This window comes from Schistocerca americana, chromosome 8 (assembly GCF_021461395.2).
Source record: "Schistocerca americana isolate TAMUIC-IGC-003095 chromosome 8, iqSchAmer2.1, whole genome shotgun sequence".
NCBI classification, from domain to species: Eukaryota; Metazoa; Arthropoda; class Insecta; order Orthoptera; family Acrididae; genus Schistocerca; species Schistocerca americana.
In genome coordinates, this window is record NC_060126.1 from 290505137 (window position 1) to 291580562 (window position 1075426).

The window sequence follows — 1075426 nt, forward strand, 5'->3', positions numbered from 1 at the left end:
GTGATGGATGTTTTGATTTACAACAGATGGATCATTTGTCTTCAAAAGAAAACAATATGTAGATTTAGGAATGAAATTCATGTGTATCACAAACTAGGTCTTACATTAATTAAATGGCATTTATCATTTTTACTGCATGTTGTCCGACACGGTATCCTAACCACCACATTAAACAGCATAGGGCTCAGCTAATGATATAGGTAAGTAGGTGTTATTACCTAATCTATAATAAAATGAATATTCCAAGTTGATTTACCGAGACAATGCTCTTCTCTCTCTCTCTATCTATGTATCTATCTATCTATCTATCTATCTATGAACAATGGTGCTGGTTATGTTTTGGACCCAACTATGTTTTAAATTGAATATTATTATTCTGTCAGGTGTAATTTTTTTTTTACAACATTTCGAAGACAAACTCAATTGGCTTCCTCAGGAGCTGTGAACTGTTTTCTCCGTGCTTCAGTCAGATTGTGAAATATTAATGGTGCCTCACTGCTATTTATAATAGAGTTCTGTACTTCTTATGCTCATTTGTTTTTCAGAGGCTACACTTTTCTTTCATGAAATGCAGTCTCAGCGTTTCCAGCTTGAGTGTATGAGATTGCAAGTTAGTAAACTAAGTGCTGGAACCCAGACCTTGTTTAAACTGAAACATTTGTCACAGTTTATTAGATCTTTTCTGACACCTTAATTTTGATAGTTTCCTCAAGTATGCTGTCCTGTAAACATGTGGTTTGCATTTCAGTATTGGTATCATCATATTTCATAGAATTATTATATTTGAGGAAGTGCTCAGTGACTTAGCTTGTCCATTATTGCCTGTTGCGGGTGAGCGTATACATTCTGCACTTCGAAGCAAACTCATAAGAATCTGCCAAGTTCAGACCAATATGTTTTCTCTCGGTACTTGGACATACATGTATACGTGTATGGGGGAATACTTGATAGGTTGCTGGAACTTGAAAAAAAGCGTCAGCTACCTTTATTCGACATTTTAGTAAAACAAGGAAGGTGGCTCCATAGGTTACAGGCTATGTAGAAAAATGATGGACACTCACCTCCTCAGTCTCAGTTCCTTGATTCAGCACCATTTGTCTATCAGAAATTCTGTACTAAAGACTCTTGTGCATAGAGATTGAGAAAACACTGCTGGACAAGGAAAGCCCCACTTATGGATTACAATACCTAAGAATAGTGTTTGCAAGAAATGGGTACTCAATTGACAAATTGAGTGAGTGCTGCAGTCAAAATTAACAACCCCTGAGAAAGAGTAAGATTGAGGCAGAGGAGGAAAAAACTAGAATTACTTACTTACCTTGTGCTTCAATTCTTGGCTGAGTTGGAGATTTTCTCCGCACGCGGAATGGGTGTTGTGTTGTCCTCATCACGATTTCATCCTCATCACCGGCGCACAAGTTGCCCAATGTGGTGTCCACTGAAATAAGACTTGCATTTGGTGCCCAAACTTCCCCGATTGGGGCCTCTCGGCCAATGATGCCATACGCTCATTCATTCACAGGTCTCCAGAAGCTGGGTGTATACTGCATTCCTCGCAAATTTGGCATGTCTTGCATGGCCAGACTATTAGAACAACCTAGGAGTAGTGCAAGCAGCATCATCGACTAAAGCACACAAACAGAGCAACTGTTGGCCAACACAGCTTAAATATAATCGTGAAATGAAATATGAAGGGACCAGTATTGTAGTGAAAACGCACAAGTTTCTACGGCATCATAGTTGAGGAGTCTATGAAAAGGAAGATGTCAGAAAATCGAATAAACGTTACTTAATTTATAAAAATTTCGCTGGGCTTCTCGTCCACCAGAGTTGGAAATGTGTATTTCATCAAGTAACAACGAGGTTCTGAAAAACAAACTGGCATCAAATCAAAGGACTTAGCAGATGCCAGGAGTTAAACTCTGCTGTCAGTAGTAGTGCATCACCATCAATATTTTGCATCCCGACTGGAGTCCAGGCAGCAAGTACTCCATAAATCACCTACATCTAGAAGTACATCTTTCTGTTATTATTGAAATATCTGTCACTCTCTGTCTTGCCTTAGTCAATTTCCTTGGACTCCAAAACACATCAGCTTTGTCGTTGGCAGCAGGTAGGCTCTACCTGTGGATGGGAACCTTTAACTGGCTGGAATGTTATCTCCAGCCCGTCAGGCAGCAAGTTCATCCACAAGGGCAAGCAATTAAAACCTGGAATTCCTTGCCATTATCAAGCCCCTTAGTTCTCATCTAATATTATTCTCAATAAGTTGACTAAAAAGTCTGGAAATTATGAAGATGAGAGATTGGAAGAAGAGAGAGGGGAAGAGAAGCAAAACTGCACAGCATCTACTTCTACGTCTTCTGCAGTACTTTTTTCATCATCGTCTGAAGAATCAGATAAGGCATTTTCAAGATCAGATGAAATTGACGATGGTGGTGAGGCTTTAAAACATACTTCTGAGAGCAGTTAATTGGAGAATGCTGCAATGCAAGGTACCAGAAATTTCATTACTGAAAAATTAGCTGCTGCCTTGGATAGGTGCCAGCTGAGTGTAAGAGATTCCGTATACCGGGTGATCAAAAAGTCAGTATAAATTTGAAAACTGGTTTATTAAGTTTTCAAATTTATATTGACTTTTTGGTCACCCAGTACATTCTTCTGGTGACAGCAGAATCACTTGGTTACATTACTGAAAAGATCCGCATTAATAAATCTTCTACTCATAGAACAAGAGAACAGTCTGAAACAATAAAATCTGTCCAGAATGAGATTTTCACTCTGCAGCGGAGTGTGCGCTGATATGAAACTTCCTGGCAGATTAAAACTGTGTGCCCGACCGAGACTCGAACTCGGGACCTTTGCCCGCGAAAGGCACACAGTTTTAATCTGCCAGGAAGTTTCAATAAAATCTGTGTTCAAAAAGTAATGATATTGCTGCAGTTCTTACTGTTAATTGGTATGGGAAACTCTCACCAGCATTAAATGTCAAGGACCAAATATAAGAAAGACTTCCAGTCATTGCTACATTTGTGGTCAGGAAATGGTTCATCGATATTCAAAAAGTACAAAACACTTCTGGTAAAAAGGAAATGAACACAGTTTGGAATGCAATAACATATTGAGGTATTGAAGACAATGTACAAATTCTTTGCAGCATCACAAATGCCTCTAACATTAGGCTTCTTAATGGGGCATGCATCTTACTTGAGTTTGAATTGGACAGGGAGTTGTTTTATTTCCCATGTCATCATCACATAAATGAACTTATTTTAAAACATGTAATTGAATGCAAAGTCCATAGCGTAACAAGCAGCCCTAATATAAGAGTTTTTAAACACCTGATAGAGAAAACTGGAGAAGTATAAATGTCAGTAGCTTTCACACTGGCAGAAAAGATTGTTCATTTGTTTTTCAATGAGTCAGAAATCAAGATGTTAGACTCTGTGAAAGTGATGTAGATAAACCAACAGTAAGAGGTGATTACCATGGACCCATAGAGCTTTATGTAATAATTTTAGGAGCAGACTTCAGAAAAAAATTGAAAATATACCCTCCTAGAATATTGCATCAAGCAAGAGGAGTGGCAAGAACAATTTATTGCTTGAAATGTTGTTGCTAATATTACCGTTTGAAGTAGCCATTGAAAATAAAAATGCATTGAGAGACTTGTCTCTTTTTATTGTGTTTTTCAAACCATAGCTTTAGTGCCATGGAGATGTAAAAGCTCCTCAAGCGGATCTCTGCTTCTTAAAAGATCTGAAATCATATATTCCACAATTTTAAAAGCAGCTATAAGGAAATTTAGTCATCATTTGTGGTATTAACAGAACAGTTCTCTCTCTCATTGCTCTCTGATGATAAAGTAGGTTTACAAACCAGAATCAAATGGTATCAAATGTGATCAGAGAGAACCTAGAAACAGAGAAGATACATATTAACAATGTAGAAAAAGAGAGATTGCTACCCACCATAAAGAAGACAAGTCAAGTCGCAGACAGGCACAATTAAAAAGACACTCACATATAGCGTTCGGCCACAGTCTTCATCAGTAAAGAGACACACACACACACACACACACACACACACACACACACACACACACACACACACACACAGACCAAGCAAGCACACCTCTTGCACACACTACCAGCAACTCCAGCATCTTGGGTGGTAAGTAGCAATCTATGGAGAATTGGATGGACCATTATATGGTAAGTTTAATATTGTTATGATTATAATTTGGTATTGGTTTCAGTTCATTAGTTTAAATTGCCTAGTTCACTGTCAGCTTCATTTCAGAGAAAACATTAGGCAACTTCTTGTCAAGCAAGAGCAAAGATCTCTTTTCTTGCCTGAGGATTATGGATGCTAGCTTTATTCAAGAATTCTCTTCGACATGGGCGAGCAAAACTTCAAAATTAGTTGTTAAAATGATAGTAAAGGAGTTAAAAGCCAGTAATTTCTCTTATGAAATGCGCGTTAAAATGAATGCAAGATTTTCACAGATGATTGACCACAGATGAGGAGCGAAAGGAATTTGTATTGCTTTGTATTCAAGAACATCACAGACTGTACCCAGAATGCAGGCAAGAAACACTGTAAAGAAAATTTTCTCAAGAATACTAAATGCACCCTAAAAAGCAAAAAGGTATTTAATTTTCATTTTACCCAGCCATCAATACTTTTACGACTAACTAAAATTGCCAATATTAGAATTGGTCACGCTAGTTGGCACAGATTACTATCATCCTGCTGAGATGATTTTATTTTATTTTTTTTTTTATTTGTACACTCAAGTCTTCATGACTTCATTGTCATCATCATCATCATCATCATCATCATCTTCTTCTTCTTCTTCTTCTTCCCCACACTAGAAGTCCCTCTTGTTGTTATGTGCCTCAGGGCTATGGTAAGGCCTCACACAGAAGATTTGAATGGTATCTCTGCACTTTTGTCTCGTTGATACAGAGCTTTCTACCAGGTGGTTATAATTAAAGTTCAGCTACTCACAGAGGTGCAATATGGGCTGTAATTGTTGGCAGTGAAACTTGGTAGGTATACTAATGTGTAATGCAGAACCGATTTATGATGGAAAAAAAAAAATTGTTCCAGTTTGGGCCATCAGGTGCAAATCTGGCGCTGTACAACATCTTGTTGTTGCCATTGGTCCTCATATTGAACAAATGGTGAAAGCAGTGGTTAATAATAAAATCAACAAAGTGGTTTCTGACTTGTTTGACCTTTTCTGCCCATGTTCCATTCCTAATCCATTATATATGGAAACATTTCTGTAGGTCTTTCGTGCCTTCACAGCACCACATTTGCATCTTATGGCCAAAATTGGAACTAATCTTTTTCCAGCATAAATGGCTCTGCTTTAACACATTAGACACTTTACCAAATTTTGCTGCCACCCGATGAACACAGCCTGCAGCTGACCTCAGCGAGTAGTTGCACTTAAATTATAACCACACAGTACTTCATACACAGTGTTTGACAAGTGACATAGAATTCGGTATGGGCCAAAATAACATTTTTATGATTTTTCCCATAGCCTGACCTTGCACACAGGCTTAAAATTCCATGCTATGCTACCTGGGTTGTCAGTTACAGGGCAGTTTGTGGCATCATAACGTTTCTAGTACTTATGCTGGGCCTCCAAGGTGTCCCATCTGTCATGTTTCCGCAATTCTTGTGATGAGATGTTTTTGAAAGCAATCCTCAAATGTCATCAAGCTGATAGAGAAACAAGGTATCCACTGTTGTTGCAGCCTCTTGTGTGAAACTTGTAATATTTTGCTTTGCTGTTTTTTATGCAAATGTTGTGGTGGACAGTAGCTTCAGCAGTTGTTCCAAGCTTTGTGATAGAATAGTGGACAGGGCTAGCCACGCTGAATGGCTGGTGCTAGTGTTGATGTAATGCAAAGGGGATATTCACTGTGAGGACACGTTTGGTATCATAATCTGGAAGCAGTTTTAAATAGACTTCGGACAAGTCTATTTTGAAAACATCTTATAGTCATGCTAAGAGTTCATTCTGTCAGGGTAAGGGATGGCTATCAATAGTGTACAGTGAATTTACAGACATTCACCACAGGGCTGTTAGATTTTTTGATGGTACCAGTGGAATAGATCATTCAGTAGAGGAGACTGATCCTATACCAGATGCGCTTAATAAGAAATAGAGAAGCCAAAAATTTGGAAAGCGTCTAACCCAAATAAGTTTTCAGTGTTGGCATCATCCACTACTGGGGAGGTCAAAGGCCAGCCAACTACTTTCTACACTACAGAAGTAGAAAGTCCCAATATTGGTATTTTTTGTTTACTGGTGCAACTCTGCAGCCAGTGAGGTATGGGACAATGCTGGTGATTCAGGATCCAGTTAGGTTTGAAAATTTAACGAAGACACTGCTGCACCCATGTCCACTTGCATTTTTAATATCTTGTGCATCAGATGCACTTAAATATAGAGTTTGTTTGGGGCTATCATCACTTGGGAAATACTGTCCACATCCATGTTCATGTCTGATTGGGGGGGGGGGGGGGGGGAGGAACAATAAGGGCATGATGGATGACGAGCATGTGGCCGCTGTTGCGAAGCTAACTACTGCTGCTGCTACTGCTTAGTACAGCACTGCTCCATGGAGATGGAGCATGGAGGCCATGATTACATGGCCACACAGTTCTTTTTTCGAGATCTGAACACTATATCATCATTAATGACATGACCCAAAATTGCTGTTTGTTGAGCAACAAAGAGGCACTCTTCTGAAAAAGGCACTCTCCTGAAATCAGATGAAGAGATGCATCAGGGACACATGTCAGCACAGTCACCAAGCACCTTAGATGATCAAATGTTCTTAGGAAAATGTCATGCAGATAGCATAGACATATTGTCCATTTAAGACATTCAAGCAGGTTAAGGTTGTGCATAACATAAGTGTTGCACACACCTAACAGCATATAACTTTGGTGTTGTTAGAGAAAGTCAGGTGTTACAAACACAGTCTTTTCCCAGTTAGCGCCATTGACCTCAATATGTCGTTAGCTAGTTGGTATATCCTTCATATAGTCCAAACTTTCTTCGAAGGCCATAAATCATTTTTGGTGATTTTGTTCATCCACACAAACATCATGTGCCATCTTTCCTCTTTTCTTTTCCTTCTAAATAGCTAACATTCACCGCCATTGTTCCTCGGTGGACTGCAGCTACTGATAACTAGTGAAGAGAGATCTCTGTGTCTGTGTGTGATAGTTATGAGCCTGATCTATTGCACTTGACTAGAGCTTTACAGTTAAACTTGAGTGCCCAGACTGATGACAAGATCGCATTCCATTGATGACAGTGAGATGAATGCGTCTTAAATGTCTAAAGGCCACTTGCTAGCTGCAACAATAGAATTTTTTTTTAGGAATAATAAATTTAAAAATTAAATTTAGATTTTTGGGAACTGAGATAGCAGCATTTACCTGCTCAATATCATAGGTTGCATGTAGAACAGGACAGTTGGTTATCATGGCAGTACTGGGCAGTGGGATTCAAGTCGAGGACTGATTGACTGAGCTGCAAACTGCAAAAGTTTGTACATTTCTTTAAACAACTACCTTTGAAATCATTAAAAACCACAATTATCTCAACAGATTGCTCATTAGAGCACTTCAGTGAAACACTGTGTTGCAACAAAATATCTCATAAAGAGAAACCACATTAAAAATGCTTCAACAGCTGTAAAAACCAAGTTCAATTGCAATTTAACTCAACTTCTTAATACCTGAAAAGCAGGATAACAGCTGTAAAAACGCCACGCTTAAAAACAAAAGCGCAATGCCATTAAAACTAATATTTAAACAGAACTTCAGAATGATTACAGAAACTGACATTTGTGTCTTATTATCTTAAAAAAATTTAAGAAAGGTAGCTTCCCCTGACTCCACCACTGAAGGAAAAAATGCCTCATATGTCAGTCATACAGATTGGAAGTGGGAGGTGCTCCTTACTACTATAAATAAAAAACTGAATATATTAATGTATGGTGTTAGGATTCTTACTCCAAAAACAAGCTTCTCACCAGCAGTAACACTGTACCATGGTAGTATACAGTCACTACTGATATACAGAATAATGTTTTGTGGGAATCTCACAATTTAAAAAAGTATGTCAATGTTATTATCAATCCCTTTGATGGGGTTGCCAGTTACTACTGTAATTGTAAATTACTTGTGTTTGCCCTTGTTCTATGCAATGTGTACAAATACAGCACTAAAACTGATTATTGGAATAAATAAATGAACTTTCATTGTTTTGGGTTTGGATCCCAGACAATCTTGCTCTAACAAGGCTGCTATCAAACATCCACTGGGTTCTATTACGCATATGGGCTGGTTACACCTCAATCTTGCTGGAATAATCAACCATCATCCATGCATATAGTTCACAACAGAATTAACCATTACTCAAAAGTTTACCTAAAATAGTGCAGTATTTTGACGATACGTTAACAGCACTTATGCCTCCCTTGTGTTGCTGACAGCTTAAATATTCCAGAAACCTCTTTCAAAATATAACAGCATGTAATAAATCCAAATCATTACACATTGGGTCACTGTGAATTTATTCGAAAAATCATTTTAAACAATAACTGATTACTAAGGGGTAGTTTATCTAAAAAGTGCTGTAACTGCGACCGAAACGGTCACTGGGTTGACGTGACAGGAAGCGTGGTAGGATCCACGGAGCGACCCACGAAAAACAACACAAACGGGAGAGGATGGACATGACCAACGAAGGACCTAACAAACAACAACAAGATCGAAACAACAGAATAACAAAAAACCACATCCTCTTGTACACCGAACAAGAAAGTAAAGACGCTGTCTAAGGCATGCTGATATGTCCAGAGACGTACACAAGATTAGACTCCCTGGCTGAGTGAGAGGTAGGCACTTAAATACCTAATAGGTGGCGTCACTATTGTCCACTGTGGCGCCCTCACACTAATGTGGGCCAGGAGGCGCACGCCGCCATGGTTTACGGTGCCTCTAGGAGTCTTCGACCTCCATGCCATCGGGCACTGACTCAAATTCCACAGTGCATGGTACCAGATCCCTCCCCCCTGAAACTTGTGCATAGGGGCAGAAACGCCCCAGATGGTGCCGAGGTGGGCAGCAGTGGGAAGAAGAGCCGGGCTCATCAACCACTGTTGGTGGGAAGGAAGGGACACCCGAGGTATCCATGACGGCTGACCCGGAGTACAGGGCAGGGGAGGGAGCTGCCGATCCACCTGGAGCTGGGGAGGGCTGGCAGCAGGCCCACATGGAAACTGCAACCTGGGGCAGGGGCGGCGACTTGAGGACCACGTCTGTACCTGAAGGAGGTTGGAGAGAAGGCGGCGACGAAAGTCCTGAGGGGGCACATAGGCAAAGCTGGTTATGATGGCGGGGCTCCAACCCTTTCTATGTCACATGCCGCCCATAGGCCATAAAGACCATGGCGGGCGTTTGACCTGTCTTGTGCCCATACTCGCGGGCCCACACGGTCGTGCCAGGGGCATAATGGTGCGATGGCCGGGAGTGGGAGCAGGAGGGGGATGGCATCAGCATGTGGAGCAGGGTCTGCGGCTGTTGCCATGAAGGAGCTCCGCCGGACTGTGTCCGTCAATTGGCGTAGTGCGATGGGTGCTCAAAAATAGGGCATGGGCTGATGTGGTTGGAGATGTGTCGACTGCCTTTGTCAACTGTTGTTTGAAAGTGCGGACAAGCCTCTCCGCCATGCCATTGAATGAAGGGTTGAAAGGGGGGCTACGGTTATGTTTGAGATCGTTGGCCTGACAGAAGACAGGACGCAGTGAATTGGGGGCCATTATCGGAGACTAACGTGTGTGGCAGGCCCTCAATGGCGAAAACCTGGGACAGGGTCATGAGTGTAGCCTCCATGGTGGTGGATGCCATGCGGACGACATATGAGTATTTGGAGTAGGCATCAAAGATAAGTAACCACATGGACCCCAAAAACGGGTGCGCAAAATCAATATGGATGGTATCAAAGTGCCGGCAAGGCACAGGCCAGGGTGCAAATGACTGAGGGGGGCTTGTCTGGTGAGGCGCACACACAGTACACCCACAGACCAGGAGTTCAATACCACCTTCGATGCCGGGCCAATACACATGCCAGTGAGCCAAAACTTTCATACGGGACATACCCCAGTGCCCGCAATGTAACAAACTGTGCACAGGAAGCCGCAAATCTGGAGGGATGACCACCCAATGGGCATCAGACTCTGTGGCCAACAGAAGGACATCATTGACCATGGAGAGCCTGTGGGACATGTGGCACCAGGAGCTGAAATCGGACTGCATCCGACGAGTAACATAGGAGGGCCACCCGTGGACCACGTAGTGGAGAACCTGCTGCAAGATAGGGTCGCAGTGGGTAGCCACGGCAATATGTGCAGCCATGACAGGCAGACTGTCCAGTGCATCCCGGCGGGCGGAATCAATGTGAAAGCAGAGGACCTCCTGTTGGGCAGGATCGGGGCCTGCTGGGAGATGTGACAAAGCGTTCATGTTAGCTTGGCAGGCAATGGGCTTATACTGGATGGTGTAAGCGTAATTTCGTAAAAACAACACCCAGCACTGGAGACGTTGAGCCATCTGCTCCCGAAGGTGAGAGTGGGGTCCGAAAAGTGTAACCAAGGGTTTATGGTCCATCAGGAGGGTGAACTTTGCCCAAAAAGATGGGTGTGAAAGTTTTGGACGGCGAACACGATCACCAGGGCCTCCTTTTCAATCTGGGAGTAGTTCCATTGCGCTGGAGTCAACGTCTTAGAGGCATAAGCGATGGGCTGTTCAGAGCCATCGGCATCCCGATGCACAAGGACGGCCCCAATGCTGTGTGCCGACGCATCAGTCACCACAGCAACCGAGGGGTGGTCCGGAGAGAAGGGAGTAAGGCAAGGGGCGGACTGCATCATCGCCTTTAAACGGAGAATAGCCTGGTCACAGGCAGGAGTCCAATCAAAAGTTATCCTTTGCGATGCAAGTGATTAAGGGGTTGAGCAATGGAGGCAGCCTGGGGCAAGAACTTTAAGTAATAAGCAATGTTGCCCAAAAACACCTGGAGTCAGATAAGTCCTTGGGACGAAGTAGGACCTCAATGGCTGCAACATTATGACCTGAAGGGTGAATGCCATCTTTGCTAAGCCAGTGTCCTAAGTATTCCACTTCCGGTTGAAAAAAACAGCACTTGTCCAGCTGACAGCGTAAACCCACGGATTGCAGAGCGTGAAATAAGGCACTGAGATTTTGCGGATGTTCCAGGGCGGAAACGCCCGGTGACCAAGATGTCATCCAGATAATTCACGCAGGTGGGAATAGGCTGTGTAAGCTGCTCCTGGAACCACTGGAAAATAGCCAGCGCCTTAGAGACACCAATGGGAAGGTGCTTGTACTTGTTCAGTCCAAAAGGTGTGTTGATAACCATGATGTTCTGAGATTTGGCAGCCAGGTCAATCTTTGAAAAAACTCTCCCCCAGCGAGCTTGATGAGAAGGTCTTCCTGTCGGGTAATGGGGTAAGTGTCGACGAAGGACTGAGCATTGACAGTTGCGCTGAAGTCCCCCCACAGCTGAACGGACCCCTTGGGTTTCTGTATGACCACCAATGGTGTCGCCCATGCACTGTAAGTCACAGGCTCCAGAACGCCAGCTGCCTGGAGCCAATCAAGATCTTGCTTGACTGCCGGCCGCAAGGCCACCGGAAGGGGCCGAGTCCAGAAAAAACGAGGCTGCGCATCTGGCCGAAGGGCGATGTACACCTGAAAACTGGTAGCTCATCCAAGATCCGTTGCAAACGATGACTCAAAAGTGGACCACAGATCGACCAGGTCTTGAAAAGGAACAGCCATGTAACCAACCTTAACTTCGTCAGAAATTGAAAAGCCAAACAGTTGAAATCCATCCAGGATGAAAATATTCGAAGCCGACGGATGGTCAACAACAAAGAAGGTAAGGAGGCGGGGAACACGCTTGTACATTGCGTGGACAATGAACTGTCCACGAAGGGAAATGGAACTGCCTCCGTAGGCAACCAAATGGCAAGAGGGAGGTGACAACTCAGGAGAGCCCAGCTGTGTATATGTCGCCATATTAATCAGGGAGACGGTGGCCTCAGTGTCGACCTGAAAACTGACATTCTCAGTGAAAAGGCGTGAGGAAAAGCTTCCACGCTGACGGGTCATCCTGTGGGATGACCGATTGCAGAGCATGGATGGTATCTTGAGGGCCAGGAGGATCAGGACTGGAGCTAGTCGAGCGACTACGACAAACCAATCGGATGTGGCCCTCCTTGTTACACAGTGTACAGGTTTTCCAGCGGTGGGGACAATAAGCTTGAGAATGTGCAGTAAAGCACTGTGGGCAAGACGGAAGTGGCTCGTGCGACTCGCGACGAGGGGCGACCGGAGGCACCGATGCCATAGAGACGTCGGACATCGAGGAGCCCCAACAGCGCTGGCCTCTGTCGGCCAGGCCACATCTGCAGCACGAGGGGGAACCTGCCATGGCGCCTCAATCGCCGCCACCTGCGGCCACGCTGTAAGATGCTTGTTAGCTGCTTGAGGAATTTCAAAGGAGTGGGCAATGCGAAGGATTTCTTCCAATGAGGGCTTATCGAGTTTCAACGCCGCAGTACGGACCTAAGGATCAGGAGCCAGCTGAACCACCACATCTTGGATCAGGGAGTCTGCATACGAAGCCTTACACTGCTGATTGGTGCATGTAAAATCGCATCGACAGCTGAGACCTTGCAAGTCCGTGACCCAGGAATGATACGATTGACCAGGCTGTTTATGGTACTGGTGGAACTCCAGCTGAGAGGCGACCACATGGTAGCGTTGGGAATAATAGTTTGTCAGCAAAAGGCAGATCTCCTGGAAAGAGACAGCCATAGGATCGGACAACGGTGCCAACTTGCGGAGAAGAAAGAACGTGTCTGTGGAGGCCCAAGACAAAAACAACGACCGCTGAAAGGAGTTGTCCGTGTCTTGAAAATCCGTGAAATGTTGTTTCAGTCGATGTAAATAGGTCTCCCACTCTTCTTTAACGTCATTAAATGGTGGGAACGACGGCAGACGTGGGAACGCATCCGACACCTGAGGACTCGGAAGCTGTTGTAATGCATCCCGGGTATCGACTTCGTCCGTTAGCAATTGCAGCGACTGCTATAAGATGTCTAACTGGAGCTGCTGCTGCTGCATGAGCTGCTGCTGTTGCTCCAGCAGACAGACCAGCTTCACCTCCATGCCAACAATGACCACCGTTTACCTCGGCGCCAAAATGTTGTAACTGCGATTGGAACGATCGCGTGGTTGCTGTGACGGAAAGCGTGGGGGGACCGACGGAGTGGCCCGCAAACAACAACACAAACGGGAGAGGATGGACACGACCAACGAAGGACCTAACGGACAACAAGATCGAAACAACAGAATCACAAGAAAAACACGTCCAGTCAGACACAGTCTAAGGCAAGGTGATATGTCCAGAGACGCAAGCAAGATTAGACTGGCTGGCTGAGGGAGAGGCAGGCACTTAAATACATGATCGGGGATGCTGCAATTGGCAACTGGGACCACATGTTCCACTAAGGCCCCCACACACATGTGGGCCAGGAGGCACATGCCGCCACAGCTTATGGTGTGATGGTGCAGAGACCTCTAGGGGTCTTTGACCTCCATGCCGTCTGACACGGATTCAAATTCCACGGCGTGCGGTACCACAAAAAGTAAGTTAAAAGTGTTTCCAGTGAATTAAAACAGTTAAATCACTCCATCCAATTTAGGGCAGAATTAGCAAAAATATCAACTTACAGTGCCCGCTTCAAGCAATGTTTTTCTAGGTTCAAGCTAATCAGATTTACTTGTGGATCCCATGATAACGTACTGTACCCATAAAAAGCCACAGCTGCACACTCAACACAACACCGGTGAGCCACACATTCCAAAACACCAAGTGTGTGCTGTGCCAAATAAGACATAGGCTTGCTAACGCACATCGCCTCCAGCACTCCGCAGACAACAATGAACTTTGTTTACAGTGACCTTCCTCCACATGGCTCGAAGCTGCAATGTATCATCATTTGCGCAGAGGAAACATATACCATCTATGCCTGGTGACACATTGACACAGAGTGGAGCCAAACGTGTAACAGCCCCCAACCACCACCTCCGCAGTACACACAACAAAGTACTGTTCAAACATACTTGTAGAGAGGAAATGTTAAACATTCTAAGTACCAAATCTCATATTTGTCAGGGTAATAAAAGAGCAATGTATCTCTTTTTGTATATAACTTACCGGCATCTAAAAAACTGAGAAGGTATTCCGATGCTGCAGATACTCACTTCAGCATTACAATAAGTAGTTAGTCAGGTCAGGAAATAAATAATTGATTGACAAAGTTCTAAGTGCCAATAAGAAAGTTTTTGTTTGATGTGCCATTAATATTGAAGCTCTGCGTTTTATTTGTGACAGTGGCAAGTAATGAAATACACCAATAATGCTTTTACTGGTAGAATTGTGGTCAACAAAAACAACTTTCCGTATCTTTTAAATTTTTTGCGAGAGAATAACAAAACATGATGAGAAAAAAATTCGCCATATTGACTTCTGTTTCTTACAACTCCATTCTTGGGGCCAGATGTTGCAATGTTACCTTAGAACTTCATGTGCTGTTAAGAATAAAATGACAAACTTGTCAATGAGTCTTTCTGTTTTAGAACTGATAAACTTTTAGATGAAATACGGCATAGCATATATCAGCCATGGTTTTTCCTCATTTGAACACACTGAAATGTCTCCATTCTGTTTTGTAATAAGAATTTTTACTAGCTGTTTGAGATGGACGTTACTTTGATCGTATTACATATGGAGATCTTGAATGGCTTCATTGATAACAATGTTTCAGCAGTATCTTTAAAACCAGAGGTGCAATGGCCTTACTTGCCTATCTTAGTTTATCTATAATAGTGCTAATCATGAAGGGTTGAGCTTCCAGAGAAACATCATATCATTGCATTTATAACTGCATTTGCAGGAAACCTAAAACAGTAATATAAACTATACTTTAGAAAATGCTCCAGGTAATTCACAATGATCAATAATTTCAAATATCAAATGCGATATCATGAATAATACTTTCAATATCTTAACTGAGTAAAGTAAATGTAGAAATTTTGTTACTGAACCAATAATAAGATTTACTAACCTCATTGTTTGTTGGCTATTGATCAGGAACTCTGTCTCTTGTCTTTCTCTTTTCATGACATTTGCCAAGACACATTTTTTCTGTTCTCTTTTCTTAACTTCCTTTTTCATTATGGAAATTATAATGGAGAGAAAAAATTTGGTTTCAGTGCTAAAAGCAAGTTGTAATTTCTCACTATCATTGGTTTTGCGAAACTATACTCACACTAGCTGCCGTATTAGCAACCAATGAACAATATTCATTGGCACTTGGGTGCAGATTACAGGCAATAAAGGCAGGTTCCAAATAAATTCACAACTTTTGACAAGATTCGAAACCATGACATTCTAGACGTCAGGTTTACACGCTAACAGCTACACTAAGCCACAACACTGAGTGAAGCAGTTTATATTTACAGTCGTAGTGGTACAATCGCAATGATGAACTGCAACCTTCAAAAATATGGCTTCACGTAATATCATGTGAAGCTTACCTAATGTAAACCAATCTCAGTGATTATGATAATTGTATTTGTGGCGCTGAAAAAAATGGAAGTGTCCAGTAATGTTCAGCTTGTGCTGCTAAATGAATATTTCTCTCTCTCTCTCTCTCTCTCTCTCTCTCTCTCTCTCTCTCTCTCATGTGTGTGTGTGTGTGTGTGTGTGTGTGTGTGGGGTTCATCACAAAAGAATGCTGAACAAGGAACTGAAAGTGAACTGACTGGTTGAGGCAGTTTGGCAACACTGAAGGGTTCTTGTGTGATGTTGAGCTCTCTTATAGGAGGAAACGTGCTCAGATGTGTGAAGTGTCAACCATCAAGTAATTTTAATTGGACTGTAGGTGCAACCAACTCAACCAAAACATGACATCCAGGCTACAAATGTAGTACCAGATGCTCTTTAATGGCTGAACACTTACCTATTGGTGCTGAAACAGATATAAGCAGGGTTTAATTTTTTTTAAGGTCTTTTCTTAAGTTCCCGAAGTATACTCGGTATTTTAAGTTTCTGTCAAAATAGTAGAAACGAGATAACTTGGGGTTTTAAGTTAAGGGGTTAATGACCTTACTAAAAGTCAGAAATGAGCAACAAACATGTAACATAAGAATCAATATATCTTTGCTGAGGTAGTATTGGACCCGTTAGATTGTGGTGTAACCTGTTAGAAAGTATGCATTTGCATGCAGTACGCAAAACTTGCCCCCCACCCACCCACGTATTCCATATGGTAGTTCCTCACAGTCTGAGCTGGACATCAGTTGTACTGCAGAATTGCTCTATCCCTAGTCCGGAAGTGTTTTACAAAGTACAATAGCAATGGAATACATTGCTCCATTTGCTTTAAAAATGTGAAAAACAGTGGAGACACAATAGACTTGTGATGTCATATAAGGAGAAAACATCCACAATGTTACTTGGAAGAAAAGGTAAATTTGTTGCGATACCTATAATTTTATTGACATATTATAATCTTGTGGTAATAACTGGAATCTTAATTTTGTGTTTGCTGCAGGATGAATAATTGATACTATCCAAAAGTGGTGATGCAGAAGAGCCATCAACTTGCGACTTTACACTCCTATCGTCACTGCAACTATCTCCTCCACCTTAGTCATCTTTGCTGGAGATACCGAGACCAATTTATGCGACAGTCTCAACCCCACATCAGTTTAGATGTCCTACTCCATCACTTTTGTTAAGGCAGATCACACCCTTCAAAAACTGGAAAAAACTCATAGCTTTCAGAGTAAGTTACACAGTTCTCTCAGTCTGATCATTAGAACTGAATTAACAAAATCTTCCAAATAAAAATTTCTTAAGAGACTAACAGTATGCAATGTGTAATAAAACTGTGCCATGTGAAGTACTCTTTCTCTTGTCACAAACTATTGATAGATGCCACTGGTTTGGTACCATGGCTAGTGGTGGCTGTGCAATGAGTGGTGTATCTGCCATCAGACAGGAGTCTGTGTCTCATGATGGGCAATTAAGTCTGGCTGTGGTGGGCAGCACCCCGAGTCAGTTCCGGGCAGGTAGTGAGCCGTGAGGAAGGGCAGTGCCTATGTGGCCGGCAGTATGCTTTGGGAGCAGCTAGGTTTAAAATAGTATTCTGTGCTGGTCAGAAGTGCCGATTGTTGTTCTTTGGCCAGTAAATATTGCTTGGTGGAAAACATGTTCTGTTGTGATGGTTGGACTTATACATGTGCTTGGATTTTGAGTACCTGGAAGAATGCTGTTTCAGCTGCAGTGTTAGGTGTGCTACCTGAGAGTCCATTCCCAATCATTGTTCGCAGGGGTTGTCTGTGGACTGTGTCCTGTTGGTTCCTGTATGATAGCTAAATTGTGGAAGGGCCCACTTGCTGGTAGTTTCTCTTATTTGGGGCTACCATTGATCTATACAGCAATACTCAAAAATTACAGTGAGCATTTATTTTTTGTTTTTGCAGCTGTTATGTCATTATGTGATTTTATCATCTATGTGCTCTCCATCGTTGTTACCCAAATTAAATCAAAAACACAGTAGCATAAGTGAACTAGTTCTGTCAGGATGGTAATTAAGTGATTTTGTAATGACTGTTTGTAATTGATCTTGTGGTATTAGTGATGCCACTTCACCAAGCTGTGCTGGTTAAAGGCCCTGTTTAAAATTGTAAAGTGTCGTGATTTAAGTCACTCCTGTAATGTAGTAGTTAAAGCTGTATTTAAAGTTGTTTGCTGTACCTTGTGGGGATGAATGGGCTCTTAATCTCACTGTGTTCTGTTCTGTATATGTATAGTTTGTAATTTCAAGCTGTTCTTCCATGACTCTTGTGTTACAGGAAGGGTATTATAATACCATCTGTTCATTTTGGATATTCTTGGATTCTGGAGCAGGAGTCAGCATATTATACGTAATGCTTCTACTGAAACAGAAGATTTTCTTGAATGAAAAAGCTTTGTTACCCATAAGCTGTACTAATAGAGCTAAATTAAGTAATTAATTTGGTGATCTGTTTAATGCTGCTAAAATAATTTTGTGTTTTGACTGCTTCAGTAACCATTAATGAATCCACGTTACAGACAGAATTTTGTACTTTCAGGGTATGATCAGCAGTGTTAGTTTCAGTCACACTAAAATTTAAGTGCCTGTTCTGTAATAAGTTGTCTGATTGAAGGTGTGTCCTGTCTGTTTTGACCGTCATTATTTAAAAGGACCATGTTGATAAGGTACTAGCAAATACATTTGATGCTATATTTCAGTACACTAACCACCCTGGATTAAATTTAACACTGCAGTTTGATTGAAAGTTAAACTAAATTTTAATCATGCCATTGGTTTTTTTATGGTTCTCTAGTTGGCAGTTGCTGTTTAACTTTGTGCTTTTTCCATTAAATTCTGTGAACAATTGCTTCTAGTTGGCAGTTGCTGTTTAGTTTTGTTCTTATTTCATTAAATTCTGTGGACAATTGCTTTTCTTAAGTTGTAATAGTAAACCTTGTTGGCAATAGCTATTTAACTTTGTGCTCAGTTCCTCATTTTATTAAATTCTGCCAGCAGGTGCTTTTCATAAGTCACTGTAGTAGATTCTGTTACCAGTGATTCCTCATACTGGTTGTGCAAACAGTTGGTTTTCGTAAGTTGTTGCAGTAAATCTCATTAGCAGTCTTGCTTAATATTGATGTCAATAAATTGCTGTGTTGGATTTTTTAGTGAGTTTGCCTCCGGTAGCATTGGGAAAGTTGTATTAATAAATTATGGTAGTATGTGTTTTTTGTATCTGATGTGTTTGTCTCAGAGTTTGTTTTGGTGTGAAATTATTTGGTTGTTTAAATTTTAATTAGCCTATTATGGTCCAGTACATGACCACTTAACAACTCCCTACCCAGGGTGAGCACCAAACATTGAAAACTGGGGAAAAGCCTTGAATAAAAAAAATGGGAAAAGACCTCAAATTTCCATCAGAAACACAGATTTTTTAAAATAATATTTATCACTTGCTATTTGTATACAAAACATTTTTAAAATCAATTTATTGGTGTTTTAAAAATCATTCAAATGTTCAAATGATAGGCTACATATTTTGACACTATCCGAATATTTCTGTTTTTTATCTCAGTCTTCAACTAAGACTCGACATAATTTCTTCACCGATGTGGCCCTTTGTTCCAGAGACACAATGCTATTGCAGCGTGTCCTGCAAAATTGCAGTTTGAATGGAAGGTGACAGTACACTAAATTTTCACATTTCAGCAAATTATCCACACTGTCCTAACAATAGTATGAGAAGGAAAGTTGCTATTCACCATCTAGCGGAGATGCTGAGTCGCAGATAGGCACAACAAAAAGACTCTCACAGTTATAACTTTCGGCCATTAAGGGCTTCTTCAGCAATAGGCACACACAAACACACACACACACACACACACACACACACAAAACAAGCACAAACGCAACTCACACACACGACTGTGGTCTCAGGCAACTGAAGGCACACTGGGTGGCTGGCTGGGGGTAAGGAGGAGGGATAGTATGAAGGGGGGGTTACGGACAGTGAAGTGCTGCAGGTTAGACAGAGGGCAGGGGAGAGGTGGTGGGGGGTGGCAGATACGGAGTGAAATAAAAAGAATGGGTGTGGTGGTGGAATGACAGCTGTGTAGTGCTGGAATGGGAATGGGGAAGGGGAAGGGGCTGGATGGGTGAGGACATTGACTAACAAAGGTTGAGGCCCGGAGGATTTACGGGACGTAGCATGTGTTGCAGGGAAAATTACCACCTGCACATTTCAGAAAAGCTGGTGTTGGTGGGAAGGATCCTGTGAAACAGGCTGTGAAGCAGTCATTGATATGAAGGATATCATGTTTTGTAGCATGTTCAACAACAGGGTGGTCCACTTGTTTATTAAGCACAGTTTGCCATTCATGCAGACGGATAGCGTGTTGGTTGTCATGCCTACATAGAATGCAGCACAGTGGTTGCAGCTTAGCTTGTAGACCACAAGACTGCTTTCACAGGTAGCCCTGCCTTTGATGGGATACGTTATGTTAGTGACTGGACTGGAGTAGGTGGTGGTGGGAGGATGTATAGGACAAGTCTTGCATCTAGGTCTGTTATAGGGGTATGAGCCATGAGCTAAGGGATTCGGAGCAGGGGTTGTGTAAGGGTGGGCGAGTATATTGTGTAGGTACGGTGGACAGCGGAATACCACTGTGGGAAGGACATTTCTCATTTCAGGGCATGACGAGAGGTAATCAAAACCATGGCAGAGAATGTAAGTTAGTCGCTCCAGTCCTGGGTGTGCTGAGTTACGAGGGGAATGGTCCTCTGTGGCCAGACGATGGGACTTTTGGAAGTAGAGGGAGACTGGAAGGATAAGGCATGGGGGATTTGTTTTTGAACAAGGTTGGGAGGATAATTACAGTCAGTGAAGGCTTATGTGAGACCCTCAGTATGTTTTCAAGAGGGACTGCTTGTTACTGTAGATGCGGTGGCCTTGGGTGGCTAGACTGTACGGAAGGGATTTCTTGGTATGGAACGGGTGGTAGCTGTCGAAGTGGAGGTATTGGTGGTGGTTAGTAGGTTTGATATGGGCAGAGGTACTGATGTAGCCATCTTTGAGGTGGAGGTCAACATGTAGGAATGTGGCTTGTTGATTTGAATAGGACCAGATGAAGCAAATGGGAGAGAAGTTGTTGAGGTTTTGGAAGAATGTGGATATGGTATCTTCACCTGTGATCCAGATAGCAAAGATGTCATCAGCGAATCTGAACCAGGTGAGGGGATTAGGATTCTGGATGTTTAGGAAGAATTGCTCTAGATGGCCTATGAATAGGTTGGCATAGGATGGTGCCATGTGGGTGTCCATATCTCTACCCTGGAATTGTTTGTAGGTAATGCCTTCAAAGGAGAAGTAATTGTGGGTGAGGATATAGTTGGTCATGGCGACTAGGAAGGAGGTTGTTGGTTTGGAATCCGTCGGGCATTGGGAAAGGTAGTATTCAATAATGGTAAGGCCATGGGAATTAGGAATGTTAGTGTACAGGGAGGTGGCATCAACAGTGACGAGCAGGGCACCATGTGGTAAAGGGACATGAACTGTGGAGAGTTGGTGGAGGAAATGGTTGGTATCTTTTATATAGGAGGGTAGGTTCCGGGTAATAGGTCGAAGGTGTTGGTCTATGAGAGCATAGATTCTCTCAGTGTAGGGACAGTAACTGGCCACAATGGAGCATCCCGTATGGTTAGGTTTATGGTCTTGAGTAAGCATGTAAAAGGTAGGAGTGCGGGTAGTGGTAGGGGTGAGCTGAGAGATGGACTCCAGGGAGAGTTTCTGGGATGGGCCTAAGGATTTGAGTAGTGGCTGGAGATCCTCATGGATTTTTGGAATGGGATAACTGTGGCAAGGTTTGTAGGTGGAAGTATCTGACAGCTGGCAGAGTCCTTCCACCAGATAATCCTTGTGGTTCAAAACAACAGTGGTGGAGCCTTTGTCTGGTAGGATTACAGGGGCAGGATCTATTTTTAGATGGTGGACTGCAGTTCTTTCTGCAGATGTAGGGTTAGTTAGCATGTTGATGGATTTGGGGAATGATAGTGAGGCAAGGTTCGAGGTTAAGAAATTTTGGAAAGTTAACAGGAGGAGGAGGAGGAGATTAGTGTTTAACGTCCCGTCGACAATGAGGTCATTAGAGACGGAGCACAAGCTCGGGTGAGGGAATGATGGGGAAGGAAATCGGCCATGCCCTTTCAAAGGAACCATCCCAGCATTTGCCTGAAGCGATTTAGGGAAATTATGGAAAACCTAAATCAGGATGGCCGGAGACAGGATTGAACCGTCATCCTCCCGAATGCGAGTCCAGTGTGCTAACCACTGCGCCACCTCGCTTGGTGGAAAGTTAACAGAGAGTGGTTTGGGGGCAGTGGGGGTGGATCATGATTGGATGGAGGAGTGAACTGAGTTAGGCAAGGTTCAATGTTGGTCTTTGGTTGAATGTGATTGGTAGGGTTCATGGTGAAAAAGTGTTTCCACTGTAGGGTCCAGGAGAAGGAGAGAAGGTCTTTAACAAATCCTGCATGACTGAATTTGGGAGTGAGGGAAAAGGTGAAGCCTTTGGAAAGGACTGATATTTCTTGGGGATGGGGGGGGGGGGGCTAAGGCTTCTGGAGGAAAGATTCATGACTGTGTTGTGGGTCTCTTTAGGTTCTGGATTCTGTGTGGGGTAAGTATAGTAGGTCTAAGAGACAGAGTTGGTCAGCTGTGAGGGCTGGCTCTGAGCACTATGGGACTTAACATCTGTGGTCATCAGTCCCCTAGAACTTAGAACTACTTAAACCTAACTAACCTAAGGACATCACACACATCCATGCCCGAGGCAGGATTCGAACCTGCGACCGTAGCGGTCGTGCGGTTCCAGACTGAAGCGCCTAGAACCGCCCGGCTACTCCGGCCAGCCAGCTGTGAGGGGCTGTGGGGTAAGTCTGGAGGTTGTTGTAGAGGTGATGAACAGTGGTACTCCAAGGCGAGAGTAGGAAGTGAGCAGGATGGAGAGCTTTTTGAATTAGCATTGTGCATGTTGCTCAAGTTCCTGCAGGGCAGGAGTTTCAGTGCATGTTATGGGTTCCAGGAATTTGGGATTGCGTAGCATGAGAATTATGCAAATGGAGAGAAGGTACTGCAAGGAGGTTTGGACTTGGTTGATATGGTTTTGCAGGACTATGTTGGTGAGGGCTAAGGATTGGTGGAATCTGAACAGGCAGAGGTCATTGTGGAAGGAGGTTGGCAGCCACAGGTGTATAATTCGATGGTAAGGCCATTAGGGGGGATTCCATGAGCCAAGCAAAAACACAGGAACAGTCTGTGGGACTGGGGTCTGCTAGGGATAAGGAAACTTTTCTGTATTGATGCAGATTGAAGGTGGAAGAATCCATGGTGGTGGAAAAATGTGAAAAATTACGTAAATAATGTAGAATTATGTCCGAAAAATTTCGCAAAAATACACCCAAACATGTGTGAAAATTTACAAAAAGGATGAAATGGATGCAAAAGGGGGAAATAAGATGAAATCCGAGGGAGTCAATGATAGCGCAAGGTGAAAACTCACTAAAATTGGTGGGAAATCACAAGGATCAAAGTAGAGAATAATAAAAAAAATATGTATTACTATGGGCAGCAGGTCTGAGGTTAAATCAATGTGAAGGAGGGGGATGGCAGATGTGACTGGATGGTGGAATTAGTGGGTGCAAACTTGGATAGAATGGAGAAAGTGTGTGGGATGGGGAGGGGTTTGTTAGGATGAGGTAAAAGATTGTGTTGCGCCAGAAAGTTGCGGGAGTAAACATGCAAAAATATGGGGAAATGACACAGGAAGAGTGATCGATTTGAAAGTATAGGATTAATTATATCGGCTGGAGCAATGTGGGGCATGAGATTCTGCACCAACAATCAGTGTGGACTTGCAGCTGTCAGTTTTGCGCGGCCGAGACGGTTGATACAGTGTGGTTCAAAAGTAGAGCATGCAGTGCGGTTTGCAAGGCAACAAGAGAAACACAGAAAAGAAGAGAAAGAAGAACGGACATTGAGTACAGTGATGCAAAAGAAAATAGTAACAAAGGAAAACAGCACTGGGTTAGGATTGAAGAAAAGTGGTCAGGCAAAAATCAAACAATGGAAAATCCAGGATGGACTGTAACAATATTATGAGAAGGAAAGTTGCTACTCACCATGTAGCGGAGATGCTGAGTCACAGATAGGCACAGCAAAAAGACACTCAAAATTATAGCTTTCGGTCATTAAGGTCTTGTTCATCAATAGTCACACATACATGCGCACCCACACACACACACACACACACACACACACACACACACACAAACAAACAAACAAACACACACACACAGACACACACACACACACACACACACACACACACAATCTCTATCTCTATCTGTATCTCTCTCTCTCTCTCTCTCTCTCTCTCTCTCTCTCTCTCGAGCCAGGGCGCTCGAGAGCGCAGTGAGACAAAATGGCGATAGGAGCCGAGAAAGCGTATGTCGTGCTTGAAATGCACTCACATCAGTCGGTCATAACAGTGCAACGACACTTCAGGACGAAGTTCAACAGAGGTCCACCAACTGCTAACTCCATTCGGCGATGGTGTGCCCAGTTTAAAGCTTCTGGATGCCTCTGTAAGGGGAAATCAATGGGTCGGCGTGCAGTGAGCGAAGAAACGGTTGAACGCGCGCGGGCAAGTTTCACGCGTAGCCCGCGGAAGTCGACGAATAAAGCAAGCAGGGAGCTAAACGTACCACAGCCAACGGTTTGGAAAATCTTACGGAAAAGGCTAAAGCAGAAGCCTTACCATTTACAATTGCTACAAGCCCTGACACCCGATGACAAAGTCAAACGCTTTGAATTTTCGGCGCGGTTGCAACAGCTCATGGAAGAGGATGCGTTCAGTGCGAAACTTGTTTTCAGTGATGAAGCAACATTTTTACTTAATGGTAAGTGAACAGACACAACGTGCAAATCTGGGCGGTAAGAGAATCCTCACGCACTCGTGCAGCAAATTCGCAATTCACCAAAAGTTAATGTGTTTTGTGCAATCTCATGGTTTAAAGTTTACGGCCCCTTTTTCTTCTGCGAAAAAAACGTTTCAGGACACGTGTATCTGGACATGCTGGAAAATTGGCTCATGCCACAACTGGAGACCGACAGCGCCAACTTCATCTTTCAACAGGATGGTGCTCCACCGCACTTCCATCATGATGTTCGGCATTTCTTAAACAGGAGATTGGAAAACCGATGGATCGGTCGTGGTGGAGATCATGATCAGCAATTCATGTCATGGCCTCCACGCTCTCCCGACTTAACCCCATGCGATTTCTTTCTGTGGGGTTATGTGAAAGATTCAGTGTTTAAACCACCTCTACCAAGAAACGTTCCAGAACTGCGAGCTCGCATCAACGACGCTTTCGAACTCATTGATGGGGACATGCTGCGCCGAGTGTGGGAGGAACTTGATTATCGGCTTGATGTCTGCCGAATCACTAAAGGGGCACATATCGAACATTTGTGAATGCCTAAAAAAACTTTTTGAGTTTTTGTATGTGTGTGCAAAGCATTGTCAAAATATCTCAAATAATAAAGCTATTGTAGAGCTGTGAAATCGCTTCAGTCATTTGTAATAACCCTGTACATTGGACAGGCAATTAGCACAGTTGCGGAGCGTTGTACTGAGCACAAGCACCATATAAAACAAAGGGAAGTTGACAAGTCGGCCATAGCAGAGCATTGCCTAGAAAACGGACATAAAATACAGTTCGAAAATACAAAAGTGTTGGCTCATGCGTCTACCTATTGGGACTCCGTTATAAAGGAAGCGGCCGAGATTCACTTAAATGACAACAATTTCAACAGAGACCAGGGATACGCACTCAGCAGGGCATGGGGACGGGCCTTGGAAATCGAGAGAAAGCAGAGACAGATGCATGACACAGGAGCGGCAGTTTCAAACGTGGCGCCTGCCCCTGGCGTCACCTGACGTCACCGGTGCTGCCACGGGCAATAGCTCCACTAGCTGCCCAGGTCGACTTACGCGTGCGCGCGTCACATTGGATCGATCTAATTAGCTGCTGATGATGTCATCATGCCTATATAAGTGAGAGACCGTAACAGCCCCGGCAGTCAGTGAACTCCTGACGACGATGGCAGAGATGGCCATCGAAAGCTCGAGGATTTTATTCGAATTGACGTGGCTGGAAAACCGAGAACATTTTATTCATGTATGCCATCGTGAAAGACTCCGAGGACACAGATTTCCTCTACGGTGAGGACCTAATGCACAGTGTGAGACTGTTAGAAAAACTGCAGAAAAAGGGATCACATCTGCTGAGTTCTTTGGCATTTTTACAATGCTGCCGGGACAAGGAGGTAATTCCTCGCTTTGCAGTAGTCAAGCACCAAATTTGAACCGAGTAGTCAAGCACCACATTCGAACTGCTGCAGTGAACAGAATTTTGAAGAGGACCAGTCTCGCCATAGTGAGATAGCAGATACGACAGACAAGTGTCAAGACCTACTTGAGTGTCATCTGTCTTTGTCATCAACATTGTCACCATTCGATTGGGAGTTGGTGGATGTAGCCACGGCAGTGCAACAACATGCAAGTTTATCGAAGGCAATGTCGAAGCAATGTGCCAAGTTCGACCGACTGGATCACGGAAGAACTATTGTGAAACCCGTTAAGGCCCATAGAATGGTTCTTAATCTTTCCAACCAAGAACTGGACAACGGCTCTATATCAGAGCTGAGTAAAGGCCTCAACTTTTCTCCAGCTCCACGGAAACCTGCCAATATTGGATTAATTAGTGGAATAGAGCAGTGCATTAGGAATCTTTCGCATGATGCAGCTGAGGACGTCAGGCTAACTACCAGCCATATCCTGGCAAAAGCTAAGCCACCAAAATCTAATATTAGCCAGGAGGAACAACATTGCTTATGGTTATTACCGGAGAATGAAGACTTGGTTGTCTTGCCAGCCGACAAAGGGAATACCACCGTGGTCCTGAACTCTGCAAACTACCACCTGAAGATGCTACATTTGATAGAAGACCCCACATACCGCAAGCTTAGTCATGATCCCACACAGGCCATTGTCAGAAAGACAGGGAAGTTATTGAAGGATTCTGGCTTACCAGGTGAAGTGGTGAAGAAATTATGCCACCAGACCTCTCAGGCTTTATGGATTACCAAAGATACACAAGGAAAGTGTTCCCCTGAGGCCAATTGTTAGTGCAATCAGGTTTGCCCACCTACAGACTTGCTAAACATCTGGGATTATTAGCACCAAAATTGGGACATTGTGAACACCATGTTGTCAACTCACAGAAATTTGATGAGACACTCAAGAGAATGCAGATAGGCCCAAAGACCTAATGGTTAGCCTGGATGTTGTGTCACTTTTTATGAGGGTGCCAATACAAGATATGCTGGATCTTTTGGGCCAACATTTTCCATATGGAATCATTAAGTTATTCCGTCACATCCTAATGACAACGTACTTTTTGTACTGCGATGAATATTATGAGATGACTGACGGCACAGCCTTGGGATGACCATTGTCTCCAGCAGTCACAAATTTCTTCATGGAGCACTTTGAGGAGCAGGCTCTACAAACTGCAACATTATGGTCATCTTGCTCTCTACAATACCTTGATGACACCTTCCTGATATGGCCTCATGGTGAAGATACACTACAGCAATTTGTCGATCATATGAATGGTGTCCATCCCAACATTAAATTTACTATCGAGATGGATAAGCACGGCAAGTTACCATTCTTGGATGTTTTGGTTGAGCGGAAGGCAGGAGGCCAGCTTGGTCATTCAGTGTACCAGAAACCAACACACACTGATCGGTACTTGAACGCCAATAGTTTCCACCACCCTGTACACAAGAAAGCTGTCCTGAACACGTTGGTTCATAGTGCCAAGATTATCCCTGATGACAACCACGCACAGTCTGAATTGCAGAACTTAAAACATGTTTTTGGGGAAAATGGATACAGCAAAAGAGACATCGCAAACGCTTTCAAGGGCCACCGACAAAACACACGTGGTGAATCAGTAGAAGAGGCCAAATGGACTGTATTCCTGCCATACTGAGGAGCAACTAGAAGTAAGTGAGGACGTCTGCTGCAGAAACATGGGCTAAGAGCAGTGTTCCGGCCCGCCCCAAAGATACGAGATATCTTGCACCCTGTTAAAGACGACATTTGCTCTTCGAGTGTACAGTGTGTATGGTGTACCTTGTGAATGTGGCAACATGTACATTGGACAGACAATTCACATGGTTGTGGAGCGTTGTACTGAGCACAAGCACCATATAAAACAAAGGGAGGTTGACAAGTCGGCCATAGCGGAGCATTGCCTAGAAAACAGACATAAAATACAGTTCGAAAATACTAAAGTGTTGGTTCATGCGTCTATCTATTGGGACTCCGTTATAAAGGAAGCGACCGAGATTCGCTTAAACAACAACAATTTCAACAGAGACCAGGGATACTCACTCAGTAGGGCATGGGGACGGGGGTTGGACATCAAAAGAAGGCAGAGACAGATGCGCGACATGGGAGCGTCAGTTTAAAACGTGGCGCCTGCCCCTGGCATCACCTGACATCACCAGTGCTGCCACGGGCAATAGCTCCACTAGCTGCCTGGGTTGACGTATGTGCGTGTGCCACATTGGATCTATCTGATTGGCTGCTGATGATGTCATCATGCCTATATAAGCGAGAGACCATAACAGCCCCGGCAGTCAGTGAACTCCTGATGATGATGGCGGAGATGGCCATCGAAAGCTCGAGGATTTTATTCGAATTGACATGGCTGGAAAACCAAGAACGTTTTATTCAAGCTGTGACTCAGCCATTGGAGCAAAGGATATCATGTTTGGCAGTGCGTTCAGCAACAGGGTGGCCCACTTGTTTCTTAGGCATAGTTTGTCGGTGGCCATTCATGTGGACAGACAACTTGTTGGTTGTCATGCCTACATAGAATGCAGCACAGTGGTTGCAGCTTAGCTTGTAGATCACATTACTGGTTTCACAAGTAGCCCTGCCTTTGATGGGATAGGCGATATTAGTGACTGGACTGCAATAGGTGGTGATGGGAGGATGAATGGGACAGGTCTTGCATCTAGGTGTATTACAGGACTATGAGCCCTCTCGAAATATACTGAGGGTCTCGCAGAAGTCTTCACTGACCATAATTATCCTCCCAATCTTGTACAAAAACAAATCACATGTGCCTTATCTTTCCAGTTTTTCACTACCTCCACAAGTCCCACTGCCCAGCCACAGAAGAGTATTCCCCTCATAACTCAGTACCACCCAGGACTGGAGCAACTGAATTACATTCTCTGCCAGGGTTTCAAATACATCTCATCATGCTTTGAAATGAGAAATGTCCTTCCCAGTATCCTTCTCACTCCTCCCACAGTGGTATTCCACCGTCCAACGAACCTACACAATATACACTCCTGGAAATTGAAATAAGAACACCGTGAATTCATTGTCCCAGGAAGGGGAAACTTTATTGACACATTCCTGGGGTCAGATACATCACATGATCACACTGACAGAACCACAGGCACATAGACACAGGCAACAGAGCATGCACAATGTCGGCACTAGTACAGTGTATATCCACCTTTCGCAGCAATGCAGGCTGCTATTCTCCCATGGAGACGATCGTAGAGATGCTGGATGTAGTCCTGTGGAACGGCTTCCCATGCCATTTCCACCTGGCGCCTCAGTTGGACCAGCGTTCGTGCTGGACGTGCAGACCGCGTGAGACGACGCTTCATCCAGTCCCAAACATGCTCAATGGGGGACAGATCCGGAGATCTTACTGGCCAGGGTAGTTGACTTACACCTTCTAGAGCACGTTGGGTGGCACGGGATACATGTGGACGTGCATTGTCCTGTTGGAACAGCAAGTTCCCTTGCCGGTCTAGGAATGGTGGAACGATGGGTTCGATGACGGTTTGGATGTACCGTGCACTATTCAGTGTCCCCTCGACGATCACCAGTGGTGTACGGCCAGTGTAGGAGATCGCTCCCCACACCATGATGCCGGGTGTTGGCCCTGTGTGCCTCGGTCGTATGCAGTCCTGATTGTGGCGCTCACCTGCACGGCGCCAAACACACATACGACCATCATTGGCACCAAGGCAGAAGCGACTCTCATCGCTGAAGACGACACGTCTCCATTCGTCCCTCCATTCACGCCTGTCGCGACACCACTGGAGGCGGGCTGCACAATGTTGGGGCGTGAGCGGAAGACGGCCTAACGGTGTGCGGGACCGTAGCCCAGCTTCATGGAGACGGTTAAGAATGGTCCTCGCCGATACCCCAGGAGCAACAGTGTCCCTAATTTGCTGGGAAGTAGCGGTGCGGTCCCCTAAGGCACTGCGTAAGATCCTAGGGTCTTGGCGTGCATCCGTGCGTCGCTGCGGTCCGGTCCCAGGTTGACGGGCACGTGCACCTTCCACTGACCACTGGCGACAACATCGATGTACTGTGGAGACCTCACGCCCCACGTGTTGAGCAATTCGGCGGTACGTCCACCCGGCCTCCCGCATGCCCACTATACGCCCTCGCTCAAAGGCCGTCAACTGCACATACGGTTCACGTCCACGCTGTCGCGGCATGCTACCAGTGTTAAAGACTGCGATGGAGCTCCGTATGCCACGGCAAACTGGCTGACACTGACGGCGGCGGTGCACAAATGCTGCGCAGCTAGCGCCATTCGACGGCCAACACCGCGGTTCCTGGTGTGTCCGCTGTGCCGTGCGTGTGATCATTGCTTGTACAGCCCTCTCGCAGTGTCCGGAGCAAGTATGGTGGGTCTGACACACCGGTGTCAATGTGTTCTTTTTTCCATTTCCAGGAGTGTACTTGCCCATCCTTACGCAACCCCTGCTCCCAATCTTTACCTCATGGCTCATACCCCTGCAATAGACCTAGAGACAAGACCTGTCCCATACATCCTCCCACCATCACCTACTCCTTTCCGGTCACTAACATCACCTATCCCACCAAAGGCAGGGCTACCTGTGAAACCAGTAATGTAATCTACAAGCTAAGCTGCAACCGCTGTGCTGCAGTCTATGTAGGTGTGACAATCAACAAGCTGTCTGTCCACATGAATGGCCACCGACATACTGTGCCTAAGAAATAAGTGGGCAACCTTGTTGCTAAACGCACAGGCAAACATGATATTCTTCATTTCAATGACTGCTTCACAGCCTGTTTCATAGGACCCTTCGCACCAACAACAGATTTTCTGAATTGCACGTAGGTGGGAACTTTACCTGCAATACATTCCACATTCCCGTAACCCTCCTGGCCTCTACCTTCATTAGTCACTGTCCTCACCCATCCAGCCCCTGTTCCCATTCCAGCACTATGCAGCTGTCATTCCACCACCACACCTAGTCCTTTTATTTCATCTTTTCCCCCACTTCCACCCTCTCCCCCCTCCCCACTTCTCTCGTGCCCTCTGTCTAATCTTCAGCACTTCACTGTCCGTGACCCGCCCATACTAGCCCTCCCCACCTTACCTCCACCCAGTCGCCAGTGAAATCATGCAATGGTGCTGCTGCTCGCAGTACGGTTTCAGTTGCCTGAGACTGTAGTCGTGTGTGTGAGGTGCATTTGTACACACCCACCTGTGTGTGTATTGTTGAAGAAGGCCTTAATGGCCAAAAACAATAATTGAGAGAGTCTTTTTTGCTGTGCCCTTCTGCGACTCAGCGTCACCGCTATATGGTGAGTAGCAATTTCCTTTCTCTTAATATTGTTACATTCCATCCTAGATTTTCTATTATTAGATCCACACCATCCTAACTTAGACACTGCCGTAGTATGAGGCCTGTTTCTTGCAGATAACTTTACTTTTGCTTGATTCTGTGTTGGAAAAATCTCTTCCTAGAAACCCAAGCTTGTTAGCATTTTGGTACTTCAAACTAAAACCTTTCTGCAAGTTGGTACTGATGTTTTGTAAGTATATTCTTGATAGTAATTTTTTGACATAGTGACTGTCAAGAAAAAAAGTTACACCTCAAAAATATACAAATTTACCATGAAGGTAGTTTTTCTTAGATTGTAAATTGTTACCTTTATAACAATTTTTTAAGAGTACATTAAAAATATTGTTAAAACTCTTCCGAGAATAGCACCATCTATGTCAGATGTAATGGAGATATTTAAGAAATGGAAACGATTAGTGGTGGACATGAATAATGTGAAGGGACCTTAACTATGCCCACGCAGTTGAACATGTTCTTAACATGTTTTGGAGTGTAATGCTTTTCGTCATGCCAAAACAGAGTATAATTCGGTACCAGAGTTACACGAGTCAGTTTGTCTATGGGTTACATGTGCCACCAAATTACAAACGACCACATTACACTCTTGGTTCAACGCAATTATAAATGTTTGGACAATGGGGAAAATTGCTTTGGACAGCCATGCCAATAGCCAAAATTATAAACGTTCTGCAAACAAAGAGAAGTCTTTTTCTGAAAAATATTTTTATGCAGAGCCCTGAACCTGTTGCAGTGAAAATTCAATTGCAAACAAGTGAACAAGGTAAGCCTATTTTTTATCTATCACATAAAATGTTTGGTTGTTACCATGATATCATCTTAGATGAACAACAGAAATCTAGGTGTCTTTCTTGAAGTATATTTCCTGAGTCACTTTGAGCTGATGTAGGGGAGTAAGATGGTGATCAGAATTAATCTGAGCATTAAAAATGCTATTCAAAAACTCTTACACCCGAGTGCGTCAACCTCTGTAAGAATGATCTGTTATGAAACAGCAGTGTTTTCTCTACTGTGTTATTGTCATTATATTTGTACACCAGTTCTATTTTTCATTTCAAAAATATTATTTCCAGTTGGTCGATTTTCTCGTGATTCATTTTTTTCTCATATTTATCAGCTTTAAAATATGGTAATATTTCGAGTGCAGTGATACATTTCAGTTGTCACTTTTTTTAAAAATTTATCTTGTTTGCAACCATGCAAACTCTATTTGGACAGTAATTTTTAAAGTGAAGTTAATCTATACTTTGTTTTAATCTTTGAATTATTTGTGTTGATTTTGGAAATACTACTTATTCTGACTTGCCTAGAAAGTGGTGAATAGTGATTTTTGGGCATGTTTTACCTCAGGAACATCTCTCTTCTTGATCCAGCAATAGTCAAGTAGCCTCCAGCATATTGGAACTCCACTTGCCTTGGTATCTCTTTTCCACTGCAGAAATATGCTGCTGAAAACACTGACCATGCTCACCACTGACGGCCTGAAGATTTTCCAGGAAGAAATCTAAGTGAGAGAGTCCACGAAGTGAATTTTTAGGGATTGTTGCACCCCTTAGCCTTATAAGAATGCAGATCAGCCACTATGACATAATAGTTTACTGATTTATTGCTTTCAGGGAAACTGCAATATACATTTCTGAAAGACTGCTAGGTGGCTTCTTCAGGGTGTATACGACCAGGGACAACTCGGAAAATGTGAACATTTTTTTCATCCAGGCAAAGCCTATGAATTTTTTACAATTCTGGGTATTTTTTATTGTTGTAGTTTTCAGTTGACTGGTAAAAATTGATACTCTAACAAAGAACTTATCCTTTAGCCCACTACTCCACAGCGATTCTGCAGCAGTAAAACATAACCAAGAGAATAAAACCAAAATAAAATTCCAAGTTTCAGAGAAAGTGCACCATTTACAACAACAAAACACAGTGCACACACAAGCATCTGTCAACAGCAAAATGTGTGAAAGGCTTTAGGTCTAAGATTTGCAATACTTCATAACAACAATGAGTGTGATGTTTACATTTGTAACGGGTCATGGGAAAATACTGCAAATGTTGATTTGAGAAGCATTACTTTCAAAGTAAATTTCCTTTCACACAAGATAAATTACATAATGTGGGAGAATTTTCTTTAATTGTGAAGCATTTGACTCTCATTCAAAACTTAAAGGCCCTTAAATTGAGGACCATTCACTTTTGCTGGCACATTTGTGTTTGATGTATCTTAAAGGATAATACACACTAAAAAAAGACAAATATTACATCTGAAAGCTTAGTTTTTCTTGTAGCTATAATGTATGTATATTAATTTAAACCATCAACAAATGCTGTTTGTGTGTTCACACTGCTTAAAGTCATGTTCTGCTCAATGACAGTATGGGCCCTGTGCTCTGAATACCTGCTGTCGTTGGTTGGCAATATCATTTGATGTGAGCTATGATTGGCTGGCAAAAGTGCACTGCAATCTCAATTTCACTGCTTTGGAATCTACTGTGGTATTTGGTGGAATTTCTTAATACGAGAATATCAAGTGTACATATGGCCATTGTATCAAAAGATCTTTCCAAATCAGGTTGTCTTTTGGTAGGTTTCGTTTCCTAAAGTGCTGGGAAGTTCTATGCACATGTATAAAACCTTTACCATTCAGAGGATTGATAAGTTTTACAGCTCTGGGAAAAATCATCAGGTAACACAGAAAACGTATACTTTCACTGGTGGTATAGTGTATTTTCAACGGGAAATAAGTATGTTTTTAAACAGGAAAAAATCTGGTTTTAAACCCCCCCCCCCCTCCCTTATCCACATATACACCCAGTTTTTGCATTGGATTTAACAGACCTTCTAAATGATGTTCATCAGCCATTAACAGTCATATTTGTGGTCCTAAAATCCTTCCCTCTTTCAGTTTGGCATCACTGACTTAAGGTAATTTCAATTTCAGAAGCAAGCTAATCCATCAGCTTCGACAAACTTTTTCATTACTCCCAATTTAATATGCAATGGAGGTAAATATATTTTTTCAGGATTGACTAAAGGGACATACGACACATTTTTCTAATCAAAAATAAAAGATTAATATTTAGGCCATGATTTTCTAACATATTGAGATTTCTTATCTCTGCTGTCTCATTGTCATATGTCTGTTTCATATCAGCACAACAGGTATTGATGAAAGTTCAGTGCTAATATGCAGCAGCAGAGCCTTCAAATGAATTTCAGAGGAATCTATGAACAGTTGGCACTTGTCCGGCTGGTGTTGATGCCCAGGCGTTTTCATAACAGAACAAATACCAGTGCAGAACACACAACAATTTTCTTCAGAGAAAGTCTTGTGAAATCGCTCTGGCAGCGGCGATAACTACATATTTGTTCATCACGCTGGAGTAGATTTCAGCCATTGAGTCAAGAAGTTAAAACTTCAGCTTGCAGTTTAGACAGGTTTAAGTCCTGAATCAGGTGATTAAGGTCTTGTTGATTCAGAAAGTATAATTCTGATGAACAGCTATGGCATTCATATGTAGGATCATTTTTATATTCATCTGATCATTTTCAGTTTGTGGTGGGACAGAATCAGAGTTATAGATCAAGATCATATATCCATATATTGATTCAGGGACTGTAATTGCATAAGGCAGACCTCATTGCAGATGGCAAATTCAGATACTTAACTGTATTTTTTGATTTAGATGTGATTCCTTTACTATCTGTTAAACAAAACTAATGAACTTGGGAATTGCAAATGGCATATGATGTGTACTGTTTTTCTACCCATTCAGCAGTCTAACAGATGAAGCACAACATATATTGGGGGCCTGGCTCATATCCAAATCACCCCCATGACAGCCAAAGTAAAGTTCATAACACTCTTTCACAAGTTGTATGAAATGTTGCCTATGCAGAAAGGAAGGAAATAATATTTCACTAGTGATATTTGTGCTAACAGTGACATGTCACAATGCTAGATTAACATGTCTACTCACGTCAAAAGAGGAATGAATCAACGCAGTCTTGTCATTTGGTGCTTCCACATGATATTACCTATCATTTCCTTAGATACAGCGCAAATAAAATCGCTACATATGACATACAGGTCCCTACGACAGTTCGGAGAGAGGGCTAAAATCAAAATTTTAAAAACTAGCTTTCTCAAAAAATCTGTTGGTGATTGAAAAAATCTGACTACATATATATCAATATAATGGAAGGAAACATTCCACGTGGGAAAAATTATATATAAAAACAAAGATGAGGTGACTTACCGAACAAAAGTGCTGGCAGGTCGATAGACACACAAACAAACACAAACATACACACAAAATTCAAGCTTTCGCAACAAACTGTTGCCTCATCAGGAAAGAGGGAAGGAGAGGGGAAGACGAAAGGAAGTGGGTTTTAAAGGAGAGGGTAAGGAGTCATTCCAATCCCGGGAGCGGAAAGACTTACCTTAGGGGGAAAAAAGGACAGGTATACACTCGCACACACGCACATATCCATCCACACATACAGACACAAGCAGACATATATGTCAGTTTTAGACAACTACATTATGATTTTTAATGTAACAAATGTCTGATGGTACACTAATGTCCTGAGTTCACTTGGTCATGTTACGTTTATAGCAGAACATATTGTTCATTCTCATCTCCTACTGGGACAACAAATTTCTATCTTTTAGAGAAAATATAAGGACCACAGGACCATTAATGCTTCAGATCATAAAATAGTTTCGCACCCAGTATTATTCTCATAAGCATTTAAACTACTTGCGCTGACTCACAATAAGTTTGTAACGTTGAAAATGAAGTCAAGTCAATATGCTCTCTCTCTCTCTCTCTCTCTCTCTCTCTCTCTCTCTCTCTCTCTCTCTCTCTCTCTACCCCCCCCCCCCCCCCCCCTCACCTACTGGTATTATCCATATAAGCACATCCATATTTATCAGTTATCTGTGTTTGAAGGGTATAGGTACTTATCATTCAGTTAACAGGAATTGTAATGCCCATCACGTCTTAACAGACTTGACTTCTAATTGCCCTTGGGCTCGGGTTTTGAACAGCCTCATGACATATCAAGCTGTGCATCCTCAACATAGGTACTCACATTCATTTCTGCACTGCTACTGGGTCATTCGCAGCTATTGACCTCTCTTTCTGGTCTCCTACCCTCACAGACTTTGTTCAGTGGGAGGTCACTGATGACCGTCGTTCCAGTGACCACTTCCCACACCGCATTCACCTCTGAATGATGCACTATCTGAAGAGAAGCCATCGAAATGGATGGTCAGCAGGGCTAAGTGGATGCTGTTCAGCCAGCTTGCTGTGTTCAAACACCGCGACGGCGTCCAAGGATGGGTGGGCCACATCACATGAGTGATCCATCATGCCGCCGACATATCCATTCCAAAGGCTGCAGTTCATCTTAGGAACCTTAGTGGACAGGTGAGTCCCTTTTAGAAATCCGGAACAAATGTGCGGATCTTTTTAGACGCTGACCAACAGCAGACAACCTCAGGTCCTTTTGAGTCACGAAGGCCGAGGCTCAATCTGTCGTTACGGAGAGCAAGAAAAGATCACAGAAAGTGTTCCTGGACTCTATCAACCATTCTGCTTCTTCTACAAAAATATGGGAAGCCATCTGGAGGATTTCCAGTAAACACAGTCATTTACCAATACAGCAGTGCTGAAACAGGTGTGTCCATCGCTCAGATGCTGGCCAAGCATTTTCCAAAATCTACTGCCAATGCAAGCCAGCACTTGGCTTTTCTTTACTACTTTGTGACTGTAGAGAAGTTGGACTTCAGATCTGGCACTTATGAGGCCTTCAACTTCCCTTTCTCCACATGGGACTTCAAATCAGCATTGTCTGAGACTCATGACTAGTGTTGCCAATGGTTAAAGCAAACTCCCCACCAATTACAAGTGTGAAAACCACTAAAAAAATGCCCCTACTATCATAATCGCAAAAATTTCCACTAAATTTATTAAAATTATTTTGAAAGAAAACAATAAGTATATTAGTAATTAGTTTCCTTTATTATCAAGCAATAAAATATTCACAACAATTAAATGAACATGCAATAAATAAATCAGCAAGTCAAGTTCAGCAACATACAAAAAGTTCTATAACAGTGGCTAATTATTTAAATGACTTCATCTTCTTCAGATGAATCATTTTTGTCTGCATCATCATTGTCAGTTTCAGATTGATATGGTTCTTCGGTACCGATTTGTTTTACAACATTTATTAGAATTTCATATTCATTGCAGCATTTTCCTTCCAACCTCAAACACAGTGTATTCTTAATGTAGCAGTTAAAACTTCATTCTGTTCCTCAGCTTGTTTTTTTTATAACATTCATACTGCTAAATAGTCTCTCAGCACTGCCATTGGAATGAGGCAGTATTAGGAGAGTAATCACAAAAGTCTCTAATTCCTCAAATCTGTATTCCCCTTGAGCATCTTTGAAATGAAATATTCATTCCAGAATTTTTTGTGTCTCTTTGGTCTCGTTCCAGTTCAGCAAATGAATTTGTTGCCACTGATCATCCACTCTTGCTATAAATTCTGCACTTTTATTGAATTGAGGGACTATATCAATTAGATTTTTCTTGTTGTGATTAAGTGCTTGTTCAACACTTATTCTGGAAATTTTTTTCATCAATGTCAAATTTTCTGGTAACCTGTTTTTATTTCTTCAATCAGACATTACTATAAATGTTATGCACTGGTTATGCAACATTTCTTCATCTTCCTGTGGTAATCCTTTTCCTCTCATTTCAGGCAACTGCTGCTCAAAGCGGAATCCCAAATAACATCCTCAATTGAAGAAATCACGAATATTAACTTTATTTTCTGACGAGTATATCTATCAGGTTAGTCAACTCATCAAAGAGTTTGGTGTGATCTGCATTTTTGACTTGAACATTTTACTAACTCTGTTTATTTCAATTAATATTGGATATAAAAATGAAATATATGTGTAATTAATCTCGTTCACATACATAGCATGCAATAACTCCGCCATGTGACACCTTTCGCACTCTTTAGCTACGGAAAAATGTGTTTTTAGCTCCGACCATTGTGTGTATATTCTTGATAGAATGGATTCTATTGATAACCACCTTGTCTGGCATGCCTTAACTATTTTTAACGGTTTCTGTCCCATCATTGATGGTTTTGTATAGGTCCTTATAAAGACATTATCTGGAAGAGGAGCGACTAAACCAATCACATGTCTCTTTAATTAAAAACTCCAAATTATTCGGTAAAAATTCTTTTGCAGCAGCTGAAACAGCCAGTTGCAAGGAATGGCACAAGCAACATACTAAAATCAGATGTGGTACCTTTTCTTTCAATTTCGTAAATAGTCTGTTATCTACTCCAACCATGACAGAAGCATTATCTGTACCAATGCTCGATACGTTTTTAAGTTCCAACTTGAATTGTTGAAGTGTCTTCTTTATAGCAGAGCCAATAGCTTCAGCATTACACTCATGCAGTTCAGCAATGTCAAGGTATGTACGTCCTATTTTTTGGTGTAATTTACTGTAATAAACTTTAATAAATCCCAAGTACTTATATACAACAACATCAGTAGATTCACCAAGTAATAAGCTAAATGGTTGATCTTTGCAATCTTGTTTTAGAACGCCAGTGAAATGCGGTGCTAATACATTTTTTATAACTGAGGTTCACTTAGAACGGTGCAGCTGAACTTTTTCTATATCTTTTTCATGACTGTGATAATTACATATCCCAAATGGTCGAATACACATATACTAGTATGCATGGCTGTGAATAATGCAAGTGTTGCTTCTTCCTTTTTGGTATTCCCTATGGGCTCTGACTTAAAAGTAATTTTAGGCTGCATAGTTACAACCTGCAACAATTTACTTAGTCAAAGAGTGGTCAAAGGTGTACAACCGATCAATGAATGACTACTCAATTAAAAAAAAAGGTTGCTTATCTTTTTATTTTGAAGATGCTTCTGTGACATCCCATGAGACTTCAAATCTCCATAGTGACTTCTTAAAACTGTGCCACAAAGTTTGCACTTCTTTTAAATGTGGATCTTGAAGTCAAGAATCCCAAAACTTCTGCATATATTGTGGTTTCGGCATAGTTGTACATGGATTAAGTTGTGAAATAATACCATACACTGAGAATCACAATTCTATAGTGCACATCATGAACGACGACAGTCGAGTTACTTTTTCTGCACATCTGATGTGACGCACTCTGCTTGAGCCAACAAGCACTCAGTGGTTATTCGAAGCGACAGTGAAATGAGTGAGCACCCATTGTTTGAAACTGGTTGCACTACTCGCTGCACCTGAGCAAGCCACCTCCGCTCGTGAAATGAATAACTAAAATTCTCCTGAAATCGAATAAAGTAGAAATGACATATTTCAAAACATATAAATAGCTTAGTGGTTGAGAGATCGCATTTTCAGTAACTGAAACTGAATTCTACTAAACCATTGTAAAATCCACTAACCACTAGAAGCAATATTTCCCCACTAAAAGGAGGGTAGGAACCACTAGTTTTAGAGGAAAATCCACTAAGTTGGCAACACTAGTCTGATACTCCACCTGGTCAAATGTTTTAATCTCATATGGCAGACAGGCAACTCCCCCATCTGCCAGAGGAAGGTTATTCTGATACCTCTCCTGAAACCAGGAAAGGATCACACTTTTCCCTGTAAAAGGAGTGTCGCCTTAATGAGCTGTGTAGAAAAGACCCTGGAGAGAATGGTTAAATGTCAGTGTGATCGTTAGAGACCAAGAAACTCCTTAGCCATTCTCAGTGTGGATTCCGCAGATTTCAGTCCACTGCCAACAACCTGACCCAACCAGTGGTATCTATTCCAATGGTCTTTCCTGTCCCAACAGGTTTTTTGGAGCCAAGTAGGTGATTTGCTGTCAGATCGTGTTGAGCAGGAGAATGGTGTCCCTCAAGGCAGTGTTTGAAATATTACCCCCTTTGTCAAAGCAATGAACAGTATCACTTCTACAGTAATGAGTCCTGTACAATGCTCCTTCATGCTGTGGCATGCACTGGGCCAGTGGAGAGGGCACGTATCATTAGTTAATAGTTATGCTTACTGAAACAGGCACACACACGAAGGCAGCTGACATTATTGCACTTACAACAGCTTAATTGACCACCTCTCGTATTAAAAAGACTACTGATACGCATTTGCAGCTGTAGTTGCATCTAGTACTCAGCTTATATTCTGATGATTAGAGAAGAAGGGCTTTTTAACAAAGCACAGTTACAACCATATTTGAAACATGTAAATATCCAAAACTAATTGACTGCAAAGTAATTTAAATCCAAATATTACTCAACCCATTTTGTTAATGATCACAATTTCTCTATGAGACCGAATTGCCTTAACTTTTACAGAAAGGAAATGAAACGTAGTTCACAAATTACTCAACTTCAAAATTTGCTTATTGACAAAAATTAATTACCTTTTGAGAATTTACAGTTCGTTAGAAAGCTGAGAAGTCAGATTATTTTCAATACACTTCAAATTTTGTTGGTTAGTTGGTTAATTTGGGGGAGGGGAGCAAATAGCGAGGTCATCGGTCCCATCAGATGAAGGAAAGAGGGGAAGAAAATCGGCTGTGCCCTTTCAGAGGAACCATCCCTGCATTTGCCTGAAGTGATTTAAGGAAATCACAGGAAACCTAAATCAGGATGGCCAGATGCAGATTTGCACTGTTGTTCTCCCAAATGTGAGTCCAGTGTCCTAACCACTGCGTCACCTCACTTTGTCAAAACTTGTCTAACTTGATGTGTGGAGACACTGAAATATGAAATAGTTACACTGTGTCATAAAATGGAAATCCAGAATGCATTCAATTTATAGATGTGTTGTCATTGAGTTCTCTTTGAATTTTTGCATGATTAAATGAAATTTATCAATTTATTGCCTTAGAAAATTGTTTGCAGAGAAATGTAAAAATACAAATGTCATTTGGCTAAAGAGTTTGAAAGGCATCATTCATTTCACCTGTCATTTAATTCTGGTGGTCTTGCCTCACCAAGTCCAGCAGAGTATCTTTTCTCTGCATCCAGTTGCTCGGACTTTTTCCATGTGCATATTTTCCATGCCATGGAGGATTATCACGTTAGAAACTAGATTTTGTTTCTTTATTCTCACCTTAATTACAGTCGATAGTCTGAACTACATGAAGCTATAACCAGCTTTCCCAGACATAGATGATTGTTCATTTTGAATGAATGTGGGCATTGCAACAAACACATGCAACTAGCCAGATTCAGGCGGAAGCCCTTTGTTTTGTTTTTCAATAACAGCCTGGGAAGGCAGTTGACCTTTATTTTCAAAGCCATCTCCAGTTGCTTGTGTTGTCAGACACGGCTGCATGTCTCCAGTTGTGGAGCATCAGAGTTGGTTGTCTTTGAATCCATGCACTGGGACACTATCTTCAAAATTTCAGCCGTTCAATGGAATGGAAAATTTTAGGACAAAAGGACCAGACATTTCCTCTCCTGTCTGCTGAATGGAGGAAATGCCTGCTCTTTCTGAAATAAGCAGTATGGGGATCACTCAGTATGCCCCCTCCAAGACTTGTCGCTCCTTGTTTGCAGAGGTGAGCCAGTTTAAGCTTGGGGGAGAACATCCCGAGATGTGGAAGAGGCCAGTCCCAGCAAGCACTCACTGCACCAAATCAAGTATATAGTGATTTTTGAATAGGAATGAGATCAATTTCGACTTAGGTTTGTCCATGATGGTGCAGCTTTATCATTACCAGCAGTGTGGAATCTTGCGAGTGATGATTTCAGTATCATTTTAGGTAAACTCAGATGGAACCAGATTTGGTGTTTCAACAGTTGTAAAGCACTTCATGTAACATGTGCCCAGTTGATCGTCATGATTCTCTTCACTGTGAGTCACAAGCTGGCTCTAATTATTCATATTTAGTGATGGAAAGTGGAGAACATTGCTTCCAAACATCTGTGTGAGGGTAGTTGCACATCTGTGTTCTGTTTCCTCGATACATCCAACCTTTTGCTGACAAATGATTGGTACGTTAGTATTGATTGCTCGTATGGAATCATAGGATTCCTGCTTTTCATGTGTCTTCCATCTAAATGAAGACTCAGGAGTATGCTCTATCTGTGAAATAAATGATAATATCTCAGATACTTAGTTCGTTAGACTTTGCCCCAAAGTGCACACTGGCACGTTTTTCCACATCCTGTAATCTTTAATCTCATGTAAAAAGTGTGGTCCCTGATTGTTTGTTCTGGAGTTCACTAATTAAAATTTTGTCGCACAGTTTTGTCTTTAGGACAGAGAATAATGTAACAGTCAATTAAAATTCATGAAACTTAATATGATTTGGCACTCGGTGCTGAGTAAATAATGATAACTACAGTGTTTGTGCACAGTTAGTGCTCAGTCTCCCAAAGTACATGTTATAAGGTGAAGTAAACTTGTTTATGAAAACGCTCACATGTATCTGCTCGTACATTGCCAGGATTCTTTTAGACATTGCAGATCTTTTGGGAAGCATTCAATAAGAAATGTTTGTTTAATGTGTAAGTTTCTTTTATAGGTAAATGGAAATGCTGTGTGGCTAGGGCCTCCCATTGGGTAGGCTGTTTGCCTGGTGCAAATCTTTCGAGTTGATGCCACTTCAGCGACTTGCATGTCAATGGGGATGAAATGATGATGATATGGACATCACAACACCCAGGCCCTGAGCGGAGAAAATCTCCGACCCAACTGGCAATTGAACCTGGGCCATTAGCTATGACGTTCCGTTGCACTGACCACTCAGCTACCAGGGGCGGACCTGTTACAGGTATCTCACAATTTGTATGTTGAAAAGAGATTTTAGCATTGCATGTCTGGTGTCATATTTGAAACTTTAAATGTATGTTTGGAGGAGCGCTAATTTTTAACAATGAATAATTTGTGTATGGAGGTAATATAACAAGTGTTTTTGTTGAGTTACCTAGGAATGTACTTTGTGCTTTATAATTCATGTAAGACTTTTTGTTTCCTGCTCTACGAAGTGTGATACAAATAGGGTTACAAGATCTCAGGCAATAAGGCATTTTAAAATGAATATCATCAGTGCAACACCTAACGGCCTTGAAATTCAGGGAGAAAAGGACTTACAGAAAGTGTATGTTCAGCTACTGCAGTTAAAAGACAGCACTTAAAAGATCTGGCAGCCAAACCACAGGTTTTTGTCTCTGAGAGAATTTCTATTTCACCAGCAGCCCCCAAATTTTTTATTTCTTCTCCCTGAACTGTAATTCCTTTTCCAAATTTGTCCTTCATTTCGTTTACTGCTTGCTTAATGTACTGACTGAATAACACCAGAGATAGGCTGCAAACCTGTATCACTCTCTTCGCAATCAATTCTTTCCTTCAATTCAAAAATGCAAGGTTTTGTACAAGCAGTATTAATCCTTTTCTTCCTGTATTTTATCCCTGCTACCATCAGAATTTCAAAGAAAGTTCTGCGGTCAACGTCATTAAGTTTTTCTACAAATGCTATAAAAAATATATAGTTTTTCCTTTCTTTAACATTCTAAGATAAACTGTGGAGTCATTATGGCTTCATATGTTCCTACATTTCTCTGAAACCCAAACTGGTCTTCTCCGCATTCAGCTTCTATCAGTTTTTCCAGTCTTCTACCATGACTTATTAAACTGATAGTTTGGTAACATTCACAACTGTCAGCACCTTTTGTTTTTGTAATCGTTTTTATTACTTTCTTCATGAAGTCTGAGTGTATTTTGTCTATCTCATATATTATATGTAAACTGAAGGTGGAGAGGGGAAGAAAGGAAAGGAAAGGGGAGGGATCACTGCTGTCAGCTGCATTGGGAGATTACGTGGAATTGGCAGTGACAAGTGAAAATATGTACTGGACTGGGATTCGAACCTGGGATCTCCTGTTTACTAAGCAGATGCAGTAACCACTACACCATCTGGGACAGTGTTACTGCAACTGCAAGGACTATCTCAGATCGCCTGACGGCCGATCCACAGTTCCATCGAGCGGCACCTATCTATAGCCCCTGTCCATTTCCTCCATATTCGCTCTTCCGAGATTCGCACAGGACGTCCGACATATTTCTGCATCCGCACTGAAGAAGGTAGATTCATTGCCCAGCTAAGCCCACCAAATTACATGAATGTGTCGTGTCTATTCTTTAGGACATATCTGAAAGAACAGACACCACACATTCATATAATTTGTCTCATATATCTTGTGCACCAGGTGGAACCGTTGTGCTTTCACTGGCTTTCCAGGGGTCTCAATAGCTCTGATCTTGTTACCCCTTACATTAAATTAGATTAAATTAATTATTCATTCCATAGACCCACAAAAGGGGGGATCCTCCTGGGTGTGGAACATGTCAGATAAACATATTACAAAAATTAAATTAGAAAAACTTGAGTTTCATTAAGTTTAATGATCCTCAGTCAATAAACAGTAAAATTATGTACATGAATTAAAATTAACATTCTAATATTTACAGATTTAACACTTACATCTGCTTCCATTAAATCCATCATTCACACAGTAGCTAGTTACTTGGCTATTACAACCAAGTATTGTCAAATATGAAAGTAAATTATTCATTTCAATGATCGTCAGTTGAGAACAGTCAAATTATCTACAAGATTTAAAATTAAACTTCCACTATTTACAGACATAAGACTTACATCTGCTTTCCATATATCCATCACTCACACAGTAGGTAGTTACTTGGCTGTTACAACCAAGTATTGTTAAAAATTAAAGTATAATAAATTTTTATTAAAATGGTCTAATGCACTTGTTGAGAAATTCATGAATGGAATAGAAGGAGTTGGCCACCAAAAATTCTTTTAAATTATGTTTAAATTGTGCTTGTCTGAAACTAAACTCTTAATGGTTGCTGGTAACTTATTGAAAATATGCGTTGCTGAAAACTGGACTTCTTTCTGGGCAAGAGTAAGTGATTTTATATCTTTATGTATATTGTGGGAGATACGATACCGCGTGAAGAGTTTGACAGAGCACTGAAAGACCTGAGTCAAAACAAGGCCCCCGGAGTAGAGAACATTCCATTAGAACTATTGACAGCCTTGGAAGAGCCAGTCCTGACAAAACTCTACCATCTGGTGAGCAAGATGTATGAGACAGGCGAAATACCCTCAGACTTCAAGAAGAATATAATAATTCCAATCCCAAAGAAAGCAGGTGTTGACAGATGTGAAAATTGCCGAACTATCAGTTTAATAAGTCACAGCTGCAAAATACTAACACGAATTCTTTACAGACGAATGGAAAAACTGATAGAAGCCGACCTCGGGGAAGATCAGTTTGGATTCCGTAGAAATGTTGGAACACGTGAGGCAATACTGACCCTACGACTTATCTTAGAAGCTAGATTAAGGAAGGGCAAACCTACGTTTCTAGCATCTGTAGACTTACAGAAAGCTTTTGACAATGTTGACTGGAATACTCTCTTTCAAATTCTGAAGGTGGCAAGGGTAAAATACAGGGAGCGAAAGGCTATTTACAATTTGTACAGAAAGCAGATGGCAGTTATAAGAGTTGAGGGGTATGAAAGAGAAGCAGTGGTTGGGAAGGGAGTGAGACAGGGTTGTAGCCTATCCCCGATGTTATTCAATCTGTATATTGAGCAAGCAATAAAGGAAACAAAAGAAAAGTTCGGAGTAGGAATTAAAATCCATGGAGAAGAAATAAAAACTTTGAGGTTCGCCGATGACATTGTAATTCTGTCAGAGACAGTTGAACGGAATGGACAGTGTCTTGAAAGGAGGGTATAAGATGAACATCAACAAAAGCAAAATGAGGATAATGGAATGTAGTCGAATTAAGTTGGGTGATGCTGGGGGAATTAGATTAGGAAATGAGACACTTAAAGTAGTAAAGGAGATTTACTATTTGGGGAGCAAAATAACTGATGATGGTCGAATAAATGTAGGCTGGCAATGGCAAGGAAGGCAAGGAAGGCGTTTCTGAAGAAGAAAAATTTGTTAACATCGAGTGTAGATTTAAGTGTCAGGAAGTCGTTTCTGACAGTATTTGTATGGAGTGTAGCCATGTATGGAAGTGAAACGTGGACGATAAATAGTTTAGATAAGAAGAGAATAGAAGCTTTCGAAATGTGGTGCTACAGAAGAATGCTGAAGAATAGATGGGTAGATCACATAACTAATGAGGAGGTATTGAATAGAATGGGGAGAAGAGGAGCTTGTGGCACAACTTGACTAAAAGAAGGGATCGGTTGGTAGGACATGTTCTGAGACATCAAGGGATAACGAATTTAGTATTGGAGGGCAGCGTGGAGGGTAAAAATAGTAGAGGAAGACCAAGAGATGAATACACTAAGCAGATTCAGAAGGATGTAGGCTGCAGTAGGTACTGGGAGATGAAGAAGCTTGCACAGGATAGAGTAGCATGGAGAGCTGCATCAAACCAGTCTCAGGACTGAAGACCACAACAACAACAACTTATTCCTAGTATTGATGCTGTGTACTAAGCAGTTAGTTGGAAAAAGAGATGTATTATTTACAACAAACTTCATTAAGGAATAAATATACTAAGAAGCTGTGGTTAGTATGCCAAATTCTTTAAATAGGTTTCGACATGATGTTCTTGGATTTACACTACACATTACTCTTATTATAGGCTTCTATATTCGAAAATTTTTTTTTTTTCTGTTTGTGGAGTTACCCCAAAATATCATACCATATGACATAATGGAGTGAAAATAAGCAAAATATGCCAGTTTTTTATATTTATATCTCCAATGTCTCACATCATTCACATTGCAAACACAGACTTGTTTAGGCGCTTTAGCATTTAGTTAGTATGTCGCTCTCAACTGAATTTATTATATATTGACTACAACTTGTTGTAGTCCCAAGAATTTTACACTCTCAACTTCTCCTATATCCATGTCGTCATATTTTATACTCACACTAGAAGAAAATCTCTTGGAAGTTCTGAACTGCATATAGTGGGTCTTTTTGAAGTTTAATGACAGTGAACTGGCTATAAACCACTTACTAATGTCAGTAAACATTTGATTAACTGACCTCTCTAAATTTATATTTGATTTACTATTTATTGCAAAGTTTGTATCATCTGCAAATAAGACAAACTTGGCATCTGGTAATGTAACAGATGACAGGTCATTAATATGCACAAGAAAACGTAGTGGGCCTAGTATGGAACCTTGGGGAACACCACACGTAATTTCTTCCCAGTCAGATGATGTCTAATTGCCTACTGCTGAAGTGTTACATAATGACACCCTTTGTTTTCTACTAGTAAGATATGACTGAAACCACTTTGCGGCACTACCAGTGATGCCATAATATTTTAATTTACTTAAAAGAATGCTGTAATTCACAGAGTCAAAAGCCTTTGACAGGTCACAGAGTATGCCAGTTGCCTCTAATTTGCTGTCTAACGAATTAAGGACATTTTCACTGTAAGTGTAAATAGCCTTCTCAATATCAGAACCCTCATGAAACCCAAACTGTGACTCTGACAGTTGGTTATTTTCACTAAGGTGCTTAAGTAGATGCTTGAACATAACCTTGTCAAAGATTCTTGAAAAAGCTGGCAAAAGTGAGATCGGTCAGTAATTTGATGGCATTTCTTTGTCCCTCTTCTTGTGGAGAGGTATAACATCGGTATATTCAAGAAAGTCCAGGAATGTTCCTGTGATAAGTGATTGATTACAAAAATAACTTAAGATACGACTAAGCTCACATGAACACTCTTTTACTAACTACAATCCACTAATGTCTGAATTGACTTAAAACGAAAACAGCCGGTCACATTCATATAGATGCTTCCAATGTCATGTTGAGGAGGGGAGAAAAGGAAGCCTGGAAAGCTTTTGATTTAAGTTAAATGGCGTGCTAACATCTAAGTTAGAGCCAAAGATATCTTTAAAATCCGTAACAACAAAAGCTGACTTCAATTTTGATAACTTACTGTAAGCTTTGCATGAGTAATTCAATGTGAATTTGTATTAACAACAAGGAAATACATACAAATTTGGTTACTATTGAAACTGGAGTATAAAGAAGGACTTAGGAAACAGAGAGAAAACCAGGCAATCAGGTATGAATTCACAATAAATTAGGAGCAAGGTTCCCTCAAAACAAATGAGCAGAGAGGTAAGTGAGGTATAAAGTTACAAGCATGGTACTGAACCCTTACATATGGAATGAATAATGGGCAAACACAATTCACACACGAGTGCAATCTCAGACAACTGATGCCACACTGCGAGCAGCAGCACCTGTGCATGATGGGAGTGGCGACTGGGTGGGGGTAAGGAGGGGGCTGGGGCAGGGAGGAGGAGTGATATTAGGGTAGGGGTGGCAGACAGTGAAGTGCTGTTGGGGAGTGCGCAAGGATGAGGTGGAAAGAAGGTAGGGCAGCTATCTACAGTCGGGAGGTTAGATGGAGAGCAGCAAAGAGGTGGGATGGGGGAGAGGGATAGTGGAAAAGAAGTAAAAAGACTGGGTACATTGGAGGAATGAGGGTTGTGTAGTGCTAGAATGGGAACAGAGAAGGGGCTGGATGAGATAGGACAATGACGAAGAAAGGTTGAGGCCAGGATAGTTACAGGAACAAAAGATACATTGCAGGGTAATTTCCCACCCGCGCAGTTCAGAAAAGCTGGTGTTAGTGAGAAGGATCTATATTGTACAGGCTGTAAAGCAGTCATTGAAATGAAGGATGTCATGTTTGGCAGCATTCTCAGCAACAGGGTGGTCCACTTTTATCTTGGCCACAGTTTGTTGGTGGCTATTCATGCGGCATGCCCACATAGAATGCAGCACAGTGGTTGCAGATTAGCTTGTAGATCATATGACAGATTTCACAGGTAGCCCTGCCTTTTGTAGGCTAGATAATGTTTGTGACCGGACTGGAGTAGGTGGTGGTGGTGGTGGGAGGATGTATAGGACAGGTCTTGCATCTCGGTCTATTACAGGGATTGTGTAGGGATGGACGAGTGTTGTGTAGGTTCGGTGGACATCAGAATACCATTGTGGGAGGGGTGGGAAGGATAGTGGGCAGGGCATGATGAGTGTTAGTTGAGACCCTGGTAGAGAATGTAATTCAGTTGCTCCAGTCCTGGGTGGTACTGAGTTATGAGGGGAATGCTCCTCTGTGGCTGGACGGTGGGATTTTGTGAGGTGGAAAGATAAGGCACAGAGGCTTTGTTTTTGTACAAGGTTGGGAGGGTAATTATGGTTTGTGAAGGAGACCCTCGGTATATTTCGTATCACAGCAGATACGAAGACCACAGGTGGATAGGCTGTATGGAAGGGGCTTCTTGGTGTGGAATGGGTGGAAGCTGTCAAAGTGGAGGTATTGCTGGTGGTTAGAAGGTCTAATATGGACAGAGGTACTGATGTAGCCATCTTTGAGGTGGAGGTCAACATCTAAGAAGGTGACTTGTTGGGTTGAGTAGGACCAGGTGAAGCAAATGCGGAAGTTGTTAAGGTTCTGTAAGAATGTGGATGAGTTGTCCCCACCCTTGATCCAGATCGCAAAGATGTCATCAGTGAATCTGAACCAGGCGAGAGGTTTAGGATTCTGGGTGTTTAGGAAGGATTCCTCTAGATGGACCATGTATAGGTTGGTATAGGATGGTGGCATGCACATGCCCATAGCCATACCCCGGATTTATTTGTAGGTAATGCCTTCAAAGGAGAAGTAATTGTGGTTGAGGGTATAATTGGTCATGGTGAATTGGCAGGAGATTTTTGGTTTGGAATCTGTTGGGTGTTGTGAAAGGTAGTGTTCAATAGCAGTAAGGCCATGGGCATTAGGGATGTTAGTGTAAAGGGAGCTGGCATCAACAGTGGCGAGCAGGGCACCATGTGGTAAAGGGACAGGAATTGTGGAGTGTCGATGGAGGAAATGGTTGGTATCTTTTATATAGGAGGGTAGGATAGGCCCATCCCAGAACCTCTCCCTGGAGTCCACCTCTCTGCTTACCCCTACCACTCCCCTCACTCCCACCTTCTATATGCTTCCTAAAGTCCATAAACCCAACCACTCAGGACGCTCCATTGCGATCGGTTAGTGTACCCCCACGGAGAGAATCTCTGCTCTTGTAGCCCAACACCTTCAACCTATTACCCAGCAGAACAACGGTCAGTGGTGTGCACCAGCAACACATAGGTCAGCCGGGCAAGGGTATCTCTTGGAGACACCGTCAAAGAGGAGCTTTGCACTGGCGAAGGAGAAGACCATGTGCCTTTGTTTGACTTCTTGGGCCCTTTCTGGCTGGCAGAAGAAGACTAATGTGTTGGTTGGCTGGAGTGACATAGTAAAGTCTTCTGCCTTTTCAGACCTGCAGGTTGTGTTGCTGGTGACTTCATCCCATGAGGCAAACGTTTGGTGGCATTTTCCACAGCTGGAGGAGGGGACAGGGATGCCACCACAACACTGGGCGATGTCACTGCCAAGATGCTAAATTTGAACTAGCATGTCTCCATGCTATGTCCTTTGTGGAGCAAGATGTAAATAAGAACAATACTGTGAGTGGCAGATGGTAGAATGCAGAGTTTCCAACTAGCCAAGAACTTGCGAGCAACCAGGCAAGGCACTTTTTCCTTCACTCAGGTCTCCTGGACAGCCCACTCCTAGAGATGCACGGGACAATCGCAGGAGGAGGTGGCATGGTTGCCATTGCAATTGATGCAGTGAGGAGTTGACACCCAGCCAGATCTGTAAACTGTGGGAGGGATGCTCACGAGAACAACTGTCCGCCTCAGACAATTGCTCTCTTGAGCATCCCTCCCACAGTTTATAGTTGATGACACTGGCAGCAGTGCATCCGGTTTGGAATATACGGCCTGACTGTGATAACTTCATAACATGCTTTGATCTTTAATGGAAGAACCATTCTATCAAAAGTGAGAATGAGAGTGCATGTGGGCACTAAGCAGACATCTACGTTTTTCATCACCCGATGGACTGCAGTGACACCCTGATCTGAGAGGTATGTGTGGATTTGTGCCTCAGTCAGACCATGGAGCAGCCTACTGTAAATAACACCATGGGAAAAAATGCAGTGTTCGATGGACCTCGACATGAACAGGGTAGCCAAGGAGGAGTGAAGTTGCAAGCAGTTGTTGTGCTTGAGAATCAGAAGTAGTCTCCAACAGCAAAGTGCCACTGTATAACGAGAACAGTATTTCACAGGGCCAGCAGTTGCATCAACACCTTTCTGAATAATAAACGGATTTGCTGTAGTGAAGGACTGATGGTCTTCAGTACATGAAACCACGAGGAACAGTGGTGCAGCTGGAAGGGTCTTTGGATTGCTAGCCTCAATCCGTTTACATTTCATAGCCATTGACTGTGTAGATGATTGGCTCTTTGTGAGAAAATCCCCCATGATTGCCAGCATCTCCGATGGTGCACTCCTTCCAACTGGGGGCCCCCTTCAGAAGGGGGCAAACCCGCCTTAGCTGAGGGTTCACATCTCAGGTCGCACCTCCCGAACACCTGACAGAGGGACCAATTGGCAGCTTGGAAAGGTAGTAGCTCAGGGAATCACCCCTCCCTGGGCCTGGCCTGTACCCGGGGGTATGTATGAACCCTACTTGTTGACCCGGGGCTGGGAATTATGCGTTACCCAGTCAGCTGTTAAGCATCAGATGCATGAGTTGGCCTTCAGGAGCACTCAGGGAGGAAGAAGTAAAAGAACCACCTCAAACGCTGGAGCAGAGGAAGGATAGAAGAAGGTGGATGAAGAAAGAAAACAGGAAGGAAAAACAGTGGAGAGTATTCTGATATTTACTACTGAAAATGCAGAATAAGTTTCCAGTAACAGCCCAGACATGTTCCCCAAGGAAGGGAAAAAATACAGCAAGAAGATAGACACGCAGCATGGAAGGGTAAAGATGCTGCAAAGGCCAGGACCCCATGTAGCCAAGCACGAAATTGCCACAGAGTGGCAAGACTGCTGGGGGGTGGGGGGTGGGGCTTGTCTGTGCTGAGAAACAGTGCTTGAAATTCGATATTCTTGGCACACTCTTGATGCTGTGGATCTCAGAATATTGAATTCCCTAACAAGTTCTGAAATGTAATGTCCCATGTGTCTAGCTGCAATTACCATTGTGCGTTCAAAGTCTGTTAATACCTGTAGTGCAGCCATAATCATGTTGAAAACCTTTTCACATTAATCACCTGAGTATAAATGACAGCTCCCCCACTGTACTACCCTTTTACATCTTGCGTATTTGCACAGTTCACATTTCTGCTTATGTGTTTGTAGGAAACTGGAAAACCCAGAATGTTACTGGCATCACATAAAAAGGGAGAAGGATTAGGCAGGCCCAAACAATCATGTACCAGAACTAACGGTGTGGTAACATTCGCACAGCACCCAAGTGAAGATGATGTATGTATATCTGAGTTTACAGTGTCAAAAAACTCTGAGGAGTGCACTTGAACAGCTGTAGCAGATGTGCAAGTTCAACAAGTAGAAGAATTCTAGATGCCAATAAGGATAGTATATAAATTTGTGTAAGTGAAAGGTGGAGTGAACCAAAAGGATTATCCACACCAAATGGAGTGAGGGAAGGAATAAGAGGACACCATCTAGATAGCGTGTCTCTGCAATAAGTGGTGTTGTTAACAGTGTTCATAAAGGGTAGCATGCTGTGGTTAATTTTGAGACTTCCTCCAAGATAGCAAAATAAACACACTTAGTGGTGTTTTGTAAGCTTGAAAAATTAAATGAGCAAGGAGAAAGGTTTCAGAGTTTTATTATCTGGTCATGGCATAGAGAGCCTAAGTATATTGGTATCATTAAAAGTAACAAAAGTTTGCAAAAACTCTTAAGCATGTGAGGCTCTCCCGAGCTGCAAATAATGCATTAATGAATTTGAACATGCTTAAGTAAATCTATCCCAAGAGTCATCTGGGGCAAACCCATCTCAGTGAAGGATTGTTACCAAGTTTTATATTTACTATTGGTTTTAGATGGATAAACTGCTTGTACCTGGAAAGTTTTATAGAATATAAGAAATCCCTCTTGGAGTTCATAAGCATATTTCTCATGGGAGGTTAGTTTTAACTTAAGGTAAGTACTTAAGTAAATTGCTGAACAAAATGAATACAGAAATAGGTAAATAATCGGCAGATATACGTATCTGACTATGACTGGATGGAAACATGGAAAAGGATAGATTGCTACCCACCATAAAGATGACATGTTGGATTGCAGACAGACACAACAAAAACTGTTACACATTTATCTTTCAGCCAAAGCCATCTTCGGAAAAAAACCACACACACACCCCTCACACACATATGATAGTCAACTCTGACCGGAATGGTCCAACCTAGAGTTTCCATTGTTTTGAGGGAAATACAAAGAATAACCGGATGCCTCAGAGGTAGTAGCAACTCAGCGGTGGTTCTCAATAATGGAACAGTTGTTTGAGGTGGTTAGTCCACCCAAAGTGAAAATGTTAACATACAACAATATCACATGCAAAACATTATTATGGCAAGAATCTTCTTTTCGACAAAGAGAACAAGTACTGTGAATAAAAACAATTTTGTGAAGAGAGACCCATTTAAATGGAAAGATATGGAAATACTTACAAGAACTGACACAAAAATGTAAGAGTACGAGATGATAGCATAAGCTATGTTCCTGATTTGAAATAGCATTAAAATGGTATAAAAGGTACGTGGTACATCTATTTTTTTAAGTAGTTTTGAGTAAAATATATTAAAGAAATATTTTCTCTGTTTACCGCGTTAAGTCCAGAGTCACTTGTATAATAGTTAAGAATATTTAAGTTGCTCACAAAATTGAGTTGCAACAACATCCTTATTGTAAGTGAGGACAGGAGGTGTAACCTATCTCTTTAGAGGAAGTGATGTGTTATTCCTTCCATCTCTAACCGACGAAAGATAGTTGTGACTTTGAACAAGGATGCAAGTGTTAAGTTTTTTTTTGTGTGTAATTTTTCTGTTCTTTCATGCATGTCATGAGAGCAAGAGTGGATGTAGTGCATCTGCAATAGGGGTGAGGGGCAAGAGATGGACATCTGTATCCCTGAGCTTGGAGACACCTGTTCAACTATTCCGTGATAACACCGTCCCACCTAGAAGATTCACTGCAGACCACAGAACATTGCCAAACATGACAACTGTCACGATGTCACTGGTCAAGAAAAAGCAAGAGTTGACATAGTGCGCAAATGATATAGACTATGATATATTGTGAGCTTGTAAACTTTTATGCTTTCGTCAACTATAATATGGAAAATATGGTTAGTAATGGAGGGTATAATATATGAGAAATGACAAAGCACTAATTGAATTCATTTTTACAGCCATTAGTGCTCGAGATATAATTTTCACCTGGGCAAATATTGCACCTTCAAAGTAGTAGTTTGGTGCCTCAGGATAAACCAACAAAGTTAATTCACAAGATATTTATTTTTATTAACAGCCTGACTTAAAAACTAAATGACCACAAAACCTGGAGAGTGTCCTCTCTTTTTCTCTTTTTCCACATTCAATAATTCCATTGGATGAACCCTTCTCTTGTCCATATACGTTTTTACAGGATTGCCCAAAATATAGCAAGACTCAAGTAGATTCTGGATGTTATAATTGATTTAATAATATACAAAACATGGAAGAGACAAAAAATAATATAATAATTAGAAGACCACGAGTTCAAACATAATTACTGCTGAATATTATTTACTTACGTTAAATATTTGTTTCAACCTTGTTTGCCTGAACGGTGGAGTATACGGTGTAAGCATGTCACCCCACCAGCGAAATGCTTAACCCTCGCATCGACAATTGTTTAGACCATGTAATTGTTTAATGATGAAAACTGGAAGTTGTTTAGATTTTTTGCATATAATGTGTATATGGAAGCATGCCATGCATCTTCGAGGTGGGACGGCAATTGCAACTTTACAGGTTACAGTGACTGCGAGGGCTTTGTGTAAACTTTGAGTCAGCATTTCAGCTTGGAATATTGAGTGCACCAATGAGTGAACACACTGTGACAATGCTGAGCAATCTACATCTCCACTTACATCTACGTGGATGCTCTGCAAACCACATTTAAGTGCCTGGCAGAGGGCTCATCAAACCACCTTCACAATTCTCTATTATTCCAATCTTGTATAGCACACAGAAAGAACGAACACCTATATCTTTCCGTACGAGCTCTGATTTCCCTTATTTTATCATGGTGATCATTTTTCCCAATGTACGTCGGTGTCAACCAGATCTTTTCACATTCGGAGGAGAAAGTTGGTGATTGGAATTTCATGAGAAGATTCCTTTCTTTTAATGATATCCAGCCCGAATCCTGTATCATTTCTGTGACACTCTCTCCCATATTTCGCAATAATACAAAACATGCTGCCCTTCTTTGAACTTTTTCGATGTACTCCGTCAGTCCAATCTGGTAAGGACCCCACACTGTGCACCAGTATTCTAAAAGAGGATGGACAAGCGTAGTGTAGGCAGTGTCCTTAGTAGAGCTGTTACATTTTCCAAGTGTCCTGCCAACAAAATGCAGTCTTTGGTTAGCCTTCCCCCCACAACATTTTCTATGTGTTCCTTCCAATTTAAGTTGTTTGTAATTGTAATACCCAGGTATCTAGTTGAATTTGGGGCTTTTAGATTAGATTGATTTATGATGTAACCGAAGTTTAATGAATTCCTTTTAGCACTCATGTGGATGACCTCACACTTTTCATTATTTAGTGTCAACTGCCAATTTTCACACCATTCAAATATCTTTTCTAAATCGTTTTGCAATTTGTTTTGATCTTCTGATGACTTTATTAGTCGATAAACGACAGCGTCATCTGCAAACAACCTATGACAGCTGCTCAATTTGTCTCCAAAATCGTTTATATAGGTAAGGAACAGCAAAGGGCCCATAACACTACCTGTGGGAATGCCAGAAATCACTTCTATTTTACTCAATGACTTTCCGTCGATTACTATGAACTGTGACCCCTCTGACAAGAAATCGCAAATCCAGTCACATAACTGAGACGATATTCCCTAAGCACGCAATTTCACTACAAGCCGCTTGTGTGGTGCAATGTCAAAAGCCTTCTGGAAATCCAGAAATACGGAATCAGTCTGAAATCCTATGTCAATAGCACTCAACACTTCATGTGTATAAAAAGCTAGTTGTGTTTCACGGGAACGATGTTTTCTAAACCCAACTGTTATAAGTATCTTGCATTGAGGTCCGCGCTAAATTTCGAGCTTCTGTAAAAGATCGCCAATCTTGGGGATTTTGCGTTTGTTTACATTTGGCATGTTTGTTTCGTTGTTTTCTGCAACAGTGTTCTAATCCGTTTTGTGTACCAAGGAGGATCACCTCCATCATTTGTTAATTTAATTAGTATAAATCTCTCAATTGCTGCGGATACTATTTCTTTGAATTCAAGTCACATCTGGTCGCCACTTATATTACTTATCTGGAATGAGTGGAGATCGTCTCTCAGGAAGGCGTCAAGTGAATTTTTATCTGCTTTTTGTGATAGGTATATTTTTCGCTTATTTTTCGAGGATTTGGGCATTACAATATTCACTCTTGCTATGACAACCCTGTGTTCACTAATCCCTGTATCAGTTTTGATGCTCAATATTAACTCAGGATTATTTGTTGCTATGAGGTCAAGTGTGTTTTCACAACCGTTTACTACTCGCGTGGGCTAATGAATTAACTGCTCGAAATAATTTTCAAAGAACGCATTTCGCACAATTTTGGATGATATTTTATGTGAACCTCCGGAATTTAACATGTATTTTTGCCGACATATCGAGGGTAAATTAAAGTCACCACCAACTATTATCGTATGAGTTGGGTATGTGTTTTAAATCAAACTCAAGTTTTCTTTGAACCTTTCAGCAACTGTATCATCTGAATTAGGAGGTCGGTAAAAGGATCCTGTGATTATTTTATTCGGGTTGCCAAAAATGACCTCTGTGCATACTAACTCACAGGAAGTATCTATTTCTTTTTCGAGATAGTTAAACTACTACTAACAGCAACAAACACGCCACCGCCAACCATGTTTAGCCTATCCTTTCGCAACATCATTAGGTTCTTCGCAACAATTTTGGCTGAGCTTATTTCCGGCTTTAGCCACCTTTCAGTGCCTATAATGATTTGAGCATCAGTGCTTTCTATTAGCGCTTGGAGCTCTGGTATTTTCCCAACACAGCTATGACAGTTTACAACTATTAGCCTATACCAATGGTTCCTGTATCTACGTTCTTCCTGTGTTCGGCCTGCACCCTTTGTGACAGAAGCCCTTCTTGTGTTTTACCGAGACCCTCTAACCCAAAAAACTGCCCACAACAGTGGTGCCCATCCACTGCAGCCTCAAGCTGTGTAACCAACTTGGCTCACATCCACACACAACAATTGCAGTCCCTGTCCATACTAAAGACCTTGGAAACTAAACTATGCAGATAAACGGACTATCGGCATGTGCTGCGCAACTCTACTTAGACCTTGACGAAAACACAGGAACTGTGTCTAATAATACACAGGTATTCGAAAACCTAACTACCAAAGCACTCAGGTGAAACTAAATAATTTGCCTCTGATTAGGAACTTGTAATATGTCACAAAATCGGTTTACTTTCCGACGCAAATGAAAACACGAGAACTGTGGCTATTAGATGTTAAATTTCATGTAATGGCGAAACAGAAGATTTCTAAAAATCTGCTGGATATTTAAGGTGAAATGCTACCTCCATGAATATCATTCAATTGTCTGCTCAGCTCCTGGCTCTTAGTCCATCAGCTGATTAGAGATTAGATTAGATTAATACTTGTTCCATAGATCATGAATACGACACTTCATAATGATGTGGAACGTGTCAGGTTAATAAAAGATGTCTGTACAAGATATTACAGTACACAAAATATTGCATGACACTAATGTTTAAGTTTTTTTTGTTTTTCCCCCTTAATTTATATCTAAAAATTCAGCCAATGAGTAGAAGAAGTTGTCATCTAGAAATTCTTTTAATTTATTTTTAAATGTTAGTTGGCTATCTGTCAGGCTTTTGATGCTGTTTGGTAGGTGACCAAAGACACTTGTGGCAGCATAGTTTACCCCTTTCTGTGCCAAAGTCAGATTTAACCCTGCATAGTGAAGATCATCCTTTCTCCTGGTGTTATAGCTATGATGCTTGCATCTAACTGCACTGTCTCCACACAACCACACGACATGGTGCTTCAGACATTGCTCCAACAGTCTCTCAGGATGAGATTGCCAATGAGACTGGTGTTATGCCAATGGAACTTGTTTCTGTTACACTTATATGATGACTGATCATGATTCAGTAGTTAGCCCAAAACAGACTTTATTGTGAAGTTGTGCTGTGAATCAAAGTGTTCTTAAGTTCAACCACAGAATAATCATTCACTGAAGTATGCATCACCCACAGTGTGCTTCAACATTTTCGAATCTCTTACTCTGTGTTATCTAAGTAATTCTTCACTGTATAGAGTGCACTGCTTAAAACACATTTTAACTGCATTTTTAAAGTAGTTCAGTTTAGGAATATTTTTAATCTCCATGGGAGATTCGTTGTAGTGTTGATTCCTTGTAGAAAATGCTTTTTTGAATTTTACATTTATTCTTTTCTGTTATATGTAAGTTTAGACTAATTGTTGTTCCACTGCCATGGACAGGGTTGTCTGCGCAGTAACAAATGTACCCACACTCTGTAGGTAATTTCCCCAGTATTTTGCAGTATTTTGAACAGACCTTTACAATACGCTTGATGACTATTTTTGGTTATTATACTGTGAGAACATGACAAATTATTGTTTGTATTGTGTGTTTTCATAAAATGTTTGCCATGATAATGTTAGCATATGAGCATTATTATTCTTCTTTTTCAGAAGTATACTCTTTCTTCAGAAGTTATACTCTGTGGTTGTTGTAACTGATGTTCATTGTGTGCACAATAAGAAAATATATAACTGGTGAGGCAATGACATTTGCAGTGAAATTTTCAATATGATTTACCTTGCATTTATCATATACTGTGTTGAAAAATATGCATAATGTCCACAGCAAATGGATATGAAGGGAATAATCCTGAAAGTAACCCATAAATTGATATGGTAAGCATTGAGCTATCACATTTTTGGACTGAGAAGCCAGACATCTGGTTTTGTCAAGCCGACATTCAATTTACCATCAGTGATATAGCTATGCAGATTAACTATTTGTTCGTTAAGCTGGAGCCAAAATTTGTTGAAAATAATCGGGATCTATTTACAAGTGATGAGAACAATACATATTCTTTAGCAAAAGAATGACATCTGACCATTTTTAAAGAAAGTGAAGAGAGTCAAAAAACTCTCACGTGGTTTAGAACTTGGTGATACAAAGCCTAGCCAATTATTAAGAAGGCTATGCCTATACTAAAGTGTTGGCCAAGATCTCAGAAAGACTTCGGCTTGAAAACTTCCAAGCAGTATTCAAAGTATTTTAGTTATGTCTCACAAAACAGTACATTAAGATTCCTCAAATGGCACATCTTATCATCAAAATGCGGTCTGTTGGGAAGGTTCAAATTGCATCAGTTAAGCCCATTCCATCTACATCCTTGTCTGTGTCAGTCCAAGAAATTAAGAATTGATGAAAATGATATTAAGGTGTTTAGAAAACCAAGTGGGCAAAGATCGCACAGTGGAAGTAGAAGCAGAGAAAAATTTGATAAATAGGTAAATATTGCTAACATCACTGTAAGCCTGAAAAAATGTGTCAGCCTTACCAGTGCCCGAATAAGGAAAGCTAGAAAGGGTAGACAATAGTAGCTGAGTGTTCTACCTCTGTACCCACATCAAGCCGCCAATATCACCTACTTATTAACAATCAAAATGGTGAAACGATATTTTTCTGGTAGATAGCAGTGCAGATTTGTTTATTTTATTATTTTCAAAATGCAAGAAAGTTAAACCCATGAATTTCAGTATTTATGCTGCAAATGGGTCAGAAATAAAAACTTACAGTTCAGAGCTGTTAACCATTAATTTAGGGCTCAAACAAAATTTTGAATGGCCATTCATCATGGCAGACATATCAAAAGGCATGTGGGGTGAGGGGTCCCAATTTCCTTCCTCATTATGGTTTACTCAGTGTACAAAATAAAAGGTTAATAGACAACAACACCAAATAAAAAATTTCAGCGGAGGTAACCACTGTGAATTCTAAGTACTAAGTAAAGCTCCCTCTATGCAGCATGCCAGTTCCCAAACTTTTGGAGAAATTTCCTGAACTAACAAAATCAGCCACAGTACCAAAGGTGTCGAAGCACAAACTGCAGCATTATAGCACTATGTCTAGTGATCCACCAGTATACAGTAAAGTCCTTAGATCGAACCGATGTAAACTGCAAACTGCTAAAAATGAATTTCAGTTTATACTAAATTACAATGGGCCAGTCCACGACAATTTGTTACAAAGCCAAATAGTAATGAGATTATGGAGATTATCACCATCTGAATGACAGAGTCTCCCAGCCCGGTACCCACTAGTTGACGTAATTTTATGCTGCAAAATAAAACTATATTCTTAAAAACTGACCTTCTGAAACCATATTACCAAATTACATAAGTCCTTTGGACTTTGTAATACACCTAGCACATTTCGGAGGTAAAACATGATGATTTAAGGGAACTAGATTTATTTTTCCGTATTGGGATGATATTTTAATAGCATCTGAGTCACCAGAGCAACATGTTGAGCATTTAAATTCACTCTTTAAACAGCTGATTAAGTATGGTCTCATGATAAATGTTGTAAAAACAGTATTTGGTGCACGAGAGCTAACACATTTAATTACACCTGCAGAAAGGAAGCCATATCAAGAAAGGGTTGCGACAATAACAGACTACAAAAAAAAAACCAGAACAGTTTGTGAACTCTGACCATTCTTAGGGATCATCAATTTCTATCAACAGTGTTTGGAACATGCTACTGAAAAACCAAACTTTGCTGAATGATTACCTAAAAGGTACGTCTAAAAATAACCCAAGATTGGACAGTTCCAAAAATGCAAAGATCTCGCAAATGCTATGCTTTTGACATTTTCTGGTTTGTATGACTCTCTTGTATTATTTGTGCATGCATCAGATTTTGCAGCAGATGCAACAGTGGTAAGATAAATACTGGAAACTGACTGGATATTTTTCCCTTCCTTCTTTTTCCACAATGCCACAGAAGAAGTATTTCACATATGACAGAGAGCTGCTTAGTATCTACGTGGCTGTCAAATACTTCCAATATCTGTTAGAAGGAAGAGACTTCATTATTTATACTGACCAGGCTCCTATAACACATGCATTTATGCAAAAGAATGGGAAAGTAATGCCAATACAACCACGTTACCTCCAGTATATTTCACAGCTTATTACAGATCTGTGAAATACATCTGGTAAAGTAAATGTTGTCCCTGATAGCTTGATAAAGGCTTGAAGAATTAGTTCCAGTTAACAATCAAGATATAACCCAGGCACAAGGAGATGATAAAGAACTTTATCAACTACGGTCTAGCCGTCGAGCATCACTTAAATTAAAATACCTTTTGACACAAGGAGGAAAACAACTGTGGTGTGATGTGTCAACACAAAGCCCTTATATTCCTGAGTCATCTAGATATCCTATTTTGGCTCTCCTAGACATTAAGACGAATGTAAGCATGGTCTAATTAAGGTTTGTCTGGATCAATATAAAGAGGATGTACGAACCTGGTTGAAAACATGTACTGCTTGTTAAAAAAAAAAAAACAATGAAGTATCATTATATGTTCTAGTGCCTTATGCCTATTTTGTAGTAACGACTACTTCAAAATAATTCACTTTGACTTGATAAAACCAATGCCTCCTCCTGATTAATATAATATTTATTTAACATGCCTCCAACGCACACAAGCAGGAGTAGTATCATGAGCATTTTTCAATTGTTGGATCACTAAATCTGGAAAGCCAAACTGAGTAGTGACCAACTGCGCAAGACAGTTTAAATCTGAGCTGTTCCATGCACTATCAAAAATATGTGCTTGTAATCAAACCCAAACTACAGCATATCACCCTTAATCAAATAGAAAAATTGAAAGATTTCATCGTGGGCACCTAAGCAGCCATCCAAGCCTATGCAACTGATAAATGGACTCAAATAACACCTGTAACCCTTCTTGGTCTTCAATGCTCTATCAGACAAACACTAATGTCACATTTGCAGAAATGGTTTATGGTTCGCCCATCAGGATACTAGATGATTTTTTTTTTCTCAGAAGTATGGCACGGAAAGGCCTGCAGACCTACCAACATTTCTGTCACAAGTGAAACAGTACATGAATCGCCTGAAACCTGCTCAATATCTCCACAAAACAAAGAAAACATCACGCATACACTAGGATGTCCACAACTCTTGTGTTAGTAAGTGAAGAAGGCATTAGAGCCACCATATGAAGGCCCATACGAAGTAATTGAAATGACCCTAAAATTTTATTTGGACTTAAAGTGAAAGATAATGTAACAATTATCTCGAGTAATTGACTAAACCCACCATATATGATGAGAGAGAGTGATAAACAGCCTGAAGACACTCCACAGTTGAACTGTCAGCCCAGGGTCAACAACCAGAATGTGCAGATGGTGAAAAACCAAGAACAACATGATCTGGTCATGAAATTTGATTTCCAACATGGTCAGTTGAAGTCCTAAACTGGCTACGCTACTGAGAAGGGAGTGATGAGGGAACATTACAAATTACTATTTTTATTTGCGTGTGTTTATAAAATGTTTGTTGCAATAATGTTGGCATAATAAAATTATGATGGTTTGGAAATTAACAAAAAAAGAGAAAATTGTTCTGTTGTTGTTGTAACTAAGATTTATTGTGTGCACAATAAGAAAATAAAATAAACGAAAAAATCCAAGTTAAATGAATGTTGATACACTTATTATGCAACAATTCTTGTGGCCCTCTTCTGTAATTTTGGAAACCGTTCTACTTGATACAGTTGTTCCCCAGCAAAGAGTCCCATAGTTACTAACTGAATGTGTGTGTAAATAGCATGTAACTAAAAGGCATTGGTTATTATGTACTGTTGACAGGACTCGAAAGACATAATGCGCTAATGATATTCTGTTTGCATCTGTCTTAGTGTATGCACACCACTTCAAGTGGGCATCAATCATTCCTACAAATTTTGTGTTTGTTATGCAGTCTATAGAGGTAGTTCCTGTGTTTTCAAACTGAAATGCAAGACATTTGTTTTCTTTAAGTTCAATGTCATTTTATCGTGCATTGACCAACTGCAGACTTCCTTGAGAGGTTCATTTGTATTCTCTGCAAAGACTTCTCGTTTTCTCAGTAACTATAATGTTGGTGTCATCAACAAAGAGGCTAATATTTTCCCCATGACTAACACTATGTGGGATACCCAAAGCAAACCGGAATTATTTTATAAAAGCTATGTATTTTCAAATTGTTTAAAAAACAACTTTATCCCCTTCAAAATATTCTCCAATACAACTAATACGTTTGACCACCAGTGCTTCCACTGTTTGAAACATTTTTTTAGACTTCTTTTAAATGGCTGACAGCTCCTTACTCATTTTTCCTCGACTTCTTCAATGTTGTCAAATCTGTGTCCTTTCAAGCCCTTTTTCATGTGTGAAAATAAGGAAAACTCACACACAGCCAGGTCAGGTGAGTAAGGTCCGTGGGGCAATGGAACAATGCCATTTGTAGCCAAAAACTGTCTAACAGGATGGCTGTGTGTGCCAAAGTGTTGTTGTGGTGGAAGAACCAGTCTTTTCGGTCCCAACTCTTTCATTAAAATTCGCTGAACCAAGCTCCAAGATCACCCATTAATCTCTTGACAGTTGATCAATTGTCTGTTGACAGTCTGTGAGCACAAGGTATCAATTTTTTTTTCATTATTTTCGTCGGTTCAGGCAATGAATGGAAGTCCAGAATGAGGTTTGTAATCAATCTACATGTCACCATTTTTAAATCTAGCAAACCACTCATAAATTTGAAATTTTCACATAGCATCATCTCTGTAAGCTGTTTTCCACATTAAAACAGCTTCAGCAGCATTTTTACTGAGTACAAAACAAAATTTCATGGCTGCAAGTTGTTCAGTTACACTTGCCATAATAAGAAACGAAACAAGAATAAAACAGAACAAGCTAGGTTGACAACACAGGTGGCAATGGACTGGCAATGAGTTGCACAACATATGTCAAGTGGCAGAAATGTGTACTACACAAGCTCCACCCACAGCAATGTCATTCCGATTTTTTTGACTCTCCCTCGTACTGGGAATTGTGGTGGCTGGATATACAATATCAATTTTTACGGACTACCTCTTCAAAGTGTACTAGTCCATCTTGTAGGTTGTCAGCATCAGATACTACATGGTTACTATGTACTAAAGTTTTAAATATGCTAATCATCTGAAGGATGGTGGCAACATGATGCCTGCAAGTACAAACTGGTACAGATGAGCTTATGATATATGCCATGCCCTAAAAATCCTTCCTGATATCAATATGAGAGATCCACCAATCTCTATTATTTATAAAAAATTTTACTTGTCTTGATCCCAATATAACATTACAAGCAGGTTATACTCAGTTTCGGTTGACTCGCAACAGCAGCAAACAGAAAAATTGGCTTTCAGGGTAAAAACTTTACAATTTTTGAAAACATGAAAATTTTTAGAAGTACTAAAACATTAAAAACAGTAATGACATTTATCATCCTTACATTGCAATTACAAACACGTCATCATTGTTTCAAAAGTATGTAATATATTTTCCAACTATTTAATATAATTAAATACAATTTCGCTATTGTAAGAAAAAGGGTGGGACAAATAGAAGTGGACTGGAGAACATAGTTCCAAGGCACAAAGAAACACAGCCGCTGGGTTGATTTGTTAGGACTCAATCATTTTCTGGTGTGCGGGCATGTTTCAGAATGTTTTTTTGACTTTTTCAAAACAGATCTTGTCAGATGCTATTTTTGGACTATGCATTGCATGGTACACTATTTCCACAAATTTGTTCTCATGTAACTTTCCACAATGAACACCTGCTGCTCCACTGTGAGTACCATCATCCCCCCTTTGCACTTCTCTACCCACACACACACACACACACACACACACACACAGCGCACACTACTCTCTGAACCAGTGTGGATCATGTGGCAGACATACACGTAGTGTGTGCATTGGGGGCGTCATTATATGCATACCTTCATGTTTAACTTTATCCATTCATCCAGGCCACTTTATTTGCCCCACCCTGTACAAGGAAAAAGAGCGGGAATGAAATAAGGCTCCCCTATCTTGAACACACACACACACACACACACACACACACACACACACACACACACACACACACACACATCTTTCTAATCAAAATGCATTAACATTCTTAGATTTTTCAGTAATTAACAATTAATTCCAAGCAACATTATTCCAGCCAGCAAATGCAAATCAGAGAAAACAACATTACTGTATGTTGACATTATATACACAAAGGAATTGGGGGAAAGTGAATAGAAGTACTTCATTCTAACCAGGTCCCTGTAACACACTGAAGCATACAGTGCACACTCTAACTGGTTTGTTCAATCCAAACTTCAGGATAGGTACAGCTCTGTCTGAACACTTGCTGCACAGGATTCGCCCACAGTGATTGCTGAAACACAGGCAAGTAATTAAACACATCACAAAAATGCAGGTAAACAGAAATGTGAGAAATTACCATTTTATTTAATACTTCTTTATCTACAAGGTAAGATTTACATCACTCACACACACACACACACACACACACACACACACACACACACACACACACACACACACAGAGAGAGAGAGAGAGAGAGAGAGAGAGAGAGAGAGAGAGAGAGAGTGTGAGTGTGTGTACTGCAATTTTCTTTTCTTTTTCTGTCTTCTCAAATGGACATATAGTTACAGTTAGCCCTTTTTGCTACATCAGAACTTACCTTTAGCACATGCAAAGTTTAACATTAACACCAGCATTTGTGTTGATGTCTCATATTACGTAATGCATTTAAATACAAGACAATGACTAATTCATCAATTAATCATCTGCTCAGAACCAACACTTTATCAGCGCAATTGCAGTGTCATAGCTTTGTGATCACAGATTGGAGCAGCAATCTGAAACACAGGGCAATCGACATGATGTGTTCTGAATCACGCTGACATTTAATGACGGTAGGGTAAAACTCTTAAGGACTTCTGGAAACACAACCTTGGTTTGCTGCCAGGTCACTTGGAGTGCTGCAAGTTTTGTTTCTTACTTTCTTCCACATTTGTTTGTTTCATAGTAAACAGAATCTGGTTTCATCACATTGTGTTCTTGAGGATTACTTCTTGTGCGTATCACACTTTCTGAATTGCACTGTGAACATGTTGCTCATATTGTGCTTTATTTTTGTTCACTTATCAGGTTGGGTAAATGATTACATATTTGTTTTTGTTTCATTGCATAGTGATCCGTGGACATTTGTTCCTGCTTAGGAACCTGCGTGTCAACTGCTCGATTTAAACATGCTGTAAGCATTTTGCTCATATTCAACTTTATTTCTGTTGTTATCTGGTGCTCACATTTAATGGAGTATTCCATGACAGCAGTTTTGACAAACTGCTATTCAGCTTTATTACATCTTGTCACAGAATTAGTATGTATTTCTGCTTTGAATCTTTGTCAAACAAGTCAGATTCTTGATTATTAAATACAATCTCAGCCTCATTATAGATATACTATAAAATTCAGAAAGCACGGTTGGGAATCACTTGCTTAGATATCAGGCACCAACATTTTATCATGTCTCTTTTGAATAAAACCTTTTTGTTTCTGTAGGCAGTCATCAATATGAGTAAAAATACTGTCCAGTTGTAGATTAGTGATGCCGTTTTATAGACTGTAAGTACTAATATTCAACAATGTACGAAAAGAGAGATTACTATTTACCCTAAAGAAGACACATTTAATTACGTAAAGGCACAATTGAAAGACACTTACATAAGGCTTTTGGCCACAGCCTTCACCAGCAGAAGAGAAGCACACACCATTCATACACAAAAGCAAGCATACCGCATGTGCACATGACCATGGACTCCAGCATCTCTGGCCAGAATGCCCGAGATGCTGGAGTTCGTTGTCATGTGTACGTGAGGTGCGCTTGCTTATATGTATGAATAGTGTTCGTTTCTTTTTTGCTGATGAACGGTGTGGCCAAAAACTTTATGTAAGTGTCTTAATTGTGCATGTCTCCTACTATTTAAAATATTTTCTTTACAGTAAGTAGCAATCTATCTTTTCCTACATTGTTGATACTCCTACCAGAAGTTTCCATTGTTTGAGTACTAATATTCAGTTTGTCATTCACTATGAATAAAAATTTTATCCTACCATTCATGATAAACTTCGTAAGTTTACAAGTTCTCTCATCATAATGAATGTAGGCACTTTTACATAAGCAAGAACATATTTAGGTATTACCTTAATGGTGATATATTCCTTATTACAATTAATGCTATTGGAGATCTTGGGTTTATATAGATGGTTCTTAGTGTCTGACAATCTACAACAACAGGTGGTGATTTAGCTTTGTTACAGGAAGTTAACATATACAGGGTGAATCATCTAAAATGTGCACTGCAAATATTGCGGAAATGGAAAGTGCTATTGAATTGCAGTAATACTTAGAAAGACTATTTTTTGTGCAAACACACACTTTTTAAATGAAATGAAGCCTATGGCATTAACAAACTAAAAGTATGGTAAATTACAATGTCACTGGTGTTTGTTGCATGATCCTACTGTGAGTCATTTATGAGATATTGTATTTTGAAAAGTTTCCACAGCAATACTTGCTTGTGATATTCTACCTAGGTACAATGTTGTTATGTTTGCTTACAGTGTGCTTGGGTTTGACACCTGTAGGCATTTTCTATGGGGGAAAGCTGAAATACGCTGTCTACAGCTGATAGTATGGAACGACATTACTGCAGCCTGCAATGACATTACTACAGCCTGCTCAGACATCTCTGCTGAAATGCTAACACATGTGCAGCAGTCATTCCACACCAGACTGGAAGCATGTACTGCCACAGCCAATGATCATTTTGAACACAATCTATGATGGTCAATTGTAGTTCTTCAGTGTGTGCTACCACAGGTTTTTTTGCAAGTGTTGCAGTAGGAACTATTCAAAATACAATACCTTGTAAAAGATTTGTGATGAAGTCACATTTAGTGATCATGGCCAGGTAAACCTCAAAAACATGCGCTATTGGTCTGCTGACAATCCTCGTTAGCTTTGTGAGGTGGAACATCAGCATCCACAGAGTGAAAACGTGTGGTATGGGAACTACTGAAAGGAACACCATGGCATTCTAATTTAACCTATTTTTAGTTTGTTAATGACAGTAGGTATTGTTTCACCTAAAAAGTGTATGTATGCACACAAAATACACTTTATAAGTATTATTACAATCTGTTGATTGGCTAACTATACAAATTCCTGACTACCAATCCATTCTGTGGAAACCGCACATCAATAGCACTTTCCATTTCTGCAAAATTTGCGGTGCAAGTTTTAGGTGATTCACCCTGTATAAGCAATGATCTGTAGACATCCTATTTTTATAGTTGGAAATAGTATTTGCAGTTCACTATAACTTTTAGTCATTTAATGTCACTCAGTTAAACCTATTGTATTTACTTCATACAATTAGTATGAATGTCACCACCTACAATTACTTCACAAACCAAATTTATGACTTTGTATACATTCCTGAACTAGTTATTTCATTGTAACACATGTATACCACTATGCTTCCTTCTTCCATAGTTATTTTTGACCGTTTATTTTGGCTACCGATTAGTAATTGTTTCTGTACTTACTCAGTTATTGCTTCTGGCCCCATCGTGCAATCTCACTTTGTTTGCGCAGGTGTATTTCTGTGAATATGCTATTAACCTCTGTACAACATTTCAGCAATATATTCTAAAATTTGCCATACAACTGCTATGAATGTCACTAATTACAACTGTTTCACAAATTGTATTTGCAATCCTGCATACATTTCACTATTAGCTACTGATTTAAAATTATTTCTCCATTTACTCTAATTAGCTACTGATTGAAAATTATTTCTCTACTTACTACAGCTGAGACTTCTGGCTGCATGATATGCTTCGCTGCTTCTTTTCACTGACAGGTTCCTAACTAGCACATTATTGACCTCCCTACACCTGTTTTGGCAACTAGTTTCTACACTTCACATCCATAGCATTCTATGATGTTTGTATCAACTTATCTTATTTGTTATTAATATGTAGGATTTTATATATTTGTTAATATGCAGGTGATATGCATTTACATTCTCATCTATGTTTTATGGCACCTATAGTTGCACAATTCGTTTTATTACTTCATCTTACTTTTACCCCCATTCCTTTTCTTGTATCTTTAAAGGACTATAGTACTATGCATGCATACACCTGATTATTTTTGATGTTTGCTAATGATGCAGTAATTCCAAGTATGTATCATTTTTGTCTTCAATCAAACAATGGAAAATCCAGGATGGAAAGTAACAATATTGTGAAAAGGAAAGTTGCTACTCACCTCATAGCGGGGAGATGCAGAGTCACCTCAGTTGCCAGAGACTGCAGCCATGTGTGTGAGAGTTCTGTTTGCATGAGTATGTATGACTGTTGATGAAACCTTCTTCCAGGTAGCTGCGTCGATAATCCGCAACGTTTCGATGAGTGTCATTCTCATCATCTTCGGGCGAAAATGATGAGAATGACACTGATCGAAACAGTGCGGGTTTTCGACGCAGCAACCCGGATGGAAGCTCGAGAAGATTTCATCAGCAGTATACACCGGGAAAGCCTACATTCACATCTGTGTATGTCTGTGTTTGTTGTCTAATTTTGACGAAGGCCTTACTGGCCAAAACCTTTATTTGTGACAGTTTCTGTCTTTAATTTTTTTAAACTTTTCATTCTTAAATTTTCAAATTATCTCAACCAGCTTGTGCTTATTTAAAGTATATTATTCTGTAGTCTTCTGAAGAAGGGAACTATGTGTCTGAAACTTGTATGGAAATAAAATTTCTTTTGTGCAAGTTGTTGCTGATTTTTTCAACAGTTTCTGAAGAGAGATAAAGGACTAGAAATTTTAATTATTTTATTATATGAAACAATGCGAAATAAGGGAAAGGTAACCACCTACCTATAGTGGACCCAGGTGTGGAGTATAGAAAAATATACCAAAGAACAGTATTCACACTAACTTTTAAGCTCTTGCTCTTGATTATAATAAAAGTACACACATTCACACAATTAACAACACCAGACACCCAAACAAGTACTCCCATGGCTGCAGCGAGATTGATTATCTATTACTGAAAGCAGTTGCCTGGACTGGTGGTGCAGAGGGGATAGGAAAGGATGCATGAGGCAAGGACAGGCTAGTGGGAATGACCGAAATAGCTCTTTCAATAGATCATTCAGTGGTTGCACAAAAGGAAGAAAGAATTAAGTGGATACAGCTTAGTACCCGCTGTCTAGGGGTAGCGTCTTTGATTCATAATCAAAACGTCTTTGGTCCCAGGTTCGATCCTTGCCACTGCCTAAATTTTGATAAATAATCAGCATTGGCGGCCGAAGACTTCCGGCATAAGAAGTCAGCCTCATTCTGCCAACGGCCTTGTCAAAGAGGGCGGAGGAGCGGATAGAGGTTCAGGGCACTCTTTTGTCCTAGGGGTGGGAAATTGCCCCTAAAGGTGGAAGAATCAGCAATGATCAACGACATGAGGATGCAGAAGGCAATGGAAACCACTGCATTAAAGACACGTAACGTGTATCCACAGGACATGTGGCCTGTAATTGAAGAAGTGTCATCATGATCTCTCCATTGGAAAAAGATTCCGGAATAGTCCCCCATTCGGATCTCCGGGAGGGGACTGCCAAAGGGGAGGTTACCATGAGAAAAAGATTGAATAATCAACGAAAGGATAACGTTCTATGAGTCGGGGTGTGGAATGTCAGAAGCTTGAATGTGGTAGGGAAACTAGAAAATCTGAAAAGGGAAATGCAAAGGCTCAATCTAGATATAGTACGGGTCAGTGAAGTGAAGTGGAAGGAAGACAAGGATTTCTGGTCAGAAGAGTATCGGGTAATATCAACAGCAGCATAAAATGGTATAACAGGTGTAGGATTCGTTATGAATAGGAAGGTAGGGCAGAGGGTGTGTTACTGTGAACAGTTCAGTGACCAGGTTGTTCTAATCAGAATCGACAGCAGGCCAACACCGACAACGATAGTTCAGGTATACATGCCGACGTCGCAAGCTGAAGATGAACAGATAGAGAAAGTGTATGAGGATATTGAAAGGGTAATGCAGTATGTAAAGGGGGATGAAAATCTAACAGTCACGGGCGACTGGAATGCAGTTGTAGGGGAAGGAGTAGAAGAAAAGGTTACAGGAGAATATGGGCTTGGGACAAGGAATGAAAGAGGAGAAAGACTAATTGAGTTCTGTAACAAGTTTCAGCTACTAATAGCGAATACCCTGTTCAAGAATCGCAAGAGGAGGAGGTATACTTGGAAAAGGCCGGGAGATACGGAAAGATTTCAATTAGATTACAACATGGTCAGATAGAGATTCCGAAATCAGATACTGGATTGTAAGGCGTACCCAGGAGCAGATATAGACTCAGATCACAATATAGTAGTGATGAAGAGTAGGCTGAAGTTCAAGACATTAGTCAGGAAGAATCAATACACAAAGAAGTGGGATACGGAAGTACTAAGGAATGACGAGATACGTTTGAAGTTCTCTAACGCTATAGATATAGCAATAAGGAATAGCGCATTAGGCAGTACAGTTGAAGAGGAATGGACATCTCTAAAAAGGGCCATCACAGAAGTTGGGAAGGAAAACATAGGTACAAAGAAGGTAGCTGCGAAGAAACCATGGGTAACAGAAGAAATACTTCAGTTGATTGATGAAAGGAGGAAGTACAAACATGTTCCGGGAAAATCAGAAATACAGATATACAAGTCACTGAGGAATGAAATAAATAGGAAGTGCAGGGAAGCTAAGACGAAATGGCTGCAGGAAAAATGTGAAGACATCGAAAAAGATATGATTGTCGGAAGGACAGACTTAGGATAAAGGAAAGTCAAAACAACCTTTGGTGACATTAAAAGCAACGGTGGTAACATTAAGAGTGCAACGGGAATTCCACTGTTAAATGCAGAGGAGAGAGCAGATAGGTGGGAAGAATACATTGAAAGCCTCTATGAGGGTGAAGATTTGTCTGATGTGATAGAAGAAGAAACAGGAGTCGATTTAGAAGAGATAGGGGATCCAGTATTAGAATCGGAATTTAAAAGAGTTTTGGAGGACTTACGGTCAAATAAGGCAGAAGGGATACATAACATTCCATCAGAATTTCTAAAATCATTGGGGGAAGTGGCAACAAAATGACTATTCATGTTGGTGTGTAGAATATATGAGTCTGGCACAATTCCGAAGACGGCAAGAGCTGACAAGTGCGAGAATTATCTCACAATCAGCTTAACAGCTCATGCATCGAAGCTGCTTACAAGAATAATATACAGAAGAATGGAAAAGAAAATTGAGAATGCGCTAGGTGACGATCAGTTTGGCTTTAGGAAACGTAAAGGAATGAGAGAGTCAATTCTGACGTTACAGCTAATAATGGAAGCAAGGCTAAAGAAAAATCAAGACACTTTCATAGAATTTGTCGACCTGGAAAAAGCGCTCGACAATATAAAATGGTGCAAGCTGTTCGAGATTCTGAAGAAAGTAGGGGTAAGCTATAGGGAGAGACGGGCTGTATACAATACGTACAACAACCAAGAGGGAATAATAAGGGTGGACGATCAAGAACGAAGTGCTCGTATTAAGAAGGTTGTAAGACAAGGCTGCAGCCTTTTGCCCTTACTCTTCAATCTGTACATCGAGGAAGCAATGATGGAAATAAAAGAATGGTTCAGGGGTGGGATTAAAATACAAGGTGAAAGGATATCAATGATACGATTCGCTGATGACATTGCTATCCTGAGTGAAAGTGAAGAAGAATTAAATGATCTGCTCAACAACGGAATGAACAGTCTAATGAGTACACAGTATGGTTTGAGAGTAAATCGGAGAAAGACGAAGGTAATGAGAATTAGTAGAAATGAGAACAGTGAGAAACTTAACACCAGGATTGAGGGTCACGAAGTCAATGAAGTTAAGGAATTCTGCTACCTAGGCAGTAAAATAACCAATGACGGACGGAGCAAGGAGGACATCAAAAGCAGACTCGCTATGGCAAAAAAGGCATTTCTGGCCAAGAGAAGTCTACTAATGTCAAATACCGGCCTTAATTTGAGGAAGAAATTTCTGAGGATGTACGTCTGGAGCACAGCATTGTATGGTAGTGAAACATGGACTGTGGGAAAACCGAACAGAAGAGAATCGAAGCATTTGAGATGTGGTGCTATAGACGAATGTTTAAAATTAGGTGGACTGATAAGGTAAGGAATGAGGAGGTTCTACGCAGAATCGGAGAGGAAAGCAATATGTGGAAAACACTGATAAGGAGAAGGGACAGGATGATAGGACATCTGCTAAGACATGAGGGAATGACTTCCATGGTACTAGAGGGAGCTGTAGAGGGCAAAAACTGTAGAGGAAGACAGAGATTGGAATAAGTCTAGCAAATAATTGAGGACGTAGGTTGCAAGTGCTACTCTGAGATGAAGAGGTAAGCACAGGAAAGGAATTCGTGGTGGGCTGCATCAAACCAGTCAATAGACTGATGACAAAAAAAAACAGAATATATATATATATATATATATATATATATATATATATATATATATATATATAATGGAAGGAAACATTCCACATGGGAAAAATTATATATAAAAACAAAGATGAGGTGACTTACCGAACAAAAGCGCTGGCAGGTCGATAGACACACAAACAAACACAAACACACACACAAAATTCAAGCTTTCGCAACAAACTGTTGCCTCATCAGGAAAGAGGGAAGGAGAGGGGAAGACGAAAGGAAGTGGGTTTTAAGGGAGAGGGTAAGGAGTCATTCCAATCCCGGGAGCGGAAAGACTTACCTTAGGGGGAAAAAAGGACAGGTATACACTCGCACACACGCACATATCCATCCACACATACAGACACAAGCAGACATATTTAAATATGTCTGCTTGTGTCTGTATGTGTGGATGGATATATGCGTGTGTGCGAGTGTATACCTGTCCTTTTTTCCCCCTAAGGTAAGTCTTTCCGCTCCCGGGATTGGAATGACTCCTTACCCTCTCCCTTAAAACCCACTTCCTTTCGTCTTCCCCTCTCCTTCCCTCTTTCCTGATGAGGCAACAGTTTGTTGTGAAAGCTTGAATTTTGTGTGTGTGTTTGTGTGTCTATCGACCTGCCAGCGCTTTTGTTCGGTAAGTCACCTCATCTTTGTTTTTTTTTATATATATATATATATATATATATATATATATATATATATATATATATATATATATATGAGAGAAAGAGATACAGCATTTATATGAGAGAGAGAGATACAGCATATATATGAGAGAGAGAGAGAGAGAGAGAGAGAGAGAGAGAGAGAGAGAGAGAGAGAGAGAGAGAATGCCTACATTGGGAGGGCGGTAGGAGAAGAGTGGTGAGAGAAGGCAGTGCACTATTTGGATGGGAAAGGAGTGACGTAGACAGAAGGAGTGAGAAAGTAAGGTGAAGCGGACAGACAATTCTCACCTGCACAGTTTAGAAAAAGTTGCGCGTGAATGGAGTATCCGAACAGACTGCTTAGTGATGCAGTTGTTGAAGTCATTTGTGTTGGGGTGTGCAGCATGTTTGGCAACTGAACGATCAAGTTTGCAGTTCACTATAGTTTGGTTGCAGTTCACTATAGTTTGGCAGAGCCATTAATGTGAGTAGGCAGTTGGTTGCCTCTCATGTAACACAGAGAGTGATGAACAATATGTGTACAATATCCGATATATAAGATGGCTGCTTTCACTCATTACACTGGGTAGGAAATAACTGGTGACTGGACAGCAGTAGGATGTGGTAGGTGGGTGTCTGGGACAGTTCTTGCACCTGGGCCGACAACAAGGGAAGACCACAAGGGATACAGGACTGGGAGCAGGACTGGAATAGCAATTAACAAGGATATTCTCTAAGTCAGTGGTTCTCAAACTGTTTTCCTCGGAGCCCCTCTTCACTAGAAAAAATAGTATCAGCTCCGCCCCCCTCCCCCCCAGCCTATTATTATTAATAAAAATAGTCATATTTTATATTTTTTCCTTATTTTGTTTACCAAACTCAATTTAAAAAGATTATATGCAGCAGAAGCCAAAAATAACATGACTTATTATAATGAAAATACGGAACAAATTTTTTATCTTTATCACATTTTCTTTTTTTCAAAAACTATGATATGACTGTTATTTACACTTTAGCAAACAAGAGTTACAAGAACAATAGAAATTTAAATTAAAAAGTTCAGTGTAATGGATGAGCTTGCTTTTGAGAACAAAGTTTCTCAAGATGTGGAGGAATAACAGAAAGAACCACTAGAGTTCTTTGTTTACATTTAGCTTTGAACTGTAGTTCAACTTCATAGCTGACAAATCTGAAAATCCAGGCTCACACAAGTATTTTGCTGCAAAAGGAATCAGCAACTTCATCGCATTTTGGCTTAGCATTGGGAAGTCCTTGCTAATATGTATCCAAAATTCCAACAAAGACACTTCATTAAATTTACTCTTCAGTGAAGTATCACAAGTGATTTCAATAAGTTGTTCTTGTTCTTCTATATTTAGAAATGATGATCCATGTGCATTTATGAATGGATTTTTAACCCAATTAAATTTATCAAAATCGTTGCTGAAATATTTCTCAAAGTGAACTTTTAATGTTGCAAGATGATGAAGAAAGCAAGCTTTTATCACCATTGGAAGTAACGGATTATCTGCATCCTCTAATAGTGACACTGGAGGAGGGAACATATCTTGTATGCCACTCTCCATTCGGTTTTGCCACAGCTCTAATTTCTTTATGAACACCTTCACCTTTTCATTCAAAGATAGTACATTTGCCCAATTACCTTGAAGTGAAGTGTTAAGAATATTTAGTTTCTCAAAAATACCTGTGAGGTAAGCCATTTTAAGTAAAAAATCTCCATTGCTGAAACAGTCTGCTGAACAGAGACTTCTCTCCTTTAAAAAACAGAATTCCTCAGTTCAAAAATTCTTTTCAATACTTTACCCCTTGAAAGCCATCGAGCATTACTGAAAAAGAGCAACTGAGTGTGTTCAGCACCCATCTCCACACATAGCACTTTCAAAAGACTCGAAGGTATAGATTTTGCCTTAATAATATTAGCTGTTTGTATAACTGTTTGCAGAACTTCATGAAGGGGTGGATTAAGTTCTTTAGCAGCCATAGCCTCCCGATGTATCATGCAGTACCCATACAGTATCAGGAGCTACAGCTTTAACTTTCGCTTGCAATCCACCACAAATTCCAGACATAGAGCGCACTCTGTCTGTGCATACTCCAATGTACCTATTCCATGTTATACTGTTTTGATTAAAAGAAGTATTGAGCATGTCCAAAAGGCTTTCAGCTGTAGCTGTTTTCAGTATCGGCTCACAGAAAAGAAATTCCTCTCAAATATTAAATTCATCAACAAAATGAGCATAAGCAATCAAATGAGCATCTTTATGACTGTCAGTTGCTGCGTCCAATTGAAATGCAAAATAGATGTTGGGCAATTTATCGATTAACTGCTCGAGTAAATCGTCAAAAATGTCCAAAATTCTTCTATGCACTGTCATTAGAGACAGAAATACTTTTCAACTGTTGAGCACATGAGTTGCCAAACATTGTTGATACTATATCAATCGCTGCTGGTAAAACCAGAGTTTCCGCAACCTTGTGTGGTTTCTTGCATTTAACAACACTATTAGGAATCTGGTAAGAGGCTTAGAAGGTCTTAGATGTTACATTCATTGTTTTAGCAAAGTTCCTCTGGGTAGATAATAAAACATTTAGTTTCCTGACAAAAAAAAAATTTGGTTTTCCTGTTAATTCTGGATGTTTGGTTTCCAGATGTCTCTTTAACTTGTTAGGTTTCATGCTATCAGCAGCTAAAATCATTAAACAACCTACACACTGCGAACATGTTTGTAGTTTTTGTGAAGCCTAGCAATAAAGAGTTCTCATCATACCTCCTTGTTTTCGCTTTTGGAGTATCTCCCTCCTCTCCTCCAGTTGACAGACCACTGCTGTCTCGATGTTTGTCACTAATCAGGAACTGCTTCATACTGCAGTCAAGTCTTCCTCATAAAGTCTGTAATTATAAGACTATAATTATAGTCAACACTATAAGGATGCATTGAGATACACGAGCCAAATCTCACACCGCGCAGTATAGTTAGGGAAACAGTAATGGTGCAGGCGACAAAGGGTATTCCGCTGACTGTCAAAGGAAGCAACGCCATCTAGGAAAAAAGCCTATTCAGCTCACAGGTGTAGGCTTTGATCCTAGGTGGTGCAGAAGGAAGCCGCACAGCTCGACCGATTATTTCAAACAATGCTGAAAATGTGACAGAGTTTCATTGTCGTCGACCACGTCTCACGTTAACACCGAGGTCGAGTGAAATTCAAACTAGGTCAGCGGCATGCCATTTGTTTGACAAAAGTTGAACCTAATTGTTTGTTACTGAGAATTTTTTCTGTCCCCTCCCCCTCAACATAATGCACTCCCTCCTTGGGGTCACACCCCACAGTTTGAGAACTCCTGCTATAATACCGTTGCTTTTCACATGTCTGAGCCCTCTAGCCGACTATGTTGATTCCTCTGGTTCTGTGCCTGCACTGCTGAGCATTCTTCTGTGGACAGGGCCCACTTATTCAATATCGATTGCACTAGTAGGCTGGCTGCAGTTCCAGAGAAGATGTAGCACATTCCTCCGATATTTTAAGTTCTGCTCTAGTTCCTCTAGTTATTTTACTGATGATGGTTTCATATTTTTTGATGCAAATTTAGTGCAGGAGGATAGGGGACTTCTATTATTTACCCTTACAGTGATTTAAGAACATTATGTATTGAAAGGTACCGGTTTGTCACCTGAAGATGCGACTATAATGCTGCAAAACTAGTCATGGGTGATTTTAACGCAGCAGTTGCAGTTTTCATCAGTTGAAATATATTCTCGCACCTGTGGATGTCCCTCATACAAAGTGATTTGTCTTTTACTTCGGTTTTGACTGTTGCAGGACTTTCAGTTTCCTGCTTGAAGTCTACTGGGAAGTTCTATTGACTTTTCACCAACTACAAAACTCCATTCCGAAAACGCTAGTGATGGATGTGTAATCTATATGAAAATTAAATGATAGAAACTCCAAGTTGAAATATCACCAACATAATGAAAAGATAGATTACTACTCACCATGAAGATGGCATTTGAGTTGCAGACAGGCACAGCGAAAAAACATTTACTCGTTATCTTTTGGCCAAAGCCCTCTTTGGAAAAGGAAACACACACACAACATTCATTCACACAAGCAAGCACACCTCATGCACACATGACCACCAGCTCCAGCAGCTCACACCGGAATACAACTATCTCACATAGAACAGAAGCAACAACCTGGATTAAGTGGAGAAGGGGGAAGGATAGCCGGATAAGGGGTTGGTGGAGAGAAGTGAGCTGTCTGGCAGAGTGTGCAGGGATTAGGTTGCCAATGGTGTACCGGGAGCCTGTGGGGCAGAGAAGGGGAAAGACGACCGGGTGTGTTGGCAGCATACAAAGAGGGTTTGGGGACAAGAATAGGGAGGAGGTGTTAGGATATAGGGGGTGGAAACTGTTGGGTGGAGGGTATGAAGACAATAGGTTACCATAGGTTGAGGCTGGGATAATTTTGGGAGTGGAGAATTTGTTGTAAGGATAACTTGCATCTGTGATGTTCCGAAAAGTAGATGGTGGAGGTGAGGATCCCGATGGCCTGATTTATGAAGCAGCCAATGACATCATGCATGTTATGTTCAGTTGCATATTGTGTCACTGTGTGGTCTACTTTGCCCTTCGCCACAATTTCGGCATTGGCCATTCAACCTTGTGGACAGCTGGTTGGTAGTCATACCAATATAAGAAGCTGTGCAATGATTGCAGCAGAGCTGGTATATGAGAGCTCCTTTCACAGGCGGCCCGGCCTCTGATGGGGTAGAATAAGCATGTGACAGAACGGAAGTGGGATTTACTGGATGGGGGGACTGTGCAGGTCTTGCATGTAGGTCTTCCACAAGGACATGACTCCTGTGGCAAGGGTTTCGGGTTTGGGTTGGAAGTGGCATAGCGGTGGACTAGGATGTTGTGGAGGTTTGCTTGCATGACGGAACACCACTTTAGGAGGGGTGGGAAGGATCTTCAGTAGGATGTCCATAATTTCATGGCATGATGAAAGGTAATCAAAGCTCTGACTAAGGGCATGGTTTATTTGCTCCAGTCTAGAGCAATACGGGGTGATGAAGGTGGCACTCCTTTGTAGCTGGCTCTTGGGGATGGTATGAGGATAGGGGCTTTGTGGGGGAAATGGGATGGGAAATCTGTTTGCAGACAAAACCTGGGGGATAATGCCTATCTGTGAAGGCCCTGATGAGATCCTCAGTATAATGGGCAAGGGAGTTCTTGTCACTGCAGATAAGCAGTGGGATTTTTTGGGGTGGAAGTGATGGCAGCTGTTAGTGGTTGTTGGGTTTAACGTGGGATAGAGGTGTAGACAGAGCCATCAGAGAAGAGGAGTTCAATGTCCAGGAAGGTGCCACACAGAGTTGAGGAAGACCAGGTGAAGTGGATGGGAGAGGAAGTGCTGAGGTTGTGAAGGAATGAGGACTGGGTGTGTTGGCCCTGAGTCCAGATCATGAAGATATCACCAATGAACCTGAAACAAACTGGGAGTTTGGAGTTTTGGGAGGCTAGAAAGGACTTCCCTAGAAAACCCACAAACAGGCTGGCAAAGGAGGATGGCATGTGCATGCCCATAGCTGTGCCGCAAGGACTTTTTTGAATACCTTTCTTTCAAAGGTGAAGTAGTAGTAAGTTGTGATAAAGTTATAACATTGTACGAGGAATGGAGTCTGAAAGACTTTGGGAAATGTAACAGCGTAATAGCACTAAGGCCATGGGGATGAGGTGTGTGTTGGTGTACAATAAGCAGGTCAACAGTAACGGGTAGGGATTCAGGACATAAGGGGCTGGGGACAGTGGAGACTCAGTGAAGTAAGTTGTTGATATCTTTGATATGGGAGGCTAGATTATGTCCAATTAATTGGAGGCATTGGTCAACGAGGGCCGAAATTCTTCCAGTGGGGCCACAATAAATAGCTACAATGGGTCATCGAGGATCATTGGGTTTGTGGATTTTTGGGGACCATGTAGAAGTTGGGTGTGCAGCGTTTCAGAGGTGAGGTGGAAAATGGATTCAGGGAAGAACCTAAGGCTTTAATTACAGAATTGGAGGCTATGTGGGACTTTTGGGATAGTACCACTATGGCAAATTTCATACGTGGAGGAGACACCTAATTGACAGAGCCTTTCTGCTAGGTATGCAAATCTTAACAACAGAGGTTAACTTTCATCTGCAGGTAGGATGATTAGATAAGGATTTGTTTTGAGGTTTTGTATAGCTGTCCTTTCTTCTGCTGAAAGGTTGGTACTCTGAGGAAGGGACCTGGAGAAGGATAGTGAGGCCAAATTGGAGGTATGGAATTCCTGGAAAGTGACACAGGATGGATGGGTGAGTCAGAGGGGGGGGGGGGTGATGATGTTTGGTTGGATGGCGATAGGAACTAGGAGGTGCATGGTTCAATGTTGGCATTATGTTTGCTTGGGTTGGAGGGAATTATGCCAAAGAAGCATTTCCACTGCAAAGATCAGGAGAAGGAGAATAGAACTTTGACAAGTGTAGTGCTAAAGATGAAGCCTTTGGATAGAACTAACATCTGTGGGGCTGATGATTTTAGTGGAAAGGTTAACAACAGCATTACAGGAATGTTTCAGCTTTATTTGGTGGAGTGTGGATAGGGAGTTTTGGGGGATGTGGCAAGTTTGAAAGGTCAGCTAGACAAGGTTTGGGTACTATTACGGGCTGATGAGGAGGAACACTATGGATAGGATAGAGGATGGATACTAGTGCCCTTAGGTGGATGTCAGCAGGCTAGGTAACTTATGAAGGTAGTGTCTGGAATGCTCCTCCTGCACCTGGAGAGTAATGAATTCAATTTCAAAGATATGATGTTTGAAGCAGGGATTGCATGGTAGCAGTATCTTGAGGAGGAAACAGAGGTGGCTTCTGGGATGCCTGCGCCATGGAGCTGTGTTTTTGCTGTACCAGGTTTGTGAGAGCCAGGCACTGGCAAAATCTGAAAAGGTGAAGGTCATTGTGAAAGGAGCGATCAGATCCAGAGAATGGAATTTTTATGATTCGGCTGATGGGGTGGGGGGTGGGGTGGGGGGGGGGGTGGTGGGTCCGTGGTTTAGGAAGCATTTACACCTACATGACAAGTCATGGGATACCTGCTAATATCATGTCAGGCCCCCTTTTGCCCGGCATAGTGCAGTAATTTGACATGGCATGGTTTCAACAAGTCATTGGAAGCCCTCTGCCCGAGACATGCTGCCTCTATAGCCGTTGATAATTGCGAAAGTGTTGCCGATACACTATGCTGTGCATGAACTGACCTCTTGATTGTGTCCCATAAATGTTTGATGAGAGTCACGTCAGATCATCTGGGAAGCCAAATCATTCACTCAAATTGTCCAGAATGTTGTTCAAATCAATCACAAACACAATTGTGGTACGGTGACAGGGTGCACTGTCATCCATAAAAATTCAGTTGTTTGGGAACATGAAGCCCATGAATGGCTGCAGCTGCAACTGGTCTCCAAGTAGCTGAACATAACCACTTCCAGTGAACGATTGGTTCAGTTGGACCACAGGACCACTACATTCCATGTGAACACAGCCCACACTATTATGGTGCCACCACTAGCTTGCATAGTGCCTTGTTGGCAACTTTGTGGGGTCTGCAGCACACTTGAACCCTACCATCAACTTTTACCAACAGGAAACAGAACTCATCTGGCCACGCCATGGTTTCCCAGTCAGCTAGGGTACAACTGATAAGATCACGAGCTCGGGAGTGGTGCTACAAATTTCATCATAAATTAACACCTGCTATTAATGACAAATACCATGAAAGAGTCACAGTGTTCAATGTAAGTGTAAGAATTCCTATGTTTCTGAAGGGGCTACTGCAAAATATTTGGTTATAAATTTCACACAATAATCTTTCTATCTACCTCAGTAGAATAAACACTTTGTTTCACCTTAGGTGCAGGAAAGCGTGCTAGAAATTCTTTCCAAAGGCCAACACAGTATGAGAGATTTCTACATGTAAAATGGCCAGAACTGAGCTTCCTGGTTGAGTCATCCACAGGCTGGTGTCCCCTACATTTATTGTATATTTGGAAGAACTTCACACTTCAAGCCTCATTCAGTGTATGCCCACTGGTCTCTATTTCTGGTACCTGTAAGTCATTCCGATAATACGAGTTTCTTTAATATGACTTTCTGTAAGAACAGAGTTAAGCTATTGTCCGTGAACCAATTGTAAGTCTGTTCCATTATTCTCCCAACTATGTCTGTTATGTATGTGTTTGGACCCTCTACCAATATAGTTACTTCATTAAGAAACATTACAGTTTTTTTAGAGTCCACCACACAGGTAAATGATGTATGTAGACCAAGAACAGAAGTTGGCAAAGCATCAAACTTTGTGGCTCACCACATTTAGTTTTCCCCCATCATGAATTTAATCTTATTGCTATTGCATCATTTGCTAATATGAGCCCATTCTATTGTTAAGGTATGACTATCCATGCAAGAAGAAGGCAATTAATGCCATATCATTTTTGTTTCCCTGGCAGAATATTGTGTTGTATACAGGGTGTTACAAAAAGGTACGGCCAAACTTTCAGGAAACATTCCTCAAACACAAAGAAAGAAAATATGTTATGTGGACATGTGTCCGGAAACACTTACTTTCCATGTTAGAGCTCATTTTATTACTTCTCTTCAAATCACATTAATCATGGAATGGAAACACACAGCAACAGAACTTACCAGCGTGTTACAGGAAATGTTCAAAATGTCCTCCATTAGCGAGGATACATGCATCCACCCTCCGTCGCATGGAATCCCTGATGGGCTGATGCAGCCCTGGAGAATGGCGAATTGTATCACAGCCGTACACAATACAAGCACGAAGAGTCTCTACATTTGGTACCGGGGTTGCGTAGACAAGAGCTTTCAAATGCCCCCATAAATGAAAGTCAAGAGGGTTGAAGTCAGGAGAGCGTGGAGGCCATGGAATTGGTCCGCCTCTACCAATCCATCGGTCCTGAATCAGTTGTTGAGAAGCGTACGAACACTTTGACTGAAATGTGAAGGAGCTCCATTGTGCATGAACCACATGTTGTGTCTTACTTGTAAATGCACATGTTCTAGCAGTTCAGGTAGAGTATCCCGTATGAAATCATGATAACGTGCTCCATTGAGCATAGGTGGAAGAACACGGGGCCCAATCAAGACATCACCAACAATGCCTGCCCAAACGTTCACAGAAAATCTGTGTTGATGATGTGATTGCACAATTGCATGCAGATTCTCGTCAGCCCACACATATTGATTGTGAAAATTTACAATTTGATCATGTTGGAATGAAGCCTCATCCGTAAAGAGAACATTTGCACTGAAATGAGGATTGACACATTGTTGGATGAACCATTCGCAGAAGTGTACCCGTGGAGGCCAATCAGCTGCTGATAGTGCCTGCACACGCTGTACATGGTACGGAAACAACTGGTTCTCCCGTAGCACTCTCCATACAGTGACGTGGTCAACGTTACCTTGTACAGCAGCAACTTCTCTGATGCTGACATTAGGGTTATTGTCAACTGCACGAAGAATTGCCTCGTCCATTGCAGGTGTCCTCGTCGTTCTAGGTCTTCCCCAGTCGCGAGTCATAGGCCGGAATGTTCCGTGCTCCCTAAGACGCCAATCAATTGCTTCGAACGTCTTCCTGTCGGGACACCTTCGTTCTGGAAATCTGTCTCGATACAAACGTACCGCGCCATGGTTATTGTCCCGTGCTAATCCATACATCAAATGGCCATCTGCCAACTCCGCATTTGTAAACATTGCACTGACTGCAAAACCACGTTCACGATGAACACTAACCTGTTAATGCTACGTACTGATGTGCTTGATGCTAGTACTGTGGAGCAATGAGTCACATGTCAACACAAGCACTGAAGTCAACATTACCTTCCATCAATTGGGCCAACTGGTGGTGAATCGAGGAAGTACAGTACATACTGACGAAACTAAAATGAGCTATAACATGGAAATTAAGCGTTTCTGGGCACATGTCCACATAACATATTTTCTTTATTTGTGTGTGAGGAATGTTTCCTGGAAGTTTGGCCTTACCTTCTTGTAACACCCTGTATAAACAAGGACCGTGGGAAGATCACATTTGAGTGTATGAAATCAAATATTGCCTTCACAGAGAAACATTTATGGAATCCAGGGACAGCAGGCATGAAAAGGTTAGCCCATGGCATGTTTTTGTGTGCAAGAATGCTACAGAATAACACATGTTCTGTTCAGTATTGTAGCTAAAAGATGAATTATAATTTTGGATAAATTTGCTAGTCAATTCTAATGCAGCATAAATAGGTTACCAATCTACTTTAACTTTGGAATTGTTACTTACCAGTGATGTTTATGAATGCTCACTCCAAATTTAATTCCACACTTCAAGCAAATGTCACCTTCTGTAAAATGTGGCTCCTGGGATAAATTATCCAGCAAACTGCAAAAATAATTCATTTTTGCAATCTTTTTTATACAAAATCAATGTTGTAATCTTTTTTAGATAAAATCATATTTGAACAAATTAATCAGAGAATAGGATGACACTTTGAGCAGTGTCACACTATTCATTGACATGGATTAATTAATGTGTGGCACAACTACAAGAGTGACGGCAGAAACCAATAATGTCAAATTACCTTCTTGTGATCTAATGAGAATAAGAATGTGTCGATCTTGAAGTCACAGTACTACTTCTAGAGAGATTGTGTCAATCATTATTGGAAACCTGTGTGTATCTGTAAATATTCATTCATCCAGTAATTATGTTTTGTGCATTCTATTAAGAACAACAACCTTCTGGGAAGTGGACCAAGTCAAGCTGTGCATTATCGAAAGACAATGAAACCACAGAAACTTAGTTTACTTGTAATGCCATGCACAGATTGCAACTTATATTGGTTAGTACTAGTTGTGCTTACTGTAAACTAATAAATTAAAAGGAAAGCCATTAGTCTGAAAAGCTGCTAGTTTACTAGTTTGTTAAACAGCATCTGTTTATGTTATATTGGTATCTCGATCTTTACTTGATTACACTAATATTTTCAAAGATAATGATTACTTTAAGAACAGAGGTTTGTTTACAATAACTCTGCTGTTTTCACGTATTTATATATATAATTAATACATTTCCTTGGCATGAAACTAAAAGAACAATGACACACACACACACACACACACACACACACACACACACACTCCATGAAAAGAATGAATACAAAAGAAAATTAAAGTTTTAATAAATATCTAGTCAACAATTTGTTAGATGAGATATGTTACTCAATCTGAATAAAACAGGGAAAAGAATCTAGTACAGCCTTATACTGGCTGTCTTGGGTGTTTCAAAGGAATGTACAATGTAGTATGTAGTTTATTTGTCTCATAACGTACAGTTACAAACGTACAGTTGTACTGAAGACCCGTCAAATTACTTTAAGAATATAAGGTTGTAATAATTAACATATTTAAGCAGGCATTTCTGAATACAATTTATACAATATATTAACAATTTATTATGCAATACGCAATCTTTATTGTTTCTTTTCATTTCAAATTGCCTAACTGTCCTGAATGAATTCTTCAATTGTATAATAACATTTTTCCACTAGTGTATTAAATAACAATATTTTTAATGGGTCAAATTCCATATTTAGCAGATTTGTGATATTTATTTTATTCTAAATTTTTAATCCCTTATACAATGGTGTTTGGGCATAAAGTTTTAAATTGTTAGAGATAAGTTTGAAACTGTGACTGTGACGAGTAATGTAATTGTGGTTGAAATGAATATTGTCAATCGAGTTTTAATTTTTATACATGAAAATAAAAGTTTCTTAGATGTACAGAGAAGGATTAGATAGTATTTTTAAATTAGATAGCATTTTTAATTTTTTAAATAATGGATGACATGATGTTCCTTTTTTGGACTAAACACATTTCTTATGATTCTCATTAGAAGTGCAAATAATCTTGGACTGTTTGTAGAATTTCCCCAGAAAATTATTCCATATCGAATTATAGTTTCAAAGTGGCTGTGGTAGACTATCTTCCTGGTGTCCATAAGGGTGGAACCAGATAAAACATTCATCCCATAAGCTAGGCTGTTGAGTTTGTTTGCTAAGAAGTCTAGATGTGCCTTCCAATTTAAATTTTTGTCAAGATTTAGACCGAGAAATTTTACATAACTTGCTTCAGTCATTTCCTGATCGCTGTGCACGACTTTTGTGGGAGATGCTGATGATGTTTTAGCACTGAACTGCACTAATTGTGTTTTTGTGACATTGAGTCTGGGGGGGAAAAAAGGTAAGTCTTTCCGCTCCCGGGATTGGAATGACTCCTTACCCTCTCCCTTAAAACCCTCATTCTTTCGTCTTTCCCTCTCCTTCCCTCTTTCCTGATGAAGCAACCGTTGGTTGCAAAAGCTTGTATTTTGTGTTTGTTTGTGTGTCTATCAACATGCCAACGCTTTCGTTTGGTAAGTTACATCATCTTTGTTATCAGCACCATAACAAACACAAGACCAACGATGAACAAATGAGCAACGACAACAACATAACACCTCTCACTGAGTGTGTTGCCAGAAGTTTCTGCTCAGATCACATGTTGCCACATTTTGTCTAAGTGCATGTGAGGTGAAGTAGTGAGCGGAAATTTGTGAAAAACTGAGTGAAAACAATGCACTAAATAATAGTTGATTCAGACACCAACCAGGGACAAATGTAAGTACAGAAATGTACATAAACTCTACCCTCAAAACAGCTCTCCACAAATACACAATAATTTTCTTCATGGCTAGTTTGCAGATGACATGCTGGAAAAAAAAAAGAAAGAAAAAAAAGCACTAAAGCTGACATATAATAATACAGTTCAGTTGGTAAAGTAATTTTAAGGTGAGTGTCTAAACCAAATGAAGCAAATTGTAAATATTGTATTTCTTAGGCCTACGACAGTCAAATTATTACAAATGTGATATTGTACTTTACAGAAATAAAAATTTTACCCACAGAAGATGACACATTGGTGTCGAAACAAGTCTTGGCAAATATAAAAATAAACTAATTGTGTTTGCATAAGGCTGATTCCCAAAACAACCCAATTCTGTAACTTATTAATCACATTTAATACTATAGCAATATATGAGCTACATGATTAATAATGGAGCTTCTGTTACCAACAATATTATGAAAAGGATAGACTTCTAATCACTGTAAAGATGAACATTGAGTAGCAGACAGGTACAAAAACATAACTATTACAGATTGAGATTTCAGCCAAAGCCCTCTACACAAAGTAAAACAGACACACACACACACACACACACACACACACACACACACACACACACAAAAGCAGTCATGGCTCACACACACATGACAGCTATCTTTGGCTGCTACAGCCCAACCACAATTGGAGAGTGTATGTGTGTGTGTGTGTGTGTGTGTGTGTGTGTGTGTGTGTGTGTGGATGTTTTCCTTTCTGAAGAATTCTTTGGCTGAATGGTCAATGTATAAGTCTTTTCATTGTGCCTGTCTGAAACTCAACATGTCATCTTTTACAATGAGAAGCAATCTATCCTCCTTATAACCCTGTTGATATTCTAACCTGGAGGTTAATTTACAATATCTGAGGTTATCAAGAATCTTCACTGACACTAGCTCAGCAGGCACAAAGCACAATGCCGATGTGCTGCATTGTGCAGTACACAGATATTAAAGCTTTCTTCCACGTGTGCTTGAAACCAAAGCAAAAAATGCTTTGTTTCAGAAATAAATTGAACATTTGCATTTAAAAGGTTTCCAATGGATGTAATGGACCCAACTTTTATGCTTCACAAAAAGCTACAGAACATGCATTTGTACTGTATGTATTATTGTAAGATCCTTACCAATTACTTGTTTGCTTGACAAACCAATAAGCAACATTTCAGTAAAGATCCAAACAGTAATGCAACAGTCATCAGTTAATTATAAGCTTCATGCGTTCTCACAATCTTGCAGTAGCAAGCTAATCAACATACCAATTAACCCAATTTTTTTTCCTTACTTCATCATTAAAAAATTACGGGTTTATCTTACATTCACAGATTAAACTGTTGCTGTGGAGATTATCATTTTTATGTTGTGTAATACATTAATATAAGTGTTGTCTTACATTTACAGGTGCAGCTTTGGCAACTGAGGTCACATCCAGTTCAATTTGAAGCAGTACGTAGGATGAATATCAGGAGATGGGGAGGGGGGTTTGAACAGCCAATTTCTTTGGTCTGCCAACTGTGGGAATGAATATGCACATCTTGACTCTTTATGAACCTCTATCACATTGGAAGTACAGTTTGCCTGAATCCATTTGTAGACAGAAATGAAATCAAACAATTAGTATACATGCCTAAAGAAGACAAATTAATGCTATCAAAAATATGCTCACTTAAATTGGCACAACAAATGAAACACGAGCTTCAGTGACAGCACTAAAGCTGGTGCTGCTCTACAGTACCGTTGATTTTCAAGGTTGATATGAGTTGTGGCAATTTAGCATTAGGGAGCCAAGAGGATAATGTATTATTGTCATTAGTTTGTTTGTATTGCTGGCACTGGGAGAACTATAAATTGTAGCAAGTGATAATAAATGGATATTCAGCCAAGGGTTTTGAGAAATACCGCATGTAGAGACTGGATTGAAAAAAGTCAAATTTTCAGGAGACCAAGGCAGAGTAGTTTTCATGATACACAGCAGCAATTTGTTCAGAACATGCAAGAGAAATGCACTGAAGACTTCCCAATTACTCAAGAAATTAATCCAAACGAATGTGAAGGAGATAAATAAGAATTTTTCATTTGCGTGCGTCATGGAATTCAAAGCAAGTGCTGACTGATGCATGATGAAGAAGAAGAAGAAGAAGACAGTGGGAACACATCAGTGTAAGGTACATGGGTTTATGAATGGCAGTCTAAAATACTCATGTTAGATTTTTTTCCTGTACTGTAAGTTTGTAGCTGATTAACTCATTCTACAGATTTTATTATTATTTTTTTTATTATGGGCCAGAAAGAAACTTGTTAAATGTGTTCCTAAAAATATCATTTGTTTTAAATTGATTTATTTCATTCTAAATGTACTTTGTTTAGTATTGTTAGTCTTTTATAATGATTTGTAATTTGTCTCTGATCCAGAATTTTCTCTTATTGTAAGTTGATTACAATATTTATACAAATGTAATTGAGAGTTGTGTTGTGGGTGAACTTAGGATATTGTTTTATAGCAAGGACACAAAACCTTTAGCAATAGTGATCTTCTTCCTTTAATATCTAAAAGATTACTCATAGCAACAACAAAAACTTCATAGAGTAAAAGCATGGAGAATAAAAGAAACTCTTAGGAGCAAAGAAATTCACAATACAGAACCAAGCACCACCATAGGAGAGGAGAGGAAAAACAGTTCTGATTTTTTTACTTTAACAAGTTTTCCCATATCGCTGTATAACAAAACACAACAAAATTTTTGGGATCAATAAAAATCATATCAAAATACCTTAAAAATGTTGCTATAAACAGGGCTAGTAATGAAAAAGCCAGAACAACATAAGCATTGGATACATACACAATTTGTCACAAGATAACAATACCTAAAGAAAAACTGTCTGCAGGACTTACTGAGAAGCCAAGAAGAGGGATGGATGACAAATGAACTGATGCTAAATTGGATGAAGACTGTTTGGAAAATAATACCACATTCCTTGCTTAAAAGAAGAAAATATTGATGTTGGATTTCAGGAGAGACATACCCAGAAAGCAAAGAACAACAAGGACTTGTTAATAATTCTTGCTCCTTGATCTCTCAACTTCAAGTAACGGATATTGTTGTATACAGACCTTTTAAGGTTCATCTGTGACAGCTTTACAGTAAGTGGGCTTTCTCAAGGAGACCAATCTCTTACTTTTGGGAGGTGGGGGTTAAAGAAATCACCAACATCTATACTGGGCCAGTGGATCTTTCCTGCGTGGTGCAGAACCTCAAGTAAATCAAATATGAAACACTGCAAAAAATGGTGTGTTTCCAGTGCAATGGATGTCTCAGAGGATGGCATACTATGGGAATTGTGTCAGGAAGAATGAAATTGCAGTTGACTTACAAGTAAAAATGGAAGTGAAGATAAATATTAATGTAAACCATTTACTTTTGTTTGTTTCATTTCACCCTGTATAATCAGATTGTTGACAATCAATAAATTGTGTAAATTTAGAATAGGTACAGCACTGACTTTTTTAGGAAGATACTTTATATTAATAATGCACTTTATGATTTTCATTACTCAGAATATATTAAAAATAAAAATTCCTCAAGTAACCTCATAAAAAGAAGTGGGGGTGGGGAGGGAGTCATCTTATATTCTGAGTAGTCTTATACTAGGGTAATTACTATGTTCAGCAGCCTACACAAAACACTGCTCACATAAAAAAATCTCAAGCACTCTGCAAATAATAGCTTTATTTAATTTTGGAGGGTTAAAACCTATTTTACTACATCATTATAATGTACATTCAAATCTAACACACTTTTAGACTTAATCAATTTATTGTTCTGAAGAATCACCCCTGCAGCAACACATTATCCTTCACTAAATTTACTTCCTACTTGCTAAAATTCAATAAAAATAACAATTTACAAGTGTTTGTTTTGCCAAAGGATTCATTATACAATTTGTGCAATGGCTGCATTACAATCATAACCAAAAACAGTTTTAATTTATAGCATTCAGTTATTTTGCTGCTCTGATGTAACTGAACATAAAATTTGAGAAATATCTTTTGGACTGAGATAATTAAGAGCAGCAACTCACTTAATGAGCTATCTAAGACTGATGCCGTCATAATCATGGGTGGAAGTAATGATGTATACAGAAATGAGAGTAAACATGCGACCCAGTGTTTAAAAACTACATTACTTGATCTGAAAGTTCCGAACATCATAGTTACTAGTTTGCCTCACAGATACGACCTGCAAGACAATTCCATCGTAAATCTGGAGCTTGCAAAAGTAAACAGACAATTCTACAAAATATGCAAGTCCCAACAAAATGTAACATTTCTTGATCTTCCAGATGCAAGAGATTTGTTTACGAAACATGGACTACATTATAATAACGCTGGCAAGTCATACGTTGGCAAAATGCTAGCAAAATTAATACAAAAAGACGACGACGTTGCAAGAAAACCAATTGCTGTGCAACCAGTTTCGACCAAGGCAAAATCGCAGCCACAGCGCCAGCTCAAACAGGAACATCACGTCCAGAAGATGAGAAGGTGCCAGAACCAGCCTCAGAACATACAGCAAAGACTGAAATTATCGTCAAGAAAACTGTACCTACTCATCATCCAGATGCTCACACACAGGGAAACTGATGAAGGGGGCCAGTTCTATCCGAATTTGGCCCAATACAATGAATCCAGAACAAGTAGTCAACACTCAGGTGGACGTTCCGTTACTTTATAGTCAAATTAGTTTTAAAGACCCTCTACCTAATAATATATGCAGTAGTAATTTCGTTATGCACTTGAACATAAGAGGTCTGTCTGAAGGAATGATCAGGAAGCTTTATGATATAGAAATTTTGCTAGAAAGTGTGAAACAATCTGTGAAAGTAATATGCCTTAATGAACATTGGCTAAAATCTGAAAATATCAGTCTCCTAAATAAACTTACAGGTTATAAACTGGCTACCAGCTTTTGTAGGACCAATGGGTATGGAGGCTCTTGCATATTAGTTCATTCCACGGTAGACTATGATATCAGACAGAATTTTAGCCATCTGAATGAAGAAGGCACATTTGAAAGTTGTTGTATAGAACTTAAAGAGTATAACACACTAATTATCAGCATATATTGCACCCCTGGGTACCATATAAGCTCTGTATTCTTAGATAAGTTTGATACATTGCTACATAAATTAAAATGTGAGAAACTGTACAAGAAAGTGGTTATATGTGCTGACTTCAACATAGATGTAAGGACTGATGACAAATTTTCTTCACACTTAAAGAACCTGGTAGCCACAAATGGGCTAAATCTCAATTTCGATCAGTATACAAGAATTACAGCAAGCTCTGCAACATGTATTGACAATATTGTAAGTAGTTATAATTATTATGTAAAAGAAAAATTTCTTCTAGATTTAGGAGTATCAGACCATAAAGCACTATTTGTATCACTACCGAAGCAAAATTCAGTCTGCACAACAAAAAGATGTAGGAATTTCAGTCAAGAAAATGTGGAAGTATTTTGCAAAAAACTAAGCCAAACCAAGTGGACAGTCAGCAAACACACTTCCACAAGTGACAATTACAATAACTTTTTAACTGAATTCTTGGGTGTATTCAATGAATGCATCCCTTTTGTAACAGTGAGGACCAGGTCCCAAAAAAGTAGATCCTGGGTAACAAAAGGAATTAGAGTGTCTAGTGCTACTAAGAGGAAACTGCATATGGAGGCAAAAGTAAATCGAAGCCCTCAATTTCTTAAGTATGTAAGCACATACAAAAAAACATTTGACAAAATAGTTAAACTAACAAAACGTACTGCAAATAACGACTTCATTACAAATGCAAAAAACAAATCAAAAGCTGTTTGGTCTGTTATAAGAAGTGAAGTTGGCAGTGAGGCAGAGAGAAAATGCCCTTCTAAAATAGTGATTAATGGTAGAGCTGTTACAGAACCCAGTGCCATTTGTGAATCATTCAATGACTTTTTCATAAATTGTAACAAATTTGGTGACTGTTCACCACCAAATACAAAGCCCAATATGACAGATAGCAATTGCACATGTTTTAAGTTTTCTCATGTTTCCATCTCAGATGTCATCAAAATCATAATGTCCCTAAAAAATTCAAAATCTGCGGGGTGGGATGAGGTCCCCACTGAAATAATAAAAATAGTCCGTCACAGTATTGCATATCCACTCTCTTTCATAATCAACCAATCATTTGATGAGGGATGTTTCCCAGATCGATTAAAATATGCAGAAGTTCGGCCCATACACAAAAAAGGCAAACAAGATGAATTGGGCAACTATAGGCCAATCTCACTGTTACCAATTTTCTCAAAAATATTTGAAAGAGCTGCATGTGATCAGATTGAAAATCACAATTCATCTAACAGCATTATCTTAGGCAATCAATATGGTTTCAGAAAAGGCCGCAGCACAATCCATGCAATAAATGAATTAGTCACAAAAGTCAGCAGATGTCTTGATGATAGAATGTGTGTGTCAGGCATCTTTTGTGACCTGTCCAAAGCCTTCGACACAGTAAATCATGACCTGCTTCTCCAAAAATTGGCACGCTATGGTTTTCAAGGCAAATCTCTTAGCTGGATGTCATCATACTTGGCAAACAGAAAACAAAGAGTACTTATTAACATCAACGGCAAGAAATTTCTCTCTGGCTGGAAAAACACTCAATTAGGTGTTCCACAAGGCTCAATATTAGGGCCACTGCTTTTTCTATATTATATTAATGATATGCCATGTCAGGTCCAGTCTGATACTATCCTCTATGCAGATGACTCAACAGCTGTAGTCTGTTGTAAAAATGAGGTAGACCTAATTCGTCATATTGAACGAACACTTGGGGAAGTGGAGGCATGGGTCAAAAACAATAACTTGACATTAAATTTTACGAAAACAGAAATTGTTCATTTTACCACAAAACAATCTGCACAGTCTATAAGTGAAATAAGGTATATGGACAAAAAATTAGAGACTGCAGACTGTGTCAAATTCCTTGGCGTGTTAGTCAATAAAAACCTGTTATGGAGTCGCCATGTGGATAACATACTGGGTCGACTGAATAGCCTTGTATATATTATGAATATCTTGTATAGTATTACTGATTTAGCTGTAAGAAAAACTGTATATAATGCATATTTTGCTTCAGTCATTAGGTATAGTATAATTTTCTGGGGGTCTGAAAAAACAAATTTACTTAGAGCTTTTAGACTACAAAAAAGAATCATCCGAGCAATGGTGGGAGCAAAACCAAAGCAACACTGCAAACCTTTATTTGTAAAACTGGATCTAATGAGCATTCCAAGCATATACATCTATGAAACTCTCACTTTCACGAAAAGAAACCCACAACTTTTTGAGGGCAACTTCTTCTTGCATCAATATGATACAAGACATAAAACGAGCTACATGTTACCTACCCACCGTTTAAAATCATATGAAAAAACCCCATACTATATGGGCATGAAATTTGTAAATAAAATATGGAAAGATATGGATGACCCAAATATAAAAGGCACCAAAAGAGACCTGGAAAAATATCTGAAAGATAAATGTTACTATAGTGTAGAAGATTTCATGAATGGTAACAATGCATTATAATTGTAATTAAAATACCTCTTTGAAGATGTTACACCATGTATATTATTAGTTTATTGTCTATTTTTAGTATTGTTATATATAGTGTAAAAACTGACAAGTCACCTATGTCACAATCTTTGAGTGTATAAGGCATGTTATGTGATAATAAAAATTGAATTGAATTGAATTGAATTGAACACGACTGGAAAAAGGGAAGAACCCGGATGGGGAAGAGATTACTGAGTGTTCATCACATTCATCTACTTTATTATATAAAATATGGTGGTATCCACAACAATACACAATTATGACAATACAAGACAGCACAAAAGCAGTGCATAAACCAAACAGCCTAAATGAAGAAATCTATTTGGCAGTTGGACACATTGCTAGTAGAAAAAAGCCATGACTAACAACAGGAAATGAATGTGGATCTGATATTGTACCTCTCCAGCTCGCTTCAGTTCCCAAGAGTTCTTTTGCCTCACTTCAGTGTTAATAAGTTTTATAAATAGAGCAGTAACTAGTGAGATAGAACTTCCATACCTACGAAGAAGCTCCTTTGTTGAACCTTGGGAGTCGAAAATTGTAACACCATCCTTGTTCATAGTGCCAAGGCTAGCTCCAAATCTCACCAGAGTATGGCATAAATTCCCGTTGCCTTCCATGTATGCCAAAAGAAGAGCTAAAATATGGAAAGTACAAACATTTATGAAAACTGATAAAATATGCAACACTTGTATACTGGTAATGATTAACAGCAGCAAATTCGACAACTTAAGTTTTAAAAGAAAAGCACACCTCACTTTAGTTACTCTAAAAATAACCTATGTTGCAAAAATAAGCATAATATTAGTTGTGATGATGATGATGACTAATAGGTGTAATTTACTAATTGGTGTAATTTACCTTCCTTACTAAGCTTTTTGTGTAACATGCAATATAGTTAACTGAAAATTAAATGTACAAAAGAAGCTTCAATGGGAGTGAAGAGCAGGGTAAGATGAAAGTCTGGATACACCCCTACAGAAGTCCAACAGAGTGAGGAATCACAATGGTGTCTGGTATGGGGTGTCTGTAGGTGGGGGGCAGAGCTTACAGGATCTACGGCCACAGCAGTGGCCATCTCAAAATACACAACTTGGATTTGGGTCATGTTTCAAATAGGAAGGGGATCATGTGGCACGTTGAATTGAACTGCATCTTTCTCAGGAATACACATGTGAAATCTGTTTGAAGATGTCTTTCTTTGTGTACGAGCTATGACCTATTAAAGACTAAAATTGCAAGAAAGTTATCAATTCTGTTTATTTTTGCAGGTGATCCACAATGGCACTTACACTGCTGGAACACAATGAAATTGTGTTAATGAGTGGTGGATGAAGTACCAGAGTGATTGCTGCCAACTTCCTTCACTGTCTGGCATCCTGAGAGAAATGATGTTTCACACATGACAGTAACCACATTATTGGACAAATTTCATGGAACAGTGTCTGTGATGGACTGCAACAGTAATTGTGGCATTGTTTCTGAAAAGTTCATACTGCAGTATGTGCCGGTTATCACAATATCCAGTGTCAGTCATTGCTGAAATCTGCACACACGCACACGTGCTCACGCACACCCCAATGGCAGCTGTACAAGTTATAGCTGCAACATCACCTCTCAGAGGGTGACTCTGATTGACGGGTGGAGCTTGCAGAATGGGCTCTGGGTCAGTGTAACAGGAATCCAAACTTCAAACAACATGTGTTATTCAGTGATGAAGGTAATTTTTATGTGGAAGGAGAAGTAAACAAAAAAGAAACAAAATCATCATTACTGGTCAGATGCAAAACCATTGTGGGTGATGCCTGCAAAGGTGCTGGTGGTGAAAAAGCGATGGTTTGGTGTATGATTTGGAACACAAGAAGCACGAGTCCTGTGTTTATTGGTGGAACCTTAAACCATGAGAGATATCTTAACATGCTCCGTGATTATGAGCATCCAACACTGTTGAATCTGCAAGGTGATTTCCCAAACTCCTAACAAGATGGGGCCCCCCCCTACCATATTGCTGAAGTCACACAGTTTCTGGATGAGCTATTTGGAGGTCACTGGATAGGTAGGAGGGATCCTATACAATGGCCACAGCCCCCTGATCTTATACCTCTTGACTTATCTGTGGTGACATCTGAAATCAATTGTGTATGAGGTAAAAATCAACAATGTAGCCGCTCTTTGCCAGCGTATTGAGGAGGCGTGTGCCTCTGTTGAACCACAGATTCTGCGATGTGTGCAACAGGACTGGCAAAGAAGACTCCGAATGTGTGTCCAGTGCAGAGAGGTCATACTGAGCATATGCTGCAACATCTACTCTGACACGTGTCGCTAAACTTTTACAGGTTGTAACTCCTATACAAATAAATATATCTGAAAACTGATTTCACATGTGTATCCTGCGAAAGAAGCAGTTCAAAATGATGTGCCGCCTGATCTCCTTCCCATGTGAAACACACAACCCAAATCTGAGATGGCAGATTTCAAGATGGCCACTACTGTCATAGCTCCTATTAGTTGCACCTCCACCTACAGACACCCCATCCCAGAGGCCATTACGATTCTCACACTGTTTGACTTTTAAAGGTGTGTATCCAGACTTCTGCCACACCCTGTACGTTTAGTACTTGAGACAGCCACTGTAGGACTGATGTGGTCATGTGACTAGCTACAGCCACACACTAGTTCAAAGTAGTTCACATTATTATTTCTCAGTGCAAATGGGAAGGGTGATCACAGCTGTTAATACCTTGGGGTATACATAAAATATACTTCAGCTGCTGTTAAGAAATACTTTTATTGCTACTACTGGTTATGTTCATTGAACATCTTCAGGTGACTCATTATAATTTAACAGAGGTCCACTAGTAAAGGGGGCCATAAAATAAGAACATTCAAAAAATGCTACACTAAAATACTCACAAATACAGGGTGTTTAAAAAATGACCGGTATATTTGAAACGGCAATAAAAACTAAACGAGCAGCGATAGAAATACACCGTTTGTTGCAATATGCTTGGGACAACAGTACACTTTCAGGCAGACAAACTTTCGAAATTACAGTAGTTACAATTTTCAACAACAGATGGCGCTGCGGTCTGGGAAACTCTATAGTACGATATTTTCCACATATCCACCATGCGTAGCAATAATATGGCGTAGTCTCTGAATGAAATTACCCGAAACCTTTGACAACGTGTCTGGCGGAATGGCTTCACATGCAGATGAGATGTACTGCTTCGGCTGTTCAATTGTTTCTGGATTCTGGCAGTACACCTGGTCTTTCAAGTGTCCCCACAGAAAGAAGTCACAGGGGTTCATGTCTGGCAAATAGGGAGGCCAATCCACGCCGCCTCCTGTATGTTTCGGATAGCCCAAAGCAATCACACGATCATCGAAATATTCATTCAGGAAATTAAAGACGTCGGCCGTGCGATGTGGCCGGGCACCATCTTGCATAAACCACGAGGTGTTCGCAGTGTCGTCTAAGGCAGTTTGTACCGCCACAAATTCACGAAGAATGTCCAGATAGCATGATGCAGTAATCGTTTCGGATCTGAAAAATGGGCCAATGATTCCTTTGGAAGAAATGGCGGCCCAGACCAGTACTTTTTGAGGATGCAGGGACGATGGGACTGCAACATGGGGCTTTTCGGTTCCCCATATGCGCCAGTTCTGTTTATTGACGAAGCCGTCCAGGTAAAAATAAGCTTCGTCAGTAAACCAAATGCTGCCCACATGCATATCGCCGTCATCAATCCTGTGCACTATATCGTTAGCGAATGTCTCTTGTGCAGCAATGGTAGCGGCGCTGAGGGGTTGCCGCGTTTGAATTTTGTATGGATAGAGGTGTCAACTCTGGCGAATGAGACGATACATGGACGTTGGCGTCATTTGGACTGCAGCTGCAACACGGCGAACAGAAACCCGAGGCCGCTGTTGGATCACCTGCTGCACTAGCTGCGCGTTGCCCTCTGTGGTTGCCATACGCGGTCGCCCTACCTTTCCAGCACGTTCACCCAGCACGTTCATCCATCACGTTTCCAGTCCGTTGAAATTTTTCAAACAGATCCTTTATTGTATCGCTTTTCGGTCCTTTGGTGACATTAAACCTCCGTTGAAAACTTTGTCTTGTTGCAACAACACTGTGTTCTAGGCGGTGGAATTCCAACACCAGAAAAATCCTCTGTTCTAAGGAATAAACCATGTTGTCTACAGCACACTTGCACATTGTGAACAGCACACGCTTACAGCAGAAAGACGACATACAGAATGGCGCACCCACAGACTGCATTGTCTTCTATATCTTTCACATCACTTGCAGCGCCATCTGTTGTTGAAAATTGTAACTACTGTAATTTCGAAAGTTTGTCCGCCTGAAAATGTACTGCTGTCCCAAGCATATTGCAACAAACGGTGTATTTCTATCGCTGCTCGTTTAGTTTTTATTGCCGTTTCAAATATACCGGTCATTTTTGAAACACCCTGTATCTAGGACCTTGCTGAGAGCTTTGTTGCACATAAATTTAGCTCAGTAGCATGTGGTTTTATGCCAAGCATTTTGATAGAATGATAACAAGTATAAACGCCACTGTAGTTCATGCACATAGCAGAGAACTGAGGTGGAATCAATGCCACTCCACAGGTGACAAACAGTGTACAGATGATTTGACACAGATCTTAGTGCTGAATACAGTATCTCAGTTTGCAAGTACTTGCAAACTAAGATAGTGCACAGCACAAGAGAGCAACTTCAATCTGTCTAGTACATCATAAATTATGAACAAGAAATAAAGAAACAATATACCAGTGCTTAAAATGTCTTGTAAAGACAACACTGTCAGAATTAAAAAGCACTGGTGGCTTCATTGGAAAGGTGACTACACTCCTGGAAATTGAAATAAGAACACCGTGAATTCATTGTCCCAGGAAGGGGAAACTTTATTGACACATTCCTGGGGTCAGATACATCACATGATCACACTGACAGAACCACAGGCACATACACACAGGCAACAGAGCATGCACAATATCGGCACTAGTACAGTGTATATCCACCTTTCGCAGCAATGCAGGCTGCTATTCTCCCATGGAGACGATCGTAGAGATGCTGGATGTAGTCCTGTGGAACGGCTTGCCATGCCATTTCCACCTGGCGCCTCAGTTGGACGAGCGTTCGTGCTGGACGTGCAGACCGCGTGAGACGACGCTTCATCCAGTCCCAAACGTGCTCAATGGGGGACAGATCCGGAGATCTTGCTGGCCAGGGTTGTTGACGTACACCTTCTAGAGCACGTTGGATGGCACGGGATACATGCGGACATGCATTGTCCTGTTGGAACAGCAAGTTCCCTTGCCGGTCTAGGAATGGTAGAACGATGGGTTCGATGACGGTTTGGATGTACCGTGCACTATTCAGTGTCCCCTCGACGATCACCAGTGGTGTACGGCCAGTGTAGGAGATCGCTCCCCACACCATGATGCCACGTGTTGGCCCTGTGTGCCTCGGTCGTATGCAGTCCTGATTGTGGCGCTCACCTGCACGGTACCAAACACGCATACGACCATCATTGGCACCAAGGCAGAAGCGACTCTCATCGCTGAAGACAACACGTCTCCATTCGTCCCTCCATTCACGCCTGTCGCGACACCACTGGAGGCGGGCTGCACGATGTTGGGGCGTGAGCGGAAGACGGCCTAACGGTGTGCGGGACCGTAGCCCAGCTTCATGGAGACGGTTGCGAATGGTCCTCGCCGATACCCCAGGAGCAACAGTGTCCCTAATTTGCTGGGAAGTGGCGGTGCGGTCCCCTACGGCACTGTGTAGGATCCTACGGTCATGGCGTGCATCCGTGCGTCGCTGCGGTCCGGTCCCAGGTCGACGGGCACGTGCACCTTCCGCCGACCACTGGCGACAACATCGATGTACTGTGGAGACCTCACGCCCCACGTGTTGAGCAATTCGGCGGTACATCCACCCGGCCTCCCGCATGCCCACTATACGCCCTCGCTCAAAGTCCGTCAACTGCACATACGGTTCACGTCCACGCTGTTGCGGCATGCTACCAGTGTTAAAGACTGCGATGGAGCTCCGTATGCCACGGCAAACTGGCTGACACTGACGGCGGCGGTGCACAAATGCTGCGCAGCTAGCGCCATTCGACGGCTAACACCGCGGTTCCTGGTGTGTCCGCTGTGCCGTGCGTGTGATCATTGCTTGTACAGCCCTCTCGCAGTGTCCGGAGCAAGTATGGTGGGTCTGACACACTGGTGTCAATGTGTTCTTTTTTCCATTTCCAGGAGTGTATATGGAAGTCTTTATTATGGAAATGGAAGAGGACGTAGATGAAGGTGAGAAGGGAGATATGATACTATGTGAAGAATTTGTCAAAGCACTGAAAGACTTAAGTCCAAACAAGCCCCCAGGAGTAGAAAACGTTCCATTAGAGGTATTGATAGCCTTGGGAGAGCCAGCCATGACAACTCTTCCATCTGGTGAGCAAGATGTACGAAACAGGTGATATACCCACAAATTTCAAGAATATAGTAATTCCAATTCCAAAGAAAGCAGGTGCTGACAGGTGTGGAAATTACTGAACTATTAGTTAAATAAATCATTGTTGCAAAATACTAACAAAAATTCTTTACAGAAGAATGGAAAAACTGGTAGAAGGTGACCTTGGGGAAGATCAATTTGGATTCTGGAGAAAAGTAGGAATGCACGAGGCAGATCAACTTCTCATAGAAGACAGGTTAAGGCAAGATAAACCTATGTTTATAGCATTTGTAGACTTAGAGAAAACTTTTGACAGCGTTGACTGGAATACTCTCTTTCAAACTCTAAAGGTGGCAGGGGTTTTAGGGGTAAAATGTAGGGAGCAAAAGACTATTTACAGTTTGTACGGAAACCAGATGGCCGTTATAAGGGTATAGGGGCATGAAAGGGAAGCAGTGGTTGAGAAATGAGTGAGACAGGGTTGCAACCTGTTCCTGATGTTATTCAATCTGTATATTGAGTAAGCAGTAAAGGAAACAAAAGAAAAAAATGGAGTAGGAATTAAAATCCATGGAGAAGAAATAAAAACTTTGAGGCTTGCCAATGACATTATATTTCTGTCAAGAGACAGCAAAGGACCTGGAAGGGCAGCAGAACGAAATGGACAGTGTCTTGAAAGGAGGATATAAGATGAGCATCAATAAAAGCACAATAAGGATAATGGAAAGTCATTGAATTAAATAAGTTGATGCTGAGGGAATTCGATTAGGAAATGAGACACTTAAAAAAAATAGCTGTAGATGAGTTTTGCTATTTAGGATGCAAAATAACTGATGATGGTCGAAGTAGGGAGGATATAAAATGTAGACTGGCAATGGCAAGAAAGGTGTTTCTGAAGAAGAGAAATTTTTTACCATTGAGTATAGATTTAAATGTCCTTTCTGAAAGTGTTTGTATGGAGTGTAGCCATGTATGGAAGTGAAACATGGATGGTAAACAGTTTAGACAAGAAAGAATAGAAGCTTTTGATATGTGGTGTTAGAGAAGAATGCTGAAGATTAGATGGGTAGATCACATAACTAATGAGGAGGTACTGAACAGAACTGGGGAGAAGAGGACATGAGTAGGAGAAGGGATCAGTTGACAGGACACGTTCTGAGGCATCAAGGGCTCACCAATTTAGTACTGGAGGGAAGGGATAAAAATCTTAGAGGGAGACCAAGATAAAATACAGTAAGCAGGTTCAGAAGGACGTAGGTTGTAGTAGTTACTTGGAGATGAAGAGGCTTGCACTGGATAGAGTAGCATGGAGAGCCGCATCAAACCAGTCTTTGGAATGAAGACCCCAATAACAACAAGGAAGTATTAAACTAAATATGTTACTGTGGACATGAAAGGCAACCTTTTTATCTAAGCTATTTAATAAGAAAATAGTCAACTGATATAAACAGAGGAAAGTGAACCTACAGTAATGAGTACAAAATATAGTATCATGTGTTATGTGAACCATATCATATTGTGTTACGTAATGTGTAGGCATGCAAAGTAAGATCACAACAGTAATAAGTACCTAGAACCCAATCAGAAGTGTGAAATAAGAACCTGAGTGATTGAAAGTACTTTTGTTCCAGTGTCATTTTGAGGTTTTACATCCACAAACACCAAACACCTATTAACATAGTTCTATTGTAATTAAACATTGATACAAACAAATAATAGAAAAATTGCAGTCATAACGATCAGAAGTGCAAAATTGTATGTACAATGTCAAAGAACAACAGAGTTGTACAATAAATATGAGGATTATCTGGAAACTAACGTTACAAGGCATGTAGCTTTAGCACAGAATGGCCGTGGGGAAGTTGGTACCACTGCTGTGTAGCAAAAAGCCAGCAGAAGACATGAGCATTCCCAGCAATTAGTAGTTCATCAATTAGTGTTATGACTGTTAGAAATGAGCATACTCATTCCAGCTCCCACGAAGTGCATACTGTAATTCACTACCGAAATGCTAAGGGCATGAATACCACTGCTTCTTCATAAAATTGTTTCAGTTTATGGAGAGGATGTAATGTGAAGGGAACATGTGAGAAAATGGGTACAAAATTTCAGTTTTGGAAGCATGGAAATTCATGATTAAGACAGAAATGGAAGGCCGTCAGTTGTGACATGATTTGGTGCAGAAAACTGAAAAACATCATCTCTCTGATCGCTGTTTGACAATTGACAACCTGCATGCAGTTTATTAAAACATTTCTCAAACTGTTGTTCATGAAATCTTAGCTGATTGACTAAATTATTGCAAGTTGTGTGTGCAATGGGTGCCCAAGATTCTTATGGAAGCACACAAAATGAGCAGAGGCAGTGGCACTCATGAATTTCTTGAAAATTTTGAGATTGAAGGCGATGTTTTTCTCAACTATATAGTGACAGGAGGTGAAACTTGGGCTTGTCACCATACTCTGGAGAGCAAATGACAATCAATGCAGTGGCGCCATACTCATTCTCCTTCAGCCAAAAAATTCAGAACTCAGCAAACAGTGAAGAAAATCATGGTGTCAGTGTTTTAGTACATGAAAGGGGTTCTACTCGTTAATTTTTTTGGAAAGATGTGAAACAATAAATGCTAGATGCTGCAAGACCACAATGAAACTTTGGAAAGCCATACAAAACAAATGTCGCAGGATGCTAACAGGAATCTGTCTCCTTCAAGACAGCATGCATCCGCACACTGCTCATGCAACACAAGAGTTGTTGACATCATTTGGTTGGGATGCTTGAAGCCACTCCTCTCACAGCCCTCTTGCACCTAGTGACTTCATCTGTTCACTAAATTGAAGGAACACCCTCATGGAAAATACTTTTCTGACAATGACGAGGTGAAAATCGGAGTGAAGAACTGGCTGAAAAAGGCAGCGGGAGATGTCTATGACACTGGAATCAAAAACCTCATTCCACAGATGACAAAATGTATTGAGGTAAATGGTGATTCTGGGGAAAAATAATGCTAGACCTAGACTGCAAAACCAGTAAATTTTATTAAAATAAATTCATTTTTTGTACTTCAAAAAAATTTAGTAACCTTATTTTCCGGATTAACCTTGTACATTACAGCCTTCAATAAATAGCAGTATAATGGGACTGAATACAGTAGTGTTGGACACGATACAAGTACTAAACCTTACTGAGGATCTTTTATTTGTCAGTAAATATCCTGTAACATAATTTTGTTTGTACGCTTTGGCATTTCTGTAAGTGTGTGCATATTTCAAATTATTTTAATACATTCATAGACTTGACCTTTCCAGTTTTATGTAGAATGGTATGGCTGGCCTCTGTACTATTACCATTAAGATCTTCCTCTCTCAGGTGTGCACAAAGAGATGAGTTATTTTCACTCAAATTAACATGTTCAATATACCTTATATTAAACCTCCATCCCTTCTCGCCTCAATATCATCATTCACAAACAGTGAATTTGATCTTATGTATCCTAGAGTGGTCCTAGGGGCAAATTATCTATGTTTCACACAAGCTGCATATTCAGTGTAATGTCTGTAAGAAAACTAATGTTGACCTTAATCTTGCAGAAGGCATACGATATTTTGTCTGACACATCAACTATCTGAAGTATAATGGTTAACTGTTTTGCTTCTATGGGCCTTGATTTCTTCAAACATTGCTTTTTTTTGTTTTTTATTCTCTAAGGACAATAAATGGATTTTCTTCTCATAAATTTTATCAAATAACTCAGAACCATGTTCATTGTATCTTCTTTAAAACCTTCAGTTTTTTTTTTTATTTTATCATCTGCCACAGCCCCAAATGAAACCTTTTTACGTACAAAAGCAACTACTGGTACCATTCGAACTTCACCCTCCCCTCTACAATCTGTCCAAAAAATTCTTACCTCAGAACTATTACAGACCAAATCATTCAACTTCCTTCAATCACATTACAATGTTATTAAAATACAATAAAGTGACAGAGGTGATGCCAGATGGCATGACTCAGTGTAACAGTGTGCACCTCTGAAGACTGTTCAATACAGATCAGTATGATATGTCAGGAACAAAACAGTTTCATGGACCACAATCATATGGTCCTGAAGATTCAGCAGCTGTGGGTATTGTCTGCTATAAGTACAGAATAAACCATCTACCTTTACTTTGCTACGAAGCAGATCCAAATTTTGATGGGCCACTAATGATCTACATTGTAAACCATATTTAAGGAAATCCAAACTTTATGTATTGGTTAAAAAACACCAATGTGCTCATGTTTAAAAAATAACGGCAATCTCAATAAGACAAGCATCTAGCTATTAGAAGGGGGTAGAAGGGGAAGGGGGGGTGTGAAAATGTAAGATCAATCAATACTGTTGGGCCTGGTGCTTTAGTGATAAAGCACGCACCTGGAAAGCAAAAGGTCGTCTGCCAGAAATGACACACTGTTTTGATTCTGTGTTAATCTGTAATTCCCTTTTCTCTGGCTGGATAACTGAGGTAGGTTAGGGATGTGTAAGTCACTGATGTCACAACCAATTGAGAGACTTGCACCAGGCAATTGAGCCACATGAAACAACAACAACAAAAAGAACAACAATTATTGTTGTTGTTGTTGTTGTTGTTGTTGTTGTCTTCCTTAATTAGGCAGGTAGGTTAGAAAATTTAAAAAAGGAAAATGGAATGGTTGACATGAGATGCAGGGGGAATTAGTGAAGTCAGTCGGCACATGAACAAGACTTCTGCTAAGGTGAGTACAGGTTTATAAATACAGATTCTGTGACTTACCAAACAAGAAGGCGCTGATGAAGCAACAGTGGGTTGCGAAAGCTTGAAATTTGTGTGTGTGTTTGTGTGTTTTTTATTGTGTCTATCTACCAGCACCTTCTCTTTTGGTAAGTCACAGAATCTTTTTTAATATATTTCTCCCACGTGGAATGTTTCTTTCTATTACATTTATAAATACAGAGTTATATAGGGGTAATGCAGGAGGGGATTTAATAATGAGTAAGAAAAAAGGAATGCAGGTAAGCTACTATGAACAGCATAGTGAATGCATTATTGGAGCCATGATATACATCAAGCCCACACCTACCATAGTAGCACTAATTTATATGCCAATCAGACCACAGATGATGAAGAGATTGAAGAAATATATGATGAGATAAAAGAAATTAATTGGAGAGTTATGGGACATGAAAATTTAACTGTTATTTGAGACTAGAACTATCTAGTAGGATAGGGAAGAGAAGGAAAAATGGCAGGTGAATACGGACTCTGGGAAAGGAATGAAAGAGGAACCAACCTGGTAGAATTTTGCACAGAGCATAATTTAATCATCCCTAACACTTTGTTATGAATCATCAAAAAAAAAAAAGGTTGTATATGTAGAAGAGACCTGGAGAAATTGCAAAAGGTAGGAAATTAAGGTGGTGTAACATGGATGAGTTGAAAGAACCAGAAGTAGTTGAGAGTTTCAGAGAGAGCATTAAGCAATGGTTGACTAGAGCAGGGGAAGGCATACAGCAAAACAAAAATGGGTAGCTTTAAGAGAGAAAATGGTGAAGGCAGCAGGGGACCAAATAGGTGAAATGACAAGGCCTAGTAGAAATCCTTAGGTAAGACAGGATACACTGAATTTAATTGATGAAAGGAGAAAATATAAAAATCCAGAAAATGAAGCAGGTGAAAGTGAATACAAAGTCTAAAAAATAAGATTGACAGGAACTGCAAAATGGCTAAGCAGGAGTGGGTAGAGGACAAATGTACAGATCTCAAAGCATATTTCACTATGGGACAAGTAGATGCTGCTTACACAAAAACTAAACAAACTTTAAGAGAGAAGGGAAGCAGCTGTATGAATATCAAGATCTCAGATAGAAAACCAGTACTATGAAAAAAAGTGAAAGCTGAAAGGTGGGAAGAATACATGAGGGTCTACACAAGGGAGTTGGACTTCAAGGCAATATGACAAAAATGAGGAAGGACATAGAAGATGAGATGGGAGATACGATGCTGCAAGAAGAATTTGTCAGAGCACTGAAATACCCATGTTGAAATAAGGCTCCTGGAGTAGATGACGTTCCATCAGAACTTCTGATAGCCTTGGGAGAGGTAGTTATTGTTGTGACAGTGCCACGACATTCAAAAGTGCCGCTACGTTAGTACGCGAACACGGCGATAGAGGCGCTCCGCAGCTCGGCCGAGCGCGGGAGCGCCACCTGGTTATGAACGGCGCCGGCCGCATGTCACGGCCCGGCAGTCGAATGTCAGATACGGAGTTAGTAACATGTAACCCGCTAGTGTTTCTACTTTTGTATCTCCACGCACTTTAGTAGTGATTAAAGGTTATAACACTTTTTGGCGACGAGGTCGGATATTTTTTTTCCTGCGTTGTGGACTTGTGTGTTCGGGTCGGGGCAGACATGGAACAGCTTATGCAAGCGCTTATTGAACAACAAACACAGCTGACGGCTGCTATTCAGGCGTTGTCGACGTCGCTTACTCATCGTCTGTCTTCCTCTTCTCCGCCTCCGTTCCCTCCTTATGACGAGGCCGCTGGAGACTGGGAGGATTATGAGAAGCGTTTGCGGCAACACTTCTTGGCTTTCGGCGTTGTCGACGCTCCTATGTGTAAGTCGTTATTTCTATCTTGGATTTCCCCACGGATCTATCAGCTGCTATCTCAGTTAGCCCCTCTGCGGGAACCTGCCTCTCTGTCCTTCCAAGAAATGTGTGACTTATTGTCTAACTATTACCGAAAAAACACCCATGTCGTTGCCGCCCGCGTGGCTTTTTACCGGTGTCGTAAACAGCCCCATCAATCTTACCGGGCTTGGGCGGCAGACCTCCACGGTCTGAGTCGGAAATGTCAGTTTGTCACGGACACTCATCATGAGTCTTACGCTGATTCAATGGTTCGGGACGCTATTTTACGGCTTGCTCCTGATAAAGAAGTTCGGCAACGTGCCTTACAATTGCCAAACCCGTCGTTGTCGGAAGTTCTCAGCATCGCTCAATCCTTTGAAGTGTCTCACGCTGCTGGTGCGCAAATAGACGCGTGGTGTGATGTAGGCGCTGTCCAGACCACTTTCGACGCAGACAATGTGCCTGTTTCACAGGGAAACGACGATGTGGCGGCGGTGCACTCGCGTCAACAACGTCGCGTTGGGCCGCCACGCTCGCAGCGAAAACAGCAACCACAGAAGCAGGTTCGTTCCGCCCTTCCTTCTTGTCCACGTTGTTTCGTACAGCATGACAGAGCCGCGTGTCCAAAACGTTGGGCCACGTGTAATTCATGTAGGAAAAGAGGCCACATTGCTTCTGTGTGTCAGTCCCCTAAAGTTCCTGTCGACGAGGACGAGGCATCGGACATGGATGTTAACTGTGTGCTTTCTCAAACGAATAAGTTGTTTGTTACTGTTCGTGTCCTGGATAAAGACATTCGCATGCAAGTGGACACTGGCTCTGCAGTAACTCTCATTAATTCTCGCACGTATTTGGAGTTGGGCTCCCCTCCCTTGTCTCCCGTTACGCGAAATCTACGAACCTATAATAAGCAGAAAATTCCTATTGTTGGCCAGTTTGATGCTTCCACTGCCTACAAGTCTGTTGTTAGGCCCCTCACGTTTTATGTGGTGGATCATGCGGGCACTGAAAACCTGTTCGGTTATGATGCTTTCCAGTTGTTCGGGTTTTCCATTGATGATGATGTGCACCTCATATCTGAGGACATTCCGTATCCACAGCTGGATGGCTTGTGTTCTGAATTCTCGTCCGTGTTCTCTGCTGGTCTGGGTCGTGCCAAGGAGTTTGAAGCCCACATTACTCTTAAACCTACGGCTCGCCCTAAGTTTTTCCGGGCACGCCCTATTCCAATGGCGTTGCGTGCGCCTGTCAAAGCTGAGATAGACAGGTTAACAGCTTCGGGGATTCTCCTTCCTGTTACCTCCAGCGAATGGGCATCGCCCATCGTGGTGGTTTCTAAACCAAACGGGAGTCTGCGATTGTGTGGTGATTTTAAAGCCACTGTAAACGCTCAAAGCCTCATTGACACTTATCCTCTTCCCCGTCCTGAGGAGTTATTTACCAAGCTCGCTGGGGGCCAGTTCTTTTCCAAACTTGACTTATCGGAGGCGTACCATCAGTTGCCGTTGGATGCATCTTCCAAGGAATTTCTCGTCATCAACACTCCTTGTGGGTTGTATCAGTACCAGCGGTTACCATTTGGCGTCGCTAGCGCGCCGGCCATTTTTCAGCGGTTTTTGGAACAGCTCACGGCTTCCGTTCCCGGCTGCATCAACTACCTGGATGACATTGTTGTCACGGGGGCCTCCACTGAGGAGCACCTTCGCAATTTGCGTTCACTGTTTCGGGTTCTGCATTCAGCAGGGTTGAAGTGCAATCTGGACAAGTCTCAGTTCTTCCAACCCTCCATTGTGTATCTTGGTTTCCACTTGTCCCGTGAGGGTATACGCCCTCTACGACAGCACGTTGCGGCCATTACCGCTCTACCCCGGCCGTCTACGGTCAAAGAACTTCAGGCGTTTCTAGGCAAGGTTACTTATTATCACAAATTCATTCCCTCCGCGGCGGCGGTGGCTCATCCTCTGCATCAGCTGTTACGCAAAAACGTTCCTTTCTGTTGGACCGCCGAGTGTGAGCAGGCTTTTGTCCGCCTGAAGGCTCATTTGCAGTCGGCGCCTTGTCTTGCCACATTCCGTCCGGGTCAGCACTTGGTTCTGGCGACTGACGCGTCACAGTATGGCCTAGGGGCTGTTCTCGCCCATCGGTATGAGGATGGGTCGGAACGACCCATCGCCTACGCTTCCAAGACCCTCAACGATGCCCAACGGCGTTACTCTCAAATAGAAAAGGAGGCGCTCGCTATCATTTATGCTCTGAAAAAGTTCAGCGTTTTTTTGTATGGTTCTAAGTTTCACCTCATCACCGACCACAAGCCGCTGGTCTCTCTGTTCAGCCCCTCGGCGTCGCTTCCGGATAAGGCAGCTCACCGCCTGCAACGTTGGGCCTTATACTTGTCTCGTTTTCACTATGAGATTCACTATCGCCCCACGGCCCAGCACGCCAATGCTGACGCGTTGTCGCGTTTGCCGATGGGCCCCGACCCGGTTTTCGATCGCGATGAACTCCTCTGTTTCCACATTGATGAGGAAGAACGTCGTGCGGTCGAGGGTTTTCCACTTACAGGTTCGCAGGTCGCGTCGGCTACTGCGCGGGATCCGGTCCTGCGTCACGTGATCAGTTTTGTTCAGCGTGGTTGGCCGGACAGGACCAAGGGCCGGGCGTCGGATCCCCTTCGCAACTACCATGCCTTGCGCCTTCGTCTGTCTGTTCGTGAGGGTGTTGTTCTTCTGGCCACGGATGGCGCATCTCCACGGGTTGTGGTGCCCGCCTCTCTTCGCAAAGCTGTTCTCAAACTATTGCATGGGGCCCGCAGGCACGTTTATTGGCCCGGTATCGATTCGGACATCGCCCACATGGTCGCTGCGTGTGATCAGTGTGTTCAACAACTGGCTGCGCCTCGTACTCTGCCCTCTCCGTGGCCTGATCCGGCGCAGCCGTGGGAACGAATGCACGCTGACTTTGCCGGCCCCTTCCTCGGCACTTATTGGCTACTGTTGATTGACGCCTTCTCGAAGTTTCCGTTTGTTGTTCGCTGTCCGTCGCCCACCACTGCGGCGACGACGCTGGCTTTGTCAAAAATCTTTGCGCTAGAAGGTCTTCCATCCACGATTGTCACGGACAATGGCCCTCAGTTCTCTTCGCAGGCCTTCCGTGATTTTTGTACTGGACAAAGGATTCATCATGTTACAGCACCGCCCTTCCATCCGCAATCGAATGGGGAGGTCGAGCGCTTTGTCCGCACTTTCAAAAGCCAAATGAAAAAATTCCTTAGTGATTTTTCCACAGATGACGCTCTGTTGCAATTTCTGAGTTCTTATCGCTTCACGCCTCTGGGTGATCGCAGCCCTGCTGAACTCTTGCATGGCCGCCAACCGCGCACCCTACTGCATCTGCTTCACCCTGTCAGGCCTTGTACTGTGTCCCCTAGTGCGGGAAAATACCAGGTGGGCGCCGACGTGTGGGCACGGGGGTATGGATCTCGCCCTAAATGGATTCCAGGGGTGGTCCAGGCTCTTCGCGGCCGCCGGCTTTGTGAAATACGTACGGACGACGGCATGGTTGTTCGCCATTACGACCAGATGCGCCCACGAGTGGTGGCCACGCCGGTACCACCGCCCCTTTTTTCGTCGCCACCAGCCCGAGAAGCCAGTCCTGTCGCTGCTGCCGATCTTCCGGGCGTGTTGCTGCCGCCGCCGTCGCTACCGCTTCCGAGTACGCCGGAACCGGCCCCAGTCGCGACGCTGCCTTCTCCGGGACCCATCTCGCTGGAGCACACCCCCAGGTCCACGACACCTATGGATGCTGCTCTGGAGTTTTCACCCATCATCTCGTCCAGGAGGCACGTTCCACGCGCCAGCTTCCGTCCTGGACATTTTCGACCATACTCTCGTGTTTCTCCGCGGGATCTTCTCGGGACCTCCCAAGAGGCCATGGATGTCTCCGCACTGTCCGTGTCTCCACAAAAGTGAGCGTTTTTTTTTCAAGGGGGGAAAAGTGTTGTGACAGTGCCACGACATTCAAAAGTGCCGCTACGTTAGTACGCGAACACGGCGATAGAGGCGCTCCGCAGCTCGGCCGAGCGCGGGAGCGCCACCTGGTTATGAACGGCGCCGGCCGCATGTCACGGCCCGGCAGTCGAATGACAGATACGGAGTTAGTAACATGTAACCCGCTAGTGTTTCTACTTTTGTATCTCCACGCACTTTAGTAGTGATTAAAGGTTATAACAGTTATGACAAAACATTTCCATCTGGTGTGCAAGATGTAGAGAGGCAAAATACCCTCAGATGTCAAGAAGAGTGTAATACTTCCGGTTCCAAAGAAAGCAGTCGCTGACAAGTGTAAAAATTACTGAATTATCTGTTTGACTCACCGTGGTTGCAAAATAGTGATATGAATTCTTTACAGAAGAATGAAGCAAGTGGTAGCAAAGCTGACCTCAGGGAAGATCAGTTTGCATTCTGGAGAAATTTAGGAACGTGCAGGGCAATAATGACCCTACAGGTTGTCATAGAAGATAGGTTAAGGAAAGGCAAACCTACATTCACAGTATCTTGAGACTTAGATAAAACTTTTAACAGTGTTAACTGGAATACTCTCTTTGAAATTCTGAAGGTAGTAAGGACAAAACACAGAGTGAAAGGCTATCCTACAACTTGTACAGTAACCAGATGGCAGTTATAAGAGTTGAGGAGCACGAAAGGGAAGCTGTGGTTGAGAAGGGAATGAGACATGCTTGTAGCCTATCCACAATGTTATTCAATCTGTACACTGAGCAATCAGTATAAGAAACCAAAGAGAAATTTGGAGTAAGAATTAAAGTTCAGGGAAAAGAAATAAAAACTTGGATGTCTGCCAATGACATTGTAATTCTGACAGCAAAAGATGGAATTGCAGTTGAACATAATGAACAGTGTCTTGAAAGAAGGATTTTTTTTTTTTTTTTTTAATTATGAATTTGGCCAGCTATGGACCGCATACAACTTAAGACTTATGGTGTTTCTTTTTCTTCCGTTCTTCCCAGTACTTCTTCATTTTCTCGCCAACTGCTCATCTCTGCTCATCTGTCCACACACTCTTGGGTCGAGGTTTTGGCGCATCTTCTTCAAAGTTTGCGTTTTCTATAAGTAGCCTAAAGTTATTCCTGTCACGTATTATTTCTTCTGTAGCACCTATTTTGTTGGCGTCTTTCTTTACTGCTTCTATCCATCCTACGGTGTTTTTCAGCTTACTAACGTAATTAAAAATTTTCTTTGTAATTCGTGTTTCTTCCATTCTTTTTAAATGTCCATAAAATTTTAGCTGTCTCTTCCTCATTGTATCTGTGATCTTTTCTGTATTTTTGTATAGGTCTTCATTTCTCCTTTTAATCCGCCTGTTTTCCTTGTTTTTCTCAGGACCTAGAATTTTTCTTAATATTTTTCTCTCTCTTTTTTCTAGTTCTCTTAATTCGCCTTTCTTATTCAATGTTAGGCACTCTGATCCATATGTTGCTTGTGTCCTAATAACTGAATTATAATGTTTAATCTTTGCTTGTATGGATATTGATTTCTTATTGTAGTAGTTTCGTGTTAATTTATATGCAAATTCCAACTTTTTTATTCTTTCTTTATTTGTTGTGTTATCCAGTCCATTGGCTTGGATCCACTCCCCCAGGTATTTGAATCTATCAACTCTTTTAATTTTTCCATACTTTGTTTTCATAAACTTTTCTGTATTATGTTTGTGTTCTATATACTCGGTTTTTTCGTAGGATATTTTTAGCCCAGTCTTTTCAGCAATCTCGTGTAACATATCAAGCATAACTGTTGCGTCTGTTCGGTTTTCAGTTATCAATGCCATATCATCCGCAAAGGCTAAACATTTTACTTCAAATTTGTTCTTTCCTTGGCCCATGCTTATACCCTTTGTGCCTCTGTTTTTTTAATGTGTTTTCCCATGTTTTTACTACTTTATCTAAAACCAAGTTAAAGAGAATTGGGGACAGTCCGTCACCTTGTCGAACTCCTGTTTTGATTCTGAATGGTTCAGAAATTTCGCCTTGAAACTTAATTCTTGATGTTGTATCTGTGAGCGTTTGTTCAACAAGTCTTCTGGTGTTTTCATCTATCCCTGATTCATAAAGTATCTGGAATAGTGTTTGTCTGTATGAAAGAAGGATATAAGATGAACATCAACAAAAGCAAGACAAGGAATTAAATCAGATGATGCTATGGGAATTACATTCGAATGAGTCACGAAGTAGTAGACAGGTTTTGCTGTTTGGGAAGCGAAATAATGGATGATTGTTGAAGTAGAGGGGATATAAAATGTAGACTGGTAATGGCAAGGAAAGTGTTTCTGAAGAAGAGCAATTTGTTAACACTAAATATAGATTTAAGACTTAGGAAGCCTTTCCTGAAGGTATTTGTCTTGAGTGTAGCCATGTATGGAAGTGAAACATGGAACATAAACAGTTTAAACAAAAAGAGAATAGAAGCTTTTGAAATTTTAAGCTACAGAAAAATGTTAAAGATTAGATGGTTCAATCATGTAAATAATGAGGAGGTACTGAATAGAATTGAGGAGACAAGAAAGCTTTTTAATTTTTGGAAAACAAACATACTTTATAGAAGCTCATAGTAATTCTGTTTCATAAAAACATGATTTCTTCCTATCCTTCTAAATTACGTCCAGTCATGCTGTATTCAAATTGTAAGTTACTACTGCAGCTGTTATAGTTATCTTATACATTACAAACTTTGTAACAATACCAAGGACTCAAAACGGCACTTAAGAAAGTAGGAGGAAACTGAAAACAAATATAAAGTTTCAAATAATTTTGTCTCAGAAATTAATTTTGGCACTCCTGAAAGTAAACGCGTGATTGTGATAAGCAGTATCTGTAATTCTATTTCCCCTTCTGGGTAACCCTAAGCACAATACAGATAATGGTTTGAAGGATGAGAGATTTTGTCTGTCTTCTTTGCATTCCTGGTATCGGATTGATATGTCTGCCTGTGTCTGTATATGTGCCAATGGATATGTGTGTGTGTGTGCACACACACTCACCTCTCTTTCGTAAAATCCACAGAGTTGTTCACTATTTTTTCTGTTACTACAAAGGATCCATAATGTTAAGAGCAGCTGAAGAGATCAAGAAATGTTATAGAATTTCTCACCTGTGTTGCCATCAAAATCTGGTTTGTCAAGTGGATAATGTGGAATAAATTCTATGAACAATTCAGCAATTCCAGCTGCAGTGTCCTCTGATGCCCCTGCAAGTTCATGCAGAGGATTTCTCCCTTTCAGGTTTACTGCCTGTAAAAATACAAAGTGATAAAAAATTGTAGATAACAAGCAAATTTAACTTAATGGCTATTAATATAATACATGAGCATGACATCAATATCAAGTGCTACTCACTTAGTTCTTTTGTACCAAATTTAGTTGACCCTAAATAAGCTTTACTAATGTAATGCTTTAAATCAAGGTACATGATCAACTCTACTTGTCAAGAAATTAGTATGTTATTTATTGAGAGAGAGAGAGAGAGAGAGAGAGAGAGTGTTGTAACAATCAACAAGCCTGTGGATAATGGCGACAACGTAAAAGTTACACATGGAGAAATCTTTCAAGAATTAAAAAAAAATTTAAAACTATAATTATAAACACAAATTTGCTTACAAGCCACTTGACAAGTTAATGGGCGGAAAGAAGAATGGACAGAGAGATACTGAGAGGAAAAGCAGAAAGGCTCTGATAATCAAGCTGAAACAAACTCCTCAGTTTCACAAAATGAATACAAAAATAAATGATGATAAAAGTACCCAGAATGGGGATAGTTGGAGTTCTTCTGAAGGGTTATGACATTCGCCTGCTTTATTTCTTCATTGGTGGTCCTCAGTGTCAACGTACTGTGTTGTGAAAAATGGGAGGTTGGAAGTTCAACAATGACTACTGTAAATGATGTAGCCAACAGGAGCACAATTATGTGTCACAGTTCTGTACTTTTACTGTTCAAACACCCCCCCTCCCCCCCTCAATATTACACAGTTAATATGGCCAGTCCACTAGTGGTTAACTTTCGATAAGCCCTATTAATAGTCTTCGTGGGTTTGCCGCCAGATCACATTGTGCAAATTCCACAATATTTCCTCGGAGCAACTGTCCGACATCTTCAGGTGGTTCAACCTTGCTGGTGGCTAGGTATGACTGACGGTATCCACACGTCAATGCCCCCTTTCTAGAGCACCCGCGCAAAGAAGACGCATGTGCGGAAATCGTGCATGAACAATGAACTGCAGATAGCTGGTGCCGCATTCAAACTCCCTCTGCCGTAAATCACAGAGTGGCTCTCCTGCACGTGCGCTGTACACTGCATTTGCCAACAGTGTGGCCAGATGTTACTCATCAACTAGACAAATGTTATGACGGGCCTGTTATCGAAAAATCTTGATTTTCGCATCATGATTTAATAGCAGCCAGTACAGGGTTCCAGGCTGTGCTCAGTTGAAATCCCACACCCTTGTTGATGAGATTATCGGCTGTACAGATAGGTATTGCTTTCTTAATGACGCAATCCCAGAAAGATTATGCCGGGATTAAAACTTCCGCCTTTTCATAAATCATCTGACTTTCTGTATTCAGACAGTGTTCCACAATTGCCGACTTTTCCGGTTGACAAAGGCATATATGACGCTGGTGTTCATCGCAGCATTCTAGTACTGTGGGGCATGTCTGGCCTATACACGCTGCCCACATTGACAAGGAATCTTGTACACACCACATTTCCTCAGGCCAAGGTCATCCTTAACCGAATCCAACAGGTTTCTGTTTTGCAGATGGTTGAAACACACGTTTAATTCCATGTCTTCAGAGGACTTTTTCGATTCTTGACGACATGGCACCAAAATACGGCAAAAAGGCTAAATTGGTGGGTGTCTTCGTATCTTCACTCTGCTCCATAAATTGAACGTGGTTGGGCTTGAATGCATTACGTATCTGTCTCTCAGAATAACCATTTTGTCAGAACACTGTCTTCAAATGTTGTATTTTACTCAGCAGGCTTTCAGGATCAGATACCACTTGTGCTCTATGAACTAATGCCCATAATGCACTACCGCATTGTGCAGGATTATGGCAGCTTGTGGTCTGCAGATATGGATCTGTATGTGTTGGCTTGCAGTAGACGCTGTGTCCCAAGGTTCCATCTGCTTTCCTTTGTACCAAAACATCAACAAAGGTAAAGTATAATCTTTTTCCACTTCCAATGTGAATTTTATATTCAGATGGAACGAATTCAGATGCTGAAGAAATGTAGGTAGAGTATCAAGTCCATGTGGCGACACCACAAATATATCATCCACATACTGCAGAAAACAAGACAGTTTGAGAGTGGCTGACTGTAGTGCTTTTTCTTCAAAGTCCTCCATAAAATTATTGGCCACCACAGGAGACAGAGGACTTCCCATGGCGACACCATCTACTTGTTCAAAATATTGGTCATGAAATAAGAAGTATGTTGAAATAAGCAAATGTTTAAATTATGCTACTATGTCCTCCTCAAACTTGTTTCGGTGCTAGAGAAGGGTCTGAATTTTGCACCTACACCAGGGACCATCCCCATCTGAGATGTGATTAGTGGAATAGAGCAGGCTGTTTCAAAACTTCCTAAGGATGCTGCCGAAGAGATTAGGTTTGAAACATGTCACATCTTGACTCAAGCTTCATCAAGGTCCAACTTTTTAAATCACCTCTGCTGAAAGAAGTGCTCTACGAGAATTGAGAGAATACTAAGGCATCGTCATCTTACCTGCTGACAAAGGAAATGCTACTGTGCTTCTCTCATGCAAAGAATATAACAGCAAGATATACAAACTGCTTGGCGATCCTGCATATAGTAAATGCGTACTTCAACACACTTCTTATTTCATGACCAATATTTTGAACAAGTGGACGGAGTCGCCATGGGAAGTCCTCTGTCTCTTGTGGAGGCCAATTATTTTATCAAGGACTTTGAAGAAAAAGCACTACAGTCAGCCACTCTCGAACCCTCTTGTTTTCTGCAGTATGTGGACGACAAATTTGTGGTGTGGCCACATGGACTTTATACTCTACCTACATTTCTTCAGCATATGAATTCGTTCCATCCGAATATAAAATTCACAACGGAAGTGGAAAAAGATGATACTTTACCTTTGTTGATGTTTTGGTACAAAGGAAAGCAGATGGAACCTTGGGACACAGCATCTACTGCAAGCCAACACATACAGATCTATATCTGCAGACCACAAGCTGCCATAATCCTGCACAATGCGGTAGTGCATTATGGGTGTTAGTTCATAGAGCACAAGCGGTATCTGATCCTAAGAGCCTGTTGAGTAAAATACAATATTTGAAGACAGTGTTCTGACAAAATGGTTATTCTGAGAGACAGATAGGTAATGCTTTCAAGCCCAAGCAAGTTCAATCTACGGAGCAGAATGAAGATACCCGAAACCCACCACTTTAGCCTATTTGCCATATTTTGGTGCCATGTCGTCAAGAATCAGAAAATTCCTCGGAAGATATGGAATTAAACGTGTGTTTCAACCATCTGCAAAACTGAGAAACCTGTTGGATTCGGTTAAGGATGACCTTGGCCTGAGGAAATGTGGTGTGTACAAGATTCCTTGTCAATGTGGGCAGTGTGCATAGGCCAGACATGCCCCACAGTACTAGAATGCTGCGATGAACACCAGCGTCATACACGCCTTTGTCAACTGGAAAAGTCGGCAATTGCGGAACACTGTCTGAACACAGAAAATCGGATGATTTATGAAAAGGCAGAAGTTTTAATCCCGGCATCATCTTTCTGGGATTGCGTCATTGAGAAAGCAATACATATCCGTACAGCCGATAATCTCATCAACAAGGGTGTGGGATTTCAGCTGAGCACAGCCTGGAACCCTGCACTGGCTGCTATTAAATCATGATGCGAAAATCAAGATTTTTCGATAACAGACCCATCATAACATTGGTCTAGTATGGCCGTTGGTGAGTAATGTCTGTCTGCACTGTTGGCAAACTGTGTACAGCACACATGCAGGAGAGCCACTCTGCAATTTTTGTCATGTTGTTGTTTTTGTTGTGGTCTTCAGTCCTGAGACTGGTTTGATGTAGCTCTCCATGCTCCTTCATCTCCCAGTACCTACTGCACCCTACATCCTTCTGAATCTGCTTAGTGTATTCATCTCTTGGTCTCCCTCTACGATTTTTACCCTCCACGCTGCCCTCCAATGCTGAATTTGTGATCCCTTGATGCCTCAGGACACGTCCTACCAACCGATCCCTTCTTCTAGTCAAGTTGTACCACAAACTTCCCTTCTCCCCAATCCTATTCAATACCTCCTCATTAGTTACGTGATCTACCCACCTAATCCTCAACATTCTTCTGTAGCACCACATTTCGAAAGCTTCTATTCTCTTCTTGTCCAAACTATTTATTGTACACGTTTCACTTCCATACATGGCTACACTCCATACAAATACTTTCAGAAACAACTTCCTGACACTTAAATCTAAACTCGATGTTAACAAATTTCTCTTCTTCAGAAACACTTTCCTTGCCATTGCCAGTCTTCATTTTATATCCTCTCTACTTCGACCATCATCAGTTATTTTGCTCCCCAAATAGCAAAATTCCCTTACTAGTTTAAGTGTCTCTTTTCCTAATCTAATTCCCTCAGCATCACCCGTCTTAATTCGACTACATTCCATTATCCTCGTTTTGCTTTTGTTGATGTTCATCTTATATCCTCCTTTCAAGACACTGTCCATTCCGTTCAACTGCTCTTCCAAGTCCTTTGCTGTCTCTGACAGAATTACAATGTCATCGGTGAACCTCAAAGTTTTTATTTCTTCTCCCTGGATTTTAATACCTACTCCAATTTTTTCCTTTGTTTCCTTTACTGTTTGCCTAATATACAGATTGAATAACATCGGGGAGAGGCTACAACATTTTGGCATAGGGAGTTTGAATATGGCAACATCTACCTGCAGATCATTGTGGCAAACCCGTGAAGACTATTTACAACACATCCGCCAGGAAAGCTTGAAGAGTCACAAGCCGCATTAATAGTTTGCAGGCAAACATCAACATACAGCTACAATAGTTTACTGTTGAATCTATGTGCAGTAAAAACCTAACCACGCAGTTCTTGCAGAATAATATGGTACATACTGAACAGACACCGTCAGTGTTTCAGCACATGGCCTAATTGTGTTACACGTATTTCACAGCTAAGTTGATGCATTGTTGTTGTTCTAACCAGCACAGATTCCTTGTCTGAAAAATGGGCCGTCGACTGATTGTCTCGGGATAAGAAATTGGGCCTTTATATTTCATCGCAATAATGGGTACTGAAACTATTCATTGTTTGACACTTAAGTTACAGAAATTACAATTAAAACATAACTCAATCAATTAATGGAGTATATAGAAACATGTCATCTTTTTAACAGTTTCTTCTACTACAGGGGTTAAGCCGTATTATTTTTATAGATGATGAAATTAACAGATATAGTTATACAAAAATACTTCTGACAAAACTGTTAATTACTTTGGAATTAATGAAGGGCTGGCTTTGCTAACATGTTTTTGAATACAGCCAAATAAATATTTAAAGGGTGCCACTGGTTGTTCCTCCAAATGTTTATAATTAGTTCAGAATTTATATTTATTTGTAAGTCAACAACAGAATTTAAGAACAAAACAATTACTGACTTCACCCTATAACAAAATATATTAACTATGAATGATGATGATAAAAAAAAAGCAGGAAATCAATTACGTACATAAAACTAAGCACAAAATTAGATCTGTGGCAGTGATATTTTTCATGTCTGGTGCAAAGTGTTATCAAAAGTGCACGAGACTTTTTTTTTTTGGTCATATGTTGTTTTTTATCTTTGCCGTAAGACTATAGAATCTCCTAGTTTTTGTTACTTCTCTGTCTTCTTCTTCTTTTAGTTTCTTCTCATTGTGAGTTTTCACGAATAAATATTTTTTCGTTAACTCATTATACCGGACGGCTATGCAATTATTTGTTGTAGGCAAGTCACCTACATAATTGGTGACCTCTGATTAAGGAACTTTAAATCTTTCGTTAGCTACGTTGAACATTAACTGCAAAAGCAATGAACAACAACGGCAATTGATAAGGTTCGATAACGGAAGAAATTCATAGGCTTCAGAATGAGATAGAAACTTTGCAGTTGCATATTTCGAAAGATATGAACTTAAAGCATGTTGTTGTTATTGTTGTTGTCTTCAGTCCTGAGACTGGTTTAATGCAGCTCTCCATGCTACTCTATCCTGTGCAAGCTGCTTCATCTCCCAGTACCTACTGCAACCTACATCATCCTGAATCTGCTTGGTGTATTCATCTCTTGGTCTCCCTCTATGATTTTTACCCTCCACACTGCCCTCCAATACTAAATTGGTGATCCCTTGATACCTCAGAACAAGTCCTACCAATCGATCCCTTCTTCTAGTCAAGTTGTGCCACAAACTCCTCTTCTCCCCAATCCTATTCAATACCTCCTCATTAGTTATGTGATCTACCTATCTAATCTTCAGCATTCTTCTGTAGCACCACATTTCAAAAGCTTCTATTCTCTTCTTATCCAAACTATTTATCGTCCATGTTTCACTTCCATACATGGCTACACTCCATACAAATACTTTCAGAAACGACTTCCTGACACTTAAATCTATACTCGATGTTAACAAATTTCTCTTCTTCAGAAACGCTTTCCTTGCCATTGCCAGTCTACTTAAAGCATATACCGGACCAAAGGAATGATGTTGGTTCAACAATCATGGCAGCACAACCACAGCAAGTAACAGCAATGGAAGTACCCGCTGGTTTCAATGCTTCACCAACTCAACGGTTGCAATTACGGGCGCCCCCATTCATGCCTTCTCAGTCACACACATGGTTCGCGGTAAAGGAAAATATATTTCTACAACAAAGAATAGTCAGTGATCACGAGAAGTTCACCTTGGTGATAAGTAATTTGGACCATCAGACCTCGGTTTTGATATCTGACATTATAGTGAATCCGCCTACAGAAGGAGCATACTGTAGACTGAAAGAAGAATTAATTTCTCGGTGTGTGAAGTCAGTCGATATCAGAGTCAAACAAGTACTGTACCAAGAGAAACGAGGAGATAGGACCCCGTCAGAATACTGGCGTCATTTACGCAGCATGGTAGACAGATTGACAGTCTCTGATAGACTGTTACTCCACGTATGGCAACAACAGCTACCAACGCAAGTAAGAACTACACTAGCTATATACGGCGAAAGATCAGTTGACAAACTGCTGCTCGCTGCAGACAGAATCTATGAGATGCACAAGCCTACTGCAACAGTCGCAATGACATCGACAGATGCCACGTACGGTAACTACCATTACCAGCAAGACCAAACTGACGATATAACAGTAAACTGTGCCGCGGTCGCAACGTGACAAACAACAAAAAGTTCTAACAAAATTAGAGATTTAAAAACTGCAATAGAGGATTTGCGAGTGCAATACGCATGCTGCAGCAACCACAAGTTATCTTAAAGCGCAAGAGAGGCCAGGCTGGGCATGAAACACGAAGTCAACAAGAGGACGAGCATAAGGTGTTTGTACACAAAGACTTGTACAATTGCTCTCACGTAATGTTGTGAACAGACTCAGTCAAATCGCCTTTACAACCACCATATACGGGCCCATTTCAGCTGCTGAGTAGAAATAAGCATACCGTGGACATAATGTACAATGGTGTTCCGACAAAGGTATCGATTAAACGTGTCAAGCCAGCATGGGTTTTACCCTCTCCGACCTCTAACACCACGCCTGTGCATCAACACATGATGGACGCAGAGCATACCGAAACACCACTCAGTACATCGTCCGAGACAGGTGAATCACCACCACAAACAACAACATCACCGCCCCCGAGACACCTGATCCACACCAGAGCTGGACGTCGAATAAAATTCAAGTATCAAGATATCCCTGGGGCTCCGCACTTTAAGGGGGGGAGGGGGGGGGGGCTGTGTGGCAGTGATATTTTTCATATCTGGTGCAAAGTGATATCAAAAGTGCACAAGAGTTTTTTTTTTTTGGTCATGTGTTGTTTTTTATCTTTGCCACAAGACTATAGAATCTCCTAGTTTTTGTTACTTCTCTGTTGTTTTTTTTTTTAGTTTCTTCTCATTGTGAGTTTTCACGAATAAATATTTTTTCGTTAACTCATTATACCGGACGGCTACGCAATTATTTGTTGTAGGCAAGTCGCCTACAGATCTAGTGCTATAATCTTTAAAACTGAGGGTCAACCTTTCTCCTTTATGAAACTTCAGATTATACTCATGTATGTTAATGGTAATTAGTCGGAAGCGAAAAAATTAATTTAAGGAGGCAGATGGCAAAACAAGAGAGGAAATAAAAAGATCCCAGCTTGCTTCATCACAGGGTGCAGCAAAACATCCTCCCTAATTTAAAGTTCAAATAACAAACATATGGATCAAAACTGTAGTAAAATGAATTGTATCTAAGGAGTGGGAAGTTTTGTTTACATATGTTGCCATAGCAACATTGAAACAACAAGAAGCATTAATTAGAACACTGAAAAGACAAAACTGACATTCAGTTAGTGTAAATTGTAACCTGCAACGAATTCCTACCGTGCCACTGTAATGCAGCAACCACACGTGGTCAGAAACACACAGAGTAGGAAGTAGATTACAGCAACACAAGCTGCAGGCAAGTGCGGGTGTTACGCCTTACTAAGTGCAACACAGCCATCGCAACGTTACCAGGCACGTTGGCCAGGCAAAGTGTGAAAACAGTTGAAACAGCAGTATCTAAGTGTAAGAAGGCAGATACCATTCCACACTGATATTCAATGAAGCTTTTAACATGCTTGCCACATGGCACCAAAGCCCAAGCAAGTGCAGCCAGAAAGGGTGTAAATACCTAGACATTTCATACTAAAGTCACTTGTGTTAGTGTCGCAGCTCTATTATCAAGGGGCTGTGATGCTTGGGGCACAATCCAGAATGTTGTTCCTGGACCACAGTTCAACTCTGTGACAGGGCAGTCCACCTTCAAACCGTGGGAGCTAGAGCTGCCACCACACTGGGCTCTGGGAACCAGTTCACTGGCCATCAGTGGTCACTGCCATTATGTCATCTGCCTGCCACCTGTTGGAAAGCACTGAGAGTGAAACTTCCTGGCAGATTAAAACTGTGTGCCAGACCGAGACTTGAACTCAGGACCTTTGCCTTTCGCGGGCAAGTGCTCTACCATCTGAGCTACCCAAGCACAACTCACGACCCGTCCTCGCAGCTTCAATTCTGCCAGTACCTCATCTCCTCCCTCCAAACTTCACAGAAGCTCTTCTGTGAACCTAGCAGAACTAGGACTCCTGGAAGAAAGTTCTGCTAGGTTCGCAGAAGAGCTTCTGTGAAGTTTGGAGGGAGGAGATGAGGTACTGGCAGAATTGAAGCTGTGAGGACGGGTTGTGAGTTGTGCTTGGGTAGCTCAGATGGTAGAGCACTTGCCTGTGAAAAGCAAAGGTCCTGAGTTCGAGCCTTGGTCCAGCACACAGTTTTAATCTGTCAGGAAGTTTCAAATCAGTGCCCACTCTGCTGCAGAGTGAACATCTCATTCAGCAGTGGGAGTGTGAGTTGCACCACCACACTCAAGGCTGTAGTTAGCCAAAGTTGTAGTAGGAGTCATTGGTGACAGAGGTGGTTGCATCAGGAGCTGCTACTAGCCTGATGCTGCACTCTGTCAGTACAGACGATAACACATGAGGCCACTATTTACTTCAACCACACCACTGTCCCCTGTATTAAAACATGGGGGTGAGCGATAATAAAGCAATTTGGGAACCTCTGGCTGTTTGGCTGGCACCACACGGTGGTGATGTTTGGTTTGTGGGGTGCTCAACAGCACGGTCATCAGCGCCCATACAAAGTCCCAAATTTTACACTGTCCAAGTTTTTTACACAGTCCAATCCAGACACTGTCAAGAATTATGATGATGATGATAATGAAATGATGAGGACAACACAGACACCCAATCCTCGGGCAGAGAAAATCCCCATCCCAGCCGGGAATCGAACCCAGAACCCCGGCACCACACGGTGTCCCCTGCATCCCAAATCCACTAGGTGCCTTCAACATGGGCAGGAGAAGAATGTGCTTATGTTGTGGACTCATTCCTGATAGACAGTTATTCAGGTGCTCTTGCCCAGCAAGCTTTCTGGAGAAGTTTCCAGATTCTTCCTGTGTGGCAGTTCCAGATCAGAAAACCATTTGCTTGGGGGCATCGAACCTTGGATCAAAAGGTGACATGGTTAAAACAATAGGAGTGAGGGCATGCAGAATTTGAACTGCAGAATCCATTAATGCAGTGAAGTGTTAATTTCAGTGTCTCCTAAAAAATCTGCTCGAAAAGCTGCTTGCGCTCTTCAGTTACCTAATCTGAGTATGCATCAAACTTGGCAACTGGGCGTATGATTTCACCTATACAAGATGGCCATTGTTCACCAACTGTTGGAATGCAACTATTGCAATCATGTGACATCATGGACAAACATCACTGGAAATGTGACTGATGATGCTGAGGCCCATTGCAGCGTGAAGCAGAGTTTCACTTTTCGAAATGTGTCAATCGTCTAAATTTCCAATGTTGGAATGGACAGAATCCTCGTGAATTTTGAGAAACCACTATGTAACAATGATTTTACTGTACAGTGTGCACATATAAGAGCAGGCCGACAAGGTATCCAGGTATGGTTCCAACAGGACAGAGAGAGCACTCCCATAGCTCAGATTTCTTTCCAAGCTCTGAGACAAATGTTTCTTGGACACTTAATTTCTTTACATGACGATATAGTACAGTTTCTTTATTTTGATTGTTTTTTTGTTTATTTTAGCTTTAAATTAAATTAGGGAGGATGTTTTGCCACACCCTGTACAAGCTAACTTAAAAGACAAAGTCAAGTCAGAGATAAGCATTATTTTCAAATTACAATTAAAAAAATAATATCACTGTTTCCTACCTCCCACCCCTTCATCAATCTTTCCACAATAATAAGCTATTTAGATTTCTCAGTTCATAGAAGTAGTGCTGTCATTTGATCACTCTTGTTACCTGGATGTGATTGGTTAATGGCATGCTTCCAGATGTTCTGCTGAGTTCTTTCGATTTTATGCACAGTATTTCTATTGCATTGCTAACTGCAAGAGGCAGAAGATGTGCTTTGTTGGTGCTGCACATTTTAGCAATTTTGATCGAGAAAAACTCACACTGTAGTCTTCTCCTATGGCAACCCATGTAGAAGTGTGCACAGAATCAGCTAAGTGAAAAATCCATGCACTATGCATGTTTATTTATGTACAAAAGCCGACTTACGACCTTTTCTTTGTAGACCATGTGTACAAGATTGTGTGCCAATTTGAAGTTCTAGATTCCCATATTTTACTGTTCGCATTATTTCTGTGTAATCTTTCACTGATTGCATCAATACCAGTTTGTATTGTGATATATTGCAAAATTTTGAACATTCATGAGTGCTTACTGTAATTGTTAACTGTAGGCTCAAATTTAATTTTGCTCTTTTAAAATGTTTGCGAACAGTAGGCCCATCGTTGTTCAAAACATTCGTTATCTAGTTTCATTGCTCAATTACATGAGAAATAGGTTATTTTGAGAATTTTGAGACACTTACAAAACTATATTTTCACAAGTTACCAGTACGAGTGTTTTGGATATGTAATTTATTTCATAGCAAATCAGCATTTGTGGTTCACAGTTCTGCTAAAGAATACATCACTCCCTAACTTCTTTGTATATCAAAGCAAATAAATGTGTGTTTTCGAGAATTTTCAGAAGTCACCATTGTCCTTTGCATAATCTACTAATAATTTGTAGCAAATCATCATTTATGATTTTGTTACTGCAGCAGATTTTTTAACTGACTCATTGTGTTACATCTAGTCTTCCCTTAAAGACGAGTAGTCCTATATATTATCTGTATTATTGTAAATTAACTCTGTTTCCAAGTTTTCTGACAACTACAATTAACCTCAAAACATTTTAAGTAAACGAGCAGTTTTTTCCATAGGTTTTTGTGTTGCCTTAATAAAAATCTCATTTTGTGTATCTGCTTCAATTCTTACAGGGAATCAACAATTTTTTAGCTCAACAGATTAAAAGTTAATCAGTGGGCTTAATTTAACATTATTTGTTTACTGTCTCATAATACATTGCACCAGCCAAAATGCAGCCCCACTGTGAATGCTGTTCTTGAAACGGGATGAGTTTGTTGGTATTCGTAAGCAGCTGGAAATGGCCCCGACTACTGTCAAATGATTGACAGCTACTGTGAATCAGTGTGTTGGAAGAGCTCCCAAGAGTCAGGTACCTGTGACACCTGCACCAGAGGTACTTCAAGTACTATCCTCTCGCATCGATCCTGTCTCCTTTAGAGAAAATACAGGCTCTGTCATTACTCACCCACCTCACTGCCAGTGGCATGTCAATGGTAGATCCTGTACATGGTGGATGGGGACCACGGATGATTCAGGGTGTTGTACTGATCCCCTTAACCAAGATGTTTTTTGCTCGCGTATCATGTTGTTTTTGGAAACCCAGAATCTACTCTGTAGGAATCAACATGGATTCTGGAAACAGTGATCGTGTGAGACCCAACTCGCTTTATTTGTTCATGAGACCCAGAAAATATTAGATACAGGCTCCCAGGTAGATGCTATTTTCCTTGACTTCTGGAAGGCGTTTGATACAGTTCCGCACTGTCGCCTGATAAACAAAGTAAGAGCCTATGGAATATCAGACCAGCTGTGTGGCTGGATTGAAGAGTTTTTAGCAAACAGAACACAACATGCTGTTATCAATGGGGAGACGTCTACAGACGTTAAAGTAACCTCTGGCGTGCCACAGGGGAGTGTTATGGGACCGTTGCTTTTCACAATATATATAAATGACCTAGTAGATAGTGTCGGAAGTTCCATGCGGCTTTTCACGGATGATGCTGTAGTATAAAGAGAAATTGCAGGATTAGAAAATTGTAGCGAAATGCAGGAAGATCTGCAGCGGATAAGCACTTTGTGCAGGGAGTGGCAACTGACCCTTAACATAGGCAAATGTAATGTATTGCGAATACATAGAAAGAAGGATCCGTTATTGTATGATTATATGATAGCGGAACAAACACTGGTAGTAGTTACTTCTGTAAAATATCTCGGAGTATGCGTGCGGAACGATTTGAAGTGGAATGATCATATAAAATTAATTGTTGGTAAGGTGGGTGCCAGGTTGAGATTCATTGGGAGAGTCCTTAGAAAATGTATTCCATCAACAAAGGAGGTGGCTTACAAAACACTCGTTCGACCTATACTTGAGTATTGCTCATCAGTGTGGGATCCGTACTAGATCGGGTTGACGGAGGAGATAGAGAAGATCCAAAGAAGAGCGGCGCATTTCGCCACAGGGTTATTTGGTAACCGTGATAGCGTTACGGAGATGTTTAGCAAACTCAAGTGGCAGACTCTGCAAGAGAGGCGCTCTGCATCACAGTGTAGCTTGCTCGCCAGGTTTCGAGAGGGTGCGTTTCTGGATGAGGTATCGAATATATTGCTTCCCTCTACTTATACCTTCCGAGGAGATCACGAATGTAAAATTAGAGAGATTCGAGCGCGTACGGAGGCTTTCAGACAGTCATTCTTCCCGCGAACCATACGCGACTGGAACAGAAAAGGGAGGTAATGACAGTGGCACGTAAAGTGCCCTCCGCCACACACCTTTGGGTGGCTTGTGGAGTATAAATGTAGATGTAGAAGTTTGAAATCCAGCCTTTCACTGAAATTGGAACTGACTCCGTGGGACTCAGTTTACCTGTTTTGTCCGGTGTCAGGAGGAGGCAAACACAAGAGGGTTGCGGTCCATTAATTGCAGGCAGTTCAAACATATGGTGAATGATGGTACCCCTTAGGGAAATGGCACCAAGAGACAGGAAAAGACACCAGGTGCAATCAATGTGTATGCCTGGGGGCCGCATTTTACATCTTGAAGATGCTATTCCAGCAGTCATTGAAGGAAAATGGTGCAACCAACTACAGACTGTGGCGCACGCTGGAACAAATGATGCCTGTTGTCTGTGCTCCGAAGTCATTCTTGGGTCATTCCAGTGACTGGCAGAGAAGGCCAGCCTTGCACATGGAGTTCCAACAAAGCTCACAATTCGCAGCATTGTTCCCAGAACTGTTAGTAACCCTTTGGTTCTCAGTTGCATGGAAGGACTGAACCACAGACTTCGAAAGTTCTGCGACAAATAAGGCTGCAACTTCCTGCACTTGGGCCACAGGGTTCAGAACTATAGGATCCCCCTAAATGGGTCAAGTGTCCACTACACACCACAGGCTGCTGCTTAGCTAGCTGACTGTGTGTGGGGTGCACATAAGGCTTTTTCGATTAGGCAGCTCAGAGCTTTAAGCACTCATGAAAAGCAGTGGAGTTCACATAATAACAGGTACAGAAAGCTAGCTGAATCCAGAAATTGCTAGCAGTGAGATTTGATGAAAATTTAAAGGTATATCAAAAGGATAGATAAATACAAAATGGGAATGGTGTATTTGTCACATGACTCCCGCTCATGATAGATATACATTGGATATAATGGAAACAAATAGACCTCGCCTCTTTGAAGATGTCCACAAATTGGTCTCGGTGACCATGACGTGGTTGTGATGATGATGATGATGATGATTACCGAAGTACAAAGGACAACTAAAACAAGCAAAAGATATATCTGTTCAGTAAACTAGATAAAAAAAAATAATTTGTGTCAGATCTCAATAACGAACTTGAAACTTTCAGCACAGGGCAGGAGGATGCACAGGAACTATGACTCAAGTTTAAAAGATAAGTCGACCATGCACTGGATACATGTGTACGCAGAAGTACAGTCCATAATGGGAGGGAATCTCCATGGTATACAATCACTGTAAAGAAACTTATAGATAGATAGATAGATAGATAGAGAGAGAGAGAGAGAGAGAGATTACTGCATAATATACGACTATAGATAGAGATACGCTAAATGAGATGTGTTTGGCTGTCAAGAGACCAATGCCGTATGATGCCTTCAGTGACTACCGTAGCAGAATATTGTCATATGATTTTTCACAGAAGCCAAAGAAATTCTGGTTGTATGTAAATGCTGTTAGTGGCATCAGAGTTAGTGTCCAGGCCCTAGTGAATGAGACAGGAACTGAAATTGTCAGTAGCAAAGCAAAAGCTGAAATACTTAACTCCGTTTTCAGATGTTCCTGTACAAAGGAAAACCCAGGAGAAATGCCCAATTTAATCCTTGTACCACTAAAAATATGAACCAAATAAGTATTAGTGTCAGGGATGTTGAGAAACAGCCAAAATTGTTAAAACTGAATAAAGCTCTAGGCCCCAACAGAATCCCTGTCAGATTCTATACTGAATTTGCGAATGAGTTAGCCCCTTTTTTAAATGTAATCTATTACAGACCTCTCAAACAAAAAAAAACTGTACCCAGGTCATGGAGAAATGCACCAGTCACACCCATCTACAGGGGGGGGTAGTAGAAGTAATCCAAAAAAAGTGGCATCCAATATCCTTCACACACACACACACACACACACACACACACACACACAAGCGCAACTTGCACACACATCTGCAGTTTCGGAGAGCTGAAACTACACTCTCTGAGACTGCAGATGTGTGTGCAAGTTGTGCTTGCGTGAGTGTGTGTGCGCACGTGTGTGTATGTGTGTCTACTGCTGACAAAGGCCTTAATGGCCGAAAGCTATGATTGTGTGAATCTTTTTATTGTGCCTATCGCAGCTCAGCTGCTCCCCTAAATGGTGAGTAGCAACTTTCCTTCTGTCGTATTCTTACATTCCATCCTGGATTTTCCATTGTTTGATAATAAGTTATTTTGAACACAATGACCTCCTCAATGCCAACCAGCATGGATTTCGAACACTTCGATCATGTGAAACCCAACTTTTCTCATATGACATAGTGAAAGTTTGGATCACGGAAATCAGGTAGACAGCATTTTTTTGATTTCTGATGAGTATTTGACTCGGTACCACAACCTACACTTATTGTCAAAAATACAATGATATAGGGTATCAAGTGAAATTTGCGGCTGGACTGAGGAATTTTTGGTAGGGAGGACGCAGCATGTTACCTTGGATGGAGAGTCATCATCAAATGTAGAAGTGACTTTGGGTGTGCCCCAGGGAACTGTGTTGGAAGCCTTGCTGTTCATCTTGTATATTGATGACCTTGCAGACTATATTACTAGTAAAATCAGGCTTTTGGCATATAATGCACTTATCCATAATGAAGTACTATCTGAAAAAAGCTGCATAAATATTCAGTCAGGTCTCGATAAGATTTCAATGTGGTTCAGGGATTGCAAACTTGTTTTAAATGGTCAGAAATGTACAATTTTGCTTATCAAAAAACGAAAAAAATGTACTATCCTATGACTACAATATCAATGAGTCACTAATGGAATCAGCCAACTCATAAATATACCTGGGTGTAACACTTTGCAGGGATATGAAATGGAATGATCAAATATGTTCAGTCACGGGTAAAGCAGGTGGTAGGCTTTGTTTTTTTGTTAGAATACTGGGGAAGTGCAATCAATCTACAAGGGCAATTGCTTAGAAATCACTCATGTGAATGATACTAGAATATTGCTCAAGTTTGTGGGATCCATATTAGATAGTCCTTGTGGGGGATATCGAATGTATCAGAGAAGGGCAGCATGAATGGTCAGAGGTTTGTTTAATCCCTGGGAGAGTGTCACGGAGATACTGAAGGAACTGAACTGGAAGACTCTTGAAGCCGCTTCAAGAACCAGCTTTAAATGAGTACTCTAGGAATATACTACAAACTGCTACATAATTATCACATAGGGATCATAAAGATAAGATTAAAATAATTACTGCCCACACAGAGGCATTCAAACAATAATTTTTTCCATGCTCCATACATGAATGGAACTGGAAAAAACACGAATAACTAGTACAATGGGAGGTACCCTCTGTCACACACCTCATGGAGGTTTGCAGAGTATAGTTTTAGATGTAGTCTGGCCCAGGCATCTTCTTAAGGTGCTGCAAGTTTTCGTTTTGTGTGTATTCAGAACTGTGACTACAACCAGGTTTAACTATAGTTGAATTCGTGCTGCTATGTATTGCCAAGTTTGATAAATAGCAATCCCATCAACAGTTCACTGTCTGGTTAGAGCCCAGACAGCAGGTACACAAATTCAAATGCACAGTACCTGAATAACAAGACCGAGTTGATTGCTGACATATTGTGCATAAAATGGAAAAAAACCAACTCAGCAAACACGCAAAGCACACCATCATTTGATAAACTAATTTTGATCTTCCTTTAGCCACATAAAACAGTGGCATTGTACGACATTTCCTCAGTCAATGATCCCATGATTGTTCCTGTTAACAGGTGGCACAGAAATTCACAAATATAACAGAGAAATAAGACTGAACAGAGAGGCTGAACTGATTGCCAGTAATGACTATGGGAAAGAGATGATCTGGACTTAAGCAAGGAGATAGTTAACTTATATTTCAAAGGAAAGAGTGCCAATATAGCTACTGTATAACGTTGGGCAAAGACTTGCTGAGCAAATGCATAATTTTACCTGAGAAGAATTGCTTCACACCTGAGATATGCCCTTGATTTGAAGTTACTAGTGTGCACAAAAACATAGTGTAATGGCTTTTAGTGACATCCAATAGTGTATCATTATCACACATTTGCTGATGTGGCTTTGTAAGTTCACAAATACCACTGACAACTGCTCCTCAGATATGAACTGACAAAGATTTATAATGTATAGCTGGCTTTCAACACTGAAAAACTACAAACACCAGTAAAAGGTCCAAGGAGTGCCAAGAAGCCACAAACATACAAGAATACATATGTAACAGGTCACAACTGAGTTCTAATTCTGAGGAACTCAAAAAAAGTGTTCTAATGTTCTTTATTGGAGTCTTCACCAAGACACAATCCCATCATATGAAGGTTGAAGACAATGGCCCTTGAGAAGTGTATCTAGCCCCATTTCCATCTTGTTTCAATTCTGATAATAAATGTTGTGTCTAATCATAATCTTTGCTCACTAAAATTTTCTTTAGGAAGAGTTCCTATCTTATTGTCTGTCTACTACATGCACTGGTGAGGAGAGTTAATTTGCCAGCCACCAAATGCAAATGAAACATCACACAATTTGCACAAAAATTGAAGGATTATGTGCCAGTTGAAGACTTTCAGTTTCAATAGTCATTTTCAATAATGAAATGTGTAAATTATCCATTCACATTATATGAGGACTGGTGTATCCACCTGGTAGCCAATTTCTCCACACATCAGACAGGCCTTTTGAGCAACTGCACCACCAGGAGTATGTTCATATATGGCTTTTATAAACACTGAACTACTTTCCTTGTGTGGTTGAAGTTGAGGTTGAGGTTGTTTTGGGGAAGTAGACCAGACAGTGAGGTCATCGGTCTCATCCGATTAGGGAAGGATGGGGAAGGAAGTCAGACGTGCCCTTTCAAACAAACCATCCCGGGATTTGCCTGGAGCGATTCAGGGAAATCACGGAAAACCTAAATCAGGATGGTCAGATGCGGGATTGAACCATCGTCTTCCCGAATGCGAGTCCATTATGCTAACCACTCCTGTGAGCATTGTTACTTGTTTTCTGGTGAGGTTTTTTATTTGTAATCATAATAATTGTTGCTGAGCGATAAAGTGTACTCCACAAAATAACAAATGATGAAATTTGTGGGTCCACATTCCATGTGTTTTTCCATAAAATTATCAAAACCCTTGTTACGAGGTATCAAATTTATTACAGTAGCATGTGAAAATTTGAAGTAAATTGGTGAATATCTTATCGAGATTTAAAATTTCCCCTTTATTTATTACAAATAGGTATATAAAAATGTGTGTATTTGAATGCGACATTGTGTCAAAATCTCTTGTCAACTAATCAACTAAGTTTTGAGTTTTGCAAGTCGTAACATATACAGGCTGAATTATTATATATAAAGAAGATGAAGATTATTGTGATCATTCAATTTCATTCTTTTCTTTGTCTTTTATGAAAGCCTGATAGATACTGGGGATAACCAATATATTACATTAAGAGAAAAAATATTTCTATTTATTCTCACCTCAGCATCCAACTGTGACTCAGTAAGGAGCACAAGTGCAGTGCCTCGTTGACCTTCACGGCAAGCTATATGCAATGCGTTATCTCCTTCTGAATCTGAAGCATTAGCATCAGCACCATTCTGCAGCAAAGCTGATATAACAGCCGCATGGCCTGCTCCCGCTGCAACATGCAAAGCTGTTCTTTGGTGGGCATCACGGTCATCTACCTGCCAGGGTTAATTAAAGGCACTGTATAAACATTTAAGTAGCACTTAAAAGTTAGAATAAACAACAAAGTTCATGTTAAATTACCCCATTTATGCAAACATTGATTGGAGCTGAGCTACATCACCAATAAGCTTTCAACTTGAGCCCAGTCAATCAAGACCAAAGAAGGTCAAATATGGAGGAAAAAATTGTGTAGTCATAAATTTTTGGATAGTGGTAAGAGAGAGTGTCATGAACAACAAATCCCCACAAGTGGGATGTAACAGTGATATAGCTGGGTAGGTGGGTGGGGTGCAAATGTCACTTTATGCTCTTGAGTAACTTGAAAACTACGGATTATACTGAAAATTTTTTCCAGTACAAAATTAAACTACTTTAAACCCACTACAAAAAAAGATCCTATTCATTTTTTCACTAGGACTAATAGTTTCCTCATTGCAGGAGATGGAAAAATCACAGGTTATTAAAAATAGAATTTTAATGGTATATAACTACTGTTTTAGTGTTAAATGAAGCAGGTTAATAGAAATATATGTGTCAAGTCCAAGTGTACAGAGCCACCACAGTGTGCCTTATGAATCACTGGTGATGCAGTGTTTACACATGCCCAGGTGAGGCAGGAGGAGACCTGGGAGGGGGGGGGGGGGGGGGGGGGTGGTATTTTTCACAAAATGCAATAACACTACATATGAATATAGGTATATATTATTAATAATAGTGACGAAAGAAATGCATATGGACAAAATCCTCGTAAATTTCTACCTGTTGTTCTACACTGATAAAAGGGAAAATTTATTACTGGTCATCCTCTACGGCAGGTTCTAGCGTTCTTCCAGGGAAGGTAACTTTCCCCAGCATTTCCTGTTCAGTTCTCTTATGTGAATAGACTGAACTCATGTATATATAATGGTGTTATTTTTATTTTATTAAGTGAGTAGTTATATAAAAAGGCTCAACAGCTGGAACTGTCACCTGCATACCACACTGCAGAGGCCACCTCAAGTGTAACATGCTGTCAATATGTATTTAACAACATCGATTCCATTGTCTCCAGTATCACTGGCTGGAATACTTTTCACAGCTTGAAGGATATCAAGTGCATCATCCCAGCCTCATCTCTCCCAACATCCGAAGAGGCTTAAACTGTCTCCCTCTGCAACAAAAGTAGGTCACCTAAGTGTTAAGGAACTTCAGATATTTCAATGTAAATCAAGCAATGAATTACAGCAGATTACCAAGACATTTCCAGGGGCAGATGTGGACTCTGACCACAATCTATTGGTTATGAACTGTAGATTCAAATTGAAGAAACTGCAAAAAGGTGGGAATTTAAGGAGATGGGACCTGGATAAACTGACTAAACCAGAGGTTGTACAGAGTTTCAGGGAGAGCATACGGGAACAATTGACAGGAATGGGGGAAAGAAATACAGTAGAAGAAGAATGGGTAGCTCTGAGGGATGAAGTAGTGAAGGCAGCAGAGGATCAAGTAGGTAAAAAGATGAGGGCTAGACAAATCCTTGGGTAACAGAAGAGATATTGAATTTAATTGACGGAAGGAGAAAATACAAAAATGCAGTAAATGAAGCAGGCAAAAAGGGATACAAACGTCTCAAAAATGAGATCGACAGGAAGTGCAAAATGGCTAAGCAGGGTTGGCTAGAGGACAAATGTAAGGATGTAGAGGCTTATCTCACTAGGGGTAAGATAGATACTGCACACAGGAAAATTAAAGAGGCCTTTGGAGAAAAGAGAACCACTTGTATGAATATCAAGAGCTCAGATGGAAACCCACTTCTAAGCAAAGAAGGGAAAGCAGAAACGTGGAAGGAGTATATAGAAGGCCTATACAAGGGCAATGTACTTGAGGACTATATTATGGAAATGGAAGATACGGTACTGCGTGAAGAGTTTGACAGAGCACTGAAAGATCTGAATCGAAACAAGGCCCCAGGAGTAGACAACATTCCATTAGAACTACTGACAGCCTTGGGAGAGCCAGTCCTGACAAAACTCTACCATCTGGTGAGCAAGATGCATGAGGAAGGCAAACTACCCTCAGACTTCAAGAAGAATATAATAATTCCAATCTCAAAGAAAGCAGGTGTTGACAGATGTGAAAATTACTGAACTATCAGTTTAATAAGTCACAGCTGCAAAATAGTAATGAGAAATCTCTACAGACGAATGGAAAAACTGGTAGAAGCCGACCTCGTGGAAGATAAGTTTGGATTCTGTAGAAATGTTGGAACACGTGAGGCAATACTGACCCTACAACTCGTCTTAGAAAATGGATTAAGGAAAGGCAAACCTATGTTTTTAGCATTTGTAGACTTAGAGAAAGCTTTTGACAATGTTGACTGGAATACTCTCTTTCAAATTCTGAAGGTGGCAAGGGTAAAATACAGGGAGCGAAAAGCTATTTACAATTTGTACAGAAACCAGATGGCAGAGTCGGGGGGCATGAAAGGGAAGCAGTGGTTGGGAAGGGAGTGAGACAGGGTTGTAGTATCTCTCCGATGTTATTCAATCTGTATATTCAGCAAGCAGTAAAGGAAACAAAAGAAAAATTCGGAGTAGGTATTAAAATCCATGGAGAAGAAATAAAAACTTTTTGGTTCGCCAATGACATTGTAATTCTGTCAGAGACAGCAAAGGACTTGGCAGAGTAGTTGAACGGAATGGACAGTGTCTTGAAAGGAGGATATAAGATAAACATCAACAAAAGCAAAACGAGGATAATGGAATGTAGTCGAATTAAGTCGGGTGATGCTGTGGGAATTAGATTAGGAAAAGAGATGCTTAAAGTAGTAAAGGAGATTTGCTATTTGGGGAGCAAAATAACTGATGATGGTCAAAGTAGAGAGGATATAAAATGTAGACTGACAATTGCAAAGAAAGCGTTTCTGAAGAAGAGAAATTTGTTAACATCGAGTATAGATTTAAGTGTCAGGAAGCCGTTTCTAAAAGTATTTGTATGGAGTGTAGCCTTGTATGGAAGTGAAACGTGGATGATAAATAGTTTGGACAAGAAGAGAATAGAAGCTTTCGAAATGTGGTGCTACAGAAGAATGCTGAAGATTAGATGGGTAGATCACATAACTAATGAGGAGGTATTGAATAGAATTAGGGAGAAGAGGAGTTTGTGGCACAACTTGACAAGAAGAAGGGACCAGTTGGTAGGACATGTTCTGAGGCATCAAGGGATCACAAATTTAGCATTGGGGGGCAGTGTGAAGGGTAAAAATCATAGAGGGAGACCGAAAGATGAATACACTAAGCAGATTCAGAAGGATGTAGGTTGCAGTAAGTACTGGGAGATGAAGAAGCTTGCACAGGATAGAGTAGCATGGAGAGCTGCATCAAACCAGTCTCAGGACTGAAGATCACCACCACAACAACAACAACAACAACAACAACAACCATTCTAGACTTGGTCAGTCCCAATTCATCAGACATCATTTTCACACCCATCTTGGAAAATATTTTACAGATGTGTGGTAAAGGATTCCACTCATAGTAACCCGCTCCACACGTGTCAGCAATTCCTGAATAGAAGATATTATGCAGTCTCCTAGTAATACAGTTAATGGTGAAAGAAATGCAATAACTTTCTGTTCATTCATTAATTCACTGCCAACTGCCAACAATAGACAGTAGCAAGGTGTCACATATAACAATCCAATACCTTTCCCATCAACACTGAAAAGTTCACTTACAAATTACACACTTCTCATTGTGTATAAAAGTATTTTACAAAGAAGCTCACTTAATTCATGTAAATAAGCACACACTTATTAAGCTGATTACAACTCGACTACATAAACATGAGCTCAGTTAACTTAGTGTATCTGTTCATCTAAGAGACTTGGGCAGGAACCTGCCATACAGGATGACTAAGAAACAATTTACCCTCTATTAGTGTAGAAGAGTGTGCGGAGATTTATGCAGATTCTATCCATACACGTTTCTTGCATTGTTATTATTAGCAACTCAGATCTGTTCCATGTCATGTTAATGCACTTTGTGGAAAATGACCCCCTCCCCCTCCCCAAAAAAAAAAAAAAAATATATCGTTTTCTCTGCGCACTGCATCACCAGTGATTCATAAGGCACACTGGGGAGAGTTGGTATAACTATGTGAAACACCATGTAGTCACTTTTTGTGATGTGGTGACGGTAGAGAGAGTGGAGAATCACCTGCTTGTTTTTCAGTTTGCAGAGATATGAAAGCATGAACTGCAAGAGCACCATCTGGCAACCTACGTTCCCTCGCACTTCTACCCTCCAACCCCCACCCTGCTCTCTCATCTGCCCTGCCACACCCGCAGAATGCACTTTATCCTTTCTACACTCTACTGCACTTAGATGTGATACATACATTAATACTTGTTCTGAACTCACTTCATTTAACAATAAAAATAATTTTATACCATTAAAACACTATTTTTAATAATCTGTGAATCTGTGAATTTTCCAGCCCCTGCAACATGGAAGCTATTAGTCACAGATAAAAATGAGTAACTCTTTCTGTGGGAAATTTAAAGTGATTTAATTCTGTGCTGGGAACATTTTCTGATAGAAGCTGAGGTTTTTGAATTATTCAAGAAAAACATTAATTTTCAAATATTAAGTGTTTATTACAAATCTAACTATATTGCAGTAATAGTTCAGATGCACTCAGTTGTTGTGACAACATCCCCACTTTTCATTATACGACAGTCCTATATCAAAACTAAATTCTCTGTTCTGAGATACTTTAATCATTTATATCTCTTGAAATCATCCTACAACTTGCAATTATTCATGAAGTTCCTAATATCATAACTTCACTATAAACAAAATCCTATCCACATGGCACTCTAGCCCTAGATTTGGTCGTAATATATGAGAGAGAAAGATATTTTGCTTATACATACATACATACTACATATATGTATATAAAGATGGATATTTGTATATCCATGCTCTTCTTTGAAAGCCTTGAATCTTCTGTATACAAACAGCAAACTTCACGAGTATCAGCACTGTAGGGTTCACACCCTAACTTCAACAAGAGCCGGGATACAGACAACAAAAATTTTTTCAGCCCCCTGCTGTATAGACTGCCTTGTATAACAGGTGTGTTGTGTGGGAATAGTATCAGCCGGCCTTATAGACCTGCTTTCCAGGACATCCAACAAATCAGGGGCAAGAAATTGCTTTTGAAGTAGTATGGGCCTGCTTTATCTACCCGTTTTTGCAGCACCTGCATGTAGAGATGGGTACACAGCTGGAGATAGATTGAGATGGGCATAAAGGGGAGGAGGGAGGGGACACACACACACACACACACACACACACACACACACACACACACAGAGAGAGAGAGAGAGAGAGAGAGAGAGAGAGAGAGAGAGAGAGAGAGAGAGAGAGAGAGAGAGACGGGAGGAAGAAGTGGTGGACACACAGGGAAGAGAGGACGAAATCTGTGCAATATACATATTGAGTGCACACATGAGTGAAGCTACAGGAACAGGCTAGTATTTATGTAACTGCTCAGGTTTCCACGGCCAGAGTGAGCTAACAAAGTTTTCTGGATATGGTACCACATTATATTCTAAATAACTATCACTGATTGAACCAGTGATTCGACCACAGTTACAGAGGCCTCCTCCTGTGTCTACAGGTTATTTACAATATGACACAGTACTTTACCCAGAGGACTTTCATGTTAAAATTTCAAAACTGAATACCGATATATTTGGTAGTCTACAAATGCACTTTGCACCCGAGCAACTTTGTACACATTTTCCCTCACAGACAGAAGCTATGTAATTTTTCTGAAATGGTCATACGAAGGACTGATTCAGCATCCAGAAAATTCAAAACAACCTTTGGTGAAATTAAATGAAAGAGTGTAAACATTTAAAAATGAAATGAGAATTCTACTGTTAAACACAGATAAGGGAACTGACAGATGGAATGAGTACACAGAACACCTCTACGAAGGGGAGGACTTGTCTGAAGAAATGATGGAGGAAGAAATTGGGGTCGATAAGGAAGACACAGGGGATCCAGTATTGAGAGTCAGGGTTTAACTGAGTTTTGGAAGACTTACAATCAAATAAGGCAGAAGGGATAGATTTCTTCAGAATTTCTGAAATCACTGGGGGTAGTGGCAATGGAGTCACTATTCAAATTAGTGTGTAGAACCTGTGAATCTTAAACGTGCAATTTCGGGAAAATGTCATCTACACAAACCTGAAGACTGTAAGGGCAGAAAAATGCGAGAACTATGGTACAGTCTTCTTAATGACTCATGCATCGCAGTTGCCAATGAGAGTAATATACAGAATTAAAATGAAAACTGAGGATTGTTTGGATGACAATCATCTTGACTATTGGAAAGGTAAGTGCACCAATGAGGAAGTCCTCCAATGTCCCAGGTAAATAATTTGTACTGGCCAAGAACAGAAGTGGGCCTGTGGCACAGTACCGTTATTGTTACATCATTCCAAACTTACCGTTATTGTTACCTCATTCCAAACTTAATCTTATTCTTATTGCATCATTTGCTAATGCAACACTGTTTTGTATTGTTAAGGTATAACTTTACCTTTGAAAAGAGAAGGCCTTTAAAGCCATGCCAATCCCTAGCAATTTGTTACGATCTACACAAAGGCCTTAGGATGATCATAAAAAATGTCAACAGGTGATTTTTATTGCTTACCTCTACAAGAATCTAGTTTGTGAGATCATTTATTTCCCTCTCAGTAGAGAGTCCCTTGTTGAAAATGTTTTTCTCATAATGGTGGTTCAATGTTCTATTACAAGCCATCTTCTCAAACATCTTTAAGGGTACAGTAAGGAGACAGGTCAGTTCATGATTAGGTCAGTCTCTTATTGCCATTTTTGTTTATTAGTATATTTCATACATTGATGTTACTACTCCACCCTTCAGTCTTTCAGGAAATACACCTTGACTCTGATTGCTTACAAAGTTAACTCAAAGTGTGGCACTACCAAGTTGGCACAAGATTTTAATACTGTGGCTGAGATACCATCATAGCAAAAGGAGTTACTAATTTCTAGTGTCCTAATTTTTTTGTGATATGTCTAACAGATGAGCTGGCAAAACTGATGTCTGGTGCAGAAATACCATGTCTCAGTAATTTCGCAGCAATGGTTTATAGGAGAGAAATGCGGTTGGGATCCATGCACATGCCTGTTTTTAATGTGTAACTGCAGGAAGTTTCAGTGTTGCATGTCTGTTAGTTATTTTTCAGTACTATATTGAGTAGAACATTGTGTTACACAGTTTGCGAATTTAGATATGGCTGAGTTAGAGGAGCAAAACGTCTGAATTAAATTTTGTGTGAAACTCAAGAAAACCTTTACAGAGACACACGAAATGATTCGAGAAACCTACGGTGATGAGGGCTTAAGCCGTACTCTGTGTTACAAATAATTCACGTGGTTTAAAAATGGCCAGTCAGAAGTTAGAGATGACCCACATTCAGGATGCCCTTCAACATTTACTGATGACGCTCATGTCAGCAATTACAACAAAATTGTGCCTGCCAACTAAAGACTGACCGTCCTCGAGATTGCAGAAGAATTAACATTTCAGTTGGATCATGTGATGATATCCTAATATCTTGGAATTTTCCTAAGGAACATCTCGTTCTCATTTGCGCGATCCAAAAGAAAACAAAACTGGTGATGAGATATGGATCTATGGTTATAATGTAGAGGCCAAGGTTTAATCTTCACAATGGGTTGGGAAAGGTTATCCAAGACCAAAAACCAGCTCGTCGGGTCAGGTCAAATGTCCAAGCAATGCTCATAGTTTTCTTTAGATTTGAAGGATTAGTTCATGAATTCACACCACAGGGACAAACTGTTAATCGACGATACTATTGGGATGTGTTGTGACACCTGCAAGAAAATGTGACAAGGAAATGGCATGAAATATGGTGAGACAATTCAATTCATGGCTCTTGCGTCACAATAACGCACCCGCACATTGAACCCCATTTGTTAGTAACTACTGCACAAAAAGCGAAATCACTGTACTGCCTAATGCATCATATTCTCTAGACCTGCAAGTGTAGACTTTTTTTACTTATTTCCAAAATTGTAAATCTTACTGAAAGGACGAAGATTTGTAATGATGGTGTTGATGTTGTTGTTGTTGTTGTTGTTGTTGTTGTTGTTGTGGTCCAGAGACTGGTTTGATGCAGCTCTCCATGCTACTCTATCCTGTGCAAGCTTCTTCATCTCCCAGTACTTACTGCAACCTACATCCTTCTGAATCTGCTTAGTGTATTCATCTTTCGGTCTCCCTCTATGATTTTTACCCTCCACGCTGCCCTCTAATGTCAAATTTGTGATTCCTTGATGCCTCAGAACATGTCCTACCAACCGGTCCCTTCTTCTTGTCAAGTTGTGCCACAAACTCCTCTTCTCCCTAATTCTATTCAATACCTCCTCATTAGTTATGTGATCTACCCATCTAATCTTCAGCATTCTTCTGTAGCACCACATTTTGAAAGCTTCTATTCTCTTCTTGTCCAAACTATTTATCATCCACGTTTCACTTCCATACAAGGCTACACTCCATACAAATACTTTTAGAAATGACTTCCTGACACTTAAATCTATACTCGATGTTAAAAAATTTCTCTTCTTCAGAAACGCTTTCTTTGCCATTGTCAGTCTACATTTTATATCCTCTCTCTACTTTGACCATCATCAGTTATTTTGCTCCCCAAATAGCAAATCTCCTTTACTACTTTAAGTGTCTCTTTTCCTAATCTAATTTCCACAGCATCACCCGACTTAATTCGACTACATTCCATTATCCTCGTTTTGCTTTTGTTGTGTTCATCTTATATCCTCCTTTTAAGACACTGTCCATTCCGTTCAACTGCTCTTCCAAGTCCTTTGCTGTCTCTGACAGAATTACAATGTCATTGGCGAACCTCAAAGTTTTTATTTCTTCTCCATGGACTTTAATACCTATTCTGAATTAATTTTTCTCTTGTTTCCTTTACTGCTTGCTCAATATACAGATTGAATAACATCGGGGAGAGACTACAACCCTGTCTCACTCCTTTTCCAACCGTTGCTTCCCTTTCATGTCCCCCGACTCTTATAACTGCCTTCTGCTTTCTGTACAAATTGTAAATAGCCTTTCGTTCCCTGTATTTTACCCTGCTACCTTTAGAATTTGAAAGAGAGTATTCCAGTCAACATTGTCAAAAGCTTTCTCTAAGTCTACAAATGCTAAAAACATAGGTTTGCCTTTCCTTAATCAATTTTCTAAGACGAGTTGTAGGGTCCGTATTGCCTCACGTGTTCCAACATTTCTACGGAATCCAAACTGATCTACCCCAAGGTCGGCTTCTACCAGTTTTTCCATTCGTCTGTAAAGAATTCGAGTTGGTATTTTGCAGCTGTGACTTATTAAACTGATAGTTCGGTAATTTTCACATCTGTCAACACCTGCTTTCTTTGAGATTGGAATTATTATATTCTTCTTGAAGTCTGAGGGTAGTTCGCCTTTCTCATGCATCTTGCTCACCAGATGGTAGAGTTTTGTCAGGACTGGCTCTCCCAAGGCTGTCAGTAGTTCCAATGGAATGTTGTCTACTCCCGGGGCCTTGTTTCGACTCAGGTCTTTCAGTGCTCTGTCATACTCTATCTTGTAATGATAGAAGAGATAAAAGAGAAGTCATAGGCTGCACATCGCACAATCCACCAAGAGTTGTACCACAACCGCTCCAGAAATGGAAACGGCATTGGGAGTGGTGTATCAATTGTGGAGGAGAGTATTTTATAGGAGACCATGCACAAAAAGTACAAGGTATGTGTAAAAAAATTTTATGGTCAAAGTTCCAGACTTTTTTGAACAGACCTCGTGTGCATTGCCTAGCTCAAGTTTATAGGACCTGCTTTCAATGAACCATTTTTTGTATACCCATGTTTTCAGCTACTGTTAGGAAGACTTCATTAAATTTGCCTGTGATCTGACTATCTTGTCAGCTGTCTCACTGTTGTTGTCGTCTTGGTCCAAGCTATCTGCATTGCTGAGCTTATTTGTTTTATGCCAAATAATTCTACATATTATCCTTTAAATTTTGAATTTTTTGAACATAGTACACAGTTTTTCCTTTTTTGATGATATGCTGAAGAATTTTGTAATACTATTTACACAGCATTTCTAAGTCAAGATTAGAGATAATCTGATACCAGATTTTCTCTCAAATTCCACTTAATGGTCCTTGATCCACTGGAAAGAAAAACTAGATTCATAAAGCTTTAACAAATCTTTTAGGAAAAAAAGTGTGTGCCCACTTGGTGAACTACTCCCCATTTTTCATCATATAAATTCTCTCAGAATATTGTCACTGAGTCAGTATTTACAATTCTCTGAAATTCTGCTTCTTCTTCATGAACTAAGATTGGTTTAGGGGTGCTTTATTGCTGCTATTTCACCATCAAGGTTAATAGCTAAGCTCAGTTGGAATAGGTCTCGGAAGACCCAAAGGTACCGACCAACCATCATGTCATCCTCAGCCGATAGGCGTCAATGGATGCGGATATGGAGTGGCATGTGATCAGCAAACTGCTCTCCTGGGCGTTGGCAGGTTTTGTGTCCAAAGCTGCTACTTCACAGTCAAGTAGCTCCTCAATTGGCCTCACAATGGCTGAGTGTACACAAACTGCCAACAGTGCTTGGAAGACCTGGACAGTCACCCATCAAAGTTCTAGCCACTGAGACAAGGCCGTTTGTACAGACCATGGTTACATTAAGCACTTACTGTGAGACCCTCATCTGTTTTATTGATGACAGTTCAATTTAGAAATAAATTATCAGTCACATGAGTTTGGTACTGTTGCAGAGTGACATATTGCCATGTAGTAAAGAAAGAACAGTAAGACTAGGTTATAATAACCAATTACAGATTAAAGATGGAGTGCAAGCTCGTACTGGGGAAGGAATTTGGCCGTGTGCTTCTCAAAGCAAGCATCTCCACATTTGCGAAAGTCTGGATGGTTGGTTGGCAATTTGAACCTTCATCCTTGGTAAAGTGACATAACTGCAGACAGATGAATGAGGAAGCTTTGACGCAAGAAGGTAGGTTGCACATAGTATGTTGAGGCATTTATCTGTAAGACCAGAGATCCTTTCAATAGGAGAGCAGTAACCATCCATCACTGGGTATTTTGAGTGGACTGGCATATAGATTGCGGAAAAAATGTAGATGGTGGAAGTCTGGGAACTGTTGTTGGTTAGAAAGGAGACTCAAGAGTTAAGGAATGATTCTTGAGTTCTGCGTATACACTGTCACACTGGGAATGAGAAAGGATAATTAGGATTTAACTTACTACCAATGAGAAGAGAGAGATGGAGAGCAAGTTGGGTAGGAGAATCAAATAGGTCATGTATTTCTAAAAGGAACTGTGCCTTCAGTAATTTAGGGTAATTACTGAAAACATTAATGTTCAGTGTGACCTTCTGGGATGGTGTCATTGTAACAGAGCATGGAGGTCTGTGGGGAGCATGGTGGTCTGTGGGGAGCATAGTGGTCTGTGGTGTCAATAAATGATGAAGAATATGATGGATAAAACCATTGGTAAATCAGTCAACTACCAAAGGCAGGATATGTGATCAGGTGTAAAAGGAGAAACTAAGATTAACAGCATAGCAGTGGGTATGGATAAATATGTCTAGGAAACCTGAATGAAAATAATGAATATATCAATGTTTGCATCATTACTGATTATTGTTGAGAATATCATCATTACTGACTTTTGTTGAGAATGCAAGAAGCACATTATACATAAACTAAGAAGAGAGCTTGCATTTTTTATGTTTGCAGCCCAGCAGTATGGACTGCTTATGTGGGCTCCATTACTTACCCTTGCTCCAGCAAGCATCAGGGACCTGACAAGTGTTTCTGATCCAGCAGCTGCAGCGAGCTGCAATGGTGGCATCTGATTAGTATCTTGCACTCTTGAGTTGACATCTACTTAGATTGAAAGCAGAAAAAGTATGGTCTCCATGTCTTCCTTTTGGATAGCAATATGCAGAAAGTTCTGGCCCTTATCATCATACTGTCAATAATAATAAAACTATCATTATTTACAAAGGTTCTTCTTATGGCAACAACATGAAAAAAGCTTTGTTATAAACACCCATAAATATCTACTTTTTTTTGCAATCTATATTAATTCATACTGCACTGCACTGAGATGAGAAAAGTCATCGGATAGCAATATGCACATACGGATGGTGGTAGTATTGCGTACACAAGGTACAAAAGGAAAGTGCATTGGTAAAGCTGTAATTTGTACTCAGGTGCATCATGTGAAAAGATTTCCGATGTTATTACAGGGTGTATATGCAGACAAGGAAAAAATATTCTCAGATTTACCGGTTAAAAATACACTTTGCCCCTGGTGAAAACACACTTTTTCCGTGTTAAGTGACAGTATATTTTCCCTCGGAACTGTAAAACTTATGAATCTTTTGAATGGTTATGGTTTTATACACGGGCGTAGAATTTCCTGGCACTTCAGAAAACGAAACTCAGGGAAAAAGACACCTTTTGGAAGTATCTTTTGATGTGCAGTAACATGTATGCTGCGTATTTTCCTATTATGAAAGTATACGTTGGAATTCCCTCAAACACTGCATGTTACTTTCCAAATCATTGAAACTGAGATTGAGATGCACTTTTGTAAGTCAGTCATAGCTCATGTCACATGATCTTGCCAGCCGATGACAGCGGATATTCAGAGCATAGGACACGTGATGTAGTCAGCAAACAGCAACGTCACTGTTAAGTAGCATGAACACACAAACAGGGAAAGTTAATAGTTTAAATTAATATACATAGTGTTGCTACAAGAAAAGAAAAGCTTCCACATATAGTATTGGTCTCTAAGGTTAATAAGCTGAAAGAGAAGGTAAACTTTCGCATATAATGTTGATCTTTTTTGCGCATGTTACACTTTAAGATTTATCACACAAATGTGAAGTAAAATTTTTAATGACATAAATGTCTCATCTTCAAGGCTCAAAATTATTCTAAATCCCTCGTCATCAAAGAATTGATTTTTAAATGAGAGTCAAATGCTCTGTGATTTAAGAAACTTATGGTACATTCTCATAAAAGGAAATTTACTTTGAAAGTAACGCTTTTCAAACCACCATTTGCAATGTTTTCCCTCGACCTGTTAGAAATAGGTTCATTTCAGCAGTTTCAGCAGAGAGCGCAGATAACAGGCGACACCACGATTGTGCAGCCCAGATACATGTAAAACATTGGAAGACCATACATTATGTCATAAAAGAAACAAGCCATCAGAGGATACTCCAACAGCATCAGAATTTTGTGAACCATACTAAAATGTGCAATTCATATGTCCGAATTCCCAATGAAGTAGACCTCGACCTGGTATTAAATTTTCAGTGTGGTTTTCGGGATGTAAATTTTCTTGGAGCACCAGTACTGTATTATAACATGTTTGGTTCTTTATTATGGCATAATGCCATACGTGCTAGAAGATGAAAACGTGCACTTGAAATGCAGCGAACAGTTGAAACTAGACAGTACTGTGGAATTAAACATTTCATTTCAAATACATTGACTGCCTCTGCGGAAAAGGTTATTAAAAGATAAATTCCTATTGCAAGCACATAAAAATAACTCCATTGTTCTGCAAGGTGATTAATGCTTGACTGTCAGAAAGGTGGAAATAGAATAAAATCTGAAAACTAATAACATATTTTAGCCTTCCGTAATTATGTGAACGTATTTTAATTCACTTGATAGCTCCCGGCCACAGATATCCGTTTTGCTTTCATGTGATGTGAGAGTAAATGAAGGGGAAACAGTAAAATCACTAAATGTAAACACGTGTCACGTGGAGACTACCCACTATAACTCAGACTGCTCTGCCCATCAGCCCCGGATCTACTATATTTGCTAATGGGTCAATATTAAAAAAAATTGAATTTTCAAAAAATGTTCATATTGTAGCACACATCTTTCTGAAAAGTCTGAAACATAAAACATAAATGTTCGAGGAAATGTAAGACATGTTATTTGGTCTTAAGTGTGCCACATTGCAGTGCCACGCCTCTTCATACATCATTCTTCTATTGCACGTCACTCTATTTCACTCTGTGGAATTGAAACGTGTATATTTTGTAATGGATGCCATCAAACTATATTCAGGACAGTGAAAACTGAAATGTCCTGTGGTGCCTCTCCTGCTTCCAGTCGGCCGGTTTGACAACCTGCCCCTCTTTTTTTTAAAAAAAAAAAAAACACCAAACTCGCAATTAATAGCAGGTGGGATTATTTGTAATCGGGAGAACAAGAAGCCTTCAGAAAATTGGCACTGTTTATTGCCTATTAGCTAGTAACTTGCTGTTTTGTGTGACACAGAATTAAATATAGGATACATAAACCAATAAAGACAAAGAGACAAGCAAGAAAGTACACATTTCTTCAATCCTTAGCTCCTAGCATTTTTTCTCTCTAATCTTGCTACAGCTTTACATGGCATGCTTTCCTTTCTGCAAAAGAATCTATTACCTCATTGAAGTTCATGAAACTTTTTGCTACATGAAAAATCGAAACGTCGTTATCTAATACTGAAATACTACCCAAGACTGGTGTGGTTTCTCAATCAGATTACGTCTATTTTGTCACTGTGTGCTGGATAAAATAAAATAGGCCATTCCAATATTGCAGCAATTTTGTAACACATGCCAAATAAATGAGATTGTTTTGGCACAAATGGTCATTTTTATAACACGACAGAAAATAATTCATGAAGAACCAATATCAAATGCCTATTAGGCCTACTACAAGCAAAAAACTTTATGTTGGGAAATAGTTTCACATTGCATTCATACGCATCAGTTTCTTAAGCATGAGATCGAAACGTAGTATTACGAAATTTTTATATAAATTTGGAGTCGTCTTATCCTTCCATAATTTGCGTGATGTCCCCGTTTCTTCTCCTTCCTCATTCTAACAAACAATCTTGTCATCACCAATTCTGTAGCTATTCCTGCCACTGTCAAATTTGTTCGCTGATTAATTTCTGTACGTGATGGCAGCTAGTCAATGAATATTTTAGGGAATTGGTTTAAAAAATTTATTTTACAGGCCCAGTCAGATCTTTACGAGTGTTCTCCCTGAGTAACTTACGCCATGCCTACGTGACAAGTCGCTTGTCTTTCAAAACCGAGGCAGTTCTGTGCAGTTAAAGCTGCAGACAAGAGATGCCTTGAGCCCTCTGCTGAAACTACTAGTGAATTCACACCACTAGTTTTAGCCAATAGCGAGAGAGGGATACCGATCACATGTGGGGACACTGGAGTGGTGTGTGGTGCAGAACACAGTTGCTACTCTCTCTTGTAATCCAGACTTCGAGCAGAACAGACGTCTTCTTGGATCTGCTTTTCACGACCGGCCACCAATGTAAGTTAACATGAACCGCTTCCCCTTCCGTTGTCCATTTTAATTAATTGTTGACCACCTAGACTGGCCTAAATCTGGTAACTTATGACCCTAGGCGCACCCCTTGTGTACCGTACCTGGAAATATATTCTCGTTATTGTACCTAATTTCCTGTTTTGTCATTTAATGGCAGCCATGGATGCCCACTCTCTAATCCTGACCACGTGACCTCCTGCACCCTGTTGTCATGAGGCATATGTAACAACTGCCTCCCTCCCTCCTTTCCCAAACCCCGTATACATTTACAATTGGTGATCAGAAGTGGCATCATATACATTTACCTTTGGTGTCAGATGTGGTATAAACATTAACACTTCACTAACCCTGCCAGAATCAGGTTTAGTTGTCCAGCGATTATTCTCTGGTTAGGCGTTTTACATGTTCGTACAACACGTTTTCCGCGTTACTTCCAGAATAAAACTTAAACGGCTGCTAGCCGGGGACTGTACAACTGGTCCTTACTAGTGTAGTGATCTGACCAAAAATTTTCTGTCAAAATTTCATTTTCTTGATTAGAATGAGAAGATAATACGTAATTTTTCTCACCTGTTATTCCTGTTAGTTGTTTATTTCCATTCTGGTAGTCTGACTCTATGGACTTCGATAGTAATTATAACAACGTTGATCATTCGCAAACCCAATCAACCACATAATCAGACAGCGAGTGGTATTCATCCCTTTGGATTTACTCCACTCACCTCGTATAGCCCCAACCCTTTTGGCTGCGGAAAGTTTATTTCTAAATGCGACGAGGATTCTCCTGACAGAGACATCATGTACACTATGTATGAATTCAAAAATCAACTTATGATTCATTCAGAAATCAACTTAAAATGTGTTCAAAGATGTTCAAAAACTAACAGGGATGCGTTTCAAAATCATATGAATAACCGATAGACCAACATGCGCTGGATGCTAGGCGTTTTGTGAAACAAATTTTTTTCCTCAAGAATATGAATTTGGTGCCCCCTTTTCCTGGTAGCATCTAGCTGCTTGCTGTGACTGCTTGCACAGCCAACAGCCACATTCCTGTAGCCGGAAGTGGGAGAATCTACTACTCAAACGCGACTTAACTGAGCATGCGCATGGGCCCACTCGTAACTGCTAAAACGAATTTAATGTAAACAGTTGTGACTTCAAGCTCATCGGAGGCAATTTCTTGTTATGAAGCATTGCATAGTCTTCCTAAAGTCTTTGACACATTTTGCTGTTGGCAGGCACTTGCATGAACACTGTGTGTCATTGTTGTGTATGGCACATTTCCTTTGCAACTTAAGTTATTTTCATTTTTTTCCCTCGTTTATGTTTTATTGGTGAAGTATTATTCTGCAGTAGCGGGATACAGTAATATCCTTTGTTAGAGTATCGGTTCTTACCAGCCAAAATTACAAAAACTTAACAGAAAACTAAAACAATGAAAAATTCCCAGGATTCTAAAAAATTCCCCAGGTGTTTCCCGGTTTTCTCCTGGATGAAAAAATTCCTGTGTTTTTCCCAGATCTCCAGGATGTCCCAGGTCATATACACCCTGTATTATGGCCGCACAACGGAAATTAAGAGACCCTGAATGGTAAATGGTAGTTAGCGCTAGAAGCATGGAGGCATTCCATTTCAGAAATCATTAGGGAATTCAGTATTTTGAGATCCGTAGTGTCAAGAATACCAAAGTTCAGGGACCTCTCACAACACAGACAATGCAGTGATGGACACCCTTTACTTAACAACAGAGCAGCAGTATCTACGTAGAGTTGTCAGTGCTAACAGGTAAGCAGCACTGCATGAAATCAATGTGTGACACACAATGAATGCACCCGTTAGGACAGTGCAGCGAAATTTGGCATTAATGGGCTATGGCCACAGATTACTGATGTGAGTGCCTTTTTTAACAGCATAACATCATCTGTAGTACCTCTCCTGAACTTTGGACCATATCAGTTGGACCCTCACCGACCAGGAAACCATGGCCTGGTCAGATGAGGCCCTTCGAGTGTGGCGCAGATCCCACAAAGCCATTGGCCCAGGTTGTGAACAAGGCACTGTGCAAGCTGGTGGTGGCTCCGTAATGATGTGGGCTGTGTTTATGTGGAATGGACTGGGTCCTCAGGTCCACCTGAACCAATCATTGCGTGGAAACACTTATGTTGGGCCACTTTGAGACCCTTTGCAACCAAAGAACGATGGAATTTTTTATGGACAACAATGTGCTATGTCACCAGGCCACAATTGTTCAAGATTGGTTTGAAGAACATTCTGGACAATTCAAGTGAATGAATTTGCCACCCAGATCACCCAACGCGAATCCCACAAACATTTATGGGACATAATCAAGAGGTCAGTTCATGCACAAAATCCTACACTGACAATACTTTCACAATTATTCGCAGCTATGGAGGAAGCATGGGTCAGTATTTCCGCAAGGGAGTTTCAATGACTTGTCAAGTCCATCCCACATTGAGTTTCTGCACTAAACTGGGAAAAGGAGGTTCAGCATATTAGGAGGTATGCCACAGTTTGTCACCTCATTGTACATCTGTGCAATGAGAAAAAGATTACTACTTTTAAAAAGGGAACCAAAATCATAATGTTAACTGTTTGCAAGTTGCAAGGTAACTTACTAGGACTTTTTATACTTCCTACATCATTTGAAAAATGTCCATCCCCAACTGAAGAATGGTGACGTGGTAATCAAATGACCCATTTATATAATTCAAAATCATTGTTCTTCTTCAGGCCTTAATAATGTATGTAGTATTAGCTCCAGAGGACGGCATTGTTTGAAAACTAAGCAATATTTTCAGTCGTGTTTAGCCATGAATTTTCTGCATCAATTCAATTTAATTAATAAGAAGTTATAAATATTATAAATGAATATTTATTGTAAATAATATGGTCTGCCTCGCTCAAAGAAGCAGACTAAAATATGTATCAACAATAACGGAGCCAAGAAAAGAAACAGCAACTTGAATACTGAATGTTTTTCAATTTGTAGTGACTCTACCTAACATTACCATAGAAACTGCCTATCTGGTGCAACATTACTATCAACAGTTGAGGTGCCACTACTCAGATGGCATGTAAATAGATGGAACACTGATAGGGCTTGGACTGGACTTAAGAGTCGCTGTGCTGTTCCTAGTACCATCTTTTAAGTAAATGTAAAAAATCTTGTTGTGAATAAACTCATTCTTATGTGTCATTAAATTTCCTTTTTACAGAACAACTGATCTTATGTTGCCTAACACAACACATTTTTGGACCAATACACACAACCAATACTTTCATTTCTCTTATAACTAAACTACCGTTTCAGCTAAAATAAATTTTATATTTGAAATTTCACAATATTTGTAGCAAATGATGATAGTCTACTTAGCTGCAGAACAAGGAAGATTTGGAACAGGGGAGGCTCCCATTCCAAATGCACAGGTTTAGCACTGAATGCAAACCTATGTCTTAGAATTTTTTATGGTTTAAGGATCTAACTCACCTCTTCAGCTGCTGCAGGCATGCGATCGAGAATGGCCTGTGCTACTCCATAATTACGGTATTTGAGAGCTGCAGCAAATGGCGTTAGGCCAGCTTTGTCCCTTACAGTCAAGTCTAGTTCAGGATGACAAAGCAGCAGTGAAACGATACCATTAAGCTGGTTTTCTATGGCTACATGTAATGCTGTTTTGCCCTGGATGTCCTGCACATCAAAAACAAATTTCTAATACAGTATGATCATATTTGGAAAATTATTAATGTTGCAAAATTTTAATTTGAAAACACAAATCTTATATTCTAGTTATAATATCCATATTCTGCAAACTACTGCGAAGTGCATGGCAGAGATTCTCGCCACTGTACCGCATGCTGCAGCTTCTTCCCATTCCATTTACGTACGGAGCATGGGAAGAACCACTGCTTAAATCCCTCTGTGCGTGAGCCTAGTCTTATTTATGCAGATGTTACAGTATTGTGTAGTATGCTGTAGCAGATAGCAAACTCCAAGATTCTTCACTTTATACTGGTTCTTGAAGTTGTTTAAATACACTTTTTCAGGACGGTTGCCATTATCTTCAATAGTTGGCCAACGCAGCATTCCTGTGACTCTTTCCAAGTGGTCAAACAATGCCGTGATTGCTGGTGTTGGACTTCTTTGCATAGTTCAACGTTGGCTGTTGGACCAATTCTGTATGTGTCCCACACAGCTGTAGTACTTATCCTTCCCATATACTGGGAAACATAAGCATTTTGTCAGCAATCCCCTTTGTAGGCCAACTGCATTTTTCGAGAATACTACCAATGTACAGCAGTCTGCCACCTGCTTTACTTAAGACTCAGCCTGTGTGATCATTTCATTCCATATCCCAACAAACGGTTAAGACCAAGTATTCATATGAGTTGCCAGACTCCAATCGTGACTTGCCAATACTGGATATTATGTGTTTTTTATTTTGAAGTGCACAATTTCACATTTCTGGACATTTAAGCAAGTTGCCAATCTATGCATCGCTCTGAAATCTTACCAGTATCTGACAATATTTGAGCAGTTTTTTCTTCAGATATCACTTCATTGTATATAACTGTACCATCTGGAAAAAGTCTGAGGTTATTGCTAATATTGTTTGCCAGGTCATTATATATAGCATTAATTGGGTTGTAGATCACTTATGTAAATTCTTCCACAAAGTATTACTCATTTCTTTTCGTTTTTAGGTACATTCTGAACAGAGGTCGCATTTAAGTCAGCATGTTGCAGGGATTAAACACCAGCCAAATTTGAAAAATAAAACAAGCTTGAAACAAATGTTTGTAACTAAACCAAATGCAACAAACAAAAAACGAATTTCAGTTTGACCTGTGTCGAGCCATTGTTGCAGAAAACATACCATTCTATGCACTTGAAAATAGCCAGTTCAAAAGTTTTCTGGAGAAATACTGTCACTACAGCATTCCATCAGAATCCACACTGAGAAAGAACTATTTAGATACTTCATACGAAAATACATTGTGCAGGATAAGGGAAGATATAGATGATTCATACATGTGGATCTCTGTTGATGAGGCAACTGACAGACAAGGTCAATATGTGGCTAATTTGATTGTTAGAAAGTTAGATCCTGACACTCGCTCTGCACCTCGTCTGATATGCAGCAAGGAGCTAAAAAGACTAACCAGGAAACAACTGCTCACTTTGTTAATAAAGCCCTCAAATTACTTTTCCCCAACAGTCTAGATGAAAACAAAATACTTGTAATCAACACTGATGCAGCTGCATACATGATTGTTGCTAAAAATGTAAATGTTGTGCGACTAGGGCCTCCCATCAGGTAGACTGTTCGCCGGGTGCAAGTCTTTCGATTTGATGCCACTTCGGCGACTTGCGCGTTGATGGGGATGAAAGGATGATGATTGGGACAACACAACACCCAGTCCCTGAGTGGAGAAAATCTCCAACCCAGCCGGGAATCGAACCCGGGCCCTTAGGATTGACATTCTGTCACGCTGACCACTCAGCTACCGGGGGCGGACATTGTTGCTGTTAAATTGTTGAAAGTATTTTACATAGTCTTGCTCCATATCACATTTCTTGCCCATGCCATGAGTTGTGAAGCTGAGATGATACGTCTCGAATTTCCACATGTACATGAGCTAGTTTCAACCATCAAAAAGGTTTTTATTAAGGCACCTACAAGAAGTCAGTTATTTCAAGAGGAACTTCCCAACATACCATTTCCACCAAAACCCATACTTACTCACTAGGGAACGTGGCTACAGACCATGGAATATAACAGCGAGCATTACTTCAGCTAAAGGACCCAACAATTTCCAACGACATTGCATACATAAAATCTCATTATGCGTTTTTGGTCCCTATTATTAAAGCTCTAGAGTGTTCAGGGGAACCAGTCTACACGCAACTGCAATTGATAGAAGAGGTGACAGAAAAAAATCAGCTTGGTCCCAGGTTCTCATGGTATGAAAGTAGTGAGAAACTAATGACAGTGCTTAAAAAAAGAGGGACCAACCACCCTGACATCTTATCAGGTATATCAACAGAACATGAGTGTGCGGTCCCATTGTGCCTAATACCATCATTTAAATAAGCTCCATCATTTAAATATGCGTATGATGATCAGTACTGTATCTCAGTCTCTCTGTTCAACATCAAAATACATACAGGACATATCTACTAACATATTATTGACACTTTCAGAGAGGCCATTCATCTGTGGATAGTAGGTGGTTGTCATTTTGTGGGTGATGATGCAATGTAAAATTATCTCTGATACTAGTCTCTACTGCAAAACTTTTCCATGATTACAGATCATCACACTTCAAAATGATGTCTTCTAGAAGGAAAATTTGCAATTTTCAGAGTTTTGGCAGTTGGAATAGCTTAGTTGACAACATGACAAGTGAGGTAGTCAGTGCGGACTATTATCTGATTCCTGTTTGTTGGCTTTAGGAATCTCTCCAAGAGGTTGATTCCAATCAAGTTAAATGGCACTGCTGTGGCATCAGATGCTCCACAGGTAACTGTGTCATGTGCTTTCGTCACTGGCATTGCTTACAGCGACTCACAGTGTAATGGATTGTGTGACCTGTATCTGGTCATGTCTACAGTCTTCAAGAATCGCAGGTGACCAATGTTGAAGCATAATGGAAATACTAATGGATAGCTGACTGTAGATGAACTGGGATGATGAGCAACTTTTTTTATCCCACTGGATCTTAGTTCCTCTTATATCATGTTTCATTTATTAACTGGACTTCTTTGGTTGGTTCCTCTCTCTTCAGTGCTGCTATGGTTTTAGCAATGTCATTTAATGCAGTGATGGACTGTGATTTCATCCACAGTGCTATGTTCCACTAATGGATTCCTTGAAAGGCATCTGGTATCCTTGTGTTTGTGTCTATTTTTGTAAATCACTTTGACATCATACTCAAAGCAAGCCTCAGTGCCCATCTTGCCAGACAACACAACGGATCCTTCAGGTTAATCAACCAGCTTAGAGAATGGTGATCCACTGCAACAGTGGAAGGTTTGCCAAATAAATAAGGCCAGAACTTTTTGATAGCCCAAAAACTTGCAAGGAACTCATTCTCGATGGTAAGTAATTCATCTCCGACTTTGAGAGTACTCTGGAAGCATATCTATCACCTTTTCAGGGTCTTCCTGAACTTCTACTTGAACTGCGCCTATCCCATAACTGCTAGCATCTGTGTGATGCTGTGTATCAGCATTCTTGTCACATAATGCTAGGAATGCATAAGATGTTAGCACCCCTTTAAGGACAATGGAAGACCTTTATTGCACCTTGTCCCAGAAAAATTTGTAGTCTCCTTGCAGTAGCTTTTGCAAAGCATGTGCCCTGGTAAAGAAACCCTTTATGAATCACCGGTACTACAAGCATATTCCAAGAAAACTTCTCACGTAATAAATGTGATCAATAATCAGGAAATCTGCGACTGCTCTTCTTTTCTCTGGATCAGGATGGACACTATTGCCGTTAACTAGGTGCTACAAGATTTTTATTTCTTGGGTACCAAAGAGGCACTTTTTTTGGATTCAGAAAGGAGCCTGTAGTCTGAATACTTCAACATAACTGTCAGGAGGGATTAGATGTTCTTAAAATGTTTTCTAGAAAACAATAATGTCATCCAGGTAGCAAAGATGTGCCATCCATTGAAGGTGTCAAAGAAGGTTGTCCATCATATGCTTGAAGGTAGCTAGGGCATTACACAATGCAAAAGGCAAAACTTTGAACTCTCAAAGGCCATCATGTGTTATGAAGGCAGTCTTTTCTCGGTCAACTTCGTCAACCTTTATTTGCCAGCAGCTTATCTCCATCTCCAAAGTTGAAAAATACTTTGCTTCTTTCAAGAGGTTTAGTGTACCAGTGCAAAGCCTTGGTAATCTGCCTTTATCCATGATTCTGTTTAAGTCACTGATATCTGATGCAGAAATGCCATGTGCCTTCCTTCTTCATACGGACTACAGAGGTGGACCAAGAGTCTCTGAGGTTCAACAATGTCATTTTGCAGCATTTTCTCCACTTCCTTCTGAATTACTCATTATTCAGCCGGTGACACCTTATCTGAGGGCTGGATAATTGTTGGGTAATCCCTAGTATTGATATGGAGATTTACCATGGGCCACTTGCACTGTGTTCTCTCTGTTCTGGATTTGGAAGTATCAGACTGGCACAGTAAGGTCAGATCCTACTGGGAGTTTCACAGTAGCTTCCTCCACATGTTGTATGCAGTGGTATCAAAGTATGATTCTTTGTTGATGACTGTGAGCTACAGGGTGTTTCAAAAATGACCGGTATATTTGAAACGGCAATAAAAACTAAACGAGCAGCGATAGAAATACACCGTTTGTTGCAATATGCTTGGGACAACAGTACATTTTCAGGCGGACAAACTTTCGAAATTACAGTAGTTACAATTTTCAACAACAGATGGCGCTGCAAGTGATGTGAAAGATATAGAAGACAACGCAGTCTGTGGGTGCGCCATTCTGTACGTCGTCTTTCTGCTGTAAGCGTGTGCTGTTCACAATGTGCAAGTGTGCTGTAGACAACATGGTTTATTCCTTAGAACAGAGGATTTTTCTGGTGTTGGAATTCCACCGCCTAGAACACAGTGTTGTTGCAACAAGACGAAGTTTTCAACGGAGGTTTAATGTAACCAAAGGACCGAAAAGCGATACAATAAAGGATCTGTTTGAAAAATTTCAACGGACTGGGAAGGGGGCGGATGAACGTGCTGGAAAGGTAGGGCGACCGCGTACGGCAACCACAGAGGGCAACGCGCAGCTAGTGCAGCAGGTGATCCAACAGCGGCCTCGGGTTTCCGTTCGCCGTGTTGCAGCTGCGGTCCAAATGACGCCAACGTCCACGTATCGTCTCATTCGCCAGAGTTGACACCTCTATCCATACAAAATTCAAACGCGGCAACCCCTCAGCGCCGCTACCATTGCTGCACAAGAGACATTCGCTAACGATATAGTGCACAGGATTGATGACGGCGATATGCATGTGGGCAGCATTTGGTTTACTGACGAAGCTTATTTTTACCTGGACGGCTTCGTCAATAAACAGAACTGGCGCATATGGGGAACCGAAAAGCCCCATGTTGCAGTCCCATCGTCCCTGCATCCTCAAAAAGTACTGGTCTGGGCCGCCATTTCTTCCAAAGGAATCATTGGCCCATTTTTCAGATCCGAAACGATTACTGCATCATGCTATCTGGACATTCTTCGTGAATTTGTGGCGGTACAAACTGCCTTAGACGACACTGCGAACACCTCGTGGTTTATGCAAGATGGTGCCCGGCCACATCCCACGGCCGACGTCTTTAATTTCCTGAATGAATATTTCGATGATCATGTGATTGCTTTGGGCTATCCGAAATATACAGGAGGCGGCGTGCATTGGCCTCCCTATTCGCCAGACATGAACCCCTGTGACTTCTTTCTGTGGGGACACTTGAAAGACCAGGTGTACCGCCAGAATCCAGAAACAATTGAACAGCTGAAGCAGTACATCTCATCTGCATGTGAAGCCATTCCGCCAGACACATTGTCAAAGGTTTCGGGTAATTTCATTCAGAGACTACGCCATATTATTGCTACGCATTGTGGATATGTGGAAAATATCGTACTACAGAGTTTCCCAGACCGCAGCGCCAGCTGTTGTTGAAAATTGTAACTACTGTAATTTCGAAAGTTTGTCTGCCTGAAAATGTACTGTTGTCCCAAGCATATTGCAACAAACGGTGTATTTCTATCGCTGCTCGTTTAGTTTTTATTGCCGTTTCAAATATACCGGTCATTTTTGAAACACCCTGTATCTATCCTGTGCTGGTTTGGCTGTTCCTATGCACATATCTTCAGGTACAAGGTGTGGCTGCTCATAACCATTAGTGACTCAAAGTTTTCCTTGATCATTTGCAATGCTTATAATCATCACTGGAATGCAGGTTTCTCTTGTGAGCCTTAGTAGCTTTTTGCAACTGACATAAGAACGACAGTTTAAATGAGCATCTAGACTGGTGAATAGAACTTGTTTCATTGATGATGGCAAGATGAGAAGATCTTCAATGGCAAACTAAAGTCCCATCTGAGAATACTATTATGACTGCATTCTGTTAAAATGACAAATTCAAAGAGCTGTGTTCTGTCATTCTCAGTTATTCTTCCAATACACTTTCGTATCAAGTGGATGTATTTCCCATTTACAACCTTCAGCACAATCACTTTCATATTTGAATATAGTCATCTCTCCCTGGCCGTGATAAAATGTTCGACATTTATAGAAAAAGAAGTCCGTGAGTCAGTAAGTAATCTAACAGGTTGGCTGTCAATTTTGACAATGATGAGATTTCTTGTCATCTTAGTAACTGTCATCCATGGAGGAATTTCACCTGTGGTTGATTCAGCTCTACAGATAATCATTTCACTTAGTTTTCCTGAATTGGACAGCTAGGCAAGAGGCTGATATTTCTGTATGGTGGAAGGTAATGGCTTTGGCATGGGGGGAAGTGATCTTATAAAGGGTAGGACAATGGACTTCATTCCACATGTTGACTACAATTGACTGCTTTTGATTGCCATCAATAGGACTGTCATGATGGTCGATGTCTTGCAACGTATGTGTAATAGACATTGACCAAAGATCTTCTTTTTCCACAGTAGCATACAATGTGTCCAGAGTGTCCACAAAGGAGAGATACCTGTGTGTTGTCCTCTGTCTTGCAAATGTTGAATCTTCCGTAGGGCATTGTACTTGACGGAGGAGTTGGTTATAATTCCATACGTCGAACGCTGGATTATTGTGTGACAGATGTCTCAGTTGGCCAAGCTCATTCTTATTGGCGCATTTATCTGGTGACGGAGATTATTACTAAAGATCGATACACCTTTTCTTCAAGAGTATCTGTTACCGTCCAATGTACAAGGTTGACTTTTGTGGCTGCTATCTCTTGTGTATTCAGTCTGACAGTTCTGGCTGCTGTAAACTGACGTATCTCTTCTCTCACTAAACAGCACATGAGAGAGGAGAGGCTGTGATGGTTTTCCACAACTGTCAGAGGGACCATGTTCAGAAGTCAACCATACCTCTTTCATACGAATATCTTCTGTTGCATTTCCTTGATGCGCAGGCATCGCTTTATGAATTCCTCTATTGTTATGGCATCGTTTACTAAAAGAGCTGTCTTCTTTGGCTTCTTTCATAAAGTGTGCGATTTTCTCAGCTTCTGTCATTTACAGATTTACAATGTTGTATAGAGCCAAAATATTCTGTAAGTAGGACTGTGTCATTTGTCCATAATGATGGGCCTGGTTCTTCGATGGTTTTACACCAAGCAACTTGCTGCTGACCGTCAAACTGTTTTTTTCCTAGTCCTAGGATTTGTCCTGGTTATTCAGCTTCTCTTCATAGCTTTTGAATCACTACTGAGCTCTGCTGTCAACTTAGAAGTACACATTTTCCAAACACATTATGTCATCCTACTTGTCGTAATTGGTGACTAGGTCACATCCTTTCAGCCTATTGTCAGCTCCCAACCAGCATTTCCAGAAGACACTTATGGATGCCAATGTGCAGCTGACATACTGTTGTTTTGGAATCCATTGGTCTGCTGAAAATACAGACCTCAGGAACGATGTATTGTTTGTATTCTGGTCCCTGTCTGTATAGGCAGTGGCTTTTGCATTGCTTAACTGGCACCACAGTACTTTGGTTACCCTGCATCTCCACCAAACTTAAGTTGTAACAACAACCAAATCCAAATCCACAGTTGGGGTCATAAATTAAGCACAGCATGTATCACTGAAAGCTTGTTTGTTATGGATGCCAATATACAGACAGAACAGAACTGTCTCCTGGATAAAGTGTGCTGCTATTTGTACAAATGTTGAATATTACAGAAGATGAAAACATTATAAACATAAGAAATTTTGAGAAACTTCTAAGAATCATAAACACATAATAACACACTTCTGCTGGAGATCAGATCCAGAAAGGCAACCTGCAGTGTGCTAGCCAGCGATGCTACCGTATTTACTAGAATCTAAGCCGCACTCGAATCTAAGCCGCACCTGAAAAATGAGACTCGAAATAAAGGAAAAAAAAAAAAAATCCCGAATCTAAGCCGCACGTGAAATTTGAGACTAGAAATTCAAGGGGAGAGAAAAGTTTTAGGCCGCACCTCCAAATCGAAACAAAGTTGGTCCATTGTAATACGAGACACAATTTAGGTCGAATGAATGACGATACAGCTACAGTAGTTTGGTTCGAGTCGTAAGCTTAGCAGTTAAGGTTTACCAGGTAGCCATTGCTATGCGTCAGGCGCACCGTCCGTATTTATACGGGTACCCTTCCTTTTTCATGTGCTTCATCTGGTTTGAATCGATTTCTTATTTTGCTTTGATCTGATAAGTGCCGTTTTCTTTGTTATAGGTGTTTACGTCACTCTAAGCTGAAAATGCATTACTGTACTGTGTCGTGCATTGTTTGTCGCATTCTGATAGTGCGTGTTTACGGCATGTCGCCGCTCGCGGCACGGCTTGTAGTGGTGGACAGGAAATCGCGTATCTGTTAGAAATCACAGTGATTGAGAAGTCACAGATATCACAATAACAACTTTACAAAATCTAACTGCGATTTCAGTCACAGTTAGCAGTCGCAAGTAGCATTTCTCATTCAACGCCGTGAGCCATCTGTTGGCCGAATTCCGTACTGCTTTCTGCGATTTCAGTGACAAATCGCGGCTAGAAGTCGCAAGTAGCAACTAAAAAGCGCAGTTAACAGTGCCATCTGTTGGCCAAAGTTCGTACTACGCTCATCTCCGCGACACGCTATCGAGTCTAACTGCGATTTCCGTGACGAGTCGCAAGTAGCAACTAAAAAGTGCAGTTAGCAGTGCCATCTGTTGAGCAAAGTTGATACTATGCTATTCGCTACCGAGTCAAACTGCGATTTCTGTGACAAATCGCAACTAAGAGTCGCAAGTAGCAACTAAAAAGCGCAGTTAACATTCTTTTCCTAGTGCCATCTGTTGACCGACGTACGTACTTCGTTACGAGAGCCTTGTGCCTCACGAGATCGACGTGCTGTGTGTAACACTGAATATGAAGGGCTTATTTCAATAGTGGTACAAGTCCACTTTCGTTCATTTTGAGATACAGACTCGTAAAGTTAAATGAGTGCTGAAAAATCTGCAGTTGAGATACCAGAAATATTCAAGCATATGGCTTCTTGCTAGAGATGAACCTTTATTTATGTTTGTTTGGATCATTAATTGCAGAAGCATTATAGACAAAAAAGTGGAGGTAATGGACTTGTACCACTATTGAAATAAGCCCTTCATATTATATGGCGACATGCACATTCAGCATCAGTTATGGTTGGTCAAACACAGCTGTGACTCTGAATGTATTATATTAATAAGAAGCAACATTGCCTTTTTCTCCTGAAAATATCAAGTAACGTAACAAATGTGTTTGATTCTGCTTCCAATATGACAGTTTTGGTTAATACTCCACATGCCTACAGGACTTTGCAATGTTAACACAGCAGAACTCAGACACCTGTGTAAGTGTAGTGAAATAAAAACAGTATTATTGTGTCATATGAATGCCTCACTTTTGTTCCGACACAGTTCAAGACTCGGGAGAAAAGTTTTACACCTGGTGTTCTACATGGCAACTTCACACACAAGAACTTTTTGCCGACACTACTACCACCTACATAAGTAAGCTTTTCCTGTGTTACTTTCAAGTAATGCACTTAAGCTATTCCTGATTTAACTGGAAGATCTGTACTTCCCCACTTTCATAACAACAGCCTCAAAATGCATATTGTAGACTTCGGGATATGTTACAGGTCGGGTATATGACGGCTTAACATGTGGAAAATGAGATTTTCATTATTCGCTCACTGTATTTAACATTTATTATTCCTTTAAAATCGCACAACAACTTCAATAAAACACAGTTTAATCACTCATCTTACTTCGCAATAATGTCACTTTTAAACTGCAAATCCTCTAAGAGCTCTCTTGAATCTTCACGAGTCCCTCCCAACAGCCTTGATGTGGATAGATACGTACAGCAACCAGAACTGTCTCTGCAAAATCACAAGAATTATTAAACAATTTTTGCTGTCACTAATTACAAGCAATATAATTGACAGAGTAGATTGCTAATATTTGCTGTAATGAAAGCCACTCAATGGGGTATATTTCACATTTGCAAGAATGATCTCACTTAAGTGATTAAGTCCATCGAAACACTTAGAAACTAACCTCTCGTCTGACGAAAACGGTATAAAGACGCAGTGGCAATTTCTCCAGATCTGCTGACAATGATATTTTGAGTTATCACTTTACTGAGTGACTGAAATGTAGTTCGGGTACCTGAGAACATAACAATATGTTAGAATTCATTTTCTAAACACGAACTATTACGGTACTGTATGGCTACTTACATATTAATTACACTATTAATATTTTCACAGTTGTTTCTTTAATACAAGATTAAAGCCAACGGAAGAACAAACGTAAAACATACTTACCAATGACAAGTTTGTTGAGATGCAATTTTCTGTGTGGACAGATGTAGCTTTTTCATACGGTGGTAAGTCGCAGAAGTCACAGAAATCGCGGAAGTAGCAGAAGTCACAGAAATCGCGGAAGTAGCAGAAGTCACAGAAATCGCGGAAGTAGCAGAAGTCACAGAAATCGCGGAAGTAGCAGGAGTCACAGAAATCGCGGAAGTAGCAGGAGTCACAGAAATAGCAGTGGGGGAGGGATACGCGACTTAGGTTCCTTAACTGCGACAAATCACAGTTAAGAATAACAGATACTGAAAAGTAGCATTCACATAAATCACTGATATCGGAAAATCGCAGTTTAGCCCAACACTAACGGCTTGCTTTTGTGCACGCTACCGCCGCTTACAATTAAAAAAAAAAGAGGAATCGTCTCATTAGCGAAACAATGGCAAGAGACTGCTATTTGTTGTTACTTACACTGCTGCTTTCTTTGATAATGATCAACAAGAACCAAATAATAGACTGCGTATGATGAACATGTTCTGAACGAGAGTTAGGCGAAAATTTTTCTCCGTTTGAAAATCTTTGCGGTCACTTCTTTAGTACATCAAATTCTGCACAGAAATTAGTCATCCTAGATTTAAAAATCTAGTCAATTGCCGTGCTTCATTTCTGACTGTATCACTATTAGGCATAAGAATAATACGAATATAAACATGACACGATATGTATATTCTTCCGCGTTTGCTGTTGTCTCACTCTAGTTTCGTAGTTTATTAGGCAGACAGGATTTAAATGAGATAGCAGCAAACACGAAAGAATACATGGCAAAATGTTTATATTCGTATTCTTTCTTATGGTGAAGAGAATACTGCATGTGATTCACATTTCGTCAGGTTCCTATTAACAACCATCTCTTCTCACAGGTAGGAAAAAATTCAGAACGTAGAGTTGGCCATATTGACAAACATCCCAAACAGTCTTGCCAGTCGGATTTTCGTAGTACATTGAAATTCTGCTACATTCGAAGATGAACAATACGGAATTTGTATTTACTTCGTTGGATAATGTATGAAAATGCAGTGGTCGAAACTCAGGGCGGAGAAAAAAAGCTTGTCTTCCACCTTTTTTTTTTTTAATTTATTTACTGACGCAGAGGTTTTGGCGCCAGTATTTATCTTTGTGCCTACAAAGCATGCCTGTGTAGCGCTACATATATTCGACGGCATACTACCAACATATTTCAGAACTTCCGCTTGCTTTGCACTAGATTCTAAGCCGGAGGCGGTTTTTTGGATTACAAAAACCGGAAAAAAAGTGCAGCTTAGATTCGAGTACATACGGTAACCATTACTCCGCATTGCTTCCAGCACAGCTCACTGCAATATTCCAGTTATTTAATGCCTCAATTTTGATAAAGGTAATATTGATTATTGTAACAATTGTTGTCCCTAGTTGGTATACAGTTGCCGACTTTCTTGCCTTTTCCTCCAGCACTCTTCCAGGTAGTCCTGTCTGCGTTGTCCCCTGCCGAATTTATCTACCTTCTTTAACATGTTAGTTGATCTGTATCGGTTTCCATTGTCCACAATGTGCCCTTTATGCATGTAACATTAGTTTGTTCTTTGCAGTAAACTCCTAGAATGTTTCAACATGTATCTTGAATGTTTCTCAAAATTACGAAATTATTGCCACATCATTAGCAAAGGCTAGCTAGGCCTTTCAACTATGATTCCATTTCTCATTACCAAATATCATGAACTTCCTCCTCTACTTCTTGATCTCCTTCTGGAATATGGCACTGGGCAGCAGCAGTTATTCTTATATTATGCCTATCATCATGTCCTGTGAATCTAATTGTACACATTTCATAAATCAACTAATACAGTTACAAAGTTCTTGACACTGTGACAGTGAATAAATTTAGTAGAAATACATTTTTTTAATAGTGTAAATTTGAGAATTGCAATGGTTAATCCCAACATTATTTCTATTTGTGTACTTACAGGTAATACTACACAAACATATCACATCATCATGGCACTTTAATGAACCACAGCTTATACTGACCTTGGCGTTGATAGCTGCACCATTTTCAGACAGTGCTTGCACCACATTTTCTACTCCCCACATGTGCAGAGGGGGCTGCTCATTTTGTGCTCCTTCACCACCTCCTCCACCTGGTCCTAGTTCTCTTGAAGCATTGCTATCACATCCACTAAGAAGAATGAACAGTGAATCAGCTTTATGCTTTGTATAAATGTAAAAGATAGTCCAACTATTTCTTAGACTGTATTCTGATCTGCCAGATACTACACAAAAAAAATTCCAAAATTAATAGTTTTTGAAACTATGACCTGCAATGGATACAAAATGAACATGAAAGGAGAGGAAACTTTGTTCCAAAAATACATTTAATAAGCCATAGATTACTTTCAAATTTTGGAAATTTAATTACAACATGGTTAGACTGCTACCACTTTGAGCAAAATGGGGAACAGAGAGGGAAAGCAAGCTACAGATGGGACAGAAGAAGAGTGCTTTCTGGCAGAGTACACAGGAACTAGATGGAGGTGTGATGAGACTGCTAGACACAGAGTCACGAGGCTGTGTCATAGAGAGGTGGGGAGGGGGAGGGGGAAGGAGAGGAGCAAGGAAAGGGAAAGACATTGGCAGAAGACAGCACACAGCGAGGGTGAAGGGACATGAATAGAGTGGAGGTGATAGGATAGAAATGGTGGGAACTGATGGGTGGGAACAGGAGGTTACTTTACGTTGAGGCCAGGACAATTTCTGGAGCAGAGAATGTGTTGTAAGGGCAACTTCCATCTGCACAGTTCAGAAAAGCTGGTGGTGGAGGGGAGGATCCAGAATGCAGATACTCTGGGGTCATCTAGTCCCTGCACACCCCACCAGGCAGCACTTTTCTTGCTCCCCACTCATACCCTGCTATCCCTACCCCTCCCATTCCCCATTCCAGGTTGGTACTTTAATTCAACGCCATAGTTGCACTCCTATCCAAGTTTCTGGAGATGGCAATTGCGTGCATGAGGTGTGCTTGCTTTGATGAATGTATGTGTGTGTGTTTACTTTTCTGAAGACTGTTTTGGCCAAAAGCTAAATGTGTAAAGTCTTTTCGTTGTGCCTATCTGCAACTCAGTGTGTCAACGTTACAGCGAGTAGCAATTTATCCTTTTCCAAATATTGTTGATATTCCATTCAGAGTTTCCACTGTTTAATTACAACATGGGACAGTAGCAAAGCAAAAAGTAAACACTAATTTGTGGGATTCCAGGACTTAATGTCACATTTTCCTTCAAAGTAAATGGAACTATGCTCTGCTTCTCTCAAGCTATAAATAAGAGTCTAGCAAATAAAAAATACACAAGTTTTGAATGGCTACTTTCAAATATGTCTACAACAAACTGTTTGAGTGCATACATCTCCACTGTCAATGCAATGTAATGCTATCATTCCTATCAAAACAATATACCCTGCCAGTTCCACCCCTTGGACAATGTGGTGAGTGATAAGAAGTGGCACATTGACAAGAGTCATTTTTTGCTAGAAGAAGAAAGAAACAAATAGCAATGGGTGTTAATAATGGCTTGACACTATACCAACCCAGTTTCTGTTTTATGCTACAAGACAAAATGAAAAGACTATAATCTGATTTATCATAATTTTTGTTCATGAAAGCAAAATAGTGTAATTTTAATTCAGTTTGATGTGATCTGTCTATAGGGTTGTGGCACTTGGCATGAGAAGGATAACTCCCACAGTAGCTAAAATTACAGCTTTTAGCATCAATCCCATACATAAGTATCAGCAGAAGAGGAGATAATTATAAAAATTATTTACCTTTGCACAAGAAACTCAGATACAGATTCGTTGTCATCATCAATGGAACTGTGATGTAATGTCTGGTAGGAATCTTTTGGTCTTTCAGACAATGAATCAGTGTCTGCTCCATTTCTGTAATAGAGGTTATGAACAGTATTGTCATTAGTTCATAAGCATATAAATAACTGCTCTTTATATAAATGCACATAGCCAGTTTGGGAGTAATTTCAGTTGCTATGTGATAGAAATGAATGTTCAAAAAATTATCTAGCATGTTAATTTGAACAAATGAGGAATACTGGCTTTTAACATCAGGAATTAGTGACCAACATGAGATGCTCTGAGACTGCACCTACTTCAATCAAAATGGTACAATAGAAGCTGTTCTTTTAAATAAAACTGTAAAAGTGTTTTACTTTGCTTACAGTAATGTTTAGTCAATAAGATTAAATGAATCTCACATTCATTTAGCATACAGTCTTATTTAAATACATTTCTAGTTTTCAGTACTGGATTTACATCTATGCCTAACATACAAAGTTTGTTGTCAGCAATCAGTAACTGTTAAAACATACAATTTCAATCTGAGCAATTTAAAATGTTGTGACCAGAGATTTTGTATATAAATTATTACAAAAAATCACTTCATGTGAGGCAAGCTGTATCTTGCTATAGTAAACATTGTCAAATATCAAATAACACTTGCCCGTGAAAGGCAAAGGTCCCGAGTTCGAGTCTCGGTCCGGCACACAGTTTTAAACTGCGAGGAAGTTTCATATCAGTGCACACTCCGCTGCAGAGTGAAAATCTAATTCTGGAAACACTTGCAGTAACTGGTGACTAAAAGATAAATTTCATTGTAAATAATTTAATTAATACAACTCCAACTATGGAAGTGTCAAGTTCTTGTCTTAGGTTAAAATATGAGAGTGGTTTGATAAGTACGGTGAAAAAGCAAAAAGAGATGTTTGTTTTGTTAAGAGCTCAGCTTACTTCTCAACAGTCTCCTTTGAGTGACATACACTTTGTGTTTCAAAGATTTTATTTACTTCCTCTAATAATGGGTGAGATCACCAACAAGTTTAATTTTTTTACATTTATTTTACAATGATTCCTGATCATCAGAACAAAAGGCATGAACGGCAGGTAATATGATTTACCCATGTCTCTATCGTAGACCTCTGCGATGTGAAGTGTCCGGTATGCAGTGACGTCACGGCTGTTAAAACTTTCCAGCCCTGGAACTTTATCAACTTTAGGCCCACATATGAGGGCTACGGTTACCCATCCGTTACCTAGCTGCAGGGTATCACTGTTGCTAATAGTAAAGTTGAGAACTCCACCACAGAACACTAATGGACCATGCAGGATGACTTATGCACCTACATAGTTGGAGGTATTAATAGCAATATTGTCTATTGCTTTATAAACTGTAAGGTGGGCATGCCTTCTTCTTCTCCTATAACATTGTGGCATCTTCTGTGTGAGCGGACTAATGCTGTTGCTCGAGCGGCTGCACGAAGACTGATGCCTTCTTACTAGTTTCATTACTTATAGAAACAAAGCAAAAAAAGATGTTTGTTTCATTAAGAACTCAGCTTACTTCTCAACAGTCTCCTCTGAGTGACTGCAATCCTCCAGCTTTTCCAACCCATTGGAAAAATTGATTCTGTCAAACTCTGCAAAATACTCATGGACTGCAACTAATAACTTCCTTATTTGATGAAAATTTCTTCACACCAAGCCAAAGTTTCATGTTAGGCAAGAGGAAGAAGGCACTTGGTGGTAAGTCTGGTGAGCAGGGAGGATAAGGAACCAATTCAAAGCCCAGTTCATGCACTTTCACCATTTTTATCTCTGGTGTGTGGGATAGTGCATTATCCTGGGAAAAAAGCATTATTCTGCATGTCAACCTTGGTCTTTTTTCAGCCAACACAAATTTCAAATGATCCAACAATGAAGCATAAGGGAGTCTACTTATGGTTCTGTCTTTTTCCAAGTAATCGATGAGGATTATTCCTTGGGAATCCTAAGAAAACAGTGGCCATCGCCTTACTAGCTGAAAAAATGGCCTTGCCTTCATTGGACCATTTCCACCAGCCTTTGTACATTCTTTTGACTGCCGTTTTGACTCTGGTGTATTATGATGGATCCAGGTTTCATCAACAATTACAAATTGGTGCAAAAGGTCTTGTGGATTGTGATTAAACATCATCAAGCATTATGCTGAAATGCTGTGCCAGATTCTCTTTTGATCAACTGTGTGCAGTCAGAAACAGCTTTTTCATAGCCAATACTCCATGCAGGACATTATGCACTACCTCTGTTGAGATGCTTAAAGCCTCAGCAATATCTCAAATTTTTATTTGGCAGCCTTGCATTACCATATCATGGATTTTGTCAATGGTTTCCACTGTGGTGGCCTCAATTGGACAGCTAGAGTGTGCTTCATCTTAGGTGCTTGTCTGAGCACATTTACATTCATTATTCCAGAAGTAAACAGTCTTCAATGATGGTGCAGAGTCCACATGAAATTCATCTAATTCTGTTTTGATTTGTGTGACTGTCCAAACCTTCAAATTAAAATGTTTAGTAACAACAAGAAACTGTTTTCTCTACTTTCAATCACAGTCAACGCACTGACCAATTCAGAAAGATGTCAACAAGGGACTGTATGCTATACGTTTTTGAAATTATTTATACAATCCTTGGAATAATCAAGCTTACCAACCAAAACAGTGCAACAAAAATGTTCCATTTTTTCATGAAAATTTACCATATTTGTCAAACCACACTCTTAACTAGCTTCTTGCATTACAGTATACACTGTAAGCACCAACCTGTAGTCCTAATTTTTGCAACTCATATGTAGCAAAAATTCCTGTATTGTAAAGTGTATCAAGTGATTTTATTGTTTTAATGCTTAATAATTGTGGTTGGTGGTGCATGGCAATCATACAGGAGTGATGTGAATATTGTGGGCTGGAGTTCCATTTATCATTTGTAGAGGATAACTGAATGAGGAACGCAATGAGGCTGTCCCACAGAATGGTATGCTTTCAAGCTGAATTAGATTAGGGTGATTTTAACTAGACAACTGTAAGAACTGGGTTAGGTAACAAGCAATGAGTGAAAGATGAAGAGTTCTTCTTCTACATTTGAGTTTCTAGTATTCAGTAAGTTTGACGTGTTAGTCAAGTAGCAAGGGAAGCACCTCATCCAGCTGTAGGTCAAGGTCAGCTGCAGCAGATTTCTAGGCAGAAACTATGTATAGGTTGGTAACAAAAGACATTGGAAAGAAACGACTGTTGTTGCTAGGTAGTAGCCATGAAAGGGTGTATGCCATACGGTACAAGACAAATTAAGAGCAGGGTACCAAGTCACGAGAATTGGTACACTAAGTGTTAGTCTTAGCCAGATGATTGAGGACATATGAAATTTGTATAAGGATTTTTACAAAGAGGATCAGGTGATCATACAAGGTGGAGTACGGAACCGACTGGCTAAACACAAAATTACAACTTTAGGGGTGACCTGGATAGAATAGGAGTAGTAACTTTACACACAAGTGTGAGTTTTATTGAGGTTCTACAGTGCTATGACCATCCTTTCATCAACACTTCTGCGAGTCTTGTGAACATGGAGTTGAAAAGGTTGCTGCTGACTGAAATGAAATCTCATGAGTGCAGTGCCTGCTGCTACAATTGTAACATAGGAATATGCTACACATCCCCACACCTGAATAAGATCCCTGTGGTTACTGCTGTCGGAGGTATATCTTTTAGGTGAGTCAGGGTTCTGTAAAATAAGTTGTAATAACAGAAGACACACACAAAAAGTTTAAGAATGCACTGAAAAGCAAGGTTAGCTTATTTTGGACTGAGTGACATGGTAGAAGAGCTTCTTGTCCATCTGGAAAATTAAGAGCTCTGAAAAGATAACCTCTGTATCTGAACTCAACATACTGCAGAGTTAGAGGAGTTGAATACAGAAGTTTACATTCTACCATCTTACTTAACAGAACTAATAAGGGAAGAGGAGGCAATATCTGTCACTGACATGCCACGCAGTGGCCAAGCAAAATTACTAACTATAGAAGAAAATCATTAGCTTCATTAGCTTGTTGCACAGGTACTCAGTCACCCAAGATATCTGCAAGAAGAGCTTCTAAGAAAATACAATTTTCTGAACGGAGTTTAAGAAGAATATCCCAACTCACAAAACAATCCAATGGTATGATGAAGCAAAAAGATGGAAGAGCATTCTTAATATCCACAAATAAATGTTTCTGGAGTTAAGTTTTGGGCTAATATATGCAGCACAGGAGTCACAGGCCCTTATTTTTTCCAAGGGACTGGGACTTCTGAACAGTATCTTCAAATCTTATGGGAAGTTGTTTTGGACTAGTCAATACTCCTGTGCTTTAAACTGTGCAAAAAAAGCCTTTTTGGTAGCAAGGGGATCTGTACCACATTGCAGTTCACAAGTTTGTGCATTTTTGGATGACAGTTTTTGAGAGTGGATAGGAAAGCAAGGTCCTCCAAGATCACTGGATCTAACACTGCATGATTTTTCAGTGTGGGAAGTATTGAAACACCATGCTTTCACTACAAAACCATTAAATCTATAGCATTTATGGGACCCAATCAAAGAAGAATTTGAAAACATCTGCTAAAAATGGGAAGTTATGTGACAAGACACATAAATCAATGTTTAAACAATGTGTTAAATGTCTAGGTAACAATTGAGGACAGTTTGAGCAATTTCAATTGGCAAATTACTTTCTACAAACCATTAAAGCTACAAAATACTATATTGCAGTTTTGGTTAACTGACTTTTGCTGTATGCTGTACCTATTAGCTTAGTGCATTTTTAGAGGGAGGTTGAAATACACCACTGTTAAACCCCTAAACAAGAAAGGTGAGACACATACTAATAACTGTAGCTCTTTCACCAGTCACATTTTCCAAAATTTGTGAGAAGCGCTCTAGAATGGTACCCTCCTGTAATTTACCAAACCAAGATTCCTCAACTTTACCACTGATCTAATCAGTGATTAGAAAGGAAGTATTTTACAATTTTTCTTTTCTCACAGGCTTAGTGAATACTGTTACGGGGGCCATGAGGAACACTTAACTAATTAGAGCCCTATGTGAGCAACTATGGGGAAAACTGCATTGGCAGCGGTATCTGAAAACTCAGCAAAGTGGCTCTCGAGAAAGTGTGGGTAGTGCACCGAATGGCGAAGCTCAAAAGAGGGGGAGGTTCCGTACATAAAATAAATTACAATTTACATCAGCAAGTGATATAAAACAGAGACGATGTGTGGGTAGAAAACCAATACTGTTACTCCTGTACAATAAACTACTAATATTTTAATGGTTATTATTCCATGCATTGTGAGAACCAGTGGAGAACTTATAAACAGTAAAAGTTTTTACTCATAGCAAAATTTGTTGTTGAAAATTAGATCAAGGGGCTATCTGGAAAGGCACTCAAAAGTTCCTAAAATATTCCTATGTCTCAGTTTTGTAAGACTTGTAAAATCTGTCTTTTCTAAAATATTAAGGCTGTTACCATTATTCTCCAAATATATGATCTGCATACTCTTGTGTATGTCCATGATCCGATGTCCTGTGTCGTGTAAACGAACACTTAGTGCTGATTGTGAATTCATGCAGTTGGGATGACCTTTAAACTGAACTGAAAAACTTCTGCCACTTTTCTTGATGTTGACCCCATCCTCAATTTCCTATTTTTATATAAAGTGACAAACACCACTCTGGCTGTATAAAGTTTGTTAAAATCATGACCAGTTTCATCTCAGCTCAGGCAGGTCCTCAGGTGATCTCAATAGTGATTAGAAAGGAAGTATTTTACAATTTTTTTTTTCCACAGGCTTAGTGAATACTGTTATTGGGGCCGTAAGGAACACTGAACTAGATGGAGCCCTATGTGAGCAGCTATGAGGAAAACTGCATTGACAGTGGTACCCGAAAACTCAGCTAGACGGCTCTAGCAAAATTTGTTGTTGAAAATTAGATCAAGGAGCTATTTGGTGTCACACTGCTAACAAGAGATGCAGTAGACATCCTATAACTTAAACCTATCACAAAGCATACTTTTCTTGTGTCTAGATTTTTGGCCGTACCTTGCAGAAAAAAAATAAAAAATTTAAGGATAATAAAGCTGTACCATACAGATAGAAAAATTAAAGTCTGCAGTAATCAGATCAATATGTTCATAAAGTTAAGCAGTTTACTGAGGTAAATAACAATTAAATATGACACAACTGCAAAATATGTAGCTAGCATTAAGAAGACACTGAAGGTGACAGAAAATTTTTTCCCAATACATTTGAAAAAAAAGGTCAATTATTACTATAAATCCTACAGCACCTAGACTAAAGGGCATCATAAAGCTACACAAGGATAATTTTCCAATCAATCCTATAATGAATGCCCAAACTGGGCCTGGATATCTTTTGGAGTTGCTACTGTCAGATTATTTTCATAAGTATTTCAAACATCCATGAATTTTAATATTTCCACAAGAGATAACCTCATTAAAAAGGAAAACTTTCTGACCTTTCCATCCTTGAGGGCACTTCACTGGCCTCTGATGAAGAACATGTATTCCAGCATCCAGACTGACCAGCTGCATCAAATAATAAGTAGGAATCTTATTGAGCATAGCAGAAGACACCGGGACATCAATGAAGTACTCCATTTCATCAAACTAGTTTTTTACTTCATTTATTTCAAATTCAGAGTCATCAGATACATACAGAAGCAGGATCTTGCAATGGGTTCATCATTATCCCATTGCTTTACTAACATATGCATGATTATGTTCAAAAATAGTATGATGGAAAATCTTAAATTATTTTCTGAAAAAATAGTGATGTGGGCACGGTACACTGATAACATTACCTTATTAGATACTGGCTCACTTCAGGAACATGATAACTTTCTGGAGGAATTAAACAAAATACAAGACATAATTTAGTTCACTATGGAATGGAGTGAAATAACTTGGTTGAATATGATGTTATAAAAAGCCTACGACTTCTGATGTAGGTATACATAGCACATATAATCACCCAACACAGTATAAGAGGGAGACATTCAGAGCACTTCTGCACAGGCTGCTTAGTGTTCCGTTATCTACCGAAGCTTTTGAACACGAGTTTCGGGCAATACAATTTATAGCCGCCTAGAATAGTTATGACAATGGTTTTGCACATAACATTAACAGAGGTGTAGTATGAAGGCTAAATAGGAATCACAATGTGGCACAACTTTTATCCCATTCAATGACTTCATCTCTCTTATCACAACCTATAACACAGATCCCACAACAAAAAAAGTACCACAGGATTCCTTTCTTTGGAGGTATTTCTGATAGAATAGGCAAATCCCTGGTTTCAAAAACATAACCCTGGCTTTTTATTTTCCTAACAATAGCCAAAAATTTAGGCACATGGAAATTAGGCTTCCTGATAGGTTTAAGCCAATGGGTAACTACTACTACTTTTCTCAGCAATATGATGCCACATATATTGGCCAATCTGGCAGAAGTTTTTCAGCTCTGTTTAAATAGAACACTAATTACACAAATTCACAACCAGCACCAAGTGGGCATTTGTGTGACACAGGACTTCAGATCACAGATGTACATGACAGTATGCAGATCTTATATTTGGAGAATAAGATTAAGAACCATAATATTTTAGAAGAGAGAGCAATTTTTTGAGCATTACGGATATCACCTGAGCTCATCTTGAATGTCTAGAGAGAACTGAGACATAGGAATATTTTAGGAAATTTTGACTGCCCTTGTTAGAGTTTTCAATGAGAATTTTGTGGCAAGTAAAAACTTTTACTGTTTATAAATTTTCCGTTGGTTCTCACAAAGCATGGAATAATACCCATTAAAAATATTAGTAGTCTGCATAATATGGGATTAGTACAACAGAAAACCAGCCAAAGGTGTGAACTTCACTCTTTTGTATTTACTCGATGACTAGTTTCAGACCGGGACTCATTTTCAAATCATCCAGATAGTCAAAATGATATTATCAAAAATACAAGAACCATGTCAAGATAAATGCATACATATTATGAAACACAAATGAACAGTTACACCACATACAGATAAAGTGAAAGTTTTAACTTTGGCTGGTTTTCCATTGTACTGATTAACAGAAGTTGTTGATCTGCAGCAATTATTCTAGCATGCTGGAAGTTAGTTTTCTATCCATGCCTTGTCCATGTTTTATATCAATTGTTGATTTAAATTGTAATTTGTTTTAGGTACAGCACATCCCCCTCTTACATACTTTGCCATTCAGTTCACTATCCACACTTTCTCTAGCATCATCTTGCAGGTTTCTGGATACCACGGCCGATGCAGTTTTCCTTATAGCTGCTTGCACAGGGCTGTAATTCGTTCAGTGTTCCTTATGGCTGAGCCCACATCTACTCCAGCTGATATTATAGAATTTTTTATTGGTGCTTAAATGCAATTTTGTAAACATTGAAGTGCTTATTTTACTCTCTCTGAATCAAATAGTTGTTTTATTTTTGTTTAGTGACACCCTGTTTTACATATTTGACAAATGCTTTTAATTTAATTGATGGAAGGGGAGATGCTTCAGGAAAAATGTTTAGTAATTTTGTAGATACAATTATGTCAGTACCTTATACACATGTCTACTCTATGACTCTTAACAGTATTGACCAAGGTAAGGAAAAAAGAAAAATTGTAAAATACTTCCTTTCTAATAATTGTTTAGATTGCCTGAGGACACACCTAAACTAGTGTGAAACCAGCCATTTTTTAACAGACTTTCTACAGCAAGAGCAGTGTTTGTTGCCTTTATATAAAAATGTGAGCTTTTGGTTGTGGTTTCCTGCAATTCACGATAATATACACAAACTTCTGTTCACATTAAACCTACTAACAAACAGTATTTACATTTCAACAATTGCCATTCTTTCCATATCAAATGTCCCCTCCCCCACAGCCTTGCAGACACACGCGACTGCAGTCTCAGGCAACTGAAACAACAGTATGTCTATTGTTGACGAAGGCCTTAATGGCCGAAAGCTATAATTGTGAGAATCTTTTTGTTGTTCCTATCTGTGACTCGGCATTTCTGCTATTTGGTGAGTAGCAACTTTCCTTCTCATAATCTTAATCAGCTACTTTGACAAGGCTACGACTTCATAAAATCATGCCCTGAAATGAGGTCCACTATGCCTGACATTTTGCCCACCCCACCTAGAATAGCCTTTCATCACCCACCCAAGCTTTGCATTATCCTTTTCAGGTCCTATGCTGCTCCTGCACCTGTTTTCCTACCATGTGGTTCCTACTCCTGTGTCCATCCTCACTGTAAGACTTGTCATATGTACCCACATATCACCACCCATTTATGTTAGTTTCTTCAGTCTCAGCATTTCTTCTCAATAGCTATTCCCCTCTTCTCCCTTTTAGTTTTCTATATCTTTCATATCCTGATCTGTCTGTTCCCCTCCATCTGTACCACATATAATGCATTTAGCTTTCCATTCTTATTAACTCAAGTGTCCTGTTCTGAAGTGATCTCTGTCTTGTGTCTTATCCTATCTTCCACCTTTAAGCTCTCGTGTTTTTAAATCTTGTCTGGTGCAGTCCCAAAAATCAGTCTTCTTTTCTTCTCATCCTATCGGGTAAAACTTCCCTGACCTGGGGTTCTGGATGGTTTTTCCAAACTCTTATCATTTCCTACACCTCACCAGTCCTTTTCCTTCACCCTTCTTCCTTCCCCATCATCCAGTTGCCAAGAGGAGGAGAAATTGGCTCCAAAAGCTTGCAAATGTCAATATCTTTATATGCTTATTCTCCTTCACTGCTTGGTGAGTAGACAGGACATACTACAATGTTATTGGATACCCAGCATTAACTGTCCATATATTGACCAACAAAGTGCAACAGGCACGGAACTCCACCCCACAAACTGACATTCGGCACCTGCACGACACAATGCATATATGTTTACATGCTAGCATTCAGTGTTGTGGTAGTTACACTGATTATTAATGTGCCAGCAACCATTTTTATAATGTGTATGGATTTGGAGTACACAGAGTGTGTACAAAGGTAAATCACAAGGTCTTTGCCCCTATTTTTTATTAGCCAAAGCAAACATACAAGTAATGACAAATATACCTTCTATTCTACATAGCTTACACTATTTTTCCACATAGTCCCCACAACAGTTCACATATTTGTCTGATGGCAGCACTAAATTTGAAATGCCCCTGCTGTAGAATTCATCCTGCTGTCTATGGAATCACCATTGGACTGCTGTCTTGGCTTCATTGTTACCTGCGAATTGCTGTCCTGCCAGGAACTCCTTCAGCCATCTGAAAACATGGAAATTACTAGGAGGCGAGGTCTGGACTGTATGTTGGGTGGTCCCATATTTCGCAGTAAAATGCCCAGAGCTTTTCAACAGTTTTGATTGCCACATGCAGTCTTGAACTGTCATGCAGCAGAATCACACTCTCCACATTGAGAATCCCTCAGTGCCTTTGCATGATGACAGCCTTCAGACATGACTTGGGGAACAATAACTGTCGAGATTGATGGTTGCACCTTGTACGAAATCCAACAGGAGCGGTCCACAGCTATCCCAGAAGGCCATTAAAATAACTTTCGCAGTAGATGGTGCTAACAGAATTTTTTCATCATGGGTGAACCTGGAAGTTTTTACACCATACTCTGCTGCTTTGATTCCAGCATTTCACTGCCAGTAACAATGTGGTCCAGGAAACCTTCACCCTCCCTGGTGTACTGTTCCAGATGATTTGGTGAAGACCTCATTCACTTGCCTTTCATCATGTCATCAAACTGCTTAGGCACCCACCGACATGAAACCTTCCAGTACCCTAAGGACCTGTTAACGATGTTGTAAGCACTCCCACATGATACGCCAGCTTCCAGGAAATGGCTGTGATGTGCACATGCCAATCTGCTTTCACCATTGCACCCATGTGGCAAATGTCATCAGGCAGCAATGAACGTGGCCTCCCCAGCTGCTCATTGCCATGCAAAACGTCACAGCCTTTGTCAAACTCACACCACCACCACCTCACAGTTCTCAAAGTGAGACAGTTTTCCCCATATGTGGGCTGCATTTTCCTGTACATCTTGATGGCATTCGTCCCTTGCTCCATAGAAAACGAATCACACTGTTGCTCTAATGCAGTGGATGCGTGGAACACAACCACCATATTTAACAACTGGCAACAGCGCCGTGCGATGGGACTACCAGCAGATAACACCGGCATAACCAAGAAAGGTCCAGCGTTGGGAATTGACATGTTGACTTCTCATTTACAGCTGTAATTTGGCTAAAAAAATTGGGGGCCTAGATTATCTGATTTGCCCTCGTAATTTAGATCAAAGCACTGCCACCTTTAGCAGCAACAATGCCTCACCAGGTTAGTCAACAAATGAAATAAGCTTGGATGAGAGATACTGGTATGTCATTCTATGAACCCTGTGGAGTTCATCAGTCATAGTGGCTTGTGAATGGTGGCACTGCAGTCTCTTGACAGGCCATCACCACATGTTTTCAATGGGTGAGGGAGATGGAGAAGATGCAGATCAAGGCAAGAGTCACACCCTCTGTATATCGTGGGTAGATAAGGATAGCAGGAGCAGTGTGTGCTCTTGTGTTATCTTGTTGCAAAAAAATGTCATGGAGGTTGCTGGTTTGTGGTTTATGAAGAATGTATGTAGGTGGCACGTAACAATCACTTTTTTCCATTCCTCAACTGCAGTGATGCTTATTGTATTATCATCTCGAGGCGTGAGATAGTTTATTATAACATCTTGCAAAGATTCTAAAGAAGATATTTGAGACACTTGTTACTTGACAAGTTAAAATATTCTTGCTGTCGTCGTTATGTAAGAATATTTTCATTCTTCAAGTGAGACCAGTTTCCGAATTGTATGTCATACTTCACGATTAACATTTTACCAATCTCCAGCAACTGTAACCACATGTATATCATAATAATCAGCAACCAGCTGCATAAAAGAAATGTTATTTCTTTAATTGGTTTCAGTACTTAGTGCCCCTCTTCAGAAGATTATAACAATCACGTTATTTGTGAGTGTCAACAAAAATATGCATGCAGCATATTTCTGTGGTCTTTTAGTTCATAGCACCAGTACAAAAATAGTGTAAAAAAGTAGATTTTGTCTTATTTTTTATACCACTTTTGTACAGGCACTATGAACCACATGACCATAGCAAAATGCTGCATGCATCTTACTGTTGACACTCACAAATAACATTATGACTATAAGCTCCTGAAGAAGGGCAATAAGCACCTGAAACCGATAAAAGAAATAAAATTTCTTTTATGCAACTGGTTGCTGATTATTTTGATATATAATCCAAGATCTTGATCCTGTCACCCTTTTCATCTTATGCCCACTCCTTTCTGCAGCAGCCTTTTTACGACATTATCCTAGTAATGGTTTGCTCTGGCTATGACATTATGCCTTGTTACACCTTCCCAGCCTTCTTGCGCACTGGAACTTTTTAAGTGCCCTGCCCACTATGCTTCTAAAGGCCGATTCTATTTTGGGTGCTTACATGCCAAGAACCAATTACAAATGACCGTAATGCTCATAATATACACTAGCATCACAGGTGCACCAGGATGCTGATAAAATTTTTCCAGTAAACAAACAGCAGAGCATGTAACATGATGCTGATATGTCAGGCGATGGACGAGATGATGTGCAGAAGGAAACAAGTGTGTGGGTTCGGTGGTGCTAGCAGAGTACGAGTAAGACTAAACATCAACTGATACAGTTTTAATGTTTCTCAATTTATTTTTTTAAATTATTAACCATTGTATAGATTCTTTCATATATTACTAGGAGATGGGAACCTGCTCTTGAAACTTGTGATCTGATCAGACATTTTATGTATCCAAGTCAAATTTTAATATTTTTCTGTGCTTTTACTGATCAAAGGCTTAGAAAATTTAGAGGAAAATATTTGTGAGTTACAAAAATATAAAAATGTAAGGAGACTTAGGAAGGATATTTATATAATTCATCCTGAAATGGTTGCAAGCATGTCCTCCCAATACACCATCTACATTATTTTTGAGCGTGGGTAGCTTACCAGCTAAGAAAGGATTTTTAGAACAATCTGTCAAAGTGTATTTTGGTTACTATTTAAATAAACTAACTATCCACTAAATTCTTAAGGCTGGGAAGTGTACAGAAACATAACTATGTATTACACATACCCAACAAGAACAGAAGTAATGTCATCCTGTCCAGTTGCAGGTGGTGACTGAAATGGACAATTTCTGCTGGTGTCTGGCAAAGACATGTCAACACTACAAAGAGATTCTACTGCATCAGTCAGTTGACTCTGGTTTGCAAACTGAAGAGGAGTTTCATTCTTTTGAGTGCTACACAGAAAAAAATTCACTTAAGTAATTAATACCAATGATTCATTTAACTGGAAGAATAATGAAAAATTGTATAATTTCTTCAAAAACTGCTAAGTAATAATTCGAATTAAATATAATCTTAAAATATTCAATAATAAGAACAACATAAAAGCAATGTCAACTATTTTTGCTGCAATTTCCCTGTCACCTCACCTTGACCTTTGTCTACCCCATCCTCAATACAGGTGGGTCACTCTTGTCCTGGGGTCTGAGTGACCCACCCTTTCTTTTTAGCCTCCCCCAACCAATTCCCCTCTCCTTCTGATGAAGGGACTATTAGTTCTGAAAGGTAGGCAGCTTACTTTTATGTGTGTTAATTGGCAGTACGCCTAGAGCATGTTTAACCTTCTGAATGTAAGTACTGACCAGCAATGTTGTTTGGAGAGGCCCCTGGAAAGAGATCAAATTTTTGAAACCATTCGTAATTTTTGAAACCATTCGTAATTTTTGAAACCATCCGTAATTTTTGAAACCATCTGTAATTTTTGAAACCAACCTACAGCCATTCACCTTTGTGGGCCATTATTCACAAGTAACTGGGAAAAAGTGCATAATGGTCTAAAAATGATAGTACACTCACACTCATAAATTAAGGATAATGCTCATACATGGTGAAACAACGCTCTGGTGGGTGGTTTGCGGATGACCTGCGGTCATCGCATGTTGGCACTGGCAGCAGTGCACATACGCAGAGGTTTGTTGGTGCATGTCAGAATGCGGTGTAGCGAGTAAGTGTGCGTATGTTTTCAGACATGCTAATGGCTCAAAGGACACATACTGATGACGTTATGAGGGGTAGAATACAAGGGCGACTGGCGGCTGGTCAAACACATCAGGTCGTAGCACGGGCCTTCCGTGTGCCACAAAGTGTGATCTCAATATTATGGCATTGATTCCAGCAGACAGGAAATGTGTCCAGGCGCTACAGTACAAGACGTCCACAGTGTACAACACCACAAGAAGACCGATATCTCATCATCAGTGCGCGCAGATGGCCACGGAGTACTGCAGGTAGCCTTGCTCTGGACCTTACTGCACCCACTGGAACAACTGTCTCCAGACACACAGTCTACAGACGAGTGAGCAGACATGGTTCATTCACCTGGAGACCTGCAAGGTGCATTCCACTGACCCCTGGCCACAGGAGAGCCCGTAAAGCCCGCTGGCAAGAACACAGTACATGGTCATTGGAACAGTGGTCCCAGGTTATGTTCATGGACAAGTCCAGGTACAGTCTGAACAGTGATTCTCACCGGGTTTTCATCAGACGTGAACCAGGAACCAGATACCAATGCCTTAGTGTCCTTGAAAGGGACCTGTATCAAGGTCGTGGTTTGATGGTGTGGGGTGGGATTATGATTGGTGCACATACACCCCTGCATGTCTTTGACAGAGTAACCGTACCAGGTCAAGTGTATCGGGACATCATTTTGCACCAGTATGTCCACCTTTTCAGGGTCCCACCTTCCTCCCGATGGATAATAACGCATGGCCCCACTGAGCTGCCATCGTGGAGGAGTACCTTGAAACAGAAGATATCAGGTGAATGGAGTGGCCTGCCTGTCGTCCAGACCTAAACCCCATCGAGAACATCTGGAATGCTCCAGTCGACGTATTGCTGCACATCTTCAAACCCCTAGGACACTTCAGGAGCTCCGACAGGCACTGGTGCAAGAATGGGAGGCTATACCCCAGCAGCTGCTCGACCACCTAATCCTGAGTATGCCAACCCGTTGTGCAGCCTGTGTACGTGTGCATGGTGATCATATCCCATATTGATGTCAGGGACATGCGCAGGAAACTGTGGTGTTGTGTAGTACATGTGTTTTGGGGCAGTTTTCTCAACTTATCACCAACACCGTGGACTTGCAGACCTGTGTCTTGTATGTTCCCTAAGTGCCTATGCTACTAGCACCAGTTTTGTGTGGCACCACATTCTGCAATTATCCTTAATTTATGAGCATCAGTGTAGTACACAGGGCGGTGTTGTTGCATAGTGGTTAAGGCACATTCCTGATGTGCAGAAGGTTGTGGGTTTGAATCTTGTTGGGTGTGATGAAATTCTTAATCTTTATCAACATGCTTTTGATCATTATTTTTATTTAATTTATTTGTTAAAATGGATTTTTAAAAATTTCTTATCCTTTGTCCTGACATTTTAACATGGTATTAACAATTTCATTGTAACTAAGAATGGTCAAATGTTGCAAGTGCGATTTAAAAGTGTTCAAATTCTGTTTCACATGAGTAACAAACTCCAGACCTGAGACAATGGTATTAAGCAGTTCAGGTTTTTGTTCACTGGTCTCCTTAGCTGGGAGTCAGGGACTGTCAGTGGATATCACTGCTTTAACGGGGCATGAAATGTAGGCAACCTCCAAGATGGTACACACCAGTAAATGGTCTGCACAAGCAGAATGGTTACAAGTCTACATAGATGCCAAACACACTAGATATTGCTGTTCTCTTGGTCGAAAACTACAGAGGCAACAACAAAAATCAAACAGCAGTGTTTCTAAGAAGCCCCAGACTAAAGATGTTTGGGCTCAAGTTCGCATAAAAGGCTTAAGAAGAGATAAACACAAATAGCGTATTAGATTATCAATGGATAATAATATAGATATTATAGCACTGCAACACAGATTTGAAAATATTAAAAAAAAATGATGCACCTGATGAGATTTGAAAACACAACCTTTAGTATGTTAGGAACATACCTGAATCACTACGGCATAATGCCTCTGTGTACTGTTATTTTTTAGGCTCTAGAATATTATGTGTAATTCCAATCTCTCTTTTTTGGTTGGTTGGTTTAAAAGAGGGGGGGGGGGGGGGAGGGACCAAACTACTATGTCATCGGACCCTCGTTCCGATTAAAATAATTCCACAAGGGTGGGAGTAAAATAATCGAGACATACAAAACACAGGTGGAAAAAAGGAGAAAATCACAAGAAAGGCAGAAGGGCAACAAACACTAAAATGGACAAAATCAGACAAGAAAATCACAGAGATGCAAGGATGTGTTTAATGACCATCAGTTTGGCTTTAGGAAACGTAAAGGCACCAGAGTGGCTTTTTGATGTGGTTGATAATGGAAGCAAGGCTGAAGAAAAATCAATACACATTCATAAGATTTATCAACCTAGAAAAAACATTTGATGATGTGAAATGGTGCATTATGTTTGAAATTCTGAGAAAAATAGGGGGTAAGCTATAGTGAAAGGCAGGTAACACAATATTTACAAGAACCAAGTGGAAGCAGTAAGACTGGAACACCAAGAACAATGTGCTCAGACTAAATAGGTTGTAAAACAAGGATGTAAACTTTTTCTCCTACTGTTCAACATATAATTGAAGAAGCAATGATAGAAATAAAAGAAAGGTTCAAGAGTGTGATTAAAATTCAAAGTGAAAGGATATCAATGATAAAATTCACTGAAGACACTGTTGTCCTCAGTGAAAGTGAAGAAGAATTACAAGATCTGCTGAATGGAACAAATCGGCCAGTAGGACAGAATATGGACTAAAAGTAGACTGGAAAAAAAGGGACTAAAGTGATGAGAAGTGTCAGAAATGAAAACAGTGAGAAACTTATTATCTGAACTGGGCATCACAAAGTAGACGAAGTTAAGGAATTCTGCTATCCAGGCAGCAAAATAACCCATGATGGATGGAGCAATGATTATATCAAAAACAGGCTAGCAATGGCGAAAAGAGCACTGCAGACAGTAGCAGGCACCCCTGACAGAGAGAAGTAAGTGAAAGAGTTGGAAACAAATAGGTCACCAGACCCGGATGGAATCCCAATTTGCTTTCACAGAAAGTACTTTACAGCATTGGTTCCTTACTTAGCTCGCACTTATGAGTCAAGGCTCCAGTTTCGGCCACTACTCCATTTGTGGCCACTTTGATGTAATTAATGAATTTTTAAGCTTCCTTTGAATACCAGCCAATCTTACAATAGCATAATATATTAACACGAAATTTGCTATTTCATTAGATACAGCAGCATTACTTTGTTTGTCCTTGTTTGGGTTCACAATTCTGCGAAAAGGTCTATCTTAAAGAAGCCGAGTGTCATAGAGTTTTTCTTTACGGAATGCATAATAAGCTTTTCATATTCTACACATTGAAATAAAACATCAGAAGAAATTCAATCTGTTGGGATGTAAGGTTAAGTATTATGGTTTCATTTATTACAAGTTAAATGTGGTATGAACCAAAAACATACCTTTAAACATTTTTGGTCATTAACAGATCCATATTTAGTCTTGGTTCCCTGTTATGGTCATGCTAGTGGCCATAAGTAGACACACATGTATGTCCCGTTTTGGTCACTTTTAAAAATATACAAGAAACATCTACAATACAGATTTGGATGGCATTTTAACAAGGCTAATTTTATTTTAGTAGGTTTATTTAAAACATTTCTCATATTTTATATCCAGGTAGAACTAATTAATAGTCCTGCCTGTGCATCACTTATCAATTTACCTACCCTTTTCTCATGGTAAAATATGCAATACAAATTATGAAAATATAACAATACTTTAACTCAAGGTTTTTGAGTGATTTCAGTATTCCCAACAAAGTTAAAAATGCATTGGAGGGCATGAAAGTTGCTACTGTAAGCAAGTTGTGCAATGCTCCAACAACATTGTGAAACAAAATTTTGGTCTAGCTCCACAAGAATGTATTGGCCTCTGTGGTCTACATTCTGTATTAGGCGGGGGAGGGGGGGATGCTCATGGACTTGGTTCCGGATTGTTCCAAAATGGGATTTTGAGTTACTATGGAAAATATCTACTTATCTATGCAAAAACTTATTGAAAAGGCTAATTTGTGAAGTCCTAAGGCTGCACTACTGTCAACCAACCTGGAAGAAAAGTGATACCATGGCATACACCAAGTTTTGTCACAAAAAGATATCAAATGTTAATGGAGATAGACGTTTTATTACAGAGGAGAATGACAAGAATTTGGTTCCAGGAAGTATCTGAATGATAATATGTTACATGACCCTAACAGATTTAATGTGAATGAAATGTCTTTTTTATGGCTCCGAAGGGGAAATTAATTGTAGACTGTTTCTAGGCCAATCATTACAACTATTCTTGCGAACTGTTTTTCTGTTCTACTCATCTTCAGTAACTTTTCTGTATTTTATGTATGTTTGTTTTCTTATGTGCTTGTATAAAGAACAGATTACTTTCTAGCGAATTGATTCAAGAATTATTTAAAGCCGCAGTTTTATTATAATATGCACTAGGCAAGGGTGGGAAAATAACTGGCCTTAGCTAGAGTTAATGTGGCCAAAACTGTGGAAACAAACCTTTGCTGTTGTTATAAAACTTTGAATATTGGTTCCTACATAGCTGCAATGTACAGAATTTCAAGAAAAAAAAAGATATGATCTTTTTGACATAATTTGTAAATCTTTTTCCTATAGTACACATATAACCTATCTTGAACTGCCCTTAAGATGGCCACAAGTGGTGCCTCGAGCCTATAGCGAATCTCTTGGTTGGTTGGTTTGTGGGATTGAAGGGACCAGACTGTGACGGCCATCGGTCCCTTTTTCCAAAACTTCAAACACCCACACAGAATGAAAATGAACAATGGATATGACAACAGATGACACAGGACAAGAAAGACGCAGACAGAGACCAGACAAAAGGAATTAAAATCACACAGAGTGTGACAGTGGTTGGCTGACCATAGAGACAAAGAAGGATAAGCCAACCACCTAGAAACACACTAAAAAAATAACACACGGCTAAAATCGAGGGCCAAAGGCCAGACTCAAAACAAAGAAATGACAAACACTTAGATTAAATGATAAAAGCCCCCTGCCTGAAACGCAAAACTAAGCCTGCCGTGGCAGTGTCATCTGTTAAAAGGGCAGGGAGAGTATCAGGCAGCGCAAATGTTTGCCTGAGGGCAGCTAAAAGGGGACACTTCAACAAAATGCGGACCACCGTCAAAACGGATCCACAGTGACATAGAGGTGGGTCCTCATGGTGCAATAAGTGGCCGTGCGTCATCCAGGTGTGCCCAATGAGCAGCCGGCGAGAGACACGCAAGGACGAGTGCCACACACTGGTAGCCTTCTTGGTGGCCCGAAGTTAGTTTGGTGAAGGCAGGGTGCGCCATTCTTCACCCCAGGTGCAAAGTACATTCTGCCGCAAAACTGCCCTCAGGTCACTCTCCGAAAGCCCAATCGATAAGGCTGGTGCACCGACAGCCTGTTTGGCCAGCATGTCAACACGTTCATTGCCCGGGATGCTGACATGACCAGGGGTCCACACAAAGACCACAGGGTGGCCGCAATGGGCAAAAGCATGGAGGGACTCCTGGACAGCGATCACCAGACAAGAGCGAGGGAAACACTGGCCGATAGCTTGTAAACCGCTCAGGGAGTCGCTACAGATAACAAAGGACTCACCTGAGCAGGAGCGGATATACTCTAGGGCACGAGAGATGGTGACCAGCTCGGCAGTGCAAACGCTGCAGCCAGCCGGCAATGAGTGTTGTTTGTAATGGTCCTCTAGAGTGAGAGCATAACCGACACGACCAGTAACCATTGAACCGTCAGTGTAGACAATGCCGGAGCCCTGATACGTGGCAAGGATGGAAAGAAAGCGGTGGCGGAAGGCCTCAGGAGGGATCGAGTCCTTCGGGCCCTGTGCCAATTTGAGCCCAAGGCATGGGCGGGGCACACACCACGGCGGTGTACGCAGTGGGGCCCGGTTAAAGAGGTGGAAGAGGAAACACCCCAAGCCCAGAGAGAAGCTCTATGACGCGAACTGCAATCGTACAACCTGCGGCCGACGTTCTGGGAGATGGACGACAGACTGAGGGAACAGGAGATGATAGTTGGGATGCCCAGGCAAGCTACAAACGCGTGTAGCATTAGCGGCCAGTAAATGTTGGCGCCATAACCGCAGTGGAGAGAGGCCTCCCTCCACAAGTATGCTGTTCACAGGGCCACCACCACAGCGAGCCCATTAATTGCAATTGCAATTAAAAACAGGCAGACACTTAAGACAGATCCCTGTGGTACCCCGTTCTCCTGGACTTGGGGGGATCTATTGGAGATTGCAACTTGCATGCGGAAGGTACGATGCGACAGAAAATTTCGTATGAAAATCGGCAGCGGACCCCGAAGACCCCAACCATGAAGCGTAGAGAGGATGTGATGTCGCCATGTCATATCGTATGCCTTCCACATATCAAAAAAGACAGCGACGAGGTGCTGACGGTGGGCAAAGGCCGTATGGATGGCAGACTCCAGGCTCACCAGACTATCGGCGACAGAGCGGCCCTTACGGAACCCACCCTGAGACAGAGCCAGAAGGCCCCGAGACTCGAGTACCCAGCTCAGCCACCGGCTCACCATGCGTTCGAGCAACTTGCAAAAACTGTTGGTGAGGCTAATGGGGCGGTAGCTGTCCACCTCTAGTGGGTTCTTCCCAGGTTTTCGAACGGGGATGATGATGCTTTCCCACCATTGCGACGGGAACCCACCCTCGACTCAGATACAGATGTAAAGGTCGAGGAGGCGTCGCTGGCAGTCCGCCGAGAGATGTTTGAACATCTGATAGTGGATGTGATCTGGCCCGGGAGCCATATCAGGGCAAGCGGCCAGGGCATTTTGGAATTCTCGCTCACTGAACGGAACATTGTAGGATTCAGGGTGGCGCGTGTAAAATGAAAGACTCCGACGTTCCAACCGCTCTTTCACGGAGCGGAAGGCCAGTGGGTAATTTGCAGATGCGGAATTCAGAGCAAAATGCCCTGCCAAGCAGTTTGCAATTATGTTGGAGTCAGTACAAACTGCTCAGTTCAGTGAGAGTGCAGGGACACTGACAGGGGTCTGATAGCCATAGAGGCACCTAATCTTGGCCCAAACCTGCCATGGGGAGGTACAGAGGCCTATGGTGGACATACCGTTCCCAGCACGCCTGCTTGTGTTGGCGAATGAGGTGGCGGGCCCGTGCATACAGTCCATGTCCCCAGATTCCCATAAACCGTTTGGTGTGGTGCCCCATTGCAAACTTAACTAAGATACGAATATACGGAATAGGTTTCCAAGACTTCTAAAATAAAAGAACCTAGTGCATTATCTTGATGGCTAGTGTTCATCAGCGGCAAGAGTATTGTCAGGAGTGGCCCAGTGAAGTGTGACAGGACTGCTCTTGTTCTCTATGTATGTAAATCATCTGATCAATAGGGCAAGGAGCAATCTGCAGTTGTTTGCTGATGATGCTGTGGTTTACGGAAAGGTGTCATCATTGAGAGACCGTAGGAGGATGCAAAATGATTTAAACGAAATTTCTAGTTGATGTGACAAATAGCAGCTTCCTCTAAATGTAGAAAAATGTAAGTTAATGGAGATGAGTGGGAAAAACAATCTTGTTCAGTTTTGATACAGTGTTAGTTGTGTACTGCTTGACACAGTCACATCAATTAAATATCTAGGTGTAACATTGCAAAAACGATATGAAATGGAACAAGCACATAAGGACTGTAGTATATGGAAGGTGAATGGTCAACCTGAGTGTATTGGGAGAATTTTATTTAGAAAACCGTAGTTCATCTGTAAAAGACCACTTAAAGAACCCAAGTGTGACACAGTTATGATTATCGCTGAAGTGTCTGGGATCCCCAGCAGGTCATATCAAAGGAAGACATCAAAACGATTCAGAGGCAGACTGCTAGATTTGTCACCGGTAGCTTTCATCAAAAAGCGAGTATTACAGAGATGCATCGCGAACTCTAGTTCGAGTCCCTGTTGGAAAGACAACATTCATTTTGCAGAACACTGCTGAGAAACTTTAGAGAACAGGCATCTGAGCTGACTGCAGAATGATTTTATTGCTGCCGATGTACACTTTGAGTAAGGACCACGAAGAAATTAGGATTTGGGCAGTGGCCTTTAGACAGTCCTTTTCGCCTGGCTCTGATGTGCATATGGTACAAGATACCCTCCACCATGCACCATACGGTGGCTTGCGAAGTATGTAGGTAGATGTAAACATCAGAAGGCTTTAGCTAGATTATGTAATAGCAAGAAAGGGATTTTTAAATCTAAATTCTAAACTGCAAAATATATCCAGTACTACTAAACTTCTAAACAAACAGAAATGGACCAGAGAAACATACGCTACAGATGGAAAAAAAACCATCATAGTAATACAGAAAGGTAATTCTTCATCATAGGTGATTCCTTGTTATTCCTTAGAAGAGGAAATTATCAATCACACAAGGAATATAATTTTAATGCCCAGAACCCTCTGCACAAATTCCATATTAACAATCAGTGGCACTGTTTACAGGAGATCAGTGAACAACAGCTATGTGCAAGCAACCATACTGAGAGGCAGCAATAGTGGTGGCAGGGAGGTGTAGCTCAGTTCTTCTAGCCCCTTGGTTTCCTACCATTCTGAAGTGCCAATGAGAAGCCTTTGGCCTAGTCCAGCTTTGTCCAAGACTCTAAAACTCATCCTATTGCCACATTTCTGCCACAGGTGCAGTCCAGGTAGCACCGTAAGAGGAAATGATTGGGTAATATTGCTATTTTTGTTTATGAGTTAACATGGTAGTTTCAAGACACAGAGAACAATACTAAAGAAGTCATATAAAAACAATATTAGAGAAAGGACAGTTTGCTGCTCACTATATAAAGAGGGTTAGTTGCAGACAGACACAACAAAGTAACTGGTATACATCTGAGCTCTCAACCACAAGGCATTGAGCAACTGTCAACTGACACACTATGCACAGTATGCCACTGCTTACTCCATCAAACCACCTACAAATACAATACACCTCAATGACATCACGGATCAAAGTACACAGGTGGAATAGGTCCATTCCATTGGCCCCAATTTTCAAACTAACCTAGACTTTGGGCTAAGCTACAGATCAGTACATCACCACAACCAGGTTTTTCTGCTTTGACTTTTGTTAAGTTCACCAACTAACAACCAACTGTGAAAATATGCACCTAAAGGTGACATCACAGCAGCCATTAGTATCCCAAACTAGCTGGGGTGTGGAGAGCGAATAGGATATTCTGTGGGCAGAGGTGGGAGTGTGGAGAGTAACAAGCTCCGCCTTCATGAACTGTAAGCAAGCAGTCTGCAACAAAATACAGACAGTGAAGCACAGCTCAGCAACAAAGCGAACAATGCAGTCCACAATCACTAATAGTAGACTGCAAAGTTGACAATGAAGATCTGTAAATCACTATGATACACAGTCTCCCGACTGCTAATGGTCAGAACTAGGGAGACTACATCCCAAGTTAAATGGTTCCCATATAGTACCTCACCGGTCAAAGCCGACGACTGGTGTCTAATACTCCTCCTGACTCGAGAGAGCTCTATAAAGCACTGATACTGAAATGCTACTACTAAGCAGACGAATTCATCTTCTACATGCAAATCAGTTGGATTGCAAATATACACTATGAGATGAATAAATCATAACTCACAAAAGAACCTGGTGACTTTTGGATTCTGATCATAATTTACTTGTTCTGAACTACATATTAAAACTGAAGAAACTGCAGAAAGTTACTAAATTAAGGAGATGGGATCTGGATAAGTCGAAAGAACCAGCTGGTGTTTAAACGATGCATTAGGTAACTGTTGACTAGCAAAGGGATAAGTAATAGAATAGAGAGAATGGGTAGCAGTTTTGAGATGAACAGTGAAGGAAGCAGATGATCTTACAGACAAAAATGCAAGGCCCAGCAGAAATACCTGGTTCACACAGGAGACATGGAATTTCATTAACGAAATGAGAGCATATAAAAACGAAGAAAATTAAGCAGGCAAAAAATGAGATGGGCAGAAATATCTAAACAGGAAGAGCAATGGGAATAATGCATGGTGGTAGAAGCACGTATGTCTAGGAGAAATGGAAATTCCGCATATGGGATAATTAAACAGACATTTGGAGAAAAGAAAGCACCTATATGAACATTGAGAATCCATATGCAAGCCAGTTCTACGTAAGGGAGGGAAAGCTGACAGATACAAGGAATCTATAGCTAGAAGATCTATACAAAGATAAAGGAATTGAAGACAAAATTACATAAAGTGAAGAAGAGATGGATGAATATGAAATGGAACATATATGCGAGAAGAATTTGACAGAGCATGAAAGGCTGAAGTCGAAACACAAGTCCCTGGAATAGACATTTTCTCAGAATCATGGAGATCCTTTGGAGACATGCCACGACAAAACAATTCTATCGAATATGCAAGATACATGAGACATGCCAAATACCACCAATTTCAAGAAAAACGAAACGAATCCAACTCTAAAGCAAAAGTCTGTAATACCGCGCTTTACTAATTCATGGTAGCAAAATATTGGCACGAATTAATTACTGAAGAACGGCAGATTAGTTTGGGTTCCGCAGAAATGTAGGGTCATGTGAGGTAATAATGACCCTTGACTTATCTTTAAGGGCTCACCAGAGGAACTAAAACCTATCGTTGTAGTATTTAAAGACAAAGTTTCTGACATCGTTGACTCGAAAACACTGTTCTAGAAACTACTTTTGAAATCTGAAGTAGCAGGGGTAAATTAAAGGAAGGGCAAATGCTGAATTGAATCTTTTTTTTTCTGGACACACCTAAATTCGCCGATTTTCAGCCCTCCTTGCTCGATGAGCCGACGGCGTATAGTCTCCTTGCTCACGCTTAGGTGAAGCATGTTCTTAATTTCTTTTCTTGTCCTGTATGGGTCTTCACCAACGCAGCGGAGTATACTCTTGTCTTGATCCTCCGTGGTAATCCGTGGCCGTCCAGAGCGACGCCGACAAGTAACGTGGCCTTCTTTCGCCATCCTCTTCACCCAGAGATGAACTGTAGATTTGCTGAATCCTAAGGCACGGGAAATAGCCCTGATCGCATAGCCATCTTGATACAAAGCAATTATCCGGCCTTTATCAAATTCAGTGAGTTGTGACATTGCGCAGAAAAGCCTCCTTACAGACGGAGCCACAACAGATAAACACAACACATGACAAGTGACACCTGGCAATAGAGGTGGCAAAAAATAACGTAACTGATAGAAATAACCGGTTACTGAGAAGTAACGGTTACTGCGATAACCGTTCCTCTGATTCTGGCAGTTATTTCAATAACTGTTTAGTGTCAACAGTGCCTCGCGCCATCTGTTGACCGAATATGGTACTGCGCATTTGGAGGCGTTCTATAGACCATGGGAATAACTGTGAGACTGCGCGCCATCTGTTGATAAGAACTGTGTACTATTTCGTGGGCCTTCGTTACTTTTAGCATAAACAATTAAATAAAGTTAATGTCCGAGCCGTGGCTGATAGGAGCTGCAGTACAGGCATTAACAAGTACGGTCCTTCCCTTAAGCCACCGCCTTACGTGTTAATTTAGCTTGGACGGGTAGTACAAGGAAAGTTACTAAGGAATTCGAGCGACTATGGAAATAACTGTCAGAGCCGGTATTCTCCTCTGGCAGTTATCTTTATTGGCTCGTAGTTCTAGTTCTCTGGTAGTTATCGGGCTACCACCACAGATAACCTGGAAGCTGGTAACGGAATAACTGTGTGTCTAGACGTTCCTGACTCGGTGACTCCAGTTAAAGGTCGTAGTTCCAGGTGATATTTCCAGAGAGGATAGTAACTGGAGCGAACAAATATTTTCGTACTGCTACGGAAATAGCCGCTGGCCATCACGAATGACAAATAACATGTCAGAAAGTATAAAATAATACAGTGTAGAGGTGGGCCAAACGGTTATTCTGGAGTAACCGTTATCACAGTTCCAGTTATTCTTTGATAACCGTTATCGTTAACGGTTATTAATAACTGCCAAGTTATTTTTCGCTAGCGAATACCGATAACTCCGACAGTTAAATAACGACATAGTTGGAATCCATCAGTTTAGTTATCAGTAGAACTGCGAGTAGTGTGAAATAGCAGGAATGTCGTATGACTCGTGTCATAACCTCAGCTTATTAACTCCGGGTACATTTTAGTTGATGTTAGAACGATTATTAGTGTTTCAGATTATATGTTTGTAGGTTATCGGTCGCTATTAGAAATATTATCTTCGCAGCTGCGACAGAAAGTACGCGGAACTTCGCCAAAGCACTGTTTACGTAAAATGTTAACAACGTGCGTTTTTAAGTATGAAGTAATATGTAAACTGAGTACTGTAGGTTAAATTCGAAGCTTAATTTCTTGTGCTGCTCACATAATAGAATAAAGTGTACAGTCTTGTAATACAACAAAAAATATACGTAATGTGACAGATTCGTTTACTCCTGTGCTGTAAAAGCTAGTCCTATTGGGGAAAGTGTGAGTACGCTAATCCAAGTTTTATGTCAGATTTGCAAACTGCTCGATTTCTCCAGCGACAGCATGTTTATAACATATGAAGACATGCAGATCGAAAAGGTTGACAGTGTTACATTTCTGGGACTACAACTCTATAATAAATTCAGTTGGGAAGGGCATACCACATTTTTTCATTCTATTATTTCATAAGGGAACATATTCTGTGGTAACTCATCAAACGTAGCAAAAGTTTTTCGCATGTAAAAGCGTGTAATAAAAATCGTTTGTGGTATCAATTCAAGAACATCATGTAGGAACCTGTTCAAGGAACTTTGTATTCTAACCACTGCTTCCTAGTATATTTATTCCTTAATGAAATTTGTTACAAGTATTTCCAACCAATAGCTCAATACATAATATCAGTACTAGAAATGGGAACAGCAATCTACATAAAGACCTAAAATTACTTACCTTGGTCCAAAAGGGGTCCAATATTCAGGAACATGCATTTTCAATAAGCTGCCAGCAAGTCAGCAACCATTAAAAACTTGGTTTCAGATAAGACACGGTTTACAGTGTGTTTGAATGACTATTTGATACATAAGTGTCTGATTCCACCCATCATCAATATGCCGGAAATGTCTATTTTAAGTGTGTCTATGACGTCACTACATACACATGGCAACAAACACGAAGATACATATAAATAATACAATAACATTTCCCACCAAAAATACAATCAAACCAATGGGACAACTGCGGGAAGTTGGGGGTTTTAGGGTGAGGACAAGCTAGTAAAAAAAACACACCATGATCCCAAAACACAAAATGAAGAACAAAAAGAAAAAAAATACAGCATTCTGCTACACCAACAAAAATCTGCAGGAATCGGACACTTCCCTTGAACAATATAGGTCAACTATAGGTGACCATACCAAAACACCAATACCCACAACTAAAAGTACGAAAATTGGAATCAGACAGTTCCCTTGACCTACATAGGTCAAACTCAGATGACGATACTAAAACATCAACACACACAATTATGAAAATGGGAATCGGTCATTATCCGGTGACCTATATAGGTCCACCACAGCTACTGATGCCAAAAAACCAACACCTACAACTGCGAAAAATAAAACCACAATCCCAAAAGTCCACAAATCAATCACCCCTACATAAATTAAATCACATTCAATACTTCATAAATACACAAAACATCACAGCTAGAAAAAAAAAAAAAATTAATTACCACCAGCAAATTCCGGCACTGCAACCTAGATCGACAGCCCCCCCCCCCCCCCCCCCCACACACACACACACACACACAAAAACCAACTCATAAATACCGTGCCGTAATGACATTCACACTCCACAACACCTTTACGTCGAAGCAGACGGGTGGAATCAGACGCTTCCAGTGACCCCTCCTTCTGCTCTGTAGATGAATATCGTAACAGAGACTGATAGACCAGCTTAGGTAAAAATTCTGCTATATTTCAGTTTTGACAGCACTTGGTTGCAACAGTCAAGATCGGGTATTCTGTGTACGATAAATTTATTAAAAGTACGTAACTGTGTTTTATTCTGTCAGTGTACCAATTCTGTAAATATTAGCAGTTACTGTGATATATTCACGTATTTTGACAATCTCCTGACAAATGATGAGGATAATAATTATTATATTCCACTGTATTAGAGGTGGCAAAAAATAACGTAACTGATAGAAATAACCGGTTACTGAGAAGTAACGGTTACTGCGATAACCGTTCCTCTGATTCTGGCAGTTATTTCAATAACTGTTTAGTGTCAACAGTGCCTCGCGCCATCTGTTGACCGAATATGGTACTGCGCATTTGGAGGCGTTCTATAGACCATGGGAATAACTGTGAGACTGCGCGCCATCTGTTGATAAGAACTGTGTACTATTTCGTGGGCCTTCGTTACTTTTAGCATAAACAATTAAATAAAGTTAATGTCCGAGCCGTGGCTGATAGGAGCTGCAGTACAGGCATTAACAAGTACGGTCCTTCCCTTAAGCCACCGCCTTACGTGTTAATTTAGCTTGGACGGGTAGTACAAGGAAAGTTACTAAGGAATTCGAGCGACTATGGAAATAACTGTCAGAGCCGGTATTCTCCTCTGGCAGTTATCTTTATTGGCTCGTAGTTCTAGTTCTCTGGTAGTTATCGGGCTACCACCACAGATAACCTGGAAGCTGGTAACGGAATAACTGTGTGTCTAGACGTTCCTGACTCGGTGACTCCAGTTAAAGGTCGTAGTTCCAGGTGATATTTCCAGAGAGGATAGTAACTGGAGCGAACAAATATTTTCGTACTGCTACGGAAATAGCCGCTGGCCATCACGAATGACAAATAACATGTCAGAAAGTATAAAATAATACAGTGGAATATAATAATTATTATCCTCATCATTTGTCAGGAGATTGTCAAAATACGTGAATATATCACAGTAACTGCTAATATTTACAGAATTGGTACACTGACAGAATAAAACACAGTTACGTACTTTTAATAAATTTATCGTACACAGAATACCCGATCTTGACTGTTGCAACCAAGTGCTGTCAAAACTGAAATATAGCAGAATTTTTACCTAAGCTGGTCTATCAGTCTCTGTTACGATATTCATCTACAGAGCAGAAGGAGGGGTCACTGGAAGCGTCTGATTCCACCCGTCTGCTTCGACGTAAAGGTGTTGTGGAGTGTGAATGTCATTACGGCACGGTATTTATGAGTTGGTTTTTGTGTGTGTGTGTGTGTGGGGGGGGGGGGGGGGGCTGTCGATCTAGGTTGCAGTGCCGGAATTTGCTGGTGGTAATTAATTTTTTTTTTTTTTCTAGCTGTGATGTTTTGTGTATTTATGAAGTATTGAATGTGATTTAATTTATGTAGGGGTGATTGATTTGTGGACTTTTGGGATTGTGGTTTTATTTTTCGCAGTTGTAGGTGTTGGTTTTTTGGCATCAGTAGCTGTGGTGGACCTATATAGGTCACCGGATAATGACCGATTCCCATTTTCATAATTGTGTGTGTTGATGTTTTAGTATCGTCATCTGAGTTTGACCTATGTAGGTCAAGGGAACTGTCTGATTCCAATTTTCGTACTTTTAGTTGTGGGTATTGGTGTTTTGGTATGGTCACCTATAGTTGACCTATATTGTTCAAGGGAAGTGTCCGATTCCTGCAGATTTTTGTTGGTGTAGCAGAATGCTGTATTTTTTTTCTTTTTGTTCTTCATTTTGTGTTTTGGGATCATGGTGTGTTTTTTTTACTAGCTTGTCCTCACCCTAAAACCCCCAACTTCCCGCAGTTGTCCCATTGGTTTGATTGTATTTTTGGTGGGAAATGTTATTGTATTATTTATATGTATCTTCGTGTTTGTTGCCATGTGTATGTAGTGACGTCATAGACACACTTAAAATAGACATTTCCGGCATATTGATGATGGGTGGAATCAGACACTTATGTATCAAATAGTCATTCAAACACACTGTAAACCGTGTCTTATCTGAAACCAAGTTTTTAATGGTTGCTGACTTGCTGGCAGCTTATTGAAAATGCATGTTCCTGAATATTGGACCCCTTTTGGACCAAGGTAAGTAATTTTAGGTCTTTATGTAGATTGCTGTTCCCATTTCTAGTACTGATATTATGTATTGAGCTATTGGTTGGAAATACTTGTAACAAATTTCATTAAGGAATAAATATACTAGGAAGCAGTGGTTAGAATACAAAGTTCCTTGAACAGGTTCCTACATGATGTTCTTGAATTGATACCACAAACGATTTTTATTACACGCTTTTACATGCGAAAAACTTTTGCTACGTTTGATGAGTTACCACAGAATATGTTCCCTTATGAAATAATAGAATGAAAAAATGTGGTATGCCCTTCCCAACTGAATTTATTATAGAGTTGTAGTCCCAGAAATGTAACACTGTCAACCTTTTCGATCTGCATGTCTTCATATGTTATAAACATGCTGTCGCTGGAGAAATCGAGCAGTTTGCAAATCTGACATAAAACTTGGATTAGCGTACTCACACTTTCCCCAATAGGACTAGCTTTTACAGCACAGGAGTAAACGAATCTGTCACATTACGTATATTTTTTGTTGTATTACAAGACTGTACACTTTATTCTATTATGTGAGCAGCACAAGAAATTAAGCTTCGAATTTAACCTACAGTACTCAGTTTACATATTACTTCATACTTAAAAACGCACGTTGTTAACATTTTACGTAAACAGTGCTTTGGCGAAGTTCCGCGTACTTTCTGTCGCAGCTGCGAAGATAATATTTCTAATAGCGACCGATAACCTACAAACATATAATCTGAAACACTAATAATCGTTCTAACATCAACTAAAATGTACCCGGAGTTAATAAGCTGAGGTTATGACACGAGTCATACGACATTCCTGCTATTTCACACTACTCGCAGTTCTACTGATAACTAAACTGATGGATTCCAACTATGTCGTTATTTAACTGTCGGAGTTATCGGTATTCGCTAGCGAAAAATAACTTGGCAGTTATTAATAACCGTTAACGATAACGGTTATCAAAGAATAACTGGAACTGTGATAACGGTTACTCCAGAATAACCGTTTGGCCCACCTCTACCTGGCAATAACAAAGGACATGGGACAACACTTCGAACTATAGTTGGAAAGGGCGGTATACATCGATTTGTGAATAACAGTCGATGTAAAGCATCGATTCATTGAATCGAATCTTCTGACGTATTCAACGCATCGACTGCGCAAACCTATCCTCTTACAATTCACCCTTGCCGTAAAATCACGTCAAAACATTCCACAACGTACATCAACGTCATGTCGCGTCAAAGTTTCTGTGGAAGTTTTGACGATGATGTTTCTGGGAGGAACTGTGTTGCATGCGGACATCAGAAGTTAATCTATTGTCCCCGCGTTCTCTCCTGTTATATTGTGTTTTCGTGCCTTTTTAACCTTTCTTTTATAATTTCGCTTTGGTTACGTGATAAATTGCAAAAGTTCCGTGACGACTTGGTCATTTTTTTCTTTAAGCGTGACCAGATGTCTGAAACTGAAAAATGATTTTGATTTACAGCAACTAAACAGAGCTGTCGCCTACATTGTGTATAAATAAAAACATTAATTCGTGAAGCAATTTTCATTAACTAAACTTTAAGTGAAAAAGTCTACTTTAGTGAAGAAGATCAACAAAGCTGTTTACGAAGTTATCTCCTATGTAGGGAAAAAAGTAAAGGATAAGGTAAACAGGCTCTATGTCTTTGATATGTTTGTATGTGTATATTTTCGGTAACAAATTATTGCCAGTGTCTTTATATGGTGTTTCACTTCTCGGAGTTTTAACGTACAAAATTGGTCAATAATATTCCTTATAAAGTTTGCTGTGACCATCAACAATTTATATTGTTCCTCAATTCCAATACCATACGCTGACATTTGTATAGAGATGAAAGCTCTGTTAACGTTTGGTACAGGGCTAAGCCAGTTGACGTGACATGACGTGCCGTGCCGATCAGTGTGAATACATTCTGAAATTGACGTGACGTAAATGTGAGGCTATTAGCTACCATCTGTGATACAAAAAGCTGGAGCATTGGAATTAAGGAAAATGATAAAGTTTGTTGTTAATGGCCAAACTGAACTTTCTAACAGATGTTCTTGATCAAAGTTGTTTGTTAAATTGCTGAGAAGAAACGACATATCAACATCGACATATAGATGATAGTGAAAATATAGGACCAACGAATACAAACATACCAAACAATATTTATAGGGGATTACATGGAGCCTGTTTACGTTATCCATTACTTTTTCTATAGGCGCCGTAACAAATAACGTTATAAACAATTGTATTTCTCTTTGACTTTTTCATTTAATAAAAGGTTATTTGATGACAATTGCGTCATCAATTTATGTTCTAATTTATACCCAGTGTAGGCGTCTGATCTGTTCAGTTATTGTATAAGGAACATTCAAATGAATTTGGAAAAACTAAGTAAACTGTGTATTATTTCAAAAGTAGTCGCCATAGCTGTTAATATACGTGTCCCTCTGTGAGACAAGACAGTCAACACTTCCATGGAACAATGTTTGTGGTTGCCTGCAGAATCATGATGATACTCAGGTGCGCACCTCTTTATCTGAAGCATATCCATGGTAATAAATATCTTTCTTTCTGGCTCGAAAACTATGGAAACCGCATGGGACGAGATCTGTAAAGCAGTATGGTCCAATAACTATGGAAGATGACTCTAAAAAACAGAATATTTACAAATCGCTTGTGTGAAGATCAGTAACAGTATTGGCTATTTCTGGGGACGATGGAAAGAGTAAAATGATCGTGTATTTGAGTGGGTCTCTTCTGTAGGTCATTTTACTTCCTGGGGCATTGTGTTCCTTGGGGTTTAGCTGTCTTCTACGTTACGTTCGTGTTCTTCAAGGAGTACGACTAACAGCAGAAATTGGACATAGATCTGTGCAAGGAAAGGCAACATAAATGGTCACAGGTTTGTCTGACTTATGGAAGAGTGTCACCGAAATGCTGAGATTCATGAATTGGCAGACACAAGAATAGAGACACCAGTTATCCAGTATTAACTGAAGAACATGGAGGTATTCCTCATCCCTCTACATACCACTCCTATAGCGGCTGTAAAGAGATTACATTTATTACTGCATAGACACTGGCATTTAAGCAGTAAGCAGTCATTCTTCACACAATCTGTATCCTAATGAAATGGGGAGAAACACTATATTACAATGGCAAGTACCCTCTGTCATACAGTTCATAGTGATTTGCAGACTGACGATGTAAATGTAGACAGCACCATGCTCTCGCGTTTATGTACACTCTTTGACATATAACTCGACCGGCGGCCGGCCGCTTCAGAGGCTAAGTCCGCGCCGATCGCGACATGGGACAATAAAACTGGCCAACTCGCTAATTCTCTAAGTCCGGTTATCTGCACAATCTGGCAACACTGCAGACTGCGGCACTTCCTGGAGGAAAACTTGTCCCATGATAGAGAAACACTAGGCTGATTACGCCTGTGGTCTAGCGGTAGCGTGCGTTATTTCTGTTCGTAATGTCAGTGGATCGAGAGCAGCTGGCGGAAAATATTTTTATAGCCTCTTCTGTCTGAATGCTGAAGACCTGAATATAATGGTAGCGCAGATTCAATCTATTTCGCTTTCTGACACACCGATATCAAAATTTTATCCAGTAACGATTTTGCGGCAGATTTCCTGCAGACTGTCCTCCTCTGGACGCCGTATGCGGCAAAGCTCCGGGATCCATTTGCTGGCTACCGGCAGCGGCCGTGGCGACAGCAGCGGCGCTGCACTCCCCCGTTCTTTATCGAAAGCGCCTGCTCCCGCTCATCGCTTTTGATGATTTAAAACGCTTTATTATTAAATGTTGCTCCACAGAAAATTTCTACGATTTCCATTCACGCTCAAAAGCAATGGAGACAGACGCCCTGATTAGTAGGCGGGTATTATATTACATTAATCGGCAAGAGCTGAGTATGGCCCGAAATTAATTTTATAGACTGGGACGAAATTAAACCACCTCGCTACATTCGATGAATTTATAAATGCTTCATACCTCGTTTCTTTTCCTTTCAAACTCAATTATTTGTGCAACTTTTGGTCAATGTTCGGATGTTTTCGTCAAGCCGGGGTGAGCGTCTGTGGTGTAAAGTGTATTACAGTTCTTGTTTCATTCCTTATGGTAACTCTATGCGATAAACTGTGTGAATACCTTGCAATGCATGCTCTGTAGCAGTGCAGGAACACTGCACATTTGGAGTTCCATGTATGGGTTCATGAAGTATTTAATGTTGATCGGAAGTGATAGTTAAGGTCATCTGATTTAGACCAGAAAAATTTGTCGTTTTGGAGGTTTCAGAGAACGGAAAGGAATTGCTAACGCCGGTGTTAGAAAACTTCTACAGTTAAATGCTATTGCAAAAATTTAGAAGAGGGGAACTATATTAATCAACATGTGCACTTCATAAACAACCTTCTCACATGTTAGACCTATATGACGAACAAAACTCAAATTTATATCGTTGACAGTCGCTTTGAATCTTTTCGGGATCTATTTTACAGTGAAGCACCTTGGCATTTGCAAAGCACACATCCATGATATTAACTTAATTTACTAAGTCGAATCGGACGAAGATTGATGTTTAAAGGCATTCTTCAGATTTCGTATAAATAATTTTTACTAGCCGTTTGCAACTCCATTAATTAAAATGGAAAATAAAAGGTTGTAGTCAGCGGCTTCCACCGAGATTGGAACTGCTATGTCATACAGTACGACCACCGCAACGCACAAGGGAACCTCTTTTTTTTTAATTTTTCTTTTTTTTCTTTTACTTTTTTTGACGATTACCCCTTTTTTTCTCTCTCATTTTAAAGCCCCTTAGGAAAATGGCAATAAAAAAAGAAACTAAGAGCCACCGCCACTTTTCATCCTATAACAAAAACAAAACAAAAATCTGGTCAATTTCAGGCGTTGGCTCCTGACTAAACCTACCCCAAGAGCTGCCTATATACCAGGGGAAATATGGGAATTCAAGGTTAGGGCTATCATTACAAACAAAACAAAATCTTCCTTTTTCTGACTTTTATATTTATTTTGATTTTTGTTTTGTTTATATTTTTGTGTAATTGTCTGTAGTTTGGGTGGCGGACAACGACATAATGACGGTCGTTGAGGTATGTCCAAAAATCGAGTACAGAGTCTACAGTTTGTCAAACTAGGTAGTGAATGGCATGTCCGCGAATCCAATTCACAGCATTGGTCTTTGTCCGAGGAAGATAGTCACGTCCCGGAACTAATAATGAAAGGGGAGTATTCCGATTCAGAATGTCCCGCGTTAGAAAAGCCACAATATGACGAATAACCTCTGAGCTAACGACACACTGGCGACCACAGACGGACTATAGTCACTGCGATGTTGCCTGAGCCTCAAAACGCAACCTTAAAACACACAAACAGGTGTTACTTATGTGAAGAACGCCGTTCTTGGAGTCCAGAAATTAATTATACTTTCTAAGTGTCTCATCTTACAGTGGATTCTATCGTACGAGTCTTCGATGTGGAAAACGAATGTCAAGTGAATTTAGCGACGTAACGGCGGCCTACATCCGGAAGTAAATGCACTATCAGAGTGTTGACAAATACTTGCTACGACGCTGCCATTTCTCGGTTCTCTTACGAGGCAGCTCTTCAGCGAAATGCTTGCCGTGATTCTCCGATACGGTCCTTCAGAGTGGAGACGCGCGCGCACGTTTGGTTATTATGCGGCGTTCTCCCCTGATGGTTTCTGACGTCGCCTTGTGGGCTATGTCTACATTTGAGACATTCAATTATCATTAATCCAGAATGATACAAGTTTCAGCTTCCGGCGTGGAAGAAGGCTCTTGACGCCGACATTATATCATTTCAACGTAGGGAAAGCAAAACGGGTCATTCAATGTTTCTCATTCAACATGACGCATGTGAGATAATTTACCGTTACGTTCATAATCATCTAAAAATACAAACGAAGTAAAAATACATGTGAAGCTTATTCGAATTGAATATAATATAAGATACCAAACGCTTTGCACCTCGATGTCGAATTTGTCCACGTGCAATCTTTTGCAGCATACAAAAAGAATGAAGAAATATGTTGGTACGGATGGAAGCAAGGAGAGACGTAGTCAACAAATATTCGATTCCTCATGGCATTCATTTCATTTGAGACATAAGAAGAGTTAAAGCGGGATATTACTTTCGTTAACACGAAAGATATGCCGCACATATTGATAACGAGGAAGTCTGCATCTTCATACGTTTCCTCCTTGAAATCTGTATGCTCTCTTATATACTAAGTAGCCTGATCATTGTTTCAGTAATGTTACCCTCTTGTTTGACCCCGTAACAATGAACAGATTCCAAATGCATGTCTCTGCATGAAAGTAGCTGTTCGAACCCTTCCTGGGTTGCTTTTTGTGTTTTATTGCTTGGAATTCCTGAAGCAGACCACTGTGCCTTCTCCCCTTGTGGGTTAGGTCTCATAACTAAACCGCTTTTTATCCAATGGCATAATTTATTCAGAAAGCATCAGCACAAGACTGTCAAACAAAGCCTTCCATTTACAGTTGCAACACTCTAACCAGCACTGACTGAAGTGTAATCCACGGTCATGGTCCGAAATTAGCAGATGTCTGCTACTGTGGCAAAGTCCGTACTACACTTTCGATTCCGCAGCACAATTTTATCTGGTAACACTGTGTAGTTGCAGAGTTGTGCCAGCATGTCTGTCCGCACACTGTCAACTTTATGTATCTCACTTCTCCTGCAGCGTTGATCACGAGGAGCAGAAGTAAATGAGTGTATTCTGCATGACGTAACATTCAGTATTCCCCTCTTTCATAGCCACTCTTCATGTGCATCGTTTCCAAATAGGAATGTGAAAATTCTTGCGAGTGAGAGAATGACAATAACAATCGTAACAAGAACACTCAAATAATGAATGATGTTTATTCCAACGCAGAACGAGAATGGCTTTAAATATAAAAATCTATATCTATATCCATATCTATTGATCTTTGAGTTGGCACAATGCAAATATATTCTTAGCATTTAGTTACTGAATTTAGTTCGGGATGTTTGCAGAGAAAAGGAAAAGTCGGTACTTCTCGCTAGTGTAATATAATGTGAACCAGCAACTACCCTTTCCTTAGAACACGACTCAAGCAGGTCCCCAAGTAGGTACCAAGGCACTGCTGATTTCTGTTCCCAGACATTGCTCTGATGACGGTTAATGCAGATAGTTCCGATTATGAAATACAAAACGTATTGCAGGTTAGTTCCTAGGATAGTAACATTAAATTTGCGTTGTAGACGGCACATGAACGTGACGACTATCCATATTACTCATCAATATAATAAGACAATATTATGGGAATTTAGCAGGATTATTCAACATGAATTCTGAAATTGGTTGACTGACCGCACAGGTGCTAAACGTCGTCAAGTGTATACGATGTCCTAATCGCATTAGGAATATGAAGATCGTCTTCGACAGCTCGCAACTTTCACATTGCTATATCCACCCTACTCCAGACAGCCCTCGGTGGAGTTGCACTAAGTTGCCGATGCAATGTAAGGCCTTCAAACCGACAACAGACCACATATTGAAAAATACAAGTGAGTTCTCTTGCAGCGTGAGCTTATTGTAACTAATCTAAAAATTATTGGACAGGAACATTGTCCTATTCAAAAAAAGCTGTCCAGCAGGTCCTCTAATCGCTCCTTGGTACAGTCGTTTGACTATTGAAAATGGTTCCAACAAGTCACCACTAGAAAACACTGCTCTGTACCGCAATAACTCAAAATGTAAAGTAATACCACGATACTACAAATATCAGGGAACACCTTATCACAGATAAGACTGTCCTTAAGGCTTGTAAGCTCACATTTATTACAGTAAATGACATACCTGAAATGTTACCACTCTCATTATTACGTCAGATTGGTAATGCACGTAGTAAGTTCGTCGTATCCATGATTTCCTCTTCAAAGTAACATACCGTACTTATTATTTAACACAAAATGACATTAAAAATTTAAGTTATTCACGAGCAGCTAGTTGAGAATATGTATGAACTTCAAATGACACGACGAACCGTCTTGTTCCGCATAAGGATTCAAACCCAGCTCATGAAGACTAAGCAAAGATTTCGTTACTGACGGAAACTAACAGTCATTCCTGATTAAGCATAAAGAGAGTGATATACCTCGATTTTAGACAGTATCAGTTAGCAAATATCAACTTTAAATTGCATAACGCAAACATGTTTAACAGACGCGAATTCCAACCCATCATCTATTGTCCCTGTTAACGAACTACGAGAGATGTTAAATATTGCTTCTTCACAAGTAACTTACTTGAAATGCCGTGAGGTAAAGCTTTGTGTTGGACAGGGATTCGAACCCAGAACCTAATCGGATTGCTATCGAAGCACAGTCAAATGTGACATATCGGATTTTCGCGGCAGTAGCTAGATGTTTTAACTAAAATGACGAGACGAAACATTAATTTTTTCCTTCCCAGGACTCCTACCCGGCACCTATCGCTGTTATATTCTAGAGAAAACGAACGTTAAATATGGGTTTGTTGCGCCAGCAGTGATATGTGAGCATGTTTGAACTAGAAATAATATGACGAAGAGTTCAGCGCTCACTGGGAATAGAGCCCCACATATATCGTTGTTGACTACACACAAAGAGACGTCAGCTACCGAATTTTTCTCCACCAGCTGCTCAGAATAACATCTTGAACTTACAGTCATCTCGCAAATAGTTCTGTGTCTCACTGGGAGTTAAAAACGTCAGATATCGTTAGTGTTGACAACGAATGAAAATACATTAAAAATCAAAATTCTTATCCACCAGCAGATAGGTGTTCTCATGCTAGAGCTCGATAATACATAATTAAATCTTTAGTGCCGGGCCAGGATTCGATCCCATTCACGCGTAATATGTGTAGATGTTGAGGAATCTGCAGTTTTGAACAAACAACAAATTGTAGCCGAGCTGTATTGTCACGAAGGGATCGAATTCCGCGTTAAGGGCGGTCTGAGTTGCATTCCCAGTTCAGAACCAATCTTATCGACATACAGAAGCTCAGATAAAAGATGGAATAAGTGTCCTGTGACCATACATAGCGTTTGTTTCGTCACTTGAAATAAATAACTAGTATAAGAAAGGTTACTGGTGATAGAGTTTCTACATGTCGCCACTCCAGACTTTATTGTGGTTCAACCTACCGTCTACTTGGTAGAGAAGGAAAATCATCTTTAATGTGAATTTTCAGACCATACTGCCATTACACCTTCTTCACTTGGTGTAGCCAGGAGAGAATAGACTCTGTCTCTCCCTATCTAAAATCATTGACAGAAGTGGGAATCCAACCCAGACCATAAGTATAACAACCTACCATCCGTCCAACAGGCCACGAAATCCTCTTCTCTCATTTTTCTGTCGTAACGCCGTTGCGCCACACTGGATGAGAATTCTGACACACAGGCGTCCTGTAGTAATTTGCACCATGTTCAGTAAATTCATTTACTTGGTTGACCGAATCACCTTGAACTAGCTGCCTCGGCTACCCAGTGCATACATTCCACTCTATATTTTGTAATCACCGAAATAAAATCACGTAACTGCCACCTACACAGAACTGCCAACAGTGTAGGATGCAGAAGTTTAAATAGGAAGTGTTCCTTTCCACTTGAGCTATTCTATTGCGCTATCTGTTTGTAGAAAACGTCGTTCAGTAAAAAAAAAAAAGAAAAGCTGTAACTGTTTGTCTCTCAGAAGTCAAGACCTGGCCATATGCATAATCTCACAGTGCTGTGGAATCCAAAAGTTCTGGAGGAATAGTTGTCGAGCTCTGGAGCTGTTGTAGCTACGTGTCAGCTAGTAGCGTAGATAAGATGTCGCGAGTTCGAATACATTCAGTGCTATATTTTTTAAAACGCAATTCTGCTGTCTGCTGAAGTTGTCAGTGTAATGGAACTTTGAACATACTTCCCTTCACTTCTCAACCCAAAGTAGTCGCATGTGGAAAAAGGGCTAACTACTGTGACATTTTGTTCTGTTCAGGTTTAATAGACAGCAGGCAGCAGATGCATCTCGAAGATGTGTAGGGAGAGCGCATCGTGCCATAATATGTCAGAAAAGTATTTTCTACATTAGATGTCGTGTGGTAGTGAGATTTTATTCTTCTTCAATCTTTGTTTGACAGCTTTAACTCAGAACGAGTTTTCTACATGCATGTAATCAATAAACTGCACGTGCATTGCCATACTGTCATAGATAACATCAGAGAATTCGCATATATCGTTGATGATTAATTTCTCTCTCATGTTTACTATTGTTTTAACAACACTAAAGGAAACCTTACGAAAATCGTGCACTGTATTATAAGAAATGAAATAAAACTAACCACGATAACCTTACGACGAAAGTATGTTTTAATAAAACCGAGTATCTGTACACAAATGTGCCTCTATCGACACGAATTAGTAAAATACTACTCATGTAGATTTTGATTGGGTCTGTGTTTCATTGGTATGCTGTGTTGTACTCAAGAGGTATGCAAATGTGGCATTTCATAAATATAGTTACGTATTCCTAGAAACCCAAAATTCGCTTGTCAGCAGCGGAAAGAGGCGTTACCTGTTGTGCAGCATTGTAAGTTTTCCAACATTGCACTATGAGCCGAAAGTATTTTCTTGCGATTTCCTTATTGATGTTTGATCCGACTCCTTGTAGCTCTTTCACAGAAGGGATAAAAACGTTGCAGTCAGTGAGACTGGAACTGCGAACCATAACAGACGCTTCTCCACAGGTCAGCACGTTACCACAGAGCTGGTGAAGAGGTATGGGTCTGAGCGTCCTCTTACGACGGCAATAGTGCCTAGAACTCGTAAACCGCTATTTAAAGGTCGAGATTAGTTGCGATTTCCACCTGCAACGACTTTTCTGGGCTGAAAACCGTAAATTTACAATCTTTTGTTACCCTTCAAGCGATAACAACTCAGATTATTCAATGGAAATGACAGGTAAAATCAAGTGAACTTTGAGGCTAATTCTGTGCACACCAGGAAGTAACTCGTCGATCACAGAGTTGCCAAACATACGTTGCCTTGTTGCCAAATCTCAGTTAGAGTACCAGCAGGAAGAAGGCGAACCGATGTGATCCTACAGCGGGCTGGGAAGTGACCATAGCTGGGGTCTCCAAGTCGCGGCTGCTACGGCCTGGAATACGTAATGCGTCTGACTCGCTTACTGTAACTAGGTTTAGGGACTGGAGCGTAGTTACCAATAATACTCAGAACTGACTGCAAGCTAAGCATCATAAATCAGTAACTCTCATTGTTGTTTTTATATTTCTTTCGTAAGTGTACTCAAAACTAAGAAACTCATTCACAGGCGCTTTCGTGCCTCGCCAATAGTCGAGCACAATAAACAATTAAAAATAAAAAAGAATGTTTATATGTGTGTGTGTGTGTGTGTGTGTGTGTGTGTGTGTGTGTGTGAGTGAGAGAGAGAGAGAGAGAGAGAAAAATAAAGAATGAGAGAGAGTGTAAAAAATTGTTGTAAAGAAATTGAATCATGGTGTTTAAAGAAATCTTTCATTGTAATGACACGTTCCACATCATTACGAAATGTCGTATTCATGATCTATGGAACAAGAAGTAATCTAATGTAATGTAATCTAATCTAATCACATCATATTGATGACTAGCCATAAAGAGTCATGAATTACCCAAATTTTTGCCAATACCAGTAACAAAATCTAAACTTGAAAATAAAAGACGACAAGTTTTGTAATAAACCGTGACTCCTATCAAGACCCTTTCGTCCCTGTTATCTAACCACGAAAGATGTCTGATATACCTCCATTCTGAAGTAACAAGTGAAGTGCATGATGTGAAGTTCTGTGACGGAGATACAAACCCAACGTAATCGGATTGTTAACTAAGAAAAATCAAATGTTACGTATCGGTTTTTCTTACGAGCCCCTAGGTGTCTGAATCTAAAATAAGGATACAAACTTTTGCGCCTAAGAGACAATCGAACTGCACACCTACCGTGCATCCACGAATGTAGCTTAAGTATCAGTTTCTTACTCACGAACAGTAAGATGTGTGCGTGTTTGACCAGAAATAACGACACCTGTTGCGATTGTTGGCAACACATGAACAGACATTAAAAATGCGCGTTAATTTTCACTAGCAGGTGGGTGTGCACTTGATAGAGCTGGAAATGAAATTATGAATATTTTTGTACTGGATCAGGATTCGGACCCACATATCTACCTTTGGAGGAGACCTAGAGAAGACTGCAGTCTTGGGAAAAGGAACGAAATGATTGAACTATACTGTTCCGAGAGATTCAGATCCTCGAAAGAGGAGATACGAATGCGAATCACAGTCCAGCACCAAATTTTTCAACGTCTCTAGTTCAATCAAGTACAAGTAAACTAAGAGACCTGTCCCTTTAAATGGCTATCGGTTCACTCATAGCTTCAACACCGAGAGGAAAGGGGCGATAAAAATTTTATCGATATGTTCTTTCGGTCGCCAGACGTCATATTAGCTGGTCTCGCGTTTTACCTCAAGACTACGGTCGTGTTCCAGCAGCGGTATGAATAAAATGATAGTAATAATAACAGTAATAATCGAATTATCCGTCAACTTCGCACTTCATAGTGCATTTTCTCGAACTAAGAAATTTGCTGAATTTGTGAAAAATCAAAAAGGGCCTCACATCCAGCCTATGATGCCTAGAAGAGTCTTTACATCCTGCTGGCATGAGACTAGCATAATCTCTGCGTCAGAAGCTTGCTTCTACTTAACCATTTAATAGACTCGCATTTTTTCCACCGTGATTAATTTTGTAAGCTAAGCACATCATCCGTTACAGCACACTCCATGGGCTGGGAAATGTGGCCACATTGGTCTGGTGGAACGAACTATCACAGATGCAATGCGTGGGTTCAGGCATTTGCTTTTAAGAGGCACAAACAGATTTATTTTACCTCTGGTAACCTCAAGAGAAAGACATTATAATCCAGAATCAGCATTAAGCATCACGTTCCTTCTTTACCAACTGGGCAGAGCCAGATTACGTTGGGAAATGACATAGCGGAAGTCATTGTAAACAGAAATACAGTCCCCAGTAAGCTTACTTACATTAGCAAATTTTATTTTATTTGATGAACCGATACCCATTTAAAGGGACAGGTCTCTTAGTTTACTTGTACTTGATTGAACTGGGGGCGTTGAAAAATTTGGTGCTGGACTGTGATTCGCATTCGTATCTCCTCTTTCGAGGATCTGAACCTCTCGGAACAGTATAGTTCAATCATTTCGTTCCTTTTCCCAAGACTGCAGTCTTCTCTAGGTCTCCTCCAAAGGTAGATATGTGGGTCCGAATCCTGATCCAGTACAAAAATATTCATAATTTCATTTCCAGCTCTATCAAGTGCACACCCACCTGCTAGTGAAAATTAACGCGCATTTTTAATGTCTGTTCATGTGTTGCCAACAATCGCAACAGGTGTCGTTATTTCTGGTCAAACACGCACACATCTTACTGTTCGTGAGTAAGAAACTGATACTTAAGCTACATTCGTGGATGCACGGTAGGTGTGCAGTTCGATTGTCTCTTAGGCACAAAAGTTTGTATCCTTATTTTAGATTCAGACACCTAGCGGCTCGTAAGAAGAACCGATACGTAACATTCGATTTTTCTTAGTTAACAATCCGATTACGTTGGGTTTGTATCTCCGTCACAGAACTTCACATCATGCACTTCATCTTTAAATGCATGCACACTTTGTTACTTCAGAATGGAGGTATATCAGACATCTTTCGTGGTTAGATAACAGGGACGAAAGGGTCTTGATAGGAGTCACGGTTTATTACAAAACTTGTCGTCTTTTATTTTCAAGTTTAGATTTTGTTACTGGTATTGGCAAAAATTTGGGTAATTCATGACTCTTTATGGCTAGTCATCAATATGATGTGATTAGATTAGATTACATTACATTAGATTACTTCTTGTTCCATAGATCATGAATACGACATTTCGTAATGATGTGGAACGTGTCATTACAATGAAAGATTTCTTTAAACACCATGATTCAATTTCTTTACAACAATTTTTTACACTCTCTCTCAATCTTTATTTCTCTCTCTCTCTCTCTCTCTCCCTCTCTCTCTCTCTCTCCCTCTCTCTCTCTCTCTCTCACACACACACACACACACACACACATACACACACACACACATATATAAACATTCTTTTTTATTTTTAATTGTTTATTGTGCTCGACTATCGGCGAGGCACGAAAGCGCCTGTGAATGAGTTTCTTAGTTTTGAGTACACTTACGAAAGAAATATAAAAACAACAATGAGAGTTACTGATTTATGATGCTTAGCTTGCAGTCAGTTCTGAGTATTATTAGTAACTACGCTCCAGTCCCTAAACCTAGTTACAGTAAGCGAGTCAGACGCATTACGTATTCCAGGCCGTAGCAGCCGCGACTTGGAGACCCCAGCTATGGTCACTTCCCAGCCCGCTGTAGGATCACATCGGTTCGCCTTCTTCCTGCTGGTACTCTAACTGAGATTTGGCAACAAGGCAATGTATGTTTGGCAACTCTGTGATCGACGAGTTACTTCCTGGTGTGCACGGAATAAAGCCTCAAAGTTCACTTGATTTTACCTGTCATTTCCATTGAATAATCTGAGTTGTTATCGCTTGAAGGGTAACAAAAGATTGTAAATTTACGGTTTTCAGCCCAGGAAAGTCGTTGCAGGTGGAAATCGCAACTAATCTCGACCTTTAAATAGCGGTTTACGAGTTCTAGGCACTATTGCCGTCGTAAGAGGACGCTCAGACCCATACCTCTTCACCAGCTCTGTGGTAACGTGCTGACCTGTGGAGAAGCGTCTGTTATGGTTCGCAGTTCCAGTCTCACTGACTGCAACGTTTTTATCCCTTCTGTGAAAGAGCTACAAGGAGTCGGATCAAACATCAATAAGGAAATCGCAAGAAAATACTTTCGGCTCATAGTGCAATGTTGGAAAACTTACAATGCTGCACAACAGGTAACGCCTCTTTCCGCTGCTGACAAGCGAATTTTGGGTTTCTAGGAATACGTAACTATATTTATGAAATGCCACATTTGCATACCTCTTGAGTACAACACAGCATACCAATGAAACACAGACCCAATCAAAATCTACATGAGTAGTATTTTACTAATTCGTGTCGATAGAGGCACATTTGTGTACAGATACTCGGTTTTATTAAAACATACTTTCGTCGTAAGGTTATCGTGGTTAGTTTTATTTCATTTCTTATAATACAGTGCACGATTTTCGTAAGGTTTCCTTTAGTGTTGTTAAAACAATAGTAAACATGAGAGAGAAATTAATCATCAACGATATATGCGAATTCTCTGATGTTATCTATGACAGTATGGCAATGCACGTGCAGTTTATTGATTACATGCATGTAGAAATCTTGTTCCGAGTTAAAGCTGTCAAACAAAGATTGAAGAAGAATAAAATCTCACTACCACACGACATCTAATGTAGAAAATACTTTTCTGACATATATTATGGCACGATGCGCTCTCCCTACACATCTTCGAGATGCATCTGCTGCCTGCTGTCTATTAAACCTGAACAGAACAAAATGTCACAGTAGTTAGCCCTTTTTCCACATGCGACTACTCTGGGTTGAGAAGTGAAGGGAAGTATGTTCAAAGTTCCATTACACTGACAACTTCAGCAGACAGCAGAATTGCGTTTTAAAAAATATAGCACTGAATGTATTCGAACTCGCGACATCTTATCTACGCTACTAGCTGACACGTAGCTACAACAGCTCCAGAGCTCGACAACTATTCCTCCAGAACTTTTGGATTCCACAGCACTGTGAGATTATGCATATGGCCAGGTCTTGACTTCTGAGAGACAAACAGTTACAGTTTTTCTTTTTTTTTTTTACTGAATGACGTTTTCTACAAACAGATAGCGCAATAGAATAGCTCAAGTGGAAAGGAACACTTCCTATTTAAACTTCTGCATCCTACACTGTTGGCAGTTCTGTGTAGGTGGCAGTTACGTGATTTTATTTCGGTGATTACAAAATATATTGTGGAATGTATGCACTGGGTAGCCGAGGCAGCTAGTTCATGGTGATTCGGTCAACCAAGCAAATGAATTTACTGAACACGGTGCAAATTACTACAGGACGCCTGTGTGTCAGAATTCTCATCCAGTGTGGCGCAACGGCGTTACGACAGAAAAATGAGAGAAGAGGATTTCGTGGTCTATTGGACGGATGGTAGGTTGTTATACCTATGGTCTGGGTTGGATTCCCACTTCTGTCAATGATTTTAGATAGGGAGAGATAGAGTCTATTCTCTCCTGGCTACACCAAGTGAAGAAGGTGTAATGGCAGTATGGTCTGAAAATTCACATTAAAGATGATTTTCCTTCTCTACCAAGTAGACGGTAGGTTGAACCACAATAAAGTCTGGAGTGGCGACATGTAGAAACTCTATCACCAGTAATCTTTCTTATACTAGTTATTTACTTCAAGTGACGAAACAAACGCTATGTATGGTCACAGGACACTTATTCCATCTTTTATCTGAGCTTCTGTATGTCGATAAGATTGGTTCTGAACTGGGAATGCAACTCAGACCGCCCTTAACGCGGAATTCGATCCCTTCGTGACAATACAGCTCGGCTACAATTTGTTGTTTGTTCAAAACTGCAGATTCCTCAACATCTACACATATTACGCGTGAATGGGATCGAATCCTGGCCCGGCACTAAAGATTTAATTATGTATTATCAAGCTCTAGCATGAGAACACCTATCTGCTGGTGGATAAGAATTTTGATTTTTAATGTATTTTCATTCGTTGTCAACACTAACGATATCTGACGTTTTTAACTCCCAGTGAGACACAGAACTATTTGCGAGATGACTGTAAGTTCAAGATGTTATTCTGAGCAGCTGGTGGAGAAAAATTCGGTAGCTGACGTCTCTTTGTGTGTAGTCAACAACGATATATGTGGGGCTCTATTCCCAGTGAGCGCTGAACTCTTCGTCATATTATTTCTAGTTCAAACATGCTCACATATCACTGCTGGCGCAACAAACCCATATTTAACGTTCGTTTTCTCTAGAATATAACAGCGATAGGTGCCGGGTAGGAGTCCTGGGAAGGAAAAAATTAATGTTTCGTCTCGTCATTTTAGTTAAAACATCTAGCTACTGCCGCGAAAATCCGATATGTCACATTTGACTGTGCTTCGATAGCAATCCGATTAGGTTCTGGGTTCGAATCCCTGTCCAACACAAAGCTTTACCTCACGGCATTTCAAGTAAGTTACTTGTGAAGAAGCAATATTTAACATCTCTCGTAGTTCGTTAACAGGGACAATAGATGATGGGTTGGAATTCGCGTCTGTTAAACATGTTTGCGTTATGCAATTTAAAGTTGATATTTGCTAACTGATACTGTCTAAAATCGAGGTATATCACTCTCTTTATGCTTAATCAGGAATGACTGTTAGTTTCCGTCAGTAACGAAATCTTTGCTTAGTCTTCATGAGCTGGGTTTGAATCCTTATGCGGAACAAGACGGTTCGTCGTGTCATTTGAAGTTCATACATATTCTCAACTAGCTGCTCGTGAATAACTTAAATTTTTAATGTCATTTTGTGTTAAATAATAAGTACGGTATGTTACTTTGAAGAGGAAATCATGGATACGACGAACTTACTACGTGCATTACCAATCTGACGTAATAATGAGAGTGGTAACATTTCAGGTATGTCATTTACTGTAATAAATGTGAGCTTACAAGCCTTAAGGACAGTCTTATCTGTGATAAGGTGTTCCCTGATATTTGTAGTATCGTGGTATTACTTTACATTTTGAGTTATTGCGGTACAGAGCAGTGTTTTCTAGTGGTGACTTGTTGGAACCATTTTCAATAGTCAAACGACTGTACCAAGGAGCGATTAGAGGACCTGCTGGACAGCTTTTTTTGAATAGGACAATGTTCCTGTCCAATAATTTTTAGATTAGTTACAATAAGCTCACGCTGCAAGAGAACTCACTTGTATTTTTCAATATGTGGTCTGTTGTCGGTTTGAAGGCCTTACATTGCATCGGCAACTTAGTGCAACTCCACCAAGGGCTGTCTGGAGTAGGGTGGATATAGCAATGTGAAAGTTGCGAGCTGTCGAAGACGATCTTCATATTCCTAATGCGATTAGGACATCGTATACACTTGACGACGTTTAGCACCTGTGCGGTCAGTCAACCAATTTCAGAATTCATGTTGAATAATCCTGCTAAATTCCCATAATATTGTCTTATTATATTGATGAGTAATATGGATAGTCGTCACGTTCATGTGCCGTCTACAACGCAAATTTAATGTTACTATCCTAGGAACTAACCTGCAATACGTTTTGTATTTCATAATCGGAACTATCTGCATTAACCGTCATCAGAGCAATGTCTGGGAACAGAAATCAGCAGTGCCTTGGTACCTACTTGGGGACCTGCTTGAGTCGTGTTCTAAGGAAAGGGTAGTTGCTGGTTCACATTATATTACACTAGCGAGAAGTACCGACTTTTCCTTTTCTCTGCAAACATCCCGAACTAAATTCAGTAACTAAATGCTAAGAATATATTTGCATTGTGCCAACTCAAAGATCAATAGATATGGATATAGATATAGATTTTTATATTTAAAGCCATTCTCGTTCTGCGTTGGAATAAACATCATTCATTATTTGAGTGTTCTTGTTACGATTGTTATTGTCATTCTCTCACTCGCAAGAGTTTTCACATTCCTATTTGGAATCGATGCACATGAAGAGTGGCTATGAAAGAGGGGAATACTGAATGTTACGTCATGCAGAATACACTCATTTACTTCTGCTCCTCGTGATCAGCGCTGCAGGAGAAGTGAGATACATAAAGTTGACAGTGTGCGGACAGACATGCTGGCACAACTCTGCAACTACACAGTGTTACCAGATAAAATTGTGCTGCGGAATCGAAAGTGTAGTACGGACTTTGCCACAGTAGCAGACATCTGCTAATTTCGGACCATGACCGTGGATTACACTTCAGTCAGTGCTGGTTAGAGTGTTGCAACTGTAAATGGAAGGCTTTGTTTGACAGTCTTGTGCTGATGCTTTCTGAATAAATTATGCCATTGGATAAAAAGCGGTTTAGTTATGAGACCTAACCCACAAGGGGAGAAGGCACAGTGGTCTGCTTCAGGAATTCCAAGCAATAAAACACAAAAAGCAACCCAGGAAGGGTTCGAACAGCTACTTTCATGCAGAGACATGCATTTGGAATCTGTTCATTGTTACGGGGTCAAACAAGAGGGTAACATTACTGAAACAATGATCAGGCTACTTAGTATATAAGAGAGCATACAGATTTCAAGGAGGAAACGTATGAAGATGCAGACTTCCTCGTTATCAATATGTGCGGCATATCTTTCGTGTTAACGAAAGTAATATCCCGCTTTAACTCTTCTTATGTCTCAAATGAAATGAATGCCATGAGGAATCGAATATTTGTTGACTACGTCTCTCCTTGCTTCCATCTGTACCAACATATTTCTTCATTCTTTTTGTATGCTGCAAAAGATTGCACGTGGACAAATTCGACATCGAGGTGCAAAGCGTTTGGTATCTTATATTATATTCAATTCGAATAAGCTTCACATGTATTTTTACTTCGTTTGTATTTTTAGATGATTATGAACGTAACGGTAATTTATCTCACATGCGTCATGTTGAATGAGAAACATTGAATGACCCATTTTGCTTTCCCTACGTTGAAATGATATAATGTCGGCGTCAACAGCCTTCTTCCACGCCGGAAGCTGAAACTTGTATCATTCTGGATTAATGATAATTGAATGTCTCAAATGTAGACATAGCCCACAAGGCGACGTCAGAAACCATCAGGGGAGAACGCCGCATAATAACCAAACGTGCGCGCGCGTCTCCACTCTGAAGGACCGTATCGGAGAATCACGGCAAGCATTTCGCTGAAGAGCTGCCTCGTAAGAGAACCGAGAAATGGCAGCGTCGTAGCAAGTATTTGTCAACACTCTGATAGTGCATTTACTTCCGGATGTAGGCCGCCGTTACGTCGCTAAATTCACTTGACATTCGTTTTCCACATCGAAGACTCGTACGATAGAATCCACTGTAAGATGAGACACTTAGAAAGTATAACTAATTTCTGGACTCCAAGAACGGCGTTCTTCACATAAGTAACACCAGTTTGTGTGTTTTAAGGTTGCGTTTTGAAGCTCAGGCAGCATCGCAGTGACTATAGTCCGTCTGTGGTCGCCAGTGTGTCGTTAGCTCAGAGGTTATTCGTCATATTGTGGCTTTTCTAACGCGGGACATTCTGAATCGGAATACTCCCCTTTCATTATTAGTTCCGGGACGTGACTATCTTCCTCGGACAAAGACCAATGCTGTGAATTGGATTCGCGGACATGCCATTCACTACCTAGTTTGACAAACTGTAGACTCTGTACTCGATTTTTGGACATACCTCAACGACCGTCATTATGTCGTTGTCCGCCACCCAAAATACAGACAATTTTTCTCGAACTTCCTTGGCAGTGCTTTCCACGACCCGCCTCGCAGCTGGAATGTGTTAAGCCAAGAGTGAAGAAGGTTTCCAGTTTGAACCAATGACATTTCTGAACTACTGAACGGAGCACACCAATTTCGAGAAGACGTGACTCAACATATTACCAGTGGGGCGCAGAAGGCGTCTGATCAATTACACAACAAAAATAAACAAAAAAAAAATCAAATAAATATAAAATTCAGAAAAAGGAAGATTTTGTTTTGTTTGTAATGATAGCCCTAACCTTGAATTCCCATATTTCCCCTATTATATAGGCAGCTATTGGGGTAGGTTTAGTCAGGAGCCAACGCCTGAAATGGACCAGATTTTTTTTTTGTTTTTGTTATAGGATGAAAAGTGGCGGTGGCTCTTAGTTTCTTTTTTTATTGCCATTTTCCTAAGGGGCTTTAAAATGAGAGAGAAAAAAGGGGTAATCGTCAAAAAAAGTAAAAGAAAAAAAAAGCAAAATTAAAAAAAAGAGGTTCCCTTGTGCGTTGCGGTGGTTGTACTGTATGACATAGCAGTTCCAATCTCGGTGGAAGCCGCTGACTACAACCTTTTATTTTCCATTTTAATTAATGGAGCTGCAAACGGCTAGTAAAAATTATTTATACGAAATCTGAAGAATGCCTTTAAACATCAATCTTCGTCCGATTCGACTTAGTAAATTAAGTTAATATCATGGATGTGTGCTTTGCAAATGCCAAGGTGCTTCACTGTAAAATAGATCCTGAAAAGATTCAAAGCGACTGTCAACGATATAAATTTGAGTTTTGTTCGTCATATAGGTCTAACATGTGAGAAGGTTGTTTATGAAGTGCACATGTTGATTAATATAGTTCCCCTCCTCTAAATTTTTGCAATAGCATTTAACTGTAGAAGTTTTCTAACACCGGCGTTAGCAATTCCTTTCCGTTCTCTGAAACCTCCAAAACGACAAATTTTTCTGGTCTAAATCTGATGACCTTAACTATCACTTCCGATCAACATTAAATACTTCATGAACCCATACATGGAACTCCAAATGTGCAGTGTTCCTGCACTGCTACAGAGCATGCATTGCAAGGTATTCACACAGTTTATCGCATAGAGTTACCATAAGGAATGAAACAAGAACTCTAATACACTTTACACCACAGACGCTCACCCCGGCTTGACGAAAACATCCGTACATTGACCAAAAGTTGCACAAATAATTGAGTTTGAAAGGAAAAGAAACGAGGTATGAAGCATTTATAAATTCATCGAATGTAGCGAGGTGGTTTAATTTCGTCCCAGTCTATAAAATTAATTTCGGGCCATACTCAGCTCTTGCCGATTAATGTAATATAATACCCGCCTACTAATCAGGGCGTCTGTCTCCATTGCTTTTGAGCGTGAATGGAAATCGTAGAAATTTTCTGTGGAGCAACATTTAATAATAAAGCGTTTTAAATCATCAAAAGCGATGAGCGGGAGCAGGCGCTTTCGATAAAGAACGGGGGAGTGCAGCGCCGCTGCTGTCGCCACGGCCGCTGCCGGTAGCCAGCAAATGGATCCCGGAGCTTTGCCGCATACGGCGTCCAGAGGAGGACAGTCTGCAGGAAATCTGCCGCAAAATCGTTACTGGATAAAATTTTGATATCGGTGTGTCAGAAAGCGAAAGAGATTGAATCTGCACTACCATTACATTCACGTCTTCAGCATTCAGGCAGAAGAGGCTATAAAAATATTTTATGCCAGCTGCTCTCGATCCACTGACATTACGAACAGAAATAACGCACGCTACCGCTAGACCACAGGCGTAATCAGCCTAGTGTTTCTCTATCATGGGACAAGTTTTCCTCCAGGAAGTGCCGCAGTCTGCAGTGTTGCCAGATTGTGCAGATAACCGGACTTAGAGAATTAGCGAGTTGGCCAGTTTTATTGTCCCATGTCGCGATCGGCGCGGACTTAGCCTCTGAAGCGGCCGGCCGCCGGTCGAGTTTTATGTCAAAGAGTGTACGTTCAACATCTCCACCTAAACCACTGGATCGAGTTCAATCAGATTTGGCACACATACTACCTACAATCTGGAAAGAAGTACTGTGAGGGTAGGTATTGCATAGCTCACACGTGATAGGGATGGGAATGATGGTGAAAAAGTGTTGGTAAAGCATGACATCTAGATTGCCCTGCATTCTTGGCATGTTGTGCACATAGTATCATAATGCAATCCAGGGCATACATGTGCAGATTGTCAGGCAGAGGAGAGAGATGGGAGAAGTAGGAGGTTGACAGTGAATGTGGGGAGGATGAGATGGACAGAGAAAGAGGCAGGAGGATATGGACAGAGAGAGGTGAGAGTAGGAGACAGACAGAGAGAGAAGGAGGCAGAGGAGATGGATAGACAGAGGGAGGGGAGGAGATGGACATGTGGTGGTGGGAGGATGAAAAGAACAGAAGTAGAGGCAGGAGGAGGAGGAGACAGATAGAGACAGAGGGAGGAGGAAATGGACAGAGAGAGGGGGGAGGAGATGTACAGAGAGAGGGGAGAAGGAGATGGGCAGAGAGGTGGTGGGAAGAGGAGGTGGACTAATAGAAGATTGTAATAAATAAATGCCTGGGTAATAGCACACTCAGCTCTAAATGAATAATGGTGTCACTAGAATGATCGTGTTACCATTACCTTCCTCTTCCAATTCTAGATCTAACTTATAGAGCTTAACACAGTCCACAACGCAAGTTGACATTTCTCACTTAAAGAAAAAAATTAAATATTACAGCAGGATAGAACAAGACAGCTCTATTTTTGTAGAAGTAGCATTTAACATGCAGAGGTACAGTGCAATGACGAATTGCAGTTCAGTAACATAATAACACTTGGGGGGGGGGGGGGAGGGGGGACATACTGTTACTTTTCCTTACACACATGCAAATAATGAGTATGAAGTTGAACATATAATTAGCTGCTGCCTTAATTGGTTTTACAGAATGGCTACCGCATTTTAGGATCACGATTCCATAACAACAAAGGCATCATGCTTGTACAAACACTGAATTGGCACCACTAATTTTTATGCATATTTTCCTAATGTTGTTTTATGACCATTTCTCTGAGTACTATTTTTCCACCAGCGTTATTATATTTATACTCATGTGGCATTAGCACTATTAATTTACTGCGTATTTTCACTATTAATATTCTTTGTTCTATCAATCCCTTCAGTATGACCCTACAGGTCTACCATCTTTTGCAATCTTTTATATTTTCACCTTAATTTCAATTTTTCATTTTTAGTTTTAATTATTTGTAAATGTTTGGCCTAGTCAGACATCATAGTTCTTCATTTCTCTCTCCTGCTACACGACTGTTCCTTTCGGGCACTTATACTGGTTGATAGTTTATTTTTTACACCGTCTTGTCTGCCTGATCAACAGTGCAGTCATATGCCTACAGCATGTAACCACTTTGTAGCTGACTATGTGACTTCCTCTTTCTATTGTTCAGTTTTAGTGCTACTGACTTTTGCTAGATTTTTCACTCATATAGTTTGAGGCGCCCATACAATTAATTACCCTTTCTGTGTTCCCTCTTTTCTAAACTGACTAACCGGATCACACTTTTCCATAGTGCTTGTAAGAGAATTGCCATTGGTAGTCACTTATTTTACAATTCCATGTATACAACTCGGATTTATATTATATTCCATCCATTCCGCCAGTAAAATTGTACACTTCAAGATATGGGAATATGATTTTTCAGAAGTGGCCATGTTTATAATAAAACAAAACCACAACTGAATTGGATATTTTCAGTCTCACAACAGATACAACAATTGGTGCCTTCAGTAGTCCAGTGTGACCATTTCTGCTGGTGGACACACACCCGTGCAATTACCACTTGTGATGAAAAAGCTTAATGAACACTTTGTTTAGTGCTAAGCAATCTGATTTGTCACATCGATAATGTATACTTTGCTCATTGCAAGCTTAGCATGGATGTAACCATCACATCATGTTTTAACAAAGAAAAACAATGCAAATCATAATAAATTCTTTATTTATAATTCTGGTAACCAGTTTCAGTCTATATGGCTATCTCCAGACCAGGGGTCTGAAATGTATAACATTTTTAAAGCGGCATATATAACAAAACTTATTCACTTTAAAAACTAATTTAAGGCAACCTAGTTATAAAATGAAACCATATTTTACCAGAAGATGTGACGGGTCACCACACACAGCTGCTGTGAGTACTAACTGCTACCAGTTACCAACTGCAAAGTAACCAGCAAAGGCTATGAATTGTGTGTGCTCTATACAAAATAAATACATTCTTTAACTGATACAAGTCAAACATTGTCATTTATTTTCGTACTTTTGAAAAAACATAAAAGCACAGTGTGATACACTGACCACACAGAAGGGAACAAAGAGAGTGAACAAAACAATAGTACAGAAGATATCACACATTATTCTCATTCACCCATTCTCTTTACTTTCGATTGATTGTGTCGCCACACAATTGTCCCTCCTCCCTCCAAGTGGAGTAGAGTTCTCCTTATAAAGAGATACTTGTGGTGTATCAGTCCACTAGCCTTGGTGTGTATATTGGAGACTGTTGTGGTAACACCAGTGAAACATCCAATTGTCATGAAAACTGTTCAGGTGAAGGTGAAATCTGAGCCTCAGCTGCATCTTCTTTTCCAGTGTAAGTGCCAGGTGACAGTTATAATGCTGGTGTATAGTAGTGTCCCCCTGAAGCAAGCAGGCAGGCAGACAGGCAGGCTTAAACCACTCCAAAAAATCACTGTGGGTTTATTTTTAAGTAGTATTTCAATGCATGCTCAGCTAGCTCCAAGAGGGAGTATGGACCAATGTGTCAGGTTTGTAAAGGTGCCCTGGCCACATCCATCAGTAATTCATAAACTAAGCAATCTGTTTGTTACTTCAAAATTATTCACCACAACTGTTAACACATTTATTCCATTGCAAGGTGAAACAGTCAATGACTTCATGGAAAAACGTTTGCAGTTGTTTACGGACACATGATTGTTCATGACATGTACCTCTTCGTCCAAAGGAAATCGATCGCTACAACTGTCTACCTTCAGAGCCGCAAAAATATGGGAATCGCATGGGGAGGTATTGGAACTGTATGGATGATGTGTAAACTCTTTCACCATCCACATGTTGCTAAGGATGTTTCAGCTACATTAAAGAAGTTTCGCTGGGAAGCCCTTACCCATCCTCCATATGGTCATCATCTCTCCCCATGCACTTTCCATATTTTTGGAGCTCTGAAGAAAACATTGGTGGCAATCAGTTTGCCTCAGACAAAAGATGCTTGTTTGTGTTGATCATGGTTCTGTAGGCAACTGCAAACATTTTTCCATGAAGGCATTGAGCATCTTGTCTCATAGTGGGGTAAGTGTGTTAAGGGTATGGCGATTGCTTTTGAAACAATAAACAGTATACCTTCTTTTTCCCATCTGCCTCTGATTTCATTTGGCTACCCCTTATGATATTGAGAAAACATATGTATATTTAATATATGAAAGCAGTCGCATCCATCCAGCATGTAGATCTTAATGTATGAAAACATTCATATCCATATGCCAAGATGCTGGTGATGGGCTGAATTTAGAGATACAGAGCTTTTTCTGTTGAATGAGAAACGATAATTCACGTAAAGGATGCTCTTGCTGTTGCTCAAAGAATTGTGATGGAAGTTCAAGAGGTGTTCCACGAATTAATTCCGCAGGAGAAGTTCCAGTGTCTGGTTTGATGGCGGCACACAGTTCCAGTATCACTAGAGGTTGAGGAATATCCACGACGTGTCATGACACATCAAAGAAGATTTCAGAGTGTGATGCCGTTATTCAGCCATTCCATTTTTGCCTTAATGATAGATGGTAGTATGGTGGTGTTTGAAACCACAGAGTTTTATTAGATCACAGAAAAGAACCGATCGAAATTGTCTTTCTTTATAAGTAGTGATGTTGTTGGGACATCCAAAACAGGAAATTAGAGAAGTCAGGAAGGTTTGCGCAACTGTTCGAGCTGAGATGTCCACAATAGGCAAAGCTTCTCTCCCCAGTGTCTATAATGGTCGAACGCCGTAAAAGCGTACCTACCTGAAACTCTTTGGCAGAGTCAGAGTTGCCACCAGATTGGTGTTTACATGTTTGAAACGTTGCACGAGTTTGATGAATGCACAGTCTTAGACACAAATCCTGGGCGCTGGCTGGCCGCCACAGAGGCTAGGTCCGAGTCATTCATTTAAGGCGGCGATTAAAACCGGTCATCCCACAGGATTCGAAGTCCAGTCATTTGCGCACTTCGGCAGCATTGTAAAATACAGAAGGGTCTGAGGGAAGTATTGTTTCTTTCTGGTGCTGTTGTCGTGGTGGATGAGTTTGTCGTGTAGTGGCTGACGTCACGGAATATGAACACAAAATCGCAAGTTCGAATCCACTCACTCATTCATTTTTTAAACCGCATTTCGACTGTCTGCTTATATATCAGTCTGATGGAACCTCAGAGACAATTCACTTCGCTTTCTAACCTACAGGTAATAGAAAAACTTCCGACTGGAATTCTGCAAAAGAGCTTGAGGGTGCGTTGAGATCACCAGAGTATGCGCTCGAGAGTTTCCTCGCCCTACCGCAGCTACCGGCTTTCGGGAACCGGCCAAATTCCACTCGTCGCGCCGTCTCACGTCAAGAACTGTCTAGACTAGGCGACCGGGCCGCCGCATGGGACTATGAGCGTATATATTAACTTTCATGTTCTTGTTTGAAGTTCTAGTATTTACCTTGCAGCTACGTCCTGGATTTCGCCTTCTCGAAACTCGTGATCATTGCAATAGCGTTGTAAAATTGTTTCACAAGTGGAAAAAATTTAAACATTTGTGACATAGTGGTCGCTTTAGTGTTAGTAGAGCAGTGGAGACAGAGGTGACAACACGGGTCCTTTGTATTGTGTGTGGGGGGAGCGCACTTGGACAAAACACCTCAGAAAAGGGTTTGCTTGTTTCAACTAAGGTCGTTCTGGCATGAATGATTATCAGAAAGTCTCGGCAACTGACATATGTGATCAAATGGGAGCATTTATGCGTTGTGGGACATTTATATTCAATAGACAAAGTTCAGAACTCAGATTTGGGAGAACCGCATGCTGTAATTCAAAGCAACAAAAACTAAATGCATTACTGTGTATTTGCTTGGAAGTCATCGTTTTGCTCATTGAGAATTCCTAAGAGTTATTGTTATGGGTCATGAGTTATGATGCGTTTATGTTAACTTCTTAAGAAGTAATTAATGGTTAAGACAACAAGAAAGATATACTGGAGCAAAGGGCAGTGTCAACTGAATTCTTTTCATCTGGTGGCTCAAAAAAAAAAAAGTGTCGTGCTCTACGAATTCCTCTCCATTAGTTGCCAACAACTGAGGCACCTTTCAGTTGCAGTGTAAGGTGTTGCTGCTATGCAATAATGAACTTTGCTGATGTTGCAAGAAAACCTACCCAGGAGTTTGTTCGGAAAGTCACTTCTCACGCACTTATTCTTCTCATTGTAGGCACTCATATGTTTACCTTTCCCGCTCCTAATCGAACGACCATCTGACAATTCCTTTCGGGACGAAAGTTTAGTGCAAACCTGGTTTGACGATATTTTTAACTTTGATTTAATTTTTAATTTGTTGTAAGTTCCTATGGAACCAAACTGCTGAGGTCATCGGCCCGTAGGCTTGTATACACTTAATCTAAATTAAATTATCTTACGCTAAGGACAACACACATACCCATGCCCAAAGGAGGACTCAAACCTCCGACGGAAGGGGGGGGGGGGGACCGTCCGAACCGTGGCAATGCGCCTAAGACCACGCGGCTACCTCGCGCGGCCTTATCTGTCAAACTGTTTCAGATAATGTGAAAGAATATACAGTTTGTACCAGGAGGAATAGTAAATATTCACGCAAATGATAGGAAAGGTAAAAAATGTAGTTAACATGGGCTCTAAGTTGTACACCATGAGAGCTAAGAGCATTCATCCTCCATACTGTGAAACAAACCTTTTCTACAGCAATCTCTTTGCTTTCCATATTTTGGGAGGAGGTAGTATGGATCAAACCAAGAACTTTTTTTTTGGTTAATCATGGGCTTTAATGTGCATACCTTAAGAGCTGTGACAGATGTTTACTGCAATAGTGAAGATGGACAAAGGCTGATAGCTCTTGGAGTATGCATTTTAGAGCACATGATTCGTAGACTTTTTTGCTTAGAATGATCATTTGGGCCATATCCCTAAATATTCACAATTCCTCTTGGGACACCCTAATATTGTCGATAATGAATTTCTCTCTAATGTTTACCGTCGTGTTCAATAAATTACTTTTTTATGTATTTTGGCTTTTGGCTTCATGACCATCCTACCAAACATGTGGAAAATGCTAGCAAAATACACATGAAATACAATCTACCATGTTAATTTGTTGAAAGAAGTCAATTTAACAAAACAATATGTTTTTAATATGATCAACGAGGCTACATTGCATATCCAGTTACCAAAACATTGTGTACGCAGAAGCAGGAAGAGGCGTTATCAACTGTGCAATAACGTAATTCTTTCGCATTTACACTACGGTGTACTGGAAGTAATGAGACGACTTCTGATGGAGAATATATAGTAAGATTTCCTTGTTGATTGTCGTTTGTCTGCTTATAACTTTGTTCAAAGACTAAATATACGAGTGTAGCCTTCAGTGAGACTGGAACCGAAGCATTTTTACTTTACAAGCGACCACATTACCTCAGAGCTAGTGTGCAGCTATGGTACCAGACTGTCATAGGAATGGTTAAGATTGATAACTCGCAATATAAAAGACGAGATTATTTGCAGTTTCCAGGTGGAATGACTTTCCTGGACTCAAAATCATACATTGATAACCTTATGTCGCAACTTAAGTGAAATTCACTGATTAATCAACAGAAATATCAGGACATATCAAGTTAAATTAGCGGGATAATTCTGTGTTAACCAGGCAGTAACTCGTCGGTCGCAGAGTTGCCAAACATATTTGCGTTGTTGCCAAGATTCTATTATACTACTAGCAGGAAGAATTAGTTTTTTGAACGAGCTAGGAAGAGACTAACTTACATCACAGGAATCCAGGGTCTACCCAAATATGTCAATGACTCTTACTCGGATCCTAGTTTAGCCGGTTTAGGCTCGATTCACACGGTGGACAACGTCACGTCAACGTCAGTGGCGTCACACACCATCAAAAATCCACTTGCATTCACACAGGACGGAACGTCAAGCGACGGCAAAACTTCAAACACGTTTTGGCGCGTTGTTGGAAACTCGCACAAGTGTTCACGAGAGAGGATGGCGGACATTAAATTTAGTCTTCATGAACTTGCTACGATTTCAATTGCTTTAGATGATGAGGAAAGAGGGCGGTAATTGGCAAGGCAATCAAAACGAACGTGGGTGAAGAAAACGATTTTGAAGAGAATATGTGAAGGCGAATATCACACATTGTATAGAGAGCTGAAAGAAGCGGAGACGTAATTTTATAAATATTTACGAATGTCGAGACAGCAATTTTTTAATTTGCTGTCTTTGATAAGCAGCAGCATCAAGAAAGCAGACACACACATGTGCCGTGCAATTTCTCCACGAGAAAAACTAATGGTTTGTTTGAGGTGAGTCTGATGCTTCAGCTTTACCAATTCCTTTGAGGGTTCCTGTTCTCTACCTTCACGTATTTTATAGAACAGAATATTTATTGTAATACTGCATACTATCAACAAATTGATCTATAGGCTAAACATTCACAATTTATGGCCCCTTGTTATGTAGATCTAAATCTGCTACAGTTCGTCCTGCATAAATTCGTTTCTACTATAATGATACAGTTTCCAATAATTTTCGAAGTTTGAGTTAAATGACTTACTTTTGCAGTATATAAGCACGTATGAAATGGAGTACTTTCAAGAAATTTATGATGGCCTATATGAGAAGGTTGATTGCATCATTTGACTTTAGTTTGGTTCATACGCTAGTTACAGGAAGCAGACATCAGGAAAAGTACTGTCCCTTGGCTTAATACGTTTTATTAGTGGATATACAAGGCTCGTGAACAGTATTGACACTTCTTAGTCCCGGAGTTACGAAGATGCTTCTTTCTGTAGTGGGAATGCTTGGAAGTACTTTCTCTCACACTCTAAGTACTCGTTTCATATGTAATTAACTTACCGATTACATTCAAATTTGCTTACAGTAACACTAAAATTGACAGCTAATTCAATGATAATTACTATAATGAAAAAATTCTGTTTAGCCAATTTAACATATTATTCCACATGACCAATCTATTAAAAAGTCTTATTTATGCTACAATTTACAGGATTGACAAATTATGCAGTAAAAAGCTCTACAGTTTATTTATTGGCCTAAAATTTTGGTGTACAATTTGCAATTTTGTGCATTTTATTTTCAAAATAATTCAGAACCTATGAGTGAATCTTACTAATGCATTGCTGTTGGTTGTGTCAATGTATTTTACATGGCATGTAATATATTCAATATAAGAACAGCATCAAACACTGTATCAATCCTTCTTTTCAAAAAGACAGGCCAGTACACATGTTGCATCAACCTATATTTCTGTATCAACTTATAAAGTTGCAGAGTTCTGTCCTACAGGCTTAAAATTAAAGCACAGATGTCATTTGTGTTAAGCTTCTTTTTCTGTAAATAATGGCATATGTCATTTATTATTTCTTGTTAATTCCCTCTTTTTTCCTCCCAGGTTCTTGGCTACAGGGGACTCCTTACAGACGAAAGCATTCAGCTTTCGATTAGGACATTCTACAGTGCACAGTATTGTGTATGAAGTGTGCCAGGCAATTATTGATGTCATGCTCAATGTTGTAATGCCTCCACCTACAACAGAGCAGTGGCTCACAATTGCTGATTAATTTTGGAAAGTGTGGAATTTTCCCCATTACATTGGTGAAATTGATGGCAAACACGCACACATAGTTGCACCTCCAAACAGTGGCTCCATGTTTCACAATTACAAGCACACATTCCCCATGGTGTTGCTAGCACTTGTGGATGCAAATTATACATTTGTAGCGGTGGATGTAGGAGCATATGGAAAAAACAGCGATGGTGGGATTTATGCTCAGTCCAATCTCGCCAAAGCTTTGGAAAGCAACAATTTAAGTGTGCCCTCTGACCGGAACGTGCCTGGTACACACACACACACACACACCAGCACCCTTTGTGATGGTGGGAGATGAGGCTTCCCCACTTAAGACATATTTATTGAGGGCGTATCCTCAAGTTTAGCCAGCCGCGGTGGCTGTGCGGTTCTGGCGCTGCAGTCTGGAACCGCGGGACTGCTACGGTCGCAGGTTCGAATCCTGCCTCGGGCATGGGTGTGTGTGATGTCCTTAGGTTAGTTAGGTTTAAGTAGTTCTAAGTTCTAGGGGACTTATGACCTAAGATGTTGAGTCCCGTAATGCTCAGAGCCATTTGAACCTCGAGTTCAGCTGAGTGACAGCCCAGATAAAGAAAACTTTAATTACAGATTGTCTCTAGCATGGAGAGTTTCAGAAAGTGCGTTTGGGCAGTTAGCACAAAAGTTTCGGATATATTTCAGGAAAATAAATGCACTTCCTGAAAATGTAGATAATTTTAACTACATGTACCCTGCATAACTATATTAAAGACAATAATGTAATAGATAGCCATACAGATGCACAAAACGGAGAGTTAATATTGCATCATTTTGAAAGGGAGGGAGGAAATGCTTGTGATGCAGCATTTGGGGTACGTCAAAGATTCACAGATTTCTTTACTTCCCGAAATGGCTCAGTTCTGTGGAAGTAATTAATAATTGTTTTGTAATAACAAAGACAATAAAGCATGAAATAACTCAACATATTTTTAAATTCATTTATCTACCCAGTACAGCATACTTCCACCCTTCCTCCATATTTCTCTCCAGTCTGTATCACTGCATTTATGCTTAATTGCTCATTTCATTATATACTGCTATTGTGCCAAAAAATTTGAAATGAAATGTTTATTTAGCTTTCAACGTTTGCTGTGCACAATCATTTTGCAGACTAGCGGTCTGTTAGTTTCATGTTCCATGGATCATTTTGCACGATAAATCGAATGATGTGGAAGTCATTTAACGTGAAAAGTAGTTTATAAATACAGCTACATACTTAACATTTCAAAGTCTTTTTTAATGTTTTGCCCTTTTTTGGTGCTACTTTTCTTTAATGACCCAAGAGATGAATTTCACATTGCTCAGCATAACCCATGTTAAGAATATCATCCCCCTCCCCCCCCCCCCCCCAAAATACTAATTCTTCACAGCTAATTCTTACCACATTTGCACACATTCAGATATAGGGTGAAGGCTCTAGTTTTGTCACTACCCCACTTATAGCCACCTTGGTGTCAAAGGTTAATTTTTAAGCTTCTCTGGAATACCAGCCAGTTCTAACATAGATTATTATAAACTTTGTGAAAGGTTCTATTCATTTGTCTACATAATCATTCTTTTGTCTGTTTTTGTTTGGAGACACCATTTTGTGAAATGAGACTAGAACGTTGTTACTAACAATACTCAGATGCATCAGCTACAAAAGAGGCATCATCAATGAATAACTGTTCACAATTGTTGGTGTGTTTCTGTCGTAAGCGTAATGAAAACAAAACAGTCAGTCACGAGATGGGATTCACTTTTGAAACGTTTTCGTGGTTATACTGTAAACATTTTGAGTAGGCAACACGTCTTTTGCTCATTACAGACTTCGAAAATATTTTTCTCTCGAACGCAAATGAATAGATAACATTACAGCATTGATTGCAAAGCGTAAATATCAATAGAGAGATATCATAAGGCGCGAATAACATGAAATTCCATATTGAGAAAGTGTACTGTGAATGGAAACCATACGCAATGCTTGAAAATGAGGGCTCAAAAGGGAGGGTGAAAAATCGCACCTACTAACGTCAAGAGGAAGCAGGTGTATCCAGAACATGGAAATAAGGAACACAGAACGCTGACAAAATAGTGTAGAATATGTCATCCTTAAGCAAAATTGTCATACCGTCTAAAAATACTGGCTAAACGACGAAAATTATCCACTCGTAGTAACTACAATAATATCACTTCTGATGCGTCATATTGAAGAGCTTATCAACTTGCAGTAAACTTAAGACACAGAGAGAGCCAAGCTGACCGTGTTGCTATCTGGCCATGCAGTCAGTGCAGTGAATTATTAATTTAGCCCCCTATGGTTTCATGCAAACGACGCCCCTAGGTTACCACAATATTCATATGGGAACTACTGAGGTGTATTGTGACAGCTCTGATAGAAGGTAGTACTTTGGACGAATTGCTGGATGCAGCATCATCGCAGAGAGTAGCGACGACGCTCTAAGTATTAGGGCAACCTGTATTCTGGGGAACTCTGCATTGTTGCCAGATGTATCCAAGATGGCGGCGATGACGTCATTAAAGATGGCGGATTTTGGTGGGAAAGTCCCACACCCCGCCCCTCTACCTCCCACCCCCAGAAAAATGGCTGGATCTTCAAATTCCAACAGGATAATGCATCACAACACGATTATCTCCACTAACCTAAGAAAATTGCGGGAAGATAGGTCACTTAGGCTACCTCCACTAACCTGAGTCACCCAACTGCCACGTCTTCCAAGGGATTGGTGGGAAAAGGACTCATCCTGCACTGGGCTGCTGGAGAGAGGAAGGAGTGTACTTTACTTTTTTGGAACAATTTACTTATGGGTGGAGTAAATTTAACACACTGATACAGAACACACGCTCTCACATGCCACACAGCATAGTGACCTGCAAAGTACTCCTAAATAACTTGTGTATAGTTCTCTACACACACACTTGTTAATTGTAAACTGTCAAAATAATGCATTGCACAGCCTACAGCCCTGCAAACCACTCGTAAATAATGCAATACATTTATGTCCAGAGAGCCAAACAACTCGTAAATTGTCAAAATAATTATCCATCTAAAAGACTCTACAAACGTGCTTCCTAATTGTCAACTCTCGATATCATGCACCAGTCTTTAATTACACAATTACACCACAAGGTCTGGACTCCAACCGATCTAGTACACAGTACCACCATCAGAGGATGCTGTCGTCCGTTTCGTGACGTAATCCAAGATGGCAACCAAGACATCAGCTGATGATGAAAGTACTGTTATCCAAGATGGCGGTAAACAGTGTGTTCTCCACGAGGTCTAGACGTAGTACACAGTACCACCACAAGAGAGTGCTGTCGTCCGTTCAGTGATGTAATCCAAGATGGTGGGGGAGGGGAAATGGTGGAAAACTAATCTGCCTGTGCTAGACGTAAGTTTTCATTTTCAGGCACTGTCTCCACCACGAGATCTAGACTCCAATTCACCTAGTACACAATACTGCCACCATAGGGTGCTGACATCCCCCCTCTGATGTAATCCCAGATGGTGGTCTGGAGGGAGGAAAATGGCGCGAAAATTACTCAGCCTGCACTGGGCTGCTGGAGAGAGAAAGGAAGGAGTGTATTTTATTTATTTTTGAAATATTTATTTAGAGAACGATTTTGAGAGGCAGTATATTTATCACACTGACACAAAACACATTCTCTGAGAAGCTTGGGGTCATGACATACAGCCCACAGCCCTGTAAACTACCCCTAAATAACGCTCTGCAGACCCACAAACAACTCCTAACTTACCCAAATAATTTCAGTACAGACATGTAGAGTACTCCTAAATAATGCATTACACAGATGTGCAGACACAAAACCAACTCGTACACTGTCCGAATAGCGCATAGCACTGCCTACAGACCTGCTCACAAAATAATCCAACAGACACGCAATCAACAAGCACAAGCACCATACGCCAAACCCTATCCAGTACACCACACAGGTTACCTGCAACCCCGCAAAGTGACATGGCTGTCAGCTGTCAAACTACAGACAGGTGCCCTCAAGCATGAGGCAGGACATTCCTTTCATACTTGATACCTGAGAAATTCCTCTCGAAACACGTGTTCACCAAGGCACCGTTGCTGATGCAAGCGGGTGGGCGCACAGACGCTGTCACAGCTGCGAGCCTCCGCTGGATGCAAGTGAAAGTTGCCTCTATTTTCGGGCATACAGTCAGTGTTATACTGGCGTTACAGAACTCCAAGGCACGCTCATGCAGCTCCCATATGCGAGACACCTCCGGGCAGCACGTGTCTCAACCATTGATGACAGAGTAGTGCAGGGTACATTGTTCCTAGCATGACATCAGAGACGCGTCTAACGGTGCTTAACTGCCCAAAGTGACTGACACAATGCTTCAAAGTGTGCGCATGAAGCTACAAACCTTCTCAAGCACATCTAACAAGTTTCTCAATCAAATACCGATGTTACACGACTATGTAAAAAATAAGAACTGAGTCGACTTAGCAGAAATTGTAAGTGTCCCAGAAATAGTTAATGCACGCTTTCTTGATGTGTCAGCTTGTATGCACGGAAATTCTTCCCCTAGCAAGAGGTGTTTACGAAAATAGCGCAGAATAACGTCGAAAGCAGTCTTCCTCATGCACCTAACATGGTACCCTTCCTGCTTTCAACACACACAAATGTTCCCTCTCCTATGTAGAGCCTTCTATATCCCAGCACAAAGGATGTGAATGAACGAGCATTATGATTGGCTCTTATCGAATGTACCCTTCGAATTACTGATGCCGTCAGTATCAAAGCACCATCCGCCATATTTCCTTCTGCAGACGAGACTTTCAGCGTTATTTTACACAGATCGCCATATTGCAGTGGCAATTAAATCTTACAAACTACCATACATATAGTCAAATATGGAAAGACTCCTACTCACTTACACTGCTCTCTCACCGAGGGCAGGAGCTTGAATATTAGAACTTGAAACTAACCTGCGACCCATCAATATATCACCACTACCCTATATAACGTCAAATATGAAAGACTCCTACTCAATTACACTGCTCTATCACTGAGGACCGGAGCTTGAATATTAGTGCGTGAAACCGAGCTCCGAATCAGCAATATATCACCGCGCACCATGTCGATGTAGTAAACATACAATTCGTATCCTGCACCAAACAAAATCATTCCTTTTACATCATTCGTACATATAGCATGAAGACAGAAAGTACCGTGTACAGTCTTCGTAGCACTACACATTTTCCTGCAGCTGACGATCACAAATCATCCATATCCAATGCATCGCGAGAGCATCCTCAGCAGACCAAAGTTGCTCTCAGAACTGTTATACAAATTCGGACTCGTTTCCCCTCGGGACAGTTGCGAACCTGCTTCCTTGCTTGCTCGCTTTTCTACACAAATCGGAGAGACTTAGGGATTACAAGAACACATGTATTTTCACATGGTTTGCCATAATATTACACCATTTTCGTGGTATTTCTCGGTGTCGAGCACTAGGCAGTATCCTACCAACCGCTAGCGCAACATAATTCCCAAGATATAGACTGAAAATTATTTCTCTACAAACCCGAAACATTAGCTAAGTGGGGCGTGCTGTAAACCAATGACTAACCAGAAACTTCTAACGTCTGCGAAGACATTTACTCGTCAACTCGAAACAAATAGAGGAAACTGGTATTTCCACTCTCAAATACAAATGTTGGTGATGTAGTAGATTCCAAATCATCCCTATAATTTACAAGGTCAACTAAAGTGTTTCTCATGTCTAGAGAACTGGCAAACATGTCTTCCACATGCTAGATGCAACACACCACAATCGATCTTCTCTCAACTAAATAAATGCATGACACGTGCAGAAGCAGTCAACCAAACAATTTACTTGGGAGGGAATAGAGATCCAGTGCAAACGCACCTCCATATTCAATCTTTTCAAATGTCCATGCAATCACAAAATCTATCCAACACATACCAAGTATTAGTTCGCTATTCGGTCGTCTAGAGGACAACACGGTTAATTCATCTACACTCCTACACTCCAACAGGCATCTCCAGTCTGACAGCTCCTACCATTAAAGGAAAACGTGAATCACCCACCCCGCACAGGCCACTCGCGCTGCAGGCTGAGCATGCACAGGCAGAATATTTATCCCAATAAATAAGTCACATATATACTTTATCCCTGTACTTACAACTAAATGTTATGATCGCAGTTCTCAGTTGAACAACATTCGACAATGAGTGTAGTACCGGACATACACTCTGTTGACGGCTGTGGCTCTGGAAATAGAAATGTCATACCATTCTTATGCCCTGGCATACTCTTCCCATGCTATCACAGTACTCCACGTCAAATCCATACCTGCCTTATGACTGGACATAGTCATTTCGTTTGCACATGTCTGAACACAAAAATGGTTCAAATGCCTCTGAGCACTATGGGACTTAACTTCGGAGGTCATCAGTCCCCTAGAACTTAGAACAACTTAAACCTAACTAACCTAAGGACAGTACACACATCCATGCCCAAGGCACGATTCGAACCTGCTACCGTAGCGGTCTCGCAGTTCCAGACTGTAGTGCCTAGACCCACTCGGCCACACGGCCGGCCCTTCTGAACACAAAACACATATACATACTTTATAAGCCTGATGCTTGAATGAGAACTTATCATGCACCCCTACTACTAAGTATAATACTTCCTCAATAACTGATCACTGGAGATACGATATAATACTTAGAGAAAGTCGACAGTGGGTGGACATTTCTTATACGTTTTTCTTTTGACTGTTACCACCATGTCATAGAAAGGGAGTCGTAATCGGCCAGATGTTACTAAAACTCGATCCCAACAACTACTGTATGGTACTGTCACAAGCGGTCATGGTTCTACAGGTGCACACAATTATCCATGATAAAGGCTATACTGGCTTTATAAATTCCGTTATAACAATACCTCTGAATGAGGTGGTTTTTCTATCCGGACAAATACCGAGACGGTGTTTGCTGGAGTGCATATTATTAGACCAGGACTCCAGTTACAAGTAGCCCACGATGCAACCTCGTTATAAAATCGCTGAATTTTGAACGTGATTCGGCTAAGGGTTCTTGGTATGTAAGCGGTAATTGGCTTTCCTTACACCGCCCCGGCTAGATATTTCTATAATAACTGTAAGGTATTCTGACTCGATACCATATCAGAGGTTCTGCAATATATCCTATAAGACGATGACTGACTGAGAAGGAACACAAACAGTAGTAGTGGTGGTAGTAGTAGTAGTAGTAGTAGTAGTAGTAGTAGATGATGTTCTGATTGAGGTCGTAAGAAAATGTACTCTAGCTTTTCAGATCTCTAGTGTTACACTATCTGCTAGAAATGATGTCCATTATTTGGAATCAAGTCTTCCCATTCAACCACATACCTGCATCAGATCACACCCACAAGTGAATCATACTTCTGGCACTCTCATATCTCGAAACGAGTCACCTTTCTCGAACATGTCTGCTACAGTAAAAGTCCAATCTGGTTTTAGTCAACCCCCTATGCATCTTGCAACTGCTCCCATTTCTACAACTTTGCGAATGTGATCATTCCAATTTAAGTCAGAACTGAGCAGAAGTCGTAGAAAAACATTACCGCCACCTTCTGCAACCTGTGTAGAAACAGAACAACCTGCGTTAGTGCAACAGGAGTGTGTTTTGACCATTTGGTGGAAATGCGGGCAATGTGGTGCACCTCCAAACTAGATACAGATACTACAATCCGAAGCAGATCTGCACCATTCACATCTGTCTCCCCAGCATACTATAGTCATTGTTCTGTACCATCCAACAGAGAAAAATTACCAACTATAAAAGCTTCACTAACTTCATCCGATATAGAACTCACATAGAAACTGTTGCTAGCGCAATGACACATAGCTACGATATGGGTCTGGCGCAGAGAGAGAGTTGTTGCGATGCTTCCCAGAATAGCATTCCTAACAGGACACCCTGTCCGTCATTGAATCTTCCTGTCAAACTGCTGCTGTTGCCGATGCACGATGATTCTACTAAATATACAGCTTTTGATCCATTGCAGAGGGCAGTTTAAGGCTTCATCACCCGTGCTATGGCGGCCGGAGTGGCCGAGCCGTTCTAGGCGCTACAGTCTGGAACCGCGCGACCGCTGCGGTCGCAGATTCGAATCCTGCCTGGGGCATGGATGTGTGTGATGTTCTTAGGTTAGTTAGGTTTAAGTAGTTCTAAGTTCTAGGGGAGTGATGACCTCAGAAGTTAAGTCCCTTAGTGCTCAGAGCCATTTGAACCCGTACTATATGAGGATGAACGTATCCCACAGACTATACTTTAAGTCGCAAGAGACGCCCCATGTGACTCTGTGTCGTTGTTTGAAACATTGTTTTCTAACACGCTTTGTACACTGTCATACATTTTGTTTTTCTACCAAGACTCCGACGTCTATGTCAGGTCCTAAACTGACATTAAGATGCTCTGATCCATGGCCTCTCGAAGAAAACTAGACATCGCACAATGTAAATCATATTGTTACTGTGGCTACCATAACACGCTACAAACACTGGCTGATTTTAAATAAAAGAGAGATACAACATAAGCAAACTGGGAGAGTTTTACGGCGATGGCGTAGGTTTCCAAACTATATTTAAACTCATCTGTCATAGTCACGGAATAACTGATGACTCTACGTTCCATTTCGACTGATTCAATATATTGCAGTCATGTAAGCGATCAGTGTTTCGGTGCTATTCACTCCAGAAAGTGCTGTCCATCCACCAGAACTCTTTCCCCAACTCAAACAAGCGATATCAGTCAATCATCATGTGGTAACCAACAGCATTTGGTGCCAGTCTTCGACCATAGATACTAATAGACTGGGCAAGCAGTGCAGCGGCTATACATCTGGCGTGGCTGCAACATAGAATCACGTGACTGTTGGCAGAACGTCGGCGGGAGTTCAAGGCAGCATTCTGATTCCTGATTTCACTTCCAGTATTTCTCAGTGGATTTCCTGCTAACTTCACCACATTAAATGTAGCTTATGTAAACACAGCTAGAAGTGATAAATTATTGCGTAACCACTGTACAAATTTAGTTTTACAGCCATTACTTCACAATGAACTTTGTGAACTGCTGAAACACTTTCGATGTTCGGCAATATATTCGCCGCGAATATTTCAGTGTTACCAATTATGAGATGCATTCTCTGCTAACAATACGCGTTATGCACTGCTTAAAATGTAAATATTGCGTGTGTGTGTTTTAGTGCCTTGGTTGTAGAAAGTGTTATAGACTTCATAAATCGGCATAAACAACGAAACCTGTAACGTAAACACACGTGTTCACATCGAATGTAACAAACTCAGGCGGCCACGGTGGTCTCGCGGTTCTAGGCGCGCAGTCCGGAGCCGCGCGACTGCTACGGTCGCAGGTTCGAATCCTGCCTCGGGCATGGATGTGTGTGATGTCCTTAGGTTAGTTAGGTTTAAGTAGTTCTAAGTTCTAGGGGACTGATGACCACAGCTGTTAAGTCCCATAGTGCTCAGAGTCATTTAAAAAATTTTTTTTAACGAACTCAATTGTGTCGTTCACCCACAAAACGCAAAGCAGTTTCATTTGAAAGCTCTTTTTTGGTTTAAACAGTTTGTTTCGTAGATGTATCAAATAAGATATCTACAAAATCAGTACCTACTTACATGAATACTTGTTCCACAGATCACGAGTACGATACTTCACAATGATGTGTCAGTTTAATGAAAGGTAGACCTATCACTACATGACAATTCTTCCAATCACTTATTTATACCTAAAAAATCGCCTACTGAGTAGGAGCTGTCATTCATAGATTCTTTTAGTTTGATTTTAAATGCTGGTTGGCTATCTGTCAGGCTTTTAATGCTTTTTGGTAAATGACCAATGATTTTTGTAGCAGCATATTATTTATCCCATACATTACAGCTTATTATCTGGAAACTAACATAGGCCATAGAACTACATTTTTGCAAATGGTATTCAGTATTTGTTTCTGATATTCGTATGTTTTGTAACTGGGAAGTATAAAATAAAACTAAACCCTGATGAGAAATCAAACCCCTAACTTGTTTTTGCAAATTGTTCTTTAAAATAATACCAGCATAATTCACCCCTTTTTGTACCAAAGTCAGATTTAATCCAGGATAGTAAAAATCATCCTTTCTTCTTGTGCAGTAGCAATGCACATTGCCATTGCTTTTGGAGTGGGAAGGGTTATTGGTAATAAATATCTCTCTCTCTCTCACAGACACACTATATATATATATATATATATATATATATATATATATATATATATATATATATATGTGCGGATGGATGTGTGTGTGTGTGTGTGTGTGTGTGTGTGTGTGTGTGTGTGTGTGTGTGTGTGCGCGCGAGTGTGTATACCTGTCCTTTTTTCCCCCCTAAGGTAAGTCTCTCCGCTCCCGGGATTGGAATGACTCCTTACCCTCTCCCTTAAAACCCACATCCTTTCGTCTTTTCCTCTCTTTCCCTCTTTCGTGACGAAGCAACCGTTGGTTGCGAAAGAGCTTGAATTTTGTGTGTATGTTTGTGTTTGTTTGTGCGTCTATCGACATGCCAGCGCTTTCGTTTGGTAAGTCACATCATCTTTATATATATATATATATATATTCTTCAAAGTGCTTCGAACAGATGCGTGTGTGCGCAGTAGGCTTGAAATCTTTTCGTTTCACTGCCTGTATCCATATCTGCCTGCGCCCTTCACCCTTTGGAAACCTATACGAAAGAGAAAAAGCAGCTTTGTAGCTTACCATTTCAAGAAATACATACGATTGCAATGTGCGCCTGGAAACACACACAGCACTTCAAACCGCCAATTTACGTAACTGTGGCGTTCTGGGTAAGGATATGATACACACAATAGTTTATCAGTATTCAAGAAATGCCGCTAAATTATACTAATAATACTTACACGTGAAATTTAATGTTACTTCCCTTCACAAAACGCTCGGTACAACCATAAGCACAACAGGATACCACCATTGTTTTGCCAATAGTCACGTGGTATAGCAGTAGAGATGTTGGTGCCACGAAATATACGTCATGACCAGTCTACCAATATCTATGGTCGAAGGTGCCAGTGCACGGATGGGATGGAAAAGACACAATCGATGTATTCTAATAATAAGCATCACAGTTGATAGTGCAAACAATTTTACAGTAATTTCAACACCGACAAATGATATGACAGCATGTTTGTCAATTTCAGTACCATAGCTAAACCGCCCCTTCTCCACTTTGCGAGTATCATTGCGAACGACTGTGCAGTACATCCATTCATTGTTAATACTCGAACACATAAATCATCAAAGAATACCAGTCAGCACTCCACATATTAACACCTCGAGCATAGTGCTTAATTTACGATCTATCTCCCTGCGTATGGGAGTCACAGAGTATTCTCGCTGTCTTAGGGTAAAATTAGAGAGTGAAAGACCCTCCTCACACTATCGTTGACCAACCTGCCCTACAGCACTGTTGCCGAATTAATCTGCAACCGGCCAGAAGAAGACCAGTACACTCCACGTCTCGTGAATGAATGGAACTCTCCAAGTCATCACCCATCCAAGTGCATGAGATTTCTCGAGATGCGCCCATGTCGAGGAGCTTAACACTCCTTATCAATGTATAGTAACAGATTTCAAAGTGTCGTGATGTAATAGCAGACAGTTAAGAAGAACAAGAAACGAATGACTTTTATGCACGGTGGAGCTCCAGACAGATGGAGTTCGACGCATTTTTACGTAAATCAACCAAGCTATCAGCTATAAAGTATTTTTCTAGAGTCTAGGATCGATATCTGGAAGGTGTTGGCACGAGAGAACATTAAAAAAACGCACTCCTAAGGCTAGAACGTTCTGCACTTAAATCAGGCTATAATGTTAGATCGCTTGACTTTCCGACCTATCATTCACGTGGAATGTAGCGCTGTTAATATTCCAATGTAAGAAGTATATATTCAAGCGCATGAATTACATCCTTCTTCCTGGTTTGTCTACGATAAACTATGTTATCGAACCGTAAAACGATAAAAATTACTTCCGTAAAACATTTGCTTTGTGTGATACGAGCACGATATAACTTTCCGGAGACATATAGTGTCCACTGTTCACATCCGATCACGGTTCAGAAATTCTATGATGCCTGCATCAGGCCTATATAATATTATTGTTTGTAGCGTGGGATACCTCCTACAAGGAAACAGTTAAACGCATAGCATCAGCGTCCGACATGTGAAAATTACAAGTAATTCCGTCACTAGCTCTGTAAACAGCACATTTGCCAGGCAAATGTGTCCATTGGGATTGCATCGCCCCACAAACACCTATCGCTAACTTAGTTATGACGCTGAAGTCTCGATTACATATTCAAGATGCGACAGGGGGATGGAGTACATCTCTTAAATCAAAGTTTGTTTAATGGAATGTGTCTAGTTTCATCATACGAGATGGAAGTCCTCTGATGACCGACAGGTTTACCGTTATTAATCGCAAGTAGACAGTGCTTTAAACCACATATAGAACACATGGTTGTATATGAGTAGAACACAGGCTATGCCACACGACTGATGCATCCAGACAGAACAGCGGAAAAACTGACCTGCAAAACTTCTCCCTCTCTAGAATGCATCGCTGGCCGCTGTGACCGAGCGGTTCCAGGCGCATCAGTCTGGAACCGCGCGACCGCTACAGTCGCAGGTTCGAATCCTGCCTCGGGCATGGAGCTGTGTGACGTCCTTAGGTTAGTTAGGTTTGAGTAGTTTTAAGTTCTAGGGGACTGATGACCTCAGATGTTAAGTCCCGTAGTGCTCAGAGCCATTTGAACCATTTTTTTTTTTAGAATGCATCAATCAACCATTAAATCGTACCTCGTTACGGCTCCATCTCAATCGACCTCCCTGCCCACTCTGTTATCCTTTAATGCAGATGCAAGTAAGTTTAGAGGTGGATGGTTCTCTGTCTTCCTGAAAAGCATTAAATACAGTAGTAAACTCGCGTGTGTCTCTGGTTCCTCAATAGACATACAGTAGAATGCTGCCTCATTCCCTTCGTTTCGATGTCGACGTTCTATCGGATTCCTCTTGTTAGCGCACACTTGCTCCCACGTAAAAATTGCTCGTCAAGAACCAGAAGATACGCAAGTACTTCCTCAATTTCCCCACATTTCGGTGTATATTCTATCAATTTATACCTATTCCCTCGTCATTTTTCGCAATTTTATCGATTTTATGTCAGATCTATCCATGCGCTCCTGACATAACATCTTGTTATGTGTTCTAAAATTGCTTGTAAATGTAGCACAGCTGCCAACATCTAGCCCATAAGCACTGATCGGAAGGCATAATATAGCCCTGTACTCCACTGTATCCAGTCACCTCCACATTTGGTGAGCGTTTGCTCTGTTTTGTGTATGTTTGTGTATATACACTCCAGCGATCACCTTCTTGGTGTTTGTCCTGATAGAAAAACCACCTCATCAGAGATAATGTTGTAACTCTATTTATAAAGTCAGTATAGCTTTTCACATGGATAATTGTGTGCACCTGTAGAACCATGACCGCTTGTGACAGTACCATACAGTAGTTGTTGGGATCGAGTTTTAGTAACATCTGGCCGATTACGTCTCTCTTTCTAGGACACAGTGGTAGCAGTCGCAAGAAAAACTTATGAGACATGTCCACCCACTGTCGACTTTCTCTCAGTATTATTTCGTCTCTCCAGCGATCAGTTATTGAGGAAGTATTATACTTAGTAGTAGGGGTGCGTGATATGTTCGCATTCAAGCATCAGGCTTATAAAGTATGTGTCTGTGTTCAGACATGTGCAAAGGAAATGACTATGTCCAGTCGTAAGGAAGGTATGGATTTGACGTGGAGTACTGTGATAGCATGGGAAGAGTATGTCAGGTCATAAGAATGGTACTGATATTTCAATTTCCAGAGCCACAGCCGTCAACAGAGTGTATTTCCGATACTTCGCTCACTGTCGAATGTTGTTCAACTGAGAACCACGATCATAACATTTAGTTGTAAGTACAGGGATAAAATATATAAGTGACTTATTTATTGGGATAAACATTCTACCTGTGCATGCTCAGCCTGCAGCGCCAGTGACCTGTGTGGGATGGGTGATTCACGTTTTCCTTTAATGGTAGGAGCTGTCAGACTGGAGATGCCTGTTGGATTGTAGGAATATAGATGAATTAACCGCGTTGTGCTCTAGACGACCGAATAGCGAACTAATACTTGGTATGTGTTGGATAGATTTTGTGATTGCATGGACATTTGAAAAGATTGAATGTGGAGGTGCGTTTGCACTGGATCTCTATTCCCTCCCAAGTAAATTGTTTGGTTGACTGCTTCTGCACGTGTCATGCATTTATTTAGTTGAGAGAAGATCGATTGTGGTGTGTTGCATCTAGCATGTGGAAGACATGTTTGCCAGTTCTCTAGACATGAGAAACACTTTAGTTGACCTTGTAAATTATAGGGATGATTTGGAATCTACTACATCACCAACATTTGTATTTGAGAGTGGAAATACCAGTTTCCTCTATTTGTTTCGAGTTGACGAGTAAATGTCTTCACAGACGTTAGAAGTTTCTAGTTAGACATTGGTTTACAGCACGCCCCACTTAGCTAATGTTTCGGGTTTGTAGAGAAATAATTTTCAGTCTATATCTTGGGAATTATGTTGCGCTAGCGGTTGGTAGGATAGTGCCTAGTGCTTGACATCGAGAAGTACAGCAAAAATGGTATACTATAACGGTGAACCATATGAAGATACATGTGTTCTTGTAATCCCTGAGTCTCTCCGATGTGTTTAGAAAAGCGAGCAAGCAAGGAAGCAGGTTCGCACCAGAAACAGTAAAATGTCTGTCCCAAGGAGAAACGAGTCTGAATTTGTAGAACAGCTCTGAGAGCGGCTTTGGTCTGCTGAGGATGCTCTGGTCATGCTTCGGGTATGGATGATTTGTGATCATCAGCTGCAGGAAAATGTCTAGTGCTGTGAAGACTGTATACGGTACTTTCTGTCTTCATGGTATATGTACGAATGATGTAAAAGGAATGATTTTGTTTGGTGCAGGATACGAATTGTATTTTTACTACGTTGACATGGTATGCGGTGATATATTGCTGGGTTGGAGATCGGTTTCGCACACTAAGATGCAAGCTCCTGTCCTCAGTGGGAGAGCAGTGTAATTGAGTAGGAGTCTTTCCATATTTGACTATATGTATGGTAGTTTGTAAGATTTAATTGCCATTGCAATATGGAGATCTGTGTAAAATAACCGCTGAAAGTCTCGTCTGCAGAAGGAAAAAAGGCGGATGGTGCTTTGATGCTAGTGGCATCAGTAATTCGGACGGTAAATTCGATAAGATCCAATCATAATGCTTGATTCATTCATATCCTTTGTGCTGGGATATAGGAGCCTCTACATAGCGGTGGGAACATTTGTGTGTGTTGAAAGCAGGAAGGGTAACACATGTTGGATGGGGTACCACGGTAGGTCCACGAGGAAGACTGCATTCGACGTTATTCTACGCTTTCGTAAACGGGTCCTGTTAGGGCAAGAATTTCCGTGCATACAAGCCAAGTCATCAAGAAAGCGAGCATTAACTATTTCTGGGACACTTACAACTTCCGCGAAGTCAACTCAGCTCTTATTTTTTATATATTCATATGATATCAGTATGAGATTGAGAGCCTTGTTAGATGTGCTTGAGAAGGTGTGTAGCTACACATGCAAACTTCAAGCATTGCATCAATCACTTTGGGCAGTTAAGCACCATTTGACGCGTCTCTCATGTCGTGCTAGGAACAATGCACCCTGTGCTACTCTGTCATCAAAGGTTGAGACACGTGCTGCCCGGAGATGTCTCGCATATGGGAGCTGCGTGAGCATGCCTTGGAGTTCTGTGACGTCAGTATAACACTCACTGTATGCCCGAAAATAGAGGCAACTTTCACCTGCATCCAGTGGCGCCTCGCAGCTGCGACAGTGACTGCGCTCCCACCCGTTTGCCTCAGCTGCGGTGTCTAGGTGAACACGTATTTCGAGAGGAATTTCTCAGGTATCAAATATGAAAGGGAAGTCACTGCCTCATGCTTCTTGGCACCTGTGTGTTGTTTGACAGCTGACGGTCACATCACTTTGGGGGGCTGTGGGTTTGGCGTACGGTGCTTGTGCTTGTTGATTGTGTGTCTGTTGGATTATTTTGAGAGCAGGTCTGTAGGCTGTGCTATGCGCTATTTCGACAGTGTATGAGTTGGTTTTGTGTCTGCACATCTGTGTAATGCATTATTTAGGAGAAGTCTGCATGTCTGTACTGAAATTATTTGGGTAAGTTATGAGGTGTTTGTGTGTCTGCAGAGCGTTATTTAGGGGCAGTTTACAGGTCTGTGGGCTGTGTGTCATGACCCCAAGCAAGTGTCCTGTATCAGTGTGATTATATATATACTGTCTTTCAAAATCGTTCTCTAAATAAATTGTACCAAAATAAATAAAGTACACTCCTTCCTTACTCTCTCCAGCAGCCCAGCACAGTCTGAGTCATTTTCGCGCCATTTTCCCCCTCCAACCACCATCTGTGATTACTTCACAGGAGGGATGACAGCACCCTCTGGTAGTAGTATTGTGTTCTAGATCAGTTGGAGTCTAGATCTTCAGCACAGGCAGAATTGTTTTCCCGCAATTTCCACTCGCCTACCATCTTGGATTACATCACTGAACAGACGATAGCACACTCTGGACGTGGTACTGTGTACTAGGTCTAGACCTCGTTGTGAACACACTGTTGGCCGCCATCTTGGATAATGGTACTTGCGTCATCAGCTGATGTCATGAATGCCATCTTGGATTACGTCACGGAATGGACAACTGCACCCTCTGGTGGCGGTACTGTGTACTAGGTCAGTTGGAGTCCAGACCTTGTGGCGAACACAGTGGATAGTGGTGCTGCCTCCAATTGTTTAAATAAAGACTGGTGCATGACTTCGAGAATCGACAATTAGGAAGCATGTTTGCAGAGTCTTTTAGATGGATAATTATTTTGACAATTTACGAGTTGTTTGGCTCTCTGGACATAAATGTATTGCATTATTTATGAGTGCCTTGCAGTTCTGTAGGCTGTGCAATGCGTTATTTTGACAATTTACAATTAACAAGTGTGTGTGTGGAGAATTATACATGAGTTATTTAGGAGTACTTTGCAGGTCACTATGCTGTGTGGCATGTGTTCTGTATCACTGTGATAAATATACTCCACCCCTAAATAAATTGTTTCAAAATAAATTACACTCTTTCCTCTCTCCAGCAGCCCAGTGCAGGCTGAGTCCTTTTCCCACTAATCCCTAGGCAGAGGTGGTGGTTGGGTTACTGAGGTTAGTGGAGGTAGCCCAAGTGAAGTATCTTCTGGCGATTTTCTTAGGTTAGTAGAGATTACCGTGGTGTGACATTATCCTGTTGGAATTTGAACTTCCTGCCATTTTTATGGGGGAGGGAACGTAGCACTTTCCCATCAAAATTCACCATATTTAATGCCGTCATCTCTGTCATCTTGGATGACGTCATGCACTATTTCAAAATCTACACACCGGCATCTTGGATGATGTCATCGCCACGATCTTGGATACATCTGACAACAATGCAGAGTGCGCCAGAATGTAGTTTGCCCCAATACTGATCTGTGCTAGCAATTGTTCTTGCTTACCTGGATGTTCCATGGGGAACTGGGGAACATGTACTAAAAGCCTTATCCATCCTAATCTCTATTAACTTCTCTACAATCCTGTATCGCTTCTCAACCCACTTTGTACCAGCATGAGAAGATGTGATTCAAATATTCCTTGAACAAAAGTGTAGAACATTAAAACAAGTGTACCCCAGGCAAGTAGAGTTGGAGGCTCGGAATCTCGAATTGAAGTGTCAGTCTGCCACACGGATTCTGGAGGAGATCTGATGCAAAAAGTCGACAAATCAAATTAAACGACAAAATAAACGCAAAGGAAATAGAATCAACTTCAAATAAATTTCCTAAACTTCATGTAATACTCCTACCATGAAACTTTAAGGACATGTCGGATTTTTGGAAGATCAATTCCAGAACAGCAAATGGTAATGCTCGGAGTCAGTGAAACGAGGGTCTACAGTGCTACAACTGCTGGCCTCAAGTTTGGGCACCTCATGTTTCAGAACGACTCTTATGTAAATTTAAATACTGGTGGCATAGCTCTGCTAACTCAGAACAGGAGGGAACGCTGTATCACCAAAACCACATCCATTTCATTTCAGACAGAGTGCTTTACATGATCCCTGGGGTATATACTAAGATTAGGCTTCGAATCAACTGTGCCTAAGCACCTACTTCCACCTCAACTGATGAAGAACTGCAACAATTCTATGAAGATATGTCAACAGGAAAAAATTCAGAACCCATCACATTTTCGTTAATCGTTACTTGGTGATTATAACTTCAAACAAAATAGGAGTGCCAGACACAGAAGTCCATTGAAAATTTGGTTCCTTCAATGCAAAATCAGAGAGGGCAAATGACGATGAATTTCTTTTAACAACAACAATAAATGTTAAGAAGAGTGGAACTGCGTGAATTCTCGACAGAAATTACCAGGCGTGCCAGAACAGCAGAAAAGTACGTTTATATTGTATGAAAGTATTTCAAAAGAGAAATTCGAAAAGAAAGTAGATCTGGAGAAGCCCTGGTGACACAGTAAACAATGAATTGGAAATAGGGACCAAAAAGTTTTCGTTGGAAGGCTGTACAGTCCAGAATCGGTATGACAGTAACAGAAAATCGTTAACATGAAGCAGTAGCATCCCTTGTTGCAGTTTTCCTTGGGCATTTTGCTTTAATTGCACGCATTGCTCATTCTCTGATAGTGCCATTTTGCCATGCACGGTATACATTAATCGTTTATGGCAGTAGTGGGGCTAGGTGGTTTCTGGAGGAGGTAATTTATTCAAAATGTCGCCTGGATTCCATCCCCACATGCCCTATGACATTGCACACCCCTCCATCCCCTGGAAATGGAAGAAAAGTTTGGCCCAGTCCTCCCTCCACTCCTATTATGTCACCCACCTGCCCCCTCAACCACCCTTGCAATTGGCGGGAAACTGTCAGTCTCAGTCCAGCTGCTGGAGAGGAAGGTTAGGTTAATGTACTTTCTACTGTCCCCATTTTCTGCCACTCCCATTCCCATTTTCCCAACCACATGTGTATATTTTCACCTCTAAGTTCGAAAACTGACTATTCTCCTCTGCCCTATAGACACCAGGTGGTGCTGTGAACTGTCCCACACTCTGCAGACCCCCCCCCCCCCCCCCCCATTTTCTACCCATCCACTCCCGCTTTCTCTTTAATGTGTGTGTATCTTCACTTGAAGTTTGATGACTGACTGCTCTAGTACACAAATAGCCATGAGAATGACTTAAAAACATTCTACAATAAACCCCACCCTCCATCACCCTGACCCACTTTTCACCGCCCCTTTCCTTACTTTTTGCGTATCGCGTATGTGACTTAGGCAGCAATACCACTCAAAACTGTGCTACAGTTCCCGGAGGCTGTGCATCCTCGTTGGAGCACGTTACTTGGGGTGCCAGTGCTGTCAATGCAGAAAAAAGTTACACACACAAAAGACCACGGCTCCAGCAGGCTACAGAAAAAAAAGCGAGATAAATGATGTCTCTCCTCAACAAAGACGACCACGTGTTTTTTGTCTAAAAGTGCAGCTGCGGCCATACTTCCTTTATCACGACTGATTGCATCTGCTGGCGCGAGAAACATTTCAGTCACACAGTCGTATTTAACGACAATGCACCTATTATAAGCGACCATCTATTAAAAAACACAATTGTGATGTTAATAAAGCAGCCATGATTCCACGAAAATAGGCGCACTCCATATTTCCTAGTTTTATGAGCAAAACCGGTATAGTTTGACAGCATTCCCCATGGTCAAACTGTAAATTGCCATGGACTTGGGCATTCCATTCTGTTCATACGATTGTATTATCAATGTAGAATAGCATCTATATGGTCATTTTTATGGTCAACTGCAGCATACAGTGCACACATCTCTCTCTTCCTCCCCACATCCTGTTATTTTATGACTTCTAGTGGCATCAAAGAAAAATTACTACACTGCTACCAGTGACAGATAAACAAACTTCAGAGATCTGAGGTCTTTAGCGATACATCTGACACATGTACTAACGACTTATCTCACATCTCTTATACATGTCAGCCCTGCATCAAATCGAAAAAACTTCCGCTATTTTGCTGTGTAACCTACCAAGCACTACAGAATTCCCTCGTTACCTCGAAACTTTCATTGGAGTAAAGAAAAAGGTACATCTTTGAACCTGAAAAAAAAGAAAACATACACATTAACGTATTATCTATGTTAACCAATTTCTTTCAGATTGATGGACAAAATTACATGGTTTGAGAACGTCCCTGGCACTCAGATCAGGGTCTGTATATAAAATGTCATGCATTTTGGTATTACAACATTTTAGGCATGTGAAATAACATTACAGAGTACAGTCTTCTGCGCTATCTGTTCACATGTCGGGAAAAACACAATCATTTTACATTCGGCAATAACAAGCTATAATTCAAGAGATCATCGTTTGTACATTATGGTAGGTCCCGTTTTACCAACGCAATGAATGATATGTCATGCTGGCGTTTGCAAAACGTGAAAACCAAGTTGTCAGAGCATGCCTTGTAATAGAGGCTTGTCACATTACCTAACTGAGAACCCTATAAGATTTTACGGATACTACGAAAACAAATACCGTCTGCCTAATGACACTGGACGTATTTGCTCCATAACACGCCTCTACAGACTTGGGTGTAAGGTTTTTGTCACCTGTACTTGAAGAAGAAGAAGAAGAAGAAGAATAAGACCATGCCCAGCAGACCATCATTCGCAATGGCAGCAGATTATTTTGTTGTAGTTTCATAAGAAAATTGGTCATCACAGAACAAACTGTTTCAAGCAGTCCACATCATTTTAAGGTTCCACAACAAGCTAGTAGTAGGAGACACTGACCCATCGCCAGGAGCACTTGGCTGGCTGCTGGACCACAGAACAAAGCGAGACATCTGGTCACTCTACAGAACAAAGAAGATCCACACGTGTTTTTATCCTAAAATGTGCACCTGTGAGTACTGCATCTCCTGCCGACTGCAGACACCTCCAGTTACATTCGCTGCTCTGTGATAGAAAATTCAATGGAGCAGTTGTATTTAGCGTCAACTTATCTCTCACAGCCACCTTCTATTAAAAAACACAAACGCGCCCCTTATGACCGGACGTAGTCTCACCCATATCATTTTCTTTGTACATGTCAGACACTAACCACAGTAACTTTACGTTCCAGTAGAATAACATTTCCGAGTACCATTTATAGGTGTATAGCGTCCGAAAAATTACGGTATGCCCATACTCACAACAGCTGAGTATCATTTGAAACCAAACAGTAACAAATCCCACCCGCGATGTCGTCGTCATCATCATCATCACATATTTCTCGAGGAATAAAGGGTGTTATTAGAATTGAAACCCTCTCGCATCTTTTATTTATGTCTCGTACGTTCCTGCATGATAGTCGGTGTGTGCCAGATGAGGAAGAACTGATACGTTTATTGTAGAAAGAGTAGCTTTGGACGGTCTATCTAACTTCTACGAAAACATCGCCTCATTCCCAGACATATCACACCCATAAGGTTTCTCGACTTCGCCACCTCCACGAAATAATTTAAGATATAGATTTTCCACTCAATCAGAATCGAGAACCAACTGCTCTTTGGCAAACATGCTACACACGAGTTGGAGGGGTCATCTTTGTTTTTTTGTTTTTTGGGACTTCCACACGGTTTTTTTTTATCCGCGCTTTATGTTACACGTTTTCGACTAATGTATACTGGCATAATTGTTGTAGACTTAACATCCAGATCATACGAATTTGTCGATTAATGCATCATTGCTATATACCAAAGTACGATTCTTGATAGACAGATCACTGTGCAGCACATACTTTTGGATTAATTCTTGAACATATACACATACCAATACCGGAGAGCTTCCTATACCAGTGCAGTTAAGCTATCTACATAGTCCAGCAAATGGATCACAGTACGGACTTTCCAAAGTTGCAAGCAGTGTGCCAATCCGTTTTCACAAGTCCTATCATGCATTCTGACATGTCAAATTCTTAACTATGAATTGTCGTTAAATACTTGTCCGAATAATCTAACCATAGGTGGAAGCATAAGTTGTGGGACAAAGTTCGTGTGGCCTTAAGTACCGTTATCCAAGCTGGCGGCGATGGCGTCATCCAAGATGGCGCCATGACGTCAGCTTATGAGGCTTTTGGTGGGAAGTTTGAATGTTGGCGGGAAGTTTGAATGTTGGCGGGAAGGTAGGTGAATTGGGCTACCTCCACTAACCTACCCCCCCCCCTACCCCCACATGGCCACCTCTCCCCCAGAAAATAGCGGGAAGTTCAAATTCCATCAGGACAATGCAGCTACCTCGACTAACATAAGAAAATGGCGGGAAAATAGGTCACTTGGGCTACCTCCACTAACCTAAGTCATCTGACCGCCACCTCTTCCTAGGAATTGGCGGGAAAAGGACTCGGCCTGTGCTGGACACGTCTTTATTTTCAGTCATTATTTAAACAATACCAGTACCCCCATGTGGGGTTGCTAGTCCCCCACCGGGCGCCTCCCCAGGTGGCAGATAGGGGATAGCCTCTCAGATATGGGTGGCATCAGGGAAATGAAATACACGAGGTGGACCAAAACTAGCAGCGTGGTGGCGTCTGTACTCCAGGGGAGCGGCCTACCAAAGGCATCTGTACCCCATGTCAGGGGCGGCCTGGAAATTATATCGCCAATCCGTTCTGAAGCAAGTGTGGTGATTATGCTTCTCACCTTCGAGTTACGTTGTGTGACATTAATGTTAAATTTTCCGGAGTAATAGCCCCACAGTCAGATCTCCGGGCGGGAGTAACTTTGATGTCCCAAACACCAAGTGGTGCTGAGAGGAAGATACAGACTCTTCAAGTCTGTACATATAACTGTCCCTCTCTAATAGGCAACGACAGACTAGAAGAGATCGAGAAAGAGCTTACAAAAATCAACTGGAGTATTGTTGGTTTAAGCGAAGTATGCCGAAAAGGGGAAGACTGTCTCCGTTTGCAGTCTGGCAACTTGTTTTACTTTTGTGGCGTCCCAGAAGGAAAACTCAATGGAGTTGGGTTCTTAATCAACAAGAATATTGCTGATAGAGTATCTGTCTTAGAAGGAACTTCCAGCAGGACAGCTCAAATAGTCCTGAAGGTGTCGAATAGGTACAAAATACAGATTGTTCAGGTGTACGCTCCCACCTCAAGTCACCCTGACGAAGAAATTGAATCCTTTTATGAAAGTCTGGATAGCACCTGTAAAAAAGGTAACGATTATCACTTCCAGATGGTCATTGGCGATTTCAATGCAAAAGTTGGCACCAAGAAACAAGGCGACACAGTGGTGGGCAACTATGGGATTGACGATAGAGGTGAGAGATTAGTCCAGTTCGCTGAGTACACCAGTATGTCCATCATGAACACGTTCTTTAAGAAGCACCCTGACCGAAAATGGACTTGGAGGAGCCGAAATTTCAGTGTCAAAAATCCTGCAGATTGTAAAAGACATATCAGTGCTAAATCAGTTCAACACTGGCAGTGATCACCGTCTTGTGAGAGCAAGGGTCGAACTCAATGTAAGAAATGAAAGGAATAAACTTACGAAAGGGAAGAGAAGGGTAATCAACCTCAAAAATCTGGAAGAACGTTCCTCAAAATTCCGAGAAGTCCTCCAAAGCAAGTTCCACGTAACTGAAGATGGTGATTTGGCGGAAATGATTGTTTCAAGTGCACAAGAAGTCGGTGGCATATGCCAAAAAAATAAACAACCAAAGAAATTCAGTGCCAAAACTGAAACCCTTTTACAACAGAGGAGAGAAATGAAAATCCAAACCGATCGTGACATGGTAGCGTATTCTGAACTATGTAAGGCAGTGCGAAGAGAAACGAAAACTGACATACAGAAATTCACTGAAGACACCTTACGAGCAAGCTTGGAGAACAAGACGAGTTTAAAGTCAGCCACACGCAAACTCACAATCGATAAATAACAGATTATCGTACTCGATGGAAATGACAGTTGAATCACTGAAAATGAGGAGGTTTTGAAGTTCACCAGAGACTTTTATAGCAATCCAAGGGAAAATTTGAGTGTATCTAAATTAAATGATGTACCTAGTGTTCCAGATATACTCCCATCGGAAGTCAAGTGTGCTCTAGATACCAGAAGCAGGGAACAGTGCCAGGTGATGATGAGCTCAGCGTTTACATCCTCAAACTGGCAGGAGAGGTAACAATAAATCACTTGGCAAAAGTATTTACTTCCTGCCTGCACTATGCTTCAATCCCATTATCGTGGAACAAGGCTAAGATTATATTGATACACAAGAAAGGAAGTATTCACAATATTAAAAACTACCGTCCTATCAGCTTGCTCTCAATTTTGTACAAAATTTTCACAAAGATCTCGTTAAACCGAATTACTTCCACCCTAGACTCAGCCCAATCTATAGAACAAGCAGGATTCCGAAGCAATTTTAGCACTATTGACCACATTCTGACCGTTAGTGAAGTGATAAGCAGAGCGAATGAATACCAACTGCCTCTCTGCATTGTCTTTGTTGACTTTGAAAAGGCATTTGACTCCGTTAGCCATGTAGCTGTCCTCCAAGCTTTGAGTGAGCAAGGAGTGGGAGCAGCATACACTTAAGTGCTCAGGAAAATCTACGAGAATTCTTCAGCTTATGTTAACATCGGCGAATCAACTAAAGAATTCCGCATCATGAGGGGTGTTAAGCAAGGCGATCCCATCTCCCCAAAACTGTTCTTTGCTGTATTGGAAATGGCTATGTCAAATCTCAGCTGGGAAGGTAAGGGAATTCGAGTTAATGGAAGAATGCTTACCAACTTGAGATTTGCTGATGATATTGTCTTACCGACCAAAGACTTCGCAGAGCTCCAAAACTTAGTTAGAGATCTTGCATCGGAATGTCAGCTGGTTGGCTTGAACATGAACCTTTCCAAAACAAAAGTAATGTCCAACAAATTGGTCCCAGCTGGAGATGTGAAAGTCAAGGACAGTCTACTAGAAGAGGTCAGTGAATATGTCTACCTTGGACAGATTATAAATATGAAGGGAGACATAAGGCCAGAAATCTATCGACGCATCAAGCTTGGCTGGCAAGCATTTGAGAAGAATTCAAAAGTATTCAGATCAAAAATGCCAGTAAATTTGAAGAAAGCAGTATTTGATCAATGCATTCTTCCTGTGATGACGTATGGCTGCGACACATGAACACTGAACTCATTTACAAAAGGGATACTTAGGACAGCACAGAGAGCCATGGAGAGATCAATGCTGGGCTATACAAGAAAGGACAGGAAAAGGGCAGATGACATCTGGTCTGTGACGAAGGTTAATGACATCTTAGAGACAGTAGGTTCCTTGAAATGGCAGTGGGCTGGCCACATCGCAAGAAGAAAAGACAACAGATGGACGAAGCTAAAGTGCGCGTCATATATGTTGGCGGCCGAGTTTAGGTTTGTTCTGCGCATCTGACGTCACAAAACACAGTCAGCCAATGAACAGAGAACGACGTTGCCAGATCTTGACTGCAGAGCAGAGCACGGACGAGTGTATTCAGTTTTAGAACGTTCAGTCATAAATAAAGTAATTGAACAAAAGCAATGTCTTGATAGCAGACTTTCTTTTATAGAAAGTTTGGAAAAAGCATTCTTTATACCAACTGCTTCATACTCTATTAATTAAGTAAACCAAACAAGCAATAAGTCTTCTAATTCAGGCGATAGCAAGGAAAGGTGTTTGTATCAATCTCACGAACCGCTTTTTCGCAATAAAGAACAGCGGTAATTGTTTATTTCCTATTGTACTTCGACGAAGTGTGAGTAATTCATAATCATACCAACAGTGTTTGTCAGTATTTTGCGTGACCTGTTAGATACCTCGTGGTGTTACGAGTTGCGGTAGCGTAACGGTTAAGGCGTTGTGTTGGCGAAAGGTGTAGAGTTCAAACCTTGTGCGGTGCTTATTAATTTCTTTATTTAAAAACAATATCGAAGTGTCCTACTTCACGAGTTCTATTCGTTTGAATGCAATTTTTTGAAATTTCTAGTGCTTTGTCTCTTCATTAACCCTTTCGCTGCTGCAGACACGTGCTCCCTGCATTCCGCGCTGTGCGCGATTTTGTCATCACTGCACTGCTCGCCTGTGCACACACATGGTGTTCTCACTCCTTTGACACACTTATCATTCGATTTCACAAAAACTATTTGGCCCAAAAATTAGATTTTTACACATCTTCTTGACTGACACCTTCCCCCCATAAATGACTTAATTTTGTTTCGATGTTAGACCCAGTTATTGTGCAGCATTAAATATAGTAAACCATTGCACGAAATTTTGAAGAGTTTGCAGAGGTAAATGTCCACAGAGTATACTTTCCGTATGGTCGATTTTAGTTGCCACAATGTTGAGAATGAAATGTGAACAAGATACCTAAATTTCATATAAAATTTACTGTGTAACAATATCTCATTTAATTTAAGTACCACATAGGTGTCGTATGTAATATTGAGAAATATTCCATCTTTCGCGACTGCAACAAAAGTGTGTCTGCACAGGCGAGCAGTGCAGTGACAAAATTGCGCACAGCGCGGAATGCGGGGAGCACGTCTCTGTAGCAGCGAAAGGCTTAATGCGGCCGTGGTGGCATTACTTCATGAACTGCGCGCTCCCCCCTAAACGTAAGCTTGCGAACTATGCTGTACTATGGTGCTGCTTCTGTTGGCGCGTGCGTCGTGTGCAACCGGCAACGCAGCAATCTCCCGCGTCTGGGCGGGCATGCGCGAGCCGCCAAGATAAAAGAATTGAACTATAGTACTGGAGTGGAGTCCGAGAGAGCACCGGAGGCCTAGAGGAAAACCACCAGACAGATGGGACACAGACATCAAGAAGATCGCTGGTAACACCTGGCAGAGAATTGCCCAAGACCGTTCCACTTGGAGAAGACTGCTGAAAGCCTACCTGAATCCACGAATCGAAGAGGCCACATCATTTAATGATTGAATTGGCTGATGATGATGATGAGTACCACCATCAAGTGTGTTCGCCATGGGGTCCAGAATCCAACTGACCTAGTACACAGTACTGCCACCAGAGGTCGTTGTCGCCCCTCCTGCTAAGTAATCCAAGGTGGCGGTCTGGGGTGGGGAAAATGGTGGGAAACGGACTCAGCCTGTGCTGGACGTATGCCTTTATTTCAACAATTAGAGGCAGTACCTCCATCCAGCGAGTTCACCACGAAGTCTCGAATCCACCTGACCTAGTACACAGTATTGCCACTAGAGGGCGCTGAAATCCCTACCATGATTTAATTCAAGATGGCGGTTCGGGGTAGGGAAAATGGCGGGAAAATAACCTAGCCTGTACTCTATAGGATGGACTTAAGTCTTTATTTTGCTGGTAGTCTTTATTTACAGAATTTGATGCAGTACCTCTATCCAAAGTGTCTACCATGAAGTCCAGAGTCCAACTGGCCTAGTACACAGTACTGCCACCAGAGAGCACTGCCGCCCCTCCTGTGAAGTAATCCTAGATTGCGGTCTGGGGGAAAAAATGGCAGGAAAAAGAATCAGCCTGTGCTGGGCTGCTGGAGAGAGGAAGGAGTGTACTTTATTTATTTTCGAGCAATTTATTTTGGGATGGATTTCACATAGTTGTGGCGGCACTACCGTTTGGGATAGGAAAAGTCAGTTTTGGTGAAATATTTCTGAGCACACAAGTTACAGCCACGCGCGGGCATGTTTACAGTGAGTTACTCTCACCAGCAGTTGCGAAGTAAAATAGGGGCCACAGAGCATAGAACCGCCGAAAATGTACACGCAGCACTTTACACGGCGCAAGTCACAGGCAGAAGTGGCCCACTGGCCAACCTAAGTGAGATGAGTATGTGACACGGAGCAGTGCGGTTAGCAAAACACAGGCACACAGCTGCATATAAATAGGTGCCGGTTCACTAACAAAGCATTCAAATATGGCAGCTCTCCTGGATGGTGGGGTGTATCACACCACCGGGTAAATACAGCAGTAGATGGGGCGCCAGCATTACAGTCCATGGCAGGTCACTGGTTCGATCCTCTGAGGCCAACGCAGGGTCCGCAGCCAGCCAGCAGCGGGCCACACCACGGCTCGCTACTGCAGGCAGTCATCTTGACTCCCAACACACACCGGAGACATCCAGGGCAAGGACTGCAGATTCTGACGCCTAATCGTGGGCTCTCGTTGCCATGTTCTTAGCCACGCCGGCGAAGGAGCGCGCCATGGGTTGCCTTGCAGTGGGCAATGCTGAGGTGGTAGAGGCGAAGGTCACCAAGTCAGCTGTCAGCGCATCCTGACATCACGGCCGTACAGGGGCAACACATAGCAGTGCATGCATGGGTCGCTGAGGCAGCCATTCCGTGCCAAGCTGCAGTCAGCGAAGTGATGTCCTCAGCATTGCGGGACCCGGTGACACAGACCGAGGGGATCACGGCACTGTTGTTGGAAATAATAAATCACGTGGAAAGCTTGGACGAGTCTTAATACAGTGCCTTCTGCCTCTTCCCGCTACATTTGGTGTTGCTGTTGCATTCGGTGTCAGAAGTTGATACTACATCTGGAGTCAGAATAGCGGACGTCATCTGTACAGTACGACATTCGAGCCCACCACCTGCATTAGAGTCACAAGATGTGGTGAGTTCTGACCAGTTTTCTTTTGAGTGTTGGACTTTTTTTTGTGTTTTTGAGTATGGCTCATGGCAGGCCGTTGTAGATGTTTTGCGAGGGCATAGTATTTTTTGTTGTCAGAGTAAGTGATAGTGTATTTGGGGTGGTAAGATTTATTTTTTTTCGTGGCATTTAATTACTTTTGTATTGGTTTGAGTATGATGTTACTGAGTATGATGATACTGAGGTGTAGGGAGTCGAGTTATTTTTGTACTTAATTGTTTTGTTTCGGGATTAACGGGAGCCAAAGCAACACAATGGCAGAGTCAGGAACGCAAGGTGTGTTGGAACCAGAAGTGGTATGGATTTTGTTGGAAAAGGTAGCACAGTTGACAGTGGACAATATGCAGTTGAGGAGTGAATTAACATCTAGAAGTGAGCGGGAAATAGCATCGGATCAGTCACTGTTGTCTAGGATGCTGCAGCAGGAGACTGATCCAGCTGCCGCGAGTTTGAATATTCTGTTTTCTGGCATGGCATCTGAGCATGTACGTTCATTTGTGGAGGACTTGGAACCTTCAGCTGTGATGAATGGTTGGTCAGATGAACAGTTGTTCCATGTAGCCAAGATTAAATTAATGGGTGAAGCGAAGAGACATTTAACGTGTTCTGAGGCTTTCAGAAGGCAGGACAGTTTAAGCAGTTGAAGGAGGGGCTTTTACATAGGTACAAGAAACAGAATAGCGCTCGGTACTTCAGGGAGAAGTTGAGTACAATGACGAAGAGATGGGTAGACAGCAGAGAAATTTCTGGACAGAATAAGAGAAATTAACGAGTACACTTACGAGTTGGGTCAGAGCAATGAAGCAAATGGTGTTCTGTTGCAGGAGGCCAAGCAAAGGGCAGTTGTATTTTTGAGGGGGTTACCAGCACATATATCACGGAAAGTGCGTGAAAGGACTCTGAAAGATTTGTATTCGGCAATTCAGCTGGCAATTCAATGTGAAGAAATAGAAGTGGCAATGGGGGTACATGAGAGACAAGCAGTGTTTACAGCACTTATAAAATGTTATAGGTGTGGTCATATGGGAAACGTGCAGAGTCAATGTACTCAGTCACCGAGGAATAGAGGAAGAGGTGGAAATCAGCAGTGTGGAGAATGGAGAAGTGGAGTTAGTAGAGGTGGACAATCGTTAAACGGCAGAGGGCACCCAAGACCCACCTAAGGGAGCTCCCATTTAATTTCAATGCTACAAATACATGTGCAGAGGTGGAATGTTTGGTGGTGGGATCCATAGGAACTAAAATGTTTAAGAGTTTGTTGGACTCGAGGGCAAAAGTGTCAGTGGCTACTATGAGTATAATGGGATGAAGGAAGTTAGGCACACCACATTATAGGGGATGAGGAGGTCACACCTTTGGGGTCAGTGACAGTTGACTTTCGCATGGGGGAAGTACAATTTGACGCATGCATGGAGGTAGTACCATGGGTAAGTGAGGGCTATGATACGATCCTAGGAGTAGATATCTTGCATCAACATCATGCCAAAATTGACCTTGGACAACAAACTGTGGAACTTGGTGGAATGTTTATTTCAGCTAGGGGAACTGTCATGGGGGGGGGGGGGGGGTTCAACGTAGTTAACAAACTAATTCAACCACATATATTAGCATTAAGGCTTAATCCGCATGAGCGTGTGTCTGGTGGCACTTTGGGTAAGTGTGGAATCGAATCTACCTGTGGGTACAGTATGTATTACTGAACCATTGGAGGATAATGAAGTTTTGGGTCCATTGGTTTTTTTTTTTTTTTTTTTTTTTTTTTGTGAAATGTAGTTTGTACACTTACAGGAGGGGAACAACAGGCGAGTAGTTCCCGTGAATGTCAATAATTTTAGAGCTGTAGATGCGAATTTGAGAAAAGGAGTTTTAGCAGCAAATTTGGATGTGCCAGATGACTAAGACTGGTGTTCGAGAGGTAGGCGAAGCGATCAACCACTAACTGTCGATAGATCTGCACTGTGTGACAAAATTAAGCATTTGAAAGGAGGAGAAAGAGAGCATATAGAAGAATTATTGTGGGAATTTAAGGATTTGTTTTTTTCGCAAGGGCCATTGTCAGCAACTCAATTAGTTCAACAAAGGATACCAACAGCGAATGAAGCACCTGTTTACCGTAAACCATACGGAATACTGAGGTATTTGCAGCCAATTGTGGAGGATTTCATTGATCAGCAACTTGCGGACGATATTATAGAGCATAGTAATAGTTGCTGGGGAGCGGGCATTGCCATTGCGCCTAAAAAAATCTGTGGATGGAACTAAGAAATACAGGTTATGTTGTGACTATGATACCTCAATAATAACACAGTAATGGACACATACCCCATTTCAAACTTATTAGAGACTTTGGATCACATAGGACAGTGCCAGTACTTTTCTACGATGGATTTGAGAAGTGGTTATCATCAGTTAGAGGCGGCTCGAGAGGATCATCCAAAAACTGCATTCTCTACTCCTGAGGCCATTACCAGTACATCAGAATGCCATTCGGTTTAAAAAATGCTCCGGCAATGTTTCAGAGGTTGCTAGACAACGTCATCAGGGGTTTGAAACAATGGAATTGTCATGTCTATTTGGATAAAATTATAGTGTTTTGAAGTAGTATGGAGCAACATAGACAGCGGTTAAGGGAAGTCTTTAAGGGTTATGAGCAGCCCGTTTGACACTGAGCCCGGAGAAGTGTCATTTTGCATTAGAAGAAGTACAATATTTGGGTCATACTATCAGTAAGGATGGAGTGCAAAAAGATCCGAGATTGGTACAGGCTGTAAGGTATTTTCGGGAACTGAAAAAATTTAAGGAAGTGCAGTCATTCATCGGAATTTGCAATTTCTATCGAACGTTCGTGAAGGGTTTTGCAGATTTAGCACAGCCATTGATGCGATTATTACGGAAGCATGTGAAACTTGAGTGGACAGAAGAGTGTCAGAAAGTGTTTGACAAACTGAGAGAAGTGTTAACATCAAGTCCGGTTCTTGTGTTCCCAGATTTTGAAAAGGAGTTTATACTAGCACGCGATGCATCTAATCAAGCATTAGGGTGTGTTCTTAGTCAGGAAACTGATGGGAAAGAACATCCTGTAGCCTATGCGTCCAGGCAGTTGAATGCAGCAGAGAGGAATTACTCAACAACAGAGAGGGAGATGCTGAGTGTAATCTATGGAATCACAGATTTTAAATGTTAATTTACATGGAAGAAGATTTCGGGTAGTGACAGATCATGCTGCATTGAAGTGGTGGTAGGGGTTGAAGGATCCATCCACTAGACTCGCTAGGTGGGCTGTGAGGCGTAGTGAATTCAACTGCAAGGTGGTGCACAAGCCTGGGAAGAAGCACGGTAACGCGGATGCACAGTACGGGAACTGAGAGGTTTGCTACTGAATTGTGGTGCATCTCCAAACTACACGCAGGTGCTACCGATCCACATCCCTCAGGGTCCATTCACGTCTAACCACCCCAACATTTAATCATCGTTATTCTTTTCCACCCACCAGAGAAAAATTCCGAACTATAAAAGCTCCACTAACTTCATCCGATAGAGAATTCGATAAGATTTTTACTGCATCTCTCTCCTCCCATACATTGGAAACAAATACTGCATGCATGCTGGCATCGAACACATGTGATGATCCTATTAAATATACAGGTACTGATCCACTATGCAGACAAGTTTAAAGTTTTATCACCTGTACTGTACGAGGATGACCATATCCCATAGACTATACTGTAAGATGCAAGAGACACTCCCTGTGAGCCTGTGTCATATGAAAGATTGTTTTTTTTTTTCTGCTGTAACACACCTTTTACACTGCCATACATTATTTTTTCCACCACAACTTCGAGGTCTGTGTCAGGTTCTAAACTGTTATTAACAGGTTCTGATCCATTTCTTCTTGTAGAAAACTAGATGTAGCACAGTGTAAATCATGTTGTTACTGCAGCTACCATAACATGCCACACACACTGGATAATTTTAAATAAAAGACAGTTACAACATGAGGAAAGTGGAAGAGTTTGGCGACGTTGTGGAGAGTTTCCAAACTGCTGTCCAAAAGTGTTTGACGACCTCAACATTTAAACTCATATGTCATAGTGACAGAACAGCTTATAGCCATGCATTCCGTTTTGACTGATTCCTCACATTGCAGTCATGCAAGCGATCACTGTTTCAGTGCTATCCAACCCCAGAAGGTGTTTTCCCTCCACCAAAACTCTTTCTCCAACTCAAACAAACAATGTTAGTCAGTCATTATGTGGTAACCAACAGTGTACAACTGGACAGATGAGGTGATTAGTGCAAACAATTTTAGCAATTTTACAGTAATTTCAACACCGAGCAATGCTGTGACAGCATTTTTCCTAATTTCAGTATCATAGCTAAACCAGCCACTCTCTACTTTGTGAGTATCATTGCAAATGTAGATAGATGACTGTGCAGTGGGTCCATTAATTGTTAGTTATCGAACACATACATCATCAAAGTATACCAGACAGGACTTTACATTTTTCTAACACCTCGAGCATAGTGCTTAATTTACGACATATCTCAATGCTGATGGGGGTCACAGAGCATTCTCGCAGTCTTAGGGTAAAATTAGGGACTGAAATACCATTCACACTGTCAATGACCAACCCGCGCTGCAGCACCATACCAATTTAATCTGCAAGCAACCAGAAGTAGACCGCTACATTCCACATCTTGTGAATGGATGGAGCTACCCGAGTCCTCGCCCATACAAGTATGCAAGATTTCTGCAGATGCACAGATGTCAAGGAGGTTAGTACTGCTTATCGGTGTATAGTAACGGATTTGAAAGTGTTGTGATGTAATAGCAGACGGTTAAGAACAAGAAATGGGTGATTTTTATATATTGATGAAGCTCCAGACAGATGGAGTTCAAAGCATTCTACATCAACCAACTACGCTATCAACTCTAAAGTGTTGTTCTAGAGTCTAGGATAAGTACCTGGAGCGTATTGGTAAGAAAGAATATAAACAAACGCACTCCGAAGGCTACAATGTTCTGCACTTAAAACAGGCTAAAATTTTAGATCGCTTGAGATTCCGACATGTGAACAAGCATGCAACAGCAAGTGGTATCCGAGAAAACATTGACATGGAAGCGAATGGAACCAGGGAAACAGTAACTTTTTTTCATGGTGGCAGCATTCTACTGCATGTCTATTGAGGTAACAGTGATACACACAAGCTGCTTACTGTATTTGACACTTTTCAGGAAGACAGAGAACGATCTGCCTCTAAACTTAACTGCATCTGCATTAAAGGATGACAGAGTGGATGGGTTGGTTGAGGTGGAGGTGTAACAAGGTATGATTTAGTGGGAGACTGATGATGCATGCGAACGAGCAAGAGCAAGAGCGAGAGTGAGCGAGCGAGAGGAGAGAGAGAGAGAGAGAGAGAGAGAGACAGAGAGAGAGAGAGAGAGAGAGAGAGAGAGGTTGCTGCAGGTCATTTGACCTTTTTTTTCCTGATGTTCCATCAGGATGCATCGGTTGTATGACATAGCCTGCATTAGACTCTTATACAACCGCTTGTTCTGTGTGGGTCTTAGAGCAGTGTCTACTTGCGATTATTAATAGTAAACTCCTCAGTCATCAGAGGACTTCCATCTCACGTGTGATGAAACATGACAACAGGACTTCCATCTCACGTGTGATGAAACATGACACATTCCTCTAAAGGAACGAAGATTTATGCGATGTACTCCATTCATGTCTTAAGTATAAAATTGATACTTCAGTTTCATAACAAGTTAGCGATAGGTGTTTGTGAGACACTGCAATCCCCTGTGTATACATCTGCTTGACAGATGTGCTGTTTACAAAGTTAGTGGTGGCATGACTTGTAATCTCGCATGTCTGACACCGCTGCTATGTGTTTATCTGTTTCATTGTAAGAGGTATTTTCCGTCACTAATGATCATTTTATATGGAACTGATGTGGGCATAGTATAATTTCTGAACCATGATCGGATGTGGACAGTGGATACTATACATCTCTCGAAAGCTATGTTGTGCATGTATCACACAGAGCCACTGTTTTAAGGAGATAGTTTTCTCATTTTATGGTTCGGTACCCTAGTGTATTGTAGAGAAACCTGCAAGAAGGATGAATGTAATGCACTGGAAATATATTTCTTACATTGGAATATTAACAACACTGCATTCCACATGACTGATAGGACAAACTCAAGCGATGTAACATTATAGCCCGTTTTAAGTGCGGAAAGTTGTAGCCTTAGGAGTGCGTTTGTTTGTGTTCTCTCTTAGCAATACCTTCCAGGTACTGGTCCTAGACTCTAGAACAATACTTTAGAGCTGATAGCATAGTTTACTGATGTAAAATTCTTCGAACTCCATCTGTCTGGAGCTTCATCAATACATAAAAATCACTCATTTCTTGTTCTTCTTAACCGTCTGCTATTACATCACAACACTTTCAAATCTGTTACTACACACCGATAAGCAGTGCTAACCTCTTTGACATCTGTGCATCTGCAGAAATCTTGTGTACTTGTATGGGCGAGGACTTGGGTAGCTCCATTCACTCATGAGACGTGGAATGTAGTGGTCTACTTCTGGTCAGTTGCTGATTAAATTGTTAACGGTGCTGCAGGGCAGGTTAGTCAATGACAGTGTGAATGGTCTTTCAGTCTCTAATTTTACCCTATGACTGCGAGAATGCTCTGTGACCCCATCACTATTGAGATAGATCAAATTAAGCACTATGCTCGGAGGTGTTAGAAAAATGTAGAGCACTGTCTGGTATACTTTGATGATGTATTTGTTCAACAATTAACAATGAATGGATGCACTGCACAGTCACCTACTACATTTGCAATGATACTCGCAAAGTAGAGTGTGGCTGGTTTAGCTATGATACTGAAATTAGGAAAAATGCTGTCGCAGCATTGCCTGGTGTTGAAATTACTGTAAAATTGCTAAAATTGTTTGCACTAATCACCTCATCTGTCCAGTGGTACACTGTTGGTTACCACATAATGATTAACTAACATCGCTTGTTTGAGTTGAAGAAAGAGTTTTGGTGGAGGGACAACACCTTCTGGGGATGAATAGCACTGAAACAGTGATCACATACATGACTGCAATGTGAGGAATTAGTCAAATCGGAATGCAAGGCCATCAGCTATTCTGTCACTATGACAGATGAGTTTAAATGTTGAGATCGTCAATCACTTTTGGACAGCAGTTTGGAAACTCTCCACAATGCCACCAAACTCTTCCAGTTTCCTTATGTTGTAAGTGTATTTTATTTAAAATCATCCAGTGTGTGTTCTGTGTTATGGTAGCCGCAGTAACAACATGATTTACACTGTGCGACATTTAGTTTTCTACGAGAAGAAATGGATCAGAAAGTGTTAATGACAATTTAGAACCTGGCACAGACCTCTAAGTCATGGTGGAAAAATAATGTATGGCAGTGTAAAAAGTGCAGAAAAAAAAAAAAAAATATTTCAAATGACAAAAGCTCACAGGGAATCTCTCCTGCATATTACAGTATAGTCTGTGGGATTTGGTCATCCTAGTACAGTACAGATGATGAAACTTTAAACTGGTCTGTGCAGTGGATCAATATCTGTATATTTAATAAGATCTTCACATGTTCAATGCTGACACACATGCAGTAATTGTTTTGCATGTATGGGAGGAAAGAGATGCAGTAAAAATCTTATCGAGTTCTCTATCGGATGAAGTTAGTGGAGCTTTTATAGTTAGTAATTTTTCTCTGGTGGATGGAACAGAATAACGATGATAGAATGTTGGGGTGTTAGACGTGAATGGGCTCTGAGGGATGTTGATCTGTAGGACCTTCTTGTAGTTTGGAGAATCACCACAATGCAGTAGCAAAATCCACGTCCTTCCCCCAGTTCCTCTACTGTCTTTTATACTACCTCATGTTGCAGGAGTAGGCTTCGCTTCTGTGGAATGGTCAAAATACAGTTCCGTTGCAGTAACTCAGCTTCGCCTGTTTCTATACAGGTCGCAGAAGGTGGTAGATAGAGCTTTTTCCGACTTCTACTCAGTTCCGACTTACATTGGAATAATCACATGACCAAAGCTACAGGGACAGTAGTGCAGAGTCTGAGGGGTAGTTGCAAGATGCATAAGGGCTACCTAAAACCATCTTGGAATTTTACTGTAGCACATAGGTTCGAGAAAGGTTGCACGTTTCAAGATATGAGAGTGCAAGAAATATGAGTCACTAGTGACTGTAATTATCAAAGGAGTTCTCTATAGGATCCAATGCAGGTATGTGGTTGAATGGAAAGACTTGATTCCAAATCATAGACATCATTTCTACCGAAAGTGTAGCACTAGAGGTCTAGAAAGCTAGTGCACATTTCTTATGACCTCAATCATCACACCATCTACTACTGTTTATGATTCTTCTCAATTTAGCATCGCCTATAGCTCAGTGGATATATCACAGAACCTCAGACATGACATCGAGACAGCTTGCGTTAAAAATAGAGAATTACCCCACATCCATTGCCATAGACCTTCCCCAATCCCCCAGGTACACAATCCAATGTGTGATGCAACCCATGCTGAGGAGTGCACAACACATGAGAAGATTTCTCCTGAATGGAGCCTCAGGGATACCAAGCGACCTACCTGAATAATTGGCCTTGTACGATGTGAGGGCTCCATAGTGTCGAGCTAATAAATCCTAATTCATGTGCAACCTAAGTGGAGAACAAAAATAGACTTGATGAGACCTCAAACACCTATGCATCAGAATTGGCACCAATGGAAGTTGTTCATGCAATGGGATCAGGCAATAGAACAGTCAGAGAAGCGGAAATCATCACAGAGAAGTTGTACCAGGTCAGGATCAAATCTTTGTCATGGGTTCAGAGGAGAAAGCTCCTCTAAGAACAAAAAGAAAACTAAGGCAAAGAATGGCTTCCTAAACATAAATGGTAGGAATAAAAAGGTATCAAAACTAAAAAAAATAAAATTGCAACTGGTGGAGCTTGTTCAGATGTCTCTCTTGGAGAAGATTTTCAGGGGGAGGGGGACAACAGTCTAGGTCGCAAATTTAGGAGGATCAATCTGGTCAAAGTTGTCCTAATCTTTGTCTGTAAGGGGAACAGTGACTCAGCTGAAGGAGATGGTTTCTACAATATCTCCATGGGAGTAGGTGAAGCTGCTGGTCAAGATCGGCTGCTTCGGGATGGTGCTGGGTCAGGGATTGGTTTGGTTCCTGTTGACACTATTTGTAGGTGGGGCTTTACTTCTCATGGCCTGCATCTCTATAGAATAGAGAAGGATATACTGGCTAGGTTGATAGCAAATTCTTTAAGGGGGGACACTGCAACTCATGGAAGTAGTTCTTTTTTAGGTTAAGCTCATTATCTACACATTCAAATTGCAACAAGATGTATCTGAAAATGTTAAGCATAATACTTGCGAAGAAAAAAAAAAGTACCGGTAAACTTACTACATCAAAATATCAGAGGTTTAAAAAACAAAATTAATGAATTTCAGATCTGTTTAGATGAGCTACAGTCTACAAATCCTGTTGATATTATTTGTATTTCTGAACATCATTTAGGTAGTGAAATTGAAATGCTTAATATGGAAGGGTATACCTTAGCTTCAAAGTATTGTAGAAAAGAGATGGAGAAAGGAGGAGTTGCCACTTACATTAGAAAGGGTTACAATTATACAAACATTGACATTCTTAAATACTGTAGTCACCAGCATTTTGAAGCATGTGCCACACAAGTAGAAACACACAAAAGAAAAATAATTATAGTCACAATATACAGGGCTCCAACTGGTAATTTCCAAATATTCACTACACAGCTTGATGCAGTACTAAATTTCTTAACTTCTAAAAATAATGAACTCATACTAAGTGGAGATTTTAATTTAAATTTTCTGGAGGATAGTTACTCAAGATCTATACTAGAGTCTCTTACCACTTCTTGTAATTCATTCCCTCAGTACAGTTCCCAACCAGAGTTATGGGTACCAGCAGCACTGCTATTGATAACATTTTCACAGATACTACCCCAAGGCAAATTGTAGTATAAATCCAATATTTAATGGCCTTTCAGATCATGATGCTCAGTTGCTTACATTTAATACAGTGGGGTCTGATTCAACTAATAACGGGAAGTGGGAAATTATATGAATAATAAATGAAACAGGAATTGAAGGTATAAAAAACTGTTCGAGGAATACAGCCTGGAAAGATGTATACAAATCACCTGGGATAAATGAAAAATGTAACTGTTTCTCTAATATGGTCATATGTCACATTGCTGCCCTAAGAAAGTAATCAAAGCAAATAGATTAAATGTTTCAAAACCTTGGATTACAAATGGAATAAAAGTATCTTGCAAAACAAAAAGAAGACTGTACTTAATGTCAAGGGAAAACGATGACTACAGAGCTAAATCACATTACAGATTATACTGTAAAATATTAAACAATGTAATCAGAACCTCAAAATGTATTTATTTTCAAGAAAAAATAAATGCCTCTAATAAGAAGATAAAAACTATATGGAATATAGTAAAAAGTGAAACAGGAAAAACTAATCAGCAAATGATAAAGTTATGTTAAAAGTATATAATGAGTTGATTAGAGATACCTCCAAAATTGCAGACACTTTCAACAACTTTTTCCTTTCAGTAGCAGACAACTTAGGTTTGCATAGTTCCTCAGAAGACAGCTTAAAATTTTTTAAAAATGTATTTCCGTGGAAGATTGACAAAATTCAACTATATCCTACCTCACCGAAAGAGATTTATAATATTATTAGCTCTCTTAAAAATAAATGTTGCAGTGGTTATGATGAAATCAGCACTACCATAATTAAATGTTGCCCCTCAGAACTTTGTGACATATTGAGTTACTTATGTAATGAATCCCTCCACAATGGTACTTTTCCAGATACACTTAAATGTGCTATTGTCAAACCATTACACAAAAAAAGGAGGCAAATCATCAGTGGAAAACTTCCATCCCATTTCATTATTGACAATAATTTTCAAACGTGTTTGAAAGAGTTATGTACAATAAACTTTATAAACACTTAGTACAGAAAAATATTCTCATTCGCAATCAGTTTGGTTTTCGGAAAGGACTATCAACTGATCAAGCTATATCCACTTTTACGGATGATATATTAGAATCAATAAATCAAAAGTTATTACCACTTGGAATATTCTGTGATCTAGCTAAAGCTTTTGATTGTGTTAAGCATGATATCCTTATCTCCCCCCCCCCCCCCCCCCTCAGTGATCACAGGCCCTGTATACCACGCACTGCATCAACAATCTGCTTCCACTGCCTTCTATCTCTCGAGCCTCTCTCCACCTTGCCGAAATTCCTAATGGTGCAATGTCCTTCTCTATGTCATCTTTCCACCTTGTACGAGGTCGGCCCAATGGTCTTGTTGCCTGGAGAGTTCCTTCAAATGCTTTCTTGGTTATTCTGTTGTTTTCTTTTCTGGCCACATGTACAGTCCATTGCAGTCTCCTACTTTTTAATTTCTGGATGATAGTGGGTTGCTTCATAAACTGATAAATTTAATTGTTCTTTCGAATTCTCCATACGCCATTCTCCAACACAGGTCCCCAGATTTTTCTCATTACTCTTCTTTCAAAAACATTCAGTTTTTCTCTTTCATTCTTTGTAAGCATCCAGCTTTCTGAATCGTACAGTACTATGGGGCAGATAATAGTGTTGTATATCTTCATCTTTGTGGTTATTGGCAAACCTTTACTTTTGAGTGGGTTGATTAGTGAGTACAGACATCTTGACCCTGAGGCTATTCTTTCATTTATATTCACTGATATGATATTTTTACTGTTGAAACGTGATTGAAGGTATTTAAACTGGAGAACTTTTCTGAATTTAGAATGTTGGTCAATTTCAAAGTAAGGATTTGGGTTTATGACTTGACCTATTTCCATATATTCAGTTTTCTCTTGCTTAATCAAAAGCCCGATTTTGCTGGCACTCTGCCCGAGACATCTGTACATGTCTTTCAGTTCTTCTTCAGTTTCACTCATCAACACTATATCATCTGCATAAGCTAGATGTGTTCGAATCGGAGACCATTGTATAGATGTAAATTACTCTCCCAAACTACTTTCTCTAATGCAAAGTTGAAGGGGACGCATGAAAGAGCGCCTCCCTGTCGTAAGCCTGTTTTAATTGGAAAGGCGGGGGATATGGATTCTCTGAACTTCACTGCTGCCTGGGAGCCATGCACAGTAGTATCATCCTAATGATTTTTCTGGTTATACTAAATTCTCGTAAGGTGTTGTAGACGCTACTTCTGTGGATGCTGTCGTAGGCTCGCTGGAAGTCAATGAAGAGAGAGTGGATGTTTTTGTTAAATTCCCAGTATTTCTCAAAGATCTGTCGTATAGTAAACAAATTATCAGTTGTGGAGCGGTTTGTTCGAAATCCAGCCTGGTAATCTTGAATAATGTTTTTCGCATAAGGTTTAAGTTTTTCCAGAATGGTCGTCGACAGGATTTTGTATGTTATGTTCAGCAAACTGATTCCTCTGTAATTTCCACATTCCATTCTGTTTCCTTTCTTGCGTATGGGAAAAATTATTGCAGTTTTCTAATCTTCAGGCAGCGTTTCAGATTTCCAGATCATTGTGATAAGGTTATAAATTTCTTTGTGTAGTTTGCTTCTGCCCTCTTTTAACATCTCTGCTGATATATGGTCCTCGCCTGCTGCCTTGTTCGTTTTTGAGGTTTTGAATGGTGTGGATCACTTCCTGTTCTGTCATTCCACATTCGTCATTATTAATGCTGTCACTCTCAGATTATTGTGTAATTAAAGGTTATGTGTGGAACAGTGCAGTTTAACATTTCTGAGAAATACTCTTTCCATCTTTCTAGGATACCTTCCAGCTGTGTTAGCAGATTTTGACGTTTATCTTTTATGAAAAGGTTTTCACTTTGATAACCTCCCTTACTTTCCTTTGTATACTGAAACAACTTCTTTGAGTTTCCATTCCTGCTTTCCACTTTTATAGATTCTAGGACTCCAGTTAGATATTTCCTCTTCTCTTTTTGCAGAACTCTTGCTGTTTCTCTTCTAACCACATTGAACGTCTCCCTCCTGTCCTCACTCTCCTTATTATGCAGAGATAGCATCCTGGCTTCTTTCCTCCTTCCTACGGCTCTCTGACACTTTTCGTTGAACCATTTCTGTTTCTTCGTTTTCTTTTTCTTGCCCAGTGTTTTTTCTGCTGCATCTGTTACTACAGTCTTTAATTTTTCCCAAGCCTTCTCGACATTATTTTCCTCCTTATACAAAAGTTAAAATATTATGGGATAACAGGAGTAGCAGGCTCATGGTTCTCATCCTATCTTTTTAATAGAAAACAGTGTGTGTGTGTATCAGGCTGTGATTTCACTGAGCAATCAGCTAATAAAATATTTGTAAGTGTCAATGGTTGGTTCACAGCAAATGTATTGTCACTAAATTTTGACAAGACCCAGTACATACAGTTAAGTACCTCACAAAGAATACCTGACCCTTTAAGTATAATTTATTCAAACAATGAAATTAAAGCTGGAGACAGTGTCAAACTTTTAGGGCTACAAATTGACCACAACCTAAATTGGAAAACTCACACTCTAGACTTAAAGAAATGCCTTAGTTCAGCTACATTTGCAGTATGCATGATAGCAGAAATAGGTGATTTAAAAATGAAGAAGCTAGTTTATTCTGCCTACTTCCATTCACAAATGAGTTATGGAATCATCTTTTGGGGAAACTCCTCTCACAAAGAGAACATTTTCAAAATTCAGAAACGAGTCATTAGAATTATATCTGAGACGATCATTGTGCACAGACCTCTTTAAGAAACTTGGTATTCTAAATACTACTTCTCAGTACATATACTATTGATGTCCTTTGTCATTTCCATCATGTGTCTTTTTACACAAAATAGTGCAAAACATGATTATAATATCAAAACCAAAAACAATCTTTATAAGGACCATAAAAGCTTAACATTAGTACAAAAAGGAGTCAAATATATAGGTACTCATATATTCAATAACTTACCAGAGCATATCAAAGATCTTGTAAGTGATAATGATTGGTTTCAGAGAGAATTAAAGAAGTTCCTGTTGGCCAACTCCTTCTACTCCATCGATGAAAATCTTCACAAGCAGTATAGCTCATAACTCTCTCTACATTAGAATTGTACAATATCCCTGTATCTGAGTAAAAAGAAAAAAAACACACACCTTTGACTCTTTCCACATCCCAGAGACTCCTCTGCAAGGGATCCATGGAAAACGATAAACGTAATGTAATAGCAGCTGAGCTCTTTAAGACTACAAAGATATGAATTTGGGTACTGGAACATCTAGAAGTTCCACCCAGAACTTGGGTGACTTTTCTGAACTGTACCCCTTTGCCAGAACTCTCCTTCAACTCAGTTGCCAGAAGGAGGAGCCACTGACTCTGAAAGTTTTTAAAGGTTAAACCTTCTTGTGTGTTTGATATGCGTGTTGTTCTGCTGCTGCTTAGTAAGTAGATTTTTTATCCATCCATTTTCATTATATTATCAGTATCTTCTTTGTTAAAACTTACCAAGCTATCCAGAACTTTATAAGCCTTCCACACTGATTTTTGTGTTCTGCTGCTGCTGACTTGGTATTTGTCTCAGCTGTATATGAAACACGATATCTACACACATCACCATGTCACACCAATGCTACTGTGATGGAGCACCATGATAAACACTTGGCATAATTTCTCCTACTCTATCACACACTGCTGAATCAATGATTGGAGGACCATGTGCCATTCTCCCATCTTCTAATTTCTTATCCCAAGTTTTCATAATTATTTGAATTTCTTCTCCTTCTTCTTCTTTCCCCACCAGCATCAACTGTCTGGTGAGCCCTCTTCAAAACTGTGGAACATCTCCTTATTTTGCCTAAGAGTAACTGGAGTGTTTTTTTGGGCAGTCCATACTGCTTATTAACACATTATGCATCTCTTCTAGTCCCACAGAGTTGTGATATCCATTCTGTACATGACTGCTTCTACTACTAAGTACACACTATATCCAATATTGCACTGTCACAGCTAGATACAAAGGGATGATTTGCAGTCATGCAACTGGCTGGGATTTTCCAACCAGAAATTACTGTCCAGAACATTGTTATCACATGTCACCCTCTTCTCAAATACACTAGGGTGATCACACAACTTGATGAGCTGTACGATTTTACACAGAGCAACTCAGTAACTCCACTGCATGTTATCATACATCAGACTGCATATTCTCACTTTATCTCCTTACTGTGCAAACACCGTGGTGATAATTGAGCCATTATCATATTTGTTTTCCTCTTTTCACTAATCATTTCATTTTATTCCTGATATTAACATCAAATGATTTTATGTCTCTAAATGACATTACATTTTGTAAGTGTTACTAAATCCAGCCTAGATACTAATACAACTTTATGACAGTAATCAAAATACACTCCTGGAAATTGAAATAAGAACACCATGAATTCATTGTCCCAGGAAGGGGAAACTTTATTGACACATTCCTGGGGTCAGATACATCACATGATCACACTGACAGAACCACAGGCACATACACACAGGCAACAGAGCATGCACAATGTCGGCACTAGTACAGTGTATATCCACCTTTCGCAGCAATGCAGGCTGCTATTCTCCCATGGAGACGATCGTAGAGATGCTGGATGTAGTCCTGTGGAACGGCTTGCCATGCCATTTCCACCTGGCGCCTCAGTTGGACCAGCGTTCGTGCTGGACGTGCAGACCGCGTGAGACGACGCTTCATCCAGTCCCAAACATGCTCAATGGGGAACAGATCCGGAGATCTTGCTGGCCAGGGTAGTTGACTTACACCTTTTAGAGCACATTGGGTGGCACAGAATACATGCAGACGTGCATTGTCCTGTTGGAACAGCAAGTTCCCTTGCCGGTCTAGGAATGGTAGAACGATGGGTTCGATGATGGTTTGGATGTACCGTGCACTATTCAGTGTCCCCTCGACGATCACCAGTGGTGTACGGCCAGTGTAGGAGATCGCTCCCCACACCATGATGCCGGGTGTTGGCCCTGTGTGCCTCGGTCGTATGCAGTCCTGATTGTGGCGCTCACCTGCACGGCGCCAAACACGCATACGACCATCATTGGCACCAAGGCAGAAGCGACTTTCATCGCTGAAGACGACACGTCTCCATTCGTCCCTCCATTCACGCCTGTCGCGACACCACTGGAGGCGGGCTGCACGATGTTGGGGCGTGAGCGGAAGACGGCCTAACGGTGTGCGAGACCGTAGCCCAGCTTCATGGAGACGGTTGCGAATCGTCCTCGCCGATACCCCAGGAGCAACAGTGTCCCTAATTTGCTGGGAAGTGGTGGTGCGGTCCCCTACGCCACTGCGTAGGATCCTACGGTCTTGGCGTGCATCTGTGCATCGCTGCGGTCCGGTCCCAGGTCGACGGGCACGTGCACCTTCCGCCGACCACTGGCGACAACATCGATGTACTGTGGAGACCTCACGCCCCACGTGTTGAGCAATTCGGCGGTACGTCCACCCAGCCTCCCGCATGCCCACTATACGCCCTCGCTCAAAGTCCGTCAACAGCACATACGGTTCACGTCCACGCTGTCGCGGCATGCTACTAGTGTTAAAGACTGCGATGGAGCTCCGTATGCCACGGCAAACTGGCTGACACTGACGGCGGCGGTGCACAAATGTTGCGCAGCTAGCGCCATTCGACAGCCAACACCGCGGTTCCTGGTGTGTGCGCTGTGCCGTGCGTGTGATCATTGCTTGTACAGCCCTCTCGCAGTGTCCGGAGCAAGTATGGTGGGTCTGACACACCGGTGTCAATGTGTTCTTTTTTCCATTTCCAGGAGTGTATAAAGGAGAAACATTACTTTTAAAGGATGTCACCAGTATTCTAGTTAGACCTGAAAACAATATTTTTATTATTATTTTTTTCATAAAATGAGAAGTTTATGAAACTAACTAGCTCCCTTTAATTGAGAGAGCTGTTTGTGATTCAAAAATAGTTTTGCATGTTAAAATAATTTTGTCCCAAATGGTAGCTGATACATACATAGTGCTTAGGTCAATACAACCCTAAACAAATTCCTTTTATTTTACAGTCAGACATTAGTATAACTTGTGGAATTTACTGCCATGTTATACCTTTATACTGTCAAGAATATAATTCCACATAATAATGCATGTATTATCAACAGTTGACTTGTTTTGCATTACTGCTCATGTGTAACTCCACTGGCAGCAAGGTCTGTGGGTTGCTTGCCTGCTTTGGCGTTTTAGCTTAAATCGTGAATACACGACATGACAAGCAAGTCACTAACTGTTGCTGAGGTATGTAAATGCTTCTGATACTAAAGACTCCATTCCTGGCAGTGGGGAGTAATGGTTCCAAAAATGATATTTCTGACGACACTTTCAATCAATGTTCAGTCAGACTGTGCAAGCCATTCCATCAAAAAGTCAGACAACATACTTAAAAACATTTCCATAATAACAAAACATGAAGAACCAAAGTAAAATGTTCATTTGAAGAAATCTTTTAAGCAAAAGATAAAAATGAAATTATTGAGATGACAAACATTGAAGAAGAGATCAAGCATATTTCAGGTTCTAGATTCTTGTTGGTGTATGTCAGTCATATAGCATGTCTACGAAAAGATTGTGCTGGTTACCATAGTCATGTGAGCACATGATGAGTATGTGCACCCAATACTACTCTAGAAATGAATAAGAAGTACCCTCTACTGGGCAGTATACATCAATATAATTATATAACAACATGATATATTTTCTGTGTGTCATACATACTTATATATTACATGAGAAATAAACAAAAATTGTGGCGAGAATGTAACCAGAAAACAGATATCACAAATGAAATACTGAAATCATTAACCACCAACTTCAGTTAGGTGATTCTGTATCAAGTGGTTAAGTCAAACTATAGGGTTTTTTGCATGCTTTCATGTTAGATGTGTTCATACCCTTAGGTTGTCCATATTTGAATCTTGATACTGTATTTAACAGCATTGCTGTATGGTAAAATGCAATACCCATTTTGAGTAATGCAATAAAAATAATAATATTGCTGTAGTAGAACTTGATACTCTCCTATCCACAGAAACATTCACTAGTATCACATTTTACAGTAGAAAGAAGGAAGGAAGATTAGGGTTTAACATACCATTGACATTAAGGTCATTGGAGACTAAGCACAAGCTCTAAATGACTCAAGGATGGGAAAGAAAAATCAGCTGTGCTCATTCAAAGGAATCACTTGCGTGTACGGACTTAGGAAATAAAATTAGTAAGAACAAGTATTTCTTGCCTGAAAGCATCTCATCTCATACCATTAGTAAGTCCAACAAATAATTCAAATACTTTTCTCAGAAGAATATTAAAATAATTTTAAAATATGGGAAAAAACCAAATATCCACCTTTGTCATTTATAACAAGCGCACAGCAAAAATTTAGAGAGAGATCATTACACAATATTTCCTAGTCTATTTTCTCATATTCAACGAATATCATAATAGGGCTGCAGTTGTTGTGTACGGTACTATCTAGCTGTGTATGGTTCTTGATTTCATTCTTCATAAAGCTGTTATTAACAACTTGAGTCATGAATTTTTTACTTAAAATCTATACATGTGTCTAAAAATTACAAGTAGCATTAATATCTCACTAACTGTTATGGAGCTGATATCAAAAAGGAGATGCTAAAATGTTATACGACTACTTCAGTGTCTCCCTTGTGGGTTGGCCTCATGAATGCAATGTAGCATGTACAGAAGATTCATTGGTTCTTTCACTTGTGTCCCATAATTTCATACAAGTTATAAACACATTATCATAGTTTCAAAACTAAGTAATATATTTTCCAATTTATTTAACAGTACAATATATCGACTTGATTACTTCCATTGTATAAAAAAATGATGTAATGTTGGTCCCATTCAGATAACTATATTATTAGCTGAATGATGTGACAACTATTTAATATAATTAAATACAATTTCAATATTTTAAAAAAGGTATATGTACAAGGCAACTGGTTAAACCTGCTGAAATAATGTAGTTAAATGTGAAGCAATGTCCCCTCCCCTCCCCCTGTCAAAACACACACACACACACACACACACACTCACACACACACACACACACACACACCCTTGATAAACAAGATCCAAACTATTAACTTTTATAGAATTTTCAGTAATTAACAATTACTTCCCTGTAACATTATTCTAGCTACCAAATACAGCTATTCCAGTTTCAGAGAAAATAACATTACTGTATTTTGTGACATTATACACACAAAGAAGTTGGGGGAAGGCAAGCAGAAGTAGTTCACTTTAACTAGCTCCCTGTAATACATTGAAGCAAACACTGCATACTCTGACTGGTTTGTTCAGTGCAAACTTCAGGATAGGTACATCTCTGTCTGAGCATTTGCTGCACAGGATTCGGCCACAGTGACGGCTGAAACATAGGCATATAATCAAAAACATTAAATAAGGAAGCAGGTAAACAGAAATTTGAGAAATGACAATTTTATAAACAACATTGTACTGTTTGCATTAAATGAATAAAATGTTCCACTGTACCAAAGACACAAGTTACTGAAACAGAACATGTAAAATGTTGAGTAGCAAAAATGTAAATTTTTGTTACATACTTTTCCATTTTAACTAGGACTTGTTTAGTAACTTCTTTCTCTAAAAATTTGTCATTTGCCCCTCCCAACCCTCCTCTTTCCCCTTATGTATCTTCATTTCATCACCTATCTATCTGATACTCTGATGTATATGATATATATGTGTATATAATTATCACCACCACTAACACAACCTTCAATTTCTAATTACATCTTCCTTCATTCATTTCCATCTGAATCTGAGCTCTTTTCATCAGTCAAATCTATTATTCTGCCTACCATGAACATTTTCAAATTTTATACACTACCAATTTTTATTTTGTGCCTCGTATACCCTTCACATATTTCTTTTATCTCTGTGATACCTATACAACTTTTGTGAAGGTGAAGCATCTGTGTTATGTGAGGTTCTTTGGAATACTGTATCACAGTTTTGTTTGTTTATTTTATTTGTTTATTTGCACTTTGCTGTATGGCATAAAGTTACTGTTTCCTTACAGATCCAGTGTGTTGAACATTGTTTGTAGCTGTAATTGGTTTGATGTGACCTAGCTTCATTCTCACTAAATCCTCAAAGCGCAGTATGAAGCTACTCTTCATACCAGGGCTAATGCCCCTAAATGATGTGGCTATAATCAAATTTTCCTTTAATTGCACATTGAAGTTACACTCAAATTTCTTACGAGACTATAACTTCAAGATTTACTGGTTATTATCCCATTTCATGCCGTGACTGTGTAAGAAATATGCTGACTTCCATGTACACTACTGGAAAGCATCTGGATGGGTTCTAACATATATTGTTATATAGTTGGCATATCACCATCTTTGACTATGATGGCAAAAGTAAGCTTTTTATTCTACTTGGCAAATATAGCTCACCTAAAACTGCAGTATGACCAAACTCAATTTACTATTCATAAGCTTGTAATCCTGAATGACATACAAAGGATTGTTCACAATATTAAACTATCTTATGTATCAGTATAATGCAACTAAAAATTAAAATATAATTTTAAAGAATATTTATTTATTTATTTTTATTTTATGAAGAAGTGGGCTGTTTATAGATTTCTCTAAATTTAAGACCGTGCCAAAGTGTTTTTCTTTGTTTATTTTAGATCCGCTTCATACATTGACTGACGACTTCCCTGTCCTTATTCTACATTATTTGGTGAGGTTTTTGTTGTCAAGTTGGAACTTGACAACCCATCTCCCTGTTTCTCATTATGCCTCATGTGTTTCCTAATCCTACTTACTATAACAAGCAAAATTTAAAACAATCCTAGTTAAAATAATGTCACCTTTTCCATACTGGCTATGTAATTTTTTCTTTAATTCTGTATAAATATCCATTCTTTCTCTGTATTTAACAGTTCAAAATATTTTTGAGTTATTCCTTTTCCAGGATTTGCCAATCATTTCAGTTGTTCAGCATGAAAAATAACTAGGAAGTTGCAAATCATGATCCATGCAATTCCTTCAATGTTAATGAAATGAGTCTGCTAATGTCTATAGATTCTTTAATGACACAATCCCAGAACATAGACGTCTGGATCAGAATCTTAGTACGGTTGTAATCCACTCCATGTAATTTCAATAGACAATGTCCTGTGACAGCTGACTTGTTAGACTGCTGCAATCTGATGAACCATTGGTGTTCCTGGCAATGATCTTTGACAGTAGGCACTGTCCTCTTATACATGTCTTGCTACATTGGCAGTATATCTAATAAACTCTGGATTTATGTAGTCCTATGTCATCTTTGACACTACCAAGCTGTGTCCCTGTTTTATCTGGTGTTCAGCAGACCATCTTCCCTTAAAGTTTCCAGAGAATTTGTAGTATCTTTCTGAATAATGCTCCACAATCATCCTGAGATTCCTCTTCTATTCCCACCAGTTGTAAAGTGAGTGTAGTAGTACGGCTCTCCGAATTTTCCTCTTCTTGTAGCTATTCTTCCAGAACACCATCCTAGGTGTTCAAGTTCTTGGTTGAGACTTTCACTGTCTTGGAGGGCTTAAGTTCTATGTATCTATGTTTTAGTATGCCACTGCTATGCGCCATGTGGTGGCAACTGTCCACATGTAAATACAGATTGGTATCCATCTTCTTCTGTCACACACTGCGGCCCAACATACTGTCTGCTCTTCTTTTTATCAGGGGATCTAGAAAGTGGAGCACACTATCTACTTCAGCTTCCATGGTTAATTGATGTTTTGGTGTACAAAACTCAGATGTATAAGGAATTTATTCACAACTTGTCTCTTTCCCATGTCGCCATTTGATGAAGGTGTCTACATACTGGAAGAAACAGGTAGTTTTCCACTGGGCTTACTCCAGGGCTTCCTCCTTTAAGTATTCCTTAGACATGTTGGTGACAACATGTGAAAGTGAACTCCTCATGGCTACTCCTTCCATTTGCTTGCACTAGCCACCATTGGGATGTAAGTACAGGGTGACAATTACTGAACTATATGAAAAAATGTAAATTAAATACAAACTATGGTGTGCACACCCTTTATTCAACATGTAAATGTCACTACAGATATTCGGATTTAGGTTATGACATGTCTGATATGCCTGGTATCACTGGCGATGGTGAGGCGCTGACAAATAACCAAATTCTGTATGATTTGCTGAAGTGTCGGAACATTGATGATGTCAATGATCTCCTGAATGGCTGTTTTCAACTCAACAATGGTTTTGTGGTTATTACTGACACCTTGTCTTTAATACAGCCCCACAAAAAGGTGTCGCATGTGCTCAGATCTGGAGAATATGGTAGGCAATTGAGGCCCATGCCAGTGGCCTCTAGGTACCCCAGAGTTAGAATGCGGTCCCCAAAGTGCTCCTCCAGGACACTGAACACTCTTCTGCTGCCGGCCGGAGTGGCCGTGCGGTTCTGGGCGCTGCATTCTGGAGCCGAGCGACCGCTCTGGTCGCAGGTTCGAATCCTGCCTCGGGCATAGATGTGTGTGATGTCCTTAGGTTAGTTAGGTTTAAGTAGTTCTAAGTTCTAGGGGACTGATGACCTCAGAAGTTAAGTCGCATAGTGCTCAGAGCCATTTGAACCATTTGAACTCTTCTGCTTCAATGGGGTCGAGCTCTGTCTTGCATGAACCACATCTTGTCAAAATAAGGGTCACTTTGGATAATGGGGATGAAATCATCTTCCAAAACCTTCAAGTAACATTCGATAGTCACCGTGCCATCACGGAATATCGCACCGATATTCCATACAGCGCATACTAATTCCCATCATGCCTTACAGCCAATCGTGCAGTTTGACTGGCCTAATGCAAACTGTTCCGAAATTGTGATGATTTTATTTCATATAGTTCAATAATTGTCAACCTGTATAATGACATCAAGATGTGTCTCAGATAGCCCTGTGTCCCGCACAACTAGCAGAAACAGAAGAGGAACCTTACAAGGGTGGTGGCCACTGAATTTATTCCTGTTTGAGGCACATTATCCAGAGAGATAGGACAAACTTCTGGAAACACCACAGGCACTGCTTGGTAATGTGAAAGACAACCTCGGGCTACAGAAATCTGGGGTCTACCAGATACGCTGCCAATGTGGCAAGACATATGTAAGTTGAACAGAGCACTCTGTCTAAGATCATTGTCAAGAACACCAACAGCAATTGCAGCAGCCCAACAAGTCAGTGGTCATGGGGCATTGTCTATCGGAATTACAAGGAATGGATTATGACCTTACTAGATTCTGACCCAATGTCTATCTTCTGATGTGTGTCATTAAAGAATCCATCAAGATCTGAGTAAGGGAACCACTGATCGAACATGATTGTGGCTACATCCTTAGTAAAATCTGGGATACATAATTAGTCTGATTAAGAAGATGAGGCGATACCCCACAAAAGACTGATTTCACAGGCAGACAATGGAACAGCAGAGGTGACACCACCATGCATACCTGGGTGCAAATATTGTGCCCATTGGACACTGACACCAGGCTATTCACCCATGAACTGTTATGTCATGAAGTATGCCAGGAGAAGCTGAAGAAACATACATTGTTTATTGTAAACTCTTGCCTTCTCATAAATAAATGTTTCTTTTTCCTTCTTTGTACCTGTAATATCTTTAGTGATTTCCATACATATTTTTGTAATTAAATAATGGGAGTCTTTTCTTATGTCAGTATATTCTTAATTTTTTAGGATGATAATTATTTGCTTTATTATTTAATTTCTTTAGTGTTTGATAGAATACTGTCAAGTTTTTTTCCAGTTCTATTTAGTCCATGAGGACATTTTCTATTAGTTTTCTTGTGAAAGAATGTCTAAACAACAAATTTGCTAATACTTTACAGTAATTCTACTAATGTATGAGCTCTGTCATTTCTGATACTATATCCAAAGTTTTCTACTGAAAAATCATTTTTCAGTTTTTGTTCTTCTTTTCTATCAGATGTCACTATTATAATTGTTTTATAGGAGGATTAATTGTCATTTAGCACTTTTAGTGGCCCTTTGTACATGCCTTTTATCTGCTTATTAGAATGTGAGCATAGTGGCGACTACATTTTAATGTTTTCTTGGATTATCTTTTGCTTATTTTAAAAACAAAAGAAGCTGTTCTGTTACAATAATGCCTACACATGAAATTACCCTCTGCTCTGATCCTCCACTGTAAAACAATTGTTCTGATTTTAGTTCTATTTGATCTTTGTTTCTTCATCACACTTTTGAGAACCCTGCTACATGCCATTTGAATTTACTTATTTCTCTTCCTACTCCACCTACTTATCTTCCCATCCCTGAGATCTTCAACTGTAAGTGGTTATTATAGTCATCATCGTCTTCAGTTAAAAAATTGGTTTGTTGCAGCTTTCCACACTTTCCTGTACAAGGCTGCTTCCTGTCCATTTAATTGCTGCAGCCATCTAAACCCTCTTACAGCATTTGAACCTTGGTCTCCATCAACAATCCCCCCCCCCCCCCCCCATCTCCCCTTTTCCACTAACCACCATTACAAATTAGTCTATCCCTTCATGCTCCAGGATATGTAATATCAACTGACCCCTTCTTCTAGTCAAATTATCCCATGAATGTTTTGTCCCCCCCCCCAATTCAATCCAGTATCTCTTCATTAGTTCAATCGAATCTTCAAAATTCTCCAGTAACTTGTTATTTCATAAGCTCCTGTTTCCTTCCTGTTGGAACTGTTCATCATCTATATGTATCACAGACGATCACAGTAAGACTATTTGATCTGCAGTGTCCCCTTGAATTTAAAGTGATGACTGGTAGGACACACTGATTTACTGCTGCCCCGTACCAGTTGGATGATAATATGGACAATATGGCATTATGGACAAATGTACATATTTTTATGAAAAGAGACATGTAAATCATCACATGCACTGAATGAAACTATCAGTAATCCTGATTAAGAAGCTAAAGAACTGAACAAGAATGGTGATATACTTGTTTGAAATGTCAAGATCTGTATGCTGTTCATTCATTCATTTATTTATTCAATCAAACAATCCCCATCACAAAGCCTATACTCCTCATTTACCACATGCTGTGGAATGATCTCCATCTGTGATATCATGTCGCAACTGCAGTCCCACTATCAAAAATTAATGTTTTTCATTACACAGAAAAATTTTGTATCTTACAATGACCACCTTCAAAATTGGAATGGTAAAAATAAATCATCCACTGCCATCTTCGTTTGTAAAGTATACTAACAACAAATTATGACTAGTGCTAATCCACTTACACTGATAAATACCTATATTTACATCTACATGTCTACTCTGCAGGCAGGGGATTCATTGAACCACCTTCAGACTATTTCTTTACTGTTACACTCTCGAATACCGTACGGGAAAAATGAACACTTCAATATTTCCAGCAAAACTCTAATTCTTCTTATTTTATAATGATGGTTATCAACAAAATATTTTTGCATTTAGAGTGTTAATTTGGTGACTGAAATATTGTGAAAATATCTCACTGCAATGAAAAATGCCTTTGTTTTCATTATTACTGCCCCCGCCCCACATTAATGTATTTTGCCTTTGTCACTCTTTCCCCTATTTCGCAATAAATGAGCTGCCCTTCTATGACCTTTCTGAATATCCTCCATCAGTCCTATCCAGTACACATCTCATTTAGCAGAGCAATATTCCAGAAGAGGATGGATAAGTGTACTGTAGGCACTCTCCTTGGAACATATGTTGCATCTTTTAAGTGTTATGCCGATAAAACCCAGGCTTTGGCTCATCTTTGCAATGTTCTCCAGCAGAATACACAAGAGTGAGTGCAGCTGAGCGTAGAGTATTGGTGCCCGCAACCTGGCTGCTTAAGATAATACTGCAAAGTACATTTATTCTTGAGCCAAGTTTCTTAGACAACTTGATGCACTGTTGTTTGAATGTCAAGGACCTATCCAGAGTGATTCCTAGATATATTGGATTGTAGTTACGTGGCACTTTGATTCCATTGAAAGAGACATGTAGCTTCCTTTGGGCGTCTTTACTACTTAGGCAGAATGCAGTAACCTCAGTTTTATCGAAGTTTCACCATATCAAATGTCGGCACACTCTCACAGTGCATCAGGTCCTTACTTTGGAAGACTCGTGCGAGGACATCTGAATATTGGATTTTCATGGAGTGTGTGTCTGGCCTATCATGAATATACAGGTTAAACAGGATGGGGAGAGAACTGTTTTCTGAGGCAGGCCATTATTTATAGTTCCCCATCAGCTTGCTTATCCCTTCAGGAACAACTCAAAGTGCCTGTCAGAAGGCATGTTGTTAACTAGACAGCTTTTGGCACAGAATGATTTCAATGAACTTCAATGCCATCCCTCCCTCCACACAGTGTCATAAGTTGCTATAAAACCCACAAAAACTGCAGCCAATTTGAGACCTCGCTGAAATCCCGCTTCTACTACAGTTGTCAACAGTAAGGCCTGGCTGCAGCAGCTCCAATGTTTCCTAAAGCCCCCTTGTCTGACAAGGGTGATTTGATCAATGACCTCTTGAATGTGATTTAGAGTAAGTCTTTCTAGTAGTTTATAGATCATGCTGAACAGTGATACTGATCAGCAGCAAGAAGCATCAGTTCACTCTTTGTCTAGTTCTAGGATGGCAATTATTTTAGCCTGTTTGAAAAGCTTTGGTAATTTTCCAGTTCACAGAATCTCACTGAAAAATTCAGTGAGCCATAGTTTTGTTTTACGTCTGGCAACTTTACGAAACACATGATATATTCCATCAAAGCCAGAAACTTCATTTACATTTAACACATTCAAGGCTGTATCAAGTTCCTCAATGGGGATGTCACAGTAGTCTGGATGTGGTTCTACATGGACCCTGTTTATTTAAAATTCCTTTTTCATAGTTTGTGTGTATGTCTTGTCTGTTTTAGTGTTTGAAATCTTCATTAGTTTGGCTGCAACAGAATTGGCATTTACATGTGCAGCTGTACATGACAAACTTAGATCTGTACCAAGTTTTCTTATAAGGATGCAAGCATTCCAACTACATTGAGTCGAGTCCTGCTGTTGTTATTTTAGGCCACTTCTCTCTTCTGTTCTTATTAAGGTCTCTCAAAAGGTTATCAGCTGTTGGGTCATTGTGGGATACTTAATATTTCACATGTAACTCATCACATTCTTGAGACTATCTCCTTCTGAAACACACATAGAATATATTTCCTGGTATTAACCTCAATCACACTCACAAATCATCCATAATGTTTGCACACTCTTAGGCCTCTCTTAGTCCTTGGGAAGGAGACAGAAAATGGTAACACAGTCCTATTTCTTGTTATTTCTTGTTTAATTTTACTACATGTAGAACTGACTAGGTGAGATGAAATGTTGCTTTCCCAATATAGAAACCTTTACAGAATGCAAATTGAGATAACAACACACACTCTCTCCCTCTCCTTCTCCCTCTCCGTGTGTGTGTGTGTGTGTGTGTGTGTGTGTGTGTGTGTGTGTGTGTGTGTGTGTGTGCGCGCGCGCGCGCGTGTGCGTGCGTGCGTGCATGCATGCGAATGCATGCCAAAATTTTCAAATTTATTATTTTTACAAACAAACTCTATGATATCATTAATTTACTGTGTGTTAGTTAAATTTGTTCGTATCTTTGAAACTGACACTTACCAGTGATGTTTACGTATAGTCAGTCCAAATTTAATACCACACTCCAAACAAATGTCACCTTCTGCCCAAGGTGGCTCCTGGGATAAATTATCCAGCAAACTGCAAAAATAAGACTATGTTCAAATCTTTGCTATTTTTCATAGAATAATATATGAACACCATAATCAGAGAATAACATGAGGCTGTAATTTGAACACATTCATACTGTTCAGTGGCATGAAGTACTACTACTAGTAGTAGTAGTAGTAGTAGTAAAGGCTACACCTTGTCATTGCAATCATTCTTCTCTATTTTATGCCATTATGGAGGTGAACAGCAATCACACACCCTTCCTTCCAAAATAGACCATAAAGGCTCAATAACATTGAGATCTGGAGACAGTGGTGGCCAGGTGAGATGCGATTTGTGACAACAATGTTGATAAACTACAGTTGCACATATACTACTTAACACTGCCTGCTCACAACTGGTGGCTCGTGCTCATAAAAACTGTCCTGCAAAATGTGAGCTGTGTGACCAGGGCTCATGTTGTCTTGGAATACAGTATCACCATTGGGGAACATATATTGTACCATGGGATGGACCTGATCAGCCAAAATGGTCACATGGTCCTCTGCAGTAATGTTACCTTGAACAGTAGCCATGGGGCCCCTGGAATACCACAATATGGCTGCCCAGATCATCACTGAACCCTCACCATGTGTCATTTTCAAAATGTTGTTGGAAACAGTGTGCAACAAACCTCATCGAACTAACTGACTTTCTTCCATTACTCCATAATACAGGTTTTATGGTTTCGGCACTTCCCTTCATGTTGGTTTGGTGCTGATGGGATTTGGGAGTGTGACAGTCAGTTGCAGTGATTTTTGCAGCTGTAGTCCTCTTATTTTACATCACAATCCTTTTCAATGACCTTCTGTCATGTTTACTCAACACACACTTCCATCTGCAGTGTGACATAGGGAATGATGTTTTTCCACTTTCCTGAATGTGGTATGAATCTTTGATACAGTGGCTCTTGAAACACCAACCACTTAGGCTATCATGGTTACTCACCATAGAAGCAACAACAGTATGCCCATGTTCAAAGTCACTTCGCTCCAACACAGTGCACTCTCAACTACACAGAACACTGTTCTGACCACAACTGACACTTGCTACGCATCGAGGATGATGCACTGGTGCTGTTTATGGTCAAACAACACAATCTATAGGTTTGGCTAACATCTGCATTTATGTTCAAGCATGCATTTCTTGTAAAGTTTCCATATTTTTGTCCAGCTGCTGTCGCTACAGAATTGACACTTTCTCTCGCCAAGAAGCTAAAAGGATTATTCGAATTCCTAGGCATAGATAACCAACTAATTCATTCCTGGGAGAAAGGAGCAATAGTACTGCAAGTTTTGCAGGAGAACTTCTGTGATGTCTGGAAGGTAGGAGACGAAGTATTGGTGGAAGCAAATCTGTGGGGACAGGTTGCGTGTCATGCTTGGACAGCTTAGCCGGTAGCACACTTGCCTGTGCAAGGCAAAGGTCCCAGGCTCGAGTCCCAATCTGGCACACTGTTTTAATCTGGCAGGAAGTCTCAACAAAATTGTAGTTTTATATCCACTCAACAAGTAGGTGGTTAGATGAGTTGTGCTACTCAGTACAACTAGAATGACGGAAAGAATCTTTTATAGCTTTAACAAATACTGCTCATTGTGTGTTTCACATGATGGCAGTACCAATGGAAAACAAAGGTTTGTGCCTCACTGCAGCCAAAATGCATTATTTTAATAGAATTTTATGGAGCTATACAACAGAAAAGTCCCAAACCAATCTAGTGCAATATTCAGTTCAATAAATTTTTTTAACACAAGGACAGCAAAAAACAAAGCAAACAGTACTCTACCAGTAACTGAGCAGCAGTGCTGCATGGTGGTAGTATGACATATGACATAGTATGCATATGACATGACCTGGCACACGAGAGAAGCAGGGAAGTTTAATAAGCATGGCAGAGAGAACAAAATAAACAGATAGGGCTACACAGCATTTCATAACTTCATGTACTGCACCGGATTAGTTTTGGATCACTTTATCAAACTGGCACATAAAATTCAAATTAAAAAAAGAATATATTTTGGTTGTAACCAGAAACAAACTGACCTTCCCATACTCAAAGATGTCACCTGAAACATGATGAGCAGCAGTTACAGTGGCTAACTCCATCCACACATTGTAAAAAAGTAACTGCAAATTTCTGTCGAAACACCATAGAAAATGTGCCTGATGATTCTTAGAAGAGACCCCTGGTATATGAAACTGTACCAGCCAGTCACCTCCAAAGATTACAGGAAATCATGGAAAACTGATCTCAGAATGGACAGAGTGAGAGAGTGAGTGCTTTTTGTTTTGTTTTTCTGAGTTCATGCACACTCAATGACAAGGTTATAAGCACCCTTACAAATATTAAAAGAAACAAATGTGGATAAAAAGTTGTCACACTTTGAGGAGTAAACCTACAAAATAACACTAACCTCCTCACTTGCACTGACCCACACAGTTAGTCGATCTTATATGCCATAAGACAATCGAGAAAGGGTGAAAGGTGCTAAATCTGGGATTAAAGCATAAAGAAAATGACAGAGGAGCTAAAGTAACAGTGCTGGGAATTGTGATTGGCTGAGCAGTTGCAAAAAATGTGAGTGAGCCAGTCATCCTGTAATACATTAAGAACATGTTCCTGAAATTTCAGAAAAGAAGTTTGATGTATCATAAAACCTTGAAACTCTAACCACATTCATCTGAATGTCACTTAAAATAGTGGGCAGGTCTGTCAGTAAATCTGCCATTGCCCTGTGGTTTGCAAATAAAATGCAGTCCAGTAAAATGTGGCACACAGTAATCTGTATGCCACAAACACCGCACACTGGAGGGTCATGTAGCCGTAGCAAAGCCATCCATCATTGGGTTGTGGCCCACAAGAAGGTGAGTTAGAACAACTTCATCCCACCTGCACGGCTGGAGGAAGGAGGAGCATCATGTTGTGGATGCAGCTTACTGTCTGCCACTTCTAGCCGTCCTTCTTCTCATTGATGCACAACTTTGTGCCTCAACAATAAGGTGACAGCAGGCAGGGGGATGGCACACTGAGCTAACTGAGGGTCATGATGTGTCCCCTTGGCTGCTACATTTTCTGCTTTTTTTCCCCACAATACCCATGTGCACTGGCACCCAGCAGAAACATACCAGCTTCCCTAGTCTTTGTAAGTGGAGAAGAGCACCCTGGATATTCTGGGCTATTTTATTGCAGAGACTGAAGAGCACTCAGGGAGTCTTAACAGATGAGACATTTAGCAGACACAGCAAATCTCATCTGTTCCAGTGCCCTCAAGATCCCGGATAACTGGCATCAAATACAGTAAAATCTGGAGGCAACTGGATCTTCAGGATCAGGGGAAAAATACAACAGAACCATCAAAATCCCATTTAGACCCATCCATGAATACAGCAGTGGTGCCCAATTAAAATGTCAAAAAATAAAGTATTAAAAGCATAAGCAGGAATGCAACCTCTCTTGTACTGCATTAAATTTAAAATCACTCTGGGCCTCTGCAGTGATCAGGGTAGCACTTGGTTAAAATCCCAGTTTTGATCTGTTACATGCTCCATACCAATGGACTCCACCACACACTTTGTGCAGATCCAAAACCAACTCACTGCCCACGGACAGTTGGTAAGGTGGTGTTCCACAGCTGGAGACCAACAATATGGTATGCTGGGGAAGTGAGAGTAGTAAGGAAGTTACTTGCCTAATACGCCGTGATAAGTTGCCACTGAACTGGAAGTGATGGTTCACCAGCCTCAGTGTAGAGACTGGGTATGTGGCTGGTTCCATATGTGCCCATGACCAGCCTGATCGCCTCATGATGTATAGCATCAATAATATTCAGATAAGACTGCCACTTGTGCATCTGTAGTCCAGCTGTGACTGCACAAAGGCTCTATAAAACTGTAGCGGACACACTTTGTCCCAGTACCTGTGGCTAAGACACTTCAAGAAATACAAGGAGAATGACATAAGAACATGTGCACCTCCCCCCTCTCCCTCTCCCTGTCACTCCTCTACAGAAGATATAAGCCAGTCTTTGTGGCCAAATCCTGAAACCTTTCGACTGTAAGTTGCAACAAAAGACTTGCTGTGATGGTATTCACGGAAGAGCAGAAGACTGCAAAATCATCCACAAATAAGGAGCGCTACACAGAACTCTGTACGTTATACTGTCAGCAACTTTAGCAAAAAGAGTGACACTTAAAAACATTGCTTTGGGAACACCATTCTTCTGCACAAATCTGACAGCACGTCACCAACTTTACACATCAAAAGTCATCTTGATAAGTACCAAATGAAGATGGGGAGGTGCCCATGAAAGCCCCACTGCTGTAGTCGACTAATAATACTGTGTTTCAACTACTGTTGTAAGCCTTACTGATGTCAAAAAAATACCTCCAGACAATGCTTGTTATGTTCGAAAGCCTGCCGGATTTCTGTCTCTAGAAAGGTCAGGCTGTCGATATTTGACATACACCTCCTGAATCCGCACTGTGAGTGCCGTAGGAGCTGCCTTCTCTCTCATACCCAGATGAGACAACAGATGACCATGCTGGAACACATTCGGCCATTTTCTGGTTTGAGGAGAGGTATCAAAATTGCCTCTTGCCACAAGTCAGGAAGTTGGCCTGTCAGACATATTGATCTAAAACATTATAAGAGGATTTCCTTTGACACTGTTTGCAAGTGCTGTAGCATGTTGTACTGGATAGGGTCAGGACCGGGCGCCATATTGTGAGCATCAGACAGTGTCAAATCCAGCTCCCAATGGTTAATAGGTACTTGCAGATTCCGAACTGGTGTGACCAAAAGTCCACCTCGATCCTCTCCTTGGTGACACGATAATACTACAACACTGGATATTGGCTAGCAGTGGTGATAGTGCAAATTAACCTGCCATTGCCTGTGCAATGTCTCTTGGCATTTCTTGTTGCTTGGAGACATCTTGTTTCAACAATACCATTACAGGTAAGAGACTGCATTTATTAGAAGTCCTCCTGATGGCTTTCCATACTGTTGTAGAACTTGTGGAATGGTTGGTACAGTGTCCAGGAAAACTTGCCACAATCTTTTCTTACTTCCTTGACAATATGTTGAGCCTTGGTCCTCACCAATTGAAAGGCTGTGAGGTTGCCTGCCACTGGCTGGCACTTAAACTTTGTGTGCATGACCTGGCCCACTGAACATCACTTATCAGTTCACTAAGGCACAGGTTGCTTCCAAAGATAACCAGAGGACATCAGGATGGATATGTCAGTGACATGTTGGACCGCTTGTGTGATGAGGTCCACGCACTCCTGGATGCTGTTGTGGCATTCAAACACAGCTGGCTGGTTGAACAGCATCCAGATGGCTCAGCTGATGATCCATGCACTCTTTCAGGGAGAGCACGATTCAGTACGCCCTTGCAGAGTGGGAAGTGGTCACTGGAATGAAGGTCATCAGTGACTTCCCACTGAACAGTATCTGCCATGGCTGGAGACCAGAACAGCTTGGGCATTGAAGTCTCCCAGTAGGAGAAATGGTCACAGGAGTTGTTCTATAAGATTTGTGAAAGCATAGGTATATTCAACAAGTAAACAATGATCTCTTGGACACATTGATTTCAACTGCAACCACTTACAGGTCAGTAGCCAGTGACAGAGCAGAGGAGTGGTGTGTGGTATTGATGAACACAATAACCTCTCCCTTGGTCCTTTGCACAGTCCAGTCGTCCTTGCAATGGAGGGTATAGCCCCATAGTATACAGTTAGCAGGTGCTTTAAAATGCATTCCTACAAACACAAACAAGGGGGGCATTCTTGTGCTAGGAGTTTCAGTTCCTTCACATGTGTCCAGAACCCGTTAATGTTCCACCGAAGTATGGAAACCATTTATCACAGGGGCAGTACTTTCACCCTGTCTTTCTGCCAAGGGGGGGGGGGGGGGGGGGGGGCGGCACAATGAATGGGTGGAAGCTCAGTCTTGGGGCAAGATCAGTGCCCCAGGCTGGCCCTGAGGTCCATCAGCTCTGAAGATGAATCATGAAGAGACGTCAGAGTGATGTCGACATTGGACTGCTTATTCTCTGCCAACAGTTGATGATCTGCCTTTGATTTTTTGGCCTGGGGAGGCTTTGCAGAGACAACCACAGCAGTGGTGGTGTTAGAACTTGTTAGTGGACGAGGCTGGACCTTTGGAGGGGCAGGGAGCTCCACAATGTCAGAAACCACAGCCTTTTCTGATGTTCTGAGGGAAGGTATGGGCTTCAAAATAACTGCAACAACACAAATGCATTGACAAACACAGGTCTAGTGGTGACACTAGCAACCTCCATTTGTGCACCAGATCAGTTTTCTGAATTGGTTGTTTAAGATCTGAAGCAAAGGCGTCAATGAAGATGGGGGGGCCAGCATAGCCTTTTACATCTTTTTTGCCTCACAATATGGGATGTGCATCATAGTTTTAAGCTCCTGTATCTTTCATCATCATCATCATCATCATCATCATCATCATCATACTTCATTGTTGTTTGTAAGACACCACTGACGCACTTTTGCACAGTATTGAGAGGATCAGTAAAATAAGGCAGTCATCAATCCAAAGTATATTTTGAGCATCATAGTGCTTTGCTAGACATGGTCCTGTTGGAGATGGTATGCCATTGCCTTCCTTCGACCTTGGAACTAACTTATCCAGCCACATACAGGAGGACCTACAGTTTGACATGGATTCTGAATTGCGGTGCAGCTGGGTATTTTTCACATCGACAAACATTGCCAAAGGTGAAAGAAGTGATAAGTGACAGATAAAAACCATATGATTGACCACAGGTCGAAGTAGAGACGTTTGGATTTGTGGTCTGGCACTTTGACACTAAACCACAGTCATTGCTTTGTAAAACTTCCTTCGTGTTTTTTTTTATGTCTGGTTTCTCATACACATATTCATTTTTCCTCATATGTTTCAGAATTTTCCTACTTTCTTGTGTATACACACTACTGGCCATTAAAATTGCTGCACCACGAAGATGACGTGCTACAGACACGAAATTTAACCGACAGCAAGAAGATGCTGTGATATTCAAATGACTAGCTTTACAGAGCATTTACACAAGGTTGGCGCCGGTGGCGACACCTACAACGTTCCGACATGAGGAACGTTTCCAACCGATTTCTCATACACAAACAGCAGTTGATCGGCGTTGCCTGGTGAAACGTTGTTGTGATGCCTCGTGCAAGGAGGAGAAATGTGTACCATCACGTTTCCGACTTTGATAAAGGTCGGATTGTAGCCTACCGCGATTGCGGTTTATCGTATCACAACATTGCTGCTCGCATTGGTCGAGATCCAATGACTGTTAGCTGAATATGGTATTGGTGGGTTCAGGAGGGTAATACGGAACGCCGTGCTGAATCCCAACGGCCTCATATCACTAGCAGTCGAGATGACAGGCATCTTATCCGCATGGCTGTAACGGATCATGCAGACACATCTTGACCCCTGAGTCAACAGATAGGGACGTTTGCAAGACAACAACCATCTGCACGAACAGTTCAACGACGTTTCCAGCAGCATGGACTATCAGCTCGGAGACCATGGCTGCGGTTACCCTTGACGCTGCATCACAGACAGGAGCGCCTGCGATGGTGTAGTCAACGATGAACCTGGGTGCACAAATGGCAAAACGTCATTTTGTCAGATGAATCCAGGCTCTGTTTACAGCATCATGATGGTCCCACCCGTGTTTGGCGACATCGCGGTGAACACACATTGGAAGCGTGTATTCGTTATCACCATACTGGGGTATCACCCAGCATGATGGTGTGGGGTACCATTGGTTACATGTCTCCGTCACCTCTTGTTCGCATTGACGGCACTTTGAACAGTGGACGTTACATTTCAGATGCGTTACGACCCGTGACTCTACCCTTCATTTGATCCCTGCGAAACTCTACATTTCAGCAAGATAATGCATGACCGCATGTTGCAGGACCTGTACGGGCCTTTCTGGATACAGAAAATGTTCGACTGCTGCCCTGGCCAGCACATTCTCCAGATCTCTCACTAATTGAAAACATCTGGTCAATGGTGGCCGAACAACTGGCTCGTCACAATACGCCAGTCACTACTCTTGATGAACCGTGGTATCGTGTTGAAGCAGCATGGGCAGCTGTACCTGTACACGCCATCCAAGCTCTGTTTGACTCAATGCCCAGGTTTATCAAGGCTGTTATTACGGCCAGAGGGGGTTGTTCTGGGTACTTATTTCTCAGAATCTATCCACCCAAATTGCGTGAAAATGTAACAACATCTCAGTTCTAGTATAATATATTTGTTCAATGAATACCCATTTATCATTTGCATTTCTTCTTGGTGTAGCAATTTTAATGGCCAGTAGTGTATTTGTCATACATGTGACACCACTTTCTAATTAAAATGGCATACCTATGTTATTACTGCAATGTTCACTACTGTTATAATGGGGTCCTTTTCTATAAAAGCCATAGTTTTCTTTGTGAGTATCATGTTTTAGTCTTTTCTGACCCCTCTGCTAGTGAAGAAAGGTGCTGCCAGCTCTCCATTTATGTATAATGTGATTGTTGTGTTTTAGCATAGCTTCTTAAAGGATTTATCATATAGAATGTGTACCCTCTTTTGTTAGTTATTTTCTACAGTAAACTGTGTCTTTTGATTATATTCTGTCTGTTTTTCAGTGATCATCTTCATTACAAATACTATGTATGTTGCCAATATTTCCTCTACAGAAACCCATTTTTTCTTAACTTAATCAGCAATCTGATATTACTTTTAAACTGCTGTTCAAGATCCTAATGTTAGCCTTACATGGTGTATCCAAACCCTTATAACTCTGGAAGTCACCTCAGTCTCCTTTTTCAAACAACTTGTTGCCTTGCTCTTGGTATGACTCTCCTTTACCAACCATACTGAAGTGACTTTGCAGTCTCAGGTCAAGACAAACTGCAACGTATTTTATGAGTTCATTGTTGATGCTGCCCATTTCTCTAGCTTTACTCTACATTGCTTTCATAACTCTAAAACAAAGTTTTAATTTATGACTTTCATTTCTTTAGATGCTCTGGTTGAAAATGAGATAAAACGGAAGAAATTATTGTGTAAACACACAGGGGCCTAAGTGAGGAAGGAGAGATTACTGTGTGCTCATCAGATTCATCTAATTGATTCCATAAAATTAGGTTACATCCAAAACAATTCACAGTTGACAAGACAAGGCAGCACACAACCAACCTAAATTAAGAAAGCTACTCCACAGTGGGACATGTTGCTGGTAATCTAGCTTCTCAAAGTAAAGCAATGTCATATGATGGGAAATGAACCTAGATCCGTTCACTATGCCTCTCCTGCTGGCTCTTGTCCCCAAGTTATCTTGTCTCACTTCAGTATCAGTAACTTTGAGAGTAGGATAAGCAAATAGCAAATTTGAGCAGTATGCATTGGCTGAAAACTTGCATACCTATGAAGAAGCTGCTTTGTTGCAACCTGGTAGTTGAAAATTGTAATACCATCCTTGTTCATAGCACCAAGGCAAGCACCAGATCTCACCAGTGTACGACATAGATTCCCATTGCCTTTCATGTATGCCAAAAGAAGGGCTAGAATACAGAAAGCACATAGATTAATGAAAAAGCCGACATCAGACAATAAGCAACCGTCATAAATCTGATATGATTAAACTACCACATGCCACATATTCAGAACTGCTATACAATTTGTACCAACACAGAATACTATTTGAAGGCAAGTGTTGACAGCTGGAAGCCCTTGGGACAAGTGCCTCAAGAATCTTTAACACTCTCAAGTATACTTTTTTACTTTAAAAAGGGAACACCATCTAAAGCCGTCGGCACTCTGACTACACGCACACCGTCTCCCTCCAGTATAGAGTTATGAGGCGCCATATTGGCATTCATTTCAAGCCTATATGTATATATGCCATTTCTGAGCACCAGCAAATTGAGAATCACTGGAAAACCCGTTGTTATTTGTGCGATTCGTTCCAATAAAATAATGAAAAACATCATATTCGTGGCAAAAGAATTATTGTAACTTGTGTATTATGAGAGTAGGCTATTTGAAGGCAGCAACACACTGAAGATCCACCCAAAACGCATTGTTCTTGATACAATTTGTTATAATTAAATTTCAATTAGTAACATAATTATCTACGATTAACGTTTTTAGTATGGCATAAAAGAGTACGATTAAGTAGCAGGAGCATGTTGTTAGTTTAGCGTAATGAGTAGCATCTGTGTCCAGTAATGAGTTTTTGTTGAGGCGGTGGTTCGCGTCTAAACACTTCCAATTTTTTTTCCTAACATTCTCGTTTTTATTTGGTTCCGATACTTTATTATTAGTTTAATATAAGTATATGCTATAATATTTGATGTTACGTAAATATAAGTTCACCTTTTTTTGAGGGGTGACTTTGTTTGATTGGCTTAATCTACAGGACAGCTTGCGCTACTTGTATAAAGATATTTTGCTCCTTTTTCTTTTACGCTTCGTAATTCACATGTTGCAAAGATTCTGCTACTGGGTAGGAATAGTGATCAAGTAAGACTGACCTTCGGGTTTTACTAAAATGTGGAAATGATGAAATAATATTTATCTTATGCGGAGAAGTATTCCAAATTTGTATCACACTGTTTGTAATAGAACTTTTATAAGCCTGTGTCCTTATTGACTGGACATGGTACTTTCCCTTTCGTGGACGATGGAGGAAATGTGCGTATTAATATAGCTAAGTTGGTAATTTTACGTGCGCCCGTTGAGTAAACAGTGTGATTTATGAATTAGAAACATACCTCAAACTGCTGCTGGAGTGTGTTGTGATCGCTTATACCACGTTGGGGCCCACATACCATATCCACAAGTAGCATCGTTCCTGAGTGTTCAGCAGCACGTTGAACTTGGCATGCTCAATGTTAATGTTCGACAGCAAGGTCCGTGTGCCGACGGCTTAAAGTTGTGTAAAATTATATTTATTTGGTCATGAACAGGCTTTTGGCTTCTTGGGCCTTCATCAGGTGAAAATTTATTTTTATTACATAATTGTTAAGGCTTTCGTAGCCACTTGTTGACAAACTGCCTATTGGCTTCTGTCTCGGGTTCTTCGACCAACATTCATCTAATGATTTTACTGACGCTTCGCCAGCACGAGTGGCTGGCATTGTCAAAGCTTCACCCTCCATTTCATTCATCGTAATTTAGGCAACCTCCAACTGTATTATTAATATTTTAAATAATAATAGAACACTCACTATTTACATTTTTTTTAGCATGCCCCCCCCCCCCCCCCACACACACACACACATCTTTAATACATGGCATTACTTTACTTTACAAAACTGAGATGAAACAGAACTCAGTGGAGCCATAATCGTTACTCTACACCAACTGCTGCACACGGAATCAACTCATGACCAAAGACACTTGTATAGCAAATGATTTTCAAAGATGTTACGTTGATCGATTCTGTGACATTAACTATGCTCATCAGAAAAATACAGATTTACATATTAGTGTAAATTATGTATAATTTGTATTAACTTAAATAATTATTTTTATCTGATGTATAAGTTGGGTGTAAGAACACATGGATTTTTCAGAATGAACATATATCTGTATAAAAAGCATACCAAATGTTTTCACACGTACCCAATAGGACAAAGGCATAGAAATAATGGATAATTACAATAAAAAACAGTTCCCCAGAAAAAGCTAAAAAATACACAACTATCAACAAAAAGTGGTATCAAGCGATTTATTAACAGGGAGACAAACATCAACAGAATCAAAATTACATAAATATCGATAAAAACTGGTATTATGCAGTTCATTAATACTAAGGCAGACATCAACAGAGGCAATCTGGAACAGGGAAAATTACCCTAGGGTTGTTACATTAAGCAACTGCAGACATTTTTACATGAAGGCACCGACCATCTCATCTCTCAGTAGGATAAATGTGTTAACAGTTATGGGCAATTGAAATAATAAACAGTTTACTTACTTTTTTCCACATGTCTCATTTTCACTTGACTGCCCCTTATAAAATAATAAGATAAATCAGAGCTCGCACTGGAAAATTTGTGTGTTCATTTTTTCCATGTGATATTTGAAGGAATGGCAGAGAAATAATAATAATAATAATAATAATAATTTTATTGTCTTTAAGCCATTACAGCAATAGACAAAGTCATACATATAATACAGTACAGTACAGTACATGCTATAGAAGGACAGAATTGTTAAGAACTTTACAGTTTAATATCACAGGTCATGAAATCCTTTACATTGTAGAATGGGTTTACAACTAACCAGTCATAAAGTGTTTGTTTGTATTGTTGCTCTGGTAAATTTTGTATACCTTGTGGAAGTTTGTTAAATAATTTGTGGCCCATAAGTTCATAACTGTTAACTGAGTTTGACAGTCTGTGGTAGGGCGTATAGATAGAGCTGTTTGTCCTAGTGCTGTAACAATGTATATTTGCCCTGCGTTTTACTTTAGGTAAGTTCTTTTTTGTGTAGATTAAAACATAATACATATATAGGTTTATTACTGTCATGATTTTTTGTTGAGTAAACAAAGGTTTACAATGAGCCTTGTATGGTGAGCCTGTAATTATCCTAATAGCTTTCTTTTGCAGCAATAGTATATCATGCACACAAGTGGAGTTTCCCCATAAAATAATGCCATAGGATATGATGCTTTGGAAAAATGAGTAGTAAGATACTCTAACATAATTTTTAGGTACACAGTGCATTAATCGCCTTAACAAATAGATTACCCTAGACAATTTACCGCTAATATACTTAATATGTGGATTCCAAGAAAGTTTATCATCCAAATATACCCCCAATAATTTAACACAACTAGGATCATCTGATGGAAACTTGTCTTTTAAACTAAATACCATCTGCTGGGTTTTGCTTTCATTAAGCAAGAACCCATTTGCTTCAAACCAGAGTGAAGCTTCCTCAATTGTCTCTGTAACAGATGTTTTAAGGCTACTAAGATCATTACTGCTGTTCAGAAATGTTGTATCATCAGCATAGAGTACTGTTCTGGATTTGATAAATGATGGCAGGTCATTTATCATTATAAGGAAAAGGAAAGGGCCCAGCACGGATCCCTGTGGAACACATACCTCAACTTGTTCTATACTGGACATTTCTTTCCCAACACAGACGGCTTGCTTACGGTTTTGTAAACATGATCTTAATAGCTTAAGGCTGTTACCTTTAACACCGTAAAAGTCCATTTTTTCGAGTAGTAGTGTATGTTCTACACAGTCAAAGGCTTTGCTTAGGTCACAAAAAATCACTTGGGCAAAGCATTAATCTTCAAATACTTGATGGATGTATTTAACAACATTGTCTATGGCATCAATGGTTGACAGGTTTTTCCTAAAGCCATACTGTGATCCACTTATTAATCCTATGTTATCAAAGTAAACAGATAATTGTTGGTAAATTATGCATTCTAGAACTTTTGAGAAAACTGGGACTATGGATATTGGCCTGTAACTTGAGACAGAATTTTTATCTCCTTTTTTATGTACTGGAACTACCCCAGACAGTTTAAGCTCATCAGGGAAAAAACCCTCCAGTATACACTTGTTTATACAATATGTTAGGAGGTACACTATACAGTCTATTACTTTCTTAAGCATGTTACAAGACAGGTCATATATGTCTACACTGTCTGATGATTTTAACTGCTTCACTATTCTTAACACAAAACCAGGTGAGACCTCAGAAAAATTGAAGGTACTTGTGTTTGTTGATGACCTAGCAATATTTTTTGACAGTAATTGTGATGAGCTTATTTCAGGTTTAATTATAGCACTTCCTACTTCCTCAACTGATTTAATAAAAAAGTCATTAAATTCCTGGGGAGAGATACTAATTTTGTCACTTCTTTTATCTTTGGCGACACTATTTATTAGAGTCCATGCTGCTTTGCACTTATTGGTGGATTTCTCAATACTTCTGAGATTGTGTGCTTGTTTGGCTTCCACAATTGTTTTTTTGTACTCATTCCTAGATCTTACATAGGCTAGTTTTGCATGGTTGGTTTTCAGATTTTTATAAATATTGTACAACAACATAACTTGATTTTTCATAGTAGACAGCTGTTTTGTGTATCATGTATTTTGTCTATTTGGAACTTTTGCTTTTAGGACTCTGTCAGTTACTTTGCATTTCTTTATTGGTATGCAGTCATTAAAGTGTCCCAAAAATGCTTTGAGAAACCTATCAAATAGTACCTCTGCTGGCAGATAATTGCTTAGAGTATAATGTGTCTCATCATAACACAGGCTAAACCAATCTCTGTTAGAAAGGGACGTACGAAACCTGTCAATTTTCTCATCTGTAACTGGTCTAGTGACCACAACTTCTGGGATAAACTTATTTACATAACTCTTATCAAGATCCCTCTTGTATAACTTAAAGATACTGAATCATGATCAGAATATGGAAATACTGTCACAAAACATGATTCTTCTGTTGTTTTAAAATTTACAAAAATATTGTCAAGACATGCATGTTCTCTTGTAGGTTTGTTATTGACTGAATGTAAGTTGCACTGTCTTAGTAGGTTTTGGAGTTCAGTGACAGTACGTTTTTGTGTTGTGACATCGAATTCAGCATTCATATCTCCACCTATCACAATATCATAATGTATCCATCTAGTATCTGTAAGTACATGTAACAGCAGGTCCAGTTTTTCTAAAAATACATTGGTTATACCCTTAGGTGACCTGTACAGGGAAATTACAACTAACTTAAAACTGTCTATTACTATACCAGCAGCTTCAAAGTTCTGTTCATCACACAGAAAATCTAGATCTAATCTATTGAATGTACCGCTAAATGACTTGTTAACATATATTGCCACACCACCTCTTAAATGCAATTTTCTGCAGTAGCTACTGGCTAGAATATAATCATCAAATTTAATAAATGTAAGTTCACTCTCACTAGCCCAGTGTTCACTTAAACAAAAGATATCAAACTTATTTTCTAATCCAAAGTCATTGACAATAAATTCTTTATCCCTTACTCCTTCAATGTTAAGATAACATATTATAAAATCAAACCTGTCTTTCTTTACAGATGCACTATTTTGCTGAGAGGCTATTAAATCTCTGGCACTATTTATCTTATGGGCTTCTTCCCCTTGCTGCCTTCTACTAAAAAATCATTTAGACGTAATGGAGGTACAGTTTTCTGTTTGCCCGCTATACTTGATACTGCTTCTACTCTTGGAGGTCTCTTCGCGTCTTCTTGTTCATGGCATGATCTAAGTGGCTGGGTTCCCACTGTAGGTAGTTCAAATGTTGCTGCAGAATGGACAGCTGGATCACCTGTTGCTACACTTAATGCTGAATATGCTGCCACTTTTGCTGTTTCTGTTATCTTAGTTCCTGAATGAGGTGTTCTACCTGTTGTAACTGTAGTTACAGCTTCCTCTCTCCCAGCACATTCTTTTGTAATCAGTGATACCTGATGTTGTGTTACTGCTGCAACTGGAGTACATGGTAGGGAAGATACTTTGCAGGCGTCCTTTACCAGTGGTAGTGGAATAGGATCACTTTTCTTACATCTAGGAGAAACAATATCCACTACCATTTTGATCTTTTGACTGAGTAGCGATTTGCCCCATTTATTTAAATGCATACCATGTGTTGTGAAGTGCTGTCTTTCAAGATCGTCAATACTGAGGAAAAAAGCATTTGAAGTGGTCTTGCAGATCTTTTCATACATCCTGTTTGCTTTTTGGATTTCTCTGTTCACACAAGAAGATTCAGTAAGGTCATGTCTGTGTGGAATGCCTACAACAATAACTTTCTGATCCTCTGTTGTATGTAGCACATCTCTTAGCACTCTGTTTGCTACTATTAGTTCATTCTTATATACATCGTTTGCACCGCCCAATATTACAATGCATTCACTTTGTGTCACGTGATTATTGTTTTTATAGTTTTTCAAAACTTCTTTTAGGCCTGCTCCAGGTTTCACAACACTTGTCACATTGAGATCCTGCTGGAAACGAAGAATTCCTGCAATTCCTCTTCCGTGGCTGTCAGCAAGCAAAACTGTGGGCCTACTAAAGTTTTTAGGAGTCACTTTGTTTGCAACATCGAGACAGTTACGTTTTACTGACTTATTGCGCTTTGTAAATTTCCTGTCCGCCGATTCCGATTCGTAGTCTTGGTGTGAGTTGCTTGTTTCAACATTTTTAAGTTCACAATCTGTAATAAGATGTTGAAATCGATTTCTTAACAGAACTTTTAACACACTGGAAACAAATTTAGGTTTTGCACATTTCTTTGGTTCACTGTACTCTTGAAGTTGACCGAGTTCATTATGTGATGGGTCAGATAGACTTTTAATAATGTTTTCCAACAACAGAGCATGTTCTCTTGTGGCTTTCAGTTCTTTCTGCAGTGATTCGAGTACTATGATTTCACGATTTGCGCGGCACATTTCACTCGCTGCCAGACGTCTGTTACACTTTGTTCCACACATACACGAGATGTTTTCTTGATTTATTTTCGCGAAGCACTGCGAATGATACCAAATATGCAACACTGAACAAATTCTAATGCCACTTGATACGATTTTGTCGCATAACTTGCACCTTATTGACGCTAAATACTCGCAATTTATGGACCGATTTACTACCACATCTATATGCGTCGCCATCTTAAATAGCAAATTGGTTCAACATACCCTCAGCCAATCACCTGAGTGTGAATTTCAGAGTAGTCAAATGAGATATTAGAAGTAGCTGATTATTTTTGTTATAATGTCAGTAAAATAAATGACAGTGGTGGAAGACGTAAGGGTATAAAATAAAATCGGAAAAATCAGACTCAGGTTTCTGAAAATGAAAAACTTGTTAACATCCATTAAAATACAAGGTTTGTCCAGAAAGTACCAACTAACTTTATTTTTCCTGAACAGACCTATGAAGCACAGGATACTTTCTTTGGTGGAAATGTTGTGGTGGACATCCATGCACACTTGTGAATTTTTTCCCACCAGTAGGAAGTATCAGTCCCTGGCATTTTGGCTACGAGTGTCTATGGTGTAGTGAGTGCTTGATGGCTTTCAGCACATTGTAAAATGACACACCAAATGGTCAAAAGCTTGCTGATTTCCCAGTGGAAACCATTTGGAAGATTCAAGAGGCTTTTGGGGATGATTCCATGAGCAACTGATTGATAAAGGAGTCGTAGAATCACTTCAAAGAAGGCCACACATCAGTGACAGTAACCTGTGTTCAGGCAGACCCTCAACTAACCAAAATGATAATGTAATTGAGCAAAAGCAGGTTTTAGTCACAGAAGACCATCATGTCACAGTAATACGACGTGCAAATGAGATAGGGGTAAGCACTGGATTGACCCTTCAATTTTGACCAACAATTTGTGCATGGCAGCTCCTTTATAACGACATACTCACCCACTCTGTATGACTGACTCAGACTTTTCTCACCAAACACACCATTCCTGTGGTTAGTCAGGCTCCCTACTCCCCCTACATGGTTCCGTGTGACTCTTTGTTATTTCCAAAGCTGGAAATACCTCTGAAAGGAACACTGTGAGTCAAGAGAAGACATCATGCAAAATGTGACAACCTGGCTGATAAACATTCCAAACCATGCATTCCAGAAGTGTCTCCAAAATGATGGGATCACTCTGAGAAGCATATGCATTACCACGGAGACTACTGTGAAAGGAATTAGGATTTTGAAGCTCCAAATTAATGGATGTATTTCTGCCATCCAAAGGTTCAATAATTATTGGAAACACTTTGCGTAAATGGCAAAGTTCTTTGACGCATTTGTCTGGTATGTAGCCTTGCATGGAAGAGAGACAGAGAGAGAGAGAGAGAGAGAGAGAGAGAGAGAGAGAGAGAGAGAGATATTTCAGAAGGACTTTGTCTGAAAGATTAATATTTTAGCAGTCTCTTTCATTTTGTCTGCCAACAACTCCTCTACAATGCCTCCTCTATGTGGTGAGCAGCAATATCATTTCCATTTATTTTTTTTAAGTAAATAATCAAATTCAGACAAAAAGAGAACAGAAGATTTCGAAATGTGGTGTTACAAAGCATACATACATGAGCAGATCACAAAAATGAGGAGATACTGAATAAAACTGAGGTGGAAAGAAATTTATGGCACAAATTGACTAAAAGAAGGGATCAGTTAATAGAAATTCTGAGACATCAAGGAATCACCATATTAGTACTGGAGGCAAGTGTGGGAGTTAAATATTCTAGAGACAGAGAGAGAGAGAGAGAGAGAGAGAGAGAGAGAGAGAGAGAGGGGTGGGGGTGGGGGGGGGGGGGGAGTGAGGGATAGCAGGGTAGGGGTGTGGGATGGTAAAGTGCTGCTAGTGGGAGCACATAGGGATGAGGTGGAGAGAGAGTAGGGCAGCTAAGTGCAGTTGGGAGGTTAGACGAAGGCTGGGGGAGAGATGGGGGAGGTAGCAGAAAAGGGAAGAAGGAAAAAGATTGGGTGCACTGGTGGAATAGAGGGTTGTGTAGTGCTGGAATGGAAACAGGGAACCGGCTAGATGGTAAGGACAATGACTAATGAAGGTCGAGGCCAGGAGGGCTACAGAAATGTAGTTCCCACCTGCACATTTCAGAAAAGCTGGTGTTGGTGGGAAGTGACAAAATCTCTGAAATGAATAACATTGTGTTGGGCTGTGTGCTCGGCAACAGAGTGGTCCAGTTATTCTTTGCCACAATTTGTCGGTGGCCATTCATGCAGACAGCTTGTTGGTTGTCATGCCGACGTAGAATGCAGCACAGAGGTTACAGCTTAGCTTGTAAATCACATGACTGGTTTCAGAGGTAGCCTTACCTGGTGATGCTTGTGACAGACTGGAGTAGGTGGTGATGGGAGGATGTAAGGGACAGGTCTTGCATCTAGGTCTATTACAGGGATATGAGCCATGGGGCAAGAGGTTGAGAGCTGGGGCTGTGTAGGTATGGACAGGGATCTTGTGTAGATCCGGTGGGCAGTAGAATACCACTGTGGGAGGAGTGGCAACGACAGTGGATAGGGAATTTCTCATTTCAGAACATGACGAGAGGTAGTCTAAATCAGCTCTAGTCCTTGGTGGTACTGAGTCACAAGGAGAATGCTCCTCTGTGGTTGGATGGTGGATCTTTGAGAGGTGGTGTGTGATGGGAAAATAAGGCATGGGAGTTGTTGTTGGTATTTTTTTTACATGGTTGGGAGGGTAATTATTGTCTGTAAAGGCGTAGTGAGGCACTCGGTATATTTCGAGAGGGACCACTCGTCATTGCAGATGTGGCAGACAGGGTGGCTAGGCTGTATGGTAGGGACTTCTTGGTATGGAGGGGTGGCAGCTGTCGATCTACATCTACATCTACATTGATACTCCGCAAGCCACCCAACTGTGTGTGGCGGAGGGCACCTTACGTGCCACTGTCATTACCTCCCTTTCCTGTTCCAGTCGCGTATGGTTCGCGGGAAGAACGACTGTCTGAAAGCCTCCGTGCGCGCTCTAATCTCTCTAATTTTACATTCGTGATCTCCTCGGGAAGTATAAGTAGGGGGAAGCAATATATTCGATACCTCATCCAGAAACGCATCCTCTCGAAACCTGGCGAGCAAGCTACACCGCGATGCAGAGCGCCTCTCTTGCAGAGTCTGCCACTTGAGTTTATTAAACATCTCCGTAACGCTATCACGGTTACCAAATAACCCAGTGACGAAACGCGCCGCTCTTCTTTGGATCTTCTCTATCTCCTCCGTCAACCCGACCTGGTACGGATCCCACACTGATGAGCACTACTCAAGTATAGGTCGAACGAGTGTTTTGTAAGCCACCTCCTTTGTTGATGGACTACATTTTCTAAGCACTCTCCCAATGAATCTCAACCTGGTACCCGCCTTACCAACAATTAGTTTTATATGATCATTCCACTTCAAATCGTTCCGTACGCATACTCCCAGATATTTTACAGAAGTAACTGCTACCAGTGTTTGTTCCGCTATCATATAATCATACAATAAAGGATCCTTCTTTCTATGTATTCGCAATACATTACATTTGTCTATGTTAAGGGTCAGTTGCCACTCCCTGCACCAAGTGCCTATCCGCTGCAGATCTTCCTGTATTTCGCTACAATTTTCTAATGCAGCAACTTCTCTGTATACTACAGCATCATCCGCGAAAAGCCGCATGGAACTTCCGACACTATCTACTAAGTCATTTATATATATTGTGAAAAGCAATGGTCCCATAACACTCCCCTGTGGAGGTATTGCTACTGGATGGTAGGTAATCCAGTCATCTGCTATCCCCCTTCTTCACACTTATCCATCCACAGACCTGCAACCCACATTAAACAAAGATATTCCTTTCACAGAGACTGTTGGAACCATATTGCCACCAGCCAGAGACAACTTCATCCGCTTCATTTCAGAATATGTTAAAAATAAATTTTTTTCAAGGAGCCTATTGGAAAAAATGGGGTTGTCTTATAATCAGGGTCATGTTATATCAGGAGAATATGATATAGCATCTCTTTGTTGCTCAGCAGTTGTTGCTGTGGGTGAGATGAGGAGTCCAAAACTGCTCCTGGACATTCAAACTTAATTTTTAGTCAACTGTGAACTGCTACATCTCTTGTTCTCACTCATTGCCTGCCTCTACTCAGCTGCAGTGAACAGTTACATTCATTACTATTCTTTTGAAGTGTTACTAACAAAATACATAGAGTTCCTTTTTCCAGTTACTAAAATCCCATAGTGCACACACAAAAGGCAAATTTATTTTTTATCACTTCACTCCTCACTTTGCTGAGTAATACACAAAATAACTATTGAACCAAAAAGTTGTTCACTTTTCACTTTTACTTCAAATTTTTGTTAAGAGCCCATAATGTTAAGAGCTGCAGATGAGGTCAAGTAGTTCACAGATTTTCTCACCTGTATTGCCATCAAGATCTGGCTTGTCTAGTGGGTAACGCGGCATACATTCGATGAACAATTCAGCAATCCCAGCTGCTGTGTCCTTTGATGCTCTTGCAAGTTCATGCAGAGGATTTCTTCCTTTCAGATTTGCAGCCTGTAAAAAATAAAATGTGATGTGGAACTGCAGATAACAAGCAATTTGCATTTAGCTGCTAGTAATACATGGTAATATGTGAGCATTTCAATATCAAATTGCTATTTACTTAGCTCTTTGTACAAAATGTAGATGGTCCTAAATATGCCCAAGAACTTAATATGTTATTTATGAAGTGACAGTTTGTAACGATCAGTAAGACTATGGACAATGACTATGATGATGAGGATGATAATGATGATAATAATAAGAAGTACACACGGAGAAATTTGTCAAGATTTTGTTCAATCTAAAGTCGCAATCATCAATATGAACATCTCCTTGATAAGCTGCTGGATGGAAGATAAATGAGATTTAAATCATACTGTCACGTTCGTCTAAGGTGATTTAGGCCTTGACCTTATCACATCCACATCACTTTTGCTTAGTAGAGAACTGAGAGCCAATCTTAAGTTAAAACATTAACTTAGTAATTAACAGCTAATTTCAATGTGCTCAGACTAGATCTGAATGCTGTTTGACAGTTTATCTCCCTTTTGCTCAGAATCCATTTTACTTCTAGTGATACCTCCAGGGAGGTAGTTCACAACCCAACTAATCTACAAAGATAAAAATCAAGTAAATGCTAAGCTATTAAGCTAGACCTTTAAATGGCAACTACAAAAATTAAATCACTCCCCCCCCCCTCCCCCCCCACACACACACACCTCTCTCTCTCTCTCTCTCTCTCTCTCTCTCTCTCTCTCTCTCTCTCTGATGCAGTATTTCCACAACAGTAAGTTTTTAAATTTCACAATCTGCACAAACCAAGGGCGGTCACTTGATATACAAATTTTGATCCTCCCAGAGGCATATTGAACATGAATAAGCATAACAAGTTTCCTAAACAACAAATTTTCTAAACTGCTGCTAGCATTTTAATTCAGGAAGCTGATATGAAAGTAAGACTTGACAGAGAGACTGAAATTAATGCTGGAAATGGCAGGGGGAAAGAGATGATCTGAACCAAGAAGCTGCTTAATTCACATTTCAAGGGGAAAAGTACCAACACAGGCACTGGATAATAGAAGCCAAAAAACCTGGTGAGAAAGCACATAACTTTAATGTAGCAGAAATACTTCACTTTTGAAATATGCTCTTTACTTTCAAGAATGACAAATCAGTTATCCAACTGTAGCAGCTTGTGTGAACTAAAATCGGGTACAATTGTGAGTGCACAATTTTTGGACATTCAAGAAGCACATCAGCACTTGTAATTTGAGTTGAGGAATTCCAGAGCTAGACACTGTCACCAGCACAGACATGAGGCAGTCAGCGTGTGGAGGGACCGCGTGAGCAGCTGGACTGTATTTTATTTTGTAAATTCTGTTATCTAGAAAGTAGGAACATTTCTACTAATGCTTCATTGCAATGTGGTTTGAATATTATAAAGAATCAGATGATAGTATTTGTACTGTACTGTATTTACTGACAAATGGAAAACGTTGTTGCTTGCATTGTTTATGTGCACATGAACTTTAATTGTTATGAAGATATTTGTGACTGTATCATTGAGAAATTTCAGTAGCATTACTAAACTGAACTGTGCTGCTTGTGTATAACTGTGTTTACCCGCAGTTTAGAGCCAGTAGTTACAAACTTTCTAGCAGTACTGGTGGTGTTTTTTTTATTTTAAATTTTTTAAAAAGAAAACAATTACTTACTCGTACAATTGTGAACACTCAATAATTAGTTCTACCCACACATTTGTGATTAGTAGTTATCAAATGTAAAATACAACTGGTTATTTTCACCAAAGGATTTTCAGAATATAATTGAATGTAATTTGATGTTTGTGATGTGTTATTCTGAACTCACCTGAAAATCATATTCCAGGCAGTTATTAATACACACATACACCATGTATGTGCCATGTACAGATATAGCCAACACACTCAAATATAATAGTACAAAACAATACCAATAAAATAAGAAAGGCATCTGCATAATGACAATTAGTGACGTCCAATACGGTCAGTTTCATGCATTTAGCAATGTGGCACTATTTTTTTACAAGTCACACGGAAAACTACTACTCAGATATGAACTAACAGTTAGCCTTTCAACATTAAGACCACTTTCAAACACAATACTTTACAATCCAGTAGAAATAGTAACAGCACTACTCACAGCATTAACAAAAACAACAAAAATTACTCTAATTTTCCCTTGTAACAAACGTGTCAGAAGTGTGTTTGTTTAGTACTTCGAAAATTGCACACTGGGATCCTTCACCTTCAATTTTTTTTCTCCACCATTTACAAAAACTTGGAAGATACCAAGGAAATAACCAGTACATTGTGTTAAGAGAAAACAAGATGTAATATTTATTCTCACCTCGGCATCCAGCTGTGATTCAGTAAGAAGTACACGTGCTGTGCCTAGTTGACCTTCACGGCAAGCAATATGCAATGCATTATCTCCTTCTGAATCTGAGGCATCTGCATCAGCACCATTCTGTAGCAAAGCTGACACAACAGCTGCATGACCTGCTCCAGCTGCAACATGCAAAGCTGTTCTTCGGTGTGCATCACGGTCATCTACCTGCCAGAATTAATTAAATGCACTATATGAATATACAAGTAACATACAAAGTATGAATAAACAGCTATAGTTCATATTGAATTACCACATTTGAGCAGGCCCTGAGAGGAGCAGAGCTACATCATCAATAAGCTTTCTGACTAGGGTACTACAGAAGTCAATTTTGAAATATTATGGTTTTATTTCATATCTGACTAACTGCAGTAACAGTTCAAATACACTTCACTGTTATCACAACATTCATACTGTTTATTATGTAACAGTTCTGCAGCAACACTAAAATAATTCTCTATTCTGACATATAAAAACTTTTCCAGCACTATATAGCCGTCATTTCACCGCCACACCCAGTCTTTTAATTTCCTTTTATTTCTCTCCTTCCCGCTACTTCCTCCCCCCCCCCCCCCCTCCCCACCTCCTCTCCTGCCCTCTGTCTAAACTGCAGCACTTAACTGTCCACCACCCCCACCATACTATCCCTCCCCCTTCCCGCCCCAGCCTCCTCCTTACCTCCACCCAGTTGCCACTCCCATCATGCACTGGTGCTGCTGTTAGCAGTGTGGTTTCAGTTATCTGAGACTGCAGATGTGTGTGCAAGTTGCATTTGCGTGCGTGCGTGTGTGTGTGTGTGTGTGTGTGTGTGTGTGTGTGTGTGTGCGCGCGCGCGCGCGCGCGCGCGCGCGAATGTATGTCTATTGCTGACAAAGGCCTTAATGGCCAAAAGCTATAATTGTGTGAATCTTTTTGTTGTGCCTATCGCAACTCAGCATTTCCGCTAGATGGTGAGTAGCAACTTCCCTTCTCTAATACTGATGTAAAAACTTTGATAATATATAGTTGAATATCTAGTTGAATCTAACCTATTTCACTACTGAATATTGATAGGCCTGGCAATCACGCACACACACTGCACCTGGACAACTTTACACACATCCACTCTCACACAGACAGGAAATATACAATTCCTTCAACTGCTGGATTATTACTCTTAATGCTGTATTGTTGAGCCGTAACCAGACTGACTCACAGTAGTGTGTAAATCATGTGAGAAACTTTCAGTAAATGTCACATCATGAGAGAACCTAGTTAGCAAAGAGGATAAGAATGTAACATACAGTATTTTTACAACATGCATAAGATGTTTGTTCTTGTATATTAGTATCTAATCCCTGGGGCTAAATAACTACGCAGAAATAGACTTATCTTTGCACTGAGAAAGTGGCAGTTGTATCTGTACCTTCTTTGATAATTCTCAGGTACAAATGGCAAAAAGCAAAAGGTTGCAGAACAAAAATATTATGTAACAGATTTTATACATTCTACAATGATTCTTTATTCTCTCTTTTTATCATCTGGCTGTCTGAACAAGGCCACTGCCTGCTGAAACCCTGTTATAGCAATGCATCATGCTCATGCCATAGCATCGTAAAAAATATATTAAATAGTGGTAGATATTTGTAATTTGCAATCTCAATTTGGCAAAAATAGAAACCATATTGGCAAAAATAGAAACCATAAAATAGCAGTAACATCTGAATGCCTGTTACAAAGAGAAGTTACAAGTTAAATAAATAGCAAATTCTATTAAGTAAAACAAAATCCACAAAAGATTTTGATATCTATAAATTCAGAATTAATAACAAAAAATTCCACTAAATTAAATGGTGCTTTTGAAGCTTTCTTGCAGATTAAAACAGTATGTCAGATCTGGAGTCAAATCTGAACTCTTACCTCCCACAGGAAATGTTAACTGACAGCAACAAAAGGTAAGGATCCTGGTTGAAATCTTGGTATGACAGTTTTAATTTGTTATGAAATTCTGTATCATGCACACTGATGCAGAGTGGAAGGGTCAATCTGAGTAGTGATTTTGGCTGAGAGCTCTTGGCTGGAGTAGGTGATAGGGACTGTACACGTATTAATGTATTTGTGCCAAGCAAACACCTAAGCAGTAAGACGTAGGGAAACTGTCAGGAATACTGGGGAAGATTGAGGATCCAGAAAGCGTAAAGCGGGGAAAAGGAGATACTAAATGGAAATATGGAAATCTTTGTGCGGAGTAGGAAAGTACCAGGGGGGACTATTAAGGTGTCATTAAAGTCAACCATATTATGCTCAGCAGCATGTTGTATGGGTAAGGAGCTCTATTTAGTGGAGGGGTGGTGCCTGTCAACCTATAAACAGTTCGTAAGACTTTTAGTATACTCTGAGAAAGACTGTGAGTCACTATACATGAAGTATCCTCATGTGAAAAGGCACTGTGAGAGGCATGTTTTATTGTGTAATCAATGACAGTTGTTGAAGAACAGATCCTGCTGGTAATCGGTATTCTGATGTGAACAAAGGCTCCGTAAGAGCCACTGCTTAAGTGGAGTTGAACATCAAGGAATTAGGCACTCTCAAAGAGAACAAGATAAACTGAAAGAGAGAAAAATGTTCATATTCTAGAGGGATGAGAGTAGAATCTCTTACAAATGAAAGGTTTCTGAAAATGGACTAGGTGAAAGGTGCAGTATCTATGTAGCCAGAATGATATCTTTAGATGGACCATGAAAACACTGACGTAGGAAAGTGTTATGTAAGTACCCATGCCAGTTCTATAAACTTTTTTTGAAGTTTAACGCGTCATTCATAGAATGAGGTGTTCCATGTCCTTGCTCTCCATTGCCTGATGAAATATGTTTGTGCATTAAGGTAGCTAGTAAGTAGGAAGTGTCCCACTTTTTGGAAGTTTCTAATGGTTTGTGCAGATTGTAGTTGTAGTGATCCTGTGGTATTACTGATGAAAGCAGCAGACTTGTGCTTCTACCTGCTCAGGGTAAGTTAATTGCTCCATGGGGCTGTGAGTGACGAGCAAGGAGCACAGGTGACACCCATGATGTCAAAGAAATCATTGCCAAAACAACTGATGTTCAGATTTTATTGTAAAAATTTTTCAGAGTCTCTTGTGAGATGCACTCATGAAACCATCTATCTGGAATTTAATGCCTGTGAAGTCGACCAGTCAGATGTTAGGAGTGTATGTTATTGGAAATACATGATGTTCATCATCTCTGGGTGTGTTATTCTGCTGAATACAAGAAAAATGTCTCTTTCAGTATCTTCAACGCTGTGGATTGAAGTCCATAGGGAGGAAGCTGGTTCACAGTTCAAGGGCACTGCATAGCACAACCCCTGCAGCATGGATATTGTATGGCAGCTGACAGAAAATGTGAGAGAATTGGAAAATCCAATAAAATATAAGAGCTCCAGATTGAAGGTTTCAATGACCCATTCTTATCACCCCCAGTAGGAAAATAAGCCACAAAACATTTCATTTAGCAACCTCAATGAAGGACGAGAAGATAAGGCGCAAAGAAAGAGATGAAAAGAAGGTTTTAAACAAAAATTTCACAAAAATATTCAAGAATATATGTTGTCAAATTCAAGAAGTCAACAATGGAACATGTAGCAGTGCATACATTATACAGCTGCACTCAAATTATTAATACATTAAAGATGAAGATGTCTGTGTAGAAACGAGTTGTGCACATACAGTTCAAGTTGTGACATGGAATATTTTACATCTGTTCTTAAGAGAAGATTTCTGATGACGGAAAGTGTCCACAGAGTGCCGACAACTACACTGTGATTCACCACAGCACACAGTTACGTCATATGGTGAGATGTATTAACCAAAATTTATGACAAAATTTTATGGTTTGTTCATAGTTGACATTGGTAAGGAGTGACATAGATGAACTGTGTTAAAACTATAAAATTTGTCACAACTGCTAAGTAGTGGCAAACTCAGAATTATAAGTTTTGTAATATTCTGAGCCAGTCGCCACACATAAAAGGCATGTGAAACACAGGGAATTGATGCTACTGCTTTATTTGCTAAATTTCAAAAGGAAATGTTTAAAAAATTAGAGGGTGTTCTTAAGGTGCAATTGGATAGTATTAATGCAGAATTAGCTGTGCTTAAAATGCAATGTGAAGCTAATAAACTAAACAATAGGGAATACTACTAAGTATAATAACAACACAGGGAAATTGGTTATGAAAAATCATCCCGGAGCCACTCTGTAGCAGTTTTGGATGTGTTGGGTGTCATATTGTCCTGCTGCAATTGCCCAAGTGCGTCAGAATGCACAATGGACATGAATGGATGAAGGTTATCAGACAGGATGCTTACGTACGTGTCAAGGTCCCATACCACTCCAACTGCACATGCCCCACACCATTACAGAGCTTCCACCAGCTTGAAGAGTCCCCTGCTGACATGCAGGGTTCATGGATTCACGAGGTTGTCTTCATACCCATACATATCCATCCGCTCGATACAATTTAAAACTAGCCCTGCAACATGTTTCCAGTCAACAGCAGTCCAATGTTGGTGTTGATGGGCCCAAGCAAAGTGTAAAGCTTTGTGTCGTATAGTCATCAAGAGTACACAAGTGGGCCTTCAGCTCAGAAAGCCCATATCGATGTTTCGCTGAATGGTTCACATGCTGACACTTGTTTATCACCTAGTATTGAAATTTGCAGCAAATTACAGAAGGATTACACTTCTGTCACGATGAACAATTCTCTTCAGTCACTGGCGGTCCCATTCTTGCAGGATCTTTTTCTGGCAGCAGCAATGATGGAGATTTGCTGTTTTACCAGATTTGTGATATTCACTCATGAAATGGTCATACGGGGAAATCCTCACTTCATTGCTACATAGGAGATGCTGTTTGCCATTGTTCATTTGCCAACTACGACACCGTATTCAAACTCACTTAAATCTTGATAACCTGCCACTTTTGCAGCAGTAACTGATCTAACAACTGTGCCAGAGACTTGTTGTCTTATATAGGCATTGCCGTCTGCGGTGCCATCTTCTGTCTGTTTACATCTCTCTGTATTTGAATATGCATGCCTATACCAGTTTCTTTGGCACTTCATTGTATTTCTTACGTGCCTTTTCTAGAGCTTTCCCAAGAGCACTTAGTCATTTAGTCGGTGACATGACAGAATGGGGAACAGTCATTTCCAAGGATTTTAAATAATGGGAAGACTTTATGAACAATTTGAAAGAAAATATCCGTCTATAAGAAAACAGGTGGTGTTGATGTTACAATTTTTAGACACCTAAGTATTATAATAATTCTTGGGGTGGCTAAAAGAAATATACTGAATGGAATTTAATGCAATCAGAGTAAAACTATTTTGCACAAGTGTTAGTTGGGAAACTTCCACAGTACATACAGAAGGAGATTTTGCATAGAGGAGGAAGGATGTGAAGCAGCTACTGACCTTTTTCTTTCAAGAATTGCCTCCCAAACTCTGGTGTGTCATACATGAAATTATTATAAAAATGTCTATCTGGCAACAATGGAGCCAACTGCTGGCAGCAGTACACCCATGCGATGACTGTGAGTTGCAGTGATTCACAAATTTGGTAACACTATCTCTTTCCCACCCCACCATCACAAACACAGAACACTGTCTAGCCTATGATACATCATTGCCATCTACAGTGTCAGTGAACTTTAACTGAAAGTGATGTGTGTTATCAGTAATAGTATAATATTTTTGTTAGTAGCTACATTCGTAACGGAAAAAAAAATGAAAAAAAGAGTATTCATATGATGTGGGCTACAAATTGAAAGTAATAGCACAGTCGACAATGATTATGATGATGATGATGATGATGATGATGATGATGATGAAAGTTCAGATGATAATTCTCAGTGATTTCAAAGGACAGTTCAGTTTTATAAACTAAGAATTTGTTTAATGTGGCTTGGCAATCTAACTATAAAAATGGTAAAAATGTTATTTTTAAAAAAAATTGCTTAAAAATTAAGGTGTTTCGTACAGCCCATATAATACTGTATACAAACAGAAGCACAGGATGAAAGGGGAGTAATTATTGTCATATATCCCAAAATAACTGTACCACAGAAACAGGATCAAACTACACAACAAGTGAATATACAATTTTTCACAAAACATCCTGTGAAACTTTTAGACACTAGTATGAACCAGATTACAACTCACTCTGATCAAAATGAGATATGAACTAACGAAAACAATTTAAACGCAGGAAAATGGGGGATCGTCCTAGAGAGAGGGCCAAAATCAAGGATGTGATATTTCAGCAGTAGGCCCAAAGAAACAGAAATAGGCTTTGTTTAGTCAAATGTTATCACTGAGGGATCAGTTGGTAGAAGGAAAACAATTTTCAACACAAGAATAAGCAAACCTTTTGTATTAGGCACAAAGGAAGGTAAACCAGTAGATATTTATATAATAGAGTGAAACATTCCACGTGGGAAAAATATATCTAAAAACAAAGATGATGTAACTTACCAAATGAAAGCGTTGATATGTTGATAGACACACAAACACGAACACACACACAAAATTGAAGGTTTCGCAACCAACGGTTGCTTCATCAGGAAAGAGGGAAGGAGAGGGAAAGACGAAAGGATGTGGCTTTTAAGGGAGAGGGTAAGGAGTCATTCCAATCCCGGGAGCGGAAAGACGTACCTTAGGGGGAAAAAACTTGCCCTTCAATATATCCTCTCTTCCCGTTACCCACCAGGCCTCAACCTCCGCTAATTTCAAGTTGCCGCCGCTCATACCTCACCTGTCATTCAACAACATCTTTGCCTCTGTACTTCCGCCTTGACCGACATCTCTGCCCAAATTCTTTGCCTTTACATATGTCTGCTTGTGCCTGCATATGTGCGGATGGATGTGTGTGTGTACGCCAGTATGTACCTGTCCTTTTTTCCTCCTAAGGTAAGCCTTTCCGCTCCCGGGATTGGAATGACTCCTTACCCTCTCCCTTAAAACCCACATCCTTTCGTCTTTCCCTCTCCTTCCCTCTTTCCTGATGAACAAACCGTTGGTTGCGAAAGCTTGAATTGTGTGTGTGTGTGTGTGTGTGTGTGTGTGTGTGTGTGTGTGTGTGTGTGTGTGTGTGTGTTTGTGTGTTTATTTGTTTGTCTATCAACATACCAATGCTTTTGTTTGGTAAGTTACATCATCTTTGTTTTTAGATATATTTTCCCCAGTAGGTATTTATATAGATTTGGGAAGTGAAATCTCATTACTATCGCAAGAACAGTCAGTATATGTTAAGAACCCATGTTACTATCCCATGATGCCAGTTGGTGGGTGGGTGGGTGGGGGGGTGTGCCATTGCACATCACTGGAATAACTGGCACTAAAGAGAGAATTTTCAGAGAAGAAACTCAAACAACATTAAGTACAAATAATTTTAATGTTCACGCAAAAATGTAAACTTACAGGTATTATTAGGCATCAATTTGTTAATAAAATATACAGGACAGTTAGATTTTGATAGCAAAATCTTTTATATGCAACATGGACAATGTCTCTATGTGAACCATCCAACACAATATGAAAGGGTATATATGAGTGTGTATTTACATATATATATATATATATATATATATATATATATATATATATATATATATAAGGCAACAGTTTGTTGCGAAAGCTTGAATTTTGTGTGTGTGTTTTTGTGTGTTTGTGTGTCTATCGACCTGCCAGCGCTTTTGTTCGGTAAGTCACCTGATCTTTGTTTTTATATATAATGAGTGTGTATTTAGTAACACACACTCATAGAAATTATGAAGTAAGTGAAAGAGAATGTATAGCTGGAGAAGATTTATTATGTCATAAGGCTTACAAGTCTAATCTCTTAACCGAAGACCAGAAGAAAGACTTAGATAATATTTTACAGAAGTACCGAGATGTATTTTCTGACAAATCAGGACTAACAGAAGGCTGTGTGTGTCATTTCAAACTTAAAGACAGTGAATCCTTCTTTTGTAAATAATATCCAATGTCTTTAGTTTTACGAGCAGCAGTCGAAGACAAAATAAATAAAACGGCAGAAAACAAGGATATAGAAAGAAATCTTAATGTCCAAAATAATCCACTGCTAGTGGTAAAGAAAGCTACAGGAGGACCACGTTTGGTGTTCAATGCTCGCATGTTGAATAAACACACATAAATGGAAGGAGACCGACATGTACATATAGTCAATATGCCAGCCAAATTGAAATGAGGGAAGCATTTCAGTTCAATGGACTTGACATAATTTTATTGACAGATAACACGAACATACAAAGCATTTTTATATGATGGCAAATTGTATCAGTTTCTAGATTTACAGATCAGTTTGAACATCTCATTTTCAGAATGAAATTTTCACTCTCATTTTCAGTTTTCATTAAGGTTCTTGATGAAGACTTGTTGTTGTGGTCTTCAGTCCTGAGGCTGCTTTGATGCAGCTCTCCGTGCTACTCTATCCTGTGCAAGCTTCTTCATCTCCCATTACTTACTGCAACCTACATCCTTCTGAATCTGCTTAGTGTATTCACCTCTTGGTCTCCCTCTAAGATTTTTACTCTCCACACCGGCCTCCCCCCCCCCCCCCCCCCCCCCCCCAATGCTAAATTTGTGATCCCTTGATGCCCCAGAACATGTCCTAATAACCAGTCCCTTCTTTTTGTCAAGTTGTGCCACAAACTCCCCTTCTCCCCAATTCCATTCAATACCACCTCATTAGTTATGTGACCCACCCATCTAATCTTCAGCAGTCTTCTGTAGCACCACATTTCAAAAGCTTCTATTCTCTTCTTGTCCAAACTATTTATCGTCCATCTTTCACCTCCATACATGGCTACACTCCATACAAATACTTTCAGAAACGACTTCCTGACACTTAAATCTATACTCAATGTTAACAAATTTCTCTTCTTCAGAAACCCTTTCCTTGCCATTGCCAGTCTACATTTTATATCTTCTCTACTTCGACCATCATCAGTTATTTTGCTCCCCAAATAGCAAAACTCCTTTACTACTTTAAGTGACTCATTTCCTAATCTAATTCCCACAGCATCACTCGACTTAATTTGACTACATTCCATTATCCTCGTTTTGCTTTTGTTGATGTTCATCTTATATCCTCCTTTCAAGACACTGTCCATTCCGTTCAACTGCTCTTCCAAGTCCTTTGCTGTCTCTGACAGAATTATAATGTCATCGGCGAACCTCAAAGTTTTTATTTCTTCTCCATGGATTTTAATACCTACTCCGAATTTTTCTTTTGTTTCCTTCACTGCTTGCTCAATATAGACATTGAATAACATCGGGGATAGGCTACAACCCTGACTCACTCCCTTTCCAACCACTGCTTCCCTTTCATGCCCCTCGACTCTTGTAACTGCCATCTGGTTTCTGTACAAATTGTAAATACCTTTTCACTCCCTGTATTTTACCCCTGCCACCTTCAGAATTTGAAAGAGAGTATTCCAGTCAACATTGCCAAAAGCTTTCTCTAAGTCTACAAATGCTAGAAACGTAGGTTTGCCTTTCCTTAATCTTTCTTCTAAGATAAGTCGTAAGGTCAGTATTGCCTCACGTGTTCCAATACTTCTATGGAATCCAAACTGATCTTCCCCGAGGTCGGCTTCTACCCGTTCTTCCATTCGTCTGTAAAGAATTCATGTTAGTATTTGCAGCCGTGACTTATTAAACTGATAGTTCGGTAATTTTCACATCTGTCAACACCTGCTTTCTTTGGTATTGGAATTATTATATTCTTCTTGAAGTCTGAGGGTGTTTCTCCTGTCTCATACATCTTGCTCACCAGATGGTAAGTTTTGTCAGGACTGGCACTCCCAAGGCTGTCAGTAGTTCTAATGGAATGTTGTCTACTCCCAGGGCCTTGTTTCAACTCAGGTCTTTCAGTGCTCTGTCAAACTCTTCACGCAGTATCATATCTCCCATTTCATCTTCATCTACATCCTCTCCCATTTCCATAATATTGTCCTCAAGTACATCACCCCCGTATAGACCCTCTATATACTCCTTCCACCTTTCTGCTTTGCTTTCCTTTCCTTTCCTTTCCTTTCCTTTCCTTTCCTTTCCTTTCCTTTCCTTTCTTTGCTTAGAACTGGGTTTCCATCTGATCTCTTGATATTCATGCAAGTGGTTCTCTCTTCTCCAAAGGTCTCTTTAATTTTTCTGTAGGCAGTATCTATCTTACCCCTAGTGAGATAAGCCTCTACATCCCAACATTTGTCCTCTAGCCATTCCTGCTTAGCCATTTTGCATTTCCTGTCAATCTCATTTTTATTTATTTATTGTTCCGTGGGACCAAATTAAGGAGAAGTCTCCATGGTCATGGAACGAGTCAATACATGAAATTATAACACGATATTAGAAACAGATAAAATGAAGTATAAAAAAACATATTCAGGTGACAAGTCGTAAGTTTAAATGAAGAAAATCAACAATGTAACACTGGAATTTGCTTAATTTTTTAGCTCTTCCAGGAGCTCCTCAACAGAATAGAAGGAGTGAGCCATGAGGAAACTCTTCAGTTTAGACTTAAAAGAGTTTGGGCTACTGCTAAGATTTTTGAGTTCTTGTGGTAGCTTATTGAAAATGGATGCAGCAGAATACTGCACTCCTTTCTGCACAAGAGTCAAGGAAGTGCATTCTACATGCAGATTTGATTTCTGCCTAGTATTAACTGAGTGAAAGCTGCTAACTCTTGGGAATAGGCTAATATTGCTAACAACAAATGACATTAAAGAAAATATATACTGTGAGGGCAATGTCAAAATTCCTAGATTTTTGAATAGGGGTCAACAAGAGGTTCTCGAACTTACACCACATATAGCTCGAACAGCCCGTTTTTGAGCCAAAAATACCCTTTTTGAATCAGAAGAATTACCCCAAAAAATAATACCATATGACATAAGCGTATGAAAATATGCGAAGTAGACTACTTTTCGTGTTGAAGTGTCACTTATTTCAGATACTGTTCTAATGGTAAATAAAGCAGCATTTAGCTTCTGAACAAGATCCTGGACATGGGCTTTCCACAACAGCTTACTATCTATCTGAACGCCTAGGAACTTGAACTGTTCTGTCTCGCTTATAATATGCCTATTCTGTCTGATCAAAATATCGGTTCTTGTTGAATTGTGAGTTAGAAACTGTAAAAACTGAGTCTTATTGTGATTTAGCATCAAATTATTTTCCACAAGCCACGAACTTATTTCATGAACTACATTATTTGTTACTGTTTCAATATTACACACAAGATCCTTCACTATCAATCTGGTGTCATCAGCAAACACAAATATTATTGAATCACCTGTAATACTAGAAGGCATATCATTTATATAAATAAGAAGCAGCAGTGGCCCCAGCACCGACCCTTGGGGAACGCCCCACTTAACAGTGCCCCATTGGGACTGAACATCACTACCACTCTCAATATTGCGGAGAATTACCCTCTGCTTTCTGTTCTTAAAGTAAGAGGCGAATCAATTGTAAGCTACTCCCCTTACTCCATAATGGTCCAACTTCTGCGGTAATATTTTGTGGTCAACACCGTCAAAAGCCTTAGTTAAATCAAAGAAAACACCTAGCGTTCGCAACCTTTTATTTAATCCGTCCAAAACCTCACAGAGAAAAGAGAATATAGCATTTTCAGTTGTTAAACCATTTCTAAAACCAAACTGAACATTTGACAGCAAATTATGTGAATTTAAATGCTCCAGTAACCTTGTATATACAACCTTCTCAATAACTTTAGCAAACACCGATGGCATAGAAATAGGTCTAAAATTGTCAACATTATCAATGTCTCCCTTTTTATAAAGTGGCTTCACAACCGAGTACTTCAATCGGTCAGGAAACCAACCATTCCTAAAGGAAAAGTTACAGATATGGCTGAGAACTGGGCTAACATACATAGAACAATACTTCAGTATTCTGCTGGATACCCCGTCATATCTATGAGTGTTCTTGGTCTTTAGTGATTTAATTATTAACTCAATCTCCCTCTTGTCAGTATCATGGAGGAGCATTTCAGGTAACAGTCTCGGAACACTTTTTTCTAAGAGCATTATATGATTCCCTGTTAGGACTAGGTTTCTATTTAGTTCACATGCTATATTCAGAAAGTGATTATTAAATACTGTACATATATGCGACTTATCAGTAACACGGACATTCCCACTATGCACTGATTCTATATCCTCGACCTGTCTCTGCAGACCAGCAAATTCCTTTACGACTGACCATATGGTCTTAATTTTATCCTGAGACTTAGCTATTCTATCTGCATACCACATACTTTTTGCCTTCCTAATAACATTTTTAAGCACCTTACAATACTGTTTGTAATGGGCTGCTGCATTTAGATTTTGACTGTTTCTAACGTTTTGATATAATTGCCACTTTGTTCTACAAGACATTCTTATCCCTCTAGTCAGCCACCCAGGCTGCCTGTTTGTGCTAGTACCCTGTTTTGAACGTTCTAATGGAAAGCAGCTTTCAAAGAGCATGAGAAAAGTCTTGAGAAAAGCATTATATTTATCGTCTACTGTATCAGCACTATAAACATCTTGCCACTCTTGTTCCTTTATAAGGCTTACAAAGGTCTCTACAGCAACTGGATCAGCTTTCCTGAACAGCTGATGACTATATTTAACACATGTTGCAGCACAAAAATCTTTTAAAGTTAAAATTTGTGCATCATGATCTGAAAGGCCATTAACCTTTTTGCTAACAGAATGCCCTTCTAGTAATGAGGAATGAACAAGAATGTTTTCTATGGTTGTTCTACTGTTCCCTTGCACTCTCATTGGAAAAAATACGGTTTGCATAAGATTATATGAATTAAAGAGGTCTACCAGCATCCTCTTTCTTGCACAACCACTTATACAATTAATATTGAAGTCACCACATATAACTAACTTTTTGTATTTCCTATAAAGTGAACCAAGAACCTCCTCTAGCTTTAGCAAAAATGTTGTGAAATCGGAGTCTGGGGATCTATAAATAACAACAGTTAGAAGTTTAGCTCCGTTAAATTTAACCACACCTGCGCAACATTCAAACACCTTTTCAGTGCAGTACTTTGAAACTGCAATTGACTCAAATGGGATGCCGTTTTTCACATATATGGCTACTCCCCCACACCGCAAAGAGCTCCTCGAAAAGCTGCCAGCCAACCTGTATCCTGGTAAAGGAAGCCTCTGAATTATCTCCTTATTTAAGAAGTGTTCAGATATACCAATAATTTCAGAGTCAACATCTATAAGTAGTTCACTAACTTTATCTCTAATACCTTGTATATTTTGATGAAATATACTAATCCCTCATTACTCGGATACCTAAGCTTTGTCAAAAGTGATTCCCTTGTTAGAGAGACTTTCCTTAAGCAGGAATACCTATCAGCTGACTTCAATCTAAAAATGGTGCAGCTCTAACACCCACTACTGCAGGAATTTTCCCATGAGTGATCCCACCAACCCCACCTATACTGTCACCTATAAGCTTTGCCAACCTCCCCTTCCCATACCTGTTGAGGTGCAGGCCATGTCTAGTGAAACCCGTCCTGCTGATAGACTCCACCGACACAACTGAAATGTGATCCATGCTTTCTGTCATCAGCGCACCCCCAAGTCTCATGTTATTACGCCTGACGGCTGTATTAAGATGAGGCCGATCGTGACACTGAAACAGTTCCACGAAATGCACATTCGTGTTGCCAGTCTGAGTGGCTATCTTTTCCAGGTCACCATCTATGTTATACTCCCCATCCCTATCAATACTATTACCAGCCCCACCCACAATCACTACCTGATCCTCTTTAGTAAAACCCCTACATAACCCCCTATGTTAACAGTCACCTGAGCCAACCCTGCATTAGGCTTCACAATGCTGGTGACCTGGTACTCACTCCCCAGCACTTCCTGCAACTGCTGGCCTACACCTCTACCATGAGAACTACCCAACAGCAGAACCTTCTTCTTCCTCTTTGACTTTGCAACTGTTCTAGGCACAGTAACTACTGAGGTCTGCTGCATACTTCCTACATCTACAGCTACTAGAGATTCCTCTCCACTAGACTCTGACAGTTGGTCACATCTATTGTAAACACCAATAGTAAAACTATCTGAAAATCTTCTTCTTCTAGCAGATCTCTTGCCAACAGCCAGCTCCCATTCCCCAACCCCCTTCTCCCTCCTCATTCTATCTAGTTCCTGTGCGTTTTTCAACTGCACCTGAAGGGCACAGATCTTACGCTCCTGCTCCTCTATCAACTTACTCTTGCTACATAACCCGCAGTTCCAGGAGAGGATCTCACCAGAACGCCCACCGGCTTCCCCACTGCATTCCCCCCAGTGAAAATACTTCGAACAAGTCTCACACCGCAATCCACTACTCACGAACCTACGGCAAAGCCCACACTTCTCACTCATGGTAAAATTTTACGTTTTCTAAGTTCCGCTACTACAATAAGAAGATGTTAAAAACCTGACTACAATAATCAAAAACTTACTCTACAAGGGAAGTAACTACTATTATTAACAGTATTAATAAACAACAAATGTGAATATAACAAAAGACTAATACAGAAAGAGAATCAAACGTCTGATGACACAGTAACGAAGCTGAAAACAGTTCCCAAAAGGTTCTTCTGAAATTATTTCACCAGAAAACACCAAGAACACCGGTTGAATACTACTAAAGTTTCTAAATAAACCACTATACACAAACAATTAATTAGTACTTAGCTTTCGATGCGCCGCTACAGCTGCAACTGGTCAGCGCGGAATGTAAACACAGGCAAGAGGTTAAGTCGCACGATACGAAACACTCACAAATATCAGGTCACAACACAAGAAAGGCAGAGGTGAATGAAGAAACCACTAATACGTCACTTATATAGTAAATATTATCACAAAAACCGTTAAAATATGTATCTGAAACCTAAAAACATATGAAAACTTAGAGAGCGATCTCACACGCAGACGTTTGTATTCCTTTTTGCCTGCTTCTTTTACTGCATTTTTATATTTTCTCCTTTCATCAATTAAATTCAATATTTCTTCTGTTACCCAAGGATTTCTACTAGCCCTCATCTTTTTACCTACTTCATCATCCGCTGCCTTCACTACTTCATCCCTCAGAGCAACCCATTCTTCTTCTACTGTATTTCTTTCCCCCATTCCTGTCAATTGTTCCCTCATGCTCTCCCTGAAACTCTGTACAACCTCTGGTTTAGTCAGTTTATCCAGGTCCCATCTCCTTAAATTCCCACCTTTTTGCAGTTTCTTCAGTTTTAATCTACAGTTCATAACCAATAGATTGTGGTCAGAGTCCACATCTGCCCCTGGAAATGTCTTACAATTTAAAACCTGGTTCCTAAATCTCTGTCTTACCATTATATAATCTATCTGATACCTTCTAGTATCTCCAGGATTCTTCCATGTATACAACCTTCTTTTATGATTCTTGAACCAAGTGTTAGCTATGATTAAGTTATGCTCTGTGCAAAATTCTACCAGATGGCTTCCTCTTTCATTTCTTACCCCCAATCCATATTCACCTACTATATTTCCTTCTCTCCCTTTTCCTACTCTCGAATTCCAGTCACCCATGACTATTAAATTTTCCTCTCCCTTCAGTACCTAAATCATTTCTTTTATCTCATCGTACATTTCATCAATTTCATCATCATCTGCAGAGTTAGTTGGCACATGAACTTGTACTACTGTAGTAGGTGTGGGCTTCGTGTGTATCTTGGCCACAATAATGCATTCACTATGCTGTTTGTAGTAGCTTACCTGCACTCCTATTTTTTTATTCATTATTAGACCTACTCCTGCATTACCCCTATTTCATTTTGTATTTATAACCCTGTATTCACCTGACCAGAAGTCTTGTTCCTCCTGCCACCGAACTTTACTAACTCCCACTATATCTAAATTTAACCTATGCATTTCCCTTTTTAAATTTTCTAACCTACCTGCCCGATTAAGGGATCTGACATTCCACGCTCCGATCCGTAGAATGCCAGTTTTCTTTCTCCTGATAACAATGTCCTCTTGAGTAGTTCCCGCCCGGAGATCTGAATGAGGGAATATTTTACCCAAGAGGACACCATCATCATTTAACCATACAGTAAAGCTGCATGCCCTCAGGAAAAATTACGGCTGTAGTTTCTCCTTGCTTTCAGCTGTTTGCAGTACCAGCACAGCAAGGCCGTTTTGGTTAGTGTTACAAGGCCAGATCAGTCAATCATCCAGACGGTTGCCCCTACAACTACTGAAAAGGCTGCTGCCCCACTTCAGGAAGCACACGTTTGTCTGGCCTCTCAACAGATACCCCTGTGTTGTGGTTGAACCTACGGTATGGCCATCAGTATCGCTGAGGCACGCTAGCCTCCCCACCAATGGCAAGGTCCATGGTTCATGAAGCCTTAGCGAATGAATTACTACAGGAGTTGTTGATATATGTAGATGACATTTTAATAGTACCCAAGATGCGGGAAGAACATTGTAAAAGATTGATTGAAGCCTTACAAAAATTTTGAAAGAAAGGAATTGTGATTAAACTCACCAAATCCCACTTCAGATGAGAAGAGGTTAAGTTCCTAGGGCATCTGGTAGGCATATATGGGATCAAACCTGACCCAGAACACACAAGGGCAATTAAGGAATGTCCGGAACCAAGAAATATAAAAAAAAAAAAGGCTCATTCATCAGTTTAGCTGGGTTTTATCATCAATTCATACAAGGACAAAAGATGAACAGCCTGAGATGATTATTCTCATTAAAGCAAAAATCTAAATGGGTATGGGATGAGGAAGCACCAGAAGCTTTTCAAAACATTAAGCTATCTTTAGGAAATGCACTCATATTGCAAGATCCAAAATTAAATGAACCTTTCAAACTAGCAACAGATGCATCTGAACATGGATAGTATGCGAGCTGTTTCAGAGAAAATGGGACCCTGATATAGGAGAGTGTAATACTATTGCTGTCGTGAGTCATTGTTTAAATAAAGATGAACTAAATTACATAGCTATGGTAAAAGAATTGCTTGTGATTCTGTGGAACATTAAGAAGTTTCAAACATTAATTGGGGGATCAAAAACAGTCATTTATACTGACCATCAGGCATTATACTGTTTAATGGAAAGCTGCCTCTTGCATGACCGTCTAATGCATTGGGCATTATTCTTATGATATCATATAGAAACTGTTCGCATTAAAAGATCACAAAATATTGTTCTGGATGCTTTATCACTATTTCCTCTATGTTTGAATGACATGATGAGGACTTGTGGCTCAGGCATGATTTTCGCTGTAAATTTCCTCTCAATAACTTATATAAATGATGAAGTATGAAATTTTGTTGTAAGGATTAAACAGAATACTTATTTTGGTGATAAGATAAGTAATGAAAAACCAGCATTATGAACAACCAGAGAGAAAAGTATATGGTTCTATAAAGGAGATGCTTTGGTTTGTAAAGCAAAAGAAGGTAAATCAGCTTGAAGGCTGTGTATACCACAAATATGCTGAGAGATCTAACACGGTTTATCCATAAAGGCTATGGTCATTATGGCATACCGAAATGTATACAACACATGAACAAATTCTATTACTTCAAAAATTTGAGAAGTCTTATGATGCTGTGAAGTGTGTCAGAAGGTGAAAGAAGATAATATAGGTATCCCTTATAGGTTGTATCCTATAACACATATGGCATTACATGACAACTGCCATAGATATTTTTTTTTGTCAACTACCTCATAGTCACAGTGGAGTTAAGTATATTTCTGCACTTCTAGAATAGTGGTCAAATACGTTAGGCTTTATTTAATTAAGTAAGTACATACACCCATTGTGATACACTGCTTACAGGAATATTTCAGGGATATACGAAAACAATGAGGACTATTAACCGCTTTTGCTCACAATTCATTAGTAACAAAGAGTGTCTTGCATGGGAATGGTGAGACACGCAGCTATATCAAGATACCACCCGCAATCCAACCCATGTGAACAAGTCATGAAAGCACTGTGGAGACTATGTAGAACATATTGTTCACAATACCATACACGTGGGTACAACTCATTCCTGATTTTCAGATAGTAATAAATGAACTATTTATTTATTTATTTACTTATTCTTCATAATTGCAGTCTATTATCTGAGAAAGCTAAAACAAGCCATACAAATCACATTTCCTTGGATACTAAGAAATTATGTATTAATTATGAGAAGAATATTTGTTGGGGAACCATTATTGAAATTATTTAAGTGGCCATCTACACTCAAAGACTATTTGGAAGACATACATATGACAGAAGAACTACATCTATACACAGATGTAGATATGAGGACACAGAAGTGTAATAGTAAAGCACTTATTCCAACGTTTAATACTGATGAATTAGCGCTTGTTCGAATTCATCGTAGTTCCAATATAAAGAAAGAAACGAGTAATTATTTCCAAAGTATTGCGGATCACAAAGGATGTTGAGCACACCACACCAAGCGGCTTTATATCTTGCAGACCCCACAACACACCAAGATAAAGGTCTATATAATATAGATGTGATAAAATGATTTATTCCCTTGGGAGAACATCCATCTAAGAAAGTTCAGCAGGGTGATGTTTGTAAGGCCCAGAGTTAACTGATCTATTATTTACGCTATCATTTTCTGTGGAATAGTTTCTTCACTCTTTTTCTTTTCTACGGTCTTTTAATAAATATTCTCTCTCACTATCCTGTCCTAGAATCAGGTATATGGAACAGCCAAATTAGTCACAGAATATACATGTACTGTAAAAGAGTACACATAGTTGCTCATATATTGATATCTCGTATACAAGTGACTAACATTTATACCGGTTAAAATCTATGATTCAATTCAAATCTATCTTTCATATATTTTGTATGAATGTTTCATTATTTTGGTACTTCATGCAATATTATAAATTTATAGATATGGTACAGTGGTTAATTTAAATGCATTAGAAGAAGAATGCTAAGAACCTTCAATAGTGTATTACACTGTTTTTTTTTTTTTTTTTGGAAATTGTCTTAAATTATTAATTATGTCATTTTATGGTCCTAACATGCCATTTTCCCTCTTGAATTTCAGTATTCTTTTATAAAAATGGAAATGAAGTTCAAATGATTTGGACATCCACTAAACTGCTCCATTCGAGTCGCATGATGCCTGTGATGCCACGGCTAGTTCACTGCTACATCTACATCTACATCTACATCCATACTCCGCAAGCCACCCAACGGTGTGTGGCGGAGGGCACTTTACACGCCACTGTCATTACCTCCCTTTTCTGTTCCAGTCGCGTACGGTTCGCGGGAAGAACGACTGTCGGGAAGCCTCCATGCGCGCTCGAATCTCTCTAATTTTACATTCGTGATCTCCTCGGGAGGTATAAGTCCCATAACACTCCCCTGTGGCACGCCAGAGGTTACTTTAACGTCTGTAGACATCTCTCCATTGAGAACAACATGCTGTGTTCTGTTTGCTAAAAATTCTTCAATCCAGCCACACAGCTGGTCTGATATTCTGTAGGCTCTTACTTTGTTTATCAGGCGGCAGTGCGGAACTGTATCAAACTGCCTTCCAGAAGTCAAGGAAAATAGCATCTACCTGGGAGCCTGTATCTAATATTTTCTGGGTCTCATGAACAAATAAAGCGAGTTGGGTCTCACACGATCGCTGTTTACGGAATCCATGTTGGTTCCTACAGAGTAGATTCTGGGTTTCCAAAAACGACATGATACGCGAGCAAAAAACATGTACTAAAATTCTACAACAGATCGACGTCAGAGATATAGGTCTATAGTTTTGCGCATCTGCTCGACGACACTTCTTGAAGACTGGGACTACCTGTGCTCTTTTCCAATCATTTGGAACCTTCCGTTCCTCTAGAGACTTGCGGTACACGGCTGTTAGGAGGGGGGTAAGTTCTTTCGCGTACTCTGTGTAGAATCGAATTGGTATCCCGTCAGGTCCAGTGGACTTTCCTCTGTTGAGTGATTCCAGTTGCTTTTCTATTCCTTGGACACTTATTTCAATGTCAGCCATTTTTTCGTTTGTGCGAGGATTTAGAGAAGGAAATGCAGTGCGGTCTTCATCTGTGAAACAGCTTTGAAAAAAGGTGCTTAGTATTTCAGCTTTATGCGTGCCATCCTCTGTTTCAATGCCATCATCATCCTGGAGTGTCTGGATATGCTGTTTCGAGCCACTTACTAATTTAACGTAAGACCAGAACTTCCTAGGATTTTCTGTCAAGTCAGTACATAGAATTTTACTTTTGAATTCACTGAACACTTCACGCATAGCCCTCCTTACGCTAACTTTGACATTGTTTAGCTTCTGTTTTTCTGAGTGGTTTTGGCTGCGTTTAAACTTGGAGTGAAGCTCTCTTTGCTTTCGCAGTAGTTTCCTAACTTTGTTGTTGAACCACGGTGGGTTTTTCCCGTCCCTCACGGTTTTACTCGGCACGTACCTGTCTAAAACGCATTTTACGATTGCCTTGAACTTTTTCCATAAACACTCAACATTGTCAGTGTCGGAACAGAAATTTTCGTTTTGATCTGTTAGGTAGTCTGAAATCTGCCTTCTATTACTCTTGCTAAACAGATAAACTTTCCTCCCTTTTTTTATATTCCTATTAACTTCCATATTCAGGGATGCTGCAACGGCCTTATGATCACTGATTTCCTGTTCTGGGCTTACAGAGTCGAAAAGTTCGGGTCTGTTTGTTATCAGTAGGTCCAAGATGTTATCTTCATGAGTCGGTTCTCTGTTTAATTGCTCCAGGTAATTATCGGATAGTGCATTCACTATAATGTTACTCGATGCTCTGTCCCTACCACCCGTCCTAAACATCTGAGTGTCCCAGTCTATACCTGGTAAATTGGAATCTCCACCTAAGACTACAACATGCTGAGAAAATGTATATGAAATGTATTCCAGATTTTCTCTCAGTTGTTCTGCCACTAATGCTGCCCAATCGAGTGGTCGGTAAAAGGAGCCAATTATTAACCTAGCTCGGTTGTTGAGTGTAACCTCCACGCATAATAATTCACAGGAACTATCCACTTCTACTTCACTACAGGATAAACTACTACTAACAGCAACAAACACGGCACCACCGGTTGCATGCAATCTATCCTTTCTAAACACCGTCTGTGGCTTTGTAAAAATTTCGGCAGAATTTCTCTCTGGCTTCAGCCAGCTTTCTGTACCTATAACAATTTTAGCTTCGGTGCTTTCTATCAGCGCTTTAAGTTCCGGTACTTTACCAATGCAGCTTCGACAGTTTACAATTACAATACCGATTGCTGCTTGGTCCCCGCATGTCCTGACTTTGCCCCACACCCTTTGAAGCTGTTGCCCTTTCTGTACTTGCCCGAGGCCATCTAACCTAAAAAACCGCCCAGTCCACGCCACAAAACCCCTGCTACCCGTGTAGCTGCTTGTTGCGTGTAGTGGACTCCTGACCTATCCAGCGGAACCCGAAACCCCACCACCCTATGGTGCAAGTCGAGGAATCTGCAGCCCACACGGTCGCAGAACCGTCTCAGCCTTTGATTCAGACCCTCCACTCGACTCTGTACCAAAGGTTCGCAGTCAGTCCTGTCAACGATGCTGCAGATGGTGAGCTTTGCTTTCATTCCACTAGCGAGACTGGCAGTCTTCACCAAATCAGTTAGCCGCCGGAAGCCAGAGAAGATTTCCTCCGATCCATAGCGACACACATCATTGGTGCCGACATGAGTGACCACCTGCAGATGGGTGCACCCTGTACCCTTCATGGCATCCGGAAGGACCCTTTCCACATCTGGAGTGACTCCCCCCGGTATGCACACAGAGTGCACATTGGTTTTCTTCCCCTCTCTTGCTGCCATATCCCTAAGGGTCCCCATTATGCGCCTGACATTGGAGATCCTGACTACCAGTAAGCCCACCCTCTGCGACCGTCCAGATCTTGCAGACTGAGGGGCAACCTCTGGAACAGGACAAGCAGCCATGTCCGGCCAAAGATCAGTATCAGCCTGAGACAGAGCCTGAAACTGGTTCGTCAGACAAACTGGAGAGGCCTTCTGTTCAGCCCTCCGAAATGTCTTTTGCCCCCTGCCAAACCTCGAGACGACCTCCCTCTCTACCACAGGTGAGGGGTCAGCCTCAATGTGGGCAGTATCCCGGGCAGCCACAGTCATAGTCCGATCAGGGGATGCGTGAGACGAGCTGGCCGTCCGCCACAAACCCCCATCCGGACCCCCACAGTGATGCCCATTGGCAACAACCTCAAGCTGCGAGACCGAAGCCAACACTGCCTGAAGCTGGGAGCGGAGAGATGCCAACTCAGGCTGCATCCGAACACAGCAGTTGCAGTCCCTATCCATGCTAAAAACTGTTGTGCATAGAACGTCTGAACTAATTTACAGAGAGCACAAACAATGCGACACAAAATTTAAACAGTTATTAAAATACAAGATTGCCTAGTAAATGCAGTAATGCTGCTACTTGCGCACTGCTGACATGCTGCTTGGTGGCGGAAGGAGACTACGCGATTTTACACTATTCAGGTACTAAAACGCGATGCTACAACTCTCAAATACTATAATACGCCCGAAATTTATGAATTAAACAATGTAAGTACCAAAAACACGCAAAGAAATTAAGAATTAAACTATGTAACAAATAAGTGAGCTAGGAGTATACGACTTGCTGCTGGCAGCTGCTTATCCAACGGCGGCAGGGAGCACACTCCCTGCTCCTACTGTCTCAAAGCTAATTCACAGTGATGTCTTGTTTTGGAATTTATATTTTGGAGAATGGATTACAAATGGTGTGTAGTACCACACTATACAAATACATACATAAAACTCCTGGTAAATTATTTTCGGCTGTTCCAAAGAATGAGGTGGTGCGTAAAAAGTGATTGCACTGTACCGGCAGAATACCACAACATGTCAATGCCAAAGTTCCCTCACTTAATTAGAAATGTCTTGCACTCTGAAGTTTAACATTAATTTACCTCCGAGATATGCTTTCACACTGTTTCAATGGAGGATAGCATCGGTCAACAAAATTAAACTTCTAGTGAAAATTGTCGTTTTAAACTTCTAGTGAAAATTGTCATTTTACCTAAATACACCACAATTATTACGTAGCTCAGTTGTTGGAATTGTAAACTACGGAATTTTATAAGATGATGTCCACAGATTGCTGATTTGAATCTAACCTTTCAAGAACATTTTAACTTGTTTGTAAAACAACTCAACAGTCCTCTCATATGAAAACAAAATCACAATTACAAAACTGAACCACACCGATCAGAAACAGAATATTATTGTTTCCAGAATGAGAAAACATTCTGGAAACATCCCCTAGGCTGTGGTTAAGCCACTCCACAATATCCTTTCTTTCAGGAGTGCTAGTTCTGCAAGGTTTGCAAGAGAGCTTCTGTAAAGTTTGGAAGGTAGGAGGTGAGGTATTGGCAGAAGTAAAGCTGTGAGGACGGGGCGTGAGTCGTGCTTGGGTAGCTCAGTTGGTAGAGCACTTGCCTGTGAAAGGCAACGGATCCCGAGTTCGGGTCTCGATCCGGCACACAGTTTTAATCTGCCAGGAAGTTTCAGAATATTATTGTTTTCCTTGGTGTTTATATGCGCTTATATTTGTGATCGCTGTTCACATACATCATGTTGAAAAAGGTATTTTCTAATTAATGTGACCACATACTTTTTACTTTATTAGAAACAATGTTTTCATCTTCATACTGTCCAGCTAGGATCCTTATTGATTAAACTTTTGCAGTTTAAAAACATTTGACTATAGACTTTTACCTTACTTCATGTCCTAGTTCTGAACGAAGCAAGACGCATGGGACATCTATAAATTATTTGGTTGTTAAAACCAGGCAATTGTGATTATATTTAATTGTATCTAATGGGTATCGGTGTAGTTGACTTGCAAGAGTTTGTATGCTTATATGAAACTTGTGGAAAGGAAAATACACCTGAGCTGAAAATATGAGAGTACTAAGTTATCTCAAGTGAGAGAGGAAGTAATTTTTTGGTTCCTCTAACCTGCATTATTTCTTCGGAGAAGAAATTATGGAGATCGACGCAGCCACATATCCAAAGATGAGGATCAGCTAAACATTTCAAGTAAGTCAACTGTACTAAGAGAAGTGTGAAGTTTGCAATCCAGTTTTGCACTGCTCCTCTTGTCGCCGAAACCATTCGAATATGGTGACCGACATGATCAGGACTCGAAGAAAGGGGAAATTTTAAACGAAATCAAGATAAAAAAATATTGTGAGTTGCTATAGCAACCAATAGTAACAAGGCAGGGTAATTGTTTCACAGAGTTGGATTCTGCATAAATGGTAAAAAGGGGTGAAAATTAATAAATACCATACAAGAAAAGATGCAAGGAAAAATCTCAACAGTTTAGACTAAGAGGAGTTATGATGAGATCTATTCAACAATGAAGATCCAGTGTGGAGAGTAAGCACAGCACACACACACACACACACACACACACACACACACACACACACATTGTGGGAGTGTGGACCCCACAACCAACACGAACGACGCTAGCTGCTGCTCATTGGTGCTGACTACAAATCTGTTCACCGACACCAATGACGCCCGTGCTGTTCACCGGCGCTGATTCCACACCTGCTCACTGACGCAGCCTAAAACTCTATGCTGGGTGAGCGAAAGACAATTAACTGAGTGTGAAGTTAAGGACACTGTTCAATAATAGACTTTTAATATAGTTATTAAACTCAGAGGTTAATTTTTTTTAACAACAACTCGATCTAAAAGTAAAAAAAAATATGGATAATACTCAAAAAACTGGGGAAACATCAGAACCAGCCATGGCCATGACAGTGACAAAAGAAATGCCAGACTGGACTGAGTAGTAAATTTAATTAAAGCACTAAGTCTTAAATTGGACATAGTGAGTACTCAACTAAATGCTAGATTAGATGACCAAAGTGCAGCTGAACATGCTCAAATTGCAACTTTAAGTGAAAACATTAGATGCACTGACTGCAAATTCAGCTGCTTTAAGACTAGAACTAAGTCTTCCAAATTAGATTCAGTAAATACTCAGTTAAATGATAGATTAGATGAACAAAAGGCGGATTCAGCTGCGATAAGAAAGGAAAGGAACTAAGTGCTACTTTAAGTGAAAAGCAAGAAGCACAGGGTGAGGTTTTAAACGCTAAGTTCAGTGCCTTAAATGATAAAGTGGAGGGTTTGCAATTAGATTTAAAGAATGAATTAAGTAATTCCCTGACTACCCATGTAAACCATCTGTTCACTGACTTTAGTCAGACACAGAGTAACCAATTTCAGGACTTAGCTAAAAAACTAGAATTTGATACTGAAGATAAATGTAATAATGTAGAAACTGAACTTGGCGAAAAGTTAGGATGATTTCAAAGCGCATGCAATGTTACACTCGATGCTGTAAAGCAGAGGTTGCAGACCTTAAAAGAGGGTTTGGAAAAACAGGACAAATTAATACCTATGGTCCAATCGCAAATTGCATGTGTTAGTACCCAAGTAGATAACATGGAACATGACTTTAAGGAGAAACTAGTCACTTCAGACTTAATAAATATAAGTAATCTGGAGGAACAAGCAGATGGAATAATCGATCGAAAAGTTGATGTGAGGGTAATCTCCAGAAACGTTTTGACTGTTGCTTTTTCCAAACTTAATGATATTAACAATGTTATAGATAACTTGTGTGAAGAATTCAAACCTGTCCACGACAGAGTAGAAAATAGAATAACTTCACTTAATGTTGTGTTTTCTAGTTAAGTGGTAATTGTTTTGTTGTGAGGAGGCTTTCACACAAAATTTAACGAGAAGTATTGGTCCGTAAGTAATCGAGTGAGGTTAATGTCAGGTCCATGGGATCCGACCGGAGTCTCATCTATCTCCCAGGGGCATTAACATTCTGTGTTAATGGGTGGAGTGACGACCGTCGGATCCCTAGCGGTTTTCAACATTTCTTCTGCAATAAAATTTTTCTGCACCGAATACCCCAATTTCTTACACTATCCTCTACTTCTTACACTATCACTCTACTTCTTCTATTATCCTATCATCCACCATTAGGAGAAGTCGTCCTCGGGTGTTAGAGGATTGTGCCTGTTGAGTCGCCTTCATGCTGCGCTCTAGTCAGCAGTGGTCTCGATTGTAATGTCGACAGCAGCCGATGCAGTCTCTGAGGAGAGTTTGTAGTGGAGGTGAGTTGGTAGTAAAAATATTTCTGTTACTGATAAATCAGATATGTTGTTGTTGTTGTTGTGGTCTTCAGTCCTGAGACTGGTTTGATGCAGCTCTCCATGCTACTCTATCCTGTGCCAGCTTTTTCATCTCCCAGTACCTACTGCAACCTACATCCTTCTGAATCTGCTTAGTGTATTCATCTCTTGGTCTCCCTCTACGATTTTTACCCTCCACGCTGCCCTCCAATACTAAATTGGTGATCCCTTGATGCCTCAGAACATGTCCTACCAACCGATCCCTTCTTCTGGTCAAGTTTTGCCACAAACTTCTCTTCTCCCCAATCCTATTCAATACTTCCTCATTAGTTATGTGATCTACCCATCTAATCTTCAGCATTCTTCTGTAGCACCACATTTTGAAAGCTTCTATTCTCTTCTTGGAAAAAAGAAAAAAAAAAAAAAAAAAATTATCAGATATATGTACAGTATTTACCAATCATTTTCTGGGCATTGCTGGTCAATTAAATAAAAACTTACTTGCTACAGGGAATCATATAACTCTCCTGGAAAATGCCTTTCTGAGCTTGATGTCTGAAATACTCCTCTGTGATACTGAAAAGGGGGAGACTGAGTCAATAATTAAATCACTGAAGGCTAAAGACTCTCATGGATATGATGGAGTGCCTGGCAGAATATTCAAGAAATGGGCTGCACATGTCAGCCCTGTATTTAGCCATATTTGTAATTTTTCCTTTAAGAATGGTCAGTTTCCTGAATGATTAAAGTACTCTGTAGTAAAGCTGCTTTATAAAAAGGGAGAAAGGGATAGTCAATTTTAGACCTATTTCGACGCCATCAGTATTTGTTAAAGTTATTGAAAAGGCTGTGTATGTATGGATAGCTGATCATTTATATCACATAATTTGCTATCAAATGCATAGTTTGGCTTTAGAAGTGGTTTAACAATTGAAAATGCTATGTTCTCTTTTTGCTGTGAGGTAATGGATGGATTAAACACAAGGTTTCAAACGCTAGGCATTTGTTTTGATTTAACTGAGGCATTTGATTGTGTTAATCACAAAATATTGCTCCAGAAGTCGGACCCTGATGGAATACGCAGAGTGTCTCACAAGCGGTTCACTTCTTACATTAACAACAGACAGCAAAAGTTCATTATTCACGTTGTTGAGAATGGCTGCGATGTGGGGTCTGAGTGAGGCACGGTCAAATGGTGGTGCCCCAGGGACGAGTGTTGGGACTGCTCCTGTTCCTTATTAATATAAATGATATGCACTCTAGTATTATGGGTAACTCTAAAATATTTCTGTTTGCTGATGATACTAGCTTGGCAGTCAAGGATGTTGTGTGCAACATTGGTTTGATTTCAAATAGTGCAGTTCATGACAAGTTCATGGCTTGTAGAAAATAAACTAAGGCTAAGTCACAGTAAGACTCAGTTTTTACAGTTTCTAACAGACATGTTTGAGATTGTAAGTCTGTCAGAGACAGCAAATGACTTGGACAGTGTCTTGAAAGGAGGATATAAGATGAACATCAACAAAAGCAAAACGAGGATAATGGAATGTAGGCGAATTAAGTCGGGTGATGCTGAGGGAATTAGATTAGGAAATGAGACACTTAAAGTAGTAAAGGAGTTTTGCTATTTGGGGAGCAAAATAACTGATGATGGTCAAAGTAGATAAGATATAAAATGTAGACTGGCAATGGCAAGGAAAGCGTTTCTGAAGAAGAGAAATTTGTTAACATTGAGTATAGATTTAAGTGTCAGGAAGTCGTTTCTGAAAGTACTTGTATGGAGTGTAGCCATGTATGGAAGTGAAAGATGGACGATAAATAGTTTGGACAAGAAGAGGATAGAAGCTTTTGAAATGTGGTGCTACAGAAGAATGCTGAAGATTAGATGGGTAGATCACATAACTAATGAGGAGGTATTGAATAGAATTGGGGAGAAGAGGAGTTTGTGGTACAACTTGACAAGAAGAAGGGACCGGTTGGTAAGACATGTTCTGAGGCATCAAGGGATCACAAATTTAGCATTGGAGGGCAACATGGAGGGTAAAAATCGTAGAGGGAGACCAAGAGGTGAATACAGTAAGCAGATTCAGAAGGATGTAGGTGGCATTAGGTACTGGGAGATGAAGAGGCTTGCACAAGATAGAGTAGCATAGAAGCAGTCTCAGGACTGAAGACCACAACAACTACAACATTAAAATAAAGATGTCAGAAAAGCTAACAGATAGGAATGGTGGTTTCAACATAAGTAATCCTCGGAGTCTGGCACTCAGTTCATTAAAATCTCATTGGTCATCACATTCACAGAGCTGAAAATGCAGAGAGAATTTGCATTTTGCAGAATATCAGAGCGAGCGCTGAAAAATAAAAGATCATCAAAGGGTGTGTTGGGTGTTGGAAATCAACTCAGCTGTAAATGGTGGTGTGAGTCCAACAATAGTTCACAGTCTGGTTGGAGTCCATGCAGTGAGTATGCATAAGAGCAAAACTCATAGCACCTGAAGAAGATGGCTGAATTGGTCATCAGGACATGCATAAAATGGAAACAAAACTCAGCAGAGTAACTGAAAGCACACTATATATCAATTACACCGAGAAAATCTGAGAGTTCACATTTACAGGATTGTTTTTATGAAGGTTCATTTTTATGAATAAAGTTTGAAAAATGGGAAGATTCCAAGGTGTGAAAAAAAACAAGTAATAATAAAGTAACACTAAGAATAAAATTTGCCAAATGTACATGAAAATGATGAAGGGATCAATGAGTGCATCACCCTGTCATATTTCAGTGTCAGTATTAGTTTTTACTAGGGAAGCAAGAAACTTATTTTGTGTAATCTGACAAGGAACTTGCATTTTTCATGTTGACAGCCTAGTAATATAATATACTTTTGTAAGCTGTGTGCCTTACCCTTGCTCCAGCAAGCACCAATGATCTGACAAGCATTTCTGATCCAGCAGCTGCAGCAAGCTGCAATGGTGGTGTCTGACTAGTATCTTGCACTCTCGAGTTGACATCCACATGTATGGAAAGCAGAAAAAGAACACTCTCCATGTCTCCCTTTTGGATAGCAGTGTGCAGAAAGTTCCGGCCTTTATTATCGTACTGTCAACAATAACAAAAGTATTACTATTTACATGTGTTATTTTTATAGCAATGAAATAAAAGCTTTGTTACATGTTTTACATGGATTTAAAAAATGCAACAACCTCTGAAAATATTTATGAAAACTGGCAAATGGGCATTCCTTCAGAATGAGCACTGCTGAGAAACATGGGGTATTCTTAACTTCCCTTAAGAGTTTGTAATAGATTTGCCATTCATCATGTTTTAGTGCAAATTATACTTAAAAATATAGCCTGCATCATCAATACCTAGAAAAATCAACGCTTTGATTGTGATCTATAATAATTTACACTGAATTACAACCATGTTAGTAGGAAGCATGTAGCGCTTGTTTGCCAGTAGTGAAACAAAATTACAATGTTAAGTGTTTGATGTTGTAAGGTAAAACGTAAATTATAAGGATTTACAAAATAACTAAAAATTACAATGCTTCCTCATGCCATCATAAACCGTATTTGCAATGGGAAGGGAAACAGTAATCACTCATTGGATAGCTGAGCCACTGAGCTGTGGACAGGCACAAGGGCAATACTGGAAATTTTGCTGAGTTTTAGAGAACGTTCCCTACACAGCTAAAAATCTTACTTTATTTTTTGATTCCAGTAACCAGTTTTTGTCTCTGAGACCATTTTCAGACACTACGAGCTGGTTCACTGTGCTGCTGAGCAGTACCTGCTGGTACCTGTCGCAACTGCTCAACTAGAAGTTGCAATATGAACCAGTAAGTACTACTCAGCGACTCTATGAACTGCCTCCTCACGTCATCATAGCACCTGATCTGGAGACATTTTTCTATGCCAAAACCAGTTACTAGAATACAAAATAAATAATAATACTACTCAGCGACTCTATGAACTGCCTCCTCACGTCATCATAGCACCTGATCTGGAGACATTTTTCTATGCCAAAACCAGTTACTAGAATACAAAATAAATAAATTTTTATGATTTGGACTCTACTTTTATTAAAACTTAACTGAAAGGAAAGTAGCTACACCTCTGTTTCTTTTATATTTCTATTGCACCCAAAACTTTCTAGTACTGTATTAGCTAAAGTATAGTTATATAGTGATACACAAATTTATTTGATAATGATTACTATGTGGAAACCATGGATGAATATGTCCCATAAATACTACAGTGTGTCTTGATCATGGAAACAGAATAAAACGTGTGAGAACAATATCGAAGTAAAGAAAACAAACAACTACTTGAAAACTGAACATCTCTGAATTGATTATAGGTGCAACACAATGTTTCAAATGTTCAGATTCATCTCTGAATATCCATTTTTGAAAATTTTATAATTTTTAATGGCTTATATATCTAACTCACCTGCTCAGCTGCTGTAGGCATACGGTCAAGGATGGCCTGCGCTGCTCTGTTATTACGGTATGTGAGAGCTGCAGCAAATGGTGTTAGACCAGCTTTGTCCCTTAGTGTCAAGTCTAATCCAGGATGACAAAGCAGCAGAGAAATAATACCATCATGCTGGTTTTCTATGGCTATATGTAATGGAGTTTTGCCCTGAATGTCCTGCACAACATTGAACACAAAATTTGTAATACATTATCATAAGATTTGAAAAACCATTGATGATGTCAAATTTTAATATGAAAACCTCACATGAGCATATATTTTATATCTACATTCATAGTCTCCAAACCACTGTTGAGTCCTTGGCAGAGTGTTCTTTCCATTATAACATGCATTAGGGTTTCTTATCACTCTGTAAACGTATAGAGCTTGGGAAGACTAGAATGTAAACTTCATTCACAAAGTTTTCTAATCTCCTACGTTAACCCTTTTGTGGGCGCACCTGCGGCAGTTAGCCACAAGATTTAGTTTTCTGTTAGTATCACAGATAGCGTTACAGTTGTGTCCACGTCCAGATATGTATTTGTTACTCTGAACAGATGTCACCACTTACTACATTTGTGCAAGTCATGCTTTCAGCAGTTTGGTCGGTATTGTTTTTTGAAATGCAATTGTTGCATTTGCGATGTGTTTGCCGTTATGGGTCTTGTTATGTAAGTATTTTCTAGACTTGTGTTTTTCTTTTGCCTGAAGGGAATCTTTCTTTTATATTAGTATATAATGAATGTTCAAATTGAATCAGAGTTCCCATATGCAATTTTTACAATCTTGGACATTGATTTACCACAATATATTACTTTTATAAAAGCATGTATTTCATTAGGTCTCACAAAAGCATGGAAATGGAGAAAAAGAAGGCATTTGACAGGCACCATCTAATTGTACGTCCTGAAGACTATGAGAAAGTATTGCGAGAATTGTCAGAAGAAGAATTACAAGAATTGTCAGATTCATGTGAATCTGAGTCGGAAGAGGAAGTTATTGAAGAAGAAAACCACAGCAGTAACTCTGAACAATCAACAGAGGAAACAGAAGACCACCTGGTTGAGGAGAGGAGAAACAAACAGATGATTACCGATTTTATGTGGGAAAAGATAAAGAAGCTGTTTGGTTAAGTGAACCACTTCCTCCTTCTTCTAAAACCAAGTCCAAGAACACCCTAAAAGTTTTGCCAGGTCCTGAAGTGCTGAAGTTACGGAAGAAGAAATTGATGCCTTTTTCCTATTTATTACTGATGGGATGATTGACAATATTGTGGAAAATACAAACCAATACATACAGAGTAGTAAAATAGCTGAAGTTCAATATTCAAGAGAACGAGACTGCAGAGAGACTATGAAACCAGAGATACAGGCTCTTTTAGGTGTGTTATATCTAATAGGTATAAAGAAAAGAGGACACACTAATTGGAAACAGATGGTACAGGAATGACTATTTTACGAGCTCTCTTCAGCTATAAGCACATTCGCTTTCTGCTTCGAACTCTTAGGTTTGATGACCTGAGTACATGGAATGAAAGAAAACAAAATGACAAACTAGCACCTATTCGGGATTTCCATCAAGAGTTTGTCAGCAACTGACTTGCTCACTGCAATGTCAGCGAGTTTGTCGCTATTGACGAGATGTTGCATCCTTGCGGAGGACGCTGCGGATTTGTACAGTATGTCCCTAACAAGCCTGCAAAATATGGGATCAAGATTTATGCCTTGTGTGGTGCTAAAACATTTTACACCCTGAACTTTGAGATTTACTGTGGCAAGCAGATGCCAGGAGCCTACCTGAAGACTAACAAGCCTGATGACACCAATTGAGAAAACAAACAGAAATCTTATGACTGACAATTACTACATTAGCTACCCTGAGGCTGAAAACCTCCTTGGCACAGGTTTATGAATGCTCCATTTCATAATGTGTTCCCCTGTTACTTTCTTTTCATGTGAATCAGTGCAATTAAGTGATATAATTAAAAGAACCATGAAGGCAATAAAGAGTATCGGCTTGTTATAAATTACAGTGACAATAGTAGACAACTGTGAAGGCCACAAATAAATAAATTATTATTTTTATAGAGCCATGTAATGTTATGTTATGTTTTCTCCAATAAAATGTAACTGGTGATTATATAAAGATTATTTTTCCTTATATTAAAAATGTAATACTAATTGCGGTGTAAAAACTGCAACGCGCCCACTCAGGGAAGTATGAAAGGCGCGCCCACCGAAGGGTTAAATGAAAGATGATATATGATGACCTGAAAATATTTTCTTTTCACATTTGCTTGCATTTCTGTTACCTGAAGAATGCAAATATATTCATGTTCTATAGCAACACATGTCCTTCCCAGAATCCAATTTAAATTTTTCCTCATTTCGTCCCTAATGCAATGAGTTGTGGTTGTCGCTGGAATAATCGTTACTGCCAGTAGTGAAAGGAATTTATCACTATTGTCTGGTAACAACCCAAAGTGCAAATTGAGTTCTCTGCATCAAGCAGAATTTATTAGGACTGTTGAGATAGTAAGATTTTAGCATGTCAATGAGCCTGCTAGCAATCTTAGAAATACTCCTGACAACAGTACAGAATATGCGCATGTTATGGAACTTCTTGGCAGCTTAAAGCTGTGTGCTGGGCCACAACTCTAATATCAGGCCTTTGCCTTTTGCAGCCAAGTATTTACAGACTGAGCTATCCAACCACAGTTCACAACCTGCCCTCAAAGCTGCGCAGCACGTTGACATGAATTTTTGCGAATTATTAGAGTAATGCTGTTGGTCGTTTTCTCCTGCTCACAATACAATCTAGTATCCTCATGAATCTTCTCTTTTATAGTGTTCATTTAGAATTTCTTCTTTTCTGAAAAGAAGTTCTTTTCTTATATTTTAGAAAGTTTCTCATTTGGCCATAGGTAGTATGCTGTTTCCAGCTTCCTCACTCTTTCCTGGAGCACTATTCCAGGTGCACCTTTTTGCATTATACCCTCCTCCATGTATTTATTTTATTTACAATATCAGTCATTCTGCATTGGCTTCCACTGACCACAATAGATGCTTTTTGACCTGTAACATTAGTTCTATATTTGCAGTAACACCAAGGATGTTTTGACCTGTATCCAGAATGATTCTTCAAATTACTCAATTATTGGCACATCGGTGGCAAAGGCTACCTACACAGTCATTTTTGATCACAAACCTCTTTAACTATCATTCCATTTCTCACTACCAAATATCATGAACTTCTTCCTCTACTTCTTGATCCCAATCTGGAATATGGCATTGGGGAGTAGTGGTAACCTCCTGTCACTAAGTCTCATATTGAAAGTTTGAATAGTGGATCTATGAACTTTAAATGTAACACAACATCCATCATTGTTCCTTTATTAAGTTCTTAGTTTTGTCACCAATCCCAACTTAATATATATTGCACCTAACATGGTTGTTCTGTGAACCTAATTGTACACATTTCTTAAATTAACTAATACAGTCATCCAGTACTGACACTGTAATCATGGTTAAAACCAGTAGAAACATATTTTCTCTTTTGAATAATGGAAATTTGAGAACACTGAAGATTAATCCTAAAAATATTTCTGTTTATATTCTTAAATGTAGCATTATACAAACATATCACATTGTCATAGTGTCTTAATGAAGAGCAATTTATACTGACTTTGTTGTTGATAGCTGCACCATGCTCAATTAATGTTTGTACTACAGTTTCTAGGCCCCACTCACAGCACATGTGAAGAGGGCCTTGCTGATTTCTTGCTTCCTCACCACCTCTTCCACCTGGTCCAGGTCGTCTTGGGGCATTCATATCACATCCACTGAGAGGAATTTATAGTGTATCAACTTTATGCTTGGTAGAAATGTAAAAGATAGTGAAACAGGTTCTTGTATGGTACTACATTGTGACATGCCAGATATTACACAATCAATAATTTCCAAAACTAACATTAAGCAATGGAAACACCAGGTTGGAATATCAGCAATGTAGGAAAATAGAGATTGCTACTTAGTATAAAGATGACATTAATTTGCATACAGGCACAATTAAAAGACACTTACACATCAGCTTTAGGCCACAGCCTTCACCAGAAAAAGAAAGAACGAAAAACACATGCCATTTATTCACACAAGCAAGCACACTTTATGTACACATGACCACCAACTCCCGCAGCTTGGACCAGAATTTTGTCATGGATGGCGGTCACATGTGGTTGAAGCGCGCTTGCTTATGTGAATGAATGGCAAGTGTTTTTCTTTCTTTTGATGAAGGCTGTGGCTGAAAGCTTGTGTGCAAGAGTCTGTTATCTGTGCCTGTCTTCAATTTAATGTGTCATCTTTATACTAAGTAGCAATCTCTCTTCTCCTACATTGTAAAAACTAACATTAGTTTTTGAAACTTTATTAACTGCAACAGATATAAAATGAAAAGAAAGAAACAGAAAATTTATTTAAAAATACATTTAGTATACCGCCAACTATTTGAAGCTTTGCAAATTTAATTGCATCATAGAGCAGTAGCAAATGAAAAAGGGAACACTAGTTCACAGGACTACAGGCCTTAATCCAGCATTTTCCTTCAAAGTAAGTAAGGGAAAACTATACTCTGTTTCTCTCAACTTATAAATACAGGAACAGAATACTAAATAAATAATAATATGTTTCCAATAGCTACACTCAAATCCTGACAAACAAACAACACATTGTTGGAGTACATACACCTGCATGGTCAATGCACTGCCTTTTATTATTCTTATTAAAATAACATATCCTGCCAGTACAATTTTTATTAATAAATAGCTTACAATCTCCCCCATTTGAGCATATGAACGGGTTGATGAATGAAAGAGAGATGCAGAACATTAATATTGAATTTTTGTGACTAGATTCTATGTACCAACCAACAAGCAAACAGAAAAAGTCACCATTAATGGCTACTATTTCTCAGATCAGTTTCACTATATTTACACTGGCACAACCCAACTGAATGAGCAGAAGGTTCATTTTCTGTATTATGCTACACGACAAGCTTGAAAGTTGGTACTGTGATGTAGACTGATGATTATATTTGTCCATGAAATCAAAATGGGCCAAAGAAAGTGTTCTGTTAATAAAGCTGATGGGATAACTATATGATGTGGACCTTTGACATGAGACTAAGTATCAGCAGCTAAGTACCAACAGCATTGTAAAAAATCATTCAAATTACTTACCTCTGTATAAGAAACCGAGCTACTGATTCATTGTTCTCATCAATGGCTCTGTGAAGTAAGGTCTGGTACGAACCCTCAGGCCCTTCAGACCAACAATCCGTATCTGCTCCATTCCTATAGTAGTGGTTATAAACATTAACATCATTAGTTTCTATGCGTATACAGTAACTGCTTAACATGCAAATGCTCAGAGCCAGTTTCAAAGTAATTTCAGTTGTGTGATAAAAACAAATCCAACAATTAGTCTGCCTCTGTCATTTGAACAGAATGAGAAGTACTGACTTTTAACATTAGGTATTAGTGACCACGGTGAGATGCTCCACCAGACTACACCTACTTCAAAATAATAGAACAGAATACTTTCCTGAAGCACAATTGTAGAAGTGTTTTATTTTGCTTGAATTAATATTCAGCAAATAAGATTAAAGGAATCTCAAATTCATTTTGCAAAGATACTTGTTACAATACAGTTTCAAAACTTTTATCCATAAAGGATGAGAATCACTGCAACTGTGATATATAAAGGTTTCTTGAAATTACTGCAATCAGGGTACTGGTTGCAGTGATTTCAAGACACCTTCCATACAGTTTTAGTTATGAGTGCTGATGATTACACTACAAGTATGTTTTACTTTCTGCAAGCTGCTGTACAGTGCATAGTGACAGACATTAGAAATTGCCTTTGCTATTTCAACACAATTGTTTATATGTTATTTTCCAACATTAATAATTTGAGACAAAATTAAAATCAAATTTGAGTAGGGGAGAGTGGGGGTTGTGAAAAGTGAAAATAGGAAATATGTTCATTACTGTAGTTGATTTAGTTGTTTAAGAAAAACCTGACAGCATCCACATACTAAACTTTTTCAATAACCACTTCCATAAACTCTTTCAATAACCACTTCCATAAACTCTTTCAATAACCACTTCCATAAACTCTTTCAATAACCACTTCCATAAACTCTTTCAATAACCACTTCCATAAACTCTTTCAATAACCACTTCCATAAACTCTTTCAATAACCACTTCCATAAACTCTTTCAATAACCACTTCCATAAACTCTTTCAATAACCACTTCCATTATACAGAAAAAAGCTAGTGTAGCTAGTTTGGAAGAAAAAACCTGTAGTATATGTGAGAAGCATGAATTTAAGTTTCCTAAGGTTGTTATGATTTTGAAATCATTTTCGGCATGGTGGTGTCATCCAAATGGAGTGAAGGCACTTTTTCCTATTCCAAAGCTTTTCTAGCTTCTCCTCTTTGCTGTGCCCCTCATCCTCATATGGGTACTTCATGTATTATGTTAGGTTTTCCTAGCCTAGTTGACAGCACCCCCCCCATGAACCATGGACCTTGCCGTTGGTGGGGAGGCTTGCGTGCCTCAGCGATACAGATAGCCGTACCGTAGGTACAACCACAACGGAGGGGTATCTGTTGAGAGGCCTGCGAACGGCTGAAAGCAAGGGGAAACTACGGCCGTAATTTTTCCCGAGGGCATGCAGCTTTACTGTATGATTAAATGATGATGGCGTCCTCTTGGGTAAAATATTCCGGAGGTAAAATAGTCCCCCATTTGGATCTCCGGGCGGGGACTACTCAAGAGGATGTCGTTATCAGGAGAAAGATTCAGAAGGATGTAGGTTGCAGTGGGTACTGGGAGATGAAGAAGCTTGCACAGGATAGAGTAGCATGGAGAGCTGCATCAAACCAGTCTCAGGACTGAAGACCACCACAACAACAACAACAACAGTTGACAGCATCTGCTGGCTGAATATTGAAGATTTTAAAATAATGTGAGAAGTATTTGAACAAAAATTCAGCAACTTTTTGTTAGCCTTTGAAATAAAAAAAATTCACAATTCTCTTACCAGTAAAAACTCTCATGTGATTACTAACATTCCAATGAAAACTCTGAAACACTTTTTTCTTGATACTGCCATTATACTGTGTCATACAATATGTAATGAATTCGATTCAGAAATTCAATTTAAAAGACTATAACAGTTACGAAGAGATGGCTGGCCACTAAACAATTTTATGAGGTAACATTTCCAATAGTGAGGACAGAGAAACACCGAAAGAAGAAAATATTAATTGTAGTTTTTAGAACTTACAGCTTCCTTCTTTAGGGATACACTGGTATTAATTTGGGGAAGTTGGAATGGGAGTGGTGAGGAGGTAATTCAGAGAGAGAGACAGATTCAGAGAGAGAGAGAAAGAGAGAGAGACTTCGGACAAATTTTCGTTATCCAGATCACTTTTTTTTTTTTAACCGTTAGGTTTGAATGCCATCTTACTAGATGTAATTGAATTTTGCACAATAAATACACTTCTACTTACACCTAGTTTCCTAACTTGAACACAGTTTCATGTGGTTTGCGCCATCTTCACTTACTTTTTGTCTGTATTAAAATCTCTCTTTTTAAATTTACATCACCCTATAGTATTAGTAATTGTGTTACATGCTCCAGTGTCTGTTTTCTCTTAGAATGTCACTTCTCCTCCATCCCATAATGCCCATTACACACATTTATCTCATCTACTCAATATATCTATTATTTTGTACTTTACCTAGCAACAAAAATTTGATAACAATTTTTAACATAAAAATCTTTTTGATATGTTAGTTGGAAGAACACATTCAAAGAGCTGAAAGACACAAAGGTAGCTTATAGGGAGGAAACCATGTGATACAATGACATTTCCATTCTAGTATAAATTCAACAGTACCGTACAAGCATGATGAGGACCTGATTCCATTGTTTAAAGAACTGAATGATAAGGATGACTTAAATACAGGAATAGGAAAATTTTGTTTAAATGGTAATGTGATAAATCATGTGAAAACAGAAGGTTTGGAAAATCAAAGGGAAAAAATATTAATTTTAAAAATACTGCAAAATGTCATTTTCTTTCTTCTTTAAGAACACCATCATAATTTTTATTAGCTTTATGTTCTGTGATGTACAACACCCATTGTTTCTCATTATCTGTCACAATAGTGGTTAATTAAATCGACAGCAGTTTCAAATAAATTCAGCAAATATGGTTGGTAGGAAACATTGAAACCTATCCATACAATGCATGCTGCTAAAATGCTAGTATGTAACATAACTCATTATTAACCATAGTTTCAGTAACAAACAATCCATTCAACCATTAAAGTAACTGAGAAAAACACCTGCAATTCATTTTTATTACTTATCACTATTCTTCTTCTTTTTCTTCTTCGGTAGTGCTACAGCCCTTGGCAAGTCTTGGCTTCTTCAACAATCTTCCTCCACATTTCTGCTGCTCTTTTCCACCCCCAGATTTCCATACTGGTGAAATCCATTATTACATTGTCAATCCATCTTCTTCTAGGTCTCCCTTTTTGCTTAGCTGGGCATGGCCCAGCCATCATATTTGCTGTGATGTCACAAATTTTACTATTCCCTATCTTGTATTAACACTTGTAATTTGGCACTGTAGCATATTCTCCAGCCTTCTTGCTCTGTTATTGGAATATAGATTTTGTGTAGTATTTTCTGCTCAAAGGTTCTTAGTTCATTTTTGTCATTTTCTGTCCACATCCATATCTGTGACCCACATGTGATTTATAACTGGGTGGACTAAGGAGTTGTATATTTGCAGTATTGTTTTTCTTGTAACAAGGCTGTATCTGAGAAACTGCATATTTGCAAAGTGAGCTCTGTTTCCTGCTTGTATTCTTTCCCTTATAGCCTTTCAAATGCTGTTATCATTTGTTGTTATTTATTAGGGCTCCCAAGCAGTTAAAAGAGGACACCCCTTTGAAGCATTTCTAGTTGACATTTAGGTCTTCAGGGGTTCTTCTGGCCTCATATTGTGACATTACTATATATTTTGTTTTATTTTTATTTACTATGAGCCCAATTTTCAAGGCTTCTGTTTAAATTGCCCAGTACATTTCTCGGAGTGTATCAATATTTCTTCCTGCTATAGCAATGTCATCAGCTTATGCATGTATCTGGCTAGTTTTTATAAATATGGTGCCTCTTTTGTTGATTTTATTTACTGCACTATGCAGGGCTATATTGAATAGGACAGCGGAGAGACTATCACCTTGCTTCATGCCTTTATTAAAATCAAAGCTTTCACTTGTTCTGCTAAGGACCATTTACTTTTGTCTCTGTCATTCTCACTCTGATCAGTCTTATTAGTTTAGCACATATACCAGCTTCTTCCAGTACTCTGTGTTGTTCTTGCTGGTTTATACTGCCGAAGGCTTGTTTGAAGACAATAAATAGGAAATGCAGATCTACATCATATTCACAGAACTTTTCCATCATCTATGTTACCACAAGTATTTGATCAGTTGTTCCTTTGTCTGGTCGAAAATCACACTGTTGTTCCTCTAGAATATCTACTGCACACTTCTGTATCCTTTTGTCTAATGTACTTGTGAAGATCTTATAAGCTGCGCTTAGGGGTGTTCTACATCTATAGTTATCACATGCTGTTCTGTCCCCTTTCTTATAAATGGGGATTATTATTCCAGTTTTCCAATTCTCTGGAATATTTTCCACTTCCCATATATCTGATATTAGTGCATGCAGTCTGTTTATTACAGCCTCACCACCAGTTTTTATTAATTCGGGTATTATGTTATCTTCCCCTGAGGCTCAATTGTTTTTTATCTTGTGCACAGCTTGGGAGACCCCTTGTGTTGGCTTTCTTGCCTCATTGGCATCATTGTCTACTTCTAGTTCCACTCTTTCCTGGTGTACAGCTGTCTCTTCATCTTCTAGGCTGGGGATTAGTGTATCTTTGAAGTACTCAGCCCATCTTTCCTTCTTTCCACTATCTGCTCTTCCTCCCTTATCATTTTCCCATCTTTACTGAAACATGCCATAATTTTTGGCTGGAGTCTGTTATTTATTTTGCCTACAGCTTGATAGAACATTGTTATTTCACTCTGTTCCTTTAACTCTTCTAGTTCTTTAAATTTCTTCTTACTCCACTATCTTTTCTTTCTCTCGCACAGTCTGTTAGCTCCTCTCCTTAATTCTCTATATTGTTCCACATTATTTCTGGTTTCCCTCTGTAGCACTTTTGTTCTTGCCCTGTTCTTTCCCCCTATTGCTGACCTGCAATCTTCATCAAACCATTCTTGAGTTCTTCTGCTCCTTCTTATTCCTCGTATTTCTTCTGCAGCATCTTTAATGGCTTTTTCAATCCTGCTCCACCTTTCATCTATCCTACTGCATTCTCTTCACTGCTCAACTTTCTGTTTAGTATTACTTGGCAGTTTTTTACTTCATCAGGTATTTTCAATTTTGTTAGTATTCCATTTAATCTTCTCTCCTGTTCTGTTGCCATTTGTTAATGATGGTTTTTCTCTCAAGACTGATTTTACCACAAAGTGGTCTGAGCCACAGTTCAGTCCTCTGCAGCTCCGTACATCCATAACAGATGTGGAGTGGCATGCAAATCACTAAAATATAGTCAATCTGATTGACTGCAGACTTCCAGGTAGCCAGATAGATCCTTTGGTGTGGGGAAACAGGTACTGCTAATAATTGTATTATTCCTTGCTGTGAATTGGCATAGTAAGTCTCCATTATCATTGTTTTCTTCATGTAGTGAATATTTTCCAGAAACACTATATGGATGTTCATTCCTCCCTTTCTTGCGTTAAAATCTCCTGTTACTAGCATGAGGTCATATTTAGGTACTGTGGCGCATACTTTTTCCAAGTCTTCGTAAAACTGCTCTTTAATTATATCCTTCTTTTCTTCTGTCGGTGCATGTTTTATTATACGGTGAAATAAGTAATTGTTCCGTAACTTAAATTCTATTGTTGACTTACAAACAAATATAAATACTGTATTAATTATAAACATTTGGAAGACGAAACACTGGCATTCTTAAAGTATTTACTTGGCTCTATTTGAAAACATGTTAGCAAAGCCAGCCCTTAATTAATTCTAAAGTAATTACCAATTTTGTCAAAAGTATTGTTTGTGTAACTATATCTGTTAATTTCATCATTTAAACAAATAATTCGGCCTAACCCTTGTCGTATAAGAAACTGCTAAAAAGATGCAATTTTTCGATTTATGCAGTTAATTGAAGGAGTTCAGTTTTAATTGTAATTTTTGTAACTTAAACATCAACCAATGCATAGTTTGAGTGCCTGTTATTGTGATGATATAAGAGCCCGATTTTTGGTCCCGAGACAGTCAGTCCACGGCCGAGTTTCAGACAAGAAACCTGTGTTGGTTAGAACAATAACAATGCGTCAACTTGACTGTGAAAAGAATGTTACACAATTAGGCCATGTGTTAAGACAATGCCAGTGCCTATTTAATATGTACCGTATTATGCAGCATGAACTGTGTTGTTAGGTTTTTACTGCTCATAAATGTTCAACAGTAAACTATTGTAGCGGTATGTTGATGTTTGCTTGCAACCTATTAATGAGACTTATCAAAAGTTAAACACCAGTGCACTGACCATATAACTGTGTATTATTGGGGGGTGGGGGCTGTGAACAGTGAAAGTAAAGAACTGTGAAATGCAAATGTGTACCTGTCAGCTACATGATTTAAAGTAGTTAGTGTTTTACTCCACCCCACCCCAATTTTTCAGCTAGTGTAGCAACACAGTATGTCGACACAGAGAGCAATCAATGAAGAAATAAAGCAGGCAAACGACACAACTTCCCCAGTTACTATAAACACTGTTCCAAGTTGGACTGTTCTTTCTTCTGCTCCACTATATACTAATGAATACTCAGGTTTATATATCTGTCCATTTCCTTGCCATCTTATTTTCTATAGCCCTACATCATACTTAAATTTTAAAATTTCATTGGCTATTTCTTTCATTTTTCCAGGCTGAAGCATTGTCCTCACATTCCATGATGCTACAGTCAGGTCCTTTATCCATTTCCTTTGCCTGGTAGCTACGCTACCGCCGGCACAGTTCGTGACCTCAACAAAGTACGCAAACCCGCCCGCCTGCCACTGAAGGTGCCTACTGTAGCTGTAGCAGTAGCAGTAGCAGTAGTAGTAGCTTTATTCATCCATAGATCTCTTTTTACAAGGATATAGGGCACGTCAAAATCAACTTAAAATAAGCTAATTCGCATACTCATATATTTACAGACTTCTAGTTAGAGACAATCATTAGATTTACTCCTGGTATACAATACTTTTTTACAAATAACTTATTAAATAATGTAATGCTACATTGTTCACTCATATCTCACTATCAGTCACTACACACACTATACACACATTGTTTCATAACACTTCACACACTACACACACACACACACACACACACACACACACACACACACACACGGGTGATCTCTGGGCCATTTTCTGTACCACAACTTCCCATTTGCTATCCCGAAAAACTGAGTCAGCATCTATCCATAATGAGTGAGATGTTGAGCTCAGAAAGAGGAAGAGGTGTTAGTATTGTGCCATACATAGCTTGGGGATAAGTATGTGTTATCTCTACTCTTTGTGCCTATCTGTTAGGTATGATCAAAACCAGTCATTAGCTACCCCTCTTATTCCTAATGCTTCTAATTTATTTAATAGAATGTTGTGGTCAACTGTATCAAATGCCTTAGAACGACCCAAAAATATGCATGTGACACACTCATCTTTATCAAGAGCATCAAGTACAACTTTTGTGAATTCTACTATGGCTGACTCCGTATTTTTGCCACTTCAGAAACCAAACTGTGATTCGCTTAAAAGATTATATTTATGCAGTCAGTTCATCAATCTGTCTTTCATAATTGCTTCTATTATTTTTGAGAATGCTGACCGCAGGGAAATGGGTTGGTAATTTTCTCTGTCTTCTGCATTACCTATCTTAAGCAAAGGTACAACTCTTGCCTGTTTTAACTGCTCTGGAAATGTCCCTGATGTGAAGGATTCATTTATTATATTTGTTAAGTGGCCTTGTATAATCCCTATGCATTGTTTCAGTATACACATTAGTAATTCATCTAAGCCTACTGACTTTTTATTTTTTAGTTTTTGAATTGTTTTACTGACTTCATTCTCTGTGGTTGGAAGTAACCTCATTGTATTTAGTGCAACATTATTTACAGGTGCTATATTTGTTTGGGGGATTTTTTGCCGTAACTTCTCTGCAATACTTGAAAAATGCTCGTTTACATAGTTTGCTAAGTGCTGTGGATCATTTATTACTTTATCATCCTCCCTTAGCAGTATGTTATTCTGCATTTCTTTTGCCTCTCCCCGTTTCCTTTTTTATAACAACCCAGAACACTTTGCTTTTATTCCCTTCATTATCTATTATTTTGTCATTAAATGACTCTTTTGCAGCAATCAGCACCTTCCTATAGATATTTTTGTATCTATGATTAAAACTTAAGAATTCTGGATCATTGCAAATCTTTTTCATGGAACTAAGGTGTTTAAGTGTTTAGGAGGATTTCTTAATACCTGTTGTTACCCATATGTTTTTGTGAGATGTTGATACAGACATGCATACTTTTGGAAATGCATTTTCAAAGTTCAATTTAAACAATGTGGAGAATTTAGAGAATTTCATATCCACATTGGTTTCCTTATACACTTCATCCCACCCTTGTTTTTCTAAATCTTTTGAAAAATTTTTTATATTGATTTCTGGTAGAAGTCGTTTGTAGGCTCGTAGTTTAGGGAATGATTCAATGCCCGACTTTACTGTTGTTATTTGACGGAGATGGTTTTATCGCCCGAGATCTTTTACAGCTACATCACATTTTTCCCTGTCCTTATTTGTGGCCACATGGTCAATTACTGATGCAGTCATTGTAGTAACCCTTGTTGCATTACTGACCAATAGGGACATGCCAAAACTTTGAAGGGTGTTTGTGAAGGTGCTGCTGGATTCATTTATGATATTAGTGTTGATGTTAAAGTCCCCACACAGAATTATGTTGACCTTTGTACTTGCAACTTTATCTAGAACTTCTGTTAACTTATTGAAAAAAGTGTCCACACTACCCCTGGGAGATTTATACACACACAAAATGATTAATTTCTTGGTGATATCAAGCCCTGTTAATTAAATACTTGATATTTCAAAGTGTTTGTCTTCACTTACGGCACTGAGGTCATCTCTTGATTTGAACTGTGTTCCTTTTCTGATATAAATGCAAGATCCTCCACCCCTTGAAGCAGTTCTGCAGTAAGAGTTTGCCCTTTCACATAATGATAATATTGTATGTTGGATTTCTGTGTCTCTACACCAGTGCTCAGTAATACAAACTACTGTGCAGTTTAAAGATTGGAGCTCAACTTCTAATAGTTGTATTTTATTTTTTATTGATTGCATGTTTTGATGGAGGGTTGTTAAGTCTATGAAATGCCCCATGTTACTCTTTCCAGTGGTTTGTTTTTCTTTGTGACATGTGGTATGTGTGATATTTGAAGTGTTAAAATCTGTCTTGTGAGTGATTGTTTCAGTATTTTTTAAGCTGCTGGAGATACTCTTTAGGCAGAGGAACCTGTTGTCTGGATCTACCCTAAGAGACACCTACTTTTCCTACCTATGACAACAGGTATTTGACCATGTGTGGCCCGAGATCCACCCCGTATACTTTCACAAAATCAGCTGTACCAATCTTCCCTTCCCAGTCCTGTTTAGGCGTAGGCCATGCCTAGTGAAACACCATCTGTTGATAGTCCCGTCAGGCACCAGAGAAACATGAGCAAAGTTGGCTGTCCTCAGAGCTAACCCTAATCCCACAGTGATTCGCCTTACAGCTCCATCAAGGTGTGGTCAATTATGATGCCGGAACGTTGGCACAAAGTGTATGTTGGTGCCATGAGTCAGGGAAGCTATCTTGCCCAGGTCACCACCTATGTCATATGCCCCATCCCTGCCCCACTCACTATTATTACATGGTCCTCTTTTGTAAAGTCCTTACATAAAGACCCTAGGTCCTCTATCACATGACTTAGCCCTGCATTTGGCTTGAAGATACTGGTGGCCTGGTACGCTGCCCTTAAAACATTCCTGTAACTAAGGGCCTACACGTCACCCATGGCTACTACCTAGCAGCAGCACTTTCTTCTTCCTAGCACTTTGTACATTCCTAGGCTTCTTAGCTTTGGTTGAAGTGTACTGCACATTTCCTGATCCTCATTCTACCTGAGGATCTTCTCCTCTTAACTCTGGCAGTGGTAGACACCTGTTTTTCGTGTTGTTGATAAAACTGTCAGATCGTGTTCTGTTTCTTCCTATCCTCCTACCAGCTGCCAGTTCCCAAACACCCCCCCCCTCCCCCCCATCTCCCTTGATCCTTACGAGTTCCTTCCTTGCTTCCTCCAACTGTGCCTCAAGGGCACAGATTTTCCTTTCCTGTTCCCCAATCAAAATGTTTCTACTGCATACTCTGCAGTTCCAGGAGAGCGCCTCTTCTGTTCTCCCAACATTCTCTCCACTGCCCCCCCCCCCCCCCCCCCCCCGTGAAAATATCCTAAAAGATGGGCAACAAATCCCTCTACTCACTACCCTACAACAGCTCCCACATTTCTCAGTTGCAAAAGAATAATTAAGTTTAAAAAATGTTTTAAATTGGTCAAGGACGCGAGATTGGCCATGTGTGTAAACAAAAAACGACACAAAGGTCTTGTGTGCGGTGGTCGGTGGTTGGTTTGTTTGTACTGATTTAGAGATACAATAACATAAGAATGAGTTTGTAATTAATTTGCTTTTAGAGAATTTATGTTCTCAGGTGTGTTTGGTCCGGTTTTTAAATGTTTATAACTTGGAATATTTAGCCCTAGATCGCTTCTATCTAACTAGTAAACAGTACGAAATGTCTAAGTTAAATACAATTCAGAAATGTTTAATTACACTTTTATAGCGACAATAGACACTGATGAAACTGGTAGCAGTATTTTTTAAACGATTTTTGCACTATGAAGGAAACTTGAATAGAATTTTTTGTGATTATGTCATACGAAATTTCGGGTTATGTCACAATTATCGAGACTTCAGCAAAAGAACAAGTTTTTTCAAGAACAAGCACTGCTGGGAGGCTAATATTCAGTTGTGTGACAACAACGGGCACTACAGTAAGAATACAAAACAAAGAAAATTTAAATTTGACACTATTTCTTCTTAAATAAGTTCTATTAGCGGACGAATAAAATACCTGTGATCTCACTCAGTGGCCATCTTGTGTAAGGTGGTGTCCCCTGGGAGAGACTTATTATTATTCGCAAACTATTTCAGTTTCTTCATGTTCTATGCAACACCATCAAGCACTATGATCAGTAGCAGCGAGAACATTTTGATATTTACGTGGTCAGTCATATGACTACATTACTTTCCCTGGACTGAGTGGCCATTTGCAGTACATTTTTTGAAAATTAAGATAATTTTGCTACCTTAGACTGTTCAAATGTTTTTTAAACATATCTCCCTCTCTCCAAATCATTCACTTAATGCCGATTTCACGAATGGCCATCATCAAAGTTCTATGTATATTTCACAGTCACTGGATAACACAATAATGAAAACAAAAGTCTCCACCACATAGCACTATAATGTCCACATCACTACACTGTATTGTAACTTCAGCCAATGCAAGAATAAATGCTGACATGAGGAAACTTTGATTACAAAAAATTAGTTGAGCCAAAAGTGTCAAAATGGCCTTAATCTTTGGAAACTCGAATGGCTAGCCATTGCTGATCATGCATGTCCTTCATTCAGAAAGGACTTGTTTTCAGTCTTGCAGAACTATGCTACTTGTTTGTTTAATTCTGTTTCTTATAATTATTTGGTGTCTTGTTACCAAATACACTTACATTTACTGTTAAACTGTTATTTCACCCCTGAAGTTGTCAGAAAACAACACCAAAACAAAAGGTGAAATGGGATGGGAGGTTGATAATGGAGGAGGTATTGTGCCTCTGAAATCCGCATAAAATGTGTCAAAATGGTCAGGTTCAACTTGTATATGTACACATGATTTAGTAAACTCGTTCAACAAAGTAGATAACGTTGGGGCCTACTCTTTTTAGGAGATACAATACAATAAATTAGCATGTTATTGAAACAAGCTATGATTATGTGCAGTATATTTGACTTGTTTAGCAGATACTGTTGTTAACACAAAGGAAAATAGAAGTTCATTCACAGGCGCCTCTGATCATATTTCTGAATACGGTACAAAAAATGCACTTTCATTGGTCACAGAACTAGGAACTTTTGTTGCAGATATTTTGTGTTACACAAAAATATTATCCTGTGAAGAGACTTAAGAGAGATTTTCATATACTACCCTAAAATGGTTGGACTGATGTCCTCTCAAGATACTTTTACATTCTTTTGGAAGAGGGCTAACAAAAGCATTATGACTGTGTATCATGAACGCTACTTAAAGATACTTAACGATGCACTAAATTCTTAAATATCTCGAAACTACATTCACTTACATATGTTTATACTACACATACCTAACAAGAACAGAGGCAATGTCATCCTGTCCGGTTGCAAGTGCTGCCCAAAGAGGACAGTTTCCACTGGCATCTGGCACAGACATGTCCACACCACGCTGACAAAGAGATTCCACAACGCGAGTCAAGTGACTCTGGATTGCCAACTGAAGTGAAGTTTCATTCTCTTGTGTACTACACAGAAATAAAAAAAAACACAGCTAAATAGTTATTCCCATCAACTCATTTGATTTGAAGAACAAGAAAAAATAATTGCTATAGTATTTTAAGATAATAACCTGAAATTGAAGGAAATCTTAAAAACATTTAATAATTAGAACAACAACATAAAAGTATTGTCAATATGATGTTGGATGCACTTTTTTGATTGTATCATCATCATAGGAAAACACCAGGTCTGAATTTTCTGTATATTATCTATTACTTTCACAGTTACACACTCCAACAATGGAAAAAAAAGAACAGTCCAATGCAACTCACAAGTTCTCAGTGAACATAGTTTCTCCATGCGCACACAAAAACTACTCCACAATATTCCTCTTTTCCCCCAATCGAATCCTACATTCTGTCATCCTCAGAATCATCTGACTCTGGTGATGAGTAACCATTTGGCTCTGGTTGCACAACTCCAACACATGTTGTTGCAGTCCTCAGACCCTTGAGGTTATCACCTTGTCAGTCAAATATATTAGTTTGTAACAATTCCATTTAATCAATTACATCCCATCCTCGATTTTTCATCGTTTGAAATATTTTGGCTTTATTTCCTTTTCAGTTCACTTTATGGCATAATGTCTGTGGAATCAGGTGCTCTGCCATATGGTGTTTCAGTGTGTGTTATTGAGTGTTTTGAAATCGATAAGGTTGGCTTCAGAGATATATGTTCTGCAATGTTACAGGAAACAGAAGAAGATTGTCTTGTTTTAGAGAGTTGTAAATGTATCGTTGTCTAAGTAACACACTGATTCATGTGTTATAAAATTATATAATAAAGAAGTTGTAAGTTCCTATTTGTGTGTGCTTACCTTAGACACCACCAGTAAGTGGTGACCCCCACGTGATCAGCGAGGCAACAAAAAAACCCTGTAACATAATTATCAGCGAATTGCCAACGTGCAATCTGCTGGAATTTGTCACAGACAATGTTTAATAAAAATACTCAAAATGACGACAGGAAGTGGACTTGACGAGGGCAATCCTGTGAGTACTCTGGAAATTAATAAGGTAAGCGTAAAGCTTCCTCCCACTTGGGTAGAAAGATATTCGGTTTGGCGAAGTCGAAGCTCCGTTTACAATCACTGCTGTAGCAACAGAAGCAAGTAAGTTCAATTACCTGCTGGCCCAGCTTGAACCAAAAAATATGTCTAAAACATCTGGGATCTGTTAACCAGTGATGAAAATAATAAATATTCACTGGCAAAAGAACGACTCTTAACAATTTTCAACAAAAATGAGGAGTATTAATAATCCCACACTTTAAAAACATTGTGGCTTGATAAACTTCCTAATAATAGTAGGAGTATATTAGTGAAGAAACAATGGACAAAATCATGTGGATGGCCAATCGTATAGTGGAGGTGCAATATGCTGAGAAGCTTCAAATTACCTCAGCCCAATTACTTCCTTCCACATCCTTATCAGTCCAAGATCTTCTTGTAAAAATTAAAGATTTAGAATATGAAGTTAAGATGGTCCAAGAATCAAACAGATCCAGATCGCGCTGCAGAAGCAGAAACAGAACACAGTTCAAAACAAATGGTAAATACTGTTATTATCACTTCAAATTTGGCTCATGGTGTAAACCTGAAAAGTGTGTACCACCTTGCCAATAGAAAAATAAGGAAAATAGGGAAGAGTAGAGTCAAAAGCAGCTGAGTGTTCTACCCTAGTTCCTACAGTAAGCTGACAAAATCAATTATTTGTTAAAGACAGAACTTGTGGACGATCTTATCTGGTAGACAGCGGTGCAGATTTTTCTGTTACACCAGTGTCAAAAACTAAGAAAACCTGAACCCTCTAACTTTAGTCTTTATACTAGAGATGGGGGATCCGCTCCTGAACTAATTCATAGAGTTTAATCTTTCAAAGGAGTGAACAATCAGTGATTCAGAAAAAAAGAACGGTAGCTCCAAACGTTTCCCACAGCAGAGAGAGAGAGAGAGAGAGAGAGAGAGAGAGAGAGAGAGAGAGAGAGAGAGAGAGAGAGAGAGAGTCGGAGCAGACCAGGCCTCTGCTGGTCAGTTCACACTGCACGCCACACAACACAGCCAGTGCCGGCCTCTACCCTGCTTCTGCCTTGGCTGCCTGCATTGTGCAGTGCCCCATTGGATTTTGTGTTTCACATATGCCGTGCCCTCTCTGTGCTTCCTCTGCCGCATGCAGTGTCTGGCGCACCTTAGCATAGCACTCCGTCGGCGATCGTTTCAGTCGCACGTCCTGCCCTCTGGGCAGTTGATGCGAGCAACAGGACAGAGAGCCTCCTAGCGGAGAACATAAGAACTACTTGCAACAACCTGCTCGCAAGAGAACGGATGATTTGTCTCCGAGCGGGTGAGTGGTGGCAGTTCACCGCTCCCCCCACCCTCGGAACTCGCCCGCTCAACGCTCACCCCACCGTTCTCGACTCTAGCCAGAGCGTTGAGCAAAGCAACTCAGGTGTCACTCTGGTCTCTGCGGTCTTAGCTCACGCAGTAATACAGCTCGCGTCTCGACCTGCTTGACTCAGCGCCTCTGCATCGGAGTTCGTCTCTACTGGATATTGTTCTTCGTAGTAATACCGTTATGTATATTACATAATTATGTTATGTATACATCATTTGTTTTTATTTTATTTTTATTTGTTTAAACTGATCAGATTAGGTTCCTGACGGCTCCTCTTACTATAGGATTTTTTATTATGGTCACTCGAATTTACACTTTAATTACGAGCGAACCGATAAACGTATAGCAAAAGCGATACACCAATATTTTCCTTGTTTTATTCTGCGGAAGGTTATATGCAGCACTTTGATCTTACAGTCAAATTTATATATTTTTTTCTTATTTTAGTACGGATTTTGCGATTTTAGGCGTCTTCGGAAGGAAATGTTCACTTTAAAAATATATGGCTTGCGATGTACTTGTACGAGGTTAATGAAATTTTAATACATTATAGCCAAATATATTGTTAATGTAAATCTCAAGTTACAACATTTTCCGATCACCCAAAAAACCACGATAGTGCAAAATAAATCAATAATCAAAAACTTTGTCATATCGTGGAAATTTCAATAAACAATACAAAATTCTTACTCATTATCTGTGTTACTTCAAAATAGGATCAAATAAGATCAAAATACAGGTATAGTACTGGAATAAACCAAGTTTAAAGGGCAATGTGCCTTCCATTTATTTTCTGTTGTGAATGAGTGGTGAGTCATGAAAAAGAGCTAGTTCATTTCAGGGAGTGAACAGTTCTGATCTGATCTCTGAAAAGAACAGTTTTGCCCATCTCTACTTTATACCGCAAATGGTTCTGAAATAAAAACTTACAGGTCAAAGCTGTTAACCATTGATTTAGATCTTAAACTTACGTTTGAATGGCCATTTATATTAGCAGATGTATCAAATGGAATATTGGGAGCTGATTTTCTTCGTCATTTTGGTTTACTCATAGATCTGAAAAATAAAAATCTAATACATAACATTACTAAGTTAAAAATTTCTGCAGAGGTAACCACTGTGAATGCTAATGATTCAGTAAGCTCACTATGCAAAATGTCCCTATTCAAAGCTGTTAGAGAAATTTCCTGAGCTAACAAAACCATCTATAGTACCAAAGGTGTTACGGATTGAAGCACAGCATTATCTACCTACTTCAAATGGGCTTTTGGTGTATAGTAAAGCTCATAGGTTGGACCCACATAAATTGCAAATAGCTAAGAAAGAATTTCAGTTTCTGTTGAATAACGGAATTATATGTCCATCACAATCACAATGGGCCAGTCCACTGTACCTTCTTATGAAGTCAAATGGTCAGTGGCGAGCTTGTGGGAGGATGGGAGAGGGGGATGGGAGAGGGGGAGGAGGACGGGGGAGGTTGGGCGAGGTTGGGAGAGGAGGGGGAGGTTGGGGTGGAGGGGCGGAGGAGGAGGGGCGAGGTTGGTGGAGGGGGGCGAGGTTGGGGGCGGGGGGGGCGAGGTTGGGGGCGGGGGGGGGCGAGGTTGGGGGAGGGGGGGCGAGGTTGGGGGAGGGGGGGGCGAGGTTGGGCGAGGAGGGGCGAGGTTGGGCGAGGAGGGGCGAGGTTGGGCGAGGAGGGGCGAGGTTGGGCGAGGAGGGGCGAGGTTGGGCGAGGAGGGGCGAGGTTGGGCGAGGATGGGCGAGGTTGGGCGAGGAGGGGCGAGGTTGGGCGAGGAGGGGCGAGGTTGGGCGAGGAGGGGCGAGGTTGGGCGAGGTTGGGCGAGGAGGGGCGAGGAGGGGCGAGGAGGGGCGAGGTTGGGCGAGGAGGGGCGAGGTTGGGCGAGGTTGGGCGAGGAGGGGCGAGGTTGGGCGAGGTTGGGCGAGGAGGGGCGAGGTTGGGCGAGGTTGGGCGAGGAGGGGCGAGGTTGGGCGAGGAGGGGCGAGGTTGGGCGAGGAGGGGCGAGGTTGGGCGAGGAGGGGCGAGGTTGGGCGAGGAGGGGCGAGGTTGGGCGAGGAGGGGCGAGGAGGGGCGAGGTTGGGCGAGGAGGGGCGAGGAGGGGCGAGGAGGGGCGAGGTTGGGCGAGGTTGGGCGAGGTTGGGCGAGGAGGGGCGAGGTTGGGCGAGGTTGGGCGAGGTTGGGCGAGGTTGGGCGAGGTTGGGCGAGGTTGGGCGAGGAGGGGCGAGGTTGGGCGAGGAGGGGCGAGGTTGGGCGAGGAGGGGCGAGGTTGGGCGAGGAGGGGCGAGGTTGGGCGAGGAGGGGCGAGGTTGGGCGAGGAGGGGCGAGGTTGGGCGAGGAGGGGCGAGGTTGGGCGAGGAGGGGCGAGGTTGGGCGAGGAGGGGCGAGGTTGGGCGAGGAGGGGCGAGGTTGGGCGAGGAGGGGCGAGGTTGGGCGAGGAGGGGCGAGGTTGGGGGAGGAGGGGCGAGGTTGGGGGAGGAGGGGCGAGGTTGGGGGAGGAGGGGCGAGGTTGGGGGAGGAGGGGCGAGGTTGGGGGAGGAGGGGCGAGGTTGGGGGAGGAGGGGCGAGGTTGGGGGAGGAGGGGCGAGGTTGGGGGAGGAGGGGCGAGGTTGGGGGAGGAGGGGCGAGGTTGGGGGAGGAGGGGCGAGGTTGGCGGAGGAGGGGCGAGGTTGGGGGAGGAGGGGCGAGGTTGGGGGAGGAGGGGCGAGGTTGGGGGAGGAGGGGCGAGGTTGGGGGAGGAGGGGCGAGGTTGGGGGAGGAGGGGCGAGGTTGGGGGAGGAGGGGCGAGGTTGGGGGAGGAGGGGCGAGGTTGGGGGAGGAGGGGCGAGGTTGGGGGAGGAGGGGCGAGGTTGGGGGAGGAGGGGCGAGGTTGGGGGAGGAGGGGCGAGGTTGGGGGAGGAGGGGCGAGGTTGGGGGAGGAGGGGCGAGGTTGGGGGAGGAGGGGCGAGGTTGGGGGAGGAGGGGCGAGGTTGGGGGAGGAGGGGCGAGGTTGGGGGAGGAGGGGCGAGGTTGGGGGAGGAGGGGCGAGGTTGGGGGAGGAGGGGCGAGGTTGGGGGAGGAGGGGCGAGGTTGGGGGAGGAGGGGCGAGGTTGGGGGAGGAGGGGCGAGGTTGGGGGAGGAGGGGCGAGGTTGGGGGAGGAGGGGCGAGGTTGGGGGAGGAGGGGCGAGGTTGGGGGAGGAGGGGCGAGGTTGGGGGAGGAGGGGCGAGGTTGGGGGAGGAGGGGCGAGGTTGGGGGAGGAGGGGCGAGGTTGGGGGAGGAGGGGCGAGGTTGGGGGAGGAGGGGCGAGGTTGGGGGAGGAGGGGCGAGGTTGGGGGAGGAGGGGCGAGGTTGGGGGAGGAGGGGCGAGGTTGGGGGAGGAGGGGCGAGGTTGGGGGAGGAGGGGCGAGGTTGGGGGAGGAGGGGCGAGGTTGGGGGAGGAGGGGCGAGGTTGGGGGAGGAGGGGCGAGGTTGGGGGAGGAGGGGCGAGGTTGGGGGAGGAGGGGCGAGGTTGGGGGAGGAGGGGCGAGGTTGGGGGAGGAGGGGCGAGGTTGGGGGAGGATGGGCGAGGTTGGGAGAGGAGGGGCGCGGTTGGGAGAGGAGGGGCGCGGTTGGGAGAGGAGGGGCGCGGTTGGGGGAGGAGAGGCGAGGTTGGGGGAGGAGAGGCGAGGTTGGGGGAGGAGAGGCGAGGTTGGGGGCGGAGAGGCGAGGTTGGGGGAGGAGAGGCGAGGTTGGGTGACGAGGGGGGAGGAGGGGCGAGGTTGGGGGAGGAGGGGTGTACCAAGTATCAAATGTATCAAAGGTTTGCAGCTGAGTTAGAAAATCAACTCTTTTTCCCCCAGTGTTGTTTATTTAATCTTAATAACACTATATACATTCTCTCAGTGAAGCATAAAAAACTGTACAACAAGTGTGAATTGATCCAGGGATCGAGTCACAGTCACACGGTTACTGCCTGATCTGACTGCTGGCTTTCTACCACTTGGTCATCACTCCATTAATAATGGCCTTCCTCCCCAAATATATTTACAGCAGATAGAAATCAGGGAATTCGTTAGCTTTATTAAGTTATGTATAAAAAATTGATTTATTTTTAAGGTTTTTAACAATTCCGTCTGGTTGCAAATGGATCTCACAGCATTGCTTTTGACTTTGATTTTGCAAGGACACAAGCATGTGACAAACCTTTTTGTAGGAGTTATTTGCATGTAAACCCACCCTCCCCTCTCCCCCAAACTAGTACATGACTGACTTGACTTATTTCCTGTTGAATCATAAGGCAGCCAAACATTTCACTTCACTCTATGTTTTGCCAGCTTTCAGAGCTGCTTCGTCAACCATTCTTTTCGGGCAGCCACATATGTGTGTTCCTTGCTGGTTCCAAACCAGTGCTGCCTTTTCAACAGCTCCTTGTTGTTTGCGTAATGTGTGACCAATCCACCTCCATTTTCTATCGTTTACTTGTTCGCGGATTGGTCACTGGTTTGTCATCTCCCACAATTCGCCATTTGATATAACACCTGGACACCTCACAATTATAATTTGCTGAAGACACTGGTTTATGAAGGCTTGCAGCTGGTTTACAATCATGTTTGTTACCTTCCATGTTTCATAACTGTACAGGACTGACTGACTTTATGTTGCTATTGAACAAGCGCAGCTTTGTTTGTCTCGAGATGTTCTTATTACGCCAGACAGGGTACAGTTGTACAAAGGCTCCATTTGCTTTCCGTATATGACTCTTTACATCCTCCTCGACCCTTCCATCTTTACAGGCAGTACTTTCTAGATATACAAAGAAGTCTACTTGTTCCAATTCCTTTCCATACACTGTTAGCTTCGCTTGTTTTTCAGATTGCATTCTCATTTCCTTAGTTTTCTGAACATTTATTTTAATTCCTGCAATTTCTGATTCCTCTTTCAGTCTTTCCAACTTTTCTTCTATATCACACAATCTTTGCGAGAGCAGACAGATATCATCAGCAAAGTCAAGGTCTTCAAGCCTGTCTTGCATTCCCCACTGAATACTTCTTCTCCTACCATCAACAACTCTTTTCATTACACTTTCCAGTACCAACAAGGAAAAGGTAGCTGACAGAATACATCCCTGCCTCACCCAGCATTTGTTTGGCCAGATTCAGTAAGTTTCCCACTGTGTAGCACCCGACATTCATATCCATCATACATGGCTTTAATAATATTTATTATCTTTGATGATATTCCATATTCTTCCAAGGTATGACACATAACTCTCCTATTAAGAGAGTCAAACACCTTTTCAAAATCAATAAATGTAAGGTAGAGTGTTTTCTGCCATTCTGCACTCTGCTCAAGTATTATACACAGTGTGTTGACGAGATCGACACAACTTCTTTGCTCTCTAAACCCAGCTTGCTCTTTTCTTAGTTGTGCCTCGAGCGAGTCCTTCATACTATTTAGCATCAATCTACAGAGTACTTTACTTGGTACAGATAGGAAGGTGATACCTCGCCAGTAATTACAATTGGTAGTATCCCCTTTCTTTGGCAACTTAATAATCATCCCTTCTTTCCAATCTTTTGGTATTTTCTCTTCTGACAATATCTTCTCAAACAATGGATGCAGTAGATTTATAGTGGTGTCAATGTCTGCTTTTTTGCACCTCAGGTGCAATATTATCCATTCCTGGAGCATTCCGGTTCTTCATCTGTTTGAGAGCTATTATAATTTCAGTCTTAGTTGGTGTGTTTACATTGATTCTGTCACTGGCATCTGGAAAATTTCATTTTTTTTTTTTTTTTTTTGTGGTTTTAGGGCGCACAACTTCAATGGTCATTAGCGCCCTGACTACTCTAAGAATGCACCGCGAGGCACAAGTTGACCACAACAACTAAAAGGGAAAACACGATAAAAGACAGACGGACAGGCATAGGATTAAAAAACAGCATCATCAAATGTCCTTAGCGAGGTGTGTCAAATTGATAAAACGAAGAACACGAGCAGCTGCTCGTGGGTCATCCGCTAAAATGGCATCGAAAGTATTTGGCAGGTTAAGATCGAGGCGCAGTGTGTTAAGATCTGGACAGGACATTAAAATGTGTCTAACCGTCAGCAAGTGCCCACATGGGCAGAACGGCGCCGGCGCAGCCATCAGCAGATGGCGATGGCTGAACCGGCAGTGTCCAATTCTTAACCGGGCTAAAATGACCTCCTCCCGCCGAGAAGGGCGTGAGGGGGACGTCCAAGCCACGGGAAGAGGTTTTAAGGCCCGAAGCTTGTTGTCAGTAAGTGCAGCCCAATCGGCATGCCACAGAGATAAGATGCGCCGACAAATCACCCTGCTAAAATCGGACGAAGGGACGCAACAAGAAGCTGTTCGAGGCTGGAGGACCGCAGCCTTGGCCGCGGCATCTGCAGCTTCGTTCCCAGGGATACCGACATGGCCCGGAACCCACATAAAGCTAACTGGAGAACCGACGTCCACCAGCTGCTGAAGAGAGCGTTGGATCCGGTGTACGAAAGGGTGAACCGGGTACGGATCACTGAGGCTCTGGATGGCGCTCAGGGAATCTGAGCAGATGACATAAGCAGAATGTCGGTGGCGGCAGATGTAAAGAACAGCCTGGTAGAGGGCAAAGATCTCAGCTGTGAAGACCGAACAATGGCCGTGGAGCCGGTATTTGAAACTTTGTGCCTCGACAATAAAGGAACACCCGACCCCGTCATTGGTCTTAGAGCCATCTGTATAAATGAAAGTCATGTCGATGAACTTCGAACGAAGTTCCAAAAAACGGGAGTGGTAGACCGAACCGGGAGTGACCTCTTTTGGGAGCGAGCTGAGGTCAAGGTGAACGCGGACCTGAGCCTGGAGCCAAAGTGGCGTGCGGCTCTCGCCCACTCGAAAGGTTGCAGGGAGGGAAAAAGTAAGGTGTTGAAGGAGGCGACGAAAGCGAACGCCAGGGGGTAGCAGGGCAGAGACATACAACCCGTATTGACGGTCAAGAGAGTCGTCAAAAAAGGAACGATAAGACGGATGGTCGGGCATTGACAGTAGCCGACAGGCATACCGACAAAGCAGTATATCGCGCCGGTAGGTGAGTGGCAATTCGCCAGCGTCAGCATGAAGACTCTCTACGGGACTGGTATAAAATGCTCCGATCGCAAGTCGTAAACCCCGATGTTGTATGGAGTTGAGGCGGCGTAAGATGGATGGCCGTGCAGAGGAGTATACGAAGCTCCCATAATCCAGCTTGGAGCGGACGATCGACCGATATAGACGAAGTAGGACGGTTCGATCCGCTCCCCACGACAGACCACTGAGAACACGGAGGACATTTAAAGAACGGGTACAACGGGCGGCCAAATATGACACATGTGGAGACCAGCTAAGTTTCCTGTCAAATGTAAGGCCTAAAAATTTGGTTGTCTCCACGATTGGGAGAGCAACGGGACCGAGTCTTAAGGACGGTGGGAGAAACTCTTTGTATCGCCAGAAGTTAATACAGACCGTCTTCTCGGCAGAAAAACGGAAGCCATTGGCGACACTCTAGGAGTAAAGACGGTCAAGAGAACGCTGAAGACAGCGCTCCAGGACACATGTACACTGCGCGCTGCAATAGATGGTAAAATCGTCCACGAAAAGGGAGCCTGATACATCAGCTGGGAGGCAATCCATTATTGGATTGATCGCGATGGCGAAGAGAGCGACGCTCAAAACTGAGCCCTGTGGCACCCCATTCTCCTGGCGAAAGGTGTCGGACAGGACAGAACCCACACGTACCCTGAACTGTCGATCCATTAAAAAGGAACGAATAAAAAGAGGGAGGCGACCGCGAAGGCCCCATGTATGCATGGTGCGGAGGATGCCCGCCTTCCAACAGGTGTCGTAAGCCTTCTCCAAATCAAAGAACACAGCCGCGGTCGGGCGCTTCCGCAAGAAGTTATTCATAATGAAGGTCGACAAGGTAACCAGATGGTCAACAGCAGAGCGGCGCCTACGAAATCCACATTGTACATTGGTAAGTAGGCGTCGAGACTCGAGCAGCCAAACCAATCGAGAGTTAACCATTCGCTCCATCACTTTACAGACACAGCTGGTAAGCGAGATAGGTCGATAACTGGAAGGCAAGTGCTTGTCCTTCCCCGGCTTAGGAATCGGGACAACAATAGACTCACGCCAGCATGCGGGAACATGTCCCTCAATCCAAATGCGATTGTATGTACGAAGAAGAAAACGTTTACCCGCAGGAGAAAGGTTCTTCAGCATCTGAATATGAATAGAATCTGGCCCTGGAGCAGAGGACCATGATCGGCCAAGTGCGTTTTCGAGTTCCCGCATGGTGAATGGGGCATTATAACTTTCACAATTCGAGGAGCGGAAGTTAAGTGGCCTAGCCTCCTCTGCCTGTTTGCGGGGGAGGAAGGCAGGGTGGTAATGAGCGGAGCTCGAAACCTCTGCGAAAAAGCGGCCGAAGGCATTGGAGACAGCCTCAGGGGCCACAAGGACGTCATTCGCGACCTTCAAGCCAGAAACTGGTGAGTGGACCTTAGTGCCAGATAGCCGGCGCAGGCTACCCCAGACAACAGAAGAAGGAGTAAAACTGTTGAAGGTGCTTGTGAAAGCAGCCCAGCTGGCTTTCTTGCTTTCTTTGATAATACGACGACACTGAGCACGTAATCGTTTATAATTGATACAATTCGCCACTGTAGGGTGGCGTTTAAAAGTGCGTAAAGCACGTCGACGAGCACGTAAAGCGTCTCTACATGCTGCGGTCCACCAGGGGACCGGTACGCGACGTGGAGAAGAAGGAGGGTGAGGGATGGAATATTCAGCAGCAGCGAGAATGACTTCCGTGAGGTGTGCGACCTGACGATCGCAGCTTGTAAAGGTTTGATCCTGAAAGGTCGCCCTGGAAGAGAAGAGCCCCCAGTCTGCCTTGGAGATGGTCCAATTAGAGAAGCACGGAGAGGGGGTATGCTGCAGGAGATGGATAACACACGGGAAGTGGTCGCTCGAATATGTATCAGAAAGTGCATACCACTCAAACCGGCGTGCAAGTTGGGGAGTACATATAGAGAGGTCTAAATGGGAATAGGTGTGAGATGTGTCCGAAAGAAAAGTAGGGGCGCCAGTATTGAGGCAGACAAGATCGAGCTGGTTGAAAAGGTCTGCTAACAAGGAGCCCCTCGGGCAGGATGCTGGAGAGCCCCAAAGGGGATGGTGGGCATTGAAGTCTCCAGTTAACAAAAATGGTGCAGGTAGCTGAGCAATAAGTTGCATCACGTCTGCCCTGGTAACGGCAGATGACGATGGAGTGTAAACGGTACAAAAGGAAAACGTAAAAGTGGGGAGAGTAATGCGGATGGCAACTGCCTGCAGGCCGGTGTGCAACGTGATGGGATCGTAGTAAATATCATCCCGGACCAGCAACATAACCCCTCCATGAGCTGGGATACCTACCACAGGGGGTAGGTCAAAACGCACAGAGGTGTAGTGTGCCAAGGCAATTTGATCGCATGGGCGTAGCTTCGTTTCCTGGAGGGCTACGACAAGCGGACGGTGCAAGCGGAGAAGCAACTTCAAGTCCTCTCGGTTGGAGCGAATGCTGCGAATATTCCAGTGAATAAGTGCCATCGTAAGAAAAGAAAGATGAGAGAAGTGGTCACCTCGAAGGCCGCTTAGGGCCTGGCTTCGAGCGAGCACTGCCGCCGCTTTCAGTAGGCGGACAGTCATCGTCCATTGGGTCTATAGGGTCATCGGCCATCTCGGGAGGATGGCCGGGAGGGGGAGCTTCCTCCGCCAGTGAACGGCCAGATGTACGGCGACCAGCGGTGCGGCCAGGCGAAACGGATGACGGCCTGGGGCGGCAGCCGCTGGGTGGCGCAAGAGAAGAAATGCGCCGTGGCGGGGAAGGAGAACTGTGCTTCCTATGCGCCTTTTTGGAAGGACGTGTAGTGGAAGTACCGGTCGAAGGCTGTGAGGTCGAGGTACGGAGGAAGTCTGCACGGGATGGTTCCTTCTTGAAGGCCCGTGCATCTGACTTCGGTGTCTTCGTCTTAGCAGAAGCTGAAGAAGGTGCTCGTGTCTGTGGGGTGATGGGAGGAAGAGGAGACGTCAACCGCGCGATCTTAGCACTGGCCGAACGGACGACCGTGGTGCTGAAGGTCAGATCGCATGTCTGGGTTGCTACCTCCCGGGTAGTCCGAGGAGAGGCGAGGACAGTACTGTATTTCCCCGCTGGGAGCAGCGTGGGCTTCCTACTAGCCAATAGCTTGCGAGCAGCCGAGGTGGACACTTTCTCTTTGACCCGAATTTCCTGGATACAGCGTTCTTCCTTATAGACAGGACAGTCGCGGGAGGATGCGGCATGGTCACCCTGACAGTTCACACAACGAGGAGACGGAGGTGGACAGTCACCTTCATGGGCATCCCTGCCACAGGTGACACATTTAGCCGCATTGGAACAAGACTGTCGAGTGTGATTGAAACGCTGACACTGGTAGCAGCGCGTAGGTGTCGGGATATAGGGGCGAACAGAAATAACCTCGTAGCCCGCCTTGATGCGCGATGGCAGCTTAACACTATCGAAGGTCAAGAAAATGGTCCGGGTCGGTACAAGGTCATTGTTGACCTTTTTCATGACCCTATGGACAGCCGTCACGCCCTGCTCAGCGAGGAATGATTGAATCTCCTCGTCAGTCAATCCGTCGAGGGAGCTAGTATAGACCACACCACGAGACGAATTCAAAGTTCGGTGGGCCTCCACCCGGACAGGGAACGTGTACAGGAGGGTGGCCCGAAGCAGTTTTTGTGCCTGAAAGGCATTCTCAGTTTCTAGTAATAAGGTGCCGTTACGCAACCTGGTACAGGATTTGACAGATCCGGCTATGGCATCTACGCCCTTCTGAATAACGAAAGGGTTGACAGAGGAAAAATCCTTTCTGTCCTCAGTTCGAGAAACTACGAGGAACTGTGGGGCAGGCGGTAGTACTTTTGTCACTGTTGGCTGGTCACGTTTCCGTTTTTGGGTCGAAGTCGAAAGAGATGGAGTAGAATCCATTGCGGAGGAATCCCCCATGATTGCCAGCGTCTCCGATGGCACGCTCCTTCCTTGTGGGGACCCTCTCAGAGGGCACTCCCGCCTTAGGTGAATGTTTACACCTCAGGTCACACCTCCCGAGAAACAGACGGAGGGACCAATCGGCATGGTCAGAAGGTATCAGCTCAGGCAATCACCCCTCCCCGGGCCTGGCCTTTACCAGGGGGTACGCGCGTGCCTTACATGTCTACCCAGGGCGGGGACTTACGCGTTACCCCGTCACCGGCTACGCGTGCGAACGCGTGGGTCGGCCTTCAGGCACGCACAGGGAGGAAGGAAGAAGAGGAAAAAGAAGAGAGAGAGGGAGAAAGAGGACAGACTGTCTCAAACGCCGAGGCGGAGACCAGAGAAGGCAAGGAGAAGAAGGCAATGAGAAAGCAAGGGGAAGAAGGCAATGAAAAGGCAAGGAGAAGAAGGCAATGAGAAGGCAAGGAGAAGAAGGCAATGAGAAGGCAAGGAGAAGAAGGCAATGAGAAGGCAAGGAGAAAAAGGCAATGAGAAGGCAAGGAGAAAAAGGCAATGAGAAGGCAAGGAGAAGGCAAGGGAAAGAGTAAGGAAGACAGTGAGGTGGAGAAGAGCAAAGAAAGGAACCAACAAAAGGAAGGAAGAAACGAGAAGTGAAAAAACCAAAAGGACCACAATGACAGGTCGTGGAACCGTCCGTCTCCGGACGCAGGCGCGAACTACCCCCGTGAGGGGGATGGACTCCTTTTAGTCGCCTCTTACGACAGGCAGGAATACCGCGGGCCTATTCTAATCCCCGGACCCGCAGGGGGTGGAAAATTTCATTGCCTCTCCCTCTCTTCAGGTTGCTCTCTGTTTAAGACTTCAGAAAAATGGTCTCTCCATCTTCTAAGATGGTTTTCTTCTGTCGTCAACAATCAACCCTCCTTGCTTTTCAGAAGTCTGTTCTTGTTGAAACCTTTTTTGAAAACATTCTAGTGATGCGGTACAGTTCTTTAGTATCACCTCTTGCTGCGGCTGTCTCTGCTCTCAGAGCTTGCTGATCCATCCACTTTCTCTTATCATTCCTCACACTTCTCTTTATTTGAGAGTCAGTAGCTGCATACTCAGCTTGCATTCAAGTTTTCTGTTGTCTTGTTTTACTCATATTTAATTTTGCTTAATCTCCTTCCTACAGCTGATCAAATTCCACGTACACTCAGACATCCAATCTTTCTTTAAATGCTTTTTAAAGCCAAGGATCCATTTGCTCACATTGCAATAGACGTCCTTAATCTGAGTCCATGCATCATCGACACTATTTTCATCATTTTGTTGTGCTTCTTGGAGTGCCTCATAGCAGTTCCTTAGCTCAATACAGAAAGCTTCTTGTTTTGCTTTATTCTAAGTTTTCCCACGTCATATTTTTGTTCCCTTGTTTGAACTTCCTATTTTTAGCCATGATTTTTAGTCTAAAATTTGCAACAATAAGGCAGTGATCACTGCCAACATCAGCCCCACGTTTATTTCTCACTTTCATCAGCAACCTTCTAAATTTTTTGCTTAACGCTATATGATCAACTTGGTTTTCCGTTCTGTGATCTGGGGATACCCATGTAACCTTATGGCAGTTCTTGTGTGGGAATAATGTACCTCCAATCACCAAATTATGACTGGCACAGAAATCTGAAAACATATCCCCATTTTCATTCATTTCTCCGATACCATGGATTCCCTTTACATGCTCTAGACCTTCATTGTTCTTTCCAATTTTTGCATTTAGGTCTCCCATAATAATCAAGATGTCTCTCTTACTGGTACTCTTAATGGTGTCACTTAAGGAGAGGTAAAACTCTTTTCTTCTGTTCAGTATCAGAGGTTTCTGTAGGAGCACAGCATTGGATGACTGAGACATTTCAAAAGTTTGTATTAAAACTTGCTGTCAGTAGTCTTTCTGAAACCGGTTTTCATACCATAAGGCTCTTTTTTGCTCCATTTCTGTGCTCTGCATACTCTCCAGTGGGTCCAGAGTAGTATAAAAAGGTGTATCCAACTTGTGTTTGGATTTCTCCAAAATCTAGCCATCTCACCTCACTAAGTCCGAGAATGTCCAACCTGTGATTCGTCATCTCCTTTTTTCAGTCTGCTGGCTTCTCTCAATGTTCCAATATTGCAGAAATCTATTTTCGTTGTCCTTTTCATGCCAAAGGTCGTCATACTTGAGTGCGTCCAGTTGTTCTTTTCTGCTGTTTCTTTAATCATTTGTTTTTGGGAGTGCCAGTGATTGGCACACAGCTCCCTAGTCTGGTGATGGGGCTGCCACCTAAGAGCCTCCAGATTGCCTGATTTTCTTGTAAGGGTTTACTCCCATACGGCAACTGACTTCCCTACGCCTAAAAGTCTCCCCTATATGATTTGAGATGGTAGGAAAAGGACAGGGTAAGGACAGGCTTGGGACAGGTGAAAAGGACCAGTGGGCTACTGTGGAACACACTTCGTCTGGCTCCTCCCCCTTGGCCAATCCGGTATGAGTGACCCCGCTGGTAGCTAAGCTACCACCGGCATAGCCCTCAGGATCCAGAGCACGCAAACCACCTCGCCTGCATGGACAGTGCTACTGTAAGGAAACTAGTACATAAAGACATATTTAAATTGGTGAGTAGCAGGGTATGCCCTCACTGTGTAAGTGTCCTAAGCCTTTCTATGAAATCATCAGAATTATGAATATGCTGTGCATTTTTCACAACAAAAGACCTCCATACTGAGGTTAAATAACTGTTTGAATAGTAAATAGATGCATATTCATCATCACAACAGTGTTTTAAACATACAAAGGCATGAGGAACTTGAGAAATATTATCATCTTATGAGTGTACATGTTTTTTGCTTCCATGTTAAATGTTTCTGCATGCAAGCATATTTTCTAATAATGGTGAAAACTGTTTTATTTGCAAAATTATCTTGTAGTGAGTCTGCATATTTTAATCGTAGTTCTAGTTAAAAATAATTTTCTTCTTTTTTGTTATCTCACTTTGAGAATAACCACAAGACATGATAGTGATACAAATGATAGAAGTTCAATACAAACTTACACAGCATTCATATCAGCACCTTGGTCAAGAAGGAATAATGCTGTATGTGTATCCTGCTTCAAAATAGCTTGGTGAAGCAATGTTTGACCTTTACCATTGCGAACATTGACATCAGCTCCTCCTGTCAATATAATTAACAGAAACAAAACCATTATTGTATTGCATAGTTAGTGAATCATAAATTGTACAGCAGTACATAGTTATATAGGATGAGTTAAATAACTGCAATAAATTTTGAATGGAAACTGTTATACTGTTTAGAGTATATAGCAATATAAGCCATTCTGTAGCAAGTAGTCACGCACTGGAATTTTGAATTTATGCAAGCCAGTTATTACTTTCTTCTTCCTAGCACTTTGTACATTCCTAGGCTTCTTGACCTCGGTTCAAGTGTGCTGCACATTTCCTGATCCTCATTCTACCTGAGGCTTTACTTCACTTAACTCTGGCAGTGGTTGATACCCGTTTTCTGTGTTGTTGATAAAACTGTCAGATCGTGTTCTGTTTCTTCCTATCCTCCTACCAGCTGCCAGTTCCCAAACACCCTCCTCCCCCCTATCTCCCTTGATCCTTATGAGTTCCTTCCTTGCTTCCTCCAACTGTGGCTCAAGGGCACAGATTTTCCTTTCCTATTCCCCAATCAAAATGTTTCTACTGCGTACTCTGCAGTTCCAGGAGAGAGCCTCTTCTGTTCTCCCAACATTCTCTCCACTGCACAACAAATTCCTCTACTCACTACCCTACAACAGCTCCCACATTTCTCACTCATGATCAGTTGCGAAAGAATAATTAAGTTTAAAAAATGTTTTAAATTTGTCAAGGACGCGAGATTGGCTGTGTGTAAACAAAAAACGACAGAAAGGTCTTATGTGCGGTGGTTGTTTTTTTTGTACTGATTTAGAGATACAATGACAGAAGAATGAGTTTGTAATTCATTTGCTTTTAGAGAATTTATATTCTCAGGCATGTTTGGTCAGATTTTTAAACGTTAATAGCTTGGAAAATTTGGGCCTAGATCGCATCTATCTGACTAGTAAACAATATGAAATGTGTTAGTTAAATACAATTTAGAAATGTTTAATTACACTTTTATTGTGACAATAGACACTGATGAAACTAGTAGCAGTATTCTTTAAACGAATTTTGCACTATCAAGAAAACTTGAATAGAATTTTTTGTGTTTATGTCACACAAAATTTCGGGTTATGTCACGATTATCAGGACTTCAGCAGAAGAACAAGTTTTTTCAAGAACAAGCACTGCTGGGAAGCTAATATTTAGTTGTGTGACAAGAACGGACACTACAGCAAGAATACAAAACAAAGCAAAATTTAAATTTGACACTATTTCCTCTTAAATAAGTTCTTTTAGCGAACGAAGAAAATACCTGTGCTCTCACTTGGTGGCCATCTTGGTATATATGAGTTACAATTATTTGATATGTGCTGGGGATCAGACATTACAGGTGAGTTTTAATTGAGTTTGATGTTATGGTATTTTCTCTGTTTTATTCCTGTTTCCTGTCTTACAATGTCCCAAATATCTTTCATTTTATTTGGAGCATTTGCTATGAAGGAATTATTTGCGTTTCTTTGTGCTTGTTTTATGACTTAAGTTAAAATATTTTTATAATGCTTGAAACAGAAATCAAATTCTGGGGTATGGGTGTGCTGCCTACATATTTCATGAAGTAATCTCTTTTTCTTCTCAGATATTTGTTGTGATCCACTTGTTTTTCTTTCTTTAAATCTGTAAAGAATCACCCATATGTTTCATAGTACTCGAGTGAACAGTGATGTCGAAAACTATTAGTGTTTCCAGAACTGATGGCTACTCTTTGGAATTCAGTTGACAAATGGACACAGTTAGGAGAAGGACGATGCAACCAAGTTGGAGAAATTCCAGAAGGAAAGTGAGAAAATTATTGCATGTGCAGAACTCAACAATTTGAGCTCAAATCTCTTTAGTTATTATCAATAATGATAAATAAATAAGAGACAACTAACCTTCTATAAGAGTGGGTACGAAATGCTCCATACCATTACTCAAAGCCAATGAAAGAGGAGTATTACCAGAAGAGTCCTTCAGGTTCAAATCTGGAGCTATCCCCTTCTGTTCCTTTCGTCCCGACAAAGCCACTATACAAAAAATAAAGGCGATATTAATACAAACTTCAGCTTTGAGCGCGCGCGCGCACACACACACACACACACACACACGCACACGCACACACGCACACGCACACACACACACACCTCTTAATCTAAGAAGAAAAGGGAGCAAAAGAAAGTGAGGAGGAGGATGAGGAAAAATACATAAAATCTCATGAAAGTATGTTACAAAAATGGTCTTTTAAATAATAAAACAAGGCAATATTTCCTGAAGTTGTTTAATAGTTGTGAATAGCTCATCAAATGATTTAACACACAAATACTGGCATGGGCCCTGAGAAGAAAGTATAGAGTAGTGTAGAGTAGAGTTTTATTGGTCCTGGTGATAATATAGTACAGGATTCTACTGTTTTAAAATCAGTCACAATTAAAGGATCAGAAAACAGAACATCTGAATTTAACTTGTGGTGAACATAATAGAATTATTCACTGATGGCAAATTAACTTTGCACATGAGAAGCTATTCAAGGAACATTCCACAGAATAGTGACACTGATTTCGCCAGCAGCAAAACCATTACATACCTAAATATACATCAATGACAGCTGTATTGAGAAACAATTGTTGGTACACATAACAGATGTCCGACTTCTTTCTGTAATGATCTAATGAATCAAATAGTACCCGTAGCCACAGTGTTGTGTTCTGGGCACTGACTGCCACAATCAATGACACATGCTGACAGAGAACATTCAGCAGCAAGCCACTTCTGTGTTCTGACCTCCTTCCATGAAGTAATGACCAAGTCGATGCTGAGGAGTGACACGATCACAATGAAGATATCAGCAATCCAATGTTTGAGGTTATGTGGAAACCTAAAAAGTCTCTGGTTGCAAATCTGTTTATTCAGTTCACTTGAATATAGAAATTTGTGGTCTAAGACAGTACTGATCCCATGTAATGACCAAGCCCTTGAACACTGACAACCTTTTGAGAAGCTTCCATGTGATGAAAGTATCCTGACAGCCGTATTTATAACTCTTGGTCAAGCCAGTTATCACGGAGAGTTGGGATATCTTACAATACCCACCATATGTCACATGCTGCCATTAAAGTGATGTACCACTGACAGACTGTTACTGGGCCTCGAACCATTGACTGCTACCTGAACACCCACGCTTCTGGCAGCACTACAATCTGCCACCATCACGGAACTACTTGCTGGGATATAGCCACCATCCCACGTTTCGGGGACTGAACTGAGGTCCCCTGGTCCTGTGCCACTGGCGCCTAATGCAGCCAGTGGCAGCCAGTGGCAGCCATCCATCCTCTAGTGTGCTGGGTCACCCTACCTTCACTTGGCCACATTCACCGAGACAATGGCAGATGCCCCAGCCAGGTCCGCTATGGGCTACAGGCTCGGTTACATGAAACATCCATGGGGCATTAAGCTGCATCAGTGGGGGAACAGTATACACTGCTTAGGTCTTAAAGATTAACACCTTTGACCAAGATGACTGAATAATTGTAAAAATGAGTGTGTTTGTATCCATGGGCTGCCACCTCCTTGTGCAACTACGCCTTTTGTGGCAGAGGTCTCTCCCCTGCTCCAAACAATCCTGATACCCTGTCACATTTGTGTAGCAAGGGCCATGTAAGGAAAAGATTCATGAAAAGAACTACCACAAGAGGAAAAGGTTGCATGACGATACATATGAAGAGTGCTGAAAAATCACCGAGGACTAAAGCTACGCCTAAGTAGCAGCTTGGATTTTAACTTAATGCCACTCATGTGATTCCCTACATCTTTGGGCTTGACCACTCCCTACTTATCCCATAATATCAGCATTAGATACCATTGTAGTATTCAGAAAAGGACCAAAGGATGAACTGTTACCATTTGTAATATGCAAACAGTGCAATTTACCAGCACAGTATTGGTGTGTGTCCCTAATCACTTGGTGTAGTGTGCTGGGTACATCACTTGGAAGGAAATTACACCAGCCAGTGCTGAGAAAATGCTTGGCTCAGGCGAGGGGAACTTTATGTTCTCCAAAAACTTAAGGTTATTTTTAAGAATAAGCCAGCATACCCATAAGTTTTTCTTAAAGAGGAATTTCACAGAGCAGAGTGAATGTTTTAGGATAATTTAGGACAATATGAGTGAATGTTTTAGGATAATTCAGAACAATATGAGCACCATATATGTAAGTAATTAAATGTAAGTATCCAGTATGATTTTAAGTCACAGTTACTGAGTATAAGTCAGATACTACTTAGATCGTTTAGATATGTTTAAGCTATGGTACTGTGCCAATGATTTAAAACAAGAATAAGGGATCACAAAGGTAATGTTTTGTTAGATCTTACTGCCTTCACATCATGTGGCATAGCCTCAAAACAGCAAAGCTCTGACATGCAAGACATTGAGGATGCGAGATGAGTCAATGGTCATGAACTGAACTGCTCCAGGTCCCTCCAGAAGCAATGTTCCTAATAGTGTTAGATCCACCAACAATAGCTGACCAAGCAGAAGAGCTGACATTGGGGGACGTATGTTGATGTTAATAATGTAAGTGGAAGTAAAGAAATTAAAAGGATTTGTATAAGCATGAGGAATTAATAAAGAGTAATAAGAGCAGGAGGTTAGGCAAGTTCTGGATAGATTCCCCAGTTACAATTTCTCGTGAACATAACTAATGCTAGGCTACTGCAGATTTCTTACAGTAGTGAATAAATTTTCCTAATGGCTGAGATATAAAATATTGTACAATAGGAAAGTGCAAACATGCCTCCATGTCCAAGATCACAAATGCACACTCGTGCAGTGACACTTGATAAGATGGTAAGCTGGTTTGAATCCTGGTGGTGGAAAAAATTTTTACACCATTAGTATCTGACTAGCAAGGGGAGGAGAGGTGGTGGTACATTTCCTCATCATTAGACTTTGTCCCAATGTCCTGGTTTAGATACCAAATGTCTCCACAGTGTCTCATGAAGAGATGGCATTGGACAGTGTTGGTGGTGATTTGTCTGTCGGGTAGGGATGTTAAGCTTGGTGGTCCCCTTGGTGCTATTCATGAGGAGCAGGATATGTGCTGGTGCTGGCTTTCACCACCACTATCCCCACCATCATACACCCCCCGCACTTGCCCCACACACACAAAATACATACATGTAAGTACTACAAATATTGTAATGGAGCATGTAGCAAGTAAATGAATTAAGACAGTGCACAAACTGCTGAGTGTATAAATGTAAATATTCTAGTACTTTCGTTGCAATCAACTTTTAAATAGGAAATGAGGGAAAAATGTAATTAATTGAACGATGCCTGTAGCCACAGTGTCATGTTCTGTGCACTGACCACTGCAGTCAATGATCCATGCTGACATGGCATCCTCAATAGCAAGCTACTTCTGCACTTTGACCTACTTCTGTGAGCAATGACCTAGTCCTCACATGCTTACTACTGCCCAAGAAGCTTCCAGATGATGGTGGAAAGTGGAAGTGCTATATTTTCTCCATAGTCAACCTCCTGATAGCAGCATTTATCTCCCTGGGACCAGCCAGTCATCAGCCAGTTAGGCTATGTTACGACACCTATCATGTATCAGATGCTGCCATGAGGACAATGACATACCTATGATGCAGCTGCCTACTTTATCTTTGGGCCTTGAACATTTCACTGCAAGCTGACCACCCACACTCTTTATAGTTCTGCACTACGCCATTAACATGGGTCTTCTTCTTCTTCTTCTTCTTCTTTTTTCTACTAGTCACCTTTACATATTACAGGGATTGAACAGAGGTCTTCCCAGCCCTGTACCACTGGAGCCTGTTGTAGCCAGCTGGAGCCATCCAATTTCCAGGGTACTACTATCCTACTATCACTTGGTTGCCTCCACTGGGAAATAACAGAAGACACCGTGGCCGGGATTGCTATGGGGTCAGTTCTCAGTCACACAAAATGTCCACAAAGCCTGACACAGCACCAGCAGATGCTTGATATGTACTGTCACTAACAAGGACAGCACTGCTAGGGCAGCTGCACTAGGAGACACTTTGGCGGCATATTTGTCACACTTGTCAAGATTGCAGGTATCAACACCCGTGGCCAAGAAGATGAAATGGCTGTAAATAAAAAATAATGAAGGGCATTTGCATCTCCAGTAGTGAATCTCACACACACACACACACACACACACACACACACACACACACACTCACTCTCTCTGAGCCAACTGACTCCCTGTTACATTTTAAACACTTATGAAAACTGTAAAGTACCCTTATGGTAGAGATGGCACCATTTATAAATGAAACATCTGAGGCAAAAAGAGTTACATTTTACAAACAAACATGTTTATATGAATCACAAATTAGAAATTTAATAGATATACTGTTAAGATGTTTATGGGTAAATACACTCCTGGAAATTGAAATAAGAACACCGTGAATTCATTGTCCCAGGAAGGGGAAACTTTATTGACACATTCCTTGGGTCAGATACATCACATGATCACACTGACAGAACCACAGGCACATAGACACAGGCAACAGAGCATGCACAATGTCGGCACTAGTACAGTGTATATCCACCTTTCGCAGCAATGCAGGCTGCTATTCTCCCATGAAGACGATCGTAGAGATGCTGGATGTAGTCCTGTGGAACGGCTTGCCATGCCATTTCCACCTGGCGCCTCAGTTGGACCAGCGTTCGTGCTGGACGTGCAGACCGCGTGAGACGACGCTTCATCCAGTCCCAAACATGCTCAATGGGGGACAGATCCGGAGATCTTGCTGGCCAGGGTAGTTGACTTACACCTTCTAGAGCACGTTGGGTGGCACGGGATACATGCGGACGTGCATTGTCCTGTTGGAACAGCAAGTTCCCTTGCCGGTCTAGGAATGGTAGAACGATGGGTTCGATGACGGTTTGGATGTACCGTGCACTATTCAGTGTCCCCTCGACGATCACCAGTGGTGTACGGCCAGTGTAGGAGATCGCTCCCCACACCATGATGCCGGGTGTTGGCCCTGTGTGCCTCGGTCGTATGCAGTCCTGATTGTGGCGCTCACCTGCACGGCGCCAAACACGCATACGACCATCATTGGCACCAAGGCAGAAGCGACTCTCATCGCTGAAGACGACACGTCTCCATTCGTCCCTCCATTCACGCCTGTCGCGACACCACTGGAGGCAGGCTGCACGATGTTGGGGCGTGAGCGGAAGACGGCCTAACGGTGTGCGGGACCGTAGCCCAGCTTCATGGAGACGGTTGCGAATGGTCCTCGCCGATACTCCAGGAGCAACAGTGTCCCTAATTTGCTGGGAAGTGGCGGTGCGGTCCCCTACGGCACTGCGTAGGATCCTACGGTCTTGGCGTGCATCCGTGCGTCGCTGCGGTCCGGTCCCAGGTCGACGGGCACGTGCACCTTCCGCCGACCACTGGCGACAACATCGATGTACTGTGGAGACCTCACGCCCCACGTGTTGAGCAATTCGGCGGTACGTCCACCCGGCCTCCCGCATGCCCACTATACGCCCTCGCTCAAAGTCCGTCAACTGCACATACGGTTCACGTCCTCGCTGTCGCGGCATGCTACCAGTGTTAAAGACTGCGATGGAGCTCCGTATGCCACGGCAAACTGGCTGACACTGACGGCGGCGGTGCACAGATGCTTCGCAGCTAGCGCCATTCGACGGCCAACACCGCGGTTCCTGGTGTGTCCGCTGTGCCGTGCGTGTGATCTTTGCTTGTACAGCCCTCTCGCAGTGTCCGGAGCAAGTATGGTGGGTCTGACACACCGGTGTCAATGTGTTCTTTTTTCCATTTCCAGGAGTGTAGAAATTGGAAAGTTTCACTGCAACTAATTATTCTTAGTGTAGAATGCTGAAAGTTTTCTTAAACTATGTTGCAGTCAAAACAGTTTTCAAAATAGGATTAATGTTCCAGTTTCACTGTAAGCAAATGTTTTCAGCTTCCCTCTAAATTTATTTGCTTGGACAAGGGTGTGCAGGCTGTTGTAATATCTTAGTATGTCAGCAATTTGTGGGCTACTTAAAGAAATCCTTCCTAGTCACCCAAAATTTTTAATTCCACCGCCCTCTCAGATTCACTGATGACATCTTTAGATAGTTTGAATGAGGTGCTACTTGATTTCAAAGTAGCATAATTTCTTCACTTCATCTGCTATGTAAGCCTTGTTACTGATGTTAGGTTCATTGCTAATCTTATTTCTGCTGCTCTTCATTTCTTTGGACTTTCTTTAGTTTACTTTCAATCCATATTCTGCGCTCAGAAGACTGTTCAGCCATTTTGTCAGCTCCTGTAACTCCTCCTCGCTTCCACTGAGGATGGTAATGTCATCAGTGAATCATATCAGTGAATCTTATCTCTGGTCTTGTTTTGTCCTGAATTTTAATCCTGCTCTTCAACCTGTCTCTTATTTCCATCATTACTTCAATAGAGATAGAGCAACATGGGGACGGGGCGGGGGGGTGTTCCCTTTTCAATCCTAGCACTTCTCTCTTTGTCTTCCATTCTCGTTCTCAATTGGCTCTTGTACATATTGTATATTACCCATCTTTCCCTATAGCTTCTACAAATTTTTCTGAGAATTTCAAATCTCTTGCACTATTTTACATTATCAAAAGCCACTTTTTTTTTCAACTAATCCTGTGAAGTAGTTCTTTGTTTTTCTTGCATTTTAGCACATTAATATGAACAGCATCACAGCTGTCTCTCTGGTATCTTCACAGTTTGTAAAAGCATCTAACATAACCTCAGTTTTCTTTTCTATCATTCTGTATATCTTTTTGTCAGCAAATTTGATGCATGAGCTATTAATGTCACTGTGCAATAGTTCTTGCATTTATCTACTTTTGGCATATATGGGATTTTGTGAATGATATTCTTCTAGTGGTGTCAGCCCAATCTCATAGATCCTACACACTAACATAAATGGTTGTTTATGTTGCCATTTCATCTAATTATTACATAAACTCTTAATGAATGTGATCTATACCTTCCACCTTAGTAGATCACTGATCTCCCAATACTCTTTCAAACTCTGACTGTAATACTGGATCCTCTGTGCCTTCCCAACTGATGACCAGTTTGATTCTATAATGTCAGTAGAAAGGTCCTCCCCCTTGTAGAGACCCTCAGCATACTATTTACACCTATTCACTCTATCATATGTGTTTAACAGTGAAATTTCTTTCACACTCTTAATGTTGATATCCTTGCATTTAATTTTACCAAAAGTTATTTTGTCTTTCCTGAGCACCAAATCTGTCAACCATTCACATTTTTCCTGCATCCATTTGACTTCCTATTGAATTCATTTCTAAGTGACTTATACTATAGTATTCCTTCCTTTTCCAGTACACGTTATATTTTCTTCTTTCACCAACCAATTTAATCCTCGAGCAAGTGAGCTGTTGTTCATAACATGAGTGGGTGTGTGGCACACTTTGAACACATGTAAAGAATAGCAGTCTTTATGTTACCAAGGTAAACAAGTATGAGCAAAATCACAGTTTACACTTAGTTTAATTAAACAATGATCGAAAAAACTTACATTATATATGCTAAATCATTATTTAACTAAACAATAATTAAATAAACTTTTCAATATATCACTTTGTTGTTGCATACAAGTTTTAACCCCACACAGTAACGACTCACTCAAAACGTTAAAGAGGGAAGCTCGATCAGATCCGTGCCAGCTGTTTATTTAATTACCAGTTATTTTGTAGATAACTACCTCATTGTGGGATTGTGATGCCAGCTCAGAGGCTGGATCATTTTCTTGCACAGATCATAAACTTTTTCTCACATAGCTCACTTTTTACTTTATACTACTGCTTCTCACATGACAACACAAATTACTACTGTAACTGCCATCTGCTTCATGTCTGCTGTGCAGCGAGCTACCTTAATTTAAGTATTAACTGTATTTTTCTTACTTGTCACTTCTTCTTCCGTGTGTATTTGCTTTTAGGAAGCTTTAATTGTCGGGTGCTATTAATAGTGTTCCATAGATTTCGTGTTTGTTTTGAATACAGTCCGAGAGAGTCCCTTTAGTCAGCCATAGTGCCAGTAGAGTCAGTGTCGTCGTAACTGCAGTCTGCTTCACGTCTGCTGTGCAGCGAGCTACCTTAATTTAAGTATTAACTGTATTTTTCTTACCTGTCACTTCTTCTTCCGTGTGTATTTGCTTTTAGGAAGCTTTAATTGTCGAGTGCTATTAATAGTTCCATAGATTTCATGTTTGTTTTGAATACAGTCAGAGAGAGTCCCTTTAGTCAACCATAGTGCCAGTAGTGCTAGTGTTTGTTTTCAATACAGTCCAGAGACAGGTAGTGCTATTTTCATTGTTTTCTACAAGAAGTGCCTAGCAACCACAGTTTAGTGAATAAACAGCCGCCTTTAGTGAATTAGCAGTCTAGTTAAAGGTTGATTAATTCTCTTCAGTAAATTGATTCCTTAGGATGGATAGGATGTGTGACTGCTGCGTACGGACGCAGGAGGAGCTGGCCATTGTTCGCGAACAGCTGAGCGTGTTGATGGCCGCGGTCAGCCGTCTTCAGGCTGCTGCCTTGAAGTGTAGCGGCAGTGGGGAGTCTGGTGTGTCGCAAGGTACACCCCAGGTGTTACATGCTTCACCCACTGTCCCTGCTGTGTACTGGACGCAGTTGGGCCACCCTCTCCCCAAGGGGAGTGGCGGGTTCAGCGGCGTTCGCGGCGCCTCGCTCGCGGGGTGAAATCAGAGCTAACTATTTGTAGTATCGTTCCCAGAACCGATCGCGGTCCTCTGGTTTGGAGCCGAGTGGAAGGCTTAAACCAGACGCTCAGACGATTCTGCGGAGATCTGGGGTGCAAATTTCTCGACCTCCGCTATCGGGTGGAGAAATGTAGGGTCCCCCTGAATAGGTCAGGCATGCACTACACGCCGGAAGCGGCTACAAGGGTAGCAGAGTACATGTGGAGTGCACATGGGGGTTTTTTAGGTTAGAGAATCCCCTCCCTAGGCCCGACAAGACACCTCCTGAGACGCAGCAAGGTAGGAGTAGGCAAAATGCAACAGGGAATAACAATATTAATGTGCTAATAGTAAACTGCAGGAGCGTCTACAGAAAGGTCCCAGAACTGCTCTCATTAATAAACGGTCACACTGCTCATATAGTACTAGGGACAGAAAGCTGGCTGGAACCATACGTAAATAGTAATGAAATCCTAAACTCAGATTGGAATGTATACCGCAGAGACAGGCTGGACAGTGAAGGAGGAGGCGTGTTTATAGCGATAAGAAGTGCAAGAAATTTTGGTCTTATGTCAAAGCGGTAGGTGGATCAAAACAAAATGTCCAGACACTCTGTGTCCAAAATGGTACTGAAACAGAGGATGACAGACTAAAGGTCGAAATACTAAATGTCTTTTTCCAAAGTTGTTTCACAGAGGAAGATTGCACTGTAGTTCCTTCTCTAGATTGTCGCAGAGATGACAGAATGGTAGATATCGAAATAGACGACAGAGGGATAGAGAAACAATTAAAAACGCTCAAAAGAGGAAAGGCCTCTGGACCTGATGGGATACCAGTTCAATTTTACACAGAGTACGCGAAGGAACTTGCCCCCCTTCTTGCAGCGGTGTACCGTAGGTCTCTAGAAGGGCGTAGCGTTCCAAAGGATTGGAGAAGGGCACAGGTCATCCCTGTTTTCAAGACGGGACGTCGAGCAGATGTGCAGAACTATAGACCTATATCTTTAACGTCTATCAGTTGTAGAATTTTGGAACACGTATTGTGTTCGAGTATAATGACTTTTCTGGAGACTAGAAATCTACTCTGTAGGAATCAGCATGGGTTTCAAAAAAGACGGTCATGTGAAACCCAGCTCGCGCTATTCGTCCACGAGACTCAGAGGGCGATAGACATGGGTTCACAGGTAGATGCCGTGTTTCCTGACTTCCACAAGGCGTTCGATACAGTTCCCCACAGTCGTTTAATGAACAAAGTAAGAGCATATGGACTATCAGACCAATTGTGTGATTGGATTGAAGAGTTCCTAGATAACAGGACGCAGCATGTCATTCTCAATGGAGAGAAGTCTTCCGAAGTAAGAGTGATTTCAGGTGTGTCGCTGGGGAGTGTCATAGGACCGTTGCTATTCACAATATACATAAATGACCTTGTGGATGACATCGGAAGTTCACTGAGGCTTTTTGCAGATGATGCTGTGGTGTATCGAGAGGTTGTAACAATGGAAAATTGTATTGAAATGCAGGAGGATCTGCAGCGAATTGACGCATGGTGCAGGGAATGGCAATTGAATCTCAATGTAGACAAGTGTAATGTGCTGCAAATACACAGAAAGATAGATCCTTTATCATTTAGCTACAAAATAGCAGGTAAGCAACTGGAAGCAGTTAATACCATAAATTATCTGGGAGTACGCATTAGGAGTGATTTAAAATGGAATGATCATATAATGTTGATCGTCGGTAAAGCAGATGCCAGACTGAGATTCATTGGAAGAATCCTAAGGAAATGCAATCCGAAAACAAAGGAAGTAGGTTACAGTACGCTTGCTCGCCCACTGCTTGAATACTGCTCAGCAGTGTGGGATCCGTACCAGATAGGGTTGATAGAAGATATAGAGAAGATCCAACGGAGAGCAGCGCGCTTCGTAACAGGATCATTTAGTAATCGCGAAAGCGTTACGGAGATGATAGATAAACTCCAGTGGAAGACTCTGCAGGAGAGACGCTCAGTAGCTCGGTACGGGCTTTTGTCAAAGTTTCGAGAACATACCTTCACCGAAGAGTCAAGCAGTATATTGCTCCCTCCTATGTATATCTCGCGAAGAGACCATGAGGATAAAATCAGAGAGATTAGAGCCCACACAGAGGCATACCGACAATCCTTCTTTCCACGAACAATACGAGACTGGAATAGAAGGGAGAACCGATAGAGGTACTCTAGGTACACTCCGCTACACACCGTCAGGTGGCTTGCGGAGTATGGATGTAGATGTAGATGTAGATGTAGATGTGTTACCTGAAGCAATAATGAAGGAATAGGTGCCGGTTCACAATTTTAAAATAACAATAGAACAGAATGAGACAATGTTACTTGTGATTGGTGTACTTTATACATGGACATATTCACTCAAGGGTTAAGTATTCCTTCTGTCACCCAAGACTTATTCAAAGTTACCTTTGTTAATCCACATTTATTGATTCAACTTTGGTGATAGCCCTTTCTAGGGACGTCCATTTCTCTTCAATTAACCTGCCTGCTGTGGTATTCATTGTCACCATACCTTCCAAAAACTATCATCATTGCTACTAACTGGCCATAAAGGAGTGGTACAGAGTACAATTGTGAAATTGTAATTACCAAGACTCCAATTACCTTGCCCCCCCCCTCCACCACACACACACACACACACACACACACACACACACACACACACAGAGAGAGAGAGAGAGAGAGAGAGAGAGAGAGAGAGAGAGAGAGAGAGAGAGAACCCCCCCCCCCCCTCCCATCCCCCCCCCCCCCCCCTGCCTATCTGCTTTTCAAGGCACTGTGCCTTAAATGATGAAAAATAATTTTGCAAGTGGTCTTGCCCTGTTAGCACACAACTCAAGTAACTTAAAAACTGAAAATAAAGCCAAACCATCATCATGAAGTGTATGGTAAATAGTTAGCAATAACCTATGCACGGATGAGACTATCCATGAGGAATACTTTTAAATAGTGCAATTAAGAGAAATATTTTTATCCAAAGAAGTTCATAACTAAGTTCATCTATGCAAATGGGAAAATTGCTTGTGATTTGTTTCATTTGGTGCAATTGTGCTGAAGCTTCACGGATAAAACGAATAGTAAAAAGGAAGCAGTTTTTTCAGTCATTCGAGGTAATGCAGCCGAATAATACTTGAGACATCACAGACTGAAAGAGATACTTTAAGTAGGTGAAGAGAGATTGCTGTTACTAACAATTCCGCATCAAGAAGATAATGTGGGGCTGATCGCATACAGTGTCATTGAAAATTGTTTATTACCTTGCTTGAAGCAACCACTGATAGAAGACAAACTGCTAAGAGTAATAAGTGAAAGTACTGTTAGAAACTAACTTTTGAACTCCAAGATTTCTAACCTGTAAGTTGAGCAATTTTATATAAATTTTCAAGCTATCTCAATTCAAGTTTTCTCTGCTGTTGAATTACCAGCATGTGTAATATAACAACTATTTTCATCTCTAAGACACATAACATTAATAACCTGTAGAATTCATAAACTGAAGAAATATTACCTTTGAAGTCTATAATAGATTGAATTGATTCTTCCTGCTGCTCCATTATCGCAATATGCAAGGGAGTCTGCTTGTATGCCATCTCTACTTTATCATCGTTCCCTCCTCCTTCTGTGAGCCTTAATGTCTGCAAGTTGGGATTAGCTCCACAGCGAAGTAACTTGCCAACAAGTTTGCTAAGGCCCCTTGCACATGCAACATGCAGAGGACTCTCACCCTGTAACAATGTTTAGACTGTCAACAAAGTCGCCATCATCGACATAGCATCTATTTGTATCTGGTATAAAATGTAATCTATTGCCTGACCTTTCTGTTGACATGATTGCTGTAGGCCGAATGAGTGCACAGGAATAGTCCAGCTTCTTCTATACCTTCACGAGCCACAAGGTGTAGAAGTGAGTCTGCAGATGATGTGTAGATCTAGGCAAATATGTGAAATATACTACAGTGAAGACAACACGATTTTAAAATTACTTCTGAATTACCTAAGTACTGATTCAATTATGTACAGTTAAAAAAAAGAAACAGCTCAATGATCGCTTTTTTGTTTCCAACATCACATCTGACTATGCACCAAAACTCTTCAACTATGAATATGATAAATTTCATTGAAAGAAACACTAACATTCTTCTAATGGAATCTTGAACTTGATGGATATTACTGTGATTAACTTTAATAGCCTGGGAATAGATAATTAGTAGCTCAGTTACCTGTCCACACATACATTACACCTCTACAGCCATCCCAAAACCCCACCTTTGATTTGTTCCTGTTGTCACCTAAATGCAATGCGAGATTTGATAAAGTAACAGGAATTTTTGTTTTACTTACAGAATCTTTATTTATTCATCAACATCTACTCTATCCCCTTCAGAGTAATCTCCCTCAGCTATAATACACATGTGCCAGCACTTTTTCCAATTTTGGAAGCTTTTCCAGAACTCACTTTTTGTTATGGTGTTCAGCTCCTTCAGTGATTCTGTTTTTATCTCATCAACAGTGGCAAAATTATGTCTATCCATGGTTCTCTTCTGTGTCAAGAATGAAAAGAAGTTGCAGTGGGTTATGTCCAGTGAATATGGTGGATGAGGCAACGTAATAGTTTTGTATTTTGCCAAAAAAATCATGAAGCATGGAGGTGTGAGTGGGAGCATTATCATGATGTAATTTTCACTAGTGGTTTGCTACAATTCTGGTCATTTTCTTTAGATTGCTACATGCGAACAGCATGTAACTCCCAGACAGTATTGCTTATTGACCATACAACCATAAGGTAGGAACTCATGATGCTTTATCCCATTGTAATCAAAGACAACAGTGAGAAAAATCTTCACATGTGACAGAATTAGTCAAATTTTCTTTTTGGTCTTGGCTCTTCAGGCAGTTTGCATTGAGACAAATGGACCTTAGTTTAGATTTCGTACCTGTATGACCATGTTTCATCACTTGTTATAATCTTCTTTAGTGGTTCTGGATCACTGTTGATTCCATTCAGCAGTTCCTGAGCGATTTGTATGTGACATCCCGCCACACACCGTCAGGTAGCTTGCGGAGTATGGATGTAGATGTAGATGACATCATTTTTTGTCAAAATTCGATAGTTTCAGAATGAACGTTGCTGCAACACGTCTCTTACCCAAAACACCCCCAAAAAATTATTCTGCATGAACCAAAGACTATGCCGACATTATCAGCAATCCCACTGATGCTGATTAGGCGATGTTCCAGAACCATTTTCTTTTACGTCTTCCACACTCTCATCAGTGACTGATGTGCTAGGGTGTCCAGAGCAGTCATGGTCTTCAGTGTTTTCTCTACCCTCTTTGAAATGTTTATGCCTCTCATGAACTCTTATCTTGCAGTAATTTTTCCAAAAGTCACAGTCATAATTTCAAATGCAGTGCTGCACCTTATTCCATTTTTCAAGTAAAATTTAATGAAAATTTTTAATACATCTTTTTCGAAAGTAAAAATTTGTCGAGCACTCGAAGACTTGTATAACCTTTTCGACTGCCAACAGTAAATTAAATACAGGGTGTTTCAGAAAGGACTTTACAACTTTAAAAAATCATATAGATATATTGGAAGAAGATATAGAGCTGGGTTTAATGTTATTTTGCAAGGAAACCGATCAAGTTTTTTTTTACCTTAAACTAAAGATGTTGTATGCTGCTTCTGTTGGTTATCCTGCATACATACCACTGTACGCCAATTTCTACCCAAACTCACTGTAGCATCGCAGGTGTAACTTGATCAGTGATGGCATAAATTCTTGCTCCAAGTTCAGGTAGCGAAGCCAGCACAGGTTGTACAAACACAATATCCTTGATGAACACCCCAAAAAAAAAAAGAGTGGTGTCAGCTCTGGGGAACGTGTTTTCCATGCAATTGGCATATCATGGCCAATTCATTGACCTGGAAAGCGTTTCCTCAGAAAATGCCAGATGTCAGCCAGGTAGTGGTGTGGTGCACCATCTTGCATGAAGTAAACATTTTGTTCTTTGTGATCCTCATCTGACAGGATATCAAAAAACATTGTAACATTTCCAGGTACATTATCCCATTGGTGGTTCTCACTTGAGAAAAAGGGGGCCCACACACTTTGCTCTTGCTCAATGCACAAAAAAAAAAAAAAAAAAACATTCAGTTTGGGGCTATCATGAACATGTTGCAATGTTTAATGTAAATTTTCACTGCCCCAAATCCTACAGTTGTGTGTGTTAACCTTGCCAGTTAAATGGAAAGTTGATTTGTCAGAAAAGATGATTTTGTCCAATAAATGTTCATCCTCATGTATTCGATTTAACATATCCGCAAAGAAGTTCTTACGACCAATTTTATCTGTGTCTTTTATTGCTTGTGTGATTGTCAGTCTGTACCGTTTCAAATGGAAATGGTTTCTCAACAGATTTGCAGTTCGCAAGATTCACACCAGGTCAATTTTGTAGGGCTGTTGACAAAATTTGTCTCACTCGCTCAATGTCGTCATCAGATGTACTTGGACGACCTTATGATTTCCCATGTCTTACCGAGCAACCTGTTTCTACAAAACATGTATGCCACTCATAAATTGTAGGCCTGCTAGGAGGACCTTTAGCATGCTTGGTATGGAAATTATGCTGAACTGTTGCCACAGGGTTTGATTCATCAAACCAAAACACACAGCTAACAAGCTTGGGTCCAGTGTAGACAGCCATCATTAAAGCAACTGCCACTAGCACTCCTTACAGTGCGATTCGGCACTAGTGAACTACATGAGGCAAAACTTGATGTATTTGCCTACAAATTGACACTGCAGTCACCTCTGTAGGTACTATGAATTAAGTTCTATGAATTTTCATAGCTACAAAGTCCTTTTTGAAACACCCTTTTTACATAACAGCTGAAAATGCAAACATGTGTCAGGAACATGTGTACCAACAATATAAAAAAATTGAAAATCTGATTTATAAAGCCTGTGAAATTAAAAAATTCCTATTACTTTTTAATCACACGTTGCACTTATATGCCTAGTTCATAGCGAATAAAAAGTGAACATGAACTATTTTAAGTGTATGCTGTGCAAGTCAAATTTTATTGGAGAAATTGTTATTATTTCACCCAGCATTTCTACTCTAGAATCTCATGTGGCAACTTTATGTAAAATAAGGAAATTTGTGCAAAAAATCCACGACTGGGAAAACAATAAGCAGTTCTCATTTCATACAATACCAATGCTGTCAAACTTCAAAGATTCCCCAAAGTATTTTGAGAGTGATTACTCACAGAAAATGTTTCAAAAACAATTTCTTGTCAGTATTTTTATTTTTATGAATACACCATGGGCACCTCAGTATTGTTTGAAAGTAGAGTTTGTTGTATTTCCCAAAAAAACATTTTCTAATGTTTGGAGACATTTCAGTATCATTATAGGAATGCGAAGTTAATAATACACTAGCAAACTCCTGGAGCAAAGGCCCCACTTGAGAAATTTCATTTACAAATTATCCAGATTGAAACCATATATGGACATAATCACAGGCTGCCAAAAGAAAGGAGAGACTGTCATTGGTAGTAACTTCAGTTTCTTGCATAGACTCCTCTGTCAACAATGTAGTGCTGCAATTACGCAGAGAAATGATCTTGGAGATGTGGTATGTCTTATTGCAAGAAAGTATTCTTCTACAAGTTTTCGAAATTTATGAAGGGTGTTTAGTGTTGATGGACATCAGATTAGACATCATCCCATCATATCACATGTCTGGTCAATAATGAACAGTTCTCACTATCATGTTGGCCAGATAACCAGACGCATGTCTTTGAGAGAGCAGTGATTAGTGTCAGAACTGTGTCACTGAGCATCAACTGCAAGTGCAATACAAATGGTAACAGATGGGATGACTGATGTTCTGCATGTACACTGGGATGTTCAGTGTTGCCTAAAATGATCTGATCTTTATGTTCTGTGCAGGGTGTAGTATTCTACATCATGAGGCTCCTTGTTGGACCAATATATTGCTGTCCGACACACTCCTAGTTGTGATGGTACTTGCAAACAGCCATATGAAGGCAGAATTTTCTTTTCACGACTGAACATAATGTTGCTCCACCTGAAGCAAAGCAAGCACTCTATCGTTCATGAGATCCAGAGGTGAGTGAGTGTGCTGGGACTTACCCCAGTTCACTGCCAGCAGCGCCAAGTCACATGAACGCGTCCACGCATAGCGCACAAGTATTGAACCACAATTAAGTATAAAATTAAAAGTCAAAATTTATGTTTAAAACTTTTTTAAAATATATTTCGGTATAGTAATGTTTCAAATATCAAGTCTTTATGTACCTAGACTTGACAGTTTCCGAAAAATGCTGTTTTAAGAGGAAAATGGAAAGTGCTAAATAATACAGCTAGAAAGCCAGAATATGCCTTTAGAGCTCATAAATAAGTGGTGCAAGTTTCAAAACAAAAGAGCGATAATTACGACCGGAATCCATGTTTTTAGAAAAACTGGAGGGTGCTAAATAATGGACTTACAAATGTAAAAATTTAGTTTATGCTTCAGTTCACCCTAAAAATAATAACTGAGACACACATTAAGCTTACTCTTATAGTTTTTAAGTAATAAGTGAAAACAAATTTTGTAGCTAAAATATACCAAATTGTAGTAGATTAAGTACCTGTAATTTTAGTGATAGAAAATGTGGTTAAAGCAGCTGATAAAACATACCAAATAATAGAGCAAATATCATTCAAAACAAGTTCTAGTAAAGGTATGGTACAGAGGTAACGATCTACCGTTAGTTCCACTATAAAAATTCTAGAGGGCTAATTTTTTATTCAAGCGAGCTGAAACTTTTTATGTGCTTTCAAACAACTTACCTGAATACAAATAAAAATTAAGAAGATTCTAAATTAATTCATAACTATGTTATTGAAGATTATGTGCCCAAGAAAGCAGTCATTCTGAGGCTGCTGCCGTGTGTCAGGCAGTAGACAACAGATGTTTGCCTTGAGATGACTGGGTGTTTGTGCTGTCTTCATCATTTCATCATCATTCATCCAAGTGGTGAGAACGGACTGAGCAAAGGTTGGGAATTTGTACAGGCACCGATAACCGCGCAGTTGAGCGCCCCACAAACCAATCATCATCATCATCATCATCATCATCATCATATAAGATGTTGCCTCGGCTGTCCGCTGCGGCACCTATATAAATACAGCCCGAGAGGCAGTAGGAAGGTTCACTTTGCACTCAGCCACTGTAAGATCCATGTCTGTTAAATGTCAGATCCCGCTCTGCCTCAGATGACGTCAGAGCCAGACTGTGACAAATCGCATATTTGCGGTAAAAATGGATAATGAACTCGCGAGGACGGTACACCATCCTGGATTGCTTAAAATTCACCAAAGTAACTGTTAGCGTGCTGTCCATGATAATTAAACTCGATGGGCAAGTGGTGACTATTATTTCCACTCTTATGGCGAGCATTAATTTTGAACTGTATGTTGAACACTCATTTGAGAATTAGTCAGGGCAAAAGACAGTCTGGTAAGAACATACCATAGAGGTTGCCTCTGAACTGCTAGTTGTGCTATTTATGATAGAAAGATTTACTTTCTATTGAACATAGTGAATTTCAAAGTAGTGTATGTGATAAACTTTACTCAATATATGTATTAACTACAACTTTATACTTTCATTTAAAATCATAGTCCTGATCCTGCTAAGTAGGACAATAGAAACTTTTCTTTCAATGGGCTGCACCAGAATGTGGCCATGCAGACTAGAAACTGAGGGCAGTAGGTTTCCCTTCGCTTTCTGGCTGACCACAAGACTAGTTGCCAGGCTCGCGTGAATAAGATGGTGTAGTACAACTACCAACATTACAGATGTTGGACTATAACATTATAATTATTAACATGCCGTCCCACACACTCACCCCTCCTGCTGTTTTTACAGTAAATTGGATGGCAGTGACGAGCTAAGGTAGGCTTGCTCATTAGCAAATATTCTTCATGGTTTTAAATTATACTCTGGGTACAACAACTCATTTCTGTTTTATCTGGTAACTGATCAGTAATGGCTGTTTATGCAATGTGGCAACACAAGCTGCTGTCCTCTGGTACTAGGACATCAATAATCTGCATCTTTCATGACTTCCAGAACTGATACACAGCTGACACTTAGAATCCAAAATATTGGGAATTTTCTTGAAAAGAACAATGAAGCCTCCCACAGGTTCACAAAAGAGTTCCATAGAAATTACATCTTCATTAAATATCGAGCTTGTTGACACCATCCCAGCCAAGGAGACAAGAGTGCAAGGCTCAAAACAACAAAGTGCTGATTCAAAAAGTCAGTTGTTACGGACTCACCATTATCACATTCATTTCATGATTTGGATACCATTACCAGAATGGCACTTAGTATCATTGTCTTTACTGCCACTTATAAGTGGCTTGTTCAGACAGTGCTTGATCAGTAAAAATAGAGGTTCCAGTACTGTGACCTTCCATAGAGCTTTTTTAAATTTAGACTTCTTAAAACGTTTATGGCTTTTCTGAGCATTTTAAAAGTGGGAATACAAAATCTGTTTTACACAGCTTCAAGCACAGCAAAAGTTCAATCACATCACATCTCAAAATCTGTTGCTCTGATTTCATCATCAGAGGTACCGCTGTGGCGTACTGGTGCTTACTGTAGCAAATCAAACACTGGACACAAATATGATGTTTGTACATAACATATACATTTGAAACATATATTTCTCATTTCACACTAGCATACTACATGATTTTTGTTAGTAGAGGCCTTTGCTAGAGCTGTTTATCTGACATGGAAATCTCTTCAGGTTTCCTGCTGGATCCCAAAATCAATTCAGTTCAATATTTCAGTGATCCAACTGTTTGCCATCTTATCTGACTACATGTTTCTAGTAGAAGACGAATAACAAATATTAATATTAATCATTCCAGCTTTGCTGAAAAGCCAACTGTAGAAACTGGAAAGTCGAAGCTGATTTCCATAACAAAGGATCAGTAACAATCTACCTAACCAATTTCGAGGAAGCTCATTTTAAATGCAATGATTGAAATTTCTTGCATGAAACCAATGAAAATATGTGTGAAATACAATTGTGAAAAGTGGCACTTCTTTAAAGACTATACTGCCTCAACTGCAAGCACAGGAAAAAAAGAGTATAATGAATTTACTTGTACCATAAATTTGTACCACGATAAGCAGGCATTAATGAATTTACTTACTGGGTTTGGTGAAGCTCCTGCATTAATAAGTCTAGCAGCAAAACTCTTGTCATTGTATGGAGGTCCAACAAGCAGTGCAAACCACAATGGGGTGTGCCCTTCCTCAGTGCGCAGATTGAGATCTGCGTCAGACTCCAGAAGAAGTGAGAACATAGGTTCATTGCACGCCATGACACTTAAATGTACTGCAGTGCTGCAACAAAATGTCAGTCTACAGCATGCACACAGCAATGGATACAAAATAATAAATTTTAAAGCAGATACAAGTTGCTGCACACACACAGTGTCTTTGCATTTCTGCTTTTAACTTCCCACAAAAGACAAAGGAATATAAACTGCACATTAACAAAGACTAAGATACGCACATTTATAAGAGCAAAAACAACAGCCCCAAAATACCACATCTGCTGATATATATCCAATAATGAAATGGAGCAAGGGAGATGGTACGGCATGGATGGGGGGAGGGAGAGAGGGGGGGAGGGAGGAGGGAGGTAGAGTGGGGGGAGGGAGGAGGCAGGTAGAGTGGGGGGAGGGAGGGGGGAGAGAGAGAGGGGGAGGGAGGGGGGAGAGAGAGAGGGGGAGAGAGAGGGGGAGGGAGGGGGGAGAGAGAGAGGGGGAGAGAGGGGGGGAGAGAGGGAGAGAGCGAGAGAGAGAGAGAGAGAGAGAGAGAGAGAGAGAGAGAGAGAGAGAGAGAGAGAGAGCTACTGATGAATTTCTACTTAAAAACTGGTAGCCAGTAAAGCAGAAAATGTAGTTGCATGAATGAGACTAAGAATAATAGTGTTTTCAGTTTACATTAATGTTAACACTAATCATGGATGGATATCCTGTAAATTGATTCATTTCACATCATTTTGATAAAAAAATCATACAGATAATCTATGGAACATTCAAATAACTAACTAATTAACTATTTTACACAAAATGGTATTATCGCTCATTTTCATCACATTTTCTCTCACTAGAATCACTGTTATATTGTACAGAAAATTGTTTAACATCACTAGTGCTTTACTCAGCCCTCCACAGTAAAAAGTATTGCCCTGTTAGCTAACAGTCAAGTGATGCACAAGGAGATTTAAGGAAATCTATAAAATGCAAACTTGTGTAAAGATCAGCGATTTGAGGAGAGAAAGCAAGTTTTAAATCTTGAAAGTCCTTAACAAAATGTGTATTATTTCAAAAGACCAGTTGCTCTGTTTCTGTAATTACAAAATTTTGTTGTGGCCATTCATATTTTGTTAGTGCTCTCTAGTCTAATTTTGGAAGTGCGTTTTTTTTTTGCATGTGACCTTCCACAATCTTTTTGGATGTCCTGCACATGAATTCCTCACTGGTACAGATGTATCCTTGAAAAATTAAAAACTCTGAAGCAGAAAACTCATGACCCAACAAGCAGTTTGTGTAATAAAGGTGTACCTAGACAGCATACTGCACACTTATATAAACTGAATTTGACTGAAGTCCACAAGGTCACACATTTCTCCATTGTAACAATTCACTATCTTTGTTCTTGTCCAGTTGGTGAGGGGAGCTTTTATGAGACAGGAGCATTAATCTAATACACACACTCCCAACAACAAACAGTTTTCTGTTGTCATACGATTACTTTATTGGTCCGCTACTCCATCAAAGATCTGGCAGTGCTAATCCACCTCCCAAATAAGATGTTTGACTCATACAATGAAGTCCAGAAAGTAAAATCAACAATATTATGAAATGGATAGATTGCTACTCATTGTAAAGATACCACACTGACTTTGCAGACAGGTACAACAAAAAGCTGTTACACATTGAGCTTTTAGCCGAAGCTTTCTTCAAAAATAAAACAGACTCACATTCACATAAGCAGGCACATCTCACACACAGATGACCACAGTCTCCAGCAGTTCCAGCCAGAGAAGACTTTGGCCAAAAGTTCAATGTGCAGCATTCTTTTTATTCTGCCTATCTGCAACTCAACATGTCATCTTTATGGTGAGTAACAATCAATTCTTTTCATTACATTTGATTTATACAATTTTTTTCAGCTGAAGCTGGCTTAACCCTGTCAGGGCTATGGGCATATATGTATGCCCAGCAGATACAGCACAAAGACAGCTACAGGTGTACAAGTACGCCTGGCAGGTAGAACAGCCAGACATCTAGAGGCATTTATTTACTCCTAGAAGGCACGAGGACCTGATGGTTGGGCACGAGAGCGAGTACACGTGCACCACAGAATGGCGACTCACTACTGTCAACATTACTGCCAACACCATCATTCACTGCCATTATTTTTTATGTCAGAAAGTGCTACAGCTTTCACCTGCTTACGATTCCTTTCTGCTTACAAGTTGAACAAATAGATACAATTTTATCTCCTAATGAACACATGACATTTGACACAAACATACGTAATCTGAATGGCATGAATTATACTAATGAATGGAAGAATCAGATGTTACAAAAGACAAACAGTGTAGCAGAACAGCTCCAGTCTCTCAGCAACTGTTGTTGCCGCACTGAACAGAAAATGGTACACATAGCCGAGTAGCTGCATTTTATTTCCTAATATACAAAGTATACATGACACATACATGCCTAATGATAAAGGGAAAGAATTATTCTACACAAATCACTTATCAGATGTAAGAAGAGGCGAGCACTGCATCAAATTACATGCTGTTTCTCACTAACACTAGCTGCCTTGTAGAACAGAAGACTGTTTGAATTTTTGGTGTATTCACTAGGAACTGTTCACTTTAAATGTTTATAACTTGAAACGCGTTACAGGCATGTATATCGTTAGAGTAAATCTCAAGTTACAGAATTTTCCAATCACAAATATAAAAGTTCTTATTTTTCTAAACAAACTTCTTCTCAGCCCAGGCAAACTTATAAAAGGAAGCCTGGATTAGTGTTGAAGTTCTCTTTTGTGATTATCAAAACCTATGGGCACTATGACTGTATACTGTGATACTGATTTTATAAAGAACATTGATGAAGAGTGGTTCTATGTTTGCTGGAGCATGTAATTAGCTGACACCGGACACAGACTGCAGAGGTTATAGGGCTGAGTCAGCCGCCCACCAGTGAGGTACACAATACTTTCGTTCCAGTCACCAAATAGGGCAGGCTGGATGCACGGCCTAGGAGCCACAAAAGGGTTACCTATTAGCCCCATTTTCAACCAGAGGCACTGTACCTTAAGGAATGGCACATAAGTATGGCACGTACCGAAATTTATCTAAGAAGGCAAAATTCTAAAAGTGCTATTTTTTATGTAACTTATTCAATGAGTTTGAAAACATGTGCCTCAAGTATTTATTTTGACAGCTCAAACAATTGAAAGTCATCCACTTGGTCCTTGTAAGATATATTATTTTGAATACAGATGCTGAAATTGTATCTTCAAATACACCCAGGGTAACCAATGACTTGTGATTTATGAGTAGGAAATATTCACAAAAAGTATTATATCCCAATAATGTTAGGGTGATAGTGAAAATAAAAATCTCAAATACAAAGAATCAGAATGATTGAGAAAACCACGTCTGATACAAACATATGTAACCAACAAAAAATGCCACTGTAACATTCCATGAAGTGAAGAATACAGAATAAATATTTTCACATTTGGTCACATTCACTTATGTGTTGCATTACTTCTATGCTTTCTACTTTTAATATTGAGTGGTGCAAATAAAGAATAGCCAAGTAGGCTGTACAGTTGAAGAGGAATGGACATCTCTGAAAAGGGCAATCACAGCAGTTGTAAAGAAGAACATAGGTACAAATACGATAACTGCAAGAAAGCCATGCGTAACAGAAGAAAAAATACTTCAGTTGATCAATGAAAGAAGAAAGTACAAAATGTTCAGGGAAAATCAGGAATACATAAATACAAGTCACTGAGGAATGAAATAAAATGGAAGTGCAAGGAAGCTAAGACGAAGTGGCTGCATGTAAAATGTGAAGAAATCTAAAAAGAAATGATTGTCAGATGGGCCAGTTCAGCGCATAGGAAACTCAAAACAACCTTTGGCGAAATTAAAAGCAAGGGTGGTAACATTAAGAGTGCAATAGGAATTCCACTGTTAACTGCAAAGGAGGTAGTGGATAGTTGGAATGAGTACACTGAAGGCTTCTATGAGAGGGAAGATTTGTTTGATGTGTTAGAAGACGAAACATAAGTCAATGTAGAAGAGATAGGGGACCCAAAATTAGAATCAGAATTTAAGAGAGCTTTCGAGGACTTAAGATCAAACAAGGCAGAATGGATAGATAACATTCTATCAGAACTTCCAAAATCATTGTGGGAAGTGGCAACAAAACTACTATTCACTTTAGTATACAGAATATATGAGACGGGCGACATACCATGTGGCTTTCAGAGAAATATCATCCACACGATTCTGAAGTTTGCAAGGGCCGACAGGTGTGAGAATTATCACACAATCAGCTTAACAGCTCATGCATCCAAACTGTTAGGTGATGATCAGTTTGGCTTTAGGAATGGTAAATGCACGAAGAGGCAATTCTCACATTGCGGTTGATAATGGAAGCAAGGCTAAAGAAAAATCAAGACAGTTCATAGAATTTGTCGACCTGTAAAATGTGTTTGACAATGTAAAATGGTGCAAGATGTTCAAAATTCTGAGAAAAAGAGGGGTAAGCTACAGGGAGAGATGAGTAATATACAATACGTACAGGAGGCAAAAGAGAATGATTAAGAGTAGGTGACCAAGAATGAAGTGGGTGGATTAAAAAAGGTGCAACACAGGGATGTAGTCTTTTGAACCTACTGTTCAATCTGTACATCAAAGAAGCAATTATGGAAATACAAGAAAGGTCCAGGAGTGGAACTAAAATTCAAAGTGAAAGTGAAGAAGAATTACACGATCTGTTGAATAGAATGAAGAGTATAATGAGTGCAGAATATGGATTGAGAGCAAATCAAAATAAGACGTAAGTAACGAGAAATATCAGAAACGAGAACAGTGAGAAATTTAACATCAGGACTGATGGTCACTAAGCAGATGAAGTTAAGGAATTCTGCTACCTGGGCAGCAAAATAACCAGTGATGGGTGGAGCAAGCACGACATCAAAAGCAGACTAGCCCTGGAAGGAAGAGCATTCCTGGCCAGGAGAAGTCTATAGTATCAAACAGAGGCCTTAATTTGAGGAAGAAATTTCCCAGACCGTACGTTTGGAGCACAGTATGGTAGTGAAACATGGATTTAAAGAAAACCGGAACAGACTAGAACTGAAGCATTTTAGATGTAGCACTGTAGACAAATGCTGGAAATTAGTGGACTGAGAAGGTGAGTAATGAGGAGGTTCTGTGCAGAATCAGAGGGGAAAGGAATATGTGGAAAACACTGACAAGGAGAAGGGACAGGATGATAAGACATCTGTTAAGACATCAGGGAATGACTTCTATGGTACTAGAGGGAACTATAGAGGGCAAAAATTGGAGAGGAAGACAGAAATTGAAATACATCCAGCAAATAACTGAGGACATAAGTTGCAAGTGCTACTGTGGGATGAAAATGTTGGGGCAGGAGAGGAATTCCTGGCAAGTCACATCAAACCAGTCAGAAAACTGATGACTCAAAATAAATGAATGAATAAATAAAATAAAGTTAAAAAATTAAAAATTTTTTTGCATTCGTGGGATGAATGTGGGAAACTTTCCAAAACCACCCTCTAATTGGCTGGTACAGCAGACATAACTCCATATGACTGAACTCTATGCCTACTGAACTCTACGCCTACATCTAGCATTGGGTTGCACCCCACAGTGCTTTAGAATCATTCAGTACCTGGGCAGGGCATGTTATGGGTCTTGAAAATTCACACTTTTCCCCCCTCTCTTCTACTGCAGAAAATGACATTACAGTATCTCTTTTGATTGATTTATTTACCTCCCATGATCAAGTATGACTGTACACACCTACAGCGTAACTTGGCCACATTTGTCAGAGTTCTCTACAGTAGTTTGGCCAGGTATAAACAGCAAGTCATTGTGGGTCCTCTTCGTTCACAGAAAACATAAATTACTGTTGTGATACGTTCGTGCAGCAAAGGGAGGTTGAAAATTCACACTTTTCCCCCCTCTCTTCTACTGCAGAAAATGACATTACAGTATCTCTTTTGATTGATTTATTTACCTCCCATGATCAAGTATGACTGTACACACCTACAGCGTAACTTGGCCACATTTGTCAGAGTTCTCTACAGTAGTTTGGCCAGGTATAAACAGCAAGTCATTGTGGGTCCTTTTCGTTCACAGAAAACATAAATTACTGTTGTGATACGTTCGTGCAGCAAAGGGAGGATATGCCCTTCGGGGAACCGTGGGGCTGGATGATTGACACATGTACTGGTGCCATGTTTATGTTATTCTGGGAACTTGCAGGATTTATATAAGGGTAGTACAAGGAAGTGGCAAAGCAACAATCGAAGACACCATTTTGGCAGTTTTCTGTACAGTTTCGCATCCATCACAACTTCAGAACAGCACCAAAATTGCAGCCACATAGAAGAGAAGGTGTAATTACCTGTGAATAGTATGACAACCAAACAAATCAAAGACATGACATCAAACTTCTAGTTCAGTGAAGTTACTGATAATCACTGCCTGAAATGTGGGAGAACTGCTTAATGAATGAGAGCCCTGTGCTTGATTCCATAAGCGGGTTAGTGCTCCCTCCACCACTCTTGGCCCCCCTTGCAGATGCTTATGCACATCAATAATGGGCATTGCCTAACTGTACACCACAGAACTTTCATTATTCAATGTAAAATTAAACAATGAAAAATATTATGAAAGGGATAGTTGCTACTCACCATATAACAGAGATACTGAATCGCAGATAGGCAGAACAAAAAGACTGTCAGGAAGTGAGCTTTCGGCCAACAAGGCCTTTGTTGAAAATGAATAATAGACAGACAGACAGACAGACAGACACACACACACACACACACACACACACACACACACACACACACGGCCACCATCTTTGGCAGCTGAAGCCAGACTGCGAGCAGCAGCACATGATGGGCCACCAGGTGGGTTGGGGTGACAAGGGGGAGGGATAGCGGGGTGGGAGTGGGGGACGAAAGTGCTGCTGGGGGAAGTGTGCAGGGATGAGATGGAGAGAGGGTAGGGTAGCTAGGTACAGTCAGAAGGTTAGATGGAGGGTGGGAGACAGAGGAAGGGGGTGGGGGTGGGGGGAAGCGGAAAACGAGAGAAGTAGGAAGACTGGGTGCGTTGGTGGAAGAGAGAGCATTGTACTGCTGGAATGCAAACAGGGAAGAGGCTAGATGGGTAAGGACAATAACTAACCAAGATCGAGGCCAGGAGGGCTAGGGGAACATAGGATATATTGCAGGGAGAGTTCCCACCTGTGCAATTCAGGTGGTGGTGGTGGTGGTGGTGGTGGTGGGAAGGATCCAGAGGGCACAGGCTGGGAAGCAGTCATCGAAATGAAGAACTGTTGGGTGGCATTCTCAGCAATAGGATGATCCAGTTATTTCTTGGTCATAATTTGTTGGTGGCTATTCACACAGACATACAGCTTGTTTGTTGTCATGCCCACATTGAACACAGCACAGTGGTAGCAGCTTAGCTTGTAGATCACATGACTGGATTTACAGGTAGCCTTGCCTTTAATGGGCTGGAGTAGGTGGTGGTGGGAGGATATATGGGACAGATGTACAGGGATATGAGCCATGAAGCAAGGAGTTGGGAGCAGGGGTTGTGTAGTGATGGACGAGGGTCTGTATAGGTTTGGTGGGCGGTGGAATACTACTGTGGAAGGGGTAGGAAGGATAGTGGGTAGGACATTTTTCTTTCCAGGACACAATGAGAGGTAGTCAAAACCCTGGAAGGTACCGAGTCACGAGGTGAATGCTCCTTTGTGGCAATATGGTGCGACTTTAGGAGGTGGTGGGTGACTGGAAAGATAAGGCATGGGAGATCTGTTCTTGCACAAGGATGGGAGAGTAATTACAGTCTGTGAAGGCCTCAATGAGACCCTCGGTATATTCTGAGAGGGGCCTCTTGTCACTACAGATGCAGCAGATCAAGTGGAGGTATTGCTGGTGATTGGTAGGTTTGATATGGATAGAGGTACTGATGTAGCCACCTTCAAAGTAGAGGTCAGCATTGAGAAAGTTTGCTTGTTGGGTAGTGCAGGACCAGGAGAAGCGAATGGGGGAGAATGTGTTGAGGTTCTGCAGGAATGTGGATAGCATGTCCTCAGCCTCGATCCAGCTCAGAAGAGGTCATCAGTGATTCTGAACCAAGTGAGGGGTTTGGATTCTGGGTAGTTAGAAAGGTCTCTAGATGGCTCATGAATAGGTTGGCACCCTGCAGGTGCACACAAACAGATCTGGGGTATGACTATGAGAACCTGCAAGGCACCATCCTATGGCAACCTATTCATGGGCCACCTAGATTAATCCATCCTAACCACTCAGCAGAATCCCAAACCTCTCACCTGGTTCATATTCACTGATGACGTCTTTGTGATCTGGATCGAGGCTGAGGACACACTATCCACATTCCTCCACAACCTCAACATCTTCTCCCCCATTCATTTCGCCTGGTCCCACTAAATCCAACAAGCCTTCCTTGATGTTGACTTTCACCTCAAAGGTGGCTATATCGATAGCTTTGTCCGTATCATACCTTCCAACCACCAGCAAATGCTTCGACTTCGACAGCACCCACCCATTCAATGCATCTTGGGTCTTAATAACTGCTTCAGCTGTATTTGGTCCATAATTATGTATCACTTCCAGGATCGTGGCACTAAAAGCCATATCTTCAGATGAATATATCATTAAAACATATGTTCACCTGAAGACGTGGCTTTTAGTGCCACAAAACTGATAGTGACACCATAATAAAGGACCAAATACAGCTGAAGCAGTTATTAATACCCAAGATGGATACTCATGTTGTGGTTGCCCCACCTACAAGGTTATCTGCCATTCCATACAGCCTTGCCACCCATGGCAATCGCATCTGTAGTGATGAGCAGTCCCTCTCTACATATACCGAGGGTCTCACTGAGGCCTTTACAGACGGTTATTAACATCCCAACCTTGTACAAAAACAGATATCCTGTGCCTTATCTTTCCAGCCACCGCCTCCCAAAGTCCTTCCATAAGGCCACAGAGGAGCATTCCCCTTGCAAATCAGTACCACCCAGGTATAGAGAAACTGAGTTACATTCTCCGCCATATTTCTGATTACTTCTCGTTGAGCCCTAAAATGAGAAGTGTCCTACCAACTATCCTCCCCACTCCTCCCATGGTGGTATTTTGCTGCCCACTGAAGCTACACAATATCCTTGTCCATTCCAACACAAACCCTGCTCCCAATCCCTTGTCTCATGGCTCGTATCATAATTGAACTGTCCCATACACTCTCCCATCATTACCTACTCCAGTCCTTTCAAGAATATCACTTATTCCATCAGTGGCAGGCTACCTGTCAAACCAGTCACGTGATCTACAAGCTAAGCTGTAACCACTGTGCCTGCATTCTACATTGGCATGACAACCAACAAGTTGTCTGTCAGCATAAATGGCTACTGACAAACTACGGCCAAGAAACAATTGGATCACCCTGTTGCCAAACGCGCTGCATCTTCATTTCAGTAGCTGCTTCATTTCCCAACAATACCAACTTTTCTTTGCGCAGGTGGGAACTCTCCTTGCAATATATCCTATATTATCATAACACTCTTGGCCTCAACTTTCATTGATCATTGCCCTTAATCGTCTAGTCTCTTACCTGTTCCCAAAACACTGCACAGCTTTTTACTCCACCAACGCACCCAGACTTTTTACTTCCCTCCTTTCCCACTACCCCTCACCCCACCCTCCCTCCATCCCCTGCCCACTGTCTAACCTCCCAACTGTACCTATCTACTCTACCCTCTCTCCACTTCATCCCTGCACTCTCCCAGTAGTAGCACTTTACCTCCCCCCCCTCCCCTATCCCTCCCCCTCCCCGTCTCAGCCTCCTCCTTTCCCCCACTCAGGTGCCTCTCCTATCATGTGCTGCTGTTCGTAGTCTGGCTTCAGCTGCCACAGACTGTGGTCGTGCGTAGCAACTATCCGTTTCATAATATTATTGAAAGTAATTCAGATTTTAATTTTTTGCCATGGTTCTGTGATACTATTCTAAAATACTTTCAGTATGTTGCTTCAGTCGCTGTCACTATTTGCATTTCACTTCCATAAAATGCCTCTCTTCAACCACACTGAGTTATGGAATTTTTTACGTAAACCTTGCTCCACGATTGACTGTAGTACACTTTTATTTTATGAACGAACTCATCTCTCTACTATTAATCTTTTTAGCCTTCTCATCTCTCTAGTATTAATCTTTTTAGCCTTCTCATTTTAGCATTAAGCAATTTTGCTTTCCAAATGGAGTAATTCCTCTATCTACTACACCATATCACAACTACTTCTGCTGCTCATAAGTTTGCTCTTTTTACTCCTATTCTCCATGAAGGTGATTCTTAATAAATTTATACAAGTCAAGAATGGTCTTGGGGTATACAAGTACATAATCCTGAAGACTCTGAACCATTCACTTACTTAAAACTTTGGTTTCTCTGCTGGATTTTGTCCCCTTTTCCTTCAAATCATCTTAAATTCTGTAAACATAACTTACTACCAGTTTCTTACACTGGTTCCATAAATATTCAACTTTTGATTCACTTTTTCTATTGCAAGTATTCTTGTTACCTTGTTGAATATTATACTTCAGTGACATTTTCTTCAAGAATTCCATTTTGCACAATCACATATGGTGACAAGTGACATTTGTTAGTCTTATATTTCTCAACAGTTTCAATCAGACCCCCGATGAGCTTCACAATTTGTGACAAAGTAAGTCACCAATTATCAAGCATAGCAATAATGCTGCTTAATAGCTGGTTTCACGAAACTATACAATGGGATGTGACCTATCTCATGTCATGATGAATCTGTCTGAGAATTAAGAGTATTCCTTGTCTTAGGAGTTGCTTCTTAATTTTATTTTCTGAGGGTAACTCTCATACACTCCCTTTGAAACTATTCTTTCATTTTTTAGTCTATATAGTTTGATTATAACCTACAATACTTGTTCCGACTCCTTCCACAATAATGTATGTCATACTCTTCCTTATGGCTCTAAAAGGTGTCTTAACTAATTATTACATGTTTATTGATTTTGTTGTATCTGCTTATGGCAGGCAACAATTCATGCGTAACTGGTGAGCATTCTGTACTTGGGGACATTTCTTTTCTGTGCCATCCTATATGTAGGTTGAACTAGTGAACACCCAGGGCAGCAGCAATGACTAAATTTCATTTATTTTTGTGCACACACGTGCGTATACTATGTACAGGGTGGTGCACAAAAAACCAGCACTGGGTACAAGCTTCTTGTTGCTTTTGGGGTCCATGGAATGTTTAACGGCTAGGTTATCTGCACCCTTACAAATGTTAAAAGAAAAAAATATGGATAAAGGAGCTAAAAATGTTGACACATGCACACGCACTCCCCCCGACCCCCCACCCCCACCCCCTCTCCCTCTCTTTTAAATTCTCCAAAGATGAGCTAGTAACCCTGTTAACACATTAAGAAAATCTCTATACAATTTTCAGAAACAAGCTGCACATATCACAAAACCTTACACTCTAACCACATTCATTTCGTGTTACTTAAAATAGAGACCAAATCTGCCACTGTCAGCTGGTATGAAAATAAAGCACAGTCTAGTAAAATGTGGTGCACAGTAATCGATATGGTAATCGATCTGCCACAAGCTCCATACATTGGAGGGTCCTCTTGCCAGAGCAAGAAGCCATGGAGCAGAGGACGAGTAAAGAGGAACTCATCCCGTCTTCATGGTTGAAAGAAGGTACAGCACAGCTGCCTAGTGGGCTTTATGAGATGCAGTTTATTATCTATCACTTCCAGCCACTCTTCTTCCCATTGACACCTGATTCTGTACCTCAATAGCAAGGTGATAGCAAGCAGGGGGATGGCACACCAGCATAATTGAGGATAACAAAATGCTTCTCTGTCTGCTGCATCCATCCTTCCTCTCACTTCAATATCCATATGGCCTGATACCCAGCAAAAAGACACCACCTTCCCCAACTGTTGTCCTGGAGGGTGTCCTGGACATTCTGGACTACTTTATCTGCTGGGTACAAGCATTGCAGAGAGCAAAAGGCACTCTGAGAATTGCACCAAATCTAAAATTACACTGGGCCTCAGCAGTAAACAGGGTGGCAGGTGGTTGGAGTTGTATATACTCCACACCATGTGACTTTAGCACATGCTGCATGCAGATCCCAAACAGCATTGTTGCTTGTGGACAAATGGAAAAACGGCATGGAGGGGAAGTCAGAGATGCGAGGAACTTGCATGCTCCATGCACCAGTAGGAACTTTTGCCGGATGGTGAGTGTTGGTTTCCCAGTCTTCACACAGAGACTGGGTATGGGGCATGTCCTGCAAGCACTGGTGGCCAGCCTGATCCCCTCAAAGCAGATAGTGTCAATAATCTTCAGGTAGGGAGGCCTCTGCTCTCATAGTCTAGCTGCAAACACATGAAAGCCCTATGAAACTGGAGCATATGCTCCCTGTCTGCAACCCAAGACCTTAGGCTAAGGGACTTCATGATATTCAGTGCATTCTGGGTTCTGGCTTTCAGGTATCACAGGTGTGGTAACCACATAATTTGGAGTAAAAAATGAAGCCCAGATACCTCACTGAGCTTGTAAAATGTAGAATGGTATCCCTCATATGTAAGATAACCTATACACTGTAAGTTGCAGCTGATGAGTTACTTTTGCAAACTGGAGGAGGAACAGTCAACAGCAAACTCATCCACAAATAAGGAGCAGTGTATGGGATTCCATACGGTAGATTGGTACTGTTTATGGCTATGACAGAGAAGGTAACACTTAAAACACTGCCCTGAGGGATACCATTCTCCAGCTTAAAATGATTCAGCAACATGTTACCAAAATGTGACCTCAAAAAAAAAAAAAAAAAAAAAAAAATCACTGAGACAGGAAAAATGGTATAAAGATGGGGAGATGATCACCAAAGTTTCATTGCTGGAGTTTAATGAGAATACTTTATCTCAAAATAATGTTGTATGCCTTATTGACATCAAAGAATATATCGAGACAGTGATGTTTATGTAAGAAAATGTGCTGAACAGCCCCCTTTAGCAGGATCAGTTTGTCGACAGACTGAAATCTCCAGAATCCAGGAGTTGCCTGGTCTCTAATGACCATAACAGACAATGGTTACCCATTCGCTCCAGTGTCTCTCGTACACAGCTCACATGGCAACACTCCAATAACTAATGGGACATATGGTTCTTCTCTGGTTTGAGGAGAGGGATCAAAACTACCTCTATCCATGAGTTGGGTAAGTGATCAGAGTGCCATAGCAAATCAAAACATTTCAGGAGGATTTCCTTTGATGCTGCACACAAATGTCAAAGCATGCAGTACCAGATTTGGCCATGACCGGGTACAGTATCACAAATCTTAGACAGTGCCAATTCCAGCTCTCCCATATGGAGAAAGGGCACTTATAAGACTTACAATTGCGGGATCTGAAGTCCAACTTGTGCCTCACTGCAGTTACACGGTAATGGCTGGCATTAGCAGTTATCACTGCAAAATGCTCTGCCATCACCTGAACGATGTCTCCGAGTGCCATTTGGAGACAGTCCTGTTTCATAACTGCTTCTATTGGTTATTTATTTATTTAATTGTATGGCTAGGGCCCCCCGTCAGGCAGGCCGTTTGCCGGTCTTTCAATTTGACACCACTTCAATGACCTGCAGTCTATGAGGATGATACGATGATGATGAGGACAGCACAACACCCAGTCCCTGGGTGGAGAAAATTCCCTGACCCAGCTGGGAACTGAACCCAGGCCCAGAAGATTGACAACCCATCACACTGACCATTCAGCTAGCAGGGGCGGACAGCTGCTATTGGTAAATGATTGCGTTTACCGGAAATCCTCCTGATGGGTCCCCATACTTTCATAGAACACCTGGAATGGGTTGACAGAGTCCAAGAATGCTTGCCATGACCTTTTCTTGCTCTTCTTAATTACGTATCAGCTTTGACTCACGTGACTTCAAAGACTGTGAGGTTTCTTGCTGTTGGGTGGCATTTAAATCATCAAAGAGCTACAAGCTTGTCCCGGATCACTGAACGGCACTCATCAGTCCACCAATTAACAGGTCCTCTCTTAATATGACTTGAAGCCTTTTGATGGGCAAGTCAGTGACGTGATGTATCACTCAGGTGATATGGTCCACCCAGTTCCATGTTCAAACACAGTCAGCTGGCTGAACAGCATCTTGTTAGCCCTACTTACTAACTGTTTCTGTGGCTTTTGTTCAAGCAATCCAATCCCCGATGAAGTAGAAGGATCCACAGTGGGAAGTGGTCACTGGAATGAAGGTCATCAGTTGATTTCCACTGTGCTAAGTCTGCAGGGGCTGGAGAGCAGAAAGAAAGTTTAATGGCTGAGGATGACCCAGTGGTAGCTGAGAAATGAGTGGGACTGCCTTTTTTGAGGTTGCACAGCTACTGAGACATCATGAGGTTCTTCAAGACTTGACCCCTGGAGAAAGTATAGTTTGAGCCCCATAATACATTATGGGCAATGAAACCACCAAGTAGGAGAAATGGGCAGGGATGGTTGTGCAATAAGGCCTGCGAGAGCCTCAGAGTTTACTGCATCCTGCGAAGGTAAATACAAGGAGCAGATAGTAATGATCTAATCCACATGAACAGCAATGGCTACTGCTTTTATGTCAGAAACCAAGGAGACAGATGTGAAGTAGTGTGTGTTATTGACAAACACAGCTTCCCCTCCCTTGGCTCTTTTCCCAGTCAGGTCATCCTTCCAGTGGAGGTATAACCATGTAGCACAAGGGTGTCAATGGCTTGGAAATGTGTTTCCTGTAAACTCAAGAACATGGAGTATGCCTGTTCCAGGAGTCTCAGTTCATCCACATGAGTCCTGAAGCCATTCTTGTTCCATTATAGTAGGGGAGCCATTTATCATGGTGGTTGCACTTTCTTCCTGTCTTTCTGCCTTGGGGAAAGATGGTTGCTCTGAGCAGACTTTGCATTCCATCACCTCTGAAGCAGAAGCACTAGAACCATCAAGTTTAATGACATCAACACGGTCTGACAGTCTACCTCCTATTTTCACCTGCAGTGGAAGATTCCCATTTGCTTTTTTTTTGTCTGAGAGGGCATTTAAAAGCTACTGCAGCAGCAGTGAAGGCAGTACTGGATTGTATACTCGGCTCAGCGTTTGGAGGTACCACCAACTCCACAATGGTGGTGACTGTGGCTTTATCTGATGTCCTCAGGAGGGCTAAGGGCTCTGAATCAACTGCAGCTTGATAAGTGTGCTGACAAATGCAGGTACTAGTGCTGACACTAGCAACCTCCATTTCTGTGGAAGCTTTGATTGTCAAAACAGGCTTTTTAAGGGCCAAATCAAAAGATGCAGTGAATGTGGGAGGCTGCACATGGCTTTATAGATCTTCTTGGCCTCACCATACATGATGCATTTCAATGTTTTAATCTCCTGTATCTTCCTTTCTTTGAGGAAGACACTGCAGTCCCTACTCCAGACTGGGTGATCTCCAGAGCAATTTACACGATTCTGAGGAGAGGAACAACCAACTACATTGTGGACAGCATTACCACATTTATCCTAAGTGGCTTCACCCTTACATCCTAAGGTGGTGTGTCCAAATTGCTGGCATTTAAACACACAATAGTTTGGGGACATAGGGCCATATGCTTAGGTAAAGAAAACTTGCCTTAATATGCTCTGGAAGTTTCATGCTATTGAAGGTAAGGATGAAGGATTCAGATTTTATGAGAACACTGTCCACCCCTTTCAGTATATTTTGCACACTGACAACCCTTCTTAAGCCCACTCATCTTTCAATTCCACCTTGGGAATGTCAACCAGATCTCTACATGATAAAACATCTTTGCTGTAGTTCAATGTGTTGTGGAGCTCCATTTCTATGGCATATTACACAAAGCATTTACATTTCCCAACTAGTAGTTTCAACCAACACTGTTCTGTTATGCAGTCATTTGATTGATTTCAATGTATCTGCAATGCCCTCTAAACCTTTTTTAACCTAAAACGATAAAATCTTCTCTACACTGCCATCTTGAAACAATCAAGCACACATTCTGACCAGCAGCATGAGTTCTGTTACTATAATGAAGAACTCTGTAGAATCTCAGACTCAGGATGACTGGCTACACGAGCCATCTTGTCAGATTGGGAGTTGGTACCTACCAGCAACCCATCCATTCTGCTGGGAAGAAAAAGAGAAAATTTTAAGTATTCCATATCAGCCCCACAGGCAGCTAGGAAAACAAAAATCCATCTAGATAGAGCCCTGTGTGCAATGGTAAGCCTTACACAAATGAGGTGTGGCAGTTTCCCTAGAGATTTCACTTCAACAGCCATGCATATCATTGGCAGACAACACACCTTGAGATGGAGGATTTTTTTATAGAGGTTTTTACCATTCTCGTGATCTGGGCAGTCAAGCCAAGATCACCGTTCTCCATGACACACAATGTTCCTCCACCCTGCAGCATGATGGTCACTGAAGCATGCCCAGAGCTTACAGTGAGAGGGGCTGGTGGTGCTTACCAGTTCCCAGCTCAGGAAACCTGGGATCACCCAGCCCATACCCAACAAACAAGTGCTGCTGAGCCCAAGAGGATTCGAGTACAGGCTGCTCACCAATTACGCATGAATTGTTGCCCACTATAAGCCAAAATATAGCAGCAACAGCTTCAAAACAATAGATGACAACTGGCAGGCGACAATGAGCAGTCTGGCACTGGGTGCCAGTGCTTTGTGTGCCACCCTGCCTAAAATGTGAATTACTTTGAACATTACTGATCAAATTCACCACAATGCACAAAAATGTTTATAAGATTTTACTTACAAACCCTGTTTGTTTTGCATATTTGGGCTAAGACCCTGTTTTAAAAGTTTCTGTGCAATTCCAGTCATGGCACTTATAGTTGAATCCCCTGTGGTTGCAGGTGACAAACTTGCCACCATATGCAGTGCTGTGTTGCCTTGCTCTGGTGTTACAGCACCTACTGCTGCACCATGTTCTATCAAGAATTCTGCTGCATAATCATCTCCTGCAAAAACGTAAAAGATAGGAGTTAGAGGAAATTGACTTCTGGAATTTTATAAATTTGTTGTCTACTAATTTTGTTACAGTCGAGGTGAATGAAACAAACACAAAATGCTTAGTATGATTGAAATGTTACACTGATTTACATGATGTTCAGTTATACTTCGACATTTGATATGGTAAATTTGTGAATTAAATACAAAAATTTAAAAAACACATTTCTTAATGCCATCAGCATTACAAATTTGTTTCATTAACTATCAAGTCTTATTTCATGTTATAGATTTTCTCCTACCTTAATGGAAAAATGCCTTTGTACCACTATATCTTAAACATACCTAACTGAATATGCTATCCAGTGTCTCTCACCATGTTCTGGAACTTCTTACTTAAGTTCACTGTGAGCATAGACATCTGCAATCGGGAGCAAGAGGGAAGGAGGGGGGAGGGATCTGCCAGCCTGGTGACACAACCTCATTCTCAAACTGGTGCTGTACTTTGACCATAGTCAAGGCTGGATTCCAAGCCTTTCTTAGATTTATTTGTTCATTGTGTAGCCAGGATCTCTACAGCCTTTTTTAGAATACACGCCAAGATAGTGTTTAAGTGATACAACAACTTAATGCTGTCTTAATTCATGGCATGTCAAAGGGAGATGCAATGCTCTGCCACAGCAGACTTCCTGTTGTTCATTACTGACTTTGTCAGCTGTTCTTTGTCTGTGTGGCATCTATGCTCCATGCAATTCTCCTGTGCAATCCAGATAGTCTAGCCTGAACACATTTTCCTGCACTGGTAGGGGATTTAGTGAACTCCTATGTCATTCTTGACTGACCCCAACATGGCTCACATCTTGTCTGATGGGCAGAATATGAACCTGACACAACGTTTTCACAGTATTCTTCCAATTTTCACTGATGCATTCTCAGTGTACAGGATAATAGTTATCGCAACAGGTTTCCTGGCAGACAAAGTGTGTGCCAGACAGACTCGAACTCAGGGTCTCCGCCTTTCACAGACAGGTGTTCCACTGAATGAGCTACCAACGCACGAGTCATTCTCTCTTCTCCTCTGGCCCCAAGATCAAGTATCATACAGCACATAGTTTTTATCTGCCAGGAAGTTTCATATCAGTGCGCACTGTGCAGCAGAGTGAAAATTTCATTCTCGAGACTGCTCTTCATTCTCAGCAGGCTGAGGCCTCAGCTTGTTTGGTCTTATGGCATGTTGTATCTGGCACTTGCTATACACGTTCTTATAGAACACAGCTTGTATGCGCAATAGTTCAGCTGCTAGACTGTACTGGTCCAAAGTCTTGAGTGCTCTGTACACTAGCGTGCTTAAAACACTTCATTGTGATGAGAAATGACGGCTGAGGCACTAAAGTACTAATCTATGTACAGCAGTTTAGAGTAGATGCTTTGTCCTTGTGTGCCATTTGGTCTTTGTTTGGCAAGCAGATCCAGAAATGGAAGATGATTATTTTCTTGTATCTCCATCATGAATTTGATGTTTTGGTAGAGTGAAGTTCGGTGTTGAAAGAAGTATTGCACATGATGTCACCATGCAGCCAGATTATGAATGTATCACCAACATATAGAGAACAGCATGGGAGCTTGGGAATAATTATATAAAAACCGATATTAAATACAGACTGCCGTGCAGGAAGTAATTGGTATGGAACAACAGAAGAAATGAATGGTATGATGATGAGTGTGTGGAGGCAACGCAAAAAGGAGAATGAATTACACAAAAAGATGGACACCCAAAGGACACAAATGTTAGAGAGTGACTATAGAGGAAAAGGTGTGCAAAAAAGCTGATTCTTAAGGCAGAGAAGAAACCCTTTTTTTGAAAGGCACTTTCTGCACACTGAACTACTTGATAATGTTAATGAAAGCAGGAAGCTGTATAGAAAGGTCAATAACCTTAAAATGGGCTTTCAATGGAAACCAGTGAAATATAAAGGGAAAAATGGTGAATTAATAGCATCACACGAGGGAGTGTTACATAACTGGACAGATTACTGTAAGGAATTATTGTACTCAGAGAATGCTGAAAAATGAGAACTAACTGAAAACCAACAAGTGAAAGAAGAGGAAAATGAGATGCCCTCAAAGCCTGAGATTCAGCAAGCAATAAAGGAACTAACCAACAATAAGACACCGCGCAGTGACGAACTGACAGCCGAGCTCATTAATGCTATGGAGGTTATCTAGTTAGGTACCTGCATGCTCTGATCTCAGTTATATGGACACAAAAGGTCATCTCATATGATGCTTACAAAAAAGGACACCCTGGAATGAATGAACTATGGAGGACCTAAATTATTGAACATTGCATATAAAATAGTCTCCTCTCCACTATGTATCCATGTAAAACCTTTTGCAGAAAAAAAGCAATCAAGAGATATCAGGCAGGCTTTAGATCTGGCAAATCAATTACTGACCAAATACTCACCCTGAAGCAAATATTGAAAAAAAAAAAACCAGTCTTAAAACATTTCATATTTGTTAGTTTTGTAGCAGCATCTGACACCACAAAAAGAAATAAGTTTATTGAAGCCATGTATGAACTCCGCATACCACAAGAGTTAACATGCCTCATAAACTTGGCTATGGAAAAAGTAGTTTGTAAAGTACAGATACAAGTAAATTTAACACCAAATTTTGAGACTAACAAATGGTCTGGGGCAAAGGGATGCATTCTCATGTGTACCTTTTAATATACCACTAGAAAAAGTAATAAGATTGGTTCTAATCAACGCAACAGGCGCAATATTCCTCAGAACAGTGCAACTTCTGGCCTATGCAGATGATATGGATATTTTTGCAAGAACAGAACTAGCAGCTAAAGAAACAAATATTGCACTGATGACAGCAGCAATAGAAAGGGAACTGGAAGTGAACATACATAAAACCAAAAAAATGCAAATAATACAACTAGAACTACACTACTGGCCATTAAAATTGCTACACCAAGAAGAAATGCAGATGATAAACAGGTATTCATAGGACAAATATATTATACTAGAACTGACATGTGATTACATTTTCACGCAATTTGGGTGCATAGATCCTGAGGAATCAGTACCCATAACAACCACCTCTGGCCGTAATAACGGCCTTGATGCGCCTGGGCATTGAGTCAAACAGAGCTAAGATGGCGTGTACAGGTACAGCTGCCCATGCAGCTTCAACACATTACCACAATTCATCAAGAGTAGTGACTGGTGTATTGTGACGAGCCAGTTGCTCGGCCACCATTGACCAGACGTTTTCAATTGGTGAAACATCTGGAGAATGTACTGGCCAGGGCAGCAGTCGAACATTTTCTGTATCCAGAAAGGCCCGTACAGGACCTGCAACATGCGGTCATGCATTATCTTGCTGAAATGTAGAGTTTCGCAGGGATCAAATGAAGGGTAGAGTCACGGGTCGTAACACATCTGAAATGTAACGTCCACTGTTCAAAGTGCCGTCAAAGCGAACAAGAGGTGACCGAGATGTGTAACCAATGGTAACCCATACCATCTCGCCAGGTGATATGCCAGTATGGCGATGACGAATACACGCTTCCAATGTGCAATCACCGGGATGTCGCCAAACACGGATGTGACCATCATGATGCTGTAAACAGAACCTGTTTCATCCGAAATAATGACGTTTTGCCATTCGTGCACCCAGGTTCATCACTGAGTACATCATTGCAGGCGCTCCTGTCTATGATGCAGCGTCAAGGGTAACCGCAGCCATGGTCTCCAAGCTGATAGTCCATGCTGCTGCAAATGTCGTCGAACTGTTCGTGCAGATGGTTTTTGTCTTGCAAATGCCCCCATCTATTGACTAAAAGATCGAGACATGGCTGCACGATCCGTTACAGCCATGCGGATAAGATGCCTGTCATCTTGACTGCTAGTGATACAAGGCCGCTGGGACCAGCATGGCATTCCTTATTACCCTCCTGAACCCACCGATTCCATATTCAGCTAACAGTCATTGGATCTCGACCAACGCGAGCAGCAATGTCACGATACAATAAATCGCAATCGCGATAGGCTACAATCCGACCTTCAGCAATGTTGGAAACGTGATGGTACGCGTTTCTCCTCCTTACACAAGGCATCGCAACAACGTTTCACCAGGCAACGCCGGTGAACTGCCTTTTGTGTATGAGAAATTGTTTGGAAACTTTCCTCATGTCAGCACGTTGTAGGTGTCGCCACCGGCACCAACCTTGTGTGAATGCTCTGAAAAGCTAATCATTTGCATATCACAGCATCTTCTTCCTGTTGGTTAAATACCGCGTCTGTAGCACGTCATCTTCATGATGTAGCAATTTTAATGGCCAGTAGTGTAAATATGATGCTATGAAATGACCAGATATCAACAGAACCTGTTAGTGAAATTGTCTATTGGGGAACCCTGGTGGCATAAAAAAACAATATTAATGAAAAAAAAAAAAAAAAAAAAAAAAAAAAAAAAAAAAAAAAAAAAAAAAAAAGAGTGGCACATCCACTTAGCTGACAAATACTACTATGGGATTGTTACACAACTTAAGTAAAGGGATCTCTCCAGGATAAGTGCCAACTGTGTTTACTTTTTATATGTTCGGTTTCAGTCCGTGCACAACAGTACAGGGTACCAATATGTTCCAAAGAGTCATGCACGAAAATGCATTTTTCAAGTGGTAAAAACTTGTGTTGTGGATAGCTCTTGGCCTAATGGTCATTTGTGTATTTAATGGAAGAACACATATACTATAGCTATCCTTCAGTACAGGATCAACATTTAAACATTTCACATCTCCTCCTGCCCAGGCAAACTGAGCAAATCTGTTGGTTATTTTGCATTAAAAGCATCATTTGGTCATGGGCAGTCCCTGAGAAAACACCAATAAAAACTATGACTTTTGGATATGAGAAGTACCGTTTGTGGGCATGGTCAGTTCTAGAATTTCTATTTATGGCAAATCATCAAAATTTTTACCCTGTATTCTTAAGGTGATGTACTCAGGGAACCTTTACCTTTTTTTGATATAACTATCCTTTAATGAGATCCAGAGGTTCAAAGTTACCGTACCTATGCACGTAATGCCCAGTCTGAGACATAAATGTAGTTTTAACTGACATAGTGAGCACATGCCAATGGCTCCAAGGGGCACCAGAAGGGTTCTGAGGTCATCAAACTGTTTTCAATCAGCATTTTTTCATCAATAAAACTTCATGCTAACTGCCTCTATATAATGGGCATTCATACCAATAGAAATATGAATAGAGTGGTACTGCATTGAAAAGGAGGGGGAGGAAGGGGAGGGGGAGGAAGGGGAGGGGGAGGAAGGGGAGGGGGAGGAAGGGGAGGGGGAGGAAGGGGAGGGGGAGGAAGGGGAGGGGGAGGAAGGGGAGGGGGAGGAAGGGGAGGGGGAGGAAGGGGAGGGGGAGGAAGGGGAGGGGGAGGATAAAAAGGACCTTAACATGCGTGTAAAGAACTTCCAGAAAAAATGTAATGCAAATGATTTTGCATTAACCTTATATTATGCATACATATTTGTCTTTATGTGCATCAAAGTGCATAAATGTATCCAAAATGTATAAACAGACTGTCGAAACTTTACTGTCCTACAGAACTCATTTTACATAAGCAGCACACCTTGCTGTAGCAGGGAAAAGAAGGCAACCAGCAGAAAAAAAGGAGAATATGTTCCTCTTTGAGAGATTCTGATGAAAAATGGAGAACCAGTTGCCTCAAAATCCATTCTGCCTTGCTCACTGAAAAATTTGACATGCGAACATATTAACACATTTTTGTACTGAAAGAGAGTAGCAGAGAGACAGAGGAAGTGAAAGGATGAGAGGAAGAGGAAGAGAAAGGAGACACTGCCAGTGGGAGAGGAAGAGAAAAAAGATGATGGGGGGGAGAGTGGCAGTGAACGGAAGATGGATGGATGGGATGGAGATAGAAGCAGTGGGAGTGAAAGAGAGAGGAGCAGTAGAAATGAAAAATATAGATGAGTGCGGACCACATATGGGCTTGAAGGAGGGGGAGGTGAACTCTCCCAGATCAGTGTTTAGCATACAGGTATAGAGGAGGGAACATTTTGGACTGAAATTTTAAACACATGGGAACAGAGGAAAAAATAAATTTGAGCTGCTGCAGTACAGTGGAGACAGGGGGAAGAACTGGAATACGAACAGTACATTCAACCTATTGTTGAGGTAACAATGATACATAGGGGTCACTAAGTTACATGTTCATCATGCATCCAGCACTGTTTTTGTTGGAAGCTGGCCAGGCCCTGAAAGATGATTGGAAGTGATTTCACTATGTCGCTAACTACAAGTGGAATGACATGGTGTGTGCTGCCAATGTTTACTTTCACTTTGACAGTACAGCCCAACAGTAGTTTGAGAATAACAGGTAAGAGCTGGGACAAATTTCAAGAATATGTTACAAATGCATTTGGTGACAATCAGCATTGAGTCCGCACAGCAAAGAGCCACTGAGGAACAGAAGCCAACACCAAGTGGAACCAACAGAGTCGTTTGTACAGAGTGTTTTGGCACTGTGTCACACAGTGAACTCAAGTAAGTTGAAATTGAACAAAGTTTTACAGCTAATGAAGAGTGAGGCAGAGGACGTCTACTAGGACTTCTTTTGAAGGGTGTCACCACAACAGAGAACTTCATGGCAGCCATAGAAGTCATCTGAAGTTTACTGCCTGGTTGTTAAAACACATAACGAGGCAAGAAGCCATTAACATTTAGATGCAATCCCAAAATATCACAGAATATTTCCATATCAACAAATGTAGGCTATCTTTAAATCGTTCTATAGCTAATGTGGGAGGCCAGTTGAAACAGGTGATTATTCCTTTGGAAAAAAAAAACACTGACTTCGCATAAAAGTTATATAGTCTTTACGGGAATATAATAAGAATGAACTTTGCATTACCAGTATGGACTTTCCACAATAATCAGAGTGAAATTAAATTTGTCTATTCCAATATTTAACACAGTATTTGTGGTCTGTGTCACCTGTCTCAGTAAAGAAAATGTTGTTTTGATTAAGTAATTAGTTAACAATCACTGCAAAAGCACCAAGTCAAGTTATATTTATAGAAATTTCAATATGAACTTAACTTACAAGTATCTTGGAGTGTGCTTGTCAGAGTTATGAAGTGGAGTAACAGGTTTTAGGAATACAAAGATAATTTGGTGGTAGGGTTTGCAGGTACCTCCTAACATGTGGTTTGAGTTTAAACAGGATGGAGAGAGCCACATATACACAATGTGAACTTGCTTTACATGAACGGGCATAATTAAATTTAATCAACAATGCTTAAGCACAGATCAATGATTACCTTTCATAAAAAAGTAGTGAATTGCTATTAATACAATGCAGGCATCTGAAATAACTGAAAAATTGTCGTTGCAGAGAGTACTGTATTGTAGTAAATGGCTGTCGTGACCAATATTATAATGGTTAGAATTACGGACAGTAGTAAATACAGTGGGAACAGTTTATATATATAAGCTAGGCACTTTTCAACTTTGCATGTAATGATTCTCAAGTATGAATCAGACAATACAGGGTAGAGAGTTGTTATTTACCACCTGCATAAACTGTAATTGTGATAGCAGAAATTTGCTGCTGAAAACCACAGGAAATCAACAAGGAAATAATTCTCTAAAGGAAAAGGCACAGGTCAAAATCATGGTTGCCCATAAGCGAACTGTCCTGAAGTAGGACAGCACACTACTTAATATTACCTAGGAGAAAACACATAAGCATTACAGCAAATGCCATCTCTTCCGGGTCTTGCTCAGTCTTCATATGTATTGTCAACTGCAAATGACACACAATATTTTCTCTCAGGAATGTGTTCTTCCCCAGCAATTAGTACTAGTCAGCGATGTTGCGATTGGACCAAACTGACTCTCAGCAACTAACAAAGACAAACAATAATGTTTCGACAGACAGTACCGATACTCAAAAGCTATGATTGAAATTTATCCTGGTTTAACAGACAGTGATTTTTTGCAGCTGTATCAACATACAATTTAACTGATTACCTCTACCTACATATAATGTTAATATTTTTGTAGTAATTATCATGACCACAACAGCTACATAACATATGTTACTTATCAGTACATTGATCCTGTCCTTTATTCAACTATTCATTAATTTTAATTAAAAATGTATGATGGCTCACCTCTGTCAATAGCACGATGCAGGAGCGTGTATCCTTGGCTGTCCCTTGCATCAAGATCAGCCTTATGTTCCACCAAAGTGCGAGCAATACTAGTTTGATGATCACGAAGGGCTAAGTCCAATGGAAGATCACCACGAACGTCTAACTGGTTTAATTTTACTCCCAGCTGAAACATGCAAAAGGCAATATCTTCATTAAACATGTGTAACTGCAGAAGTATTACCTCTCACAGGTAAAAAGCAGATAAAACATAAATTTTGAGTCATTATATAATTTCGTTTAACATAACTTTCATATAACGGAATCTTCTATACTGACAACTTTTACTTGTACTCATTCTTAGCATACTACTGGTAAAATTTTAACAAAGCAATTCATCAGTAACCAAATGGACACAGTTTTGTGTGTGTGTGTGTGTGTGTGTGTGTGTGTGTAGGGTCATTATGGCTACTATTTCAGCCATTAACATCCACCTATATGTCAGAGTCCGTTCAAGAGTCGTATATCTCCTCAAGGTGCATTCTTTAAGGAAGGATCGCCATGCACCCTTCTTGCCACACTGTTACCCTGCATTCATTTCAGTCACTGCACTCCAGGCAACTGTGTGTGCAACCTGCCAGCATGATGACGCCATAGGCCAAAAGCCAATGATTCCACCTTTCTCAAAGTCCAACAGATGGTGATAAGTTGCACATGTACATCTGGGAATGCTGTGTTAGCATATAACTCGAAAATTTCCAGTAAGGTCAGATACATCCAATAACCATTACATACTTGCACCATTCTTCATCTAGGACAACAACTTTTACTGTTCTGAAAACAAGTTAAAATAAGTATGAAATTTTGATCAACATGCATCACAGGCATGTAAATACAGAGTAACCAGTTTGATATTGTTAACAGTCAAGGTGCTCATGGTACCTCCATTTCCATCATTTTGTAAAACATGAAGGTTACTCAAATGAGGTATCAACAGTTCAAGTAGTATGTTTTTCTGTAGAGTTTCTGGCTGAAGGAGAAATATGCATATTGTCACTCTGGAAAATTAACTGAAATTTTTATCAACCATGGCTTCTTTTACTTATTTGCATTTGTGTCTGTGAGAAATTCAGCAACACAATGCACCCTCCTAATAACTCCTGACCTGGGTCAGACCACCACCCGCTAAAAAATTTAAAAAAATAATAAAAATAAAAAATTTAAAAATCACGCAGCCTCAGTCCTATTGCATACATGCGGGATGTCATTTCACCATTAGATTTGTCCATCTTGAACCCAGGCTCTGACCAACCTCCACGAGTCAAGGGTGCAGGTCGAGCAGTCATCGATCAGAATGGCTCCTCTGACCTTTCAGACTCTCATCTCTCTCATTGCATCATGTGCCACTGTAGGCGAAAGACAGTATGAAATGAATTATGATGATAGTCCACCAGAGCTGCTACTAGGTAGGTGCATGTAATTTAATTATTTGCAAGTGTAACGCTCTCCACAGTAAAGTTACATATTGAAAGATGGCAGATATACTATTTTTCTTATTAATTTTATTGACTATGGCATTTACTAATATTTGCATTTACACAATTGTAAATTATATTTAATTTATCCCCAGCAATACAAATGGAATGGGGTACTTTATGCCCACCTTTTGTAAATATTGTAATCTAATTGTGTACTTTATATTTTAAAATTTTGAAGGAACTTTTTGTTTTTAAAGAATTCTGTTATAAAATTTTATAACTGCATTAAACTTTTTCACTCCAACTTAATGCAAGATTTCAAGTATAACTGAGATGGTAGCAGACGCGACTATTCACAACAAATGTCATATCCAATATTTTCTTGTCCTAAACTCCTCTTATAGTATCTCTTTAAAAAGCATGTTGTTAATAAAAGCGAAGAACAGCTAACAAAATTTTTATTTTATTAAATTTTAATGTGTTGGTCACACTGTAGCTGTCTCAACAACCAGAAAATCTGGAGCATCCTCCCATGCTGACTGACTCCTGTTCATGGGCTACATCAATTTTTGATATGACTATTTGTTGTACAAAACTGATGGAATATAATGTGTTCTCTTAAAATTATGGTTGTATCTATATTCAGACTCCGCTTTTTAATTTTTCGAAAAACATCATTAATTTCTTCTGTTGCTTGTTCTCTAAAGGAATTTATTAACAACATAAGTATTACCTACAAAAAGTGCAAATTCTGCTTGATGAATGTTAAATCAAAGGTCATTCACATACCATGTATAAGAAGTAGCAGTGTACCCAAAACTGAACTCAGTGTGACTCCATGATGCCAAAACCCATTTGCCCAGAAACTTCACTCAGTGGAACAGGGCCAATCTAAGAACACATGTCTCGACTTATTCTTTGATATTCGACTGTTTCTTAGAAAATGACAGTCACTGTTTTCGAGGTACTTTACACTTATCAGCCACAACATTATGACCACCCACCTAACAGCCGGTGTGTCCACCTTTGGCATGTATTAACAGAGGTGATGTGTTGTAGCATGGAAGCAATGGGCCTTGGTAGGTTGCTGGAGGGAACTGGCATCACATCTGTACACACAAGTCATCTAATTCCCATAAATTCCGGGGAGGGGGCGATGAACTCTTGACACCATATTCAATCACACCCCAGATGCGATCAATCAGATTGAGATCTGGCGAATTGGGAGAGCAGTACATCAACTGGAACTAGCTACTGTGTTCATCGAACCACTTCATCACACTCCTGGCCTTGTGACATGGCGCATTAGCTTGCTGAAAAATGCCACTACCATAACAAACACGATCGTCATGAAGGGGTGTACGAGCTCTGCAACCTGTGAGCAGCACTCATTGGCCATCATGGTGCCTTGCACGAGCTCTATTGGCCCCACAGATGCCCACATGAATGTTCCCCAGACCGTAACACAGCCGCTATCAGTTTGTATCTGTCCCACAGCATAGGTGGCAAGGAGGTGTTGGCCTGGAAGATGTCACGTCCAGTGCCGATGGTCATATGCCCATTTCAGCTGTAGTTGCCGATGTCATGGTGTTAACATTGGCACATGCATGAATTGTTGGCAGCTGATGCCCATCGTTAGGAGTGTGTTCGGTGCACTGTGTGTTCAGATACACTTGTACTCTGATGTTCGTTCCGCCACAGTACACTGCCTGTCTTGTGTTACCAGTCTGAACAGCCTACGACGTTCGACATCTGTAACGAGGAGTGGCCACCCAACTCCATGATGTCTGGACGTGGTTTCACCTTGGTTTTGCCACGTATGAAGACACTCAACACAGTATTCCTTGAATACCCGACACTTCGCACAGTTTGCGAAATGCTCGTGCCAAGCCTCCGGGCCATCACAATCTGCCCTCAGTCAAACTCAGATAGTTCACACCATTCCCCATTCTACACACAGACAGCACTCGCACTTTTAGTACACGCACTGTGCGTCCAACTGGCTAACAGTCATGACAAAGCTATCGGGTTTATACGGATAGTAGGTCGGTGGTCATTATAATCTGGCTGATCAGTGCATAGGCCTTTTAGCGAGTAAATAGTTCGACCAAAGCGGTAGCACAGTGACCATCGCCGCTGTTTCGCAATTTTGAGCTTCCTTGTTCGAAACCCGATTGTTATTTTTATTTTTCATCTACCCAGCCATGTTCTTAGAAGATTACTACACAATCGATTTCCATTGTATACTGAAATAATGTTGTCCCAACTCGTCTACTCATTGTGTGTCTGATGAATGAATTTTAAAAAAATGAATAAATGGCAAAATTATTCAAAAATGTTTTTGGTGAATTTCTGTTGCATATCTCGTTTCATAATCAAGTGCAAGCTCCAGTTTTCGGAAAAGTGATCCGTTATGCGTGGTTTCTCCGAAATTACTGCCAACGATGGAAATCTTCAACAACTTTAACAATGTTTCTTTTCCGAATGAGACTCGTACGAAGAAATGCCACTGTGGCGAACCTGCCTTCATGTGATGCTCGTGGTGTTTACAATTTCTACGTTTTCAATGTATCGTCCAAGTATACGAAAAGAATAAACGCGGAATAAAATAGTAGAGAAATGATGTAAGAATGAAATATAAGAATTTAAAAGGTTTATAGCCCCCGACGATACACACATGCATCATACAATAAATATATGACATGGTGAAACCCAGTTCTTATTTTATAATAGATGTAACGCCCGCCCTTGTATCACATAACGTAACAAGAAACATTCGTGTAGTAACGTTCTACGGACATGAGCATATAAATGATAAAATAAAAATAAACAAAAATAATAAACTGGTTTCTAACACTGGGTGCTAAAGTGGACGGTCTCGAAGCTAGCCATTGTGCCACTATTTCGAATGAGATGATCGCGTTCTAAAAGGCATCTAAATTATGTCAAAAACGTTGACAGTCATTTTGTCACAAACGACCCAGCATCTACGGATATGGTTCAAATGGCTCTGAGCACTATGGGACTTAACTTCTGAGGTCATCAGTCACCTAGAACTTAGAACTACTTAAGCCTAACTAACCTAAGGACATCACACACATCCATGCCCGAGGCAGAATTCGAACCTGCGACCATAGCGGTCGCGCGGTTCCAGGCTGTAGCGCCTAGAACTGCTCGCCCACTCTGGCCGGTTCTACAGATATGCTGAGATATCTGCTTGGTTATTTTGACATTTGAAGTGTCTGGGAAATCAGAAAAAAATTGTGGTAAGGTCTTAAAGGGACCAAACTGCTGAGGTCATCGGTCCCTAAGCTTACGCATTACTTAATCTAACTTAAGTTAACGCTAAGGGCAACGCACACACCCATTCCCGAGGGAGGACTCCTCGAACCAGGGGGGTGAGGTGGGGGGGGGGGGGAGAGGGGGGGGGGAGCCTCGGAGGAGTGTCTCGAACATTGTAGCCCATCATTTTTAACTTTCTGTATACAGCCTAAGTGCTACCTGGGCTGCTGGTAGCACATTGGGACTCACGACTGCTATTTTCATGCGATTTTTTACAACTACCGGCCGCAATGCTCAAGGTCTGCCTGATCTTGTTTAGCTATCATTATTCCTTCGCGTTTCTGTTTCAGTCACATCACCAACAGCCGACTTGGGCAGCTTTAGAAGGATTGAAATGTCCCTGATGGATCTATAACAGACAATGAATTGTCCACGTTCGAAGTAACTGAGCTCTCCAAACCGACCCATTCTGCTGTTACTGCCTTTCTACTGTCTCCCGCGTCCTTTTACACTGGCATCTAGACGTCGATTCCACATTACATGGGGCAGTTCAGATAGTGAACTAATTACAGCGCACACAGAGGCATTTAAGCAATCACTCTTCCAGGTTTATAGGTGTATGGAACGGGAAGAACTTCCAATACGTGGTACAATGTGAAGTACTATCCGTATTGCACTTCCCAGCAGGGATGATTTGAGGTTGCGCGATGCCTGAAGCATCTATTTAGCAATGTGCACTCAAATTTTTAACACATTATTTTAAGGCCTACTTATGAGAAGGTACCATCTAATAAGATTTTATTTCACTTAAGCACTAGCTTTCCCAACGCTTTTATCATAAAAGCGAAATATATATATATATATATATATATATATATATATATATATATATATATATATATTTTTTTTTTTTTTTTTAACTACCTACTTAAGTCGTGTATACAGCGAAACTGACGATGTGAGAAGGATGTTCTTGCTCTTGTTCTCACTAAGTTAGAAGAGTAAGGTAAAGCAATGTTCCATACTTTTACCTTCACTCGAATTGTTGGAAATAGAAAAGGGTTGCCTGCTTTGTTAGTTGGAGACTTGCACCGACTGTATCGAATTTAATAACTGCTCACACTAAAAGTAAAACGGGCCTTAATAATAACTTAGGAACTTGTGAAGTTATTCATACGGACAGAAAAAAGAATTTGGGACGCTCCATAGTACTGTACAGAATATTAAAACGTGGCGACACACCGGTTTGGAACCTGATACATGTTAGCCGTGGAAGACAGATAGGCAACACAGAATGACCACAATGGCGTATTCGAGTGCAAACCATTACATTAAAGTAGGCAAGTAAACTTTACAGGAATGCGTCGAAATATGATAGACAGGCCTACTGTAAATGGACCCTAGCTAAACTTAGTAGTTGGAAAAACAGAATCGCAAAATCACTCTTTCTATCCTGAGAGTCTATTAACAAAGTTTCAAGAACCGGCTTTAAATGATGACTCTAGGAATATACTAAAATTCCCTACGCATCATTCACATTGGGATGGTGAGGATGAGAAGAATAATTAATTACTGCATGCACAAAGGCATTCAATCGTTTTCCCTGCGCTCCATACGTGAATGCAACGGGAAGAAACACAAATAACCGGTACATCTACATTTATATTTTGCAAGCCACCCAACGGTGTGTGGCGGAGGGCACCTTACGTGCCACTGTCATTGCCTCCCTTTCCCGTTCCAGTCGCGTATGGTTCGCGGGAAGAACGACTGCCAAAAAGCCTCCGAGTGCGCTCGAATCTCTCTAATTTTACATTCGTTACCTCCTCGGGAGGTATAAGTAGGGGGAAGCAATATATTCGATACTTCATCCAGAAACGCACCCTCTCGAAACCTGGACAGCAAGCTACACCACGATGCAGAGCGCCTCTCTTGCAGAGTCTGCTACTTGAGTTTGCTAAACATCTCCGTAACTCTAACACGCTTACCAAATAACCCTGTGACGAAACGCGCCGCTCTTCTTTGGATCTTCTCTATCTCCTCTGTCAACCCGACCTGGTACGGATCCCACACTGATGAGCAATACTCAATTATAGATCGAACGAGTGTTTTGTAAGCCATCTCCTTTGTTGATGGACTACATTTTCTAAGGACTCTCCCAACGAATCTCAACCCGGCACCCGCCTTACCAACAATTAATTTTATATGATCATTCCATTTCAAATCGTTCCGTACGCATACACTCAGATATTTTACAGAAGTAACTGCTACCAGTGTTTGTTCCGCTATCATATAATCATACAATAAAGGATCCTTCTTTCTACGTATTCGCAAAACATTTCATTTGTCTATGTTAAGGGTCAGTTGCCACTCCCTGCACCAAGTGCCTATCCGCTGCAGATCTTCCTGGATTTCGCTGCAATTTTCTAATGCTGCAGCTTCTCTGTACATTACAGCATCATCCACGAAAAGCCGCATGGAACTTCCGACACGATTTACTAGGTCATTTATATATATTGTGAAAAGCAATGGTCCCATAACACTCCCCTGTGGCACGCCAGAGGTTACTTTAATGTCTGTAGACGTCTCTCCACAGAGAAAAACATGCTGTGTTCTATTTGATAAAAACTCTTCAATCCAGCCACACAGCTGGTCTGATATTCCGTAGGCTCTTACTTTGTTTATCAGGCGACAGTGCGGAACTGTATCGAACGCCTTCCGGAAGTCGAGAAAAATAGCATCTACCTGGGAGCCTGTATCTAATATTTTCTGGGTCTCATGAACAAATAAAGCGAGTTGGGTCTCACACGATCGCTGTTTCCGGAATCCATGTTGATTCCTACAGAGTAGATTCTAGGTTTCTAGAAATGACATGATACGCGAGCAAAAAACATGTTCTAAAATTCTACAACAGATCGATGTCAGAGATATAGGTCTATAGTTTTGCGCATCTGCTCGACGACACTTCTTGAAGACTGGGAGTACCTGTGCTCTTTTCCAATCATTTGGAACCTTCCGTTCCTCTAGAGACTTGCGGTACACGGCTGTTCGAAGGGGGGCAAGTTCTTTCGCGTACTCTGTGTAGAATCGAATTGGTATCTCGTCAGGTCCAGTGGACTTTCCTCTGTTGAGTGATCTGAGTTGCTTTTCTATTCCTTGGACACTTATTTTTCCGTTTGTGCAAGGATTTAGAGAAGAAACTGCAGTGCGGTCTTCCTCTGTGAAACAGCTTTGGAAAAAGGTGTTTAGTATTTCAGCTTTACGCGTGTCATCCTCTGTTTCAATGCCATCATCATCCCAGAGTGTCTGGATATGCTTTTTCGAGCCACTTACTGATTTAACGTAAGACCAGACCTTCCTAGGATTTTCTGTCAAGTTGCTACATAGAATTTTACTTTCTAATTCACTGAACGTTTCACGCATAGCCCTCCTTACGCTAACTTTGACATCGTTTAGCTTCTGTTTGTCTGAGTGGTTTTGGCTGCGTTTAAACTTGCAGTGAAGCTCTCTCTATTTTCGCAGTAGTTTGCTAACTTTGTTGTTGAACCACGGTGGGTTTTTCCCGTCCCTTACAGTTTTACTCGGTACGTACCTGTCTAAAACGCATTTTACGATTGCCTTGAACTTTTTCCATAAACACTCAACATTGTCCGTGTCGGATCAGAAATTTTCGTTTTGATCTGTTAGGTAGTCTGAAATCTGCCTTCTATTACTCTTGGTAAACAGATAAACCTTCCTCCCTTTTTTTATAATCCTATTTACTTCCGTATTCAGGGATGCTGCAACGGCCTTATGATCACTGATTCCCTGTTCTGCGCTTACAGAGTCAAAAAGTTCGGGTCTGTTTGTTACCAGTAGGTCCTCTGCACCTCACGGTGGTGTGCAGAATACAGATTCAAACGCAGAAGATGTCTATCAGCGCACTTGGCGGCACACCACAGCAGTTTCGCCATGCAAGTCGAGATCAGGCGAATTAACCCCTAGCTGGACCGAAGCACCGTGTAAATTCTTTCTGCATCGCGTTGCCCGTGCGCAATTTACTATGTGTGAGAAACCCTGATGTAGACGTAGCAGCGTGAGGGTTTGGGGGCAGATAGACGCCGGCAGTGCGGCGTGCACAGCGCTCCAGTACACCTCCCCCCTCCCCTCCGCCCACCCACTCCCCGCTCCAACCGAAGACAGCTAGCAGGGTGGCGATCAGCTGGCTGTGGCTGTGGGCTGGGAGCCAGTCAGCGGCAAGCAGCCGAACCGCTCACACGGTACGAAAACGACCGCGAGTGCCCGGCACAGGCCGAGCTGTGCCCGCCGCGCCACCATGCACACGGACTGAGACAGACGACGCGTCGCCTTACCATGTCGCCGTGCCTGCTTCTTGTCCTGCTGTGCGCAGGTGAGTCCCACTGACCTAGCAGGAACCACTGGCGATGTCATTCGAACGACTTGAGTCAAGAGGCACTGAAGGACAGCTCATCTTAGTTCTGGATAAATACACTGCAATCGCGCAAAAATAGGAAATAAATTTGAAACATTTGGTCCGCCAGACTGTCGCATCTACTAAGGGGAGTTGGAACGCCCTATCCCTACAATGTTAAATTTAGTGACTTGGCTTCCCTGTATTTCAGGAACCACTGTAGCCACTGACATGAAAATTTTACAGGGCATTAAACTGTATGTTCTGAGTCTACTGAACTAAAATAATTGTATTTCCGCCACTGCTTTCGGAAATACAATTTTTTAACTACACGGTTAAAATTGTGTGCACTGTTATCCTAAATAATTTTAATTATACTTAACATTATGATCTTCTTTTAGTTCAGTAGACTCAGGATATGTATGTTAGTACTCCCCGAAAATTTTAATACTCTACACGAAGTGGTTTCTCAGATTTAGGGAAAAATGCTACATAAAATGTAAATTTTCAGGAACGGCTTCTAAAGTTTCAAAAGACTGTACCTCAATATAGGCTTAATTTTTTATTTTTAGTTACTCAGAAGCACCCAGCACATACTGTGTATCATCCACTTGATCTTTTTCCAACTTTTTTCTTCTTTCTGGACTCCTTAGTGGCCAACTGTGCTGCATACTCTGCTTCATAAATGCGAACCTTGTCCTTCCGTTCAAGTTCTCTGATCCCATTCGCTCCAGGATTAATTCCCATATGCTGTAGCACTTCCACCCTACCAATGCTGCCATCATTAAAAGCAGTAACAGCATCTCCGACCCCCACTTTACTGTCTTCATTCCAACAAAAACAATTTTTGGTAAGCGGGTGCATATAAGATTATTGAACGACTCACTGGGATTTTGAGTCTAACAATCCAGACACTTCTTCAGTAATTCAGGATTTGCCAGGTCTCTGTAAATAGGTTTTATGATATACATGACCTGCTCGGATGGAATGTTTATGGCTGTATGAACTGTTTGAGTACTGGGCATTGCGGTAATTGCACCATGAATCAGGTCCAAGACGGCACAGGTGGTGTACTGGTCTTTCATCAGTTGACAGTCTGTGGAAGAAGGTAGCCCATACTGCCTGCTTCAATTTCAACAAATCCTCAGTATTACTTCTAATGGCCGTCCCATTGTACTTCCTCAATCATTTTGTCGGTCAGCCTGTCTCTGTTAGCTGTTAGCACTCCGACATACAACGCGTGTTTATTATACTATGAAACGATACGATACTGTTTTTGACAGTGCTACCAATACAAACACGTAATTTAACCTTTATAATACAGCAGTCCACAGCCTTCTATGTAAAAAAAAATATCGATTTTACTAGATCTTGAAGTAATGCACGCAAAAATTTTAACATTTTCAACTGGTGTAGATTGTATTTAAAAAATAAAATATTTACCATGTGAGTTTATAAGTGATATATGTATATCACTTTATTCGGAAATTTGCAAATTTTATAATGAGATAAAAATCCGAAAATGTAAAAAAAATATTTTTTTTCGTTCTAACTCCCCTTAGGTAACTAGGGGAAGTGCTATTCATAGATGCGAAACTGAACGATTACAGAAAGTAAGAAGCAGGAAGAGCAAATTGGTAGGGAGTATTATGAGAAAATTGAACTGCCCTGCCACGGAGAATGTCCAAGCAACTCGACCAGCCTACTCCAGCGTTTCTTACTGAGCAAGTTGGCATAGTGGTAATGATACCTCTCTGTAGACATATACACTAACCTTAGGCATGCTCTTGGCTGTGGGCAGTTCCTTACTCAAGATACGATCTTCGCAAACTGAACCTGCATCATATCATTTTGTAGCAAGCCAGAACGTGTAATACATATGTAATAGTAGCAAGGGTACTCACATCTATACTGTACGTCGTGAAATCTCGAAAAATATTTCGTCACCATTCTACCTGCAATTGAATATCCCAGAAGGCTCTGCAGTCTAAAGTCTGAGATTTCTTCTTAACGAAAGTTTCACCAAAGTGGAAAAAAAGATATTCGTAATCATTTTCTGCTTCAGCGACATCTAGCATGCTTGGACAAGCGCATTTTCTATTGTCATCAGAGCCAAAAATACTTCAGTGTCTACTTCCGTTCTCCAATGGTGACTTTGTCTCCTTTGGAGATACCAAGTGAACCGCCACTTCTTTTCTTCAAAATCAATGAAATGAACGATATCATAAAATACGTTTGTACTTCTTTGACGTAATTTTTGCACATGTTTTATGTACAATGGTACGTCATTTCGAGTAAACAATCACTATGTTTACATGCAGCTCCAAAACCGTATTTCGTAAACCTATTTCCCTGTATGACAACTGGTTGTTCACGTAAACACTCCAAAATCGATCCTGGAAATCCTGTTCTAGCTGCCAGTTTTCACTACTACAACCGATTTTCGCTTCCACGTAAACGCACAAGCGTTTTTGAATCGTGCTCGCTTGCCAGGTTGAGTCATGCTGAAAATTTTCGGACAAGATAGACGCAGTGACTTTTTGTGCAGTGAAGGTGAAGTATAAATGTTAGAAGTTCTGTACCTCGAATATTTAACTGAAGAGAAATGGCAATTGTCTTGGAAAAATCAGAAACTTGTACAGCTGCTTTCCAGACGCCGTATTTGACTCTGCTAACCGAAATTCGGTTTTCGTCTTCTGGAAGACGTGTCATGTGTATGTGTGCTTTGTTTTCTTTCTCGCAGTCAGTGTTAACAGAAAACAGGAAATTTGAATTCATGAATTATGGGCTTATGGTTATAATATTACTCCTCCTCCTCCTCCTCCTACTACTACTACTACTACTACCACCACCACGGGATCTGAATTGACCGAAACTTTGTAATCCTACCCGTTTGCAGACTGAGGCTACGAGAAATGTCGTCACTCTCATAGTGTAGCCGCAGGAGAAGCCTTTCATTCTTCCGTGTACCAACGATCCCAACCGAATTACCCATTTGTTTTTAAGCGTCTTCAATTCCCAATCAAGGACTCATTGGCAATAACAGTAAACGAGGTTCAAGGTCAGCTAGAGGGACTGGACAGGGGGGATGGGCAGAAGGAGGGGAGTGGATATAAAGAGGAATATATATATATATAGCAATTGCGAAACTCTGCCGTGTTCGCTAGCACTTTATACACTCAGTAGTAGAATTACTGAGACCATGACTCTTCGGATACTGTCATTATCAGTTTCCACCTTCTGGAAAGGAGAGCACTCTACGTACCGACGACTGCATGTTAAGTGATATTTTTCAAATACTTATGACATGTGTGGCACCACATGAAAAAAAATACAGTCAGTCCAAAAAGTTTCTGGATTGGATTACTAAAAACCAGAAAACTTTAATGCTTCATGTATTGTACATACTCTCCCTTAACTTGAGTACGACGCTCAGAACGTTCATACAACCGTGTGAAACTATCACGCAAGTCCTCCTTTGGGATGTTGTTCAACTCACGCCTCACATTGGCTTGAATGTCTGCACTTCGTTGTTTTGTGCCAGGTTCGTAATGGGTAACACCAAGTTCTTTCCAGAAAAGAATGGACGAAGTTTTTGCATTTCAATCAAGTCGCGGCAGACGTCTACGCCTCGACAGTTTCGTTAAGGAGTCAAGATGTGCGGGACAAACTTTGCACACATTCTCCTCTTCTTCAAGACGTTCTGGAGAATGCACTGTACATATGATTTAGGAATGTCGCTGCAGTACAATTTGTGACAATGAGATTGATAGACTACAGTTACGCTACAGTTACACGTCTCTTAGTCAACACTGCCAGCTCACAACCTGTGGCCAGGGGAGATCGACACTTCATCGTCCTGCTCACAAAGTCAATCCAGGACGATGTGGGCTGTGTGAACAGGGGCCGTGTAGCCTTGGAACACAGTATCGCCATCGGGGAAGAAACACTACGCTACTATGTGATGGACCTGATCAGCCAAAGTGGTCACATAATCCTTGGCAGTAAAGCTGCCTTGACGAATATCCATAGGGTCCATGGAATACCACAGTATGACTGCCCAAATCATCAACGAACCCTCGCCAAGATTAACTCTTGGAACCTAAACTCAGCCAGAAGTTGAGAATCGCGTGAAAAAAATGTTCAAATGTGTGTGAAATCTTATGGGACTTAACTGCTACGGTCATCAGTCCCTAAGCTTACACCCTACTTAACCTAAATTATCCTAGGGACAAACATACACACCCATGCCCGAGAGAGGACTCGAACCTCCGCCGGGACCAGCCGCACAGTCTATGACTGCAGCGCCTTAGACCGCTCGGCTAATCCCGCGCGGCAAAATCGTGTGAAGCAAGACTCATCCGACCAAATAAGATTCTTCCAGGTTTTAATACTTCAGCACGACTTCTTCTGTGTTTCAGTGACTTTTCAACTGTCATCCTCTTTAATTTTCTTCACAATCTTCTTCAACGACCATCTGTCACGATCAGTCGTTGTGACTTGGTGACGATGTTTCTCCGCGTTTCACGTCTGAGGTATTAAGCCCGCCATTTGTACCTATTTTCATGTATTCGAGCACTTTATATTTTTTTTAATAAATACTTCTACCAGATTCTGTAACTGTTTTAAATTTCTCCAATTACATTTAATACAAATATTTAAGTCCAGCAGCAGAAGCAACTTTTCACTCTCACAATCAGTGTCATCAGATTCTGAAACCTACTTACACATCAATATATCTCTAACAAGAGTGTTGTTAATTAAAGTAAAAAACAAGCAACGAAATTCAGAGAATCACTGTCAGCCGGGTATACAATCAGAAACTTTGTCGTCATTCATGTTACACTTGAGCTGCAGAAACTTTTGCATCATTCGTGTGACACTTGAGCTGCTAAGTTACCCGTCCATAAATCCTGGATTATGTTAAGACTGAACTTCAGCTCCATTGTACCGTCGGATGATAATATATTCGTACAGCTATTTTTTTCTGTAGGTTATATAGAAAGAGAACATTTTTGTTCACGCCTAAGCAACTGTAATCGTGGCGTCTTGTGACGCTGGATATTTTTTGAACTAGACATAGAAACAACGAAACACGTTTTTACTGTTCTTCCTCCAGCTGCTGTGCGTAGGGAGGAATGCGCCGACTGCAGCAGTAAAGAATTTCACCTGGTCCGTAGACATAACGCGATAAGCGAGCTGCCGTAACAGTTCAAAATGACCTGTACGCGTTTACGAGATGGAAGCTTCCATTGTCGTATTTCTTAGTAACTCATATGGTCGTGCAGGTAAAGGACGCTGACATACGCACATGTGGTGCGGTTATCTTCATGGAACCCCAGCAGACGGCGATAACGTCACGCCAAAACAGCACGGAAGGATAATTGGATAATATTGTGTGTGTGTGTGTGTGTGTGTGTGTGTGTGTGTGTGTGCGTGTGCGTGTGCGTGTGCGTGTGCGTGTGCGTGTGCGTGTACACACACAGGCACTGCCCGGATGTGTACAAATTATGCTTGCGTCACACAAAAAACGAATGGAAAAATGGGACAAAAAGAAGACTTTTTCCAGGCATACGTCTCCTACAAAGGCACTGTTCACTCGACGGCGTGCCAATTACTTCAACCAAAAAAATCAGCGGACCAGATGATGGGAACGTCATAGTTTGCCGAAATATTGTACCCGTTGGACAGAGATCCCATCCGTGAATTATTCTTCCGAATTGCCTCCTGAGAAACGCTCCCCGCCTCATTCCTTTTCAGATCTGAAGAAGATACATGAAGGATCAGTTTTAGTGTGTCAATATTGAAAGGCAAATCCCTATCCGACCAAACGGCTACAGCAAGTAATAACTTTGTAATGATAATCTTGCAAGATCACTAACGTTCTTAAATTGATATTTGCAATTTTTATTGTCACTTATTACGTGTCTTTTGAATAACTGATATAATATCAGTTTTTTAAAGTTTTTCTTGGGCGGGGTTCACAGTCAAAAGAAATTTCTAAATAGAGACAGTGATGACTGTCTTTCAAAATTGTTTGTTTTTAAGAGTCACTATTTCAATTTCGGCCTTTAGCCATCTTCAAATCCAACAAAGCGAAAATTTCGTGCTTTACCACATGTCAAAATAGCAGTCGTGTTTACATGGCCCATCACGTTGGCTGAATATAAAATGCTTCGCAAAACTTTTGGAGGACACAGGCGAAGTAGCGTAACATAGTAACAAATCGGCAGAAATGAATGATAGTGTGGCAGCATGTTGTCATAGTTCCCCCCGTCGCGCACAGGAAGTTTGACCTCACGCCTCAACGCTAAATGGGGTTGGCCTCGCAACACGAGGCAGTTGAAGGGACGAAGACAACACACAGATGAATTCACAAAGACATGAGCCGTCGGGAAACTGGGAGAAGGGAGAAATGTGACTAGTGTAGTCCAGTGGTATCACTCAAGGCATTGTTTAACGCGTATAGGGCGCGTTCGTAACCAACAGCACTGCTGCCGGAAGGAGATGAGGTGGTCGACCACGGACAACTGCGGCAGTGGATGGTCGCTACATCGTGCAACAAGCAAGAAGAGACCACGTCAAATAGTGCTTGTAATTAGAACCACATTTAACAGGCGACAGTCTCACGCTCTACAAGGCAGAGCAGAGGGGTGGTCTCTCTCGGCCGGACGACCAGTATGTTGTGTACCGTTGACGCTAGCACATAGGCCGCACCGTTAGCAGTTTTGCCAAGAGCGTAGGGACTGGACCAAGAATATTGGAGTCACATGCTCTTCTCGGATTGGCAGCAGATTCAGTCCGATTAGTGATTCTGAACGTACTCTCATATGGCGAGAGGTGGGAATATGTAATGAATACAGATACATGGTCGAAGATCATCGTTTTGGTGGTCCAGGTATTACAGTGAAAAAGAGGCATAATGCCGCATGGGTGTACTGACCCCAAAATCTGTGAACACGGTAGCTCACCGGTCAACGTTATAGCAAATTTATACTCCTTCGCAACGTGCGTCAGGGTGCATTTGGCCATCACTTCATTTTTGTGGAAGACAATGCGCGACCACGTCAAACAGCGCACGAGGAGCAGTCATTGGAACGAGAGGATATTCGGCGAATGGACTGGCCTGCTCATTCCCCGACTTAAGTCCCATTGATCACATGTGAGAGACTTTGGGGAGAGGCATTGGAGCCTGTCCACATGTACCAACGACCATCCAGCAGTTGGAGGAATGGAACACCCTACAACAAAGACTCCTTACCAACGATGTGGTCAGCATGGGAGCATTTTGCACAGCATGCACTGCCGTTGGCGATAACCACATATCCTGTTAAGAACCAGCCCTGCGTTTTGTAATGTCCTGATGTCATTTCCGTTCGTGTCATTACCTTCTGTACTACACGGTAGTTATTCTTTTTATGTATGGAGAATTTCTTGGCAGTGACACTTCATGCCAAAGTTAACTTCGTCCTTAAATTTTGTACACCAGTGTATGTTGTAGTTTCTGGGATCCTTTGTGTAAACAATATCGAGCTACCGCACATATCACTGTCTGGTAAGAATATATTCGGAGTCCATCGCCAGACATCAAACGAGAATTGGCTGCGGAAGCTAGTGTAAAACTAGGTTGTGGTCTCTTGGAAGCCGTCAACTCTGGTAAATAGACTGGTTTCCACAAGTGGTAGAAAAAACCACAGAAGTAACGGTAACTCAAAATATTTGCTTTACTAATGAAAGACGGCTCCTGTTGCTGGTTTACATATTTATTTTTAGGTCCACGACCGGTTTCTGATATCACACTGTCTACTTTCAAGAGTATCTGAAAATAACCTGAATGTTACGGTCGAAACCGTTCTTGGACTTGAGAAAGAAGTGTATCAGCAACTGGAGTAGAATTTCTTTAACAGAGTATACGGTCGCGGAACAGTCCCTCTAAACACAGATAAACTAATAATCAAATATTTTCGTTTTAAACCTTTCGAAACTTAGAAAATGCGTAGAAGACTTGTCACAGCATAAATAAAATCTAGAGAACCACACAGCCAATCAATGCTAGAACTCAGTACTTGTCTGAAATGTGTAATTGACTTGTGAATACGATATTAGTACCTCGAAGAACAAACCAACATACAGCAATTTGTAATGCTGCTAATGGAAGTGTGAGTGACTTCATAGGAAGTGAATAAAGCTATTTTTGCAAAGCTGACCCCCTCCTTAGGCTGAATTGTTGTCTGTCAAACGTATTCGCCCACGAGAAATCCTTGTGTGGTCGAGCGCAATCTTCTTTTGGGATGGCATCTCTATAGAAGGGACCTTTGTACAACTCTTTGTTTCCAGTAACAAACCATGGATGAATCAACATAGTATGATATCGCTCTGCTGACGAGTAAGCCGCTAATCATTTGCGAACAGAACTATCTTTAGAATGAAATTTTTACTCTGCAGCGGAGTGTGCGCGCTGATATTATACTTACTGGCAGATTAAAACTGTATGCCAGACCGAGACTCGAACTCAGGACCTTTGCGTTTCGCGGGAAGTGCTCTACCAACTGAGCTACCCATGCACGACTCACGACCCATCCTCACAGCTCTACATCCGCCGTACCTTGTGTCCTATCTTCCAAACGACACAGAAGCTCTCCTGCTCTAGGAGACGAGGTACTGGCGGAAGTAGAACTGTGAAGATGGGTCGTGAGTCGTGCTTGGATAGCACAGTTGGTAGAGCACTTGCCCGCAAAAGGCAAAGGTCTCGAGTTCGAGTCTTGGGCTGGCACACAGTTTTAATCAGCCACTAAGTTTCAGAACTATTTTTATCACTACAACTGGATGTCGGATTTGAGGTTAGAATTCGTTGCCACTGTCTACAAACCAAGACTAAGTGCACCGTTCAATCTTTCGACCAACTTTGTTGTATGGGAGCGAAAGCTGGGTGGATTCAGATTACCTTATCAACAATGTTGAGGTTACGGATATGAAAGTAGCTTGGATGATTGCAGGTACTAGTAGATGGGAACAACGGCAGGAGGGTATCCACAATGAGGAAATCAAAGAAAAACTAGGAATGAACTCTATAGATGTAGCAGTCAGGGCGAACAGGCTTAGATGGTAGGGTCATGTTACACGCATGGGAGAAGCAAGGTTACCCAAGAGACTCATGGGTTCAGCAGTAGAGGGTAGGAGGAGTCGGGGCAGACCAAGGAGAAGGTACCTGGATTCGGTTAAGAATGATTTTGAAGTAATAGGCTTAACATCAGAAGAGGCACCAATGTTAGCACTGAATAGGGGTTCATGGAGGAATTTTGTAAGGGGCACGATGCTCCAGACTGAACGCTGAAAGGCATAATCAGTCTTAAATGATGATGATGATGATGATGATGATTACAAACAAGAAGAGAACGAATGTCTGACAGGTCACTTGCTCGCCTACCTTAATCTGCAGTCGTTCGGGTATTACAGCGCCGCTAGATTTCACGTGGTAGCTTCGTGCAGCTAAACTTGGTGCAAGCGTGCTCAGCATTCATGTTTTATGACTGCACTGTTTTCCCGCGTCCCCCTGACATTCTTAATATACCGTTCACTGCTAGTGTTGCCGCCTGTAGTTTGTGAGAGTTGACGTCGAACACTGGCGGTGGTCACATTAATGTGTATAATGGAACAGTGATTAGTACCTAGCATAATGTACTATTTCGTAAACGCTGTTTACTGAAACAAAGCGGGTGGGAAATAATGAAAGTATATGGCGCAGTACGAGGAAGTTCCGGTTCACCCCTTCTTCTCGCGGAGGGACAGCGTGCCAGTGGGAGCACGCTTTGACGCCGTCGCGTCGTCGGTCGTTTATTACCTGTGCAAGTGCCATTAGCAGCGAGCCGCGCTATCGGGGAATGGGAGGGAGCTAATAAGGGAAATGTGCGGAGGCGGCGTCTGTTTCCCCGAGAGAGAATCGATGCGGGACCGCTCGGCCGTGACTCACGAGGCCGGCGACGCCCACAGCTGAGCGCGCCCGTGCGCCGTTAAAGGATGCATCTGCGGCGGCCGCGGCACCGACCTGCGCAAGCCGGCTGCCAGTACACCAGCGCCTCCGCGTAACGCCTCTGCCTCGTGCAACTACGTAGGATCAGGAGCAAGGTCCAAGGGGGGCATTGAGGTTGTGGAGTGTGGTTATGAACCACCCGCTCCCCCCCCCCCCCCCCCCCACTCTTAAGAGTTTTGACGTCGGTCGAATTTGCTTGTGCGGCAAAATACCGCCAAATTTGAGTCGCAAATGACTACGAGACTAATAATGCGTAAGCAGTGATTAGGCGCACAAGGAGTAATCGTGCCTGTACATGTTTATTCCGCAGTATTTGTTTTGCCTGTGACGTCAACGTGCAACTGTAGGCAAAGGCGCCTGAGTGCTACGAATTAGCTTTGTGTAAGTTTCACTGTTGAGTCACATTAGTGCGATCACCTGTCAGAAATCTGAATAACCGCGGTCCGATACGCGACGTGCTGGAACGCACAGACAGGGATGTGGAGTCACGCCGATTCCAGTACCGTGGCCACCTGCACTAGGTTCTTTGGTTGAGGATCCGTGGCGCCAACAGCCCGATCAAGGTGGTCGCATAGATTCTCGATTGGGTTTAAATCCGTGGAGCTTGGTGGCTAGGGGAAGCCCGGTAAATCCATCTCGGTGCTCTTCGAATCACGCATGTAGACTGCGAGCTGTGTGACACGTTGCGCTGTCCTGCTAGTAGCCCAGGGAAAACACACTGCATGTAGAGGTGGACATGGTCCCCAAGTACAGATACCTACTTGTGATGACGCAGTCTGCCAGAATGCAACGAAAATTTTCCACAGACCATAACGCTTCCTTTTCCGGCCTGGATCCTTCCGACGATTGTTGCAGGGCTGTACATGCCAACGGCCATCTGCCCTATGGAGCACAAAGCGTGATTCATCTGAAAAAGTCACCTGTTGCCACTCAGTGAACGTCCAGTTGTGTTACTGGCGTACGAATTCCAGCCTTCGTCGCCGATGAAGCGCGGTCAGCATGGGCGGATGAACCAGGCGCCTTCTGCAGAACTCCGCTGAAAGGTCACTGCGGAGACACTTTGTAGTCCCTTGGTTCATCTGGGCGGTCTGTTGCACTACCGCTGCACGTCCGTACGCCCGTAAACATCTCTGCAGCCGTCGTTCAACAGTTTACAGCTTACACATTTCGGAAATGCTTCCATCCCTGCCCCGGAAGCCAATGATCATCCCCTTTCGGACGTCAGATAAATTGCCCCGTTTCCCGCAATACGACAACTACTGCACTTTTCCATGTCCCCCGCCACACTTTATATACCCTACACTGCTGCTGCTGCTGCTGCTGCTGCTGCCGCCGCCGCCACTTGCCGTCTGTGAGATGTCATTGGACGGTTAAGTCAAACATAGGCGGCGCTGACTGGCCCATGTATAAATATTGCTGTTGCGTGGGAATGCTTTCAGTTAGGTCACTAAATTGGGTGTCATTTTGAAGAAGTTGAGGAGCACTATCTTCTGGTAAACCTTGCGGGATATACGGTCGTGGTCCATGAAACTCTTCAGCTCCTAACGTTTCGTCCAGAGCTGCGCTGGACATCTTCAGAGGGGTATTTCTCCTCCGATGAGTCTTGCCGACTGAAGAGTTTCATGGATCACGACCGTATATCCCGCAAGGTTTACCAGAAGATATGTCATCCGGTCGTGAAAGCCTTCATACTATGATTGAGTAACACTGCTAGGATCCAACGTTGATACAACAATAAAATATTCGCCTCAATATAAATGAAAAACTGTATTAAACTGAAAATTACAAAGTAATGAAAGATGTCTCGTATGACCCGTAATTACGCTCGAAATTGTAGAAAACGAAAATCATAGGAAAGTTCGCGTCGAAAGAAATTAAAAAAATCCACTGCCGAGAGAAGACGAGAGCTATGGCAGCGTCGAAAAGGAATGAAAAACCGGCACAAAGCTATTATGTAGTTGGCTCATCGGACATGCAGCGGTACAAAGTTGTGATTTATCTGTTCTGCAACCATTATACTACTCAGTGTAACCTCTGTATAAAAGAGATTGAAATTAAATTACATATTAATACGAAACATTTGTCATCACTAATTCTCGACGTTTTCCCGAAAATTTTGCAGTCTGGACAGGAACTATGCACACAATTTTTAATAGAAGCGTTTATCTTTTCACCTATCTCAAATTCCACTTCTCACACCTAAATTTCGGAGAATAAAGTAGCATGGAAACTGTCTCGAAAATGACAAGGAATTCTATAAATTACAAGCTGCTCTTAACACAAGTTAATTTTCACTTGCTTCCGGTATCCCACGAGGATGTATTTGCGGACTGACAGTTACATTTTAGCGAACAGATGCGCACATTCGCAGCCTCTGAACAACAAATCCGATTCGACAGGTAGAACCCGCAAAGCACAGCAACTGAGTGCGGTAGGATAAAGAGAATGGCCCTCTGTTAAAGGAAAAAAAAAGTAGAAAAGAAATGCTTCCTGAACACAAAGTGATACAAATCAGAGAAACGGTATTCTCCTTATTTACACGTTCTCAGAGTAGCCTGCACAACAGTGTTCACAATTTTAGTGCTTACTGAAATATTCATGAGGGCAAAATTAGATTTTGCGGTTAATTGCGTAAATTATGACGTCGTTGAAGTAGTAAGAGTTTGTATTAAATTAACTATAAGACAAATGTGCATCCCAGGTTTTCGAACGTACGCTTTTCAAATGCCATATTTCCCTGAACTGTGATTTCTTGGACATTGCGCTACGCACTGATGTAAACAAACTATATCATAACATGTTATATTTATTTTAAATAACAAACTGTGACCCCGCCCTTTTCCAGAACCCAAACCTGAATTCCCGCCTGCGTAGGATCGCTGCTGTTCTGTAAGGGAATACAAGTCCCTTGATGGCGAGTGTTCATCAGACACAAAGGTAAAATCAGGACTGTACCACGGAAGTGTGATAGTAACTCTGCTCTTCATACACAGGGGTTGGGCAAAGTTATAGAAACAACAAAAGCACAATGCATCAACCAGCCTGATTCGATGTAGGAAACCCGATGGTATTGAAAACATCTTCCAGTCACCTAGGTGTAGATAAATATAGCTCCTGTATGGTTTTCTAGGAAATCTTATGCCAGCCTCCCAGCAAAATAGTGGCAGCTTCCAGTAACGATGACGGAGTTGGCCAGCGATCACGTGCCCTTCTCTCCAAACTAGACCACAAAGACTCAATAATATTGAAATCTTGTTTACTGTGGTAACGAGGGGAGATACGACAATTTATCCTCGTCCTCACAAAACCAGTCCTGGAAGATTAGAGCTGTGCGAACAGCGCCGTGTCGGCTTGGAACGGAGCATCACCATTGGGAAACAGATTCGTCAGATAATCCCTGGCAGCAATGCGACGCTGCCGAGTAACCACGGGGGTCGTGGAATGCCACGAGAGGATTGCCCAAATCGTCACCGAACCTCCGCCAAGTTTTACTCCACGGACGTAAACTGGGGCAGAAGTTGGAAACAGTGTGAAACAAGACTTTTCCAACCAAACGGCATTCTTCCACTGTTCCAGAGTCCAGGTTTTAAGACTTCGGTGCTGGTATTCCAGCTCGTCCTGCAATTTCCTGCTTATGGAGGTCCCTTAGCACTGTTTTGGGGCAGAAATAATCGCGATTGTGATATTCAGTTCTACAGCGATCTTTGCAGCTGTCGTCCTCTTATTTTTCGTTACAATACTCATCAATTACCACCCATCAGGATCATTCAATACACACCTTCGTCCGTGTTGTGACTTAGAGGGCGGTGATTTTCCGCTTTCTGTGCGTGCGATATACACTATTGGCCATTAAAACTTCTACACCATGAAGATGACGTGCTACAGACGCGAAATTTAACCAACAGGAAGCAGAGGCTGTGATATGCAAATGATTAGTTTTTCAGAGCATTCACACAAGGTTGGCGCCAGTGGCGACACCTACAACGTGCTGACATAGGGAAAGTTTCCAACCGATTTCTCATACACAAACAGCAGTTGACCGGCGTTACCTGATGAAACGTCGTTGTGATGCCTCGTGTACGGAGAAATGCGTACCATTACGTTTCCGACTTTGATAAAGGTCGGATTGTAGCCTATCGCAATTGCGGTTTATCGTATCGCGACATGCTGCTCGCGTTGGTCGCGAACCAATTACTGTTAGCAGAATATGGAATCGGTGGGTTCAGGAGGGTAATATGGAACGCCATGCTGGATCCCAACGGCCTCGTATCACTAGCACTCGAGACGACAGGCATCTTATCCGCGTGGCTGTAACGGATCGTGCAGCCACGTCTCCATCCCCGAGGCAACAGATGGGGCGTTCGCAAGACAACCATCTGCACGAACAGTTCGACGACTTTTGCAGCAGCATGGACTATCAGCTTGGAGACCATGGCTGCGGTTACCCTTGATGCTTCATCGCAGACAGGAGCACCTGTGATGGTGTACTCAACGACGAACCTGGGTGCACGAATGGCAAAACTTCACTTTTTTGGATGAATCCAGGTTCTGTTTACAGCATCATTATGGTCGCATCCGTGTTTGGCGACGTCGCGGTGAACGCACATTGGAAGCGTGTATTCGTCATCGCCATACTGGCGTATCACCTGGCGAGATGGTATGTGGTGCCATTGGTTACACGTCTCGGTCACCTCTTGTTCGCATTGACGGCACTTTGAACAGTGGACGTTACATTTCAGATGTGTTACGACCCGTGGCTCTACCCTTCATTCGATCCCTGTGAAACCTTACATTTCAGCAGGATAATGCACGACGGCATGTTGCAGGTCCTGTATGGGTCAATGGTGGCCGAGCAACTGGCTCGTCACAATACGCCAGTCACTACACTTGATGAACGGTGGTATAGTGTTGAAGCTGAATGGGCAGCTGTACATGTACACGCCATCGAAGCTCTTGTTTGACTCAATGCCCAGGCGTATCAAGGCCGTTATTAAGGCCAGAAGTGGTTGTTATGGATACCGATTTCTCAGGATCTATGCACCCAAATTGCGTGAAAATGTAATCACATGTCAGTTCCAGTATAATATATTTGTCCAATGAATACCCGTTTATCATCTGCATTTCTTCTTGGTGTAGCAATTTTAATGGCCAGTAGTGTAGATCATCTATACCGTGCCCCTTTTAACGCGAAGCACTTCGGCTCCCTTCGTTACGGAAGAACCCACCATACGAGCACCACCAGTCTGCACACGTTCGAATTCACTTAACTCCGACATAATGCACTCGATTACACAGAACACATTTCTTACCACGACTGACATTTGCAACGTATTGAGGACATTGCACATGTGCCGTTCGTGGTCAAACAAGACGACAACACACAAAAATGGTTCAAATGGCTCTGAGCACTATGGGACTTCACTTCTAAGGTGTCATCAGTCCCCTAGAACTTAAAACTACTTAAACCTAACTAACATAAGGACATCACACACATCCTTCCCCTTAGGCAGGATTCGAACCTGCGACCGTAGCGGTCACGCGGTTCCAGACTGTAGGGCCTAGAACTGCCGGCGACAACATACAGACTTGGTTAGCATCTACATTCACATTCAAGCATGCATTTCTCACGGTGTTTCCGTATTTCTGTCCAACACCAGATCATCTTCATATATACTACGCACGGCAGTGTACAGTGAATAGCGGAGATTTCCATCCTATACCATTCGCGTATTGACAGAAGGAAAAAAATGTCTATAGCCTCTGCGCGTGTCCTACTCTTTCTTATACTGTTCTTCATTATCCCTACACGACATATACGGTGGTGGCAGTGTAATGTTTGGACTGTATCTCTCCACTAAAGCTTGCATTACCGAAGAAGCTTTCGCGAGAGCTACCTAGTAGTCTTCCAACGATTCCCGTCCGATTCATTCAGTATGGGAGTATTATGGGAATGTTCCGTGAACTTAGATGGAAACCCTTGGAGGGAAGAAGATTTTTCACGCGAAACGCTGAAAGCGTGAAGTACCAGAATTCGCGACAGCCTGGAAAAAGATTCTACTGCCTCCAACTTTCCTCTCGCGTAAAGATTGTATGGACATAGTGAGGGAGATTAGAGCACTTACGAAGGCAAACATTCCACCTGCCGCCCCCCCCCTCCCCTCCCCTCCCCTCCTTCACCTTCCAGCCCATTTGCGAACGGAGCAGGAAAGCCAGTAAATACCCTCCAGCACGCACCGTACAGTGGTTTGCAGACTACATTTGTATATGAAGATAAAGACATTCCATTAGTAGTATTACCAACAGCACGAAGCAACATTTATTCTCCACTGCCCTGGGTGACAGCATCTTCCAGAATTTGCCACATGGTTTTGCTTCATAATTCTTGCGTTCGCGCTCTAGTAGCCTCTGCTTCTCAGAGGCTGGGAACCCAATTTTCGGTATTTTTTTTCTTTCTTTCTAAGCAGATGCCAACGAACTTTATCTCCCTGTTAACGACATCCTACCATTTCTAGTTGGCTCGTCCGCGTGGCCATCTGTTGTTAGTTTCTCGACTGCATACATTTTTGCCTTCATAATGAAACATTGCTACGACTGTGTGTTCATGGTCGCCCAAACAAGCCTGCCTGTAAATACAAACCGAGTCTATGAATCAGTACTCTATGCATTGAAGTCTACGGACCGGAAACACAGCGCAAAACGAAAGCAAGTGTTCTTGCAATGTATTCACGTATCATGTTATTACAGCTGAGCAGTTCTCCCATTAAGGGCAACATGAACGCAGTTATTATTTTCTCTAACTGATGGTTGCACACTACTATTTAGTAGAGCAGTCTATATGCTGCAACGATGACTCGTGTAGACGATCTACAACTTCACGCATCCAAATAATTTTAATTAATTGTGACAATGCTGGTTAACTTTAGAGAGCGTGACTGCGTGGAAAATCATGCCTAAGTTTAGGAAACGTGACAATGTGGAATAACAATGAAAGAAACTGAAATTTTAATTCACAGTACAACAAATGGAGATAATTCCTTAATGAAATAACTGCATCCACAACGTCAAAATTCTTCATTTTATGTATTTGATTTTTTAAACAGTTTTGCGATTTAAATATTGATTGATTATTGAAAATCGATTTGTGTCAGATCCTTCAGTATGGCTTTTGACTCAGAAAACATGGCAGTTCCATTTGGCTCAAACACGGCGGACGTATAGCTGCTCTACGACATTTAAACCCTGACTGTCAGTATTGCGAATATCGTTGGAAAGAATCGAGTCTGTACTCATCCACACGCTGCAGGGTCGCCACATTGTATTTACGGTATACTGTTTACGTATCTCGAGAACCGTTTGTGCAGTTAAAGTACGCCAAAAACAGTGGTAGACTAAGCAGTGCAACTGTGTCATGTTGAACAATAGCTGCTCCAGTGTACCAACGATGTAGCTGAAGCTCTGGAGCGCAAAATCGCAGGTGAACAAGCGACGTAAGAACAGTATGTCACACGTTTACCACACCATAACAACTGATGCAAGGCGATCTGCATCCCACACATGCCGTGACGTCAATCACAACGGGACACAGCTGCACGTCAATCATTTCTGGCCATTCACTGTCCGCTCACTCCCAGCAGCAGAACAGTTCTATGTTAACTTAGATTAAGACATTTTATATCTAAGAAAGAACTGTACACATAAACGCCTGATGATGAGCAAAACATGCTTGAAACGCGTTGCAAGAAAGTTAAACATAAAATAAATAAATGTGACCGGTAGCAGAAAAAATAGATCACAAGTAATTTTAATTGTTTATTGATCTCTACAACAAACTTTCAGTTATGTTGTCGTCTAAGTCTTTTTTGGAGCAAATTCCTGCAAAGAACTTCGGGCTTCTTTCTTCGCTTGCAGTGACTACATGCCCAATGCAGCTCCATCTCAGATTGTCACTATGATTTCCTCAAAGTATTTCTGACCGACTTTCGCTGATATTTTATATCAGTGAGGTTTTCGTTGGCAGTTGACCGCCCGTCAGTCAGAGCATTGCCCTCGAAAGGCTAGTTTCCGGGTCTGAGTTCGAATCCTGCACGCAGTTTTAATCTGACATTAAGTGTAGATGCTTAAGGGGGGTAGGACGTCAAACGGGCCGACTTGGAGCAGGAGAGGCACCACAGGACATTTTATTTTCTACTGTCTATACTTTTACAAATAAATTCATAAAACTTTGTCAGCATGACCAGGAAGGATTCAGGATTCACACTCACAGCAGTGGAAGTGCAAAAATTAAATAGATTCTAGAGTTTCAGACACTTGTAAGTATGGTTTGTATGCTGCGCAAAATTCATCGAACAGTCTCTCTTACTTATGAAGGAAAGTGTACCTACAGCAACAAATGCAGCCAATAGTAAGTGAAAAAATGATGAAATTTCACATGTACAAATAATTATTTTGTTATGTTTTTGAACTTCCCCTGCTACGAGCGTGAATCCTGAATCCTTCCTGGTCATGCTGACAAAGTTTTATGAATTTACTTGTAAAAGTATAGACAGTGGAAATTAAAATGTCCTGTGGTGCCTCTCCTGCTCCAAGTCGGCCCGTTTGACGTCCTACCCCCCTTAACTTTTTATCAAATAGTACATCATTTTTGACTCTTACGAAACTCCTGGTTATAACTGTAACATGGTATTCTGTCTTTGAAGCCTGACGAACCCTAAAGACTACAGAAGCCAAACATCGACGGTACACAAATGCAGAGTGTCTTACAAGTGAATGGCCTTGATGGGTGGTGGAACATATTCATCTCCTATTCAGTTTTTATTCGGTTTCAGGCGTTCGCACTAGGGCACTTCCCTTGTACGCGAATCGTTGGCGTAGTCGGTGTAGTTCCGAAGAGCGCCGCTGTTAGCTTTCTGACGCTGCGTGGCATTTGCAGAAGGTGGGACTTGGTGATGACCAGCCGGGCCCGTTGGCCCCCTCACCTACATACGAACCGGTCGTGGCTCGAGGTACGGCCCCGATCCTCTCCGCGAGAGCTGGCGCCGAAAACCACAAGTATCTGATCAACTGTATCCGGACCATAAGCTGCCCCGAGAGGCGTACCCTCCACTACAAAGGTGACTTAACGGTAACATGAGGTGTCCTATGGTAAAATGATTGTGAAGTGCAAGCACAAAGGGACAACCGCAGCTAAACCACGACCAAGTAAACCGCGTGTACCGATGGATATGGATACTCGAGCATTGCCGAGGGTGGTGGTTAAATACCGCGCGATATCAGTGGAAGAAATTACTCGTGGATTCCAAAGACCAGGTAGCACAATGACACTGCGTACGGAGGTGAAAAGGACGGGGCACAAGGGCCGAGCAGCTCCTCCAAAAACCAGACACTTCTACAGTCAACGGTGAGAGACATTTGAGGTGGTGTAATGAGCTACGTTACCAGCGAATGGATGACCAGAAACGCGTGGTGTGTTCCCCCTTACTCTGCTTAAGAAAATGCTAAATGCGGAAGAATGTAAACACACTTACAGCATTTGTAAGCGTACTCTACAGGACCAGATCGGCTCGATGGCGGATTGTGCGAGCTCGTGATGGAAACTATTAAAACTTTACTAGCATTTTACATCTTTACTCTTCATGTCTTCCTACTTATTTCTCAACGCAGATTTCTCCCGTGGAAGCCACAACCTCACCTCTGCTTACACCACTTCGTCACAATCAAAGTCCTCTGAGGTGTTCTTTAATAATCAGAAACAGCCGAAAATCGGACGAGGCCAAGTCGGGACCATCAGGATGACTGCGAACCAAAGGCTTGTTGCAGACATCGCAGCTCTGGTAGGTAGTCTGATATTGTCATGCTGAAAGAGAGGGTGTTCCAGGTGTGGACAAATTTTTCGTATTCGAAACACTATTTACAGCTTGCTCTTTCTCACGCACCGACATAGTTACTTTACACACCGCCATGTTACGCGCTACAATTTAATATGCATAACGTCTAACACCACAACTGATATTGAGAACAGAATAAAAAAAAAATGGAGACATTTTTAGCACGTCCTGATATCAGCATGACAATGCACTGCCATAAAGCAGTATCTCTTGAGAGGACGGTTTGTGGACAATAACATTCCTGAAATGGAGTGGCCTGTCCAGAGCCCCCACCTGAACCCAATTGAACACGTTTGGGGTGAATTACTATGTCCACTTCCAATATCATTACCTTCTCTCGATTCTGCTCTTGAGAAAGAACTGGCTGCCATTCCTCCACAGACGTTCAGACACTCCACTGAAAGTATCCCCAGCGGAGTTCACGCCTTCGTTAAGTTGAAGGGTGAACACAGCCCAAATTTCTGTCGGCTAATAAGTGTCCTCGCACTTTTGATCGGATAGTTGCGTGGCTCCAAGCTAGCTCATCGTTTCACCGTATGCGGATGTAATGTTACCCAGCGTGCGCGCTCTCCAATCTTGGAGGCTAATCCTGGAGCACTGCCAAGAGTGAAGGAAGCCATAAAGTTTCTTGTACAGGAATTATATTGCCTCTTCCTTGACTCAAACAGGGAAAAAGAGAATAGAGAATGCAAAGCAGAAATCCTTGGATAACAGAAGATATACTAGATTAGACAGACCGATGGAGAAAATATAGAAATGCAGCAAAGAAAGCTGCCGAAACGATATGCAGATGTCTAAAACCTGAGATTTAGAGAAAGTGCAAAATCGCAAAGCAGGAATGACTATAGCGGAAATACCAAGCTCTAAAAGTCTGCAAGATTAGGGGAAAATATATGCTGCCTGAAGGAAACCTATGTGTGTCATAAGAGAAAAGCGAAGCACCTGTATGAAAACGAGGGGGCTCCGATGGGAACTCAGTACTAATCAAAGAAGGGAAAGCCGAAAGGTGGAAGAAATGCACAGAATGGCAATACAAAGGAAATTCACTGTGTTACTCTCGTTTCGCATCCAGTAACAATCATCCCCTTTCCTTAATCCCAGATCAGACTTCTCAAAGTTCTGGAAACTGTGAGGCGCTGAAAATGCTTTACTCTGAACTGGTTGAAATCACTGAGGGAAGAATGAAACGTGTTCCACGCTATCGAAATTGCTTTGAGAAAAATAACGACTACGTAGGGAAATGAGGAGATAGATACGGGTGAGCGTGGCGGGTTGTGTGCGTGTGGAAAGAAGGGAGGGAGAGAGAGAACAGTTTTTAATTTGCATCTTGTGCAGTATTTTGCAGTCCATCAGTCCTTACCTTAGCGGTGAGCTTAGTGTATCTAAAAAGCAACACTATGATTGTTGCACATGTATCTGATTACGTAATCCTACTCAAGAATCTGTGTGTCTGGGTATAGCAAGAACTATCAAGAAGATGACTGACTGTGCTTTTACATTTCTTTTGTCTGCCAAACAACGTTTCGTAGGCTTCGGTTGATTTTCTGATACTGAATATGGATTTCGCCTATTGCTGTACTGTGTGTTGAAGCGTCATGTTCGCATAATTCCTGTGTAAGCTGCTTCTCTCACTGAAGAAGACAGTACCGGAGTACGTAAGGTGGCACGTAGTGGTCAAGCAAACGTTCAGTTTGGCAAATGCTTTATAAACAGAAAATCGACTGACCGACCTGGGAGCCTACAGCGATACCGTTTGCTCTCTGCTACACCGGTTTTGTGACCAAGGACACGGAATGAGGCTGCAGCTTTCTAGTGAGACTGTTCGTAGTTCACGGAGACAGTTATCTTTCTAATTCCCGAAGGTCCTCTCGAGTAGTACTCTAACTACAGCGCTTCATTCCTAAAATGTTGTAACAGCACTATAAAATCACTGCTACAAATTGAGTTTGTATGGTTGCTTGCGTTTGTAATCATTTGATTCTTCTGGGGTCTCGATTTTATGGTTGGTACGCAATTGTATCTTACATCACTACACAACACACTACCTCGCGATTTGAAAGTATGGTCTTGAAGCCTCGACAAGTGTACATTGTTCATAGGCTCTCGATACGGCCTTCACTCTCGGAATATGAAAATATATGTCAGCAGAACATCCGACTGAACAGGGAAGGCACGCCAGTTACTGTGCACAAGCTCAGATACAATGGGTTGGGTAAGGAAATTAATCACGTCCTTTTCAGAGGAACCACCCGCCTTAAGCGATATAAGAGAAGCGGGTACCTAAACGTGGATGGCCGAATGCATAACTGAACTCAATTCTTCTCGAATGCAAGTCTAATCTTCAACATATGAGCCACATCAACCAGTAATCGCTAATAAGCTTCGTTAAATCTTACTACGGTATCTCGGTTGTCTGCCACGAAGTGGCGGCATTCATATCTTTATTTTCTTGAGCGCAGTTTATCCCTATACATTCTTTTTCTTTTCTGCAATATAACAGGAGTTAACTCAAAATCTGTATTTCAACCGACGTCTTCATTTTGTCTGTCTCCCAACGCTGCTTTTTAAGCCCGTCTTTAAATGAGCCAATTCTTGTATGGGTCTTACCTACGCTTTTCAGTATCCAGCAGAAATTGCTTTCTAACGCCTACATTCACCTGGCGAGTCGCTTCGTTGTTTCACATTCACACATGCTCTGCCCCGCCCCCCCCCCCCTCTCTCTCTCTCTCTCTCTCTCTCTCTCTCTCTCTCTCTCTCTCTCTCTCTCACACACACACACACACACACACACAACTTGTCAGATATGCGCCCAGTTGCAATGTAAGTGGAACAGCGAGGTGAAAAAGAAAACAAACACAAACCACCAATCACAAGTGAGTTGAAAGCTAACAGCATGTTGATGCAGATACCCGTACGCCATGTCTCTCGCCGAAGAAGAGCAAAAAGCAAAACATCAGCCATACAATTTCACTGACGGCACGGAGAGCTGGTTAAGTGTAACTACGTAGGCATTATAGTCAATTACAAAGCAAGAAACCCTGTGGAGAAAGTAACACACTTTTCCCACTAGAGGGAGAAAGGTAGTGGCCTGGTCATGTCATGCCTAGTTTTTTCGCACTACGCTAAACACACAAAAGAAAACTAAGGCAACTGACAAATATGATGATTCATTAACGAATCTTTCGTAGTGTGTGCTGCTTGGAAACTTGGTAACAGGGAGGTACCTATGAGAGCTTCTCCGAAGTAGGTGAGGGATGCTGACAGAAATGCTGTCGCAGAAGATCGGGAGTTGTGCTTCGATAGCTCAGTCGGTAAGAGCGTTGCCGCGAGAGGCAAGGTTCCGCGTTCGATTCTCGGTAGGGCAAACTGATTCTGTGCAAGAAATTTCTGATTTGATAATGGCTACGGTACTCAAAAACAGTGGGTTGTAAGGTCAGATGTTCGAAACTGGGAATACTGAGTCCAAATACCGCAAATACAAATTTCTGTTTTAGCACCAGCGCGGTAGGAAGACTGGAAATGCGAGACAATGCTGAGGGGCAAATCTAAAATCTAGCCTTACGAAATAAAGAGAAGGTGAAACGGAAATTTTAAGCTGGAAGTGGATGCAAGGGGAAAAGTAAACGTAATTTCAAATTTCAGTACGTAGCCCGAAGAAATATTTTTATCAACTGAATCATTAACGAAACACGATTAAACAACATCCATAACGAGTGCTGTTTGCCGTTATACACTACTGGCCATTAAAATTGCTACACCAAGAAGAAATGCAGATGATAAACGGGTATTCATTGGACAAATATATTTTACTAGAACTGACATGTGATTACATTTTCACGCAATTTGGGTGCATAGATCCTGAGGAATCAGTACCCAGAACAACCACCTCTGGCCGTAATAAAGGCCTTGATCCGCCTGGGCATTGAGTCACACAGAGCTTGGATGGCGTTTACAGGTACAGCTGCCCATGCATCTTCAACACGATACCACAGTTCATCGAGAGTAGTGACTGGCGTATTGTGACGAGCCAGTTGCTCGGCCACCACTGGCCAGACGTTTTCCGTTGGTGAGAGATCTGGAGAATGTGCTGGCCAGGGCAGCAGTCGAACATTTTCTGTATCCAGAAAGGCCCGTACAGGACCTGCAACATGCCGTCGTGCATTATCCTGCTAAAATGTAGGGCTTCGCAGGGATCGAATGAAGGGTAGAACCACGGGTCGTAACACATCTGAAATGTAACGTCCACTGTTCAAAGTGACGTCAGTGCGAACAAGAGGTGACCGACACGTGTAACCAATGGCAACCCACACCATCACGTCGGGTGATACGCCAGTATGGCGATGACGAATACACGCTTCCAAAGTGCGTTCACCGCGACGTCGCCGAACACGGATGCGACCATAATGATGCTGTAAACAGAACCTGGATTCATCCAAAAAAGTGAAGTTTTCCCATTCCTGCACCCAGGTTCGTCGTTGAGTACACCATCACAGGTGCTCCTGTCTCGATGAAGCATCAAGGGTAACCGTAGCCATGGTCTCCAAGCTGATAGTCCATGCTGCTGCAAAAGTCGTCGAACTGTTCGTGCAGATGGTTGTCTTGCGAACGCCCCATCTGTTGACTCGGGGATGGAGACGTGGCTGCACGATCCGTTACAGCCATGCGGATAAGATGCCTGTCGTCTCGAGTGCTAGTGATACGAGGCCGTTGGGATCCAGCATGGCGTTCCATATTACCCTCCTGAACCCACCGATTCCATATTCTGCTAACAGTAATTGGTTCGCGACCAACGCGAGCAGCATGTCGCGATACGATAAACTGCAATCGCGATAGGCTACAATCTGACCTTTATCAAAGTCGGATACGTGATGGTACGCATTTCTCCTCCTTACACGAGGCATCACAACAACGTTTCACCAGGCAACGCCGGTCAACTGCTGTTTGTGTATGAGAAATCGGTTGGAAACTTTCCTCATATCAGCACGTTGTAGGTGTCGCCACCGGCGCCAACCTTGTGTGAATGCTCTGAAAAGCTAATCATTTGCATATCACAGTATCTTCTCCCTGTCGGTTAAATTTCACGTCTGTAGCACGTCATCTTCGTGGTGTAGCAATTTTAATGGCCAGTAGTGTATTTGGCAGGATTTAAAAGGAAGCTCTTATGTTAATAACTGTAGCACCGACGACCACAGGAACTTCTTAATGATTGCACTGGGCCGTAAATCAGTCGTATACGCTACGCCGCCCAGTCGTATTAATGTGACCACCGCCTATGTTCGACATCAGCGTGCAATAAACACTCACAGACGCCAGGTGGCAGCATTGGCAGTGGAGAGCACTTAAAGCGTGTCGGAGGGAAGCGCAATGCAATGCATTGGTCGCAATGCGGAAACGCGGCAATTTATCTGACGTCCGAAAGGACATAATCATTGGTTTCTCGGCCAAGCGTGGTGTATTTTCGAAACGACTAAGTTTTTAAGCTGTTCGGGTGACGCCGTGGTTAAAGTACACCGTGCATGGCAAAATGACGCCATCCAAAACTGGCGCCGGGCCAACTGTGGGCATCACGGACCATAGATATCAGGGGTGAACGACGGCTGACGGGATGTCTACGGGCGAATAGACGGGGAAGCTGTTGAACAACTGACCGCCCAGATGAACCAAGGAGCTACCAACAAGGTTTCCTCAATAACCGTTCTGCGAACATTACTGCGTATGGGCCTCCGCAGCAGGCACCTGGTTCATGCACCCACGTTGACAGCTGTTCGCCGGCGACGAAGGCTGGAATTTGCAAGCAAATATCGCAACTGGGTGTCAACTGAATGGCGACGTCTGAAAGCAAACACCCTGCAACAATCGTCGGAAGTGTCCGGGCCGGAAGAGGAAGCGTTATGGTCTGGGAAATGTTTTCGTGGCATTCCCTGGATGATGTCGCCATTCTGGAAGGCACAATGCGTCCACACAAGTACGCGTCTACCCTTGGGGACCATGCCCACCACTACAAGCTGTTCGTTCTTCCTCTGACAGATCACACAGCTTGCAGCGTACATTTCTTTTCCGAACAGCGCCACTGTGAGTTTACTGTACTCCCTGGGCCACCAAACTCTGGATTTAAACCCTATCACGAACATGTGGGACGATTTAGATCGGACTGCTCGCCATACGGATCCTCAACCGAGAAACCTAGAGCAGCTGCACACAGCACTCGAGTCGGAGTGGCTCCCCATCTCTGTCGGTATCCTCCAGAACCTCAATGACTCTCTCCCTGCACGTCTCGCAGCCGTCCGCTATGCAAAACGGTGGTTATTCGAGCTTCTGAAGGGTAGTCAAAAGTGCAAAAAGCGTAAAAAGACTGTTTCTCAAAAAGTGTGGATTCTACACGAAATTTACGTGATTGCCTGTTCTCTTCATCACCTCTCTCGGTACTAGTTCATTTTAAGGACTATTTTAATCGAGATAAGCTAAACAGACGAAATATTTCAATTTTTGGAAACTCTCAGCAATAATCAGAAATAGAAGCTGCTGCCAATTAAAGACGCACATGCGGCGCTTGCTTCTGGAACTCCTGGATTGAGACACGCGTAACAGACCTGGAATTGTTCTAGTGAGCGCTTCAGCCGGATGCACGTGTCGTATCGTCCTGTACGTGTTCCCAAGCTCGCGATGTGCTGAGGACATGAGACTGCGAGGAGCATGCTGGCACAAACAAAACGTAAATCTCCTTCCGATGTAATGCCTCACACGTTGAGCCGGACCGTCCACGAGACACAAACACACCTTATCTTTCGTCTGGGAATGGGAGCTAACAGATAGATGGCTGGAAACTGAGGGTAGGGCGCCAAACGGCGTAGTCCGTAGTGCCTACAACAAGCCTCTGAGTTAATGTATTAAGGACACTATATAGCACAGATTGAGGAAAAGCTATTGGTGTGGAGCACAGCTTGTTTCGTTTGTATAGGATATCTTGCAAACAATAGATAAGGATGGATAGATTTCCGAAAGGTATTCGATGCTGTACCACATTGTCAGCTATGGACAGACACACGATCCTATGCACTATCTTCTCAAATGTGTACTTTGACGAAAAGAGTATTTGACAAATGGAGATGGAGACGCTGTACTGGGCGGCGAAGGTTCTACAGAAATGAAAGTAACATCAGGTGTGCCCCAAAAATGCGTAATAACCTCTCTCTCTTTCTGAAAACACATGAACGATATACACTACAATAAAAAAAAGGGGGTGGGGGGGGGGCGACACACCACGAACGACTTATCCGAACGGGATGGAAATCGGTAGATGTGATATAGAAGTACAGGGAAACAAAAGATTACAATTTCAGGAAAAATTAGATGATTTATTTAAGAGAAAGAGCTTCTTCACCTCTGGCCCTTATGCTAGCAGTTGTTCGGCCTGGCTTTGATTGGCAGATTTGTTTGATGATCTCCTGAGGGCTATACTGCCAAATATTGTCCAACTGGTGAGTTAGATCATCAAAATCCTCAGTTGGCTAGAGGTCCCTGTCCATAATGCTCCAAATGTTCTCAATTAGGGACAAATCCGATGATGTTGCTGCCCAAGGTTGGATTTGGCAAGCACGAAGACAAGCAGTAGAAACTATCGCCGTGTACGAGCGGCATTACCTTGCTGAAATGTAAGCACAGGATGGCTTGTAATGAAGGGCAACAAAACGGGGTGTAGAATATTGCCGACGTACCGCTGTGCTGTGATGCTTACGCGGATGACAACCGAAGGCGGCCTGCTATGAAATGAAACGGCACTCCAGACGATTTCTACAGCTTGTCGAGCCGTATGGCGGGCGACAGGTCAGGGTGGTATCCCACAGCTATCCGGGGGGTCTCCATTGGCATCTTCTCTGGCCATCGGGGCTCATTTCGAACTGGGACTCCTCACTGAAGACAATACTACTCAAGTCAATGATATTTCAGGCCGAAGACGTGTGTGGAGACGACTTGGACATAGGTGGGACAGGAGTGTAGTCTGGAGTGCCGTGTCATTCCACTTCATAGCAGGACCATTTGGTTGCCACCCGCAGCACCGTTGCAGCACAGCGGTAAGCCGATGATACTGTACGCCCCGTTTCGTTACCCTTCATGGCAAACCGTCCTAAACTCACATTTCAGCCAGATAATGCCCGCCCGCACTTTGTGAGAGCTCCTATCTTGGCCAGAAAGGTGGCCGGATCTCTCCCCAACTGAGAACGTGGAGCATTATGAACAGCGTCCTCTAACTAGCTCTGGATTTTGATGATCTAAAGCGACAATTGGAGAGTATTTGGCACGATATTCCTCCAGAGACCATCTAACAAAACTGTCAATCAGTGTCAAGCCGAATAAGTGCTTGCATAAGGGCCGGAGGTGGACCAACGCGTTATTGACTTGCCCAATTTGTGATGTTCGTTCTTCTGAATAAACCATCCAGTTTTTCTGACATTGTTTATCTGTATAAGTACATCACATCTACTAATTTCCGTCCCATTCGAATAATTCCTGGAGATGCATAGCTTTTTTCGTCTCAAGAGTGCATCATAGTGGATCAGTAGGATTATAATACTGTACGACGACGACGATGATGATGATGTGTGCCGGAAATCATAGTGGCTGGACGATCGTAAGGAATTACAGAAAGTGTCGAACAGAATTCCTACCTGCTGCAGCTAACAGCAGCTCTCTCCAAATGTAGATTAACATACGGTAATACTTATAATGAAAAGAAAGAATAGTATCTTAATATAAGGTTAGTGGTGAACATCTAGAGTACGTCTCATCTTGTAACTTTTAGCGATGTGAAACGGCACGATCATGTACACTGATTATTAGGCAAAGCAAGACAATGGGAAGAGTCAAATTGATTGAAAGCGCTCTAGAGAAGTGCAATGCATTTCTAAAGGAAATCTCTTAAAAATGTTGGTGTGCCCAGTTCTAGCGGACTGTTGTAGTGTTCGACGTACTTAGCACATAGGCATGACAAGAGACAATGAACGAATTCAGACACACGTTGCTAGGATCGTGAAATGTCTGTGTAGCCCACACAAAAGTATCTTTCTTAATAAGAAAGATAACATAGTTATCGTCAAACCTTGTGGGTAAATTCAGGTAATTTGTGTTCAGGGAAATCAATGCTGCCACTATCGTCTATAAAGAGTAGGAATCATATGCGTAAAAAAAGACATATTATGGCACGCTGAGGTATCTAGACAGTCATTTTCTCTCCCTCAATAGGCAGATTGAAGAGGAAAGGAAATCGATAATGCTGGTATGATATACTCTCCGCCACACACTACACAGTGGTTTGCGGACAATATACACAAATACAGGATACAGCCGCCCGTAATAACGGAAGGAAAAGGCGCGTACAATAATCACTTCATATGGAGAGCAACTGGTGGTGGTTATCTTTTCTTAGAGTTATTGTTCGGTTCCTACTCGTGCAGGCTACAGATTTCTAATGTGCTGTTATCATGTATGTCCATTATAGTTGTAGAAGACATGATGAAAATTCATACATAGGTCTATGTATGTCTGATTATTGGAAACATTAAAATGGACAAAAACCAGTAAATACCACAGTATATGATTAGAACATCTTCGTTTTTTGTGGTAATACGGTAGTGTACAAAATGATTGCTATAAAGTACAGAGCTGAACCTTCGACATCTGAACCGAAATAGGTACACGAACACACAACAGCCGGATAGTCATGCGTGAAATGGGTTGATTTTCTTAATTACCCTAGTTTAATCTATATTAAAATTTTGTTACCAGGCAAGACTGTTCGCAGACGATGTGATTGTCTATAGGAAACTAGAAACTCCAGATGACCCTATCGATTTGCAGAATTACCTGCAGAGACCTGATCGATGGTGCAGACTCTAGCATTTGTTCGTGAATAAATGTAACATACTGCGCTTACATAGGGGAAAAAAATGCACTACTGCGCAATTACACAACTGATGACAAACTTCTGGAAACAGAAACTACTGTAAAATATCTAGGAGTAACTACCCAGAGCGACCTTAAGTGGAAGGACCACAAAAACAATTAGTAGGAAAAGCCAATGCCAGACAGACTCATAGAAAGAATCTTAAGAAAATTTACCTCAGCCATGAAGGAAGTGGCTTACAAGGCACTTGTTAGACCGATTCTTGAGTACTGTCTATCGATGTGGGATCCTTACAAGGTAGGAGTGATATAAGAGAGAGAGAAGATCCAACGAAGGGCGGTGCGTTTCGCCAGGGGATCGCTTGGCCGGCGCGAGAGAGTTACAGATATGCTCAACAAATTGCAGTGGCACACGTTGTAAGACATCAGTAGTAAACATCTTTGTGATGCACAACGCCTATTTCGGGAGAGAAATTTCCGAGAAGAGTCTGACAACATATTACTTTCTCCCACATACACATCGTGAAACGATCACAAGGAAATTCGAGAAATTAGAGCTAATACAGAGGCTTATGGACAATCATTCTTCCAACTGCCTTCGCGAGTGGAACAGGGAAGGGGGAATCAATTAGGGATAACAGAAGTATCCTCCGCCATAAACTGTTAGATGGATTGCGGAGTATGATGTAGATGTAGAAATGTGATATTGCGTTGAGGGCAAGTGTTTCAATCTGCGTTTCAGAACGTCCAACTGGATGAACGCTACGCATGGAATTTTATGAGGCCTAGCAATGTATTCGACCGTAACTCTCTTCACAAAACCTCCCACAAGTTCTCTGCCAGTTATGGATTATGTACGGGAGGTGACCTGTGTTCTACTAAGAAAAATTTTAACTTTTTTACCATGTGCATAGGGGGTTCTATCGCTACGTGACTTAACAAGCTATTGTTCGCTGTGTATTAGTGTGCGTCTGTTTCTCAAACAATAACTTTCTCTCTGACAAGTTTTACTAAAATTTATCAACTCTGCGGCAGTGGATGAACAAGTTTACTGGAGGTCGTGAAAGGTGCCTACAATGATAGCGTATCAAATGGCTCTAAGCACTATGGGACTTAACATCTGAGGTCATCAGTCCCCTAGACTTAGAACTACTTAAACCTAACCAACCTAAGGACATCAAACACGTCCGTGCTCGAGGCAGGATTCGAATCTGCGACCGTAGCAGCAGCGTGGTTCCGGACTGAAGCGTCTAGAGCCGCTCGGGCACAGCGGCCGGCGATAGCGTATCGTTCGCAACGATGTAATAACAGGGCTCGTAAAAAGATCCTAACCGACATGAACCGGAGATGAGTGTCACGCCTCGTCACTGGCAATCGATTTCACACCCGACTGGCAGATCAATCATAAATAGTTTCAAAACAAACATTGCAAAGAACCGGCACTCAATGGACGTTGCTCGTAAAAACGGAATTGGCCGAACAACACAAAAACTGGACGATCTGACTGGAGGTGTGTGCGTTGTCCGACTAGTCGCGATTTTGTCTCTTCAGATGATGTGAGGACTGGAGCAAACCTTTGGCCCACTAAGGCGTTTAATGTGCCGTTTGTGTAGGGTGAAGTTCAGGTTCGAGGCAGTTTTGTGAAGTTTCGGAGGTTTTTCTCGTACCATAATCTGCGCTGCGCTATTAAAGTTTCCATGAACATGAACCACGATGACTTTTTAAACATTCTCCGTAACCACGTGCTGCCTTCTGTTTTACATTTTCATGAAGAGCACACTGTGGAAAAAATCACTCGATATTAACCCTTTCATGACCGACTTAATTAAAATTTCGCTTATTACTGTAACAATTCTGTTTGCTGCCTTGGGAGTAGACACTGAGTCAGGCCATGTTTCTTAGTTTCAATTGTTGTTTATAATTATTTTTATTGTGACGTATATGACGAACTGTGCTCGAGGAGGAATAAATGTTTGCCTAAATTTATTCGTCCTGGAATCCAGCGGGACATATCTCCCCTTTAAAATAATTAATTACTACGGATTAGAACGTGCAAAAAGAAGAAAGTACGTACCATTATTGTGTCAAACAATACTATTTATTCATAGATCATTTTTATGAAGTTTTTTTTATACATGGCCGAAGACACAGTAGCACTTTGCAGTAGCTACATATGAAATAAGTCCAAATCCCTTGCTTGGGCGTGCTGCACTGTCTGCATCGCTTAGTTGTGCTGCTTGCTGGATAATTTTTTCCAGTTGCATATTTGCACACATCACCGCCCGAACAAAACGGTGTGTATCTGCAGCAACATGGCAAGATAATAAGCCATTCATTATTTTGTCAGCTGCTCACCACCCGAAAGATAAAATATTCGGAAAAAGCCGAAAAAGAAGATGGCAGAACCTCAGATATGTCCTACCCTGCTGCAGCAGTAGAAGACTACGCATCTGTAACGGGAGCTGTAGATCGGTTCGACCAGCGCAGAGAAAGATATGCTGTTCATGACATGTACTCGCAGTTGCGAATATGGACAACTATCAGCTGGATAAGGGAATGACGACAGTGAAAATTTGTGCCGAATTGGGACTTGAACCCGGATTTCCGGCTTAACACGAGAGGTCGCCTTATAATTAGGCTATCCGAGCATGATCCACGGTCAGACTCAAACTTCCAAATGTCGTCAACCATGTGTGTACAACCGACACTCGTGCATTCTTTAAGTATATTCCCGTACAGGAGGGGGGGGGGGAGGGGGGCACATTTTAGATGGATATAGTATTGGCAGCAGGTAAGTCAAATGGTGGCATTGTCTTTATTTTCGTTTGGACGTAAGAGTAGTGAACAGTGTCATCACGTGTAATTGTAACAATGGAGGAAAATGCGGTGAACTTTCTTTTTCATCTTGCTCTTTTAAGGCAGCTTTCAATAACAGAAATACAAAGAGAAGTACCATTCATCACAAAAAATAAACCAGAATTTTGTGGAGTTTTCGAGTTCATATCAAATCAAGGGAATTAAAATAAGGTTATTAGACACAAATATGAAGACACAAGGCGCAAATATAATGTAACTACACACACCGGCCAAACAATTGATTGAAATATGCGCACAAATATGTAAATCTCTTGCAAAGAATGTTAAAGAGACAGTAAAACCATTACTGAGCTTATCTATTGCAGTCAGGAAAAAAATTACATAAAACGGTCAAAAGATACGGCACACATTGCACAGCTCGAATAATTAAGCGATATCTCGCGCATTTGGTGCCAAACAATCAGCCTATTGGCTCCAAACAGTTGATACATTCAATGCTAGATCGCACTGAGGAACTTCGTATCGCTGCGAACTGGGGAAAATAAATTTGCATGGTGGACACATACGTACCGTTGGTCACGAGAGGGTTAATCCCTCAGGAAATGCCTGGTATACAATTTGGAACTGGGGGCAAAACGTACGAGGGTCACTCCAAAAGAAATGCACACTATTTTTTTTTTAAATCTATCTTTTATTCTACATGTTTGAAAGTTTTACAGTGTGTAGATACATCCTTTAGGAACAATATTTTCATTTCGCCACATGATTTCCATCCCTCTCAAGTGGCTTACGCCATGTTGGAACCAGCGCCTGTATACCCGCACGGTAAAATTCTGGACCACCCTGTTGGAGCCACCGTTTGGCAGCGTGCACAAGGGAGTCATCATCTTCAAACCTTGTTCCACGAAGAGTGTCTTTCAGTTTCCCAAAGAGATGACAGTCACATGGGGTCAGGTCAGGGCAGTAAGGCGTGTGTTTCAGTGTTGTCCATCCGAGTTTTGTGATCGCTTCCATGGCTTTCAGACTGACATGTGGTCGTGCATTGTCGTGCAACAGCAGAACATCCTGCTTTTGCCGATGTGGTCGAACACGACTTAGTCGTGCTTGAAGTTTCTTCAGTGTCGTCACATATGCATCAGAATTTATGGTGGTTCCACTTGGCATGATGTCCATAGGCAAGAGTCCTTCGGAATCGAAAAACAACGTAGCCGTAACTTTTCCAGCAGAAGGTGTGGTTTTGAATTTTTTTATTGGGTGAATTTGCATGATGCCACTCCACTGATTGCCTCTTCGTCTCTGATGAACAATGATGGAGCCAAGTTTCATCACCTGTCACAATTCTTCCGAGAAATTCATCTCGACCATTCTCGTACTGTTGCAAAAAGTTCGCTGCATACTGTTTTTCTTGTTTCTTTGTGAGCCACTGTCAACATTCTGAGAACCCACCTGGCACAAACCTTTTTTAACGCCAACACTTTCTGTATTCTGCAGACACTTCCTTCCCCTATCCCAACGTAGCGTGACAATTCGTTCACTGTGATGCGTCTGTCAGCAGTTACCAATTCGTTAACTCTCTGCACATTGTCTGGAGTGTGTGCAGTACGAGGCCTGCCGCTGCGAGGACAATCCTCAATATTGCCGTGCCCGCTTTCATCACGTAACCTGCATGCTCACCGACTAACTGTACTGCGATCGATAGCAGCATCTCCATACACCTTTTTCAACCTCTTGTGGATTTTTCCGACTGTCTCGTTTTCACAACACAGGAATACTATGACAGCACGTTGCTTCTGACGAACGTCAAGTGTAGCAGCCATCTTGAAGATATGGCTGTGACGGCGCCACTCACGGGAACAGGTTGAACTAAGTTTGAAAACAAGCGGGAATGTTGTATCTACACACTGTAAAACTTTCAAACATGCAGAATGAAAGCTGCATTTTTACAAAAATAGTGCGCATTTCTTTTGGAGTGACCCTCGTACAAATCGACATCGTCCTACAACTCGATAGGCCTAAGGGACGTAGTCATCTACGAATGGCTTCAGATGGCTATAGAATACCTGAAAAAACTTAGGCACTCTCTCTTCTTTGCCAAACTGAGGCCGTCATCGAGGTTACATGCGGTGTGAGCACGTCGTCTCCCGGAGGTGACCTATTGCTTTGTGCAGTGCGTACGTAATTATTGTGTAGTACAGTTGGACGTTAACTATTTCAGTGTGGGAGCTGTTCAGCCACACAACTGCGCGATATTCAGCAGGGGAATGCTGTCGGCAGTAGCTAGCGTACGCACATCTGCTCCCCGCGGTTCCGGCCGGCCTCTCAGTACGTTGTTACGGCACAAGAGCGCCCGTGTCTGTCAGCTTAACGGAGACGGAGACGCGGGGTAGCGGGACAGCTACACGGTGCCGCCGTAACAGTGTTTCCACGTCGCCGGCCCGTCTGCCCTCGCCGCTGCGAGCGCGATTGCGCCAACGGTACGATACGGTACGGTACACGTCTCCTGGCTTGGAAGCTGCCGCGCGGCGTAGGAGCGCCACCCCATCACTATCGTTTTAACCGTCAGCCCTTCCTGATGTGCAATTACTTGATCACAACGTGTGCGTGTGAGGGGGAGGGGTGGATATACTGTGCCCTAAATAGGGTTTATGCACGAACATGATGATGATGATTGGTTTGTGGGGCACTCAACTGCGCGGTTATCAGCGCCCTTACAAATTCCCAACCTTTGTTCAGTCCAATCTCGCCACTTTTATGAATGATGAGGGCAGCACAAACACCCAGTCATCTCGAGGCAGGTGAAAATCTCTGACCCCGCCGGGAATCGAACCCGGAACCCCGTGCTCGGGAAGCGAGAACGCGACCGTGAGACCACGAGCTGCGGACTCGTGCACGAACAGCTGACACAAATTCTCATGTACTAACTCAGGGTGTCGACTTTGTGTTGGTTCTCTGACTCAATTCTGGTTGCAGTTGAGAGAAAACTGTACTGTACTGTACTAGTTATTACGGGTGCAAATTAAATTTTTTTAGTCGGCGTTTTGCGTATCAGCTCTTGTTCTACGTTCACCTAGAACAGTGGTACCCAACCTTTCTCAGAGCATTACCCCTGAGTGCAATCAGATATTAGCTACTAAACTTCCCCCCTCCCCCAACAACATTAGATTTTATAGGTGTTTTATTAAACCTCAAACTGATCAGTCACTGAGACAATTATTACCGTTCTTTTCTTTTTCTTCTTCACAATAATGGAGCAAGACGCAGTGCATTGCGAGTGCTACCTACCTGTCCTTCGCAGAAAAGAAAGCTAAGTAGACAGGGGAGACACTTTTTACAAGACATGTTTTCTCTGCACCAATGTTCTCCCTAGAGTCGCTTGCTTCACCCACACACTACACACTCATTTAAAATCAACCAGGTTCAAATGTATGCACTATAATTAGTTTGTAAATCACTCTGTTGCTGCACCCTCACATATGAACTTACAGAAATTGGAAGATTCAGGCTGCCAATGTTTTCTATTTGGCCAAAGCGATTAATGATATTATTATTAATACTGTGTACGCCCTACAGTAAGGCACTAGCCATTATATAACTCATGTTGCGTTGTGCCGTCAATTAGTTTATCTGTTGTGAAGTGAATAATGAAGCAAGTTCTGGTCCACTGCGTGAAATACCTACAACTCGGAGGAGGCATTTTCATGAGATATTTAAGCATATGTGATGTACAAAATACGTGTGTACAAAATTCGTGTGTAGCGTGTTAACAAAGTGAGGCAGATGAAGTTCATACATTCGTTGCATAAATTGTTATCCCCATCACATTCTGTCCAGCGTGCAAGTACTAAAAAGATAATTTTTCGGAACGTACGTAATCAGTATTACACTCCTACAAAATATTGATAATTGTAATAAACTTTTACACATAATTTAGTTTCGTGACAAAAACAGAATCGAACACTCTTGTTTTTACCCATCAGTAGGTAATTACGCTGAGGTTGGGAACCATCGAGCTAGGATTTACAGTTTATTAACAATAATTACGGAAATTATGAACTCTTGCCGCTCTTGGAACTTTCTTCGTTAATGTCGTTTGTCACTAATCGATGCCATGTTGAATCAAATGGCTCAATTGGCTCTGAGCACTATGGGACTTAACTTCTGAGGTCATCAGTCCCCTAGAACTGAGAACTACTTAAACCTAACGACATCACACACATCCATGCCCGAGGCAGGATTCGAACCTGCGACCGTAGCGGTCGCGCGGTTCCAGACTGTAGCTCCTAGAACGGCTCGGCCACTCCGGCCGGCCATGTCTAATCATTGTGCATTAACGTCATGCGAAATCCTCGCATGACCAAGATTCGAACTGTTGTCAATGGAATGTAATATCGATAGACAGCAAAACTATGCATTATGTTCCGAACCTGATGCACAGTATGGTCCTAACTGGATCGTGACACTGCGTTAAACGAGGCAAAGTACTGTTCTGCATCGAAAATAACAAGAAATGACTGAACATACTGTGCGGAGCTACACAAAAAGTAAGTTCAAATAGGGATACGTATTCATATCTTTTATGCAGTTCGAATGCACTTTTGCTTTTGCGCGAATAGCGGATTTACAGCCACGTGACAGATTCTCGGGCGCACGTCACTTTCCGCCGCACTCACGATAATCCAATGGAGAACGACCCGACTGCAGGGGACATACGGACAGTAACGGATATTCCCAAGCCCAGCGAGCGTGTCATCGAGCAACAAACATAACGATTCAGTGTCCTCCTATACCTTTCCTTACGCGGCTACGCAACCGACTGTTCCCGAAGCAGAACCTCAGAATGATTTGTAACAAAATGAGTTAGAATCGTTGTATCAACAACAAACGCCTGCTAGATGTGTCTAGATTCTCCGACTCTTCCACAATTACCTGAGATTTTCCTGACTTTTCCAGTAAATTCAAATCCCCTGAAAATTCCCAATTCTCCAGGTTTTCTGGAAAAGTAGTCGTGCCGTAACTCCAACATCAAGGTCTTCCTTTACTTAGAAACTGTCATCAGAAACTAAAATTCATTCCTATTTCGCCACAGTTTCATTAAAAAGCCATTTCGGCTTTCCTCTCCGACGCAGGGAAGCTACAAATGTCGTGTAATCAAGACGTATGATGAAATCTTCGTAACGAGCACCTGTCGGCCTGCGTTTCAATACTGCTCTCAAAATAAAATGTGTGTGTGTGTGTGTGTGTGTGTGTGTGTGTGTGTGTGTGTGTGTAAGACACAGTTTTTACAGTTTCTAACACACAATTCAACAAAAACAGAGATTCTGACTACACGTAATAGGCATACGGTTAGTGAGACTCAACAGTTCAAATTCCTTGGTGTTCCGATTGATAGTAACATGTCGCGCAAAGCCCATGTTCAGGATCTTGTTCAGAAACTAAATGCTGCTTTATTTACCATTAGAACTGTATCTGAACTAAGTGATATTTCAACACTAAAAGAAGTTTATTTTCATTCGCTTATGACGTATGGTATTATTTTTTGGGTTAACTCTTCTGATTCAAGAAGGGTATTTCCGGCTCAGAAAAGGGTGGTGTAAGTTAGCGAACCTGTTGTCAACCCCTGTTCAGTAAATGGTGCAAATGGCTCTGAGCACTATGGGACTTAACATCTGAGGTCATCAGTCCCCTAGAACTTAGAACTACTTAAACCTAACTAACCTAAGGACATCACACACATCCATGCCCGAGGCAGGATTCGAACCTGCGACGGTAACAGTCGCGCGGTTCCGGACTGAAGCGCCTAGAACCGCTCGGCCAACGCGGCTGGCGCTGTGCAGTAGTCTGTGAATTTTGACTCATAACGTATTTCATTTAATGTCGTTTGTTGTTAACAACATCAGCTTACTCCCACGAGTTGGCAGTTTTCACTCAGTTGATCCTACGCACAAATCCTATCTGAATTTGAAAGGCACCTCCTTGCTTCTTGTGCAGGAAGGCGTACTGTATTCTGCTCCATCCATTTTCAGTAACTTGCCACAAGAATTCAAAAATCTTAGCTTTAATCCACGCGCTTTGAAGTACAAACTGAAGAGTTTCCTCACGGTTCACTCCTCTATTCTGTTGAGGAACTCCCTGAAAAATTAAAAAAATTAACCTAACGCCTGTGTAATGTTGGCGACTATGCTTGTTTAAATTTATGGCTTGTCGTCTGCATAAGATTCGTATCGGTTTCATGTTATCTATTATTACTTTTATATTTTCATGTGATGAATTGTTCCATGATAATGCAAACTTGCTCCTGAATTTGGTTCTACGGGACATGACATACAAAATATAAAAAAAAAATATTTTGTGATAATACAGAACACGTCACAGTAACGAAACAGCAATCTTGCAGATGTGACTTACACCAGAGATGTAATTTGCCGCAATCTGTCGTAAGCATTCCTATTCGTATTCGCACTGCGTGGTTAGCTAGCAATCAAGGAAAATGTAGCTTGGGACGGTGGAAGCACTGTTCCAATCACACACTGCCGAATACGACCAAGTCAAAATTTACAACTGCACCACATCGCTCGATTCGAGGCGGGACTTCTCATTCGCAGCACCGATAGCGCATCTGCTCCATGCGCGAACCCAGCGGCATGTTTAATCAGCTGCCCGTGCCAACTACAGCCGCGATTCTCTCGCGCTGTCACGAATACACACTGGCGATCGAGACAGCGAGGAGCAGCGTCAAATCGTGCTTTTAGGGTTTTCTGGCTGGCTGGAGAGCGCCGCACGCAAACGTCGTTTCGCTCACTGTCGGTAATGCTTATGTGCATATTACAGTTGACAGTTACCTAGCAAACTAAAATGTTACAGGGAAAAAATGAGCACACTAGATAGTTAAAAAAAAAAAAAAAAGAAAAAGAAAAAACCCTTGTTGCTCATACCTACCGCCGCTACCGTCTAAATTAAGTTTGTATCTCTTTCCTACTCTAAAATGTCCTGCTATAGGCCTCCTATCAAAGCCGCAGGTGTTTCCCTCTCTACCACAGCACATCACCTCCACTAGGAGTATCCCTAATAGAGCGCTGCAATAATGTGCGTGCTGAATAGGATGTTACGTAATTTTTAATGATCACGTATTTTTAATATATAATAAAACGCAGAACGTCTGTAATTTACTACTGCACAGTCCGACACCAGATATAACGTGTTTGGAAGCAGTAATCATGATCGACCCGATAGACCGACGCTTCGAGAAAGCTTATGAAAATTTGTCTTCTTATATATGGAAAAACTGGTAGAAGCCGACCTCGGGGAAGATCAGTTTGGATTCCGTAGAAATGTTGGAACACGTGAGGCAATACGGACCCTACGACTTATCTTAGAAGCTAGATTAAGGAAAGGCAAACCTACGTTTCTAGCATTTGTAGACTTAGAGAAAGCTTTTGACAATGTTAACTGGAATACTCTCTTTCAAATTCTGAAGGTGGCAGGGGTAAAATACAGGGAGTGAAAAGGTATTTACAATTTGTACAGAAACCAGATGGCAGTAATAAGAGTCGAGGGGCATGAAAGGGAAGCAGAGGTTGGGAAGGGAGTGAGACAGGGTTGTAGCCTATCCCCGATGTTATTCAATGTCTATATTGAGCAAGCAGTCAAGGAAACAAAAGAAAAATTCGGAGTAGGTATTAAAATCCATGGAGAAGAAATAAAAACTTTGAGGTTCGCCGATGACATAATTCTGTCAGAGACAGCAAAGGACTTGGAAGAGCAGTTGAACGGAATGGACAGTGTCTTGAAAGGAGGATATAAGATGAACATCAACGAAAGCAAAACGAGGATAATGGAATGCAGTCGAATTAGGTCGGGTGATGCTGAGGGAATTAGATTAGGAAATGAGACACTTAAAGTAGTAAAGGAGTTTTGCTATTTGGGGAGCAAAATAACTATGGTTCAAATGGCTCTGAGCACTATGGGACTTAACATCTATGGTCATCAGTCCCCTAGAACTTAGAACTACTTAAACCTAACTAACCTAAGGACAGCACACAACACCCAGCCATCACGAGGCAGAGAAAATCCCTGACCCCGCCGGGAATCGAACCGGGAACCCGGGCGTGGGAAGCGAGAACGCTACCGCACGACCACGAGATGCGGGCCAGCAAAATAACTGATGATGGTCGAAGTAGAGAGTATAGAAAATGTAGACTGGCAATTGCACGGAAAGTATTTCTGAAGAAGAAAAATTTGTTAACATCGAGTATAGATTTAAGTGTCAGGAAGTCGTTTCTGAGAGTATTTGTATGGAGTGTAGCCATGTATGGAAGTGAAACATGGACGATAAATAGTTTAGACAAGAAGAGAATAGAAGCTTTCGAAATGTGGTGCTACAGAAGAATGCTGAAGATTAGATGGGTAGATCACAAAACTAATGAGGAGGTATTGAACAGAATTGGGGAAGAGTTTGTGGCACAACTTGACTAGAAGAAGGGATCGGTTGGTAGGACACGTTCTGAGGCATCAAGGGATCACAAATTTAGTATTGGAGGGCAGCGTGGAGGGTAAAAATCGTAGAGGGAGACCAAGAGATGAATACACTAAGCAGATTCAGAAGGATGTTGGTTGCAGTACGTACTGGGAGATGAAGCTTGCACAGGATAGAGTAGCATGGAGAGCTGCATCAAACCAGTCTCTGGACTGAAGACCACAACAACCACAATATTTCAAAGCGTATCTTCTGTCCGTAATCACCACCACCCTTCACAGAATACCATTATAAGAGGGTTGAATAAAAAGTAGAGGTAACACTGCCGTAACACGAAGGTGTCAAGTGACATGTGCGCTGTCTTTAGCTGATATCAGGAGGTCAGTTGAAGTAGGGCAGTGAGTGGCGAAGTGTGTGTTTGAAGCAGTTGCAGTGTATACTATCTGGAATTGTGGGAGGCCAGTTCAAGAGCCCTAACGGCATGTTTAGAAAATACGAACAACGTGCATTGATCAAGATTGAAGTGGCACACGGTGGTCCAAGCAGTGGTGCTTCGGGATGGCGTGGTTGTCATTCAAGATCGGTCCCGTTCGGGACGAACCCCAAAGGATTACTTGCCTTGCTGCTGGATGAGGATCGCCGATCAACTATGCTTGAGTCAGCCACAGATGTAGCCGTGTGCCGCAAAACAACGTTCCATATTTTGCACGATAGTCTTGGCTTCCCCAAAACTGCAGCGCGGTGGGAGCTACATCCTGTGGCCGAGGTAGAACAGTTGCATCGTTATCCACTTGCAAAGGAATATCTCAACCGCTACCACAGGGAGGGTAGGTATTTGCTTCGAAGGGTAGCAACTACGGACGAAAGCTGGGCTCGATCCACGGACCACGATGAAAGCAACAATCCCGTGATTGGAAACGCCCTACTTCTCCTCGTCCACAGAACGTGTGCCATGGACCAGCTGTTAGCAAAATAATAGGCTTACGATATCCAAGACCTACATCTCGTTGTACCGTAGGTGCAGACGGTCACTGCAGCCTACTACTGCAATTTGTTGCTTCACGAGCTTTGGCCCGTTCTGAGCATAATGCGACGGAACCTTCTGGCACTGCAGATCATCGTCCTCCATGACAATGCACGATGCCACGCGGCGAACGCCATGCAGGAGCTCTTGCGTACGTGGAGGTGGGAGATACTGGAACATTCACTGTGTTCACCAAATACGAATTCGTGCAATTACGACCTGTTCGCTAAAAAGAAGGCACTACTTCGTGCCACGCGTAGCAACACAAAAGACGACATCATCTGTGCCTTAGCGCGGTCCTTGCGAGACATCGACAGAGATGGATGCGCTGACGATGTAGGACGTCTTCCATCTGTTTGGGGGAAAGAGATCAAGATGCACTGCGATTACACTGAGATCACGTAATACGGTGACCGTATGTCAATAAATTCTGTTATGAATTATAGCCGTGTTGCCACTACTTTTTATCCAACGCATGTTAGTAAGAGACTATTTTTCCATCGTGAACCTTACGCTGTGACAAATTTTATCATCCTCCATCAAGTGAGTGATAGTGTGTGAGCAGTTTATAAATAAACGGGTTCGATTGTTACGCCAAAAATGTGTACTAAGTGCAAATGAACAAGACTGATGCTGCAAGTATATGTACTAAGCAAGTATGTTCAATTTGTGGTGGTCGCCTTCAAGTATGACTACTGCAGAACTACATTCTGATACAGGAAATCAACTTCTTGTGTGTGTGTGTGTGTGTGTGTGTGTGTGTTATATACATATACATCTGACGCACACGCTTCTGCGTTACACCCTTGCACAGCTCCAAAGATTTCCACATATCGTTTTCCAAGAATAGTAAACTGCTCGTGCGCTACCATTGACTTTGGAAGAAAATTGTTACGGCGCACAAAGTAGAAGGTCCGAAAATAGTCGCAACTAAAATCCGCTAAGTATTGCGATAAGTCACTTTTCTCTAATGCCAGGTATCGTATCTCAAACCTCCCAAAAAAAAGTGTCACAAAAAATGGTAAAGGACAAACTTAACGTTACGATTTGTAATAGTAACAAACGTGGATGATAGCTCTTTTGCAGACTGGTTCAAAACTGGGCCTAAACGATGCTTGATTAAGATTAATTTATAGTTTCTAACGTAACCAGTGGTCACTCCAACAAAAGATTATGTAAAGTCGCTAGCTGGAAAAAATGCTTTCAATTACAACAGTAGCTGTTTCTTGTTCGTGGTGAAGGGGGAATCTCGTTACTACTTAAAACCTGCCCCGAATTTGGCACCAGCCTCTGAGAGTACTATTAGTAAGCATTTATTTACTTTTAATTAATTAAACCAAAACCCTTCCTAGGTACATTTTTTGCTTTTAGTGTCTGAAAACTGTGTGAGGAGTATATCGTACATATACACCCGTCAATTTCTTCGACAGCAGTTCTGCGATTGCGTTTAACAGTAGCATGTAATTAGACGGTTATTTACACGTTCTAATTCATGGATTAACCAACATGTAGCAACAAAACAATTTCGCTGAAAAGTGACTTTGCTTACCCAAATTCATGAGATGCTCTTACTAGTGGACCTCCGGAGCTCTCCATTAGAACGAAACAGGTCACAGGTGAGAGTGGAATAGCGGTACAGGCTTGCCAACAGCGTTTTAGCCGCAAACAGGTCAAAGTAATTTGTCGTGGCAACTACTTCGCCAAGAAGGTGCCGCAGGGAGTAATTTATGTGGCAATGCAACAATCCGTTACGCAGCGCTTTCAAGAACTTTGGAGACCCACAACGTGCAAACCAAAGGCCGTTATGAGGTGTATTGCAAACATCACTGTCAACGCTCTTGTCGCGTAGATATCTGCTGCTTTTCTACTGATTTCGTGACTTAATAAACTTATTAAACTTGTTTGGTTTGAAGTAACGAATAAGAAAGGTCTCTTCTATCACAATCATAACGCTCAACACATGCAGTCTGCTAAAAAGTCTTCAGAAATTAAAAAATAAATGAAACTCAGCGGTAGACGCGGTGACTAGTTTGCTCCTTCAGAAAACAGATAAACAATCTTCTGAGTTGACGCGGAGGAGAAAAAATAGTTATTTATTTGTATATCAAAAGTTATTTAGTGCCCGTATTCCACTGATAAAGAACATTTGCTGATTATTATGTTAAGTCCAATCCTTAAGTACTGAGGACACATAGTGACGAATACAACTTGCTTCCCGATGACCTCTACCACTTGAGTAATCTTAGTCCAGCTTCAGCCTCACGATAAATGTTCTGCATTCCCAAATGAAGCAAGTACCAAACAAAGATCCGAAGGCAGAACAACAAACCTAAGAATGATATAAGTTCCTTCTCTGAACATATGCAACTACATATGAAACCCCCCCCCCCCCCCCCCCCCCACCGCCGTTGGCATAAATTCGTCAGGAGTGTTATCCATTCGAGTACCGATCCCAATTCCATAACGGGAACCAACTTTTTATTTCTAAAGTAAATCGAAGGCCATACGCTATTCAAATGGGTATATGCATTGATGTCGCTGCCTTTACAAGTGAGGTAACAATAAATCACGCCAGGATTTCGTGGTATGGTTGACGGCAAAAAAACATGATGCAGTTGGCCCAAAATACAATAACCTTCGTGCTGCAGTCGGTGAACACAAACGTTGCACCTCTTACCACGTGACCCGCTTTTTTTTTTATCTTCTCTGTTGTTTAGGTTGACCGTACATGATGGGGACCCCAGGCTGATGAACAATTCTCGAAACCGAAGGAGTGATGTTTTTGTGAGCTATAACTTTCACCGATGACTATAATTCTCTAATGGTTCTTGCAATGAATCTCACTCCAACATCTGCCTTTTCTGCTACAAGTTTTACGTCGTCATTCCGCTTTCTGTAGGTCCAACCTCATACACTGATCAGCGAAAACATTATGACCACTGTCCACGGCGTCGTTGGATGCCGCCTGGTGGCGCTGAAGGCAAGCGACGCGGTAACAAAAGTATGTAAGCGGAGCAGACACGGACAGGGGATCATCCTAGCGAAGACATAGGTTGCAAATGGGGAAATCCATTGAGGTAAGCGATTTTGACAAAGGGAAGATTATTATTACGCAGAGCATGTGAACGTGTACACTGAAAACGGCGGAGCTACTGTCGAGAGAACCTGTGGAAAGAGAAAGAAGGGCAGTGTTAACTACCATTAGACGCTAAATGGTCGCATGTCCTCGAGTCTTCACAGAACGTGGGGTTCGAAGACTTGTCTGCTCTGTAAACTAGGGTAGATGGTGATCTGTGGCATCTCTACCGAAAGAGGGCAATGCTGGTGCACGCCCAAGTGTTTCGGAGCACACTGTTCATCGTATACTGTTTAACGCGGAGCTCCAGAGCAGACGACCTTACGTGTTCATATGTCGACCTTACGTGTTCATATGTTGACCCAACGGCATAGTCAATTAAGATTGCAGTAGGCATAGGACCATGGGATTCGACGGTCGATAATGCGAACGTGTCGGCTCTTAGGGTGAATAACATTTTTGCTACACTCGCTGGTCGTCTCCACAAACGCCGTAATCAAGGTGAACGGCGGCTCGCACCACGGACGCAGGCTGATGGGAGCCGTATTATGCTATGGGAGACATTCTGCTGCGCTTGCATGGGACCTGTGGTAGTAATCGAAGAGACCCTGACAGCTACGAACCACCTGCATGCTTCATGATTGATACCTTCTCCGACGGCGATGTCATTTTTCAGCAGAGTAACTGTCCATGTCTTGAGCCACACCGTGCTATAATGGTTTGAGGAGCGTCATAATGAACTCACACTGATGTCTCGGCGACCATATTCGCCTGATATAAATCCTATGGAACCCACCTGGTTCGCTATAGGGCGCCACCACCAAGTACATAAATCAATGGCCCGTTATTTGCGTGAATTCATTACCTGTGCGTAGACGTCTGACGCCATATACCTCCACAATCCTACCAACAAATGTCGGACTCAGAACCAGTGATTTATTTTGTTCAAAAGATGGACAAAGAGGCTATTCAGAAGGTGGTCAAATTTCTTTACATTTACCGGCAATTAATGTTTTCACTAACCATCGCTAACAGTGTTAATGAACAACTATCTATCATTCCGCCTATTTATGAGCAATAGGTTTTTTTTTTTTTATGTTGACGGTAACTGCCCCAGTCCTTGCAGCAAGCATAGATCCTTTGCATGTTCTATGATCCACTACAAAATTGTGACATTGGGTCCGTCTAACGGAGCTTCCCACTTAATTCATCCATTCATTTACAAATATCTTGAATAGTATCGGCAGTATAACAATCGTTTGTGCTATGCAAAGGTTCTTTCACATGTGATGAATAATCCTTCATTAAGCGCACTGTGACGAGTCCCCGTGTTTACGAAATCTTCACTCACAAAACTAGTCTGATATTGCACATATTTTGTTCACTAGGCAACGTTTCGGAACTGTCGTTAAAAAGCCTCTATTAACCTGGGACGAACAGAGCACTTGAATGTTGACAGTGCTGTTGTTTGCGGAATGCGTTATGATTCCTGCACAGATTTTCAGCGTATGCCTATATATGTCCCAATGAACTCACTGATCCACTAGCATCCCAGTGTCCAACACTTCTGACAGATCTTGCTTCCCTACTGAAATAACTTTGGACACGGCACACTAATGACTTAAATACAGCCAAACAATCATTGTGATCGGTACAATTCGAAGTTAAAATTATTTTCTGTGAGAACTAGACATTCAAACGAGTTGTTCCAGATGGTTCAAAAGATGGTGTCGAGAGATGTGGACTAACTGCACCGTGAAAACATGGCGCTTGTCTACTGAACTGAACGGTAGTACGGCTTCCGGAAATACGAACCCCTTAAGCGATCATATGATTCCGTGGGACGCGCGCACACACGTGTTTTCCGCGAGGCACGATTGTGCGCGGTACCGTAACGATCGTGGTGTTTCCGGTAAGCCTCGCGTGCTCACGTCAAGTCACGAAGAACTCCCTCCTACGACGAAGCTCCGCTGCTGCAGATCGCTCGCTCAGCTCTTACTGGGTAACTGGTTCAACCAACCCGCCTTCCACTTACACTGATTTAAATAAACCCAGGTGTTTCCGTCACACAATCACAAACATTGCCAGATGCAGACGCCGGTAACCTCGTAACAGCAATGATCGGTCACTTAAGTCCTTCTGTGAAGATTTTATACTGTGGAACGCGGCGGTCTTAACTGTACTTCTGGGCGTATAGCGTGAATGGCAGGTATTAAGATAAAAACGATCGTCAAACACAAAACCAACAACAATCGCTTAGTAGTGGAAAGGCACCGGGACCAGATGATATACCTTTAATATTGTACAAAGATTATGCGAAAGAACTTGCTCCCCTTCTAGCAGCAGTTTATCGTAGTTCGCTGGAGCAACGAAAGGCACGTAGTGACTGGAAAAAAAGAGTTGTAGGACAGATGCAGGTAATTATTGGGCTATACTGTTGACGTCAATCTTTTATGCTCAAGAATTATGACTTTTTGGAGAACGAAATTCTCCTCTATAAGAATCAACATGAATTCCGCAAAACAGAGATCTTAGAAAACTCAGCTTGCTGTGTTCCTCCACGAGATCCATAGCGCTATAGACACCGGTGCTTAAGTTGATGCCGTTTTTTCCGATTCCTCGTCTTCAGTAATGCATCTGACACCGGCCCGTCACGAGCTACCGAATATTGGACCAAATTTGCAACTGGATTCAGGATCTCCTTGCAGATGGAACTCAACATGTCGCTCTTAACGGAACAAAATCTACAGACGTACAGGTTATTTCCGGAGTGACAGAAGGAAGTGTGGCTGGACAGATACTGTTTACAATGTACATAAATGATCTAGTAGAAGGCTTGGCAAGCTCTTTAAGATTGTTCGCAGATAATGCTATTGTCTATATGGAAATAGCAACAAGATAAGACAGCATAAGTTTGCAGAATCATCTACAGAACATTGATGAAAGATGCACGCTCTGACAATGAACCTTTCACTGTGCAGAGGATTGTGTGCCGTTTTGAAACTTACTGGCAGATTAAAACTGTGACCTTGGCCGGACTTGAACTCAGAACTTTGTCTTTCATGGGCAATGCCCTTACCGACTTTTTTTTTCAGTATCGTTCGTTGCGTTTTGGTCTGGACGGACATCACAGCACGTCCGTACTAGTTCATCGTACACAGTTTTTTTTCTGCTTTTTTTTCTCTCTCTCAGAGGGCTAGCGCCTTTCTGACCGAACACGCTGAGCTACCGCCGGCCAGCGACTGAGCTAACCACGCACGACTCACGACCCTCGCTCATAGCTTTCCTCCCGCCAGTTATCTATTCCCTACCTTCCAAACTTTACATCTGCTCTCTTGCGTAGCTTGCAGGCTAAGTTCCGACCGTTTCAGGGACCTGATGACTAAGTTAAAAAATAGTGTCACATTCAAGTGTAGTGCAGCATTACTGCACACGTCTTAATCTACCAGGAAGTTTAAATTTTGATAGTTTCATTCGGATATGGATGTAGTTAAAAACGAAGTGACATATACCTACCAACATCGGAAGTAAGTTATACGTTGGTCCCACGCTTACACCATTGCGCAGCAAGAGCGGTGCACTGCCAGAAGAGGTACATGTTTCTGCTTTCCTGCAGTGGGAGCTCTGTCAAGATATCGATAACAGGCGCAACACTCTGAGAGACTAAATGGCGCGGCAAATGAAAACGTACTACAAATTTGAAATGTGAGAGTCAGAACGATTCTTTTAGACAAAACGTGTAAATTATTCACAGATTCAACACGAAATTCTGGCGGTATATGGACAAAATGCTTTGTCGCCTCCAGCCCTAGTGAAATGGTGGCAACTGTTTGACCAAGGACACACACACACACACACACACACACACACACACACACACACACACACACAATCGGTGACGCTGATCGGTAGGTCCAGATCTTCCACCATGCGGTTTCCATTGTTTGGACTAGCTGAATAAACATCTGGAGGAGAAAATTTTTCCAATGATGGGAACGTTGCACACAGCGGTTCTCGAACAGCTTAGTGACCAAGCAGCGGATTTCTACCGCCGAGTAATTTTAACGTTCCGACCGTTTCAGGGACCTGATGACTAAGTTGAAAAATAGTGTCACATTCAAGTGTAGTGCAGCATTCATTGAATGCCACTAGGCCTGATATAATATTGCGTAACTTACTCTTTGAAGTCCCCGTACGAGTCGTGGTAGCAATTACGAGGCACAGAAGACCCACAACGGCTTTGCACATTCTTAACTTTATGAAATATTTCTCAGAAAAAAAAGACCTTCAACGTAGAGGCTAGCAAGAAACGACGAGCGTGCAGCTGCATGATACAAGACGTACAACTATCGGAAAATCAATGGGAAGGCCCTGCTGGAATTAGAGTTTTTAATCGTATGGCTCTTCACTCGCCTTTGATTGATATAAAGTCACGACCCTCCCCCAGCTTTTTCTTCATTGTTTTTCCTTTTTTTAAATCAGATTTCACAGCTTGCAAGTGTGACTTAGTGGTTTGAAAATTTAATATTTACTTCATTTGCTGTTATCCTATTATCGCGAGATTTTTGAACTAACGGATCAAATAGACAGTGCGATATTAAGACTTCCACAAGACAAGTTCTGTATTTAAGACGTCGTTTCCATACTAGCAAACGATTTCTAATTTTCCCTGTCCGATTTTTTTTATAATTATGAAATTTCGAAACACGAAAAGATAGGTTTTGAGTAATACACTAATTTCTGAATACATTTTACGAGTGCATCGAGAAGAGCTTTACAACCTGTTCCTCCCGGCCCTCTCCCCCAGGGAACACCATCTCTCACCTCTGCACCGAAAGTTTTACAGTGGCGGAGACAGCAACTGGTGGGGCGATGTTTGTGAGTTCATAAAGCTAGAGTAAGATCTTGTCACTTCTTAATGTATTTCGGCCGTGATGCGGTTCTAATGCTACAATGTCTCGTTCTGTAAATGAAACGTCACATTAATTACCGTGGCTTCTCGCTTTTGGTATAACTGTACGGTGCAGCGAGGAACCACATTGGCTCGCTAAAGACCGATCACCAGTTCTCGTGACGGAGCGAACCTTTCGCGCACAGATTGCGTGACTGCAGACCATTACCTGACCTGATTAATAAGATCACTGCAAAAACAGAAGGCATGCAACGCTTCAGCGCCTGTGGAATAACGTTATGTTACTCTTTTACGCTTGCAAAAGTTTTTGAGGATTAACTTCCAGCACAAATTTACGACCTCTAGCAAAGTTTTTAACTAGCGACTCTGAACAAGTCGAGCTGCCTTCTGCTTTAAAACCACTTACTCCTCGACTAAGTAAAAGTTTCTGTGCAGTAGATACAACAAAGTAAGGGCAATCATCTGTGTCGAAAGCTTATTGAGATTCAGCAATAAATTATTGGTTTTCAGTACTATTACGATTTACGGAGATTGATTGAAGGCTGGTATCTACATAGATAACGCAATGTAAACGATTCCTTGAGCACAAAATGTTGCAAGTTGGTGCTAATTTCATTAATTCGTTTATCCTCAAAATAGAGCGGTGGCACACGAAATGGCATACGGTAAGGTATCACTGCGCCCTCCCCTTTCAATTGACACTGATTTATATGATCCTGACCCCATTCATCACGCCACACTATTAAGGGGCTCCCTAGCTGTGTCGACAGATTAAAGTGGACAGTTAAACTGCTCGCTTCTGTGCGGTGTAAAATGTAGACATTTATGTAAGAAACAAACGCTCTTACACTTAACGACGTTGACTATTTGCTTAACAGCAGAGCTACAGAGAAGGTAGATTTTGTATTCGCGCGACATTGCCCAAAAGAAAAGCGAATAACTTTCAGATAATTTGAGTGTTCAAATGCAGTAAATATACAAAATACGCAAAATTTTGATCCTCTCTTTTTGCATTTGGTACGAATTCTTACTCTTTAAGACCTGCATTTCACTGTGCCACTATCGCTTTGCTATACTTTGCAGTTTGCGCCGTAAGAATCGTATAACAAATAAGTGATGCAAATCGCAATGTAAGTTTCAATTTGTCTGTACCACAGTTGGTGCGCATCGTCAAAACATGTACGTGGCGGGCACTATACAATTTTCGAATAGTTTTAACGTAAATGTTGTCTTTCGCTACTTTAAGTACCTAACAGTTCTCACCTCATACACGTATGTTTTCTCACTACAAGAATAAACACTGTCGGTTTACTTTTTACAGTGAAAGTGCTTGCCAACTTTTCATTGTTATATCATTGTGACAGGGTATGTGTACTTTTATATCTTTCTTACAGAGAAAAATTTAGCAAAAACCTGAACCATACACTGCCTGCAGAGGCAACTTGCCTTGTTTCCCGTAACTGTGCACATAACCCATTTGATGCAATTCATGACATGTATTTACCGTGGTAATTTAATTCAAAACCAAACCGAATTACTGCATCAACTCTTATGTTAAAGCGGAGATAACTTCTTGAAAGCTAACGCTGTTGTCATAACACTGCATTGTTGTTTAATATGAGCGTCCATATGTTTAGCCATACAACTAACAAGATGAATACATGCATATTTAAAAATTTCAGTATTTTTATAAATTGATCAATTTTAAAAAATCAGAAGATTCGCGATGTCCAGTTAGTTTTCCACTGAACTCACCTATTTCCTTACCCAGCTAATAGTATTTGTTCTATATCAAGAACCAATTCGACAATGATTTTTGTTTTGAGAACCTCCGGCGATTCGCGCATAGTGTAACTACTTTTGCAAATGACCGCATTTTTAAGGTACCTGTAAAAGAACATATTCACGGCACTGAGGCGTAGTATTGTGAAGTTATCAACCTGCATCACAGAAACCTTTTGTCCGCAGAGGAAAACAAAACACTGAAATCAACAGACACTACGCAGTTCCACCAGGTATCTAGATGGAGTTCTTCGAAAAACAGGTGATATATAACCTACTTAAGAAAGATGTAATCAACTTAAGGAATTAATATAGAAACACCACTTATTCGGTGTAACAGATAGCAGTAAACTTTATGTCCAGATTCTGATGATTCACTGAGCAGTTCTCTGCACTAGTGACCAGAGTCGAGATGGCAGAATGGATATTCGTACACTGTTACAACAAATAGTGATACTCCCGTATCGAACTTTCACACCTGAAGATCGTAGAATTTAAGCCAATGCCCTTGAGTTCAGTCTAAAATGTAATGCTTGTACTGTGAAATGCGATTATTTGCCACAGAGGGTCAGTTTCAAAATTGGTTTCCTTGTTAGAGGTGGTAAACTGCTGCGATTGATTTTCGACATTGGTACTCAAAAACCATTAATGAACGACAAGGCGAAACTTTTCCTTACATTTTCTTTCGCGGATAATGCTCTTACAAAATGAGCTATCCAGGTAACGACTCACGACCTGCAAGCACATCTTACTTCTGCCTGCACCTGTCTCTTATTTTCCAACTTCACAAAAGCAGTTCTGCATATCTAGCGCCACCAGCACGCTTGCAAGAGAAGACACTGCGGGAAATAGTTTACCTACAGTGCAAGGGGACTGTTTAGAAAGTGAATATTTCACCGTGCAGCGTGGTAAGCCGATTTGAAAGTTGCTGACAAATTAAAATTGTGTGCCGGACCGGGGCTCTGACAAGGAAACCTTGTCGTGAGCCAGCACACAGTTTACTCACCCAGGAAGCTCATATCACAAATAATCTCTTTTTTTGACCCGCCCAGGTAGCATCTTGCGTTAGCAGCTCGCGCTTCCGGTTCAAATGGCTCTGAGCACTATGGGACTTAACATCTTAGGTCTCCAGGCGCTTGTTATTAATACTGCAATTATAATTTATTTGGTTTGTTACCCCGATTAACTTGGTTTCTGAGAAAGTATCGTCGCAAAAGTGGAAATATCTTTTAGTGTGCATGTCATGAGGTTGCCAACGTTGCGGGAACAGGTGTATATCGGCCACCTTTTCAACAGTGAACTACTCCGAAATGCTGTTTATCACTGTTGACAGCACAACGAACACTATCGGAAAAACATATCGAGACCAGACCTAGGAATACTTTATACAAGCTTCAGGACGAAGAGAAAAGTGTGCATTACTGTAATCAACAGAAAATGTGAGTGAATGGAAGAAGGTTGTTTCCGAACAAAACACGCACAGTGCGTACGGTATACATTTGCATTGTCGGCCCTATACGTTCAGTGAAGTACTAAGATTAATGATGGTAATAAATCGAAAGAAATGCAATTTCTCTAACGAATATTGTACACTCCGAAAGCTCGTGGATATTTAACCACTTGATACGCCTGGCAGCTCCAGGAACTATTAGTTTATACTGCTGCCGGATATGAAAATACTCACTTTTAGACAATATCCCTTTAACAAGTCCAAAATTTTGTACTTTGGACTCGGACTCACTCTGTAGAAATAAGCGCACGCGCAAAATCTTAGTAATGGAAGAAGTCAATACCTACTTGTGCCACGCCGATCTGCCGTCGAGCTTACGAAGCTTGTGTACGATCTACCGCCGGGATTGGGACGGGGGGGGGGGGGGGGGGGGGCTTGCGGCCAAGCATGTGCGGCATTTACGGCGACAATAACTGTGGAGACCAACATTCCCGGCCGCTCATTAAATTCACAGTGCATACCAAATGAGTGACGCCAGCGAGCACGGGCGCTACCGGTGGCTGCGAAACGGCGGGCGGCAGCAAGGGACTGATAAGTGTGAGCCAGGGTTATCTGTTTCAGAGCCTGAGGAAGTATGCAAACAGAAAAGGAATGGATTTGCAAGAAAGGGAGACCGGGAGTGGTCGTCGAAGAAATGACCAGGAGAACGTTTATTACGGGGAAATTCCTAGTTTTCTTTGGTGAAATTGGATTGGAATAATTTTACTCTCCCTCATCTGTGAAAACATGTGTATCTTAATTTATGATCAACGATACGACTTATACTCATGATACGTGTTGTCTGTTCAGTGCAAATGCCGTTTAATAATGGGCTCATTTGATGGCGGTTGCATTTAAGCCAGTCTTCCCAGGAATTTTCTCGCCAGCGTAATGAATATCGACTCTGGGTACCGGCACCGATAGGCCCGAATACCGACGGGCCGCCGTGTTGTCATTTGCCCCTGGCGTCATTCGGATGCGGTATGGAGGGCCACGTGGGTCGACATACCGCTTTCTCCGCCGTTGACAGTTTCCCCACTCAGTGGAGTCGCCATTTCTCAATCGAGAACCTTCTCAGTTGGCACCAGGAGGCTGAGTGCACCCTGTTCTAGCTCTCCCACGGAGGACTGATCCGTGGTAATACCGGGAACTGAACCAGATTCCTCCACACAGCCGTCAGACACAGTGACACTTACGGAGGCGGACTAAATATGTCACGACCTATGCTTTTAGCTGCAGATACCTTATCCGTAGGTGAAATTTAAGTGTATTAAGAGAGTAGCGAAGCAGTCACATGTAGCTGTATGTCTGTCAATGGTGCCTCATCATGCTTAACACAAAACATATCTGTATGCTACAAAATAATATAATACGAATCGTAACTAAATCTATTGTAGCAGACTGTGCGCTTTTTGTTTATCAGCAGAAGGCGCCAGGTGAGTCCTATTCCCATCTAAGCAACTAAAAAAAATGGTTCAAATGGCTCTGAGCACTATGGGACTTAACATCTGTGGTCATCAGTCCCCTAGAACTTAGAACTACTTAAACCTAACTAACCTACGGACGTCACACACATCCATGCCCGAGGCAGGATTCGAACCTGCGACCGTAGCGGTCACGCGGTTCCAGACTGAAGCGCCTAGAACCGCACGGCCACACCGGCCGGCAAAGTAACTAAAATTAGTAAGACTATGAAATTAATTGCACAAGAATATACAACTGCATTTTCGTCACAGTTGCGGAAAATCAAGGGTTAATAAGGCTCACAGAGTATAGCTATCCCATGATCCAATATTGTGCCGCCATTCTGCTACAGTACTACATCCTCAATGGACAAGGTCTTCTGTCGCTGCACACGAAGAGCAATAGGTATTATTAATGAGGTGCTTCTCCACGTAATACAAGTTACTCGTTAATCTCTTGTCAAAGACGACGGTAGATGCACGCAACTCTTGTCTTACATCAGAGTGAACGGCTACGGCTGAATGGACAGCAAACCAAGAGCCGATACAAGTACTCCAATTCGGTAAAACTGCCTTCCGAACTTACGAAACTCGTATGCTTTAACAACCCATGTCACTGCAGACAGAACAATTTACTTCAGTGATCACCATCGACGTTTCTACGTTGTCAGCGGCCAAGTTTCTGAGATTTTTGTAAATAAACTTGTCACTTCTGATCTATATAATGTATCTTAGCTGAATTCACATCGAAGGGAGGTTTTCGACAAATAGAGTGCAACTTTTCGGTAAGTTTCTGGATGCTTAAATTTATGTCTCATCTGTAGAGATAATGACAGACTGTGCAACCTCCAACCGACACCCGCCATCTCGATAAGCGGTGGGCAAAGCAGAACATAGTTAGTTAAGATGATGATACGTACAAGCGGGAAGAATTAAATGCAATAATTGAGGCCTGGTCTATTTTACCTCCCATGTCACGCAAACGTTACGTGACAAGTCTCTGGACCGATGACAGAAACAGTCCGAACAAGTCAGCTCTTGCTGTTCAGTGCTAATTGTGTTCGCGTTTGAGGCAATGCATATGCGACGAATTCATCAACTAAGCAAAACTCTACACACGCCCAGCAATCAAAATATACCACCGTATACCTGACAATGGGTGGTTCTTACTACAACAAACCTTAATATACATATCCAGAACGAAAATTAAAATAAAGGTGTTATATGACCATAACTCGGAATCCTCGTAAGTTACAAATTATTTCAACGTTATATAGGAGTATAAATATCCGAATCCCCACAGTCTACAACTGCACACTGGACAGCAACTTTATTTCGTATTAATCCTTTAACTTGCAAGATTTTCTTAAAGGTGATACGATGTCTTATATGAGCGTTCCTACGTCCAGGAAAACGTCAACTTTAGCATACTTTATATGATGCTGGCACTGTAACTATACGAGTGTTACAGTAAGAAAAAAAGTTGCACACTGATCGAATGAGTAAAGGGACACGTGTACGCGAACTTCAAGAGAAATCTGTAACAAAAGTAAAGCAAGCAGCTACGTAAGTTTAACAACGTGAAACGCATATGTTGACTGGATGAAACCACACGCTGATGTAATGTGGCTCTTCAAATCATTCAGTCGTAGGTACTACCATGAGTGTGAAAATGAGACACTGTGCACGCTATCTAATACCCATACATGCATATGTGATTAACATGTATTGAGGTGTCGCTGCGGAAGATAGTATGATGGAAACTTAGATTGCCAAAACCAGTCATAAAAAATAATTAGCGATCTTGGCTGTTGAAATTTTACTTCCATATTTCCTGTTACTCTAGGTCGCCCAAACACTTTAGTTATGTCAAGCATATATAACTATCTAATACTAACAACGTATCGTGTGGGTCCATATTCTTCAATACCTGCTTAAACGAAGCAGAAAAACTTGGTTGTATATTAGTACCACAGTAGTCTATCTTAGCAGAGAATTAGAAGCACTTTCAGATGCTAACGATCCTCTGGGGAAAAGAGACGTACAATACGATCAGTGAATGTCCCTTTAATAACATACGATCCTCTATTTGAATTAGAGAAAACGCCGGACTCCAAGACAATGGTGTTCCACCAGTGTAGAATATTTTGCTATCGTATTTTGAAGACGTAAATAAATTTAATCTGAAAACTAAGATGCTTATTAAAAACAATATTAACTCCACTGCTGACTCAGCTTAACGGCATCAAGCTATTTTGTTTGATAAAGCAGTTCTCGATGATGATTGATTTGCGGATTCTTCTCTTGTGGAAAGAGGCTCAAGCTTAAGAGCGAATGCACGTCTCAGTATCTACGTAGAAATGAAGAGGCTTGCGCAGTATATAATGGCATGGAGAGCTGCATCGCGCCAGTATTCCGACTGAGGAGGGCAATAATAAAAACATGTATTTCATCCAAAACCTCGTTTAGAAAACTATTCACAACGTCGACGTCGCTTAATGTGAAGCTAGCTGCCTAGTTTTATTTTCATCTATAGACGTCTCTTACGCATATACTCGTACATGTAGCAATCAACAAGAATCGATTGCTGCAATCAGTACTTGTGTCAGTGTTGTTATTCCTACTTTAATTTCCCTGGTGACAGTTTTTTTTGTGTGGTGCGTTGGGAGGGATACTATGGGATGTATAGAGTAGGATTAGAGATACGTCACGTTAGATGTAATGAAGTAGTTAGTCCAGTTTATCATCACAGATATTTTTGAGACCTTCACCAGAAATCTGTGGAGAAATACAGCACAACGGTTAAAATGACTAACATATCCGGTTCCTTCAAGAACAATACGCGGTGCTTCCTTGCTATAGCATTTACACATTTACCCATGCGCGAACCAGGCGCTTATCCTTGAAATTCCTGACATTTCTTGCATCAATGGGATTGCTTCCTCTATTCCTTTTAGAAATTCTGGCGGCGCACTCAAGGCTAAGCGCCTCTCAAAGAGTGGCGCCCACATGAGAATGACTCGAGGTCAATCTATTATGCATAGCTCGCTATTCTTCGAGTAACGGATCTTGTCTGGTGAAAGGGTGAGCGACTTAATCGTACACTGTACAACTAGAAGGCTAAAAATAGAACTGATTTTCACAGAAAATCAGTCAAAAACATGGCTGAAGACCTTTTACCCATCATGCTATCTACAAACTACTTGTCAGACGATGTTAATAACGTGTACGCAATATCGGTTCAAACGGTTCTGAGCACTATGGGACTTAACTTCTAAGGTCATCAGTCCCCTAGAACTTAGAACTACTTAAACCTAACTAACCTAAGGACATCACACACATCCATGCCCGAGGCAGGATTCGAACCTGCGACCGTAGCGGCCACGCGGTTCCAGACTGTAGCGCCTTTAACCGCTTGACCACACCGGCCGGCGTGTACGCAATATCATGTAATAATATATAGAATTCATTTGCCTATGCAACGTTTTGAAGACAGCCATAATCATAACAGACGCCATCAATAGAAGAAAAAAAGCAAAAGAAAGAACCATATGAAACCAAACGGACCAAAACATTTACGGCAACAATTCTGTGCTGATGATTCGTAAATTAAGTTCTAACCTAATAAACTCTCGGAAGCGCACGTAACATTGATACACTATTTCATAAACAACTTACGATAACTCTACAAAATGTTTCAACAATGTCCGCCCCCGGTAGCTGAGTGGTCAGCGCGACAGAATGTCAATCCTAAGGGCCCGGGCTCGATTCCTGGCTGGGTCGGAGATTTTCTCCGCTCAGTGACAGTGTTGTTTTGTCATCATCATCATCATCATTTCATCCCCATCGGCGCGCAAGTCGCCGAAGTGGCGTCAAATCGAAAGACTTGCACCCGGCGAACGGTCTACCGGCGGCAGGCCCTAGTCACACGACATTTTTAGTTTCAACAATATGTTTTTCGCGAGAAGCTGAATACTTTTCTATGCAGTATATTTACTACCTACTACTGTCTTATGGAATTTCACACTGAAGTAACTATGATTTCATTGCACTTTAACGACACTCGGGGCGTCTCGGAAAGAGTTATGCGGCGATAACAATTTTTAATATTTTGAGGGTAGCATTCTCCAAAAACATTCGGAGGACGGTCTAAATATGGAGGCAAAGATCTGAACTATTCGGTCCTGCAATGGAGACGAAATTCCGCAGTGTTTGTTGCTTCTTCCCTCATTTAGAACATTTTTCGGTTATTTTTCCGAATAATTAAGCTTAAAACAACAAAAATCCTCACAAGACTGCATTTGAAAGGGCTCACGAGTGTTATTTAGAATAATACATAATACTATTCCACTACTAGATATTGAACTAGTTAAAATAACAGAGTTAATCACACACTCTTTTACCACATTATCAAATGTCAAAAACCTGGTTTTATTTATGTTCTAACTGTTTAAGTAATATCTGGTTACTTGATATCGTTCGGTTACTTGTTTATAAGTCTTCTAACAGGAAACGGAGTCAAAATCTAGGTATAGCGAGCAACTGACACGTTTAGCTACTTTTGGAAGGTCGTAGTAAACGTTAATCGTTCAAAAATTTCCTGATCGTTCTACACATTTCTACTCAACTCAGCTTCATTATCCATCTATGAATTCATCGCGAATATCGGACGTTTACGATTACTTTTTCGTGCAACACATCCCACTCCTACTTCCAACTGTGCATACCAAGTTCGATGCAATAGTAGCTACAGTTCCCATCGCAAGACGTATTACCCTACAGTGTCTGAATATCTGCAGAGGAATAGCAGCCCATTCTTCCCCAAAGACTCGAAACCATACATGATAGTGATAATGAACGCTGAGGGTCTGGAGCAACGTCTATATTCTAACTCATTCCAAATTTGTTCCATGGGGTTCAGGTCGTGACTCTGGGCAGGCCATTCCATTTCAGAGATGTAATTCTCCACGAACCGCCGCCTTACAGATGCGGCTAAGTGACAGGGCGCATTATCATGATAATACAGGCACTGTCTGCTAACTGTTCCTGTACTGTAATCTGTACATAATGCTGAAATTTTTTTCCATGTCCTCGTTAAGGGCAATAAAAGGACCACAAAAATAGAAAAAAGTTATCACCACCATATCTACACTTCACTGCTGGCACTACACATGGGGGCAACTAACCTCTCATCGGATTTTCACATGGTATAGCTTGGTCGATCATTCCCAGACACATTTTACAGTGGCGTAGGTCTTTACCAACTTCAAGTGTGGCTTAGCATTGACTACAGAAACACACACACACACACACACACACACACACACACACACAACCAACCAACCACCACCACCACCACCACCACCACCACCACCAGACTTTGGCAACTGTAGAGAGACTGAAATGTCTCTGATGGATTTTTACGCAAATGACATGCAATGACTAGTCCACGTTCGAAGTCACTGAGCTCTCCTGGTCGACTATGCTGCTGTGACAGCTTCTCTACTAACAAACAACACAATACTCCCACGCCTTCTTTTATACTCGGAGCTATAGAGTCCATACACAGAGGGAAAGTGGCCATCGGAGAAACTGCACGTGATCGACTGATTAGCTGCGACGCCATTTTTTTTCCCCACGGGCCTCTCTCGATTTTTATGTTCGCAGTGCTTTCTGGAGTTGGATTTTTGGTTTGAAGACCTCTTGAAATCTTTTTCAGTCAATAGTATAAAACGTCTACAGATTTCTTGTCTTGGGATGAAGAAAAAATATTCATTGAAAATTCTGGGGCACTATTATTTACAAAAGATTTCGCTATTCTGTCGCAATGACATATGTAGGTCAGGAAGTAGCATTAAAAGATTATAAATCATGCTGTCGGCAGTTCGGTTATCAGTGCCACCAATGTTTTAATTGTATTTCTCGAACTGAAACGTCAATTAACAAATCATGGATCATAATCTTTTTACGTTTAGTTAATAATCCCACAAAAATGTGAGTATTCGCAATAATGTAAGTTCCGTTTTCGAAAATCAGCTACCGAAATACTGTTTTGCCACGCTTTCATTCTTTATCATATCTAAAACATCATAACAGACATATGACTTTCCGGTACAGGACAGTTTCTAGATCCACAATGAACTCATCCATAAGACATTAAGCTGGGAAGAAAAAGACTGTACAGAGGCCACTAACTTTAATAATGAATATAAAAGATTCAGAGCGTCTACAGTAATAAAAATGAAACTTTTTTTCTGGTCGATTCCCATTTTTTCCGGAATGATGTAATAAACGGCTAATACACTCCATCATACCACGCTTTTCTTTATTCCACGTTAAATGTATAGTAGTCATATACTAAACAACATGCTAGAATTTCTGCTATAATGTGAGCGTCAAATTCAAAAAGTGGCATCCGCCTGTGCATATTATCTATGGTGTAAAGATCTCTCTCTCTCTCTCTCTCTCTCTCTCTCTCTCTCTCTCTCTCTCTCTCTCTCTCTCTCTGGCGTAGGTTGTCTACTGGGGGTCCGCATCCAGTGACATCTAGTGGTCAGTCAGTTCCGCATTATACTCCGGTGTCTTGATGCTTTCGATCAGACAGTGTAAATGAGTCGGTTCTTACAGTGGTCACTCGCCCGACTAAACAAACACCCGTTTGCGTCATCATTGCTTTCTAACGGGGCTCTCTGAACCCCTAGTATTCTATGGGAGCGGAAATGTGTGATCGGCGATGGAGGGGGCGGGGAACCGTCTTCTGAGTCGGTATTTATCTTCCGGTAGTTGCCTTGTAAGCCGAAAATCGATGCAAAGCGTCAATAAACAATATCGAACATGAAACGCCTTGTCAAATAAAACTGTGTGCCGGACGTAGACTCGAATTCGGGACCTTTCTCTTTTTGCGTGAAGTAGTCTGCCGACTTAGCTACCCAAGCACGATTCACAACCTGTCTTCACAGCTTTACTTCCGCCAGTACCTTCTTGTCACCTACCTTCCAAACTTCACACAAGCTCTCGTGCGAAACTTGTGGGGCAAGCTCTCCTGGAAGATAGGATATCGCTTAGTCACAGACCGAGGGATGTTTCCTGAGTGAAATTTTAACTCTGTACCGGACGAGGTAATGGTAGAAGTAAGGCTTTGGGGACGAGTCGTGATTGGGTAGATCAGTTGATAGAGCACTTGCCCGCGAAAGACAAAGGTCCCGAGTCCGAGTCTCGGTCTGGCATCCAGCTTTAATCTTTCGGGAAGTTTTATATTGGTGCACACTCCGCTGCAGAATGAAAATTTAATTTTGGATTATCGAACATCCTCAGTTTGTGTTTTACTCTTAAATCTGTAGTGACAATTTTAGACTAATTTTGTTTTTCACAGAAAAAAATACGTAATAATGACTTACAAGTCTGCATGCTAAGTACGAAGTGGCATGGAGGTGGGTTTGTGTCGACGACGAGGTCATTATGGAGGGAGCATCACCAAATCGCAGGTTGAAGGCGAATAATGCAAGTTTGCTGTTATGTGTGTCAGCTGACAACAGAACGAGTGTATTAAGAGTTTTTGTTGTTGTTATCTAGTACCTTACTTTGTGTATTCTGCCGTCAAGAAACAGAGGTAGAAGCGAGCGCAGAACTACGGTGTGGCAGCGGCGAGAAGGGTGGCGCAGAAGAGTGCTGCAGGAGGGAGGCTGCGGCGCGCACGGCCCCCAGCCACAGGTGTGCGCAGCGAGGGAACCGGCCGGCGTGCCTGGGGCACGGAAGGAAAAGCTCGCGGCAAAAAATGTCCCACATTCTGAGCACCTGCCAAGTGGCTCGGGGATACAGCTTCATAGCACCGTCTCCCAGCACGTTCACTGCTCTTCTCATTTTCTTTATCGACTACTGTTTTCAATGGCCTCCCAGCGACGGACAGGAAGCAATGGTAGCGATGTATCGCAGCAAGTTATGTTTTCGGGGCCGGTGACATGTTGTGGTCACTGTAATACTAGCTTCAGAAATCCAGAATTCCCTGCTACTTACGAAAGACCACCTGTTAATATATTCTTCCTGCCTTCAAGAATTTAGTTGGAAGACAGTGTGCTCGTTCTAGGGAAGTTACACCGTGGTTACCTATGGCCGAGTTTTGTGGCAATTCGTATAAAAAGGCGATCATACAATGAGACGCATTTTTGAGTGTAGCACGACTAACATCAAGCATGACACAACGTTATTTTAGTCCCACAGTAGTACCCACCACCTCCGATTCTTCGCAGAATCGAAAAGTTTCAAACTTGTGATTACTTTACAAAAATGAATTAATATGTTAAATATACAACGTTAAGGTCGTAAAATTTTTATAGTCTACAGAATGAACAACAAACATTTAGTAAGCGGTGAACTGCTTTGTGGGGATGCAAGCGAAAAATAATTTAGAAAAGGTGTGAAATTATACTTAAAATTTGTCGGAACACTAAGGGCTCTTATTATCAAATACTGGTTGAGTCTAGAAAGAAAAGCTAGTTTCTCACAGCTCTCAATACTTATCCCCTGAACCACGTGACGTACAATATGATTTTGCAGGTATACCCAGTGGCGCATGTGCACGGTCTGCGAAATGCGTTCCTAATAGTGTTTGCTGGTAAAAAAGTAATAAATTAAAACGTCACACCTGATACTAAAATTTTATTGTATGAACAGCGAAAATGTAGTGTGAAATTAATTCTTTTCATTACTTTGAGGGCTGTAAGCTAGAAAAAGCCTCGAAAAGGTTTGAAATAATGTGTACAGTTTGTTGGAAGTGCTCTCATTCTCAAATACTTGATGCATGTAACCAGCGTAATTAGCTCACCGCGAATTACGCCGTCTACGTCATACACACAGTTTCTAGCTTCAATATTAGACTTATTATGTTACACCTTTAACGTAAGATTACACCTCCTAAGGAGCAGATTATGATAGTACTATACATTTCCAAATCCTGCCAATAATAGTGCATACCCGCAAACCCTGAAAAACGAGAAATCTCTCTCTGATGTCACTGAGCTATACAATAGTTTTAAAACACAAATGGAAACACTGAACGAGGGCAGGTACGAGGGTTGCCCAGTAAATAATGCCCCATATTTTTTTTCTCCAGAAGTATTTATTCCACAACAATCAAATTTACATATGTGAAAGACTGATGTTTTGTCTACTTGCTTTATTTTTCCACATAATCTCCTTCAAGTTCGACGGCCTTTTTCCAGCGAGACACAAGAGCGTGTATTCCCTGCCGGTAAAAATCTGTACTCTGCCTACGGAGCCAGGTTGTCACTTCGTGAATCACTTCTTCGTCATCGGCAAAACGTCTTCCACGAATGAAATTCTTCATTGGTCCAAACAAGTGAAAGTCTGAAGGAGCCAAATCGGGGCTGTAGGGTGTATGGGGTAACACTATCCAACCCACTTTCGCGATGTGTTCACAAGTCCTCAAACTTGTGTGAGGACGAGCGTTATCATGCTGAATCAAAACATCCTGTGGGTTAACATGACGCCCAAGGCGCCGGAAGCGCTGCTTAAGTTTGTCTAATGTTTTGACATAAGCCTCTGTCGAGTCGTAATGCGTCGATCCCGTCGAATGAGAACATCAGCCCGCTGCAACATGTCAGGCGTGACAGCCGTGGGAGGCCTTCCCGACCGCGGCAAATCTCGGAGCTCCGCAGCACCGCCCTCTGATGCTTTCACCCTCTGTGCCCAGCGACCAACAGTACTCCTATCGACTGCAGATGTTCCGTAGACTTTGCACAAGCGTTTATGAATATTGTCCACGGTTTCTTCCTCTGCTACGAGAAATTCAATCACTGCACGTTGTTTATGACGGATGTCACCTGCAGACGCCATTTTAGAACATTCCTACACCACCGCTCTCTGTCGGAGGAAATTGAAACTTTGCGTACACACGCGGGAAACTTCAAATAACTCGCACCTAAAGTGTCACATTTCTAATATTTTTTATTTCGGAGAAAAAAAATATGGGGCATTATTTACTGGGCAACCCTCGTAGCTATCGATATACAGGTCGCGCCCGACTTCCTCATTTCTATAAACTTCGGTACGTGTATCGTTAAAAATTGACTAATAAGCCAACGATTCCGACCACTGACAAAGAAACGAAAATGGCGGGTTTTCAAAACAAATGTTAGATTTCGCGATAATCAGTACAAATCGGGAGAAATAATGGGGTAATTGGGAGGAGAAAGAAAAAGTGGGAAATCGGTAGTCTCCCTCCTAAATCCGAGAGTTGGCAGGTATATCAAATCTTTGCTGTCGCGGGAAACCGCTAGATAGGCAACCTGCAGCTGCCATCGGGTGAAAGTTTTAGCTGTTTACTGATCTAGATTGTGTCACCGACAATTTAATAACATACCAAAATAAAAATCATTACCAAGTCAAACAAACAATCCTGCCGGAAACATCCGCAACTGAGAATACTATTAGAGATTGAAAATTTTTTCAATGTTCAGACCGCGTCCGGTTCACATCAGATGTGATAATTTTGCGACTCGACCCCGAGCACCGCAACGGAGAGTAGATCGTGGTTACCACCGGCGAGCGCAGAGAAAAGTTATCACACCTGATGATAAGCGTACAATAGCCCGAAACCGTTTATGGTCTAAGCACTGAAAAATAAAAAAGATTCTTACAAATCAAGCGGTATTTTAAATTTCTACTAACAACGGAAGCATACGCCCAACGGCTTCACCAGATCCAATTTTCAGAAACTCGGTGTAAATTTTGTCATGTCAAGTAGTTGCTTATAGATGAAAACAGTGGTCAAAAGTGCTAACTGGGGCGCCAAGAGAAGTCGCGGCCACTCAGTGGGTGAGGTAGGGGAGACGTTCAAACTCTGCCCACAGAACAGTGCCTTGGCGGTAAGCTCCGTTTTGTAACATTCTTGCTTACGGTCATCGACGCGTTCAAGAAATTCACTTCAGAAGTTCAATGTACCTGACCGCAATATAATTCGAATTGTTGGCAGCGCCCGAAAGTCGCAAAATTTGGTATACCGCGTAACGCCTACGCCTAAAAATTGGGACTTCTCGCGAAAATGTTGACACGTTGTGACACTAGTTGTCAAATATTTAGATATAACAAATTATACGATAGGTTTATCACTCGTTTCAGAAAAATCGACGTTCTTAGTTTTACGAACCTGCTGTATACCTTAAGAAAGCGCTAGCTAGCTATCGAGTAGCGGTATTAGCGCACAATCGGCTACGGGGACTGACAAGAATTCTTGTCGCACTGCGTTTTAATCCTTTTTGCTGATGTTCCACCGGACACTTTTATCGCGACAAGTAACCGTGTTCATTGGACAGTAATAAAAATAAATTATTATAACCAAATAAAACATCCAAAATGAAGTTTATGGGAGAGAACTCGGAACCTTTCGATATCAAAAACAGAACCGTTAGCATAAAATGTCTGGCCTTTGCCGATGATATAGGAGTCATAAAAAAAGAAATATTCCCATCAATGCAAACTTATGACACTGTAGCACACTAGTTTTACCAGAGACCCTGTAATCCTCACAAACAACGGTAATCAAGGAAAGAACGAATATCAGGGAGATGGAAAAACGAGAGAGGAAAACATTGAGAAAGATCGACGGGCCAGTTTAGAAAGAGGGGATCTGGATAGAGAGATCGATAAACGAACTGTACGAACAGATACGATTACAAACACCAGGAAAAAGAGAGCCCAAATTCTATAGACACATATATTGGATGAACGAAAACACATTGACCAAGAAACCTTTGACATAGTGACAACTAAAAAAGTGACATTAACTGCGCAAAGGGAAGCATGGAAGACTTCAAGAAACTGAACATCTCCAGAAAATATATGACTGACGCGAAATGGAAGAGGGAAAAAAAAATCAGAAAACAGAAATTTCAGCAAACACCCTAAGGGGAGAAAGCACGATAGAAGTGGACAGACGACAGGAAGAGGATACACAGCGAATATATGAGAGGTTTTGGGGAAGAAAAAACAAAGACAGAAAAAGTATCATTAAAATTGTGTTTTAGAGTTTTCTTCAAAGGGAAATCAACGACAATAACAATCATAATACCCCGTTCGCAAAAATGACATCGAACAGCAGGAGCACTCACTACAGATAACATCACGACTACCCAGGACAGCAATGCTAGTTAGCAATGATGAACTCGTTAAATGTAGAGAAATTATTAAGCATCATTCAAAGGGAGAACACTGACATATTCACAAGCGCTGGTAATGTGTAAGAGAGATAAGTTTAGTTACTCTTTTTCCTGCCCCCAGCGAACATGCACTTTAACGACAATAACACGGCTCCTGGTACGACATTTTTTTACGGCGCCTACGCAGCATGTGACTGACAGAGCAGTGCGACTGAGTGACCGGGAATACTCAAATAACTACACTCCGCCACTCAGCGGAGTCCCATGTCCAATTTAGTAAAGTCATTTTTATAGCCACCGGCCTTCATGCATATAAACCGAGGCGGATCGGAGAGTGAAACAGACGCGATAATCGCTCTTTTCACCAGGCTGTGTGATGACTGGCAACCGGTTTGCTCGATTCGGCACTGCAACGTACATTCATTTGCCACACAGACTGACAAGGCATCAGTATTAAAAAAAAAAAAAAAATCCATCATCATCGTCCCTTCAAACAAAGCGCCTTTCGACCAATAGCTGTTCCTTATTTCATTTGGGCACTGGGCTGTTCACTGTGTGGGAGCCACTGAGTCATATACCCGACTTTGGAAACCTGCGTAGAACGTATTTCCTATATCTGTACTGTAAACGTATTTTCTACATCAGCAGTCTAATTCTAGCGATATCCAATGAGGTTATCATCCGGATGCAGATACTTAGCGACGAGGTAGTATCTTCTGTTTCGTGTTCTGTCCGTTCTCGGTGCACCTACAGCTATATTTACAAAGCCTGAAGTTTGCCTTGTTCCTTTTTGTAACGACCCATACTTCAGCACCGCACTTGTCCACTAGTGTCGCCTTGCTCTTGTAAAATTTCTGCATGTTTTGCTGCATCAACAATTTCTTGTAAAATCTAATTATTGTACTACATATTGTATTATGGTTAGAATAAAAAAAATAAAAAAATAAAAAAAAAAAAAAAAACAAATTCCTCAAGAGGTAAAACTGTACACTCAAGTAAACTATATTCAGTATGCTTCCTACTGACAAGCAATTTGCGACATTCGAGGGAGCACAAAAATGCATGACAGAGAAAGATTTGAAAGTTACCCTCTACGCTTACTTCCAGCTATTTGAGCAGAGCTCATCATAATTGCAGAATGAAGAAATAAGAAAGTAGAAGGAAACAGTCTTTGTCACTAACCTCTTTCATTTATTGAGATAACCGTTTTCGACTTAGTGCGTAAACATCTTCAGATCCGAAATTGTTATAAGAGGCGTGGCTTCCACCTCAGTATATCCCACTTGTCAAACAACGATCCATTATTTCTGTCGTGCTGGGAATAGCCAAAACACGATTGAAAGAGTTTCCTCATCTGTTGTCGGATAGCACTGTCACTGAATCCATGAAATAAAATTGATGCCATACAATTCTAGAGGTTGGTGGGCTATACTTCTATAGTTTATTTCTCTTTTACGATAAATTTTTCGCTTTCGGTTTACTAGTAAACGTTTTATTGCGGTAGAAAACACCTACCATCATGTTAGTGACCTATGAAATGCAGATAATAACCGAAACTACCCCACCGTACTTTTGGACGTGGCTATTAATAACGAGGCGCATGCGAGAAAGGTTCCGTTCGCGCTGTGGGAAGACCTAGGCACTTGAGTAGCTCCCCATTGAGGGTCAATCTGAGTCCTCTTCTGTCAACGCGAGTACGTGTGTGTGCGCGCGCGCGCGCACGTGCGTGAGCGGTTAGGTCACACGATCCAAGTCATTCTCTGACTGACAAACTTTTAAGAAAAATTGAAACGCTGATTTTGGGGAACAGATTTCAGCTATTTATTTTGTAAGCTTTAGGAATGTGAGATCGCATAACTTTCACGATCAGTGAAGGCGGTTATGCGAACAATTTCACTAATGAATCAGCTGTGATATCAAAATTTAGTCATCTCCGGAATATGACGACCGGCAATTGTTGTTGTTGTTGTTGTTGTTGTTGTTGTTGCTGTTATGGTCTTCAGTCCAGAGACTGGTTTGACGCAGCTCTCCATGCTACTCCATTCTATGCTAGCCTCTTCATCTCTGAGTAACTACTGCAACCTACATCCTTCTGAATCTGCTTGTGTATTCATCTCTTGGTCTCCCTCTACGATTTTTACCCTCTACGCTTCCCTCTGCTAATAAATTGAAGACCCCTTGATGCCTCGGAAAGCGTCTTCCCAACCGATCCCTTCTTCTAATCAAGTTGTGCCACAAATTCCTCTTCTCTCCAATTATATTCAATACCTTTTTATTAGTTACGTGATCTACCCATCTAATCTTCAGCACTATTCTGTAGCATCACATTTCGAAAGCTCCAATTCTCCTCTTTTCTAAACTATTTATCGTCCATACATGACTACACTCAAATACTTTCAGAAACGACTTCCTGACACTTAAATCTATACTCGATGTTAACAAATTTCTCTTCTTCAGAAACGCTTTCCTTGCTATTGTCAGTCTACATTTCATATCCTTTCTACTTCGACCATCAGTTATTTTGCTCCCCAAATAGCAAAACTCCTCTACTACTTTAAGTGTTATTTCCTAATCCAATCCCCTCAGCATCACCCGACTTAATTCGACTATAGTCCATTGTCCTCCTTTTGCTTTTGTTAATGTTTATCTTATATCCTTTCAAGACACTGTCTATTTCGTTCAGCTGCCCTTCCAGGTCCTTTGCTGTCTTGACAGAAATGCAATGTCATCGGCGAACCTCAAAGTTTTGATTTCTTCTCCATGGATTTTAATTCCTACTCTGAATTTTTCTTTTGTTTCCTTTACTGCTTGCTCAATATACAAATTGAATAACATCGGGGATAGGCTACACCCTGTCTGACTGCCTTCTCAACCACTGCTTCCCTTTCGTACCTCTCGACTCTTATAGCTGCCATCTGGTTTCTGTACAAATTGTAAACACCCTTTCGCTCCCTGCACTGTATCCCTGCCGCCTTTAGAGTTTGAAAGAGAGTATTCCCGTCAGCATAGTCAAAAGCTTTATCTAAGTCTACAAATGATAGAAACGTAAGTTTGCCTTTCCTTAATCTTTCTTCTAAGATAAGTCGTAGGGACAGTACTGCCTTGCGTATTCCAACATGTGTACGGAATCCAATCTGATCTTCTCCGAGGTCGCTTTACCAGTTTTTCAATTAGTCTGCAAAGAATTCATGTTAGTATTTTGCAGCCGTAACTTATTAAACTCATAGTTCGGTAATTTTCACATCTGTCATCACCTGCTTGCTTTGGGATTGGAATAAATATGTTCTTCTTGAAGTCAGAGGGTATATCACCTGTCTCATACATCTTGCTCACCAGGTGGAAGCGTTTTGACATGGCTGGCTCTCCCAAAGCTACCCCGTAGTTGTAATGGAACGTTGTCTACTCCCGGAGCCTTGTTTTGACTTAGGTCTTTCAGTGCTCTGTCAAATTCTTCACGCAATATCATATCTCCCATTTCATCTTCATCTAAGTCCTCTTCCGTTTCCATGTATTGCCCTCAAGTACATCGCCCTTGTATAGAACCTCTATATACTACTTCCACCTTTCTGTTTTCCCGTTCTTTGCTTACGACTGGTTTTCTATCTGAACTCTTGATAATCATACAGGTGGTTCTCTTTTCCCGAAAGGTCTCTTTAATTTTCCTGTAGGCAGCATCTATCCTTACATTTGTCCTCTAGCCATCCCTGCTTAGCCATTTTGCACTTCCTGTCGATCTTATTTTTGAGACGTTTGTACTCCTTTTCGCCTCCTTCAGTTACTGCATTGTTATATTTTCTCTTTTCATCAATTAAAATCAATATCTCTTCTGTTACCCAAGTTTTTCTGCTAGCCCTCATCTTTTTACCTACTTGATCCTCTGTCTCCTTCACTAGTTCATCTCTTAAAGCTACCCTTTCTTCTTCTACTGTATTTCTTTCCTCCGTTCTTGTCAATCGTTCCCTAACGCTCTTTCTGAAATTCTCTACAACCTCTGGTTCTTTCAGTTTATCCAGGTCCCGTCTGCTGAAATTCCTACCATTTTGCAGTTTCTTCAGTTTTAATCTACAGTTCATAAACAAATTGTGGTCAGAGTCCACATCTGCCCCAGGAAATGTGTTACATTGAAAACCTGGTTTCTAAACCTCTGACTTAACATTATATAATCTATCTGATACCTTCCAGTGCCTAAAGGCCTCTTCCATTTATACAACCTTCTTTCAGGATTCTTAAACCAAGTGTTAGCTATGATTAAGTTACGCCCTGTGCAAAATTCTACCAGGTGGCTTCCTCTTTCATTCGTTACCCTCAGTCCATATTAACCTGCTACTTTCCCTTCTCTTCCTTTTCCTACTATCGAATTCCAGTCCCCCATGACTATTAAATTTTCGTCTGCCTTAACTATCTGATAATTTCTTTTATTGCATCACACATTAGCACAGCCAAATTGCTAGCATCAGTCGATCATTCAAAGGGGATGATCGGTCCGTCATGTTGACTACCACATAAAGAAATAATTTGCTTTTGTAGTGCGTATGTTAGTCGTGAAATTATTGTAGACCACCTGAAATACTGAAATAAAATGAAGGTAGAGTATTTCTTGCATTCTTACGCGTATTTCGCAAAAAAAATATTGTCCCATAGTACGACAGGAATTTTAACGCTATCTGGAGAATTTTCTCTGGATGTCAGGTCGTGCAGCCGACTTGTTGGGTGCAGGCACTTGTTCTCGTTCGAATGAGGAAAAAGTCTTATGTTCAAAGGGATCATGACTGCAGGGACCTGCAAATTCTGGCATGCAGTCAGCTTCAGTCTCAAGAGTAATAAGCCCCAGGTAAGCTTCTGGGGACGTTAAGTGTAAACACCAGAGAATCATTGAACTGAATCATACCTCTGGGAGGTCTAAGACGTTAACTGAGAGGGAACGCTAAACTGTAAATGGTACATACGACTAAATTGTCCAACTTCCCTATCAACTACTGGAGTACACTTCCCGTTGGAGCTTAGGTGTATCGGTCAGTGAGATAAGTCAAAACGTGACAGATTCAGCTTTCACGGCCGTGTTGTCCAGAAACCAGCGATAGCAATACCGAAAGGACGACGTCGCTCATAGCAGCGCAACCGCCACCGACATTAAATGAATATGTCTTGACCACCGGGATTTTATGCCAGAGCAGCATTAGCAGCCGAAACTCCTGCTTATCGCTAACACACTTTCATCTCAAATTCCTTACGACTATTTCCATAACTACCAAACAAACACTTCGAGGGGCATTAAATTTTGATAAGTTTAAGTGTGGTTTGGATTGATGACTGGCGATACATGACGTGCCATGCTGATAAGGATTTGTTGAAACGGTAATGAACTGGCGGGCTGCATTTACTTCAATGTGTTGTGGAGGCAGAATATTTGACAGCGAAGGTCCGCTAACTACAGTTGTTTCTCACATTTTCATCTTTAACCAATAGTTTTTATCGACTGTAAAATGAAGCAGGTATTTTTTTATTGTTGTTTTCAGTCCAAAGACTGACACGCAGTTGCCCACGCTATTATGTCAGGTGCAAGCCTTTCAAACCTGCGTAACTAGTATCACCTATATCCATTTGGAGTTGTTTACTGCAGCCACGTCTGTATTTCCCTTTACAATTCCCTCCATTAGCAAATTTACAACCCTTGATGCCTCAGGATCTCTTCTTTTAGTCAAAATGTGCCATAAATTTGTCTTCTCCCAATTCAATTATGTGACTCTTCATCTGTTATATAATCTACCCATCTAACCTTTTTCAGCATTTCCCTGTAGTTTGCAGGTGTTTATGAAACCATATTAAACAGCATATTTTCCCGCACTGTGGCAGCTGATAGAAACGTGCTATATGTTACTGTACAATAACATTCGGAAATCTCTAGCAACAGTACGCTTATGGACATGTAGTTTTTTAAAACAGTTTTCCTATAAAATTTTATTTTAATAGTTAAACTTACTGTGGAGCATCAACTCGTTTTCGAATGATCCTCCTATAGTAGGCTGCGCTGCTAAACAACTGATTAGTGGTTACGTCTAAAATTATCGTCTAAAATTATCAAGATCTTTCAAACAGACCATCTTAACTGCCGTTGAAGCAGACGTACAACGAAGATACACGTTGCCACTGCACAAACCATTGAGCTAAGGAAAACTGAAGTAGTAGTCGGTCATTCAGTCAAGGTCGTATGTCGATCCAGTTTTTCTAGTCACCACTAATCACTACGACGAAGCGACGAAAACAACCGTCGAAGAGCGTCCACGTACCAGTAAACGGCGCTATTCAGTGCGTTCTATTTTCACTCCTGTATAACAATTTTTGAAGTGCTCGCCTCTGTTTTTCATGCTTTGTATTCACAATTGCATATTAAGCGTTGGCTGCTAACCCTGTCTCTGAAGAAGAGAATGTCTTCCACGCTAGGATATTAGTGCCTGGAAATGCCTTAAGATATTCCCCCCCCCCCCCCCTAAAAAAAACCTTTCTCTCTCTCTCCTTCTCTCTAAAACACACACACACACACACACACACACACACACACACACACACACTGTTTCGGAGCAAACTACAGTTATGAGTTCGAGGCCATTACAAAAATCGCAACTGCTCTGGACTGTATCTCCCACCTGTCAAGTGACAGTAGGAAAACCTTCAGTTCCTCAAAAGTTGTTCCAGTGCAGCTCTTAGTGCAGTGATGGGCGTTGGACATACAAGTGTCAGTCTGGAATGGCGTGCCACAATCTATTAGAGCAAAATAAGCAGCGCTGTGCACCACTGATGCTTCCCTGTATTCCATGGTTACTTGTAGCTGAGGTTGAAAAATCGCGTCGTTTACACTCTTCATGGAAGCAATCGCTGCGTCAGCGCACAAATGTCAAGGTTTGTCTCCACAGTTCGGAAGCACCGTTCACCGCGACTACCTACACGTGTATCTAAAAGATGAATCACGTATTCTTCGAGACACCTCGAATAATTAAAATTTTCTCCTTACAAAATACTTAACATGCCGACGAATCTAGTGTAAGAGAACGGCGTTACCGACAAACCGAATTTATTTCGCGGTTCTCGATAGCCTTGGTTTAAGTGCATCCAGATCAAATGGTTACAATCTGTGGTGTAAAGGGAGCAACTGGCTGTGAATATCAAGTAACAATAAAGGCTGAAAGCAAACCTGTCTTAACATTTAACGGATATGCAGGGCGAGTGGCAGGCAGCTAACACAATACGCTTTGGCATTTATAATGAGAATCATTTAGTGGGACACTTTCCATCACTGTGAAGTATTGTCTAGAAGTCCTACGAATTGAAAATAAACTTTCGCAAACGGAGGTACTGTAGGATGGCTAAAATTTCTCAAGCTGATGAAGGCTAATGCGTCTACTGTGGAACAAATGCCGAATAACGGTGATTTTCTTAGCCCAACTGCCATTGTTATAAGAGGGGCTATCAGGAGCGCCTTGGCCATCAAATGACAACTTACTCCAAAATTATTGACCTAAGAAGTTTTCTATGAGACTTTTGCTGCGTGTTTTCACTTACTTTTTTCACAATCAATACGCAATCAAATGTACTATTCTCAGACTGCAGATTCGGACGACGCTTGATAAGCACATTAATGCCGGAAATAACATCGATTATTTGCAATAATTAATCAGTAGAGACTAAAATTAATGTACATTTAATGCTCCTCGTATGGCGCATTTCTAGTTTCAACAGTTTAATTTTCACTACATTAACTGTTCCTACGTTCTATTTACTTGACATGTCGCAGATTTCTACGCATCCCACGGCAAAGCAGCTTGGCTCAAATGGCTCTGAGCACTATGGGACTTAACATCTGAGGTCATTAGCTCCCTAGAACTTAGAACTATTTAAACCTAACTAACCTAAGGACATCACACACATCCATGCCCGAGGCAGGATTCGAACCTGCGACCGTAGCGGTCGCGCGGTTCCAGACTGAAGCGCCTAGAAGCGCTCGGCCGCAACGGCCGGCGCAAAGCAGCTCCCTGCAGTACTACGTTCCGAACTCTAAATTATCCAAAGCAAATTCAGAAACGTAATCTTAATACTGATACACAATGTACAACGTAGTTGAAAAACTAGCAATTTCCGATGTACCTTTTCACCCTATGTTACAACGATAGGTCCAGAGGAAGGAGACGCGACCACTGAGAAATTCAAAATGAGAACAGGCTCTTCACAACGCAAACAAAGCTGGTTTAAATCAAAGGAAAACATTCTTCGCTTTGTTATATTGCTACCAGAGTATTTCATCAGAGATTCGGTGCCAGCAAAATAGTCTGTTTTTAACGACAGAAGAGTCAGAAGTACCCTTCTGTAGCAATTCGTTTAACATTAATTTCTCCCAAGGGAGGTTCTCAGACATCGTGGGCACTCCAAATACTTCGTAAACGGTTCAAGATTCAGAATTGACGTTTTTAGCGAGTGACGGTACGCTAAAGGAAGAGGAGCAGTGTTTTTCTGTACGTTTAATACCAGTGACGTCTTCATCTCCAGAGGTTGTCTATTGACTAATTACTTCATTTTCTGTTGACTAAACATTTTGTTCACAGGAATTCTATACTTTTCCAAAATTAAACTTTTAAAAAGCTCACTACATTGCGTTAATTGCTAATATTTTAGAATATTACGCCAGAGTAGTGTATTTTTTCGTTCATAAAGCACACCTTATGTTTGCAGTCTCACAGTTTTGGTAAAAATAACCAAGAAATCCATACACATTATAAAAGCGTATGTATGTACGTATGTACCGCACCTCCCCGTAAACTACTGGATCGATTACAACCAAAAATTGGTACACTTATCAATTACGGTCTGGAAAGAACCACTATGGAGGTAGGGCACCTACCTCACAAAGGGTTGGGGTTGGGGGCGAAAAAGAAGCATAGCTTACGACCTGCAAATAGCCAGACTATATTCATCCAATATTTGAAACTGAGTGACCTGCAACAAACTTTACACAGTATAATTTCAAACTTCTACGATAATTTTTCTCGCTCTCACTTAGATGACACCCCCCATACAATGAAGAAAGGAAAAAAGTTGATCCCTTACTACTTTTCCGCTGTTCGCGTAGTCAAACTGCCGCAGCAGGCATGATCTTTAAATTATTACTCCTTTACTAACAATTCTATTCGCAACACAATCAAAATTTGACCAGTAGAACTTAGTTATTTAACAAAACTTTCTTCGTCTGCACCAATCTACTGACGTGTGCGTTGGTTCGAACATCCTGCTGATTTTTCGCTTACAGCTATTCACGTGTACAAAGGCGCGATAACTGGACGTTAAATTTTACATTGAGACACACACACACACACACACACACACACACACACACACATATATATATATATATATATATATATATATATATATATATATATATGAAAACAATATTGCATATTTGAGCCATGAGATATTGAACCATTGAATCATATTTGTTTGTGTGTTGTTTGAAATTAGGCCTAGAGCATGAATGCGTAAATTAATTATTATATAGCTGCTAACATGCCTACACACAAAACTGATAGTTTATTGTATAGGTCATATGAAAGGGTTGGCAAATGAAAATTACTTTATGGAGCATATATGTAACGTCTATAGCAATTGCAACCAGCATCTACAAAAGCGCTCTCACCAGGACAATGAACTTAATAAATGGCAAATACCATGCAACAACTGCCTAGTCAGTGTCCAGTAGCTGCTCAACCAGGAATGAACGCAGCTACTGAACGAGTATTTTCATTGATGAATAATTCATGGACATGGAAAATTCTAAAGCAAAACCGGGAATAGTAGTAAAAAGCATCGCGCATATGGGAAATCTATCTAAATTTTCTTCTCTTTCTTTATGGGGCCAGCATTGTTGTATGGGCTTTGACACTATTAGTGACGCCTCCACTCCCCCCAGGGCTGTATTCTGCGTTCCCCATATGTTTGGGTCTAGAGTAAATACCCCGCTTAAGTGTGAGAACGTTTTTTAATTGTTTGCGTAACGTGTATGATATGGCACTTTGCTACCAGCCCAGTATTCACCTAATTGGATGTGGGAAACCTCCTAAAAGCAATATCTAGGCCTGCCGGCTTACAGATTCGATCCGGGACTGCCTCGCCTCTGCGAATCCCGGAATCTGTGCGTCAACGCGCTTAGCTATCCGGTCGCAAATATGAAAAACATTATTTTAAAAATTAATGAATACTTCAGTACCTTCTGTTTCATACCTAATTTCAGCACTATTGATACCTTCGGTCATTTACCATCATTCCGCTCTCACAGTCACAAGAACGTTCTGCATGGTCTTTTAAAAAATTAGACCGCTTTAGTAGCTGTGTGTGTGTGTGTGTGTGTGTGTGTGTGTGTAAGAGGCGAATTTTGGAGGGAGACCAAAGCTTGACCAGCGTACGCAGATTCGAAGGGAAGTAGGTTGCAGTGGTAGTTATTCAGCGACGAAAAGGCTTGCACATGATAGAGAGCTGCATCAAACCAATCTTACGCCAGACAACAACAACAGCAACAACAATTACTGCAGGCAACAAAAAAGTTACTGAGGCTGTTAAATGGGTAACAAAAATAAATGCCAATGTAGCAGCAATTTGAAATAGGGGTTTATTTTTAAAACGTACTAGCTTTTTACACGCAGCTTCGACCGTGTAAGTGCATATCACATATGTTCCACACAGATGTCTGATTCATACAACTTCAGAGAGGCTGTTAAATATATCTGTGATATTCAGCCATGTGCCATGATATTTTTTCCAGAAGCACGCTGACAAAATTATTGGATCGCTGCAGTGCTCATTATCGAGACCAGGTTGACAACGTAAGCCGCAGAAATAAAAGGGAAACCGCACTTCATACTTTTGAAGTATTGCACTTCAACTAAATACAGGAATGAAAATACAAGTGTGTTGCAAGACTTACGTATCTATCTCTTCTTATCCTCATCCACAGTGATAAGCAGCAGTACGTTACTCCCACAGTACTTTTACACTAATAATGAGTCATGTATACACCAGATTTGGTTGAAATTACTCCAGGCTTTTATGCCACCGATTTTCACACCCAACGTCAGCCGTACGGTTGCTAACGAGTGTCTTACTGTCAAAGTGATTTTTTTTCCCAGGTTGTAAGTGACACTTGTGCCAAGTTTGGTAGAAAAGGCTTCAGGCGTTATCCGGGTGTCTCTGGAGGAATGGTCAATATCCACGGGTATGTCCTGAAAACTCATTCGCATTCGAAGCAAAAAACTTCATTTGGACCGATGTCCTGTTGCTAATAGCTTCCGAGATATAACACATTTACTGTGGCGTGGAAACCAATTTCTAAGTTCGTTTTTCAATCAGTGTTTGGTGCGGTATGATGGATAACATGTTGATAGCTCGAGTCCTTTTATAAGAGCGAGTGATGGGACGGTAATGACTTGCATTTTTGGAACATTCGTTTGTTGAACACCTAGAGAATGAAATGTAATGTGACCTGTTCGATAACGCTTATTTGTGAATGACTTAAAGACAAGTATTCTTCAACGATAGTTTGTAAAATGTATGTTGTAATGATTACTAACTGTTGTCCATGCGTACATGTGTAAACCTGCCAATGTGTTAAATAAACAATAATGTACATTAAATGTATTGTCTCGGAAATCATTCGGAACAGGACATATGTAGATATGAATTTCTTTCCTTCAAATGATCGTTCCTATCGTGTCTCTGAATATTGACCATAGCTCCTGGGACACACTGTACAGAAAGTTTGGTTGAAACTGATCCAGAATTCCTGAGTTATGCTTGTATGACACCCGTTTTCATCATCCAGACCCCATGTATGGTAGTTGCTTGCGCGCGCGCGCACACACACGCACACACACACACACACACACACACACACACACACACACACACAGTGTTTCTTTTCTTTCCAGACAGCAAATGACGCGTGAATGGAGTTTGGTTGAAATCGATTCAGAGGTTTCAGAGCAGATGTGGAATATACAATTTTATAATCTATATAGATAGTTTTGCATTATCCCGCGCTGCCGAACAGCGGTGTCTGTAGCCTGCTGTGTTCCGTACAGACAAGAAGAAACTCCAGAGCGGTCGCTACCCGCAGCGGCGCCGCGGGAGAGCCGCCGAGCACCTCTAGACTGCGGCGGCATGTCTCCCCCCCCCCCTCCCACCCCCTCCGGCGCGGCGCCACGACCACCAGCAGCGCACTACTAGAGGTCTAGCGCGAAGACACCCGCTGTGACGTAAGCCGCAGAGGGGCGCTTTCCCAGCGGCCTTGACCAGCGCGCGCATGCCGCCCGCCACCCACCAGGCCGCGTCTCTCACCCGCGGCCTGCCTCAGCCGGTCGAGGCACGCTCTCGGCTCCACAAGCTTTGCATAGCTGGAAGTGCTGCGAGTGACTTCAACGTGATGCGCTCGCTCGCTCGCTCGCTCGCTCGCTCGCTCGCTCTCTCTCTCTCTCTCTCTCTCTCTCTCTCTCTCTCTCTCTCTCTCTCTCCTCCCCTCCCGCACCTCTCTCTCTCTCTCTCTCTCTCTCTCTCTCTCTCTCTCTCTCTCTCTCTGTGTGTGTGTGTGTGTGTGTGTGTGTGTGTGTGTGTGTGTGTGTGTGTGTGTGTGTGTCGTCGAGGCAGCTGTCTCTGCAGATGGCCTGAGGAGTGAAAACTTGAAGGAACAGTTTAACACAGACAAAATACATCAGAACGCGTTTCGGAGCTTGTTCTCCAATCACAGGGCATTTTACTAGTAGAACGGTGTGGCTCCACGAATCACATGTAATTATAGGTTCCAGATACACATTAAGTAGTAACTTTACCTATGGTAATGAACATCGCCTACACCTGAGGCACAGGCAGGTTTATGCCTATTTTGTTCAATTCTAAGGTGCTATTCCAACGATGGAGAGCCTCTGCTGTACTTATACCAGTTAAAAAGGAGAACATCAAGAGGGGCTGAGGCGTGCATTGGAGTTTGTATAAGGGAACCAGGCGTGCTATGGCAATCTGTGTGGCTGTGTTACCCGCAGTGCCAGGGTGGCGCAGTGATTAGCATTTCTGTCTAGTGAACAGCAGACGTGGGTTCGAACCCTGGCTTTGGTGCAAATTTAAATTCAGTGCTTCGATCTTTATTCATTACACAGAAATACAAAGTTTAGGTTCAAATCCTCCGACAACCTTTTTTTCCTATTGCTTATTGGTCCATTTACCTCCGGCAACAATTTGTGAGTGTTAAAAAGTCTAGATACGCCTTGCTTCGGGGTCTACATCAAAATATAGCTCCGCCCCATCACCCTTTTTCCTTCCAAATTTTTAGGTACGTCGGTCAGTGGTTGGTGGAACACGTGTACATGCCGTTTCTATCGGGTCCGTGGCTAATAAAGCTCTGCGATATACGAAGCGACCTTCGAATTCAGAACTGCTTTGCCTCAAGACTTCATTATGACACTAGACCATTTTCAGAAAGGTGAGAGGAGAGAATAAGGGAGGGAGGGTTTAAAATCGTCGACTGACTACTACAGATTTTTCTCGTCGTTATCCTAAATCGATTAAAGCTTACGCTGGGGTGGTTCCTTTGAAGAGGACACTTTTCCCTCCAACCTTCCTGTCCTGACCCAGGAAAATTCTGCAAGACCTCGCTGTCGACGGGAAAAATTCTAAGCGCTCTTTCCATCCACTTTGAACTTAGCATGTTAATGTTAAATCATATCCTATGTGAAGGAAAACTTGCAGATAATTAAATATCGCTAGAGATTCCTGAATGAAACACACACTGTGTATGTTCGACAACATTTATTTACCCTATGAGTCGGTTTTCGCATAACAAGGCCTCCATCAGAAATAACTATCGTCAGAGAGAAGGAAGTTGCTCGATCACCAACCACCCTTTATAGTTTTTCAAACTGAAATTTTGATGTTTTCTGCTATGATACGAATACACTCAGAGGACTTCTTTTACACTGAGGTTTGCAATGTACCATGTAATAAATTCCTAAGTTCTTCACCAGCTTGCTGTCCTCTTACGTATTAATTGAGGTATGCCATTTCACACGACGTATAATATTGGACGCTATTGCAGATTGTAATCAGAATGTTGTGCTTTGATTGATACATATAAAATTGCTCTACTACGAAAGAACCAAAAATATGGCTGTCAAGATACGGGTTGTAAACCCCAAAAAATTATCTTGGTAAACTGTATTATTGTTTACGTCTGTATCCATGCACGACTTTTACTGATTTACTATAAAAGACACTCAGCATTTTGTTTTTAATGATTTCTAAAAAAAATTTAAAACAGATTACGGAAACATTATGAGACCTGACAAATTACAATTGTTCGCTCATCCAAAACTAACGTATTGGTAATCTACATAGAACTCAGTTTAGTATGAGCTGTCAGAGAGTTCAACAAAGCTCCATGCTAATTACTTAGCCCGTGCCTTAGCCACTGCAACACCTCACATGATTTTATTATACCGATTTCTATACCAAGATGATGAGATTACCTACTACTCGTGAACAGTTATTATTAACAAGTGCAAAAGCGTTAAGTCGACAGCACAAATAGCGCAGCAATAGAATCAAGAAAATTATTCAGTAAGAGCGGAGTCGGAAAAGTGATACATTTTTAAGGTAAAAAAATTCACTTTTAGGATTATATACTTCAACATTTTCCAGTGAGTCGTTCCATCTCTGTATTGCAGTTCTGGAAGAACCTATATGAACAGTCCAACTTGAAACTCCACGAGAGGGTTGCTCGGAACAGTGAAATAGGCAGAACCTCTTACTGTCGCCCCTATTAAACCTCACGCTAGGTGTGAAGTTAGACTGCGCTACGGTATGCAAAATACACTTATACCAATATGACAATCTCATTACGGGTGTCAAAACGTTTCTAGCCACAAATTGCTTTGAATGTGGAAATGTGAACAAGTCCGAGGCTATAAAAGCTGCTGAATACCGGGGATGTTCCAAAATTCCTTATTTCAAATCCCTACGTCATTCCTTTTCACATTTTTTCCATCTACTTAATTCAGAAGACTTACGTAGTATTAATCAGTTGTTTCATGGTTCGCAAGATAACTAATATGACGAACGCCTTTTGGAACACACACGACTGACCATAATCTATCGAGCAGATAAAATCAACCATCTACGCTGTAGAAAAACTCGTTTATGGCATGAATCTGTTAAGCCATCGACTCATCCAAAGCAACAAATTTACGCACGAAATCGACTGAATTATTTTAAAAGGACTCTGTCATTGCTTCATTCAAATTCAGATTTGCTTGTTGTCACCGTTCCAGATACGCAGCACCCATTCTACACAAAGGTTAGTTAGCACCGTTAATTCTCTTTTGACAGAAGGTGGGATGTACAGAAACCAGATGGCAGTTATAAGACTCGAGGGGCATGAAAGGGAAGCAGTGGTTGGGAAGGGAGTGAGACAGGACTGTAGCCTATCTCCGATGATATTCAATATGTATATTGAGCAAGCAGTGAAGGAAACAAAAGAAAAATTCGGAGTAGGTATTAAAATCCATGGAGAAGAAATAAAAACTGAGGTTCGCCGATGACATTATAATTCTGTCAGAGACAGCAAAGGACTTGGAAGAGCAGTTGAACGGAATGGACAGTGTCTTGCAAGGAGGATATAAGATGAACATCAACAAAAGCAAAACGAGGATAATGGAATGTAGTCGAATTAAGTCGGGTGATGCTGAGGGAATTAGATTAGGAAATGGGACACTTAAAGTAGTAAAGGAGTTTTGCTATTTGGGGAGCAAAATAACTGATGATGGTCGAAGCAGAGAGGATATTAAATGTAGACTGGCAATGGCAAGGAAAGCGTTTCTGAAGAAGAGAAATTTGTTAACATCGAGTATAGATTTAAGTGTCAGGAAGTCATTTCTGAAAGTATTTGTATGGAGTGTAGTCATGTATGGAAGTGAAACATGGACGATAAATAGTTTAGACAAGAAGAGAATAGAAGCTTTCGAAATGTGGTGGTACAGAAGAATGCTGAAGATTAGGTGGGTAGATCACATAACTAATGAGGAGGTATTGAATAGAATTGGGGAGAAGAGGAGTTTGTGGCACAACTTGACAAGAAGAAGGGATCGGTTGGTAGGACATGTTCTGAGGCATCAAGGGATCACCAATTCAGTACTGGAGGGCAGCGTGGAGGGTAAAAATCGTAGAGGGAGATCAAGAGATGAATACACTAAGCAGATTCTGAAGGATGTAGGCTGCAGTAGGTACTGGGATATGAAGAAGCTTGCACAGGATAGAGTAGCATGGAGAGCTGCATCAAACCAGTCTCAGGACTGAAGACCACAACAACAACAACAACAACAACAACAACAGCAGAAGGTGGGATGACCTGTTTTGTACACCTTCAATCGATGATCGTGTAAAACTACACTGTGCACTTTTCTCTACGTTTCCAGCTGTAGTTACGTAAATCATCTTTAAGAGGCCATATTATTGGCTGAAAATAAAAGAACAGGTTTCTTGTAAACCATGACCTACGGTTAAATTTGCGTTGGCTATTAAGGGAAATCAAACATGATGGCAAGGCATTACAGTTTGATATTTGAAAGGAATTCAAACACCTCAAAAGCTCTGTGAGAATGTTATTCCAAAAATCACATCGACATGACTCACGTTATTGCATAACAGTACCAACATAGGAAATACGAAATTTCATGAATATCAACTCCATCTCAATACAAGTTGGAAACCTGCCTGATGCTAACAAGTCCCCTAATTTGAACGGTTGTGTCTTGCGACGGCTGAAGTGCAGAATGTCTGTAGCCAGCATCGATGGCCTTCTCTACTCTCTGCGCCCACATTCCACATACGTGACATCATTCAGATCATATCGAAGACCGCGGCGGCAGTATCGTGACCACAACAAAATATTTCACAGCCAGCGGGTGCAGAACGTTTATGTTGGAGGCGGTCATCTGGCAAACCGCAGACACTTACATGTGACTATTCCGAAATAGCGTTTAATTTCTTTCTCTCTCTCTCTCTCTCTCTCTGTCTCTCTCTCTCTTCTCTCTCTCTGTGTGTCAGAAATGATATTCCCTGGTAATGGACACCTACAACCTCGAAATTTAACACTAATTAGATGCTCGCAGGACTTTCTGTTCTATCGGATAATTCAATCTTTTATTCAGCTAATAGAACGCATGCGTATTCAATGTACAACGAAAAACACAATCATGCACAGCCTTCACGGATGTCTGTGCAGAATATTTCAGCCCCAAGATGCACTAGTGTACAAGATTCCCCTTGTGGAAAAGTTATCAAGCGACCGCCAAAAACGCGTTTCCATTGTGTGCCCTTATAGTGCCAGCCAGACGTATCCGCCGAAAAAACAAGTCCTAACTTAATTCTTTCGCTAAACCGTTAGCCGAAGTCAAGATTCTGTAAGCTTTATTTTAAACTCACTACTTACATTTTTGACGGAACAGTAGTGTGACATTAACAAAACCAAGCCTCTTCACGATAAAGATTTGTCTCATTTTCTGCCGCAGCAAAACGCGTTATATAAGCTACAACACAGTCTCTCTTTCTTTCTGAAGTATTACAATTTTGTTCATTTCACGTCCCACTTTGTTTTTATTTTATTTTAAACCCCCATTTACGTCAGACGAGATGGTGCAAACAGCACAATAAATTTTGAAGCCCTTCAAGAAACAGTTTTTGTACGGTGGAAACAGGGGGCAACGTATTATAGACGCATAATCTTACTGGAACTTTGGAGGCGAATGATACCAAAAGAATTTACGTAGACCAAAGAATCTACAACACGATCCAGATGATTCGACGGCCGCCAAATCTCAACCATTTCACTGTCTCTTGGATTATTATGATACCAACGAAGGTCGAGTGATACTATTACCACCATCTAAACATGACGTGTAGCTCACGACATAGGTAACTTCAAGGGTATTTCGCGAAGCAAATAAATATGGAGTCTTATTGCATGTTGTCTTTTTTCAAGTCGTTAACTGATGCCTGCTGTTTTCGGTATCCTTGTTAATATCTACAGAAGATGTTCATTCTCCAAATTTGTCATAAAAGGCGAGCATAAAACGTTTTACACAATTCTACAAAAGGGTGATATCAGAATATAGTCCCGTAATTATACGCCATTGTGCAACTACCTTTACGGAATACGGGAATGACCTGTGCCGTTTTCCAATCTGTTACTCCAGTGGTCTACTGCCAGAAGAGAGACCACATTTCGGAACCCGAAGAATGTGCCATGTTTCTTGCAGATCCATTCGCCTAAAGAGCGTGGGAATAACGACTGCTTAAATGCATCTATGCGCACATTAATAAGTCTAGCTTGTTTTAGTGGACCCTACAGCAACAATACCTAAGGGGCTGTAGCAGTATATCCCTAGATTCCTCACGTAATAATGGCTTCTCAAACTTTACAAGTAGGCTTTCGCGGAATAGTGTCAGTCTTCAAGTTTCTGCCCGTTCAGATTTTCAGCGTCTCAGTGAAGATCTCCCTTGGCTCGACCAAGCCTGTCACATTCACGCTGCCCCCCGCCCCCTTTTTTGGATACATGCAATGTTCCCTGCTAGTCCTGTTTGTTAATGGACCCAACATACCTGAATAGTGTTGGAATTTCACAAATCTACGATGCGTCGCACCAGTGTTCTCCTTTGCAGACTGATACATTTTCCTTGTATCCTGCCAATAGCTATGACTGTGCCTGTATGATCATTTCATTTTATATTCCTACAAACTGTTACACCCAGCTATATGCCAAGTTGACTGATTTCAATTTTCACTCACTGCTATTTTAGTCAGAGGCTACTACGTTTTCGCGGTTTTGAGAACCACAAAAATATACATTTATGATTGTTAAACCCAAGTTGCCAATCCTGGCACAATTATCTAGTCTTATCTAGATCTGACCGAATATATGAGCAGCTGTCTTGAGATCTTCATTAAAGATTTGCCAGAAATTATTTCTGCTTTTCTCTACGACTCTCCATCCAAAATAACGTGCCGTGTCTTTCCTACCAAGAAATCCCCAGTCCCGTCACAAGTTGTGTTTGACACCCAATTCTTCAACAGACGGATGCAAAAAATACTGGACAGTAGTTTTGCAGATGACTTCTGTGACCCCCTCAAGAGTGGGCGGACGAATATTTTTGACGATGTGGCCGTCCATCTATAGTCAGTAACGAACTATAACAGAAAACTGGCGAAAAAAAACCTCCTGAAAAATGGCATTTGCGGTTGATGATCAGGAATTTGTAGATACTTTAACGGACGCAAATCAGGAGATTTCGGATAGCATTTTACTTGTCCGTATAGAACTTTATTGGCCCGCACACGCCACTCTATATACTATAGGGCGTTGCTTTCCGGATAGTTTTTGTGGAGTACCTCTACAGGACAAAAATGTTATGTCGACGTGTAACTAAAAGAAGTTGCTGCACCTGGACGAAAATATGGTTGGATTAAATCTGAATCGCAGCAGAAATTGAAGCGCTTTACGAGAGCGTGATGAAAATAAATGCCTCCAAATCTTTTATTCTGTTCTCATTATCAGTTGAGGTATTACATACATGTCATCCATATTACTCCGTCGACGCAAATTGCAACGCTCTGCCACTAGAGGGCTTCAAACTGTAGCGTGTAACATAGCACTGTGCAACGTACGAGGCTCGTTCAATAAGTAATGCCCCACTTTCTTTTTTAGAACATATTTATTGTTAAGAGTCAGAATTTGGTGAAAATATACATCAACATGTCTTGCCCATGTCCTGCTTTTTAAGTGGCCTCCATCACGTTCTATGGCTGTACGCTAACATTGTGGAAGAGCATGTATTCCCTGCTGGTAAAAGCTCTTGTCCTGTAGGCGTAGCCATGTTTTAACTGCATGACTGACACACTCGTCACCTTCAAAGTGGGTTCCCGTGTTCTCAGAAAGCGCCAACAATTCAGATGAATCGGCCTTTCTTTGAGTCTTGTGGTCCGCTGTGAACATTCGTGGAACCCATCGTGAGCACCTCTTTGAAAATACGAGAGTCTCGATCATTGCAGACGCACCTCCAATACTGACAGACAACTGTAGAGCCAATTGTGTTTTGATGCGCTGGTCGGCACATATAATGGCATCTGCACGATTCGGCATGTCTGGAGCAGTGGCTGTGACAGGATGTCCCAAGCGTGGCTGATCATGGAGCTCTGTTTCCGCATTTCCTGAGGCTGTAACTTTCTTTACCCATCGCCCAAATGTGCTATCAACTGTAGCATCGCCACACCTGCACACAAATGTTTATGGATGTTCACCACGATTTCTTTTTCTGCACACAAGAAGCACGCTGCTTACAACGTGAGTCGTACGTAGCCGCCATTTTGACGCTTTACTACGGCTCTGCATCTGTCAGAACGGTTCGAAACTTCACCGGCGCACAGAACAAACAGCAAATGTGAAGCACCTAGAAGGACGTTTGTCTGTGTATATTAATGGCTTTTTTTTTAAAAAAAATGTGCGGCATTACTTACTGAACGACCCTCGTAAGTATATCGGTGCGTGAGAAACGGCATGCTGTAGTGAAGTTTCTAACGGCAGTAAACGTGCCTCGAACTGAAACGCATAGGCGACTGAGAACTATGTACGGTGATGATACGCGACGCTGGGTTTTTCGTGCTCGTAACGAAGGAAGCGGCGGTGCTAACCTCAACGTGTACGACAGAGCTCTGATTGCAAGATGCACGGTAGCCGACGAGACACATCGGAATAGGGTTGATAAACTCATCAGAGAAAATCTTCGGACAACGCAGACACAACTCTCAGCAAATTGTGGCATATCACGAGAGCGTGTAGAGACCCTAACTGCAGAACTGCTGTACAGAAAGCTATGTGCACGGTGGGTGCCTGAAATGCACACCCCTGACGCGAAACAGAGAAGACATCAGTCAAAAACTACTTTTTGATTTTGAGTGTGATGGGTGCTGGGTTTCTTAACAACGTTGTAACAGGTAATGCAGCCATCTACATCTACATGATTACTCTGCAATTCACATTTAAGTGCTTGGCAGAGGGTTCATCGAACCACAATCATACTATCTCTCTACCATTCCACTCCCGAACAGCGCGCGGGAAAAACGAACACCTAAACCTTTCTGTTCGAGCTCTGATTTATCTTATTTTATTTTGATGATCATTCCTACCTATGTAGGTTGGGCTCAATAAAATATTTTCGCATTCGGAAGAGAAAGTTGGTGACTGAAATTTCGTAAATAGATCTCGCCGCGACGAAAAACTTCTTTGCTTTAATGACTTCCATCTCAACTCGCGTATCATATCTGCCACACTCTCTCCCCTACTACGTGATAATACAAAAAGAGCTGCCCTTTTATGCACCTTTCGATGTCCTCCGTCAATCCCACCTGGTAAGGATCCCACACCGCGCAGCAATATTCTAACAGAGGACGAACGAGTGTAGTGTAAGCTGTCTCTTTAGTGGACTTGTTGCATCTTCTAAGTGTCCTGCCAATGAAACACAACCATTGGCTCGCCTTCCCCACAATGTTATCTATGTGGTCTTTACAACTGAAGTTGTTCGTAATTTTTACACCCAGGTACTTAGTTGAATTGACAGCCTTGAGAATTGTACTATTTATCGAGTAATCGAATTCCAACCGATTTCTTTTGGAACTCATGTGGATCACCTCACACTTTTCGTTATTTAGCGTCAACAGCCACCTGCCACACCATACAGCAATCTTTTCTAAATCGCTTTGCAACTGATACTTCGGATGACCTTACTAGACGGTAAATTACAGCATCATCTGCGAACAACCTAGGAGAACTGCTCAGATTGTCACCAAGGTCATTTATATAGATCAGGAACAGCAGAAGTCCCAGGATGCTTCCCTGGGGAACACCTGATATCACTTCAGTTTTACTCGATGATTTGCCGTCTATTACTACGAACTGCGACCTTCCTGACAGGAAATCACGAATCCAGTCGCACAACTGAGACGATACCCCATAGGCCCGCAGCTTGATTAGAAGTCGCTTTTGAGGAACGGTGTCAAAAGCCTTCCGGAAATCTAGAAATACGGAATCAACTTGAGATTCCCTGTCGATAGCGGCCATTACTTCGTGCGAATAAAGAGCTAGCTGCGTTGCACAAGAACGATGTTTTCTGAAACCATGCTGATTACGTATCAATAGATCGTTCCCTTCGAGGTGATTTATAATGTTTGAATACAATATATGCTCCAAAACCCTACTGCTAACCGACGTCAATGATATAGGTCTGTAGTTCGATGGATTACTCCTACTACCCTTCTTAAACACTGGTGCGACCTGCGCAATTTTCCAATCTGTAGGTACAAATCTATCGGCGAGCGAGCGGTTGTATAAGATTGCTAAATAGGGAGCCATTGTATCAGCGTAATCTGAAAGGAACCTAATCGGTATACAATCTGGACCTGAAGACTTGCCTGTATCAAGCGATTTGAGTTGCTTCGCAACCCCTAAGGTATCTACTTCTAAGAAACTCATGCTAGCGGCTGTTCGTGTTTCAAATTCTGGAATATTCCATTCGTCTTCCCTGGTGAAGGAATTTCGGAAAACTGCGTTCAATAACTCCGCTTTAGCAGCACAGTCGTCGGTAACAGTACCATCGGCATTGCGCAGCGAAGGTCTTGCCGCTTGTGTACTTTACATACGACCAGAATTTCTTCGGATTTTCTACCAAATTTCGAGACAATGTTTCGTTGTGGAACCTATTAAAGACATCTCGCATTGAAGTCCGTGCCAAATTTCGCGCGTCTGTAAATTTTAGCCAATCTTCGGGATTTCGCGTTCTTCTGAACTTCGCATGCTTCTTCCGTTGCCTCCGCAACAGCGTTCGGATCTGTTTTGTGTACCATGGGGGATCAGTTCCACCTCTTACCAATTTATAAGGTATGAATCTCTCAATTGCTGTTGCTACTATATCTTTGAATTCGAACCTCATCTCGTCTACATTTGCATAGTCAGTTCGGAAGGAATGGAAGGCTTCCAGTGACATTTTATCCGCTTTTTTAAATAAAATAATTTTGCGTTTGTTTCTGGTGGATTTGGAAGAAACGGTATTGAGCCTAGCTACAACGACCTTGTGATCACTAATCCCTGTATCAGTCATGATGCTCTCTATTAGCTCTGGATTATTTGTGGCTAAGAGGTCAAGTGTGTTTTCGCAACCATTTACAATTCGCGTGGGTTCGTGGACTAACTGCTCGAAATAATTTTCGGCGAAAGCATTTAGGACAATCTCGGAAGATGTTTTCTGCCTACCACCGGTTTTGAACAAGTATTTTTGCCAACATTTCGAGGCAAGGTTGAAGTCCCCACCAGCTATAACCGTATGAGTCGGGTATTTATTTGTTACGAGACTCAAATTTCCTCTGAACTGTTCAGCAACTATATCATCGGAGTCTGGGGGTCGGTAGAAGGAGCCAATTATTAAATTAGTTCGGCTGTTAAGTATAACCTCCACCATACCATTTCGCACGGAGTATCTACTTCGACTTCACTACAAGATAAACCACTACTGACAGAGACAAACACTCCACTACCAATTCTGCCTAATCTATCTTTCCTGAACACCGTCTGAGACTTCGTAAAAATTTCTGCAGAACTTATTTCAGGCTTTAGCCAGCTTTCTGTACCTATAACGATTTCAGCTTCTGTGCTTTCTATTAGCACTTGAAGCTCAGGGACTTTCCCAGCACAACTACAACTACAATTCCGACTGTTCCTTTATCCAAGTACGTCCTGTATTTGCCATGCACCTTTTGAGATTGCAGCCCACCCCGTACTTTCCCGAGGCCTTCTAACCTAAAAAACTGCCCAGTCCACGCCACACAGTCTCCGCTACCCGTGTAGCCGCCAGGTGAGTGTAGTGAACTCCTGGCCTATTCAGCGGAACCCAAAACCCCACCACCCTATGGCGCAAGTCAAGGAATCTGCAGCCAGCTGGGTTCACCATTTCCATCCCGCAAACAAGAAAAAATAAATGGAGTCCCCCATAAAGGATCACCGGCGTCAAAGAAGTTCAAGACCATGCCATCAGCAGGCAAAGTCATGCTCACAGTGTTCTGGGATGTTCAAGGTGTGGCGCATTTGGAATTCATTCGTAAAGGCACCACTCTACAATTTGGTCGAATGTCATTTCCATCTGTTTCCAAAACCTAAAGAACACCGCCGAGGATTTCAGTTTCATAATTACGAAGCGGTGCAAGCAGAGGTGAGGTGGTCGCCCCGTCAACAAAGTCAAACATTCTCCAGTGATGGTATCAACAAACCGGTCTCTCGGCAGGAGAAATGTGTTCATCGGCAGTATGACTATGTAGACTGATAAATTTGTAGATGTGAAGAAAAAAAGATGTAGAACGTTAATAACGTTTGTATGTTTTAGAGTTTTCACGTAAACATTTCGGAGGCAATACTCTTCAGTAGGCCCTCCTAGTACACGCACACTGCACATTCAAGTTTAGTGCTGTTTAATTTCGTTCCGTACCTACTGAACAGCACGCTGTACCACGGAACACCAACAGCTGCCATTCACAGACGCAGGAAATAGCCGCAACTGGGGGGTGCGCGTGGCTCTCCCGCCCTGCGCGACCAGCTACAGTTCGCGCGCTGGACGCGACCAATTATTGGGGACCCGTTGCGCCAGATGAGTGGCATCCGCCGGCAGTCGCTCACTTCCCTCCCTCCTCTTCGCTTAGTTCCCCCTCTCTCCCTCCCCCGCGCTTCTGAAACGGGTTCTACAGTCCAAAATTTCGTGCTATGCAAGATCACGAAGAGAAACAGGTCTGGGTATGTAGATCTCTTGTTATGGTGACGATTTGGTGGCGAGGACCATCACATAATGGTTGTAGTAGTAGTAGTAGTAGTAGTAGTAGTAATAATAATAGTAGTAGTAGTAGTAGTAGTAGTAGTAGTAGTAGTAATAATAGTAGTAGTAGTAGTAGTAGTAGTGGTTGTGGTTGTGGTGGCGGCGGCGGTGTTGGTGACTACGACGATGTAATTGGTGGTGGTCATACGACAACGACGCATATTTCGTAATAATGCGTTAGCACTGCATTCAGTGCAAAAGGGAAAGATTTATGCTCAAATGACACCAAGTCCTCATATTACAGCATCCCTACTCTCACTTCATGACGTTTCCCAGAACTGATTATCTGATAACTGATGAAAGTCTTTTAAGCCAGGGCAGAAACAATGCTCAACTTTGCGACTATGCCTCTAGCAACGTAAACTGCAGATACGTTCTTCGCACGAAATTGCAACAGTAGTTTATTGCGCAATATTCCGCCGACATAAGTTTGAATATCGAACAGCAACAGTATACCAACTTCAGAAAACCAGCGACAGCGAAAAGTACCCTACCGAAAGGATATAAGATGAGCTTTCGAGACATTTAGATACTGTATCACGCTTCCTCTTACTGGTAATCTATAACAGGAAAGTCTATAGAAATTCGCTTCTGCACCGGTACGTCAATCTAAGACAATTTCAGTGTAAGTTGGGGACGGAGACTAGAGACAGAACGCTAAAAAAAAAAAATCAAAAAATAGAATTTACTGTCAAAGTCGAGAGGGGATGACATCAGTATCCTGGGGGTGGGGTTTTCTGTGGCGATCGGAATAACATTCAGTCCATTGTTAACTGTTGGTATAAGACTTTTTGTCTCGACGGTACCTGAAATAATGGCGATCCTATTCGACCATCACAAATGAATTAACAAGACGACAGTGACCTGCATTGGTTACTCGAATGGACTTATGACTGGTTAAGTTGTGTCATATTTTGGCGGGCGGATATTATTCACTGGCGATAATGCAAAGCAATGCAAAGTCGACACCACACAGCGAAGAAACGTTGCAAAATGAATTCATATGTTGAAGAAGGCGATCATTACCAGAAAAAAAATCATGTTACTAGACTATTATGTTGCTTTTATTAACCACAGCTTATCTTTCCTCATGGAAGTGAAACATGGACGATAAATAGTTTGGACAAGAAGAGAATAGAAGCTTTCGAAATGTGGTGCTACAGAAGAATGCTGAAGATTAGATGGGTAGATCACATAACTAATGAGGAAGTATTGAATAGGATTGGGGAGAAGAGAAGTTTGTGGCACAACTTGACCAGAAGAAGGGATCGGTTGGTAGGACATGTTCTGAGGCATGGAAGTGAACACCAATTTAGTATTGGAGGGCAGCGTGGAGGGTAAAAATCGTAGAGGGAGACCAAGAGATGAATACACTAAGCAGATTCAGAAGGATGTAGGTTGCAATAGGTACTGGGAGATGAAAAAGCTTGCACAGGATAGAGTAGCATGGAGAGCTGCATCAAACCAGTCTCAGGACTGAAGACCACAACAACAACAACAACAACAACATCTTTCCTCATGCTCTATCACCCACTATCCAATGCAGCGACGCCCCAGAACGGAAAGGCAGATAATGTCAATGGGCATGAAGCGTCTCCGTGTGGCATGTCGTAAGTGGAGAATATTGTTCTGATATTTTGCCGTATTTTTTCTGCTGCATAAACACTGTGTCGCACCGCGGTTCGGAGCCCACGTCGAACTGTAGATTCCGCCCGCAAGAAGTCACTTCGCAGATCGGAGGAAGACAACGGCGTGCCACTGCCAGTAGAAATTTGCCTAGTCAAGTGCTTTGGTTTTTCAAACCAAACTTATTTTCACTATAACTTTAGCTTTTTACATTCGATAAATTGCTTGCTGCTTGGTAAGGTACCCGGAGCACGCGATCTCTATAACGGCGGAAGTACGAGTATCAACGACTCTCAAGTCAACAGAATAAACAAAAGCTATACAAAATACTGAAGTCATATATAGGAGAATCCTAAGCGTACTCTAGTGTCTCAAAGGAATGCAATATGCAGCCATAAAAATCTTCTATCATTAACTCAGTAACATAAATGAGTGATAGGTAGAACAAGAAATTTCTAATATAAAATCCTATCTTTTGGCTAATTAATTAAACGTCATGGCATGTGTAAACAGTAGACAAGTATGTTTACTTTTTTGGGTAAATTTGTATTTCACATCTAACAAGAGTGAGAAGTGACAATGACTAATAAGCTCGTTTTTAGTAAATTTAAGCCACTGTGTTATTTAGTAAATTATAAGTGGCTGGCACTCAACCAAATGCACACACAATTCACATATACATAGTGAGTAAATTGATTCGTTCTACGTAATTTCCATAGAGAATGTAAGAAACATTATTAATTAACTACTGCATTCTTATTCTCTCACAGTTACCCACGTGAAGAGTACTGCGCATCCTGCGTCTAAACATGCAGTTAAAAGTAACGTCAACGCAGAAAGGAGAAGTAGGGACGTTGACTTATCAATGAACAGAGGTGTCTTAGCAGAGCTCATCTCGACAGTTACCAAAATTTTGGTACAAACCGTGCAAAGAATATGATTTACTCACGTTTTCGTATGGTCCAGCTACAAAATGTATGTACAGCAGAATATAATTGCTAACGATCCGAGTTGATATTTTTTTTTTGTTATCAGTCTACTGACTGGTTTGATGCGGCCCGCCACGAATTCCTTTCCTGTGCTAACCTCTTCATCTCAGAGTAGCACTTGCAACCTACGTCCTCAGTTATTTGCTTGACGTATTCCAATCTCTGTCTTCCTCTACAGTTTTTGCCCTCTACAGCTCCCTCTAGTACCATGGAAGTCATTCCCTCATGTCTTAGCAGATGTCCTATCATCCTGTCCCTTCTCCTTATCAGTGTTTTCCACATATTCCTTTCCTCTCCGATTCTGCGTAGAACCTCCTCATTCCTTACCTTATCAGTCCACCTAATTTTCAACATTCGTCTATAGCACAACATCTCAAATGCTTCGATTCTCTTCTGTTCAGCTTTCCCACAGTCCATGTTTCACTACCATACAATGCTGTACTCCAGACGTACATCCTCAGAAATTATTTCCTCAAATTAAGGCCGGTATTTGATATTAGTAGACTTCTCTTGGCCAGAAATGCCTTTTTTGCCATAGCGAGTCTGCTTTTGATGTCCTCCTTGCTCCGTCCGTCATTGGTTATTTTACTGCCTAGGTAGCAGAATTCCTTAACTTCATTGACTTCGTGACCATCAATCCTGATGTTAAGTTTCTCGCTGTTCTCATTTCTACTAATTCTCATTACCTTCGTCTTTCTCCGATTTACTCTCAAACCATACTGTGTACTCATTAGACTGTTCATTCCGTTGAGCAGATCATTTAATTCTTCTTCACTTTCACTCAGGATAGCAATGTCATCAGCGAATCGTATCATTGATATCCTTTCACCTTGTATTTTAATTCCACTCCTCAACCTTTCTTTTATTTCCATCATTGCTTCCTCGATGTACAGATTGAAGAGTGGGGGCGAAAGGCTGCAGCCTTGTCTTACAACCTTCTTAATACGAGCACTTCGTTCTTGAGCGTCCACTCTTATTATTCCCTCTTGGTTGTTGTACATATTGTATATGACCCGTCTCTCCCTATAGCTTACCCCTACTTTTTTCAGAGTCTCGAACAGCTTGCACCATTTTATATTGTCGAACGCTTTTTCCAGGTCGACGAATCCTATGAAAGTGTCTTGTTTTTTCTTTAGCCTTGCTTCCATTATTAGCCGTAACGTCAGAATTGCCTCTCTCGTCCCTTTACTTTACCTAAAGCCAAACTGATCGTCACGTAGCGCATTCTCAATTTTCTTTTCCATTCTTCTGTATATTATTCTTGTAAGCAGCTTCGATGCATGAGCTATTAAGCTGATTGTGCGATAATTCTCGCACTTGTCAGCTCTTGCCCTCTTCGGAATTGTGTGGATGATGCTTTTCTGACAGTCAGATGGTATATCGCCAGACTCATATATTCTACACACCAACGTGAATAGTCGTTTTGTTGCCACTTCCCCCAATGATTTAAGAAATTCTGATGGAATGTTATCTATCCCTTCTGCCTTATTTGACCGTAAGTCCTCCAAAGATCTTTCAAATTCCGATTCTAATACTGGATCCCCTGTCTCTTCTAAATCGACTCCTGTTTCTTCTTCTATCACATCAGACAAATCTTCACCCTCATAGAGGCTTTCAATGTATTCTTTCCACCTATCTGCTCTCTCCTCTGCATTGAACAGTGGATTTCCCGTTGCACTCTTAATGTTACCACCGTTGTTTTTAATGTCACCAAAGGTTGTTTTGACTTTCCTGTATCCTAAGTCTGTCCTTCCGACAACCATATCTTTTTCGATGTCTTCACATTTTTCCTGCAGCCATTTCGTCTTAGCTTCCCTGCACTTCCTATTTATTTCATTCCTCAGCGACTTGTATTTCTGTATTCCTGATTTTCCCGGAACATGTTTGTACTTCCTCCTTTTATCAATCAACTGAAGTATTTCTTCTGTTACCCATGGTTTCTTCGCAGCTACCTTCTTTATACCTATGTTTTCCTTCCCAACTTCTGTGATGGCCCTTTTTAGAGATGTCCATTCCTCTTCAACTGTACTGCCTACTGCTCTATTCCTTATTGCTATATCTATAGCGTTAGAGAACTTCAAACGTATCTCGTCATTCCTTAGTACTTCCGTATCCCACTTCTTTGCGTATTGATTCTTCCTGACTAATGTCTTGAACTTCAGCCTACTCTTCATCACTACTGTATTGTGATCTGAGTCTATATCTGCTCCTGGGTACGCCTTACAATCCAGTATCTGATTTCGGAATCTCTGTCTGACCATGATGTAATCTAATTGAAATCTTCCCGTATCTCCCGGCCTTTTCCAAGTATACCTCCTCCTCTTGTGATTGTTGAACAGGGTATTCGCTATTACTAGCTGAAACTTGTTACAGAACTCAATTAGTCTTTCTCCTCTTTCATTCCTTGTCCCAAGCCCATATTCTCCTGTAACCTTTTCTTCTACTCCTTCCCCTACAACTGCATTACCCTTTCAATATCCTCATACACTTTCTCTATCTGTTCATCTTCAGCTTGCGACGTCGGCGTTTATACCTGAACTATCGTTGTCGGTGTTGGTCTGCTGTCGATTCTGATTAGAACAACCCGGTCACTGAACTGTTCACAGTTACACATCCTCTGCCCTACCTTCCTATTCATAACGAATCCTACACCTGCTACACCATTTTCTGCTGCTGTTGTTATTGCCCGATACTCATCTGACCAGAAATCCTTGTCTTCCTTCCACTTCACTTCACTGACCCCTACTATATCTAGATTGAGCCTTTGCATTTCCCTTTTCAGATTTTCTAGTTTCCCTACCACGTTCAAGCTTCTGACATTCCATGCCCCGACTCGTAGAACGTTATCCTTTCGTAAATTATTCAATCTTTTTCTCATGGTAACCTCCCCCTTGGCAGTCCCCTCCCGGAGATCCGAATGGGGGACTATTCCGGAATCTTTTGCCAATGGAGAGATCATCATGAAACTTCAATTACAGGCCACATGTCCTGTGGATACACGTTACATGTCTTTAATGCAGTGGTTTCCATTGCCTTCTGCATCCTCATGTCGTTGATCATTGCTGATTCTTCCGCCTTTAGGGACCTATAAAAGGACGGAATATTGAAGAAGAGTTATTCGAAAATTTAAATTTCCATTAAGCTATTTCGGTAGACTGTGTGTTATCTAAATCTATATGAGCGAACAAGGACTTAGCCGCTATTCTCTCGAATGGGTGTTCAGTGCCTGACCACTGAATCACCTCCCTCAGTTAGTACTGTACAAACGACCTGGTACTGATTGGTAAAAATAAAGCTGTCTCAAAAAGTGTTTTTTTCGTATTTTTTTATAAGTAACCTAAAGAAAAAAGAGATAATTAGAAAACCATTCCAAACAGCAGAAAATATTGTTCAAATGAAAGATAGCCCAAATAAAAGTTCTATTGGAAGACAAGTGGTAATCAAAAGATGGTCCTGTCAAAATATTATAGACAAGAGCAGCCATTTTTTATTCTTACAAAGCTTCCGGACAAAATTGCGCGCGCCCATTTCTGCCAGTAGTTTTTTAATCCAGTAGTATGGGGACATTTGGATTTTCGGTTTCTCATTTCTTTACGCGAGGCCGTATTCGGCCTGTTCAACTACGCGAACTGACAGAAAATGCACCATCACGCATCAGAAAATTCTGATCTGTATGTTTACAGCCGTTGCATAATGTTAAATGGTGCGTAATTTCCAGATCAATTAATTTTTTTATACAAATAAATGCTATTATAAGTAATTGTGGAACATTGGCGCCAGTCAAACGATGGCTAATTTGCCGATGAGTGTCGTGCAGGACGCCGAACCGATCAGCTGATATATTTTAATAAATCCAACGAATTACTCGTTAACTGTTGTTATGAACTACCAGCTACAATTTGCGAAATGCCTATACTAAATTCGTCTAAATATTACATACAGAAATCATTTGAATTAAACTGGGGAAGTGCATCAATACCGGTTTCATGCAGTTGAAGGTGATGCAATAACTAGCAACTAACCTTAAATTTCCTCGAGGTAAACGAGTGATAATTCGGTATGTCAGAGACAACTAGATTCCCTCGCAAATAAAACGGCAGTGACAATCGGTCAGCTACTCTCAAACATCTGTGGTCATCAGTCCCCTAGAACTTAGGACTACTTAAACCTAACTAACCTAAGGACATTACACACATCCATGCCCGAGGCAGGATTCGAACCTGCGACCGTAGCAGTCGCGCGGTTCCGGACTGCGCGCCTAGAACCGCTAGACCACCGCGGCCGGCTTTAATTAAATCGTTGAAAATTTTAATCAAGATGGCTGCGAGGGGGGCGGGGGACTTTTAATTCTGCTCTACCTGGATAACGGGGCAGAGACCTAAACCTACATACATAGGAGTATCTTTCGACTACCACGTCACCTTCACAGATGACACCACAACGCTGCCGCTCGTGCTCGAATTACGTATCACACGAATGTTAATAAGTACAAACTGGAGCACCAGGCAGCAAGAATTGATCACCACCACTGTAGCTCTCTGTTCTTGAGCAAAACGTGAGGCTGTTCTACGAAATTTGTGTCGCGCTAGTCAAGAAAGATGATTTTCCAGACAGAGCAATCGTTGTCCGAAATTCGTCTGTATCGAGTTAGCTAAAAAGCTTCTGCAGATCTTTAATAGGCCATGACCAAGAAAACTGACAGTTTGGTGGAAAAAATGACACACTGTACATGGAGATTAAGTCACTGTGTCGTAAAAAATATTGTATAACATGAGTATTTTTATATTTGGTTACAGGCGGAGCCTCTTTCACCGGATATAATTAGCGCACAGGAGTATTTCAGAATGGTTTTACCGGTTTCGACCATCCTACGGTCAGCTTCAATAGATAAAGAGAGGAAACAAGGAATCATTGCAGAATCTATAAAATCTCTGAAGTAGCAACGTAAAGTAATCATAAAGAAGAATAAAATCGTGCACATGCGTTGTCAACACGCCCGAAGGCGGCGAATACTATTTCTTGCCTTTATCTTTAGGTATGGTTTTATTCCTTTTATCATTACATATTTAGTTACTTCACATATTTCAGGTTCTATAACAGTTTCTTTTTTCGTCGTTATCTTGGACACTCGCAGTTGACTTTTGACTGGCCGAGAGGGGTTACGGCTTTGTGAAATGCTAGTCTGATTGTGTGTGGAAAAAAAAACAAAAAACAGACAAACTTTGACAATTTTAGAAATATTAATCGTCAGCAGAGTCAAATTCTCCGCACATCCATTACGTTAGACAGCACACTAAAGGCTGTGGAGCAATGGCGACAAAGGTGACGACGAATATTGGGCAGAATGCATCTCTGCCAACAGTTTAAGCAACAGTTGAAGAACAACTGTCGACAGGTCCAAACAGTGCAGCAAAATGGAAAGACGCAACGCGGCACCGACTGTCCCGATTACGGAATCTTTTTTTACACCCCAGTGGAGCAGCGGCCAATGCCACAGTCGCCACTGTGTACTGTGTACTGAGCCCGCTTGCTGACAGACGGGAGTGCCCGCCCACCTTGAGCAACGAGATCAGCATCTTTCGCAAGCGTGCGGTGTGTGAATCACATTCTGCAGGAGGCCGACGAACCCGTGGAAAGCGCGGCCACTCAGCTGCGGCACGGCTGGGGCGACGACGCGTTCATTGCGGCCAACTCAGCACGCGACTAGGCGAACGAACCCCGCCCCCGCGATGCCTGTTCCAATGGCTGGCGTCTCAGTCGCGAAGACGCTCGGCAACCGTCGCTGAAAAAAAATCCTGCCGAAAGTTTTTCAACGTTCCGTCACGATGCTCACTTCCCTCCTTCCACCAATACACACACTACTCTTCAAAGAATCTGACACTCATGTGCAAAATGAAAACATCAAACGTCTGATTACTTTGCAAGTGGGTTTGTCGTAAACAATTTAACTCTATGAGGTTCAAGATGAAAGAGCCTAATTACGTTAGTTTTATTACAATGCATAACTGTGGTCTTGGTAATTTGCACTCAGTTTTCAGAAAATCTATATTTTCATGCGTCTCAATATTTAAGACGTCACATCTCCTGTACTGTGTGTCTTACACTGACAATTTTGCAAGCACATTCAGCTGTACGGTACATTCAGCTGTATACGAGATGAATCAGGAACACACCGACAAATCAGAGTTAAAAACAAGAAAAAATGCCCAGCACAAGAGTAGTCTGAAAAGCTTCCGACCGCAACAGAAAGATACCAGACTTGTCAACAAAATTTTGGGAATTTGTTTGCACATGCCTTGTAAGGAAATCTCCAAAATTTCAGCCATTTTGGAAGAGGAGTACTTGTTTGAGGTCGCTTTAATGAGTTTATGTGCGTAATTTTCTGAAAATTGATAAAATCAAGCCTCAAGCCGTCAGATTTTGTTTTTGAAAGGCAAAATGCCTACGAAAATTAAACCCGAGCTGAACGCTGTTTATGGTGATTCTGCATCAACATTGACCATGGCGATATTTTGGGCAGCTTAATTCAATCGTGGGGCGCACCAGCTTGGGTGACGATGAATGTTCGACACGGTCGACAGCAGCAACCAATGACGATATCTCTGCTCACGTTCACCAAATTGTGCTAGGCAACAGCCGCATGAAAGCGAGAGACACACACACCAGACGCTGTGAGCATATCTAAAACCTGGCGAAAATCCAGGAACTGAGGATTCAGTTGCTTGACCACCTTCCTTACTCATCAGATATAGCCTCAAGAGACTTTTATTGTTCCCTCGGATAAAACTTGAGATCAGAGGACAGAAATTTTAGTCGAATGAAGAGGCATTAACTATTATTTGGGCTGGTTAATGAGCGATGCTCACCGCTGGAAGAAGCGTATACCCTTACAAGGAAATGTTGAAAAATAAAAATCCATTTGAAAAAAAATCCTATTTCTTTCTTAGGTCGGAAACTTTCCACACTACCCTCGTGAAAATGATTCCAAAATGCATAGCTGAAGAGGTGTGAGCACTTGTACATCTTCGCTACTGTGAACCATCTCTTCTACCAACCAACTGCATATAGCTCTTACGGAATGTATTTTAGAGCCCATGTTTACCTAACATTTTTTTCTTGTTTTGGTCCACACTATCACCTCAAAGTTTGCGAGTGGAATTCTGAATCACCCTGTAGGACAGTACAGTGTGCTAAATATGTTGCGAATAGAGTTAGTAGCGAAGAAGTAATAAATTAAAGCGTCAGCTTGATGAAGTTTTACTGTTTAAACAACACAAATGTAGTCGGCAATAAACTTTTTTCCTTTCATTATTTTGTGGGATGTGTCAGCGAGAAAGAGTTTCGAAAATGTTTGAAATTATGTGTAAAATTCGTTGGAAGTTGCTAAGTGCTCTCATTCTGATCTTCGACTAGATGTCTCAACCTTCAGCGATCTTCCGCTCGAGGTAGGTTGGTAATCTTCGCTTGATCCAACCATCTACAAGGAGGTTATAATTAAACTTTCGGTATTGCGCCAGTACACATGGAAAACTATTTAACGCACGGATACCCAACTTTATAGGAATGTGCGCTGCAGGTTTGCGTTGTTAGTACTATTGACAATAAAACCGCTTCAGCTGTAAAATCCTTTTATTCTAATGGACTACCAGTTTCACAGTACTTACAGCTGCACCTTCAGTTGTAAGTTGGAGTCATGTCATGATAAACGCAACATATTATGGGAAGACCTATTATTCAGTCAGTCCCATGCAACAGCTTACCCACAAAAAAGCGTATGTCCTAAGAGTAACAAGATGTGTTAAACCGAAAGCCAACATGTAGAGATGAACCCACTATCATATGGTATCTAGGTGACAGTCCACTGGCTAAAAACTGTTGCTGCCATGATAGCAGTATGTCAAGGACAATTGACTGCTGGCTAAGGATTCCCATTAAGATCAAAAGCGGAGGTAGGCACCGGCCCGCAAGCAGGTTGTTATTCATTTTTCTCAGTAGGCCTTGAAGCATTCTGGTATGCACTTCCCACATTGGTACCTGCCTCGGATTTTTTGCTTACTGGGAATCCTTAAACTGCAGTCCATTTTCCTTGACATACTGCTATTATGGCGACAAAAGTTTTTCGCCGGTGGACTGTTACGTAGTCACCGTATGATAGTGTGTGTTTATCTCTGCACATTGACGTTCGGTTTTACGGGAGCGTTCCCCATCTCGTCTTATTGCTTTTAGAGCACACTCCTTTTTTTCGATATTCTGTTTCCTGGGACTGACTACGAACGCTGCGTTTTCCCATATAAAATAGGTTACGAATATCATGAGCTGAGTCCAATTTGCACCTGGATGGTGCCGACGGTCAACATTCCTGGGAGTTTGGACTTTATGACGCGCTTCGATTTTTACAAAATGTTCACATGCCGATGTGCGTTAATTGTGCCTCATTGACTTTCTGGAACACGGCGCCATGTTGCCAAGGATGTCTGAGCTACGCTGCGGAAGTTTCGCTGGGAAGCCCTTACCCGGCCTCCATATAGTCCCGATCTCTCCCAACGTAATTTCTTTTAAGGAAGATATCTGTGGTCGTCGATTTGCTTTGGACGAAGACGTGCACACCTGGGTACAACCATGGTCCCTTAAGCATCCGCAAACATTTTTCCATGACAGCACTGACCGTGTTGCCTCGAAGTGGAATAAATGTATTAACGATTATAGCGATTACTTTTGAAATAATGAACACTTTTACTTTTTTCTCCATTTGTATCGTTTTGATTTGACTGCTCCCTTCCAGGTCTAGAAGTCAATAAAACCAACTCGCGGGGGTATGGTACGGCGTATGATGAATATATATATATGCTTCGAATTGTCGATCATTTTGGTTAGTGCTGCAGAATAGAGTCGTTTCCCTTCACGTCGCGGCTTCGTCAAAGTAACCGGCCCTCTAGTCAATGACTGCTTTATTACCTGAACAAGTATTTACTAATGATGTGTCTGTGGAGCCGTAACTCTAAGTGCGACACTGCCAGTACTACGGACTGAGCACGGCGAAGCAGCGAATTTGCCCTAATTTGAATGGCTGGCCGAAAACGGGACTTTCGCGAAGAGGCCGGCAGTCGCACGCTTCGATGCCTCGCGACCGGCGCCTGCTCGCGAAAGCGCCCCTGCACACCCAGCCTTTCACCACGGCCAGCAATTAGCCTGCTACAGCTGCTTTACCGCAGGCTCCAGACGAGATCTCATTCAACACTTCCATAATAAGCTACGTCGTCGCGGTGGAACCTGACTCTAGAAGCAGCCAAGAGGTGACTGGCATCCACACCCGCTACCAGGTGTACAGGAATTGGTAAGAATATGAACACCTATCTAACAATGATGCTCGACCTTTTTGGCATCCAAGACAGCGCGAATCTTCCAGGGGATAGACCCGCATGGTATCCCACCAGCAGTGCGTTCATTTTGGGTAATTTTTCGAAAAAAAAAAGAAAGGTTGCAGTTACTTGACAAAAACTGGGGGTGGGGGATGAATTAAGAACCCTTCTATACTTTTCAAACACAGAGAAAAAAAAGACTCGATAATAACGGGCGGTCATAATTAAAGTAGTATAGTGTGGGCTGTAATTATTGTATGGCAGCTAAACTTGGCAGAGATACTAATGCGTTAATGTGGAACGCATTTCCGCTGGAAAAAAAAAAAATAGTTGCAGTTTTGACCACCTGGTGCAAATATGGTGTTATACTGCATCTCGTCGATTTCTCCAGTGCTCATATTGAATTGTATAAGTGGTGGTTAATAATAAAATCAACATTATGCCTTTCTCAGTTGTTCCACTTTTTTTGTCCACATTCCGTTCCTAATCCTTTACATATGGAAACGTGTCGTTACGTCTTTCTCGCACTCACAGCGCCAGATTTGCACCTGGTGGCCAAAATTGGACCTAATTTTTTCGCGCGTAGATCAGTTCCACATTAAAGCATTAGAATTTCTACCACGTTTTGCTGCAAAAACTGGACCTCTGTGAGTAGCTACACTTTAATTATAACCCGACGGTATATGAATATGATTTTGGAACTCATCAACCCCCTCTTTCAACATTTCTAACAGTGTGGGAAGGAAAGCTGTACAGGAATTTGCAGTTAACGAACTATAACTACTCCTGAGTCACTGAAAAAACGTAGCCACTTATTATGGTTTTATAGCCCTTAACAGTTGCCTTAGCACTCCGCGCGGCTAGAGGACAACTGAAACTATTGCTAAACCGTAAAAATCACAGGTGAAAGGAGACACTCTGGGTTGTTTTCCCTAGCGTTATCAATATCTTAACATCTCCTGCAATAGCTAACAGTTTAAAAACAGACTCTTTGGAACATATTAAAAAGGGAAAAAAAAAAAAAAAAAAAAAAGAAAAACAGAGCTTGATGACCCGTCGACGACGAGGTCGTTAGACAAATTAGGATGCGTAAGAGAACTGGCCGTATCGTTTCCAAGGGAACCATCCCAGAATATGGTTCAAATGGCTCTGAGCACTATGGGACTCAACTGCTGAGGTCATTAGTCCCCTAGAACTTAGAACTAGTTAAACCTAACTAACCTAAGGACATCACAAACATCCATGCCCGAGGCAGGATTCGAACCTGCGACCGTAGCGGTCTTGCGGTTCCAGACTGCAGCGCCTTTAACCGCACGGCCACTTCGGCCCCCAGAATATGCCTGCTACATAAGGAAACCACAAAATATACAAGTTTGGATGGCCGAACCCCCATCCGAAGCGCCACCCGAATGCGAGGTTAGATTATGAAAGCATTTTCGATTTTTAAAATCTGTTAATAATTATATGAAATACTGAAATTCAAATTTTTGTTGCCTCTGAAAGCCGTCGGATAGGCATGAGCCATGAATCGGATGGGCCGTTCACTGCTGTAATATAGACTGTGGGGAGAGGGCGCTCTGTAGCGTGCAGTACAGTTGGAGTGACTGGCCGGCTAGATGCCGGACGGGTCGGGACGACTGCGTCCCAGAGAAGCGGGTCGACCCGTCTGGCAGCGGCGGACGCGGAAGCCGACACTCGGGTCCAACCATAAGAGCACCTCGCTCATCGAGCCAGCTACGGGACTCGGACACGCGCCCTGCCAACCAATGGTTACTGACGACTCGCTTCCCTGCCAACGACAACAACGTAGGCCTAATACTGTATGTAGAGTGCCTACGAAATCCATTCAAGTGGGACTTCGGAAACAGCAAAAAAACTAACCAATATACGAGAGGTACCCAAAGAAATCAACGAAATTTATTGGGCGGAGTATTTGTAGTACAGCGTTCTATCGCTAGAAGCATATATACCTACCATTTCCGAATCAGTAAGCCAAGAGTCGTCGCTAAAGAAGGTTTCGTTCCGCTTGCGTTTTTTAAATTATAATAGTGTTCTGTATTCGCTGTTTTTCGTGACCAGCAAGCGGTCGTAAAGTTTTGCTCCATGCTCAGTAAAGCTGGCACAAAAATTTCTGAAACGTTAAAAACGCTCTACAAGGATGATGCAGTGGAGAAAACCCAAGTTTGGGTGGTAAACGGTTTTAAGAGATATGAAATGTCGATGAGCACTTTCTTTCTGATCGTCCTCCATGGCCGGAACCGATGAAAACGTTGAAAAAATCGCGAAATCATCCTGGAAGATCAACGGCGGATGATTGAATCTGTTTTCGAGCAGTCTGGAATGACTCTGAGGGTAGTTCAGCGAACTTTGACGTTAGATTAGAGGACTAGAGGCGTAGATGCTAAATTCGTGCCTGAACTGCTTTATATTGAACGAAAACAACGTCGCGTGGGAGAATGCTCTGCATTGAACCAGCAGTTCTGAAATGATCCACACCTTTCTTCCAGGCTCATCACAGATGACGAATCAGGGTACTACGACCCTTCAAACGAAGCAACTACCAAACCACAATAAGACTTCAAAAGTTGGCTCGTCCCAAAAATAAAAATAAAAAAATCGTCATGTGAAGACAAACATCAAAACAATGTTGATTACTTTAATCGGTGTATCGTCCATTAAGAGATGTTCCGCTGGGTTGAACAGTTGAATAGGCTTTCTATCTGGATGTCTTAAAAAGATTGTGGAACGATTTGCGGCGGAAGGAGTCTTATTTACGGCATTCACTCAATTGGTTTTTCCACACCGATAACGCTCCAGTTCACACAGCGCTAGTCTGGTTCTGTGGTCTACCTGTAAAGAGATTGCCTCAATAAATAACATGACGCCTGTGCCCCAACCTACATGTTCAACCGACCTTGCCATGTGCGTCTTTTTTACTTAGCCGAATGAAAGGGAACACGAAAGAATAGCATTTTGCCGAAGTGGCAGTGGATGAAGAAACAACAATGATTGCGCTATCATGTATCATAAAAGAAGAATTTAAGAAAAGAAAATGTTTGGAATAACGCAATAAAAGATTGGACGCAAGTATTAGTGCAGTGAAGAGTACTTTAAAGGAGACTGAAGGATTTTTATTTGATAATACAGTAAATTTCAAAAACAAGTTAGATTCTTTTTGGGTACCTCCTCGCAGATTAATATCCACTACATCGATATCCTTCCAGCAATAGAGATAAGGCACGGTTCATGGGTGTGACTGATAATTTAGTAGTTTAATATAGGATGCTTTCATTACGCGCTTTAAGAAATGTATGAGTTTGGAAACACAAAAATTGTCGTGAACGTAAAGGTTGTATGGGGACGATACTTCTGGTGACAACATTCTCAAATATAACATTCACAGTTTTCTTGACGCATCAGATCTATATAAAACCTCAAGCCTTCGATGATCAGGTCCAACTCCTCCGTCAGAACCAACTGATGAAGACGACTGAAGCGAATTTGTCGTTTTACCTAAGTCTGATACGGCAAGAAAACCAAGAATATTTTCTCCAGCTAGGAGAATGGTTTTACCACAGGGCCTATTGGAGGTGCCTTATCCTGGTTCGTGAGCTGGCGCATCCAGACAACTGTGAGGGCACCTACAGCTTCACCCAGAATCCGATTCACGAAGCGACTTACAGAGTGTTCGAAATCCAGAACACTGCAATACGTGGAGACCATGTTAAGAAACTGAAGAAATATCCAAAAACCGACTGGAGAACGCACACCAAAATTTGGGACTTATGGTCGGGCAGCCACAAAGATAACAAGCCAGTTCGTTACAAATGAAAACTGTTCCATTAATAGTTATGCTTCGTGGTTACACGGCAAATTGAGAGAAAAGGATGGTTTATGCACAGCCTAACATAGAGTGAGTTCATTTGGGTGTCAGTTTGTGAGTCCAGGTCTGTGAGCAAGTCTTGACACGTCCGTTAAATCCATTGGATAAACTGTTCGTGAATGAAAAATTGAAAGTTGTGAACTCCAGATTCCATACTCTGAGAGCTATACTTTAATCTAGCCAGTAAGACTGTACTGTTACGGTATTTCCGTCCACAAAAGGCACATAACCGACGTCAGCTGTACATCTGACGCTTCATTAGAGGTTAAACTAGATGACGGAGCAAGAACACAGCCCCACGGCATTGCTATGTGCTAGCACATATTCTAGTAGCTTTTGCACGAGGCGAATGGCTGGCTGGCTCTGAGCACTATGGGACTTAACTTCTGAGGATATCAGTCCCCTAGAACTTAGAACTACTTAAACCTAACTAACCTAAAGACATCACACACATCCATGCCCGAGGCAGGATTCGAACCTGCGACCGTAGCGGGCACGCGGTTCCGGACTGTAGCGCCTAGAACCGCACGGCCACAACGGCCGGCAGGCGAATGGCAACGCAGTCTGCAGGCCACAGAAAATTGCAATGAGACCAAAGCTCGATCGACAGAGAAAGTCTTTCACAATCTCAAAGTGACTGACGTACAGAACTTTTAATATCAAATTACTGAAATAAAAGGCTACCGTAATACCCGCGAGACGTGCATCTGACCAGTAGTAACAGATACACTTATACTTTTAAGAAGTTCATTTTTTCATGCAGTACTGTTACACAAAGTTTCACGTATGAAAACGAAACTTAGTGTCCCAATCGACACAAGTGATCAGTGACCACACAGATAAATGCGTTTATTTTTTAATATAAAATGACTGCATTAATTGTCTTAGGTTTCAAAAATAACCTACAATCCTACAAATAGAACAGAAATACAAATAAAATCTAGTTTTATATTAACATGTTACATAAACTGAAGAGCCAAAGAAATTGTTACACCTGCCTAATACCATGTAGGGCCCCTGCGAGCACGCGGAAGTACGACAACACGACGTGGCGTGGACTCTACTAACGTCTGAAGCTGTGCTGGAGGGAACTGACACCTTGAATCCCGCAGGGCTGTCCATAAATCCGTAAGAGTACAAGGGGGTGGAGACCTCTTCTGCACAGAGCACGTTGCAAGGTATCCCATACATGCTCAATAATGTTCATGTCTGGGGAGTTTGGTAGCCAGCGGAAGTGTTTAAACTTAGAAGGGCGTTCCTGGAGCCACTCTGTAGCAATTCTGGATGTGTGGGGTATCGCACTGTCCTGCTGGAATTGCCCAAGTCCGCCGGAATACAGAGTGAACATGAATGGATGCAGCTGATCAGACAGGATGCTTACATACTTGTCACCTGTCAGAGTTGTATTTCGACCTATCAGGGGTCCTACATCACTTCAACTCCATACTCCCCCACACTATTACAGAGCCACCACCAACTTGAACAGTGCCCTGCTGACATGTAGGGTCCTTGGATTCTTGAGGTTGTCTCCATACCCATACACGACCATTCGCTCGATACGATTTAAAACGAGTTTCGTCCGACCAGGCAACATGTTTCTACTAACCAACAGTCCCATGTCGGTGTTGACAGACCAAGGCGAGGCATAAAGCTTTGTGTCGTGCAGTTAGCAAGGGTACACGAGTGGGTTTTCGGCTCCGAAAGCCCATATCGATTATGTTTCGTTGAATGGTTCGCACGCTGATACTTGTTGATGGCCCAGCATTGAAATCTGCAGCAATTTGCTGAAGGGTTGCACTTCTGTCACATTGAACGAATCTCTTCAGTCGTTCTTGCAGGATCTCTTTCCGGTCGCAGCGATGTCGTAGGTTTGATGTTCTGCCGGACTCCTGATATTCACGGTAAACTCATCAAACAGTCGTACGAGGCAAATCCCCACTTCATCGCCACCTCAGAGATGCTGTGTCCCATTGCTCGTGCGCCGACTACAACACTACGTTCAAACTCATTTAAATCTCGTTAACTTGTCATTGTAGCAACAGTAACTGATCTAACAACTGCGCCAGACACATGTCTTACATAGGCGTTGCCGACCGCAGTGCCGTATTCTGCCTGTTTTACATATCTCTGTATTTGAATATGTATGCCTATACCAGTTTCTTTGGCGCTTCAGTGTGTAAGACACTATTTAACTGCGCAAGTTGTGTGTCACATATGAAGGAAATCCAGCAATGAGTAGTTAAATATCAGCCAATTTGTCATAAAAGTGGTTGAAAATTGGTTAAGATGAACAATATTTTTATTAACGCTACTGAAAAGCAAAACAATTTGAGAGACATATGGAACAGAAATTATATTATTAAAGTAATGCATAATTCCTACACTTGTTCAGTATATGCGCTGAAAATTTTTCCCTCTATAAAAACATTGTATTGATATTTTTATAGCTTTTAACTTTGCAAGACCTATTAAAATATGGTCCAAATTTACTGACTTCAAAGCAACGCTTTCAATGGCCTAAGCTCACAGTTCGCACAAAGGGTCCTGATAGAAGAGTTGACATATATCAACTTGAATTTTAAAAACTAGCTACAGATACAGGTAAAGCCACGAGTATACGTTAACTTATGCAGGTATTGGGAAAAATGTCAGTATTTTTGTTATAGAAGATATAAGCTTTTTGGAGAATAGATACAGGAAGAATAGATACAACGATCAAAACTTCACCAGTAAGTTCCTTTCCATTGATGTCACAATCATCATCATTTAACACAGTCAAGAGAAACATACACGCAGCTTTTAGTTTTCCCCAGTCCCATGTTTGTAGATCATGAATACCTAATGGAATGCTGAAGCTCTTGCTGTGGCCGTCCATAAACTTAAATCTATCTCTGTGAGAGTAGATATATTAATGCATCTACAACAGAGCTGTACCGTGATGACAAACTGCCAAAGACTACTACTCGTAAGCAGAAGGACGACGATAGGAATATGAGGGAGGGGTAGAAAAACTTTCATATTGATCCCGGTTAATTTTTTTCTGATCTGTTTCTGCGACTCATTTCTGCCTGCGTCCTTGCCGGTGGCCTATCTTGGGGAAGTAGGCTCTCTGCACGATAATAAGTTAGAAAAAAAAATTACATTAAAGGAGCTTCCTGCTTCACCATCAATTTGGTCACCGTTGGCGTCATACATAAATTGCTTCTTCACCGTCATAGAACGAGTATTCTTTTCTCTCTCAAGGTTTGAATGAGATCCAAGTTTGTCAGGAAGCACTTTTGTATCAGTTATCACGCTACTGAAGCCCTGTTCTGATTTATCATCTTCAAAAACTGCCGACACTTTTAACTAGATCCACTGCTCTCCGTAGTTCCTCAGTAACTCTCTGGAGAACTTTGCTGACGTGGTTGATCCTGAACACAAATTCGTAAGGACGTCTGTAGAACAAAGAAAGCTTTCTTGCTATTCGCAGATATTTCTCAAACGTGCTCGACTTTAGTGAAACGTTTTTGCTTCTATCGTCGTATTTTCCCACCCGTGTCAGTTTTCGCTACCAATTATGATACATCCTTTAAGCCTGTCCGTGGTGGTCTAGCGGGTAAAGTCCTGAACTAGGGCCCTAGAGGTCCTAGTTTCTACCCCTGATAAGGATGGAGAATTTTCTCGTTCCAGTCCCTCCAGAAAGACCCCAAGTCCCCCCAGCTTGCTATAAAATTGAGTAACGCGCTCCTAATGCCGCGGTAAACGGACGGCTGACTATCTAGTCATGCCAGAAGCCCGTTCACTGGCTGAGCGTCACAGGCTCCATCTGCAGGCCTACACAAATTCTGCAGTCTCAGCTTGGCGCCCCGAGTGACTGCTTGTGTCGCTGGGACCTTAAACAAGCCATATTAAATACTGTGGTAGGTTATCATCTAATTAAACGCCATTATCAGATGGAAGAGGTAGCACATCGCAGTTTCCAAACCATACATACGGGACAGTCAAATTAAATAGTTAAATTGGCTCTGAGCACTATGGGACTCAACATCTGAGGTCATCAGTCCCCTAGAACTTAGAACTACTTAAACCTAACTAACCTAAGGACATCACACACATCCATACCCGAGGCAGGATTCGAACCTGCGACCGCAGCGGTCACGCGATTCCAAACTGAAGCGCCTAGAACCGCACGGCCACACCGGCTGGCCAGTCAAATTAAAACGTGACTATATACCGAGCATAGGGAGGGCGTTGGTACCGGAGATAGGAGTGTGTATAAAAGTGCCCTTTATTGGAAATCAGGAAGGAACAGCGCGAACGTTCTCCGCTGTGCCATTTGTTAGATGTGCGAGGGGTCAAAGACTCGTGTGTACGTCCGACTTCACTATGGAGGCGTCACGGACTGAAACTCAAGTCCGAATATCTTCTGCGTATGGCGAACACAGTATGTCACGTGTGCGTGTGTTTGCGTCAAATAAGCGATTTCGGGCAGTTGACATGTCACTGAAAGACAGCAGTCGGCCAGGGCGGGCTCGTCGTTTCATTATCCTCTCTGCCATTGCCGGATGCTGCCTTCAGGAATGGCCATAGGCGGCTGGGCATCTGTCACGGTACCGCTCACGCCACAGTGATAGAGCAACTGAAGTTCCGGAAAAGCTGTGCGCATTGGGTTCCCCAGTCTGATGGAAGGGCAGAAGTAGAACAGAATGTAAACATCACAGCAGCACCTGAAACGGTATCGCCATGAAGAGTATCAGTTAGTGTCCCGTATTGTCGCGAGATATGAAACATGGTGCCATCATTTGGAACCGGAGAGAAGCATCAGGGCCAACAAGGGAAGCACATGGATTCACTTCCACCAGAAAAGTTCAAAAGCAGTGCCCGCGAGCTCTGGGGAGGTTACGATCACCTTTTCCCTTGACTCTAAGGGCCCGCTGCTCTTTGACTTTCTGGAACACTGCGCCACAATTAATGCACAACGGTACGTCGAAATTTTTCAAAAATTGAAGCGCATCATGAAGTCTAAACACGCAGGAATTTTGACCGACATCATCATTCTGTCCCAGGATAATGCCCGCTTACATGTTGTCAAAATTGTTTCGACTACGCTGCACAACTTTCGCTGGGAAGCCCTTATATTGCTTCATATAGTCCCGATATCTCCCCACGCCGTTTCCATATTTTTGGAGCCCTAAAGGAAGAGATTCGTGGCTGTCGATTTGCTTCGGACGAAGAGATGCACGCCTGGGTATAATTATGGTTCCGTAGGCAACCGCAAACATCTTTCCATGAAGGCATTGCCCGTGTTGTCTCACAGCAGGATACGTTCATTATCAGGTTATGGCGATTACTTTTTAAATAATGAAACAGTTTACTCATTCTTTCCCCATCTATGTCGTTTTCTTTCGTGGCCCTTTCTGACTAGCTGCGCACATCTGCTATTGGCGTTAGAAAGAGGAAAGGGCGCTACGCGAAAAATCGGAAAATACTTGGTTTACGGGTTACAGGTACTGACGTGAGGCAACATGTACTGTTATTTTCCTCTACATTTACGCAGACACTAGTTTTCTTCCGTCAAAAGACATGCCACAGAAAGTAGAGATGTCCCGGTAATGTGAAGCTTTATATCGACCCGTGAAGTTGCTCTGGTGACTCGGTAGAATGTGTCCTACAACGGAATAGATCCAAGTTCGACTTCTCGTGTAACATACAAATCTAATGAGTCGGAAAAAATTTACTTCTAAAATAAGAAGCGTTCCAACGTTGCGTACTATCTTCACAAGCAGCGTAGGCGTACTGTTTTAAAGCAAACAATCCTCAAACATCAAATCACTGCAAGTAACGATGTGAAACCTCGTGAGCCTGCACAAAGAAACCAAACCAAACACACAATGCTGGATACAACCATCTTACGAAAGGAGCTGCTTAAGATCTGAGTGACAGTTATTATTAAGTATGAATTAATATTTTTACGAGTAAATACTAGAAACAGTTCAGAAGCACGTAACTGATACAAGGTTTACTGGAGTACAACTTTAACATGGGGTTTCGATACCATAAAACTAATTAATCTTCCAGTTTAAATAATTATTAATGTACTAGCGTCTTGACAATATAAATGCACAAGAATGGGAACGATTCAACACTGAATTAAGGAATAATCCTATTTACTAAAGTTTGTTATCATTACAAATGATTGCTGTTAGTAGTGGATTAAATTAGCTGTACAAAAAGCATTGTTCTGATCGTAAATCCAACACAGTGTCCCTGACACCTGAACAACTTGAGACTTGGCGCTCGAGTTTTCTTATAAATTCGGCTTGGTGCCCCTAGCCAAGGTGACAAACTTTCTTGTAAAGTTGGCACTTACATAAACGCAGTCATTAACAAGGTGCTCAAAATTCAGACTAAGTTATTCCGAAAACGTCTATTTGAGTGTCGTTTTTAGTATCTCATTGTACGTTAAACGTGCATTGACCAACTACTATAAAATTTTGTTTATAGTTTCGTCGATTAAGAAACATAATAGATGGATGAATGGACAGTTTCTTGAGCCACTTAGTTACATACTGCCGGTTATCAGTGATTAGTATTTTGCAGTCCGAGATACTGTCGAAATACGACAAAGCGTTGGTACTTTGCGATAAATTGTAAGTCCTATACACACTAGAATGCAGATACTAGTAATGGTCCCATGCTCCTGAAGTCGCACTTGCTCTTACAGCGCTCTGTTTCCATACGTTTTGTACTTTGCTGGGTGTCATACTCTGTGCAAGTACAGGAAATACTTGATTTGTTTGAGAACATTACAGCGATTACTTGGCGCAGCTTAGAGAGACGAGGTGAAGACAGAGGCTATAATTACTGTCTCCGATTGTCGCTCATGTGTAAGTGCAGCATGAGATCATTCGAAGCTGCTCCAGTTTGCGCGAACTCCGCAGAAAACTACACAATGGCCGATGCATAATGCAATGTCTCCCACGCGCCGCTGCGTTGTTATGAATTTCTCTCTTGTGGCGTCGTCCTGCTGTGAACGACCATACGATGCACATTCCGAGACATGAGTCAACACAAGGCGGCGCTGGCTACTACGTTTCTCGCAAATGACAACTGTTATGCTGCACAGTTTAAATACGGCAATCGCTATTACAAAGAATGGATGGGCAAAAACAGAACAGTGAGCATCGTGTTGGCAAGAAACTCATCACTTCGTGGAATATTTGGAGCATAAAATTTCAATAAGTGGTTGCAGCAGCAGTATTTTGACGTTTCCACCGCCAATCTAAGTAAATCATTGTGTGATCACCATTCACAAATTTATTACCAGTGACGGAGAACGCAATGTGGCAACGTAAGCACTGCTTAGCTAACGGATCTGATTCACTACTGTATCTTACAGGTTGTCGTATCAGAACCAGCCATTTCAAATGCATTGCTGGAGAAAAGGACTCCTTCCAGGGTTTACCCACACATTGTCCTTAGTTACAAGCGCCCAAATTGTTCGTGTATGTTTTCTAATGCCATCCACCGACGTTCCATTAGGTCGTGTTTTCCGTGTTTTATTATCTCTTTGAATATAGGGAAGTACTACTTCATCCATCGGTCATGCATTCGCGAAACTATTTGTCCCATTCACATTCATTTAATTTTAATTGCATTTATAATGATATTTCCCACTCTAATAGTAATTCCCATCACGCATCTCTCCATTGCTCCACGGGTAACATGCAGTTCAAAGCCCGCAGTTCAGGGCCATAACTCGAGCTGGTAACGCACACAGAGAGTAAACTTTCCTTTTGATGCACTTTGGGTGTTTGGTTTTGAATGTTTTTACTTTTCTGTTTCTATCTCTTCCTAACCACCATGCGTCTCAACTATCCTAAATACGAAATTTGTCAACTGTTTCTCTAACAAGAAACCCCTTCACTGTGTAAGTTCGCGAGTTGAATCTTTTGTAGGGCTCATTTGAAACTGTTGTGTTAACAATTACGAAAAGAATATTAGCTGTTAACAACTCACCATGTGCATTAAGTGGGCTACAGAAAATGAGTGTCCGGGAGGTGCATAAATCTATGGGATGTATGATTAAACTTCACAAAATGGATAGCGTCGACATTCAAGAAATGTTCAAAACGAACAATTAACTTGCACCACGAACACCGAATAAAAAAGGTGCACCACAGTTATAACAGAGGTTCGCACTATTAAGATCGAAGGCGAATTCCTCGGAGGTTGCAGATCGAGCAGGACGTTCAGATAGGTATATACTCTTACAGAATGCATACTGGTGTACCGTGGTTATGAGAACTGATGGAATGTGATGAAGCATACAGTGAAACCGGACGTGCTTTAAGGCGTAGCTGCAGATAGTGCGACAATATGTTTTACAGGCACAGAATAAATAAAAAACAATCATCTAGAGGCTGATATGTCCAGTGCTTGCAGGTGGTGTGAACTGCAATGGCCGGCCGCTCTAATGATGCGGGTATCCAACAGCGCGTGACAACGGTGATAGAGCCATTTCACAACAAGCGTTTGCTGGCAGTTTCCAACAGCTCTATAACCGATATTGTAGCTAATGGCGATTACTATGAAGGCCAATAAAGGTATTTCGTTTGCAACTCTTGTTTTCTTTATTTTCTGAGACTATTCATCGAATTTTTCAGACGCACCTTCTACATGTCGTGCTGCAAATGGATTATGACAAGGGAAACTGACCTATTGCTAAAAAACAGTTAACATCTATTCTTGGCTTGTAGCTTTCAATAATTGCACAGACCATCAGTCTGGGTCAGCGACCGGAGTTATATTCCAAGCCCTTCAGTTACTTCTCCGGGAGCGAGGACGCATGACACTTGAAGCATCCGTTAAGATGACGTTAGGCTGGACAGCCCCCTGTGGTGTTTCGAGGGCAGCAAGTTATGGTTCGGCATCAGCTTTCAGTCCTTCCCCCGCCTCGATTCTCAACACCACAAACAAGATTACAACCTGTGTGCACTACATGTCAGCTACTCTGAATCTTTCCACTACAGTCATGTCAGTCCTGTCTGGAGTGGGCGCCTATCAACGACTAGAGTGCGACATGTATCTCCGATCGACAATCTCAAAAGGCAGTGCCATCTGCCCTACCGTGTTCCATCTTATGCTTTCCAGCAGCAGCTCGCTCTTGATGGAGTGTAGACAAGAGATCTGAAATGTTGGACCAGACGCCGAATGTGTCGCATAAAAAAGACATGCACTCCAGAAACTGCGGTTCACTCGAGAAGTTCTATTACGACACACTGTTTCATACTCATTAACTATGCAGAAACCAGTGTGTATCACGACTGAAAAAACCACGTGAAACAGAACCCAGACACGCCGATACAAGCTTAAATCGATTTCAGGAGCTGTGTGTGACTGATGATTGAGAATATCTATAACATACCCATACTGATTACATAAATGCTCTTTTGAGAGCTTCGTAGCATAACAGAAGTTGCATTGTGCCAACGGGAAAAATACACCCGCCAAAGAATGTAGTATTCTTCCAGCGCATGATATGGATTTTCGTAAGTGGCAATATCTAAACCAGTCTACGGCGTAACAATTGCTGCAGGCGACACTATACAAGATTTAACAAGTTTTGGATTCTTGCCTCTTTTCTCTATTGTAACGGCCAGTTTGATCGTCTCCAAAAGTTTCGGAAGAGCTAGTATTTACGCTACACTGAGAACTTTTTCAGGAAACTACGAAGGTACTAAAACAATATGTTGTTGTTGTTATGGTCTTCAGTCCTGAGACTGGTTTGATGCAGCCCTCCATGTTACTATATCCTGTGCAAGCTTCTTCATCTCCCAGTACCTACTGCAACCTACATCCTTCTGAATCTGCTTAGTGTATTCATCTCTTGGTCTCCCTCTACGATTTTTACCCCCTACGCTGCCCTCCAATGCTAAATTAGTGATCCCTTGATGCCTCAGAACATGTCCTATCAACTGATCCCTTCTTCTGGTCGAGTTGTGCCACAAACTTCTCTTCTCCCCAATCCTATTCACTACTTCCTCATTAGTTATGTGATCTACCCATCTAATCTTGAGCATTCTTCTGTACCACCACATTTCGAAAGCTCCTATTCTCTTCTTGTCCCAACTATTTATGGCCCATGTTTCACTTCCATACATGGCTGCACTCCATACAAATACTTTCAGAAACGACTTCCTGACACTTAAATCTATACTCGATGTTAACAAATTTCTCTTCTTCAGAAATGTTTTCCTTGCCACTGCCAGTCTACATTTTATATCCACTCTACTTCGACCATCATCAGTTATTTTGCTCCCCAAATAGCAAAACTCCTTTACTAATTTAAGTGTCTCATTTCCTAATCTAATTCCCTGAGCATCACCCAACTTAATTAGACTACATTCCATTATCCTCGTTTTGCTTTTGTTGATGTTCATCTTATATCCTCCTTTCAAGACACTGTCAATTCCGTTCAACTGCTCTTCCAAGTCCTTTGCTGTCTCTGACAATTATAATGTCATCGGCGAACCTCAAAGTTTTTATTTCTTCTCCATGGATTTTAACACCCACTCCGAATTTTTCTTTTGTTTCCTTCACTGCTTGCTCAATATAGACATTGAATAACATCGGGGAGAGGCTACAACCCTGTCTCACTCCCTTCCCAATCAATGCTTCCCTTTCATGTCCCTCGACTCTTATAACTGCCATCTGGTTTCTGTACAAATTGTAAATACCTTTTCGCTCCCTGTATTTTACCCCTGCCACCTTCAGAATTTGAATGAGAGTATTCCAATCAACATTGTCAAAAGCTTTCTCTAAGTCTACAAATGCTAGAAACGTAGGTTTGCCTTTCCTTAATCTAGCTTCTAAGATAAGTCGTAGGGTCAGTATTGCCTCACGTGTTCCAACATTTCTACGGAATCCAAAATGATCTTCCCCGAGGTCGGCTTCTATTAGTTTTTCCATTCGTCTGTAAAGAATTCGCGTTAGTATTTTGCAGCCGTGACTTATTAAACTGATAGTTCGGTAATTTTCACATCTGTCAACACCTGCTTTCTTCGGGATTGGAATTATTATATTATTCTTGAAGTCTGAGGGTATTTCGCCTGTCTCATACATCTTGCTCACCAGATGGTAGAGTTTTGTCAAGACTGGCTCTCCCAAGGCTGTCAGTAGTTCTAATGGAATGTTGTCTACTCCTGGGGTCTTGTTTCGACTCAGGTCTTTCAGTGCTCTGTCAAACTCTTCACGCAGGATCATATCTCCCAATTCATCTTCATCTACATCCTCTTCCATATCCATAATATTGTCCTCAAGTACATCGCCCTCATATAGACCCTCTATATACTCCTTCCACCTGTCTGCTTTCCCTTCTTTGTTTAGAACTGTGTTTCCATCTGAGCTCTTGGTATTCATACAAGTGGTTCTCTTTTGTCCAAAGGTCACTAATTTTCCTGTAGGCAGTATCTATCTTACCCCTAGTGAGACAAGCCTCTACATCCTTACATTTGTCCTCTAGCCATCCCTGCTTAGGCATTTTACACTTCCTGTCGATCTCATTTTTGAGACGTTTGTATTCCTTTTTGCCTGCTTCATTTACTGCATTTTTATATTTTCCCCTTTCATCAATTAAATTCAATATGTCTTCTGTTCCCAAGGAATTCTACTAGCCCTCGTCTTTTTACCTACTTGATCCTCTGCTCCCTTCACTACTTTATCCCTCAAAGCTACCCATTCTTCTTCTACTGTATTTCTTTCCCCCCTCCTTGTCAATTATATATAGGCTGATGTTATCGGGCGTAACGTCTTGCTAAATAAAATGACTGTACCACTAAGTAATAAATTCTTTTAAAAATGAATAAAATTAGTCTGAAAATCGCGATTATCAGAATAAAGCAAATAAACTTTTTTAATGATCAAAACGTCCGTAAATGGGGTAGATTAGGGACACGCATTTGTCCACAGCGCCACAGGAAATTGTTATTAATTATTTCTGTCTTCCGCCTATGTAACTGAGTGGTCAGCGCGTCTGCCATGCAGAGGACGCTGGTTCAGTTCCCGGTACTGCCAGGAAAAGTTTCTTGGTGGTAGAACTGGAACGAGGTCAACTCAGCCTCGTTCTACCAACTGAGGAGTAACTTGAATGAGAAGTAGGGGCTCCAAGGTCAGGGAAGCCGACAGAGGCCAGGAGATCCGTGTGGTGACTCAACGCTCTCCGATATCGCAGCCCAGTGACATCGTGTGATCTTTCTGGCCAAATAGCAGGCTTATTATTATTATTATTATTATTATTATCTTTCCTTTCTCAAACGTTATGTCTGGTTAAAAATGGAAAGTGACGCGGACCTTGATCAAGCGTGACTTCCTTTTAACTGTACGGTATATGTTACATTGCATTTAGGAACTTTCGGGTAATTGAACAAGTATCAATAATTACAGATTTCTGTAGATGTATATATAAGTTTGGATGTAGCTGTATTGCGTTGATGTACTGGTGGATATTGTGTGGTATGACTCCTGTAGTTGATAGTATAATCGGTATAATGTCAACTTTATCCTGATGCCACATGTCCTTGACTTCCTCAGCCAGTTGGATGTATTTTTCAATTTTTTCTCCTGTTTTCTTCTGTATATTTGTTGTATTTGGTATGGATATTTCGATTAGTTGTGTTAATTTCTTCTTTTTATTGGTGAGTATGATGTCAGGTTTGTTATGTGATGTTGTTTTATCTGTTATAACGGTTCTGTTCCAGTATAATTTGTATTCATCATTCTCCAGTACATTTTGTGGTGCATACTTGTATGTGGGAACGTGTTGTTTTATTAGTTTATGTTGTGTGGCAGGTTGTATTATTTTTGCTACATTGTCATGTCTTCTGGTGTATTCTGTATTTGCTAGTATTGTACATCCGCTTGAGATGTGATCTATTGTTTCTATTTGTTGTTTGCAAAGTCTGCATTTATCTGTTATGGTATTGGGATCTTTAATAATATGCATGCTGTTATATCTGGTGTTTATTGTTTGATCCTGTATTGCAATCATGAATCCTTCCGTCTCACTGTATATATTGCCTTTTCTTATGCATGTGTTGGATGCGTCTTGATCGATGTGTGGCTGTGTTAGATGATACGGGTGCTTGCCATGTAGTCTTTTCTTTTTCCAATTTACTTTCTTCGTATCTGTTGATGTTATGTGATCCAAAGGGTTGTAGAAGTGGTTATGAAATTGCAATGGTGTAGCCGATGTATTTATATGAGTGACTGCTTTGTGTATTTTGCTAGTTTCTGCTCGTTGTATAAAGAATTTGTTTAAATTGTCCACCTGTCCATGTAGGTTTTTTATGTCGATAAATCCCCTTCCTCCTTCCTTTCTGCTTAATGTGAATCTTTCTGTTGCTGAATGTATGTGATGTATTCTATATTTGTGGCATTGTGATCGTGTAAGTATATTGAGTGCTTCTAGGTATTATTATTATTATTATTATTATTATAGCACAGATAGTATCGCTTGCCATGGCAAGCGGACAGTAACCGAACAGCACTAGTACCTTTTCCGTCGCTAATATCTACCTAAATTATATAATTATGAATGAAACTACGGTGTTTTCCAATGATTTTATTTTCCCCGTTAAACGGCTTCCGACCTCAAAATGACGAAAAAAAGGAAGGTGTGGGCATCGGTGCGCTTCGATCAGTTGTTTTGGATGAGGTCGTATGTCGGAGTTACTGACTGAATAGCGTCTGCCTTTGCGTACAATCCTATTATGACAAATGGCATAAAAAACTGACGGATACAGTCAACAACCTGAAAAGTTGGTTACTGTAATTCAAACCGTACAATGCGTGCTTGTGTACGTTTTAATGTCTTTTCATTACGATCTTTCCGCCAGCAACACGTGGTCACATGTTTTTAGAACAGCCGTCCATAACGCCCTATCTTTTGACAACTCCATCAAACAATTTTTTTGCGTTTCTGTAATGGTTAAATGCCTATCAGAGCCACTTCGAAAAGTTTTTAACTAATTTATCCAGTACTTCCGACATTTTTTTTTCATAATACCCGCCACACGCTATGTTCTATTCTGTGGAAAGACGTAAAAATTTGTATGTCCACACCTGTTGTGGAGAACTGCATTAAGCACATCGCCGGTCAGAATAAAAAATGCTGCCGTTAGATCTTTTGTTTGGTGGTGACAATCGCGTGTGAAGTCATGCATTGTAAAGTGTTAAGTCCTATGCAATCAGAAATTTCTATGCAAGGATCACGCTTAGACCCGCGAGACAATCTTGTTACACCACTTAAAGATGCTTGAAACCCACAGCGAAGAAAATCAACAATTCGACCACTGGACTGAATGGCAAAACACCACGTGCTGACTCCAGCCGATCACTAACTATTGATCCACACAGATACCTTAACGCCGAGAAAAGCCTGATAGTAGTTAATGGGCAGCAGAATAAAATGTTACAGTTCCTCTGGGCTGCGATTATCCCCTCTACAACTGGCGAAGCACTATAGTCTCTAGTCCGTGCCATACAGTATAAATCTCTATGGAGTGAGCATTAGGATGCGCAAAAGGACAAATCTGTCCGCAAAATCCCCTGCAGTTCAAGTGAGTCGAATTTACGACGGCACATTTTAGCCCGCATTGCGCATTTGAGTGTTTTTACTCCGCTGGTACAGACAGATAACCTTAAGAAGTACCGCGAAACTTTGTATTCTACATATATATTGTGTTGACATGATTTTAAAGGTGAAATTTTTGCACGTTACAACGAGGCTTTGACCATTTTGGTTTGTCCATTTATGTGCAGGAAATCCACCCGAAGTTTTCTTATATTTTTTCTCTTTACCTAATTGAGCATTAAAATCATTATTATATTTTAACATGGTGTGAGGGAATTTTCGAGATGATGCTTTCTAATGTTTCCCAAGCTTCATTAACTACTTCCGGTTTTTAACGATTATCCTCATTGACTGCCAAACGGGCATAAATTATGGTGTATGCCTTATTTGCGCATTTAAGAGAAATTGTCATTAGTCTATTATTAATGGGTTTTACCTCCGTTATTGAATTTTGTTTTTGGAGACTGCAAAAGCAAATCCCAAATGTGGTGAATGATTAAGTATTCTTTTGTCAGTTTTACTTTTAAAAAGACGATAATTACCGAAATTCATGTTGTTCTTGTCCGTCCTTCGTGTTTTTTGAAATGCAAAAATTTTAATCTTATGTTCTTTTAATGTATCTCGCAATTCAAGAAGTTTACTTGGTTGTAAAAGTGTTTGTATGTTAAGATTCCCTTTTTTCGTTTACGGAGAGGTGTGACTTTTTTGCGTTTTCTGTTGCACCTATTCATATTGTCGAATCTTTGAGCTAATTAATTACGTTACAATGACACTATATAGGGCGCCGAACTGTCACAACATAACAACGCACTTGAAAGCCCGAAATTGTTGCAATAAGTAAGCGCTTTACACCATTTTTACACCAATACTTTCCATTTTTCTATATTCACTTTTTCGCTTTTTTACTGAGAAGTAAAACATCTAAAAAAAATTTCAGCATCTCATCAGAAAAGTTAAATCATACACTATGTACGAACAAATAAAATAGAAGATCTAAGCTCGAGTTTTGAAGTAATAAAAGAAGCGACCGCCAACAATATTTTTTTACGCTTTGTATTGTACTATTCATATTGTCGAATCAGTTTTAATGAATTACGTCACAATGACACTGTACAGAAAGCCTTAATCTCACGAAAAAATAACGCAGTTGGAACTATGAAATTATTACAGGAAATAAGCTTATCACACTACTCGTTTGTTCATTATTATTTTCAATTTTTGTCTCATTGTTCATCTCTCGGGAAAACAGAACACAAAAATCACATAAAGTAGGGGACTTTTCTCATGAGGAAGTATTTAAACACACACGATGGTTTCAAAACCTGCGTAAATTGGAAGAAATTAATCGGACTGTATTCTAGAAATTTTATCTGGCATGAACATAGCACGAATGTGTATACATTGACTGGCAGTTTACTCCAACACACGTGCAAATCTAGCGCCTGTCTCGTAAGCACACGGCCTAAAAATCGCAGAAATTAGCTTTACAGTACAAGAATTTATAATACTGAAACTTGATATAAAGTTTATCATATGAATACATTTACAGTTATACATTATGCGTGCAATACCTAAGAAAAGTAATTGGTCCTCCTCCTACCATACATCTCCTTATATCCGTAGCAACAACAATACTGCACTACATCTGTTACTAAGACTGAAACGTGTAGAAATTCATATAAAACAAGGCGAACACGTATAATATTCAAGTTTAGATATTGTAGCAAAATGGTGACAATCAGCGTCGTCCCAAAATCACGTAACTAGCCCGGTTTGATGTTGAGAACATGTGCAGTAGGCTGTGCTCACTCCATAGGAACATATGCTCTACGGTCCGTGCTCCACAGGACATGCAAAGAAAACTGCACAACCCCCTTCTACTCCCTTGAACTTCTTTACCCAAGCAAATTCAGGAAAAAATTACACATTTAGACTTTTCAGCCAAGTAGTGTTGCAGACACAGATTACTTAGGTTTTGTTCCTGTCACTAGCATTGTCATTGGATTTGCCCCAACGGTCGTAACAACCAACTGTAGGGCGATGGGTCTTGGCTGGGCTACTGGCGCTATTACATACAATCCATGTGTAGTTTGGGGAAACATGTAGCTTGTCACTAAAATGGGAGAAGCATCTATTAAGCTTTTTAAACAGTGAAGTTATAAAGCCTAAGTGCGGACCTCTCTAGGAAAGTACACAACGAAGATGCACATAACTATAAATATTTCAATATCGACGGTTTTCCGGGAACCACACACCTAAGCTAAACACCAGAACTGCCATCTGATGAAAGAGCAAGCCCTTCTAAATGCGTCGTAAATAAAAACTATTTGGTGAAAGGTTATGTAATTTTACAGTCCCACTGTTCAGAAGTTTCACTGAAGTCAATGGGGGAAAAAGGAGGAGGGTGGGGAGAGGGAGCGACACAGCTGGATTGTACGCGGTGACTTCTTACTGAAACCAAGCAAATGCCTTAATTTACTTAATTTGCGCGCCGAACGTGCACTCCAGGCTATGGTGGTCTTGTCATCGCTTTTAAATTACGCTTGCTCCGAGAAGGATCGTAAATGGTTGTCACACCACCTCCACCTTACAAAGGTCTTCAGGATCACAGGTCGCAAACAACTGCGGAAGAGTGGGAAGATTTGACGCAGCAGAGAATATGATGCATCTCCGTTATCTTCTCATTTTCTAAAACAGTAAGCTCCTGAAGGTGCTATAATCTAGCGGTTGGTTGATAAATTCACTAGGCAGGGGATGGCGAAGTGGTACATGTTTTATCGCTATTCGTTGTAATTTTTCCTACTGTAAATTTCAAGAGGTACGACCAAGTGTGTATTTTATTATTAAATGAGTTTACGATACAGTTATCATCATATGTTTCTGCATCCAAAGATAAGACTTTAAAAGACTGCATATGATGCTTTCTGTAACTTAGTCTGCCAATGCAATGTGGACCAACATGACGCACAACAGCTAGGTGCGTCATATAATCTGATATGTTATAAGTATATATTATAATTATATCGTTGCAAATACGGTAACAAAGCAACACCGCAATTTTGACGTGTAAGTGATATAAAGAGGCGTTAAAAAATTTAAAAAATGGAAGACCAAAGAAAATACGAAGATCGCAAAAACAACGAAAAATTACGAAGATGAAAGCAGATCCTGGCAAGGCAAAATGTACAAATAATAAGGAACTCGGTTTTTTATCATCTAAATCTAAATCGGAGGTAGACTTGACCAAATCGTGCGACTACAATGAACTAGATGATATGGAATCTTGATTCGAAACAAGAAGCTTTTTAGTATGTGATGAAACTGTCAAAGACTGATGATTTCGGTAGGGACGAGTATCCTGGTCGTATGAGCCATTTAGTGTAATTGTATGTGACTGACTACATAATTATTTATTCATGTTTTGTTACACAAACAACTTATCTCTTAAGTTTGATTGAACTTGTTTAACACTGGACTTAATGCTCTATTTCTACAGTTTATATTAATACGTTCCACATTTTGATCAAGCTCAATTTGAATTAATTACCACGCTAAAACAAAATCAGAATATAACAACTAAATAAGGTAAAAAATTTAATCCCACAACGTGTTATTTAACTTCATTAGATGCATCATTTTTTCCCCACCACATTCAGGTAAAATGGCTCAATAAAAGTTTAGGACAGATATTGTCATACACGAAATATTCATCTAAAAGTCACCATCTTCCCACTGAATTTTCGACACATGGATGACAATTTAGGATCAAATACAATCCTGCAATTAATAAGAAAATTACTTTGTGGACCCCAGATTCTCTTAACCTCCCCTTCGCTTAAGGCAGGTGACAACCCTGTGACGAGGCGGAAGGGACAAAAGAAGGAAGAGGTTTATCGTAGGTCGACTTCGGCGAGGTCAGAGACAGAGCACAAACGTAAATAGACAATGACGGCGCCAAGGTGGTAATTGCAGTAAGCGATTTAGGAGAACTATGGAAAGTAGGCCGTAGATTCGAACCCCAGTCCACCCAAATGCGTCAACTTCTTTTGACGTCAGCTAGAAAAGTTTGCAACAGATCGAGAGGCAAAGAGGACGAAGAAAAGAACTCGGAGCATATACCAAACAATGCCTGCTACACTAACAACGATCGGCAGACGCGACCATCTCACGAGAGCGCCGGTTCCAGCATCGGCCCCTGGCTGAGCCTGGGAGAAGAGAAGGTACGACTGACCCACAGACCTGACCTACAAAGGGACTTAGGCCGTCGACCCCGAGCAGCTGAGAGCAGCCGCGTGGGGCCAGCGCAGTTGGCGCAGACAATACAGCGGGCATTCTTGGCTAATGACCCACTACAGCTTTATGCTGACTTCATGGCGGCGCTACGCTATGTATGAAAGTTAACCCAGAAACTGTCGTCGGATCATGAACGTCAAACACAAACTCGTCGGCTTCAAACACAATAGAAACATTTTAAGATCGCTTAACTTATTTCTCACGGGAAGCGACGCTGCATCATCGGCGTTTGCTCGCCTTAACAAATCGAACCACAGAGTAAAATTCACGATTTTCGTTTCTAAAAGTATTATTATTATTATTAGTAGTAGTAGTAGCTGTTGTTGGTTGACAGTCAGAAGACTGGTTTCATACAGCTCTCCACACTAGCTTATCCAGTGCAGACCTCAGTATCTGCGTAACTTCTGGAACATACATCAAACTGAATATGATTACCAGAGTCAAGCCTTGGTCTTCCTCTACAACTTTTGTCCCTACACTTCCTCCCAGTGCAAAATTCCTTGATTCTTAATAATCCCTTCTTTTCGTCAAGTTGTGCCAAAAATTTCGATTTCCCCCAATTTATTTATTTATTTATTTATTGTTCCGTGGGACCACATTAAGGAGAAGTCTCCATGGTCATGGAACGAGTCAATACATGAAATTATAACACGATTGTAGAAACAGATAAAATGAAATATAAGAAACATATTCAGGCGACACGTCAGTAGTTTAAATAAAGAAAATCAAGAATGTAACACTAGAATTTGCTTAATTTTTTAGCTCTTCCAGGAGCTCGTCGACAGAATAGAAGGAGTGAGCCATGAGGAAACTCTTCAGTTTAGACTTAAAAGAGTTTGGGCTACTGCTAAGATTTTTGAGTTCTTGTGGTAGCTTATTGAAAATGGATGCACTCCTTTCTGCACAAGAATCAAGGAAGTGCATTCCACATGCAGATTTGATTTCTGGCTAGTATTAACTGAGTGAAAGCTGCTAACTCTTGGGAATAGGCTAATATTGCTAACAGCAAACGACATTAAAGAAAATATATACTGTGAGGGCAATGTCAGAATTCCCAGACTATTGAATAGGGGTCGACAAGATGTTCTCGAACTTACACCACACACAGCTCGAACAGCCCGTTTTTGAGCCAAAAATACCCTTTTTGAATCAGAAGAATTACCCCAAAAAATAATACCATACGACATAAGCGTATGAAAATATGCGAAGTAGACTACTTTTCGTGTTGAAATGTCACTTATTTCAGATACTGTTCTAATGGTAAATAAAGAGGCATTTAGTTCTGAACAAGATCCTGAACATGGGCTTACCACAACAGCTTACTATCTATCCGTACGCCTAGGAACTTGAACTGTTCCGTCTCGCTTATAATATGCCTATTCTGTCTGATCAAAATATCGGTTCTTGTTGAATTGTGAGTTAGAAACTGTAAAAACTGAGTCTTACTGTGATTTAGCATCAAATTATTTTCCACAAGCCACGAACTTATTTCATGAACTACATTATTTGATAATGTTTCAATATTACACACAAGATCATTCACTACCCAAGCTGGTGTCATCAGCAAACAGAAATATTTTTGAATCACCTGTAATACTACAAGGTATATCATTTATATAAATAAGAAACAGCAGTGGCCCCAGCACCGATCCTTGGGGAACGCCCCACTTAACAGTGCCCCATTGGGACTGAACATCACTACCACTCTCAATACTGCGGAGAATTGCCTTCTGCTTTCTGTTCTTAAAGTAAGAGGCGAACCAATCGTAAGCTACTCCCCTTACTCCATAATGTTCCAACTTCTGCAGTAATATTTTGTGGTCAACACAGTCAAAAGCCTTCGTTAAAGCAAAGAAAACACCTAACGTTCGCAACCTTTTATTTAATCCGTCCAAAACCTCACAGAGAAAAGAGACTATAGCATTTTCAGTTGTTAAGCCGTTTCTAAAACCAAACTGTACATTTGACAGCAAATTATGTGAATTTAAATGCTGCAGTAACCTTGTATATACAACCCTCTCGATAACTTTAGCAAACACCGATGGCATAGAAATAGGTCTATAATTATCAACATTATCCCTGTATCCCTTTTTATAAAGTGGCTTCACTACCGAGTACTGTAATCGGTCGGGAAACCGACCACTCCTAAAGGAAAAGTTACATATATGGCTAAGTACTGGGCTAACATACATGGAACAATACTTCAGTATTCTGCTAGATACCCCGTCATATCCATTAGTGTTCTTGGTATTTAGTGATTTAATTATTAACTCAATCTCCCTCTTGTCAGTATCATGGAGGAGCATTTCAGGTAACAGTCTCGGAACACTTTTTTCTACGAGCGCTATATGATTCCCTGTTGGGACTAGATTTCTATTTAGTTCACCTGCTATATTCAGAAAGTGATTATTAAATACTGTACATATATGCGACTTATCAGTAACACGGGCATTCCCACTACGCACTGATTCTATATCCTCGACCTGTCTCTGCAGACCAGCAACTTCCTTTACGACTGACCATATGGTTTTAATTTTATCCTGAGACTTAGCTATTCTATCTGCATACCACATACTTTTTGCCTTCCTAATAACTTTTTAAGCACCTTACAATACTGTTTGTAATGGGCTACTGCATTTAGATTGTGTCTGTTTCTAACGTTTTGATATAATTGCCACTTTGTTCTACAAGGTATTCTTATACCTTTAGTCAGACACCCAGGCTGCCTGTTTGTGCTAGTACCCCGTTTTGAACGTTCTAACGGAAAGCAACTTTCAAAGAGCACGAGAAAAGTCTTGAGGAAGGCATTGTATTTATCGTCTACTGTATCAGCACTATAAACATCTTGCCACTCTTGTTCCTTGATAAGGTTTACAAAAGTCTCTACAGCAAATGGATCAGCTTTCCTAAAAAGTTGGTAACTATATTTAACCTGTGTTGCAGCACAAAAATCTTTTAGACTTAAAATTTGTGAATCATGATCTGAAAGGCCATTCACCATTTTGCTAACAGAATGCCCTTCTAGTAATGACGAATGAACAAAAATATTGTCTATGGTTGTTCTACTGTTCCCTTGCACTCTCGTTGGAAAGAATACGGTTTGCATAAGATTATATGAATTAAGGAGGTCTACCAGCATCCTTTTCCTTGCACAATCACTTATACAATTAATATTGAAGTCACCACATATAACTAACTTTTTGTATTTCCTATAAAGTGAACCAAGAACCTCCTCTGGCTTTAGCAAAAATATTGTGAAATCAGAGTCTGGGGATCTATAAATAACAACAGTTAGAAGTTTAGCTCCGTTAAGTTTAACCACACCTGCACAACATTCAAACACCTTTTCAGTGCAGTACTTTGAAACATCAGTTGACTCAAATGGGATACCGTTTTTCACATACATGGCTACTCCCCCACACCGTAAAGAGCTCCTAGAAAAGCTGCCAGCCAACCTGTATCCTGGTAAAGGAAGCCTCTGAATTATCTCCTTATTTAAGAAGTGTTCAGATATACCAATAATTTCAGAGTCAACATCTATAAGTAGTTCACTAACTTTATCTCTAATGCCTTGTATGTTTTGAAGAAATATACTAATTCCCTCATTAATCGGGTACCTAAGCTTTGTCGAAAGTGGTTTCTTTGTTAGAGAGACTTCCCTTAAGCAGGAATACCTGTCAGCTGACTTCAATCTAAAAAAGGTGCAGCTCTAACACCCACAACTACCGGAATTTTCCCATGAGTGATCCCACCACCCCCACCTATGCTGTCACCTATAAGCTTTGCCAACCTCCCCTTTCCATACCTGTTGAGGTGCAGGCCATGTCAATCCGATTCAATACGTCCTTATTAGCTATTCGATCTACGCAGCTGATATATAGCACCACCTTTCAAAACCCTCTATTCTCTTTTTGTTTGAAATGCTTATCGTCTATGTTTATCTTCCGCAGTAGGCTACACTCCGGACATACACTGAGGTGACAATAAGAATGGGATAGCGATACCCACCGCCGGTAGTATCGCGTACCCGAGGTATAAAAGGGCTATGCACTCACGGAACAGTGTCAAGAGCGTGCTGAGAATACCAAACTTCACACATTACAGCTCACCCCCAGATAACGCAGTGCCCGACAGCCTTCATTTAACGACGGAGGGCAACGGCGTTTGCTCAGTGCTAACGGACAAGAAACATTGCGCGAAATAACCCCACAAATCGATGTGGGACGTGCGACGAACGTAACCGTTAGGACAGTGTGGCGAAATCTGGCGTTAATGGGCTACGACAGCAGACGACCGACGCGAGCAAATTTGCTAACAGCACATCCCCTGAAAATCCTCTCCTGGACTCCTTACCAGTGGCGGTTGTTAAGTAAGAGTACAAGAGCACGTGAACACACTGACTTTCGACACCTTGCTGATTTATTGGTTTTTTCTTTGAATGCTGTTAATGTAACATAGATGCTGCTATCTGAGAGATACGGCACTTAATCTATCGCGCTACTGCTCCTCTAGACTCCGTGAAATTTAGCGTCAGGGTCGTGGGCACAGAATCAGTTGTGCACATTTTAAGGGGCTTTTGCGCATGTGCAAATCGCATGAGGTAATTGCCTTACGGGCTAAATACATAGGGATTTGATAAACAACGTGCACGGTTCACGATATGCACAGCTTTTCGTTGCGACTCAATTAGAAGACTTTTTTCCTCGTTCATTCAGCTTATGTCCTACTAATTGATAGCACACTCCACAGATACGCTAATTCACTCACAACATATTGTAGTAAAATTAGATCGGACGTCAGTATATGTTAAAGTTATACTGACAGTAAACCTATTTTGTGGGTTTATGAATGAGTTATAGTATATTAAGTTATGAATTTTATACATTTGAAGCGCTGACACGGGAAACTCCCCATCGCACCCCCCTCAGATTTAGTGATAAGACAGCCCAGTGGGTAGCCCATCAAAAACTGAACACAGATCAAGCATGTAAACAGGAAGAAGGTGCACTGCACCGTGGAAAAAAAAATCTAAATAGAAACAGTGAATGGTCCAAGCTCAACAACAGCAACATTGACAAAAGTAGAACAGCGCCACCGTCGTTGGTAAGAGAAGACAAACAGAGAAATCCAAACTCGGGAAACCAGAGTGTGGATACATATCCGACACGAAACGGAAAACCAAGAAACTACCCTGCCAGAAGACCGGCTTGAAGCAGTCACTGAGCTGGGATTTCTCATGAAGCGAAGGCTGCGGCTCCACTGCACGCGGCTACAATACTCACGTGATCGACGGCTGTCCTCCGTAAGAAGCCAGAAGCTGTCCGTCTCCTGTAGCGATTACGATCTTAACAATGAAATAAAGTGTAGTCAGTCTGCTGTTGGCCACTCTCGGGCGACTTTCACTTTAATGGTAAGAGTTGTAACATTTTTAACGCGGTCAAGCTCTATAATATCGTTGGTGTGATAGCAACCAAGTTAAAAAAGTGATCATGGTGTTGGACTGCAAGATAGACGGAGCCGGGTTCAAAACTCCCTCTTGCTATCTTCTTCTCCTTCTTCACAACAGATGACATGACTGTCCGGTCATTGAAATGTTTGTTCTCATTCTGTAGTTTTGGCTGTAAATGTGATAAATAGTGAAAGCAGACGAGATACCACATGGACGTCTCCCAGAAATGAAAACAACAAATAAACGGATGTGAACTATGTTACAACAAAGGATTTCAAGAGTCAAAAGTTTCTAAACGGAACGTAATTTCAATAGCGTTAAAACAGATGTTTTAGTAGACCAGGGAAAACTGTGCGATTGTGAAACTGTTGCGTTCATTTGTTGCACCTTATGTGACCAACTACTATGTTTCCATTATTTCCCTGCGAGTGATCGCATTCACATTTATACGAACACCTAAATCGGGCAAGGAGACATGCCTCACGCACTCACTCACTCACTCACTCACTCACTCGAGTATAAATTAGGTGCGTCGATAAGAGATTCCTTTCACATGAAAAGTTCTGTCACTAACGTCGTGTAACGTCAGACGTGTTTCACGGTGGAGAATTCGATCGACTTGTCATTAAACGTTTGCGGTTCCCATTCGAAAGCCACATCCTTTTGGCTGCTAATAGAATGGTTGTGCAGGTTCAGCTTTCATTATAGGTCCCTTCTCTACGCCTCACTATTGCAAATGGACGTTACAGCACGACATAGCCACAAATTTGAATACAGCGGAAAAAAGAAAAAAAATTGGCACGATGGAACGTTGAACAAAGCTCGCCCATTTTGCAATCCAACACCGTGTCCACATAATCACGATGATGTACGTCGGTCCATGTTGCACTTGTTAAACTTGAGTCGGCCACTACTTCTGTTTTCCTTTCTGTCGTTTTTTTTTCTTGTTCAGTACACCTGCTTCCTGTTTTCATACTTGATTTGTGTTCATTTTTTGAAGGGCTGTCTGTCCACTGGGGAGTTTCCCTAGAGAGAATCATAAGCACATCACCGTCGAATGTGAGATAGCATTTATTCAAGCTTCTGAAATTGTTGATCTTATGGCTAGTCAGGTTTATCTGTGCTGTAGGTCCACATTGTATACATGAAAATCCACGAAAAGATGTATCACTGGCTTCTCTTATATTCACTTAAACGTGCGATCGACGGCGGTGTGCTTTAGGCCCTTGTGAATCTCCGCGCCTCATTTGTGTTCTAATCAAGTTACTACTTTCGTTGAATCATTTCCACAAACGGCACTTAGTGGTTTTTTACAGTGCAGGAATCGGCTTTCGTGTGCAATGAAAATATGAACTATGTTAAATCTATTTCAAATGCTAACTGAAAAGTAAGGCCGTGAGGACGGGTCGTGCGTCGTGCTTGGGTAGTTCAGTCGGTATAGCCCTTGCCCGCGAAAGGCAAAGGTCCCGAGTTCGAGTCTCGGTCTGGCACACAGCTTTAATCTGTCAGAAGTTTCAGCGCACACTCCGCTGTAGGGTGAAAGTCTCTTTCTGGGAACAGGAAAGTAAATTACCGGGAAAAGTCAGCCGCAAAGGAACTAGGGCCTTCGAGAACAGATCCTTTGATTGAGAGAGTGAGGAAATCAAATTAGCGGTGACTACAAGCGAATATTTAACATGGAAGTGTACAGTTGTGTGGGTGCAGCGTAAGGACATTTGATTTTCAGTCAGGAAGTAAATTCGTGAACTAATACATCTGTTATGTTAGGGATCTTGTACATCTGCCCGAAAAAAAAGACAAAACCTCCCACTTACACAAAAATGTGAAACGAAGATTTGTTTTACGGCATCGCAGTTATTGATAGCAATAGCTTGTTTTTTTAGTTTTAGTAAAAAATAACTTCAATGGCGTTTTACAAGCAGCTCTTGGTACTGGCGTATAGCCTCCAAGATCGGAAAACAGAATCCGGGAGTTGGAAGATGAGAGAGTACCTGTAGAAACTACTCCGTAAAATATACGGACTGTCCAGAAGACAACAACAGTTGCTTTCTTCGCCATAATATGAGTATTATGATAGCGAAATGACAATGCCTCCACTTGAAGACTATCTTCAACATAATTTGTCCAAGATGGAAATGCGACAGTCAGTCGTTCTGCACATAAGTTTAAAAAAATGTACTGTTTATTTCGTTGCAGCAGGAAATTCTTGCCTTTGTCTTGCTCAACACAAGCTGACTTCACAAAGAAGAACCCGACACTCAGACTGAGATTTTCTTCATCAAATAGTTTTGTTACAAGTAAATGTAGGCGTATTTAGTGTACTAGAAGTATTTTAGTAAGCATAATATGTGGATCCATACTGTAAAACTTTTATAGTAACGTTTCCATAAGAATGAGAAAATACGTTCGCGAAGCCGCTCTATCAAGGCATTCTGGGCATTCGATAACTAAATCTTACTCCAGAAATACAACTATTACGTATATATGCCCTTCAAAAATGTTTTCCCTAAACAGAATTTCCATCGCTGCTCATTTTAGCTCCAACTAATATTTTCATCTAATGCTCTTAACATCTCAATGCTCTACCGCAAGTGCGCCACGACTGGGTTGTTAGGTTGCAAGCCCATTTTTACCATATACATCAATGTGACAAGGTGGTGATGTTTGGACTGAAGTACGAGTTCTGGAATGACCCGGAATACTTAATATACTTTGGAATCTTCGTCGCCTTACAGGGATTAGGCTAAGTTTATAGCCATCGTTTCTTTGGTCGACCCATATGTGGCTTTCAGAATTTTCTTATGTAGTCTTTAATTTTGTCCTCAATTCTCCGTTGTTTCCACCTCTTTTTGTATTCAGTTATTTCCTCATTAGTGGCATACGCCTTCGACTCACTTCGAACGTCTTCATTATTTATTAAAATCTCTATGTGGCGTTCTTCCCTCGCCTAAAGAATCTCTTATTTGTTGCCTGTTATTTCCTAGCACTTTTCTTTTTGTTAATCTAGTTTTCGATACAAAACAGCAGTAAAATTATCGCAATAGTTCCGTAAATTTTAATTTTGGTATTTTTCCGAATTTGCTAGTTGAGTGTTCTGTTTATTGTTCCACATATTGTTTGAAATTTGTGCAGCTTTCGTTACTACAATCTTAACTCGTGTCTCAACAATTAACAACGAAGTTAGTCATTTCGTTTACTTGACTCAAGAGAAGGATATTTGACCTTTATCAGACGGAGAGAGATGCGTAAATATTGGTATATTTTCCGAACTAGCAAAATCAAACTGCTTGGTTATACGGTACCTTTGTATTCAGATTGGCCATCAAATCTGTATAAGCTCTATTACACAGTGGCAGTTGACAAAACATTCGGTAACTTAATTATTTGACAGGAATACCCGTTGGGAAGTTTTCTAACCATTCGATGTCTCCAGAATGTTCACGCAAAGCGCTTGCTGTAGGTGGATTCACACGTATTAATGGAGTAGGGTAACTTTAACAACTCCACCTACTTACAAATTCATCGACGTCTCTCTCTCTCTCTCTCTCTCTCTCTCTCGTGTATACAGAGCACACTGACGACAGCTGAACATTCAACAACATTAATGTGCAGAACAAATGACGCTCGTAGAATTGATATTTTGATCACACTTGCAAAATCGATTCCAGCCTACAATACCAACGCAAAATTTGCTTTGAATCCATCGCTCGCTGCATTTCAAGTACATTTGGTGAATGTAACAGCGTTCAGTAACTCAACTCCACAAAGGTAGACCGCCACTAGTTGGAATGAATATGGCACACGGTAATGACACGTAGCTGGCAGCGCCGTGGCAAACACCTAGGCACTGTTTGTGCATTAACGGCGTGAAGGCCAAGCAACTGTCACAGGAGCACTTGTTACCTTCAATTCTACTCACAGTTAACCCTGCAGTATCTTTTGAGAGAGCTCTGAAGTCTGACATCTTCGGTCTACGTGTTCGTAACACAGCCGTGACAAGGAAACTTGAGAAAATCTACACGTAAATTGCATTATTGGTATAGAATTATTCACCGCGCATCAGTACCAGAAATTACCGTCTACAATTCTTTTTATAACGAATGTAAAATCATTACCGGCGTTGCGTGCTGGTTAAGAGGGTAACGAGATTCTAGAAAGGTCTTTATTACTACTTCTAGCTGCTAGCACAATCATGAGTTTTCACACATGCTTTGCGTCGATTGCACAGTGGTTTGGATTTCCCATTTGGCAATATATTTCCCTAATGGGGCTGTGTGAACCAATTTATAGATAAGACAACGAAGGCATTTTAATATTATGCACTTAAGCGAAGAGTTTGTGCTTGCTTCAGTTAACATTATTGTGCCATAAGAACAGAAGTCTAATAATGTTTGGTTGCTGTCACAGTGGCACCAATATCTATGGATTCCATCGACGACTGACATCGGCCAAAGACGGCCTATCTCTAAAGCCCAGCATGCAACTACGTGCGCAGTCACACTGTAGCTTATCTCATCGTCCTAACGTACAGACATCTGACGACAATCAGTGAATTCAAATTAGTTTGTTTTCATCGGTCAAACTGACCAACATTTCAATATGGACTGTGAGAATCTGATAAGTTTAGTCCATGAAAGAGTGAATTCGTGGCATACTGAGGATGAAAAATATAATTGGGACATGGTTCGTGATCTATGGATTGAAATCACAGATTTATGGAAAACCCCAAAGTAGGCAAAATCTTTATCAGAAATTGTAGGTGTAACACCTACAATTATAACCTCAAAAATTATAGCCTCAAAAACAATTTGTTCAAGTGAGAAGCATGGCGGCGTACTCATGCTTGTTACTGTAGTGGATCTTTTTTGGGTTGTGGTAAGTGGTATTAACTGTCTACAAATTATTACTGGTTATTGGCATTTTTATGCCAGCAGCATGGTAATTCTGTCAAAGTGGTTTGCAAACGTGGTATGTGTGTTACCAATGTTCAGAGCTTTAGGTGTTCCAAGTATTTTACACGAAACGTTATGCTTGTCTTCCACATGTAAGCTGAATGACAGTCGTTTAAGGTCAACTGACGTGTGTCTGCACAACTTCACATAAATACAGCAAAATGGAGTGTAATCTTGCTTTTCACTTTCACCACAAACCATGTTGACTATGTAATAGAAGTTTCTCCTTCATCTCATATTCAGTTATTCCTATAACTGAGGGCAGAGTGTACAGTCTTCATCACATTCTTTTCAAAACTGATGTAACTCATTCACATCAATTCAATGTCTCTTGGGTAGCTAAAGTAGTAATGCAGCACTCATCTTCAAGCCCACCTAAGGTTAAAATCTAATCTACTTTATGCAGAACGGATTCTAGTCTAACCACCTTGAATCCACCATAAACCAACAATGGGATCGGACTTACTGTCACCTAGCTGTCGGCCGATGTAATCTGGTGACCTCTGGTGACTGTGTCTGGCAACTGTTGTCTGTGCCACTGCGAATGAAGCCTAAAGACAATCTTTAGTGAAGACTGTGTGGTTCGGTGCCAACAGCTTTTTCGGCGCAGATGACAACCTTGTCAACCATAGTTAACAGACATGTGCTCAGCATGTTCACGCATTCATAGACAAAATCAGAAGTAACACACACAGTTAGGGACTACATTGTGTGATTTATAATTGAACCTGTAACAGTTTAAATTTGTTGATACGTTCACAGTAATGCAAGCTAAGGTTGATAGTGACCGGGAAATAAGTGAATGTTGCTCGGAAGTCCTATACATTCTTCAGACTTATATCCAAACAACTACTCCTGTGAGTCACCGCGTCATACCTATAGAGTGAATTTTATCAGGCAATAAAATGTTCTTTCCGTACATATAACTATTTATTAAATCTGATTCCATAGAGATGTAGATGATTAATGATTGAAGTTGTGACTCATAGTTTTGTGATCAGCATATGAATCGTGTTTCTACTATGTGTATCTATTCGTATAATGACTATAAATAATGAATATTTCTGGCAGCTTTCCCAAGCTAGATTCAAACTGTTGAAGTTTGCTGCTAATCCTCTGGCAATTAATTGCTAGGATTTTAATGATCTCGTTTGTAGGGAGCATTTTTCTTACCTTACACCGATACTTTCGGGTTTCCCACAGCTATTGCTATTGCCTGGACAGAGAATCGCCTGATCTAAAATGCCCTTGCATGCATCCTACAAACAGTCAGCTACCTGTGTAGTAGCCTCTAGTGGGTAGTGCACACCTGACCTATTTCGGGGAATCTACATTTCTCAATGAGATAGACCAACTGTAGGAAGCTGGAGTCGAGCTTGTCACGGAACCTTCAAAATATCTCATTCAAACTTTCCAGTTGACTCAGAGCCAGGGATCCACAATAAGTTCTGGGGGGCAACAATGCCGACTGTGAGCTTCATTGATACTCCACATGTAAGGTTGGTGCCTTCAACTTCCTCTGCCAATGGCTGAAATGATCCAATTATGACCTTGGAGCTCAGACGACAGGAGGCATAATGTGTTCCGTGTGCCACAATCTGAAATTGGTTGCATCCTTTTCGTTCAATGACTGCTAGAGCTGCCTCTTCATTATGTTGAATGAGGCTCCCACCTGGTGTTCCTTTCCATCCCTTGCTGTCATTTCCCTAAGGTGTACCATTATTCGTGGGATGTTTGAACTGATGGTGATTAACAAACCCCTACCCTTTTGTGTTTGCCTACCCTTGACAGGGGACACAATAGATTTCCCAACAAGTGAAGTGAAGTGAGACTCACTGGTTCTGTTTCAGTTGGTTGGAGAGATTGGTGTTAACACCAGGAGTTCTTATCTGGTCAATGTTTCCTGTCTAAGTGCTTCACTCTGAGTTTGATTCACTACTCACAGTTAAGTGGACGAACAGTGACAGACCCGAGGTACATTTGGTATCTTTGGTACATGCCTCTTGGTACCCCTCCAAACACATGCATTCGCAGCAGCTTCCAAGCATTTGACAGCAGATGGAATGATTCCTACCTGCTAATGAATATCAACTAACTCCTTCCATGGCTGATATCTTCAGTCACAGTGGGGTTGCAATGCAGTTGGAACAATCTTTTAAGAAGTAAACAAATGACTTTAAACTAAGCGTGCTGATTTTCTCTTAATTTCTGGACTGTTGATGAAGTACTACCAGAGCCCTTGAAGACTTGAAGTGATTAATACCCAAAAAGAGATTTCAATTAGAAACATAGAAAAACCCACAATAAAAATCACGAATTCCTTGAAACTTTTGTGGTTATGGTCATTAATAAACTGAAAAATTGGGTTAGTTTATGATACATGTACATAATATACACTCTTGTTGAAAGGAAAAATTAAATATAAAATAATATGTTAGTTATAGTATACACTACAGTAACTGTAAATCACATACGCTGATTTACAAGATACATTATGTGCAACTTGTAGTTTAGGAAATTATCAATAATATACGTTTACTTGTGCAGATATACAATGAAGTCTGGTGTGAACAAGCTTTTCTTTGAATGAGAATACGATTGCTAAAATTGTATAAAGCAGGAACATCAACTACAACTTCTGTTATAGCAAAAACACATTTTTTTGTGACACTCAGCATTCCACTTGCTTACAGACATCAACCAGCTCCTCCTGTGCCTGAGAACAGTATTTGCAGAATTGGGTCCACGAAGAATGGAGCTCTAGATGAGTAATGTAATGTTTGATACAGTGCTTGGTGAAAATAGATAAAAATGCGCAGATTTTTGCACTCGGCTAGTTTCATGACTATTTCCCAACTATTGTGAAAAAAAATGAACACTGTAAACTCATTAGTATATCTCACTAAAATTATGTAAAATGTGGAGCATAGCAAAGCAAATCTTCCTCATGAAATGGCTAACACTGCAACTATTTGCATAATTCATACAAAACTATAGATAATAGTTGGGTAGAAGATGACATAAAATCCTATAATTTGAATGGAGGTAATGTAGAAGATACACTTGATAATTAAGAATGCTACCAGTCTCAGTGATTTTCTTTTTAGTCATCAGTCTTCTGACTGCAGGCTGCAAAGAATTATTCTTATTCTTATGCCAGTTTCTTCATCTCAGAGCAGCATTTGCACTGTATGTCATCAGTTATTTGAAGTCACTCTGTCTTCTGCTACAGTCTTTTACACTCTATAGCTCACTCAAGTACAACAGACATTATCTGATGTTATAATACATGTTGTATCATCCTGTCCCTCTGCCTTGTGAGTGTTTTCCATAAGTTCCTTCCTTTGCTGATTCTGTGGAGAACCATCTCAGTCTGTATGCAGAGAACCACCTCACTCTGTATCAGTCCGCCTAAATTTCAACATTGTTCCATAGCACCACATCTCAAACGCTTCAGTTCTCTTCTGTTCTAGTTTCCCTACAGTCCATGATTAATTGCCATACAATGTTGTACTCAAAGAGTACATTCTCAGAAATTTCTCACTCAGATTAAGGCTGATGTTTGATACTAGTAAACTTCTCTTGGCCAGGAATGCCCTCCTTTTTTACTGAGCTAATCTGTTTTCTGTCATTGTTGCTTTGTGTAATATGTGTTATTTTGCCCCCCGGTAGCATAAATCCTTAACTCCATCTACTTCGGGGTCACAGATTTTGATTTTAAGTATGTTGCTAATATAATTTCTGTTACTCCTTGTTACTTTCATCTTTCTTCAGTTTACTCCCAATCCATACCCTGTACCCTTTCACCCTGAACTTTAAATCCCACTCTTGAACTTTTATTTCTGTCATTGCTTCTTCGATGTATAGTGGGGCAGTAGGGGCTACATCGCTGTCTTGCACGTTTAATACGAACACTCTTTTTCTGTTGTCTTCATATGCAATAATTCAATAAACTGTTTAAACTATTTAAAATATTATTGTTTGGCTTAATGCTTCTCACCAAACGACTTCCTCTAGTATTTGATCAGTTTTATTTATAATTTTCTTGAAACAAAATACATGCATACCATTCATTCATACATATCAGTAATTCTGATGCAATGTAATTAGGAGGGAGAAGCACAAGGTCAGATTGGCATACTGCTTCAACCTCACAAGAATTGCCCAATTTATAAATCTGATTTTCATGCAGCTAATAAATAAAGTTGATCGAGATACAAATGATCTTGTATGCATACATAACCTGTAATTAACATCATTCATAACATCTGAGGATTGTCTGTTGTTTGATATGATCTAATAGTTTTAATAAAGAAGTGACTTATTCCTCTTGCACAAAGTCATAGTTTTTCAAAAAATATTTAAAATTGTTGTTCTTAAAACAATGTTTTATGAGAAAGTATTTGTAAATTATTCTCTATACATATAAATAATCTGACACGCAGGGTGAGCAGCAACCTACAGCTGTTTGTTGTTGATGCTGTGGTTAGATTAGATTCAGTTTTCGTTCCATAGACCCAAAAATGAGATGATTCTCATGTGTGTGGAAGGTATCAGAAAGTATAACAAAGAACATTTGACTGTAATACTTGCTTCCCTGATCATATGTCAAGAGATTGTTAAGTTATGTGAAATGTACTGACAAACAGTGGTTACGATACTCAGTTTCTTGAATAAGTTTCTACATGGTGTTCTTGAATTTATACCAAGAAAGAGTCTTCTGCACTCTTAAGATTTTTTTGCTTGGTTTGATGAGTTGCCCAGAATATGATCCCAAACGACATAATACAGTGAAAGTAAGCAAAGTATGGAAGTTTTTTTACATTATATCTCGAACATCAGACATCATTCGCATTGCAAATACAGAGCTATTTAGATGCTTCAGCAATTCTGTTGTATGCCCTTCCCAACTGAATTTATTACTGAGTCGTAATCCTAGCTATTTAACACTGTCAAACTCTTCTTTCTGCAGGTCTTCATGAGTTATACACGTGCTGTAAGGAAATCTCTTACAGGTTCTGAACTGCGTATAATGAGTCTTTCCAAAGCTTAATGAAAGTGAATTAGCTTTAAACTATTTATTAATTGATTCTTGAGTTTCTCCTGGCATATTTGATAATAAAAATATCCACGGGTGTACTGTCCGTCTACAGTGTCCAACGGGCACAATATTTCGGCGATCACACATGTTGCCATCATCAGGTGAACTGACAGACTGAGCTCCTGTGAATGTGCCGACATGGAGATCCGTACGCTATGGCTGCTCATAGGGAACTGGGTTTGGTCATGGAGGTGGCCGATTTAAATACCCTCCACCCGGGGCGCGCTCCCTCCGCTGTCCACGCCCGCGCCACGGTCGCGCGGTGGAACAGATTGCGACAGCGTCTGAGATGATGTCGGTGTGATGGCTCTGTCCGCCGTGGTCATCACAACTATATGTTTGCTCAATTTACTCTTGATTAACCCAATCGCTGTTTCCCAAGCCTTGCTAAGATTATAGCCACTGTCATGGGTTATGAGGTCGTCATTGGTGCGAATTTCGATGGCCCCTCTAACAACGCTGTCCCAGTACCTCGACGTCTGTACCAGAATCCTCGTGCTTTCATACTCCATAGCGTGATTTTCCGACAATGTTCAGTGACCGCCGACTTGCTCGGGTACATCAGTCGAGTGTGCCTCTGGTGTTCACGGCATCGATCCTCAACGGTACGCATCGTCTGACCAATATACGACTTGCTACATTGACACAGAATCTGGTACACGCCAGCCTTCCTCAAACCGAGGCCATCTTTGGCACTCCCCACCAGTGCACGAGTTTTATTCGGAGGACAAAACACAGCTCCGACCCGGTGTTTCTTCAAAATGTGGGCGATTTTCCCCGAGAGTGCGCCTGTATATGGAATAAACGCAGTGCCTACCTCCTCCCTCGTGATTTCATCCATCTCCACAGGTTGTGCTGTAGTGGTTGGGCGGAGAGCACGTTGAATCTGCCACTCTGAGTACCCATTTTTTCGAAATACAGTTCTCAGATGTTCCAATTCCTGGGGTAGACACTCTGCGTCAGAGATAGTGCGCGCCCTATGTACTAGAGTTTTAAGTACCCCATTCCTCTGTGAAGGGTGGTGGCAGCTGTCTGCGTGCAAATACAGATCAGTGTGCGTTGTCTTCCGATACACCCCATGACCTAGGGTGCCATCAGCCCTTCTCTTGACAAGACGTCAAGGAAAGGTAATTTACCCTCCGTTTCAGTCTCCATAGTGAATTTGATGTTGGCGTGTATGGAGTTTAGATGTGTAACGAAGTCAAGGAGTTTATCCATACCATGTGGCCAGATGACGAATGTGTCATCCACGTAACGGAAAAAGCAAGTAGATTTACATTCGGATGACGACAGGGCTTCCTCCTCAAAGTTCTCCATGTACAAATTCACTACCACCAGTGAGAGTGGGCTACCCCGACTCCCTCCGTTTGTTCATAGTATTCTCCATTAAAAAGAAAATACGTGGAAGTCAAGACACGCCTAAAAAGTTCAGTGGTCTTCTCATCAAACTTCTGACTAATCAATTCTAGTGACTCTCACAGGGGTACCCTCATATTCAAGGAAATGACGTCAAAACTCACCACGATATCTGACTCATCCAACCTGAAGCTATCAAGGCGTTTAACAAAATCCACGGTAGCCCACTGTACATGTCAACAGCATTATCTATATCTGAGCCCTTAAGGAATCCAAACAGTGACTTGGACAACATATTATTTGCAGTCAGATGCTGAAGATGATGATTGTACCTTCTCAAATATTTTTGAAAAAGCTGCCAAAAGTGAAACTAGTTGATAGTTTGGTAGTATCTCTTTATCCACCTTCTTTTAAAGAGGCTCAACTCAACATATTTTAGCCAGTCTGGAACCGTTCCACTATTAAGAGACTGATTATGCAAAAAACTTAAGAAAGAACTCAAACTGACACTCTTTGATTAACTCCAATTTTATGTTGTTATAACCTCTAGAATATTTCAATTTTAAGAATTTTATGATGGATGCTAATTCTTTGGGAGAAATGAGTGTCATTTATATTTTACTGACGTTATTTGTAGAGCTGGTCTTAGGTTTCCTTTGCACTGTTTACTGAATTTGACAACCCCAAGCTGTCAGTAACAGAAACAAAGAACTTGTTGAAGAGATTTTCAACACTACAGTTTTTATTTTGTTGTCTGATGTAATTATCGTTTACTTATAACAAAGCTGCTTAATTTTCTCGGTTACTTGCTTCATTATTTTGCATTATCTTAGTAATGCATTACAATGCTAACATTGGAGTTGTTTCTCAGTAGTAGACACAGTTGTCGTCAAGTGACTGTAGTAGGATACAAGACAAAATTTCTAATTAGTGTGAAAAATGGCAGCTTGCTTTAAACGTAGAAAAATGTAGGTTAATGCAAATGAATAGAAAATACAAATCTCTAATGTTCAGAAACAGTTTTAGTGGTGTGCATGAGCAGGGAAGGACAGTAGTAGGGAAGGCACATGATCGACCCTGGTTTATTGGGAGAATTTTAGGAAAGCGTTGCTCATATAATACGGAGACCACATACAGAACACTAGACTAGTGTGTCCTAATCTTGAGTACTGCTTGAGTGTTTCAGATGCCCACCACGTCAGCCTAAAGGAAGACGTCTAAGCACTTCAGAGGCATGTTGCTAGATTTGTTAGAGGTACATTCAGTCGACATGGGAGTATTACACAGATGCTTCATGAACCCCTGGAGGGAAAACTACATCCTTTATGTGAAACACTACTGAGAAAAATAAGAGAAGCATCATTTGAAGCAGAATGAGTCTACTGAGACCAATATACATTTCGCTAAGGACCATGAAAAAAAGAAAAGAGAAATTAGGACTCATACGGAGGTATATGGACAGCTGTTTTCGCCTCATTTTGTTTGAGGGCAGAACAGGAAAGGAAATGGCTAGTAGAACAGGAAAGGAAATGGCTAGTTGAACAGGAAAGGAAATGGCTAGTAGAACAGGAAAGGAAATGGTTAGTAACGGTACAAAGTACCTTCTGCCATGGACAACATGGTGGCTTGAGGATTATGTACGGAGATGTTTTTATGTTCTAATGTAAGAATAACACTGACCCAAATGTTACCCAATGAAAAGCAAAACTAAATTTCGAATTCTATGTTTTAATTCTGTATTCATTTTTGTTGCAAACTATTAGTGCATTAGTATTGAATCCAAGAACAGCAAGGTCAGTGGGTAACACTTACCATCAAACAATGAAAACGAGGTAACTTTTTCTTACAAAATTAATAATTTCTTTAACATATACACTATCTGAAAACTATAACACCTTACCAATTACAACCACCTTAAAATAAGACAAAAAGGTAACATATGAAATAGTGATCCAAGGAAAACCCTTAGGTATCAATACAACACAGCCAGTTTACTTGATAGTCAATATTTTGTGTTGTCATGTTAGTACAGTGAGAGCTGTGACTCCTGACATGATGGCAACTTCTGCGGAATCTGAGTAGAAAGGTTATCAAAAGCTGTTCATACAAATCAGCAAATAAGAAGTATCTCTCTTTTGCTTTTTAAATGTTCTCAATAAAGAAAAATCATTAAGTTGTTATTTTGGAAGCATATGGAACAAATACAGTTTTCAAATGTGCACACCACAATGAACTTTATCCCCACTGGTACCTTATACATCAACTGATTTTGCTTTTCAGTTCTATCTGGATATGAATTACAAACCTTTGAAAAGTTTCTTTTTGTTTTGATGACTTTTGCAACTGTCATTACAGAAATGTGGTAGAGTGGAACTACAAATGTTTTTCCTTATTCTTTCAGCAACTGTGGCGACTGTCTCAGGATTGAAGTGCTACAAATGCACTATACGTCCACCGAGTCAATACAGCAATGAGACTGAGCGTTTGTGTTCTGGATTTGATGGGTCAGAGAAATATCAGGTTGATTGCCCACACTCAACATTCTGCATGAAGAAGATCTTTGAGCTATCATTACAAAAGGGTCGTAAGTATTTCTGCTTCAACTAAGTTCCGGAACCTCTAAGTCCCAGCTGAAATGAAACTATGAGATGACATACCATTACCCCCTTCATGCCCCTGAAGAAGAAAAAAAGCACTAAAGCACACCAATAATAACTTTCAAACTGCATTTTGGCACTGAATATTTTGCCTTCAATGAGCAGTCTGACTTCTCAATCATTCTTTGCAAATAAGTATTGTAAAATCACAATATTCTGAACCTATTAAAATCACAGCTTTTAGTAATTCCACAACAATTACAAAATATTTGGATCAACGGACCACAACCATCATGTGAACCTAAATGCACACACAAGCATATGTAAATGTATGCATTTCCGCTTTGCAATTCACAGCTCAAGATACCTAATATCTATTACAATTGGCTATATTCACCAATCAATTATTGAAAACATGTGGTACGAAAGTCAATAAACCTATGTGTGCTAATTACATTAACTTAATAATCCCCAACTGTTTATTTGTGTGATACCTACATATATTTATGATTATTTTCAATTTCAACTTGACATTTACCAATTCAACAACAGGATGTGTGTTACTCTCGTCTTATACTCCTTGGAAAGGTGATTCATGGTATTTAATTTCAGCGACTATGAAAACTGACACAAAACAAACTATTACACCGTTTGATATCTATTTCAAGAATCTACCACAAATATTCCATGTTTATAACACATAAACAATGGTCATTTGATCAGGTATGAAGAGTTTTACTTTCTTAATAATTGTAATGGCAGAAACAATTACATTATGTCACAGTTCTGTTTCTAATTTTTTGTCACTGGAAGAGAAGAACTTTATCTCATGATGCCCAACACATTATTTTGACAAGAATCAATCATAACAATGAAAAATTAAGGGGTTTATGTTGCTCGACAAAGTAAAAAGGCTTTCATTATTCACACTCATTCAGCAGCTTATCTATGCAAAGTGTGGGTCTTAAATGTGTTGTGTTGTAAGTGTGACTGTATACTGTAGAATGTAAATAAGTATTGGAGTAAAACTAACGAATCACTGTATAGTAGATGTGTTGAGTTGGGAACAGGCACATAAACAAGACCGAAAACTCCCCCCCCCCCCACCCCCCACCCCCACCACCTACATTGTACCAGCTGAATACAATGTGTCTGGAGTGTGTAGTTGTGCAGCTTGATTCGGGCGACGGGACACGTTGGGGGGCGGAGCGGGCGACGGGACACGTTGGGGGGCGGAGCGGGCGACGGGACACGTTGGGGGGCGGAGCGGGCGACGGGACACGTTGGGGGGCGGAGCGGGCGACGGGACACGTTGGGGGGCGGAGCGGGCGACGGGACACGTTGGGGGGCGGAGCGGGCGACGGGACACGTTGGGGGGCGGGGTGGGCGACGGGACACGTTGGGGGGCGGGGCGGGCGACGGGACACGTTGGGGGGCGGAGCGGGCGACGGGTTATGTCAGATGGAGTGGGTGGCAGAACATTTTCCTACATAAGTGACTTATCATTTGGTGCCGTCCCCCAACTCCCACCACCCTTCTCTCTCATACATTTTCACCCTCATCAGTTTTCACTATCAACTGTGTATACGTACCATCTACGAATGTTGCGCTTGGGCATCTCTGTTGGCCCTCTTAGCTTCGTGCCGCAAGTGGCAGCTTGTGTTGCTTTAACCATGAACTGGTTCTGGAGGTGGAGAGCATGAGGCAGGGTTGGGGAAGCGTGGCTGATGGCTGGGAGGCAGGCAACAGTAGCTCACGACAGAAATGTGACACGAGCACCAGCAGTGGTAAGTTTGCACAGCTAATGATGCTGATGAAATGTGGAGTGGACTGGGAGAGGGTGACATGGCAGAAAGCTAGTACAGTTTTCAGTCTTATTAATGTGCCTGTCAATGACTCAATGTCTCTACTCTACTGTGAGCTGTTACCTTTACTCAACTGTATGTACATAACTTGCAGTTGTCGTTGATGATGATGATGATGACGAAGACGACGATGATGATAGAGGAGGGACAAGATAAAACTTGGTGTCAGCATCCAGCCTACGCCTCTAAAACACCATGAACATGGTTACTGAAATTAATATATCAAACTTCCTGGCAGATTAAAACTGTGTGCCCGACCGAGACTCGATACTGGCAGAAGTAAAGCTGTGAGGACCGGCCGTGAGTCGCGTTTCGGTAGCTCAGATGGTAGAGCACTTGCCCGCGAAAGGCAAAGGTCCTAAGTTCGAGTCTCGGTTGGGCACACAGTTTTAATCTGCCAGGAAGTTTCATATCAGCGCACACTCCGGTGCAGAGTGAAAATCTCATTCTGGATTAATATACCAGTCTGATGGAACACTTAAAGTGTCATATGCCATAACAAAAACACTGTGCCAATTTCTTGGATCAAATTCCCAATCTCTCTGCAAGCTGTACAGATCAGAAACTAAGCCACTGGTGGTTACTCACGTCATGCAATATCACACAAGTTACATCGTATGATATTGCCCACACAGGTAGGTTGAAATAGTAATGTGAATATTCACTGTAAATCATCTAGATGGTTCCTAAATAGCATCCAATGGAAAATTTTGAACCTTTGTATACTTCAAAAGTAACAAGCAAGCAGACATTCTTTAATGGTTTATACAAACTACTTCAAACACTACAGACTAAACTGTCTTCCATTGTAAGAGCAGTACAACAGCTCTTAACACACATGTCCTAATTTTATTCAATAACTAATTTGAATATAACAGCAAAAATCAAGAGAGAAAGAATGTTAAAGACTGGAAGAAGAAAACATGAAAAATTCAGAGAATTGTTTTATATAACGAAAAGTATGACAATTAAATGTGTTAACTATGGTTAAGTTAAATAGCTGACTGGATTAATTCTGTCTTGGGAAAGAACATTTAATGATCACAAACTGTGTGGATTGCCAAGGAAAGATAGTTATAATGCCAAGACAGAGCTGGCTAGAAAAACAGTGCTAAAATTCCACAATCCTACACATACACTACAAACTATTGTGTCAATTATAGCATCAAATGTACATTACAAAGATTTTGCTAGTATGGAAGTGTTGACTATACAGGAATACTACGCTCCATTAGAGAACGAAGAGAAAAATTGATGGAAAGCACAAAACAACAGATTCACAGAAGTTTTTAGGTGTTGGGCAAAGCTAACAATATGAATATAAATGTAAATCACAATCAGTTGAGCAGAAAGTGTGAGAGTGAGTGTGTGTGTGTGTGTGTGTGTGTGTGTGTGTGTGAGAGAGAGAGAGAGAGAGAGAGAGAGAGAGAGAGAGAGAGAGAGAGAGAGAAAATAGAATAGAATAGAATAGATGTACCTTTTTGACATTCTTCAGTTACTATTATATTTTGTCACTGCAATAATGACAAATAGCTCATAGTTCTCAACACTTCCTAATTCTGCACTGCTTCACTGTTTTATAACTATCATTCCTCTTAATGCTTCCACTTCTTGGTTCAATTTAATACCTCACAATCATCTCTGTGCCAAAATTTACACGTGTCATTTTTCCAGATACTGTACATGTGGAACTGAAGGACTGTGCTGCTCAACGCTACATATACCAAACTCTGCTGGAAGATCAGTGGGTTACACAAGATGTTGTGATTGATGCGGCCTATGAAGAAGGCTGCCATGATGCCGAAAGTGAGGGCCTTCGAACTGCAGCAACCACCTACTGCTACTGTAGGGGGAACCTTTGCAATTCGGCAAAGCCTACACATGAACCATCACATCACCACACAGATGCTATGGCAGTCATATTTGTTTTCAATGCAATGAAATATATCCGCAGCCTCCGGTAGCAAAGTCTACATATATCAATGAACTAATGTTTTCAGCACTTGGCCTGGTAATGGTTCAGCATGTGAGGATCACAGGATCTACTGTTGTCGGAAGTTCAGTGCTTTTCTAAATAGAAGTAATGGAATGGCATGGCTAAATCATGTTTCACTGAAAGTATTTCCTTTTCTTCATGTCCATAAGATTTTAAGACTTGATAATTAGTAAGAAAAAAAGACACATGAAGTGCCTTTATCATTTAACTGTTGTATTTAAGTTCCACAGTATTTTACAAATCAACAGCTTTCATCAGCTGATCATTCACATGCAATTAAAACAAAACATAGCAGAAGTGACTGGCATATGCAAGTATCATTGACATCACCATCAGTATTCAAAATTACAACATTCATAATAGCTTTTTGCCTTGTTGCTAGCTGATATTTTATGCAGTTTATAGATAACAGTTACCATAAACCATGCCATCCGAGACCAACAAACAACCCATGCACATGGCCAAAAAAAATAATTTATTGAAAGACTACAGTATTTAACAAATAAATTTCTATGCATTGGGAAAATACAGCTGTTTAGCACACGTTCCTCTATCATGCACCTCGCAATTTGTATCGCAAAAACCACTGAAGTGTTATTACATGGTACACCAAATAAAAGTAGCCATAATGAATATTTTTGTGAAAAACTAGTCACATTAACTATGAAAATGAGGAGCTGCATATCTGTCTCTCTGAATAATGGACTAGATACTGGTAAAAAAAAGAACACTGATGGAACTACATCTTTTACTGATGTAAGAAATGATTTTTTAAAAATTGTACAAATATTTATTTTAATAAAGTATGCTTTAATGTTAGCTTCTCTTCTAGTTTTATTTAGGATCTCACAAATCATAAATTACAATTGAATAATATTTTGTGTCTGATAGTAACCCGAGTACATCATCTACGAAAGACTTGAGGGAGAAATGAAGGGATGCAGGCAAACAGGATAAGATCATTACATAGAACTGCGAAACAAATGTGAAGTAAAGAACAGGGGTAGAGGGACGATAGAAGGATAAGAAATTAAATTAGCATCCCTGAAAGTAAGATGGGTGTAAGGATTAGAGAAAGCAGACCGAAGAAAATAAAATATATAAAGATGTAAAAAAATTAAATGATAAATATGAAACGAAGAGGGCAATTATGTGAGGTAGCTCTGAAAATGTCAAAAATCTTCCATACAATGAGAATTCACCTCCCCCACAAAAAAAAAAATCCAATATCCACTCATTCTGTATAATATCATAGTGCACTCCTGTCTCCAACCTGTAGCCAGAGAGTAACTGAACTGTATGACACATCCCATCTTCCCACTAATGATTTAATGTTTTAGTGACATATCTCAACTCAATCAACGAAATAAGCTGCGAAAGGAGCCCCATCATCTACAAATTCCACTGTCATCCACATACAGTATTTTGACTGAGCATGTCCACCAACCACTTGCTCCCTCAAACAAGTGCTGTATGGTTATAAGTCTCCCCTGACCAGTGGTTCTGGGTGACTTTCCCAAAATCTACCCCTTTTCCTAGACCTCTCCAGTCCTTTTCCTTTGCCCTTCATCCTTCTCCCTTCCCTTTCAGCCCTTCATCCTTCTCCCTTCCCCTTCAGCCCTTCTCCCTGAAGAAGTAGCCACTGGCTCCAAAACCTTGCCAATGGCAATAGTCTTTGTGTGTTTGTGTGTGTGTGTGTGTGTGTGTGTGTGTTTTCTTCCGCAGCTTGGTGAGTAGATTTTTAATCGATCCAATTAAATAACTATACCAATTCTGAAACCTTCGAAGGATTCAGTATCTGCCGACTCCTACAGACCCATAGCACTCTCTTCATGCATTGTGAAAAACCTTGGAACAATTAATTAAAAATCGTCTTGAATGGTGGCTTGAAACTAATAATATACTACCAGATTGTTTTCGGAAACATCGCTTTACGTTAGATAATCTGACTACTCGCTATGGACATACAAACTGCATTTGAGAAAAAAACAGAATGCTGCATCGAGGTCTGTTGACACTGAAGGGCAAAGAATGATTGGGATAGGATTGCCATAAAATTTTGTTTACGTATGAGCAAATTTTTTGTTAGGAGATCCCTCTTTTTACATGTAAAAAATGAAACTGCAGGGCAAAGGTATGCCACTGCTGGCCTTAAAAAGGGATTGATATTATTCCCTACTCTGTTTAATGTTTACAAAGCAGACATGGCAACCATGAAGCCAAAAGCTATTCGAGTATTACAAATGCTGCTGATATATGCATATTTATACTTTCGATACCAACTTAAAAAAAAGTAGAATAATGAGTACAGTAACATTTCAGTTACATACCTGTTGGCATCTAAAGGCTTACAGCTCTCAGTCATCAGGGACTAACTCACTTAAGATTAAACAACCAATTTTTCCTGGTGAAGAGTCAAACTAAATTCCTAGGGATGATGATGAATTCACACCTACCACAGTGGGGCACATTGCATACGTCATAGAGAAGATCCAGCATTGTCTCAATGTGATGTGCACAGTTACAAGAATATCAGAGGACAGGGGAGGGGATCATCTATTCTGCAACCCAAAAGTCACAATAAATAAATAAAAGACGAGAAAACAGTCCTATGTGGTTCACAAAAGAAAACTGGGTTCCACATGATCTGTTTGATACTTACTCCTTCAATTTTTCAGTTTACGGATGCTTCTGAGGAATGCGAGTGCAGTTTCGGTGACAATTTCCTTGCACGACTTCTTTCAATTCTGAATATCAGATTATCTTGATCAAGTGCAATGGAAGCTGCAGGACCGATGTGCATATTCCTCAGTATACTAACAAGGGCTGGTAAATGACTTGTTTCTAAGTGGCTGTTTGAACACATTTTGTTTAAACTGAGTAAACAATCTTCAAAATCTACGAATAAAAAAAAGGTAACTCATTGTATCAGTCTACAAATTTGTTCACAACTTTGCAGTGATCAAGTATCTGTAGGGTGGAAGGAGGTCAGTGACAGCTGGCAACATTATTGTGAGCTATTCAAAGGAAGGAAGATTGGGTTTAAAGTCCTGTGAACATCAAGGTCATTAGATGCGAAACACAAGCTCAGACTGTGTCAAGGATGGTGAAGAAAATCAGCAATGCCTTTTTCAAAGGGAATATCCTGGCATTCACCTGGAGTGATTTAGGGAAATCAAGGAAAACCTAAATCTGGATGGCTGGATGTGGGATTGAACCATTGTTGTCCTGAATGTGAGTCCAGTGTGCTAACCATAGCGCCACCTCGCTCGGCAGATACTGAAAAGAGCTATGTCGCTCAGCTGTGGCAACACAATCAGTGCCATAGAGATGCATATTGTAGTTGTTCTGAGCCCACTTATAATAGTCTGAACCGTTCTTTCAGCATACTAACAATAGCTTTTGATTTATTGACCCTTTGTCTAATGTTACCGGCAATGATCTTTGCTAGCAGTACATGACAATGGGCTAATGAACAGAAACCCAGATTGTAAGAATGAATAACTAGTAAAATAGCTGCAAAAAAGTTTTTTTATTTATTTATTTCATCTGTAATCATGTTTCACCAATACCCACAGTGACGACAACTTCTTTTTATATGTTGTCAGTGATAATTTTATGTGAATATTTTATATATATTGGAAAAAAGGACTAATAGGTCTGCACTCTTCATAGTCCTGCATACTCAGTAGCAGCAGAATTTATGTGAAGTTTGCATGATAGGAGAAGAGGTACTGGTGCAAGTGAAGCTGTGAGGATGGGTCACGGGTCACTTCTCAACAGCTCACTTGGAGAGCAATTGCTTGTAAAAGGCATGGTTCCAGATTGAGTACTGGTCCAGCACAGTTAATCTGCACAGGGAGTTTCAAACTAACGTACACAGCTCTGCTGCAGACTGAAATTTAATCTGAAGTTTGAAAACATTTGAAAAATACTAAAACTGAGTAATGGCTGCCACTATCATTACTATTAAGATAGTGTTATTAATCCATAAGATGATTAAGTGTAAGCTACTAGGCTGCAATCTCATTTATTTTTGCAGCTATGCACAGTTCATAACCAGAGTGGAAATAGATACACTTCATATGAAGTCTGGTGCTATCCATGAAAAACCCTACATAAAAATGTATTTGAAAAACAAATCTCTCGCTAATTTAATAAATGACTGGCAAAGCTGAATGTTAGTTCACCATCTCTCTCTCTCTCTCTCTCTCTCTCTCTCTCTCTCTCTCTCTCTCTCTCTCTCTCACCCCCCCCCCCCCCCTCACTCTCCTCCCCTCTCTCACTACTTCTCCCCCCAGAATACATAAAAAGTCTTGACCAAACCTTGGTTTTGACATAACCACTTTAAATTCTTCAGTTTTGCAGAGAGAGCTTGTTTGTGAATAAACTATCCCCTGATCTAGTTTCCTGGTGAAGCACCACAGTTCTTGTATTTGATGGAAGTTATAAAATGTTTGAAAATTTTAACTGGGTTAGTTGAGCCTGAATTATAGGAGGGACACAGCTTACATGTGTTATGAAAGATTAATGAGTCATGACACTCAACATCCATAATATTTGAAGATACCCCATGTCTACAGAACATATCTCGACAGAATCTCATTTTATTAACAACAATCAAAAACATGCATAAGAAATATTTTTAAAATTACACTTACTTCTGCATTGTTTTCAACAAGATACAGAAAAACCACATCTTCTCTATGAAGTCTAACTGCAGCATGTAATGGGAAGCCTGTTTTTGACTTGAACATACTGTACAGAAGTGGTGCACTCATATGAGCAAAGTCTTCACTTGAGAAGTCATCCTGCAAAAAATGAGATACTCAAATTGTATGTTATAATACATGTCCCATTCATACATGTTACTCATTTCTATAATTTATTGCTTTTGAATACTTGCAAAATACTTCAATAGAGAAAAAAAATGTAATTGTGGCACAGTTAATGTTGCACACACAATTTTCTAGATATGTGAATGTGAGGGCTATGTGAGTAAAAAGTGAGATGATGTTTTTCCCTTTTGTTCTAGCACATATACAGTAGTGAATGATTACTTACATGAGAGACAAGCAATTCTGAAACGAGTGCTATTTGTACACAAGGCTGTCCATAAAAAGAGTACAAAATTATATGAATGTGTGCTATCTGTTCCATCAGACATGTCTGAAAGAGGACATCACAAGGAATTCACAGCTGTGATACATATTATGTGATTGAAGGTAGGGAAGACGGAAGGTGCAAAGGAAAGGAAAGGATTGATGACATCAGCTGCACTGGGACTTCGTGCAGAATCAGTGACGACCAGTGAAAATGCGTGTCGGACTGGGAGCCTAGTCTGGGATCTCTTCCTTACTAGGCAGTTGCATTAACCACTGCACCATCCAGACACAGTGTTTATTGCAAATGTGCTGGCTATCTTGGCATACTCCCCACCCACTTTCAATTCTTTCAGACATGTGAAAAAGAACAGACACCACATGTTGATATAATTGGTTCACCTTGATCAGCAATGAATCCATAACCTTCAATGCAGAGGCACATTTCATTCAACATCCGGCAGGAATCTAAAAATTAACGAGCATGAAGGACATGGACGGGGACTGCTGATACATGGGACTGGATGGGAATGTAAGTCAGTTGGGAAGCATACCGAGATAGTCCACACATTTGCGATAAACACTGTTAGGATAGTACAGTGGCTAATGCAACTGCCTACTAAGCAGGAGATCCCGCGTTCAAATCTCTGTGTGGCATGCATTTTCACCTGTCACCAATGATTCTGCACAAAGTTCTGATGCAGCTCATATAATCTGTTCCTTCTCCTTTCTTTTCTTTCTCCCTATTCAAACTTCAATTACATAAGAGTACAAAATGTTAATGTGGACCTAAGCAAAACAAAATATCTTCACATGGCCCTTTGAAATTTTTCTTGCATATGCAAATCTTGGCTGTGACAACCTTCATTTTCTTGGTAAAAACAATTTAACCTGACTCATAATTCAATCTAAGTTCAAGCTATTTCCACTGCTGGGAAACGACCACCCAACAATATTGGTCACAATGGAGATGTAATGAATTTTTTCAAACTTAATGCAGTATTCATTTTCTTGCTGGCATGGACATGGATGTGTTTGCACACAAAAAGTGGCAATAATGTTAATCCCTGAATGCGAGCCATGAATTAGTTGAGCATGATGAGAGGTCTCACTTTCATCATTAACACTGACTGGAAGTTGACTTCATAACTATGATCCCCAGGTGCAAACTGGAATCTCAAACCGCACATTAAAATGATCTACTGAATGAGCAAGTCCTTTTGACTGGGTAGCATAGTTCATGAATGTCAAGATACAACAGTCACTGTATCCTCCTGCACATCAGTTTGAAAATCAGAGCTAGGACACTTCTAATGAAAATAACAAATTACATCCTATGATGGTAAACTCATGTTAATGTATTCTCTCCTCATTGGCAGCAAAATCATTATTTTAAGGTAAAATAGAAATGTACTGTAGAAGTTATGTCTGTAATGTTGCATGATGAGTTTTGGAACACTTTACAAGATTGACATCCACTTTCAGACATTAAATATAACTCAGGAGGAGATTATATATACCGAACGAAAGCACTGGCAGGTCGATAGACACACAAAGAAACACAAACATACACACAAAATTCAAGCTTTCGCAACAAACTGTTGCCTCATCAGGAAAGAGGGAAGGAGAGGTGAAGACTTAAGGAAGTGGGTTTTAAGGGAGAGGGTAAGGAGTCATTCCAATCCCGGGAGCGGAAAGACTTACCTTAGGGGGAAAAAAGGACACGTATACACTCGCACACACGCACATATCCATCCACACATACAGACACAAGCAGACATATATATAATTTTTCCCACGTGGAATGTTTCCCTCATTATATTGATATCAGGAGGAGATTAATTTGAAAGAAAGCTTGGCCCAATTGTTCTGTACATTAAAAATTGAGTCTCATTCTTTACAGACTTGCTCTCATGTAAGTAATACATGTAAGCTTATAATGTGACAGTGGAATGGGGAATGAGGCACCATTCTTTTTACTTACACGCAAAAATCTCTTAATAGCATTATCTGCTAAATGAATTTTAAATTTTAGGACTTCGTGTTTGCAGTTATTATCATACTAACTTACCCAATGAGCTGATATGAGTCCTGAGCAGTGTTCTTTCAGTGTATTTGCACCTATTTCATCAGCAGTTGTGTAAAATCTTACACAGTTACGGACATTCACAGATGCCATTAGAGCTTTTTCACACCTGGATACATAAAAATAATACGGGCTGGTCAGCTGTCAAAGCAAGCAGCACTAAAGCATCGCATCTACAAATTTCTGCTAAATACATTCAATACGTGAAATTGGCTCAGAAAAAGCAGCAACATGAACAACAGAAAACGTAAATCGAAGATATGGAGTAACACATTCGTTAGCTGGGATGTTAGGAGGAAGGTAGGGAGAGCGAGAAAACAGCTTTGCAATTTAACGTCACATATACATTGAATGTAGTAGAGTTAATAAGCGCTAAATAATTTGGGCAAGTATGGAGCAATGAATTTCTATTCCTCTTGTTGACAGTGTTGATTTAGAGTGAGTTTATAGATCTATGAAACACACAGTTCTTAACAGCTGGGGAAGAGTTTGAACTCTATTCCTCTGATGCTCCACTGTCTGTATAACAGTAACATATTGCTGTGTTGAAGCTAAAAAATTATGCAAAAGAAGCGAAGAAGCCAACAAGGGATGGACACTTTGGTGACAAGAAAAAGCTTTTAAACTTCTATCTTCTTCACCAAAAATTTGATGACTATGTCTGTCCTCAGTTTTTGGAAAATAAATTTGCCACAGTACAATGTCACTCTTGTCTGCAGACTAATTCAAAATTTAAAAAAAGTGAATTTTCTTGTTGTGTTACGACTTCGTTTTCAGACTCTTCACCCATTTTGCCTGTTACTATATGTCTGAAGTTTGTTCTTAGTCCCCTCTGATCACAAATAACAATATTAGTGTCCTATTTGTTTCTAAACTGTGTGTAAGACAGAGCTGCAATAGCTGCAGCATGTTCTAACACCTTATCAGTAGAAATTAGCCAGGGTGATGCAAAATTTAAGGGGGCCGCTCTCCAATTTTCATAACTTGTTATGTACAACCATCAAGCATACGCCAACAGATTCATAATACATTTTTTTGCTCGTAATTTATCCACAGCTGCAGCAAGAGGGCCAGAGATGCCAGGTTCTTATGTAGTCAGTACATAGAATGGAATTTTTGTAATCCAGAGCTCTACATAACTGCACAGAGTTCTTTCAGATCAAACAAATTTGATAATTTCTTCATGTATGGAACCATTTCAACCACTGTAGGCTATCAGTTTTGTTCATTTAATGCACCATGCATATAAATTATATTACTGGTCAGTACTGGCCTTAGATCATCAAATGCATGATATTTATGATGTTAGTGTCACATTTAAAAATTTTCTTTTGTGTTATGTAGGGACAGACACATTTCCACACATACACATGTCGAATGTTACACACTTGGTCTTGTACACACCTATCAGTTTACACGAACAACTTTAACAACATGTCATGTATGCAAGAACATTAAGAACAGGTAGCTTACAAACCCTTGCACATTCTTTCAACTGCATACTGTTTACTTTTCTGCTGTCATGCATACACACAACTGTTGCAAATTGTGAGAAACATGCATCAACTTAAGGTGCCTGTTCTTCAAGTTTCATGATCTGTTTTACACAGCCATCAAGCATTGAACGGCAATTTCACAATACACTTTTTTGCTGCCAATATGTCAAACATCACTTATAGCACATACATTTAATGTGTACACAGCATTTCAAAGGTGTGATAGTAACTGAATATAATATCTTGTGATTTCTGTGTATCTCTAACATATCTACACTTACATCATCACTTAATCTTTCAATGAGTTTTTCTGGATCTAAACCGAACACTGAAATTTGTCTACCCCTGTGACTATGCGATTGTAGGTATGAGCTCCAGATCTCAAACATGCTATTTTTTTGTCTTATCTACTGAGGTAACCAACAATACAATGGATCTGGGCTCCAAACATTTCTTTTGCACACAACTGAACATTCATATTTTACTTCTTGCAATAATAATTTTAGTTTGGAAACTTACTCATTATGAAACACATTTATTTTTCTGGTAAGTGTCTTTAGCTAGTTAAATTTTTACCATAAAGTTAAAATATAACCTGTTCAGCATGTCAATAAAAATTGAACCTTCAAAATTTTAACATATCACAGTCAAACGTATCCCATGAAAATTTTTTAGAGGATTAATCATTAATTGTAACTGTAATAACTTTTCATCCTTGTTCTTGTTTCATTGAATAGCATATGCACAATATTGTTCAACTTTTTGTCCCCTATATTTTCATTCTAAGAGGCTCAAAAAGTAAAACAACTTAGTACCACCTTAAACAGCCATATGTCAGCAATTAAAAATGTAATAACTATAAATTTTCCTTTTAAACTTTCAGAATGAAGTCAAAAAACTTTTCATCCAGTAGGGTCAATGACAATGTTATATCATTTCAGAGTGAACTACCTTCATCTAAACCTCTTGATGTATATGTTCTGGGAGAGCTATGAGTCAATGTCTGCTGATCCACTGAGTTCTTACTTAGCACAATAATTTTGTGCTGCTACAAATATGAGGTAACTACTTAATTGTACAAGCAGATTTACATTATCATCCTCAGTACAGCTTTTGATTAGTTGAGAGGATACATGGGACCAAACAGCAAGGTCATCAGTCCCATGACTCCAAGGTTACTCACAGTGAAAGAGGATCAATTAAAAGTTGACAGATCTAGGCAGGAGAGTCAAATCATAGAATTATAAAGTTAAAGTAATAGGCATAAAAGGTGAGAGCAAATCTAAAAACGGAGAAAAGAGCGATCATTCCATGGCGGTGTGGTCATGAGGTCCCAGACTAAAAAGACATGAAGAGAGGTCCCAACCACAACCATGTTGCCCCTGCTCCAGGAGTAAAGTAAAACGTTACATCAGGAAATAAAAACCACTTCCACAGAGGAAACTGAGAATCGTCTGCTAATACTAAAATTAAGGAATCTGGAAGACCATACATAGCACAAAGGGCCAAAGGAAGCAGATATTCCACCAATATGTGGGATACTGTCAGTCTGGCTCCACAACCACATTGTGGGGAGGGGGAGTGGGGGGCAGTTGGTTAAGCAGAAGGAAATGATAGGTGAGCCTGGTGTGACTAACATGTAGACAGCATAAAACAGTAGACTTCTTCCAAGAGGAGTGGAAGGAAGGGCACCAAACCACCGTAGACTCCTTGATTCTGCGGCTTTTATTACCGCAAGGAGTATTGCACCCAGTGTCATTCCACTTTTGGGCAAAGAGAGAGATTTGATGTAGATCTATATATCTGCAGCTGGAATCATGAAAGGGAATGGGGTGGGGGTTGTAAGTAACCCACTTGACTTGAGACCCAGAGAAAGACAACTGAGCAGGAGACAAGGCCACAGGCAGAGAGAAGGCATGGACAGGAGAGACCAAAGGGTGATGAGAGTAGCATTGGTCAATAGGCTGCAGGCTGCTCACTGCACCAGCAAAAATTAAAACATGTGAAGGGAGGCCTGAGAAACAAAATGGAGGGCTCTGTGAATGGCTAGAAGCTCTGCTGTGAACACACTACATGATCCCGGCAATAAACGGTGTTCTAAGCCAATAGGAGATGCAAAAACATATCCCATCTTATCTACTGTCTTAGAACCATCAATGTAGAAGATGGTGGCACCCTTGAACTCTGCAAGGATGGTGCACACACAGGACACCAGAAAACAACAGGGGTGAGAGAGACCTTAAGAGCCCTGAAATAGATCTATCCTAATCAGTGGTCTAGGCACCATCTCAGGGGGTGTGGTAGGAAATACATGTGGCACATTCCAGTGAGTGGAGATGGAGATCTCAACAGGGAGAAGTGAGATGCAGTCCAACCAGCAATCCTACCCATGACTAACATGTAGACAGCATAAAACAGTAGACTCCTTCCAAGAGGAGGGAGACATCCCTCATTTGCAAAGAGGACGGGGTACATGGGATGGTAAGAGAACTGGTGAATGTTGATCACGTAAGAAACCAGGAGTTGGCCCCATTGCATGTACAGAGAAAGAATCCCCGCTTCTGCAAGAAGACTCAACATGACCTGACTGGTGAACAAGGTCAAGTATTTGCAGAGTGGAAGGAACCGCTGAGTCATAAACCTGACACCTCATAATCTAGTCTGCACAATACCAGAGCACAGTAAACATGGAGATGAGTGGTACAGTCTGCACCCCAAGGTGTGTGCACCAGAAGGTGGAGAGCATAAAGCTTCTGCACGCAGGCAGTCTTTAAGTGGCGAATATAGGGCAGCCATGTCAGCTTTTTATCAAAAATCAGGCCCAGGAAACAGGATTGTGCTAAAACATCAAGAAGCTGGTCGCCTAAATAAAGTTCTGGATCGAGTTGTACTGTGGGTGAAGGGCAAAAATGCATGACCCATGTTTTGGAGGGAGAAAACTGGACGCCATGGGAGGTGGCCCATGCAGAGACCTGTCCCATGGCACCTTGGAGCTGGTGCTCAGCAGATGCTACTGAGTGGGAGCTACACCAAATGCAAAAATCGTCAACATACAATGCTGGGGTAACCACAGGCCCAACAGAGAATACAAGCCCATTGATGGCCAGAGGAAGAGAGGATATTTAACACCAAACCCTGTGGGTACTGTTCTCCAGAATCTAAGGGGCACTGAGTGAAGTGTCAACTCGAACCTGGAGGATCCAGTGAGATAAAAACTCACGGATAAAAACCTGAATGGGGCCATTGAAGCTCAGTCATGGAGGGAAACTAAAACTTGGTGGCGCCAAGCCATGTCATATGCCTTATGTAGGTCAAAGAAGATTGTGAAAAGGTGCCGGCAGTTAGTAAAAGCCTGTCAGATTACTGTTTCCAATCTGAGTAAATGGTCAGTTGGAGATCATCCTTCGCAGAAGTCACACTGATACAGGGACAAAAGGCCACGAGATTCAAGTACCCAACATAATCTGAAGCTTACCATCCTCTCGAGCAGTTTACAAAGTACATACATCAAGCCAATAGGGTGGTAGCTGTTGAGGAACATTGTGTTCTTCCCAGGCTTAAAGACGGGGTAACTATACTATCTCGCCATTGCGAAGGGAAAGCACCAGTGAGCCAAGTGCAGTTGAAGACCCTGAGTTTTGTTGCCTCTGGGGAACGTCCAAGTATTGGATCATCTGGTTGTGGATGGAATCTGGGCCTGGGGCTACGTCACATGAAGAGGTAAGAACCTGCAAGAATTCCCGTTCAGTGAAGGGTTCATTACAGAGTTCAGCTTAGTGCAGGCTGAAACAAAGGGGGGACTGTTCTACTCAGTGTTTCCACAGGAGAAAGGTAGCAGAGTAGGAAAGGATGCTGATGCAATCGTGAAGTGTTTCGCCAGGTGTTCTGCAAGGACCAATACATCAGTGCACAGAGCACCCTGGAGATTAATACCCTGGACTAACACGTGACTGTTGCTGGCAGCCCAGAAGGCTACAGAGTTTGGACCAAACCTGCGACGAAGAGGCATACATCCCCAGGAAGGAATCATAGCAATCCCAGCATTCCTTTTTATTCTGCTTAAGAAGGTAATGAGTCTTAGCATGGAGACACTTAAAAGTGAGGAGGCTGATCTGTGAATGGTGTCATTTAAATCGCTGCAGTACCCATCGGCATTCCTAGATAGCACTGCTACATCCTTGGTCCACCATAGTACCAGTTGATGATGAGGGAGACCTGTGGATTGGGAGACAGCAGTGCCAGCACCATGAAGAATAGTGAGAAAGACGTCTTGCATGACTGCATCAATGCATTTTGAGAGGAAGGTGTCTAAGTGCACAGAAGACATATATAAAGGCCAATTGGCCCTGCAGAATGCCCAATGTGGGGGCCTGTCTGCCTGGTGGCAGTAGGGGGAACTACAGAATCAGCAGGAAATCGTCACTGTCACAAACATCATCATGGACGGCCAGTGTAGGAGAGCCATGAGAGTGGGGGAGGTGATTGTGATATCGAGAGCAGTAAAGGTCCCATGAGTAGCAGTGAAGTGGGTAGGGGAACCATCACTGAGGAGACACAAATCAAAATATGTAATAAGTTGGTCAATTAGGAGACCCCAACCTGTGGAAGTGGCACTCCCCCACAGTGGATGGAGGGCACTGAAGTCCCCAAGGATGAGGAACGTGGCAGGAGTTGCTGTATTAAGGTAGACAGTTCAACATAAGGAAGTGGCCTACCTGGAGGGAGTTGGACACTGCAAATGGCGATTGCACTCTAATCACTAATGCCTCCAGGTTGGTACGAAGGGGATCTAGTCACTATGACATCTGAGTGAACCAAAGTGCAGACCCCGCCAGATGCTACCCCAGGGCCGGCACAGTTCCGACAGAATACCCAATAACCATGAAATGTTGGCAAGTGGTCATCACAGAAGTGTATTTCTTGAACAGCAAGACAGAATGCAGAATATGAGGAAACAAGGTGTTGTATTTCTGATAGATCACGATAATATCTGTTGCAATTACACTGTGCAGTGTGGCAAGAGTCCAGTTAAACATTCATAAATCAAGAGGAGGTCATGTCACTCGGTCAGTCATCATCAACAACAAGGATGGGGTGACACCCACAAATAAGATGTCAGGCTCAGGTTTTGGAGAGGGAGATGGTACCTCTGAGGACACTTGTGTTTTCTTCTCCTCCTCCTCCTCCTCCTCCTCTTTTGGAGGTGAAGGAGGGCAGGGCACAGAGGGAGTACAGATGTCTGCAAGATCTGGAACCAATAGAGAGCAGGCAACCTTTCAGCACGTAGATGGTGGTGCGTCTTGTTGCCGAATTGTGGTAGGAGGCTTCCAGCCTGAGAGACGCTGGGGAGAGGGGTTCCGGACGGGGGGGGGGGGGTGGGGGGGGGGGCAGGGGGTGGCATCACTGGCAGGTGCCAAAGAAGGTGGGCACTTCTTTGGCCGGAGAGGGGGAGCAGCTCCCAGACGGGAGCCTCAGCATAAGAACGGTGAACCTTGACCTCCTCTGGGAGGGTATCCTCCTTGAAAGCCAGAATGAAGGCACCAGTCTCGGTGAATGAACAGGCAGAAGGAACAAAATTGCAATCAAGACAGAGAACCAGGTGGATAGCCAGGTTGATATAAATCAGAACACTGAGTTAGGGGAAGGAGGGGGCAACAAGGAAGGAGTGAGGGTAGGGAGGGAGGGCAACGTGAAGGAAATGCAGTCGGGAAAAGAAGAATGGACTGCAGTAGCTCGGGGCCCTGTGCACGCCACACACGAACTTTTGAAAGAACAGTGAGCCCCCTGGGTAGAAACCATGTTGACATACAGGAACATATACTGGTTGTAACTAATAGATGAGTGATCAAGATGCAAACAAAGAAAGTGGGGTTATTTGTTAGTTAAAACTTCGAAGAGTACACAACAAATAAATATTTGTATTTATGAGAAGGCTGAATCCCTTTATCTAGGAATAATTTATTTCCAAGTAAAATGTTTGATTAACTAATTAATTTATCTAGATAGACATTTATTCAAAAAACTTCCCATCTCTGGAAAGCAGTGGAGTTGTTTGCATTTATCTTAAAACAACCATTCAAATACTACAAAATGGCACTGAAGAATATGCATTATGGTGAAATATACTGCTGGCCAGTAAAACTGCAACAACATAAAGGCAGCATGCAAGAAACATCAAATTAATATGAAGAGTGTGATATGCTTGGGCATACAAATGATCACATTAAAAAAATGCACACACACACACACACACACACACACACACACACACACAAACATGTTCAAGGACTTACAATCATAGTGGCAGTCTGGCGGTTCGTTAACATGCTCCGGATTTTTTTGAAGATGTCACTGACATGAAGTGTGTCGAAGGTAGTTACATTTTTCAGGTCCCATTTCATTATTCATTTTAACAATGTTCTCTTTCTTCCCTGAGCAGAGCCTTCACGTTTATCAACAATTCTCACTTTTAATAGGATCAGTTTTAAAATTCATAGTTAACATCCTTTGGGCCTTCAGGGCCTGGATGAGGAGCTCATTTTAAAGCTAAGATCCACAAAGTTTCAGCTTTAAGCGTATCAGGAAAATGTGAAATTTACTGAAGCTATGATTCTTAACCGGCCTATAACTAGTAAATCATCGTAAACAACATTATAAAACCTACTATACTGTAAATATGGTAACCAAGGTTCATTTATGTACTAAACAAATAATATCAGTCCATTGTATAAAAAAAAGGAAATTTTAACAAATCAATAGAGTATGTAACATTATTTATAACACCTATGCACTGAATCAAATTTCTAAAGAGTTTTATCATATAAAAATGAAGTTTATCACAAAAGTTTGTCATTGTACACGATGCAACCTTACTTTGCAACAAGCTCATCAAGGTGGAACTTATTGGCAGTCTTCATGAGGTCTAGTGTGAAAGAATCTCCTTGAGAAAAATCCACCAAATCAGTATATACCCACTTCAGAACAGCAAAACCCACTTCTGGCTCCAAGAAACTCCAATCTGAAATTACATATTGTCAAGTGTAGACAAGACAGACATGTCAAAGGAGTAGTTAACCAATACAACAAACTATTAAATAAAGATAAAGACAGACTGCTCAGAGAGTCTCGAACAGACCATTTCTGGAGAGTATGAGAGACCTGCAATGAATATGTTAAAAAATTTAGCCTGCTATCAAACCACAGATTTCCTTGTTGAGGGTAAATCCAGGTACATTTACTTATAGTGAGTGACAAAATCTTTCCTTATGTCTACACACTTTGTTCATAATTATGAACTACAGCGACAGCAACAGTAGCAGGATGTGCGTTTTCCAGTCACAGATAAGTAATATACATGTTAATGTAACTGTAGAGATGGCACTTTTCCAGGGTTTCCTATTATTTAAAAAAGTTCACTGCAACCAAGGCAGAATATACAAAAACATATCCTGGTACCTGGAGAGCTTCTGTAACTGTATGAATGCTTCTATAGGTCCATCTTTATACATATGGTTGCAGCACCTCGTCTGTTCAATATAAAATGTCAAATCCAAACACCTTCAGCCGTCTAAATTTCCATCAATTTGAGCAATTAGTTTCAGCACTACGTTAAGCCATCTTCAGTCCACCTGACTGACATGTAGGACAAATACCCACCTCTGCTCCAGTCGAAATATGGGCCAGCCTTCAGTAACTGGTATTCGTAGATTTCTACTTGACACAGTGATCCCTTTGATCACCCCTTGCAACTCAAGGGGTTATCGAAGGGATCACCATGTTAAGAAGAAATCTATGGTGAATATTGGCTCCTATTTTGACTGGGCCAGATGTGGGATTTGTCCTGTAGGTCAGACTGCCTGAACATGGCTTAATGTAGTGCTGAAACCAGTTGCTCAAACAAAATAAAAACTGGAAGTTTAGATGGCTGAATGTGTTTTGACTGAACATTTTATATCGATGTTTGTCTAAACTAAGATGGACTAATTAATCTAAAACACGTCATTTGTTGTCCTCTACGTGCTTTGTGGGTTTTCCTAAGACCTATTACCGCAACTGATGGAAAGTCCAGCATGGAATAACGTTCATATGGAAAGGATATGATTGCTACTGAACACAGACGAGGCACTGAGTTACTGACAGACACAATGAAAAAGACTACCAAATATTTAAGCTTTTGGACAAAGCCCTAGTTCTGGAGCATAACTCTCTCTCTCTCTCTCTCTCTCTCTCTCTCTCTCTCACACACACACTCTCTCTCTCTCTCTCTCTCTCTCTCTCTCTCTCTCTCTCTAACACACACACACACACACACACACACACACACACACACGCACACACACACACACACACCTCTGAATGATGAGGTCTGACAGTGACCACATCTGACATGAGCAATGCTCTGCCGCGGTGAGTGGTGGGGTTATGGAGGCAGCTTGAGTTGGGCAGGGGGAGGCATAGTTGCCTGTGGGAGCATTTGTGGATGTGGTGGTAACAGGATACACACACCTGTTATGCATGCTGGGTGTTTTGTGTTGGTAGGGTAGAAGGTGTGTGAAGTACTGGAGTGGGAGCAGAGACTTCACCCTCCCCTCAGCAAAACACTGCACTCAGCAACCCTATCCTGCTCCCACCATCTCCCTGCATGCTCCAACAGGCAGCGTTACCATCTACCCCCACCCCTACCTTGCTACCTCTCCGCCTCCCCACCCTATGCCACACCACCAACTTATCATCACCACTCACCCCAATTAGTTGCTGCTGATGTCAGATGCCACTGCAGTAAGGCCTCAGTGCTCAAAGACAGTGGCATGTATGTGCAAGTTGTGCATGTGTGTGTTTGTGAGTGCTACCTCAGAATAAGGACTTTGAATGAGAGCTTAATTATTGTAATAGTCTTTTTTATTGTGACAGTCTGCACCTCAGTGCCTCCTTCACATGGTGAGTAGCAATCTATCCTTTCCATGTTGTTGCTATTACAGCATCTGTGACATTTAAACCAATCTATGTGCCACACCTCAATCATACGCTATTACTGAAAGCATAATAGAAGGGTTGTCCAAAGAGTAATCTCCATAAGGCTTTAAAATAAAACAAAGCAAAATTGCTAGAGCAAATTTAGAAGGAAAATCTTGAAACTACACATTTGTATTATTTCTTCTACTTAATCACGTTTCAGATTAAGCATTTGTTATTTATCTTTCCAGAACTGATACACTTCCTCTGAATAAAATTATGATGTTTGACATAGCAGCCAGACTGCGATATTTACTTACTTATTTTCTAACACACATAGAGCTTGTTGTCTACTGGAATGGCAAACTATCTGCATTAACTACTGTGGAAAAAAAAGTATGCTATAATTTTAGAATATAGTCTGCTGTTACATACATTGCAGCAAAATATACTAGTAATTTACTTGAAATGTACATTACAAATTCTTTAAATTGCATTAAAACTACCCCTAATTACTGACTAAATTCCCTATTTCTAACGCTTCCTGATAGCAGCACTACTTATATGCATTCATCCAGGGCAATCACAGCTGAACTGCTCCAGTCAACCACATTGACTGTCAGTCATTCCCTGACACACAAACATTCCTTAACTACACTATCTAATAATTATCACAAAACTGATTGTATAATCTGATTTGTGACATCTTATTTATAAATATAGTACTGAAACTGTAGTTCAGTTGCGTATTTTGATCTTTAAAGGAAAAATGCTATGCTTTATCAACCATTATCTCAGTATCAGATATCTGTAAACCTAGAGCAAAGTTGCACAGGCACTCCATTTTTTTCACATGTGCTAAGTGCTGCATCCTCAAACGTATCTTTTCAGGGAACTTTAACAATATGCAGTACGTTAAGACTGTAACATCAAGTTCTTTGGGCGACGCAAGGACTGTCAGATCAGAGAAATACACGCTGTTCATTCACATCCATGGCATACCTCAACAAATTCCTATTAACCATACCCCTTGTATACAACAACAAAATTCTCTGAGTGTTGCTGTCTTAGTGTTCTGTTACCTCATGTGATCCCTCCTTGTTTCCTTTATCTTCAACTACACATCTACCTTTCCTTGTAAGTTCCTCTCTTTCATCCTACCACTGATCTTAGTGTAAGGCCTCTAGGTTCCATCTCTAAAAAATCCACGTTTGTACCATCATCCTGAAGTGCTTTATCGGAGGCAAAGTGTTGAGAGTCAAGCCAATTTCTCACATACATTACGAGGTGGAAATCACTTCGAGCTAAGTCTGAACTGTAAGGTGCATGTTCAAAAATATTCCATTTGAAATGACAACTATTCTAGTGCCTGCCAGGCAGAGTGTGGCCAAACATTGCCATGCAAAAACATGATACTAGTTACAACACTGTCATGGCTCGTCTCGGTTTTCTGTAAGTGCCACAGTAGCCTCCAGAATTGACAGTTCTCCTCCCGTTCTGCAAAATAGATTTGTTTAGCACCTCAAACAATAGTATAATCTTTCTGGCTGAGAGGTTGGCATGCTCTTTTTAGCCCACTGAGTGAAGCAGGGTGACCCCACACTACTGACTGTGTATTTGTTCCTGCATTAGGACAGGAAACCCATGTTTTGTCATCAGTCACAATTATGTCCGCTTCAATAGCTGAGTGGTCAGTGTGACAGAATGACATGCAAGGGGCCTGGGTTTGATTTCTCGCTGGGTCGGAGATTTTCTCATCTCGGGGACTGGGTGTTGTGATATCTTCATCATCATATCATACTCATTGATACGCACAGCACCAAAGTTGCATCATCTAAAAAGACTTGGTGACCTGTCTACTCGATGGGAGGCCTAGCCATACAAAATTTCGTTACAGTCACAATACTGTTCAATAATCCTGTGTTGGTACTGAGATGGTAAAGGAAGTACAGAAAGTACGTCATCTATTGAGTTTTACTGTTCTCAAAACATATTTTTGAAGGAGCACAGAACTTACAGTATCCTAATTGTTTATAGTTACAATCTCTTGAAAAACACTCCACTAAAATCTACAGAAAGTTGTCCAATGGTTGAGATATGATGAAATGCTGGTTTTCAAAAATTGTTTTGAACAATTTGCTCTAACGGTTTGTTGCTGACTACTGATGGATGTCATCATCATGAAAGTGTGTCTTTCCACTCCAACAATAGCATTTGTTCGCAACCAAATAATAAATGGAGAGACAGGGTGCGTAAAAAGCACTATAAAGGAAAAACAAGAGTCAAAGATCATGGTAAAGAACAAATAATATGTATCAGGATGAGGAGCCTCTAGGGAAATAAGGCCCTCCAATTGTATCTATTGATAAATTTAATTTTCTGATGAGTGAATCAGATCTTATCATTGTAGTCATTTTCTTGCCATTATTTTAATGCTTCAGTTGCAATAGTGGTGTCATTCCCAGGATACACAGAGTTGTGATACCTGTGGCATATTGGATATGCCACAGATCTAATAAGTTTAGTCATTTAAACCATCACAGCCACTCTGCAGTGACACCTAGATCAATCTTTTTGTTGGAAGATATATTCATGTGCAAGCTTGGTGTCTCCAAAGCAAATGGACATATGCACTCTTCGCAAAGCTTGGTGGGATGAGTTCCAATGTTTGGTGGCACTTTCTTTTATCCTGAGTTTGTTGAGATACATGTCACTTTACCATTAGTCTTCTCACTGATGCAGAGGACTTAATAGAAGATAAGTTCTTAAGTCAGCTTCAGGGATGGTGTTCATAAATGGTTTATTCATAAAGGCTGCCTTGGCTGGTTAATACAGGTAGCTAATGCCAAGAGTGTTGACACAACACATCATCAAAAGGAAGACAATTGTGGCTCCTGTTCTGCAAAGGTAGTATACAAGCACCTGAATGTCTTACTTTAGCAGATATTTTGGAAAGCACCCTGCTGTTGCCTGGACATTGCTGAGAGAGTCACTATATAAGAGCTGCTTTGATGGAGAGGGTTTTGATATAGATGAGTGCTTTGAGAAGTATTCTCAATTATGCAGTATAAATGATACTCTCACTTGTTACAGAACAGTTTTTGAAGAAATTATTTGTGCTTATGCAGATTCAACTTTTCCACAATCTTTGGATCTGGCTGGAGGGTTCATACCCTTGCAGGACAGAGTACAATTACAGTGTTAAATTACTGGGATACTGTGAACCTTAATGTTATGTGTGAGGTACATTTGCATGGCAGGGCAGGGGATGTGCCGTTATGGGACTTGTAATGTCAGGATAAGAGTGTGGGGTGTCTAGTGTAAAAGAGGGCTCTAGGCAAATATTGGTGAGTTATATCAAAGCTGGTCAGGTTTCTTTCCTTTTTAAAAAACAATTATACAATTTTATGAGGTTGGTTTATCTGCTTTTGCAGGTGGTATTTATGATGAAAGTAATGAGCCAATTTTTTGCATACAAGTCACTTGACATGAGGCATGCAGGTCAACTTGCTATCAAGAAGCAAGAATACAGGCACATCCTGGGATTTCACCGATCAAAGACAGCACCCATAAGTTTCAGCCTATGTCTGTATTCTATGTAATGCCATTTGCAGACAATTTTCGGCAAATAGAGTGACACGGAGCCATAACAGACACAAAGAGTATTAACATGCAGTGCTGTTGATACATTAGTACCAGAGCAGTCGCAGTTTCATCTTTTGCAGTAGTGGAAAGGGTGATACAACAGACTCCTGTAACATTCTCGATTTCTTATTCACTTACTTTTCTAAGGGCTGAAAGAACCTGCAAGACAAGAAGTTCTGTATAAAGGTAGACAACTTGTGTCAGAATTGTAGGGTGTCTGGGAAGTAGCTAACATATAATAGCCAGTCAATGCTGACATTTCGGTGTAATGCTTTGGTAAAGAGCTCCTTCATGTAGGTTTAGATGAGGATCAGCACAGAGGACTTCAGTGGTGATAATTCCAGTGATCTCACTGGGGATGAGTATCCATTTGTGTGTCTCAACTTACCCACCTGAGCAGCTGAGATATGTGCAGTTATTAATCTCAACCGCCTTTCTTCTGCTGTTTGGTAAGTAACCATACTCCTCTCCAATTTTGTTTGGATAGAAGTATGCTCGTAGTCCAGGAGTTTTAACTGTGCATTGTAGGGCTCACCCTTTTCTAGCTATCTTGGCTATTTATTTGGATCACCAAACAACAGACTTGCATTAAAGGCCTCCAAATGAACAAGATATAGTAGCTTTCTTTGCATGTACAATGATATTTGTAGCATGTTGCATAATTTCATAAATCCCTGTCATTTGGTTTGGTGGGAGTTGGGATGCAGAGGATTCTGCCTGCTGTTAGATCATTTCAGGGACCAACGTAGCAACTCTCCAGCTGGAGGCATGGGATTGTCAATATGACGAAATTATCATTGCTATCACATAAGTCATGAATGTACCATTTTAACACTAGTGCTAGGGTACAGATGTATAAGGAAAGATCACTAGAAGAGAAACCAACACCTGCAGCACCAAAAGTGCATTGGTGTCCCATGATTCAATGAACAAAAGTCCATTTCATTCAAGAAATATTTCAACAATTTGTCTCTGCTGTCCGTATTTGTGCTGCCTCAAAACATGGAGATGAAGGCTTGGTGTAATTGTTGTATTAGCTCTTTAAGTTTCTGCTATTTTATGTTTCTATTAAGTTGAAGATATTCATCACAGGTTACTAATATCATAGTTAAGTGGACTATATTAGCTATTCCTACAAGAGCAGCATTCAACACCATCTGATCACTATAGGATGAGTGCTAGACCACGGTGCAAACACCCCTTGTAGTATTGAGAAACTAGGGGAGGATGTATATCCATGAGCCACAATTCTCATAAAGCAACACACTTAAAGGATTAGATTGACATTAGCTGCTTCAACTCTGACAGATGACAATATCCACGGGCAGTCCTAGTGTAGTACAGCTAGGTATTGAAAGCAGTGAAGATGATCGTCGTCTTCACGGCACATCAAGCTTCATGATCACAGTAGATGTATCCCTACCTTGAACCAAGAAATGACTGCCATGCTCACTTGTTATCTGAGGAAAAGGCAACTGCCTCCCTCAGACACTAACTGAACTGAAAACAGTGCACACTCATCTGCTGGTATACTTACAGATTTTTCCTACATATCAGGCTTTGGAGATAAAGGTCCTCATTCATTTGAAAGCTCTATTTGAAAATATAGAATTATTATGAAACTGGCCTTAAATGAATATCTAAATAATAAACTGTTTATGCAGGCAGTAAAAGACTTTCAGCTCGGGAAAGGACAATGTTGAGGATCTAGGACAAAAATTAAAATGGATTTTAGGCCCTGCGAGATAAAAGTTAGTGCATGGCAGGGGGCAAGAGACGTTGAAAATCATGAAGGCTTGATTACAACATTAGACACTTAACTGCAAAAGCAGAAAGAGTTCCCCGAAACATTCAAATGAAGCTGAATTACTGCTGAATATACTTAATAAAAAAACAGGCATAAGTACAACTATGGAGAAAGCATTCAGTATAAACTGATGGAAAAAAATCACAACACCAAAAATAACTGACACACAGTAATGAAATTTCAGGAATGCATTTGTCTAGGTGACACATCTAAGTGATTAACACTGCAAGTTCACAAGTTAATGTAAGTGCAAGGTAAGTCATTGCAAATGTGAAATTCTGTTACTTTAATAACTGGTGTAACCACAAGAATGGTGAATTCATGCAAAATGTGCATGCACTGTGCTGCACAGGTGCTGGATATCAGACAGTGGGATGGAGTTCCATGCCTACAGCACTTGGTCAATACAGGGACAGTTAATGCTGTTTGTGGATAAAGTCTGAGTTTTTGTCCTATGATGTCCCATATGTGCTCTAATGTTGACAGATCTGGTGATCAGGCAGGCAAAAGCAACATGTTGACACTGTATAAAGCATGTTGTGTTGCAACACTGGATGTGTATGAGCTTTATCCTGTTGGAAAACATCCCTTAGAAAACAGTTCATGAATAGCAGCACAACAGGTTGAATCACCAGATTGACATACAATTTTGCAGAGAGGGTGTGAGAGATAACCATGAGAGTGCTCCTACTGTTATACAAAACAGCAGACCAGACCACAACTCCTAGTGTAGGTCCAGTGTGCCTATAATGCAGGCAGGTTGGCTGCAGGCCCTCAGCTGGCCACCTCATAACACACAGCAAACACTGGTATTGAGGCAGAAACAGCTTTCATCAGGAAATACAACGGATCTCCAGCCCACCCTCCAATGGGCTCTTGCTCAACACCACTGGATTCTTAAGTGGCAGTGCTTTGGAGTCAGTGGAATGCAAACCATAGGGTGTCTGGCTTGGAGCTGTCCTTGAAATAACTGTTTTGCAACAGTCTGTTGTGTCACTGAGGTGACAACTACTCAAAGTGCTGCTGCAGATGCAGTACAATGCACCAGAGCCATATGCCAAACACGCTGCTCTTCCCTCTTGGCAATGTCACATGGCCATTCAGAGCCTGGTCTTCTTGTGACTGTGTAGTGTCATGACCACCACTGCCAGCAATGATGTACAGTGGCTACATTCCTGCCAAGCCTTTCTGCAATATTGCAGGAGGAAGATCCAGCACCCTGTAGCCCTGTTATACAACCTCTTTCGAACTGAGTGAGGTGTTAATAATGGCATCTTTGTTGCCTTAAAGACATTACTGACTAACATCAACTGATCCCACCCAATCTCAAAGGTAAATAACACTCACAACCATTACAGCATGTATTTAAAGTAAGTCTGATTTGCAGCTTCATAATGGCACTACTAGCATCACTCTTATGTCACTGGTACCACATTTTAATAGACATCAACTTTCAGATGTAGAAACACACCTAACAACTTGTTATTCATGCCGCAAAACTCCTCATTGGTGTTACAAATTTTTTTTCTATCAGTGTATATAAGAACTAGATCTTATATAAAATCCTTTAAAATGTTTTTTTTTTAAAGCACTAAGAAATATTGATCTCATCTAAATTCAGGCAATAGATAATATTTGTTTGTCCAGATGCTCATTCATCTTGAAAGCACTGAAACATAAGATTGTAAAGTGAATGGAGAAATAACATATTCTATCTTCTGAAACTGGTTCACTGAAAATGACTAAGGTTTCTAGTTTTAAACACTGCACAGTTGCAAAAGCTATAGACAAAAATATGTTGGGGCATAAAAGAGAAGGAAACAGAGTGCTGACCAATGGGCAGTTATGGTACTTACTGATAAGGAAGGAAGTACTTAACCTTGCAACAGTCTACTTTGGACCACTTAAACAGCACATGACTTTCCAGCCTTCACAAATGATTGAAGTGCAGGTAAGCAGCACTGTATACCTATGACACTGAGATAAATTTGTTGTAGTTAAATAGGAACATATTTTGTGTTCCCATGTGACGAGCTGTTTTGAAGAGTCATATAGGAGTCAACATGGATTACACAACCACTTATACTGTGCAACCCTGCTAGCTTTGTCAGTTCTCAAGATTCAGAATATGACATACAGCTGAGCCTATGCTAACTGGTTGGTTGTTCGGTTGGCTGGTTGAAGGGGGAGCGGACCAAACAGCACAGTCATTGATCTCACAATCCAAGGTGACAGAAATAGAGAGAGCAACAACAGCACAGTGCAGTTGATGACAGAGGAAAACGAGCAAATGGAGAGGCTGATGGTATATAGGTGCGGCAGGAAGAGTAAGGAACAGGAAAGGGGGTGCAGGACGACAGCAGGTTGGCACCATAGAGGCACTGCACACACCAGGGTGCCGGCACCCCTGTCGACCTGTTCTGATCCCCACACTGTACTTTGGTCAGAATAACACACAGGAAGAAGATACAAGGAAACAGGAAACAAAATGGGGCAAAAGACCACACAGAAAAGGGCGAGGTGGGAGGGTGGGGGCGACACCAGCCGGCATAGATGCAAAGCCAAAGGCCTTCCAAACCAATGCCAGTGTTAAACGAGGGACTCCAATTCCACAACAAAATTCACGTACTTAAATCAAGGAGAGCAAACCACTTTCACAGAGGAAACTGAGGACAGACATAACCATGCAAGTGTTGTCTGCAAACACCCACATCAAGGAGAGTGGGGGAACATGTTTAGTGTGAAGGGCCATGTAGTATATGTCATATTCTGAATCTTGAGAACTGACAAAGCTAGCAGGGTTGCACAGTATAACTGATTGTGTAATCCATGTTGACTCCTATTTTTTGTTTTAGGGTGCAAAACTAACAAGGGTCATATGCGTCCAAGTCAAAACTGTAGAATACAAAGACAAAGAGAAGAGTTAAAACCGACTACACATTAAATCAATTGACAGAAGAAAAGACAGCTAAAAACAGGGACGTGGAGAAAGGTCTACAAAATAAGCCAGAGATACGGAGGTCCTGAACTAAAGATTAAATTTGTGCCATATTGCTACAACAGATAAAAAGTAAAACAGGATCGACACCTCACGCGTTGTTCTCTGAAATGGCTGGTAACTCGGATGGCAAACAAATGAGAACACAAGTGTTTAAAAAAAGGGCATTCTGTCATGAAATGGCAGACCATCAAAGGTCGAGGGCAATGAGCACAAAGTGGTGGGGGACCACCACTTAACAAAGGGCGATGGCTAAAAAGACAGTGCTCGATACACAACCTAGGTAAAATGATCTCACGGTGAGAGGGCCGAGAGGTGGTCATCCAAGCTGCTGGGAGAGGCTTAATCCCCTGGAGCTTGTTCCCATGAAGGGAGGACCAGTGGGGAAGCCAAAGTGACACCACTTGCTGACAGATGGCAACACAGAAGTAATAGGAGGGAATGTAAGAACTAGCAGACTGTGGTACGAGGACTGCAGCCTTGGCAGTGGCGTGAGGAGACCTCGTTTGCTGTCAGACCAACGTGACCAGGAACCCACATAAACATCACACTGGCTCCATCAAAAGTGAGCAAGTGACAGCTTTCCTGGACCTGTTGCATTAAGGGATGGACAGTGTACAACACACAGAGGCTTTGAAGGGCACCGAGAGAGTTGGAGCACATGACGCAATTGATAATTCTGTGTCGCCAGATGTACTGCGTGGCCTGATAGAGGGTAAAGAGCTCTGCTGTAAATACTGAGCAGTGTTCTGGAAGCCGATACCAAAAAAATGTCGGCACTGATGACGAAGGCACAGCCGACACCATGGTCAATCTGAGAGCCATCAGTGTACACAAAGCTACTATTGTGAAGTTCTATGTGGAGTTCACGAAACTGAAGGTGACAAAGATAGGCTTGAGTAGTGTCCTTAGGAAGTGAATGAAGACCAAGGTGAACACAGGCCACCACACGAAGCCAAGGTGTTGAAGGGTTCACACCCACCTGGAAAGTGGCAGGTAGTGTGAAGTTAAGCTGCTGGAGCAACAGCCGAAAGTAAACTCCAGGAGTTAACAGAGAAGAGGGACGCGCCCCATACTAGTGATCAAAGGAGTCATCAAAGGAGGTATAGGATGGGTGGCTACACATGGGAGACAAATGGCATGCTTATCTGCTGAGGAGAAAGTCACGGCGGTAGGACAGGGGTAGTTCGGCAGCTTCTGCCTACAGCCTCTCAACTGACTTAGTGTAAAAGGCACCAGTGGCCACACTGATGCCACAATGATCGATAGTATTGAGACAGTGTAAGAGGGATGGACGTGCAGATGCATAAACAAAACACTCATAGTCTAGTTTTGTAGGGACTGGTACAATTGGAGGAGAATGGTTCAATCTACTCCCCAGGAAGTACCACTGAGGATATGTAGGACACTGAGGGACCACACACAGCGGGCCGCCAGGTAAGATATGTGGGAGAACCGAGGCAATTTCCTATCCAGCATAAGCCCCTGGAATTTCATAGTATCAACAAACAGAAGAACAACAAGCCCAAGGTGTAAAGACAGTGGAAGAAAGAAACTGCCCCGCCAGAAATTCACACAAATGGTTTAGTCAGTGGAAAAATACAATCCATTGTCGATGTTCCATGACTTAAGATTATCAAGATATTGCTGAAGATGCCACTCAAAGAGACAGGTCCGTGGAGAAATGCAATAGATGGAAAAACCGTCAACAAAAAGGGAGCCGGAGATGTCCAGTCGGACACAGGCTATTATAGGGATAATTATGACAGCAAAGAGGATGACGCTCCGGACAGAACCCTGAGGCACACCATTTTAAAGGGTAAAGGTGTCCGACAAGGCAGAACCCATGCATACCTTGAAAGCTCGGTCGTTTAAGAATTCCTGAAGGAAACGGGGCATGTGGCCATGGAAGCCCCACATGTAGAGATTATGGAGGATACCAGTCTTCCAGCAGGTGTCACAGGCTTTCTCCAAATCGAAAAACATGGTCACAGTCTGTGATTTCCACAGAAAATCATTCATGACATGGGTGGACAAAGTGACAAGATAGTCAACTATAGAACAGTGTGCTCGAAATCCACACTGCGTAGTGTTTAGTAAACTGCGAGACTTGAACCACCATACCAGCCAGGCATGACTCATATGTTCCATCACCTTGCAAACACAGGTGGTGAGAGAAATGGGAAGGTAACTAGAAGGAAGTTGTTTGTCCTTACAGAGCTTAGATATGAGTATGACAGTGGCCTCACACCAGTGTCTGGGAACTGTGCCCTCTGCCCATATGCAGTTGTACATATGAAGGAAAAGTGCTTGCCCACAAGAGAAAGGTGCTGCAACATCTGAATTGAACAGCATTTGGCCCCATAGTGGAGGATCGGGATGAACTGAGAGCATGATCTAGCTCCCTCAGAGTAAAGGCAGCATTGTAGCACTCACTATTCTGAGAAGAGAAGGGTATATCCCAAGCCACCTCCACTCATTTCTGATGGAGAAAGGCAGGGTGATAGTGGGAGGAGCTTGAAATCTCCGCAACACAGCAGTCCAAGGTGTTGGAGATAGCAATAGGGCCCACTATGAAATGATCTGCTGCTGTCAGGCAAGAAATTGGGGAATTGACCTTGTTCCCAGAGAGCTGCCAGAGGTTGGCCCACATGACAGGTTGGCCCACATGACAGGTTGGCCCACATGACAGCAGTGTGAGTGTAACTATTAAAAGAACTAGTAAATGAAATCCAGTTAGCTTTCTTGCTATCCCAAAGAATGTGATGACACTGTGCTTCCTACCGTTTATAATGAATGCAGTTTGCCATCATAGGATGACGGTTAAAAATATGGAGAGCACATCTTTGCACACAAAAGGCGTGTCAGTCTGCCTTGTAACTGGGATACTGCATGATACAGAAGAAGTGTAAAGAATGGAATGTTCTGTCACAATACGGATAATGTTTGTAAGATATTCTACCTGGTCATCGCAAATGGGGAAATATTGTCCATTAAAGGTCGCCACCAGCGGAGGTTCGAGTCCTCCCTTGGGCATAGGTGTGTGTGTTTGTCCTTAGGATAATTTAGGTTAAGTAGTGTGTAAGCTTAGGGACTGATGACCTTAGCATTTAAGTCCCACACGATTTCACACACATCTGAACATTTTTGAAGGTTGCCAGGGAGGAGTAAAGCCTGCAGTCAGCCTTAGAAAGCTGCCATTTGGATATGCACGTAGGTGGGGTAGGAGTCAGCAATCGAATGGCAAAAGGGAAATGTACATTCAAGTATGTGTCAGAGAGAAGGGGACCACTCAAGATGATGGGCAAGCTGGGAAGTGCAGAAGGAGAGGTCCAAATGGGAATAGCTGTGAGTGGAATCTGATAGGAATGTGGATTCTACCTGTTAAGGCAGATGAGGTTAAGTTGACTGACAAGGTCAGCCGAGAGGCCAGCTCTCAAACAGGTTATGGGCAAGCCTCAAAGGGTATGGTGCACATTAAAGTCACAGAGCAGTAGAAAGGGGTGAGGGAGTCGCCCAACAAGCTGGAGGGAGTTTGTCCTGGTGACACCAAATGACTGAGGGATGTAAATGGTACAAAGGATAAACATCAAGTGAAAAAAGAAAATGTGTATTGCAACAGCTTGGAGCCGGGTAATCAAGGAGATGGGTTGACTGGACATCATCCCAGATGAGCAGTATGACTCCCCATGAGATGGAAGGCTGTCCTCAGGGGGCAGGTCGAAGCAGACTGGGAAGAAATACGAGAGCTCAAAGCAGTTGTGAGGGTGCAATTTTGTTTCCTGGAGGCAGAGAACAAGCAGACAATACAATTCTAAGAGCAGATGTAAGTCCTCTTCCTTGGATTGAAGGCCGCGAACTTCCCTTTGAGGAGAGTCATGATGAGAAAAGAAAGAAAAAAGATGAAGGGGTGTCACCTTCGAAAACTTGCTGCTACAGGGCACAGAGGCTGGAGTGTCATGCTCCACGAGGTCTACAAAGGCACTGGATTTCTCCTTCTGTCAGTCTGCAGAGTCCAGGGCACAAAAACGGTTCGTGGTGTGTACCAGCAACACGGACATTGGCCGGGCGAGGGTATCATGAGACATCGTCGAAGAGGATCTCCGAGTCAGTGAAGGAAAAAACCGTTTCCATTTGTTTGACTTCTTGGAGCCTTTATGGTTGGCAAACAAAGACTCTCTGTGGTTCTCTGCTGGCTCTGCATTGGCCATGTCTGGGCGACCCTCGGCCACCTCCTGCGCTGTGAAGACCCACCTCAGTGTCTGTGTGGCGCCTGGTTGACAGTGGCCCATATTCTTCTGCTCTGTCCTCCTTTGGGTGCCCTGCGACTTCACCTTCAGTTGCTGGACTCGTTATCATTGATTTTAGCAGACAATGCCTCATTGGCTGAATTGGTTTTATGTTTCATCCATGAGAGTTTGTTTTATCATTCGATCTGGGGTTTGGCTCCTGTCCTTCGTTCCTCCGTGTCCTCCACCGTAGTGCTTTTAGGGTGGAGGTTTTAATGTGTTGCAGGGTGGCTGGCTTTTTCATTTTATCTTCGTGTTCGGCCAGCCACTGTAATCTGCTTCCTTGTTTTACTCTCTTCTAACTGTTTCTTGCATCTCTCTGTTGTTTTCTTGTCCTATTTGTTCCTTTTAGTGTTCATTGCCTTTCCTTCATTCATGTGGTCTTATCTTTCTTTCTGTTCTGTGTTATATGTCTTGTCTGTGTTATATGTCTTGTCTGTGTTATATGTCTTGTCTGTGTTATTCTCACACTTGTGGCATTGTTTTATTAGGAACAAGGGACTGATGACCTCATAGTTTGGTCCCTTCCCCCTCTTTTAAACCAACCAACCCTTTGGCAGTTTCGTGCTTGGCTACTGCAGGGCCCCAGTCTTTGCAGCATCTTTTCCCTTCCATGCTGCGTGTCTATTCTCTTGCAATTTTTTTCCCCCTCCCTTGGGGAACATGTCTGAGATGATGTTGGAAATGTGTTCTGCATATTCAGCCACCAATATCAGAACAGTCTCTTCACTGTCTTTCATTCCGTCTGTCTTTTTCGTTCCCCTTTTGTTATCCTTTCTCCACTTCGGCATTTGAGGTTCCTCTTTCTCTTCTTCCTCACTGTACACTCCTGAAGGCCAGCCCACATGTTTGACACAACAGGTGACTCTGTAATGTGCAATTTCCAGCCTTGAGATGACAAATAGGGTTCACACATAACCCCTGGTAAATGCCAAGCCCAGGGAGGTTGATGGCCTGAGCTGCTACCTTCCTAAATTGCCCATTGGTCCTTATGTCAGGTGTTCGGGAGGTGTGATCTGAGGTGTGAACATTCACTTAAGGCAGGTGCGCCCCCTTCTGAGGGGGCCCGCAGTCGGAAGAAGTTTGCCATCTGAGACACTGGCAATCATAGGAGATTTTTTCGCAGTGAGCCAAACATCATCTTGGTCTATGTCTGCTAAACGCAAACGGAATGAGGCTAAAGATTCAAAGACCCTCCCAGCTGAACCATGGTTCCTTGTGGTTTCATGTACTGAAGACTGTCAGCCTTTTGCTTCGGTTAATGCATTTATTATTCAGAAAAGTATTGATGCAATTTCTGGTGTTGGAAATCCTGCTCTCTTTTATGAAATGGCACTTTGCTTTTGGAGACTACTTCTGATTCTCAATTACACCAACTGCTTGCCACTTCACTCCTTGATGGCTATCCTGTTCATGCCGAGGCCTAATCTAATGCTGAATTCTTCCTCTGGTGTTATACACACTAGGCTGCTCGATGGTCTGACCAAGTCAGAAATCCAATTGCTGTCCATTGGATGATAGAAAAAGTCAATGCATCCTTAGTGCCCACACACACACTTTTTCTCACTTCTGATAGAATGTTTCTACTGTCAAAGATCAAAGAAGGCTATGAAGTTATCACGGTACGACCGTACATTCCGAATCCAATGCACTGCTACCAGTGGCACCATTATGAACGCACTCAAGAGTCCTGTCAACACCCAGCCATCATCGAGGACTTCCACACATTCGTGATCCCCTTAATAGCTCAATTCCGTTTCCCAAAGCTGAAAAACCTTGCGTCGTAATAACGAATGTAGGCAGTTGCAGGGATGTCCATCTCCAGAAGTGGTTTCTGTGTAGCCTGTTTGGCCAGCCTGTCAGTAAGTTGATTTTGTGGGTTTCTGACGTGACCAGGGGTCCAGACAAACACTACTGAATGAGTGGACCATTCCAGGGTATGGATGGACGCTATTAAAGAATGACGAGGGTAGCACTAGCTGATAGTTTTCAGGCTGCTTAAGGAGTCAGTACATAGAAGAAAAGACTCCCCAGGGCATAAACGGAAATACTGAAGTGCACGAGAAATGGCCAACAGCTCTGCAGTGAGTACACTGCAGCCATCTGGTAAGAAATACTGTTCAATATGGCCACCCTGAACGTAGGCAAAGCCAACATGACCATCAGCCATCATGCCATCAGTGTAAACCACTTCAGAGCCCTGGAAAACGTCAAGAATCGAGAGGAAGTGACAGCGGAGAGCTGCAGGGTTAACGGAGTCCTTAGGGCCACGTGAAAGGTCCGGAAGAAGCTGCAGCCGAGGCCTACACCATGGAGGCGTACATGAATGGACTGTAAGTAGAGGTGGTAAAGGGAAGGACTCCAGTTCTGAGAGAAGAAACTGCACGCGAACTGCAATCATTGGCCCCAACCTAGGCCACCGATGTGGGTGATGGGCTGCTGCAGGTGGGAAAAGGAGACGGTAATTCGGATGCTCAGGAGAACTGTATGCTGCATAACTGGTGAGCAGTTGTGCATGTCTGATCTGCAATGGAGGGATCCCAGCATCTACCACTATGCTGGTCACCGGACTCATCCTAAAAGCTCCTGTCGCTAGTCGAACCCCGCAGTGGTGCACAGGGTCGAATAAATGCAACACTGAGGGCGCTGCTGAACCATAAATCACACTCCTATAGTCAATTCGGAATTGGACAAGGCCTCTGTAGATCTGCAGCAGCATAGAGCAATCTGCACCTGAATTGCTGTTGCTCAGACAACGGAGAGTGTTGAGGTGATGCCAGCACTTCTGCTTAAGCTGACAAAGATGAGGAAGCCAAGTCAATCAAGAATCGAAAACCAGCCCTAAGAATCGACGTGTTGCCACTACAGTGAGTGGATCATTATGAATGTAAAGTTCTGGGTCTGGATGAATGGTATGACACTGACAGAAATGCATGACACACGACTCTGCGGCTGAATACTGGAAGCCGTGGGCTAGAGCCCATGACTGCACATTGTGGATGGTTCCCTGTAGGAGACACTAAGCAACACCAGCACTGGAGCAGCAGTATGAAACACAGTAGTCGTCTGCATACGAGAAGGTGAGATGGAGGGCCCGGCAGCTGCTGCTAGACTGTTATGGCCACTAAAACGAGAAAGACACTCAATACAGAGCCCTGTGGGACTCTATTCTCCTGGATATGGGTGGAACTATGGGAGGCACCAACTTGGACACTGAAAGTACGGAGCGAGAGGAAGTTTTGGATAAAAATCTGGAGCGGACACCAGAGACCCTGCTCATACAATGTGGCAAGGATATGATGTTGCTAGGTTGTGTCGTATGCTTTATGCGAGTCAAAAAAGATGGCAACCATGTGCTGCCATCTGGATTAGGCTTTTCAGATGGCATACTCGAGGGAAAAACGATTATCAGTGGTAGAGTGACCCTGGCGGAAGCCGCCTCGACACGGAGCCAATAGGCCATGTGACTCCAGAACCCAACCCAATCGCCGACATACCATACATTCCAGCAGCTTACAAAGAATGTTGGTGAGGCTGGTGGACCGATAGGTATCCACATCAAGCGGGTTTTTACCGGGTTTGAGCACTGGAATGATTGTGCTCTCCCGCCATTCAGATGGAAAGACACCATTGCACCAGATCCGGTTGAAGATGATGAGAAGATGTTGCTTGTAGTGAGATGAGAGATGTTTAATCAACTGGCTGTGGATCCAATCAGGCCCAGGAGCTGTGTCGGGGCAATGTGCAAGGGCACTGAAGAGCTCCCACTCTGTAACTGGGGCGTTATAGGATTCACACTGTGGCGTGCAGTGAACGAGAGAACTTTCCCTTCCAGCCACTGTTTGAGAGAATGAAAGGCGGGGGGGGGGGGGGGGGGGGGGGGGTTAATTCTCCAACGCAGAGGCTCAAGCAAAGTGCTCGGCAATCACGTTTGTGTCGGTAGATAACACGCCATTTATGGTAACACCGGGAGCACCTGTTGGGGTCTGGTACCCGAAAAGATATCTGATCTTTGCCCAAACTTGGGTAGGTGACGTAAGGCAACCATTGGTTGAGACATATCTCTCACAACACTCCTGCTTCTGTTGTTTGATAAGTTGGTGAATGCAGGCACAGAGCCGTTTAAATGCTATAAGGCGCTGCAGGGAAGGGTGCTGCTTATGCTGCAGTAAAGCTCGCCGATGCTCCTTAATTGCTCCTGTGACTTTCGGCGACCGCCAAAGGACTGCCTTATGCAGGGGGCATGCTAAAGAGCGAGGCATCGCGTTAGAATTGTTGTAGTTACTTGCTCAACCATCACATCGAAGTTACTGTGTGGAGGAGATTCAATGGTGACAACAGAGGTGAAAGTTTCTCAGTATGCCTCGTTTAATGGCCATCTGGGCAGGCATTCGTGGGCCTGACGCTGGGGCAGTGACAGGAATATGGGGAAGCGGTCACTACCAAACAGGTCATCATGTGCTCTCCAGTGGATAGATGGGAGAAGACATCAGTTGCAAATTGGTAAATCAATGGCCGAGCAACTACCATGAGCCACACTGAAATGTGTGGCGGCCCCAGTATTTAAGAGGCAAAGGTCGAGCTGAGATAGTAAAGTTTCGACATCTCTCCCTCGGCCAGTGAGCACGGTGCACCCCACAGGGGGTTATTGGTGTTAAAATCTCCCAAAAGTGGGAAAGGTTTAGGGAGTTGATCAGTGCAGTTAATACATTCTGGGGTACAGCACCACCTAGATGAAGATATACAATGCAGACGGTTTTTTCCTGCATCGTCCTTATTCTGACAGCCACAACTTCAAGAGGGGTGAACAGGACAAAGACGGAATATGGAAATCATGGTGGGGAGAAATGAGGTGGAGCCCAACCAGTAAATCCATCCGAGGCTGAGCAGCAGGCAGGTGACATCCTGAAGTGGCAAAAAGAATAGAGTAGGAGGGATGAGTAGCAAAGAGCAGATAGATGGCATAGGAAACCAAGAGATGGCATAGGAAACCAAACTGAAAGGGGATCCGAATGTTAACCAGAAGCCTCTCAACAGGGTTAGTGCGAAATGCACTGATGGCCAAACAGATACCACAATGGAGGACTGGGTCCAAGAGGAACAGTGCGGAAGGAGCAGCTGAGCAACAAACTTGACAACCATAGTCCATAAGGGACAGAACTAATGCCAGATAAAGGAGGAGAAGAGTCAAATGATCTGTGCCCCGAGAAGTGTGGGCATCTTTAGAAGGCTGATGTAGAGCAGCCAAGTAAGCTCATTGTTAAACAAAAAACCCCAGAAACAGTGAACTGGAGGACCAAGACCAGCCATTGGGCACCAAGGTAGAGGTCTGGATTGGGATGGACCACAGTATGGTGACAGTTATGCACCAGCTGCAGTTTAAGTGGGAGGAATTTAAAACTGTGTGAAGGAGTCCATGGGGAAGTGCACCATATAGTACGCTGAAGCTGTCACTCTGCAGAGGCTACTGAGCAGAACTAGTCCGGATACAGAAATCATCCACATAAAGAGCTGGGCTGACAAACGGTCTGATGGAGGTCACGAGTCCATTAATAGCTATGAAGAAAAGAAAGGCACACAACATGGAACCATGTGGAAGGCAATTCTCCTGGGTTTGTGGAGAGCTGGGAACGGTGACAACAAGAACTCTGAAGATCCGGTGGGACGGGAACCGGCACAAAGAAATCTGGAAGGACCCTGAAGACTCCTGTAAGTGAGATGTGATGGCACCAAGTTATGTCATAGACCTTACTAAAATTGAAGAAAACCACAACAAGATGGTGGCACTGATAAAAGGCCTGTGAAACTGCAGTTTCCATATGAAGTAGATGATCAATTGGAGATCTTTCCTCCTGGAAACCACATTGGTAAGGAGACAAAAGGTCCCACAATTCAAACATCCAACAGAGTTCAAATAACTTAAAGGAGACAGTCAGACCTAAGCTGGTACCTATCGACGGACAAGAGATCTGTGCCAGAGTTAAGGGCAGGAACTACACACAGTCCCTCCACTGAGAAGTAAAAACACCTTGGAGCCACATGTGGTAAACAACTGGGTGAGATACTGTAGCTATGAGGGACTGTGGTGTTCATGCAATTGGCTATGGATGGAATCAGGGCCAGGCTGAATCATGGGAAGAGGAGAGGGCCAGAAGTTTGCACTCAGTAAGAAAATTCATTCTAGAATTCCAAAAGACAAGGGGTAAAACGTAAGTGGGAAGTTTCAGCCAACTACTTCTGGAGGAGGAAGGTGGCCAAATAGGAAGCCGATACTGATGCAGTTGCAAAATGGGTTTCAAGGTGTTCTGCAACAATTGATAGATCTGTTCGAAGACCACCTGAGAGGGAAGGGCCCAGGATAGAAGACTGCCACTGGCAACCTTGGAGGGTGCGGAGGGTAGCCCATACCTGTAAGATAGGGACAGAAAAACCTAGGGAGGAGACAAAGCATTCCCAACACACTTGTTTGTCCTGTTTGATTAAGTAACAGCTTTGATGTGAAAGCATGTAAAGATAAGACCAACAGAGGACGGAAGCCACTTCAGGCATTGTAAAGCTCAATGGTGCTCCTGGACGGCGATGGCAACGTCTGTGTTCCACCAAGGGACCAGTCGATGACAAAATGGGACCACTGAGTGAGGGACAGCATTGCCAGTGGGGCGAGTAATCATATCAGACATGTCATGGATGACTTCGTCAGTTCAACCTGACAAAGAAGGGGTAAACATGATCTGGGAGGTATATAGAGGCCAATCAGCACAATGGAAAGCCCAGCAGGGTAACTTGGCCATTTGGAGATGGGACAGTAATGAGAGAACCAATAGGAAGTTTTCACTATCGCAGAGGTCATGGTGCAGCGACCAGTGTAATGAATGGAGAAGGTGAGGGGAAGTGAGTGAAAGATCAGTGGCAGAGAGGAGGAGGAGGAGGAGGAGGAGGAGGAGGAGGAGGAGGAGGAGGAGAATTAGGAGGTAGATACATATTAAAAACCATTGCCGCCGAGTTCACTTGGACCTGGACAACAGCCTCTTTCAATGCGGTATAGAGGAGGATTCCATGTACTAACAACTTTCCTAATAATCAAAGTGCAAATGGCACTGGAAGCCGTCATGGGGCCGATCAGGTTCCGACAAATCAAGGAACCCATGAAGGGTTGGTGAATGAGCATTGGTAAAATGAGATTCTTGGAGGGCGACAAAAGCTGTGGAGTAAACGAAATAAGGGGCAGTGTTTTCACTGTAGAGCTGGCGGCCATTTCTCATGCTCTTGAGCGCATCTGCTCATGCCCTGGTGAGTCATTTCTTCTCTACACTGACTCCTTGAGCAGCCTGCCATCATCTGGTAGCGACCATCCAAGGAATCAGTCTATGCCCAGGAACGGTCTAGTCATTCCATGGTGTTCGTGTGGACCCCAGGCCACGTTGGAATCCCAGGAAATGACCTTAACAACAGGCTGGCACAACAGGCTGCACGAAACCACTTCTGGAGATTGGCATCCCTGTAACTGACCTGCAATCATTATTACACTGCAAGGTTTTTCAGCTTTGGGAGACAGAATGTCATAATCTCGGCAAGCACAACAAACTGCGTGCCCTTAAGGAGACTATGAAGGTGTGGAAAACCTCCATACAGGCCTCTCGCAGGGATTCTTTGGTTCTCTGCTGGCTCCACATTGGCCATACGTGGCTAACACATGGCTACCTCCTCCGTCATGAGGACCCACCTCGGTGTCACTGTGGCTCACATATGACTGTCATCCACATCTTGCTGGACTGCCCACTTTTAGCCACTCTGCAGTGGACTTTTACCCTTCACAGCACCCTACATTCGATGTTGGGCGACAATGCCTCAACAGCAGATTTAGTCCTACGTTTTATCCGTAAGGGTGGGGGGAGGGGGTTGATCGTACCATCTAAGGGTGAGCATTTAGCCTTCTCTCTGAGGTCGCCACCCTCCCTCCATTTTAACTCTGTTGCACTTTCTTTGCATTTGTCTGTCTTGATGGTTGTCTCTTCCCTACATTTGTTCATCTCGTCTTGTCTTTTTGGGGTGGACATTTTAATGTGTTGCAGAGTGACTGGCTCATCCTCTTTTATTACTGTGATCAGCCAGCCCAGACCATATGCTCTACGGTTTTAATATCTTCTTCTACTTTTCCTTGTTGTGTATGTTCTCACTATTTTTTGTTCGTTCCATTCAATTTCATTTTAGGTGTGGTATTGGGTGTTTTTGTATGTTGAGCCTTGCTTGTGTCAGGAAAAAGGGACTGATGAGCCTGTAGTTTGGTCCCTTTATACCCCAAACCAACCAACCAACTTATTCTAGACTTGACCAACTTTAAGATATGTCATATGTCAGATTTCGGTCTCCGTTTTTTAACATTTTAGATATGCATCACAGTTTTGCAATAGTGTGAACTGATGGCTCCAAACAAGGGAATTCCTGTGGCTACTCTGTTGTGGTCTCCAACCATATAACCAGGATTCGCCTTCATGACAAGTATACCATTTTCTCAGTGGAGCTCCACGTGATCCTGAAGTCACTGGAGCAGATGCGTCATATTCGGGGCAAATGGTTTCTCATCTGCTCTGATTTCCATAGTGCCTTACAGTCATTGCAGAAGCTGTACCCAGCTGAGGAGTTGGTCGGCTGATATATGACCAACTGTACTGCGTCCAATGGCAGGGTGAGCAGGTGTCATTCCGCTGGGTACAAAGTTATGGGGGAAATGAACAGGCCGATCGGGGTGCCAAGGAGATCTGCCGAGGATGGGATGTGGCACAGTGTCCTATTCCCTTGCAGGCTGTCATTTCTGCACTACACAGAAGTCTGTGCAGTTGTGGGATGAGGAATAGCTGGCAGTGACGGCCAATAATCTGCGTGTGGTGGAGTCAACAACCCAGCCGTTGTGTTCCTCCTGCCAGTTGCTCAGGTGGAATGAAGTGACCCTCATACATCTTAGAATTGGGCACTGCCCCCTCACACACAGCTTTTTCTCTAGCGAGAGCATCCCCCATTTTGTGATAGTAGTGGCATGCACATCTTTATCTGCCATGTTTTAACAGAGTGCATTTTATACCGTGATGCAAGGGCAGAAGCAAATATTGGTGGGGATCTGCCCTCTATTGTAGCTGGTGATGAGACAAATGTGACTAAGGTTTAAAAGTTTTGTGATGTGTCTGGACTCTGGGCTAAACTTGTAGGCTGGAAGTTTTAGTGCATTGCAGAGTGGCTGGCTCCCCCTGTTTTCTTCTTGCAGTCAGCCAGCCCCATAGATCTGCTGTATTGGTTTTTCTCCTTATACCACTTTCATCCTGCGTAGTTAATGTTTTAATACCGACACAATACTTCGCTCTATGCTTTTGTGCAGTTATGCACATAGTTTGCCAAATTTTGTAACTTTCGTTTTCCGTGCTGTTTTATCTTCATGTTTTGTGTATTTCACTGACAGTCCTCTCAATCTGTTTTCACGCAGGCACTGAAGACCTTGCCGTTGTGCGCCCATACAAACATCTCCACTCCCCTCCTTGAGCATTGGCTTCAGTGCCATCTGGATCGTCTTTACTGATGAAGTATTGACAATAGCTTTCGCTTTTCCACTGACAACACCATTTGTATGAATTTCAGGGAGTACGATGGGGTTTCTTCCACTGTCTTAAAACTCGGGCCTGTTGCTCCTCCATTTGCTGAAACTACAAAAATCCTGGGGCTCATGCTTGAAAAGAAACTATCTTGGTCTTTCCATGTGTCTTACCCGGCAGCCTACTGTACCCGGTCGCACACTGTCCTCAGCGGTACTTCCTGGGGAGTGGATCGTACCACCCTCCACCATTTGTACCAATCCCTTGTCAGTTTGAAACTAGTCTATAGGTGTTTTGTTTATGCATCTGCACATCCATCCATCTTACTTCTTCTAAATACAATCCACCATCTTGGAATTTCTTTCGCCACTGGCGCCTTTAACACCTATATGCGGATATACATGCTGTTTGTCTGCCATGGCTGGTCACCCATCCTGTGCCACCTTCTTGGATGACTCCTTTGACCTCCAGTTTGGTGCGCATCCCTCTTCTCTGCTGTCTCCCAGAGTTTGCTTTGGGCTCCTACTCCAGCATCTTAACTTCACACTACATGCCATGTTCCCGATGGGTGTGAACTGATCATCACCTTGGCTTTGTGCAGCAGCCCTTGTTCACCTTGGACTTCATTCACTTCCTGAGGACACTACTCTAGATTCGATGTATTTCTGTTAAGTTGATCTTTGCACAGAATTTAGTGTAGTACCTTTGTGTACACTGATGGGTCTCAGACTGTCCATGTTGTTGGGTGTGCCTTCGTCATTGGCACCAATCATTTTCAGTATCGGCTTTAGAGACACTGCTCAGTATTTACAGCAGAGCTGTTCACACTGTATCAGGTCACACAGTACATCCAGTAACATAGGCTTTTCAATTATATCATTTGCTCCAATTCTCTCTGTGCCATTCAAAGCCTGTGTGTGCTGTACACAGTCCACCCATCAATGCAACAAGTCCAAGAAAGCTTCCACTTAGTCACTCTTGAGGGAGCCACCATGATTTTTATGTGGATTCCCGGTCACATCTATCTGATAGGAAAGCAGACTGGTAATGCTACTGCCAAGGCTGCAGTTCTTGTACCCCACCCCGCTAGTTTTTCCATTCCTTCTAATGACCTACAGCTGGTGTCACTTTGGCATCACCACTGCTCTTTCCTTCATGGGAGCAAGCTCTAAGGAACTGAAGCTCTCCTCTTGGCTGACCTTCTCTTGGCCCTCTCTCCACGAGGAGACTACCTTAACTAGGTTGCGTATTGGACATTGTCATTACAGCCATCACCATTTTTTAAGTGGTGATCCTCTGCCACTTTGTGCTCATTGTCATAAACCTTTGCCATTTTCTGACTGAATGCACTTTCTTTAACCACATATGTCCTAATGTATGTTTGTCGCCAGAGTTATCAGCCAGTTTAGTGAGTGATGTGTGGGCTGTCAACTGTTTTTTACTTTTTACCTGTCTTAGCAATATGGTGAAGGACATTGAATCTTTAGTTTGGGACCTCCATTGTCTCTATGGGATATTTTGAGGACCTTTCTCCAGGAGGAAGTCCTCGTTCTTAGCTCTATTTTCTTCTATTGATTGGGCTTAACATGTAGTCACTTTTAACTCCTTTTTCAGATTAATGTTCTAAGCTTCGTACATCCATAATTGAAATGGAGGACAGTAGGACGTCAGCTGGTATAAATTTATATTAAAAATGAAGAAATTCCTCCAGCTGTATTTAAGGTGTCGGTTTTATTTTGGCAACTAGTTTCAACACTGTAACATCATCATCATCTTCAGACCCAACACTTGCTGATGTCAAATGTGTGTGGCTGATACTAGAAGTCAGTGGTGAGATATGGACGTGCTCCATGTGGAAGGTGAGTTACTACCCGCCTTCCACACAGAGCACGACCGTATCTTACCACTGTCTTCTAGTATCAGCCGCACGCAGTTGACGTCAACGAGTGTTGGGCCTGGAGGTGATGTTACAACATTGAAACTAGTTGCCAAAATAAAATCGGCACCTTAAATACAGCTGGAGGAATTTCTTCATTTTTAATATAATGTTCTAAGATTCTGACATGGGCATATATGACCTTAGTTATTTTTTTGTGCCCTAAAACAAAACAAACCAAACAAAGCAATATGTTTATTAATATTGGGGTCAACCACCAAGTTCAAATGGCAATCATCTGTCCTTTGTCTTTTAACCGTAATGTAAGGGTGTGTCCTCCATGTGTACACTTGCACTGTCTTCACAACACAAAGTCCCAGAGAATCATATTATAGTCCTCATGCTGTGCCATTTATGTATACAATAATGACTGAATAAACTCTGTTTACTGTGAGGTCTTCAGTGCAGTTAAGTACTTATTCTGATGTCCCATAAACATGCATAATAAGTGTGGGAGGCTGTAATGTAGGCTGAATGAGATTTTCACTCTGCAGCGGAGTGTGCGCTGATATGAAACTTCCTGGCAGATTAAAACTGTGTGCCCGACCGAGACTCGAACTCGGGACCTTTGCCTTTCGCGGGCAAGTGCTCTACCATCTGAGCTACCGAAGCATGACTCACGCCCGCTCCTCACAGCTTGGAAGGTGAGAGACGAGATACTGGCAGAAGTAAAGCTGTGAGGACCGGGCGTGAGTCATGCTTCGGTAGCTCATTTTGTAGAGCACTTGCCCGCGAAAGGCAAAGGTCCCGAGTTCGAGTCTCGGTTGGGCACACAGTTTTAATCTGCCAGGGAGTTTGTAATGTAAGTTGTCCATCGATCAAGAAACTTGATGTCAACTCTGTGAGCTATTGCAGGTGTTACTTCCTTCCTGGGCTGCATTCCCATCCCCATCCCTATGCCCATCCCTCCCTGTCCTCAATCCTCCTATGACTCCTCCTTTCCCTCTCTTGGTGTTCTTGCTTACATCAGCCCAGCTGTCAGCCTAATTTATGCTGTTTATTACGATTGTGTTCTTTTTTTTCTTTTTTCCTTTTTCCTTTCAGTATGTTTGTGGTAGTTCTGTCTGGTGCCCTAAGGGGGGCAGACTCCCCCCCCTCACACCCTGAGCCTGACCTCTTGTTTATAGATGTCTCCTCAGCCTTGTTGATGACACATGGTGACACAGTGGCACAACCAGATTTGGCCCTTTTGCCTCCCATTTGGATCTTCATTCATGCTTGTTAAATACAGTTGTGACAGATACTACCACCACCTATCAGAGTTGCAGCCCCTTATTTCGTTTACTCCACAGCTTTTGTCGCCCTCCAAGAATCTCATTTTACCAATGCTCATTCACCAACCCTTCTGGCAAGCAGTGCTGTTCAATATGTCCGCCATGAACATACGCGAAGCCAACATGACCATCAGCAATGGAGCCGTCAGTGTAAAACACTTAATGGTCCCGGTACATGTCAAGAATCGAGAGGAAGTGACAGCAGAGCACTGCATGGTTAACTGAGTCCTTAGAACCTTGTGAAATGTACGGAAAAGCTGCGGCCTAGTTGCACACCATGGAGGTTCATGTGAATGAATCACGAGTATAGTTGGTAAAGGCAAGGACTTCACTTCAGACAGAAGAGATTGCACGTGAACCACAATCTTAAGCCCTGACCTGGACCTCCGATGCGGGAGATGAACCGCCGTGATGGGAAAAGGAGATGGTAATTCAGATGCTCAGGAGAACTATGAATGCGTGCAACATAAGTGCATGCATAACCTTCAATGGAGGGACTCCAGCCTCCACCAGCACACTGCTTACTGGACTCGTCCTAGAAGCTCCTGTTGCCAGTCGAACGCCGCAGTAGTGCACTGGGTGGAGTGAACGTAATGCTGAGGGTGCCGCCGAACCAAAAACCAGACTACCATAGTCAAGGCGAGATTGAACAAGGGCTCTGTAAAGCTGCAGCAAAATAGAGCTGCAGAGGGCATTGAGGTGCTGCCAGCACTTCTGCTTCAGCTGACAGAGATGAGGAAGCCATGTCAATCTGGTGTCGAAAACCAGTCCTAAGAAGCGGTATGTCTGCATCATCAGTGAGATCTAGGTCCTCAGGGGATTCTGAGATCTACACCTCATCTGCAGGTACAGAATTGGTAGGGAGTGGTGATGTTGGGGGCCATCATCATTGTCTGAAAAGGTCAAGGTGATGGTTTACTGTTGTGATGTTAAACCATATGTTGCTGTCCCTATGTGGTGCTTTAAGTGTCGGAAATTTGGGCACATCTTCCCGCTGCACTTCCAATGCCATGTGTCGAGACTGTGGAAGTCCACTGCATCCAGAGACTCCCTGTGCGCATCCTCCCACTTGTATCGACTGCAGAGAGCAGCACTCCTCCTGCTCGCCAGATTGCACAGTACTCCAAAAGGAGCGGAAAACCATAGAGTACAAGACCCTGGACTGATTGACTTACCAAGAGGCTAAACGTAAATTTGAATGATTACACCCAATCTGAATGATGTCCACATATGCTGCAGCTACATTACCATCACCATCACAAGTACCAGTCGTACCACACACTGTGCCACGAACAGTGAGCCCTCTAGGCCTCCAGAATACATCTACCCCCTTGGTGGTAGGGGTAAAATCTCCTTCTGTTGCTCTCAAAGTACCTACTTTGGGAGCAAGGCCCCGCAAATGCAGGGGACATCGGTCTCCTCTCCCCAGCTGGAGAATCAACAGCCTCCTCTGGCTCCTCTCGAGCAGAAGGTTTCTCTTGGGACCCTCTTTTCCAATGTCTCCACTAATGCCACAGCAGACACTCACCAGTGGCTAAAGGAGACAAAAGCTGGTGGACAAAAAGCTTCACAGTCTTCCTCCGTGCCTGAAGGTACTTCAGAGAAGTCCTCCCAGCAAGCCCCTGAAGGGAAGCAAGAGGGCAAGCAAACAAAAAAGACTGCTAAGAAAAAGGCACCCTCAAAGGCCAAGGTGAAGGCACCGATAGCGACCCTGTTGTCTTTGGATCTCCTGTAAACGTGCTGGATGAAATGAACACCCTGCTGTTCTAGATTGGTGCAGAGCTCATCATCAGACTGCATGAGGAGGTCATGATGGAAAATAATCCCCTCTACCATGCTGAGGCTTTTATGGGGAGTGACGGAAACAGGGATGTCACACAGCCAGTCACAAGAGAGTACTGCCCAGGATTGGGCTGGGGATGCTGTCTGAATCAAAACTGCACTGCTTCTCATCTTTGACAGCGCTGTTACTTACCCAACTTATCCTCAAGATGTTCAACAAAAAATTGAGGCTTTATAGTTAGAAATGAGTCCCCGTCCATTCTGCTACAGACTAAATACCAAGGCGAATATAGCTCTCTTCTTTCTGTAGTCCTACATTCCTCCCACGGCGTAGCGAGGAAGGGAAACGATTTAGGGTCATATCTGTCAGCATTGTACTCAATCTTGCCCTTCTTAGAGACTGCTGGCACCATACGATCACCAGCAAGAGATGACTTAGTCTGCTTCATTGCGGGTCATCTGCCCTGACGCTACCCACTCCAATCAGGGGCTCTCCCCATGAGCACCACCCAGCCACAGCAAAGACCGCTTGGCATGATGGCCATTGCCAGGAGTCCTGATGCCCCTGGAAGAAAGGCATCTGCTCCTTGGCATACGTGGGGAATTTACAGCTCAGGCATCAGCAGTGCAATCCCTGTGTTGTCAGGGGTACATGACAGCCCCACCACAATGGACTCGCTACCATGCTGGATATTGAGCACAGAGAAATTAAATACTGTCATGGGGGCAAAGAAGACAGGAGACAACGGAAGCAGATGACATACCCCGGAAAGTGTCCTCACCCGAAAGGTTGAATTGCAAATGCAGATGCAAAGCTATGAGCAAGAGGTTCAGGAGATCGAATCTAAGGGCACCATGGATAACTCGTGCACCACGTAAGGCACCCTTACCCATATGACCCGCACTTCTGTAGAATTTGGGAAGTGGCAGGTCAAACCGTAAAATGGGACCTGAACTAGAGGGCCGAAAAGTGTGAGACTCCTTCAGTCACCTCTTATGACAAGCAAGGATACCTCAGGCCTGGCCTATCCTAACCCCCCCCCCCCCCTCCCCGATCTGCACGGGAATCTATAATAAGTCTGGGCCTCCACAGAAGTCAAGGAGGAAATTCGCTTCAACTGCGATGTAAAACATGAAGACCAGCCACACCCTCTCTAGCAGGCAATCCTGTGCACAAATCCCATAGGGCCTCATTGCCTGTTGCTGGTTACGAAAAAGCTTTCACAGTGGAGGCCGAGCAACGGTATGGTAGGTGGGTGTGTACTGTGCGGACAATGTTTTATACACCTGGCACACGGTAAGTAGCAGTTGCTTGATGTGAAGTGGCAGTTCAACAGCCTCGGCACAGAGGATTGGTATTGGGCTTGTTCTGAATGCCCCGACGGCCAGTTGAAAAATGTGTGCCCTGACCGGGACTCGATCCTGGGACCTCCTGCTTACATGGAAGACGCTCTATCCCACAGCCACCAAGGACATAGGGGATAGTGCGACTGCAGGGACTTATCTCTGGTACACTCCCTGTGAGACCCACACTACCAACTTACTGCACATTACATTTGTAGTGCCCCTGCCCACTATACTCATTACTCTCGGAGAGCCAATCTACCAGTTCCCGTAAGAGTTTGGGCAATGTGTGTGCACATCTGCACTGAAGAAGATCATTGGCCGGTAAGCCTTATCTATAGAAAGATGCCATCTGTTCTTTTGGACATGTCTGAAAGAACAGATACCATCTTCCTATAAGTAAGGCTTACTGGCCAATGATCTTCTTCAGTGTGGATGCACTGACATTGTTCAAACTCTTATGGGAATCAGTAGATTGACTGCCGCGAGTAATGAGTACGGTGGGCAGGAGCATTACAAATGTAGTGTGTGGACAGTAAGTTGGAAATGTGGGTCTCACAGAGAGTGTGCCAGAGATAAGTCCCTGCAGTCGCTCTATCCTCTGTGTCCTCGAAGGCTCAGTTTGATAGAGCATCTGCTATATAAGCAGGAGATCCCGGGTTTGAGTCTCGGTTGGGGCACACATTTTTCAACTGTCCCTGTTGATACTTATCAACTCCTGTAACCAGGTGAAGTTCTTAATTCATTGTAAATTCCTTCATGGTGCACCACATCCAACACCTTTAAATAAGAGGGTCTTGCAGAGCCATACATTACACACCCATAATCAAGCTGAGATCACACAAATGTCCTGTAACACAGGTGCAGACAAGTCCTGTCTGCCCCCATGTACTGGGGCTAAGACATTTTAAAATATTTAAAGTCTTAAGTAACTGTTTTTTCAGGTCCTTAAGATGTGGTAACTATGTAAGCTTAGAGTCAAATATGAGTTCCAGATACCTCAATTTGTCTTGAAAAGTAAGGACAGAGTCCCTCATCCTCAACTCAGGAAAGTTTAAAATGGAACAAGAATGGTTAAAAAGAACACACAGACTTCTCCAAGGAAAACTAAAAGGCACTATACAGCACCCATTCATCCAAATGTTGAAGAGTTAGTTGCAACTGACATGCTGTCATTGCAAGGCTTGAAGAAGAGGAAAACACAGAGAAGTCATCCACAAACAAAGAACACTGGATAATATTTTTTACTATTGATGTAATACTATTATTAGCTACGGCAAAGACAGTCACACTTAAACCTTGATAGACACCGTTCTCCTCCTCAAAGTAATCAGACAGGACGCCACCAACTCAGTATCTAAAATATCATCGTGAGAGAAAGGACTGAATAAAAATGGGAAGACAAGCACAAAAACCCCATTTGTGAAGCCGCTTTAGGACAAGATGCCTCCAAGTAGTATCATAGGCCTTCTCAATGTCAAAAAATATACGTAGATGGTGATGCTGGCATAGGAAATCTTGTTGTATAGCTGCCTCCAGTAGGGCAAGGTTATCAAAGGTGGAGCAATACTTCCTGAACCCACACTGAAAGCAACTAAGGAAGTGCCAGGATTCTAATACCCATAGAAGGCAGCAGTTGACCATCCACTCCTAGGTCTTTCCCACACATCTAGTGAGCAACACTGCAGTAACTACTCGGGGATGTATGGTCTTTCCCAGGTTTTAAGACAGAAATTAAACTTGCCGCATGCCATGAGCTGGGAAAGTGACCCAACACCCAAATGGGATTAACAAATGCAGGAAGAATATCTCTGTTTCACCTTGTGAAGTGTCGCAGCACATTATAATGGATTCTGTTGTGACCAGGGGATGGGTCATGAGCTGCAGACAATCCAGAATCCAGCTCCCACATGGAAAATGGAAAGTTGCAATCTAAATCAGTGGTGGGCCAGAAGTCCAAACTACACCTCTCAGCAAACGCTCTATGGTGCTGGAAATCTGGATCCTGATTGGCAGTTGCATTAACTGTGGCAAAATAGACCTCCATTTTCTGGGCAACGTCCCGTGGATTGGTGTGGACAGTGCTGTTCCCCATTACAGCAGGCATGGGGCACCTCCCTCCTCTCCCATAAATTCTCCTGATGGTCTCCCATAAAACAGAACTCTTTGTGGAATGATTAATAGTGTTCAGGAACTGTTGCCACAACCTCTTCTTGTTCTTTTGAATAATTCAGCAACACTCACCACTCAAAAGGCTGCAAGATCCTCTGTAGTTGGCTGACACTTTAACTTATGCAGAGCCGCATGCCTAGTCCTGATTTCAGGACGGCATTCATCACTCCAAGGGACAGGTTGCCTCTTCTGTTGTCCTATGGTCTGTGGGATGGATGTCACAGTGGCATGGTAATACGATCCACCCATGCCTTGACATTGGCACAATGTTCAACCCAGGCCAACAGGCTATAAAGTGTCCAGTCTGATCTACTGAGTACTCACTGTGGTAGTTTCCTTTCGGGTTCCACTCCATCTTGCAGATGAATCCTGCATATGAATCCAGACCAGGAAGTGATCACTTCCATGAAAGTGATTGACTGCTTCCCACTGAGCAATGTGAGCAGGAGCTAGAGAGCAAAGTAAGAGATCAATAGCAGAGAACAACCCATTTGCTGTGCAGAAATGTGTGCTCTGTCCCATATTTAGCAAGTATGCATATGATGACATGAGAAGCCTCTCAATTGCTCTACCCCTGGGACTGGTAGTTGCATTGCCCCAAAGCACATTGTGTGCATTAAAATCACCACAGAGGATGAAGGGGATGGGGCGGTGGGGGCTGTGTAATAAGGTCAGTTAGGGCCTCTTCATCAAGCACATCATGCGGGAACAAGTAAAGGGCACGAATCGTCAATAGATGATGCACGTGCACTGATATGGCAACTGCTCATTAAGTCGTTCTCACACAGAGAGGTGAGGAGTGGTAGAGGGTACTGACGAAAACACCTACATCTCCTCTAGCCCTCTCTCCACTCAGGTCATCCTTTATGTGTAGGATATAGGCTTGTAGCTCAGGGGCATAAGACTAATGGAAATTAGTCACCCGGAGACACAGTGTTCTACCCTGAGATAAGTGACGGAGTTCCTCCACAAGCATTCTGGCATCCTGAATACCTGTAAGTTCCACTGTAGGACGGGAGCCATTGCATCGATGTGGTTTTAATTTACCCCTTTGTTTGCACTGCGGACATGAAGCACTTGTAGAGCAAGGGGTAGTGGAGGGGCTACCTGGATCGAAGGCATCTAACTCCATGACATCCTCCTCACCAGTCAGACGGGAAAGAATGACGTCTGACAGCGCTCGGGACAGCTTTTGACCTGAACATCGTGAGCTTTTCCCTGCACCCTGTCCCTTTGAGGATAAGCAAGGAAGGGGGCTTTGAGAGGCACTCCACTTTCCTTGTATCTTCTGGATGCTCACTGCGGAACTGTTGTGGTCTTTCTTTGTGCAGCTGCCTGGATTGCTTTGTCCTCACTCTTTTTTTTTTTTTGTGGCATGTACATGTGCAAGTACAGGTGCTTGTAGTGGATACAGGCACACTATACCTCATCTGCATCAAAGCATCCGCCTTGAGAATAAGATCCTGCACCATGGAAGAATACGAGGTGACAAAGACTGGGGGTTTCGTAGCCTTTTATTCTTTTTTTGGCTTCGGCATAGGGGATCCACTAGTCACTTATTCCCTGTATTCTGCATTCCTCAGCACAAACAGGACAGTCTCGACTCCAGAGGGGGTGATTCCCAGAGCAGTTGATGCAGATTGCTGGAGACTGGCAGTCAGTTCCAATATCATGAGTGGCTTTTCTGCACTTCCCGCATATCGCTTCACCTCTGCAACCAATGGTTGTACGGCGGAAATGTTGGGATTTATAGCACCGCATAGGGCTTGGAACGTAAGGTTGAACATTAAAGTAGAAGGAACCCCACCATAGTATGTTAAGGCAGTCTCGGAGAATAGAATGTGACAATGGAAGTGCCTGTCTTTTCAGTTTCTCCATTATTCCTTCGTATTCATTGCTCCACACTGACTACCCCCTGGGATGCCCATTCTTACTTCAGTTCTGCTATGCCCATGTCTATGATATCTCAACACATGACAATGTCCTTACTGGAGTTCAGAGAGGTGTACATCTCAACAATGGTATCATATTTAACCAGTTTCTCCAATTTCTGAAAAGTGTCACCTGCATTGACCTGTTAGTTTCTACCAACAATGAGCCATTACACAATCACAATTTTTAAGGTGCCAGCAAGGCCTTCGAAACCCTTATGGATATAGAAGGGGGACACTTTTTTCAAATGTTCCATCTTTCCTCTTTATCACCAGAAACACACTGTTATTCACAAATCCATGAGCACTGTTACTGAAGTCCAAAGTATTCTTACTATCACAAGGATTAGCCTCTCTCATTCTCTTGCATGTATGGGTGTGAATACTCACAGGTGGTACACCCTTCCCAATGGGAGGAGGTGATGATTTTTCAGGGTTCCATCTCAGTCCCACGAGCAGCTAGGGAAACAAGGGTCCACTCAGAAAGAGTCCTGCGTGTTTGAGTAAGCCTAATACAACTGAGGTGGAGCAGGTTCCCAGAGGTTTCCCGCTAACGACTGTTCCACCTCAACAGCCATGCACCTCATCAGCACGCAGCACACCTTCAAATAGAGGTTTTTTTATACAGGTTTTCACCATCCTTGTGATCCATGTGGTCAAGCCAAGATACCCATTCCCTGAGACATACAACATTCCACCACTGTGCCGCACGGTCGTCGCTGAAGTATGCCCAGAGCTTACGATGACAAGGGGCTGGTAGCACTTACCACTCCCCAGCTCAGGAACCCCAGAGACACCGAGCCTCTACCCAGAAAATGAATGCTAAGTCCCTGAGGGTGCCACTCAAGGAGACAAGCCCATGGAGAAATGCAATTTTCACAAAACAGGAGCCAAAATGCCCAACGGGAGACAGGCCATAACAGTGTTAACGGTGATAGCAAAGAGGATGTTGTTTAGGCCGAAGCCCTGATGTATCCCATTTTCCTGCAAAAAGGTGTCCAACAAGTCCAAACCCATACGTACTTTCAAAACTTGGCCTTTTAAGAATTCCTGAAGGGAGCGGGGAAGGTGACGTTGGAAGCCAAACGTGTAGAGAGTACAGAGGATACCGGCCCTCCAGCAGGTGTCAGACTTTTTTGCAAATCAAAAACCATGGCCACGGTCTGGTATTGCACAAGAAAACAAGTCTTGACACTGGTTGACAAAGTGACGAGATAGTAAACTGCAGAATGGCACACTTGAAATCCACATTGTGCAGTGGTTAGTAAATTGTGAGCCTTAAGTCATTATACCAGCCCGGCATGAATCATATGTACCTTGCAAACACAGCTGGTGAGAGAAATGGGGCAATAGCTAGAAGGACGGTGTTTGTCCTTACCAGGCTTAGGTATGGGTATGACAGTGGCTTCACACCATCATCTTTGAAACGTGCCGTCCGCCCAGACGTGATTGCATGCATTAAGGAGAAAATGCTTGACCAAATGTGCAAGGTGCTGCAGCATCTGAATGTGATCATCATCTGTTTCTGGGGTGGAAGGTTAGGATGGGATTGTAGCACGCACAATTCTTAGGAGACTGGTATCACGACTGTCACTTTCTTTTGTTTCCGATGGAGGAAGTCATGGTGGGAGTGGATGGGGCTCAAAATCTCCGCAAAATAGCAGCCAATATGTTGGAGGTAGCAATGGTGTACACAATGACATCATTTGCTATTGTCGAGGCTGGAAATTTGGGAATGGACCTTGGTCCCAGGGAGCAGTCAGAGGTTGGCCCACACAATGGAAGAGGGAATGGAACAGTTACAAGAACTAGTAAATGAAATACAGCTAGTTTTTTTGCTGTCCTGAAGAATGTGACAGCACTATGCATGCAACTGTTTATAATGAATGCACTTCACCATCATAGGATAAGAGTTAAAAATGTGGAGAGCATGTCTTCACACGTAAATTGTGTCATGGCATGCCTCAGTCCACCAAGGGACAAGTACGTAGCACCACAAAGTTGAAGTGCGAGGAATGGAACATTCCACGGTGGCAAGGATAACATCTGTAAGGTATTCTATACCCGGGCCGCTGAAACATTGCACGTGACGTTTGCGTATGAAGTTGGCAGCGTAACAGAGTAACAAGTGAAGAACGATAGGCGCTAGGCGTTCAGCGTGGGGCGCCAGCCAATCACAGCGCAGTGAGCACTGCTGTTACTCACGTGCTGTGACGTCAAAGTTCCCGCGTTGCCGGCTTTGTTTAGTGAATGTGTATACAACGTGAATTGTATGTTGTTTACCGCGTGTTTTCGTTGTACTGTGTGCTATATCGTTGTGACTTTTGTTGCGTTGTGAGTGTACATAGTTGGAAAATGCCACCGAAAAGACTTCGTTCACCTAGTGACAATCCTTTGCGTCGAGGGGTGCCGCTAAACAGCCAGGCACTGGAGTTACTACGGAGAACTCATGAGTTTTACGAGCAGGAGAAAAACTACGTAAGCATTCATGGACAGCCATCAATTCCTGCCGACAAAGTGGTTGAACGTACGTCGAAAACTCTTGGTATTAGTGCAAGAACCGTAGTAAGTAAGGGAGTATTACTACAAAACTTGGAAGATACTGAAGTGAGCCGTAATGATTCCGAGCTGTCTGGATCAAATAATACATTTTTATCAACCCCGGGAAAGAAGAAAAAGTGACCTAGTCCTATCACAGATTCAGATTCTTTCCAGACTGATGCAATTCGTAGGCATGTTTATGCTTACTACAGCAGAAAAGAGTATCCGACTGTAGCTAAGTTATTAATCTCTTTAAAAGAAAGTGAACTCTTCAGGGGTGGTAAAACATCACTAAAAATTGTGCTAAAAAACCTGGGTTTCTGTTACAAAACGCTAGACGGACGCAAAGTACTGTTAGAGAGGGCACATATTGTTACCGCTCGTAGCATTTTCTTGCACAAAATTGTGGGCAGAGACATTCATTCCATAATTTGGCTAGATGAAACGTGGGTTAATGCCGGGGAAGCTGTCAGTAAATGTTGGACGGATAACACACCCAGCAGTAGTGGCCATCAGCCGACGGGAAGAAGAGCTAGATTAATTGTGGTCCATGCAGGCTCCTCCAGTGGTTTTGTCCCTGACGCACTTTTAGTTTTTAGATCAAAAATGACTGGTGATTACCATGAAGATATGGATCACACACGATTTGTTGAGTGGTTCAGGAACCTTTTAAAACAATTTCCTGTCCCTACAACAATTGCAATGGACAATGCTCCATATCATTCGGTGATACAGAACAAAGCCCCAACCACAAATGATTGGAAAGAAGTTATGGTGCAGTGGTTACAGGCTCGAAATATTGCAGCGGATATGAGTATGACAAAGGTTCTGTTATATTCTCTTGTTAAAGAAAATAAGCCTACGACACCTACATATGTAGTAGACGAAATCGCCAAGGAGCAGGGTCATACGGTAATAAGGCTGCCACCACATCACTGCCATTTCAACCCTATTGAGTTAATATGGAGTGATGTAAAAATGTATGTAAGGAACAACAACAAGTCCTTTACAATAACAGAGGTGGAAAAGCTGTTGCGTGAAGCTCTTGTGACTGTGGATGCAGCCTCATGTAGAAAAAAAGTAGAGCACGTCGAGAAGCTTATACGAGCAGCACAGACAATAGAAGGCATTATCAGTGGCCATGAACAATTAATGATTTGTCTTGCTGATGACGACGATGAAGACGGTTTTGGCGATGAATCGGACAACAGTGACGATGGCGAGCTGGATGGAATTGCGCCATTATCGCTGTAAATTGGTGAGTAAAAATTACTAACATTGGTTATTTATTGCAATCTCTGTTATTATTTATTCTGTAAACTACATACATTATTGATTTTAAAGTAACAGTCGTCAGATGCTTGTTTTTTGTATTTCTTTGCTCCGTTATCGAAAGGGTGCGCATTGTTATGCTTTTACATGCATTATTATACGGTTGCTTACTTCCTGTCATTGTAGTACAACTAAAGACGAGTTTTTATATACACTGTAATTGCTCAATCGCTTGCATTTACGAGACGGGACGGAAAACCATATCGTCTGCTGTGTGTATAGAGGCTGCTGTTGCAACATCGCTATTACAGTATAGCCAACCTAACTAGACAAAAAGCGAACTGTCAAGTGCAATGTTTCGCCGGCGAGGGTATACCTGCTCATCACAACTGGGGAAATGTTGTTTGTTGAAGGTCGGCAGGGAGGAGTAAAGCCTCAAGTGAACCTTAGCAAGGTGCCAATTGGGTTTACACGTAGATGGGGTACGAGTCAGCAAATGGATAGCACACAGGAAATAGTCACTCGAGCCAGAGAGAACAGACCACAGAAGATGATGAGCAAGCTAAGCAGAGCAGAATGAGAGGTTTAAATGGGCATAAGTGTGTGTGGAGTCTGAAAGAAACATGCCTGCTCCAGTGTTAGGACATATGAGGTCGAATGCATTGAGAAGGTCAGCCAAGAGGTTCTGGAAGAGCAGCAAGTCACAGAGCAGCAAAAAGGGTTGAGGGAGTTGTACAATAAGTTGGAGGATGTTTGCCTTAGTGACGCACAATTTTGTTTTCTGGAAGTAGAAAACAAGTGGATGCCGCGATTTCAAGAGCAGCAATAATTTTTCTTGTTGGATCTAATGCTGCCAACATTCCATTTGAGGACAGTCGTGATGGGGGTGGGAGGAGGGAAACAATTCAGTGTAGTTATCTCAGCAGCTGCCGAGTGTGAGCCTTCAAAGACTCATTGCTACTGGGTGCAGAGGTTAGACAATCCTGCTCCACGACATCTACAGAGGCATCAGCATTCTTGCTGGGTCCGCCTGCAGATTCCAGGTTGAAAGAACAGTTGGCGGTGCGCACTGATGAAACGGAGGTTGACTGAGTGAGGATATCAAGTGGTGATACAATTGAAGAGGATCTCCGAGTTGGTGAAGGAGAAGCCTGTTTGCCTTTGATTTCTTGGGGCCTTTGCGTATGGCAGATGAAGACTTAGATGTTTGTTGGCTGGAAGGATGTCTTCGCAGGAGTATTCCTTCTGTCCTTTTCAGACTGCCAGTTGTGTAGCAGGTGATTTTGGCACTGGAGGCCAAAATTTGAGGGCTTGTTGCACAGTTAGTGGAGAAGTAGATGGGGGTGATACTGTGACACTGGCTGATTTTACAACTATGGTGCTGAATTTGACGTTTCAAGTCTGCATGGCCATGTCATTTGAGAATGAGGTGTAGCAAGAATGGTACTGTAAGTGCCAGATGGTAAAACACAGGGCTTTTGATTAGCTGACAACTTGCGAACGACAGGGTAAGGTACATTTTCCTTCACCCTGATCTCCTAGATGGCCCGCTCATCAGGATACATGGGACATTCTCGGCATGAGTCTGCATGGTCGCCACTGCAATTGTTACAGTGGGGAGGAGGACGTGGACAAATGCCCTAGTGGGCATCCTTACAGGAAGTAACACATTTGGCCATGTTTCAACAGGACATTTGAGTATGTTTGTAATGTTGACACTGGTAACATCACTTCAGGTTTGGAATGTATGCCATGATGACTTCATAGCCTGCTTTCATCTTTGATGGAAGCACTACTGTATCAAATGCGAGAAAAAGAGTGCATATAGGCACTAAGCATGCATCAACATTTTTCATCACCCAATGGACTGCAGTGATGCCCTGATCACAGGGGTAAGTTTGGATTTCTCCCTTGGTCAGACCATCGAGTAGACTAGTGTAAATAACCCCATATGAAGAATTCAACATTTAATAGGCCTCGACATGAACAGGATAGCTGTGGAGACCGAAGCTGCGAGCAGTAGTCTCCAAAAGCAAATTGTCATTGCATAAATGAGAGTAGGGTTTCACAGAGCCGCCAATTCCATCAACACCTTTCTGAATTATGGATTAACCATAGCAAAGGACTGAACTACTTCACTATGTGATACCACGAGGAATCGAGGTACAGCTGGGAGAGTCTTGGAATCTTTAGCCTCATTCTGTTTACATGTGCAAAATGTAGAGTAACATGGTGATTGGCTCATTGCAAGTAAATCCCCCATGATCGCCAGCACTACTTCCAACTGGGGTGCTCTCTTGCCTTAGGTCACACCAGTCAAACACCTGACAGAGGGGCCAATTGACAATTTGGGAAGGTAGCAGTTTAGGCAATCAGCCCTCCTGGGCCTGGCCTGTACCAGAGGGTGTGAGCAAACCCTACCTGAAACTTCCTGGCAGATTAAAACTGTGTGCCAGACCGCGACTCAAACTCGGGACCTTTGCCTTTCGCGGCCAAGTGGTCTACCATTCCGGAAACATCCCCCATGCTGTGGCTAAGTCATGTCAAAGCAATATCCTTTCTTTCAGGAGTGCTACCGTATTTACTCGAATCTAAGATGCACCTGAAAAATGAGACTCGAAATCAAGGAAAAAAATTTTTCCCGAATCTAAGCCGTTCCTGAAATTTGAGACTCGAAATTCAAGGTGAGAGAAAAGTTTTAGACCGCCCCTCCAAATCGAAAAACAGTTGGTCCATTGTAACGTGAAACACAATTGAGGTCGAATGGATGAAGATACAGCTACAGTAGTTTGGTTCGAGTCATAAGCTGAACAGTTAAGCTTTACCAGGTAGCCACTGCTATGTGTCAGGCGCTCCGTCCGTTTTTATACGGGCATCCTTCCTTTTTCACGTGCTTCGTCTGGTTTGAATCGATTGCTTATTTTGCTTTGATCTGATAAGTGTCGTTCTCTTTGTTATAGGTGTTTATGTCACTCTAAGCTGAAAATGCATTATTGTACTGTGTCATGCACTGTTTGTCTCATTCTCATAATGAGTGTTTACGCCTTGTCGCCGCTTGCGGCATTCCTTGCTTTTGTGTGCACTACCGCCACTTACAATTAAAAAAAAAAAGAGAGAGGAATTGTATCATTAGTGAAACAATGGCAAGAGACTGCTATTTGTTGTTACTTACACTGCTGAGTTCTTTGATAATGAACAACAAGAACCAAATAATAAACTGCGTATGATAGAAGATGTTCTGAACGAGAGTTTAGCGAAAATTTTTCTCCGTTTGAAAATCTTTACAGACGACTCTTTAGTACATTACATTCTACACAGAAATTAGGGTCATCTTAGATTTAAAAATCTAGTCAGTTGCCGTGCTTAGTTTCTGACTGTATCATTATTCAGCATAAGACTAATACGAATATAAACATGACATGATATGTATATTCTTCCACATTTGCTGTTCTAGTTTCGTAGTTTATTAGGCAGACAGGATTTAAATGAAATAGAAGCAAACACAAAAGAATACATGGCATAATGTTTACATTCTTCTACCTTTTAATTTATTTACTGACGCAGAGGTTTTGGCGCCAGTATTTATCTTTGTGCCTGCAAAGCATACCTGTGTAGCGCGACATATACAGGGTTATTACAAATGATTGAAGCGATTTCACAGCTCTATAATAACTTTATTATTTGAGATATTTTCACAATGCTTTGCACACACATGCAAAAACTCAAAAAGTTTCTTTAGGCATTCACAAATGTTCGACATGTGCCCCTTTAGTGATTCGGCAGACATCAAGCCGATAATCAAGTTCCTCCCACACTCGGCGCAGCTGTCCCCATCAATGAGTTCGAAAGCATCGTTGATGCGAGCTCGCAGTTCTGGCACATTTCTCGGTAGAGGAGGTTTAAACACTGAATCTTTCACATAACCTCACAGAAAGAAATCGCATGGGCTTAAGTCGGGAGAGTGTGGAGGCCATGACATGCATTGCTGATCATGATCTCCACCACGACCGATCCATCGGTTTTCCAATCTCCTGTTTAAGAAACGCCGAACATTATGATGGAAGTGCAGTGGAGCACCATCCTGTTGAAAGATGAAGTCGGCACTGTCGGTCTCCAGTTATGGCATGAGCCAATTTTCCAGCATGTCCAGATACACGCGTTCAACCGTTTCTTTGCTCACTGCAGGCCGACCCTTTGATTTCCCCTTACAGAGGCATCCAGAAGCTTTAAACTGCGCTACCATCGCCGAATGGAGTTAGCAGTTGGTGGATCTTTGTTGAACTTCGTCCTGAAGTGTCGTTGCACTGTTATGACTGACTGATTTGAGTGCATTTCAAGCACGACATACGCTTTCTCGGCTCCTGTCGCCATTTTGTCTCACTGTGCTCTCGAGCGCTCTGGCGGCAGAAACCTGAAGTGCGGCTTCAGCCGAACAAAACTTTATGAGTTTTTCTACGTACCTGTAGTGTTTCGTGACCATATGTCAATGAATGGAGCTACAGTGAATTTACGAAATCGCTTCAATCATTTGTAATAGCCCTGTATTTGACGGCAGAAGTTGTGGCGACACCTACCAATATTTTTCATAACTTCCGCTTACTTTGCACTCGATTCTAAGCTGCAGGCGGTTTTTTCGATTACAAAAACCGGAAAAAGTGCGGCTTAGATTCGAGTAAATATGGTGGTTCTGCAAGGTTCACAGGAGAGCTTCTGTAAAGTTGGGAAGGTAGGAGACGAGGTACTGGCAGAAGTAAAGCTGTGAGAATGGGGTGTGAGTCGTGCTTGGGTAGCTCAGCTGGTAGAGTACTTGCCCGTGAAAGGCAAAGGTCCTCAGTTCGAGTCTCAGTCCAGCACACAGTTTTAATCTGCCAGCAAGTTTTGTATCAGTGCACAGTCCACTGCAGAGTGAAAATCTCATTCTCAAACCCTACCTGTTGACTCGGGGCTGGGAATTACAAGTTATCCAGTCACCTGTTATGCTCTAGACCCATGGGCCGGCCTTCAGGAGCACATAGGGAGGAAGAAGAAACAAAAAGTAATCTCATAGTGCAGAGGCTGTTCTGATGCCAGGCTACTGAAAATTCAGAACATATTCTCAAAAATATCCCAGACATGTTACCCAAGGGAGTGGAAAAAAAAATAGCAGGAGGGCAGGCATGCAGCATGAAAGGGAAAAGATGCTGCAAAGGCTGGAGCCTCATTGTAGCCAAGCACTAACTCACCAAAAAGTGGTGAGCCTCTGGGGGTTAATAAATCTATTGAGTGTATACATAAAAAGAAAAACAGACATGACATTGTTTAGCTACACAGTTCGTGACTAGTCTCTGATATCTATCACAGCCATCCAGTATCTGCAAGCACCTGTATCTGTTCTGCCACACACTTAATTGTGAACTGCAGCTTAATAATGTAGATGAAGATGAGAGTGGAATGATCAGATAAATCCTGTTGTGTAGGAAGGCTGATGCCACACACATTTACTTGGACAATTGTTAGAAAGTGCAAACAGGGCACCACTTAGAAAACCAACATAAACCACTTCTTTAATTCTGTGGCTTTATGTATCGCTTTGGAAGTGATTTGTAGTCCTATGTCTATCCTTATTAGGAACAACAAAATTGTATTATAGTTGAATATATAGGGGAGTGCAACTATTGTGTGATTTTGTAATGTATTTTGCACGTGGAGAGTCATCTTGGCGACATGTGTCTTCAGTGTGGGACAGCGATCACAGTTGCTTTGTGATATGAAGTACTTGAAGAGGTATTTTTGGATACACTATGCATCCTTGCCCCATGGTGGAGTAACATACTGGCTCCAAAGCATGAGCCACTGTGAACAAGCGTGAAACCAAGTGGAGAAAATGAATGAGGACTGAAAAAGGTATACATTCCCCTGTGAAATTAACTTTCCCTTGGATATTCTGAGTTATAGAGCTATTGTAATGTTCCTGTGGAAAGAAATGTTTATCATAAAATGATAATGTAGTTTATGAATAAATGGCACACGAATCTCTGAAGCGTTGTATTTATTTACACAATTTATACTGGGCTCAATTTTTAGTTTCCAGAATTTACTGCATAATCTGGAGATGAAGCCCAAGTTTTCAGTATCCACCATCAAAAATAAAGAGGAACTAAATATTATTCAATAATTATAGCTCAAGAGAAAATCTAACTTTGCCCTTTAAACAGTTGGGCATGTCAGCATGTTTACTTCCTCATAAAACTAGCTGTTGACAATCACCCACAATTCGAAAATAAAAGGAGAAATTAGTTACACTCTACCCTCACTTATCTTTGGCCACTCACCTAAGAAGAATTTCATGCATGATAAAATGTGCTTTAAACACAAACTGAAACCACGAGTATGAATAAAAAATGAATGAAGCTTAAGATTAATGTAAAAGAGAATCATGTAAATGGTCAGCATGTTGCCATATTTTCCCCTGAGAAAGTGTGACAACTGCACAACTAGATTGTTTCACACCATAGCAAGATACTGGAATTATGATTTAAGGGACATGCAACTAACACTTTGTCACTATTTAGTACAGTCAGCATTAGAGTCAGACAGAAAATAGATATTACAAAACCTTACACTCAAAATTCTAAGAACTTGCATAGCAATGTAAGTAAAGAATGGTATTACTTCCTTTAACTCTTATCTTTCTTAATTACCAAAGAGGAAAATAATAGAAAAAAATGAGACATGTCAAGAGAGATGCTGACACTCATTCATCTCACACATTCCCCACGTTCAGAAGAGAGAAGGTGGGGAAAATGTTTTTAGTACACCATCTACCCCAATGTGGCTTGCTGGCTTCCAGTGTACAAATGCAGATTCTGTGTAACTCTTACTACTTAAGAAACCTGCATGGGTTGTAGGATAACTTTATCATTTGCTGGGTGGATTAGAATCAACACATTCGTATGTCCAGACTAAGATATAGATAAGATTCTGGTTTTTAATCTCAGCCTTTGGTGCACAACCTAATGAACAAAAAGTGTCAGCCAAACTTTACTAGAGCCACATATTTTTTTCTGTCAACAAAACTGAAAGTGTCCTCTTGAATTATATGTAATAGCAGAATAAGCATTAAGTAATTGCAATGTAGCCATAAAAAAACATTTTTTAATATTAACTCAAAAAGAATAAATTTACTGCTTTCTCAGAGCAAGTATAATTACTCTTTTCTTTGCTGAAAGGCAAGGTTCCAGAAGAGATTTCTTTTTAGTGCAGGGAATTTTGAAAGTAATATATGAAGTACTCAGTTTACCTAAGCTGTCAGACAACGAACCCCAGTGTTCACTTCGAGCTTCTAGTACAAGACGGTGAGCAGGTACTAATCTTCCACTCAGTTTCACCTTTATATCACTGAAAAATAAAAACAATTTAAAATTTTATTCCAACTGTTAATAGCAAAAAATAAAAACAATTTAAAATCACAATTAAAAACACTGAAAATAAGGTGATTTAAAATGGCACTAAAATGAAAAATTCTGACTCTGCAGAGAGATAATAGCGACATATGGAGAACACTGAAGGGTCACTAAGACCAACCCCCAGATGAAGTGTAGTTCAACAGACAGGTAGCCAGTTGAATGGACTGCAGATAGCTGAAAGATGTTCTTGGAACAACTCCAAGAAATTAGAAGAAACTGAGAAAATAACCTAATGAAAGGTGCATGTAAGACTTTAAAAAGACTTCCAGGCTAAACTTTAATGCCTGTAACTACAGGTTGGGTTGTTTTGGGGGAGGAGACCAGACAGTGAGGTTATCGGTCTCATCGGATTAGGGAAGGATGGGGAAGGAAGTCGGCCATGCCCTTTTCAAAGGAACCATCCTGGTATTTGCGTGAAGTAATTTAGGGAAATCACAGAAAACCTAAATCAGGATGGCCGGACGTGGGACTGAACCATCGTCCTCCCGAATGAGAGTCCAGAGTGCTAACCACTGAGCCACCTCGCTTGGTCTCTGTAACTAAAAATGTTAACGCACAGACAAGTTTATAAGAGGCCTTTATCCAGCTGAGGGTGTCAAATGGCTAACAACAGTATTTCAGGAATGACACACAACCATTAACAAGAAAATTAGAGGTATCCACTTGATGCTTATCTAATGCTCTGATGACAGGGGCAGTACATAGTGGCTTGGACTCCACATGACATCAAAACCTTCAAAGAGCCAACTTGATCCACAACAGCTCAATCACCGACCAGTACTCACAGAGAAAAGCCAGAGCTGGGCTCAAATGCATGTACAGCTTGCTTGATGGCACACTAGGGATTGAGAATAGATAGCCCTGCAGGCCACAGAAGTTTTTAAGAGTGTTTCAGAACATTGTCTGTGTTCATGCCTGTGTGTATTGTACACACCTTTGACAACACTTCAGCACGATGAATCCAGGCCATATATTCTCATACTTTGGTCATCCAACTGTAGTGTCCTTACACATGCTCTATTCTCTATGGCCCACGACATGCAGATGGAAGAGGTATACAAGTGGGGCGATTGCTTCTGTACACCACAGAAATGAGCAGTCTGGGTAGTACGGCCAATCTGCCGCTTTTTTCTAGTACTGAATCAGTGAATAATCAATTGCACTATAGCTCATTTTCCACTATCATCTATCACCCACAGTCAACTATGACTTGTCATCAACATGACTTATCATGAATTAGCAAACATTATTGTTTTAGATGATGGTATGCGAAATGCCCTGTTCTTGCTTGACCTCTGAGATGACACACCTCTTGCTTCAATTACTCATCATTACCTTACATCCATCAAATGTACTAATATTGTGCATCTTGTCCTTCCCACATTAGACAGTTGCCCAAAAAGTCAGTATGTGATTTGATGACATCCCTATCACAGGACGCAATGAATTATTACTCAGTTTCCTGTGATGACAGAAGCAGTTACTCTGTAACAGCAGTTACCTATAACTGAATTGATCATGAGATGTTACTAAGAGTAGTACACCTATGATGGTAGTGCAGGTATTGCCATAGAAAAACCCTTCATAATATCTAGAGTGGTTATTACAGATTGCAAAGGTGAAATAACCTAGGTGCAGGAAGCATTAAATGTGTGATAAACATTCTAACTGGATTATTTTACAGACACACTGCCTCCAGGGTTGCTGTGGACAGTTTGATTACACTTCAGGGGAAGCTTACAACATGTTGCATGTATATCTCCGGAACCTGCTCTGGTAATAGGGAGAGAAAGTTAAACTTACCAGCTGACATTGAGATGGATTTATGTAATACTGCACTAAATATGTTCGCTGAAAATTACTTTGAGAAAATGTAGGCTGACTAATGACGGTAACATCTTGAAACAGACCCAAACTTTTTCAGTCAGGTAACACTGAACAGCTGAAGAGGGAACCAGTGACAAAGATGCTATATCATCAGTGACAACAAGAGTTACAACATATGTTGGATGTGGTATGTACATACACTACAAGTCAAAAGTTTTTGATCACCCATGATAAAAAACTTCATACTTTATTTCAATGTACAAACACATTGTACTAACTAAATGGACCAACAAAATACCTTATCTCTCTATCAGCAAGTACAACAAAATATGGCTTAGATTGTAGTCTCTTCAAAGTATCCACCTATGAACAGCTGCATAAACTCTTGGCATTCTGGAGAAACAATTTTGTAGTATTTTCGCAGAGACTGGAGTCCAACACATCTGGAAATTATTCCACAAATCTTCTGCATTAGACTTTCTCAGTTTTCTGAATTCCCAGTCAAGTTCATAACATAAGAGGTCTATACGATTCAAGTCAGGTGACTGACTTTGTCAAATCATATTCGTCAGTTCGCCACATTTCTATTTCGTATTGTCATACCATCTGCACAATTCAAAAGCATATTTCGGATCATTTTCCTACTGCAGAATGAACCCATGACCAGTAAGTGTTGCCAGATGGAACTACACTTGGTCAGTATACTGTAATATCCTTACTTCTTTAATATTCCATTAATTATCACTAGATCACCAGCAAAACATCCCTATATCAAGACCGACCCTCCGCCATGCTTCACAGTCGACATCACACACTGACTCTTCATATGTTCTCCACGAAGTCTATGAACAAATATTTGACGATGGCTTTTAAATACTTCAAACAGATTTGTCCATGAATAACACCTTGGGCCATTGCTGTTCACTCTAGTTTTTGTGTTGCGTACCCATTGCAATCTTTTCACCTTATTGTTTATGTGATACATGTTTTTGACCACTATGCACTCGTTTAAAACAAAACAGAATTGTAATGCTGAGACAGAGTTTACAGCTGCTCACATACTATTTACTTCCTTGCAAATTTTAGATGCAGTACAAATCCTCTGATGTTTACTCTGTACATAAATGAACTTATCTTTCCTGTATGATGTTACTCAGGGTCTTCCAGGTCATGAAACACTTTCATTGGCATCAGTTTGCATGCCAACCAGTTTACATGCCAACTTTTTTTTGCTATTGTCCTAGTAGAATAGCCTCCCTCATGCAGAGCTACAATTACGGCATGTTTTTCAGTTCCAGTCTCCTGCTTTCGTTGCACGAGGAGGTAATATGGTATGAACTTGAGCAGGTATACACACACACACACACACACACACACACACACACACACACAAACACAAACACACACACAAACACAAACACAAACACAAACACACACACACACACACACACACACACACACACACACACACACACACACTGCTAGATGCACACAATATACTGGAAATGAATGCAAACTGATGCAAGTATACAGCTGAAGGAATGAGGCCTGTTATGGATACTCATCAATGCCCTTCTATGTGAACAACTAGTCAAATGCACAACAGGGGCACTTAGTTTTTACATGTTTATACTTTTTTTATTGTCTTTTAGTGTCACAACAGGGACACGATGGAATAGTCAAATCATGATCCCTGTTTTAACCACAAATCCATAGTTGTGATAGGTGATCGAAAACTTTTGACCTGTACTGTATTTCTGCTTAGGAAGTGACTAGTGTCACAGCAACAGCCATCACGAAGTCTGGGGGCAGGAAAATGCACAATGAAATGACTTTCTGTACAGATCCATTATATGCCTTCTACACATGTGTGGCATATGCATACCGCTACACTGATGCAATATTGTACTGCGACTTGTGTAACAGGTTGTGTAAGGTGGAGTGGGGAGAGGGGGATGGAGATGGAGAGGTGAAGATAGAGGAAAGGGTGGCTGAGGTTGGGAAGTGAAATGCGGTAAGAGAATGGGATAAGAATGAGCCATGAGTGAGCTTGTCCTGCTGCAGGAATATGATGCAGTGGAAGATTGGATTATTGGATTGATGGGATTAAAGAGATCAAACTATGAGGTCAACAGTCCCTCCAACCCTTGCATGCCAAGCCAAGAAGAGTCCTCAGCAAGGAAGGACACAGAAAATAAATCTGGGTGAACCAGATTGTAACCGAGAATCAATAAAACCAACAGACAAAAGGAAACAGAAGTGAGAGAGGGGTACAAGGACGAATGTGAGTTGCTCCACCCAGAAAGTAGCTTGAGGCCCCTGGGATATGTTATGCAATTGGAGCTGCAACCTCTGCATCTGATTGCTGTTCCCTCTACCTCCATTACCACAAGAAAATCAGCAATGTGGACAAGACAATATTTCAGAAAGAGAACAATGATGAGATAGTAAACTGATGACAGATGGAAAAGAATAAGAAGCAGAAGGATGGGATGGGCAGGACTCAGGTTGGACCACCAAGGGCAAGTGACATAGCACATCAATTCCTCAAGCAGGTGATGAGGCCAATGTGCCCCACTTCACAGAGAGTAGTAAAAACCATCTTCACAGGTAAATTGTAAAACTAAGTCAACTGGTTTGGCATTGCCTACTAGCACCAGAGGTAATGTGTGAGCAAATTTAAGGTTTCATCCCTAAGGCGACCAAATTGGGGTAGTCCAGTAGAATGTGGATCATCATCAGATGAGCACCACACTGACATTGCGGTGGATCCCCACGTTGTATTATGTGGCAATGGGTCCCCATGTGCGACCAATGTGAAGCTGACAGCACAGCAGATTTCCTGTGAGAAGCATGAATGGAAGACTGTCACAGTGTTGTGATCCCCTCTATTGCTCGCAGTTCGTTCACAGAAACAAGGACACATCAATACTTGTTATAAGCCTTCAACAACTGATCAACAACTGATTGTGTAGAAATGACTAAAGGTCCTGCTCATGTACCCCCATTTCCAAAGTCAGCATCCTAGTAGCCAACTGGTCAGCATGTACATTCCCTGGGATCCCAATGTGATCTGGGATCAGACAAAAATGACTGACTTCATGGAGGTCAGAAACACGATCTTGGATAGCCACTACCAATGGGTGTCAAGCATACCACAAGTCAATAGCCTGAAGACTACTCAGGGAATCACTGTTGATTAAGAATGTCTCAGTATATGAAAGAATCTGACTGAGGGCTCAGGTGATGGCCACCAATTTCCAGCGAATATGCTGAATTTATTTGGCAGGGAGTACAATTCACTGCACTTGGCATGTGAATGGGTAAAACCAGTTCATCTGTCAACTATGGAGTCATTAGTGTACACTACTTCCAAACCCAGCAATTCAAGGACAGCCAGGAATAGTCAGCAAAAAACCATGGAGTCAACAGAGTCTTTTGGTCCAAAGGATACTAGAGACAGATCCAGAGTGCATGCAATTGCTTCCTGATAAGAAGTGACAGTGAGGCAAATTCAAGTTCAGAGTAGAGACACTGTATATGAACTGTGGTTGTGACTCCAGTCCTGGGCTGCAGTAGTGGGAAGTGGATCTCCCTACTAGAAAAAAACATTAGGTTAGTTTGCATGCTCAGTGAAGCAAAGAATTTGTATTGCATAGTTAAGCAGCAGTTGTTGGCTGATCTGTAGCAGAGGTCCCCAGCCTCTGTGAGTAGGCTGTTCACATGGCTAGTCCAAAACTTAATTCACAAGGCAAACCCAAAAAAGGTTTATCAGCTCCAGTATCCGCAATACTGAAGGTGATACCAAGCCTTATGTGAGACTCATATTAAAGACAGAACAGGGCCAGAGCTTTGTAATGCCACAATAGTGTAGAGTGGTCTACAGCCAAGCTGGTGTTACTGAGGCAGTGAAGAGTAATTACAGTGTGACCAGAACATTTGCTTAAGTTGGCGAAGATGGGGGAGCCATGTCAACCAGACACTGAAGGCAAATCCGACATAGCGATAACACTCCACCACATTGAGCAACTGAAAAACAAATCACCATGCTCAGAAAGAATCCCAATGTGGTTTTACAAAGAGTACTCTACTGCATTGGCCCCTTACCTACTTACATTTATCATGAATCTCTCATCCCCTGCAAAGCCCCAAATGAATGGAAAAAACCGCAGGTGACTCCTGTATATAAGAAGGGTACAAGAACAGATCCACAAAAGTAAAGACCAATATCCTAAACACTAGTTTGCTGCAGCATCATTGAACATATTCTCAGTTTGAATAAGATAAATTTTCTTGAGACCAAAAAGCTGATGTGTGCAAATCAGTTTGGGTTTAGAAATCATCGCTTGTATGAAAATCAGCTTAACCTTTTGCTCACATGATATGCTGTGAACTATGGATTAATTTGCTTGGTTGGTTGGTTGATTGTGAGAATGGACCAAACAGGGAGGTCATCTGTCCCATGATATAAGGTGGCAGAAACCAAGGGAGGAACTACACAAACAGCACAGCCCAGTCAAGAGAAGGGGAAATGGGCAAACAAAGAGGTAAAAAGAATATTGCAACAACAGGAAGAGTAAAGAACAGGAAGGGGAGGGTGAAAGAGACAACATCGAGAGCAGGGGCAATCCAGAGATGCTATGCGCACTGGAGCACCAGCACTGCCACCAATCCCTATCAAACTTCGAACCACACCATGATCATGATCGAACAGGGCAAGACATAAGGAAAAAAGGCACAAAAAAAGGGGAAATAAAACAGAATGAAAGACCAGACAAAATGTAGGCAAAAGAGGGGGAGAATTTGGCCGGTGTGGAGGCAAAGCCAAGGTATCCGTAACCAATACTGTCTGGGGAACTCCATTTCCAAAGAAAAATCCAGGTACTTAAACCTGGAAGAACAAACCATTTTCACGAAGAATTTCAAGAACAGATTTAACAATGTGAGGGTCATCTGCTAACATCCAGGATATGAAAGGTGGGAAGGCGTATTTAATACAAAGGCCAAATGGTGGTGGCAGTCCAGCAAAATACGGATTACTATGAGAGGGCCGTTCAAGTACGAAGGAGGGCGACTTATTGCAGAGTAAAAAACCGGGTGTCAACATAGTATGGTGGATATGAAGATGGCAGAGGATGATAGGTTTCCACCAGAAGAAGTGGAGGGAAGAAAACCACATACATGATTGGAGTCTCTTTGAATGCATGAAGTTTATTAGACAGGACAGTAGCGCCCCCCCCCCCCTCCTCCCTGCCGCTGCCCAAGAATTGGTTCTTGAGTGAGCAGAAAGGGATTTGATGTAAAGCCACAAATTCGATCCAACAGGGATCATGGAGAAAGGGGAGTAGATGGCCATCCGACACAGACAATCGGCTAGTTCCTTACCCAGGACACCCACATGGCCGGGAACTCAAAGGAAATTAACAATACAAGCAGCAGCGCCAAGATCGATGAGTAGGTCGTCAATGGTAGAGACCATGGGATGGCAGGAAAAACACCAAGCTATAGCCTGAAGGCTACTCATTGAGTCTGTACATAACAAAACTTGAGTGAAGTAGGACCATTTAATAAAGCAGAGGGCCTGATAGATGACCATCAGTTTTATGGTAAATACCCCCACATGTAACAGGCAAGAGATGGTGTCCAGTGCCAATCAAAACACGATGGCATATACCACAAGACCGGCAGATTTAGAGCCACTGTCGTAAAAACCAGTTTCATCCTGTAACTTCCATAAGAGCAGGCAGAACAAATAATGGAACGGAATACCATTGGAGTGATGGAGGCTTTCGGACCCTGGAACAGATCCATCTGAATCCAGGGTCGTGGAAGCAACCAGGTTGGAGGGGGATGGTCAAGAGAGAATGTGGGGAAGAGGAAAATGAGGGCAGATGGAAGTCACAGCAGAGAGAAGCAAGGCAAAAACCAACTGGTAAATCCATCTGAAGGTGGCAGCGGCAGGTGACAGCCTAATGCCATGAAAGAATAGGAGGAGTAAGCAGGGAAAGAATAGATAGTGATGTCACAGGAAAGCATGAGCTGGGAGTGCCAAATCTAAAGGGGAGGGATCCCCGTGTCAACAAGAAGACTATTGAGAGGGCTAGGGGGAAAGGCACCACTGGCAAAACGCATACCACGATGGTGAACTGGATCCAAAAGAAGCAGCATAGAAGGGCAGCTGATCCATAAACTTCACAGCTATAGTCTGGATGAGGCAGAACTAATGCCAATAAAGGCAGAGAAAAGTCTAACAATCCACTCCCTAAGGAGGAAGGAAGTGATGGACACTGAGTTTACGGAAAAAAAAGCCAACCTTCAGAAGCTGAATATGGGGCAACCAAATAAGCTTGTTGTCACAGAGAAGATCCAAGAAATAGAACTGGGGTACCATAGTCAAGTGTTTGGCATCAAGGTAGAACTCCTGATCGAGATGGACTGTAGTGCAGTGACAGAAACGCACCACCCTCAGTTTAAGGTGAGAGAACTGAAAACTGTGCGAATGTGTCCATGCAGAATCATGCTGGATGGTACCCTAGAGCTGTCACTCTGCAGAGGCCACCAATTGGCAGTTAGTCCAAAAACAGAGATCATCCAGGGCTGACCAATGGTCCAACAGGCACCAAGTCCAGCAACAGTGATGAAGAAAAGGACACTTAATATGGAGCCCTGTGGAATGGCATTCTCCTGTGCTTGGGGAAAGCTGAGAACAGTCCCAGCCCAACTCAGAACGACCAATGGGACAGCAACTGGTGAATAAAAATTGGGACGTAGCACTCAAGGAGCCTAGGGAGGATGTGATGGCACCAAGCTGTGCCATAGACTTTCTGAAGATAGAAGAAAACTGCACAAAGTAGGTGGGACTAAGAAAAGACCTGCCGAGGGGGGTTATGGGACTAAACAGCGAGGTCATCAGTCCCATGACTCAGTAGTTACATGTGTAAGATGCAGGTGTGCACTGAAAGTGGGCAGATCCAATCAGAGGCGTCAAACTACAAAGCGAATAAGCTAAAAGTACACACACAGCAGAAGGCATGAAAGGACAGGTCAAATCTAAAAATTTTAAAAACAGAGGGATAAAACAGCGGTCTTTCCATGGGGAAGTGGTCATGGATACCAGACCCAGGAGACACGAAGAGAGGCCCCAACCACAATAACCCTGCCCCTGCTCCAGGAGTAAATCAAAATCATATAACTGAAAATAAAACCATTTCCACGAAGGAAACTAAGGACCAGTTCAACCATTGTCAGTCTGGCTCCACAATTACATTGTATGGGTGACTCATTATGCAAGAGAAAACAATAGGTGAGCCTAACATGACCGATGTGTGAACTCTTCCGGTGAGGACTGGCTGGAAGAGTGCCACACTGCAGTAGTCTCATTGACTGTGCAGAGTTTATTACTGAGAACAGCAGTGCACCAGATGTCATTCCAATTTTGGGCAACAAGAGATTTTGTGTGTCACAGCATATACCAAATGGTGGGGGATACCACCTCAACGAAGCACTGTCCGTGCAGATGGAGAGGCTTGCATATCTGCGTGAAGCTGATGCCGAATGAAGGTAGAGGACCTACTGCCGGAAAGGCCTCAGCTGATGGATCAGACTAAGAGTGTCCCACAACGTACCATCTTCCCTATCCGCTCCTAGTCCTTACCCAATTCCCTTTCCCAACCGAAGGTGTGATGCAATCCATGCCGAGGGGTGCATGGCATACGGGAAGATGTGTCGCAAACGGAGCCTCAGAAATACTGAGCGACCTCCCTGAGTAAATCCTTACACCATACAGAGTATTTGTGGTGTGGACCGTGTAGATCCCCGAATCTCATGGCACCAAGACGGACATGACTAATTAAAACAAAGTGAGGGGCAAACAGACCTCAAACACCCAAAATCAGGGTCAGGGCTGGTGGAAGACATTCCCACTACTGAATCAGGGCCTAGACCTGAGCCAGAAGTGGAACTGTAACCGAGAAGTTGGACCAGATCAAGATTAAAGCCTTGTCTGGGGCCCAGAGGAGGAAACTACTCAGGGAACAGGGAATTAAAAGGGCTTGAACCTAAGACATTCAAGAAAAAACTCTCTCAGGTTGAAGGGAATACGCAGACCCCCACAATGTTGAAGACAGGCAACAAGAGGATAAGGGAGGAATCTACAACTCCCTCCCACCTGGATATGCGAGTCCAGAAATAACCGAGGCAAGAAATAGGGAAACAGACCTATAGCACTGCAGTCTCGGTTTTTAAGATGGCAGTTACCCAGAAAGGCTATCCACTGGTAGCCACCATCCACCGGTAGCCATCACCTCGCAGCAGGAGAAACTTTTACAGGTGACCCTCTTTGAAAAGATTGGGGGGGGGGGGGGGGGAGATGCTGGTCTAGGACTTAACTTCAGGAGGGTCTATCTGAGCGTGGTGCCCTCATTTTTGTCTGTGAGGGGGTGCACATGGTGAAGAGGTTTAAGGACAAGGTGCCTAAGATATCCCCTTGGGAAGATGCGAAGCTGCTGCTCAAGATGGCAGTGGAACTTCTTAAGACTGCAAAGGTATCAATATGGGTACCAAAGATCCTTAAGGATGTCTCCCTTAAAATTGTTTGAGAAAATAGGGGTCCAGAGCCTGAAAGTCTCGTTACAGAAGACTGGAGAGTGATCAACCAAAAGTTTGTACTGGAAGGATGAACTCTGATGGTGGAGGTCGGAGAGAAGTCCCTGAAGGCGATTCAAGAGCAAGGCTTGAAATTGTTTTTAGGGTTCTCGCAGGTCACAGTCAGGGTTATCAAAGACCTCAAGGACAATGATGGCAGCAAGATGGAGACTGAGGGTGATGCAGATTAATCTTCAGCACAGTAAAGGGGCCTCAGCTGCCCTGAGCCACTGCCTGGGGAGGCAGGAAGTGTACATGGCCCCGATACAAGAACCCTACTTATGTAAAGGGGGCATATCTGGCCTTGGTGGCAAGGGAGGTAAGCTGATTTATGCTAGAAATCTAAGGAACTCCAGAACATGCATCTATGTAAGAAATGGAATTTCTTCCATACCAATGATGGATTTCTGCTGTAGGGAACTAGTGACCATCAGAATGCAGCAATGTGAGGAGCAAGGACACCAACAGTAGACGTGAGTACCTCCTTGAATTTCTTCTAGCTAACAACTTGGAGGTCCTGAATAGGGACAATGAACCTACAGTCAGGAATAGCAGATGGGAAGACGTAATTGACATACCTTTTGGTCCCATGATGATGGGCAGCCATATCAAACAATGGCATGTGGCGTTAGAACCATCCTCATCAGACCACATGTACATTAAATTCAAGGTTGAAATGGGAATCAGACAGACCATGACCTATAGGAATACCAGGAAAACAGACCGGGAGACATATAGGAAGGGACCTAGAGTTAAGCTTATCGGAAATTAAAACCTCGATAAGGAATCCAGTAGAGTTTGAGGAAGTAATGGAGTCTGTTACTTCTGCCATAGTGACCTCATATCAGGACAACTACACAAACACCAAGAAGTGCACAAACAGGAGTGTGCCTTGGTGGAATAATAACTTGGAAACACAAAGAAAACAGGTATGAAGACTGTTTAACCTTTGGAGACAATGGGCAAAATATCTTGAGGCCCTTGTCAACTAAAACCTTGCAATTAAATAAGCAAAGGAGGCGTCCTGGAAGGCTTTCTGTGAGGATGTGGAGAGCACGGCTGCTCAAGCCAAACTTCACAGAATCCTCACTGGAGTACCTACCAATCCAGGAGGTACATTGAGAAAGGAGGATGGGGAATATACAAAGACAGCACACAAGATTCTGGAACTGCTTCTCAAAACTCACTTTCCTCAATATGCTCTGCTGGACAACATAGACCAGAATGTGATCCTGGAGAGACAATGGTTCTCAGGCACTTGAAGATACAACTGTCCATTCTTGAAACATTGGAAAAACTGGTTAATGTGTACATTGGGGAGAGGAGGCTAATTGGGACCCCTCTACATTCAAACCAACATGCTAATCAACCAGCTAAATCATGTGAGACAGCTCTCCGTCAACTCGTTGTAAGGGTGGAGAAAGCACTTCACTTCCAAGAAATAGCCCTCTGTATCTTCCTGGATATCGAAGGGGCCTGCAGTAACGTGACCTTCAATTCCATGGTAAGGGCAGCAGAGAGACCTAGGGACCACAATATATAGGTGGAACAGGGCCATGCTTAGTGGAAGGAAGGTAGAGGCTACCATGATGAATGAAAAGATAGTAATTAACACCACTAGAGGTTGCCCACAAGGAGGAGTTCTGTCCCATTTATTGTGGAATATAGTGGTGAACGAACTCATCGAGGAACTAAATTCCAGACAATGCTTTTGCCAAGGATACACAGGTGACCTTGTCATAGTTACACTCGGCAAATTTACTGATACAGTTAGAAATATGGCACACGGTGTGTTGGGCATTGTGCAAGACTGGTGCATTAAACAGGATCAAAGGGTTAATCTTAAGAAGACTGTTGTGGTACCATTCATGAAGAAGCATAACCAACATTCAAGTTGGAATCTAAAGCTCTTCAATGAAACTCTATCTGTGAAGGGGATAGTGAAATATCTAGGGGTAACCTTACATGAGAAACTAACATGGACCCTACACATTAAGGGCACCTGCTCCAAGGCAAAAAGTACTCTATTGAGTACCAGAAGGGCTTGTGGCAAAAACTGGGGCCTGAACCCCAATGGTATGTGTACTGGATATACACCACAGTGGTTAGACCTAGGATTTCCTAAGGGGCTGTAGTGTGGTGGAAGAAGGTAGAACAGCAGGTTGCAGCTAAGGAGCTTGCTAAGGTGCAGGGACTGGCCTGATTAGTCATAGCAGACAGAATTAGCAGCACACCAACCGCTGAAATGGAAGCCATGCTGGACATGCCTCCACTACACCTTTGGGTCAAGATGGTGGTAGCAGCTGGGGCACACAGACTCAAAACTGGCAAAAACTAGGTCTCATTCGGATATCCAGAATCACACACTAACATAGTGAGAGACGTAAGTATAGGATCAGCTGGGGAAATGCATGCAAACTCCCAACTGCTTCAACAAGCCTTACAATATAACAATTGGAAGCAGGGAGCAGTGGGAGAAAACAGTTTGACACCGTACGGGGGACATCGTTTGGTTCATTGATGGGTCGATATCAGACCAAGGAGTTGGGGCAGGGGTGTAAGGGGTTCAGCCAAGACTGGAGGGCATCATTTCTGTAGGAAAACTGGCCTCTGTATTTGAAGCTGAAATTACTGCAATCAGGGCATGTGTGGAGGAGAATATGCTTATGTGCTACAATGACTGTAGCATCTACATCTATTCAGACAGCCAGTCAGCCTGGAAATCATTGGCAGCTCCTGCAACATGATCTAAGATTGTTGCAGAATGCCACAAGGCTCTAGTGGAGCTAGGGGGAAGCAATAGGGTAAACCTAGTGTGGGTCCCTGGCCACTCAGGGATCTGTGGCAATGAACAAGCCGACAGACTGACCAGGGTGGGGGGGGGGGGGGGGGGGGGGGGGGCAATGACTCCATTTATTGGACCAGAACCTGTCCTGACTATCACCAAAGCTATGATCAAACTAGAACTATGGAACTGGCTTAGGAAACAGCATGTAGAATATTGGACCAAGGTCCATAAACAAAAACATTGTAAGGTAATGATGCCCAAGCCATGTTTTAAAAGAAGTTCTATAATCCTGGGATTGAACAGGAAAGAGATTAAACTCATGACGGGACTGATGACAGACCATGGGAATTTCAAACAACACCTACACACAATGGGTATACTGGAAGAATACCCTAAATGTAGGATCTGTGATGAGGGTGAAGAAAATGCATAACACCTAATCTTCGAATGCATGGCATTGGGACAAGTAGACCTGAAGAAATTTTGTCTAACAAAAAAACTGGTAAAGGGACTCCTTGCGCTATTCAAGGGCATTGGCTGGCTTTACTAGATACACAGATACAGGGAGCAATACCGCACAATGAACTCAGTTTCAGTGCGAGCAGTGGTGGGTTAGACCTAGGCTGTTCTAGCTTCCCTGTTCAAAACAAATCAAATCAATCCATTACAGTTCCATTGAATAAGGGTGGGGTGGGGTGGGTATCCAAATGGGAGGTGAATGGGCTGAAGCCAATAATGCCACCGGGTCACCATCCATCACCAACAAGGACAGGGTGACGTCCATAAATAAGAAGTCAGACTCAGGTTGCGATGGGGAGATGGCACCTCCAAGGGCACCAGGGGGGTGGGGGTCTCTTACTGGGACTTAAATTTCTTCTCTTCCTCCTCCTCCTCCTCCTCTTTCTTAGGTTGAGGAGGGCACAGCATAGAGGGAGAGCACACGTCTGCAAGATCTGGAACTGAAAAAGAGTGAGTGACCTTGGGATACACAGACTGTGTGTGTCCTGTGGCCAAGTTGTGGTGGCAGGCCTCCAGCCTGACAGATGCCAGAGGAAGGGGCCCCAAGAGGGAGCCCCTTCACCAGTAGGCACTGAAGAAAGGTGCCACTTCTTCGGCAGAGGAGGGGGAGTGGCACCCGGAGGGGACGGTATGGGAACCACAAGGGAGGGGTGAGAAGACGGGGCAGGACTGGGGTAAGAAAGAGTGAAGAGGGGAGAGGACGTAACAGAGGTAAAAGTAGAAGTCATTGACACAGGATGAATTCAGTCGTATTTACTATTAGCCTCAGTGTATGATAAATGATCAAAGGACTTATACCATTCTATCTTCTTGCCTTTCTTATACACCAGGCTTCTGGTGAGCTCGGAGAGTGATGGTCGTGACAATTAATACACACTGGTGGTGGAACAAAGGGGTTTCCATCATGGGTGTCAATATTCACCACACAGAAGTTCTGCTGTACATTGGGAAAACATGTGCCGTATACACAAGCACAGCAAGCACCAAAAGCGCCTCATAGGTCACCACAATAACACCCAACCTTGACTTTCTCTGGGAGGGTCTATCTTCCAAAAGCCAGAATAGAGGCGCTGCCATTGATGTGTTTGTTTTTAAGGACTTTCCGCACATGTCAAACGAAATGAACACCTTGTTGTTCCAGATTGACTGGGACTTCCTAAATTTTTTTTGGTTAGGGTGCAAAAACAACTAAGGTCGTAAGTGCCCCCATCATAGCCTTGGACCACCAAGAATCAAAAGAACTTTACAGTAACTGTGTGTTAAGCCTAATCACCGGAATTATAATTATATATTAATACCTTCAGCTGCTGACGGATGTTGATATATATCAAAGGGGACAGGTGAAAATGTGTGCCCCGACCGGGACTCGAACCCGGGATCTCCTGCTTACATGGCAGATGCTCTATCCATCTGAGCCACCGAGAGCACAGAGGATAGTGCAACTGCAGGGACTATCTTGCGCATGCCTCCCACGAGACCCACATTCTCACCTTATACGTCCACACACTACATTCATAGTGTCCCTACCCAACACACTCATTACTCGTGGAAGACATTCTTACCAAGTCCTGTAAGAGTTTGGGTAATATGTGTGCATCCACACAGGAGGAGGAGGTCATGGCCTGTATTGCCAGAACTATATACTTATATGGATGTGGTATCTGTTCTTTCTGACATGTCTGAAAGAACAGACACCACATCCATATAAGTATATAATCACCGGAAGGAAAGTGAGCTAAGAACAAGGACTTACTTGTCGATAAAAAAATACGCTGTAGAGATAGTGGCAGTCCTGAACCAAAGATTAAATATCCTTCACCATATTGCTACGACAGATACAAATTAAAATGAGATTGACAGCCTGTGCAGCGTTCGCTAAAACAGCCAATAACTCAGAGAGCAAACAAAAACAGCCAATAACTCAGAGAGCAAACACACATTAGAATGTGAGTGGTAAAAATAAAAAGGGCATCTGGTCATGACATGATGAACCATTGAAGGTTGATGACAGTGCCCACAATGTGGCTGGGATCGCCACTTAACAAATGGCAATGGCTACAATGACAATTCACAGTCCATAACCTAGCTAAAATGTTCTCCTCATGGTGAGAGGGGCAAGATGAGGTTGGCCAAGCCACTGGGAGAGTTGTAATTCCCCAGAGCTTGTTCCCATGAAGGGAACATCATGGATGATGCCAAAGTGACACCACCTGCTGACAGACGGCAATGTGCAATCGTACAAAGGGAGGGAAGAGCTAGTGGACTGAAGTAGGGGGACTGCAGCCCTGGCAGCAGCCTTATTTCCTGTCAGACTGATGTGACCAGGAACCCACATGAACATCACAGTGACTCCCTCAACAGCGAGTAAGTGGAAGCTATCTTAGACCCATTGCATTAAGGGATGGACTGTGTATAGAACACAGAGGCTATGAAAGGCACAGATAATCAGAGCATAAAACACAGTTAAAAAGCCTGTGTCGCACAGATGTTATGGGTGGCCTGATAGAGGGCAAAGAACTCTGCCGTAAATATTCAGCAGTGTTCTGGAAGCAATCCTGAAAGTGGTCGATGTCAATGATGGAGGCACACCCGACACCACAGTCAGTCTTAGAGCCGTCAGATGCTGCCATTAAGTTGTGTGCAGAGGTCGAGAAACTTATTGCAATACATCAAATCTGGAGTAGTTTTCTTAGGCAGTGACTAAAGTCCAAGATGAACATAGGCTGCCACAAAGCCAAGGTGGTGAAGGGTACACATCCATAGGGAATGTGGCATACCTTTATTGTCCTCACTCATGGAGTATTGGCAATGGCTTCTGCTTTTCCACTGACAAAACTGTTTGTATGAATTTCTGGTGGCAAAGTGGATTTCTTCTACTGTCTTTACATCTTGGAACTGTTGATCTTCTGTTCACTGAAACCATGAAATTTTGGGAACTCGTGCTTGATAGAAAACTTCCTTGGGATCCCACGTCTTACATGTCCATGCGATGTACCCGGTCTCTGTCTCCTATGTGTCCTAAGTGGTACTTCCTGGAGGAGCCTGAGTAGGATCTGAATGTGAATGCCGGGAGGCAACGGAGGAGAGGGGCAAACCCTCTACTGGCGGTCATGGGAGTCAGTGAAAAAAGAAATATAGGTTGGGTGGCAGTACATGGCAGACAAACAGCATGCATATCTACTGAGAGGAACATTAGCAGTAGTTCAGCAGCTTCTGCATACAGGAAATCAACCGAGCTAGTGTAAAAGGCACCAATGGCCAAATAGATACCACGATGGTGGCTTATATTAAGATGGCGTAAGATGGACAGACATGCAGATGAATAAACAAACAGCCCATAGTGTAGTTTCAAACAGACAAAGGAATGGTACAAAGGGAGGAAGGTGGTCCAACTGCTCCTCCAGGAAGTACCACTTAGGACACGTAGAACACAGAAACCGGGTACATCGCGTGGCCATGTAAGACACATGGGATCCCAAGGAAGTTTTCTATCAGGCATGAGCTCCCGAAATTTCATGGTTTCAGCGAACAGAAGAGCAACAGGTCTAAGATGTAAAGATGGTAGAAGAAACCCACTTTGCAACCAGAAATTCATACAAACAGTTTTGTCAGTGGAAAAGCAGAAGCCATTGCTGATACTCCACGAGTAAGGACAATCACGATATCACTGAAACTGCTGCTCAAGGAGGTAAGCTGATGGAGGTCTGCAATAAATCATGAAGTCGTTGACAAAAAGGGAGCCACAGCTGCTGGTGGGAGACAGGCCATAATAGGGTTAATGGCGATAGCAAAGACGAAACTGCTCAGGATGGTGTCTTGAGGCATTCCATTCTCCCGGATGAAGGTGTCCAACAAGTCGAACCACACATACCTTAAAACCTTTGTCTTTTAAAAAATTCCTGAAGGAAAAGAGGCAGGTGGCCTTGGAAGCCCAATGTGAGACAGTACAGAGGATACCAGTTCTCCTGCAGGTGTTGTAGGCATTTTCCAAATCAAAAAGCACAACCAGAGTCTGATATTTCCACAGGAAACTGTTCATTACATGGGCTGGGAAATTGGCAAGATGGTCAACTGCACAATCACAGGCTCGAAATCCGCCATGTGCAGCGGTTAGTAGATTGCGAGAGTTGAGCCAGCATTCCAGCCAGCCACAAATTGTACATTCCATCACCTTGCAAAAACAGCTGGTGAGAGAAATGGGGCAGTAGAAAGATGGTAGGTGTTTGGTCTTACCAGGTGTGGGTATGGGTATGACAGTGGCTATGTGCCAATGTCTGGGAAATGTGCCATCTGCCCAAATGTGATTATACGTGTGGAGAAAAAAGTGCTTGCCCACAACAGAAAGATGCTGCAACATCTGACTGTGAACATCAGCCAGCTCTGGGGCAGATGACAGGGATGAAGTGAGAGCAAGATCTAGCTCCTGCACAATAAAGGCAGCATTGTAGCATTCATGATTTTGAGAGGAGACGGGTATCACCCAAGTCTCCTCCACTTGTTTCCAAGGGAGGAAGGCAGGGTGATAGGGGATGGAGCTCAAAAACTCTGCAAAATTGGCATTGGAGATAGGTATAGGGTCCACAAATGACATCACCTGCTACAGTCAGGCCGGAAATAGGGGAATGGACTTTGGTGCTACAGAGATGACAGAGGTTGCCCCCACACAGCGGAAGAGGGAGTGAAACTGTTGAAAGAATGAATAAATGAAATACAGCTAGGTCTTTTGTTGTCCTGGAAAATGCGAAGACACTGTGCACGCAACTGTTTATAGAAAATACAGTTCGCCATTGTAGGATAACATTTAAAAACACGGAGAGCACGTCTCTGCATGCAAATTGTGTATAGGCACATCTCAATTCACCATCGGCTGACGAAACAGCACAGTAAAGATGACGTGCAAGGTTTGGAATGTTCTGTGGTATCAAGGACAATGTTCGTGAGTTACTCTAGCTGGTCATCACAACTATGGAAATGTTGACATCTTGGATATTCGGGAATCCAGCCGGATGTTCGCACTGTTCTCGCACAATATTTCAACAGTGTGCCTCGCTGTCTTCTTCAGGTGCTACCTGAGACTGGTCCTTGGATCGACCGAGTCCAGTATTTATGCCTGGAAGGAGCTGGGTGTTCCCTAATCGGACCATGCCGAGTCGAGTGTTCCGTCTGTGGTCCGCGACCACCAGACTCGGCTTCAATGGACCCCTCCAGTCGCGGATGTTCCGACCGCCCACCACGCCCATTTTGGCCGTCCTCAACGGTTGTGGTCGTCATCTGAGGTGTGTCAGACCAAATCTGAGATGTTGGGTACTCTGTCTCATGACTGTTACTATGATTTCCACTTCTGTTACATGCTGGGCGCTCCATAATCGGTCCGCGCCGCTTCGTGTGTTCCGTCTGCGATCCGCACCCGCCAGATGCGGCTACGTTGGCCCTCTCTGGTAGCCAGTGTTCTGACCGCAGTCCACGCCCGGCCTGGCCATCTTCTGAAGTCGAGTCATGATCTGGGCTGTGTCAAATCTGGTCTCTAATGTGAGACACTTTGTCTCATGGCTGTTCTCTCGGTCTCCACTTCTATTTCTTGCAGAAATAGATGACTTGGACCTATGCAAGCCAGGTATTTACAACATAGAGAGACCCAAAGTGGATGGTGTGCGTTAAACTCACAAAGCAGTAAAAAGTGGTGAGGTAGTTGAGCACAAAACTGGACCAAGTCTACCCTGGTGACACTGAATGTTGGAAGACAGGAAGGATAATTCGCACCTCAATGGCATGCAGCCAAGCATTCAGTGGTATTGTTTGGCTATGAAAATCATCCTGATGAGCAGTATGAATTCCCCATGAAATGGAATGCTGTCCTTGGGGAGAAGGTCAAAGTGGACTGGAAGGAAATGCGAGAGGTCAAAGCAGTTGTGAGAACACAATTTTGTTTCTTGGAGGCGGAGAACAAATGGATGCTTGATTCCAACAGTAGGTTCCTCCCTGTTGGATTTAATACTGTGAAAATTCCATTGGAGAAGAGTCAAACGGGGATTGGGGAGGAGGAAACAAATGAAGGATAGTTACCTTGGTGGCTGCCGAGTGCCAGGATGTCCAACGAGATATGGCACGAACAGAGGCTGGAAGATCCTGTTACATGAGATCTACAGAGGCGCTGCCATTCTCACTGGGTGAGCCTGAAATTCCAGGGGAGAAAAATGGTAGGTGGTGCGCACCAGTGAAATGGAGGTCGGCTGAGTGAGGGCATCATGCAGTGAAACCACTGAAGCAGATCACCAAGTTGGGGAAGGAGAAGAATGTTTCGTTTCTTTGATTTCTTAGAGCCTTTACGGTTGACAAGTGAAGATTTGCTGGAGGGACATAACAAGTCTTTGCAGGAGTACTCCTTTTGTCCATTCCAGTCTACCAGTTGTGTAGCAGGTGATTTCACACCAGAGCCAGGGATTTAGTGGCTTGTTGCACAGCTGGAGGAGAACGGGATTGGGATACTACAATGAGATTGGGGGCCCTCATCACTTTGGCGGATGAGTTCCCTATGAAAAATAACTCCCTGAATCATATTCAATAACTTGTGAGGTATAATGCACATCAGGACTTCACCAAGATGAGCACAAGCACCAAGGGCTGTGGATTGGACAGCAGAAGTATGAGGCAGCGAAAGTGTCACCACCTGCCCTGGTACAGATCAGGTAGTGGGGAAAGTTTTTCACTTGAAACTGGCAGGGCTGGCTGTCCTCCCACATTGTTGTCAGGGAACAGAAGGTAGTAGGGTCGTAAGAAGCAGCTCGTGTTCGTGCCATATCTCATTTGACATCCTGTTTTTACTGTACTACCACATCATTATGCTAATTTCAATTACTGGTGTCACCGAGTTGGCGCCTTGCCTGCCCGTGAGCGGCAGCAGCGGCACTTATTGATATAAGCCCTGGCGTATTATCTTTGCTGACTGTTATTACTTCCCGGTTGTTGTGTGTTTGGAGTTAGTAGGATCTGCCAGTGAGTTGGAAAGCGCTAGCAGTGCAGTTCGGACCTGACAGTGTTTGACTTAGGACATGGCAGAAGTTCAGTCAGGGCGTGCCTGCAGTGAGGTATGGAAAGCCATGACTCGCCCAATGGTTGCCGATACATATCACTTGGGTGCAGACCACCTTGTTTGATCGTCTGTCGGTCGTCTTGTTGGACGACGTGTATGCTGGTCGGCGACTGCTTATGGGTTGCCTGCGTGTGCCGACTCGTGATTTGTCATTGTTATTGCACAGCTGCTGCCATTAGTATTGTCTAGTCCTTCGTGCAAGTGTTCGTGAAACTGTGTGTAGCTTGTGATGTTGACTGCTCAGTTATTTTAGTGCTGCTTCCACACTGATGTAGCAGTCGGTCGGATGGCGTGGAGCAGTGAGGAAATCTCTGCGGGGCATAGTTTGGCTGGGAATGCCGGTGGTCTCTATGGAGTGTGAGTGTTTGGGGCTGTTCCCATTGCTACGAGGTCCATGGCTCACCAACCCTGGACACGAAAGTTGAGTTTGGATTTAATTTACCACCAAGTCAAGACTGTTCACATTGTGCCATTTGGTTCTCGTTGTTGGCTGTTGGGACATTCCTGCGAGCAACAACGTTTGTGTTTGAGTTGGCAAAAGTTCAGCCACCGTCCGGTGGAGTCTAACTGTATTTGGTTATTTGCAATTGATGTGCACCAGCGGAATTTTCTGCCTTGTGACTGTTAACGTTCCGGTTACCTGCCCTGGCTATTGACGTAAATTTAGACACAGTCCTTTCCTCAGCATGTTTTCGCTGTCCAGCACGGTGTGTAGTTCGACAGCTTACTGTATGCTTGGTTGTGGGCATCCATGCGTTTCACGTTTTGCATTGAACTTCCGGTTGTGTGCTGGTTGAGTGGAGCACAAGTTAACTTGTCAGTGGATCCATTGACTGTCTGTTGGTTGGGTTGTTGTCGGATCAAGAATGGTTGGGTCGACTGCCTGTCTCACCTAAGTGAATGTTAGTAGTTCAAATGCTGGCCGACCCCTGAAACTTCTGAGCACCGCTAGCTGCACTGCCTTTTTTTTTTTGTGTGTGTATTTGTATGGCTCATAGCCGATGGTTTTGAATTAAAGTTGAATTGTTTTCAGTGGTGCTTTAAGTCATGGGCCTTCACCCGCTTTGAAATTAAAGTTTCTTGCTTTTAAAGTGTTAGTTTGTTTGGGGCCATCAGCCTAATTTAAGATGAGGCTTTGTTGTTTAAATTTATTTTACCTTGAGTTTTAAGTCATGGGGTCTTCAGCTGTTTTTACATTAAGGATCTTTGTCTTTCGAGCATCAGACTGTTTGGGGCCTTCAGCCTAATTGAAGATAGCGCCTTCTGCCTCTTTTTTTTACCTTGAGTCTTAAGCCAACGGCCTTCGGCAATCTTTAAATTAAGGTTGTCGTTTTTCAAGTGTTAGATTCTTGGGCCTTCAGCCAAATTATAGAACTTAGTTAACGTGAGGCCTTCTGCCTTCTAAATATTCCTTTTGGCGTCTGAATTTTAAGTGGTTGTGCCCTTAAGGCATAAGACAGTGTGCCGTATTCAGCCGATAACTAAGTTCAAGAATTTGTACTGTAATGTTTGGTCAAACAAATAAAATGTGTGTGTTTGAGTGTAACTGACAGCCGCTCATTTTGGCCTCTTTCCACAATTCCAACTACCTGTCCTGTCCTGGGGGTTTAGCAGGGTGTTTTAGTTAGCAACCAAAGAGACGGCCATAAAAGAATGGCCAGATTTTTGGAGCTTGATACATTGCACACACAAAGCATCCATCCTTATACATCCCCCCCCCCCCCTCCCCGTGTGTGCCATGGCAGCTGTTGCCAGGAGTACCAATGCTCCAGAATGACAAGCAACCACCCTAGGCGTACATGGGGAAGCAACAATTCAGGTGTCAGAAGCACCATCATTGCATTGTCAGGGCACTCAGCCAGATGGGTACATACTAGCATCATCACACTCATTGGCTAACAAACTAGTGACAAAGCGGGTCGAAGCGGTCTACGGTGCAGAAGGAATGAGGGGAGAGGAATCCATGCCATAGATACTACGGAGGGAGTTCTTCCTCAAATTGCTCTCATTATGGAGAGAAAATTTGGAAGTGGACTACAAATTCCAAAGGGAAGCCAAAAACACCAAAAAGGAAGGAGAAAAATAAAAGGCATGGGGAACAAAACTGCAAGGAATACAGGAAGGCAGGCAAATAGCCAGGTCGACATAAGTAAGGACACCAAGAGAGGGGAAGGAGGAGGCAGGGGGGAAGGAGCAAGGATGGTGAGTGAGGGACATGGGGAAGGAACTGCAGCATGGGAAGGAAGAATGGGCTGCAATAGCTAGGGGCCCCATGGGCGCCACGCAAAAACTCACGAAACCACTGTGAGCGTCTTGGGGGTTACACTGGTTGTGGCTGTGACTTCATTCTGTGTTCCATACCGCTAACAAGGGGAACCTGCCAGGTGTGTGTGTGTGTGTGTGTGTGTGTGTGTGTGTGTGTGTGTGTGTGTGTGTGGTACAGTCCAAACTTGGCAGGGTGAAAGAAGGATGAAAATAAGGTTCAGATGCAAACCCTTAAGAATTCCTGAGCAAACACTGTTCTAAGTTTCCACACTATCCCAGCAGTCTGCTAGCAGAGTGTGTATCCACTTGAGATGGGAGCGCATTGCCTAGGTAAATCCGGGGTCTTCGAGTTATGTGTTTGACAAGAAATCACAAATGGCCTGGGTCCCGGGTAGAAACCCAGTCACTGTTTAGATTTTGGGAGTTGAAGGCCCTTTAAAAAATAAGTAGCTAATTTTTTTTCTCCCTTTTGTGTTTCCCAGGTAAATGACATCAATATTTTTGTGACCTTGTGAAATACAATGTAATTATGACTACTAACAAAAGAAATGAACAATTGTAAATCTTATTAAAAATAGATTTTTATCACAAATCTTACAGCTGAACATGAAAGACATACAAATTCTAGTATTTCACTTTTTCTTTGATTTTTACTTTTATGGTTCAGAAAAACCAGTGCATTCCCCATGGTGATATCTGTCACAAAAAACATTCAAAGCATAAAAATTCAGAGCACTTTATGTGACTTAGCATGTCACATATGCCACAGTCACAATTTTTTAACGTGAATTTAAATAGGAAAACATTCTTGTTAATGTAGCTAAATAACTTGTGATCCGGCAGTTATTTCGTGGTAAACAACACATATCAAAGCATTTTCTCGAAAACTGCAGCCTGCAACTGATTATGAATCACCCATACTTCTGATTTCCCTCTACTGTGTGATGTAAATAGGGCACTTCTGTGATTGGTGAATGCCATTCTTCACCTGTCAGTAACAGTATATGTCACGTGGTCAACATAAAAGCATTCACGTTGACGGATTAGCTTTGATGAAAATGTTGGTACATTTCATCAGCAAACAGGCCATCGTATATGGGATGTTTGCTTTGCACACCTCACGAGTCAACAAAATACAGAAATGGCTCTATTTTTATTTAAGGTCACAAAACTTTGTCCAAAAACTGATGACAGGTTTCTGTTGCAAGTTCTCCTGATTTTGTGGCTGTTGTGTACACATTCTGTTGCCATTCCATTAATTGGTGTAAGTCTTGTTGGACCCAAGACCAAATTTGACACTGACTTAAAGGACAAGCAGATATTGTTGGCAACAGTTTTCTATGACATGTCAATCCATGGAAAATGCAACAATAAAAGTCATTTTAATAACATCCAAAAAGCTTACTACTTTTGTCAACAATTCCATTGAATTTCACGATGTGACAAAAAATACTGATATCACATTCTTCCAAAAATGACAACTGCTTACGACATGGGGGCAAAATTTCGAACCTGTGCTCCTAGCCACCTACGGCACCATATAATTTACTTGCATACACCCTGTGCAGGATGGCTGATTTAAATGGCATTGAAATTTTTAGCATCATTTTCTCAGAAACTATTGAGTGATGGCACCTAAGCCAAAATAGGTGCCCCTTTATTTTCACCCTTCTTTCACTATGCCAGGTTTTGACAATATCAGAGACCAACCTATGGATAGCTTTCCTTTGAGATGGGTGGTTGGTGGTTAAGGAAATAAACATGTTTGTCAACAGCCCCTTGGTCCACGGGTAATTCATCTGGAGTTAGTGACATCCGCCGTGAACATTTTCTGATGATGAAAATATGTAGGAGTAAAACTGAGACACTGAAGGGAATACTTACGTCACAGCTGAGAAACAATTTATGAAGAAGTATACTGATCTGCAGGCAAGTTCTCTCCCACATAACTTCAAAAATTTTAAGTGCTGGATGGTATTTCTTCAACAAAACACATTGCCACTGCCCCCCCCCCCCCCCCCTCTCCTGTCCCTCCTGACCCCAGTCCTAAAAAAAGAGGTTCAACTGCTGCAAGTTGAGTGCTGATCTATGTTCTGACAATAGTGTGGGACAGGGAGAGAGCAAAAGATATAAAGCACCAGGGGCAATGGGGACATGAAGGGAATGATGTTCACGTATTTGCTTGAAAGATTGCCAACTTTCTGCCATATGTGCAATTTATGGCAACTGTGGCACAAATTACAATATGGAAAAAATGAGATTTCATGGAAGTGTATTATATAGACAGTCACGTTCAAACACTCTTTACATTATTTATATCTCACTGAGACACATGTAACACGAGACACAACCCTGTTACTAGATCGCTGAGATTGCTGGCAGTCATTTGAAAAAGCTTAACTTATCTTAGTTATACCACAGTCCAATACACTGTAAAAACTCTGAGGTTATTGGCAGCTATAAGCACGAGACAGTCGACAAGAAGGTTACCGACACAGTGGCAAATTATAGTTAAGTTGTGATTTAATACACATGTAATATTTTAAGTTTCTGCTGCTGACTTATTCCGGTGAGTTAACAACCAAAAAATCCCTGGGACATGCTGGAATGCCATTCCAGCGCCAAAGAGTCATCCATGGCGAGAGAAATCCCACCTGCATCTGACCCAGCCAACCTGATTAAGGGCTATGACAGTTATAGAGCCAAGAATGACTTCTAGTTGACGTTCAGAACACTCAAGGTGAATAGGCTAAAATAGGCTAAAAGAGGGATGAAAGAATAGCCAAGTTAAGGAACCTTCAGACTTTAAATGCAAACATTTTTAGGTTAGGCTTTACCATGACTGTTTTTGACACTAAATGAAACAACAAGTTTACTAGTATACATGTGATGTGTTCTGACAGTGAAAGGAACCTAGACATAGTGCCATAAGTTCTTCACAAAAATTGTAACATAAAAAACACACACACACACACACACACACATACACACACACACACACACACACACACACACAAACGTTGCATTAACAAATGTAAATCTACCTGATGATGGAGGTTTAAACCTTTGAAATGCTTCATGGAGATAAATGAACAGTGAACTGCCCGACCTTGCATACAGCATGACATGACATGCCCTGCCCCAAACCACCCTTCCCCTGCTCTGGAGGTATATTAAAACTTTTTACTGAAAATAAGTATCACTTTCATGGAGAAAACTGAGAACTAGGCCAATTACCTGGATGAATCTTCCACCAGTATCAGAAGCAATGAGTCACGAAGTCCAGACTAAAAAGAGGGGGTATTCCACCAAGAAAAGAGCTACTAATGGCTGCTGGGATTGGTTGATTTGGGGGAGGGGGGGGGGGGGGGGGGAGAGGACCAAACAGCAAGGTCATCAGTACCAAGATCCAAGATGGAAGGTACTAAGGGAACAGCATAGCCCAGTCAATGGGAAAGGAAAATGGGCAAACAAAGAGATAGAAGAACCATCGAGACAGCAGGAAGAGTAAAGAACAGGAGGGGTGCGGGGTGCAGAGGCGAGAGTGGGTGATGCTCCAGATGCGCTACACCTGACGGGGAGCTGGTACTGCTGCTGACCAATCCCAATCCCCACACCAGACCATGATCGCAACAAAAGAGACAACACCAGGGCAGGAAAACACAAGAAAGCTGGGAAGAAAGGCACAAAAGACAGGGAAAATTAGGGATAAATCTGGCTAGGTAGGAGGCAAGGCTGATGGCCTTCTAAACCAAAACCAACAAAGAGGGGCTCCAATTACTGAAGGAAATTCAGGTACTTCTATCTGGGAGGACAAACTACTTTCGCTAAGAAAACAGAATGGATTAACCATGCGAAGGTCATTTGCTAACACCTAGGACAAGGAGAGTGGGGAGGGGGTAGGGGGGAGAGGAGATTGCTTATATATATATATATATATATATATATATATATATAAGCAAAGTGTGAAGGGCCAAAAGGTGGGGGCAGTCCAACAAAATATGGATCACCATGAGGGGGTCCTACAACTGCAAAAGGGGGTGACTCATTACAGAGTCATGGGTCAAACTGGTGTGGCCAATATGAAGATGGCAGAGGATGGTAGATTCCAGCCAGGAGAGTTGGGGGGAAGCATGCCATGTGGAGGGAGCCCCTTAATTGCATGAAGATTATTAGACAGGGTGTTGCTACACTGAGTAAAGAGGAATTTGACCTGAAGCTGTGAGTCCGCCCCTGGAGGGTACGCGGACAGTGGGTGGTTGGTGGCTGACTCCCCAGCCAGATGATGAGCTAGCTCTTTATACACAGAATACCAAAGTGGCTTGGAACCCAAAAGAAATGAACCAAACAAGCAGCATGGTCAAGATTGGCGAGGTTGTGGATGGTAGAGAACAAGGGGCAGTGGGAAAAACACTGAGCGACAGGCTGAAGGCCACTCATCGAGTCCACACATAACAAAACTCAGCTGAGAGATGACCATTTAATAAAGAAGAGGTACCAGTAAATGGTCATCTGTTCCATGCTACACATCCCATACGTGGCAGGCAAAAGATGGTGTTCCATGCCAACAGCAGACATGAAAGCATATCCCACATGATCAGAGGATTTAGAGCCATCAATGTATAAAACAACAGCATCACTAAACCGTCATATGAGTGGGTGGAACAAAGAGTGTAAGAATATTGGAGCAATAGAGACTTTCAGACCCCACTCAAGAAGTCCATCCCAATCTGGAGCTGAGGAACTAATGAGGGGAGGAGGAGGGGGGGGGGGGGGGGGTTCAGGAGAGAAAGTGGGGAACAGGACAAACAGGAAAGATGGAAATTGTTGTGGAGAGAAGCGAGGCTGTGCCCAACTGGTAAACTCCCCTGAGGGCGGACAGTGGGCAGGCGACACCCGACGTTGTGTAAAGAATAGAATAGGAGGGGGTGAACAGGGAAGAGCACATAGTGATGGCATAAGAAACCAAGAGCTGCGGTCGCTGAACTGAAAAAGAGGGGGGGGGGGGGGGGGGGAGAGGGATCCCAGCACCAACGAGAAGACGATCTACCCCTACATCCATACTCCGCAAGCCACCTGACGGTGTGTGGCGGAGGGTACCTTGAGTACCTCTATCCGTTATCCCTTCTATTCCAGTCTCGTATTGTTCATGGAAAGAAGATTGTCGGTATGCCTCTGTGTGGGCTCTAATCTCTCTGATTTTATCCTCATGGTCTCTTCGTGAGATAAACGTAGAAGGGAGCAATATACTACTTGACTCCTTGGTGAAGGTATGTTCTCGATACTTCAACAAAAGCCCATACCGAGCTACTGAGCATCTCTCTTGCAGAGTCTTCCACTGGAGTTTATCTATCATCTCCGTAACGCTTTTGCGATTACTAAATATCCTGTAATGAAGCGTGCTGTTCTATGATGGATCTTCTCTATCTCTTCTATCAACCCTATCTGGCACAGATCCCACACCGGTGAGCAGTATTCAAGCAGTGGGCGAACAAATGTACTTTAACCTACTTCCTTTGTTTTCGGATTGCATTTCCTTAGGATTCTTCCAATGAATCTCAGTCTGGCATCTGCTTTACCGACGATTAATTTTATATGGTCATTCCATTTTAAATCCCTCCTAATGCCTACTCCCAGATAATTTATGGAATTAACCGCTTCCAGTGGCTGACCTGCTATATTGTAGCTAAATGATAAAGGATCTTTCTTTCTATGTATTCGCAGCACATTACACTTGTCTACATTGAGATTCAATTGCCATTCCCTTCATCATGCATCAATCTGTTGCAGATCCTCCTGCATTTCAGTACAATTTTCCATTGTTACAACCTCACGATATACTACAGCATCATCCGCAAAAAGCCTCAGTGAACTTCCAATGTTATCCACAAGGTCATTAATATATATTGTAAATAGCAACGATCCTACAGCAATCCCCTGCGGCACACTTGAAATCACTCTTACTTTGGAAGACTTCTCTCCATTGAGAATGACATGCTGCGTTCTGTTATCTAGGAACTCTTCAATCCAATCACACAATTGGTCTGATAGTTCATATGCTCTTACTTTGTTCATTAAACGACTGTGGGGAACTGTGTCAAATGCCTTGTGGAAGTCAAGAAACACGGCATCTACCTGTGAACCCGCGTCTATGGCCCTCTGAGTCTCGTGGACAAATAGTGCAAACTGGGTTTCAAACGACAGTCTTTTTCGAAACCCATGCTGATTCCTACAGAGTAGATTTCTAGTCTCCAGGAAAGTCATTATACTCTAACATAATACGTGTTCCAAAATTCTACAACTGATCGATGTTAGAGATATAGGTTCTGCACATCTGTTCGATGTCCCTTCTTGAAAATGCGGATGACCTGTGGGGTGGGGGTAAAACTTAAGTGTGAAGCTTTAGCCCATTGTTTCTGCAGGAAGAAGGCAGCCAGACAGGAAGCTGATGCTGATGCCCGATGCCACTGCAAAATGGGTCACAATGTGTTCTGCGAGAACCAACGAATCCACAGAAAGGTCACCAGGGAGGGCAAGACCCAGGATGAATGACAGCCACTGGCAACCCTGGAGGGTGCAGAGCACAGTCAACACCTGTGACGAAGGGACAGAACAACCAAGAGAGGAGACAAAGCATGCCCAACACACTTGTTTGCTCTCTTTGATTATGTTACAGGCTTTGGTGTGAAGGTGTCTATAGGTAACATTAATCTGCAATGTATCGGATGACTGAAAACTAATATACAACACTACCTCAACTTTGGACACTGATTCCAAATCTGTTTTCAGTTTTTTGCTATCATGTGCAGTTTTGCTGCCATTTGACTTCAAAGATACATTGCTGTGCCAGTAGGTTATGCGTATTAGCCTACTGTTAATAGTTACGACAGTGTCAACACACAAGAGAGAACAACCTAAATATTTTCCGTTACATTTTTGGTAATTATACAATGGCTATGCAGACTTTGTGTAAAAAGCTTACCAAGCTTATTTTAAAATGAAACTTGGTGACTAGGACAAGACATGGGTGCCAGAGACAGTGAGCTGCTATTGTGTGGAAAGGTTAAGATTGTGGACAAAAGGAAAGAAAACTTACATGCCATTTGTGAATCCATTGGTGTGAAGGGAGCCTAAAAATCACCTTAATGACTGTTACTTCTGCTTAATTAACGTTCAGGGCTGCAGTTCGAAAAATACAAGATAAACTGTGTATCCAAACACTGATTCAGTCATTAGCCCAGTGTTCACTTGGAGAAGATGTGATTGCTCCTCTTCCTCCAACTGTTGTAGAGAATGTGACGGAAGACAATGAAGATGCAATTACTGAACACAATAGAGATGTCCACTAGCCCAAATGCGTCTTTACTCTGTAAATGTTCTCTGAGTGAACTTAATGTTCTCGTACAAGATTTGAATTTGCTTAAGGACCTGCGGAACTACTTGGAGCCTGGTTAAAAAGTAAGAATCTTCTGGAATCAGGAACACATTAATGATTGTACAGACAAAGGGAGAAAGAGTTAGTTCATTTATTCTCACAAAACGAATCCTTGGTTTACTGCAATAACATAAGAGAGATGCACTTCTATGGCATTGGAACATTATCCTACACAGTTTCTTTCCTAGACTCATCAATGAGGAGCCTGAAAAGTATGTTACTGCAAAATGAAAACGTGTTTGGGTCCATTCTTGTTCCCCATTCAGGTCAAATGAAAACGATGTATGAGAACATGAAGATATCCCTCACAAGTATCCAGTACGAGGAACACATTTGGCTTATCTGTGGCAACTTCAAAGTTATCAAAATACTATTGGGCCAAGTTGGGTCCACAAAAATGCCTTGCTTTCTCTGCGAATGGGACAGTCAGTTAAGGCAAAGACATTAAAGTGTCAGACTTTGGTCAGAGCAGAGAAATTTTGTGCCCCTAACTAAAAATATTCTGCATGAATTGCTTGTATAAAAAAAGTCTTCTTTACACTTCTACAGATAGAACTGGACTTGATGAAGTAATTTGTAAAGGCTCTACCACAAGATGAACCCTTTCCAAGAAATTTCCCTTCACCAAGAGACAAATTGAAAGCTGGATTTCTTTTTTAGTCCTCAAATAAAGAAACTGATGAAGATTGTGAGAAGACAATGAAGAAAAGAGAAAGAGGCGCATGACCGCCTTCCAATCAGTTACTCAGAACAAAGATCCTAATTACAAGGCCATTGATGATGAAAGTTGAAAAATTTCAAGATGACGGGTTGTTAAATGAGTGTGAAAGCCCACTTTCTACACTCACATATTGAGTACTTTCTGGAAATTCGGGATGTTATACTGAAGAGCAGAGAGAACGTTTTCACCAAGATATTAAGAGGAGGTACCAGTGGCAATGAACACCAGCTATGACATCCAACTACTGTTGGATGCTGAAGAGTGACCGTCATCATATACAAGGATCTACAAAGAAGTCAAAGAAGAGAAATCTTAAAAATTTATGGTACACTGCTGACTTCTTGTTTTTATACAAGGTAGTCACAAAACAAATTGGGGGAGTTCTGAGGAATAGAAATGTATTTCATTTCTTAAATGTGTTTTGATTAAAAACTCACCTTGTGCGAAAAGCTGTTAGAATATATTTGTGGGCTCAGAAGTGAAAATCGAAAATCATCAAAATATTACTTCTTACTTTGTGTAAAAACCTGACATGACAGACAAGAACGGTAGTTATTTCTAGAATCAGCTTAAAAAACTGATTCAATAATGCCTACTTTCAACAAATCATGTGACAAAGTTTTAAAATGCAGACTAGTGTAATAAGACCGGCAGAGGATGGGCACCACACGGCTGATGGCAATCTCATATGGCGATGGCAATGAGGCGATAAACATGACATGCGAAGTATATAGAGGCCAATCAGTGTGATGGAATGCCCTTTAGGGTAACCTGGCCATCGGGAGGAGGGGAAGGAATGAGAGACTCAATGGGAAGTGGCCACTATTGCAGAGGTCATTGTGCAGCAACCAGTGTAATGAAGGTAAAGAGTGAGTGGGAGTGGGCAAAATATCAGTGGCAGATGAAGTTGCATAAAAAGTACTAAAATGGGAGGGAAAACATCAGTAAGAAGGCACAGGTCATTGTCCACAAGACTCTTCTCTATGAGGAGACCCTGACTAGGCAAAAAACACTGCCCCACAAGTGGTGATGTGCATTAAAATCCCTTATGAGGAGGAAGGGGGCACTGGAGGATCCTTGTCCCAGGACGTGTGTTTCTTATCCTCCTCCTCCTCTTTTGTAGGTAAGGAGGGAGGTCCTAGAGAGAGAGAGGGAGAGAGAGAGAGAGAACGAGAGAGAGGGAGGGAGGGAAGGAGGGAGGGAGGGAAGGAGGGAGGGCGGGAGGGAGGGAGGGAGGGAGGGAGGGAGGGAGGGAGGGAGGGAGGTTTCAGTGATACCTGGAAATAAGAGAAATTGGGCAACTTTGGGGCACACGGTCCCTGGGTCTCAAAGCCTACTTGTGGCATAAGGCCTCTGGCTTGGGAGAAAGTGGGGGAGAGGTTCGAGGAGGGGTTCACATAGCAGCAGACACTGAAGAAGAGGGACACTTCTCCAGATGGGTAGGGGAATTGGCGCCTGGAGGGGAGGGTGTGGGATCCGCAGGGGAGGTGGACAGGAGAGGGGCATGGAACTGGGATAAGGAGGAGGGGGGAGGAGGAAAAGAAGTGAAACAGGCAAAGCCAGATGTCACAGACACAAGGTAATGATGGTCATATTACTGACAAACCTCAGTGTAGAATAAACAGTCACAGGACTCATATCTTCTTTTCCTTCTTATCAACTGGGCAGCGAGCATGCAGAGCAATGGTCACGACAATGCAAATGGGTGGCAGCACACATAGGCTCCCCTCATGGAATAGGTGTCCACATCCACCACATAGAGGGCCCACTGTACACCGGGAAGAGAAGACATACCCAAAAAGCAAACACTGAAAACACTTCATGGGTTGCAGGATGTATGGCTTTGTATGACACCAATAAATCATAGCCTTGACTTTCTCTGGGAGGGAATCCCCCTCAAACGACAGAATAGAGGCACCGGTATTGATCTGTTTGCGAATATGACCTTTCTGAACATGCCGAACAAAATGGACACCCCGCTGTTCCAGATTAGGCCAGAGTTCCTCATCAGTTTGAAGGATGAGGTCTCTACGAAAAATGAGTCCCTGAACCATATTCAAAGACCAGTGAGGAGTAATGGACACTGGGATGTCGCCAAGGTTGTTACAGGCATGAAGGGTGCAGCTTGGGCAGTAGAAATAGTTTTGATCAACAGTGAATTTACTTCATCTTTCTCAGGTCCACTTCACCAAACTTGTCTCTGATAGTTTCCGTGATAAATAACGGCTTGGTGCCAGTGATAGTGTTACCGTCAGTCCTGGTGCAGACCAGGTAGTGGGGAAAGGATTTCACCCAAAACTGGCAATCCTGGCCCTCCTCTCAGAGGACAGCCAGAGAAGGGAAAGCTGCAAGGTCATAAGAAGCAGCTTTAAAAGCGTCATTCACAACTAGAGACACACCCATAGAAGAGCAAACAGTTTTTGGAGCTTTCATATGCAATGAGTTCACCCAGATATCACCCACTCTGATCAGGGGCTCTCCCCTGGGCACCAACCAGTCACAGCAAGGACCATTTGGCATGGCAGCCATTTCCAGGAGTTCTGATGTTTCAGAATTACTTCTAGGCCTATACAGGGAGGTAGCAGCATCAGAAATGTGATCCCTGCGCTGTCAGGGGCTTCAAACAAAAGGCTTCATAATGACACAACCACATGGACTGACTACTGTGCTGTGGAGAGATCAAACCCAAAAGGAGGACCAAAAATGCCATATTAAATGTTGGGTGGGAAAAAAAGGATCAAGAGGAATAAAATCGTAAGAGACAGCAGAAACCGGGAGTATGGCCAGGCCGATGTAAGCAAGGATTTCGAGAGAGGGGAAGGATGAGGTGGAGAGAAGGAGCAAGGACAGGAGGGAAGGTATACAGCCCACGAAGGAAGAAAGGGCCTCAATAGCTTGTGGCCCCATGTGCACTACACACAAACTCACAAAAGAGCTGTGAGCTCCCTGGGGGATACTGTCTGTAAGGCTTCACATCCATATTGTGGGGGTGGCTTATTACACAAAATGAAACTATGGGTTGACCAGCTTTGACCGATGCACGGATGACACACAACTGTGGATTCCTTCTGGGAGAAGTGGAAGGAAGAGCACAATGCTGCAGTAGTCTCCTTGATTATGTGGAGTTTATAAAATAAAATGTTTCATCTCCAGCATGCAAAGATCTCGCATGCACCCAAAAATCCATACCTGGGGTTTGCAAAGAGAATGGCCTCTACCCAAATGGTTGGCCAGCTCATTTCTCAGGATACACACGACTTGGGACTCGGAGAAAGAACTGAGAAGACTGCACAATGGTCAGCGAAGTCATGAACAGCGGAGACCAAAAAATTGCAAGACCGGCATCGGTCAATAGCCTGAAGACAGCTCACTGCGTCAACACCTAATAAAACAGAGCCAATAGAGGCCTGTTTAACAAAATGGGGGGCGGGCGCTCTGCTAACATCTGTAAAATCAAACTACCTATTTCCGAGAGCAAATGGCATTCCATACCAACAGCGGACATGAAAGTACATCCTGTCAGATTCATAGTTTTAGAGCCATCAGTGTAAAAATAGTAGGACCCTGGAAGTCTTAAGAACTGAATATAGCAGACACCAAAAGATCAAAAGGTGACCAAGACTTTAGGACCTTGGAAGAGATCGGTCCTAATCAGTGGCCCGGTCACCACCCAATGGGAAGTGTGCAATAAAACATGAGGAGCACAGTCCTGGGATGGGAGATGGATATCTTGGCAGAGGGAAGCTAGGTACATCACAACTGGTAATACCTAATGAAGGCAGGTATCAGGACGATAACATCCCTTCCACGAAAAAAAAGGGATACCTGGGATGACCAGGGAACTGTCGATGGCGAACGAATAGGAGACCAGGAGATGGGACTGTTGAATCTGAAGAGGGAAGATCCCCAATTTGGCAGTGAGATTGACTATGGGACTATTCTGAAAGGTACCAGTGGCCAGACGCTTGCCACAATGGTGGACCGAGTCTAACTGTTTTAAAGTTGAAGGAGCAGCCAAGCCTTAAACCTGCCAATAGTCCAGTTGGATGAAACAAGGGCCCGGTAAATAGAATCGCACGATCCACACCCCATGATGTGCAGGCAAGGAAGTAGAGATTGTTAAGCTCTGCATGCAGCTGATCTTTAAGTGACGAATACGGGTCAGCCAAATCAGCTTTTTGCTAGATAACTAAGTAGAATACCACATCATGATGTACCATGTTATGACAGCAGAAATAGATGACCAATGATTTTGTAGGAGTGAACGGGAAACCATGGGAAAGAGCCCATGCAGTAAGCCGCCATATGGCACCTAGGAGCTATCATTTAGCGGAGGCTACCGATTGGTAGCTGTGTCAAACGCAAAAATGGACATAAAACGCAGATGTGAGCAGTGGTCCAACAGAGGTCACTAGCCCATTGATGGTGTTGAAGAGTGTGACACTGAACACAGAGCCCTGTGGGACATTGTTCTCTTGGATCTGTGGGAATTGATGAATAAAAATCCGTAGCGGCACTCTAAAGTCCCAGTCATAGAGGATAAGTAAAATGTAATGAGCCCAAGTGGCATTTAATAAGGTGTCGGCATTTAGAAAAATGCCTGTTGGATTGGTGCTTCCAACCTAAGCAGACGGTCAATTGTGGATCACCCCTCTTGGAAACCACAGTGATGTGGGGGACAAATGCCCACCCCTCTTGGAAACCACAGTGATGTGGGGGACAAATGACCCGAGATTTGAGAAGCCAGTATAATCTGTGGGCAACTATCCTTTCAAGCAACTTGCACAGTATGTTGATCAGGCTAACTGGCCAGTAACAATCGAGACATGTTGGCCTCTTGCCTGACTTAAGGACTGGGATAACCATGCTCTCTCACCATTGGGAGAGGAAGGCATCTTGGAGCAAAATACGGTTGAAAACTCTGAGGAAATGTTGACTTTGGGGTACATTAAAGTGTTGGATCATCTGATTGAAAAACTAAACCACGACCCATGGCGCTGTCATGGAACGAGACAAGACCCTGAAGTCATTCCCAATCAGTGAAGGGTTAGCTATAGGGTTCAGCTTTGTGGGGAGTGTAACACATTGGGATATGTTCAACTTGTCACTTCTGCACCAGTAGAGTAGCTGGATAGGAAGAGGGTGTTGATCCTGCCACAGAGTGGGTTTCAAGGTGTTACGGAACTGATGAACCAGTACAAACACCCCTGGAGGACAAGACCCGGAACACCTCTTGATCGTTGGCAGCACACTAGAACACAGAGCCTGCTCCACACCCGAGATGAATAGGCATATTCCCCCCAGGGAGAGATGTAGCACTCCCAGCATTTCTTCCTACTGCATTTGATCAGATAGCAAGCTTTAGCACAAAGTTGGTTAAAAGTGATGTGGTTGTGAAGCATGTCATCTGAATCATTGCAAGGCTTGTCAATTATCCTGAATAGCTATTTCAATGTCCTCGGTCCACCACGGCACTGGCTGACAATGTGGTGAGGGGAGACCTGTAGAAAGGGAATAGCAGTTCCAGTGGTGTGGATGACTGCGCCTAAGGTGCAATACAATCCAATAGAGAAGTGACAAATGTAGAAGCAGAGGCATACAAAGGTCAACTGGCTCTGTGAAGTGCCCAAGGTGGAAGTTGGTCTGTCTGGCAGTGGCAAGGAAATGACAGGATCACCAGAAAATGGTTACTGTCACAAGGTCATTGTGTAGTGATGAATGTAACGAATCCACAAGGTTATGGGAAGAGATCATTAGATCAATAGCTGAAAAGGTGCCACTGGCAGCACTGAAATTGGTAGGAGAACTATCATTGAAGAGGCACAGATCAGAGTTGTGGGCAGCTGATCAATTAGAAGGCCCCTACTTGATGACATTGTACTCCCCCAGAAGGGGTCGGGTGTGTTGAAGTCTACAAGTAGGAGAAAAGGAGGGGAAAGTTGTTGGATTAATGAGGCCAGTTCAACATAAGTAAATGGTCTGCCTAGAGGTAGGTAGGTAGATATTGCAAATGGTAATCACTAAGATGGTTTGCACCTGCACTGCTATTGCCTCCAACAAGGTATGAGGGAACTGTATGAACCGAAGTATAGACCCCTTCACACTTCCTCTCGGCACCAAAAAGGTGCTGACAGAGCACACAATAATTGTGGAGCATTGGAGAATGGTCATCAGTGAATGTGTTTCTTGGAGAGCCACTCAAACCACAGAAGAGGATCAAGTTCCGGTAGGTGACAGTAGTACCCATTGACTGTTCCACTGAATGATCACATGATTGATGGGGGCGTTAGGTGAAATGGGCCATAAGGACCGGTCATGCCACAGGATCCCTGTCTGTCACCAGTGGGGATGGAACAAATATTGGCTCAGAATCCTAACGCATGAGGGCGGGGGGGGGGGGGGGGGGGGGGGGGGGACCTGGCACCTCTGGGAGCACCAGAGGAGCCTTTGGTGGTAAAAGTTCGTTCAAGATGCTATCTGCACTGGGTGAGAAGACAGAGAGTGGACAGCCTTGGACCCATAGAATGTGGCTCCTTCATACATTGTTTGGTGTTGGGTCTCCAGTCTGGGGTTATTTGTGAAAGGAATCCCAAGAGGGAGCCCTGTCACTGCTAGATGCTGAAGGATAACACTTCTCCAGCTGGGTGCAATAATTGGTTCCTTGAGAAGGTACTGCAGGAACAACAGGAGAGGACAGTGGAGGAAGATCTGGTTTGGGGAAGGTAGAGCTGGGGGGGGGGGGGGGGGGGGGGGGGGGGGGAGACAGTCGTGATGTTAGGGTAATTGATTCTCACATAAACAGGATGCAGGCATGCATATTTCTTCTGTGCCTCAGAAAACAATACGTGGTCAATTTATTTGTATTCCTGGATCTCCTATTCTTGAGTTGCTTTTTTGCAGGAGAGAACTGAAAACCATGGGTAATGGTCCAAGTGGAAGTCCTTCTGATGGCTCACTGAAGCTGGCTTTCAGCCAAGGCTATGGCGTTCGAGCTGCACCAAATACAAAAGTCACTGACACACAACACAGGAGTAATGAGTACCTTGAAGGAGGTCACTAGCCCATTGATGGTGATGAGGAAGAGTGTGACACTCAGCATGGAGCACTGCATGGTGCCAATATCATGGTGAGTGGAGAGCTGAGTGAAATAGCAACTCTAAACCACTAACAACTGGCTGGATAAAAACTAATAAATAAAAATTGTTAAGGAGCCTCAAAAGTCCATCACAGAAGGTAAGTAAATTGTGATGGCATCAATTGGTGTTGTATAGCTTACATAGGCCAACAAAGCCTGCAAGCCTATGTTGGAAAAAAAAGGGTGTTGGATTGCTGACCAGATGATCAGCTGTGTATCATATGTCTCAAAAACCACACTGATAAGAGGGACAAAAGACCTCGAGATTTGAGAACACATTGTAATATGCTGGCAACCACCTTTTCAAATGGGTTGCAGAGCATGTCTGTGAGGTTCACTGGTCACCATCTGTCACCAGACATTGATTTTATGCCTGATTTAAGAACTGAGATGATGGTGAGGGTGAAAGGAAGACATCTTCATGCCAAATGTGGGTGAAGATCTTGAATAGATGTAGCCGTTGAGTAACATTCAGAAGTTGTATCAACTGATTATGAATAAAATCATGGCTTGGAGCCATATCATGAAACGAGGCAAGAGCTTGAAGCAGTTCCCTGTCAGTGATAGGTCCATTATACAAGTCAGCTTGGCAGGGGTTGAGACATAGGGGGATGTCTTCAACTTATCATTTCTGCATTATGAAGGTAGATGGCTAAGAAGAGGATGCTGTCACACAGTGGGTTGCAAGGTGTCCAGCAAGAACCAAAGCATTGCTACAAAGACCATCCTATAGGATGAGACCTGGAAGAGTGATTGCCAGAGACCATACTGGAGGACAAGACGTGGAACAGTTCATTGTTGGCAGCCCAGAAGACAACAGAGCTTGTCACACACCTGGGAGGAAAAGGCATAATTCCCACAGAGTAAACATAGCACTCTCAGCATACGTTCTTGCTACACTTATTAGATAGTGAGCCTTAGCATGGAGACATTAAATAGAAAGTGAGGAGGGTGGCCCACTTGAAATGTTGCAGGGCCCCTATGGTGATGAATAGCTGTTGCAATACCTTTGGTCCACAATGGGACTGGCCAGCAACAGATCATGCCTACAGAGAGGAATAGCAGTTCCAGTAGCATGTGTGACAGCATCAGATATGCTGTCTCCCAGTACCTTACCAATGCAATCAAACTGGGGACAGTGGAGGGGGGAGGGGGGGGGGCAGTGAAGGTGAATTGGCAGCAGGGGTTTATAATTACCAGTTGGGTCTTTGAAGAGGCCTTCATAGAGACTGCTTTGTCAGAGGATGACAAAGAAGTGCCACATTAACTGACAAGTTGTCACTGTCACAAATAGAATCACGGAGCGACCAATCAGTGAAGACACAACATTGGGGGAAGAAATCATATGATCCATAGCTGAAAAGGTGCCATGTGTTGCTTCCCCACAAGGGGTGGTGCACATTGAAATCCCCAAGCAGTAGAAAAGAGGGGGCAGCAGTTGGATTAAAGTGGCCAATTCAAGGAAAGAAGTGCCCTGCACACAGGTAAATAAATGAAACTTCCTGGCAGATTAAAACTGTGTGCAGGACCGAGATTCGAACTCGGGACCTTTGCCTTACGCGGGCAAGTAGAGCACTTGCCCGCGAAAGGTAAAGGTCCCGAGTTCGTGTCTCGGTCTGGCACACAGTTTTAATCTCCCAGGAAGTTTCATATCAGCACACACTCTGCTGCAGAGTGAAAATCTCATTCTGGAGGTAAATAAATGTTACAAATGGTGATTGTTGGGGTAGTTTGCACTTGCCCCACTATTGCTTCCGATGTAGCACAGAGGGGAATAAACTCTCTTACAACTTCTGTGTGTACCAATATGCAGACCCCTCCAGTTGCCTCCCAGAGCTAGTACAATTCCAACAGAATGCACAGTAACTGCGAAGCACTGGGAATGGTCATCAATGAAGTTAAGTTCTTGGGGGGTGATACAGACTGTGGAATAAGAGGAAATTACTTGTTCTGGTTTGGTGGCCAATATTTTTGTGAGGGCGAGGGCTTTCTGCTGTAAGAGTGAGGACAACAAAGAGTGAGAAGCTTTGGGATCTAGAGGCCGTGGTTCCTTCAGCCACTGGCTGGTGTTGTGCCTCTAATCAATGGGTTTCTGGGGAGAGGGGCCCCAAGAGATTTCTGTCACCAGTAGATGCTGTAGGAGGAAGCTGCTACTCTGGCTGAGTATGGGAACCAGTTTCTGAAAATGGTTTCATGAGAACCACAAGAGTGGAAGGCAATGGCAGACCAGGTTTGGAAAAAACTGAGGTGGGGAGAGGGGAAGGGGTGACAGCAGTGATTCTAGTGTAACAGAAATCATATCAACAGAGTATATGCATTCAAACTTTCTTCTTGCCTCAGTATATGACAGGTGGTCTAGAGATTTATATTCTTGAATTTTCCTGTCTTTTTTAAATACTGGGGAAACCAATGAATGTGAACAATGGTGTTCCATACAACTGACACACAAAGGCAGTTGTCCACAAAGACAACCTCTGTAGAATCAAAGTCCACAGTTTCCCCAATTTGGATGTGCCGTGCAGCAGGGATGGCTTATGACCAAAGCTTAAACACTGGATATACCTCATGGGTGGTGGGACATAAGGTTTCATGTCACACTTGTACACCATAACTAACATTTTCAGAGGACATTTCCTTCAAAGGCTAAGCGGAAAGTACCTGTACCTGCACAGTTATCCTTGAGACCTTTTGGTATGTGTTAGACATACTTCACACTTCACCACCTGAAATTATTAGCTCGCAACTCCTTGTCTGTCTGGAGAGCAATGTCTCACTGCACCACAAGCAAAAGTTTTATGTGGAACAAAAGTCACTGGTAAATCACCCAGTCATTCACATGTCTGAAGAGCTTGAGATTGCACTTCAGAGAACACCTTAATCAATAGTGTGCCATTGCGCATGTTCCCCACTGAGTCAACTTCTCCATATTTGTCCTGTGTGTTTCACAAAAAATGATGGCTTTGTCAATTTAAAGTCTATCAACTATTCTATTACACACCAAGTATTCTGCTTTCAAATATTTAGACATGTCTGTTGAGATGGCCAAACCAGAATGGTCATTGTGTTGGTTTGATTTGATACATTTCACGTGCAAAATGTCCATCTTGATGCCACTTATTCTAGGACAGCCCCCATGGGTGCCAACCAGCCATAACAAAGTTAATTTGAAACAATGAGTTTTGCCGGGAGTCCTGATGCCCCAGGAAGATGGGCATCTATTCCTTGGCAAGCTTGGAGAGCTAACATGTTAGGCACCAGAAGTGTGATCCTTGTGCTGTCTACCGGAAGGTCACATAATGACCCTGCCATGTCGGATTGGCTAGCATGATGGCTTTTAAACACATATATGCATTTATGCAGGCATTCTTTCCGGCAGTTCACACTTTAAAAAATATTGAAAAATGGAAGTCAAACCCAGAGGGAAATTGAAAACTGGAAGTCTAACCCAGAGGGACACCAAGATTACATCAGTCAGGAAGTGATAAAAGGGAAATGAATGAAGATGTTGATGAAAGAAAGCAAAACCTAGGGAAACAGCTTGGTCAACATCAAAGGCTGGCACCATGCCACTAAGTAGTGCAATAACATCCTCATATCACATCCCCAGAATCTTTATTTCCAGAGCATTCTTCTCACAGTGTCACCTGCCCTTCTGGTGGGGATGCCAGAGAGGGGTGGGCATCGGAGGGTTAGAGGGAAGGGAGGGGGAGGGGGAGGGGGAGGAGGGAATTACAGGGCTGTGGAGTGTAATGTTACAAAAGTGAATTCTACATTTGTTTTTATGTACACTGCTATCACCTCAGTCGTGGTATTTGGTCAGAAGAGGTCATCTGAAAGATCAGCAGAAGCTCCTCAGGGTCAGTTCAGTTCTTGTAATAGGTAAAAGGCTTCACAATTACATAAAATGGGTGAATATGTTGCAGGGAATTGGGTTTTCTGAAGAGCTATACAATCTACTGAGTAAAATGAGAGCACAGGCTACAGTTCAGAAAAGTGGTAACAATAACTATTACAATTCCACTGAATCAGGGTTGTGATTGTGTCCAATGGCAGTGCAGAAAGGGTGGAACTGTTAATCATTATTTGGCTTGGTATGGTGAAATGTTGACTGTTCCCTACTTGCATGATTTAACAGCAGTGGAGGTAAGATACAGGTCAGCAGGGTCTGCCTTCACCTTGTGATTTCTTCTTTCTCCTTTTCCTTATGGGATTTCAGTTAGGTAGCACTTTACAGGTCTGAATATGGTACAGATGAGAAGTGGGTCATTCTATGGCCCAATTTTTGCACCTCTTGCAGCCACTGACTGTCATTTGGATGCTGGTTCGCATTGCTCAAGGTAGTAGGGTCACAAGTGAGCTGCCTTCCACTATGGGATGTCAGCTGGGTTGAGGCCTTCATTATACAGGAGGGGGTGACAGGTCCCCAGTGCAGATGTAGGGGTTAGGGATTGAGGATATAGAATGTATTGCCTCCCTCACTAGAACAGATGAACCACTAGTACCCAGCAACAAGGAAGGGGAGGGAATATTTATAATGGAAGGGTTACTTTTTGGGAGTAGTTTGTGTCATTTGGCCAGGGTAAATGTAGTAGTACTTGTTTCTGTATTCCTAACACATTAAATAAAAGATCTTCAACTCTTGGATCTTAGTTTCCCTTCTTATGATGTGACCAATTGGCTAACTGCTAGAGGAGTGATCCTAGGCTGCAATTGGTGCAGTATGGCAGTTTTGAGCAGGGGGTATCCTTGTGTACTGGTCGTTTGCAATCTTCAGGGATACATGTACAATCAAATGCCATGTGGTTGAATTTCATATATTTTAAGCACCTCAGGGGCAGAGGGCAGGATGGGAGGGTGAGGGTGGGGAGTGGTGCATAGGTTTTACATTACACAAGGAAACCATAAACTTAAGTTTATCTGGTAACATGTTACCCACAAAACTCAAGATATAAATGATCTGGTATCTACTTTCTTGTCGTTAGGACCTCATTGGTCCAGACAGATATAATGTCCAAATTTGCACATAATTCTTTGTCTGTCTGAAATATAAGGTCCCTATTGATGAAGAAGAAAATATTTGGGGTGTGGGGCACTTAACAGCATGTTCATCACCACCATTATGAAGAGTTGGCATACCACCATTGTAATATGGGGGGGGGAGGTTTGTTGAGGAGGAGGACAATGACAAAGGGTGTACCCCACAGGCAGAGTTGTTTATAATTCAAAACCCGTGACACACTGGAATCAGTGAGAGAGGATAGTGGGCGGATCTCCCGTCAACTTAAGAGCTTCCCTGATGTCACCATATAATACACACATTGCCAAAAATATGCTGAGCTGAAAGTGGCACACCACAAATATCACAGAGTGGTGGATCCTCCAGCCGGAGGAGGAAATTTGGTGGTTAAAAGCCATGTCCTATGTGCAGTCTGGCGAACAGCACTTTCTTCCAATGGTATGGCTGACATGAATCAGACATGGCAATATAGTCAGTTTGAGTGAGTGCAGTTTGTTGTCCATCACTTGCAGCTCTTCAATATTGATAGTTGTTTACACTGTCAGCTAATAAGATAATGATCTGCAAGGGGATGATTCTTCGACATACAACACCATCCAGACATGCTTCTTCAGGTATTTATCATCCCTGTATCCAGCACTTAAAGCAGCCACATGGGAGGAGGGATGTAAGGCTTAACATCACATAGCTATATGACCACCTTGACCTTCTCAGGCAGGGTGTCTCCCTCGAAAGCAGACCCTACTAATCTTTAGATCGCCTGGAGACACGTTGTACAAAGTGGACACCGCAGCATTCCAGATTTGCACGGAGCTCGTCGTCAGACTGCAAAAACAGGTCACTATGAAAAATAAGACCCTGAACCATACTGAGGCTCTTATGAGGCATAATGGAGACTGCAACATCACCGAGCTTCTCACAAGCAAGCAATGCCCATGACTGTGCTGGGGATGCTGTCTGTAAACTCCAGACCTCATTTTAGACATGCCATCAACTTCTCCAAACTTGTCCTCTAAATTTTCCACAAAAAACTGAGGCTTTGTGGTCAGAAATGAGTCCCCATCTATTCAGCTGCAAACCAGAAATTGAGGAGAATACGTCGCACCAGGTAATTCAGACTGCCGTTCCTCCCCTGATGTGGACAGGGAAGGGAACGATTGGGGGTCATACTGTATAGCACTGAACTTTCCTTTCTTAGAGACTTGTGCTTGCGCACTATTCGTACTTCATTTCATGGTGGTCCCACGAGCAGCTAGGGGAAGGAACGTCCACCCAGACAGAGCCCCACTTGCCTGGGTAAGCCTAATACAACCGCGGGGCGGCAGGTTCCCCAGAGGTTGCCCGCTAGCAACTGTTCTACCACAACAGCCATGTGTCTCCTCAGCGGGCAGCACACCTTGAGATTGAGGTTTTTTTTATAGAGGTTTATACCATCCTCGCGACCCAGGCAGTTAAGCCAAGATCCCCGTGCTCTGTACCGTACAACGTTCCAACGTCGCGCCTTACGGTGGTCGTTGAAGCACGCTCAGAGCTTACGGTATTGAGGACTGGTGGCACTTCCCAGTCCCCAGCTCAGGGACCCCGGAGTCGCCAAGTCCGTACCCAGCAACTAAATGCTGAGCCCCCTGAGGGGCCCTGGGGTGTGGCTAAGCCTTGTTTCCAAAATATCCTTACTTGCAAGAGTGCTAGTCCTGCACATTCCGTGGGAGAAATTCTCCAAGGCATTGAAAGCAGGAGACAAGAAACTGGTGAAATTAAAGCTGTGAGGACAGGTCATGAATTGTGCTTGGGTAGTTCAGCTGGTAGAGCACTTGCCTGCGAAAAGCAAATGTCTTGAGTTCAAGTCACAGTCTCTGCCATGAAGTTTCACTTATGTATCGCTCACATAGGAATCATGAGAACAAGATCAGGTTCATTACAGCATGCATGGAGACATTCAAACAATCATTCTTCCCATGCACATGTGAATCGAATGAGAAGAAACCCTATAACTGGTAAAAAAGCACATACCCACTGCCTTGCACTCCACAGTGGTTTACAGTATATAAATGTAAATGAAGTCAAAGGCAGAAATGCTGTAATGGCTCAGGGCCACATACTCAACACTCACAGACTCAAAAGACTTGAAAATTTTATGTAGTGAGATGAGTAAATCCCATTTCAATATGAAGTACTGGAGTGGTGATCACAGCTGCATCCCCATCAAATCAAGTGTCCTCTCAGATAAAAGGCAAAACAACGGAGAAGGGCTGGAAAGAGACAACTGTTCAAGACGTGGCAACATAGGCACACTGCCTTAAGAATCCAATAACAACAAAGTAGTCATGTGAAGAAATAAGTAAACAACATTGGGCCCATAGCACTAATTCTATTTTAGTCCAATAGATATACAAAACAATGAACATTCTTAAACTCTGAAGACAAGTGCACATTGTATTAAAGCCAGTAACGCAAAATGAAAGGACAAGTAGCTTCTTCACTCTGTCAAACATTTAAGCTTATGGGATGGATAATTATGAGCACAATTTCAGTGACTATTAATGATAAACCGTCTCAGAACAAGTTTATTTTTGTTGTAGTAGGTTCTGTGATGTACAGTTCTTACATTCAGCTCAGTTTATTGAGGAGGCATTTGAGGAAAGGAAACTTGCTGGTGTTGCTTTTGATGATAAAGTGAATCAGCAATAAATAATTTAACTGAAACTTTATCAGTTGATAGAGGAGTTCTATTTTACACCCCTTATGGAAATCCCTTCAGAAAAAGAGATTCTACGATAACTTACTCCAGGGCGAAAAAAGAAGTTGAAGAAGAAATAGCAGGTTAATAATATTGTAGAATAACAGAATTCCCAGAGGCAGTGTTCTTACTTCATAATGTTTATACAAATGACTTGTATATTAATGCAATATGGAGATGAAAATTATGCAGACACTATTGTCATAGCCATACAAGACAGGAAAAATGAAAAAATTCAATGTGAACTGACAACGGCTATAGCTGAGCTGTCATTTACTGTCACAAGAATCTACTGAAGCCAAATCCATCAATCACTCTGGTTGGTTTTGGGGGTTGAAGGGACCAGGCTACAAAGACCATCGGTCCCTTTTTCCACGATCATGAAACATCCACAAGGAACAAAAACAAGCAATGGAGAGGACAAGGGATGACACAGAACAATAGACAAAGACCAGAAAAGAGGAATTAAATACACATAGTCTTACAGTGGTTGGCCGACCATGGAAACAAAAAAAGGAAAAGCCAACCACCAAGAGACACACTAAAAAGTCCAATCTAAAACCGTAGGCCAAAGGCCAGACTCAACACAAAAGAAGGAGACAAACCATCTAATCGAATGATAAAAGCCCCTTGCACGAATAAAATTCAAAACTAAGCCTGCCATGGCAGTGTCATCCGTTAAAAGTGCAGGGAGCATTTCACACAGCGAAACGTCTGCCTGAGTGCAGTTAAAAGTGGACAGTCCAACAAAATGTGGACTACTGTCAATGCTGAACCACAGCGACAGAGAGATGGGTCCTCACGGCGAAATAAATAACCGTACATCACTCAGGTGTGGCTAATGCATAGCCAGCAGAGTACAACAGAGTCCTTGCAAGAGGCCCGCAAGGAGGAGCACCACACACTGGTAGTCTCCTTGACAACCCAAAGTTTGTTATGTGAAGGCAGGGTGTGCCGTTCATCACCCCATGTACCAAGGACCTTCTGGTAGAAAACTGAACAGATATCACACTCCAAAAGGCCAATCTCCAAAGCCAGTGCACTGACAGCCTGTTTGGCCAGTGTATTAACACATCCACTACCCGGGATGCCGACATGACCCGGCGTCCATATAAAAACCATAGAGTGGCCGCAACGGGCAAGAGTATGGATGGACTCCTGGATAGTCATCACCATATGAGAGCGAGGAAAACACTGGCTGACAGCTCGTAAAATGCTCAGGGAGTCACTACAGATAACAAAGGACTCACCTGAGCAGGAGCAGATATACTCTAGGGCACAAGAGATGGCGACCAGCTCGGCAGTGAAAACACTGCAGCCAGCTGGCAATGAGTGTTGTTCAGAATGATCCCCAAGAGTAAGAGCATAACCAACTCATCCAGCAACCATCAAACCATCAGTATAGACCACATCAGAACTGTGAAATGCGGCAAAGATGGAAAGAAAGCGGCGGCGGAGGGCCTCAGGAGGGACTGAGTCCTTCGGGCCCTGTGCCAAATCCAGCCGAAGGCATGGGCGGGGCACACACCATGGGGGTATATGTATATGGGCCCAGAAAAGAGGTGGGAGACGGAAAAACTCAAGCCCAGAGAGAAGAGCCCAGACGCAAAATGCGATCGTGCACCCTGACCAGAGCTGCCATTCTGCAACATGGACGACCAAGTTGGGGAACAGGAGACGATAATTTGGATGCCCGGGCAAGCTACACACATATGCAGCATAAGTGACCAGTAGTCGTTGGCGGCAGGTCCACAATGGAGGGAAACCAGCCTCCACAAGTAGGCTGTTTACAGGCCTCGTGTGGGAAGCTCCAGTTGCGAGTTGGAACCCACAGTGAAGTATGGGGTCAAGCAACCCCAACGCGGAAGGTGATGCCGAACTGTAAACCAGGCTCCCATAATCGAGACAGGACTGAATCAACGCCTGATACAGTAGTAGAAGGGTAGACTGACCGGCACCCCAGCTGGTGTGACTCCAACAACAAAGAGCTTTAAGATGGTGCCACAATGTTTGTTTAAGCTGTCGAATTTGAGGGAGCCAAGTCAACCAGGCATCAAAAAGCAAGCCCAAAACAGATGCATCTCCACCACAGCAAGAGGCTCGCTGTCAAGGTAAAGCCATAGCTCAGGGTGAACAGTGCGATGTCCGCAGACACGCATGATGCAGGTCTTGGCAGCCGAGAACTGGAAGCCGTGCGTGACAGCCCAAGACTGTGCCCTGCGGATAGTGCCCTGTAGCCACCGTTCAGCTACCACAATGCCAGTGGAGCTATATTACAGGCAAAAGTCATCAGTATACAAAGAAGCTGATACGGATGTTCCCACAGCTGCAGCTAGCCCATTGATAGTAACTAAAAAGAAGTGGGTACTCAAGACAGAGCCTTGCGGGACCCCATTCTCCTGCACTCGGGCGGAACTATGGGAGAAACCAACTTGCTCGGGGAAGGAACAAAGCGACAGAAAATTTTGAATTAAATGTGGGAGTGGGCCCCTAAGACCCCACCCATGAAGCGTGGCGCGGATGTGATGTCGCCACGTCGCATCGTATGCCTTCCGCATGTCAAAAAGATGGCAACCAGATGCTGACGGCGGGCAAATGCCTTGCGGATGGCAGACTCCAGGCAGACCAGACTATTAGTGGCAGAGCGGCCCTTTCGGAATCCACTCTGGGACGGAGCAAGAAGGCCCTGAGACTCAAGTAGCCAACTGAACCTCCGGCTCACCATTCAATTGAGCAACTTGCACATAACATTGGTGAGACTAATGGGACAGTAGCTGTCCACCTCCAGGGCGTTTGCCAGGCTTCAACATGGGATGATAATGCTGAGGGGAACTCACCCTCAACCCAGATACGGTTGAAAAGGTCGAGGAGGTGTCACTGGCAGTCCACCGAGAGGTGTTTGAGCATCTGATAGTGGATGCGATCCGGCCGAGGAGTCGTATCAGGGCAAGCGGCTAGGGCACTCACTCACTGAATGGAATGTTGTACAATTCGGGGTGGCGCATATAGAATGAAAGGCTCCGACTTTCGAACTGCTCTTTCAGGGAGGAGAAGGCCTGTGGGTAACTCGTAGAAGCGGAACTCTGAGCGTAACGCTCTGCTGAGATTTCTGCAATCATGTCTGATTCAGTACAGACTGCTCTATTCAGGTAAAGCCCAGGTACACTGACAGGTGTCTGATACCTATAGAGTAGCCTAATCTTGCACTAAAGTTGCAATGGAGAGGTACGTGTGTCAATGGTGGAGACATACCATTCCCAGCGCTCCTGCTTCAGTCGGCGAATAAGGTATCAGGCTCTGGCACAGAGCTTTTAAAGGTAATGAGGTGTTCCAACGATAGGTGCTGTTTATGCCCCTGGAGGGCCTGCCTGCGATCTCTAATCGCTTCAGCGATCTCCGGTGTTCACCAAGTCACAGTCCTCCGCCAAGGGAACCCAGAAGAACAGGGAACTGCACATTCTGTGGCAGAAATGATGCCAGTGGTGATCGTGTGAACCACCACATCAAAGGCGCCATGAGAAAGTGGCTCAAGAATGGCAATGGATGCGAACAAGTCCCAGTCAGCCTTTTTCAAAGCCCATCTGAGGAGGCAGCCAGGTGAGTGATGCTGGGGCAGTGACAGAAAGATCGGAAAGTGGTCACTACCACACAAGTCATCATGCTCACTCCACTGGACAAACAGTAGAAGGCCAGGGTTGCAGACCGAAAGGTCGATGGCTGAGTATGTGTCATGCGCCACACTGATGTGTGTGGAGGCACCATTATTTAAAAGAGAAAGGTCGAGCTGTGCCAACTCTTGCTCAATGACTGTGCCTTATCCTGTTGCCACAAATCCAGCCCACAAAGGGTAATGGGCGTTAAAGTCGCCCAATACCAGAAAAGGTGGCGGCAGTTGGGCTATCAGCACAGCCAATACATGCTGCGGGACATCACCATCCGGAGGAAGATAGAGACTGCAGTAACAGCCTGAGGCTTCCACACCTGAACAGCGACAGCCTCTAAAGGTGTTTGAAGAGGGACACACTCACTGTAAAGAGAGTTAAGAACGTAGACGCAGATTCCACCAGATACCCTCTCATAAGTTGCCAGATTCTTTTAATAACCCCAATAACCACAGAGGGCAGGGGTTCGCATCGCTGGAAACCAAATTTCATGGAGAGCAATGCAGAAGAAAGGGTGAAGGCTGAGAAGTTGTCGGAGCTCAGCAAGGTGGTGGAAAAATCTGCTGCAATTCCAATGGAGGATGACATTGTCAGCAACCGAAAAAGGCATGAAGGGAACAAGGAGGCAGATTACGCCACTGGATCACCTGCTGCCACCAACTGAATACCCGCGCGATCAACTTCCATGGTGTCTGAGGGTCCAGTGAGATCTAGATCCTCAGCAGACACCAGAATCTCCACACCATCCTCAGTTGCAGAGCTGGTAGTTTGCAATGGTGTGGGTGCCAACGCAAGTTCCTTGATCTTAGAGCTCTTCTTCTTGGACTTTTCTCGCTGCTCCTTGGGTTTCACTGACAGAGGGCTTCACTGATTTAGTCTCTGGGACTGAGGAGGATTGTGAAGCCCTACGACCAGCTCCTTGTGGGCACTTACACCACTGGCAGGCGTCATCCTTCCCACTGGTGGAAACCTGGGCAGGGAGGGACCCAACGGACCCCTTCCGAGCACGAGGAGCTGAAGAAGTTGGATGCTTCTCCGGCTCAGAAGTGGGGACGGACGTCCCCGATGGGTGGGGGGTGCTGCTCCCAAAGTAGGTGGTGCAGGAGCAACAAGGAAGGCAGTGCCCTCCCACGGTCAAGGGGCAGATGTAGTTTTATGACTCAGGGAGTTGACTGGAATTCGCTGAACTGATGGGGCTGTCACTACATCTACATCTATACTCCGCGAGCCACCTTACGGTGTGTGGCGGAGGGTACTTATTGTACCACTATCTGATCCCCCCTTCCCTGTTCCATTCACGAATTGTGCGTGGGAAGAACGACTGCTTGTAAGTCTCCGTATTTGCTCTAATTTCTCGGATCTTTTCGTTGTGATCATTACGCGAGATATATGTGGGCGGTAGTAATACGTTGCCCATCTCTTCCCGGAATGTGCTCTCTCGTAATTTCGATAATAAACCTCTCCGTATTGCGTAACGCCTTTCTTGAAGTGTCCGCCACTGGAGCTTGTTCAGCATCTCCGTAACGCTCTCGCGCTGACTAAATGTCCCCATGACGAATCGCGCTGCTTTTCGCTGGATCATGTCTCTCTCTTCTATTAATCCAACCTGGTAAGGGTCCCATACTGATGAGCAATACTCAAGAATCGGACGAACAAGCGTTTTGTAAGCTACTTCTTTCGTCGATGAGTCACATTTTCTTAGAATTCTTCCTATGAATCTCAACCTGGCGCCTGCTTTTCCCACTATTTGTTTTATGTGATCATTCCACTTCAGATCGCTCCGGATAGTAACTCCTAAGTATTTTACGGTCGTTACCGCTTCCAATGATTTACCACCTATGGCATAATCGTACTGGAATGGATTTCTGCCCCTATGTATGCGCATTATATTACATTTATCTACGTTTAGGGAAAGCTGCCAGCTGTCGCACCATGCATTAATCCTCTGCAGGTCCTCCTGGAGTACGTACGAGTCTTCTGATGTTGCTACTTTCTTGTAGACAACCGTGTCATCTGCAAATAGCCTCACGGAGCTACCGATGTTGTCAACTAAGTCATTTATGTATATTGTAAACAATAAAGGTCCTATCACGCTTCCCTGCGGTACTCCCGAAATTACCTCTACGTCTGCAAATTTTGAACCGTTAAGAATGACATGTTGTGTTCTTTCTTCTAGGAAATCCTGAATCCAATCACAAACCTGGTCCGATATTCCGTAAGCTCGTATTTTTTTCACTAAACGTAAGTGCGGAACCGTATCAAATGCCTTCCTGAAGTCCAGGAATACGGCATCAATCTGCTCGCCAGTGTCTACGGCACTGTGAATTTCTTGGGCAAATAGGGCGAGCTGAGTTTCACATGATCTCTGTTTGCGGAATCCATGTTGGTTATGATGAAGGAGATTTGTATTATCTAAGAACGTCATAATACGAGAACACAAAACATGTTCCATTATTCTACAACAGATTGACGTAAGCGAAATAGGCCTATAATTATTCGCATCTGATTTATGACCCTTCTTGAAAATGGGAACGACCTGCGCTTTCTTCCAGTCGCTAGGTACTTTACGTTCTTCCAGCGATCTACGATAAATTGCTGATAGAAAGGGGGCAAGTTCTTTAGCATAATCACTGTAGAATCTTAAGGGTATCTCGTCTGGTCCGGATGCTTTTCCGCTACTAAGTGATAGCAGTTGTTTTTCAATTCCGATATCGTTTATTTCAATATTTTCCATTTTGGCGTCCGTGCGACGGCTGAAGTCAGGGACCGTGTTACGATTTTCCGCAGTGAAACAGTTTCGGAACACTGAATTCAGTATTTCTGCCTTTCTTCGGTCGTCCTCTGTTTCGGTGCCATCGTGGTCAACGAGTGACTGAATAGGGGATTTAGATCCGCTTACCGATTTTACATATGACCAAAACTTTTTAGGGTTCTTGTTTAGATTGTTTGCCAATGTTTTATGTTCGAATTCGTTGAATGCTTCTCTCATTGCTCTCTTTACGCTCTTTTTCGCTTCGTTCAGCTTTTCCTTATCAGCTATGATTCGACTACTCTTAAACCTATGATGAAGCTTTCTTTGTTTCCGTAGTACCTTTCGTACATGATTGTTATACCACGGTGGATCTTTCCCCTCGCTTTGGACCTTAGTCGGTACGAACTTATCTAAGGCGTACTGGACGATGTTTCTGAATTTTTTCCATTTTTGTTCCACATCCTCTTCCTCAGAAATGAACGTTTGATGGTGGTCACTCAGATATTCTGCGATTTGTGCCCTATCACTCTTGTTAAGCAAATATATTTTCCTTCCTTTCTTGGCATTTCTTATTACACTTGTAGTCATTGATGCAACCACTGACTTATGATCACTGATACCCTCTTCTACATTCACGGAGTCGAAAAGTTCCGGTCTATTTGTTGCTATGAGGTCTAAAACGTTAGCTTCACGAGTTGGTTCTCTAACTATCTGCTCGAAGTAATTCTCGGACAAGGCAGTCAGGATAATGTCACAAGAGTCTCTGTCCCTGGCTCCAGTTCTGATTGTGTGACTATCCCATTCTATACCTGGTAGATTGAAGTCTCCCCCTATTACAATAGTATGATCACGAAACTTCTTCACGACGTTCTGCAGGTTCTCTCTGAGGCGCTCAACTACTACGGTTGCTGATGCAGGTGGTCTATAGAAGCATCCGACTATCATATCTGACCCACCTTTGATACTTAACTTAACCCAGATTATTTCACATTCGCACTCGCTAATAACTTCACTGGATATTATTGAATTCTTTACTGCTATAAATACTCCTCCACCATTGGCGTTTATCCTATCCTTGCGGTATATATTCCATTCTGTGTCTGGGATTTCGTTACTGTTCACTTCCGGTTTTAACCAACTTTCCGTTCCTAATACTATATGCGCACTATTTCCTTCAATAAGAGATACTAATTCAGCAACCTTGCCCTGGATACTCCTGCAGTTTACCAATATTACGTTGACTTTTCCTGTTTTTGGTCTCTGAGGACGGACGTTCTTTATCAACGATGATAATGTCCTCTCTGGTAAGCCGTCAGGTATTTTATCGTTTCGCCCAAGGGGGGGTCCCTCTAACCTAAAAAACCCCCGTGTGCACGCCACACGTACTCTGCTACCCTAGTAGCTGCTTCCGGTGTGTTGTCGTAGCGGCGGCATAAGAGGAAGTCATTCACACAGGATGGAGGTGTTCATATTTCCTCTTAGCCCCAGTGTAGGTCAGTCGGTCCAGGGTCTTATATTCCATGATTTTCCGCACTTTCTGTAAAATCCTGCAGTCTGGCGAGAAGGTGAACGATGCTCTCCGCAGTTGACACAGATGGGAGGCAGGGCACATGGAGTAATGGGATGTGATGGGCATCCGCAATCTCGACATGTGAGGCTCCAAGTACAGCGGGAAGACATTTGGCCGAACTTCCAGCACCGCATCGGGGGAGGGGTATAGGGCTTGACGTCACAGCGGTAGATCATCACCTTGACCTTCTCAGGCAATGTATCACCCTCGAAGGCCAAGATGAAGGCACTGGTGGCAACCTGATTATCCCTCAGACCTCGATGTACGTGCCAGACGAAATGAACACCTCGCCGCTCAAAATTGGCGCGCAGCTCGTCATCAGACTGCAACAGAAGGTCCCTATGGAATATAACACCCTGAAGCATATTTAAACTCTTATGGGACGTGATGGTAACTTAAACATCCCCTAACTTGTCACAAGCGAGTAATGCCCGCGACAGGGCAGAGGATGCTGTTTTTATCAAAACTGACCCAGAGAGCATTTTAGACAAGCCCTACACCTCCCCAAACTTGTCCTCTAAATGCTCTTCATAGAACTGAGGCTTAATGGACACAAAGTATTCCCCTTCAGCTCTTGTACATACTAGGTAGCGGGGTGAATAAGCTTCACTGCCATTCTTAGCCTTTCGTTCCTCCCATGGTGTGGCCAGAGAGGAAAACAATTTGGGGTCACAAGTGTTTGCATTAAATTGAGCCCTGGAACGCCTAGTGGCTGCTGGTGGCTGGCCACTAGTGGCATTTTATGACAGGCAGGAATACCGCGGGCCTATTCTAACCCCTAGACCCGCAGGGGGGAATCAATCGCTCTAAAGGGCACATACTGACTCAAATACTGTGAAGCACTTAAAGACGCTGAATATGTGTTAGCATTAGCAGAACCTGCAACATAACCACCACCATGACTCTGGTATTCAAACATCACTGTCTCACAATGAGAAGCAAAATGCATACCAGATGTGACCTTCTCCAAGAGTTAACTGATTAAATACGTGGTGGAGGTGGTATCCGAAGCTGATAATAGGGGATGTCAGCCTCAAAGTTTAGAAAATTTGTCAGTCTTGATACACTTCTATACGGTGATGTATCCTGTTCCCTTAATGAGATTTTCACTCTGCAGCAGAGTGTGCACTGATATGAAACTTCCTGGCAAATTAAAACTGTGTGCCGGACTGAAACTCGAACTCAGGACCTTTGCCTTTCGTGGGCAAGTGCTATACCATCTGAGCTACCTAAGCACAGCTCACGCCCCATCTTCACAGCTTTAGCTCTGCCAGTATCTCGTTCATACCTTCCAAACTTTACAGAAGCTCTCTTGCGAACCTTGCAGAACTAGCACTCCTGAAAGAAAGGATATTGCAGAGACATGGGTTAGCCACAGCCTGTGAGGACGGGCCGTGAGTCATGCTTGGGTAGCTCAGATGGTAGAGCACTTGCCCCGCGAAAGGCAAAGGTCCCGAGTTCGAGTCTCGGTCCGGCACACAGTTTTAATCTGCCAGGAAGTTTCATCCTGTTCCCTTGTTGGATACACCATCCCACACAAAGCATGCCGACTTAAACCTTATGGTTAGTCTCAGTACTGGACTTCTTGGCCAACCCTAGTACACCCAACATAATGGGAGTAGTTGCCACAGGAAGAGGGGGAAAAACTGATATATCCACAAAATCTTCCATATTAGCATCATCCGGCTAGACCCAAACTCCATTAATTTTTTAAAAATAAACAGGTCTACCCAAAAATGATTCATTCAGGTTCAAAATTCTATATTTTTCAGGTGTGTACAAATATGACTGACATTTGAATAGAATCTTAAACTCACTGAGTTTGTGGTGTGGCCACCTGTTGGCATTACAAATGCAGTGCCTTGACACGATGGTCAATGAGCAAGAAACTAGTTTCCGTGTGCTCGAATATGCAGGATGTACATCTGTTACAATAGAGAAGCTCGCATTCAGAAGGAATTACAGAAAAGAACTGCCGCCCAAACAGAACATTGTGCATTAGTGTTGTCAATTTAGGGACACTGGTTCTCTCTGTAAACAGAAAGTATCGATCAACCAAGTGTCACAATGTGGGAACCACTTGAGGTTTCACCAAGCTGATAATTGCCCATGAAGCACTCTTCCATTTATCTGGAACTGTTAAGTATCACAATGTGAAAATGTGGGGCTCTGTAAATCAATGTTTTCTATGCAAAGTTGCAAACGAAGCTGTAGGAACCATTTATCCTTCTGCAAAGGTCCCGAGTTCAAGTCTCGGTCCGGCACACAGTTTTAATCTGCCAGGAAGTTTCATCCTGTTCCCTTGTTGGATACACCATCCCACACAAAGCATGCCGACTTAAACCTTATGGTTAGTCTCAGTACTGGACTTCTTGGCCAACCCTAGTACACCCAACAAAGTTTAGAAAATTTGTCAGTCTTGATACACTTCTATACGGTGATGTATCCTGTTCCCTTAATGAGATTTTCACTCTGCAGCAGAGTGTGCACTGATATGAAACTTCCTGGCTGCTGATTTCGAGAATTTCATCCCCCAACAATATGAGGTACCCACCATTGGGCCGGCCGAAGTGGCCGTGCGGTTAAAGGCGCTGCAGTCTGGAACCGCAAGACCGCTACGGTCGCAGGTTCGAATCCTGCCTCGGGCATGGATGTTTGTGATGTCCTTAGGTTAGTTAGGTTTAACTAGTTCTAAGTTCTAGGGGACTAATGACCTCAGCAGTTGAGTCCCATAGTGCTCAGAGCCATTTTGAGCCACCATTGGGGCAATGATGTTTGTCACTACCTCAATGATGAACTTCCCCATCATTGGATTGGGCGTAGTGGTAAAGATGAAGTGGTTTCATTTCTTTGTCCCTCCTGGTCATCTTTTCTAATGCCTTGTGATTTCTTTCCTTTGGGATACATCATGGACTGTGTTTATGTACCCCCTCTGCCAAGAAAATGGGAATAGCTCAGAGATCAAATCAATGCTGCTGTGCTGGCCACTGACAGGGTGTTGCTACATGTGGAATGGAACGAACTTTATCACCACCACTTGGATGTGTATTGTGTGACCAGAGGGGCACTCGTACAACCTTTGTTGTACAGTGCAAAATGCAAACCTGGAGAATTTATGGTTTTATTAATGCATCAATCATATTTACATATGTAATACTTTGTTAAATACAGAGCTCTGAAAATAAATGAATCATTTATAGTAGCCCTGTATGATATGGCCAACACCCTGGCAAGGAAACCAAGATGTTAACAGACCTTAAAAATGGGAAACGAGAGATTTTCAACCTCTCAGTTCATGTAAGGAAACAACACACACTTGATTACCACCTACTTATATTTATATGAAAATTTAGTAACAGGCTTTAGGCCAGAATTTTGAATACCAAAATGAATCAAGAATGCCAGCAACTGCAATTTGAATCATAATAGATACTGTGTGTTTCTGTGCAGAACAACAAAAACCTCAATGTGACTGATGTGTAAAATTGTGGGACAATAATGCACAACAGAATACTTACTAACAGCAAACAACAAAGGTGTTAAGGCCATCAAACACTGAATGGACTTGGTGTAATTCAAGCACAGAAAAATAAACAAGTGCACATCATGAAAATGTACACATAAACACTCTCATTATAGCAACACAGAGCAATGTTATTTTAATGGAAGTATAAGCTAGAGACTGGCATTTCAGTGAGTTGAGTGGTAGGAGCCAGCTAACTCCTCATTCCTTGGGTTCCATGTGCTTCCAGTGTTTTCCATTTTATAGGTACATACAGGCAAAGTAAGTTACATAATGAGATAGCAGAAGGAGAACCGAACACAGAATGATTTATAACAATTGCATGGCCCTGTAGCTTGCCCCTTCTAGTTGACAACACTGCTTTACCTCCCACCCAAGCCCCTTCAACTCACTGACCTCTGTCAGTGGCAGTTATTTTATTTTGGCTATAAAGTTTAGTTTACAGTTCTCTCATCAATGAGGTACAATTCACTGAAAGAAGTTCTCAACTTAAACAAAGCATGTAACGGACCTATAGATACCAGTATGACAGCAGTTTGTGTTTTCCAGTTATTAGGCAACTAAAGTCTGATGTAGGGGAGAGTAACTGCGTGTACAATAATAAGCAAATGTGAATTTATATTGCTGAAGCTGTGTTGAGCAACAAACTTTTGTTTACTATGTTATGTTTAACACAACACTAGCTATTATCCTACAAATTCCAATGGAAAAACTGTACAGTGAGTTTTAATGGCTTATGATATTAAGACAGATGACTCTTAATTCAAGATACCCATTCTACACTTCAATAAATCCTTTTTACACCAAGTCGATGTACCAGCTCTGTTAAGTGTCCTAGAAACATTCCAAAATGTCAAGTTTTGCATAGAAGAAAGGAGGTTTGCACAGTGTTTAATATAACTCTCAAGCCCTGTATTAAAAGGAGTGTATGCAAAACACTAAGTTGCACAGAATGAGAGATTCCATGGACTGTTTCGAGAGAAGTCAATGCACACCTCTTGTGTAAGATAACTGACTATTGTGTTCAAATCAAATTTATGGATTATTGGCCCTCTTTAAGCCTTGATACGGCATTCAGACGTGAATTTAATGTTGACAAAAATTTTAGACGGAACAAGAGGAGAAAAATAAGGGTTTTACTAGATCAATGTGTAGGCATTACAGCCCACTGTGATCAGAAATGGGTCTGTTTTGTGGGAAGAACTGTTTGAAATTAGGTGCTGAAAGCAAGTATGTTTGTAATAACAGATCAGAGCAAGTGAATCAACGAGTAAACTATCAGTTAGTTTGGTTGTTTTCTTTAATGCACATAGGATAGTTTTTTTACATATAAAAAAATATGACAGTGAAATCCAAAGCAGGAAGAAGAAGAAGAATCTTTATTGTGGGAGAAAATCACACGTTAAAGGCTAATCATTTTGTTCATTACCTGTATAGCTGTTGATTGAAGAGACTTGCCACTGTCCTCAACAGTCTGGAAACGAAACTATTTTCGTTCAATTCTCCCGCAGCAGCTGCGGCTAGAGCGTATTTCCTCTCTAATTCGTTTCCATGTGCCTGGAGTTTGACATATTCTTCTTTCAGTAAAGCTAGGTGCTGCTGAAGCTTTGCGATTTCACCTACAATAGTTTTTCGGCATTAGTATAAAAACCTATAGGACTACTTCCAATGTAAATCTGAATATCTTGATTACCCTTTTCCGAGGTTGTCATCGCTTCGGTGAAGGCTGATGTTCGTAAACAACCTAAAACTCCACTACTAAGGCACCCGTAAGAACACCAAACATTCCAACTCTACACTTCGACAACCCACAGTACCGCTTCCCCTAAATTGACGCCCACAAGGACTCCAGTCCTAGTTATCAATTGCCCACAGATACTGTAGCACACAGTATGTCGAATTCTGCTTATTTTACTTCTTAATAGCAATCAACATACACAAAAAGCCGACGATACTGTTTTGAATTAAGATGTGTATCCTTTAACAGAACGCCTGATGCATACTACTCTTTAAATAATGTCATGCTACCGGCAATTGTAACCGATACACTTCTATATCGATTCCTGTAAACTAAACTGTCTCGCCACTTGACAGCTGTATCCAAAGATTTTAATACTATCTAGAGATCACTGGTTAAATGACTACGCCAAAGGCTTTGTTACACTGTGCCCAACACAATATAGAAGGCAGATATTGCTTCACTTCCGTTGGAGCGTCCCTCTAGTCTGTACTTTCTGTGAAGAGAGTGCTTTGTAATCCGTCCGAAGTGAAATCTGGTGGCGGTGTTATCGGTGATTTGTTTTGGTTGTCGCCTGTTGTGTGTAGGCAAGAATGGCTATTAGAACTTATGGTGACAAACCTATTAGTTTTCAAGTTGAAGAAAATGGGGAATATTACTGCATTGGATCGGAGGTACACCTTTAATTTTCTAATCATAGCCTTTCGAAATTCTCTGTAATAACCGCTTGTAAATGCTGCTACAATGATGCAGTCATATTTAGTTAACAATGATTTACTACTGAGCGAATGCAATTGTTGTGTAGGTCGGCAATTACTTGCGGCTGTTCCGTGGGTCGCTTTACAAGAAGTATCCTGGAATGTACAGGAGAAGTATAACAAACGATGAAAGGAAGAAATTGGTTGAAATCGGTAAGTATGAAATTGCAAAGTTTTCGCCAGTGTTCCGTATTTCTTTACCATGTTTTCAGAAAATAAATGACTCAACATGTTAAACGTTCCCGTACTCGGTGTAATCGATCGCATGTTCACAACTATTTCGCGATTGTTGCACTGGCCGATGGTAATGAAGTCAAGCTGTAAATTTGCTGTTAAGTGCTAGAGAACGCAATGTCTGTAATTTTTAATAGTAGCAACTGTTACGTTAATTTGTTGCCGCTTGTTTAGAAACATTTTGCTAATGAATGTAGACGGTATAACCATTCATTTCATAAGTCCTGAGGAGAAACCATTTCCAGGCTAAAAGTGTGATGGGATAGACGAAGACTCGGTAGATGTGAGTGTGCGGGGACGTGAGAGTTGCTGAATGAAGTCTGGTATAATTTATGGTGCCAAATGTAGATACATGTGAGTTTATTGCATTGGAGAGATATCATGTTATTGCTTGGAACTGAAGGTATGTATGTCTGTAAGGACATGCGCATCAATATAATTGAATTGTTGCAGGTGTATTGGGCAGTGTTTGGTTTCCTTCTCTGATTCATTGGGAACAACAAAAAGTTATATAGGCCTAATGTACTCCAAGTCTCACAATCATTTTCTGCCCCATGGTGTTAGTGTAGAATCTGCAGTTCTCACACTTATAAGCTTATTTTGAGGACAAAAAAGAAAAATTCAAGTTCTAATCGTGCTAGCGGTTGAGATAAACGTTTGGTATTTACAGGAAATTTTTCTCATAACAATGAGATTACACATACATCGAAAATGCAGTAAACAAATGTCAATATACATATGTTGAGTGAATAACAATACATGGACATAACTTTGCATAGATTTGCATATGATAATAGCACTGGTAGCTGAATCTAAAAGAGTCTCCAGAAGGCTGTAAAGGCATGAACAAAGTATTCTCAGAAAGGTATAATATGAAAATTAATAAGAAGAGAAGCAAAATCCTTGTATGTTGTAAAGTTCCAGTAGCTGAAGACCTACATGTGGAAACCTACATGAGCTGCTCACATTAACAACCATTAGAAACAAAGCTTTGAACTATATCAAAAGTCATCATAACAAGCTCATTGTTGACAATACTCCCACTCTTGTTTCATTGATATTGTTTTTGAGGAAATTCACACAGCTTTTCTATTTGATGTGAATTTGTTTCTTGTTAAAGGTTTTGGAAACAGATCTGCCAGCTGTTTCTATCAGAGCAAATGTCAGTGTTGTTGTTTCCAACAAGTTCATGTATACTGTATGATTTTGCTGAATGGATATACACTGCAGGAAATGACTGCCAAGAGGGTAGTGGATACACATGTACCCAGGGAATTACACCGTCTTGGAGGTGGAGATAACAGATCTTTCACAGTGCAGGTTTCTGTACTCAAAAGTGCTCATGAGAACACACTGTTGATGTTTTAGCTTGACCCTCAAGAGATCAGTAGTTTTGCCATAATGGTGACATAATGACAACATATTATGTAGTCGGGAAAGGAAAATCCTTGAATAGGGAAGAAAGTTTTGTGTCCTTTGGGCAGAATTTCAGATGGTATATTTTGAATTTGATAGTTTGAAGGAGGAAAGAGACAGTGGGAGCTGGGAAAAGGTGACAAGAAATAGGCAAAAGGAGAAAACCTCAGAAATCACATTTCAAATTGCAGTTAGCAATCACTTTAACCTATTACTTGAAATAGAAGAGCCTCAATCAATTTTTGAACAACATATAGTCTAACGGATGTGTAGGGACAACTTTAAAGCTATGTCAGTAGAAAAGTAAGATAGAAAAAAAAAGGGTTGTGCTGCTTGGTGTTAGTTATGGGTGAGGCATAGGTCAAATGCTACAGGAAAACCTGGTGCAGAATACCAGGTCACAAGCATTGTGAAACCTAGTGGCGTGCTTTGCAGGTCCTGGAGAACATAGGGGCCTTGTGCAGAGATTTTGATGGAGAGGGCCAGGTGCTTATTGTAGGAGCAAGAAATATCCTAATTAGCTCCTCAAAGTATAATAGTATAATATCAAAGGTAACTGGGGGGGGGGGGGGGGGGGGGGAATAGGGTCAGCAACAGCACACACTTCTGTGGGATTTGTGGGCATGGTTGTTTGTGTGAATATGTATACTTCCACTAAAGAAAGAGCAAACATTTGAAAGGTGGTATATATAGTTTTCTGTTGTGTGTTTCTGTGCATCAAACAGTTACCAGCAATAGAAAAGTATAGGCTATAAGTACACAATGGTGTGGTTCCATTATCTGATGTCTGTGACCTTTTTTTTTTTTTTTTAAAGCAGAAAATAACAGAGTAAATAAGCTTGGGATTAATTAAACACAGTTGCTCTTTATTGTAAACTAAATAGGACATAGTAACCATAGTAATGATGAAGGCAAAGAAACCAAACGTGTGTTTAATAATGTTGCGGGATGAACATACATAATTGTTCTCTGGCATGCTCACATTACAACACTCAATATAATGAGCTTATTTTTGACAGTATCAAATTTTCCTGATAATATTTAACAAAAATAATGTTGCCTTTCCACCACAGATTCTTATTTGAGTTCACAGGGAATTTCCATATTACTCGCATGTCGATAAAACGTACCAGTAACAAATCTAGCAGCACACCCTTGAATTTCTTCAATCTCTTCCTGTAGTCCGAGCTACTGGGAATCTCAAACACTCAAGCAGTACTCAACAGGTGTTCTGTATGTGGCCTCCTTTGTAGATCAGCTACAGTCTCCTAAAATTCTCTCAATAAACCAAAATTGACCATTCATGTTCTTTGCAACCAGCCTTGTGTTCTTACTTAATTTAATGTTGCTTTGTACCATTATGCCTAGCTATTTAATCAACATGACCGTGTCAAACAGCACATCACTAATACTGTATTCAAACATCGCAGGGTTGTTTTTCCTTCTCATCTCCATTAGATTACATTTTTGTACGTTTACAAAGGGTGCCATTCATCACACCAAAGGGAAATTCTGTCAGAGTCATCCTGAATCCTCTTAACAGCCACCCAGTGATGATACTTTCCCATAGACAGCAGCGTCATCAGCAGACAGTTGCAAATTGCTGCTCACCCTATCTGTCAGATAGTTTGCATGTATAGAGAACAAGGGTGGTCTCATTGTACTTTACATTGGCACTTATGATGATACCCTTGTCTCTGAGAGCACTTGCTCTTCAGGATGACGTACTGCATTCTGTTACTTAACAAATCTTTGAGCCACTCATATCTGTGAGCCCATCTTGTATGACTGGACCTTCATTAACTGCCTGTAGTAGGGCAGTGTGTCAAATGCTTTCCAGAAATCCAGACTATTTCATCAATTAAATTCAATATTTCTTCTGTTACCCAAGGGTTTCTACTAGCCCTCGTCTTTTTACCTACTTGATCCTCTGCTGCCTTCACTACTTCATCCCTCAGAGCTACCCATTCATCTTCTACTGTATTTCTTTCCCCCATTCCTGTCAATTGTTCCCTTATGCTCTCTCTGAAACTCTGTACAACCTCTGGTTTAGTCAGTTTATCCAGGTCCCATCTCCTTAAATTCCCACCTTTTTGCAGTGTCTTCAGTTTTAATCTACAGTTCATAACCAATAGATTGTGGCCAGAGTCCACATCTGCCCCTGGAAATGTCTTACAATTAAAACCTGGTTCCTAAATCTCTGTCTTACCATTATATAATCTATCTTTTAGTATCTCCAGGATTCTTACATGTATACAACCTTCTTTTATGATTCTTGAACCAAGTGTTAGCTATGATTGAGTTATGCTCTGTGCAAAATTCTATCAGACGGTTTCCTCTTTCATTTCTTAGCCCCAATCCATATTCACCTACTATGATTCCTTCTCTCCCTTTTCCTACCGTCGAATTCCAGTCACCCATGACTATTAAATTTTCGTCTCCCTTCACTACCTGAATAATTTCTTTTATCTCATCATACATTTCTTCAATTTCTTCGTCATCTGCAGAGCTAGTTGGCATATAAACTTGTACTACTGTAGTAGGCATGGGCTTCGTGTGTATCTTGGCCACTATAATACGTTCACTATGCTGTTTGTAATTGCTTGGGATTTGATTTTGTATTTATAACCCTGTATTCACCTGACCAGAAGTCTTGTTCCTCCTGCCACCGAACTTCTCTAATTCCCACTATATCTAACTTTATCCATTTCCCTTTTTAAATTTTCTAACCTACCTGCCCGATTAAGGGATCTGACATTCCACGCTCTGATCCGTAGAATGCCAGTTTTCTTTCTCCTGATAACGACGTCCTCTTGTGTAGTCCCCGCCCGGAGATCTGAATGGGGGACTATTTTACCTCCGGAATATTTTACCCAAGAGGACGCCATCATCATTTAACCATACAGTAAAGCTGCATGCCCTCGGGAAAAATTACGGCTGTAGTTTCCCCTTGCTTTCAGCCATTCGCAGTACCACAACAGCAAGGTCGTTTTGGTTAATGTTACAAGGCCAGATTAGTCAATCATCCAGACTGTTGCCCCTGCAACTACTGAAAAGGCTGCTGCCCCTCTTCAGGAACCACACGTTTGTCTGGCCTCTCTACAGATACCCCTCCGTTGTGGTTGCACCTACGGTACGGCTATCTGTATCGTTGAGGCACACAAGCCTCCCCACCAACGGCAAGGTCCATGGTTCATGGGGGGAGGTTAATGTTACCAGGAGACTACAGTTACTGTTGCAACCTGGCTACTAATCTACATTGTGTTAATATGAATACAGTTGTTACTGTTTCCTACAGCCTATTTTTGATCATAGGCCTAGTTTTTATTCAAGCACATTTTACAAATATTGTATTTTCTTGGCACTTTTGTTGTTATTCTCCTAATATCATATAACAACTTCCAGACAAAATTTTATGAAATAGATTTGGCAAAAATATAAAGCATGCATAATCGTATAGGCGCGTTTATCAATTCTGTTTACTAAGGTACTGCTCATATATATTTGAATACAATGCTTTATCTCATACAACAAGAGACATTGAGCTAATTTTCATGGTACCGTGGAGCATGAACAAGAAGAAAGTCGATATAGCGCTTTAAATTAGTGATAGATTTTTCCTTGCTTTTGCAAACTAATATTGGTTCCCTTCTGTCCTGCTGACTATTGGATAGGACCAATTTAACGCTAATTACGAAAACAGGTGTTCAAACTCGATACCACAACAAAAAGTGCGAAATCTGCTTTTCCTATAACTAAAGGCTAGCAGGGAAAAAACTGTTTCGTGCTTGCCACAACAAATGCTTTTCGACTCATTTAGCTTATATTTTTTGAGATTTTTGTTGCTAAATATTCGATGTGTTCTATTTGAAGCCACTGATCTGTTTTAGCAGTGCATTAGACAGTTGAGTTGACTTCTTTAATATACTCGGCTAAATATACTGCAGAAGTCAATGTATCACTAGCAGTGCAGTGGGTCCATAATAGCGGCCACCGGCAAGTTCGCCTTACTTTCTCTATATAGAGCTTTAAGCAGTGGTATGCTGATCTCTACCCCTTCAGGAATCATTGTAGAAATCATTGGACGGCAGTATTCAAATTGTTTTGCCATTGTCTGCAGGCCACAGCAAACTTTTCACTGAATTGCAGGCGATGGATATGCCATTAATTCTGCAAAGCAGAACAGGGAAACTGCATCCCTATTCAACGTGGAAACATATGCCAGGTTAGAGTCCCCACTTCAGGCATGTGTCGAGCTTTAGTAACAGATTCTTATTCTCGGCCAATTCCCAGCTGACACAGTTTACAAGTCAGTTGTCTGTTCCATTACATACTTGATGGTTAACAATGCGAGTACCTAAAATTTGTTTGGGTTAGTTGCCTTTGCTACTTGTGGTTTTTCTGTTGCAGATGCTTTGCATCTGTTGTGAGACCAAGTGCCTTATCACAAATTGGCTTCCTTGTCTTCTGAGTTTTCAGTCTGAGTTTTCAATCTGATATTAAGGCCATCAGGCCGCCTCTTAGATTGGATCAGTGTTTCACACATGCCATATCTTATGTACATCATAGTTACCTAAGAAATAATAACTTTAGTATGACAAATAGTATCAAAATGATTTCTTTGCGTATAAAGACGGTGCGTGTAGGTGATACTGACTATGAACTAATAAAGTTAATACTGTCAGTATTTCTAATACTGCTGCTGCTCCTGCTGCTACTAATAATGATAGTAGTAGTAGTGATGTCAATAATAACAATAATGATAGAGGCAGGTATAAAAGAATCTACAGGTGTACAAAATAAGAGGCAGGCATAAAAGAATTTACAGGTGTACAAAATAGATGTTTTCTGATATCGTTCAGGTTGGAATATCGACAGTTGTGAAAAGGACAGATTGACACTCATCATAAAGATGACACAGTGAGGGGCACACAGGCTAATCAGCCTTGAATGGCCAACCAGTACTGCTTCAGTTTTAAATGGCTTGAGCTTTAACACTATATTCTTTGCCCACTTTGAAAGCACTTGCAGGTCGGTATTGAGATTCTCGATAGCTGTTTTCAGGTTTATTGGTATTGCTTCTAGATACAATTGGAGGTCATTTTGTGTACATGTGGCATTTGCAATGGGACATCATTTACATACAATGAAAAGAGTATAGGACCTGATACTTCACTCTGGGGATACAACTGAGTGAGGTGATGAAGTGGTTAGCACACTGGACTCGCATTCGGGAGGACAACGGTTAAACTGCATCCAGGCATCCTGATTTAGGTTTTCTGTGATTTGCCAAAATCACTTCATGCAAATGCCGGGATGGTTCTTTTGAAAGGGCATGATCAATTTCCTTCCCTAACCTGATGGAACTGATGACTTCACTCTTTGCTAACCCACTCAAAATCAGCAACCCAGTCCTGGGATGCCTGATACTACCTGCCTCCATTGTGACTTTGTGATGATGGACATGACACATTGCTGGCGAGACATCAGGTGGGAACGAAACTATTTCACTGCACTTAACAAGAAATTTAGGCTGCTAAGAAGTCACCTCTTTTGCATCAGTGGCGAACTTCAGGACATCTGTTACCTTTACGAAGTCAGATTGATGTTGTGTTGCGATGTTATGGAAACCTGGTTGGTATTTGTCTAATAGATTTTTTTAAATTGTCTGATTGTGGACTATATATTCTAATGTCAAGGATAGTGGAGGAAGAATGCAAATATGTCAGTAACGAAAGGCGATATCTGTTATAGTGGGCAGCAGATGGTCAGTAATAAGGTGCATCATTTGGACTGCAATGCCACTGAGTCAAAAAAAAATAATAATAATAATAATGTCAATCTGGTTCGCATTGTGGTTTGTTTTATATGCGAGTAAGATGGTTTAGATAGAATTTTTCATAGTAGTTTACGCCCAGGAAGTACTTGAGTAGTGTCTGTTTTGTTTTAGTAGTAGGTTGTGCGGAGTACTGGTTCAGTTCTTTGGCTGGGATAATTATATCAGCTGTAGTACTTCTGTTGTTGGTTAATATATGGGCGTGCCTGAGTTTATTATTTCTCACAGATTAACTGACTCCATTCTGTTTCTACTAAAGGAAAATATTTTCCGTAGTGGGCTGTCCCGCTTAATTAAAATCATGCTATTAGCAAATTTTGGCCGTGCCTTTATCAGGCACCTGAAATAAACAAACGTGAAAGGGCATTGCATGTCTGCATAGATACTATCTGCCTTCATGTGATGGACATTCCATAACTCACGCTGACATAACCATATAACAGTGCAGTAATGTTACTTACATTTCTACCTCATGTATTACTTAACAGTGGTCATCTTATTTGTTTATGTCACATCAAATTCTTTTCTGTCACTTACATAAAACCAGATGTCTGTTTCTGCTTGAAAGCAATATGATTTTCAGGCATAGGGCATAGTTTGTATGCTTGATGTGCAGTGTGTCTGTGATTCGTGACCTGTTTTAGTTTCTCAGGTAGCCAGGGCACAAGTTTCTTTCTTACGTTCCTGATTGTTAAGGGAGCATATTTGTCATTTAAGTGAGTCAGTAATTTTATGAAATTTTTTATTTATGTTCAAGAAGGGAGTAGAAGATTTACTGGAAGCTATTTCTTGTGCCTCAGTTGCAAGTTCAGATAAATTAATGTGTTTGAGGCTTTGGTATGTAATCAGTTGATGTTTCTTTCTGGGTCATTCTAGTGAGATTGTCACAAAAATTATGTCATTGGTAGACATGCTAGGTGCAAGTGTTTGAGAAGTACAAATTGCTCTATAGCAACACTTTGGAAAAGAAAGCATTCGCATAAACTTCAGACTGGAAGAACTGCTGTGTAGAAAATTGATGTTGGTGTCACTAGCTATAATTATACGCTCATAAGTCGATTAAATATTTGAAAGAGCACATTCAACGGCAAACACAGCCACTTAACAGAGGTTTGTAGAGGACACATATCAGGCACTTTCTGTTAAGGGATTTGATTTCTGTGAACATATATTTGACTTGTTGGTGATAAATCTGAGCATATGTACACCCCTACTCCTTCCCCTCATCTATTTATGTCTGTTGAATCTTAGAAAGATGTGGCGGTCTAGATTTGCCGAACTTGTGGGAATACTTGGTTTGATCCAGGTCTCCGGCAGAAGTATTACATGGATGTCAGTGTTAATGGATGTCTGTCTGTTCTTGAAAATTTGGACATATGCGTTCGCAACATGGAGCTTAGTGCCTTCAGGTGAAGAATGTTATGATGTGGCTTATGGACACGTGATGGGTCAGCACTACCAAGGGAACAAAGCATAATGAAACATGCTAAGTTGGGGGGGGGGGGGGGGGGAAGCAGAGACAGGTTTCCGGAAGGGGAAGCAGTGATATCTTCAGAAAGGAGGGAGGTCTTGTGGCCAAGGTTAGCAGGATTTGCAAAAGTTGTTAAACAGTTGAGTGGTGACGAGAAAAGAAACTAAGTGAATAGAACTATAATAATCTGTACACAAAAAATGTACTATCAATGATGCCAATGATTAACAAGAACAGGGATGTGATAATAAACCGCTAAATAAAAATGGGAGTAAGACAATGTTGGTACGGTAATTGACAAAGTAAATAAGAAGCAATAAAAAACAAGAACTAATAATGAAGTGAAACAAACAGTCACTTTAGTCAAGTTATGGATAACTATAACCTTCACTAACACTGTAATCACACAAACTAATGACAGCAAGAGTTGAGGTGTTCAGAGCAGGGTTAGGTTGCACAAACAACTTCATGGCACACATCACCTTCAAACTCTCCACATGCCCTCGCTTTGTTCGGTCCTGCCGGCGCCAGTAGTTTTACATGAGCAGGTTAAGACAGAGCTGGATCGCTTAATACTATTGGTAGTGATTACACCATTATCCTCAAGTGATTGGAGTACGCGCTTAGTGATCGTAAAGAATCTGTCCTGTCAGCTACGGCTCTGTGGTGACTTCGAGGTCACCATTAATGTACTGGCAGTCATAGGCATTTACCCCTCCCCCCTGCCCAGAGGAAATTGCTCACAAAGTTGGCTGGGGGTTAATTCTTTTCAAAAATCGACTTTGCTGAAGCCTACATTCATATTTTGCTGGATGAGGCATGAAAAAAGTTCTTGCAGTTAATGTTTTTTGCCCATTCTCAGTATCAGCGGCTAATGTTTGGGGTTGCTCATGAGCCTGATATGTTTCAGTGTTTCATAGAACAGGTTATGACAGTAGTCCCTTATTGTATTAACTATCTTGATAACATCACTGTGACTGGTGCTACCTCGGAGGATCACCTACGTAACCTTCATTCTTTGTTGACTGTTTAACAGGCCGTGACCCCCAAATTTAATTTTGCTAAGTCCCACTTTTTCCAGCCTTCCTTTGTTTATTTGGCTCATGATATTTCCTGGCAGGGTTTATGTCCCGTGGAAAAACATGTTGCCACCATTACCGCTTTGCCTCATTCATCTAATCTATGAGAACTTCAGGCATTCCTCAGCAATGTGGCGTGATATCACATGTTCATTTCCAGAGTGGCTACTGTTGCCCATCCCTTGATTCTGTTGCTTTGGAAAAATACTTTTTTTGTCTGCGGACTATGAGCATGCTTTGTGACATAAGGATTGTCTCCCCTCTGTGTTGTTTCTTCCAACATTTCAACCCAGAAGCATGTGGTCCTGGCCACAGACACATCCCTGTGTGGGATGGGGGACCATCACCATTCAGATGGCTCTGAACAACCAATTGTCTTTGCGTCGAAAACACATCGGCTCAGTAACATTGTTCTCAGGTGGAATAATAACCTCTTGATACTGTCTAGACCTTTCAAAAATCCATGTGTTTTTCTATGATGCAAAATTTCATTTAATTACTGTCTATAACTCCTTGGTTCCCCTGTTAGCCACTCACTGTCCTTACTGTACAAAGCTGCTCATTGTCTTCAGTGTTTGGCTGTTCTTGTCCCATTAACAATTATGAGATCGATTTCCATCTCACATTGTAACAGGCGATTGCAGGTGTTCAGACCTGGCTTCCGATGAGCCCTGACCACTCGTTCAACCAGGAAGAACTACTTTGTGTTTTGCTGGGCGCAGAGGCAAGGCACGCTATGAATGGCTTCCCACATTGCCTCTGCCATGGTGGTGGAACCATTGCTCTGGCAGGTGGTACGCGTGACATCTGTGGCTCGACCATATGCCCGGCTGCACATGGACCCGCTTCAGAATTTTTATACATTACGCCATCGCCTCTCTCTCTTGTATGGCATTCGTGTCGTTGTTGTTGTTGTTGTGGTCTTCAGTCCTGAGACTGGTTTGATACAGCTCTCCATGCTACTCTATCCTGTGCAAGCTTCTTCATCTCCCAGTACCTACTGCAACCTACATCCTTCTGAATCTGCTTAGTGTATTCATCTCTTGGTGTCCCCCTACGATTTTTACCCTCCACGCTGCCCTCCAATACTAAATTGGTGATCCCTTGATGCCTCAGAACATGTCTTACCAACCGATCCCTTCTTCTGGTCAAGTTGTGCCACAAACTTCTCTTCACCCCAGTCCTATTCAATACTTCCTCATTAGTTATGTGATCTACCCATCTAACCTTCAGCATTCTTCTGTACCACCACATTTCGAAAGCTTCTATTCTTTTCTTGTCCAAACTATTTACTGTCCAAGTTTCACTTCCATACATGGCTACACTCCATACAAATACTTTCAGAAATGACTTCCTGACACTTAAATCTATACTCGATGTTAACAAATTTCTCTTCTTCAGAAACGCTTTCCTTGCCATTGCCAGTCTACATTTTATATCCTCTCTACTTCGACCATCATCAGTTATTTTGCTCCCCAAATAGCAAATCTCCTTTACTACTTTAAGTGTCTCATTTCCTAATCTAATACCATCAGCATCACCCGACTTAATTCAACTACATTCCATTATCCTCGTTTTGCTTTTGTTGATGTTCATCTTATATCCTCCCTTCAAGACACCATCCATTCCATTCAACTGCTCTTCCAAGTCCTTTGCTGTCTCTGACAGAATTACAATGTCATCGGCGAACCTAAAAGTTTTTATTTCTTCTCCGTAATTCCTACTCCAAACTTTTCTTTTGTTTCCTTTATTGCTTGCTCAATATACAGATTGAATAACATCGGGGATAGGCTACAACCCTGTCTCACTCCCTTCCCAAGCACTGCTTCTCTTTCATACCCCTCAACTCTTATAACTGCCATCTGGGTTCTGTACAAATTGTAAATAGCCTTTCACTCCCTGTATTTTACCCCTGCCACCTTTAGAATTTGAAAGAGAGTATTCCAGTCAACATTGTCAAAAGCTTTCTCTAAGTCTACAAATGCTAGAAACATAGGTTTGCCTTTCCTTAATCTTTCTTCTAAGATAACTCGTAAGGTCAGTATTGCCTCACGTGTTCCAGTATTTCTACGGAATCCAAACTGATCTTCCCCGAGGTCGGCTTCTACTAGTTTTTCCATTCATCTGTAAAGAATTTGTGTTAGTATTTTGCAGCTGTGGCTGATTAAACTGATTGTTCGGTAATTTTCACATCTGTCAACACCTGCTTTCTTTGGGATTGGAATTATTATATTCGTCTTGAAGTCTGAGGGTATTTCGCCTGTTTCATACATCTTGCTCACCAGGTGGTAGAGTTATGTTAGGACTGGCTCTCCCAAGGCTATCAGTAGTTTCAATGGAATGTTGTCTACTCCCGGGGCCTTGTTTCGGCTCAGGTCTTTCGGTGCTCTGTCAAACTCTTCACACAGTATCGTATCTCCCATTTCATCTTCATCTACATCCTCTTCCATTTCCATAATATTGTCCTCAAGTACATCGCCCTTATATAGACCCTCTATATACTCCTTCCACCTTTCTGCTTTCCCTTCTTTGCTTAGAACTGGGTTTCCATCTGAGCTCTTGATGTTCATACAAGTGGTTCTCTTATCTCCAAAGGTCTCTTTAATTTTCCTGTAGGCAGTATGTATCTTACCCCTAGTGAGATAAGCTTCCACATCCTTACATTTGTCCTCTAGCCATGCCTGCTTAGCCATTTTGCACTTCCTGTCGATCTAATTTTTGAGACGTTTGTATTCCTTTTTGCCTGCTTCATTCGTGTCGATTAAAGGGTTTAATCTTCATTTCGTGGTTCCAGCAGTTCTGCGGCAGGAGGCCCTCCTCTTATTACATTGAGGGTCACTGAGGCATCTCTCGTACACAACTGTTGGCACACACTGCCATGCATTTTGGCCGGGCATCAATTGGGAGGAGGAACACCTTGTTCCTGAATGAAGTGAAAATGAGTATAAGGAGACTAATAATAGAAGTGTTCAATAACATTGCAAGTAGAATTTTCTCAACTGATCTGAATAAAAACTCAAAAAGATTTTGATCATATGTAAAATCAGTAAGTGGTCTAAACCCTCTGTTCATTTACTCAATGATAACACTGGTACTGAATGGAAGATAACAGAGAGAAGGCCAAAATACTGAATTAGGTTTTTTGAAACTGTTACACACAGAAGATAGTTATACAGTCCCTCCTTTCAATCATCATATGAAATTCGAAATGGCGATTATTGAGATAATCGATCGTGGAAATAGAAAAGCAACTACAGTTGCGTAGTAGTGGAAAGGCATCAGGACCAGATGAGATACCTATAAGATTCTACAAAGAATGCGCAAAATTACTTGCTCTCCTTCTAGCACCAGTTTATTGTAGATCGTTGGAGCAACGAAGGGTGGCTGGAAATAAGTACAGGTCATTCCTGTTTTAAGAAGGTTCGTAGCATAGATTTACTTTATTATAGGCCTGATGTCAATCTGTTTTAAAATTATGAAACATGCTTTTTGACCTTCATGTCATATTCAACTGGATTCAAAAATTATTTGCAGATAGAACACAGTAAGTCACTCTTAATGGAATAAAATTGACAGATTTAAGGTAGTTTCTGGAGGACCTCAGGGAAATGTGATGTACCGTTACTGTTTACAGTGTATATAAATGATCTAGTAAAAGCATTGAAAGCTCTTTAAGGCTGTTTGCAGATGAGATCTGTTGCCTATAGGAAAGTAGCATTGCCAGATGACAGTATTAATTTGCAGAATGACATGCAGAGGATTGGTGAATGGTGTAGACTGTAGCAGTTAACTCCGAATGTGAATAAGTGTAACATATTGTGCATACGTAGGAGAAGAAATCACATTCTGTACAACTACGCTATTGATGACAAACTGGTCAGTTTGCAATCCTTATCTGATAGGACTTATCGGGGAGAGGGGGAGAGAATATTCGATACAGAGCAGCACATTTTACCACAGTGTCATTTAGTTTATGTAAGACCATTACAGAGATGCTCAACAAATTCCAGTAACAGATGTTACAAGATAGGAAGAGTTGGACAACATACTACTTCCTCCCATATACATCTTGTAAAATTACCATGATGAGAAAATTCGAGAAATTAGACCTAATACAGAGGTTCACTGACAGTCATTCTTCCCATGCATCATTTGCGAGTGAAAGAGGGAAGAAGGGATCAGTTAATGGAACCAGAAGTACCCTCCGCCAAACACCGTTAAGTGGCTTGGGAAGTGTGATGTAGATGTTGCAGCCTGCCAAAACTGTTTAGTTCAGTGAGTTGTACTATACACTGTTTTTTTGCCATGGGCGTTCCCTACATAGCCTGGGAAAGATTGCTATTGCTGTTGCTTTTTAAACACTTCTCATTTTTCTTGTGTTGTTTGTTGTCCATCTGTCGATCCCCTGTCACAGTTATTCCCTGTAGAAGGCTTGTTTACACCCTGGTTTCAGACAAACATCTTGAGTTCATTGTCCAATGTTTCAAATATTTTTGTACACATAATGGCATTCACTGTGCCAAGGCATACCCCTTCCATCGCCAGTCAGATGGCGAGGTGGAACACCTTGCCTGAATGTTTTAAGACGAAGATTTGCAAGTACATAGATTTCCTGGCAGAGGCTCTCAAATACTTTTTGGTTTTTGAAGAATGATTCCAGTTGGGGCCTAGAGTCCCACCGAGCTGCTGTGTGCTCATCAGCTGCTCATACTGCTCAAACTCTTGCTGCCATGCAAGTGCCCCAAGTTGCATTGGATTTGTCCACATTCATACGTGTTGCACCAGTCTGGGACAGGGCATTCAGACATTGTCCACAGCCAGTGCAGTCATAGTATCTTCATTGTTTGCACCAAAGATCAACTTGTGGCATGCCACTGAAACAAGCTGCCTCCCAGTATGGGCATGGCCCCCTCCTCAGGCTGTGGGCCTGATGCCACGTCCTTCATTGGCCCTGGCTGCTCAGAGAGTCAAGCAGGCTTGGTCGTACCCACCTACCCCGGAAAGTGGAGTTTAATCTGTTCATACGGCAGGTTTGCTTTCTGTGGCTTGTGTCAGCACCTCCGCCAGCAGGAATGTAACCACGCTCACAATCACCAGAGCCTCTCTTCTCCTGTTTGCCATTGTTGCTACTCATGCTGGTGCCCATCAACGTTGATTCCAATGTTCAGATGACTCTTGCTTCCCTTCTGCTAGTCATGTCCACAGTTTTCTCGGACTCTGTGGCCGGCAGGAGTGCCCTTGTCTCACTCAGTTAAGCCTGTACGCGTCGGTCCGGGCGGATCAGGCACTTTTCATGACTGGCTGCCTCTTCAGTTAAAGCATTGCGGACAGCGGCCTCTTCAGTTAAAGCATTGTGGACAGCGATGCCTGGTCTTTCCTGCCGCAAGGAACAAGAAGCATAGTACTCCACTAGTTACTACACCTACAGCTGACAGCAGATGTAAGTGGGGCCACTACATCAAGTGTAGTGTATGCCGACATTTAAGTGCCACATCTGCAACAACCTGTGGTGGCTGCCAGAGGCACCCTAGACTCTGACCGTCATCATTAGGTCCACTGTTCGCCTGTAGCACTATAGCAGCAGCAACTGACATGGATAGCGTGTATATAAGGGCAAGCATGGGCCTCTGGGCCATAAGTTGTTCAGTGTTAGAGACTTGTAAACTACTTTCATTGCGTTCTTATTGACGTAATTCAGTGATACAATAAGTTGTATCTCTTAGGGTCCAGTCACACATGTCCAGGTCATGTTTGTGCTGAGGCATCTGTGCATTGGCCATCACTCAGAGAATGAAATATACCAATAAAATAAATGTCACAGTGCAGGGATGACCATGCCATGCTCGAGGAATATCAGTGAGCTGAGATCATGCCGGGCCGAATTTGTTCTGTTTAATTTTTCACGTGAAGGGACATGACGGTAGAATTGTTTTGTAGGCTGTGCAAGACTGTGTTCTGTACAAACAATGGATGTGGAAAGATTAATAGAAGTAGTTTGAAGTTTCCTGTGTTCGTCCAGACAAATGAAATATTCCAGAATACCAAGTACAAAGACAGCTAGGCACTCTTGGATGAAATTGATAGTTTCCAGAAAGTGTCATTTTTTCCTCAGTTTTGTTTCTAGTTTGTTTAATAGTTGACAAAGATGTGCTGCAGCATCTTAAAATATTCAGAAAACTTTGTCTCGTTATCCATGAGATGAGAAAATAATGTTCAAAACCCTTGCTGTACTGGTCTTGTCTTTCAGGCACTGTGGGTCCCCAATTCAACCCCCCATCCCCTCCTCCCGGTCCCCATCCCCCCTCCCTTTAAAGCACTAATTTACTATTATGAAAGTTAGCATTCATATTTACAACTTTCACAAACACACTCAGACCACCACTTCTGAGGCAGCACTAGGATGAGCCTCAGTTATGTGTGGCTCCTAAAGGAAGGTGCTGGAGCATAGGCGTCACTTATCCGGCACTCAGTCCTGTCATAGCCTGGACGTGGGTGACCGGACCTTTACACGGCTGTGTGTTTCCTTGTATTCGTAATTGTGCAGGTAGACGTACTCAGCTTAGTGCAGAAAGAATGCTCAATTTTTAAGTAGATCTTTACAATGAGCTCGACTGCTACTTCCAGCTATCATTTTTAAGGCCTTTTTCTGCAACTTAAAACAGAGTCCTCCGATCCCCAGAAAAAAATCCCATACCTAAGAAGTGAGTGTATGTAAACATAGTAGAGGGTGCCCCCACATAAAACTGGTATGCCTCACACCTGATATTCAAGTAATGTTGAACAAACTAAAAAAGAATAGTTAATAGTAATATTTTTTAAAAAATGTAGTTATCTGTTTTATAAGACATGCTGGAAGTGATAGCTATGGGCGTTGAAGCATCATTGACTTCGTGTGATGTTATCAGCAACACACTGTAATGCTGCAAGTGTGATGTTAGATCTGTTTAAGATTGTCTGTTATGCAACAACTGTCAGCATACATGTTGCTTTTTAGTGTGCCCCATGAATAAAAATTACACAGTGTTGAGTCTGAGGACTTTGAGGGTCAGAAGCCTCTACTGACAAATCTTTTTACAGGGAACATGTTGATGATATGAACCATACTTTGGTTGGATGTGTGAGCAGTTGCTCCATATTGTTGGAATACTATATATAGCTTCTCTACAACTGTAAATTGTGCACAGAAAGAGTCAAAGATCTCTAAATATTTGGCACTGTTTAAAGTGTAATTGAAAAATGTGAGGTCAATAATGTGCATGCCGGACAACACAAACCAAATAGCTATATCTTCTCTGAGGGTTGCGGTTCTTCACGCAGAAGATGTGAGTTGTTCTGTGACTGGTATGTGCTATTCTGGAAGTTTACTTAACCTGACAAATGAGAAGGAAGGAGTCCAAGTAACCATTAGCAGTTGATGTTAACAGCCAGTTACAATAATGGACTCTTCTTTCCTGGTCCTCAGATTTCAACTCTTGCACCAAACTCACACAATTGATTTTTAATTTCATATCATTTAGTACACGATGACACAATGTGCGACGCAGTTTGAGGCGTCATGTCACGGATTGAATGCCCTCTCTCGCCAGAGGTTTGAGTCCTCCCTCGGACATGGATGTGTGTGTTGTTCTTAGCACGAGTTAGTGTAAGTTAGTTTAAGTAGTGCATAAGTTTAGGGACTGATGACCTCAGCTGTTTGGTCCCGTAGATGATTAACTGGTGTGTGAGGCGTTTCGGTTTTATGTGGGACGGCCTATGTGTCACCACAAGACAGTGACCATTATCAACTTGATTCTAACACCCTACGAGCATAAAATGCGGATGAAATTCTTTTTGCAAGTACCTTTATATGTTCTTTCCATGTTAGCTGACAATCAATGTTCATCCCTAAAAACTTTGAATTGTGAAAATAGTACTCCATGAGCCATTTTATAGCTTCTAATTTGGGTTACCAGTTTGCCTTCCTCAGTAGAGTTAGTTGTCTTCAGGTCCTATACAGTAAATTTACAAGCCATCAAACAAATACGTAATAAGATGCCGTAGTGCTATTGTATAAATGAAACAAAAGATACATACAAGTGAAAGGAAACTTGTAATGTAATGCATTCAAGTACAATCAGGGATTTGCTATGAATATGTAATGGAAAATCAGGATGGAATAGCGACAGTATTATGAAAAGGATAGTTGCCACTCACTGTATAGCGGAGAAGCTGAGTTGAACAGATAGGCACATCAAAAATACTGTCAAACAAGTAAGCTTTCGGCCAAAAAGGCCTTCTACAGAATTAGTCAAAAAACGGGTGTGTGCAAGCACGTTACCACAGTGCCTGGCTGCAGCATTCATGTGAAAGGTGTGTGTGTGTGTGTGTGTGTGTGTGTGTGTGTGTGTGTGTGATTTCAATGGTCTTTTTTGGGTGAAAGCTTATTTGTTTAACAGTCCTTTTGTTGTGCTTATCTGTGCAACTCAGAACCTCCGGATTGAATGTCGTGAGTCAAAGGTGTCAGTACTACATAAAATGAATAATTCAGTAAGATAGGCATTTGTGTCATTTACCGTCAGAGCAAGTAAGTGTAAGAAATATGACTCAGCTACCAGTGACAGAGAAGGGGGTCAGGTATTAACTACTGTAGTTGAGACAGCATAAGATACCTGACAGCTCACAGCATTGTTGCCAGCTTTTGACTGTGAAGCACTGACGGCTAAGCGAAAACAGTAACTGTGCTCATAGCTGAGACAACACTGAGATGTTGCTATAGAGACATTTGCAAAATAATGTTCTACATTTACATCTACAAATGACCATGAGGTGCATGGGAGAGGATACGTCCCATTGTACCAGTTATTAGGGTTTCGTCCTGTTCCATTAATGTATGGAGCATGGGAAGAATGATAGTTTGAATGCCCCTGTGTGTGCAGTAATTATTCTAATTTTATGCTCATGATCTCTGTGAGTGGTACTTACGGTGTTGTTGTATATCCCTAGAGTAACCATTTAAAGCCAGTTCTTGAAACTTTGTTAATAGACTTTCTCAGTATGGTTTTCATCTGTCTTAGAGAGTTTGTCAGTTCAGTTCATTCAGTATGTCTTGTGACACTCTCCTGTGGATTTTAACAAACCTGTGACCATACATGCTGCCCTTCTCTGTATGCATTCAATATCCTTTGTGAGTCCTATCTGGTATGGGTCCCACACACTGGGGCAGTATTCTAAGATGGGTCACGCGAGTGGTTTGTAAGCAATCTCTTTTGTAGACTGATTGCACTTTCCCAGTATTCTACCAATAAACCAAAGTCTTACCTACTGCTTTACCCTTGGCTGAACCTATGTGGTCATTCCATTTCATATCCCTACAAAGTGTTACACCCAGATATTTGTATGAGTTTGCCCAATTCCAACAGTAACTCATTGATATTATAGTCACAGGATACTACATTTTTGAACATTTAGAGCAAGTTACCAATCTCTGCACCATGTTGAAATCTTATCAAGATCTGACTGAATATTTATGCAGCTTCTCTCAGATAGTACTTCATTATAGATAACTGCATCATCTGCAAAAAGCCTGATTTTATTATTAATATTGTCTGCGAGATCATTAATATACAACAGAGCAACAAGGGCCCCAACACCCTTCTCTGGGGCACACTGGATGTTCCTTCTACATCTGATGATGACTCTCCATTCAAGACATCATCCTGTGTCCTCCCTACCAAAAAGCCCTCAATCCAGTTAAAAGCTTCACTTGATACACCCATATGATCATACTTTTTGACAATAAGCATAGATGTGGTAGTGAGTCAAGTGCTTTTCGGAAATCAAAATACTGCGTCTACCCAGTTGCCTTGATCCAAAGTCTTCAGTGTGTCATTTGAGAAAAGTGCAGGTTGGATTTCACATGATTGATGTTTTCAGAATCTGTGCTGGTTGGCAATGAGGAAGTCATTCTTTGCAAGATACCTGATTATGTTTGAGCTCAGAATGTGTTCGAAGATTCTACAACAAATCGACGTCAGTGATATTGAGTGGTTGTTCCTTGGATCACTTTACAAGAGGGGCTAACTCAGTAGCAAATTCAGTATATAATCTGACAGGAATTCCATCAGGCCTTGGAACTTTGTTCAGTTTTAATGATTTCAGCTGTTTCTCGACACCACTGTCACTAATACTTGTTTCATTAATCTTTTCAGTGGTACAAGGATGAAATTGGAGCAGTTCTCCTGGTTTTCCTCCGTAAAAGAATGTTTAAAAATGGAGTTAAGTATTTTGGCTCTTGCTTTGCTACCTTCCATTTCAGTTCCTGTCTCATTCGCTTGAGACTGGACACTAACTTTGGTGGCACTAACAGCCTTTACATATGACCAGAATTTCTTTGGCTTTTGTGAAATGTCATTTGACATTATTCTGCTAAGGTAGTCACTGAAGGCATCAAGCACAGACAAACGCGTTTCATTCAGCAACACTCTATCTATATCCATACACTTTGTTTTACACCATGCAGTAATCTCTGTTTCCTTAGAAATTTCTTCACAGCGACTGTATATCATGCAGGTTCCCTGCCATTGTGAACTAGTCTACTGGGTAAATATCTGTACAGTGCATGGTCAACTATTCTTTTAAACTTGAGCTAGAGTTCCTCTGCATACACCTGCCATGTGTGAAAGTTTCAAGTTCCTCATTGAGATATGACACTACTGATTTTTTATCTAGTTTACTAAACTTGTATACCTTCCTGCTTGTCCTAGTTGTCCTTCGTACTTTAGTAATCATTGTTGACACAACCATGTCATGGTCACTGATGCCAGTTTTGATGTGGACATCCTCAAAGAGATCAGGTCTTGATGTTGCTATTAGATCCAGTATATTTCTGTCATGAGTGGTGTTCTTAAGTATCTGTTCCAGGTAATTTTCAGAGAAGGCATTTTGTAAAGTTTCAGAGGACGTCTTATCATGGCAGCCACTAACAAAAGTATAATTTTCCCAATTAATTGTGGGATTATTAAAGTCTCCACTGATGATTACAGTATGGTTGGGAAACTTATAGGTAAGTGAACTGAGGTTTTCTCTGAAGTTTTCGCTTGCACCAGGAGATGGGTCTGGTGAGAAATAGGACGACCCAATTATCATTTTATGGCCAACCCTGATACAAAGTCTTGCTCAATCAGTCACATATGCAGCTTCAATTTCTCTCTCAGTAGATTTGAGGTTTTTTTTTTCTTCTGTTGCGACAAATTGACCAACTCCATTTCCCATTTGCCTATTCTTTTCGATACACATTCAAATTTTCCTCAAAAAACTCACTACTATAAATTTCAGATTTTAACCAGCTTTCTGTACCTAATATTAAGTGATCTTCGGTGCTCTTCATGAGCACTACAAACTCTGGCACTTTGTTGTGAATGGTATGGCAGTTAACCGCTAGGATTTTAATACTCACTTTTGAAGTCCCTGGTTCAGTCGTTCCACTCGACTTAGAACCAAAGGACCACAATCAGTTACGTTAAGCTATTGGTTGAGTTTGGCACGCGAAGCTGCCGCACCCAGGCTGCTACATTAGTCAGGGATCAACTTAATGCCGACTCAACTGTAGGTGTATCTACAGACAAGAAAACACTGGAGGACAACCCAATCCACTAGTCTAAAAGTAATCGTTACAACCTAGGAAAGCATCAAGATATCCATACTCACAAGCTACTGGATGAGCATCACTGAAACAAAAAAAGTCAGTCAACATAGATGAAAATAGGGAATGACAGATAGGAAACATTCAGGAAACAACCTGTATTTGAAAAAAATGAGCAAGGAGGGGAAATAAATAAATAAAAGTAAAACAGAAGTAGCATGACATAAAAAGGAGGAATGTCGCTACTGACAGTGGTACTGTTCACTAATATATATTCATAAGAGATGACATAAATAAGGAAGATATCTAGTAACTATTACAATTGCATTCATTAGCTAGAGGGGGGGGGGGGGGGGAGGGACCAAGAAAGTATAAAAATGAGAAACAAATTCACATAAAAGAATTAGTACTGGGCCTGAAGACATCATGTGAAAATTAGGTGAATCTGTAGGTGGAGAAATGTACCAAAGTACCTGACAGCATTACTTGTAGCCTCCTAAATAGTTTTCATAAAATATCAATAAATACAAAAATATGAACAAGCAGAAACCATACAAATAACAGATAGTATATGGGAAAAGTACATCATTGAACTGAATCACAATAAAAGAGTAAAAAGACTTCGGTTGCCTAGTAAAAAGGAAGAAGACAAAATATTAAAATACAGGCCTAATACATAAAATGAGTACACTATACTATAAAAAGTATAGGAGTCATTATCAAAACTGACTATGTATGAAATAAAACAGTGAACAGGAAAGCAATAACACTGTCTTGCCAGATATTACACAGTAAAATCTAAATGTGTCATAAGCACTGTAATATCTAAGTTACGTTACTAATACTAGGTGTCCATGACAAAAGCTATGAAGAGGTGAAATGGTCAACTTCGAAGACATCATATTTATGATGCAACTAATAAACAGATTTCAGTGTATGAACATAGATTAAAGAACAAAAGGAATCAAGGGTCAGAATAACGAGTGAACATGCATAGTAATAAATTGTGGGAATACAGACCTACAAAAACTAGTAAATAGCAGTGTCCATGCCAGATGAATACCATATTAGAGAGTAAAACTTGTTATGTATGTATGTCCTCATAACTGTAGCCAGTGTGAAATATGTCAAAAGATCGTTAGTCATAATCCGTATCGCTTTAGGCAGGGGGGGGGGTTTACCTTTGTAGTCTTGGATGTCACTGATTTTAGCATATGTTAAAATTCAGGAGTAAGTAAAAAACACATATTTTTTTTGTTATCTCAAAAAATTCCTACCCCGAAATACAGGACTCCAAAGATGGCACTGTGATCACCATTTTCAAGATGTGAATTTCATAAAAAATTTTAAAATGCTATATCTCTGTAACAGTTCTAGATATTTTGTTACAATTTTTTTTTATTTGAAAGATATTTGCTGTGTGATTGCCGTGGTTTTTTTACTGTCCCCTTTTGAATTTTTTTTTTATAATTTACAGTTTTTTTTTTCCTTCCAAAAATGCCAGTCCAGAAAAGTTAGATTTTTTTCTGTTGATAAGTACCATGTAATACTGTATTCTCTGTAAAGGAAAGCTTCCACTTTTAAGTTGGACAGGTTTTATTTTTAAAAAATCTGTTTTTTTTTTTTTTAAAAAAAATACCTCTGAAGGGTAATGTATGTCTTCACTGAAGTTCTGACTGGTGCCACAGGAGAGTGAGGTATTTGTGTATCCATAAAAGAATGACAAAAAAAAAAAAAAAAAACTATACTTCGTTCAGGTTGGGAATAAGTGTTCTCATTTGAAGATTCTGTTTCAAAGTGAAGATGTTTCCAGTGACCACTTTTTGTGAGCTAAATGTTTTGACAGAATAACAACAATGATTGTATCTGAACAAGGTGAAGCCTTCAATGATGCAGATGATGCAGATTTTGCATCGATAGAGGAAGAGTTAAATACCATGAATCAGTCAGCTACAGAGGTAGGTGTTAGTCCTACTAAACCATGGTCAGTGAAGTCGAGTCATAAGCTCTATGCATCAAGAAAGTGCAGAGAAATTACTAAAGCTATGGATGAATATACACTACAACTGTCCAGACTCTTCAAAGTAGAAATTGAACTGAAACACTCCTGCACCTCTTGCCAGGAATTTTTCACAAATATTAATTCAGCTGTTGAATATTGTGCATCCTATAGTGACAAGGTGCAAATTTTAACTATTATTCCAGAGACATTTTTAAAGAAAACAATTTTGAACCATGGTCTATTGGTATAAAAGTACACAGTAGATAAATCAAGAAATGTGATGTCTGTAAAAGGAGTCTTTGGAAGACCAGATCCCTGTTATGGTCATACTGTAGATGCAGCTCAAGTTCAAATAGTGCAGTCATTTTATCTGGAAGATAGATTTGACTTTTCTCACCAGATTGCCAACAAAATAGACACTGTAACTGTAATAGCTGAAGGTCAAAAAGTTGTGAAAGTGAAGAGGTACATGACTCGGAGTATTAAAGAAACTTTTGCAATTTATAAGAGCAACTATATAACTTCTCATATTGGAAGATCAAAATTTTATGCACTACAACCTAAGTGGGTAGTTCCACACCCACCTAGAGATGTCTGTTTATGTGTGTACTGCGTGAATTTTGTGTGGTAACTTTGAAGAACTTACTAGAGCAAATGACGTATGACAGCTTGATTGGGCCTTTGAAGTCTTTAGAAGTATGTGACATAAAGCGAGAGACTTGTTTGTTTCAAGAATGTGGTGGCTGCCCTGGAAAGGGAGGACTGTATTTACAGACACTTGGCCTGGAAGACGTAGCAGATAACTCTGCAGAAATTACATATGCATATGCGACTTGGAAGGAAAGTAAAATGATTAAGAAAATTGTTGCCTTGACAGTTTCATTGATGAATGTGGTAAATGATCAGTGAAAGCAGTAACACACCAGCATCTGAAGAAATTGCAACACCACCACATTGCAGAAGTGAAAGGGTGTGTACAGGCTGAAGAACTATGCTAGTGCTCCACTGTGATTTTGTTGAGAACTGGTCTGTAGTCCTCCCACAAGAAATACAAGGGTATCATTGGAGTAATGACCAAGTTTCAATTTTTACCAAACGCCATGTGCCTGCACCAGCACAAATTACATTGCCCTGTACAAACCCAATATAAACTACACACGCAGCATAAATTAACATTTCAATTGTTTCGAACAAAACAAAACTGCACCCCTCGCACACCCCACCACAACTGGTAGTATTGTAGACTCGTGCTGATGCCTGAAATCTACCTCCAAGGGCTTGCTAAAGTCTGCCTCATGCGTGGTCATTAAAATTAAAGCTCAGTTACTTGTCGAGAAAAGGTGTTTCATGTGGCATATAGCATATGTAGATGGAGAATCTACCAAATCATTAATTGAGTGAATTTCATTTACCTTGGTTAATATTAAGCAGCAAAACTGCACAATTGAAAACAGATATGTGCTTTTATTTTTCACATAACAAAACTGTATTTGTTGGATAGCTGTCCTCTTGTGTATAGTTAGATATGGAACTTTGTTATTGCCTGTTGACCACCAGAAATTCAAACTGTTCAGAAGTGCCCCTTTGCTTTGGGTTGCACAATCTTTTTCCTATCTTCTTACTTACACTTTTTTTTATTAGTGTTAAATTTGCTGGTACTGTTTAGTGCCACTAAATGGCAGAGTTGTCAGTGTTGAGAATAGAGTGACAAGTTATTTGTGTTTAAAAAAGAACATCACTAAATTTTAACAACATTGTTATGCTGCTGTACTTAGATGCTGCTTTCACCCAGTCTTCAATAAAGTGTCTCCCTGAGAAAAACTTTTGTTGGTAATATGCTCAGAACTTTTCTAGGCTTTCTTCTGCAGCAGCAGAAAAGGTGGAGGAAATTTGGGAAGCCTTTCAGTAAATCCTGTAAAAATTGACTACATGAGATGCAGATTATTCATTATTCGTTGTTGAATGAACAGCATTTTGACATGTTTTGAAAGCACTTGTGGATCACATACAGATACCACTGTAAAAGTTTTACCAGCAGGAAAAACATTGGCTCCTTGAAATTATGCACAATACTGCAAGAACATGAAAGGCAATGATACTGTTGACAGATTCACATGTAGTGAAGGAGTCAAATTTAATTTGAAGAGGAAAGTGTTTAAGTAAAATATCCTCACTGCTCTCAAGCGCATGTGCAGGATTGCCAAAGCTTTCTACATTGTTACACAGAATAAATAAGTAACTAGTTTATAAAGGTTCAGGGAGAAGAAGTAAAAACTTCAAGGCTTCCCAATAACTTTGTAATTCTGGCAGGGAAGGGAAAGGTCTTGGAAGATCAGCCCATTGCAATGGATATTGTGTTGGAAAGGAGTTACAAAATGAATATTTAAATAAAACTAGTTCTTTGAATCAAGTGACACTGAGATCATTAGATTAGGTTTAGTTTGTGGGCAGCAAAATAACTGTTGATGGCAGAGGTAAAGTGAATGCAAACTGGCACTAGCAAGAAAAGCTTTCTGAGAAAGGGAAATTTATTAACAAAGAATATAAATTTAAGTGATGAAAAGTATTTTCTGAAAGTATTTCTTTTCGATCATGGACAATGAACAGTGGAGACACAAAGAATATAGAAGCTTTTGAAAATATTGTTACAGAAGAATGCAGATGATTGGATGAATAGATAGGTTAACTAATGGAGAGAGAGAGAGAGAGAGAGAGAGAGAGAGAGAGAGAGAGAGAGAGAGAGAGAGAAATTTATTGTGCAACTGAACTAAAAGATTGGATCAGTTATAGGATAAATCCTAAGACAATGTGAAATTATCGGCTTCATAATGGAGGAAAGTATCGAGGGAAAAGTTGTTAAAGAAGACAGAGGCTTGACTATGAAAGGAGGTTCCAATGGATATAGGTGCTGTAGTTATGCAGAATTAAAGAGGTTCGCATAGGATAGTCTAATGTGGAAAACTGCATCAAACCAGTCTTCAGGCTGAAGAGAACAGTATATGTTATGGAATGAGCCTCTTTCCCACCAATCATTTATTTAGAATTTTTTGTCCAATGACTGGTCTCAAATGACTGAAAAAGAGTGCAGGTCACTCCTGCTTACAAAAAGTATAAAAGAAGCATGGAATGAATTAAAAGTATTACAAACATCCATCTGTTGCAGAATCCTAGAACTCTCTTACTGAATCACCACAGATTCAGGTACAAATCTCTTGTTGCTTTATTCACAAGTGAGATGTTGCAAATATTAGACTCATGTGAATAGGTAGATTCTGTCTTCATAGATTTCCAAAGGCATTTGACCCTCTGTAACATTATCAACTGATAACCAAGATAAAATCACACAGAGCATATTCACACATGTATGATTGGCTCAGATAATGCTTTACTAATGGAACCCAGTATTGTTTACTGGACTTGGTAGGGTTATAACTTACAAGAAGTATGGTATAGTCCATACAAAACTGGAACAGAGTTAACAGAACTTAAGTGCTAATCTTTGATAGAAAAATGTTGTTGTTCTCTTGAAATCCTCTTGGATAAATTTAGAGACTTATCGGATGAGGACTGTACAACATTTCTGCTGCAGGTATCATCAATGTAAGATATGAGAGATCAGGGCATGCTCAGAGTCTTATAGACAGCCTTTTCCCCTTGCGCAATAGACAAACAGAACACGACTAAAATTGCTAATATCTTCATACTCTTCTACACACTGTAGTGGGTCTTACAGTTTATATCTGTAGATGTATATATGTGATACTAATAATTGTCCAAGAGGAAACTTGAACAAAATAATGTTAAGATTATTCAGTGTTTCCATAGCACACAATAGCTTATGAATATTAGTGTGCTTCAGGCTTATAAAATCTCGAATAAAATTGTTTTATAGTGTTTCAAGACTACTGGTCAGTGAACAGCCCCAACTCATAAGCTTTTCTAATAAAGGCTACAGATAGCCTTAAGCATATCTCTGAAATAAGATAGATCTATCACTTCATTCCTCTATAACGTTATTATTTGGTCAATCTCTTAAATTGTACCCATATGTCATATCTGTTGGAGAGATAATTCGGTACATGTTCAGTCATTACAGCAGATGCAGAATAGTGAATATGAATGTGTAAGTTTCCTCTGAGGAGAAAGCATGTTTCAAACTAGGGGTGTGAAAAATTGACTGGTTAAAGTGATACCAATATTTTAGTTCTGAATAACTGGCATTTTTCGGTAGTTGTTTGGTCTTGTTCATAACAAGTGTTTCCTATTTTTTACTAATAAGCAGGTAAAAAAACGAAATATTAAATAGCCATAGCAACAGTGCTAAAAGTTTTGGTTTTTAAAATAAACATTTTTTAAAAACTGCGTAATTTTTATTCGTAAAAGTTCTGCTGCTTTGAAATATTGTGTTACTATAGAAAATGAAAAAAGCAGTTGGTACTAGTTTAATATAAATGCCAATAGAAATGAGCAACAAACACATAGCATAAGAACTGGTACCGATTTACTGAGACAGTAATGTGTGGCTTGTTGGATGGTATACATGTTCATGCAGTGTGCGAGACTTGCATCAGCTGGTCTGTATGGTAGTTCCTTGCTGTTGTCATCAGGCATTAGTTGCATTACAGAATGGTGACATCCCTAGTCAGGAAGTATTTTACAAAGTGGACTGTCAGTGAGCATCTGTAACACTAAGGTTAAACTGGCACTGAAAAAAGAAAAAAGAAAAAGAAAATTAGAAAACTGGTTGTTCCAGTGGTAACCACCACCTCTACTTCAATCTGATTAAAATAACTTATTTCAGTTTGTATATTAACTGTGACCTGCCTTGATTTCTCACAATTAACACTTAGTATGTACATGTGGGCAATCATTTATAATATGTACTGATACACACAAACCTCCTTTGTGAACACATCTGTTGATTAGTGAAAACCTTGTGGAAATCACTACAGTAATTCTTGAGATTAGCCTGGAGTTATAGTGGTTGTTTACTATTTTCCCATCAGATACTGCCTCCGCCCTAGCTGACCAGCTTGTAGCTCCTACCATTGACACAATATCTCTTTCCATAAGCCAGTAAAATTTGTTACCAGTTACAGCATGTATATTGCCCAGTCATTATTACTATAAGCAATAAGTTATATACACAGACATTTCTCATGAATCGATCTATCTTTTAGTGAAAACCGTATTAAAATCTCCGCAGTAGACGCTGAGATTAACCATAGTATACAAACGGAAAAAAGCAGCAGGTGACTTCAATTTATAATGTGTACGGGTAAACAGTATTCTCATTTCTTAGTGCCAAGCAAAGAGATGCAGTGTTAAGGTACTGGACTTGCATTTTAGAGGACAGCAGTTCCAACCCTCATGCGACAATCCGAATTTAGTTCTACTGTGATTTGAGTTAATCACTTGACGCTAAATGGAATTGTTCCTTGAAAAGGGTGCGTCTGATTTCCTCCCCCAATCTGGGGTTGTTCTCTATCCCTAATGACCTTGCCATCAATGAGGTTTTAAACACTAATTTTCCTTATTTCTTGCTGTTAAAGTTTGTATTTTGTTATGATATGCAATTGTTGTTATTTTTTAAATTAGCTGTGGGTATATATTACAAATGTAGCCTAAAGTTGCTACTTCATCATTTAATGTGTAACTTGACTTTTTTCACATTCTGAAATCTCTCCTTAATCATGGGATTTACACAGCACGATTTATGAGGTAAGGAATGAATTAATTTTGTCCAGCTCACCATGCATAGCATTTACTTATGTAATTTTAAGGTAAATCTTCCACTGCCTAACTGTAAGTCTGAGATTTGTCATTGCGTTTGTTTCAGGGCTGAGTCAGCATGTTCTGGCATCAAGTGTTTCACTGCTGAGAGCTTCAGAAGTTGAGGATATCATTGAAGGAAATGATGAAAAATACAAAGCTGTTTCTGTCCATTCTTCAGAACCACCAGTTCCCAGGTATCTGATTAAGTTACTTACTTTCTTCAAAATAAGGAAACAAATTTGCTTACTCTGAGAAATTCTCATATTTCTTCATTAATTCATAATATTTTTCATGGAATCAAATATATGTTGGTCTGTGTTTTGTCTGTGAAAAAGTGGATTTTATTGATTGTGCACAAACTTGACTGTCAGTTTATTGATACAGTTAGATTATTTGCTTAAGAACACCAAAACATGTCAGCGTATATCTGATAATATTGTGAAAATGGTACATTGCTACTCAACCATATATAGGAGATGTTGACTCATGGACAGGTGTAACAAAAAGCTACTAAACGTGTTAGCTTTCAGCCAGAAGGCCTTCTTCTGAAATAGACATCATGTACACACATGTGTTCACTCAAACACAGCTCACACATGCATGACCACTGTCTCTGGTTGCTGAGGCCAGACTAGTGTATCTTTATAACACACAACTCATCTTAAGACTGTAGTGTTGAACACAGTAAAAATACAGGGTGTTTCACAGAGAAAATACATATTACTAAGTATTATATTGTCAGAACTATTGGTCACTGCACCATGGCTCAGTTATTGATGAAACGAATATTTTGTCTAGTTTATATTCACTGTTGTTAGATGTTGGTTATCTTCTGTTTGACTGGTTACCGTCTTGTATTTCTAAGTGGTTACTCTGCAGCAGAAATAATTTTGTTTTCTCAGGTGTGTGAAATGTAATTCTGTGTTTGCAGTGCAAAGACATTTGAAGTTGAGGTATCAAAACTAATCCTCTGAATGGGTGGAACATTCGCAGATGGTATTGACATCTAAAAATACCACCACTTGCAAAGTAGGTTAGAAATTAGATTAATAATGTTGCTCACGCAGCATATGTTCGCTTTATCGGGCAGCAACAAATTTATTGACTGTGGATGGTATAGTCAGAATGGAAATAATGAAGTCACTGTAAAAAAGTCATTAATTTGGGCACTTATCTTGAATGGATTCCCATGTAGATTTCATCGAAGTTGTTATGGCTCATCTTGTTGATTGTAGGGTGATTCCACTTTGACTGCCAGAAGGTCCAGATCTGTATTTTAGCAATATTTTAAGACCTAACAAATGCGTTTTTCAGGAAATTCTTAATGATCAAACAATCCCAGATCTGAACAATGGTATGGTAGAATTAATTTTTGACTTGGTGTTCATGATCCATATTTTTATTCAACTTCTTGTAAATTCACATTTACATCTTCTTAATTGTCACATCATCAAGAAAACAGTTTTGTATCAATCTTCAGATATTTAATTTCCACTTTAACCAAACACGAGACTTGACTGTTCTTTTACAAAACGAAATAACAACTTAACTTCTGCAAAGTGAAACAAAGACTGCTCTCTGCGCATTCGCACCAAAACGGTTACAAGTAAGTCAAAGATTATGACAGCAAGGTGTATACGACCCGGGACAACCAGGAGATCCGGGAAAAACCCGGAATTTTTTTGTCCGGGAGAAAACCAGGAAAAACCCGGGAATTTTTTAGAATTTCCGGAATTTTTCCTTGTTTTAGTTTTTAGTCAAATTTTTTTTACATTCACTGGTAAGAACCAGTACTCTGACAAAGGATATTACTGTAACTTGCTACTGCAGAATAACTCTTAAATAATAAAAGATAAATGAGAGAAAAAAACGAAAATAACTTAAGTTGCAAAGGAAATGTGCCATATACAACGACAACACACAGTGCTCATGCAAGTGTGTGCCAACAGCAAAATGTGTCAGAGGCTTTAGGAAGACTATGCAATGCTCCATAACAACAAATTACCTCCGATGAGTGTGAAATCACAACTGTTCACATGAGATTTGTTTTAGCAGTAACTAGCAGACTAGTGCACATGCACAGTTGAGTCGCGTTTGAGCAGTAGATTGTCCCACTTCTGACAACAGGAATGTGGTTGTTGTCTGTGCAAGCAGTCGCAGCAAGCAGCTACATGCTACCAGGAAAAGGGGTCGCCAAATTCATATTCGCGTGGGGAAAAAACCTGTTCCACAAAGCGCTTAGTATCCAGCGCACATTGGTCTATCGATTATTCATATGATTCTGAAACGCATCCCTGTTGGTTTTTGAACATTTTTGAACACATCCTCGTCGCATATAGAAATAAACTTTTCCCAGACCAAAAGGGATGGGGCTACACGAGCTGAGCAGAGTAAAGCCAAACGGATGAATGCCAATTGCCGTTTGATTATGTGGTTGAATGCGCTTACGAATGATCAGTGTTGTTATAATTACTAGCAAAATCCTTAGATTCAGACTACCAGAATGGAAATAAACGACTAACAGGAATAACAGGTGAGCAAGATTATTTATTTATTTATATCCCATAAATCCAATACTGCGAGGCATTCGCATGGATGTAGGACGTATCAGAATTATTACAAATAATACAAAAGGAATACATAAAAGTACCTCTTGCAAGAGGATATCTGGTATAAGACAAAATACACATTGATGATAAATCTTAATAGCTAAATGAAAGACACAGTTTTGTTAACAGTGATTGTGAGTATCGTAATGCACAATAGCACATCAAATTAGTAAATGAATTATTCTTCTACCGAATAGAATGAATTATCTAATGAATACTGTTTGAGCTGTTGTTTAAATTTGGGAAGCTCGTGGATAAGTGATGGTGGGAGAGCAGCTCATGTAATGGGCTCCTTTTTGTTCAATAGTAAGGTTTTTTGATTCATTATGGAGGTCCAGCTTCCTCCTGGTATTGTGGGTATGGTATGAATCATTGGTTTTGTACGATTGTCCATTTTTAACAATGAAACATAACAGGGAGTAGATATCTTGGCATGCAGTTGTCAGTATCCCTAATTTTCTGAAAAGGTTCCTACAAGAACGGCTAGGCTGGACTCCGCTCATTCTCCTAATAACTATCTTTTGGGCAATGAATATTTTTTTGGATAGTGGCTGATTACCCCAGATTACATATTGTCTTCTCGGTGTATCCAAGAAAATGAAATTTTGACAGAAAATTTTTGGCCAGATTGCTACACCAGTAAGGACCAGTTGTACAGTCCCCGGCTAGCAGCCGCGTAAGTTCTATTCTGGAAGTAACGCGGAAAACGTGTTGTACAAATACGTAACAACGCCTAACCGGAGAATAATTGTGGGATAACTAAACCTGTTATTCTAGCAGGGTTAGTGAAGTTAATCGGCGAACAAATTTTGACCGTGACAGGAATAGCTACACAATTGGTTATGACAAGATTGTTTGTTAGAATGGGGAAGGAGAAGAGACGGGGACATTATACAAATTATGGAAGAAGAAGACGATTCCAAATTTATATAACAATTTCATAATACAACTTTTCGATCTCACGAATGAAATGTGAAACTGTTTCCTAACATTAAGCTTTTTGCTTGTAGTAGGCCTAATAGGCATTTGATATTGGTACTTAATGAATTATATTCTGTCTTGTTATAAAAATGGCCATTTGTGCCAAAACAGTCTCGTTTATTTGGTCGGGGTGTATACGACCCGGGAGATCCGGGAAAAACCCAGGAATTTTTTCATCCGGGAGAGAACTGGGAAAAACCCGGTAATTGTTTAGAATTCCGGGAATTTTTCGTTGTTTTAATTTTTAGTCAAATTTTTGTGATTTTGACTGGTAAGAACCAATACTCTAACAAAGGATGTTACTGTATCCAGCTACTGCAGAATAATAGCTACTGCAGAATAATACTGCAGCAACAAAACAAACGAGAGGAAAAAAAACTTAAGTTGCAAAGGAAATGCCCCATATAGAACAACAATACAGTGCTCATACAAGCGTCTGCCAACAGCAAAATGTGTCGGAGGCTTTAGGAAGACTGCAGTGCTTCATAACAACAAATTGCCTCCGATGAGCGTGATGTGACAACTGTTTAAATTAGATTCGTTTGAGCAGTTGCGGGCGGGCTCGTGCGCATGCGCAGTTGAGTCGCGTATGAGTAGTACCTTCTCCTGCTTCTGGTTACATAAGTGTGCCTGGGCGCCACTATTTAATATTGCCCCGGTTGGGAAATATAGTAAATCTGGAGCTGATGCACAGAGCAGTCTGGGTTGTTGTGGGGAGGTGGGTCGTCTCCACGTGACCTGTGTTTACGTTCAGTGATTTTGTTGTTTCCTCTTCGTTCTTTGCTCTCACGTTAAATGATAACAAAACAGATTTTTGTGGCCGAGAGCTATCAAATGAATTAAAATACGTTTGAATAATTACGGAAGGGCAAAATATGTTATTAGTTTAAGATGTTATTTCCACGTTTTTGACAGTCAAGCTTAATCGCCTTGCAGAACAATGAAGCTATTTTTGCCGGTTTGCTAAAGAGATTTGGCTTTCATTAATCTTTTCTACTGAGGCAGTCAATTTATTTGAAACGAAGTATTTAATTTCATGCTAGTGGCTAGTTTCAACTGTTCGCTGCATTTCAAGCGCACGTATGGCATTATGCCATAATAAAGAACCAATCATGAGATAATACAGTACTGGTACTCCAAGAAAATTTACATATGAGTGTGCATTTTAAGACGAATTATGCATTTTGGTATGGTTCACGAAATTCCGACGCTCTTGAAGTATCCTCTGATGCATTGTTTCTTTTATGACTTAATGTAAGATCTTTTAATGTTTTACACATACGAACATATATATGGGCTTTCTGCGTCATCGTAGCTGCGCTAGCGTGATGACGCCTGTTATCTGGCGATCTCTTGCAACTGCTGAAACAAACCTATTTCTAACAGGTCGCGGGAAAATACTGCGAATGGTGGTTTCAAAAGCGTTATATTCAAAGCAAATTTCCTTTTACGAAATACGAACTATGTGCGAGAATGTACGATGAATTTCTTAAATCACAAAGCGTTTGACTTTGATTTAAAAATCAGATGACCATTTAGAAGAATTTCGAGCCGATAATATCAGACATTTACGTCGTAATTAAAAAATTTTTTGGCACATTTGTGTGATGTATCTTAAAGCGTATCGCGCAAAAAGGATCATCATTATATGTGGAAGCTTAACTTCTCTTCCAGCTTATTAATCTTCAGACCAATATTATATGTGAATGCTATGTATATTAATTTAAACCATTAACTTTTCTTATTTGTGTATTTGCGCTGCTTAAGAGTGATCTTCCTATTGGCTGACTATATCACGTGTCCTATGCTGTCATCAGCTGGCGAGATCACATGACATGGTCTACAAAAGTACATCATAATCTCGATTTCAATGCTTCGGAAAGTGACATGCGTTGTTTGGCGGAATTCAAATTTATACCGTCTTAATATGAAGATACGTAGTGCACATCTTGCTGCACATCAAATGTCTTAGAAAACGTGTCCGCCCCTCCCTGAGTATCGTTTTCTGAGTGCCCGGAAAATTCTACATCGGTATATAAACATTCAATGGATTGATGAGTTTTACAGTGCCGAGGAATAACTTAACACGGAAAAAGTGTATTTTCACCTGGGAGAAAGTATATTTTTAACCGGGAAATTCGGGAAAAATCTGGGAATTTTTTTTTTTACTTGTCCACGTATACACCCTGTTGGTGTGTGTTACAAAATTGCTGCAATATTAGAAAGGCCTATTTTGTTTTGTCTAGCAGACAGTGACAAAATAGACATAAACAGAGCGAGAAACCACACCAGTCTTGGGTAATGTTTGTGTTAACAGCTTTTTCAGTATTGGATAACGACATTTGGATTTTTCATGTAGCAAAATGTTTGACGAACTTTGATGAGGTAATAGATTCTTTCGCAGAAAGGAAACCGCGCCATGTAAAGCTGTAGCAAGATTAGAGAGAAAAAAAGGCTAGGAGCTAAGAATTGAAGAAATGTGTACTTTCTCGCTTGTCTCTTGTCTTTATTGGTTTTATGTATCCTATATTTAATTTTTTGTCACACAAAACAGCAAGTTATTAACTAATACGCAATAAAGAGTGTATATTTTCTGAAGAGTTATTGTTCTCCCGACTACATATAATCCCATCCACTATTAATCGCTAGTGTTTTTTTTTTTTTTTTTTTTTTTTTTTTTTTTTTTTTTTTTTTTTGAAAAAAAAAAAAAAGAGAGCCATGCTGTCAAACCAGCTGAATGGGAGCAGGAGAGGCACCACAGGACATTTCAATTTCCACTGTCCTGAATATAGTTTGAGTGCCTCATCTACTTTACTTTTGACTAGGTTTTCATAATTTCAGCTCAGATTTATTCTCATAAAAGCACAAATTCTCTTCATAATTTATGATTTTTCTGATGTGATTGTAATTTTCTTCACAGTGTATAATAAATAGTTGTGTACACACAGTTATATTTCTTTTGGGTTCACAGACAATTAATTTCATTTCACTCAAGCTAAATGCAGCACTTACCTTTAACACCCAGTCCATGCCAAATAATATGTTGGAATTACAAGACAACACTGCTAAAATTTTACATCTTTTATTTCAAATGATAAAAGTACTTGACTTTTAATAACTTTACTATGCTTTCCTGTGGCTCCTCTTATCTTTACTCCTAACACAGGTGCTTCAACAAAATTAACTGTTCCTAATTTTGTTCATAACTTTTTCTGAAATGGCTGAAATTGGACTCCCTGTATCAATGAGAAATTTACCTTCCCAAGTGTTAACTTTAGCTTTGATGTAAGGACATCCTAATACACATTCTTCCACCTTTTCTTTTAATGGTTCATGTAACAAATCACCTTCAATTTCCTTAAAATTTCCCTCATTACTTTCCTGACTAGTTTTTAATAACTGTACATACACATTAACACTTTCATTACCATTATCTATGGATACAACAGGTTGAAAATACAATAAATATTCATTACTTTTTACACTTTGCCACCAGTGGGGAGATAATGTTTTACAAATTTTAGCTAAATAGTTCCAAAATTCTTGTGTTAATCTTCCATGGTTTCTTTCCCTACTTCAACTTTTTCCATTTTTGATAACAATGGAATACTTGTTTAGATAATTAAAGTTTCTGAAAGTTAATAATGAAGAAAAAAAAAATTGTGGTCACTTATCTCACTGTCGATATCTTCTCCGTCGAATATCCTTTATCTCCTCTGTTGTATTGTAAATTTTGCATCTGTCATGTAGTTGCGTCATGTTTGATGCTTGATTATTCAATTTTTAAATAATTAGTCTTCAAATACACGGTGCTGCCTATCCCGGCAAGAGCACCCAAATTCTAACAATACAGCCACTTGCAAAGTAGGTTAGAAATCAGATTAATAATTTTGCTCACGCAGCATATGTTCACTTTATCGGGCAACAACAAAGTTATTGACTGTGGATGGTATTGTCAGAATGGAAGTAATGAAGTCACTGTAAAAAAGTCATTAATTTTGGCACTTGTCTTGAATGGATTCCCATGTAGATTTCGTCAAAGTTGTTATGGCTCATCTTGTTGATTCTAGGGTGATTCCACTTTGACTGCTAGAAGGTCCAGATCTGTATTTTAGAAATATTTGAAGACCTAACAAATGCGTTTTTCAGGAAATTCTTAATGATCAAAAAATCCCAGATCTGAACAATGGTATAGTAGAATTAATTTTTGACTTTGTGTTCATGATCCACATTTTTATTCAACTTTTTCTTAATTTGTCACATCATTAAGAAAACAGTTTTGTATTAAACTTCATATATTTAATTTCCACTCTGACCAAACACAAGACTTGACCGTTCTTTTACAAAGCGAAATAACAACTTAACTTCTGCAAAGTGAAACCAAAACTGCTCTCTGCGCATTCACGCCAAAACTGTTACAAGTAAGTCAAAGATTATGACAGTCTCACAGAAATGAATACACACAAGAACCATATCACTTTAATATATCGATACATAGGAGTACCTATACATTAATAAAACCAAATGTGAATATTGTCACAAAAATATGTCTGTTACTTCGCAGAAAAGTAGTACGATATTACTGGTATCGAGAACTGGGGTTGGAGTGCCGTAATGGTCACGTAAATAAAGAAACATTACAGACAGTTTCTAGAGACAGAATGTATATCAAAAGGAAGGATAGAACTTCCACAGATGATATTGACAGTTTGTGGATGCAGGATGTGTATGTAAAGAAAAGAGTTCTGGCAGCCCTCGTGTTTTTGACAAAAATGTAAGAAATCAGACCACTTTTCAACGTATTCCTACAACTCATTGTGCCAGTCGGGAGTCACAACTGTCTACATTTACAACATTGTGTTTCGAGACGTCAGTTGGTTATGAAGCAGTGCAAGTTACAGCTGTTATAGGTTGTATGTCATGACGACAAACGCTAGCTTGTGGCATTTTGATGAGCTTCAGAATGCTATTGACAATGATAACACTTCCGCACAACACAGCATGTCACATGATACATCATGTTCAGTGATGAAGTGACTTTCCACCTTAATGGGAAAGTAAACAAACACAATGAATTTGGGGCTTACAGAACGCGCATGCACACAGTGATGTGTAGGAGATTCATCCAAAGTACATGTGTTTTATGCAATATCCCACTCATCTGTTTATGGCCTATTATTCTTCAATGGAAATGTGATTAATGCTCAGACTATCTTGCTGTGCTACAAAACTGATTGTTTCCCAGGCTGAAAGAGGACAACCTCACTGGATTTGACAAGTACTGGAATATCTGAATGAAACTCTACATGTTCTACCGCCGCTTGGCAAGCAGATTTTTTTATCTATCCAGTTAAACTATATTGTCAAAAATTTATTGTTTTTGCTGTTACATTAAGTACATATTATACTTAAAACTCATTTTCCTCAAATTAAAAATTTTGGCACATAGAGCCTTTTTTAATCCAGTTTTCAATTTTTGAGTTGGCTAAGAAAGGCCTTTTGGCTGAAAGCTAAAAGGTATAGCAGTCTTTTCATTATGTCTGTCTGTGACTCAACATCTACCCTAGATGTCATGAGTAGCAATGTGTCCTTTTCACAAAATTGTTATTCCATCCTGGACTTCCCTTTCTACTTGAATTTATTTTCCCATTTCTTTGTAAACCATGCTTGCTATTTGATTGGAGAATCATTTCATGCAAGTGATTAGCTAAATCCTGGATGTATTGTCTTGTAGAGCTCTTCCAGTCATTTCTCATGTTTGGGTTTACTCCTGCAGTAGAATCCAAAAGTTGTTCAAACTGAACCTCGTTCTGTGCTTCTGTTGAATTGTGCCTTAATCATACATAAACTGGTGCTTTTCTTTTGTAAAATACAAAACTTCTTAGTAAACTGCCTTCTGCTTGTAAGGGGTCCTTAGGCCCTTACTATAAGTTTGCACTCGGCACAGGTCGATAGGGCAAACAATCGATTGTGTTGTGTTGCGAGAGCGAGTGTGAGTTGAGGGAGTTCCCATGTTGCGGGCCGAGCTGTGTGGAGGCCTGTTGCTAAAATGCAAGGCTTTACCGACAAAGAGAGTGGCCATCGCCGCGGTTTAACCCCTTTGTGCTAGAATAATACGGGGAAAGTGAAGAAGTATAATTACGAGAGTGGTCAGTGATATTTCAGCGCCGATATTTTGGTTTCGCGTCTACTGCGCCGGCATCATTTTGGATTGCAGTGTTGGATTGCAGTGGTTGGATTAACGTGTGACGATAATGAATAACGAAGAAGCCTGTGCTGAGATTAGCCGTAATTAGATGTGTATGACGGAGGCAATGGCTGTCTCCTTCTTTTTGTGTTTTTGAGACTAATATAGGTTCTTGATTAGTGAAACTGTGTTGGTGTTTTTCTTGTTACCAGACATTTCATTATTACAGCATTTGAGAAGGACAAACTGGAAAGTAACAACTCCGTAGCAGTCAATTCCGATTGCCAGCCCCATTAGGTACACGGTCACATTATTAATAATTATTGGGCTGCTATTCGATCAGGTCGGGTCGAAATAATAAATCGGAGGTGCTACATGCTACATATTATTCAGTACTGTACTGATCCTCTCTCCTCAGTTAACGAGCTTGGCTCTTCCTCTTCCAGCTGTCCACAAGATCATACAGATGTTGCTGTTCTGACTAGTCTGTTCTTATGATAGTCCTGTGATCATACGGTGTGTGGAGAGAGTTTCTGAGAAAACACTGTGCTAGTTGCAGCTGGTTTCAAACATGCTCAGTTGAGTTCTTGTCCACAGATACCACAGGTCACCCCACATGGTTGCTTTATGCCTCCTGTAGGAAGTGTTAATGAAGTAGGCATGGTGTGCTCATGCATTGTCCTGGTCACCGAAATGTTGACTATAGATCTGGACAATAAGTCGGAGGATTCTGGCCCAGTATTACACAGCTCTCAAGTTACCCTTGATAGCAGTGGCAGCTCGTGCAAAATTATAGCAATGTGCTACAATGTGGTGTCCTGTATAGACTTTCGATTCACAAGGATAGGAATCATAACTAAATTGAACATATTAATTTTTAAATTAAACTGTTTAAATACACTTAAATTTTATAAGTAATAATTTAACATTGCAAGGAATAAAGCCAACAAATTGCCAGTCGGTGTGCTAGACCACCAACCGCTATTCAAAAATCCCTCATACTCTATGCTTGCACAGTTTATTACATGCTCTTTCAAAGAAAAATAGTGACCTGGTGCTGAGTAATATAGCACTCATAGTGCCAGAAGTCGAAAACAGACCACTGAGTCCCTTCTCTGAGTTGATCGTAGTGCGGCTGACCATCATTTCAGCACTTGATAACAGTTCCTAGTTATCGGGTAGGACTGCAAAATGTGTTGTCCATTTTATTTGCATACCAGCGAGCATTCAAAGAGAAACAGCATAATTTTAGTGTGATTTACCCCTCACATTCAAAGAGAAATCACATGATTTTAATGTGATACTTAGAGTGTGCTGCAGCACATTAGCATGTGAAAGGCCCATTGCTTGATGGTGATGAGAGGTGACCAGTATCTGTACATGATACTGGCCCAAAACATGGCTGACCCACTTACGTGCTGAACCTGTAAGAGTGCATGCCTGAGATATGCATGCATTGGTACCTCACCACCTCTACCTCTTCTGTGATGGTCATCAGACATCAGATTAATTCTACCATCCTTGTTGAGGAGAACTTGACCCCATTTTTCCAACACCACGGTGCAAGAAGAAAGTTGGCTTGGGAAAAGTTTCTTCTTGCGACTTGGTGCTGGGGAAATTGTATTGTCACTCTTATTTGATCTTATACAGTGTGGGGTTTCATACTGTCTAAGTTGACATAGCCCTCCCAGATGCCTCTAAAAAGAGACAGTTGTGCTACATTCTCTTCAGGGTATCTACGTGCCATTATTTTTAGGTATCAAGTGTTAACTGGTGTGGTCGGTCATGGACCACCGTTCAGAGACAGCTTTTCAATATTTTGTGTCTCTGGTAGTAGTTGAATCTTTTAATAATGTCACTGTGTTGTCCATCATTTCAGTGGGAATCTTCTGCTCACAAACCTTCTTGAGTGGCAATGTACATATGGTCTAAGCTTGAAATGACTCTTCAGTGGGTTTTGATAGGCTGAATAGTGTACACAATCCACATTCCGCTAATGACTGGAGATGGGACTTGTTCTACTGAACTACACCAAGTGTACAGTTTTGTTTTTATCCCCACAGGTGGCTATTTAGTGATTTCCTGTGGTCAAAAGGATTTTGAGAAAGAGCTGTTGGATCCAAAAAAGCATGAACTATGCAACTTACAACGTTAGTGAAAAAGCCTTTTTTGAGCTGTTACATTCAAGTGTTAAGTTCATTTTAATTATTGTGCGGCTCTGGTATAGTTGATTTTATCGAAAGTGTTCTTTTCCATTCCGACCAACAGACAGAGTTGGTCGGTATTAGTCTCTATGCGAGTAATGAAATGCATTTTTATTCAAGTTTTCCTCCACCTCATATTTCTTTTTAATACCTTTAGGCAGCATTTAAATGATGTTTACGATATTTGGTTTGTTATATGCTGAAACAAAAAAAGCAGAAAGTTAATATCAGAAGTTGTTAATTTCATTGAAGCATTTGGATGCAGTTTTCTTTTATCTGAATTAGTGTACCAACTGGCGAGAGTTCCTGCATAATATAATTATTTGTTTTTACTCATATAGAGTTAGACATTCATTGGTGGTGACATCAAGTTCTTCATATGCAGTTACACATTGTACTGGCAAAAATGAAAGAATAATGTAGTGAATTCATTTGTAAAATGAGAAGGCATCAGAATGTACACGAGAGATAATGTGTACTATTGTATTCATGCCCCCTTTATTTGGCTTTCTGCACTGCTGTGCCCATACAGTCAAAGATAATATATATACTGGTTTGAGATTCCATGTTGTTCAAAATTTTGATGTTCATAGAACATATATACACTTCATAGCTCTGTGAACAAGATGTCAGCTAGATGGCTCAGCAGAAAGAGGTAAAAAGTCACATTTTTATCAGCATAAATTCTGCTAGTTTTGCATTTATACTCGGGTTGGGGGGAGGGGATCACATTCCATTCTAACATAATATATCCTCAACATTTTATATGGTTTCTTAGTACGTACCAGATTTGTGGGTAAACTTCATATGAGAATATCTCTGTGGAACACTGTTGTTGAGTTTTCATATTCGTATAATTTGAAATTAAATCCCAGTGTCAGCAGCATGACAAAAAATGTGGAATTGTTGGGTTGGGGAAAGAAGCATTATTTTGGTGTAATTCATTTCGTTTAATGGAAATATGCAGCTGCCCATTAAATTCTGTTGACATTATTCTAGTTGTTCTTGAAAATTATCCAGTTTCCTACCTTTACTCCAAGTTCAGACATCTTCAATTTGGTAGGTGTTAATTTTAACAGGAAAGTATTATCTTTTTGATTGAAAGGAAGAAAAGTGTTGTGTAGTTAACCTGTTTTTCTATATTTGTGGCGTAATTAATATTCCTTTGCTTCCTGACTTATATTTGTGCTTTGTATCATTTACTAGTCTTATCTTTTCCATTTGTGTTTTATAGTCATTATATAGCTTCGTGATATCATACAGAAAGACTCACATCTGTTGTCTTGGGATTGTACTCAAAAAGCACTGCAGTTTCAGATCATTCATACCTCCTGATTTTTAGCACCAAATCTCCTGTTTCTTGGTTTTTGAAGGTTGGTAGGTATGTGCATGCATAAATACAAAAATCACAAAATAACATATGTTAGCTTTGGAAACACTGAAATCCACATGGCAGGTGCCTGAATAGCTTCTGTCAGACAATCACAGCACACACAACCTCAAGGAAACATCATTTTTTTGTCATGTGAACAGACAAAATATTTGGGAAAAAAACAGACATTTGTCACAACTAAGCTCATTAATTTGATTGCTGCTTTTTTCACTCTCAGCTGTTGTTTTAGGTTCCAAGCTAACAACAGCCTTGTAATTCATGACATACTTAGAAAAAACAGCCAAATGTTTGTAACAGCCAAGTTTATTCATTTATTTGCTTCTTGTTTCACTCACAGCAATTTAAGCTGTGCTACTTGGTCCCATCCAACACAGTTTTGTAATTTGTGGCAAATTGGGGAAAAACTGTGAAAGGTTACCAATTTAAGTGTCACACATTTCGCTGTGAGTGGCTGATGAGATCATATGTGCAGGAGTGCTGTGATTGGCTGACAGGATCAGCTGTCCTGTGCTGTGATTTGTCGACAGAAGCAAGTTGAGCAGCTGCCATATTGACATCTGTGATTCCAAAGCTAACATGCCATATTTAGTTGATCTCATATTTACACCTCTGTCTTATGAAAATACTCCATTCCAGTGATACACTGGAGTAAAAACCTCTCCAGAAGTCTCATTGTTGTAATAGTTTGTCGTGCTAAAGTAGTGGAAGAGTGACATTTGTCTATTATCCTTTAATGAGATATTTTTTATGTCAACCCCTCTCCTCCCTCTCTCTCTCTCTCTCTCTCTCTCTCTCTCTCTCTCTCTCACGCACACACACACACACACCACACACACAGATATCATTTCCCATGGGAAACTAAAAATGTACTAGTAAGTAGTAACCACTACTTCAAAGCAATGTTTCTTTACTGTACCAGTGTCCATCTACTTCTCTAAAGTGAAACATCAAACATTAAAATCACATTCAAGACAGCGATGCAAATGCAGTGGTTGGATGGGATTAAAATGTTCATAGACAGGGCAAAAAATAACTGATAGATTATTTATAGGTGGTGTCTTCTTTTGTCTTGGATCACCAAGTACATCCTCTCTTATTACATTATTTATAGGTGGTGTTTTCTTTTGTCTTGATCACCAAATACATCCTGTCTTACTACATGAAAGTAATTACCGCAGAGGCAAAGGCCATTATGAAAGCAGTGCAGTACGTCACTCCGCTTGGTCTGTACAATACCTTCATCATGCTTTACTTGTACTATCAGCTCACAACACTTAAGAGTTGTACAAACATAATGCCACAGACAATTAAGTCATAACCATGTGGAATGTCAATGAACTTCCTTTGTCTCGTCTAATCCTACAACAAAAGGTTTATATGAACTTGAAATTCATATAGCACTCCGCAGCTACTTATTTATCCCTGATTTCGAACCATCCAGCTACGTACAAGTCATTCCATGTCAGATCAACACAGGTTCCAACCCGACATCTCCTATTTTCATCAAATTTGATGTGTTCATTGTACACGGCAAAAAAATGTAAGGATTCCAAACTACAGAATTGTACCAAAAGTATGGTAAAAATAATGGTCACCTGACATTCTGAAAATGTGCAAAAATTTGAACAATATGTCTGACAAAAAAGACTATAACTTCTATGCCAATGTATATAGAAATGTGAAACAGGAAATTTTGAAAAGGCCTGGGAACAAGCATTCAGATGATAAGCAAAATGGCTATATTCAAGCAATCTGCTGAGTTAAGGTCATCGACTTCAACATTTGACCTTGAGTATATATTTTCTTCTTCGTGTTACACCATACATCATACTAAAAAGTCAAATTGGGACGACATTTGGATTAAGAGAGAGAAATTAATATTTGCAACTATATGATGCAATACAGGAATAAAAATTGTATTCAGGCTGCGACAGAATGACTTAAAGCGCTGAAACACATGTTCACTGTTAAAAAGATGCCATGTTAGCATTGTGCAGTATTGTTGGAAGCAATGTGAACAGGCAACTAGCAAGCATCTGTAATATGCAAGGTAACAGACTGTTACCTTTGACCTCAAATGATGCAGAACATGAGATAACATCTAAGCTAAACATGTGTGGAAGGCATGGCACACAGATTCAGATTTACACAAACAAACACAATGTAAAATGTAATGTGACGAGTTACCATACCTCGGTACTGGGTAACAAGGTAAAACACTATTTTTGCATTTTGGTGACGGGACATATGTTTGGACTGTTGCTATTTGCACATAAACCTTTGTAAGAAGGCACTTGTGCTCAGAAAAGTTGTCAGGTTTATTGGATACACAAACGAAGGTGAAGAACCATGAAGATATAAGAAGCTTGTTTTAACTCCGCTTGTACCTTCATTAACCTTAAGACACTCCAAGCCACCAGTGACCTTCGTACATGTATGAACCAAACCCAATGATATGACCAAAGTATGAGTTTTTATTGTGTCAGTGTTAAGAGATTAAGTTTTGATGTCCACTGAATGGAAGAAAACTTTTGTTTGGATATTTCTATGAGCACTGGGAGTGACACAGCATGATTTGAGGGTATCTGCAGTAGTGCAGATCTGATCAACTGCTCCTGAAGGAGAGATCCTTTGTCATATTTGCTGTAGGCATATAAGAAAGTGACACGGTGTAATGTTCTTGAAACAATGTCACTGCAGACTGGCAGGGGCAGCAAGTCTCTTCATTGCACTTTTTATTTTGGACTGCAGCATGATCTGATAAATATACTTGGGTTTTCTATGGCAGTGGGTTATCATAAAGTTCACCAAATGATTGGCCAAATGCAAATGATATAGGAAGAGATGAATACTCACAACGTCATATTTAAGGCGTTCTAATATGACAACAAATTAAATGTGATCCATTATGCAAGTTTATGGATATCTGTAACAAATAACAAATTGTTGTAACCCACAACATAGAGACACACCATCACTTCTAGAACAAGGATATTTTCTGATCACAAGTACCAGGTGTAACAATGAGTACAATGTTCGTTATGCCACGTTGCAGTCACAAGCAGGTCTGTTTTGAAGCGAATTGTACACGGAGCCACAGCAGAATGGGGATGAACTCCGGGTAGTGATTGCCTACATAGATGCATGTGGCAAGTGGTGTTGAAAGTGCCTGCACAATCATTGTAGTGGTTGCTCTACTCCTAGAGGCCACTGTTGGAGACTTTTCTGGTGCCTGACATCTAGGTGGTAGTCTGATGAGCCACCACACCCCTTCATCCATGGGGAAGTGACAAGCTGCATCTCAGCAGTGCAACCCACGTCCGGCTGGCTATACTGCTGGTTCCCTGAACCAGGCTGACGTCAGGGTTGTTGGACAGCCTCTCTAGCTTCAGCAGCTCCTGGTCAGCATGGACAGGAGTGTACAGCCAGAAAGTCCCCACCCAGAAGTGCAGTTGGTGTTACTGCATCTTCACTGCAGGAAGCAGAGGCCGCAGGTCTGGTACAGCATCCTGGTGGTCAGCCAATATCCAGTCCATCACGAGCGGCCCACAGAGGAATATGACAGTGGGGCCATGGCTGTCATGCAGGGTGTAGAGTCCAAAGGCAATGACGGCCCAGGGAGCAGAGGGTATGACAGGAGATGAATGAAGGTCATGGTGATGACCACTGGGCAGGCTGGAGGAGAGGCCAGCCAGGTCCCCTGCCTCAGATGTTGCCTGTTTTGATGGAGCATCATCATCTGGTGCTCTGTGTCCAGAGTCAACTCACAGCGGCCCCACTGCTGCTGGAAGACTGCCTGAATCCACCTGTCCTGGCAGCTGAATGCCTGTGCCCACATGCAGGTGCTTGGCTGGAAATGGGGAGGCGGCACCACAGATGGCCCAGCGGCACCACAGATGGCCCCACAGGCAACAGCAGCATGAAATGGAGAAATGTGGTGGGCTGACAGTGACGGAGATCTGCTGTAATCTTCTCTGTTGGAGTTGACCTGTATGAACCAAGAAATTTAGAAAAAAGAACCATCTCAAGGGCTGCATCTGAAAAAGTGTCGGCCATGTATTTCCGTTTGTGTCTTGAATGTGCGCTTGAGCCTTTGACTGGGAGTGGAAAGATGGTGACAGCAAGTAGTTGACGCCATTGCTGCAGCAAAACTCGCAAAAAACTTAGTAACGGAACTGCGGTCCATTGTCCAACACCAGCATTAGAGGAAGATCTTCAGTGTCAAAGATACTACAGAGTGATGCGACAGAGGCTTCCGCACCCATGCACTGATAGTTGACCAAATATGGAAAGTTTGAGTATGCCATGGTGACAATCAGCTGGGTAGTATCCTAGAAGAGTCCGTCCAAGTCTATATGAACCTGCTTCCACTAGACTTAAGTGTGCCGCCTGCTGTTGTTCGCATTGAGAACGGCTGCAAACAACATCCTTGACCTGCCGGTCCATATCCGGGCAGCACACATGGAGCTGGGCAAGCAGTTTAGCTCATGAGAATCCTCAGCAACCTTGATGCGTGGGTTGTAGTATCGTTGGAACCAAACCTTCTGGAAGGACCACCAGAGAGGACCGTAGTGAGGGGTTGAAAGTAATCTACCTGGATGAGGCAGTGGCAAAGGTGAAAATAATGGCACAGAGGTGTTGGAGACCCGACTGGGAATGAGGTCAGTCTAGCTGTGTTAGATGTACTGCCGCACCTGTTGTAAGATGGTGTCATTCACAGTTGTTGCAGCCACACAGGTCTCTGCGGCAGAGAAAGTGTACTCCGCCAGTTAAGTCTCATCATCCAAATGGAAACATGAGGTGTCCTCTTGATAAAACTGCAGATCGGGCTCCAGGGGCAGATACCATCAGGAAATGGGAAAGGGCATCCGCATTAGCATGTAGCATGATACTATGGAAGTGAATTTTGTAACATTACCTGCTGAGAGAAAGTGCCCAGAATTGGAAGTGGTGGGCAGTCCTCTCAGGTAACTTTGCTGTTGGACCAAAGAAGGAGAGTAACAGCTTATCATCCGTAATGCAGTGAAACCACCTCCTGTATAAGAAAAATGTAATTTCTTCGGTTAGAAGATAATCCTAATGGCCTCTCTTCCGATTTGCGAACACCTCTTTCGTGTGGCATTGAGCAGCTTCGTGCAAATGTGATCGTATGTTCTGAGCCATCTGCGTCTTGAGCCAGGAAGGCCCCCAGGCCCCGTTCAGAGGCATCAGTCACCACCACCACCAACTGTTTACCGAGTTGAAATATGACAAGACACAGTGCCAATAGGAAGGCCTGCTTCAGAGTCTTGAACACCTGTTTACATGCCTCCAAGCTTACAAAAGGTACACTTTTTTTTCCACAGGTTGTTTAACAGGTGTGCAATCTACACCACACTCAGGCTGAGTTTGCTGTAATATGTGATCTCCCCCAAGAAAGAATGGAGGTCCTTGATGGTATCCTGGGGTGAGGAAGTTTAGCGATGATTTCGGCCAGCTTCTGTTGATGTTTAATACTATCACAGGAGATAACGTGGCCTAGGTATTCCTATATATAATGCCCTTCCTTCCGACCTGAATCACACTGTGCCCACTTATCAGTGCAGTCATCTCTGACATGTTTTTGAAAAACATTCCGGGAACGATGGGAACAGGGCCTGGTTGGGGGACACTGAGATTGCTTTCCTTGTTTATGAGATTTAGCTGTAGGGCCTCTGTGTTTTCTCTCAGTGGTTCTACATCTACATCTATGTGTCTAATCTGCAAACTACTATGAGGTGCATGGCAGAGGGTACATCCCATTGTACCAGTTATTAGGGTTTCTTCCTTACGGAGTATGAGAATAATGATTGTTTGAATGCCTCATTGCGTGCAGTAATTATTTTAACCTTATACTTGTGGTCCCTATGTGAGTGATACATAGGAGCTTGTAGTATATCACTAGAGTAAACATTTAAAGCTGGTTCTTGACACTTTTTTAACAGACTTTCACAGGATAGTTTACACGTGACTTAGAGTCTGCCGGTTTAGTTCCTTCAGTATCTCTGTGACACTCCCCCACAGATTAAACAAACCTGTGACCATTCCTGCTGCCCTTCTCTGTATATGTTCAATATACCCTGTTAATCCTATATGGTACGAGTCCCTCACACTAGAATAATATTCTAGAACCAGTCACATGAGTGATTTGTAAACAAACTTTTGTAAATTGATTGCACTACGCCAGTATTCCACCAAAAACAGAAGTCCACCAACTGCTTAACCCACAATTGAACCAATGTGATCATTCCATTTCATATTCCTACATGAGTTGGCTAATTCCAACTGTGACTCATTGATATTATGGTCATAGGATACTATGCTTTTTGTCTTGTGAAGTGCAAAATTTTACATTTCTGAGCTTTTAGTGTAAGCCTGTCTCTGCACCACTTTGAAATCTCATCCTGGGCTGACTGAATATTTATGCAGCTTTTTTCAGACAGTACTTCATTATGGATAGGTATTGTCTGCAGGGTCATTAATATACAACATGAACAGGAAGGGTACCAATAGACTGGTACACATCCACAGTTACTGCTACATCTGATAATACCTCTCCATTCAAGATGACATGTTGTGTCCTTCCTACCAAAAAGTCCTCATTCCAGTTAAAAGTTTCACTTGATACCCCATATGATCGTACTTCTGACAACAAGCATAGATGTGGTACTGAGTCGAGTGCTTTTTAGGAAATAAAGGAACACTGTATCTATCTGATTGCCTTTTTATTTATTTATTTACATGTCAAGTTCGGTAGGACCAAATTGAGGAGCAAATCTCCAAGGTCATGGAATGTGTCAGTACATGAAGTTACTACCGTATTTACTCGAATCTAAGCCGCACTTTTTTCCGGTTTTGTAATCCAAAAAACCGCCTGCGGCTTAGAATCGAGTGCAAAGTAAGCGGAAGTTCTGAAAAACGTTGGTACGTGCCGCCACAACTTGCCGTCGAATATATGTAGCGCTATACAGGCATGCTTTGCAGGCACAAAGATAAATACTGGCGCCAAAACTTCTGCGTCAATAAATAAATAAAAAAAAAAAAGTGGAAGACAAGCTTTGTTTCCTCCGCCCCGAGTTTCGACCACTGCATTTTCATACATTATCCATCGAAGTAAATACAAATTCTGTATTGTTCATCTTCGAATGTTGCAACGTTTCAATGTACTACGAAAATCTGACTGGCAAGACTGTTTGGGATGTTTGTCAATATGGCCAACTCTATGTTCTGAATTTTTTCCTACCTGTGAGAAGAGATGGTTGCCAATAGGAACTTTTAAGAATTTTGAATCACATGCAGTATTCTCTTCACCATAAGAATAATACGAATATAAACATTTTGCCATGTATTCTTTCGTGTTTGCTGCTATCTCATTTAAATTCTGTCTGCCTAATAAACTACGAAACTAGAGTGAGACAACAGCAAACACGGAAGAATATACATGTCATGTTTATATTCGTATTTTAAATCTAAGATGATTCTAATTTCTGTGCAGAATGTAATGTACTATAGAGGCATCTACAAAGATTTTCAAACAGAGAATTTTCACTAAACTCTCGTTGAGATCTTCTATCTATCATATGCAGTCTATTATTTGGTTCTTGTCGATCATTATCAAAGAACGCAGCAGTGTAAGTAACAACAAATAGCAGTCTCTTGCCATTGTTTCGCTAATGAGACGATTCCGCTACATTAAAAAAAAAAGGGCGGTGGTAGCACACACAAAAGCAAGCCATGACGCGAGCGGCGACAGGCCGTAAACATTATCGGAATGCGACAAAGCATCTTCAGCTTAGAGTGACATCAACACCTATAACAAAGAGAACGGCACTTATCAGATCAAAGAAAAATAAGCAATCAATTCAAACCAGACAAAGCACGTGAAAAAGGAAGGGTACCCGTATAAATACGGACGGAGCGCCTGACACATAGCAGTGGCTACCTGGGAATGCTTAGCTGCTAAGCTTACGAGTCGAACCAAACTACTGTAGCTGTATCGTCATTCATTCGACCTAAATTGTGTCTCATATTACAATGGACCAACATTGTTTCGATTTGAAGGTGCGGCCTAAAACTTTTCTCCTCCCTTTAATTTCGAGTCTCAAATTTTAGGTGCGGCTTAGATTCGGGAAAATTTTTTTCCTTGATTTCAGTCTCATTTTTCAGGTGCGGCTTAGATTCGAGTAAATACGGTACATAAAAATAATAACAGATAAAAGTAGATGTTCATGAACCTGAAAAAAGTCAGCCCATAAGTTTAAGTAAACGCTATCAGCAGTACAATAAGAATCAGCTTAATTTTTCAAGGAACTCTGTAACGTGCCGGGCTGCATCCTTGTATTAGTGCTACTTAAAGTTCACATCACAACCGGATCTGTTGAAACATTTCCTCACCCAGTAGATAGTGCACAGTGTTCCCGACTCCCTTGCTTTGCTTATTCAATATTGTCTTCCCGGTAGCTGAATCCATCTCACCTAAATCACACTGAAATTAAGAAGCCAGGATCCTAGATTAAGTTTTCCAAAATCAAAGGTCAAGACCATATTCATTGTTGAACATTTATGACAGCCACAGTGCGATTTATTTGTTATCACTCACACACACACACACACACACACACACACACACACACACACACACAATATTCATATTCATGTGACCAGGCCTTTTACACTTAATCGTCACATTAAATAGGTAGGTCAAAAACTTCAGTCTTTAACAGTTACACTTTTTTGGTACTGACTGAAAAATTAACCAACTTGCCGCACTTTTGCTCCATGAGAATCTGACCGAGAACTAACTGAGAACTGCTCCAGCTCGAACCTTATATTGACAAGTGCTTGAATATTCGACTATTTCTGTTAATATATTATAGTTTATAATTTCCCAGGGTTAAATTGATCCTTTCTAATTGGTTTTGAAGTTAACTATTGGGTTTTATTACTTTAATAACATGAGTGATCTGTATCAATTTAACTTATGCATCCGCAGTGGGAATTCCCAACTTATAACCATGGCCACCCTCTTGAACAATAATTTTTACTTATTCAAATTTACTTAATTCTTAATTAATGCACTTACAAAGCTGAGATTGGAGTCACTTTACGTAGAAAAATAAAGGTAGCAAAAGCATCAAAACAGATCTCGGAATTGTTTAGTAGTTTGGTTACAATTGGCACTGAAAGTCATACAGGCTACAGATTTCAAGTCTTAATATCAATTTAACTAATAGACTTTAGGTTAATTTAAACACTTTGCTGGAATCAGTAAAGTTTAGGCTTTCTTTTGGATGCAGTCTTATAGCTGAATTTGATCTGTTAGCTCACTTGAATTTTACTTAGTATGTATTGCACAATATACGTCATAGTTCATAACTTGTAATAGGATGCATTTCCAATAAAACTAATTAGCTCATTACTTTCAGAATAGACATTAGAATGTACTGAAATAATAGATTTTACTTGGGGAATTTTATTTAAATTATTTCTGAATTCTGTACCATGAGGCTGAAGGCCACAGAATCTGTGGTCGGAATCTGAGTAGTGGGGGGGGGGGGGGGGGGGGGGGGGGGGAAGTTCATTGCTTAACTAAGTTACTGAAGGAGTGTAAAACCAAAACAGGATAGCAGTGGGCAACCCTGCTTCGTTACAACTCCTCGACAGAATAGAAGGAGTGACCCCATGAGGAAACTCTTCAGTTTCGATTTGAAAGCGCGTGGATTGCTGCTAAGATTTTTGAATTCGAGTGGCATCTTATTGAAAATGGGTGCAGCAGTATACTATACTGCACACTTTTTTGCACAAGAGTTACGGAAGTCCAATCCTAATGGAGGTCTGATTTCTGCCGAGTATTAACCGAGTGAAAGCTGCTTATTCTTGGGAATAAACTAATATTGGTAACAAGAAATGACAATAAGGAATATACATATTGAGAGGCCAATATCAAAATACTCACTCGTGAACAGAGGTCGACAAGAGGTTCGTGAACTCACACCACTTATTGCTCGAACCGCCTGTTTCTGAGCCAAAAATATCCTTGTAGAATGGGAAGAGTTACCCCAAAATATAATACCATACGACATAAGTGAGTGAAAATAAGCAAAGTAGACTAATTTTCGTGTCGAAGTGTCACTCACTTTTGATACTGTTCAAATAGTAAAAATGGCAGTATTAAGTATTTGGACAAGATCCTGAATGTGGGCTTTCCACGACAGCTTACTATCTGTCTGAATACCCAGAAATTTGAACTGTTCAGTTTCACTAATCATATGCCTGCTCTGTGAAATTAAAACGTCAAGTTTTGTTGAATTGTGTGTTAGAAATTGTAATAACTGAGTCTTACTGTGATTTAGCATTAGTTTATTTTCTACAAGCCATGAACTTACGTCATGTACTGCACTATTTGAAACCGAGTCAATGTTGCACACAACATCCTTTACTACCAAGCTAGTGTCATCAGCAAACAGAAATATTTTAGAGTTACCCGTAATACTAGAGGGCATATCATACATATAAATAAGGAACAGGACCGGCCCCAACACTGAACCCTGGGGCATCCCCCACTTGACAGTACCCCACTCAGATCCCTCATCACAGCTGTTATCAACATTGTGAATAATGACCTTTTGCTGCGTGTTGCTGAAGTAAGAGGTGAACCAATTGTGAGCTACTCCCTGTATTCCATAATGGTCCACCATCTGGAGCAATATTTTGTGATCAACACAATCAAATGCCTTAATTAAATCAAAAAATATGCCAAGCGTTTGAAACTTTTTGTTTAGCCCATCCAGTACCTTGCAGAGAAAAGAGAATATAGCATTTTCAGTTGTTAAACTACTTCTAAAGCCGAACTGTACATTTGATAGCAAATCGTATGATATAAAATGATCAATTATCCTTACATACACAGCCTTTTCAATAACTTTTGCAAACACTGATGGCATAGAAATAGGTCTGAAATTATCTACATCATCCCTTTCTCCCTTTTCATAAAGCAGCTTTACTACTGAGTACTTAATTGCTCAGGAAACTGACCATTCCTAAAGGAAAAATTACAAATATGGCTAAACACAGCACTAACATGTGCAGCACAGTACTTAAATATTCTGCTACACTCTCCATCATAAACATGAGAGTCCTTAGTCTTCAGTGATTTAATTATTGACTCAATCTCCCTCTTGTCTGTATCACAGAGGAGTATTTCAGACATCAATCTCAGAAAGGCATTTGCCAAGAAAGTTATATGATTTCCTGTAGAAACTAAATTTTTGTTTAATTCACCAGCAATGCTCAGAAAATGAGTGTTAAATACTGTACATATATCTGATTTATCAGTAACAGAAATATTTTTACTGCGAACTTACTTTATATCGTCGACCTTGTGCTGCTGACCAGACACTTCCTTCACAACTGACCATATGGTTTTAATTTTATCCTGTGAATTAGCTGTTCTATTTGCATACCACATACTCTTTGCCTTCCTAATAACATTTTTAAGCACATTACAATACTGTTTGTAATGGGCTTCTGTAGCTTGATTGTGATTACTTCTAACATTTTGCCATAATTCCCACTTTGTTCTACATGATATCCTTATCCCACTAGTCAGCCACCCGGGCTGTCCATTACTGCTAGTACCCCGTTTAGAATGTTCTAATGGAAAGCAACTCTCAAAGAGCATGAGAAATGTGTTATGGAAACCATTGTATTTATCATCTATATTATTGGCACTATACGTCTACGTTACCAAAGTTGTTATACCAGAAGAACTATTTAAGAACTAACAATAATGGTCTCGAAATTCTCTGCCTACTAAGAAAGCAAATACTTGTATTAATACTACAACAACACAGCCAATACTAACAAAACTTCACAAAATTATTAGCTAAAACAAAAAAATTCAAACGGCCACTGTAACACTAAGCGAAGCTAAAACACTGAATGAAAATTTTACTGAAATATTTCACTAGAAACAATAATAAACGTCAGTTGAAAACTAAAGCACAAATTTACTAAATGACTTCAGCACATGCGAGGCTTAGACGAACGACGCACACACACTCACAAATAATAGACCACTCGAGTCAATAAAACAGGAAGAAAGACTGAGATGAATGAAAATCCACTAATAAGCTACTTTTACGGCAAATATTAACAAAAATAAACTTTAAAATAAGTAAATGAAGTCTAAAATTATATAAAATATTAATGAGCTATTTCAACAGCAATGAAGCACTCGTGACGTCACACCTTGATCCAAAGCTTTAGTGTGTCATGTGAGAAAAGTGCGAGTTGGATTTTACATGATCGATCGTTTTGAAATCCATGCTGCTTTGCACAGAGGTGGTCATTCTGTTCAATATACCTCATTGTGTTTGAGCTCAGACTGTGTTGTAAGATTCTACAACAAATTGATGTCAAGGATATTGAACGGTAGTTTTGTGGAACATTTCTGTTACCCTTCTTGTTGACAGGTGTGACCTATGCCTTTTTCCAAGAACTGGACATGGTTTTTTGTTTGAGGGATCCATGGTAGATTCTAGTTAGATTGCGGTTGCCGCATTGACTACTTTGGTTAGGTGAGATTCCTATTTTGGTGTGAAATGAAGGCTGCTTGGGAAATTTTGTTGGATTGTGCGAAATTTAAAATGTCCTCCAAAGCAGGGTCTTCAAATTCTAGAGCTTTCTGACACATTATCTTATCCAGAGTTCCTAGATAATAGCATCCCAAATCATCACTTCGCCATACAGTTCCTTATGTACAGGAGTCACAAAACAGCATTTTGTATTGAGTCCCCACAGATCAGTTGCCCATGCACGATTAATTGGTTTGGGTGTTTGACACTGATAAAAACTCCATACGAGATGCAACCACATGGTAATGGTGGCGAAAGTAGAAGTAGATAACAAGGCATACCTTTCATCAAAGTTCAGGTGTACCGGTTCTGTGAGAGGGGCCAGTTTGAATGAAAGCCAGTGTTTACTAGGCGTGATTCACAACAGGAAAAGGGATTTGACCATGACTGAATTAATTACCTGTAATTCAGCAAAATACTGTCGGAAACTCTTGTATGCCTCCCACTAGTTTGCTGACTTGTCATACAACTGCCGGGAGAGTAGCACGAACAAGGCCTCCTGACATCTCTGTGCATCTAACTGCTGTTGCAGTGGAGCATGACTTCCATCAATATACGTGTTGAGATAGCCTGGAACGCAGGGTCTGTGGTGGCAAAACGAATGTGGAAAAGGCCCATGAACACAGTCAGTTATGTTGTAATGTGAAAACACACTATAACTTCTAGAACAAGTACATTTTCTTATCACAAGTATCAGGGTTAACAATGTTTGGGGTGGCACGTGGCAAGCAGTTACTACAGTTCAATGATGAAGTGCATTGCGCATGGAGTCACAGCAGAATGAGGGTGACTGCCAGGTGGTGATGGCGTTCATAGTCGCTTGTGGCAGATGATGCTGCCTGTGCAGCCTAGGTGGTGGTGGTGGTGGTGGTGGTGGTGGTACTGACATTCTCTTTCAGTTGCATTAAAATTTCAGATCCCACATTTGTTCATGCTCTGCATTTTCTCCCACTCTGGGTCCATATTCACTTTGGAATGTGCTTATGTTGTCTCTCTGCCCTTATTTTTCACCGGGGAGTCACCAAGAGATACTAAACTGTCATTTAATGCAACTAAAACAATATTTGGTTATACAGATGTGTCTGACTCGCCTGAGGAGCTACACAGGCTTGTTGCTCCCATGTGTTTCAATGTATTTAAGCCACAGACCTTGTTTCTGTATTAATATTTTCCCACATCTATCGCACATTTTGTGTTCTTTCATTATATCTTATCAACCATCCACATTTGCCTTTTACACAGACTTTTCTCATATCGGTTGTGTCCATCTTTCCTGAAGGCATCGCAGTAATACACAATCCTCTCAATCCGTCTTCATAGTAGACTTGCGCAGTAACGACACACAAGACCTTTTGTTACAACTTCCTGTGTGCATGTAGCATTCAGCTGCCATCCAAGATTTAATAGCAAATACTTCACTTTCTGTTTCGTCACATACTGTCAGGTAACGAAACTTAATATCATTTGTGTAGCTTTACTTGGGGGATGTAAGAATATTTTGTTCTACATATTCATTTTCGAGCTTACCTTTGGTAGTTCACTATAAGAATGCTTGCTATAGGCTAGTTCATCTTGCTACCATACTGTCCATTACTCTCGCACCACCTTTTTAACAGTTATGATGTTTTTCAGTACTTCACATCATTTGTTGCAATCTGCACACAATTTCTGTTGCTTAATTGCATCACATAATTGTATATATTAATTTATGTCATCTAATCCAAGTTTCATCGCAACTTGATTTTTTACTCTGTTGCATTTTGTAACATGAAGAAGCAAATTTCTTTATCAGTCTTGAAGACAACATGTTTTGAGATATTCAAGTTCAAGATCAAGGTCATTGACTATAATTGTGTACATTTTTTTAATATGACCTTATAGTGTATCATTTGAAAGCGTGTTCTGAGAATTTCCCAAAATTACGTGTTTCACAGTTTTATATATGGAGGAGTTACAGGCATATTTATTGAATTTTCTGCACATTTTCAGAACTAGGTTGCCATTACTTTAAGTGTATGTGTACTACAACTCTAAAATTGGCAATTTTTTATCTTGCCTCGGTAATTAAAAATGGAACCCTTATAAAATCACTTTCTTGTCCATCTGCAAGTCTGTCCGACTGTTAAAACACCCTCTTTCTCAGGAATGAGTAGCCATGTCAGGTTGAAGTTATTGTTGCAAATGAAGGTCTATGGTCCCTCGGAGGTGTTTTAAATTAAAAGCTTCTACATCAATGAACTCAAAAGATGTGGCCATTTATGTCACATAAATACTTCAAAACTCATCAAAACCTATAGGGTACTGCCGATTGACGTAGAATCTTGAAATTGGGTGTGAAGAAAGGTTTAAAATTGTGAATTTATAATTACATCACATCTTTTGTTTTCTCTCCATGTATTATCTGTATGTAGTCTGTTCATCTGTTAAGGCTCTTGTTTCCTCAACAACAGGTAAACATATCAAGGTGAAATTTATGTCTCATACTGCGGTCTATAGTACCTTGGGAGTGTAATAAACATAAGCTTCTAAGTCAGTGCAATCAAAGGATATGGTCATATATGTCACATTTTGATGCTCGTAAACTCCCTCATCAAAACATATAGGGTACTTCCAACTGACGTAAAATCAAGAAATTTAACAAGAAGAAAGGCTTCACCCTCCAAGTAAAAGAAAACATCCAAAAAGTGTTACTTTATATCAAACGAAGAAAAAAGAATTCTTTCGCATGTGTAATCCAACTGTCTGTCTATTCATGTGTTAAGACCCCCCCCCCCCCCCCCTCCCCCCGAAACTGGTGAATACACTGAAGCACCAAAGAAACAGGTATAGGCATGCATATTCAAATACAAAGATATGGTCGGAAAGTACGACAATTTCACGACTGTACCGTGAATATCGGGAATCCGGTAGACCATCGTACCTCCGATATCACTGTGGCGGGAAAAAGATCCTACAAGAAAGGGACCAGTGATGACTGAAGAGAATCATTCAGCATGAAAGAAATGCAACCCTTCTGCAAATTGCTGTGCATTTCAATACTGGGTCATCAAGTGTCACCGAGTGAGGTGGCGCAGTGATTAGCACACTGGACTCGCATTCGGGAGGACGACGGTTCAATCCCGCGTCCGGCCATCCTGATTTAGGTTTTCCGTGATTTCCCTAAATCGCTCCAGGCAAATGCTGGGATGGTTCCTCTGAAAGGGCACGGCCGACTTCCTTCCCTGTCCTTCCCTAATCCGATGAGACCGATGACCTCGCTGTTGGTCTCTTCCCCCAAAAAAACCAACCAACCGATCATCAAGTGTCAGCATGCGAACCATTCAGCGAAACATCATCGATACGGGCTTTCAGAACCGAAGGCCCACTCATGTGCCTTTGATGACTGCACAACACAAAGCCTTATGTCTTGCCTGGGTATGTCAACACCGACATTGGACTGTTGACGGCTGGAAACATGTTGCCTGGTTGGACGAGTCTTGCTTCAAATTGTATCGAAGGGGTGGACATACACGATTATGGAGACAACCTCACGAATCCATGGACCCTGCATGTCAGCGGGGGCTGTTACTGCTGGTGGAGGCTCTGTAATGGTGTGATATGGGACCCCTGTTAGGTCTAGAAATGACTGGCAGGTGACATGTATGTAAGCAACCTGTCTGATCAACTGCATCCATTCATGTACATTGTGCGTTCTGACAGACTTTGGCAATTCTAGCAGGACAATGCGACACCTCACACGTCCAGAATTGCTACAGAGTGCTGCAGGAACACTCTTGTGAGTTTAAACACTTCCACTGGCCCCACACTCCCCAGACATGAACCTTTTTGAGCATATCTGGGATGCCTTGCAATGTGCTCAGAAGAGATCTTCATGCCCTCATACTCTTATGAATTTATGGACAGCCCTTCAGTTTTCTCCAGAGCTATTGCAGACATTAGTCGAGTCCATGCCACGCCGTGCTGCGGCACTTCTGCATGCTCATGGACACCCTACATGATATTGGGCAAGTGTACCAATTTCTTTGGCTCTTCAGTGTGTATCAGGTTGAATTGATGTCGCACACTAAGGTCTTTGGTTCCTTGGTAGTGTAAGAAAATTAAGCTTCTAAGATAGTGCGATCAAAAGATATGCCCATTTATGTCACATATTTTGCCCTTTTCTCACATGAGATCGTGCAGACCATGGATGAGGAACAATAGGTGGATTCCATATTCCTAGATTTCTGTAAAGCATTTGACACAGTGCTACACTGTCATCTATTAACAAAGGTACAAGCATACAGAATAGGTTCCCAGGTATGTAAGTGGCTCGAAGAGTTCATCAATAACAAAACCCAGTGTGTTGTCCTTGACAGTGAGTGTTCATCAGGGACAAGGGTATCATCAGAGCTCCCCAGGGAAATGGGATAAGACTGTTCCTGTTCTCTATATGCGATCTGGCAGAAAGTGTGAGCAGCAGTCTGCAGCTATTTGCTGATGATGCTGTGGTGTATAGGAGGAAGATGTCATCACTGAGTGACTGCAGGGGAGTTACGAGGTGACTTAGATAAAATTTCTAGTTAGTGTCACGAACGGCAGCTTGCTCTAAATGTAGAAAAACAAAAGTTAATTTAGATGAGTAGGAAAAACAAACCCATATATTAGAGTATAGCATTAGTAGTGTGCTGCTTGGCACAGTCATGGTGATTAAATATCTAGACAAAACGTTGCAAAGCAATAAAAAATGAAATGAGCATCTAAGGATTGTAGTATTGAAAATGAATTCGGTTGACTTCGATTGATTGGTAGAGTTTTAGGAAAGTGTGGTCCATCTGTAAACGAGACCTCATTTAGGACACTAGTGCGACCCTTTATTGAGTACTGTTCCAGTGTTTGGGATCCGCACCAGGTCGGATTAAAGGAAGACATTTAAGCAATTCACAGATGGGTTGCTGGATTTCATACCAGTCAAGTTCGAACAACACGCAAATATTATGGAGACGTTTCAGAAACTCAAATGGGAATCACTGTAGGGTAGGCAACGTTTATTTTGAGGAGCACTATTGAGAAAATTTAGAGAACCGGCATTTGTGGTTGAGTGCAGAATGATTCTACTGCTGCCAGTATACATTCCGTGTAAGGACCATTAAAATTGGATTGTACAGAGGCATGTAGACAGTCATTTTCCCCCTTGCTCTATTTGCGAGTGGAACAGGAAAGGAAATAAGTAGTAGGGGTACGGGTACCCTCCACCATGCACTATACAGTGCTTACAATGTAAGTAAGTATGTGTAGATATTCTGATACTTAAAAACTAACACATCAAAACCTAAAAGGCACTTCCTGATGGCTTGAAATTATGAAATTTGACAAAAAGCAAGGTTCACAGTACAACTAAGGGAAAAACCTGAAAATTGTTATCTTGTAATTACAGCTTTTTTTTGCAATTTATTATCTGACTGTCTATCTGTCTGTCCGTGTCTCTGTGTGTTAAGCCCTTTTCTCTCAGGAGCGGGTAGACCTATCAAAAGTCAAAGCACTCAAAAGATATGGCCATTTATGTCACTTATTTTAATACTCACAAAGTCACTCATCAAAACCTATAAGACACTTTACGTTGACTTGGAACCATGACATTTTTGGTAGTAAGAAAGGCTTCCATTACAAGTAAAGATTGCTGCTGCTGCTGTTGTGGTGGTGGTCTTCAGTCCGAAGACTGGTTTGATGCAGCTCTCCTTGCTACTCTCCTGTGCAAGCCTCTTTATTGTTAATTTGTAATTACATCAGACAAAGAAAAAAAAAAAAAAAAAAAAGTAATTTGTTTCACAACTTCAAACTTTTAATTAAAACATTCTCGAAAGTCGTTTAATTCACAGGATGTCAAAACAGGCCAGAAATCATACAGGTTTCTTGACTGTCTATATACATAGTTATGTTAGTGCAGAATCTTCAGAATGTGGGTCCTACTTGCACATGACCAATTTTTTGGGTAATGTTGTGACTTGATGCATATTCACTTCTTACATGTGTTTAGGCAGAAACCTGAGCTCATAGCTTTTGAAACATACTTTGCTGTTTTTTACATATTTGTCATGGTTTTTGAGGATGTGGTTAGGCAGGAGCCTAATGGTGCAGCTTAAATTGATGTTGGTGAAACAAGCAGGAATCGTACTTACAGTATTGCTTGTCAGAAACGCTTTGCCGTTTTTTTACGAACAAGTCACGATTTTCGAGTATATGCTTAGGCACGAAATATTTACTTGTGTTTCAGTTTGGGTATACTTGTATAATAATTTATACTTAAGATTTGATGATCTGCAAAATTTAATCTTCCTTTTAAACACTGACTTGTAAGTACTGTTTGTGCAGTTACAGTAGCCATCAAACTCGTACACAGTTTTAATCTGCCAGGAAGTTTCATATCAGCGCACACTCCGCTGCAGAGTGAAAATCTCATTCTGGAAACATCCCCCAGGCTGTGGCTAAGCCATGTCTCCGCAATATCCTCTCTTTCAGGAGTGCTAGTTCTGCAAGGTTCGCAGGAGAGCTTCTGTAAAGTTTGGAAGGTAGGAGACGAGGTACTGGTAGAAGTAAAGCTGTGAGTACCGGGCGTGAGTCGTGCTTCGGTAGCTCAGTTGGTAGAGCACTTGCCCGCGAAAGGCAAAGGTCCCGAGTTCGAGTCTCGGTCGGGCACACAGTTTTAATCTGCCAGGAAGTTTCGTACATATCTTCATTACCATCTGTAGACAGTAAATGAAATGTCAAGCAAGAGACTTAGTAGCGAGATAGTTTCCAAATTCTTATGTTTTTATGGCGCACTCTGTAACAACTAGTAAATGTAACAGTTTTAATTCGTAATAATTTTTTAATATCTGTATCAATGTAGGGAAGGAAAGACTAAGAAGAGCATGCCATGGGTACCTTCCTTACCCAACAGTTCACATCTAGATGCAGTGCCTCAAGCAACACCAATTAACAGGAATCGTGTAAACAACAAAAAAGTCCGAACATTTCCACTTTGGTAAGTATGATTACAATTTTGTAATTTAAGACTAGCTTTGTGTAGAATAAATTCTTAAATTTCCTGTGATGATGTTTGGGATGAAAGCTTTTAAATTTGTTGTTCTTTGTGATGAAGTTTATGTAGTTACAAGTAATGCGTTCAGAGGCGTGAGTGTATCAATATGTTATTTTATTTATTATTGCTTTAGGTTTAATCATAATTTTTTTGTAAAAATCTTGTGGTTTTTATTGTTGAAAATTGCAGTCATTTTGAATTTCCTTCTCCAATGGTCATTATTCTAAGTGAACATACGTGGTGCGTTTACCCATTGTTACCTAATTGGGTTAAACCTAAATATTTCCACTTTGGAACTTCTTTAAATGGTCATTGTGTTAAGAACAATATTGCTATGGTTTGTAAACTGTAGTATATTTCTTAAGTGAAATAGCAAAAAAATGTAGAAAAAAAACTAGAAAAATTGTGGAATTTGGGCGCCTTTTGTTCCACAACAGAAGCTTTAAATTTTCTACATTTTTAGTGGCTATACATCATTTTGTGCTACAATAGATATTTATTAAGTCCAAGAGCTTCAAAGAAAGTGAAAATTTCTAAATTCTTCCAAAAGCTAAAAAAAATTATTGCACCTTTTAGCATTACATGATGAATTTTACATCCTTTTTTAAAAGCATAATGGTATGTGTCTTTAACAGTCAGCATTTATTATTCTCAAGAATCCCCTTATCAATGGAATGTTAATTTTCACTTGTGTTGTAGAGCTGGTCTGATGTACCGGTGTGTTTGGTAGACCCAAAGTGGTTGGTACCCTCCACTCCCCCACTCGACATTGACCTTCACTGAACAGTTTACTGTACGGTGTATGCAATGGATAAGTTTGCAGAAGTGTTTTCTTTTGAAAATTTCAGTTATTTCTCTCTCTACCGACTACCAGAATATTGTATGAGACTATTTCAAACAGCACTCCCGTCTCTGTAATTAAGGCGATGGAGAGTGAGAGTATTTGAAATTGCCTAGTTTGCAGTTTTCCATGATAACTGTGGTTAGTGTAATACTAAACTACCTGATACAATATAATTTATTTCAAAACTACATAAAAAATCATAGAAATATATATTTTAAAAATCTTTCAGATTAATATATTTACATAAAATAAGACTTCAGCAGCTGATGCTAAATGATTGTATCATTAAAATGTATTTCATATATAATTCTAGATTGTAGAGATCAGTTTTTTGCTTCTTGATTAAAATACAACTAAATGAAAAAATTAGCAGTTGAAGGGTTGATTGAAGTTTCATAATGTGAATTAACTTCATGTTTGTCTACAGCTGATTTACTCTACCACTTGTAATTACTTTATCTATGTTTGCAGACATTCTTTTGCTACTTATGTCTGTGTCTGTGTATCAAAATGAATACACTCTTCTCCTACCGAGCGAGGCGGCGCAGTGGTTAGCAGACTGGACTCGCATTCGGGAGGACGACGGTTCAATCCCGTCTCCGGCCATCCTGATTTAGGTTTTCCGTGATTTCCCTAAATCGTTTCAGGCAAATGCCAATTCTTCCCTAATCTGAGCTTGCGCTCCGTCTCTAATGACCTCGTTGTCGACGGGACATTAAACACTAGCCACCACCACCACCACCACCACCACCACCACACTCTTCTCCTGATGTGTACACTCACATCCTATGTTAAGTTACTCTATACCCTTAGACCACATCCTATGTAGACAGCTTCAGATGATAAAACACAACTGCAGGTATATGTACGGAAAGTGTCCTGAGGGAGTGACGTCCATGGTGCTACCTGTCCTCTGCTGCAACTTTTGACATTTGAATTCAAATGAAAGCAATTTGATTCTTCCACATCTTACAGCTTGATATCTTCATGCACAGAAGGACTGAATTTATTTTCATTATTTGTCATATTCACTGTGGTGCACAAAATTAAATGAATGCACAATATTTTTAAGAGTTTGCAGAGGTAAAATCACATTGTGTAGACTTGGCTTGTAGTTCATTTTAGGCCATACATTATTTCGTATGAAATGTGGCCAATACATCAAAATTGTATTTAAAGTTGAGAGCGGGAATGATATCTTTTTCTTGTTCGCTAGATATCTGTTGTTACATCCACAGATGGGATGCGAATCCTTTACTGCGCATAGGGGGTCAAGTGATTGTAAAAATCATCATATTTCAATCACTGCTCAATATGTCAAAATGATGTTTTTTGGAAATGACAGCCCGCAAAAAGGATATTTTATTGTGTGATAAACAGTTGATGCATTTTTTGTCAAATATTTGAGTGGAGTGAAAACATGATTCCCTATAAATTACCCAATGAGTTTTTGTCCGAATTTTCATAGCAAAACAGCAAGAAATGGACAAAAGGGGTATCAAAGTGACCAATGTGAGTTCTCGTTTTGAAAGAAAATATTAAATGCTGGAAAGTAATCAGGGTAATTAAGATAGACTTAATTACTGATTTGAGGAAAAATTGAAATATTTTACAAACAGTTGCCGCTAGGTAAGTAAATGAAATGAACTGTTAAAAAGTTCATCTGTTCAAGGCCTAGCTGTCTTGCATATAAAAAAAAAAGATGCCTTGGTGTGACATTTCACTGCAAAAAGGCTTCCTCTGAATCAAGTACTAAATTTAGGAATTTCAAGTACTGATGATGTTAGGAAGCCAAGTGAGGTGTCAATAAGGTCATGCTTTCTGAATTAATCTTGAAAATAAAATAAAAAAATGAAAAGAAATACGTGAAACATTTTGTGGAATGATTTGTCTAAAAGAAATAAAATAGATCAGAGTAACATTTGTTATGCCTTCGGGTGATGTTTGAAATTATGTATATTTAAAATGAGATACACCAATTGTTTTTCTAATATGTCTTATTTCTTAGTTTTAGACAAATCATTGCACAAAACATTTGACTTCTTTTCAAAAATTTTGTTTGCTTTACTTATGCAGATTATTTAGATTAACTGAAACGCGTGGCCTTAACATTGATTGCTGATGAATTACATTCCCACGAATCAGATATCAGTAAAATTTCATTGTTTTTCTTTGTGTTTTATTAGGGATTTAATGTGTGTCATATACTGGGATAGGTGTGTAAAGATGAAGTACTTTGGCAGAACTTTACAAAATATGCTGCCAAGTGCAGTGTAAACAGTATATACATAACTTAGTACACAGTATTGGTGACAGGGTTGTAGCCAAGTCAGTTAAAATATAAGAAGTAGCCAGGACTGAACCGAGGATCAAACAACAATCGTGATTACTAGCCTAAAATGCTACCTTCACACCATGGACACCACCTCCAGAGCATAACTCATTCTTCCATTGTTACTGTAGTTGGTCATTCTTCTGTACTTATCAGCTGTTGAAGTTCTTGATCATGTAAGAAAAAATGTGTCTTTAATTTGTTAATGAGATAATTGAAAGTTTTTGGACTCATCCATGTATATTCAAAGAATTTGTTTGATTATCGCTGTAGCTGATAGTATAAATTATGAAATTCTCGAAGAAGATTCTTCCCTTCATAAATTTCAAACTCGGTGTTCCATTATTGCCTTATTTTTCTAAGCAAAGCTAATTTTGTTGCCTTACTCCGAGGTGCAGTATTCTACAGGATGTGCTAGGATGCGGCCTTAGTCTTTCTTTGTTGAAATGAATGAACAAAAAAGCTTCAGATCAAAACCAAAAGTCATTTTGGAGACACTTACCTCCAAAATCACTTATCTCCAAAATCAGGTCTTTCTGTGGGAAAGGTCGTAGTACCTTTGCAGAAATCCTTGCAAAGATTTTTTCCTCAGGACTGCTGTACTGCCATGCAAATTGTTGGTCAGTGTCAGTATGTTAATCAATGACTGCAGTGTCTCCCATTAAGAATTTCTAAGCAGAATATGGCACAGTAGCGGTGTTCATGGCAGTTTCCAAGAAAAACTGAATAATGCTTTTGGATTAGTGTTGTAATGCTGTAGTGTCATAAACCCCAACCTAATTGTTACATAGACCTCATTCCCTCCCAAGGTGCAACTTCCTAGAACAACTCATGCTCACTAACAACACTGGTCCACAGTGGATTATTTGCAGAAACTAAAGTAGTCAGTTTATAGATTTCGAAGCACTAAACACGAATATCACAATTAAAATTGTTTCCTAATCCAGGGTTACAAAGAAGTTGGGTCTTCATGTTTAACATATATATCTGCCGTAGTCAACAGTTAATTGAACTTGCATGGTTTATTCGTGCTGTGCATTTGCCTTCGTCATGTGGGTGGTGTCTGGAGTGTCTCTGTAGTAGTGCTCACAGCTGAATGTGGCACAGTGCTATGGAAACATATCGAGGTGGGAGTAAAGAAAGTGCTTCTTCAGGATTGTGTTGCAGCCAGTGACCTTATAAGCATAAATGAGTTTGTCCACAAGGTCCTGTAATTTTCGGCTCTCCTATTTCCGAAGAACAATTTTTGTCACATTACGAGAACAATTCCACATCAACAGCGGTTAGAGAGGACTCAAAGTGTGTGTCACACAACAGGTGACATATCTATGGACAAATGAATTTTCCATTTGTGATCTTCTCTGTCCTTTGTCGTGGAAACGTGTTATGCAAATACTGAAATGCTGGTTCATTCTTGCACACAGTCTGAACAAATGCGTTCTTGAGTCCTAGCTTAATGTGCAATGGTGAGAGAACAAATTTGTTCAGATTCAGTAAATGTTCTTTGGCAGTATTTTTTGACCCAAGCACCAGAGCTGTTTGTGGAGGTCATTTGCTGTGGGTGTAGTGTTCTTCTGTTGTGAAACGGGACAGATGCCCACTCACACAGGTAACAACAATACTTAGTGTAACCCCGTGAAAACTCAACAGCATCACATTGACATTTAAGATATCAGCCATTCATGCTTAGTAATTAACACTCTTTACAAAGGATTTCGACATGGTATAACACCATATGTCACAGGGTTGATTGGCCTTTCATTACTGTTGTGTAACAGTACTGCTCTCAGGCTTGTTTTTTAGCCATCTGTGAAGTTTCCTCTTGTCTGGTTTGTATGTAGTGTTCAGGTCTTCCAAGGGAACGTCATTGTCACTGCAGAATGTAATATCGCCTTCAGTATTGAAATGACACACAAGTTTTTTCTTATGCTTCGGAAACAACACATGTGGACTGTGTCAGGGAGGAGATTCCACTGCTCCCAAAAGTTCGGCTTTACTCTTAGGTAGATCTAAATACCTAACCAAATCACTGAGTTCACAATGTGTGGTTTTGTGTTATTCTCCAGTTGATGTTGGTGGTGTAAATGTAGGGTCCTTGTCACTGGCAGATGATTGCACATTTTTGATTGTATCTGTCAGTTGGGCATCATTGCTATCACTGCTTATGGTGGTACATGTGGAGGAACAGGAACTATCAGCCTTTCGCTATGAGCCACATGGCAAATGACAGAGGGGATGTCAGGGTATTGACTATTGCTCTTTTTCTTGCTCTTCCCTCGAGGAGGTACCATACAAAAATAGTAATTGATTGCATGATATGTGGATTCATGCCAGATTACAGGCACTCCAAACTTCAGAGATGTTTTACCATGCATTCAGTGTAGACGAACATTAGCTGCGTTAGATGTGTGGAGTCCACAACTACTCTCCAACAGGACACTCGAAATATTGCATGTATCTTTAATTCAATGCTTTAGTCAGTGGTCGCCTTCTTGAACCACAAATAACTTTAGCACATATGTAACAAAAGTTATCAGGTGTGTTACTACAGGTGCTGGTCATTGTTGTGAAAGCATGCACATGCACAATAATACAGTTCAATTTCGGCACTTCCCCACACATATTCACTGCCAACTGCCAAGATGCTAGTTCCAGTAACAAGTGAACTAAGGTACCATGATAAACAACAGTTAAATTTGCATCTGGTTTCAACATTTGACAATGTTCACATGACTGGACAGTGTGCAGAAGTCATGGTATAAAGTAGTGTTGACAGATTATAGTGGGAGTATCCACCTCACTTACTTAAGGGCAAGGAACTCTTGTCACGATGCCTTTGCATGTAGGATGTTTAATTTCCCTAAGTGTGACTGTGAAATGTAAACATATTACTAACTTGTAATCCTGAGCTAGGAGTCAGTGCTATTAATGATCAATGTATGTAAGTCTATACAGAACTACTGCTTCCGCTTCTGTAAAAATTAAAAAGTGAAAATTTGCAGACTAGTGTAATGAACCAACAGAGTTGATCTGGAAACACTGGAAGGTAAGAGGTAAGCCACTTGGTAATTAGACAACATCTTCATTACCAGTTGTTAGGCACATAGATTTTTCCTTTTCATCCCACACGGTAAGTCTCCCCTGAGCCGGGAATCTAGGTGACTTTTCTGAACTATACCCCTTTTCCTAACCCTCCATAGTCCTGTTCTACACCCCTCTTTCTTCCCCTTCAACCCTCCTGCCGGAAGAAGGAGCCACTGGCTCAGAAAGCTTGCATACGTAAACCTTTTTTTGCATGTGGTGCCCTTTGGTGCGCAGATTTTTTATCTATCCAACTACATTATATTATGTCCACATGGTGCAATAGAGCAGTTATGGTGTTTGCTATTTCTCTTACTTTTATGACTGTCTTAACTGTGTGGAACGAAACAAATATAGCTTTTTACTACTTAAGTATCTGGACTGTAGTTTTCAGTGAAAGTTTAAATGTTAATAGCAAAATACATTCCTGCTTTATTTTCAGCTTTGATGACACAGACCCTACAACCATTATGGAAAATGCTTCACAAGTGGAACTTCTTGTGCCTATTCGCTTGGACATGGAAATAGAAGGACAAAAGCTTCGGGATACATTCACATGGAACAAAAATGGTATTAAATATTACTGTTTTCCTCCCAAAAGTTAAACTCCTTTGTTTATTTGTGGGAAAAGAAATCTTGTGAGTTTGTCTGTTTTAGAGAGCTTAATATCGCCCGAACAGTTTGCTGAGGTGCTTTGCGATGATTTGGATCTTAATCCCCTCACATTTGTTCCGGCCATTGCACAAGCTATCCGTCAACAAATCGATGGATTCCCTACTGACAGTATCATAGAAGAGAATACAGATCAAAGAGTTATTATAAAGGTATGTTTGGATTTGGGGAAAAGTGTACTTAAAATAAGAGTGATTTTTATAAAACAATTTTCACATTAATCTTCTGGGAAAGAGGAGCATCTTACGTGTAAGAAAATGTGTTGAAATAAGTGACCTGCACATATGTTTCCTTTGCAGGTGAGAAATGTTTCTCTAGTCTTTCTGCCGTGAAGAATAGATAACATATGCTGTTTTTAATTACTGTGGTTTCATGAGCAAATGACACATTGGTGAATTTGAGTTGAAACTTGTTGTGTCAGTTTACATTGCCATCAATAATTGTATGTGATAAATTTTAGATGTGAAAAGAAAAAAAAGACTGTGTAAGGTTGTGGAGAATTTGGGTTTGTAGTTATCAGGTGTATTGGTTACCTTTTGTTAACACAATTGCTGTGCACAGTTCGATTGTTCGACAGCATAAATATTGTTAGTCAAGAATTATAGCTGACAGCTACATTTGATGTGGTCCTTGTGGCAAATATTTGATATTCTAACAATGTATAGTTCCTGGGCCCAGGTCTCGGGCAGTGATTCTCAACCTAGGCATTATTGTCTTTTGTGGCGGTTTAACTTACACAAGGCAGCACTGTGATCGAAAGGGGTTTTGGGGAGGGAGTGTTCCGTGTTTGCTTTGATGATTTTCCTTTTAGTTACTAAAAGACAGATATGTTGGTGAATTTAGCAGTTTCCTAAGTATTGGTAGTATACTGCAGAGCACATGAATTGAATCCATTTGGTTAAAATGGTATGTTTGTTACAAGTTCATATAAAAGTATGACCAGAATAACTTTAAACACATATAAATATACCTTTTCTAATAAATATGTTTTCTCTTTCTCAAGCTGCTGTAATATCACCAAGTATTGTGCCTTTGAGTCGTAGTTTTGTGTGAAATGAATGAGCTGAGACGCAGGCAAAGCTTTGACCAGGGAATTTTGTGAATTGACTCACCATGCAACCACCCCATTAGCTCAGCAACAACTGTTTTATTTCACGTATGAAAACTTGTTTCCAAATTAAAGAATGGAACCTTCCACTATTGAGACTTCTGAAGCTTTTGTATGTTGTGGTACGCTGTGCCCTACATTCAGTTGAGCAGAGTAGAAATCTGTGGTATTTAGTTAATGACATAGCCAGTGAGTGCATTTTGGAATAATGCTTTCTCAAAATGACTGAGGAAAAGAAGTGTTCGCAATAATTAAACGAATACTTGAAATGTGGATTCATCATCTCACCTCAAAATGAACGTTTACTGTTGTGCTTCATGTGTGAAAATATCTTAAGAGATGAAAGTTTGAAACCCTCCAGACCAATCAATCAACTTGAAAAACTGCTTTGTGGAATTGTGCAATGTCCCTTTCGCTTTTTCTTTTTATTTCAGCTACTCAGACTTCATTTATTGCAAATTATAATCAGCTGGGATTGCAGCTTTGTTTTCATTTACATTGTGTAATCTGCTGACGACTATGTTGTGAACTAACTGGTTAATGTTATGAATGACCGATTAAGAAACTGAATTTTGTATATAAGTTAATTCTATTTTGCGTGATAACAAGACTCTGCATGAGCCATCAGTGTGTTCACTTCTGGCCAGCCTCCTCCCTGACACACTGTGAGGTAAGTATCTGAGCGGAGATATATGTCCACTTAATTTGCTACTCTGCCCACACACAGCCACTGGCGTGTGTCATATTTCTTTGTTTGTGCATTGGGCTCTCAACATAGTCTGCAGGCACAGCTCACTTTCTAGGTCTATGATGCCAAAAATTCATAATCTAGATCAAATGGTACTGTTACCAAGGTCTCCCAAAGACTTTTGTTCATCTGTAAAGTAACACCGTCAGGAGATCAACTTGAAACTCGGAGAGTTCGAACTCATATATCGTACATGTACAAAGTCATGAGGGTGATGGTTCCACCCCCTCCCCAGTTGTTTAAAGTTTTGATTTTCGTTCTTAATTGTCTTATGTGCTGTGAATGGTCTCACTGGGCACTGGACTCATAGGTGAAGGTTACTTGCTTCTAAATGATCTCACCACGATGTCTTCTTAATGACGGAACCTACAACAGATTGTATAATTCTGCAGCCTTACCTTTTGACTATCACAAAATCTTCTGGTTTTGGAATGGAAAAAGCAATTGGATATTCTTGGATGAAGCAGGAGTGATGTTTGTGGCATGAAGAGAAGATATCAACGTCTAGAGTTCCATATGTTGCTTCTGTTGTACAGTTCACTATCCATGACTACTGCAATAACCACTAAAGCCTGGCCTTGTTAGAATGATTCTGTCGATATGTGGTTTTGGTTGTAATCTTCCGTGCATTCTCTAAAGTGTGACACTTTGTTTTTCACATCTGGAGTTGGATGCTAATTAGCCACTTTTTGATTGGATGCCATACTATATCCGCTTGTACATTCCCGGCTTACAGCTCATTGATCATTCTTTACAGTTCACCATTTTCTATCACTTAATGAAAGTTCGAAGTGCACTTATTTGTGAATTATGACACCATTATCAACTATCCCATTGATTGTTAGTATAATTATTAAAGTTAATGCCATGACGCTGCTACACATGCAGTCGTGAGGCATCATGTGTGGCACTTGCCGTGGTCCTCTCCTTTCTCTTTAAAACCCTCATCTGCATTTCTGTTAGCTGTGCAACGTGGTCTTTTGACTGTTCGCATTTCAAATTACCATTCTCACTACTGGTGCCAAGAAACAAGCCACTGGAAACATTTCTACTAGTGCCATACCAAAGCTTGGACTAGGTGCCACTATAGGTTTATGTTCATGTTCATAACCTACAATTCTGCAAAAAAATCTTCTTTGTGTTGACTTTATTTTTCTTAAAGTGAATGACATTTTGAAATACACAGAGTAAGAGGTCTAGGTATAAGTTGTTTTGTTCGTGTGTGATATTTGTCTTGTGAGAAATGGAAGTTTCCAAATATATTTTCAAGTTTAAAATACTGTGTTTTGTGGTTAATTGTAAAACAAGACCAACAGCTGGTGGCCTTGATGTGATCCGCACAAGAATAAAATGACGGCACATAGAGGGAAAATAATATCCCAGTCATATGAAAATGGAAGTAGACAAAGTTAGTGTGAAATTTCCTCTGTCCAGGACTGAAAAGCCTGATACTTGTTTTTTCAGGCTGAAGTACGGTTTACAATCACAGGAATACAGACGGAAGCAACCAAATTCAGTTACTTGTTGGCACAGTTAGAGCCCCGATGTCAAAAACATACAGGATCTCATGAACAGTGACGAATGCAACAAACATTTGTTAACTAAAGTAAGGCTGCTTATGACTTAAGAAAAGTGACGAATATCAAATTAAGAAACAATAGTCGAGACATCGTAAGACAGCTGGCAGCCCTATTGTCATCTTTCAGCTACAAAGTGCAAATGGCTGCAGGCAAAAACAGTACCCGTCTGCAGAGCTCTGGCAGCAGTGAGTCATTTCGATAGCGACATTTACAAAATCATGTAATGTGATTGGCTTTAGAAGACACACAAAGCTGCTGTGCCTAGCCCTCTGTAACTGTCACAGGCCTTCTTAGAGTGACTCGACTAGAAACAAAGAAGTTGGTGATATGAAACCCAGTCACTGGTTTTGGAAAATACAAAGTTATGGAGAAACTTCCTGGTAGCGTCCAAAATACTTTACTGATTTCTGAAGAAAATGTGGATATACCAGCACAAATGGCTCATGGGATGACGGAAATACGAAACACTCAGGAACTTAAATTCATCTTCAGGGGAAATGTCCCCTGTGGCATGCGATTCTTCTGAATCGGTGAAAGGTCTTGAAACGGAAGTCCAAAAATCCAAATCATGGGAACGACAGTGTCAATTGTGATGACGATCTTGTAGTAGGGGCCACAGGAAGGAAAGTACTGATATTTATACTGTACTGATATTTATACCAGGCTGCCAGTATTGATTGTTTGTTAGAGAACAATACTTCGGGGTAGTGGTAGACAGCAGTGCGTATGTTTCTGTTATATCAGTGTGTCCCAAGGATAAGGTTAAAGAGACAGACTACAAACTTTATGCTGTGGTTTGATCTGAGGTTAATACTTAATGAATAAAGGTTATTGAATTGTTGATTTAAGTTTAAAATTCATTTTTGAGAGACCTCTCATTGTACCCATCACAACATAAGGTATAATCAGTGCAGACTAAAGTTTGGCTAGTATAGACCTAACAAGAAAATTATTAGTTGACAGTAATACCCAGCTGCACTTGGCTGCACTACAGTGTGCAGTTGATTTGTCTCATTCCGTTAGTTCACTCCATGCTAACTGTAAATACTCTGAATTACTTTAAAAAATCCTTGAACTGATAAAACTAACCCTTAGACTGGGAGAAATCAAGCATGATGTTAAACTTTACATTGCATCCAGCAGCGGCATGCCAATGTACTCAAGAGCCCACAGGTTAGATCCACATAAACTAAATTGGGCTGCACAAGAATTCCAGTTCTTAATGAATCATAATATAATGCACCCCTCTAATGGGATTTAGAGGGGTGCATTATATTATGATTGTGCACGTGGTAGGAAAGCTGGATTGTCTGTAGCACATTTGTAGAGACAGCAGTTGTCTTAATGATCGGACCCTACCTGCCTGCTATCAATTTCCTCACATAAATGATGCAAATTCCATCCTAGTAGGAAAGACATTATTTTCTAAACTCGATCTACTCAAAGAATATTACCATATCCTATTAGCTGAAAGTGACAAGGAAAAGAATGCTGAGGCAACACCATTTGGATTTTATTAATTCAATTTCATGTGCAGTCATTCACAACCAAAACTAAATTTTTATTACATCTTAAATGAAATGTAATCATATCAAATGTGTGTTAGTTTATTTTCCCAAGCTATGAAATTAAAGTGCCATAGGTGAGTTATTTAAAAAAATCACTCTCCTTACAAAGTTACAGATCAATAGGAAAATGTGGTGAAACCCATGTTATCAGAGCAAGGCCTTCGTTACTCTCAGTATGAAATAAATTCCTTCAGGTAATGGCACAGTTGTCAAAAGAATACAGCCTCTTACGTGGATGATTGTGTGGCAGTAGATATTGAAGCATTGCCAGTACTCTAAATTTTGTTCATTAGAAGTTTATTGCAAAGCACTGGAGGACATCATTTTCCAGAAGTTTAACTGCCAACAAAAATGTTGTTCTCTCTAGAAGAAACTGGAAGATATTTTCAAAGAAATAAATATTCCTTGAACAAATATACTTTCACATGCAATTGATGGAGCTGTATTCACAGTCAGTCAGTGTCACAGATTCTTACACAATTTAATATCTACTCACCATATAGAGGAGATGTGGAGTCACAGACAGACACAGCGAAAAGACTGCTAGCCATGTGGGATTTCAGCCAAAAGGCCTTCTTCTAATGTAGAAAACACACACACATTCACACAAACACAACTGATACACACATGACCCCTGTCGCTGACCACTGAGGCTGGACTAAGCATGGTGACAGTGGTTATGCGTATGTGAGTTGTATGTGCATGAACGTGTGTGTTCTACATTAGAAGGCCTTTCGACTAAAAGCTCACAAAGTTAGCAGTCTTCTTGTTGTGTCTGTCTCTGACTCAACATATCCATTGTGAGTAGCAGTTTATTCTTTTCTTAATACTGTCATTATTCCGTCCTGGATTTTCATTGTTTCAATTTAATATCTGCACTGCCTTAAGTATTTCATTCCACTGGGTAATCCATAGGTATGACCTTACAAAAATAAAGATGGGAGATTGCATAAATTTGTGCGCTATGTTAACAAGATAAAATTGCATTCTACATCTACATGCATACTCCAGAAGCCACCATACAGTGTGTGGCAGAGGGTACCTCGTACTACTGCTAGTCATTTCTTTTCCTGTTAAATTCACAGGTAGTGTGAGGGAAGAAGACTGTGTATGTGCCTCCTTATGAGCTTTAATTTCTCTTATCTTTGTGTTCCTTATGTGAAAAGTACATTGGCAGTAGTAGAATCATTCTGCAGTCAACTTAAAATGCTGGTTCATTAAATTTTCTCAATAGTGTTCCTCGAAGAGAACTTCACCTTGCCTCCAGGGATTCTCATTTGAGTTCCTGAAGCATCTCTGTAATACTCATGTTGTTTGAACCTACTGGCAAATCTAGCAACCTGCCTCTGAATTGCTCGGGTGTCCTTCTTCAATCCAACCTGACACGGATCCCAAATATTGAGCAGCACTCAAGAATGCATTGCACTAGTGCCCTACATGTGGTCTCCTTTACAGATAAACCATACTTTCCTATAATTCTCCCAAGAAACCAAAGTTGGCCAATTTGCCTTTTATACCACAATCCTCACATGCTCAACCTGTATCGTATCACTTTGAAACATTACTCCTAGCCATTTAATTGATGTGACTGTATCAAGCACCACATTGCTAATGTTGTATATGAACATTATGGGTTTGTTTTTCTGATCACCTGCCTTAACTGAAATTTTGTACAAGTCAGCTTGCACTCTCCTACAGTCACTCAACACCACCGCCTTCCTGCACACCACAGTATCATCAAGTCGTCTTCTCTGGGACTCGCCTGACAATTCCCTTTTGCTGAAGAACACTTGCTGTTGAGGACACCTTACTGGATTCTGTTACTTTAGAAGTCTTCGAGTCATTCGCGTGTCTGGGAACCTGTTCCATATGCTCAGACCTTCGTTGACAGTCTGCAGTAGGGCACCTTATGAAATGCTTTTAGGAAATCCAGGAACATGGAATCTAGCTTTTGCCCTTCATCTGTGATTCCCAGGATATTGTAAGAAAGGGGCAAGCAGAGTTTTGCATGAGCGATGTATTCTACAACTATCATGATTCGTGAACAGGAGCTTTTATATGTCAAGGAAATTTGTTATAGTCAAACTGAAAATATCTTCAAGAATTGTGCAGCAAATCGATACTAAGAATATTGGTCTGTAATTTTGTGGGTCCATTCTTTTACCCTTCTTATGAACAGGAGTCAACTACACTTGTTTCGGTCGCTTGGGACATTACGCTGGGCAAGAGATTCACGATAAATGCAAGCTAAGTAAGGGGCCAATGCCATAGGGTACTCTTTGCAAAACTGAATTCGGATCCCGTCTAGACCTGGTGATTAATTTGCTTTCAACTCTTCCAGTTGTTTCTGTATGCCAGGGATGTTTATTAGTATGTCCTCCATATAGATGCCTGCCTGATGGTCAAATGACATGTTTGTACGATTCTCCTGCATTAACAATTACTTAAATGCCAAGTTTTAATTTTCTGTTTTCCTTTTGCTCTCTTCTTGCGCCACACCAGACTGGTCAATGAGTGACTGGATTGAAGTATTAGGCCTTCTTAGCTATTTTATGTACAACCAGAATTTTCTCAGGTTCTTGGCAAGATCTTTCGCTAAGGTCGGACGGTGGTAGTTCTATGCTTTGCACATCTAGTAACTTTTGCCTGTAGTCATTCGTGCATTCTCTTTTAAATCGAGTGTGCATTAGCCTTTGCTTCCTCAGTATTTTCTGGGCTTCATTGTTAAACCACGGTGGGTCTTCTTATCCTTAATACTGTTACTCGACGCATATTTCTCCAGAGCATCATTCACAATCCATTTAAACTTTGCCCATAATTCCTCTATGTCCATCATACTGGAACTAAATGATGTCAATTCATTGTATGAGATGAATGCTAACAACTGCTTATCTTCTCTTTCCAGCAAAAATAATCTCCTACCTTTTGCAATGGGTTTCTTAATTTTAGTACCTGTTGTCACTATGATATAGTGATCACTAATCCCAACGTCTATTCTGACACCATCGATGAGGTGACACCTGTTTGTAGCTATAATGTCTCAAATACATCTACATCTACATTTCTACATCTACATTTATACTCCGCAAGCCACCCAACGGTGTGTGGCAGAGGGCACTTTACGTGCCACTGTCATTACCTCCCTTTCCTGTTCCAGTCGCGTATGGTTCGCGGGAAGAACGACTGTCTGAAAGCCTCCGTGCGCACTCTAATCTCTCTAATTTTACATTCGTGATCTCCTCGGGAGGTATAAGTAGGGGGAAGCAATATATTCGATACCTCATCCAGAAACGCACCCTCTCGAAACCTGGCGAGCAAGCTACACCGCGATGCAGAGCGCCTCTCTTGCAGAGTCTGCCACTTGAGTTTGTTAAACATCTCCGTAACGCGTCCCCCTGCGAGTCCGGGGATTAAAATAGGCCCAAGGTATTCCTGCCTGTCGTAAGAGGTGATTAAAAGGAGTCCCTCCCCCTCAAGGGGGTAGTTAGCACCTGCGTCCGGAGACGGATGGTTCCACGACCTATATTTGCGGTCATTTTGGTTTTTCACTTCTCGTTTCTTCCTTCCTTTGGTTGGTTCCTTACTTTGTTCTTCTCCATCTCACTGTCTTCCTTACTCTTCTCCTTGCCTTCTTCTCCTTGCCTTCTTCTCCTTGCCTTCTTCTCCTTGCCTTGTTCTCCTTGCCTTCTTCTCCTTGCCTTCTTCTCCTTGCCTTCTTCTCCTTGCCTTCTTCTCCTTGCCTTCTTTTCCTTGCCTTCTTTTCCTTGCCTTCTTTTCCTTGCCTTCTTCTCCTTGCCTTCTCTGGTCTCCGCCTCGGTGTTTGAGATAGTCTGTCCTCTCGCTCCCTCTCTCTCTTCTTTTTCCTCTTCTTCCTTCCTCCCTGTGTGCGCCTGAAGGCCGACCCACGAGTTCGCACGCGTAGCCGGTGACGGGGTAACGCGTAATTCCCCGCCCTGGGTAGACAAGTAAGGCACGCACGTACCCTCTGGTAAAGGCCAGGCCCAGGGAGGGGTGATTGCCTGAGCTGATACCTTCTGACCATGCCGATTGGTCCCTCTGTCTGTTTCTCGGGAGGTGTGACCTGAGGTGTAAACATTCACCTAAGGCGGGAGTGCCCTCTGAGAGGGTCCCCACAAGGAAGGAGCGCGCCATCGGAGACGCTGGCAATCATGGGGGATTCCTCCGCAATGGATTTCTCTTCTTCTTCTCTCGACTTCTGCCCATAAATGGAAAATTGACCAGCCACCAATGACAAAAGTACTACCGGCTGCCCCACAGTTCCTCGTAGTTTCTCGATGTGAGGATGGCAAGGATTTTTCCTCTGTCAACCCTTTCGTTATCCAGAAGGGCGTAGATGCCATAGCCGGATCTGTCAAATCTTGTACCAGGTTGTGTAACGGTACCTTGTTACTAGAAACTGAGAGCGCCTTTCAGGCACAAAAACTGCTTCGGGCCACACTCCTGTACACGTTCCCTGTCCGGGTGTAGGCTCACCGCACTTTGAATTCGCCTCGTGGTGCGGTATACACTCGATCACTCGACGGATTGACTGACGAGGATATTCAGTCTTTCCTCGCTGAGCAGGGCGTGACGGCTGTCCATAGGGTCATGAAAAAGGTCAACAATGACCTTGTACCAACCCGGACACTTTTCTTGACCTTTTATAGTGTTCAGCTGCCGTCGCGTGTCAAAGTGGGCTACGAGGTTATTTCTGTTCGCCCCTATGTCCCGACACCTACGCGCTGCTACCAGTGTCAGCATTTTAATCACACTCGCCAGTCTTGTTCCAATGCGGCTAAATGTGTCACTTGTGGCAGGGATGCCCATGAGGGTGACTGTCCGCCTCCGTCTCCTCGTTGTGTGAACTGTCAGGGTGACCATGCAGCGTCCTACCACGACTGTCCCATCTACAAGGAAGAACGCTGTATCCAAGAAATTCGGGTCAAAGAGAAAGTGTCCACCTCGGCTGCTCGCAAGCTATTTGCTAGTAGGAAGCCCACGCTGCTCCCAGCGGGGAAATACAGTACTGTCCTCGCCTGTCCTCGGACTACCAGGGAGGTGGCGACACAGACATACGATCTGACCTTCAGCACCACGGTCGTCCATTCGGCCAGTGCTAAGATCGCGCGGTCGACGTCTCCTCTTCCTCCCGTCACCCCTCAGACACAAGCACCTTCATCAGCTTCTGCTAAGACGAAGACCCAGAAGTCAGATGCATGGGCCTTCAAGAGGGAACCGTCCCTTGCAGACTTCCTACGTACCTCGAACTCCCAGCCGTCGACCAGTACTTCCACTAAACGACCTTCCAAGAAGGCTCATAGGAAGCACAGTTCTCCTTCTCTGCCGCGGTGCATTTCTTCTCCTGTGCCACCCAGCGGTTGCCGCCCCAGGCCGTCATCCGTTTCGCCTGGCCGTGCCGCTGGTAGCCGAACATCTGGCCGTTCACCGGCGTAGGAAGCTCCCCTCCCGGCCATCTTACCAAGATGGCCGATGAACCTATAGAACCAATGGACGATGACTGTCCGCCTACTGATAGCGGCGGCAGTGCTCGCTCGAAGCCTGTCCCTCAGCGGCCTTCGAGGTGACCCCTTCTTTCATCTTCCTTTTCCTATCACGATGGCACTTATTCACTGGAATATTCGCAGCATTCGCTCCAACCGAGAGGACTTGAAGTTGCTGCTCCGCTTGCACCGTCCGCTCGTCGTAGCCCTCCAGGAAATGAAGCTACGCCCATGCGATCACATTGCCTTGGCACACTACACCTCTGTGCGTTTTGACCTACCCCCTGTGGTAGGTATTCCGGCTCATGGAGGGGTTATGTTGCTGGTCCGGGATGATATTTACTACGATCCCATCACATTGCACACCGGCCTGCAGGCAGTTGCCATCCGAATTACTCTCCCCACTTTTACATTTTCCATTTGTACCGTTTACACTCCATCGTCGTCTGCCGTTACCAGGGCAGACATGATGCAAATTATTGTTCAGCTACCTGCACCATTTTTGTTAACTGGAGACTTCAATGCCCACCATCCCCTTTGGGGCTCTCCAGCATCCTGCCCGAGGGGCTCCCTGTTAGCAGACCTTTTCAACCAGCTGAATCTTGTCTGCCTCAATACTGGCGCCCCTACTTTTCTTTCGGACACATCTCACACCTATTCCCATTTAGACCTCTCTATATGTACTACCCAACTTGCTCGCCGGTTTGAGTGGTATGCTCTTTCTGATACATATTTGAGCAACCACTTCCCGTGTGTCATCCATCTCCTGCATCATACCCCCTCTCCGTGCTCAACTAGTTGGAACATCTCCAAAGCAGACTGGGGGCTCTTCTCTTCCAGGGCGACCTTTCAGGATCAACCCCTCACAAGCTGCGATAGTCAGGTCGCACACCTCACGGAAGTCATTCTCACTGCTGCTGAATATTCCATCCCTCACACTACTACTTCTTCTCCATTTCGCGTACCGGTCCCCTGGTGGACCGCAGCATGTCGAGACGCTTTACGTGCTCGTTGACGTGCTTTACGCACCTTTAAACGCCACCCTACAGTGGCGAATTGTATCACTTATAAACGATTACGTGCGCAGTGCCGTCGTATTATTAAAGAAAGCAAGAAAGCTAGCTGGGCTGCTTTCACAAGCACCTTCAACAGTTTTACTCCTCCTCCTCCTGTTGTCCGGGGTAGCCTGCGCCGGCTATCTGGCACTAAGGTCCACTCACCAGTTTCTGGCTTGACGGTCGTGAATGGCGTCCTTGTGGCCCCTGAGGATGTCTCCAATGCCTTCGGCCGCTTTTTCGCAGAGGTTTCGAGCTCCGCTCATTACCACCCTGCCTTCCTCCCCAGAAAAGAGGCAGAGGAGGCTAGGCCACCTAACTTCCGCTTCTCGAATCGTGAAAGTTATAATGCCCCTTTCACCATGCGGGAACTCGAAAATGCACTTGCCCGGTCACGGTCCTCTGCTCCAGGGCCTGATTCTATTTGTATTCAGATGCTGAAGAACCTTTCTGCTGTGGGTAAAGGTTTCCTTCTTCGTACTTATAATCGCATCTGGATTGAGGGACATGTTCCCGCATGCTGGTGCGAGTCTATTGTTGTACCGATTCCTAAGCCGGGGAAGGACAAGCACTTGCCTTCCAGTTATCGACCCATCTCGCTTACCAGCTGTGTCTGTAAGGTGATGGAGCGAATGGTTAACTCTCGTTTGGTTTGGCTGCTCGAATCTCGACGCCTACTTACCTCTGTACAATGTGGATTTCGTAGGCGCCGCTCTGCTGTTGACCATCTGGTTACCTTGTCGACCTTCATTATGAATAACTTCTTGCGGAAGCACCCGACCGCGGCTGTATTATTTGATCTGGAGAAGGCTTATGACACCTGTTGGAGGGCGGGCATTCTCCGTACCATCCATACATGGGGCCTTCGCGGTCGCCTCCCTCTTTTTATTCGTTCCTTTTTAATGGATCGACAGTTCAGGGTACGTGTGGGTTCTGTCCTGTCAGACACCTTTCGCCAGGAGAATGGGGTGCCACAGGGCTCAGTTTCGAGTGTCGCTATCTTCGCCATAGCGATCAATCCAATAATGGATTGCCTCCCAGCTGATGTATCAGGCTCCCTTTTCGTGGACGATTTTACCATCTATTGCAGCGCGCAGCCTACATGTTTCCTGGAGCGCTGTCTTCAGCATGCTCTTGACCATCTTTACTCCTGGAGTGTCGCCAATGGCTTCCGTTTTTCTGCCGAGAAAACGGTCTGTATTAACTTCTGGCGCTACAAAGAGTTTCTCCCACCATCCTTAAGACTCGGTCCCGTTGCTCTCCCATTCGTGGAGACAACAAAATTTTTAGGTCTTACATTTGACAGGAAACCTAGCTGGTCTCCACATGTGTCTTATTTGGCTGCCCGTTGTACCCGTTCTCTAAATGTCCTCCATGTTCTCAGTGGTATGTCGTGGGGAGCGGATCGAACCGTCCTACTTCGCCTATATCGGTCGATCGTCCGCTCAAAGCTGGATTATGGGAGCTTCGTATACTCCTCTGCACAGCCATCCATCTTACGCTGCCTCAACTCCATGCAACATCAGGGTTTACGTCTTGCGATCGGAGCATTTTATACTAGTCCCGTCGAGAGTCTTCATGCTGAAGCCGGTGAATTGCCACTGACCTACCGGCGCGATATACTGCTTTGTCGGCTACTGTCAATGCCCGACCACCCGTCTTATTGTTCCTTTTTTGACGACTCTCTCGATCGTCAATACGGGTTGTATGTCTCTGCCCTGCTACCCCCTGGAGTTCGCTTTCGTCGCCTCCTTCAACATCTTGATTTTTCACTCCCTGCAACCTTTAGAGTGGACGAGAACCACACGCCACCTTGGCTCCAGGCTCAGGTTCGTGTTCACCTTGACCTCAGCTCGCTCCCAAAGGAGGTTACCCCCGGTTCGGTGTACCACTCCCGATTTGTCGAACTTCGTTCGAAGTTCATTAATATGACCTTCATTTATACAGATGGCTCTAAGACCAATGACGGGGTCGGTTGTTCTTTTATTGTCGGGGCACAAAATTTCAAATACCAGCTCCATGGCCATTGTTCGGTCTTCACATCTGAGCTCTTTCCCCTCTACCAGGCTGTTCTTTATACCTGCTGCCACCGACATTCTGCTTATGTCATCTGCTCCGATTCCCTGAGCGCCATCCAGAGCCTCAGTGATCCGTGTCCGGTTCACCCTTTCGTGCACCGGATCCAACGTTCTCTTCAGCAGCTGGTGAATTATGGTTCTCCGGTTAGCTTTATGTGGGTTCCTGGCCATGTCGGTATCCCTGGGAACGAAGCTGCAGATGCCGCGGCCAAGGCTGCGGTCCTCCAGCCTCGGACGGCTTCTTGTTGTGTCCCTTCATCAGATCGTAGCAGGGTCATTTGTCGGCGCATTTTATCGCTGTGGCATGCTGATTGGGCTGCACTTACGGACAACAAGTTTCGGGCCTTGAAACCTCTTCCTGCGGCTTGGACGTCCTCCTCACGCCCTTCTCGGCGGTGGGAGGTAGTTTTGGCCCGGTTACGAATTGGACACTGCCGGTTCAGCCATCGCCATCTGCTGACGGCTGCGCCGGTGCCGTTCTGCCCATGTGGGCAATTGCTGACGGTCTGCCACATTTTAACGTCCTGTCCGGATTTTAATACACTGCGTCTTGATCTTGGCCTTCCATGTACTCTCGATGCCATTTTAGCGGATGACCCAGGAGCAGCTGCTCGCGTTCTTCGTTTTATCAACTCGACACACTTGTGTAAGGACATTTGATTATGCCGTTTTTTTTTTTAATCCTATGCCTGTCAATCTTTTATCATGTTTTCCCTTTTAGTTGCCGTTTTAAACTTGTGCCTCGCGGTGAATTCCTAACGTAGTCTGGGCGCTAATGACCATTGAAATTGTGCGCCCTAAAACCACAAAAAAAATCTCCGTAACGCTATCACGGTTACCAAATGACCCTGTGATGAAACGCGACGCTCTTCTTTGGATCTTCTCTATCTCCTCCGTCAACCCGATCTGGTACGGATCCCACACTGATGAGCAGTACTCAAGTATAGGTCAAACGAGTGATTTGTAAGCCACCTCCTTTGTTGATGGACTACATTTTCTAAGGACTCTCCCAATGAATCTCAACCTGGTACCCGCCTTACCAACAATTAATTTTATATGATCATTCCACTTCAAATCGTTCCGCATGCGTACTCCCAGATATTTTAAAGAAGTAACTGGTACCAGTGTTTGTTCCGCTATCATATAATCATACAATAAAGGATCCTTCTTTCTATGTATTCGCAATACATTACATTTGTCTATGTTAAGGGTCAGTTGCCACTCCCTGCACCAAGTGCCTATCCACTGCAGATCTTCCTACATTTCGCTACAATTTTCTAATGCTGCAACTTGTCTGTATACTACAGCATCACCTGCGAAAAGCCGCATGGAACTTCCGACACTATTTACTAGGTCATTTATATATATTGTGAAAAGCAATGGTCCCATAACACTCCCCTGTGGCACGCCAGAGGTTACCTTAACGTCTGTAGACGTCTCTCCATTGATAACAACATGCTGTGTTCTGTTTGCTAAAAACTCTTCAATCCAGCCACACAGCTGGTCTGATATTCCGTAGGCTCTTAATTAGTTTATCAGGCGACAGTGCGGAACTGTATCGAACGCCTTTCGGAAGTCAAGAAAAATAGCATCTACCTGGGAGCCTGTATCTAATATTTTCTGGGTCTCATGAACAAATAAAGCAAGTTGGGTCTCTCACGATCGCTGTTTCTTGAATCCATGTTGATTCCTACATAGTAGATTCTGGGTTTCCAAAAACGACATGGTACTCGAGCAAAAAACATGTTCTAAAATGCTACCACAGATCGACATCAGAGATATAGGTCTATAGTTTTGCGCATCTGCTCGACGACCCTTTCTGAAGACTGGGACTACCTGTGCTCTTTTCCAATCATTTGGAACCTTCCGTTCCTCTAGAGACTTGCGGTACACGGCTGTTAGAAGGGGGGCAAGTTCTTTCGCGTACTCTGTGTAGAATCGAATTGGTATCCCGTCAGGTCCAGTGGACTTTACTCTGTTGAGTGATTTCAGTTGCTTTTCTATTCCTTGGACACTTATTTCAATGTCGGCCATTTTTTCGTTTGTGCGAGGATTTAGAGAAGGAACTGCAGTGCGGTCTTCCTCTGTGAAACAGCTTTGGAAAAAGGTGTTTAGTATTTCAGCTTTATGCGTGTCATCCTCTGTTTCAATGCCATCATCATCCTGGAGTGTCTGGATATGCTGTTTCGAGCCACTTACTGATTTAACGTAAGACCAGAACTTCCTAGGATTTTCTGTCAAGTCGGTACATAAAATCTTACTTTCGAATTTACTGAACACTTCACGCATAGCCCTCCTTATGCTAACTTTGACATCGTTTAGCTTATGTTTGTCTGAGAGGTTTTGGCTGCATTTAAACTTGGAGTGAAGCTCTCTTTGCTTTCGACCAAGGTGGGTTTTTCCCGTCCCTCACAGTTTTACTCGGCACGTACCTGTCTAAAACGCATTTTATGATTGCCTTGAACTTTTTCCATAAACACTCAACATTGTCAGTGTCGGAACAGAAATTTTCGTTTTGATCTGTTAGGTAGTCTGAAATCTGCCTTCTATTACTCTTACTAAACAAATAAACCTTCCTCCATTTTTTTATATTGCTATTAACTTCCATATTCAGGAATGTTGCAACGGCCTTATGATCACTGATTCCCTGCACATTCAGAGTCGAAAAGTTCGGGTCTGTTTGTTATCAGTAGGTCCAAGATGTTATCTCCACGAGTTGGTTCTCTGTTTAATTGCTCGAGGTAATTTTCGGATAGTGCACTCAGTATAATGTCACTCGATGCTCTGTCCCTACCATCCGTCCTAAACATCTGAGTGTCCCAGTCTATATCTGGTAAATTGAAATCTCCACCTAAGACTATAACATGCTGAGAAAATTTATGTGAAATGTATTCCAAATTTTCTCTCAGTTGTTCGGCCACTAATGCTGCTGAGTTGGGAGGTCGGTAAAATGAGCCAATTATTAACCTAGCTCGGTTGTTGAGTGTAACCTCCACCCATAATAATAATACAGGATAAACTACTACTAACAGCAACGAACACCGCCGGTTGCATGCAATCTATCCTTTCTAAACACCGTCTGTACCTTTGTAAAAATTTCGGCAGAATTTATCTCTGGCTTCAGCCAGCTTTCTGTACCTATAACGATTTCAGCTTCGGTGCTTTCTATCAGCGCTTGAAGTTCCGGTACTTTACCAACGCAGCTTCCACAGTTTACAATTACAATACCGATTGCTGCGTGGTCCCCGCATGTCCTGACTTTGCCCCGCACCCGTTGAGGCTGTTGCCCTTTCTGTACTTGCCCAAGGCCATCTAACCTAAAAAAACCGCCCAGCCCACGCCACACAACCCCTGCTACCCGTGTAGTCGCTTGTTGCGTGTAGTGGACTCCTATCCAGCGGAACCCGAAACCCCACCACCCTATGGCGCAAGTCAAGGAATCTGCAGCCCACACGGTCACAGAACCTCTCAGCCTCTGATTCAGACCCTCCACTCGGCTCTGTACCAAAGGTCCATAGTCAGTCCTGTCGACGATGCTGCAGATGGTGAGGTCTGCTTTCATCACCAAATCAGATAGCTGCCGGAAGCCAGAGAGGATTTCCTCCGATCCATAGCGACACACGCCATTGGTGCCGACATGAGCGACCACCTGCAGATGGGTGCACCCTGTACCCTTCATGGCATCCGGAAGGACCCTTTCCACATCTGGAATGACTCCCCCCGTTATGCACACGGAGTGCACATTGGTTTTCTTCCCCTCTCTTGCTGCCATATCCCCAAGGGGCCCCATTACGCGCCTGACGTTGGAGCTCCCAACTACCAGTAAGCCTACCCTCTGCGACCGCCCGGATCTTGCAGACTGAGGGGCAACCTCTGGAACAGGACAAGCAGCCATGTCAGGCCGAAGATCAGTATCAGCCTGAGACAGAGCCTGAAACCGGTTCGTCAGACAAACTGGAGAGGCCTTCCGTTCAGCCCTCCGGAATGTCTTTCGCCCCCTGCCACACCTTGAGACGACCTCCCACTCTACACAGGTGAGGGATCAGCCTCAATGCGGGCAGTATCCCGGGCAACCAGAGTCGTAGTCCGATCGGGGGATTTGTGGAACGAGCTGGCCGTCCCAGACAAACCCCCATCCAGACCCCCACAGTGATGCCCATTGGCAACAGCTTCAAGCTGTGTGACCGAAGCCAACACTGCCTGAAGCTGGGAGCGAGGGGATGCCAACTCAGCCTGCATCCGAACACAGCAGTTGCAGTCCCTATCCATGCTAAAAACTGTTGTGCAAAGAACGTCTGAACTAATCTACAGAGAGCGCAAACAAGTCGACATAAGATTTAAAAGGTTATTAAAATACAAGATTGCCTAGTAAATGCAGTAATGCTGCTACTTGCACACTGCTGACACACTGCTCGGCAGCGGAAGGAGACTACGCAATTTTACACTATTCAGGTACTAAAACGCGATGCTACAACTCTCAAATACTATAATACGCCCGAAATTTATGAATTAAACAATGCAAGTACCAAAAACACACAAAGAAATTAAGAATTAAACTATGTGCTTATAAATGAATATTGGGGTTTTAATGCTTTATAATATTTATTACGCTGAACTTACTGTTATAAATGATACGTCAAATGAAAGAGAAACTCAAAACAGTTTTACTAAGAACCTTACAAATGTTCGATGTGAGCACTGGCATAACGAAGTACGCGATTAGTTGCACTTCACTGTACCCAAGCACTGGATAGGCCGCAAGGGGACCAATGACTGGGCATGGCCTCCAAGTTCACCCGACCTAACGCCATGTGATGTTTTCCTTTGGGGCTTCATCAAGGATCGTGTGTACATGCCTCCACTACCAGCAGACCTCCCTGAATTAAGAATCCGGATTGAAGCAGCTGTTGCTACAATCACTGAAGACACACTTATCAACGTTTGGGAAGAACTCTGCTATATACTTGATATGTGCCATGTGACAAATGGTGCTCACATTGGAACATTTTTAAGGTTCTTGGTAAAACTTCTTGAGTTGCTCTTTCATTTGACATATCATTTATAACTGTAAGTGTAATATAATAAATGTTATAAAGTGTTAAAACCCTGATATTCATTTATAAACACCCTGTATTTCTATTACATGTGGACTGTCTTAACTAACTGCTGAACACAATTTTCAGAAAATGCGTTCAAAGTTGCAAGACTGTCTGTCTTTACCCTCTCACAGTGAATCCACTGATGTTCCATTTTTTGCTTCAGATTTCTGCCAACTCTCAGTCCTGAGAATAATTTGAGTGTGAGAAATTTCCTAAAAGGGCGGTCAATTCTAGAACTTTGTTACGATTACTTTTGACAATTTGCTGATAAAATTTTGACAGTCCATGTGTCATTGCTGTGAACACAGTCTGTCGCTATCTGTATGTCGTCCGGCAAGTGTTAATCAGAGTACCTCAAGCTGCTGCATTTCTTTTCCACAAGCTTTGCAAGAAAATCATGAGGAAGTCAAAGATCTTTTGCTATACACTCAGATGAGGCAGCTAGCAAGGGGAAACTGTATGTGACATTTCTACAAATTTTATGGCACAGGGACACAAAACGAGTTTTATTAAGGCTATAGATGTGGTGTCTTCACTCATTCTCACACTGTACCTTTGTATCATTAACTAGAATGTATAGGACCTTTTGCACTTTCCAAATTTTCAAGACATTATACACAAAGACAGGGCAGACCTGCAAACACAGATGTAGATGATTCACCTTAAAACTGCCAAACTGCTGTGATCACTATTCTGAGGTAGCAAGGGGGTTGCTGAGTTGAAACATGTTGAGAATCACTTTCTGAGCACAGTGCTCTGCCTAGTGTTTCATTTTCTGCTGTGGTAGCTCCTCAGAGGCATTGGAGTTTGTTGATTCCATCTCAGATGTTTGCCTCTTTAAAAATGAGAACTTTGTAAAGTAGCTGAATTGGTCAGTCATAGCTGTGCAGCTTTCATTGTGTCATGTGATTAACTGAACATTGTTGATGCTTTCGAAGTTGAAGTGTTACGGGTCCTGAAGCTTGTTTAGTCAATTAATTAACACTGTTTGCTTTATTTAAAATGAAGGCCACACCTTTTTGGAAAAGGTTTATCATTTCCACCAATTTCTATACCATTTCAGCACAATCTAGTTTAGTAGCAGTTAAGTCTCGAAGAATAACATTTCATGGTTACCCCATGTCAGTGCCCAATCTGCTACTGCTGATTCATCTGTATGGCTGAAGTGGTATCGTGTGTTCATGAAGGTGGGTGTTTATGCTTTTTTCATTTTGCTGCCCTTGCAGGGGATTTTGTATGAATGTAGAACTTCGTATTACTAAAAATCATGTTAATAATACAAGAATTCTTCACATTGGTCTAAACATTAGCAGTGTGTTTGCTATGACAGATTTTTTTTTTTTTTTTTTTTTTTAAAAAAAAAAAAAAGAATTATTATGTATTTTGTTGATTTACGTAGTCACTATGGAAAATTTGTTGAATGCTTGATATGTGTTTCAGCTGAACATCCATGTTGGCAATACCTCTTTAGTGGATCAAGTTGAATGGGACATGAGCGAAAAAGAAAATAATCCTGAAACATTTGCAATGAAACTTTGTGCAGAACTTGGTCTGGGTGGAGAGTTTGTGACAGCTATTGCATACAGTATTCGTGGACAACTGAGCTGGCATCAACGTACTTATGCCTTTAGGTACTGATTTTCACTTTACTTACAGAATTAGTAACAGTTAAAAGGAACTGTGTATAAAAGCCACATTATCTTACAGTAATCATTCCTGATATCCTATTTACTAGATACAAATATGAAATATACTGAAGATAAAATCTTATAGAATGTTAGACCATGTAATTTTCCTCTTCAAGTTCTGCTTGATTTGTGTTTTGACCCCTCTGCTGGAATTTTTGTCAGGATCTTGTGGTGTTCAATGTCAGCTGAACGCTGTCAAAGACCAGTACCACATTCACTTAAAACAGCGAGTTTTCGCGCGAGTGATTATGGTGAAGGAGTGGGATTATTGGCTAAAATCTTTCCCACTGCCTTTGATGGGCCATTGTCATTGGATAGAAAGGGAGTAATCCTGTACTCAAGCTGAATGTGGGTATTGGGTAAAATTCCTAAGGCTACTATGGGTGGGCCATCGTCTTTGGATAGAAGTGAAACAGGCAAAGCGAAAGAGGAAGAATGTTTATCAGAATTTATTGTTGTGCCACAGAGCTGGTCTCCTGGTCGTTGTTTGTACATCTCACCCACTGTGGTTGCATATTCATTTCATTGATGGTGGGAAACCTCAAAGATGGAAGTCTATAGCTGTCTTCTCTATCGAAGTTACATAAATTTTTTTGAGATTGTAATTGCTTCTTGGACATTTTCTTCTATAAATATCAGTTTACTGGGCCAGAAAACATACATTGGTGAAATCAGTGTCTTGGTTGCAGTTCTTCTGGCATTCTGCTACTGCAGATTTCACGTTTTGTTTTAACTGTGTGTGGTGTTTGTGTTCTGAAATATGTTCTTTTACAGTCCCTCCTGTTTTGCCTATATACACACTGTCACAGCCACATGTCATTTCATTGACTTCCACTGTGAAGAGGTAATCAGGTGTACATGTCTTGCACCGGAAAAAATCCTGTATTTTGTTTTGACTGAAAAATGTTGTCTGTATACCATTTTTTTCCTTAGAATACTGTGGATGTGCTCATGAACTCAGGAAACAGACAGTACCATAACTGAGTGAGAAGACCGTTTCATGCCCTTTCTGTTAAATTTGTGTTGAAAAGCACTGCAAATAGACAAAACCATTTTAGTTGCTGTCTTTCAGTCTTCTTTAAGAAATCCAACTTTAACTGATTATGTGTTGGTAGGCTTTCTATATACTCTTATGTCCTATAGTCCAGGCAGTTGTAAGAAGATTCCTTAGAGCTTGCAGTGCTTTTGCCAGCCTTCAGCAGTGAAGTGATAACGGCTACAGTTGAAAACAGCTGCCTCCTGTGGAGCTGTGACAACACTTGAGATCGACAAACCCAGTCACCCTGGTCATTCTACAGTTGTTGCCTTCAAACCACCCATTGAACAAATGTCTGTCTAATTGTCCAACACCTGCAACAAAGACAAACACTTCCTTCCTATATTACAGACCCCACTCATTTTCTAGATCATCTGAAATCTATGCCTGTGCTACTCCAATCACACTATTTGCTTGCCACCGTTAATGCCACCCCCACCAGATCAACATCCCTCATATGCATGGTCTGTGTGCAACTGAACGTTTTCTGAGTTAGTGCCCACCTGATTCCAAACCTATGACATCATTCATGCTCAAGTTAACCAACTTTATACTTACCAACAATTACTTTTTTGAGGGGCAGACATACAAAAAGTTCAGGGGCACGGCCATGGGACCCAGGATGGCTCTTGCGTATGCCAATCTCTTGACGGGTTGCTTGGTTGGAGTTTCCCTGGGATTCATAAGCTTTCAGCACCTGGTTTCAGTTAGGTACATTGATAACACCTTTGCCATATGGGCTTCTTAAAATTTTTAAAATGTCCAAATACGTTCTGTCAAATTCCTCAGATCACCGTGATCTGTCTACGTACTTCCGTTCACATCAAAACTATTCACAAATTCGGTACTTGCATTTGACAGTTGTCATCCTTTCCATGTCAGACGTTTCCTTCCATTCAGCCTTGGCACTAGAGGCAAACATATTTGTTCAGGTGCAGCCCCTGTACAGCAATACACAGCCATTCCCACCTCAGCCTTCATTGGATGTAATTACCCCACGAGCCCAACAAGCTCTGCAATATCCTTGTCAGTCTCCGTGCTCCTTCTGAATCCATCTCCCTACGCTATGGCTCCTACCCTTGTGACTAACCCCACTGCAAGACTTGCCGTATGCACCCTCCTACCACCACCTATACCAGCTCTGTAACTGGCAAAACAGATACTATCGAAGGCAGAGCCGTCAATGAAATTACATGTCATATACCAGCTATTATGTAAACACTGTTTGCCGTTTAACGTAGGCATGGCTACTAGCAAGTTACCAGTTAGGATGAATGCATGTAGGCAGAGGATGTATAGTGGCAACGTACAATATCCTGTTGCAGAGCATACTTTACAATGTGACATTCATGAACTATGAGCACATTTCACCACACTGGCCATTTGTATTTTTCACCCAGACACCAGTTTCTTAGAACTTTGCAAGTGGGAACTGGAGCTACAACATGGCCCTTCATTCTCGCCATCCACATGGCCTTAATTTACATTAATTTCTTCCATCTCAGCATTTCTTCTCAGTAACTGTTCCTTTCTTGTTCAACTCCTTATAGTTTTCTGTGTCTTTTATTTTCCAATCTGTCTGTTACAGCCCCCCGCCCCCTTGCAACCCCCACATCTAACATACACAGTGCACTTAGCTTTCCACTCTTATTAACTCTTGCATGATGTTTTGTTAGTGATCTCTGTCTTGCTTGTTACTGTATCTTCTACCTATAAACTCTTACGTTTTCAAATCCCATGCAGTCCCTAACAATGACTCTTTCCTTCTCATCCTATCCATTAAGTCTCCCCTTACACAAGGTTCTGGGTGACTTTTTCAAACACTCCTCATTTTCTTAATGTTGCCAGTCGTTTTTCTTCATTCCTCTTCTTTCCTGTTGAAACCCTGTGCTAGAAGGAAGAGCCACGGGCTCTAAAAGCTTGCAAATTACCTTAACATTTACGTGCGTGGGTTCTTCTATTGTCGCATTGTGAATAGATTTACTGTCTGTTCACTTACAGAATATGAGAGATAATAAATAATACGACCTTCTTTTTTCTGAAAGCAGGACTCCAATACAACATGTTGTTCTCCACTCTTATGGCTGTGAAACATTACTTTTAAACATAATGTCCGTTGAGTGTGATGGCCTTGTGCTACCTTATTGGGAGGGCCTGCATATCCTCATGGTACCAATCTACTGGTCGACGTCAGAGCCCCGATGTATTCCACTCGCATACATCTTCCCTGGGAGTGCATCCTTCATGGAAAGTGTCTGCACATTCCAACACTGCAGGGGTCACCACAGTGAGCAGTCAGCCGGCACGTGGGGATTCGGACAGTTTAGCTTGACCTTGTTGTGATAATGACAGATGCCTCTCCCAATGACTCAACATTCTCTTGTTCACTGCCAGGTCTTCGTAGACATACTGCAAGCACCTGTGGATATCAGCAGTACTCTGGTTTTCCGTCAAAAGAAACTCAATTACAGCTCTGTGCTTGGATTGCACCTCTGTTACAAATGCTATTTTGAAGGCTGTGTGTAGCATCACTAACCACTGGAACTTCAAAAAACTGTAGAGGCTGAAGTGGGTATATTCCACAATATCCCACAGCAAATTGTGCATTTTTTCCCCCAACCAGAAATGGTTGAGAAAAAAAAAGTGTTGCATTACTTACTTATTGGACACCTCTCGTAACTGCTAAAGCAAGTTAGAGAGTTGATTCCACTAATTGTAGGTCTACGTGAACACTCTTATTTGTATATCTTCTGTAGACCACATGGTCTGGGTGGTCCAGGTGTCTGTGGCATTAGATTCTTCATAATAGAGCTATCCATCCTAGAGTCTGTTGACAGATCACTTACTCTGTGAATGGTTCTGTTCATAGGGTCACTTTTTAACTTGCAGTACATGGGATCCATCAACAGCTGTGACATCTACAATATTGGAACATCAGGTGAACTGTATCCATGATGTTGATTTCACTAACATATATGTGCTAGCAAAGGTAACCAATATTTATAAAACAAATGTCTGAGAAGCAATTGAGATTTCAAAGATTGAATGTAACTTCAGTAAAGAAGATGGCTATAGGCTTCCAGCATTGTGGTTTCCGGTCATGAAGAAAGGGAATATGCAGTCATGGTGCATGAGAAATACAAACAACATCCAGGGTGTGCCACCTGTGTGGCACAACAATAATATATTGATAAATGTCTCCTCCTCTTGCTTTGCCTGTTTCACTTCTATTTTATGAAAATTGCCCACCAATAGCAATCTTAGGAATTTTACCAAGTACCCATGTTCAGAGTAAGTGCAGGATTACTTCCTTTACATATAATGAGGATGGCGCACCAATTGTAGCTGGACAAATTTGAGCCTGTAACTCGACTTCTTCAGCAGAATTGCTGGAAAAATACCTTTTATAAGTGAATGCGACAGAGGCCTTGGACAGTGTTCCGCTGACAGTGAACACCACAAATCTTGAAGAACACCTCAGCAGAAGGATTGAAACATCAATTGACTAGAAGAATTTGCAGAGCAAACTGATGCAGCCTAATATCCTACATGATTTTTACTTCAATGACAGTGGCCAAAAAGCCTGCAGAACTTACATACAGATAAACTGCTCCCACAACTGTAATTCTTGTTGTTACATACTTCATCTGCAAATACTCACATATCTATGTTTCAGCTGACTGAAATTTCATGAAGTATTCTGATAATTTGAAAATATATGTGTTTCCGCTGACAAAAATTGCACACTCTCTTCTGCTCATTTGAGGGAAAGGGGGAAAAGTTCTTGTCCAGACACCCATGACTTTTATATTGTTGAAATTTTAATTTATTATTATGTTATTGCATATTGTGGAAAACCATAATTCAAATGTCAACTTGATCTGCAAAATATTTTTGTTCATATAACTGTTTGAAATAGATTTTGACATTTAGTTCAAATAAAAAATGTACCACTGCATGCTGTCATAAAATTCTGGTTTGGGTAGTTTATCATCAAATGAAATTAATTCGGACTTCATGAAGAATTGTAAGAAGTATGTTCTCTGGTTTTCAGTAATTAATAAATAAGGAAGGGTATTTTAATTGGACACTATGTGATGGAAAATGTAAGGGATAGACATAGGCATAACAGAAGACAATGTGGTACATTTTACATGAAGAACTAACCACGAAAAAGTATTGTACATTTAACTATGAGAAATACATTGGAGAAATCCACTGCTGTACAACTGCAGAATTGATGACAAATTGCTGGAAACAGTATCTATTTTATAATATGTAATCATCCTGAGTGACCTTAAGGGGACCACATTGTTGTTCAGGTGGAAAAAAATCGGTTTTCCGTTTTGATCATATTTTGATAGATCAAGGTTTTATTTAAGTACTCTGAAAAGGATTTTGCTGAATTTTTTTTCTTTTTTTTCCGAGCATTTAAAGAGCTTTTTCCTAACACGTGTGTTTATGTGCCATGTCCACTTTTCTGTCACCCACTTTTCTGCATATATTTTAGATCTTTATATCCCCTACATTGCACGTTAGGGACTCTATATATTTTTTTACTCAGGCTTGTCTGACATTTGGCATTACCCCCAAAGGCCTCACACTTAAAAGTTCCCATCTCTAGCTGTAACCCATCTTTCCATCAGTCCCTATACCAGTTCCAAACTGAACAATCCATAGCCCTCACCCACCTAATCCTTCACCTACACATCAACTCAGCCAATGAACACACCCTTCAACTCCTATCCTTAATAAAAGTCCTCAATCTTTCCTCTCCCACATCCACACTGGCTGTTCAGAACATCCTCCTACAGGCCAACCGCAAATTAGAACAGGATGCCACCCTCCACCTCAAAAAAACTATCCAATCTCCTGGTTTCCCACCTCTGTAAAGGCAACTCACTCACCCTTCACAACCTTTCCAGCAAACCTCAACCTCCTCTCATTGCACACAAACCCAGTCTCTCCCATCTACTCAGTCTCCCACTTCCAGCTCCACTCCCCCCAAAACCTCAAAATTCTAATGAACATAATCTGGAACCACAACACCCCAATTCAGTAGTTAACCTTTCCTCCAAACCTCTCTCCCAATCCGAAACTTCTGTCCTATCCAAAGGCCTCACCTCCAGCCCTACTCCCAGATTCAACCAAACAGCCCTCGTCAAAGATTTACTGTCCTACACTCATACTCTCTGCTGGAAATATCACTTTGCCACGAAGAAAAATAACCCTGATCCTACTCCTAATGATCCAACTCCCCAAGACACTATCCAAATTGAACCCTGCCTGGAACAGTTCCGCCCTCCGTCACATGAGACCCACCTCCTCTTCCTCAAAATCACCCTCTCCAAACCTTCCAGGAATTTCTCACTTCCAGCCTTGCCTCTCAATCCTTCTTGAAAAACCTTAATCTTATTCCCAACATCACCACAGCTGAAGCCCAGGCCATCCGTGATCTGAAGACTGTTCGATCCATCGTCATTCTTCCAGCGGACAAGGGTTCCACGACCGTGGTACTCGATCATCGGGAGTATGTGGCTGAGGGACTGCGTCAGCTTTCAGACAACACTACATACAAAGTTTGCCAAGGTAATCCTATTCCTGATGTCCAGGCAGAGCTTCAAGGAATCCTCAGAACCTTAGGCCCCCTACAAAACCTTTCACCTGACGCCATCAACCTCCTGACCCCACCGACACCCCGCACCCCTACCTTCTACCTACTTCCTAAAATTCACAAACCCAATCATCCCGGCCGCCCCATTGTAGCTGGTTACCAAGCCCCCACAGAACGTATCTCAGCCTACGTAGATCAACACCTTCAACCCATCACATGCAGTCTCCCATCCTTCATCAAAGACACCAACCACTTTCTCGAACGCCTGGATTCCTTACCCAATTTGTTACCCCCGGAAACCATCCTTGTAACCATTGATGCCACTTCCTTATAGACAAATATTCCGCATGTCCAGGGCCTCGCTGCGATGGAGCACTTCCTTTCACGCCGATCACCTGCCACCCTACCTAAAACCTTTTTCCTCATTACCTTAGCCAGCTTCATCCTGACTCACAACTTCTTCACTTTGGAAGGCCAGACACACCAACAGTTAAAGGGAACAGCCATGGGTACCAGGATGGCCCCCTCATACTTCAACCTATTTATGGGTCGCTTAGAGGAAACCTTCTTGGTTACCAAGGCCTGCCAACCCAAAGTTTGGTACAGATTTACTGATGACATCTTCATGATCTGGACTCTGAGTGAAGAACAACAACTCCAGAATTTCCTCTCCAACCTCAACTCCTTTGGTTCCATCAGATTCACCTGGTCCTACTCCAGATCCTATGCCACTTTCCTCAATGTTGACCTCCATCTGTCCAGTGGCCAGCTTTCCACATCAAACCCACCAACAAGCAACAGTACCTCCATTATGACAGCTGCCACCCATTCCATATCAAACGGTCCCTTTCCTACAGCCTAGGTCTTTGTGGCAAATGAATCTGCTCCAATCCTGAATCCCTGAACCATTACACCAACAACCTGAAAACAGCTTTCGCATCCCGCAACTACCCTCCTGACCTGGTACAGAAGCAAATAACCAGAGCCACTTCCTCATTCCCCCAAACCCAGAACCTCCCACAGAAGAATCCAAAAAGTGCCCCACTTGTGACAGGATACTTTCTGGGACTGGATCAGATTCTGAATGTGGCTCTCCAGCAGGGATACAACTTTCTCAAATCCTGCCCTGAAATAAGATCCATCATTCACGAAATCCTCCCCACTCCACCAAGAGTGTCTTTCCGCCGTCCACCTAACCTTCGTAACCTCTTGGTTCATCCATATGAAATCCCCAAACCACCTTCCAAACCCTCTGGCTCCTACCCTTGTAACCACCCCCGGTGTAAAACTTGTCCCGTGCATCCTCGCACCACCACCTACTCCAGTCCTGTAACCCGGAAGATGTACACGATCAAAGGCAGAGCCACGTATGGAAGCACCCACGTGGTTTACCAACTGACCTACCTACACTGTGAAGCTTTCTATGTGGGAATGACCAGCAACAAACTGTCCATTCGCATGAACAGACACAGGCAGACAGTGTTTGTTGGTAATGAGGATCACCCTGTGGCTAACATGCCTTGGTGCACGGCCAGCACATCTTGGCACAGTGTTACACCATCCGGGTTATCTGGATACTTCCCACTGACACCAACCTATCAGAACTCCGGAGATGGGAACTTGCCCTTCAATATATCCTCTCTTCCCGTTACCCACCAGGCCTCAATCTCCGCTAATTTCAAGTTGCCACCACTCATACCTCACCTGTCATTCAATAACATCTTTGCCTCTGTACTTCCGCCTCGACTGACATCTCTACCCAAACTCTTTGCCTTTACAAGTCTGCTTGTGTCTGTTATGTGCGGATGGATATGTGTGTGTGTGTGTGTGTGTGTGTGTGTGTGTGTGTGTGTGCGTGTGCGTGCGTGTGCGTGTGCGTGTGCATGCACGCGCGAGTATACCTGTCCCTTTTTTCCCCCTAAGGTAAGTCTTTCCGCTCCCGGGATTGGAATGACTCCTTACCCTCTCCCTAAAACCCTTACCCTCTCCCTAAAACCCACATCCTTTCGTCTTTCCCTCTCCTTCCCTCTCTCCTGATGAAGCGAGGGAAGGAGAGGGAAAGGCGAAAGGATGTGGGTTTTAGGGAGAGGGTAAGGAGTCATTCCAATCCCGGGAGCTGAAAGACTTACCTTAGGGGGAAAAAAGGGACAGGTATACTCGCGCGCGCGCCCACACACACACACACACACACACACACACACACACACACACATCCATCCGCACATAACAGACACAAGCAGACATGTAAAGGCAAAGAGTTTGGGTAGAGATGTCAGTCGAGGCGGAAGTATACGAAAGCTTGAAATTTGTGTGTGTGTTATTGTTGCTATCAACGTACCAATGCTCCAGAGTGTGTGTTGGCTATCCTTGGAATGGAACAGTTGGTATTCTTTTGTTTCTGCTGTTTGTAAACAACACGCGGTTAGTTTTGTTCAAGTGTGATTGCGAGTAGTTGTTAAACTTTTGTTTGCAGTGGTTGTTTACGTGTGTTTTGTTGTGTTTATTGAAGGTGACGAAACGTAAAGGCATTTTCAAGAAATGACAATTTAGAGGAAACAAGTTTAGAAAGCTTTCTGTACAAGAGGTTATGTTACCTGGCAACAGTGTTTCTAATTGTAATTCTTCAACAAGTGCATCATCAAAGAAGCTCTCACCATTTCAAGAGAGTGACAACGCATTTACTGTAAGTGACAAGGGGAGCAGTAAAATTATTATAAATTTGAGAATTATATCAGATGTAATTTCTAAATTTGTACAATGTACACAGTGTGGTGAGTCACAGATGTGAAAATTTGAGAGATTTGTGAGAGTACCAGTGGGAGAAAAGGCCTAGCAATTGCTTTGGATTTAATTTGCACTAAATGCTCAGCTGTGATTTCATTTATGAGTTCTTCAAAACCAGGTACAAGTGGCCCTTACAGAATCAATACTAGATTAGTTCATGCCTTACGATCCATTGGCAAGGACATAGCTGCAGAGAGAACATTTTGTTAAATGATGAACTTACATCAACCACCAAATAAATTTGAAAAACTGACTGCAATATTTGAGAAAGCTGTATGTGAGGTCAGTGAGGAAAGCACGAAAATGGTTGCCAGGGAAGCAGTGGAAGAAAATGATGGATTTTTGGATATTGCAGTTGCACTTGATTGAAGTTGGCAGAAAAGAGGACATACTTCTCTGAATTGAGTAGTGACTGCAGCAAGTGTAGACACCGGTAAAGTGTTAGATGTGGAGATAATGTCGAAATATTGCAAATGTTGTAAAGTCATTGAACATAAAGAACACAACTGTGGGGCTAATTTTAGAGGAACAAGTGGTGGTATGGAAGTATATGGAGTACAACAAATATTTCTTCACTCTGTAGAAACAAGAGGCATGCAGTACACCAAATATTTGGGCGATGGTGACAGTAAGGCATACAACAATGTGGTGAACTCTAAGCCATATGGAGATGCAATTATTAGCAAAATAAAATGTGTAGGCCATGTTCAAAAAGTTTGGGAACAAGGCTGAGAAAACTAACTGTTAATATAAGAGGAAAAAAATTAGAAGATGAAAAATTGTTGACCGGACAGGGCCATATTCTTCCATAAGTCCTCTACTAATGATAAGCCATGTCATGGATTGTGTCCACCAGGAGAAAATTCGCGGTACAAATACAATAGGGCTCAGGCAACTGGAGGATCTTATTCTCACTAGCATTCTCTTCCTGCTGCTGTTATTACAGCAATTAAACCTATTTTTAGAGACTTGGCTCATCATGACCTTCTAAGGAAATGTCTGCATGGGCAGACACAGAACCCAAATGAATGTTTCAACAGCATAATTTGGAACCGCCTTCCTAAAACTGTATTTGTAGGCATGCATACAATGAAACTAGGAGTTCATGATGCTGTTATTACATTCAATTGTGGTAATGTTGGAAAATGTTGGGTACTGAAAAAGCTGGGAATTAATCCTGGTGAAAATATGATCACGGGGCTGCGACATTGTGATAAAATGTGGATAGCCGATGCAGACAGGTCTGCATCTAATATGGCCAAGAAAGCAACACAAACATCCAGGAAGGTGAAAAAGAATTGGAAGACCTGCTAGGGGCCAAAGAAGGGCCATCATATACAGCAGGACAGTTTTAATTAAATGTAAGTAACAAATTTCAAAAGGTTTTTCTTTAAAGTCAATTTCCCGCAAACTACAATTTTCAGTACATATGCCCCATTATATCAGAAACTATCATAGATAAATGAATGAAATTTTCAGAGACTCTGCATGACATAAAAAAGCCACATCTGGTACTACGTTCATTAATATTCCCCCATTAGGAAGTTCACAAAAAAATATTTTCTGCAGAAAAAAGTTAATATTTTTGTTAACAAATTTAAAAAAAGTTGTTCTTAAAAACTATAAAATGGATTAAGTAGATTTTAGTACAGTTGATTCTATTAGCATCATGTAACATACAGTAAAAATATTAAGGTCCTGCATCAAATAGTTTTTTCAGAAATGGGTCAGATACTCGTGTAAATTAACATGGGTCAGATAGGCAGGGTGTGGTCCCCTTATGTGGTGTGACCACATAAAACAAATAGTAGCAAAAGCAAAGCTAGGCTGAGATTCATAGGATGAAAATTAAGGAAATGGCCTACAAAACCTTTGTTTGACTGGTTCTCTAATGTTGTGCATCACTCTGGAACCACTACAATGAAAAAAATCGAGAATTAGAACTAATATAGAGATTTGTCCCCACACACTATCCGTGAACAAATAGGGAAGGGGTAGGAATCAGATAGTTGTACCATAAGTACTCTCTGCCACACACCAAGAGGTGGCTTGCGGAGTATTGATGTAGATGTATAAATTTAAGGAAAATACTAATGGAGTATAAATATTCACACGTGTGTAACTCCGCCCACCCCACTTCCTCGACCACTGGACAAAATGTCAGCTGGACATACAAGGAAAATTGTGTGCAGCCGGCACAATGTTAGGGGTGTGTGTGTGTGTGTGTGTGTGTGTGTGTGTGTGTGTGTGAGAGAGAGAGAGAGAGAGAGAGAGAGAGAGAGAGAGAGAGAGCGCACGCACGCACACGGTGACTCCTGTTTTCCACCTAAATATTCACTAATTAACTGTTAGGAAGTTTCCTGCAACATTGTAGGAAAAGATAGGTTGCTGCTTGGCATAAAGAAGACATGTTAAATTGCTGACAGGCACAGGTAAAAGACACACAAAGCTTTTGGCCGCAGCCTTCATCAGCAAAAGGGAAACAGAGAGAGAGAGAGACACAATTCATACGCACAAGCAAGCACACCTCACACACATGAGAGCCAGCTCCATTAGGTCAGGCAAGACTACATCTGTTGTGTGGGATGGCAGCAGCAATCTGGAGGAGGGATAGTATTGATCAGACTGGGGGGGGGGGGGGGGGGGGGGTGCAGAGGAACCCTACGTGGCAGTGTGTGCAGGGACTAGAATGCCAACAGGTGCAGCATCAAGAGGTTTTGGGGCAGGGAGGTGGGGAAAAAAGGAAAAGCAGAGGATCAGGGAAAGATGGGTGGGTGCGTTGGCAGTGGGTGGCAAATACAGAGGCTGGTAGATGAGAATGGGGAGATGATGATATGACGGGGGTAAACTTTTGGGTGGAGAGTGTGGGGACAGTGTGTTACTGTAGGTTAAGGCTGGGATAATTACAGGAGTAGTGAATGTGTAATAAGGATGACTCCCATCTGTGCAGTTCAGAAAACCTGGTGGTGGAGAGTAGGATCCATATGGCTCAGGTAGTGAAGCAGCCATTGAGGCAAGCATACTATGCTCAGCTGCTTGTTGTGCCACAGAGTGGCGGTGGCCATTCATCCTGGTGTATGGCTGGTTGGTAGTCATACCAAAATAAAAAGCTGTGCAATAATTGATGGGAAGATGGTATATGACATGGGTGCTTCCAAAGGTGGCCCATTCCCAGATGGGGTAGGATAACCCTTTGACAGGACTCAAATAGGAAGTGCTGGGTGAGTGGATTGGGCAGGTTTTGTGCCTGGGTCTTCCACGGGGATATGATCCTAGTGCCAAGTGGTTGAGAATGGGAATGACGTAGGGATGGATTAGGATGTTCTGGAGGTTTGATGGTTGATAGAGCAGCACTTTAGGAGTGGTGAGATTGATCTCTTGGTAGGATGTCCCTCGTTTCAGGGCATTGTGACAGTTAATAAAAGTCCTGGCGAAACCCTGCTTCAGTTGTTCCAGTCCAGGGTGATACTGGATGTCGAAGGGGGCACACCTTTTTAGCTGGTTCTTGGGTGTGTAGGGAGGATTGGGAATGTGTGGGGAAATGGTGCGGGAGATCTGTTTGCAGACTAGGTCTAGGTATAGTGCTTGTCTGTGAAGGCATTGGCGAGACCCTCAGTGTAATGGGCAAGGAAGTTCTTGTCACTGCAGATACACCATTACCTGGTGACCAGGTTGTATGGGAGGGTTTTTTTGCTGTGAAAGGAATGCCAGCTGTTGAAATGCAGCTACTGTTGGTGGGATTAATGTGGACAGAGTGTAGATGGAGCCATCAGAGTGGAGGTCAAGATCTAGGAAGGTTGAATGCGGCTTGAGGAGGATCAGGTGAAGAGCATGGGGAGAGAAGGTGTTCAGATTGTAAAGGAATGAAGACAGGGTGAGTTGGCCCCGAGTCCAGCTCATGAAGATATCTTCAATGAACCTTAACCAGACTATGGGTTCAGTGTTTCGGAAGGTTGGGAAGGTATTGTAGTGTTACCTTTTATTATCTTCTCCTCATTAGCTATTGAAACAACATCGCTTTGTAATGTAATTTTAATTTTCACCAAAAGCACATTCAACACATCGCGGAAAAATACACGTCTTTCGTATCAAGACGAGAGAGAGAGAGAGAGAGAGAGAGACATCCATTAGTTCTTAAAAAACAAAAAAAACTACGCAAAAGTAAAAAAAAAGAACAAAATTATTTATAAAATCGGTCGCTGGCGCAGCGCTCTTCTGCGTGCGCGATCGTAAATTATAACTTTGCGGAAGTCAAAGTACCATTACAATGCCTCCTCTACTGACACGCTCCACAAGAGAGCCTGGCAGTATAGAAAATTTACATAGATACATACATATATGAGAAAATAAGAAATTTACATATTACAAAAAAATATTTCTGAGCACAATGATCTTTGCATATCAGTCTTTGTATACAGTCTTTTTGGTGTGTATCTTCTTTAGGAGTCGTAACATTAATGTCTTTGAATTGCAGCGTATTATATAAACGTAGTATCGGATTCTGAGTGTGTGTGTACTGCTTGGATCTCTTGTGTGTGACTTGAAGAAAATCCAAAGTTTGTTCAATGTGTCAACACGAAATCGTGATCTCCAGCAGTCGAATTTTGGTGGCGTGTGCCGGGGTATAAATGGTCAATGAGGGCACAGGAAACACCTCACTGCCTACGACAGGTGACGAGCTTGTCTTTTACACCAACCTGAAGACCTGCCGGCTTCCACAACACCATACACTTCAAAGCATATTGACACTACGTAAATATTGCTTGACCAGTGTTCCATCACGTTGGTTTCTCCTTTGCATTTTCAGTTCTATTTATATGAATCGTGTGCTACATGCACAAGTCCTTTGCAGCTCATTGACATCTCCTTAAAATACATTTCTTGATATAGTAAGTACATAAATATACAAATATTTACAATTAATCATTACATGAGATACATTGTTGTCATATAGTACATATACAGAATTAAATGAAAAATATAGTCAATTTTTGTACATTACATGCAATATCATTGTGCTGACATGTGAATTACATTACATTCAGATTGAAATATACATTTTATTTGTTAGCTCATTTTTTTTTAATTTTTTTTTTTTTTTTTTTTTTTTTTTTTTTTTTTTTTTTTTTTTTTTTTTTTTTTGTTCCGTTACACTTGCAACATTTGAAGATAATTGTGGCAACTCGCTAGAATGTTCAACTTAAAATTCATCTTGCACCCTGGAATAAAATTTACACATATTTCAAGCTTCAAGACAGCCCTCTGTAGGAGGATAGGTTCATGGGATGGTTGCTAACTACTTCATAAATAGGCCTACTAGTAAAGTCATCCCCTACAGTGGACTACACAAAATAAAATATGATAAATAAAATACATGTTAATTTATATAATGTAAAAGTTCCTATACCTAATACCGTTTCTAAGTGTGGTGTCCCCACTATTGCTGTTTCTAAGAGTGGTACCCCTCTATTACCATTTCTAAGAGTGGTGCCCCTCTAAATATCTTAGGATCCTACAAGTATGTACATCAGTGTGGTAAGTGTGTGTGTGTGTGTGTGTGTGTGTGTGTGTGTGTGTGTGTGTGGTTCAAGTCAATCATGTTCCTATAAAGTTTGTGTAGTTCATCTCCTTCCTTTCATGAGTATCAAGCAATATAAATAAATGTTTTACTTAATAAATAAATAAATCTTCTTAGATAATTGCTGCTGCGTTCCATGCTGTATATCCATTCTGTATTTACCTTGTGGTACCTGTAAAATTCTATTCATAAATAAATATGTGTGTATGTCTCCATACTGTCATATAATCACGAATTATATAATGTCAAATATTTCATCAACATGTATAAATTTTTCTAAGGAAGGGATGAGAGTATGAGCCGCAACAGAGAACTGACGTTTTGTTTTCTCCTTATTCTCCTTTCTATTTAATGGTGCATCAGCTCAGTTCAGTAGATGAGCTTTAATTATGTCATTAGATGACTGCTAAATATGTTCTCTTAAATAATTCTTCCAATCTGAAGTGTCAAGCCTACATAACTCCAAAAATTTCATTACAAGTTCCCATTAGATTAGTGTTAAAGTGTTATAGATTTAAATCTTCTGGTATATTTCCAACAGTGGCTGCTGTAAATAATTCTTTCCACATAAATCTATACTTTCACCTTTAATTATAAGAATATATAAGACACCACATAAGTTATTATCTCAGGCATACCAATCTTTCAATAAATAATATTCTTACCACTACTTTCATTCTGTATTCCATGAGTACATGTGATATAGCGTTCAAATCTAGTTTCTCTCCTCTCAACATATTCTCAATTACTCATAACATTCTCACCTATCCATTATTCATTCTTCACAAAATAACATATACTTATTCCTCAGCATTATATACACTCCTGGAAATGGAAAAAAGAACACATTGACACCGGTGTGTCAGACCCACCATACTTGCTCCGGACACTGCGAGAGGGCTGTACAAGCAATGATCACACGCACGGCACAGCGGACACACCAGGAACCGCGGTGTTGGCCGTCGAATGGCGCTAGCTGCGCAGCATTTGTGCACCGCCGCCGTCAGTGTCAGCCAGTTGGCCGTGGCATACGGAGCTCCATCGCAGTCTTTAACACTGGTAGCATGCCGCGACAGCGTGGACGTGAACCGTATGTGCAGTTGACGGACTTTGAGCGAGGGCGTATAGTGGGCATGCGGGAGGCCGGGTGGACGTACCGCCGAATTGCTCAACACGTGGGGCGTGAGGTCTCCACAATACATCGATGTTATCGCCAGTGGTCGGCGGAAGGTGCACGTGCCCGTCGACCTGGGACCGGACCGCAGCGACGCACGGATGCACGTCAAGACCGTAGGATCCTACGCAGTGCCGTAGGGGACCGCACCGCCACTTCCCATCAAATTAGGGACACTGTTGCTCCTGGGGTATCGGCGAGGACTATTCGCAACCGTCTCCATGAAGCTGGGCTACGGTCCTGCACGCCGTTAGGCCGTCTTCCGCTCACGCCCCAACATCGTGCAGCCCGCCTCCAGTGGTGTCGCGACAGGCATGAATGGAGGGACGAATGGAGACGTGTCGTCTTCAGCGATGAGAGTCGCTTCTGCCTTGGTGCCAATGATGGTCGTATGCGTGTTTGGCGCCGTGCAGGTGAGCGCCACAATCAGGACTGCATACGACCGAGGCACACAGGGCCAACACCCAGCATCATGGTGTGGGGAGCGATCTCCTACACTGGCCGTACACCACTGGTGATCGTCGAGGGGACACTGAATAGTGCACGGTACATCCAAACCGTCATCGAACCCATCGTTCTACCATTCCTAGACCGGCAAGGGAACTTGCTGTTCCAACAGGACAATGCACGTCCGCATGTATCCCGTGCCACCCAACGTGCTCTAGAAGGTGTAAGTCAACTACCCTGGCCAGCAAGATCTCCGGATCTGTCCCCCATTGAGCATGTTTGGGACTGGATGAAGCGTCGTCTCACGCGGTCTGCACGTCCAGCACGAACGCTGGTCCAGCTGAGGCGCCAAGTGGAAATGGCATGGCAAGCCGTTCCACAGGACTACATCCAGCATCTCTACGATCGTCTCCATGGGAGAATAGCAGCCTGCATTGCTGCGAAAGGTGGATATACACTGCACTAGTGCCGACATTGTGCATGCTCTGTTGCCTGTGTCTATGTGCCTGTGGTTCTGTCAGTGTGATCATGTGATGTATCTGACCCCAGGAATGTGTCAATAAAGTTTCCCCTTCCTGGGACAATGAATTCACGGTGTTCTTATTTCAATTTCCAGGAGTGTATATATATTTTCCTCTTATTCATCACCACTTACTTTTTACTTCAACAACAACAATAATAATAATAATAATAATACCATTTTCTCATCTTATATACCATTTACCTCTCTCCGTATTACTATTTGTCCTCTTATTAAACTAAAATTACATGGTACTATTAAAATCTACATCCTGATATAATTCTTTCTCTATTTTTTTACTGTCATCATATCGGAGAAAAAAAATCGTCGGTTCCGTTGCACTCTGCTCCCTATTGACCGTAACTCAAGTGCTTAGCTCGGTCGTCGTTCGTTTTCCGGCAAATTCGGTTGTTGCTGCGGGTTGGGTTCATTGCCCAACTCAATAATATTTACATTTCTGTCGCGCGTCACCCAAGTATCAGCTGTTTGGTTGTTGACATTACCCCGCGTCGCATTGGGAGTTCCGTCAGGTACAAACTGAGGGTTGCTGTATTGCATGTGTTGTGGCGGTTGTCCATTGTGATTTCCCCATACATTATTTCGCCCATGACTGTAACTGGTATTGTCATTACTGTTATTCCTGCAATACATGTTTGGATGTTGTTGGATGTTGTTTCTCTGAAAATATCCTGGTTGGTACCTGTTATCCTCTCTTCTTTGATATCTATGATTTCGGTTCCTTCTTCTGTTGTTGTTATTTTGAATATAACTGTTATTGTTCTGATTGTAATTACTGTTCGGATAACCATTATAGTAATAATTACTGTTTCCTTGCCAATGCTGCAAGTTGTTTCTCCTAATATTGAATGGATTTGTCCCAGTGTAGTGTGAATTGTTTCTTTGAGTGTTTTGTTGTGGTGTCGGAGGCGGATTCCAATAGCCTCTGTCATTTCTGTTGTGCGTACGCGAATTACTTGGATGGATCGGATACAATTGATTGAAATTCCTGATCTCATCTCTGTAAACAACATCTATCTCATCAACATAACTGAAAAAATTCTTTATGTTGTCCTCGGATACTCCTATTAATTTATCACGGTAAGGAAATGGTAAGTGGCTTTTAAGTGTTCTAATTACATCTGGTAAATCTGCTGGTTTTGTCCAATATAATGTTTTGTCTAGGTAGCGTTCAAAGTATTGTCGTAAAGTCTCTTTCTTCGGGTTGTAAATTTCTGGATTGTATACTTCTCGTTTTAAACTTTGCTGTTCTGTGATCGACCAGAATTCCTCAAGAAATGCTTGTTCAAGCTGTTCAAATGTTGAACATCATCTTTTAATTGCTACTCCCCACTTAGCTGCTCTTCCACGTAACAAATTTGTAACATATCGAATTTTATCGGCTTCTAACCAATGTCTCGGGGAAAATACCATCAAAAGAGCTGATGAAAACAATCGGATGCACTTTGTCTTTCTCATCACATGAAAATGTCTGAAAGTATCCATGTCGTACTAATGTTTCATCAGCTACTCCCGATGGTATTATGGGTCCTGTATTTTGTGTCAAACTGTGCATAGTATGTGGTGATGTCTGATAGTAATTTTGATCTTGTGGTAGCATTGAAAATGGTTCATTGGGATTTGTATCACTCATTGGTAATTCTATTTTCGGCTGTGTGCTGGGTCTAGCATTATTATGATTCTCATTTATGTTTTGGTTGTCTGTTATGGGTTTTGGTATCACTGACGAACTTGGTATTACATTCTCTTTAAGTTTACGTACCTCTTTCTGAATATTATCTGTTTCTCCCTTTACTTGTTCCTTTGTCTTATCTAAAATGATCTGTGTCATTGTCTCAAACTTCTCATCTAAATAATCATCACATAAGGAGACTTACCGAACGAAGGCGCTGGCAGGTCGATAGACACACAAACATACACACAAAATTCAAGCTTTCGCAACAAACTGTTGCCTCATCAGGAAAGAGGGAAGGAGAGGGAAAGACGAAAGGAAGTGGGTTTAAGGGAGAGGGTAAGGAGTCATTCCAATCCCGGGAGCTGAAAGACTTACCTTAGGGGGAAAAAAAGGACAGGTGTACACTCGCACACACACACATATCCATCCACACATACAGACACAAGCAGACATATATAAAATTTTCCCACGTGGAATGTTTCCCTCTATTATATTGTAATCACCACATAATTTGCATTCATGTACAAGTTTTTCTGCTAGAGTTGTGTCATTCTTTAAAGATGCTACATCTGCTCTGTCTTCAAGCTTTTCTAACTTTTCCTGTAAGGATTTCTGCTCCAGTGTTACATCATTTAATCTGTCTGAAAGGTCTGTAATCGTCAGGTCTAAGTGTTCTTGGTTTGTTTTTACGGAATTGTGTGACTGTCGTAATTCGTCAACTTGGGTACTGGTTTTCTGTTGTTCAAAAACTACTGTTAACAATATCTCATTACATCGTTGTAAGTCAGTTTTTGTCTCGTCACTGAATTCCACAAATACCTTTTCTTGTCTCGTAACCTTGTCTGATAAGTCAGTGAATTTCCTTCCAAGACTACTGGTGGTTTCTGTCAAGTCGGCAATTTGTCTCGATTGTTTTTCAAAATTTTTGTATGTCCCGTGTCAGTTCATCGAATTTAGTGTCAAATTTCCCAATGTCACGTTTTAAATTGTCATTTTTCTCGTCTAAAGCGTCAAATCTTTTGTCTAAAGTGTCAAATTTTCTGTTTTGGTCACCAAGTAACTTCAGAATCTGGTTGAGCATGTCAGAGTCCTGTGTCTTAGTTTCGTCATTTTTTCGTGTCTGATTGATGTCTGGTTCTGAAGTTGACGTTGTCAGTGTCACGTTTTGTCACGTAGTACTCACTCTCCATTCGCCTGTATATCTGTTTAAATATAGGGGTTGTTGTCTTAATCGATCCGGTAAAATTATGTCTTGAACATCCTCCCTATTAAGTTCAATATTCATTTGACTGTCGGACATGTTTTGCAATGTGTCACTTTCACTAAGCTTGTCCGCGGAAACAATTTCTACGTGTCTAGCGTCCATCTTGCTATTTTCATAATTAATTGCAAATAAAATTTTCCCAATGGTAAAAAAAAATTTTTTGAAATATATGTTGAATTCTGAAATTTCTCTTATGGAAATGGATATTTCTATATGATTTCTAATTAGAAATTGAATTATTAAACTAGTACTGAAATTTCCCTCTCACAAATAAATGATTGTGAATATGCTCTTCACTTACCATTTCCAATAATAGTAGTAAATCGATTTTAACTACAATTTGAAAAAATAATTTCGAAATAAATGGATCGGAATAAAGGAAGTACAGATGGCTGCTTGAAACTGGAAAAAATGTAAATTTCTGTACTCACCAATTTTTTTCAGTCTTATGTTGCAAATGTAGCATCAAATATATAGTTTTCAATCCAAAATTTTTCTTTCGCGTCCGTGCAAATTATTTTATGGAACGTTATCCTTTTCCCTTTTTTTTTTTTTTTTTTACCAAATTAATTTCCTCAGCATGAAAATGAAAATTAACACAAATTAATAACAGGGAAAACAATATTGTTGTAAATTTCATGCACATAACATTACAATTGAAATGAATGAGACTTAGTCCAAATTCATTTTCTGATGCTAGTAAGTGGTTAAAATTAGGTAAAATGTCCAAAATTTATAATAACTGCACTTGTATCAAATCCAAACTGCACTTGTATCAAATCCGAAGATTGCAAGTCCTGTCACCAGGACGCCAATTGTAGTGTTCCCTTTTATTATCTTCTCCTCATTAGCTATTGAAACAACATCGCTTTGTAATGTAATTTTAATTTTCACCAAAAGCACATTCAACACATCGCGGAAAAATACACGTCTTTCGTATCAAGACAAGAGAGAGAGAGAGAGAGACATCCATTAGTTCTTAAAAAACAAAAAAAAACTACGCAAAAGTAAAACAAACAAAATTATTTATAAAATCGGTCGCTGGCGCAGCGCTCTTCTGCGTGCGCGATCGTAAATTATAACTTTGCGGAAGTCAAAGTACCATTACAGTATCTCCAGATGAATCATAAAAAGGTTGGCGTAGAAGGGTGCTGTGCAGGTGCCCATGACTGTGCCACGTATTTGTTTGCATACCTTCCCTCAAAGGAGAAGTAGTTGTGTGGCAGGATAAAGCTAGTAAGGTGTATGAGGGATTAGGTAGTGGATTTGGAGTCTGATAGATGTTGGGAAAATATTCAGTAGCAGTAAGACTATGGGTTCAAGGGATGTTCGTGTATGGAGAGATGGTATGTGACGAGCAGGGACCCAGGTGTTGAAGGGGTGGGGATGGTGGAGAGTTGGTGAAGGAAGTGGTTGGTGTCTTTGATGTTGGAGGCTGGTCAATTCTTTCAGTGGGGGCACAATAACCAGCCACAGTGGGGCATCCAGGATTTTTGGGTTTGTGGTATTTGAGGAGCATATGAAGGTGGTGTGTGGGGTCTAAGAGGGTTGAAGAGGGACATGGATTCTGGGAAGGGCCAAAGGCATTAAGCAGTGATTGAAGGTTTTATTGGACTTATGGGATGGGACCACAGGCAGAGTTTACAGGTGAAGGAATCAGGTAATTGGCAGAGGCCTTTGGCTAGGCAGGCACTATGATTCATAACAACAGTGGTATAACCTATGCCTGCAGATAGGATGATAAGATCAGGATTTGTTTTTAGGTTGTGTGACTAGTCTTTCTTCTGCTGAAAGGTTGGTATTCTGAGGAATGACCCGGGGAAGGATGGTGAAGCTAAATTGGAGGTTATGAATTCCTGGAAAGTGACCACCAGGTGGTTAGGTGGGAGGGGGAAGGATCATGGTTGGATGGTGATATGAACTGGGAGAGGCAGTGTTGAGTGGAGTGTTGCAGTAATGTTGGTTTTGGTCGGAGAGATTGAGGGCAAAGAAGTGCTCCCATTGCAGGGATTTGGAGAATGAGAGTTGGGCTTCGACGAGTCCAGCACTGTTAAATTTGGATATAGGGCTAAAGATGAAGCCTTTGGATATGACTGAAACTCCTGTGGAGCTGAGGGTTTTGGTAGAAAGATTTTTATTTGGGTATGACAACCAACCGGTGTCCTTGATGAACACCGACCGCCAAACTGTAGCCAAGAGCAAATTAGACCACCCTGTGGAACAACATGCAGCTGAGCAAAGCGTGCTTGATTTCAGTGGCTACTTCACTACTTGAGCCATCTGGATTCTCCCCTCCACCACCTGCTTTTCTGAACTATGCAGATGGGAGTTCTCCGTACTACACATTCTCCGCTCTTGTAATTGTCCCGGCCTCAAGCTACTACACACTGTCCCTGCACCTTCCACCCGACAATTTCCACCACTCCTCTTGTATCACCTCCTCCCTATTCTCATCTCCCAGCCTCTTAGTTTGCCACATGCTGCCACTGCATTTGCCCATCTTTCCCCAATCCTCTCCTTTTCGCTCCTTTCCCCCCCCACCTTTCTGCCCCTCAACCTCCTGACACTGCGTCTGTTGGCATTCTAGTTGCTGCACGCTCTGCCTGACAATGTTCCTCAGTTTCCCCCACCCGTACACTACTATCCCTTAGCCTTCCCTGCCTGCTCCAGATTGCTGCTACCATCCCATGTGATAGAAGCATTCTGACCTGAGCTGCCAGTGTTGGCGGTCATGTTTGTGTGAGGTGTGCTTGCTTGTGTTTATGAATGGTGTGTGTCTCTCCGTTTCTCTTTTGCTGATGAAGGCTGTGGCCAAAAGCTTTGAGTAAGTGTCTGTTAATTGTGCATGGCTGCAACTTATTGTGTTTTTCCTACATTGTTGATATTCTGTGTGGAGTTTCCTACAACATAGTTTCCACACGTTGTGGACTGTTTTACAAAGAATCCAACTATGTTTGCTATTTTATTGCTACAGATGGAATGGGTATCCACTGAAAGAAAACAGAGTGAATGGAATCCAGTAACATTGTACCAAATACGGTGACATTGACTTCATCTACTGAAAATACAGTAAAACTTCATTTATAAGTTTGTATAAATGTGAAAAAAGTATATATGAAATATAGCACCATACTATGAAATTAGTTGGTAAGCACCAATGAAAAATCCAGTAAATAAAAAGTTACATTCTACAAAATGTTATATAGGGTTACTAGGTATCATGCTTAACAAAGATATAAAGAAAAATGTAAACCTCTACACAGTAGAAAATGTCATTTCATAAAAAAGTCCATAATTTTAGCTTGTTTTTTCTTTTGATGCAGCAATAGCGTACACTGTACCTTCAAAACGGGATAAATGCGTCATTGTTTCATCAGAAACATTGTGGCACTTCACAAATTGTTTAATTATTTCTAATGCATTTACTGCATCATTAAATGTCACAGAGGAATGATTAGGCTTTTCTGTATCATTCTTATCGTCAGTTTCTTCCTTGTCCAGATTGCACGATGCACATATAACTATGTCAGTGATAGTCATGGGTTCTGTAGCGATGAGGTGTTCATCAACGTTTCAGACAGCTGCAGCGATGCTAGCATTCCAAGCGGTTGATTTCTCCATGCAGTAAACGTGAGACGAATGCTTCCTTTGATCATATCTAAGGCGAGGCATTAGATTTGATCATAGAAAATTTGACCAATGCCTAACTTTGACAGAGGAGTTCCTTAATTACACTATCAAATTTTATTGTAGTCTAACATCGGGCGTACTGATCCACTTCCTGATTACCCACTCTGAGGCACTGCTTCATATCTTGTGTACACTGTGGATATTTCACTGGGAGACGAAAAAAAAGTATAAGTGAAAAACATATAAATGAAATTTCACTGTATTATGGATAATATCGTATGTTACCCAGAATGGAGTCTTCCTTTCAATCACCTTAAATCTTAATCAACCGGAGACTATTATACAAGTCATCTGACTCAGCTGGATCAAAAATGAAACTTCCTGGCAGATTAATACTATGTGCTGGTCCAAGACTTAAACTCGGGACCTTTGCATTTCACGGGCTGAGCTACCCATTCAAACTCACAACCTGTTCTCACAGCCCTACTTCCACCAGTATCTTATCTTCTACCTTCCTAAATTCACACAAGTTCACATGCAGAACTAGCACTCTCAGAAGAAAGGATATTGTGGAGACATGTCTTAGCCGCAGCCCAGAAGACATTTTCAGAATGAATATTTCCCTGTGCAACAGAGTGAGGTATTGGGGGAAGCAGTGCTCTGAGAGTGGGTTGTGAATTGTGCTTGGGTATCTCAGTCCGTAGATCACTTGCCTCAAAAGGCAAAGGTCGTGAGTTAGAGTCTTGGTCTGGCACACAGTTTTCATCTGCCAGGGAAATTTCATATCATCATAAGTCCCACTGCAGAATGAAATATACATTCTGGATCAAAAATGATTGTGAAGAAGTCTGAATTCCAGAGAAAAGATTTCCTTGGGCACTTAATCCAAGAGATTATTTTGAATGCAGTCAGAAGACAGTGACGGTCATAGATGGGTATCTTTCAGTGTGACACTTCATGAATTCAATCTCTGTGCTAAATATAAATATATCTCTTCCCACTGTCACTCATTCATCCTCAGTTGTTAGCCTGTCCATATGCATTCTGTAGCAACACACTTCTTCGCACCAACGTTGCTGTTGTGGTCTTCAGTCCTGAGACTGGTTTGATGCAGCTCTCCATGCTACTCTATCCTGTGCAAGCTTCTTCATCTCCCAGTACCTACTGCAACCTACATCCTTCTGAATCTGCTTAGTGTATTCATCTCTTGGTCTCCCTCTACGATTTTTACCCTCCACGCTGCCCTCCAATACTAAATTGGTGATCCCTTGATGCCTCAGAACATGTCCTACCAACCGATCCCTTCTTCTGGTCAAGTTGTGCCACAAACTTCTCTTCTCCCCAATCCTATTCAATACTTCCTCATTAGTTATGTGATCTACCCATCTAATTTTCAGCATTCTTCTGTAGCACCACATTTCGAAAGCTTCTATTCTCTTCTTGTCCAAACTATTTATCGTCCATGTTTCACTTCCATACATGGCTACACTCCATACAAATACCTTCAGAAATGACTTCCTGATACTTAAATCTATACTCGATGTTAACAAATTTCTCTTCTTCAGAAACGCTTTCCTTGCAATTGCCAGTCTATATTTTATATCTTCTCTACTTCGACCATCATCAGTTATTTTGCTCCCTAAATAGAAAAACTCCTTTACTACTTTAAGTGTCTTATTTACTAATCTAATTCCCGCAGCATCACCCGACTTAATTCGACTACATTCCATTATCCTTGTTTTGCTTTTGTTGATGTTCATCTTATACCCTCCGTTCATTACACCGTCCATTCTGTTCTACTGCTCTTCCAAGTCCTTTGCTGTCTCTGACGGAATTACAATGTCATCGGCGAACCTCAAAGTTTTTATTTCTTCTCCATGGATTTTAATACCTACTCCGAATTTTGTTTTGTTTCCTTTACTGCTTGCTCAATATACAGATTGAATAACATCGGGGAGAGGCTACAACCCTGTCTCACTCCCTTCCCAAGCACTGCTTCCCTTTCATGCCCCTAGACTCTTATAACTGCCATCTGGTTTGTGTACAAATTGTAAATAGCCTTTCGCTCCCTGTATTTTACCCCTGCCACCTTCAGAATTTGAGAGAGTATTCCAGTCAACATTGTCAAAAGCTTTCTCTAAGTCTACAAATGCAAGAAACGTATGTTTGCCTTTCCTTAATCTAGCTTCTAAGATAAGTCGTAGGGTCAGTATTGCCTCACGTGTTCCAATATTTCTACGGAATCCAAACAGATCTTCCCCGAGGTCGGCTTCTACCAGTTTTTCCATTCGTCTGTAAAGAATTCGCGTTAGTATTTTGCATCCGTGACTTATTAAACTGATTGTTCGGTAATTTTCACATCTGTCAGCACCTGATTTCTTTGGGATTGGAATTATTATATTATTCTTGAAGTCTGAAGTCTGAGGGTCTTTCGCCTGTCTCATACATCTTGTTCACCAGATGGTAGAGTTTTGTCAGGACTGGCTCTCCCAAGGCCGTCAGTAGTTCCAATGGAATGTTGTCTACTCCCGGGGCCTTGTTTCGACTCAGGTCTTTCAGTGCTCTGTCGAACTCTTCACGCAGTATCGTATCTTCCATTTCATCTTCATCTACATCCTCTTCCATTGCCATAATATTGTCCTCAAGTACATTGCCCTTGTATAGACCCTCTATACACTCCCTCCACCTTTCTGCTTTCCCTTCTTTGCTTAGAACTGGGTTTCCATCTGAGCTCTTGATATTCATACAAGTGGCTCTTTTTCTCCAAAGGTCTCTTTAATTTTCCTGTAGACAGTATCTATCTTACCCCTAGTGAGATAAGCCTCTACATCCTTACATTTGTCCTCTAGCCATCCCTGCTTAGCCATTTTGCACTTCCTGTCAATCTCATTTTTGAGACGTTTGTATTCCTCTTTACCTGCTTTATTTACTGCATTTTTGTATTTTCTCCTTTCATCAATTAAATTCAATATTTCTTCTGACGCCCAAGGATTTCTACTAGCCCTCGTCTTTTTACCTACTAGATCCTCTGCTGCCTTCACTACTTCATCTCTCAAAGCTACCCATTCTTCTTCTACTGTATTTCTTTCCCCCATTCCTGTCAATTGTTCCCTTATGCTCTCCCTGAGACTCTGTACAACCTCTGGTTTAGTCAGTTTATCCAGGTCCTATCTCCTTAAATTCCCACCTCTTTTCAGTTTCTTCAGTTTTACTCAACAGCTCATAACCAATAGATTGTGGTCAAAGTCCACATCTGTCCTTGGAAATTTCTTACAATTTAAAACCTGGTTCCTAAATCTCTGTCTTAGCATTATATAATCTATCTGAAACTTGTCAGTCTCTCCATGCTTCTTCCATGTATACAATCTTCTTTTATGATTCTTGAACCAAGTGTTAGCTATGATTAAGTTATGCTCTGTGCAAAATTCTACCATGCGGCTTCCTTTTTCATTTCTTAGCCCCAATCCATAGTCACCTACTACGTTTCCTTCTCTCCCTTTTCCTACTACTGAATTCCAGTCACCCATGAGTATTAAATTTTCGTCTCCCTTCACTATCTGAATAATTTCTTTTATTTCATCATACATTTCTTCAATTTCTTCGTCATCTGCACCAACAAGGAAACTCAAATACTGGATAGAAAGCTCCCAAAACTGTGCCTGTCCTTTTGAATTATGTTAGACACCTCAATTTCCAAATTATGTGAAAATGTAGCAGAAGTGCTCGAAACAGAGCCTATTATCCTCCAAATGTAAGTTTCTTAATAGCACCATTTTGATACTCAGTCCCAGCTATCCCTTTGTTGGAACTCTGTATCGAATCAGAATCAGTTTTGTCCTCTGACTGCTTCCTCAAAACACCCAGACGTTCAAAGACACTCAGTTCATTCAGAAGCGAATTATATTCCTATCCTTGTCTCAGTTAATAACAATTATTCTACTGCTATGATGATTCATGTTTAGGAGCATACATAGGAACTATTTCAAACAACTTTGATTCTGCACTGAAGCGCCTAAGAAACTGGTATAGGCATGCGTATTCAAATACAGATGTGTGTAAACAGACAGAACACAGTGCTGCAATCGGGAATGCTTATATAAGACAACAAGTGTCTGGCGTAGTTGTTAGATTGGTTACCGCTGCTGTGATGGCAGGTTATCAAGATGAAAAGTGAGTTTGAACATGGTGTTGTAGTTGACTCTTGAGTAGAGGGATACAGCATCTCTGAGGTAGTGAAAAAGTGGGGATTTTCCCGTATGACCATTTCACGAGTGTACCATCACTATCAGGAATCTGGTAAAATATCAAATCTCTGAGATTGCTGTGGCCAGAAAAAGATGCGCAAGACCGGGACCAACGCGACTGAAGAGAATCGTTCAACGTGACAGAAGTGCAACGCTTACGCAAATTGCTGCCGATTTCAATGCTGGGCCGTCAACAAGTGTCTGTGTATGAACCATTCACAGAAGCGTCATTGATAGAGGCTTTAAGAGCCGAAGACCTACCTGTGTACCCTTGATGAATGTTCGACACCAAGCTTTATGCCTTGCCTGTCCCCATCAACACCGATATTGAACTGTTGACGACCGGAAACATGTTACTACAGAGTGGCTGCAAGAACTCTCTTCTGAGTTTACACACTTCTACTAGCAATCAAACTTCACAGACATGGACATTATTCTGCATATCTGGGATGCCTTGCAACATGCTGTTCAGAGGAGATCTCCATCCCTTTGTACTCTTGACAGCCCTCAGGATTCATTGTGTCAGTTTCCTCCGTGCATGCTCATGGGGGCCTTACACGATATTAGGCAGGTGTGTCAGTTTCTTTGGCTTTTCAGTGTACAGTGAAGGTATCATTTCCACAGTTCTTACACATACACAAAAATTCATGGAGACCTTACATTGCTCCTAAAATCTCACTCCAGAGGGTTCATATGGGTGAATCTAAATGTCAGATACTTATATTTAGAATGTCTAAACGAGTTAGCTTTTGTAGCGTATACCGTCTACTCATCACTTACAAATTTTTTAAGCATGCGCTCAGGCTAAGAGGGCAGTGTGATACCAGGCAGCCACTTCGTCATTCTGTGTCATCTGGTGCCACATGGATGCAGTATGGTGGGGCATGGGATCAGCACACCATTTTCTCGACTGTTCTTGGCTTTTCAGACCTTGGAGCTGCTACTTCTCAGTCAAGTAGGTGTTCATTTGGCATCACGAGGCTTGGTGGATCCCATTCAAGTTCACATACCAAAGAAAAATCCTTGGTCATACCAGAAATTGACCCTGTGTTTTTTGCGTAGCAGTCAGCCATGTTGACCACACAGTTAATGATGCAGACATTATAAACTTAATTTGTGTATGAACTTTTTCCTAATTACATTACAGACTTCTACAAACTTAGCACCCTGCCTAATAGAAGTGGTGAAAAGTCTTGACAAACTACATGCATTGTAATAAACACAGGTAGGAATCCTATTAATGAAGGACGTGGACTGTCACCCTCTCATTTGACTTCATTCTTCGCAAATGGAAATGTAAAGTAAATAAAATAACTAAGATAACAAATGTGGACCACCTGAACGTACTTTTGTTCGCTGATAAGATCATTATTACTCAAAAGAATGAAGATTACCTCCAAATATCAGTATACTAGCTGAACGAAATTTGCAAGAAGTCCAACATTAAAATTTCTAGTAACAAAACAAAAATAATGGCATTCAGAGGAAAATATCCAATCAGATCAAAAATTGTTTTTGATAATTCAGTTTTAGAACAAGTCTGTCAAATCTCTTATTTAGGCTGGGCTATAAGTTTTGATCTGGATCCTGATATTGAAATTTAAATGCACAAATCCCAAGCTTAGCAGAACATTGGGCCATAAAGTTCAAAAAGAAACGTCCATGAAATCCTGTAAAGTAATGGCAGTGAAGATAAGGTTTCTAAGAAAGATGAAGGACTACACCAGAAAAGATTATATTAGAACGGAAAATTAAATATTTTCAGCATGAATGAAAAAATTCAAAAATATCGTGAAGAGTTGAAGCGACACCTCATGAGAATCCCAGATCACAGAATTCCTCAGAAGATCCTGAACTACAAGCAAGTGGGAAAAGAGTTATTATAAGACCTAGAAAAAGATGAGAATTTTTTGAGCTTAATTCATGTTTCATAAATAGTAGACTCCGTCCTAATTTATTTTTTACTATGATAAAATCCAAAGATGTTGCAAAACGTTAGGAAATGAATGAGATATGATTGAAATAATTTGAAACAACAAGAGGTGGTTAGGAGTTTCAAAAGGGAGCATTAGCCAACAACCAACAGAAATTAAAGAATTAAATAGCAGATGAATGAATACCTTTGAAAGATGAGACAATAAAAGCAACAGCAGAACAACTAGGTCAACAGGGCCGGATACACACAAGATTTAAATTTAATTGATAAAAGGAGAAAATTTAGAAACGCAGCAAATGAAGCAGGCAAAATCAGATACAGATGTTTAAAAAATAAAATTACAAAGAATGCAAAAGATGAAGTAGAAATGGTGACTAGAGGAGAAATACTAAGCTGTAGGACTACACATAACTTTGAGGAAGATACACAGGGATATTAGAATGTAAGTTAGATATTGTCTGCTCTTGTTAAGACCATTGCACAACTAGAGGGCACCATTGTCAAGAAAGAGTACATGTGTATGGGCACAATTTTAGTGCAATACGGATGAAATGTGCATCACAGTGTGCGACTGAAATGGCATAGCATCCGGAAACGTACTTCAAAGTTGAAGTATTCAGGGCAGTACGACTTTTCTGAGCGAAATGTCTAAATTGCACACTTTCACTGTTAAATTCTGGCAGTATATGGACAAAATGAATTGTCACTTCCAACTGGACTGAAAGGTGCAACCAATTTGATAAAGTCCATACAGATAAGGGTGATGTTGATCCAGAAGTCCAGATCTTGCACCATGCGATGTCCATGTATTTGACAAATTAATAGAACACATGCGGGTGGCAGGGGGGGGGGGGGGGGGGGGATTTTCCAATGGTGAGGATGTTCACACAGCAGTTCTTAAATGGCTTCATGACTAAGGAGTGGATTCCTGTCGTCAAGGAATTGAACGATTGGTAGAACATAAGTCATTGCTTGTAGAGACTGTAACTATATTGAAAAATAGTGTAATGTATCTGTGTCCCTTTGAAGTGCAAGTGAATAAAATTTACTTGGTGGATCATGATAATGTAGGACTTACTTTTTAAAGTCTCCCTCATAGATGCTCTGTATAGGGAAAGTAGTGGAACCTTTGGAGAAAACAGAGCCAGCTGAATGAACCTCAAGACCTCAGTGGCAAGTCAGTGCTAAGTGAAGAACGGAAGTCAAAACGTGGGAGAAAGGTATGGGACTACTTAAGGGAAAGGAGCTTGGAAACCAAATTATAGAAGAGGAGAGGATGAGATTTGGAGTGGAGAGGTGGGGGGGATGACGACTAGCGTAACACTGTTAGAAGAATTCAACAAAACATTGAAAGAACTAAGTTGAAAAAAGATACCTGGAGTAGTTAGGATTCTTTCGTAGTTATTTAGATCCTTAAGGGAACTGACCATGAGGAAATTGCTCCATCTGGTACGTGGGATGTTAGAGATAGGCGAAATACCCTCCAATTACCATAGAAGGCATATACTGACATATAGTATTATCAGACTGTCAGTTTAATATGTCATGGTTGCAAAATACAACAGAAATTATTTATAGAAGAATGGGAAGAAATTACAGAATCTGAGCTTGAGGAAGATTAGTTTGGATCCCAGAGTAATGTAAAACATGCAAGGTAGTACAGAAACAAGGCAATACAGACTCCACAACTTAGAATATTGATTGAAGAAAAACAAAATACTCAAGTTATAGCTATAAGCCTGTGCAGATTAGGGAAATACTATCCGGATCCACAACTTTCTTATCAGCATCTGCATTTGCATCTGCAGGTATTAAAAATTTTGTAAAGCAGTTCAAGCCAATTGTATCACAAATAAACACTCCCCCCCCCCCCCCCCCCCCCCTTTTCCCTGTCTTTCTTCTTCTTCTTCTTCCATATAGAGTGGTACAAAATGTTTTATATAGAAAGCCATTCAATGAGAGAAAAATTTGTGCCAGATTTTTAATATTTTACGCGTGGGCCTCATACTTTAGATAACCATAATTATGGTAGTACAAGATGGCCTGTCATATTCTCGATATGATCAGCAATTAATAACATACTGTTACAATTACTGAAATAGGATTTGCAAACTTTTCTGTGCATTGTTTTGGCTGCAGTGGGAAGCCAAATAAAGTCATGGTACCAGTTGTCATATATTGCATACTGTTGAATGTTTGTCACTTAGTTATTTTATCATATATATACATCAGTTACCACAATTATAAGTTATGTCAACATGTTACTCTTCTCACTGTAACATGCATTGCACTGTTTACTTTTAAATGTACTAAACAGAAATCTTGATAGAGTCTCCAGTTTTATGTTGAATGAAGTTAATGGCGCATGTGATTAACAAACAGGAGTGAAATAATGAAATGAAAATTCTGAAGAATAAGTGTGGTTGTTCTTTGAAATTGCCTAATTGAGCTCTGTTACTGCTTATAGCATTGAAATAGAATGCACATTTAAAAGTGCGCAAAACCAAGAAGAAGAGTGTGTCACTTCTTTTCTCCCAGGAGATGGTAACAATGTACATATCCTTCTTCAGGGCACTCTGCAGGAAACCTATATAGTGATACACCATTCTCTGAAATAAAATAATTATGAAGTGCAGTAAAATGTCTTACAACAATTCATAGTCCACTGGAATAGTACACATCCCTTTGTGAACAATTAAATGGGCAGGCACACCTTGGAGCAGTGTTGCTTGCTTTGAGCAATCAAATGTACTGACACGGTTGAGCCTTGTGATCTATCGGCTGTGCATTAGATGATCAGTCCCTTGGTTAGAGATGAAGTGGTTGTAGTCAGAAGGTAATGGCAGAAACATACTTCCACTGTATCTAGATCTTGCAAACATAACAAGAACCCCCATAGACTTCCAAGTGTTCAGCAAACATTGCAACTGAAGTGTGATGCCAATTCATTCATTGACAGCTGGTAACAAAGTTTTATGAAAGGCATATAATAAGATTGAGCTTGTCCTTCAGTACAGACCAATTATTGCGGATATCTGCAAATGACTTGCAGATGTCCACAATCGTGCACGCTTTTACCTGCAAGCTGGCGGTTACTGCGGATTTCGGCGCAGACCTCTATTTATAGGATTTTTAAAATTAGAGGAGGCTTTCAATGCTATTCACTGGAATACATGTTTTAAAAATTCTGAAGGTAGCAGGGGCAGGAAAAAAGAAACACAGCATTATCTAAACGATGTACAGAAACCAGACTGCAGTTATGAAACAAATGACATGAAAGAGAGGCAGTAGTTGAGAAGGGAGTGAGGCAGGATTGTGGCCCATCTCCCATACTTTTCAATCTGTACATTGAGCAATCAATATAGGAAACAGTGACAAAATTTGGAAAAGAGGACTGTAATTGGATTAGTCAGCTGATGCTGAGAGAGCCAGAGTTAAAGTGAGACATTAAAATTAGAAGAGTTTTGAGGAGCAAAATAACTGACAATGGCAGAAATAGAGAATAGAGAAAATGCAGTCTTTTGCTACATATCACTGGAAATGATTGACAAAGATAACAATTGGTAATAACAGCATTAGTACAAGGTGGCTGAGTACAACATAATAAAGATAATACAAGAACATGGTGATTATAATAAGATGAGAATTATGGTGGCTGTTCAGAGGCAGGAGACATGATCGGTTTATCTGAAAATGTTCATTTCTGATGTATCTCGTATGATCTTAGGCAGTGAGCAGATCATATTGGCAAAAGTATACCATCTCATCATTCCTGTCAGCAGTCGCCTTTAAAGTTCACGGTGAGTTTGAAAATATTTTAATCTTTACAGGTAATTATTAGAAAATGTTAAATGGTAAAAATAAAAGATTTAACATCTAAAATCTTGTAAGTGACGGCGGGGGGGGGGGGGGGGGGGGGGGGGGGGGGGGGGGGGGGGGAGATTGCCTTCAGATTATAAGAGAAATTTCATATTTAATTGCTGCGGGAAGCATTACCTTTCTTTTTATTTCCATGTTCCAATCATAGCAATGCACCAAAAATATGCTCTGAACAAATGAATTTTAAACGATTATCATCAAAATTTAAATAATTTGTGCATGAATTTATAGTTCAGAGATTTGGCTTTTTTTAAAAAATGTGAGGATGTGTAAACTGTTCAACAATAAAACCTTCAGTAGATGATATTTGTTAATTTTCAAACAATGGAAAATCCAGGATGGAATGTAACAATATTAGAGAAGGAAAGTTGCTACTCACCATACAGCTGAGATGCTTGAGTCGCTATAGGCACAACAAAAAGGTTTACACAATTACAGCTTTCGGCCATTAAGGCCTTTGTCAGCAACACACACACACACACACACACACACACACACACACACTCACGTATGTGCAAGTTGCATTTGTTGTGCCTATTGCGACTCAGCATCTTCGCTATATGGTAACAGCTTTCCTTCTCTAATATTGTTACGTTTATTAATTTTCAGTAGTTTGTTTCTACCATTTAGTTATCAGGCTGGGACACTGTAATTATGAAGGCATTCTATTATATCTGCGTTTATCCTTTGCAGCGAAGCCCCTTTGCCCACAGTTGAAGTTCCATTCCGACCACCATCAGAGGCAGACCAATGGGCACCTTTTCTAGAAACATTGACGGATGCAGAGATGGAGAAGAAGATAAGAGATCAAGACAGAAATACACGGTATGTAACTCGTAGCTTTGTCATCTACATTTTTTTAATTTGTAGCCTTAGAGTTAAAAATAATTACACTGAACCATTTGCAGCAACTTTTTCTTTAAAATTTATTTCACAGTGGTTCACATTTAATTCCCTGGAGCAATTAGCCAATCTTTATTAAGAAGACTAATTACTCCTTACTTTTATATTTCTTACAGAGACTGTTTGTATATTAGCATCTAAACTGATACTTGACAAACATTTCACAAGAAATAAATATCTTAAATGAATATGAAATGGTTATCTTCTTTACTATGTGAATAACTATTCAGGTTTTTGAGTTAGGATCTGCTTATACTGTAATATAATGTGACAGTTTTTTCCCTTGAACTGTATTTCTCTTTAACTTCAGTTTGCTTTTAGCTTCAGTGAAATTGTCGAAGACTGGATTACAAAATTTTCTTATACAGAAGCTGCAAAAATTTTTATTTACCTGTGTCATAGCTACTACTAGCAAAATTGTGTTAACTTCATGCAGTGTCTGTTATCCATCATATCTACCTGATTTCGTTATAAAAACAAAGAATGAATGTTGAAGTAAGTAGGAATTCTGTATGATGTATATTTCTGCAGGTTCCAGAGTTCTAAAAATGTCACATGCTACTGAAAACTAACTGGCACATAAACTTAATAATTGTAACTCATTTTCAGTTCATTTTTGTCAGCCATATCTAATAAAGATTTAAAAAAATTTTATTTGAATGTCCATTCTACATGAGATATTAAAACAGTACCATACACAGACATTTATGTTTATATAGGAAAGTGCTAGTGTAGTTAAGCTGTTTGAGCACACCTCCAGATTGACTATAAACTACAACCTGCCACTTACAGTCACCTACCTCCTTAAACTTCATAGAGGCTCTGTTACAAGGAGTTCCTCAGAAAGTTGCTGGACTGTTGTTGCACGTTACAGTGAGAAAAGTACTACATAGTGCTAGCTTTCAGCAATTTGTGACCAATAAAAGTGTTGGAATAACCACCCCTACTATTGATTTGTAACTTGTATGGTATTTTATCCTTCTGCTTACCCAGATAAAAATTAGGAAAAACACTAATGTTTGTGAAGATAACAGGTCCAGAAAGTATATTTGTCATGAAATGAAATGCGAACCACAGATTATGATTACAGAACTGTACTTGAGCTCCATCTTTGAGAATTTATTATGGTTTGCAACTACCAAACAGGACTTGGATAGATATTTGTGTGTGTGTGTGTGTGGGGGGGGGGGGGGGGGGGTGTTCCAGAGAGTGTCAAAGATTATTGGTTGCGGAGGACCATGCTGAACAAAGTAGCCAATGATACACTAGACATGTTCAATGGATGACATGCCAAGCATATGTGCTTTTCAAGACATTGCTTACGTCATGTGGATAGGCATTGTTTGATAGAAGTAGATTTTTTTATATGGAAAATTTGTGCCTAATATATTCCTTCGGAAATTCTGAGAGATGTTGCTTTCTAGAGGACAGAATTCTATAGTGCCCTTCCTCTGTCTTGAAGTTTAATAGGTTCTTCTTCACTTACAGAAATTTATATTGCTGTCTTTCTTAGTTTTTGATTTCTTCTACTGGTATTTGGATCCTGTTGATGTTGTAAATTACCCATCTGTCATTACAGTTAATCTTTTCGCAGCTCAGCATTTGACACGTCATACTTGCCTGTGTTTATTGTGAACTTAATATAAAATCATCCCGTATTCAAATATAGGTACAGTATCTAAACCATACACAAGTAGTGTTCATATGCTTGTATGGGATATCTGGGAAAAACATCAAATTACGAGGAATGTCAAATTTCTTATTATGTAGTCTTGATAACATGTCTTACATACAGGGCTTGCTGAGTAGTGATACTTAAAATCATTTAACAGGTGAAATACCGTAAATCCTTTTTTAAATAGTCGACGTTTAGACAAACAGTGTTACATAATATTAAGTAAAGGTTTCCTAAACCTGAAGGTTGGTTTGAAAACTAGCAAAGCTTTGGTAGGCATTGTTCTGTTGGAGGTGATACGCCTTCCCCTTCCTCTAACTTTTGACCTGGTTTAGACAATCAGTCATAGGGGCATGGGCCTTGGTCTCCAGACCGTAATACTACTTGGTATTTTTCACATTAAGAAATCATTGCCCGAGATGAGAAACAAGCAATAAGTCAGAAAAAAATAGAACATACAGGTATAGAAACCTGTACGTCTCAGTTGATAGTCTGGCACTTAACCCACAGAAAAAGTAAATAGAAATAAAATTGATTCTGGTTTGTGATGGTGCATTCTTAATGTCTTTCAAGAAAATGTAGCAGATAATGGGTTGTAGCTGTTGATACTGGTTTAGGTTCAATGCAGCTTCTATCTGTATGAGTTTACTTAGGCACAGCCATACGAAAAACTATAGTGTACAAATTTTGAATCTGTGTGGAATTGTGCCCATGATGTACTTTAGTAATACCTGGTGTACAATATTGGTTTCTTAAGGAGCACTGTCATTTTCTCCCTTACAACACATGATGAGGCTCCATATGAACTCGATTTGGTCTGATTTTTTTTTTCCTGTCATAGTAACATCGCAACATGTATGTTGGAGGAAATAATATGACTTGTCTGGGAATGTCCTTTCCAGAAATTTCGCATGGAACTTCTTCAGGATACATAGTAGTTCTAGTGTCTGATACTCGAGTTAGATGGACGTTTATGTTATGTTTTACACTTACTGAATGAACTTTTGATGAAACATCTACATGTATACTGTGAATACTGTTTCACAGTATAGTGAAGGGTACTCCATGTACGAGTGGCACACATATGTCCCTCCTCCATTCCTGTTCCAGTCGTGAACTGTGCGTGGGAAGAATGACCATTCAGAAGCCTCAGTGTCTGCTTGACTCTCTCTAATTTTATGTCTTATCATGGGGTATATGAAATAAGCAGTATATTGCTGCATTTTCAATAAGTTACCACTAGAATTCAAAAATCTTAGCAGTAATCCACGCGCTTTCAAATCAAAACTGAAGAGTTTCCTCATGGGTCACTCCTTCTATTCTGTCGAGGAGTTCCTTTAAAAATTAAGCTGTTTCTTGTTGTATCGTTGATTGTGTTTACTTAAACTTATTGCTTGGCTTTTTTTTTGGGTTCATAAACATTTTATTTTTATCTGTTATTACTTTTATGTTGTAATTTTACGTACTGACACTTTCCATGACATTGGAGATTTGTTCCTCAATTTGGTCCTGTGGAACTTGACGTGTAAATAAATAATGATGCAGTATTTTGATGACTCTTCTTCAAACATAAACTTCCAGAATTTTAGCAGTAAACCATACTGTGATGCACACCACCTCCCATGTAGCTTCTGCCACAGGAATTGGATTACTATCTCCGTGATGCTTTCCTACATAGCAAATGAACCAGTGATCTCCTTCATTCCCTCTGCCAAGCCTACATGATAAGGGTCCCAGACACGGGAGCAGCAGTCCAGTACAGTTTGAACAAGGATTCTCGTTTGTGGACGATCTGTAGTTTCTGAAGATTTTTCTAATGAAGCCCAGTCTAGCACCTGCCCATTCTTATGATTAGGTGTATGTGTTCTTTCCACATTAAATCTCTGTGTACACATATTCCCCATTATTTTATTTATGTGACAGGTTCCAGCGACTGTTCAACAGTAGTGAATCAAGCAACAGTAACACTTTCTGTCCGTTTATGCACAGAGTATTGTAATTGTTCATGTTGAGAGTCAGTTTGCAGTTCTTGCACCAAGTGCCAATCATCTGGAGTTCTTGCTGCATTTTGCTGTGATTTTCTGTTATTGTGACTTTCCTGTTTACAACATCATGCTTGAACAGACTTACGGAGTTTTCAATGTCATCCACTAGATCATTTATATTTATTGTGAAAGGTGGTGGTTTTGTAATACTAGGGCCTGCCCAAAGATAGTTTTCTGTCTCAAGACTTATCTCTATGAAAAATAACATGCTGTGCTTTATGATTCGCCAGAAACTCTTCAAGCCCATCACAGAACTGGTTTGATATTCCGTATACTTGTATTTTTTCATCGTTGTGACAATACATGACTGTGTTGAACACTTTGACCATTTTGTGTACTTGGAACAAACCACCATGTGTCTCCCAGCTCACTCTGCGTGTCTACAAGACTCGGAAAGTAATAGGCACTGACACTCAGGTGGATATCATGTTCAGGTATTTACTGCCTTCGAGTCTTGTAGACATTCAGAATGTTGAAAAAAGCATACTTTTGCAGTCAGTTGTACAATTTCATTTATTGTCTACCGGTTTCGATTGTTAACAATCATCTTCAAGTACAGAACTGTAAGAAAAAAAAACTAACTAAAAATATACACAAGGATCATAGCAAATGAAGGAATTAAAAAAGGTGATTTTTATAACACAGTACTTACACATTGTACATCAGTTGATCAATACTAAATTTTTGTCATACATAAGTAGGGAGCAGAAAATGTAGCACCTATTTTTAGCAAAATTTGCATATATTTTTGCAAAATTCACATGTATTTTTGTTGAAATTTGGAAATACACTGAAGAGCCAAAGAAACTGGTACACCTGCCTAATATCGTGTAGGGCCCCTGAGAGGAAGCAGAATTGCTGCGACATGACGTGACGTGGACTCAACTAATGTCTGAAGTAGTGCTGAAGGGAATTGACACCAAGAATCCTGCAGGGCTGTCCATAAATCCGTAAGAGTGCGATGGGGTGGAGATCTCCTGAACGGCATATTAAAGGGCATCCCAGATATGCTCAGTAATGTTCATGTCTGGGGAGTTTGGTGGCCAGCGGAAGTGTTTAAACTCAGAAGAGTGTTCCTGGAGCCATGCTCCAGCAATTCTGGACGTGTGAGGTGTCGCATTGTCCTGCTGGAATTGCTCAAGTCTGTCGGAATGCACAATGGACATCAGTGGATGCAGGTGATCAGACAGGATGCTTAAGCCAGTATTACACTTATCAAATTTCTTTGACAAAGATTTGATCAAAGATATATGATCAAATATTCATCAGATTTGTTTGACAAAGATATTTGACGTGGCACTAAAAAGGGGTATTACACTGTCATCGTATTTTTCGTCAAATTCAAGATGGCTGACAACAGCAACTTGTTATTATGGGCAGCAGTTGCATATACCACAGTTGCACTGTGTGTGCATTTGGAAGAGAAGCGGGGGAAAAAAAAGAAATGTACTTGGGTGAAGCCATGGGCTTTATGATGAGACGATAAAATCATTCAACAGAATTTGTGATGTGAGCTTCTAGTGCAGAACATCAAGCTGTACATAAATTACTTAAAAGTGGATGACATTTCACTATCTGCTCAGCGAAGTGTCTCATCATACCACAAAGCACAATGCACCTTAAGAACTACTGTATCTGTAGCAGATAGGCTCACAGTAACACTCCGATTTCTTGTTTCCACGAGAGAGTTACTCTAGCTTACAGTACAGCACTCGAATATCACAGTGCACATCAACTAAAATAATACCTGAAATGTGTGAGCCAATTAATAAAGCACTAAAGGACCAGTATCTGAAAGTAAATAAATGTTCAGTGCACTTTATATGCATTAAGAACTATTTTTGTAAATCAAAGTAATAATTACATTTTGTGCCCCACAACTACAAAATTAAAAGAAATGTGTGAAGCTGATAAGGCGCTTTACAATTTGAGGCATTGTGAGTACATAAATAGATTAAGAAGACTGGAGAGCTCAGTATATATGGCCGTATCTCACGGCTAATGACCTCCGTAATTTTTTTGTAGCTCTCCAGTCTTTGTAATCTATTTTGTACTCTGGGTGCCTCATGTTGTAAAGAGCCTCATCAGCTTCATATATATTTCTATTAATTTTGTAGTTGACAGCACACACGAATTAAACTTTGCAGACATGTTTACAAACACACTACTGGTGACAGACTGCTGCAGCGATACTAGCTCTCCAAATGGTAACATTCCACATTGCAGTGAATAGAAGACAAGCGACTTTTATGACAAGTGATTTTTACGATCAAATCTACAGTGAGGCCCTAGATTTGATCATATTTATTTGACGACAGGCGAGATTTGACATACCAACTTTGACAAAGAAATATGATAGTGTAATACCAGCCTCACGTGTGTGTCACCTATTGGTCATATCTAAATGTATCAGGGGCCTCATATCACTCCAACTGCATGCACCTCACATCTTTATAGAACCTCCACCAGCTTGAACATTCCCCTGCTGACATGCTGGGACCATGGATTCATGAGGTTTCCTCCACACACGTACAAGTCCATCCACTCAATACAATGTGAGACCAGCTCGTCTGACCGGGCAACATGGTTCGTCATCAACAGTCCAGTGTCGGTGTTGACAGGCCCAGGCGAGGCGTAAAGTTTTGTGTCTTGCAGTCATCAAGAGTATATGAGTAGGCCTTTGGCTCAGAAAGCCCATATCGATGATGTTTCGTTGAATGGTTCACACACTGACACTTGTTAATGGCCCAGCATTGAAATCTGCCGCAGTTTGCAGAAGGGTTGCACTTTTGTCATATTGAATGATTCACATCAGTTGTCATCGGTCCTGTTGTTGCAGGATCTTTTTCCAGCCACAACAGGGTTGGAGACTTGATGTTTTACTGGATTCCTGATATTCACGATATACTCATGAAATGAAATGATCATACAGGAACATCCCCTCTTCATCGCTAGCTCGGATATGTTGTGTCCTTTCACTCATGTGCTGACTATAACGCCACATTCAAACTTGCTTAAATCTTGATAACCTGCCATTGTAGCAGCAGTAACCGATCTAATAACTGCGACAGACACTTATTGTTGTATATAGGCGTTGCCGACTGCAGCACCTTATCTGCCTGTTTACATGTCTCTGTATTTGAATACATTCACCTTTATCAGTTTCTTCGTTGCTTCAGTTGTTTTTTTTTCCTGTAAATTATCAATTATCACATGCTCAAGTTTTAAAAGGTTGTCATGCTGAAGATAGACAAAGCTTTTGTTCTTTGAAACTGAGAGTTAAAAAAAAATTGCTGATAGGGAACTTTTTGACTATAATGTTTGCTTTAGCAAAAACTTTTAACACCTTTTTCTTTCAAAACGGCCTTTGTTCTCTTTGTGTGGCTGCTTTCAAAAATAATTGTTCTGTTGAAAAGCAGCACATTTTCCAGCCAGTTGAAATATGCTCATTATTTTTATATACTTGAATTTATCATATTTTGTCACAGTACTCACTTTTCCGTGAAATGTTTATGAGGTGATATTTGACTTTTCTGTGTTAGCTTCAGTCGTCTAGTGAAAGTATGATTCCATAATGCTCTTTCGTCGGCTGTGGAAATGTCCTGGTTCAATGCGTTTGCCTCATTTTTGGTGCTTCAAATACCATTTCTCCGAAAGTGATTCCTTCTTGATGTTTATATAAAAAAAATACAATAACTCATTTTTTGTGGTCACTTGCAAATTATTATAACGGGGACCTGCACATTGTTTCACCGTCACACTCCGAGAGTTCACTGCCGACTGACTACGGTGAAAGACGACTCCAGCGTCAAAGGCATTACACACAACACACAAGCTTCCACTTATAACCAGTCTCTTTAATATTCTTCGTCACATCTACTAATATTAATCAATATGCTATCACTCTCGAACACATGAGCAAATTAGCATAAAATAAGGCAACTTACAATTTTAAAAAAAATATATTGTGACAAAAATGTAAGAAAACATTTACAACCTCTCTTATTAGATTTGGTATTGACAAATCTGGTAGAAAATAACACATCTCCCAGATCCATTACATGATCTCCATGGTCTTTCGTAGCCGTGTGACCCATACTTGACAATGCTGCAGATAGAACTAAGAAGGCACATAGTGTAGAAGTAGAACCAAACATTTGTTTCAACAGTGGGGGAAAATTTTTGGCACAGTCAAAAAAATTATAGATTCTATATATATGAATATAATAGAGGGAAACATTCCACGTGGGAAAAATTTATCTAAAACAAAGATGATGTAACTTACCAAGCGAAAGCGTTGGCATGTTGATAGAACACAAGCAAACACAAACACACACACAAAATTCAAGCTTTCGCAACCAACGGTTACTTCGTCAGGAGAGAGGGAAGGAGAGGGAAAGACGAAAGGATGTGGATTTTAAGGGAGAGGGTAAGGAGTCATCCCACTCCCGGGAGCGGAAAGACTTACACTCGCGCGCGTGCGCGCGCGCGCGCACACACACACACACACACACACACACACACACACACACACACACACACACACACATATCCATCCGCACATACACAGACACAGGCAGACACATGTAAATGCAAAGAGGTTGTTAGAGATGTCAGTCGAGGCGGAGGTACAGAGGCAAAGATGTTGTTGAATGACAGGTGATGTACGAGGGGCGGCAACTTGAAATTAGCGGAGGTTGAGGCCTGATGGGTAACAGAAAGAGAGAATATATGGAAGGGCAAGTTCCCGTCTCCGGAGTTTTGATAGGTTGGTGTCAATGGGAAGTATCCAGATAACCCGGATGGTGTAACACTGTGCCAAAATGTGCTGGCCGTGCACCAAGGCATGTTTAGCCACAGGGTGATCCTCATTACCAACAAACACTGTCTGCTTGTGTCCGTTCACGCGAATGGACAGTTTGTTGCTGGTGTTTCCCACATAGAAAGCTTCACAGTGTAGGCAGGTCAGTTGGTAAATCACGTGGGTGCTTTCACATGTGGCTCTGCCTTTGATCGTGTACACCTTTCGGGTTACAGGACTGGAGTAGATGGTGGTGGGAGGGTGCATGGGACAAGTTTTACACCGGGGGCGGTTAAAAGAGTAGGGAAGGTGGTTTGGGGATTTCATAGGGAAGAACCAAGAGGTTACGAAGGTTAAGTGGACAGTGGAAAGACACTCTTGGTGGAGTGGGGAGGATTTCATGAAGGATGGATCTCATTTCAGGGCAGGATTTGAGGAAGTCGTATCCCTGCTGGAGAGCCACATTCGGAGTCTGATCCAGTCCCGGAAAGTATTCTGTCACAATTGGGGCACTTTTGGGGTTCTTCTGTGGGAGGTTCTGGGTTTGAGGGGATGAGGAAGTGGCTCTGGTTATTTATTATAGGTTATTTATTATAGATTCTGTTTTACAATCGCTACAGCGTAGAGTTTGGACACTACAGGCGATAGTGGCAGATGGTCGCAAGCTTAAACAAGCTAGAATTTTGGTTGCCAGAAGAGGAGAGGGAGCAGTGCGGGGAAACAAGCCCCACCTCCCTCCAGCAGGGCAGCAACCTACAACAGAACTGACACATTGTCACAGGTATCGCCGATCTCTTTTACATCTACATAGATACTTCTCAAGCAACTGTATGGCGCTAGGCGGAGGGTACCATGCTGAACTACTAGTCATGTCCTTTCCTGTTCTACTGACAAACAGAGCGAAGGAAAAACGGCTGTCTGTTTGGCTCCTTATGAGCCCTAATTACTCGTATCTTATCTTCGTGGTCCTTAATGTGCAGTGTATGTTGGCGGCAGTTGAATCATTCTGCAGTCAGCTTCAAATGCTGGTTCTCTAAATTTTCTCAATTAAAAAGAACGTCACCTTCCCTCCAGGGATTCCCCTTTGAGTTGCTAAAGCATCTGCAGAACACTACGTGTTGCTCAAACTTACCGGTAGCAGCCCGTCTCTAAATTGCTTCAATGTCTTCTTTCAATCTGACCAGGTATGGATTTCAAACACTCGAGCAGTTCTCAGAATAAGCTGCACCAGTGTTCTATATATGGTCTCCTTTACATGTAAACCACTCTTTCCTAAAATTCTCCAATTAAATTGAAGTCAACCATTCGCTTTCCCTACCACATATCTTTATGCTCATTCTAACTCGTATCACTTTGCAGAGTTACGCCCAGATTACGACTCGACTGTATCAAGTAGAACATTACAGGTTTAGGGCTGCCTGCCCTTCATCACACCAACTGGAAATTTTGTTGAAGTCTTCTTGTATCTTCCTACAGTCACTCAACTTTGACACCTTGCCTCACACCACGGCATCATCAGTAAACAACCGCAGATTGCTGCCCGCCCTGTCCACCAATCATTTATGTTTATAGAGAACAACAGTGGTCCTATCAACACTTCCCTTGGGCACTCCTGACGATACGCTTGCCTCCGATGAACACTTGCTGTCAAGGACAATATACTGGGTTCTGTTGTGTAAGAAGTCTTCAAGCCACTCACGTATCTGTGGACTTGTTCCATATGCTTTTACCTTCATTAGCAGCTTGCAGTGGAGCACTGTGTCAAATGCTTTATGGAAATCTAGAAATGTGGAATCTGCCTGTTGCCCTTCATCAGTAGTTTCCAGTGCATTGTGTAAGAAAAGGACAAGCTGTTTTTCATAAGTAATGGCTTCGAAAACCATGCCAATCCATGGACATAAGCTTCTCAACCTCAAGGAAGTTTATTATATTCAAACTGATCATACACTCAAAGACTCTGCATCTAACAGAAGTTATGGATATTGGTCCATAATTTTGCAAGTCTGTTCTTTTGCCCTTCTTATATACTGGAGTCACCTGCGCCTTTTTCCAATTGCTCAGGACTTTGTGTTGGGTGAGAGTTTCACGATAAATGCAAGTGTGGTAAGGAACAAGTACCTTGGAGTACTCTTTGTAAAATTGAACTGGGATTCCATCTGGACCTGGTCATTTATTTGCTTTCAAATCTTTCAGTTGCTTCTCTACATTAGGAGTGTATTACTAAGTTGTTCTTATGAGAGCAGGGTTGCCACAAGTTCTAGAAATTAGGAAATTTCAAATGTGACAGGGAAATTTGGGGTAGGAAAAACACACTGGAAAAATCTCGTTTTTGCCTCAGTAGATGAAATGTTTTGTTTACTGAGATTTCATAATCATTGTAGACTGGGTGGAACTGAGTACATGCACTGCTTCCCTACTCCCTCATTCTTACTGCTTCTTCCCTTCCTACCACTGCCTCAGTTTGCAGTCAGTGCTGCCACCACTTCTTGCTGCTAGCCTAGGAGCTGCCAACGAGAGGCAGGGAGGTGTGAGGAGTGGTTTGTTTGTATCGGATTCTCAGAAACTATTGATACAGTGGCCAGAGATGGTGGTCATGTGTGCACGAGTTGTGTCTCAGTGATTATGTGAAAGTGTGTCTGCACGCATTTTCTGACAAAGGCTGTGATTGAAAATTTAGTTAAGAGAGTGTAATTGCTTTTCCTACGTGCCTATCTGCGGCTTAGAAGTCACCTTCACGGTGAGTTGTTACCTGTCCTCAATAGTATTGATTCTCAGAGTATTCGCACAAGTTATCTGTTGCTGGATTGATCCCTGCGGTCTTTCTTCATCAACATGGTGTCTGTGACACGTGAATAGCTGGTCACATAAGTGGACCTCCATGACAGGCCATTTCTGCGGGTGTCTCCAGTGGATCGGGCCTGCTGATCTGAAGCCCATCGTTTCCCACTAATGTGCAGGCCCAGCCCATCGGATCTAGTCTCACCAATCTGCCTGCAGGCCGGGTCTGTTTGTGTGTGACATAATGCAGCAGATTTTCATGGTTTATCAATGGACCCAGGACTGTGGTGCTCCTCGGCAGGCCAGAGGCCATGGGCGATGGATTTCATGAATTGTGACTGTATCACTGCAAGTACATTTTACAGTGCGGCATTTTATAGACATTTTATTTATTCTAGTTCATTTTGGCACTTTTGAAAATAGTTCGTATATTAGAAAGTGCACGATAAGAAGAAGAAAATGGTGGCAATCGCTGGCAGTTTGTACACTGTTTACTCGTATATTTCTCGAAAGGCAAATCACACAATACCTGTAAAATGAAATGATTGTGCGGCATTGATGGCCAGGAGGCCCTATCCGGGGAAGTTCGGCAGCCGGGTTGCAAGTCTTCGGTCAGATGACACCACATTGGGCAGCTTGTGTGTTGGTGACCATGAAATGATTATGATGACAACACAACACCCAGTCCACAAGTGGAGAAAATTTCCAACTCGGCCGGGAATCGAACCCGGGCCCACTACATGGTAGGCAGATATGTTACCACTCAGCTAAGCAGGTGAACACGCAATTCCTCTGAAATAATAGACATAACACAGTGTATAAAAACTGAAAATAACATACATAGTAGAACAATCTGTCTTGCAACTCCAAGGAAATATTTTTATCACCAATTGAAATAAAATAACATCAGTGGTCTGGTCTTAATGAAACACACACATCATTTGGCTTGCTTTCTCCATCTAAAAACAGTTAATTACAAAAAATTTACATCCCCCCCCCCAAACTTATGTCTTTACCCAACCTTGACATCTCAAAATTTTTATGCTGAAACTTGTCTGGAAATTAATGAAATATCAGGGAATTTCACATGGAGAAACTTCTGGCAACCTTGGAAAGTATGTCCGATGATCAAATAGCGATATATTTGTACTATTCTGTTGTGTGAATGATTTCTTGAACATGAATTTTAAAACTTTGTCTTTTGTTTAGTGGCAAGCATGCTTATTAGTCTGTTTTTAGAGGAAGTTCATTTTAACTATATGATCAATTTGGGTTTCACCATTGTCATTGTATTATGTATAGTTCAGATGATTTAGATTAATCACTTATATCTATAATTATCTTAGTTTGCAGTAAATGTCCCTTCTTACCGACCTTTGAACACACAGCATACTATATTCAGGGGCCCAGGAAGCCGAGAGTTGGTGGTTTGCAGAAATGTCATGTTTGGTGTATATGGTTTAATCATAACTGCTGAAAATTTGAAAATTGACTATATCTATTGGATGCTTATTGTAACACACTCTTTAAAATATGTGTCCAGATATCTGTGTTGTCATCATTGTTGTTTTAAATCTGAAGATTCCCACTGTGGTCTGTCACAAGCAAATCTCCTCATCTGTGCACAGCTGCTACAACGTACATCAATTGGAAACTGTTATAGTCGAGCTTTGGCCTCCCTCAACAATTGTTACTCCCAGCACCCACACCATACACAGCGCATGTGTGCATGCGTGTCACAAGCCACAAGATGTGCCCTATCAACTGATCTTTGTTTTGGTTGATTTGAGCCATAAATTATGTTTCTCCCCAATTTGATTGAGTGTTCTTCATTAGTAATTCGATCTACCCATATAGTCTGCAGCATTCGTCTATAACACTACATTCCAGAATTTTCTGTTTGTGAAGATATGAGTAAGTCATAAGAAAATTGTACTTTTTAATAAGAAGTTAGAATTGATGAACTTCAACCATTAAAGCTGTCTTCAGATAGTTAATTTCAAGAACCTTGTGTATAAATTCAAGTAACACTCAAAGCGAACTTCAGAAGATCGCTAGCATATAATTTATTCAGAATGTAATCTGAAATTGTTATAGATATTACTTCAGTGCTACAATGACCTCTATCAATAATGTTTTTATTTTCAGCCGTATGCGAAGGTTAGCAAATACAACTCCAGGATGGTAATTTGCCACATTTGCCGACCTCATTCGAATTGCCAGCAAAAACTTCCAACAAAATATCAGCTCATCACTGTGAGGCATAAAAATGTTTCATCAGTAACTGTAAGAAAATTACAAAATATGTTTTCACATGTGGTGAAAAGTATGCTTTTATTTAATATGCCAGTGGCAGAGTGTGATTTTGATGTTAACTTGAAAAGTACAGCGAATAGCTTTTGTATAATGAACTGTGTATGTGGTTTACAGTGCAATCTTACTACACATTTTAAACTTGCGTTGCACCCAATCTGTTAGTCAGTTCTGGGATAATCATATAAGTCAATGGGCTTTGTACATATTACAGTGCTCCATATTGCAATGCTTTTGTGTAAACAATTTTATTGCGTAAATTAAGCAAAACAGTGTCTTGATATAACTCGTAAGTGACATACAATTATGTGTAATAAAGTAATGAGAATCTTTTGTAAAATAGTTATTTAATATTTTTATTTATTGTTTTTTAACGAAAAATTTGGCATTGCCAGGATGGCTGTCTAACCATGTTATGTTCAGTAAGAAACAGGATGTGATTGCAGAACACCAACATAAAGGTTATACAGATGCATAATAATTGGTTACTGTTTTGAACTCCATTTCATTAAATTTCCAGCTGCTGAAAAGATACAAGTTCAGTAATTTTATGTTTAAATATCTTCACCAACAGTTTAACTGTCACTAGTAACCTTTTTTTCCTGTAAAAGTTATGATCTCGAAAGAAGAAAATTAATCTGGATCAAAAGCATAATTCCAGACACACATTTCGCCTACCTTTAGTTCTAGTCTGTTATTCTATATTTTTGTGATATAGGCTATGCTCTTACACTGAAAAATAATCCAAATCGGATGTAAATTGGCAACAGTAAAAACTTTTCACTCCAGATACATATGAACTAGAAGTATTCTGTCTCCACATTCGCAAAAATGGTGTCATCGTGGAGGATACATTAGAATAACAGAATTTCAATGAAGTGCATAAATTGCTAACATGCAAATGTTCAAAAAGCAGACTTGAGTGCTAGAGTGCCTTGTGTGGTGCATACAAATAGAGCTACTATATAGTTTGATTAGGAGTGTGTATTTAATTGTGAGGGACAAGTTATCTGACTGGCATTACAATGCCAAATCTAAATGTTCTTAATGCCGTAATTTGAGAGTTGCTAGCATGTTTTGTCATTCACACAGTGGCCGGAGTGTAATCAGCTGTGCGTGTGTGCAAATTTGTTAGTAAGACTGCTCAGTCTTTGCACTGCAACTGCAATAGCTTATTACAGATACATGTTCTCTATGATAAACAGTAGAACTTCTATGTGATTTTTACAGTTTAGTGTTTGCCTGTTCCGTGATTTAATGTTTCTTCCCATTTTAACTCAGCTATTTCATTGTGTAGGTGTACTCTCCATTACACAAACTGAGATCTTTACCACTCACCAAAGACAGTTGACCAGCTGTACTATTGGAACCTCTCATGTCATAACGTATAATTTCAAGTTGTTTTTCTTATGTAGTTACTACATGGTTGAGTGAAGATACACTCTAGATTATTAGTTTACCAAATACCATTGTTGTGCAGTTGTTTTCGTGAGTGCTTTTGTTTGTAAAATTCCATGTAAGCATAAAACAATTCAGTTGGAATACCAGAACAGTTGTCTAGGCTCTAAAATTTCCATTTCATTAAACAGTTTACTATTACATAAACAGAATGGCAGCCTTATTGTCATGGATTCCAAAGATAAGCAAAAATTTACAATTATTTAGAAAATATTGATTTAACAGGCTGTAACTTGGCTGGAAACTGCATTTGTGAATGTAAACTTGATCATAAGCAGCTGATAAAAAGATCTTAGGTTTCTAGCTGTTGCCAACAGCTCCACAAGCAGACAACTTTTGTATGCACAAGTAATTCACTGAAATGGACATTTTATAAACAGGAAATATGTTATAGACCTGCCACTCAAGTGGAAACCTGAGACATTGTCATCAAAAAATTGTATTTCTCTGCTAATGATTAAATGTTTAGCTCCTGCGTCATAAATGTGACATCATTCAAAAAACTTGATGCATTGGTCTCTGGATAACTTTCTTGTTTAGATACCTGTGGTGAATATTGGTGGGACTATTCACATTTTTCTTTTTAAAGTTTAGTCGAGGGTCCAACATACTTTAACATGGTGATACTAATAGTTACTGTTATAGTAGTATTGCATTATTTCAGATCCTCTCTTTATTTATACTTTACATACTTTTGTGGCACTCTACAGAGCTCAGTCTATATTCTGCAACCAGTTACTTTTATTAGGTCTCTGTATATGCATTACCAACTTGAAAGATTACTTTACTGTGGAGATAAACTAGAAACCTTTTTATCAGAGAACCCTCTTTCATTTTTATTTTGTGCCTACGTATCAGATCCCATATGCAAATTGTAGATAATTCGTTGTGAAATGTAAAAGGCTAATTATGAGAGCCTTATTATTAATGTAAGAGATTTTAGTGTGATATCCCCTTAAAAAAGAAACAATTACTTGCATTACTAATTGATTCTTTTACCAGAGTGCAATAATACTTGTGTTTTTGGAATTAACTGGAAAATGTTGTGTATGATGCTTGACACACAAGGATGCTTTGAAGCTAATTTTTGTATTTACCAGTGTATAAGACACCCCCCCCCCCCCTCCCCACCATCTCTTTTTCTAAGGCTGCTCGAGAAAAAAATTTTTTTTTAAACATATTCTGACTAATCTGAATTACAAACTGTTTTATTGATATAAAACATCTGCCTAAAAAGTTAATGTTACACTTCTTCTAAACTTATGCTATTTTTTAATTGTACGCATTTTGATAATACAAGAAGGGAAAAAAATGGTTTACATTAATTTACGGACCATTTTCCTACCTAACATTTTTGCTTACTAGCCTTTTTTGTCTGTGGTATCACTATTTTTTATTGCCATCCTAATAGTCATTGCGCAATTCAGACTACAAACAGATTCAGGCAAACTGCAATTCAAATGTTGTAGATGTTCATAAAAAGCCATAGCACAGGAGATGGGTTCCATGACTGGCAGCATGACAAAATTAGCTGCCCACTCATTCACCAGCTCCCCATCCCCACACCCAGTCATCATAGTTCTCAGCCAAGCTGATGTCACTCTTCCCCTCCCCAACCCATGTGTAGTGCTTTCTTTGGGGAACTGTGAAACACGGACTGCAACATCTTCTGAACTACCAAGTCATGTGTATAAACAGTAACTAATACATAAGTAAAAGAGTACAGTATTATTCAGCCCAACTCTTCAACTTCTGCTCGTCCTGAGATATACTGGCATCTGTAGGTACTATCTCCACGACGAGTCTTGCTCCTGTAATTCATTCTCGTCATAACAGTAATTGCAGTCAGTTTAGAATGATTTATTTCATTTGTTTGGTATTTCATTCCGAATTAATTTTCCCTCTTGCTTCATCCGAATGTCACCATGTTCTAAAGCTGATTAAAAAGCTGGTAACATTTTTACTTGGTATTCTACTACATGAAGAGTGACTTGAGTTTCTCATTTGCACACCACTGAGCAAATCCGACAGCCTCTCATAACCAAATAAAATATGTATATTAGTTCTGAATCAACGTTTTTTTTTTTTTTTTTTTTTTTTTTTTTTTTTTTTTTTTTTTTTTTTTTTTTTTTTGAAGGACAGCATTTTTGCTTTTGAAAGTTGCATTTACTTAGAAAGCAACATTAATGGTTGCCTTTACTTAGAAAGCAGCATTAATGTTTGAATATGGTATCCATATATGTTTGAGAACTTTTATTGCAAATCTGTTCCAATATAACATGAGTTTCCAGAATGAGATTTTCACTCTGCAGCGGAGTGTGCGCTGATATGAAACTTCCTGTGCAGATTAAAACTGTGTGCCCGACCGAGACTTGAACTCGGGACTTTTGCCTTTTGCGGGCAAGTGCTCTGCCATCTGAGCTACCGAAGCATGACTCACGCCCGGTACTCACAGCTTTACTTCATTCTGGAAACATCCCCCAGGCTGTGGCTAAGCCATGTCTCCGCTGTATCCTTCCTTTCAGGAGTGCTAGTTCTGCAAGGTTCGCAGGAGAGCTTCTGTAAAGTTTGGAAGGTAGGAGACGAGATACTGGCAGAAGTAAAGCTGTGAGTACTGGGCGTGAGTCGTGCTTTGGTAGCTCAGATGGCAGAGCACTTGCCTGCGAAAGGCAAAGGTCCCGATTTCGAGTCTCGGTCGGGCACACAGTTTTAATCTGCCAGGAAGTTTCATAACAAGAGTTTGTAAGAAGATAGAATTTAATGCTATTTCCTCTAGTGTTCCATAAAACTTTAAACAGAGCAATAGACTGTTGTAATGGCTATTTAATAGTTGCTCACTTATCCGTGCTGTAGCGCTGTGCGAGTCAGATATCACGTAATTGTTTGAGCAATGTCAATACTGTATCGAGCACAGTGTCTCAGGCCATCTCAACTCCATTTGAATGCAAGCGTATTGTTTGACTAGCCCTGCCCTTCCAAATCATTCAAAACAAACCAGCACAAGACTTCAGTAGCCAAAGCTTAATCTGCAAATGTAAGACGACCCATATATAATCTATTAAACAACGTAAAAATGTTGACTTCAGCACCAGTACTTTAACCTTTGAATATAAGGTGACCCTTAATTTTCAAATGATCAATTTTGGGAGAAACCTCACCTTATAGTTGGGTAAATACAATATGTTTTGTCAGTGGTGATCACAGTCAAACTGATAGTGAGACACATTTGAGATCACACATAACTGTCTGCATCTTCTATTTGGCTGTAGCAGAAGTAGTCTGCCATTATTGTCTTCAGACGAGCACAAGATCACATTTGCAGTAAACTGCTCAATCACTAAGCTTGATGTAAACAATTTCGAGGAAACATCCTACATTAGAAGAACACAGTTAATGGCACCCATTACTGAACCTTCAGAATTCAGTACTACAAATCCCAGCATTATCAAATTTATGCCATATACTTTTGCTGACAGAAATGGTTGCCCTTTCAGATGTTATTGTTGTAATTATTGTACTCCTGAGGGTACAGGCAAATTAATAGCTTTTTATTGTGTGCTGCTATAAAAAGTCCCTTGCATTACAAAATTAATTTAATAGATATCATTTTGTGAATCTTCTTGCATTTCGTGTACTTCTTGAAGTTGCCCTGAATTTTTGTGTGTCCACGACCGGTACACGTCTGGATTTTTTTTTGCAATCGGGTCACGCTGATTTGAAATTGTTCTAATAATATTAACAAACTACTAACAGTGATGTTCAGAGCAAGTTTATAATCACATGCCAGTGAAATCACATCCTCAGTTTCTGTGTTCTACCTTGTAAACTGCTACACTAGGCATGTTGGGCAGGAATTCAAATACTAGAAATAAAAGTGCAAAAGAAGCAATAAGAGATTTGTGTGTCCATTCTGACATTAAAAGCTCCGTGCTGTATTGTTATTATTATTATTATTATTATTATTATTGTTGTTATTAGTGAATGCCCCATTGTAGACTGTTGAGCAGGTGATTTTCAATCTTTTTTAGAGTAGTTCTTATTTTCCCAATATTTCTTCATTTTTTACCCGATGGCCTTCTTTTTTTCTTCAGTCTACTTTGGTTGGTCTGGTTTTGGTTCCATCTCTGGAATAAACTTCCAGTTACCAATTTTGCTTCTGTATGCTCTGTGTACTATGTTTGTTACGTCAATTTCTACTTCTGTGAAATCCTTCTTAACTTGTTATCCAAGGTTTTGACACTCTAAGTGATGTCTCATGGAATTCATGTTACTAATATTGTGTTTTAACTTTTCTTACAATATATGAAACACAGTTAAATAAAATTTACATTTCCAGAAATAAACTTTTTACTCTACAGTCAATACGATTGTACATAAGGCTGATTTATTTTAAATGGAGACATTTTTAAATCTTCACTAATTTCATGAGTCTTTTATCTCTTAAATTATTTCTGAATTTTGACCAGACATGCCAGTAGGTTCTCAATGGATGCAATGCTGCCAGGGGAAGAAATGGGACACTACTGAAGTAGTTGGCAGACTGGAACAACAGAAAATAAAGGAGGGAGTAATGACAGTATTAGGACAAGGATAGATTGCTACTCACCATGAAGAGGAGTAACAGGCAGGCCCAACAAAAAGACCGTTAAACATGTGAGCTTTAGGACAAAAGGCCTTCTTCTAAAGTAGGCCACACACACACACACACACACACACACACACACACACACACACACACACACACACACAATGTGCGTATGTTCAAGCAAGCACAACTCTCACGCACACATGGTGGCTGTCTCTGCCCACTGAGGCCGGACTGCGAGCAACTGCGCATGATGAGAGAAAGGATCTGGGTAGTGGGGGCAAGGAGGAGGCTGGGGTGGGGGATGGTAAAATGCTGCTTGTGGGAGCATGCAGGGATGTGGTGGGGATAGGGTAGGGCAACTAGGTGTAGTTGGAAGATTAGACCAGGGAAGGTAGTGTAACGTGAGTGGAAACGGAGAGAAGTAGAGGAGGGGGAAAAAGACTAGTGAGTGCAGTCATGGAATTAGAAGGCTGTGCAGTGATTTAATGGGGGAAGGGATAGGGATAGGTGGGTGAAGGACAGACTCTAACAGATGTTTAAGCCAGGGGGTTACAGGAATGTAGGGTACATTGCAGGGAGCATCTCCACAATTCAGAATCGTATCAACACCAACTTTTCTGAATTGCACAGGTGGGAGCTCTCCCTACACTACCTCCTATGTTCCTATAACCTCCCTGGCCACAACCTTCATTAGCTCCTGTCCTTCACCAGGGTGTATACGCCCCGGGAGATCCGGGAATAATCTGGGAGAAAACCGGGAATTTTTTAGAATTTCTGGAATTTTTCATTGTTTTAGTTTTCAGTTAAATTTTTGTAATTTTGACTGGTAAGAACCGATATTCTAGCAAAGGATATTACTGTATCCCGCTAATGCAGAATAATTCAACATAAACGAGAGAAAAAAAACGAAAATAACTTAAATTGCAAAGGAAATGCGCCATATGCAACAACAACAACAACAACAACAACAACAACACACAGTGCTCATGCAAGCTTTTTCCAACAGCAAAATGTGTCAAAGGCTTCATAACAACAAATTGCCTCAGATGAGTGTGAAGTCACAACTGTTTACATTAGCTTCGTCTTCGCAGTTACGACCGGGCTCATGCGCATGCGCAGTTGAGTCGTGTGTGAGTAATAGATTTTCCTGCTTCTGGCTACAGGAATGTAGCTGTTGGCTGTGCAAGCAGTCGCAGCAAGCAGCTAGATGCTACCGAGAAAGGGGGGCACCAAATTCATATTCTTGAGGGGGGGAAAAAGACTTGTTTCACAAAGTGCCTAGCACCCAGCACACATTTGTCTATCGGTTATTCATATGATTTTGAAATGCTTCCCTGTTGCTTTTTGAACATTTTTGAACACATTTTAAGTTGATTTCTGAATGAATCATAAGTTGATTTTTGAAAGCGTGCATAGTGTATGTGATGACTGTCAGAAGAATCCTCGTCGCATCTAGAAATAAACTTTCCGCCGACAAAAGGGGACGGGGCTATATGAACTGAGCGGATTAAAGCTGAACAGATGAAAGTCAATCACTGTCTGATTATGTGGTTGATTGGTTTTGCGAATGATCAGCATTGTTATAATTACTAGTGAAATCCATGGATTCAGACTACCAGAGTGGGGAGAGAAAAGAAAAAAAAGAAAAAAATTACGTACTATCTTCTCAGTGTAGCCAAGAAAATGAAATTTTGACAGAAAATTTTTGGCCGGGTGGCTACACTAGTAAGGACCAGTTGTACAGTCCTCAGCTAGCAGCTACGTAAGGTTTATTCTGGAACTAACGCGGAAATCGTGTTGTACAAACGTGTAATAACGCCTAACAGAAAACCAATCGCGAGACAACTAAACTTGTGATTCTGGCAGGGTTAGTGAAGTCAGTTGGCAAACAAATTTTGACAATGGCAGGAATAACTGCCGAATTGGTGATGACGAGATTGTTTGTTAGAATGAGGAAGGAGAAGAAACAGGGACATAACACAAATTATGGAAGACTAAGATGATTCCAAATTTATATAAAAATTTCGTAATACTGCTTTTCGATCTCGTGCTTAAGAAGCTGGTGCATATGAATGAAATGTGAAACTATTTCCTAACATAAAACTTTTTGTTTGTAGTAGGCCTAATAGGCATTTGGTATTAGTACTTCGTGAATTATATTCTGACGTGTTATAAAAATGACCATTTGTGCCGAAACAGTCTCGTTTATTTGGTGTGTCTTACAAAATTGCTCCAATATTTAGAAAGGCCTATTTTTTTTATCTAGCAGACAGTGACAAAATAGACGTAATCAGATCAAGAAACCACACCAGTCTTGGGTATTATTTGTGTTAACAGCTTTCTCAGTATTGGATAACATTATTTCGATTTTTCATGTAGTGAAACGTTTGATGAGGTAATAGATTCTTTTTCAGAAAGGAAAGCACACCATGTAAAGCTGTAGCAAGATAAGAGAGAAAAAATGCTAGAGGCTAAGGATTGAAGAAATGTGTACTTTCTTGCTTGTCTCTTTTTCTTTATTGGTTTTATGTATTCTATATTTAATTTTATGTCGCACAATACAGCAAGTTATTAGCTAATAGACAATAAAGATTGCAAGTTTTCTGAAGAGTTCCTGTTCTCCCAATTACAAATAATCCCATCCGCTATTAATTGTGAGGGTTTTTTTTTTTTTTTTTTATTTGGGGGATGGGGGCAGGATGTCTAACCGGCCGACCGGGAGCGGGAGAGGCACCACAGGACATTTCAATTTCCTCTGTCCTGAATATAGTTTGATGGCATCCATTACAAAATATACACGTTTAAATTCCACAGAGTGAAATACAATGACGTGCGATAGAAGAATGCTTTATGAAGAGGTGTGGCATTGCACTTTGGCACACTTAAGACCAAATAACATGTCTTACATTTCCTCGAACACAACCATGTTTAATGTTTCAGACTTTTCAGAAAGATGTGTGCTACAAGATTAACATATTTTTGAAAATTCTATTTTTTATTTATTTATTATTTTTTTTTTTTTTTTTTGTGTTGACCCGGTTCGCAAATATCGTAGATCCGAGGCTGATGCGCAGAGCAGTCTGAGTTATAGTGGGTAGTCTCCACGTGACCCGTGTTTACATTTAGTGATTTCACTGTTTCCCCTTCGTTTACTCCACGTCAAATGAAAACAAAACAGATATCTGTGGCCGGGAGCTATAAAGTGCCTTAAGATACATTGGCATAATTACGGAAGGCTAAAATATGTCATTAGTTTCAGATTTTATTTTATTTCCACCTTTCTGACTGTCAAGCATTAATCGCCTTGCAGAACAATGAAGTTATTTTTGTCTGTATGCTAAAGAAATTTGACTTCTATTAACCTTTTCTGCAGAGGCAGTCTATTTGATACGAAACGTTTAATTCCACTAGTTTCAACTGCATTTCAAGTGCAAGTTTTCATCTTCTAGCACGTATGGCGTTACGCCATAATAAAGAACCAAACCTGATATAATACCCTACTGGTGCTCCAAGAAAATTTACATCTCGAAAACCACACTAAAAAGCTTAATATCAGGTCGAGGTCTACTTCATTGGGAATCTGGACATACAAATGTGCACATTTTTGTTTGGTTCCCGAAATTCCAATGCTCTTGGAATATCCTCTGATGTCTTGCTTCTTTTATGATATAATGTATGATCTTTTAATGTTTTACACATGCGTACATACGGGCTTCCTGTGTCATGGTAGCTACGCAAGTGCGGTGTCGCCTGTTATCTGCACTCTCTGGCAACTGCTGAAAGGAACCTATTTCTAACAGGTCACGGGAAAATATTGTGAATGGTGGTTTGAAAACCATTACTTTCAAAGTAAATATCCTTTTATGTAAGTTGAACTAAGTGCGAGAATGTACCATGAATTTCTTAAATCACAGACCATTTGACTCTCATTTAAAAATCATCTCTTTGATGAAGAGCCATTTAGAAGAATTTTGAACCCAGAAGATCAGACATTTATGTCGTCATTAAAAATTTTGCTGGCACATTTGTGTGATGTATCTTAAAAGTGTAACACGCGCAAAAAAGATCAACATTTTATGCGAAATCTTACCTTCTCTTGCAGCTTATTAACCTTAGAGACTAATATTATATGTGATAGCTTTGCTTTTCTTGTAGCAACACTATGTATATTAATTTAAACTATTAACTTTCCCTGTTTGTGTGTTCGTGCTGTGTAACAGTGATGTTGCTGTTGGCTGGCTACTTAACGTGTCCTATGCTCTGAATACCCGCAGTCATCGGCTGCCAAGATCACATGACATGAGCTATGATTGGCTTACAGAAACACATCGCAATCTTGATTTCAGTGATTCGGAAAGTATCATGCGGTGTTTGGTGGAATTCCAATGTATACTTTTTTAATATGAAAATACGCAACATACATGTTCCTGCACATAAAAGATATTCGCAAAACGTGTCTTTTTCTCTGAGTTTCGTTTTCTAAGGTGCCGGGAATTTCTACGCCCATGTATGAAACTGTAACCATTCAAAGGATTGTTAGGGAATATATACTGTCACTTAACATGGAAAAAGCCTGTTTTCAACCAGGAGAAAATGTATTTTTAACCGGGAATTTTTCTTCCTTGTCCGCGTATACACCCTGTTCACTCACCTATTCCAATCCTTGCTCCCACTCCAGCACCACACAGTCCTTTATACCACCAACACACCCACTAGTCCCCCCCCCCCCTCTTTCTCTACATCCCCCCCCCCCCCTCGGCTAACTGACAGCACATAAATACCCTACCCTGTCCCCACCACATTCCTGCATGCTATTTATTCATCAATATGAAAAAACAAGCTCGACAAAAATAAAAAATGATAAGACGACTATTTTACTCACTGGACCTTTTCTCAACCCTGCTATGTTGGCGCTCTGACATTTTCTCCCCTCATCATCTTTACTTTCCTTATGTTCCTCTTTTCTTCTGTCTATTTTTTTCTTCTGCAGAACTTCATTTCTAGTGCTCCGTGACATGGCTGTGATCCTGTTGCATCAAAATTCATCTGTCGGAGTCTGTAACAGTTTGTCACTCAAACTTTTTTTCCTCTCCATATTGAATTCACTTACAGTTCCAGTAACTGCTAAAACCAGTTTCTTTTTGGGACAAATATTTCTATTGGTTATTTGAACTATAACATGTGACAGAGAGATTCTGTTCACAGTCTGCATTCCACCCAGTACTTCTTTCCAGTAGTGTAGTAGAAGCCAGTCCCCAATATATGAGAAACATTTTTGACAGTTTTTTTCAGGTACCTTCATCCAACTTTTAATTTGAGTTTTACATACTCCTCTGAATTTCTGTGGTACCAGCACCATGAAGTCATACCTTCTGGGCAAGTTGCATGCTGTGGCCTGTCATCATTGAAGAGACACTGTCTCGAGTGTCGCAGAAATAGCGCTCTTAATTTTCTCAAGATAATCCCATGTTCAGCAATAACATTACATGGCAAATTTGTTGATTAAAGCAGGAAATATAATCACATGAAACCTGTTTTTAGTGTGCAAATTTGCAGAATGTTGACCAGTATAGTAGGTGTGAGAAATATTGCAACTGGTGACTATGAGAAATGCTGTAACCATGAAAGTACAGTTACATGTTGGCGTCACATTTATGTTGTAAATTAAAACTGGGTATTTGACAGACCGAGTAGAAGAAAAAGTTCTGTAACTGGACTGAAGTTGGTATGGTGTAGGCAGCACCTTTTAAAGAGCAGGAAAGTCTTTAAACATTTTATAAGGTAAAAATTAAGAAAAAGTGACATAACACCAAATGTATCAAAATTTCAGTCATGGGTTATCTTAATCATAAAGATAAAAAATGTGTTGCACATATATGCCAAACAAAACAATTTCTTATTATTAGAAGCAGTCTCTCTTCTTTAGTGTCAGGGCAGCAAACACTGCACTGTTCAAAAGAAATACGACACTCACTTAAATATGTATTATTTGGCAAGGTGAACTGGTTTCTTGGCTCTGGTGACTGCTCTGTTGTGCTTACGCTAAAAAAGCAGGAAGGGGAGGTAGTAACACTGTACACTGCAGTGATCTTACAAATGCAGTACTGTCACTTACATAATGGCTCGTTCATTTTGGTACCTTCCAAAATCAAATCCTGTGATAACCCACTGGGCTATCCCTTAGACGTCTCTTATATTGGCTTGCCACCTGCGACCTGCCATAACAGCACGTGATTGCCCTCCATCTGCTCTCACTCATTGTGCCATTTGCTATGGTAGCTAGAATTGTACTGTACCTGTCTTGACACCTGGCTGTGCCATACACTGTGTCCATTGTGAACTATTGTCCTGCGAGATTGTTAAATATACTTGCTCTGGCAGTGTTGTCTCGTTTTTATGTTGTAAGTTACAACATAATTAGCGACACTAATGGGCATTTTTCGTGTTTGTTACATAACGATGGACCCTGAGCAACATTCTATCTTCAAAGTTGTACAGCAGTTAGACGGGCAGAAGCATCAGAAAGCCTTATTGTCCGTGTTGTTCTCACGGTAATCAGCTACAAATCTGCCAATGTTCCCACTTTCGACAAGACGGTGGTAGAGTGGGAAGCATATGAGAAGCATTTCTGACAGCACTTTGCCTCATTGCGGGTTATGGATCCAGCTGGTGTAAAATCAATTTTCCTGTTGTGGATCTCAGCCAGTATGTACCAGCTTTTGTGCAAACTGACCCCTCCCGAGGAACAGTCCTTTGACAAAATGTGTGCTCTATTAACTACCTACTTTCGCTGTCTCTGCCATGTCATTTCATACCGTGTGATATTCAATCAGTGTCATTAACAGCGTAATCAGTTATACTGCGGTTCGGTGGCTGAACTGCAAGGACTCAATAGGAAATGCTGTTTTGTGACTCCATTAAATAATGAATCATATTCAGAGGAGATGATTAGGGGCATGATCATTTGTGGGGCTCCAGATGAGGTGGCGAATCAGAAAACTCTCCAATTTAAGAACCCTGATACGTGTGTATCAACTCTGCTCCTTTGGGTGTTTTGGCACAAGTGCCTGGAGCCAGCTGTGGGAAATGACCCTGAGGAGAGTTGCTTGATAACCATTTCACGCTTTGAGTGATACTATTTCATCTTTGTGTGTGCAAACTGTCACTTGTTGGTTGATTTGATTGTCAGTTAGTTACCTTATTTGGCACTAGCATTAGGACTTTGCTCTACTGCTGTGAATTAATGAACTTCCTTTATTTTGTTACAGAAACCTAGGGATCAAGGTGCTTTGTATGATCATTTTTGGACATGTGAGTGATAGTGTACTAGCCGGCATATCCATATTCTTGTTAAACACTCGCTCACGCTGCTCATAGCTCTGCCGATGGCAGAATGTTTGTTTAACAACCATTCACTGCTTGGCATGACTGATGGTGCAGTAAACTGTTAAGTTGTATGTACTTGTTGTAATAAGACGATGCATCCTATGCAAGAACCCTCGGAACATGAAGAATAAGTTTATATGCTAGAAACTATTGGTTCATTTCCTTCCATTTCCTTCCATTATATTGAAACTATTGGTTCAGGATGAGATATATTGTCATTATTTCTAGTTAAGGTATTTGTTGCAGAGATCGTCTGACTAGTTGTTCAGTGTTATGTCCATCACTAATTTATTATCACTGTGTAAAAGGGGAAAAATGTTATTTCAATTTGTTAATTTTAGTAGGCTAGCACCTGTGGTGTGAGCAAATGTTTAAAAATTTTGCTATTACAAAATGGGCTAGAGTTATGTCAGATTGCCCTAACTAGTGATTAAGGCCTACACACACACACTGTTACCATATTTAGCAAATTACTAGATGAGGTTTTCTTCCCAAATTCGTCATTAGAAAAATATGAGGTCATTTTAGATTTGCAGATTAAACTATTGCCGCTGAAGTTAACATTTTTACAGTGTAGCAGCCGTCTTACATTTACAGATGAAGCTTCAGCTATTGAGATTTCATACAAATTTATTTTGAAGAGTTCCGAAGAGTAGAGATTGGCAAACAATACTATTTATTCAAATAGGCTTAAGATTTCCTGATACACAGAACTGCTTGATACAGTATTGATCTTGCTTGATTAATCATGTGACATGTGATTTGTGGCACTAGTGCAATCTGTGGATACCTGAGAAGCTATGTACTAGGTGCTATAACAGTCCAATGCTATCCTTAAAAAATTGGCGATTTTGTGAAACACAGGAGGAAATAGCATTAAATTCTCCCAGCTCACACTTTTGTTGCACTTGAATGGGTTTACAATAGAATTCCTCATAAATGTATGCACTTCAAAAACCGATACATGATCTGAACCCCGAGTAAGTATTTTATTTATTATGAGAAACTAATGATTTGCGAAGTGCATTGAAAATGAAAATTCGGTAGCTAATCATGTATTAGAATACTGGGGGGAAAACGGTACCAGCTTTTAATCAGCTTTAGAACAAGATGGTGACATGCAGACAAAAGGAGAAAGACAATTAATCCAGGATTAAATGTCTAACAAACAAAACAAGTAACATGAAACTGACTTTGATTGCTATCTCAAGAATAAATTATAGTGGAAAGACCCATTGTGGAGATAGTACCAACAGCCAGCACTCGTGGGATGAGCGAAAGTTTGTGAACTGGATGGATCGTGATTATTATGTATTATTTGCTGTTGTTACATATGACCTGCACCCTAGAAGATGTACCGTATTTACTCGAATTTAAGCCGCACCTGAAAACTGAGACTCGAAATAAAGGAAAAAAAAAAAATTTCCCGGATCTAAGCCGCACCTGAAATTTGAGACTCGAAATTCAAGGGGGAGAGAAAAGTTTTAGGCCGCACCTCCAAATCGAAACAAAGTTGTTCCATTGTAATATGAGACACAATTTAGGTCAAATGAATGACGATACAGCTATAGTAGTTTGGTTCGAGTCGTAAGCTTAGCAGTTACCGTATTTACTCGAATCTAAGCCGCACTTTTTTTCCGGTTTTTGTAATCCAAAAACCCGCCTGCGGCTTAGAATCGAGTGCAAAGTAAGCGGAAGTTCTGAAAAGTGTTGGTAGGTGTCGCCACAACTAACTTCTGCCGTCGAATTATGTAGCGCCACACAGGCATGCTTTGCAGGCACAAAGATACTGGCGACAAAACCTCTGCATCAGTAAATAAATAAATAAATAAATAAAAAAAAAAAAAAAGGTGTAAGACGAGCTTTTTTTCACCGCCCCGAGTTTCGACCACTGCATTTTCATACATTATCCAACGAAGTAAATACAAATTCCGTATTGTTCATCTTCGAATGTAGCAGCATTTCAACATACTACGAAAATCCGACTGGCAAGATTGTTTGGGATGTTTGTCAATATGGCCAAATCTACGTTCTGAATTTTTTCCTACCTGTGACAAGAGATCGTTGCTAATAAGAATTGTGAATCGCATGCAGTATTCTTTTCATCATAAGAATAATACTGTACGAATATAAACATGTTGCCATGTATTCTTTCGTGTTTGCTGCTATCTCATTTAAATCCTGTCTGCCTAATAAACTACGAAACTAGGGTAAGACAACAGCAAACGTGGAATAATATACATATCATGCCATGTTTATATTCGTATTGTTCTTATGCCTGATAGTGATACAGTCAGAAATGAAGCACGACAATTGACAAGATTTTTAAATCTAAGATGACTAATTTCTGTGCAGAATGTAATGTACTATAGAGGCGTCTGCAAAGATTTTCAACCGGAGAAAAATTTACGTTAAACTCTCGTTCAGAACATCTTCTATCATACGCAATATATATATATATATATATATATAATTTTTTTTTAAAAAAATAGGCGGTAGCGCGCACAAAAGCAAGCCATGCCGCGAGCGGCAACAGGTCGTAAACACTCACTATCAGAATGCGACAAACAATGCATGACACAGTACAGTTATGCATTTTCAGCTTAGAGTGACGTAAACATTTATAACAAAGAGAACGATACCTACCAGATCAAAGAAAAATAAGCAATCAATTCGAACCAGACGAAGCACGTGAAAAAGAAATGGTACCCGTACAAATAGGTACGGAGCACCTGACGCGTAGCAATGGCTACATGGTAAAGCTTAACTGCTAAGCTTAAGACTCGAACCAAACTACTGTAGCTGTATAGTCATTCATTCGACCTAAATTGTGTTTCATATTACAGTGGACCAACTTTGTTTCGATTTGGGTGTGCGACCTAAAACTTTTCTCTCCCTTGGAATTTCAAGTCTCAAATTTCAGGTGCGGCTTAGAATCGGGAAAATTTTTTGCCCTTGATTTCGAGTCTCATTTTTCAGGTGCGGCTTAGATTTGAGTGCGGCTTAGATTCGAGTAAATACGGTAAGCTTTACCAGGTAGCCATTGCTATGCGTCAGGCGCTCCATCCGTATTTATACGGGTACCCTTCCTTTTTCACGTGCTTCGTCTTGTTTGAATCGTTTACTTATTTTGCTTTGATCTGGTAAGTGCCGTTTTCTTTGTTGTAGGTGTTTACGTCACTCTAAGCTGAAAATGCATTACTGTACAGTGTCATGCATTGTTTGTCGCATTCTGATAGTGCATGTTTACGGCCTGTCGCCGCTCGCGCTACCGCCGCTTACAATTAAAACAAAAAAGAGAGGTATCGTCTCATTAGCGAAACAATGGCAAGAGACTGCTATTTGTTGTTACTTACGCTGCTGCTTTCTTCGATAATGATTAACAAGAACCAAATAATAGACTGCATATGATAGAACATGTTCTGAACGAGAGTTAGGCGAAAATTTTTCTCCATTTGAAAATCTTTGCGCACGCTTCTTTAGTACATCAAATTCTGCACAGAAATTAGAGTCATCTTAGATTTAAAAATCTAGTCAGTTGCCGTGCTTCATTCCTGACTGTATCACTATTCAGCATAAGAATAATACGAATATAAACATGACACGATACGTATATTCTCCCGCGTTTGCTATTGTCTCACTCTAGTTTCATAGTTTATTAGGCATACAGGATTTAAATGAGATAGCAGCAAACACGAAAGAATACATGGCAAAATGTTTATATTCGTATTATTCTTATGGTGAAGAGAATACTGTATGTGATTAACATTTCATCAGGTTCCTATTAGCAACCATCTCTTCTCACAGGTAGGAAAAAATTCAGAACGTAGAATTGGCCATATTGACAAACATCCCAAACAGTCTTGCCAGTCGGATTTTCGTAGTACATTGAAATTCTGCTACATTCGAAGATGAACAATACGGAATTTGTATTTACTTCATTGGATAATGTATGAAAATGCAGTGGTCGAAACTTGGGTTGGAGAAAAAAACTCGTCTTCCATCTTTTTTTAAATTTATTTACTGACGCAGAGGTTTTGGTGCCAGTATTTATCTTTGTGCCTACAAAGCATGCATGTGTAGCGCTACATATATTCGACGGCAGAAGTTAGTTGTGGCAGCACCTACCAACATTTTTCAGAACTTCCACTTGCTTTGCACTCGATCTAAGCCGCAGGCGGTTTTTTGGATTACAAAAACCGGAAAAAAAGTGCGGCTTAGATTCGAGTAAATACGGTAGCTGTCTGTGTTTCACTGTTATTCAAACATAGCATTCGGGATGTTTGAAAGGGGAGCTTAGTTGAGAACTACAATGAGAGTGGGAGTGGTGAGCGGGCAACAAATTTCATCTCACTGCCAACTATGGGAATTCATACAGCATACTTTGGCTTTTTATGAACACCTACCATGTTTAAACTGCAGTTTGCCTGAATCCATTTGTAACTTGGAATTGAATTGACTGTAAATTTGGACAAATATTCAACAAAAGCTTACATTTCTGCAGGAGATGGTAAAAGTCTAGATCGGGGCCAGTGGTGTGTTTTCGTGCGCCAATGTTGTCAATGCTCACTGTGAGGTATGACGTAAATGATGTGAGAGAATGGTGAAGCAGACAATATGTTTTTGTAGCAAAAAGACATTTGAACATTGTCACATCACTGTAGAAGCAAAATCCGCTGTGTTCAAAACATATTCAGAAGAAACAGCCAGGTATTTGTGACAACGAAGATGTGTCAGTTTCATAGTGTCCCTGTTAGGATAACAATGATGATGATCAGAAATAGTGATCACACAGTCAACACGCTAAACGAAGGAGGGGGTGAAGGCAAAAATTAATGTAAAGAATTTCTTTTTATGTATTTTATTCCTCCTTGTATTATCAAAAGGTAGACACCCAATAAATGGAATAAGTTAATAGGTGTAATGGTTAATTTTGTAGGCGTATACCTTATGTCAAGGAAGTTTGTTATTTTGTTTAGTCAGAATACCTTATTTACTTCAATCTAAGCCACACTCGAATCTTAGCTGCACCCGAAAAATGAGACTCGAAATCAAGGAAAAAAATTTTCCCGAATCTAAGCCGCCCCTGAAATTTGAGACTTGAAATTGAAGGGAAGGGAAAAGTTTTAGACTGTGCCTCCAAATCGAAACAAAGTTTGTCCATTGTAAGATGAGACACAATTCAGGTCTAATGGATGAAGATACAGCTACAGTAGTTTGGTTCGAGTCATAAGCTTAGCAGTTAAGCTTTACCAGGTAGCCATTGCTATGCGTCAGGCGCTGCCGTCTGTATTTTACGGGTACCATTCCTTTTTCACGTGCTTCATCTGGTTTGAATTGATTGCTTATTTTGCTTTTATCTGATAAGTGCCATTCTCTTTGTTATAGGTGTTTACGTCACTCTAAGCTGAAAATGCATCTGTGTCGTGCATTGTTTGTTGCATCCTGATGATGAGTGTTTAAGACCTGTTGCCGCTCCCAGCATGGCTTGCTTTTGTGCGCGCTACCGCCGCTTACAACATAAGAATAATACGAATATAAACAGGACATGATATGTATATTCTTCCGCATTGGTTGTTGTCTCACTCTAGTGTCGTAGTTTATTAGGCAGACAGGATTTAAATGAGATAGCAGCAAATGCAATAGGATACATGGCACAATGTTTACATTTGTATTATTCTTATGGTGAAGAGAATACTGCGAGTTCCTATTAGCAACCATCTCTTGTCACAGGTAGGAAAAAATTCAGAACATAGAGTTGGCCATATTGACATACATCCCAAACAGTCTTGCCAGTCGTATTAGATTTTTAGTGATGACTTCAAATGCTGAGTGTGTTGTTGTCGTAGTCTTCAGTCCATAGGCTGGTTTGATGCAGCTCTCCACACTTTTCTATCCTGTGCAATGCAGAGTAGCAACACTTATAAAATATGAATGAAAATAACTTAGAAATTAAACACTGAAATTTAAAACAAAATTTTATTAGGTTTGTAGTAAATCTTATACGAAATGTTTAAAATATCAGTCATGATTCTGAGGCACTATCGCTTGATCCTTTGTTGCTCATTTCTTCATACAGAACGTCGTCCTTTGTACCATCTAGTGCATTGAGTATAGAACATTTTTTAAATGCTTGTTTCACAGTCTGATTTGGAACACACTTCCATGCATCATAAATCCATTGGCACACTTGCGACAAACTTTCGCATTCTACATGTCCTGTTGGTGTCAGTTGTCTGTTGATTTTTTGAAGCCAGTCTGTGTACATGCATTTAAGCTTGTCCTTAAATGGTTTATTCAAACAAATGTCAAGCAGTTGCAGAACTGGAATTACTGCAAAGTCCGTTTTACTGCAGGTGTTGTATGGCCTGCGTACGCATCTAATACCAACAGGCAACCAGGCATTGCGCCAGGACGACAATTCCACACATGCCTAATCCATTCCAGCCCCGTGTCCTCTGAAAACCACCCAGTTTCGTTTGCTCATACAATTACAGTTTTTGGAAACGCTTCCAATTTTGGTAAAGTCTTTCGCTTGAAAACTATGAGTGGAAGTAGTTTATATCCATCTGCTGTGCAAGCATGCATGACGGACATCCACTGTTTTTCACCCCCTGATGTAAGAACACTTATGTCTTTCTTTCCTTTGGCGTCAACTGTATAATTTGACAGCATGCCAAAATGTACGGGAGTTGGGTCACCATTTCATATCTGACCAAGAAGGTATTGCTTTTCTGTGCGCTGCCTAATTATGAAGCGCTGAAATTCCACAAGTGTTTCTTCATAATTTTTCGGCAGCTTCTGTGCAACTGAAATTCGCCTCTGAAGTGAAAAACCTAAGCACTTCATAAACAGATCAATCCAGCTGCGACCAGCCTTAAAATTTTCGATTATTTGCGCTCTAGCAATTTCATGTGCCTTTTTAAAATTTCGGAATACACAGGCAGGAATTTCTGACGCTGTTCCTTAACAAATTCATTTAAAATCACTTCTAGTGCATGATATCTGTCACACTTTGGCCCACTAAATGCTTTCCTGCTACTTCAACGTTCAAATAATTTGTCTCTCTGCAGTCACCATAGCCTGATATTGCTCTCATCAATCCCATATTACAGACCTGCAGCACAATTAGAACTTTGTTCCGCAAAAGAAATAACTCCCCTCTTGAATTTGGCGTTATAATGAAAGCACTTCATTATGGTTCACTAAAACCAACAAGCACTTCACAAAGTTCCACGAAGCAACAGGTGCCGCTACGTGAAATCTTAATGAGCCCCAGTGTATCAACTTGTGCAAGAATCGTAAAGTCTTGTGCATTGTTGGTATTTTTGTGTAAAGAAATTTATTTTTGTTGCTAAGAATATTTGAAAGGCTGCTATATTTGAAGATGGACAGTACGGAATTTCTATTTACTTCATTGGATAATGTATGAAAATGCAGTGGTCGAAACTCGGGGCAGAGAAAAACCCTCGTCTTCTACCTATTATTATTTATTTACTGACACAGAGGTTTTGGCGCTAGTATTTATCTTTGTGCCTGCAAAGCATGCCTGTGTAGCACTACATATATTTGACGGCAGCAGTTAGTTGTGGCGGCACGTACCAACATTTTTCAGAACTTCCTCTTACTTTGCACTCAATTCTAAGCTGCAGGTGGTTTTTTGGATTACAAAAACCGGACAAAAAGTGCGGCTCTTATTCGAGCAAATATTGTAGGTTAAGAAATAAATCCCCCCCCCTCTCTCTCTCTCTCTCTCTCTCTCTCTCTCTCTCTATATATATATATATATATATATATATATATATATATATATATATATATATCTGCTTGTGTTTGCATATGTGTTGATGGATATGTGTGTGTGTGCGAGTGTATACCCGTCCTTTTTTCCCCCTAAGGTAAGTCTTTCCGCTCCCGGGATTGGAATGACTCCTTACCCTCTCCCTTAAAACCCACTTCCTTTCGTCTTTCCCTCTCCTTCCCTCTTTCCTGATGAGGCAACAGTTTGTTGCGAAAGCTTGAATTTTGTGTGTATGTTTGTGTTTCTATCGACCTGCCAGCGCTTTCGTGTGTGTGTATATTCACACGTTTCAGCAATTTCCATGGCTTCCCATGAAGCTATTTTCTGCAATCACTTTGCCTGCTCATACTGCGAGGTAACAATAGCATACTTGAATTCCATTTCAAAGTCATGTGACCTCGTTAGTTCCTGCTACAATCGGACTGCCAGTTCGCCTTACTGAATAATATACATGTAAATCTACTGGTCTTACAAATATTTCAAAATAGAGAAAATCTATCACTATTACTAATGGGAGAACAATGTGAATCAGCATAAATAAAGGTAGAAGAAAGTATCCTAGTTTTTGGCACTTATTAGTTCTTTCCTCGGTGAAGAGAGGAGGACATGTTGGAGAAGGTTACTCAGACCCTAGGTTCAAAGGAACCTACCTGATGTAATGTGAAGACAAGGTAAGACCAAAGCGAGGATAGTTTTTTGTATTCTCACATGTTTGCATTGGCATTACTTCAGTTTTGTCTCCTGAAGGTACATAATGGCCAGCCATTACATTTCTCTAATTTTGTAGTTTCCAGAGGTTTTGATACCTTTACCAATAGTGACTATTCCAAAAAGTTTGATGGTGGCAATCAGTTGTCGTTAACTAAAACCCACAGTATTTGAATTGGACACATTCCAGTAAATTTTCAGGTGACCCACTGAAGACTGAAGAAGACTTTTGTCCCGCAGTTTATTAGCACTCTGTGTGTATTCGAAGCATATGTTAAGTTAGTGGTGGCAGGCTGAACACACTCCTGGCAGTAGTTCTTCATTAATGGAATTGCAGAGCTCCGCTGTCTTCATGGGTGTCACTTTACGTGGCCATTGGTGTAATTATTGTCTTTATCTGAAGCAAATTGGGTAAATGGTGGGCTTCCATGCATAATCCAACTAGTAGTCACTATCAGGGCTCATCAGATTTTCTGCCAGTGCATTTCCATTTATTCTTTAATAATGGAGACCCATTATAATGTTACTGTGACTATAGTATCTCAGTTATGTTGCTATGACCTAAATTATTGTTTGATCATACTCCATTAAGTGTCCAGTGGAGATACAATGTTAAAGAATCACAGAATTAGTTGATTGCTTAATATGATAGTTGACTGCTTAATATGAGCGCAGTCTTGGTTTGGTGCAGTGATCTCCCACAGTGCACATGATCTGGTGTATGTAATCCATGCTACATTGCGAATTGTGCAGTTTCTCCAGCGAGGAGTCTGGCACTACTATTTTAACAGATGCACGGAATACACAAAGCATGTTAATATATTACAGCCGATGAGAAGTCGTTTTCAGTCTTCGATAACTCAACTGAAGATACTGAAAGGTGCGTAGTCGAAATATTGTGGGTTGTAGTTACCGGAGGCCAGCTGCAGACCTGAAACTTATTAGAATATTCAGTTCAAAAGGAAAATTCACAATATGTGATTGTTCTATACTATAAGGCAGGCTCGTCCAAACTGTGCCCCTGGGGCGCTAGTGCCCGTGATCGCCCGCGGCCAGTGCCCCGGGCGAATTCGTATGTTGCTGCAGTGGCCGAGCGGTGCCGCTTAGCTGGCCGTGCGGACTGCCCGAACGCCAGCTGATGGATATATTTGTTCGCCCGTTTTCCCTTCGGGCAGAGGACGTCTCACAAGTGCTTCAACTAGAGCCGATTGACCTGCAGTGCGATATCCGCCTGAAGGACTGCTTTCTTATGTGTAAAACTTTGGATGACTTTTACAGCTGTCTTCCACGAGAGAAATATCCTCTTTTGCACAAGCACGCGGCCAAAGTTCTCTTCCACTTATATTTGTGAGCGCTTTTTCTGTCTTTTAAAGCTTGCTAAAACTAAGAACCGTTCATTCCTTGGCGATAAAAATTTGATCAATTCTTTGAGGTTAGCAGTCTCACGGAATATTCTACCAAGCCTAGACAAATCGTTTCCTCGAAAAAGAAAAACGTGTAAAATGTTAATTGTCTTCTTTAACAATGTTGACTGTAAGAATTAAAGAGCTTTATAAACTTAATTCTATTTTAATAAGTTTTCAAACTTGGTTAGTTGAAATTATTACATACAAAACAGCAAACTAAGGATCCGATTTCTAAACTCTGAAAAGGGATACAAAAAATTGTAGGATGAAGTATAACAAAAAATACTTACTTGTAACTACTAACAGTAAGAATGAGACTCTATATCCCTTACATAAAATTAATTCTCAAATAGAATATTTTGTTTACGTTAGATCTGACTGTTGGACAGTCCAGCGCAGAGCAGTGCTGTGAGGTCTCACTCGCTCTGCAGCTCCCTCTCTCTCTCCCTCTCTCTCTCCCTCTCCCTCTCCCTCTCCCTCCCTCCCTCCTATGGCGACACACGGTCGCGGACGGGGCACTGAACTACACTGCCTTGCGCCTGCCGGGCGCAATTCTTGGATGAGCCTGCTATAAGGAATGTGGGAGGTATTGGAGTAGTTAAAAAATCTTTGGCTGGATTGTGGTGCACATCACATCTGAAGTTTCCTTTATGGTGGAGAGTGGTAAAGCACACCTACAGTAGCAATGACACAAGTCTAAAGGACTGTAACCCATTAATGCCCAATTTATTTTTAATTAATGTATGTTTATAACTTTTGGAAAACTGGCAACCCAGTTTATGGAAATAATGAGAAAATTTTGTTCACTTAGGGCCTAAATGTGAAATTTTGGACTGTCCTCATTTGAGGGTACTGAATGCTTGGCAGTTGCTTTATCTTTACATTACTTAATCAGGGTGTTTATGCTCTGGGAAAAACCTTGGAATTTTTTAGAATTCTGGGAGTTTTTCATTGTTTTAGTCTGCAGTTAAATTTTTGAAATTTTGACTGGTAAGAAATGATTGCATAACAAAGAATTTTACTGTGTCCCGCTGAATAATACTGCAACAATAAAATGTAAACGAGAGAATGAAACCAAAATAAAATTTAAGTTGGAAAGGAAATGTGCCATTGTCAACAATAAAACACAGTGCACACACAAGTGCCTGCCTAAAGCAAAATGTGTCAAAGGTTTTAGAATGAAGACTAGGGAATACTTCATAACGGAAAACTGCTTCCGAAGAGCGTGACGTCACAACTGTCTACATTAAGTCCGTTTTGAGCAGTTGCCAGCAGGCTTCTGCACATGTGCAGTTGAGTTGCATATGAGCAGTACCTTCTCCTGCTTTGAGGATACTTGAAGTGGGGCTGCAGCGGTAGCAAGAAGCACACGTGCTAAACAGAAAAACTGTTCTGGCGTGTCCAAGCTGCAACATTCGTGCAAGTGCAGAGCAGTCTGGGTTGTAGTGGGGAGGGGGATGATAGTGACCCGTGAATATGTTTCGTGATTTTGCTTACAGTTTAGTGATTTTACTTACAGTTCATACATCAAATGAAAACATAACAGATTTCTGTGTCCAGGAGCTATCAAGTGATTTAAAATACATTCACATAATTATGGAAGTTTTATTAGTTTCAGTTTTCTGACTATTTTATTTCAACGTTTTTGGGCAGTCAAGCATAAATCACCTGGCACAACAATGAAGTTATTTTTGTCAGTTTGCTAAATAGATGCGGCTTTTATTAATCCTTCTGCTGATGAAGTCAATTTATAAGAAGCGAGGTGTTTCATTCCACACTATTTGCTAGTTTCAACTGTTCACTGAGTTTCAAGTGCACATTTTCATCTTCTGGCATGTTTAGCATTATGCCATAATACAGAACCAAACATGAGACAATACACAGTTCTGCTATTCCTAGAAAATTTGCACCCCAAAAAGCGCACTGAAAAGCTTAATATCAGATTGGGGCCTACTTCTTTGTGAATCTGGACTATGAATATGTCCTTCAAGTTGAATTATGCATTTTAGTACGATTTCCCTTAATGCTATATGTGTACGAACATAAGACTTCCTACACCATCATAGCTGCCCATGCGCAGTAATGCCTGTTTCCTGGTGCTCTCTGGTCGCTGCTGAAATGAACCCCCGTCTAAGAGGTTGTGAGAAAATATTATGAATTGTTCTTTGAAAAGCGTTATTTTCAAAGGAAATTTCCTTTTACGCAAGATGAACTTTGTTAAGAGTGTTTGACTCGCATTTAGAACTTAACACTTTGAGGACCAGAAGACCAAACATTAATGTCATTGTTTAAAATGTTACTAGTAGATTTGTGTCATGTATCTTAAAGTGTGATATACACTAAAAAGACCAATGTTATATGTGAAAAGTGTAGCTTATTAATCTTTGAGGCCAATTTATGTGAAAGCTTGGCTTCCATGTAGGTACACTATGTACATTAATTTAAACCATTAACTTTTCCTAAATGTGTGTTCATGCTACCCAATAGTGATGTTGCTATTGGCTGGCGACATCACGTGATATGAGCTATGATTGGCTCACAATAGTGCATTGCAATGCTTCGGAAACTAACATGCTGTGTTTGGTGGAATTCAAATTCATATTTCGTAATTCGAAAATATGCAGCGTATCATAATATGAAAATAAAATGCAGCATACATGTCACTGCACTTCAAACATCTCCCCCTCCCCCCCCCCCCCGCCCCCCACTTCCCTGCCCCCCCCCCCCCCCCCCCCCACACACACACACACACACACACACACACACACACACACACACACACCACCGCAGAGTTTTGTTTTCTGAAGTGCCAGGAAGTTCTATGCTGGTGTAAAAACCTTTACCATTCAAAAGAAGATTGATATTTTTACAGCTCTGAGAGAAAGTACACTGTCACTTATGATGGAAAAAGTGTAGGTTCACCTTGGAAGAAGTGTGTTTTCACATGGCAAAATTGGCATTTGTAACCGGGAGATCTGGTAAAACTCTGGGGAATTTTTTTTTTCCTTGTCAGTGCGTACTCCCTGTTAATAAAAAAAATGACAAGGGATAAGGAAATTTGTTATAATAAATTCATAACAACATTTCAAAATTATTATTTATTTTACAATAACTCACATTTACAAAAGTTTTAACCCCAAAACCAAAATCTAACTAAAATCTAATATGATATTTGAGGAAGCATTCCATACAGAATTTAACATCACACTTCCCACAGTATGTTCTCAAACTATGCTTCTGGATGACATGCAGTTTCTGGTCGTATTGTATTTCTAGTACATTAATCCAAGGAGATGAGGCGAGTTTTGTTGGTCTTCCCTTAGTTGACCTTATGTCAATACCTTTCTTCAGATATGTTCTTATGAAAGAGAAATTCTTTCATTGCCAGATATGGATTTACAACATTGTATCTACCATCCATGTAACAAGGCACCAGTATTTTAGCACAAACTGCAATTGCATGTTTCTGTATTAGCCAGTCATGAAGATAAATGCCTCATGAAATTCTTGTACGTGTTCAGTGCATTTGGTTATCGAACACTGAGCTTTCCTTTCTGGGACTTTCTACATTAGAATTTGACAGTAGGGAATACAGTGTCATTTCATTTTGTGACAAAATTTCCTTCTCTCTCTCTCTCTCTCTCTCTCTCTCTCTCTCTCTCTCTCTGTCAAATAAGAACCCAAAATAGCCTGTCCCTTTCTTTTTCATTACATTATCTGGTTGACAGGGGTACTTGTTCTGTTTTCTCTTACCACTTGTACAGAATCCTAGTCCCTTCAGTCGGGCGAGCAGATCATGACTACCAAAGTAATCGTTAAAAAATACTTTGTACCTGTTCGGCTCATCAGTAATGGACATCATTTTCAAAACTTCTATGGAACCCAGTTGTCCTGCTGGTCCTTCCCGCAATATTGTACGAAGCTGTAACAGTAGCCACCAGTACCACATAAGGTGCACAATTGATATACAAAGGGTATGGGCTGTAGTCTGATAAACTGCTTTATAGGGTGATGTCCGTAGTACCTCTCAGTTATTTAAAAATTTTCTGAAAGGCTCCCCATATTTGATAATTGGTTTTGTTTAGAAAGATTCCTTTTGTTTTCATTGGCCTTTTTATCATCATTGAAATGTAATACAGGTTTCAGTTCAGTTCAAGATACCTGTTACAACTCATTGCATCTTTAATTATTTGAACACGAAGCTCATCATCCTTAGACCAATAATCTCTTTCGCTGGACAATTCTTCAAAAACTTGTACCCACGTGAGATCATACAACTTTTCTATCAATTCATCTGACAAACAAAAAACAGAAAAGCTATAAGCCATGAAATGAAAATGTCGGAACCTGATCACACCTATTTAACTTCCTCTTTATGGGCTCTTTTAGAAGATACATGAGGAATTTCTTTGTTGTCTCTTTCATGTAAAATTTAAGTCGTACCTACAATACTGCTTACGTAAGTATTTCCTAACAAGTCATCTTCATCTATCTACTCAGCTCCATCTAGAGTGGAGCTACCATATCTGCTTCTGTTTCATCAGAAAATAGGTATTCTACTACCTCTTCAACAGTTTTAAAAATTTGGTGAGCCATGACAAAGAAATCTGAAAAGACCGAAAACTGTAACATTTATCACAGAAGTGCCCAGTGTCCGCAAATGAGAACAGCAAGTTTTCATGCCCTGGAATACAAAATGCAGTAAAGTATTTTGGGCCTCACTAGTATCAAACACTATTACAGTAGCCAGAAAATGAAGTAGTCTTACCTTAGATTCAGCCACACTAATAAAAGTAAATATAACAAGCAGGCTCTGCAAAAACACTCCACTTTTCTTAATATTCTTGAACTGAATAACTGTAGCAGAGAGAGAAAAACAATACCCATTCTCGAAGGAAACCTCACTTCACCAAAACTTTAATGATAAAAAGCAAAAAAATAATATGGTAGTAAATGAAGCATCTATACTCTGTTTTTATGTAGATACACTGGTGACTGCTCCTCCATAGTCTCATCCATGTTTTTACATTGGAATAGCCTTTAATGACTATTTTAAAAAATGAGCACAACTGCTGCTGTCATGTGTCCAAGGAAAAGGCTTTCTTCTCTACAGCTTGTGTTTTCATGTAAGTGCTCTCACTTCGATTTGTATTCTCATCCAAATGTGCTGATGAATTCTGAAATTACTTTACAAAGTTTTCTGTGTAGCATTAGCTACTTAATGATTAAAATATCCACCACTGAAACAAAGTAATTGTAGAGCACTATGGGACTCAACATCTGAGGTCATCAGTCCCCTAGACTTAGAACTACTTAAACCTAACTACCTTAGGGACATAACACACATCCATGCCTGAGGCAGGATTCAAACCTGTGACAGTAGCAGCAGCACGGTTCCGAACCGAAGCGCCTAGAACTGCTCGGCCACAGCGGCCAGCTGGAGAATACTCAAACAGTACATTATCCCCCTTAGTAATCTCTCAGGAGAACCTTCAATTAACATTACATTTGAGCAAAATCATAATAATTGCGAACACAGTAAACACACAAGGCTCCATCAGTGCTGTGGCATACATGATCCCAGAAGGTACCTCGCTGTGCTGAGGAAGAATACATTAAATGAATTGAAGAGCATGTGTTGAGGCCACGGAGGAATGAGGATAGCGTCTACCGAACGTGAGCTAAAAGATGTAATTGTTCTGTTCAAACCAAGTAAGAGGTTTGTGATTCTGATTGGCTACAAAGGATTCCTCAAGATGGTTAATGGAAAGGAACTCTTGTCCATTTTACTCAAGAACTGCAGCTTTTTATCCTTGATTCATTTCACCTGTTCCTTCCCGTCTCAGTGAACTACCTTCCTAGAAGTTGACATTGGCCTCATCAGTGGCTCCGTGAGAAACTATTTACATGTCAAACCTGTCAATGTCTCTACTTTGACAACTTCCATCCCATCTACACGAAAAAATTCTGGATATCCTGAGACATTGCTTTTACTGTGGCAAGCAGTCTCTTCCTTGTATGCTGAGAATCCTTCACATCTACTCACTCTGCCAGAAATAGATGTCCCATCCACTCTTATTTCCACGAACGCTTGCAGCACTGTTGCCAGTTCTAAACTATGAAGAGCTAATAGCTGCAAGCAAAAACAGCAGCCATCTACAGACCTATGACATCACTGACACGTTGCCATAAAGACGTTTACAAAATCACATAACATTATTTGTTGAGGTAGCTGTGCAAAGCTGATGTGCCCAGACCACCGAACTGTCATGGATCCACTTACGCTGAATCAGCTATAGGAATCTCCAAACTTACCTTTCCAGAAAGCTGTTTGTTCCATAGCAGCATCACAATCTTTTCTTTTCATTGCCTACTCTTCATTTTCTCACTGCTTACCCAGTCCTTGATTACTGCTAGTCCTACTTCAGCAACTATGTTGTGGTAGGAGTGCATGGCAACAAAGGACATCGAGCAAGGTGGCACTGTGGTAAAACACTTTACTTGCTTTTAGGAGGATGGTACTTCTAATCCGTGTCAGGCCAACAGGATTTAAGTTTTCTGTGATTTCTCAAAATTACCTAATGCAAATGCCAAGAAGGTTTCTTTTAAAAGAGCGCAGCTGATTTCATTCCCCTTTGTTCACCCGCCAGAGCATGAGCTGCTTCTTAATGACCTCACATCAAAATGATGTTTAACCCAGATATTCCTTCCAGTGAAGGAAGTTCTCTGAAAGGCAACAATATTTCAACTTTTTTCTGTTTCTACACGACTGTGTCTGTACTCAGTGCTACCTCTGTTTGGTGAGTAATAATCTATGCTTGTATACATGTATTATATTCCACCCTGAATATTCCATTTTCACTTACTTTCAAATTTAGCTCTTTTCATTTACCTTCAGCTCTTTTTAGAAGTGCTCTGGAATCTGCATCTTGGGTACTAATCTTGTGTTGATTGTTGCAACTTCTGTCTCTCTTGATACTGGATTTGGAGCAATTCGCTCCAATTTTCAATTTCAGTATGTCTTGTTCTTTTACTTCTCGAATGTTTCTGATGACGAAATTTTTAAAGGATGTAGATTCTACTGTATTCATAAATTTGAGAGCCTGGCAATACAACCCTCTTGTTTTTATTCTGCCATGTACATGAACTCATTGCGCTCCCAATGACAGCTGAGTGCTTAATAACAGTTACATCAGACACAGTATTTATTCTAAAAATGCAACCTTGTGATTAATATGAAATAAGATAGTTAAGCGATGCAGTACATTTTTAGATGATTTATTCATCCGTGACATGTATATTTTGGATTGTTTTATGGTGTCTCAGAGATTTTATATATTTATTGAATGTCATGTTGTTAATCCACAGTTGCTATGACAAATACTTCATGAGCTTGCACCTGGTTGTAAATAAAGCAATTGATACTCTGGTACCGTGCGCCGCGGAATATGAATCCGCGCCAGACGTCATGGACGTCAAAGACCCATAGAGGTCTCTGCACCATCGCGCCGCAAGCTGTGGCGGTGCATGTTTCCTGGCCCGCTGTTAGTGTGAGGACGCCACAATGGAACACGTGGTCCCAGCGGCCAATAGCCGCACCCCCGATAGCGTACTTAAGCCCTGCTTCGCGCTCAGCAAGCGAGTCTAATCTCGCATACGTCGGTTTACACCTCGCTTCGCGCTAGACAGTTTTCCTCCTTGTTATGTGTACAACTGGACGTGTTCGTTTCCTTGTGACTTCGTTGTTCGATCTTGTTGTATTCGTTCTTTCCTTCGTTGGTTGTGCCTGTCCTCTTCCGTTGTGTTGTTGTTCGCGGGCATCTCCGCGGGTCCCGCCACGCTTTCCGTCATCGCTACCCCGCGGCTGTCCTGGTCGCAGTTACAACAGATACTGCAGTTTTGGGTGCCATTATGATGGTAAGTAAACATCCCTGTTTCACTTACTGTAGAGCAACCAGTATATATTGGATAAAAATGTAGAGTGATCTTTGCTCTGAACATTTTGTGTATCAGGGCTATACATTTTTTCACAAAAGCTTTTATATTTGCATTAACATTTTTTGCATCCCCATCCCTTCCAATTTGTACATCTGAAATATTGCCCAAAACATCGTTTAAAGAAAATTTATGAGTCTATTTTGCTATTAGTAATGCACATATTCCATGTATATTGGTGTTGATTGTAAGACCTGTAGGAAGAAATCAGGACCAATGTATGCAGTGGTTCAACATGATACATTTTTAGAGCTTTTATGTTATTTTGAAAATTCAAATAATGTGCTTCCCCTCAACAGTCATCTTGTGTTTATTGGCCTACTACTTTTCATATGACATGCATTTGTTCTGCAAATTGAATTTTAGTTTGTTTCTCTTTTCTAGTGACTGCCATATCTTAAGAGACTATACTTTTGATCATTAATGAAGTGAAGTGCTATAAGGAGAAATTCATTGGCCAATGGGGAGAGGGGTGGCAAGGAGGGGGATGGAGAGCGTAGAATTTGGTCCCATTTATCAAGAAACTGACTACGTGGTATATCTCCAATATAATAAATGGTAGTTACATTGATAAGAAACTACTGCTTTAATGAGAAACTATGTCTTATTTTTCAAAAATTGATGAAAGGAGAAAATTTAAAAATGCAGTAAATGAAGCAGGCAAAAAGGAATACAAACGTCTCAAAAATGAGATCGACAGGAAGTGCAAAATGGCTAAGCAGGGATGGCTAGAGGACAAATGTAAGGATGTAGAGGCTTATCTCACTAGGGGTAAGATAGATACTGCCTACAGGAAAATTAGAGAGACCTTTGGAGAAAAAAGAGCTACTTGTATGAATATCAAGAGCGTTGATGGAAACCCAGTTCTAAGCAGAAAGGTGGAAGGAGTATATAGAGGGTCTATACAAGGGCAATGTACTTGAGGACAATATTATGGAAATTGAAGAGGATGTAGATGAAGATGAAATGGGAGATACGATTCTGCGTGAAGAGTTTGCCAGAGCACTGAAAGACCTGAGTCGAAACAAGGCCCCGGGAGTAGACAATATTCCATTAGAACTACTGATGGCCTTGGGAAAGCCAGTCCTGACAAAACTCTACCATCTGGCGAGCAAGATGTACGAGACAGGTGAAATACCCTCAGACTTCAAGAAGAATATAATAATTCCAATCCCAAAGAAAGCAGGTGTTGACAGATGTGAAAATTACCGAACTATCGGTTTAATAAGTCACAGCTGCAAAATACTAACGCGAATTCTTCACAGATGAATGGAAAAACTGGTAGAAGCCGACCTCGGCGAAGATCAGTTTGGATTCCGCAGAAATATTGGAACACTGGAGGCAATTCTGACCCTACGACTTACCTTAGAAAATAGATTAAGGAAAGACAAGCCTACATTTCTAGCATTTGTAGACTTAGAGAAAGCTTTTGACAATGTTGACTGGAATACTGTCTCAAATTCTGAAGGTGGCAGGGGTAAAATACAGGGAGTGAAAGGCTATTTACAATTCGTACAGAAACCAGATGTCAGTTATAAGAGTCGAGGGGCATGAAGGGGAAGCAGCGGTTGGGAAGGGAGTGAGACAGGGTTGTAGCCTCTCCCCGATGTTATTCAATCTGTATATTGAGCAAGCAGTAAAGGAAACAAAAGAAAAATTCAGAGTAGGTATTAAAGTCCATGCAGAAGAAATAAAAATGTTGAGGTTCGCTGATGACATTGTAATTCTGTCAGAGAAAGCAAAAGACTTGGAAGAGCAGTTGAATGGAATGGACAGTGTCTTGAAAGGAGGATATAAGATGAACATCAACAAAAGCAAGACTAGGATAATGGAATGTAGTTGAATTAAGTCGGGTGATGCTGAGGGAATTAGATTAGGAAATAAGGCACTTAAAGTAGTAAAGGAGTTTTGCTATTTGGGGAGCAAAATAACTGATGATGATCGAAGTAGAGAGGATTTAAAATGTAGACTGGCACTGGCAAGGAAAGTGTTTCTGAAGAAGAGAAATTTGTTAACATCGAGTATAGATTTAAGTGTCAGGAAGTCGTTTCTGAAAGTATTTGTATGGAGTGTAGCCATGTATGGAAGTGAAACATGGACGATAAATAGTTTGGACAAGAAGAGAAGAGAAGCTTTCGAAATGTGGTGCTGCAGAAGAATGCTGAAGAGTAGATGGGTAGATCACATAACTAATGAGGAGGTATTGAATAGAATTGGAGAGAAGAGGAGTTTGTGGCACAACTTGACTAGAAGAAGGGACCGGTTGGTAGGACATGTTCTGAGGCATCAAGGGATCACAAATTTAGCATTGGAGGGCACTGTGGAGGGTAAAAATCGTAGAGGGAGACCAAGAGATGAATACACTAAGCAGATTCAGAAGGATGTAGGCTGCAGTAAGTACTGGGGGATGAGGAAGTTTGCACAGGATAGAGTAGCATGGAGAGCTGCATCAAACCAGTCTCAGGACTGAAGACAACAACAACAACGATAGCTAGCAGGAAACATGATCACAAACAGTAACAGAGATTATGGTTTTCACACCCAGAGTTGCTTATTATTCAATAAAATGGTGCTCACTCATCCAGAAATTGGAATGTAAAGGGTGTACAGTAGGAAACCTAACAATGGTGGAAGCTGTGAAAATGCTGAGTTAAAAGTAATAGAACAAATAGACAGAGAGTAAATTGAAACTCTGAGAGAGAAAAAGTAAATGGTATGAACCTTCATTTTTACAGAACAGAGGAAAGGTTGGGGAGTTAAGATACTAAAAAGAGTGATTACTGTAACCTAAGGTCTGGTAGCTGACAAGAGTCAAACCTGTGTTGTGGAGCAGTTTCCAACTTTGCATGCAACAGGAATAAAATTGTCGTCTGCATCTGGAGAGTTACCAGTGATGAGGCCGGAGTAAGTTGTTAAAGAGGGAGGTGCGTACCATAAATTTTACAGCAACAAAGGGAGGGTGGGTGGACTATAGCAGAAGATGCAACAATATTGTATTGTGCCACTATTAAGTTGTAGATGAGTAAGTCAGACTAGTATGGAGGGTGTGGCTACCACCCTGTTGGAAATTTCTTGTAAACTATACTTGGGAATTAGTAGTGCAAAGGGAACATATTATGTGTGATTTCCACTGTATCGTGTAGTGAATTAGTATTTAAGCTGTAGGAGAGTGACTATTTCACATGGCTACTGTCAAAATAAAAGTACTGCTGTTTATTGATAGTTTGGTATATACTGAAGTGTAGGGTTATTTATCAGTGAGATGCAACACTAAGGAAAGTGACCACGTGAATCTTCTATTTACAGTAAATCACTGTGGCAGCATTAGGCTTACCATCCCCATAGCTGACAGTTCTGTGGACTTTCTTAAAATACTAAGCGATCCATGACAAGACTGAGATGATAACCTGGTTTCCATAGCTAATTTGATGTGATATAGGTACAGGTTCAGACAATAAATGTGCCGTAAATAGTTAATATTTGAAATACAAATGAACTTTAGGTTGATTAGCCAAACATAGTTTGTGATATTTAAGTAAATAAAATGGTATTGGCTTCCCAAATTGTAGAGTCAGTATCAAACCATATTTAATGTTCAATGGTACAGTAATGTTAATATAAAGTATAGAAGGAATTTTGTGTCATAAATCTATGTATAATTTTGTAAAGCTGCTGTTTGAGTCACACATTTTATTATTATTTTATGCTACATGCCATGGAAATTGTTAAAGGATTTAGCACGGTCAACAATATACTTTTTGATTTGTTTGTCAAAATTATTTCATGCTGTGCAGATTAATTGTTGGGAGTGGAGAGAGTAATTTTATTATTTGAACGCTTACCGTGAAGTACTAGGAAGTTAGAAATGATCAGTCTCACAGTTCAGGTGCTGAAGTTATGCAGACTGCACAAAATCGGTGTACCACAGTCATTATCTACAATGCACTTTCTAGCCAAGAAGTTTGTATTTTAGATATTGAAAATGGTAAGTGTGGGTTTAGTATAAACTAGATCCCTATATAATGAATGAAATCAATACACAAAACAAAATATAAAAATAAAAACTCTGAATTTGTTCCACGAAGCACAATAAATTATGCTCTGTGTAGCTTCATTAAAAGTTACTGATTTGTACAATTTATTACATTATGTGTCAGCCATTAAAACACACAGCCAATAAATTCAATGACTGTTTAAAGAATATCAAGCTTTTTATTTCTATAGGTCAGTCTGAGAAACAAGCTTGGAAGCTGCTTCTGGCTTATCTGCTGTGTGAAAATTAATCAGCCACAACATACCACTTACTCTGTGCAACTTTCTTAGCATAACTAAAAATTCAGCACTTCCATTTTCCACATTGCAGCAGCCAGATTGAGAACATAGTATTGCACTTAGCTGTTTTGTACTTACATTTTCCACAAAAGGGAAAGTTATTTTTGTGCACAAAATTCACACACATTAATAGTATAATACAAAAAGGGAATGTTAAAACACAGCATTAAATACGTTTAACTTTTGTTAATCTGCAAAAAACAAACTATAGAAATAAACAAAAATAAACTCAACAACATATAAAGAAACCACAGTACATGCATATTGTAAAACATTCTAACAGCACAGCTGTTCAAACAATAATAACTCCAACCTGGCAAGGTAAGAGAGCTGGTCACTCACAGTATGTATGTCAGTCTTCATGGCCAGATCTTGTTAAACAGTTCCATGAACGAGTCGTAAATCATGAATGTAATTGCTACATCCAAGCATACTCTGCCCAGACGTGGAACTGTTCCTTTATAGAACCTTTTCGACACATTGGCAAAAAACAAATGGTAAGTAACTGATATTTTTTACATATTAATATTATACCACAGGAAATCAGTGGAAATACTTACGCAAATGGGCCTTCATTCTTCCATATTTTATAGAAACAGTCAAACGTATTTTTGTATTTTGATGCTTCAAGCCCCTATGGAAAAGAAGCCTCATTACGTTTCTCACTTCAGGATACAAAGATGTAAATATTTTATGTTACTTTTGTAGCAAAATATGTAGGGTTCTCTTGGATCAGTTAGGTGAATAAAACTGTCAATCACTAAATAAATTTCTCTATTTATTATGCCATTTTAGCTACTGCCATCAGCAGATATCAAAAGAAACTTCAAGTTTGTGAAACAAGGTTCAGCGTTCCATAGATTTTGATATGGACACTGAATATTTTTTCGCAACTTCAAAGTTTCTTTTAATACGGTCACTCAACATTGTTTTGCAAGTTCAGATTATCTTTTGATATCTGGCGGCATTTACCATCACAATTTCAATGGAAGTCTGTAGTGTGAGAACAGAAGTTTATTGAGCTATTGTTATCAATTTGGAAAGGAGAAATGACAGTATTGTAATGGCAGAGTCTTTATTTGCTGCCTCTTATCAAACTGAGTGAATAGTCTAACAAAGTGGTTAAAGTACTGGATTTGTCTTGGGATGGATTGGAATTCTGATCCTTGTCTAGCAATTCATTATGGCCTCACTGATGATTCAAATCTAATATTTCTTTCATACTACAAAGACTTTCAGATTTATCTGTATGCACTAAAGCAAGGCTTTTCAAATTGGGGGTCACATATTGTGAGGAGGGGGAGGAAATAAAAAATAATTATAGTCATTGGTTACAGATTCTTTCATGTTGCAGTCACAGTCGTTACTAAGGTTAATGTTCAAATTAATTTGTTGCAGTTTTCAGCCACACTGTTGCTTTTACATAGTGAAATTGGCCAGTGTTTCATAGCTGGTGTATGGCGTTCTCCTGCCAGGTTCCAACAGTCACACTCAGGAGCTAGGAGCTAGCTGTGTTGAAGTTTTATCACAGCTGTGTGGGAAGTTTGTGAACAGTATGTTAATACTTTGTGTTTGGTGACTTAGCAAGTTGCTCAGTTTTGTTCGCAGTGTTCACCTGTTAAGAAGTTTAGTGCATGATACATAGAACTCTGTATAACATATTCCACTGTTTGTACCAAGCTTGAAGGTATACTTGAGCGAATTGTGCACTGAACTTCAGTCCCAGCACAAACTTACATTATAAAATTTCAGCACATTTACGTAGGAAACGCGATGGCTGTTGAGAATGGGCTCTGAAACAGCGCTTAAGAGTTGATAAATGTGATGCTCTTCTTGTCTCACAAATATTCTGAATGTCTGTTTCTTCTACAGTTCAAACTTGTCTACTCAAATTACACTGTCATATGCAAACTTCATCACTTAATTTGTGTTGTTGTCATTGTCGTCTTCATTCTGAAGACTGGTTTGATGCAGCTCTCCATGCATCTCTGCATAACTATTGTGATTTGCATCCATTTAAACCTGCTCACTGTGGCCTTGGCCTTCTTCTACAGTTTTTACCTTACACTTCACTCCAGTACTAAACTGACAATCCCTTTACATTTCAGGATGTGTCCCATCAAATGATCCCAGTCAAGTTGTGCCACAAAGTTCTTATTTCCCCAATGTAATTAACTGCTTGTTCAGTAGTTATTTGATCTATCCATGTAAGTTTCAGCATTCTTCAGTATCACCACATTTGAAAAGCTTCTATTCTCTTCTTATCTTGCTTATAATCCATGTTTCAAGACTTCCTAACATATTTTATATTAACAAATTTTTTCAGTCTTCATGTTTATATCCTCGGTACTTCCTTCATTGTCACCTATTATACTTCGTACATAACAAGATTCATATTCTGCTTTTAGTGTCTAAAATCCTAATCCAGTTCCCTTAGCATGACCTGATCTAAGTAAACTCCATTCCATTACCCTTGTTTTACGAGGGTATGCTGAAAAGTGATGCCTCCAAATTTTTGTGTGAAGTTGTTTTAATCTTTTTAAGCAAAACAAATGTTATCAGCATACATTAGGGTTTTTATTTCTGACCACTGAATTTAAAATTCCCTTCCCACATTTCTCCCTGGGTTTGCTCCACAGTCATTTTGCTGTGCAGATCGAATAACATAGGATGGTAGGCTACAACCCTGTCTCACTCTCTTCTCAACTCTTTCCATCTTCTTTAACTCTTGGAACTGCAGTCTAGTTTCTGTACAAGTAGTAGATAATTTTTTGCTCCCTGTGTCTATTACATTCTTCGAAAACAAATTCCTGAAGTATTTCTACCATAACTAAATAATAATCTGTTAAATTGAATTTACAATCCTTTTTACCATATAAATGCAATATATGAAACATCCCTCACCAAAATCTCAGGAAGAATTTGTGTTATTGTTCTGTGGCTCAAACCACAACATTTTGGCTTGAAGCTACAGCAGAAATTCTGATACTGTCAGACTTGCGAACGTCATTTGATCTGCCATTTGCTACCAGTTACTGATGAAAAACTTCACTTTCAACAATCGTGGGCATTAAATCAAAATATGACAAAAGTCTTCAGAAAGCTGAGTGTGTGACGAGTCTGACAGTGACAGACATTAGGCCATACTTCAAATTACATCCATCACATTAAAGGTAAATTTATCTTTTTGTAGAGCAGTTAAATATTCTTTCTCATATTCAAACTGTATGTGATCAGTTAATTATTAGCGTATCTTTTTAATTTTATTACCTACTTGTTTGTTTCTGTTGGTAGTTTAATCTACTATTTTAATCATGCATAGTTCTTTAACAATATATTTATCTGGTGCAGCTTTCGCCTGTGCTTCTTTCCCCCCTCCCCAGTAATGTAACTGTTTTTGGCAAAAATATTTTATATCATTTACTAGAAAGTGAAGAAGAATGTTTTGAAGGAAGTATTCACAGACAAATAGTATTGTTGTTCTTAGCAGTGCAGCCAAAGTATTACAGCAAAGCTCTTATATATAATTATGTCTAAGAAGACTTTACAGACATCAGAGGAATTGGTGAGTTAAATAATTGTTAATTCAATCAACAACATTTACATTACAGAAGGATTTACTAAAATCTACGAATCAAGAGGGTTGGCAGACAGAACTGCAGGTGGACTATGATTGTGTGTCATCAGTTCCACAATTACACCACAGCATCGAGCAGCAGCTGTGTCAGCCAAATGGACCTACCTTCATCAATGCAGTTCACACAGCACAGAGATCTAGCTACACATCAGTGTAGTGTCGCGGTGAGCTGTGCCAAAACCAACTTGAATTTATGTTTTTCATTTTGTGGTTGTGGTCGGTGTTGTGGGACAAATGAGGTCATTTTAAGTGCCAAAATCGTTCACTACTTCTTAATTAAGCAAATTGATAGTCATTACTACCAAAGGCAGATTAGATTTAAACCGACTACTTTGTAAGGGTATGCCAGTGTTAACCAAGTCGGGATGACACACAGAGAGGTGCCAGATGTGCCACAACTATAAGATTTCTGCTCAGGATGTATCACACTAGTAGTGGTGCTCAGCATGCCAAGCTGAGAGGGGCATCATGGGTGCCGAAGTGCAAGTGTATTATACAGTGCATTCCACAGTTAGCAGCAAAAACTGACATGGGTAAAAGTGCACAAGAGAAGGGGGGAGGTGGAGGGTGCCAAATGATAAGTTCCTTGTGTGGAAAAATGTTCTCGAACTGGTGCCGAGTGTGGCACAACCATTAGAAGAGTTATTAAAAACAGAGTTACAATTCACAAGTCAGAAACTTAACCAGCACAAGCGAGTCATGAAAGGAAATAAATTATCGATTAGCTGAATTAGAATCTACTATCCTAAAAAATAGCAACGAGTTACATTTTGATGTATCAGTACGGTCTGATTTTGTGGTAAATCCATTAATTACTTGTTTTGATGAGTTAAATATCGGATCAAAACAAACCTCAGACATGAGTGTCAGTCTAAATATTTTGAAACAAGACATAGATTTATGTAAGGTATACTTCTGTGGTCCATTTTGACAACTTTGGAAGAGAGCGGTAACAATTCAGGTGAAATAGAGAGTCAGTCAAATGTCGACTTAACTATTGATGCACCTCCTTTGTCAGATATTGTATGAGGGGCAGCCAAATGAAAACCAAACATCCGCCATAACAAGACCATGGAATGGTTCCATTCAAAAGTAACTACCACACATCTCAAGACATTTATCCCTCCGATATGATCAATTCCTGTTTTGTCGAAGGGTCGGGCTGTGATGAGTTCACAACTGCAGCCACTCCTGCACTTTCTCGTTCAACTGAAACCAACATCTGCCTTTCTTCAGGTCACCAAAGATGTGGAAATCATAGCGTGAAAGATCCAAGCTGTAAGGAGAATGTTGCAATGTTTCCCAACCAAGTCACTGAGACGTAGCCTTCGTTCGATTGGCAGTGTGGGGGTGGACGTTATCGTGCAACAAGATGATTCTGTCTGACAGCATTACAACAGCCCGAGGGTGAATGGTAAAGCCAACAGTGGAAACATTAACGCATATCCATCACTAAAACAATTAAAAGCTGTTCCCACAAGTTCTTCTTTGACTGCAGGGACACTTTGCTTGTTGAGTTCCTCGAGGGTGGAACCATAAGAAATGCACAGTACTGTGAAGACACTTTGCAGAAACAATGCACCATAAAGCCAAAATGCCCAGGAATGTTGTTGGAGAGAATTATTCTGTTGCACAATATTGCCCATCCCCACATTGTCAATCAGATGAAGATTACACTTCAACGATTTGGTTGTGAAACACTGCAACATCCTCCATATTTCCCCGATCTTGCTCCATAAGGTTTTCACATCTTTGACGACCTGAAGAAGGGCAGGTGTGAATGTTAGTTTGTCGGATGAGGAAGTGCAAGAGAAGGTGCTGTTGCGGATCCATCAGCAGCAAAGCACATTCCATGAAACAGGAATTGATTGTCTCGTTTCCCAGTGGGATAATTTCTTAGGGAGTGGTGTGGTTTCTTTAGAATGGACCCTCCCATGGTCCTGTTGTGGCGGGTGTTCGGTTTTCATTTGATGACTGCCTCTTATAGTTGACTTATTTGGGAAAAGCTACTGAATTTTGACATATAGTTGCACCTGAAATGGAGGAACAAATGTACACATGTGATCAAAAGTATCCTGACACCTCGTGTATTCATGTCGATTGATGAGGCCCGGCATGAAGTTGGTGTTCCAAAACATCCCAAAGCTGTTCTATAGGATTCAAGTCAGGACTCCGTGCAGGCCAGTCCATTACAGGGATGTTATTGTCGTGTAACCACTCTGCTACAGGCTGTGCATTATGAACAGGTGCTCGGTCGTGTTGAAAGATGCCATCACCATCTCCGAATTGCTTTTAACAGTGGGAAGCAAGAAGGTGCTAAATACATCAATGTAGACCTGTGCTGTGACAGTGCCATGAAAAACATGATCACACCATAGCACCACCACCTCCAAATTTTACAGTTGGCACGACACACGTTGGCAGATGACGTTCACTGGGCATTCGCCATACTCACACCCTGCCGTCGGATCGCCGCATTATGTACCCTGATGCGTCACTCCACACGTTTTTCCACTGTTCAATCGTCCAATATTTACACTCCTGCCACCAAGTGAGGTGTTGTTTGCAATTTACTGGTTTGATGTATGGCTTATGAGCAGCCGCTTGACCATGAAATCCAACTTTTTTCACCTCCCCATGTGTTATAGTACTTGCAGTGGATCCTGATGCAGTTTGGAATGGTCTGGATAGATATCTGCGTATTACACATTACGACCCTCTTCAACTGTCGGCGATCTCTGTCAGTCAACAGACGAGGTCGGCCTGTACGCTTTTGTGCTGTATGTGTCCCTTCAGATTTCCACTTCACTATCACATCATAAACAGTGGACCTAGCGATGTTTAGGAGCCTGGAAATCTCACATACAGACGCATGACACAAGTGACACTCAATCACCTGACCATGTTCAAAGTCCGTGAGTTCCACGGAACGCCCCATTCTGCTCTCTCACGATGTCTAATGACTACTGAGGTCACTGATATGGAGTACATGGCAGAAAATATGAAAAATGTATGGTCTTGGTGATGGCCAGATAATTTGGATCACATACTGTATAACACATTTTTGCATTGTTGTTGTTGTTGTTGTTGTTGTTGTCTTCAGTCCAGAGAGACTGGTTTGATGTGGCTCTCCATACTACTCTATCCTGCACAAGCTCCTTCATCTCTAAGTAACTTCTGCAACCTACATCCTTCTGAATCTGCTTAGTGTATTCATCTCTTGGTCTCCCTCTATGATTTTTACCCTTCATGCTGCCCTCCAGTACTATTTATCATCCACGTTTCACTTCCATAGATGGCTTCACTCCATACAAATACTTTCAGAAACTACTTCGTGGCGCTTAAATCTATACTCGATCTTAACAAATTTCTCTTCTTCATAAACTTTTTCCTTGCCATTGCCAGTCTACATTTTATATCCTCTACTTCGACCATCATCAGTTATTTTTCCCCCCAAATAGCAAAACTCATCTAAGTATATCATTTCCTAATCTAATTCCCTCAGCATCACCTGATTTAATTCGACTACATTCCATTTTTTTTGTTGTTCATTTTATATCCTCATTTCAAGACATTGTCCATTCCGTTCAACTGCTCTTCCAGGTCCTTTGCTGTCTCTGACAAAATTACAATGTCATCGGCAAACCTCAAAGTTTTTATTTCTCCTCCATGGATTTTAATTCCTACTCCATATTTTTCGTTTGTTTCCTTCACTGTTTGCTCAATATAGAGATTGAATAACATGGAGGATAGGCTACAATCTCGTCTCACTCCCTTTTCAATCACTGCTTCCCTTTCATGCCCCTCAAATCTTATAACTGCCATCTGGTTTCTGTAAAGATTGTAAATAGCCTTTCACTCCCTGTATTTGAACCCTGCCGCCCTAGAAATTGAAAGAGAGTATTCCAGTCAACATTGTCAAAAGCCTTCTCTCTGTCTACAAATGCTAGAAACATAGGATTGTCTTTCCTTAATCTATCTTCTAAGATAAGTTGTAGGGTCAGTATTGCCTCATGTGTTCTAACATTTCTACGGAATCCAAACTGATCATCCCAGAGGTTGGCTTCTACCAGTTTTTCCATTCGACTGTAAAGGATTTGTGTTAGTATTTTGCAGCTGTGGCTTATTAAACTGATTGTCCGGAAATTTTCACACTGGTCAGCACCTGCTTTCTTTGGGACTGGAATTATTACATTCTTCTTAAAGTCTGAGGGTGTTTTGCCTGTCTGATAAATCTTGCTCACCAGATGGTAGATTTTTGTCATGGCTGGCTATTAGTATTCTGATGGAATGTTTTCTCCTCTCGGGGCCTTGTTTCCATTTAGGTCTTTCAGTGCTCTGTCAAATTCTTCTCATAGTGTCATATCTCCCATTTCATCTTCATCTACGCCCTCTTCCGTTTCCATGATATTGCCCTCAAGTACATCACCCTTGTATAGACCCTCTATATACTCCTTCCACCTTTCTGCTTTTCCTTCTTTGCTTAGAACTGGTTTTCCATCTGAGCTCTTGATATTCATATACGTGGTTCTCTTTTCTCCAAAGGTCTCCAATTTTCCTGTAGGCAGTGATATATGCCTCCACATCTGTACATTTGTCCCCTAGCCATCTCTGCTTAGCCATTTTGCACTTCCTGTCGATCTCTTTTTTGAGACATTTGTATTCCTTTTTGCCTACTTCATTTATTGCATTTTTATATTTCTTCCTTCATCAATTAATTTCAATATCTCTTCTGTTACCCAAGGATTTCTACCAGCCCTCGATTTTTACTTAATTTATCCTTTGTTGCCTTCACTATTTTATCTCTCAAAGCTACCCATTCTTCTTCTGCTGTATTTCTTTCCCCTGTTCTTGTCAATCGTTTCCTGTTGCTCTCTCTGAAACACTCTACAACATCTGGTTCTTTCAGTTTATCCAGTGACAGGTGGTGTCTGTGATGTGTCTGGCACTTGTATATCATCGTGCACGGATATTTTCTTGAAACGAAGTATAAATGATGTAATGTTAACAGTCAATAAAGTAATTACTTACAAAAAATACAGTGCAAGTTTAACTACACGTTTGTGGTATGACAGATTAACTTTAAATATTTATGGAAGATTAAAAGAAGACGAAAAGTTAGGTTTGGAATTGAAGTCACATGGCCTTCAGGATATATTAAGCAAACTGAGATATGTGGTTTGATTGATGTCTTGGGTGCTCTTCCACAACACCACAGGCACACAGAAATGGTACTCAAGTGCCAATCACCTCAAGGGAATGATATGTATGGACTATGCCGAGCAAGGCCTGTGAGGCCCCAGCTGTCTATTGTAATTATTCCCTATAATGGCCTCTCCTCTTTCATTTTAATATCTCGTTTAAATTACATTTCTTTCACTGTTGCATCAATAATAGATAAAAATATGCTAGCTACCATTTCAGTAACGATCTGTTACACACTACCTTGCAGGTGTTTTCTGCATCTTTGCATGTAAATAAGACAGAATAGTTAGCCATGGCAGTATGGCCATATTTATCGTGTGTAGCATTATGCTCAATGTAGAGCCCCTTAAGTATTCTACTAAACATGGTTGATATTCCTGAAGTAGGAAACTTTCTTTGCGTAGCTTTTTAAACAGCTGCATACATTATAACACGAAGATGTTTTCTGGCAATACGCACACAAATGTAATGTCAGTAAGAGTATGTTGGAACATCAGCAGATATTACTTTACATGCCATTTGTCAGTGTCTTGCGTGCATCACAATAATATGTAATAAGAAGCCATGGAAATTCATCAATGTTTTGAGATGAAAATAATATGCTACATTCTGCATTGAGATAATGACAAATTAGAATAAAATGGAAGGTTTATCTGAACATATAATTAAGTACTAACATCTTAATGTTAGTACAAACATGTCCCTGTCACAGCCGGTTCCTGCAAACTACAAATACAAAGGGTACTAAGAAAGTTTTGCAATACAGCTTTGTTCATTTAATTTTTTTGAAGTAATTTCCACCACACTGAATACACCTGTCCATCCTCTAAACCCAGTCCCTAAACCATTTCTTCCAAGTTTCTGTAGGGAGTAAGGCCCCAAGCCCTCAGGAGGTCCTTATCACCTGAAAACTGCACTCCTTTCAGCTTAAGTTTCACATACAGGAACAATGCAAAGCCACAAGGAGCAAGATCTGGACTGGAAGAAGGGCGCTCAAAAAGTCTCAGTCCTGTATCCCGCAAATATTCAGTGCGTGTTTTGGTACGGTGAGCTGGAGCGTTGCCTTGATGGAGGAACCAAGTGTCCATTCTTGACTTCAGTCACAGGTTCTTCAAAAATTGGATGACTTAGGGCGGAAACTGCTAAGTGTACCACTTATCTGTGACTGTCTTCTGTGTATCCAAAACAACATGCTTCACAATACCACTCAATCTGAGGGGAAAAACAACAACAACAACAACTTCTTTACTGATCTGGATTTTCTGACAGCTACCCAAACTTTGTTTTGAGTTTTAGTTGGCACATCATAATAGTACAGCTTGTCCCTTAGAACACTTTTTTAATGTCTCCTGGCACCAAGTCATGTTGTGTCATCTTCTCTTCTGTTAGTCTTTGCAGGACCCAGAGACAACAAAGTTTCTTTACTTGCAAATGATCAAGCAGAATCAAACGAATTGCTGTTGCTTTTACGCCTAAGGTATCCTCTATCTGCTTAAAGGTCACTTGCCTGTCTTCATCTAGCATTTTCCTCACAGCACCAATGTTTTCCTCAATAACTGATGATCTTGGCCTTACTGTCTTCTCAGTGTCCTCCAGAAGGACGTTTCCTCTTTGGAATTCTCTGTACCACCTAAATATAGTTGAACGATGTGAACACACATCACAGAGTGCAAGAATCATTTCTTCAAAGCAGTGGTCTGTGTTTAAACCATGCATGAAGTTGCACTGCAAAACTGCCCGACTCTCACTTTGTGACCGTGATGCCGTAGCAAGCACTCCAAACTATCCCTGTTAGTGAACAAGTGTGCCCACAGACTTGGCACAGCAGGTAAAATGCAAGAATGAAGTATTCTCAGAACACAGCAACAATCAGCCTCCTGAAACTTAAGTGTTACATCGTATCGTAAAACGTTACTAGTACCCTTTCTACAAAGTATTTTTGATATCCCAAGTATCTTTGTGCTTTATCTGGATACATTTTGTCTCCCCCTCGTCTAGGTTTAATTAATAATGCCATATAAAAGTTTAATGTTTGAGATAATGCATGTTAAGATTACTATACATTTTTATGTTATGGTATTACTATGTTATACTTATGGATGGCAGTTTTCGGGGCAATATCTCAAAACACTGTAGATGTTTGTGGTCACTATGGAACTACAGAGAAGACACATTACCTAAACAAGAATTTTTTTTTAGGGGTTTAACAGGGGACATGCAGGATGTTAACATTGTCATGTCGATGAGGAAAGAGTAAGAAGGGGAAAGGTACAGTTATAGAGCAGTTCAGTGATGAGCTAACTTTCAGATCTTACCCCACAGAGCCACAACAGCATAACACATTAGCAATAAATAAATAAAGACATTATTATCCCTTGGCCACATCAAGTATAATGCAGAGGAGAACACTTAAGAGACAGCATCTGCCGAAGCTCAGTAACTGGGTAAGGTTTATAAAGGTAGTAAGAGTAAGTCACCTCAAAATACAGGAGAAGAGATTGATGATAATGTGCAGGATACTGTATCCTTACTTTTATATATTTGTGTAATGAATAGGGTAGATATACCAAAGAAAAGAGGATCTACATTTAAATAAAAGAGAAGGGAGATGCATACAGGGACACTAACCCAGTGAAAATTTGATGGTGATTAGATGGCCTTTTGAGGAAGGAGGTGTCATTGAGGATTTCTACAGAAGTAGAATACTGTGGGTTTTAAGGCTTGCTCAAAGCTGCCTAATAGAGGAAGCCATCTGACTTTCAGTAGTTGATTTGCATACTGGTTTGATAAATAAATAATGTGTGTCTCAGATTTGTGTGCTGTCCACAATGAAGGAAGTTAGACATAAAGGAGTATGTTATGCAAGATAACGAGAGGTTGTAGTTCTTTAAAATTGTAACTCCTCTTACTTGAGGGAAATGGTACCATGAATTAATAGGTGCTGTGGTGAAATATGAACTGTCTATTGAGAAATCTGACCAACATTAAAATGTCAACAATGTAGGGAAAGAAACATGCTACTAACTGTGAAGATGACATGTTAACTTGCAACCTAACCCAACTCAACACTTACACATAATCATTTGGTAAGGCCGTTGTCAGAAAAAGAAAGAGAAACACACACCATTCATCCACACAAGCAAGCAAACCTCAAATCTTTCAACCTGGAGTTTTCCATCGTTCAACATTAAAATATGGTTTGGTAAACCCAAAGACTCAAGTATACCTTAACATATTTGTACAGGTTTTTTATATCTTTCAAATGGGTGGCAGCAACAAGAGTTGCCATTTGCTTCCCCTGAATAGAACAAATTAGTAGGTTTATAAATTCCTTTGGTACTTTAGTCAATTAACCAGATGGAGAGTACTATTTGTGTTGCTGCTCTCTCTCCATATCCTCTCTGGATATTTAAGCCTATGTTCACAAGATTGCCAGAGATGTAGTGCACATACAGATAGCTTTCAGATGAAGTTAGACAATGTTAAAATAGTAAGAGAAAATTATCATTACTTAATGTTCAATTAATATGTTTAAGCAGTGAAAGTTTATTCTGATATGGTAGAGTTGGGATATAAAGTGGACAGTTTTAATTCTCAGTACAAAGCCTACGAGTTAGTCACTTCCAGTTCGTGTTGTCCAATTTATAATTCTAAAATTTTTAAAGTGTGTTCATCACTACAAATATTCTTTATTTATTTATAAGAACTGTGACAACATCATTCACCTAAAGGCAGGTATATGTAGTGTAACGTATCACTTTTGGTGAAGCTGGGTGTTACCAAACACTTAACCCAGCCAACAAATGATGTGCTCGCCACAGTGATAGTATTTATTATTAGTTTAGAATTGTAAACTGTTCAGGAGTTTGTTATCGTTTGTGCATATACACTGGGATGGATGGACACCATGCATCTCAAAGGTGAATGACGATGGCAGCTTTCCTACACATTGCTGTGCCTGCTGGCTTGGCATACATGCTACGACATACCATCTTAGATGGGGTGCAAAGGGCCTCCTCTCTAAATTTCCTAAATAGTGTTTGTCGAAAACAACGTCACCCTCCCTCCAGGGATTCCCATTTGAGTTCCTGAAGCATGTCTGTAACATTTGTGTGTTGTTTGAAACACAGGTAACAAATCGAACAGTACTCAAGAACAGGTTGCAACAGTGCCTTATATCCATTCTCCTTTACAGGTGAACCACTCTTTCCTATAATTCTCCCAATAAACCGAAGTTGACCATCTGCCTTTGCTACCACAGTTCTCACATACTCGTTCCATCGTTCTGAAGCCTGTAATGGCAAGACCTTTTGTCCATCTATCAGTATGGCTTCCAGGAGTCGAAATCTACATCTCACCACCTTGTCTCGTTTGAAGCAGTGTTACACTCTTTCTTATGACCAGCGATGGACTTGTGGACCACATAGGCCTGGTGGTTATTTCTTTCCTATTATGTAGACAAGTTTCAATGCAACATCAGTCTGTGGCCTTAGCCAAGTATCATTCAAGGAGTTGTGAATTGATTGCACTGGAGCCTAGAATGAGAATATCTTTTTTTCATCTACCATCGTGAGTAAAACACGTCGTGCATTTTTTTCACCACAGCATGGCTCTCCCTCCTCACACCGACCATGAGCAATGCGGAAAACAAATGCTGCCAAGTTAAAGTTTGTTGCACAGTCTTCTTTCTTGGGCCTCCTCTTCAATAATCAACTAACATGTCTAACCCATATCTGTCATATTAAAACAAACTGTGTGTAGAATCTTAATGCTTTCCATGTTCCTATCCATACCTCCTGTATTTATATAGGACAATGGTCTTGTTATCATTATTGTGTACGGATAGCCACAGGTTCCTTTTGTATGAGCCCAATTGACAGTCTTCTGGTGGGCGCTGGAATCCTACGTCTACAGTTTTGATGTTGTCAACTGATACTTGGTTACTATATTTCCAATTCCCTAGCCATCCGGAGGTTTTTTTTCCCCTTCTCAGAAGTGTCACCCCCCCTCCCAAAAGTTGACCCAGGGCGGGCTTCCAAACTGGAACGCAATTGGAAATTAGGGACCTCTACCTTACTACTCTTGAATGTATCCATTGACGACTTCACGTACTTCCTCCTAATATGTACCCAGACCACAGGACCAGGGCCTAAAATATATGTTTCCCTCTTGTTTTCCAAAGTAGCTTCCTCTTAGTCCTCTCGTTGTAACACTCCAACAGAAGCTGCATCGTAAGAACTCTTTATCCTGAAGATTAGCTGATATTGAAAGGACAACAGACTAGTTTGGCAATGGCTTTTATTCCCTGCTTTAATTGCCTTAACCGTACTCAGGTTGGGGAGGGGATATTGTGTGGTTCCTCTTGCCACAAGTCACGCTCCAGTGGCCTTCAACTGTGCCTGCCTCATTTATTAGCCAAGTCATTACATTTTACTTTTTAGGTCTGTTGTTTTTATATATTCTGCACTCTTAACCCTGCATTATGTTTTACTTGCATTGGTCTCCTCTTTGTCTGTTCTGAAGGAAGTTGTTATCTTTTCGTTTTACTCATGTAGGTTGTGGATTATTGGAGGGACGCCTGGCTTGATTTTCAACCTCTGTTTACATCTCCTGAAATTGCTTTTAATTCATAACATTGTCAATGTCCTGAGTGACTGTGTTCTATTTTTGATATGATTTGGTGAAACACTTACACAATATTTATGTCAGAGTATTTTTGAGTGTTCTGTTGTCTTAGAATGTTGCCACTGAGCATATTGCCAAAGAGATTGTCACTTGCAGTTCAGATGAGTGGCATTAAAATCCCCGCCAAACCACACATATTTAGCCTGAGTTTTCCTAAATTTACAGGTGAATTCTTTGAATTTAGCACACTTGATTTCCTTCCCCACCTTTGTCAAACCAAATTTGTGCTACACCTCTAATAATCCTGTTAATGACTGGACAATACATCCAACTCTTCTTTCCTTTTAATATTTTGCCTGTATTGTAGACAATTTATGTATTAGAGATTTTATCATCAATTTAATGGTACCATTACTATTCAAAATCATTTTTTGAATTTCAAGACATGAAATACAGTGATCACACACACTTTTTGTAACATCTTTGAATAGAAGAATAAAGGAAAATTAGTGTTTTTGCAAATATTCTCCTCTCTCTTGTAGTGCACAACGGTTCTCTTTTTTTCAAGTCAAATTAGTTCAGGGATTCAATTTAAAGAACAGTGCCCTAAAACAAATAGCATATTGTACATATCTGACTAACCTAAACGTTACGTAGTTTCATAGCTTGGTCATTAGCAGGCTTTGATTATGGATTTGAACACAAAATTAAGTGAATACATGAATTAGTTAGCTAGTTAGTTTCATGGATAATTTTGCACGATGCATTGTAATGATGTGGAACACGTCAATTACATTCACGTTGCAAATTAATTTGTAAATATGGATACATGCTGAACATTTTCATTTTAAATATACAGATGTTGTCAGTAATTCCACCCACCAACTCCTACACATTACAGTAATAGAAATTCATCTGTGGAATAGGAGGAGTTGTCATAAAGAAACATGTTCAGATTGTTTCCAAATTTTACTTCACTGTCTGTCAGACATTTGATATTGTTAGGTAAGTAGTGAAAAATTTTTGTTGCAGCACTGTGCACCCTTTTTTATGCTAAAGACAACTGTTCTGTGGAGTAATGAATGTCGTTTTTCATTCTGGTTTTGTAATTATGTACATCATTTTCCCTTTTGAACTGTATTGGATCATTTACAACAACACAAATAAATATAGTGTGAAGCAGCAGTCAGAATGTGCAACTCCTGAAACAATCTCTACAACATGTTTGTGGGTGAGCACCACATATTATTGATGCAGCACATTGAGCAATGAAGACTTTTCTTTCTTAAAGATGAGTTATCGCAGAACATTATTCCAATGAACAAAAATTTGCGGAATACATCAGATTACTGTTTTTCTCTCCCCTAGAGTTGCAATGATGCTAAGCGCAAATGTGACTGCACTAAGTTGTTTTATGAGATCAAAAATGTACGTTTCTGCAGTCTCAATGGTCATCAGTATAAACACCTAAGAATTTTGAAGTTTCCACTACATTTATTATTTCCTCACCATGTGTTACACTCATCATTGGTGAAACACCCACAGATGTGCACAACTGAATATGTTGCATCTTTTTAAAATTGAGAGTAAGCTCATTCCCAAAGAACCAGTCACTGGTACTGTTTAGAACATTATTTCTGTATATATGCTTGGATTGATTACAGTGCTAGAGTCCTCAGCAAGCACTCCATCTTCAGGCCACGAGTGGCCTACTGGGACCATCCGACTGCCGTGTCATCCTCAGTGGAGGATGCGGATAGGAGGGGCGTGTGGTCAGCACACCGCACTCTCGGTCGTTATGATGGTATTCTTGACCGAAGCCGCTACTATTCGGTCGAGTAGCTCCTCAATTGGCATCACGAGGCTGAGTGCACCCCAAAAAATGGCAACGGCCCATGGCGGCCTGGATGGTCACCCATCCAAGTGCCGACCACACTCGACAGCACTTAACTTCGGTGATCTCACAGGAACCGGTGTATCCACTGCGGCAAGGCCATTGCCTTAGAGTCATCGGCAAAAAAGAACTAATTCTACTTGTTGTATATTTGATAGAAGATTGTTTACAAATAAGAGGAACAATAATGGACCTGAGATTGCAAATTACATCTGCAAACTACTTTTGTCGAATTACTTACAAGGGAACCTCCCCATCCCACCCCTTTCAAATTTAGTTATAAGTTGGCACAGTGGATAGGCCTTGAAAAACTGAACACAGATCAGTCAAGAAAACAGGAGGAAGTTGTTTGGATCTATGAAAAAAATAAGCAAAATATGCAAACTGAGTAGTCCATGTACAAAATAGGCAACATCAAGAATAGTGTGAGCTCAGGAGTGCCGTGGTTATCGTGAGCAGCTGCGGAACGAGAGGTCCTTGGTTCAAGTCTTCCCTCAAGTGAAAAGTTTAATTTTTTATTTTCAGACAATTATCAATGTTCGGGCACTCGCACATAATCAACGTCGCTCTCCAAAATTCCAGGACATATGCAGGATTTGACGGTCTACACACGGAAAAATTTGAAAATGTTAAACACACATGTTTTGACAGAGCACAGGGAAACTGTGAAACTGTTGCATTCGTTTGTTGCAGTTTATGTGAGAAAACTCTTATGTTTTCATCACTTTTTTTGGAGTGATTATCACATCCACAAGAAAACCTAAATCGGGCAAGGTAGAAGAATCTTTTTACCCATTCGCCAAGTGTACAAGTTACAGGGGTTGACAATATACAGGATCGTATACAGGGTGTTACAAAAAGGTACTACCAAACTTTCAGGAAACATTCCTCACACACAAAGAAAGAAAATATGTTATGTGGACATGTGTCCAGAAACGCTTAATTTCCTTGTTAGAGCTCATTTTATTACTTCTCTTCAAATCACATTAATCATGGAATGGAAACACATAGCAACAGAATGTACCAGCGTGACTTCAAACACTGTTACAGGAAATGTTCAAAATGTCCTCCGTTAGCGAGGATACATACATCCACCCCCCGTCGCATGGAATCCTTGATGTGCTGATGCAGCCCTGGAGAATGGCGTATTGTATCACAGCCGTCCACAATACAAGCACGAAGAGTCTCTACATTTGGTACCGGGGTTGCGTAGACAAGAGCTTTCAAATGCCTCCATAAATGAAAGTCAAGAGGGTTGAGGTCAGAAGAGTGTGGAGACCATGGAATTGGTCCGCCTCTACCAATCCATCGGTCACCGAATCTGTTGTTGAGAAGCGTACGAACACTTCGACTGAAATGTGCAGGAGCTCCATCATGCATGAACCACATGTTGTGTCGTACTTGTAAAGGCACATGTTCTAGCAGCACAGGTCGAGTATCGTATGAAATCATGATAACGTGCTCCGTTGAGCGTAGGTGGAAGAACATGGGACCCAATCAAGACATCACCAACGTAGCCCACACATGTTGATTGTGCAAATTTACAATTTGATCATGTTGGAATGAAGCTTCATCCGTAAAGAGAACATTTGCACTGAAATGAGGATTGACACATTGTTGGATGAACCATTCGCAGAAGAGTACCCGTGGAGGCCAATCAGCTGCTGATAGTGCCTGCACACGCTGTACATGGTACAGAAACAACTGGTTCTCCCATAGCACTCTCCATCCAGTGACGTGGTCAACGTTACCTTGTACAGCAGCAACTTCTCTGACGCTGACATGAGGGTTATCGCCAACTGCACGAAGAATTGCCTCGTCCATTGCAGGTGTCCTCTTCGTTCTAGGTCTTCCCCAGTCGCGAGTCATAGGCTGGAATGTTCCGTGCTCCCTAAGACGCCAATAAACTGCTTCGAACGTCTTCCTGTCTGGACACCTTCGTTCTGGAAATCTGTCTCGATACAAACGTACCGCGCCACGGCTATTGCCCCGTGCTAATCCATACATCAAATGGGCATCTGCCAACTCCGCATTTGCAAACATTGTATTGACTGCAAAACCACATTCGTGATGAACGACTAAGCTGTTGATGCTACGTACTGATGTGCTTGATGCTAGTACTGTAGAGCAATGAGTCGCATGTCAACACAAGCACCGAAGTCAACATTACCTTCCTTCAACTGGGCCAACCGGCAGTGAATCGAGGAAGTACAGTACATACTGACGAAACTAAAATGAGCTCTAACATGGAAATTAAGTGTTTCCGGACACATGTCCACATAACACCTTTTCTTTATTTGTGTGTGAGGAATGTTTCCTGAAAGTTTGGCCATACCTTTTTGTAACACCCTGTAGAATATATCAGACGTGTTTTCCTGTGGAGGAATCGGTTGACCTATGACCTTGCGATCAAATGTTTTCGGTTCCCATTGGAGAGGCACGTCCTTTCGTCTACTAATCGCACGGTTTTGCGGTGCGGTCGCAAAACACAGACACTAATCTTATTACAGTGAACTGAGACGTCAATGAACGAACGGACAAGTAATAACTTTGCGAAAACAAAGAAAGTAACCTTTTCACTCGAGGGAAGACTGGAACCAAGGACCTCTTTTTCCGCAGCTGCTCACGCTAACCACGGGACCACGGCGCTCCTGAGCTCACATTATGCTTGATTGTTGCCTATCTTGCACATGGACTACTCAGTTCTTATATTTTGCTTATTTTTTTCATAGTTCCACACAGCTTCTTCCTGTTTTCTCGATTGATCTGTGTTCAGTTTTTCAAGGCCTATCCACTGTACCCACTTATAACTAAATCTGAGGGGGGTGCGAGGGGGAGGTTCCCTTGTTAGCACAACTTCCTGCATTCTTTTGGTTAGGTATGATACTATCCATTGGTTGGCTATGCCATTAATCCCATGAAACTTCAATTTATCTAGGAGAATACTGAGATTCACACAGTCAAATGTCTTGGATAGGTTGCAGAAAATTACATCCATCACTCTATTATTACTTAATGCTTGTAAAATTTTGTGAGTGAACATGTAAATGGCATTCTCAGTAGGACAAACCTTCTGAAACCCAAACTATGGTTTATTGAGGATATTATTGTTGCTCAGGTGCGATACTATTCTAGAGTACATCAACACCTCAAAAAACTTGGAAAATGATGTCAGAAGTGAAACAGGTTGACAGTTATTGACATCCCTTTTCTCACCTTCTTTGAAAAGGAGTATAACAACAGCATAAGTAGACAGTTTACAGTTTTGTGGCAGAGAATGATTAGACTGACAGCAGGGTGATACATCTATAGTCCGTGGCCGGCTGTACTTATTGTTGTAACTAATATATATATATATATAAAAACAAAGATGAGGTGACTTACCGAACAAAAGCGCTGGCAGGTCGATAGATACACAAACAAACACAAACATACACACAAAATTCAAGCTTTCGCAACAAACTGTTGCCTCATCAGGAAAGAGGGAAGGAGAGGGGAAGACGGAAGGAAGTGGGTTTTAAGGGAGAGGGTAAGGAGTCATTCCAATCCCGGGAGCGGAAAGACTTACCTTAGGGGGAAAAAAGGACAGGTATACACTCGCACACACGCACATATCCATCCACACATACAGACACAAGCAGACATATTTCCTTCCATTATATATATATATATATATAAAAATACAGGGAAACATTCCACGTAGGAAAAATATATCTAAAAACAAAGACGATGTGACTTACCAAATGAAAGAGCTGGCAGGTCGACAGACACACAAACAAACAAACACAAACATACACACAAAATTCAAGCTTTCGCAACAAACTGTTGCCTCCTCAGGAAAGAGGGAAGGAGAGGGAAAGACGAAAGGATGTGGGTTTTAAGGGAGTGGGTAAGGAGTCATTCCAATCCCGGGAGCGGAAAGACTTACCTTAGGGGGAAAAAAAGGACGGGTATACACTCGCGCGCGCGCGCGCACACACACACACACACACACACACACACACACACACACACACACACACACCCATCCATCCACACACATACAGACACAAGCAGACATATTTAAAGACAAAGAGTTTTGTCTTTGTCTTTAAATATGTCTGCTTGTGTCTGTATATGTGTGGATGGATATGTGTGTGTGTGTGTGTGTGTGTGTGTGTGCGCGCAAGTGTATACCCGTCCTTTTTTTCCCCCTAAGGTAAGTCTTTCCGCTCCCGGGATTGGAATGACTCCTTACCCACTCCCTTAAAACCCACATCCTTTCGTCTTTCCCTCTCCTTCTCTCTTTCCTGAGGAGGCAACAGTTTGTTGCGAAAGCTTGAATTTTGTGTATATATAATGGAAGGAAACATTCCACGTGGGAAAAATTATATATAAAAACAAAGATGAGGTGACTTACCGAACAAAAGCGCTGGCAGGTCGATAGACACACAAACAAACATACACACAAAATTCAAGCTTTCGCAACAAACTGTTGCCTCATCAGGAAAGAGGGAAGGAGAGGGGAAGACGAAAGGAAGTGGGTTTTAAGGGAGAGGGTAAGGAGTCATTCCAATCCCGGGAGCGGAAAGACTTACCTTAGGGGGAAAAAAGGACAGGTATACACTCGCACACACGCACATATCCATCCACACATACAGACACAAGCAGACATTTTTATATAAAAACAAAGATGAGGTGACTTACCGAACAAAAGCGCTGGCAGGTCGATAGACACACAAACAAACACAAACATACACACAAAATTCAAGCTTTCGCAACAAACTGTTGCCTCATCAGGAAAGAGGGAAGGAGAGGGGAAGACGAAAGGAAGTGGGTTTTAAGGGAGAGGGTAAGGAGTCATTCCAATCCCGGGAGCGGAAAGACTTACCTTAGGGGGGAAAAAAGGACAGGTATACACTCGCACACACACACACATCCATCCACACATATGTGCGTGTGTGCGAGTGTATACCTGTCCTTTTTTCCCCCTAAGGTAAGTCTTTCCGCTCCCGGGATTGGAATGACTCCTTACCCTCTCCCTTAAAACCCACTTCCTTTCGTCTTCCCCTCTCCTTCCCTCTTTCCTGATGAGGCAACAGTTTGTTGCGAAAGCTTGAATTTTGTGTGTATGTTTGTGTTTGTTTGTGTGTCTATCGACCTGCCAGCGCTTTTGTTCGGTAAGTCACCTCATCTTTGTTTTTATATATAATTTTTCCCACGTGGAATGTTTCCTTCCATTATATATAATGGATTTTTCCTGTTACATTCTCAGATAATGCAAAAAGAATTACTAATTCTGTGCATGCTTTTCTTAGTCTAATGCCATCTACATTGTAAATCAGGATATTAAATGTAAAGTGATGTACTAGTTATATAACCCAACCTGGAAACAGATACGTAGAATTTTCTGATGATGATTTGGAAGGGGGGGGGGGGGGGGGGGGTGAATAAGACATATTTTTTCAAGTGGCTGCCAGGTTAAATGTCTTAGGATTTCTGTTGTAATCTCACTGGAAATGAACATGTCTGTGAACCATTTGAGTTCTCATGTTACATATATATGTACCGTGTCACTTTTTGTCCTAGTTGATTCGAATTCCTGGGACTATACAGGGTGTCCCATTTCTCTTGACCACCCCAAGTAACTTTTTGTCCAGAAGCAAAATAAAAAATGCATCAACCAAATGTTGTTTAGCTATGAGAGGGACACTAACCAACATGACTGTCTTTCTTGTAACTTTGTTCATCCATGTCCTCTCCCCAAGACCTGTTCAACATGTCATTGTGAAAAATTTAGCACAAAACTGACTTTAACTCTCCTGTGTCAGCATACAGTCCAGGTACCTGGTGTAATGTTACTTGCCCATTTGCTGTATTAATATTAAACTAATGGAAACACAAGAAATGTGCACGCTGACAGCTGAATGAATGAATAAGGTTGGCAAACTGTAGTTGCTATCCCACTGTTAAACAAAGGAATATTTGAATATTAAATGGTCAAGTGTTTTGTGAAATCATTTAGATAAAAGTAAGAAATAAAACATATTACACACTTTTCAGTGCTTTGAAATTGTGTACTTTCTTTCATCGGGAAAAGCTCTTGAAAAGTCACCCTTCATTGTCACTGTCAAAGAGCAGTTCAATTATAATTGTAGGAAGTTCTTCCATTCTAAGGTGCTGCTCTACGTCAAACAGTGGAGGGCCTCTCAAACATGCCTACTCTTTGACGACAATATTTGCAATCATAAAATAGTCAGTCTTCTTCAGTATCATCCAAAAAGAAACAGATGCATCTTTTGCATAATTTTCCATCATCATCTGGTTATCTACCAACAGCTTATGAATCATTTTATTATCTGCACATCATAAAAAAATATGTGGAAACATTCGGTGACCGCAAACATGACAAGACTTCGTCAGTAGTGTCAATTCCTACAAAGAATTTTCTCCCTTTTCCATTCTGGATCCTCCTTACATGCTTCTCTTCCTTCAGTGTTGTTGGAAGACTTTCCACTTGTACCCAGCGTCATTGACACACTATCGTTGAGAAGGCATAAGAAGATCACTGACAGCCAGCAGTGCTGTTGCCAGCTCAACTCTTAAGTGCTAATGGCTGCAGGAAAAACAGTAGTCATCTCTGGAGTTGAGGCCTCATTGAGGTGTTACCATAGAGATGTTTATAAAATTGCCTTCCTAGCATCTTATGTTTCGGAAATGTTCTAAATGTAGTACTTGGTTGCAAGGAAGCCACTTTGACACTTAAATATCTCACCAATACAAATTTTCATGTGCACAACAATAGGCCTAAAAGAGATGAACTTTTTGACACTTTATTTACATAGGTAACAGCAGCTGTTTGTGAAATATTTTAGTTTTCCCTCAAATCTGTAGTTAAGCTTTTTACTTAAGTTTTTCTTAATTACCCTGATTTCTTTAAAGTAAAATAATGATAACAACAGAATACCATGATAACAATTATTATTAATTCATTTTAAAAACTAAGCCTCACCATGTTATAAATGATGGTACCAAGTCAGTTTTATTCCTTTAATGCACCTTGCATATAATTTTCATTACTAGCCAGTTTTGGCCCTAGGCCATTATCAAATGTATGATATAAATGTTCCGTGTTATGTGGGGACAGACACGTTCCCTCACAAACACATGTCGAATGTTACAGATTGGTCTTGCACATCATGTAGGCATTCATTTAGCAGCATACTATTTTTTTCTGCACTCATACATACATATAACTGTTACAAATTTCAGGAAACATGCACCAATTAAATAGTATGCTTTTTGGTTGCCGCATGTTCTGCATCTGTAACATTCAACATATATCTGTGTGTCTGCCCCACATACGAAGAAAGAAAAATTTCAGATGTGACACACAAATTACCAGTACCAAAGTTTTGATAATGACTTAAGGCTAAAACTTGCCAATATTGTAATTTACACACATGGTGTGTTAAAGGAATAAAACTGACAGCCTATGGCGACTAAAATGATTCCATCATTTAGATGATATATTGAGGCTGCAGACCTGTACATGAAATTATCATGCTATTCCGTTCGATACCGTATATGTCCACTTCCCACTTTTCGTTATTTCTATGAAAATTCTGACCAAAAAAATAATTCCCTCAATTCATTACATTTTTCTAAGACAGTTGTCTGGCACTGTTGTTAGATTGGTTACTGCTGCTACAGCGGCAGGTTATTGAGATTTAAGTGAGTTTGAAAGTGGTGTTGCAGTCAGTGCACAAGCGATGGGACACAGCATCTCCAGGGTAGCGATGAAGTGGGGATTTTACCATACGACCATTTCACGAATGTACCGTGAATATCAGGAATCCGCTAAAACCTCAAATCTCCTGCAAGAACAGGACCAATGACGATTGAATGTTCAATGTGACAGAAGTGCAACCCTTCTGCAAATTGCTGCAGATTTCAATGCTGAGCCATCAGCAAGTGTCATTGTGTGAACCATTCACCAAAACAGCATTGATATGGATATTCAGAGCCAAAGGCCCACTTGTGTACCCTTGATGACGGCATGACAGAAAGCTTTATGCCTCATCTGGGCCTGTCAACATTGACAATAGACACGTTGCCTGGTCTTATGGGTCTCGTTTAAAATTGTATCAAGTGGATGGATGTGTACAGGTATAGAGACAATATCATGAATCCATGGACCCTGCATGTCAGCAGGGGACTCTTCAAGCTGGTGGACACACTGTAACGGTGTGCAGTTGGAATGATATGGGACCCCTTATACATCTAGAAATGACTCTTGACAGGTGACACGTATGTAAGCATCCTGTTTGATCACTTGTCCATTCATCTCCATTGTGCATCTGATGGACTTCGGCAATTCCAGCAAGACAATGCAACACCCTTCACATGTCGAGAATTGCTACAGAGTGGATCCAGGAACACTCTTCTGAGTTTAAATCCTTCTGCTGCCACCAAACTCCCCAGACATGAACATTACTGAGCATATTTGGGATGCCTTGCAATGTACCGTTCAGAAGAGATCTTCACCACCTCGTACTCTTACAGATTTATGGACAGCCCTGCAGGATTCATGGTGTCAGTTCCCTCCAACACTACGTCAGACGTTAGTCGAGTCCATGTCATGTCGTGTTACGGCACATCTGCTTGCTCATGAGGGCCCTATACGATATTAGGCATGTGTACTAGTCTCTCTCTCTCTCTCTCTCTCTCTCTCTCTCTCTCTCTCTCTCTCTCTCTCTCTGTGTGTGTGTGTGTGTGTGTGTGTGTGTGTGTGTGTGTGAGAGAGAGAGAGAGAGAGAGAGAGAGAGAGAGAGAGAGAGAGAGAGAGAGAGATATTAAGAACAAATGAAGATACTGTCATAAACATTTCTTACAGATGAACAGAAAGTGTTTTTTTTATGGGACGACCTTGCTTATAGAGTGTATTTCCAGTCTCCAAATAATTGAAAAACATTCTGCATGGAATCATCACCTGTACCTAGCCTTTATTGACTATGTGAAAACCTTTGATAAAGTCAAGTTACATTATGAGAAATTTTAGAAAAGAATGGTACAGTAAGTATAATTCAGAGTATGTATACATACAACAAAATTGAAGTACAAAAAGGAAGTCAATTTGTGAGAACCATCACCCAAGAATTAAGATGGGTATCCTTTATCTAGTGTACGATTCCACTCTGCTTTCAGCGGTGACATCGTACCTAATACAAAGATACTCGTATAGGCAATCTACGAAAGCAACAGATCATACTCGCAAACAAATGAATGTAGCATGCGATAAAATTACAATCACATTTCACACAGTTACTTACTCCGTCAACAAGTATATCGAAACGAATTGAAGATAATGTAAATAAATAAGAACAATAATAAAAAATCAAATTTTCATATGTGATAAGAATTATTCTCATAATTTATGAAAGTCAAAAAGTACAGAACACCTTTAAATTGCATTATAGTAAAGCACATGGTGAGGTCATACTATTACAAAATATTTTAATTTTACTATTAATTATTGAATCTAATGGGAGTAGCACAGGAAAGTTGGGATTTTGGGTGGTGAGAAACTAAAATGTAAAAGAAAACAGGAAAATGAAATGTATAACAAATATGAAACAAAGGCATGAAATGTGAACCCGACACACTAAATACTAAAAGGAAAGTCAATACACAACTAACAAAAATCCACAAAAAGTAACGAATATTGGAACTGATAACTAGAATTAGCCTGTGTAGGTAAATTATAGTTACCGATCCCAAACACTGCATGATCCATATGCAAATTATTTTTGCAGGAGTTGTATGCACTAAAACATAACAGCATTTTTAAATTTGTAATTGCTCTCGGAAACTACTGTGGTGAATCAACAAAAATTGAAATCGCTAAGAAGAATTGACCTGTACAGGTAAATTTCAGTTGCCTATTTCAGTATTGGTAACTTTTTCGCAGTAGTTCAGAGAGCTATTACAAGTGCAGAAATCCTATTAGCCAACATTTTAGTGCACGATCTAACAAACAAAACACTGAATGATTGGAATCGGTAACTAGAATTAACCTACCTAAATGGCCTGTCCTAGTTATCGATTCCAACTATACAATGGTTGATAATTTTGGACTTTATGCAGTAAATCTGTAGACTAGGTTTTTGAAGGATTTCTAAATTTCTTATTGATCTCAGAACTACTAGAAAAAAGTAACAAATATTTTAGGTACAGACAATAAATTTTTCTCTTTTTCACAGTAGTGAAGAGAATAATACCAAATGTAGAAATTCTGTAACACTTAAGGGCACACACTTATTGTGAAAATGGTCTAAATAATAAACTGTGGAATGGTTGGAATTGGTAACTACTGTTTACCTATATAGGTCAATTCTAGTTACTGATTAAATGCAGAAAGTGCACATGCCTGCTGGAAAAACAAACTGAATAATTTACCATGGAGTGGTTGGAGTCAGTAACTAAAAGTGACCTATATAGCTTAGTTACAGTTACCGTTTCCAATATTTCTTAGGCCCTACTTTTGTGAATATTCATTACTTGTGTACTAGTCCTATGAGATTCAATCATTATCAAAAATCAACACTATTTTACAATAGAATGACCTCATCATGCACTATACTGTAATGGATTTAAAGGTTCTCTGTCCTTTTTTTACTCACATAAATTAACAATAATAATTTATTTCACACGAGTATGCTTTCCTTTTCTGTTCTTATTTATTTTTGTTGCCTTCAATTCTTTTCGATATAATCTGTGGTTAAGGAATTAATCATATGAACTGTGATCATAACTTTATCATATGCTACATTCATTTCTTTGCGAATATGATGAGTTTCTTTCACAGACTGCCTCTATGTAGCACCTCTGCCTTAGGTATGACGTCACCATTCAAAGCTGAAAAGTGGAATCGAACACTAAAATTGAACTCATTATTTAGTATATACACAGTGTCATAAAGACATGGCAGAATAAAATAGTGCACTACTATAAACCTAATAATACAGTGATAAATACATTTCTGTTTGCTGATGATCAAATAATCTTGGCAGACTCTCATGATAAATTACAGATAGCAATTTGGTATGACAATATCTAAAAGATAAAACTAAGTTAACGACATTCCATGGTTAGGAGCATTTAAGAACAAAAATAATTGATGATAAACCACATACTTTTAAATAACTATGCTATCTCATACACTGCATTAAATGATCAAGAATATAAAGTGCAAAAATTTCAACAGTTGGTTGGTACGATAAATAGCACTCTTCTCAAAAAGGTTAAGAAAGAGACTATTGAAATTTTATAATGTGATGGCAGTACCAGTTCTAATGTATTGGTCAGAGAATTAGACTTCAACCATAAGTCAACAGAGGACGAGTGAAGCAGCAGAAATGAGACTCCTAAGACATCTAGCTGGTTATAAGCTAGTATATCAGATCAAGAATAGTGAAATCGGCCCTGAACTCCAGAGCATATCGGAGAAAATATTCATTATATTAAGATGAACAGATGCCTGAATTAATGTACAAATGTACACTTCAAGGGGGTAAAAGTTGAATACCCCGAAAAGAGTTGGAAAGATAAGTTGAAGTCTACTTGAAATTCAAACAGATAAGGATGCCTAACTAAAAACTGGATATGACGACGATATTTTTCTTATCCCTCTTATGAATGTTCAGTCATCTTAGACTGTTCACAGCCCAAGACGTTCACAGAGACTAAGAAAGGATATTCCCTGCACATTTATTTCATGCTTTCGGAGCACAAGACTGTAGCGAGTTCATGTAACAGTAATTTATACAAAGAGAGCAGATTTATTAGCATATTAAAGCATTATCTATCAGTTAGGTGTATATGGATTATTCAGATGGAAGAAGACAGCTTACATTAGATGTTGATCAGTCCCAGTTGGCAAACAGTTTCAACATACTGTTACTCAACCTACTGATTATACTAATACATAAGAAATGTCTTTCTTGTGTAAGAAACCTTTCACATTATTTTAAGTGTCAGGTAAGTATAAAGTGCATTCAATAAGCAATGCAACCATTTTTGTCTCATTTGAAAAAATGTGGAGTTTGTCGTGTGACATTGTGGAAAAGGTGTGTGCACCTACTGAGTTCATCGCCACCTAACAGAAGCAATGAATGATTGGCGGGCAGCACTGCATGTGTGGTTTCACGGTTGATCATGAAATTTTTTGGTTGAACACTGTGACAGGATATGAAACATAGGTTCATCACTTTGAACTGGAAACACAATAGCAAATCACGGAAAGGCACCACACCACTTCTCCTCTGAAGAAAATGTTCAAAGCCACACCCCTGCTGGTAAAGTCATGGTGATGGTCTTCTGGACTTGGAAGGAGTTATTCTGTTTGATGCCCTCCCTCATTGTGCAGTGATCAGCTAGGAAGTGTATTGTGCTAACACCCAGGAAATAGAAGAAATGACTTCAGCACAAAATTTCAAACAAATTTGGCTCAATGAAGGATGCACACACGGGATGCAGTATGTGGATCGTGGAGAGAGTGTTGATCCAGCAAGATGTTGACTTCAACGTCGACCAGCAGGCATACAGGCCCTCCCAGTACGGTGGCATGAGGCTGTCACATTGAATGGAGATTATGTTGAAAAATAGGATTTTGTAGCCAGAAGAGTAGGGAATATTAAGGTGTGTTGGAACCCTGAATAGAACCAACCTTCTTTCACAAAAAAAGTGTTACATTGCTTACTGAATGCCCATCGTATTGAAAGGGAGGGTATTCAGACTGAATCATATGTTTTCTTTCTCTCGTTTTCCCATTTCCATCCAGGTTTGGAATAATGAATGTAAGATTCTGAAAACTTAAGAGTCGATGTTTATTTCCAACCTCCAGCCTTTGTTACATAACTGTTTTGTACTTTTTAGGTTGTTATCTTTGGCGTAACTAGACTAATAAGATCAACATGATGTGTGTCTTAATAAATAACTTGTACCTGAGAAATTTGTTCATGTCATAAACTATAGAAACCTACACGATGAAAACTTGAACCCATTGTTACAAGTACTGTGAAGTACAACGTTACTTACTTGCATTCTTGTTTTGACAACATCAATAGGTGTGTTCCCAAAGACAGAGGCAGCACCAGCTATTGCCCCAAATAGACCTGTGAGTAGTTTTGGAACAGGCTGTTTGGGATCACCCTTTCGATACCAGTCTTTTAAAGTTTCCATAACAAAGAAGCGGATTGCCTGATTGCTGCCTTGCTTCATGATTGTTGCTGTTACACCCTGATAGACTCCTCGAAAACCTGAAATAGTACGAAGTGAACTGAGTGGTTTAATATTTTTAAAGGCTTTATTGTTACAGCTAAGAGAACTTAACTCGTTAGCACCCAATTTATATTGCCTGCTTCAAATAATTTTATGCAAGTATATTCAAATCACCGAATGCAGTGATGTGTTTAGTAGAAATATCTTAAAGGAAATGTACGGAAAATGAATTTTTCCATCTACTATAGTCATTAAGAAATTGTGGGAGTCCATATTGTCCTGAGAAGTAGCTTTTGGTTTATTAAGATCGTCTCCAAACCGGTAACTTGAGTGGTTAGTTTGGATCTGATTCTCAGAGGCTGTTGACGCAGTGGCCGGAGACGGCGGTTTTTGTGTGTGTGTGTGTGTGGGGTGGGGGGGGGGGGGGGGGGGGGCACGCGCGCTCTGTCACTTTTTGACAAAGGTTATGGCCAAAAATTTAGTCCAAAAATTTAGTTGTATGAGTGTAATTGTCTTTTCTATGTGCCTGTCTGTGGCTCAGCGATCATCTTTATAGTGAGTTGCTACCTATCCTCATTAGTAGAATAGCTGGCCACACGAGTGGATTTCCATGATGTGCCAAAACCACTGGCCATTTTTGCAGGTATCTGTAAGGGATCACACCTGCCGATCTGAAGAGCCCATCATTTCCCACTAATGTGCAGGCACTGCCCATCAGATCTAGTCTCACTGATCTGCCCTCAGGCGAGGTCTGTTGGTGTGTGGTGTTATGCGACAGATTTTCATGGTTTATCACTGGACCCAGGACTGTGGTGCTCCTCAGCAGGCCAGAGGGCACGGGTGATGGATTTCAGGAATTGCGACTGTCTCATCACAAGTACCTAGTATGGTGTGGCATTTTGTAGACATTTTACTTATTCTAGTACATTTTGGCACTTTGGAAATAGTTGATATGTTACAAAGTATGGGACAATAAGAAGGAGAAAATTGTGGCAGTTTGTAAGCTATGTACTCACGTATTTCTTGAATGAAAAACCATACAATACATGTAAAATAATAGACATAACACAAAGGGGTAATAACCACCAATAACGAACATAGCAGAACCAACATTTTATTGGCAGTCACCTACAGTGTCGGTTTACACAACTCTTCGGTGCCATATACACATCTTTCAAGAAACCTAATTCTTTCTGAGGTTACATCCAAAATCAGCGATGATATTTTAAATGTCTTGCAACTCCAACAAAATGTGTATTTTTGTCACCAAATGTGTTTAGTTTTATTGAAATAAAATAACATCGGTGGTCTCATGAAACATATATCCTTTAAGCTTGCTTTCTCCATCTAAAGCAGTGCACTACAAAAGATTTTGATGTTAGTTCTGAAGATTTTTGCTCACACATTTAGAAATACTGAAGTCCTTACATATTTTTGTGAACTTGTGTCTTTACCTACCATTGAGATATAAATCTGGTAGGGAAAAATGTTAAAACTTGTCTATAAATCAGGGAATTTCACTTGGGGAAACTTGTGGCAGCCCTGAAGAGAAGTAGCACTTGCTGATGACCTGTGAAGATTACACTTTGGAAAACTTGACAGACTTTATCCAATAAATCCTGTCTTATTATTTATGCCATCTTCTTACAATGAAAATGCTTGTTTATATCAAGTAAGATTACTGTGTGTACACTACACTGTGGCAGTATTTGAATGGTGGGGGAGGTGGTTTTATCTATGGTTGCTTAAGATACCAGCAAAAGTCAGGCCAGAACTACCACATTCAAAACACTGCCTATCGCAGCAAACAACTGTACTGTAGCCATCACCAAATACTTTGTGTTGTGTGCTGCCTTTTTTTTCCGAAATGAATGAAGATACGAATCCTGATCCATGGCAGGGTTTGAGTGCAACCCTTACAACACGGAGGAGTTAGCAATCCCTTTGACCACCAGTATATGGACATAGGCTTCCAACCATGTGGGAATGACACAGGGCTTGTTCCTCACACCACTCCTCTTCCTATGGCCAGTCAAAGTTCTTGTTTGCACTCTGTCGTAGTGTCCACATAATCTCTCTTTCAACAACAACATAAAAAATGTTGGAAACAGAGAAACATCAGCAGGAATTGTACCTGAAATCAATACACAAATTACCCTTGTAGAAGCCTACTCAGGAGGGGGGAAAGAAATGGGTGGAGAAAAATTGTTGGTCTTCATAGACAAAATATAGTCCTTATCTCTTCATAAAAAGAGCTGATGTCATGTCTTTAAGGAACATGACATACATTAATGTTTATTTTTAGGTTGGCTATCAACTCTTAACGTGTGTCGCCGCCCTCCTTTCCCAGTCGAGTTTTGTGTACAATTCTGTCAGACAAAGGTATGGACTTTAAGGAACATTTTAATACTTGACAAATTATTGCTGAATTAGCAAACAAGTGTTTTAAGCTACAGTTGGGGAAGTGAACAAGTAAGTGCCAGATTAATCAAACAATTATATTTCTTTTTGCAATTATTACTGTTGTAACTGAACGCATCACTTGTTAAACTTACCATACAAAAGAAATTTCAAGAAAGATCTGTTGAAATAACTTCTTACACTTGTTTGCAGAGGGATATTACAACCAGCCTCATGCACTTTTAAGGAGCTATATTTTATTACCATGATGGTTATGCTCCATTGTGTCCATCTCCAGATGGCAACACTTGCTTTAACACAGTGTCAGAACCGTCAGCAGTATGTCATAGGTTTTCGTAGTGCCTCATTATTTGTCGTCTTGGTGTAGTGCAGGAACAGATGAATACTACTGGCAAATGTGATAATGTACTGCAACATGTGTGGCTCTCTGAAGACGGACATAATGGTCCAAAACCATTCATGGTAATTAAATAATGCTTCTCAAAAGTATGCGTGGCTGGTTGTAGTCCCTCGCAACAATCCTCAATTGAATAACAGCCACAGAGCTTGACAAGAACCAACATGGATAAAATAACATTCTTATAAATGTACTGGACAAAATCAGCAACTGAAGTAGCAGCAAATACATTGCAGACTGAGATGCACTTATATTCTGAGACTGAAACATGATTACATGACAACAAAAATACTGTGATGCGTAAAAGTAAGCTTGGAGCAACAATTTAATTAAGATTTGTTTACCAATTGAGGGTCAATGTGTGTAAAACAGTGTCAAAGTTGTACCTACCTTGTTCTCTGACTATTACTGCCACTCCATGAAAAAACCCTCGAAATTTTGGGTTGGCAGAGCGTTGATCATTGATGAATTTCACCTTCACAGTTTCCATAGGTGTTACAGCAAGAACTGCCTCACCTACACCAGCTCCGAGCCCACAAAGAAGTCTGCGGCTTGGAGAAAGATTTCCGTCTGCGTCAACCATGCGCTTCTTAATAGATTCAAATGTGCCAAACCTGTATTTAATGTGAGTAAAAGAAAGACAAGAAATGTGATATTTTTGGGTCAACTGATAATGCTATGAGTTACAGTTTAATTACTAGGTTGTATTTAACATGCTGAGAGAAGCTTCATAATAGCTATAAAAGTAAGACAGAAATAGTCTGCTAATAAAATGCTCTAAAATATAATAAGAAATACAATAAACAAATTTGTGAACTTATCTATTTAGTATTTTAATAAAAATAAACAACTGAGTTTAAACCATGGTATATACTGTTGTTATTATTTTTGTTCATTTCTGCATTTATCTGTGAATGAAATACAAAGACAATAGCAAGAGGAAAGAAGCCTGTATAGAAAGCTTATTTTGTTAAAAGCCATTACACTAGTGTTTAGCAAACACTTCCACACCATCTTAACAATGTTGAACAAATAAACTTAAAATCTTCAAATATTAGCCGCTTTGCCAGTAGTGTTAAGGTTTTGGGCCTGTTTGTTATAAAGTGTTTAATAGTAATGAAATGTAGGGAAAAAACGAGAGATTTTAAGTTACATGGTTTTGTTAAGCACATGATAGGGGTGGCTATAATGACGTTGTTTCTACAGGCTTGGTAAACAATATCAATATTACTACAATGACATTTTTATTAGAACATATTTTATTTCTTGTCAGTCATTTTGTCAACAGGTAATGATCAGTGACTTGCCTAGAACAAAAGTAGCAAGAAATTTTGGTAACAGTTTATGTACTGGGTTCCCCTTGGATTTTTCAGTATGTTGCAGATGTAAACATTAGGCTTTGCTACCTGTCAGTTAATTACCATAACCACCAACTCGCAACTAAACTGTCACCTTCCGACTTAACCTAGACTTTGGGCTGTGCTACAGACCAGTCTGTCACCACAACCAAGATATTATGCGAGGGGGGAGGGGGTTCTAATAGCACACTTTATACGAAATTTGCATCTACCAATATCAACATAGTGATCTTAGCAATTTAGGCTGCAGTGGTAAGGTTACCAGTTTGTTGTGAAAATACTGAGACAAACATACAAAACATTGCAACACATGTAATAGTATATGTTATGGCATTCCCTATTTGTAATTCATCTAAGAAATGGGTTGATTGAAGATTATAATGAAGTTAAAACGTGTTTCAGTTTAATAGGATTTAGAGCTTTTACTTCACATGAGATACGTTGTGCAAACACAAATTGATCAGGAAAAGAACAAATTGTGAATGATAATTTTAAGACAGTTTATAGATACTATTATGATATCATTGAGAAGACAGTAAGAGCACACAAATGAAACAAGTTCACAAAGATAAAAATTTAGTTTTAAAAAAAGGATTTTGGAGATGATAAATAGTATCTCAAAATTAAATAAATTAAGAAGGAAAGAGTTTGTTAAGTTACAAGAGCAGAATTACTGAGCAACATTTACATCAGAACACAAGTTGTGTAAATACAGCCCTTTTATTAACATATAAGTACTGCTATTGGGTGACAGCACTGTCAATAGCAGTAACAGCTGTAATATTACAAAAGTGTTACTATGAAAGTCAATTATCATACTAGTAACAATTTATTAACAAAGTTGTAATATTGAGAAGAAACGCAAACCAATTACACTACTGGCCAATTATTGTATTGATACTGCTATGACACGCTCGATCACGGTAATACTTCACAACATATATTGCTCACCGTACAGCAGATTTTGGAATGGAGCCATAAAGAAGCACACTGAGACCACGGTAGAGTCCGAAAAAACCATGACTCCGCACAGTCTTTTTAACACAGTCAAATATTCCTGAATACTGTTTTGTAGCACCTTTCTCATCCAGCTGTAACTGGGTTTTTACGTACTCTGTCGGAAAAGTAATACAGATTTCTATGCCACCCGTAATTCCACCTGCAAAAACAATCCAATTAAAAACATTCAGAAAGAGTTTCAACTACTTGAAAAATGCGAATTGTATAAAATACGCCTAATTTTACAAAGAGGTCCACGCCCCCCGCTTGTCTCTCATGTGCTTGTAATAAACACTGAACGCTATTATTCATTCACACCACTGCTACTGAAGTGAGCGTTCCAAATATCGTGCAGTAAATAGCTGCTAACCTGCAATGATTCCCTTCAAACCCATGCTCCCAGCCGCAGCTGCGGCAGCTGCACCATTATTTTCCATCCATGGACGCAGAAACGGGTTCCGTGAATTCATTTTTGATTTATCCATGAGTGCGGTCAATGACGTGATCGTATATTCGAAGAACACGGAAATATTCACTCACTCACTGTTGTTTCATTTTGTACGTTTGGTAAAAATCAGCTAAACGATGCGGTAAACACGCGCATGTTCAGGCATCTTCCGCCTCTCTAATGAACACCTGCTTCTGACAGCGCAACTTCGATGAACTGTGTACTCACATTCACTTTTAACCTTACCCAGTGTGGCTACAGTGCTACCAACGTCACACGCGTCTGTATCAATGATAAAGATTTTGGTTTCGACCAGAAGTAACTGGTTCTTCAAACCGTATTTAAAATTCTGACGGAATTTTAGTATCAGTGAACTGTTACTGCTGCGTTACTGATTTTCAAGCACAGCGGTCGTGTAAGTACTCAACAATTTTGCGTTTCAGTTGGCTTTGCTGCCTCGCTCTAGGATCTTATGATGTCTAACGGCGGGCGATTCGACGTAGTTACTAATTGATTCCACTTTATCTTCATAGCTGAATAAAGCTAGTTACAGTAAATTAGCTGCATCTAGAATCTCCCTATACTGTGCGAGTCTTAGAAATGCAACTTATTCTGTATATTAACGTTCAAGATGTGCGGTTTTTCATCATATGTCAGCCACCAGTCCGTTCGTCGTAAGAATAAACCTGATGTCAAAATTGCACTATGTATTCTTCCGCGTTTGCAGGAATCTCATTGGATTTCCGTTTCACGTAGGACTGCATCCAAGCTGTCTCGAGTACTGTCAAGTTTTGTGCTGTGCCTTACGCGCACATCGACTTAGCTTTAACAACGGACAACAGCTTTACCGGCGCATTTGACTTGGACAGCACTGGCCAGTTAACTGGTTCAGTTAGCTTGCAGTTCACACGTAAAAAGAGACGAGAAGAGGAGCAATACAGCTTTGAATGTCATTTAATTTTTAAGCAGAATGAAATAATATACTGCAAATCTCCCACAAACAACTGGAACAAAACCACAACACGTTATCGTTTTTAGTTGACGTACTATTGTAATTAGAACCAATAATGATGAAATTCCTGACATAACCACAGAGTAATTTTTCTGCATAAGCTGTATGTAACGTAAGAGAGTACTGAAGGATTTCACCGGAATATTGAAACCACTGAAGGTATTACTTACAGTCAGTCGTCTCCTTCCTTATCCGAATCCGAGAAAAGTTCTGGAAGTGTCACCTGCTACGTTGACAACGAGCCTATCAACAACAGAATCCACGAAGCCAACCAGGCGCAGCATTTTCTCTTCTTTTATGACGAACCGTTCCATGCCCCGACAGCGTTCGGCAATGACGTGTGAAAAAGCTGTGTGCGTTAGTTCCAGTACGTCTGGCAGCTTAACAGTCATGTTTCTTCTCTGGTCAAATCCCGCAGTTGGCCCCAGTATGTTCTGTTCGTTTCATATTGTAATGGCACAGGAGCAAATGTAAAAATGCAGCTTTTGTATGATGTGCCCGATGCTGTGAAAACGATTGTTTTTCATGTTTCTACGATACTTATCTACCTCTGTGGACAGTCAAAATTTTTGCCTTAAAAATTAAATTGTTACTTTTTCTTAATTTAACAGTCTTTCATAAAACATCGATGATTAAGAATTTGTAATTGAAATGAAAACAGGAATTTCGCGTCCAATATGTAATTATAAACAAGAATATGTGCATTGTTCATAAAAAATGATGATGAGTTTTATAATTACGCGATGTAGGTATTTCACATTGAACGGGAAAAAAATTGTACTGCAAAGAGTTAAACACACGCACAAATAACCGCAATTGTTTCACATTCCATTACGCTACTGACTCTACTAGGCAATCAATGTGGTTTTGTTTGTATCGACTGTATTATATGCAACGCTGGTAAAATTCAAAGCCGATTATCTACGTAAATTTATGAAAACATTAAGAACAGCTTATTTCTCGGCACGTTTTAACCGTGTTCCACACGCGTGTTTCACCACGGAACAGGAAGCAGCCTCAGCCATTTTCATACTGCGCGTTATCAACAACAGTCAGAGCACAACGCTGCAGAGGCTGTGACTGTACACGATTTTTGAAATGAAAACTACGTAGCTAATGCGTGATTAAGAAAAACGTTCACGGCTGTTAATACATCTGAATGTCTTAAAGTTTCACTTAACGTAACTTAGTCTAAGATATCTAATACGTAAGACGGACCTACTTCCAAGAGCGCAACAACACCAGTGTACATGTGCTACGGCTTCTGATCAATCATTGCGTTTGTGTTTGTTTATATCAGGTTTATTCTTATGATGAACGGATTATAGTCAACGAAGGATAAATAGGGGAAAAATTCGTGTAGTCACAAATTTTTGTACAGTGGTAAGGGATAGTGTAGTGAGTAACATACTACAAATCCTGGCCGGTAAGGTATTAGCGTGGGTGAGCGGGACTACTAAGTATTTCAAAAACTGTAGCTTGTAGCGATAATGTTTTAATGGTATTAAATTAATGTATATTGTTAAATAAGGGTTCAGTTTATTGAGTGAGTATTTATTTCCAATTATCAAATGAGCTATTGTTTAAAAAAACTCAACAGATGGAGCTGTCAACTATCTACCACACCGAAGAGCCTGCTCCAACTGCAACAAGCTGTCAGTATATAGTCGGCGATATCGATTTTATTGTCTCTGCTGTCAGTGGCAGGAACACTTTTCGCATCTTGAAGGTATCGTGCGTATCACCCAAGCATGGGCTCTCCCAACGTCTGGAGACGCCCAGAAGCTTAATTAAATTGGTTCCCTGTATAACAGTAGAAGGTCCACCTACGTGTTACGGAACTCCAGATATTTCAAAACGAGCCAAGCAATGAATTGCAGCCGATTACTGTTCTACGTATTAGGATGGCAAGGATGTCGGCCCCTTTCAAAGGAACCGTCTCGCCATTTGTCTGAAGCGATTTAGAGTAATCACGGAAAACCTAAATCAGGATGACCGGACGCGGGTTTGAACCGTCGTCCTTCCGAATGCGAGTCCAGTGTTCTAACCATTGCGCCATTTCGCTTGGTATCCTGGAGCAACCTAGAACAGTGTGCAGTACCTAAAATCTATCCATATGCTTTTCTGCGTCATCAGTCTTCTTACTGGTTTGATGCGGCTCGCCACGAATTCCTCTCTTGTGCCAACCTCTTCATCTCAGAGTAGCACTTGCAACCTACGTCCTCAATTATTTACTGGACGTAGTCCAATCTCTGTCTTCATCTACAGTTTGTATCCTTTACAACTACCTCTAGTATGTGGAAGGGATTCCAAATGTCTTAAGAGATGTCCTATCATCCTGTCCCTTCTTCTTGTCAATGTTTCCCATTTATCCTTTCCTCTCAGATTCTGCACAGAACCTTCTCATTTTCTTACGTTTGTGTTATTAACCTCTAATATATGTATTCAATGTAGCATTAACACACTTTGTAGAAAATAACCCCCCCCCCCCACCCTTTCTTTTTTCCGCGATTGTCTGTGCGCCATGTCGCAAGCGTTTCATACGGTGAGCTGTGGAAGGGTTGGTATGTGAAAAACCCATCAGTTGATGTTTGCGACGTAGTGCAGTAGAGAGAACGTGGAACTGCCTGCTAGCCCTTCGTTTTCAGATCTATCAAGAAGAGATGTGCATGACCATAATATGGCGACTGCTTTCCCTCACACTTTAAACCTCCGCCCCATCTTTCCACCCTGTTACACCCCCAGAACACAATTTATCCCTTAATACTGTTCTATTGCATGTAGTACACGCATTTGAGAGTTGTTCTTAACCCATCTCTTTTAAACAATAAATATTAATTTTATACCATTAAAACACTGCTTTTAACAATCAGCTGTTTTTAGATTCCTTGCAGTGCGGAAACTGTCAGTCCTAAATAAAAAATGAATAAGACATTTTTCGTAGTGCAAAACATTTTCACTAGTAACTGGGGTTTTCGAGATATTCAAGAATAGCTAAAAAAAAAAAAGGTTACACATAAACGTCCCCTCCCCTCCCCCGGTTGTTCATTACAGTCACCCCATAGCATTGTACAAAAATTCACGAATTCCGCCCCCCCCCCCCTCACCCCCAGTTGCTGTTGTTATTCGCAGTCCTGACCAAGGAGCTTAGAATCTACGTGAGCACCATATGTATATTGTAATGTTATTCATCGAAATACGAACATAAATTTGCGTAAAAATGATTAGTCAAACTACAGATGCACAAGCGGAAAGTCTGCTGTTACTTACTACAGTGAACATTTAAATTAGAAAAAACTTTTCCTTTAAATATGGACTATTTGTCTCAGTATTTTCACTCACTAGCTTCAAACATTAACGATCACAATTCGTGGGTTACAAGGGAGGCATAAGGAAAACCTTATGTATCAAGGCATTACAACAAAATACAGGGTGCCCCACCCAAACCTCCCTGATTTCAAAGGCCTAGGAAAAAAAACAGTAGATACGACAATGAAAAATGCACCACATTGTAGAGCATCTTAAAGAATTTGTTTATTTATCATCCATATGCCTCTACATGTGAACCATTTGTAGCATGAAGAATATCGAGTCTATATTCAATTTCTAGCCAAGTTCTTTGTAACATTTCCTCTGCAATTGCATTAGTGATACGATGTCGCAATATAGGAATATCGTCCACTTTGAACGCATACACAAGGTCGTTCACGAATCCTCACATGAAGAAATCAAGTGGCGTAATGCTGGGTGAATGTGGTGGCCAGACAATGGGTCCGATCCAACGATTGTGAAATTTCCTATCCAGGAACTTGCAAATAGCCGTTGACCAATGCGGCGGACCCCCATGTTGTTGAAAAACGATGTTAGGTTGCAAGTCTTATATCTGAGGGTACACAAACCCTCCAATATGTCCAGATACACTGACCTATTCACTGTTTGTTCCGTAAAAAAGAACGGTCCAACAATCATATCATGCATTAGCCCACACCAGACGTTTAGTTTAGGGCTATCACAAACATGTTCAATGACAACGTGCGGATTTTGCGAACTCCAAATCCGAACATTATGCCTATCAACCCTTCTTGATAGATGAAAGGTTGCCTCATCCGAGACTAAACATCTTTCCAGGAAGCTGGCATCCATATCAGTATGCTGCAGCATATCACAGCAAATTGTTGTTGGCGTGGTTTGTCGTTTGGCGTCAGATGTTGCAGAATTTGCACTTTGTAAGCACGCATACGAAGACGCTGGTGAACTACATATTGCAATGTTGATCGAGGTACATCAAGTTGCTAGATGTTTGACGAATTGTCTTACGTGGGCTTCTGAGAAACGTTTGTCTGACGTCCTTCACTGTCTCTTCTGAAACTCCGTAACGTGCACCACCAGAATGTTTCAGAACACTTCCTGTTGCCAGAAACATCTATACCATTCCTTAATAGTTTTCACATCAGGTGGATCACATTCATACCCATGATGATAATTTCTTTGCACAGTAATCGGCGGTTTTGTTTCTGTAAACCACACTACTGCTTGTGCGCACTTCATGCGATCATGCTTCACTCTGGCGACGATACTTGGCACTTCTGACGCGTGAATATAAATTCTTTGAGATTCTCTAAAATGTGGTGCATTCTTCATTATCGTGTCTACTGTGGTTTTTCTCCTGGGTCCCTGAAATCAGGGAGGTTTGAGTGGGACACCCTGTGTTGAATGTAGTTCTTAAATTCAGCGAATCAGTTACAACAAAAATGGCAATAATGGAGTCTGAACCCTTCCTGGATAGACTTCAGTAGTCGCCTGTGAGGTACTTTTTGTTAAATGTGGTTCCTGGGACACGATACATTTTCAAACTGACATGTCCGAAAGAACAGACACCATATCCATATAAGTATATAGTTATGACAACACCGGCCATGACCTTTTTCTTCTGTGCGGATGCACACATATTCACCGAACTCTTACGGAACTTGGTAAGAATGTCTTCCACGAATAATGAGTGTGTTGGAGTGGGACACTACGAATGTAGTGTGTGGACATACAAGGTGAGAATGTAGGTCTCGCGGGAGGCCTGCGAGAGATAGTCCCTGCAGTCGCGCTATCCTCTGTGGACTCGGTCGCTCAGATGGATAGAGCGTCTGCCATGTAAGCAGGAGATTCCGGGTTCAAGTCCCGGTCGGGCCACACATTTTCACCTGTCCCCGTTGACGTATATCGACGCCCATTAGCAGCAGAAGGCATTAATATGATTCTAATTTCGCTCTACAACGTGGTGCATTTTTCATTGTCGTATCTACTGTGGTTTTTTTCCCCTAAGTCTTTAAAATCGGGGAGGTTTGAGTGGGACAGCCTGTATATTTAAAGTATTGTAAGTCAAACGATTGATAGTTTCAGCTTAATATTTTCTGGAGATAGATCACTTTGATAGCTAAGAGGTAAGCAAACGTCACTAATACTCTATATGCAGTCTTTATGTACTATCAATACAAATATGCTGGGCGGTTAGAAACACTCTGAAAAGCTTGTAAGGGTATTCGAGGAATGATTGTACTGAGAAATAACTGATAAGAAAAAGAAACAGATACGTTGCACTGTTTTCTAGCTGCGCGCGCAGATTGAAACGGCCCGCCAAATACAATTGGTGCCAGTTGTTCTCAAATCGCATCTGTAACCGCGCGATCGCTACGGTCGCAGGTTCGAATCCTGCCTCGGGCATGGGTGTGTGTGATGTCCTTAGGTTAGTTAGGTTTAAGTAGTTCTAACTAAGTTCTAGGGGACTGATGACCTCAGAAGTTAAGTCCCATAGTGCTCAGAGCGATTTGAGATTTTTTTATTTTTTATTAACCGTTCTCAAATCGCAAACGATAGCGCACGAGACTGCTCAGCCTTTGGCTCGGGTTCGAACCTTACTACCGTCTCATGTCCAATTTTTGTATCGCGCTCTTATTCGGTTTTAGGAAACCAAACGAAGGTCACATTTAGCGACACTGTCTCTCGTGGATCGCTTGGATTTGCGCGCGCAACGTCCCGATAGACACCTTCAATGCTAATTAACTCGGAAACGGCGTAATGTATCAAATTTTTTGCTAACAGTAATTTCTCCGGCACAAACTACTCTGCGACCCTTACAAGCTGTTCAGATTGTTTCTGACTACCCTGCAAATTCCACCTTTTCGATTTAGCAATACGGAATTACATCCCTCGTATGATTAAACCCAGTGCATTCACCAAGTTAGAAAATGCAGCTAGAAATATCCACAAAAGACGGTTTTGTTCTTATATCGACAATGTTCATATGACCCTAAAAATTAAGAATCAAAATCAGAAAAAGTCTGAAAACATAAGAAAACCCCATTGGTTATTTACCAAAGCAACCAGCACGAATGTCGCTGATTAACACTCTTCAAAGTAGATGGTTCAAATGGATGGCTCTGAGCACTATGGGACTTAACATCTGAGGTCATCAGTCCCCTAGAACGTAGAACTACTTAAACCTAACTAACCTAAGGACGTCACAAACATCCATGGCCGAGGTAAGATTCGAATCTGCGACCGTAGCAGTCGCGCGGTTCAGGTCTGAGGCGCCTAGAACCGCTCGACCACCGCGGCCGGCTCAAAGTAAATAAAGGGATACAATCTTTGATAATACTTACTAAGCTTTAATTCAACCTGTAGCACTTTGTTTGCTTACAAAACTTCGAGTTACAACATGGTAATGGGTTTATTGAGATATGCGTATTTTGTGCTGGGAACAGGTGCGGAATTTGCAGGTCACTTGTTGGAATGGTTCTTTTTTCCGCAGCTCGAGAAGGGCTACGGGCGGAAGTGGTGGAGGATTTAAGGGGACTATTTTTGGAATATTCTGTAAATCTTCACATTCGCCGTGACTGCAGGACCACGCAGAAACCACTGCCGCGCAAACGAAAAGGCATTGTTCCCCTTGACCAGCCTAACAACCAAAGAAAACGAAGTCATATAACCTCGCTAAAGCCACAATATTTCCCGCCGCACTCGGCAAACTACATCTACGGCATCGTTCAATCACAGATGATCATTTCTAGCTATGCATGAGAATGAATAAAAAGTCTGTGTCCAAGTTTCCAGGAGGGGGAAGTCATCAGTGATGATTTTTTCCAAGAACAGAATCATCCACGTTTACCATTTCAATCAAGTCGCAGCTGGCGTCCAAACATTTTTTTTTTTTTTTTTTTTTTTGTGTTCGAGTCGAACTTTGCACCAACTTTTCTTGCCTCCAAAACACCTGCGAATGTCTTAAACGATTGGTTTAGGGACAACGGCGCTGACACGCTACAATTGCACGTCTTCTGCTAACACTGCCTGCTCGCAACTGATTGTTCGAAAGCACATCTGTTGTTTACAGTTCTTAGTTCAAGCTGCCACCGTAATTACTACGCTGATATCGCTTATACACCAGGTTTAAAATCAGTCTCGGAACTTTTTATTTTCGTTTCAGGTTTTCGCCAGGCTTTGACTTTGAAAACGTCAGTGGATATATGATTTTCACAAGCAACGAGAGGTTTGTCGTTGTAAATGCTTATAAAGGTTCTTTTGTGTACAATGATTAAAGATGTGTTACCCAAATAATCGCATTGTCTAATGATCACAAATTGAGCGATACAACTCGTTTCGAAGGAGTCTGTATTTAACTAGAAACCACACTGGGAGAGTTTGTATTAGGTTAGACGGGTTGGCATTTCAAGAATCATGATCATCTGGCAACACGAAGTTCACCACCAAAATCAGAGGTAGCTCCAATCATCCTTTAGTGGGATAGGCACCTCAGTTCTTTGAATGCACAACATTCATCAAAATGTGAATCCACTCGATGTAAGTAGAGATGATTCCGATAAAGATATCACAATTCCGTTTTTGGATATGGTATTGCATACTTTCAGAAAATCTTTCCATGTTTTTTCAGCCCTAGAAACTCAAAATGTTGATGTTTGTTGATGATGTGGGCATCTTATTGTATTTAAATGTTGCTTTATTCTCAAAAGCTGTATGCATTGTGATGCAGTTTAGCGATGATTTGTTTTCCGTAAACCATGTGCTGATGTCACCCGTCGCCATACTTGTTACATCGATTTAAATTATTTTCTACGTTTGTAATGTACACTGAGGAGCCAAAGAAACTGGTACACCTGCCAAATATCGTGTGGGATCCCCGCGAGCACGCAGAAGTGCCTTAACGCGACGGGGCATGGACTCGACTATTGTAAGAAGTAGTGCTGGAGGGAACTGACACCATGAATCCTGCAGGGTTGTCCATAAATCCGCAAGAGCACTAGGGGGTGGAGATCTCTTCGGAACAGCGCGTTACAAGGCATCCCAGATAAGCTCAGTAATGTTCACGTCTGCGGAGATCGGTGCCAGCGGAAGTGTTTAAACTCAGAAGAGCATTCCTGGAGCCACTCTGTAGCAATTCTGGACTTGTGGTCCTGGATGGACTTGCCCAAGTCCGTCGGAAAGCACAATGGACTTGAACGGATGCATGTGATGAGACAGGTTGCTTCCGTACGTGTCACCAGTCAGAGTCGTATCTAGACGTATCAGGGGTCCCGATTCACTTCTATTGTAAACGCCCGACACCATTACAGAGCCTCCACCAGCTTGAACAGTCCCCTGCTGACGTGCTGGGTCCATGGATTCATGAAGTTGTTTCCATACTCGTACACGTCCATCGCTCGATACAATTTGAGACGCGTCAGACCAGGCAACAAGTTTCCAGTCATCAGTAGTCTAATGTCGGTGTTGACTGGCCCAGGCGAGGCGTAAAGCTTTGTGTCGTGGTGTCATCAAGGGTATACGAGTGGGACTTGGGCTCCGAAAGCCAATGTCGATGATATTTCGTTGAAAGGTTCGCACGCTGACACTTGTTGGTGGCCCAGCATTGAAATTTGCAGCAGTTTACGGAAGGGTTGCACTTCTGTCACGCTGAAAGACTCTTCTCAGTCGTCGTTGGTCTCGTTCTTGCAGGATCTTTTTCCGGCCGCAGCGATGTCGAAGATCTGATGTTTCGTCAGATTCCTGATATTCACGGTACACTCGTGAAATGGTTGTACGGGAAAATCCTCACTTCATCGCTACCTCGGAGATGCTGTGTCCCTTGCTAGTGCACCGACTATAATACCACGTTCAAACTCACTTAAATATTGATAACCTGCCATTGTAATAGCAGTAACCGATCTAACAACTCCGCCAGACACTTTTTGTCTTACATAGGCATTGCCGACCGCAGCGCCGTATTCTGCTCGTTTACATATCTCTGCATTTGAATACGCATGCCAATATCAGTTTCTTTGGCGCTTCGGTGTACTATTTTATCACTTATTGTTTCAAATACTGAGTGTGAGAACACCATTCATCTTTATATTTTAGGCCAGGAACATTATCCTTAAGAAAAAAAATCTTCTTCCTTCTTCCGCAACTTGCATTTCATGACTATTAGCTTTGCCCTGAAATACCAGAAACTATTGAAATGTAATTGCAGATGTGAACACAGAAAACGCTGTCGGCTGTCACAGTTCTTCAAATATTTCTGAAATACGTTACGTGGCATGCTACTATAGCTAAGTACTAAGTACGATGTTTTCATGGCGCTTATTTGTAGACTGTCGAGTAGTATTAAGTAACACGGCAGCACCAGAGTAAGTAAAGTGTTGTTTCGGACACTTTGGCAAACGGTAATTTATAGTGCCGACGTTGCGCGACGCACGGGAGTATGCATGCAGCAGAGACCGTATTTATACAGTACAGTACACTGTTTACGTGGGACTGGAACGTGTGACGCGCGTCACCTGTACGTACACAGAAGGGTGACGCAACGCGCCAGCCAGCACATTAAGCAATAAGCCTGCTCTTACGTAGCTTCTTATCTCTGCCCGGCACTTGAAGAGGCGTCTTGTATGACACATGCCGAGTGGACGCTTATCACAACGTTCGTTATTCTCGTCTCGTGGCAAATAACATTATCACAATCACATTACGACAGACGATTTTGCGTTAGCGTCAAGGATTTTCTTTAGTTCTGTCACTGTTTTTCGCGTTTGTCGTCAAGACGGTCACTAAAGTGAAAAGGCAATGGACATGCAGTTAACTGTAATTTATTATGTGTTAGAGGGAAGAAAAATGAAGAGGAAGGAAGAAAGGAGGGAGGGTAGAAGGAAGAAAGGAAAATAAAGGACTGAAGGAAACGAGAAAGAAAGGAATTGTAAAATGTAAGCTTTTACGGCTGGTAATGTCACACTTATTAAAATATTCCGTGCTGTTTGCCATGGTCGAATGATTTTTTGTTTCGTCCCCACAGAGGACATCTTTAAGGGGGTTGCAGCTTTTTCCGAAGGTCCAATGCACCACCCTGGTTCGCTATTTTCAGTAATAGTATAATAGTCGGAATATTTTAACAAGCGTGAAAGAATGAACGAAAGAAGGAACGAAGAAAGGAAGGAAGAGAGCAAAGAAAGACGTTTATGCGGGCCAATGTGGCCGAGCGGTTCTAGGCGCTTCAGTCTGGAACCGCGCGACCGCTACGGTCGCAGGCTCGAATCCTTCCTCGGGCATGTCCTTAGGTTAGTTAGGTTTAAGTAGTTCTAAGTTTTAGGGGACTGATGACCTCAGATGTTAAGTCCCATAGTGCTCAGAGCCATTTGAACCAAAGAAGTTTAGAAGGAAGATTAAACGGAAAGGAGCTACGCTTGAAGGGAGAAAAAGCAGTAGAGGGAGAATGGAAAGGTCAAAATAAAATAAGAAAATACGGAAGGGCATAAAGAAAGAAAGAATTCTGGAACAAAAGAATCTTAGAAGGAAAGGAAGTCAATTAATAAGCATTTATCACATGGATTTATTGCAAATCACAATAGTGAACGTAAACATTCATAAGGAAACATCTCGGTTATAAATATAGTTAACTGAACTGTCTATAGTATTCGGGAAGTCAGCAAAAGACCCCGTGTAGCCTCTTCGGGAAGATTTCTGCATTATATACTGGACTGTCTGCCATTCTGCTTCGCAGTCGCAATGCGGAGATGTGTTTAGTTTCCATATACATGATGAGTCTATACTTTTTCCGTGGTTAGTGCCACTTCGATTTCGAGTTCCCTTAAGTTTTCTTGGGAGTTCAAGGCCAGTGGATTTTCCAGAGATACGTCGGAATTTCTTGGTACTCGCAGTTACGTTATCTTCCCAGGCTTTTTTTCATTGTTGCACAATATCGGAGTTTTTATTTTTTAAGTATATAGTTTTCGCAAGTGGTGTTTTTCTAGAGCGGAATCATTTAATATTTATGTAGGGACAGCACGAATAAAAAGCAAGTTCTTAATTGTTTTGAATTTTTCTAAATTCTCTAAGAAGTGCTTGTTGCCTTTGCAGTTGTGGTGGAGGTATACGACTGAGAACTGGTTACCAGAAGGTGGAAGTGCCCTTAATAATACCAGAATCGTGCGTGTTGTGTCATTTAATTCGTTGTCTATTTTCTTGATATGGAGATGACATATTCTGATAATGAATAAACAAACTGTTGTTTGTAGCGTAGATGCCGAAGAGGCTCCATGTGGTTCCACATAGCTGCTCTACGATGTCATTCCTTGCATGGGATTTTGTAGCTGTCTTTGTCATGTAACTTTAGTGTTCTGACTAAAATAACTCCTAGGTACTTAGGAGTTTTATTGTAAGTTAAGGAGACATTGTTCAAATTCAAGTTCCATGTTTTAAGTTTATTGTTCAGTTGAAAGAATGAAACCTCCATCTTAGTTGAACCTCCATTTAGGAAAATAGTTACCCATTACAATAAAATCATTTATTAGAACATCCTTCATTTTCCTAAATTCGTTGTGTTGTGTAGCTAGTACGCAATCGTCGGCATATCCAAATTTTAGAGATACTGTTGTATACATGATAAAGAGCAGAGGAGCTAAAAAGGAGCCTTGAGGAAAACCGTTATTCAGCTTCATTTGTTTGCACTATTTATTCCTAATAATCACTTGAAATGTTTTTTTGGTAAGCATGTTTTCTAGCAGTCTTGCACTGACAAAATAGGGACTGATACGGAGGAACTTACGTATTAATCCTTGTCTCCATACAGTGTTATTTGTTGCAGTTAAATCTAAAAATATCACATATAGTTTCAGGTGCCTATAAATCCACCTTCACTATTTATAGTTAAAGAGACAACGTGGTCTGAGCGGCTTCTGTTGGTCAGAAGCTGACCTGTTCAAGTGGAACTGATCCCAATATTTTATAGCTAATCCTGTTGAGAGAGGTTCTTTCCAACAGTTTGTAGATTATGCTGAGTGGGTAAAGTAAGATGGAAGATCGTGTGAAAAGAACGAAGATTATGTGGAAATAAGAATGATTTTAAAAAAGTAGTTAAAACAAATGAAGAAATGTTAAAAGGAAATGCTTGAAATTGAATATGGAAAACAAGTTGAGCTTGTACGGAAAGAAGTACACTTAAAAAGGAAAACTACAGTGACATAAAAAATAAAAAGTTTATGGAAAATTAAGTTATGGTAGAAGAAAACAAGGTAAATGACATGGAAAGGAGGAAGGCAGGAAGACTTTTAGAAGAGAAGGTTATAGGAAAAGAAGATGGTCTGACACTTGAGACCTGCTCCTCAGAATCCAGTTAAGAGTATAGGCAGAACCTGAAATGGGATGGCTAAGAGGAGAGGGGGCACTCATTTTTATTTCGCAGGGAATAACGAAATAATTCTCATACTTCACGACACGTGGCTGTGAGCACACTTGTGACTAGTGAATATCAATTATGTTTTCTGGCTTTATTTGAAGTGATACTGAAGGCACGCGTCCTGAGCACCCGGCAGGATGTGAGTCCAGTTTACGATGATTTTTTTTCTAAGAGGTTGGTGGGACGGGGCAGCTGTGGGTACGCGTTGAATACAATGCTCGTGTGATATACGAATACATGAAAGAGTCAAACGAACTAATAACAATACAGTATTTTCAGCAGAAGAAATGAGGATTATGATCAACAAAGTGGAAATTGAGCCTATCTGTGAAAACGTTTTTAGGTGTGATCAACAGTGAAGAATACACAGAATTTTTTTTTTTTCAGTTATCAGACTCCCAACTGTAATATCCGAAAAAAGATCAGAGAATACCTCAGTTCTTTGGTACGTACAGGGCCGGACAAAAATATGGAAACGCCAAAAACACATGATCATATCTGATATGATATACGAAAACCATGGCATTCAGAAGAGCTTCCAGTCATCTTAGAATGGATAAATATAGGCCCTGTATGGTTTTCAAGGGAACCTTATACCAACCTCCCTGCAAAACGGTTACAAGTTCAAGTGACGATCACACACCCTTCTCTCCAAGTTGACAAAAAAGGCTCAATAATACTGACATCTAGTGACGCTGGTGACCAAGACAGGTGCGACAGACAGTTCACCCTCTTGCTTACAGTCTGGACGATGCGATCTGTGTGAACTGGGCCCTGTCGTCTTGGAACAGAGCACCACTATTCGGGAACAACACTGTGCTGGGAGTGGAGCTGATCAGCCAAAATGGTCACATAATCTAAGGAGCCCACGGAATACCACGATTTGTCTGCCCAAATCACCTCAGAACCCTCGTTTTGTTTCACTCTTCGGACATAAACTCGGCCATAAGTTGCAAACAGTGTGAAACAAGACCAGTCCGACCAAATGACTCTTTTCCATTGCTCCATAGTCATGACTTTATAGCTTCGGCACGTTTTACTGTTACGGTGATTAGCATCACTGACGAGTGGTTTTGGAATTCCCTCTTGTCTTGAATTCCACAGTCCGTGTTTTGTCGTTGACAGGATTCACGACTGCGACATTCAGTTCTGGAGTAACTTTTGCAGCTGCCGTTATCTTATTTTCGTTACAGTCCTCTTCAATGACCGTCCGTCACGATTACACAACACGCACTTTCGTTCGCGTTGTGACGTAGCAGATGAGGTTTTTCCGCTTTCCCTGCATGCATCGTAAATCTTCGATGCGATACCTCTTGAAAAACAAAACACTTCGGCTACCTTCGTTACAGAAGTACCCATCAGACGAGCACCAGCAGTTTACCCACGTTGGAATACACTGACGCCCGAGATAATGTACTCACAACTACACAGAACACTCTTCTGACCACGGCTGACACTTGCATCGTACAGGGGCCGTTCGTGGTTAAATAAAACAGCGCCACCTGCAGGCCTCGCTAGCATCTGCATTTATATTCAAGCCTGCATTTCCTGCGGTGAGCCGGGCGGTGTGGCCGAGCGGTTCTACGCGCTTCAATCTGGAACCGCGCGACTGCTACGGTCGCAGGTTCGAATCCTGCCTCAGGCATCGATGTGTGTGATGTCCTTACGTTAATTAGGTTTAAGTAGGTTCAAATGGCTCTGAGCACTATGGGACTTAACATATGAAGTCATCAGTCTGCTAGACTTAGAACTACTTAAACCTAACTAACCTAAGAACATCACACACATCCATGCCCGAGGCAGGATTCGAACCTGCGACCGTAGCAGTAGTGCGGTTCCGGACTGAAGTGCCTAGAACCGCTCGGCCACAAAGGCCGGTATAGGTTTAAGTAGTTCTATGTTCTAGGGCACTGATGACCTCAGATGTTAAGTACCATAATGCTCAGAGCCATTTGAATCAACCTGCGGTGATTCTATATTTTTGTCCACCCCCTGCAGTCCCACAATGTTACCATAACACTGGAGATCTCAACCAGTTCTTGACAGGTAGGATGATTCGCAGTTTATATATGATTAAATAGCAAAAACTATCTCTCGAACCAGTGTACAACTGTATCAGAGAGCATGAAGCATATACGAAGGAAGACAAATACGTATGTTGACAGATTTGTTTACATTTCGAGGGAATGCGATAAAAATACGAGAGATCTAATCTGGCTCAAACTCAGTTAATTACGCCCAATATATCTCGAAAACTTCCTCAAAAAATCGCGGCAACCTGTTTCGCGAGGCGAAACTACAAATATTTTCCAGCCTTGCTACTGTAGAGACTGTAGACAAAATAGCAGATTATAATGACAACACGATTTAATTTTCCGCCTTGTCATTTATTTCACACTACTAGCGGCTTGGAGCGACGTGCCGTTTACAAGTACTGACTCATATCTTTGTAATCTTACGAAGTTACCCAGCGAGGTAATAGTGACATGAATTATTTACAGCAGAATGGAAAAACTGGTAGAAACCGACCTCATAGAAGATCAAATGGGTTCCGGAGAAATGCTGAAACAGGCGACACGGTACTGACTTTACGACTTAGAACATAGGTTACAGAGAGCCAACCTACGTTTACAGGTTTTGTAGACTTAAAGAAATTTTTGATAATGTTGAACGATATACACTTTGAAATTCCGAAGGAAGCAGGGGTGAAATACGTACCACAAGAGAAAGATTATGTAAGACTTGTACAAAAACTAGACGGCAGTTATGAGAGCAGAACTGCATGAAAGGGAAGCTCTGGTTGACGGGAGAGTGGGACAGGGTTGTAGCCTATACCGGAGATTATTCAGTCCACACACTGAGCTAGCGGAAATGAACCCAAAGAAAAAGAAGAAATGAAAGTTCAGGTAGGAGAAATAAAAAGTTTGATGTTTGCCGATTGCACTGTTACTCTATCAGAGACGGAGGAACAGTTGAACGGAATGGACAGTGTCTCGAAAGGATTATATATAATCGTCTGACAGATAACCAACAATCATTTAAGAAGAAATTAAAAGAATTTCTGAATGACAACTCATTCTACTCAATAGAGGAATTTTTAGATATAAATTAAGAAAAAAAACAAAAAATTATTTAAAAAATTAAAAAATAAAAAACAAAAATAAAAAGTTATTATATTAACTTAATTATGTTGTTAAATTAACTTAATTATGTCATGTATTGGAAAATTTGACTCGTTCCACATCATTACGAAATATCGTATTCATGATCCATGGAACTAGTATTAATCTAATCTAATCTGAACATTAACGAAATCAAATCAAGGGTAAGGGAATGTAGTCGAGTTAAATCATGCGATATTGGTGTGATTAGATCAGGGAACGAGACACTAAAAATAGTCAATGAGTTTTGATATTTGGACAGTAAAAGAACTGATGACGGCCGGAGTAAAGAGAATATAAAATGTAGACTGACAATGGCACGAAAAGTGTCTCTAAAGAAGAGAATTTTGTTAACATCGAATATAAATTTAAGAATTAGGAAGTCTTTCCTGAAGGCATTTGTCTGCAGTGTAGCCTTGTGCGGGGCTGAAGCGTGGACGATCAGCAGTTCAGACAAGAAGAGCACAAAGGCTTTTGAAATGAGTTGCTGCAGACGTATGCTGAAGATTATATGGGTAGATCACATAGCTAAACAGGAGGTACTGAATAGAACTGGGCAGAAAAGAAATTTGTGGCACAACGTGACCAGAAGAAGGGATCGGTTGACAGGACACATTCTGATACATCAAGTGATCACCAATTTAGTATTTGAGGGAAGTGTAGGGTGTAAAATCGTAGAGGGAGAGCAAGAGATAAATACAGTAAGCAGATTCAGAAGAGCATAAGTCGCCGTAGCTGTTCGGAGATGGTGAGTCTTGCATAAGATAGAGTAGCATGGAGAGCTGCATAAAACCAGTCTTCGGACTGAAGACCACAGCAACCACACCGTGGATGTGAGAATACGGCTAAGCACTTGAAAATGGCACATCGCCGAAATCAATGGAGAGTGTGAAAGAAATGACTGTAGTCATAATATACCGAAGGTAGGAAGTGGAAATTTCTTTTAATACATTTGTTGCTCTGGCAGTCCACAGGACAGAGCGGGAGCAGATCAGGTTGTGGTTGTGACAAGGGGCAAAATCAGTTACTGTTGGTTGCACAAAAGATACAAACTTTATTTTCCTAAAGACACTTAATCACACATGCCCTTAAAAGGGTTCAAAACAATACGGCAGAAGGCCCGAACACAAGTTATTAAAATTGCTTTAAGGAATACACACGGCTGAAGGCCTTAGTTAAAAAAAGGAAAAAAAAAGTAACATAAATACTCGGCTGAAGGCCACACACTAGACATAGAACAACTCAAGGTTTAAGGCCTAGATAACAAGAATTTCAGATAGAGAAGAAAATTTTAAAAGTTTTAAACAAGTGAATTATCAAATTTTAATTTAAGACGGCTGAAGGTCTTATCTTAAAAATATTTGACGTAAAAGCTCGGCTGAAGGCCACATACTGAACACTGAAGAACTGAAAGCTTAAGGCCTGAATAAGAAAGATTTGAAACAGAGAAAAATCTCCTTTTTTAAAATAAGTTTTAAACAATTCAATCTGGAAACCTTAATTTAAGTCGGCTGAAGGCCTTATTTTAAAATTAAAACAAACTAAATTAATAGATGGCTGAAGGCCTCGCACAGTACTTGAGACATAAGAAATCACAATTTGGAAACAACAGAACAGTGGTGCTCAGAAGTGTTCCAAGGGTCGGCCTGAGGAGGTAACTCTAAGTTTATGTGAGACAGGCAGCCAAACGTAACACTAAATAATCGAACGGCAACCCGACCCAGGGGCGGCTGAAGGACCGACCAACAACCTAATCAATCCCCTTCCGCCCGACCAACGGCACGACAACGGAAAATATCAGCGAGGACGAAGATACCAGCAGCACTAAGTCTTCAAAATTGGCGTTTAAATGCAGCCAAGACACAACAACCACTCAAAAATATAAACAAACCCAAAAGGCTGTCGAACTACACGCCGTGCCGGACAGCATCAACACGGCGAGGAAACACACACTCGCCGCTCTGCCCCAACCGACCGACTGCCTACTCCAGTACGCAAACAGCATTCATAACTGCTCAGTGCAAATCGCAGAAGCTACACACAGTTCCACGTAAACACTTGTACAAAGAACTCCGAGCCGGCCACGTGGCCGGACGGTTCTAGGCGCTTCAGTCCGGAACCGCGCTGCTGCTACAGTCGCAGGTTCGAATCCTGCCTCGGGCGTGGATGTGTGTGATGTCCTTAGGTCAGTTAGGTTTAAGTAGCTCTAAGTCTAGGGGACTGCAGACCTCAGATGTTAAGTCCCATAGTGCTTAGAGCCAAGAACTCCGACAATGCTAAAACCAATCACTGTGGAACAACAAGGAGAAATCACAAGTCAACACACACAGTTTCCATAAACAGTTTCCATCCTGCCTCGGGCATGGATGTTTGTGATGTCCTTAGGTTAGTTAGGTTTAACTAGTTCTAAGTTCTAGGGGACTAATGACCTCAGCAGTTGAGTCCCATAGTGCTCAGAGCCATTTGAACCATCTCTCCCGCTCCAGTCTCCTTGCGTCGGACAGCGCATGTGTGTCGCCAACGGTCGGGCTAGTACTGGCTGCCCGGAGCTCACTGGAGCTCAGTCCCCACTGAACTCCGACAGAAGACGACACGGAAATACTAACGGTCGCTCCAGAGATAGTACAACAGTGCACTCATCGATAAGCGCCGCTGCTGCCACTCTCGGGCAAGCAAACCAGCAACTTAGTGACGCCAGTAAATCGAATAAGAAACGAGGCGACAATACCGTAAAGACAAGATGACAAGCAATAGACGGCATGAACACGAGCCGCGCACGGCTCAAATGTTAACAGTTCTATCATAGGCATAATACCAATAATTCTCTCTACTTGTCGCCCACAAATGGAATAAGAACAGACATGAATAAATTGTACAGAAAAACCTTTTTATTGATTTGTAAAATTCTATTTAGAATTGTGATAGGTGAGAATATTACCGAACTATCAGTTTAACAAGTCGACGGGCTCGCCGTTAGCTCACTGAAGTTAAGCGCTGACGGGCTTGACTAGCACTTGTTGGGTGGGTGAACGTCCGTGTCTGCCGAGCGCTGTTGACACGTGGAGTTAATTCATCCCATGTGAAGCCAATTGAGGAGCTACTTGATTGAGAAGCAGCGGCTCCGGTCACGAAAACTGATGGCGGCCGCAAGAGCGGCGTGGTGACCACATGCCCTCCATATCCGCATCCAGTCTTGCCTATCATCTGAGGATGACACGGCGATCGGTCGCGACCCTTGGGCCTTCGGGGACCTGTTCGGACTGAGTTTAGTTTTTTATCAGTTTGAGAAGTTCTAGTTGAAAAATACAGACACAAATTATTTACTGAAAAATGGGAAAATAGTAGAAACTGACCGCAGGGCAAATCAGTTTGAGTCCCAGAGAAATGTAGAAACATGCAAGCCGATAATGACCTCATGACTTACCTTAGATGATTGTTGAAGCAAGGCAAATCTACATTTAAGTAAATTTCAGTAAACAGAAAGCTTTTGATAGAATTGGCTGCAATTCTGAAGTTAGCAAGGATAAAATACAGAGAGTAAAATGTTAGATATAACTTGTACAGTAACCAGACTGTAGTTATACAAGATGAAGTACATGAACTGGACTGCCACAGCTTGTGGTCTGGTGGCTAGCGTTGCTGCCTCTTGTTGATGGGGTCCCGGGTTCGGTCGCGCCGCGTGGGATTAGCCGAGCGGTCAGGGCGCTGCAGTCATGTACTGTGCGGCTGATCCCGGGGGAGGTTCGAGTCCTCCCTCGGGCATCGGTGTGTGTGTGTTGTCCGTAGGATAATTTAGGTTAAGTAGTGTGTAAGCTTAGGGGCTGATGACCTTAGCAGTTAAGTCCCATAAGATTTCACACACATTTGAACCCCACTTCTTTTTTTTTTTTTTTTTTTTTTTTTTTTGGCTCGGTATCCGACTGGCTTGGGGAATTTATCCAGCCGGGGACTGGGTGTTTGGGTTGTCCTCAACATTTCATCATCATTCCGGAAAGTGGCGAGACGGGACAGGGAAAAAAATTTGACTTTGTACGGGCACTGATAACCTCGCATTTGAGCGTCCCACAAAACAAATATCATCGTCATACCATCATGAATTGGAAGTAGTAGTTAAGAATATAGTGAGATAGTCGTGTAGTCTATCCTCAACGTTATTCAGTCTGTGCAATGAATAAGCCGTACAGGAAACCCAGGAGAAATTTGCATAAGAGGCACGAAAAGTAGTACATGAATTTTGTTATTTGGGCATCAAAATAGGTAACAGTGGCAGAAGTACAAATGATATAGAATGCAAACTGAGAAAAGTGTTTGTGAAAAAGAAAAAAATGTTAAAAATCGAATATGTAAGAACAGATCGGAAAGTTTCCATTTGAGGGCGTTACTGCAGCATATATGCAACCCACCGCGACTTCGATGCGGGTATATAAGCACCGATACGTATGCTAGGAGTTATTGTGGCCATTCAAAGGAAACTTTTTTTGCCTTATACATTTAAACGTTAAAAAGTCGTTGCTGAAGCTATTTGTCAGGAGTGTAGCTCCTTGTACGGAAGTGCAACAAGTTCGATAAGCAGTTCAGAAAAAAAAGAAAATACAAGCTTTTGAAATGTGGCGCTACAGGAGAATGCTGGAGATTAGCTGGGTAGCTCAGATAACTAATGAGGAGGTACAGAATGAAAATGAGGAAAAAAACTGTGGCACAATTTGACAAAAAGAAGGGATCAGCTGATAGGACCATCTTGGAGCGTATAGGAATCATTAGTTCGCTAATTGGGGGGTGGAGCGCGGGCAGTTGTAGAGGGAGACCTTGGCTTGATTACAGTAATCAGATTCAAGTAGGTGGGGGCGCGGTAGTTAAGAAGAGGCACAGGATAGAGCAGAGGGAGGGATGCATCAAAACCATCTTCGGACGGACAGTCACAACAACATTGAAGTAGGGATGGAGAAAGGCCTGTTTATTTCATAGGAGTCTCCAATAGTAGCTTTCTATACGCATGCCGAAGCATTGCTCCTGGGCAGCTACACCAGTGCAGCTCTTTACCAGTTGTTACTACAGTACATTTTCTTCACTGTGTGACAGACACGAAAAAGGCGTTTTTTGGGCCATTTTCCGAATAGTGAGCACGCCACGGTGCCTGCCCACAAGGCCGCTGCTGCGCATCGATTTCCACTATCGTGTTTTCCAGTTCAGAGAACACGCACCCTCCCTCTCCCGTTCAGCTTTCTCTGAAGCCGTCGTCGCTAACTGTCGTGTTTGCCCTTGTTTTTACTTCGGGTAGATACAGTGTTCATACACACTACTTCCCACATCTTTTGGTTTGCGTTTTGCGATATTGAGATCTCACTTTGAAACTGAATATGGTTAGAACTAAGACTGACTTGTGGCAGAAGAGATTTCTTAAACGTGTTTGGTTACAATTTCTTCGTTATTACCTCAATTAATGTGAGTACACTGCAGGGCATTAACACTGCGAAACCATGAAGTCCATGAAGCTCACAGGCAGCTTTTCACGTGGTAACTCTCCAGGCTGTCCTGTATTCTGCTATCCTCTTCAGATCCGAGTAATTTCCGCTTCTCTTAATGTTGTCTATCACCTTGTTTCTCCTTCCCCTCAATCTCTTCCCACAAGCAGACCTTCCAAAGCGTTCCCGTCTCAGTGGATGTCCCATCCAGTTCTCCTTCCTTTCTCTTATAATCTGCAGCACCCTTCTCCTCTGACCAATCCTTTCCAACACTCTTACGTTACTAACTCTTTGCCTCCAGTTTATACTCTCCAGTTTCCTCCACAGCTACATCTCAAATGCTTTTAGCTTTTTTTTTTTCATCCTCTCGTCCATGTTTCTACCCCGCAGAGTGCCATACTCCAGGAAAACACTTTCCAAGTCTTTTTATTGAACCTTTATCTCGTTTGCCACATAATCGTCTTCTCTTTCTATTGATTGCCTCCTGTGCTGTAGCGAAACGAGTTTTTGCTTCTCAAGTCGTCGGTGATCTTAGTTCCAAAATATTACATGCTCTTACTTGGATAATAATAAATAATCCTACCTTAATATTTGCCAGTCCCATTCCTTTTCTGATCGCCATACTGTATCGATTCTCATCCCAAATTCCACACAAGCTTCAGTCAGATCTTCTATCGTTTCATTCATAGTTCATTCACTTTCCGACACTAACACCATGTCATTACCATGAAGTCGTCATGCTTCAAACATATAACTGGCATGAACTGCACTACATGCTTGGATATGCAAATTATTAATACTTCAGCAGAGCTGCACAAAGAAGGCATAAGTAAAGCCATCTACATTCTATACATACGGAAATATTTCTGAGCCGTTTAGCTCTATCAGCGATATTCCCGCCGCCGGTATGGGTCATCTTTCCGGTGGTGTGCGCAGAGCGCGCGGTGGCGCCACCTACCAGGCCGATGGGGGAGCGAAGGTTAAGCTCTAGCAAGTAGCGGGGATTTTGATTTGGGACCCCTAGTGGTAACGTCGTTTGCCAAGTCTGGCGGACAGTACGGGTGTCGTGCGAGGCAGCAGGAAGAGCAATTCTAAAGGTGGCTGTTTACCCGGGTGACGGCGCCGTAGCAAATATCGCCGGCGTGGAAGCAGTCACGTTACTGGGAAGCCGTTGGTGTCTTTTGCTTGCCACATGTCTCCTGGCCGGCGTGGAAGCAGTCACGTTACTGGGAAGCCGTTGGTGTCTTTTGCTTGCCACATGTCTCCTGGCCCCGGGATCTGCGGCGGCTGGCTTCGTCGAACAAGCAAGAGCGAAAGGGTCTTGTGCTGTAAATTGTGGTCGGAATCGACTACTGGGATCAGTGCTGTTGACTTCATTTTCTTGGCCGGCCGTTGCTACTCCTACTGAGTCTGTCCTCGAATGTGTTTAATTTCAACTTGCTTAATACGCAATGTTCTAGTGAGAGCTGTATGTGATGTGATGATTAACATTTACTAGGGCCTGAAGTGCTAATACTTTCTGTTTGTAGATTGCTACTGTCAGTGTTTAATCGTCATTGAAAACAGTTCGGCTGGTCCTTGTCTAAGTGCCACCTGGTTATTGTATTTATATCACACGACGGAGTTAAGCTGGCCAATTGCTGTGGATATACATGGATAAAATTTTCCCTGGATATATTTTGCCGTGAATTGCAATAACATTACTGTTACGTTTCTATCTGAAGTAATAATGTATCTGAGAGACAAGTGTCTAATTCTGAATGAGTAGTTTCATAAATTCTTAAGAGTTGTTATTGTGTTTTTAAATAGTTTGAAACTGATTCTGTTAATGAAACTACACGAAATCCTTCAATGACAGTATGTGGATATTGTAATTCTGATTTCAAAAAATGGTTCAAATGGCTCTGAGCACTATGGGACTTAACATCTGTGGTCATCAGTCCCCTAGAACTTAGAACTACTTAAACCTAACTAACCTAAAGACATCACACACATCCATGCCCGAGGCAGGATTCGAACCTGCGACCGTATCAGTCGCGCGGTTCCGGACTGAGCGCCTAGAACCGCTAGACCACCGCAGCCGGCCAATTCTGATTTAATCACACATTTAAGTTTGGCTATTTGCTGTAAGTCGCTTAGTGTTTTGCGCCGGGGGGAGGGGGGGGGGAGGGGAGGGAAGGCGAATTCGATATACCGTTAGCCTGCACGCTAGTTGCTTTCATTTTGATTTCCTTTTATCGGGACTTCTGCCGTTTGTCTTGGTAGCGGATGCGGGGTCCTGGGTTGTGTCCTGCTTGTGCTGTTGTGTATTTTCCGCCTCGTTTCCCCGCGCGTGTCGGCTGGCCGTGTATCTAGTTCGCTCGCGGCTTAATGTATAATTGGCCTTACGCACATAAGATAATATATTTGTACTGCTTAGCTGATGTTCATTAATAGGTTGATTAATTCTACAGATGTGCTGTAATGAATTATTGTGTTTCTAGTTACTTAAGGCAGATGTCAGTCTGTTGTAGATACCCACTAGTTCTGGGATGTTTCGTGCCTATTCGTGACCGTTGCTGCTCCCGTTTGAGGGTCCATGCCGAGCCTGTATTGGAAGCAGCTGAGTGAGGGGGCGTCCGCTTCGGGGTGTAGTTCGTTGAATCTCACGAGGTTGCTTGGTCACATGAAATCTTATATTTTATATCCTACATTATAGGGTGCTTGCCATTTAAGTAACGTGGTTGTGTGCCATGGTATCTGATTTGTTGTTGCCTGTACTCCGAATTACCTTGGTAATATCAATCACTGCAGTTAACGAAAGACTACATTTTCTCGTTAAATTTTAGTAAACTGTTCATCAGGTTGATCATAGTTTTTGAGTAAATAATTTTCAACTAATTTCACTAAATGTGTAATAGGCCGTGGTTTATGAATGTTTAAATTTTGAAGTAACTTGCTCTCATCTAAATGGTAATTTTAAAGATGTGTGGTAATTTTAAAAATGTGTTGATGGCTTTATTTGTTATTTGTCTTGTTTAAATGTGCCAAATAAATGTTCAGTGCAACTGTTGATGGTGATTGCCTGATGCGTCACTTGGTCCTGTCCTACCACCCCAAGCCTATTGTGCTGAGCTTGTGTCGTTGTGTAAAAGGCTGAATTCCATGCTGTGCTGACACATCAATTACACCGCAGATTTTTCCTTACAAATTCGCATCTGAATGTTATTTGTTTGTGATAAGATCGTGCTATAGTACCTTTTGTTAGAAGGAGAAACATCTACCAGCACAGGTCGGAATTTGACAGCGGTTAGGTCGTGGCGTATCAAGTCCGCAGTTTATCGCTCTGCGATGTTGTTCGGGATCTCACGGCTGTAATGCTATTATGCAATCGATGGTTTCACGAACGCCGTAATTAACATTATTCAGGACCTCTGGGTCTCCGCACGACAGGCACCCGAGAGAACGGCCACAATACTGTTCGCTTGGGCACGCGGGGTCGTTTCGTCACGACACGTCCCTTTCGTCAGAAAATGTTTTGCTCTCAGGAAGACAAGTATTCGCAAGGATAGTGCGACGACGCCTGGAGTATTGCTAGATGCGAACAGATGCTGTTGTTGCAGTTTCCCCTGATGCAGCAGCAGAGGGAAGTACGCCACCCAATGACAACACTGAGGAAAATAGTGACACCTCATCGTCTTTCAAAATGGGACCCAGTTCTGCGTCCAACATCACGATGAACGTCTCCATTTGTGGAGGCTCTGGGGAGAAAGAATGTAGTCAGGTTTCATCCACCGTTGTAATGTCGACCCAGCACCTGGCCTGATGGTACAGAGCGCCATTGGCCTAACAACACGATTGCCAGTAATTCGGACAGGAGGTGCTATATTTCTGACATGTTAAGGTCTCTGTGACATCTTTCAGCAAGACTATGCTTGACCACATTTCGTCCCTACTACTCTCATCTACCTTGATAATGAAATTTTTGAGTGTTGTCCTGTTCAACAAGTTCTCCAAATCTCTCACTCATTAAAAATTTCTGATTGTCTGTTACTGAGAGACTGGCACGGCAACTGCCAGGCGCTAAAGTAAATGAACTCTGGCAAATACCTGAAACAGCGTAATGTGACGTACCTTCTACTTTCATCCAAGCTCATTTCCATTCGGTGCTCAGCCAGGCCAGAGTCATATTTGGCACCAGAGATTGCAGTACTGTATATTAAATTTCATACCCTGTATAGCCCAAAAACACCTGCAAAATTAATCGTGTTCTTCGTGCTACGCTGTGTAGGAACAAATAGTAAAGTTATTTACTATCCTCCTCGGTATTGTAGCTTTAATGATCAGCAGTGTAATTCATACCTCCTTTACCGTTTTTTATCTACATCTGGAATATTTACTTACTTGCAGTGAATCCCGTGTAACAATGTTAACATGGATGCACCCCTTAAATCGATCCTGACCACATCTGCTGTGTGAAGTACGAGTGTAGCTGTGTCATGTGGGTGATTTTGATGGGTGCGTATTTAGCACAGTGTCGTATCGGTCTGGTTGATACATTGACAGGAATGAGGGAGAGGATGAAACACGCTACTGGTACACAGGCTAATTCCTCCCCCCCCCCCCCCCCCCTCGATCCCCCGGGGAAAAGCAATATGAATGTCATCAGGCTTAACTTCCCCATCGAGTAATGAGCAGCTATCAACAGTGATACACTTACAAATGTATGTATTGTGTATTGAACCGCGGACCTAGGAACGACGGAGAGGCTTCGTCCCGCCATAGCCCTCAGTGGTACACAACCCCACAACAGATCACTCAGGGTTATTGTGCAGTGGACCCCCCGCCCCAGAAACGTCTCATACCAGATAAGTGTAACCCCAATGTTTACGTGGAGACAGCGTTTGCGCGGCAATAGCCGACATAGTGTAACTGAGGCGGAGTAAGGGGAACCAGCCCTCATGCGCCGAGACAGATGGAAAACATCCTTAAAAACCATCCACAGGCTGGCCGGCACACCGGACCTCCACACTAACCCGCTCGGGAAGCAGCCGCGTTAGATCGCGCGGCTAGCCGGGAGGGCTCACTTACACTTCATAAGATATTATAGGGAGGAGTGAAATTTGCCCAGCACAGCAACGCATAGCTACTCCATTTGCGGCCAAGCAATGATGATAAAATCATTCTCACGACCTGGATTCGTACGCAACTGCGAACTCGAGAGGCAGGCCACATGCATGTGCTGCGACTGCAGTTGGTCAGAAACGTAAGAAATTGCGTTTGTGACCTTAGTGATATACGAATATATGACTCGCGATTTCCATTACTCTGGTTAAAGTAGCTATTGACGAGGAATTAGGAAAATCAGGCTACAGCGCATGAAGTGAAAGTTTCTGTCGATACTTCCCACGTCTTGCTTGTTTAAAACATTTAGTACTCTGGAGACTAGCGGATACTATTAATCTTTCTATATGCACTCACATACATTCATATCAGAGACAGTTGTATTCAGGAGAGGGAGAGAAAGAGAGAGAGTGAGAGAGATTGGAGGGGGGGGGGGGGGGTGAGAGGGAGCATGCTCCTGTTGGTACAGATCGGAATACTTTGTCATGTTATGTGACTGGAATGACGTCACACTTTGTGTTCGCCGTCGGGGTGCTGGTAAGCCCAGAATCGACGAGACACAATATATCGTCAAAAGTATCAGAATTGACTACAAGATGCCACGAGAGGCGGACACGCTCGTATAAAAAGAGGCAAATAGTATTGCGTTGTACCGTCCTTAAGGCTTCACGGCGACTGTTGGTGAAGTGATTCTGAAATGAAATCATGAAGAGACGACATCAAAATGGTTCAAATGGCTCTGAGCACTATGGGACTTAACATCTGTGGTCATCAGTCCCCTGGAACTTAGAACTACTTAAACCTAACTGATCTAACGACATCACACACATCCATGCCCGAGGCAGGATTCGAACCTGCGACCGTAGCAGCAGCGCGGTTCCGGACTTAAGCGCCTAGAACCGCTCGGCCCATTTCGAAAATGAGTTTCCTCCAGGCCTGCAAAACAGTTGTCCAGCTATCAATTCTTCGTCTGAAGTGAATCTTCGTCCAACAAGACAAATTTGCAGTTTTGGGAAGAGATGGAAGTCTGACGGAGCCATATCAGGTGAATAAGGCGTGTGTGGCAACAATTCATACCTTAGTTCGTGTAATTTTGCCATGGCGACGGCACATATATGCGGGCGCGCATTGTCTTGATGGAAGATGACTTTCTTCTTTGCTAAACCTGGCCTTTTTTCGCGTATCTTTTGTTGCAATTTGTCCAGGAGGTTAGCGTAGTATTCTCCAGTAACTGTTTGCCCAGTGGGGGGATAATCTACAAACAGAATCCCCTTCGAATTCCAAAACACTGATGCCACGACTTTTCCTGCCGAAGAAATTGTATTTGCTTTCTTTGGTGGCGGAGAATCAGCATGTTTCCACTGCTTTGACTGTTGTTTCGTCTCTGGGGTATAAGAGTGCACCTAATTTTTCATCTGTGGTCACAAACCGGCGCAAAAAAATCTTCTTCGTTTCTCTTAACACGGGCCAAACATTGTTCCGATATGTCCATTCTCATGCATTCTTCATCCAGCGTCAAGAGTCGCGACACCCATCTTGCAGATAATTTTTTGATTTCTAATTCTTCAGTGGAAATGTGATATACCCCTTCAGGTGACATCTGGCAAGAGTGAGCAATTTTACGCACTTTCAATTGGCGATCCTCCACGACCATTTTGTGCACTTTTGCAATGATTCCTGGAGTAGTGACACATCTCGGCCGACCACTCCGCGGGTCATCATCTAAGCTCTCCCGACCAAATTTAAATTCATTTGTCCACTTGCCAACAGTTGAATATGGAGTATAGGCCCCAGTGTATTCTGAAAATCGGCATGAATGTCCTTTGCTTTCATACCTTTCTTTACGAAGTACTTAATCACTGCTCGAATCTCGATTTTTTCCATCTTCACAAATCACTACGCGGTAACAACAACAGAGCCACGTCACCGCCACAGCTCTCTTCCAAGTGCACTGACGTGGCAAGTGTTTACAACGAACAGTCCAATGAATATCACGTGACTTCTCGTGGTGATTCCGAGAACTTTTCAAACCACCCTCGAACGATTTAAGAACACTATATTTTTCAATAATTCAGCCGTACTCAAGGAGGTGTCTTACAGCGGCTTTTTATCCTTCAGTGATATTCCAACAAACCCCCGTTCCTGACTACTACATTTTTATTATCAGAGATGAGTACTTTTCTAGCAATTCTTTCTGATGATACCATCAAATACTCTATTCAAGACAAGAGAATTACCTCCTCTCCAACCGGTGTAACTGCGTTCACCGTGTTTTACGGGGCTCAGAGATAAGCACGTGCGCAGCAACACCACTAATGGGCGCTCAAGGGATAGAAGAAGGGTGTATCATCCAGTGAGTCGAGGTAAACGTTGGTACACGCTGATAGCAGGGAACAAGTACTTCGAAAAGAACATGAAGGGATGCGTCTTGGCTGTCAACAGGAGACCACTTAGGACGGTTGCTGATATTTTATCGTGGGGGTGATATTTATATAGAATGAAATGAGGTCCCTAAGTCCGTTTGTCACCTGTTCGCCTCCATCATTCTATCCAAGCGAGCTGGTGCAATTATAAGACACTGTGCGACGTACTCTTCTGCTTACCGAACTCCAGTAAGCCTTGATTACTCACGTCTTCTCTACTTAAATCTAGCCAAAGAAAACTGTTCGAATAGCTAAAAGCGGAGCATAGGCGAATGAGGAATCATTGTAGCGGCGATACGGACCAAAAATGGAGAAATCCACTGCCATAAGTGACTACGACAAAGTACAGATTGTTACGGTCCGACGCCTGGGAACGAGCATCGAGGAAGCGGAGAAGCTGGTGCACTGTTCACGTGCTACTCTTGTGAGCATCTGTGGAAAGCTATTATCCCAACGAGGAATTTAGAGGTAATAATGGTGTCTTCTGGCAGAAAAATCAAGCTCACTTTCGTCTATAGTCCCCTAGAACTCTCTTTTGTGTGTGTGTGTGTGTGTGTGTGTGTGTGTGTGTGTGTATTCGGTGGAAAGAGAACATAAGTATTTCGCTTAGGCTCTTCTATGACTGCTGACGGGCTCTATCAGGCGATCATTAATATGCGCCATTGAATTTTAATAGTTTTCCATTATTTCGTTGGTGCTGTCATCACAGATATTTTATATGATTCGTCGATAAAGTGTGATTCTATAAGCTTTATCTAAATACTGAAGACCCTCAAATTATGGTCAAAGGTTGTCGAGACGATAAATGTTACGCGATGTCTGTTTTTGAGAAGAGCTATTGAGAGGACTGTTTTAATGAACGCTGGTGGCCAGAGAGGTACAAACTGAATACTAAATATGATGTGCTCACTTCTATCTCAGCTAGCGCATGATGATGGTGTTGGTGTATATATTAAAACCGTAACACCAGATGACTACTTGGGAATGCACTAAACCGACGGACGATTGACGGTTGGTGCAGGGGCTGGTACTTAACCCACAACGTAAAATAATAAGACGTATGGGGCATGAACAGGTTGAAAATCCATTACTGTTCAATCACACTATTGGTAATGAATCACTGGAAACAATAACAACCGTGAAATATTGACGAGGATCCGTCGGGAGCCATATAAAGTGGAACGACAGCGTACATCTAGTTAGAGGAAAAGCAGAAGCCAGGCTGAGATTTATTGCAAGAATCCTAAGGAAAAGTAAATCAATACCTGAAGAAGTATCTTACAAAACATTCGTCTGTCTGAATCTTGAGTATTGCTCGTCGATCTGCGACCTTTATCAGGTAGGGTGAATAAACGATATACAGTAGATTTAAGTTTAGTAATCAGAACACTGTTACGGAGACACACTTCAAATTCCATGCCGGACGCTACAAAAGAGCCTTTGTAATCACCGAGTAATTTACTGTTTACTCACTTCCCGCATGCTGGATGGCAGTATGGAGTAATTTGCTACTATTTAATGAAATTACAAAACCTTCAAAGTTGCACAGAAGTTTGTTCCTACTTAAATGGCGACCAGTTTCTGACTTTACTCAATTATCAAGCCAACCACATAAGTCCTGCCATAACACACATATTACGACGTTATGGTAGGACTCACGTATACGGCTTGATAGTGGGCTCAAGTCAGAAACGGGTCACCGTTTAAATAACAACAAACTTCTGTACAACTTCGAAGGTTTCGTAATTTCAGTGTAATTTACTGTTACAGCTCCGAGAACATGCATGTCAAGAAGTCAGAGTAACATATTACTTTCTCCCGAGTATGTCTCACGAAGTTATCACAACTAGAAAAACCGAGCGAGATGGTGCAGTGGATAGCACACTGGACTCTCATTCGGCAGGATAACGGTTCAAATGTGCGTCCGGCCATCCAGATTTAAGTTTTCCGTGATTTCCATAAATCGCTCCACGCAAATTCCCGGATGGTTCCTTTGAAAGGCCACGGCCGATTTTCTTCGCCATTCTTGGCACCGTCCGAGCTTGTGCTCCGTCTCTAATGACCTCCATGTCGACGGAACATTAAACCCAATCTTTCTCTCTTAGAAATTAGAACTCATATAGGGGCTTACCGACAATCAGTTCGGGAAAGAAACAGCAAAATGTGGGAAATTGTAGCAGAAGCCTCTACCATAAAACACCGTAAAGTGGCTTTTAGAGTATACACGTAAACCAAAAGATCGAAAAAACTGGCATGTGCAGTTGACCTTGGAGCGGATTTGGACACTGGAAAATTACCAAAGATAGAGACACTTTAGAATCGTCTTTTAATATTACATATGGTCTTCTGTAACGCGTTTTCCAGTGAGGAGGTATCTGATGTGGATATTCAAATATCTGAGTAAGAGACGTAAAAAACTGTGAATTGAAAAACTGTGAAAGTTACTCGGTTTGCTTATGATGTGAAATGGTTGGGGGCGTCAACTATCGTCGTGCAGTTTGACAACATAGCGTTATTACAGAGGAAAGACAATGTTCTTATTACTTGAAAGACAAATATTGTTTTTAACGATAACCTTCCTATAACAGAACCGTTGACAGAGAACATAAGTAAACAATTCATTGAATGTAAAGAAATGAACATATATGACCCTTCCGAATGACGTAAAACCTCGGGTAGATTTAAATGGCAAATGGTATTGCCTACTACAGATATCATATCTGGACAGTACGTAGAGAATTAAAATAAACTGTAACAGTTTTCTAAATGTTAAAAGCAGAGGGCTGTTAATAAAATGAATACGGGTGGGCACAATAATACAGATCATAGTGGGTCGCTCTATGAAATCAAATTCTTGGGGAGGAGAAAGTGAAAAAATTTCTTACAGGACCCAAATTATAACCAGAAACTACTGTATATTCTTGAACTGCAGTCTGAAAGAAAGATTGTGATACAAATGGAGGACATTAATGAGCTCAAAGCGGATACAAATGAACATCAAGGTGGACGAAGTAGTAGTGTGGCACAGGTATGGATAGCTGACTACATAAAGTTAGAAAGTACGAATGTATTAACGTGTCTGATCATTTTAAAAGCAGTAGAATACACAGGACTTAATACCACTGAATATAATTGGATCGCTTTTTGAGGAAAAGGATAGAAATAGCTCAGAAGACAAGTTTTCATTTTGTCTCATAAAAGTATGAGTCTGTATCCGGTTATTGGTAAGATGAGTTCAATCTTCCCTTACGTGAAACACACAGATTTTCGAAGCAAAGAAGCTTAGGAAGTGACGTCCCATCGACGTCTAGGTAATTAGAGGCAGAGCGCACGTTCGGATTGGCTTGATCGAGGATGCCACAGGAATTCGGCCGCGGCTATTCTGAAGAAACCATCCCAGCACCCACCTGAAGTGATTTAGGTGAAAAGCAAGAACCTGAACAGAATGCTCGGATGGACAAAGAATTCTGCATTTTCTGATGTTAGCCACCGCAGCACCTCGCTCAATAGTGTCATTGCCCTATGTGCTGGTTTTAATATTTTTTATATTTTTGCTAGATCGTTTGACTTGTTTTTAGTTTACAATGAAAAGTAAGGTTGGACACACGAAGGATATAGGTTACTCGCACAGTGGAGGCCAGTGTGAAGTTGCTCGAAGAATATCTCCGTGTTGTCTAAGCCACGTACACACTGCCACTGGAAACATGATTCTACTGCAAACAAATTTCCTGCGGTGATGCGCAACATGTTTGCATTTTTTTTCGCGTTAATGTCTCTGTCCACAATGGTGACAAACATTTGCCATAGCGTATTTGTAGAGTCTACAGTGCTATTTCTCATATAATATTCGTATAGTCTGCTACACAATGTCTAGTGACGAGTTAACTATTGATATGTGGTGTTGCACTACCAACACTCGAAGGTTCATATAAACGTAAAGAAAGGCGTCGTCGTCGTTGATGAATGGGAACATACTGTGGGAATGCTGCTGTATTACTACCAAGGAGGTATTGAGGGGCTCTGGACAGGATGAAAAATCCCTGTCTTAAGCAATGTTAAATTTTTTCATATAAAAAGGTAACTTTTCTCAGAAGTTAAGAAAGAGTCAGATAGTCTCACAGAGACAGCTGTAATCGATCCCTCGACTATCATAAAAAAGCCGAACACAAAATGTGCATAAGGAGCGAATTTAAGATGACAGTCAACACTCAGTCACAAATCAACTCTTACCCCATTTTGTGGCCAGATGAACAAATGGCACAATTAGTGGGCTGAAAATTTTTTCTGAAATAGATCTGACTCACTCTTATCGACAATTTCCACTGGATGAAGAGTCCCAAGAGGCATTAATTGTGAATACATCCCACGGGCTACTACTCCGAGCATTACAAGAAAAAAGTTTGCAGTGCAATGTGGGGAAGTCTTAATTTTTTCATCTGTTAGGCACTGGTTTCTGCGTCAGTAAGACTTTGGCCACCAATGTTTCAGATTTCGTTTCAGTCAACCCAAGAATATCTGTTCTAACACTGGACGTAAAGCATATTAAGGCAACTTTTGCGTACTGTCATGCTCCCACGGAGGAGAGCGAAAGTGAAGCGAAAGACGAGTTCTATGCACAGCAAGAGGCAGTGATGGACGCTATACCAAATGGACACCTGAGGATCCTCCTTGGTGATATGAATGCCAAGGTTGGGAAAGAACAAATATTCCAGGACACAACAGGAAGCCACAGTCTACACAACCGGCCGCCGGGGTGGCCGAACGGTTCTACGCGCTTCAGTCTGGAACCGCGCGACCGCTACGGTCGCAGGTTCGAATCCTGCTTCGGGTATGGATGTGTATGATGTCCTTAAGTTAGTTAGGTTTAAGTAGTTCTAAGTTCTAGGGGACTGATGACCTCAGATGTTAAGTCCCATAGTGCTCAGAGCCATTTGAACTATCTACACAATCTAAGCAATGACAATGGGGTTAGGTTCATCAGCTTTGCTACATCATTAGCACAAACTTCCAGCGGAAAAACATACTTAAAGGAACCTGGGTGTCACCAGATGGGAGAACTGTAAATCAGATAGACCATGTAGCCATTGATCTCAGAGCCAAGAAATGGGTGTCAGACGTTAAGGCAGCGCGGGGTGCCGAAGGTGGGAGTGATCATTTCCTGGTCAGAGGCCTTTTAAACATACGATGTAAAGGAAGAATGGGGCCTAAGTTAAAAAAGAGTGGAAAAGTACCACGTGGAGAAACTAAAAGATGAGGCAACGAAGACTGGATACCAGTTGCAACTTAGTAACCGCTTTGAAGCACTCAGTGAAATGGACGCGAATCAGGACCTTGAACTAATGTGGGGAAACATCCAGAGCTCAGTTAGGGATACAGCAAAGCAAACACTCATGGGAAACTCTGTGGGCAAGAAGATCTGGTTTGGAAAGGAATGTGCAGATGCCTTGGAAAGGAGAAAAGAAGCCAGGAGCAAGTGGCTGAAGGGGACAAATCTGACACGGGGCAAAGCACAATTTGAGGAGGTCCGAAAGACTACACAAGCAATTCTGAGAAGAGCAAAGAGGAAATACATAAGGGATATCATCATTGAAGCAGAAACAGACTTCAGAGGACAAAAGACTAGGGAAATGTATCTGAAGGTGAAGTACCTCTGCAAAGGTTACCAAGCCAAGCAGAAATTTGTCAAAGATTCCCATGATAAGATCCTGACGAACGATAGCGACATAGCTGAGAGATGGAAAGAGTACTTTCGACACCTGCTAAATTGTGATGAACGCGGCATGCAGTTTGATTTCCAGTACCCAATTACAGCCGATGCAGACTATCCCCCACCTACCCTGGATGAGATAAAAACCAGAATCAGACACCTTAAAGAGAATAAGAGTCCAGGTGAAGATGGAATACAGGCTGAAATGATCCTGGCAGGAGGAGAGAAACTTGCAGAAAAAATACAGCGACTGATACAGGCAATATGGACCAAAGAAGAACTACCAGGAGAATGGAAAACAGCTCTGATTTGTCCAATACATAAGAAGGGCGACAAACTGAAATGTGACAACTATCGAGGAATCGCCCTGCTTAACGTCTGCTGTAAGATCCTGTCCAATTGTCTCATACATATAATTCATCCAGTGGCAGAATCGGTGATTGGGGTGTACCAGGGAGGTTTCCGGAAAGGACGGACAACAGTAGATCACATCTTCAGTCTCCGGCAACTCACTGAGAAACTGGGTGAATATGGTAAAGATTTGCATATTTTATTCGTTGATTTTAAGAAGGCCTATGATTGCATACATCGCAAGAGCCTGCTCAGCTGTTTAAGGGAGTTTGGCATAGCAGAGAAACTCATCAATCTGATAAAGATCTGTCAGAACGAAACACGTGCAAAGGTGAAGATGGGAAATCGCGTAACTGAGGAGTTTGAAATTGTGACAGGACTCAGGCAAGGAGATGGATTGTCCCCTATCCTGTTCAACTTGCCCTCGAGAAGATCGTACGCGAGACCTTCCAAGAGAACGAAGGGATTGAATTCGAAGGAAAGAGACTGGCATACTTAGACTATGCAGACGACATATTTTTACTCTCTAGGTCGGAAGAGGAGCTGGAGCAAATGACCAAAGCACTAAAGGAGGCTGCCAGCAAATTTGGGCTAACCATAAACGAAGCCAAGACAGAGTACCTCGTTATGACGCGTGGTCATTGTCAGACTGCTGATCATCTACAATCACTACAGGTTGGGGACCAGTCATACAAGACAGTGCAAGAATTCAAATACCTAGGGGCACTTTTCACTGAGAACTCGTCATGTGAAGCAGAGATCAATGCCAGAATACAAGCAGGAAACCGATCTTACCACAGCTTAGCACAACTGATATCTCTCCAGACACTTCAAGATTCGACTGTACAAAACCCTGATCCAGCCTGTTGTTCTATATGGCTGTGAGACATGGAGTATCCGGTAACAGAACTTCCATAAGCTCCTTGTTTTTGAAAGAAAAGTGCTTCGGAAGATCTTCGGTCCGGTTCTGGATGCAGATACAGGGGAATGGAGGATCAGATACAACCAAGAGCTCGAGCAACTATACCAGCAGCCCAACATAGCGGGAACTGTCAAAGCCAAACGAATGCAGTGGGCCGCCCATGTGGCCCGGATGGAGGACCACAGATGGCCTCGGAAGCTCCTGGATTTCACACCTACAGGAAAAAGACCGCCAGGGAGACCCATGAAGCGTTGGAGGGATGGACTCCATGAAGATTTAAACCAAGTGTCAATAGATGTGAACGGATGGTGGATAGCAACAATGGACAGAATACAGTGGAGGAGGGAACTTGTAGATGCGTGTGGTCCACTGGGTCTGATCACGTAGTAGTAGTAGTAGTAGTAGTAGTAGTCCATTGAATATGTTCTGCATATTATTTCGCAAGCTGGTATCAAACCACTGACTTCAAGTGTCGCAGCAATTATTTCCCTCTCTCGCTCTACGAAAATAAAGGATTGTTACCTTTTCGGTGTAAAGTGACCTACTATAATAAATTTACTGCCTGTGCTTCGAAAATAGCCTAGCCACTAAACCAGTTTAGAGAAAAAGCACGCCCTTCAGGTGGTTCAAATGGTTCCAATGGCTCTGAGCACTGTGGGATTTAACATCTGTGGTCATCAGTCCCCTAGAACTTAGAACTACTTAAACCTAACTAACCTAAGGACATCACACACATCCATGTCCGAAGCAGGATTCGAACCTGCGACCGTAGCGGTCACGCGGTCCCAGACTGAAGCGCCTAGAACCGCACGGCCACACCGGCCGGCTCCTTCAGGTGGACAAAAAAAGTGAAATGGATTTCCGACCATTAAGCATGCTTACACTCAGCTCTATACCTTGCTATATTTCATCTTGGCACGCACCTCATAGTAGAGGCTGATGCTTCAGACTATGGCTTTGGTGCAGCATTAGCCCACCGATATGCTGACGGCACTCATTTATGCCTTAAACAAGTTTCATTTCTTTCTCCACAGAAAACAGTTTCATTTGATAATTCATCACGAGCCACAGATATTGCTGGTAAGCCCATCATCTCATAGACCAGAATAAGCAGCACAAAAGCTTCAGTGATGGTCATTATTCTTCAGTCGATACAACTACGAGATTCACTTAAGATCTACAGATAAATGTAGCAATTACAGACACACTTTCGGTTCTACCAATGGACACGTATCCCGCCTCTTACGAGGAGGTGATTCTATGCCTTTATTTAGATGGAGAAACTCAACACACATTAAACCTTTTTATGCATGTATTGCAGGTGCAGTCTTAGCAGACTGAATCCTCCAGCAAGTTATGTATTTAATTTTTCGGGGGTGGCCAGAAAAATTGACACAACGAAAGGATGACCCTATGTACCAATATTTTCAGTTTCAGCATCAACTGATGTTAGTGGAGAGAGCAGTTTTATTTTCTACCGAGCATTCCTCACTGCAAGTGGTAATACCATCTGCACTATGAAAGGATGTTCTGCAACTACTGGAGAATGGAACCTGGGTATCCTGCACCAAAGTGCTCGCCTGCCACTATGTTTACTGACTGGATGTGGATAAACAAATTGAAAACTTAGTCCAGTCATGCAAGAAATGGGTGGAACAACAGCCTGATCCAAATAAAACATGATCACTCATGCAACCATGGGATTGCGTGCACTCGGACTATGCAGGATCTTCCTTGGGCACATATTGGCTCGTTATGATAGTCTACTCACGCTTTCCATATGTTGTAAGACCCCATACTATGTCAAGCGAGAGCACTATAAAGTCTCTTTCCAAAATTTTTTCAGGTGATGACTGCCAAGAACGTCAGTTACAGACAATGGCCTACAGTTCATTTCAAAGTCTTTTAGGGATTATTGTGGAGAAAATAGGATTCAGGATAACAATCTCCCACCATTTCATCCTCAATCTAAGAGGAAGCTGAGCAATTAGTATGAACCTTTAAGATGCAAATGTGAAAGTGTATAGGAGCGTCATCAGCAGAGAATGCTCTAATCAGATTTCTAAGTTCCTACAGCACGTCGCCAATAAGAGACAAAATTCTGGCAGAATTCCACCACAGACGGCAGCCCCGGACACTGTTGCATCTACTCCTCCCAGCTCCACCAGCTGCACCATCGCCAAAGTTCTGGCCGTGGACTGCAGTGTCGGCATGCAGATTCTGCTACAAGGACCACTGGATATCAACTGCCGTCCAGGTGCAGAGAGGGAGGTAAGTCTTTACACTGCAGGCGGGACACTGACAGTCTACCTGTCACCAAAACCAGTTACAACTAATATTGGAGACGGCCGGAGTGGCCAAGCGGTTAAAGGCGCTACAGTCTGGAACCGCGTGACCGCTACGGTCGCAGGTTCGAATCCTGCCTCGGGCATGGATGTGTGTGATGTCCTTAGGTTAGTTAGGTTTAAGTAGTTCTAAGTTCTAGGGGACTGATGACCTTAGAAGTTAAGTCCCATAGTGCTCAGAGCCATTTGAACCATTTGAACTAATATTGGACAAGCAGTCGTACCCCAGTCAGAACAGGCCTTTCCCTCATTTCCTCCTGGAGTCTCCCTACATCTCTACTCCTGCGACTCCAATCATGGACTATCTGCTGCCCCACTCACAGTTACCGAGTATGACAGTTTAGGTGATTGCATTTCCAGCACCCCACAGAGGGGCACTGATGTGCTTGCCATGACACATGTGATGGACTCATTCTGGCAGCCAATGCCAGGATACAGCCAGAGCCTACGGCAAGCAACACCTAACCCCCGACAGTTCCTGATCAGTAGTCCCAGTGTCAGCCCTCAACACTGATCCTGCCACTACAAGCGGCCAAAAGGTAAAGATAACTAAATATTTGTTTATTTTCTTTCCAGAAGTGAAGCCATATCATCAAGAAGCACGACTCCCTCGACTGTGTGGTCAGTATTAGTGGTGCCTACGACTGTGACAAAGGAATCAACACTGCTCGTTGAGGCCCCTGGCACATCCACACATACTACATCAGCAGGTCTCCTCCATCATGGGACCTGGATGCAGAGACAGCGTTCTTACTCGCGGAAACAATCCCAGCCCCACCTTCGAGCCACCACACGTGCCCACGCGAGAGGCAACCGCACGAGGACCACTCCCGGTCTTTTTTTATGGCAGCTTGCCAGGACGAACCTGGTGGACCCTGACAGCACCTCAGTGGACATCGTTTCCGTGTGCGACTGCCAGTGGTTCGCCTCCCGCACATTTCACAGCCGGCAACTACCCTGCAGAAGGAGGGATGTGATAATGCTCCCGCATTAGCACCACATACGGGCCACAGCAGGCATTAAGCCTCCAGCTCCTCAGAGGCCAACAGCTGCTCCACATGCTGGCTATAGAGGCTCGTTTCTGGCTGGCCGAGCGACACACGAACTGGTGGCGCTGGCTGTTTCAATCCCCAGCTGCACTGGCACCTCCAAGAACCATGGGTAGCTGTATTTGCCGCAGCTCCTGCCTCCATAACACACTCTTCATTTGCAACTCTGATATGACCTAGCACACTAGGGGTAAGATAGATACCGCCTACAGGAAAATTAAAGAGACCTTTGGAGATAAGAGAACGACTTGTATGAATATCAAGAGCTCAGATGGAAACCCAGTTCTAAGCAAAGAAGGGAAAGCAGAAAGGTGGAAGGAGTATATAGAGGGTCTATACAAGGGCGATGTACTTGAGGACAATATTATGGAAATGGAAGAGGATGTAGATGAAGATGAAATGGGAGATACGATACTGCGTGAAGAGTTTGACAGAGCACTGAAAGACCTGAGTCGAAACAAGGCCCCCGGAGTAGACAATATTCCATTGGAACTACTGACGGCCGTGGGAGAGCCAGTCCTGACAAAACTCTACCATCTGGTGAGCAAGATGTATGAAACAGGCGAAATACCCTCAGACTTCAAGAAGAATATAATAATTCCAATCCCGAAGAAAGCAGGTGTTGACAGATGTGAAATTTAACGAACTATCAGCTTAATAAGTCACAGCTGCAAAATACTAACACGAATTCTTTACAGACGAATGGAAAAACTAGTAGAAGCCAACCTCGGGGAAGATCAGTTTGGATTCCGTAGAAACACTGGAACACGTGAGGCAATACTGACCTTACGACTTATCTTAGAAGAAAGATTAAGGAAAGGCAAACCTACGTTTCTAGCATTTGTAGACTTAGAGAAAGCTTTTGACAATGTTGACTGGAATACTCTCTTTCAAATTCTGAAGGTGGCAGGGGTAAAATACAGGGAGCGAAAGGCTATTTACAATTTGTACAGAAACCAGATGGCAGTTATAAGAGTCGAGGGACATGAAAGGGAAGCAGTGGTTGGGAAGGGAGTAAGACAGGGTTGTAGCCTCTCCCCGATGTTGTTCAATCTGTATATTGAGCAAGCAGTAAAGGAAACAAAAGAAAAATTCGGGGTAGGTATTAAAATTCATGGAGAAGAAATAAAAACTTTGAGGTTCGCCGATGACATTGTAATTCTGTCAGAGACAGCAAAGGACTTGGAAGAGCAGTTGAATGGAATGGACAGTGTCTTGAAAGGAGGATATAAGATGAACATCAACAAAAGCAAAACAAGGATAATGGAATGTAGTCTAATTAAGTCGGGTGATGCTGAGGGAATTAGATTAGGAAATGAGGCACTTAAAGTAGTAAAGGAGTTTTGCTATTTGGGGAGCAAAATAACTGATGATGGTCGAAGTAGAGAGGATATAAAATGTAGACTGGCAATGGCAAGGAAAGCGTTTCTGAAGAAGAGAAATTTGTTAACATCCAGTATTGATTTAAGTGTCAGGAAGTCATTTCTGAAAGTATTCGTATGGAGTGTAGCCATGTATGGAAGTGAAACATGGACGATAAATAGTTTGGACAAGAAGAGAATAGAAGCTTTCGAAATGTGGTGCTACAGAAGAATGCTGAAGATTAGATGGGTAGATCACATAACTAATGAGGAAGTATTGAATAGGATTGGGGAGAAGAGAAGTTTGTGGCACAACTTGACCAGAAGAAGGGATCGGTTGGTAGGACATGTTCTGAGGCATCAAGGGATCACCAATTTAGTATTGGAGGGCAGCGTGGAGGGTAAAAATCGTAGAGGGAGACCAAGAGACGAATACACTAAGCAGATTCAGAAGGATGTAGGTTGCAGTAGGTACTGGGAGATGAAAAAGCTTGCACAGGATAGAGTAGCATGGAGAGCTGCATCAAACCAGTCTCAGGACTGAAGACCACAACAACAACAACCAATATATAATAATAATGATTATAAAACATCCAACACTCCACATAACACCTTCAGACTATGCTTTTTTCCTTGCCCCCAAGCTATGCATAGCACAATACTAACACCTCTTCCTTCTTCTGAGCTCAACATCTCACACAGTTTTTCATGATAGAAAATGGGAAGTTGCGGTACAGAAAATGGCCCAGAGATAACCAGTGTGTGTATAGGTTTGTGTGTGTAGTGAGTGAAGTGTTATGAAACAATGTGTGTATAGTGTGTGCAGTGACTGGTAGTGAGATATGAGTGAAAAGTGTGGCATTGCATTATTTAATAAGTTATTTGTAAAAGAAATATACCAGGAGTAAATCTAATGGTTGTCTCTAACTAGAAGTCTGTAAATGTATGTGTATACGATTTAGCTTATTTTAAATTGGTCTAAACCTGTAAATACTTTGATACGCCCTATATCCTTGTAAAAGGAGGTCTATGGATGAATAAAGCTACTACTACTACTTGTCATTCTCCTCCGTATTTGTAGCATTTGCCTTAAAATGCACGCCACATCCTGCCCTAGCTGCATTCGTCTGTATCCTTATTTTCCCGCTTTTGCAATAATTCCATAAGCAGCCGGGAAGCGAAATTGTAGCTGTCTTGCTTGCCATCCATTCGCTTTATTCTTTTTTCTCTGGTGGAGACGATTTTTGTTGTACAAGGGGTAGTGCTAGCTTTCGTTACTGCAGCAGCACATCAGAGAACATTGGTTTTGTCTGTGAGTTTGACGCAGTTTGTCATATTTTCGCCGTCTTTAGTATGGATAGAAACTGTGTTTGCTGTGTTCATATGACTGCTGAGTATGTGACCCTGCACTCACGCTCCAGGCATTATTGTGTTTGGTCGCACAGCTTGATGCTGCTGCCAGTGGTCATCACTGTGAGGGGCCGGACACGGGGATCTGAGAGATGTCGAGCATATCCCAAGTGACCCCCAAATGGTCCTCTACTGAGGCTGCCCCGTGCACTGCCTGTACTGATGTTGACGCCTCAGCTGTGGTCGAGTGGGAGGTCGTTCCAAGGAGTGGCAGGCAGTGAAAGACTTTCTGAGGGCCTAATAGGATGAACAGGTTTTGGGTGCTATTGGTGGCTGACAAAGCCCCTGAGCAAGATGCAGTCGTTCACCATGTACCAGAGGAAGCCTCTGGTCTGGACATTCACAGAGGGTGGGACTACTGATAACTGTAAGCTCCAAGGCATTTAATGGGGCCTCTCAAGGACATGGCTGCCAAGGAGGGTAAGGAATCCACTGTGCACTCTGCGTGGATTCTAGGAGGAGCCATTGCACGTTTTGAAAGGATGCTTCTGGATGCCATGATGAACACAAGGGTGTAGCCAACTGTGAGTGGTGACTCATGTTGGCACCAACGATGTGTGTCGCTTTGGATCAGAAGAGATTCTCTCTGGTTTTGGCTACTAGTTTAAGTGATAAAGACTGCCAGTCGTTGATTGCGAGATGAAGGAGGAGCTCACCATCTGTAACAACGTCGATACTATTTCTTCGGTACAGAGCCGACTGGTGGGTCTGAATTAGAGGTTCACGCGGTTCTCGTAGTTGTAAATCGTCGAAACACTGTTGGGAAAGAATCAGAGCTCCAAATGCTAATAGAAAACACTGAAGTTCAAATAGTTATAGGTACAGAAAGCTGGTTAAAACGGGAATAAGTTCTGCCGAAACTTTTATAAAGGACCTAACCGTGTTCAGAAAGGGTTTATTAAATACAGTTGTTGGTAGAGTGTTTATTGCTGTCAGAAGTAGTTCGCACTGTAGTAAAATTGATGTAGATGTTTCCTTTGAGTCAGTAAGCGTAGAGGTTATTCTTTACAACTGGAATAAATTAATACTTGGTTCCTTTTAACCACTGCCTGACTCAGATGATAGAGTTGCTGAACAGTTAAAAGAAAATATTGAGTCCTTCAGGTAGATTACCCACTCATAGAATTATAGTTGGTGGTGACTTCAATCCTCCCTCGATATGTTGGCAAAAATACATGTTTAAAGCCGGCAGTAGACATGAAACGTTGTCCGAATACTTGTTGATGATTTCTCAGAAATTTATTTTGAACGATTAGCAAATGGTGACCTCTTCTCAACAAATAACCCTGAGCAAACAGGGAGCATCATCACGAATACAGGGATGAGTGACCACAAGGTTTTTGTAGCGAGACTGAATAGCGTAACATCCAGTCGCACCAAAACTAAACTAAAAGTACATCTATTTAAAATAGCATATAAAAATTCGCTTGACGCCTTTCTGAGAGACAGTTTCAATTCCTATGAAGTATCACATTAGTTGTGTATATGGATGCGTGATTTTCTTTCACAAAGGTCACAGTTCGAGTTTGAATATCTGGCATTCCCCAAGGAAGTGTTATAGGCCCTCTGCTAATCCTGACTACATAAAGATTATAGGAGACAATCTGATCCCTTTTAGATTGTTAGCAAATGATGCTCTCGTTTACAGTCTTGTAAAATTCACCGCAGATGATCAAAACCGATTGCAAAATGATTTAGGCAAGATATCTGTTTAGTACGAAAAGTGGCAATTGGCTTTATATTACGAAAAGTGTGAAGTTTTCCACATGAGTATTATAAGGAATCCGCTAAATTTCGGTTACGTGATAAACCATAAATCTAAAGGCTGTAAATTCAACTAAAGACTTAGGGATTACAATTACGGAAAAGTTAAATTGGAACCGTCACATAAAATAATGTTGTGGGGAAAGCAGTCGGAAGTCTGGGATTTATTAGCAGAACACTCGAAAAATGCAACAGGTCTCCCACAGAGACTGCTTACACTACACTTGTGAGGTGTGGGTTCCTCATCAGATAGGACTGACGGGGGACATCGAAAAATTTCAAAGAAGGACAGCCCATTTTGCATTATCGAGAAACAGGAAAGAGAGTGCCACGGATATGACGCTCGAACTGGGATGGCACACACACACACACACACACACACACACACACACACAGGCGCGTGCACGCACACACACACACACACACACACACACACACACACACACATGCACACACACATATTCACACACACATCCACCCACCCACCCACACCCACACACACACACACACACACACACACACACACACGCGCACGCACACACACATACTCACACACACACATCCACCCACCCACCCACACCCACCCACACCCACAGACACACACACACACACACACACACACACACACACACACACGTACACACTGTAGTCTACACGTGAAAGAGTAATCAGCTCCGTTATTAATACAAGGACAACGAAGTATTCGTGCAAACAAAAAGCGTGCCAACAATTTCCATGAATTCAAATAGAACCGGTAGACAAAGATGAAAGGTCATACGAAAATACATGGAGGTTAGAAGTTCACCAGTGTGACAGAGCTACGTGGCTCATACATTTTAATGAATGCCAACAATTACGATAAACACTCCCATGGACCGGAATTTCTCCAGCTGGTAAGCAGATGACGAGTGCTACGTATTCGTCTTTCTTCTCCTCTACCACGTTACCCTTCTGGGACACCGGAGTGCGGTAACTGGAAAGCATGCATGACTCTACAGAAATGTTCATGACTACTTCATTGTCACAGAATAACACACATTTTCTGGCGAATGAAGTGCACGTGAAACTAAATCCCACATGGGAACTGCAACAAATAGTTTGATTTATTATTTAGCAATTCATTAAATGAGTGTACACCCCAAGCTGATTTTCAGCTATCATCTGGTGGAGTAGTTCATCTGTTTTTGCTATGTCCGGTTTTTCCCAAAACGCATCTGTTTTTGCTATGCCCGGTTTTTCCCAAAACGTTTTCTGACACCTATAGTTATTTCAACCATAACAATGATTTTTTAACGCGAAAAGCGCCAAGTTACTCCATTTTTTTCGGAGTCCACCTTAAACTGTAGGTTTTCCCTATAGCCGACTGGGTAAGTCGGCTGAAGGTCGGAAGAAGACAAAAACATAGCACCTCCAATGCCTAATGCCTAATGAAGCACTGTGTGTTCAAACTAAGCCCCAGGCGGACATTTTTTATACATTTTTATTCTGCGAGCTGTCTTTGTCATAAGAAAACGGTAGACGTCTCAAGAAATAAAAATCGGAATGTCATTCAAGTTTCTTCTGCTCTGATTATATATAACTGCAGACTCAAATCCGGAAAGCTATGCCTTCAGGCTACGTCACGCTCTCTCTCTCTCTCACTCTTGACGAACTTTGGCGAGTAGTAACATCACGGTAGCATTAGCTGAAATTTCCTTTACGGTCATGCTTTAATTATGTTATAAAAAATCTGAAGGGCCAGAAGAAGTTAGGTCTTCTCACTACACGATTCTGGGCTCTTTAATAGAAAAAGCCATTTAAATTATGAGAACATCTCTAAGTTCTCACTATTCGGTCCAGTCAACTATACACACACTCTCTACTGAGTAGTTTGCCCACATTTACAGTAACCCTTGTCTACACTGATGAGTTAAAAACATTATGACCAGTGCCCACCGCGAGACTGAATGTCGCTTAGTGGCACTAAGGGCATGTAATGTGGTAAGGAAAAGATACAGGGTGTCCCAGAACGATTGTGACAACCTTCAAGGGGTTGTAGGAGGCGTCTTGAGGAACAAGTTGTAGATAGAGACTAGTCTCCGCAAACGTCTACAAAGCGTCAAAGTTACGGGCGCTGGCGCCTGCCACAAGGCCACACCTTCGGCAGGAAATGTGACTTTGTATGTTGATAGAACGTCGGCGCAACGTCTCGCAGTATTGTTTGTTATTTAATGATCACCACTGATTGCCACGATCGCAAGAGGGGAAGCGGGAGCGAGCTGCTGCGTAGATGGGCCTTGTCTCCTATGAATGAAATGCTCTATTGCTTCAATGGATTACGGTTTGGTCACGGGATTTCATCTGCTGTTTGTTTTTCTCTTTGGAACGCTCTAAAATCTTCAGTGTTTTCCATCAGTGCCAATGTCAGTGAGTTGGTCTAATGGTAGCCCCCGGCGCCTGCAACTGGGATGGTCTGTAGCGTCGTAAGACGACGTTTTTGAGAACGAGATCCTATCCTCGATTTATTCTTCAAGACACTCTCTACAACACCTCGAATTTCTTCGCAACATTTCTGGGGCATCCTGCATAAGCGGAGCAGTAACAAATAGGGAATCCTTCTAGCAAGCAAGCGGCTTGGACAAAGCGTATATTGTTAAAACCGGCACTCGGAAAGAGCGTCTCGGAAACAACAAACTGGTTGGATGTTTGTGTTCTGCTGTCTAGAGCATCTGTGGAAAATGGTTAAAGGACAATGAAACCACAAGTAGGCGACAAGGTACTGGACATCCATACTTCAGCACAAAATGTGGAGATCAGAGGCTTGCTCGCTCTGTAATGCAGGATAGGTGGCAGATATGACATAAGAGTCCTATGCTATTGTAGGCACAAATGCTTTGGAGCACACCATTCAGTGCTATTGCACCGCGATCCCATTGGATGTGATGTACTGCTCCGGTGATACTCAGCAAAATGACGTATACAGAGGGAATCGAGTGTCAGCTTGAAGATCAGATACCATTTCACAACACAGTATATTCAGAAGAAAGGAACGCTTATTCAGGAAGTTAACAAAGTGGAAGAAGATAGCCAGCATCTCTGAAGAGTCGGGCAATATTACAGCCCCAGCTAGGCTCCTTCATGAGCTAACTAAACAAGAAAAGCAGAACGAATGAAGTCACTCCCCACCCAATAGTGATACCCAGCTGCTACCATCTGTTGTCTCTTCTGGGGTGGACTTGCTGCTTTTGGAGAAGTACTGGCCAAAAGACTCTCATAGATACTGCCTTCCCTCCCTCTTCCCTCCCCCCTTTCCGACATGAGACCCTCGTTCTCAGATGTGCTCAGATTTTCTCCAACACTTGATGACATACTCTGCGTACGGCCATAACGAGGTGTGTACCATGTCGAACATAGATCTCCACCATCTGCTGAGTCTGAGGTGGAGATCACTGCAGTGCCAGATGACATATCCAGTCACCTACTAAGGACTTTGTTTCTAATGACAGCAGTCAATCACCTGAGCTGGGGACTATACTCTGACGACTTGGCACCTTCGCTCTTCACTACTTTTGGGTGGCTACCTCCTGCTGGCGGCCACCTCCATAGAATGATGCATGTTCGAGCCGGTTCCTGAAAGCTTCCATCGTCGCTGATGACCGTCCATTGTTGGCATACAACTTCAAATTCGGCTGTACTATATATTACAATTTGAACACCACATAGACTGGTATGGTATGCAGCAACCACGTCTTAGATAGGCCGCTACGATTTGCGTCTGACACACTTTGAGGGACAGCTTCGCTGACGTCACTGCCCATCACTATCTGCACGTGTTGCAGTGGCTCCCGAGCCGACAGTTGCTGACTGTGGCTCTCGCCGCGCTGGCAGTCATCGACGTCTTCAAGGGCAACAACCTCCCACCCGCTGTAATCCCGTCTCTGTACATAAATGAATAAACGACTATTGTAAACAGAGATGTTTCATTAGCGGCTCGCCAAGCGGTTCTAGCCACCACTACCTCTGCAGCCCAAGTCCCAGTGAGGACGTGCACCTTCTCTTGACTTACGAATGGCCGAGTCTTCCGTCGCCCTAGGCTCACTTCCTGTCCCCAGCAGTGCATATTAGTGAAGATGGGGCTCTGCAGCAGACGACTCTTTCCATGAACCATTGCTGGCCAAACGACGTCGTCAGTTACGATTGCAGTGGGCATGGAATCATCGATATTGGTCTTGCATCAATGGAAACGTGTTGTCCAGTCGGTTGAATCGAATTTCTTGTTACACAACGTCGATGGTCGTGTCGGACACGCCATCATCAGGGTGAACGGTTGCACCACAGATGGAGGTCTTCCCGAGGACGATGAAATCTTCCAGCAACATAACTGCCAATGCCACAAAGAATTGTGCTACAGAGTTTTGGAGAGCATGATAGTTGGTCACAAAATTCGCCTGATTTGAACGCGATGGAAAACATCTGGGATGGTATTGGGCACCCACAAAATACCGACCCGTAACTTACTGAAACTACATGACCTGTGCATAGATATATTACCTCTCGAAACCTACCAAGGACTTGTTGCACCATGTTACGCAGAATCACATCTGTATTGCGATGTAAATGGAACCAACATGCTATTGAGCAGGTGGTCACTATGTTTCGTCTCATCAGTGTACATCATTCTCTGTTTTCTCCTTCAACCCCCTCAATTATCTGTAGTATTGTACTCTGCAGCTCCCTCCCCTGTTGTCTCAGCGTATGTCTTACCATCCACTTACTTCTTTCCTCGCCATTTCTGCGGAGAACGTTACATACAGGGCTATTACAAATGATTGAAGCGATTTCATTAATTCACTGGAGCTCCATTCATTGACATATGGTCGTGACACACTACAGATACGTAGAAAAACTCATAAAGTTTTGTTCGGCTGAAGCCGCACTTCAGGTTTCTGCCGCCAGAGCGCTCGAGAGCGCAGTGAGACAAAATGGCGACAGGAGCTGAGAAAGCGTATGTTGTGCTTGAAATGCACTCACATCAGTCAGTCATAACAGTGCAACGACACTTCAGGACGAAGTTCAACAAAGATCCACCAACTGCTAACTCCATTCGGCGATGGTATGCGCAGTTTAAAGCTTCTGGATGCCTCTGTAAGGGGAAATCAACGGGTCGGCCTGCAGTGAGCGAAGAAATGGTTGAACGCATGCGGGCAAGTTTCACGCGTAGCCCGCGGAAGTCGACGAATAAAGCAAGCAGTCTTCATCTTTCAACAGGATGGTGCTCCACCGCACTTCCATCACGATGTTCAGCATTTCTTAAACATGAGATTGGAAAACCGATGGATCGGTCGTGGTGGAGATCATGATCAGCAATTAATGTCATGGCCTCCACGCTCTCCCGACTTAACCCCATGCGATTTCTTTCTGTGGGGTTATGTGAAAGATTCAGTGTTTAAACCTCCTCTACCAAGAAACGTGCCAGAACTGCGAGCTCGCATCAACGATGCTTTCGAACTCATTGATGGGGACAGGGTTTAGCAAGCAGTAGAAATTCTTGACGTGTGTGGGTGGAAGTTATCTTCCTGAATGCGAGCCAAGGATGGCAACAAAACGCAGTGAAGAATATCGTCGGCGTGCTGCTATGCTGTAGGGGTGCCGTGGATAAAAACTAAAGGGGTCCTGCTAAGAAAAGAAATGGCAACCCAGACCATCACTCCTGGTTGTCGATTTGTATGGCAGGCGACAGTCAGGATGGTAGCCGACTGCCATACGGGCCTTCTCTAGACTGGGATAGAATTGTCTTCAATGTGAGCCCCCCTTCGAACTCAGCCCCAATGACCAGCGAAGGCGTGTCTGCAGACTCCCCAGACATCGGCGGGATACCAAACTGACTGTCACCCTCCATACGGCCCGACAACCAGGAATGTTGGTCTGGGATGCCATTTCTCTTCATAGCAGAATCCTTTTGGTTGTCGTCTGTGGCATCCTTAGAGCACAGTGTGAAATGTCCCCTTAGAAAAATTTATCAATTGCTGTGCTGGTAAACCTCTGCGTTATTTGATTTTCAAACAGCTGAGCAAAACTGAACGTACTCAGACATTACTCTCTTTACTTATTCTGATCAACACTAAACTGACACACAATATTTTTAGCGCAACACAATCTGACTTTCAATAATCCCTACAAAAGAGTGGCCCTGACAAACAATAACCTATACCTTTCATGAATCACTTACCTCACAAAAATCTTCGTTACTCGAACTACTATAATACAGCAAGCGCCAATACTGCCAGCTAAATAAAAGATTCTAACTACTGAAGGCACTAACCACTGATAGGCATAGTCAGCAATTGAAAGAGAACAAACAATGTATTTACCTTAATAATGTTCAAAAGTCATCATATATATATATATATATACACTCCTGGAAATGGAAAAAAGAACACATTGACACCGGTGTGTCAGACCCACCATACTTGCTCCGGACACTGCGAGAGGGCTGTACAAGCAATGATCACACGCACGGCACAGCGGACACTCCAGGAACCGCGGTGTTGGCCGTCGAATGGCGCTAGCTGCGCAGCATTTGTGCACCGCCGCCGTCAGTGTCAGCCAGTTTGCCGTGGCATACGGAGCTCCATCGCAGTCTTTAACACTGGTAGCATGCCGCGACAGCGTGGACGTGAACCGTATGTGCAGTTGACGGACTTTGAGCGAGGGCGTATAGTGGGCATGCGGGGGGCCGGGTGGACGTACCGCCGAATTGCTCAACACGTGGGGCGTGAGGTCTCCACAGTACATCGATGTTGTCGCCAGTGGTCGGCGGAAGGTGCACGTGCCCGTCGACCTGGGACCGGACCGCAGCGACGCACGGATGCACGCCAAGACCGTAGGATCCTACGCAGTGCCGTAGGGGACCGCACCGCCACTTCCCAGCAAATTAGGGACACTGTTGCTCCTGGGGTATCGGCGAGGACCATTCGCAACCGTCTCCATGAAGCTGGGCTACGGTCCCGCACACCGTTAGGCCGTCTTCCGCTCATGCCCCAACATCGTGCAGCCCGCCTCCAGTGGTGTTGCGACAGGCGTGAATGGAGGGACGAATGGAGACGTGTCGTCTTCAGCGATGAGAGTCGCTTCTGCCTTGGTGCCAATGATGGTCGTATGCGTGTTTGGCGCCGTGCAGGTGAGCGCCACAATCAGGACTGCATACGACCGAGGCACACAGGGCCAACACCCGGCATCATGGTGTGGGGAGCGATCTCCTACACTGGCCGTACACCACTGGTGATCGTCGAGGGGACACTGAATAGTGCACGGTACATCCAAACCGTCATCGAACCCATCGTTCTACCATTCCTAGACCGGCAAGGGAACTTGCTGTTCCAACAGGACAATGCACGTCCGCATGCATCCCGTGCCACCCAACGTGCTCTAGAAGGTGTAAGTCAACTACCCTGGCCAGCAAGATCTCCGGATCTGTCCCCCATTGAGCATGTTTGGGACTGGATGAAGCGTCGTCTCACGCGGTCTGCACGTCCAGCACGAAAGCTGGTCCAACTGAGGCGCCAGGTGGAAATGGCATGGCAAGCCGTTCCACAGGACTACATCCAGCATCTCTACGATCGTCTCCATGGGAGAATAGCAGCCTGCATTGCTGCGAAAGGTGGATATACACTGTACTAGTGCCAACATTGTGCATGCTCTGTTGCCTGTGTGTATGTGCCTGTGGTTCTGTCAGTGTGATCATGTGATGTATCTGACCCCAGGAATGTGTCAATAAAGTTTCCCCTTCCTGGGACAATGAATTCACGGTGTTCTTATTTCAATTTCCAGGAGTATATATATATATATATATATATCAGTTCATGATATCCAGTATTACAGATTTACACTTTCTGATGGACAGACGTCCAGATCGTCCGCTCTCAAAACTCCGCCACCTCTCTCCCCACATCCACCACTGCTGGCGGCTCACCTCCAACTGCGCCACGCTACGCGCTGTTCACATCCAACTGCCCAACACTACAATAGCGAATAGTCCAACAATGCAAACCAGCCACAGACTGCACACAGCACAGTCAGTGATTTTCATACAGAGCGCTAAGTGGCGTTACCAACATAAAAACCTAAACAGCCTACTTACAAGTGGTACGTTGACGGTATTATATACCCAGTTTTATTGCCTTTCATGACAAGCCGTCCTGGGCTTACATTTCAGTAGGATAACTCCCGCTAGAGTTCATACGACTTGTCTTCGTGCTTGCGAAATCCTAGCTTGGCCAGCAAGGTCGCCGGATCTCTCTCCAATTGAGAACGTGTGGAGCATTTAGGACAGACCTCGGAATTTTGACGATTCAACGCTTCATTGACAGAATTAGACACGATATCTCTCAAGACGACTTCCAACAGCGCTATAATTTAATGTCGAGCCGAATAACTGCTTCCATAAGTGCCAGAGATGAACCAACACGTTATTGACTTACTCAGTTTGTGAAGCTCTTTCCTTGAACAAATCATCCAATTTTCCTGAAATTGTGAGCATTTTTTTGTCTGCACATATACCTCACGCTACCGATTTCCGTTCCATTCGGATAATTCCGTAGTGGTGCGTCGTCTTTTTTTTGTCTTAGAGTGTATTTGTAACTGAAATGAAACCTATTTACATTGTTTTTGTTTTCGTGAGTTTACGTAAAATATCATCATCTTCATAACCATCATCATCTGCTCTTTCAGAAATTAGGCCTGACGACTGATCCGTCTTCTTGGAAAAAAACTGAAATTGTCTGAAACTGGCCACGTTATGTAACGGAAATTCCTAGAAGAGCACTTACAATCTCGTATGCAACTGGTCATTGAAAAAGGCTACGTCTGGTTATAAAACTGACAAGATATCAACTCCGAGATGCCTTGTTGCGTGCTAATCTCAACCGTATGAATGCAGAGATCAGCGAATTGAGTTAATCATTCCCTTATCTGCTGGTTTGTACTGTACGAAGGCCATTGCAGGGTCAAGGTGCTGTGCGTCCACAGTCTCTCCATGCATCTGGCACGGGTTGGACTATCGCAGTGTCCGTGTTTAAATTTAGCCCAGTCCTCAAGTGAGTGAAAGTACCGAGAAAATGAAAGACATGTGCGTCACTTTCAAATGGTTCAAATGGCTCTGAGCACTAGGGGACTTAACATCTGACATCAGTCCCCTAGAAGTTAGAACTACTTAAACCTAACTAATCTAGGACATCACACAAATCCATGCCCGAGGCAGGATTGGAACCTGCGACCGTAGCAGTCGCGCGGTTCCGGACTGAAGCGCCTAAAACCGCTCGGCCACAACGGCCGGTGCGTCGTTTTCAGAGAGAAGTCATTGTAAACTAGTAATGTGAAGAAGAAATACAAATCACAAGGTGAAGCGGGGATAAATACGTTAGACCAACCGAAAATTATTGGATGTACATTCTGCTTCTTATGCAAAACACTGTTTTTTCTTGTTACCCAAACATGTTTCGGCACCTCTGGCATCATCAGTGGATTTTTTTAATTGAAAAATGTAAAAAGTGGACATATTTTAGGTTTTAACAGATCCAACAAAATGAAGTCTAAAGACAGTTTTTGTTCGCACGTTTATTTGACATTATGTGGTTTTTCAGGACCATCTGTTAGGTGTCCTGCACTAATAGCTTGTCACCTGCAAACGAAAGATATAAATATGAATTTTATCAGCGAGTTAACACATCCATTGATTTTTGAAACGTGATTTTGGTGTGTCAAAATGTTTTGCGTGTATATTTGATATTACTCTCATTTTGTTGTGGCTGCTCCTCCTCCTTTCGCGTTCGGAGGACACTGCACACACATATTAAATGAACTTTATTGAATTTCGGTTTCACGAACGCCTATTTCCTTCGCAAGACGCGGTGTGCACGACGTTGTTGTGTGTCATAAGCTCGTCGGCGTTCATTTGTTCCCGAAAGATTTTGACGCCGAATCTGAATTTGTTTATTTTTATTTCTTCCTCTCTCTCTCTCTCTCTCTCTCTCTCTCTCTCTCTCTCTCTCTCTCTGTGTGTGTGTGTGTGTGTGTGTGTGTGTGTGTGTGTGTGCGTGTGTGTGTGTGTGTACGCTCCTTTACCTCTTTGCGTTGCTTTTCTGTAAAGTTCCTTTAATATGTTAAATAATGTGCCTGTACAGAATGTAGTGTATTCATGTAAAACTTGTTGGCCTTCTGCTATTGCCTTCTGTATGTGGAAGTCCTATCGTTAGTTTGCGGTACAGGCTGTGGATGGATTTCAGTACTTTTAAATCTGTTGGTGTTGTTTACTTTATGTACCTGGGATCCACAGTCATGTAGAACTTTATACAAGACATCATTTTTACGCCAGTGACTGTAACATTTTCTTTATTTCACGATTGCACTTTCGGCCTTAGGCCATTATCAAGTGAAGCGAAAAATACAGAATGTTTTTAAATTATTTGACAAATTCGTTGTATGTCTTGATATTCTACCGATTACACAGGATAATAATCCAACTGCGTAAGCATGTTACTTACATGTTACGGCTATTAGGCCATGTCAACCTAAAATGAGCTGACACATTTATATGACAACGACATACAAATGTGTCAGCTCATTTTAGGTTGATATGGCCTAATAGCCGTAACATGTAAGTAACATGCTTACGCAACTGCATTTTTATCCCGTGTAATCGGAAGAATATCAAGATACACAACGATTTTGTTAAATAATTTAAAAGGATTCTGTATTTTTCGCTTCACTTGATAATGGCCTAAGGCCGAAATTGCAGTCGTTAAATAAAGTAAGTGTTACAGTTACTGGCGTAAATATGATGTCTTTTATAATGTTGCTATTGTAGTTGGGTGTTGGTTATGGGCAATTAGGTGGTCAGCAAATGTACAGTGGGTGATGTTATCTTTTAGGACTCTGAGGAGTTCTGAGTACCTTGTTTGAAAGTTCCTACATATTTGTCCTATGTATACTGATTGGCAAGGGTTGCATGTGAGTTTACATATTCCTGATCTGTTGAATTTATCTGTGGGTTCTGAGTTTTTTCTGTGCTGTGTTGTCTGTCCTGTATCTTATTTGAAGCCCCTGTTTCTTCAATATGTTGCCTAGTTCGTGGAAAATTGTGTTATTGGAGGTGAGTATTGCCATTTTGTTTTGTGTGTTATTACACTGTTTTGTCTTGCAAGTGGGCATTGTTTTTGTTTGTGTTGTTCTGTGTTTTGTAAGGTTATATGTGTGTTTGTGTGCCGAAACATTTTTGGATAACAAGAAAAAACAGTATTTTGGCTAAGAGGCGGAACCTATCTCCAATAATTTTAACTGCAAACACGAAAGAAATTCAGGAGCTACAAATCCAAAAGATGAACAATCTAAAATTACAAAAACCCGAACGAACAGTCAGCGATGTTGCTTTCAAGTGATTGTGTGTGGAAATACGCTTCTTCTACTTACAGCAAACCCCGTGTCTGTACGGGTCAGGACGTTAGTAAAAATTGGTGGCCAGATGCACTGTCTGAATCTACCACTTTCCACAAAGAGGAATTTGTGTACGCACGATCTATCTACAGTTAGTGTTATTGCATCAGCAAGCATGAGAAAGTTTTCTAAATGGTTGCGAAACGTGTAAATGAGGCGTGACGTAGACACCAGCTCGGTATTCACGTAGTGGGATGTGGGAAACCACCGAAAAACCACACTTAGTCTCACCTGCATACCAGCCCTCGTTGTTAATCCGCCGGGTAGATTCGGTACGCGGCCGGCACGCCTCCCCGTCTTCCACAACCGGTCGCTCAGTTATCCAGGTGGTCTTACTATCTGGAATAATAACTAACAAAATATGCTCAAGTGTTAACAAAGACTTATTAAGAAGCAGCAAATAGAAAATCGGACTCAGAATCCTTATTGTAATCTGCGGTTTGGATTAGAACTTATCACATAATTTAAATGTTCGTGGGTAGTACAACAAAGTGATATGAAATAGCATGAATACGTGAAATCAATGTATACTGAAGTGCCAAAGAAACTGGTAAAGGCATGCGTATTCAAATAGGAAAGGCGACTGACCCCCGCGAGTACATGGATACGTTTTTGGCCGGTATAGTGTAGCGCAATATCCATGCATTAAAGTCTGGGGCTGTACCTGAATTCGGTTTCGGACGGGCTGGTACAGCACAGTATTCGTACTGTAGAGTACAGCACTGTTTCCGGACGTGGTTTCGGAGGGATGGTGCAGCGCAATTGCTGGACGGACCAGTGTATCGTATTATGCGGGCGTGATAGCGGTATTGTGCAGTGCGGGACATGGTTGTACACGCGAGACTGATAGCGGTATTGTGTGATGCAGGATAGGGTGGTACTCGAGGGGGGCAGTCGCCTTCTTTCCCACGGACATCTTGCGCACAAAATAGCACAATTGAGCTAGAATCTAAGCAGTGTGTATGATCGGAAATCATGTGACCGGAAGTGCAATCATCTCGGATTTGTAGAGTATAAATGGATGCATGACAGCCGCATCTAATCAGTCTTCTGTGGTAGTTGAAAGTGTCAACATGGATTCCTCCAAAGTGCTTAACATGCCTCAACTATTAGGGAGGAGGACGAGACCAACAGACGAACGCTTTGTGGTTACTACTGGAGAACCTGGACAATCTTGTTACTGACATTGGTAACATAAATTACACCGAAAATGGTACGCTCCTTAGCAAGAAGAATTTAAATGTGCTTACTCCTATTACAGAGCCCTTTTGCGATAACATTATGGTAGTTAAAATCTGTGATCAAGACGACTGTCAGGAGCAGTTAGAGAAGGGACGATCTGTAATGTTAAAGAAGGAGATGTGTGGCTCATTTAACTATTATCTACATAGTAAATTCTCCAAGTTCGTCACCGCATGACATGGTGTCAAGGCGAAACTACCATTTCTCCTACATGGAAGCGACAGTGTGACAGTAAGAGGAATATTGGACAAAATCGGCAAGGAAGCACTGGAGACGATTTCGAAGAAATATAAAAATCCTGTGGCTATATCATATAAGTGGAATTAGCGGAAGTTAAATTGGATGTTCTAATGGAGGAGTTGCTCTGAATATTGCAGCAGCTGCTTGTAGACGATTATTACCATGTGGATTTAGACATAACGCAAGACATTGTCGGAATTTTTAATAAAATGGAGATGTGCGACTACCTAATATCAACCCAGGACTTCTGCATGCAAGGAGACCATCAAGGAAGCAGCAATATGAGTGTGGACAACGATAAAACAGCTGGAATAGACTGTTTAACGTGGATGAGCTCCAGTTGTAGGGTAAATGTATATAACAAATTTATATGTCAAATCACAAGTCCAGGAGTAAACAAAGTTATAGGTAACCATCTTATAGATTTTATAAAGTGTCCAGACACGCGACTACGGGAAACTTTTACGTCTTCTTTGGCTAAGGATCATGGCATTACCAGGCTGGAGGCCACAATATACAACTACCGAATGGATCGTGTGTTCGATCCACTGCAAAGCTGTTTGAGTGTGTTAGACACCAACAAGCAGTATTTACAATGTGTTCCACTTTACTCTGTGCCAATTGCATCCATGTGGTTTATGTGAAACTTGTCAGTTGTTCATTGAATATCAAAGTGGTACGTTAAAATTGAAATGGAATTAAGTACTTGGGTAATTCATACGTTAGATGCGGGATGTGAGTGTTAGAATATTTACGAAATACTATATCCAGAGCGTGTATGGAGGGAGCGCTCGGCCGCTCGCGGGCCTGTCACATCAGGAGACTCAAAATCGTCAGCTTTTTCTCTACTGCCGCGTCATGGTGGCGACCTCTGATGGCACGAATATGAACTAAGCCAGTTGCTGTCCAGACTCAGTGGCGAACACATCTGCTTGAAACTGGTTACATAATAACGACAAGTACATTTTTCACGCCATTATCATGTTGGAATTTAAAGTTCCCGCCATTTCTTGGGGGGTGGGGGGGTTAGGATAGTGGTGGTAGCCCAATTGACCTTCTTCCCGCCAAAATCCGCCATCTTGGATGACGTCACAGTGGCGCTCACTGGTGGCGACGATATCAACTACGCCAGTTGGAGTCCAGACCCAGTGGCGAACACTCATGCTTGAAACTGGTTAAATAATGAAGGCAAGTCCCTTTTTCAAGCCATTTTTCTTGGTGTCACGCATTATCCTGTTGGAATTTGAAACTCCCGCCATTTTTCTGGGCGAGGGAGGCATAGCACTTTCCCGCCAAAATTCAAACTTCCTGCCAAAGCCGCCATCTTGCATGACGTCATCGCCGCCATCTTGGATGACACCATCGCCGCCATCTTGGATAATGTGCCAAAATGGTTCAAATGGCTCTAAGCACTATGGGACTTAACATCTATGGTCATCAGTCCCCTAGAACTTAGAACTACTTAAACCTAACTAACCTAAGGACAGCACACAACACCCAGCCATCACGAGGCAGAGAAAATCCCTGACCCCACTGGGAATCGAACCCGGGAACCCGGGCGTGGGAAGCGAGAACGCTACCGCACGACCACGAGATGCGGGCCTTGGATAATGGTACCTTGGAGCAGAACGCAGGTAGTTCTGATACTACTATCAACCCTGATGTTACGTTTCAAGCTGTTCTCATTTCTACTACTTCTCATTACCTTCGTCTTTCTTCGATGCACTCTCAATCTGTACTCTGTACTCATTAGACTTCATTCCCTTCAGCAGATCATGTAATTCTTCTTCACTTTCACTCAGGACAGGAATTTTATCAGCGAATCGTATCATTGATATCCTTTCACCTTAAATTTTAATTCCACTCCTGAACTTTTCTTTTATTTCTATCATTGCTTCCTCGATGTACAGATTGAATAGTAGGGGCGAAGGGCTACACACTTTATAATATGAGCACTTCGTTCTTGATTGTCAACTCTTACTATTCGCTCTTGGCTGTTGTATATATTGTGTACGACTCTCCTCTCCCTATAGCTTGCCCTTACTTTTTTTATAATTTCGAACATCTTGCACCATTTTACCGCCCCATGAACCATGGACTTTGCCGTTGCGTGCCTCGACGATACAGATAACCATACCGTAGGTGCAACCACAACGGAGGGGTATCTGTTGAGAGGCCAGACAAACGTGTGGTTCCTGAAGAGGGGTAGGAGCCTTTTCAGTAGTTGCAGGGGCAACAATCTGGATGATTGACTGATCTGGCCTTGTAATACTAACCAAAACGGCCTTGCTGTTGTGGTACTGCGAACGGCTGAAAGCAAGGGGAAACTACAGCCGTAATTTTTCCTGAGGCATGCACCTTTACTGTATGATTAAATGATGATGGCGTCCTCTTGGGTAAAATATTCTGAAGGTAAAATTGTCCCCCATTCGGATCTCTGGGCGGGGACTACACAAGAGGATGTCGTTATAAGGAGAAATAAAACTGGCGTTCTACGGATCGGAGAGTGGAATGTCAGACCCCTTAATCGGGCAGGTACGTTAGAAAAGTTAAAAAGGGAAATCGATAGGTTAAAGTTAGATATAGTGGGAATTAGTGAATTTCAGTGGCAGGAGCAACAAGACTTTTGGTCAGGTGAATACAGGGTTATAAACACAAAATGAAATAGGGGTAATGCAGGAGTAGCTTTAATAATGAATAGGAAAATAGGAGTGCGGGTAAGCTACTACAGACAGCATAGTGAACGCATTATTGTGGCCAAGATGGACACGAGTCCCACGCCTACTACAGTAGTACAAGTTCATATGCCAACTAGCTCTGCAGATGATGAAATTGATGAAATGTATAATAAGATAAAAGAAATTATTCAGGTAGTGAAGGGAGATGAAAATTTAATAGTCATGGGTGACTGGAATTGGATAGCAGGAAAAGGGAGAGTAAGAAACGTAGTAGGCGAATATGAATTGGGGCTAAGAAATAAAAGAGGAAGCTGCCTGGTAGAATTTTTACAGAGCATAACTTAATCACAGCTAACACTTGGTTCAGGAATCATGAAAGAAGGTTGTATACATGGAAGAACCCTGGAGATACTAAAAGGTAGCAGATAGATTATATAATGGTAAGACATAGATTTAGGAACCAGTTTTTAAATTGTAAGACATTTACAGCGGCAGATGTAGACTCTGACCACAATCTATTGGTTATGCACTGTAGATTAAAACTGAAGAAACTGCAAAAAGGTAAGAATTTAAGGAGATGGGACCTGGATAAACTGAAAGAACAAGAGGTTGTACAGAGTTTCAGGGAGAGCATAAGGGAACAATTGACAGGAATGGGGGAAAGAAATACAGTGGAAGAAGAATGGGTAGCTTTGAGGGATGAAATAGTGAAGGCATCAGAGGATCAAGTAGGTAAAAAGACGATGGCTAACATGGGTAACAGAAGAGATACTGAATTTAATTGATGAAAGGATAAAATACAAAAATGCAGTCAATGAAGCAGGCAAAAAGGAATACAAACGTCTCAAAAATGAGATCGACAGGAAGTGCAAAATGGCTCAGCAGGGATGGCTAGAGGACAAATGTAAGGATGTAGAAGCTTATCTCACGAGGGGTAAGATAGATACTGCCTACAGGAAATTTAAAGAGACCTTTGGAGAAAAGAGAACCACTTGCATGAATATCTAGAGCTCAGATGGAAACACAGTCCTAAGCAAAGAAGGGAAAGCAGAAAGGTGGAAGGAGTATGTAGAGGGTTTATACAGGGGCGATGTTCTTGAGGACAATATTATGGAAATGGAAGAGGATGTAGATGAAGATGAAATGGGAGATATGATATTGCGTGAAGAGTTTGACAGAGCACTGAAAGACCTAAGTCGAAACAAGGCCCCGGGAGTAGACAACATTCCATTAGAACTACTGATGGCCTTGGGAGAGCCAGTCCTGACAAAACTCTACCATCTGGTGAGCAAGATGTATGAGACAGACAAAATTCCCTCAGACTTCAAGAAGAATATAATAATTCCAATCCCAAAGAAAGCAGTGGTTGACAGATGTGAAAATTACCGAACTATCAGTTTAATAATCACAGCTGCAAAATACTAACACGAATTCTTTACAGACGAATGGAAAAACTGGTAGAAGCCGACCTCGGGGAAGATCAGTTTGGATTCCGTAGAAATATTGGAACACTGGAGGCAATACTGACCCTACGACTTATCTTAGAAGAAAGATTAAGGAAAGACAAACCTATGTTTCTAGCATTTGCAGACTTAGAGAAAGCTTTTGACAATGTTGATTGGAATACTCTCTTTCAAATTCTGAAGGTGGCAGGGGTAAAATACAGGGAGCGAAAGGCTACTTACAATTTGTACAGGAAGCAGATGGCAGTTATAAGAGTCGAGGGACATGAAAGGGAAGCAGCGATTGGGAAGAGAGTGAGACAGGGTTGTAGCCTCTCCCCGATGTTATTCAATCTGTATATTGACCAAGCAGTAAAGGAAACAAAAGAAAAATTCGGAGTAGGTATTAAAATCCATGGAGAAGAAATAAAAACTTTGAGGTTCGCAGATGACATTGTTATTCTGTCAGAGACTGCAAGGGACTTAGAAGAGCAGTTGAACGGAATGGACAGCGTCTTGAAAGGAGGGTATAAGATGAACATCAACAAAAGCAAAACAAGGATAATAGATTGTAGTCGAATTAAATCGGGTGATGCTGAGGGAATTAGATTAGGAAATGAGACACTTAAAGTAGTAAAGGAATTTTGCTATTTGGAGAGCAAAATAACTGATGATGGTCGAGGTAGAGAGGATATAAAATGTAGACTGGCAATGGCAAGGAAAGCGGTTCTGAAGAAGAGAATTTTTTTAATATCGAGTATAGATTTAAGTGTCAGGAAGTCGTTTCTGAAAGTATTTATATGGAGTGTAGCCATGTATGGAACTGAAACATGGACAATAAATAGTTTAGACAAGAAGAGAATAGAAGCTTTCGAAATGTGGTGCTACAGAAGAATGCTGAAGATTAGATGGGTAGATCACATAACTAATGAGGAGGTATTGAATAGAATTGGGGAGAAGAGGAGTTTGTGGCACAACTTGACTAGAAGAAGGGATCGGTTGGTAGGACATGTTCTGAGGCATCAAGGGATCACCAATTTAGTACTGGAGGGCAGCGTGGAGGGTAAAAATCGTAGAGGGAGACCAAGAGATGCATACACTAAGCAGATTCAGAACGATGCAGGCTGCAGTAGGTACTGGGAGATGAAGAAGCTAGCACAGGATAGAGTAGCATGGAGAGCTGCATCAAACCATTGTCAGGACTGAAGACCACAACAACACAACAACAGCACAATTTTACACCGTAGAAGGTTTTTTCCAGGTCGACAAATACTATGAATGTGTCTTGATTTTTCTCTAGACTTGCTTCCATTACTAACCGCGACGTCATAATTGCCTCTCTAGTGCCTTTACATCCCCTAAAGACAAACTGATCGTCCTCTAACGCATCCACAATTTTCTTGTCCATTCTTCTGTATGTTATTGTTGTAAGCAACTTGGATGCAGGAGCTGTTAAGCTGATTGTGCGGTAATTCTCACATTTGTCAGCTCTCACCGTGTTCGAAATTTCGTGGATGATGCTTTTCCGAAAATCAGATGGTATGTCACCAGACTCATGCATTCTACACACCTACGTGAATAGTCGTTTTGTTGCCACCCCCCCTTCCTCCCCCAACGATTTTAGAAATTCTGTTGGAATGTTATCTATCACTTCTGTCTTATTTGATCTTAAGTCCTCCAAAGCTCTTTTAAATTCTGATTCGAATACGGGATCCCCTTTTCACCCTACCCGCTCTCTCCTCTGCATTTAACAGTGGGATTCCCGTTGCACTCTTAATGTTATCACCCTTGCTTTTAATGTCACCGGTGGTTGTTTTGACTTTCCAGTATACTGAGTCTGTCCTTCCGACAGTCATTTCTTTTCCGATGACTTCACATTTTTCCTGCAGCCGTTTCGTCATAGCTTCCCTGCTGTCTTCCTATTTCTATCATTCCACAGCGACTTGTATTTATCTGTTCGTGAGTATTCCGTAACATGTTTGTACTCCCTCCTTTTAGCGATCAATTGAAGTATTTCTTCTGTTACCCATGGTTTCTTCGCAGTTACCTTCTTTGTACCTATGTTTTCCTTCCCAACTTCTGTGATGGCCCTTTTTAGAGATGTCCATTCCTCTTCAACTGTACTGCCTACTGAGCTCTTCCTTATTGCTGTACCTATAGCATTAGAGAACTTCAAGGATATCTCGTCATTCCTTAGTACTTCCGTATCCCACTTCTTTGCCTATTGATTCTTCCTGACTAATGTCTTAAACTTCAGCCTACTTTTCATCAGTACTATACTGTGATCTGAGTATAGTCTGCTCCTGGACACGCTTTACGATCCAGTATCTGATTTCGGAATCCCTGTCTGGCCATGATGTAATCTAACTGAAATCTTCCCCTGTCACCCGGCCTTTTCCAAATATACCTCCTCCGCTTGTGATTCTTGGACAGAGTATTCCCTATTACTAGCTGAGACTTGTTACAGAACTCAATTAGTCTTTCTCTTCTCTCATTCCTTGTCCCAAGCCCACATTCTCCTGTAACCTCCTCTCCTACTCCTTCCCCTACAACTGCATTCCAGTTTTCCATGACTATTAGATTTCCAAATCCCTTAACATATTGTATTAGCCTTTCAATATCCTCATACACTTTCTCTGTCTAGCTTACGACGTCGGTATGTATACCTGAACTATCGTTGTCGGTGTTGGTTTGCTGTAGATTCTGGAAGAACAACCCTGTCACTGAACTGCTCACAGTAACACACTCCCTGTCCTAGCTTCCTATTCATAACGAATCCTACTCCCGTTATAACATTTTCTGCTGCTGTTGATATTACCCTATACTCATTCGACCAGAAATCATTGTCTTCTTTCCACTTCACTTCACTTACCCCTGCTTATATGTAAATTGAGCCTTTGCATTTCCCTTTTCAGATTTTCTAGTTTCCCTAACACGTTCAAACTTCTGACATTCCACGCCCCGACTCGTAGAACGTTATCCTTTGGCTGATTATTCAATCTGTTTCTCATGGTAACCTCCCCCTAGGCAGTTCCCTCCCGGAATTCCGAATGGGGGGCCAAATTCGAAATCCTTTGCTGAATATGGAAGTTAATAGGAATATAAAAAAAGGGAGGAAGGTTTATCTGTTTAGCAAGAGTAATAGAAGGCAGATTTCAGACTACCTAACAGATCAAAACGAAAATTTCTGTTCCGACACTGACAATGTTGAGTGTTTATGGAAAAAGTTCAAGGCAATCGTAAAATGCGTTTTAGACAGGTACGTGCCGAGTAAAACTGTGAGGGACGGGAAAAACCCACCGTGGTACAACAACAAAGTTAGGAAACTACTGCGAAAGCAAAGAGAGCTCCACTCCAAGTTTAAACGCAGCCAAAACCTCTCAGACAAACAGAAGCTAAACGATGTCAAAGTTAGCGTAAGGAGGGCCATGCGTGAAGCGTTCATTGAATTCGAAAGTAAAATTCTATGTACCGACTTGACAGAAAATCCTAGGAAGTTCTGGTCTTACGTTAAATCAGTAAGTGGCTCGAAACAGCATATCCAGACACTACGGGATGATGATGGCATTGAAACAGAGGATGACACGCGTAAAGCTGAAATACTAAACACCTTTTTCCAAAGCTGTTTCACAGAGGAAGACCGCACTGCAGTTCCTTCTCTAAATCCTCGCACAAACGAAAAAATGGCTGACATCGAAATAAGTGTCCAAGGAATAGAAAAGCAACTGGAATCACTCAATAGAGGAAAGTCCACTGGACCTGACGGGATACCAATTCGATTCTACACAGAGTACGCGAAAGAACTTGCCCCCCTTCTAACAGCCGTGTACCGCAAGTCTCTAGAGGAACGGAGGGTTCCAAATGATTGGAAAAGAGCACAGATAGTCCCAGTCTTCAAGAAGGGTCGTCGAGCAGATGCGCAAAACTATAGACCTATATCTCTTACGTCGATCTCTTGTAGAATTTTAGAACATGTTTTTTGCTCGCGTATCATGTCATTTCTGGAAACCCAGAATCTACTATGTAGGAATCAACATGGATTCCGGAAACAGCGATCGTGTGAGACCCAACTCGCCTTATTTGTTCATGAGACCCAGAAAATATTAGATACAGGCTCCCAGGTAGATGCTATTTTTCTTGACTTCCGGAAGGCGTTCGATACAGTTCCGCACTGTCGCCTGATAAACAAAGTAAGAGCCTACGGAATATCAGACCAGCTGTGTGGCTGGATTGAAGAGTTTTTAGCAAACAGAACACAGCATGTTGTTATCAATGGAGAGACGTCTACAGACGTTAAAGTAACCTCTGGCGTGCCACAGGGGAGTGTTATGGGACCATTGCTTTTCACAATATATATAAATGACTTAGTAGATAGTGTCGGAAGTTCCATGCGGCTTTTCGCGGATGATGCTGTAGTATACAGAGAAGTTGCTGCATTAGAAAATTGTAGCGAAATACAGGAAGATCTGCAGCGGATAGGCACTTGGTGCAGGGAGTGGCAACTGACCCTTAACATAGACAAATGTAATGTATTGCGAATACATAGAAAGAAGGATCCCTTATTGTATGATTATATGATAGCGGAACAAACACTGGTAGCAGTTACTTCTGTAAAATATCTGGGAGTATGCGTACGGAACGATTTGAAGTGGAATGATCATATAAAACTAATTGTTGGTAAGGCGGGTACCAGGTTGAGATTCATTGGGAGAGTGCTTAGAAAATGTAGTCCATCAACAAAGGAGGTGGCTTACAAAACACTCGTTCGACCTATACTTGAGTATTGCTCATCAGTGTGGGATCCGTACCAGGTCGGGTTGACGGAGGAGATAGAGAAGATCCAAAGAAGAGCGGCGCGTTTCGTCACTGGGTTATTTGGTAACCGTGATAGCGTTACGGAGATGTTTAATAAACTCAAGTGGCAGACTCTGCAAGAGAGGCGCTCTGCATCGCGGTGTAGCTTGCTCGCCAGGTTTCGAGAGGGTGCGTTTCTGGATGAGGTATCGAATATATTGCTTCCCCCTACTTATACTTCCCGAGGAGATCACGAATGTAAAATTAGAGAGATTAGAGCGCGCACGGAGGCTTTCAGACAGTCGTTCTTCCCGCGAACCATACGCGACTGGAACAGGAAAGGGAGGTAATGACAGTGGCACGTAAAGTGCCCTCCGCCACACACCGTTGGGTGGCTTGCGGAGTATCGATGTAGATGTAGATGTAGAGAGATCATCATTACACTTCTTCAATTACAGGCCAGATGTCCTGTGGATACACGTTACGTGTCTTTATCGCAGTGGTTTCCATTGCCTTCTGCATCTTCATGCCGTTTATCATTGCAACATATTTACGACTCATCAGACTCAGTTATTAACAGGTCTGATGGTCCCCTTGTTAGATTTGTTGGGAGGTTGCTGGGAAAGTGGGGAGCATACAGTTTCGCCCCATTCTACTGGTTCAATGTTTGGATTGCTAAAAGGAGGCACCAAAAGAATTCAGAAACGCGATGCTAGAGATAGTTGTCAACAAGAAAGGCGATGTTATTCCCTTGAAATGCTCTTGGATAAATTTAGAGAACCGATGTTCGAGGAGGACTATAGGGTTCTAGCGGTCGAGTCGTGTATGTATCTCAGGTATTCTGAGGGAAGATAATACAGATTAGGAAACATAATACATGTTTGTGCGCATAATGAAGCACGTAGATATGGTCACAGTAACTGCTACTCCGTTTTACTGTCACTTAGTCGCCGTTTCACAAAATCAGTCATGAAATATAGTGTTCTATATGATTGTAACAAAGCGAATTGATTCATGCCATTGTTGCTAAAGAGCATATTAATGTTTACTTTGACGTAAAATAATTTGTTAGACGTATCTCCAAGCAACAAATCAGTTTTTTCAATTTCTTCTCTGACAATCTGAATCTTCTAGCACATTTACTTCCTTAACTTTCTGTATCTGTGACACTGTGTTAAACATGTTATTTAAATTCTCATTTTGTCTTATTTCTTACATTATTATTGGGATTATTGCAATAGAAACAGCATAGAGTGTGTTCTTCTAGGTTTCTAAGCATATTTCTTTTAAGTTTCTAAGGATATTATTCACATGTCAGCTTCTCGGTAGCTTTTAAAGTTCTGTGACAGTGATTTTATTTTACTTGAAGCTACCAAAAAGTACAACACGTACAAGTGTTACAAAAAATTACTGGTGTGTCACGGACGTGACAAATGGACGTGTAAAACACCACAGCCGAATTATCAAAAATAAATGAAGCGAAACGGATGTATCTAATAATAGTCACAAAGACGACCTAATACAAAGGAAAACGGGGCTGAATGTAGAAAACAAGGAATCAATAACAGAAGCATAAAACGATATTTCAATGTTGAGTCTGAGTTATTGTATTACTACTACGGAGAGTGAGTTGCGTAGTACGGAACACCTCTTTTATTTGCTGATCGATTCAACAAAGCATAATGAGGTTGTCGTCAAATGTCAGTATGCAGACGTACACGTAATTTTGCTACATTGGTCGTTGAAATTAACTTTTGCATTAAACGAGGTACTGAAGAAAGTATAGTTTTCTAAACTGGAACTATATACTTTTTAACGCCCTGTTGAGGCTCTTGAAAAGACTAATACAGTGAAATTACTTTCGTTAATGTTGGCGTTGAAAGCTTCTGTAAAAATGTCTGAGAGATTTGGTGAAATTGAGAAGCAGTCCGCCCAGAATCCTCCACACTGCGACATACATACTGCCAAAGGCAGCTCTCATGGCCGACTTCCCCATTGCATCCAGCAAGGAGATTTAGCTCGAACTTAAAGGCCAATTGCTTTTAATAGTTGTCACAACGGAACACTGCCTCAAAATCTGGCAGAAAACCCAAAGAGATTCCGATCCTAAGCAAAGTACACCAGCTGCAAGACGCAGTCAATACAGTCAATACCTTCACTGCGCGATAGCGATGGTGATGTTACTGATGATATGCCACAAAACAGAGTTGCTAAACACGGTTATCCGAAAATCCTTCACCGAAGAAGACGAAGTAAATATTCCAGAATTCGAATCAAGAACAACGACCAACATGAGCAACTTTGTACATCCCTTGTAGCCAATCACGTGAACAGTCAGCTTCACTTTTGCAGCAACGTGCGACGTTATCCGTCCAGTAAATCAGAGGCACGAGATAGGAATTTCCAGCAGTTTTTAAGCTGCGTGGCCGCAGGGGCTTGGCTAGGGTTGTTCCCGTGGTGGGGCTTCCACACCACGACCCCCTGACCTGCCTGTTTTTTGTCGGCCCGAGTTTTAAGGCGGCAGTGAGTCGGCTCCCCCCTCCTCTTTAAAAACTTACCTCTACTGTAGAGCGAAGCTCAGGATAATGCTTGTGTTCCCTGCGTGGACGTGGTAACTCGATCTTCATCAGGACTCTGCAAACCACTGGGAAGTTCTTGTCAGAGGGTACTTTCCACTGTATCATTTCTTACGTTTCTTGCTGTTCCATTCACGCAATACATATAATACAGTGAAACTAAACCGGCTGTATTTGTTTCCACAGAATTTTGATGTGATTTGACTTGACATGACTCACGACCTTCGCACACGGATTCGACAAAAACATGAAAACACAGCGGGAAATGCATAACTGAACATAAACGTAGGTGGCAGCCAAATCTGCAAGTTGCGCAGCTGTATTTGACAACGAATGGCATCTGTGCAATGTCCTCAATACGTTGCAAGTGTCATTCGTGGTCACAACAGTGTTCTGTGTAGTTATGAGGCGATGAAACTTATTGAGTGATTGTGACAGTCGGTCACTGAAGAGGATTGCAACGAAAAGTAAGACGAAGATAGCAGCAAAAGTTACTAATCAACTGAATGTCGCACTCGCAAAGAGAACTCCAGGAATTGCAAGGCGAGCTGAAATTCCAAAACCACTCATCAGTGATGGAAATACTATAATAGAAAAACACAGTGCAAACTATGTAAGCTGGACTGCGGCGCAATCGATGACAGTCATTTGTTCGAATGTGTCTTGCTTCATACGGTTTCCAACTTCTGATCGGCTTTACGTCCCTAGAATGAAACATGGAGGGAGTTTGGTGAAAATCTGGACAGCCGTACCATGGTACTTACTTTACTTTTTCGTGTCTAGAAACCAGGCTACAATCTTTCAGCTCAGTGTAGGGCCATGTCCAAGGCTTCTTTCTTGTCCAGCCATAAATCGTCAGGGTTGCAGCTATAAGGGCAGTTTGGGCAGGCGAGCAGATGCTCCATATCCTGCACAGCGCCACAGTCACATTTATCATCCGTGGTTCCCAGACCCCAGCTAATCTAATTTGTCTTCACTGGGGCCACCCCTATCCTTATTCGGTTCAGTGTCGTCCATGTCTTCCAGTTTCTGCTGAATCCGCTGGGCACTTCCTGTGCAGGTGGACAATCACCTGGTGGTTCTTCTATTATTGTGACTAAGAACCTTTTACGGGATTTCAATCGCCCGCGTTTATACTCACTGCCAAAAAGGGGATGAGAATCGTCAATAGTTTGTCTGAGCCTCTCTGTGAATTCATGTGATGTTCTCCGAGAGTTGGGATTCGCAAACCTGGCAGCTCTATATAGTTTTGGTAGGGAAGTAGGTTTCATGCATCCCGTTATTAATCGACATGTTTCATTAAGAGTTACGTCAACCTTCTTTGTACAGGTGGATCTGTACTATACTGGGCAGCCGTATTCGGCTGTAGAGAAGCATATGGCTTGTGCAGTGGTTCTTAATATGGAAGGTTTAGCACCTCATTTGCTGTTAGCTAGTTAGTTTCCGCAGAATATTATTTCTGGCAGTTACCTTTTGTCGCGTCTTTTCGCAATGGTATGTCAGAGGTCTATTGGGCACCACGCCCAGGTAAGTTCGTTTGTCGGTATACTCCAGAGTGGTAGTATTCCACAATATGTTAAGTTTACGGTTAGCTTGCCAGGAGCGAAGGTGGAAAGAACTGACTTGTGTTTTGGACGGGTTTCGTTTAAGAAAGTTGTTTTTATAATACTCTGACATTTCTCTAAGAGCTTTCTCCAGCTTCTGTTCTACATGCTCAAAGGTCCTCGCCTGTGCTGTAATTGCCACGTCATCCTCATACAGAAAATGTTTTGTATGCTTAGGCATCGATTGGTCGTTGGTGTACAGATTAAATAAGGAGGGCCCCAAAACGCCTCCTTGGGCCAGACCATTTTTCTGGTTTCTCTATCTGTTCTTTTTCCCATTGAAGACAACATAAAATTGTCTATTTTGTAATAGTGGTATTCAGCGATCCCAAAGTGCACTCTTCAAGGGCGCATTATTACCAAGCATCAGGATCGGAGCCATCTGTGGTGCAATGTTTGTTCCAAGGGCGCAAGAGCTTGCATTGTCGATAACTAGCTTTGTGAGCACGAGAATGATTGTCCCATCTCCCCTCCCCACCACAACACCAGGTCTCAATATTATTGAGCCTTTGTGCTGTATTTTGGGAGAAGTGTGGGTGATCGCTAGCCGCCTTCATCATCATTATCTGAATTTGCCACTATTTTGCAGGCAGAATGGTATAAGATTCCATCGAAAAACCATACAGGATCTGCACCACTGTCTGGGTCGTCTCCAGACAGGTCTTTTCTAGTCGTCGGGGTTTTCAAAGCGGGAATCATCACTGAAAACATTCATACTCGAGTCAGTGAGATCTCACGCCGAAGATCTATTTGGAGGCGCATCGAACGACGGAGGGACACCAACCTGACTGTCGCCCGTCATACGGCCCGACAATCAGAAGTGATGCTCTTGGGGTACCATTTTATTTCACAGCAGGAGCCCTTTGGCTGTCATCTGGGGCATCTTTACGGTACAGAAGTTTTTTTTTTTTTTAGCCATCAGTCTTTTTATTGGTTTAATGCGGCCCGCCACTGATTCCTCTCCTGTATCAACCTCTTCATCTCAGAGAGTAGCACTTGCAACCTACATCCGCAATTATTTGCTGGATGTATTCCAATCTCTGTCTTCCTCTACAGTTTTTGCCCTCTATAGCTCCCTATAGTACCATGGAAGTCATTCCCTGAGGTCTTAACAGATATCCTATCATCCTGTCCCTTCTCCTTGTCAGTGTTTTCCACATATCCCTTCCCTCTCCGATTCTGCGGAGAATCTGCTCATTCCTTACCTAATCAGTCCACCTAATTTTCAACATTTGTCTGTAGCACCACATCTCAAGTGCTTCCAGTCTCTTCTGTTCCGGTTTTCCCACAGTCCGTGTTTCATTACCACACAGTGCTGTACTTCAACCCAACATTCTCAGAAATATCTTCCTCAATTTAAGGCCTATGTTTGATGCTTGGCCAGGAATGCCCTTTTTTGCCAGTGCTAGCCTGCTATTGGTGTCGTCCTTGCTCCGTCCATCATTGGGTATTTTGCTGCCTAAGTAGCAGAATTCCTTAACTTCATCTACCCCGTGACCATCAATTATGATTTTAAGTTTGTCGGTGTTCTCATTTCTGCTACTTCTCATTACTTTCATCTTTCTCCGATTTACTCTCAGTCCATATTCCGTATTCATTAGACTGTTCATTCCATTCAGCGTATTATGCAATTCTTCTTCACTTACAGTCAGGATAGCAATTTCATCAGTGAACCGTATCAATCATGTCCTTTCACCTCGGATTTTAATTCCACTCCTGAACCTTTTTAGTATTTCCATCGTTGCTTCTTCGACGCACAGATTGAACAGTAGAATCGAAAGACTGCATCCCTGTCTTACACCTTTTTTAACCCGAGCACTTCGTTTTTAGTTGTCCACTCTTATTATCCCCTCTTGGCTCTTGTACATATCGTATATTACGTGTCTCTCCCTATACCTTACCCCTGTTTTTCTCGGAATTGCAAACATCCTGCACCATTTTTCATTGTTGAATGCTTTTTCCAGTTAGATAAATTCTATGAACATATCTTGATTTTTCTTTAGTCTCCCTTCCATTATCAACCGCAACGGCAGAATTGCCTCTCTGGTGCCTTTATCTTTCCTAAAGCCAAATAGATCGTCATCGAACACATCCTCAATTTTCTTTTCCATTCTTCTGTATATTGTTCTTGGCTCAAATGGTTCAAATGGCTCTGAGCACTATGCGACTTAACTTCTGAGGTCATCAGTCGTCTAGAACTTAGAACTAATTAAACCTAACTAGCCTAAGGACATCACACACATCCATGCCCGAGGCAGGATTCGAATCTGCGACCGTAGCAGTCGCTCGGCTCCAGACTGTAGCGCCTAGAACCGCACGTCCACTGCGGCCGGCGTATATTGTTCTTGTCAGCAACTTCGATGCCTGAGCTGTTAAGCTGATTGTGCCGTAATTCTCGCTCTTTTCAGCTCTTGCAGTTTTCGGAATTGTATGGAAGTCAGACGGTTTGTCGCCAAACTCATGTATTCTACACACCAACCTGAAAAGTCGTTTTGTTGCCACTTCCCCCAATGATTTTAGAAATTCTGATTGAATATCGTCAATCCATTCTGCCTTATTTGATCTTAAGTCCTCCAAAGCTCTCTTAAATTCTAATTCTAATACTGGATCCCCTATCTCTTCTAAATCGAATCCTGTTTCTTCTTATGTCACATCAGACAGATCTTTCCCTTCATAGAGGCCTTCAGTGTACTCTTTCGACTTATCCGCTATCTCCTCTGCATTTAACAGGGGAATTACCGTTGCAGTCTTAATCATACCACCCTTGGCTTTAATTTCAACGAAGCTTATTTTGTTTTTCCTATATGCTGAGTCAGTCCTTCCGACAATCGTTTCTTTTTAGATTACTTCCCGTTTTTCATGCAGTCATTTCGTCTTAGTTTCCTGGCACTTCCTATTTATGTCATTCTTCGGTGACTGTATTCTTGAAACGCCGCGCGGTTAGCGCCTTGTCACGGTTTGCACGGCTCCCCCAGTCGGAGGTTTGAGGCCTCCCTCAGGCAGGGGTGTGTGTGCTCTCCTTAGCGTAACTTAGTTTAAGTTAGATTAAGTAGTGTGTAAGCCTAGGGACCGATGACCTCACCAGTTTGGTCCCATAGGAACTTATCACCTATTTCCAATTCTTGAATTTCCCTAGACATTTTTGTACTTCCTTATCTTCCTTTCTTTTGCTACTGCCGTTATCCCGCATTATGCGCAGGGTCGGCAGGGTTAAGTACGGAATTGGCATCGTTAATTTAAGGGGTGGCTGGATGCTGTTCCTGCCGCCACCCCATATCCCCCGGGACAGAAGTAGTGTACCCCAGCTGTCTGCGTCTACTGTAAATCGTGAAATAGTGTGAATGTGTTGCAAGTGTCTGCGGGTCGTGTAATTGAGGCGGGACGTGGGGACCAGCGATTCACCTAGTCGAATGTGGAAAACCCCCTAAAAACCACATCCAGGCTGGCCGGCACACCGGCCATCGTCGTTAATCCGCCGGCCGGATTCGATCCGGGGCCAGCGCGCCTACCCGAGTCCAGCACTCTCGGCTATCCTGGTGGGTATTTTTTCGTACTTCCTTATGTCATGCCCTTCCTGCTGCCACCCCATACTCCCCAGGATGGAAGTAGTGTACCCCAGCTGTTTGCTACTAGTGTAAATCGTGAAACAGTGTGAATGTGTTGCAAGTGTCTGCGGGCTGTGTGACTGAGGCGGGACGTGGGGACCAGCCCGGTATTCACCTAGTCGGATGTGGAAAACCGCCTAAAAACCACATCCAGTCTGGCCAGCACACCACACATTAACTGAATATTTCTTCTATTACCCATGGTTTGTTCGCAGTGACAATCTTTATACCTGTGTTTTTCTTCCCAACTTCTGTGACTGACCATAAGAAACGTCCACTCCTCTTTAATTGAACTGTCTACTGACCCATCCCTTCATGCTCTATCTAAAGCCTTAGAGAACTTCAAGTGTATCTCGTCATTCCTTAGAACTTCCGAGTCCCACTTCTTTGCTTACTGATTTTTTTGACTAATCTCTTAAACTTCAGCCTGTTCTTCATCGCTACTACATTGTGGTCTGCTCCTGGATACGTCTTGCAATCCTGTATCTGATTTTGAAATCTCTGTCTGACCAGGAGGTAATATAACTGAAATCTTCCTGTATCTTTCGGCCTTTTGCAAGTATAGCTCCTCCTCTTGTGCTTCTTGAGCAGAGTATTCGCTATTACTAGCTGAAATTTATTACAGAACTCAATTGGTCTTTCTCTTCTCTCATTCCTTGTCACAGACCCATATTCTCCTGTAACATTTTTTCTACTACTTCTCCCATAACCGCCTTCCAATCTCCCATGGCTATAAGATTTTCATCTCCTTTTATGTACTGTATTATGCTTTCACTGTTCTCACATACTTTCTCTATCTCTTCTCCTTCATCTAGCGATATCGACACGTATACCTCAACTATCGTTGGAGGTGTTGGTTTTCTGTAGATTCTAATAAGAACAAACCTATCGCTGAACTGTTAACAGTAACACACTCTCTGCCCTACCTTCCTATTCATAACGAATCCCGCTCACGTTATGCCTTTTCTGCTGCTGTTGATATTATCCTACACTCATCTGACCAGAAATCCTTGTCATCTTTCAGTTTAACTTCACTGACCCCTACTGTATCTAGATTGAGCCTTTGCATTTCGCATTTCAAGTTTTGTAGCTTCCCCACCACGTTCAAGCTTCTGACATTCCACGCCCTGACTCGTAGAACGTTATCCTTTCGTTGATTATTCAGTGTTTTACTCTTAGTCCAAAAAAAATGGTTCAAATGGCTCTGAGCACTATGGGACTCAACTGCTGAGGTCATTAGTCCCCTAGAACTTAGAACTAGTCAAACCTAACTAACCTAAGGACATCACAAACATCCATGCCCGAGGCAGGATTCGAACCTGCGACCGTAGCGGTCTTGCGGTTCCAGACTGCAGCGCCTTTAACCGCACGGCCACTTCGGCCGGCTACTCTTAGTCACCTCCCCCTTTGCAGTAGTCCACTCCCGTAGATACGAATGTGGGCCTATTCCGGAATCTTTTGCCAGTGGAGAGATCCTTATGACACTTTTTCGATTACGGGTCACATGTCCTGTGGATACATGTTATGTACCGTTAATGCAATGGTTTCCATTGCCTTCTGCCTTCTGCATTCTCTTCCGCCTTTAGGGGCAGATTCCCACCCCAAGGACAAGAGAGTGCCCTGAATCTCTGTCCGTTCTTCCGCCCTCTTTGACAAGGCCATTGGCAGAATGAGGATGACTTCTTATGCCGAAAGCCTTCGGCCGCCAATGCTGATTATTAATCAAAAGTTAGTGCAGTGGTGTGTTTCGAATCCGGGACCGATAGCGTTTTGATCACTAATCAAAGACGCCACCCCTGGACAACGGGTGCACTCAAAGCTACATGTAGACGATATTCTGTACCCTGATTTGTTGACCTTCATATCAAGCCATCCTTGGCTTACATTTCCGCAAGCTAATGCTCGTCCGCACACGGCGACCGCTTGTCTTTGTGCTTGTCAAACTGTATCTTGTCCAGCAACGTCGTCGTATCTCTCCCCCATTGAGAACATTTGGATCATTATGGGTAGGGCCCTCCAACCAGCTCGGGATTTTGACGATCTAATCCGATAATTGGATAGAATTTGGCACGATATCCTTCAGGAGAACATCCAACACCTCTATCAGTCAATATCAAGCCGAAAAACAGCTTGGATAAGGGCCAGAGGTGGATCAATGCGTAGTTGAACCGCTCAGTTTGTGAAGCTCTTTCTGACGAATAAATCATTTGATTTTCCTGAAATTGTGAGCATTTGTTTGTCTCTATATGTATATTACATCTACTGGTCTCCGTCTCATTCGGATAATTCTTTTGTGGTGCGTCGTTTTCTTCTTTTTTTCTTTTTCTTTTCTTGTTTCTTTTGCCTTAGCGTATATTTTCAAAGCAATACAGATACAAAGATGAATGGGAATAAGAAATCAAATGAAATGCAATTACTCTGTAGGGAGCCACAGGAGACCACGACTCCCATGCAGCAAACATACTCAGAAAATATCCCTGTACAACCCACGAAGCACATAACGCGTCTACTTCCCAAGAGAATCCTGCAAGCAGGCGCGGCTGCAAGGGGACATCAAGAACATTTTACTAAAATGTCCACTTTTTACGCATTTCCTTTTCCAAGTTTATTGGACAATTTTCCGAAAATAAAGTAGCATGAAGACAGTCTAAAAATGGAAAGGAAGTCTAGAAAATTAGCATCTGCGTTTAACACAGGACACTTTTCAGTAATTCGCTTCAAGGGCTCTCCACTTGGTAGACAGGTAGGTAAATGCACCGATTAACAAGCTAGTCGTTGCTGCTGTTAGCAATCCTTCGAACACGGTTCTTGGGTCCACAGGTAGAACCAGCAAACCGGACGAAATTGAGTAAGGCAAGACAGAAAGGGAAAGGCCCTCGACTAACGGGAAAAAATCCGAACAGGTGAAAGGGAGCTGCCTTATTTGCCATTGCGATTTTCAAGAAGTTTTAACTATAAATGCAAAGCAAGTTGTGAATTTTATAACTGTACTCAACCTCCGTAGTATTGATATAACCATATTCTTTGTAAGTCTGTTTCTGAGACCACAAATGTTACTCAGAGACGTTACTTCTTTTGAAGAGAGTAGCAGGCAGTGTGCCGTAGACAGTCTGGCGTTGTACTTGATTTGAAAAGGGCGTAAGCTCACAGGCCGTGTAATGGAGGCAGCGTTATTTAAAAAGGATTTTGTAATAATATACTCCGTTGGAAAATTTTTGTGGAATTTAGATGAAATGAATGCAAGAATGTCAGAGGGGTAGTTTTCTAAGGTTATCTAGTGTTTTATATATTCGTAATGTTCTAGTTTCTTATTGTTAGAATACTGCGTATGGTTAGAGTTTATTGTAGAAATTTTATAGTGAAGCACGTGGATTTGTCTTATAATTGAAACAAGTGTCAACGAAAGTAACTGTGCTCAGGTAAATTATTAAGAAATTATTTTGCTAACTTATCCTGTTGCGAGAACTTTATGAAAGGTTGTATTGTTGTTATGGTTTAATGAAGCATTGTTATACTTGGAGTATTTGTTATTACTTATCAGTCGTTCAGTTTAGTTCCTCATCTTTCATTGTTTATCCTTATGAATGTGTTTGTATACGCTTATCGCACATCGCGAGTTGTGTGCTGCAGAAGCATTTGTGAAAATTGTTAAGATACCGTCCTGTATTGCACATAGCAAGTACGACAAATGAAATCTGAAATTTGGTTTTAGACAGTCAGAGCAATATTCCTAACTGCAACAGGTTGTAGAACAGAGAGCGTTCCGTGCGCACAGGTAGGCCAAAACGTTTAATTGCCATTAAAGTTCAAGTCCGCTGTAAGGTACAGTGATCATCGGAATGTATTTCTGAAAATATCATACATTTCAGAGTTTTAAAATCAGTAAAAGGTTTCAGAAAAGTGCTGACTTGTAAGTTTTCAAGCAATTTATCAGAAAATCAGGAGCGTTCAATTTTTTGCTCATTTGCTGTGTAATTAGATTAATAGTTCTGATACGGGTTTTGTTTATAAGACTAAGATAAAGATTCGCAGTATTCAGGGCCAACATTTTAATCTCAGCCATTTGTTTTTCAGCCAAATAGCATATGTAAATTTCATTGCAAACGGATTGCTCTCTCGCAGGCGAATTGTTCGATGTACTGGCTAGCCTGGATTTCACATCGCTTTTAGCGTGTGCTTCACATCCTTCTATTTCTGTTGTCCTGGATTGAGATTTATGTATTTCTATCCCAAAATAATTTTTTTCCTTTTTTTAGATACCAATCACACACTTACAAACAGGAGTTTAAAACAATGCGAACACGTTTCACAATTGCGAGTAGGACTTGCGCTCTGAGGGTACTGTACAGACTTCATTGAGTGTATTGGTAATTATAATTATAATACAGTAATTTCGTGTGGCTCAGTGGCCTGGTGCAAGTCTTTCTATTGGACGCCACCAGCGACTTGTGTGCCCCTAACAAACCCCAGTTAGACAAGTGGGGAAAGGAGACCTACAGTTTAATGTGGAATCCGAGCCACGTGTTTTTTTCTAGGGACTCCTCACGTCGTTGAGAGACCAAGGGTAGTTCAGAACGAGGATTATGAAATACGTGGTCCGACTGCGATTCGACCCCGAAACCTGGCAAGCACGCACATTATTGTTTTTTTCCCAAAGACGCTACAACCACTTTTTCTTTTCTTTTTTTTTTTAAAAAAAAGAAAGGCTGAAAAATCCGTGGCCCGATCAGGATTCGATCCCGCGACCTTTTGGCTTGCAGGTACGCACTTTACCTCCTTCTTTTCCCTACTCTTTTTTACATATCAAAGTTTAATCTTAAAAAAAGAAACGAAAATCAAATCTACCCCTACTTGACACCGTTACTTTTACCCTATCGTAAAAAATGAACTATCCCATCACTTCACTACCAGACCTGTCTTAAATACACGCAGTTCGTCTCTAGGTTTCGACGAATGAGTTTTCTAGTATCAAAATGTGTGACAAATGTGGCTGTATCTTCTGACTGCATTTTTTAGACTACCAAGGAACAGTAGACCTCAGTGTTTCACAGACATTTCAGCTTGATTCCTCCATCCGTTTGTAAAAACGACCGAGTCCATTTCTGCCATCTCAAAGGGATCAATCCGAAGATTGAGTTTACCATGGAGGATGAGAGAGACGGAAGATTAAATTTTCTTGATGTGATAGTTTTCAAGAAGGAAGGTGGTAGCTTTGGCCACATGGTTTACCGTAAACCCACGTACACAGACCGTTGCCTACACCGGGATTCGAACCACCACCCACGATAAAAGCGAGGCATCATAATAACTTTGGCGGAGAGAGCAAGGAACACCTGCAAACCTGAGTTGCTTGACGCAGGAGTAAAACATCTCACCAACGCATTGCTCAAGAATGTTTATTCGTGCGCTGAGGTAAAAAGAACGTTAAGGTCACCGTGGCGTGTAGAAATCTTAGCAATGCTCAAGCGCCGGTGAAATCGAAAGTTTTGCTGCATTTCATTAAGGGCGTTACTGACCACATAGCAAAAATCTTGAAAAAATGGAACATCGCGATAATCTACAAACCCACCGGGAACAAACAAAATCACCTAAAATCGGCCAGAGATCCTCGCCAGTCCCTGGGAAAAGCAGGAATTTATAGGATTCCGTGTAGTTCTGGGGAGGTGTACATGGATACCACAAAAAGAACGATCGAAAAACGACAAGAAGGACACAAGGGCAATTGAAGAAGAGGGGAGATCGACAGATCAGCTGTTGCGGGAATTGCTTTGCAGCCAGAAGACCACCACATTCATTTTGATAGGACTCAAGTGCTGACAGCCACAAGCAGATACCATGAAAGGTTATACAGAGAGGCTATTGAGATTTTAAAACACCACAAAAATTTCAACAGGAAGGAGGAGGGCGTGAAACTGAATGACATCTGGATTCCGGTGATGAAGAATATGTGTATCAGTCTTGCAAAAAATCAAATGGTTCAAATGCCTCTGAGCACTATGGGGCTTAACATCTGAGGTCATCAGTCCACTAGAACTTAGGACTACTTAAACCTAACTAACCTGAAGACATCACACACATCCATGCGCGAGGCAGCATTCGGACCTGCGACCGTAGCGGTCGCGCGGTTCCAGACTGAAGTGCCTAGAACCGCTCGGCCACACCAGCCGGCACCAATCTTGCACCATTGGGTGGTAGTAACAGCGGACGACGGCAGTCGACAATGGCCAACTGCGTTCGGCTATTCAAAACGTGTGACTTCACGCCACTGCGTGGAAGCACGCGGATGTGGAATATTTCTGCATTCAAAGAAGCTGCGCTCCCGCTTGAAAATTTCCTTCGCAGATGGGTACGAAACGCTGTGTTTTAATGTGAATTCCATTCGACCACGGCATAATAGCCCGGAATATTTTACTAATTGTGACATTTACAAATGGTTCAAATGGCTCTGAGCACTATGGGACTTAACTTCTGTGGTCATCAGTCCCCTAGAACTCAGAACTACTTAAACCTAACTAACCTAAGGACATCACACACATCCATGCCCGAGGCAGGATTCGAACCTGCGACCGTAGCAGTCCCGCGGTTCCGGATTGCGCGCCTAGAACCACTAGACCACCGCGGCCGGCGTGACATTTACATTGGACATGTTACGAGATGACGTAGTTCACTGCACGTGCAGCGCTGTAACCTATCGGTCTGTCGCTCCTGATCATCCCAACCCAAGTATTTACGTCCGTGAGACTCCGGGCCTAGTGCGCGACTTTAGCGCTAGGGGCTCATGGTTCGACTCTAGCGTCCGGCAGGGATGTTTGCTTGCATTGCGTTCGACAGTTATGTGTTCATATTGAGGTAAGATTTTATATACCGATCTCACGGCCTCCACTGGTTTATGGGTAAGTACAGTAATAATAATAATAAAAAAAACTACCGTATCGTGGCACAAGTAAATAAGTAAAAGCTTCCGAATCGTACCGCTGTCCGTAAATGGCCATTTACTAAGTGAAGTCTGTAAACAAAAACAAAAGAGAAAAGGAAAGAAACACAAAAGAATAAGACGTTTTGCTTGCTTACAAAGAAGACAATAATATTGTAATTTCCACGGCTAGATGCGCAGTCGGCTGAGGAAGCTTGAGGAGAGTGGCAGTATTGGTGGGGGGGGGGGGGGGGGCTCCCTTCTAAACCACATTCTTGGTAAATTTAAGCGGGGCTCCTCCACGCCCACAGTTACATGATGACTATTCAAAAAGATTTGTCACCTCTTCTTTGGTTAGTATCTAAAAAGAATTTCGACGAAAAAAGAAGTCACGAGTGGGGAATTCTGAGTAATCCCTACATATTTTCTTGTTGCCATGTTAAAATTTGCTTCTCTTTGCTAAAACCCAGCGGAGTTTACACAGTCTCACCTCGCTAATAAGTTGTGGAGACGCAACTGCGAGAGAATTCTGAAACTGGTTTAAGTTTGTTAAGTGACGAACCGAGGAAAAGCTGGCATCTTATGAAACAGGACATCCTCATTACAAAATAAACGTGTAATGACTTTACTTATGTTGTTGCAGAACCCATGGCATTTCTCGTTTCATCAGCTGTGAGTGGCCCTTATAAATTACATCCTTTTATCGGAAAAGTCTGTAATCAGTGGAGTAACACGGTAGATAATGAAGTTTTGCATAATAACCACACAGGAAAATACTCTCCTCTTTGTGTGCTATCATTTGCCAAAATCTCATTTCTATATCTCAAACCATTTATGTAAAATGAGAAATGTGGATATTTCACTCTGGCTCTATCGCTGGCGCGGCGCGATCGCAAATGAATGCGCTACGTCTGATCAATTTTCTCGAGATTGGTGACAGATAGAGACCTCAAACCAAGTTTGAACATAAATTCAATATGTTAGTTAAACTTCATACGCAGCAACATATTACCTAATATGCACCAGACGCAAAATCATAGCGACAATTATTTTTCATTGCAAACTTTCTCGAATTTCGCGAAGTGTCTTACTTGCACGTAAATATCCCAATAACTGTGAACATTAACTCATTGATGGGCACATCATAATGCACCTGACATATAAAGCTAAAAGTAAAGCAAAAATGAATTTTTTTACCCAATAGTCTCTCTAGAGAAAGACTGCAGTGCGTGCGTGTCGATTCTGTCATCGCCGACCGACCGAAAGGTGATAAATGCTTGTCGGCCTTCCCTTCTGAACAAACGAATGAACTCGCCCAGCTCTTTGGACGAAAACTGGTCACTGCACATCGGCCACCGTATCCTGTGCGACCTGTACAACAGACCTAATTTATAAAAGGTGTTCAAGAACAGAGGAGCATAGCGGAGCGATGTGTAGCACTGCCCTCTACCGGCGAGAATATGATCCACAAGTGTGTAGAGGTCCGTCATCTGGTGACGTGACATGTTCAGCATTTGCCATCCACTTTTGGGACATTTTCCGACTTTTGCAGCGCTATGTGTCTTATATCAAATTACTTGTCTCAGAGTCATCTACATCGCCTCGGGAGTTTTTAAACGTTAACAAGAACCAGCATGTATGAAACCATTTGCGTCAGCTCGTTCCACGCAACGAGTGGCACAACCCAACGTCATCGTGTAAATTACCCATAAGAAACTTTGTCCCTCGCTCCTCTCATCAGAACCCGAGTCCGAGCCTGCCTGATTTTTCGAGACGTTAATTTGTAGTCGGTTTCCTAGCAGTGTTACGCCACGTGAGTGCGACTTGTCAACGCTCCACGTACTTTGGGGTCTCACTGTATTCCGCCTGCGCAGAAGGCGCGCTGTTGTGAGACGCAGGAAGCGGCCACAAAGAGCCGGAAGCGGTGAGAAGAGGTGGGGTGTGGCGCCGCCCGTGTCAGCGCCGACTGCTCCGGCTACAGCTGCTGCTGCTGCTGCTGGCGGAGATACGTCACACACACTCTGCGACCTCGCATGCCAGACAGGTCACGCCCCCGCACACATAGCGCGCGCCCGTCTGCGCCGACTGCTTATCTCACCTGGGCTGCGTTCCCAGCCACACCGCTGGATGAAGGCCGCTCAGCACTAAACTGAAGGCGACGTCACTCCCCAAACCGTGGGACGTGCACACTGCATATCAGCTCAACGTCCTTACACTTAAAGCCCCTTTCACACCATCGACTTTGTAGTCTCGGCAGACTGCTCCGGACAAAGGTGTCTGCTGCAGCGCCCCTGGCGTTTTATTTCCGTACTGACTGTCATCTCTAACGAGTGGTCATTTTCGTTTACGCGTCAGCGCCAAAACTGCATGTGTTGTGAGAGCTGCCGGGCAATTTGGCACCTGAACGGTGAAGGTGAGGTTACGAGGGATACCCTGTTTACGAAAAATTCGAAAAATAGGAACAAACAAGGAACAACAGTTTATTAACGAGCACAGCAAAATCTGTTTCGGATCTTCATATCGAAGGTCGTGTGAGAAGTTCTCTACGCTTCTGAGAGCTGAAAGAATGCGAATAGTATCGTCCAAACCGTCCAGAACATACACATTTACTTGCTCGAGAAAGTACACTCCTGGAAATGGAAAAAAGAACACATTGACACCGGTGTGTCAGACCCACCATACTTGCTCCGGACACTGCGAGAGGGCTGTACAAGCAATGATCACACGCACGGCACAGCGGACACACCAGGAACCGCGGTGTTGGCCGTCGAATGGCGCTAGCTGCGCAGCATTTGTGCACCGCCGCCCGTCAGTGTCAGCCAGTTTGCCGTGGCATACGGAGCTCCATCGCAGTCTTTAACACTGGTAGCATGCCGCGACAGCGTGGACGTGAACCGTATGTGCAGTTGACGGACTTTGAGCGAGGGTGTATAGGGGGCATGCGGGAGGCCGGGTGGACGTACCGCCGAATTGCTCAACACGTGGGGCGTGAGGTCTCCACAGTACATCGATGTTGTCACCAGTGGTCGGCGGAAGGTGCACGTGCCCGTCGACCTGGGACCGGACCGCAGCGACGCACGGATGCACGCCAAGACCGTAGGATCCTACGCAGTGCCGTAGGGGACCGCACCGCCACTTCCCAGCAAATTAGGGACACTGTTGCTCCTGGGGTATCGGCGAGGACCATTCGCAACCGTCTCCATGAAGCTGGGCTACGGTCCCGCACACCGTTAGGCCGTCTTCCGCTCACGCCCCAACATCGTGCAGCCCGCCTCCAGTGGTGTCGCGACAGGCGTGAATGGAGGGACGAATGGAGACGTGTCGTCTTCAGCGATGAGAGTCGCTTCTGCCTTGGTGCCAATGATGGTCGTATGCGTGTTTGGCGCCGTGCAGGTGAGCGCCACAATCAGGACTGCATACGACCGAGGCACACAGGGCCAACACCCGGCATCATGGTGTGGGGAGCGATCTCCTACACTGGCCGTACACCACTGGTGATCGTCGAGGGGACACTGAATAGTGCACGGTACATCCAAACCGTCATCGAACCCATCGTTCTACCATTCCTAGACCGGCAAGGGAACTTGCTGTTCCAACAGGACAATGCACGTCCGCATGTATCCCGTGCCACCCAATGTGCTCTAGAAGGTGTAAGTCAACTACCCTGGCCAGCAAGATCTCCGGATCTGTCCCCCATTGAGCATGTTTGGGACTGGATGAAGCGTCGTCTCACGCGGTCTGCACGTCCAGCACGAACGCTGGTCCAACTGAGGCGCCAGGTGGAAATGGCATGGCAAGCCGTTCCACAGGACTACATCCAGCATCTCTACGATCGTCTCCGTGGGAGAATAGCAGCCTGCATTGCTGCGAAAGGTGGATATACACTGTACTAGTGCCGACATTGTGCATGCTCTGTTGCCTGTGTCTATGTGCCTGTGGTTCTGTCAGTGTGATCATGTGATGTATCTGACCCCAGGAATGTGTCAATAAAGTTTCCCCTTCCTGGGACAATGAATTCACGGTATTCTTATTTCAATTTCCAGGAGTGTATTTGCTTGCGAACACATAAAACAATATCTAGACCGCAGTAAATAGCGCCTTTTCGCTTTATCTTTTGTATCTTGTTTTCTTGCTAAGTGGCAAATAACATGAAAAACTATTCATCTCGCCAAATACTCTTTCACTGTTGAAATAACTTTTATTAATCACATTTGTCTGTTAATGTCCTTACTTACGTAAAGTGTCGGTATTTTCTGTCTCAAACGTAAATACCTTTTTGCTTTCAGATACTTCATCTTTCTTGTAGCAGAACACTAGTAGAGAAAATACCAGGGCCTATAGCAACATTTTCAGTGTTTCAAAAAGAAAGCAAAAAGCACAATAAAGTTTAATAAGACACAAAAGTACAAAATCCATTATATCCATGTGGATATCCATGATACCTATGGTGACTACACGTTCGGAATCACTCCTGATGAATAGCGGCCCACGACACCTATATATGAAGGAGCCAATGACTGAAGGCTTTGATTAGTAGCAGCACATGGAGATGACGCACCTGTAGCGTTGAAACTAGTCGTCTGAATAACAAATACATTAAACATACGGCTGTGGTGTTCCATTTCCGTTACTTTTTTCTATAACAGGAATGAGCTCGGTGAGAACACGTTCCAATAATAGCAGACAGCTCCGCATCACTCAATCAGAAACTTAAGAAACTTAAACCCAAACCTCCAGATGTCAGACAGTCAGATGAGTATCAAACGTTGTGTATCGATAGAGTATCCAGCTAAACTCCGATACAGTTCGATCTATATGCTGTCGTCGGGCAGAACGTGCGCAAACGATATGTAATAAGTAACAACTGCCTATGGAGCACGGAAGGCGTAACTGTGAGCGTCTTGTATAGAGCTGCCGTGGGGCAGTAGGTAGAGCGTTAGTTTATCGTACGAGCCCTGGTCACCCGGCTTGTGTACTGCAGTACGTGTGACACCGTTATGTGGGACAACATGTTCCTGACATGTAAAAGTACTTCTCGGAGTTTGTAGCAATGTTCTATTGGCATTTCGCTATCACTTCGTTTATTTGAAAGTAGCAAACCTATGGAGTGCACATATAGTTTCTACAATAAACATAAGCAGTTGGAACAGAAGAATAAAGAATTTATAGTAATAACAATAAAAATTCCTGGTGCTCTGACACGATAGACTCTCACAGTTACCCCTTTTCCGTGCACGTTTGGTACCTATCTGACTGTCCAATATCTGGAGGTTTGGGTGTTAAAACTCCATACTCCGCACTGTCTACAGAACACAGGTCACAGACACGCTCGCGATGTAGTTGGCTGCTGATTTACACACAGGCACGAAAGGCGCACGCACTTCGAGTAGTCGATGTCGACGAGAAAATCGCTCGGGATTGGAGTACCTTTACACGGCCCATAAAAATTGGACATAGCCGTCAATACAGCCCGGCAATGTTCTCCGAAATTGCAACAACAGGAACGGCAACAGAGCCATTCAGCGGTGCCCGACAGTGCTTACAGCAGTAGATTGCCGGGCCGGAAGTGTTTTTGCACTAGACACAGTATGGTGGCGCTATGTGCGAGAGTTACTGGAACACGGTGCGGCTGCCCTGCATTTGCGTACCACAGAAAGCCAGAAAGGGGAAATCGGGACTCGTGGATGTGTTCCTTTTTAAGTAAGCGAATTGCTACCGAAACTTTTAATTAGGGAACTAATGATTTTCAAGAAAGCTGAAACACGATTTTGAATATACGGTTTAAAAGCAATTCGCCCGGGAGCTGGTAAGATAAATAACAATATAAAAGACTGTATACCAGTTACAGCCAGGAAGACGATCACTCTTCAGTTTTTGGCTAGTGGCGATTCATATTGATATACCAGTTTTAACCATGGCTGTTTCTCAGCAGTTTTAGTTTGATATACATTTTTGAAGTTCAATTATCATAAATATAAATCAGTTTGCAAAGCTTTGGTAGAAGGACTTAAAGATTTCATTTAATTTGAAGTAACACTCAAGTGTTTATGTTAATATGGAGGTTCTCCAATGCAGTGAGAGAACCATTAAGTTCATAAACGCGATGCATCTACTACCGGAGTTATGTGACGTGAAAAGTAGCGTATAAAAACACAATAAAAACAAAAGAAGTTACACAAAGTTCTCATGTTGCTACCCAAGAAACACACGTGACGAATCTTCAAGAGAATTTGTGGCGGTACGCCACATAACGTGAAAAAATAATATTGAAGAACTTCGTAAATATAACAAAACTGACGTCGGAACGAAATAAATATTATCGCAGAAAAATCACAGATACTCTGTAGTCAACTAATATTATCTGCGAGTGTTATTGTAATCTCTGTTCCTTTTGAAAAAGGATCGACACACTTCCCTTTTGTTTCTTCGTAATATAAGAAGCCATTTTGTGACGAGGCACGAGAACGTGTAAGTTTCATGTAATATTTAGTCTAAATATAATCAAATATTACTTAAAATCAAATATTACTTAAAAGTGTCGCTAATGTTTTACTGTAACAGATCCTATACTCATGAAGTGAGTGACTTATATAATTTATGCACATTTTATAGGGGAACATTGGTGCAGAAGTCAACGCCATTGTTCTAGGTGATGATGGCCTAGAGTCGTAATGAATATTTTAATATTTCTAATTGTGACAAATAATTAAAAATAAATGTAAATGTAGGAGATTTCTCTTGATTAGTGGTTCTTCTTTAAAAACAGTTGTAGCAGTCAGTTTTTCTACTATTGAACCATATTCATTTAACGTTATGTCAGTAATTCTTTTTATCCTCGTTTAACGAATATTGCGGTAATCTCCTCACCATTGCAATTTAACTAAAGTTAAACGCATTACGATTATTAATTAAACAGCTGAATATCCGGAATGTTATGTGTTGGTGGTGTCTTGTGATATAAAAACAGCTTGCCGGGCAAACTAACTGCGACAAGTACCATAACTGATTCCATGGCGTAAATAATTTTGCGAAGCAGGCAGAATAATACTAACTCCAACTTATTCATAACACATAAAAATCAATACACATACGTAAAAGGAACCATCACAAATTTAGAAGGCTTAATAATCTATTTAGAATAAAATTATGGCTCTCTACTGCAGATCTTCTACTACGACAGTAACAGCGATAATAACATTTTCCAAATTTCAGTCTTTGTGGGTATTATTTTCTGTGTTCCATAGCTCTGGTCGGAGATTTACGTGTCACATTTACGGAATTCATCGTTGTCTCATCTGCTCAGTTCTACGTAGTTTAGACAACAAACGAATCGAGTGCCTCTGCGTACACCCGCCAAATTTCGACTTGTGTTTCGTGACATGGCACTGCAGCGGTGTCAGCACGAGAAAGAGAAAGCAATGCTGAAAGTGAGAGGGAAGCTTATATAGACAAGAACAGAGACATGTCCCGGCCACATGAAATATTCTCCACCCTTGGTAGCTAACGCCGGCAATAACAGGACAACACGTCGAAACTATCTGCAACAGCCTGTTATCAGTAATACGGCGGGGCTGTATCACAGTATTGACATGTATTGCTGCTACACTGCAGCTACGTTGACGGCGACAGTATTGCGACCACACATTGCCGTAAAATATGGCATCTTTAGCCCACTAATGATCGGTGAAAGTGAAGCTCTGAGGTACCATCCGTCACATGAAAAGTATGAGTATAGTATCAGAATTAAAGAACAAGCAATGATACAGTTGGATGAAGAAATTAAAGTATAAAAATGAATAAGAAATAATCACTTACGAAGCTATATTTCGACCTATTTAATTCTTAATGTATCGGTTTGATAGATTAGCTGACTCTTAAACAGACGATAGTAAAGGTTACAGTGCATCATCACGTATGGTTGAGAATCACCAGACTTATAAATTAAGAAACATCTGTGATTCGCAATGTAAGCTGGTAATGAAAATTCTTGACTTACAAAGTATTTTATTCCTACATGCGTACACTCTCTAGACGTTATTGTTTCGTGTTTGTGTGACATCTAAAGATGAAGATGTGTATTTATGATAACCAACAGGGTTATTTCTGCTGGAACATCTTGTAAGTAGGTGTATTATTGTAATTACAGCGCCATATTACGTTCACAAGTACTCACTATGTGTTATCTGTCGCGAAAGGAAACTCAAAACAGGCAACAAAAAATACAAGGTAGTTCATTGATCCCTCGGCGTGTCGTGGTAGAAAAGAAAAGTGACTGACACACTGATAACTGATTTAATTAATTTTTTATGTCATAAACAGTCGCAGTTTCCAAACCACAGTCTAACATGGGCGACATAATGGCTTTCAGAGATCTGTCCTCTCTACTGAAAGAACACTCAGTGGAAATAACATCTAAGTTGTCATGAGGATTTGCAGTGACGCGGAAGCGAAGCGAAACAGTAAAATAAATGCTAAGAAGAGGTAAAAACACGAAATCCGCTACAATTAACTTCGGATGTTAGGAGGCGACGACACCGTACCCCCTCCCAACGTCACCGTCAAAACTTTGATCTACCCGTCCCGGCCGGTTCCTTTCCTTCGTACCAAGTATGGATGGAACAATATTTGTGGCGGACATACAACTCTTGCACCGATACGGTACTTCAGTTGCTAAGTGTTTGTTCCCATCAAGAGAAGTTCTTCTGGGCCACAATATTGTAGGGCCGCAGTTCTTACATTTTAATACGTCACATAATATATTATCACTGCAAGGGTGCCACAATTAATAAAATATTTCGGGTTATTATGCCATGGTCGAATCGATTTCACATTGAAACCCAACGTTTAGTCCCAACCTACATTTTCAAGGGGGATCGTAGTTTCCTCAAGCGTTCGATTCACACTCTGGTTCGCTACTGGCTGCAGCAAAATTTCTTTTACGCGTTCTGCCCCGCGGTGACGTGACAAGACAAACTTCGAATACTTGAGCGCATTTGGGTGTTGTCGGTTGCCGTAGTTCGCTGTTGCTGTCACCCTTGGTGGAAGACTGCTGCGCATTTTCTTCAGTACTGGGATCCAGATGTCATTCAGTTTCTCGACGTCCTCCTTCCTATTGAAATTCCTAGCATGGTTAACAACTTAGTATAGCTCTTCTGTATAGCTTGTCATGGTATCCGCTTGTGGCTGCCAGCACTTGAGTCCTATCTGAATGAATGTGGAGGTCTTACGGCTGCAAAGCATGTTCCGCAACAGCTGATCCGTCAGTTTCTCCCCTTCCACAGTTGCCCTTATGCTCTACTAGTTGTTTTTTTGACCATTCTTTTGCAGTACCTACGTACGCCTTTCCACAACTTCATGAAATCCTATAAAATGCTCCTTTTTCCAGCGGTTTGAGAGCATCCTTGGTCAATTTCAGGCGATTCTGTATGCTCCAGATGGATTTGTAGATTACCGTGATGTACGGTTTTATCGATATATTTCGTGTGCTCCCAGTAACGTCCTTAATGAAAGGCAGGAAAACTTTCGATTTCACAGGCGCTTGTACATCGTTATGATTTTTCCGCTACAGCCTTAACGCTCTTTTTACCTCAGGGGACGAATAACAATTCTTGAGCAATGCATTGGTGAGGTGAATTAATACCACGTCAAGCAGCTCTGGTTCACAGATGTTCATTGCTCTTTCTACCAACGTTTTAATTATGCCTCACTTTTGTGCACACACCGTAACATTTCACTTTCTGGCTTGGTGATGTATTAACCTGTTATTTATTGTGAATGCCGGGGCCAGCTTCCGGTAGCAGGGGGAAGGGGGCATTTGTTTAGTCTGTAGATAATGAGCTGGTTTGTAACATGGACCGACTATTTTGGCTTAAAGGTAAGTTTCAACCGGATACCGGTGTTTCACAGCTCCTTCTGGAAATAAATTTTGAAAGATCCTGGCAGGTAGCAGCCCTTTGCCGAAGAGATTTGGACCTCGTGAAGTCGAGAGTCGGCTGACAGCCTCGCCAAGTGTAGGAGACAAGGTTTGCACCCTCTGGGGTGGAGGTAGTGTTTCGAAGTGCATTTCTGAAGTCGGTAGTCAGTGTCCTTAGTGGTCAACCAAGCTTTTTTTTCAGATGCAGGACCCTACAAGAATACGAAAGTACGTTCCCGTGCCCCTGCGAAGAGTTCTGATTCAGCCACTGCCGGTTTTCTAAGTAGGCGTCGCCGTTCACAGAGTAGCTAGAAATCTCAAATTAGGTTGTGGAGCTGAGCCGTTAGCTGGACGGTGGCGTGTAGTGAACGAAGCGGACTTGGCGGACTCTAATTGAAAGCAATAACCGAGCGGTTCTAGGCGCTTCAATCCGGAACCGCACTGCTGCTACGGTCGCAGGTTCGAATCCTGCCTCGGGCATGAATGAGTGTGATGTCCTTAGGTTAGTTAGGTTTAAATAGTTCTAAGTCTATGGGACTCATGACCTCAGATGTTAAGTCCCGTAGAGAGCTACAGGGATTTTAATTATTGACACCGGAGTAGTGAGAAGTTTAATCCCATCTTGCGGAGCAAAGCGAGGCTTGCGCCCGATATTTAGACATGTTTTAATAGTGTAATAGTGCAGAGGATTAATCTGAGATCACCAATAAACGTCTCCGAGTAAATCTACGGAGCAGTACGTTGCGTAATTTTTCTCTATTGCTACAAATACACTGAAACGCCAAAGATACTGGTAGAGTAATGCGTATTCAAATACAGAGATACGTAAACAGGCAGTATACGGCGCTGCAGTCGGCAACCCTACGTAAGACAACAAGCGTCTGGAGCAGCTGGTAGATCGTTTACTGCTATTAGAATGGCAGGTTATCAATATTTAAGTGAGTTTGAAGGTGGTATTATAGTAGGCGCACGAGCGATGGGAAACAGCCTCTCCGAGGTAACGATGAAATGGGGATTTTCCCGTACGAGCACTTCATGAGTGTACCGTGAATATCAGGAATCCGGTAAAACATCAAACCTCCGACATCGCAGCGGCCGGAAACAGATCCTGCAAGTTCAGGATCAACGACGACGGAAGAAAATCGTTCAGTGTGACAGAAGTGCAACCATTCCGCAAATTGATATAGATTTCAATTCTGGGCCATCAACAAATGTCAGTGTGCGAACCATTCAATGGAACATCATCGACATGGGGTTTCGGAGCCGAAGGCTCACTAGTGTACCCTTGGGGAATGCACGATACAAAGCTTCACGTCTCGCCTGGGCCCCTCAACACCGACATTGGACTGTTGATGACTGGAAACATTTTTCCTGGTCGGACAGTCTCGTTTCAAATTGTATCGATCAGATGGACTGTACGGGTATGGAGACAACGTCATGAATCTATGGACCCTGCATGTCAGCAGGGGACGTTTCATGCTGGTGGAGGCTCTGTAATGGTGTGGGGCGTGTGCAGGTGGAGTGATACGTTCAGATACGACTCTGACAGGTGACACGTACTTAAGCATCCTGTACGATCACTGATGCCTTTCAACGTGATGTTCAGAATAGATCTCCGCCCCGTCGTACCATTACGGATTTATGGACAGTCCTGCAGGATTCATGGTGTCAATTTCCTCCAGCACTACTTCATACATTAGTCGAGTCGAAGTCACGCCGTGGTGCGGCACTTCTGCGTGTTCGCGGGGGCGCTACACGATACTAGGCATGTGTACCAGTTTCTTTGCCTGTTTAGTGTATATACAGTGTGTCGATTCTGACTGCGGCAGCCATTGCGACTTCTCGCGACACACACACACACACACACACACACACACACACACACACACACGAACATATACATACTCCGAAGAAAACACACATACAGTTTATTCAAAAAATACCATCCATGCTTCTCCACTGAAGCTTATTTAATTTTTCTTCAACTTACAGGCTGTGTTTCAAATTTTGCGCAGTTTTCTCATACATAAAAAGAAAAAGAAAGGTGCGTTATAAAAGGTCACAATACGTGTACAGGTTGGAAATAAATAATGTAACCGACTTCAGTGTGAAACTTGCGACAGCAGAAGTAAAAACATCAGTCACCATTCATGTGCGTGTACAGAGATAAAGGACCGAAAAATACAAGATGTCCCAGGAGGAAGAGTCAGTATTCAGGAATATAACGGCAACGATCATTCGAAGCAAAACCGTCTAGTAAACATGGGCTCTAAAATGCATACCTTAATAGCTATGATCACATCTTCGTCTTTGATACTGTGAAACAAACCTCTTCTATCGCAAGCTGTTTGCTTTCCTTATTTTGGGAGGAGGCAGTATAAACCAAACGAAGAAAAAATTTTTCAGAAAACAAGAGTTCTAAAATGCATAATTTAAGAGCTATGAGGAATTGTTCAGTAGAACAGATTTTCGCAATAGCGAAGATGAGCAAGTGCTCATAGCTCTTAAGATGTATATTTTAGAGCCCATGCTTACCGGAACTTTTGCTTCGAGTGTTCGTTCGTGTCATATCCCTGTGTATTGAGTACTCGTCCTGGAACACCCTGTATAGTATCAGCGTAAATGTAACAGACATCAACATGAACATACCATTGGAGAAGCGAAAATATTAATCGCCATTCACGTGTATGTACAGAGATCTAGGACCGAAAGACGTACACACAGATATACATGCAGTACACGATCATTTTCAGCAGTCATTTAATATGTACGTGTCAACCATAAGTAGCTAACACCTTGTTCTGATCGTCAGCTGATTCAAGGTTGTTCCTACACCAAAGGTTACGATGAACCAACTTATTACATGCAAAGTGTATTGCTGTATCGATACAGATGCATTACTAGCTGCAGTATTACTTCCAATCTTAGGTTTTTTCGCAGATGGTGCTGTCATCTATGAGGAAATTCTATCCGAAAAAAATTAAGTAATATCCAGTTGGATGTCGACAGAAAATCACCCTGACACGACTGATCCAAACGTTTAATTTACAGAAATGCAAGTTAGCATTTCACGATAAGTGAAAGCGTAGTATCCCTCGTATTAATGAGTCAGAACTAGAGTCAGTTATGTCATATAAATATTTGATGGCAGGATACTGGGAAACGGCAACTTATCTACGAAAGATCCCGCGTGCGAAACACTTGTGCTTTCCATCTTGCAATACTGTTCAAGTATATGGGACGCATACCACGTCGAACTAATTGGAGACTTTGAACTGAGGCGGTGCGAGTGGCTACAGGCATGTCTGACTTGCGGAAGAGAATAACAGAAATGTTGAGAAATAATTACTGGCAGATAGTGGAAGAAAGACCCCATACATCTCACAAGATTTATCTTCTAGTATCTTTAGCCTAGTACATTAACTTTATTAGAGGCAGGTCAGTCCGCCGCTGTGGCCGAGCGGTTCTAGGCGCTTCAGTCCGGAACCGCACTGCTGCTACGGTCACAGGTTCGAATCCTGCCTCGGGCATGGATGCGTGTGATGTCCTTAGGTTAGTTAGGTTTAAGTCTATGGGACTGATGACCTCAGATGTTAAGTCCCTTAGTGCTTAGAGCCATTTTTAGAGACAGGTCAATGAAGACGGTGCGCCAGCTTAGCTAAGATAATGCGAGGTTGGGTATTGGGTATGGCTACGTACTGTAATCACACGACTTTCGGGTGTAGTGAATCAGGAAAATCTCTGAGAACCTAAATGAAGACGACAGCACGGGCTTGTGAAAACCGAGAATTTGAGTTCAGAGCCTTAAAATGTAAGCCACAACGTTTTCTCTGCAATGTCAGGGACTGTTACGATGTCCTTGCGTGTTATCCCGACCGCTACTAACACCGCCGGCCGTGGAAAACAAAGATTACTTAATGCTGTTGTTCAGAACGAAACGTGTGAAACTAAGTGAACCCAGTCGTTTTTATTAGATCGCTGTTCTGTTTCGACTCTTGGTAACAACTTTTTACAGATTACAAAATTTCCATAGATTTACGAAGGTAGCCGCGATTACACCCGCACGTGCAATTAAAGTGCTCCAGTATCATTTTGCCATTACACTAACAGTTGAAGCCGTTTAGACTTTGTGACGCCATCACGTTTTCGAAACCATTGACTGGCGCTGTTCGATTGTTCTCTGTCGGCCGCACTTCGAGACACTACGAGCCTGTATGTTTTTAACCGGTTGGGCAACATATATGTGAAATATTGCTTTATTGGGAATAGTGTCAGACTGTTCGATGCGGTCAGTTTTGGACAGTTACACAGGACAGATTCAGGTTCCATAAATGCTGGTGTCATTCCTTGTATTTTATGTGTATTAGAAAATAATTAAAATGCAAGTGAGATAGGTTGTGTCAATTGGATAAACATGTGGTTTCTTGTATTCACAAGAACTACAAACAGCTACGAGCGTTTCACGATGTGCTATAACATCGCAACGATCATGACAGTGAGAGGTGCTTTTTTTAAAATTTCATTTATAAGTTTGATGACAGTTACGAGATTTGTCATTACTCTTTTGAGCACACAATAATAAATTTCTGTACTGAATTTATACGAGGTTCGTATCATCTGATCTTCGTATAATTCGTACGTCATGTACTTACATTGTAGGTATAAGCAAACATAATTGTTTAATTAGCGACAGAGTGTCTCAGTTCACTCATAAAGTAGAGAAATTTAAATATCTACAGTTAATAAGAACCTACCATTTGCATTCGTATGTCGGATACCTGAAGATGGTCTGCGGTCCGAAACTGGTTGTGTAATAAAGAAGTTTTTAACAGCAGCTCCTGGCGGTGAATCGTAGTTTTTAACTATCATTTAAAACTCATAGTTTATTCAGATTTTGGTAATTATAGCATAATCAGGTTATAAATACACCTAAAGATTTGAAAACTGGAATCGTTAGAGAACTTTCTGTAGGCTATAGCCACAATAATTTCTATTCGACTTAGACTCCTGTTAGTGGTACATGAAAACGACAGGGCTGTGTATTGATATGCTTAATGAAAAAATTGATGAATGAATTTAATTTCATTAATCATAATAGATGATTTCAGAAAGTCTGCAGCTTTGTCACTAACGATTTGAACTATAAAAGACTGCAGCAGTTATTTCATGCACAGCACAACGCGCTTCGGAAATTTTGTCGTATTTTCAAGTGCAATTATTTACACTGGTGCTGTATCTGATGTCTACGTGTGTGTTTTGCTTCTCTTGCCCTGCAGCCTTCTCTTTTGTGCCCCTTAACAACTGCACAGCCTCATCCAGTTGGTCCCTACTGTACAGTGTCTTTTCATTTACACACAACTTGATCCAGGTAACTTATAACTTACTTATAATATGAAATATAATTTTGCTCTTCATCGCTGCATATACCAATATAACCCGCTGGTGGCTGCTGAACCATGACCATGCTGCTGTGCCCCTTGCCCTGTTCGGAAAACTGACTCTTGGCCCATAAACACGCAACTGTGCCCCATGCACGTTTTCATGACCTCCTCTTCGTCCATCTGTAAAACTGAGTCAGCGTCCAACATGAGAGAGATGCTGATCTCGTGGAGAATGACAAGACATTAATATTGTGCACTATAGATCTTGTCACATGAATTACTTGTTAAATATTATTTTGTGATCATGTATTGTAGAGTGAAAGGGTGTTGTAGTTATTCCCTTCCATTATTAACCATTACTCGGAGCTCTCTAAATAATCTCTAATTGCGTGGTGTGCATTACTTACGAAGCTTGTTTCAGTTACTTTTTTAAACATTTGTATTTTAATGTACACTCCTGGAAATTGAAATAAGAACACCGTGAATTCATTGTCCCAGGAAGGGGAAACTTTATTGACACATTCCTGGGGTCAGATACATCACATGATCACACTGACAGAACCACAGGCACATAGACACAGGCAACAGAGCATGCACAATGTCGGCACTAGTACAGTGTATATCCACCTTTCGCAGCAATGCAGGCTGCTATTCTCCCATGGAGACGATCGTAGAGATGCTGGATGTAGTCCTGTGGAACGGCTTGCCATTCCATTTCCACCTGGCGCCTCAGTTGGACCAGCGTTCGTGCTGGACGTGCAGACCGCGTGAGACGATGCTTCATCCAGTCCCAAACATGCTCAATGGGGGACAGATCCGGAGATCTTGCTGGCCAGGGTAGTTGACTTACACCTTCTAGAGCACGTTGGGTGGCACGGGATACATGCGGACGTGCATTGTCCTGTTGGAACAGCAAGTTCCCTTGCCGGTCTAGGAATGGTAGAACGATGGGTTCGATGACGGTTTGGATGTACCGTGCACTATTCAGTGTCCCCTCGACGATCACCAGTGGTGTACGGCCAGTGTAGGAGATCGCTCCCCACACCATGATGCCGGGTGTTGGCCCTGTGTGCCTCGGTCGTATGCAGTCCTGATTGTGGCGCTCACCTGCATGGCGCCAAACACGCATACGACCATCATTGGCACCAAGGCAGAAGCGACTCTCATCGCTGAAGACGACACGTCTCCATTCGTCCCTCCATTCACGCCTGTCGCGACACCATTGGAAGCGGGCTGCACGATGTTGGGGCGTGAGCGGAAGACGGCCTAACGGTGTGCGGGACCGTAGGCCAGCTTCATGGAGACGGTTGCGAATGGTCCTCGCCGATACCCCAGGAGCAACAGTGTCCCTAATTTGCTGGGAAGTGGCGGTGCGGTCCCCTACGGCACTGCGTAGGATCCTACGGTCTTGGCGTGCATCCGTGCGTCGCTGCGGTCCGGTCCCAGGTCGACGGGCACGTGCACCTTCCGCCGACCACTGGCGACAACATCGATGTACTGTGGAGACCTCACGCCCCACGTGTTGAGCAATTCGGCGGTACGTCCACCCGGCCTCCCGCATGCCCACTATACGCCCTCGCTCAAAGTCCGTCAACTGCACATACGGTTCACGTCCACGCTGTCGCGGCATGCTACCAGTGTTAAAGACTGCGATGGAGCTCCGTATGGCACGGCAAACTGGCTGACACTGACGGCGGCGGTGCACAAATGCTGCGCAGCTAGCGCCATTCGACGGTCAACACCGCGGTTCCTGGTGTGTCCGCTGTGCCGTGCGTGTGATCATTGCTTGTACAGCCCTCTCGCAGTGTCCGGAGCAAGTATGGTGGGTCTGACACACCGGTGTCAATGTGTTCTTTTTTCCATTTCCAGGAGTGTATTTTACTCCATGATGGAAAATACTGTTTTTAGTCTTTGTTTGTTTTCTGTTCCCCTTGCTGCTCCTTGGCGCTGTTTCACTGTCATAACCTGAACGATCACAGTCATGACCACTCATCTGATTTCAGTTGACACTAAACTGAAAGAGTTACACGAAATTTTTTACTGTGAGAAATGCCAATAGCAACTCACAACGCATCTGCAGTTTCAGCCACCATGCCAGTTGCTGTGAAGCACTTAAGCTGCGTGTGGAATCCCAGCTTAGCATTCTTATTTTAGTACTAGCTGTTCCTGGCCATGCATTGTTGTAGCTCAGTCTGATTAAATGAAAAAGAAGGAAAACAGTAAGCACACTCTTCTATCCTCAGCGAAAAATTACTTGTTCTGCTGAATGGGTACAGAAAATGGACTGAGAGTAAATCGAAGAAAGACGAACTTAATGAGAAATAGCAGAAATGGGAACAGCGAGAAACTTAACATCAGGATTGATGGTCACGAAGTAGATGAAGTTAAGGAATTCTACTACCTATGCAGCAAAAAACCAATGACGGACGTAACAAGGAGACTAGCACTGGCAAAAAGGGCATTCCTGGCTAAGAGAAGTCTAGTAATATCAAACATACGCCTTAATTTGAGGAAGAAATTTCTGAGAATGTACGTTTGGAGCACAGCATAGTATGGTAGTGAAACATGCTCTGCGGGAAAACAGGAACAGAAGAGAATCGAAGTATTTGGGACGTGGTGCTACAGGAAAATTAGGTGGACTGATAAGGTAAGGAATGAGGAGGTTCTGTGCAGAATCGGAGAGGAAAGGAAATGCGGAAAACACTCATAAGGAGAAGAGACAGGATGAGAGTACATTTGTTAAAACATGAGGGAATGACTTCTACGGTACTAGAGGGAGCTGTAGAGGGCAAAAACTTCAGAGGAAGACAGATTGGCACAGGAGAGAAAATCGTGATGGGCCACATCAAACTAGGCAGATGAATAAAAAAAAAAAATGGTGAATTGGATATACGACTAATCTCCTTCTCCTCATCTGTCTCCGTTAGCCTCGCCCTCTCTCTGTCCATCTCCTCATCCTTTCGCCCCTCTCTATCACCTCCTTCCCTTTTTCTCTGTCCTTCTCCTTCTCCTCTCTCTCCACCTCCTCCTATCCCATCTCTCTGTCCCATCTCCTCCTTTCGCTTTCTATCTCCATTTCCTCTTGTTCTCTCTGTCCATCTCCTTTTCCCCCTTCTCTCCCTATGACAGTGAGCCTTGTTTATTGTTTTTACATATTTAGATTCTGTAATAGTATTCTAACCACAAGCCGATAAGCCATAAAAACAACTTTCCCATATGCTAACAACGTTCCATACGTCTGTCTGAAAGACCACTAGAGTTCGTTCGTCTTCAGGGAATATCATCAGAAAGAGGCTGCGAGAGGGGTGGTCACGCCCTAAGCGTCGGGGAGGTAAAGATAACCACAGGGGAAGTTTCCACTGCGTTGTTTTTCAACCGGTCGGTTGTGTGAGGGCTCGGCGCAGGTAGACGCGTAATTCCTGCCCAGAGGAGACAACACCAGCTCGCTTTGTATCTCACGCACTCTCTGCCTCTTGTGTGATATTATCTACTGTTTCAGGTTTGTCAATGATATCTCTATCTTATCAATTCATTTACCCAATACGTGACGCCAAGTATCGTTTATCTTCCACAATGGTTTCATCTGCTTCTATGCCCTGAAAATTTCGGGTAATTCTATGCCGTTATTAAGTTTTTGCAGTAGAGAGATACGTGGCTGAACAATCGAAGTGGATTGCCTCGATGCCCTCGCTCTCCCAATCAGCACACAAAGCTAATCTCCCACTGTAAATGGTATTCGATGCAAATCGTGTGCCTCATTGGCCGCTGATATTCTGCCCATAACTTGGTCGCTCGGGGCGAGTTTCCCAAACATTTTCAAAGCTGTGAGGCTGTCGTAATATCTCTGTAGCACGTCTTGATTACAGAAAAATCAGTGTAAGGGATGATTAGTGGGTGGGTAATTTTCTTTGTAATGGAAGAGGCACAACACTTTATCACCTCAAAAAATTAACTACAGCGTATGAGAAAATCACACACGCAAACTTCACAAAAAATGCACTTGAAAGTAAGTTATCGAAGGACGTTGTGCTTAGCATGAAAAAATAAGTAACTCATGTGGTTTTCATTATTTAAATCATGAGTGACAGTTGCAGGCTTTCCAAAAATTATAATGAACAAAATTGAGAAGCTTATAGCGTTACATTGTTGCGAAAGTGATGAAACCTTAGTTTAAAGTAAGCATTTTCGCACAGAACGGGCGTACAGAACTAATGCCCGCATAATACAGGGTGTATCATAAAGAATCATCTATTAAAAAGAATCGTTCGGTTTGGCACAACTATATTTCTGAAACTAATAAACATATACAGTGAATTTTGTTTTTTGATGAACGGGAAAGTTTTTTTTTCACACCTTTAGGTAAGTGTTCAATATGCCCCCCTTGATATGCACGGCGTATATCAATGGGGTATTCAAATTGTTGCCGCACTGCAGCGAGCGTGTCCTGAGCTACAGCTTCCACAGCTGCTGTCATGCGATGTCTCAGTTCATTCACTGTTGCTGGTAAAGGAGACACATAAACAGACTCTTTTATAAACCCTTACAAGAAATAAAGGTATACAGTCAGGTCCGGTGACATTGGAGGCCGGTGATGTGAGGCTGAATTATTTTGTACAATGTGACCGATCCCTTGTTTAGTAATCCTTTGATTTAAAAATTCCCGCACTTACAGATGCCAGTGTGGCGGTGCCCTATCCTGTTGGTAAATGAACTCGTTCAAATCAGCCTCCAACTGCGGGGAAAGAAAGTTCTCAAGCATATAAGCATGAAAAAATAAGTAACTCATGTGGTTTTCATATATGTGCTATCTGTAACAGTGCTCTCGGCAAAGGAAAATGGACCATACACGGTTTCCCGTGAAACTGCATGAAACATATTAAATTTTGGAGAGACCCTCTCATGTTGTACAACTTCATGGGGTTGTTTGATATCCCATATTCTCACATTATGATGGTTCACTTTCCCATTTAAATTGAATGTTGTCTCGTCACTAAACACTAAGAGTGAAAGGAAACTGTTATCCTCCATCTTGCCAAGAACGAAATTACAGAACTCCACACGTTGTGATTTGTCACCATCACGAAGGGCTTGCAGTAGCTGAATTTTGTGTGGTTTCATGTGTAATTGTCAGCGCAACACACGCCAGACGGACATCGGGGGCATGTTGAGCTGTCGAGATGCACAGAGAACGGATTTCTACGGATTCCATGTGAAACTATGGCGGATGCGTTCGCGTCTGTGTCAGACATTCATGGACGGCCAGGCGATTTGCCTTTGCACAAACAATCTGTTTCTCGGAATTGTTCATGCTATCGTCTAATGTTCTGTACTGTAGGAGGATCCACACCATACCTAATACGAAAGTCTCGCTGGACAGTTATTTCTGACCAGCACTACGCAAAACGTAGAACACAAAACGCTTTCTGTTATCCTGACACCATTTTCACTAGAACTGAAGTAGGCGCACACAGCTGCTATCTAGCGGGAACCATGTAGAACTCTAGAGTTTGCTCGTTCCAACAGTACGTTGTTCACGTATATCTCTCAAATAACACAATAGTTATGATTTTTTAAAATCATATGACTCTTTTTGATACCCATTGTATATTGGTGAGCGAAGGCAGGATGCAGACCCAAATACCGTAGTAAAGATTCTTGTTAAGTCCCTGGATTAGGAGGACTCGGAAAAGAGATAATTACATCTCTAAAGCAGTCTCGAACCTGGAGCCTTGGTCTTTCGCAGACGAGTGCTCTACCAGCAGACTTCAAAGTTCCAGCTCCGGTGTAACAGAGTTTTAATCTGCCAGGAAGTTTCAAATCTGTGCAAAGTCCACTGCAGAGTGAAAATTCGTTCTGAAAATGTAGTTAATGGTCGAATAAAAATTCACAGGATTTACTTGCGCACTATAGCTGTTGAAATGATAGCTCATGCTGATCAACAATCGTAAGACAAATCAGCAGACCATAAAAATAATACACAGAATTAAAAAAAAATTGAATTCGATTAAACCAATCCACGCGGACGGCATAGGCAGAGGTTGACACGGCGATCCGTCTGTACCGATGAGCCTGTGGACTGAATTTATGTTTACAATCAAGTCGATGTCGTCCTCCATCTCTGACATATGCTACTACCTGCACCACTTAACATCATCTATAAGTTTACGCATTCTAAGCTTTATCTGTCCATATAATTCCTCCCCTCGACTAAAATAAAGCCGTTCCCACCATGACTTTCGGTTTGAACACCACAGTGGCTTAGTACTGCCTGTTGGAGGTTGTATGTCCTCGTCTTTCTCCAACCATGAACAGATATACTGTAACGATCGTATAGTTTAACGAGGACACAAGACCACGATGCACGATGGTTCTTGGCAGTCCGTACCTACATAGATCACTGGGGAAGTGTTTTAATAAATCCGTAAAAGTACTAGGATTGACAGAACATTCATCCCTTAATATTATTCTTACTTTGTTGTCAGGCGAGCGGTTCTAGGCGCTTCAGTCTGGACCCGCTACGGTCGCAAGTTCGAATCCTGCCTCGGGCGTGGATATGTATGATGTCCTTAGGTTAGTTAGGTTTAAGTAGTTGTAAGTTCTAGGGGACTGATGACCTCAGATATTAAGTCCCATAGTGCTCAGAGCCATTTGAACCATTTTTTTGTTGTTAGGCGCCCACTTAACCATAGAGACACCCTCGCTCATTATATCCACAGCCATAAACTTCTTGCAGTTAGGATGACGCGTTTGCGAAACTTTTCTCTGTACATTCATTCGGTTTTCTGGGCCTTACATCCTGCTCCACCGTACCTTAATTTCATGTTTGCTACTTCGTGTAACAAATAATAATTCCTTTACAAGTGGTAGAAACATCACAGAAAAGTGTAAATTCTTTTTCAGTGGAGCGCCGCCAAAGCTGATGCTGCATTCACATGGGTATTAAGAAACATAAGGTATTTACGAACACATATCTCACTGGATTGCAAGGCGTACCCAGGAGCAAATATAGACTCAGATCACAATGTAGTAGTGATGAAGAGAAGGCTGAAGTTTAAGACATTAATGAGGAAGGATCAATACGCAAAGAAGTCGGATAAGGAAGTACTAAGGAATGTCGAAGTACGCTTGAAATTCTCTAAGGCCATAGATACAGCAATATGGAATATCTCAGTAGGCAGTACAGTTAAAGAGGAATGGACATCTTTAAAAAGGGCCATCACAAAAGTTGGAAGGGAAAACGAAGGTACAAAGAAGGTAACTGCGAAGAAACCATGGGTAACAGAAGAAATACTTCAGTTGATCGATGAAAGGAGGAAGTACAAAAATGTTCCGGGAAACTCATGAATACAGAAATACAAGTCGCTGAGAAGTGAAATAAATAGGAAGTACAGGGAAGCTAAGACGAAAAGGGGCCATGAGAAATGTGAAGAAATCGAAAAAGAAATGATTGTCGGAAGGACAGACTCAGCATATAGGAGAGGCAAAATAGCCTTCGGTCAAATCGATTTAGAAGAGATAGGGAATCCAGCATTAGAATCAGAATTTAAAAGAGCTTTGGAAGACTTAAGATCAAATAAGGAAGAAGGGATAGATAGCATTCCATCAAAATTTCTAAAATCATTGGAGGGGAATAGCAACAAAACGACTATTCACGTTGGTTTGTAGAATGTATGAGTCTGGCGACATACCATCTGGCTTTCGGAAAAATATCATCCACACAGTTCCGAAGACTGTAAGAGCTCACAAGTACGAGAATTATTGCACAATCAACTTAACAGCTCATGCAGCCAAGTTCCTGACAAGAATAATTTACGGAAGAATCGAAAAGAAAATTGTGCGTGTGCAAGATGACGATCAGTTTGGCTTTAGAAAGGGTAAAGACACGAGAGAGGCAATTCTGACATTGCTGTTGATAATGCAAGCAAGACTAAAGAAAAATGAAGACACATTCTGTAAGTAGGCTGTTTAGGTTTTCTTATTGGTAACGCCACGTAGCGCTCTGGCTGTGCTGTGTGCTGTCTGTGGCTAGTTTGCATTGTTGTCTGCCATTGCAGTGTTGGGCAGCGGCAGCTGGAGGTGAACAGCACGTAGCGTTACGCAGTTGGAGGTGAGCCGCCAGCGGTGGTGGATGTGGGGAGAGAGATGGCGGAGTTTTGTAATTTGTCATGAACTGCTATATATATTATGACTATTAAGGTTAATACATTGTTTGTTCTCTATTAAAATCTTTCATTTGCTAAACTATGCCTATCAGTAGTTAGTGCCTTCCGTAGTTTGAATCTTTTATTTAGCTGGCAGTAGTGGCGCTCGCTGTACTGCAGTAGTTCGAGTAACGAAGATTTTTGTGAGGTAATTGATTTGTGAAACGTATAGGTTAATGTTAGTCAGGGCCATTCTTTGTAGCGATTGCTGAAAGTCAGATTGCGTTGCGCTAAAAATATTGTGTATCAGTTTAAGCACAGTCTTGTATAATTCTTCAAAAAGGGGACGTTTCATATGGAGACCCTTAGCCAAGGATACCTCACTGGAATCTTCTGTTTTTTTTTCTTGTAGTTTGTGTAATTAGTGTAGCTTTTGTTTATTGCTAGCGCGTAATTGTAGAGAGAATCTCCTTTGTAGTTGCAGTCTTTCATTGTTGTGCAGTAAAACAGTTGTGGCATGCATGTAGATTTGCACCAAGTATTTCGCAGCTCAATTAACTAGATATTATTTTCAGTGTTGTGTTAATGTGTTCCCTTATTTTTGCTCTTCAAATTGTGCTTTTCTGTGTTATCGTGTGAAATATTGTGACAATAATGGCGTGTGAAAAACGTAACACTAGGCTCCAAAGTAAACTGAGAAATAATAGTGACAACGAGTGTAGCTTACCAGCACCGCTATCTAATGAATTAACAGACATTCAAAGTAGTAATTTGGTAACTGTGCATAGGGAAATGGAGCGGGCTGCAAATAATGGTGTAGGCAGTGAAACAATTAGTGAACAGGGAAGCATTATCGATCGATCGGTCGGCAATAGCTCGCCTCAGGAATCGGGAATGACAGAACACAATATTGCAAATACTGTAGACTCAGGTTTTGGGTTCTCACCGTTTTCTCAAATGAGTCAAGACACATTTTCCGCTTGTCAAAATGTGAATGTTGCTGGTGCAAATTCACTGCCGAAAAGCACTGAGGAACATGTTTCAGACACCAGTGCATTGTTATTACAATTAATGCAACGAATGGGACAAAAGCTTCAAAAGTTAGATATAATGGAACAAAATCTTCAAAAGTTAGACATAATGGAACAAAATCTTCAAAAGTTAGACACAATGGAACAACACCAGAGACAAACACAGCAACAGTTAGACGCAATGGAACAAAATCTTCACACCACACTTGAACAAACACGTGAAGATTTAACTACTGAGTTACATAACATTGAATCGAAATGTTAAAAAGTCTGTAATGACGTAAAAACACAAATTTGTGAGCATTTCCAACCTATTTTTTCGCGTCATGAAAATGCACTACAGAATCACGAAGCAGCCATAAAAGAACTGCAAACTATTGTTCATGAAAATCATGAGACCTTGCAAGCTAAATTTGACTCAGTTGCATCTACCGATTCGGTTACGCAACTTGCAAAAACTCAGGAAAACTTAAAGGACACAGTAGATACTCTGAAACTTGGTTCAGAAAAACACACTGAGGAAATAAGTACACTATCGGAGAAAGTAGCCGAACTTTCGGATCAGTTCACTAATTTATCTACGAAGGTAGATGATAATCTGAATGACACAAAACCGGTAGTCTTCAATGACACAGAAGAGTGCGAACAAATTAGGAAATTCAAACAAAACCAGAATCAAATTAATACGCTACACCAAAGAGAAATCTGGGAAGTACAAGATCAGCTGACTCAGGTAATACAAGAATTACGTATTTCAGAGGCCACTCGCACTCCAACACGGGAAGAGGGACTTAGAAATACGGAACAACCACAAAATAATAACACAGGACACTTCGGAAATTATGAAAGAAATTGGCAAGGCACACCGAATTTTGAGATGCAACCGCCGAAACGACGTAACAATGACCGACATGTGACTCGCCGACATGATGATTTTGACTATAAGCTGTTCATTACTACACATAAATTCAAAACATTTAAGAATTCTGCCAACGACATTCATCCACAAGCGTGGCTCCATCAATTCTCTCATTGTTTTCCTCCCAACTGGTCATAGGAGCACAGGTTAGAATTTATGTGTGGCTACTTGGAGAATGAACCAGCTGTAAGAATGCGATCGGTCATTCACGATTGCCACAATGAAGGAGATTTTTATCATGCCTTCCTCTCAGCATATTGGTCTCAAGCTACACAAGACCGAGTAAAACATAGCATCATAATGACGAAACATTTCGAACAATCTGAATTCTCCAGTCTTGTGAAATATTTTGAAGACATGTTGCACAAGAATCAGTACCTGTCAAACCCATACAGCCCCTCAGAACTCATCCGCATTTGCTTAATCAAATTACCTGAACATTTACGACATATTATTTTGGCAGGACGTTGCAAAGACGACATTGAAGCTTTTCAGGGACTCTTACAAGAATTAGAAATTGACACAGACAGTCGCGGGATGCGAAAACAGGAAAACAATCACTACAGGTCACATTCGTCACAATTCCGTGACGACAGAAACGATAACTGGACGCGACAAGGCTATTCTCACCACACAAATCGTGACCAAAACAGACACCACCCATATGACAACCACTGGCAGAGTAGTAATAATTACAGGGAAAGATCACCTCTCCGCGGTAATGTCTATCACAGAGACAATCAGAGAAACAGACAATATGGGAACCAAAACAATTATTATTACGGGAGACAGAATAACTTTAGACGCAACGGTCCACCGTGCAGTGATAATTCAGGGAGAAATTCTCCACCACTTAACCGAGAAGAAAGAAACTACAGGAACTACCGACATGACGACAGACAATATGATCGTAACGACAGACCTGAATTGCATCAGAACTGGCGGGATTCAGACAGAGCTGGGCCCTCTCGGCAAGGCGAATTTGTAGAAGTTAGGTCTCCTAATCCCAATAACGACGCGCGCCAACAAAGGGACAGACAATGACTTGCACCGCAGGCAGCCACGTTCGCCGGCTGGCTGGGAGAAAAATGACATAGCTAACCTTGAGAAAAATTCCAGTATTCTTTACCGATGTATACGAATGATAATTCCATTGAAGCTCGAACTTTGCATAGTAGGAAGAGTAAAGGCTTGCACCACATTTCACATGTAAAACCGTTTATTGAAAGATAATCTGCTTTTTAACTTAGTCTTTGCCATAAAATTTTTCGCTTCACATTTCTAATATGCTTTAGAAACTGTTACCATGCAACAATGTTTGAAGTTAAATATCCAATCAAGAACCAAGAGAACTTATTTAAACAGAAATTACGAATGCATTGTTATTGTGAACAGACGACACAGTGTTATTGTGTGTGTGCATTCTTGCTTGTTTGTTGCACGATTACGTAACGACTATAAGGCTCACATACTTAGAACATTTACCAGTACTGCTAATGAGATTTTAATGCAACATTTTGGTTTACTTGAAATTTGGTGTATCATGAGGTAAGTACATTGGCTTCTGCAGAACTTAGCTTTCGGAGGACGATAACTACGACACTTCCACAGAGATTATTTTACAGCAAGACGTACATTTAGCGCTACAGGACACGTATTTGAGTGATTAATTTCGCACTTAAAACATGCATTTTTTAAGATATTTGAAGTACAATGATACAAAGGTTTTCCGTGATACATTCCATTCCATTGCTGTAATCTGTAACACCTGAGGGTATAATTACATTAATCCTCAGGGGGGTACATGCTTATTTTGTGTACCATGTGTTTGGCAAGCACAAGGAGCTCTAGCTAATGTGGTATTTGCTTATACAACTTCACACATCGGTACCATATTTCTCTAACACATAATTACACAGCTATCTGATCATTTAACTGAGAGATAAACATTTTTTTTGCTACATCAGTGACACATGTTTATGCAATTACACAGTTGGATACCTTCACACTTATGAAATTGTATTCTGTCTGTACTTTGTGAAATGTTCATATTTTTTCAGAACCATTGTGATACTATGAGAGCTTTGAATGTCGTATTTATTATGGGAGCATGATTTTAAAGTACGTTTGAGGTAGATGACACTCTTGAAATGAGCAGAGAATTTTTTTTAGTTTTTGAAACTATTGGAGGAAGCTACAACGATTTTGAGATTTGGTTGAGGTTTTATGATGTTATTATTACGATGATGATGTGTATTATGCTGTTGCGGTATGTTTATGATTAATAAGCTGATGCTATATGAGTTATTTGAGTATGCTACGTATTTCTTATGATGAAATATTGAAGAAGTGTATAATATGGTAAGGAATAATGAGTAGTGGTTGGGGACTCTGACTTGTGAAAAAGGATGTTGGAAACCAAGAATCGTACTTTAAGAGTTATGAAATGTGTGTAAATGCGTGAATGTATCACAATGCCGATGAAAACTTTTTGAACACTGTTATATTCATAGGATTTTGTTTCTACACATTTGAACGCAAATTCTCGACCTGTGAAATATTTTTATATGAGACTGTCACTGTAGTGGAAACTGGTGTCGTAAATATTTTGGTAAGAAAGTTAAGTGACCACCTGCACCTAATGCATCATGGGCACCCAGCTGGGTGACAGTCACCTTGAAAAAAAGCCATTAGTGTGTGCCTTCCAGAGGCACAGGTGGAAAAAAAAAAGGGAGGCCATTATCCTCGCTATTGACGTTCCTTTGTAGAAAGCATTGGAAAAACGACACGGTCGAACTTGATAACATATGATTACACTGTGGAGCTCTTAATTTATGATATTTACTAAAATGCCTAATGAAATGATGAGAAACATTTTACATCCATTGTCTTTCTAGTTGAGAGATTGCTCATTTTGTTTAATATCTAGTTTCTAGAGGGACTGCAGCAATGGTTAAAATAAAATTTTATAGATGTACTAATATAAATATTTTCTGTCTACAGATCGAGTAAATAATAATTTTTTTCAAACAAATGAGGGAGCACAAAAAGACATTTACCTTCACAGGAACTGCATTCATAATTTTCTTTTCAAGTACTTGGTAATTTCTTTTGTAGAAATAGTTGTGGTGCACCACTTTAATTACATAGGCATTAAGATGTGAATATACATTTCCCTTTTCTGCATTGTTGTCTTTAGTGTAAAATTTTTTCTGCTTGAGCTTTGTCATATTTAGGTACTAGTTATATCATTTGCTGCTGCTGTTTGCCAGGCCTAGTGCTACTGAATTTTAATTTGTATTACTCTGTTAAGCTAGTTTTACTACTGATTTATTTTTCTTGTTTGCTGCGCATTGCCTTATATTAGTTGTAATATTGCATTTGCTTTGCTAATTTATGCTGCTTGCTTTGCCATTTGTACTTTTTATCATTGCTGTTTGTGTTAATTGTTTTGTGCTGCTGCATTGCCTCGTTCCTTAGTTTAGCATCTGAGCTCAGTAGATTTAAGTTAGCTTAAAATAGGGTAGGCTATATAAGAGAACGAGTTGTGATGAATTGGAAGAATTGCATTGAGAAGCTATAAGAAACATATTTGGCAAAAATGAGTATTATGCACTGAGAAATAATTATTTTGAAAGAAATATGAATAGAATACAGGAAGGAGGTATAGATAGGACTTTTTGGGAATAATGATGAATGAAGGGAGATCTCCAAGAAGTAAAGAAAGTTTTGTTTGCAAAATACTGCAGTAAAACAAACCCTGTCCTTTCCTTGTGTTATCCCACTATGTGTTTGTGTACCCTTGTGTATTTGTCTTTTTCCTGTCTTTATGTGTCTGGCTAATAAGATTTACGTTGTAGAAATCTCTGATAATATGCTATTTACTTTGTAAAGATGCTTAGATATTATTTATTCTGTCCTGTTTTAATGTTCATGTGTGAGGTTGATGTTTCAAAAGTTGTTCTGATCTTTTATGTATGTACTTATGTCATAATTCCTGTAACACTGATGTATATGTTATTTCGATTCTTTTGTAAAGCCCATATTACTACAAATGTTATCTGTACTATTATGTTCTTTAATGATGTATTTTGTATCTTTGTAATTGTATTCTTATGTTATAAAATTGTAATTGACACCAGTTCATCAAATTAAGTAACTTGTAAGTTACATTTCACTGCACACGTTTCTGTTGGTCATAGTATATGGACAATATGTGAGAAGTAAGGACTGTTAGTGTTTGCACGTGTGTTGATAATTCAGTAAGGGACTGGATAACAGCATTGCTGGTTCTAAGGACATTTCAAAAAAAATTTTTGTGAGTGTACAAGTGGTGGTTTATGGACTCGCTATATTCTCTGCAAGACTCTTCGATGGTGATTGTGCACCTGCACAGTCGCAACAGATGGCTGCTAGCTATCTCTACAAGGACTACAGTGGGTCTGCATCTTTGATGACCCACCAATACCATTATTTCTACAAGGACCACAGTGGGTCTACACCTTTGGTGATCCACCAATACCATTATTTCTACAAGGACTGCAGTGGGTCTGCACCTCTGGTGGCCCACCAATACCATACTCTCTACTAGGACTACAGTGGGTCTGCTCTGTGATGACCTACCTACCAATATTCTTCAAAACTTCGAATGACTCTGCTGTGGGTTTGCTCTGTTGTGACCCATTACCTGTGTGCATGTCAAGAGTCAGCACTGTCTTTCCGTTGGAAGGACAACACTACTTCTTCAAGACTGCATGGAAATCCACTACTTCCATGTGCATTTTCTTTTACTGCTCAGACTTTGAGAAAAACACTGCTATTTTTCTGTGAGGAACGATTAGGTGTGTCTTTATGGACTGTGAGAAAGTTTAGCTTTTGACCAACATTGCATCAATAAGTGTGTGCAATTGATATCTTTGTTATTGTAATTATGAAAAATTTTATCAAATCATTATTGGCCACTGCCCAAAACAATTTGTAAAATTTTTTGTGGGGAGCATGGGGGCTATGTAAGTAGGCTGTTTAGGTTTTCTTATTGGTAACGCCACGTAGCGCTCTGGCTGTGCTGTGTGCTGTCTGTGGCTAGTTTGCATTGTTGTCTGCCATTGTAGTGTTGGGCAGCGGCAGCTGGAGGTGAACAGCACGTAGTGTTGCGCAGTTGGAGGTGAGCCGCCAGCAGTGGTGGATGTGGGAAGAGAGATGGCGGAGTTTTGTAATTTGTCATGAACTGCTATATATATTATGACTATTAAGGTAAATACATTGTTTGTTCTCTATTAAAATCTTTCATTTGCTAACTGTGCCTCTCAGTAGTTAGTGCCTTCCGTAGTTTGAGTCTTTTATTTAGCTGGCAGTAGTGGCGCTCGCTGTACTGCAGTAGTTCGAGTAACGAAGATTTTTGTGAGGTAATTGATTTGTGAAACGTATAGGTTATGTTAGTCAGGGCCATTCTTTGTAGCGATTGCTGAAAGTCAGATTGCGTTGCGCTAAAAATATTGTGTATCAGTTTAAGCACTGTCTTGTACAATTTTTCAAAGGGGACGTTTCAATTCATAGAATTAGTCAACTTGGAAAAAGCGTTCGACAGAAAACGGTGCAAGATGTTCGAAATTCTGAGAAAAATAGGGCTAAGCTATAGGGAGAGACGGGTAATATACAATATGTACAAGAACCAAGAGGGAATAAGAAGAGTTGACGACCAAGAACGAAGTGCTCGGATTAAAAAAAACGTGAGACAGGGACGCAGTCTTCCACCCATACTGTTCAATCTGTACATCGACGAAGCAATGATGAAAATAAAAGAAAGGTTTAGGAATGGAATTAAAATTCAAGGTCAAAGGGTATCAATGATATGATTCGCTGATGACATTGCCCCCAGAGTGAAAGTGAAGGAGAATTACATGATCTGCTCGATGGAATGAACAATCTAATGAGTACAGAATATGGATTGAGAGTAAATCGAAGAAAGACGAAAGTAATGAGAAGTAGCAGAAATGAGAATAGCGAGAAGCTTAACATCACGATCGATGGTCACGAGATAGATGAAGTTAAGGAGTTCTGCTATCTAGGCAGTAAAATAACCAATGATAGACGGAGCAAGGAGGATATCAAAAGCGGACTAGCACTGGCAAAAAGGGCAATCCTGGCCAAGAGAAGCCTACTAACATCAAACATAGGCCTTAAGGTGAGGAATAAATTTTATGGGAATGTGCATATGGAGTAGTGAAACATGGACTGTGGATAAACCGGAACAGAAGAGAATCAATGCATTTGGGATGTGGTGCTACAGACGAATGTTGAAAAGTAGGTGGACTGATAAGGTAAGGAATGAGGAGGTTCTGTGCAGAATCGGAGAGGAAAGGAATACGTGGAAAACACTGATAAGGAGAAGGGACAGGATGGTTGGACATCTGTTGAGACATGAGGGAGTGACTTCCATGGTGCTAGAGGGAGCTGTAGACGGCAAAAACTGGAAGACAGAGAGGGGAATCTACCCAGCAAATAACTGAGGATGTAGGTTGCAAGTGCTACTCTGAGATGAAGAGGTTGGCACAGTGGAGGAATTCGTGGCGGGCCGCATCAGACCAGTGAGAAGACTGATAACCCAAAAAAAAGTGGGTCTCACCGAGTCGCTTGTTTAAGAGCCTGTAATATTCGTTTGCAGTCGTTGTTTCGTATGTCAAGTCCTCTACCGTATGTACACTTATCTGAACATTAAGAACATTAGTATCTGGGTACCCCTAAGTAAAGCGGAAGTGACCATTGTATTCACGAGAGGCGGACGCGAAAATATATAAAAGGCGGCCGTGTTGTCGATAGAGAAGCAGTGACAACAGAATGGGTTGGTCAGGAGAAATCATTGACTTCGGACGTGGACTAGTTTTTCACCCCTTCACACAGTTTTTTTATTACGGAGTCCAGCCAGCTCTCTGACCGAACACGCTGAGCTACCGTGCCTGCGTTGTTGGATGGTACCTGATCCTTGCTAAAGCCCTTCTAAAGCTGCTTAAGTCGCCTGTTGGCGTGATTGTGAAGTGGAAACGCGAAGGGACAACCACAGATAAACCGAGACAAGGCATACCTCATGTACTGACGGACGGGTGTGTGTGTGAATTCCTAAGGGACGGAACTGCTGAGGTCATCGGTCTCTAGACTTACACACTACTTTAACTAACTTAACGCTAAGGACAACACTCACACCCGTGCCCGAGGGAAGATTCGAACCTCCGGCGGGAGGGGCCACACGAGACGGACGGGGAGGTGGTTAATTGATATCAGCAGAAGGAATCACTCGTGAGTTCCAAAGTGCTGCCAGCAGACCATCTAACACAATGACTGCGTAGGGAGTTGAAAAGAGTGGGGTACACTGGTCTAAGAACTCATCATAAGCAACAGATCTCTGTAAGCAAAGCCAGGCGATGCTTGAGGTGGTGTAAAATGCGACGCCACTGGAAACGAGTGATTTGGAATGGTGAATCAATCTGCCGACCGTTACCTGCCGTCATGCGTAGCGCCAACAGCGAAGTAGGGAGGTGGTGGTGTTCGGAATGGGGCGCTTTTCGTGGTTAGGGTATGGACCCCTTATTGCACTAAGGAAAACGGTAAATGCGGAAGGATACGAGCACATTTTACAGCACTGAACACTGCGTGAAATAGAGGAACAGTGCACCCTGTAATAAAGCAGCACCTGCGAAGCAGTGGTTTGTGGGCAATAATTTTCCTGAAATGGACTGGCCTGCCCAGAGCGGCGTCCTGAACCCAGTAGAATACCTTTGGGATAATTAGAGCGTCGATTTCGCTCCGGAATCTAGCATCGAACAATACTGCTTTCCATGGTTTCTGTTCTTGAGGAAGAATGTGTTGCCATTCCATTCGACCAGTCATTCAGGCACCACCTTGAAAGCGTCCCGCGCAGAATTCAAGCTGTAACAAAGACGAAAGCTTGCCACAGCCCGTATTAACGTCCAGTAATGGGTGTCCTCATACTTTTGATCAAATAGCGTATAGTTTTAATCCAGTAGAATTCTTGGCTAATGCCAGTCAATTGTCTTCTGACATCGCTCTCGCTTTGGTCGTTTTTGGTAATTTTGTCTCGTAAATGGTAGAATTTTTTCACATCTCTTGTGTCTTCCACATTTTACAAACACGGGGTGTTCATTTTCTTCTTCAAACGAAACGGACTTTTCACTTAGATTGCCTTCACGGATGATGCCACACACATAGTAACTATAAATTAAAAAGTTTGGATTTTTTTACACTCATCGTATCCAAGATATCACTTCTACAAAATCTTTAAGATTATAATAAAGGGAAAACATAAAACATAAAGAAATACAATACATGGTAGTGAGAGAAGTAAAGTAAAAACACGGAAAACAATGTCCATTTAAAAGAGCTGGTATGATTCTGTTTGGGATTACAATCCTTATATCGCACGCCAGGCCCAGTACGTTCCAGCTTGTACGGCCTTGCCATCTGCTGTTAGCAGGTCCTGCATCGTGCAACGTTCGTCCAGTTTCCTGCAGACTAGTAGGTGTTGTGGGTCTTGCAGTTCTCTACATTCACAGAGCTCGTCTGTGCTGATATAGTCCCATTTTTTCAGTTTTACTTTGCGTCGTGCCGAGTTCTCCGCACCGGAGAAACACAACGCCAGAGCTGACGTACGCAGAAATGTGGGTTGTGCTCCCCGTCTACTATTTGTAAGCTTGCGGATGATGTTGTTCCTGGCACTCACTTTCATCTTTGTGTCCAGTGAGCCATGAAGGTAAGAGTGCGTTCGAGTTTGACTCCCAGATACTTTGGTGTGTCACAATGAGGGAGGTGCTGTCCCGTCTAGGTTATGTTGTTTCTAACACGAACAGACTCACATTATGCTGTTAATAACAGATCACCGTCACCACCTATCCCTTAAGAAGATGTCTTTCTCGCGTAGCCATCCTTCTCTACCGTTCGCCATCTGAAGAATTTTATTGCAACTTCTACAGTTCATTCTACTGCTGACACATTGCAGTTGGGTTGTTACAAGTCATTTCGTCTACGCTTGTGGCAACTTTATGAACACCAGACATAAGAGAAACTCGAAATATCTAAGGGGCACGCTTGAGAGAACGCTCAATTACAAACGTCGTCTGTTAAAAACAGCTGCGAAAATGAAAACTCGAAATAATATTCTCCAGAAACTCTGAGGCATATCATATCCTATGGCTCGGCACTCTGAACTTCAGCTCTGGGGTTGTTATGCCCTTTTGCGGAATATCGTTCCTCAGCTCGGATGGCAAGTACTCACACAAGACTTGTTAACATACAGCTGAACTGTATCATGCGTCTTACAAGTGGTACAATCAGTCCTACACCTGCTTTGTGGCTAGGTGGAAAAATACTTTTGAACGACAATACAAAAAATTACATTTCTTGTTCAGGCAGACATTCCAACCGTCAGTAAAGGAAGGTTTTGCTCTCCTCTCCCACTTCCGGAAACTGCAAGGATGTTAGTTGGCTCTGAGCACTATGGGTCTTAACATCTATGGTCGTTAGTGCCCTAGAACTTAGAACTACTTAAACCTAACTAACCTAAGGACATCACACAACACCCCGTCATCACGAGGCAGAGAAAATCCCTGACCCCGCCGAGAATCGAACCCGGGAACCCGGGCGCGGGAAGCGAGAACGCTACCGCACGACCACGAGCTGCGGGCGAGGATGTTAGTTGGCAACAGGTTTAATACTGACTGCTGAAGACACACATGTTAGATTAATGCTACGACATAACATCTTAAGATGTCGTGCATGTCGACCAGGTCATTTGGCTTTGAGTTGGCACGCAAGATCTGGTCGGTTCTTAACCGAATACGAACTAACATTGGCACGTGTGCCGACTCTCAGCACAGAGTAGGAGAAAAATAACTTTTGCAATTTGTGACTGAGCCAACAGAGTTCGTGGTGATGACGCAGGGCTCAATAGACTACGTCCATGGCCTGGATATTAGCTTGTAATTTGAGATAATTGTAAATAGCAATTTTTATCGAGGTACCCATACGGTAAGTAAGTAAATAAATGTTGCTGTTCTGGATATGGCACTTGACTTTCTTCCCACAACTTCTCCTTGGATCATCTTTATCAATTCGTTATGTGCAATGTGCGAAATGTTGAATTTAATTGACGAAGAGAGAGAATGCGAAATTATAGCAAATGAAGCGGGCAAAAGGGAATACAGACGTCTAAAAAATTAGACTGGCATAATGTGCAGCATAGTTGGGCAAGAGAGGTTAGACGTGAAGTATAAAACTGTAAAACCGTGGTTGACTAGAGAAAAAATAAATGTGACATTAAGTTATATTAAAGAGCCCTTAAAAGAAAAGAGAAGTACTTGTATGAATATTATAAACTCGGTGCAGCAAAGAAGGGACGGCTAAAAGCTGGAAGGAATATATAGGAGGGCTATACAAAGGACAGAAACTTCGAGACAATATTACGGAAAGGGAAGGGGGCGTAAATTTGGATGGGGTAGGAGGTATGATACTGCGACAGGAATTTGGCAGAGCACTCAAACACACAAGTCAAAACTAGGCACCTCTCAGAATCATTTACATTCTTCGGAGAAAATACCATTACAAAATTACTGCACCTGGTAATACATATGAGAGTGGCGGAATACACCCAGACTTCATGAAGAAAGTAATAATTACAGTTTCAAAGAAGACATTTGCTGAAAATTTTAGCAAGTTGTCATTACAAAATACTGACAGGAATCTTATACAGAAAAATGGAAAATAGTTGAAGCCGACCTTAGGGAAGATCAGTTTTGATTCTGGACGAATGTAGGAACACGCGCTGCATTACAAGTCTTACGACTAGTCTTAGAAAGTTAGTTTTAAAAAGGCGAAGGAATGGTTATCAACTGCTTGTACAGGAATTAGACTACAGTTCTCGTATAAGAGTTGTAGGGCGCCGAAGGGAAGCAGTAGTTGAGAAGGGAGGTAGACAGCATTGTAGCCTATCTATCTACTTGTTTTCGTTAGCGTTTATCCCATCTAGAAAGAGCTCCATTGTACGTAAGTTTTGGCAAATTTATTTTATTTAACTCTGCAGCCGGGTGCCCTTCCTGTCACTACATGGAAATCGTATGTGCAACCTGTCTTCCAACTGAGTAAACTTTGTTCTGTATGTCATTGTATTTTAACTGTTTGTGTACCATATTTTCTGAGGCAAAAAGTGTGGAACAGCCTAGCATTGCGCAAACGAGCATGGGAAACAGCCTAAAAACCATATTCAGGCTATCTGATGCACCAACCAAGTTTGTTAATCAGCTGCATGGATCCCGTACAGGTCTGGCTCACCTTTCCGTCTGACAAGCTTATGCGTTACACGGTACTTTATACAAGCAGATGTGATTTTTACCTATGGCTGATGTTATTTCACCTATACGCTGAGCAAGAGAAACCAAGGGGAAATTTGGGATGGGAATTGAAATTCAGGTGTGCTGATGAGATTGTAATTCTGTCAGAGACAGATAGTGACTTTTAACATCAGTTAAACGAAAAGTGCAAATATTTTTATATGTGATACTTTAATACGTATACACATCAGTGTGTTGGTTGTTTTTCCTCTGCATTGAACTGTCTTCCCACAAACACGTCACAAACTTTATGACCTGATGTTTTCAGCGTGGTCGCACTGTGCCATTATGTGGACTACACGTGTCAGTGTGTTCTGCATGCACACACTTACACTTCAACATTTGACCTGCTGCCCAGGGGAATATAAGCATAAATGCTCTTGGAGATACTAACCAACCTAAAAACATATGACTTGTAATGACCATAATTACAACTCTGCAAATGATGTAAGCATTTCCTTGATAATGTTGTTCAGTACATCATCCTTAGTCACCAGTAGAAATATCTGCATTTATACCCATTACACCCTGTAAACTGTCTGCAGAGTGAAGGCTACAACAGGAACATGCACACTTGAGAGTGAAATTAATTTAGTTTTTTCCCGATTTTAGTAAGCTGCATTTTAGTAAGCTGTTCTTTTCATTTACATCTTTCAGGTGTTCCTCATTGGAGTTTCTTCCTGTACTGTATTACTGATTCTTCTCCACACATATTGCTTCTAACTGTTTTCCTCTTCTGTTTCTTGAGAATACATTACTCACAAAAAAAATTTAAAATTTTCAAATAAATGTATTAACAAATTTATTCCATATTTCTATTTTAAGGTGGTTGTCGAAATTTATTTTTCTTCTTTTTTCGTTTCACCCTACTTCGTGGTAAGTTAAATCAATAAATTTTCAATGTTATGTACCTTTCTATTAGCCCAGTACTGTTTCATTATTTCTGATCTTGTTTTCCTTTCTTCTTCAGAAATTTGGATTGTTCGTTGGTTTTAATTTTGACTTGGAAGCTCTCTTTCTTGACTTTGTTTTCTTGTTGTTTTATCTATGAGCATATTTTTCTGCAATTTGGAGTTCTCTTAACTCCTTCTCCGTTTCCTTAAACCAATTTGGTTTTTTTTTTCCTTGTTGGTGAAGCAATCAATTTTTTTATGTTAATCTATTTATGTTCATTCTGAGGATGTGTCCATAAAAATCAGTTCTTATTTCCATTAATGTTTCGAGAGTTATTCAGTAGTTTGGTAAAGGTTTTCATTTTTGAATTAGTGTGTTGTTGTGGTAGATGAGACCAAGGATTTTTCTTAACATCTTTCTCTAATCTCCAGCCTTTCAACTAGGCCATGGTTGGTGACAGACATGGGTTTGGAAGCATGTAGGGCTTCCGGTTTGATTACTGTATTCTAATATCTTATTTTTGTATTCCTTGAGTGGATTGTTATATGTGTTTTTGGTGAGTTGGGAGGCCAGATCAGCTTTACCTTTTCTCGATTCAGTTGATTTTTTGTCGAGTGCATTACAGTTGATTCATTCTCCAAGATATTTGAATTCTTTGACTATTTCTATTTCGTGCCCTCCTACTATAATCTGTTTTGGTAGGTTTTTTAATCTTTGTCATTATCTTGGTGTCTTCAAACGACATTTTGAGACTTACTTTTTCAGTTTGTTTTTGTAATTCGACGGCCTGTTCTTCGGCTTCTTCCCATATCTCGGCTAGCAGGACAATATCATCTGAAAAGGCTAGACGGTTAACTTTGATGCCTTTATTTTTTTGTTCCCAGTCGGATTACACTATGGATCTTCGTGTTCCACACTCTGACTTCTTTTTCTGGCGAGCAGCTAAATAGCAGTGGGGAAAGACCATCTCCTTGCCGTACACCAGTTTTTTTTATCTCAAAAGGGTCGGGGGATTTTTCCATGGATTTCGCTTTGGAGTATGTGTCCGTAAGGGTTTCTCTGATTAGGTTGGTCGTTTTACTGTCTAGATTTAATAGTATAGACACGAGGAATTCCCAGTATATGGAGTCATATAGTTTCTGATAGTCAATGAAAGTGACAACCTATGATTTCGCTGTTGATTTTTGAAAGACTATGAGGTTTTTGAGGTTTAGGCTTTATTCTGGACCTTCCTTTCCTGAAAACCCATTCGTATTCTTCAAGCTGTTGGTCTAATGGAGGTTCTGCCCTGTTTAGTAAGAATTTAGAGAATATCTTGTACGTTGCATCTAGGAGTGAGATCCCTCTGTAGTTGTTGGGGTCAGTTATGGACCCTTTCTTGTGGAGTTGGCGGATGAGAGCCCTCGTTTCTTTCATTTGTCCAGATTTCTTCAAAGATATTTTGAAAAGAGTCTGTGGCATTTTTGTTGACATTTTTCCAAAGTTAGGTTTTCTACCAAAGCTTTATAGTTTTTGAGATCGGAAATGACTGTCTGTAGTTTCTCAGTGGACGATGGTTCAGAGTTATGGTTGGCGATAATTTAGGTCTTAAAGTCCCTTTTTTTATTGTTTCTTCACAGCTAAGAAGGTTTCTGAAATATATTGCCAATATCTTGCAGTTTTTTCTGTTGTTGTGGGCATCATTTTCGTTTATGTCTTCTATCTGTAGGGTCGAAGGGCTGTATTTGGTTATTTTTTGTTTACAAGTCTTATAAAACTTCCTTGTGCTATTTTTGACGAAGTATTCGTTGATTTGAAAGAGGAGTTGGTCTTCTTGGGCTTTTTTATTTTTTTGACGTTTTTGATCTGTAATTTTCTCATATTTAAGAAGTTTTGTCTGTTATGTTCTTGGTTCAAGAAGTCTGTCACATTCTTCTGACCACCACGGATTTTTTTGCCTTTGGTTGTGGGAGATAATTTTTCAACTTCACTTATTAGGCTTTCTTCTATTTGATCACTTTTTTTTTGTTTTGCATGTCTTCAGTTGCAAGGGGTTTATTACTTTTTCTGGATCGTATTTTCTTCTTTTGGGGTTGCTGGTTCCATTTTTCGTTTTGGAGATGAGTTTTAGTTCTCTTTTGGAAAGGTAGTGATCATAGTCTAGACTGGTTTTTCTGAGGACTCCGACTTTTGGATTTTTTTATGGAACTTCAGTTTGATTATCATTTGAGCGAGCTGGAATTCGCCTGGCTATTGGTTTGTTGAGACCTATGTTTTCTGTTCTCGGGGTAGTTTTTTAAAGTCTGGGTATTTCAGGATCATGTTGTGTGCTTGGCATAATTCTACCAGTGTGATGCCATTTTGATTGGTTCTATTACGCGCCGCATTTCCAACATTTTTTTTGTATTTCTTCGCCTTACCTGTCTGGGCATTAAAGTCCCCTATAAATAAGATAGTGTGTCTTTCTGGAATTTTTTGAACATCATCGAGTTGTTCCCAGAAACGTCCCACTGTTTCTGTGTCCTTTCTGTTGTTTTCATTTATGGGGGCATGTGCATTCAGGATGGTGTGCACTTTGTTAGCAGATTTGAAGTGTCGAGAGTCTTTCAGATTGTGCTTCGAAGTTTATAATGGAGTCCAAAAATTTTTGTCTGTTATGAAGCCAATTCCAAAGTGCTAAGTGTTTTCCATAATATTTTTTACCCGCCTTTCCTTTGTATATTCTGAAGCCACCTGAATCAAAATTGTTTTCATCGAAGAATCTGGTTTCTTGTACGGCCGTTATAAGGATTTTGGGGTTCTTCAGGGCGTCTGTAAGACGTTTTAATACTCCAGATTTTACTAGAGAATTTACGTTGAAAGTAACTATGTAACTTGGTTTTCTGCACTTCAACTTGCTTGAGGTTCAAAGACGCTCCGACACGTCTCTGTGTAATGCTGCAGACTCTCCACAATCCGATTCTCTGCTTGCGCACTTGCGGATTGTCCATCCGGTTAATTTGTTTCACATCAAACTCTTCCATGATTGATAATATTATGTTTAGGGTGACATATTGTTGGAGCCACTGGTTTACAACCACGGTTGTCAGCCCTGGAGGTTCTTCTTAGCAGCCCTTAGCATGGGGAACAGACGCTGACCACAGGCCGCCAATCTGGGGACAGGCGCCTTTGGATTTTGATGTCTGCGTTGGTCTGCGGGTGGTATTTTATTTCCCACCTACCCTGCATATCTGCAGAGATTCCCCCTATCCACCGCAGGCGGACGCATGGAGAGTTCGATAAATAGATATCCATTCTTCTCCAAGTGCTGGCCTTGAAAGAATAATACACCTAGCTGCAATAAGGAGAAGCGTGCATCTCCTGAGAACGGCCATCTCAGCTGCTTGTGAGACAGACACTCCTGTCATCAGTTTACGAAAAGAGTTTTGTCACATGAATGTGTCGTTATCTGACTAATCAGTTTGTTCAGTCTTAAAACCACTGTTGGGCGTGAGGTGACCTCTCTCTTTTGCCGCCGGCGTTTTGATATTTCACTTCAGGAAATAGAACGTTAATTACAGTTCCGCAAAGCGCCAAATTTATTATCAACCCACTCAACAGAGGCCTGCAGATCACTCGAATACGTAGAGTCCAAATAGTCTAAAGGCATTACCCAAAGCTTCCAATCCATTTGTTGACATCTCAGCTCTCTTTGCCGAAAAACACTGCCTGCAGTATGGTAGTTCACAGTATGGTATACTTTTCGAGGAATAAGGTACAGATCAATTTGGTAAAATAGATGTGTTATAGTGGCACGTTTCTGATTTGAATAATGTTCCATTGTTTGTGTCTGTTAATTGAAACAATTATTGGCCAGTTAGTCCAAAAGTAAATTCGCTCACCCGGAAAGTGGGAAGTTCTAATGCTCCACTTGCGACGCAAAGTGTCATGCAGGCGGTGCACAAAAACTTTTACGAAAGCTGAGATACGTTAATCTGAAAGTCACTTTGTCTTATCATAAAAATATGACTCGAAACGGTCACCGTCGTAAATTAAAAAAAAAAAAAAAACGCAATCCCTTTCCAGTAAACATCTAATCGAGGCACACAATTATAATTTATACAACAATAGCCTCGCACTGGCTAGCATGGGCTGATTCTATCAACGGCCTGTTATTGACTGACTGTACAGACTCTTGGCGTAGACCAGGGCCTAATTTTAGTCGCCGGCCGAAGTGGCCGTGCGGTTAAAGGCGCTGCAGTCTGGAACCGCAAGACCGCTACGGTCGCAGGTTCGAATCCTGCCTCGGGCATGGATGTTAGGTTTAACTAGTTCTAAGTTCTAGGGGACTAATGACCTCCGCAGTTGAGTCCCATAGTGCTCAGAGCCATTTGAACCATTTAATTTTAGTCGGAATGCGACGGAACGGCGTTCCGGTACCTCCTAGCGAAATATTTTTGAACTCACTGGAAGAAGCTGGCACCGTAGATTCAAACTAATACATATGTATTAAATCGAAGCGTAGCTATTGCCTCTGCGCCGACACCGGCGATCATGACAGTGGGTGACCAACGTGATGCGATGTACAGTGGCGTGAGGCGAGGAACTATAATCTTCGTGTCGACTGTCGTTTGTTTACGACTGAAAGTAGTCTCAGATATCTTACAGTATAACCAAAGATAAGTTAAGCTACGTTCCGAAGTTGTAATCGGTACTTATCGTCATTTGTTTACGATTGCAACCTATGTTCCTTGATTGCAACCAAACTGATCTAGTAGCATGGCGACTTCATAACTAACGAAAAGATTGTTTGCCATGAGCGTCTGTATAACGTGCTTTCACGAAATCTAGTGAGACAGACGGTAGCATCTGTTGTTTGCACTGAATAGTGTGGTTATATTGTTTTGATTATGAGAAATTATATTTCAAGAACCTGAATTTCAGAACAGTATTCTGTAAAAATGATTTCTCGTTGTAAGTTTTATCACAGTTTCAAAAAAATCGAAACTTGTAATTTTTATGGGCGGGGCTGGGGGGAGGTTGTACGGGAAGGCGTATATAATTGAAGAGGTACGTTCTGGCAACTAAAATTTTAGAATTTAAATACTGGAGTACACCAGAACGATGTAAATGTCTTTTGTGCGCCTGGATGTCGTATGGAACACGAATTTTTTGACGTGAGCCCTCTGATAGAGACTAAGAAAGGTTCCTTGCGGCATTTAAAAGTCTTAATACATTTTACAATTGGGAATCTAAGTTAATGCAAAATTTTGCCATAGTACACAGAGAGAGTTTTTTTTATACAATGACGTTAATTATAATATTTCATTCCTATAAATACAAAAGGTATAATTTTTCAAGTGGAATTGTTACAGACTTTCACTTCCGAAAGTGTCGATTCAAGAGTCTGTGTATCCTAAACTATTATGACTGCAAAAATGAAAACTGATGCAGCTTCATTGTATTATGTAATAAATCTAGCGCTTGAATTTATAATCTATCCATGAAGCCAAAAGGGTTGATAATTTGTTACGTTTTACGGTTTTCTTACCACAAACACATAACTTGGAAAATACTCAAATTAATTAAACACGATTTTTAACATAATTTTTGCTTGCTCGAATACATATACTATTTAATTTTTGATTTATAGCTTCTGTAGTTCGATGGAGTTCAGAACTACGAGAAAATAGATTTTCTCGTGAACTATTAATTGCACTGGTTTTAAACTCAGGATAATTTACTTTGGTATATACTGGAACATATTACATTACTTTTTCAATCATGTTAATAGGCAATAATTTTATTCACTTGATGTCGCCAAGCCTGAGCTACATAATCAGGCTTCAGAATATGGAAAGGAAGCGCTTAAGACGAATTATCTTATTGCTAGCACGTTACAGGCTCCTTTGCTTCACGACATGTACTTTATAGAACTAAGTATGATGGATGACAAAATGAACATAGCCGTTTAAGACAACTGCTGATTTCTCCACAGAGTACCAACAATGTGGAATCGAACCGGTCCTCTATTAGCATGGCAATGCTTCTATCCAGAAATGATCCTCACACCACTCTTTCTAACAGAATCAAAGGTCATGGATTGGGCTATACAAATCCACTGACGTGAACGCCCTGTGAAACATATTAGGAATGAACTGGTGCATCGGCTGGATGTCAGTTTAATTTAAAAACTAAAGGTATTCACCATACTTTCGGACGCAAGAACAGTATAACTTCTCCGAAGATTACGCTTTGTTGTATTGGCAAAGAAAGGTCCTACATTCTCTCTGTTACATGAAATCGACAAGAGGGCGTCCTACTGATAACTGGACGAAAACTGTATATCGCTGATCTACAACTAATGAAGCACAGCTGTAAAAGATTTTTCGAAAGAGAACGAACACTGTTAAGGTTCATCGTAACTACATGGTGAAATGGGAGCACTGTTCTGACTTTTCAGTTTACGGGAACCACATACTTGCTTAGGAAAGACGGCACTGCTCTACTGAATGCTCGCTAATAAGCTTCCCGAGCCGTCAACGAGATAAACAAGGCAATTACAGACGCTATTAAGTTTCTTGTCGTGCAAGAGATGAGAACAGCAAAACACTGCTACGAAGCTTAGGCTTTATTCATGAAGTGACTGGCTTAAGCATTCGCATTTTCTCGTTCTCTATTTTAAGTAGCATTCTACATGAATGCAAATAAACATACTAGGGAAGAAGGGCAACTACATTCGTGAAATATGCATCTAGAAGAACACGATAATTCATACGTCACTGTTGTGGATCCAAACGGCAATGAATTTATTTATTGCTAAATGGTAGGGAGATTCCTTAGTTGTGAAGGCGGCGCTGCGAACGGAGAATGTTTTGATACATTCTTGGATTGTTGTTACCCTTACAATCTCCATCTACAGCATCGGACAGATAAGGAAGCCAGTGTATAAAAAATAGCTTTGTACATCGAATATGGTGTTGTCTGGCACAAGCAAAAGAGTATTGAAAATTTTTAGAACCTCCTCTGAAAATGCTGTACTACGGTGCAAGCCAAAAGGCAGAAAAACTAAGACACGTCACCTTGCAAACGCAAGGAACTTACGTTAATCACATTAAAGGACTAAATACGAGGGCAGTTCAATAAGTAATGCAACACATTTTTTTTCTGAAACAGGGGTTGTTTTATTCAGCATTGAAATACACCAGGTTACTCCCCAATCTTTTAGCTACACAACACTATTTTTCAACGTAATCTCCATTCAATGCTACGGCCTTACGCCACCTTGAAATGAGGGCCTGTATGCCTGCACGGTACCATTCCAATGGTCGATGTCGGAGCCAACGTCGTACTGCATCAATAACTTCTTCATCATCCGCGTAGTGCCTCCCACGGATTGCGTCCTTCATTGGGCCAAACATATGGAAATCCGACGGTGCGAGATCGGGGCTGTAGGGTGCATGAGGAAGAACAGTCCACCGAAGTTTTGTGAGCTCCTCTCGGGTGCGAAGACTTGTGTGACGTCTTGCGTTGTCATGAAGAAGGAGAAGTTCGTTCAGATTTTTGTGCCTACGAACACGCTGAAGTCGTTTCTTCAATTTCTGAAGAGTAGCACAATACACTTCAGAGTTGATCGTTTGACCATGGGGAAGGACATCGAACGGAATAGCCCCTTCAGCGTCCCAGAAGACTGTAACCATGACTTTACCGGCTGAGGATATGGCTTTAAACTTTTTCTTGGTAGGGGAGTGGGTGTGGCGCCACTCCATTGATTGCCGTTTTGTTTCAGGTTCGAAGTGATGAACCCATGTTTCATCGCCTGTAACAATCTTTGACAAGAAATTGTCACCCTCAGCCACATGACGAGCAAGCAATTCCGCACAGATGGTTCTCCTTTGCTCTTTATGGTGTTCGGTTAGACAACGAGGGACCCAGCGGGAACAAACCTTTGAATATTCCAACTGGTGAACAATTGTGACAGCACTACCATTAGAGATGTCAAGTTGACCACTGAGTTGTTTGATGGTGATCCGTCGATCATCTCGAACGAGTGTGTTCGCACGCTCCGCCATTGCAGGAGTCACAGCTGTGCACGGCCGGCCCGCACGCGGGAGATCAGACAGTCTTGCTTGACCTTGCGGCGATGATGACACACGCTTTGCCCAACGACTCACCGTGCTTTTGTCCACTGCCAGATCACCGTAGACATTCTACAAGCGCCTATGAATATCTGAGATGCCCTGGTTTTCCGCCAAAAGAAACTCGATCACTGCCCGTTGTTTGCAATGCACATCCGTTACAGACGCCATTTTAACAGCTCCGTACAGCGCTGCCACCTGTCGGAAGTCAATGAAACTATACGAGACGAAACGGGAATGTTTGAAAATATTCCACAAGAAATTTCCGGTTTTTTCAACCAAAATTGGCCGAGAAAAAAAATGTGTTGCATTACTTATTGAACTGCCCTCATAATTCTATTAACCGCACCTCGCTTTTGTTTTAAACCATTGTGTTAAGTTTTGAAGTTTCCAGAACATCGGAAGAGAAGAGGAAAGGCAAGTGGATGTTGAGTCTTGGAAACTACTTCGCTGCTTCTACGCGGTTACTCGTAATACGTTAGAGACGTAATTGCAACAGACACGATGGAGGGTTCAAATGAATACAGTAAAGGAATGTCTTGCAGCAGCCTACATCGATAGCTACATCTCTACACCACAAGTCACCTTATGATGTGTGGTGGAGAGTGCTTCGTGTAGTACTGTCACTTTCCCCCTTTTCTTGTTCCAGTCGCGAATGGTTAACGGAAAGAAAAATATTGGTAAGCCACTGTGCGAGTTACAGTCTCTCTAACTTATCCTTCACGCTATTTTCGCAGAATGTACGCAGAGGGAAGCAATAAATTGGTTGACTCTTCAAGCAACGTGCCCTTTTGGAATTTTAACATTGAACCCCAGTTCTTGAACATATTCTCATTTCGAATGCATTTAACTTCCTTGAGACGCAAAAGCTTCTCTCCACGAATGAGCTCGGTTTTAGAAATAATGGCTCGTGTGAAACTCAGCTTGCTCTTTTATCACATGATATCTTCCAACAGGCAGATTCCATATTCCTAGATTTCTGAATAACATTTGACACCGTATCCCACTTCAGACTTTTAACAAAGGTATCAGCATACGGAATAGGTTCCCAGATATGTGAATGGCTCGAAGACTTCTTAAGGGGACCTGGACGTGAAAATGACTAAAAAAAACGTTCAAATGTGTGTGAAATCTTATGGGACTTAACTGCTAAGGTCATCAGTCCCTGAGCTTACACAGTACTTAACCAAAATTAACCTAAGGACAAACACACACCCATGCCCGAGGGTGGACTTGAACCTCCGTCGCGACCAGCCGCATAGTCCGTGACTGCAACGCCTTAAACCGCTCGACTAATCCCGCGCGGCAAAATGACTAAAAAATAGAAAAAAAATTATCTCCATCTGAAAGACAAATTTCTCCCGTTTCCAAAAATGTGTGCATTATCAACTTTCAAATTGTTTATTTGTTCTTAAACGCTCTTTGAACAAAAGTTGTACACAAGCACGTCTCCTTTCAGTTCACTGTCGCATTGCCACAGTCATGCAAACAATAAAGTCGATATACAGGGACTTTGCAGATACAAAATTATTTAGCAGATGTCTACATGGTCACACACAGAACCATAGTGACAGTTTCAACAGTTGTGTGTGGCGACAAGTACCAAAAACAGTGTTTGTTGGAAGGTAGTCAATATAGGTGTAAAGGATGCTGTCATCTGTTTCAGTGATGGTGCACATTAGAAAAAATAACGGACAAATTGGTCATCTAACCAGGAAATAATATGATAGTTCATCCGACTGCCGTAGATCGTCAGCGAGTAGTTGAAGCTGAAAGGCTGCGGAGGCCACCACTGAAGAGTTCAGAGTAAGGAATGGGCTCCTGAAAAAGTGTAGAGGATAAAGAAACAGCTGTCCAGCAAGAATATGCTGCTGAAATGTTCTGACAGAGGCATTCGGTGAGTCAAAAACACTGTGAATAGTCTTTTCTCATTTTCTCGAAACTACATTTTCCGAACTTTAGGTACATAATATTCACTATGATTTGAGCTATGTTCACCAAATTTCTCGCAAGTAAAGAATGGTATAGTCTCATTGTACTGTGCCTAATACATTGCAGAAACTTTCTATCTTTGTCATTCTGCATGTAATTTTAGCGGTAATTTCTGAGCAAATTAGTTATGTGGTATAATAAAGATTTTTCTGTTTCCTCAGGTGCACTACAAACTACAAAGCGAGAGGCATAATGTGTTGCTATGAATGTCGACAGCAGCCTGCCACAGTATGAATGCTGTTAGACTGATGATGCGCCAGAAAATAGTACCAAAAATGAAATGAGTGTTATACAACCATCTATTAGACAAAATGTTGTAATTCTTAAACTATAACTGACAGTTTAATAAATATAGTTGTACAGATTCAGTTAAGGTCATTCACTGTTCGTACAAAACCGCAACTTCCTCCGCATTGCAGGTCACGGGTAACGCGCACCGAAATCGAAGCATAAAAACACAGGCCGTTCGCGTCCATGGCCCCTTAAGCAAAAGAACCCAGAACTTTGTCCTCAGCGGCGATTGTCATCAGGAGTATCGTCAGGAGGGACCCAGGAAAGTGTGATAGGACCTCTGTTATTTTCCATATAAGTAAATGATTTGGCGGAAATTTTGGAAATTTGTGGTAAGGTCTTATGGGTCCAAACTGCTGCGGCCATCGGTCCCTAAGCTTACGCTCTACTTAATCTAACTTAAACTAACTTATGCTAAGGACGACACACACACCCATGTCCGAGGGAGGACTCGAACTTCCGACGGGGGAAGCCGCGCGGACCATGACAAGACGCCTCATGTCTGCGGTTGTTTGCTGATGACGCTGTGGTATGTGGGAAGGTGTCGTCGTTGACTGACTGTGGGAAGATACAAGATGATTTAGACAAAATCTGTAGTTGGTGAGATGAGTGGCAGCTAGCACTAAATATAGATAAATGTGAGTGCGATAGGACCGCTCTTGAGCTCTGTATATATACATGATCTGACAGACAGGGTGCTCAGCAAACTGCGGCTGTTTGCTGAAGTCGTTCTAATATACGGGAAGGTGTCGTTACTGACTGACTGAAAGAGGATGCAAGTTGAGGTAGGCAACGTTTTTCGTTACTGTGATGAATGGCGGCTAGCTCTAACAAGGGTAAGGCCTCAGACACGGCCAACCGATTCGGCTCGAATTTGGCAGGTCGCTTGTGTACAACCTAAAACGAAGGAATGTAAGATATTTTGGGTCAATACCCCGCGTTTTTGAGAAAATCACCCCTAAATGTTATGACGAGCAACCGACTCAACATTGGCAGGATCAATAGATAATTTAAATAGATCATTTTTCATCATCAGATATGGGATCCGAAAACGCATACTTTTCCAGAAATCGAGGTAAGAAACTTTTACAACTGCCGCTTCTGTACCCACATGGTAAACGATTTTCGCCGACAGCGCCGATAGTCGCCGGCACGTTAGCTCAGCGTGTTCGGTCAGAGGGTTAGCTGCCCTCTGTAATAAAAAACTGAGTCAACGGCTCAACACTGAACTTGAACGGGTGTCATGGGACATCCGCACCGAACAAATGAATCGAACAAAACGAGAACAATAAAAAAATACCGCAACGGCCAAGGTAATTGTCTGGGATTCGGAGAACCCGGGTTTGTACCTCGAAGAAACCTAGCGAATGGTCTTCTTTTCGTTTGTATTTTTCCATGTCTCAATTGATAGGGATAGGAGGGTTAATAAGGTAAGTAAATCAATAATGAATGATAATATTAAAGTAGGCAAATAAATTTCTCGAACGCCGAGAAACAGAACTGTCTGCTTCCGGTAATGCATTGATAATGCATCTGTCTTGCAACACTTTTACAAACCAAAACACATCGTCGGTAACTTCCCGCTTTCAATCGTCTGTGACAGGCTCCCAACTATATATTACAGCGCTAGTCGAAGGGTGTACATCCTCCATTATTCAGTTTATGCAACTGAAAGATATGACACAACAAACAATAACTAGTTACTACGGCATAAACAGACGAGCTAATTACTACAAATAACATACAGTACTCGTCATATGTTACTTACGGAAGAACACTGTATTCATTCACAAAACGTATTTCATTCGGCGCACTAACGATGGAAAAATCACTACATGTATCCGCGAGGTTCGCGGCAGCCTAATGACGGAAAACAATTCTTTCCGATTGACTTCCATTAGGCTCGTGCTGGACACCTTCACTCTTCCAGGTGCACAACTACGATATTACAAGAGGCAACCGGGACAACATAGCTCTCCCCGCGTGCATTATGTCCCGTGCCTCGCTGTAAACAAGCGTCGCGCGGTTGGCTATCTGTGATCCCTCGTGAGGAATTCGCAGCACTCTTACTCGGAGTTGTTTTCATGTGACAAGGCTTAAAAGTTTAATACTTTAGTAATTCACGGCGTTTGGGAATTTAGTTTGCCTACCTTATTATTATCATTCCTTATAGATTTACTTGCGTTATTAAGCCCCCTATTCCTATCAATTGGGGTATGGAAAAATACAATCGAAAAGAATAACATCCGGAAGGTTTCTTCGAGATTCCAACCCGGGTTTCCGATGCCCAGCCAGTTACCTTGGACGCTGCGCTATCGGCGAAAAACGTTTACCATGTGGGTACAGAAGCGACAATTGTAAAAGTTTCTTTCCTCGATTTCTGGAAAAGTTTGCGTTTGCGGGCTCCATACCTGATGATGAAAAATGCTGTATTTACAATTATCTATCGATCCCTTCAATTTTGGGTCGATTGCTCGTTATAACTTTTAGGGGCGATTTTCTCAAAATTGCGGGGATGTTGACCCAAAATATCTTAGAGTCCTTAGTTTTAGGCTGTACACAAGCGACCTGCCAAATTTGAGCCGAATCGATTGGCCGTGTCTGAGGCCTTCCCCTTGTAAGTATAGAAAAATATAAGTTATGCAACATGAGAAGCGAAAACAAACGAATGTTCTACTATAGCGTTAGTAGTGTTCTGCTTGACAGAGTCATCGATTAAATACCTAGATGTAACGTTGCAAAGGATATGAAATGGAACGAGCACGTAAGGGCTGTAGTAGGGAAGGCGAGTGGTCGACTTCAGTCTATTGGGAGAATTTTAGGAAAGTGTGGTTCAGGTGTAAAGGAAACACTAATAGGGCCCATTCTTGGTCGAGCGTTTGGGACCCACACTAGGTTACATAAAAGGGAGAAACGAAGCAATTCAGAAGCAGGCTGCTAGATTTGTTACCCACAGGTTGGAACGACACGTAAGTACTACAGAGACGCTTCGGGAACTCAAATGGAAATCCCTGGAGGAAAGGCGACGTTCTTTTCGAGTAACACTGTCGATAACTATTCTTAAATACCAGGTACCCCAAAATAGCCCGCAAATCTTTTTATTGATATCCGGTTTCGACAGATCTGTGCTGTCGTCATTGGATCTTGTAACACATTAACAGAAGTTCTTGATATTTACAAACTTGCATGTCACTTAGTAATGCTGCGCCAGTTTACAATAAAAGGTAGCAGGGAATATCAGCATGTCAAACATAACATTATTTTATGTTTGTGTGTGGACTAAACTTCCTGACGTTTCTTCTTACGAACCTCTGTCTGCATCTGCGGTTAGTTTTATGTGATCGCTCCACTTTAGACCGCTTCGTGCGTAGACTCCAAATGGTTCAAATGGCAATAAACCACTATGGAACTTAACATCTGAGGTCATGAGTCCCCTAGACTTAGAACTACGTAAACCTAACTACCCTAAGGACATCACACACATCCATGCCCGAGGCAGGATTCGAACCTGCGACCGCAGCAGCCGCGTCATTCCGGACTGAAGCGCCTAGAATCGCTCGTCCACAGCGGCCGGCGCGTAAACTCTCAGATATTTAAACGATGTGACTGTTCAGCCAACATATAATCATACAATAAGGGTTTTTCCGCCTATTTATGCGCAGTGGGTCACATCTGCGTATGTTGAGGGACAACTGCCACATCCTGCACCGAGCGTCGGTCCTCTGCAGCTGTTAATACATTTCGCTACAGCTTTCTGGCGTTGCGACTTGTCTGTATAGAACAGCATCTTACGACAACAGTCTCATGGAGCTTCCGACGTTATCTGCAAGGTCATTTGTATTTGTCGTAAACAGTAATGGTACCGAACGAGGTGGCGCAGTGGTTAGCACACTGGACTTGCATTCGGGAGGACGACGGTTCAAACACGCGTCCGGCCTTTCTGATCTACTTTTTCCGTGATTTCCCTAAATCGCTTCAGGTAAATGCCTGGATGCTTCCTTTGGAAGGACACGGCCGACTTGCTTCCCCACTGTTCCCTAAGTCGATGGGACCGATGACCTCGCTGTTTGGTCTCCTTCCTCAAATCAACCAGCCACCGCCCGAGTACTAAGACACTCAATTCGGGCACGAGAGATGTTCTACTTGTTAGGAACTCTACGGTCAGGATACAAGGCTGATCTGATATTCCGTACCCAGGTATTATGTTCATTAGTCGACAGTGCGGAATCGTATCGATTTAGGAAGTGTTGAGATGGAGTACACATATGCCCAGCAGTACTATCTCCTGTTTGAGCAGAAAAATCCTTGTCATGCCAATCTCAGAAAGTGAAAACGAAGTAAAACGTTAAAATAAGCAACGGTGTAACCCAACGACGTCAAAAGGGGCAATACCAATTGAACATTCTTTATTTAAAAGTTAGTGTGTGTCTGTACTTAAATTGCGGAATGACTGAGAAGATGAAACTTCAACGTTATATGATTCAGAAACGGCTGATTATAACTGAACGTACGGAGCCTACTTTCTCTTTACTTTTTCTTATTATGGCAACACTGACCCTCAATATTCTAGCGCAACGCAGTCTGACTGCTCAAAAAAATTAAAACCTGATTTCAAATAATTAACTCAAAAGAATGGCCCTGACTAAAAAGAAATCTTAACAATAACCTATACATTTGATTAAGCACTACCTCACAAAAAATCTTCATTACGCGAACTACTCCAATACAGCGAGCGTCAGTACTTCCAGCTAAATAAAAGATTCTAACTACTAAAGTCACTAACTACTAATAGGCATATGGTTAGCAAAGGAAAGATTTTGTTGCAAACTACATAATGTATTTTTTACCTTAATAATGTGACATACAGTTCAAACACGAATATAAATCATCATTGACATCCAGTACAAAGCTAGATAATCATGAATAATTTTCAATCTTCAAGTCGAATGCTTCCAGATTGTTAGCCTACGCTAACACTTCAGACCTCTACCATCCATCAATGCTAACTTCAAATATGTAACATCCATCAATGCTGGCTGTTCACCACCAACTGCCCAACAATACTTCCATCACTGCTGGCGACGCCGGCCGGAGTGGCCGTGCGGTTCTAGGCGCTACAGTCTGGAGCCGAGCGACCGCTACGGTAGCAGTTTCGAATCCTGCCTCGGGCACGGATGTGTGTGATGTCCTCAGGTTAGTTAGGTTTAATTAGTTCCAAGTTCTAGGCGACTGATGACCTCAGAAATTAAGTCGCATAGTGCTCAGAGCCACTTGAGCCACTGCTGGCGACTAACTTCCAACTGCCCAACAGTACTGGCGATTAACTTCCAACAACGAGTCCAACAAGCCACAAGAGTCTCTTACAAAGAAAGCGCAGTCAGAGATCCAGTGCAGAGCGCTACACAACGCTGCCAAGACAGAAGCATCCCACTTGCACGGTATTCTCTCAGCGACCACACCGGCACCGAAACAGAAGATAACAGAGAGAAGACCGAAATACTGAATTCGGTCTTCCGAAGTTGTTTCTCCTTGGAAGATCATAACACTGTTCCTCCTTTCAATCGTAGTATGAACATCGAAATGGCAGATATTGAGATAACCGATCGCGGAAATGAAAAGCAGCTACAATCGCTTAGTAGCGGAAATGCTTCAGGACCAGACGAGATACCTATAAGATTCTGTAAAGATTGTGCGAAAGAACTTGCTCCCCTTCTAGCAGTAATTTATCGTAGATCGCTTGAGCAACGGAAGGTACCTAACGAGTGGAAGACAGCGCAGGTCATTCCCATTTTTAAGAAAGGCCGTAATACAGATCCACGTAATTACATACCTATATCGTTGACGTCAATCTGTTGTAGGTACAGAAAGCTGGCTTAAGCCAGAGATAAATTCTGCCGAAATTTTTACAAAGGTACACACGGTGTTTAGAAAGGATAGATTGCATGCAACCGGTGGTGGAGTGTTCATCGCTGTTAGTAGTAGTTTATCCTGTAGTGAAGTAGAAGTGGATAGTTCCTGTGAATTATTATGGGTGGAGGTTACACTAAACAACCGAACTAGGTTAATAATTGGCTCCTTTTACCGACCTCCCGACTCAGCAGCATTAGTGGCAGAACAACTGAGAGAAAATTTGGAATACATTTCACATAAATTTTCTCAGCATGTTATAGTCTTAGGTGGAGATTTCAATTTACCAGATATAGACTGGGACACTCAGATGTTTAGGACGGGTGGTAGGGACAGAGCATCGAGTGACATTATACTGAGTGCACTATCCGAAAATTACCTCGAGCAATTAAACAGAGAACCGACTCGTATAGATAACATCTTGGACCTACTGATAACAAACAGACCCGAACTTTTCGAATCTGTATGTACAGAACAGGGAATCAGTGATCATAAGGCCGTTGCAGCATCCCTGAATATGGAAGTTAATAGGAATATAAAAAAAGGGAGGAAGGTTTATCTGTTTAGCAAGAGTAATAGAAGGCAGATTTCAGACTACCTAACAGATCAAAACGAAAATTTCTGTTCCGACACTGACAATGTTGAGTGTTTATGGAAAAAGTTCAAGGCAATCGTAAAATGCGTTTTAGACAGGTACGTGCCGAGTAAAACTGTGAGGGACGGGAAAAACCCACCGTGGTACAACAACAAAGTTAGGAAACTACTGCGAAAGCAAAGAGAGCTCCACTCCAAGTTTAAACGCAGCCAAAACCTCTCAGACAAACTGAAGCTAAACGATGTCAAAGTTAGCGTAAGGAGGGCTATGCGTGAAGCGTTCATTGAATTCGAAAGTAAAATTCTATGCACCGACTTGACAGAAAATCCTAGGAAGTTCTGGTCTTACGTTAAATCAGTAAGTGGCTCGAAACAGCATATCCAGACACTACGGGATGATGATGGCATTGAAACAGAGGATGACACGCGTAAAGCTGAAATACTAAACACCTTTTTCCAAAGCTCTTTCACAGAGGAAGACCACACTGCAGTTCCTTCTCTAAATCCTCGCACAAACGAAAAAATGGCTGACATCGAAATAAGTGTCCAAGGAATAGAAAAGCAACTGGAATCACTCAATAGAGGAAAGTCCACTGGACCTGACGGGATACCAATTCGATTCTACACAGAGTACGCGAAAGAACTTGCCCCCCTTCTAACAGCCGTGTACCGCAAGTCTCTAGAGGAACGGAGGGTTCCAAATGATTGGAAAAGAGCACAGATAGTCCCAGTCTTCAAGAAGGGTCGTCGAGCAGATGCGCAAAACTATAGACCTATATCTCTTACGTCGATCTCTTGTAGAATTTTAGAACATGTTTTTTGCTCGCGTATCATGTCATTTCTGGAAACCCAGAATCTACTATGTAGGAATCAACATGGATTCCGGAAACAGCGATCGTGTGAGACCCAACTCGCCTTATTTGTTCATGAGACCCAGAAAATATTAGATACAGGCTCCCAGGTAGATGCTATTTTTCTTGACTTCCGGAAGGCGTTCGATACAGTTCCGCACTGTCGCCTGATAAACAAAGTAAGAGCCTACGGAATATCAGACCAGCTGTGTGGCTGGATTGAAGAGTTTTTAGCAAACAGAACACAGCATGTTGTTATCAATGGAGAGACGTCTACAGACGTTAAAGTAACCTCTGGCGTGCCACAGGGGAGTGTTATGGGACCATTGCTTTTCACAATATATATAAATGACTTAGTAGATAGTGTCGGAAGTTCCATGCGGCTTTTCGCGGATGATGCTGTAGTATACAGAGAAGTTGCTGCATTAGAAAATTGTAGCGAAATACAGGAAGATCTGCAGCGGATAGGCACTTGGTGCAGGGAGTGGCAACTGACCCTTAACATAGACAAATGTAATGTATTGCGAATACATAGAAAGAAGGATCCTTTATTGTATGATTATATGATAGCGGAACAAACACTGGTAGCAGTTACTTCTGTAAAATATCTGGGAGTATGCGTACGGAACGATTTGAAGTGGAATGATCATATAAAACTAATTGTTGGTAAGGCGGGTACCAGGTTGAGATTCATTGGGAGAGTGCTTAGAAAATGTAGTCCATCAACAAAGGAGGTGGCTTACAAAACACTCGTTCGACCTATACTTGAGTATTGCTCATCAGTGTGGGATCCGTACCAGGTCGGGTTGACGGAGGAGATAGAGAAGATCCAAAGAAGAGCGGCGCGTTTCGTCACTGGGTTATTTGGTAACCGTGATAGCGTTACGGAGATGTTTAATAAACTCAAGTGGCAGACTCTGCAAGAGAGGCGCTCTGCATCGCGGTGTAGCTTGCTCGCCAGGTTTCGAGAGGGTGCGTTTCTGGATGAGGTATCGAATATATTGCTTCCCCCTACTTATACTTCCCGAGGAGATCACGAATGTAAAATTAGAGAGATTAGAGCGCGCACGGAGGCTTTCAGACAGTCGTTCTTCCCGCGAACCATACGCGACTGGAACAGGAAAGGGAGGTAATGACAGTGGCACGTAAAGTGCCCTCCGCCACACACCGTTGGGTGGCTTGCGGAGTATCAATGTAGATGTAGATGTAGAACATGTTTTATCCTCAAAAATGTTTGGAAAATGAAAATATCCTCTATAAAAATCAACATGTATTTCGCAAACAGAGATCCTGCGAAACTCAACTCGCTCTGTTCGTCCATGAGATCCACAGCGCAGTGGACAACGTCGCTCAGGCTGATGCCGTGTTCCTTGGCTTCAGGATGGCATTTGACACCGTCCCACATTGCCGTTTAATGAAAAAAATACGAGCTTACGAAGTATCGGAGCAGACCTGTGATTGGATTCAAGACTTTCCTTCAGATAGAACTCAACACGTCGCTCTTAACGGAACTAAATCGACAGATGTAAAGGTAATAGCCACAGGGAAGTGTAATAGGACCGTTGCTGTTCGCAATACATATAAATAATCTAGTAGAAAACGTCGGATGCTCTTTAAGGCTATTCGCAGATGATCCAGTTGTTTATACCAAAGTAGCAACGCCAGAAGATAGTAAGAATTTGCAGAACGACGTACAGAGAATTGATGAATGGTGCAGGCTCTGGCAGTTGACACTGAACGTAAAAAAATGTCACATACTGCGCATATAGAGGAAAAGAAATCCACTACTGTACAGCTACACTATTGATGACAAACAGCTGGAGACAGCGTCTGCCGTAAAATATCTAGGCGTAACTAACCAGAGCCCTGATACCCACGGTAAGAACCTCGCCACGCAACCGAAAGAACTAATGACTGAAACGTGGATTCTGCTCAGTACATAATCTGTAAAAAGGAGAATAGTTTTCTACTGAGCTTTAAGAGATGGTGAAGCGCAAGCAAATTCCGAAATTGGATGAAAGAAGAGAGCTACCATTTTAGCGCTAGGGGAGAATGTTTGATTTAAGATAAGAGATATATGGATATCAAATGTTGCTGTGGAACTGAGGACGCTGCTTATTGAAGGCTATGTATGGAGGGTACATCGCATGTACCAGGAGGATATCTGGACCACGAGAAAGCAGGACAAGAACACTCTGGCAACAGCACTACTAAACGATCTTCGGAATGTATTGGACAAAAACATAGTACGAAATGAAAAGTTTATACAAGCAACAGAGGAAAAAAGAAGTCTGTGAGATATTCTTAGAAGAAAATGGAATAGATATTGGGAGATTTGCTAAGACGTTCAGGAACAGCTAACAAGTAGCTAATTCCTATATATGAAACGCAATGTCCTGACTGAGTCATCATCACCCAGCCAAAACCGCTAATGACAGAAACATGGAATTTGGAGAGGGTGATGCAGGCATCGTCTGAGAGGGCGTTTTCCGAAATTACACCCCTAAGGGGATAAAATAGGGTATGAAATGTTTTTTGAAAAGATAACGCTTTTAATGCAATTTTGAAGCTAGTATTATGAAAACTAGTATTTGATTTTTCGGTAAGAAATAAAGAAATACGTGCTTTAGCATTTTTCGAAAATTAACTCCTATTAGAGGGAAGTAGTTGGTACTTGTTTTTTTAAAAAATCGTTATTAAAGAACTATTAATTCATTTTAAAGCTTTATCTATGAAAATTAGTACTTGGCTTCTCGTTTAGAAACTTAAAAAAAATGTATTTCACTAGTTTTGGAAACTCAACCGCTAAGGGGGTGAAGTAGAGGAGAAAAATTTTTATGAAAGTATTTGGTTATATTGAAATATTTTCAAAGCTAAATCTATGAGAATTTTTATTTTACTTATAAAGAAATATTTCTTAGGGAATGAAAGTTTCTAACGAAATATCGCCACAAGAACTCTAATGGCAGGATTGTCAAAGACCTACGACTATACCTGCCAGAACCGCATTTTGGTCAGAAGTGCATTCGGAAAAGACCATGCTTCTATGGCCGTATTTAGCAAAGTTTAGAAGCTGTTGTAATTTGTGAGCAACATAAAAATTCTATTAAACGAAACCAAAAAGATCTGTGCGGACCACACAGTCAAAGCGAGCAAAGTAGTGGGCGCTAAGCAAGTTTAGATTATCGCTGTGGGAGACTTTGTAGAAAAAAGACTCATCGATACTGGGTATGACAAATATACACAGGTGAGAACATTGACGCCAGCTAGGAAGAGATCCAAGCTACCACCATACTATTCGAAAGACTAATAAGCAAAACAAGGAAGAATTGATCTTTAATATTTTGTATTAGTATGTGACGATAACACATCGTGGTAATTCAAACTACCTGTAAGTTGTGAAAACGTTATCAGTTCCCTTATGCCATAAGTTGGTTCCATGCGGTGAGTTTATTATTCCACCTTGGGCTTTCGTTGGGGGATTTTCCACAACATTAGTTCTCCTGGTATGTAGCCTAATAACATCAAGTGAAACGCCGAAGGGAAGAAGCAGAAAACTGAAAACATACTACGGCTCCTTTATAGACGATGGATGTATCCGCTGTTTGTTGGTTCCCTGCCGTGTGTAGTTGTTACATGTTGTACAAAAAAATGACTGTAATTTATATTTAGCCGCGCGGTGTAGCCGGCGGTCTTGGGCGCCTTGTAACGGTTCGCGCGGCTTCCCCCGTAGGGGGTTCAAGTCCTCCCTCGGGCATGGGTGTGTTTCTGTTGTCCTTAGCGTGAGTTAGGTTAAGTTAGTTTAATTAGTGTGTAAGCCTAGGGACCTATGACCTCAGTAGTTTTGTCCCATAGTCCTTACCACAAATTTCCAAATTAATATTTGAAAGGGCCGTCACAACTGTGAATTCCTTTGTTTACAGCTCTGTTAACAGCCAATAGAGGGTCCTAGCGAACTGTCTTATTGTACATAAAACACGGCTGTCTGAGAGAGAGTCACTGCTGTAAGGCCTGCAACAAGACTGGTGGTCGTAACTCTGAATAGTTATTCTGAGCTTAAGTTTCCTGTGCCAATTAAATACTAAATGTTAATGTTCACCCATTAATTCCATTTTCTGAAAATACTCAGGCTCAGGATCCTTTACCAGCTGTATGACTGGCAGGTAAATGGTTCATTAGGTTTCAAAGTTTCCTCGATGATGACGTCATTGGGGGCCTTTTATACCACTTTATTGACCGTTGTCACTGTATTATACCGACTGACAATGCTATGTTTGCCGAAATACTTTTTATGGACAAATACGATAGCATATTAGAGACACTCATCAGAAGGTGGGTATCATCGACTGAAAGAGCTCTTCATTTGTTATAATCTGGGGCCTTATATGAGTAAAGAACCTTTTTGAATATTTTAGTGGTAAATATTTGGAAGGGGCTATTTAATAAATCAGTATGAAACGTGATATAATAAAAGGAAAAAGGATGATATATAATTGTATACTAATTCATGTATGATAATAGTCGCTGAGCTCCGTGGCTATGTGTTAAATACAGAAACCAGCACCTTTTTTAGGTACAAGGGTCGTTCAGTATAAAACGTAATCCCCCTCATGTTCTAAGGACTTATTCCAGTGCTTCCAAATTCCACGCGCGAAGAATTCTTTGGGAGGGGTGGGGGGGGGGGGGGGGAGGGGAGTGCGGTTAACCAGTTATACACTGAACCTTGGACTTCTCCGTCATCTGCGAAGCTTGAGCCATTAGGGGCCTCTTTCATTGGGTTAAAGAGGCATCAAACTTCTCATCTTCCGTTACACTAACGGTGAAGAAATGTCTCTCCTTCAGCCTCGTACTGTCACAGAAGCTCCCTGCACAATGTCAAATGTTTGGAAACCATCTAGCACACACTTTCTTAAACAACAGTACGTCATGAACAGTGAGGTGGGCTGATCCACCACTAATGTTTAACGTTGTTGCAATATCACTCACCGTAATATACCTGTTTTTCCGTGTCAAATCATCAACGCTCACAACGTTGTTTTCTACCACTGCATAGACAGAGCGTCCTGTGAGTGGCGAAAGTTCAACACTTGTTACACCACTCCCACATTTTTGTTCGACTCAGACAGCTTTCATAATATTACATTGCCATCTGACGGCGTATTTCGTTTGGTTCCAACACTTCAGTCAGCAGAAACCTAATGATACTCCGCTGCTCCACGTTGGTGCAGACACGCAAGGGTGCCGCCATTTCTTCGACAGATTCCCAGCATCCCCTTTGCGAGGCAAGTGTGCCAGGCGCACCTGATAATAGTTCTAGTACAACAGCAAAAAATAACAAAGAATCACAAACTTTGTCGAAGTATTATATTTGTTATACCACTTTTCCGGTTATTTATTGAATTGACCTTGTATATTCAGTTAACATAATATTTCCTACGTTTTTGTCGACTACATTATGAAAGCTTCAGCTTCATTTTACTCTGCAACATTCAATCCCTTATTTCGTATTTAGATACATAACACACACATTTTTAGCCTCACTACCATAGTATTCGACATCAGTATTCATTTGATTAGGAATTTCCGATGTAAATAACGCGTATCATTGAAGAAGGGTGTAAAACCGAAACACGTCTTCGCATGAGAAGTGGCTGGCTGTTGTATTTCGTCGCGCAAGATTGGACTTTGGCGTACTGTCGACGACGAGGTGATTAGAAACGGAGCACAAGCTCGAAATAGGGAAGGATATCGCCGGTGATCTCTTCATGGGAAAAGTGTGAAAGGCACATGTGTTCTAGAGTGTGAAAGCCACGTGCACATGTAGAGACAATATAATCACTAAGATTAAAAAATTGCTACGGTCGCTACTTTACTCCGACGAGATTATTGCTCTGTGCTCTCAGATTTACTGTTATAGACAGTCGGTTGCGGTAGTCGTGTGTGCAAAATAATTGGTGTTACGTTTCATAGAGTCTCAGTCCAGAAGCTTGCCTGTCATGTGATTACCTTCCTTGGCGAGATAGCAGGTGAAGGGCGATAACGCTGTGATGGTTCTGCATATTGCAAAGCAGTGAACGCTTGAAACCCTTGCTGTCAAGTACACTTTTGACGAAACTAATAGCTAACGTTTCACTGCTCGAGCATTTTCGTCAAACAAAGTAATCCTTACTACAGGCTCAACTGTGGATCACCAAAAAAATGCAAATGACTGAGAACGTTAGCAGCCTTATTCTAATGATACATATACTAGCAGCGAAGTCGTAAAACAGCCGGGTTGCGTCAAGTGGCTACGTACATCCGTACTATGAGAATGCTATGCTATTTCTGCGGTTGCATTAGACTCATCGGAGGTCAGTGAAACTTGCATAATTGGTCGCGGGTGAAACCAGTAATTTACTATTGAATAAAATACAAAATTCGACTTAACAGGAATATATACAAGAGACACTGAAGCAAAATCACACTCGTAACGGCAGTATCATAAATCACACTCGTAACGGCATTATCATCGTTGCCGTCAGCCATTACTGGTGGATAAATGCCTCCTACAGACTTTTCCATGTCATCTTCATCTTTATTACCCTACAAAAGAGTGAAACACCCAGAGAGGGAGGCATAAACGAAATGAAAGTTCAGGAGTTGAAATGGTGTGTGCTGTTATTGCAGTGATTACAAAATTGAGGCAAATTTACAAGGAATTTGGCAGTATGAGCCCATCTATCAGTAGGATGTTGTACCCCGCCTGGCCTGCTGGGTACATGTTCGGAAGTGATAAAGCCGTTGCGTTCATTCCTGAGGCAAGCTGGCCCAGAACTGTAACTGGTCCTTAATATGCCGGGTATTTGCATTAGGACGAAGTTGACGTCCGAGATGGTCCCACACGTTCCATCGGAGACAGATCTGGGGATCTTGTAAAGCCATCACTACAGATATTCGGATTTAGGTTATGACATGTTCGATATGCCTGCCATCCATGGGGAGGATGTTGCGCAGACGAATAGCTAAATTCTGCATGACCTGCTGAAGTGTTGGAACATCGATACTGTTGATGACCTCCTGAATGGCTGTTTTCAGCTCAGCAATGATTTTGCAGTTATTGCTCTACACCTTGACTTAATAATGCCTCGCAAAGAGGGGTCGCCTGTCTTCAGATCCGGAGAATATGACGGCCAATCGAGGTCCAAGCCAGTGGTCTCTGGGTACCCCAGATCCAGAATGCGGTCCCCAAAGTGCTCGTTCCGGACATCAAACAGTCTCCTGCTTCGATGGGGCCGAGCTCCGCCTTGTATGAACCCCATCTTGTAGAAATCAGTGTGACTTTGGACAATGAGGATGAAATCATCTTCCAAAGCCTTCACGTACCGTTCGGTAGTCACCGTGCCATCAAGGAATATCGCACCGATTATTCCATGATTGGACATTGCACACCACACAGTCATCCGTTGAAGGTGAAGAGAATCCTCGATCGCGAAATGCAAATTCTCAGTTCCCCAAATGCGCCAATTTTCTAGTGACGAGCCCATCCAAATGAAAGAGGGCTTCGTCGTCGAACCATACTGCGCACACTAATTTCCATCATGCACTGCGGCCAACCGTGCAGTTTGAACGTTCTAACGCAAACCGTCCAGAAGTTATGACGATTTTATTTCATATATTTCAATAATTGTTACCCTGTGTGGGGATGCAAGATGCCCATGAGGTACCGTTGTGCCGCCAGAGCTGCCTCAGCCACAACCAGCCATGACTTGAAGTCATATCCGATAGCTCCCTATGCCACGACGCCAAGAGTAACACCGAGGTGCCACTCCAAAACACGGGAAAAATGGGTTCTCTGCGCTGATCACCGCCATACTAATCAATGATGGTCATACGGAGCAGTGCAGAAATGCAATTCCTCACTGAACACAGGGCAACTGCACTGATCAGCAGTCTATGCTTCCCGGTAATGACACGACTTCAAGTGCAACTGTTTTGTGTTGTGTTAACGGCGGTTTACGCGTGGGACTGTAATACCTTAGTTCACCAGCCACCAGTCTTCGACTATGGGTGTGGGATGACACAGAACGTTCCAGGGTGTCCGCAACTTTTTATCGGATGTCAGGTGCAAGTGTGAAGGAGCTACGACAAGCTTTGTGCAAAATACGATCCTCACTTCAAACAGGCAGATCTGGTCAACCATTATGCTGCCCTAATATTCCTATACAGTCCAACGTCGAGCTACTGTCTTATCCGAATGCCCCACAGATCTGGATATTGCAAATTAAGACTTAGTGTACGTTTACACCGCCTGCGACGCGACGCGACGCGATGCGAAGCATATTGGCCAAAGCGATGCAATACGATGGAGCGTTCACATTGCACACGATACAGCGCGCGCGCGCGCGATCTGGCCAGCAATTGAGCAGTCTCGGCACGATGTCGTGTTTCCTCGACCCAGTAAATTCTTTTTTATTAGGAAACAGTGCTCTGAGAATTCAACGCAGTCGTGAATGAGTGCATGAAATCAACAAGGAGAGGAGGGCTTTAGGAGAATTTCATCATTTGTACAGTGACTTGAGTAAAGATGAGGATAAATTTTGGAGTTATCCAGAATGAGTACAGAGACATTTGATTATATAGTGCCGTCTGTTTCAAATAGATTACAGAAGCAAAACACAGATTTCAGAATGGCTATTACCCCTGAAAAAGTTATGATCACCATTAGGTAAGTACAATATTAAGTTTACAGCAATCATTTTATTATGAAAAATTTACAAATTGTAATAGATTCAAACTTTCTTTTAATAAATTTTGACATAGTTGACAATGAGAAGTAAAATACATCACAGTTCACTCACGTAAGTATCAAAGTTTTCAGAATTTTGGTGGCTTGAAATAACAATGTCATCAGGTTCATTTTCAGAAATGACTATTTCATTCTACGGATTTCCAGCAATTACGATTTCAACTGGATTGTCAGGTGCATAGGCTGACATCAACGAATGTGCAGTGGAAGTGGTTGATTGTTCCAATGCTTCCAAAAGAACCTGCTGAATTTTTATCCTGGCTCTCAACTGAGCTGCTGGTGATAGTTTTCGCATTGCTGGCAGCAAACTCACTACAAAATGATAGCTGTCATCTTGCGTTTCTGATTTCGACATTTGTTGCTCAATTAGCTTCAACTTTTGCTTCTCTATATTTAGCAACTCAGAATTTGTCGATTTCGTGGATCTCTTGTTTTGGTTTGTGTGTAGGGTGGGTGAGGGAGGAGGCATCGAAACGCTACCCTCTGAACTTACAGACAGTCTTGAAGACCTGGCTTGGTTGGTTTCATCAGGTGAAACACTCTGTTTCTCTGTAAGAGCTGGTGAAAATGGTACGTCGTCGTGCGCGTCGTCGTGTTGCGATGCTGTTCCTTTACTGTGACGAACATCAGTCTTGGTCTTCCGTGGCGTCATTATGTCAGTCAGGAATGTCATTAGCTCGTACAACGGCCAATTGGATTGGAAATGCGGCATGCCACCTTCGCCTGAAAATATAGGCGTGATATTCCAAAGTGACAGAGCAAACAGTAGTGCTTCAAGAAGAGCGGGAGTGTCAGAGAGGCCTTCAAAAACTATGTCAACAATCATTAACGCAAATATATTTCATGTCGAAATTATCAAATACTGTAACTATTGTGAACGTCATTTCATTATCAAAATACTGTAATAGTATTTATACACAATTAAAATTAGAAAATAAACGAAGTTGTTTGTGTTACTTATTTCTTGGAGTCTTGTAGCTATTTATTTTACTTTTTTGTACTTACTGTCTGTTCCACAATCTTCAGCTATTTCATTCCATGCTTGACGAACAAAATCCCTATTGTGGTAATATTTATTTTTCTGCTCCCACAACACGGAGCGTTCACGCACACTGTTAATTAGTCTTTCGATGTCCATTGCAAGCAAGCAATTACTTCAGACGCAAGCGCAAACAAGCAATCGCTCCAAACACTCGCGCGAAACGCAAACTCGGTTGCGACTACAGTGGAGTCATCGCATCGCACCGCATCACATCGCTCGGCCCAGCCTGCAGTCTAAACGGGAACCGCTCTGTTACCACTGTTAAACCAAGCCTGCCCATTGTCACGCGATTTCAGCGCTTCATCGCTCCGCTCGGCTCGGCATCGCATCGCATCGCATCGCGGGCAGTGTAAATTTAGCCTTACAAGGAGGCCCCTTCCAATCTGTGTCAGGTGCTGATAACGCTTCTCAGACGAGTAACTGCCTTTCCGTGTCCTTCACAGTGATCACTCATCATCTGACGCTGTTATATAACCTACTAGTCTTGGCAACAACACTAAACATCAGCCGGCCGCGGTGGCCGATCGGTTCTAGGTGCTTGACTCCGGAACCGCGCGACTGCTACGGTCGCAGGTTCGAATCCTGCCTCGGGCAGGCTAGTTAGGTTTAAGTAGTTCTAAGTTCTAGGGGACTGATGACCTCAGATGTTAAGCCCCATAGTGCTAAGAGCCATTTGAACTAAACATCAACACCACCATTGCAACCTGGTGGTCGTACTACCTAATACAGATAATTGCAATCTTAATCATTTACAAACCCGCCTATGGTGTGTACGTGTGCGAAGTTACGTTGACATCTGACAATGCCTTCTGGGTTCTTCACTGTTTTTGTGAGGCAGTGTGTGTTACTAGTGCAGGGTTTCTCAAGCTCTCTTTTATTAGCTACCTTTTCCTTCTGCGCAACAAAAAATCCAACCAAAATTCATCTGGCTGCATAACTCACCCACAATTCTTTAATTTTCTTTAGAGCCATAGTGTGGACGCCACAAAGATATTTATTAACAGCAATATCTCCAACTCCGCCATGTATGACTCGGTGACGTGGACTATTCGTCCATGCGACAAGAAACATCTGCAGATATTTGAAATCTGTTGCTAAAAAATATGGACAAGGCGTCGTGGACACGCAGCTCTCTAATGAAACAAGTTCTTAGAAGAATAGGTGAAAAAATATTCTATACTAGCAACAGTAGGAAAAGAAGAGGTTTTGCAATAAGCGCTCATGTCTCACTGTGTGATGTTTTGAAATTAGCAACTGGTAAATGCAGGGTGTTTAAATGAATAAGCTGCTTTTAAGACTTCGTAGCATTTATTACATTCAATTTAAAATAATCAATTGCGCATCAAATAAAACGACAACTCAAACAGTTTTATTTGTGTAGTTCTGCGCGGAGGGAAGAGTATGGACCGACAAAGAGTTACAAGAATGTGTTGAACGAGTGGGAGTCTTTCACGAGCAGCTCCAAGAAAAGAGTTCAGAACGCTACTTGTGAATTAGCAACTCCAGTGACGTCTGTGTGAGACCTTTAAGGAGACACTTGCTACTAACGTCCTTATCGTTTGCAGTTTCTATAAGCTCCAGAGCCTATAGACTACGGTTTGCGTGCCAGCTTTGCATCCGAAGTGTTGCTGCAAGGCGATGAAGATTTTCTGCACAGTGTCGTCTTCAGTGATAAATCGACATTTCACTGTAGTGGAAATGTGAACATACATAATGTAAGCAAGCATATGGGGTCAGCAAACATTTGGTACAGATAATTCAGCTGCAACGACACTCTTAAATTGAATGTTTTTCGTACCATATCGCGGTGGGAAGTTTGTGGCCCTTTCTTTTTCGATGAAGCAATTGTAACTATTGCTTCTTATCTTGATGCGGTAGAACTATAGCCCTTTCTTAAATTAGAAGAACCTGAACCACAGTTCGCCGCAGGGTGGTGCCCCGCCTAATTGGCACAATTCACTACGCCATTGGTTACACGACGTCTTACCGGCATGCTGGAATGACCCCAAGGGGTCGGGTGGCAGAGCTGGTTTTGCAGGAGCACCGCGTCCCCATACTATCTGACGCTAGGCGAATTTTAACTTTGATTGTTCGTAAAGGATGATATGTATGTGCCTCCGCTACCAGGTGATTCACCGAGCATTAGAAGCAGCACTGTTGCAACAATTACTGCAGACACACTGACCAAAGTTTGGGAAGAACACACCAACCAACTCGATGTGTGAAGAACGGTGCTCTCATTCAACACTTTTAAGAAAAACTGAGTTGTTCTTTCATTTGATGTATTGTTTATAATTATAAGATAAATGGAAGTGAAGTTTCACTCATGCTGGATTTGTCGAAACACACTTGTTACTGGGCTATACAAACGTGGTACCCTCGTGCTATTTTAAACAGAATACTCGTCCTTGGCCGGCCGGAGTGGCCAAGCGGTTCTAGGCGCTACAGTCTGGAACCGCGCGACCGCTACGGTCGCAGGTTTGAGTCCTACCTCGGGCATGGATGTGTGTGTTGTCCTTAGGTTAGTTAGGTTTAAATAGTTCTAAGTTCTAGGGGAATGATAACCTCAGAAGTTAAGTCCCATAGTGCTCAGAATCATTTGAACCATTTTTTTACTCTTCCCTCTTGTTTTGCTGAGACTTCCCTGCACTCACAGCATGTGGAAGCTTTCACTAGGTTGCTATAATTCCAAATGTATCTAGACCACGTATTAAGATAATGATTATATTTAAATGAAGATTGACTAGTATTATCACAATTGCTAAAAGTGATTGCTAATAATACACATGGATTGTGAACATCAGTCGCTTAGTTTTGAGAATACGGCTTAATTTACCGACAGGAGTCCAGATCATGCTTACTCTCCTTCTTCTTCATATATTCTTTTTCTCTTATTAAACCTGGCGCAGCGCGGAGTGGCCGCCCGGTTAAAGGCGCCATGTCACGGATTGCGCGGCCCCTCCCGCCGGAGTTCGAGTCCTCCCTCGGCCATGTGTGTGTGTGTGTGTTGTTCTTAGCATAAGTTATTTTAAGTGGTGAGTAAGATTAGGGACCGATGACCTCAGCAGGTTGGTCCCTTAGGAATTCACATACATTTGAACATTAAACCCGGCTTTCAAATGTATTTTCAGGCTCGCTTTTTTATGTTCTACCAATAGTTGCTGAAGTTTACCGACACTACAGGAAGCAGTACTCGTCAAAACGATGATGATCAAGGTATATTCTGTCTTCTTTTTCCCAGTTTAGGGATTTGAAAACGTCTTCTAGAGCTGCTGAGAATAGTTTTGGAGACACAGAATCTCCGAGTCCGATTCACGTTCTGTGTTTACCAATCAACTACTGCGTTGAAATGGGTAGAAAAGAAATTTCTGGCATAACTCGACAAAAAGAAGACATCGATTGATAAGACATATCCTGGGACATGAAAGACTCGTCAGTTTGGTAACGTAAAGAAGTGTAAGGGGTTAGAATTGCAGAGAGAGACAAAGGCTGACCACAGTAAGCAGGTTCAAATGGATGTAGATTGCAGTGGTTGTACGGAGAAGAGACTTGCACTGGGCAGAATAGAGTGGCGAATTGCATCAACCTAGTCTTCAGACTGAAGACCAGAAAGACTACAACACCTTTGATGTACGTATTGTTCTTTGCGCTAATACTGGCCGAATCAAGATGTTTCTCAAGGGCTCTTCACAGATTATGTTGACATTTAGTCAAAGGCGTTCTGAAAATAATTGAATCCCTGGCGTAGTGGCAGTTCGAACTCATTGGTATAATTCCGTTCGCGCCTTGCCAATTGTCCATTGTGTAGTATGTGTTATATCACTACATATTAGAAATCGAAGTCTCCTTTTGCGTTTTTCTGTCTGTATGTGACGACTAATCTCAGGAACTACTGGATGAATTTTGATGTGGTTTTCAGTAATAGATTCACCAGGATGGTTTGTGCATGTAATTTATAAATATTTCGTGCAAACTGGCTGAGCAATCATGATGTTTGAGATTACGTAGACTTGTGTAATACTGATGATAGTCTTCTCTGGTATGCGGATGGATAATGTTGCCATCTTGGCACAATATTTCAACAGACGAACTGGCCACCATCCTCAGGTGAGTATGCTGATGCATAATCTCGCCAGAGCTGAATTTCCGACAGAATCTGCGGCTCACTTATACAACACCGTACGTGTGCACTATGAACTAGTAGTTCACTGGTGAAAGAAATAGACAAAACGATGTGTCACCAACAGCACACTAATTAAGAGAATCCGCTGGTCGAAATGAAGATTGTAGTTGTTTAGTATCAGAGAAAGCCGGATTCCACGTCTTACTTGAAGGAAAACCCGTATCCCTATTAATAATATTATCAGATAATCCAATCTCAATATATTCATTCAGAACACATTCCCTGTAGCGGGAAGCAGGAGCCATCATTTTTGTGTCATTATACTACATTTTATGTTCCTTATTAAGACAATATTCTGCCAATGTGGATTTCTCTGGCTGGAGCTCTACACATCAGTCATGAACAGCGTGGGTAGTCTGGCCAATGTAATTCATCCCACAATGACAAGAAATTTTGTATACTCCAGGTTTCCTCAGTCCTAAGACATCCGTTATTGATCGAAGGAGGGTTATAATCTTAGCCGGTGGCATGAATATAGTTTCGATACCATATCTTCTTAGAATTCTTGAGAATGTTTGTCGATTAAGTGTGACCTGAGAAATTTCCTGGCATGCGCTGCTTGCATCGTTTAAGTTACGCGACCTGCCCCGTTTCGCGCAGGTAGCTTGAAGTATCTGCGGCAAGCCGACTTGTCTGGCCTAGCGGTAATAAATTATACCCATACACCTTTCTCGTTAATCAGTTTACCTTTTAATGAACACTGTATCAAAATCGCTGCAGGTACTTTATAAGAGTAGCCTTCACATACAGGGGCCAAGCGAGGTGGTGCAGTGGTTAACACACTCCACTCCCATTCGGGAGGATGATAGTTGAGATCTCACTCCGACCATCCATACTTAGCTTTCCTATGATTTGCCCAAACCACAGGCCCTACAGTCTGGAACCGCATGACAACTACGGTTGCAGGTTCGAATCCTGCCTCGGGCATGGATATGTGTGATGTCCTTAGGTTAGTTAGGTTTAAGTAGTTCTAAGTTCTAGGGGACTGATGACCTCAGAAGTTAAGTCTCATAGTGCTCAACGCCATTTGAACCATTTGAACCCAAACCACACCAGGAATATGCATGGACGGATTCTCTGAAAAGGGCACGGCCGATATCCTCTCTTTGCCTTTCGCAATCAGAGCTTGTGCTCCGTCTCTAATGATATCGCTCTCGGCGAAAAGTCAACTCCTAATATTCCTTTTTTTTCGCATACAGACAGGGAAACGCAGTGGCGGTCTTTGTAATATGTATAGAATTGGAGTTAATATTCAGTTACCTAACGTTGTTTTCTGAGCATTAATCATAACTGTATGCAGTGACCTGTAAAGAAAACAACCATTACACAATGTAGTCGTCGTCCATCCGTAGATACTTAGTGCACAAGTGCGGAGTCTTGGGCAGGAGTGACTAAGGTGGTGGGTGGGAGGGGGGTGGGTTGGAGGAGGGGTGAAAGGGTCGCTATTGCTTTTCTCAGGTCTCTTTGTTCCTTCACAAGATTGAAATCACATATTTTACCTTTTCGTCTAATGATAAATTTTTAGTGAATATCTTGTACGCTAGGGAGAGAAGATGAGTCTATAGCTAATCTATTATTGTGAAGAACAGTAATTGCAATATTGCTTCATATTTTCAGAAATTTTCTCCCCTCCTTGAACTTTGTAAAGATTGTCCATCATGGAGAATTTATAGACAGTGAAGACGTAAGGTTACTACATTGATGCATCTGGGAACCTGAACCGAAGAGAACCAGAAGAGAATTACGAGTCATCCTAGCACTGGGTAAACACAGGAATTCATGGCTTTCAAATAAGATGTACAGTCTTAGACAATAAAACTGACCGCCGGCCGGCCGCCTCAGAGACTAAGTCCGAGTCATTCACTTAAGGTGGCCAATAAAACAGACCGCCCCTGACAACTCTCAAGTCCGGCAATCTGCACAATCTGGCAACACTGTAAGATGCGGAAGTGTCAGGAGAAAGTGTTATCTACTTCCGAGAAGTTGTCAGAGTACGTGAGCCCATGGTCTAGTGGCAAGCGTCGTGCGTTCTAAACTTATAGTCGCCTGTTCGCGTCCAACTGTATTTCTTTTCTTTTTTTTTTTTTTACCACAGTCGGTCTAAAGTTATGAGTCCGACTGAACATCGAAGATAATTCTCTTAACATTCTACAGTCGGCTCTCAGCCGTGGCAGCGTGCGGACGGCCTCGCGCGCCGGCCAGTGCTCCGCTGCAGGCGTTGTTTACTTCCGCGTCGTAGCTTTCAGGCTTGCGTCCGTCCACCGTGAACAACATGTCGAGCGCTTACCGCCGTGCGACCCTTAAAGTTTCCTTCCCAGCTGAACATGCGCGACCTCGTGCACATGAAGTTGAAACGTTCATACGTGAAGAAGTTCGTTTAGATCCTAACCACGTTATCGGAATCCATTTTTCGATCACGAGTAGTGTCGTTCATATTAAAATGACAAACACCGAGGTGTGTGAAGATGTTATTCGCCGCCATGCCAATGGACTTAAGTTCAAATACTCTGATGGTCACGTCGGAGCTGTAACACTTGAACTCGCAGAGTACGGTCAACGCACGATTAGGGTGTTTGATCTACCTTTTGAAGTGCCGAAGGACGAAGTTGTCTCTGCGTTACAACCATACGGTAACGTCATCGGTTAAGTAGAGGAAAAATGGCAAACCTTCACGACCTACCATGTCCTTAATGGTGTGCGTCAGGTCAAAATTGAACTGAAAAAACATATTCCATCATACCTGACCATTGGCGGGGTGCGAGCTATTGTCATGTACGACGGCCAACCCCGAACGTGTGCGGGTTGTGGACAAGAAGGCCACGTCAGATCCGCCTGCATGCGACGCCGCCTGATCCAGACGCCGGTCGGCGAGGAAGCGTCCCCAGCGGTGATGACTCAGATCCCTGTCACATACGCCAAGGTTGCCCAGGAAGGTAGCACGTCTACACAGAGTCTTCCTGCTCCGTTGACGTCGTCTGATCAGGTAGATGCAACCGCTCCTGAGATTCCTTCTGAGGTGCCCCAGACGCCAGATCCTAACCTGCCGAATCATCGCAGCACTGTGACTGAAAATGCTACTGAGATGGACGTTGATCCGGGAGTGGTACCTACTTCTGCTTTCCTTCAGACTGGTCCGGAGTCAGACGAAAGCCACCCGCAATCGGACTCGGAACGACTTGTTCGAAAACAAGGGTCGACACGAAAGAGAAAGAAACGTAGCCGTACACCCCCCGATGAATCCATTCTACGGATGGATACCGGGGATGCAGACCCGAAGATGGACGACAAACCGATCTTTGATGACCGAAAGGCTGATGCGAAAGACCCGCCACAGGCGACCACTGGCAACGAAAACCCCTCCTTACTGACGCCGTCGCCCCCACAGGTCGACGTTGAAGAGAGCCTATCCGATGATACGGAAACTACGTCTCCTCTCCGCGTGGATGACGTGCACAGCCGATGCCCTACCCCAGTATCAGTCTCCTGGGCAGACGACGTGGAGATCGAAGGGACTGGGGTGGATGCTGCTGATGATGGGGCACCCCCATCGGTTGCGCCCGCGCCCGCAAACTCTCCACAATAGCAGCCTCTTCAGCGGACCGGCAAGATCGACGATCTCTCGCTCCTGAAGAAGAAGCCCCGCCTGTGCCTGTGGGACTCCAACACCAGCATTATCGTGTCGCAACGATTAACCTGGCGACCATTCGTGCGCCCCACAAACTAGCGCTGCTCCGCGATATAATTTATGATGCGGACATAGATATTGCGCTTTTTCAGGAAGTGCATGTCGCCGATTTTTCACCACCACATGGCTTCACGGTGCATCTTTCTCCCGCTTCGGACACCGGTAGTGGTGTTGCCATCATCTTACGCGAAGGTCTTTCTGCCGAAGATGTCCTATACCTCCCCAGCGGCAGAGGTATGGCCCTTACTCTCTTTGGTGTACGCATCATCAATATTTATGCGCCGTCGGACTCTAGCTACCGTCGTGAACGCAATGCCTTCTTCGCGAATGAAGTCACACCCCTTTTTATGGGACCACACGATGACTGGATCATGGGTGGAGACTTCAACTGCACCCAGCGACCTCAGGATCAATTGCCGCGTCACTCACCATGCGCAGCTCTGGAAACAGTCGTCACGCGGCTGCAATTTGTCGATACGTGGAGACAGGTTCACGGTGATGTTTTGGGCTTTACGTACCACACTGCGCACTCCTCTAGCCGACTGGATCGCATCTACATCTCGCGATCCCTAATTCAACACACTCGACAGGCTGAAATCTGGCCTGTTGCTTTCTCAGACCATGAGGCTTACTTCTGTGATGTTGTTCTCACAAGACAGGCAGTATGGCACGGACGTGGTTTATGGAAACTGAACACGGCACTTCTTAATTCACCTGACTGTCGACTTCTAATAGAAGACACTTGGATCACATGTAATAGACGCCGACCCACGTATCCGTCTACCATATCCTGGTGGATCCAGTGTGCAAAACCTGCTCTTCGAAAACCTTTAATCCGGTATAGCAAAGATGTTGTCACATGGAGGAAGAGCACTATGGACTTTTACTACAGGATCCTACGAGAATGCTCCACGATGCCAGCCTCCAATGAGCGCCATACAAGGATGAACCAAGCTAAGGCCCAAATCTCCAATCTCATGCGACGGCATTTGGAAGGGGCGATAGTACGATCTCGTACTGCTGATCGCATGCCTCATGAACATCCGTCGATGTACCATATAATCCAAGAACGACAAAATCGACGCCGAAAATTGATTCACGTCCTAACGGATCAAGAAGGGCGTCGCTACGTAACCCAATCTGCCATAGGGCTGGTTCAAATGGCTCTGAGCACTATGGGACTCAACTGCTGAGGTCATTAGTCCCCTAGAACTTAGAACTAGTTAAACCTAACTAACCTAAGGACATCACACACATCAATGCCCGAGGCAGGATTCGAACCTGCGACCGTAGCGGTCTTGCGGTTCCAGACTGCAGCGCCTTTAACCGCACGGCCACTTCGGCCGGCCCTGCCATAGGGAATGTGCTTCACGCCCACTACCGGCAGCTCTACGCCGCGGTTCCACATTCCCCAGAGTTGATCGAGGAAGTCTCACAGCTCAACTTCGGTGGTATCCCAGGAGATGCGGCGATTGACTTGATGTCGGACGTGACTGATGAGGAAGTCCGCGATGCGATCCGGGCAGGAACCATCAATCGCTCCCCGGGCCCCGACGGTCTTCCCCTCGAATTTTATCGCACCTTCCGTGATTTGTTAGAGTCCACCTTCACCTCCATCTGTCGGGAACTGATGTCTCCGGAAGTACCTGTGCCGGACGCTTTCATGGAAGGAATTATTATTCCTGTACATAAACCGCACGGTGGCAACAATATCAGTGATTATCGGCCCCTCACCCTCCTTAACAGTGATATGAAAATCTTCACTCGCCTTTTGGCAGCACGGCTTAAAAACGTTGCCCGCTATGTTGTGTCGCCAGACCAAGCATCTTTGGGAGGCGACAACAATATTCGCACGGCTTTATGCCGCTACAGGGATATGATCGCCGTTACCCAGGCACAACGCCTCTCTGGGGCACTTGCGTCTTTGGACTTTAGTCAAGCTTTTGATAGGGTTGACCATTCGTTCCTTACGGCCGTTCTCCACCATATGGGTTTCCCAGTCGCCGTTATCACGGTAGTGATGCGCCTTCTGCGGGGTGCCTCATCCAGGATTATCTACAATGGCAGACTCACTCCACCGATAATAATAGGTCGATCCGTACGTCAAGGTTGCCCTCTATCAGCAATTTTGTACGCCTTTTCCTTGGAATCCTTGCTATGTGGACTAAGACAACGTTTGGTAGGGTTGTCCATAGATCGCTACCGATTCTGTTGCACGGCCTATGCTGACGATGTCGTCATCTGTTTACGTAATGCCGACGAAGTTCGAGCTGTTTTGACGTGGGTAGCGACTTATGGTGAGGCGTCGGGTAGCTATTTAAACGTACGTAAGTCACAAGTTATGTTCATTGGCACGGGACTTCCCGTGGAGTGCGTTACACCTCTCACCACCGTTGATACCATTCGTTGTTTGGGAATAGATTTTTCATCTGATCTCCGGCGTTCAGCCACCATCAACTGCCGACGCCTCCTTTTAATGATCAGAGCAGGTCTTATGGACCATCGCCTTCGATCCCTAGATATTCTCCAACGAGCTCGATATGTCAATACATATATCGCATCCCGAGTTCCCCATGTAGCGCAAGTTCTACCTTTCCCGCTTACTGTGGCACGTCGCATGTTGGCAGCGATGGCATCTTTCGTCAGCTCTGGGATGTTGTTCAAAGTTAACTATGCGACCCTTACTCTTCCCCGTGAACGAGGTGGGATAGGTCTGTTTCACGTGCCGGATAGAGCTCGCGCCCTATTTGTCGGCTCCCAGATGACGGTATGGACACGTTGCCCAACGAGCCTCACTGGTCTCCTCCTGTCGGCATACTCGCCGGTCTCACTGTCAGCCCCAGTGATGATCGCGGATGTTCCGGCCCAGTTCCATTATATACGGTACTTCTTTCTGGAACTCAGTTATCTACGCCTCACCTTACCAAGACAGCTTTTACTCAAGACAAAGGCAGTATACAATGTCCTCCAATTAGGTCGTCCACCTAACCCGATTGAACAAAAGTTCCCCCAGGTTGACTGGCGTCATGTATGGCGCGCGGTGTTCGCCTGTTACCTTGACACGAATGTTCAATCTGTCTGGTACATAACTGTCAATGGTAAGCAAATCAACCAATTTCGCCTTCATCGTATCCACCTCGCCCAATCACCTCTATGCTCCACGTGTGGAGTGCCAGACAATGATGAACATCGGTTTGTTTGCGGACCGGCGGCGGAGGTTTGGCACTTGGTTCGACGTATTGTGGCTTTTCTAACGCGGGACATTCCGGATCGGATTACTCCCCTTTCATTATTATTTCCGGAACGTGACTATTTTCCTCGGACAAAGACCAATGCTGTGAATTGGATTCGCGGACATGCCATTCACTACTTATTTGGACAAACTGTAGACTCTGCACTCGATTTTTGGACATACCTCAATGACCGTCATTATGTCGTTGTCCGTCACCCAAAATACAGACAATTTTTCTCGAACTTCCTTGGGAGCGCTTTCCACGAGCCGCCTCGCAGCTGGAATGTGTTAAGCCAAGAGAGAAGAAGGTTTCCTGTTTGAACCAATGAACATTTCTGAACAATTGAACGGAACACATCAATTTCGAGAAGACGTGACTCAACATATTACCAGCGAGGCGCAGAAGGCCTCTGATCAATTACACACAAAAAAAAAAAATAAAAAAAATAGATAAACATAAAACAAACAAAAAAATTAAAATAAAACTCAGAAAAAGGAAGATGTTGTTTTGTTTTTAAGGATAGCCCTAACCTTGATTTCCCATATTTCCCCTGGTATATAGGCAGCTCTCTGGGGTAGGTTTAGTCAGGAGCCAACGCCTGAAGTGGCCCAGATTTTTTTTTGTTATAGGATGAAAAGTGGCGGTGGCACTTGTTTTTTTTTAGTTCCATTTTATTAAAAAAATAGCTGTAGCGTAAATAAAAAAAGTGAAAAAAAATAAAAAAAAATAAAAAAATAAAAGTAAAAAAAAATGGATAAGGCAAAATATTGTACAAAGAAAAAAAAAAAAGTGGCAAGCGTCGTGCGTTCTAAACTTATAGTCGCCCGTTCGCGTCCAACTGTATTTCTTTTCTTTTTTTTTTTTTTTACCACAGTCGGTCTAAAGTTATGAGTCTGACTGAACATCGAAGATAATTCTCTTAACATTCTACCCACCAGCAATAACAAGTATTCCAGAAACAATTCCGCAGGACAGCTCGTGGCTGCGCGCGATCATAACAGCTTTCGCTCGAGCGTTTCCTCGCGCTGCAGCGGCTACCGGCCACCGGCCAGACGCCACCCGCCGCCTGAAATCCGGCGCCGCCCAGGTGAACGCGTCGCGACGCTGTCAGTGTGTGTCTCAACTTTCACTTTCAAATTTGAAGTTCTAGTTATCATCTGGCAGCTAAGCAATGGATTTCGCAAAATTGACAATCATGAACTACAGTTAACTAAAATTGAGTCGCAAGTGGAAATAGGTGTAACATCTGCAACACAACGTTTACTTTTGGTATAACAGAGGGTGAATGCAGAGGAGGCAGCTAGAAGGATTTGAACTGTGTGTGGAGCGACAGCTTTTGAGAAAAATACGCCAGAAAAAGATATTTTTGTTTCAACGAAGATCGTTCTGGCATGAATGATTTTCCACATTAAGGAAGTCTCGACTACTGATATATGTGATAGATTACCATTTTACCGTCATGCGACATTTGCATTCAACAGAAGTCTGGTGTAGGAGTACTGCATGCTCTCATTCCAAACAACAAAAATCAACGGAGTGACTATTATCGAACGTCATCAGGTCTCTCATTGAGCATTCGTATGCAGTTCTGTTACTGGTGACGTGTTATGATGCCTTTATCGTTAACTTCCTAAGAAGAAATGAAAAGCTGAGCCCCTCCAAAAGACATAAACTCGAGCAAAGAGTAGTATGAACATAATATTTTACATCTGATAGCTCCAAAAGTGTGTTTTGGCTACGAATTCTGCCCCAAGGGCTGTGTGCAACACAGCTGGAATTTGTTGCCAACAACTGAGACACCTTTCGGTCTTAGCGTAATAAACTCGAGCAACACAACTACATCACATGTGCTACTGTATGATAACGCACTTCTTGATTTGAGAAACAAAACTATCCAGGAGATTGAAATTAAAGTCGTCTCTCAAGCACTTGTATTGATAGAGCAGTCCTCTCTCAAGCACTTGCCCCTCTCGTCATGTATTCGTAAAGATTTACCTTTCCCGTTCTTGATCGATCAACCGTCAACGCAATTCATTTCTAGACGAAAATACTCTTAAAACTACTCTGGTATAATGATATCGTTGGAACCAGTAGGTTTCTACTGGCGTAGAATTTGTAAACAACTTTAGCATTGTCAGATCGTTTTAGATATCGTGAAAGAAAATTCTTTTGCTGATTACTTTCTCTTTGATGATCACTGTTGCGTTTAGTAAACTAATGGAAAATCAATTAAAATATTCACTTTACTAATACAAATTAAATTCAGCTTACTACAGAAACATCACGACGGCAGACTATATTAATAAAGCATTAAGTATCTGTAAGACGATTGAGCCTATTTTAACACGAATTAGTAGGACATTACCGACTTTTGACTTCGAAAAGATCTGTATTTACTTCATTTCCTGTATCGTTCGCAATTATTATGAAAATTTGGCATTTCATAGATAAAATTATGCATTCACAACAACCAAAAATATGTCATCATTATGAATTTGGCAGTGCCGTAAGGTTTTCGCTCTGACACTAAGGGTTACTGAAAGTAGCAAGGCGCATTTT

At 41.5% G+C, this 1075426-nt stretch overlaps 6 protein-coding genes and 1 non-coding gene across 7 annotated transcripts; 2 read left to right on the forward strand and 5 right to left on the reverse strand.

The window, feature by feature from the left end:
• Nucleotides 1–65507: 65507 nt before the first annotated feature.
• LOC124545233 (rabankyrin-5-like) lies at nt 65508–136553 on the reverse strand. The gene is made up of 6 exons (XM_047124104.1): nt 136392–136553; nt 135204–135364; nt 116048–116186; nt 96246–96384; nt 85682–85780; nt 65508–66428 (listed from the first exon to the last, which is right to left on the reverse strand). The coding sequence occupies exons 1-6, from the start codon at nt 136420–136422 to the stop codon at nt 66302–66304; spliced, it is 696 nt and encodes a 231-aa protein (XP_046980060.1). The 5' UTR covers nt 136423–136553; the 3' UTR covers nt 65508–66301.
• On the reverse strand, nt 135273–200903 carry LOC124545232 (rabankyrin-5-like). The gene is made up of 8 exons (XM_047124103.1): nt 200856–200903; nt 194522–194924; nt 182662–182829; nt 169354–169467; nt 167563–167710; nt 154428–154628; nt 147321–147515; nt 135273–135410 (listed from the first exon to the last, which is right to left on the reverse strand). The coding sequence occupies exons 2-7, from the start codon at nt 194857–194859 to the stop codon at nt 147432–147434; spliced, it is 1053 nt and encodes a 350-aa protein (XP_046980059.1). The 5' UTR covers nt 194860–194924; nt 200856–200903; the 3' UTR covers nt 135273–135410; nt 147321–147431.
• A 78604-nt stretch (nt 200904–279507) lies between these two features.
• Nucleotides 279508–705686, reverse strand: LOC124544678 (rabankyrin-5-like). The gene is made up of 23 exons (XM_047123303.1): nt 705289–705686; nt 705025–705214; nt 645746–645843; nt 599816–599960; nt 591432–591555; nt 588920–589069; nt 425022–425187; nt 416607–416811; nt 399556–399748; nt 392120–392233; nt 391814–392030; nt 379378–379509; nt 377372–377492; nt 360667–360840; nt 348195–348308; nt 346646–346802; nt 342938–343138; nt 341388–341582; nt 312091–312297; nt 309576–309714; nt 298041–298179; nt 288469–288567; nt 279508–280136 (listed from the first exon to the last, which is right to left on the reverse strand). The coding sequence occupies exons 1-23, from the start codon at nt 705305–705307 to the stop codon at nt 280010–280012; spliced, it is 3426 nt and encodes a 1141-aa protein (XP_046979259.1). The 5' UTR covers nt 705308–705686; the 3' UTR covers nt 279508–280009.
• LOC124544679 lies at nt 433992–585077 on the forward strand. The gene is made up of 3 exons (XM_047123304.1): nt 433992–434147; nt 580202–580384; nt 583937–585077. Exons 1-3 carry the CDS (start codon nt 434111–434113, stop codon nt 584224–584226), a joined length of 510 nt encoding a protein of 169 aa, XP_046979260.1. The 5' UTR covers nt 433992–434110; the 3' UTR covers nt 584227–585077.
• On the reverse strand, nt 661040–661114 carry Trnat-ugu. Its single transcript has one exon. It is a non-coding gene; the product is annotated as a tRNA-Thr (tRNA).
• Nucleotides 705687–705818: 132 nt separating the features above from the next.
• On the forward strand, nt 705819–844726 carry LOC124545243 (SWI/SNF-related matrix-associated actin-dependent regulator of chromatin subfamily B member 1). Its single transcript, XM_047124115.1, has 9 exons — nt 705819–706007; nt 706139–706244; nt 735589–735718; nt 768417–768551; nt 775308–775435; nt 775523–775689; nt 795715–795905; nt 830455–830586; nt 844112–844726. The coding sequence occupies exons 1-9, from the start codon at nt 705927–705929 to the stop codon at nt 844149–844151; spliced, it is 1110 nt and encodes a 369-aa protein (XP_046980071.1). The 5' UTR covers nt 705819–705926; the 3' UTR covers nt 844152–844726.
• A 35084-nt stretch (nt 844727–879810) lies between these two features.
• On the reverse strand, nt 879811–915503 carry LOC124545043 (putative tricarboxylate transport protein, mitochondrial). The gene is made up of 6 exons (XM_047123828.1): nt 915117–915503; nt 914699–914906; nt 912780–913003; nt 909389–909609; nt 880511–880584; nt 879811–880418 (listed from the first exon to the last, which is right to left on the reverse strand). Exons 1-6 carry the CDS (start codon nt 915229–915231, stop codon nt 880310–880312), a joined length of 951 nt encoding a protein of 316 aa, XP_046979784.1. The 5' UTR covers nt 915232–915503; the 3' UTR covers nt 879811–880309.
• Between the last annotated feature and the right edge of the window lie 159923 nt (nt 915504–1075426).

Excerpts from the sequence above, each read along its gene's own strand:
- LOC124545243 (XM_047124115.1), top strand. The coding sequence starts at position 705,927 with ATGGCTATTAGAACTTATGGTGACAAACCTATTAGTTTTCAAGTTGAA. Across the intron at positions 768,552-775,307 it reads GTCCGAACATTTCCACTTTG|CTTTGATGACACAGACCCTA; the intron begins GTAAGTATGATT and ends CTTTATTTTCAG. Across the intron at positions 775,690-795,714 it reads ATCAAAGAGTTATTATAAAG|CTGAACATCCATGTTGGCAA; the intron begins GTATGTTTGGAT and ends TATGTGTTTCAG.
- LOC124544678 (XM_047123303.1), bottom strand. Across the intron at positions 425,188-588,919 it reads TTGTTGAAAACAATGCAGAA|CTGGGAGTAAAATTAAACCA; the intron begins GTAAGTGTAATT and ends TGCATGTTTCAG. Across the intron at positions 341,583-342,937 it reads TGCCTACAGCAGCTGAGCAG|TACGATAATAAAGGCCGGAA; the intron begins GTGAGTTAGATA and ends TATTGTTGACAG.
- LOC124545233 (XM_047124104.1), bottom strand. The coding sequence starts at position 136,422 with ATGTTACACTTGAGGTGGCCTCTGCAGTGTG. Across the intron at positions 135,365-136,391 it reads GAGGTGGCCTCTGCAGTGTG|CGGGAGCAGGCCATGCGGCT; the intron begins GTATGCAGGTGA and ends TGCATGTTGCAG. Across the intron at positions 96,385-116,047 it reads AGATTTTGATGGCAACACAG|CTCTTCTTTTGGCATACATG; the intron begins GTGAGAAATTCT and ends TCCATATTTTAG.
- LOC124545232 (XM_047124103.1), bottom strand. The coding sequence starts at position 194,859 with ATGTCACAACTCACTGAATTTGATAAAGGCCGGATAATTGCTTTGTAT. Across the intron at positions 169,468-182,661 it reads ATTACTTCTGTTCTTGTTGG|AAATGGAGCAGACACTGATT; the intron begins GTATGTGTAATA and ends CCTCTATTACAG. Across the intron at positions 154,629-167,562 it reads GTGCAGCTATCAACGCCAAG|GACATCCAGGGCAAAACAGC; the intron begins GTCAGTATAAGC and ends TTTGATGTGCAG.
- LOC124544679 (XM_047123304.1), top strand. The coding sequence starts at position 434,111 with ATGTCGCCGTGCCTGCTTCTTGTCCTGCTGTGCGCAG. Across the intron at positions 434,148-580,201 it reads TCTTGTCCTGCTGTGCGCAG|CAACTGTGGCGACTGTCTCA; the intron begins GTGAGTCCCACT and ends TTATTCTTTCAG. Across the intron at positions 580,385-583,936 it reads GCTATCATTACAAAAGGGTC|ATACTGTACATGTGGAACTG; the intron begins GTAAGTATTTCT and ends TCATTTTTCCAG.
- LOC124545043 (XM_047123828.1), bottom strand. The coding sequence starts at position 915,231 with ATGGATAAATCAAAAATGAATTCACGGAACCCGTTTCTGCGTCCATGG. Across the intron at positions 909,610-912,779 it reads AGTAATAGTCAGAGAACAAG|GTTTTCGAGGAGTCTATCAG; the intron begins GTAGGTACAACT and ends GTACTATTTCAG. Across the intron at positions 880,419-880,510 it reads AAGAATGAAGGCCCATTTGC|GTTCTATAAAGGAACAGTTC; the intron begins GTAAGTATTTCC and ends TGTGTCGAAAAG.